Source organism: Megalopta genalis, chromosome 9 (assembly GCF_051020955.1).
Source record: "Megalopta genalis isolate 19385.01 chromosome 9, iyMegGena1_principal, whole genome shotgun sequence".
Taxonomy (NCBI): Eukaryota; Metazoa; Arthropoda; class Insecta; order Hymenoptera; family Halictidae; genus Megalopta; species Megalopta genalis.
The window spans coordinates 14,677,982-15,732,519 of record NC_135021.1 but is presented as its reverse complement, the minus strand read 5'-3'; the positions used below and the strand labels follow the sequence as shown (position 1 = coordinate 15,732,519).

Genomic DNA, 1,054,538 nt, shown 5'->3' with positions numbered 1-1,054,538 from the left:
ATCCGCAAGGCTCGAATAATCGTATCTTCAATTCCCGAATTGTTCATTTTCGTGCACAATCTGAGCGCGAATTAGGGAGATATTATCCTACCGCGATTTAAAGCTATCCTCTGTTGTCCCCATCCATCATCTCTGTTCAGTGTGCGTGCTTTGGCAATTTTTCTACCATTTCTTCCTTTATCTCTCCTCCGTTTTTAATTTTTAGTCTCACTTATGTACAGTAATTTCTCCCTAATTCGCGCTCAGATTGCGCACGATTTGGGAAGAGGGGATACGATTATTCGAGCCCTGCGGCTTGTTTTTATACTACGGCTTGTTTTTATAGTTACCGGTTGTCAACAACTATAAAAACCATCCGCAAGGCTCGAATAATCGTATCTTCAATTTCCGAATCGTTCATTTTTGTGCACAATCTGAGCGCGAATTAGGGAGATATTATCCTACCGCGATTTAAAGCTATCCTCTGTTGTCCCCATCCATCATCTCTGTTCAGTGTGCGTGCTTTGGCAATTTTTCTACCATTTCTTCCTTTATCTCTCCTCCGTTTTTAATTTTTAGTCTCACTTATGTACAGTAATTTCTCCCTAATTCGCGCTCAGATTGCGCACGATTTGGGAAGAGGGGATACGATTATTCGAGCCCTGCGGCTTGTTTTTATACTACGGCTTGTTTTTATAGTTACCGGTTGTCAACAACTATAAAAACCATCCGCAAGGCTCGAATAATCGTATCTTCTCTTCCCGAATCGTCCATTTTTGTGCGCAATCTGAGCGCGAATTAGGGAGAAATTATCCTACCGCGATTTAAAGCTATCCTCTGTTCGAAGATGACCATTGTCCCCATTCATCATCTCTGTTCAGTGTACGTGCTTTGGCAATTTTTCTACCATTTCTTCCTTTATCTCTCCTCCGTTTTTAATTTTTAGTCTTACTTATGTACAGTAATTTCTCCCTAATTCGCGCTCAGATTGCGCACGATTTGGGAAGAGGGGATACGATTATTCGAGCCCTGCGGCTTGTTTTTATACTACGGCTTGTTTTTATACTGCGGCTTGTTTTTATAGTTACCGGTTGTCAACACCTATAAAAACCATCCGCAAGGCTCGAATAATCGTATCTCCTCTTCCCGAATCGTCCATTTTTGTGCGCAATCTGAGCGCGAATTAGGGAGAAATTATCCTACCGCGATTTAAAGCTATCCTCTGTTCGAAGATGACCATTGTCCCCATTCATCATCTCTGTTCAGTGTACGTGCTTTGGTAATTCTTCTACCATTTCTTCCTTTATCTTTCCTCCGTTTTTAATCTTTCCAACTTCCTCAAGCCTTCCCGCTCCTCCACCTGTTGCACAAAACTCTACAAGACTACTATGATTTACTGGCGAACAGTTCCAGGGAGCAGAGGCCATAGTTAAAATATTCTTCAGACATTACGATTGACAATCTGTGGCAAAAATATCGTCGATCTTGCGAAGATCTCCAAATTATGATGAATATGTCGTCCTCCGATAAAGGCGACGACGTTGTTCTGAATGGTCGAAAGATGCAACCGTTGAAATTCATGTCCCGATTATACTGATCGCACGATGATCTATCGATCACGTTAACGGTTTCAAGCTATCTTTTTTTCGTTTCCAAGTTCGCGTGCGCCAACGATTTCCGTTCATTCTCCGTTATGCGGCATCGCGTTTAAGCAGGATCGCCAATTCTCCTTGCAAACAATAAGGAAAATCGGCGAGCAAACGTGACCTTGGCGCGACTAACAGCCACGATCTTCTCCGGTTCGTTTAAAATGGAAGCCTCTAAGCGCGACAGGGCCGTCTCAACGGTGGTTTCTTCGGGTATCGCGAATCTTTTCGGAAAATTTCAGAGTCTTGGGAAAAGAGTGAATTCGATTGCGAAAGGGAAATTTCGAGCTGAGAAATTAAGATTAATTAACCCCTAAATTAATAAATAAGGAAAATCGGCGAGTAAACGAGACCTTGGCGCGACTAACAGCCACGATCTTCTCCGGTTCGTTTAAAATGGAAGCCTCTAAGCGCGACAGGGCCGTCTCAACGGTGGTTTCTTCGGGTATCGCGAATCTCTTCGGAAAATTTCAGTCTTGGGAAAAGAGTGAATTCGATTGCAAAAGGGAAATTTCGAGCTGAGAAAGTAGGATTAATTAACCTCTAAATCCTTAAATGCGTACAGTTGCTAAGATGCAACGCAGTAAATTTCACGCTTTAAATATACGTCACAAAAAGTGTTCAGTCCATGAATAATGCTGGAGCAACGCAATATCCTGTAAATATGAAGTTTCACATAGTTACCGGATGTGCACTTGACGTTTAAAAATTTAGCGAATGCCGCTCTAATCTCGCGGCGACATTCAAGCGTTTTTACCTCTCTTTCGTTTTTAAAAGTTATGCATTTAAAGTGCAGGCGACCAAAAGAAGTCGCTGGAAAGAGTTTTTACATTCAGCGGACCGTCGCGGTCACATTTCATAGTTGAACAAAACTGAACATGAATTATAAGGAAATGTTTTGCTCTGCGCAACGTTGCGCTTTCTGGCAGCGCTTCGGTGGCCGGTGATTACAAAACCACGCGGTCGTCTGATTACGAGGGACCGAGTGTTGTTGCATTACTTACTACCCACGCAATGAAGCTGAATTTAGGTGGCCCAGCGAATTCGGCGGGGAATCAGAGCGATCAAAATTAGGGTTCTTCCGCGCGATCGTTCCGCGTTTATGATTTTCTACCGGAAGTGATGAACAGATCCAGAGGGCGTACAAGTTTTATTCCAGAATCTTCTTTACTTCCGGTTTAGTCAATTACGATTCCAAAGTTATTTTCATTCTCAAGCTGACTTTTCATTGAAATATTAACGCGTGCAACTACACTTATGTGAACAATAAAAACGTTTTTGCGAGTCAAACGAGATTGAGAAACCGTACTTCGCACCACAGCCTCCCAGCGGAGCTGTGAAAATTTCACATTTTATAGCGGAAATTATCATTTTGATTTTCAATCTAAGTTTCCAAGATTGGACAGCGACACAGCGCTTGAAGATTTCTATAACGGGGATGATTTACCCGTAGGGAGTGCTGAACAAGGAAAACTTTGAGAAGAGGAGCCAAAAAGAAAAAAGAAATTGATAAGCCGTGCTCTATATGAAGCCACGAACTTCCACCATTATTTTTCGGCACTTCCACTGATTTCCCATCGGATACACGGATTTCGTCGCTGCATTGTCCTCGTCCGTGTTCACACAGGATCTCGCAATTGAAAGTACTTGTTGCGTGAATTTTAAATTTCCGTTTCTCGGATGAAAGAAGTTCCTCGTTCTGTGTTCTTTCCGCCGTGCTGAACTACGTTGGGACCGAACATTTTGGTTAATATTGATCTGAAAAGAGTTTTGTCGGACCTTGCAGCAAGAACGGTTTCAAAAAAATTGTAATCCGAACGAGTGAGATAACACCTTATCAGCTAGTTCTTACAGAATTTGGAAGACAGCGAAGCATGAGAATTCTTTTCGATAATTCTATAATCGGATTACGTATGTTGTGACAGAAATGTAGTACATCAAATACGATGTAATACAAATATTTAAAGAACATTTATTAACCTTAACTCATCGAAATTGGTAAATGAAGAAATGCACTTTTCTTTCACTATTGTTTCTTGAAACGAACGCAGACAATTTTTACTACGCTGAAAAATCCGCAGGCTATTGATCATTGCATGCGTTTGCTTCGAGCTCTATTTTCAATTTGGCGCAGAGGCACTCGCTTGTTCTTTCGAAATAGATAATCGACGTTACAATTGCAGCATCTTCAAAGAAGATAAAAACGAGGGAACCAAGAACTCTTAGGCAAAATATTAGTGACGCGATTAACAGAAGGGAAGCGAACGTTAACAGACATCTTCGACAAGCGTAAAGAAAAAAGGTTTCGTTTTCTCGTATCTGGTTACAACAAAGGGGCAATTTAAAAGCTTGGATCAGGCTATTGCGTGTCCGTAAAAGCACGCGACGACAATCGCCGATTGACACCGTGGTTACGGTCAATTAACGAATGCCCAACCAGCGGACAAAGCCGCGTCATTGCAAAAATATCTGCGGCGATCGTTCGCGGATTGACATCGTCCCGCCCGCAGATTTCCCATCGTCGTTTCCATTTCACTCCTCGCCGTTTTCATGCCTGTTGCTCCGCGATCTCTGGCTCCGACGGTTTCAGACATCTATTTCTCGATATCGAGAAATAAATCAGACTTTTTCACGGGTCCAATCGTTGGCCGGATACCGTAGATTGAAGAGCTCGAATGAAAGTCGGAATATCGGTGGAAAAAAAAGAGAGAAAAATCGAAGGGAGAACACGGTGAAAAATTGCGGAGAACGTTCCGCGATAAATGCCAGGCCCCCGCCGTCACTATGGAGAGCCACCTCGAATTTAATACAGAAAATACTTACCGCCCTCGGGAGAGAAATTTATGTGATTCGATTGGCGGGCATCAACGATCCCTCGTCTTTTTACGATTAATCGATACACGGCCCGGAACGCTGGGAATTAATTGGATGCTTTATCTGCTATCGGCTGGCTGCACCTCGGTATCGTAAAGGATGCACGGCAATTATTTGTTCGAGGGTGCTGGAGAATCCTGCACCTGCCGGCTAGAGATATTTTCTGCAACTATATTCTACACTGCAGATCTGAACTTTCTATGTTCGAAGATTGTTCGACGAGAATCGGTCGAATAATCGAGAAATAATCCTTTCTTGTTGGGATGACATGAAAGTTGCTCCCTTCACGTGCAATTTAATAATTATTCTGATATGAACAGGTGAACTAGTTTTCATCGATGCTATTATGGACAAAAAAATTAATTAAAAAAGAAAATTTAATTATATTATTATATTATTATATAAATTATTATATTATTAATATAATAATATTATTTATATTATTATATTATTATATAAATTTAATTATAAGTGCTATAAATATAGGTATACGTACAGTTTTAAGTTTTATCAGGACAATGACCCCAAACACAAGGCCAGAATTGTACAGGAATATTTATTATACAATTGTCCAAAATTACTGCACCCTCCTCCTCGATCGCCTGATTTAAATCCAATTGAAAATTTATTGGATCAATTGGACCGCAAAATTCGTACAACACCTACAAAGACAACAACAGAGATAAAGCAACGTTTGTTAGACGAATGGAAACGGATTTCGCCGGATTATTTAAATAAAATCATCTGTAACATGCCCAAACGATTACATGAAGTAATAAAACAAAAAAGGGTCAACCGACAAAATATTAATATTACGATAACGTGATTAAAAAGATTTTCATTTTATATAAAATTAATGTAATTCATTCACTGTCCGAATATTTTTGCGACGTTAAATTTTGTCGCAATCTTGTTTATCGCTTATTATACAAAAGGACATGTGCAATAAGTAAACAAGATTTATGTTTCTACTTACTTTAAGAAGTGCTTTATTATATGAGAAAACAATTGATTCAATAATACTATCGTAAACAATAAAAAGGAGCAATAATTCTTTTAACAATATCGTGTCCGAATATTAACGCGAGTCACTGTACATTAAAATGAGCAAAGACCAATGAGTGTACGGTCTTAAATAGTTTAGAAGAAACATTTTCTAAAAATTAGCTAAGAAATGATTATCAATAAGTAACGAATTAGAAACGAAACTATACAATATCTCGCCTAAATAGAGGCCAAGGAAAATCCTACTCGTAGAGTAGAAGAAATTCGCTCTTTCTCGCACCAAGATTCCTATCAAGATAAACTGTCACGTATCGGATAGATTATTTAATACAATGCATATCTCAGTGTCAGTAACACTTGCTGTCGTGAACCAATAAGCCACCTCGACGAGTGCTATTATAATAGCGTAGCATAACAGTTTCTCTCGGCACTGTAATTGAAAGGAATGCCATCAAGATTCCAGTGTACGTAACACAGTTTCCGAGCCGCGTCGATTTCTTTTTCATCGAAAAATTCCGATGAATTACACATGCCCGCCGCCGTGGATTTTCACATAGTCGCGAATCAGCCAAGAAATTAATTCCACCTGCATGGTGTGGCGTGCGTCTAGTATTTATTATTATTACCGGATTCCATGCGTACGCATGCAGAACAACATGGGGAACTTCGAGCGATCTACGTTGATCCGCGGGAAATTGATCGTACGAATGAGACAATGCCGTTAGTCGTGAACGAACGTAGCCGGCCGACAGGCGATGTTTCTCCATTGTTGATCGCCGCGTTAGTTGTAATTCTAACGAGCGTTCGGTTCTTTCATCGCGCTGGCCATTTGCTGCGCCGGGCGGAAGTATGCATGGTCAGCTGATACGTATGCACGCGGGAGCATAAATCGGCCTCGGCGTACGTCGGTATGTACTCCGATTGCTTATTCGAGGCGTGGATGCCAACTATACCCTGATTATGCAAATATTCGGCGGTAATAACATTAACAATGCCGGCGACTTCATGCATGCGTGAATCCCGATGCCTTCGTTCGAGCCTCGGCACGCTCGGCATCGGATCTCGGCGGATCCCTGTTAAACGATCGACAATTATTTATCGCGGACCTATTGGCATCGTATGTCATCGCGCACAGTTCTGTGATTGACGTATCAAGCGCTCTGCTCAAAATAATGCGAGAATTTCGTAGCGAGCATCTCACACTTCTCCGTCCGAAGTTCGCCGAAATCAACTGCAGACTTAATGCGCTCGCGATGGACGCCGGAAGACGTGAATTATTCCAGAACCAAGGATATCAATTTTAATTCGACGAAAGGAAGCTCTCGACATCGACGAAATAGCTCTCAATTAAAAAGATAACAAACAATAGTCTTAGAAAGGAAAGCTTTATCCAGCAAGATCACACTCGAATAACAACTAACTCTTCTTTCGTGATTGTACGCCTGTGCAAAAAAGATCTGAAAAAATTCAGGGACAATGCTTACGACACCACGCATTTGAACTTTGTCCTCTACGACCAGGATCGTAAACTTAATCGCGTTGCGTATTTTACGTAATTGCACTGTTATTATTTTCTTCTCATTTTTATTATCGCTGCTTTCCCGTACGAGTTTTCCTTGTATCGGAACGGCGGGCCATGTTGGCATTGCCAGCAGCACGTGGTAGCCAGCTGACAGCTGGTTTGTGTTGGCCGGCAGTCGCCATGACGACTGAAACGATCGACGCACAAGGGCAATATCAGCTTCGCCGATGTTTCGTGGTAGCGGCGTAATGCACCCGGTGCATTTGCAACGGGAACTGTGAAATTACGGTCGTTGGGCAAAAAAGAAAAAAAATGGTGGTCGTTGATAAACGTAGATCGCTGATAGTGTCGACCGCTGGCCACTTCTTTGGCGTTCCTGTGGACGACGATGCGAACGATGAGGCCGTCGTTGACAGTGAATCGGTGCTCGAGAATTTCTTGGACAGAGCCACGTGTCGGACGCTGTGTGCACAGCCGGCTGGCAACGAGGACAACGAAGTGCGACTGCAATTGACTAGCGAACTACCTGTCGGGAAAAACACCTTGGTCTTCTTCAAGGTAACGAGCAGTCCAAAATGGCGGTCGGTCGAGGTTGCGAGGAAATTAGGGCTGTTAACCCAAATACGTTCCTTGGAAATGGAGAACACAAAATAACGTCTATTTCTCATCGACCTCTCGTCAGGGTGGAGAAAGCGATTTCATTTTTCGTTCGACTACGACTGCGTTGCATTTCAAACGAATATATTACGATGGAATCAATAATAATAGATTGTTTATCTCACCAGCTAATGTTTACATTATAGACGCGCGCGGTTCGCTAATAAGCAATTAATATGCGATTAATTATTTCGTAGATCGAAGAATACCGTGTGTATAAATAACAGCTTTGAAATTGAAAGTGTGTGGTCACGTTAAAGTGCAAAGTAGCCGATGATCGAAATTGTTAATGAACGATCTGTGGAACATGCATAATGTGCAATTAGCTATACAGAGCGTAGATTTATAATAAAACGAGAATTTTAATCGAGATTTTCGTAGCTGATTCATTTTCATTGATGGACTCCGTTAAACGGAGTAATATCGAATCGAATCAAAAGCAATGAGAACGAAATTGTGTATGCGTTATTCCACAGTTTTTGGAGATCCAAATGAAATTTTTTGGTCGTCGAAAATCGCCTAATCCTCGGCATTGTTCAAACCTCACGAATCATCGAAAATTTACGGCATATCTTATCTAAAAAAAATCATAGCTCGAATAATATTCCAGATGCCAACGTGAAGCGACCGACATCATGCACGCAAAAGTTGAAAGTTCAATTGAAAAAATATAGCGCGTTGCAGAAGCTTGTTATCGTTACGTTAAAATTTATTTCGATTGTTTTTAGTAGATGGCGCACACTTTCGAAATTAATAATTTAATTATTCCTGAAAAGATATTTGACAGGCTTCTGTAAGTCGAAACGCTGTTCTAATTAGATCGATATGATTTTCAATAATTGTTTATACTTATCTGGGATTCACAGTTGAAAGAGGCCGCCGTGACAGAGAAGAACTTCTACGACCTGGTCCACGTGACGTCGACCGGCAGCGGAGAAGGATCCACATTGATCGAGGCTCTTCGACAAGTATGGGCCCCGACGTTGCGTTCTTCCGGTCTGAGCCCGTCGTACCTGAAGAGGTTGGAGGAGAACCTGCTCGGCTCGCCGATCACAACTTCCGTCTTCGAGGAGGAGGATCACTGGCGGAAGAGATGGGAGGAGGCGAAGCGTTCGCACGACAAAACGATTTTCGCCGAGGCTGTAAAATCCCTGAAGAGCATCCGAGCCGAGCTCGAGAGCGCGGCGGTGGCCAGGTGTCGTAAAAACGAAATAAACCTGCCGATATACCTCTCCCAACCGGATTCCAATTCGCTGGCTAGTTGATTCGCGAGGCTATACGACGATATTATGCCCCCGTTTATTAATGGCCCGTGCTTCCTGCGATTCCGAGGACTCTGGAGACAGGAAGGGAGAGATTCAATTGATTAGATTGCCCCGTAAAGTTTGTTTACCGGGGTCCTCGCCGGATTGCGAATATTCCTGCCAATTTACGAGTCGATATCCGAATGGCACTTCAGAAAGCATAAATATTTTGTCCTAGTAACAGCAATTATTTAATTGTTCTATTTAGAAAGTATATTACCCTATAAATTGTCCTATTAAAAAGAACATTGAATATTTAATGATCGACATTTATCAATCAACAACTAGCATTATTATTAAATGCGTTTGTGAATTTTTAAAACATCGTACTTATATACTCGACCATCTTTTTAGTATATTCTTGTATTTCTTAAAGATTACGTTTTAAAACTCAAACTGTGTCATGAATGATTGAAATAATAATATTTGTGGAAAGAATGTCGTTACTTGTTGATACTGCTCGATGTTTAGAAGATCTTTCAAAGCGTTCCCTAAATTAATTCACGGTATAATGGTTGATCATCGAGTAAAGCTATATTGGAACTTTTTACCAGAAACGAACTGATCGCGATGGAGGACGCCGTGGAGGCGGTTTCCGGTTACGTGGACGATTTATGGAAACTAGGGGATCCTGTGTACTCGGAGGATCGTATGAAGTCCTTCCTGGACATCGTTGGAGACGAGGTGGTCTCCCTGGTCCAGAATGTCATGGAGGAGGTGACGAAAGTTGCTCGAAAATAATTTATAAAGCGCACGTTTGTCGCGAGTTGCCAGCCTTGACAACGACGACTATTGTTTTTATCCGGCGTCGATTCTAATTACATCGGAAACGAGTGTAAATTGCATTTAGCTTCAGCTGTAATTAAAAGTGAAACCGAAATTTTAATGATTCGGCTTGGCTCCAACTTGGCTGAATATTCGCTGCGATTGTAATCGAATTTGTGAATTCAATGGTTGAAGTTGGAACCGAAGTTGGTTACACCCCAAAGCGATGTTGAAGTTTCGTTGCAAATTCAAACTAAAATTAACACTTTGTTGGATGAGATTGTAATTGATTTCAGCTGGCAGTGACGTTGAGTTTCAGCTGATATTAGAACCGCGGTTCCAAGTCCACCGTAATCCGAGGAAACCCCAGAAACCGGACAAAGATAACCAGAATATTAAACAATAAAATTCTAATCGGTTTCTCGAAATCAGATGCGCACTTCCGACGATCGCGCGAAGATCGAAGCGATCTCGATCGGTGCCGGTATCTGCGAAAAGTGGACCAACATGGCGGAGAAGTTCACGATGCTGTTCTGGCCTCATCATTCTCTTCATCCCTGGAAAGGGCCCAGTCACATTCCTCAAAGATGTGCGATCATCGGTGAACGACTCAGGTATCCAGCTCAGGTCAATCCTCTCGTGAATTCTAAAACGAAAGCGAGTGCAATGTTCGTGATCTTTAGACAGATAGCGGAGCTGTGTGCCCAGTATCGGCAATTAACCAGGCTGCTAACGCAGAACGAGAGATCCGGACTTGGCACCGACACCTTATTACAATACTTCGACGATGTCAGAGGTATCTGCCATCTTCCCCTGAAAATATTTCTCCGATGAATTAGAATGTTTTATCGTTGGTAGCACTCCAAGATGCTGGAATAGTTTAACATTCTAACAGTATGACACTCTTCTATAAATACATCGACGTTTCTGCATTTGTCGCACGTTCTCTGTTGCGCGGCTCTGCGTAAAATCTAAATTGCGTTCCACTAATTAGACTTCGACGTTCGCGCGGTTCCAAAGATTTATACTGTATTTAAATGTTAATTACCGTCACCTCGGTCGCTCGAATTTCGTTTCTGTACTCGAACGACGATATATGCATTCCCGATGCATTTATCACCGGAAATCGAAAATATATCGGCACAATTAAAGAATATTTGTCCTCTTGCGTCTACTTAAATTTCTTCGAGAAATTACAATGTTGCGTACGGAGAGAATTTCATTCGAATCAATGAACCGTTCGATGTCGCAATAAAAAGAGGATACGGTAAAGCGATAAAGTATTAAATTGCTCTTCACGGTTGATGCCAGTGGTGTTCGACGACGACGAGAAAAGCACCGACTGGAACCGGCTCAGGAGAAAGGTTGAAGAGGGTTTGGTACCTGCGGAGGAACGGGTTGCTCAGAAGCTGAAGTCTCAGATTGCCGACGCCACCACCCCGAATTCTTTGCTCGCCGAGTTTCGACGTTACTTCGAGTTAATGAAGAGGGAAGGCTTGAAGAGATCCTTGAGGGGAGAACGTGAAACCCTGCTATCCGCTTACGGGGACCTTATAGGCAAGTTTCATAATCTTCTGGTTCCCAATTGTTCCCTAATTGCGTACGCGAGCTCTCGTTTCGGCAAAAGGGCTGCGAGATCAAAGCCTCGAAGCACTAACGCGTTAATTAATCGTTGGAACGGCAGATAACTGTCTGGCCGGGCCGGATACAGGAGATCTCTTGGACAGTCCTAAAATACTTCAGGAAGTTCAAGCAGCTAGATCAGCAGAGGCACGGCTGGAAAGCTTAGATAAACTAGGGAAAGAGCTGCTGGATGATCTTCCCGGCTACGAGGAGGTCTCGTCGAAGGTGATAAGGGCTCTGAAAGACGTCGAGAGAAAGCGACAGAGCTTCCTCGAAACTTGGGTGAGGATCTCCCTTATCTTTCTACGCTTCTGCTGCATATTCTCTCCTGAACTTCGAGACTACAGACATTGTGAATTCATTCTTTGCACGATCTTCGGGCCGATTTCGTAGATCGAAATCGTCGACTGTTCTTCAGTTCTTCTGTTTCATTCGTTCATCCAAGTTCGATCGTTTCTTCGTGGCTCGCAATATTCGCAGTACACTGAATATCATTCTTGTATATCATTATATATATTATATTATTATTATTATTCTTGTATATCTTGTATATCATATTCTGAAAATCATTCTTGTTTGTCAAAGAATAATTGTGAATTTCTAACGATAGTTCGCGATACTCGGAGAATCTATGAGAATTTATGTTGTACAATGTATCCAGCAATTTTTATGACAGTGTCATTTTAAGGGAAATACAGTAATTTCTCCCGGAAATGCCAAATTTCGGAGTGCTGTGAATTACCATGCGCTCGTTTTTATAGTTACCGATTGCCAACAACCATAAAAATGAACCGCAAGGCTCGAATAATCGTATCTCCTCTTTCCAAATTGTCCATTCTTGTTTCAAAGCTGAGCGTCGATTAAGGAGAATTTATTGTACTAGTTATACGACCGTCGAATTGTGGCATATGGCCTGCGAATTGCCTTCGAATCGTATCATGTGGCCTTCGAATTTCCTCCGAATCGTGTCACGTAGCCTCCGAATTGCCTTCGAATCGAGGTAAAAAATTAGAAATAAAAAAGTTAAGTCATCGTTTGTATTCTAACATTACTATGTATTCATATTTCATGTACACCGGCATGCTGTTCGCTGCCTTTTTTTGCCGACTGCCCCGAGTTTCTCTAAAAACGAACCGCGAAGGATCGCGACTTAGTATTCTCAGATCTGCCGAACATATCTTGGCGAAATTACTGTACCGAATAAATTCCTCATAAATCGTTGTTTTAGTGAATCACGTTGATCTCTAGAATCTAGATTCTGGAGTCGAGAAGTTTGCAAACTTCTGATAGATAAATTGCCGACTTGTTTGACAGACAGAGGAGACGAAAGAGGCTGTGGCAAGGAAGGAGCTGTCCCTGGGCACCGATTCGGCCGTGGTAGAGCTAACAGGTACCAGTATGATGCGAGTGACGTACGATCCCCGATTAATGACGCTGATCAGAGAGGCGAGAGCGCTGTCGAGCCAAGGTGTCGAATTACCTCGAGAGGTCAGGGACTTGGTCGAGAGAGCAGGAAGTTTGGCAGGACGTGCCAGGGCTCTCCAGCAGGTCGCAACTTTTCACAACACGATTGGGGATCGCATGGTGCCATCCCAGAGGCCATTGATGCTCACAACTGCTCTGGAACTTGCTCGAGCTGTTCAGGAACAGTCTGGCGTCGTTTGGTCCGATCCTATGGCTGTTGACGCCTACACCGCCAGGTTGAAAGAGCTGGTAATTAATCACGCGATCTATAGTTTTCCCTTATTTCGCTTTCATATCGACGAGCTAAAGCGTAGAAGAAGTTAGGTTCGTTAAGGGTACTGTCGAAGCAAACTTGACTGATAATAATAATAAATAGGGTAAACAAATCAAAAAGGAAGTAATATACGTCGAAAATGAAAACAGGGCTTTTTGAGATTGTTATTTAGAAGGTCCAAAGGTTCGTCTCGAAACTCGTTAATTAATATTCCAGTGGACGAAACGTGAACTTCGCAATTTCCAAAGCTGCCGCAGCTGCGAAGTTACCCGAAATTCGCGCAACGTGTTTAAAATTGCGGAGGGGTTGTTCCGCGAGTTTCAGGAAAAGTTTCCAACGAATTCTATGTTGAACAGGTGAGGAAGTTCGCGCAGCAAAACTCCGATCTTGCTGCGAAGCACTGCGCGCTCCGTGATCTGGTGTCGAGCTTGCTGAAAGGAGAGACGGTGAACCTGATTGGTAATCAGAATGCCTGGAAAGACGCGTTGATGAACATGAGGACGATCGTCGATACCGTCGAAGCGGAATATGGGAACACGAAAGCCTGGAAACTTCACTGGGACAGACAATTGTTGAAAGCGTTAGGAGTTGCTTACAGGTAACTTAAGCAGAAACTTTGATCCGCGACGATTGCACTCGGACGAGTTGCCAGTCGCGTATTTGGACCGAGTTTGATCTCGAAGCTTCCATCGAGCCTCAATTAAACCAAATGTCTCCAGTTTCCGAATATTATTTGCACCGGTAGTTGCACTGTACGGTAAATTCTCTCCAATTGACGCTCGGATTCTGCACAAAACTGGACAATTTGGGAAGAGGAGATACGATTATTCGAGCCTTGCGGCTCGCCTTTATATAATAGTTTCCAAAATTGTCCATTCCTCTGTCAAAATTGCCCATTTTTTTTATGTACAATCTGAGCGTCGATTAGGGAGAATTTACCTGGTAAAGTTCACTCTTCGAGTTCTCTATAAATTCTACTTTAATTTCGACAGAGAAAAGAGAAAGGAGAAAAGATTTTCTGCTAAGTTTGGTGCCAACACAGTAAATAGACTTGTCTTTTTTGTTGACAATACTGCGCAAATGCAAGTAATTCATATAATTGTACAGATAATATGTATATTATATGAAAATATAAGTCATTCGTAACTGTACATGTAAAATAATTATTTATTAAATTCATATTCGTACGCATAAGGCACAGTTATCTTCGTATTGCAAGCGTAAATATTTTGCAGCGTCCGAACAACTAGCCTGCAAACCTTCATACAAAATAAAAATTATTCATCAATGCCAATAACAGACGCCAGACAGAAAGTTCTTCTTTCTTAAATAACTTTAACGAGTTAAAAACGATGTACAACCACGCTTAAATACTTGAAATTTGTCTACTGTTTTGAATCTACTAATTATAAATGCATCAAATCCGTTGTCTATTAATAACACAAGAAAAATATGCCTAATTATCGCAGCGCAAGTTTGATGCAGTTCCGACCAAACAGAGAAAGTGAAACGCAAGACGGTGAAAACATAAAAAGAATCTATCGTTACTTTGCTGTCGAAACGAGAATTTTCTCTCTCTTAAACTCTGCGCCTTAAAATAGGCGCAGACAATTTTTCTGTCGCATAAAGATCCACTATTTAGTAATTGCGCATCCGGAAGCTCGACAGCTGAGAAGAGCTAACGAAAGGATAACAAAAGAAGAGCCAAGTTTCGAGAGCATTCTGAGAACCGCGGTGATCGAGCAGAGGCAGCCGTTTATGAAAAAAGTTTCCAATTTTCCGCGGCATTATCGTTTCCCCGCAGCCCAGTCTCGGCTCTAATGAGTTTCGAGCGTTCTACGAGGCATTTTCCCGATCGTAATGCGTAATTTTCATATTCATGCTGGATCTGCATAAAGGGAGGCGATGGATCAGGCTGATTCGACGTCTCCTCTATTTTCCTTTTTTCCTTTTTCAGGGGCGCGTTGCCGTCTCTGTTGAAGAAGTTGCCGGACGTTAAAGCGGAGCTGACGTTCCGGGATGGATCGTTGCAATGGCGGCCGTCGCTGGAGGAGATCCGCGCGAAATTGTACTCGTCGATCCGTCGATCCCTCTCGATCCCGATGAATTTCCGCGGGGTCGGCGACGCCGTCGATGCCCGATTCGGCGACCTGATTCAAAGGAGCGGCTATCTGTTCGGAGGCGTCTACAAGCAGGCCGAAATTGCTCTTTCCGCTCTGGAAACGCTCCGAACGAAATGGCTGTATCTCGCGGCGCCGGCGAAAATCGACGCTGCTGAATGGTACTGGCACGAAAGTAACTCGCAATTAACCGGGACGATAACTTTTCTATCGGGGACGCTCGATTTCGCGCTCAGAAACAGAACTCCCTCGTTTTATTTTTAGTTCGAGCCTCGGCGTCGATCGTTTTTCTCGAATTGCTGAACGGATCATCTTGTAACATGCGGATCCATCACGAGATCCACCGACGTGTGTTGCTTTATAAAAATGATAAGACCGAATTTATTTAGACATCGTTTCCTACGAGACACGCTTTTCATGATTTCAACGATTTTCAAATGAAAAATGCGGAACCGGTCCTTTCGACCAGTAACAAGTAATATTTGTATTCATAATATCAATGTAATAGATAAGAATAAATTCGAAACATAATGTAATATTTATTATATGCACGCGATTATAATTATATATTTTATTTATTTACCCGTATCGTCGGAGTTACGAATACAAATATTACGCGAGAAATCTGTCTCGCGAAAGTCCTTGATGGTGAATGATGCGATGTTTTAACGTGTTCTCGTTGAATAGTATTATTTGGACGTGTAAAGGTGAACGCCGTACCAGACGTAAATATCATTATTTTTATAATTTATACATACGTGTGTACATGAATATTTACGTTGCGAGATTTCCCTCTCCGCTTTCGAACCGGGCGAGCTATATTGCGGCAGCCTTGGCACGTCTTTTGCCCGCGAAACGTCCATTATCATTTTCTCTATAGACAGTTAATAATACGAAACTTAATTAAATGATACGCCGGAGTCTCTTTTTTTTCACGGTGGATACGCAACGAAGTAGAAATCCATTCGTTGAAGACTCTTTCAATTAACGAGGAAGAATCTACTTCGGCGTGAAAAATGGAAAGGGGTAATGCTTTCTCGAAGATTGATGTATCGTTTCTTGTTGAACAAGATATGACACGTAAAAAAGAGACCCGGATGCGCTAAATTGGAGACCAAATCATTTCTTCACGATGTTTGATCTGTTTCAATGGGAAGTCTGAAAGGCCGATCGCCGCAGGAGTGGACGAGAGCATTCAAAGACGCCAAACAATGGGCTCAAGAGGTCAGTGAGTAATTAAATTCTTCATGGGTTTCCAAGAGCATCGCTGAATACAGCGTGGCTCGCACGAAACGGATGATTAAATCACCTTCGGAACTTCTTGAAACACGGTCTCGATTACTTGAACAATTTCAAACGGAAACTTCGTTTCTTCACAGCCATTTTCAATCCTACCTTTCCAATTTTATTAACTCGCTGCACCACGATTTCTTTTACTGCTGATTACCGTTACGTTGATCGGTACATCTTTGTTGCTAATAAATGTTTACACGAGAAAGAACATTTTTATCTCGTTTAGTACAACATCTACTTAGTGTTAAAATTTTGTTAAAGTTAGTGTTAAAATCTATTCAGTGTGCTAAAAATAGAAACGTTGGATTTTGTTTCAATTTCAAATATTATTATAGTATGAAGGATTATATAGTAACAAAAATTAGGTACACGCATTTCGTCACAAGTAACAGGAAAAATTGACTCAATCTTACAACTTACATTCCGTGCAGTTTGTCCATTCGCAAAGTCTACAGTATGTTTTTAGCTGAACCGTGTCTCGCACAGCCATGAATATTAAAGAGTTAACGAAAGCTACCGTCTGGACATGTTCAGCACTTTTGGTAAATTCTGATTTTAAATTAGGTGGGGAAATTGCGAGGCAACGAGGTGAAAATCTGGTGCATCAGCGTGGACACGTCAACGACCAGGAGCGACTTAGAATCGGCATCCCGTCGCTATTGGGAACGTTTATGCTCCGATTTAAGGGTGGAAGCTTCATCTAGATTGGTAGCGATCGTCGAGTTTCTTTCGTCCGCTTCAAAGGAATTGGAGCGCAGACCCAGGAGCGTGGAGGAAGTTGGATTAGCTTACGAAGCTCATGCACGAATCGAAAAGCAATCCTCCGGCATGGCCGACGAAATGGAGGCCATCGCTGGACTATCGAAGGTCTTGGCAGCTTGGACCAGCGAGAAACTGGAAGGTGATCGGATCGTTCGATGATTATCTCAACCCTTGAATAAAGTTTGCTTGTCAAACAAAGCACTCCCTTCGATCTTCGCCCGCGTCTTACGATAGTTGCTTAAAATGTCTATCAATTCACTGAAACAGGAGTCACCGCGGCTTACACATCCTGGCAGGACCTAGCCGACCGTCTGGAACGTCACAAAACGGTGGTAGCCCGGGAACTAGAAGACGCAAAGGTGAACCTCCGACACCGAGGCGTCGCCTTGCGAGACGAGATAGAAAGATGGCAAACAAAATGGTCCTCGAAGCCAGAGATCCTTTCATTGGATTGGATAATCTCGATGAGGGAAAGATGGACGAACCTGAAGGAACAATTGGACGTATTGAAGACCGATTGCTGCAGGGTCGAGCTAAGCATCGACGAATTATTAGAGGACAACGAGGAAACCGTGAAGAATCTAGAGCTACAGCTAGAAGTGGAGGAATCGAACTGTCGGTTCCAAGCGGAGTTCATCGAGGAGCTGAAGAACCAAGAGGACGAAGAATGGACCGTGGCGAGGAGAAGGCTGCCTCGTCTCCACGACTGGTTGGACTCCTGGGAGAACAGGATACGCGTTCAGCTGAAGGATCAATTGAAGGAGGACTCCTTGGAGCAGAGGGATAGCCTCGAGGCCAGCACCTTCGTTGGCAGGAAGGTTCGCGAGATACGAGGTGGCATCGAGTGGCTTCAGCTGCTTCGCGGTGACGAGATAGCCGAGGAACATTGGGGAGAACTCAGGGCCGTTTTAAACCTAATCGACGTCAAGAACGTTAGAGACATCACTTTGGGTCACCTGCTGCGATCCGTACAGAAGATCGAGGAACACTCCGAGAGGATAAAGGTATGGCACTTAGGATTTTGGTAAACTGAAGATCGTAAGAAGTACCATTTATTTCTGACAATTGGTGCCTTAAAAATGCCTTGACATTCAAAGCTGATGTCAAGGTCATGTCAAGGTCGTGTTAAGGACATGTCAAGGTCATGTCAAGGCCATGCCAAGGTCATGTCAAGGTCATGTCAAGGCCATGCCAAGGTCATGTCAAGGCCATGCCAAGACCATGTCAAGGCCATATCAAGGTTATGCCAGCTCATGTCAAGGTCATATCAAGGTTATGCCACCAACTAAAAATGGTTTCTTGGTGCCAGTATTATTAATGCTTCTATTGTAGATGGAACTACAAACTTTTTCCATTTAATTCTGATAATCTATCTCGAGGATTGGTACGTAACTTTTTTTTCTGAACTGAAAACAGTACTTTAGTAGGAATTATCGATGGTGCAAACGCCGATAAATATCTCCTTGCTTCCCTAGAAACTGTTCTTCCATACTATTTACTTCCGACAATTCTTTCTTGGATATGATATTTTTCTCAAAACGAAACTGGTTCAATAATGATGGTCTTTAAATAATAAATTTAACCTAGCTATGTTCTTTATTTCAAACCACTTTCGTGCGACGAAATATTTCATGATGAAAGGTAGCGCACGTGGCACGAATAAAAAGAGCAAGATATGTTCGTGATAAATTTTCCTCTCGTTCAAAAATTCGGCGAACAGAGCAGCTTCTAAGTATGTAAAAAAGCAGCTATCTGGATAACTTCTCGCCTCTAAAAACACATACCTTACACAGACCTTTACAAATTCCATGATTTTTACCGCACCCGTGCGTCGCGATCACCCAATTTCACATTATCCGTGCCATCATCGATTCGCCTGGGCGAAGGACCACGTGCAAATCTCGCGCAACCCGTAGGTTTCCGTATCGAGTTGCCTCGCTAAATATAACAATATTACCGTGCAATTTGGTCTCCGGTTGAAAGATGTACGCGCGTGGCGTCCTAATAGCCAGGTTCCAATTAAAACATTGTTCCACGCGCAACTTCGTCACCGCGTCCACGGTGTGTAATTTTGACATGCAGGAGATCGCGAGGCGGGCCGCGGCAGAGAGCGGAATTCGTCAAGGGCTGATGGAGCTGGAGTCCTGGGAGGCATCCGCGCATTTTCAGCTCCAACAGTCAAAGGACAGCAAAAACGTCGGCATTCTTCTCGTCGAGGAGTACGGCAGTTTGTTAGCGAGGTCGGGTAAGTCTCGTGTTGCCGTTTCCTGAAGCGCGTGTGCCGGCGCGAGCACAATGAGCACGAGTGGGCTCCGCCGGCGAAAGTAATTAGGTTCATTAAACGAAAGGTGAACTGAGGCTGTTGCTGGAGGGCGCCAAGGGGGCGGCTGGATACGAGAGGTTCGCCGCGAGGGTCGCTCGATGCGAGACTGGACTTTCTGAAGTGGAGGAGAGGATAAAGACGCTCAGCACTGTGCAGAGGAAGTGGGTCTATCTGGAGCCTGTCTACGAAGGTGGAGCTGCCCCGAATGACACCGGCAGGTGGTCCAGGGCCAACAAAGAGTTCAGGTGATCGTCCAGGTTCTAGGTTTTAGCTGGCACAAGGACTGCTGTAATCCTTGTTGCTTGGCATCGTATGCAAAAAATTCTAGCACTAATTGTGTACAAGGTTCCTGAGGCCATTTGAAGTAACTTTCTCCTCAGCGAAATTGCAATCCGCGGCTTTGTTTGCGAGTTATCAACGAAAAACAGTGACCAATGAGAGGCGAGATCGGTTGGCGCGAAGCCGTCGAACCAATGAACTGAACTGGGCGTCGACCGCTCGTTGGCTGGGCCGCTTTGCGCCAGTCGAGCTCGCCTCTCATTGGTTAGTGTTTTTTTTTGTTAATAACTCGTGAACGATGGCTCGGAGAAAATTTTTGTAAAGGAAAAAGTTACTTCGTATGAGCTCAGGAATCCCTCATTTCCCGGAAGTACCACAATTTTCGTATTAAAACACCAGATGTCTCAGCTAAACGAAGCTATCTAAATATCTTTGCGAAGATGATGTAACAAATTTTGTTCATTAACGCGAATATGAGTAGTCTGCGGATTTTTATGCAAAATAAGAATTGTCTTCATTTGTTGCAAGAATCGGAAATCACGTAGGAACTTCTTCCTTTCTTTAATAATTGTAGTTTGGTGAAAGCAACGTATCGATACTCTTTATTTCATTTACTCTTTCTTCTCTTTGAAATTATAAATACAGATTTTTTTGTCATAAATGCATGCAATCCGGAGTCTAATGATTAATACACGATTGTGTAGAATTCACAAATTGTGAATGTTTAGGTACTTAATGGGCGAGGTGTCCCGCGATCCAAGGGTGTCGTCCTTGAGGAGGCTTCCGATATCAACCTTTACGAACCTGAAAGACCTCTTGGACAGGTGTCAGAGAAGTCTCGACGAGTACTTGGAGGTCTGTTTAAACTTATCGGATATAATAAGAGGAAATAAAAGGAGTGTTTAGTTGCAAAAGATGTTCCTTTAATTCCGCATTTTGTGAAACGTGATTTATTGCGAAAATTTCTGCACTTCTGCGAACGCAAATCGCAGAAACGCAATCGTTTAAACTTATCGGATACAATAAGAGGAAATAAAAGGGAAGCTCGCTTGCAAAAGATGTTCCTTTAACTCCGCATTTCGTGAAACGTGATTTATTGCGAGAATTTCTGCATTTCTGCGAACGCAATTAGACGTTACAGTCCAATAAAATAGGGCAGCTACTATTCTCAGTTCCGGCGTAGCGATGTTCTGTCGTATCTTGGGCAACTTCGGCCTTTTCATTTCGGCGTGTTCACCCTTTCAGGAAAAGAGATCGTCCTACCCCCGTCTCTATTTCCTGAGCGACGAGGATCTTCTCGAATTAGTGTCAGCGCACGGCCGGGGCCTGGAAGCTCATCTACCGAAACTGTATCAAGGCGTCGGATCGATAATAAAGGACGATAATGGACTGACGGCCGTTGTATCGCCAGAAGGTGAAATATTGCAGTTACCGAGGCCCGTCGACCTCCGGGAGCCATTACCGCGATGGCTGGGCAATCTCGAGGATGGAATGAAAACCGCCCTGCAACAGAGTTTAGAAAAATGCCTGGCCGACAGCTCGCCCGACCCTTCATCCTACCCGGCACAAGTAAAACACGCGATTAGGCTGTGTTCTAATCAGGTGTCGCAAAACGCAAATATGCTACTGCAGACCTGAAATAAACGAATCTAGCTTTCTTTCGAACGGCGGACCTTTTTGGCAAAAATATTGCCGAGCATGCTTACGATCGTTTATAATTTTATTCATCAATCTTTCTCAACATATTTTTTAAGGTAGTAATTCTTCTAGACACTTCACGTTTTCTGTAGATTTTAATAAATTGCGTGCAAATATTATTAATTAATTGTCTCAAGCTGGACAATCAAGTAACTAGACGTCGGATTTTTAGGCAAAATAAGATCGTCAGCATTAATTGTAAGACGTGGGAGCTAGATAGACGTCTATTTCTTTTTCTAATAATCTTTATTATAGTTTACAATTTAGCGCAGAAATGCCTTTGATGAATACTGTTTTATTTAGATTATGGATTTCTATGGGAAAAATGAATAGCTGAAATATAAAATTATGAAGACATAAAAAGAATTTAATGATACTGTTACCGTATTTTGAGCTTATCAAAATCATTGAAAGAAAGAATTCATTTTTATTTAATTTCTGTTTAATGGTCTGCATGTTTTGCATAAAATCCGCGGTTCACGAATAACAAATAATATCTTCGCTACATGTTCATGTTTCTTCTTTCGCTGAAAAATACAAAATCGTAGAGTCGCATAATCGTCGTGAAACGTAAGTGGAAACCTTTTCAGCTTTGTGCACGGATCCTACTGTAATATGGCAACGGTCTTGTCCCGACATCTGATTAAGATACAGCATTGTTCGACGATTTGATGCGTTTTCTCGGCGGACATAATCTGTTCGTTCCGAAGGTCCTGCTGTTGGCGGAGAGGATTCGATTCGCTGAACGATGCGAGAACGCTCTGAAAGAAGGTCGTTCGTCTTTGAAGAATCTCGTCGACTATCTGGAGACACAAAGGGCGAGATACAGGGGCCTGGAGGATGCCGGTGACAAGCTGACTGCACTGAAAGCTCGCGGGCTCCTTCTCGACACTGTCCATCATCTCGGGACAGCCAGGAATCTCTTGAATGTCACTGTTCAGGGAGAGAGCACTGTTTGGACGTGGCGGAGACAATTGAGGTGCTATCGGACCGTGAGTGTCGCGATCTATCCTTGATCTTACGATCTATTTGCCGAGGGTGTACGAATCTCAAGTGCAAACGTTGGGGCGTCCAAATCTTTTCGCTGCAGAGCTTTACTTATCGATGCAGCCACTTGTTCCTAGTATTTTTTAGTGAAAAAATTTTCGTTCTATGAGATGTTGTATGACGATGCTGTTTGCTTGCAGGAAGGTCTATCAAAATGTATTGAATTTGTCTGTCTTATTATTAACACATTGAGTGGCAAGTTGGTCACATGTGGGCGACATTAAATTTTACGTAGGCGTTGAAATACATTTTTCTGTAATATATTGAACAAATTGGATGCTTTAGAACGCAAACGAGTTAAACTGATATTTCTTATGATCAATTTTAACTTTCTAATTTCAGTTTCATTGATAAAATGATGTTAATATTGTGGGAAATTTTGGAGTTGATATTCGCCACACTCGATAGATTAGTCCGACACAATCTTACCACAACAATGTAACATTTTAGTTATATAAATTAACATCGCTCATGCGTTCCGATGAAATTCGTAAAATGAAACATAACTATGCATTGTTACGACGCAGTACGGATCGATCAGAATTCTTCTGGAGAAAGCAGAAAATGCTGAAACTGTACAGACATGCACGTCAGCGCACCCCATAAGCATTAAAGGGCTCGGTAGAATAACAGAAGATTTATGCAATCGTAGAAATTACGGCTGAAGAAATTGTTTTCAGAGTAAGGGACCGGTGGTCCGCTGTGCCGGTGCAGAATTTCCGTATCGTTTCGAGTATCAAGGCGCGGCAGCCGGTCTGGTCCAAACGCCGTTGACGGAGAGGTGCTTTTTAGCTCTGGCACAGGCAATGAAGCTCGGCCTCGGTGGCAGTCCGACCGGACCAGCTGGAACCGGGAAAACCGAGAGCGTAAAAGCTCTCGGATCTATTCTAGGCAGACTCGTTTTAGTTTTCAATTGCGACGAAGGTAATAATCCGACGTTTACCAACTTGAAATCGATTTTTACGCCTCCACCCACGCCCACTTGCGTTCTCCCACTTCCCCTTGAACTCCTATTAGTTGGCGCTACGTAACTTCTTTTGTCCTTTGCCCACGTGCTGAGGAGAACGAAAGGCGGTAACGGTTTTCCGAAACCTTGACATTCTATTCATCCTCTCGCTTTTTATTATAATACAATGAACCGTCGTTTTCGTATTACCGGAACAAAATCGGCTAATTGTACGCGAAACGAGACAGTATAATATTTAGAATGAGACACAAAAATTCATAGTCAAACAACGATATAATTGCGGGGCAAATTATCGGCTACGTTTGAAACTCCATTCGATGTACATAGTTAGTTGACACAGGTATAACTTAAAAATAATACTTCTTCAAGTATTTCTTCAAAATCACGTTGCCAACGAGATTGACACAAGAACGTTGGAAATCATCCCAATTGTCCGATTACTTCTTTAGCCTTTCGACAGCCAACAAGCCTCAATCAAAATGAACCTGTGCCATAATAGAAACGAACTTTCGAACTTGCATAAAAGCTTGCAAAAATGAATGATTCCTAGGAATGGACGCGGGTTGCATGAGACGAATCCTAGGCGGTTTGGCACAGGCAGGCGCATGGGGATGTTTCGACGAGTTCAATCGCCTCGAGGAGGAAACCCTCAGCGCGGTCGCCATGTTGGTTCGACCACTGCAAGAGGCTGTCCGTGACGGTGCATCGGAAGTCCTGTTGGCCGATCAAAGGGTGAACCTCGATCCCCATTGCTGCGTGTTCATCACGATGAACCCCGCTGGGATCGAGTACGGTGGCCGTAGGAAGCTTCCGGATTCTCTGGCGAGGCTCTTCAGGCCTGTCGGAATGGCGCATCCCGATAGATCGGACATCGTGAAAGCGTTGCTGGAGTGCGCCGGATTCTTGGACGCCTCGACGCTGGCGAAACAGCTCGTCGAGACGCTCGACATCGCAGAGATACTGCTCTCTAGCCAGCCGCACTATGACTGGGGTCTTAGGGCTCTTAGATCTGTTCTGGACGCCATTCCGGTGAAGACTGAACTGGACGAGACCAGCAGGTCCTCTTCTTCTTAGTGTTCTAATTTGGACTTCTAGGTCTTTTTGTTCTTAATATCTTTAGTTTTATATAGTTGGATTTTCAGATCTTTTGTTCTTAATATTTTTGTATTTAAGTAGACTTCTAGGTCTTTTTGTTTAAGAACTATTAGAAGAAATATCTAACAGACTCCCTTCTTCTTCTCAATATTTTTGTTGGACGAGACCAGCGGGTCCTCTTCTTCTTAGTGTTCTGATTTGCACTTCTAGGTCTTTTCATTCTTAATATTTTTAGCTTCAGTTGGACTTTTAAATCTTTTGTTCTTAATATTTTTGTATTTAATTAGACTTCTATGTCTTTTTGTTCTTAATATTTTTGTTTTTAATCTGTTGGGTCTAACAGGTTCCCTTCTTCTTCTCAATATTATTGTTGACCGAGACCAACAGGTCCTCTTCTTCTTCTGATTTGGACTTCTAAGCCTTTTTGTTCTTAATATTTCTAGCTTCAGTTGGACCTTCAGATCTTTCGTTTTTAATATTTTTGTATTTAATTAGACTTCTAGATTCTTTCGTTCTTAATATTTTTGTGTTTAATCGGTTGTATCTAACAGTCTCCCTTCTTTTCAATATTTTTGTTGGACGAGACCAGCAGGTCCGTCTCTTCATCTTTATCTTTGTTACGAACTGAATGATTATTTTGAATTGGACGATACCAACAGGTTCTCCGCTTCTTCCCATTATTTTAATTGCACAGAATTCAAAAGTACAATACAAATTGATAGAAGTCGAAACGATCGCGGTGAACACACAGAATTGTTTGCAGCTTGCGCGGTGTGTCGTAAACGTCAGTTTCGAGGGTGTGAATAAATCTTCCAGGCTGGTGGCAGCGATCAGGGCGTCGACATTGCCGAAACTGACGCAGGAGGACACGACGAAGTTTCTCTCGCTGTTGGAAGACATTTTCCCGAAGGTGAACCCGTCCTCGTCAACATTCATCGACAGACTGGATTTGCAGGCTGTTTTGCAGCAGCTCTGTGCCGACCATGAGCTGAGCAACGAAATGGCAAACAGATGCATTCAGTTGAACGACCAGCTGAAAAGCAGAACGGGCGTCGTGATCGTCGGACCGGCGGGAAGCGGTAAAACAACCATAAGGAAACTTTTATGGGAAGCTCTAACGAAAATCGGCGAGACGGTCGTTGAGTTTCACGTGTATCCCGGTGCTATGCCTAAATCGAGACTGCTGGGTCGCGTGGATCCGCAAACTAGGTATTATAATAATTTTACACTGTTCACAATTTTTATATGCACACTGACACAATTCAAGTATTCGCCCAGAATTACTATTTTCATTCGATTTACAGCACGCTGCTGAAGCAAAACAATTGATCTTGCACAAAGATTTACTATCTAGTAATTGTGCAGAGGAATTCCAAGTTCCTTTTTGAACAATTTAATGACTAGAATTTGGATAACACGTAGGCAATCAAGATAATCTGCTGAATAGTTTTGTGCCATTTTCTCGCCTTCAATTAGGAGTATTATTAATGCAAATTGAACGGTTTTACGGAATAAATGTTAAACGTTCCATGGAAATTCGTTTAAGGCCACGGAGCTTAGGCTAATTTCTGGATCGGGCTCAAAGCAGTTGCTTTTTAGTGGATTTTTTTCGCAACTTCACCGATAGTGAGAAAGGATGAATTATTTAACAGGGAGTGGAAAGAAGGTCTGTTATCAAGCGCCGTGACGTCCGCAGGAGAATCAACGACCTGGATCGTCCTTAACGGCGACGTTGAACCCGATTGGGCCGAAGCTTTAAACTCTGCCCTGGACGACAATAGGTTATTGACTTTGCCCAACGGCGTGGGAGTGAAGCTTGGCTCTGGGACTAAGTAAGCTCGCAAAATTTCCTCTTCGTTGGTTGATAAACTCAGCTCTCAGAACGCGCGAGATAAAAACCCGACTTTCGTAACATCGGAACTGCCTATCAAATTCAATTAAGCTGTGATCCTCGTGCATCAACTTTGATACAAATGTCCCTTAATTCTAGATTTAGAGATGAGTACAAAGAAAATAAGTACTTATATGAGTAGAAAGTAAATGAATGCACACATGAGTAAAAAGTAGATGAATACTGAAGGAATAAATAGAAAATGAAAATTTAAAGAGTAAATAGTAAATGAAAGCTTAAATTGAGTAAAGAGTAAATGAATAATACTTAAATGAGTAGAAAGCAAGTGAATACATACATGAGTAAAAAGTAAATGAATATTGAATGAGTAAATAGAAAATTAATATTTAAACTGTAAATAGTAAATGAACACTTAAAGAGTAGAGTGTAATTTAATACTGAAAGAGTAAATAGTAAATGAAACTTATATTAATTTATAAAAATAACAGTAAGACGTTTATTCTCAATTGTAATGAGTGTTATTGTAACATTTGCCGCAAGTAACACATGTATTGAATAAATAACTCATAAATGTATCTTTACAATCTGAATATGCAATCGTGAATTAAAGAAATAGCGATCAGTCATTTTCACGGATCCGGTAAAACCAGTGTTAATGTTCCTATTTTTTCATAATTCTACAGAGTCATAGTAGACATTTTTTATTCTTGTGTTTCTGTGCACAGGTTTATCTTCGAGACCCACAAATTAGCCGGCGCGAGTCCAGCCACAGTGTCGCGATTAGGGGTGGTTCATTTGGGTTCCACGATCCCCACAAGCTTGCTGGTGCCCTCGAAACTGACGAAGCTACCGGAAGTGGTGAAAGAAGTGGCGAACTCCCATCTCTGTCCCGCCATCGAGGAATGTTTGAAGATCAATCAAGACACTTCCTCCGCTTCCGGTCTAATGGACGCCGCACTCTGCCACTTGAGGACCGCCAATACACGTACCTCCGCTTCTTACGGGCTGCTCGCCTCCCTCTGCAGTCAAATCGGGGATGAGACGGCTAGAAACGATTTGGCTCGGTTGATCTATCAATTTACCGATTGCTGGCGAGTGTCTTCATTATTTCAGACTAAACGAGTTCGTTTACTTCACGTGTTCTTTCAGCATTATTTGCTGGCTGTAAAAATGAAGCTGATTTTACGATTCGCTTGATGAACGCGCGACAAACATATTTTCCTTTAACACGTTAAGTGTCGGAAATCGATCTCACGAATTTCCACAAAATCAAAGTAACTGAATCAATGACGCTGAAACTACTTCGTACTTCGATTACTTTGCATTCTAGTCGCGTCCTTGTAAAATGTAGTTTGTTCGAATATATTTCAATGAGAATGAATTTTGAAACTGTCAAAATTGATGTCAAAATTGTGCGGATTTTTCATCGGTTCAATATGAAGTAAATGTTCATCGTACATTTTTCAGTCGTATCTTTTCTTTTCCGATTCTTTTCCACTAGAGCTTGACTCAGTTCGTTGCAATCCGAAATCACAGGTGTCCAAATCCGCAGAAACCGTGTTCTGTGTTGTACAACGGAATTACCGATCGAGTGGAAGCTGTTCAGGTCGTTGACGACTCGGTGGACACGGATGACGGACCTGTTTTACTGTCAGGTAACGTTCACTTTTAACGCATTCATGATTCCAGCGAAACGAATACAGATTTTTAGACGAATAGTAATTAAAATTCCTCGCTAGACGACGATAATCTTCTGGTCAGAATAAAATGGGAAATGAATAATGGAGAATCGATGCTTCCTTTTACTTTGTAACTGCATTGTAATTTGTTCGAATCGTATAAAATCCACAGTTTATTTCTCTTAATATTTGAAGCTAACACATTGCGCTGAATATGGCAGCCTTTCTTCTCGATTTTCCTTCACTTTTCTGAGAGTGCATCGATTTCCCACTGGCATTGTCATTTCGTTTTTATAGGCGCCATGAAGGTAGCTCTGGCAAGCGTTTTGCCATGGATCCAAAACAACCAACCGATAATGATAAGGGGCCCAGAGGGTTGCGGGAAGACCACCCTAATATCCGTTATTCTCTCCACGATCAGAAGCTACGAGCCTTCGACTTTGATAAAGGGCTCGTCCCTTTACGGCGCTCAGGATTTGGTGACGAAGCTGAAGCGGGGATGCGTGCAATTGAACTCCTCTTCTCATGGGAGAACGTACAAGCCACGAAGTGGATCGAGAGTGGTCTTGATCCTCGAAGACATGCATCTCGCCTCCAAAGACTTACAGGTGACTTTCTTCTCATCTTCCGTCGATTCGTCCGACAAAATCGGAAGTAAAATCAGTCCTTTAATTGAACGGAAATTTATATTAACTTCGTAAGTGTATAAATGTTTAGGAGTTGTTACGCGAGCTGCTGCAAGAAGGAGGATACCATGAAGAGGACCTGGAATTCGCCAGGATTCCTCTGACCGTTCTGTGCACTGCAGATGCATCGACTAAACTGCATCCGAGACTGGAGGCTCTTCTATCGACTCATTATCTACCGTAATTATTATTACTTCCTTGGGACTTCGATTTGAAAGTACTTTTACAATCGAGCCGTTTGAAGCAAAAGCGGTGTGTGTCAATTTTTTGCTAGGTTGATCTGCTATTATTAAATTAAAAGCTTGAAAGTGGCTCACATAAAACAGTTGTAACAAATTTGTGCGTTATTGCATGTTGCAGAACTTTGCATTCACCTTTCATTATCCACAAATGAACTTTTCTGACTTACACTAATTCTGCTTTCGACGGTTCAATTATTGCAGATACGATTATTATATATAGTGGTACACTAAATTACTCTGGTGAGTTTTTAAATAAATAGAAGACATGTTGACTTTGATGACGACAGATCTGCAACAGCATATATTCGTGCAAGATTTGTCGCCCGTTTTTCACATTGAAGAGTTTGTTAAATACTGCACTCGTTACACCATATAATCAATAGTCGTTGAGCTCGAAACTGTTCATGGTATCGAAGGTATCCGAGCCCGAAGGAGATTGCCGCAGTTTTGGACCTGCATCTGAACGGCAGCTTAAACGGGGATCGCAACCTGATCGGATCCTGGATCGCGCAGATGGCGCCCGCCATATTGGAAGCTTTCGAACTAATGGAAACCTGTCGAGGTTTGCCTATCAAATGGACACCGAAAGATCTGATCCAGTGGGCCGACAGTTTGAAGTGTTACCCCGTTCCGGAGAATGAAACATCTATCACCGGCTTCCTTTTGGATGCTGGACGACGTCTCCTTCATCCGAGGTACCGCCTTCAAAACGTTGACCTTCTCATTTCTCTGAATCCTTTGCTGTTCCCCAAACACTCTATCGACAGATCGCGGAGTTTTTCTCAACGATAATGCTATTCTGCTCGAAACATTTCTCTACAACTGTTATACTTCAATCGGTTAACGGTTTTTGACCAGTATACTCGTCGTAACACAAAATGTTGCTATTTCCTCGTGCCGAGTATACTCGTCAAGAAACAGCTAAGTGGTTAAAAAGAGTTAAAACTGGTTAAGACGAATATATACTTTGATATTCTTCATTAAACTTACGTTTTACAAAAGTTTTGTATTTTCTCCGTATACCGTGATCGTTTACAGCAACTTGTACACTTTTCGCAGCTAATTGGTCGAGAGAGAAATTAATTGCAAATGCATGTTTCACTCTGAGGGTAGTTTTCACACCCTTAAAGTATAATCGATGAACAATAGTAACTTTTACCAACCTTGTGAAGCAGAGTCGTAAAGGATAACTCGGAACAGCCTTGATATTTTTTTTATCAAAAGCAGTGATATACAGGGTGTCCCAAGAACGTCTCGCAATCCGGAAATGTGGGGTAGCCGAGGTCATTCTGAGTACCTTTTCCCTTTGCGAAAATGCAATCTGCGGCTTTGTTTATGAGTTGTTAACGAAAAACACATAACAACTCATAGTAATTACCCTAAACGCCTGAGTAGAAGCCTCTGAGTTACCCTAACTTTTTGTCCAACGAAATCCTAAAGAATGCCAGATAAAAAGCCACCAACTTGTCTCGACTCATCAACCATAATCTGTGAAACAGTTTCGCGGATTTCGATCTTCGAATTTGCAAAATCGCGCTTTTCCACCACCGCAGATTAACGTCGAGGGATCAGTCACGCTGGGAATCGATGGTGCAGTCGAAAGTGGCAGGACCGCCTATGTCTGTGGGCGACGTGTACATATGGAGACGCGGTAATACGGGCTTATCTGCGTTGGACGAGGAACAGTGGAGAAAGGAGATAATTAACGCGGCTGCGAGATGCGCCAGAGAAGGCGATCCGGTGCAAGCGTCGATCTCGTCGCACCTGTTGCGCACAGTGGCCGGTGAGCGCATTTAACACGGTTAACTTTACGATATTTTGCAAACGAGCTTAATCCGGCTGATCGGTCGGGTCCTATACGATCGGCCAGCTGTTTCAACGAGGTCCTGCACTACCGCTGCAACGCGTTGCTTTAAACTATTAACCCCTTTGCCGCCTAGCGGTGTCGATGTTGCGGCGGAGCAAGCAGGATTTACTTGCAGTTACGTAAACTCAATTGACAAATGAAAATTTAATTGTCAGCACGAATTCGCGGCTCGAGAAACAGCTGTTGCGGTCTCCGCGAGATGCTTGGAGATTTGTTTTCAGGCTGTTGACACGTTGGCTCTTCGTTCGTAGCTTTTAAGACTCGGAATTGCAGTGGTTCAATTAATAGGATCGGAATTGCGGAGTTTAATTTTATTGTATTGATCGTTCCTTCAAGTATTTTGGGTCTTACAGATTCTAATGAAAATTGGTTTAGACCGAGTCGAAAATTAGAGTGATTACTGTTTTAGCTCTTTTAAATTCTTCAATTCGAATGGAATTTAATTTGGCACTTGATTTATCGATCTTTTGAGTCTTAATGCTTTTAACCCTTTCGCTACGGGCGGGTTCTCCACCGCGGTACTTCCGCTGAACGGAGCGCCGCGACATCACTGCACGCTACGCGACGCCGTTCTCCAGCGGGAGTACCGCGGCGGAGAACCCAAGCTGCTTGAATGTTTTCGTACGAAAAAATTTCTCTCCAAAGGGTATTTATAAATAAAGGGTATTCCAGGGTATTTATAACGTCTTAGCATGCGCTCTTTAATTTACAGCATGAGAGGAAATAAAACATTATGCAATATAATGCATCTTATGGAAGGCCACTATAGTGGCCCATAGTACCTCAGTGGCATCATACGAAAGGCCACTATAGTGGCCCGTAGTACCTCAGTGGCATCATACGAAAGGCCACTATAGTGGCCCGTAGTACCTCAGTGACATCTTATGGAGGGCCACTATAGTGGCCCGTAGTAGCGAAAGGGTTAATGGCCAAAGAGTGGATGTTTTAGAATCTTCCACATCGGGAAATAAACTTTGAGCGATCTGTTTAAGGAAAAGTGTAAGACAATATAAGAAGTAGATGATATTACTCCTCTTCCCAAATTGTCCATTTTTGTTTACAAGCTGAAGGAAAATTTGGGAGAATTTACTGTAATTAGTTACATGACGCGGCACTTCCGTGTGTTTTTAATAGTTTGAATATTGCACAGTAGACTTTAATATGTTCCACGATATATTTTGCAATGCTCTATTTAAGAGTGTAAGCAAAGATTTCGATGCTTCCTGAAGGATTAAGTTGGGCCTTCGGTACGAGCTTGAGAGGTGTGATTTTAATTGGACGACCTGGAGCAGGAAGGAAATCAGCCGTCAGACTCGCCTCCATTTATTCTTCCCTTCGACTGGTGGACTCGGGACCTGGTACAGTATCGATCATAAAAAGCTGAAGACTATACTTTTGTCTACCGAGTCTATTTTATCAAAAGTTCCCGTAACTCCATTTGCTTTGTATTTATTCATAACTTTCTGATTTTCGTATGCATCGTATGAAATCGTACGAAATCGCGTATGAATTTCGCATAAATTTCGTATGAAAATTATATGAAAATCGTATGAATTTCGCATGAAATCGTATGCATTTATGGGAAAACTGAATGTCCGATTAGCAACTTATTAAAACGACCGTAGAAGTACATTCTCATCTAACTTTTGTTCCTTACGATAGCTTCAGAAGATTTGCGCAGTAATGATCATGCACGTAGGTTCGTCCCACGTGTATGTTTAGGTGTCTATTAAGTGGTTAAAACAAGTGGTATTTGCCAGGTCGTGGTCGAGCATCGATGAAAGCGGCGGTCCAAGCCGCTGGTGTCGACGGCGAACCGACCCTACTTCTGCTGGAAGAGCATCACATGAGAGAAAATGGATTGGCTGTTTTGGCGAGCGCAATAGTGTCACGGGGCGAACTTCCAGGACTATTTACAGCTGAAGAACTGGACGGTTTAATAGCGCCGCTGGCCGACGTGGCGAGGAGGGAAGATTTCTCGGGCACTTTGGAACAATACCTCTACCACAGTAAGCAAACACCGACCCCACTTGGACAACAATACGGAGCAGAAATTAATTCTAATGAAAGCGCCGTTGCGTGGACCTATTACCATCGTCTCTACAGAGACGGAATCCACTGTTCTGCTAATTGTAGATTATTAACTATGAACAGTCTTCGGGTCTTCGAACATGATTCATCAATTATTTTAAGAGAAATTCTTAGCACGTGATCTGCTAGCAATTTTCTAATAGTTCTTCTAATATCAGCAATTGAGGATTTCTGAAAATATTGTTCACGACAGTACTTTAAACTCAATAAATTGCATTAAGTAGTGCGACAATTTCTTTTGAATACAGCATTGAAAAGAAAATCATCGAGCTACCTTTAGACGCAGTTATTAAAAAGCTTATGTTATTATATAAGGTGTTATTATTATAATATTATTATATATTATTATAATTTATTTGAATAAGAAGGCATCCGTTGTTATATAAACGTCTTCCAACTCGAAACTTTCAGGATTGAGGAACTACCTAAAAGTGGCAATGATCCTGGACAACGGGGAGATGAAATCGTCCTGGCTGACTCGATCAGGCCTATTGAAGCACTGCGGCCTGATCGGTCCGGGAATCGGCAGCGAATGGTGGTCCAGCGAAGGACCCCTAACCGAACTAGCCCGTGAACAAAACGGCGAAACCGAGGACTCTGTGGATGCTTCGCAAGGCGTCAAGGAGTTGGTCAAGGCTCACCTTCAAGCTCCGCGACAGCAGCAAGCTCCTGCTCGGTTCTTCGCGTTGCTGCACACCTGGAAACACTTGCACGTGACCTGGAGCGAGGACGTGGAACAGAAGCTGAACAGTCTCGAAGCTGGGATCGGGAGATTGAAGGAAGCCGGGGAACAGGTGGCGAAATTGGAGGATGAAGTCTCCGGGCAGCGCCAAGAGCTCGAGGTACTTTTTAATACCTGCCGCTGCGCTACGCGATGCACTTCGAATTAAAACTTTCGTAATTACTTTCGGAGAGGCTCTCTGGGCTCGTTATTTCGTGCGCTTGTTGCGCGAACGATTATATAAAATTTGCTCGCTGGGATTTAGAGAGAAATTGGAAGCGACGCAGAATTTTTATTGGTCCACTTACACTCCCAGCGCGTTCTATACAATACAAACTATTTAATCATTCGTATTTTTATAAATTGCTGTATGCAAATGATTTGTAGTACGCTCGTAGTTCTTATCTACTTGGACCGGTGAAAAAATAATGGCTTAATTCTAGCGTTCCATTTTACATAAATCATTTTTTTCAACGATTCTTGTTGCTTGTCCAGCACTGGAAGAATTGTTTTGAGATAAGTAAAAACAGCGCAAGCAATAAGATTTATATTACAAAATACAGATTTATATTACGAAATGTAGAAACTCTGACATCGTGCAAAGTACTGGCAACAATGTACAAGCTTTCGGAAGTTGAGAGGCCGCGCAATTAATCGTTTCATGATCGTCGTCTTCCAGGCGGAACAGGGTCGAGCTAACGCAGCTTTAGAACAAATTACAGCTACCATGAGGGGCGCAACGGGACAAAGGGGTGAGATGGCAAACCTGAAGGCCGAGACTGAACGGGAGAGTGCTGAGCTAGCCCGCAGGAAGGTACTAACCATAAACCTTTCTTACTACCACTGCAACAAGCCGGTTTGATAAAAAAGAACGTGTACGAAATTTAGCTGCTGTTCTTGTGAAGTATCATGGCTCTGGAAACCTTAGTCATTACTTTAACCGTCGTCGATCTAAACATTAAACGCTTTAACAATCTAGCTCGTACATGCTTATAAAACTTGTAGCTTTTACATAAGGCGTTTGTTTAAGAGTAAAATGCATAAAGTACAAAAGTATTCTCAAAAGTATGTTACTTTTGATTGATCACGACCATTTAGACTTCTGACGGATGCAATACAGTCATTAAAGACGGTTAAGAAGGTGAAGCATCAACCCTCGTCTGACCCTCATTTTTCAAACTGAATTGGTCCATTGTTGGCAAATCGCCAAACGGTAAAAAAGGAATCCGACGAACAAGTAATCGACTTTGTGAATTCTTACATTCAAAAGGACGATACACTTGATTCGCTGTTTCATCGGAATTAGTGAATATCGCTGACTGCAATCGCAGAATGAGGGTTAACTTTTGTGTGAAACGCAGGCAGACATCGAGGGCGAGCTTGGAAAAGTGGAGCCGTTGGTCGAGCAAGCGGCTCATGCAGTAGCTGGCATAAGTGCTGACGCATTGTCGGAGGTACGTTCGCTGAGAGCACCCCCAGCGCCCGTTAGAGACGTCCTCGAGGGTGTCCTCCGATTGATGGGTATCAAAGACACTTCGTGGAACAGCATGAAGACGTTCTTAGCGAAGCGTGGGATCAAGGACGAGATCAGGTAGCGATTGTCTCTTCGGGAACGTTGCCGATTGATTCGCCGACTGTCGAGTTCGATTTCATTCTAAAATATCTCCGATCGATTCAGAACGTGGGACGCGAGAAGAAGCACGACTGCGAGCCTGGAGGCGGTTGCCAAGTTGGTCAAGGAGCGGCCGGAGAGTTTCGAGGAGAAAACCGCGAAGAGAGCTTCGCAGGCTGCTGCGCCATTGGCTGCTTGGGTTCTGGCGAACCTTCAATACGGCCAGATCCTTCAGCAAGTCGCGCCACTTGAGAAAGAGCAACGACTGCTGGCCGAGTATGTCCCGAACGTCCCCGGAACCCGATCTCGCCTTCTTCTTCAGCTTCCGACAGATTTCTAGCTATAACTTTCGAGATTCCCTTCTTAAAGTCACGACGTCTTTTCTATTGAATGTTTAACCATCGGAGAACTGTTGCCGACTGATTCCATGAGGGTATTTTGGAACTTTGCCTTTAGATCGCGATACCAAACTTTACTTGCTCTTCTGAATCCCGTTTTCCTTTTCATTGTTTTCTTCACGCTTTCAATCATCGAAGATGTTCATTACAGTTGGATTCTAAACGTGTAGATATATTGTCCTTTGCAGAAAGTTCGCGGCAACTCGAAGCAAAACACGATGTTCATTATTGCGTGAAAATATTCTTCACAGTCGAAGGGATGATACTGGATGCACGTTGAATTCTGTTATTTTCTAACGAATTACGAGCTTCGATAAGAACACAATTTTTTTATAAATATCTATAAGAAAAGCTCTCCATAATCGTGTTAATACCGCAGGAGTCTGTCAGCGGCAGAAGCTCAGATAGGTAAGTTAGCAGCCGGACTGAACTCCGTCGAAAGCCGCGTGGCGCAGCTTCAAGAACAACTCGCGGAGCATTCTAGAGGTGCGGCAGCCTTGCAACTGAGAGCCGAGGCCACCGAAGGCAGGCTAACAACTGCCAGGGCGTTGCTTCAGAAACTGGACACAGAGCACCGTGATTGGCAGACACAGTTAGAGGAGTTGACCGCTAGGAAAGAGAAGTTGGACGTCGAGGCTGCGAATGTCGCTTCGCTGTTGGTCTACGAGGTAATCGTCCCTGGGTAGCCTCAGGTCTCGAGTCACGTTGCTACCGAACTACTCTGCTTAATTACTCAGTTGTTCGGTTAATTAGCTAATTATCCCAGCCACTTGATTACGAAAACTGTATTATCAAAATTAAATACTCGATTACGTAGGTATTGTTTTTGGAATTCTGGATTTCTGTATTGGGTTCTGTATTTCTGTATTCCAAAATTAGGCAAGTTTTTCTTATTAGCAGGTTTTTCGATGACACAGCTCTACAGGTAGAGCTATTATTTATTATTATTATTGGGATTATTTGAAGTAACTTTTCCCTCAGCGAAAATGCGATCCGCGGCTTCGTTTATAAGTTATTAACGAAAAACAGTGACCAATGAGAGACAAGATTAACTGGCGCGAAGCCGCCGGGTCAATGATCGGTCGAAGCCCATTTCTGCTCATTGGCTCGGCCGCCACGCGCCAACCGAACTCGCCTCTTATTGGTCAGTGTTTTTCGTTAATAACTCGTGAAAAATGCCTCGGAGAAAATTTTTGTAAAGGAAAAGGTTACTTCAAATGACCTCAGGAACCCCTCATTTCCCGCTTGTACAATAATTTTGGGATATCCTACATAGTTAAAAGAATGACAATATTACTATTATTAATATAATTTATTTCATGTAAAATAAATATCGTTTGCATCGACGAAACGAAAAACTGAAACGAAAAATGAATTTGTTTCTTCCTATTTTATGATAACGTATTGATGATCTTATATTCCTCTAATCATTGCGTTGTTTGATATTTCACCTATAAATTTCTGTCATGAATTCATACAATTCGCAATCCGCTTACTGGCTTTGAACAATTGTTTACGTGTTATCGTGACCATAAGCCGTGGCCACTAGGTAAATCGTTAAACTTCTTTTGCAAAAAACAAGTCGGCCAAGACCTGATCGACCTGTGTCAAGTTGCGAAACGGGAATCATTTGAATGGGCATGTCACCAGAATCCGGGGAGAGACGACAAATGGAAAAAGTTGGCGATCGATCTGCTGATCAGCGAGAGGGAGCGTCTTCTATGGCGAGCTCAGGGTCTGCCAGCTGACACCGGAAGTCTCGTGGCAGCTTCGTGCGCCCTGAGAGGCCCGTTGGTCCCCATCTTCGTGGACCCGTCCGGCGTAGCCGTCGCCTGGCTGAAGAACAACATCGGCTCTCGCATGGAGGTCACCAGGCCGGAAGACGGGAAGTTCCTGACCGCTTTGGAGCTGGCCGTGCGATTCGGGAAACCGTTGTTGGTCGAGGAGCTCGTCGAGTTCCCCTCGATATTGTTGCCGCTGCTGCGTCGGCGTCCCCTGAGGCTCGGTGAACGAACTTTGCCGCCTCCGCAGGGCTTCAAACTTTTCCTCGCCACCAGACGGGACAGATTGGATGGTTTTCCGAAGGAAGTTGACGCGGTCTTGTTCAAGATTGCCCTCGGGGCCAGCACTAAGAGCCTGGCGGAGCGATTCGTCGAGAGGGTGAGAATCGTTTCACGGGAAATTGCGGCGTTTCACGTGCCTAGTCGACCGGCGCACCTGGATTCGACGCGTTGGCCAGGGCTTGTTGGTGTCTCGAAGCCGGGTCTTCTTGGGCAAATTTGCAAAACTCGCCATTTTTCTCCCGTTGCGCTCGGAGAATAAAAAAGAAATCTACCAAAAACTCGAACTCGAAAATTTGACAGGAGATTGCATCGATGCAGGTTTTATTAAACAAATTTTGAAGATGATTAAGAAACCTTGGTGAATAATTTATGAACACTTCTACTTGTTTGGCCTCTTTAACGATGTAACGATGTTTCTTTCATATCTTTTGATCTGTGTTTGATCTATTCGAAGATTCGATTTGAACACTGTGAGACAGATTTTGCGTGGAAATAGCAAATGAATAGATCAAACAGATCAAAAGATATGAAAGGAACATCGTTACATCGTTAAAGAGGCCTGCGCCCACAGCAGGAATTGTACTCTCAAAGTAGAAGTGTTTATAAATTATCCACCAAGGTTTCTTAATCGTCTTCAAAATTTGTTTAATAAAATCTGCACGGATACAATCTTCTGTCAAATTTTCGAGTTCGAGTTTTTGGTAGGTGACTACCAATTTCATAAAACCTTAACATCTACGGTCTCCTGATATCAAAAGGAGACATAAACGCGGATGACGTCTTTTTGATAGATCTTGTCGAAGAAGGTAGTCCAATTACCAGGCCACTCAGCCGCCGAGGATTTTTCGGTGAAATTGTGTGCACTCGAGATAAAATTCTTGAAATCCAGTTTGCTCGTTAAAAACTCCGGTTACTCTTGATGTCAAATAAAATGGTTAATAACTTCTCCGCGAAAGAAATCGCCGCCAGGGGTAGAGATTGAAAGGCTCGTGATTCGTGGAGAGGGTGGCGCGGCCGGCGTAAAATTAATTACCTTGTCGACAGGTTTTGTTAAAGGAAACGCCGGAGTTGGCAACGAAAAGGAAAGAGGCACTGGAACGGGAAGAAAAATTGTCCGGCGAACGGGACACGGCGAGATTGGATCTGCTGGCGCAGTTGGCGACCGCGAGGGGTCAAGACCTCCTCCAGGAGTCTGAAGGATCCCAGGGTGGACTCTTGTCATCGTTGGAGGCCACTCAGTCGAAAGCGAAAGAAATCGCGTTCGCTCTCGAAGAAAGCCGCAGAAGCTTGGAGAACGTTTCCAGGTGGGCGAAAATCTATTAGACCGGCACACCATTTTTCATTCCTGCTGATAGAGGATCGTCCTGGGGTCGCGACGTTTCGCTTGATACTTATCCTACGTGGATTTATGGTATTACGCTTGCTAACGCTCCGCGACTATCTCTCAATATTGTATATATAAAAATATATTTCTCTTGGCTGTGATCTCTTCTGTGATCTTATTTTTATATATTCATATATTTTGCGATAGTCACACAATATATTTTGATGACACTCCTTAATCCCGTAATAATAATCTCTTAAGCTTGAATTTTATACCGATTTGTTAAGACAGAATAAAATTCTGTTCTCTTGTCATCGATATTTAAGCATCCAAATAAATTTAGGCATACGATAAACTTCCTTTATCTGCTAAGATGTGATTACAATCGAAAAAGGCATCTGCAAACATCCGTTAATATTTTAAGTAACAAGGACAAATTTCGTATGAACTCCATTCTTGAGCATTCATTTATTTTTATTTCTGAAATCTCTGAGCCTCAACAAGACTCATTCGTTCTCTCCGTCTACATAACATTATAAAATATTAGTTATTATTATGATTATTATTTCTTATGCACTATGATGTTGTACACCTTTGTGTGAACTTCGTGTTTAAATATTAATTTACTTAAACCTGTTCTTCGTCTTGAATACACCTCGTATACGATAAAAAATAGTTTTTGGGATATTACAAAAATTAGGTTCCCGTTTTATTTTCAGGAGAGCAAAGGAGCACGAGAAACTGGCGAAGTTCGCAGCCAGTTTGTACAAGACAGTGAGGGCTCTGACAGCCTTGAGTCCGCTTTACGTTTTTTCTGCGGAAGCTTTCACGGACATTTACCTGGAAGCCGAGGATTATAGGAATTCGATAGTGTCTGAGGATAAGAAAGAGCAGGATAAACTGATTGAGAAACGGCGAGTAGATTTTCCTTCGGAAATAGTCACACTTTCTCTAACACCTCAATTTTACTTTGCCGTGCACTCCATGGTCCAACACCTATTCATTTCACTCTCGCTTCGAACAATTGTTTCAAGCTGCGAAACTTCATATCTCCGAGCTGTGAATTTACCCTAGACTTCGCTTCTGTTGCGAAAGTTTAGGAAAGATCCGATCCGATAGAATCCTAACTGCAGGACGACGAATTTAATCTGCAAACGGGGCGATTTGCGAAGGATTAAATCTGATTTTCAAAGGGTTAAATCTGATTTTCAAAATGGTAGATCTGATCTTGCAGAAGGGCGACGTTTGCGGTGCAAATCCAGTGGAAAATAAACAGGACCTCGTTTGCACGCCGCCGGGATGAAAGCTCAAAGATCAGGCGAACTCGGGTAATCGTAGTAATTTGCCAAAGGCCCTGTTTTCTCTGCGTTACAGATTAATAAGTTTAACCCTGTACCACTGCGCGAAAGCGGTCTACAGGAAGCACCGGCTGCCTCTGGCATTGCAGCTCGCGCTCTCGTTGCATTCGGTGCCAGACGTCGAGAGGAACTTCCTGCTGGGCGAAGTGCTATCGAACGACGACGGGGATTCTGATTACAGAGTGCCTGAATGGGTGCCCGAGGAGCGACGGCTCTCCGTTCGCGCTTTGGTGTCAGCATTGCCTCATGTAAAACGAGAAACCTGTCCATTCAATAAGCACCAGCTCGGTGCTCCGTTAGTTGCAATAAACGCATTCACCGAAACATTTTAATACGCTTTATTCAGGTCGCCGCGAAGATGAAGCCCGCCTATCTGAACGATGCCAGCAACATTTACGCGGAGACCGAGTTGACCACGTTCCGGAAGATCCTGCTGATCAAGACATTGCGACCTGATTATCTGTACACCGCACTGACGAAACTGGCTGCTGAAGTTTTGGGTAACTTTTCTTCATCCGTTAAGTCCCGAGCGACGAAGTCGCTAGAAGAAGCACGAATGTTGCCAGATAATTTCTGGACCGGGGGCTTCTTAAAATTGAAAGGAATATTATATTTTCGATGGGGTACTAGACTGCGGATTTATACGCAAAATAAAAATTGTCCGCGGTAATTGAAAGATACGGAAGCTACATGGACATTTATTTCGTTTCTGATTCATTTTACCGAGCTGCAAATAATGCAATGATATTTTTAAATTCTTTAAACGTTTTTATTGTTTCGTATTTGACATAATCATTTTTATCAGATGCATAAGATCCGTAGTCTAGTTGAAGTAAAACAAACGAACAATTTCTGAAAAATTAAAGGGTGTAAATATACAGGGTGTCCCAAGATCGTTGTGCAAGCGGGAAATGAGAGGTTCCTGAGGTCATTTGAAGTAACTTTTTCCTTAGCGAAAATGTAATCCGCGGCTTCGTTTACGAGTTATTTAAGAAAAATACTGACCAATGAGAGGCGAGCTCGCTTGACGCGAGGCTGAGCCATTGAGACGAACTGGGCGTCGACTGCTCGTTGGCTCGGCCGCTTCGCGCCAGCTGATCTCGCCTCTCATTAGTCACTGTTTTCCGTGAATAACTCGTGAACGAAGCCGTGGATTGCATTTTCGCTAAGGAAAAAGTTACCTCAGGAACCCCTCATTTCTTGCTTGTATAATAATTTTTTGACTCCCTGTATATATTCAGGTATTAATTACAGGGATTATGTATCTAGATATCATATACATAGATTTGAAATGAACATTTAGTATAGAAGCACTCGTATAAGTCTTTTAAAGATTCTTATCTTTCTCTTCATCGTTATCCAAACAAGAAGAACTATCAGATACGTATTAAATCCTCTTATTTCTAATTACCTGTCAGGTGTGAAAGAACTAGCTCCACCGCCATGGTCCCTGAGGAACGTAGCCGAAGAACAAGCTTCGTATCCCGTGTTGCTGCTACTATCTCCGGGAGCAGATCCTGGCTCAGAGCTGCAAGGTCTAGCGAACAATCAGGTTGCATCCGCGACAGGATTCACCGAGGTGTCTTTAGGCCAGGGTCAAGTCGCACAGGCCGAGCTCGCGTTGGAAAGTGCTTGTCGGTAATTAGAACGTTAACTGAATCAATAATTTAGAAACATTTCCTCCGTTCTATTTTTCTATCTATGCCTCAGTTGTATGAACATCCTCTGGCTACTTGAAAGTTCCACAGTAATGAAAAAATAGTAGACTTCAGAGTCTCTCCAAGGTCACATCTTCGTACATGGATGAACATGACGATGTTGGCTACACGACTAAGACACATGAGTGACCTCGAAGAAAATTTTTCAATAATGATATTTATAGAAAACTATTCTGCCACCTATCTCTCCATTGCATTGCAAATTATTCCCGTTGATGGAAAAAGTATTGAGCTGGTCTGTTTCAAGCTAAACAGCTCATAAAGTTAATGTGATCGTGTTTAAATATATGTACAGGGTGTCCCAAAATTATGGTATTTCCGAGGAATGAGGGATTCCTGAGATGATTTGAAGCAACTTTTTCCTTTACAAAAATTTTCTCCGAGGCATCTCGTTAACGAATTATTAACGAAAAACACTGACCAATGAGAGGCGAGATTGGCAGGCGCGAGGCGGCTCAGCCAACGAGCGCGCGAAGCTCAGTTCCACTCGGTCGCCTAGCGCCAGGCGAGCTCGTCCTTCATTGGTCATTGTTTTTTGTTAATAACTCGTAAACGAAGCCACTGATTGCAATTTCGCTAAGGAAAAAGTTACTTCAAATCACCTCAGGAACACCTCTTCTCCCGGAAGTACCATAATTTCGGGACAGCCAAATATATATATGCGTCATATCTTCTTGTCCATCCTATAAACTTTCTTCATCATTCGTAGCATGTTGCTATTTATGGTGTACGATGTTGACCTTGGCTCAGCGTAGACATGCTGAATAAGTCTCCCTGCGCAGACAATAAAATGTCATGTTGTCACTAAGCTTACCAGGTTGCAATCGGAGCTGAGAATACAATAGACTCGGTATGATCCGCATTTATAAAACCTGATGGAACAATCGAACATGCTCCAAACAGAAACGGCAACTGGCTGCTGCTGAGCAACCTGCACCTAGCTCTGAACTGGCTGCCCCGTTTGGAGAGCCTGCTACGGTCCCCCATGTGCACCACCAACAAGAACCCATCCACCAGGATCTGGCTGACCACAGAAGAGTGTTTAGGCTTCTACCCAAGCCTAGCAGGCCTCTGTCTGAAGCTGGCTTACGAAGCGCCGGAAGGAGTGAAAAGGAATGTGAAGCGGTCTCTTCAACAACTTCAGCAGAGACAGCAGGACCGCTTGAACGTTCCCGGAGGCGTTCTATTGTCCTGGCTGCACGCGACCCTTCAGGAACGACGGAAATTCGTTCCCGAAGGTTGGATCCGACCGTACGAGTGGAACGAAGCGGACATAGAGGCTGCCTACGAGCTGGTGGTCAAGGAGATACCCTCGAAAAGGAACAAGGACAACGACGGATCCTGGCAGACTGGCAGAGGACTGCTAGACGTCGCCATTTACGGAGGCAGGCTGCAGGATGACTACGATATGAGGGCTCTGTGCTCCATTGTCCGCGATATCTGGTCCGCCGAGGTCTACGAAGGCAGGAGGAAGCTAGCCGGAATCCTCAGGATCACCGGGAGCTCCTTCGAGGATGCTCTCAATGTCTTGGAACAGGTTCCTGACAGCGATTCGCCTAGAGAATTCTTCGGACTTCCGGCAAACGCGCACAGAGCCTGGGAGAGGGGCGCTGCCGAAGCTGCTCTGTCCCATCTGAAAGGTTTGTTCTATCTGCTTATTTGATTAGTCCGGTAATTAGCTGATGACGTAGTTAGTTCCTCGGGCTTTCCCTTGGGTGATGACATTTAAGGACTGGTCTTCTCTCTTTTGACTTCTCTGTGGGCAGTTTTTTTCTTGCATTTTACTACTTTTTCTTGCTGTAGTTCTTTGGATTGAGTTTGTTTCCTTTTGTTGTATCTTTGGTTACTTGTTGTGACTTTGGTTATTTGTTGCTCGAAGCAACATTGGTAGTCTGCGGATCTTACGAATTTATTGTCATGAATAACAGAATTATATATTTATTGTAAACTGTTGTTCGTTTAGTCGGTTACTGTGGCGTGACCAATTGCTGTGTCTCTGGTCTGTTTTCAGTCATAATAAATAATAATAAATAAAATTGATCGTATAAGACATATTAGAATTTTTATTTATTTTTATTGCTGCATACAAAAATCTAATATGTTTTCTTTGATAAAGAACGCCAATGCAAACGTTGATGCAAACCAGAGGCACAGCAATTGGTCACCCCACAATAATCGGCTCCTCTACCCTATGTTTTCTTTTGTTTGTCAAATTTTCCAATTCTCCATTGTAGACCTTTATTTTATTATTATTAATACACGGAGTGTATTACAGTTATATGTCACGGCTACCACAGCGTGATTCTACTATTCCGTTAGTTATGAAACTAACACTATTTTATTAGTGTTGTGCAAATGGATTTGAAGCTTAAAACGTATTATTTAATTTACGACGTTTCAGAATTGCAATCAGTTTGCAGCAATCCAATGTTTTCTTCCCAAAACGTCGAACCGCATCGATCAATCCTTTGCACTCGAATGGTGTCTTAAATTGTTATCTCACGTTTCAAAATAATTTGTTAACAATTCTGACAATTCTAACAGTTCTGTTAAGAGTGTAATTACCGTATGGAATCACAAGACTTAATTTCGGTGACGGTGACGTAACTGTACAGGTGTCCTGCTGAAAGTGTCGGTCGGCGACGAAAGGAACGACAGCAGAAAAACCGAATCGAGAATTCAGAGGGACTTGAAGGATCTGATCGAGCGTCACAGCTCGATCTTCGCCTTGCCGCCGATGGGAAGCGGCGGGATCAAGAACCCATTGGAACGGTTCTTCGTCGACGAGCTGAATTTAACCAAGAATACACTGAATGTTATTCGAGCGGACGCTGATAGTCTGCGTTTCGAGGACTCGAAGGTGAGCGACGGAGGAAAGACGCTACAGTAATGTCTCTCTAATTGACGCTCAGATTGTCTACAAAAATGGACAACTCGGGAAGAGGAGATACGATTATTCGAGCGTTGCTGTTCGTTTTCATAGCTACGAATTGTCAAGAACTATAAAAACGAGCTGCAACGCTCTTATAATCGTATCTCCTCTTCCCGAATTGGGATATTGGGATATTGTACACTGCGTATCGTTTCTGACTTATCGGAAAGCACAGTTTCGTTTACATTAGAACTCCATTGGTATGAACCCGTCGGGAGATAAATTGGTTTCGCATAATCAGGCGGTCCATACGAGAGAATGAACTCATTCATGTCTCTGACTGTGATTAACGATCGAACTTTTTCGAATTTCGCAGACACCAAAATGCTGGTTAGACGAATGGAAATACGGGCCGAAGGACGTCCTGCCTTTCGTGAAAGGATTACTGTCCAGATACCAAACCCTAGAGACGATGCTGTCGATCTCTTCGTCCATAATTGACATGTCCCGATTGGCCAGGCCGCGGGCGTTCCTCACGGTCCTGAAGCAGCACACCGCCAGGGAAACTAGACAGCCTCTGGAAAATCTTCGGCTTCGTGTCAACTGGATTGAAAAACAGAGGAGGGAGGAGTGGAAGATATCGTTGATCATCGAAGGCCTGCTTATATCGGGTACTAATCCTCTGATTGCGGATAGTTTCCATTTTTAGCTTCTGCGTCTTTTAATTAGTACAGTAATGTCTCCCTAACTGACGCTCAGATTGTGCACAAAAATGGACAATTTGGGAAGAGGAGATACGATTATTCGAGCAGCTCGTTTCTATAGTTGTTGAGAATTTGTGACTATAAAAATGAACCGCAAGGATCGAATAATCGTATCTCCTCTTCCTAAATAGTTCATTTCTGTGGACAATTTGAGCGTCAATTAAAGAGACATTATATGTACAGTAATGTTTCCTTAACTGATGCTCACATTGTACACAAAAATGGACAATTTGGGAAGAGGAGATACGATTATTCGAGCCTTGCAGCTCGTTTTTATAGTCGTTGACAATTCGTAACTATAAAAACGAACCGCAAGCCTCGAATAATCGTATCTCCTTTCCCCTAATTGTCCATTGTCAATTAGAGAGACATTACTGTATATGAAATTTCGTGTGCATAGACATCGGTAAGCTATTCACAAGCGATTATTATAACAGATGGAATGTTGTTTTGATTTTGTGAACGCAGGTGCGGTGATACAAGATGGCGTCTTGAAGGACCTAGATGCGAACGCGGCGTCGGTCGCAGCGGCACCCAGTTGTCAGATCGCATTTCTTCCGGAGAATTATGCCGATGATAAAGTGGGTACTAACGTGATGGGTGATTATTTGCGGAATTCCGAAGAGGATATTCTTAATATCCCGGTGTACGCGACCTCGCAAAGGGATATGCTGATCTGCTCGCTACCGATTAGGTGTCCGAAAGAGGATCAGGACATTTGGTTGCGTCGGGGTGTTGCTTTCCATTTGAAGCTGACATAATTCTGTAATGGTGATTTGTTCTACTAAACTACGAAGTATAATAATGTCTCCCTAATTGACGCTCGGATTGTACACAAAAATGGACAATGTGGAGGAGATGCGATTATTCGAGCCTCGTTGCTCATTTTTATAGTTGCCGATGGCCAACAATTATAAAAACCAGGTGCAAGCATCGAGTAATCGTGCCTCCTCTTCCCAAATTGTCCATTTTCGTGGACAATCTGAGCGTCAATTAGGGAGAGTTTACTGTACTTACAAGATATTCTGTGAAACTTTGATGAAACATCTTTAAACGCAAAGATTAGGGCTGCAAAAAAACAGACGATTGAAAGCAGTTAAAGAAATTTGATATTAAATTAAATTTGCTAGTAAAAACCAGTGTACAGAAAATTTTGTTAGGCACACAAGAGACAGGATCAGTGTAGCGTTAATTTTCACTTTGACCAGAAATTGTAACAATACACACCAACGAGTAACATCTTAGTAACAAGTTCAATTAGTTTTAACGATTTAATCGAGTCACTTACTACAGTAGAATTTTTTTATACAATCTAGTACGTATTAGTATTAATTTCATTTGAACTACCGTGTGCTAATTTGGAATATTCTGCAGCAATTATCGTTGTCGCTTGGTCGTTGTGGTTAGTGCATATTGTACGAAAAATGCGGGCAATAAATCACACTTGTACCGTACCGTTTCTATTCAAATCTCTGTGAAACATAATTAATTATTTTTCAGAATCACTGTACAAGGTCCTCGCAATTTCCTCCTAAATTATTCATTACGAAATCCACAACGAAATTAATTGATTCAATGTCAGATCCTATCGCACAATTTCTTAATAAATCGTTAATGTTCTACCAACGAATTACATTGGCAAAACTTCGCCGGAGAGCAGTGCGGCATTCTTTACAAGGCTGGAAGCTGGTGAGATATCATGATAGTGAAGGACCGCGATAAAATTCCGCTCGGAGGATAGGAATAGAGCGGATTTCTAAAATGAATTTAACCGGGAGCAGAGGAACGGCGCCCAGGAGGAACATCGAACATCGTTGAATTGTTAATGAAACGTCCACTCGACTCACGGAATCTCGAGCGAGCAAACACGAGCGAATCGATCTTCGTTATGGTCCCGGTCGCTGGTCTCGCGTGGCCGGAAATTCGCATTGTTTCGACGGCCCGCGCTTGTTACCCCCGACATGTCCCACAAAACAGCGAGAGAAAATAAGAAGAGAACGCGAAGGATAACGGTTCTCTGGGAGATTCGCGGATCCCTTTTTTCGTATCGCTTCGTCTCGGCGAACGAGCGTCGTCGCTCTTGATATTTTTGCTTGACGCGATTACGCGTGGCCGCGATGTGCACGAGAGCCTTTGGATCGTTCCCACTGTGATCGCTCAGGGCTCTTCTTCTTCCTGCTAACCGTGAATTATTGTGAGTCAGCTGTGGGTCGTGGACAAACAAGGATCAGTGGCGAGAAGGGCAAGTACGCGATTATTGCTCGAAACACAATTATTTCAAAAATAATAGCGTGGACCGATATTTTTTGAATTCTGAAGCAGATCTGGATTCCAATATTTTAGAAAATATATAGCGCCATCTTGTTTTTTCGAGTGGGGTCCGCTTTCCCATTGTGATCGCTCAGGGCTTTTCTTCTTCCTGCTAACCGTGAATTATTGAGTCATCTGTGGGTCGTGGAAAAACAAGGATCAGTGGCGAGAAGGGCTAGTACGCGATTATTGCTCGAAACACAATTATTTCAATAATAATAGCGTGGACCCATATTTTTTGAATTCTGAAGCAGATCTGGATTCCAATATTTTAGAAAATATATAGCGCCATCTTGTTTTTTCGAGTGGGGTCCGCTTTCCCATTGTGATCGCTCAGGGCTTTTCTTCTTCCTGCTAACCGTGAATTATTGTGAGTCATCTGTAGGTCGTGGACAAACAAGGATCAGTGGCGAGAAGGGCAAGTACGCGATTATTGCTCGAAACACAATTATTTCAAAAATAATAGCGTGGACCCATATTTTTTGAATTCTGAAGCAGATCTGGATTCCAATATTTTAGAAAATATATAGCGCCATTTTGTTTCCTCGAGTGACATCCTGGCGCAATTAATTGCAAGAAATAATTTTTAGGAGTTGTATATAATCAAAAATGAAATTAAATAGACAGTGAAAGTAGGTATTAATCTGTTGTTATCGAGGACGTAGTAGTAATTAATAATTTCTCGAACATTTACAACGGAAAATGTCAAGAGATCGGAAGCAGCACAACAGAAATAAAGTTCGATCATTCTATGTCGATATAAAGTAGATATTCATGCGCGCAAAACACTTTTTTCGTATTTCTCAAGGATAAGAGACTTGGGAGGGTGAGAAAGTGGATGGGTTCGCGCTTTCGACAATAAACACCGTCCGCTCGAGAATCAGAAATCTTTTTATTACTTATAAAGTAATCGCTTGATACATCCTTCTAATCAGAAGTTACTCGTACAAGTTACATAGACTCAGAAAATAGCGAGAAGTGATTGGAGAAGTCATTGCAATTACACGGATCGCTCCTTTAACGACGTTGGTCCGAGTCTCTGTCGCTCTTGCCAGATGCCAGCGTCTCGCGGAATCGATCGGTTTCGGAAGGAAGCTTTTAATTAAAAAGCTATTTGTCCAGCGGAAGCGCCCTTTTAATAGTTCCGCTGCGACAGTTCTTCGGGTGAACTTAAAAAAGTTAATTTTTAACCGTTCGGAAATCGCATCGGAATACGTGCTACGAAGTACCAGTGTGCGAATATTTTTTCACTTTTCTTTCATGTTTTCGATACAGAACGAACGCGTGATCGTCCATGTTGTAGCAATCGCTGTTTCGGCGAAAGAGTTCGTTTGGAACAAAAATATTAGCTGCATCAGCAGGTAATGTACATATTTCGAAGAATTCTACGATAGCAATTCAAACGTATCTTCATCGAGAAGTGTCTCATATCGTCTCGCAGAGAGGATGGCGTGCTTGCAATTGAAATTCTATGGCATTCCATGGAAAACATTAGCGGATTGTCCATAGTGCGACTGAGTGCGTAAGTTTTGCTAGATTCCGAGTGGAAAATAATTTATTATAACACGTTTTACCGTGTGCGAAGCGGTTCGATGTTGTTGCAACTCGCGGCCGCTTGCGTTGATTGGCAACTATTTCAAATCAATCAAAACCTTTGCACTCCGCAGACTTCCAAACGTTTTCTACGATGTCAAAACCATTAAAGCTCTCGCAGCGATCCAATATTCAACGAATCGATAAATCGACGCGAGAAAATGCGGAATTTAACGCGTTCCGTACAATTACACAGTCGTTCTCTGCGACATGGTCGACTTACACGAACGTACGCAAACGCGTGCGTGCACAAACATTTTCACGATATTTCCTGTACAAACCAGCTCAGTCTCGAGCTAACGTGACCGCTTAGGGCTACTTCCCCCCAATTTCCGACATCGTAAATATTTCCAAGGAAACCCGAAGAACCGGCGCGAAGGAGAACCTGAGGAATTTCTGTAAATCGTGTAGCGCTTCCGTCCGAATCGAATAATAATCGATCTCTTGTGGAGGAGCCGCGGCTTGGCAAAGACGCGGCACAGAGAACGGAGCCAAGTATTCGCGAATAACGAAACACGAACGGAACAGAGCCCCGGCCGGTGTTGCCGAGGGTGAAAATCGGAGTATTTGGGTCGACGTTCACAATATACGCGGCGCGGCGCGGCGCGGGCGACAACAGCGGCCCTTTTGTTCCCCGGTCCGCCGCAGTCAAAACAGACCGCCTGCAGTCTAAATTAGCGGCGTGCACTCAACCGGCCGACCGAAATCATTTCGACGAATCAATTTAAAATATTTCGCCCGTTTAGCGAGGCTCGAAACTCGTCTCCGATCGCGCGACGATCGCAGCCTAATTTTCTTAACGCCGCACCGTGGACGGGTAACTGGGATCCTCTGTGGCAAAAATACAATTTTCGAACCTCCGTATTTAGACAAATTTTTTGTTCGCGAAAATCTGTTGGATTTTGTTAAATTTGTTCGAATGCTGGTATCCTGTCAGAATTACAGAATACGAATGTATACTTTCGACGTGATAATATTCTAGCTGATTTCGACGCGAATTCTCGAGCTTCCATATTATAATGTTAAACCTCGAAACAACGTTAAAATAATTCAAGCCACAGAAAGCGAATTCCCAGCCACCACTGTGCGCCGAGCGATTCCGAACGAAATATCGCGGAAACCAGGCTCTGCCAATTATTCTACGACGCCTGTCGGCTGCCGTTGCCCCGGGAAAAATGCTAATTAACTGCCTGCTTGGTAATATCGGGAAATGTTCCTGCAAAACATTCCAAGCATGCTCAAATAAATAGGAGGATTATTTGACATTTTTTCGCGAAAAATTCGAGGCGTGAGTTCGTTGTAACGTTCACGTTGTACGCTGAATTTATTATTTCGTCACGAAGATTGTTCTGTCATCTTAACTTTTTAGTACAGTACTAATGAGCAGACTGCAGATTTTTATGCAAAATAAAAATTGTCTCCGTTAATTCCAAGATGTAGGAACTACGTAGACATTAAATTCTTTTCTTAATCACTTTAATCGGATGACAATAATTCGGTAACATTCTCAAAGTGTTTACATGTTTTTTCCTATTTTCCATGCGATCGTTTGATTTTTCTCACAAAATCCGCAGTCGAATAATTAATGTTGGACGGAGATTGAGAAGAGAATTTATAAGATGTGCATTTTATTTCTTTGTTCTAGATTGAAGGAAAATTCTGTCGTTTCGTGATCCTTTTAGCACGGAATTAATAATGAAATAAAACATAATCTGGTTAAAGTGAGTGACTCCAACTGTTTCGTGATTATTAACGCTGAGCTTAAATCACCAAATAAATAAAAAATGAGGTAAACAATGTAATGTAACGCAGGATTACAAGCTGTGTAAATGCTTTCTCCTTTTTATCTTTCTTACGGACCGATAATAAACAGTAGAAGTATTTATTCCCTACGGAATTTGCGGTGAAATCGAACTCGGAAACGATTCCCCAAACATACGCGAGATACGCATTAAGTGAACTCGATAATGTTCAACGTTGCGCATAAATTCACACGGGCGCGTTGAAAGAGCCTCTTTTAAGCGATGGCAGCGGCCGCGACAACCGCGGGACCGGAAACGCCGTCGAGCTCGCGAATCGAACGGATCGATCGATCGATCGCCGTTTGCATTGGTTTCCGCAGGAATGGAAAATCGTTGAGCGCACGTTAGAGCTTGCGGACTGGACAGACGAGAAAACGGTTTTCGGCGACGCAGGCCCGGCCCGGAACGCCGTGATTGTCGCCGATTTATTGCTCTAGAACTTAAGATGAAACTCACGGGCCGTGGCCGCGTCCCCCGGAAAAAGGCAATACTGTGTTTCTTTTCCTCCCTCGGGATACATACACTTTCACGCTCTGCGTTCTCCGCAACTTTTATCTTTCCTTCCCGTCGGCTGAATTCGTCGCATTCGTCGCTTTGTGTGTAGGGTCAGCGCGGTCTGACGATTCGATTAGGCTCTTTGCTTGGCCCTGATCGAGCTCGCCGGAAGCTTTGCTGACGATCTCTATCAAACATTTTCTCAAATTAATGTCGTGCGAGTTCACGGATTTACAGTATGTACATGTAGTCGAACGCTGTCTATCATTGAAAGTTGTGTCATCGTGTACTGCTTTATTGTACAGTTATTGAAATTGCAAAGATGCTTCCATAGGACACCGTTGAATAAGTCAATTCTTTACTCGAGCGAAAATGTTCGATGCTCCCCGCAGATTCCTGAATCGTCCTCGAAGATTAATTATGATCTAGAGGTACGTCAGAATTTAAGTATTAAGACTCGAAATTAGGTTGAACCGAACTTGGATTTGTTTGTACCATCTTTCAGCGATTCGTTGCATTCTTGCAATTCAAGTCGACGTTCCGAGGTATCCCGGATAACTTATGGCCGCACGAAGATATTCACACTCGAAGCTATCTTAATTCGAAATCCAAAACGAGTACGTTGCTGCACTTTTAACAGTTTTTAAAATATATAAACAAATTTGACACTGTGAAAATTCGTTCGGAACGTGGCACAGCAATTTTCACTGGCGTCTCAGAGCGCAAAGGGTTGATAGTCAGTGAGACTGTAGTACGCAAAAGCTGAATTCATTTATTGGTTTTCATAGTGATTCGTATCCGAGATCAGCAAAGCTTTCCTAAGCCCGACGAACCGACCCGTCGCGTTCATATTGGCAGGACCAGCTACGAACTGACGAATGGGTTACTCCTTGCGACCCGTTGCCCTCGAATCATCGGTTCGATCTCCCCTAACAGTAATAGTAATTTTACAACCGCTATTTTTTACAAACATGTCACAGTCGTCGCGCGACCGAGATCACGATCCGTCGCGACGGAAGTTGAAGTATTCACAGAGGAGCCTAGAAAATAATCTCTCAGGATGAGAAGCGCGATCGTTCGGATATATCTTACGAGAAAATCGATCATGCCGGTTAATTAGTCATTTAACGCGTAGTTGTTGTTTGTTTTTTCTTGTTTTATAATCGTTGGATCGAGTTGTCGATCGAGAAACGCTCGAAACGCTTCGAGGAAACACGACTCTGAACTGGTTCGCTCTCGTCCCTTAAAACTCGATCTTTAATTATCCTCTAACGATTAATTCTAAAACCGAGTGTTAGGCACACGGTTCTAATCGACGACGAAGAGAAAATTCTTTAGTTCTCTTTTTAATGGAAAGAAACGTACGCAGACCTACGAACCAGACTTCGAAGCTCTCCTTCGGCTTGTTCGCCTTCTTCCGTTTCGTCATCCAGTTCTCCCTTAATTCGAGGTTCGAATGCTTTAATTAATACAGTTTTGCGAACCGTTGAAGGCATTGGTTTCTACTTCTTTTGTTTCTCTGTCTCTTAGTTACTCGAAAAATTCGATAAGTCTAGTAATATAATGTATGTATCCGGCGTTCACGTATATACAATAGTATTTGTATGTTACACCGTTGTCAGAGCACAACGCGGGGGTGCAGTGGTAATTAATCGGTGCGGTAATTGAGGATATCGATTTTCGGTCCTCGCGGCGCAATGTCTCGAAGAAGTTCTCTTTCTGATGATCTTGGCATTCGTTCGTTCATAATTCTCTAGAAACGGAATCCAACATTTGCACAGTTTTTGTCCAAAATTTCGGCGATATATCAGCTCCTCGGTGAAGAGTATCGCTTCATCAAAATGGCCGCCAGGAGATGATGCTCGAATCTAAAACTTCTCAATATTCTTTGGTCGAGCTCATAAAATTGTACTTTTAATTAATCGATCGCATATTTCCATACTTCTCCGCGGTAAAGCGATTTGAAACTCGTACGATCGATCGTCTAAAACAATCGCTCGATCGTTCAGCACGGCCGACAGAAATTGTACAAACTTTTCAATTCACCCCAGAGCTCTTCGTTAATATTGTCCTTCCAATTACTTTCCTGCGAACTATTGTACTTCTAATGGTATTATGAAACTTCGAAAGAACAAAGGCCGAGTATAAACGCCGACTTCTCACCGGCGCGAATGAAAAGGTACTTGCTGTATTTTCTACGTTTTTTCTACGAGCACTGTTAGCTTAACCTCTCCGCTGTGTGACCAATTTTGATTGCAAAGCGAGCACGAATTCGTTTCACGAAAACATTCACACTGTCGAAGTAGAATATAAAAACAACAATTACGCGACTGTTCAAGAAACGGTTCGTTCAGCTTCTGTTTCACGCGAACGGAGAACGTTACAAATCGAGACAGAAGATCGTTGTCCCGTTTCAAAATTCGCATCGATCGAGATAGATTTCGAACTCGATCTTTTCCCCTCTAATTATCCTCGGCACCGACGTTGTCCGATGGATTTCTATCGCAAACGTTTCCGTATCGATGCGAGCCACTCGGCTAGCAGAACTCGCCCGTCGAAGTTTAAACTCGACAGCGATCCAATATTAGTCTCCAGTGTGCTTAACACACGAATATCTATGAGACACTGTGCCGCGAGGTCACAATGGAACGATCGTTTACCGATCGATCGACCTAAAAAAGAGAAAAAGAAACGAAGGGGGAAGGCAAGTCGGGGGAGAGGGGCGCATGAAAAAGGGAGAACAAGGGTCGCGTCCATTATTGAATCTCGACGAAGGTTAAAAGCTAAGATTAACCCTAGAAAGTTGAAAAGGGAGTCTCCATTTCGGTCGCGTCCCGTTGCTCTCGCACATTCGGCTGGTCCGAGAGGACGCGGAAGAATAGAGAAGATACGCGAGCCATTCCCGGCACAATTTGTCATCCGATCACAATTTAGGTTCCAGAAAAATATACTTATCGCGCGGGGCAATCCTCGCGTCGTGTTCAACCGTTCGTGCACAGTTCAGGAAATTTGGACATTCCGAGGATCGAATCGAGTCACAGTTTCAACATTCGATTTTCGAGAAAAATTTAATTTCATCACCGGTGGTAATGTGATACGTTGAATCAATTTCTGACAAGTTGCAGGTTAAAGCGACGGTTCGCTGCAGGTCAGTCGACTCGAAGAGTGCGCGTAGGTCGAATGAAAAATCTCGCTGGAGGAATGCGCGACGTTTCCGAAGATCCGAGTTTCTGAAAGTCGCGTGTTTGAAGGTCGACCATGCGTTGAAGTCTCCAAGCGACGACGAAACTTTCTTTTAGGGCCGCTCGATGGAATTTTCGAGGAACAGGCTTGGTGCTCGAGGTAAGAGAACGCGCGCGAACGGCGTTTCGACGCGGAAACGGTGGAACACTTGGAAACCGCGCGAGTTTCTTCGCTCGCACGAAGTTTGTAAGCGTAATCGATTCCAGAGCTTCGGGATCGCATTGAGATCGCTCCGAGCTTGAATCGTTTTATCGTTTATTAGGAGGAGCGAAGTCGTTGGCCCCACGGAAGATTGTAAATTTGTAATAAGAAGAATATTATTATTGTTATTATTGACTGATATAGAATTTCAATCCAGCGTATTTTACAATATTTCAGCTGTGTCAGTAGGCGAGAGAAACATCTTTCTTGGAATTACGCTACTATACGCTAACATGCTATTTTATTTTGAACATACAAATTTTAAATGTACGAAATAAGAAAGTTTCTGCATGCGAGAATTTTCGAAAACTTCTTACGATGAACGAAGGCGAGTGATTGGGACGATTTGGCGCGGAAAGAATTCCCAAGTGTCACACGTTTCTGTTTCCGCGTCGTGAATGCGGGTTTCTAAATCCAGTCCCGAATATGCTCCCGTTTCTCTATTCTTCTGTCTCTAAGATCGTCATGATTCGTCGACACGTCGACTGCCATCTCGAAGTCATTTATCAGTGATTTATCTGTTTGCCAAAAAATTTACCGATCGTTTGCTTCACGCAACAGAACATTCGGCGAGCTGATTTCTGTTAATTTACCATTGATTAGGTGACAAGGACACGACTATGGTCACGTTCATTGTTGTGGTTCTAGGCGATAATTGTGGACAGGTCGTACAATTAGAGCAATCATGCTAGGCTAACATATTATACAAAGCATGAGCCCCTACACCCATAACGTATCAATTATCCAAAATAATTCAAGTAATCCACGTTTATCCATTGCTCTATTCGATCAGAATGAAATTCGTTCAATTAGCCTAATATTCTAGTAAAATATTCCCACAATTTTCAACAACATCGATCCGATCGATTGTTTCAAATGAATTCACGAAGATCCGCCAATTTTCAACAGTCGACAACAGGCTCTGCTCCACGATACAATTTTTTCGAGATAATTTATCGTCGCGATTAGGCAGTCGACGCGTCAAACAAGGACGCAAAATGTAGAATAATACAAAGGGCTCGTCGAATGTGTCGCAAGCTCTCGGGGAAATCGCAGGGGCATTACGATTAATATTTCTACATATAAAAAATAATCAGAACAACGTATCTTACACTCGAAGGCATCTCTAAGTCGTTTCTCTTCTTCGTCATCATCATCATCATCATCATCATCATGCAGCAGCAGCATCATCTTCTTCATAGTTAGTTGATTGCCGATACTCTACGGATATAGCTATTTTATAAGTTATAATAATACATATAATACGCACGGTTACTCGGCCGCTAAACCTCTCTATCCGCCTAACGATCCTTACAAGTATCAGTAATTACAGAGGATTAAGAGACACACGGGGGAGGGGACACGCGCCATAATTTCATGGAAACTTATCGATCCCCTCGATTCGATCGTTCCGAATTTTCTGTCGATTCACTCGTTAAACTTACGTGACACTGTACTTTCTACAGACGATACGGTGATTACGTAATTTCATTTAAAATTAGCTTCACAAGGTCATTGGAGACGATTATGGGAACATACCGAAGCCGTGCCCCCTTCGATTTTCGTACATAAATTTAAGAAAAGAGATACAACATAGCACTACCTGTCTTTGGAAACTGAAAATGTTCGAACAATCACAAAAATGTTCAAACAATATACTCAGAAACGCAAATTATCGCATAATCTTTTTGTACAGTTTCGAATATTTTTGTTACGCCAAAGAGATTCCCAATTGTAAAAGTATGCAATTCTAAAATTCTTCTAGAAAAATGTTCCATACGGTACATTACTTTGTTGTCATTGAATGTGAATCGAATGAAATCTTTATTTTTTAATTGCAAGGCTTCGATACGTTGCCACAAAATACGTTCCTACAATCTCCACGATTATTGTTTGATGGTGGGGAAAACTGTGTACGATACAGTGGTGGTGGAAAGAAACTCTGGAGACGGTAATCTGGTGGTGAAGGGAAGCATAATTCGCGCTGAGTAATGTTTCTAAGTGGCGTTTTATTGCGAAGACAATCCATATGGAAAACAACAAACTCTCTCGTTCGATCGATTTATTCGAGAAAAATAGGGTGAATAGTAACTTTCAATTAATCGTGGTCTCCGCGTTTTTTTTTTATAGAAAAAAGACAGCGACAACGTTCTTAGAAATAAATACTATTATATATATATATGTAATTCCATATATATATAACATAACAATATCATCGTGCTCATAAAGGTCTTAAATACAACATCATCTCCTTAAATACATCGTAGATCGCGATCGAATAAAATCGCACGGATGATATCACGCTTTCTTTTGACCACCATTGTACTATGATGATCCCTCGGCAATTAGAGAGGACAGTCTCGCAGCGATATAAAACGTTTCGAGAAAAACGAAGAGGTTTTTCGTTTAGCGTTATAATCCTTGTCGAAAATATTTACACCGGTAGAGAATCGAATCGAGCGATCGATCGAATCGCATCGGCGCGTGTCTGCCGATGAGAAACTCACCTCGCAGGTGTTCGCAAATGTTCGTACGTGTATGGCAACGCACCGGCGCGGCATAGTTGTCGAGTCCGTAGGACGAATGCTCAGAAAGGATTACTATACATACGTCATATAATATAATAATTCGAGAGTAAAATTAGAGTAGTCTAGCGTTAACAGTATAATAATAATAATAATAGTGACGATAGACCGTCGTTTAAGAACTAATTGGTGTTCGTACGTTGATCCCCTTTTTTATTTTGGTACCGAGTAAGATAATTCTCTTTCTCTCTCACTCTCTCTTTCTCTCTCTCTCTCTCTCTCTCTCTCTCTCTCTCTCTCTTTCATTCTCACTTTCTCTCTCGTTTTTCCGTTTCCTCCTTCCTGTTCCCGTTTCTCTTTCACACGCCGCTTTTCATTTTTGTTCACTCTCACTTTCTCTCTCTCTCCCTTTTTCACCTTCGCGCTCTTTCACGCGCGAACCCCGCACTCGTTTATCTCGTCCTCATCGATCTCAATTGATTAACGGCTAAATGAGCTGACGTGGCTACGAGATGAACATGGCTGCTTGGGTGTTTTCAGTGTCTCGAGTCCGCCGCCTTCGAAATCGAATGGTGAAATCGTCGAACCGGCGCGGAGCGGTCGGCTGGACGATCAGGTTCGCGGAACTCTTATTTCGGACTTTGATGAATTAGAAACCCGGACGGCCGAATTGTTTTTTCACTTGATCGGAGTGATTGTATCGAATTTTTGTCAGAGCATCGATAATATTGAAGGCATTGCACATTGGACGTTGATTATCTTGTTGATCGAGTGTTCGACACACTGAAATTGCGATTTTGCAAACGGTTGGTGTATCCAATTTTATATTAAAATACATCTGCAAATATATATGTATCAGCGATGAATTAAGTTCTTCTTTAAAAACGGACTCGATTAAGAACGCGAGAGTTTCGCGAAGATTCGTGAACAATTCGAAAAGTGATCGCAACGTCAGCGTTCAAAGTCCTATTGTGCAATGTGCGCTGCACTTATGTGCAGTGTTCACGACCTGAGAATCTCACGATGCATCTATGCATTCAATATTCAAATGATTTGTTTGCCAAACCATAATCGTCGAGCCATAGAGATCCCGCTTTGGCACAATTCCGCTTGAGCTGATGCTGTCTTTCGCAAAAGCGACTCGTCGATCGTTGCGAACGACCGCGTGGATTGGCGTGATCGATCGTCGCTGCGCGCCGATTCTATAGATCCTCGAGTTTAACCCTTGGAGAGCGAACCTTCTCAACGACTGTGCAATCAGCGATAATTAGGTACGTTATAAAATCCCTTCCTGTTAATTCCTCTCGACCATATTCCTCGAATCTGACTTAAGCACCTTCAGCACCCACCAATCACTCTCCGTTTAATTAAACAGCTGCCAATGTAATTATTTTTCGAAAGCTGAGTCGTTGTATCACGGTTTTAGCAACGCCGGGTCGGAACAGACCCGGACACCGCTGTTCAAGGGCAAACGGATACACCGATCTCCTGAATTTCGTTAGTTTCGGGATCTGTTGCTAGAATTCAGTGGTTTCTTTACTGTCGGTTAGCATACAGGGTGTTCCGAAAGAATTTACAGTCTAGAGAAACGTTAATATAATTCTCTATGCGAAGAGAGAGAGTGAAAATTTACGACACTCGGACTACGTATTATAATAGAGAATTAATGATCGATGTCTTCTTCTTCTTTTTTTTTTTTGGAGCGTTTATTTAAAATTTATTTCCAAAGTAAAATCTTCAGCGAATGCTAGGATTCATTGTATTAGAAATCGAGACAATGTATTTGGATCGGAGATAATCTCATCTAAGTATCTGAATTTGTATCATTTATACGTACTCGTTACTTCGACGGGAAGTAGCCTTCCGCTAAAGAACACATACTATACCTATAGTTATCAATGGTTATTTTTACTTTGTCGTAATTCTTCCATTAAAAAATTGGTTTGCTAACCGGGCAAGACGTGTGTACGCGTTAGGTTCGCCAGTGTAACGACTGCATTGGCGTTGATCGAAACGATATATAATATAGTTTAAAACTTTTCGTTATTATCGATGATATATAATATTTGATATATATTTGATAGATCGAATGCATAAAATCCGTGGAAATTGTAATTGCAATTGAGAACAAGTCCGCGCACATTTTGGCCACAGTGTACATTTTGATTACATCGATCTTCTTGATCATGCAACAGAAAAATCGCCCAGTTGGCAAATCAATCAGACAATCCCGCTGCGTTTCCACTTATTGTCGACCTTTCCTTAAAATCCCCCGTTTCTTGAACCCTTTTTGCGGAACACCCTATACATGAATAGGACGTCTGTGTAAAATAGTCCAAGCAGTGTGATGGAGTCTCGACGGGTCCTCGCGGACAAGAAAAAAATAGTTATCATGAAGAAACATCTGCGCCTTACATACAATAAATATATATCAGTATTAACGTACGTAGAAAATATATGTATATGTATAATATATATTTATATTTATATATATATATTATTTATATATGTATATGCAACGCGACACTTATAGAAAAAGATATGTATCCGACGCGATGAGATATACTCTAGAGAACAAGCGGGCAAAATTCAACGGGGGCGAAGGGGATGGGGCACAGAATAGAAATACATACTTGGATGCCAGCAGAGTCGGATAGATGTTCAACGAATAATTATCAATAACCGTATCAATAATTATTTAAATATTGGTTCGCTCTGTCACCGACGTATCGGGCGCTCGAACAGCTCTTGAAGCCACTTCGATGATTAATTAGTCGAATTGAAAATTCACGGATCAGTGGAACGTCCGAGATCCTCGGATCAGAGCGGTCTCGCATTTTTCCCCCAACTGAACGTTTCCTTTTACCGCCCTTTTTCCTGACACGTTGACTGCCAACAGCATCGACAAAGAGAATTACAATGACGGCGGACACTCCAGAGAAAACGACACTAAAAATTATCGATATTATCATCACTGGAACCACCTTGGTTAAAATTGCTAGAAATCCGATTGAAAATTGCAGCAGAAGCGTTGTCAATCATTAACGTAATCAAATTCAAACGAATCTTGTGCTAAAAAATCGGCCGGCACTCAACGTGTCGAGTGAAACCCAACAGCGACAACCGGTTCCCCGGTTTAGCGTGTCGATTCCGTCGCACTAATCCGAGCCGTGCCGCAACGCTGTCCACAGCACCGTTTTCCCGATCCTAACGGAGATGCAACGACAATACTACCCACGGTGCAACGATAATCGGAATCAAAAAACGGTAAAACTCTGTCCAACTCTCTGAATGCTAACGGCTCCCCTCAAGCGCACAGATCGGCTACCATAATCGATCGTCAACCATTCTCTCCCTCCCATTCTCTCTGTCTACCAGCTAGGTCGCCTAGAAATGGAACGTAGAAAAATATAAAATAAAACTTACACGAACGAATCACGTGAACGGTAGTCTCGAACGACTGAATTTATCCCGACTATCCGATCCCCTAATCTTAATGTCTCACTAATTCGGTTAGGATCGCCTTCGTCCTCAGCACGCGGGAATACGGCGCGACCGAGATCGCGAATGAGCAAACGTCTCTCTCTCTCTCTCTCTCTCTCTCTCTCTCTTTCTCTCTCTCTCTAGATCCTCCCTTCCTCAGATCTTCGATGCTGCGAGCTTCGTTTTTGGAACCAGGCTCATAGATTCTTCAGCTTTATAGTCGTCCGATTCTCGTGGATCTTCGAGAACTCTGTACACCGTAGATTGTGGCCCCCGCAGACGTCGATCATTGACACTGATCGATCTCGACGAGGGAAGTCTCGTGGCAAATGAGTCCGCTGATACGATCGACAGATGCGATCGCGGTCTCTCGATCACGAGGCTTACTGGATGATCGACGACTATCACCGGCTTGGTCTAGGATCTCGATCTAGGATCTCTTCTCCCACGCATCCCGTCGCGTCGTCGCGCCGTGTGTCGGCAGGGTTCAACCAGGGTTCGCTCAGGCCCTGCCAATTACGGCCGTAGGTCAGAGGGAGTTCTCCATTTCTTCCGTTGTCAGCTGGAACTGCTCTTGACCTATATCACCGAACAACGTCGATTTAACGATCCGACGGACGGGTAACAATAGCGGAAGCGGCGCGGATTAAACGCACGATCCGAAAACGCTTTTTCATTTTCTTTTTTTTTTTTTGGTCGCAGCGGGTGCTTTGCTCTGGGAGCTTCGAAGAACTTTGTCCGACCTTGTCAGCTCTCAGCTGCAGGTCCTTTGATACTTTGTCCCTTTTGTCAATCGCACGCCTTTCTCGGTGGTTTCAATCGAGCGTGCTCGCAAATAGAATTTTTCAATTTTCCGGATCGAACTTTTGAAATAGGGAACAGTATATTTTTAGGGGTAAAGTATCTTCGCTTTCCCATTCGGCGCGTGATGTAAAGTCGTTGAGGAAAATGAACCGAAGATGCGAAGCGAGTATAAGGTGGATTGCACTGTGAGATAATTTTTGCACAAAGTCGATAGCCGATTGAGCGTCGACAATTTTTCATCGACGAAATATGATCCTTTAACCCTCGGATGGCGGAATTGAGCCTATCATGATTATACATTCTATTTAAAATATTCTACTTTCTTTGTTATTCGAATTGCTGTTCCTATTGAAATTTCTGCTACAGTAATTTATTAAAAGTATTCGATACCTTCACCGGGTAAAAAGATCGGTGCAGATTTCAAAGAAGAGTACAAATATTAACAACGAATCTATTAACAAGTGTCTACTTAACAAGGTTGATCTTATTATAGCCTATTCTATCAAAGGATCAGTCCAGTACTCAACCGTTTCAGGTATGATTTAATTCGCTAAAGAAAATATTTGCAATTATTTGCAACGATGAAATCGCTAAAGAATGCAACGCGTCCACCATGAAATCGTTCAAAATGTCCGCCATTCGAGGATTAATTTTTCACAGTGACGTAGAATGTGAATCGAGGCAGAATGTCGCGCGCGAGAGTTTTCTTTAAAATCGCAACCTTTCAAGGGGTTGCTGTGTTCGCAACAGCGAGCGAATGGCATTTTTTCTTTAATATCGTCGGCGCTGGTGGAATAAAAAGGAAAGAGTAGAAAAACCACTCACTGAATAAATACGCTGCGAGGTCACGGTCCTCTGCTTGCAGAGCAAGATCACGGGGCGTGTTGCCTTGTCGATCCTTGACGGTTAAAGTAGCGCCGCCCGCCACCAACATGCAGCAAATGGAACGGCGCTTATATTGAGCCGCTTTGTGCAGAGCGGTCTGACCTCTGGAATTAGAAAATACAAAAAGGGAGTCTCTTTTTATTCGATTCCTGTTTACGTACCGGAAATAGGCTGCCCTTCGACCCACATTCAAGCTTCCTCGCGGGGAAACTTGCAAACAGAGGCTTGCGATAAACTTTGTCCACGTTTCGTGGCATTAATGGACTTATTAATCTCAACTTTGAAAGGGAAAAGAATTTTTACATTGGAAAATAAAGTTAGTGAGTGAAAAAGCGGGAATCATCGTCTTCAATAACACTTGTTAATAAAAGCAAGAGAAAATACTGAAAGGCAAACTGTTGCTCTTCGCAAACGATCTTTTTGCACTTTCAAAGACTTTTTGAAGTTACCAGTGATTTTTTGAATAATATCGTGTAAACCTGATATCACTTTATAGAATATTATGATCTTAAAGTGTTTTTAGACTAAGAAGATTTATGATAAAAATTGGCTAGAGAATAAGCATGTCATTTATAGAGACGAGTCTTATTGTTTATAGAGACGAGGCTTATTGTTTATCGAGAACCCTTCAGATTCTGTTGGACTTACTTGTCGTTGTCAATCATGTTGAGGATGCTCGCTGGAGCGCAAGCGATCAGATATCTGATGATATCCTTGTGGCCATGCCTCGAAGCTAAATGAAGAGCAGTCTGTCCAGAGGCGTCAATGGATAGGAGAGAGTACCCTTTCTCGTGGTGTTCCTTCAAGGCGGCAAAATCACCGATCTTCGCGGCTTTCAGTATACTGTCGCTGGTCTTCTCAAGCAATCCCGTGCTGAAGCTGTGAACCTCGGAACCTAGACCGAAAAGCCTATCACGTGGACTGGAACACAAAAATTGTCATTTACAATATCCATTCCATACATGAACCGCGACACTCCTTCTGCTTGCCTCCATCTTGCCAAAATGTTAGCTCGAACCCTCGAATTTTATTTAACATACTCTCGCATCTAATTTAACAAACTGTTGATGCTTATTTATTCAACGTACTCTCCAAACTTACTACTTTACATTTCAGTCTAAATAAACTTATGCATAAATCACTGTTTATTCTCTGCTGAAGCAGAGAATGCAGTGAACTGCGTATTTGCTTAATTGTTCAACTGAACTTTATACATACTTATGCAAAATTTACAAACACCTAAGTATCCGGATGCTTGGACAGTTCGGCAGCCGATCAGTGTAAATTGCTGAGCGTGAAGACGGAGGTAAAAAGGTCTTTTAAAATCAATCCTACAAAAACATCGGTGTAAGAAAATACAAATCAGACATTGCTCAATCTTCTAAAGGTTTCAATTTCTTATTAAAATTGGATACACACTAATTGTCTGCTGAGCCCTGCATTTACGGATGAAGGTGTAAGTTTCATTAACACTAAACCTACCGAGTTCTAAACGCGTATTGCTTTAAAAGTATAACGAGACTGCAATTATTCAAACCTTTTGTCATTTCTATTATAAAGTAATCATGAATAATGGAACTGATTCAATCGTTTGTTAAGAATTGTTTAAAATAAACAATTTAAAAATAAACAATGTGAAGCAGGCGATTTTGACCGGTATGGTAGATTTAGTGTTAAGATAAGCTTGTGCAACTTGAAAACGTATTTCTGCTAGCTAATATAAATCAAGGATAGATCCGGGAAAAGGTACCTAATGAAAGTGAGCGGTGCCTGGTGTTGCGACTGTGCAGCAGCAGTCGCCGAGATCGATTTCGAGGAACTGCTTTGCTTCATGGAGTCCCCGGCTACTTTCTCCTCTTTCCTGTCGTTCATCGGCTCGCTCATCGATCCTTCAAATTCTTTAGAGGAGCGTTGGTCATCGGGCTGCATCTTCGTTTCATCCGACATCTTAGGTGGTTGTTCGTTCTCCGCCTCCAAAGTCTGCTGTTGCTGCAGCTGCGGTTGCTTCGACTGTTCCTGCGGCTGCGGCTCCTTCGACTGTTCCTGCGGCTGAGGTTGTTTCGGTTCTTCCCGTGGCTGAGGTTGTTTCGGCTCTTCCTGTGGTTGAGGTTGCTTTGGCTGCTCCTGCGGCTTTGGCTGTTCCTGCGGCTGAGCTTGTTCCGGCTCTTCCTCGGCCACCGTTGCATTATCATTTGTTGGCTCTTCTGTCATGGCTGCGATTCTCTTTGGTTGTTCTTCGCTATATTACACGTTCTTTCTATTAATCTAATGATACGATTCCATTACCATTACATTATCATGGAGACACAGACGAATGTGTGAAGTGGAGGAACTGAGGCACTGTGCTAGGCAGTTATATCGTTAGTCGTATCCTCTAAGCTTGTGCTGGGTAAATTAGTATTGTAAACCCACATATTACTTGTTAATCAAAGACATATTTCAAGCAATACTTCTATTAACGCGAACACAAATTATTATCTCAAATTTATACGTCGGTGCGACACAGTTTATACACTACTTTGTATTTGGAAGACTAGTTCATCCAGGTTACAATATTATTTTCAAACAACGTTGCGTTGTTAAGCTCAACGGGCAAGTGGTGTATCGATACTTAATGGACCGGTGGCATGCTTTCGTGATCTGTCAGTGAATAAATAATTTGTAATAGATTTTAGACAGGTTTCCAAAGAGAAAATAAAGAGTTCTATTAAGTTTGAGTAGAGTTTATCGAATATACTTATCAATACAACTAAAAATTGACAGGCAATAAGCCAAGGCATACAATTTAATTTATTTTGCTTTCACAGAGCAGTGGAGTAGAACCAAAATGTAACAAACAATACCACAACGATATCAAATAATCATTGCAGTCAGGGTATTAATGCCAAAAAACTAGATTCAACTCCATTCTACAATCTTAAAAGAAATTGTACCCAATCGAGAGAATTATCGTTCAAAACTGTACTTTCAAGAATTAGTGCAATCAAACCACTCTGTGTGATTCAGGTCGCAAGTATCGGTACACCGTTACAGGTACGAGCACGAAAAATATACACTTCGTTACTGGATCAGCATATACTGAGGACGGTCACGATGAAGCTACGCGTGAATGACAAAAAAAATAGAGAAAATACGGTGCAACGGATCGAGTACCTGGGCGAGGTTTCGGGTTCTTGGCCCGCGGAGACCTTGCCCTGTTCGGGTTGTTCGCCGGTTGATTGATTGGTTGCGTTCTCCTCGAGGACGTACACCGCCTCCACAGCGACATCGGTGACGTAATGCAGCTGCTCTTGAGCTCGGTCGACCCTGAAGAATCGCTCCGCGGTGCAAGCTGTGAACAGATTTACGGCAGCATTTTTATAACGGCCTGCCGCTCCGTCCTTGGGCTGCTAATACCGCGGGCAATCCGATTTTCCGCATTCTGTATTCTGGATTTTATGAATTCATAACGTGTGCAGCAAACGCGGTGATAAATTGTTCGGTGCCAGCCGCATTTCCCGTGTTTTTGTTTCGCTAAATAATTGACAGCCCCGTGCCAACCATCTGTTCTAGTATCTGTGACAATGGTTTATGATGAGACAGTATGTCCTTCGCGTTCATCAACATTTATGTATTTGCATCTACATCATTCTTTGAGAATATGTGAAGACTAGAAGTTGAGAAGAAGTTGTAATTTGTTAGCCTCTTGATAATTTAATAAACAATGTTAGTAAATAGTAAATAGTGCAAAAAATGTATTTTGATCATTATTTTGATAATTTCGAGATAAATAGTCAAGGGGTTAAATAGTTTTTCTTTTTGACGAGTGGACGAATCAATTCATTGTTCTCATTCTCTTACAGATTCGTAGTAAAATATGTGTAAACTTTTTCGTATAAACTGTAAACTGCAAATATACATAGGCTATAAACTAAATATATAAATATATAGGCTATAAACTAAAGACAAATCTACAAATGGCTTCTTTCGATCCCAGAGAATTTTTTTCAATTTTGCATCTCGCAGAAAAACTCCTCTGGAACTGTTTCTCTAGCCAGTTCTTGAAGCAAATAAAACGGAGATGTCTTTTTTTTCTCTTAAAGAAATTCTTCCAGTTCTTTAAGGCGCTATTTCTCAAGACAATGACAGTTATATATTAGTCTTTTTTATTATATTTGACTGTATTATATAATTGTATTCGAAAGACTAATATGTACTGTTTTGAGAAACAGTGTCTTCAAAGAACTGGAAGAATTTCTTTAAAGAACATCTCTGTTTTAATGACTTCAAGAACTGACTTCGGAAAAGATTTCAGAAGAATTTTCCGAGGAAAAAGTTCTTCAACATGTAACGTAACGTACTCAAGATGTCAGATTTTTTCAGAATTTATACTGGAAGAAACACCCCAAGCGCTGCTAAACGATTCTTCCTTGTAAGAAGTCCCGCGACCGAAGTAGGTGCTTCATTTGATCCAAGGGCATTCCTGACGCCATTTCGCGGCACCGGTGTTCCGCAGGAACGTTCGCTTAGCTTTTTAAAGCCGGCCAGCGCGCGTCATGAATTCATAAAGTCCGCGGTGTAACGCGACAGTTCGAAATAAAAGTGTTCTGTACTCACAGTCGAGGAAGCAACAAGTGTCCATGTTATGATCCTTCGCCAGGATCTTTCTCAAGGACTCGAGGTCCGTGGTGGCGTCTAGATCCAGCGGATCCACGATCCACGTCGCTGCGGAGTTCTTCAGCATGTCCTTGTCGTGATGGTACCGCTCGTAGTCCGACATCTTGATCTTCATCACCGGCAACTTTAATCTCTCGAGCTTGGCGTCCTGCTGCGGCCTGCCAGTGTTTCGCCGTTTCGCCAGCATCGTCGCTTTGTTCAACAGCTTCATGGTGATGGTGGATGGCAGCAGCCGGCAGGCTTCGCCGTCGACCTGCAACGATGGTCGTCGTCTTTCATTCTTAATGGATTCGTCGCGACAGATGGTACTACCTAATAAATTCCACCTTCTTCCCACTTCGATAACAGGTAGACGATAATTAGAGACAAATCTGGCCACCTTTCTTGGTATTAGATCCTTAATTTTCAAGTAAAAGTTTTAGTAGAACCTCGATTACTCACGATCGATTCGCAAGCAACGCCCCATTTCTTATGAAAATCAATCGGGATTAAATTTACCACCGTGATTAAGCAGTTTCTCTATTATCTGAAAGTTCATATTCTCTGAACCAGTTCCCATAACCGAGGTTCCACTGTGAAAATCAATGCGGATTCAAATTAGCACTGGGCCTAAGCAACTACTCTACCATCCAAGCGATCAGGTTCTCTTGATTGATTCTTATAGTCGAGGTTCTTCTATAAATTTAGCATATTTATATATTTATAATGCTGTGAACAGATATAGCATTGCAATTGGAAGTGTCTACAGAATCGTTATTATAGCGTATGCGGATGAAGCAAAATAAATTCTGGAAGTTGAGAAGAAATAAAAACTTATATGTATATCTTTGACAACAAAAATTGTAACATTAGGCGTCTATATCATTTTCATTATTGTTTACGTATCTTTTCATATTAATAATTAAATGTTAAGCTATGTCACCTTATTTAGAAGAGTTCCCAGCATGCTACTATGCAAACTACAACTGCATCACCATTATTGTCAAAGCATACGACATCTTGTCTTTTCAAGATCTGCATTTAGAAAGTTATAACTCTGATTACGTATCAAATGGCAGACGCACTGTATAAAGAGTATAGGAATCATGAATATAGAGTATAAAATATAGAAGGAATATAGGATAGGAATTTTGAAAAAGAATAGGAATCTCGAAGAAAGATAAGAAACTTGAAGAAGAACAGGAATCCTGAAAAACAATAAGAATTCTGGAGACAAACAGGAACCTTGAAGATGAATAGGAACCTTGAAAACAGGTAAGAATCTTGAAGACAAACAGGAACCTTGAAGATAAACAGGAACTTCGAAGAATAATAGGAATCCCTGAGAAGAATAAGAATTCTCGAAGAAGAATAAGAATTCCGAAGCAGGAGGTACCGACCTGCATTGGAATGGTTTTGGTTGTAACAAGCTTGGCCTGGCTGCATTGCGCTATGCAGGTGCCGTGTCCTCCTGCCTGAAGTAGCGGCAACTGATAGGTCGTCAAGCCGACCACCTCGAACATGCCATCCTCGGTGGATGGCTCCTTGGTTCCACTGGCAGCACCCCAGGGATGCGTCCCGCCACCATAAGAGGCGATGTTCAGGAACACAATGGCATGCACACGGTGCTCCTTCAATTTCGGTGTCAGATCCTGTCCGTCGCAGTCCAGCGTCACGTACTCCGAGAGGTCCTTCCATTTCCGTAACACGAGATCCTTGCCGCCCATTTGACCGTAATACATCTTGTTCCGTATCCGCGAGTTGAACTTCTCCGGATGCGCCTCTGTAATCAGTCGAATTCCCATTTCTAGTTTCAGAACGTTTTACTCTTTGCACACATCTCTCTGTTGAAATTGCAATTTATCTATTTATTTTCATGCTGGCACGTGTCGTTGAGATCAAAGTGAACTACTGTGAAGATTAATGGGTTCAACGCTAGAACTGTCGAAACAAGTCAAATTGGAATGGTCTCTGAATTTTTCTTTAACAGTTATTGGTATTAGAAGAATATTCCTGTGAGAAATATTTCGATAAACTTCTTGGTTGAAACATATATGTATAATAATAGAAATCGTGATCTTGTAATTGCCATAATCTAATGTACATTAATCGGGTTTAGGACTAGCGTTAATATAAACTGTAGTGAAAATTAATGGGTTATTTATCTGAGATAATTATCCGAATGGATTCGCTTCAGTCGAACATTTTATTATAACTATTCGTTATAAATTATTCTATCCATTTATTCGAACAAGTTGTTCGTAATACTGATTGTAAAATTAATCAACCAATAATGCGATTAATTGTTGAACTTTTCTTAACGTAATTTTATAAGAATATATTTATACGAATTCAATTTCAAGTACTTTTAGAATTATAAAATCGACGATGCCTTCCTCTGCACTCGTAGAAAGATTACTTAGTTATGTATCAATGATCGAACTACACGAAAGTAACAAGCTTATCGATGCAACATTTGAAGAAAGGAATATGGAAGAAACAAGTGCGAATGAATTCTTCTTCGAACAAAACCTTGTGTACGAATAAATTTTGTTATCTAGACAAATCTTTATTCGATAATGTCGAGTAAAATTCGAGTAAAATTCGATACATTCGTCTTTATCTTTCGACCATCGTTCGAATAAATCGTTGCTGCTCAACTGTGAAAGCATGATAAAACAAAACTGTTGCAGAGGAGCCTCGAGGCATCGGTAGCTAGACAAGTCGACCAAAATCGCATGAGAACGCATCAATTTCGCGGCGATTAGTCCCGGGGAAACAATTTCCCGGTCATAAATAATTCGACAGGAAAGTTCTACGGAGCATGACCTCGTCGCAGTAAAACCGAGTTTCCCTTCGACCGCAGTCACGGCTTGTCTTTGCATTATTTACAGATTAATTTAAAGGAGTTCGCGGGACCGTGAGACACCGGTGACTGTCAAGGGAATAGGGTATGTTGGGTCTGCGGCGTGGTGGTGGCCGAGACACCGACACCGACACCAACCTCGTGCCTCGTGAAATTCGAGGGCGATGTGAGCATCCACACCAAGGGAGAAGTAATTATTGACGACGTTCAGAGGCAGACTCTCTTTGCCCTTGCCGTTGTCGTCGTCGCCCTGGGCGTCCTGATTCCTCTCGACGATCAGCTCCCATCTGTCCAGCAGTATCGCCTCGCTCTCGCTGATGTTCATCAGAATTTTACCGATCGGTTCGTCCGTGTAACCGCCGCCCCAACCGAGAGCCCTTGCCAGATCGTTTCCGGTACCGAGAGGAAGAGTTCCGACCGCCGGCGGTGGAGAACAACCGATTTGGTCCAGGACTGATAGCACCCAGCCGACGGTACCGTCACCCCCGCATGCCAGCACTCGGAGATTAGGAACTTTCTTGAACAGCTCGAGCCTGCAAATCATTTCAAACGAATGTTATCTGTGTCCACAAGTATCCGGACTGGAGTACCCGATGATATTGTTAACTGTATTTTAGGGACTTTTTTGTCGATTACTATTAGACTGCGAATTTTATACTGCAGTTTGAGGGTCTGTAGGAATTTAACGATATACAGGGTGTCCCAAAATTATGGTATTTGCGGGAGATGAGGAGTTTCCTGAGGTGATTTGATGTAACTTTTTCCTTTATAAAAATTTTCTCCGAGGCATCGTTTACGAGTTATTAACGAAAAACAGTGACCAATGAGAGACGAGCTCGCCTGGCGCTAGGCGGCCGAGCCAACGAGCGGAACTGGGCTTCGTGCGCTGGTTGGCTGTGCTGCCTCGCGCCATCCGAGCTCGCCTCTCATTGGTCAGTGTTTTTTCGTTAATAATTCGTTAACGATGCCTCGGAGCAAATTTTTGTAAAGGAAAAAGTTGCTTCGAACGACGTCAGTAATCTCTAATTTCCGGAAATACCATAATTTTGGGACACTCTGTATAATTTTTATGTTGTAACACTGAAGCAGAAGGATCTTTTCTTGACCGTTCTAATGAATTAAATATAATGCAATAGTATTTTAAGATTTTTTAAACGTCTTGCACACGAGTAACTCATTCCTGTCATGAATGCATGAAATCCTCTAAGTATAGTAGTTCTTCCTGGAATTGCCAAATGTCAGGTTACCGTGAATTGTAATGTTTGTATTTCTGAAGTTCTCGGTTGCCTTTAAAGCGTATAACAAGCAGGAATAATTAAAGACTGATGTTTGCATAGTAATTACAGCGTAACCAGTGCTAGCCGCGCAACGACAACATAGCTATCACAATATTTGTGTTCTCTTCGAAAGTTCTCATTCGTGTAGCAAAGTCTACAGAAAATTGAAAGTTCTGTCCCCTCTTTCCAGGATGAAAAGTCGAACGTGGTTTATTTCGAAACTAGCGACGCTAATGAACGTTTAATCGGCTGTTATAACATTCATGAACGTTTGTCCTACGTGGCCATAAATGCAGCCGACCGAAACGGCCGAACTTCCGAATGAACTTCTCGAGAAAGTTCCGATAATGCCCATAGCGACAACTGTTCACCTTTATTCACCTACTTCCTGGCTGCGAGCCAGCCTCCGGTGGAACTTTAATTAAACCTCTTGTTCATTTATCATATTTTCCAATATCCCGGCCCCCACCATTCACCTAATCCATTCAGCCAATTCATTTTCAACTCAATTTCCATTCAATTAACCTAATTCCCCGTTGAAACTTCGAACCGCTAAATTTAAAAGTGCCGCTCGAAATTCCTTGATACATCATTCATCGTTCCATTAACGCCGTGGAGACGATTGTGTTCGACAAGTATTTAGATAATCAACTTTTCTCCAAGCGGGGTCGTTTTCCTTATCGATGCGTGTGGAATTTTCTCGATTAAATATGCTAGGACTTGAATTCAAACGGTAATTCTAATCTCTTGAAACTTGAGTTTCATTGTTACACAAAGAAATAGACCAGACTTTATGGTAGAGATTAATGAATTATCGAATAGCTAAAAGATCAAGCAAATTTAAGAATACTGTGTTCGAATGCAGTTCGAATGCAACTGAATGCAATCAATATCAATAATCAACTTTTCTCCAGGCGGGGTCGTTTTCCTCATTGATGCGTGTGGAATTTTCTCGATTAAATATGCTAGGACTTGAATTGAAACGGTAATTCTAATCTCTTGAAACTTCAGTTCCATTGTTACACAAAGAAATAGACCAGATTAATCTTTACTTTGTGGTAAAGATTGATGAATTATCGAACAGCTAAAAGATCAAGCAAATTTAAGAATACTGTGTTCGAATGCAGTTCGAATGCAACTGAATGCAATCAATATCAATAATCAACTTTTCTCCAAGCGGGGTCGTTTTCCTTATTGATGCGTGTGGAATTTTCTCGATTAAATATGCTAGGACTTGAATTGAAACGGTAATTCTAATCTCTTGAAACTTCGGTTCCATTGTTACACAAAGAAATAAACCAGATTAATCTTTACTTTGTGGTAAAGATTGATGAATTATCGAATAGCTAAATGATCAAGCAAATTTAAGAATACTGTGTTCGAATGCAGTTCGAATGCAACTGAATGCAGATGTTCTTTTCATTCTCCATGAAGATCCACAGATCTATTCATGAACATTCGCGAGAATATCTCGAAAGTTGTTTACTTATTATTGTTAGACCGTTGATTTTACCAATTGTTTTATTTACGACACAAAAATGAGTATTATCGCATTCATTGCTTCCATTTTGCAGAAAGATTTACAGCCTAGCAATCAATCCTCATTATTAGATTGTAGAGCCGGTTACTGTGGGGAGATCAATTACCGCGTCTCTGGCTTATTTTCGGGCATAATTAGCTTTCTATTTATCGAACAAACATATTAAATTTTTTATCTTCATTTTATATGGCTTGCTTTTTTAATTAAAATTTTACTACGTTTTAGACGATAAATATAAAGTTAACTATGCCCGAAAACAAACCAAAGGCACAGTAATTGGTCACTCCACAATAATCCACTACCCCTGCGCTTTCAAACAAAAATTCTCGCGAAGCCACCGATGCGAAAATCCAGTTTCACAATGAAGCACGAAATTCCTCGTTCCCTGTCCCCCTTGGCAGACAGCATAGCATCCCTGTGCCAGCCATCAGCGCGATGTCACCCATCGCAGACGCAAACTCACCCCATCCTGGGCCCACCCTGCGTCAGATCAAAGACCTGTCTGGGGTTGAGAATCCACTGGAACTTCTGCAGCAGCTTGGCACCCTGATTGCCCCCGGACTTCGGGTTGATGAAGACCAACACCGGCTTGACGATAGCCGACGGGATCGGTTTAACCACCCAGAGCCTGCCCTGGTCCTTGTCCTTATCCTTGTCCTTGTCCTGCTCCTTGTCCTTGTCTTTCTCCTTCGACTTTCGTCGACTTTCGCCCGACTTCTTCTTCCTCGGCGATTTTCTCAAGCTGCTCTTGAAGCTGCCTTTCCTCGGCAGTTTCACGATCCAGGACGGAGGCACGATGATCGACGCGTGCCCACCGAGCTCGCAATTCTCCCCAACTTTCTGCACGCTGAAGCAGGCCTCCTTGTTGTGGTACGCGATCTTGCACCAGCTGCAGCTCACCGCGACGATCTCCTTCGAGGAGAAGCTCAGTTTCGACTGGAACGACTTGCCGCAGTTCGAGCACTTGCCTTTCTGGGACCGACGGTGGACCCAGTGGTGCTGCGTGTTCGTTTGCTCGCGATACTGCCGGACACCCACGTCTCGGAAGCTGGACTTGCACGGGAAGTTCAAGTTCATCGCGCAGAGCGCGTGGGCCACCACGCGGCAGGCTGCGCACTTCATCCGGGGCCCGTGTTTCTGCACAGAAAAATTGACGGTTCGTTAGTACGATCGGTGATTAGTGGCATGACTTGTAACAGGTAGGATGATTTTTGCGCGATGCGAGACGATGAGACGACAACCGTTTTCTTTCCCTTCTTTCACGCTTCTCCGATCCGGCGATGTACTAAAACGTCTGCTGGATAACTAGACCGCGGATTGTTATGCGAAGTAAGAATGTTCGGCATCAATCTGCGAGAAACGGAAACTTAATAGCAAGGTCTTCCTTTTCGCGATCATTTTAACCCTTTGCACTTGGAGCCATTTTAACCGTAAATGTAGAATAATTTTTCTGACTTATGGTATTTCGATTTTACACGACGAAGCGCATTTTATGCATACGAAATTGAGTCTTGCGACGATTTGTGATAACAGTTACACTTTCAACGATTTTTTAAATTTAAACTTTGTTAATAATGAAATTATCTTGGAACGTGAACTAACAATTTTAGTGGTGCCTCAGAGTCACCACCCGAGTGCAAAGGGTTAAGAAATGAAAAGAAATCATGCTGGCACTTCTAAATTCTCGAAAACCTGTCTACTCTATTTGAATTTGCAATTACTCAATTTTGCCATAAATACATAAAATCCGCGATCTATGTATCACGCTGTGTGTTACAGTTTCAAACGGTGACGCTCATCAAATAAATTTGATGCTATGTACCCGACATGCAAAAAATCGCGTTAGAGATTCTACGCGTGTAAAAGCACTGTTTTATTAAGCTGCAAGTAGCGCATCGATATTTTCACAGCGAATGCGTAAAACCCTCGGTCCACCCAATAGATCATTCGATCTAAATACACGAACGAGAAAGACACATTACTAATTAGTTTACTTTGTAAAACGGAATTACGTTTGTCGGTTCAATTTCTGCGGCACTTTCGAGGACGGAGCATAAATCGTCGGCCATCTCATTGAAACCACCGTTCTCCATTTCGCGTTTCCGTGTTTACGACAGTCAAGTCACCTTCTTACAGTTTCCCACGATCGGAATTACCCGAAAACGTATCAAACGCAACGCGCCACCGCAGTAACAACGTTAAAAGCAGGAAATTGCATACTAACCAGTGGAACTATGTAACATCGAATTCGCCTACGAATTCCCGGCAACCCCGGTCTAAAACGCACGTCCCGCTTCCCCACGGATTAATGTACCTTTTACTAAGGATTAGTGTTTCCAATTACGCGTCCATTAATCCATTAAACGGAATGCATAATGCCTGATTCGTTTCTAATGGCGATACAAAGTGTATTTTTTCCCCTCTATTCTCGCCGTAGTTCGCCCGCGGCGCACCGTCGTTCTGCATGCGCCCCGGCACAGAACTGTCTCGGTTTCGCTAAATAAACAATTCGGCCGAGCAACGGACTCTCTGTGAATGATACAAGTGTTTCCCGGCGATCGGTTAACTTTAGACCCGGCGTTTGTATCGCGTGCGCACTTCGCCGGCGTTTCTCGCTCTAAATTCATCGCGGCGATTCATAATTCAAGGGGGCCGCGCGGCGGCTGACGGCGATAAAATTGGATGCTGGAACACGGTGAAATTGAATAATCGTGTAGCCGAGGAAGTTACGCGGTCGGAAATTCGGTATTCGGAATGCTCTCTGTGCATGTCCTGCTGCAGAGACGCGGGGAATTGTAAAGCACTCTTCACTCGCCCGACGCGTTTTATTGCGAAATTTATCGCCCGTCGTTCTACGGTCTGCGAAATCTCTTCGAGGAAGGAGAAATTGATCCTTGAAAATCTCAGGATCTCGCGATCCCTCGGAACTGGAGATCCCATTCTCGCAGAAAGATCTGGCTATTTCGCGAATAGTATATTGGACGAAATTTATTGGATCGCGATTTCTCCTCTTTTCGCAAGCGATGGTTCAGGTTAAAGAAGATCTGGCTATCGTGATTAGGAATGATTTCGCGCATTTTAGTAACCCTCGTTCGTCATTCTATCTCTGTTTTGTAATGCTAAATACAGCGCTGTGAATAATTATAAATCTTAAGCGACTTTCACATTTTTACCGATATGTAAACGAAAACAAAAAAGAAACGATATTTGTGTATTTATAATGTAGAATACTTTTACATTTATACCGATATGTAAACGAAAACCAAAAAGAAACAATATTTGTGTATTTATAATATAGGATACTTTTATATTTATACTGATATGTAAACGAAAACCAAAAAGAAACAATATTTGTGTATTTATAATATAGAAAACTTTTATATTTATATTGATATCTAAACGAAAACAAAAAAGAAACAATATTGTGTATTTATAATATAGGATACTTTTATATTTATACTGATATGTAAACGAAAACCAAAAAGAAACAATATTTGTGTATTTATAATATAGAATACTTTTATATTTATACTGATATGTAAACGAAAACCAAAAAGAAACAATATTTGTGTATTTATAATATAGAAAACTTTTACATTTATATTGATATCTAAACAAAAACAAAAAAGAAACAATATTTGTGTATTTATAATATAGGATACTTTTATATTTATACTAATATGTAAACGAAAACCAAAAAGAAACAATATTTGTGTATTTATAATATAGAATGCTTTTACATTTATACTGTTATTGAAGCGAAAACCAAGAACACGTAAACGTGTAAAAATGTAAAAGTTACTTCGCGTCTATAATTATGCACGCCACTGCATCTCTGTTCGATCGTGTTCAAGCGATTCGAGATTGTCCTTGAAACAGCAGAAACCAACCCGTTTCGCACAAATTGAAAGCACTTTTGCGGAACGATTTTAATCACTCCAACGAGCGAAGTTTGTAGAATAGAAATCGCGGCGAGCGTTTCTCTGGACGATTCGTCGGGACGACGAAACAGATTAAAGTCTGTACACGCGCGGTCCCGATTACGAAGCATCGTATGATCTTTTCTACGCTTTCGCATCGTATATTTTACTCTGCAACGATTAAAACGTCTCGCGACGAACAACCGTCCGGCGGACGACGGATGGAAAATACACGGAGGAATTATAAACTGACGAGCGTCGTTAAAAACTCATTAAAAAAAAAAGAAGAAGAAGAAAGAAAAACATCGGAACACCTCTTCACGTCTCAGGAAAAACGGTCGGAAACGAATCTGCATATTATACATAGCGGCCGGGACAAATTCTACGAACTGCTATGCCAACGAAAAATTCGCGACCCGCTTGAAATCGGATTAACCGCTTCTCGAAAAGAGGGGAAAAACATCGTTTCGTTTTACGGCCTGGAGTACGCGATCTATGCAGACCGAATTAGAGTCGAGTGTTCCACCAATATTCGCGGGAAAAACGATTTTTATGCCAGATTTGCTAATACATTGACCGCATAATTCTTCGTTTAGTTGCAGCTTCGTGCACGACAACTTTCCTGTGATTTCTTTCTTTGCTGTTGAGTGTTCAATTTTGATCAAATCGTTTCTGAATCGATCTTCTGAATTTGTATAATTTTCTGAGATTGTATAGCAGCATTCGAAAACTGTTGTTATAGGAACTATATTTAGGAACTTCATTTCGTGGGACACGTTAAAACATGGTTCTTAAACATTGTTTCGATGTTAAATTCTTTGTTGAATCTTGTTATCTCATTCTCTTTTATTTGACGACGTCTTATCTCAGTTCTTCAGCTGTGTATGACAATTATACTAATCATTGAAAAATTGCAACTTTGATAAAATTTGCAACAATTATCAATTATGTCTTGATAATTCCATTAAAATTTTTGCGAAACGTATTCATAAATCACAGACATTTTGCATTATTCAAAATACAAGAATTTGCTAAAATACACTACACACAGTTTCGTCCATTAAATACGTACAAATGTTACACAAAAAATTGCTATATACAGCCAACATGTACGCTCCGCGACAAGAAGATAGCATGCTTCAAAGTTACGCGAATTTTATTTCTTTAACATTACGAACAAAGTTTGGTTCTCATACAAACCGACAGAACACAGCTATTGTTGTACGAAAATTTTTAAAAATTTTTAAAAATGTTTAATTAAATGTGCTATCATTTCGTCGCACTATATTTCCATAAAAATTCTTTCTTTCCAAATAAAATTGCGTGGACTGGCGGAATTCAATTATATTTCATTTGTGTATGTTTACAGTGGTGTTTTGCAGATTTGTATAAAAACTAAACCCTGGTTGTAATGTCAAATAAGTAAAAATCACTGGATTTTAAAGTGTGCTATAATTTTCTCGCGAAGTGTATGCGCGTAAAAGTTATCACTAGACTGCGGATTTTAAGCATTTGTGACGAAAATGCACGAAATGAATGGTGAAACTGAAAACAGTGAAAAGATTGAGAGAAGCTAAGATATATTTTTTTCAGATACAGATAGCTCCGGCGTCTTCTAATTAGTATATGAAATTTCGTGTGCATAGACATCGGTAAGCTATTCACAAGCGATTGTTATAACAGATGGAATGTTGTTTTGATCTTGTGAACGCAGGTGCGGTGATACAAGATGGCGTCTTGAAGGACCTAGATGCGAACGCGGCGTCGGTCGCAGCGGCACCCAGTTGTCAGATCGCATTTCTTCCGGAGAATTATGCCGATGATAAAGTGGGTACTAACGTGATGGGTGATTATTTGCGGAATTCCGAAGAGGATATTTTTAATATCCCGGTTTACGCGACCTCGCAAAGGGATATGCTGATCTGCTCGCTACCGATTAGGTGTCCGAAAGAGGATCAGGACATTTGGTTGCGTCGGGGTGTTGCTTTCCATTTGAAGCTGACATAATTCTGTAATGGTGATTTGTTCTACTAAACTACGAAGTATAATAATGTCTCCCTAATTGACGCTCGGATTGCACACAAAAATGGACAATATGGAGGAGATGCGATTATGCGAGCCTCGTTGCTCATTGTTATAGTTGCCGATGGCCAACAATTATAAAAACCAGGTGCAAGCATCGAGTAATCGTGCCTCCTCTTCCCAAATTGTCCATTTTCGTGTACAATCCGAGCGTCAATTAGGAAGAATCTACTGTATTCTACTTGGCTCATTTGTGTTGCAATCGATGCAGAAACGTTTCTACTTCGCATAAAGATCCGCAGTCCGGTTATCGCGCAGTGACCTACGAACAAAAGTGCATCTATACGAAATTAATCTCTACATTACTGTGATCGACTTACTGGAAGAGAATCCGCGGGAATAATACGAAAATAATAGCTGTCTGCAAAAAACAAAATGATGTGCAGCGAAACGGAAGGGGGTGGACACGCGATGTCTCCAGTAATTGATTCGATTCGCGTACAATCCGGCGTATCAGCGATCGGTTTTCGCGCTCGTCGCGGAAACGCGAAAAAGCCGGGACAGCAGACCGTTCGCCGACGGTCGAGAGTTATTTATCGAATTCGGGACGCGCGTTGTCGTGAAAGCCCGACCCCTTTACTAAACCCGCGGGGATAGGCGGAAGTTGTTTTTACACGGCACACGGGGCGCTGTCCCGTGAAAATACGGAAAAAAAGGCGGCTCGATAACAGGTACATATCTGTCGCACGCGATTCAAGCGCGCGTCGCGCGCGGGACAGTGAAAACAATGCACAGGGAGAAACACACGCACACACATACATTCTTAAACGAACGCGCATGGACGCGCGCGGTCGCGCAGGGGAGGACAAAGAAATGAAAATAGACGCGGCTGCGATGACACTACGAATTCGCGATGACACATGCGTGAACCGTGTCACGCTTTCGGTGATACGGTTTACAAACGAATTTTAAGGGATCAGCGGTTTTCCACAGTGTTTATACAGAGGGTGACCCATTTAACCCTTAAATGCATAGAGTCCCAAAAATGAATCAATAACTTTTTGCGCGGATACCCGACAACAGTTTTGATATCGATACATTTGGCTGAATGGCAGTGATTCCTTTGTCCATTGACTTATCAAAAATTAACTAAAATAATGACATTTGACTTCAATATTTGTATCTTTCTGACGTTATACCAATTGGCGCGCATTTTTGATAGCGGGTTCATTTACGTACTTTTGGAAGTGGATTATTTAGAAATATTTTGGTGTATTCGTTAAACAAACAATATTTTCTAAAGGTAAGGCTCTTATTTATTAATTTGCTAGTACTTTTGTCTATATTCCGTAACTATCATGTGTATGGAGGGCTTATTTCGTGTTGATGCAAAAATGGGACAACATGCACTAATGGTAATAATTACGACATGTATTTAGTACTATGCTTCCTTTATTGGTTTGTTGGTTTTGTTTTGGTGTGGTATGCATGTGGTTTATAATTTTGTTATAGATATGTCATACTAACTAAAGAATTTTTATGTCTATTTTGCATTGTGTACCAAAAATGAATCATTAATATTTTTCAATAAAAACCCTATAAGATATGACTTATAATTTAATATTTTAATATTTAATATTTTTCCCGATTTCCACTCATTTGAAAAATTATAACCCTATTTTTTAAATAAAATTCATTAATTCATGCATTTAAGGGTTAAGTCGATCCGGTCAAATATCTTCAAAACTGTCGATGATACTGAAAAAATGTTCCGAACGAAATTTAGATTGTTTCAGAAGGCGCGTGATCTGATATTAATACGATTTTTCTCGGTGGACGGGTCGAGGACATACGAAGGTCAGCTTTATTTTCTTAAATGGAATCATATATTTTTTATTATACCGGTCGATTCAGCTCGTTATTCTCTTCAGAAAAATACTGTGGCACTTATTGCGAGAAATCGTTGGTTCAGAAGATATTTCAGCGGCAGGACGCATTAGCGCGATAAACGGCGATCAGCGGGTCGAAACGAACTCGGTAACGGCGAAAACGGTTCGCAATAAGTCGCAGGTCGCTCTAAAATCGTGACGATTTCAACGGGAAACGCGGTCGAGTAGAGAGACCGAGGTATCTAGAGGGTCAAGGCTGGTCGACAGACCCTCGTCGTGGCCTCTTCCACGTCGTCGTTTCTGTTCCACTCGAAGAAAGCTTTTTCCCGTCCGATATTACTTGGCCGGCACGGTTTATATTGGCCTGCACGAGCCGGCCGAAACGTGCCTCGATCACGTCTCCGAAGCGAACGCGATTCGCCGGGGAAGGAAATAGCTGGGCCGGGGAAAAACGTTTCTTTCATTAGCCTCGACGATTCTCAGGCACCTCCGCCCACGCTCTTTGTGGACACGAGGACGCCGCCCTCGATTTGCGATACACACTCGAAATGTTTATTCTGCGGTCCCGCGATCGATGAAACTAAGGGCAATTTGCATGAGTTATCGGCGGTTACGTTGCACCGCGAATAAGTCATTCGTTCCGTAAAATCAGGAATTTTTTAACGTGTCCTTAACACGTTCCGTGCCACGTGTACCATCGATGGTACACGCTTGCATGTTTACTTAGTGAACTGAACAAATTGTTTACAAGAAATTTAGAACCGAAGAATCAATTTCCACCGCAAGAATGGGCGTTGATAAGTTTTTGTTACGTTGTTATGTGTACGAGAATTAATAATTGCACGTAATACATCAAGTTTTAGTCAAATATCAAAGTGTGAAGATTCGAGTAAAAATAGCTCGGCACGGAACGTGTTAACCGACCGGAAACTTGATGAATAATGATCTAGAGGCGCAGCTTCCGGGTCTCCGCGCAAGGAAACAGACGACTATCTTGCATTGGTTTTTCGCGCACACTTTTATCAGTGTTCGAAGTGCCGCATGTATTTTCTGTAAGCGAAAATATTGGAAATTCTACGAGTTGTACTTTTCTTTAATCAGATCTGTTTGAAAAAGCCGGCTTTCTGGCCGACACGATTCCAACTGTTCTACTCATGGCGAGCCACTCATGGTGGCGTTTATAAAAGTGCAAGTTTCAAATGAAATCGCGGAGAAATGAAAAATCCATTAATACAGAGAAATCAGTAACAATTATCTTATTGAATCAGGACCAATTAAAGGAAAAAGAAATCACATCGAAGCTTTGATATTTCTATCAGGCAGAGGCCAATGTTGAGCTTCTGCGAAACGCTGAAAACAGTGCGAGCCACCTGGATTTATCCTTGATACATCTTTCACAGTAAAAGGATAAAATCTGCAGGCTGCTTACCGGGAAGTTTATGCAAATGTGGAGTTTTGTAGGGAAGCTTAAAAAAAGCTGGAGCTAAAGAGAAGTTTACTACCTCTGCCATCCCTTCAGCGAGGTCCGAGGAGCAAGATGGTCCCCGGAGAGACCCGAAGTACCCCTGAGATCGTCAATCTTACCCTTCGAGGACTGTCTGAACCTTTTAGATGGCCCTTTAAGAAGCGACGAGGTCTAGTTCGCGTGTCGTCAGGAGATAGACGCGAAAGAAGAGCATCATTTTCGGAGATCGTGTTCGAACACGATGAACATTGGTTTCGTAGAGCGTATTTGTTAAAGCGATGAATAGTGATCGAGCCTTATCTAAAATAGCCTAAGAAGATGAGGGGAGGAAGCAATTACCGCGTCGAAAGGGCCAAGGAGATAGTGAGACGATCGCTGCGATGATCAAAAACGCTGAGAATGGTCGAAGATGATCTAAGATAATCGAAAATGGCCACTGGAATTCGAAATGATTGCCCCCTTGGAAAATTACAGAAGAATGGAGAATTTTTCCTTAGACGATTGTGCTATTCGCATCATGCCAACTTTAGCAAATGACATCGCGCCTCGATGAAGTGTGTTTCAAACTATTGATTATGTCATTATAATTATTATATATTATAATGGTTATGTCATTATGATTGTATATAGCTTCGTTTCTTACTTTATTATATATAAGAAACAAAAGTTTAATAGAATAAAACTTTAGCGACGTCGATGTAAATTTTTGTTAAGAGTTTCCTTCGAATGAGAACGTCAACAATTGGCGGCTCTTTAATTCTGCGCGAAAATGTCAGCTGCAAACATTCCACTTTGAACGACATTTGCTGTTGTCAAAGTGACGTTTTTTGCATTTGTGGGTGTCGCTTTCGTTCTGTATACTATGTCAACTCTTGAAGTATTTTAGATTAATTTTGAAGTACAGGGAAACACGCATGTCTCAAGAAGCTGCGCTGAAATAACTCAATTCCCCGTAATCACTAATAAACTTTAATGTCCCACGAGAGGGGACATCCGAGCGACATGCTAGAATTACGATGTCCCACGAGAGGGGACGGCGGAGTGCAAAGGGTTAAACAGATGCGACAATAACTAGGTAATTAAATAAGTTTGTCGCAGGGGTTACTGCGACGGTTTATATAAAATAATCCGAGAGAGTTTTTTGGTTTTTATATTGTTGAAATTTTAGCCTCGAACAAAAATTAATCTATAGTTTACTTAGTACTAAGGTACTAAGATATCGGTTTACATTTTCGACGGTGATGTACAACGACGATGATGTAAACTGTATATAATAGATACTGCGATACATCATCACCGGTACCATTAGATACACATCGTGCCCTGACTGTTTGGGGGTCCCAGCGTCACGTATACAATGTGAAACGCGACAAATAAACGTCTCTGATTGGTGGATAAGACTGTGGCGTCGCATCCCTCTACCTGAGCGCGGCCGCTAGCAATAAAACAAGTACCGTTCCTAATCCTCAAAATTCCCTAAAAATCACGCACCCCTAATAAAACAATTCTCCTCACATCTGGACACCTCGACCCGCACGGGACTTTCCCAACTTTCTCCTTTCCTACGAAAGTCCATCTATTCCTTTCTTCTCTTCCACTATAAAAGCGACAAACGCGCAACTCAAAAAGCTCAGTCTGTCCTAAGTTGCTAGTCCTACGACACCACGCTAGTCGCGCCCGTGCTCATCGATAGCAATTCAATAAACTGCATTAATAGTAACCTTAAACACGCTCTCCGATTCGCTTACCTTCCCTTCAGTGCTAAAAGACGAACCCAAAAAGGGTATAAAAGAAGCGTTTTTTCTTACCGGACTCTCAGTAGAGTTTGGTCGCTCGATCGTTTTCGCCCATATACCTTTTCTCGATAAAGGAATAAAATAAAGTCTTTTTAAGAAAAGAATTAGAATCATATTCATTTTCATTCCATAATCCCAACATATATAACGAGAACTTGAATACAACTTGTAACAAAAAGACGATGGGGTACAGTGTGTAAAAGGTAAAGCTCCAGACCCGCCAGCAGAGGGCTCCTCTTCCCGCTAGTAGCCGATCCGCCTCGATCCCTATATATACACCGAGACTTCGTCCTAATCTTACGTCTAAGGCAAGGGCCCGCTAGGATAGTGTGGCGTACGCCCGTACAAGCGGCACACAGCGCCACCTACAACTTAGTAACTAGCTGTTGCTACGCAAACCACTGGACTCTCACACAGTCTAATATCAACCTCCCGAGAGTATAGACGTACATTAAGTCTGGAGTGATTTAACGTGCGGCACCTGCCCAAAGGCTTATCCACACGGCCCCCATGGGCGCGGAATTGAGATACGCTCAATAAGCGCGCTCCCACATGCCAAGCCATGCAGGAGCTACCAGTTACTACGAGGACGCGGACTCTCGTCAGCAGACAACTGGTGGTGCCGAGCCCTTTCTATGCTCTACCGGCTCAGCAGGTCGGTTCCCGAGTTGAATACCGCAGCTCACCCGTCGAGGCCCCTAACAATTTATGGGGGGGGGGGGGACAGAACGAGGAAGGAGGGAAGAGGTAAGGAGAGGAAGGGAAGGAGCCTCTGGCCAACTTTAGCCGTTTACCACTGCCCCCTCGATGGACGTACCCACTGCCGGCCCGAGGTATCCCGGGCCAGATGGCCGGGACCTCGTGGGCACGCCGACACCCGAGGTACCAGTATTTAGAAGGCCGACTGGTAGGACCTGTCGTAGCAAAGCTACTACCATGTTTGGAGACACCGCATCTCCAGCACTGGTCGGCTAGCGCTTCGGGATCGTGTAGTCGCTACTCTACAACGCCTAGCACTTAGGAATCAGCAGAATAGGACCCGGCAAGCCGTATCCTACCCGAGTATAGACGTACAGTCTAATATCAACCTCCCAAGAGCATAGACGTACAAACAGTCTAAAGACGTACGCATAAAGTTAAATAAAACACGTTACAAGTTAGCCAAATTAACTGTTTCCTTTATTACCGAAAAGCCATCGTCCCCAGTTCTCAGAGAATCCAGTTTAAGGGAACCTAATACCAAGCAAACCGCCACAATAGCCTTACCGATGAGTCCTCTAGCGGGCCCCGGACGGAACGTCTCCCCACTCCTTTCCTTTCCCACGACCTTCGAACCGCCGCCAAAAGGTAAACGAGTGACGGATGAGACAGAAATACGAACACGTCGAGAGTCGGAGGAAAACTAGCTAACTAACGTCTCTCGGTCGAGAGGTCCTCGTATTTATTGGGGAGAGCGTATTGAAATCGGTAAGGGAAGGTCCTTGGGAAGGGCGAAGGCCTTTCCCGAAGATTTTCCGGCCGGGGTGATCCGGAACCTAAGGTCCGAAGCTGTGTCCCAACGTTTTTATTGTTTGATGGCGGTGTGTACGCCTTGCGTCGGGAAACCCCAAAAAGGCATCTGCACACCCCGCTTTTGGAGGACGTGGCTTTTTTATGTCTCTGGTCCGCCACAAAAGAAACAAACTCTCATCGAACATTTTCTGCGGAGCGTCGGTAAACAGGCGAAATTTCCGCGTGACCCTAAAATGCATCATAAAGCATCGTCCCTTGAGAGAGCACGGTCCGCAAACATCCGAAGCGGTCCAAACACGAACTTTGAACCCTTCTCGCTAGTTTTGGTCCAACTTTAATCAGAGCCCGGTCGAAAAAGGGACCCCGTGCCGCGGACGAAGGGAGTTTGTCCCTTTGTTCCGCAAATAGCTCGGAACAAGAGCCTCGCCGCATTCCGGGGATTAAAAAGCCGGTGGCCCCTGCGCGTCGCGAAACGCTCCATTTCGCGCGGAGGAAATCGCGGCTGCACGTTCGCCGAAGACAGAGGGGGATGGAAGTGTTCTGTCGCGTCAATTCAACCCGCTAATCGCTAAATCAATACTTTTAATTGCGTGCACGCGCGTGGCTCGCGGATCGAGGCAGCCTTTCAAATTTAATCGCGTGTCGCGCCGCTTTCGTGAACGCGTTCAAAGCCGAAGGCGCGGGTAAATGAGAATCACTTTGCAAATTTGCTTGTCCCGAGACGAAAGTGCGTGACACTGCGTCCGCTCCATCAATCATCTTAATAGCGTTCTTGATAGAGCACATTGTGATTCGACGGACTCCATCGGAAGCAAGCCCCTCGGAAGTATTATGATGTCCAGAATAGCGAAATCATTCTGAAAGTCTCTTCGCCAAAGCTTTCGGCTTGAAAGCAAAAAACGTGCAAATCTGTTGGATCGAAATCTAGCCAAATCATTTTGTCCATGATTTACGCGATAGTTATTGTAAACGATCGTTGCGGAACATGGTGGAATCACAACGCATCTTCGTAATATAACAAGCATCTAAAGTCATGCCGAATATTTGAAAACCGTGAGTAATATCATGATGAATCAATTATCGTCAGATAAAACTTAAGAGATTGGTTCATGATCGTTTTGTCAATTTCTTTTACTTAAGAATTGGAAATCGGTCGCTATGAACATCGGTTAATTGAAAACGGTCATTTCTAACAGCATTTTGAACTGCCTTTATTTGATTAAATACTGTAAGTAGATATTTCTATTTCTTGATTGATTCTGCAAAAATTAATCAAAAACTGTTCAAAGTATACTAATCATTAGACTGCAGATTTCTATGCGAAATAAAAAATTATCTGCATCAATTACAAGGTACAGGAACTACCGAGACATTTTTTTCTTTAATCGTTGTATCGAGTTGAAAATAATGCAATATTATCTTCTAATTGTCGAATATACTTCTTTATTCAGGCACACGCTATTATCAAAATTGTGAAAAATTTGAATAAATTCTATGTTGTAATTCTTACGGGCAATTTTTATTGATCGCTTTTTGACCTTGGTAAGTTTAGTGTTATAAACATTTAAACTTACCAAGGTCAAAAAGCGATCAATAAAAATTGCCCGTAAGAATTACAACATAGAATTTATTCAAATTTTTCACAATTTTGATAATAGCGTGTGCCTGAATAAAGAAATATATTCGACAATTTTTAATGGAAGCAGCATTATGACTGTACTTCTTTTATATATATATTATTATTATTTTTTATTTATATTATATATTTTATAATATATTTTTATATATTTATTTTATTATTTTTATTTTTTGATTTTATATACATCTATTGCACTCTGACTACATTCTATAATTTCTGCGACTTTTCTTTGACTCTTACCATGCTTGAGAAGTACAATTATTTTTAACTTTAAATCGTTTTGAACACAACTCACACGATGGCATATTGAACACACGCGTTCGGCTCACTTATCCACCGACTGAAATGTTTTGTATTTCAGATGCCTCAGCGGTAAAGGCGTTTGTTTACATTTTCACAGGCACGAGACGTGTTTACGTTTGCTTCCTCCGCTCGAGACATTCACAGAGCTTGTTATTTGAACCATGATCGGTATATAAATAACCATGAACTTTTTTCCAACATTTGTACTGATCGGAAACTTTCTTCCACACAAACATTTTGTTTTCCCTGTAGTTTCTTTTTGATAATAAATGAAAAATTGCGTTTTCTTTTGTATTTATTTATTTTATTTAGATCACACCTACGTTCTCCATTCACAGTTAAGTGTGTTTGACGACTATATCCGTCATGGAGATGTGGCAGAATTTTGCGTCATGACGATTATATCCGTCATTCGTAAAATTTTATTACAATTTGATAAATTTTGTTACAACTGTAACTCTGGCGAAAATTAAATTATATTCGTGAATTTTAATATGTTTAAAATGTTTAGAGGTCGAGACGAAATGTGAAACAAACAAATGAAAATTATAAATAATAAATATTATATTATATTATATTATATTATATTATATTATATTATATTATATATATTATATTATAATATTATATTATATTATATTATAATATTATATTATATTATATATTATAAATAATAAAAATTATAAATAATTTGAGTTGGATTCATAACTTCCTGAGAGCTAACTCGTCGCGACACGAGAGCTTATCGCGACACCCCCTGCGGGCGCTTTGCAAAGAGATCGCCACAGTTAACTGGTTAATAAGAAGAATATTGCATAAAAGAATATATTTTTTTGAACGCGAAAATTTTGTATAAGTGTATATGATCGGAAACTTTTTGCCAAAGGATTGTATCAACTTCTGGTGGCAAACATCTCGATATCTTTTTCCTAGATAGTGACAAACTGCATCGACGAATCTATCAAAGGCAACACGATCTGGTAGAAAAAGAGGACCGACAACCGCGTGTCTTGTCCGCTCGATCAATCATCGTAATAACAGACATTCAGTACGCGACTAGAGCTTTCCTCTATGATCCACCGACCGCCATCGTGTACGGCGTCTTTACCACGGCGAGGATGGGCCACGAACGGGCGCAATGAGCGGGAAACTTAAATGGAACATTCAACGGATGAACGACTGCCGATTCATCAAAGTCTCGAGGCATCGCATCTCCGGGATCAATCTTCGTTACGGTGCACACGCCGCGCCGTTGCGTTGAGATTCCTCTAGGAACGAAATTGTAGTCGACTCCTCTCTTTCCGTCGTCGCTGCCCGACCGTGAGATTTATTTATCGCGCCGAAATTGCTCCTCGCTGTCGATCCGACGACGCGACGAGATCGTTGCCAGGAGGATGGACTGACGTTCTTTAACGCTACCGGATGCCGCAATTCCATGTTCCATCAATCGCCCGAACCATCGTCGGTTCGGCTTCTATTTTGTTCGACACGGTACTTTCTCGTGGTCCGTTCTTGTATCGCCGTGTTTAAGTCGAAATGGTGCCTGAATTCTTTTGCTTATGCCGATCGTCGGCTCTTTGTCACGTTGGATCGAGGACAACACGATTTAGGATCGATATACATCTGCAGGGTGTCCCGGAAATGTCTCGCAATCTGGAAATGGGAGGTTCCTGAAGTTATTTGAAGCAACTTCTTCCTTTGCGAAAATTTTCTCCGAGGCTTCGTTTACGAGTTATTAACGGAAAACGCTGACCAATAAGAGGCGAGCTCGGCTGGCGCGCGGCGGCCCAGCCAACTAGTGCACGGAGCCCAGTTCCGCTCATTGACTCGGCCGTCTCGCGCCAAACGATCTCGCCTCTGATTGGTCACTGTTTTTCGTTAATAACTCGTAAACGAAGCCGCGGACTGCATTTTCGCTAAGGAAAAAGTTGCTTCGAATGACCTCAGGAATCCCCTACTTTTGAATTGCGAGACATTTTTGGACACCCTGTATGTGCTAGACTCGGGTCGTGCTAGCAGCGTACTCGATTGAGAGTGTTCACATTGGATGTGCGAGCATGGTGCCAGACAGGACCGATGACCTCGAGATTGAAGTGCCTTAGACCGAGATTCGGAGTTGAACTTTACCTTTTTCGGATTTGCCAATGCAATATTGTGAGCTTTTTCTGATTAAAATAAGACCAAACACGATATAATTTTTGTAGGATTATAATGATTTTTATGAAAAATATAAATATACTTTTCATATTAATGTTAACTTGAGTATTTAAAAAAAAAACAATAGAACGTCATCCTACACAAGATTTTTATTTTTGTAGTTTATACACCCTCCGTATCAAAATGATTGTCTGATTTATAAATTTGTAATAAAATAACACGCACTGTCTAATTATATAAAGTAACAACAAGTATAAAACAGGCAAGTATAAAACATTCTTTAAAATGGGATAATACTTGAACAATTTTCTTGAACAATACAGTTACACTTTTTGAAAAATGTGTTAACACTACGAATTCAGACTATTTAGTAGAATGTAGAAGCATACTTTGCATTTTAGCAGGGCCATATATTTATTACGCATATTCGTATGCTAATAAAATTAGTATTGATATTAGTATTAGTATTAGATTTCCTCCACGTAAGACAAAAAAGGATTACGTCAGGATTATGCCAAAGTTATGTCAGGGTTATGTCAGGATTATGTCAGGGCTATGTCAAGGTTATAAATACATAAAAATTTAACAACTGTATGAATACTTATTGCTTCTGTGTATTTGTGTCGATTTTTTTGTTTTTTCTTGTTGATTTCGCAAGTTATGCAAGTTACAAATTTTCTTTTACGTAGTATCTGTTCTAGAGACTTCCGAGAATACGTTAGAAAATGATTAATAAACTACGATTTCATGAAGTTTTGTTTGAAATTGATCGGTGTACGAATACTTTCTACACCCACTGTAATTATGATAACATCGTTGAGTACTTCGTCTGCCACACCAACAATCTCAAAAGTTTCATAACATGACATTAACTTGAACTATTAACATATATAAATATATGCTTCCAAATGGCAAATAGAATAGCTATGCTTAATACTAACTATTACTACAATGTACTCGCCTTTAAACGTCTGGTTTAATTGCAATTTTTATGAAACTTCGTTACTCGTGTCATTCTCGGAAGCGACGGTCAATTTTAAAGAGCGATAGGAGTATCGATAACGAAGAAAATGACTTCCCAGCAAACGAACTTTCGTTGCGGATCGCTAACGAGGCGTCGCTATATGCGTATGTACTAGCGTTAGTACCTATACATATGTACTCGGATAGAGCAAAAATACTCGTGTATCTCACGAGACTAATAAATAAGTCGGGTATCTAATAAATAAGGTCTTAAAACTGGCTACAAGAGCTATTACTATTTTATCACTAATTTATTATTCATTACCGTTTTATTACTAGTAATAAAAATGTTAGAAATTATGATACTTCATGACTTGTCACGTGCACACGTGGAAACATTAATTAATTGCCCTGAAACAGACAATATTAAAATTAATTTTTCTCACGTCTTTTTAATAGATTCGATTCCTTTTGCTTGACATATAATTGAATTTGTGAGATATGCTTTCAATGTTCCGCAAAAAAACGACAACATATTCTGCAGTTGAATCCTTTTAATAGATACACGATTAGCCGGCTATCTCATGGGTAGACCGCGAATTTGATGCAATTCTGATAAAAATAGTTTGGCGAAATCTGAGAAGTAGTAGCGAGATTTAAGTAATTTAGAATTATATTATGAACAACTTGCTGAAATCATTAAACAAAAAACGAAAATTCTTTTAAAAAACTTATGAAGAATATTTTTATTTTGCATAAAGATCTGCGGTCTACTCGTTGGGTAATTTTCGTTCACCCGAGCATCTCACGGCTACCCCGTGCACCCCGAGTATCACACACAACTAGACTCCCGAAGAGCGTATATGCGAAGCAAAAAATAGCGAACAAATTAAAAGAAGCTAAAACTGTCGATATGTTAATTAGAACTGATTCAAATGATTTGAGAGAGAAACAAGACTGCAGTGGGCTCCCGCGTCTTGCAATTAACCCTTTCGCTCCGAACGACGGATATATCCGTCATCCATATGAACACTCGCGGAGCCGAACGCCGGATATATCCGACATCCACATGATCGCCCTCTGGGGACGAACACCGGATATATCCGACATGCTGGTAAAATCGCCTCTTGTTACTATTGCGTGAATCTTTTGACGAAACAAACAAACGACAGTCCGAAATAAACGACACACCATTCAAGTTATATTTGTTCTACCTGCATTTCCCATTATTATTGTGTTACATGTCATAAAGGGATAGAAAATCGGAAGTACTAACTTTAGGACTAATTATTATGTATTATGTTTTGTATTATGAATATTATGTTTTATTTTATTACTGTATATTATATATTATTTCTTCACTTTTTCCGTTGTTAATGAAACTTTTTTTACCTATTAAATAACTTTATAACTTATGCAGAAATTATAACTATACTGTTTTAAAGAAAAATCCCTTTTCTTCCCAAATACACTATCCACGCGCAATGTGCACAATTTCGGCGGGCGGTTCCGTTCAGGAGGGGCGCTACGGCGGACTGAACCGCCGTAGCGAAAGGGTTAATGCAGATAGTCTTAATTTCGCATAAATATCCGCAGTCGCGGCTCTACTTTACGCGCAGTTTAACGTGGGCCCGGTTTGTTTACCGAGGAACTTGTACTCGTTCGTGGCCTGGCGAAGTTTCCACGGCCGTTTGTTCGAGACAAATGGCATTTACGTTCGATTAGACCGAGCGCGAAAGTAATTGTTTGCAAATTGTCGGGAACCACGAGGGCGATGCAGCGGCGGCAACGCCGTAGACACGGAGCCGCGGAAAATGAACTTCCCGGCTCTCCGGTGACAGTGTGTCTGGGAATTAATGAAACACCGTGACACTTGGAAATTTGTCACGCCGACGGAACGCCGAGTCTCGCGTGATACTTCCGTCAGGATTATGTACCGCCGCGCTTCCGTATTCCCCGCGTAGAATATTCTTAATGGGCTTCCCCCCGTCGTCGTCGTTCGAACGTTCCCCTACCGTCGTCGCGATAAAGGAATTTTCACGCTCAATTAACTCCACGATCGCGTAATTATCATTCGGCTTTTATCAACCGAAGAAACGAGCGCGCGTTACATTCTGGAGCAACGGATTCCACGTTGTACGACGGGTCGGATCACTGGAACGTAGAGCGATTCCGCGTCTTCGTTGCGGTAAACGTTGTTGGCTCGAGGAACACGAAAATTTAGCATGGCGTTGATCTTGAAAAATTTACGTTGCGAATTTAAACAATTTTTGTTGGCTCGCGTATTCTATTAGCTTGTGTAATAAGACACAAGACGAAGTCGTCGACGCGAACGTACTTATCGTAGAATCTCAGCTCAATCTACCCTGTCTCAAATTAGACACTGCCAGCTTTCATTCAAGCTACGTTGCATAGAAATAGCTCCACAGGAACATATCTTAAAATCCGCCCGAATTTCCCTTCGGAATTGCGGGATCTTTTCGCAGATTTTTCATTTTTCTCAGGGTTCAAGTTTTTCTAATTTTGCAAGGCTTTCACGCGATTTTAATGTAATCCAATTCAGTCTGTCTTAACCCTTAAATGCATATTGTTGCCAATTGTCTACATTCTACAGTTCCACTTAATTTTATTCGAAAACCTGAGTATGCGCGTTTCCGAACACACGTTGATTACGATAGACAATAGACCATGTGTGAAATAAAAGACTTGACATTACTTTTGGCGAGTAAGTTATATGTTTTTTGACATTTGAATGCGGTGGGTGATAACTTCCAGGTTGCAAAGGATTTTCACGGACCGAGCGCATCGAATGCAAGGTTGCTTCGTGTCGCAACAAAAGTCGCAATCGCTTTGCCGCATTTCATTTATAAATAATGTGAAAATTCCTGTACTAATAGATAATATAAATACGTGACCATTCGTTTACGTCTACGATAATTTTAGTAATAAACGCGTATCGTTGCCAAAAGTCTACGTACAACTTTTTTTCAAAATAAATACTCAATATTATTACCTAGATTTTTTTATTTATTTTTTACGTAACCTTTGACTATATTCCTATAGAAAACGATTTTTTAAAATTAAAAACAAAAAATCATGCATTTAAGGGTTAATAAAGTAGATACCTCTAGCTTTCATTTAAGCTATGTTGCACATAGAAATAGCTTCACGAGAACGTATCTCAAAATCCGTCCGAACTGTCGCTTCGAATTCGTCTAATTTTCCTTGTATTTTCCCAAATGTCAGAGGTCGGATTATTTTTCAAAATGATCTCGCGATTCTATTGGTTGTTTGATCATTCTGTTCGCGACGACGGACCTATTACACAACCTGAGACTTTTCGTTACGTGGACCAAGTTTATAGAGAGAATTATAAATTGCGCACGACCCTGTTTTCGGGGAAAATAATGTGAAGCCTTCGGTAATTTTGTAGCTATTTTACATGCTAAAAATTCAAGTGAGATAGCGTTAGATAGTCCCATAAGTAATGCAGTTTTTTCTCATTGAGCAACGAAACGAAACTGTATTAATTTATTGACTAGTGACAAAATTGAACAGAATATGTTATCGACGAAGCAGAGAACTATATTAGCTCCGAAAAATGTACAGAAACTGGGCGAGAATGAACGAAAACCGATTACGTCCGAAAGTATATATTTACGTGTAATTTCATGTATAATGGATAATCCTTGTATGTGAACCTTCGCAGGGAAAGATTCTCCAAGATTTTTCGTCTCTGTATATATAATATTATTCCTCAAGAGCTCTCGTTCCCTTATGTATTATTCTTCAAGATTTGATACGTTCGCATGTATCGTCGAGATTTCTCCCGTTTTATTAGATACTTGCTGGGAGACACTTCTGACGACGTTCCACCCCTTGCGAACTATTTTTCAAGATTTCTTGAAGTTATGATCGAGTGGGTTCGAATAGTTAGAGAAACTAGGCGCGTTATTGTTTATTAACGCGTGCATCGTTTGCTAATCAAATTTATTGTCAAGATAATTTGGGGTTAACCTGACTTACAGTAACTTTACTATTTATTTTCTTTTTTAACACTTTCGCGTTAGATTGAATATTTTAAGACACCAGTCAAAATTTTCGAAAATGTGACTTACACCACTATGATTTCCACAAACATAATTAATTTTCCTCGTATACATTATTCTTTGGGATTTCTCGTGTCCTTATTTGCTCGAAGGAATTATCTAGAATATATGCAAGTTTTCTTTTTGCGACGATCCTCTAAGAATGTGTGCAACTTTCCTGGTTGTTTTACGAGTCTGCCGTTAGATTTTAAATTGCAATTATATGAAGATTCCCGTCACGTATTATCCAGCAAATAAATTCTTAATTTCTGAAACGTTTCCAGAATTGGAAAAGCGATCTCCTTTTAAAGAATCGCGAATATTAACACGTTCCGTGCCACGTGTACCATCGATGGTACACGCTTGCATGTTTACTTAGTGAACTGAACAAATTGTTTACAAGAAATTTAGAACCGAAGAATCAATTTCCACCGCAAGAATGGGCGTTGATAAGTTTTTGTTACGTTGTTATGTGTACGAGAATTAATAATTGCACGTAATACATCAAGTTTTAGTCAAATATCAAAGTGTGAAGATTCGAGTAAAAACAGCTCGGCACGGAACGTGTTAATGGGAGAAGCAGAGCGACAGCCAGTCCAGAATACTACGGCTCGATCGGGAGCGCGAATTTTTAGCGATCCAAGATAATTATACGCAGGATCAGTTCGGTTGATTGTCGCGGACAATATCCGTCCCTCGTCCGTGGATCGATGCGCGTTTATTTTTCGCGAGACTGCGCCGGAATTACGACCGGCCGTCTACTTCTGCGATATTTTATGCAAACTCGAATATAAACGACGCTTCTCGGGTCAAGAGTGCACGGCTTGTTTCTCCCGACGGCGTGGACCGTTCGTGAGCTTTTAAAACGATTCCATCCTCTGTTCTCTCTCGCCGACTGTCTCCGTCTGCGAGCTTTCTTTTCTTCGCGGTCGCTTTTATTCTTATCATTATCCTTGTGCCACACCGCGAGACAAAGGAGCTCCGTTCCACTTCATTTTTTGCGACTTTCCGACGCGTTGCGGTCCCTTGTTTCGTTTTGGAGATAAGACCGGAAGCCGGAGGTGGCTGGATCTTTTAATAGGTACCTTCAGAACAGCGTGCGGGACACGCGGGAAATTTGGGGTTTACGAAAAGTAGTTTGTACACGGAGATAACTTAAAGAATTCGGAAAGACTGACTAAGAATAAATGTAATTGTGGTGCGGAAACTTTGGAGACGAAGAAACAGCTGAAGGAAAATTCTAAAATCTAAGAGAGAACGGTCCATTGTGACTATTGGGATTATGGAATGGAAATGATTCTAATTCTTTGCTTTAGAAGACTTTATTTTAATCCTTTATTGAGAGAAGGTATATGAGCGAAACCGATCGAGCGACCAAACTCTACTGAGAGTCCGGTAAGAAGAAACGCTTCTTTTATACCCTTTTTGGATTCGTCGTGTCCACCAATCAGAGACCTTTTATTTGTCGCGTTTTACATTGTATACGTGACGCTGGGACCCTCAAACAGTCAGGGCACGATGTATATCAAAAGGTACAGTTAATATATACAGTTATACACATAATATATACAGTTTACATCACCGTCGCTGCCCGCTGACGGAGCCGGCGAAATGTAAACCGATATCTTAACTGAAGATATCTTACTAAGTAAACTATAGATTAATTTTTGTTCGAGGCTAAAATTTCAACAGTGACATTGTAGAGTGTAATGTGAAATTGTGCTGGTGTGAAAAAATGATCGATCAAAGATCGATGCAAAGAAAATTGCCGAAGAAAAATTAAACGCCATATAACAAATATTTTTTAAAAATCTCTAGAAGCCTCGCGAAAATTTTTTTGGGACTGAATTTACCATGGATTTAAAGATTCAAGTTTCTCCTTTGAAACGACACCCTGAAACTTAACATACGATTCTTTTTAGCCACTTTATCGTGCTATGAACGACGCGTCTACTGGCAACCTCGCAACAGCATAAGGTACGCTACAAGGACTTTACACGGTCGTAGCTGCTCCCCATTCTCGTTCCATAAAACGACTAAAAAAAATCGTATATCAAATTCTGAGACGGCGTCGTAAAGGGGAAACTTCACCCTTTAAATCCATAATCGAGTCATCCGAGAAAAAAATTTTCCAGACCACCCGGCTACGTTTCCATTTTATACCATTTTCGAGGAAGAAAAACGTGTCCTCGGTTCTCCAGCTGCTATCTTGTACAAAAACCACTTGGAATAAAATAAACCATGAATCGCGAAAGTAGTGTCTTCGAACTTTGAAATGAGTCTCGATTTATTACCGTGCGAGTTTTTCTCACGGTATCGCAACGGTTTTTTCCAAAATCGTGAATGCAGTAATTCTTCTCCCGGAAATGCCAAATTTCGGGTTACCGTGAATATCCCTGTGCCAGTCCTACGCCTGTGAAATTTATTGCTACGTCGGTGCTAAGGGCCGGAGGAGTTATTCAATTCCGAGCTGAGAACATTTCTGGGAGAAATTACCGTACAGCGGGGGTGTCAAACTCGCGGCCCGAGATGAACATTTTTGATGTCAAGTATCAGAACGTAAACAATAATTTAACCCGAGAAAGATAACCTACGTCGCAGAGGCGCCTGCGAAGACTGTTGATTTTTGTTAATTTTTCATAGAGGTCTAGTGATTTAAGTTTAAAATTACTTAAAATATCAAAAAATATAATATAAATGCATTTTATTTTTACAATAATGCCAAACCTTTAAAATGACCAGATTAACTTAAATAAATATCCATTGTTAGTATAAAATTGACGCCTTAGAAAAGCATGCGCCTCTGAAGCGTATGGTTATCTTTTACGTACGTTGTCATATGGTTATCTTTCTAGGGTTAACTTGATATACGTTTATTACAATGTACTAGTCAAAATAAAAATATTTGTTTCTATGAACATTGATTTTTTTTGCGGCCCACCTAAAGTTCAGCATTGTCTATTTATTATTATGGCCCAAGTTAGCTTTTGAGTTTGACACCCCTGCCGTACAGGGTCCGAGTGGTCGCGCCAGGAAGTTGGTTTGCGGCAGTCGGTGAACGATAAGCAACGAAAATCAAGGACACGTACGTCATGAAAATAGGATCACCGTGAAACGGACCCGCCCCGTTTTCCTCGGTGGCAGGTAATGGCGGAACCGTTCGCGGATGAAGCTCAAGTCACGCGCGAAATTTGCGGCCGCCGCTCGAAGGAACGTCTGATTTCGCGTCATGCAAATTGCCTGTGAAAATATTTACCGCTGCCGTAGCGCCACGGAAATTTGTTATTCCTCGTTCCCAGCGTCGTCGTCGTCGTGCTGCACGCTTTACGAGAGAACGACGATATTTCTCCCGTACATTTCCGTAGATTGCCGGCTTCCATTATCACCGGGTCCCGATTCTATTCCGCTTAACAGCCGCTACCCTTTTCTACTTCCTATGTTTATGCGGCCTTTTCTTATCCTCAACGCTGGAACGCGCTTTTTTTTTGCTACCACCGCGTGCACACGTATACGGTCGGTTAAAATACGCGCACTTGCTGGATTTTGTACAATAAACATTCGTAATCGCTTTTCCGGTATCATGGTCCGATGATATTAAATGTTTTTATCGTTTCAGCAATAATATCATCGTAATTATTCTAAAAGACATTCGATAATAGGAAATATTTATTTATCATATTTTATGACGTGGATTTATCTGTCCCGAATTTTATATTGGGTTGGCAACTAAGTAATTGCCGATTTGTTCAATGAAATAAAAATTTGGTTTTACTTGGAACGAAGTTTAATCTGTAATGTATTTTCCATTTTGTTCGATGACCTTTTGCCATCTCTGTGACAACTTGAAAATTCCACGCTCGTAGAAAGTCTGATCCTTTTCGGCCAAAAACTGAGTTAAGTGAGATTTTACAGCGTCATCGTCGTTAAAAGTTTTACCACGAAGGGAGTTGTTCAGGGATCGAAATAAGTGGTAATCCGATGGCGCGAGATCAGGGCTATATGCTGGGTGTAACATCGATTCCCAACCAATATTCATCAATTTTTGCCGAGTGGACAAAGACGTGTGCGGCCTAGCATTGTCCTGCTGGAAAATGACACCTTTACGATCGACCAATTCTGGTCGCTTTTCCTTGACCGCTGCATTCAATTTGTCCAGTTGCTAACGTTCACGGATAATAAAAAATAACATAATAATAATAATAATTTTATAACATAACATTTACGGATATCATCAAAATAGGAGTGAAAGACGTCTACAACTGAAATCGGCACACACACAATTACTTAGTTGCCAACCCAATAATTAGGATCTATGCGGATCTTTATGCAAAATAAAAATTCTTTGCATTAATTTGTAGGACATAGAAGCCAAGCACGAGTCTTCTTTCTTCTGATAAAAATTTTAATAATTTCAAATAATGCATCGAGAGTCTTAATTTCTTTTAATATCTTCATTGTCTCGAATTATACCTGCTCATTTTTACCATAGTTGCATAAAATCCGCGGTCTAGTAATTAGTAACTTTAACCAGAACCGCAGAAAAGAATCAATTATGTTCCCAGAAAAATTGTGAACGAGAGAAAATCTCAAACAGAAATTCTCCTACTTCTTGCAATGTATAGAGAACATTTTTATTTTGCGTAAACATCAACAGTCTATAATTATAAGTAGATGGACATTTTATGGACATTGATTGGATTATTAATTATATTATTATAATATTATTATTATTACTAATTATATATACAGCTATTTAAAAAGGTTAAGGCTAGCTTTTTCCATAATTGGTCTTTATTTGAAACCATTTGTTTTGCAAGATTATCGAGAAATCAAGCCTGTGACGTGATTGTGTCAATCTGAAATAACTAGTTTATATTGCAGTGAAATGCAATCGGGTTTGCAATGTCATCATAATAATTCTTGTTTTCAGTTTCCATCGTCATGATCATGTATTTTACATCGGTGTCGCTTAATACAGGTTGCGTCTCATTGAAATTTGATCGTGCACGTACTGACCCGTGCTTTATTTTATTAATTTACATCGAAGCTTTCCATTATCCGTTTATAATAAATAATCCTAATGAGTAGCTCGTAATCGTACCGCGTTGATATCGCGGTAGCAGTTGTCAACCGGATTTTGAATAACGCCAGCTACATGTTATTTCGACACCTGCTTTACCGTACAACCAGATTTGGGAACTGATGCATATTTGTATTAATTAATCGATCCAGTGCAGATCCATTGATCGCTGTCTCCGAAAGCAATGCAAGAAAATCTCGTATGACAATTTCAAGTTAATAGAAAATTGAATACGAGATAATTTCTACTTAATCTCTTCAATAAAATTGCAGGATAAAACGCTTCAAATGAACGTTCTAAATTGAAAGAAAATTAAATGCAGGTCGAGATAATATTTACGAATTTGATATGATATTAATAATTTTATATATAATATAAAATATATACACATATATAAATAAAAATCTTATACTATATTTGATTTTCTTCTTATATGTATATTATTATATTATATATATAATATTTTATATATATAATATAAAATATACATATACATATATATCACATCAAATTCGTAAATATTATCTCGACCTGCATTCAATTTTCTTTCAATTTAGAACGTTCATTTGAAACGTTTTATTCTGCAATTTTATATATATATATATATATAATATAATAATATACATATAAGAAGAAAATCAAATGTAGTATAAGATGATTTCTTCGTAATTTAAACCTTAACAAAATATGATGATAGAACATAGAAAAACAAAAACCTTAAATCACAAGAAAATCAGTCGAATGTACATATTTTCAACCTGAATAAAATAAAAGGATAGAATCTTGAAAATACAAGTTTTAAAATAGAACAAAATTGAAAAGTGTCAAGATGATTTTTACCGAACTTCAACTGCGATCACACACACACACACAAATTCGACACATATAACATACCTTCGAATTAACAGACACTGTAATACAATTCAAGATGATCGTTCATCTTCAGACTCAATAAACCTACCACTAAAACAAATAAACCTTCCCCGCTTCCAATATCTCGCTCTATAAATAAACATCGCCAGAGACAGTGCACCCAAATAATAAGAGTACAATGGCCCAGACAGAGAGCAAACAATAACCTCGTTAATCCTCTCTAAAAAAGAATCCTCGTAGAAACGAATGGGTGCCCCGTAGATCAACCTTGAACGTGTCAGTTCCAAGGCAAACAGCCTTGAACTCGCGGAATGGAGTGCAAACAGCAAACGTAGCTGTGTAACGTAGCGCTCGTTAAAGACAAGACAAACCAGTCGCCGGCTCGTATGACACGTAACACCGACGTCTGCACACGCGTGAATACCGCACGTGTAATACCGAATCCCATTCCGGCGGACCTGGATTGTCTTTGAGGTCGGCTAAGCTCGTTGAAAACGAAGGTAAGCTATTCTACCGGATATAGTTTAGAGAAAGTTCTGCGATCCCCGGGACTCCTGATGATTACCAGAGATTGGGAAGTTCGCGAGGATAATGGGCTCGCTGGGATTGTAAGGACATTTCGGCGTTCCAAGATTGGTCGGAGGACACGCGAGTTTGAGCACACAGCGTCGAGATTTGCTGGTGGCTGCTGAAAATCCCGAGGACTCGAGAGGTATGGAATTTGCTTGGCGGATCCTTCGAAATTGTCAGAAACGCCTCGATTCATTTATTTAGCTTGATGTCCTGGCAGCGTAAGATTAATCTAAAATGATTAAAATTTGTTGGCTAGATGTAAACAATGAGTTTCGATTTCATTCTTTCGAGGTTGCGAGGTCGGTACAGCGTGGGAAACATTCAATCGATGTGTTTGGAATAACAGGATTTGAATAAAAATGATTGAGAATGATTTTTCTCGGAGCTATTTGTGCATCAAATAATATAATTTCTTGCCTTCTTGCATAGTTTTTGTATTCATGCTTTAAAAATATGTTAACTAATTGAAACTAGTTTTGCTGGTGGCTGCTGAAAATCCTGAGAACTCGAGAACTATGGAATTTGCTTGGCGGATCCTTCGAAATTGTCAGAAACGCCTCGATTCATTTATTTAGCTTGATGTCCTGGCAGCGTAAGATTAATCTATAATGATTAAAATTTGTTGGCTTGAAGTAAACAATGAGTTTCGATTTCATTCTTTCGAGGTTGCGAGGTGGGTACAGCGTGGGAAACATTCAATCGATGTGTTTGGAATAACAAGATTTGAATAAAAATGATTGAGAATGATTTTTCTTGGAGCTATTTTTGTGCATCAAATAATATAATTTCTCGGCTTCTTGCATAGTTTTTGTATTCATGCTTTAAAAATATGTTAACTAATTGAAACTAGTTTTGCTGGTGGCTGCTGAAAATCCTGTGAATTCGAGAACTATGGAATTTGCTTGGCGGATCCTTCGAAATTGTCAGAAACGCCTCGATTCATTTATTTAGCTTGATGTCCTGGCAGCGTAAGATTAATCTAAAATGATTAAAATTTGTTGGCTTGAAGTAAACAATGAGTTTCGATTTCATTCTTTCGAGGTTGCGAGGTCGGTACAGCGTGGGAAACATTCAATCGATGTGTTTGGAATAACAAGATTTGAATAAAAATGATGGGGAATGATTTTTCTCGGAGCTATTTGTGCATCAAATAATATAATTTCTTGCCTTCTTGCATAGTTTTTGTATTCATGCTTTAAAAGTATGTTAACTAATTGAAACTAATTTTACTACTTTTTTTGAAAAAAAAAGAAAAATGCATAAAATTCATGGATCGTTTACGGCTTGATTGGATATAAATAATTTATCGGACATGAGCTGCAGGAATGACGATAATAGAAAGAGACTATAAAAGAGTAATAGTACAGAATCTGTGAATAATTCATCGGTGAATACAATTATTTCAGTGACATAGATAGGTGAAAAATAATGATCGGTGTGACGACTATGAATAGATCAATTTCAAATAAAGTCTTACGTAAAGAAAAATGCAGTCGCACGATATTTCGTAATTTCGTAGTATTATTTATATCTGTAACTTTTGAAGATGTAAATTTATACGGTGAGCAACACGGATTACGTATACGATATATAAAAATACGATTCGCGTGGTAAAATGTGTCCACAGGATCTACGGAAATATTGAAAAAGTTCAAATATTACGATGCCTCGGTTTGAAAACACGTGCATAAATCCTTATAAAACGGTCTTCATATTCGTCTGAATTTTGTTGGCTGATTCTGTAGAATTTAATCTAAAAGATTTGAAATGTTCTCAATTTATGGCACGGTGTTACAGCTGGCAGAGCGAAATAGTTTATTCGTTGTAAAACATATTTCTATGGGTTCTGGCTATAATTCACAGTACAAGTAAACCTCGTCAAATCGAAAATGATGAATTTGAATCACCGTAGCGGTAAATTACCTTTCCCGTAATTAGTTCAAATAGCCGGTCTATGTTCAGCGCATAATGCACATTGGCATTTAATCGTTTCATGTAACCCGAAGTTCACTCTACTATGCTACAATTACCGCTACTTAGCCGAAAGGTACGCTAAACCACAGCCTCTTCACGCTTGATCATGCGTGTAAGCCTTACGCCGTAAGGTCAAGTCGAATATATTGGTTACGACAATGGCGACAGCGGTCTATTGTTCCATGGTTAATGTCCGTAGGTGATCAAGTCATTCGAAACTGTATTAGATACTTCAAGACGAACCGTCGTAGATTTTAACCCGAGAAAGATAACCTACGTCGCAGAGGCGCCTGCGAAGACTGTTGATTTTTGTTAATTTTTCATAGAGGTCTAGTGATTTAAGTTTAAAATTACTTAAAATATCAAAAAATATAATATAAATGCATTTTATTTTTACAATAATGCCAAACCTTTAAATTGACTAGATTAACTTAAATAAATATCCATTGTTAGTATAAAATTGACGCCTTAGAAAAGCATGCGCCTCTGAAGCGTATGGTTATCTTTTACGTACGTTGTCATATGGTTATCTTTCTAGGGTTAAACATACTTGTTCCCGCAAACAGACTACGATCTGTTCATACAGAGAGATCCTTTCAAACTCGTCACAAACTTTCTTCAACTAGTTCAAGGGTCAGGAGTTAAGTACAATGAAAGAATTTAACATTAAATTAATTTCGAGACAACAGTAGTCCTAAATTATTTTTGCTGCCTCTGCTGATTTATAAGTTCGTTCACTTATTTCTGGCGAAAACAATTTACTAATGCCAAAACTTCAGAATTTGTAATGAAAATGACTAAGTGAAATGCTACACAACGAGGACATCAGAAGGATTTTAGAGTTTTATTACATTCTCTGCAACTTATCGAAATTATCGGAAGAAGAGATACATCTTTATTTCACTTTTGTTCCTTGCAATTGATTCGGACAATTTTTAATTCTGCATAAAAATATAATACATTTAGTAAAATTAAAGATTTAATAGATTCGATAAAAATAAAGGTTCTTTAGATTTAATAAAATTAAAGATTTAATAGATTCGATAAAAATAAAGGTTCTTTAGATTTAATAAAATTAAAGATTTAATAGATTCGATAAAAATAAAGGTTCTTTAGATTTAATAAAATTAAAGATTCAATGGATTTAATAAAATTAAAGGTTCAACGGATTTAATAACATTAAAGATTCAATGGATTTAATAAAATTAATGGTTCAACGGATTTAACAAGAATAAAGATTTAATGGGTTTAATAAAAATAAAGATTCAATGGATTTAATAGTAACAAAGACGTAATAAAAGTCCATTAATAACGCAAGAAATGCCATCAATCAGAGTGGCCTTGCACAGTAGTTGTTCAAGTTTCTTAAAGTTCTCAAGCTGCATCAATTTCCTTCAATTGCGAAAGTCGGCCTGTGTGTGATTACCAATTTACAGCTCGCGAGAGTCCACAAAAAGACACCGAAGGTTGGAATAAAACTCCGGGATTCCAGAAACACTGTCACTTTATATTTGTCTCTAGATCCTCCGGATCCCTGGAAACGCGTGTTTGTAAGACCGTTCGCGCGGTTTTAGGTAGCGGAAACTTTCGTAATATTTTCCGGCCGACACTTCGCGAGCAGATTGCCGACGAGAATCTATCTCGCGCAGTTCGAGGAGCATTTTAAAACTAATTTCCGATGGACAGCATGAATGAAACATGGCTCTTAATTTCCGGGGCGGCTTGTCGCGCTGGAATTTACATCGAGCCGGTGCGCCGAGGCTCGTCGAACACGGCCGGCGAACTTTCGGCAAGAAATATCCCGCCATGACAAAGCAGAAACTGAAAATTGGATAATACCGGGAACGCGAAGGCGGAACACGCCGAGCAACTTGGTAAACATACGACGCGTAATATCGAACGATCCATCATGCCGGGCCGTTTATACCAACGATAGAATAATCACGCGCAGCTGTACCGCAAGCAAGACGTCATCGAGGGACCCGTTAAATCATCGGGGAACCGATCAAAACTCTAACGACGCGATCGTTTCCTCGTTATTGCGCCGACCCCGCGACTATTAAATCATTATTGTTTCTCGGTTTACGATCACGATTAAAATTTTACCGTCCGGATTATAACCGACCGATTATCTCTTGATTAAGAAGTATGATCATTGCTTCGTGCAGCTGCAAATTCCTTGATAATTTATGTCGTGGGAGGGCACTCGAGCGAAAATCAAGCAGCAGTAAATTTCCAGATAACATTTCGAAGATTTGCGTTTCGATAGCATATTTTAGATGATACGAGAGCTTTCTTTTTCATGAAAAAGGATCGAATTGAAAAATCCGTGGCCAATTCGCTTTAATATCGTGTAAGCAAACTGGAGTAAAAATATGCACGAGTTATTTCAATTTTAGTGATAGTTATTCGCCATCTATGTGCCTATCAAGAGTTGGACAAAATTCTATTCTTTACTCGAATATGTTATTCGGATAAATTTTTATGTAGATCAATTTTTACTAGCATTGATCACTATATTCAACTGTTCCATGTTTACGTTCTCTGCGTGTTTCTGGAAAAATGTCGAGATATCAAAATATCTATACTAATATAATTTGTTTTATTATATTTATTTTATTTTATTTTTTTCAATATACATTAGTACAACATTTGGTGAAAATAAGATGTAAAATAATATATAAAACAATAACATTATAAAACTGTAAAACCAAATTATTAATAGCAAAATAAACCTTTAAATGCCTTTTCCTTCAAACTTCATTATTTAGACATATCTCAGTATCGAATTAGAGCAGCGCTTTGTTATGTCAACCTATCATAAATTGCTTTCTCAAAATGAAACATCGTCTCGTGTTTTATAAAATCAGCTACTCCAAAAGAAATTCACTGAGCAGTTACGTGACGCCGATAATTATACCACGATCACAATTAACCGTAACGAGGAAGAATATCCCGTGTCGGCCGAGACGTTCGCAGCGGTGGAACGTGTTCCTCGTAATTGACAGCCTCTGTCTTGAAAAAAAAGAGAGCAAGCCGACCCAGTAATCCCTCGGAAACGATACCCTGAAGTTTCCCTAATTAAACGTCCGCGCAATGTCCGCTTATTTTAGGTGGCGGCAATGAGTTCCATTGAACCAGCCAATCAATTATTTAATTCGATTAAAGCGTGCGATTGAAACTCCATCGAAACTGAGTCCCGTCTGCGAGCCCGAGCCTCCTCCGGCGCGATTAAACATTTTTAATTGGAGTATTTTCGCCCGAGCCTGTGTTATCGTTTCGACAAACTTTTGCTGCTGCGCAAAGTTCTCGATCTCGCCTAGGAAATTACCGGAATAACGAATCGATATTGCTTTCATGCGAAACAAGATTTCGCGCGGAACTTGGGGTCATTTAATGGCATCGAGCCTCACCGGATGTTGGACGATTAATGCAACAACTGACTGGCACGATGCAATATAAAATACGTAACCTTCTAGAAAAGAATTATCTAGTCGTAGAATAATCGTCGATAGACCGCAGATCTTCCTGCGAAACAAACATTTAACGAAACAATCGTAAGAACCAGAAATCGAATAAAAATGTGTTGATTCATTCAATCGTTTTTATGCGATGGAAATAGTGCAAGAATATTATTATTCAATTCTTCTTATGTGTCATCAGAATATTATATTTCACCTACTCAGTTTCGACGTGAATGCATAAAATCCGCAGAGTCTAGTAACCGCACTAAAATTATCGAGGACAGAAATAAATGTCTACGAAGCTCCTGGAACTTTTTATTTTGTTATCACACTGCTTTTTATTTTGTAAACCGTGTCGTAAAAGCCAATATCAACTTACGTAACTTACACAACAGTTTACCGTAATAAACAGCTGAAAGATGATTATGTTACGTAGTGAGAGTTTCATAAATGCATTTACGATATAGAATACCTAACAAAAACGCGCAAAATCGTGCTTCAAGAAAGAAAATTCAATGATTATAAGCTCAATATAATAAGCTCAAGAGTAAGAAGAACACAATTCAATGATTTCATCCAACAGAGCATGCATTGATTTGCCTGAAACGACCGACTACCCTAAGTTTTCCCGAACTACGGAAACAGACGAGCATCGATCGGTCGTTTAACGCACGATGCACTGCAAAAGCTCGCCTAAACGTGCGCGTCAGCCCGCTCGGAACGTGACATTCGAGCGTGGACACACACTTTTTCGGTTCTCCCATTCCTTTCTACGTTCGCCATCAAATTTCCACGCTAACTTATATTACGCTCCTGAAGCTCGCGTTTAACGAGGCAGTTCCGAGTTCGGGTAAAAATTTACGCGCGGGAACATAGGTGCCAGCGGACGGTGTACCGCAAACTAAAAAACTACGCATCGCCGCAATGTGGTTGCGAGCCAAAGGAGAACGGTCAATTGTAATCTACTCGGCGGACCAAGGGGCGCCGCATTAATTTTTCTCGCGTCATCAAGCTTTCACGCGGGTCGGCCGACCGCCGGAAAACTTTCGGAACGAATGGCCGATCGACGGGGAACTTGTTAAAAGTTCAACTAACCGGGCCACTCCGCGAACGACCGGTCGCGATAACGTTGATCCCGTTAATAAATGATAGTGTCCCGCCGGAAGAAGCTTCCGCGTTAGCAGCTCGTCGCGAGGAAGTAACTTCCGCCTCGTGAAAACTTCAAATGACACGGACTAATTTCCGCCGTGTTTCGTCGCCGATGATCGGCGCCGAGAAATCGTTCATCTTCGAACTCCTGGTAGCTTCGAGCAAAAAGAATGTCAGCACCTACGGGGGGCGAAGAATGCAGGGACTTCGCACTTTGGAACGAGGACAGGTAGATGGTCGTAAGATTTTTTTAATACGGAGTTATAGGAGCGCGAAGTTTGACGATTTTTCAGTCGTAACTAACTTATTCTTAGTGGTACTTCGCCAGCACTTTGGGTTCGATGTTTATGATTTAGGGACTGCGGATCTTTGTATAAAATAAAGATTGTTCAAGTTGTTTCTAAAGTGCGTAAGTTCGATGAAGATGTCTTTCTTCTTTTAATAATTATAATGAAACGAAAGTGACCTAACAATATCCTCGAATTCTTTTTATACTTCTAGAAATATAATTGATCCAATTTTATAATTGATCTAGTCATTTTTGTCATAAACGCGTAAAATTTGCAGTCCAGTGGTCTGTGACTGACACAATTTTTTTATCGAACTTGAAACATATTTTTTATAACGATCTTTTCAGAATAACTTTGTTGGAGTTTACGAGGTTTAGAGGTGTAAAATGCAAGGCAGAAACAATTACTGTAATAGAGTTTATATTTGGCTTTATCGCACTGTAATTAATTGTCCCGATTTCGTGTGTCTTTTGTGAACACTGCTGCGGCAGTCGATGTGTTCATTTTGCGAAAGGGTTCCTAATAAAAATTGTGTTTCTTCGTTAATTGTCTAGCTAATGTGCAGCTAATTTGTCTGAAGAATAGCAGAAACGATCTCGAACAGAGAAATCCGACACGCTGACCGACTAAATCTACAACCACCGGTCAAATGACCGGTTTCACATTTTCATTAATTCATAACTATTGTAGCGATGAAGCTGCTTCCATTAAAAATTGTTGAATATATTTCTGTCTTCAGGCACTATTATAAAATTCGTGAAAAATCATATCTCTTAGAGCAAGCTTCTTACGAGAGAATTTTTGTTAGTCGCTTTTAGACCTCGGTAGGATTATTGTCGCGTTGCAGTGTCCAGTTAGTTTTTCGTTAATTGTCCAGATAATATGCAGCTAATTTGTCTGAAGAATAGCAGAAACGATCTCGAACAGAGAAATCCGACACGCTGATCGACTAAATCTACAACCACCGGTTAAATTACCGGCTTCACATTTTCATTAATTCATAACTATTGTAGCGATGAAGCAGCTTCCATTAAAAATTGTTGAATATATTTCTGTCTCCAGGCACTATTATAAAATTTGTGAAAAATCATATCTCTTAGAGCAAGCTTCTTATGAGAGAATTTTTGTTAGTCGCTTTTAGACCGCGATAGGTTTAGTGTCGCGCTGCAGTGTTTTTTAGTCGAAAGGCTTGATTTTTATCTTGGCGTGGGCCGACGTCGGGCAATATCCTGCCGCAAGGTCTCACGGGACAAGGTAGGAGAAACCTCCGGTGGATCCAATAATGAGAATCTTAGACTCGTTAAAAAGGACGATCAGACGTCGCGCCGCGGAGCACAATATCCTGGTTATGAAGCCACGTATCCGGCACTTGTTAATCCAAACACAATTTCCGGGACCAGGCGGTTCGGCAGAAAGTAGTAGAACCTAATAATTTCGAAGCCGACGGGGGATAGGAGCGAGCAGCGCGAACCATTTCCGGATTAATACGAGATGATGCGAGGCTCGAGTCGGATTCGTGAAAGGAAATGCAGGTCAACCGTGATCGCGCGGAACAGAATCTGCACACAGGCACACACGCGATTCCGACATTCTGAAACGCAATACCAAGCCGACCGGGCCGGGACGGGCTCGGGCCTCTCGAAACACAATGCGCGAGACCGGTCCTCAGATTGGTTGGTTCAATGTGTTCCAGCGATTCCGTGTTTGCCGGGAATATTATACAGGCAGATTAAACGGAACAGAGACGCGTGTATACTGTGCGCCTGAAACACGATGTCTATGACAGAAGGAACGGTGGTTAACCCACGTGTAGTTTTGACAATGACTATCTGATAATGAGACTGGCTACTTCGATAACTAGCTGAAATATAATTAAGCAACTAACGCCAGCTGAAATGCGCGTGTCCGCCGCATACTCATTGTCGGTCGAAATTCTAAAGCGATAAGGCGATTGATCCGACAGCTATTGCGTGCGAGGATCCAAACAGGAATCTATTTTACTTTGAACAATTTTAGTAAATTGATAGTCAGTCGCTGTTCCGACATTCCATTAAGCTTCCTATTGTTTCAAATTACATCCATATATTTTTGTCAGAGATGCACAAAGTGCACTAGTCTATGTATAAGCTTAATCGCGCGAAATTGCACATTGCATGTGCAAAATTGACGAGTGTTTGTAGAAAACGCTGCTATTAACGTTATCGAAGCTATTAACAAAGCTTGATTTATTTTTATCTTTACATATATATAAATATAATAATATATGATTTCTTACAATAGTAATATCTGAATTTATGGAATAAGAGAATTGTTTTCAGAAAGAAGCTACATTTTGTGCTACATTTTAGGAAGAATTAAGAATTATTCTAATCAGCATATAGAATATTTTAAGAAGGAGAAACAAAATTTTTCAATTTCGGCACTTACGTTGTTTTCTACAAACACTCCTTAATTGTTATACGATTTTCTTCGTTTGTGAAACATTTATCATGGCGTTCCTAAATAGAAATTTAATCATTTAATCATGACTAAACGACTTGAATTTTTTTTAGATGATAGAGAGACTAGTCTACTAGACGATGACTGAAAAGCTTTTCTTTAATTTTGCTATTACTTGGAATGACAAAAAAATAAAAATCTCTCGGATAGAAGAGTTAAAACACGAGGGTTTTAAGTTTTTTCTTTTCATTCCAAGTAATGGCAAAATTAAAAAGAAGCTTTTTTAGTCATCGTCTAGTAGACGATGTCCCTCTATCATCTAAAAGAAAATTCGAGTTATTTAGTTCAGTTTTGAAAAAACTTGCATTTTAAAAGCTGTACGAACACTTTTGTGGGCCACTGTAGATAATAGAAATCAATACCTGATTTTGAAGTCTGCTTTGCTAGGTTCTAATCAGAGTACACCAAGCTTTCTCGGTGTCGACGAGAGATAAGAAGGTCACTTTAATAAATCTTGTCTTTTTTATTCGCAGCTAGACGAGAAAATCGTTCTTCGAATTTGCACAACTCTCGCAAGCCGTCGGCGTATCAGCCGTCGTGTTCGGTATAAATCCGTTTGCTTCAGAACGGAATGGAAAAAACAAAGAATAGAAAGCAGCAACATCGTCGAACCGGAAACAAAACGAAACCGGACGCGGTGAGCCTATTTGGCTGTGCGGTTCGCTAGCGGATGAATTCGACCGCGAAAAAGAAAGCGGAGATGTTAAAACGATTTTTAATTATTTTCGCGGTGTCCGGTTTTCGCCGGACACTTTATGCGAAGTTCTGGCCAGAGCATTTGGAACGATGCCTTCATATTTGTTCAACTTTTAATTGCTGTTTCATTCTGCTACACGGGACAATCCAGCTCCGGCTGCTAATTATGCTTCCTGTTTTCTCGCCGTGTCTCGTTTTCTCTCCTCCACCATCGGCCTCCCACTTTCTTCCGCCATAACAATCTCGCGACGTTATGATCTACGGAAGTTTTCATTACTCCCGCCATAGGAATTGATGATTTACTTTTTGCTGTCTCTTCGAACCTCTTGCTTTCCGTCGGCGCGCTTTCATTCCCTTGGAAGCATCCGCGTTTCCGTTTTAATTAATAATCTGGACGCTCGCATTAGTTATTCGTCACGTTAGTTGCATTTTGGTGCTTTTTAAGAACGTTACTTTTCGTGTTCCATTCCATCGGAACAATCTTTACGAATCGAACGATTATCGTAAGAAATTTTCAATTAGAATGGTAACTGAGTTTCTGATTAAAATTTTTATTCCAACTTTTAGCGCTGTTTTGCGTTTATTTTTCGTATAAAGATGTTCGGGCTGGATTTTATCTGCGGAATTCGAGAGAAGACGTTAAGCCGGTGAGTTTTGCGTTTGAATTATCCAAAAGGTGTGATTTCCAAACGACTCGCAGATTAATCGAACAAATTTCTTGCAGTAGACAGATTTTGGATAGAAAAAGGATACGCAAAATCTTTCGCCGCGGCTATCAATTTGTTTCGATGACGATCGTCGTGGACGCGTTATTTTCACAATGCTCGAATCGCTGATCCAGCAACCGTGAAAATCTCACAGAGCGGGGCCGATTTATTGAACGGAACGGAAATAGCGAAGTTAAGATTTATAGAAGTGATTACACTCTCGTTCAACCCTTTCACAGCTCACGGATCCTCCAACGTATCGGCACAACTTTGACGTCTAAAATTGGATCAAATATTTCATTTGATACCGTCAATCCCAGCCTGTAGGCCGAAGTTTAAGAATCAACTCGGCGCATTAATAATAATGCCGTCTAATGTAATGCTATTAATTGAATCGTTACTGTTATCGCCCGTCTTCATTATTCACGATTACGTGTAGTTATTACAGTAGGATCTAATGGCAGCCGGATAATAAAGAGGACACGTAAAAGGCAGCGCGCAATATGCTGTTATATTGCCCGGCTTCGAGAGCGCTTATAAACCAGGCTCTAAAACTAAAAGCCCCGGGAGTAGACGTTAAAACAAACCATTGAAAAGGAGTACGACTGAATAGAATATTAAGTGAAATGGCGCGGAATATATAGGTTTAGTGCTGGCGAGTTTCGAAGACGGCTGTGTGTAACCAGTGTACATGTATTGTTTGCGAGAGAGCTGTATTAATTTGTTAAATTATTGCTCATTCGTTCGTTTAATTTGCACGAAGCTAAGCACGTGTTCCTGCTGGATTCAAACGAAGAAGAAGATTACGCGTATGTATAATATTATATAAATTGTATAAATTTTACTTAATCACTTAATGATTACTTAATACTTAATTATATTATATAAATTATGTATCATATTATACATTAATATATTTATGCGTATAATACACGTAATTCGTAATATTATAAAATATAATATTACACATTAATATATTATTACGTAATATAATATTATTATAATGCAATATACGTAATTCGTAATATTATAAAATATAATATTATACATTAATATATTATTACGTAATATAATATTATTATAATGCAATATACGTAATTCGTAATATTATAAAATATAATATTATACATTAATATATTATTACGTAATATACGTAACTTTTAATGTTATAAAGTATAATATTACTAATGTATTATTAATGTATTACAATAACATAAAATATATACAATTACATGTAAATATATAATTATAATGGATTTTTAACGTTGCAATCGAAGCCCATTTTCATCGTTGAATTTCAGAAGAATGTAAAACAAAAGGAGAATCGAAAGCGAACGATTACTAAAGAAAGGTAAACTAGTTAAATGCATGCTAGATAAATAAATGATTAGGATAGCAAGGATTTGATACACGTGTTTCTGAACAGAAGTTTTGAACCAACGAGGATGAAATTCCATATATACATATGTATGTAGCAAACCGACATAGGATCAGCATGGAATTCCAGATGGCGTAGCGCCACTAATTACGAATATACCCGGAAGCATGATAGAGGGCTAATCCCCTAATTATTCGAGACGGTGTAATCGTGTAACGCGAAAACAAAAACAAGCTCATAAAGACGACCTTCCGGAGCATGAACGTTTATTTTCAGCCGTCGGCGTAACGATTGCGTACACATTCTTAGAAATCAATTAATACGCTATAATTGGCTCGTCGAGACGGAGCGGAATCAATGAACCGCGTTACGTTAATGAGACGCGGCGGCGATGGTGTTTGAACGGTGTCGCGAAAGTCAAAGAACCCTTAACACGTTCCGTGCCAAGCCATTTTTGCCTAACTTGTCGTTCAGGCCATTTGATGTTTTGACTAAAGATTGATACATTATCACATAATATTTCATTATATCATCAGTAGATAAGTAGTGATTGCCCGAATCAACCGTTTTTATGCAGCTCTTGCTTTAAAAAAGTCAAACATTGTAATTAATAGTTATTGTGTATATAACGATTAAACAAATTTATGTGCTTTGTTCTATACAGCATTTTTTACAATGCCTCTCATCCTTTTGGTGGAAATATATTTTATACAATCAAATTTGTCACAAAATGTATGTCTTCAGCGCTTTAAATAAATATGTCCGCGTGTACCATTTATGGTACACGTGGCCTGATGGTCAAGTTTAACGTGTACCATTTATGGTACACGTGGCACGGAACGTGTTAACTAAGCTTCACGAAGACATTTTGCTCCGCATTTTCGACTTATCTTTCCTAAAACGCTTCTAAATATTCCACGCACTTTTGTACTTATTTTCTTTGTTGTACGTCTACAAGTTAACGTGAAAGCAATTTCATCTTGCATAAGATTCAATTATCGTGGTCCCAGTATATCAGATAATTTTAGTGTTAAGATTAAAATAAAATGTTGCAGAAAACATTTGCTGTTCTATCTTGGACGATACTAGTGCAATCACTGTAATCAACCCTTTGCAGTCGGAGACATTTTAACTCGTAATTCAAGATAGTTTCTTCGATCTATAGTATTTCCATTTTATATAGCTTAACGCACTTTATACGTATGAAACTGCATTTTGCGACTCATGCAACAGTTACACTTTTAGCAGATTTTACATGTAAACCGATTTGATGATGTTAAAATTATTTTGTAATGCGATACAGTAGTTTTTAATGGCGCCGCAGAGTCGACATTCGAGTGCAAAGGCTTAAATCTAAACGCCGCGATCATTCGGTAATCCCACTGTTCAATTTCGTGGAAATAAAAGCAAAAGAATCATTTGTTTCGTCGACTTAAAGATTGCTTGCCGTAAAAATCAAATGAATAAAGTACTGTTGCTTCGTTTAAAACAGAAGAGTGGTGTAAGTCAATTCTTTGTTAGGAGATTTAATATTATTAAATCGCATGTAATTTAATAGTTCATTTAACTTTTCATTATTATTTCATGTTGAAGCTTGAAAGTGGCTTGCATAAAAGAATTGTATTTTACAGAACTTTCAATTGGTCCTTCGTTATTCGCGAATTAACTTTTCCGACTTGCGCCGTTTCTGCTTTCAACGGTTGAATTCTTATCATCGTTCGAGTTTTCTTAAATTTTACGCAAATATAATAGAGATCGTTACTCCAGCCATCTGAACGAGTTATTGTTCGAGATTCCAAGCGCATCGTTGCAGAGTTGAAAGACGCGGCAGGCTGTATTGTGAAATCCGGTGACAGTCCCCGGTTGGAAAATATTGAACCGGGGAAGAGAGAGAAGTCGCAGAACTCACCGAGCAGTCGTTGACGTAACAGAAATCACCGGAAGCGGAGGTTGGCACCCAAAGATGTTCCCCATTGACTGCACCTGGCCCCCAATCGGGCGTCGATCGAGGTTCACGGTGGCCGCCGCTCGAACCGCCCTCCTCTCTCCCTCTGTAACCGCAAGACACTCGATTACGGGGTGACACTTCGACATCGGGTTCCTGAGGGGGTTGAAATCGGGTCTCTGAGTGGGGAGATAGTTGCAGCTGACGTTAATTCCGCCGCAGGTATTCCACCAGACCCGCGAGCAACGCGCGTGTAGCCACTCCCGAGCCATTTCCCTCGAAAAGCTCGCCAAAACTCAACATTTTATGTTCGTCCGAAATATAAACTTCTTTTCAACGGTCTTGAATAGGTGTACAAGAGAAATGCAATTTCCTTCCCGGGTTAATAATACCGTAACAAATTCTACAGTCGGAGCTGAGCCATTTTCGGTCTCCGAAAAGGTAGCGAGAAATCTGTCGGCTTCGTTCGGAAATAAAATTGTAGCTTTGATAAAATGGTACGCAGAGAAGGTAGTTCTACTTAAAATTAGTGTGTGCGATTTTCACTGTTCCATGCAATTTCTGCTACGCGACGCGAGATCTTTTATTTAATGGATTGAAATTCAGGAGTGTTGCGTCGCGGTGAATCGATTTCTATATACTACCTGAATTTTGGAAAAATTATTACATTGAATGCGGGATTGAATCTCGCAGTGTTTGCAGAGCATTTTGTCATTCTTTTTTTATCGATCGCTGCAGCACAAATATTTAACGTTTAATTAGTAACCTTTTTTGAGGCAGAGCTAAATATTTAATCGCTGGGCAAATACATCTTGTATTTCGGGCGAAAATAAATGTGCAGTTGGACGTTGACGAAAATAACGTCACTGTAACGAGTATTCGAGGCGTTTGCAAGTGGCCGCATTTTTAAATTACCATTTGCAATCGGCATACGCAAAGACGCAAACTGAATATTCTACGAATAAAGCTTTTATTCACAGCAGTTGCGTGTCACGGGGATTTTAGAACGTGTTGGACAATGCCTTGATTAAATCGGCAGATATCTGAATTCTCTTTGTGCACGAGAATCGATGCGACATAAAAATTCAATTAAGTACAGTGGTTTTAATTAAGAATGGTAGGAGTTTAATAGAACGGCATTAGTATGCGGAACGCCCAGCGGGGGTCGTTCAAAATTGGATGCCAAGAATAAAGTGTTTTGTAAGGGTTTTCTCCAAGTCTTTTTTTAAGGGCAACAACTTCTCCTGTAATTGGATGAAGGAATTGGATCTGCGACGAAGAGGAGGAGTGGGGGTGGCTAGGGGAGAGTGCAGGAATGAATGGGACAACGTGGAAGCACGGGAAGCAGAAGGAGGACGCTGTAAAGCAAATAATCTGAAGTAGAATAAAGAAATAAGAAGAGCGATGCCGTGGGTGCACGTGCAAGCAGAAAATCAAGTGGCTTGTAAAAGTACGATAGTAGTTGTGCGATGAAACGTAAGATAATAAAAACATCAAGCGAATTTCAAAATGTTACGCCCATCGTTCCCACCCTAATGAACCTATTAACCCTTAAATACGTTCCCCAGGCTAACGGTTCACCCATTTTCGTTTTCTTGGAGTACCTGATTTCTTTTTATTGTTCTTCGCAACATGAAACATAAACTGCTGATTAAAAGTGCAACATTAAATAGACAAATGATATTATTAAAAAACTGACTTGGAAATAAAATGGTCCACGAGAATAATCCACGGTCCATGAAATCTAAAATAGAATAAATCATCCACCACTTTTGATATTGAGAATAATAGTTTTGCCCAGCTTCGATCAATTGTGAGTGTGCGGAATTTTTCAGTTTTATACGTCATTTTACAAAAATTAGAATGAAAGAAAAGCTCATTTCGTCGATCAAAAATTTATTGATCGTAAAAATAAGATTAAAATATCATTAGACTTTGTTAATTTATGCGTTTTCTTGCGTTTAAAAAATCTGCACACACCATAAACGCACAAAGATCCGCAGTCTAGTTACGAGAATAGTTGCACAAGCAGAGCAAGCTGTAAATTACAGTTACAGTTGTAAGGCTGGTATCAGTTATTGATGTATAGGGTGTCCAGAAAGTTTGGGACCAAAACTTGTACTACGTGTTACCGAGGTCGAATAGATGAGCACAAATTTCATACGAACTTATGCCCGAAAATGCTTTATTCAAAAGATACAAGCTTTTAAAGGTATTTATCATTTATTATAGCAGTTCTAAGAAATATTCGAAAGTTCCTCCTACTGCAAGACTGCAAACTTTTATACGAATTAGTGATCGTCGAACTTTCCATCTGTATCGAAAATAATAATACATGCATTTTGAGTACATTTCTAAAATTGATCTCCCGTTTCTATCGTATTTTTATAAACCAATGCCTGTATAAATTTTGAACGCTTATATCTTTATAGCATTGACGTCAGTAAAACGTAACAGAAGATTGGTCTCAACCTTTCTAGACTAATAAGAAAATTTAACACTAAAAAGTTCTCTCACAAATGGAACAAGATATTTTGCAAAAGCATTCGTGCGATTCGCAATAAAACAGACTGTGCCCTATCTATCATAGTAACTAATATTCTACCCGATTCGCACCAAGTTACGAAGACAGTACTGCCCTCCTTAGTTGAAACTGTCCTAACTACCATTTCTGATCACCCACAAAATGAAACCTCCCTTCAATTAAAAAAATTATCTTCAAATAAGCGAAAGCAAATAAATGGAGTCGCATTTGGAACTCTAGCCGCGAAGGGAACACGAAATGTATCCGTATATGTACATCGAATTATGCACTTCGAGGAGCAACGTTTCGCGATTCACTGCCCCGGCAAGAAAAGGTAGCAGAACGCGGTAAAATGTAGCAAGTAGCGTCGAAAAATATCTTGGTTGTCCCAGGGTAGCTCAGTATTTGCGACAAACGTCGACGGCCAGAAAAGAGACTAGATAGCATCCCCTATCGCGGAACCTCGCGAGACTCGGATCTCTCGTGAAAGATTCAAGGGCACTTTAAATTTCAGAGACGCGGACCCGGGAACATAATGCGCGCCGCGGCGTGCAACTTTAATGACAAAAGTCGTCCCCCGGTCCGGCCCGGCCCGGCCCGACGCGACGCGACGCGACACTGGCTCGGCCACCGATCCGAATCCCTTTGGACGATTACATAAAAATTGTAGTCTGCTTTGGCAAAGCTTTGTAGCTGCTTTCTGCATAATTAGCCAGTTGGAAATTACCGGATATCTGGGTCAAACACGAGTCCGGGAGACGGCAGACGACGCATGACGTCCGCCACCGCTGCGCCCGCGGATATCTGTCTTTGCCAGCGACTATCAAACTCGACAGCTTTCACAAACAAACTGGAAATACCGTTGTCAGACAATTTTTTAATGCCAAGTCTACGTAGGACGCGTTTCTTCGTACGCAGAGAAACATTGTTTAACACGTTCATTGCCAACCACGAGTTATATCGTGGTAGACGTTTGCTACTAACAAACTTGAGAATTTATTTATTATATTTTACTTATCATTTATATAGAGTTAGAAAATAAGAAATGTTGGCGTCTAGAACAAGTCTACGTCGAACGCGTTTCTTCGTACGCAGAAAAACATTGTTAACGCGTTCATTGCCAATCACGAGTTATATCGTGGTAGACGTTCGCTACTAACAAACCTAAGGATTTATTTATTATATTTTACTTAGTACTATTTATTTAATTAGAAAATAAGGAATGTTGGCGTCTAGAACAAGTCTACGTCGAACGCGTTTCTTCGTACGCAGAGAAACATTGTTTAACGCGTTCATTGCCAATCACGAGTTATATCGTGGTAGACGTACACTACTAACAAACTTAAGGATTTGTTTATTATATTTTACTTAGTATTATTTATTTAATTAGAAAATAAGAATAGAATAGAATAGAATCCTCCAAAATAGGCTTGTAACGCTAAATGCAGCGACGTATGTCGCTGAATATATGCCACGATGTATGCTCGGATGCATTTACGATGCAGAAATGACTTAGATTTCTGGATTTGTATCAATAACATATTTAGACTACTGTTCGACGAATTAATTAATTTCGAAGTTCGTCGATTTCGTCAAACTTTGCGCTCGAACCGAGGAATTTGCCCAGTCGTTTTCATTGCAAATAGTCTCAACAGTTCTAACAATTACCATGCAATGTGTAAATGTATTTATTTAACGGGCCCGACGACAAAAACATGAAATCGTAAAAACATGTTGGTCGGCACGGAAGAACATTTTTCCGCGTTCAATACGAAGTGCACCTGGATTGTTATAAATTGCACCGCAAAATATTCGGTTTGTTAACATCGGGTGTAACTTCCCCCGACAACGCGGCATTGTTTCAATATCGAGGAATATCAAGGTGAAACGGAATGATTGCGGAACGTTTCCCCGGGAAATTCGGAAGCACCGCGGAATTTATGAACGCCGAATGAAAAATGGCTGCGTCGATTTGGGATTCTTTTTTTTCGTTTCGCCCGTGATTGGCAGTCTGATTGAACCGGCGAATTGAATTCATGAAGAATCGAGGTCCCGGGATGGGCTATTGAAACGGAACTGATGGGCACAATTAACCCTAGAAAGATAACCATATGACAACGTACGTAAAAGATAACCATACGCTTCAGAGGCGCATGCTTTTCTAAGGCGTCAATTTTATACTAACAATGGATATTTATTTAAGTTAATCCGGTCATTTTAAAGGTTTGGCATTATTGTAAAAATAAAATGCATTTATATTATATTTTTTGATATTTTAAGTAATTTTAAACTTAAATCACTAGACCTCTATGAAAAATTAACAAAAATCAACAGTCTTCGCAGGCGCCTCTGCGACGTAGGTTATCTTTCTCGGGTTAACAAGGAAAAGTTGACGGCGATGCCGGGCCGAGTCTGCACTGGTTCCGTACGCAGTTCTATCATCCGAGGTTAGCGTGACACGTCGGATTCGGAAAATGTCGATCGCGAGCAAATTATTCGAGCAGACCGAGCACTTGAAATTAATAGCGCAAAAAGAGAAGAATGGCCGCTCTGTCGCTTGACGGTTCCAAAAACGCGCGGAGAGAACATTGTAGAAATTTCCGTTGAAACCAAATGAACAGAGAACGTTCGTTTCTCGTACGCTCTTTCTCCCCCTCGTCCATTGTTGTCGTTCCACCTGTGTTTTCCACAGCGACGCAAACATTGCTCGTAAATTCGCAATGTTGGTGCGCGTATTTAGAGAGGCTGCGATATTTACAGAAATCTGGACTCATTTGGCAGATTGAAACTAATTGTAAAATTCACCTACATCAAGGCGAATATAAAGTTTCATCTCGATGCATTTTTAAATGCTTTCGTAAACTATAAATACATGGAGCTCTGCAGTTAATTAATTCCGTTTCCCTCGTGGACGATTTCAGTGAGAAGCGATGGTAAAATCGGTCCGCATGAAATTTACTTTAACAATGATTTTAGCGGGACGAAAGCGAAATTGACCTGTACGGAATCTCGTTCTGTGCACGATTCCGCTGAAATAAAAGTCGAATTTGATCGTTACGCTTTCACGGACGGTTCTATTGACATCGAAGGAGCATCTTCTTTTCGCTGATGATTTCAAGTTATGTCATACCATCGATTGGCCTGCGAGTCCTGTAGTTATTGGACGTGAATTGCTTAATCTTGATCAATAATGTAGTGCTAATAGACTCTTGCTTAGCTTGTCTAAATGCTTCGTTCTTTTACTTTTCTAATTCAAATGATAATACTTTACATAGGCATGTTACTAACAGATTGCGGATCTTTACGTAAAATAAAAATATTCCACGTCAATTTCGAGAAATGAGAGTCGGCTGAAGATGTATCTCTTTCTGTCGAGGTTATGTCGAGGTCATTACAAGATTATGTCAAGGTTATGTTTATAATATCAAATAATAAATAATATTAATTAATATCAAATAGATAATAAATAAATAATGTTTATAATATCTGATGTATATGTCCGAATAAGAATCCCAGGATATTTTTTGCTATTTTTTTTTTTAAACCATATATATCTAAAGCGTACGCAAATAAAACCAACTTAATTATTTCATTTCGTGTTAATTATTATATTGCGCATAAACATTTCAAAATTTCTATTGATTAATTACGATCATATAACCCCTGGCTGTCATTTTCTATAAAGAGTTCATCATAAAATGGCCTTCTGTTCATAGGACAATGTAAACAATCTGCGTTCCGAACTTGAAATTAACCTCCTGTTTATTTTTTGAACATTCTGTTGCTAAATATGATTATTTAGACATTTTAATACATCATGCACATAGTTAATAGTATGAAGCATTAACTTTTTTGAATTTTCTGCATTGACGGCCGCATTGTGTGCCGGGTCAAAAATACCTACAGTCAATATATTAAAAACCATGGCTTCACAATATTTTTGTAAACTATATTACTTTGATATTAAGGTACAGTGCTTTAAAAAAAATGCAAATAAAATTCGCAAAAATCATAACAAAAACTCGAACAGTTTCCCCAAGATTCTCCTTGTGCCAAGGGCTCGCGCCCATTAATTAAGAATAAATAAATAAACAAATAAAATGAATCCGCACAACCTACACGCGATAGTTGTCAACAAGGTCCGAACAACGGGCCCGTTAACGAGCGGACTGTTTTGTCCGTACGTTCGGTTAGTCGCCTAACGTACATGCGCGACCGAACTATTGTACGCTCGATTCGCGCTTCCTACGGCAAATTAATGACGTGGAAGGGTCTCTAGTAGTCTTAGAGAACTTTATTTTTTGTGTTGTACTCTCTGCGAGCGCTGGTGGAAGAATGCTCTTCCAACGCTGGAAAGTCGTGGAAGAGCACCCGTGGATGGAGGTAGATTGTTTATTATTGGTCGAGGCACGAATCACCCCTTGGAGGGGGGTGTCTGCCTTGACCCTTGTTGGGGCCTGAGAGGGTTTCCCCAATGGTGGGACCTTTTTATGGCCCTTGTCTCTGGACGCAACACGGACGTAGCATTAATTGGACAGGAAACGTCGATTTTATAATATCGAAACGTTGCGAAAGAAATGTTGTCTGCGGAGGAACGGTTGCTCGCAATTTCCCGAAGCGTATCGACGGCATCGAGCAGAAACTTCGTAGGCGGCGATCGTTGAATAGCTCCATTGGCTCCCGAAGGCAGACGATTTAAATTTTCGCGAAAGTGAGCTACGGTTGCCAGAGAAGTCGCCGTCGGATATTGCATGGGATCGAGCTGGGAGCCACCACTCTGGCCAACTCGAATTTCGGCCGCAGAAATTCCCGTCCAATCCGCGGTGCATTACAGAGTATCACTGTTGAAACTCGACGAACTCGTTACATTTTGATGGCCGTAGAAACGCCGTTCGGATCTCACTATTTCGCCGACGAGACCGGTCTCGTCGGAATCGCGTGTATTAAACGCCGTTAAGTCGTTTGGAAATCCGGGCCCGGCACTTACGGCCGTTAATCGTCTTTTGATGCAAACGTCTGAGAGAGAGAGAGAGAGAGAGAGAGAGAGAGAGAGAGAGAGAGAGAGATCAACTCGCATAACACACGGAGATCCCTGCGATATCGTCGGGTTATATCCGTTCATGCAAAACGAAATTTCTGTTTGTATTTTGCCGGGCAACTCCTGCGCCGCGCCGTTCTGCGTAAATTCTGCACAGTTACCGGCAAGAACTTCGCGAAAACATAGCGCTCCATTAACCTGTTACCTACGTCATACCGGCGCCTTCTGCGTCAAACATTTTACTTTCGCGATATTACGTTCGGCTAGTTGATAGGGATACTTCCATTTTCAATTCAATTTCATTAAACTGAACTGTTCCTCCTCGAGCAATATCCTCCAGCAACGTACGTGTCACGTGCAAATTTATATACTATAATTATTTAAACAAGTGCTCGTTTCCTCATTTTAAACGACACGGCATCAAATGCCTTATTATCTGCTCCTATGAATATTCAGTCTTATATAAGCTTCGTTTATCATGTTGCGCGACAAGCCTGTTTCGCCTTCCTTTCCGTTGTAACATTCTGCGAAACTTGCGAATACCGTGTTTGAATAATACACGTTACAATTTTTTCTGGTGACAAGTAACAGTCAGGTACATTTCTGAATGATCTTCAAATTATTGAAAAATTTTTCAGGTAACATGTAACAGTCAGGTACATTTTTGTATGGTCTCCAAATTATTTAAAATTTGTTCAGGTAGCAAGTAACAGTCAGGTACATTTTTGTATGATCTCCAAATTATTTAAAATTTTTCAGGTAACAAGTAACAGTCAGGTACATTTTTGAAGATCTCCAAATTATTTAAAATTTTTTCAGGTAGCAAGTAACAGTCTCAGGTACATTTTTTAAAGATCTCCAAATTATTTAAAATTTTTTCAGGTAACATGTAACAGTCAGGTACATTTTTGAAGATCTCCAAATTATTTAAAATCTTTTCTGGTGACAAGTAACAATCAGGTATATTTTTTAAAGATCTCCAAATTATTAAAAATTTTTTCAGGTAACAAGTAACAGTCAGGTACATTTTTGAAGATCTCCAAATTATTTAAAATTTTTTCTGGTGACAAGTAACAATCAGGTATATTTTTTAAAGATCTCCAAATTATTAAAAAATTTTTCAGGTAACAAGTAACAGTCAGGTACATTTTTGAAGATCTCCAAATTATTTAAAATTTGTTCAGGTAACAAGTAACAGTCAGGTACATTTTTGAAGATCTCCAAATTATTTAAAATTTTTTCAGGTAGCAAGTAACAGTCAGGTACATTATTGAATGATCTCCAAATTATTTAAAATTTATTAATAGAACGGCGTGACGTTTAACGTGTTAAATAAGCTCTATTTATCTTTAATATCTCATCCTCTTTTACAAGACTAACGCCAAAGTACTTTATTCGTTCAATTCAACTGCTTGAACAGGATTTTTGTAAATATAGAATGAATTATTATATTATAAATATAGAATGAATAAATATTAATAAATAATAATATTGCAATCGTATCAACTTTTTTAGTTCCAACAACATAAGTTTGAGCTTGACATTATAAACATTATGTCACGTACAATGTATAACTAGCTTTATGTACCAAGGGGTTTATAAATAAGACTACCCACGTGCTCTGGGGATATCTAAAAAATGACGTACCTGGTACCCGATGCTTTAAGAGCAATTTCAATGCGGACGATGATCGACGAGAGAAATGTCTACCAAGCATCTTTTTGAAGGCTACCTCTCACGTCAGTTTCTTAAAAATTGAAAGTCACTAGCGTACACAGTTCTATTTATCGTATTTATCGCATTAAATGGATCGTACCATCATATAAAATATGATAAAAGTGTCGCGAAAGAGAAGGCCATAAATTCTCGAAATACCATGCCACGTGTTACAGCATTAAATAGCGACATTCGTAAAATGAATTTGATGTTCTTTGCGCGAAGTAGGAAATCGTGTTCGTCGACGGCATACGCGACGCCGGTAGCGAACGTGTTAATAACTCGAGCGAACTCGAGGCAAAATCGTCGAAAGTAATCAAGAAAGCACTATATACGTTTCCAGAACGCCAACGCGTGTAAAGTACGAGTGCGTTGTAATCAGCTCGTGTAATTAACAGATTTCTCGGTCGGATTAATAGCTGCTAATGACCCGAATTCTGGCGGATGTGTTAAGTAGTGGAGAGGCTCGAGGCAAAAACGTCTGAAATAATTAAGGAGCGGCGTTGAAAGCATCGTTGGCCGAGGTGATCGAAGGCAGCAGATTAAAACGAGCTTACAATTACGGCGCACAGGCGTCTCCGCGCGTCACGTCGAATTAGCTCGTTAATAATGGATGGTCCGCGGTTATTAACGATTCACGAGCGCGGCGGCAGCCCCGCGCGGATGCGCGGTCGCAGTGCCGGACCTGAAAATTTCATTTGCCAAATAGACCCTGGCGCCGTATCTATGGCCGCGCGCGTTCCGAGATCTCTCAATATTCAAAAGTCGATATCCCCGGCAGTTCGAGTTGCTCGTTGATCAAACACACGTCGCCGATTCGCGCGACCCGCCGGCAAAACGAATCCTTAACGAGCGGGAACATCAACCGGCCGCTGGGTCTCTTTAACCCGTTCCCGGGTTCCACCGTTAACGAACGACGCACGGCCGGGCCCGGCAAAGCGGAAATTATTCGCTCGCGTGCGTGATAAACGCCGGCCTTTGTGCTCGTTTCAATGATCATTTTGTCAACGTTCTCCCGTAACGGACGGCCGGCCGCTTCGCGAAAACTCGTAAAAATATCGCGGGGTTCACGCGAGCCATCCGGAAACTCGACACTCCTGGGAAAGGAAAACGAAAAAGTGCCGGACCTTCGCTCGAATTTTTACCCCCGTAAAAAAGAAAAAATCCGCACGCGCCGACCCTGGCGATGAATTTTTGCCGAATCTTGATATACAATCCCCCCTCCTAAAAGTATCAGGGCACTTACAGAAAATTAAATTTTTCAGGAACCGATAGCAAAATTGTTACAATCTCTTAAATTTATTGCAAGGTTATAAAAGAAAATGAAATTTTCGTTTCGTCGATACATCCGCCGCGTTTATTAATTCATTCTTGGACCAATTTCGGCACCCGTTTCATTAGTCTTTCTATTCTTTCTGACCACATTTGTTCCATATTTCTTTTGCTTAACCAGGCAAAGGTTCTTTACGCAAGGGAACAATTTTCTGCATCGATTGCAAGGGACAGGAGGGAAATAGAATTTCTTTGAACCCTTTTGCTGCTGAGTACAAAGATCAGATTGCACAATAAGAATGCGTAACTTTGCTTTGAAGTGCTTCGAAACATCGAGGACCTAAGAAACGATCGTACGTGGATTTTTCATTCAGTTGCCGAAGTATCGATCGTTACGTACTATTGGTGTGGTCTGGTTTTAAAACGAGGAACATATCTTTCGGAGTCTACCTACCTTTCTGCCTATTGTTTAACGATATGCTTTCGCGAGCATCGTGCAATATCTTGATAAATACGGTTTTATTGTTTTTAGAAGGCAATGCGAGCTGGTCACTGATAGACTTGTATCCAGTATTAACTTTTTGCACTCGAGTGACGACTTTAAGGCGACGCTAAAAATTGCTGAATTATTCTCAAAAGAACTTTCACATTACTAAATTTGTCAGTACTCTTTCGGAGTCTATCTACCTTTCTGCCTATTGTTTAACGATATGCTTTCGCGAGCATCGTGCAGTATCTTGATAAATACGGTTTTATTGTTTTTAGAAGGCAATGCGAGCTAGTCACTGATAGACTTGTATCCAGCATTAACTTTTTGCACTCGAGTGACGACTTTAAGGCGACGCTAAAAATTGCTGAATTATTCTCAAAAGAACTTTCACATTACTAAATTTGTCAGTACTCTTTCGGAGTCTATCTACCTTTCTGCCTATTGTTTAACGATATGCTTTCGCGAGCATCGTGCAATATCTTGATAAATACGGTTTTATTGTTTTTAGAAGGCAATGCGAATTAGTCACTGATAGACTTGTATCCAGTATTAACTCTTTGCACTCGAGTGACGACTTTAAGGCGACGCTAAAAATTGCTAAATTATTCTCAAAAGAACTTTCACATTACTAAATTTGTCAGTACTCTTTCGGGGTCTATCTACCTTTCTGCCTATTGTTTAACGCTATGCTTTCGCGAGCATCGTGCAATATCTTGATAAATACGGTTTTATTGTTTTTAGAAGGCAATGCGAACTAGTCACTGATAGACTTGTATCCAGTATTAACTCTTCGCACTCGAGTGACGACTTTAAGGCGACGCTAAAAATTGCTGAATTATTCTCAAAAGAACTTTCACATTACTAAATTTGTCAGTACTCGATAAATTGTCAAATAAAACAGAAGTCTCCCGTAAGTATACGCGTTCAATTTCATACTCATCAAATAAAAACAATTGTATCAAATGGAAATGCTGTAGGTTGAAACAAATGTCTTCATTTTGGAATTAAAATAGTCTCTAGCACGAAGGGTTGACACTAGGTTCATTATTAGAACGGATCACTAGTTTTTTAATTTACAATTTTTCAGATTGTAAAGATACATTTATGAGTTATTTATTCACAATATTACGGCAAATATTACAGTAACATTCGTTAAAAATCGGAATAAATGTCTTATCGTCACTTTTATAAACTAATATAAAACAGCTGCCTAATCTAGCGTTAAAACAACATTTACTCGATTTTCTCATGAACGCGTGTCGGGTTTTATTTCCGCCATGCGATTTAACGACGTTTTCGTTTTCAGGTGGCCGATATCGAACGTAGAATAATTTCAGCTTGTATTCGATCCCGCAGTATTGCGGACAACTATAGCGGCAAACTAATAAAGCTGTCGCCGAAGCCACTTCGTTACCAACGAACAATGAAAGTGGTGTAGCTCTGTCGCTCTAAAGAGATCGAGAAATTTATTCTCCACTGGATTTATGAAGAATGGGGAGGAAAGTGGATTACCACAAATTCTGAAAGATTGCGTACAGTAACCGCGTGATACATTGGACTCGTATATTGCCAAGTAGCATTACAATCTATCGTCTTGTAATCCGTCAGCAATCTTCCTTTAGCACCGAAACCCTTGGTCTGTTTATCATTTACGATAGCTTCAGAAATACGAGGAACGAATGTAACACCAGCGAATTCATTTTTCGTCGGTGCAAAATGTTTCTGCGTCAAATGGAAATTCTGTTTGACCATTCTGCGGATCGCTGTGAATCCATGACATAAATTAACACTTTATCGACCGCCAGCCTATTTATCGGCTTTTCGATTGCCAATGTTTATCGATCGCTAGCCTATTAATCGGCTTTTCGATTGCCAATGTTTATCGATCGCTAGCCTATTAATCGGCTTTTCGATTGCCAATGTTTATCGATCGCTAGCCTATTAATCGGCTTTTCGATTGCCAATGCTTATCGATCGCTAGCCTATTAATCGGCTTTTCGATTGCCAATGTTTATCGATCGCTAGCCTATTAATCGGCTTTTCGATTGCCAATGTTTATCGATCGCTAGCCTATTAATCGGCTTTTCGATTGCCAATGTTTATCGATCGCTAGCCTATTAATCGGCTTTTCGATTGCCAATGTTTATCGATCGCTAGCCTATTAATCGGCTTTTCGATTGCCAATGCTTATCGATCGCTAGCCTATTAATCGGCTTTTCGATTGCCAATGTTTATCGATCGCTAGCCTATTAATCGGCTTTCCGATTGCCAATGTTTATCGATCGCTAGCCTATTAATCGGCTTTTCGATTGCCAATGTTTATCGATCGCTAGCCTATTAATCGGCTTTTCGATTGCCAATGTTTATCGATCGCTAGCCTATTAATCGGCTTTTCGATTGCCAATGCTTATCGACCGATAGCCTATTAATCGACTTTTAGCTATCGACGGTTTTCGCTTCTTTACTGTTTTGTTAGTAGCTGACCTCCTGTATGCTGACCTCCCCATATCCTTATGAATTATAATTATAATAATAATTATTATTTATTATTATTTTTAAAGGAATAAGCACAACACAATGAATAGCGAAAATTTAGCCGGTACTGGGAGCAAATGCGCGCGCGACTAAGCCAGTCCTTACTGAGTGGCAGCCTCAACCACGACCGGACGATAAAGTGTTAATATTATATTGAACGATGGCGATTACGAATTATTCTGTCACGAATATATCTGCATTCTCTAATATTTTTAAACGTACAGTTTTACGCAGTATGCGACACAATAGAAAAACAGAATTTAATTATTTGCCAAAGAATCTCTACTGATCCAGCGAAGAATACGATAATCCGAGTCTACGCCAGCGCGACAATTTTCGAGCAATTCTCTCATTAAGGGATTGTCTCCAGCATCGCCACCAAAAGGAAACAAACGGCCGCAAATTGTTCCGCAGCTCTTTCGCGAGCACGCGCAATTTTTTCGTAGCAAGCGATAAAAACCGCAACGTACAAAGTCGAGGGAAATTCATTAACGAGCGTGTAACCATTTTCGGGCAATGGCAATTAAGAAAGTGGTTCCCGACCGTCCGACAAAAGGGAACAGAGTTTCGTCGATGTTCTTGCAGCCTCGTGCTTCGCGGTAGTCGGTCGCAATCTTTTCGTAGGATAATTTCGAGACCGACGACGGAACGGAAAATGTGATTAACGGTCTAGCTGCAGCGTCGGAGAAAAAAATTCCTGGCGGACGTTCTTCGGGCGAAGGCGCGGCTGGTCGCGACTAGCGAAACGAGAAATTGATTTCCGCTTTGGTGCAACGTCACGTCGCGAGGTGTTGTATCGCACGGCAGAGGATTATTCCTGGCTTCTCGCGTCGCCGAAGAAAGGCTTTTCGTCTCCTGAAGTTAATTACCGGCCCCCGGGATCAATGCGTTACGTAACCCGTCGCCGGATTTATTTTCCATTCTGCGTAGTTTGATTAACTAGAGACTCCATACAGATTAATTAGTCGGGGATAATAATTCATTACACCGAGCGGGCTGCCCGTTTCGCTGCATGAATATGCAGGCCCGTCTTCAGCGCTGATTACAATAATAACGACGGAAGTAATTGCTTTCGTCGTTTCTTTCCTCTGCGCGGTTGTTATTAGACAGCGGGGAGTCTAGCGCGTTCCAGTAGAATATGCGAAATTCTTGGCTCGTTCTCGATCACGGAACCTCGTTATTCGCCGGAATTAAGTTCGTTATGCGAGTTTCTAGTTTCCGTGAACGTTTCTGCAAAAATCGGGGGCGCTCTGAAAATTTATTCCGCCGACTAATGGATGCCCTGCTTTTAATAACGTTCTGTTCGAGACATTGTTTCTTAGTGGGCCTGGAACGAGTGTGTCAATTACTGTGCTCCCACCTGGTTTTCCGTGCCCTCACCAATAGCTTCGCGCGCGCTTACATTTAAAAACAACGTTATTAACCCTGCATCGGGAGCGTCAGTTAAAGTTACATAAAGCAACGCGTGGGATGGGCGACATCCCAAGAGATATAATAAAAATAAAACCGAGAACAAAATTACGCTACCATGACCCTTAATTAAAAGCTAATGCAGCTATTCTCAGCTACGTGGCACCGGTTAACATTTCGCTGGAAGTTAAAGAAACGTCAATTATGAAACAAATGATTTGGCTGTCGAACACCCCACGCGACCGTTCCAGGGTTAAATTTAAGATACTGGATTCTTTCAATAAAATTTGGACCGTAATTTTCATAAAATGAACTTCTTAAGACCTATAGAATGCGGAAACCAACATTTTTTTTCATTTCTGATAATGGTTTCATGTGTTTTGCCTTGATCTTGTTAAAAGACTTAAACAACACGTTGAAAAAGCATATAAAAACGATGCTTTCTAAAACAAAAACAAAGTATTATATTCATGTCTATCGTTTATGTTACTTTTGTAGCATTATATTAACTGATCATATTATATTAAATTATATTAGATATATTATATAATATTATAATATGATTAATATATAATATATAATATATATATATATATATAATATTATATATACAATATTATTATATATATTATTATTATATACAATATAATATAATATATATAATATATATACAATAATATTTATATAATAATATACTATATATATAATATACCAAAGTTAAATGTATCTGTCGAAGTCAACAATATTTATGTATATTACCAATTTCAATACAAATACCAATATATATATATTGGTATATATATATTATATTATATTATATTCGTATTATGCAGACTTAAAAAAAACCATAAATATTTTTGAGTTCGACAGAAACATTTCACTTTGGCCATCTCGAAACACGATTTTCGCAGATCCATTTTTGCTCGAAATAACTCCTCTGATCTAAACTGATGATCCTGACACATTTGTACTATATATAGGATGCAAGAAAACGTGTTCGTTATTTACAGATTGAACGATGTTACAATTGATTTTTATCCGATTTTTGTCACAAGGAGTTTCTTAGTCAATGAACAAAATTCACTCTTTATTTTAGACTTCGCAGAATTATCTACCACGATTCATAAAGGCGTATAATTCAGTAACAATTACGATCACCTCCCTAGATTTCGATCCAAGAGACACAAATGACGTTTTACCTTAATAGAGAGGATTAAGAATAAGATTCGGATTCTTAGAAGAATGCTGGATTTTGTCTCTGCCATTCGACTCTCAACATAAAACGATTCAAAAATATTAACCATTCCCAACTTTAACAGCCACTTCCGCAGCTTCAATGCGATCAACTGCGTGCTAAGATACTGCACAAGAACAGCGTCATCGAGCATCAGAAATATGGTGTAATTACTGATCAACGCGTCGTCGTTATCGATAATCAGCGACTTCCGTCATTTATCCAGACAGCCTCCAGTGTCCTATTCGCCGAGTCACTCGAAACGGGAAAAGGGAATCCTTCATGCCGAGGGAGGAAAATTGCGAGAGAGAACTCCGCTCGAAAATTTTAGTTTATCGGTGAAACGTGTTCGGCGGCCTGGTTCGCGAGCTATCTCCTGGGCTTTTTAAAACGCGACAAATGGATAAGAGTATCGACAGTTTGTAACACACAATATCAAGTAGGATACGAAAGTGGAACGAGCCAGAAAATTGCTGAAAGTTTCCCGGAACCCCGGCCGGTGTCTTCGACGAAAGTTCGATTATCTGCTACATGCCCGCGTTAGCGTTGCCGGTGTAAAAAAGAAAATAGCCTGGTCGACGAGCGTCCACTCGAACGGCAGCCTTCCGTTTCAATAAGTCCGGAACAATACTTCGGCCTATTTCTTCTGTTTTGATATTGAACCGTCCAAAGTATTCTTTACAATTAGTACGAGTTTACTATTAAATTACTATTGTGTCTGATTTGATTAGGATCCGCAGAACGCGTGGATATTGAAAAAGTAATTTGACGTTAATCGTGATTCGACAATCATTAACAGCGAAGTTGTTTGGTTTTTCAATTTCAATTTGAGCGAATAAAATACTTTAATTTTACGATACTTTTGGCCTGACAGTCACGGTGTTGAAGCGCCTTCCATCGCCTTTCTCATTTTTGGAAGATGACAAAGTTCGCGAGCAATCGTCAAGATCAATTTTTAACCAGTTAACTGTGTTTCGCGAGTATACTTGTCGCGCGTAAAAAGTAGTGACCATTGGCTGTTTAAATTGTAATTTTTGTGAAAACGAAAACATATTCTGAAATTTCAAGATGTTTAGAATATTTTGAGGCCAGACCAGAGAGAATAAAACGAACAAATAAAACATACGAATAATTATATGAATAATTCGCGATACTGGTGTTCGACATGCAATGTACCATTATGTATAGTTCCTTGCTTTGCTGAATACCACTCTACAGCAACGATTTGAATTTTTAACGTTCATAAGTATTTGATTTTTCTTGCGTTTTTCGTTTATTATGTATGCAGTATACGTTAACGTTGAGCGAATAAGTAAATATTAGTAATAAAATTGTTAATTTTATCAAATAAAACCGTATTTTCGATTCAATATTTCAACAGAAAAGGAGACGCCACAGCTAACTGCTTAACACGTTCCGTGCCACGTGTACCATCGATGGTACACGCTTGCATGTTTACTTAGTGAACTGAACAAATTGTTTGCAAGAAATTTAGAACCGAAGAATCAATTTCCACCGCAAGAATGGGCGTTGATAAGTTTTTGTTACGTTGTTATGTGTACGAGAATTAATAATTGCACGTAATACATCAAGTTTTAGTCAAATATCAAAGTGTGAAGATTCGAGTAAAAAAAGCTCGGCACGGAACGTGTTAAAACCCATGTATGTAGAATGTTGCCGACCACATTGTCTGCGTCCTAAAATGTATAAAATTCACGAATACGTTTCAGAAAAGACTCGATCGAAATGCTAAGAGGTGTGCACTCGTTGTAAGACAAACAATTGCCGCTTCACCAGGTCGAATACATTCGTCGCGCCTACAGTTGATGGATGGAAGACCGAAGATGCAACGACAGGTTGAAAAGCTGCTAGATTCCGACGAAAGCGACGTCTCGAATCGATCACTTTTGTTAGAAAGCCTGCTCTGTGCAATTATCAAAGTGGCCGGACGAACAAAAAGAATTTCAAAGCAGCAATTAAGCGACAACTCCGGACAGTTTCACGCAATTCCGCTAGAATGCCGACTTTCACCTACGGGCGAGGTGGCCTCGCGTTCGCCGCTCATTCCCGGCGCTCGTAATTCGATTGCGAGTCTTCGTTATCCGAGGAATAACCCGAAAATAGCTCCGATCGAAGTCGTGTGCGAAACGTTTCCCCTTCGATTGCCGAGACTTCGCGGGCTGACCTAGGTGCGTTTACGCATAGCGCTGGTCTACATTTACCACGAGATAAATTGCAAAAAATAAGGCAAGGTGTACCTGCATTTAATTATTCCTTCGGTCGTTTTAATCCGGTGAAAATAAAACTGCGATATACTCTAATTATTTTCATAGTTTTACCGTTGCAAAATTCACCTAGATTTTGACTAGATTGAGAAACTTTATGTGAATTTTCGATTATGATACAGTTTCAACTTTGTGGAGAAGGAAATAAGGTAGAAGTTTCTTTCATTCGATAGATTTCATTCTTGTGTTCAAAATAAAATAAAAATATCATTGATGTTATATTATATTATAAGATAATATATATATATATATATATATATATATATATATATATATATATTACCTATATATATATATAGTACTACTACAGTGATCTATGCATGTAATTCGTCGAAAAAATCTCTATAGATTTTCTTATGAGGGATTTCCTACTTAAAGTTTATTTTCTTTTTATCTAAATTGTGTTGCCCTTTGACAAATATTTTTTTCGATCCAGCGATCAAATATTGAATACGTTTCTGGATAATGTTATCATTATATGATAATATTATATTTAATATTATTATTATTATACAATATATGATAATAATATATATATTATGATATATAATATTATAGCTCTATAGCTCATGTAACAAAGTTACAATCTTTTTTAATTCATTTTTAGCCAATGTGCCATCTTATTCCGTTGCTTCTGCTCCATAATTAAAGAGATTAGACAGTGAAAATTTTCAATCCTACTTCACAAGTCGGAGTAAACTCGCATTTTTTAAATATCGTAAATTCGATGTTAATTTATATCTAAAGATTGCGTTCCAACATTCGCCGTTTTCAAGTTCCATCAATTGTTAACACTGAACGCTTATAAAATTGTAAGATTGAATTTATTTAAATGTTTCATAATTTCCATAACGGTGTGTGCCTGAATAAAAAGACATATTCAACGATTTTTAATGAAAGAAACTCTATAATTTTAATGATTATAATATCAAAAATATGAAACCGATAATTTCACCGGCGATAGTACGTTCAATCTCTTGCCACCTCCTACAATTTTCTCCATTGTAATAATTTCTTACAAGAAGAAAAAAATTTATATTTATCACATTTGCCTACATTTACTTAAATGCTTAAATACCAATCGCAAGAGGACAGAATTATATTCAAACGAACGCGGAAGAGATATTATATCTTTTTATTATATTTTATTATTATTATTTTTTATATTTTATATTATTATATATTTTTTATTTATACATTTGATATTATTATATTATTATTGATTATACATATATTTGATATTATTGATATCATTATCTTTTATTATATTTTTTGAATTATATTCAAAAGAACAGAACTTATGCTTAACAAGATATTTCTAGAAATCTCTATCACGAGTCGGACTCGTCAAAGTACGGCAAAGGGGTTAAACGTTAACGGCCACGGTTGTTCGCGTTCGGACAGTTCAAAGATCTCGCCAGCTTTTATTTACGTCCGCGATCGTTTGCATTACACAAATTCGAGTACTCGAGGAAATTGGTCGGGTACTTTCATTAATCAGAATCGATAGCCTCGGTGTTCGGTTGTCAGCGGGCAAACAACTGCAACGCGCGTCCCACCTGACACCAACGCAGGGCCCTCGACATCAGAATCCGGTGAGCGCGATACGATGCACCGGTCCCCACAGCACCCTGTCACTTTTGGCTACCGATCGCTACCTATTAAACCGCTAATCGATCAGCACGCCGAACTCAAAATTCCTTCCAATTAGATGGAACATTCGGCGGAGCTGTGACCGGGCCGACACCGTTCCGGCGTCAATTTCACGCAGCTCTAATCAATTCAGCGCGATCGTTTCGAAATCAATCGTCGCGCGGAGGGCTACGCCCGGAGATTAGATTTCACTTTGGCCGTGTGCTGCGCGAAACTTTCCTGTTTGCCGATTCTTATTCTGTCGGGGACCGAGCGGGACAGAACTCCGGGAAAGTTTCGGAACTCGTTCCCGTCAGGAAGTCGTCGCGGGAAAAGTACTTCCATGTTACACGGAGTTTTCGTCCTGAAATTCTCGTCGAACGGTTTTACTTTATTTCTGCGGCTTTGAATCGCGAATCCAATAATGATGAAAGTTCCGACGAAAAATCGGCTGGACGCGTTCCATTAAACCCGCGATTGTCTCGCATTCGGAGGCGATTTATCTGCTCGCGAACGAACCGGACGGTTTTCCTATGATTTTGGTATTGTTACGTTCTACAATGACAGGCTGTTTGGACAACGAGATCGTTACCGACGGTAGAGAGTTGTTCTTTTTTTGATCGATCTCAGATTTCGAGAAGTTTTTAAAATAGAACGGTCAAATTTGACGATTCCTTCTGCTTCAACCGTAAATGCTGTACGGAATGATTCTTACGTGGAACGATTCTGTAGACTCTACGAAATACAATGGTATATATTTTGATGACACACTGCGATCATTTAAACATGTTTAAACAACGTCGCTCAATTCGTCCGGTAATTTTCTGGCAGTCACTATTTTAACGCATTTACGTTTGCGTAAATCATAATTTAGTCTGCCAGGTGGATCGAATTTTGGTGTACGCTCTGTTGGTTTTAATGAGGATTAAAAGAACAAGAATCTCAATTATTTTCTGTAATATAGAAACGACGAATTTTCGTCATGCGGACGAATATGTGTTAATTATACTTGAACCGTTAGGCGAATTTCCTTTTCCACAAATCGTTTTACAACGCCCGGAGAGGAGAAACAATTTTTTAAAGAATCCCAGAGTCTATCCGTGATCATTTCATGCACAAGATTGTCTGGCATAAAATGTCACGGAATAACAGCGTGTAAATACCGAAGTTTGCCAGGGTGAATGTAAAAGAGCCCACAGTCGGTGGTACGTTGGTACATCATCGGAGGGTAGATAAAAGTAGTGGGACACGTTGTTTGATAAGACCCAGATGACAATAATGAAGTCGCTTTATCTTCGTACCGCGCGTCCGGTGGAGAAAAATCGTTAAATGAAAGTCTCCCCGACCAGAATGAAGCTAGAGGACGCGGAACAACGACGCACGCCGGTTCGCGACGGACGTGAGCGTTCGTTTAGATAGCCAACGGCTTGTGAAACTACTCGGTTACAGCTCGGTAACGTTTGCCACGGAGACACGGCGCGATAAAGTGATATTTAAATGAAAGTTCGCGCTTGTTACGCCCGTTCCTGTAATGACAACATTTTAAGGAAGAGCCGGAATCCGCGGCACTCTCGCTACGGTAATTTCCAGGATTTTTCGATCCAGGGATCGCGGTGCAAGAGATGAAACGAACACGGGTTTGTCTCGATGTTCAGATGCGTTGATTCACCGGTCCGAACGAATCGGCAACCTTTGGGATTCTAAGATTGGAAAGTATAAATTGCAGGAACCTGGGATTCGGAGATGCGAATTGAACGATCTAGAAGATGCCGAGGATTTTTCATATTTCGAGAAATCAATAGTCCAAGAACCTAAAGATTTCATGGGTACATTACGGTTTGAGAGCCGGTTCCAAATGGCGAGGTCTAAAATTGAGGATTCCTGAATGCCAAGATACGAATCTGGAATTTGTTTAAATCCGACGACTACATATTGGATCCCAAGATAACTCGAGTTGTTCCCAATTCCAGCGTAACTGTACCAAAATCGTTCCAGGTTGCTTCATATTTAAAAGTAGAGATTCCAGTCTCTCGACCATCGGCTGCACCAATATCCGATCTTCGATTCTAACTTGATTTGATTCTTGTCTCGCCAACCCGACTCAATCCAATTCAGGATTCCGCCGTTGCTTCTGTCCACACATATCGAATTTTCAAGCAACGAATTAGCTCGGTCTCAACTCGATTTTCCTCCGATTCGGGCTTTTACCTTCGTACCTTGTCACATCGTTTAACCTTTACACGGAACACCGAGAAACAGAGATATTGTTTAAACATTCACAATCATTTGTGCTTCATACATTGCGATCAAAGAATGTACGTTCGGAGCAATTTTGAGACGCCTTTAAGAAACGTAGCAAATTGTGTCAATGAAAGTATAATAATAATAAATGGATAGCCGAGTGAACCCTTTCCCAGTCAGAATGACCAATCCTCGGAGTGCCATTGAATCAAAACAACGTTTGCATTACTAATATTTCCAATTATGTTTACTTTTTCCGTCTCATATTTTATGTTTTTTCATCGGTTTCGTGCACTTAATGTTCAATTCGAAACACTCGAATAATCATAAAATTTTTAAACATCTGCGTAAATCTCAATCTCAAATAATCTTACTGACAAAAGTATAACCGAGAATGCTCGGATTATTTAGAATTTTAATCATCAATTTTATTCAGCATATTTTTTTTAAATATTCCCTACAAATGCGCTATTTTTTCTATGCTTACACCATGATGGAACATGCGAAAATTTAAATTCGTTATTAGCAGACTCTGCAGATTTCAATGCGTTTATGGCATGCAGAAATTTTGAAAGCGTTCGAAAACGTATAGATTAACAAGGTTTAACAGCATTCCCATTTTCCCTTTACGATGCGCACTCTTTTAGTTGACGCAGGAAAGTTTTCTTTAATTCTGTTTGTTGTAGAATTAACACTAGAACTACCGTGCCCTAAACGCGACTAATGCACATTGTTTCGTAACAATTACAATATTGGATTCGTATAAACTTCCTACGATTTCTATTATAATTATTATTTTATAATTATGATATCTCTTTCATTATAATTTCCATATAAAGATTTCTGACAAAAACATTTGTATAGCATCAGGAATCGTAAAAAATGAAAAAGTCGAAAATCAATCGTCTCGACTGGTTTGGCAATTCTAGCGTTAAACTCTGTGTCCAAATAGCCCGGAGTCGCGGAGTTGACAATCGCAGCAAAGTTCAAATAAAGATAGCTTCTCGTCCTTTTTCTCCACTATCTCTGCAATCCATTTAACCGGAAAAGAACAACGCCGAGAAGACAGTCGCGGAGAACAATCGTGAAGCGAATTCCAACTACCGCATCTACGTAGCATAAGCTGTCTCTGTTAGAGTGGAAAAATGCTCGCATTAAAAGAAACGTAATGCGAAAAGATGATGAAGACGCGAACGACGCGGCCGGGCAAATTTCGTTTAATCCGTCGGTATCGCGATTCGATGGAACGACGACGATGGTAATAAAAATCTCGTTAGCGGACTTGGCCGGGTTTCCATCGGCGAGGGATGAAACTTTCGTTTCAGATGCTGAACGTTTAAACGACTTCGGCCACAATGTGCTCGCCGCACTGCGCCGCCGGTGCGCCTCAATTAGACGCGTCCGAGGCTCTAATCAACTTGTCTCTTGAATCATTGACGTCTTAATCTTCCCGAAATAGAAAAGCCCGGCCGCCGCGGATTCCGCCGGGCACAAAAGACGGCCGACATCGAAGCCTGCGAATGCACCAAATGAAATTGACTTCGATTAAGCTTCGTGCATGAACTTTCGCCAAGGATGAAACCCCTGGCGGAACACGGACGCTTCGTGAAACTCGTCGGTTATGTTTCTCTCGGATCCGTTGACCCGATCGAAATTGCGAAACTGGGGAATTAACGTTTACTATGTCAATATACGCGTTTACGAGTTGAGAGCTTGTTTATGGAAAAATTCTAGGTAACAGCAGAATTGGATATTATTCGGACTGTTTCGAATAAATATTTATCCGAATGAATTCTTTCTGGTCGAGTATTTTATTCGAATAATACATTATTCGTCGTAAATTATTCTATCTATTTATTCGTATAATTCTTTGTTCGAATAATTCGAAAAAGTAATATGGAACAGATAAACTATGAAAATATTATATTATATATATATATATTATATATTATTATATTATATTATATTATATTATATTATATTATATTATATTATATTATATTATATTATATTATATTATATTATATTATATTATATTATATTATATTATATTATATTATATTATATTATATTATATTATATTATATTATATTATATTATATTATATTATATTATATTATATATATTATAATATTATATTATATATATTCTATCACATTTTTACTCAAATCAATTATTTCCCCCATGAATTCCTGTACCAATAAATTCTTATTCGAATAAAAATTTATTTGAACGAATTCTCATTCGAATAAAAATTTATTTGAATGTGTTCCCATTCGAATACAAATTTATTTGAATGAATTCTCATTCGTATAAAAATTTGTTTGAACGAATTCTCATTCGAATAAATTTTTATTCGATAGTGTCGAATCAAATTTTATTGTTAGCCTTTATCTTTTATCTGTCATCCGATTAAAACATGGTTTTAGCCCAACATGGTTAGATAGTGCTCCAAAATTTTACAACTTTACTATTCTATGCAGTGAGAAAAATATAAAAATATGATAGAGATGATACTTGATAGGATATGAATATAATTTCTTAATATGTTCCTTAATATAAATCTGAATATCTTCAAAGTGCGGCGAGTCACGAAAGTATTCTAGCACCTTTTAAAACGGAATAACTCTTTTATAAATTGGCCAAGCGATCTAAATTTGAGATATTAGAGGTATTAGTTTACCAGACAATGGCGAAAAAATTGTCTTCAAAAATTCCAATTGACTGAGATCACAAAAAACTGACATTTTTAAAACTTTTTTATCATTTACTAAGTTTTGAACAAAATAAAAATGATCTGCATGAATCGCAACACCCACGAGCCGAATAAAAATTTCTTTCCCTTTTTAATAATCTCAAGCAGTTGAAAATACGTACGGTATTCTCAAGTTCTTAAGATATTTTTCTTGCCGACAATTCTTCCACTAATTTCGATCATAACTGCGTAAAATATGCTGTCCGAGCAATGTGTCAACGCGTTCGCTATCTTCCCCAGGTCTTCACAGTTGCAATATTTCACGGGACACGTTTCGTCCATAAAGTATGGAAGGAATTTAATAAAGGTGCATCGTGTTTCTCGAATGTTACACTATGCGAACAATTTTAAATAGCGACGTGCCCAAGAGAAATTTCACTTTCTCCACGCAAGCGTCGGCACGGCCGACGCGTAGACGTTATTGTTAAATTCTATGGGAACAGGTAAGAAGAATATATATGTATCCGTGGAGAGGCGAGACAATCGATCTGCTTCAATTATATTATCTTCGGATGCAATACCTCGAAGGCGCGACTTTGTTCGATTTTATGCATGGGAGCTCGGAGAAATTCGCAGGGGGATGCGCCCATCTCGAAACACCGGCGTAGAAAACTTCGAAAGCGTCCTCCTCGATATCCTACGTTTGAAATCGGCAGCACCGCGACGTCCCCAGGACGAATTGAACGATCGATTTCCAATTCTGAATGCATACAAAACAGATATCTTAAAGGGACCGAACGAAATCATAAAAGAAACTGCCGCTTCTCTTATAGAATCCTATACAACGAATTATCTTTCGCTAACTTGGGATCCTTCCCGCACCGACGATCAAAGAACGTCGATTCCTATTCGACTTGCGGATGAAAAATGTCAAGGTACACCGTGCGAAATACATTTTCTTGATAGCTCGCGGTTCAAAGGCTAAAGATATTACAGTCCGTTCCAGGTAGCAACCCTTTGATAATAGCATCAAATAAATCTTCATTAAACGCGACATGTTTCCTCGAATTTAATTCTCGAAACGGCACACATTCAACTCGATCAGAAATGCAATAGAAATCATGGTCTGTATTATTCACTATTATTTTCTCCATTTGTTCACTTTATTTAATTATCCTCCTCGCTTATTTTCTCTTCAGTTTTATTGCTTCTTTCCTTTTTTCTTTTTCACATGCTGCTCGTGCGACACATTGTCATAGAATTGTATCTCCCGTTTTTTCTCCCGTCGACCGAATAAATTATTATTTGTTATTTTCACTGTCAGCAGTGAAGAGTTGATAGGGAGAGGCTAGAACTGTTGAAGAGGCAACACCGTACTTTCTGGACATGAATGATTCAACTATCGCATTCATTAATTTGTCGAGATTTTCGGAAAATATTTCTTGTAGATCACATTATGATTAGAGATTCTGATGAAACATCGAGACATTCAGCGAGACGGCATTGTGCTGCAAGCACGCAGAATGTCTAGCGTCCGCTTTCCTAAGTATTCCTCGATTTGAATGAATTCTCGTGTTACATTATGATACATAACTGCAGGAAGTAGTTCGCATTGGGAGAGAAGTTTCAAAACAGTTAGCGAATCAGTAAGTACTACAGGAATGCCTAAATGTCTACTTTCCCAAGTATTTCAATCTTCCACTGAATTATTAATCGCGTAATAAATGATGACGTATCGTTAAAGGAATTATCGAAGGACGAACGTGACAACTAATGAAGCAGTTCTGTGCTCCGAATGTACAGAAAGCCTAGTCTTTCCTTTCGCCGATACATCAGGATTCCAATGATCTATTCATCGTGCGTTAAATTGTGATGCACCACTGCAAGAATTCTCGAAGAAACATGGAGGCAATTAACGAAGCAGTGCTGTGCTTCGAATGTACAGAAAACCCGGTCTTCCCTCTCGCTAATATTTCAGGATTCCACCGACGTATCCCCGTGTATGAAACTGTGATGTACCATCGGGAGAACGAACAGGGGAAAGCAGTTAAAGACCCGCTATCGTATTTCTTGAGCACAGTCAGCGTTTCAGGAGTCTAATGAAATATAGCCGGCGCGTTAAGTTGAGTAATATTTGCTAGCCTACCATTGTACCATGTCGTTTCCGCGGATCTTACGGGCGAACATTTCCATTCCCGACCCCGGGAACATGTTGAAATTAATCTCGAAGCGGATCGACGCGAGTGTTACGTCGCGATAAACCGCATGGACCCGTGCAACCGGCATACGAACCGTAAAACCATTCTGCGTCCGCGACTTCCTCAATCCTCGGCGACATCGACAAGGCTGCTCGCAACATTTGTCAAACGGTGTTTTCGAAATCGGTGTGCAACTGGTGCGCAACTTTCGTCCAGAGTACCACCTAGCGGAGATAAATTCGCTGCTATGACGCGCGAAAAATACGGCATACATTTCGCTGCGCCGTAACACGTGCTGGAACGGACCTCCGGCGAGCGTCGCGTTCCCTTCACTTGTCATAACTTTTGGCGGAACTTTTCAATCTAAGTTCGTTTGCGCCAGGGAGTAGAAGAACGATGGCAAAGGTCACGTATTCTGACTCGTTAGATGGATCTCCATGCAAACTTGGATTTTCGCGAGATAATCGACAAAACTTCGGCCAGGGAAGGAATTGCGTCGGCGTTTATCTAAGATCTACCATGTTGCAAATTGCACAAAATTCGATCTACAGGGTGCCCCAATATTATGGCATTTCCGAGAAACGAGGGATTCCTGAGACGATTTGAAGCAACTTTTTCCTTTACAAAAATTTTCTCCGAGGCATCGTTAACGAATTATTCATAAAAAGAACACTGACCAATGATGAGCGAGTTCGCTCGGCGCTAGGCGGCCAGGCCAATGAGCGGAACCGAGCTCCGTGCGCTCGTTGGCTCGGCCGCCGCGCGCCAGCCAAGCTCGCCTCTGATTGGTCACTGTTTTTCGTTGATAACTCGTAAACGAAGCCGCGGATTGCAATTTCGCTAAGGAAAAAGTTACTTCAAATGATCTCAGGGACCCCTCATTTCCCTGAAGTACCATAATTTTGGGACATCCTGTAGAATTATTTCTTCTCATACTCGATCGTAACAAACCATCGTCTCCCGATTGCACGACGAGTGACCAACGTAGTCCAACCAAAGGACGGTCACAAGATCCGATCGCGAAAATGGCCAGACCATTGCACACTGCTCAATAAAACAAGAAAGATACAAAACGACATCAAACAGCGAAGCAGAAACGCAAAATAAAGACAATGCAACAGCAAAAGACGAAGCACAAAAGCGGCAGAAAACGATCGGGAACAGTCGGTCCCTGCACAGAAACAATCGGAAATACATTCGGAAGAAGGGACGAGTCCCGTTCACCAGACGTACCCACCCTCTTGTCGGTCTTGTCTCGGTGCCAGGTAGCAGAGCCGTGTACCTGGTCTGCGCCTCGGTGGGCAGGACGATGTCGACGCTCTTCGAGCGAATGTTCTGCTGCGGCACTGCCAAGGTGTCGGCATTCTCCCCTTTCCCGTTCTTGTTGTTGAAGCAGGAGTCGACGGACGCTGCGCGGTCCCTCTTCAGCTCGGGCACCGTCAGGAATATATCTCTGACCACGAACTTGCACTTGCTGGCGTTCAGGTCATCGTCGTCCTCTTCGTCGTCGTCGTCGTCCAGCTTCTCCTCGTCCTCCGTCGAGCTGACGACGGTGGGCAGTTCCGGAGGGAACGAGGTGAGAGCCTCCTGTCTGGCTAGCTTAGGCGATGCGATGGATCTCCTTCGTTCCCTGCCGGGGAACAGGCCGCCTTTGATCTCGTTGATGTCCGGTTCGTGGACGGAGTCCTGCTGGATGTCCGCAACGGCGGCGGACGACGACGGGGGCGGCGAGCTCGGTGGCACAGCCTCGCTCAGGTCGTCGAAGACCAGCTTCTCGGTGAAGGTGGTCAAGGTGACACGGATCTCGGGGCTGCCCTCGCTCCTCTGCTCGAGTTCCGAGTCCTCGTCTTCCGAGGTGTCGTCGACGTCATCGTCCGCTGCGTCGTCCTCCCTGGACGACAGGTCCTCGTCGTCCCTGCTGGAGTAGAGACTCTTGTGCTCCTCGACGCAGGCACAGTGGTAGCATCCGGACACCTGGATCGTCGGCGTCTCGGGCCGTCGGATCCCGCCGAGGCTGGTCTGCCCGACGGGCAGCCCGTAGATCCTCTCGCAGACGTCGAAGCTCTTCGACCTCTGGCCGCTTTGCAGCTGCGGCACTCGCAGCGTCGTCGACCTACGGCCCCGCGACGAGTCCTGCGACCTCGCCGGCGAGCACGAGGACGACGAGGACGACGTGGTCCTCGCCGACCTGGAGTCCCTCGAGTCGTCGTGCCGTTTCGCCTCCAGCTGGATCTCGTCGAACGACGCCGAGCGCACCTGCTTCGGCACCTCCAGGCTCGACTGCGACTTCATCTCGGCTCCCGTCGGGGTGCGCGACCTCTTGAACGTCGAGCGCAGCCTTTGCATCCTCACGCGGCAGCTATCTGCTGGTCAGTCGCAACTCGGCCCCGTCCGCCCAAACGCAGATCCTCGACGCTCTAACGAGCCTCGATCGAAAGTGATCCGATCGAACGCTACCTTCCGCGGACAGCTCGCCGCTGCTCCTATTCTCCTCCTCCCCCAGCTCCTCCTCCGAGAGGCAAGATCCTCGATGGTCCTCGACGATCGTCCTCCTCGCCTTCGGCACCGCGATGCACCTCGGCGACGGGGAAGCCGACTCCAGCTGCCCGAGACCGCACCCTTCCTCCACCTTCCACTTGGCGGCCGGTCTGCAGCCCATCATAAGTGACCTCGGCGTTCTGGCACCCGGCTTCCGCGCCTTCGATCCGGATCCGCTGCGAGGCCCGCGGGAGGAGCTCGGAGGATGCACTCGGCTCTCTATCTACGATCGGAGCAGCAATCGGTGTTCCAGCAGGACAAGAGAGCCTTCCAGGACTCTGCTAAGTGGACATCGTTGATCGTCCGACGCGCGTTGATCGTTCGCACTGTCCGCACCGTTCAGCACTGTCTTTAGCTCTTGGTCGTTTGTCTCGAACGTCTAAACCGCAGTTACCTGGCTCGTTAGCACCGCTGTCACTGCTCGATCGCGCGGATTAATTAACGGCCGTGATTCGAGAGACGCGGATACTGATCCCGAAGGTCTCGTGGTCGGAGGGCCGGGCTCCGGTTGCTAAAATTACATTCCGATCTAGGACACATCCGACGCGCCACGTGGAGGAGACGTGCCCGACCAACGCGCAGAATTTGCAATTTAAGCCGCTTTCCCCGGCCGACGGAATTTCCTCATCACCGCGCCCCGATGATCGCACTCTCGCAAATTAAACGCGCCCGCCGCCACCGACGACGACGACGACGACGACGAAAGATGAAATTTATCCAGCGCGTTCGCCGCGATCGTTACGGCGTCGTGCAGTTTTATCCGGCGCAACACGTGGGACCGTACACTCTTGCAATTTCCTCGGCGACGGTCTTGAAATCTTTCTTAAAGATCTTGAAATCTTTCTTGGAGAGATCTTGAACCCCGCCTCTGAAGATCTCGGAATCTGTCTCCGAAGATCGAGGATCAGCTCGTGGGCGTCTCGAGCAGCAGCGGAGCCGACAATCGCTTTTAAACAGCTGGTCGAGACGGCCGATCAGCGATTACCTCGACCGGTTCCCCGAGTGAAAAGCGCGGGGCCAATTAGCCGGGATCGGGTTAATTGGCCGATCGGAGCTATTTCGTTTTCGAGGAACGATCGCGGAGGGTTGACGGGTAGTCGAGTGCTGATTAGTCAGCGACGCCTGAACCGTAGTCGAAGGTCACGCGTCACCGTCCGCTAAGGAACCGTCGACGACCTCGGCGAACCTCGACGCACGTGAGCCGACCTTTGGCTCCTCGCTTTCGCTCCGACGTTCTTCGCCCTACCAGCATCGATCGGCAGAGTTAGCTTCGTCCGGCCTCGTAACTTAATTTCGCGGCGCGACGCGCGGCAATTCCGCCGGATTGAAATCCCATGAAGCGCCGGGCTGCCGCGTCCGCGATGACCACGTCGAACCAGGACACGTTCGCTCAGGTGATCTCCATCGCCGAGATGGTCGAGGCATCGTCTTGTTCCAGTAAATCTCTCTGCTCGCACAGATCTCTGTCTTATTCGGTATCCTAACTTTCTGATATTAGGCTCGTTCTAATCGTTCCGAAGACGCTGGTCTTCTGGGTTCGGGTTAGGCGATCTTCTTGGCTGGACTTTTTAGGAGGTTGACCCCAGGCGTTACCGCGGGTTCACCTCGCCGAGTGCACAAAGGTCGCAGATCCTCCGGATAAAGTCCAGTACGCTCTCCAAAGTTAGATCCCCGGTTTAGGTAGCCTTTGCGAGATCCTCGCGAAGCACCCTCGATTAAACCCCGAGTTCCACGTGCAAACTATCGAACAGACGTCGTTCTTCCATTCCTTCGAGATCCAATTCATCAGCGCCCACCGTCGTAGATCCTCGGGTTAAAGTTCGGTAGTATCCTCAAAGTTATGCACCGAGTTTAGGCGGTCTCTGCGAGACCCTTGTAGCGGCGGTGCTATCAATTAGACCCCGAGAGTTCGTGAACAAACTAAAACGAACGAACGTTCTTCCGCTGGGAATTCGATCCCCGACGATCGAATATCGCCCGATTCCGGTTCAATATCCACCTTTAAAGTCTGACATCGAATCCGGATGATATCTGCAAGACCCCCGCAATCGAAAACACTTTCCCGTACCTTCGTTCCACTTCACGGGCGCCCGAAGATCAAAGATCCTCGGGTTAAGGTCCGAACAGCGCCGTTCAGAGTCAGACCCCGAGTCCAAAAACGATCTCCCAAAGATCCTCCGTCCAACTAAAAACACCCGCGCGAGTTGTACTTGAAATCCGACATCCTAACAATTCTGTTCGACGCACGGTTCGCTTGGCGGACAGCGGAGATCCTGCGGGGCGAAGTCCCGCGAGATCGAAGATCTAGGAGAAACCAGCCTCTCGGTCCACCGTTCTATCGTCCCACTTCACAGGAAGATCAAAGATCCTCGGGTCAACAGCTCCCGAGCGCAGTCCCCGCAACTTTCCGGAAAGTTGGCACGGAACGCGTATCTTCGGAATCGTTGTCGATCGATCATCAGACCGGTCCAGTCCTCGTGATGCGTGCACGCGGACCGTACCACGGATCGCCGCGAGCCGCGCGCTCCGATCTCGCTGCGTGTTTTCGTTGTTGGTTTCGCGTGTTCCTCCTCCGTCGTGTCTCCGTTCGTTTTTTTTTCCCCTCGACGATCGACCGCGGGAGGGGTGCCAGGCTGAGACCGTGAGAGAGAGAGCGGGAGCGAGAAAGAGCGAGGGAGAATCGCGCGACAGAGGGAGAGAGAGAGAGAGAGAGAGGAGAATCGCGGAACAACGAGTACGCGTGACGTGCCGTGACAGGGTAGACTGGTCGGACTAGTGACCAGGGCTCGACGGTGCCGGATACCGCGAGATCCGAGGTGGGGATGAACACTGGCCTCTCGTTTTCCCTCTAGCCTCCGTGTTGCACCCTCCTGCTCCCTCTTCCACCCTCTCGCTCCCTCTCGCGCCCTCCTAGCCGCCGCCGTCGGTCAGACATGCGCCCTCCGACAGCCCCCTTCTCTGTGGAACAAGCACACCGACACGGGAATGAGGAACACCGATGCCGACGACGAATTGGAGATTGCGCTACGTGGTCGACTATCGGGGAAAACGTGTGACGCAGGAAGGGCAGACACGTGTGGAGCCTACCTCTCTCTACACGGTTAGACTACCCTGTCTTTCTTCTTCTTCTTTCTTCCTTCCCCATCCCTCCTCCCCCTCCCCCTCCTTCTCTTCCACTTCTCCTTTCTCCGTGTTCACCTCCGTCCGCCTCGTTCGAGGGTTCAGATATTCAGCCCCTTCCACTTTTTCCTTTTCTGCGACCAACCCCTCGACGCACATACGTAAGAGCCTGTTTTTATTTGCCACGGGGAGAAGATCCTGGGGAAGATGTTTCCGGTGTCCTAGCTATCGCCGGGGAGGACGATTCAGGACGAGGGGCTCGCGGTTTTTTCGCTTCCGGTGTGGGAATACACCTCGATCGGTCCGCGTGGTTTCGTTTTTGCCCGGGTTTGCGGAATAAATCGAGTGCTCGCCGTTGTAAATGACGTTCCCGAGGTGGTCGGAGTGGTTCTTGAAATTGCAGGACGATCATTCGCTGACACATTCGCTCGGTCCGTTCGGATACGTTCGCGTCAGTTTTTTGTTTTAAATATACTTCTTCTTCTCGCGGCATCTTATAATTTTCTGTGGCTAGGAAACATTGTTGGCGGGTGTTCCGTGTATGCACTCAAGTAAATACATAATCGAAATACGTATTTTATATACAGTGACTCGCATGAATATCCGGACACCCTTGGAAACAGAATAACTTTTTTAAAATTGGACGGAAGGACGTGTATATTTTTCCTTCTTTTTTCGAATCGTTGGAGAGTTTACTATTTTGCAATCGAAAAGCATTCTTTTTCCTCGTTAGGAAAACTGAGAAACTTGCGTCTTTTAATTTATTCAAGTGGATTGGAATCATAGCGGCGTAAGTCATATTTCCCTCATTGTGAGAAACAAGAAGATTTATTGTTCACTAACACGTGTATCGTTTATTGACCAAATTAAGATAATTTAAGATAATTTAAATCTTTAATTCTAATTTATTTTTCTTAACCAAGTTAAGATAATTTACAATTACGTTAATTCGTAGTAACTTTATCATTTATTCTACTTGCCTTTTCAACATCTTGGCATATACATATATGCACATTACATTTCAAGACACGAGTCAAAATTTTCGAAAATCTGACGTACGCCGCTGTTATATTCAAACCCACTCGTTGCTCAGAGCTTGTAACGAAAATTTAAACAACGCGTTTTGTAGGTCTCGGCAACTTAAATGCGCACCGAAAATTTTATCGCGAGACTGTTACGGGAGTCATTTAGAAGGCGCATCAATATTCGAGGCTCATTGTACGAAGTGGATGCAAAATATTGCACAATTTTCTCGCTAGATTATCAGTATCGATTCGATTTTGCAACCGCGATCGTATTTTTTAATCGCCTTTTACGTCGCAGACAGTTCGTCCAGACCCGAAAGTATTCGATTTTCGGAAGATTAATTTTATTTACATTGTGCAGACTTTGCCGTGAAAAATTCGCGCGAACATCCGCAAGTCTATTCATAATGTTATCCGCGGCACAAACGAGTGTGAGCATCGAGGTCGATGCTTGGAATGTCGGGAAACCGGGGAAACCAATGGCGAGAGCATGCAGCGGACTCATCATTCTGGCCTGATGCAGCAAGTAGAAACAGCGTGGTAATGGTCAGACGCGTTAGCCTGGGTCGCGCTATCGGTATACGACGTATTCGCGGACGGACACGCGAAATTCTCAGCCAGCACGGCGATCTATTTTTCATGGGAAATCGATATCTCCTTGATTACCGTACGATTTCCTCCGGTACATTTCGCCGAGTTGCGGCGAGCCACAACAAACTGCGAAAAATCATACGCATCTCGTGCCTCGAACGAAACGGATGCACATCGGTGCAGTTTTCCATCGGGGCATACCGTATTAATTCGAGGAAAGCAAACAGCATAACAATAAAAACTCGTGCGTGGAAAATAAAGGGTTCCTCAGCGGATACGCTACATTTTTCAATCGAGTTTGTGCACACGTATCTGACGTCGCTTTCTATTTCTCATTAGATTTTTATCTGCTACGTTCTTTCTACGTTCCGTTTAATCACGCGAGAAATTACAAAATTGACAAAAATTCACAAAATTAGTCGAATTTATTATCAAAGATTGCGCGACATGTCGCACAGCGGAACAACCAGTTTACCGAAGCAAGGCATCGGCGAGAATGTATAATTCTGGGAAATGCGATTTCACGTCATTAGAACTTTTTCTCTGGGATTACCGTAAATCCAACCAATTTAGGCGACCCGAGAAACGATATGGGTGCTGACATTCGTGACAGTCGAGCTGACTTGTGCGAAAAGGTGATAGAAAATCTGGTTTAACGGATCCGCTCTCGCAAATGTGGCAATGGTGGACATTTGATATTGCGTTTCACCATTAATGGCATTAAAAATGCCTGGAACTGATATATAAATACATCATCGACACCTAACACACTTCTTGTTTCATTCAACGAAATTTTGTCTATCGTTCCCAGCGAGAGAAAATACTTCCAGAAACAACAGTTCCCGGTGGTTGTTGCAGCGAGGTCACATAAAAAAGTCCATGTTTTCGATGCGTCGACACACAAAAACGGAAACGTCTACAAACATGTTTTCCTATTACGTGTATCGCCGCGTTCCCGTCCATACAAATATTTCGGGAATACAGCCGACCGCTCTATTAACCCTAGAAAGATAACCATATGACAACGTACGTAAAAGATAACCATACGCTTCAGAGGCGCATGCTTTTCTAAGGCGTCAATTTTATACTAACAATGGATATTTATTTAAGTTAATCTAGTCATTTTAAAGGTTTGGCATTATTGTAAAAATAAAATGCATTTATATTATATTTTCTTATATTTTAAGTAATTTTAAACTTAAATCACTAGACCTCTACGAAAAATTAACAAAAATCAACAGTCTTCGCAGGCGCCTCTGCAACGTAGGTTATCTTTCTCGGGTTAACTTGCGACAAAATACAGGACGCGGCTTTCGGTGTCGTACCGAGTCGAATCCGCTGAAATTCTGGCCGTGTAAAAACGGACTCGCGACTGGAATATCTCCGTTCGCGAATCGCCGCGCGGAATGCGAACGCGGGCGAATCGCTAATTGCATCGTAAGGTACTTTCGCTATTGGTTCAGATTGTTACCGGGCAAATTGAAACTGATGATAAAACAAGCTGCAAAGCGTTCCCGTAGACCTGATAACCTTGTTACCGGGGGGGCCGCGCGTATTTGTCAGGACTCGGCCGCCGCGCCGACACAAATTTCTCACGTTCGTTTGCAGGAACTCCCCCGGAAGACAGCGTGGCTCTGGCCCCGGGGTTGTTTAAGGGGCGACAATATTGAAACGGGTTCACGCAAAAGATCTCTTTCGCTCCCTAAACGCCGAGAAGTCGAGCTGCTGTCTTCACCGTCGTTTGCCAAACAAGCATCCTCTGAACCCGCGGGTTCCGGCTAGCCTCAATCCGCAAAACGGCTGCCGTTTAGAGGAATTATTAACCATCTCGCGGCAACCGCGCTGCCCACGGAAATAGGGGATTCCTGAAGCTCATTAATGTCGAAAACCCCTGCATTTTGCAAGCCGAGGCTTCTCATTCGAGATGCCAGATGAAAGCTGACGATGCGAAGCTTTCATTTCTGTGATACGGGACTTTCTACGTCCTTGTCGCGTTTCAGAGACACACCGTAGATTCGATCAAATAATATTATACGTAAAATATTACACTGATGAAAGTTCAGAAATTTTTCATATCGTTCAGATTTGAGGAAAATTTGATATTTTAATAAATATACGTGGCATTAAATGAAAGCACAGTACAGGCTCTCTTGGCAGAAGGTTTATTTTTGTAATATAGCGATACAAAAATATTCTATTATCGACAAATTCCATTCAGGTTCTCTATTAGGTGATAATGTATGAGAATAATACAATGGATCCTTAAACAATTCCAATACGATCAATTTAATACATTGACGCCCGAAAATCCTTTCAGTCTTCTCACTGTTTCAAGTTACGCCTTCCAATTAATTATCATAAATGCATAAAATCCGCAGCCTAATGATCAGATAATGAGAACGTTTGGACTATTGTAGAAATAAATGTTCGGATAAGGGAGCCTCTACTGTACATTTTACAGTGAATATATAACAATATTTTGCCATTTAGTGCATACGACAAATAAGAAAGACATAATAAATGTTTCAAAAACTAACTAAATAAAAAAGTTCGGAATACAAAAATAAAACAGAAATTAGAAATTGAAAAATTATAAGAAAGTAAAATTAACATTACCGTTAAACACAATGCAAATTTTTATGCTGTGAAACATGATCCTTAACTCGTGTCGGTAAGTGAATGTACAGTTGTACATTGCTACAGATGATCGGCGAAATTGTTGCATAACAAGGAAGTCTTTGACGTAAAGCAATTTTACGCTCCATCTAGCAAACTGATTGTTCCAACTCCTTGTCAAAAGCGAAAACGTTTGAACTAATTTCGAAGAAGTCATGCTATTTTAAAGAGTACCTAAATGTGAACTGTTGATTTTAAGTTTTCGTGAGAGAAGTGCATCAGTAAATTATGCAACAGTGACGACACCGGAGCAAGTACATTCTGATTCTACCTCTGTTTTGCACACAGATCCACTATCTATAAGAAATAATTGTCTTTTCGGTCTTAACACTTAAATGACCGCATATTATTTCGCGTAGGCTTGCTCTAAGACCGCGGAATGCAGATTGCGAAACGCTTCGGACATCTTCTGGTAAAATGTTTACATCTTAGAATTGCCTCCAAAAGCTTCTAGATTTATGGTTCTGTCTTTCATTATCCAAACATCTTCATTTTCCAATTGTTTAGAATCGTTCATCGATTGTTCGTCTAGCTTACGCGACCCGCGCAACGCAAAGAACATCAGCAAAACAATTAAAGCCAGAGGTTTTGACCGACCGGATTTTGTTCCGTCGAGCAAACTTTTGGTTTTCCCTAACAACATCGATCACCGAATTCCCTCTGCCAAGGTATTAACCCTAGAAAGATAACCATATGACAACGTACGTAAAAGATAACCATACGCTTCAGAGGCGCATGCTTTTCTAAGGCGTCAATTTTATACTAACAATGGATATTTATTTAAGTTAATCTGGTCATTTTAAAGGTTTGGCATTATTGTAAAAATAAAATGCATTTATATTATATTTTTTTATATTTTAAGTAATTTTAAACTTAAATCACTAGACCTCTACGAAAAATTAACAAAAATCAACAGTCTTCGGTTTATGGGAACAAATCCCGTAAAATATCACAAAAAATAGTGTTTTATCCTTACAAACTAGTAGACTATAATATAATCAGTGTAAAAAAAGCTATAATAATATAAAAAATTTCTTTAGAGACAGTCATGACAAACGTCTTTCTTGCGTTCACCACAAACTGTCTTTTTGCATTTGGCACAGGTCATCTTTGACATTCTTTTCTTTTTAGACGTGCAAAGACTGCAATAACGCCTTTTTTTGGCTGAGGGTTCTTCTTCATCATCTGTGGAAGCCTGTACAGCAGATTTTGGAAGAATATTTTCAATGTTGCTTCGCACATGCCTTGGCAAAGTGGGTGCTTCCAGTCTTTGCGTCATCCACGGTGCAGTCAGTTGTTTATTTCGCAGGCGCCTCTGCGACGTAGGTTATCTTTCTCGGGTTAAGCTGCAACTGCAGCTGCACGCGTGTACAGCAATTGACAAGCGGCAACGAAGCGCGTTCGCGAACGTTGGAAAATCTGCGGGTTCGTAGTCGAATGGGGCGGCTCGCGAGCCTACGGGGCCGGTAATTGGACAGATACAGGTGCCGCATAATCTACGATACCGTTCCGTTTCCCAGACGCTCTACGGCCGTCATAAACAACGGAACTTCCCCGAGAAATTCGTGTGCCGGAAAGCGCGGCTGCAATATTTATACCGCAACCTTCCCAACGTTTCCGAACGACCTGAAACGTAGATCCCGTGGGCGGCGGAGGTAGACGTTACTTAATTAAATATCAGATAGGGGACACGAGGAAAGAAAAGGCAACAGAGTTGCACACGAAACGGAAACTGCTCGACACGAAGATTTCGTAATGGCCGTCGTTACGTTGATGTCGGGACAGATTGGTTACGTCAGCGACCCTCTTTTCTTCGCGAATTCCCTGTTTTCTTTCTTTAGACCCCGCTCATATTGATTCGACTCTTAAACAATCGGAGCCACTGAAACTGCACGGTGACTGTTCGTGCAAACGTCTCGCCGGTCTTTTAATGCTTTCGTTGATTAACTCTTTCCTGAGAGACTCCGTCGAAAATTGGCAATCGTGTACTCCGATAGGTCCCAGCAAATGTTAAACTCACTTCTATTGTTAACGCTAGATTCTCTAGGGAATATTAAAAGCAGCTGTTTTATATCGGTTTATAGAGATGACAATAAGACATTTATTCGAATTTTTAACGGGTGTTATTGTTATATTTTCTTCAAGTAAGCAACTATCGCTGCTCCAATTCAATACTGAAGAGTGTCGAAATAATTAAGTTTAAAGAAAAAGACACTTACACTTTCATTTTCCCAATAATAATTCGGTTTTCGAAAATAAAGATAAAAGAAAAGAAAAGGAAATAGATATAAATATAATAAAAAAAAGAAATCTATATAAATATATATATATTTTAATATCTCAACATTTCTCCAGATACGCGCAAAGAACGTAGAAATGGAACAATATATATGGTGATTAATTATTTTGCTTTATACATTTAAAGATGTGTCAGTACTGCATTAATCAGATAATACCATTTAGTATGAAATAGTAGAATATCTCCAAATTATGTACTTTATTTTCATTAAAATGTTTCGGTATTGAATTAGAACAGCGATATATTGAATAAATAACTCGCAAATGTATCTTGTGTACCCGTTATTTAGACGGGTTCCGTGAACCTATTATTAACGGAAAACTGTATTTATTGGCCGGTTAATTATTTTATAGATAGTCAATATTTATTTGTGTTAACGAGCAATCGTTTTCTTCGTGGTTGAGCCGCAACCAAGTATGAAGTTGATAACAATGATTGCGCGCAATTGTCGTCGAATGAATAAGCGTAATTTCTCTAAAGAAACGCTTTTATTTTCGCTAATCGGCAATCGATTATCGTGAAAGAAACGAACTAAAGGGGACTGCTAAATAATAATTGATATCGATTAACACATAGTTGCTGGGGTTTCTGTCTGGCTGCTTCACTCGGACCGGATTGCAGTAGCCTCATTTCTATGCAGAATAATCGATACGACCGATTAGCATCGCGAAGCATTTTCAGTTGGCTCGAAAAAGAGAAAAAAAAAGCAGCAGCGCAGAGCCAGCAAACCGAACAATTGTCTCTCGTTCGCGGTCCTTTCACAGGAAATTAACGATGCGAAACATTAACTAAATTCGCTCCTCCGCCTCTCTTTCGTTTCTTCACTGATTTCGACATTAACTCCGCTTTTTGCCTCATTTTCGAAAACCGTTACCGAATAATCGCTTCGCACTGCGAGTAAATTGTTTTTATAGAACAACGATAGATCGACGTGTCTGATATCGTGATTCGTTTCACTTAGCTGTCCTCGTTATGATAATATTGCAGTCAGGAGGAATTAACCAACAATTTCAATTACAACAGATCACCGGAAGAAATTGATCATTTATATTTATTTCGTGTCTGCGTTTACTTAATTACTTAAATATTGACGAGAAAGGAACAGAACTTTTATTCGTACCGCGAAAAACGGAACAACATTCGTACTTGGCAGATAATCATCGGAAATCTTCGTCGCGAAATTATCATCGTCGCGAAAATACGACAACGGTTTAATAATTTGCTGATTGTGTATTAACATATGGCAAGCGGTAAATGTCTGACAGCGTGCTGCGCGATAGGAAATCTTTTCGCTCCAAAAATAGGACGCTTAATCACACGAGCACTTCGCCGCATAAATAATTGATACACCTTCACCCCCCCCCCCGTTTGCTTTTTCTATGATTGTGCGTGATTACGGAACGTTATAACTTCCAGTTGATATCCATTTCCCGAAGTATTAATATTTGATCGCGGTACGGTAATGTTCGTGCCATTGATTGTCTTTATTTCCCACGACCTTTTATCATTCCAACCATTGTACGATCCGATGCGTGTGAAAAAGAGAAAGACGCGAATGAAGAAGAAGAGGAGGAAGAAGAAGTGGTAATAAAAAAAGTCGGGAAAGAGGAGGAACGCGCGTTTACAAAAATAAACTCGCAGTTTAAGTGTTATCGGTTTCTGAAAGGTGTTGAGCCTCCGCGAGAGAGAGAGAGAGTTGGAACCACACCAAGAACAAGCTGAGGAAAGCAATCAATAAACCTTGGGAGTACGGGTAATTCCCTCTAAAAAGCGTGGAAGTCTATCGATACGTAAAATACTGCTGTTCTTTCGGACGCTCGGCTTTTACTGGGTTAACTCGAAGAAACTCGAACGCTTCGCGGCGCTGCCACTCGATGAGATTGAGAACGATTCAATGAAAATCGCAGGGTCGTGTCTCTCTGCTGAAATCTAGTCGGCAAACTACCGAACCGCGCGTTTCGAGTGCTCGTTTTGTCTTTCTTCTGCGGCGAAAATCCCGCAAGACGCTTCGATTCGACACGAACGACAATTATTAGACTATAATTACTAACTCGTTCATAGCCCACCGATAAATTACCGAAGGCGCGCTGGTCTAAACTGTGAATTTAGAATCTGCGATCTGCTATTTCTACACTGCAGTCGATTGTTTTATAGTAACGCCTCGGGTTGTGCTGTGGAAACTGATTTAACCAGTTAGCTGTTGCTATCTGTTTGAAGAGTGTACAAGTTACTGCAATTATTAGAGTATATATATACATAGTATGTTACATATATATAGTATAATATATTACATATTCATAGTATATACAATACGATATACATCGTACATATATACGATATACATCAAGTATATTGCAAATATACTCGAACCTCTACGAGAAAGGTCCGAATCCCTTGTAAGTACTTTGACAAAAGAAGACAGTATTTTCAAATATACACTTTGATGAAGGAAACTGTTACAGGATTCTAATTTTCAAGATTCGAGTACTACTTATAAAAGGTTCGAATCTCCGTAACGTCGAAGTACTTATAAGTACCTTTTCGAAATCTGGAAGTACTCATTCCAAGGGTTCGATATCTACTTCTAAAAGAATGAATACATTTCAAGTGTAATCATTGAGACATTATTGTATGTTTTTAGTAGTAATCGGAACCAACGAATCGAAACTTGGTTATTGAAATTGACTCGGGCTCGGGAGTATACAGGGTGTCCCAAAATTATGGTATTTCCGGAAAATGAGGAGTTCCCGAGGTGATTTGAAGTAACTTCTTCCTTTACAAAAATTTTCTCCGAGGCATCGTTTACGAGTTATTGACGAAAAACAACGACCAATGGAGAGGCGAGCTCGCCTGGCGCTAGGCGGCCGAGCCGATGAGCGGAACTGGGCTTCGCGCGCTCGTTGGCTGGGCCGCTTCACGCCAGCCGAGCTCGCCTCTTATTGGTTACTGTTTTCCGTTAATAACTCGTTAACGCTGCCTCGGAGAACATTTTTGTAAAGGAAAAAGTTGCTTCAAATGACCTCAGTAATCTCTAATTTCCCGGAAATACCATACTTTTGTGACACCCTGTATATTGAACTTGATCCCATCCCTACTCGTCGCAAACAGCTAACTGGTTAAAACAGTCTGGCACAGCTGATGGATGGCGCAACTTATTTGTACAACAAGCAACGTTTTTAAAAGCGATTCTATTCAATTGTATCTCGATTAAGTCTCCAATATTTCTGATCGTCTACCGAATCCTTTAATCCCGTGTATAAACGAATCAATTTCCCGAATAAATTAAAAAAAAAACATTTCCCACGTTTTTAATACTCGTAAAATCGGGGATCTGGTGCGTCTAGGTTAATTTTTCCAAGCCTTCTGTAAGGCTTTCCAATTTATCGTTGAAGCTTTCCGCGTACGGATTTTTGTTTCTTTAAAAAAGCGCAATTTTATTTCTGTCAGTGTCTCGCACATTTCGGAAAATTAGTGGAGGCTTCGGAGAAACTGCCACGTGGACGGCATAGACATAAAGCGATTGCTTCGGATTGGTAACAAGCGTGAGAGCACGTTTCTACGTGGAATGAGTCAACAACGGTCGCGTCATGCATCGAACGATCCACAAATCACGGGACACGCGAGCTTTCCCAAGAAGTCACGGATTTATATTTGCAAAAATGTCGAGGCTGGGCTGCGGTAAGTTATGCGCATACGTAATGCCGACGTTATATCTGCGCGATTCTTTATTCCCGCTCGCCGACCGCGCAACGGGCTCACCTGTTTTACATGCCGCCCCGTTTAATTCTCACGCACCTGAATACATTACGCGGCCGCGTTCACGCCCCCGCGAGCCGAGCCCTTTCTGCTTATGCACTGTCAACACGCGTAAATACGTGCGCGGCGAAGAATCCGCGACGCGGCGACTCGAAATTCCTGCGGAAAGACCGGCCTGTGCGCCGAACGGGTTCCAAAGAAACAGCGCGCGACAGGAGCTGTTCCACAAAGCTGTTCGTCCTCGGTCCATTTTAGGTCGAAGCTGTATTTCACAGCGAACTGTCAGGGAAGACAGTTATACCGACCCCCTCGCCTTGCTGTTTGATTCCGAGGCTCCACATTAACCAGAGAAAGATAACCTACGTCGCAGAGGCGCCTGCGAAGACTGTTGATTTTTGTTAATTTTTCATAGAGGTCTAGTGATTTAAGTTTAAAATTACTTAAAATATCAAAAAATATAATATAAATGCATTTTATTTTTACAATAATGCCAAACCTTTAAAATGACCAGATTAACTTAAATAAATATCCATTGTTAGTATAAAATTGACGCCTTAGAAAAGCATGCGCCTCTGAAGCGTATGGTTATCTTTTACGTACGTTGTCATATGGTTATCTTTCTAGGGTTAAAATGTGCTATCGCATTTTAATCGACGATCTACGCAACGACGGACCATTGAATTATTTGTATCGCTTCGAAATCGATGCGAAATTGTTGGAGTTATGATCCTAACACGCTATCTGCGGGAGATATATTGATACTCTTTTACAAGTTTTAATTTTTTTTAATTGAGAAAACATTCAGTATTTGCTAAACTGTCGATGAGATTTCGGTAACAAGCGATAACGTGGATTATTGGGATTTCACAGAGGGATTCTTCAAAATATATAACGAAATTTTAAAAAATTAAATTTTTTAAAACGGTATTAATATCTCTCCCACAGGACTACTACTATACTATCTACATATAGTGTGTTAAACTGGGGATAACTAGAGTTTGGTCTATTTTGATCCAGGATTATGAATGCAGTACCAATATTGTGTTTCGATTTAAAAATCTTTTTGATTGAAACCCGTAAAAAACTGCGATTTTTCACGATCTTCAATTGCTTATGACTCATAAAAATGTCAACCAAGTTCGAAGCAATTTGCAATATGCACATAAGTCACCGAGATCTACGAGCCGCATTTTTTTTTTAAATTTTCGTTCCAGTTTCAGATAAAAGAACTAAAGAATGAGAGCTGCCTTTTCTCGTCCTTCCAAATACGTAATAGATAAATTAAACAATAAAGTATTGTAGTCATTGTACAGTAAACCAGATTTAAAAAAATGTTCGTCATTTAATCCATTTCTAAGAAAGCTATCGCGTTTTAAACGGTGTTCGAATATCTTTTGCCAGGTGTAATAGTTTATTTCGATTTTAATAACTTCGAAATTTTCGAGATGTTTTCGCATCGAACGTCCTCGATTCCGTCCAAAATGCATTAAATATCTGTAGCATGGCTCGCGTCGAATTCTCGCAGACACGTAAATTATTATAATTCTATTAGAACAAAAGCAGATCGCGAATATATAAATACATATGCGTAAAATCGGGTTTCGTTGGAACGCCGGCGGCAGCCAGCGCGACGAGGTTCAACAGCGGAACGAAAGTATCGTGTTTTTTTAATCGAACAACAAGCACCGGCTGGCCAATTAATGGAAGTCGTTTATTTAAACGGAGTGCTCGTCGCTCGAAAGAAAATCTGATCGTTTCCGAACGAATAAATCAAAATTTGCGGGGCAAGTTCGTAAGCTTCCGGAGGTCGCTTGAATCACGAAGTTCGGCGGTATTCCATCATGAAACAGGGCTAACAAACATTCTACGCGCAACGTGCACCTATGACTATAATACGCTCACGGCATACTAATATCGTAATACTTAGTTTACATTGTATTCGTGATTAGGTCTAATTTTGGCGCTCTGCTGCCTAGAAAAGTGGTACTGCTTTCTTCGAACCACAAATTTCTAATTGTTTTACACTTTACTTTGCGCCTTTTTCTTATGTTGTGCGAATCAATATTCTTTCTTGTCTGTTTTCTTTACGAATGTTCTTCTTTCCCCATTCCGAGGATTGCAAGATTCCATTGATTGCTTGCAAAATTCTGATGCTCACAATGAAACCGCAGATCTTCTGCCGACGTTGCAGTTTAATTTTCAGTCGATCAACACTAGAATAACCGAGCATAAAAAGCGACTAGTTCGCATCGTCCTTTAAAAATAGCAAGTTGGTATCTTGTATTGCACGATTTCTATTTCGGAATACACCTGAATAAGTAAATATATTCGATCATTGTTCACAAAGATATTTTTGAAGTTATGAACAGGAGAAGACAGTTTTTAATTAGCTCCAGTTCCTTGTACTTGATGGAACTATATTTTGCACGATGATCATGTCCGAACCCTTCGATATCTTGGACATAATTGTACTGCTGCTAATTAAATTCACAGCAACCCGAAATTTGACATTTCCAGGAGAAATTACTGTACATACTTATTTCGCATAGCTTAAAAACATAATTAGGTCTATATTAGGTCAATATTAGGCCTATATTAGCCTATATTAAGTCCATATTAGGCCTATATTAGCCTATATTAGGTCCATATTAGGCCTATATTAGCCTATATTAGGTCCATATTAGGTCTATATTAACTCTCATTGCAAGAATTGCAATGAACTTCGAAAGAACGCGAGCACCCCGAATTTTCGCTTTCGACGAAAATTTCGTGACTTTCGCGACTCTCGCAGATGCCACTGCCGCGAAATTATCAAAATCTAGTCACGCGCGATTAAAATTCACGCAAGAGTGTGCCTATTCAATCCGGCCCCGTCCATTTAAACGTGACGACCTGCATTGCGTTCATCCTATTAGCGAATCTCGATTCGCGGCCGAGCAACGAGGGAGAACGCCAGCGCCGGCAATAAAAGCGCAGTCGAACGATTAAATTTGAAATGTCAGCGGGGGCGGTTCCCGTTTCGGGCAAATCCCTTGAAATAATTTAACGAGAACCTGACAGCCGTGTTTGGGAACATCCGACGGGAACGTTCGTTTCACTCGACTCGGACAATCCGTGCCGCGGTGTCTACCTCTTTCATTTTATTCCTCTTGCTTCGCTTTTTCGTTACTTTTCCCCCGGTTTCTCCGTTTAACTGCCTTCCCGAACATACCGCGGTAAAGTTGGACACAAAACCACGATGAAGTTCTGTTCGCCTGCCCAAAAAGTAATGCTGGAATTTCAACGAGAGACAGCGAATGATTCTCAATGCGGCATTTCGATATTATTAACATTGCAGCACGATACAGTCGAGGCGATGATCTCTGCCATAAAATTAAATGATGCTTCGTCGCATTGTTCTTTCATTCACGGTATTCCTACTTTTGCAGAAATGTGCAAAAATACATTTTCTTCCAATCATGCGGCTGCAACCTTTTTAAGCTGCGGGTCAAAATCAACCAAAATGTGACCGATAAGAAGACGTTTCGAGTCAGTGATATGCTGCATCAGTCTTTTAGTGAAAAGAAAAACTGAAGAGAAGTAGATTTTTAAGACAGTAAATAGACTATAAATATTGTTATCTTTTCATGTAATACAATGCTTTGCAAGTATATATCTATACGTAACTACTGTTACAAAAAAAGTTCATTTGCCATTGCATGAGAAGATGAACATATTTTTAGTCTATTTACTATTTCAAACATCTATTTTACCCACAGCCTGGTGAATAATAAGATTATCGGGAAAATTACGATATGCTTTTCAACTTTAAACATACAAAATTCAAAATTCTAATTCTAATTATTATAAAAACAAATATAATCGTCAGATTATCGAACTATCGCTTGGTGACCCGCGGATCATAGGCTGACGACGGCTGCTTTAAATTAACGTAATCGATAAAAATGCGGAATCGAAGGTAAAGAATTATTTTCGAATTATAGAACGACGAGTTTTGTACGCATGAATTTTGCGAAATACGAATGGTGATTCGTTTTTGAAAAATGAGAGACGGTTTCCCACGAAATTGCCCGGCGTTATTTATTGACCAACTCGGTAGTAACGTATCAATCATAATTAGAAAAGCCTGATAGCCCTGATCCCATCAGACCGAGCGATAAGGAACAGTCGATCAATTACACCGTCGTGCACAATCGAGCGGAAGAAACGGCAATAAAACGGCAATAAAAATTCCCCGCGGTACGAGCTATTATGAACACTCGCTGGATTTCGTGCATCTATTTATTCTGCGGTGTTTACCGGTGATTTCGTTTTATTTCCGACAAATCGGGATGCTTAAGCACGGAAATGCACTCGCATGCGACTTCTGTTGACCTGGATCTGTCTAAACAAATCTGCACTTGTTTAAAACTCCGTAGCTTCGCATTTCCAATGACGCACATCAGTGCACTCCGCTGACGCAATTTGGCGCAATTTCTTCCACTAGCGGAACGTTAATTTTTACGCGTCTAGTCAAACTTTCTTGGTACCCACGAGATGCGCAGGGTGAGTCATTTAACCCTTTCACCTGAATTTCCCTTGTAAATTACATGTTTGTGTAAGAATATGTTTCGAACGACAGTTTTTCGGCACAAAGAGGAGCATACAGGACAATAAATAATTTACAGAATACACGGCAACAATGAACTTTTCGAAGAAGGAGAATAGACTATAGAAAAGAAGGAAACATACTTTCATACAACGAGTAGTTTACAAGAAAAATTAAGATGGAAGAGTTAAACGACTCACCTTGTATAGAAGTTTGCTCGACTAATCAAGTAAAATTCAATTTCCAGGAAATGTTCTCTAAAAATACAGAAAATTCCAGTGATCACAGCGACGAGCCTTGCTATTCCGTTGATTAGTCCCGCTAAACAAATTACTCGGATTTCGTGGGACTTCGTCAGCGTTAGTTACGCAGCTGAACGTGTTAATTACGGCTGCGGTATTCTATATCCTCGTCGATTGTATAAAATGCTGACTATCCATTACCGTTTCGTTCCATTAAAAAAGGTCCATCGATCGTCGAACAAACGATGAAACATTTTTCTACGGAAATTGCCGGCGGAACGTAATAAACAAACCGAGAATGTTAATGGACAATTCAATGTCCATAGTCGGCGAACGCAGAACTCGTGAAGCGAAATTTCGTTTTTCTTGCTAATACGTGGTGTCATCAATTTCGACGTAACGTGGATGAATTTCACGTCCCATTCGTTCCCAAAGATCTTGAACAATGAACCTGTCGATCTTCGTGCAAGATAAAAACACAACCGTCCGTGGAATTTACGCGAATTTCCGTTCGACGTGGATTTGTTTCGGGCGAATGAAAATCGCGCAAATGGCGTCTGTAAACAGAGCTGTGCAGAATTACGATCGAATTATTCATAGAATTATAATTTCAACGTAATTCAATTACATTATAATTACGTATGTTGCATAATAATTAATAATACATATGCAATGCATTTGCTGCGTAATAATTAATTACATATATTGTAATTCGTAATTCAAATCTCCATTCGATTAAATTACAATGCCGTTCGTAATTCAATAGGAGTACAATTACTAAAATACTAAGTAATACAATTACGTTAATTACGAAGTACGATGTAATCGAACTAGCACAACTCTGTTTTAGAAATACGGTAATTTCTCCCAGAAATGTTCGGAGGTCGGAATTGAAACCGGCAAATCTGAGAATACTAAGTTGCGTTTCTTCGAGGCTCGCGGCTCGTTTTCATAGAAACTCGGAGCAGTCGGTAAAAAAAGGGCAGCGGTTGTACATTAATATGAGTACATTTCTTTAATTCTATTATTTTCAATTTGTTGCCACGATTCGAAGGCAATTCGGAGGCCGCATGCCACGATGCGAAGACAATTCGGAAGCCATATGACTCGAATCGAAGGCAATTTGCAGGCCACGTGCCATGATTCGGCGGTCGCGTACCTAATACCTACTACGCACCTCGTAGCTCCGCGGTTTTTCTTACCTGACTCACACGTGAACAGACCATTTTGTGTCGTCTTCCGAGAATTCGCGTCGCGTGCCGTATCACACGCTTGACCCACTCCGTCGACCATTAGCATCGACGTAGCAATAAATTTCGTAGGCGTTGGACTATGGTAAATTCACAGCAACCCGAAATTTGACATTTCCAGGAGAAATTACTGTACATACTTATTTCGCATAGCTTAAAAACATAATTAGGTCTATATTAGGTCAATGTTAGGTCTATATTAGGTCTATATTAGCCTATATTAGGTCTATATTAACACGTTCCGTGCCGAGCTTTTTTTACTCGAATCTTCACACTTTGATATTTGACTAAAACTTGATGTATTACGTGCAATTATTCATTCTCGTACACATAACAACGTAACAAAAACTTATCAACGCCCATTCTTGCGGTGGAAATTGATTCTTCGGTTCTAAATTTCTTGTAAACAATTTGTTCAGTTCACTAAGTAAACATGCAAGCGTGTACCATCGATGGTACACGTGGCACGGAACGTGTTAACTCTCATATTAACGTCTCAGAAAACAAAAGTAAATTTCATTCGGTGTTACTATCGCTACTGTAATTTAAAGCAACCAACCTTTTCTTTTCAATTAGCGTCAACAGTCGTCATCTTCATGGCTTGAAATCTTTTTTTCTAAGTTCGACTTCATTTTCGTTGTTAATGTAAATATTTACTGATCACTTCTTCTCAATATTTTCATTCGCCAAATTCTCATTTTGCCGATACTCTACGCAACGTTTCATTAAATTCCATCGAAATTTAAAGACTGGTTACGGTTATGGCACTTCATAATTTCTCGGCTAATTCAAGCGCTCTACAAAAATTTACCGGCTTCATAAATTTGTATCGCATATAAAAAAAGAAATAACGCATGAATAGCGTTCTAATTTGAGCCGTTTATCTTGAAAGTGGCGTAAGTCACTTTACCGCAATGAAAAATGGTGATTTGTTAATGTTTCTACGAAATTATTTATACCGAGAAAAATATCAGTATCCTGAGACAACAAATACAAAGTATAATAAATCTTCTCGAAAGTCAGCATCCATATTTTTAAGCGCGTTAAAACGCAAACCCTTAAATATATCGACTTAAAAACGAAGTGACTCTTATGCCACTTTCAAAATAAACGGCTCATTTATCGCGTAAATTGAGGGATCGGTGCGTTCTATTTTCAATCTGTTCACTGTTCCACGTTTCGCCTGCTCACTTTTGTCGCCACGGTCCGCGGATCGGCCAAACGGGCAGAATCGCCCAAAGAAAATTCCAAAATTCGTGAAAAAATAGCTCGATCGCTGTCCCCGTCGCGCAATTGGATTTGAAAACGCAAGTTTACTTTGGCGAACGGAAATGGCCGCTATTGGATTTTTCGCGGCCGAATTTAAATCTCGGTCAGAATAAACCAACCGGCAGTTGAACCGTTCGGCGTACTCGAAAGAATCGCTGGTTACAAGTGACTCTTCATTACCCAGCGCCCGCGCGCGCGCTTTCGACGATTTCAATCGAGGAAAGCCACGGAAATTAAGGATGGAAAAAAAGCCAACAGCGCGGACGCAACATTGTTCCACGGCTGCCAAACCCTGCGAGAGCGTGCCGTGCTAGCGGTGCCGTCGGTTAATCAAGGACGAGCGGCGGAAAAAGAAAAATTCCATCCCGGTTGGAGCGTTTTTTTTCGAGGCGTCATGTAGGAATGGAAATGGCGAAAAATACGGTTCAAGCAACGAACGTTGAATAACATTCGGGAAATCGGTGGGAACTGTTTGCAATCACCGGCGCATATACCGGGTGCTGCGGAATTTATTGTTCTCCCGGCGGAGAGGGCGGATTTCACCCTAATTGGCCGCGAAATTATCGAAAATCATGATAACTTTCGGACAATGGATGCTGTTAAAAATGTCCTGCGTTGACTGGAACAAGCAGGAGTCACCGAAAAATTAAGTTTCGTTTTAACACGTTCGTTATCAGCGTCATTAGCATATATGTATAACTATAATTATTTCATATATCGTACTAAATACATCGTACTCTCGTATAAGTTATGATAAAAATGTGTTTCAATTGTTAATAATTATATTCACAAAATTAATTTGATATTCTTCGCGTGAAATACAAGATTATGGTCGTCGCACATGTGTGACGTTGATAGCGAACGCGTTAATGATTCGAATAGATTCTAATTACTATACAGAGGATCTTTATCGAAATGTATATTTTTGTTAGAATATAGGTAAACTCTGATATTTGTTTCGCAAGTACAGCATTCTAAAAATATAATTCTTGCATATTTTGCATTTTAATTTTACACGTAGGCCCGCTGTCTAATATCTACATTTGCGAAATTATCTTACAGAAGATCAATCACTTATTCTTGGCATAAGTGACAGCCATTAAAACGGTAATTAAAGAATTAGAACTGTAAAAACGGTAAACACGAGGACAGATGTTAGCAATAAAAAGTAACCGTAAGTGCGATTAGATACGACTGCTCGTACGAAACGAATGTCCGGCTATTAAAATTGTAACGACCGTCGTAAAGACTAATTAGGTGAACGGGCGGTGTTTCAAAGAACGCATTGCAAACGAACCGACATCAAGGTCATCGGAAAGTAACTCCGATATATCCAGTGTGTCTGAATTGTACAGCACGTAGGTATTAATTACCGTAATACACGGATTACTGGCGTCCTTCACCTACTTACTAATAAAGTAATGCGAAACCTTTCTTCGGATCGTTTATCATGTCGAACGTAATTGTCGATACTCGTACAGAAGATTGGCTCCGTCTGTTATCTTCATCTTTACCGACTTATCCGAGTTTACGTGCGTGATCCGCGTTCGTGTAATTTACAAAATAGTTTATTGTAAAATGCAATAATCTGTCTTAAAACTTATTGTCAGTCGAGCCTCGTATATTCCACAATGTTAACCCTAGAAAGATAACCATATGACAACGTACGTAAAAGATAACCATACGCTTCAGAGGCGCATGCTTTTCTAAGGCGTCAATTTTATACTAACAATGGATATTTATTTAAGTTAATCTGGTCATTTTAAAGGTTTGGCATTATTGTCAAAATAAAATGCATTTATATTATATTTTTTTATATTTTAAGTAATTTTAAACTTAAATCACTAGACCTTTATGAAAAATTAACAAAAATCAACAGTCTTCGCAGGCGCCTCTGCGACGTAGGTTATCTTTCTCGGGTTAATCACGTTCCCAATGTGTTTCGCGATATTAATTATTCCTGTGACCGAATAATCTTCCCAACCGAGGATAAATGTGTAATTTAATCGCGCGCGAGGGAATAAATAAATGAATTCAATGAACACCGCAGCAAGATATGCTTTATGTTTGCAAACGAAATCGAGAGACGCGCGGCGGATTACAACGGCGAAGATCGAGTTGAATGCAAAAGAAAGAGATGGCTCTCGATGCTCTCGATAAATCTACCCTAACTTCTTCCACAATTCAATTTACCCGCCTTTGTATCAGAAGAACATCAGACACGATATTCCGTAATCTGGCGAGCACAAAAGGCAAAAGCAATTGAATGAATAGAATCGCGGAATTAGATGGTGGCACGAAACCGCGAACATCTCGCGCTAAATGACCCCATCGTCCATCCATAACACGTTTCCAAGAATGTCCGTTACGAAGGAAGCTAATTGAAAATTCGTTCGCCAAATCCGTTTCCATCAAATTCTAATAATATTTCAAAGTAATTTGCACTTTATCGTTAAAGCGAACACTTTGCACGAACGAATTTGTCACTGGTGGGAGGAGGCTGGACGCGAAAGTGGGGAGACAGGCGTGGCTTGGAGGAAATACCACCAACAGACCCGCTCAGTTGCACCTTAGGTCACGCCCATGTGTTTTGGTAACTTCCAAACCGCTGTGTAGAGAACATTTTTATAAAATGCTTGCCAAACACTTCTAATTATTTAAAAAAAAACTTGAAAGGGAGAAAAAATAATTAAAATCAATTGGAAAATTAATTAAAAAATAATTCGAAATTTGTTCCGTAAACATGACCCCACGAGATTCTAGTAATATTTCATCCAGATACCACTTTGTACCACATTAAAGAAGAAACAATAGACGGGTAGAGGGAGATAGAACGTCAAAGTGGGGAGAAAGGCGTGGTCAAACTAATGGCACGGCTTCTGTGCAGCGGTGGGAGGTGCTTGTCCCGCCCAGCTGCTCCTGTAGCCACGTCCACGTATTCCAGCTCACTCTGTAGAGAGAATGTTCGTAGAACAGTTGCTCAATAATAAACAAAATAAATAATCCCAATTGTTTATAGGGTACTATCGGGCACTATCGGGTTACTATAGGGTTCTATCGCCGCAACGATATCGTGCCGGCAGTTTAAATCTTATAATTCTCTCGTTTTGCCAACCTGTCCTCCGAATCATCGGACTGTTTATGCTTGTCTTCGCGGCATGGAAATTCCGTGCCCTCCACGAAATGCACCCGTTGTCCTAGCTCCGGCGTGATTCCAAGCAACCTACAATGCACACGAGAAACACCAAGATATGGTGGTGTACGATCAGTCAAAGGGCTGGCTGCCATCGAAGGACGGGGGCACACACGTTTCCAGGATCGGCGTCCGCTTTTTCAATCGGCACAGCCTTTCACGAGTGGGTGGCGAGGACACTTTTCGCGAGATTGATGAGCGTTTATGGAGACGGGGGATTCGTACGGAGCGGAATCATATACGTTGCGGAAACGTCCTGCGGCCAGACAGGCTCTGCCGCCGCCGATGGAAAGAGGTACATCATGTTTTACTCTTTGCTCTTTCGACGTTGATCAAAGCGAGGTTCTTTAATTGCGACCTTTCACAGAAGCGTTCATAAATTATTAACTAATCAGGGTAGTGGAGCCGGTTACTGTGGAGTGACCAATCGTTGTGCCTTTGATTAATTTTTCGTACATAATTAACTCTAATTTATTGAATCAGATATATTAATTTCTTTTATAAAAAAAAAAATAGACAAAATGAAAGGTTAAGACATATTAAACTTTTGTATCGAGAGAGAGACATAGAATTATTATTCAATAATAAACAAAAGATAACGAGAAACAAGTTTTTGAATTGGAAATAAACAAAATAAAAGAATACAAAAATTTAATATGTCGTTTTCGATAAGTAATTATGCCCCAAAACGGACCAAAGGCATAACGATTGCATACGATGCAACAATAAAGGGTAGAGGGACCATTTTCTAAAGTATAAATTTCTAATTTTCTTAAAAATGGCTAATCTTAAAGATTATTCTATAAATTCGCGGATTAAGAAGAAATTCTTCTATGAGGTGAGAATGGAGATAGGGTCTGTATTTTGCAAACATGCACAAGATATAAACAAATAAAAATCAACAATCTAAATGTCATTGACAACACAGCTTTTATGTTTTCTATGATAGTTTTTCATATTATACGGATCTGCGGGAAGAAGATTATCTCAATAAAAAGAAAGAACAGGTGACGTGTAATCATTAACACTTTGACTGCCACGCCAGCACAACCTCAAGATCTTCATAAAATTAAAGTACGTTTTATTTAATCAAATTTTATCATTGAAATGATAAATTGTATAACATCAATAACAGTGTCAACATTCTTACGTTTAGCGAAACCTAATGAAATTAGAAAGATGCAATAAATTAACACAGAAATTATATGTAAAATCTGAGCAAATAATTCCGTCACCTATGCATAGGTGACGTAGCATTCAAAGTGTTAAACCATCAGTATAATGCACAAACTACCCGCAAGAAGCATTGCAAATTTCAAAGCGGTAACATCGTGCTTCTAAACACAACATCTTTCTCCTCAAGATTAGCCTAACTACTGATTCCAACATGATCGGATCATCAACTACAAGCGTCAGCCAGTTGTCAAGGCATTGATGAAAGCTGTTCGTCCACACAACCGAAACAAAAATCGGTGAGAGCGAAACAGAGTCGGTAGGGAAATGAAACAACGGACAGTAGAGATTTATTTCGTGGATCCGATCGCGGTTACAAGCGAGGAACGGGACAAGCGGACGCAATGAAAATTTAAACGGGATCGAACAGTATCCGGGGTGAAACCGGACGAAATGGAGTCCGGCGTAAATCCGATTAGATGCAAGATGCGTCCGGGCTTTGCTCGGGTCTCGTTGTTTTTATTTCAGCCAGTGGCGAACAGCGTCGACCGATCGGTTCCGAATTGAATCGTCGCGACCCATGATGAATATGCGAAACGTCGGGCAATCGTGCGTGCAAATTGCCAACGAGTTTCGTCGGCAACAGATAATACTGGAGAAAGATGTTACTTCGCGTCCGCGGATAAAGAAGTTTATTATTGCAACACGTGGATCGCGTTTATTCGTGCGAATTTCCTGGATACGGTACATTCTCCCTATAATTGACGCTCGGATTGTACACGATAATGGACAATTTTGGAAGAGGAGATACGATTATTCGAGTCTTGCGGTTCGTTTTTATAGTTACCGATTGTCGAGAACTGTAAAAACGAGACCCGCAAGGCTCGAATAATCGTTCAAATTGTTCATTTTTGTGCACAGTCTGAGCGTTGATTAGAAAGAATTTATTGTATTTGCGAGTGGAACAAGCGGAACACATTACAGCCGACACATAGGGAAGGAGAATGAATTTTTTAGGTGCAAAGCGGTTTTCTGGTCTAGTGTATCTGGTGACTTATACGCCGCCGCGACTGGATTTTCTGCATTTACGAGAAAAATTAGTGGGCGAAATTTAAAATAGCGGGAAGATTTGAAAAGAGTTTGAAAATATAGATGTGTTATTTTCAGAAATATTAATGTCTTCAATTCTCATTGATTTCAACAATTTTCATTGATTTCTTTAACGGATCTTGCCTGGTGTAAATCATTACAGTTTGATGGATCTTAGAATTAATTTTTACTTCACTTTCTTTTTCATATAAAATTTCTTATTTACTCGATGTAAAAGGACTTTGTAAAATGAATAAATGAATAAATAAATAAATGGTGAAAGATTCTGCAGTCCGTGTATAGATCAAGGAATCTCGAGTGTATTTACTTGACAAAGTGATATTGTATACTGTAACCAATAACAAATGCTGGCAGCGATCGAATAACGCAATGATAATCAAAATCGTATCATTCGGGGCTCGGAATACATCGATCCGCTGACACAAAACTGCAGACGAGTGCGAAAGACAATTCTGCTTGGAATTGTCAAACAGGGAAGCTTTGAGATTGAAATATTATACTAAAGAGTTGCCTGTTTGTGTGCGAGCATTTCTTTTGAAAATATTTTGCAAGTGGGCGTATGAAAAGATACTCTAGACCGGAACACGAGTATCGCTGCTTGCTGCGGAATCGATTAACTATGCTGGCGAAACGAAGATACAGGATAGCAGGTATTAGTTCGAAGAACATGCACAACATTATCAACAAAGGACGATACGGAAAACAATGAGTCGGCGGAATGAGTTAATGAGAAGCCTCCGGTTATGAGAGCTCATTGATCCGTCGATGAATCGCGGTGCCGATTAAGGAATGTGTGCCACCTCCCTCGAAGTGCTTGAAACAGTGGAAAAAGAAGCGTAAATGGGGAACACAGATTGCGTGGCTCTGGCCAGTGTTGGGCATTGGTAGAATGAAATTTTATTTGCATAAAAGTAACGAGTAAATAATTAATCATCATTCGGTGATTTACTATTCGAGTAAGTCTATAAACGCATCAAGTACTTGCAATTTCGCTACATTAAACGATCACTCCTTTGACATTGCAAATACCGATGTTTCTGCGGATAAGGAGAACGTTGCCGTATCACGTAAAAAAGGAAACAAATTTCAAGAAATTAACAAAATTAATTATTCTGCACAAGTTCAAATAGCTGTGGATTTGTTCTTATATGACGTTATAATTACATTTCGTTCATGATTTCGTATCTCATCTTCTTCCAATCGTGTGCGTAAGCGATCACGTTATTATAAATTGTATTGCAAAGTATGCACAGAACGTGGACACTATACTTTTGTTCGACAATTTTAAATAATGAATAAGTTCAATTTATTTTTTACTCATGAACGACGACTAGCTTAATCAACGTTATTCGCGAATACCAAACAATCAAGCTTATTCGTTCTTTTCAATAAAATTCGCCCAACACTGGCTCGTGGCTCGGAGGAACGGCACAGGAGAGAAACGCAAAATACGCATTACTGTACAAGGATAACACGCGCAAAAAGCTCTACTTACATTACGCAAAAATCGTGCGACAAACCGTTCGTTTCCGTTCCGTTCGAAGCTCGCTGGATTTCGCAGCGACGCGCTCCACGCGGCAAAAACTTGTCCGACGTTGTTGCCTGCCACGGTGTGCGCGTTTCAGAACGTTTTCTAACCGGACTGCGAATTCTGCATCGTTCTTTTTTTTTCGATGTCGAGAACGAGTCTACAAAAGTTCAAAGTCCGGTCGCTGCGAATAATTTATTACGCGATATGCTACACGATACAATTTCTACTTTACATTGGATTTACGAATCGACGCGTTTGTCGAGCAATTGAGCGAACCGACACTGCGGTAGATTTGCAGGAAATCCGACGACTGATGATCACGAATCGGTAACGAACTGAACATTCGTCAGATAATTATTATTATTATTATTCCTCGACTATCAACGACCACCGTGGCAGCCGACAAATTAAATCGACTCTCGCGCACGGTTCTTTGTCGCGGGATCATCGAAATTAATTCGCATGTAACCTATGCAAGTTAATATGCATGCAACACGTGCGAATGAATTCGCGGAACGAATAAATTCCGAACAGTTCTATCCGTATGTCGAACGTCGACTCCGTTCCAGTTTACGCATCGGAACGCTGGAAAACACATCGCTGTTAATTGAAAAAAAAGAAGAGGAGAAGCTCTATAATGAAACGCGAGTAATTTTTTAACAGGTGTGTGCGTGGCCGGAGCTCGACCGAACGTCGACGGCTGAACAACCATCGAACGTTCCGAAACGAAAAGTTGGTCATTAAAGCGAGCATCGTCGAGCTCGCAAGCGTGCGTGGCCGTCATTAATTAAACGCTACGAGAGCCCGAATAAGTCAAAATGTGTCGACGATACGTCGCTGAAATATTGCTCGCTCGCAGCTCTAAAAATAGAAAGTGAGACAGAGTAAGGGATAGGTGGGAAATGGAGACAGGCAGAGAGAGAGAGAGAGAGAGAGAGAGAGAGAGAGAGAGAGAAAGAGAGAGTAAGAGAGTGAAAGAGAGACAGTGAAGAGAGAGTAAGAGAGTGAAAGAGAGACAGTGAGGAGAGAAGGAGAGAGTAAGAGAGTGAAAGAGAGACAGTGAGGAGAGAAGGAGAGAGTAAGAGAGTGAAAGAGAGACAGTGAGGAGAGAAGGAGAGAGTAAGAGAGTGAAAGAGAGACAGTGAGGAGAGAGTAAGAGAGTGAAAGAGAGACAGTGAGGAGAGAGTAAGAGAGTGAAAGAGAGACAGTGAGGAGAGAGTAAGAGAGTGAAAGAGAGACAGTGAGGAGAGAGTAAGAGAGTGAAAGAGAGACAGTGAGGAGAGAAGGAGAGAGTAAGAGAGTGAAAGAGAGACAGTGAGGAGAGAGTAAGAGAGTGAAAGAGAGACAGTGAGGAGAGAAGGAGAGAGTAAGAGAGTGAAAGAAAGAGAGAGAGAGAGAAGGAGAGAGTAAGAGAGTGAAAGAAAGAGAGAGAGAGAGAGAGAGAGAAGTAAATGGAAAAAAGCGGAGAGAAGAAGAGAGTAGGAAAAAATTGCTGCAGCACGATGAATTGAACATGAGGACGGGCACAACCGGGTGAAATAAAATTCGCGGGTGCGTTGCTCGTGTACATTGTGGAGGCGTGTTAATAAAATCCTGTTGCCGTATTTACATCCTGAGGAATCAGGTCGCGTCGCAGCGCGTCCTATAATTCCGCAAATTGACTAGGGCTCGCGCACGCGCGATAGAAAAACCCGTCCCCGTTCGAAAAACCACCGGAACAGGAATTTAATTAAGCGATAAAGAGGAACGCGTAATTTTGCTCTTGAATGTTCTGCGAAGTTAAGCCAAACAGAAGTAGACCGCGGGGATCTTCGTGCTAAATACAAATTCTCTGCGTTAATTCCAAGCAGATGTGGGCAATATATTATTCTAATGACGGATAAAAGATCAAGATTAACGAATCAAATTTTATTCGTCACTATCGAATAACAATTTATCCGAATTAGATTTTGTTCGAACGTGAATTCACATTCGAATAAGATTTTATTCGAATAAGAATGCATTCAAATAAGATTTTATTCGAACAAAAATGCATTCGAATAAGATTTTAGTCGAAGATTTCATTCGAATAAAGAATTATGCGAACAATATATGACGAATAAGCGATAATCGTTATTCGATTACAATATTCGTATAAAAAGAATTAATTCGGATAATTATCTTAGATAAATATTTATTCAGAACAATTCCACTAATGCCCAATTCTGATCTCATGCAACAGCAACTGGATAGAAATTCCATCATGTCTTAAAATGTTTCAATTAGTTAAAGATCAGCGCACTGATACTCTTAGATTCAATTGACACGTTTGCCAGCAGCGTTGATAGCCTCTATATCTGTTTTACTCATTAAAATGCAACGTAACATTTTCTAAAATCTGAACGAAGAGAGATCGTCATTGAAAAGCTGTAAATTCTCATCACATTATACTGTCTGTTACAATTTTAAATAAATTCTTTATGTGACGCTCGCATGCAGCAAACGTGTCAATGTTTTCAAGTTTATCGTGCCACAATTATAATAGCATCGAGATCAAAGAGCGAGTTCAAGAATCGCTATGGAGTTTAACGACGAACGTCAGAACATTTTTTACCTGGTTGAAGGTACATTTACAAATGAATATTCTTTGAGTACAACGCGGCAGGTTTTATGCACTTGTGACAAAAACGATTTGTGCAAAATGATTGTGCAAAATAGCAAGAACATTCGTAAAATTTCAAAATACTATTATACTACCGTCAACTCATTAGAATTAAGAAATGAAACGTTCATGTAGTTTCTTCATCTTGTAATTAGTGAAGATAATTTTTATCTTCCATAAAAAGATTACACAGATTACTATTTACTTAGACCAAGACAGCTAATGAAAGCGAATACTGGATTGCAAAGTCAAGCTTCGGCCGAAGTTCTGCTTTCGAGCAGTGTACAAGATTTCTCCGTGCAAATGCATCGTTTCGGAGCACAAATCGAATCTCATCCTCTGAACTTATTATTAGACCGCGGATTTTATGCATTTATGAGAGAAACGAACGCATCGAATACAAAACTGTAAAGACGTTAAAAGAATGAAAAACTATTGTTACATTACCTTCAACTTGTTCCAAGCACTTCGACAATGTTGATTTCGCATGAAAATCCGCAGTCTACTTATTATACATGCTGAACAAATTATGTCAGATAGAACAACCTCCCCCGGCGCCGAAGTTCCCCTCTGCCTTGAAAAGCCTGATTTTCCAAATTCAAGAGGAAACGGGCCATAAAACATTCGTGAAAGCTAATGGCTGGCATAGAATCGTCGGATCCATCCCATTTTTATTTCAACCGGGCGACAATTAGCCCGCGAACCGTGCCAATTATGATATTAGCGAGGGGAACGGCTCGCGAGGACGCCGGTGCTTCGACCTCCGACCTTTCCCAGCGTATCCATCGAAAGAGACGCATTAATTCCATTATGAATGGAGGTCAAGGAAGACTCGTTTCGGGGCTGAGCACGGGGAAAAGGGGGACGGCGAGGGAGGAACGAGACGGAAAGAATGAGTAGAGAGACGAGCACACACTGCCGGGACAGCGAGGGACAAACTTCTAATGGAATTTAATCCCGCGAGAAAGCGAAACGACGGCGCCGCGACGCGAAAGTCAAACAGAGACGAAGACAGGGCCGTTGGTGGCTAAGTCACACGGGAAACCTATTTCTTGCGGTGTTTCGGCGTGCCGAATGGCCCCGCCGAGAGGCGAGAATCTTTTAATGAATGGACCGAAGAGCAATCCTCGATGAGGAATCGCTCTGGCCGAGTCGATCCTCGGTTAAGAGAAACGAATCCCTCCGTTACTACCCTTCCCGACCCTTCTCGATTATTTTCGCTCCGGCGGGTTGCGTACCCTTATCCGATTAGTACTCGTTACCACTGGTGATTAGACCTCGTCTTTATGCAAATGGAGATTGCTGTAGATTGGGCTACGGAGCTTGGAATTAAACGACAATTTGCTTAGTCCGCCGAGATTTCACTGGGAAGCAGTAAATACGAAACTTGTTAACAGATTCTTAGAATCTTAATGATGCATTTGTGCCCTTTGTTCGGCTATTCGTTGTTAGAATTGGCAGAATTTGTTTAAAGAATTTATTTATAGTGTAGGAATTAAATTAAGAATCCTTGGAATTTATGTAAAGCATTTATTTAAAGTGGTAATTATACATTGGGGATAATTAGAATTGATTTAAAGAATTTATTTAAAGTGGGAATTACATCGAGGATCACACACATTAGAATTTATTTAAATAATTTATTCACACAGTAGGAATTAAATTAAGAATAGTAGGAATTTATTTAAAGAATTTATTAAAAGTGGGAGGATCATTCAAATATATTTAAAAAATTTATTTAAAGTAGGAATTAAATTAAGAATCATTGGAATTCATTTAAAGAATTTACTCAAAAGAATCGTTGATTCTCTTCAATTGTGAAATTAAAATTACGAAGACTTCGCGAAGATTTTCAAAAACTCGCGGTGCAAATCGTCTGCTAGAGCAAACATTATCAAAGAGTACATTTTATGATGTTTCTAAAAGGAGTTATGCAAGACGAATGCATAAAGTGTTGTGATCTAGGCCTAACCAGACGAAGATCGAAGAATATAAGTTCGATGATCACGCAGGTGTGAAAAGGTAACTAATAATGGAAAGTCTGGGTGTTCAGTCAACCCCATAGAATATTCTCACAAGTCCTTTCTTTATTCAAGTACGAAACTTTATTTATCCTGATCTCCGTATCTAATCATATACTCGATATCCAGAGACCTAAATCGAGGTCACCTTCGGAATAAATACTACAGAAGTTAATTTTCGGAGATTCAGAAACTCATGCGAATATACATGGATTATGTTTGTGCAACTTGGAACAGAATTATGAAACGTATATTATAATTCAAGTTGTAATAAAATATTAATACAAATTTAAGTAACAAATTCTAGACTGTAATTGTATCTTTACCTAAAATAATAAAAATCGTAAAATTAGGAAAGCAATTCAGTGTAGTTTCACGGACATTTTACCATGCATTTCATGTTTTTAGGAACGAAGAGGGAAACAAATGACGGGAACCGCAACAATTCCATAAGAAAATTTGCGTCGTCTACGTGTTGCAAAGACAGCGTTTAATCAGACATCGATACCGTCGTCGAGTGAAACGGAAACAATGCGATCGCGCCAATTACAGGGGCAAACGATTCGCGAAAGAAAAGAGGCGGCGTGAACCGTGAACCGGAACCGTTCGAAACCGTGAATGGCGGAATGCCGATAAAGCGCGAGGCAGAGGCTGGCTCCGGATAAAGGAACGGGGAGAACAGAGACTTCTGTTTGACTCTGAATGCGAAGTCTCGGCTAAGGAATCAGTTTCGCCCGGCAGGATCACAATGAGGAGGGCGTGAAATAAGACGCGAGGGACGAGCGAGTAAACTGGACTGAAAGCCCGATCAAAAAGCTGCGACCCATTTAGGGACTCGGCGCTGGGAGCTTTTGTGTACCCGCGTCTATTCCTCGGTATTTGCGCCGCGTGTCTGCCGGACTTCATCCGACTCTTCGTTAGGCAATGTCACCGGGAGAAAAGAAAGGAGAAAAGCTCCTCTGTCTTTCCTAAATGGAGGACGCTGCGACGCGACGGTACGAATGTGTGACCCTTTTCCTTTGTGGACGAGAGAAGAAAATTGACAGTCGCTGGTCTAACTGCTAAGCTCTAACTGACGGAGGTCTTGGTGCGAAGGACATGCAAATAAGGATCAATCATTTGCAAACACGATTAGGAGCAGACATTAGAAGTATCGTCATAAGTTGAAACAATTTTTGGGTTGCTGATTTGTTTATATTTAACGGTAAAATTATAAAGTTGCTTTTGTGGAAAAATATTGAATATACTTATTTATTCGGAATCATTTTTCAATAATACTCATATATATTTTATCAATAATGATATCGTTATTTTGAAATTAATGCTCGGTTGTTCTAGTTTAAATCTAAGCAAATGCAATCATCTTGAATATTTCTCGTCTGTTAAATGTTCTGGGTTGGATGTCTGAGCTCGATAAAATTCTGGCGATTAATCTGAATGCAAGGGATCATCAAAATTATGAAAACTCATTTTTTCTTATAGTGCAAACGTGGAAAATAAATTGAATCAATTAAATTGAAATTTAATTAATTTAAGTCTAAAAAAGCTAAGCAATAATGATATCTCCATTGTAATTATAATAACAGTTAATAAATCATTGATTGGCCTGATTTAGAAAGACAATGATGAAAACACAAAATAGTGACAAGATGAAAATGTAATTATAATAACAGTTATATATAACAGTTCCATTGTAATTATAATAACAGTTAATAAATCATTGATTGGCCTGATTTAGAAAGACAATGATGAAAACACAAAATAATGACAAGATGGAAATCCATTGATTTCTAGTTCAGTAGAAATCTGTTAATTGTTTCAAGCATCATCGTCACCGATTTCTGCATACGTGCGCGCGCTGGTTCGTACGTTGATAATTTATTGTTCATTAATCGAACGACCAGATAAATATTAATGATCAGGCAATTATTCTTGCCCAAAGAACGAGGCTCGTTTGCACCAGCTTCGCGTATCGCGTATTTACAAATTAATTTACAGAATCAGACGTTACATATAGAAATCTGCTTCCTGTATCGCGGATATTAATATGCTCGAATCAGACCTCTATCGATTTCCATTAAAACTGTCGTTTCGTTTTCTACTTTCTGCGGGATGCGTTCGTGTAATTATAGATTGAGATAGATTATACATTTGTAAATGAATGCGTCGACGGCGGGGTTTAATCAAGCTGTCGCACGTTTTTATTCCGAAATTACGAACGCGTAATTGCCGCCACTTCGTTCGTTTAAATACAGGCGAGATGTTGTAATTAATCATTATTTTCAATAATAAATTAGACGGTGAAACAGCCGAGAGGGTGTTTAACGAAATCATTAACGAAGGAAATCGTTAAAAACATTGATCCAGACTTTTTAAAATTGTTACACTTCATTGTTACAACATTTAATTGCTATACTTCACATGTTTCATTATGACCGATAGAAAAATTAACGTAGCTATAAGTAGTACCTTACAAAATATGTTGGAAAACATTGATAACTGTAATTATTCGAGTGTTAAAAGAAACTGCTATTTTAAGCTAACGTGGGCCGTAGTAAGCAAGACAACGATGCAAAATAGACCCGCATAAATTGCGGCACCTAATCGCGAGCGTTACGAGGCACGTTAACAAAGCTGGCTGCTCTAGCGAAATCAAACTTCTGAGAAAGCAATCTCCGAGTAGGCGATATCTCAATTATCGTCGCTTAATAAACCATGGTGTTGGATCGCGTTCCACGGTTACATCAGCGATACTCCCTTTTAATCTACGGTTTCCGGCACGGAATCCTTCATAGCACTCGTTCCAGCAGCTTGCACCCAAGAGAGATCGGACTCGGTTCAACCAAGAAACTTTCCTTCGCACGATACCAAGAATTTCCGGTATTCGTTTCGTAAAACTTCTACCGGACGATAATGTAGAAATTAGCGCCGCGGAGTTCTCGCGCAGCTCCACGGCTAATTAACCTGATAATAAAGTTGCACCGGGAAAGCTGGCGAGTCGAAACCCGAGAACTTACCCTGAAATTCAAACGATTACGCCCGGCCGATAAGTTTCCCAGCTCGCGAGTACCGGTAATATAATAATTGCTTTGAGCAAACGCGTAAGCTCGATGCTTGTTTTCGCGATCAGCTAATCCGAATGGGTAACGTCACCGGTAATAAACTTGACTCAATAAGCTTGATAGCATCTTCGACCGACAATGATTCAGATAGACGCATGTTTTCTCGGAATTCTATATTCGGATGAACGAAATTACTTCGACGAACCTTGGAGAAGGACAACGCGAGGATTTTCGTGGAATTGCGAAATCGAATTTTCCAAATCCAATTGTCGGAGTCCAATTTGATTTTATCACGATTTTATGATTCTTGATTGCAAGCTAGCCTGCGAATTTATTCCACTTAAGGTGAAAGTACCTATTGTGGAACGCTTTTCACGGGCAACAAGACTATCGTCGTTTTTTATTGAAACTTAAAAGTGTTATCGTTGAATGCTTATATTAATGTTCGATGAATTGATGTTCCTAGATAACGTAGTGAGCTTTGAAATATTTATTTAATGCGAAGAAAATATAATACGAGTAAAATAGTGAAGTACGAGCATGTACCTAAAATGGAACACCGTTCCGTCCCTATTGTGGAACGAAAAGCTCTCCCTCAACAAAACAGCACATTTATACATATCCTTAATTACAAGCATCGACTTGAATCGTCTATTCAGTGTAAGATATGTTCTTTTTTCATTATTATATCTTTCTTATGCAGAACTATATAACATTAACATTATAAATTTAACCTAAACCGTGAAATTGCATTTTTTCATTTTTAATTATTTTTTATATCTCGAGCATTTTCTGCTGCAACTTCCTTTCTCCTTCCTTCGGCGGTGTTTCATAATAGGCACTTTTATCTATTAATTATTGTTAATATACATGGCAAGAAGGTTCACAGCGTGCTAACAACTAGTTACATTGTCTCCTTTCGACAGAGTGCGGCAGAAGCAACCACGCGATTTCAATTAGCAGCCAGTTCTGGTCTGGATTGTTTGGTCGATAGAGTTTCGTCGATCAAAGAGGAAAATTTTTGGGAAATCACGGAGAGGGAGACCGTCGAAACTGTCGAGTACCGTCGCCAAAATGATTTCAGTCCTCTCTGTGTGTTACAAGATCGCCGAATGCAGTGATTTCGAATTTAATTTTACGAAAATAAAAAGTTTGCGTAAGCAGTTCGCTAAATTTTTGGAATAAGTGGAGGAAAGTATTGACCTCGGTACTTTCTAACGTCATCTTACGTTCTCAATTTCCCAAATTAACCGCGTTCTGCTCGCGCGGTAAAAATACTCTTTAAAAGAGCTAACGAAAAAGTACGTAAGAGTTTCTGCAACGGATTTCATTTGTTTCTGAATCGCTCGGAAGGCAAACCGCTTAGCAAATTTTACGGTGCAAACACTCTTTGAAAACTTTTCAGTCGCTCGGCTGAATCGGAGTAGCAGAAGGTTGCCCAACAGTGGACAGACTTTGTTTCATTCTTGGCAACTACGTAAAAGCGAAAGAAAAGAGGAACACCTTCCACGAAAAATATGCGATTACACAAAATTTTTCAATGGAAGCGAGTTATATACTGATTTCATTTCCACTGCAGAAAATATTCTCGCTATTCTTAAATAACAAATTCGCATAATGTTTCAAAGGATGCGAAATGACACAGAATGGTAGAATTAATATCCAATAAGTATGTCGATTTAATCGATACAATTTATTTGATGAAAATTTATTCAAATTTAATAATGGTATAAATATTAAAATTAAGAATGATACGAATAAGGCAGTAGCTCCTGCAAATTTATATGGAATAATCTGTAAAATTGTGTAAACAAATAAAGAATATCGTCCATGTTTAATGTGGTATTTCCCAAAAATATCTTTAATGATAAAATAAAGATTAAATGTTGTTAAATAATATTTATAACTGGTCCCTAATGAGGTATCAGATCCTGTTTAGTGTAAAACAAGTAGAAATAAAAATAGCATTTTTAATACCGAAGGTATAATTATTATGATTTTAATCTTCCAAATTGTGTTGGATTGTCTTCGCTGCAATTTTGCGATCAACGTGTTACAGGAAACTTCGCGACAATACTCTACAGTGTCCCGCTGCGCTGACGCGACGCAAGGGAGGAAAAACTGTCCAAGCAGTGAAATGGTCACCGTGATTCTGCGCTATAATGAATTTCTCGCGTATCGTTTTCGTTTCTTATTCCCTTTTATGACCACGCCGTGGAATGGAACACGTCGCCGAAGCCGACTCATCGGATTTCGAGCACAGCTGTTCTAATTTCAGCGCGTGAAAGTTTCAGAAGCAACCGCGGGACTCCATTAGAATTATCATACGCTTTCCATAATTCCGTCAGCTTGTAAATTCGAGTACATTAAATCCCGTCGCCGCTCCGCAAAATCCGCGAGCCAGGAAAATAGAGCGAACCTCGGCTACCTTGGTCCCCATTTTTCACCTCTCCTGCGACTCTTTCCACCTTTGAAGGATCGAATGAATCCTAACAAAGGGAACGTTGAATTTTAGAAAAGCCGGAAATCAGATCCCGGACCATCGGGCAAGTTCAGGAACAGCTTGCTTTTCAGATTGTTTTAGCTATTCTTTTATAACGCCGAACATTGACAAATAAATAAAATTAAATTGTCAGCCATTATTTTGTTTTAAATATTTAAACATACCCACGTATGTTTGAATTTATGCACGAATTTATATTTAAATTTATGATCGAATTTGTGTTTAAATTTATATTCAAATATTTATATATTTGAATAATTTATACAATTTTAATGACGTGCAGGCCATTGCAATTTTTGATCAAATTAACCAGAGATCAGCTTATTCCTTACACTTATATATGCAACTATATATTTAGAGGATAATTTGATAGCTGCACCTTCCCTATCGTACGAATTTGTTGGCAAATCTTATTCCATTCTTCTTTTAACAAGAAGAATCTTGAGATCTTCGATCTCAAAGAAGCGGTGTGACATACATATTTAGCAGATTCCGTTTGAAAATTTCACCACGAGTCTATTATACGGCGATTAATTTTGTTACGCCTACGACGAGAGTTCCGTTTTTAAGGTTAAGTCTTTTGAACTTTGATCCGCGAAGGCTTCGAAGAAATAAGAATCAGTCTGTAAGAGATTTTTAACAAGATCCACGTTCCAAGAATTCATTACTATGACGTTCGGTTTCGGTAAACTATGGAACCTGTTTCCTGAACGTGAAATCTTCGCCAAACCTTTATTGTCGGCATAATTGCGCAGCGTATTTTCTTGCAAGACTGTGACCTAATTCAACGTCGCATAGCGCCGAAAGCAAACTAAAGTCGTCATTTCGGAAATCGTACGTCAGATTTGCTATTTCAATCATCGAATCCAGATTCGATCCAAACAACGCCAATATTTTTATTTCTTCCTTCCGATTTCCTAGTTTCTATGTCATGCGCAGACATCTTGTAAGCAAATGAACGCAAAGATATTAAGTTTAATAACAAGTTTAATAATAATAAGTTTTTAGAGCGAAATAATTGTACGATTCTTTTTTAATTTTAATTTTAATTTAATTCATTTGTTGCGTAGACGAGGTGGACCCTCTGTTACAAAAAGTGTAATAATAGCGAGTTCACGAGTGCGGGTATATAATAACAATAATAATAATGATGATGGTGATCACAGTAAGATTAATGACATTAAGACAAAACAAGTTTAATTTTGACGAAGTTATAACAGTTTGAACAGCAACGATTTTGACAAGACTTAGAACTGATCAACATTAGGATTTGGCTAGAACATTTATAATATGATCTAGATGGTCTATTTTTTTCTAGTAGATTAACTAACAATGTTTCTAAATATACCCCATTTAGCTTTAAGAAGTGATACTTTTCTACAAGAGGTAAGCGTAGAACTTCATTCGGTCGATCCACCTGTCTGAATAGGATTTGTATAAATGTAAATTAATATTATAATATCAATACTATAATATTAATATATATTATTATATTATATTAATAATATTATTAATATTATATTAATATTATATTAATATTAATATAATATTAATATATATATATATATATCGATTGTTTTAGTTCTAACCGTAAGTTCGAGCTTACCATAAAACATTGTATCACCTTCGATGTGTAACTGCTTTATGCGCTAAATAAATTCTGTATCGAGTTCCGAAATCCGGTGGTTAAGAATCGAATTCGAATGCTTACTCGATGAACGCGAAGTTAAATCGAATGAAACCCCGTCCGGGATTTCCATGAATTCGGAGGATCCATGACGAACGCCGACGATATTCAAATCGTCAACGGCGCGCTTTGTAAATTGACTCCTGGCAATTCATGGAAATTTATACGGTCTGTTCGTTCCCGCTCCACATTCTGGAACGCTCGCAACTTTTTTTAAGAAGGGGACGTTGCCCCGCGCTCGTAAAATATCGTCGAAGAAAACCGGCCCCCGTAGTAAATTCTCCATGTCTAGTTATCGTTGTTATTGTCGTAGAACGCGAAAGCTCGGTGCTAGCGGAATTTCGTGCGGAGTGCCAACCACTTTTCTGAAGTGAACTTCTCGCCGAGAATCTCGCGGATCCGCACCTATTCGCATTTTTTCTGGCGCGAGTACGAATTTGCGAATTTTAACACCGGCGAATTCCGTGAAATTTCCGAATTCGCGGCGATGCTTTCGTCGACTGTGTTATCGTTCGAAATATAAACGTTAATCAAAATTCCCAGCGATTGTGCGGCAAGTCTGATCAACCATGAATCCGAACCTCATCCTGTCCGAGCTTCACTCAGCAATTTTTCAAACATATTTTTGAAGTTAATTTTGCAGACTTATTATCGTTTCGTTCGCACGTAATGTAACAGAGATTTATCTTACTTTATTCAATTGATTGAAAATCGAGAAATTATGCGAACGATTCGAGTACTTTCAAGATACAATTTCTTTCGTTACTTTTTCGTTGTACATGAGTACAACTTTTTATGCAAGATTTTCGAAGGCCTTTATAGAAAGTTCGCGGAGGTCGTTAAATTTCGCGTAGTTCTCAGTGCAATTCGATCATTGGGAACAATTTTCTTTCTTCTTTAATAATAGCAAGTTGGCCCCTTTAAGAGCATTTCACCTGTTCTCCGGTCCGCAGTTTCGCGAACTAACTTAGGATTTTTCATTCGATAACAACGTTTTCTCTGAAACTTTTCATTTAAGCTCGTATATGAAAATCGTAAAATTTGCGCGTCACAGATACGATCTTGCTGCAACGTTTTTATTCTTACTTCGAAACGATTCATTGAATTCCCACAAAGCAAGTGCCATCCTGATTTGATTTTCCCTCGAATCATTGGGCAAAACAGCGCCGCGAAATCCGACGTTTCGCCTGCGGCAGCCTAGCATTTCGCGAAAAGTAAATTAAACGCGGGATGCGTGACAAGTGTCGTTTAGCTTGAAGCAGCCAGACTGTGGGAGCACAGCGAACTGGAACAACAGCATAATTTCTGTCTTTATCTTGATCTCTATCTTGGAAGTTACGTGAAACTTCAAATTTAACGGCGACGATGACGAAGATTCGTGTCTCAAGAATTCTCCTCCAGTTTCACTAACCTTCGCACACATCGCCCTTACGTTGCGCAATAAATTGCTGGGCACTCAATTATTCATGCGCATAATTCCATAATGTTATCAGCCGATGACTCAAGAAACACGATGTTACGCGTGGACATTGTCTCCGGGAATCATTTTTATCGACACGCGGATTCTTTCGAATCAGAATTTTATTGTACAATGAAACATTCTATCTTTTCTACGTCGTTCTGAACGCGTCTAATCCAGCGCCGATCATGTGCCCCATGTAAATAGCAATTAACAATTAAACTTGCAATTGTTTACCACGATTTAACGACTAAAGAGACAATTATAATAATATGACACTAAATAAGATAATGTAATATCGACAAAGATATAATAAAGTAATAAACGTAATAGACATGAGAGTATCCATCAAATTCCATTAGAAACTCAACAATTGTTAATTGTCTCTTTCGATCGACAATTGACGATTACATTCATCAATCGATTAATTTAATCGTCGATTTTACGACGATTAACGCTTTTAATCAGCGACTGACGATTACATTCGTCAAACGATTAATTCAATCGCCGACATTTCGACGATCAATGCTTTTAATCGTTTTCATCAATCATATTTAATCAGATTGAAATTTTTCATCGATTGTTCAATCGATATTCATGAATCTCGCCCATGGATGAGAAAAAAAATTGAAAGATTAGGGTGCTTGGAAGAGGAAGCACGAAACTTTGAAATGATAAAGAATATGTAAAATGCGTAAAGAATACAGAAAATCAAAATATGGTTTGAGGAAGCTTAGAACTTTGTGATAAACAACAGTATATGCTAAAAATTGTATTAAGAACAATAGAAAATAATAGCGAGTTAACACTTTATCGACCGCTAGCCTATTTATCGGCTTTTCGATTGCCAATGTTTATCGATCGCTAGCCTATTAATCGGCTTTTCGATCGCCAATGCTTATCGACCGATAGCCTATTAATCGACTTTTAGCTATCGACGGTTTTCGCTTCTTTACTGTTTTGTTAGTAGCTGACCTCCTGTATGCTGACCTCCCCATATCCTTATGAATTGTAATTATAATAATTATATTATTATTTATTATTATTTTTAAAGGAATAAGCACAACACAATGAATAGCGAAAATTTAGCCGGTACTGGGAGCAAATGCGCGCGCGACTAAGCCAGTCCTTACCGAGTGGCAGCCTCAACCACGACCGGACGATAAAGTGTTAAGTAAAAAGTAAAGATGAGAGAAACTATCGAGAAATGATTGAGATTATTAATGCAAACTAATTGAAAAAAAAGATTATGATAAAACTCACTTGAAGCTCAACCCGTAGACCTTGACAGCCTCAGGGGATTCCTCGCACGAGAGACAACTCAACCATCGCAAACATTCGATGAGCATTGTCGCGGAGAGACGATCGGCACGGTATCGGAACGCCTGGAGGCGCGACAGCCAACGATCGCAGATGCACTCTTTACACTTTCCTTTTCGATCAGTTTCCGAGCCGCAGTTTTACTGGCGGCCCGACAGACACTGTTCACGATCTTGCCGATGGTATTATATCATCGGACCGCCGCGGCATGCTTCACTTTTCAGATTGCCTTGCGAAACCGTCGGAATCGCCGGCAACTGCACGATGGAATTTCGGTGAAACTGTTTCTGGACACACCATTTCAATTCTTAAACGGAACACGGCTCGGAAGAGATAACACTGTTTACGCTTCTGGAAATAATGATCTAAATGCAGGATGAACAATATTATTGATCTGATTCCGTTTTACTACGAGTTTATGTTTTTAACACTAAACGCGTACCGTTGCCGACTAAATAGCCGATTTAAAATCGATTTTAAACGAAGTATCGCTGACTGAAATAGTTTTAAATAATAAAATCCAGGTAAAGGTGCGTGTAATCGAACCTTGTTATTTTCAATATTCTTAAAATAGTCGTTACAAGTGCTATTTTAAAATCGCTTGCGCCACACCCAGATAAGAGCTGTCATTTATTTTATCTATTTTATTTATTAAGGAAAAATTGATTGCACACTATTCACAGCTCTAAGCAACATTTAATTTTTAGCAACATTTAATTTTAAGCAACATCGTTCGACACTGCATCACTCTTTCCACAAATCTTTTCCAAGTCGTGTTCCGGAGCTCTCCTGTTTTGGCGAATTTCGAAAATAGGATTTTAAACATTCCAATCACTCTTATTCGCAAAGATTCGAATGTCCATATCAATTTATATCACTTTATTACTCCTTCGGTCGAATTTAACGAATATATAGCGAAAGACTGCGATTAGGTGAATACACAGTGACTCGCATTAATATTCGGATACGATATTGTTAGAAGAAACATTGCTCCTTTTTATTGTTTATGATAGTATTATTGAATCAATTGTTTCCTCATATAATAAAGCACTTCTTAAAGTAAGTAGAAACATAAATTTTCTTTATTTATTGCACATGTTCTTTTGTATAATAAGCGATAAACAAGATTGTGACAAAATTTAACGTCGCAAAAATATTCGGACAATGAATGAATTACGTTAATTTTATATAAAATGAAACTCTTTTCAGTCATGTTATCATAATATTAATATTTTGTCGGTTGACCCTTTTGTTTTATTACTTCGTGTAATCGCTTGGGCATGTTACAGATGATTTTATTTAAATAATCCGGCGAAATCCGTTTCCATTCGTCTAACAAACGTTGTTTTATCTCTGTTGTTGTCCTTGTAGGTGTTGTACGAATTTTGCGGTCCAATTGATCCCATAAATTTTCAATTGGATTTAAATCAGGCGATCGAGGAGGAGAATGCAGTACTTTTGGACAATTGTATAATAAATATTCCTGCACAATTCTGGCCTTGTGTTTGGGGCCATTGTCCTGATAAAACTTAAAACTGTACGTATACCTATACTTATAGCACTTGTAATTAAATTAAAAAAAAAAATGTCCAAATACTTCATTTTGTCTATAATACCATCGATAAAAACTAGTTCACCTATACCTACAGACGAGATATAACCCCACACTATTACATTCCCACCACCGTGTTTCACTGTCGGTCGTAAAAATTTGAAATGTTTAATTCTGTATTATAGAATTAATAATTCTTCTAACAATATCGTGTCCGAATATTAATGCGAGTCACTGTACTTTTCTCGGAGATCCTGCCGAGAATCACTTGAGAATTACGCGAGATCTTATCTGCAGTAATTTTACACTTGAATAATCGCGCACGAACTTGGAGCATAAAGAACGCCATAGGCTTGTTCAACCATTTAATGGTAACTGAAGCATGAACAGTGGGAAGGTTACGTTTTCCATACGTTCACGACGAGTTCTGTCGACCAGCCACGAAGGACAACCTAAGGAAGCCACTTTTTCACAATGCCCGCACAAACGAGTTTACATTTGTTTGGACACCGAAAGAAAACAAAAAGACCCTGAATTGTTTGACACCTTGACGGTCACGAATATGTCACGAAATTCTCGCGTTCATATTTTTCAGGCAAACTGTACTTAAAAACTGAAGATTTGCGAACAATCACAATCAGCTGACAAACTGATAATAACTTTAGGAATTCCTTCTGGAAAAATTAACACATTATATGCCAAAAAGGTATTACTATCTTCTCCACAGACTGAACTGCTTCATCCATATTATACGCATTACCTGAAGAAATGAAAAGAACTAAATAAAAAATTTGACTTTTCAAAATTTTGAAACTTGAAAGAATTCCCATTTGAAATCCTAAAAATCCTCGCTGTATGCTTGTTATCATAATCTCTGATTGTTAGTTTTGAAAATCTTGAAAATCAAAAATTGTCTTTTCAAAAATTGGATCTTTTTTAACTGAGTACTTACATATATTGCATAAATTATAGTAATCTTTTTGCAGCAAATTCTTAAACAAAAGATTTGTTTTTCAATAAAAAATTACAACAAGAAATTAAAGATACTGATACATTGTTAACGAATTTGTTAACATTACCGAAGGGCGTAGTTTCTATTTGGCTACATTTCTGCTACAACTAATACAGATTTTTGTCTCGTGTTAATTAGCAATAAGGATGACAGTGTGTGTGATTTAGACCGCCTCTTTCATCTTGGAATTAAGCGAATATTCGCAGAATAGACGTAGGAACCGAACAGGAAGAGAAAGGTATTGCTTTAGCCGCGAAACAATTCGTCGGTTCGACTCGTTAACGATGGATCGATGAAGTTGCATTCTTTGCGCGACAATCCTTGTTTCCCACAATGTAGCTCAGCCTCCGTTTTGTTCGTGAATCCGCCGGTGAAATTACGCGGCGAACATAATTGCACGGCGATACATAAAAGAAAGCGGTGGAAGCCGGCCGGTGTGCGCAGCCTGAATGAAGCATTCATAAACGGTTGTTTGTCACGCGTGAATTAGCACGTCGCGTATTGTACAACGCCGGAATTATGTGAACCGTGGTCGGCAATTACGCTCTTGCGACACTCGGGCACGATTTAATACATCGGTTTCTTAACAGCCGATGGTCACCGGTGATGAAGTTGCAATTTCCTTGCCGTCATCCCTCTTCTGGGACGCAGCGATTCATCGTTGGTCTTATAATTTGTTCCGCAAAACGAAAGGAACGTAATTGTTACCGAAAAGCTGATAAAAGATAGTTATCGCAGAAAAATTGTCGAATTTCGAACTGACACAAAAATGGGAAATTGTAGGACAACGTTGAAGCAAATGCACAAATCAACTTTTTTTTTAAATCCGATTTTGAATTTCAGATTGAATTTGAGTTTATGTTTGAATTTGTAGTGGAATTCAAATCAGAATTTGAAATGGAAATTTGAAATGGAATTTAAATTTGAACTGGAATTTAAATCGGTATTTGAGTCTGAATTTGAATTTGGATTTAAGTTTGAGTTTAAGTTTGAGTTTGGGTTTGAGTTTGAGCTTCAGATTGAATTTGAGTTTCAGTTTGAATTTGAACTGGAATTTAAATCAGAATTTGAAATGGAATTTAAATTTGAACTGGAATTTAAATTGGTATTTGAATCTGAATTTGAATTTGTGAATTTAAGTTTGAGTTTAAGTTTGAGTTTGAGTTTGAGTTTGAATTTGAATTTCAGATTGAATTTGAGTTTGAGTTTGAATTTGAACTGGAATTTAAATTTGAACTGGAATTTAAATCGGAATTTGAATTTGAGTTCGAGTTCGAGTTTGAGTTTGAATTTGAATTTGAATCGGAATTTGAACTGAAAATTGAACTAGAATTTGAATTCGAATTGAAATCTGTATTCACATTCGAAATTTTTAATAAAGGACTTTGAGGAAATTGATCTCAAGGGTGTGAGAGTAGAAACATGCCCCTTTAAAATTTGCAGAGGCACAATATTTTCGGATTTTTGTGCCCGAATTTACAGGAGTTACAAAGTCGGCAATACTACGGTGCTAGTTCAGCGTGTTTTTCATTTCGTGGAGTAGTTCATATGAAAACAGTGAATCGTGGTCACAGAGATACATGTTTTTTCGATGGTTGGGAAAGAAGGTAACGAATATCGTTCGGAGGGCAAATAGAGATGCGACAAATTGTGAGATTCCCCAGATTGAATTCAAACAATCCAAAACATAGAAATTGTTGATTGCTGTGCACTCGACGACGACCCGTTACTCTAAATCGCGTTATCAATTAACGTGGCTCCTCCGGAAGTGGTCTTTTCTGATTAACTTCTTCAACAACGACTTTCAGGACTGCTGTTAAGTGGATTTGCACTCGGATTCAATTATTTGGAACCGATATTTGACGATCTTTCACAATGTTGTCACAAGCTTTCTATAGCGGCGAATAAAATTGTTCGAGACTTTCGATGGTTTCAAATTTCGTCAACAACCGATGACACAACAAATCGACGTATTGCAGCTGTAACATCAGGAAAACTTTGTATATTCATCGCAGAAGATGCCTCGCGTGTTTACCATCCGCTTCGGAACATTCCCCGCAACTTTTCGCGACCAGAAAGTCGAAGTTCTGCGAAAATTCCACGAATTCCCACATTTCCTAAAGTTCCAGGACCCACGACTGCACATCGCGCTTTTTAATTACAGCGAAATTTCGAAACTATCCACGCCTGTGTATCGTTGTAAATTTCCCAATTTGTTCTCATTTCGATTACGACATATAGCGCACACTTAATTATAGGTATCTACGTGAAATTAAAATTGAAAAATTCTGAACACGATTATTTATTTATTTCGGGTCGCATCACAACGTTCAATAATTTCTTCGACAATCGTAAACCGCAACGATCTCGATAGAATAATCTCTTTCGGCTAAAATTACATTTTTCTGTTACTGTCTCTCCCGGACACACCGCGACCCGGTAAAGAATTTTTAGGATCGCGACCTCAGCAGCATTAATAACACGTTCACAGTCTCGTATTTCAAGTATATAGGTCACGATAACGTTAAATGAAAAGTTCAGTCACGCCTGTTATAATTCAAGAGGGTGATACCGGCAAAATTAGCCTGGGAGCCATTCTCGGCCAGGTGAAAACGTCCGTAGTCCACGAATCTTCGTCCAAAATCAAATTCTCCATATAAATCATGAGAGATAAGAACTCACGGAAATGTATCTCTCCTTTTCACAATCTCGATGTAATCATTTTAATGCGACAGTTTTTCTCGTAAATGCGTAATATCCGCAGTGTCGTAACAGCGCGGCTGCGTGCCAAGCATCACCGGTCTGTCAGATCATTTATGATAGTTATACAAGTTTCAATGTCACATCAGTTAACACTTTAGGGGCTAATGGAGTAAAAATTTCGAAAAGTTCAGATATACGTGCACAGAGTTACCGTGTATTTCACAGATCCTAGTCAAATCTGTTATACTGGACATGCAACGCGAAAATTTACTGTTAGGTATTCATCTATCACAATCGTATACTAAAAGAAGCTCGGCAATTTTCCTTTAATCCTTTGCATTCGAAGAATTTCCTCGGTATCACACTGTTTATTCGTACTTATTCCCGAAGTACATAATAAGTAGAATGCGGATTTATATGAAAAATAATAATTGTCTATCTTGATTATAAGAAACGTAAGTCTTTCCTGTTTTCATAATTTTAATAAGTTGTATACAATATACAAATATTCTCAGATTCCTTTTATTTATCTTTGCCATTTTGTTATTGACCCAGCCATTCTTACCAAAAATGCACAAAGTATTGGGTAGTAAATAACGCTTAAACGCTTTAACGCTTTAACTGTATTTTAATATAAAATAGTTATCTATAAATATATATAATATATAATATATAAAATATATATATAATATATATAAAACGATAGAACGTCAGAAATAATTAGTCTGTTTAACCAAAATGTGATGCAAGATTGACACAGATTTGACGAAACAAAAATTGTTAATCTTTTAAGTACAATTATTAGTTCAAATTTAATTATCAATAGTTTTACTATGTTCCCAAGAGTAGCCATGCGAGCTCAAAAGCTAAAGTAATAATTTTAGAAGCAGTTCTCACATAAAATGTGATGCAAGATCGATACAGATTCTACGAAACAAAAGTTGTTAATCTTTCAAGTACAATTATTGGTTCATGTTTAATTATCAATGGTTCTACTATGTTCCCAAGAGTGACCATGCGAGCTCAAAAGGTAACATAATAATTATAGAAGCAGTTCTCACATAAAATGTGATGCAAGATTGACACAAATTTGACGAAACAAAAATTGTTAATCTTTTAACTACAATCATCGATTCAAGTTTAATTATCAATAGTTATACTGTGTTCCCAAGAGTGGCTATGCGAGCTCAAAAGGTAAAATAATAATTTTAGAAGCAGTCCTTACATAATACTATTCCAAATAATACATGGATAAAATCGTGATCGCTATCTAACAATTGATCTCCAATTCTAAAGTGACTACTACAAACCTGTCGATAGATAATCTGCTCAGCCATGGATTTCCACGATTTTACAGCGGGAATATCCGGATTGCGAAGCCGCCGATTGGAACGGTCGAAGAAAAACTTAATTTAAATGTTACACGAGAGGGGAAACAGCGCGTGTTTCTCTACAAATATCAGGACCCGATCATCGGCGGCTGTGCGAACAGGGTCCTGTGACTAACGCGCTCGATTAAACGGATTTAAAGAGGTGTCAATGGTACACCGTTGCAAACAGGTGTAATAATATTCGCGGCGCGTCCTCGATACGGCACAAGCATTAATCGTCGGCGTTTCGCGAACGTTTCGCGACCGATCCTGCAGCTTTACTAAATTCGCTCGAAATTCTGTTCGCGGTGTGGACATGCCGCCGATATTACCGCCACCAGCCGGGTCTCGAATTCAATTATTCTGTAACTCTCCGGGGCCGGATTCGCATCAAATTTTTACGCGCCTGATACGCTTCGGTTGCGCTTCGATTAATACGCTTCGATTACGCGCGGCGAAATTCGATCGCGCGAAACTACCGAAAACCGGCGTGCGTTCTCAGCGATCGAATTAGACGGCTGCTTCCGAAACTCTTCGGGAACGTCGACTTTCCGCGCTTCGGAGCGCTGCTGCCGGCGCCGAACCACGGCTAGCATCGTTTATTATGCTGCTAACAAGGTATAGAATAGAGTTAATCCGTTTTGCGGTGACTGCGGATCTCGTGCATTTATGATGGAAATTCCGAACGGTGAAAAGGTCGAAAGATTACGATTTTTCCTTTATTGAAATGGTTCGACAATGAAACTTCTATTTGGCTTGTCACGCAGCGGAGGAGTTTTATTTTGTGGATACACGCAACGATGACTTTACAGTTCGATTGAACAGATAATCAGCCTGCGGAAACCAGTTGTTACGGTTCTTTTTAGTAAAAACGCAAAGGAAGTCGCTGCTTCGAGCGAGCTTCTTATGTTCCGGTTTCCTTGTAAATATGGAAATTAAAGAGATCATCTAGAGGATGAAATGTAGATCAAATAATATACAACAATGAAAGTATGTGTTTAAAGAATATCAGAATACTATATTAATCTTCGGGAAAGGAATAAATGTCCACGGAGCTCCTGTGTTTTTTCAACTAATGCAAACAATGTTCATCCAGCGTGAGAATCTCCTCTCTGACAATAATAACAGAAATAGCGTTCTAGAATTGTTTGTGCACCAGCGAGCACCAATGACACAGCGTTATAAAATAATACCTTGATCGGACGTTCAACAGAAATAATGAATAGGACAGAGAAGTGGCCAAAGAAGTGTATCACTGCACAAACGATTCATTTACAAACGGGCCTGGGTTTTATATGTCGTAATAAAAGAGATACGGCGAAATATAAAGCACAATTAAATTCCACATTGTTCCGGCAGAACGTTCGCGCGTTAAAATCATCGACAGAGGCGAGTGAGAATTTTTGTTGAATTTCACTCTTTGTAAATTATATTACGGAAAACGTTAGCCGCGACACAAAGACTGGCGATGGATTTATGATCAATGAAAAGATGCTGGAACGCAATTGTTCAAAGCGAAAGTGAAAATTTCTGATGGATCTCTTCCTTGCTAAGGCTAACAACAATGGCTGTCCGAGTGGCCGGAACAAAACCGGTGAATTTTTTCACCGTAGATTCGTTTTTCGTTTTCACGGTTCCGTTCGACCAGCGAGCATAAGGCGTGCTTTATTTTTCGTTCTGCGATTTAATCTAGACGAAAGCGAATCAGATCCACAGTTCGGATCAGTTTTCAAAAGAGCGAACTTTCGTGCAGGAACGGAAAGAAAGTATTCGGAGGGAAAAATATGATTAGGGATGGGAAGTCGGCCCAACCCCTTGGTTCAATCACTTTAAAACATGCCAACTTCCTAATTCGTTATATTTTTGCTCTCGTTTTACTCTCGAGACCACGTGGAACCGTAATTTCACTATTAAAAAGTTTGCTTGGCGAGTCTCCATCGCGATCAAGAAAACATTTCTCTCTTCCTTCCTGCTTCGAAAAGGTTCCAGTCCTCCTCGTAAATTATATTTTCTAAATTTACTATAACCAGTCTGCGGATCTTTATGCAATTTTCCAATGTCATACGCCGTTTTATAGTAATTACAATTAGAGAACAATTTGCTTCCAAAATCAAGAGATTACTCGTTGCAAAAAGAAAAAAAGAACGCTATTATACTTTGTTAGCTTACACGTATTTTTGCATTTTAAAAGAATGCATGATATAAAAGAGAACAGAATGTTTTACCTCTCATTCGCGATGACGTCTAATGTCTAATTGAACTTTGCGAGGTGCCTACACCTAATTAGTCGATCGCAGGATACTTAAATTACCTAATTTTAGAATTTTACAGTTATTCTAAACAATAACTATGAAAATGTTACGAGAAGAAGAACCTTTCAGATGCTGAAAGTAATGTTTCCTTCGTTCTGCAAACCGGTAATAACGAATTATTTTGAGAGGAGAAATTTTTGTATCCTTCATATAAGCATAAAGAAAATTTATGAAATTGGTTAGCAATATACATATCTGATATCCAATGCGAATTCGGATTCAGCTATTCGAGGACCTCGGGGACTTTGAGTGAAATGCATACGCTGGTTCAGATTCGATGCGGATCGATATTAATAATCGGCCGGGACGAGTTTCGGATAACGGAAAGAGGCATCTGTTCCATTTTAACCGACACAATGTTTCATATACATATTACACCCGAAAACAAATTAACCCTTGTGCGAGCAGCTGGGTACTCAGATATCCATTTACTACACATTTTGTTCGATGAATTTCTACACATTGAAAATATAGCGAAATGGAATATTCATTATTTTTTTAGACGTTTCAGACATTAGTATACATTGATTTATTATTGCGAGACAGACGAATTTCATGATTTTAAGCCAACAATGTGTGGATCAGAGTTGGCCAAAAAGTTGCCTGATTTGTAATAATTTATAATAAATAATTAAATAATCAAATTACTTTTTGCTCAATTCTGGTCTGGCTCCGTTCAAATATCTGCGTAGAAATTTTCTTTCACGTATTTTTGGATCAACGTCGATCTTCTTATAACATTGATCATAAAGAAGTAATAATTTAAGAGAACAGTTGAAAAGTTAGAATTCAAATAGAACGTCCGCAATCCTGGAAATACAGTAAATGCAGACGATCTAACACTTCAAAAATCAAAAGTCCACGAAAATCTTGAACCCTAAAGCTTCAAAATCATTCATAGATTTTGATCGTCCCCGAATTTTGAAGCTTTATCAGCACCGAAATTCTAAACACACGTTATCTCTCGTGAAACCAATTTCACCATTTTATCACTATTCCAAGTTTTAATAAACGACAGCTTATTTAATAATGAAGCTTCCACTGAACTAATTTATTACCAAGTTACTTTATTCACCATTATTCTTCATCCCTTTGATTTGTCTGTTGTTATCAATAGAAACAAATCCGTTTAAGAAATTTTCTTTTAACAATAGTCACATGACATTCATTGTTTCCTACACTTTCGGTACACTTGTTGCGGCTTTCGTTATCGGTGCACCTTTCGCGTATTACGTTCACTGATAAGCAAATGAATCACTGGTGAGCGACGCGCGTTAAAGTTTCAATCTGGTATAACGCGACCGGTAAGAACACGAATCGCGAATCAATACTGCGAGGTATACTGCGTTTGAAGCCTTCGGAAGGAACACTATAATGGACGTGTTCCCGTCTTTCTTTCCAGTTTGTTGTCTCTCACCGATTCTCCCTCTCCTTCGACCGACTGCATAAACAGGCGACACCGGTATGCATTCGGCCAACTCATTACGATCGTCGCGAATCGTTTGTTGACTTCGCGGAATCATTTAACTTACGCTGGCTACCGTTAATACTCGGACGATCTTCGATAGAGAATCAACTTTCATGAAATTCGAGCAAACTCGGGACTTCAGCTTCCGTCGAGAAGTTAGAAAAATTAGATTACCGAGTGCAAATGGAACTTTAAACAATTTAAAAGGTTGCATATTATAAGCTTTCTACCTATGCCTGCGTTGAAGATTTAAAAATGTCGTTCTCCAGATCTTCTTCAGAGCTACCAAGGTCATCTATGTATATATAATACTTTCATTACGTGTGCGACGGATCAAACGATGGGAACCAGCTGCATAAATTAATTATAGCGCACCGAGACAATCAGTTTGTAAATGTACGTCTAGCTGTACCGAGTTCTTATCATTATTTACTTATATATTACTTGTTACACTTTTTTTCTTATGTTTAAGTTCTTTTTTAGTTTCATGTTTTTCTACTTTATCCTCTCTTGTGTGTGTGTGACAGCCACGTTATTATTACTTTCTCTCATTGCAACAAAGGGTTTATCCCTTCGATAAATAAAATTATTGTTATTCCTTTACGAAGCAATGATGCTTGCAATTTACAAACGCACGTTTGTCCGTCACATGAACAATATATCGAACATTTTCTCTAGAAGTTTTCCACGGACATTTGCGATCGACTGTACTGACACTCGTGTCCTCGACTTGCATACACCGAACTCGCGTAGAAATCCGTCGAAGCACCCTTTTCCCATTAATTACTTCTCCCTTCGCTTTTACAGTGGAGTTCTCCACCTATTGTTATTTCTACACTAAAATACAATGTTTCCATCGGGCCCGATGTTTCCAATTACCCATCGGCCAGATGAAATCCATCGGGTTACTTGAGCCGTCGTGTACACACGGTGGACTGCGTTTTCTGTATTTTATGCATTTTATGCAGCTATGATAACAATATATTTAATATATTTAATGCAATATATTTATTATATTTTAGGCAATATATTTAATGCAATAATAATTTAATGATAATAAATGGACAATAATTTAATATTAATCTTGAAAATGGTGTGCGTATAATTATTTTCATAAATGCTATTGCATTGTGCGAAAAAAGGTGTGAAAACGTGTGGAAAAGGGCAAAATTCAACACCGAACCTACCGACCAGTAGGTGCATTGCCTCACAGAAATGAAAAGATCCAATTTATTTAGATTTTGTACAGACTTTTTTGCAATAGTTGCTTCAGTGATGTAATTAATTCAATCGTTCCTCATGAAAATGTCTTTACAACTTTTATATTTGTAAAATGAGGAATCGACCATTTGACTGTGGTAGGTTCAATGTTAATAAAAGAGTCAAACTGGGTCTCATATTCGGAACCCATTCTTCAAACCTGCGAATCTACATACTTTTAGTTTTTCCTTTATTACGAAGACGCGGAATTCGTTTGTCTGTATTTTCTAGTAACATTGTAAAAGAATGCATATCTTAGTTTTCAAACTTAAATCTACTTTCAATAAAAATGTTTTTAACAAAAAGAAATTATGATATTAAAAAGATGCGTCTCATATTGGGCACGTTTATCCTACGCAATAAATATAAATCTTCTGTCTCTTCTAGAAGAGCATTAAAGACAGAGAAGTTCTACGCAGCTGCGAAAGAAATCACAAGAAAGACCATTCTATTTGCAACTGAAGAAGGCTACTTTCGCACAAAGATCCACTGTCAGCGCGATTTAATAATAGATCCAGGATTGCACAAGATCCGTCTACCCCACGCTTTCGATTCGATGCAAATGATCGTAGGAATACCATCCTAAACAGAGATTCATACGACACAGTTAACGCAGAGATTATTCCGTCGATCACGCGTCCAACATCCCAGACGAGATATGATCGAATCATCTCCATAAGCCATGTTCTAGCATCGACAGCGATCTCTGGTTTCAGGGACGAATTTTTCCACGTGTTCATCGGCTAACAGGTGCGTCAACACTTTTAATGACACGATTACGAGTGATCGTGAACCGATTGCCGTATATAGTCGCGATCACGTAAGCCGGTTTCACATCCTCCACAATGTCAGCACAAGGTTCCAGGTTTCATCTTTCGTCTTTCGAGGAACGAACTACAGTAATGTCTCCCTTACTGACGCTCAGATTCTGCACAAAAATGGACAATTTGGGAAGAGAAGATACGATTATTCGAGCCTTGCAACCCGTTTTTATAGTTGTTGACAATCGATAACCATAAAAAACGAGCCAGAAGGCTCGAAAAATCGTATCTCCTTTTCCAAAATTGTCCATTTTTGTGGACGATCTGAGCGTCAATTAGGGAGACATTACTGTACCGTTTTTCTGTATTTTTTGTTGCGAAATTCAGAGTCACCCTTGCCACCGTGTAAGCTGCTTGCGAACTCCGTTGGGAAGTTAATAGTCTTGAAAATGTAACTTGTCTCGTTTTTACATCTTTACAGCTTTCGAACGCTGCAGCTTTCTGTTTCAAATATCCTTTTCCTATTAAGAAGGCTACAGCTTCGTCCGGAGCTTATTTCGGTACAGAGAAGTGCTGAGTACTTAGATTAGGGAGTAAATGGGTTGCAATGTTAAGACTCTTAAGTTGAGGGAAAGTACATAAATACTTGGCAGGTGTGCCGTGGATCTTTATGAAAATCGTCTGCATCTCCTTATTAGCTTATTACACTCGAGACAAAATAACGGTATTTGTTGATTCTTCCGATGTCTTTACTGTTTTGCATTTGTCTTACTGACTGTTTTCGTAAATGCATAAAATCTGCGGTAGTATTTACAGATTTTATGCAGGGTGTCCCAAAAATGTCTCGCAATCCGAAAGTAGGGGATTCCTGAGGTCATTTGAAGCAACTTTTTCCTTTACAAAAATTTTCTCCGAGGCATCGTTAACGAATTATTCATAAAAAAACACTGACCAATGACGGGCGAGTTCGCTCGGCGCTAGGCGACCAGGCCAATGAGCGGAACCGAGCTCCGTGCGCTCGTTGGCTCGGCCGCCGCGCGCCAGCCAAGCTCGCCTCTGATTGGTCACTGTTTTTCGTTGATAACTCGTAAACGAAGCCGCGGATTGCAATTTCGCTAAGGAAAAAGTTGCTTCAAATGATCTCAGGAACCTCCCATTTCTGGATTGCGAGACATTTTCGGGACATCCTGTAGATCTCTGGCATCGTTTTCGTAAAGTACAAGAGTAAAGCGCAAGAAACCATGCAATTATAAAAATTAATAGCTTTCTTTGACCGATTTTAACAGAACAGCCTTTAAAAATAAAAAGCTTGCATGTTCGGCTTGATTTTCGATCCATCTAATTCTTCTAGTATCATAGAAATGAAATCGAAATATCCGTTGCGCAATCCGTTATTCGTTAAATACTCTCGTGAAGAGAAGCATTAGGCAACTGTTTCGATGCATTTTTAACGTCGAACGACACGGATCCTATTCACTAGGTGCGTACCAGGATGGAAATTGAAACATTATAAAATACAGCCAGTGTTGTCTTGCTTTGGAAGCCACGGATATATCCCGAATTGCGAACAAACTCGTGGGAAACGGGGAGGTGGATGCTGAGAAGTATCGTCGAATGGAAACACCGGCGGATTTTCGTATCGCTTCAAGCGTCCGCTGCTTTTGTGCACAACAACATTGCATAAATCGCAGCCACTTTACCAGTGAATAAAATATACAAGTTTCAAGCGCTCCGGCGGTTATATTGTCTTAACTGCGTGTCCAGCGTTGCAGAAGTGGCTGGAATTATTCAGCGTATGCTCGAGTCATTAACAGGCGGATGCTAAAACGTTCGGAATCGGATGTCGATCGGTGGAACCCGCGATTGCTTCGACAAACGAGATTGCATGCGCAAAATTACGAGCTCGATGAAGCGTAGCAAACATCGAAAGTGGACGGATAGTTCTTGAAGGGAGGATTGATACTAGATTTACGAAGCACAAAAATCAGCTTATAAATCTTATAAAAGTATTTTTTAAATTTTATAAATTTATAATTTATATTTTTATATTTTTATATTTTTATAAATTTTATAAAGTTTATAAAAGTGAAAATAAGATATTTATTTGGATTTTTAACAATTCTTGTAATATTTGTCGCAAATAACACAAATATTGAATAAATAACTCGTAAATGTATCTTCACAGTCTAAGTAATCGCAAATTCAAAAATTAGTGACCCAATTAGTGTTAATGACAAAGAATATTTCTAATGAGAAGCAATGAATGCTCATTAGAACGCGGATTTCATGCATTTGTGACAAAAATGAGTAAGTAAAATACGAAACAGTAAACAAATTGAGGGAATTTTAAAAAGTCTCGGTATTATTTCCAACTCGCTAAAAAATTGTTAAGAAAAGAAAACAATTTCCACCTGACTATCGTTTGTTGCAATTCAAAGAGACAATTTTTATGTCGCATAAAAGTCGGCAGTTTAATTTCTACTATACAAATGATAATAATTCTTTAAAGTGTGTATAGCGGACGTGTAAGACCGAACCCAATTAATTCCAGAGCTTCGTTCGATACAGCATCTGTTCGCTCTAACATGCCATGACATACGTGTATTTAGGAGTATGTAATCCGTTGGATCCACAGTCCAGAACAAAATTGCCAACCAATATAACGATTTAAGCCTGCACAGTGAACTGGGGCACATGGTGCGCTAACAGAGACAATCTCCTGTGGTGTGTCTTGAAGCATACGACATCAGAAAAGTGTCCGTTTCTAAAAAATCCAATCCTTTTCTGTTTACCTAGAAACGCGTCATCGGAAGTCTGCTTTATGTTCTTTCGAATGCGACATCTGGATTAAGCAAGCTCCGATATATAAATTACGTTTATCACATTGCTACAGTAAGAGCAGGTTTCACATATCTCGCATGATCTCTAGTCATTAAAATGCGTTTATTGCAACAGTCAGAATAATTTGTATATATTTCTCTTTGTTGCAACAATGAGAAATATGTGCCATACGTCATGCATGAGTTCCAATAATTAAATTGCGTTTATTGCAGCAAAATTAGCAGCAAAATTAGGAATCATATATGTCATAAGAGTTCCAATAATTAACCCTTCGCACTCGAGTGGTGACTTCGGGATTTTAACACAGTTCAGATTTAAAAAATTGTTAAAAGTATAACCGTTGCACGAGTCACCGCAATACTCAATTTCATATGCGTAAAATACATATATAAAATGTTATATAAAATGGAAATACTACAAGTCGGAAAAATGATTTCGGATTTACGATTAAAACGGTTTCGAGTGCAAAGGGTTATAAATTGCCTCTATTGCAACAGTAAAAATAGGTGTCGTATATCTTGTATGAGTTACAATAATTAAATTTTGTTCATTAAGAATAGGTTTAATATAACTTGTGCGAGCTCCAACAATTGAATTGCGTTTATTGCGACAGTGAGAAAAAGAGATGAGAAGTGAGAAAGTTGAATTGGAAAAGCACGAACCTCCGCTGTGTTCCCACCTTGTGCATAATAAATGACAAAGAATTAATTCACGGCGATTATACTGCACCATACAATCCTGCGCGGCTTCGGTAATTAAAGGAACAAAGGCAAGATTACGTTGCAAGGCAAGCACCGAAAGATCGCTGTGAATCTTCGCAGCCGCGGACAGTGAAAATGAAAACGAACGACTGCGGTCAGAAGAATCGTGTTTTCGTCGTTGCCTTCGCGTGGAATTCGTTGCTGCATTGTAAGCCGGCCGAGGAGGAAGAGCGAAACGAACAAGTGTATCCGCGCGGAACAACGGGAGTGCATTTTGAAGCGTTGAATAATGGACGCCGCAACCCGGCATTGTATCGGAGTATATCCTAATCAGATCCGGCCCGTTATTTATTAACAATGCGAGGTTGACGAACACCCGGCCGGACGAACACGACGCAAACAAGTTACAACGCTTTCATCGGAAATGATAAATATGCAACGCGTGCCGGTGCACTTATTTTTAATCACGAATCTGTGTATTTATGCTAATGCGAAATGAAAGAACGCTTGTTTAAAGCCGCGTGTTCACTGCCGTATTACACAATTTTATTGACAGCAGTTGCGATTCCGCGTGTTTTATTTGTGAAAAAGGAAATTCGACGGCCGAAAGATAAATTGTCAAATAATATGAGATCGTGCTGGTTATCGTGGAAACATAATTAACACATCGATGGGCCGCTCAACGATCGCGAAAGCTCGATAAAATCAACGCAATTTTTAGAAAACATGAATTCATTTCCTGATGGCTGAACTGCGGATTTGATGCGTTCATGACAAAAATGGCTAGGTGCAATTTAACTCAGGAAAAAGATTAAAAGAATTCTGAGCGTATCGATGTACTGCACTCGTCTTACTGTTCGAAGAGGAAAGAAGGATAAGAAGGATAGGTTTAAGAAAATCGAAAGAAGCCTAAAAAAAAACTGAAAGATGGAGATCTAATAATTGAACCGATAAAGATCTAAAAATTGAACCGATAGAGATCCAGAAATGAAACCGATGAAGGTCTGCACGAGTCTCGCAGGTTATGCAAAACAATATTTGAGACCAGCAGAAACGTTTCCAAGGACGACCACTTCCCAGCAAAATGTACCCCAGCAACAATTGAATCGAGCGAGAAATTCTCCCTGATACTTCAATCAAAAATATATGCACGCTATACTCCCAACGAATCTCGTTAGACTAGGGTGACTCCATTCTCGAGAAAGACGGAGTCACCAAGGACAAATGAAGAGAACGCCGTCTCTCCTCGAATAATACGATACAATTTTTATGATTCATCGCCCGAGGGACCCTGAATTTCAAGCGGGAGAGCAAACGAAACTTGCTCGCCTGCATTACGGAATAAATAAATACAAAATGAAGAAACCGATCCCAGGAAAGCAGCTTCTCTCCGCTGATAAATTTAGGTGGGTCACTCTAGATAGAAATTGCGCGTGCCATATTGATTTTCTTCAAGGAGCATAAATAAAATGCTGACATTCACGCAAAAGTCTCGAGTACGACCGGGCGATGTTACCGTAAAGACTGTCGCTGGTTACGGAATTTCTAGGCATTGATCATTCGATTTCAGATCCTCGTTTGTTCGCTCTCGCGTTAGCACTGTTTTCAGCACGATAATATGCTGAACTCGGATAAAAATACTCTAGGGGAACTCCTTGGAAAAGAACAGAGTTGAAGCCTTTTTATAGGGTGATACTTAAGGTTCATCTTGTCCGCGGTATTTTGAGATAATGGGGATAGCGCGACAAGAATTGTCCTGCAGCCGTTAACAAAATAAAAATTCTTTTATACATAACTCTTGGTAACTAATCTTGTAATCTGTTACCTAATTCTTATCTCGTAGTTAATGTTCCCTATATTTTTGATACATTGAGACGGATTGATACAATTTAAATGATAATTTTACAGCAACGATGGGCAAAGATCATACGGAATAATATATTTTAATAGAACACGCCTAATCGTCATCTCGTAATCAATGTTTCTCGCAATGATCCTCGACAAGGAACGAAACCGTAACGTCTTCACACTGTGATTCTCATGCCACGATCGCAGTTGCACAAAATATTGGAAAGCATCATGATTAGGTATAAAATTCTACTGCACTCAAATTTCTCCGTGGCCAGGATAAAAAAATCTGCGGAGCTAAAAATTGGTGTGAACTCGCACGAAACGTTTCGCCGTACGAAAAGAAAAACGTAGGCGACGAGAGAGAACGATCGATACGTGTCGCGATTTTACCGGACAGGCGTTTTGCCGGCGCGATCGGAGATCAAAGCGTCCGCCGACGGGGAACGATAAATTTTCACGCACGCTCGAGCGTTTCGCGGGTGTGCACGATCCGCGGCAATTTGCATTCGACGATGTCAGCTCAATTTGACGCCGTGTTCAAGGACTTTGCTGATAACGGCGGGCTCCTGCGAGAGTCCCGTTGCACGTATCGGCGATCGGAAAACGGAACTAGGTTGTAAACGTGTAATAGGACCGCCTCAAAGGACTCGCGCTATCGTTTCCTGGCCGAGTAGTCGCGGCAATTCCCGGCATTTATCGCCGAGGAAACCGGGAAACCAATGCGACAAGTGCGCCCGCTGCATTTTAAACACCTTCCGCGCGGTTATCGTGGGTCGTTCGTCTCAATACAATTGCGGCCGGTTGCGTTACCGGCGCCGTTTCGCGCTGTCGCAAGGCTTTCCTCGAGGAATACCAACCCTTCGCGATTCCATTCCGGATTAAAACGAACGTCTGCCATCGTCGCGCGTGTGCGACGTTCACGATCTCGTAGTTCGTATGAGGAAGGTCCGATTCGATGCTCGTATTTGCAGGCGTAACTGGACTGCGGATTTTATGCATTTACGAGAAAAATGAGTGGATTGAACTGCGAGGACGTTACAAGGATCGTTACATTACTTTTAACTTTTTACGATTAGTAAAAGAAGAAAAACATTTTCATGTAACTCACGTTTCTTACGATTAACTTGGATAACATTCATTTGCTAAATTGTTTGACTGATCCAGAAGCTGTGACGTTCAAGTTTGCGTTGAATATTGTGTTTCTGTTCTTAACGCTTTATTTATGAACGTATATAACCGTTGTAACCATTATTTTCATTTCATTATTATTTTATTGTTATTGTTATTGTTGTTGTTGTTGTTATTACCATGTCGAATTTTTGTACAGAAATTAAAAGGGCATCTGGCCCGTTGACGTTAAATACATTGAAATTAAATCAAAGTTAAATTGAAATTCAGTTGAAAATACAAATAGAAATTCAATGGAAATTAAATTGAAATTAGATTGAAATTCAATTAAAATTTAATTAAATTCGATTTAAAAGGGTGCGTCGCGTTTGCTATAACGAAGATCGACAGGTTCGAGGCACACGTGGAAATAGAGAATGAAAAAATCGTCGGAACAGCTTCGAAATTGGAGAAAGAGTAGAGGAAAGAAAGATCGATAGGTTTAAGACGAAAAATAGATGGAATGGTTACTATTTCACACAGAGGAAGCCAGCGTCGATAAACGCAGTAAGTACTTGGCGGAGAGCCGGTAAAACGGTGATCTGTTCTTCGAGTGCATTGATCCAGTGGCTGGAACTTTCCCGATTTCTCGGCTTGGAACGACTTTTCCATGGTGGAAAAGCGAGCTTCCGGCACGTGGAATTGAATTATAGATACGTGACGGTGGTGCCCCGGTGACTTCGAGATCGTTTAAACGGTCTCGAAAGGATCACGTTTTGATTCGGCGGTAAGAGGGAGCTCGTCGACGGGAAAACGGGAGGAAAATGTAACGCGGTGTCGCTGGAAAATCCGGGAAGAGACGAACGGAGAATGGAGGAGCGGCTGCATCGGAAGAATCTCATCGGAACACGAACGGGTACACGGTGAGAACCTCATCGGTTACAACCCTCGAATGTTCTCCATCGTATTTTCGTATTTTGCCCTCGGCGCGACTCGCTAATGGCTTTTTCTCGATATAATTCGAAATGGCTGCGAACGAACGTCGTTCACGGCGAGGCTCGAGATTTCGTCGTATTGTAGATTATATGGTATAGAATAACCTCGGTTATCCGAGCCTGTAATGGCTGAGCCCTCTATTATGCGAACACGTCTCGGATGTCAATGGATTCATTGAAAGTGGTCTACACATGTATAACGCTATAGAATTAATCAGGATTTAATCAGATCTGGGAAAGTTTTGTTTCAAACGCGAAAATAAGAAATAATTCTGTATTTGAAATAATTCATTTCGAAGCCCGTTATTTCCAATGTTATTATTGTTCGAAAATACAAATTGTATCGTTCCGTTTGAAATAATAACAATTTCAAATAGTGAGTTACATATTTCGTTATCTTTTTATCTCAAATATGACAAAAGAAATCATTCTCGAAATAATATGCAAAAGATTTTACTCAATAAGACAAATCTTTTACTACATTGACAAAATTATAAGTTAATAGGCTTGTCCTACGAATTCTATGAAACCTAAGATGATTTCCTTCATTGAAATTGAACGATGGATCTTAATTGGTCAACGTAATTGGTCAGCTCAATTGGTCAACTTAATTGGTCAAACTTAATTGGTAATTAACTAATTTTATAAGTTACTCAACATTTCTCGATTAGCATTCTTTCGACCCCAACAATTCCACGAATTTTTACGGATTAATTGATTTTTATCATTTTCCTTTCAGAATGACAAAATGTGTGCTTACAATCTCGATTATCAACTACCTCTTCCGATGCAGCAGGGTGAAATTGATTTTTATGTGTGAGAATAAAGAAACCGAGCATATAAGATACGTCATTTGTCCTGTTGCATCTGCGTAAACACATTTAAAGCTGCCTTAAATTACTGCACCTTTGTCGTACGCGTTAATTGATGATAAACAGTGGCCCGCGGCTGAGGGGGTTTGTTTGCGCAGCAAAAGTAGCGGAAAAAATTCTGCGATGTAAACACAGCATCTTTTCGCCGGGAAACGGGAGGAAGTTAATGGTAAGAAGTTTTGTTACGTGTTTTGCAGACGCGGTCGTATATAAACGAGCCCGGTCTGCCGCTGAGAACACAGCGGAGGAGCTCCGTTGTCTGGGGAGTTTCTTCTTTCGATAAAGGACCATTAACATTTCTTAGCGGGAAGAATGGAGACGTGGGTAACGAAGGAGAAGAAGATGCAACACGTTTCTCCTTTCTTGTTCTCCGGCGTTGGGAGACTGAAACCGGGGATACTTTTTGGACTCGTCGCTGGATCCCCGATGGAGATCGCAGTTAACTATGTTGTCAACATATAAATGTACTGTGTCGGAGAATTATCAAGACCAATTATTTTGACCAAAGCGAGTTCACGATGGCTTTCTTGAAAGAATGTAACCTATTTTTACATTTTTCGATCACCCGCCCCTCGTGCCAATTTGACAGTTTTCACGGACACTGAAGGAATAATCTGTTCTATAGATCGTTTAATTACTTCTGAACAACGTGAATAAACGACGTTCAAACTTGTCTCGCCTCGTCATAGGTTTTCATTCTTAAAGGAGGAATTTATGAAATTAATTATTCCATCTTATTCATTATTTTTTTTTTTACCACAATTTGATATCAAAGGGCATTATATTGTTATCTTTATATCATCTATTCTCTATATCATATATTGTAAATATTACTGTAAATTGAAGGTTGAAATTCAGTTAAAATGAAAGGAAAAGATAGTTTTCTAAACCAGCAAATAGGATAGTGGATCCGGTTACTGAGCTAATCAATTGCAATGCCTCTGGCTTATCTTCGGGCATAATGAGCTTTACGTTAATCGAATAAGACAAATTAAATACTTTTATCCTTTTAATTTGTTTATTTTCTTAATACGAAATTTATGTGACCGTCTCCACTGCTCTAACGAAATTAAATGAACAGTCGAATATTAACAGCAAGACGATCGTGATGTTTCAGTGTGCTCTCGTTACATAACGATTTCATGTTATTTACGGCTTAATGAAATTTATTCCGACTTATTTTTAGTTCTGTTACTGCAACGACACGACAAGAAGATTGATTTTTATTTAATTACAGTTCTTTCGAGCAACGCGTCACACTGCCTAGTCCGCCGTTGAAACATATCGCGTCATACATAATACTTTCTTAGTGGATTACATGGTCACTCGATGCTTGTGTGTATTGATTAGCCGAGTAAGACCTAGTAAGCAAGCTATAATATCATACATTATTTTTTTAGTTTGTTTTAACGATCACCCGCCCCTCGTGCCAATTTGACACAGTTTTCACGGACACTGAAGAAATAATCTGTTCTATAGATCGTTTAATTACTTCTGAACAACGTGAATAAACGACGTTCAAACTTGTCTCGCCTCGTCATAGGTTTTCATTCTTAAAGGAGGAATTTATGAAATTAATTATTCCATCTTATTCATTTTATTTTTTTTTTTTACCACAATTTGATATCAAAGGGCAAATCATGCTGTGAAGATGACCGAGAAATGAGGATTAAAATAGAGTGAATATCGAAAATTAGTACGAAAATTATCAAATTATTAGAGGGTGTGCAGCATCGATTCCTGAGATACGTTTCTTATAAAATCCATAGATCGGTATCTATAATAAGTCACAATTTCGATAACGTCCTCGAAGTGGCAAGCTTGCATACTCTTGAAAGAAGAGAATTGACAGCGGATCTTATATGCGTATTTAAAGTCTTTATCTTGTAATTAATTTTTACGTCCGACTCATTTTTATTAACATTCCTTATTTACCTAATGTGAAAGGACGTTTTCCATTAAATAAATAAATAAATAAATAAACAAATAGAAATTATTTATAGAAATAATAATAATCAAATATTTGACGCATGAAAACCGTGAAATAATTAACAACCCTGAACAATCAATCCTACGCACAGTCTTCTTTTAATTTACGTAACTATAGCATCATATTATTTCGCGTTTCTTGTTATCTAAGGCGTCGTCGATTTCGCTCTTATAAACCTCTGTCACATTAAATTCGACCAGCTCGTTAATTATATCCAACATAATTATCCCCGATATAATTATTTCCCCCATAATCGCCCCCCCCCCACATACACACGCATACACGATACAATCAATAAGAAACCAGACTTCATAAGTTTCCGTGCATCAGTATCGGATAAAGTTTAATGGGTTTAAAGTTGATAAAACAGCTGCACGTCGAACCCTACGCTTTCCAGAAGCATCGGCAACTAGCAGAACCGCGCGATAGTGGTTCTATTAAATTGATCGTACGTGTGCATCGGTGTATTCATAGCCCGATGAAATTTGACAGAGCGATACACAAGGGGGTACAGAGAAGCGACCCGCAAAGCCGTTAAACCGTATCTGATATCGACTCAGAGAAACTGATCGAGTTTGGTATCCTTTTCATCACACCTCGTACACGTGTACACGCCGAACAGAAAGTATTACTACACGAGGAGCATATCGTGGAGGCGATACCTCGTGCAGAAATGAATAAAAACCGGATATAAACTCGCGCTGGAAGATTTTATTCAACATTTTTCACTCAGTTCTGCACAAAGGATCCCTCTTGCCTTCTCTTCGAATACTTTTGCATCACGTTTGAATGCGCGCTGCAGTCGAAAGTATTGCACGCGAGACGTCGTTCCACGCGTGAAAATGAATGAAAATGATAAAACCTGTTTCAGGTTTCCGGACTCGACGCTCTATTAACAACCGAGACTCTGATAAACTAGGTGCACACTCAACACTTTTCAGTGATTTCCGCACAATTAATCACCTCGCGCGATTCTCTTAGAATACTTTTGCATGAGAAATGATTCCTCGTGCGATAACGAACGGAGACTAAAATAGTACGCCTTTATTCTAGATTTTTCAATATTTGTGGAAACTAAGCGTCCGTGGAAGAAGTTATATTCAACATTTTTCATTCAGCTTTGCAGGAACGTTCGCCTCTTGCTTTCACTTAGAATGCTTTTGCACGAGCATACAAGAAACGATTCTTCGCGTGATAATGAATAAAGATTGTCAAATAGTGCGCTTTTGTTCTAGATTTTTTAATTCAATACTCGTGGAAACTAAGCCTCTGATGAACAAGATATATTCAACGCTTTTCATTCATCTTTCCACGAACGATCGGTTCTTGCTTTCTCTTAGAATATTTTTGTATCACGTTCGAATGCACACTGCAGCCAAAATTATTGCTCGAGCATACAACAAATGATTCCCTCTGTAAAAATGAATAAGAACTGCAAAATAGGGTGCGTCACTCCCGGATTAGCAAACTCTATTCTCACAAAAACTGAGTCTCCAAATTCTATGCAACAATTTTGCAACGATGTCCGCGAAAGGAATCTATTGTCGGCTTCTGCAAATCTGTTGACTGCTGCGCAAAATGATGAAAAATTGTCTGCGTTTCGCGGAAAAAGCATTGACGAAGATGGAACGAGAATCCGTAGGATTTAGGGTAGCATGAGGCGGAGATCTAAATCATCGTATAAAGAGGGTGTTCTCGCGCAGCTAATTTCACGCGTGAAATTTCCCTTGAAAACAAAAAGTAGGGAGGTAGAGAACAGCTACAATGATAGGGTGGAAATGTTTCTTCTCACCCTTCGTTATCCTCGTTGTTCTCCTCGTCGGCCATGGCTCACTGTCTTCTTTTCGTCTACCAAGGATAGAGTTTCTCAAACGAAGGGGACATTCGGTTAGATAACGAAACGTGTCCCTCGCAACGCGCCGATTACTCGCGAACCAACGATCTGCGATACAACGAACCCGAACAAGGAGAAAAGAACTATGCCAGAGTGATCTGAAACGAAACTGCGAGATGCTCGATAGCAAGTTTTGCTCGACTGGTGCGCACGAAGTAGCCCAAGGCATCGCCAACTGTTAGGGCTTCGGAAATCCCGCAAGCACACAATTCTATTTTGTATAATGCCATAATGCCATTAGGGCTATCCTATATCGGCGTCCGTTGTCCGCATGCGGTGTGTCGTGAGATCGCTAGAGCAGCCAAACGACGGAAAATGGGCGCGGAGAAGCAACCGTTTTAACCCTTAAGCTGTATCAGACGAATAAACTCGTCGCAGAGCACAGTTCGACGTTGTTCGAATAAATTTATATTCGAGTGAATTCTTCGAATAAAATTTGATCCGAGAAATATTTCTTATAAAATCTACGGATCAAATTTGATTCGAGAAATATGTCGAATAAATCGAAATATTAGGAGAATATATTCAAATCGTTCGAATACAATTTTATTCGAAATTTTTACTGAATTTTGGCTAATTTTATTCGAAATATTTCTCGAATAAAGTTTATTGATTTGCCGATAAAAGAAAGAGAGTTAAAATGAATAACGATGTTATATCATTACTTGACAGAAATGATGTTTTACGAAGATAAATAGAAAGTATGTTTCATTTTGTTACCTATAAATAAAGCAAGTTTCCAAGACATAATGATTTTTGTCTGATTTTTAGAAGAAATTGCCCACAGTAGGTCGTGACCAAGAAAATAATTGTAAACTTGATATTGAAAATTAATTTGCACAGCGCAGAAGTAAGATGTTTTCGCTACGCTCGCAGAATATTTTTTCGATGCAGAATGTTGTCGGAGAAATTATTTAGACACTTGTGCAAAACACGACTACAACGAAAATGAAGCAGAAAATATATTGGAAGAATTTGAGACACTGTTCCTGTCTTTTCAATTTTCTAGAATTCTTAAGAAAATAGATCAACTTCTTCGCCTTCAAGAAATTCTGCTGTGCATGAAGATTCGCAATTTAATACTCGAGATGCTCCAACATCGCGAGCTGAAGGGAACACTCTGTAGAATAAACATTGATAATACAAAACAGCTGATTTGCAAAAGCTAGCAGGAGAAAACAAAAGTTTGTCCATGAAAATGAAACCTGAAATATTCCACGCAATATTTTTTTGTCTCGTGAATGTACGTATCATAAACGTTCCACTTTATCCTGTTAGAATTCTCATTTGTAGAAATTACTGCATAAAATAATGGATTTTAGTATAAAAATCTGGTTGCGACGCCTCTGTGAAGTTTCATTAAGCGCTCTTTTATTTAAAATTAAAACTGTAGCATTTGTAACGTAGCTTAGCAGTGAATATGGCTGATTATAGTCTGCCTGCGGTAGAATTAATCCGTGCACGCTGCTTGTGCAGTCCTTTTACCAGGTTTTATTATTCGTAATGAATCGCTTCTTTGCTGAGGGGGGAATGCAATACGTTATACGTGTGTTTGCGGGCCTCTGAAATATTGTTATGTAACATACGAGCACCATTTTTGAACGTCAAAAGTATATGAGAGATAGCTTTTGCGAAAAAAAAATGCTTGTAAACAAAATGGACACGGACCGTGCTGTTTATTTTGTCGAAAATCCTTGTAACAGTTTCGCCATGATGTTTCTCAAAACATTTAAAGACCGGGTTTGAAAATGTTTTTATTCGGAAACAAATTTGACAAATCATGCTCTCTCTCGAAATCAGATTACCCCGATGCTTTAATTGCACTCATTCAATTTTCGAAAAATCGTAAAATCGTAAAATATTCGAAACAGTTGCTGCAACTCGTAAAATCGTTTATTAAATTCCAATGTCGCTCGTTTATTTTAAATCGAATGCCGCATCGGATGCATCAGTCGAAAATTAATGTCAGAATCTGATCAAACATTTGCGTCATCCATGCTGACAAGGTAGCTAAAGTGTTAGAGATATAATGTATGCGATGCTCCGCAGAATATGATGTAATCTGACAAGCAGAGCGAGCATCGCGTTAGATGGTCAGAACAAGCAAGAATTTCGAGAGGGAGAGAAAGCGAGAGAGAGGGGGGAGAGGGATAGAGAGAAGAAGAAGAAGAAGAATCGATTGTCCTGCAGTCGATCGTGGCTATAATACACATCGAGATTGGAGGAGACAATAAAGCCAAATACGAAAGATGTTGCCGTGGGTGCCGCGGCACGGGTACCGAAATCGAAAAAATGGGAGGGATTTTCATCGGAAAACAGGCTTCTCGTAAAGCAAACTGACATTTTAATCCAGCTTACATAGAAACACTAAATGGCTGCTTGCCGACATTCCTCCACACGTATAGATCATGTCACAGAATTATTATACGAGCGCAAGAAGATTATAGGATTACGCAAGAGCTCTAGGCGGACAGCGAAGATGCGACTGATAAAAGAAGAAAGACCGATTTCAGTTTATCACAGTTTAACGCCTCGAGTAGCCTGCTGTGTGCGTATCAAGCCAATTTTAGTAGAGCTGCTAGGAGCCCTCGCGGCGACCAAGGGCAAAGACACGGGCTAAGGGCAAAGCTACGGGGAAGCGACTTAGAGAAGGGAGACCGTCAGAAAGAAAAGGGCGAAGTGTTTACGTTTTTATGCTATCCTTCCCTACTCACTCGCAGGCATTGTCGTTATATGCCGATCGCCCGATGCTCATTCTATTTCATCTACAGTCGATCTCTGTCACTGTCTCTTCAGTCAATAACGTGTAGTTAATTGGTAGGGAGTCTAGAGCCCACCAGGGGACTAGAGCCCACCAATCGGTGTTTGCCCTGGACTGAAAATCGCTGCCCGCACGAGCAAGTAGTTGGACAGCTCTGTTCTAAAGAAGGAGCCTGCAGAGAGCCTTCTGAGAAGTCTGCAGAATTTGCAAAGGATCAGGAAGATCTCGAGGAGCTGAAAGATCTTGGACTCTCAAAGTCCAAGAATAATCTTATCAGGATCTTGCCAGGATTTTGCAAAGATCTTCATCGTGCCAGGATCTTGATCTAGGTTTCTTGTCAGGACCTTGTTCCAGGTTTCTTTTCAGAATCTTCATCCAGTTTTGCCAGGATCTTCATCCAGGTTTCTTGTCAGGATCTTGATTTAGATTTCCTGCCAGGATCTTCATCTAGGTTCCTTGCATCATACATTCAGTGCTTGCTTGTATCGAAATTGTTAAGTTCTATATTACTTGTATCTAGTTTGATAGGTCCCTTGCTAGCTAGACAGAGTTCAAGGAGTTCCTTGCGAGCTGCCTCGAGTTTGATAAGTTTATAATTACCTATACGAATACATTCTCTATCCAGCACGTGTACGAATGAACTATAAGAGTCCTAAATATTCATTGGATATTTAGCAAGGTGTTCACACCTCCTCGGTGGTCCAGGACTCCCTCGATTAGCTCCCTACATCTTTGTCCCTTGCTCAATGCACCCTGCGTTCGATTTGAATGCAGTTTATACAATGAATTGCATACAAACGACTATACTGACGATTATATTGACGTCATGATAGACTATAAGTAGAAAGGATAAAAAGTTAAGCTAATTCTAGATAAAGGGTCCATTGTATTTTATTCTTAGCTAGTGTATAAAATAATAAAAACGAGACTTTTACTATGACATTAAACGGACGTGCAAGATTAGGGTCACCGACGCAATGTTCGACATTATTCAAATATAATTTCGAATAAATGTTTCGAACCAAATTTTATTCGACCAATCTTTCGAATAAATTCGTTGTGTAAACTTTAATTCGAACAAATGATTCGAATAAGGTTCGAATAAAATTTTATACGAATAACGTTTCGAATAAAATTGTATTCGTCTGACATTTTAAATGAATTCTGCGAATAAAATGCTACATTCGAATAATGACTGTATGTTCAGTTTAATGGACCACTTGTATGAAGTATTTGATAGAGTCTATACGAATGCACTCCTAGAATCCTAAATATTCATAGGCTGCGTAGCGTATACATCTTCTCAAAGGTCGAGCACTGTTTAGCTCTCCATCATTGTCTCTTCCTGGTACATTCGTTTGCATGCAGTTTAATGGGCCGTGCATCGTCCGCATCCACTTTTATGGATCCCACGCCAGGTTTTATGGACACTGTGCCATCCACACTGTGTTATCCCCGGCACTCTTGACGGTATTTGCAGAACTGTCGATATTTTCGCAACTCGCAGTGTTCCATAGCTCCGACAAAATAACGGCGCGCACTGTGACCATCTTATCGTGACCACGGGCACAATAGTAACCACGGTTTCAATAGCCCGCAGCATCAGGGACAGCCCGACACAGAAGAACGTTGTTCGTTTTCCTGTTCGCACCGCGGTGCGGTTGACACTTTCGCCGGCGCACGGTGCACCCCGCCGCGGTGCACCCCGGTGCATTTCCAAGGCTATTGTGGAAATGTAACGAAGCATCGTTCTAAGCAGCCGCCCGATGTCCCGGCGGCAACTAATATGGTCTTGTTCAATTTCCTGCCCGGGAAACCAGGAAACGTACCCGTCGATCAAATTCTCCATCGAGCGTTTGCGCTTGGCACTTTCAACAGGTGTTGACGAGGGATTCCGAATCCCTGCGCGATGAAATACGCGATTATCAGTGGCGCAATTCTTCCTCCTTGAGCCGCGAAACGCGGAACTGTACCGAACTTTGCATCGAGAGCATTTGGCCTGATATGTCCGATCGAAACTTCGTCGAGTTACTTAATTGGGCGATACCAAAGTTGTTACGAGGCGCGATATAATAGGGGCGTTATTGGTGAATGCAATGTAGGTTAGTAGAATGCGTAGCTAAGTAGCTGGTGGAAATATTATGCACGCAGCTGGTACGGTAATGTTGCAAAATTGGATCCGGTGTTTGCTTGAATGGATCGCAGATCTCTACACTGAATGAAAATTGTTTGTGGCAGAGAGGAAAGAACTACATGGAAATTTCCTCTCATCGAAGATGCATAAAATTGGAGTCTATCGATGAGTTTTTAATACATATACTTTTATCGTCTAATTACTAGATCGCGGATTTTATGAGTTTATGATAAAAATGGACGGATCAAGTACAAACATATACAGGGTGTTCCACAATTATTTTAACAGCCGAAAATGAGGGGTAGCTGAGGTCATTTGAAGTAACTTTTTCCTTTGCGAAAATGCGATCTGCGGCTTTGTTTACGAGTTATTAACGGAAAACACTGACCAATGAGAGGTGACGGCGCGAAGTTCGAGAGCCCGCAGCACGAGGCTTTGACAGATGGTCGGGACGGACTCGAGCCACGTTCGAAGTATTGAACAAATCACGAAGCGAGAACTTCCGGATTTTTTTACTACGTAACGGTGATATTTGTAAGAAAAACGCTGTTCACCTTTACTTTAGAACGTCTGAAGAATATTTGCTAATTTTTCGGACCCCAAGGTTATCTCAAGGTTATGTCAAGGTTATCCCAAGGTTAAACTAAAAGGAATGCCTCGAAAATCCTTGATCAAAATAGACCAGGACGCCGACAAAGCTTAAATTTCAACAATCTGTTGTAAAAATAGCAACAAACAATAGGTTGGGAAAACACTGTGAGCACACCTTCTGTTTCTGAGAATTTTCGGAATTGTGTCATCGACGCAGCTATAATTCGATAAAAAAAAAACAACGCGATCCGATACGTTCCCATGTCCGCTTCGAGCCTCCGTAATTAACCTACAATCGCAGGAGAAAAGGTAGTGTTCGAATCAAACGGCCGGTGTAATTCGTATCGCGTAATTCGAACACGAGACCTGTACACCGGGAGCACCGCCCATCCTTTGTTAACTCGCAAACGCGCAATAACAGGAAATACGTATTTATGAGTCTCGTGCATTATTACGCAACAATTTGCAATCTATATGGGCCATATCATGGGCAATCGCCTGCAATTGCGGGACGGTGCAACGATCCGTTGACTTTTAATCCCTCGTAGACGGACAAGTGCGTGTACGCACGAAAACCGTCACGGTGTTCTGCTTCTGATCGTATTCCGCGAATAATTATCTTTATCGTCGTCCCATTTTGCCTTATTTCTCTGCTCGAAGAACCGCAATTCCGTGCCGATGAAAACTCGAATTTCAGGTTTTATCTACAAGTCGACTGCGGATTTTAACGTGAAATAAAAATTGTCCGCATCCGTTGCCAAACATCGAAGTAACTTAGAAGTTTCGTTCAATTTCGTCTAATCATAACCAAACAAGGTGTCATGATCACATTAAACTAAATAATATCCCATGTCTATATTATTGAGAACGTTTTTAGTAACTCCAATTAATTGTTTCATCGTCTTCGATGACAGTCTAATATAATCTTCGCCAAGGGAAATTCTTTTACTTCCATTCGAACTGAAAATTTCTTGTAAGTATTATTGAGTATTATTGAAAATTTGTTTGATTATAATTTAATATTATAATTTAATATTTAATATAATATAATATTATAATTTAATTTATGGACGTCTTATAATTTTGTCCACTGGAGTATAAAAGCCATTCTTCATTCTTCGTTAACATTAATTGTCTCTGGTGATAATGTCTTAAAATTTCGGTCAAGCGAAATTCCATCATTTCTGTTGAAATCGAAAATTCCTTGTAAACGTTTCTGTCACACGATACAATTTATGGACATGTTATAATCGTGTTCACTGGAGTGCACTCAAAAGTAACGCTCGCAACGTTTCGTTGCTGAATCCTCGCTACAATTGGCACACTTCCTTGCCAGCACTCTATAAGTGGCACCCCGAGGCCAAGCCATAGAAATTTTTCGGCTCCCTTGTTCGTTTTCTAGGGCGCTTTGTGCGCCCAATCTGGCGACGCGACGAGAAGGACCGTTTCTCTCGTGGAAGTGACATTTAAAAGTATCAGAGAACATTCGTCGCGTTCCTTCGAAGGCACCCGAAAGCCGTGACAGCCTCGAGTAACGAGCAGCTGAAGGAAAACCGAGACCGGAAATTGGGAATGTTAGAATCGAAAGTCGCAAGTCCCAAGAAGAAAACGGAACACGGAAATTGAGAATATAAGAGCGTAGTACAGAATAATCTGCGATAAAAGCTTCCTCCGTCTCGACTTGAACTCGAAAGTAGGATAACGGAAGCTTCGATGCGAATTCATACAGCCGACGTCTGCGTCCGCACAGAGAAAGTATGCGCTTTTATCCCGAATAAGGAGGAGGCCGCGATACGGGGACTAGACGATTGAAAAGACTCCGGAGCCGAGAGGAGCGGAAGGATATTCACGAGGGACAGGCGAGGATGTGCACGGTCCAGAATATTTTTCCATTAAACTGGACGGAATGAAGCTCGTATACTTTAATTTGATAAACCGCCGCCGAGCGGGAGAAACGAACTTCTATTCAGAGTTCTAAATACGGACATTCAGAGATTTAACTCCGAGCCGAGCAGAAAGGACGAGGGTCTCTCGGCCGCGAAACAGTACACTGAAATCAAACTGAAATTTTATATTTTAATCCGACCGACCAGTCGGTAACAGATTTTGAAACTCTCTCATGAGCCAACTTTCTCGGTATCTATCGTTCGTAAGTTGGCCAATTATATTACACCGAGATAGGAATTGTACATTTTCATTCGAACGATTATTGGGCAACAAGGAAGAATTTTGATTTAATGTTCGCAGCTTTGTAAAACGCTTACGGAGAGATCTCAATTTCTCTGAATTTATTTGTTCAAGATCGACGAAGTATTATATTGAAATGTGAGTCTTCTTTTGTAATTCGATAAATCGTTCGGTAACGGAACAGCATTTTCATTCGTCTCTCTGATTTTGAGAACCCTTCTATACGCTACGGATTAATTTCACTGAAACTATCCTCTTTAAAGTTGTTCGTTTAAATCACGCGAAAAATGTATTATATTCAAATTGAAATTTTATATCTTAATTTGAATCATTACTGGACAGGAAAATTGCAATTTTCATGCAATTTCCCTAAATGTTTTAAAGCGGCGAAGTGTATTATATTTAAATTAAAATTTCACATTTTAGCTTGAATCATTATTCCGCAGTAAAAAAAAAGAATTTCTAAGCAACCTCGTTGAATTTAATCGTTTAAAATTGACCAAATATAGTACATATGTTTAAATGAAAGTTTTCGATTTTCATTCGATGAACAGTTGATCCGGATTTAATGAGTTGAGCAATCGTTCGAAGTTTTCGAATCGAACCGGAATGGAATGACGGCGATCGTTCCTCGAGCCGCGCTGCAATTGTCCCCGTTTAAAAATGTCAACTTGAATCCGGTTATAATTAAAAGCACTTGCGTACACGGGCTGAATAACAAGCACGTAATAAATTAGCCTATGCAAGTGACGCTGCAGACGCAACAATTGCCCGGAATGAAAACGTGGCCTTCTCGGTATTACAGAGTAAATCCTCTGAATCATCGACTAAACATTACGCGCGACCGCGGGAGTGAAGTATTATCTGCGGTATAGAAAACGTCGGGAAGTTGACGTTGTATATACGTGCATCTTATTAGCTGCCGTAAATAAAATCTCCAATTCAGCGTGGCAATTTTAAATTGTACTGCGAATTTCGTACGCGTAACAAAACAGACAAATATAGCCGATGTACGATAACATTTCTCGGGATTAAATAAAATTTTCACATTTGTTAGAATAATCCTACTTCATAATCCTAATGATTAGATAACTCAACCACCGGAACAATTACAAATTGAAGTAATTTATTGTGTAATAAATAAATGCGCATAATAGTTAATTCAAAATTACGAATATTATGGGATGAATACGATGGAAGGGGATGACGATCAGAAGCAGAACATAATAAATCAGCGATCGGTTAAACAGAATCGGTGATTAATAATTAACAGCCCCTTCTGGTTCATAGGTTCATTAGAATCGTGGCCGACGAATCGTGTCCGAGTATTAAATCGCGCACAGGAATTTATTCATGAACGCATGCATTTGCAGTTATGTTAAATTCAGGTTAACCGTTTAGTCCTACCCCGACTCGAAAACAGTTTCGAACCTTTCGCTCCGCGCCGCGTCGTGGGGTGCTAAAAAAGGATCAGAAACGGCGCAGCTCTTGTAATAAATCAATAATCTGCGTGTAACACGGATTGTCGCCTTTAATGATTTAACGCACGTTTCAGGCGTCTACCTAATGACAATATGAAATTCTAGGAGTTCCGTGGTCTGTTGGTTTAACCTCGAACCGAGAAGTGAACGTAAGGATGGAGTCAAGGACTGTTATAATGAATCGAAGCCAACCTTTCCCCTCGATTTTAAATAACACAATGCTTTCTTTTTATCGTTTGATACGGCCGATACGATAACATCGATAAGAACGACTAAGCCAGATCTATTGTTATTAATAGGCTGCGGATGTTTATGCGATTAAAATATGTAAAATGGAAATAAATATAATAGAGATTGGCACACGCAGATATATACGCGGATAATTTCAGATCAAAACTATTTCCGCCATTAAAGGTAACACAGAATGGATAGCATTACTCAAGGTTATTTCAAGGTCGAGAAGACCTTGGTTGAAAAGAGAAAACTGTATATGTACATGGCCTTCATAGACGCAGGCCTTCAAACTATTTCAACTTTGTTTACGAGGGAAGTTCAAGTTGAAAATTATCCGCGTTACAATATATAGAAGCAATATAATATTAATAATAAATGTAAAATCACTGATGTATCGAAAATATACTGCAGTTATATGACATTTGCCATTCGGCCATCGTATAATAATAATTTGGAATACAATCAGCTAAAAGCATTTTGAATCAACGACTTTCAATCAATTAAAATTAATTTATAAACGACAGATATATCTCATTCGAACGTAAATATCAAACACAATTTATTCCCATACTACATCGACGTAACGACCACTTGAACTGCTTATATAATAATAATAGTAATGATAATAATAGTAATAATAATAATAATAATAATAATAATAATAAAACCACATTGTAATCTAAAAGAGAACTATACTAAAGAATTAATTAATAACATGCCTTAGAAGACTGTACTGAAAAACCAATTATTAACGCCTCTAACAAAGATATAATTCACATTAAAGAAACATGCATTTATATCTTGCATATGGCCTTAAAAGATCAGTGCAAAACATGTGAGATATGCAAAGTAATGCTAAATAAATTCAGCTGATACGCTCAATTACAATAAACACGCGTCATACACTGATTTATTTATACTCTCGTTTCTACTTTCCAATCGAGCTTCAAAAAACACTCGGCACTCTTATGATCGTCTGTGATGAAATAATCGTCAACGTACTCGCAAAAAAAGCGGAAATCCTGTAATCGAATCTCAAATGGTCTAGTGACTTCTAGGCCAATCTGTGCATCCGATACACTTGTCATCGAGTTCCAACAAAACCGTAGCACTCTTATTCAATAGACCATTTGAAATCCGAATACAGGATTCTCGCTTTTTGTAGGATGGCTAACGATTATTTTAGCGCAGATGTCTGTGACTGTCGTGCGTTTTTTCGAACCTCGATGCCTCATCATTAGGACTAAAAAAAAATCGTTACCACTTGGCAAATGTTCTCGTCGAACGGGTATTTTAGAAACTGAACATTATTTTTCTAGAACATTTATTAAAAAATTCCCAATAAAACAAGAACAGATATAAAAGAATTCTTAAGATTGAAATTTTTCGCTTGAATAGAATTAAAACTTTTATATAATGTTGTTACATAAATCTATAACAGTATACAATAACACAAGTAAAACTATTATTTATAATTATCGTATACTATTATAGATGTAACAACATTATATAAAAGTTTTAATTCTATTCAAGCGAAAAATTTCAATCTTAAGAATTCTATTATATCTGTTCTAATTGGAACTTATAATACGCAAGAACTCTTTTTTTAAAAAAAGTACCACACGCAGTAAGTTCATACATAACTGATAAAAAAGGTTGCGAAACTTCTTCGAACCATGTTTATAAATATCCGCGTCGAAATAATCATCGGCGATCTTACAAAAAGTGGGAATCCTGTATCCGTTTCAGCCATCCGTCGCGCCCGGCAAATGTTCCCGCCATTTCACGAGCGACCGGTAAAACCCGACCGTTTATCGCGGATCGCGAATGCGTCACGAACACGACACGAATGCGTTCGGTCGCGGCTCGACAGAAATCGTCAATTTCCGTGAAGCACAGTGGGAGGTTCGTTCGCGATCTCCGCGAAACGAATGCTCAAACATTCGTGGATCGTCGCGACAGCAAGATCGCGTGACAGCGGCGACCCGCGTCCACAATCTGTCACACGCGGCCAGATCGTTTCCGAGATCACAGAACGAAGACTCACCTCATCGATCGTTGTTGCCTGTCGTCCGGACCGTCTCGTAGTCAGCTGCTCCTCGTTCTTGCTCTGTTTCTCTCCATGTCGCAGCTATGCGTGCTCGAACGTGGCCGTTCCGAGCGGCGATCACCGCCATGACACACGGGCCCGTGTTCCCGCGGCTCGCCGCTTCGGAACGAACGTTTCAACGACGATACACTACTTTCGTCCGGGCACACATACTCGCGCGACATCCAGCGGGATCTTTTTCGACGACCGACAAAACGGCAACAGGTCTCGGACACGGTTTTCTGAACGCCTGTCTCGCGTGACACGCGACGGCCTCTGTTATTGTTTATTGTTCGCGAACGGGGCACACGCACGCACGCCGCGTCGCGTCAACTCGCCGGCTCTCTTCTCCCGTTCTCTCGCGGTCTGGCTCTATTTCGGTCCACTCTCTCAGGTAAGAGAGTAGGGACAGTCTCTGACGCTCGGACGTATGCTTGGCGACACTATTAACCGAGCTTAAGGACGACCACTGTGCCCCGAAAGAGAGCAACGGAGAGAAACGAATGGGGAAGGCGCGGGAAAGAACGAGAGAGAACGCGCGAGACTCGAGCCAACCGACTGCCCATTATAAATAGTTGCGGTCGCTCGCTAGTGATGGGAGTAACACTCTCGCGACCACCAGGTGGATGCGTGCAAGAATCGCGAGATTGTTGGCCTTCGATACGGCATAAACAATGGCGGGAGGTTCGGTTAACCCTTGAAAATCGCTTATGTGATCTTTGAAAACGTTTCAGACTCGCTGCTGAAAGCGAAGATGCAAATGTATTTCGTTGACTTTTGTTTACGTAAATTTAAGAAACATAGCCTCTTAATTGCTTTTGTACTATCAATAGACTGCGGATTTTATACGTTCGTGGCAAAGTTGCGTGGTTCCAACTTAAAACAAGGAAAAGAATAAAAGAATTTGATGATATCAGTGTATTATTTTAAATCTGTTTAAATGATTAAAGAAATGAGTAAACTTTGCTATACAGTTTCCATTTCTTGCAATTGCAGACAATATTTGTATTACATAAAAATCCGCAGTCTAATTATAAGAATCAAAATTTTTATTTGATGCCACTCTCCGTTGCAATGTGTGTCTCATTGTGTCGGCTGAGAAAAGAACATTCAATATTCATCAAAAGATCAAGTCACGATGACGTAACTTAACATTGATGCAAAATATCTTCAATAAATAAATTTCTTTCTACGTCCGCGTGATGAATGTTTTTCAACCTTCAAAGTTAACGGCAAACGTACCTACCGTGTGTCAAACCCAAGCTATTCCCACTCACACCACTTCTTAATCACGAGATTTATTCACGCAATGCGAGACAGATCCTTATTTAACAACGTGCTTGCGGATACTAAAATCATTAGATAATTTAAAAAGATGACACAGAGGGCAGCTCATCGAGTCACGTGACCGTCCCCCGATTGGTCACTTCACATTGGCGAGTTTGTTCCTGCCGTCAGGAACTCTCTTCTTGTTCGAAGAGAAACATTGTGGTGAATAAATCTGTGCGGCGAGACAACTAATATAATTTCTTGTTTCTGATTATCAAACTTGTTATCATTCGATGAAAGTATTAAAGTAGAATCATTGAGCTAAAGAATCTAAAGTTACAGAAAGAAAGTTTCACTTTTCCAGGAGACAACTTTGCCACAGACAGTCAAGTGTCGTCTGACGGTTGAACAAATGAAGCTACTGAAAATATACAAGATGCAGTATGAGATGTGAGTAAAGAATTTTGCTCACACCCATGAGATTCAAAGACCACGTTAAATTGCGAAAAGACCACGTGCATATGTTTACATACGCAGATTTATTCTTAATGTATTACACGAAGTTTACCAATGAGTAATCGTATCCTTCGATTTGTGTTCAGGCTTCTTGGAAAATGTTCAAAAATATTTGTTTTGATTTCGCGCGAAGTTCGAGGACTGCTGTAGCACAAGCGAATGCAGTTACTCGTGCCTACACAAATAAAACTGACACAAACATAGGTACTGATCTTCGTCTATTTATACAAAATTATTTACAAATTTAGAAACTAGACATACATATAACCCTGACTCCAGAGGATGGCGGCATTCAGTTTCAAAAGCAGTAAATAAAAAATCGGAAATGCGTAATATTTATTCGTCTGCATTGGATAAATAAATGTAATAATACCGGGATACTGTTAATAGATATTCGTAGGAGAACTTAGACGAAGGAATACTAAAAATCCCAATTATTCACGTACCTTTGAACGGCTGTATGCGCGCATCCGATAACCCGCGAGACGGGAACATGTGCAGGAACAATTGTTCTTGAACGTGAAGCATCGAATCGGTTCCGTCACTCGCTGCTGGGTCGGTCGGAGCGAGGCGAGTTGAAAGGGGAAAGAGAGAGACAGGTTTTGCCGACGGAAGTATGGCCGTGGGAAAGAGTGAGATAGAAACGGAAAACCGCCTAGCGTTCTCTCCATCACCATGGTTCGCGTCATTGTTCCGTCGCCGAGGCCTGCCTTGAATTTTAACGGACCGCGGTCCTAACATGTAGATTTGCATGATTTCCTTTCGACAGATGGCGTTCGCCAATTTTTCTATCCCGCGGCCGAGGGAACAATGAAACTATTCACAAACGCAAAACGTTCACACGATACTGTTAAAAAGCCGAATAACAATTATCTCGTAACATTTGCAACTCATACTTTACAGTTCACGAACCATGGAGGAAAATAGGATTACCTTAGCGACTGCTCGAAACGTTTCTTTCTCTGAATGATCATTAACCTCTCACGCTTCAACGTTTTAATCAGCATGACTAGACGGCGCGCGACTCGACAATGGACACTCTGATCAGAAACTCTGAAATATTTCTCTTGTCTACGAAATCTGCTAAGGTACTAGGCATTCCCGTGACTATCATTAAACGCCGACGCAGTATTGCTTATTTTCGAAGCGGAACATTTGCTGGCAAACACCTGAACGTCTCGCACCTTTTTGGCGCGAATCCGAGGTGTCGTTACGTTCGCTGGGTATTTGCGGAAGGTTAATAAATCGATCGATATAGCACGATTGTATCGTACTCGCGGTTACTCGGCGCCGGTGTATTCTTTTTTGAAACAACTGGAACGAAATGTTTCGGAGAAGATTAAAGGGAAACTCTCTACTGTTGTTGGATCGTTCAAGAAACGTCAACGATTCCTAAGCAGCACGTTGCACCCGTAATGGAATATCGCATCGACGAAAGGTTAAGTGGGGAACGGCAAAAATAGATCGCGTCGAGAAAAGCGTTGTACGATCATTTTTGCGGGTACACGATCGTGTTTCATGGGCAACACTTCCGACACGATACCGGCAAGGTTAAGTTCGCCGGAAGTTGTTCGACCACCCACGATCTGTAAGTTTTAAAACGAAATTCCTTTTTATTTTGTAATTATGCACCATTACGTACCTCCTTACGATCGATACTGGTCTCGGGAGGAATAAATAAAATTCTATCGAAAGATCTGAACGGAAATATTTTATCCGCGGATCTTTTGGCACCGTTATTAAAAATTTCTCGGCGAAACGAAGGCGCGATTTAGGCTTTATGTGCGCTGTAATTTGCATCGATAAGTTTGTAAAAATGAATTAAACCGTTTTAGCTGGAATTACGAAACATTTGTCAAATGCAACTCCATAAATAAAAAAGTTTCAACTGAATTTATGAAGTATTATTAAATGAAGCAAATAAAACGCGTGGATAAAATTAATATAACATGCTCTCTCTCTCTCTGTTCAATATGATTGAATTATAATCTGGAATTCAAATCACTCCTTGCAAAATAATGTATGAGGGGTGTCTCTGGTAAATGGGATCATCTTCAACAAAGTTATCCTCTTTCAAGGGGTACATACAGAGCAAATAGTTTCAAAGTCGCTTTTTAAATATGAATTCAAGGTGATCCCTCAAGATATTTTTCTTTTAACCTGTAAAAGATTTCATACTGACCTCAACTTACTCCTAAGTTTGCTAGTTACAAATAAAAAAATTACGTCTTTGATCGTTCTTGCTTAATAGCTATCTAATACTATCTTTTGTTTATAATAAATGTTGAAATAATGCTTATAAAAATCGCGTGTTCGTGGCCTTGAAATGGCACAAGTTGCCATGAATTTCTCTCATAAAATCTTAATCCTTTAAGTAACCCGCGAGATTTAAGAATCTGGACCAAAGTTGTCTATCGTCTTTCTCTATTATTAAATGGTTTGCTAAGTAACGTAATGTTTCAATTTAATGGGCACCGAAGAAATAAGTAAAATATAATTGCGTACAAAATATTTAAGAAAAGTTATTGAGCAACATGCATGACGTTATGCGAGGCTTTAATGTCGCGGACTAGTCACTTGATAGGTGAAATATGGAGAATATTCAGCTGATCCGATTCATCTGGTCCATCCGGTGCATGTCTGATCATAACGAGACACGATCCCCTGCGGCCCCCAGGAAAGATGGAACTGTGTAACGAGACGCCGTTATACGATAAACCGTTTTATTTTAATAATGTGTGTGCGTGTATTTTTGTACAATATCATAATAATAATTATAGTAGCAATAGAAGTAGTAGAATAATAGTAGTAGAAGTAGTAGTGGTAGTAGAACAGCTGGTAAGTAGTAACAGCGTGTTTCATCTCGCCGGAATCCTCGCCGTTATGGTGAGGGTCCTTCGCGGAGAAATACGGCGCGCAGACGTCCGACTTCCGGTGTCGAACTTCCACTGCCATAACGGTGAAGGGACCCATAACGATGGGATTCTGAGACAACGGCGCGCCATTGTTGCCTCTACTGCCGCCACGACTATATTCGATGGTTCGAAGGATGTTTCGAGATTGATTGATGATCGATCGATTGAATTGGTGGTTAGATGCCGATTCGTTCGAGAGGAGCTGTCTATTCTTCTTCTTCCTCCTCCTCTTCCTCCTCCTCTTCTTCCTCTTCCTCCTCTTCCTCTTCCTCTTCCTCCTCCTCTTCCTCGCCCTCGCCCTCCTTTCCTTCTCCACCCTCCTCCTCTTCCTCCTCCTCCTCCTCTTCTTCCTCTTCTTCCTCTTCGAATTGTGGCTCTTCGAGCTCCTCGTCCTCAGCCGCAGCCTTCACGTCTTCTTCGCCCTCCGGAGACTCGGGGTCTCCAGGTTTCTTGCCTGGCCTCTCTCCGAACCACTTCGGCAACTTCGCTGTTTTGCAAAACAAAGATCGTTAGGAATCGTCGAAACGCGACCATTGTCGGAGCTTCGGCGATGATAGCGAGGACTCTGATCGTTCTAGAGACAGCTAAGACTCTTCTCATTTTAAACAACTAAGACTCTTCTCGTTTTAGACAGCTAAGACTCTTCTCATTTTGTACACCTAAGATTCCCTCTTATTTTAAACACCTAAGATTCCCTCTTATTTGAAACAGCTAAGGCTCTGATCATTAAACTGCGGGTTTTTCTACAAAAAAGGAATTGCACTATAAGATGCAGGAGCTACATAGACATTAATTTCGTTTCTTAATAGTTTTACCGAGTTGAAAACGATGCAACTGTATTTTTAAATTCTTTAAATGTTTTTAATATCTTGTATTTAACTGAAACATTATTGTCATAAATGCATCGAATCCGCAGTCCGCATTCAATCTAAACAGCTAATACTCTGATCATCCTAAACAGCTAGGGTTCCCAGTAACTTAGCAAGAACTCTATAGCCTTCTAATGCAAAAATGAACTGCGAGACGCTGCCGCTCTTTCATCGCGCAGCGAATCGAAGATCAAAGCCGCCATCGCTCGTTACCAATTCCACAGAATGTTTCGCTCCTCGCTTTTTCAACGCGTTCCGCCCATGCGAAACCGACCAAGTATACCTATCTGCGACCAGGTTACACCGCGCTGACCCAGTTCACAGAGAATGCTCTCCGGCTGGTCAGGCTTCGCGAGTTGCGATCCGAGCAGACGCATACGCGGATACGTGAAATAATAAACGCTGGATACAGCGGAACGCTTTTTACGCCCGCGTATTTTACTATCTTTCAGCTGCACCGATAAAAGCGACCAGTATACCGAACCAGCCACCTCCGATCCATAAATCCTCCGTGCCGCAAGACGTTAAGATCCGACAAGGCTTTCTTCTTGCGCAATCCTCCGTCAATTATTTCTGCTCGACTTTTTCCAATTTTTACATTTCCCCGATTCTCCCGCAAATCTCCTTATCGAATTCCCTTCGATCGTATCTTTTTACATCATTCTCTTTTATACATTTCCATGCGATCCCGTCCCTTTTCCATAGCTTCATTTGTCAAACTCTTCCTAAGCTTTATCATTCGAACTTCACTTTTTTATGGCTCTGTCTCGCAAACTCCCCAAACACTGTTGGCTAAATTTTTCCTACAACGAAATTTTCTTCACATTTTCCTTTCCCGAACTTCTCCCTTAAACCGCGTTACCCGAATCTGGCTCCCTAAATTCTTCTTCCGACATTTTTCCTAGGACCCCATTTTCTCAATCTTCCCCTCAATTTTCACTTCCAAATCTTTCTACAATTTATTCCCTTGAAATTCCTTCGTAACTTTCTCCTCTAAGATCTGCCCTAAATTTTCCGTTTTCAATTTCTCTATCCACGATTCTGTTACCCAAATTTCCCCCACCATCCTTCATCCTAATTTCACCCCATATATTCTCGAAGATTATCCAATTGCCTGTACCAAAAGAGTCTCGACTCTCAAATAAGTATCTTTCTCCGGCCGTTAACTTCGTTTCCCAAGTTAGCGGAATCCTGCATAGGCGTCTGCTCGTCAACGATTCCATACGTACTCTTCTGGCGACCGAGGAATTGCTCCTTCTGCTGAGTCCATTGCTTCTCTATGATCTCCTTCTGTTGCTCGGTCAGGCCCTGGAACATCAACGGAGGAAATCGCATGCTAGGATAGATCGTCACACATGGGACACTCGTCCGGACCCTCTGCTCGGTTTTCGAGTCACTGATAACGAACTCACGAATGGGGAACACGGGGCCATCGGAACGTATTTATGGGACCGGTAATATGCGTAGACTGGAACCAGCTTCGAGATCACGGCTTTCCGGGGCACTGTATCGCTTCGACAACTGGGCTCACGGGGCGTAGAAGGGCTGCAGAAAGGGTTTGGTTGGGGTGTATCGAGCGCCAACCAGGACACCGTTAGCTAGCCCGACGATTGTTAATGACGAACTCTTGTTACATTAATCTATGTACTCTCCAGTTACGCAGACTCAACGTTAGTCACTTGACAACCGGTGTCTGTGTTGTTGCGACGAGTCTCGAGTGGTTGCGTGTGGGTGTGAGCATACTCTCTGACATCTACCGCGAGGATGCTGCTTCTTGTAGAGGCACCATGTAAAATGGATCTGTGTTGTGAACTGGAATTTGTGTAGCATCATTGAGAAGCCATTCATCGACAAACCGTAACTTATAGCCGTGAAGACTTCGGATCTCCGAGAAAATATCGTGGACGATGTAAGAAACGTTTTCTTATGTACATATTTACAATCATATATATACACATTTTATGTCAGAATATTCATGTCATATTTTATGTCCTGAAAATGGGGATTTTCGCGACGATTTGCAATCTTGTTGTCAGGCATCTTCGCCTAGCTTCATGAACACCAGAAATATTAATTGCAACGCGATGTTGACGAACGTTTCCACAAATCAACCAAAACGTGCTATTTCCAGGACAAGAAATTCTTTTTCTCACAACACAGGTTCGTACTATTAAAGATTCTTATAGTACTATCGCGAAGTTTATTTTACGAGTGCGAATCTTCGAACAGTGAAAATTGTCTGCATCGTGTGGCAAGGAATAGAATCGAAATAGTGAATTGTCACTTTCTTAAACAATGCTCATGGATTGCATAATCTTCCTACTGTTTTAAGTTTCATCAAGTTATGAGCGCGTCCAGCGCGTCTGAGAACAACATTAGAATGAAATCGATCGCGGAACCTATAGGAATCGTGGAATGCCCTATTCGTGAGCGCCTCGATAATAAATTATGATAAACATCGGGGCGAGATACGATATGCGGGTGTGTTGTACTAAATTGTTTTTCTGTGATGTAGAACCACTATCATGGTAAATGGGGGTCCAACACGAATTAAAAACACGATCGTACCGACAATCTTGGTTGGGGCTTGTTCAAAAAACGGGGGGTAGGGATGTCAATCAGCAACGCAAGCAAAACGATGGTGCACTAACAAGTGCTCGATGGGACTCACTTTTGGTGCGCTTCATGAACTGTTCTGATTTCTGTTTCCACAGTTTCTCGTTGTACTCCGCTAGAAGCGTGTCATATCCCTGCGATTCAATTCGATATTCTTCACTGATCAATCGTACTCTGTTTTCTTTTGCTACTAGTATACTAATTCGCCTAAAACGAGCTCTGTCGCTTATTCTTTGCTATTCATAACTTTTTCTCTTGGCTCCACAGTGATTTCGAATTCTGCTTTTTGGAAACATAATTTCTGAAGTCTAACAATAGCTTTTGCCATCCGCGTGACAGGGTTTCAAAATGTACGTTAAGACAAAATTCTGGAGTTGGATAGGATATCTGATGCCCCGATTTTTTAATTTGCAATACAAATATAAATAGATCAATCTAAAGTGAAGCACACGCGCGTAATTCTCTATATTTATTATACAAATCAGTAACAATTTAATCTACCACCGTAACTTAATGTCCGTTCTATCATGCCAATTCAATCTCTAAAAACATGTTCTACAAAATTCTCGTAAGCGTTAGACCTCAGACCTGTTTTTCACGAAAATTCAAACAGCTCTCCAAGAGAATACGTTGTTTCTCTTGCAACTTTCCCGCTGCGCCGACTTTAACGAACGCTTGAAGTATTCTGGCATTGCGTTATATACCTGGATGCCTCTAAATTCTTCGGTTGCAGGGAAATCTTTTTAACGAATAACGAATCGATGTCTTTCTTTCGAACCATTGATATCATTTCAGGGGTCGCCAGGGTCGCGTCAGGATTCGCGAATGGAAATCGAATTTTTGAGTCGCCCGGGCACTCGAAGAATCAGCGACTGGATCGATTGTAGGAAAGGCATACTTACACCCTCGAAGAGCTTCTTCTTGTCGTCGTAGGACCTGGTATCCACGCGGCGTTCGTATTTGGAGGCGACTTGAATCTTGGGCTGCGCCGAGAAAATAGCTTTATTGTTGCCGAGGAGGGTTTATTTCGATCTCCGGCTAGGTCTTAGGAGTCTACTTACAGGGTACTTGCCGGTGAGGGCTTCAGGGTCGAGACCTTTCTTCAAAGCCTTGTGCCTCAGTTGCTGCTTTTGACGTTCTTTTAATTCTTTAAGCTGCAATGCATCGAGAACGATTAATCGTGCCGTGAGATCTTCCGTCTCTTCACTGGAATAACGCGGGGATATTAATGATATTGCACTGCTGCCACTTTTAACTTTCTGGACTCTGAAGATCGATAATGGAAGCGGGAATACACTCTAGCTGGATTATTATCCTCTTAGTGAATTATTACCCTTGCTTCTAACGTTACGAACCGTGACGAACATTCCACAGAGTCTATTAACACCCCAACGGCGGATCACCACGACAAAAATATAACCGAGTATGTTCAGGATCATTTATAATTGTATTTATCTATCTTTGTCAACGTATCTTTCAAAGTATTTCTTCTGGACGCGTTAGTTTTCCCTTATCTTGTTTTCCATAGATGGTCTTTCCTAAATCTTGATGAAGCACGTGGAAAATCTAAATTAATTGTCAGAAACTATGCAGTCGTATAACAATATTTATGCTCTGGGTTCAAGTGAACCCGAGCCTCGCCGTTCAAGTATTAAATACGAACGTAATCAAGATAACTATCGACTCGAAATATGATTTCGAGCTTCTCCTATCAATATTTACGAATAAATAAATGATAAACTAAATAGAAATTTTCTTTGCAGAATAAAAATGATTGAAGACGAAGAAGTCATAGTCGCAATGCGAGGAATTTATCTCTGTAGTTCGAATTTAATTAAACAAATCCGATTCTCTGGGATTTTCGCAGTGTGTTCGCCTGACAGAGATATTGTGTCAATGGTACTCGAATAGGTACTAAAGAGATTAAAAAATAGTGGAAAAATGGCAACAGTTTCGAGGGGAGTTTCTCGAGTGCCGGTTTCAGCAATGCTCACGTCATAGTCCTGGCGTTTCTGTCGCTCTTCCAGATCGTATTTCTCGGTTTCCAGCTTGACTATAGTGTCCCAGAGATCGTTAGCCTTGGACCGGAGCTTCTCAATGGCCAAACCATCCATTTCCAGGGGTTTGATACGGATGCTCAGCGAGATTTTCTTCTCCTCTTCGAGCTGCTCTTTCGTCTTGTTGCGCTCCAGTTGCGCCGACGTGAGGTTGCCCTGCGCGACACCGGGAAATTAACAACATTAATTACCACTGAACAGATACACCTTCGTTGTTGTTATTTTACATTGTTGTCCTTCTGAGATTACCCGTGTAATCCTATAAAAGACAACGTCATGTAAGGGTGCAGCTAGAAGCTGGTTTTTATGTCTTCAAATCTACGAGGGGTTTCTTTAATTCCCCAAACATCAGCTGTATGTTAGAAAGCTTGAAGACTGTGTGCAAAAATGTGCTGAAGATTGCAAATTGTGAGACTAAAATGTAAAGCAAGCAATTATTATTTTCGGTATTAAGATATTATTTTCGAATTTTATAGTACGAATAAAATGGATATATTATTTATATTTCGTTGCAGTGGAGATTTTTAGAGTAGATATAGACTTGTAAGAAATACAGATTTTTTTATCCCCTTTGTAAATTATGAAAAATAAAGTAAATTTAAATAACAGGAAACAGAGGGTTGAATTTGCTGCTACCACTTTCATATTTGGAATAATTGCAAAGCTGAAAATATAGAGGTCGGGTAATTCCATTTTCTGTAATTAGTGGAGAAGAAAGACTTTGTTTCGTCGAAGGATACTCACTGCCAGATCTTTCCTAGTGATGGTGAAGTTCGGTCCCTTCTTGCTCTGGTCCTTCATCGCTTGCATCATAGCTTGGCGTTTCTTTTCCGACTCTTCGAGACGCCTGAACAGATCAACATTCAATTAACAACACTCCCGAAAGAACTCATCGAATCACAAAAAGAACGAAACATACTTTCTCTTTTCCTCTATGTCGCGTTGTTTCTTCTCCTCTGTAAGATACCAAGGGAAAACGTAAAAATGTCAATGCATTGTCTCCGAAACAGAATAAAGTATCGAACGTTACCGATTTCACGTTGGCGACGCTCTTCCTCCTCTTTCTTTTTCTGGGCCAATCTCTTCTCCTCGTCCGCGCGAGTGATCTTGCGTTTCGCTTGCTTCTCCTGAAGAACAAAGGATAAAGTGACGAATAAAGCCACGTAATATAGTATAATTGTATAAAATTTTATTTTCGATAAACGAGATCATGTATTAAATTATTTTTATATGAAATTATATAGAAATTTAATTTACTTGAAATTATTATTATATTGAAATTATATTGAAATTATATTATATAATAATATTATATTTTAGTTGAGTTAATTTTATAATTTATGTTACAAATTTACGTAGAAATCTAATTTTTCTGTAAATTTACACATGAATCCTCATATCTTTAATTAAAAATGGAAATATAAACAATATAAAATTTTATTTTAATAAAATTATATATCGATCGTTTCTATAAAAAATTTATATATGAATTTAATTTCCTTATAAGCATTTTAGACCGGAAAAGAGTAGAGCATCTAGTTCCGAACAATTCCATAGAAACTCCCAGAATAATTTCCATTAGGATTTTATGCTTTCGTTATGATTGTGCTGGATATAAAATAAGCTCGGTAATTTTTTGTTTAAATAAGAATTTAAAGAGAAGTTGTCGCGTAATATCAATCCAAATAATTTGTCCAAATATAAATGAAATTTTTATCGTTTCTGAGACACTTTTTAAAACGTGATTTATTTAAAAAAACCGCCGGTAGATAAAGTGTTAGAGAATCTAACAATTCGTTGTTTTTTTCGTGGCTTTATTTCTCGCGTATTTTTACGTAATTGTAGAACGAGAGAAAAAAGACAATAGTTCCGACTCTAAAAATAAATGAGCCAAAACAGATGTGATTTGCAGTTAACACGTTCCGTGCCGAGCTTTTTTTACTCGAATCTTCACACTTTGATATTTTACTAAAACTTGATGTATTACGTGCAATTATTAATTCTCGTACACATAACAACGTAACAAAAACTTATCAACGCCCATTCTTGTGATGGAAATTGATTCTTCGGTTCTAAATTTCTTGTAAACAATTTGTTCAGTTCACTAAGTAAACATGCAAGCGTGTACCATCGATGGTACACGTGGCACGGAACGTGTTAAAGGAAGCTCTCGGCACTCCGGTGTTTTGCACAAGAAGTGCCGGATCGTTTCAAGTATAACAATTGTTGTTCTCGACGCGGATCTCTATTATCAGTTGAAGAAATACGAACCTTCAATCTCTTCAGCTCCTCCTCCTCCTTGGCCCTCTGCTTCCGCCATTCTGCAATGTATTCCTTGAGCTGTTCGTCTAGGTCGCTTCTCTTCTGTTCCTGCCTCTGCTCGCGCCCGGAAAAATAGACGTGAACGAACGTGAATGCCCCGTTGTTCGAGCGAGAATCTCGGATGGTATCCGCGCGCATACGTGCATACGCGTAAACATATCCGTCCATAATATATACATGCATATGCATCGTATGCGCGAGATCACCGGGGATCCCTCCTCACCTTCATAAACTCGGGATTCTCCCCAGAGTCCCTGATGTAGGCCGGAGCGAAAACAAAAGTAACTCTCTTTAGTTCCTGCCGCCTCGTCCTCTGAGAGATCTCGCAAGATCTTCCAGAACCAGAACGCCGTACGCCACTCTCACGTTCCACTTTCCATTATTTATTACACTCCATCCATTCTCTCTCTTCACTCGATGGCGAATTACTCTTTTCTTTCTTTTTTTTTTATCCTTTTGTAAGCCCTCGTTTTGTTACGTCTTTTGTCAGGTTTTTGTTTCGTACACATATTTATAATATTGCGTTTCGTCGCACACGCACACCAACGACACGTAAACAGCCAGACAAACAGACAGACAGACAGACAGACACGCAAACGGACGGACGTACGGACAGACAGAGAATATCAGTGTACAAAGCGCACGGAGAGAAGAAGATTAGGCGCGGCAAAAGTGTGTGAGAGATAGAGAAGTGAAAACAGAGAGACAAAGATAGATAGACACGGTATAATTCAGGAAGTAATAGGAACGCCAGCTGGAGACGTTAATGAGTTTAAAGGGGGGGTGGGGGCGAGGCAGGGGACAGGGGAGGACCGGCGAGTTTTTGCGGGCCCCGGAGGAATTTATTAGACCACCTCGGGGTCGGGATATTGGAAAATTGATGAGGGGTTTTATCCATGAATTACGCGGTCACTCGATTCGAAATTTTGTTTCGAGAACGGCGAACCTCCCGATCGGATCCGGGAGCCGATAACTTCGTCGCGGACGATCTGCAGCGTTTTTCAGGAGACTGGATTAACACGATTACTGTCCACTTTTCCCCATTCCAAATTACTGCGGTCTTCGATTAATACTTCAATGTTCGTCGGCTTCTTCTGAGATTTGTTTACGTTCCTACAGCATCGTGCTGATCGCGAATAATTATAAGCGCGTTCGTTTGATCAGCGTATGTGCACATCGATGCGTCGTGCAGATAATACTGCAACGCGAAAGAAAAATTGAGAGGGTTTATTCCTTTGCTTTTTAGAAACGAACTTTTTGAATATCTCGATGTAATACCTACACAGCGGATTTTATGGTAAATTGAAATTAAATTCAAATTGAAAACAATGAAAATATCAAAATTTCCAACTCGTTTAAATGATTAAAGAAAGAAAGAAATTTCTATCCGACTCCTTTCTGTTGCAGCTGTCGACGGCACAGTTTCTATTTTGCATAAAGATCTAATTATAACAAATTGATCTTGCGTGCGTTTTAAATAAACGTTATTCAACGATGCGTGGGACAGTGAACGTGTTAACACATTGGCCGCCTCTTTGGTAACAGTTTCGCTATTATTAGAGTTCAGAGATTTTGTGCGTTTATGAGTTGGCGAAAATGGCTTATTAAAGAATGGAATTCTTCGCTTCGCACAAGAATCCTCGGTCTAATAATTGCTGCGCCACGAGTACTCCGCGTGCATTATCATTGTCGCGCCCAGACAATCGCTACCACAGCTTTCTGACGGCTGCCAATGCGTTGAAAAAGAATGATCCATTTGTCTCGCGAGTTTGGAAACGCGTCAAAAATCCGAGATATTCGCGAACCGGTTCAAACGACGGTGGATCGAATCCAGGATCGACGAAACGAGGGTAGAGGATCTCTAATTTTAAAGATGACGTCGCGGGCGGGCCAGCCGCTCGATCTTCGAGGGTCTGATGTGACTCGGGATCAATGATTTCTGGGGTTTCGTTTAGTGCTTAGCTTGAGAAGAGACAAATATTAAAACGGTCAAAATGGTAAATACGAAGCCGCTCGAGAAACAAGCGATTAAGCGTGTTTTTACAGAAGCGATATTTCAGCGGGTTTCCGAAGAGTATGAGATCAACACGTTGGACAAAACGGAACAGCAATGAGAACAAGAGTGATCGTCGTCCCGAAAGAAATACTCTGACGTGCTGTTACGTGGAACATGTAGATACATCCACGTTGATATGTCTCGACGGTGGACAAAGCTGACTGTTCAAATTTGTGCGTCGAGAATCTCCTCTCGGACAGAGACAACGATCAAGGGTGAACAACGAGGAGACACTATCTTCTTCTCGTCAGACATTTCCCTCTTCATTTTTCCCAATATAGTGATCGTCGGTCGCGTTTGTCAATGATTGTCGAAAGAACAAGCCACAGTCGAAAATGAAGAATATGGCTAGTTTACAGTGTTGACAGAAGTTGTTCTGGGGACCACTGAATTAGACACATTGTCTTTCCCCTAGACAGTCGACGAATCGAGTCGGAAATAACTTTCAATCGCTTTTCGTGATGTTCCTTCAAATTTTAAGACACCTTACAGTCGAAGAGCCTTCGCCAAAGGGAGACCAAATTTACAAAATGTAGCTCTTCTGTCGAAAAGATCGGTGCGACAGTCTATGTGCCAATAGCGCGACGTGCAATTTAATTGACAGTTCTGTTTGTAACTAGTTATCAATAGCAGTTATCAAAAGATGACCTGAAACGTCGTCTGTGCGCGGACGCTGCAAGTGCCAATTCCGATCAATTGTTTCAACGGAATGCAAATGCAAATTCCGCTGTCTGGTAACAACCATAGACACATTGTCGTTCTTTCAACAGTCAACTCGATCTGGACTGCCATCGTACAAGTCTTTCCGATCGAACGACAATTAAATTACGTATTAACCCGTTGCACTCGAAGAATTTTCTGAAATTGCCTTCGGCCAACTGTAATGTATTTATTTCTGATGCAGTAAGTAACGCTTCAAATAGAATATAAAATGGTACAGCGTTGGGAACAATTGCTGTACTCAAATAGAATCTGGCATGAGGCTGTGTCGATACAGATTCTGTGAAACAGAACCAGTCAGACGTGAAAGTGTGTGCCATGAGAAAAGATATTCGAGTGCAAAGAATTAAATTAGCGTCCGAGGGCTACCGAATTACTGTCCGAAGAGAAACATTCCGGTCAGAGCCATCAAATATGCTATCGAAAGATGTCTTAATCGATCATCGCAATGCCCTATTCATGTCTCGCGATATGTTCAACGATTATTACTCGCGACTCGATCCGATGCGACTCGTACAACAGAGCCGAGGCACAATTTCACGAATCATTGAACACCGAGGCGATCGAGTTCAATGACAAAAGCCGGGAGAAAATGCCGAGGTGCGCGCGGGACCTCGTCCAAAATTTGTCCTCGGTCAGTTTATTCTCTGATTCTCGCTCACGGCGAAATCATAAACAACGTTCAACACCGTTGGCAGCGTAGCCAGCTGTTATGCAACGGCGTTACGAAACGAACACGGCCGAGACGATGAGTATTCGGCCAGGTCTCCGCGCCGAGTTTCGCGGATTTTCGGCGAATTCAGTGGCCCCCTCCGTTTCGGTTTTTCTTGCGAACATAAAGATCGAGAACAAGGGAGACAGGGCGTTTACGTGTACACTGGTCGACAAAATTAGTGATTTCGATTGTCCCTTGTGTTTGCATGTTCAGAGAATCTCAGCAAACACAATTTGCAAAAGTTAGACAAGCGTCCCTTACGGGAAATGATTAATATTAGACTCTCCTAAACGCAACGGTATATTTTTGAATTATCTTGTAAAACTGTTGCACAGATTTGAATAATTTTCGAAGTCAACCCTTTTCACCCACAATCGAAGCGAGGATGATTGTGTTTCAGTTTGTGATTTTAGGAACCTTTTGCTGCCGGAATTGCAAAAGTTACGCACAAGAGATTTACGTAGAACGATTCTATAGAGTCTTCTGACTACAACGATATATTTTTATGTAACGTTATAAACATTTAAACGTTCGTACAGCTCTCACAGTTAAATCAGAACAAATCCTAGAAAAATTGAAGCGCCCTCGCAACAAGACTCGCTTCGAGATTCGTATAAACTTGTGAGAATGCTTATGAATTCATTAAAAAATATACCGTTACATCCGGAAGAGGCGATAGAATCTTTCCATGCAAGAGTGATTTCAATATCTTTCACAATTAGAGCAGAAAAAATGCTCGAAGTTGATTGAATGCTTCAAAATGAAATCTCTCCAAAATCGAGAGCGACGACGGCGAACGATTTCTGAGTCCGTATTGGAAAAATGAGGGAATTCCTGTAGACCAGTGTCACAGCTGAGGGTCGACAGATAATGGCGCGATTTCACAGAGACGGCGACGGAGATTGGGCATTTTGGCGGGCGGCGGAGGGTCGGGAGACACGAGTATTTGCGGAAACAATAAAAAACAAAAGTACAACATCCAACAACAACACGAGCCCTGGACACGAGCAGGACACAGAACAACAAATAAAAAAGGAAACGAAACACGACACCAAGTGGTTGACTCGAGCGAGATCAACGAGACAATCGCCGATGTTTGTTCGTGTGTCTGTTGTGTGTGCACGCGTGTCTGCGTACACCCGACGAACACGTAGTAATTATATGTACAGAGAGAAAGAGAGGAGCCGTTAATTCGTGATTAATCATGGGCGGGGGGCACAGAGAGACAAATAAAAGAAAAACACCGGCAGTTCAGGGGGAGGGGGCGGAGCGAGAAGAGACAGAGAAAAGAGAGAAAACATGAGTGCTTTAGGGCGGTGGTGGTTTCCTGGGGTTGGGGGGTCAGCTGTTTGTTTCGAGCACTGAGTCACGGTTTGATTAGAGTCCTTTTTTGGCAGGATCGAGACTTTGGGCATTAAACATTCACGGAATAGATCGACAATTTTTACCGCTTAACAACGGTTCGTGCGTGGTACCACGAGGAACAATTTGGAGATAAACGTGCAACGATTATGTGAATGTTGTATAAGGGGCTGGTGGACACTTAAGATTCACCTGTAATCGCGTATGCGACGCTTTCAATGTAGTTGGAGAAACATTTTGGAAAAATATGTGTGCGGTTCTGTACGGAGATGTTGCTATTCTTTGAATGTAGGTGACTGGCGGACGCTAAAGGAACACCCTCTGGTGACAAAGATATATGGAGACGGTCACGGACAAAGATGTTCGAATTTTTCGAACACGGATGACTCTGGAGACATGCGTACGCGGATAGAATTATAAATCTTTGAATATAAGTGATTTTTGTACGCGAAAGCTACGCTTTGGTTTCAGACATAACGTAAATAACTGTTCTACACTGAAGGGACACTTTGGTGACAGAGATATGTGGAAACAATTTTGCACAAAGATCAATTCTTCGAACATGAATAAGTGCGGAAACGTGAATACACAGAGAAAATTATAATTCGTTGAACACCTTGGGAAGATTATCGGTAACAAAAATGTGTGCAAACAGTTCTGAGAAAAGATATTATAATTCTTTGAATATTAGAGAATGATCGTTTAACATTAAAGGAATACGTTTATGACAGAACCGATTATATTTTTAACGTAAGTGGCCAATGAGCACTACTATAGAAAGAGATTGGTAACAAAGATTTGAACATTGGAGAATGACTGTAAGACACACTATAGGAATAAATTGTTAACAAAAATCTGTGGAAACGGTTCCGTACAAAGATGTATAAATTAAACATGAACGTGGAAACATGTATAGATAGACAAATTGTGAAGATGATCCTGCAAAGACAAAAATGGTTCATATGTAAAAAAGAGAAACGCTATCTCGATCTGAACATTCCTAAAGTTCCAGCTTGTCGTTCACCTAGAAACAAAGAATGATTTTCCGTCGACCTCCTACGAACGAGAAAGAGCACGAGTCTACGAATAGCCAAACGCAGAGTTTTTTTAACGGTGCGATATCACGGCGCTGCGGATCGGCTCGGCCGTAAACACACGGCCGTGCACTTTCCGCCGAACCGTTAGTCCGCTAATTAGATTGCATCAGTTCGGAACGTGGCGCGTTCCTCGCGAGCGAACACCTCGGAGCTTCAAGTATAAGAATAAACCGTATTACGTTATCGTACACATATTTATGAAACGTTTGGCAATCGTCCAGCCGACGCGAGTTATATTAGTTGCATACACCCCTTATGCAACGGCCGCCGTATAACACGGTCAAAAGCCTGAAAAGTTTTTCGGCTGAGCAACAACCTTGCGACGCCGTTAAATATTCTCTGGTCGCGTCGCGACGCGTCGACGATCAAAGATCCGCACGGTCAAGAACCTCGGGGCCGAGCGCAGCTAAAATGCGTCAGCCTGAACCGAAACCGCTGGGAACGTGGTCGAGAAACGGTCGAAAGCATCACGAACGACGAACACACACGTATCGAGGACGGAGAATCTCCATCGAAACGGTGGATCGATCGGAGAGATCTCTGAGAATCGAAACAGAGATACCGGGAGTCTCGTTCCCGCCAAAAGTTCGAACAAAAGCGCGGACTTTGAGAGGGTTGTTGGGGGGCGTGTGAGAGCGGCCGAAGAACAAAGAAAAAGGTATTATTGACGAGTATATAGAAACCAGCTCGAGATGTCAACTTACTTTTGGGACGCCCTACCCCTACAAAAAAAGAAAGGAAAGGCAGATTAATAACAGTCGATACATCGTTCCTCGTTTGCTTGTTTGTTTTTGCTTAAGTTTGTTCTTTTTTTCTTTTTCTTTTTTTTTTTCTTTTGATATTTGTTTGGTGTTGGGACTGCACAAAGCCGCGGCATAGTACGTTCGTTCGCCTTTCTTTCGCTTTCGTTCGTTCGGTCGGTTTTTGAGTCCTGCCTCGATCGGACGAAAAGAAAAAAAGAATATTGAAAGTGGTATATAAAGCATCGTCAGCAAGTCGACGGACAGCCTGCCGCGTTCCATCCGCTTTTATCCGCTTCCGTTACTCCCCCGCTTTGCAGACGAGAGTCGGCGCGGAATCTCGCTCGGTTTCATTATCTTTCTTTCGTTTCGAATTTTTCTTTTTGGTGCTTTTATTTTCTATTCTTTTATCGTTCCGATGACGGATTCGCAAGAGCGAGATGAGGAGAACCGGCAGCCCACCGTCTTTGTCTTTCGAGTTGAGGACCTCGTCGCACCTGGCTGCCTATGGTACAGATCCTCGCAGCAAACCGTTCTCCCTGTCGGGCGGTTCCCAGGTGCGAGAAAATTGAACGATCGTCATGCGACAGATGCAGTTTGCGTAACAGAGACAGAGAGAGAGAGAGAGAGAGAGATAGTTAGGTGTGTGGAGCGAATTGTGTGCTATGTAGGATCCTAGGCGACGCTCCGATGAAATGCGAAACTGACGTTGTCGATTGGACTGATCGATTAATCTGTATCTCGACGGTCCCCGAAGGGAGCGTTCGCTTTCCCACGTTCAGGAAATTAGCAAACATGTGGTGATACGCTCAGCACGTACTCGCACGTTATACGCAATCCTTTTGTTTCAAATTGTACGAATCGGACTCGGTGTAGTTGTTCCTCAATTTTATTTTGTTACTTGCAAATTGAAGAAACGAAACGAAAGTTTCAAGATGATCGATCTGATAGATCGAGCTCGTGTTGAACACTGTCCGAGTCGTTTTAAGACGACACATCGATCGATTTTGTCGATTTTGATGGGTCTAACTTTAGTACACAAAAAATCATTACAGATTTTTACTTCGAAATTGTTTTACACTCGAGACTTAGAAGTATCACTTGGAAGTATAAATAATGCCTAACGTCGTGCGAGTATCGACACAAGGATTAATTAATACTTTCATTCCAGTTCGTACAGTTTTAGATGTAATGTTTCTTTTCCTAATGGATTTGTGCAGCAGGAAAATTGTGTAAAATATTCTCGTACGTGCTTTACAAGTTACCAAAGTTTCATAACTTCTGAACATGGTGAGAAGACTATCGAATCGTATCTTCTATCCCCGACGGAGAAATTTATTGATTCAATTTCTGCAAATATTCGTAAACACAGCCCCGGAAGCTTCGAAAAAACAGTAAAATGGCATCTAAACTGAAGAGAAGAAACTATTGACTCATACTACTTGGAATGATTAACTATCATTGCAAAGAATGCTGTACAAAAGAATGATTGAAGAATGATCATGTTTGAGACAATGAATGGAAACGCGAAACTATAGATCACAATCTGTAGAAAAAGGCCATTATTCTCAAAGGAAATGTACGATTTCCTATATATCAAAGAGCGTAATTTAGCCGTGTTCACGACTGGCACTTCAAAGATCGCTATCTTTCAAATGGTATTGCACGCGTCATCGCTATATTTCACTAGACAGAAGTCCGAAGCTGTCTTCCATAGCGTTCACGGTAAGGACATTACGCTCGTCTGCGTATAAATAATCGCGACTCCCGAGAATTGACCAAGAATATTACGATGGTTCTGGTTTCTGAAATTAACCCGCTACAGTATAAAGTCGAATCGTACTCGCGACGAATGTTAGGAACGTTAAAAATGATACCGTTCTCTTCGGACGAAATAAAGGTATGAATCCAGCGATGTATAACAATAGACACGAATTTTCTTTTTCTTCTACGAACTAATTGGAGGCGAGAAACGTTCGAACCAGTCGCACGAACTCGGTCGTTTCGCTTTTCGATCGGCGCACGTGCGTACACCCGCAATTTTCATGTCCATTCGAAAGGATTCGTGTGCGTATGTCGGATTTCATGTTTGCGGAGGGACAAAGAGGGCTGTACGGGTTGGGGGTGGCAGCGATAGAGACAAACTCGTTTGACCATCGACAACAACAACATCGACACAGCACCCAAAAAATGGGACGAACCAGTAGCGACAAAACGGGAACAAAAAAACGAGACAGAAACTGAACAATGAAAATCGGCAAAAAGACGCCAAGAAAATCGACACGCAGAGAAACGTGTGTGTGTATGTACATATATGTATGTATATATATATATATGAATGTATGTACGTATGTATGTGTTCGCGTAAAACACATAGAGCCTCGCTGCACTTCACGTGCGCGCCGATAAAATCTCTTCTCCGACGACGACGACAACGACGACGATAATAATAAAACCAACGTCAGCAGAAAAAACATATGGAGGACAAAAATGAGTTATCGGTGGCGAAGAGACTAGATCAAGAACAAAAAATGACAGAGAAAGAAACAGAAAGAGAGAGAGAGAGTGAGAGTGAGAGAGAAACAGAAACTAACACGAGCGAGAAAAGAATTGGAGAAACAAGAGAGACAAAAATCGACTTCCTCTCGCTCGGTGATAATAATAAAAAAAAAAGAGAAAAAAATAAGAAATCCGAGAAAAGTATGAGAGAAAATAGAATCTGAAGGGAAAAATTGTCTCGGAGGCAAAGTACGGCGAGGAGAGACAGCATAAAGTACAGGCTAACAACTCGGTAGTGTGGCACGTGTACAGGCTACTGGCGATCTACGGACAATAATTTTAAGTGCGGCTCAAAAGGAACACGAGACAGAAACAGAGTAGAAAAAAGAACAAAACTGCGAGGAAGAAAGAGAGAAAAGTGAGGGACGACACCAGCACGGCACGATATTCGCTTTTCCAACGCCAGAGTGGAAGAGGTGATTTTTCATCGTCAACGACGGAGACGAGCGAGCGTCGGATCGCGCGGAGCATTTAACTCGAAAATTCCATTTGCAACGGGAACAATCCCGTTTCGGAAAATTCCACCTAAGGATCCCGTGGGACTGCGGCAGTGGCGGCGGCGGCGGCGGGTAACGATGTTGGAGAACAACGGCCAAAGAAGCTTTTAAAGCGGCCGCCGCGCGTGTTAATAAATAACGTTAGTGGCCGTTAAAAACGGAGCACGCTGGGAACGTCACCGTCGCGAAAAATCACCCTCTCCGCACCAATTACCAGGAATTAGTCGCGTCTATGTACAACGTTTACTGCTTGCGTGGCGGAAAAATGGCACAGAACTATCCGGCCCCGATCTGGAGCCTGTGTACAATGGCGGCTGTTATGGCCATGATCTGGTTGAACGCTTGATCCGAAAAATATGGACCCGCGGATATTTTGTCAGACGATCATTGCGTTAGACGTTCGTTGCGAGTGATCAAGATCCTGATCGACAGCTCTTTCCGAATTCCGTGATTACGATTTTGTATGGCGAAAGGTTCCTTCGAGTCTCGGCGACCATTTTGTATGAGCCCAATTTTTAACGTTTTCGAATGTGAAAGGAGTAAGTGACATTTTAAAAAAATATGAAAATTAAAAGTGCATTAAAAGTACAGTTTTCCTCGCTTGCAATAAATGCAATTAATTTTTAGTTTGCATAAAGATCCGCAGACTTGAGATTCAATATATATAATGATCTTGGGGGGGGGGGGCACTTAAGAACCATCGAAAATACAAAAATCAATGTAAGTATCCAGATCTTTAATGTACTGTATTAAAGTTCATTATCGAGAACTTTTGAGTCTGAAAATATATTCCACGATTTAAATATTGAAATTATTCAAAGTCGAACATGTAGAGAATTCTAAAACGGACTAAAACGTCTACGCTTAAAATTAATTAGAATTGAATTGAGTTTTAAATACATATTCTGACATTTGCAGAATAAAATGACCGAAAGTTCCACGTAAGAGAGAACTCGGTAATAAAAACACTAAAAATACGGGGACTATCAATTTATTGTATCGAGGTTCGTTAGGTCAAATTTAAAAATAAAAGATTTGAAATTAAAAATATTTAATTGAAAATTTTTGAATTAAAATTTGTTTAAATCGAGAAATATTTAAATTTAATATATTGAAATTACAAATTTCGAATTGGAGAAACTTGATACATTTGAAATTAAAAAATTACGAGATCCTGTCGTTTGCAAAATTAAATCTCCGAAAAAATCGAACTTGCAGTGTATCAAACTCGAGAACGAGTTTTGACATTTTTCGTTGCTGTACCAAACGGAGGTTCGTTAGCAAAAACTTCCGGAGCTCTGAAATTGAATTCCGTGATCGAAGAAACGGAGTTGTTAATTGATATTAGGGACGGACGGCTGGCTGCGAAATATTCAGTCGAGACGTCAAAGGAACATCGCGCGCAAACAAAATCCTCACGATCGGCGAACGCGTCTCATTAGAGAGTGGTACGTCCATACGATATTTCAACGTGAATGCGAGCGTACACAAAAAGAAAACAGTGTACAGAGCAACAGTGATCTCGCAACGAAAGCTGTCTGGTATACGTGTGTCAAAATCAAAAATCAAAAATAAAACACCAACAACATAGAGGAAGTATAAACAAGAAGAAGTAGAAGTAGAAGTAGAGAGGTGACAAAACAAAAAAAAAGGTGAACAAAAAGAGTGGAACAGAGAGGAGAGAGAAAAAATAATGAAAAAAGTCAGAAACACATTGCGTGAATAGCGAACCAGTGAACAGAATTGTAAGAGCGGAATAGCAGACGAACAGATAACCGAACAACCCGTGGAAGACAAGACAAATAACAACGTTTGTTAGACGATTAACAGTGAAGAAGGTGAAACAGAAACAAAAGTAAAATAGTGACAAAAATAAAAGTAAACAGAGTAGAGAAACAGAGAGAAGTGAACACAGCTTTGTTTGCCCGCGCAAGAGCAGGCGATTTTTGTGCAGTGTGTTTGCCGGCGAAAAAACTTACTCGATCTTCCTCTCCGGTTGCCTTCGATTTTTCGAGTATTTGTGATTCGCGTCGGTCGTTCGTTCGGTCGATGGTGATTTCGATCGATCGGTTGGTATATATTTTGTGTATTGTATTGTGGAGATTTTCGGGCGTAGGGGAGTAGATTGGAGAGAGGCAGATTGAAAAAACAAAACAGAGAAACGAAGATCAGAGAAAAGAAAATCTGTCGAAGAGAGAACGACCGGTATATTCGATTGACGTCGACCGGTCGGACGGAATCGGCTGCGGGGCGGGTCCGATTAATTTTCCACAAAATCCGCCGAGAATCGTCCCTTTCGAGATTCGGGACAAACTCCCCAATAATTCCTTTTCTATCCTAAATCTTTGTCCGATCATTAACCGCCCGGACAACCGATCGCCGCGTCACGGAATCATTCGAGTCTTGTTTACTGCGTGTTTCCTGCAAACGAATGGGCCGCCTTCGTTCGGTTCGATCGCGTCCATTCGAAGATCCCGAGATCCGGGCTTATGACATCGGTGAATTAATATGTAACTAGATACACACGTTCGAACACACGCCGCGCCATTCGTCTGCTCTATTTTCGTGAGAGAACCACGGCTGAGCTAATTTTAACGGTGGTTCGAGAGAGATCACTCTAGCACCGCCGACGTGATTTTTCACGGACGGTTTTTCTGGAAGCTTGAACAATTTTTTGAAACGCCGCGAAGTACTGTAATAACAGAGCTCTGCAGATGGAATTTTTGCCGAGTTTACTCTGCGGGCCCATGTTTCGGTAAGGGGAATTATAATAGCGTTTTCAGCGAACGATACTTGCGCGCAATCTTCTGCTTCTGTGGACTCTTCATATTTTTGGAAATTGTATATCCTATGTAGATACACTGACTCTAAAATCAATATTTATTATTGAATATATTTTCTACCGATATCAATATTTGGTTTACTACTTCCACCGATATTTAATTAACTGAAAAATTCTTGATTCAATATTAATATCTGTTTCTATAATACTATGCTGTTTATATATTTTCAAACGAGTGGTTCCCACCGAATGTTTCTTTTTTCATTTTATTCCGTTCGCGTTTTGAATTCTGATTGAAACAAGAAGAAGCTAGAAAAATACTCGAGATTTCGAATCAAGTTAATCTCACGCATATTTGCGTCCGTTCTATTCTGTCCGTTTTAAATCCTAATTGAAACGCAAGATGAAGTTAAAAGTAGCCCGGATTTTGAATCGAGTTGATTTCACGAACGTCTGCTTCAAGATCTGTGAAAGTACTTCGAAGGGACGAACCGCTCCAGAAATAAAAAAGATTCCGGTCTATCATTATCCGTTATTCAAGAGAACAGAGACCGTCCAACCGAGCGTCCTATTTTCGTGAAAATGTCCGTTCTAATTCTAACCGTGGTTTGTTCGGGGCGTGCAGGCCTGTCAGTGGCGGTGTGCCTGCGATCGCAAAAGTTGCACAAGGTTTGCCGCTGAAAAAACCATTCCGCGACTCTGTGACGCCTGAATGATCGCGACGGGCACGCGATCACCTCGACGAAATCGCGTGAACACGCTCACGCTCGTTATTATTAGAAGCCAATTCGCCGATACACCTCCGAAAAACCATTCGGAACCTTCTGAACGATCTATTCGTCGAGTCCGAAGCTCCGCGAATAAACCCAGTCGCGGCTGTTAATATTCGAACACGTTCGACAGGGGAACAACTGTTTCGCATCTGGACCGAACGACTTCTGTTTACCGGATCACGTAGAAAGGAAATTCGAACTGCAAAAGTTACATAACTTTTTCATTCGGGCTAATATCGTAAATTCGCCAGACGTGTTCTGCAGATTCGCGTCGGTTGCTCGCATTCCGAAAATTTTATGGAAATCGGCCGACGTTATAAATCGTTGCGAAGACGTCGTAAATCGCAGTTTCGCCGGGCTTTGAAAAATCACTTGCATCGTTCTGTTCTGTTTTACTTTATCGAACGATTTCAATGAAATCCTCCGGACGTACCGCGGCGGCTAAAAATAAGAAATCACTGTCTACCCATCGCGTTCCTACTGCAAAGAGCAACGACAAGGAAAACGTGTTACAGATATACTCGTTCTCGCCAACCAGCGAATGCAACCGACGCAAAACTGCAGAACATATCCTGGAAATTCCGAGCCCCTATCCGATGTCGTTGTAATTTCCTCCGCGCATCGTCGGCTTCGTTATTGCTCCGAATAACCCGGGTCATTCGGATCGATTCTACGCAAAGGTCATTTTCTGGTGAAAAGCGTGCGAATATTAACGAGCCTTGTACAGGAAAAAAATGGTGTTCGCGGTTTGAAAAACGGGGGAAGGCGGGAGGTAAGAACGATCTCTCTCGAAGTGTGCGGCGCGGAAGCCTGATTTCCAGAAGGGAACGTGGTCGATCGTCAAAGAGAAATTGGGAGATCGCGAAGAAAACTCGGGATCGGCCGACGGCGAACCTGGGGAGCGTCGAGAAGCTCCGGGAAAAATATGGGATCCGACGGAAAACGAAAAATAATGAGAATAAACGAGAAAAAAACGTCTCCGGAGAATTCCGCGCTCTGCGACTCTGCGCGCGGTAGTGGCAGACGTCTAAACGTAGACAAGCCTCTGGAACTTACTTCCTGGAATGAGAAAACGAGAGAACATGGACGTTAGTAATGTGCTGTATTGGGTAACACGGGATTATTTCGGTTATTAGCGGCGGACACTTACGTTTCCTCGACCACCTCCTCCTCGCTGCTGTAAAAGAGAAAATGGAAAACGTTGTTCGTTAGCGAAACGGGTACACAGGTGGTGAACAGGGCCACGGGGGACAGAGCTGCGACCATCGACGAAATTATCGAGAAATCTCGATAACCGGATATTCTGATATTTCAAGAACGTCGTTAAAATGTCGTCGTGACAAATAAAAGCGTCTGAGTTCGACTGCGACGGATTAATTCTAACGAAATCGAACCGCGGAGCAAATAACTGTTTTTAAATTGTTCAACTTACAATTGAGTCGGTTAGAATCGCATTAGAATGTTATTGTTTACTAGCATGTGTATTTTTTTCTGACATTTATCGTTCAGATTATTTAGAGTTGAATTAATTCCTAGTAACTTTATAATTTATTTGACTCGCCTTCTTAACATTTTGACGTGTATAAATTACATTTCAAGAAATAAATCAAAATTTTTGAAACGTGACTTACGCCGCTATGATTATAATTCACTCAATCTTTTGTTCAAGCACATCTTGTAAGAAAAATTGAGCGACTTCTAGCGCTCAGTATATTTATCGTTAGTGTCGAACATGTCACGGGAAAAGCATTAGTATATTACATTAAAAAATGATTGAATTAATGCGTTGCGTGATAGCTCAGAATTGCTCGCTTTTAATTGTCTTAAAAATATTCTACCTCCAGCTAAAATTATTCAGTCAGAACTGTGAATATGATCGTCGAAAGAAATGCATGAGCATTTATCAGAAACCTGAAATATTCTACGGTAGAAAAGGATGTTTAAAAAGACTTGAACAACAAGTCCTGTCTTTTTAACAAGCTCAAAATAACCATCTTCCATTACGCAAAATGGAGAATACTAAACTTCAATCGACAAAGATCGCCAAAACGTGCCTGTTCGCACAATTAAAATCGCATATTCTGTGAATAACGAATGTGATTAATTTACTAGCGTTCGACGTTAATAAAAAAAATGATTCGCGTCAAGTGTACAGAATAATTCTAACGACGGACACTCGATACGTTCGATCGAATAATTTTAGCCGGTACGAACGACATTTTGTACGATTAGCTATGCACAAGATATCGAGAATTCATCGACAGTGAGTAGTCACAGCTCCACGGGGTAACGTTTTAATCAAGAACGAACGAAGAGAATAAATAAGACAATGAAGTGGGGTGGGGTGCGCGGGGCGTGGGGTGGGGTGGGGGCGAGCGTGTCACATGATCGGCCGCGCTAAAAACGCGTTTCTCGCGGTGTCTGAATAATTAACCGGCTCGTCCCGTATTCATGAAAGTTCACGGTGTCTAAATAAGGGAGCACGCCGGGGATCTAATATGCACGAGCCGTGAAACGTCTGTGTCTTATCTCGACATTTTTGGACCCGTCTGTCCACCCAACTGAATATAGATCGAAGCGGATCCAACCGGATGAATCATCCGTTGATGTACACAATGTCCCCCCACCCGGACGGAATTTTCACGTTTCCGAAATAGACCGAATTATCTAACCGGCGGAACAATTTTGATTTTTATCTCGCCGGAATTCCACGGAGATTCTTCAACCTTAACCTCCCTTGCGCGATTTAATTACGATGTTTCAGGCTCGAGCTATTCAATTTCGCTACGCAAGCTTCGCGTTTCAAATTCACGCTCTTGCGAATCCAATTGAAATTCTTCACGGATATAATTCACGCTGTACCGAATTCAATTCTTCCACGACAAATTCAACTCTTGCAAATTAAGTTCAACTTTTTCCAATCAAATTTCACTTCTTCCGATCCAATTCAGCTCTTCGCGATCAAAATCAACTCTTCGAGCTTTTCGAATGGATATCGAATTATCGAGTTAGCTGTTTTTTTGACGAGCATTCTCCCTAATCGACGCTTAGATTGTGCACAAAAATGGACAATTTGGAAGCAGGAGATACGATCGTTCGAGCCTCGCGGTTCGTTTTTATAGTTGTTGGCAATTGGTAACTATAAAAGACGAACTCGAAGACTCTCGAATAATCGTACCTCCTCTTCCAAAATTATTCATTTTTGTGCACGATCTAAGCGTCAATTATAGGGAGAAAACTGCTACTCTGACATTCTTTATTAAATTATATATTTTATAGAAGTGTTCTATTTAAACAAAATACAAAGAAAATCAAGCATATACAGTACAATTACAGTAACCTGCAATAACAATAACCTTTCAAAAGGGATTGCAACAGCTAACTGGTTAATGAAAATTTATCGTTTGGAAGTTCGGAATTTTGCTGCGTACAACGATGACCGTAACATAGTTGTTTAAATAGTGTACACAGCTTATTGGTAATGGTTCTCTCGCAGTTGTTGCTTGGTAATTTCATATGCATATTCATGTTATAACCGTGACAATCTGTTATTACAACAGAGTCAATAAAATACGTGAACTAGATCTGTAAACACGTTATTCGAGGCCAATTTGATTCGCGAAACCTGCAGTACGAAACGAAATAGACGGAGTATTTTATTGAAGAATCTCTGCATACGCAGCAATATCAAATGAAATAACTAAAAAAGTCGATGTGATATAATTATTAAGTTGTTCGGAAAGTTCGTTTCATATCTTTTGTGTGAATTCAATGAAACGCGAACTCTACGAAATGTGAAACGAACTTTCCGAACAACCTAGTTGATTGTTTTCGAACAAGCTATAGTTTCTTCGGAAAGTTCGTTTCACATTTCCCAGAGTCCGTTTCATTGAATCCACACGAAAGATTAAAAACGAACTGTGTTCGGACAACCTAATAGCTATCGCGTGTGTCGGGCGTCGGAAACTGATGACGTTTGAAAACCGCCGCTACGAAACGTTACGCGATCGAGCCGTTCAAGAGACAGAGCGATGAGACGCGTTATCAGCGTGCGATCACGTTTTCGAGGGTGATATCGTGCAACGGTTAACGCTTCTAGACAAAAGGCACGTGACTGGGGGCTGGCTTGGATGGTGGGCAATATGTACTTCCACGACAAAATTCAAGGGGTTTGTAGGGGTTGGGGGGTGGGGGTGGCACGTTGCGAGCCACAGAGAACAGCACAGGAGGGTTGTTCCTTTGTCTTTCATCTTACGTGTACGCAATTCGTTTTGTCGGGTATATTGTTCGTGGTGTGAGAACGATCGGCGCGGGGGGTCTCGGTGATCCTCGTGGATCGACGAGAACGATATCTGCTAAGAAACACCTAAAGATCCATCGAGACGCTTCCCTAGCTTCCCTAGCTTCTGCTCAAAGATATTCTACGCTCTCGCTGAAATATCACCGACATTCCCAGCCGCTCGACGACCGGCGACCGTTTCTCAATGGCTCGTCCGGCACACGTGCGCCCCGCTTACGTAGCATTCGCTCGTTCGATTTATCGAACTTCCCTATTTCTCCTCTCTTATTGCTCTTTTGTTCCCGAGGCAATCTCGAGCAGGAAGCCGCGCGAAGATTGAATCGTGGGCGGCGGAGAATGTCGGGACTTCGATCCGATTACACTTCGAAAAACTTGGCTCTCTTCCGGAGACCGGTGGCAATACTTACGAGTATTGTTCCTCGTCGTCAGACATGTTTGCGGGCGGTTAAGGTGCTGCAACACGGAAACAGAGCGCCGATTAGCACAGCCTAGATCATGCACTCCTCCACGATCGGTTCGCACTCAATCTCGCGACCTCGCGACACCGACACGATCGAACCTCGATCTTCTTTTTCGAACGTCTAATTTCGAACGTTCTATCTCCTGAACCCCTCGCCTTTTCGTTTACCTTGCAACTAGAACTTCTTATTTTATCGTTTATTCGAATTTCCAACTTCTTCTAAGAAAATAGCAATTTTCGCGCGCCTTCGTTTTCTCGAAGGATTAAACATGCACAACAGAACATTGCTTTTTGATTCCAGATTCAAAAAATTTAATAAGGTACACGCTTTGTGCATTGCGTTTAAAAGCATCATCGCGAGTCTGACGCTAATTGGTTGCAAGGAAAGAGGTTAACGAGAGAGCCTCGACTATTTGGAAGGTTCGGAAGCCGATCAGTGTAAGTTTCTCGACGTAACAACCGAGACTGTCGAGTTTTCTAAAACCGGGTACAATTCGAATGTAATCTAAAGTACACAAGCTCTTCAACGATCAGTATCATTCCTGTCATGGTTCGCTTCAGAGCGACGACCAGCAAAATACAATGCTCGATTATGCTGTCCCAGGTCGTGTTTGGAATCACAGCTGCAGCTCGAGGTTTTTAACGAATTCTCAGTATTATCTGCTGTTTAGTTACTCTGTAATATAATTAATAAGTTGTAAAGACCGTTTAAAGATCATGAAAAACGGTAATATGTTCCCGAACAGAAAAGAGTTACATTTTCCGAGTCCAAGATCTAGCATCTGATCGTAGCGACTGCATTTTCAAATGCGTTCTTCCCGCAGCTAATAATTTCGTTCAGAGACTCGTGAACGACCAAGATAGCAATCCGAAGAAGTCTCTAACTGCAGACAGCAACAGGACTTACATTGATCAGCTCCCGACCTGAACCACGATCACACGTCGCGTTCGTTTCCGGGTGAAGCAAGCACCGGGTCACTAGGAGAAATTATGAATAAAAAGAAAATCGAGTTCCTGCCCGATCGTCCGATTTGCGCCAGGCGCCACACGATAGCCTCGCTTAATTATCAAATAAACCGAGCCGCGACGAAAATGCTTGAGAAAAAGAGTGAGAAAGAGAGAGTGAGAGAGAGAAAGAAAGAGGGGTGTTGTGGTCGAGGGTGGCGGTCTCGCATAGATCGAACCTTGCCGGCGCTCGAGAAAGAAACAGCTAGAAAAGAAAGGAAGTCGAAGGGGCGAGACGATGCACCGGTGCAAAGGTAATCCGATATTCTGAGACGAGAAAGAGAGTGCCAGTTTGCTAACCCTGGCCGCAAGCTCGGCGTCGCAAGCTCTATAAGGAGCCATCCCCTTCTCTTCCTCGTCGCTCTAATTTTAGAAAACCGACTCTCTACTCTTCTCTCTCGCTCTCTCCCTTCGTTCATCTAGCCTTCTTCTTTCTCTCCCTCGCTCTCTCTCTCTCCCTCTTTCTCTCCCTCTCTCTCCCTCTTTATATCAAAAACCTCCCTCCGCTAGAGACTCTCCTCCTCCTCCTCCTCGATCTCGTCTTCGTTACCGAACTTTTTTCCCTCGTGAAACCGATCCTACGATCCCTTCAACCCCCCCGGCATTTATCAGGTCCGCGCGGAATAACGACGAGATGAAGATCCGCCGGCCGGATCTCGGCGTCGGGACGCCGAATCGGGAGAAGTTAAAAGTAGATCTCAGCGAAGGAAGCACGGGAACGTTTAGAGAGTCTCCCTCCGCGGGCGTGGGTGCAACGCGACACGCATCGAACAACGAACAACATTACATAATTGTCCGCGTCACTCGCGGATGCCTCGAAACGGGACATCCGACTCGCGGCCATAGCAATCGCGGCGCCACGCGCCATATTTAGAAACCGCGGACCCGGAGCCCGCGCGTTTCCGTCTGTCTTCACCAAAACATCGATAGATACGGTGCCCGGGTCACAAGTCGGGGAACTTTCCTCTTCACTGCTCGCCGATTACCGTCTCTCCCGCCGATCTTCCGCGCTACCGATCACTAAGAACCCGTTTTACTCCCTGGAGCCTAAACGATCGGGGGTCGAACTGCACAGGAATCCCTGCAGGTCCTTCGACCCGGTCGATAGTTGGTCACCTGGAGGTCGATCTCTGAACCTTTCGGAGTGGACGAGTCAGCAGGATATCTCCGGATCCTCGGGTTCGCAGCGTCCATTCGGATTTTAGGAGTTCTAGTATTTCACTGTGCACACTTCTGTTCTCGCAGCAACCGGAGGACGAAGGTGGCGACGAAGACGAAGACGAAGGCGAAGCCGAAGATGAGGAAGAGGAGGCGGGGACTCACTTGACCGATCGATCACTAAATCGAACCGTGCACGGCTAGATCGTAGAACGCGCGATTCCCGGTCGGATCACTCGAATCATGCCACCCGGGGGGCCCGTGCTCGCGAAGGCAAGCTATCGTAAATCAGCACTAATGAAAAAGTAATGAAACTTACACTCGAACGGTGTGAATGTGTGGCTATGTGTGTGGACGTGGTGTGGGTGGGTGGGAGAGTGTGTGTATGTGGTGGTATGAGGGTTCGCCTCGGGGCACCAGCCGAGCAACAGATGCTTCCAACGACAGGCCACGCACGATGAGAGAGAGAGCTTTTGCTGGTGGAATGTGGAGTCCGCGACAGCTCGAGCGGCTCTGAAGTCCTGCGGGCAGAGTCTGGACAGCACCAAGACTCGGGACGATGCCTATGCGGCGGAGGCCGACTCTCGATCGCGCTCCCTTTCGTTCCCCGCTATTAATAGAAAGCAGATCCACGTCCGTGGGGCGCGAGCGTGAATACGATCCTGGCACCGCTACTATTTTCGTCCCTTCTTAGATCCCGCACGGTGGATCGCCCGCTTTTCCCGTGGACCCCTTTTCGCCGGTGTGCGTTACGCCCCCGCGTGCCTATCCGCCGCCTGCCTATACGCTTGTCTTTACGCCTGCCTATACGATCGCCGACTCGCGGAGAGACGAGATGCGAGAGACAGGATTGGAAGGGATAGGCGAATTTTGAATACCTTGATTAGGAGTTTTCACGTGGCGAAGACGAGCCGCCCTCGGCAATTGCCTACCGAACGTTCAATGTTTTCGTCGATTCTCGTGGATGATGCGATAACATTACAGTACACACGCTCGTGACGAAGACAATCGATCTTCGTGCTTCCGGTAACTCGCGAAACTGTACAGACACATTGGATTTTTACCGTTCGCCAAAAGTTACCACTTTGAGAGATATCGCACGCTTTGCAAACGAGCGGTGACGCTTTCGTCGTTCCAACGTCATCTTTAGGCTATCAAATTTGTTTCGATTTTTTAAACTGTTAAAAGTGCAGCTGTCGCGTGTGTAAATACAAGTAAGATAAAACTGTATTGGATTTAGCGTTGTACAGCTTTTATGTTAGTGGTTGTTTTAAATTCTACAGGCGAAAAGAGAATAAAGAATCGAGAACGTATGAAAATATTCTAGCTTAAAAGAAAGGTCGAGAGTTAAAATGGCTTCGAGTGCAAAGGGTTATGCCGTCAGGATCTCGTCGAAACAATGGATCGATGATAAACCTGAACTCGTTTCAGAACTTGCAATCTTGCATTTCGCAATCCACGTTCATTTCGTACTCGGATGTTCTGGCATCATATAACGAATGAAAACTGGAGACATGGCTTTCCCTGAAAAATGCCGCGAATCGATGGACTCGATGGAATTTCGGTCGTTCTAAAATGAAGAATGCGATATCCATCGTTGTAGACAAATATTTATTTTTATTATAGACGAATATTTTAGTATCGATTCCATCTTTCTCTGCTCCACTAATGGGATCAAACACTGTTATCAGAGATTTTCTATAGCGCGCCATCCTTTTCACCTTTTTCAAGAGGACATTTCCGAAAGCTCGCGGGAGAAGAGCGAAAATGGATAGTTGCGCGATCCGCGGAGACCGAGGAGGACTCGCGGTGCGATTTCACCGAAATTCCGTGCAATTTCCGGTCCTGGTATTCGACCGCGAGTGCGGGTCACGAGATTTTCCAGCCGACCGTTAAAAATACACTTCCATTTTCCTCGTTCCTTTGGGCCGGAGCTGCGAACGCGCGCCGGAAGGGAAACAAAAACGAAATGTGAAAAGGTTCGCGAGAGCGGGCTGATACACTGCCGAATAAACTGCTATTTCCGAGTAGCTAAAATTACACTCGCAGCCTGGATAAAGCTCCGCGTCTAATGGGGGAAAGGGAATTCGCCTGAAATCCTCTGTGTGCTTGACATCTTTTGTCTCCTTACGAAAGGCACAGGAGATAACCCAGATCGTTGTGCGCGAACGGCGTTTTAGCGGAATCGAAAAACAGCGTATACTTTTAATTGAAAATCGGGGAAATGAACAAAAGAGAGGGGAAAAGAGAAAGAGAGAGAGAGAAAGAGGGAGACTCTGTATAGGATATTGATGCGTGGAGTGTGTTGAAACCCAATCTCGAGGAGTTACGTGAGATTCAATAATCACCGCCTGGGTCGAGAGCGATTCAATTAGCGTGGATGATCTAAGTAGGCCAATTAACTGCCACCGACCGAAGTTGCTCGAACTAATTGAACTATTGAAGAACTTACTGGAGATTCATGAGCAACTGGCCACCCGTTTTTAACCGTTCATGCACAAGGCGTGGAATAACTTTGCATGCTGGATGAGCTCTGGGGAGCGGAGGGTCGGTGCAAGCTCGCCTAACTTCCGAAGAGCACTGGAACGATTACCGCCCGTTATCCTGAACCGGCGATCTTTTACTGTTTGCGATAAACGCGGCAAATAATGGGGAGCAAACATCTCCCATTGTTAGTGGCCTCGACATCCCCTAAAACGAGCTGACGTAAGTCGATTAACGATTGATACCTGTCCTTTCAGATGGGACGTCGAGACCCTGATACTTCTGTGCGAAAAATTTCAGACTTATAGACGCTTCTCAAGGAAATTAAATCGATCGTTCGATTTGATGTAGCATGATTCTCTGTTTAATATTAATTCAGACCATGCCGATTGAAATCGTTGAAAATACGAAGACACTTGCTCAGGAAACGATTGAACGAGTTCGCTTGTTCAAGCTTGTGTTGTAATAAAAATGATGAGAAGTTTAGAAACATTCGGTCTGGTCATTCTTACCAAGCGACACACGTTAGTGCTTTCAGAGTTCGGTAGGTTTAGCGTTAATTATAGCATGCGAACTTGTTTATTTAGCAAAGCCTGCACTCTGACAGATCACGCGAACATTGGTAAGAAAACGAGTGCAGCAGCAAAAATAAATTGCGTTATCATATATTCTATGTTTCTCGCAAAGAGTCAGCTGATCGATGCAAGACAATTTTCTCTGCCTGAGATTTTGAAATCAGACGCTCTCCTGCAAAACCGTGGGAGTTTTCATACATCCATTTTATTTTATCACCGCGGGAGTGTTCGACTGTGTGACGGGTGGTAAATTGCAAAGGCGTGCTAAACTGATTTCGGTTTCCTTACAATAAAGCCGAATTGAGTGCCAACAGACGAGACGATCGGTTCGAGCCATAGAAAATAGAGAAGAACGGCGCGCAAACGTTCGAAAGTCCCGCGAGAAAAGTGAGCCCAGCCGATCGAGATCGTTGCCAAGCGAGATCTCTATTAATCATTCCCCACGCTCGTCTGTTTGCGAATCGACAAAAGTATGCTCCCGTACAAAAACATAATACATAATCTCAGTCTTCGTGATACAGTAAATTCTCCCTAATCGACGCTTCCCAGATTGTACACAAAAATGGACAATTTGGGAAGAAGATCTTTTTACTGTATTTTTAAAATCTGTTCGCGAAACAGAGTTTCGGCGAGTCGGCCAATGATGACAATTCATGGAGAAGCGAATACAATTGTGTTCGTTTGATGTGCCTGTTTTCAACGCGTTGAATCTATTAGAGCCACCGATTTGAAATTTTAATCGCACATATCAAGAAACATTTATTGATATTAATTACTACAAATTTCCGGGAACATCTCAAACCAAATCGATCATTCGTTACTGAACAGTTTCTATTTTTCTAACAACGATTCTTCTCTATCGTTCCTTGGGCTTTTTAACACTAATCTACCGAGCTCTGAGAAAGCGATTAAGATGTGTTGCTCCACAAAAAACGAAACGACTAAATTCATTCAGACTTATCACCATTTATCTTATAATTTAAACATTTACAAAAGATTCCTCGTTTCCTGAGAAAGAGTCTTCGTAATTTCGCCGATTTGAAAATAAAAAGACGCGAGAGACAGGTCATACGGAGCGCAATGGTCGGTTTCAAGCGAAACGAAAGAATGTCTTCATTGCGAAGTTCCTCCGGGCCGTCCGTTCCTCCCCGCGTCACATATTCCCCAGGCCTCTTCCATTACCCGTTTCGTTCGGACTTTAAAGAATCGGGTTAAGGCTCCGTCTATGCAGGTATTTACAATTTAATTAAAAGTTCTGAGCGACGAGCGCGATTCCGGTCTATCCATCGCCATTCACCTTATAGATCGCTGATCTCTCCGGGGTAGGATCGTAAAACCGTGGTCCCGCGAGCGTGGTGCGCGTAACGCGATAAAAAGTTCAGCTAGCTCCGAAGTTGATGGACCCTCCAAGATTTAATTAAAATTTCTCACGGTGCCGCCGCCGCCGGTTCGCGATGGATTGGCAGAGAACGACGACGGTGTCTTTTCGTCGGCCGGGGCTTGCGGAGGTTGCAACCGGTCGCCATCTTTGTTTATCTTACTCCGTAACCTAATTAAGTACGGTACCGCGAAGTGGAGCACGCGATCGCAGACCGTGCGCAAGCCAACTTTCGTGCCTTTGGAAATCCGGCGATTGTTGTCGAAGAGAGCGCGCGCCGCCGCTAGAAACCCGGTGGCAAACGCCGGCAGATCGGCTCGGTTATTTCCGATGCTGATACAGCTAGATTACATCTGCCCTGTGGCCATTTCGTGTATTTAAGTTTATCCACCCTACTACGCGGGCACCGCACTAAATATACACACCCGGCAGCAATGACAACAAGTCACTCGGTTCCTTTAATTCGATCGTTACCTGCGCGCCGACACTCGAAACGATCGTGGCTGTCCCCCGCGGATACTGCGATGCCATAAATAATAGACGATACATTAGCCGGAAAAGCTGCCGTTCCGAATTCCTTACAATGCAACCGTCTGCTTGCGAAAAATAGTATTTTACAGAATGATGTCATCCGATCGCCGGGAGAACGAAACGGACAGCTAAAAGCGATCGGAGTAAACATTCACGGTTAATTGGAAATCGAAATTGCTTTTAAAACACTCGTTCAGCGATATCGTCAAAAATGGCTCTCGCGCATTGTATTTGCATTGTAATAAAGGAACGTGGGTTTTCATTTCTCACCGAATTTCACGGTTTTCCATGAAAAATATTTGATTTCTACTCCAATTTATTTCGCCCTTTTTGCCCTCTGTTGCGCCGTTATTTTTTTTTTTTTACTCCCCACTGTCAATATTATAGTTCGCGTTTATAATTAAAAAAGAAAAAATACAGTTGCATTTCGAAGTGCAACCCTTTCGTGGGTGGAGCGCGAGACAATGAAAATACGATTTTCCGTCGACCGGAATCTCTTCGGTGTCGTTGGTTATCTGCACCAGTGGACCAGAAGGGGTTAAGCACAGAAATAAGTGATTAAATAACAAAGGATAAATTAAGCAAGACGCGTACCAGCATTGTCAGTAATCAGTTTATGCTAGCCAGTGACCAGCGTCGAGCATAGCCAAACACACATGGTCGCGAGAACGTTAGCACGCTATAACGACCGGTGACGCGATTGCGGCGTCATGCGAATTTTCGCGGTTAGTGGCTGTTCACGCCATCTCGGCATCGATCGTTTCGTTGCCACATTCATTATTTATTTGTCTAGTACATTTTTACGTTCTAAACTAGGATAGACACGTGTAGAGCGTGTTCGACCAAAGCTACAACACCCCTTTAATTCAAGATTCAATCTGGCTCTATGTACCGATTGTAGCATAGTACTAAGGTATTATGATGTCCTATGTCTTCTAGAATCTATGATGATTGGACAGTTTTCATTCTTCTTGGTTGGTATTCTTTTAACACCCTAATTTAATCATTTAACCCTGGCTCTACATCAAAGGAGTTTTTGAACCTTCCTCTCTTCATGGAACCATTTGTGGTTTTCTTCGTGATCTTCTTTACGGACTTCCTCGTAATTTTCTTCGCGATCCTCCCATTAACCATTAACCGCTTCCACCCTTGCTTCTTTTAAATCGACAGAACACCCTGAAAGAGAAAAGAAAGGAGTTAGAATAGTAAGGCAGTAGACATAAGATTACGATAATAAAAATGAGAAGGGTGAAAGAAATAGATATCGGGAATGCGTGAAATTGAAGTTCACATAATTGTAAGAGCGATTAGGATTTAATATTAAATATCGTACATAAAATGTAGCCGATAATAATACAGTCTGATTACAGTTTGGGGTACAGTAAATTCTCCCTAATTTTCCTTCAGTTTATAAACAAAAATTATTCGAGCCTTGCGCCTCGTTTTTATAATTGTTGACAATCGGAAACTATAAAAATGAGCCGCGAAGCTCCTCTTCCCAAATTGTCCATTTTTGTTTACAAGCCGGAGGAAAATTGAGTAGGATTTACACAATAGGAAGAAGTATGTTGAATCTCACTTGTCAATCTCACAACACTGTATTTATTTAGGTTATGTTACGCGGGACCAGCGATTTTTATTTTTTAGTTACGTTATGTTACACGGAACCAGCGATATTTACGTTACAATTACGATATACAACTTCAGAGATATATTGTCCATTTAAAGATTCTAAGAGTAACAAGTAAGAATTGAAACGTAAATTGTGGATGTACAAGATACGGTGTAATTAGGCGATATTTGTGGTCTCGAGCACCGCAACAAAAATAAAACTGAACTAAACTGAACTGAACTCTTGCTTCTTTACCGTGGACCCTCTACCCAACCAGGTGAAAGACAGTTGTGAAGATGTTTTGTTTGCAGGTAGAATCAGTCTGACCCGTTATGATTTATTACAAAATACGAATACATGAAAATGCGATCTTCAGACTGACCGATGTGATCTTTATGCTTGATGGCTAGAAGCAAGAGTGAAAATCGCAGGATCTTAAGTACTCTGCTTCTAGCGAACAAACTCAGCGATCCATCTTCCCAAAGAGAACTAACGCAGCAAGTTGCTGGTAGCAACATAGGGGATGAAGGCTCGAATCCGAACGATCTCGCAAAGGCTCCCGGACACGGAAATCCGCTCGAGATCGCGTCGCTTCTTTCCGACCGATCAGAGAAGCGAGACGGGGGCTCGGTGGCAGCTGTGTCCGTGAATAAAAAAAGCACCAAGCAACGGGGTTGTGTTGTGGAAACGGGAGCAGCGGACGAAGCCGAAGCGAAACGACAACGACGACGACGACGACGACGACGACGACGGCGACGACGAAATAGGAGCCGCGATAAACGAATGTGGGTTGGCTCTCCTTGAGACCTTGGCGATGCCGGAGGCGGCTGCGAGACGTCGAGGAAGGAGGCTACCTTATCAGAGGCAGCCTGGAGGCTGAAGCTTCGGCCGCGTGGCCGACGCCGGACCACGAGGCGACTCCTTATATGGAGGGGGTCGAGCCAGGGAGAGGGCGCCGCGACGCTCGAGTATAAAGTTCCACGACGCTGACGACGTCGGCTCACACCGCGCCAGAAATCTACGACACCTTGGCTCCCTCGATCCGTGGCGATCGCTGATTAATCGGTTCTAGCCTTACCACCCTCTGCCCTTACTCTTTGAATTACCAAGGTGGAGGGTCACAGATCGTCGACATTTTATAAAGCATCGACTGCCGCGTCGCCATTAGTTACGATTAATTTTTGAGCTGATCGAGATTGGATATTTCTAATTTTATTAGAATATAATTCAATAAAAAGCGTAACAAGATATAACTCAATGAAACGTAAGAACGTCGAAAAAGTAATTGATCCCATACAAATTAAATTTGATTTAAATTTATATTATGATTATTTATTTAAATAATGCGATTTAAATTTCATTAAATGATTTGCCTTAATTTTGTAAAATTATCGAGACTGTTGCAGTGACAGGTGTTAATTGGTACACGAGAGTCATTAGCGATCCCAACATTGAATGTCTGAATCATTTTGTAATCAAAGTTTGTAGTCACACAGTGTCAAAGTTATTTATATAATGAAACCGAAATTAGAAAGTTAAAATTAACCATAATAATTGTTGCTCTAACTCTTTCTCATACTAGAAATCCTGGTGACACATTCAGTTTATTCGAATATATGAATGCATATTATGGACTACTATGAAACGCTATATTATTTGAATGTATTGTACCCTTACTGATACTGTTCGTGTATACACGGCTAGAGAATCTGACCCACAGGAGACTACAGTAGGAAAAGGCTGGCTAACTCTCCACAACTTTGTACACTCCGGTTTGTCAAGGGTAGAAATTAACCCTTTGTGGTCCAAAGCGTCGCTTCTATTCTATTTCGTAACTTGCTACAGCATCGTATAGTTCAGCTATTTAAAGCGGTTGGAAAATAGTAACATTTTTCATTCGGCTCTCGCGTACTATGTAATTACTGGTACTATTGAAAAATGTAACGTACATCTGTCAAATAAACAACTATTGCTACAAGAGTCATTGTAAAGTCTGGCTCGACTTAGGACCTTAAAGGGATGAAGTATAATATGCAGGGTGGTTCACCTGGAATTACCGCCTTCTTTTTTGGATACAGGATGATTGGCTTTGAGATATGTATATTTTTATGTCAGTCTTTTTAGAGATGAACTATTCTATTTTTTTACTTCTTCATAGAAAATACAAGCATAAACAAGGTCTTCTTTTTACTCGAAATTGAATGTATCGTCAATAAATATTGAACGTATGAATAAAATACGATTTTCCGTTAAATATTGGTGATAAATATATAATAAATATTGGTCAATACCTATTGGGAAATCATAATGATAAAGTTGCACTTAAAATTTGCAAAGGTCTATCCGATTTTTGAAAACATTTGTCCATTGACATCGTTAATTTAGAGCAATTAGAATTAGGAGAATTATCAAACTGGTCGGCCAAGGAAGCAAGGCATAACGGTGAATTTTAATGACCGTAATATCGGTTCGATCAGAATGCAACTAGGTCCCGTTAATGAAATCAAATCAGTTATGGTATCCCTCTGTGTGTTGCTATTACCTCGTTGAAAGTCATTAACCGCTAATGCGTTAATTAATTTCGGAGAAAACGAGTTAAACTGTTGACTGGTCTAACGGAAATAGCTACGCTCTTGGATATCTCGAAATGGTTCGGTGATTGAGTTAATGAGTTCTTCCGGACAGATAGAATTACGATCCGTATGCTTAACACCGAATCATGATCAGCAACGTTTCGACAAAATGTTCGAGCTGCATAGTTTTCTTGATTCTTTTTTGTACTATTTAAACACAACGAAGTAATCATCCCTTATGATCTCGACCATGCATTCGTTTGTTTCACGTGTAATTAGATTATGCTTTTTCAAACGCTTATATTTTATTTTGGAGTATGACTTTTTCATTCCAGACGTGTTTTGTAAATATAGAAAACTAATACGAGAGAATAAGTCACGAAGAGAGGATTTGGCATCGGTTCGAAATTTACGCAATGCGAGGGAAAAAAAAAGTTTCTTCTGAATATATTGCATCAGTGACGGAAACTTTAGAAGGTGTGTATCAATAAAATTCAAATATAACCCGGCTCTCGTGATACCGGAGTAAAAAGAGAACGATAAAATGTTATTTTACGCGCGCGATCCCAGGCGGAACCATCGCCCGATACGAAAAAATGTTTTTTTCGGTCCGCGACAATTTATTGTACTTCGAAACGTTGGCTTTTTACAAGATTCGAGCTCGTTTTATGTAAATGCTGTTTTTACAACGCGATTATTTCTAGCGCGGGACGTACAGCGATGCGCTAACAATTCTCTTAGTTTCATAATATGTATACAGAAGTCGCTCCGTTTAGAGGACACATGAGAAAATATACGGATCTCGAATATTTGTATTGGATCGCAGTCAAAATTAAAACAGTTTACGTGTGCAGCTTTCAGCGTACAGATGCGCTACAATGATGTTGTTAGCGTAATTTCAACTCGTTACATCCTGCCTCTATTACTGTGCGATAAACTAAAAGCTTAAGTAGTTAGTGAAGCTAAATTATTGAATGCACTTTGGTTGCGATGTCTAGACTGTGGAATTTAATAGCATGTTTTATCTTTTATAGCTCTACATGGAAAAATGTTTAACGGCTTCTTTATCTCTTTACGAATATGATAAAACTTCTAGTAGAATAAGGAAATGTTTCTCAAACTATATTTTCTGTAATTTAACTTATTGTTATAAATATATAAATTTCATTTATTTTTAAGTACGATAGAAAGCTAGTTTATTTATGGTGTCTTATAATATTAGGAACAATTGGTTTTTTGAAAGGTCTGTCTCTTCCTCCAAATCTCAGCTGTCCAGATTCTTTCTTGCCGCCAAAACCACCGCCTGAAAAATTAATAAAAATTACAATCGCTATAAATATGATTTATAATTAATAAATAAGACTTCTTAGAGTTCTCGCTCACCAAGCCTCCTCGGTTTCCAGCCTTTCATGGTGCGACCACATTCGTAATCAACAAAAATTTTGTAGCCCCTTAAAGCTGTATCCATCGAACGTCTGACAGCCCTTCTAGCTTCATCCTCGTTTCTCATTTCCACAAATCCATAACCTTGGGATAGGCCTGTTACAATGTCAACTATGACTTTTGCCGATAAAACATCCCCATATCTAGAAAAAAACTGAATTTATTGACACGTGGTACGCGTGTAATACTATTAACGTTTGTAAACAGCAAACGCGTACATCTTTCAAATCGTGTTTAGTAATCTTTGGACCAAATCTAGCTACAAATAATGTCCTTTCTGGTTTAGATTTCAATCCATGAGGAGGCTCATAATGTGCTTGCATTGCTCGGCTGACAGCTTTATCATGCGGTTCTGTGTCCGTGCCGTCGATGCTGCCAGCTTTCAGAGGATCGTATTCTTTGGCATACGGACTCCAATTCTGTAATGGATCTGTCTAAAATTTAAGCAAACATTAACGTCATTATAATCTTAATTCTGATCGATTTGAAGAATATACAAACACACGTGTGTGAAAATCTAGAGATAAGTCATATTTTCTGTTTTAAAAAGCACTGAAATTTGAGATCTTTTTATCACTTTGTAATACTGTTTTTAAAAGAGTCTTTACTTACCATCTTGATCAGAATGAGGTTAGAAACAGTTGTTGATTAGACTAATTGTCAACAAGTTATAGCACAAAATTGTTGAACAACGATTGAAACATTTGAACAATTGACAATGTCTACATTATTATCAACAAAAGATCAGCTTCGGGTTTACTTTATGCCAGGAGCCTCCATGTCAACAAACAATTATAATAAATAAGAGTATTGTAATATAATGGGCTAGTGGCGCCTCTTGCGGCATAATTAAGAAGCTTCTTTCGACCTGCGTACCGCGCCAATCGGTTTACTGGCAAAACGTTCAAAATGCTAGCCAAATTACCGTTAGTCGATTTCGTTCAACAGTTTGAGCGCTTTGCCGCTAGACGAATTGGCGCTGTACAGAGGTCGAATAAAGCTTTATGATTCCGCCATAAGAGGCGCCACAGTTCCTCTGCGACGATAAATTCGAATTCGTCTAAACCGATGCAAAAGAAAGCAGTGTCTAAATGTGCAAGTATTCCAAAATATCAGCTGCACAAAATTCTAAAAAATCCAGATATTCTCGAAGTATATGACACGTTTGGGTTTCGATAACTTCTCGGTCCGACTCAACCCGATCCGATAGCTAACCTACATTTCCGGGTCTTCGCACACCTTTATCAATTACCAATATTTTCCGGAAAAAATTGTTGGAATAATATTTCGGTCCTGGAAATACAGTGCGTGTCTCTCCCCTATATTACTGCGACCAGAATCGGTCGCAATCGGAGCGTAGACGGCAGACAACAGGTGGAACTATAGCTATTAATATAGTAGAAGAACGTGCTCTGCACGACACTGTAGAAGACTTTATTTAAAGGCACGACTGGCGCGCAACACGCGTGTATTTACATAATACAAATTCCGATCGCGTGCGGACCTCGTAAATCCGCGATACCGCGCTCGCCCTCAGGAATTTCGAGTCCGAACGCGTATATTTTGCCACGGTGGCGTCAAAGACGACCTTTCGGTATTTATTACGACCGTTACAGATGGTCGACTTCGCGCGGATATCTTGTCGTCCCACGTCCCAGAAATGCAGACTGCAAATTGACCGTGATCCAGTCGTCATTCAATGCGCAATTAGCTTCTAGACTGATCTTTAACTTGCCACGATATTTTACCCCTCGAGACTAACGATTTTTCTCATGATATTTTCTCCTATTTCGAATAAGAAGTAAAAAAAAATACACGAAATTACGAAAATAATTGAAGAATTCACCGTCCGAGGTATTACAAAGTCGATCCAATATATTGCCGCGAGCTGACGTCGCGTAAAAAGAAGCTGAAAAAGTCGACTTCCAAAAGAGTAATTAATTTTACGCGATTTTTAGATCGAGGTCAACGTCGTAACCGCGAACTCTATTCAGTAGCACGGTAAAACGCAAAATTCGGATGGAAACTGCAATGGCGGCCATGAACGGGAGCGGAACGGCGGCCATAAACGAAAAGACAATCGAAAAAGTTGAACAATTGGAAACGTAAAGTCGGAACGTTGATTAGCCATTTTAAACAACGTGCAAAAGGTAATTATCATAAAACTGTCGGGCGCTCGGTAGAGAATATAGGAGAACTGAAATCATTTGTCAAAACTGTGTTTATTTACAAAAAATGAGTATTTTAAGTTTGTTCACACGTCCTGCTAAATTTCGCGCTTAAAACGGGGTTCTATCAAAATTTGTACACTGTTTTCTAGCAGGAAGACTATCATTAGTAATGAATTACAAGCTTTTCACTTGTTCGTCGAATTAACAGTTTTGGAGATCGTTAACGCGAATCGATGATTACGATAGAAATCGTATCAACGTACGAACAATCGTACACACGACCACCCTAACCGGTTACTAGAGTTCAAACCACGCGTTTCGTCGCACAGCGAATGACCATGTTCGCGTTAATCATTCCTGTCGCGCGATTACCGTTTCAAACGTTTGGAACTCGAAGCGGAAGTATACGTCGGTATCCCTTCAGAAAATAGCACGCCGAATGGATCGCCTCTACTCGATCACGAAACATCAAGATTTATTCTACGGTAGTTCGCTGTCGATCTAGCTCGCCTTTGGAATTATTTTTATCGCCCGTAGCGGCAGTGCCAATCCTATAATATAATACTGTTGCACAGAAAATCGTACGCATATAAGTCTGGGCACTGTGTATCATCTTGAAATCTTCACAAATACAAGACATCATCGTACTCGTCAAAGAAAAAAAGAAGAAAAAAGAAAAGAAAGGAAATTAAGAGATACCTAGAAGAAACGACGCAAGCCTTTCTAGAGCGAATTCGTTAAAAACAGCGTTAGAAAGATCATATAGTGGAAGGTATTAATACTTGAAATCGTAAGTTTAGCAGCCCAAGCTTAATCCTCGCGGCATTGTCTAACCACTAACGTGCTCGTCAAACGTCTAGTCGAAACATTAGTTTTACCAGCTAAGAATAGATGATCATACTGATTCGAAATCTAGGTGGGCGCCCATGCGTTTCAACGCCAGTATGGTGTTCACCGCTTTCACCCATCTCTTCTTGATCACGTAACGCTTTAATCGAACTTTACAGATCAGGTTCTCCAGCGCTGCCTCCAGCCATCGGTGATCTATCAGCTGGCCCGCGGACGGCCTCATCCTGGAGCAGAACAATCATCAAAGTTTCCGGGTGAGTCTGCGTTCCAATCGGATCTGATCTCATTCCGAAGATTCGTTCGATAAATATCGTACTTTCGATCCTCCGACATGGAGCATTAGTTTTTAGACTAAATGTTAGTGTTCTCGATTAGAAGGATTCGGGATCGAGAAACTTTCCTTTCGGAAAATCCAGAATCGAATCGAAGAAATTCCGGATCGAGGAGCCTGAATCCAAAGCGTGACTCGGGATCGATGATTCGGTGATCGTTCGGCTTGGATCGTTAGTTCTAGGGTAGCTCGGACACGAATCGTTCGAAAATTGATTCGAAGGATCTTCCGTTCCAGGGATCCTCGCAGCCGATCGTCTCGAGTTAGTGAATCACAAGAGGACGTCGTGAAATGAAACAGCATACAACGCACGCGTTTCATGGTATTTTGTATTAAACATATAATATAAATAATACAATAAAACAAGAGAGTACATGCACAGACATGTGATCCCGATGCAATCCGTGCGAGAGATCGTTGCGCACACACGTGACTGTTACACAATTTAGCTTAGAATATAAATAATACGTACGTCCACGCATGCACATTTATAATACACAATAAACAAACGTAATTCTCGATATCTCACTTCGATACCGTACTCCGATACCATCTACAAAGGAGACATGTACCAACACGATATGCAATCCACCATACTAAAAAGCTCATTCCCCGTAGAAAATTTAGACTGAACAAGAGCATTCGTTCGAAAGTAATCGAATGAAAATCGACCGTTCCAAAAAAACCGACTCCTACAATCAGCTCAAACCACATCGGAACTTCCATAGCCTTTCAGCACCGAGCAAAGAACCCACTTGTATCAAACAACGACACGAGCGTTCCCATACTTCCCCGGAACTTCTGATCGAGGAAATCGTTCGATTGTGCGAGATTCGTCAAGTCCTCGAGCGCCGGAAATGATCCTCAGCGATGTATCGAGCTCGGCGCGGTGGCGTTGACGCTGGACGTGCTCGACTTCTGTTGCTTCGACTGAAAGTACTCGGCCAGGGAGTTCATGGTCTTCCTGGCGACCGATTCCTCCCCGCACCAGTCAGCGCTGACCGACTTCCGGCCGACTCCCGAAGGCCTGGTAGCCACCTCGTCCCACTCCTCCAGCAGGTGCAGCAGCAAATCCTTGGTGCTGGTCGGCTCGTCTAAATTCAAACTCTTATGAACGTCCTGGAGCTCGGAGATCCTTGGCACGTCCCTGCTGGTCTCCCCGAAGACGTGCTTCACTCTGGGACGTCGCCACGGTGGCGTTAAATCGATCTCACCATCGCTGAGTATCCTGTTCCTGGCGAAGTTGCTCGCGCTCTCCGAGTCCAGACACTTCGCTCCCTCTTCCCGGCCGCCGATCCTCTCCTCCTTCGAGCTCCTCCCTTCTCCGCTCTTCTTCTTGAACGACGCGAACATGTTCGCTGAGTTCGTCTCGGTCAGCCTGTCGAAGTTGCGGCTGCTGTGGAACGTGGTCCCGTTCAGCTTCCGGTGTCTCACTATGCTGGACAGTTTCTGGGTGATCTCGTTGCACTCGGAACCGGCCTGGACCAGGCCGTTGTTCCTCGAGTGGACGCCGTTGCGGTTGCTCCTGGCCTTCTCCTCTTGCTTCTCGGCGGGCTTCTTGCCGTCCACTTGGTCCTCGTTGCTCTTCAGCCGGGTGCCCATTGCTATGGATCTCAAGTGTTCGGATAGCTTGATGATCTCTTCCGCGAGGACGATCTGACTGGCCGGGTCGCTGCGGGACTTGTCAGTGGAGACCCCCTCCGAGGCTCTCCTCTCGAAGCTGAAGCTGGGCACCGTCAAATAGCCCTGCGTATCCTGCGAGATCTCCGCTGCTTCCGAAGATGTGCTGCAGATGCTGGCGCAGGGCGACGGGCTCTGGCCCTGCAACGACACCAGTTCCTCGAGGTCGTGGTTCGCGGAGGCGCCTAACTGAGGCAGCTCGATCATATAGGGGCTGTCGGGGTGCTCTCGCCAGCGCTCGACGAACAGCCTCAGGTTGTCCTTGGTCACGTCCAGCTCCTCCAGGCTGTTGTTGGCCAGCACCCTCGTGATCTGCGGCATCTGCTTCGCCGGCTCCGGATTCAGCTCCGTTCGATCCGCCCGTTGATTGCTCGGCTTTCTCGACAGCCAACGGTGCTCCTTGCACTGCTTCGCCGACATTCGTTTTCTGAAATATTCAGCTGCCTCGTGAGCTATCGCTGTTTTCTTTCTTGCTTTCTCTCTCTCTCTCTCTCTCTCTCTCTCTTTCTTTTTTCTCGCTTTCGCGATTTTCGCACCACCCTGGACGCACACACGAGACGGTCTCAAGGCGAATTGTGAGTGCGCGTGGTGATGCGGAAGCGTGGAGGAAGCGACAAAATGGCGGAACCGATCTACCGGGAAGCTAGGCGATTCATGGAGCATTTCGCTTAATTTTCTTCGTCTTTGATGGTCTGTTCTTTTTCGAAACTCGAGGCAGCTGGTCAGAGACTGCTCGTGAACGCACGCCGATGAACGATTCCTCATCCTCGGTATTTTACGTTGCGCAAGTCTATTAGTCGTCTTGTCACTTGGCACTTCACGCTTTGAACATTACTCCTCGCTCGAATTGACTCGCTAGATCGTGTCTGGTTTCAAGCGGAGCGAATCTCAAGTGTCGAGAATGAAGAAAGCATGCTTGGGGGTTAATCGGGCACAAAGGGAGAGAGAGAAAGTCGAAGAATCGGCGCGATAGAGTCGCGAACGTCGATGCGGCGGCCCAGATAACATGATCGTTTCTTTAGTTTCGCCATGCACAAAGATATGGGAAACTTCGACGAGTGTGCGATTTTACGAAAACGTGGACAGATCGATATCTGCTGTATTAATTGTCGACGCAGCTGTTTATTCTTCGTAGAACTGCATTCGTAAAAATTCATCGCGTGAACAACGTTCGAATTCCCAAGAGATGATCGTAGAGATAAATTGTAAAAATAAAATAGTGCTGGATTTATCCGTCCGAACGTTTCAACGTTTATCAGAAAATGAAACTGAATTTGAATTTTCTCGGCAGAATGCTTGCCGAACCCGTTCCCATCGTTCCGCATAACTTGAACGATTCGCGCGTCGAATTATTTGGACAGAAAGATGGAATAATCTAATCCGTTCGCATAGCCTAAACACGACTGAGAGTTATTAGCGCTGTCCGTCGAATTTTCTTGGCACGGCGTGCGAGCCGCGATTCCGTTATCTGAGCCGTTCCCATCGTTAATCGCCGTGCAAAAGGTCCGCCGTTGGTTCATCCGTTCGACATCGGTCGATCGGTGTCAACATCGGTGACGCACCCAGCCGGGATATTTTCGCGCATAATCACCTTCTGCGCCGCGCAATGTCGCGTGCGATCGAAAATAACAAGCGATACGTACTCTTTGTCTTTGACCAGGAGGCACCGGATGAAGTCCTTCGCGTCCTCGGATATGTTGGCGAACGCGTCGTGGTCGAAGTCGTATTTAGCGATGGTCACGTTCGCCATCGTCTCGATGTCCGTGTCGCCCATGAACGGAGACAGCCCGGACAATCTGGAAGTCAGCCCATCGAACTGTTCTTTATTGCTTTTTCAAAAACATGTTCAATCTTGGATGATTATTGGCACTTTAACGAGAGCGAACTAAGCCAATCTTCGTCGAACGCGAGATCGAACACGTAAGTTTTTCTCATACGTGATTTTTCAACCCTTTGCACCCCGATGTCCCCGATACGGCGACACTAAATTGTTGTCGTTTAACCGTTTGGCTGCTGACGTATTTTTTCAGAATAAGAACAGCGACATAAGCAGTCGAACGGTTAAGGTAATCGCGTGAAATACACAAATGAAAAAAAACACAAGATCTTTTAATCTTATTAATTACGATGAAATTTCACAGCAGTTCAGCAAATTCTCTGCAATCGTCGCTCAACTTGTATACATAAATGGACAATTTGGGAAGAGGTGATACGATTATTCGAGTCTCGCGACTCGTTTTTATCGTTGTTGAAAATCGACCACTGCAAAAACAAGCCGCGAGGCTCGAACAGTCGTATCTCCTCTTCCCAAATCGTCAATTTTTATTTACAAGCTGAGCGACACTTGTAGAGAATTTACTGTATAATGATTTTAATTTCAGTTCGCAAAATTTGCTCCAAGTTGATGGTAGTTGCTTATATCAGAAAAATCTTGCCAGTGCTAAGGGTTAAAAACTGGTGACGAAAGCTTCGACTATGAAAACGTTATCTGTTTGAACATGGACGTGTGATCAGTGTTTCAATACTTTAACCCTTTGCACTCGAGTGGTGACTCTGAGGCACCGCTAAAAAATTATTACATCACGTTCCAAAATAATATTTATATTATCAAAGCTTAGATATAAAAAGATTGTTAAAAGCCTAACTGTTGTACGAGTCACAAGATTCAATCTTCGTCGTATAAAATGGAAATACTATAAGTCAGAAAAGTTAATTTAGATTTACAGTTAAAATGGCTTCGAGTGCAAAGGGTTAATATTGGAAGATTATGATGACGAGTCGATTTAGATTTGTAGAAAAGTAAATGAGTAAATTTTACCGTAAAATATATTAATAGAATTATTACAATGAGAACATTTTAAGAATTTTTGGAACGTACAGTCCGCGATTTTCAGCACGTGAAAATTGTTCGCAAAAAGAAATGCGCGCGCTGCCTAAAAATCCGTCGTCCGGGATCACGTGTTTTTAAACAAATAGAGTGGAAGCTGGAGGGAAAACTTACAGCACGTAACAGATGACGCCTATACTCCACATGTCGGTACCGTAACCAATCTGATCGAAATTTACGACTTCCGGTGCAACGAACTCGGGCGTGCCAAATAGAACCTGCAGCTTCTTCTTCGGATCGTACTCCCTCGCGAGGCCGAAGTCTATGATTTTAATCCTGTTCCCTTCCTTGGTCAGACACAGTATATTCTCCGGCTGCGAACAGACAAATTTTCTTCAGAAAAGAATTCGCCGAGGAACGAAGCTAGACGAAGAAATGCGTTCGAATCGTCGCGTACAATTGTCGCGTTCGGTGCGAAGTCGTTCATCGAGAGTTATAAGATTGAGATTTCATTGAATGTCCAATTTAATTAACGCACGTGGATCTGAACCGCGTCGTCCTATATGTCGTTATCAAGCTCTTGGACGAGGTGCGAACAAGCAACGTTGCCAAAAACGATAAGTTAATCCTATCGACTCTTGGCAACTTTCGCCTTGATCTTCCTGTTTACAATTTCCTGATCGTTTAATGTGATGTTACGATCATTTATTTCATCGGCGCATCTAATTCCTGGCTTTGCAACAGTAGCAGAGCAGAAATAATCTCGTAAGAGTGCAGGATACTCGATCGCTATTGATCACAGACCCGAGAAAACGATTATTCCGCGATCTTATAGCTTGACACATAGTTCGTCGATTTTCGGAGATTTTAATGTTGTTAGCAAATTGCAGAAGTTTCTGAAATTGTCCGTTTTTGTAGACGAAGTTTCGACAATGGAATCGAACAGAATTTGTGTCGGCACAGGCGAATGAAAAATGAATAAAAACTTTGTTCAAGTTCTTCTATTCAACTTTGCATCTCGGCTATAAATCCGTAGAATTCGTCGTCCACAGTTTAATCATTGCAATCACATTTTTCTGTAAACAATTATGTTTTAAAATATGTAGGAGAAATTCTACGCTAAACTCTATTTGGCATAATATCCAAGATTAATATCCTAACTTTGCTTCGCGAAGCTGTTTCAATATTTCCCGAAGCCACCGCGTTCACAACCAAACGTTGTTACTCAAATATTTATCACAACACAGACAGCGAAATAAACGATGGCCATTGATCTACAACGAAAATTGAAGCCGTCGTTTACCTTTAGATCGAGATGCAGGATGTTCTGATGGTGAATGAACTCGATGCCCTCGCATATCTGTCGCATGAAAACAGCGCAACTGCGCTCGGTCAGCACGAAATCCTCGTCGATCACCCTCTCGAAGAGCTCGCCGCCTGCGATCCTTGAAACATGAAAATACATGGTGATCCAGGGGATCTAGGGGACAGAGCCGCGCCGATCGTTAAGAGCTTACAGTTCCAAAATAACGTATATCTGTTTGCCGGTGTCGATGGCGTCGTACAGCTGGATGAGTCTAGGGTGTTGCAGCCGCCTCATAATCTCAACTTCCCGCTCGACTGACCGCCTGTCCTCTTTCTTCGCGGTGTTCACCACCTTCACGGCGAGCATCAGCACGCCTGCTTTCTCCTTGCATCGATAAACGGTGCCAAATTTGCCTCTGGAAAACAGGTAACGATCCCGTCTCAACGAAATTGTCTCGGTCCGATTCGATTCCGCGGCTACTTATCGGTAACGCAGCGATTTACTGCGGTAGCTGGATAAGTAGCCGTGGTAGAAGCGACCCCAACGTGACCCCACTGCCTTCGTAGATGGCTCCAAAGTGGAAGCAAACGGATTAATCGCTCGATAAGCAACCGTTTTCTGGAACAAGCTGGTATTAAGCAAACTGAAGCCCCAAACAGTGTGCTTATCGAACGGTCGCTGTACAGGGTGTCCCGAAAATGTCTCGCAATACGGAAATTGGAGGTTCCTCAGGTCATTCGGAGCAACTTTCTCCTTGGCGAAAATGCAATCCGCGGCTTTGTTCGCGAGTTATTAACGAAAAACAGTGACCAATGAGAGGCGAGCTCGGCTGGCGCGAGGCGGCCCAGCCAACGAACGCACCAAGCCCAGTTCCGCTCGCACCAGCTGATCTCGTCTCTCATTGGTCACTGTTTTTCTCATTCCGAATACAGGGTTCCCCATAAATACGTTAACATGTGAAAATAGGTGATTCCTGAGGTCATTTGAAGTAACTTTTTCCTTAACGAAAATGCAATCCGCTGCTTTGTTTACAAGTTATGAACGAAAAACAGTGACCAATGAGAGGCGAGATCAGCTGGCGCGTGGCGCCCGAGCCAATGAACGGAACTAGGCTTCGCCCGCTCGGTCGCCTTGCGCCAACATATCTCGCCTCCCATTGGTCAATGTTTTTCGTCAATAACTCGTAAACAAAGCCGCGGATTGCATTTTCGCTGAGGAAAAAGTTACTTCGAATGACCTCAGGAACCTCCCATTTCTGGATTGCGAGACATTTTTGGATATTCTATTATAGTATCCTATTTATTCTGTCGCTTAAGATATTAGAAGGTTTAAAGTCTGTTCATAAGGGAGGGTTATTTTGTATCCGAGTAAGAAAAAGTGCTAAATACATTTTTAGGTACCTGCACAAATAAAATATGAAAAATGTATAAAAGAACATTGTTAGAACAGATGTGCGTATTTAAAATTCTGCGGACATTTTGCAACCCTCTCGTAAGCACGATGGGGTTAAAAAGGAAACCTTTACTTTCTAGAAACAAGAATTAATAGAAAAAGCGAGATGAAAACTCGCGAGCTTTTCGCGCGGTATTCGATGCGCGCAATACGAGGACCGTTGTATTGCAACAATACGAGCTCTATCTAAGATTAACATGATCAAATCTGCGAGCACAGCTGCAGAAACTCCGACGCGGTTCCTATGTGCCAAGGAACGCGCGCAGCGAAGAAAATACCAAAGCGAAATCTTTTCGGTGTTCGAATTCCGCTGTAAATGTCGCGGCGTCGAAACGCCGGGGTTTCGCGGCGATCATCGAGCGTCATCGATTCGATTTCGTTTCTTCCACCACGTGTACGGTATCGCCTCGAGCGAATCAATTTCGCGTGTTCTGCGCCGCGACGCCGGTCCCCAACCTTGACGAAAGGAATTTTCATGGACAAGAAAAAAATGGCCGCGAACTGCGACAAAAGCTGGAGGAAGTGCCAAGCTGCCTCGTTGGCTCGCTAGAACGCGGTGGTGAAACCTGTATCGCGGCTGTCACCCTGCCAAGTCGGTGAGTCAGTGAGTTAGTAGAGCATACCATGGGCAACAGGGTCGCCGGAACGAATTATCGAAACGGAGCATCTGCACGCGTAACCAATCGATTGATCGATTCAATTATGCGCGCGTATCACGGAGAACGTGCAACAACGATTTCGCATGCGAATAGAAAATGTTCGGAAAATATTCTCGACACGCTAGGCCCGTCACGATGGAACGACCGATTTTTGTTGTGTTATAATTATTACGCTTGACCTTCGGGCAAAATCAAAATTTCCCGGATCGATAACGATGAGGAAATGTGTTAGACAAAAATACGTTTCTTCTATGTGTCCACACAGCTTCCTGTGTCCAATCATTTATCTTTGCCAGAGGTGTCGTTTTCTTGCATCCTCTAAGCTTGTGAATACCGTTGCGGTCATAAAATAATAAGTAACAAGCTGCGAAATAAATGCATATATATAGTATTCTGTCGTCCAAATAATTTACTGTACATTTTACAGCCCTCTGATTTATATATTCATTTTTGCCAGGGACGGAAAAACCGCAATCTGTTTGTAATCACTGAATTGCGGATTATATGCATTTATGGTAATATTAGCTAACCAGCATTACTTAATATTAGCAAATTAATGTTATAGTAATATTAGCAAACTAGCATTACTTAATATTAGCAAATTAATATTATAGTAATATTAGCAAATTAGCATTACTTTGTATTAGCAAATTAATATTATAGTAATATTAGCAAATTAGCATTACTTAATATTAGAAAATTAATGTTATAGTAATATTAGCAAACTAGCATTACTTGATATTAGCAAATTAATATTATAGTAATATTAGCAAATTAGCATTACTTAATATTAGAAAATTAATATTATAGTAATATTAGCAAACTAGCATTACTTAATATTAGCAAATTAATATTATAGTAATATTAGCAAACTAGTATTACTTGATATTAGCAAATTAATATTATAGTAATATTAGCAAACTAGCATTACTTGATATTAGCAAATTAATATTATAGTAATATTAGCAAATTAGCATTGCTTGATATTAGCAAATTAATGTTATAGTAATATTAGCAAACTAGCATTACTTAATATTAGCAAATTAATGTTATAGTAATATTAGCAAACTAGCATTACTTGATATTAGCAAATTAATATTATAGTAATATTAGCAAACTAGCATTACTTAATATTAGCAAATTAATATTATAGTAATATTAGCAAACTAGCATTACTAGCTATGTTCTTACGTTCATCTTAATTTAGTGGAATTATTAAAAGAAGAAATACAGTAAATTCTCCCCAATTGTCCTCTAACTTGTAAACAAAAATAGACAATTTGGGATGAGGAGATACGATTATTCAAGACTCGCGGCTCGAAAAAGAACCCTGTAAAAACAAGGCGCAAGGCTCGAATAATCGTATCTCCTCTTCTCAAATTGTCCATTTTCGTTTACATGCTGCTGGACAATTAGGGAAAATTTACTACGTCTTTATTTAACTTCTCTTTCTTACAATTGCTTAAGAAGACGTTTAGTTTTCGCATAAAAATCCGCGATCTACTAATTACCAAAATTACAGTGACCCTTTCCTAGGAAACGATCGAATCCGTGTCTCGACCTAGAAATGCTCGCGAATAAAAATCGTACAGAGAACCTAATTTAGATCAATCTTCCAATTATTAAATGCAATACGTATCGGTCGCGTTTAGTTCACGAATCGCATTTTGTCCTACGCGTGATTAACGCGGAATTCGCGGCCGATGGAGATCGGCCAAAGAAAAGGATTGGCGGAGGCACCGCGGCGGTTTAATTGGAATACATGATTTAACGATTCAATGGAAACGCGGAACCTGTTGACACATCGGGGGACCGACGAGTGATTCAGGAGCCAACGTGGGCGTTTGAAAATGGAACTGTTCGGACCCGTTGTACGTGGATTCGCGATGATTCACGACTGGAGGCATTTCCGTCGATCCTTCGAAGATGAATGAACCGTTGGCTCCGCGAATTCTTAACCCGAGCGGAATTTTCATTCTGAAGTAGCCGGATGCGTGGTCCGTGTTGGGTTTACTATTGGCATCGGTTCGCGGTATTATCCTGCTTACAAGAAAGGTTTGCCAACCCATGAAATCCAAAATTTATAAAACTCAATTCAAATCCAATTCAACGCTATTTTGTATTCGATTGAAAGGGGTGAAATCGGCCCTCGGAAAAGCGTCGATATCTTTTTATTCGCGACGTATCTCAAGTGCAACAGATGATACTTTGAAGAAAACAAGTTGTACCGTTTAGGTATAACTTACCGTACTCTTGCGCGCATAGTTTCATCACTTTTAGATCTTAGAAGTTGGTAAACCTTGCTTTTTTGTTGGCTGGACGACCTTCCGCAGTTATGCAAACGAGCATCCTTCGCCGCGTTTCCTCGCACTTTCACCCTAATAATTTTCTGACGGGTTCGCCGTCCGGTGCATCATTCGTGATTCACAGCAAATCTTACGCATTAGTCGGACAAGTTATTCGAATAATGCCAGCGCTAGTTCATTTGTACAGGCAAAAATCATTTTCTATTTTATTCTTCACCTGATCGAATACTATCACATATTATTATTATATTATATTATTATTATTATATATTATTGTTATTATATATTATTGTTATATATTATTATTATTATATATTATTGTTATATATTATTATTATTATATATTATTGTTATATATTATTATTATTATATATTATTGTTATATATTATTATTATTATATATATTATTGTTATATATTATTATTATATATTATAATACTATTATATGTTACTCTGCCATCGGATCGTTTACACCATGATTCAGCAGATATCCCGAGATTTAATCCTGGAACGGCACCACGAAATTAGATTCTCACCTACAGACGTCATTCCTAAGATGTCATTCCTAGATCGAATCGTGCGACAATCGTTCCTGTCGATCAAGGGCACCCATTGAGAATTGATCGGTTCACTAATAGTTTGTCATTGGCATTCGGATCTTACCTTTGGCATCGGTCCATCCGCCAATACCTTTGTTCGGGCGCCTGACGCACGATTGCTATTGTGCGTCGGCATTCCCTACCAATTAAAAATAAAAATCCAACGCGTCGCAACAACCCGCGATCGTATCTCGCAAACGACTTCCTTACGCTAGCTGTTTCGTGGAACCTCGGTGTGCAGGCTGTCTACGAAATTATCCAAGCGAAAGAAATTATCTACGCGCAGAAACGCGTAAAAGAAGACCATTACGATTTGGTCGTTTTTTCGAGAAAAATCAGTTCCGAACACAGTAAATTCTCCCTAATCGACGCTCAGATTGTGTACAAGAATGGACAATTTTTCTAAATTGTCTAAATTTCGTTTCCATAGTTCTTGACAATCGGTAACTATAAAAACGAGCCGCGAGGGTGAGCGACGCCGAGCGTCGATTAGGGTGAATTTACCATAAGTAGAATCGATAGGTCATGGTCAGACGCGTCGGTTGGATCGAACGCCTATGCAGAGCGTAACGGTTGAGTTACGAGTCAACTATTTGTTGCATGAAGAAACATTTCAAACAAATGTTTGTACGAGCTCGTTTTATAGATTCGCCGCGAGCAGCAGCCTCGTCCGAGATCATTCAAGACCGGGGCTCATTCACAATGGCTGCCACGCGCATAGTAACCGAAAGACTACGATGTAAACAAGACGAGAATACTACGTTCGCCGGAAGGTATAAACACGTCAAGGTTCCAAAACTTTCCCTTCCCCTTTGTCGACCCAAAAGATCTACGATCCGCGTTCTCGACGCTCGAAAACATGATCGTCTCCCTCCGAGACATTAATCGAAAGTGGCCGATCGAACGTGGCGCCTTTACTCGTTCGATCTTGTCGTTCTTCGACGGATCACTTTCCAAATGTTAATTATCGCTGACACACTATTGCCTAGTTTCTTTCTTTCCATTTTACTTTCGTCTTCGATGCTCAATTTGTCACCGTTCCCTGTAACATTTACGGTAATGTCTCCCTAACCGACGCTCGGATTGTGCACAAAAATGGACAATTTGGGAAGAGGAGAGCCTTGCGGCTCGTTTTTATCATTGTTGACAATTCGTAACTGTAAAAATAAACCGCAAGGCTCGAATAATCGTATCTCTTCTTCCAAAATTGTCCACTTCTGTGGACAATCTGAGCGTCAATTAGAGAGACATTATATGCACAGTAATGTCTCCCTAACTGAAGCTCAGATTGTGCACAAAAATGGAGAACTTGGGAAGAGGAGACGCGATTATTCGAGCCTTGCGGCTCGTTTCTATAGTTCTTGACAGTTCGTGACTATAAAAACGAACAGCAAGCCTCGAATAATCGTATCTCCTTTTTTCCTCAATTGTCCATTGTCAATTAGAGAGACATTACTGCATTCCGGCACCTTTCATCCGAATAATATATAAATAATGATATATAAATTTTTCATAATTTATAAATTTCGTCACTGTTATCATCCGAACGCGTGCATCGGGAACGTGATCATCGTCGTTGTTATGATTGTTACGCCTGGCTCTCTAAGCTGCGTATCGGAGTATATCGTAGCAGCTCGTATAATCATTGCGCAACGCTAGCGAGCATATCGTGTCAAATTCAGAAACAGCGTGGCCAGCCCTGCGGCACGCCGCGATATTTGCAATAATCGAGCCGGTTCGTGCATAAACAATTATCGCCGGGGCTTGCGTCGCACGTACGTAAGCCGGTCTCGCGACACCATCTCGCGAACGTTGTCGAATCAACGATAAACAATCGATGACATTCTTTGCAGAGACATGAAACACTCACCTCCCAATCTCGGACTGGATGTTATAGAGATCCTTGAAATCGATGCCTCGCCGAATAGTCACGTCTCGATAAGGGAAGCTCGGCTCGATCTCTGGAAAACGAAATCGTGCGATTCATTTGCTCAGTCTTCGTTTAATCGTGGAACATCAGTACGGAAAAATCATCTGACACTGTGCACTATCATTTTCCTGAAAATCGTGTACCGAAATGAAAGAATAATCTACGCTGGTAAATATGTTTTAAACAATTAGACCGCGGAGCATCGTACGTATACAATGAAACTTCTCCATGATTTTTCTCGTAAACGCATAAGATCTGCGAGCAACTAATTAAACGATACGCAGATTGATCTAGAATCAATGGAAAATATATGATACTGATACATAAGAGACGAACGACAATACAGGGTATCCTAAAATTATTGTATTTCCGGGAACTGAGGGGTTCATGAGGTCATTTGAAGTAACTTTTTCCTTAGCGAATATGCAATCCGCGGCTTCGTTTACGATTTATTAACGAGAAACAGTGACCAATGAGAGGCGAGATCAGCTGGCGCGTGGCGAGCGAGCCAATGAATGGAATTGAGCTTCGTGCGCTCGTTGGCTCGGTCGCCTCGCGCTAGCCGAGCTCGCTTCTCATTGGTCAGTGTTTTTCGTTAATAACTCGTTAACGATGCCTCGGAGAACATTTTTGTAAAGGAGAAGGTTACTTCAAATGATCTCGGGAACTCCACATTTCCCGGAAATACCATAATTAGTCGAAATCAGATATTTGGGCAAAATCAGGATCTTTTCCTCTTTCAGAAAAAATCGAACATAAACTGTAGCTTTTTTAAAGGGACTCTCGTCGCGTTCCGGATTCGATTCGAACCACCCCCGAACGTAAAAATACGTCGGCGGCCGTGAAAGCCTCCCGGAAAGAATTCGGACGGCCCATTAAACGAACCGGGTCGAAAGCGTGGCACTTGACGAGGAAGCCCAGTCGATGGGAATGGAAAGCTGATTGCGCTGAAACTCGACTCGTTTCCCTTTACAGACGGTAATTTCCGGTGACGTGCGACGTCGACACGAAACCGTCGGGCTATTTGACGGTATTTTGCGCGACAACGCCGCGGCCGCGGCGCGGTATGCAGCGCGCGCGTAATCAAACACCTTATTTAATCGTCTATTTTTCGGTGATCCCGGCTTCGACGAGGGAACCACGCCAACTGAACATTTCCGACGTTAAGAAGCTAAACATGGACAGAGGCACGGAATGTGTCTCGCCCGTGTATATTTAGCGATTTTTGTATTTTCTAGTTTCGACACGGGACAGCTGAAGAAACCGTGGAAAAAGGTTATTGTTGCCGGTTGTTTTCTTTCCGCTTACAATTACGAGGTGTGTCCCAACAATATTCGAAAGCCAGAAATTGACAGGTTCTCTGCAGCTTTTTAAAGACCGTCGAACGATCGAAACTCGAACAATGAAATTTCGCGAACGTATTTAGAAAGCATTAGAGAATTCGTGGACGTTGCACGAGACTGAAATTGGTCAGCAAATTCTTCGGTAATAATTAGCGCAGTTGTATACGGTGCATTGAACTCGAATCAGGACCGAACGATGCGACCAAGATTACTTAAACGTTGCACGCTTTTCGGTGTCGAAGCTCGTCCACCCTCTACATCGCGATACTGCAAGAGGTTCGATTTCTGGATTGTGAATGATAACGATGACGGCGACGAGTCCGTGGATTTCTAGGGCAATCGTTCGACAGCGATATCGCGCTAAAACGGCGTCGAAAAAGCGGAAGCTTCTCGCGTTTCATGGTGCGACGATGAGCGCATGTTTTCGCAGCGACCGCGACCTCATTTCACCCTTTTGTACGGGACAGCTGGCGGAACGGCGACCTCCAGCCGAAACAACGAACGCGAGTCTTCGAACACCGTTCGGTTGAACGTTCCCTTCATCGGCCCGAATTCCAGTGAATCACCCTGCAGCGAATTTATTTAAAGAAAAACCACGATCGAGCCTCTGCACTCTTACCGCGCCGAGAATGAAATCATCGGGACCCTCGGAAGCTTGGGCCCCGGTGAAACCGGTGTTGTCGCTTCGATCAAGGTTTGTCAAACGACTCGTTACGTAGGATACGCGCAGCATGGTACAGCAGAAAAAATCTCGACGAGTGTTTTACGTCAATCCGTTGCAACAGACGGAATCAAGAAAAGAGTAGTTGAGATCGCAGGTTTCCTATCTAGCACGGCCTGTGTCACGAGGTACATAAACACACAGTGGAGATAAGACCGAAGAAAAACGATAGAAGACTTCTCTTGACCCCTTTTTTGTATCAGCCAGCCATGTGCACAGAAGACATGTCCGCTTCGTGAAACAAAGTTTTGAGTCGATGAAGAAGATGCATGGTTGTAAGAAACATCCGTCGACCACGATTACGCTAGAAATTATCCTAGAATTTGTCGTAGAAATGGTTTTAGGAATTCGTGATCTAGGGTGTGCCGAAAAGAGCAGCGGACAGGGATCTAAGAAAGAGCGAACTTCCCTTGACCCCTTTCGAATGTATCAACTAGATGTGTGCAGAATAGACGGCTCGACGGAACAGAGTTACGGAAAGACGTCCTTCGATCAAATTCATGATCCGCGATACATCGAATCGTGCGACAAAAAGAATCTATTATATTATATTAATCTATTATAATCTATTATAGTAGAATCTAGTATGTAGAATCTATTATAATCTATTATATTAGTACGCAACGGAAGAAACAGTTTACGGAACAGCAATTTCGAGGCCCCGAAAGAAGAACGTGGCTGTTCTCCCGCATCGATTCATGATCTACGATACCACAGCGCGCAGCAAACCGGGATCTAAGAAAAGGACAACGATGGTGGCAGCTCTCTCCTCTTGACCCCTTTCGCGCGCACCAGCCTAAAATGCTAACAGACAACTGCTCCACGAAACACCGATGCGAATCGGAAAAAAAGGAACACAGTTCTATAAAAATGTCCCCTAACTGCATCCTTCCTGCATCGGTTCATGATCCACGGTATCACGTCGCACAGGAAACCAAGATCTAAGGGATCTTCTCTTGACCCCCTTCGCCAGCCAAATATACTGATAGCTGATAGCTCCAAGAAACGCAGCAGCCTAGAATCGTCGAACCACCCGTTCCCTTCGACGACCTCCAATGTAACGATATCACAAGTTGTATCGATTGTTGTATATCGATCATGATGTGCACAGATAGTGTCTGTCCCTTACCGCCAACCGGATCAGTCTCGTCGACGCGTATCATCCTTCTGGCACCCTGGGCAGCCGGAGATCAGGTTGTCGGATTCACCAAGGTGTCGGAAAGGGTGGTTGCACGCGGATCGCGATCACGATCACGCTCGCGCTCGGTCTCGGTCTCGGTTTCGGTGCGTCCGCGGCGATCACCGACCGATCCGATAGACCCTAAAGGCAATTATTGACTATCGCGTACGCGGTCTCTCGGGCGGCGAGACCCGGTGGCCGACGTTCGGGTGCCTCTTCTTCTCGGCTCGGACGGATTTAGATTTTCGGCGGACGCCGCGGATTCTGCTGGCGGGTCACGTGGCCAGTGGCGTTCCTCAAGAACCCGCCTTGCTCCTCGCCTCGTCGTCGGCTCGAGTACCGACCGACCAACCTTCGATCGGCTTCGTGCTCCTAGCGCCTGTCTGCTGTCTCTCTCTTGCTCTCTCTCTCTCTCTCTCTCTCTCTCTCTCTCTCTCACTCTCTCCGGGTTCTCCAAGCGGCCTCGATATCGACTATGGATCGACAATAGACTCCCTTCGACCTCGCCGCCGCAGAGCCGGCCGCCTGGAGGACGCCGAGCGTCGCCACGAGGCCACCTCACCCGGTTGAGAACCACGTGGACTACCGAGGCGTCGGCGACTATTCAGGTTTTAGGGTGAACCAGTTTTAACACTCACCGCGGCCCTCGCGAGATGATGGCTACTCTAGAACACCTTCGTCTAGGTCCTAGGCTCTAGGAGAACCGTTCACTCTCGGGGAACGGTGCCCGAGGTCAACGGGACCCGGCCTCTAAAGATCGTCATCGTCGAATTTTTCGGATCTGTGACCCAGTATTGTTTTGTATAGCGAGACGATGGTCGGATATTGTTGACGGTAGTAGATGAAGTTACTTGGACGAGATAGAAAGTGATCGATCGATCTTCGGATAGAGCACTCCTTTTGGAACAGTTACGTACCTTGTTTGAAAGTACGTACTACTTTTGCCGGGAAGTATTTATTCAAAATCGAAAATCGTGGAAGGAATTGTTGGAGTATTTACTTCTAATATGTTGATACCACAATTGACCGTCATCCTGGTTTTTAAGGGCAACATTTTTGTATAGTATTTATCTACGAACAACGAAAATTTCGAAGGAACTGTTAGATGCAAAGAACGAAAGGAACCATTTCTTCTCTTACTCAATCAATGGTCTTCTAAAAATGATGATAATGAGACGAAAGATAATACTTGAAAAATTCGAGTTCGAGATCCCTGAAAACGTTTGTAGAAAGTGCTTTTAAAATATCTGAAACCGGAAGTTTTTATTTTTCTTGCCCGTAGACGCGCCAGGAATTCGCGATTCTTGCAGACTTGCTCGAATTTTATACTCGGTTCTGGTATTTCTTCATGATTTCAGCAAAACCTGAGCAAAACATCCTTACACAAAGCGAGAGTATAACAAAATATAAAATGTCTATGTAAATATTGATCTATTTACTTATAATAAAAATACCGTTTATGTGAAAAGCATATAATAATATCTGAACATACTCTATAAAAGAAGTTAAAACAGAAAAGAACGTGGGAAAACGTACATTTATATACTATTGGATTACAAAATTGTATTCTGTTTTATTTAAACAATAACAGCAGCGTCTATTTTTAATTTGAAATTTCCACCTTCGTAATTCGCACAGTTGCTTTTGGCTCCTGTTGAACAATTTATTTGAACAGTGCATTCCTTCTGCATGCTGTATAAACATTTCCGGTTCAAAACACCATTAATTCGACAAAAAGTATTTTATGTCATAATTATGAAAAGCAAAAAAAGAATATATTGAGTGTTAAAAAAGTTCATAACTTGATTTATTTGAAAATATCTTCTTCACAATTTCAAAGTACATATGTACATAATATGTACATATCTAGCACATCGCATACATATATTTCCATGTGTAGCGCGTGGTGTAATGTATAGTATGAATCTATGTACATACATTGTACATGCATTTATATATGTACATACAAGAAGCAGGACAGGACGTTACAGGAAAACATAACCTTGAAATTGTCATCTTTACCTGTGAAATATGTAAGACATTTCTCTGTTTTGCAATTGGATAAAGGTAGTAAAAATGGCAGGAAGTATGAGACAATTAGAAGAGCGACAACTTTCAGCTGAAGTAACAAAAATGCAATGGTCACCAAAAATGGATCTTCTAGCAATTGCAAATATGAAAGGTAAGCTTTTTAAATAACTTCTATAATCAACAAATGATGAATTCACATCACATGCTCGATATCAACTATTTTTTTACTAGTGTACAAATTATTTAAAATATCAAATAGTATTCTTACAAACACCTTTAAATCTTATATATATTTATGTATCGTGTCATTTAATTTTTTAATGTGATTCTTATAGGAGAAGTTACTCTTTATAGACTGACTTGGCAAAGGGCATGGCTATTAAGTCCTCATGAAGAAACCGATACTATAGTAAATTTAGCATGGAGACCAGATGGAAAACTTTTGGCTGTTTCCTATGAGAACTCTAAAGTTGTGTGTCTTGTAGACATAGAAAATAAAAATATTATAAATAAAACCAAATTGAATTTTCACAATGAGATCACATGCATGACATGGTTACCTCTAACAAATCTGATAAATGATACTTTATCAAGTGGAAGCAAAGCAAGTATGCTACCAGCTGGAGAATATCTTCCACCCTTACCAAGTTTAAATAGAAGCTTTGGTCAAGAACCTGAGCGCAAAGAATTCTTATTCCAACCCTTAGATATACTTTTTGTAAGTTTATTTGAAACTACATTACCTATTTAGAAAACATTGGAAAAATGACTACTATAGTTCACTATGTTTTACAGCTTGGTCTGGATGATGGAAATGTTACAATGTATGTATTTGGAATGTTCTACTGTGGCACAATTCTAATAGGTCATGGTCCGATATTGGAAATCAGTGGTGGATCTGATAAGCCGATGTGGATTACATGGAAAGATAGCAGTGGCATTAAAGTCAACAGATTAAAGTGTCCATTGCTGGAACAGAACATAGCATTCTTAAAGGTTCTTTGAACAATATTGATTGCTTTTGTATTATAAAAAGTAACAAAGCCTTTACAAACTTTTTATTTCAATGTGAGGTAGCACAAGCTCAAGCTAACATAGAATATCTGATGGATTACCTTTCGCGAACATTAATGGCCATCTCTGAAGCATGGGAGACAATTCTCTTAGAAATGGATGAAAAACTAGCACGATACGCTGAAACAAATCCACCTGGCGGAGTTGCTGCAGATTTCTTAGAACTTTTAATGATCGGCATACCAACGCCAAATCTGGAAAATTTTCTACTGCGAGATCTCACTGAAAAAGGCTTAAAAAATCTAGGACATAGCATTGAAATGTGCTATAGTAATATACAGGTACAAAATATAAAATTCGTTGGTTGAAAATCACAATAAAGAATGAATTATGTTACAGAAATTAGTCTTAAAGAACTTAACAAGTGTTGGAATGGCGTTGGTATATCAGTTGGCTGAAATGAAAGGTATGGTGAGACTAGGTGGGTCCTATGAACTATTGGGATTAACAGATGAAAATGTGATAACAAATGCTCTGCACGCTTCAGAAGCTTTTCTAGCAAAATCGTCAGAAATACAACAAGTAATAGATCACAGTATGAGGGACTATAAAGCATTCTTTAGGTAGATTGTAAAAGTAAAGTACTACTGGTAATGTCTCTAACACTAAAGTATTATAATTTTAGATGGTTGTACGTGGTAATTTTAAGGCTAACGGACGAAAGAATACCACCCGAAGTAAGTCGAGTTAGTCAACAAGAATTGACATTCATAGCCGAATTTTTGCGTGGCTTTGATAAGACTGAGCCAGGTGTTGGAGGTAGAAAAGGTGTGAATTTAGAAAAATTAGGCCAATATCTACGACGCGAAAATTTACAGACATGTTTAACTCCTGAGGGAAGCGAATGGGCAGCTATGCTCGATGAAAATCATTGCCTTCGTGACCATCCGCTTATCGTGAAGCAAGATCTGAATTTTTCATTACTACAATCTCATGCAAAATTAATTACCGCTATACATAATGTCTTCGGAGAGGCTTATCAAGGTTTGGTGGAGCATTTTACTGTCTCAAGTATTTCATTGGCTCCGTCTATAGCATTCACATCTTCCCAAATTGTAACAAACAATGATAGCTTGTTAGTGGCAACTTGTGACATTGATCACAAAATATTACGATTGTTCAAAGTTGAGTCTTCATCTACAGAGACTTCATCTGTTTCGCTCAACTTTAGATTGGGTACGATAGACGTGGATAATAGATCGGGTACGTTGATGCATTCTGAACGTATACATAAAGATTTACGTATATAACTAAGCATAATTTTTTTTTAGAACCGCATTCTAAAACCTATATAGACGGTAATGTGGTGGATCTGCAGTTCTATACGCAGGAGTATCTCAGTCTGTTAATCCTTAACAAACATAGTCAGGCGTCATTTCTTGTGCAATTACCACTCAACCATCCTCGAATTTTCAATAACCAAGATAAAAATCCTGTTACCCTATCTGATCTCATAAGCAATAATTGGCCGCGTCCGCTTCAAGGTATTTCTGTTAGACGACTAGCTATTAGCGGTGCTCGAAAGGTAGCTGCCGTTTTAAGTGAGAACAATAGAAAAATAAGATTATTAGAGACTGAGGTAGAACCGGAGGAAGAGGAAGATGAAGAAGACGAAGAAGATGCAGCTAACGACAGTATGGTAAATACTGCACGTGAAGCAGCAGTACTTCTCAATGAACTGACGCAGAAGCAGTAGTGGTATGTCTCCTACGTTCGAATAAGATCAATTTATTTTCTTATACTTGTTAAAATAATAATCTGATAAAGTACAACATTTGCGTAAACAATTTAATTATTTATGTGTATAATATACAACAATATACAGTAACTTTAATCTAGAAGATAGTATAATTAGACTTATGTCCTTAACAGATTCGCGTCTTTCTCTTTGCGGTAGCGCAATGAAAAGTTCGATGCATTCATTATAAACTACTATAAAAAAGTTAATTTGTACAATGCACAGTATTCCCTTGTTAGCACTCAATGGCTCTCGGTTTAAGGGAATACTGCATCACGAAATTGTTGTTTATTTCTGCATTTGTTTAAACACTCTCGGGAAGTCGATATCAAGAGCTGAATTATCAATGCCACTTTCTTCGGCTATTGGCGTTGGCACATTAGGACGACCGCTGGTATTTGGTGTATACTTTACAGGGGAATTTTCTCTTGATTCTTCTAAATCTATAACAATAAAGACAATAATTTTAATCCTGAATAAATTCACTGGTCATCCCCGTTAAATATTCATCAAATATACCGAAAAATCTTCGATTTTGTTTTCTTTTCGCCGTGATGATAAAGAGGACAACTGCTATGACAACAACTACTACCATAACAGCAGCCATTCCACGTAACAAGTTTGTCTACAAAAAGAAGTTGTTTAAAATAATGGCTATACATTATATATTAGCTTTTGTCGGTTCTAAAATACTTCAATATACCTCGAAATCGTTCTCCCACACATCTTCCCAATCTTTCTTAACAATTAACTCAACAACGTGAATATTGATGGAAGAATGATCAGCTATGCCTTTTGATACGCATTTGTAAAAACCTGATTCAGCAGTTGATACACCCTACCAAGAAATGGTTAATTAAATATTATTTTTAAAGTAAAGTATGTTTACTTGTTGGTACTTACTCTGATGTAAAGCTTTCCAGTTAGCACCTCGTAATTGTACTTATTTTCGTCCATGAAGTTTCCAGGCCCGATAATGCGCTTGTCATCCGTAAGTTGCCAAAACATAAAACGATGGTGATCATCGCTGCTTAAACACGGAAGTTCAGCTAAATGACCGGCTGGAACTTCCGTTACCGTAATCTCGCCGGCAGCAACTCCATGTTTTAGTAATAATAATGATACAAATATTAATGAGGAAAATATTACGTTCATCTGAAAAATGAGATCATACAAGTCAATAATATAAATATCAACCAAGAATTTTTAATTTTCATAAACGTTAATAAACATTGATTTCGACTTTATTTTACAATATATATTTAATAACCCGTGTTTTCTAATTCTTTATTTTATAAATACACTTCTAAATCCAACATGTACAACTATATCACTATTCACACACTTTATGCTTTCAATATTTTAATTTTCACACAAATATTGAGTTAAAGGAACTTAATATCCTGTTAAAAACATAAGCACTTTATGATGATGACTCGACTGAATTTGTTCTACCATTAATGTTACTGGCAAAGTGTCTTACGCTGTTAGCTCATCTTGTTCTATTGTAAAACAATTATAGTCTAATTGCAGTGATCACCTTTAAAATAAAAAATTCAGTATCATAGGACCTGTTGTAAATGTGACAGATGGTTTCAGAACAATTACTCTATAGAGAATGCAGACAGCAGTCTCTTGTCAATGAACCATATTGCATAACTAAGGATATAACTCTGTACGACCTCTCACAGTTTTTATACTACAATACCTAAACGCACTTGTTAGAAGTTAATGTTAAGCATAGAAAGCACTGTTTGTGAATGACAGTCTTAGGAACTAGTGAGAATAGCTTTGATAATGAAACTGTCGCACAGTACTTATTTATATCTTCGACCTATTCATCCTTGTGCAATAATGTATTTATAGTAAGCCAGACTAGCATCTTGTGACTACCATACCATCTGAAAGTATGCTATATACTCCTTCGTTTGATTCAATTGAATACTGATATGTAAGGTAAAACCCAATATCAAGGCAATATTTGTATACATTCAATCCTTTTGTCATTATATAATATACATGCTCAATATAAAAGGCATAACAATGTATTATTGTTTTTTGTCAATTATATTTCTGTAAGTAAACAATCAAGCAGTCTTTAATGCTTTTTTTATGACCAAAATAGTTAATTTATTTATCAAAGACATAAATGTTATAAATCAGCTGTATCAGATATGTAGTATTATGAACACGACTTACACAATTAATGGCAATATAAAATTAAGTTTAACCGGAGTAAGATAAATCTGCAATTGTTCATTGACTGAATCAACCAGGATCAGGCCTTCATCAAAAACGATGTAACTTTATCAGCTGTACGAACACATAAACTGCCAATGCTGAAAGCAGAATCCAGAATGGTGCCAAGACAACTTTCGCCGGTAGGAACCACTGAGATACTTCCAATTTCACACATATCAAAATCTCAACGCTTAATTTCAAAAACACAGCTGCTGTATACCATACCTAAAAGGAAACTATATTCAACTATCATAAAATGTAACCAACATCCAGTTTCATCAAAATGATTTGTATGAAATGTATTGCTTCACTTATAAGTTCATGTACTGCAATAAGGGGAAAGTTGCACTACTTTCTTCAAGAGATATTAATTATATAAATAAATGATTAAAGAGAAAATTGAAGGTCCAACAAATAATAGTAGATATTTGACAGTAAAATACTTCTTGATGAAACTGAATAAATGTGTTAACTAAACAGTGCATATTTTTCTTGCAAATTTATTTCTTGACATGTAACTTACTTCGCGGTATACATCACGAACACGTCCATTCTTGCAATGGGAAATTATAAAGAAAACTCCGTTACCAAGAAGAACGAGATCATAAAACCACATTGGGATAAAAACTATGAACCAGTTCCATTGTATTTTCTGTTCAAGTTTCATATTAAGTAGGGCCAGAAAGACTAGAAGATAGAACCATGTAAATAATACACGGTGCACAACTGCCATTGGAGTGTAAAATTAAATGCATTAAAAGTTATGAGGCAAAACGTGATCGCAGAACTATATAATCATATTGCAAACTTGCCGATCTGTTTACATCAACACTTTGTATACCTAACCTCTACATCGTCGCCCTGCCTAAGTAAAAGACATAATGTACATATGTACATTGACAACATGGACTGTCAATCTAAAGGTGTCGCTAGTGTTGAAGAGAATATTTCCCTCTTTAACATCGTGCAATTCAAGACATACATTGTGATATTGAGGAGGCTAGAAGAAATTCTCTTTATTCTGATTGGTTGATGACTCACTGTTCAAACAGCGCTTCCTTCTAAGTTAAAGATAGAAAACATTGTACAGAACGTGACAGCAGACAGATCACTAAACGTGACGTTAAAGAATCTATGTTATGTAAGTACAATTGTATGTAATACATATATAAACGTATGTATGTACAGTAAACGTTACATGAAGAATTATCAAATACAATTTATGTTTTTATACATATTATAACGAGCATAAATTGTAGAATTTATGCTAGTTTTTCTTTCGTTATGTTTTTTATTTTGTACATACATTTCCAAATCTCTTTACAAAATGTTCAGATTTTTCAAAATTTAAGAGATAATGTATTCGATTATAATGTTACAGAAGATATTTTAATTTATTCCAATATTATGCAGATTATGCAGGAAATGTTAATATTTTCAGATTTTTGCTTAAGAATTGAAATTCCTTACTAATTTTACCATGATAAATTACTTCGAATGTCAAAGAGATTGCGCACTTGATATTGTTGATTTTGAAAGTACACACATTGAACGCAATCTCAGATAAGATAACTATGATTAGGGCTTTCTGAAATGTTAATATACGCACATATACTGTAATTCGTTAGCCAACTGGAGGGAAGATTAATCTTTTGTCCTTGTCGTGTCCTTGTCACGTAATTATTGCATCACCCGATAGAAAAATATCATACTCAAATAGAATCGTTCAGTTAAAGTTAAACCTTGAGAAGCAGTAGATTCGAATCCGTGTGTTCTTCAAGATATTTTTGCGATGTTAATTTATTTAAATTTCGAAGCATTATATTTGAACATGAAATAAATACTATTAAACTCTTTTGAATCGACCGACGTAACAAGTGGTTGTCAAGTGGTACGTCCCTAATTGTTGTAAAAATAACCGCGTAAATACAGACTATCATGTCTACATCTATACCGACAAGCAGTACTACATCCAACGACTCACATGTGCGTATAATTTTATAATGACGAATCACTGTTACACTATGTATGTATATCGTATATATCATTTTTTTTGTAATTTGTTTTTTATATAGAATTTCTATATGTGTACGTAAAAAATGAAAAGCTAAGGACAAACACACATTTATACAAATTTATTCATCAACGTTACGTAATTAACAGCAATTAGCAGTGAGCTTATAAATTATGTGAAACTACTAGAATGTAATTCGCTACTAATTCGGTGTATTCGATTAATTGCTTCGACCACCGGAAACGAAATTTCGATTGTGTTACAATGAAAATACATGCATTGAACAATTTGAAAGTACAATTCATGAGACAGTTTCGTTAAACAGCTACAAGGAATTAATACATAATATGAATCATTGTAACTCTTTAATGTAACCGCATATTATATGATATATTCTTTTAATTTATTATTAGTTTCTAACAGGTTAACCTGTTGAAAGTCTAAGTATACATTTCATTGATAACACTGACATAGATAAACTTAAAATGGGTGAAGTCATTTTGATGTGATTACTACATTTAATATATGAATTTTCAAGTGTATAATAAATTAATCCATAACTTGACTATATTGAGGCCATTACGGTTCTAATTACGTTCTCAGTAATAATTATTTAATGCGCATTTTCCATTTACGAATTCGAAAATAGATATTAAACATATTTGTCAAATCAATGTAGTTTTTGCTGATTATTTTGAATGCCCGCTTGAGAATGAATGACACAGTCGAAATGAAATCGTAAGTCAATGTTGACCTGGTTAAAACATTCCACTTTTTTAAATATACATATTTTTCTATAAATTGTTCAGGTTTTGCATGAATACATTTATTGGACATACGTAATACTGCCGGTAATACATATAGCTATAAATACTCTGGTATAGTAGAACTGTTCCCGGATCAGGGAAAGTAAGATCTATTTTAAAGGGTAGTGTCTTCTGACTGACCCCATGTAGAAACCGGTGATTTCTCGAGAGGTGCACATAAAAATTGCTTGTCAGCCGGTAACCAGCCGAAAATCATTAATACAAGTTGTCTGAATTAACAGTGTACATTCGGGAGTGTTGCTAACTAGATCTTTACACGTATTTCTTTTTTCCGTATACCCACTCTTCCATCGTACGATTGCGACCTTAGCCTCATTGTCAGCATTATTTCGCGGATATCCTAGACACGTGCTATTTAATTAACGATGCCAAACATACGAATGCTGGTGAGTTATGTAAAATTACGAAAAAAAGTTATTTCCAAAATCGTACTAAGTTCTGTCTTCAATTAATTGTTAATACGAATGATTGTTGACCCTGAAAAAGTCGATAAATTGAATTCTTACGGCATGTTAAGTAACCTCTTTGCGAATTCACAGGTGAATGTATTATCATTTACAACTATGCAGCACTTTTATTATCTTTTTTGGACGTTCACATAAAGTAAACTAGATCATGTTAGAAATATACAATGGTATTCGACAACTTAAACCCACGCTTCACCATTTTAATTCTGAACAAAATTGAAGTCTTGTTGAAACAAAACTATGTATCATATGAATATGATACATGCATTTCATAACGATCTTAAAATAAAATGTTCTATTTTTGTAGCTGCCATTTATATATGTAGATATTATTTAGAAATTAATAATTACTGATTTGCTAACTTGCTTAGAAAGTTATTTCAGATAATGATATATATTTTAGGTCAAAGGCTAATTATATCATCAGCTAACAATTATAATAGTAAATAAGTTTTATAAGTATACATTTCAAAATGATATGATTGCAGATAATTAGATTATATTTCAATTATTTTGTAATGTTTTTAGATATTATCCTTTCATTATAAATAAAAACAATTTTTTGCTCTTTTTAAGGTGCTGCCAGCACTAGCTGCTATAGGAACCATAGTTGCTATAGGACTAGCAGTGAAATTCTACAAATGTTGGAGTGATGATAAGAAGAAGAAATCCCCTATTTTACTGGTTGATCCAGTTGTTAAATATAGCCTGCCATTAATTGAGAAAGAAATACTTAGTCATGATACAAGAAAGTTTAGATTTGCGTTGCCAACACCAGACCATATTCTAGGATTACCAGTTGGCCAACATATACATTTAACAGCAAAAATCGATGGAGAAGTTGTTATACGTTCTTATACACCAGTCTCCAGTGATGATGATCATGGTTTTGTCGATCTTGTGATCAAAGTAAGTGGGAAAACAGTAACTGATAGTTTACAAATAATTCTGATACATAAAATATTGAAATTTGTTTCAAGGTATACTTTAAAAATGTACATCCGAAATTCCCCGAAGGAGGAAAACTGTCACAGTTCTTAGAAAACTTGAAAACTGGGGAGACAGTAGATTTTAGAGGACCATCTGGTAGACTTGTCTATAAGGGTCATGGAAAGTTTTCCATAAAAATTCTAAGGAAGGACCCAGCTGCAGATTACAGTGCTAAAAAGGTAACATAGCTCTGTGAACGCACTTTATACTTTATGCTTATAAAGTTCAGGATATAAAATAAAAATTTTTTACAGATTGTAATGTTAGCTGGTGGTACAGGAATCACACCAATGCTGCAATTGGTTCGCGCTATAGTGAAAGACCCCACAGATGAAACTGAGTGTTCCTTACTTTTTGCAAATCAAACCGAGAAAGACATATTGTTGCGAGATGAATTAGACGAGGTTGCAAGGGATTATCCAAAAAAGTTCAAGGTTTGGTATACACTGGATACCAGTGGTGAAAATTGGGCCTATAGTACAGGGCATATAAATGCAGAAATGATAGAAAAACACATGTTTCCGCCATCGCCTGATACTCTTGTACTTATGTGCGGCCCACCACCAATGATTAATTTTGCTTGTAATCCGAACCTCGACAAACTTGGATACGATCCAAAATTGCGATTTGCTTATTAAGAGCACCATATCGTTGTTTCGTTGCACTGAAATGTAAACTGCATCCAGCTTATTAGGCTGTTTTTTTGTTGTACAATATGTCTAAAAGCATTTAAGGACAATGCATTTTTCCGTTTTATTATAAATCATTATATAAACCACTTGAAAACATCTATGTGCCTAATCGATAGTATAATTTTGCACATGAAAACGTTCATAACAGTATTTAGTTGAACAATTAAATTCATTTCAATTATCTTTTATTTAGACTTTATGTCATTAATAATATTTAGTTGTCCGCAGGAAAAGAAAAATGTGTTACAGATTAAAGACAGTAATTTTTAGATTTTGTAATTCCATATTTTCTACAAATGCAATTTTTAAGAATTTTTGATTAAACATTTTTCATTTTTTATAAGATACATCACCAGTGCAAAGGTTAGTGAAAAATGCTGTGTAGGTTAAAGCATTTAATGATGTTAAACCTATTGTATTGTTATAAAAAAATGATGATGCCAAGTCGTTCACATTGTTTTATAATCCCCTTACGTGTTTTTTCGATCGGTAATACAAAACTTTCGCGGTATAAAATGACAAGATATGTGTATGCAGAAATCGAAGAATCGATATATTTATATAGATAAATTCGCAATTGATCTATTGACAAAGTGAATGATAATTGAAATCAAAATGTCTACCATTTGATTAGAGAATTCGTATCAGCAAGAAGCTGTATAAACAAAATTAAAATAATGAAAAAACACGCGTTTTCGTAATTAACAAGGTCTGTAGTCCTTGACGCGTTTTTTAGGCACTGCTCGCAAAATGTCATCAACACGTAAAATTATTTCTGCCGCTTCTACTGCACTAAGTAAAACTTGCCTCTTTACAACCCAAGGTTCAGTGATACCTGGTCGTTTCATGCACCCGATTATTCGTGTCCCTATAGTTGCTATAGGACAAGCAGGAAAATTCTATAAATGTTGGAGTGATGATAAGAAGAAGAAATCCCCTATTTTACTGGTTGATCCAATTGTTAAATATAGCCTGCCATTAATTGAGAAAGAGATACTTAATCATGATACAAGAAAATTTAGATTTGGTTTGCCAACACCAGACCATATTCTGGGACTACCAGTTGGCCAGCACGTACATTTAACAGCGAAAATCGATGGAGAAGATGTTACACGTTCTTATACACCAATCTCCAGTGATGATGATCATGGCTTTGTCGATATTGTGATCAGAGTAAATGGGAAAACAGTAACTGATAGTTTACAAATAATTCTGATACATAAAATGTTGAAATTTGTTTCAAGGTATACTTTAAAAATGTACATCCAAAATTCCCTGAAGGAGGGAAACTGTCCCAATTCTTAGAAAATTTGAAAACTGGGGCGACAGTAGATTTTAGAGGACCATCTGGTAGACTTATCTATAAGGGTCATGGAAAGTTTTCCATAAAAATTCTAAGGAAAGACCCAGCTGCAGATTACAGTGCTAAAAAAGTAACATAGTTCTGTGAACGCACTTTATACCTTATACTTATAAAGTTCAGGATATAAAATATAAATTTTTTACAGATTGTAATGTTAGCTGGTGGTACAGGAATCGCACCAATGCTGCAAATAGTTCGCGCTATAAGGAAAGACAGCACACACGAAACTGCGTGTTCCTTACTTTATGCAAATCGCACCGAAAAAGACATATTGTTGCGAAATGAATTAGACGAGATCGCAAGGGATTATCCAAAAAAGTTCAAGGTTTGGTATACACTGGATACCAGTGGTGAAAATTGGACCTACAGTACAGGGCATATAAATGCAGAAATGATAGAAAAACACATGTTTCCACCATCGCCTGATACTCTTGTACTTATGTGCGGCCCACCACCAATGATTAATTTTGCTTGTAATCCGAACCTCGACAAACTTGGATACGATCCAAAATTGCGATTTGCTTATTAAGAGCACCATATCGTTGTTTCGTTGCACTGAAATGTAAACTGCATCCAGCTTATTAGGCTGTTTTTTTGTTGTACAATATGTCCAAAAGCATTTAAGGACAATGCATTTTTCCGTTTTATATAAATAAGTACATAAACCACTTGAAAACATAATTTTGCACATGAAAATGTTCAGAACAGTATTTATTTGAACGATTAAATTCATTTCAATTATTTTTTATTTAGAATTTATATCAATAATAATATTTAGTTGTCCACAGGAAAAGAAAAATGTCTTATAGATGAAAGACAGTAATTTTTAAATTTTGTAATTCCATCTTTTCTACAAATGCAATTTTTAAGTATTTTTGATTAAACATTTTTCATTTTTTGTAAGATACATCACCAGTGCAAAGGTTAGTAAAAAATGCTATGTAGGTTAAAGCATTTATTGATGTTAAACCTATTGTATTGTTATAAAAAAATGATGATCCCAAGTCGTTTTCATTGTTTTATAATCCCTTTACGTGTTTTTTCGATCGATAATACAAAGATTTCGCGGTATAAAATGACAACTTACGTGATTGCAGAAACCGAATCAATATGTTTATATAGATAATTTCGCAATTAATCTATTGTCGAAGTGAATGATAATTGAAATCAAAATGTCTACCATTTGATTAGAGAATTCGTATCACGAAGAAGCGGTGCAAACAAAATTAAAGCAATGAAAGAACACGCGCGTTTGCGTAATTAACAACGTCCGTAGTCCTTGACGCGTTTTCTAGGCGCCGCTCGCAAAATGTCATCAACACGCAAAATCATTTCTGCCGCTTCTGCTGCGCTAAGTAAAACTTGTCTCTTTACAACCCAAGATTCAGTGATACCTAGTCGTTTCATGCACCCGATTGTTCCTTTTTCCATGTCTGCAATTAATAATATTTGTACACATCCTTCTATAGTTCAACATCATCAAATCAGTATTTGTAAAATGTAAACCTACCAAGACCCATTGTCTTTCCGCCGGAATTATGCATAGCTCGGAGTTCACTAATTAATTGAGCTGAATCGTAGCCAGCATTGTCAGCGATAACAGTGGGTAATTGTTGCAAAGCTCGAGCAAATGCTTCCATTGCAACTGCTTCTTTTCCAACAGTTCTGGCCGCAGCTTTCATTACGGCACAAGCCATCGCCATTTCACTGCATCCTCCACCATAAACAATTTTATTTTCGCGTATGGTAGCTGATAATACGCAGAGAGCATCGTGCAAAGATCTTTCTGCCTCATCGAGAATTTGTTGCGTAGCACCTCTGATGACTATCGTACACGCTTCTCCCAAAGCAACGTCGGAGAATTTCAGCAGCGTGTCTTCACCTATCATCACTTGTTCAATGAGCTGACACCGTCCAAGTTTCACAGTTTCGGGGCTATCGAAAGTGCTGACGATCTCTCCGCCAGTAACTAGAGCTAGTCTCTCGATACCATCAAAATCTGCATGCTCGATTGCCATGATACCAGCATCGGCAAATAATTGTTCTGGATAATTATAAATTAATTGCCTGTTGATAAATACGTTGCAGCCGTGCTTTATGATCTTGTCGACTTTATCCTACATTGAACACAATAATTATATAATTATTAGTGACGTTAATATTTATTTGTCCAGATCATATAATTACCTTCATCTTCTCCTTTTCTGCTGCCTCCAATTCCGCGATTTTCGCCATTGAATCAACTCGAACCCTTGATCCAAATACCTGCAAATTTGTACAAATGTTGGTCATGATGCGTTGAAATCTCATTATCATAAGCTCATGTTTGAATCATCTCGACTCACTTTGATTTTATCTGTATCCATAGGTGTGTTGGCTATAAGTATTTTAGCATCAACCATTCTTTGTGGTTGGTGCATTCCAGGCTTTTTGTCCAACAAAAATCCATTAACAAGATCAGACTTTGCCAGGGTTTCTCCGCGTTTCTTAATTATTTGAATAGCTGACAAATTGCCTGACCCCTTGAGACGTAGCACAGCTTCCAGTGCAAGATAGCTGAAGTGTTCTTTGTGTTGAGACAAAATTTTCGAGCTTAACGTTGTACGCGCAATATTTAATAGCTCTTCATGAAAACGAGCAGGATGATCAGAATAATCTACTGCAATGCTCAATAGAGCTTCTCGAGCTGCTTCAGTGGCTTTCCTCCAGCCAGCAATTATAGTTTGGGGATGAAGCTTTTGATCAATCAATTTCTCTGCCTCCCGTAATAATTCAGAAGCTGCGATAGAAATTAATGCAATCTACCATCTTATTTCGCTTTTATAAGGAACTTTGAAATTCTATTTAATAATATACAAACCAAGCACTGTAACAGATGTGGTTCCATCTCCAAATTCATCGTCTTGCACACGAGACATGTCTACCAAAATTTTAGCAGCTGGATTGTCCACACCCACGCTTTTGAGAATAGTTGCACCATCATTGGTGACTTGTACCTGTCCTGCAGATCGACCGTGCGCCACCAATATTTTATCCATACCTTTAGGTCCAAGCGTAGATTTGACCAAATCACCCAGAGTAATTGCTCCTACAAATAAACTTAATCTGGCAATCTCTGCCTTTTCTTCTTCTGCCTCATGCTTGAGGATCCTAACAGGATTCAAGGACACCTGTGTATGGATATTTAAATTTATAATTAACACATTCTAATCAAAATTCAGGCTGTATAGTGTGCATACGAAATGTTTCTAAACGCAGCGTTCTTTAACAAAGTTTATTATACAAAGTCCTTATTTGAGTTAATTTTACAAGAAATCGCTAAATACGGAAACTTCAATTCTCACGAATTTGTAATGTTTAGCAAACAATTGTTCGGCATTTGAAATTAATATTAGAGTTGAAAAAATCATTTTAGTGACACACGTGCGCCATTTGTCACACCTTCATATACGACACCGGGCAACGAAAGTTTGCTCGCTTTTATTTTATTTTCTGACGATACTAACATAATACCTATTTATTATGCACACAAGATTAATAAAAGCGATTAATTACCATTCTGAATCACTGTTAAAACAATGGGACACAATTTATTACAGAACAACGTTACTTCAACTCCACAGCAAAGCACAATTACAAGGAATTATCGTTTTACAGATGGCGCTTCCACCTACAACATTCGGTATATATTTTCTGTGCTCCGTATTCTGTTGGAACACTTTTTTATTGGTTCACCGACAGGATACGAATTGCTTAGAACGAATCAGTTAACAGATTCAGGTTTTGGAGAAGCAGAATAAACCATTCATAACAAAGTTTCTAAGAAAACTCCGAGAACCTTCTTTCACAACGTAGATGGCGCTATTATTCCAACACACGACGCTTACGACTCCGAATTTAATACCTTTTAAGGTTCGTAAAAGGTACAACAATATGAATGTTTAAATAAGTAATACTCTTCTCATCATACAATCAAATATTACATTATCATTAATAAAAATGACATTCATTCTACATGTAAAAGTTTAAGCAACGACATAAAAGATATTATTTAAAATATTATGAAGTACAGTAATGTCTCCCTAACTGACGCTCAGATTGCGCACAAAAATGGATAATTTGGTAAGAGGAGGTACGATTGTTCGAGCCATGCAGCTCGTTTTTATAGTCGTTGACAATCGATAACCATAAAAAACGAGCCACGAGGCTCGAACAATTGTTTCTCCTCTTCCAAAATTGTTCATTTTTGTGGACAATCTAAGCGTCAATTAGAGAGACATTAGCGTATTAATGTTTGTATTTTTTCCAACGGTGAACTGGGTATGTTACCTGCAAACATTTACGAGTTACTAATTACTGAATATGTCAAGGTTATGTCAAGGTTAAATCGACACGCTGAATATTGAGCTGGGATTATTATTCTGCTAGAATTATTATTGCATGTAATACAAGAATTTGTCAGACTTTTCATCTGCATTGGATATACGAACTACCAGCTAGCTAGTACGATTAAAATTTCGAAATGATTTAAAAATCATGCAATGAAGGTTTCTGAAGACATCATTGGGAAATTTAAATTTCGCCAATGAATCTGAGCAGGCGCGTACCAACTAACCCGCGCACCTTTAAATAACGGTCTAAACCCAGCTGTCCCCCATTTTCGTTTGGATCTCTAGAGTACAATAGGGGTCGTACAGACCCTTTGATGCTTTTATGCGATGTTCAACTGCAGACGTTCCAGCGCATATGTGGTGTATCGAGACAAAGATATTTAAACACCGGACGTTACAGAATGTTGAGCTTACGGATTCCCGATAATTGCCCGGTGACCGTATCTGTCACAATGTAAGCGTTTGAATATTATTTTTATCAAAATTTATCAAAGTATTTCTGTTTTCATTATTCTGATCGATGGTACATAATGTCTCAACAAGACTGTAATTTACAGATCAAAATCATGCGACTACAAGGCACCATAATTCCCATTGAAGACCGTTTCGTCAACCGGTGGGTGACTCCTCGGATAGGAATTTTCTTAGCAACGGATAATGGAGCGAAAGAAGCATTTTTCAAACGTAGGAGGTACAGAAACTAGCAATTGATAGATAGATCTAATAGTAGACTGCCCGAAAATCAATTGTATGGGGAGAGTAATTATAGAAATCTTGCTTTTCCCAGTCGTGAATGCGACTCCAGGATGATTGATGGAAAACGAGATTATACAACTGTGTCGAACCGAAGGAAGTGCGTCTCCGATCATAGATTTGCATATGCAGCACCCGTATAATGATACACGATACGAAATTATGCGTGTACCCGCGCACCTTTTCGCGATCGTTCTCGTAATTAATTCTACACAATTATAGCCTATTGTTTAGATCATTTGATCATTTTGCTCACAAATGCATAAAGACTAGTATTGTATAAAATAGAATACTTTCACAATGCTTGGGCACCTACTGCTCCTAACGGTATAAGACAAGTTCAAAAGATAGCCTAACCGAATATCTAACGCGAGTATCTAAATTAAAAATGCAGAATGCGTATGCGACGATGATTCAGAATCGGTCTGTACAATGGTTTTGTGGGGGAGAGACGAGTAGAAAGAACGCGTTACAATAATGTTATGTGCCCGATCGAATTGTATCGACGATTAAAGCGTAGAGTCGTAGAGGAACACGGTTAAAGTGAATCATCCACGTCCACAGGCACTTACGTATCTGCGGGGACACTCATCGCTGGAGGCATTTCACGCAGATGGCTGGAGTGGCGCGTGCCCCTGGATTCATGGTGGTGGAAATGCCGCTGCATCCCGTTTTATGGGGGGGAGCCCGACCCCCGCGCGTGCACATACACGGATATGGGACCGATAGGAAACCGGAGTCACACCTGGCCCTTAAAAATAGCATTGGCGTGATTTTCTGACGGTCCCCGTGCCGCGTCTGTCACGGCAGATAACAAAATCACCATAATCTTGACCTGCGAACGACTATTGCAACAATTGCTGCAATCGTTCCAGCAACAAATTGTAATCTCTAGAAAATCCAGTTGATAGCACCAAAGATAGAAGATAACATTTATCGTGGTAATGGTTCTGCAATCACCAGTCCTAATAATAATGATATATTTACGCATTGATCAATTTTCTCACCCAGTAGAATCGAGCGAATGTTATTCAAGTTTTGTGGGAACGTGTGCTGCTAAACAGTAGGTGACTCACGAGTGTCGGTTGTTCCAAAGCGCACGAGAGTCGTATGACTAACAAGAAGAAGTTTAATCAAGCTTTATATAGGTCAGTTTAAGATAAGCAGCCTTTAATTTTTTATTTCCTACATTTAGAAACAAGCTGCTTTGTATTGTTCACTATTAACTGCAGTAGATTTCAAAAACTTTCAAGCACGAAATGAAAGTGATTTTAAAGGAAATAGTCTAGGGAAAATATTCTGAATGTTCAAAATAGAGAAGTACAACTCTTACATCTGTCAAAATCAATAAGACTACTAACGACTGAACTAAAGTCTTGACGCAAAGCTCGAATTAAAAGAAAGAAAACAGGGTCAACGACCATAATGAAGAGGACCGATCAGACAGACATCCTGTTCACGCCAATGCAGTAATGCATCCCCGTCGCGAGAAAGCAGCTAGTTACGCTTTGGCGGTTACACATGGGTCACACATGCCGGGATTACACGGGGGTACGCGTACTCGTTAGAGAGGTGAGCAGCACCCCATGGACGCTACACAAAGGAGAAGGGGAGGAGCTCTGTTTTCATGCGAGTTGGCTTGCGAGTCCGAGGGGCGGGGAGGCAGCGCGACTTTATGGGTGGAAGTCGGAAGCGACTCAAGCGACTCGATCCTCGATACGAGTCAGTCGTTCGCGAAGCCCCATTACGTTTGGATCGATCGATCCTCCGGCTTCATCGATTAGGGATCCATTGTTTATCCTATAACCGAAATCGTCAATTAAAAAAGCAATTATAAACCCTGGTGTATCGATCCAACACAGCGACAAACAAATTTTGTTACGTTTCCGTTATTTCTGCTAAGCTTTTGCCAACGTTTCTACGAAGACAAGGACCTCGAGTACTGGTTCGTGTAAAGCGTCCCGCGTTGACGCGATAGGCGATCTTCACGGGGGTTACACCGGGATGGACACCATAAGGTCCTCCGGGCACGCGACCTGTGGGAGGGTCGTCCCGCTCCGCTGAATCGTGAAACCACCCCAGTGTGCGCTGAACTATACTACAGAACTCATCCTTATTCTTACCACCAACGGTGAAACGGAAGAAGCTCTTGAAAGACATTAAAGTGAAAGAAGCAGAAGTTAGGAATAAGTTGCAATTCGATCGTAAATCGACGTGAGAATCATGAGTGCGTTTAAAAGACACCAGAGCAAAGTGTTCTGGGGCCACATGGAGGCGCAGGATCAGGGACGGTTGGGCCCTTTCGCCAGGACGAAGATTTGTGAGGAACCGCTACCGGAAGAGTCCTCTACGAGCGTTAACGAAAGCGATACCGTTGAAAACATCACAGCGATTCATGTCTGTCCTGCAGAAAACAGGCAGGATTTGTATTCCCTGGCATCGATTTGCGACGGGGACGTAATGACACAGACGTAAGTGCAATTGAACTCGCAAAATGACGAGTGCATGAAGTGCAGAGTTCTTAAACGCTTTCGCTTTAGGCGTCGATTTTCCAACGATGCGGGGTCCTTTTGGAGATTTCAATGCTAATACGGTTGCCCTTGTGCTACGTTTGAGTCTTAATCGTTAAACTACGGATGTTTGTCTTAAATATTATATATAATCGGGAGGTTCAATTTAAACACGTACAGAATGAAATGTTGACTTTCTATAGTTCTAGTATTGTTAACGAAATTATTCCAATTTTTGGATACTTCTCGGGAAGTCAATGTATGGTAGTAGTATAGTATATATATAGTAGTATATATATATAGTAGTATATATATAGTAGTATATATGTAGTAGTATATATATAGTAGTATATATGTAGTAGTATATATATAGTAGTATATATATAGTAGTATAGTCAATAATGGTAGTCAATGTATTAAGAGATCTTGCGTTACAGAGCCCTTGATAGAACCTCATTCTCAAGATATTTATTGGCGACTATATGGAAGATATTTGTCCCATGATAAAACACTACAGTAATCCCTAACTTTCGCATATTTTTCGCAGAGCAACGATGGACATAGCGGACGATGACAAAGAGGACGAGGATAACGTGGTCCTGGCGAACAGATCTTGCAGTCCTATGAGTCATGATCTCAAGAGTCTAGATTCAGGATTCTCAGATTCCGAGAGATCGCACTGTTCCGAGCTTTACGAGAACGAGACTCCAAGACGTCGACGAAGACGAAGGCTTAAGGACCGGCGCCAGGGTACGCATTCGAGGATCGGTTCGGTCTGGCTGGACAGATCTACTCCGAATCCCGTATGCACGTCCACGCCCAAGGACTCCAGAATTTTGCCTCGGAAAACAACGCAGCTCGATGCACCTCCTGATAAAAGCGCGTCAAGAACGCACAGGTAATTTTAGTATAAAAGACTTAATATCTGGAGATAAAACGGAGAAGGCAAACGTTGGGGATCAGATATTCTTGCGTGGGCTGATCTGAGACACGCCGATCAGTTGATCATGCTGATAATTGATTCTGAACAATTCTTTATCGGAGTCTTAATGACTTCGTTGTCTCAAATGACCACGGCTTTGTATTTTGAGCAAAAAAAATTGAAACACGTAGCATGATGCTTTAGAGATTTATGAACCCTCTGTGATTTTCATAATTTACAAGAGGATGCGTTCGCGATCGTTCAAATCCGATCAAGATCATCGTAGACATTGAATGATTCCAATTCGTTTTTAATCAGTCCGAGCGTTGTTTTACGCATTGGTGCCAATGGTGCAAGATCAAGGTGCTCGTTGCGAAGGGCCACTATCTCTGAAACTAAGCCGCACCTTGTAGCCGAGCGATAAGGTGCAACGAATGCGTGTTTTAAGAATATGAATCGTCACGACAGTGTGCCCATGCTGAGCAAAGCGATAGGAATGCATCACGTAAGATACTTCCGACGTTGTTTCCTCCGGTGTTTCGTAAACTCTCACCCCTGCAAGATGGCTGAGCGATGCGAGCACGTACGCGGGTCGTCAATCACCAGGTGCATCGGAATTAGTTCAACCGATCGTGCGGAATACTAAACGCTTCGATCACCCGCATCGTAATGCAAATTACAGTTAAATCTACTTTATCGAACTATATTTGGGCCGTTCGTCTTTCAACTATAAAATCAAACGAATTTATTCAATTATGCCAGAAGTGTAGAATTAAAGTTCGTCATTTTTAACTCTTGCGATGAAGTTTCGTTTAAACAAAGCCGAACAGACATTAGCGAATTTGAGAATATTGTTACATCATTGTCGAATGGAGAAACTTTCAGATCATATAAAAATTGTTACCGTGGTCACGACAAACGTTAATGTTTAAAAAATGAACAAAGTGTCGTTGTCCGAGCAAACGAGAATTATTATTATTATTATTATTATTATATATATATATATATATATATATATATATATATATATATAAATATATATATATTTACGAGAATTATAATTATTCGTACGCGAGTTGCAGTAGATTATTCGACAGCAGCCGATAAATTTGGTACGTTTGCCCATTAAGCAGATAAAAACTACGCATGCAATTCTTATCTGCTGGAACAATAAATTTGCAGTGCGGCGTAGGCTGGTTTCCGCGTACTTTTTTCGGAGCGGCTAAACAGAAGCGGCTTGCACGCGTAGATCGCTCGGTTAATATTCAAGGAAGTGAATAAAGCAATTCTTATGTGTGACGTGTTCGAGAATCGTAGATCCGATACTCGTTATACATATAGACGGGAACTTTGGAACGGGATCGGAACGCGCGGGGAAACTCCGGGGCATGTCGTCAATTAACATTGATTAATACGTACGCCCATCGATCCAAGGATCCACGATACAAATTAGTGTGCTCCTCAAAAGCAGAGCAGTCGGTTATACTCTAGATTCTAGAATGACGTTGCCGATTACCGCGGAGACGAACGATTTGCATACCCGTCCCCGACGAATCGGCACGCGATACGTTTTCGATCGAGTACAACAGAGATCGGTTGTGCTCTCGAGCCAAGATCTCATTCAAATACGAATCAAATTCTCGAAGCAACAGGCACGGCTATTTGTTCGACGGCAGACAGACACCGCTAGTTTTTCTTTAACGAAATTCCTTAACGCTAACAATCGTTCGAGGATCAACGATCGAGAACCGATCGATAATTACGGGCTCGATCGAATTTCTGCATCGATGGCAATTCCTTTCATAATCCAAGAAATTGTTTCGAGTAATCCGACGCGCATAATCCGATGAGTTCTGCTCGGATCGTTGCCGTAAAGATAATTACTTGATAGTCTTTCTATGGCTAAAATGTGAAATTGGAGATTCGTCCGAGGTATGCCTTGGAAGATAAGAAAACGTAGTACAAAAGAACAAATGATCTCTGTCCTTCTCCAGCGTAAATTCGTTGGGAAGGGCAAAGATCGAGCCTAGGAGAAACGAAAGCCAATCAGACGGCACAAAGAAGCATCGCCGAGGCTTATTACCAGCATGAACGCGATGCGTTTTCGTACCGTCGATAGAAAACAATTTTCCTCGTCTATAGCGTGTCCGTTTCGAACTGGGATCATTCGATTTCCGCGGAGCAGATCCTCCCACGATCGGCAAGGTCGTGTGGCACGCGTTATGTGTCCCTCGCAACGCGGTGCGACGACTACACGGCCATAGACATTCAGGACAATTCACAAAGATAGATCTTTCATTCTTGTCGAACGAGCATTCTTTCTTTTATTTTTATATCTTGTTTATTCTTTTATTGCAATTTAACGGACTACATCGCGCTCAATTAGAAACCGGAACTTTCGGGAGAAGAAAGATGAAGACGCTTGACGCTTGTTTGAAAAATTGTATTTGAAACGTTTCCTTAAAGTCAGTTATAAGCTGTATTACATCTGCATCGACGCATGATTCATGAATTGTTACCAGGCTTAGGATCTTACGTATTTATGAATTATGAACATCGTTTACATATTTTCCTCGTTACTCATTCGACGAACGCGGCGTCTCGAAAAGAAGCTCCCGGTATTGATTTTGACTGTTATTATCGACGACAAATTGGAAAGAGTTCGTTAGAAGCGGGAATCCAGGTTCCTGTATTAAAATTTTAAGATAAGAATTTCGAGTCAATTACGTATGTCATCAACACGTAAAATCATTTCTGCCGCTTCTACTGCACTAAGTAAAACTTGCCTCTTTACAACCCAAGGTTCAGTGATACCCGGTCGTTTCATGCACCCGATTCTTCGTGTCCCTATAGTTGCTATAGGACAAGCAGGGAAATTCTACAAATGTTGGAGTGATGATAAGAAGAAGAAATCCCCTATTTCACTGGTTGATCCAGTTGTTAGATATAGCCTGCCATTCATTGAGAAAGAGACACTTAATCGTGATACAAGAAAATTTAGATTTGGGTTGCCAACACCAGACCAATTAGGATCTTACGTATTTATGAATTATAAGCATCGTTTACATATTTTCCTCGTTGCTCATTCGACGAACGCGGCGTCTCGAAAAGAAGCTCCTGAAACCGATGTTGATCTCGACTATTATTATCATCGACGACAAATTGGAAAGAGTTCGTTAGAAGCGGGAATCCAGGTTTCTGTATTGAAATTTTAAGGTAAGAATTTCGAGTCAATCACGTGTCATCAACACGTAAAATCATTTCTGTCGCTTCTACTGCACTAAGTAAAACTTGCCTCTTTACAACCCAAGGTTCAGTGATACCCGGTCGTTTCATGCACCCGATTCTTCGTGTCCCTATAGTTGCTATAGGACAAGCAGGGAAATTCTACAAATGTTGGAGTGATGATAAGAAGAAGAAATCCCCTATTTCACTGGTTGATCCAGTTGTTAAATATAGCCTGCCATTAATTGAGAAAGAGACACTTAATCGTGATACAAGAAAATTTAGATTTGGGTTGCCGACACCAGACCAATTAGGATCTTACGTATTTATGAATTATAAGCATCGTTTACATATTTTCCTCGTTGCTCATTCGACGAACGCGGCGTCTCGAAAAGAAGCTCCTGAAACCGATGTTGATCTCGACTATTATTATCATCGACGACAAATTGGAAAGAGTTCGTTAGAAGCGGGAATCCAGGTTTCTGTATTGAAATTTTAAGGTAAGAATTTCGAGTCAATCACGTGTCATCAACACGTAAAATCATTTCTGTCGCTTCTACTGCACTAAGTAAAACTTGCCTCTTTACAACCCAAGGTTCAGTGATACCCGGTCGTTTCATGCACCCGATTCTTCGTGTCCCTATAGTTGCTATAGGACAAGCAGGGAAATTCTACAAATGTTGGAGTGATGATAAGAAGAAGAAATCCCCTATTTCACTGGTTGATCCAGTTGTTAAATATAGCCTGCCATTAATTGAGAAAGAGACACTTAATCGTGATACAAGAAAATTTAGATTTGGGTTGCCAACACCAGACCAATTAGGATCTTACGTATTTATGAATTATAAGCATCGTTTACATATTTTCCTCGTTGCTCATTCGACGAACGCGGCATCTCGAAAAGAAGCTCCTGAAACCGATGTTGATCTCGACTATTATTATCATCGACGACAAATTGGAAAGAGTTCGTTAGAAGCGGGAATCCAGGTTTCTGTATTGAAATTTTAAAGCAAGAATTTCGAGTCAATCACGTGTCATCAACACGTAAAATCATTTCTGCCGCTTCTACTTGCACTAAGTAAAACTTGCCTCTTTACAACCCAAGGTTCAGTGATACCCGGTCGTTTCATGCACCCGATTCTTCGTGTCCCTATAGTTGCTATAGGACAAGCAGGGAAATTCTACAAATGTTGGAGTGATGCTAAGAAGAAGAAATCCCCTATTTCACTGGTTGATCCAGTTGTTAGATATAGCCTGCCATTAATTGAGAAAGAGACACTTAATCGTGATACAAGAAAATTTAGATTTGGGTTGCCAACACCAGACCAATTAGGATCTTACGTATTTATGAATTATAAGCATCGTTTACATATTTTCCTCGTTGCTCATTCGACGAACGCGGCGTCTCGAAAAGAAGCTCCTGAAACCGATGTTGATCTCGACTATTATTATCATCGACGACAAATTGGAAAGAGTTCGTTGGAAGCGGGAATCCAGGTTTCTGTATTGAAATTTTAAGGCAAGAATTTCGAGTTCTCGGCTTTGATTGCGGCCGTCGCCCGTCAAATTGCGGCACCGTGTAGATCGAGACGCGCGACCGTACGTGATTCAATGCAACGTGCCACACGGGGAATACGTAAATGAAAGAACGATGGAGGTTTGAGTCAACCTCGGGGCCTGAGGTCCCAGACGACAGCGAACCCGGCAAGAATTCAGGCGCTACCGTGAATCGTTGCGCAGGTGATCGCATACCGGTGCTGGCTTAGGCGAAAGAAATGGGATTCGATTAGTCACCGGTGTGTCGGTGAAGTACGAGACTCTTGGTTCCGGAGGTGACCGATCGTTAGTCATCGAATGTTCGCTGTGTATCGCAAGTTTCGCCGCGGTTTCCACCATTGTTCGGGAAAGGGAACACCTGGTTATGCAGATCCGAATTGGACAGTGGTTGGGCCTTAACTATGCCCCGGCGACAGTAGTCGAGACCTCTGTCTCGATATGGCACGACTCAGGTAGCGTAGATACCTTTAACGACCCAGCCTCTGCACTCTCGCAGCTATTAAGGATCACTCGGGTGAGGATTATCGGTATCCTCGTCGCTTCTCGTCGGTCATGGAACGTTTCGATAGCATCGATCTGTTAAGTTCCGGATAAGTTAAGTGGGTTGTCTTCGACAACCTTCTCGGCTTAATCTTTATCGAATGATTCTTGTACTGCTAAGTTGACTTATAACATGTAGAAGTTCGTTTATTTTGAATGCGAACCTGTTGTCAGAAAATTAGAAAATTTATGATCGATGAGAATTTGAAGCAGCTGCTGTTGTTAATTGAGAACTTTCGCGATCTAAGATAGCCGACGTTTTCGTCGAGTTTTTCAAATTTACGAATCGGTTGTCGAATTTCACCTACAGCACCGGTTTTTCAAAACTTTAATCGATATATCAGGCAGAGAAATTTGTAACATAATTTGTTGCCTGACCGTCCTCGACAATTGTATACAAATTGAGTGGCTTTGCGTTATTGGATTTTCCCAAAAGCGATGGTTCATTTCCAGTAAATTTAGAGTACGTAAATCGGATAGAAGTTAACAACTCGTATCTTGAGCTTGATCGTCGGTCGTCGATGTCGTAATTGAATTTCCCGAGCAAGTGGAGCAAATACTGATATGTCATGAAACACAATCGCATACTTCCAGCGGTGAAGAAATTATTTGCTTTCCCAAGTATGCTGATCTTGCGCAATGATGTTTGCCGATGTTACGAGAGCCGAAAATTTAAACTCGCGGTGTCAATTGTGATCGTGATATCCCTTTCTTGTGCCGGAATTAACGAAGAAACGTTTTGTTTTCAGAGTGGAAGAGGACCAAGTAGACGCGTCAGGAATCGCCCCGTCTGTGTCCGTGGAAGACGAGTGTTTAGGCGATTTCCTGTATACAACCGAGCCACCCGAGGACGCAGTGGAGCCAAGGACATCGTTCATAGGGACCAGTTGTGACACCGAGACATCCTCGAAGTCTTTTCTACAATCCAGAAGCTACAGGCAATCGTCTTCTGTGAGAAAGTGGCTTGGGGATCTTGTGATGGATATCGAGAACGAGTGCACGAACACTCTTCAGAGCAAAGCATTGCCCCGAAGGAAGTCTCATCAGTTTCTGTCCGAGAAAGACGAGTTGAAGGACTTGAAGACACTCGCGTCGTTGGCCACTGCTGCTGCGAATAAACTGCTCGTCAGGGCCGACCAGTTCGATCGTCATTATCAGCATATATTCGAGTATGTACATCTATTAGATATCAGTGAACAATTCAAGAAAAGAACTTCGAATACAGAGAACATCTCTTTTTAGCAAAGTGGCTCATCTGGAAGGTGGCAGATCCGAGAAAGAACTTCTGCGAGCCATTGAGGACGATGCATTCTCTATTTTGTCTGAACTAGGAGCACCCCAATCTCGCAGAATTCGACAAAACAGCTTGAAGGAGATTCTAGCGCAACTGGAGAGTCTGAAGAACTATGTAGATAATGCTCTGGACACGCGACTGGACTTTTACATCGAGGTATGCAACTGTCTCCCCCCCCACCTCCCCCTGCCAAATGCTATAATTTCAATTTTTGAATCATTCGTTCACTCTAAAATCAATATATCTTTCCAGAAGATAATCAGAGGACTAGAAGAGGCACCAAAAGATGACACAATGATAGCCAGAGGCGCTTTAGCAGCGTTGACAGCGTTGGGATTGGCAGGACCAAGAGCAGGGAACAGTATTACCAGATGTTCGGGCATCAGAGCCCTTCTAACATCCTTAATCACAGCTGCGAAGACGTCTAGCGACTTTGTGGCAGCCTCTTTGCGCGCGTTGGCGAGTGTCTGTAGCTCCGCTGTTGCAATCAGTCAATTTGTCAAGGACGATGGTCCAGAAATATTGACAGACCTCTTAGCTGCGTCGGCTTCTTCGGAGAAAGAGAAAATGGAAGCCACAGCGCTGGTGGTCCAAATAACAGCTCCATGGGTGAATGCTTTGGGATTGCCTGACCTGGAGCCTTTTGCAAGGAGTCTTATACCCTCCTTGAATCGTTTAGTCGAGAATACCAGTTGTAGTCAGACGTTGCTGCTCGGAGCAGCCGCGTTCAATCATCTGTCCAAGTCTAGAACATGTGCTGCTGTGATATTAAAGCACAATACTGTGAAGAAGTTACTGAAGAGCGTGAAGAAAACAACTGGCAGTAATGTTTGGCTGATGGAGCAGGTTGCGGCTCTTATCAGCGAGTTGGCGCGCATCCCTGAAGCCAGACCCCATTTGGCAGAGGCCAGAGCGTCCATTGCACTGGTCTCTTTTCTCAGGATGAGACCACCAGGGCTCGAAGATGCCTATAGACGTCTAGAAATCACCGCAGCTGCAGCCTTGACCAGGCTGTGCGTGGATCCAGAGATTGCTAGGCAGGTTGTCGCTGTCGGCGGCACTGATTGTCTTCCTTCTTACAAAGCTGATGATCTTTTGACAGAAGATGAAGAGCAGGTTGAAGCTGGACTGTTGAGGTACACAAAATCCTTGAGGAGAGCATGCAAAAGAGCCGCAAAACAGATTGGTATCGCGAAGGCTAGCGATTACAGTGAACTCAGTTAGAATTTGTTAATGTAAGACTTTTTAAAATGTAAATTTTATAATATTTTGTAGAAAGGAAACAATTTAGTTTATACGTATAGTTATGTAACAAAAATATGTATATTTATTAAAAAATTAATTTTATTGTATGTACATGTATGTAGATACATCGTATAGTGCGTAAAATACTTTATTAGGAAAAGTGGAGTTTATTATACTCTGCAGGTACAATATTTCGTGGAATTAAAATGTAAATAAAATTGTTTCTCGATGAATGCATTAAAATCATGAAAATGTCATGAAAATGTAACAATTCTTTTTGTATATGTTCCGCATGTGATCTTCTATGTCACAGCATTGTTACATTACTTTTGTGAAATATGTCAATTGTCGTTTCCAAACATGGTCTCAGTTCGAGGTCGCATGCTCCTAACACGAACTTTCCTTCTGGAGCTTTAAAGTAGTCTAAACCTCGACCTATTTTAATTACCCAACCGTTGCTAAGTCTGAAAGTAAATCAAAGTGCCAATAGAATATAATTAATTTCAATAAATAAATACATGAAGATACGTACATTATTTGCCTATCGTGCAAAGTATTGGAATATTCAATTTCAAAGTCTATGAGAGAAGAGGATAAACTTCTCTTCAATTCTTCCAATCTTCCTACTTGATTTTTGTTGTCATCTGCATCAAGAGTAGTAACTAAACATATTTTGGACAATGCGTGACATTTCCTTGCAGCCAATTCACAGAATCTCACCAGATTTTGACACTGAAAATAATTTTTATTTGTTATTAGTAAAATTATTAAATGTATTAACCCTTTGACTATGGACTAGGCTACTTTAAATATCTCGGTTAATATTGACATTATCAAGAGAAAACATGATTAAATTCAAAAAGACAAATATTTTGGTTTACGAGCATTTTTTTCAATGTCATATTTTTCGAGATTTCAAGGTTATCGATTTTTTTTAAAAATGAAAGTGTATATTTTTACGGTTAAGACCAGGGTGAATTCTATGAACTATGGCATCATGACATTTGTATGACTTTGACCAATAAAAATAAGCGGTAGTACTAGACATCAAACTATTAAAGATATACAGTTTCATTTAAGAAATCATCAATGATCTTGAAATTTTAGATAATGGTCTTGAGAAAAATTTGTAATGATCACATTTGTTTCTTCAAACCTAATCATGTATTTCTTTGGCATATTGTTCTACTGTCAGTATCTAATCTAATCATAATGTTATTATCAGAGTTACTTAAATAAAATTAAACTTTTATAAAACGGTACCTGATGAAATGCTCTTATATATGGATCTTCAATACAAATGTATTGTACAGATGCATCTAAGAATCTGCCAAATACAGAATCATAACCATGTCCTATACTGCCACTTTCAATTTTAGTCAATTCTCTATAGATTCCAGCTGCTTTCTTCTTGTCAATCAAAGCCTTCAATTTTTCTGCTCTATCTAAATATTCTGATGCCCTGGTACCAAAACGTTTCTTGGTAACTGGGTCCTTTGTCTCTGCATTGTTTTATTACTAATTCTTCAATTAATCCGTATACTTGAGGCAAAGAAGTAATATAAAAGAATAAAGCAGAAACAGATTCGATATGAGAAAAACAAAAAAAATAATAACAAAGAAGCGATACGCGCATAAGATTTATTTGTAGACTCTGTTATCAATGAAATAGGAGTGTAATCAAATAAAAAACATAAGCAAAATATATACCTTTCATAGTGTCAAGTAGAATTTGAACACCTTCTTGGTAAAGTACTAAAGCCATTGTGTACTGTTCACCTTTATCCATTTCTACTGCCCGCTTTAAAACTGAAGCAGCTGCACTCTCCATTTTGTATATTTTATAAAATTATATAACATCAATTTATTTGTGTAACATGAGAATAATATTCTACTTAGAATACTTAACTTTATATGTCAATAAAACCAGGAACTCAACAAGTACCTCTTTGAGTACATACTTGGACTACAGACTGAAGATCTACAGTCACAGACTACAAAATTTTTAAGGAAAGCTTTCTGCTGACTCAGTTGGATTACTGACGTAGTTAAAAATACAGTAAAGAAAAGTTGGCCGAAATTTTTTACCTAATATCTCTATCCTTTAAATTGAATTTTTAGATGAGAGCAGATGAAAAGGTTGTACACAAAGAATTGAAACATTGGTGAGTACTTTTTTCTTCTATAGTCGAAAACAGTTCAAATTTACCACTATTGATAGACTTCTGGCGCCTTCTGTGGTGATAAAGTGAAGCTCGGTTCAGGGTCCGTACAGCGCCAATTAGTAAATAGCAAAACGATGAAACTGCTAGTCTGGCTAGTAGTTTCAGCATTTTGCCACCTACTAATTGGCGCTGCACGAATCCTAAAGAGAGCTTTTTGACTTCACCACAAGACGTGTTACTATCCAAAACAATTCATGCTGAATATTAGGTAGACTTATGGAAAAAACTGCAAGAATCATTTACGATTAAATAAAAATTAATATTTCAATGCTTTTTCATTGAAATATTATATTAAGTACGGCTAAAATATAAACAAAAATACGGCTTATAATATGTGAATTGCAATTGAAAAATAATTGTAATGCCATGTGAATACATTGAATACTGTGTATATAACGATAACGGTCAGATCTACTTGTCACATTGAGCACATTGCGTTTCTGTAAGAATTTATCGTCGCCGTAGGTACCAAAAACATGGCAGAAAGTAATACTGTCATTAAGACCACGAATAACCTGTATGTCGATTATAGTATCGGGACTTAGTAAATACAATTTTCATTAAAAAGAAGTGAATATTTTTTTTTTTTTAAACAATGTCTACAGCAAACGAGCGAACTACATCGACTGGGAAGAGTATTTCATGGCGGTAGCGTTTCTGGCTGCAAAACGAAGTAAAGATCCATCTACTCAGGTAGGTGCATGCATAGTTAATAACGAAAAAAAGATTGTGGGTGTTGGATACAATGGAATGCCAATCGGATGTAGTGATGATGATTTTCCCTGGTCCAATAAATCCGAAAACTATTTAGAAACTAAGTATCCTTATGGTAAGTTAAACGGTAGACGTATAATTTCTTTACGATATTTGTTAATATATTTAATAAAATAATAATAAAAAAAAATAATATTATTTTTAATATATTATTAATGTATTGTTTATAGTATGTCATGCAGAACTTAACGCTATTTTGAACAAAAACTCCAGCAATATTAAAGATTGTACCATTTATGTTGCTTTGTTTCCTTGCAACGAATGTGCCAAGGTAATTATACAATCAGGAATTAAAACTGTTGTGTATATGTCAGATAAAAATGCCGAGAAAAATGGGACAAAAGCTGCTAAAAAACTGTTTGATGCGTCAGGAGTTTTATATAGGTATATTGATTATGTCAATTATTTTTATTTATTTATGTTTGAAGGAATAACATGGACTTTATTGGTGTGGCCATTGAATGTATTTGTAATATCGTATTTTTTATATTCGTATTGTTTAATCCTGCAAAGATATACAAATTTAAAAGAAGTAAATATTTTTCGATAAAAGAATTGTGAGAAAACAAAGTTTAATAATGAAATTGATTAAGATCATACTCTTTAAAGTTTCTGAAATTTATGATATTCCGTTTCAGAAAATATATTCCAAAAAACGATAGCATTGTAATTAATTTTAAAGAGATCGATTGGAACACAATGACACAGTTACCCCCCACTCCAACAAAAACTAATAGTGAGACCGAATTACCCCCTAATCCAGCATTAAATAATAAAATGTCTCAATTAACCCTCACTTCAGTGGAAGACAAGGAATGAAAATATCTATAATAAATTCAGTATGGGTAATATAGAAATGGAAAAAAAATAATGTCTGCATCCGTACTCCATAGCTATCGCGTATATAAAGTTGAAATAATTTCTGAAACATGTGAAATGTCATTTTTTTAATATAATAATTTAATTACACGTTGGCCTTGGGGTGTCGATATGCATATACTCACACTTTATTTGATTTGTTTTTGACACTTTGCAGATTTAAAATGTAGATTAGAATTTGGCAATAGTTTTATGATTTGAAGAATTTTTACTTTTAACATCAATGAAACTGTGTCTTGTGGCATTACTGGATGCTGGCGCGTTTGAGAAAAAAATGAGTTACCAATTCATGTGAAATGTTCTTTTGGGTTCAGGAAATAAAGAATACTTCGTTTTATCCAGTTTTTTCACCTTTTAACATTAACCATATGAGGTTTATAGAAAATAAATAAAACAATGTACAGAAGGCGAGAGAACTTTTAGCAATAATACAAAGATAATATATGATACTTTAAAGGTAATATTGTCTGCAACTGAGTTGCAAATCATTTCCTGTACAAGTGTAAACACTGATACAATAAAGTATGGCATGATGGAAGTACGTAACAAGTATTCATCATTTAATTCTTTCTCCATGAAACCACGGAGGAAAGGGCGACCGTTGATACGCGATATAATATTTTTCATGTTGACTCGTTATTAATGTAACAACAAAGAGAAATTGAACAAATTTTCTTGATATATATGGTAATAATAATACGTTTATGTACATACTATACATATCCCAGTTTCTGTCTTTAAAATATTACTTCATTTATGCTCGTAGTCACAACTATAATGAGGACAGTTACATAAAGAAAGTAATTATTTATATTTATATATTGAATTCATCATATAGAAAAATATATAATGCAATGAAGGTGCGTGTGCAATCTTAAATATACAGACATTAACACTTATACAATAGTACATGACCATAAGTCCCGTTCAGTTTCGAACAGGTTAACATTTTCGAATGATCGTGCAACAAATCGTTTAGTATGTTAGTACGAATCGTTTAAATTATATGATAACTGCTTATCGCGAATGGCAGTGACGTTCTAATAAAATTACTATAAATAAAAAATCATCGAACTCGTGCTCTGTAAAAGCATCAGCTTCTCCCACTTTAACTCTCTTTTAGAATAACACATCATCTTAGTCGTTAATCGTATACGTTACAGAAGTATTATACGGAGTCTATATGATGAATTCATTTACATGAGGAGATGGAAGAGGATGCGGACAAAGGTACCCTTTATCTGTCTTGATCCTTGGATCAAAAATCAAGATCTCGAAGGCAAATATGAACTGAACCTGACAAAGATCGGTGTAATATACCATCCTTTTGGTTGGTGTTGTTTATTTTCCCAAAGATTTTTCCGCATAACCGTTATCAGCGAGATAGAAATTATCTAAACTGCAAATAACAACCCCCGGTAAAGATTGGAGCGTCTAATGTACCTGCACGACTTGCAGCCTGTTTCGAAAGGCGATACCTTTGCTAAGTGTCCAAGCGTATTTGTAGAAAACGTATCAAAAGAAAAGCAATGTTAAAAATTCGTTAACACTTCGGTAGATGCATGGTGAAACGACGGCGTTGATACGATCGAAGTATCATTTTTGATACCTTATGTCTATGGCAAGGATTAATTAGCACTTCACCCACAGGCCGATTGGATATTGTGAATCAACAGCGAAATAACTAATTACACTATCCAACGCGAATTTTAACTCTTTTTTTACCTTTCAATAGAGTAATTTTTAATACTTTTACATTTTTCAGATCTTCAGTTTTCTAGAAATTTCATTTTAAAGGCGAAAGGATTTCTTCTTAAAAGGTGAATATCTCAAAAATTGAGTATGACAATGGAGAATGATGTATACATAAAAATTTACAAGAGCTACCTATCGTTCAACGGATTCTGAAATAAGTATTGAACAATGCCGATGAAACTTCTGTGTCATCTACGGTATCGTTTACGATAAATTACAAGCGTAGCCCTGAGAAACATTCCATGCATTTACAGAAGATATTCGGCCCACCAGTCAGTTTTTTCACTGATCGTAATTATTGTAGATTATTCCATCGTCTAAATTTCCGCAGACTTTGAATTTCCCGCCTGGAAAGTGCGCAGATACGCGCGGGTGATTCGAACATCGACGAGTATACATTACCATGGATGCCACTCGATGCAATTATCTGTTTATGATTACCGTCGCGAGTCCGCTTCGAGCGATTGTTTTTCTCATATTTTGTATAGTTTTGCTTTCGTTCGCTAATCAATATCAATTAATATTAATCGGCGTTCAAGATTAATCGATCGCAGAAAATGATACATTTCTATGACTTAAGTAAGGCAGGAGATGTGTACATATAATATGATTGTATATATATTTATATGCATTGTTAAAGGTAGTAGCTGAAAGTATGTACAAATATTATCACTAATTTGTAGTATCTGCAACTTGCTGAATTTTCTTCTGTTCGCTCGAGAGGAAATTCACGCAGCTAATAAATATATTTTGCGTCGATAATATTTTGAAAAGGAAAGAGAGACGAAAAAGAATGAAACAAAACTAAATGAGGTAATCATAAGATCGGTTCTCGGCTGGTGTGCCGGTAGACTTCCAACGTTATCATTTTATTTAAAATCTCTGTAATCCGTTCGCGTACAGATGCACGACAGTTCTTCTTCTTCTTCGTTTTCTTCTTCTTCCCGTTGTTCTCTGTTTCTCTTTTATATTTCCATCGTTCTGCTATTCGATACTTATTGTTTCTCGATTTATGATATACTTTGGTAAATTGCGTACACAATACGCAGCTTATTGTTCTTATAGTAACTTTCACAGACTTTCGCGAAATGGACACTACTCCCGTTTATTGACTGTTCTCGATGGAATAAATCAGGGCTCCAATCAGAACGTAGATCATTACCCTGGTTTGAAACACAGGAATAAAATGTACCTGTTATGTACTTGTATGTGTGTGGCTGTGTGTCTGTTTTCATACGTCGCTCATTTGCTGCAATTCAGAGAGTGCATATTAAGAGGTCAAGATTTTCAGACGAACAAGTTCGAGTGTTTCAAATTATTACCTTAATTGTATTCTTACAAAGTGATGAAAACGTTCATTTATCGACAAAACAATGTTTCGATTCATGAGATATTGCTGATACGAATCCTTTCAAAAATGCTTTTCTTTCTTCAACAATCTTTATAAATTACAATCTATAATTCTTTCAATACTCATTTCAGCCCATAGATGCAAGAAATCTGTAATCCAGCCATTGCAGAAAATGAGCGACGGCAGTGTGTGTCAATCTGTCCGTACTTCCCCGAAAAGCTTCAAACAGTATAGTCTTGCGAATGAAGTGAACTAGAAGTTAGTATGCGACTTGGAACAAAGTCTATTCGAATGTAGCGACGAACATGCGTGTGGTACAATACAATAATCGGATGCTCGATGATCGTCTCGTTTCCAGACTCTACACAGTAGAGTGTATTCTGTAGACATCGCTGAAAATAGTACACCTTAACATCGAGTAGAAATATCTCCTAGAGCGCGCGCGCGTATGAATGTATACAAGTCTTATATTTTGTACCAATGTGTTAGTTTTCGCACGTCATTTATATTTTACACACTGCACCCCCGGTTCTAGCCCCCGAACGCGCGCTTTTTCCCACCCCCTCAGCAGCCGACCGTGATATAACCTCTTCACTGAACGTCACACAGAATGTCCTCGATCCAGCCCCCGTTATCTCTTGATCGTTGGATCGCGCGTTCGTTAATCCGTCCCGATCGTTAATTAATATTTAGCTACTAGCCATCCCCTTCTGGTTGCCCCTGGTTGTTCGTCCACCTAAAATTTGGGACCACGGCTTCGGAGACGCGCGTGTTCGCGCGGCTCGTCGTGTTGTATAATTTATTAAAGATTGTTTATCCAGCACTGTCCCAGCACTGTTTTCACACAACATGAAATCCTCCAGGAACAGTTCCGTGTATAATACATGTGACTCTATCTCGTAAATCAATATCCGCCAATTTGTTCGCGATACTTTTCCCCTTCATTCACTATGTCTTCTCTCTCTCTCTCTCGCTCTCTCTCTCCTTTCATTTTCGTTTCAGTTCTTCTTCAGCTATTCCATTCCCTTCGTCAGCCTGTCCTTCCATCGTCTTTCTTGTGATTTCCATGTTACCCAAAGCTAGTGGTCAGAGATGCTTTGCACAGACACCATCCTCCACCTCCATCTCCTCATTTTCGTTATCCTCTTCATCGTCGTCGTCCTCCTCCGGCTGTTCTCTGTCATCTCTCTCTTTCTCTCTCTCCTCCCTCTTCCGTCGCCTTATACTACGGACTAACTCAGCGACGCTGACGCGCGCGTACCTGGATCAGTTCTTGATTGAGTTCTCTTTCTCCTGGTGGTTGGCGGTCGCCTTGGTCTCCGGCCAGAAGGCGGTCGCGTACGGGAAACGCTTATGGCATTTGGTCACATAATCGGCTATCGTGTTCTCGCAGTCGCCGAAGTCACCAGCACGCAACGCTTCGAGCACTTTCGTACAGATCGGTATTGTCACGCCCTCCAGGTTGTCGATGCTCGTCACCTGGATCAGAGCTTTCATTTGGGCCAACGGATCCAGCACGTACATCATCTTTGCGCCTTGAAGCAGATGCGGAAGCGACGTCCGATTCCTCTTCAGGAATTCCGCGTTCAACTGGCCGGCCGTCGAATTACCGTAGATGCCCGAGGTCTGGTGGTGCACCACCTCCCCGACTGCACCCTCTAACGGTGAACGGCTGGTGTGCAGTATGAAACGCACCAGACACGTGTGCAGTTCCGGATTGTTCGGGTCCAGACCGTGAGCGCGTTTTATCGACTTCAGCATCAGCAACGTGCGACCTGGAAAAACAACAACGCAACGCGTTTCAATTAGCCACCGTTCAGCCTCGGTTCTTTTCTGGGCACTGTGCGTACACGTTGCTATTAAGACGTCAGCGGGACAGGGTGTCGAGAGACTAATCGTCATCTGTTCAAGCAACGAGGCTGCAGTAATAAGACTACGGTACACAGGGTGGTCCATTTAAAAAACAGGACTCTCCAATGTCTCGCTCGCTATTGGCGGTAGAATAAATGCATCTCAGACGGAACTTGCTTGGCTTCTGGCGCCACTGACTCTTTATAGGTGGAAACGTAAAAGTCGAATATTACAACTTGAAGGTCATCCAATACTGTCCTTTGAAGGTAATTCGATGACCAACATGACAGCCAAATAACAAGTAATTATGATGTAATGCTTGGTCACCCTACGATAGCTTGAAGTAAGCATTTTTGAATGCTTGCATACCTTTGCGAATGTAGATTTCGAATGCCATTAAATGCGTCTCTATTCTATCCGCAGCCAAATCTTGAAGAGGTTGCAGGAACTTGATCGCCTGCTCCAGTGGATCCTCGACCTAGAAGCAACGATCATTTTCAGGTCTTGTTCCAATTGCTCGACACACGATCCATAAATTGCAGAATTTTTGCGTTTACAGCATGCACGATTCTTCAATATTCAGGCAAGTATCCGATGAATTTTACGCCAATCGTTTCGAATAAGTTCGAATAAGAGGAGAACAACTCTCACGATTTCATCTACCAACTGTTGACGAAGTATGTTATATAGTGATACGCACCCTTTCCAATTTTTCCGGTATAAGTTCGTCCAACGTGGGTTGCTCCAGGTCGGAATCGGTTTGCTGTCGCGATTTATTGTGTTGCTCCCTCTTCTCTTGAGCCTGGGCAGCCTGTTGCCGTTCCAGTTCAGCCTTTCTGCGTTGTTTCCTCTGTTTGTTTCTCAATTTCTTCAGTTCCGACGGTGTCAAATTTTCTGCAACATGAGAACAACAATACTCGTTTTACTTCACGTTCGAAATCAGGCTCTTGCCAAAGAAGAAAGAACAGAAATAGAAGCAGAATAAGAAAAAGGAAATCATCTCTATCTGACGACACCTTCCAAGGACACTGTAAGTGAACAAGGAGAAGTGTGAGACAATTTTTATTTCTAGTACGCCCCCAGTTACTGTTGTTCCTAGATGTTCATAACGGGAGAATCAAAATTTCATTCGATTTAGGAGAAATGTATAACACTGAGTTGAATTTATTTACGTTTTAAAAATAATTAGTAATAATTATTAAGTGATAAAAATAATTAGTAATTTATTTATTTAAAAAAATGTATTCAACCATTTCGTATGAAAGATTATTTATAATTTCAACAATTTGGTTTCTGACCACGGAAGGTTTAGCGTTAGTCTATTATGGTTTTATGTTAGCCAATCACGAGTATGACTCGTTATAATAGCGTAAGGGATTAACCAGTTAGCTGTGGCGCCTCCTTTTTAAAGCGCGCACCTATAAGTGTCGCGAGAATCAAGCGATGACGAGTATACTCGTCAAACACAGAGTAAGTGTCGCCGTTGAAATAACTAAAAAATAATAAATAAAACCGAAAATACGGTTTTATTTGATAAAATTAACAATTTTATTACTAATATTTACTTATTCACTCAACATTAACATATACTGCATACATAGTAAACGAAAAACGCAAGAAAAGTCAGATACTTATGAAAGTTAAAAATTCAAATCGCTGCTGTAGAGTGGTATTCAGCAAAGCAAGGAACGATACATAATGGTACGTTGCATGTCGAACACCAATATCGCGAATTATTCATATGTTTTATTCTGGTCTGGCCTCAAAATATTCTAAACATCTTGAAATTTCAGAATATGTTTTTGCTTTCACAAAAATTACAATTTAAACAGCCAATGGTCACTACTTTTTACGCGCGACGAGTATACTCGTCATAACACAAAATACTGCCACTTCTCCATAACGGGTATACTCGTCAAACACAATTAACTGGTCAAGAGAAGATTTGTATAAGCATTCCAGTTATCATGTACTTAAGCGTATTCTGTGCGATCAGGACAAATCAAAGTTCGCAAAATTAGTCTCCGCCAGCAGCGTCGGTCCTCCAGCGTTCCCTGCAGGGCGTCCCGAATTCATCGAATTACGCAAATCGCGCGGGTAATAACTGAAATTTTCCGTTGTCCTGAAATTCCAGCCAGCGCAATATCATTCTAATTGCGGCCACGGTAAATATGAGAACGCCGCGCGACTGTCCCCGTGGCTCTTTCGACATGCAGCGACTTTTACCGGGCGGTCTGCGCCTACCAAGGTCAAACAATGCACCACCCCGAGACACAGAGCGCTGGGGCCGGTACTAAAAGCAATTCCGCCGGTGTTTCGCAAAGCCTTTTCTAACTTTTCCTCGCCTCTGGCCGCGGCCAGACCCACTGACAACAGTTTGCTGGGTCTGGCATGCGTGCACGTGTCACGCGTGCACCTTGGTCACGTGCAGTAGACCGCCTTTACTCGTGAGACAGTGACTGGAGCAAAAAGTCGAACCTGCTTCAGTTCGATCGCAATCGGTCGTCTGACGCGAAAAAAATTCGATCTCTCCGCAATAACACGTTTATGACAATGGCTCCATCTTGGACGCCTTTTCTCCGTCGAATCGAAGCACCTTCACCGCCCCAAGAAGGCGGGTAAAGATTCTTCTCGCGTAAGAATCGGCAGAGATTTTACGCACTTGCGACGAAAAATGGCTGCGAAGATATTTGAAGGGTTTCGAAGAAAATTATTATACAAAGAACGTACAGTTTTACTCGATTTTTACTCGCAGAATTTTTATTTTGCATAACGATCTATGATTTGGGACAAACTGTTCGAACGGGGATGAAAATTTTGAAACGTATTCTGTGCATCTTGAGTACAAGAAGCAAAGCAAATTATGAAACTAGACGAGATCGCTAAAATCAATTTTTACAAATTTATTATCTAGAAATTCGAACAATTGTCAACTGGTAAAGTTGTCGTGGTTTCCGAAGCAAGATCGAAGGCGAATCTCGCAGTTCTGGTTCGTTGAGATTTTTCAAAGATGCGTTTACGCGGAATGTGCACTAAAATCGCAAAAATCCGAGCGAATCCGTTCCCGTTACTTCGATAAAGCAACGCGATACAGTAGTTAGCTGTAGTTCTCCGCGGATCGAGCGTGAAGATAAGTTCGCTTTTGATATATTTTTTTTACAAATTGGCTGTCGAAGAGCAGCTGGCCGAGCTTATTGCGCTAATTTCCGAGTACTTAGCTTGTTCAGTGAGCATCAACGTTTTAATTACCGTTCTATTAATGCAGTTTTATAACACACATGAAAATCCCGGCACGCTTTCCAATTATGTAAGAATCGGTCGATGCGCTATTAGAACGCGGTAGAGTCTGGACTCCATGCTCCGTGAATTCGTGAATGGCGTTGAAATCACCATAGGGGATTCCATTCCTCGGACGATTTCTTTTTTCGCCGGACACGATTATTCGCATTGATGAAACCCCAACGACGGGTTTTCACCGAATCGCTCTGCGAGCCGAGGCAAACATACTTTCATAGACTCTTATCCGAACGAAAATTACGCCTAATTACAGAGGCCAAAGCATTCAGTAATTTACGATGCTGTTTACAGAATTCATTGTACAGATTTATCATCAGTTCGCAAGTAGTATTTACGCGTTTCGCCCGACTCGTTAAACTATCGTCGATTAAATTATCGAAAATAAACTATTAATCGGCGCACCGCCCAGTGAGCACAATAAATAAACCGCAAATCAGCATGCAGGTTCAAGTTTTTCAGAGTGAGTCGGCAAGGATAGGAATTATAAGTGCGCAAGCCTCTTATTCCATCCAGACTTGATCTTCTTGTTTTGTACAAGACTAAGAAGTATTTCTGTCTTGCAGAAGATGAGGTTTTTATGCGTGGTACTTAGTCCTTGTTCATCTGATAGGATGCAGGATTGAGAAAACAAATGAACTATGGTAATCCGATTGAAACGTGTAATCTCTCTTTTGTATTCTTGTTTTAATAACGATATTACTTGCATGTCTGATGATCTTTCATTGATCACATTTCCAGTATTATACATATTTATTGTATCTACTATATATTTATTATACATAATATACTGTTTTCTACATTTTCTATGTATACTTTTGTATTACTCATTATCTTCATTTTCTTTTTTATTTGCGGAGGTACTTAGTTCTTGTTCATCTGGTAGGATGCAGAATGAACTATGGTAATCCGATTGAATCATGTAATCTCTCTTTTGTATTCTTATTTTAATAACGATATAATTTACATGTCTGATGATTTATTGTATCATATATATTTATTATACATAATATACTGTTTCTTACATTTTCTACGTATCCTTTGGTATTACTCATTATCTTTATTTTCTTTAGTATTAGTGTGATGGCTATGCAAAATCTCTTTTTCTCTAAGAAAGAGGCTTCTTACCGGTATACATTAATACAAAATTTATTATTATTTTTAATAGATACGATATTAAATATTAGATATCGTATAGATATGATCGGAGATATAAAGGATCCTGTTCTGTTACTTCAATCTGTCAGATAAACCTCGACTTTTTAAACGGCACGGTTAACAATTCCACTCCGCCCACCAGGAAATCATCCGAGTTTACGCGATGGAGGCAAACCAATCGAGAAGTATCCCATTTCCCACACAATGGGCACGATAAACTCTGACCAAGCGGACAGGCTCGTGTAACACGTCTCCGGATCACTCACTGCCATTATTCTCCCACAGGAAAAGTCGACGTTGGGCGTGTTACCAACGAGAGATACCCTGGGAGTTCACCGCAGGATGGGAAGAACGAGCGTCGATCCGATCGATTCAGCACTCGTTAGGATTTTCCATGGGCTTTAATTGGTCCCGGCGATTTCTCCGCGGGTCGGGAGAACATTGTCGCCAATTAGGGGCCGGTATGCGACGGTCGGCCAGGAATTTTTCATCCTTGACAAAGGGGGACCTTGCTTGCGTTACGGGCGCGCTGCGGAATGTGGAGCAACAGGCGGCGACGCCGGCACGCAAACGTTTATGCTAATCGAGGCACCCCTTTCCGATTGATCCTTACGCGCTCGCGGCCGATCCGCCGCGTTTCCATCGCAGGAAAATCGATTCCGCGGTTTTCTGCGAAGGTTGCGAAACGTCCATTCGGCAGGACGATCCTCCTCCTCCGCCTTTCCGCCGCGTTCGCTGCGAGCGCATCGCTGCATTCCGATGCACTCCGATCGATGATTTCTATTCTGAACCCGCGGCCCCGGTAATTTCACGCGATTCCGGCAACGATCGAAAGCGTGCGCTGCCTGTTCGATGGAAATGTGCACGGCCGATTATGCTGCTCGACGGAAATTCAGACGAATCCACCAGGATTCCGTGCGTCGATTACTTTATCTGCGAACCGTTTCACTGCGGCCTCGGTCCCTCTGGGATTTAATTCAAGGTGTTGCTTGCCAAGGGTTCGTTTCGATAACAGATCGAAGAGACGAAGGCTTCAGCCGACATTTATACCGTATTCGTCACGTTACCGTTGAAATTCACCCGAAATTCGATTCAACGAATTATGAAATCCGTGAAAGTGGTCTACGTACGTTGCCTCTGACTTTCTATTCAATTTTCAACGTATTCTCTTGCGGGATGTGCAAACGATTATTGTCGCGGAAAAGTCGTGCAAGTTTCATAACTGGACTGCGGATTGTTAAGTATTTGTGATAAAAATAGATAGGTGAAATTTCAGACAACGAAAATATTCAAAATATTTAACTGAAAATACTGAATAAATACTATCGAATAAAATTGAAAACACTGAAATACTGAAATTATTAAAGGGCGAAAGAAATTTCTATTCGAATTATGTTTGTTGCAATCGGTGAGTATAATTCTTATTTAGCATGAAGATCCGTGTTCTATTTACAACTCAAACTAAAGATGGGTGCAGAATTAATTTGATTTTCTTTACGATCCTACGAAATCATGGCCGTCGCATGCAGGTAGCAAACGTGTTAATGAAAAACAGAGGAAATTTTCAAGTACAAGAATTTTTCTCGCTCTAACTTTGCTATCTGCACAGATGATTTCTATGTTGGATGGATCCTCTAAACTCTTTCTTTCGTAGAAAACAGGGTGGTTTTTGATGGCACACTGTAATGTTTTCAGTGCAATTTAACGAGAAGTTTATTTTGAAAATGCTCCGAGGGGAAAAACGGACGTCTTCGCGTCTTCCGTGTCAATGTTAAGCCGCCAAAGTGCCGCAGCCAGCTCACTTTTCGCTCGTCCCCTCGTTTAGGTAGCATTAAGATGGCCCCGTCGTCACCGCGTTAAAAATACGCCGGTCGAGGCTGCGCTTTGCATAAAGTGCACCGTTTAGCCGGCACGCACAAACGAGAATCCAGATTCACCAGGTGAAATAATTGCGGTTAGGTAAGAAGCCCAAGTGGTGCAAATGACGGGGGCGACAAGGTCGGCGGACATTAAACGGCCGTGATTCTTAAGATTCGCCTACACCAGCAACCGCAGAAACGAGCAACGTTTTGCTCCTGAACGTTTCTGACAGCTTTGATTGCTCACGAGAGGTACCAATTGTCTGGGTTGATTGCAAGGCGCGCCGATTAATAATTGTAATGTAAATTTCTATTCACGTGGCTCGCATTTATTAATTTCGATCCGAGAGGACTTTGACAAACACTCCGTGTATTCTCCACTTTTCAATGAATTTCGTAACGAGATCATTATCCCGTTTTATTATTCCAGGAAGCTTATTATCAGACTGTGGATTTTATGCATTCGTAGCTACAAGTGTCTGCTGAATATGTTTCCTGCTTTCATTTATCTTTACCGCTCGAAATGCAAGAAAAAAAGACGGCAACGTTTGCGCGAGAAACGCTGCGAAACATGGAAAACACTTAATGGCATTGAGCAACGACGCCTGCAAAGAATCAAGCAGCGTCCAGAAATAAGTTGCACATTGTTGCTTCACGGCGGGCAGATAGTGTTAAAGCACAGTAATTAAGCGGCACGAGGAGAAACAGACACCGGGAGGATAAAAATGCGAACAGGCGACGCTTGTCTCATGGCAGTCGTCCGAGAAGCGAATCTGGCGTTTCGATCCGACGATGATAATGATCGCCGGCCTACGCCCACGTGTCGATCTCTTTCAAACGTTTCCATTTTTCCAGACACAGTCATACGTCACGAGAACGTGAATCATTCGGGCGACAGCTCCGATTCCGGGATCGGAAATCGCTCGAGCAATTCCGCGCCCGTCTCGAACAATAAATATCGGCCGTTCGATACTATAATTACCGAGTAATACCGGTGCACGCGTTACGGAAACAGGGTAACGGGAATCAAGGTAATAAATAATTAATGCCAGCCGGTGGGAAGACGTGTCCATTCATCTTTCCGCGCTTTTGCCGCGCGCGGTTCGTGTGACGTAACGTTGTTTTCCTTCGACAGGCATGAGAATAAGAAAACGCCGGCAAAAAGCATCGAACGGAACTAAGCTGGAAAAGTTATGTCATCATGCCGGAGCCGGTTGGTCCCGGAGATGATGCTTTTTGTTAAAGCCGGCTGGAATAATTAGGGATCGATAATGCGAACGATTTTATGCAGATCGAGCGGAAGGCGACGACTGCCGCGTTGTTCTTACGGTACTGCGAATATGATTCGGTTTATGGTAATTATCGATCGAGAATTCAACGAACACAGTGGGAACAAGTGTTTTACATCGAGTTTCTAAAGAACTGTAGTCGTAGCGGACTCAGCTGTTTTGTGGAAAGCGGCAAAGAGAAACAGAACGGAGGCAGCGGTCTAACAAGAAAGCAAATCCTCTAGATATACTTTCAAATATATTTTCATTGATCCATAAACAGTTTAGTCCATGCTAAATTTGTTGTATGTACGAAATATTTGATTTAGAATTTATTTATACAAGGTATTCCAAAAATGTCTCGCAATCCGGAAATGGCGTGTTCCTCAGATCATTTGAAGCAGTTTCTTCCTTTACAAGAATTTTCTCCGAGGCACCGTTATCGAGTTATTAACGAAAAACAGTGACCAATAAGAATCGAGTACGGCTGACGCGAGGCGGCCCAGCCAACCAGCGCACGAAGCCCAGTTCCGCTCATTGGCTCGGTCGACTCGCGCCAGCCGAGCTCGCCTCTCATTGGTCACTGTTTTTCGTTAATAACTCGTTTATGGTGCCTCGGAGAAAATGTTTGTAAAGGAAAAAGTTGCTTCAAATGACCTGAGGAACCCGCCACTTTCGGATTGCGAGACATTTTTTTATTAAAAATCATGCAACGATTATACGAAAATTATACAGAACCGTCGTAAGGATGATTATAGTTCTAAGACGTTAATATTAACAATATTAAAAATTATGCAGCGATTATAGGAAAATTATACAGAACCGTCGTAGGATGATTATAGTTCTAAGGTGTTACATTTAAATTCTGACAGTGCACAAAGAAAGTTCAGTGATCCGCATAATTTATTTACTGTGATGAAATTCCTGTTCAAACAATTGAATTGGCCACAGTTAAGTTCTATGAAACTCTTGCCTTAATAAAGAATGATGTGTCAGGGCAACCCAGGAAGTATTCAAGCTGAAATGGGTTAAGATGCCTGTGGACAAGAAAACCAACCATTTAACGCCTTAAACGCAAACAATACATCATACATAAAGTGTACGATGCCCAAGAGATGGCAAATTGAGGCGAGATTGTATCGTTGTGTAATCGACGATCAAACGGCGACATAGGACAATTAAGTTCACGTGAAGCTAATCTCAGAAATTGGTGTTGCACGCATTCTAGTTTAATAGCATGAGGTCATATTACAGAACAATACTTCGGGCGTGGTCCGACTAAAAAACAGTATACAATTCTTGAGAGTATTTGTACTACGAAATTTATGACATGAATATAACAGGAGTACAAGTAATATAATCTAAAAAAAAAAACGTTCGTAAATACGATATAAGATCATGAAAATAGTATGAAAAGTAAACATATTTTCTCAACCTCGCTTTCTCATTTTAGTCAGTACTGAAAGAGTTGATATGGCAACCTTTTCTAACTGCTATTTTTTGTGACTATTAAGAAGACGTTTCGGGTCAGTGGTATTATCATTTCAAAAACAGCTTTTTTTAGCGAATATAAGATAAATTTTATTGAGAAAATAATTAAAATGTGCTTTTAAACTTGAAACATAGAAATTCAAAATTCTAATTCTAATTATTATGAAAACAAATATAACTGTCAAACTATCAAATGAATCATTTGGTGACAGTCCGACGCCTGCATTTGGCCAAAGATAAAGCGAATAAACGTCTAAATGAAGAATCGGGAGCAGAGAAAGCAGGAACGAATAGAACAAAATCGAGCAGCAAGAGAAGTCTGAAGTCCGACTTGAACAAACGTACGACTTAAACTGTTCCTGTATGGAACAGTTTAGTGGCGATATAAAATATCGAAAGTGCTTCAATCAATGGGAACTGGAGCCGCGGATCGAAAGAAAAGGCGGTCCTCTCAGTCACGCCAGCGAGTTTACATAATTGGCTCGACGCGAAGCGATTAGCGACTCTCGTTATGTTCGCAAGTTCGGCCGGTGTAATAAGCGGAAGTTCAAGAACGAACGTACGGCCGACAATACGGAGTACGCGGCGGTTTCGCGAGCCTCGAGGAAGTCGGTTGACAGAGAACGAGGCGAATCGAGGAAGACCGCAGATTTCGTAACGCGTTACGAGCAACTTTTACCGATTTTACACCGGCAGAATCCTATTTCTGCGGAGGTAATAACTTTTCTTGCTTGTTCCGTGGTTTCTAGACTGCGGATAGAAAAATTTGCGATACCGATTGCTGGAAACGGGAACCAAATATGGATAGTCTCTAACTTCTTTGACACTTAACGCTCGCAATTTATTTGATTTCATTTCATTCGTTATTGGAGTGGCTTAGAATCGTAGTGGCGGAAACAGAGTTGAGCAAAATTTTATTCGGATGACAGATAAGAGATAAAGACTATTTCAATAAGATATCGACACTATCGAATGAATATGAAATCAAATAATAATTTATCGGAATAAGAATCCATTCGAATAAAATTTTATTCGTACGAAAAATAATGTCTTAAAATGTATAATCTATAACTGCCAAGACGATAAAAAGACAAATGAAATAAATTGTGAAGTCACTCTGAAATTATTTCAATAATAAATTTGATCAGTAAGCGATCTACGTGTTATTAAACAATAACACTCATTGTTTCTCACAATGAGGGAAATGTGACTTACACCATTGATTCTAAGCCACTCACTTATTCGCGAAGTATTAACGCTTTAAATGAAACATAAAACGATATAGCGATATGGAAACGATGTCTCTGTTTAAATAGGATTTGATGAAAGATTGTACTGTTGCAGATTTTATGGAACAAAGATTGTGAATCTCGAAGGTACCATAACTGTCAGCGATATGGTGCAAAAAATGAACCTTTCCTCTGCTTGAAATTTCGTCTATCCAAAGTTCTGCCACAAACGCCGGTCAACGAATTAGGATAGCGGTTAAGGAATAAGATTTACGGTTTCCTTAACATGGTAATTAACGAGTTCCGCAAAATCCAGCGTCGCTGATAGATACCGGCCGATAACGAGAAAGGAAAAATTGTATGGAATAGTGAAATCCGCGCGGACGAGGCGCCTCCGGTCACGCATTATTGTTCGACAGGAATCCATCGTCGCTTCCTGTCTTTCCAGTAATCGTTAACACCCGAAGATCTAGGTGATAACCGCGCATGGAACATTGCATGTTACGGGACAATGCCAGCCGTCCAGCTTACACAAAACAAAAACTGTTACAAGAGAAAGGAATGAAGGAAAACCGAACAGCCTTATATTCGGATTACATAAGATTGTTCCGCGAACACGTGGAACACGTATCCCGTATAGAATCAATTTAATTCTGCAGCGGCAAAAAAACGAATTAACGACCGATCGGCAAGAGACATTCTTTTCATTTCGCCGAGGTAACAAACTAATTGTTATTTCTCGAGCGCGGCGAGAGGAATGGCTCGCTGACAAATGGACGGGCGATTTAAGCCTTTTTCAAGAACGCTTCTCGGTAAATCGGTTAAGCCGCGGAGCCCTAGGCGTTCACGGTAAAAAACATTCCTTTTTGCATCGTTATTTACAAGTCTCGACGATATAATCCATTCTGGAACGCTAAATCAATTTTTAATTCTTATTCTATAGGATTTTTGTCATGCGAACACAGCTTCTTATGCGTTCGTAGAAAATTCAGCATATTTTTGGATTAAAATATATTTCGGATAAATGTTAACGAGTTACTTCATTCTAGGATCCATTTAATTTCGATGAAATCATTTAATCGATGTTCGATTGTTTCAACATCGGCTTTGACAAGGATAAGATTTTATTGTCCAGTTTCAAGTTAAGGAAGTTTGTCTTCGGGAAAATGGCTGCCACGTTCTTTTAGATTCGGATATTCAGACAGGCAAATTTTCAGGAAATACTTCCAAAATAACGTACCATAAGATGCACATGTACCTCCCTTCAAAAGTATTAGCCATTCCTGCTTATTTAATGATATAAACGAAGAAATGATTTTTGCGTAAAGTTCTTATTTCAATAAATTTTCAAAGATGCGTATTATCATTCTTTTTGCATCTCTTCAAACGGGATTTAAAATTCCGTCTTAATTTCTGTTCTAGATCGAAGGAAAGAAATGCTAGTGAACATCGTCGGCCGGATACAAAAATCATTCTTATTTTAACAGTTTATTTGCGGCTCCGCATGTAATTTAAAAACGGGAGTATAAATACGCGTCGGAACCTAATATCTACAAGCAATACTTATTTCCGAACGGATCAGAGCACTCGACCTATTAACTGGAAGCATGATGCAGCCAATAGATCCGGTGCCCGGTGCCGCAAAGGGCTAAATTTCCATGAGCAATCTTTTGATCTCGCGGTCACACCTTGAATACTGGCATTAGCAACGCCCGAACAAAAATTTAACCTATGATCTATTTCGCCCCGCCCTCGATCGAATTCAGTTCTCGAGTGCTCCGTTCGAATGTGCCCGCGATACCGTATACACCATGAATTTTACAACCGAAAAACTCTCACGGTGCGCAGAATGATCACAGAGAGAACCCGGCTGTTCGATTCCTCGGCGATCGATCAGGGTTCCCGCGTGGCTCATGAATACCAACGATTATTGGCAATACGGGAATGTGTAGGAGCGCGCATTGTTGCTTCTTATGTAACCGGCGAGCCTCATAAACACGAGATCGCCGTGATTACTCGCGGTCGGACAGCCGCTGCAGCCGCGGCACGCTTCTTCAACAGCTTAATCAAGACGCGACATTGAGGAACGTTCATCCGAGATTCGCGGTCGATCCACGTGGCCGCGAGAAGGCCTCGAGAATCATGCTACTGCGATCATCGCCGGTCCGGATCATCGAGAACCTGCTCCGCCGCCTTTCGATCTCGCGACTAGATATAATTGCACGGTGCTTTTTCACGCAATTTCACATTTTTCCGTCAAGGACACTGCGAAACGCAGTTACATTTTGTTCCGATCGAAGTAACTTTTAGGAGATGCTGCTGTGCTTCGATTTGTAGAAATGACCATTACATTACGCATATTATTATTATTTACGCATATTATTATTTTATGCATTTAGAATGAAAAGGACCGGGGAAAATATCGAACCGTAAAGAGATTAGACAAATTTAAGAAAGTTCAGACATATTTATCGTTATGAGTTTCAGTAAAAGCTTTTACAGTATTTGATTTTACTTAATTTTACTAAATCTCAATAACACAGGAAATACGTTTCTATTTAACTTACATTTAATATATGACTCAGTTAACAACATTTTTATTTTTCGTGAAGATCCATAATTGATTCGTCATCTTTAAAAGTTATACTTTAAATTAATCTTCGAACCGCGGGCAACGTGGAATTCGCGTTCTAAATATCTCGCAAAATTTAGCAAAGAAAACTAGATCAAACAAATGTTTAATTTCAATTCCTTTTCTTTAATTTTTAATCTTCTTTTTGTTTCTCTTTTAATGTCGTTTTCAATCTAATTCTTAAGATTTGAGCATCTGAGTAACAAATAAAACTAGACCGTGATTTCATACCGAAAAATCAAAAACTCGATCGAGGTTACAGGATTAATAGTGGTTCAAAAAAGTATGAAAGTAGGGACACTTGATTCTTTAAAATGATCACAGGCAAGATCATTTTACGCGAAGTTACAATCAAGTTTAATAAAATTCTACGATCTCCTGGTGATAATACACTATCTCTTTAACTTTAATAGTTCAAAATGAAACGTTTTCGTCTGAGCTTTACAATTAACAATCGAGTTCGAATGTCCGCTAGGATCGTCAAACAGGTGATAAGTTATTTACGCAAGGGAAGAGAACTTCGCTAGGAGATTGCTAAATCAAAATACCCTGAAAAATCCTTTGAACTCCGCCGAAGCGTCCTTTAACAATAGCAACCCGCATAAACGCGCCTAAGTTTAGTCATGATGCTCGGATCGGTGCATTATGATGCATCTGTTGCAATGTGTCGGTGCTTCTGCGAAAAAGAAAAACATCAAACGGTACCAGCGATTGCGGAGTAAGATGAAGGTGATCTAGAATGACGGCGGGATCGAAGGATCACAAAGGAGCTCCGGCTCTCCTCATCATCGCTGACGTTCCGATGATCGCGATTATTATCGTCGGCACGCGTTACGGCATCCGCGTAATCATAGAACTTGTTGCGTCCTCCATTAACCCGCAACATCTGAGTCGGTTCGCGAATCGTTTCCGAGTACCGTTTGTCATCGGGATCCTGCTGGGATGCTGATTTCATTTCTGGGACGTTGTTGCGTGATTCGGAGAACCGTTCGATTCGAAATCTTTGATTTAGCAGTGTCTGTTCCTTCATTTCTTGCGGTCTTAGAGAGCGATTCGAGATAAGCGGCATTTTAATGATTTTATAATGCATGTAATATACTGATATAATAATATATTATTAGATTTATTTTATAATAATAATTATTATTATATTTACTTTATAATAATAATATATTATTATATTTATTTTATAATAATAATTATTATATTTACTTTATAATAATAATATATTATTATATTTATTTTATAATAATAATATATTATTAGATTTATTTTATAATAATAGTAATTATTATATTTACTTTATAATAATAATATGTTATTAGCATCCCATATCATCATATTACACATCGCAATATATAGAGATGTAGGTGAACTTAATATAGCTATAGCAACGTCTTAATTTGATATTGCTTCTTACAATAACTCGAAAACTAAAAGATAAATTTCGTCAAAAACTACTGTGCACGTTCTTCGCTACATGCGAAGTATCAACATGAATTTTAAATGGATTTTATGACAGAAAAATGTCACTCGCACCTGTTTGGTTCTAGATACTCCAGACACGCCATTCTTTCGTTGCTCCGCGAGCCTGTTTCTTCACGTGTCATTTATTTTTAAACCTTTCAGGCTGCCGCCCAGATCGTTATTGATTTATAGTTGACCTGGCCAGTGGTTCTAATTTCTCTTTTACAGTTGTTTTTATTCAATGGTCGCTCCACTTTTATCGCTGTTCGAACTCGAAGGATACGCGGACACGGATAAGGGAGAAAGAAACGTGATTTAAAGGTTTATAAATGTCTGTTGCATTGAGGCACGGTGTAGCAAGATTCGCTGGAACCTTGTCCCTTATCGATTGAAATTGCATGCCTGAGAGAACCAGGGTAGAGTAGAGTTGCGGATCTGTAGTTCATAATGGTTGCGAATTATTTTATATACATATATATATATATATATATATATATATATATATATATATATATATATATATATTCCATCCATAAATTATTGCATACCACCGTTGCGTACGGTAATGGTATTTATACTGTGGACTTTATGCATTTATGATGCGTGTAAGTAGGCTTAATAAAAATACTATGAAGATATCGGAAGAATTTAATGCTGCTGTTGCACTACTATTGACTCGATAAAACCATTAAAAGGAACAATCAATTTTCATTTAATTTGCTTTCTTACAACTGACTTAGCGAATTTTATCTCGCATAAAGATCCGCGGTCTAGTAATAACGACGCCGTTAACGAGCGATATTCGACGCGTTTTAAGTGCCTTATCAATTGATATCCACATAATTAATCGATTAAACGAACGAACGATCCGAACGTACGAATTACGTAACTTGATGGACAATAAAATTTCCTCCAAATAAATTTTCCGTGCAAAATACTGGAACGGTTTCCCCTGTCAATGACTTCGATACGTTAATACCGAGTGTAAACAATGTTCAGCGCGGCTAATGCAAAGGCATAAACCTCGGTAGTTCAGTAATTAACGGTCATAACAGCGTAAAATTCCTGAATGAACGCGCCGGCAGTACGATTTACGAGGGAACGACCGCTGGCTAATCACGCATTTTTAAGCATCATCTTGTCTCTGTGTGTGCTCGCGGTTCAGAAAGGTCGGATTCCATCGCGCGTTTCAAGTGCTACGACGCCTATTCATCTGTCCAGGAAAAAGAATGCATAACCGGCGATGTCGGCGCGAAATATTTAAAAGTCGCAGCCCGATGCACGCGGCCCGATAATAATTGTGACAATGTTCGTGGCCGCCGGTAACTCATTGTATGCAGATCGAAAGAACACGACCGGCGTTCGCGGCGGTTCGCTCGTAAATTACACACTACGAAGAGTATCGTGATCGCGGAGCGCCGATTCCGATGAATGCGAGCAGCGAACACAAACGCGCATTGGACGGGGAAATTAATCGGTTCGGCGGTTCTTTGAAACGAGTTTCCGCCGCTTGGAAATCGGATGACTCGCGATCGTTTGAAAATCCCGATCGCCGACGGGGAACTGTTCAAATTCGAAATGATTTCGCAATGGATCCGACGATAAGGCTTCGCGCGAATTTCCAGCCGGCCTGATCAGAGTTGCCACTGAAATGCAGTTTGAACAGAGCGCATGTTTATCCACGCAGCATCGTTTCCACGTGAAAGCTTCGATCGATTATTCACGGACGGTCGCCGGGCGTGATTCATTGCCGATCTGCAGCGTTTCGCGCCTCCAATTTCCTGATTCTTTTTGCGCCGACCTTTTTGCCAGCCGGCTTCGGCGCGGCGATCGTTCGCGCTTTAATTCGCGACATTAAGGGGTAACGACCGTATACGAGTCGTAATTGAGTCGTGGTAATCCGTGAAACGCTGCGCGAAAACCTGACAGCCGTTATTTAACGCCTAATGGCACGCGGCCCGAGGTCAATTTCGCAGCTACGCGGCCTTATTGTTTCGAGACGTTCGTGGAGCGATCGAGGCGCAGATGTTTGTCGACCTTATGCGAAAGAGTCTGCGAACCCAATCATATCTTTATAGCTATTACTCCATTCGATTATAATATAATTACGTGTAATCGTTGTACGTTGGGAGACGTTATCGAAGCAGAATTTATTCGGGCAATCAGCGACGTGCAGTTGAGAGAGAAATGATCAGAGAGAATGTGAAAGGAGTCAAAAGGTTAAAAGAATTAATGGTATCTCTTTTGCCTATTTCTTCTCTCATTACCTATTAATTTATTATTTTTTTAGTTCGTAATCTTGATTCAATCACATCGTACTCGTAATTAATGCAATGCAATTACTTAATCCTTTGCACTCGAGTGGCGACTCTGAGGCACCCCATTAATATTTGTTATATCATCTTTTAGGATAATTTTGATATTAACAAAGTTTACATTTGAAAAATTGTTATGAGTGTGACTGTTGCGCGAGTCCTAAGAGTCGATTTTCATATATGCATAAAATGCACTTTCTCATATAAAATAGAAATACTGTAAGTTAGAAAAATGATTTCATATTTTCAGTTGAAATAGCTTCGAGTGCAAAGGGCAATTACGAATTACGTTTTAATTTAATTGAATGAAGATCTGAAATACGAATTACAATGTGATTGAGAATTTACAACATAATTGAATTACATTGTAATTAGAATTCCTATTTAAATTTTTACATTAGACCATAGAAAATGTTCATTTTCCATAAAGAATATTTTCCTACCTTATGGAGAATAAAAGGCAGATGAAATAAAGCAGCAAAGAACAAAAAGAATAAAACACACACACAATCGAAATGATGAACAATACATAAATTGAATAGAAAGAAGGAAAAGAAAATTATTATTCGTAAAACAAGGATTCTTGCTTTTCTCCTTCGCAGTTCCGGATGTTATAAAAAAACGATTTTATTAAGAGTACTTTAAATAACGGCTTATTCTATCCGACAATATTATCAGATGAGAAAGATGATCAAATACCGGATCGAGATTAACACACGAGATCAATTTATTCCGATCCTCCCTAGCCCCACCCTTCGATGACGCAAATCAGGAGTTGAATCTGTTCACCTTTCGTCTTCGATTCTCACTGATTCAGAGTGTACGGGACTGGTTTCATAATGCGCTCGGTGGAAAATAGATTTCGAGCGAAGTATGATTCCGATGGTTCGTTACTGATCCGCGCGGATTGCGTCAGATTTTGCAAATAGAAACAAAACCGAGGAACGACCGCGACCTTTCCACCCTTCTCGGTAACATGATGAATGAATTTCTGTCGATAGCTGAATCAACACCTCGCGGATTTCACGGTGCAAGAACTAGGCGAATTCGATTGCTTTTGTTATATTTACTTGTAGAAAGTGAACGGCGAGGATAGTTGTTTACGATATTATTTTGCTTTACATTTACAAGTATGCGGTACACTGACCGCCACAATTTCTGATTAGCAAATGATTTCTGTTACCTGTTTGTACATCGAGTTATGAGAAATTGAATGTGGGTCTATGCCAGCGAAACATAAGCAAAATATTTTCGAAAGTTCGAGTCAAGTGAAATATCTTGCAACGTTTCGTTAATTAAACATTGGAACGGAATGATTTTCCTAGGCAAATATATCACTGACCCGCATTTAGGGTAAACACGAGCAGTTGACGTCGATCTTAACCCTTTGCACCCGAAAGATTTTTCTGGTATAGCTACCAGCATTGATGATTTTACTGTACAAAGTCGAATTGAAATAAAAATGATCATACTCCTGTAAAGATTTTGTGTTTTTATTCATGTACTCTACACGATTACTTTATATGACATGAATATATCATTTCGCCGTATCAGTGACATCGGAGTGAAAAGGGTTGAATACATAAATAAACGGTGAATAGTACTTCCTTATGCTTTAAAACGGTATGAAATTATCTGCATACTTTCTTAGCTACATTTATCTTTCTTCACAGTGAAAACAGTCCATTAGACTAAAATCGCATATTAATCACGCTCGAACAAAAGCTCATTGTGGGAACCGAGCGAACACGAAGCAAACCTGTACAGTGCAGAGGCCCATGCAAATTGACAAGGTACTGTATAGGCGAAGTCTGTGCAAAACAACATTCGCAAAAATAGCGTTAAACCGATAAGCAGAAAAGTGCAACAGGTTGGAGATAGCGCGGTTCGCGTGGCGGTAAGATCTATTCTCTTTTGTTCGGGAGCTGGCCGATAACTCGGCCGACGATATCATCGGAGTCGAGATATATCGGAGCGCGGCGGAGACTCGCCTACGTTTCCTGTACGAGAAGCTTACTCGCCGCGTTTCGTTCCGTTTCTGTATGTGGTGAAGGGTGTGCGCAAACGATTCCACGGGGCAAGTGCTAGGCGTGGCTCTCATAGGAGAAATAAGAAAGGGGCCCCGTGAGCACACCGTATAGCGAAGTCGTGGGCCTCGAATGGAAAGGTCTTTTACAGCGGAGCAGAGGTTCCCAAACTTATTGGGCACAGAACCTTTCATTAACACGGTGATTGCCTCATAGGTCACGCGTAGAAGACACTATTGTTTCGACAGTCTTAAGTTTCCTGAAATTCAGCAAATTTGATTTGAATTTATAGCCTGCAGAAGGATCGAAGAAGTGGTCGCTTCGATGAATTTCATTGGACAAACTTATACGCAGTTCTGTGATTATTAGGTTATTATATTAATTATAATATAATAATAAATTATAAGAATTAATTATAGAACTCATATTAGTTCCGTGATCCAAAATACTTTGGATCGTTAGTTTACGTTGTTTGTTGTTGCTAAACTAATATCAGTTTCCAAAATAAAGTTGTCGTATAAGTGCGTTAATTTGACGCTTGAAATTTTATTGCATCGTTACAATTAGACTGTGAACCTTCGTCGGAAATTAAAATTGTCTGCATCGATTGCTAAAAACGCGAGTCAAATAGAAGATTCGTTTTATTGTAAAATCTGTCTGGTGTTTTATACTTTTGTTGATCGTTTGCCACGAATGCATCAAATTCGCAATCGAGAAACGATGTTCAAGATACAATCTGTTCTATTTTATTACTAATAATGCACAAATCGGTGAAGATTCTGCTAACATTCATATTTATTTATTTATTTAAATTATATATATTGCAAAACTGTCGTCTTTAAAGAAGGCTTAATATTTTAAACAGATTTTAAAAGAAAACTCAATTGTTTCGTTTTAAGTGATAATCTCTCGATTTATTTCAATAATCGAGTTTCCATTGTATGAAGTGGCACATTTAATTCTACCTGTAGTAAATCAGTGTGCAAAAATCTATTTCTGTGTCAGGCTGTAAAATAAATCTTTAAGTTCGCAGCTCTAGTTTCGCCGTACATAAATCTGCGTTTCTACGTCAGATTGTGAACGAAGCTCTCAATTTCGCAGCTCTAGTTTCGCTGTATAAAAGTTCGGATCACGAGACATAAAATTTCGAGCGTGTTTCAGCGTATTCGGATTCGGTTTCGGAGAAAGCGAGAACAGTAACGGTGTCACGGAGAACCGCGACGGAATTTTGTATGTTTGATACGCTTTCGTTGGCGTTGCTCTAATTTTTGAGCGGCCCAAAAAGTTTCTGCTCGACGGTCCGGCGAAAACGGTCCGCAAAACAAGGGAATTGTTCGGGATAATGTAATCACCGTATTCCTGGCTCGCGCCATGAATTACCGCCACGTAACTGTTTCCTAGGTATTTTCGCTACAACGAACGCGACCACGAGAAATTCAATGACGAAACGCAGCGGCTGAATATTAATGTTCATTGCCCGTGGCTCAATGCGCATTGTAATTGCCGGCGAGAGAACGCCGGGCTATTCGCGGCGCGTTTACTCGAACGTAATCGATTAGGCCGTTACAGTTTTTCCTGTTGGCGGCAAAGAAAAAAAACCACAGCGAAGACCGTTATTGGTTCAGGGTGATTAACAAACTGGTAGCAACGAAAGATCGCTTTACAATTTAATAATTCAAGGTTGCTCGCGATCCGTAATTGCAGCCTGCCCGATCTAATTTAACAGTTTAATTAAGCTCCTTGGAAGCTAATTGAAGTATTTGTCAATTCGCTTCTCAACAATATTGACGTTCTTAATACCGATTTTATTGATAATAAATGTAATTTCATCGTTTCTCCTTGAGCTAATTATTTAAGAAACACCTCGGTAGCTTCTTTTTTGTATAGTAGCATTGTTGGAAATTACCTTCTGGTAGTTCGCATTCATCGGAAAGTAGCTTTAAATATTTTAAATTTAAATACATTAAATGACGTTTTCGAAAGAAATTAATACGAACTGGTTAAGTTGATTGAAAAATTGATTCAGTCCCTAACTTTAAATTGTGCTTTCTTAAAAACAATCAAATTCTGATAGATGGATAGATATCCTTTATACTAACAGCTTTCTTTGAGATTATCACTTAAAACGAAACAATTGAGTTTTCTTGTAAAATCTGTTTAAAATATTAAGTCTACTTTAAAGACAACACTTTTACGAAATATGTAATTTAATAAAGAATATAATATAACCTTTTTATACAGATAGCCGTTTTTGACGAGTATACTCATCATAAGGCAAAATGTTATTTCTTCATGACTTATCCAAAACAGTTAACTGGATAAGAAAAATATATTCTTTGATATTCTTTATTCAATTATATATTTTATGAAAGTGTTGTATCTAAACAAAATATGAAGAAGCTCAAACACATACGGTATAATTACAGTAAGTTATATACACTTTTCATGGAGATTATAAAAATAGCTACATGGTTAATACAACGAAGTGGAAAGCCTAGTTTTTCTCACCGGTTTTCTCAGGGCCCGAAAAGGTCCCTGGGAAGAAAGCCGGTGTACAATTTTTCCCATCCTTGACTAGCTAATTAGGACCATTTGACTCATCGTCTAGGTAGCCAGTGTTATGGGAACGCGATAAAAACCAGTTGATTCGCGAGGGTTACCGTTCCGTGAAAGCGTTGCGAACACGGAAAAAGAAACTGGAAGGGAAGGTTACGCGCTATCACATTTTTGCAATCGGTCAAAACGCTCAGGATCACGGTAGAACCGCCGACAATCCCATCGATTATATCGGAATCGGTTTCGCAATTGTGTCGGTCACGTGTGTTTTCTTCCTTCCCGAGGATAGATCGATTATATATTGATCCGACGCGCGCACCCTTCACTTCGCCGCTGCAAAATGTGCTCGGGAGAAAAAAATGTGCGACGATAAATGGAGATGGAAAATATAGTTATTGCTCAGGAACGGTCTGCGGATGTTTGAACTTCTCAACATCCGTTTAATTATCCCGCAATTAACCTTAATATATTGCCTGACAGTCCCCCGCCAATGCGAGTGCTTTTGAAACCTTGTGTAACACACTGAACGATTGAGCTCCAACTAAATATCCTTTTAACCTTCCAACCGTGGGCGAGTTTTATTTGTGGTGCAAATTCGTCCCAAGAATTAGATTAAGAAGGGTATAAGAAGAGAAACAGAAAAAAGGAAGAAACAATTTTCTTTAATTTAAAATCTTTCAAATTTAGTTTCCTTTCGCTACATTTTTGTGTTTTGAACATATTTAGAATTTTACGTTATCGCGGTTGGAGGGTTAAACAATTTAATGGGGCGAACTTTGGAACTTTGTCCTTCTTCTTAAATAAAGAATCCGCAGTATATGAAAATATAGTAATTTAGCATCAGTTTAACCCTTTGCACTCGAAGCTATTTTAATTATATTTTCTGTTTCATATGATTTATTGCGATTTAAGCATATGAAAGCCTATTGGCAAGTACAAAACTTGCAATTTTAACAGTCTTTTAGATATAAACGAGTCTGATACTATTACAATTATTTTGAAAAATAGTATAGCAATTTTTAGTGGCACCTTAGAGTCGCCACTCGAGTGCAAAGGGTTAATCTATTCGACTCGATGACGCGCGCTTTGAACACAATACCGTAATTCTCTAACAACATACTTCGTAACATCGTGCAGTTTCATTTCTACGGAGTCTTCCATATTCTTGCGCAATATTTCCCAATGTTTTGCGAAACTTTGACCAGTTTCTTGACGCGACTATTTCTGTTTCTGCACTTTTTGTATCGATGACCGTGCAACATTTGTTCGCGGCGGCATTTTTTGGCCCAATAGCGTAGAAAGCGAACGGTTCGTAATGAATAGGCGAATTCTCTGAATCAGCATAGGTAAATCGGTAGATCTTTGGATCGGGAACACCGCGTTCGCCAATAATCGCAGCCGATTAGGTTTTTCCTACGGTCTCGATCAGCGGTATCACTGCGAAGGGAACGCGTGACATGCATCCAACATGCCGATTGGTTTTTCTCACGTGTAGAAGAATTCCTATAAAATCGATTTTTTATTGCGGGTCTGCAAGGCGATTGCCTATAGAAGGCTCTCGCTCGGCGCTTTCGATCCGTCGGCGGATGACTGGAATTTAGCATGAAACCGCGGATTATTATAGTTTAGGAATCGAAACGTCATGGACAAGCGCCGATATGTGTTCGATCCTGGAAACGCGTTTTAATGGTTCGCGGGTATTTTGCGTGAAACTCTTTCGCGTAATTCCATAGGTCGTGGTCTCGTTCGAGGAATTCCGAGTTTATGATAGTGCATGATCTTCCTGTTGCGTCGTGGAAATGTTACAGAATGATTGCGGAGTGGCCGCAAACCCTCGGGAGGATACGTAAGATATATTCTTTACGGTATTTGATTAGAAGTCGATGCAAGTCCGATGAGTGGAATATAAGGATTTACGCTGACTCAGGCGCATGATTTCCTGATGACTGTTGCAGGGAGATACCCGGTCGAAAATCTATGCGATTGATTGTGTTTGATTGCACTGAAGAAACATTAGTTGGTTGCCAATGAGTAGCCTATTCTTTTGGAACGTAAAGGCTAACAGTGTTTCCCCTGTTTTATTTCATAACTTTTTATAATATTATGTAACTAAATGATCATTCTTGTATGATTAAATTAACAAACTCCGCTAAAATCGTTCATAACGATCTATAATATTTAACTTTGCGTCTCAACTCCTATTTAAAATCAATTAATTTAAATTTCTACGTAAACTCCTATAAAAATCTATTACAATTAAATTTCATATTGTGTTTATTACAATTAATTGTATCTCTATTTAAAATTATCTACAATCTAAATTTCTATTAAAACAATATCATAATTTAAATCCGCAACAAAAATTCACTGTAATTAAATTTTGTATTAAAAATGTATTACAATAGAGCTCACTCCTATTTAAAATCAATTACTGTAAATTTATATTAAAAATCTCTGTTACAATTTAAATTCCTATAAGAATCTATTCTTCGACGCTTTCGAATAATATTTAGCAACGCGATAGTTGCTTCGTATCTCACAGAAAAATCATGTTCCCGAGAAATGCTGCAGTCTGCTTACGACTCACGTGTTCAGCATCTTGGGTCGTAAAGCAGTGAAATGATGAAAACGGCTGTGCACGACAATGTGTTAGTCACAGATATAGCGATTGCCGAAAAGAAAGGGACTCAGGGTCCCGTTGGGAACCGTGGCGAAAGCGACGGATGTGTCGGCGATATGCAACGGCCAGCAGCGAATGACACTTTCCCCGGGTCGAGGCTCTTCTCCCTTGCAGAAGGTCATTGTACGTGTAAGAATACAGACAAAAGCGACGACGGAATCCGTGATGAGGCGCGGAACAAGAGCGGCTGTGTTTAAGTCGAATTTCTAATTCCGCGAGCGAAAGGGAAAATCGGACGGAGGAAAGTTCTTGCCAACAATGTCGATGAATCGCCAAGCGACCGGCGCTCTCCCGAGCACAATGACTCCCGTCGCCTTTTTTTTCCTTTATGCAAATGTACATTATTATGAAAACGTGCAAATCGCGAAAGGATACGCGAGCCGACTTCCGATTAGGTTCGCTTGCGCGGTTGAATCGTTGATACCTGATCCACGAAACTTCGACGATTTGTAAGAAACGTGAGCAGTCTATGGTTTCGGTGATTTTGACCGGTGCAACGATCGGACTGCGGATCTTTTGCGATTATGGGAAAGATCGTGGTGGGCGAAATAAAGCAGTAAAATCGTCGGAAGAAGTTTAGGATGCCGTGTTGTCTTTTGATTTATCGAAATTAGCAGGAGATCCAGTTAATCTTTATTTAACCCTCAGCACTCGGAAGATGTTTTTTATATACCTACCAGCAAGTCGGAGCAAATTTTGCAAAAATAGTGATTTCATTACGAAATGTTGAATTTAAATAAAAATCATTTTTCATGTATTTTAAGTGAGTTACAATGTGAAAAACCTTACTTGCCTGAAGACAAGAAAATAAGACGATTTTAATAAATATAGTTATTTACGAGTTGTGAAATGCATAAGAAAGAGCATAAACACTGCAATTATGAATGTACGAGCTGTATCCGCAGGAAATTCTTAAATAAATCAATCTAGTCCTCTTTATTTTACAATAGTGTCAATAGAGATCTGATCGAGTGAAAGCTTGGAATGTATAATGAATGAATGAATCAATGTTATCTATAACATGCGCCATGAAACATGTTATGCAATAGAAATTCGTCAAAAACATTAAACCGACCTACAAACAGTTATTTACCTCTCTGCATCGTTCAATTTCTCTGCAATAAAAATATCTGAAATTGAGATACTTCTGTGCGATTTCCATAAATTTGAAAACGGAGCGATGACGTTCATAACCGGTAGCGAATCCGCAACACAAAACCATGCTGACCCGCGAACAATTTGCACCTCGATCATCGTTTAGCATAAGAATTCACGTATTTGCATGAACACGATCCAAGAACCACGAAGAAGCTATTTTCACGATTCCTTGTTTACAGATAACTTGTTTCCATCTGTCACTTTCTTCGTTTTGTTTTCGAGTTATCGCATTCCTAAATTTCTGCCTTTTACGAGCTGCATCTCGATCCGGTTCGGGAATTCATTATTCGGAGGGCGCGGCGATATAAAGCTTTCCTTCTCTGTCCGGGTTCATAGATCGAAGAATGCATCTGTGGAATCACGGGCAGACAGACAAGACATCGCGATCGTTTGCGCTGATCCATTGCCGTTGACTCGATTAGAACGACGTTAAATGGATCGGTTCTAATTACAGGCTAACGAACCATAAATTCTGCACTTACCAGTCAACTGCCGGCAATCATCTTAAGAGGCCTGCGTTTGCGCAACTGGTCGGACGATTTCGCGTTTAACAATTCTAACCGACGACCTCGGAAAACGCTGCTTCAGCGATCATTTGTTTATTTAAAACTCGAGCAACGATCTCCGCGAAAAAACGAGTACCTTCAGCGAATTGTTTCCTGGCGAGATACAAAGTGCAATTGATATACGTCGTTACTTGGTACGTCGTTAACGATTCACAATTACGTTGATTAACCCTTGTTTGTAACCAATAAATTTCTACGCGATAGAGATCATTAATATCTGTTGTTCGACGATCTTTACTTCAATGTTTGCGGATCTGTGTTATGGCCACCCTGCTATAAAAATCAGATTACATTGATTAAGAGCGTACAACATGGCTGATGATGGCCTCTTATTATAGTAACAGAGCAATGTCCGTTTACTACCATTACTATACCCATATATTGTCGGATCTCGGATTAATGACCGTCGGGCAACGTCGATCAACAGTTGACCTCTTGCTCATATATGTATAAGATCATTAATCAGCTGATCACGTCTCCTGATCAAGTTCTGCGATTGCTAAACTTTCATACTCCCTTGCACAGCCTTAGAAACCGTTCACTTTTTGTTCTTCCGACTTGTAGAATTAAACCGATCGAAGAAGTGACACCTGTTTTTTTTTTTTACAGCAGATGCAAACAATTTTTATTTTGCACAAAAATCCGGAATCTAGTCCCGGCACTGTCTAACAATTTTACGCGTAGGATAAGTAAAAAGGGGAGAGTGAAACAAGACGATTGGAAAAGGGACGATTAAAACTAGAAGCGAAAGTCCTGCGCCTCGTTAATGTATCTTTCGGGTTGGATAAGACCGTGTACCGACAACAGCGTGTTAAGTTCCAGCATTTCCTGATACGCACAAGCAGCATTAAAGTTTGTTAACGAAGTCCGAAATTCCAGCTGCAGGAGACACACACTTCGATCTAATAAATCGACGTCTGTAGCCACGAATTCGCGTGGAGGCACGCGAAATGATAACAGCGATCGACGGCTGACCGACAGAAAGCCTAAACGGAAACAGGAAACGCTCGATTATCGCATTACGCAGCATTGAATCGACTCGCGGTCTAGATTCGCTTGTCAGTGAACTCAAAGTTGCAGAGAGATTGTAATCGAGCCTTCTCTAATTACGGTTAATTAGACGCGACGATGGCATCTCTGATGGAAGGTTGCTCGCGCTCGGCTCGAAAACTGGGAACCGTACATAGTACCGTTTCCTGATTTTCCTCTCCGGCCGCAAACAAACGAGAGATTTCATCGGCGGTGGTTTCACGGGAAGCAAACGTGCTCCATCAGCCAGGCAAATTAGCGTGACCGTCCGCGAGATAATGGCGGCCGCAACGGTAAACGGCGCGACGATAATCGGGCAACGGGCGCGAAGAAAGAATGGGGCGGGAAGATTCTAAGCTCGCCTCGTAAAATCTTAATTGAAGCGGTTCGAGGGTTCCCGTTCTTTCGGATCTTGTTCCCAAAGGATACGGCCCATTGTCGAGCAGCACGCAGCACTGCGGAGCCGTTCTCATGCGATTTTACGCAGGTTTCTCGGTGCATCTTATCCGCGTCGATCTTGGGAATCGGGTCTTCGCTAATTTCAAGATCACGGCGAACACCCGGTCTACGCTCTTGTGTCAGGGTCGTTAACCAAACCCTCTGCGATGGTTTCACTTTCGCTGACAATGCGGGATGTGGAAATATTCGCAGTCGCTCTTTTCATCTGCAGTTCGAAGTGCACGGGGACTAGCAATTTTATTATAGTTCTCTGCGAAGTTGACGACGACGGTGGCATTGTGTCTCTGGGATACAGTTGGTGTTCTCTTCTTTAATATTCCCTCGTCAGCGTTTTTGTTGAACTGTTTTGACTTGCACGCGATGGACAGTTCCTTGGACAATTTTACTATGCTACGTTGACGATCTATTTGACAAACTACTACGTTGACGAACTACATTTTAGCTTAGCCATCGACAATTTCTAATAATTAGTCTTGGATTAGTCTAGGATTTTATGATTTTATTAAGCGTTTCTGATGGCTTATTTTCAACTTATTAGAAATGTTAAGAATAAAACTGAATTTTTACTTAACTCCTGTTTGATGCAATCGAGGCAGAAAATTTGTATTTTACATAAAGATCCACAGTCTACTCAAATATATAAACGACTATGCCTATAAGTACTAACTAAATAAATAATTCTGTCGCAAGGTTAAATATGTAAAATCAGAGCTTGCGAAAATTACGATTATTTCTCTGCTGAAATTATTAATGCAGCAAGCACCCACGTCAGCATGGTTTTCTTGAATAAAATTAGACACTAGAAATTGTGTAAACATGAATCAGCTAGACGAACCTACCGGACAAGTCTACATTTCTGCTGCATGTAATTTACATCGCATTCGATGATAACTGTTCCTTATTTATTGTACACATTTGCATTCGAAAATGCAGTATCCATTTATTTGTCAAGAATGAACGAAGTAAAAACGCCGATAATCGAATAAAAGCGCAACTTATTACGTAGAACCTAAACCGCATCATTGAAGTTACCGGCGTCTCCCTTCGCTCTGGAGACTTCAATGCCAGGACGGGACAATTCGCGCCGTATACATTCATTCCCGCATTCGCATTACTTGTGTTGCAACGTTGCATCCGGGTACCGGATGTTTCAGCAATATCCAGTTTTTAAACTAAATCACCGGCGGTCGCCATCGAATCAACGCTCTCTCAGTTTTTCTTCCGAGTACTTGCACAAATGCGTAAACATTGTAAATGCATAGACGCCTGCAGTCCAGTAATTACTTTTTCGCGTTTCATACTCAACAGAGATAAACATTCGTTTCTTGCCGGTACTATACTTAAGTAGGTCGAGTTTCTTTAAAGCACGAATTAATAATATTTTACGTCAAACTTTCTCGCAGAGTCGGGCAAAATTTCATTCGGATGACGCACAAGAGATGAAGACTACAGAGTCAAATTTTATTCGGCGCTATTGAATAAATATCTAATCGAATCAAAATTTATCTAGATAACAATTCATCCAAATAAGAATTCATTCGTACAGGAATTCGGAAAATAATCGATTCCAATACACAAATGATAGAATATAATATTATTTTATATATATAATATAATATTTTTAATATTATTAACTTGTTCGAATAAAGAATCACGCGAATAATTTATTTACAAAGAATAATTAGTTAGAAGTAATATTTATTTATCTACAAAAAATAATGAATATTTATAAAGAATAATAAATAATCGTTATTCGAGTAAAATATTCGACTATAAAGGAATTCATTCGAATGATTATCTTAGATAAAGATTTATTCAAAATCATTCGCATAATGACCAACTTTGCTTTCTCGCGACCGTTCAAACAGGAACTGGTTGGAGCTCGTTTTTACGATGTAAATGTTTTCTCGTTTATCGTAATTACTGGTAACGACAGTTTCGGGTTTCTTCAGAGGCAATTGATGCTGTGAAAAAGAGAAAAGCAGAAGAAGAGCGTTCGAGAGCAGACGAAGACCGAGGAAAAGGAGGCGAAGAAAAAGAAGAGAAGAAAAAGTAGAGAGGAAGCAGAAGAAGAAGAAGCAGCAGCAGCAGAAGAAGAAGAAGAAGAAGAAGAAGAAGAAGAAAAGAAGAGAGGTCTCGGCAGTTATTTCGGGCGTCGCTGCATGGCGCCTAAAAGATCGGTAGCGCGAAGGTCGTGGCCATCGACGACCTTGAAAAGCCAGTACCGGGGATCTCTTCCGATGACTCACAAGCTGCATAGTTCTCCGCTGCCGTTCGAAATAAACACGATGCCAGCGAGGTTCGCGGGCCCCGATCTTCCCGCGACAGAACTGTGTTTCGAGCGGGACCATAAACGCTGACTCAGGACGATCCCGGGAAAAACGTGAATGAACGATCGAGACTTAAAATAATGCCTCCTCATCGGTGCAGATTAGGTTCAATGCGTCACGGCGCCGTTGCCGACGCTGTCGTCACAGACCGAGAATACGAAATTCCTATTGGGAAAATTGCCCTGCGAAAATTGGCCAAAAGGAAACTGAAACACCCTTTTAATCGCAGAGGAAAGTAGCAAGTATTGGAAAAAGTTGGACAGAGTTTTCTCTACGTTAAAACATTTCTCGAACCACAACAGCACTTTTGAATCCCTTAAACGTTCTTATTTTGGTATTAATACATGAAAGCTACAATTCTCAATGACGTACTATATATTTATTTATTTTTACGGAGAAAGCCCTTTTACATTATGTAAATGAGGAATTCTATTACTATAAAATTCTTATAAAAATCATTTTCATAAATGAGAGTAACGTAAAAATTAATTACAGGATGTATAAAATTTTGTTGATTAACTCTAGCCAAGCCTAGTAAAGAAGATATAAAAGAGATTAGCGATCCATTGAAGAAACTAATGTTTTTGTAGGAGGTATTTCAGGTTCAGCATAATCTATGTATATAGATATGTAGTTTCTCTCACAGTCGGCGAGTGGTGTGCGATAGCGAAAAAGAGATTCTTTGCTGTCAGGTGTTTCGCGGGTACATGCCATTTAAGGAGCACCAAGATCGTAGGTACATATAACATTAACTTTCTAACTTTACAATTCTTGGACTTTTTGTCTGTCCATAAGAGACAGAATATTACAGTTGGTAAACATGGAGCTAGAAATTGATATTTTTAATTGTACAGCAGAGTGTATTTGCAGCTTCTTTTTACTAACATCGTTGGTTGCACGCCAGCTAAAAAATGCTTTATATTTAAACAATATTAAACTTAATGTTATAGTTTATTATTACTATAGCTATTTAGTTCTAGATATTTATTGTATATTAGGCTAGGATTTCTTGAAATTACTGCTACAGGAGGACGATTACAAATCAAGCGAACCTGATTACCGTCGAATCTACCTTGTTAAAAATAAATGTTCATCGCGCAGCTCTCACAAAAGCAGAGAACTTGGCTGGCTGTAGCTAGCAATCGATTCCAATTAACGCGAAACAAGAGGAGACGCAAGGTCGTGACAGAAATCTATCGAGAGCGGCACATTCGTCCAAATACGGCTGGAGATGAGAAGGAGATCATTAATGATGCATCGAGATCCGCGAATAGAGTCCAATCGGATCGATATAAAGTTCGACGGGCATTCTATTCTGACCGGATATCGCTTATTTCAACGATACCATGTTGATTTCGGGATCGTATAAAGATCGTTAAAGAATGCAAATAGTGTCCATCAAAGCTGATTGCATTCTAAAACACGGCCGGCAAAAATCGGACACAATAAAACGGAATATAAATTATCATAAATGAACTGCGGATTTTACGTATTACCACAAACACGAATATGTGAAATTTAACGCAGTGGAAAGATTGACAAAATTATTATGCTTATTTTATTCAAATTATTAAAGAAAGAATGATATTTTTATTCGACTTATATTCCCCTGTCTTCGCAGTTCTGTATTTTGCCTATTCATTATTGTCATAAATGGGAAAGATCTGCAATCTACGAAAAGTTTTCTCCGTTTTAACACTTCGTGAATTATTTTTTCAAATTTCAACATCAATCTATTATATCTTCCTAATCTGATTACGATTCGCAAAAGACAAGAATGTTCAACAAGTAATTGTAGTCATACAACTGAACCGTCAAATTTTAATGTAATTAAATAAAATACTTTAATACATAAATTAAATAAAAAATACTTTATACAATCCTCGAGGTTGGTCGATGTGGCAGACGAAATGTTAATCATTTACTTCTCGACAACCGAGCTGTAACTTATCCGAAAAATTCGTGCTTGCGAATTTCCACCAAATCGAAGTACAAGACGAAACCGATGTAATTGGACCAATAACTTTTATAACAGGCCGAACGTTAAACGAAGCTGTTAAGCGCTGCCAGAGAAAATCAGTCACTTTCTACAAAAAAGCAAAAGAGCTACCGCCCCGTCTCGTTACGAGACATAAAGCGCTGAACGTACGCGCTGCGTTTTAAAAATAGTCCCCGTTTCAAGAGTGCAACAAGAGCAACGCGACGACGAGCTTACGGACACGGTTCCATCGACCGTGATGGAATTGTTCGGCTGAATCGTATTGATGGTTATCAACACGGTCGCGAAGGAAATTTCGTGAACGCGACGGTCGAGAAGTGGGCCGAACTTCCGCGCACGTTCCGTGTTTACTGCACGTGACAGGCATCGCGAAACATTTTCGCGCTCCTTTTATCCGCGCGTGTCTCTCCGACGAAATTTCTTGTGGACACCGCGGCCAAAAGTTTCCGTCAACTTATTGTCTGCATTTCGTTTTATCGCCGGTTGCGAAAGCAAGTTTTTCCCTACTGCGAAGATGATTATGACCGGAGCCCAATTAGGCGAATTACACTTCATTATTTCGTCTAAATTGATTCTACAGTTTTCTTTTTCTCTTGTTCTGTGCCACGAACGGTTATTTGCTAACATCCTTTTAGCTACCAAGAAGTTTCGTTGACTAAATTACTTTGATTTTGTGTGATTTCACACCGAATTGACGGCAAATATCTTCTTACCTCATACGCTATCTTGAATACAAAAGTATGATTTCTTTTTAATGCAAAAGCATTGTACGAAATCGGATGATGTCGATTTTCTCTTCATGATCGAGTGAAGACAAGATCTCGCACAGCAACATCGTAAATTATGTTTCGTTTCAGGAAATGTAACACGCATCATTTTCATTGTTTTGGCTCGAAGAAGAAGACATCGCCATGCTCTTAGCAACAGTCAATATGTATGTGTTGAATTTTTACTTTTTAAATCTGATTTATTCTGTGTTTGTAAGTTGCTAATTTATTTAATGGTATTTTGATAAGTAGGATACATAGATGCAAGTAATAAGCAGCCGTAACAAAATTAAGTTATAGTTAAGTTATAGAAGTAGTTAACTATAAGTTATAGAAGTAGTTAACTATAAGTTATAGAAGTAGTTTAAGGAAAAAGATGTAAGGAAACGGAACCACTTGTGATTATTATGTATTTACTTTAACCCTTTGCACTCGAGGGCTCCGGAGCGGAGCCATTTAAAATTTGTCTTCAAACTCGAGGGCTCCGCTACGAAGACAATGCAAATAATTTTCAGTTTTTAACATAAGAACAAAAACAAATCGTAAAAATTAGTTATAGGATGTTTCGCTGTTGGTGACAAATGACATTTGTATCCATAAACAATTAAAAAAATAATAACATACAACGATGACTTTTCTTTTAATGCTTATATCATGAACTTACATGTGAATATGATCTTTTCACTAAAATGGCTTCGAGTTGCTGGTAATATGACTCAAAAAAAACTTCGAGTGCAAAGGGTTAATTATTATGTAATTTTTGTTATTATTATTATTATTATTATTATTAGTAGTAGTAGTAGTAGTAGTAGTAGTAGTAGTAGTAGCAGTAGTAAATATGTACTCAAAAGTTCAATTAAAAACAATCTCCTGCTTTTTTCCAAAAAGAAACGCAAAAATCCAAACACCACGCCGCAGAGTAGAATAATTAGAAAATCGAGTTTCATAATGAGAAACAAGTTCTCCCGCCTTCCGAACGATAGTAGCGTTTAAGTGCGCATTAGGGGATCAGTTATGGTCGATACAGACGGAAGAGGGCGGGATAAAAGCGGGCGATTATTAACTGAAATCAGCAGTCGCGTCAATTAGCACGCAGCCCACGTTCACGCAGGGTGATTCTTGAGTGGCACGATTGTTCATGGGCCCGACGTTTCTGTTTCCGTGCTCGTTACTGCCTTTCGAGACGGCGACGGGGCCCGATAGCTTGTCAGTCGCCTAATAAGCCTACGTGCGGGCGCCGCGCTACGGTTTTACGGTGACCGACGTTCCTCATAATCGATCGCGACGTTCAACGGCATTATACGGCACCCAAGTATGCAGACCCTTTCACAGAAATCGGTGCATTGCAACCGATTATCTAAGCGGACGAAATTCATCTTATCTCACGTTATAAAATCGAATTTTTATTGTCAATCGCTGACGGAGGTCTGAAACGATCAATTACGTTTCGAACATTCTAAAACTTTTTAATAGACAGTGTGACAGCAAACTGAGTTGCGAAAAGAAACAATTTTCTCAAGAATTCTTCATTCGCACGTCATCTAGTGACTAAGGGCTTCGAACTTCTCAGAAAATCTCCAGTGGTTCGGTCTGGTTTGAGAGGAGGTTATTCTCCTTTATAACGCTTCGACTGACCAAGTCTCGCCCATATTTGGATGACGAAATTATTTGCTCAGGTTTGAAAATTAATTTTCACGCTACTCTATCATGAGACGTAAATAGAATCATTTGCAACGTGAATCGGTATTGTGATAGATTAATTTTTGGTTGCACATATTGCACCTTCCAACAGAATGCATTTAGAATTGTTCAAGTATATTGTCATATAAACATATTGCAGTACTATGCTCAAGGTTAAGTCAGAGTTAATTTGTACACTCCTTTTATTTAGTGTTAACCAAAAGGCTTTTAGCCCGTAAATAAATTTTTTATGTTATTGTCACATCTTAATTTGATTAGGATCCGCAAATGTAAAAATGTTCTAAAAATAATCGATATTATAAAACAAATCTTTTGAAGTTTAATTTGATTAAATTAGTGAAATTTCTGAGATTGTTAGCGTGGCAATCGAAGCGTTAAAGAGTGTCTTCTCTCTCTCAGGGAGTTTAATTCCATTCGATTGTCGATTCGCGATGCCGTTCGAGGGTGTGAAATGGAAGCGAGTCGAGCAAAGGAGCATTTCGACGAGATCGTTCCCGACGAAACGTGAATAAAAATGCGCCGGAGGCGACGAGCCGTGGGTGCATCGAGATCGAGTGTGACACGCAGCTCACGGAGACCTGTTGCGAATGCTTAGTCCGCACAGTCACCGATGTGATCGGTAAAAAGCAGGTTTTTCCGTGTCCGTTTCCGTCTCGAGTGTTACCTCAGATGCATTCCCGTTTCGATTACTGGAAGATCGCGTAGCGATACAAATTACATAATTGGCAGCGTAAACATTGCGTGGAACAGAATCTTGGTTACTTAAAAATGCGGTTACTCGATGCTCTAATCGCTGATGATGGGATTCCAATTCAATTTAGAATTATAAAAGTCTCGTCTAGATTGAAATTCTTTTACTGTTTCTATTAGATTAGTTTCTTAACTGTTTCTATTAGATTTAATAGATCGATAGTGGATATTAATAATTGGTTAAATTTAGAATAAGCTAAGAATCACCTGTACAGGTGACTTCACGTGAAGATAATGGATATCTATTTCCATATTTTCTATGATATCCTTGCGGCATGTAAATGAATGTAATTGAGAGCTTATTTATTAGTGATCTTAAACAGAACTGTTTCAACGACTTTAGCGACCATAACACCAATAAGCCTAATCCGATAATTACTATACAAGAATTTCATGTCGCCTAGCTTGGTGTATGTAGGCGATCTATCTCTTTTAACTGCGCGAAAAAAATGTCTCGCACGTACGCGAAACATGCGGATTAAAGTTTCTATTACTCGCAAAGATTTGCGTTTTCAGCAAAACGGAGACGAATTCATTCGCAACATGTGAAGTATGAATACTGTGTACTTTTTACCAATAATTTGCAATGCTTTGTCATTAAAAAAATACTATTCTTCCGGTTTTAAATTGAGATGGATATACCTATTATACCGATTTTCTTTGTCTTCGTTGTCGATTGCGATCTCTTCTCGGAAAATAATGCGAACTCCTCCGAAGCGACCGAACAAGTTCAAACTTAGCAATCAACAGGCACGTTAAATGAAAGCAATTAACACCTCTGCTTGGAGAATCGTAGGACAGGTAGAGGCTCTCGCAGCTACGCAACACCAGAAAATAAAACGTCACACCATTACAGCTTGATCTAATCCACTTGGTAATGACTCAATCAGCACCTTTCAAGGGAGTACTAAAAGTGAAGCAATAAAGTCAATTCAAACCCTGCGAAATTTTTTATTAGTGTCAGCAATTTCATGAACGACTTTACGAGCCAACGAGAAACGACATGTAGCCTGGAAATCGTTTCGGTATACATGGAAAAAATAGCAACTTATGCTGCCATTTACGACTATATTCGAATACTTAGAAATGTTCTCATAAAATATCAAACAGATACATACTGTAATAAAAATATTTTAGCGTCTCTTGCTTTCATTTCGTACTGATATACGCAGAATCGTGCAATATCGTATATAATATTGTTACGTTATAAATTCCGGTCCTAAGAAATTCAGTCTTGTTCTCATGATTACGTCAGTAATTTTACTTTACTTCATTAATAATATAAATAGGATAAATTTTGGTGTAAAATCTAGAGAGAAGTGTTACATTTTCCATGGGTTAAAATGTAATAAATATTTTTCAATCGATGCTACAGCAGTTTCGACGCGAGTTTAAATAGTATATCTTGTCTAAAATTGGAAGAAATGCTTGCTGCAGATTTTCATATAAATTAATTATTGACAATTATTAATAATTATACTAGCAACTACCAAGAATAAGGTCAGATTTTAGAACACGTTCATATTTTAGTGTCCTCTTGTATTAGATCGCAGAATCAAATCTAATCTCACTTTGCGGATACAGGAGATATGCTAGATTGCAGGAGATATCTATAAGGTAAAAATAGGGTGCACAGAATTATGGACAGGCACAGAAATGACACAGAAACACGGGTCACAGAGTTATATACACAGTCTCCGATAGGCGACAGAAATAGAGATAGAAACATCTTTCTTAATTTCATTAAAAACATGATTAAATTACTAATTTTTGTCACGCAGAAAAGATAGAACTACAGAATCGAAATATATTCTTAGCGCGTTCAACGAAAATTAGAGTACTCAATGAGAACTTCCGCAAAGCAAAAATCGGCTTAAAGCCACGGAAATTGGGACATCTGGCCTGTTACCGATATTTTTTCAAGACCAAGAGCGCGTCCCAAAGGATTCCTGGAATTCAGCAAACACGGTCACCCCCAAAGTTCTCCAGGCAGCAAAGATCGGTATCCCAGTTGCCCCGAGACCTGGAAGAGAGGGACAGCCAGCAAAAGGAAGGGTGAAAGAGTCGTGCAAAGCGGAACATAGCGATCGCCGAGCCCGGCAGTCGTGGTAGAGCCTCGCGACAACCACGAGCGATCCAGCTAGCTGGCAGGCGAAGCCAGCGTGTCCCTTCGCGCGAGTAACACGCCGCAGGTTCGCGGATCGGCTCCCGAAGAGGCAGAAGCGGTGTCAGAGAGGCGGCTGGGTGTCGGAGAGTGGGACACTGGCGCAGGGCCAGTAGGATCCACACTGATATAAAGATCCGCGGGAGGAGGCTACACACGTTTGTTCGTCGTCGTCCCAAGTGCAGTGAGTGGACAACAAGCGGAGAGACGTTTTTCGCGCGTGCCATGGCCTCGACAAGGTGAGACGAGGCTGTCGCGTGCGGCTTCGGTCGATCCTCGATCCCATCCTCGATTTTTCTCGGATCGACCACGATTATCGTGCGTGTACCAACCGGGGGACCACGTGGACGCTCCGAAGGAGACATAATCGTGCTGCTTAGATGACAGTGAGTCGCATTTTCATTCAATCTACCGGTCGACAACTTGGGAACGGCGTTCACAGTGTAGACCGGCAATCGGCTTCGAGATAAGGAACAGTGCTGGGTAAACTGGTATTGCAAATGCCGCAGTTGCACGCAGTTGCAGCTCGAAGAAAATAATATTTGATACGAAGGTGATCAGGGTGTTTGTGTTCCATTATGGGGTTCGTACGTTCAGTTATTAGATCGTGGATTTTATGCGTTCATAACGAAAATGTGTAGACTAAAACTGTGAGACTGTCTTACGAATTCAAAGATAATTGTTGTATTTTATTCGACTCGCATCATCGAGAGAAGAAGCTGCTGCATTTTGCAATCCACGAAGACAATTTTTGTTTTGCGCAAAAATCCACGGTCTAACCATTACCAATAAGATCCATGCAGATTGCTTAAGTACACACAATTCCGTTGAATGAAGTACATCCGTCTATATTTATCTATACTTTTCAAATGCAACATAGTTGACGAAGCAATCTTTGAAATGCTATCTTACTCAGCGCTGTTAAAAAAGACTCATCAATTATCTGAAACCGTTCGATCGATTCCCCTAAAGTGTTAACACATTAGTCACCAAGCCACCACATTCCAAAGAAGTGAAAATCCGCCAGACATTACTTCGTCGGATTTAGATTCTGTAATCCCAATGAAACGCGATGGCTACCGTAAAAGATCACTTTCAAAAGCAGACGAAACACTGTGTCGCCCACATGTGACGAACATAACAGTCACCGTATTGACCGTTCGCTATCAGACGTATCACGATCAGAATTTCGTATTCCTCGCACAGAGAATGAAATCGATGTTGCACCTGTGATTAGTTGAAATTGCAACACATGCCACAACATCGTAGAAGATGATGCATGTCTATGCTTGTCACCGCGAACAGGCTCCGTCAGTTAACGTGTTAATCGACCGGACAGCTGACTGCATCGATCCGTTGACGCGTTGTTCCCAGAACAAGCGTGCGATTAGGATAACGAGGAAATTCCTCGGCGATCGTCCGGTTCGCGTACGTGGATCGTTTACTAGGAAGAAAATCGCAGCGGGGGGTCACGATCCAAGGACCACTGGGAAAGTATCCACGTCCGTTTCCCGGTACTGTTCATTCGCATACACTCTACGTACGCTATGCGTATCTCGCGCGATTCTTTTGCACGCGGGATCGCCAGCGGTCACGGAGAGATTTATATAACCTGGACACACTCGTGAATCATCGACGATAGCGGTTGTTCACGTGCGCACGCGGGACCGAGCCGGCGAAGGTAAAGGATCGAGAGTCCTTGCACGTTTTCCGGCATGAATATTTATCTGGAGCAGAATTTTTCTCACTCTGCTCTCTGTACGACTGTTAATTGCTCAGAGAAATATCGATGGAGATCGAAGTCACTGGAACGCGATCGGTTGCGCCGCGCGAGAACTGCATCGCGAATGATCTATAAACTTTCCAGACGTTTTCTTGGTTTATGGGTAATTCTAATAAATGATTGATCAAAATTATATAATATAATGATATAATAACTAAATAATTATAATAATAATAATATATATATATATAATATAATAATTATAATAATTTAATAATATAATTATATAATATAATAATAAACGAACAAATCTGTTAAGGATTCTGTATCGTCTATGTTCATCGATAGCCGAAAAAGATCGCCCAAAATGCAAAATCCCAACAATCGTTCGAATAGGGTAGAATCATAGTCATATAGTCAAATTTCCGACAATTTCCTATACATGTCGAAATGTTAAAAAGACAAATGGAATAAATGACAAAGTTACCATAAAAAATTAACATAACTCTAAATAATCTTAGCAATGAATTTGATTAGTAAACAATACACGTTTCAGTAAGCAATAACAACCCTTGTTTCTTACAACGAGGAAAATGCGACTTACGCCGCTATTACTTTGACCACTTCATTTATGATTAAAGAAACTCGGTGCATAGCGTTCGCAAACTGACCAGAGAAAACATTCCCGCGGAACTAACGTCATTTAAATTGAAGCCGCGCGGCTCGTATGTTAAATCGAATCTGCGGTAAAACGTCCCCGTTCGGTTGGATGAAGAAGCATCGGTAGAAAGCTTCCTAGAAACGCTCGGGTCCAGCACTGTCGGACGCTGTCGTCGGACAGGATGTGGATTATTATTGTCCATAAACAGACGGGAAGATTATTGATCGTGGGGGAAACCGTTCCTCTATCTTCGCAACGCGGAACTTGAGAGCGTCCGTCATCGCGGAAATCTATGGGGGCAGATAGAAACGACGGTTCATTCAGATGTCAATGATCCTCTTTCCCGTTCTCACAGCTCGTCGGGCCGCTAACCGTATCCGGTCAGCTCGCGAAAGTTAGGGTTTCCGGCAGATCTGCACGGCCGCCGTCCGCGGAAACTCGTTCACGTGTCCGCTAATTGCCTTGGATTTGTCATTAACGCACCCCGCGGGCCGTAGTGCTTCCTATATGCCACTTTGCTCGTCGCTTTCACCTCCGAGCGGCTATCGATGAAAAATCTACGGAAAAATAGCGGGTTTTTTACGCGGAGGTTACATGCTCGATCAATCGAGTGTTAATTTGCTGGAATTTGTTCTGAACGATCTTGAAGGCTAATTGTTTTGTGTCTGTGTCAGATAATTCGTGACATAATTGAGATGTTCTTTGAGATGTTCCTTGCACGGTGAAAGGCTCGATATGCTGTTTTTCTTTTCTTTTTTGAAGGTCGGATGATCCAAGGTATTAATCTCGAAATGCATTGTGTTCGATGAGCTGCGCATCGAACCATCCATTTTATTGTTACCAATTTTGTTCGCGCCATAAATGCACAAAGATGCGCAGTCTACCGATGGCGTACAATGATCAATTTACACTTGAAAAAAAACCGTGCATTATGGGGTTAGCATGAAATCGCCTCTAATTTAGAGTCATCTGCTTGGTATGTAGACAGGTTCCCTATGGTTTCGTTGTGGTAATATGTAATAGCTCCATTGAACAATTGTCTACGAGCAGACAAATGGCAGGTACGTGGTCTAGCGAGTTTAGCGTATTCAAAATATGAGGCCCGGACAAAAGGATCGTTTCGAACAAATCCGGAATGCTGCATACGAATCGCTGTTTTTGCAAATATTCGAAGTTCGCGTTCTGGGATTTCGTGCGAGCTGAAAATTGTTCACGATGCAGCGCGCATCCAGACGGCGAAGGCAAAATCTTTTCTCGAGAGAATTAATCTTGAAATCCGAAATATTAATCTTCTAGCTTCGAATCATTAACCCTTAAGTACTTTCGCGAGGTAGATTTCTACTCTGCGCGTAATATTTGTATTTATAACTTCGACTACTCCATTGTCAACTGTAATTTCTTGGTTCAAGGTCACCCGAAGGTCATTCTATAGCACGTCGTTGAATTCGTCTTGACACGAGCTACATTATTGTGCCGTTAAAAAAGTTAAGGCAATCCTGATTTTTTATTGAAAAAATAACAATTTTTTAAAGTCAAATGGAACCGATAAACATTTTCTTGTCAGATTAACACGAACTAGCATGAAAAAAAATGGGCAAAAGTTAAGGAAACACCCTGTATAGTAAATGTTGTATTTTATTGTCTGTCCGAAGATACATCAGTCTTTTATTTTGCCTAAAACAATTATTTCTAAATTAAAAGGCTGCACAAATATTTGCAGTTTTCGAATCGGGTTGAAATCTACCAGCCAATTACGTCAGTCTAAACAACGATGGTACCTGAGGGTTTAAGTCCAATAAGAAGATCAACGTTCATCTCAAATAAGCTAGAATATGTATTCCAACGAATACATATTCGCTAGAATAATAAATAATAAATAAACAATAAATTCTGACGAATTTACTAACGAATCCTCGGCTGTAAAAGATAGATTTTTAAACAGGATTACGAAGATAGCGTCGCCAGATCTTCGCGAAAGAATTGCTTGCATCAACTGCAACGATATTCCGAAATTCTTCGAATCGTTTCCACTGTGTTACTAACCCAGCAAATGCATAAAATGCAATCGAAATCTCCACGCCGCGACAAGATTCTAGAAGACATTCCAAGCAAAATCAATGGAGATTCAGCGCCGAAGCAAGGGTCCCGATCATCGCAGCCGGCGATCCAATTTCAGATTCCTCGAGGTTGGGAAACGCGTTCGACCCTGTTCCCGATGATAAACAGTTTAATGTTACGAGGCGCGATTTATATCGCTAGACGTGCCACTTTCTCTGTGTGCGGTTATGATACTTTTTCCCCTAGCCGGTCAACGTAAAGAGCGAAAATTGCGTAAGCTGATAAGTAGCTGCGGTTCCGGTGCGCCAATCAGCGCGATTCGCATGTACCGCGGATCGAGATCCGTATTCTTGCCTCGTCTCCGACGAGATCGAAGGAGGAGTCAGTCCTCGGACCGAATTAGATCTCTGGATCGTGATTTACCTCGCCTCTCTGTATCGTGCGGCGATCTTAGACCCGCAGAGGCAAGGACAGGTTGCTCAACGTGCTGGAGAGTTCATGCTAGCAATAATCGCGAAACTGGTACAGCCGTTTGTCACAATCTCCAATTAACGCGCTCGAATCGAGAGACGGAGGGAACGATCGTTTCAGCTCGTCTGCTGATCGAACAATTCAGATGGATCCTTTTTCTGCCACATCGATCTTGATTAGAGCGATTCTTTCATGGACGCCGCTCGATCGAGGTATCTGCGATCGTTGCGATCGAGGAGTGGTTGCTTGGAGAACTGTGCACTGCTGTTGACACGGTTCTCTAGCCTGCACTTTGTTTCCAACGTTTTTGTTCTAACTTAGAGTGTCTAGAGTAGTATAGCCGGTAAATTGTGACGTTCTTTTATTTTGTTTATTTTTTAATAGAAAAAGATGTAACACGTCTTATTCGATAAATGAGTGGGTTATTGTTTACGAGCACGTGTATCGTTTACTGATAAAATTTATTGTTAAGATAATTTACAGTTAAGTTAATTTATGGTAACTTTGTTATTTATTTCGCTTGTCTCTTTAACATTTCGGCATGTACAGATTGCACTTTAAGGCATAATTCTAACCCGCTCAAATATGCAGTTAATTATGGCTGAAAACAAATCAAAGGCACAGCAATTGGTCCCCCCATAGTAACCGGCTTCACTACCGTATGGTTTGTGTGAATGTTGTACTTGTAATTTAAGTGAACGGAGAACAGGCTGCGGATAACTTTCTGCTGCAGTGGATGTCATTTTTGGCACCAAGCAGGCTTTGAAAATCTTATCGAGGTAGCTCTTTCTTCGTTTTATACGACTTTGTATCATAGATCGAAGATGTCGATGTTTAATGCGATCGGTTGTATTAATAGATCAAAGTCAAGTTATAGTAGATTTTCGCACTTAATGAACATCGCACGTTTGCTTCGATATACACTAAGTTTCGTGCAACGATGATCCGAAGAGTTAAAAGAATTTGCAAACGAAATTTACTTTCTTCTGATTTTCTTTGAACCACTATGTCGGCAATCCTTTCGCACAAGACTGACCTTCCCGAGCATACTTGGCACATTTTGAGAGGCGAGTGTTCTTGAAACGATCAAGGCAGCGAAATATACCCCTATTAATCGAGCCATCTAAAAACACCATGTGAGAGAGAGAGAGATAAACTCGGTGTCGCAGAAATGCAGTTGATAAAGTCCGGGTTCCGGGCGAACACGAAGCGAACAAATAGAGGGAAGATAATCGCGAGAGCCAGGAAAGAAGTATCAACGGCTCAAGGAACAATCGGCAAGAATATCAGGTTTCAGGTGGGCACGAAATCGTGGAAGAATCTGACCGGAACCCACCCTGTAAATCGTCGGTAAAAGAGAACCAAGAACAAGATTCATCGAACGCCGAAACATGTATTTCTATAGGAGCGAGACGGTGACGTTCTCTTCCTGGTTGTAGGCCGATTAAAATCTGCGAAACAAGCGAGCACAGCGAAATTACAGGAGTATATCGGTATCTCGCGCCCGTAGAAACTTGATAATAAATTCTTATTACAATCCAGAATACGAGAGGTCGCCGGGACGCGCGGCGTGCAAGCAAAAATGCAAACCATAGACCTTGGCGCGACCTTCGTCTCGCTCGGCTTTCCCTCGCGACCAGAGTGCACCAATGCAGAGTGCACCAGTAATTCTTAATTGCGTCTATCGGGACGATATGCAGCAACCTCGACAGGGTCGCGGTACGTCGTGAGAATGCGAGCAGAGCGCATATCAAACTGAGCGACGATTATGGGGAAAAAAGGCGCCCGCAGAGCGGAAACAAATGGCCGCATTATCAGGTAATGATCTTTGAAGTCCGGCCGATCTGGTGATCGATCGATCAAGAGAATGACGCCGGTACATGATTATCGGACGACTGAGAAAAATCGTGCAGCTTCGAGTTCCAGAATCGTCCATAAATTCTGTTCTCCAGAATGGCTTACTTCAAACGTTACGAGAATATAAAAGATTAGTGAAAATTGTTGGATTTAAAGATTCGGAACAGAAAGATATAAACAAAATTTCGGAAGAAGTTCATTTGTGGATAATAAAGAGTGAAAAATCCAATAACATAACAAATTGTTACAGATCTTTTATGTAAGCCATTTCCAAGTTTTAACCCTTTGCACTCGAAGCAATTTCAACTCGAAATCTAAAATAGTTTTATAGTATTTTTATTTCATATAGGTCACTGCATTTTTTATGCCTTTACGACATTGAATTTCGTGACTCAAGCAACAGTTACACCTCATAATGTTTTTTAAATATAAACAAATTCGATGATTATTTTTCAACATTATTTTGGAACGTGATATAACAATTTTTCATGTCGCCTCAGAGTCGTCACTCGAGTGCAAAGGGTTAACTTAAAATAGTAAAAAAAAAATCAAAAGAAATATTACACATTAAATATGATTTAATAATACGAAATCAACCTAGCAGAAAATTAATTTTTGTTGCCAATGCGAACACAGATGTGTTCCGAGTAACAAAGATCAACACATACATTGATCTTCCGACTATTTGATGTTGTAACAATTCGTTCATATCGAACATGCGAAGTTGGATCATTTACGACTAGCTTGCGGATTTCCATGCACCCATAGCATAATTTCTAAACCAAGAAAGGAGAAAGTGTAAACGAATAAGAATTATCAATGCATCTTAATTTGACGTTAACCACGAGAAACACGTTAGTGAACGACAGCAATTTTTCGTTTGTTCCATCTTCCGTGAGATTAAGTATGAAAGTGGGAAGTTGCATAAATACGCGCGGTATAATTACGGTCATTATCACGGGTCTGGAAACTCTCCTAAAAAAATGTTAAATGGTCACGATAAATTGAGCGACTATTGAAAAGGATAGCGAAATAAAAGACAACGGCGTCGACCTTGGAAGAAATCACTTTGCAGCACCCTGCGGAGTTCCAGGCGGTAATCGGAACGGTAAAGAACGGAGCTAAGGACATTTTCGAGAGTCAGTGTCAGCGAGACCGAACGGAAAACGTGTTAATTCGCGGGTCTAATTGCAGGTGCATTATGGAGGACAGAGCTGAATAAAACATCGCTCGTATAGAACAGATCTGATTATCTATTTCTCTTTACGGATCGAGCGAAACAACTTGCACACCTCCGAGCATGGTTGCCGGCTAACAATCCGGGTGACGAATCGTTACGAGTTTCGTCTGAACTAGTTTCATTTCAGGGATCGTTAAGGCGGTCCCCATTCAGTGCTCGGCTATATGAAATGTTCATAATTGCTCGGCGACCGAATAATCGCCGTCTAATTGGAAGGTGGCGGGTAATTGGTGGAAGCCGGGGGCCTCGGGGAACGATTTTTTCCCTAAAATGGATGTTTCAATCGGCGCGGCTATTTCTGAGCATGGTATATAGTCGGGTCTTCCTGAAAATAAAATCGGCAGAGCAGAATTCTCCGCGAAGGCGAACGAGAACGTCAAAATTTGCTGCAGGATGTGCTGATCGGTTTAGCAGATGCGTGTGTTTGCCGATAGAATTATTGCGCAGATGCGATCGCTCGGTTTTCTCGGCTCGGGTGCGCGGTGAACGGAAATTCGATCACTGCTTGATCGACCCTAATTCAACCTGTTCAACGCCTAGATATACTTTAGTCGGGAATAATTAGGTGCGGAAGCGTCTGCGAGCTCGCAGCGTTTTCGAGGAATTGGATGGAAGTTGCCGAGCTGGCGGGGATAAGCGACAAATCTTTTCCTTAAAACAATATTTCGATGTAGCGATAATAAACAATTAGCGCGTAACAAATACTGCATAATCTTAACCAATCCAATGTGCAGATGATGTCGGTATAATTAAAAATTGTGGATAAAGGGTCGTTAGTCCTTCAAAGATCAAGATTTTTCGATTGAGAATTTTTTAATAAACTGTCCAATAGCGATGGAAACTCTAAGACATGATTGAAGACAACTCTAAGATATGATTCGATAATTTAGTCATTATTATTAGTCATTATTATTATTTAGTCATTTAATGATTATTGAAAATTCTTGAAAGTCGTGGAAAACTGCGATTTTTCGCTGTCTTTAACTGTTTGTAACTCATAACCAAATTGCAAACGTTTATGCAAAATAATATTCTGCATCAAGTTCAACCCTAAATCTACCTGTACCATGTTAAAAAGGGGGTATGAATACTTTTGTGAGTTACTATGTCTGCGAACGATATTTTCCAGTTTCTCTGACTCCGTTCCCGAGAATCTAAATCACACTTATTTGCATGAACGTAGCAGCCTAATCACAGCCTCTGATTTCACCGGAAATAAGTACTTACAGAAACGGATATTGAAAACTTTCGAACGTCCAAGCGTTCGCGTTTAAATTCCCCGATTTTTAGCGTTCTTCTACCGAACGTTACTGGTAGGTCAGTGATGCTACTTCTGACTCTCCAAATTCTGAGTTATGCTAATCGTGCCGGGTATCCTGTTGGAGGCCTCCCGAGGCTGTCGTTTACCGCGGAATTCGCTCGTGAAAAAATTGTTTTCGCGTTTCGCGCGCGGATTCGAACAAAATCGAAATAATAGTTCACCGAATTCCGGGCGTTTATTTTATTATGTCCGGTCAGCATTGTGCGGAGGTGACGGAACGCATATGGCGCACGCGGCCGATACCGGTTTGCGTTTTTGTCGCGACTGTAGACCCGGTATACTGGTCAGACAAGGTTAACGGCCCAATTTTTTTTCAACGCGCAAAGATCGTCATCCTTCGGCCGAATTTTTTACACGGATTTATTGTTGCGGACGAACGACGACGAATTTCTTTCTCCGTCTCCGTCTTCCCCGGCGTCAAGGACGTCCCCAATATTCCGCCGATCTCGAATCATCCTGCGGTTCCTCCTCCGTGAATCCTCTCGCCAGAAGATCCGGCAGACATAAACTTGTTAAAAAATTCCCGAAAGGTCTGAACAATTTTTCCAGCGAAACCGAAACTATCAAAGTTCGACGTTTCGAAAGTTTTGTACGGAACTTATGTATAGCTCGAAAATGTTTACGCGATTGTACAAAAATATTGCATGTTAATTAACAAATTTATGGAGATTGAATTTTCTTCGATGTGTGTGAAGGAGAAACGACAGAACAAGATATTCTTGCAATATTGTGGCTAGAAAACATGATAAGAAGGACTACAGTAATGTCTCCCTAACTGACGCTCAGATTGTGGAGAAGAATGGAGAAAAATGGACAATTTTGGAAGAGGAGATACGATTAATTCGAGTGTTGCGCCTTGTTTTTATAATTACCGATTCTCAACAACTATAAAAACGAGGCGCAAGACTCGAATAATCGTATCTCTTCTCCCCAAATTGTCCATTTTTCTGCACAATCTGAGCGTCAGTTAGGGAGACATTACTGTAATCCTGAGGATTAATTTTCGTACAGCTTTCATGTGACGGGTCGTTCGGCATGATGTTTCGTTCTTTCACGAGCAAATGAAAGACAACTTTCTAATGTTTAGAGTCGAAAGAACAACTTTTCGTCATTTTTCTGGTACCTTTGAAATCTTATGCTCGCAGTAGTCCTGTCTTTTATTGGCAATATATCGACTCAAGTACGGTTTTAACGAACGTACTAATATAAAGAATTTTTATTCGGTGACCAGGATTATGTGCCGTTTTTATACCTCGGCGAAATAGCAGAGATATCGCTTGTTTCCCAGAAGGTGTCGGTCGAAAAATTTCTTTCGGTAAATATAAAAATAGTTTTACTTGATATTTTTGGACCGGCTGGGCAAATTTTCAAGTGGGATCGGTCGTGCGCGATCAGTCAGTGTCCGATTGTCAGCGATTCGTAGGTGGAAGCGAAGATCGACGCTGTTTTCGCGCGTAACATCACCGTTAAAGGAGCTCCGAGGATGTCGAGAAGAGAGAGAATAATCGAGAGCTCGGTCTTGGGATGAACGAGACGAGCATATTATGCAAGCGAGTTGCCTTGCAGAGAGCAAGCCGGTCAATGCCAAGGTGTTCCACTGCGCTCGCTATGCTACTCGTCTCTGTCAGTCGGACGCCGGCCGAGCCTCATCACTGATAACTCCGCAACGGATCTGCCTCGATGCACCGATCGTTGTTGCACAATGAAACCGATACATTTCGACGATGCGGTTCAGCACCTTGAAAGGCGAGGACGGCCGAATCTCTCGGCAGAAAGCCATCAGACCATTTAAATAAAATACTGGTCGTTCCGTACACAAACTTCAGAAGCATACGAGCATACAGTCACGTTATATTAAAGAAGTCAAGTTGCCAAGAGAGGAAAGGATCTTTCCAGCGAATTCTACATCGTGCAAACGACGCTGCGAATTTTTATTCCGCGTAAAGATCCGCAGTCCAATAATGAACATTTTATTTAAAATGAAAATAAGAAGCAACTATTTGAAATAATTAATCTCGACCAGTTATTTTCAACGCTGTTATTTGTAAATAAAATAATATCGATCCATTTGGGATAGTAGCAATTTCAAATAATGAATTATTTTGTTCTTTTTTATTTCGAATATAAAAAGAAAATAATTTCCAAAATAATAAGCAACAAAAAGATTTTATTTTAAGAAATTGTTATGCTAATTTACTTCGAGCAAAAAACTCTTTTATTAAAAAGTTCATTCTTAAGAGATTTTTATCCGGAACCATTTAATATTGACGTGAAAGAAAATAAACGCTCCACTGGGGTGGAAGACGATTATCGGAAAATCATTTAATGTAGCCAGATCGGTCCTTTTATGCTAGCAGAAATGTCAATGGGGATGTCAATACAAATCAGGCTCAGAGCTGATAATTAGATCACCGTACAATCTCCGAGAAGAACTTCACAATTATCTCAAATAATTATTTCAAAGAATTCCAAAATAAAATAACATGTTATTTAGAATAGTATTTGAAATAATGTAATTTCAAATGTGACCGAGTCTGCCTTGTAAGTGATCGTAATTGAAAAGACACTCGGTTCAATTGTTGAGCCCTAAGTATGTATATGTAGACGATTGATCTATTTTTAAATATATCTTCGAAGATTTTATTCAATTTCTTTCGCAACTTTCGACGACCAAGATTAGCCACTAATTTTGCTTCATTTGAAAGAAGTGCATCCAAAGTACTAAACATTAAGCATCGAAATGGATCTCTAGGGAGTATCACGGATCAACTTCACAGCAGATAAATCCATTTCGAACGCTGTGAAACAGTGCGCAACAGTTACCTCTGTTATCATCATCTAAAAGTATGATAAAAATGCACACGTTCCTGCCACGCGAAGGCCGCAGAGTGCACGTAGAGAGTAGCTGAGGACACTTGGAAGAAGTGAAACTGATCTAAATTTCAAATTCCTATTGGACTTGCCGCGATAAGGAATCCGTCACGCTCCAGCAATCGGCTAATCAGATTTGGCTCAGTGGAACGAGTTTCTCCCATGAAATTAACTGCCACCGTGTGCTCGGATGATCGATATCGGGCGACATTTTCCACCGCATATCTTCGCGAAGTGAAACTCCGCTCGGGATCGCGGATTTTTCTGCGCTCGACGGAGGTGTGACACTTCTATTTTTCAACAAAAGCGCCGATGAAAACGGGATAACGAATTAACCGGACGGTTTAAAAAGCGTCGCGAGATAAGCCGAGCACGGTGTGCTCGTTTTAGCTTTCACTGTGTCCTCATTGCGTAAACCGGCGAGGGCTCACAAATTGCATCGGGAAGACGGACACTTGAAAATAGACCGAATTTCACGCGATAAGGAACGGCGTGTCACTTGGTTGCGATGGGAACGGGGTCAGTAATGCCATGGGGAGCCATCCAGAATAGAGAACAGCTGAAGGTACCACGCGTGCGATGATCAATCATAAGGATTGAGCAGTGGGAAATAATTGTTGTAAATTTCTTGCAAGCAGATCGTGGAACCTTGTCCATTTAAGCGTATCAAAATTAAAAAAAATCATTGACACTTGATATGAATACCTGAATCGATGAACTTTGACTCGTTTCTTGGAATCATCTTTATAAAGTTGCACCAATCATTTTGCTGTCTACTCAACAGAAGCACAATTGTGATTTTCTTATTAAAGTATATTCATACTCTTCGTTTTATTTAAACATGATAAGAAGTCGTCCTATCTTTCATTTACCAGGATCTTAATGCATTCGCGAATTTGTCCTTGTTTTCTTCTTTTTTAAACTGCGCTGTCTATTCGACAAAAATACAAGAGCATTCTTGTTGCGACTTGATGCGATTGTTTTTCTCGCCATGGTATCTTCATGCTCTTTATCTTATTGCCCCGAGTTATAGCATTCTTATGGAAGATATATGTTGTCGTAATATGACAAAACGTGTAATCACAGATAGTTCATAAATTTCCGAGTAATCGCCGTGATTTTGTAGAAGTTTATGAGATGTTTGTGCGTGCAACGGTAGCGTACGTGTTCATGTTTGATAGATCGCGAGTGGAAGGTCCAATCCGAAGGAGATAAACAATGGACGGCCGCGTAGAGCTGCTGTCATAACAGGAAGCATAGCTGAACGAGTGACGCACCGAAAGTTGCTCGGAGGCATTAGCACGGCGTTAAGGAATTAATGCTGCCCAGCGAGCACAACGCGAAACAAAAAGGAAAGTAGCTGAAAGCGTGAACTCAATTGGATAACGGCTGGATATACGCGACTCTTACGTGAAGCACGCCGACGCGCGTGTGGTGCAACGTGTTACTCGGTCTACACGGGACTCGTTGCTATTTCAGTACCTGGGAGGAACAGGTCGAACCTATTGAATCGGGACAACAGAACTGGAACTGTCCGAACGTCACTGGAGTATGCGGCGAATTTGTCCCGCTAGGCCAATTTTACAGTTGTAGACTAATTTTACAGTTGTCGACTAATTCTACGGTTGCAGACCAATTTTATGTTCATAAATCAATTCGCCTTTTCTAGACCAATTCTACTTTCATAAATCACTTCATCCTTGCTCTACAACCTCTATCTTTCTCGCCCAAGTCTAATTTTATAGATCAATTTTATCTTCGCAGACCAATTCTATATTATATACTGCTAAAAAAAATGATAGCATAGATTTTTGGATAAAAATTGGCCAACTTTGATTGATGATAACTCCGCAAACAATCATCGTAGGATGATGACTTTTTCTTTAAATTAAAGCCTGGAATCTCTGCTTTAAGATAATGTTTCTGGATTTTTAGATTCTGTAAAAAAATTTTCGTACATGCCGTTTACAGTCGAATGAAATTTGATCCTTCCCCTTTAATTTAAAAAAGAAAACGAAACGTGCCTGCAATTATTTTCCGCAAAGTTACAGCACTTTAGAATAAACCTTGCATTTTGACGATTTTATCGTCCCTCAAAATTGGTCAATTTTTATCCAGAATTTTTCTAGGCTGTAATTTCTTTTGAGCAGTCTTTTTCGAGACCAATTCTATATTTCTAATTTAATTTTACACCCCTAGACTAATTGTACGTTCGTAGAACAAGTCTACTTCCGTGGATCAATTTCTCCGTTCGCAGACCAGTTCTATATTTCTCGACCACTTCTACGTTTGTAGAGCAATTTTATCTGTACAAAACGATTCGATCCTTTTAAATCAACTTTACTTTCGTAGATCAATTCCGCGTTTACAGGCCATTATACGGTCATGCGTTATAATTCGCGTTCATTCAGTGTATCGCACGGCTGTGATTGCGTTACTTAAGACGAGTTTAGGACCGAACGATAAGCGTCGATGCTCTCAACTCTTCTTTACATACGATATAATACTGTTTCGTAACAGTTGCGAGCAGATATTTGAATATCTGAGCTTTCATGGAAGGTGTGATAAGAATCGCGATACGGAATACTCAAGTGTAATTTGAATTTGTTCTCGCCTACAACACTGTTGTGACTGGAACTAACAGACAGGAAAACTTAACCCATTTCGGAGAGAGCATACTAACCCAGTCTTCATAGAGAATGCTTAATTAAATCTCAAGAAATACCAGCTACCAGATCTAATTGTTACGGCTTACAGATTCTACTTGAAAAGACGGCGCACACTGCGAAACGAGAGAATGCAGAAACTGCACTCAACTGTATTTTAACTCTTTCGAATTTCGCAAATTCCACTAGAACTTGTGACCACGTTAAATCTTGTATCTCCACTATTTCACATCTCGTACCTTAATCGCGTGTAGCATCTCACAATCGCGAAGCAATGAAACCAACGAAACATGCTTTATAGACTCGAATTTTTTTCGTTTTTATCAGAAGTTAACAGGTCAGTTTATCAATTATACAAAGCGATACGAAAAAGCGACTCCACACGAAAGAAAATCATGACTGGCTGGGTCGACGAGGAGAGCAGGAAGCAAAGTAAAAGTCCTCTTTCCGATTCGCGACGTGTGCTTCGCGAACTTGGTGTTGCCGGGCGGGCCACCGTGTTACAATTACACGCTCGCTGCACGACGGTGGCACGCAAACTTCTTTTTCAGCCAGCATTGAACGAAATCACGTCGATCCGCGAACACGGCCAGAAAAATCTCGCTCCGAGAAACGATATTACAGCAGTGGTGCTCGCAACGGTAGCGTAACGACACCTGTTACACCCCAGGGATCGTTCTTCTTACGTCACGAAAAGCTGATTGCCTGTCTCGCGAAACCGAACCACGTTCATTTAAGACTGACGTTTCCGAGGCCAATGGGGCAAACCTAAAACTGGATATTCGAGCAAACGTCTTGCTAAGATTATTCGTAGTTATCGTGGAACCTCGGTTATGTGAACTGGTCGAGGAAATGCGACTGTCCGAATAAGAGAAGAGAAACTATAAATGCTACTCTTACTACTTCTACTGTTACACTTGCTAACGTTACTACACTTACAGTGCTAGATCTAATCTTTCCTGATAGTTACAGATTAGATATTAAATTTATTTATATAATTATTCGATGATCGCAAAACGGGACAGCTATTTGTTACATAAGAAACAGATGTGAAATTTTAAAAGAATTAGCAGATTTAGACTAGGTGCCGGTACTAAAAACTGGAACTAAAATGGTCAAAATATTAAGATTAATCGTGAAAGGCAACGATAATAGAGCTTTTAAATAAGATGAAAGAACTATTATAAAAGTCTGTGTCGCGAAAAAGGTTACAGTACATAATTAAGTGATTTAAACCATTGAAACGACCGCAGAGAGTGCGACGGAATTCGGGAAGTCAGAGAGGACCCAGCAATTTCAGCAATTGATCTATTCATACGTGACAAGGTAATTCGGATAAAGATTCGGATAAGCAAGATTTGATACAAGAGATTCGGTCGCACGATCGTTGGATTCTAAAAAAAGATCGACTTTGCGTCAGTTATGCACCCGGTCTGGTCTAAACTACATCAGTAGAAAAGGCGAGCAATGGAGAGACACGTTAGGCAGGTTTTACATGCGTTAGCATTAGACCTTCCTGACACGATTAAACAGGAGCTACTGGATCGATCAACTTGAAATTTTAACTGTAACACAGGGAACAATCCTATGATCGTTTGATATACCAAGGGGCAAATTTGGTTGAAACAATCAGGGACGAAGGAGAATTTAATCGACGGTGCTTTAATGTTAGACTATTGACCACTAATTTTTGCACATCTAGCTGGCACCACGGAAAAGAAAGTACACCCGTTCCTCAATTTACGCGGTAGATTATAACTAGACCGCGAATTTTGTGCATTTGTAAAAAAAAGAAAACAAATCAACTGTAAAATAGCTAAAACATTTGAGCAGTCGTTCGAAAATATTATTGTATTATCCTGCAACTTATTCAAATCGTTAACGAAAGATATAAATGTCTACGTAGTTCCTGTAGCTTGCACTTAACGACGACAATTTTTATTTTGCATGAAGATCCGCTGTCTAATTACAACGCTATTTAATATTACAACGTTATTACAACGTTATTGAATAAGGAAATACATTCAATAGTTTTTAATGAAAGCAGCTTTACGATCTCAGTAATTCTAAAACCGATGATTTGACCGGCAGTGGTAGATTTAGTGTTAACAATGACAATAAAGTCGAACATCCAAATATTTCAAGCGACGAAGATGACGAGTCCGTGCCATTTTCAATCGCGTAAAACATATCCACGTGGAACGGAAATTCGCGTAAATTGAGGGGCGGGGGCCAATTAACTTGAAATTTTCACGGTACTCTTGGGGGGTAACCCCATCGTCGTTATATCTACGAAAGAACGAACTGAATTGTCCAAATGAAGGACAAACGGAAGTTGGAAAATTCGCCAGAAAAATGCGAGAAGCCATGTTCTCGGCGGGCTCGCGAACGGAAGAAAGAAAGGCGCTGGCACGGGGATCGGTGTTTCGACGGACGGAATCGCGGCCCGGCCCGGCCCGACTTCCTCCTTTCCAGCTAAGGGGAACTGGCCGTGCACGTCGGCCACCACCGGTTGGAAATGGCTCCACCTTTCGGAACGGGCGTCCTTGAGGGGCCCGGTGCACTGGGAAAGGTGATGAAAACCGGCCAGTCACGTGTACCATGCCGGCGCGAGCGGCTGTTCGCCAGCTTCGGCCTGCTATGACACGTTCTGCCGGTTTTCTATCGAACGAAGAACGAGCCGTGGTCTCGGCTCGAGTGTCTGCGAACTGGGACGCCGGCTCGGTGGTGTCGGACCCTCCGAGAAGAATCAGCCGCGGTCTCGGCAGCAGCGGGACACGCGACCGGAGCCCTCCTCGTCGACGGCTCGAACAACCGGAAGCGGTCCGCGCCTTCCCTCGTTCGATTTAATTCGCTGGGAAGTGTCTCGAGCGTGTCTGCGAAGTTGAAGCGCGGTTGCAACGATCGAGGTTCGATCGAGATCGACGGATATCACGGAGAAAGTGGCGAACACGTGGGGAAGCGTTCTCCTCGATCGAACTCGTGGTAGTTTCGAGCCGCGCGGCGGATTAAGCATTATCGCCGCCGAGAGCATGATTCGGGCAGCCGTCGGCGCGATTAGGCCGCCGCCGAAGCTACTACTACTATCTCTAGCTACAGGAATTTCTCAATTCCGACACGTCGTCGCTCGTTGATTAAAGCCTCGCGGAAAAGGGAACGCGTCAAAACGATCAAAGACGTACGCCGAGCGATCTATATATCGGTGCGTTTTCCGGATCTTCGGTTAAAGCGTTCTCGTCCGGTGAGGAAGAGCGTCGCGAAAAGCTGCCCAAGATTACTGTTATTCGAAGACAACCGTAGCGAAACACCGGAGAACGATTATCGCCGCGCAGGCTCGTGGGTGGCTCCGGAAACTAAGAGAAAGGTACTCTTTTCCAGCCGAGTGCTCTGTTATCAAGGTGTCTGATAGATTCAGCTGATTTTTCTCGTGCTAGTAGGATTGCTAGCCGGAACGAAGAATGATTTCGACGTACGAACATAATTGGATGGAACTCTCGTAAGCGTGATCTTGAGCGAGATCGTTTGGAACAAGTACCTTTCCGCCGTTGTGCATTGTGTGTGTTCAGTGATTTGTTCCCGGAAAATTGGAACTCGAAGCTCTCCGTTCGTGAGAGTTGATCGAATTCGCAAGGAACAACGATCTATGGTAAGAACCGATACTCCGTTGTTCGATCTCGCGGTTACACCTCGAAAGGATCTGCTGATATTCGCACGACATCGGTTGGTCCATTGATGTGAATTCATTGATGTAGTCTATCGTCACAATTTGAAGATCTTGATACTTCTTTGGAGAAAGCGCGTCATTGAATTTACGAATGAGCAATCAAAATCGTTGATCAAATGCTCTTCGTTCATTAATTACTCCTTGTTCGATTGCACCGTTCTGCCACCAACGATGAATTTGTTGACATTAATTCTGAACGTGCCAGAACTTATTGTTATCAAATTGAAATCGTTCAGCGATCGGACCGAAGCTTGAAGAACGTGAAAGCATGCTTGAAGTACAAGTTTTGAACCTCGAAATACAGACTACAAAAAGCGCTGTCTCGATGACAAATCCTGAACAAGCCTTAGTTTGTCGTCGAGTAAAGCTCGCTAGTAAAAATCAGGTTGCGGTTCTGCATGCGAGTGGTCGTTGCTTCCGCGAGACAATCGACTGCATCGCCAGGCGACTGCATAAACGCGAGCTTCGGGTTTGTTTCTCGGTTGCAAGTCATTACTCGCGACTCGCTGGTACTCCAGTGACCCGTGAATGTTTGTCGACCGTTCACCGATCTGTTCACGAGGGAAAGGCGTGGCCCCCTCCGGACCCACATTCTCGTATTATTGCGACCCGAGTCAATGGAATCGGCGAATTCGCGAAATTCGTGGACTAGATCCGCCGTTCCCCTAGAACGCGACCGAAAACAATTTCAGAATGTGCTTGTTTCCCAACCACGCCGTTCTAGCATTCTCGTTCTCTTTCAATACCATTATTACATGACACATCCACGAAGACATTGTCCCGGTAACCCCGGGTCTATCTATCATTGCGAAAGAACCGTAAATGTTCATGCGAAATCAACGTATATTCCCTTTCTTGATAGATACGGCATTCGACATGTTCGTTCTTATCATTAACGCATAAATTCTGCAGTCTAATTATGATAATACGAAGCACTGTACGTGCAACTGCCTGTCGCATCGTCGACCACAATCAATGCCTCGAAGTTAATAAGAACACAACGATCTCCAAATCTTCCAGCATTTATCGTCGCTAACAACATGTATAAAGTCGATTCTATGTATCTGGCAACAGCACTTCAATTTTCATACACGGAGATTCACAGTTTATTTGAACGAGAACCTCATTCTCTCTGGAATAAAATGAACCTTTTACTAAAGTAATGATACTCGTCCTTCGAATTCCAATGTTAGCAAATCAGTCCGTTAAAATGACTGCGTACGTAATAGATGAAATAAAATAAGATCGAATCACCCACGAATGAAGCTTGCTGAAGAAACGATGACAGCTTAGATTTCGCAAAGCGTCGGAAGAAACAGCTTCTGCCCCTTGTCAAACAGAGAAAGCAAAGGAGTTACGCGAAGCGGAAACACCATCGCATATCATAGCTCTCTTTTCCGTTGGTGGGACCGTGTTTCCTGGCGAATCATCTTGAAGGATGAATAGCGTAATTGAATGGTATTATCAAAATTAGCTGCGTGGCGCGCTGACCGTGAACGCAATTCCGATGATTGTGCTCACGAGCCATTCCCGGTACGCATTAGCTGACCCACGGCGGTCTCGCGGAATCATTGACTCGCCTCCGCCGTTCCAAGAAGGCTATGCTCCGAAAGCTTCTCGATCGTTGTAGATCTCGATCTTCTTCGGTGAATGAAAACCGATTCAAGTTCTCCGAACTCTGTTGCAGATGCCGCGGAAAGGGTTTCCGGTGCAGAGGCTGCTCCTGGGCGCAGCGTTGCTGGCCAGCTGTCTGCCGATGATCGTGTCATCGACGTTGCCTAGAGAAAGGCGGCACGTCGAGGGGTCCAGTCATCGTCCAGACAGAGCGTACGGGCTCGGGAGCCGCGGATTCAAGTCGTCGACCAGGAGGGAGAACGAGATCACCACCGAACCCGGAAGGAAAGTGTCGCACCGTCTGGTCGGAGGACACCTGAGAGGCGAAGCCGGCCAGGCGAAAGACGACGCGCTCTGGGACGACGGGATTCTGTTGTCCTCGGCTGGGAACGGCAAGGAGGCGAAGCCTAGCCGCAAGGACGACGACGACGACAAGAAAACGCTCTCGCAGCAGGTCAAAGAGGGCAAGTACGGTCTGATACAAAACGAGATCTACGGGAACCGGCCGAAGAGGCCTGGGATCATCAGCTACCTGGGCAACCCGGAGGTGCCGAAGGACACCATAGAGAATTTAGGCGGTCTAGACGAGGACGAGATCTGGCTGGCGGAGAATCACGTGCTGGTGTTGCGAGGCGGGAAATTTCCTGGCCATGAAACCACGACGAGCAATGGGGAGTGGGAGACATGGCCACCGATCGACAATTACAAGGCGCCCAGGAGGCAGGTCAAGATTCCACCGAGGCCCAAGGTACCGCCGCCCTTTCCGGTTCAGCTCACCGACGGCGGCCCGATCCAGATCATCGGACCCAACGGAACCAAGGAGATCGGGAACGGCACCGACGTCGGGAAGGACTCGCTGTTCACGAAGGGATTCCTCTCGGAGGACGGCCCCCTCTTCGCCATCATATCTAACGGCACTATCGTGATGCCCAATGCGAACGACACTTCGGGGGAGAATAACAAGGGAACGAAACCGGACTCGATGACCGGTCTGCCGCCATTTTATCACGCGATACCACCTGGCGCGGTGTTCGTGCCTCCTCCGAGCAATCAATCCGACTACGATGAAGAGGATCAGTCGATCTACTATCCCCCGCCCTACAGCTTCCAGTATCAGCAGGACAATGCTACCGCAGTGCCGCCAGGTCCGCTAGTGCCGGGCATTATTCTGCCACCCCCGCCAGACTTCTTCTCTGCTCTCGACGACAAGAAGACCACCACGAAGAAGTACAGCAGGCGACCCGGTACCACTCCGGTGCCGCGACAGAGGCCCACGTATCTGCCGCCTAGGAAGCTCACCTCCAAGTACAAGAGTACTACCGGTGCACCGGTCGCTAAGACGCGGACGTCCGTCACGGTGTCGACCAGCACGAAGACTTACAGAACGACGAAACAGAAGAACGCTACCACACTGGCACCCAGCAGAGTCCCCACTTTGCCGTTCGTGGAAGTCACGACGCCCACAGTGGACAAGCCGACGACCCTGGATAACCCTGGGTTCTACAGCATCGGGCCCATATTGGAGAACCAGGTGACCAATCAGGAGCCTGTTCCGAGGAAGAACGAGGCCTGGTCTGGCATAGTGACTAGCAAGACGCTTCCTCTGTTGTCCTATTACACCTCGACGCAGTCCACTTTGGAGAAACCGATCGAGGTGACACCAGCTTCGGTAAAGACCATAGTCACCACTGGTAACCCTCAGAGATCATCGAACCAGGCGTCCTACTACTTTTACGAAGAGTCTAATGAGCCCACCGCGACCACTCCGGATCCAGCGGTTTATTTCAAGACTACCACAGAGACACCTTTCTACGAGGACGTGGTGACACAGCCTCGTCCAGTGGAGAAGAAGAAGCAGTTCTACAGCGTGGAGACTATCCCGTCGCAAGAGACCTCGAAGGACTACAATGTGAAATACATCGACTCGGTGGTGAAGAACTCGGAGCCGGTTCGTTACAGCGATTCCGTGACACGGACGTCGACTACCAGGCCGCAGGGTCAGCGGATGCTACCTGATCGCGCGTCGCTTTACTATCAGGCGATATCCTCTCGGCCTGTGCAGTCGTATTACACGACGCCAAGGCCGCAGACGTACTACAGGCAGGACAAGCCGAAGCCGATCTACCAGTACAGCTTCGAGGCTGCGGACTACTCGAAGAGAGGCAGCCAGCGGCAGTTCGAACAGCAACAGCACACCGTGCCTTATAACGAGTATAGGGACGTGAAGATCTTCGACGGACCTAGGTACGATTACCCGCAGAACGAGCCTACGAAGCAGCTGAGGCCGCAGAGTCTGCCCTTCAAGAATCAATCGCCTATCTACCCCTCGACCACCGCTAACCCTGTCGTGAACACTACACCTAATCCTCACTTGTCGTATTATACTCAGCAAGACGAGAAACTGTTGGACGACGTTACCAAGGAGTACTTTACCATCTTTGGTAAGAAGATCCCTCACAAGGGCATACCCAGCACGACGCCGATTTACTCGAAGACCACTGAGAGACCAGAGTTCAGTGGCTACATCGAGAACAACTATAACACTCCTGAACCGCCAGTGTTCAAGACACCTAATGTGAAAGTGCACTACGGGGACCAGTCGCAAAGGCCTTACTCCCTGAAAGACGACATCCTGGTGAACTTTCGACAGCCTCTGCCTCCCATCAACCCGGACAGCGAGTTCATCGCTGTAGTCGACCAGAGACCACCTAATTACAGGGTACCCAGCAGGGAGAGTCCACCGTTAGCTGCCCTCAGAGCCTACCCTGACCAACAACTGGTGAACCAGGCCAACGGGCCTTCGACGAACTATGTCCCCGTGGTGGAGTCGGCGGAGGAGATCGACGAGTCCTACGGCCAGTTGCCTATCTCTTTAGAGGACGACATCAAAGTGAACTACCGAGACCCCCGGCCGACCATAAATCCCGACGCGGAATTCATCAGTCCCATTCCCGTGCCGGACAACCAGCCGGACAAGCCGAAGGCGTACTTCGCGTACCGATTGCCAGGTGACGGCGGTCACTTTTACTTCCTGACGCCGCAGGCCGTCACGCAAAGGCCAGAAAGGAACGCAGGACACCTTTACCCGAAGTCGAGGGACTCGAGGCTGCTGAGACGTCGACGGCGACCCGACAACGTCTGATCATTCTTTGCCATAGGCGGACGCGGGCTGCCCCGTGGGGCATCGACGAGAGCGGCCTAACCACGCCCACTGAAGCGATTCTACAGAGGCTTTCCGACGCTGCTTGCCCCAGGGGGCAATCCCGAGTGCTCCCAGAGTGGCCATGTCTGCCAAGAGAGCCGGGCAAGGGCTCGAACTGTTTTAGTGTATCGCAGCGATTCGTGTGACGTTGCAAATGGCTGGCGAATACAGTGTTCTTCCCCTTTCCTCCTCCATCGGAGGAGCGTAAGCATTTTATTCGTAGCGTCGCGAGCCTTTTAACATCGCGATTTTATCGTTACCTCGTCGCCTTACTAATCCATCGTGAATCAAGTAAAAGTAGTAGGCGAAAGAGCGTCCCCCCTGTTTCCGAGCATCCGCGCGACGTTACAGAGGAAGTTTTGTATCTTTGTTCCAAGGCGTAACTAACAGCGCACAGGTTTTTGGAAGAGTAAGAAAGCGACGAACAGAAAAGTACAATTATTCGCGTCTTCATTTGCTTCGGGATGTCGCGCGACGCTATGGAGGAAATACTGTATTTCTGTTCTACGATACGATCAACGCTGCACAGGGCTTTTGAGAAATGAAAGAGCAACGATGCTGTATTTCCACGGTGCAATTGACAGTGCACTTTGAGATAGATCGAAAGCAACGAGCTTTCCAGTCGTAGGACGTTACGGAATATATGTATAGGACTTTTCGAGATTCATTTTTGTACGAGATTGTTGTTCGAGGACAGTTAGGCTTGAAGAGCGAGGAACACGGTGGACGCGCGTCCACGGCCGTACCGTTAGGATATTTATTACACGTGTAAATATATATGTAACGACTAGGGTAGATGATTATCAACGCCTTACTTACGGTATAAATGCTTAATTTATATGTTACCCTGATCCCTTCTCTCCTTGCCTCCCGTATCATAGGTGTAACGATACAGACGCGAGATACTCGATTCGCGTGTCGACGATAGCTGCGTGTATGCGCGCGGTTATTAACAGTACTCGCGCATTGTCTGTGATTAATGATCGAGGTAAACATGTACGTGTATGTATATAGTGAATGATTAACGATAGCGGTGAGCCGATCGTAGCTGCGTTTTTCGTACGCCTCTTGCTGGGCGAAGCATGATATCCGATCGAATAAACAGTGTTCTTAACGCTTTACCTACCGACAATTGTTTGACAGTCCTCTCGATATCAATAGCTAGGTCTCTACATTTTAATCGTAGTTCTCAGTATAGCAATGTTGATCGTTCAGAAGCTATATTGAGCTACGTGATCTAGTACGATTTCTCTTTAGGTTTACCAGAGATGACATTTTCGTTCAATCATCTCCGACACTATAATCTAATTGTATCTGTTAGAATGATTAGCCGAAGGAAGATCTTTAAGCTCCTTTGAGAATCTAATCAAGACTTCTGGTAGGTAAAGTGTTAGTCGTGAAACTTTCATGGGAAAGATTGGCTCTTTCTCTGCGGGGAACTTAGACGAGAACAACGTGGCTGGTACTGGATTAAAATTGTAATAAATTGACCGGTCAAGGTCAGCAAGGAAGTAAATCGTCGTGAGATTCGGGCACGATGATAAAGAAATAAGTTATTTCTGTGCACTATGCAAGAAGGATATTTCTCATTAATATCTGTATAATAGGATGAAGTTTAATTGGTACTTTAATCAATTCCTATTACTTGCCTTGTGTAAGATAGTCAACGATTACCACGGACGTTGCAGAAAAAATCGGAATTATATCGCCACTTATTAAAATTCGAGAATTCTAGTGTAAATATACCGAAGAGTAGAAAACTGTGCGCCGTATTGAACGAGATGTTATTTAATAAACGGTATTGTTACTATACGATTAAAACTAGTTATCCAGAAACTGCGATCGTTTGCATACTAATTGTGACTTCCAATGTAATGGCAAACAATCTCCGAAAGGTCAATTATTTAAACGTGGAAATAAAGTGTACCATAAAATGACCTATTCACGAACCATTGCTACGAATTAAACATGCACAGCAGGTTCGTTAACGACAGCGAGATTGACTAGCTCGCGACAATTCAATAAGTATTACCGATATAATTAATTAACTGATAATTAAACAGTTTCGAAATATCGAGTACAACGCGATTGATTAGTTTTTCGAAAGGAAGGTCACCTTCTTTTTCTGGGTGACGATCATTCAACAGAAAGTCAAGGTAACGTGCGAAAGATTTCGCAAAAAAGTTAAGGAGGTATATAAATAGAAGTAATTAACCTTGTTGTGAGAGATTACGAAGTGACGAAAAGATACTTCTTACACAATTCTGGCAGAAAATAATCGATCAAACAATTTTTATTGAACGATAAATGCAAGGTGTAATGATAAAGAATACATTAACAGCAAATAGAAATAATCGTTTTTCAAGATACAAAATATGAATATAAAATGAAATTGCAATTGATTATTTCTGAGGCCACGATTTGTATATCAGTTGTGATACGAGTACAATACTGGTTTTTACTTTTACTAGACGCTAATTTTTTTCAGCCGATATGAGTGCGATTTTGATCAACTATTTTCTACCAGGAGTACATTAATAAATCAACAATTCATCATTTGATCAGAAGTTGCAATCAAGAACAGAGACTCACCAGTGTCGATCTCTTGAGCCTGCGTCGGATCAGGTAGAGGATCGTCATGTAGTCGCAGGTAAACCTCTACCGCGCACTTCGCTGCCTTGAAATAAAATGGATGAGCCCGCAGCACATCCTCTAACCTGAGAAGGCCCACGTAGGACCGTAGAGTCATCTTTCTCATGCAGTACGTGTGGAAGTCGAATTGATCCTCTATGATCTCGGAGAAATGCTGGAAACCAACAAAAAAAGACTTAAACAGACTGTTAAGATGGATGCGCTCGACCAATTGATCATCTCTCAACTGACCCTATCAACCTCGTGACATTTCTTCAAGGCCTCCCCAAATTTCCCGAGGCGTTTGTAAGCGTTAGCCGCTTCCGTCTGTATCCACATGCACTGCATCTCGTTCAGGTTCTCCATGGCTAGGACACCTTCCCTGGTGAATTTGCCACACGTCTCCTCCGCCTCTTTGATTAGATTCGCACGTAACATGTACTTGGCACACTTTGAATTAATATAACGATCTGCGGTGTCTAAACCTTGCGCTTCGTCCAGCCATTTGTAAGCTTCTTGAACGTTGCCGGCATGCTGCAGATCGGCAAACGGTTAGCTATTAAATTCTAATTGAAAACCTACTTATGTGTGATTGACAAAAGACTGACCTTATAAATGCGACCTTTGGTAACAAAAAGTTCTATAAGTGTAGGAGTATGTTCTATGGCAGCATCAATTTCGTCCAGTGCTTTCTCTGTGAGTCCGAGATGATCGTAATGTTGTGCTAAATAGTAATATGTCCAAAGCAACGCTGACGCCGGCTCTCGAGGATTATCTTTCTCTTGGTCGCTAAAGTGCTCGTGAGCCTTCAACGCCTCCTTGTACTGCAGTACTAAGGACTGTATAATATCAACTTTCTGCTGATCAATATACAAAGAACGAAGATTTACAAACAGAGGCGGCACGCCTTTATGGAGACCTACGGTATGAATACGGTAGAGGTGAACAACGGTGGACATTGCACCCGGCGAACATTGTGCCTTATGTAAGTATTACGAATGTCAATACCTCTGCGTAAATACCGATCGACTAATGTTTTAAATTCATCCCCTGAGGCGTAGTATAATTGTAAGCGGCGCGGCGCCAGGGCTCGAGGAAACAATTCCTCGTAATCTTGAAGCATAACTAACGTCTCCTCGGGTTTAGCATGTCTTTCAGCCTCTGCTAGCCTAGTGTAATACGTCGTGTTTTCGGGATTTATATCTAAAAGTCCCTTATAAATGTCGGCCGCCTCCTCATATTGTTTCAATTGTAATCTTAATTTACCTAAGGAAAAGACTGGTTAAAATTTCACGAAGAAATATCCCAATAAACGAGAAATTGCTAAATGTAACTTACCATATGTTTCTTTCACAGTAACTTTATCACAAATTTGATCACTGTATTTATCAAGATGTTTTAGTGCTTGTTCGCACTCTCCTGATTCTTGGATAACCATATTTTGGTATAACAATAATTCACTGTGTTCGTAATCATAACAAATCTGCACATTTGATGAATATCCCTATTATACACTATCATAAATAACATGTATGTACCTTTGATTATAATCCTAAGCAATTTAGATTTCGAACAACATGCTGTATATTTGAAACATTCACTCTAAACGCGTTTAATCTAATATGCAATGCTGAGATACATACCATTGGGAAATTTCGAAAAGTATCTAAAATCTTTAGAGCCATTTCATAGTCCTTCAGTAGGTGATACGAGATAGCAAAACCAATCCATGATGCACGTTGTGTGGGACGTAACATAAGTAACTGATTTCTTGTGTCCTAAAAAATATATTCATTGAAATTTTGCTGCAGTAGTACTTTGGGACTGGATACAGTTGGGACAATCAAAAAGGTGGATGCTTCAGCATGCACTACTACATAATATACAAAATGAATATGATATTTGTTGAGGGTATTTACTCTATAGCCCTCCAGGTCCCTCATTTGAATTTGAAGTAGCGATAAGTCCCTAAGGATCTGTATATTATCCTTATCCCATTTGAGTGCATTTCTATAACATTTGATGGCCTCGTCGTATTTCTTGTCTGAGCGCTGTAGCAATCCATAAACGTGCCAACAAACATGAGATTGTAAGTCGTTCCTAAGACCACGCCGTACATGATCGTATGCTTCTTCCTTGCGACCTAAGCAGTTCAGAGTGAGACCTTTCATTGCCAAGGTCTCCCCATGTTCGTTAAATTTAGGGTTCGACAGGATTTGCTTAGCAAACTTTAACCCATTCTTATATTGTTTGTGTTCGTAACACCTCTGCAAGAAACACAATACACGTTTCTCAGGATATAAAATGTTTTCATGAATTAAATGCTGTGTGGTTGTATGAACTGGCATAATCGAGAGTCAAGGGAATAAGACGTGCATCGGATCGCACTTTTATTCGCGACGAGCGCAATTATCGTGCTATTCATGGTTGCCAGTGAGTTTTTCCCAGTTTTTCCGAAGAGTGCTTCATCATTAGAGCATGATGAATACTCCTATTAGCCGGAGAGTGGGGTCCAAAACAGAGTATTTTGATTGCACGTTACTCACCAGAATTCGCTTAAACAAGGCATTTTCTTTGGGTGGCAAGGGATTACTGGAGGGCATTTTTGTATAAATACAAAAATATAGGGCCTTTTCCACCCGGTAAACTTAATTTTCACCACAAAACCTCGTGGCCACAAACGAAGAACTCAATCCTCGATCACGTGATCATCTGCGACAATGCTGTTCCGCCGGAAGTTCTAAATCCACGGTGCCGCAAACTTAAATAATACAACTTCTGAGTAATCGCGAGTTTGTTTAGTACAACGAATATTTCCTTTGCAAATCTCTGTCGTTTATATTGCGCTCTTCTCGATGCGTTCGATGATTTTACGGTTTTCGGAAATGCATGGAGCACGCGTTTACAAGTGATGATAACTAACAAAACGTTAGGACTGTTTCTATGGAATGAAGGAGCTGCACGAAACAACATTTCGTGAATTTAATGATCACGAAGCACTAGTACTGTTGAGTTTTTAATTGAAATACGTTTCTTACGAGTGTCGCAGATATATTTTCAACGTGTAAATTCAATGATTCAAATTTAAGGTATCCTAAGTCAGAGAGAAATTGAGAGCGCTCACGCCCAGAGTTTCGATGGCTATTGCATTGTGCTGCACCAAGCGGCAGATAAGATAATTAGTTTGACCACAAATAAGTGTATTCTCCACATGGATCCTAGGTTCATGAATTCAAACATGTATGGAATTACTACTTAAAAATGAGTGATATAGCAGCGTAAATAATTCGCAAAGTGCACTCCTTAAATGTTTAAGATAAACTGTGTTAATGTTATAAAGGTGAAGTTTCTCTTCTCTCTCATACAATCAGAATATGTTATAAGAGGTTATATACAAATAAATTGGCGAAACAATCGTTTCATGTATAAAACGTATTTCAGATATCGCATTTAAATGCAGTATATTCTTTACACTCCAATTCGATAGAAAATTTATTCCAACATGTCGACGATATGCAGGAAATTGTGTTCTTCCATTTTACTCGAACACTTTGGGCCAATTGTTCAAACTGTAGGTGACGATTTAATGAAATTTGGTACGAAACCATTGAATTTACTTCGACATACAACTCATCTTACTTTAGCTAAGGTAAAAATGTATGCACTATAGTCTGTTTGGAAAAAAAGTAGCAATTAATGAAACTGTTCCTCAATAATATTCTTCACAATAGGATACTGTGATCGTATGCACTTCTCTTTTTAGATAAAAGAGGCATTATGTGTTTTAATTAGGTATGATATAGTTGTACCTAGACAAACTGAAAGAGGAATGGAATATTCATTAATTTATGAAAGGATCATAATCATTCTTAGGTACTCAAGGTAATGACATTTTATAATTTATATTATAACTATACCCTGCAAAATAATGTGTGTATGCATTAGCTATTTTATTTTGAATAGGTATATGTTTTTTACAAAAACAGTGTGTGGGGATGAAGCAGAAATGATGTTAGAAGAAGTATTAAAAAATGGATATATTACTGCTTCTGAAATACTGGTGAGAACATACAGAAGGATTGAACAATCATCTTGTATGTAAACTTGACTTTCTAGTACCACTAAAAATAAATTCATGAAACTTTCTCATTCATTCTATTTATACAACAATTAATTTTTAGCTGACTCACAAGTCTCGATCCCACTATTGAAAGATAAATTGGAATTGCTAATCAAAAATCAGTTCCTGATACGTAGTTTATATGCCGAATTGCCTGAGGAAGCAGCTATGGAGAAACCAGATTTTAATTTGCCAAATCTTAATTTACCCGCAATCAGTAAACAACTTGAGGGTGGTAATGAAGATGCTGGGGACAGTAAAATATATTGGAAAGTAAATATCGATCGTTTTACCCAGGACTTTAGGTAAGAATAACAAGAATCTCAATAAACACAAGACATGTAAGGAACTCGCAATATAATCTATAGGGATCAAATTATTATATCAGCTATGCGCAACAGACTGGATGAAAATGCAGCAGAGTTAATGAGGCAACTGCTTTTTCTTATGTATTTGCGTACAGCTTCATGGGCAGACACGTCCAACCCAATACCCCTCATAGAGATTAAAGATGCAGTCAGAAAGATTAATTATCCAGTCCTTACTCAGCATCTTGACCAATACTTACGTCTTATTGGTAAGTATCATTGATGCCAATAGATTTTAGAAATTACTCAGAGTTTATGTAGAATGTTAACTAGTGTTTTACTGCAGAGAAAGACACTAGTCAGTTCCTAAAAAAGGTTGGCCATGCCGGAGGAGGGCAGTACAGCGTTAATATGAAGGAAGCTTTTCATCAGTTAGCATGGGCCACATTAGAAAATGTTGTGATGGAGAGATTTGGTTCAAAAGCAGCCAGAATTTTTAGGTATATTACACAGACTCATTACATTCGTTTTATGTACATTACATTCAGTTTGTTATAGATAAAGCGAATATTTTATATACTCTAGGTTAGTCCGCGATAGGAAATACATCGAGCAAGAACAAATACAGCAATTAGCTATGATTCCAGCAAAAGAAGCTAAACACTTAACGTATACATTATTACAAGAAAATTACCTGCAGATGCAGGAAATAAAGAAAACCGGTGTATCGGCCGCACCGATGAAAACTTTTTTCTTATTCCACATTGATCTGAATCTAGTCGTTGGCATGGTAGTCGAACATTGTTACCACGCATTGTACAATACCATGCAAAGAAGGGAGTACGAGATAGCGAGTAACAAGCGAATGATAGATAAACAATTACGGATGCAGACTCTAACAAGCAATTTGAAAGAACACGGTGCTACAGAAGAACAACTGGCAGAGGTACATATTCCGTTGCAATTATATCGTAATTATGGTAGGATCGTGCTGTGTTGTGCAATTGATTGCTGATTAGGGTGTTGTAAATAGGAATAATAAAATGAGTATTATATTTGGGAATTTTCGCTTTGTGTTTCTTAATTTTTTCAATTATAATTTATTAATCTTCTTAATTGTAAATTCTTAATTTTTTAAAGTTTGTTGAAGAAAACATTTTAAGGGTAGCACCTTTGCAGAAAAATATTTTTGAAAAATTAATTTTTTTTCTATCTAGATATATATATATAACCCCGTAGCAAATAGATCTAATAATCATACCAGGAAATTAATTTCTACACTGTTTTGGAATTTTGTAGATTGCCGAACTTATGACCCCGTCTGAGAAACAACAATTAGAAAAGGTTCAAAGCACGATAAAAAAACTGAGTGTGACCGAGTTGCAGATAGACGACACGCTTTTTCTGTTGACGATGTATCTACGTTATCACTAAATAAAGACGTTGTCAGGAGTTTATTTTTACAAAGAATGGACGCATGATGTTTCATTCATTTATATAGTTATTTATTTATGTATAATAATGGTTACGCTTGTAAAATACAAACAACAAAGAATACCTAACTCTCAAATTATTATAATAAATATAATCATATATCTATGTTTATAATAGTGCTGCTCTTCTATGTGATACAGTGCATTTGATGTCGCTATCTATGAGGGAAAATGATCTTGGTAGATGCACGCGCACACCGCCAGAGAAGACATTCGTGTTGTCGATGCTTCCGCATTTAATTGTACACATTATTTTGATGTATGCAGTATGAACAATGGGGGGTGTTAGTGGATTAGAAACAGAATCGTTAGAGTTATGAATCACAGCCAGCTTAAGGTGCCTTATGGATCAGTAAAATAAGTCGAACTCTGCAAATGCTATCGGGGATTCCCTATCAGAACGTAATTCCCTTATACAGAATGATCGTTAATATCGTGTGTTTCGCGGTGTGCTGCTACCAATTTATGTATGCTTTACTTCCAAGTATGATTTTCCCTTTGTTCCTATTATATGCTTGTTTTACGTTCGTCTTAACACTACCGGAAATGGGTTCCTCCGCGAAACGCTTGTCGATCGTGTTAATTAAAAAGCGGATACCGTGGACAGTGATGGTATCTCACTGATCTTAAAATACAATATTTTGATTGTACGCTATCGAGACACCGATTAATTAACGTGCACTGACGACGGTAGTGATGAGACGACCGCGAGAATGTAATTCGCATTCAAACATGCATTTTGACTGATTTTTATACTCTTTCTTTCTCTCATTATCGTTCACACACACACACACACACACACGTACACGCTTCTATCTCTCTCTCTCTTTCTCGATTTTCTTTTGTCCTTCTCTCATGTTCACCGTTAATGGATAAACTATGTACACGGCACGTACATACAAGTTTCTTCTAGAAATAACGTTGTATACCTAAAACTAAGATTGAATTTCGGTAAAGCGTTATTTTATTATACTTTTTTTTTTGTTCATACCATTAACAACAACGTACATGTAAATGAAGTGAATTCTTGGAATATTGAGATTGGATGTTAGTGTTCACCATTCTTTTTTTTTTTGTTTGTTACGTTAGATATTACTATAATATTAGTTTATGTAGTCGTTTTACAATTTACTATTCGTACAGTTCGCATTCGCGCATGGTTGCGGTTTCTCAAGAGCCGATCGAACTTGCACAGCGAGTGCATTAATCGCGAAATGTTTGTCTCTACAAGAGAAGAAAAGAAAATGAATCGAAGAAGAAAAGGCAAAAAGAAATAAGGAAGAAATTAATTCATGAAACAGGGGCCAGAGAGAGGTAACTCGCGCTAGAATTTTCTTGGAAAGAGAACCGATGCGATCTTCCGTTATGAGGATCGCTGGATCACGATCCATGGAATGCAGAACTGAGATTAATTCTAAAGCAAACACCACGCTGAACAAATTTCGAAAGAATTGAAAACGAGGAAGGCACGAGCCGAGTCTACGCACGCGATTCCGAATTTACTTTCCGTGACTTGAAGCTGAAGAGGACTGTGGAGAAAATTGGTTTCCGGTGATCACAAAGATATGGCACAATAGGAAACGATGCAGTTTTCGTTCGAAGAAAGAATCGATTCGATTGTAAGATTTTACCTAGGCTTCGTAATCACTTATGTTCTTTCCTGTTAGTTCTAGCATGGTCTTAGAAATATTTCTGATAACGCTTCAGCTACCGAAAGTCTGCTAACAGGACTCTCAATGGCTGCTGTTAGTTGACTTGCTGTTGGAGCTTAATCATTTTCTACTAAATAAAAATGCTAATTTTGCCGGTTTAATGAAATAAAAATCCTCAACTATATTACTCGACCAAATTTCTTATTTTTAAGGGATGACCAATGGTCACCGGTAGTAGATCAGCTTTTTTCTAATTATATATAATTTTTTGTAAGCACAGGTATCAAATGAGAGGATATGAGAATGAGAATTGTTTCGAGTCGACCCTTCCTTCGATTTGATGTCAACTAATTAGTCGTCATTGTTTTGCTGGTGGACCGAATACGACTTGAGCTATGGATCAAATGGGATTGAACCGGCTACGAAGAAGAAGGAAAAAAGAAGTGGTCGAATTTCGAGCAGGTGCAGTAGTTTCCAGTGTAAATCTGTGTTTCTGGGAGCGATTTCCTCATCGTTGAACACAAGGTAAGTAAAGTGTCCGATTGCATAAACGACGCGACGCGGAAATTTGAGTATTCGAGCGCGCGAACGACCAACGAACTTCATCAGCGTCGTCGTCGTCTGAACTGGCACGTACAACCTCTATTGCTATGCGTAATAAGGATATTAAAAAAAAAAAAAAAAAGAAACAGAAAGAAAAGAGAGAAAAATAATCATAAGAATAGCGATAATAATAGTGCTAAAATTAAAAATGGATGACAGTTAATAATAATATTTAAAGGATAATCGATAGACGTAATAATGACCATGAAAAATAAGAATATGTAAATCGCAAATTTTAACATCGTTAAATCTACGGTGTCCTCGTCTCGGGGGATAATTACATCGGTATAATGTCGCTACGCGGATACATCACAATATAGTTACACTGTACATTAATAGTATCGACACGTTCTCTTGCATCGGGCCGTTCTGATCGGCCAAGTACCGCCGACACAATTGTACAAATCCATGTATATACATAAAATAAATTATTATATCAACATTAAGCTATATCGTGTCTGCCGCCGCGCCGGCCGCGGTACGTTTTTGAACCGAACCGACCCGAAGAAAAACGAGAAAAAAAAACACGGGCGCAGATGCATCGAGGATACTGGCTCTCTTTATAAAATTATATTAGGTACCTTGTATAGAATTGCACTGATTACAATATATATAAATAACAAAAAGAAACGGTGAAAAAGGAGAGACGTAAAAGTTCATCGTGTTCTCTTCAACGTCGAGCCAACTTCCGCCGCGACCCGGAACCGGATGGCCTTGCTCTTTCAGACACATACTCTCTCTCTCTCTCTCTCTCTCTCTCTCTTTCTCTCTCTCTTTTTTTCTTTCTTTCTTTCTCTTTCACACTCTCTTTCTCTCACTCTCGTTCTTTCTCGATCTGCACAGGAGCCGCCACCGGCTCGCGAAAACGCTATTTGGCACATAAATATTATCACATCGAGCTCCCAATCATTGCCGTCCGATTACACACACGCTCCTTCGAATCGCGAGACACTGTACACACGTCGTTATTGCGGTGCCCCTTGTTTTCCCCCTAGCACCGAACCAACATGGTGACCATGTTCAAATGAAGTCTCCCCCAGACTCGACAAGACGGGATCAAACGTAACAGTTGTCCGGACATCCGACAAAACAAAACAGAACAAAACACAACGTCTCGTTAGAATTTGATTGTTCGCGTGTATCCTTTCAATAAATAACGCTAATCCCCCGTAACTTCCCTCTCTTTACAGTAACATTGTACTAAAAACTGACGTCGCGCGTGCCCCTATTCCCTTTGCCCGCATACGGCGCTATTCCTCGCTGTCCTCCGGTCTCCTCTTAGCGAAATTCTTCTCATCGTATTCGCTCTGTCTTAGCGGGCTCTGTTGGTAGGTCTAGATCCCCCCAAGATCTTCCAGAACGATCTCCGGCCACCAAACGATTCCGTCGACACGCTCGTTACAATTAGGGATAGAATAAATTAACGACGAAAATACTATAAGTACTATCGAGTGTTTTTCGATTCCTCTCGCTCTCTGGCCCCTCCCTCGCCCTCCAATTTGGTGCGAATACAGTGATAGCGTGACAATACGGAAAAAATAGACGGTCTGGAGCGGACGCGGGCGTCGGCGCCCCCGGATTGGAAAAGCCGATAGTAAAATCTAGCTTGTTCCGCGCGAATCTCGGCGCCTTCGGAGCCAGAGCTGTGCCCCATGAAGCGATTCCCGGCCACGGCCCGTCCAGACGAACTCGCCCACCACGCCGTCAGATGCGACAGAACGGATCAGCTTCTCTTTTTCTCTCCTCGTCTCTCGCGAACGCACACGCGCGCGCGCACACACATACACACACACTAGAAGGAATAGGAACAAGACTTTTTGGCCGCGCACAGTACCCCGCACATACATGTAGAATACATACATATACGCGTCACGACCGCGATCGTGCCGAGCGGTGTGTTTGAAGCGGCCTCGAGACGCGATCAAGCCGAGTCCGGTCACACTTGACACACATGGCAGTCTTACGAGAAATCAGGTATGTATAATATATATACATATACATATGTACGTATATATGTATATATATGTATATATATATATAATGTGCGTGTGTCCGTATATATATATGTATATATTTCGTTTTTTATTCATTTATTTATTTATGTATAATCCTAGGGTCGCGCTTCGTCCGGACATCACCCGCGAGACGCGCGCGTGGATGCACCAGGCGCACCCTTGTATCTAGAAAAGTACCTATCAGACCATATCGTTCGCAGGTTCCGCCGCTGCACTCGCGGCTTTTGATTACACAGAAGAACAGAATGCGTGTCGCCCAATTCTTCCCCGGGAGCTTCCCCAAGTAGCTCGTAGGGATCGGCATGAGTCTCTTCGAGATCGGTCGCGAGCAATGAATTGTCCGAGGGCTACCGACTCGAGGACGTCTTCGAGATCCTCGTGGACCTCGATAGGCGACACAGGGTCCAGGAAGCAGTGCTCCAGTTCGCGGGAGAGCCTCCTCCTCGTCGTACGATGGCACAGTAATGAATCGTTATATCACAACCTCTCGAGCGAGGCTTCTCACTTCTCGAGTTCCTGATGGCGGCTTTGGAGTGCGCCGGTTGTCTCTTCGGGCCTCCCCGTTCCCTGGATGTCCGCGGGGGACCAAATGGGAACCTCGAGGCTGCAGTTACCAGAACAACTCGTGGCCGAGTCTGGATGTTGATGGTGCTGTGGACGATGAAGCTCCGGGCGGCCATGGCGGCTGACCCGGAGCTGCGGTTCAATCCTCGTCGTGGTGCCGCGGACTGGCGTCGTATCCGCCGATCGATCCAGAGTTCTCCGGCGAGAAGTTCATCATGTCCGACGGCGACAGGCTGTCCTGCGGGTAGTAGAACGAAGGGTGGTCCGAGCTGGGACCAGCTGCGCCGCCGTTCAGCATCGTCGCAGGCGGAGAAACCGACGGCCTCGCCGAAGGACCTGCTCCCGAGCCTGGATGATGCTGCGAGCTCATGTCCGAACCAACAGGAGAGAGGAAACCCATTTCCGGGCCGCTGTCCCGACACCAGAGCTGCCTCATTTCCTGTCGCCGCTGCCGCATCAGCGTCTTGTACTCGGAGATCCGCATTTTCTTCCCGTCCACGATGCAGGTACGCTTCGGCCGTGGCCGGTATCTGTAGTCCGGGTGCTTCTCCATGTGCAGCTTCGATAGACGCGACTGCTCCTCGTAGTACGGCTGCTTCTCCGAATTGGACATCGCTTTCCACCTGGCACCTGTAACACGAACGGTCGAGTCAGTTCCAGCGCCGGAAACGATGAGTCTAATTACTACTGGCAGACGATTCTTGCGGATTTTCGAAGTCTTCTACATCGCGCTCAGTTTTTTGAAGAATTGAACCCTACGCATTGTTCGGAGGAATTCGTATACTCGTTTACAAGGCGATCGAGGAGATATCGTATACGCATTTCTTGGCGCGGTAGAACCTCGGTTATCCAAACTACTCGGGAGAGCATGGACAAGATCGTTTACTTAACCTTTTAGGTACGGCTGAATTCTGAGCGAGGCTATTTTTCTGGACGGCAGAGTCTGATATGTACTGTACAGAGCGTTTGTATATTCTGTCTGTATATTGTTAAGATACAGTTATATTGTTAACAGTTATATTGTTAAGATAAGTCTGTATATTGTAAATCGATGTGAAGACAAAAGAAGTGTGAAACAATGCATACGAAGACGATTATTTGATTCAAACGATGAGCGAGTGAGCTACTAGAGCAAGCCACTATAGTGGCGCGTCGTTCAGAGAGATGACATCCGCGGAAGCCACTATAGTGGCGCGTCGTGCCTAAAAGGTTAAATTGATCGTCTTGGTTTGAGCCATTTGCATATTACCCAAGAGGTCTAGATACAGTAAAGATTCTAGTGATAACAGAAAATGGTTAAATTGATATCAATTTGAGGGGGAGTTCGATGATTTGAACGACTATATTATAGTTCTTCCATTGTCCAAGTCGTTCTTCTTCATCGAGTGTTGTCCAACACAGACCGTCAAACTGGTAAGACACATCAAGAGTCTCCATGCGGTTGTTACAAAGGAGAAGGCGATGAAGACGATTTCTCACACTTACCGAGTATTTTGGATATGTTGGAGTTATGCATATCCGGGCATGCTTTCAATATTTTCCTCCGCTCGTCCTTGGCCCACACCATGAACGCGTTCATAGGCCGCTTGATATGTGGTTTGTTCTCGCTCTCCCTTTTCTGCTGTCTCACCATTTTCGCTAAACAGACAGAGGAGAAACGTTAGCGACGCTCCCCGTGAGAAGCGAATCCGATTTCCGCGAGCATCGGCCGGCGCTCGGCGAACAAAAGCGGTAACGTCAGCCCGACGGTCACGAGACATGCTTACCTTTTTCCGTTATGTCTTCCGGTACCTTGTAACCCGGCTCCCGCCACACTGTAATTTCAGAATATCGTGGTTCGTTAGAAATTTCGCATGGACACGTCCGACGATTAGAAACTAGCACGCTCTTTTGCTTACAGGGTGCGTTAAAATAACGAAGTACAAACGAACTGCCTCGGTACCCAGCTCCCTTCCGTCCGGAACTATAATTTCCAATGTCGCCTCGATCCAATCGACTATAATTCTATTCGGGCTTCCGAAGGCTAAGCCAACAAATTTGGAAACGCTGAAGCAGGAGCGACGGCGATCAGCGTTGCGATGAATTTCGAACACGCGGTGTTCTAAATTGCTTGGACTTTGTGAGATTTTCTGGCAGTCGACGAGATCAACGTGAAAGCACGCGAGACTTCGTTATTTCGACGCAACGGGTCCATCGAGCAGCAAGAGCCTCTAGCCGAAAACGATTCTGGACGAGCGGACGGAAGAAAGGGGGTTCGGCCTGAAGAAATTATCGGGGAACGATCGGAACGCGGCGCGTATTAAATGGAAGATCGCTCGTTAAGAATTTATATAGAGAACTGGTTACGGCGGACGGGTGAAGAAACGCGACTCGTTCGGGTTTACAGTTAACTCGAAGGCGACTCGAACGGCCAACCACCGCGTCGATCAGGGACAATAAGAAGAGAGGAAGATGGGAAAGGAGAAAATAATGTATTTACTGTGAGGCGTCGGAAGATAGTCTTGCTCCTCCTGCGAAGCCTCCTCCCGGGAACCAGAATGCTTGATCGGTCGTTGAGTTTGAGGTGACGGCGGCATCGCACCTGCGCTCGGCGGCAGACCATAAATCCCGTGCATCGCGAAATGCTTCTCGACAGCCGCGACCGCTGCAGCAGCCACTGATCCGCCTGGTCCAACGGACTCGTCTTTGGCCATCACCTTGCCCACTGAAATCACGCATACGCATTGACAGTGAAATCGGTATGCACCTGTCGAACAGTTATGGAATGCGCGACACAGACTGTTTGATCATTTGCGACCTGACCTGTGATCGATCAAACGATAGATCAAACGTTGAGAGTCCGTAACGATCTCGAAGCTCGCGCAACCTTCGTCGACTGTGATCATGGTCTTTGTTCCAATTTTTAAATTACCGAACCTTTATCAGACTGTGGAGAATAAAATGGTAAATAAATTTGGGAAATTTATTTATCTTCTTTATGGAAAATAAAATTTGCCTGCATCTAGTGCAAGGTATAGGAGCCAAGTGGAGTATTGTTTCTTTCTTAAATAATGGATTATCTAAGGAAAAGTTCTATCTTAAATAAAAGTTCAAATTAATATACCGATACGACATAATCTTTTCACTGTTTTAAATTTGATTTGCCCATCTTTGCCATAAATGCATAAACTCCACAGTACTTATTACAGTTATCACAATTCAAGTAAAAAGCAACAACGTGGTAACGTTCCAATGTCTGGATACAGTTCGGACTAATGAAAAGAATGTGGTAACAAATTGCCTGCATTTATCAGAATGTGTTGGTTCCATTTGAAATACAAGAAACATTGAGAAAGTTGGGGAATATTGATATACTACTTTCACGTCATTGAAGTTATTAAAGGGAGAAAGACGTTTCCTGTTTCTTGTAAACGATGCATCAGATTTCTATGTTGCACAGAGATCAGCAGTCTGGTTATCAGGTTCGTTAGATGGATTAGAGGTAACGCTAACGACGTAGTAAATGCAGCAGATGCTCATTTATATAATGGTGTCGACCGAGTATGTAAAGTAGTTTTGTGTACAATCGAACCAGCACACTATTCGATCGAACCAGCATTAATCGATTTAAAGTGTTCGTGCAGATAATTCGATCTGAGTTGATCCATACAGTGTACAAATCGGTAGAGATTTAACGTAACACTTTGATTTCAGCTTGAAGCAACTCTTCTATTATCTGAAAGTACAGCTGTGGTTCTACGGTATCTTTAAACAAGGTACAGTAATGTCTCTCTAATAGATTGTCCATAAAAATGGACAATTTGAAAAGAGGAGATACGATTATTCGAGTCTTGCGGTTCGTTTTTATAGTTACGAATTGTCAACAACTATAAGAACGAGTTGCAGGGCTCAAATAATCGTATCTCCTGTTCCCATATTGTCCATTTTTGTGGACAATCTGAGCGTCAGTTAGGGAAACATTACTGTATTAACAGACTGTATAGCACGGTGACACGAATGGATGTGCAGTAATGACATGGACCGATGATCGTGCGACTCCGCTGGCTCTGCGGACATTACAATGACAGGGAGGCTTTCCACGAACTTGTTTTTTCGTCGGGATCCGCGGACACCGGATCCTTATCTTGGCATCGCGTTACGCGTCGTTGATTGTGCTCTTATAACTGGACAGGCAAAAAGCCGGACACGACGGAGGAACAGGTTTTGCTATAGCATAACGCGAGGCGAGGAAAAAACGCGGCGGACAATCGGGCAAACGCACGCGTTCGCCAAGATAATTAACCGTTTGTGTCAGATATCCGGTCCCCCGTGTATTCTATGGCCTATTGATCGGATTTTTCGTTCGGTTTTAACGGCGCCGCCGGTTGTCGCCCGAAAAGGCCACGACGCTCCCGTTCAATGCCCGCCAATATTCCGTTTTTCCATTCGGCGGATTGGAATTCCTCGCGAGATCGCTCGATTATTATTAAAATTATTACAATTTCTGCGAATGCCCGATGCAACCGGTTACCACGGGCCCGCACGGTTCCATGGAAACTGTACTCGCCAGCAATCTGTGGATCGGAATGATATTTTACCTAACAGTTGAACTCTAACGCCCATTTATTTCGAACGACAATTAATTAACCGCGACGTTTAATCGGCGCGCATGGTGTTAAATCGTGTCCCGGCTCCGGTGAACCATTGCGAACCGGTGATTTTCGACGGGATCGATTCATGCGAGCCATTTTGTTCTAAAAATCAATTATCTCGGTGTAATGGATCGATCGAGATTCTAATCCTGATCCGACGACTGTTCATTTATTTTCTACCCCGGGGACTTTATCGCTGTACTCATTAGTATTCTACGCCATGGATCGGCTACCGCTTCCAGGGTTCTGGTGTGTACGTGTGCGTGTGTATGTGCGTCGGGGAAATTAGCATTTGAAACACTGGAAAACCGTGGCAGTTATGCTCGTCAAAATTGCCCTGTTATGCGAAATTACGCAAAACTTTTTCCCATAGCTGGAGGCACTGGTTTTTACCGATGAAACGTTTGCCTTTTTGTCTCTGTTGAATTTATATTGGCTCTCTTTCTTCTTCTTCTTAAAACATCTTCGCAAATGCGTTAACATAAACAGCTATGCTTTTATAAAGATCTTCAATTAGCATATTTCCTTCAGGGGAGAGATTGTTTATTGCACAATGGACTTGGTTCATATTCTCTAAATTATTATTATTCTTTAAGGTGTTACACTTTAACCCTTTGCGCTCGAGTGACGACTCCAAGGCGCCACTGAAAATTGTCATGTCATGTTTCAAAATAATTTCATTGATAAAACTTGTTTATATTCTGAAGGACTGTTAAAAGCGTAAACTGTTGCATTAGTCGTAAAATTCAATTTCGTATGTATAAAATGCGCTAGGTCATATGAAATGGAAATACTGTAGGTGAGAAAAATTATTTTAAATGTTGCGTTAATTTGGCTTCGAGTGCAAAGGGTTAAAAGTGCAGAGACCAACGCATCTCCGAAAATGTACACCCTTCGATTTAATATTCCTCAAATCTGTTAAATGAATGCACTTTGCTAGTTTAGACGTGTGTTCATACAATTGCACTGTACAAAAGAAGTCAAAGAATTTTAATATCTTGCAGGTGGCCAGAAGAGACTCTGAGGACACGAGCTCTCAACCAGAAGAGAGGCGATGGTACAAGACTAGAACCGCAGTTCTCAACCAAGCAAGTTATACCGAATGAACCATCGCCAATCCAAGACATCTTCATGGCTGACCTTCGACTTAGCAGAACGGGAGGCAAAGTCGAGATCAGAAGATCGCCACCTTAGGAGGCTACAAGTGAAAATAGCTTAGAAAAGGAGTCCTTGGGGGCTAAAGACGAAGGGTCGGGAAGTTCTACTTACTCGGAGAGGATAGGGAGCTAAGATGAGGCGGCAAACCAGCATAGGGCAACGTCGTCAAGTAGTTCCTCGGCATCGGTAGTCCCGGCGGGAAGAGTTTCGGAGCCGTCGCCGCCAAAGGCTGCTCCTGCTGTCCACTGCTTCCGGCCCCGGTCGAATGGGAATCGCTTCCGGGCGACGACGAAGACGCCGTGGCCCCCGAAGACGAGGACTTCGGCTTGGTGAGGTTCAGGGGCGCGTCGAGGTCCTGAAGAGGCGGCGCGGTGGGTGCGACCGCCGATGAGATTGGCGTCGGCGACGGTTCCTTCTCCATCTGCGTGGTCATCTGCGCCAGATGCGCCGTCGCCCAGCTCGGACCTTCCCGGTGGCTGCTGATCATCTGCAAGACGTCGGTCGTAGCGAGTCAGCATCGTGTATTTTTCGCGGCCCTCACCTCCGCCCGTTATTTTCGCGCGGCCGTGAATTAGCCGGCTCGCGACAAATTGCCACGGTGGCATCGCGCTATCAAAACCTTGCTGCCCGGGGAATTACACGGCGATCATAGTTATTTTCGGGACACGCTTTGATCGAGATTAACAGATCAGCTCGATCTCTTCGGGACACGCTCGTCGCGACTGGCTTCGGGGAACAATAGGTGAATGTACACGCGTCGCTTCGAAGACTATAGTAGGAAGACGACGATCGTTTCGGAATAAGTCGAAGACCAATGGAAAATGAACGAGAATGGGCCTATCTTTTGCAACGGCACAATTGTCGATGCTCAGAATCATTCGCGCTTTAATGCATTAATTTGTTTTAACTCTTGCCACTGGGCGGAAATTAAAGAAATAGAAATTATTTGTTTTAATAATTTTAATAAGTGACAGCTAGTGTAATTATTAAATTCATTCGATGTCTTCAGAATTTTATATTTCAACTGTACTCAGTTTTACCATAAATGCATAAAATCCGAGGTCTACTTGTTGCTATAACTTATTCTTGAGGCTTATGTTCACGAGTTTAATATCAGCCATATCTGATAGACATACTTGGAACGGTAAGGCTTGATATATTTTTCGTCGTTTTTTGATCCATTGGTCTTTTCCTGGTTCTTGATCCCTTACAAATAGTATTTCTTGGAAGTAATGAATAACGTTCATATTTAGCAAATTATGTGGAGACTCGTCATAGTGCAAGGGGTTAATGCAACAGCTCATTCGTCCAACTTAATCGCCAGAAATTGAATCACCGAATCATGATCTTGATACTCTGGGTCAAAAGGTCAATAGAAGGGTTGGTTAACCGATGTTCCAATTGGTTGTCCGAATATTATCGTTACATACAACCGGATTTCAACCCTTTCAGCGACTCGAAAGTTTCACCCTGACCTTCGTAGGTCTTTCATATATTTATGGCCAGTATCGATTTCATTTCAAGTTCATTTTAAGATAAGCATTTGCGTTAAAATTACGCCGCTATAATCAATTTCAATTGTCTAGTTTCGGTTGCGCTAATTGAATTACTTCGATTCGGTGCGAATTTGCACGGAGGGGCGGCGGTAGCGGAAAATTGGGATTGATTTACGTACGTTTGCGATCGAATTGATATGTTTGTTGGTAGTGGCGGTGGAGGTAGCCGACGGCGGCGGCATAGGCGATTGCACGGCCACCCCTCGGAGCTGTTCGAGAAACGGCAGGAACATCAAGGACTGCGGCCCCGACATGCTCAGCTGGCTCTTTGTCATCTGAGCCCGTAACTCCTGGATGTTGTGCTGCATGATGTGCTCTTGCTGCCGCTTCAAGTGCTCCGTTTGCAGCCGCTGCATCTCGATCTGCTTCTGCGAGTCGACGGTCATGTGCGCGGAATACGACTGTAAAGGTAAGTACAGCAATTAGAGAGACACAATTTCTAGTCCTTATCAGGGAAGGAGAGAATGAACGGTTTTTCTGTAGCGTCTCGTTCGAAACGCGCAGTGGTTTTTTTTTCCAATTCGAAAGGGTAGAAAGTATCGCGGCAGCGGGATTATGTGACAGAATTTGAGCGAATTTTGAGGACACCATAAAATTAGGTTTTCCAATATTTCGAGCAAAAAGATTTCGAGACGACAGTTGAAACGATCGTTGAGAAACGCGTGTTTCTATGCTAAATAAAGCAGCGAACGCCCGAGACTTCTGCTCCGAGTAATCGTGCAAATCCGAACGATTTAGCAACGTTTAAAAATTTTTGTTCGGATTTCACTTTAAGCGACTTTGTTGGCAGCAGAATCCTCCTTACAACGAGCTCTGAAACATTTGGTCTACTATTTTTTGTCGCCGTTTTATCGCACGATGAGTGACAAATGCTCTCTGCTCTGCTCTCTAACTTTCTAACAGTTTCTTTGCAAATCGATAGCGTTTCTAGAAATATTTTGTCGAAGACTTGTTATAAACTCGTGATGCAACGATCAATATATTTGACATTCGAAAGCCGATTAGTCTCTGTTTGAACCAGCGCGCGTCGTTTCTATTCAAGCATAATTTCCGAAGATCGAGATTAGATTAGCGTTCTCTCGGAACGAAATATCGCAGCCGCGATTCGAATCGAGAGTCGGCGGAATAATTTCTGCCGAAGATCGCGCTAAAAAGTAGACTTTCATAGGCAGGACCGAGCCTCCCGGCTTCCAGGACCCTTGCCAGAACCAGTTTTGAATTATGCTCGACGAGAGAATGTAATAAAAGGCGAGCGAGCGAGCGACGAGATTAACTTTAATTGCCGGTTTTAACGCGTCGAACGGAAGCGATCAGCGACCGGGAAAGTGAGAGATGCAAAAACGACTGTTATTGCTATAAAGTGATAACGACTGGCTGAAAGAACTCTAGCCTCTAATCACTCGCGCAATAATTACAGCGCCTGGCTAGTCGATACTCGCATTCAGATGCGCCAGATAGCATCGTCGAACGCGATTCCGACTGTCGGTTTTGAACACACCGCCTAGGACGATCGTTCAACGAGAGAGCCAGTCCTCCCTTTTCCCTTGTGGAATCCTTCTTAGTCCTTAGGGAAACGCAGATAGCGCGGAACGACGCGTGGTAGTCTCGTTGCTTGCCAGGATTACCAAGATTCCGAGCGTTTCACGTGCCTGCGCGCGTTAATTTCCTCGTTAATAGGTTACCCACGCTCCGGCGCAATCATACCACGAAATGGAATAATAACTGACGCATTGTTCCGACGATTTGCATTCAATGCCCGTGAAAAACTGCATTGTGCACGTCGGACACGATGTTTACAATCACGTACAAAATGCTCGTTGCGTAATATCGGAGAACCCAGAGGCCGGAGTACTGAACCTGATCCTCTGAAATCATTTCTTTTACGTTCAAAGGATAATTACACGGCATCGCTTAATTTATCAACATTCTTATCTCTTGCGAATCTTAACCCCTTGCTGTACTTTGACGAGAGTGACTAGTGACGGAGATTTCTAGTAAGAATCTGTCAGGCATGAATTCGGATTTCTCGTCGTCGATATTTACAGATTCGAGCAAATGTTAGACAGGCTATACATAAAAATTGTTTTTCCTTCTCAGAAATCATTACAATCGAGAAACTTCTAATCGTTGTAACTATGACGAAAATGATACGACAAGGGGTTGCTAAAATTACGAAATTTTAATGGATCAGGGTAAAAAGTAGTTTTTAAATCATTCTGTCACCCACATAAGGGCAACGCGGCAGTCAAAGTGTTAATGGTATAATTATGATGCACTCTTTCAATAGCGCAATTATGACATATTTCATTAATAATATAAATAGGCTAAATTTTATTAATAATATTGGGTCTGGGAAAAAGTTCGTGGCGTTTTGTTAGTAAAATTCAACTGGATTTCTTATATTGTGACCACCACTTCTTTTTTTGCACGCTCAAAATTACGTTTTGTAATCGTGTCATTTTTAAATGAAGCGTTTAGTGGTATCGTTGCAATAAGTTGTTCGCGAGTTATTAACAATCGACGACATCTATCGGGAAAACGCCACGAACTTTTTCCCAGACCCAATAGAATCATGATACTTTTTTCTAAAACTACGCCGATTTTTATAATTGACATTTTCGCGATGTGAACGTGACCCGGCCGTCGAAGAGTTAACACAGACAAGTTCCATTTGAGAATGAGCTCGCGGACGAAGTTCGAAGCTGGGTCCAGGAGATAAAGAAGCAACAATCGATACCAGTTAGGCTGGTTCGAGCAACCCTACGGCGAGGGTTGAACCGTTGATGTTTGTTTCCTCGGTTAAATTAGGTCGTGGACGGGCCCCATGAGGAAGCCACTGTGTCTTCGTCAGGGCGGCGGACTTCTTTTCCAGCACGGGCCATTAGTCAGAGCAAGTAGCCGCGGTACTAATTCAAGGGGACGGGTTTTCAACGGCTCGGCTCCGGCTCTAAGATAGTGTAACAATTCAACAGGGCTAATATCATTGTACTTTCCTACGACCTGGCTGCGGTCCAGATATGCTTGAAGTTTAAAATCTATTTTGGACGATAAGGAAGACGTTTATTCATCCAGCCTGGGCACCAGCTGAAACGTCACGAGGCACACGCGCCTCTCTCCTTCGGCCTCTCTTCTCCCTTGCTCTCGGCCTTTCCGCGACCGACCGAGATTATTAATTCCCGATGCTCGATGGAAGATCGCGACGCGTGATTTACGGCCCCGAGCCTATCCGGAGCTTCCTCTAATAACGGGCCCACCGCAAGAACAGAACGAACAAGTGGACTCCGCCGACCGGCTCTTGCTGTTTGCTTGCTCGATGAAAGGCCTGCCACCTTTCATCTTCCATTGCCTTTCTCGCGAAAACAGATCGTGCGGTCGACGAAACGACGAGAGTATTTTGGAACACCGTTCTGGCCCCAGGCAAAAGTGTTTCATTGTCTTACGCGGTGTGTTCTTTCTGGCCTCTGGGATATGCACACCTCCTGTACAACCTTCAACGATTCTCTTAACCCTTTGCACTCGAAGCTACTTTAATTATATTTTAAACATATTTTCTGATCTACAGTGTTTCTATTTTATATGATTTATTGCGATTCATGCGTATGAAAGCCTATCGGCAAGTACGAAACTTGAAATTTTAACAGTTTTTTAGATATAAACGAGTCTGATACTATTGCAGTTTTTTTGAAATATAGTATAGCAATTTTTAGTGGCGCCTCGGAGTCGCCCCTCGAGCGCAAAGGGTTAACAGTCGAACGTTCTACAAAAAGGGAATACAGTAATGTCTCTCTAATTGGCGCTCAGATTGTCCACAAAAATTGACCATTTTGGGAAGAGGAGATACGATCATTCGAGCCTTGTAGTTCGTTTTTATAGTTACGAATTGTTAACAATGATCAAATTGTTCATTTTTCTGCACGATCTGAGCGTCAGTTAGAGAGACATTACTGTAGCTCTTCTGTCGCATTGAAACAAATTGCTTAAAATTTCACGAGAAGATAGAGAGATCATTGAACTTCTTTTAATGTTTACAGTAAATATTATTCTGGTCTGGTAGTTTTGGAATCTCGTGCAAGTCCTGTTTCTATTGGCAAAAGGCTGAATCAAGTGCTGATGCAATCAAGACTGATTCATTAAATATACCATATACGAGATACTAAAATTGTAAATGATAATTGTAAATTCTATTTTTCTTCGAGACGACAGTTTAGCTATTGTATTTATTCTTGGGCTTATCGTTGACATCAAAAGGAGCTCGATAAAAGAAATTACTAAACCGTCGATTTTCTACTATTCGAAAATCAAGATTTCCAGCTATTCACGATCGAAGTTTTCTTTAAAGACTGATCATTACTGTTATATCGATGATTAACCCTTTGCACTCGAAGCTATTTTAACTGTAAATATAAAATCATTTTTCTAACTTATACTATTTTTATTTTATATAATAAAACGCATTTTATGCATATGAAATTGACTCTTGGGACTCACGCAACGGTGACACACTTAACAATTTTTTAAATCTAAACTTTGTTAATATAAAAATTATCTTAAAACGTGATATAAGGAATTTTAGCGGTGCCTCTGAGTCACCACTCGGGTACAAAGGGTTAAAAGAACAGAAATCGTATTATCTGCGATTCGACAGTGCAAACAATTTTCCAAATTACAACCAGATGTTTCATTCTCTCGAACGCAAATTAGTGCCGGAACATGTGAATTCTTTTCGTCGGCGGTTTTACAAAAAATGGACGGATCCCAAGGAGCGTCGACGGCGAGCAACGCGAGACAAAACGGATCGATATCCTTCGATTAAAGCAGCATTGTTCCTCGGACATATCCTCCGCGCCTTCCGCGGCATCGCGACCGTATCAGATCGACTCGCATATTAAAAGCGACTCTGTATGGAAATCTACTCGTTAGCGTTAATTATTCTCGTCGGGTTCTAATTGCCGGGATCTCGGTCGTTCCGCGCACCGCGGGCAACAACGCGATAATTCTGTAAAGATCGTGGAAGAGAACCAGGTAATTAATTATTCCCGCTTGTTTTTTCCACTCGGGTCTTCTCTCCCCTTTGTCCGGCGAACGTTGTCATTTCCTTCACGCGGGAAACAAGCTTGCACGGGATTTCATTCTTCAAAATGTATAAAATTATACCCGTTTATTCAATCTTCTTCTTGCATTAATTCGCATTAACGATGTTAGCCTCCTGGTTGCATAATGCGATTTGTCTTAATGCGCTCTCGCGGTGCAATTACTTCTAGATATTTTAACGATCGTGTCTGGTGCGATGATTGCGGAAAAAGTTTGTTCGACAGCCCCTAAAATTCCATCGTGTGATATCGAGAATTGTATTTAATGGAATTACAATGGTTTTGGTATTGAAGATTTTGTTGCGTCAAAGATAGAGAATTTTTATTACACTCTCAATCAAAACGATACCGCAAGTGTGCTATCTTTAATTTCTCGTATTATAATCGTGACAACATCCAAATTTTGGAACGCACGTAGAAAGTACTTTATGTAGGTATGTGATACATCCCTTAAACTGACTTGCTGTGAGTCCGATTTCTCAGAAGTAATGTAAACACATCAACTAGCACGGACAAAATGATAGCACATTCAAAATAAGTAAGTATATATATTTCACTTAATATAAATTGTGTGTACATAAGGCGAACAAAATATATTTGTTTGTATTTTCAATAATAAGTAGAACCTTCTTTGTTTTCTATACTTCTACAATTCGGTTATGTATAGATTTGGGTTTATTTATTATTATATTTATGTATAGATTTATACATTTGTGTGCTTGTATTTTCAACAATGAGTAGAACCTCCTTTGTTTTCTATAACTTCTACAATTCGGTTATGTATAGATTTGGGTTTATTTATTATATATATATTATGTTTATGTATAGATTTATACATTTGCTTGTATTTTCAACAATGAGTAGAACCTCCTTTGTTTTCTATAACTTCTACAATTCGGTTACGTATAGATTTGGGTTTATTTATTATTATGTTTATGTATAGATTTTTCGGTTATGTGTACAATTTTTGAATTTTAGTTTGGGATGATTTATCCCATTCTTCCTTAATGCATATTTTAAGTTCATTAATATTGTCAAATTGTCTTCCCTCTGCGTAAATTGCTCGCGACAATAATGCCCAACAGTTTTATATTGTATTTAAGTCCGGCGAACACGCAGGCCATTTAAGAACAGGAACTTTCTTTTATAAAATATTCTTGAACGACATTTTCTGTTAAGTTTGAAGTTATCGTTAAGGGTATTTTGTTCACGTTGTCCCACAGCTTGGAAACAAAAATGGCTCGAATGATAGTGTCTCCTCTTCTCGAGTTGTCCATTTTCGTTTCCAAGCTGTGGGACAATGTGAGAGAAATTACTGTAGACGTGGCAATCACTTCGACAAGTGTGCATGTTATTGTAATTATGCTGTACATGCTTTGATATATGTTTTGATATTCTTTATTAAATTATATATTTTATGAAAGTGTTGTATTTAAACAAAATATGAAGTAAATCAAATTATACTGTACTCGTTTGATTTACTTCATATTTTCTTTAAATACAACACTTTCATAAAATATATAATTTAATAAAGAATATCAAAGCATACATCCTTCTTAACCAGTTAGCTGTTTTTCGCGAGTATGCTCGTCAAAAACGACTAATTGAACAACTTCGCTAATGATCATCGCTATTAAAGCAGCGTTAAGATAATAAGAAAAAATGGCTCTACAGTTTAACATAATTTTTACCGATTTTTTTTGTATTATACAATTTACCTGATTACAGCAAAAGTCGAGAAGTAATTACGTAAAAACATAGAACATAGAGAATGATGTTTATTAAAAATGATTAAAAAAAATGTCCTTCAACCCTTTCGATAAAAATCGCGTTAGAAATGGTCGAAAGGTATCTTTTGATACGTTTGCTAAAAATAGTGTCAAATAAAGCCAATTCTGCGGCGATCAGAAATTTGGTATCCGAGTTCCCGAAGTGCTCGAGTACTCGAAGATTGCTCGGAAAAGAATTTGTCGGACAACGTGCCATTTTGCCCAAAGATGTCTGAGCAGCCGCTAGACATGGTCGGATGGCAATCGGTTAAGTGTGGTCCGTCGTTGGGCGAATCTGGTGGCGGCGCGGCGCGCTAGAGGCGTTGGACATTTTTACCGTTGCCGGGGGAAGAATGGCGGGCCGGCGTTCATTAACAGATTCGTCGGCGAGAAGAACGGGGCGAGAGCGGCGCCTCGGGAACGCGAACAATGTCCTCCGTTGGCCGTTGACAATAAACGGGCCGGGCAATTTCGGGAGGGCCGCTCTAGGCCAGCTTCTGGATGCGTTAGCTGCCGCAGCAATAATAATAATCGGGCCTGGTTCCGCGGGCAAGCCGATGGAACTTCATTATTCATTTGCAAAGTTCAGTTATGCCGATGATACGTATCCGTGACAGCTATACCGCCCACAGTGGCTAAATATAAACAGGCGGGCTGCCAGCAAGTTCCATTCACATTCACATCCACATCCACACTTGCGACGCCGCGCGCCGCGGTTCAGTAAGTGAAGCAGCATAAGAATATGAGGAGGCCCGTTCTGAATATGCATCCGCGCATTGACGCCAACTGCACCGCCTAAACTTAGCCACGCAATTACCGAAACATACCTACTCACTCCCATAATCGCTCTTCGGCCGGTTATCTCGACGCGCTGTTAACATCGAATCTATCCGAGGCCACGACACCGGTGACCACCGTTTCCGGTCAACCGATCGTTCGCAGGCGATCGGAAAAGGATTGCAGAACAGCTTGCACGATGTCTCTCCATCCTGTGTACACTGTTTTCTGCGAGAGCAATTTGTTAAATCGCTAAGAAGACCTGGTCCAAACGTTAGTTTACCATTTTAGGAGGGAGAAGAACAAATGCCTGAATATATATATATATATGTTCCGTTCGCTTTTCGATGTCATTTTGTTTATTTTTATCCTACTTGTTTCCAAGAGGATTCTCATGATCGTGGATAGTTTAAGCAAGATCAGATTCAATTTTATTATATCCTTGCTGTAAGAAATTCTTTCGAGTACGAAGATTAGGTTCGCGAGGAACAGCAAGGTTCAAAGGGCATTTTTAAGGGTGCAGACATTGTGGAACTGATTATTGTCCTGGCTAGTGGACAATACGTCTATATTCGATCCTTAATAGTTGACGATGCTTAGAAACAACGTGTTTAAATAATTATGTACAGAAAAGTTGGTTTGAAGCAAAAATGCAACGAGGTGCCGTTAAATGGTAAAACGTAATTTAACAACAAGATCGTTCGTTTTACCACTTCGAAGTGCTTCTTTCTAAACAATTATCATTCGTGAATAAGATGTTCGTTCTTAGATCTTCTCATCTCTTTTATTCCACGTTTTTGTATGTATTTTAGAAAAGGTTCGACGTGTTTCGTTAGAATTGTTGGATCCGTGAGAAGTTTCGTTGCAAATGAGAGTTCGGATCGTCATAGGAGAATGGAGGCTGGCCATTTCCGCTTCGAATAAAAATGTCCCGGGCGTCGGGCCATTAATCGGCGGATCGAGGAATCGCGGTGTCAACCGGAAAGGGCGAAACGCGCAGAGAACTGACGAAAATTGAGCGAAGCGTCGCGGGGTCCTTTGTGGCTCGCGCAGGGTAACGAAAGACGAAGGCTAAAGGCCACGGAAATTTCGATCTAGATTTAGAATCGGAGCCACTGGAGTGCAAGGGGACATGCAGGATGACGTAGATCCACCGGAAGTGGTTCATACTTCACGTGCGTTATAAAGACTGTCACTGTGGCACTGTCTAAAATTACGACGGCCGCACCAACAGTGGCTTTAACACTAAACCTACCACCGTCGGTCAAACGACCGGCTCTCGCCGATTTTTATCTTGCGATCGGAGACCCTCGTGAAAAACCTGGCGAGGCGATTCTTTTTTTCCAGCGGAATTCTGCTCGTTAAAGTTTCAGACACTTTTATAGATCAGTGGCGCGCGTACAGCTTCGAATCAAGCAATCGGTGTTGCGTCTCCGAGGTAATCGAGGCTGCTAGAATTCGGCTGTGGAGATGTATTTGTTAACGTAACTCGTTACGTGATTAAAACATTGCTCGGGCATCTGAAGGGTTTGAACGATAAATGAATCTCCTGATCGCGACAAAACTTTAACGATTCGAATATTAATAATTTAAAATCGTGAACAAGCTTCAACATTTCTCTTATTTTTGCTAAAACCTGCGCTTGCGATGCCCAGCTATTAATTGCTAATGCTTCTCACGCGCATATCAATAACACCACGAATAAATGCGACTAAAGACTCGCAAGAAAATTCCGCGGGCGATCCTAATTTTTGGACGTGCGCCGCGGAAGCGAATTTCGTCGAGGCGATCGGCGAGCATCGACGGAATCGACGGCGAGGACCGCCGTTGAAAAATTGACGGCGAATCGATCCGTGAAACTCGAACGTAACGAACGGCGGCCCGCGTGAAATATGCAGCCGGCAACAACGAGGAGAGACACGACAAAGAGTAGCGGCACCGGTGCACTCTTAATGGAATTTTAAAAGAGTGAGGCCGGATTTCGACGACACGACACAGGGGTGGCCGCAGAGATACATAAATTATGGACCGCTTTGAACGGGATTCGCTCCCGGTCCGCGTCGCGCGGCGCAGCGCGCCGGGCCGGGTCGGGCCGGGCCGCTGCAATGAAACTTGTGAATGCGGAATCTAGGGCAACCGGAAGCGGTATTTTCGTTGCGCGGCTTTTCCACGGGAAGAAGAGTGGATCGCCGCGTTATTGCCAGGAAGGTCCACCGGGCATCGAGCACGATATTCTCCGTGACCGAAAGACCAGCAGCCGCCCCCCGGCTTCGTTCGCCTATTTGCTAACGACGCAGAGTCTCTTGCGAACTTCAAGAGCGATCGATTTTAGAAAACGTTCACGGAACCCGCGATCTTTACAACTTTCTGTGTCTATTGATAGAATTTTTAATTGCTGCGACGTACCAAGAGAAATCTAAACAATCTTTCTCTACACGATGGTACCAAAGGAAATTGTTATGTTATTATATAAAAATAACCATGACATGTTGGTATACGATTGAAATAATTAGTACCATCAAACAATTTATTGAAATGTGTTAATCGTTTGTGGCCTAAAGCGTTTCCATTTTATTTCAAGAGAGCTCATGACTTATAATTAGACCGCGGATTTTATGCATTTATGAGAAGATTGGGTGGTTGCAATTTAAAGGACAGGAAAGATTAAAAGTTTAAACAAAGAATTAGTAACTTACTATTTAGTTTCTATTTCTTAAAACTAATGTAGACAATTTTTATTTTATTATTTATTAACAACGGAACTATTGAGAGTATTTAAGGACATTTATGTATTAGTTTTATAGTTAATTGAATTATCAAAGGAAGAAAGAAACTATTTGATCCGCGTTTGTTGCAATTAACGAAGATCATCTGTATTTAACATAAAGATCCCTCCAGTCTATTTGTAACGTTCTATAATTCAACAATATTTTCATGCTTTGCAATCTAACTAAAACAGTTGAGAAATATTACAATTGTTCTTTATTATGAATTTATTATGAACATAGTAAGTCTGCAGACCGATTTGACATGAAACTGCAAAGGATTAAGTAACATCGACGGATATTGATGGAATTTTTGCAGGAAATAGTTCCTACAAAATAATGTGTGCAAGTATAAAGAAGTATAAATTTTGACGCTATTATAATTCGTGGTATCGAATTCGGTTACAACCAGCGACGTGCGAGAACGTTGAAAGACTGGCCTTAAGAATTATCGAGGTTGCCAGTCAAAGTGTTGGAGGGGTATTAAACAGGTCGTATATCAAGTTTTAGGAGATCGTTGTTAAAGGGAAGCTTGAATCTTGAAATCCGTAACAGATCCGAGCGCGTAGGAAATTTTCGAATGTTCTTAGAGACGTTTCAATTTGTGACATTTTGGCGGAGAAACATGTCCCCAATTTCTCGTCTGCTGTATCGTGCGACATCGTGTTGCAAGAAAATGAGTGACGGATTGCGAAATTAGTGGTTTGAGCTTCGAAAAGAACCGAGATTTATCTACGGTTCTACAGTAAATTCTCCCTAATTTTCACTCAGCTGCTACACAAAAAAATGAACAATTTGCGAAGAGGAAACACTATTATTTGAGCCTTACACCTCGTTTTTATATTTATATAATTGTTGACAATCGGCAACTATAAAAATGAGCCGCCAGGCTCGAACAATCGCATCTCCATTTCCTAAATTGTCCACTTTAGTTTACAAGCTGAATGAAGATTGAGCAGAATTTGCTGTACTTTCTTCTCGCGCCACGACAGTTTGAACATCGACAATTTCCACGAAATTGCAACTTTGGTGTTCCAATCGTTTCGCTTGCGAATGAACACGTATATCAAGAGCTTCGAAAATTTATCGTAAATTCAAGTAAATTCTCCCTAATTTAAATTCTCCCTATCGTAAATTTAAGTAAATTCTCCCTAATTTTCGCTGAGCTTGTACACAAAAAAATGAACAATTTGGAAAGAGGAAACACTATTATTTGAGCCTTATACCTCGTTTTTATATTTATATAATTGTTAACAATCGGCAAATATAAAAATGAGCCGACAGGATCGAACAATCGCATCTCCTCTTCCCAAAATGTCCACTTTAGTTTACAAGCTGAATGAAGATCGGGGAGAATTTGCGGTACCTTCTTCTCGCCGCGACAGTTCGAACATCGACAATTTCCAAGAAATTGCTACTTTGGTGTTCCAATCGTTTCGCTTGCGAATGAACATGTATATCAAGAGCTTCGAAAAGAACCGAGATTTATCGTCGTACAGTAAATTCTCCCTAATCTTCGCTCAGTTTCTACACAAAGAAATGAACAATTTGGGAAGAGGAGATAGGATTATTTGATCCTTGCACCTCGTTTTTATAATTGTTGACAATCGGTAACTATTATAAAAATGAGTCGCGAGGCTCCATTAATTGTATCTCCACTTCCCGAATTGTCCACTTTAGCTTACAAGCTGAATGAAGATCGGGGAGAATTTGCGGTACCTTCTTCTCGCCACGACAGTTTGAACATCGACAATTTCCAAGAAATTGCTACTTTGGTGTTCCAATTGTTTCGCTTGCGAATGAACATGTATATCAAGAGCTTCGAAAAGAACCGAGATTTATCGTCGTACAGTAAATTCTCCCTAATCTTCACTCAGTTTCTACACAAAGAAATGAACAATTTGGGAAGAGGAGGTAGGATTATTTGATCCTTGCACCTCGTTTTTATAATTGTTGACAATCGGTAACTATTATAAAAATGAGTCGCGAGGCTCCATTAATTGTATCTCCACTTCCCGAATTGTCCACTTTAGCTTACAAGCTGAATGAAGATCGGGGAGAATTTGCTGTACCTTCTCGCCACGACAGTTTGAACATCGACAATTTCCACGAAATTGCTACTTTGGTGTTCCAATCGTTTCGCTTGCGAATGAACATGTATATCAAGAGCTTCGAAGGACAGCGAGACGAGCGTCTGACGACGAGGATTATGATAGTCAGCGGTGCGACGGCCGCGGTCGAAAACGGGACAAAGTCGTCTTTGTGACGGACAGCCCATTAAAAGACAGCGCGGCGGAGTCGTTGCGGTCGTTCGGTCGGGTAATATTGTAGTCGATAGAGCGCAAAGGGAATTATTAATATTAGCTGGTTTTCGAGAAACCGTGCCGGTGGTTTCGGCGCGGCTGCGCAGCGGTGATCGTGCAATTTGTTTATCCGCCGATGGGGAATATCAAAAGGACTAGAGCCGGCGGAATAGATAATAAACATCGGCCAATAAAGGCCGCCCGAAAATATCCCCCCATTGCAACGTATCCGGCCGTTTGTACCGGGCGCGGCCACCGTTTTCTGTGATCTATGATTATGGATTCCGCGATGTCGATACCAAACGTATAGGCTTTTGACGTGGTCCCATGTGTGCGCGCAAACCACGCATTCTGCTCGGCCCGTTTCTCGGAAGAAGGACCAAGGGAAACCACTCCGTTTGTATTCCGAGCGCGGCGTTTACACGTTCCGCGATTCAACGATTTCTTTGTTACCTAAGGTCGAAACTGTTTACACGCTTTGAAACAAGTTACCGTTGCCGATTGCGAAACGGTCTCGCCGATTGACGCTGCTGGAAGAATCGCTTCCCTTCCATGTGGGTCTCATATAGCGGTTCGTTCTTCGGCATGCGAGAATCGTCTCTTTCGGAGCACGAACTGGTGTCACTTTTTCGCGACGAGTGTACTCGTCAAAAACAGCTAAGGATTATTTAATAATAAATTGTTACTATTATTTTATAACAAATTATTACTATTATTTTGTAACAAATTATTACTATTAGTTTGTAACAAATTATTACTATTATTTGATAACAAATTGTTACCATTATTTTATAACAAATTATTACTATTATTTTATAACATAACCTTGACGTTATTTATTGAATTATATATTTGATAAAAGTGCAAGACTACAGTAACTTGCACGCTTCTCAAAGTATTATTTTATAACAAATTATTACTATTATTTTATAACAAATTATTACTATTATTTGATAACAAATTATTACTATTATTTTGTAACAAATTATTACTATTATTTGATAACAAATTGTTACCATTATTTTATAACAAATTATTACTATTATTTTATAACATAACCTTGACGTTATCTATTGAATTATATATTTGATAAAAGTGCAAGATTACAGTAACTTGCACGCTTCTCAAAGTATTATTTTATAACAAATTATTACTATTATTTTATAACATAACCTTGACGTTATTTATTGAATTATATATTTGATAAAAGTGCAAGATTACAGTAACTTGCACGCTTCTCGAAGTATTATTTTATAAATTACTACTTAACGCACGCTCGAAGAACATGTTACAACATGTTCAATGTACAATAAGCACAATAATTTGCTTGCAGAAAACACGCCATCGATGTCCGGAAACTTTGTATTTTGCAGATCATTCCCCTGTTATATAAAACTGTGAACTCGGTATATCTTTTCGCCAATCGAAACCGCTCTTTAAGTTGGAGATATATATGCAGATACTACGGTATTCGATTCGTTTTGTTCGATGTGCAATATTTCAGGCACGTATACAAACGCGATGGCCAATACCGCAGGCATAGCTTCGCTCTAGGATGACTCGAGTACCGTTTGAGGGGGAACAAACGTCTTCCGCCCTGATACAAATCGCATTGATCTGCCGAACGGAGACGCTAAATGAGCGAACGCGGCACGAAGTAATATTTATAGTCCTGGGAATTTATGGCCGCGGCGGCTCCGAAAATCCGCGGATTGTGGTCCAGCGAATATGTAATCCTATTTTAAAGTCTCATATTTCCTTGGGTTATCGCGGCCGGTAGATGGAGTTGCAAGTTAATTAACCATCCCGATTGTGGATATTTCTGCGAAACATTCTCTCCGTTAATTGGAAGGAACAGGCCGATTCTTTAAATTCTTGTAACTTCGACAAATTCATTTTTGCAACAAGTACTAAAATCTGCGATCTGTCTATATCGCACCGCGAGGAATTAACAAAACAGAGTGCAACTGCATCTCGAAGCGAGATTGTCGATCGTCGACGATTCGATTAGCAAGAGTCGAACGTCTCCGTTATAAAGCTTGGATCTTTGAAATCTGGCAAACGGACGCGTGACTGCAACTCGCAGGACTGCAACAGACCACACCGTGGGCAAATAGAGTTATCGCACGCCGAACACAGAGAGAGAGAGCGACGTTAACAGCGCCGGCGAATACTTTATAAGCGGCCGTTTCATCGCCTTAAACTACACGGCCGGTCCATTCGGTGTCCAGCCGCGCGTTCTCTTATCTTTTACGATTGCCGGCCGCGCGTTCCTCATCCACGAGAACTGACACGAATACCGCAGGCGACAGCGAGCGTGCCCCAGCGGAGTTTGCGCTCGAAATCCGCGCGACACCGCTCCGCTTCTCTCATAAACCGTACGCGGAGCTTCGCTGGTGGCTACGATCGCGACAACATGCCGGCCGATTCCATGAAACATGTCCGATGATGAAGCACGGGTTCGGAGGACACGTCTGACGAAATTCGAGTATTTAACATAAATATATTTACATATGTTCAAATATAGCTGCGCAGGTGCAGCTATTTAAATCTTTCGTCAGAATCCTCCATTGTTATTTTTCGTGAAAATTTTTTGTTGAAATTCTCTATCAAAATTGTGTATTAAATTCGGCTATCAGAATCGTCTTTCAGAATTCTGTATTAAATTCCTCTATTAGAGTCCTCTATCAGAATTTACTATCGGAATTCTCTATTAAAATTGTTTATCAGAATTCTGTATTAAATTTCTCTATTAAAATTCTCTATCAGTATCCTCTACCAGAATCGTCTATCAGAATTCTCTATCAGAATCCTCTGTCAGAATCGTCTATCAGAATCCTCTATCAGAAACCTCTTTCAGAATTCTGTATTAAATTTCTCTATCAAAATTCTCTATCAGTATCCTCTACCAGAATCGTATATCTGAATCCTCTATCAGAATCGTCTATCAGAATCGTCTATCAGAATCCTCCATCAGAATCCTCCATCAGAATCCTCCATCAGAAGCCTCTATCAGAATCTATCATCAGAAACCTCTATCATTAGAAACCACTATCAGAATTTATTATCGGAATCCTCTATTCAAATTGTCCATCAGAGAGAATCCTCTTTCAGAATTCTGTATTAAATTGCTCTATTAAAATCCTCTATCAGTATCCTCTACCAGAATCGTCTATCAGAATTCTCTATCAGAATCCTCTGTCAGAATCGTCTATCAGAATCCTCTATCAGAAACCTCTTTCAGAATTCTGTATTAAATTTCTCTATCAAAATTCTCTATCAGTATCCTCTACCAGAATCGTATATCTGAATCCTCTATCAGAATCGTTTATCAGAATCCTCCATCAAAAGCCTCCATCAGAAGCCTCTATCAGAATCTATCATCAGAAACCTCTATCATTAGAAACCACTATCAGAATTTATTATCGGAATCCTCTATTCAAATTGTCCATCAGAGAGAATCCTCTTTCAGAATTCTGTATTAAATTGCTCTATTAAAATCCTCTATCAGTATCCTCTACCAGAATCGTCTATTAGAATCCTCCATCAGAAACCTCTATCAGAATCTATCATCAGAAACCTCTGTCAGAATCTATCATTAGAAACCACTATCAGAATCTATTATCGGAATCCTCTATTCAAATTGTCCATCAGAGAATTCTCTTTCAGAATTCTGTATTAAATTCCTCTATTAAAATCCTCTATCAGTATCCTCTATAAGAATCCTCTGTCAGAAACCTCTTTCATAATTCTGTATTAAATTTCTCTATCAAAATTCTCTATCAGTACCACCTACCAGAATCGTCTACCAGAATTGTCTACAAGAATTGTCTATCAGAATCCTCTATCAGTAACCTCTATCAGAATCGTCTATCAGAATCCTCTATCAGAAACCGCTTTCAGAATTCTGTATTAAATTTTTCTATTAACATTCTCTACCAGTATCCTTTATTAGAATCATCTATCAGAATCCTCCAACAAAAACCTCTATCAGACTCTATTATCAGAATCCTCTATTAAAATCCTCCATCAGAATGCTCTCTTAGAATTCTGTATTAAATTCCTCTATTAAAGTCCTCTACCACTATCCTCTCTCAGGAACGTCGATCAAAATCGTCCACCAGAATTGTCTATTAAAACGCTCTCTCAGAATCAATAAAATATCGCAATAGTGTACACGCTCAGCGTAGCAAACGCAGGCGGCGCGAAGGAAAGTCGCATCCCGAAGGGAGGAGCGTCCGATAAAATCGGTAATCCAACACCGCCTCTGAATCAAGAACGACAAGGATTACCCTCATCAAGGGCCGATGGCCTACATAGCGTCTCTGCGGACAACGTTTCAGGAACAATAAGACGAATCCCGTCCGGAGGCTTCGTCCGACGAGTGCTCCGGCCAGACGCGACTCGTGTACCCACAATGGCGGTCTTTATGTTTCCCGCGGCCTGTTCTAGACGAGGAAGAAGTTCTTTTATTCGATCAGAAGAGGGGAGGAGGCTCTCTGAATCGTATCGGAGGCTCGGTGCACTCGGGGTCCGAGGGCATTAGCGGCATTAAACCGCGACGGCACCGGTTGACAGCAGACATCGAGGAGCATGTTCCTCTTAGCGGCTCAGGGCTGAACGCACCGCGCCGAAATAAGCCGCGACGATGAGCCGACTGTCAGTGGGATTATTGTCTTCGGCTTCTTATCTCTCGCCGGCCCGAGCAGATCTTTCTGCTAGGATCGTGCGTGGAGCGACGGGCGCCTCTCCCACGGGACTGGGGGACGTCGGGGCGCTGCCAAAGCAACCCCCCGTCACCTTACCGCCATGCTTCCACCTTTCGTCACGGCTTTCCTCCGTTTCCCCGGCAAGACGTGCTTTCTTTTCTTATTTAGGTTCGTCCTCTTGCCAGCCCTTTTTCTTGATCCTTCCGCAACACAGAGTTAGTTCACCCCTCTCGCGACACCGATCCGATCAAAATTCGGGGAAACGCGCCGGGGGATAAAGCAGGACTCGAAATTGGCCCGGACAGCCGGCGGATCACAGAAGTCTACGGCTATCTTATGCAACTCGAGTATTCGAATTTTAAACGTTCAGCCATGAGACATTCTTGCCTTGATTTCGGTTTTATGTCGTATCTAGGTTATTAGCGGATCTTTATAGAAAATAAATATTGTCTGCATCGACTGTAACATGCAGTAGCTTAACGAGTATCTATTCCTCTTTTTAATAAGCTCGATGAGTTGAACGTAATACAAATGGTATCTCAGAACTTTTTGAATTCTTTTCACTGTTTCGAATTTCATTTATTCCTTTTTCTCATAAATGCATAAAATCCGCAGTGCAGACGTTAGCGTCGAGCTTGCTTCAGCATTCTTTGGTTAAGATTTTATGGTAAATTGATAGAGTTTCTTCTAGGTAATTACTAAACTGCGGATTCTAGTAATTACTTAAGTGAACAGATTCGAAGATCTCATCTCGGTGTATTAGCTTCAGTTTATTAAAATTGTGAGAAGAACGAAGACAATTTGATGTTGCTCCTGTTTCTTACAATCAACGCAAACAATTTTTATTTCGCATGAAAATCTGCAATCTAGTAATTACGCACCCATGTTTTCTACGAGGTAAGATGATGTTTTAGGCCACAGTTGTGATGCTTTAGTCTTTTCTGCTCTCGTACCGTATGTTTACGATCGAAATAGCCTGTAATTACTTTATCGCAGACTGGCTTCTTCATTTCTAGTAAGTAGACCGCGGATCTTAACGCATAATAAAAATTGTCTGCGTCAATTCCGAAACGTAAGACAGACAAGTGCACCACTTTTCTTCGGCTAAATAAGTTTAATAAGTCGGAATTAATGCATTAACAGCCACACTTCGCCTATTCATTTTTCTCATAGTTGTATAAAATCCGCAGTCTATTATTAACTGCTTTCGTGAAATTTTAAGAAGTCGTGTTTCATTGGCAATGTTACGGTTTACAGTAACAAGGAATGATCCAGAAACAGAATTGTGGAAAGGTATGGAACATTCCGCAGCATCCAAAAACATATAACGTCCCTTCCTTCGTCGAGCGGAGAAACGTCGTCGCCGCTGTCATCTCGAGCCGCTTCGACACCTCGATTGGTTTACCGACACGTCAACGAACGTCGTCGTGAAACGTAGCCGAGCAATCGTCGCGATTTTTTCTTCGCCAGCAGCTCGAAGCGTTTGTGTGCGAATGCGGGAGACGCGTCACGCGATCCGCTTCGAAGAAACGCTCCGCTTCAGGGACGCTGGAAAAGAAATGGCACAGCGAAGAGGAAACTCTGATTTCTTTAATAATTCCCGCGACTGCCAACCCCAACAAATTCCATAGAATCAAAATAGTTTATTTAACGAAGGAGATATTGAAAAGCTGCGATGCCGATTATTTATTTATTTGACGTAAACAGGTCAGGCGCTTCTTCTTTACAATTCAATATTATAATAATAATAATAACGATAGCGATTTTTCTTGCAATTTTCAGAGTTTTTGGTGCAACCATAAAAGTGCAGATTCGAGTGTTATTCGATTTATTCGTAAAAAGCGGTATTTTTACGAATTTTTCGGCTACCAGAGTTTCCTCGTTAGCGTGACCGCTATGAAATTTCTGTTTTACGAGCGCGAGAGACGGTGATAAGGCATGATGCAACGAGTTATGTTATGTCATTAGACTTTTATGGATTTATCGCGTCCGGGGTCACCGACGACATTCGTGACATCGTACCACGGGTCGCGAATGATTTAGAATGTTTTTTGCTCGGGGAATTATGAATCCGGGGAATTTTATTGTTCCGGCGATATTGAAATGCCGAGTACGAACGGCCGCTGAAACGTTTTTTCTCCGTGACAATAACTCTGCCCGGGGAATTTTGTTCGTCCATAACCGAACACTTTGCAAGAACTGTCCTATTAATCGCGGTGAGACAAGGGGAATTTCGTTGGTACATATTAAGCAAATTCGAGTAAAGTCAAACGAGTCCAAAGTATGATCATCGCTGTAACAAGCGACGAATGCCTGCGATACGCGTCGACATCGTTCTTAATTTGCACGCATGAATTATGGAGCGAGGAACGATCATAGTCGCAATATAAAATGTCAGTGTGTAAACACATGTTAACGGTATAAATACTCTCATCGAATCGAGCGAGGTCAGTGACAAAACAGCAACATCGCCGTAATTTCCACGAGTGATCAAAGTTTTGCATCGGGAGCGGGAATTCCTGCACGTCGACCTGCAATTCGAGCCGCAGAAGAAGAAACAGAACGTACCCGTGGACCGAGAGAAAAGGTAGCGGAGGGATCGCCTCGAAAATAGATCAAAGAAGGTTCGAACACCGGTGGATAAGTAATGATACCTCCACCGGCGTAATTGTAGCAAAAAGGCCGGCATACTGGCGTTCAAACATCGTCCGAGGGATGTTTGAATCGCAGAATCGGCGCAAGAAGGGGACAGTAGAGGTGGGCATTAACGAATGACACAGTACGGATTAAGCGAAGGCAGGGCAAAAACCACAATGTTGATTAAACAGAGAACTAGTTGCAGTCGGGGAACGTCGGTCGGCTCCCTTCTGCCCCGTGGAAGCGCTAAATTACGTTTCTCCGACGAGCATTAACCATCGGTCGTTGGCACTCGGTTGCTGAGGAATCCAACGCGATCGTTCGCGGATCGAACCGCCCTGTTTCGATCATGCTAATTTCTTTATAATCAGCATAATCCTCGGAGAGGTCCGCTGCGACGTGTTCGCGTTCCTCGCGCGAGAAAAATGATCGATGCAGAACTCGTCTAACGAGACTAGGACTGCCAACGGGTTACGTAGCGATCAATTCGTCCAGGAGGCTAGATTCTTCTGCAAAATAAAAATTGTTCGAGCCCGTTGGCGGTTACGGGAGAAAATTAGATGTTCGTTTTCTTCTTGTGACATCGATGAGTAAAATTGAAAAGGCGAGACGTAGGGAAGTGTAAGAATGTGGACACGCTACTTCCAAATCATTAAAAGCTTCATTTCTTCTAAGTCGGAATAAAATATTTTATGCATCTTTTTGTAGAATTTGAGAATATTTTTATATTATATAAATCTTTTATTAGAACCACACCAGCCACTTGACTTATGTTTCTTGCCATCAAGTTATACGATGTTTATTTTGCACAAAAATCTGCAGTCTAGTTGTCAACATCCAGGAATAAAAGTAAATGAATCTATGCAAGAAACAAAAATTGTCTCATTCCGGTAAGGAAATAATTAAAGACGAAGAATTTCCAACTTACTTCTTGCGAACCTTAATAACGCTAAGAAATTATAATCGATTACCGTAACAATGAATTCCAAGAAATAATTTTTAATAATTCTGTCAGCCACATACGAATAACACAAACAGTCAAAGCGATAATAGCGTAATTATGATACACTTTTTAATGGTGCAATTACGATACGCTTCATTAATAACATGAATAGGATCAATTCTGTGAAAAATACAATTATGATACATTTTATAAAAAAGCTGCGCTGAATCGATTTTTCTAATTCAAAATATCGCGAAGTTATGCGATCGCGACAGCGGCCGTCAAAGTGTTCAGAGAGAACAAACAAACGTCTACTTAACTCTTTCCTGCACGCAATGCGCAAACATTTTATTTTGCACGACGATCGTGTAGCAAATAGGACGAGTGGTTTCGAAACTGGCCGGATTTGTCCATGTCGTTATCGGCGGTAAGTCATTAAGGGTTGTAGGAGGAGTAAAGGAGGAGGAGTTAGAGGGGGCAGGAGAAAGGAAGTAGGTGGCGCGAGGAGAGGAGAGCGGAGGCGAGCCGGTGTAAAGAACAAAGAAGAAGAAGAAGAAGAGGAAACACTACAATAAGCGGCGCCCACCCAGCGGAACCGGCACCCTATCCCGTTTGCGGTCCTCTCGGCGAAGGGGAGAGGTACAATAAACAGCCCCTTGGGTTCACCGCCGACTTTAATTAATTTTGTATGTGTTGCGGCCGCGTGGCCGCGAGAATGAAGTCACGGGGCACCGCGGAGGCCCGCAATGCTTGGAGTTCCTCGCTTTGTTCCTTTCTCTTCCGCTTCAACCCCCCCGTGCGCCCCTTCTGACGGTGTCTATGTGTTCCTCGTTCTTTCCGACGTACGAGAGAGCCACGAGACGAACGACGGTGGCGGAGGGGACGAACCGGGGGCCATGGCCACTCGAAAAAACCGAGAATAATGCAGCGGGATGCACGTGGCGCGGACCCTCTCGTCTTCGGCATCAGCCCTTCGGGAACCGCGATTTCAATTTCTACCGCTGCGATACCGCGATCGAGAGGTGCGCGAGGAAATCGATTGGTGGCTGCTCTCACGGGCCACGTTCGGGCCACGCTGATTAATACTTTTACGATTGTAATCATTTTCAAACGATGTTCGACACAATTTTGATTTCTTCTACCCCTCCCTTTTTGAATGTTAACACATTGCGGACGGCTCACGAGATATCTCGTTTTTAGCAAATTGAACGTTGCGGACGGGTCACGAGATATCTCGTTTTCATGTTTTTTTTATTTAATCGGCAACAAGCAACCAGCCGCAAATATTTCTGTTACGTAACCATGGTAACGAAGCCTCCCGCATTCCTAAGTAATTTTAGCGAAACAAATGAATCATTCCAAGCATGTAGAAATGATCAGTCATTATAGCCACTCCAAATCAATATTCAAATTTGTATAATAAATAATAGTTAAAATGTAAAAAATCTTATATAATAAACAGATATATAAACTATGTATATATAGTATTATTTAAGAATACTAAATGCAAATTAGAAATGTGCGTATCCGCTTCCTGTTACTTGCCAAGCATGTTTTTGGAGCGTTCGAAAATGTGCGGTCTTTGAGGGCGTGTTGAACGCGCAGAGCCCCGTCCGCAATGTGTTAAGATAACGCATTTATTTTTTTTACATCGTTTACTGTCGTTCTCTATTCTAGCGAGTTTCATTTGTTATCATTTGTTCACCTTTTCTTGTCCTTTTCTCAGGCGCTTTGCTCCAAAAATGTGCCGGAGTTGCCGGTAGGCGGTACTCGAGAAACGCGCGCGGAGAGCTAAGGGTTAATATTCGGGTTTCTCCAAACTTCGAAGCGTCACGCGCCCCGACTATCTACGCAGGGCAGCAGCCATAAGCGGTCGCGAACAGTGCCTTTTTGCTGGGTAACTCATGCCGGGGAATCGTGCGTGACCGATCGAGGTATCCATTACTTAGCCCGTTGCGGTATTACCGAGTAGAAGCGTTTTCTCCGACCAGCCGCGGTGGTAAAAAGTCCTCGGAGAGAACGAGATGCGTCGGATCTGTTCGGTGTAATGCCGGGTTTTCGATCCGTGTACCCGGGCCTGGGAAATTATGCGTGCGTGAGAGCCTAGCCGAGCGGAATGCGACACTCGGCTCGCGAGAGGAACGTCTGTTGTTCATCAGCCGGCTAGGCGATCTTTATCGATCCTCGGTTATTGTCCGATGTAATGGTTACACGACCGGTAAAATACCTTTATTGTATTTTTAAAAAGATTAGCAGAATTTTCACAGGAAAAAACATCTTTTCGTGTCCCCAAAATGACCCTGTTTATCATAATTTTTCTTGTCGGTGCAGCTGTGCGCATTTCTCGAACTTCGCGCACTCATGTGAAATAGTTACCGGTGCATCTTTCTACGTTGACGCGTTGCACGCGCGACACGTACCGGCACGTTTTTCGTATGCTGTCGGTCGAAAAGCGTACCTCTGTTTGCATAAACCAGTGCTTCATAAAATAATAACTTTTGCTGGGGCTATGTCGCAGGAAAACTTGACGACGAGAAGAGCTAAGTAAACCCCGAAATGAAAGTTCATAGCATATTAAATAATTGGTACGACTTTCTAAAATTACGGTTCCAGTCAAATTGTCGGGAGAACGAGTCGCGTAAAATGTGTTAATATGCTCGTTTGCGCGTCAACGTTTCCCTTGTGTTGTACATTAACGAGTTTCCAACTTATTTATTCCTACGCTAGATTCGTAATATTAATGTTCCATCAAATGCGAATTATCGTCGTAAATCGTGCTGGTTTCTTTACGATGCGTTTTACCGAATAAAACGTAAAAAACCGGGCGCACCGTAGATATTTAAGCACGAGCGTGAAACGTGGAAAACGGGGTTTCGCTGAATTCGGAAACGGATGCTTTCTCGAGTATCGTACCAAGGTGTGTACGTCATCGATTGTCATCCTTCCGTTATCGTTCCGTTCGTCCATGGAACGAGTGCGAAGTCGAATCGCAACGGCATGGTAGCGCGCGTCGCTGTATCGTAAGCCGATATGAGCCGCGTTCCGACGCGGTGCATCCGTACAGAAATATGCAATATTTATTTCGGCGCACGCGCCTGCATTCGTGTGTCCCGTGCATACGCCGGCGAAACGTGAGAACCGAAATAAAGATTCGGACGACACGCGGGAACCGGGGTAAACCAGAAATACGCGTGAATTGAAACTCGCATCCTGGCAGGCGCGCGCGGTGCCTCCGCTCCGCTCCGAGTTCTGTGCTCGTTTTGGAATAGCGCTCGTTAATTGCCCCTCGAGCCGCTCGGATTACACTTCAATTATCCAAACAGAGCGATCAACCGCCCAGCCATTCGGCCGACAATGCGCACTCTCCTCCGGGAAATTCGCGAAACCTTCCTAGGAGCATTCCATTGTCCGCGAAGCCAGTGCTTCTGCATCCTTTGGTCTGCTTCGTCAACGAATTTACTGCACCGTGCTAATGGCTTGCATCGTCTGCCTAGCGATTTTATTACTATGTGTCCAGAAATTCTGTACCTCGGAAAGCGGAAAGCTCGATGATCATCAGACTGCGAACGTCTATGCGAAATATAAATGTTCCAACTCGATTTTAAGAAAAAGAAAATTCAACGAAAATATATTTGTTCCTTTAATAATTCTAGTAAACTGAAAATAGCAACGTTCTGAAATTTTGTTCAATCCCCTCACATTTTGCTATTTCATCTAGTGATTTTTGCTACACATGCATTCAATCCGCAGTCTACTCGTTTTTTGACTCCGTCGCGTACAAGCGATTTTAATTCTGTAGCCTTATTCTCTGCTTTAGCTTGCGATTTTATCATTCGACGCTAGTAGATTGCTCTATAAAAGATCTTACTTTTATTATTTGATTTTTCTACTAATAATCTTGTTGCCGATGACGTCTATTCGTCGATTTATCGGCCAATCGTTCACGGTCTGTGGAATGAAATCTCTGAGAACGACGTCCTGGTTCATTTTACAAGCGATATTATCAATCGACTCATTACTTCTCGACTCTATTTCACAATCGACGTTACTGCTTCGTTGCATCGATACAAAATTTACGATTACGATCGTTTCACAAAGACCTCCGTTACGTTCGATCTTCGACGAAAATGCTCGAACAATGTGGCACGATCGACAAAATCTATTTATACTAATTAATAATTCGACGAATAAAACAGCCACGAAACAGCAAGGATACGAGTCTAGCGACGCGAAGACGTATTATTTCGAGCCGTTTCGTCCCGGCAAATGGAAAAAGGAAGGAGCAGAGTAAAACGAGGAGACATTGACAATAAACACGTTGTCTATCGGAGGGGCCCGATCGAAAGCGAGGGCGGCAGTGGCAGCGTTGAAACGATTACCGAAACTGCTGTTCGCTGGCAGGGTACAGGACGCGGCCGACGAAAAATTTGCTCGGCGTGTAGAGGGTGAGAAAGACGGGTTGGACGCGGGCCGAGGAAAAATCTTGACGGGCCGGCTCCCCGCGATGCGTTCGGCTAAAATATTGAAGGAGGAACGCTGAACGAAAGAAAACGAAAAAAAAAATAGAAAAACGGAACGAGGAGAAAAGAAAAGAGGGAGCCGCGGCGATGGCACACAGGAATGTAGCAGCTGCGGGGCTCATTCACATCCGCGCACAGTGGAATTCTTACTACCGCACTCGCGGTTTCTCTCGGGGTCGCCGTCCAAGTTACAAGTATAACCGCGCTGAATGCCCGCCCAGTACCTACTTCCATTTCATTCTGGAACGTTTTGCAAACGACGTGCTCTTCTCGAGCGGGCGAACACGCGCCGCGCCAACGAGCGAGCGAGCGGGCGAGCGTGCGAGCGAATAATCGGCACCGCCGACGAGTTTCATTCGCATTTGCTTCGCCGATCGATTCTTCGATTCATTAGATATCCCGTTCGACTCGCGACGACGACGATTTTTAACGTGATCCGAGTTATTTTGATGGGTATTTCGTAGAGAAATGATAATAGCTGAGAAATGATAATTTTGGTACCCTTGATTTTTGCACGTCACGAAGAGAAATAAATGTTAAGCGATAATAAGATTGTTTATGCCCGTGATACACAATTGTATATTAGTTCGAGCATGTACGTTGAGCAAACCGGATCTTGTAGACACGTTTCGTATCGCTGAAAGTGCAACTACCGATTACCAATGAACGGAGAAAAATGGCGAGGAAATGTCGAGAAACGGTAATTTTTGAAAACAAATTCTTGCAACTCATTTATGGGCATGATACAATTCGTATATCGGTGGTAGCATGTACGTTGAACAAATTGGGTATTGCAGTCGTTTTTTCCTTCGGCTGAAAGTGCCGTTGCCCAAGCTTTTAAAAGAGGAGCTTGTAAAATGGTCATTCGTGTGAAAAAATTCTTGACATCTGGGAAGATGATAAAATTGCGCATTAACACGTTCCGTGCCACGTGTACCATCGATGGTACACGCTTGCATGTTTACTTAGTGAACTGAACAAATTGTTTACAAGAAATTTAGAACCGAAGAATCAATTTCCACCGCAAGAATGGGCGTTGATAAGTTTTTGTTACGTTGTTATGTGTACGAGAATTAATAATTGCACGTAATACATCAAGTTTTAGTCAAATATCAAAGTGTGAAGATTCGAGTAAAAAAAGCTCGGCACGGAACGTGTTAAGATGTATGCCGAGTGAATTAGGAGCTATAAACAGTTTTCATCTCGCTGACAGTAGTGACAACATTGTCGAAGTCATCGCCGGAGGATGTAAAAACTAGCCATCTTTTCGGACCTCTCTGCGAATGAAAAACTTCTGTTGGACATCTAGACGCGTCTTTCGAGAGACGAAGAAGAATGTTATCAGCATTTCTCCAGAATACAAGAAGAAAATTACTAAAATGGCAGCTCTATTTTTTTTCATTTTCTTTAAATTATATCGTACTATTCTACATCGTATGCGACATTGAAAAAATTCATGGATTTCCTCTTTCACTGTAACTTACGTTGCATTTTATTTTGCAATTTATTTATATGTTGCAGTTTCTTTTGTATTTATGTTGCATTAAAAATAATCGCAACCACCGGAGAATGCTAGAATCGTGTTCGGAGATGCATGAACTCGGTCAGCAACGAAACAGCTCGTTTACGATAATATCGCCCAGGGAATTAAAAAACAACGATTTCGCTCAGGTAAAACGCTCGAGCTTCGCGCTATCGAAAACCACCATTTTCGAATGCACTAATTAACGCAGCCCGCCCGGGACCGTAACATAGGCGGCACGTACCAGTTGAATCGCAATCATTTTCGAGCCCCATTGAGAAGGTCGCTGAAAGACGTGAACCTTAAGGTTAAGAACCCCAGGTTCAGGTGAGGCAGCATCTCTGGTTGGCCGATCTTACTCGTGGGAATGCCGCGGGAATATATCCGGGATTATTTCATACATTACAAGGCAATAACGTATCGCGGCTGGCTGCAAGGTTAACGTGGCTACGATTAAAGTAATCGGCCGTGGAATCGATAAGGCGTGGCTTATTTAGGAAGTGATAATTGCGATATTTATGGCCGGCCGTTGCATGGAACACGGGTCGTTAACGTTGCCCGTTAAATATCACTTAGTTGCAAAACCAGCTCTCGCTTATCGCGCGTAGATAAGGCGAAACGTTTCCTGTTCCATGGGGTTATTGATTGAAAGGGAGAATGAAATTTATATATGCCGTTGCTCTATACGTGGTTATACCTACCATCGAATTATTAATAGCGACGCTCTGTCAGATTACGTTCCCGATATAGATTGCGAGTGTACTCAAAATCTGGCCGTAACATAACAGGAATTGGCCTGTGGCCTACGGAACACACCTAGAGGGTATCGAAAATCGTCGAGCAACAATCCCTCGGCGCGCGTACAACGATCACCCCCCTCCTCCCCCCCAAAAAACGGGGACGGTTCTTAACGAATTTCCATTTCTGGGCACGATTCGATAATCTTTTAAGCTGTTGCGAATTACATTAAACTTCGACAGAGTCAACGACCCGCGCGAGAGATATAAAATCTGCGAATCAAGCATATACTGTACGCGGATTATTTTAGAACAGGCAAACGATTATCTGCGCGATACCGTTACGAATTGAAAGGTATGTCGTAATAAGAAGGCGGTTCTACTTTTTCGTGCTTATTATACATTCTGTATCATTAAAACACGATTTTCCACTTGCCGTAAGAAGAATTTAGCTCCTAATGGATCACGTTCTGAACCTGTGTTACGAAACGCGTCATCCATTATACGCGCGGTTTAATTCTCGCATCTATTTTGTCACGATATAACGAGGCTGCTTTGATACTCGAATTGTACTCGTCGCAGCTGCGAGAAAAGTACGTGCTTCGCGCCCTTTGTAAGAAGTTATGTAATTGGTACGAACATTAGCCATAATTTTGTGGCACGTTCGAAACAATGCTTAACTGAAATTGCATCTCCGAGCAACGAAGGCACACGAGCGTTGAAACATTCGCCGGCTCTTTCGCAGATTTTCATTTCTGATAAGCAATAATCTGTTCCGATACTGTTACAAATTGTACCCGGCAGGAACTCCGAGCCAGAAACAATGACTCATAAAAGATCCGCTGGTATCCGCAAGGTTGAAATAAGGGGCGTAGCAGATCGTACGGTTCTGTTACACGGACAATGATTACCCTAACGCTCGTTCGAACCGCCATAACGGACACCAAGCGGTAGCTTCTCTCTTCTCGAGAAGCGCGAGAGAAGCCGCGTTACATCAACCACGGGGGAATATCCCTTTGGCGAAGCGTTATCTGGCCGTGCTCGGTCATAATGCAATCAGAATATTCCTCGCGGTGAGAAGAAGAAGAAGATTAGAGGGCACCACTCACGGCATGCTATTTACTTTGAACTATTCTCGGCACCGCGGCCGAAACACACATTATCCGTCGCCGCCGCCACGACGACGGTGTACTTCGCGGCTCCCAGAAGCATCATCCAAGGAAACCGACTGATATCCTCGATAAACGATGCCCCGGAACCAAAATATCCACCGGGATACGCTCGGATCGGGGAACAAGCAGCGTCCGCCGAGTGTTCGGCCGAGGCTGTTTAATTAACCCTCGTTAGCGATCAACGAATGAAAACTTGCAACCCCTGGCAAAACAGTTTTCATATACGATGGAGGCGAATTAAACGACAATGTAAATGACAATGTAAACGGTAAAGTAGATTGCAACGTAAACGGCAAAGTAAACGGCAATGTAAATAGCACTTTAAATGGCAATGTAAATGGTAATGTAAATGGCAATGTAGCTATAGACGAAAACGTTTTTAGTCTATCAGCTTAGTTCATCAGAACGAAGTTGTACGAAATACGGATCGAAAGTTCGTGGATATAATTGCCACAGAATCCTGAGATCGATCGAATACGCGAGAATATCGTCGAAACGAAGGATATCTTTCGCTTCGAACAATTAACACAGCCGCGAAAAGAGGGATTATCGAACACAGCATTTGAACACACACATTCGAGCGAGACATTTTAATCATTTGAACAAACAATAAGGAAAGAATCGTCCACGGTTTGAACAATCATTTATCACCTACCTGAAACCTACGCAAGATCAGAATCGTTCTTAATTAACTGCTTGCCCCTGCGATTCCTGAGACCATTAATCACATTTTTATCCTCCCATCGCAACCCGACCGACTCACATTAACTCATTACTTTTAAACACCATCGCCGAGATTAAATCGTAGGTCGAAGAGAGTCAATTAACTGAACTACTCGAACGCGTCGGAACTTGGAACCGAATTCCAAGCGAGCACCGCCGAAAGAAATCTCCCCCGGCCGAACCGGCGGTTCGTAACGTCGAGAAAAACAATCTGAAATCGTCGCAAATCATCGCCGCAGCAGACAATCGAAAGCAATTCACCGAGGGGGGTTAATTTGCCAGAAACCACGAGCCATCGCGAGACACGGGACGCATGCTGGCTGCGAATATCTCCGGTCCGCGGTAATTACCGAACAGCGTCGTCGTCGTAGCCATTAACGGGGAGTTCAAGGTGCATCGGACGAAACAAGGAAATTTTCGAGCGCGTGGGATGGCGGAGCCTCGGCTGACGAATGTCTGGGAGGGAGAAATGGGGAGGAGGATCACCGAGAGAGAAACGCAGAGAGAGAGAAAGGCAGATGGAGAGAGGCGATGATAGAGAGGGGGAGGGAGGGAAAAAGCGGAGAAGAGGAAAGAAAAAGCTGAATGAACGCGACCGGGAACACAATGGGCCACTGTTGTGCCCGGGACTCTCGGTGCTGAGACAATGCCGGCTCCCGGATTCAGTTAACAATCCGTGTCGCGAACATGGGGACGCCGTTAGATAAGACCGTCGAGACGCGCTCGAACGTTCTTCGAACCTTTTCTTTTCAATCGGATGGAAAACGTTCGTTCGTTCGTTCGCGAGTTCGTTCGTTGGAAATGAAATAACAGAATGCCACGGTAATGGCGCGCAGGATGGAAACATTGTGCCGCGGGTTTTCGACGAAGTCTCTCTCTCTCTCTCTCTTTCTCTCTCTTTCCCTCGTTCCATTCTCTCGTCCCGAAAGAATGGCGACGATCGCGGGAAATCATCCCTCTGGCTGTCCCGCTCTAACAAGGGACGGAGAGCGATCGAGAAGCAGCGCGAAAACGTGGAAAATTTTATAATTGGCGACGGAGACCATCGTTCGTTCGAGCATGTCTGCTACCTCTTTCTAGCTATCCGGATCCGAGCCGGCACCGGATTGTCGTGCCGGTTAAATAGTTTGTTTATCGGCGGGACGAACAGCCGGAGCGGAACAGACGAAATATAATTTCCAGAGAAAATTATGGAATCGTCTTTCTTCCCCCTTTCTCGCTTTTGCCCCCGTGTTTCCTCTTTTTCTTGCCCGGTGGAACGCTGGAATCTCGACTGAGAGAAGCGGTTATCGTGCGTGAATAATACTCCGTAATTGGAAGCACGTGTAATTTCGCTTACAGCGGCCCGTGTTATTATTTCTGACGCGTGTTCGAATGCTAACGATCCGAGGAGTGCTCCGAGGAACGCGTAATCGACGAAATTAACGGGTTCGCAAGCGGAAGTCGGATCTCCGCTCTGCCACGGTGACAATTGACCCTTCGCTGATCGTGTAATTAATTACGTCGATGGAGGCGCTTCGTTTCCGACTTTGAAGCTGCTTTCGGTTAGATCGGTGGCGCTACCCGAGCGCGTTTCAATCGACAAGGATGAGAACCGAAGAGATCGAACCTTTGTACAAATGCTTAAACGTCGAACCTTTGATGTCAGAATTTTATTTCACGAGTATGTCATGTATAAACAGTCTTCGATCTAAAGGATAATGCAACTCGGTTTATTGTATTCATCGATAAAGATTTAATCCGGCACCGCAACTGGGTGATTGTTCTATTATCCAAATGTTTCAAATGAAGAACAAACGAATCAACGAGTACAATCAAAAGTATTTTTTCCAAAGGAATTAACGTCACAGGACAAAAAAATGTTCCAGTGTTGCATGTGTTCAAAGTCTGTGAAACATTATTAATAGAACGCGGATTTTAGTATTTCTGGCAAAATTGGGTAGTTGAAATTTAAAACAGTGGAAAGTTCAAAGGATATTTAAATATCAATATCATCTATTAAAACGATCAAAGAAAGAACGAATTTATTCAATTTATTTATTTAATTTCTATCGTCTGCAACTAACGCCGAGAATTTTTATTTTACCTAAGAGAATCTGCTGTCTCTACCCTTTAGTTCGTAACGAAATTATTAATTACGATCGACGTCACGTCTCCAGTAATTTACAAGCACCAGAAATCAACATCATAAATGCAAAAGTCGAGTACAACAAATATGAGCGAAAAATACACGTTCGAAATTCTGTGGACACATTTCGACCGTCCCTTAAGCATGCCAGGGTTAATGAAATCGCCAGAAGCGCGACGAGAACATCCGACTTTTCAGGAAACGAACAGAAGCGAGCAGCGATAGCGTTGTTCCCTTGCGAGTCGCGAGAGAATTTCGGCGAGAGGAAAGCCTCGCCCGAAAGTCTGTTAACGAGAGCACAAAAAATTACTATCGGATGATCCCGCAGAGGGTGGCGCACAATGGTGAACGGTCGCCTTTGAGTTGAGGCCTGGCTGCACATAGGAATGCAATTAAAATACCCGCAGCCGACGGTGACGACGACGTCGACGACGACGACGACGGAACGGTGGCAGCGTAGCGCAGCAAGGCGGCAAGACTATGGCTCTCGTGTCCCGTCGGGACAATGGGCCACAATGTTAATGAGAAAAATAATTATATGAGAGTTCATTTTCTTCCTCCAGAAAATCGGATGCGGAGGAGAGAGGCTGAAGGAGGCGCCTACCAGCCTACCTACCGGGCAAGGAAGAGTACCAAGTAGAAAAGGGTTCCGTAATGCGAGCGCCAAGTGGTCCAGACGTCGTCGTGCATGCACTACTGGCGACGCCTCCAACCCCTTAACACAACCGAGAAACCTGTTCTCTCCTCCACAAGGTAAGACGTCCGTCCGACACATAAGTGTTTCCTAATTAACGCCGTGCACGCGTGATACCTTGCGCCCCTGCTTCCTCGCCGCCCACGCTCCGATTAGGAGCACTCCAGCCACGTCAAAGAGAAACCAGCCTACGCGAGCGATCCGAGAGCTCTGTTCTCTCGCACAGGCGCGATCATCGATTAAACAATCCCCTCGATCGAAATTGGACAGGCTAATCGAGCAGCCGTGTGTCTGCCTTGCGATAAATCGAAGCCGGGATCGGAAGCGATAGAATTCCGATGGAATTTCGTTTCGCGATTCTTCGAGCTGTTTCTCTAATCGTTCGACTTCTATTGCCGCTGCGAGAACGAAATAACGATGCTTTCGAAAATCATCGATGATTCAAAGCGACGTATTAATAGGATCTGCGGCTGATGCGTCTGTTTACTCGGTTTTCTGAGCAAGTAGAAAAGGACACCACTGATCAGACACGTTGTCCGACTGGCCGCATAACGATCTCTTCTCTATCGAACTGAAGACTCTTGATATTATTCTATATAAGAACGACGAACATACAGGGTGTTCCACTTGAAACAAGTCATCTAAATTAACCCTTTGCACTCGAAGGCGTCTTAACCTAAAATAATTTTAATCTAAACTTTATCTAGACTTTAATGTAAAATAATTTTTCTGACTTATAGTAAAATTTCCATTTTATATGACAAAGTGGAACGTACAAGGTGTTCCACTTGAAACAAGTCATCTAAATTTACCCTTTGTACCCGAGGGCATCTTAACCTAAAATAATTTTAATCTAAACTTTATCTAGACTTTAATGTAAAATAATTTTTCTGACTTATAGTAAAATTTCCATTTTATATGACAAAGTGGAACGTACAAGGTGTTCCACTTGAAACAAGTCATCTAAATTTACCCTTTGTACCCGAGGGCATCTTAACCTAAAATAATTTTAATCTAAACTTTATCTAGACTTTAATCTAAAATAATTATTCTGACTTATAGGAATTTCCATTTTATATAACAAAATGGAACGTACATGGTGCTCCACTTGAAACAAGTCATCTAAATTAACCCTTTGCACTCGAAGGCGTCTTAACCTAAAATAATTTTAATCTAAACTTTATCTAGACTTTAATGTAAAATAATTTTTCTGACTTATAGTAAAATTTCCATTTTATATGACAAAGTGGAACGTACAAGGTGTTCCACTTGAAACAAGTCATCTAAATTTACCCTTTGTACCCGAGGGCATCTTAACCTAAAATAATTTTAATCTAAACTTTATCTAGACTTTAATGTAAAATAATTTTTCTGACTTATAGTAAAATTTCCATTTTATATGACAAAGTGGAACGTACAAGGTGTTCCACTTGAAACAAGTCATCTAAATTTACCCTTTGTACCCGAGGGCATCTTAACCTAAAATAATTTTAATCTAAACTTTATCTAGACTTTAATCTAAAATAATTATTCTGACTTATAGGAATTTCCATTTTATATAACAAAATGGAACGTACATGGTGCTCCACTTGAAACAAGTCATCTAAATTAACCCTTTGCACTCGAAGGCGTCTTAACCTAAAATAATTTTAATCTAAACTTTATCTAGACTTTAATGTAAAATAATTTTTCTGACTTATAGTAAAATTTCCATTTTATATGACAAAGTGGAACGTACAAGGTGTTCCACTTGAAACAAGTCATCTAAATTAACCCTTTGCACTCGAAGGCGTCTTAACCTAAAATAATTTTAATCTAAACTTTATCTAGACTTTAATGTAAAATAATTTTTCTGACTTATAGTAAAATTTCCATTTTATATGACAAAGTGGAACGTACAAGGTGTTCCACTTGAAACAAGTCATCTAAATTTACCCTTTGTACCCGAGGGCATCTTAACCTAAAATAATTTTAATCTAAACTTTATCTAGACTTTAATCTAAAATAATTATTCTGACTTATAGGAATTTCCATTTTATATAACAAAATGGAACGTACATGGTGCTCCACTTGAAACAAGTCATCTAAATTAACCCTTTGCACTCGAAGGCGTCTTAACCTAAAATAATTTTAATCTAAACTTTATCTAGACTTTAATGTAAAATAATTTTTCTGACTTATAGTAAAATTTCCATTTTATATGACAAAGTGGAACGTACAAGGTGTTCCACTTGAAACAAGTCATCTAAATTTACCCTTTGTACCCGAGGGCATCTTAACCTAAAATAATTTTAATCTAAACTTTATCTAGACTTTAATCTAAAATAATTATTCTGACTTATAGGAATTTCCATTTTATATAACAAAATGGAACGTACATGGTGCTCCACTTGAAACAAGTCATCTAAATTAACCCTTTGCACTCGAAGGCGTCTTAACCTAAAATAATTTTAATCTAAACTTTATCTAGACTTTAATGTACAATAATTTTTCTGACTTATAGTAAAAAATTTCCATTTTATATGACAAAGTGTATTTTATGCATATGAAATACACTTCGAACGATTTTTAAAATCTAAACTTTGTTAATGCAAAGATTATCTTGGAACACGATGTAATAATTTCATTTATCAACATTGTATAATTGTGAATTTTTCTGCGTGTACAATCGTTTCATAATCCCGTAGCGTCGCGGTTATCGAAGATAATTAGACGATCTGTTTTAGAGCGATTGGTGAAAGGGATTAGGTTTATCGGTTTATTGGGAGTGGTATATTGTTGATCAGATGTTTGAGAGCGTGATCGACGTGTTGCGTCGATATTGCGAATGTCGTTCAAAAATTCGACGGGGCGTATTCTCGTTCCATCAATTTTATGAAAACCGGAATTGCTGATTGACGCTAGGTGCCGCTAATAAAAATAATCGAGCCAGTCTCAGAACGATTGTACGAACTGTATAAAGATACGATGTTCCATGTAACCGTTGCCCGAAGGAATCTACGCCAGATCAGGATTTGGTACGTGATGTCAGATCGGGATCGCATTAATCGAATAAAACTACGTGACTGGAACGTCGTGTGCAACGTCGGCATTTCCGTGATACGATGCCGCAAGAATTTTCCCGCGGGTCAGAAGGGAAGGGACGCGGCAAGCGAGAAGAAGAACCATGGGATCGTTGTCCGGGGATTCGGAGAGAGAGAATGGGAACGGGCGTCGGCGGCAGAAGTAATTCGATCCGGTTTTTGAATGGGAAATGATGACGGGGTCGCTCGAGCGTTTATCGTAACTGGCAGATTTCGGGACGGCAATATATCGGTTTCAATATCGCGGCCGATATTGGGTTTTGGTAATGTCCGGGATTGACTCGGTACATTTTACAGCCGATACGTCTACGCAATACGGATCAATACAAACACCGTTTTGCATGGCGGTAACTCTATTTCGTGCAGTTATACCGTGCATCCCGATTAAAACCTCCCGGATCACTAGCGATTCCATCCACGAGCATTTGCTCAAAGACATCCCCTTTGCTCTGTAAAGTTGGGCATGCGGAAACAATGCCGTTTAAATCTCCGAGTGAACGCAGATTTTTCTGCTTAGGGCACGCGCTTACGTTGCAGCTGCGACGAAAGCTGGAATTTCACTTCGATAGGCTGCGCAACGTGACGGGTTAGTTGATAGAAATAAATGCTGGATGATTTACGACGCACGCGTGTCTCTGATAATCCTTTTAAGACCCAAGATCGATAGACTTTCTTAAAAAATGTTACAAAAGCGACAGCAATTTCACTCATACTTTCACTCGTCCTGTCAGTATTGTGATTTTGTTATATACAGACTCGAGTTGAAATAAAAATCGTTAGACTGCTGTGAGATTTTATAGGAATTGACGAATAAAAGACGTTGGATTTTTATTTATGTATTTCGTATGATTATGTTACGGTATGAAGAAGAGAATGGTAATGAAGAAAATGCCATTTTGACGTGAATATAGTGTCGTCGTATCGGCGGCATCCGAGTGCAGCAGGTTAATAAATCATTTGGACTAATATCATATGACAATTTCTCCTTAAATTGTCATTTAGAAGAAACTTAGCTGAATGTAAAGCGTTATCAATCGTTCCACTTACTCGTCTTGTTGGACAACTACGGTTTTAGACGATCGTGTCTTCATTAATGCAGAAAGTAATCATCGATTAAGTCTAAGTAATTATCGCTTCCTTCAAAAAGCAAGCTAAGAAAACCGAATCGGCAAAGTGCAGAGTACAGTAATGTCTCTCTAATTGACGCTCAGATTGTCCATAGAAATGGACAATTTGGGAAGAGGAGATGCAATTATTCGAGTTATGTGGTTTATATTATAGTTATAGTCACGAATTGTCAACGATTATAAAAACGATCTGCAAGGCTCGGACAATCGTGTCTCCTCTTCCCAAATTGTCCATTTTTGTGCACAATCTGAACGTCAGTAAGGGAGACATTACTGTAAATTGGGATGAGAGCAATGGTTGTCGATATACCTCAGACTTCGTTCTCAGTTTTTTTTGTTATATCCAGACGATCCATCCATCATTGTCGCATAATGTGGGCAGAGCCTAATTATCGTTTCTTCGTGAAAGAAGTTAAAAAACCCGAATGCGGAAAGCGTAGTATAAATGGAAACGAAAACGATGATTATCGATGCAAGAAACAATGATTATACAACAATTATATAGATTTCACCCTCAGTTTTAAATGATCTCGATGCGATTTGTCCCAGAAAGTGGACAGTCCAATCACCATTCTTTTCAAGAAGCAGGTCAAGAGAACTTGGAAACGTGGAAAGCGTAGAATGAATGGGGAAAGCAATGGTTGTCGAAGAGTACTACACCCCCAGTTTTAGACGATCTCATGCGATCGACGCGCAGTGAGCAGCTAGCCCGACGATGGTCTCCTTTCAAGATGCACCGTGTCGCAGCCATAGCAGCCGATTGTTGGTCTTCGCGATCAGAACGTCCAGAAGCGCGCGCGCGCATCCTCGCGACCCTCATCCCTCAGTCGGCGGGTCGTGTTCGCGGCGGCGACGGCGGCGGCCGGGGCTGCCACCCTCGTCCGCAAATTCCTCGGATCAGAAACATCCGCGTAACAAGCAGTCCTTTTCGCGTAAAGTGGCGTTCGTGGATCACGCCGCTCTCTGGCATCCACTGGAGCGTGTTCCGCGCGATTTCGTAGCCGGCTGTCGCCGCTAAACGGAGCTAAATGAACGCGCGCGCCCGTTGCGCCATCCTCTCTCTCTCTCTCTTTTTATTCGCCCAGCGTATCTCCTCCCTCCGGGTGCTCCTCTTTTTCCTTTTTACACGCGAAGCATCCAACTTACACTAGCGCGCGCGCAACGTCGCTTATCCGACTCACCGAGCTCAACCCCGGACAGGGTGTAGCCGTGCGCGGCTGTTGCCGGAGAGGGCGGGGGTTTGCGAGAGAGAGAGAGAGAGAGAGAGAGAGAGAGAGAGAAGAGGAGAGAGAGAGAGGGTCGTCGGCTCGTCGGTGTATCTTTTCGAGCGATCAAAGAATTATCGCAGTGGAGCGGCAGGCCGACGGTGTTTGTCGTTTGATCGCGGGCCAACGATGCGTGACTTTGCGCGTTACCTGCCGCGACTGCGGTACGGCGAGACGAGCAAACCTCTACGCTCGGCTCGGCTCCGCTCAACTCTGCTCCGTCCTCTGTCGTTGTGCTCGCCCAGACACACGTCGACGGCGACGGCGGCGTCAACGCCAACACGCGTTAACGCATTTTACCCCAAGCTCGCCCCGTTTCTTTCGTCGTCTCGTCTTCCTTCGTTTTTTTCTCTCCTCTCCTATCCCCTTGTATCTCTCTCTCTGACTCTCTCTCTCTCTCTCGCGCTCTTTCTCGTTCTCTCCTCGACGTCCGACCGGCTCTCCCGCTACCTCACCCCTTTGTATCTTCTTTGCCCTGTATCTCGTTCTCTCGTCGAGGCCCTCTCTCCTCCCGTCCTCCTCCGCCGAGCGTTCCACCCTCTGGCCACCCCTTTTGCCAGGCTCATACATCCAATATCTCTTCCAGAGGACCGAGGTCGGGTCCGCTGCCCTCGTCATGTCGTACTAATGCATGTAATTGCAGCTAACCTCATTAAACCCGCCGACTGATGCCACTCGCTCAAATTGCGTCCCTCTCTTTCTCCCCCTCTCTCTCTCTCCCTCTCTCTCTCTCGCTCTACCCCTTGGCCCCTATCCGCTACCTCCACCTCCGACATCCAACCTCCTCTCTGTTTCTGTCCGTTTCTGTCCCCCGTCGCCATTCTGGTCTACGCTTCGACTCTCCGTTTCGTTATCCGCGTTCCCCACGATTCTCCGCCGTGTTTTTATCCACAGTGTCCGCGTACGCGTTCCGCTCGACTCTGCTTGCCGACGTTTCATTCGATTCCGAGTCCGGCGAGCGCTAATGCAGATTTCCCAGTGTCTTCGGCAACTGGAATATGGACAGCGTTTCCTGGCGATAGGTTTAGTTTGCTTTTTCGGACGTTGTGGATGGGGATGATTGTTCTTTGATTTGGATTCGCATGGTCGAAGAAAGGGAGAAGCTAAGTTTTAGGTCTGCTAGAAGATTCGGCAGGAGACCGGTGGACCTTTCTGCGTTGATGAGCGCATTTGTGGGATTTCGGTTTGAATGAACGAAGAGAAGAAGCGCTTGGAGAAGAATCGTAGTAGAAGATTCGTCGATCGACTGGATTTTTGCTGGGAGCTGATAAGAGTGACTGGATCAAATGCTAAACAGTAAAATTCTGGTAAAAAGGGAACATTATCAGTCGTAAGATATAACTGGACCGGAGATCTTTGTGCAAAATAAATTTCGTTTGCATCGATTGCAAGACAGTGTGATCAACTAAATATTTCTATCTTTCTTGAAAATCTTAGGAAGTTGATGGTGACACACCGACGCTCTGAAATTCGTGTGATCACCGTTGTTCTATCCTGCATTTGAGTTACACACTTTTGTCATAAATGTACATGATTCGCAGTCTAGATATAACATAGAACGAATTCCTCTAATTTCTATTAATTTATTGTTTCGTTTAGCACTTGAACGACGTTGCTCGACGCCATTTGAAACCAGAATATAAATATTGTTATTTGTCCATCCAGTTCCTTTAACATTTGATGGAAATATTCGTTTCATTAAGATCTACAAAACAAACTAACGAGTCTTGGAAAATATTTCGAAAAAGAATAGCTAACTAATATCATAAACGCTCCCAAGCATACTCAGTTCTATCATATAGTGGAAAATGTCCGGCGTTCAAAGGTTGACACGCCTTCCAAAACGAACAGAAAATTCAACTGCGCCGTATCATCGAAAACACGAAAACAACGACGTTTCTCCGCCAGAATCGTTTCCGAGCCTTCCCCGGCGCGAAAGTCATTTCAATCCAGAACAGATCCGACCGGCAACGCAAATTCCGCTCTTCATTTTCGCGAAAGCGAACAAAAGCTCGAAGATAGTATATATATATATATATATCTCCGGATTAATTTCAATTCGAAAGCCATTCATCCGAGAGGGATGTAATCCGAAAGTTGCACGGTCCATTCGTGGACGTAATGCGAAATAAACAGGGCCGTTATTACAGAGGTGCGCCACAGAAGCCGGCATCATACACGCTCGATGATGAAACAAACACGGGAACCCCCCTCATCCCCGTGTCCGAGACAACACAGAAAACCCGGTGCCGGACAAAGCGAGTGACGCGGATGACGGACCGCCATGATCCGAGCGCGCTCTCGAACCGTGCAGGCGGCGTCGGTGGCCACAGTTTTGTTCGATATTATCAGAACAGAGATCTGGTGATTTTTGTATCAGCGGTTCCAGGTTGCCGGGCGGGTATTGTCGGTCGATACGGATTTTCACGAGCGTTGCCGTTGCATTCTCCAGAGAGATAGCGTGCGGACACATTTGATACAATATATGTATAAGCGGTCGGGATTGGAGAGGGCCCGGGGGGTCACAAAGTAGCATTCTATTGACAGAGAGCTCGACGCTCTCCGGTCCGCCGGTGATTATACTTGGTGATCATATCGCTCGTATATTGACAAACAGCGATACACACACAGAGAGAAAGAGAAAAGGGACGGAGAAAGAGAAGGGTGGGAATCATCCCCATTCCCGGACGTTCCCGTGTTTTACCTCCCCCACCCGCGCCGCCCTGTTTTCCTTTTTCAGAGCAAATCCCTCTCTCTCTCCCTCCCTCCCTCCCTCCCTATTCCCGTTTCTCTTTCTCTCGATCCGTCCCGGCTCGCCTCGTCCTCGTCCGATCATCCCCCACAGGTCTATGCGCCGCTGCAACCACCCTCGGTCCGCCGGGGGTGGCCCGGGGTGTGGTGGCCGTTCCCGTGGACGCTTCTCGTGCACCGGTGCACACAGACCGCCCACCGGCGACCCACAATACGCCGCTAATTCCCATAAAGCGCTGGCCGATACGCAAATGGACAAACGTATGGACATACGCACAAGCGCCCCCGGCCCTCTCGCTGACCGGCCAAACACCGCACGCCATACACACCCCCTTGTTTCCTCCCGCTTCCTAACCCAGCATTCGCAGGTTGCATATCGTGGCCAGACCTCTCGTCCCGCCTTTGTGGATCACCATACCGTGTAATAACGAGACGGTCGCGCGGAAATGCGACCCGATCCCGATGCCCGACGCGGAACCACCGTTACAGATACCGGGAACCACTGTTTAAGACGAGACAATGGCGCCCGGAAACACGTATACCACGGTCTGCCCGGAATTCTTCGGGGAACTCGTCCGTGACCTCCATTCAATTTTCCATGGAGCTCGCTGCGGCAGATTTTAATTAGACGAGGCGGATCTTCTCGCGAGGATTTTTTAAGTGCTATTCATGCAGGTAGAAGTTAACCCTTAACAAGTTAAACGCCGGTTACTTGTAGGTGACTCTAGCTTTTGACCAGAGTAAACCACGTTTCATTGGAATCTTTAGGATGCGAAATTTTAGTTGAAAGTAGCATAAACTCGGTGCTAAACTGTTTCGATCTTCGTCAGAATATTTGAGGATTTCGTAACGCGTTAATTCTTTTACCCGCCGACTTTCTCTGATAATTGTTTGAAACGCTTTTTGAAGCATGATCACGATTTTCCGTTCGTCGATGAAAACAGCGGAAGTGTCGTCGACCTGGTGGTACAACTCGGGAAAGGTGAATTTAAATGAAAAATAAATTGATCGTTTAGAATGCAATTTTTGTGACGACTCTCTGTTTGGGAACGATTGACTTTCGAACAGGTGCACGCGCGTTGTTTGATCAATCGAACAGTCCGTTCATTATTTAGCGTTTCTATTTATTGTGAGCTCGGGTATACACACCCGCGGCCGATAAATTTCCAGCATCGATTTATGTATTCCGAAATGGAGGGAGATCCATGCGAAAAAAATGCTACTCCAGATTCGCCGCTGATTTTTGCGTGTAAATTCGTCACGTCTATTTCGGTAGTACCGCGCGTAGTTATTGAATTTCGTTATATTTTATTCTTAACGCGAGTTTCTCGACGATTCTCGTTATTCCTAACACTTTATCGACCGCTAGCCTATTCATCGGCTTTTCGATTGCCAATGTTTATCGACCGATAGCCTATTAATCGACTTTTAGCTATCGACGGTTTTCGCTTCTTTACCGTTTTGTTAGTAGCTGACCTCCTGTATGCTGACCTCCCCATATCCTTATGAATTATAATTATAATAATTATTATTATTTATTATTATTTTTAAAGGAATAAGCACAACACAATGAATAGCGAAAATTTAGCCGGTACTGGGAGCAAATGCGCGCGCGACTAAGCCAGTCCTTACTGAGTGGCAGCCTCAACCACGACCGGACGATAAAGTGTTAACACGAAAAACTGTGTACACTAAGCCAGATGCAACGGTTCGTATTTGCACCGAGAATCGTCTATTAATAATAGACGATTTTGTATCGAACTTGATTTGCTCCGAATATAGATTTAATTTACTTTCCACTGACATTCGAATGATTGACTTTATTCGATCAACGTAAGAACCACCGCTCTCGCGATAGCTTCGAAAGAGCACGGTGACTGATGTTCTTTAATTACGAGTCTCGACTTTATCATTCGCTGTTTCATAAATCATTTGCGAATTCAGAAACAGCTGCGGCGTAATACTCTAAAATCTCATTTAGAGCGTTACTAACTTAAGATACCCAATGAAAAATACAGACGGTACTTTCATCCAATTGTACTTTCTACTCCGATGTTATTTTTAATGCGTTATTAACAGAGATGTTCGATAAAGGAAAATACGCTGGATAGACAGTTCGACGATGTTCTAATAATGTAACGTACGACATCATTTAATTGTAATTACCGCAATATGATTCGCCGTTCTCTCATATTTGCCGCAAAAAAGGACAAACCGCTGCGCAATGCTTCAATTTGACACTAGATCTAAAGCAAGGAGGGTCAAAATGATTTATTTAGCATTTCTTATAATCACATTATTAATTTTCAGTACATTTTGTTTTTTAAAATTTTGTACGACTTTTTCTAAAATATGCAAATAATTAATTTTGTATATTGAAAAATGCTGTGATGTAAAATCCCCCCCCCCCCCCTCCCAGCGGAACATACGTAAACTTGTGATTTTAGAAGTTTCTTACATTGTTTTTCTATAGTTCAAATACATTTTTAGAAAACTAAGTATATTTTCAATTTTTTCATTCTTATTTTACTTTCTTCATATTGTTGCGTGGCTGTTTCGCGTGTTTACAAAAACATGGGGTCCTGAATGTTTCTCTAAAATCATAAATAGGAATAAATTCACCGATATTCTTCGGTCAATTCGTTTTGATAAGAAAAATGGAAGAAGCCAACGATTGCGAACAGATAAACTTGCATTAGTTTCAGAAGTGTGGAATAAATTCATTGAAAATAGCTAAACGTGTTATAAACCAGGAGCTGCCATTACAGTTGACGAACAATTATTCCCGACCAAAGTCGGATGCAGGTTTACGCAGTACATATGTATATACCAAGCCGAATACAAAACAGACATAAAATTCTGGTTGTCGTCGAATATAAAAAGTAAATATCTTGCGAATGCATTTCACTACTTAGAAAAAAACGAAATGAGATTATCCATACCTTTGAGTGAATTTGTCGTCCTAAAACTTATGGAAGCATGTACTGATCGCGGGAGAACAGTGACAACAGACAATTTCCTTACAGCTTTGTCATTGGTAACAAAACTGTTAATTAAAAAAATTTCCTTAGCTGGTACCATTAGACAAAATGAGAGAGAATTGCCTAAACTTGCAAAATCGAAAAAGGATAATACGCCCCGCTTCTCGACGATACTTTATAAAACAGAAAATTGTACTCTTACCATATACAAGAGTAAGCGTAATTATTTTGAAAATTATTATTATTATGTTATTATTTTGATTCAGTTTATATTCAATCTTCGCTGTAAATGTTAACGTTCGCTGGATAATAATAAACAAAGATATTCGTCGAGAGAAGTAAAATCCGCAGGCAACCGCGAGCAGCGTTAACCAATCCTCCGCCGAGGGAATATACAACGCATCGTCCAATTGTAATTAATGCAATCGCAATTAGTTCAACGGCAGCATAAAACGCGGCGTGGCGTTCGCAGCGGACCGCTTTGAATTCCCCAAAGCATCCGGCTTCAATCAGCGGCACAGAGCGCGCGCGAGATAGGCGCACAGCGAGCGGAAATTTCATGCTCGCTTGCTGCACTCTCGTCGAGAGAGTCATCAAATATCTGTGCACGACGAAGGTCGAACATGCCTGACCAGGTAAGAAGGAAGGCCATGGCGCCGGTGAATGGGGGGGAGTCGATGAATGAAGGCGGGCTCGCATGCTGAAGAGTCCTTTTCCGGTGCCCTGTCAAGGACGTTTCAGCCCGGAATCGCTTCAGCCCCGATTCCCGGGGCAATGGCTCGTCTCGGGGAACAATTTTTACGGAAGAAAAATCTCCAGTTGGAGGAAACGCCGAGGAACCGAGAAAAGACGACTTCCGGCGCGCCGACATTTTATTCCATTTGCGACATTTCGCAGGAGGTTGCGGACTTCTTGGCAACAAGGAGACATCTGTATCGAACATTACTTCGTGATTGGGGCCATGGAAGTCTTAATCTCTGGCGTGGGTTCGCTGCTCGATTCTATCGATTCTTGATCCTACGATTGCGTCGATTCGATATTTCTACAAGAAAGCTTTCTTTTGGATGGATTGACGCAAATTCAGTACGATGCCCTAAGAACCGATTAGATGAAATATTAGAATAAATATCTGGATTTCTGAAGCCTTGCACTTTCTGGCACGGTCTAAATTGACAATTGAATGGATTAGAATCAAGAGTGTAAGAGTGCTTACTAACGCGTGTGTCAATTACCGAGCAAATTTATTTTAAAGATAATTTATAGAAAATTTAGGAATTTATTTCATTTTAGTAATACTAATTTATTTCATTTCTTTTTAACATCTTGGCATGTATAAATTACATTTTACTATATAAATCATCATTTTCGAAAATCTCTGATCTTACGCCATTATGATTCGAACCCAGTTAATTAGACAGAGGGGAGACCTAGAGGATTCCTCCAAAAAATAATACAATTTTGCAGCAATTATTGCAAATATTGTGTTATATTTAACATCCTCTTCTTCGATTAGAAAAAGCAAAACCAGCCGCCTGCTTTTAAGGGATGCTCTGTTTTCTAACGGCATTTTAAATCGCAACATAAAACAGCCTAAACTGAACCTAATTTTCAACATATATTCAATAAAATCCCAGTAATAATTTATATATATATATATATATATATATATATATTTATTATAATAAATAATAAGCAAACATTCTTCTTCTCCAAGACACGTACCTAAATCAACTCTAAACTATTACCACTTTGCTAAATTTGACATTGATCTGTGCACTAATAGTTACTTACATTGCTGATTTACATTACATTCACAAACAATGCCGCAATTGCATATTATGTACGTACAGTTATAGTATTCCGGAGCTGTTCCGAACAGATCACAAGGTTACGTTTTTCTTCCCAATACCTATAGATAATTGAATCTCTTACACTATAACTTTATTTTTTATACTCGTGATGAAGAATTCATGCGCCGACAAGCAACCACTAAAATTTCCACAAACACAAAGCAGTTTAATTAATTGAACCGAAACTGAAACGTTAAAATTTATCATAGTGGATGACATTAGAATTCTTTCGCATCCGAAACATCCCAGTCAAATTCAGTTTGTCCGAATATATCGGACAATGAGAATGAATTTTCAAAATTGGTCAAAAATTCGTGTCAACCATATGTGACCGACGCGGCGCTCAGTATGTTAACCCTTCGCACTCGGGCGGTGACTCTGAGGCACCATTAAAATTGTTACATCACGTTCCAAGATAATTTTTATATTGTAAAAGTCTAGACGTAAAAAAACTGTTAAAAGTCTAACTGTTGTACGAGTCGCAAGACTATAAGTTTCGTATGCATAAAATGCACTTTGTCGTATAAAATGGAACTACCATAAGTTAGAAAAATCAATTTAGATTTACAGTTAAAAATGGCTTCGAGTGCAAAGGGTTAAATGAAGACATGCAAGAAACAAAGTATGTTTCGTTCCATTAAAGACGACGAAGCAACTTAGAAATTAGAATAATATCTATTAAAAATCGTCAACAACGTCGACAATAAATTATAATCCGACGTCAGCGCGATGTACATAAAAAAAAAGAACGAGACAAAATCTCGAGATATCAGCGAGCAACAAGACAGTTAAAGGTAGAAACATACTAATGTCAGGTCGCGTGTGACATCGCGTGAAATCATGGGAATGAAACCCGTCCACTCGTGACAGTATATATAAACTGCTTGACGCGATACAGATCTGTTTCTAACAGATCTGAAATAATCGAAATGCGATGCCTCACGCTCTTCGAATGTCACACGATTTCACGTGATTCCACGTGACGCGATATTGGGTATGTTTCTACCTCTATTGCTTCGCGATACTCGTGACCATCGGTATCTGGCACTCACGCGAGATTCGGAATCTCGGACGCTGGTCTCCGCGATCCGAAGTTCGTCTACCGAGCACGATATATCCCGAAGGCAGCAGGACCCCGCGGCATATCGAACGGGTCTCGCGTGTCCTCGGCCGGCTTGTAACTCGCGGTTCGTAAATAAAAGAGGAGCAATCTAAGGGAGTGCTTGGGTCGGGCCGATGCACCGCGTCTGCACGGTCGAGCCACTGGGCGTGACAATATGCTCCTGCACAGGTGCAAGCCGAAGGTATAGGTTCGCCGAGGCGCCTCGGGGCCGAGGGAGACGGGGCGAGAGAAAAAGAGAAAGAGAGCGAGAGAGAACGAGGTCCTCTCGCCGCCCACGCGATCGGGCTTGCTGCGCTCGCGGAGAAAGACGACGGAGGGGGTGAGAGACCGGAACGAGCGGAAGGTAAGAAGGAGGAGAGAGAGAGAAGGGGGAGAGAAAAGGAGCGTGCCGCGCGCGCGAGCGAAGAATAGGACTTAGGTGTAGCCCCCGAACGGGTGTGTGCGCGCTCGAGTACGTGGCCGCACACCTGTGCCAATGCAGCATGGCACAGAGTCGCATAACAGGTGGAAAGGTGAAAGAGAGAGAGAATCGGAGAGAGGGGAACAGAGGAGAAGGAGACCCCCACTCGACCCGAGTCTGCCAGCTCGAACATTACTATACGCCCTCCGGGACCAGAGAGGAGGAGAACGCTGAGACTACCGCCTTCCTCCTACGTTCTCTCTCCGATCTCTCTCTCTCTCTTCTCTCTGTCTCTCTCTCTCCTCTCTGTCTCTCTCTCTCTCTCTTTCTCTCTATCCCTTCTCTCTGTCTCTCTTCATCGACTTCAGTTCCCTCTCTCCCGCGTTCTCCACGGCTTCCTTTCCGAGCTCTCCCCGGCCGGCCCGAGCCGACCCGAGACCGGTCCCCCGGTTTCTCCGTCTTCTTTCCTTCACGGTCGCACTTCCGTTTTAACGTCAGCTAACTCTCGAGGCGCCTGCCGCGCAAACGCCGCCGACAAATGCGTTTTCACTCGGTACCGATGAAATGGCCGACGAGAAAACGTTCTCCACCCTTGAAAGGGCCGACACGCCGCGCACAGGCGTTTCCGCGCCGGAAGATTCCTCAAGACGATTCCCCCCGGCCCGCGAGAAGCCTCCTTGATCATCCTGAATGGCTTCTGATGCGCCACGGCACGATCCGCAGGGAATCCGGATACGGGAAACGCTTCGCGTTGCGCTTCGACGACGGCTTGGATCCTTCTCTGACTCGAGAAGACGTTGCGCGGTGCCGATTTTTGGGAAATTATTCTCGGAATCGGTTGTTTTTATGCTTTCGAAAGATAACTCGCGTTCTGCGGGTATTCGCGGTATCCGGGATCTCGTTGATTTAAGATGGCGAACGTGTCGTTCAAAATTTTAATTTTCTAACGGACTGTTCAACCCTTGTATTTCCAATTTTTTTTTTAAATTTCGGGGTCGTTTGAAATGATTTTTATTTGTTTTAGAAGCAATGTGAACTTAACGTAACTCCCGAGTATGTGGTTGACATCTCCAGGAACATCCGAAAATAATAATTAAAACGGTAATTGGAAGGGTTAACCCTTTGGTAAGGGTTAACTCTGTGAAGAGAGTAAACATGTGATTTGATTATGTATTTAATAGAAGATCGGTATTATACTGTTCATTTTTCCTGTTGTTCAAGTCTTTGATAGATAATCGTAATCCAGTATCGGTTGTTTAACATTTTCCGATCTAATCAAGCTTTCCTTTTTTTAGACATGATTTCACGCTTTAAATGTTCATTTTAACACGCTATGTCGATTGTGTAACATTGAAACAAGTTCCTGTTACGTTAAGTTACGGTTTTAGTTTTTCGGTGAATATCAAAAATTGAAGGTGACACCACCTATTGCTACATTTTCTGTAGTGTGAATATCGTCGTTTTATTTTTTAGTTACGACAGCCTGTTTTGTTGACTTCCAAGTATTGCATAATGCATCGGAAAGCAACACGATAAGTTTCATTTAAATAATGATGATGAAAGAAATTGCTACAATATGTTAGACTAGATGACTTGGTACTTTGTATCCTTAATTGCCAGATTGCCGATCTTTATGCATTTATGATAATACCAGACGAATGTGGAGAAAATAAGGAAACGATTACGCTGATTCACATTAATGCCACTTATGTTTACTCGGTGAGCCGTGAGATTTATTCAGTAGATCAAATTGATATTTTACGCAAATGTTTTTACTCTTGACAAATTTTTATAATAAATCTCGCCTCGCTTCTTTTTCTATTATGATATAAATTCTCACGGTATTGTTTATTTTCTACGAATATATATATACCGGTGTAGCACTTAATGCGTTAATACTGTCAACAAAATCAAGGTTCGAAAGAAATTCGTAAAAATTGTTAACGAAACAACAGAAACGGGTACTCTGGCATCCGGTAACCACATGGGATATTTTTATCGTCATATTACTACTAGATATTATTATATTATCACTAGACTACTTTTATGCAAAATAAAACTGGGAACTGCATAGGCTTTAATTTCTTGTCACGGTAATCTGAATCAATTGACAGTAATCCAGAGACGTTTACAAGTTGTTTATATGTTCTCGCTTTCTTGCATGTGGTCTCTGTTCATTTTAGTTATAAATGCATAACATCCACAGAGAGAGTCTAATTATTATATTAGCATGACAATCAACATATTAAACCATTGCAGTACTCTTAAAGTATCTACTGTGAATATTATCTCAGCGAATCAGATTGTATATCAAAGACTCTGATTACATATGTAACAAAATATTGTGAACTTTTTCTGATTACTTAAGTTTTCCATTAACACTAGACTCGCGGAGTACCAAAACCAGCTGTTCTATGTTAGTTTATAAAAGTAACAATACATTACGAGTAACGCGTATACTGTACAAATAACGCATAAATGCATCTTTTCAATTTAAATAATCGTAAATTAAAATATTAGAGTAACACGTCATTCTGACGGGTTTCGTGAACCCGGTATTAAATTTATGCTTGCAATTTCTGGAATAGATTCCTGCAGTCTTCGCTATGCCAATACCCGCCAATCAAAGGATCAATACCGTCGAAAAGATCAATCTACAAAAATACCGCGCAAGAATTGTTAACGAAGCCATAGAAACGGGCCTACGGGTCCCCAGTTCCCGCTACAAGGGTCAAAGCGAGCCTTCCCGGTGCTGAAATAGCCAGCTGGGTTCTCGAGGAAGCGAAAACGCGACTCGACGCTTGCTTATCTGCGAGACTCGTGTACCTCGGACAATAGGACGTCGGTTAAAATCGACATCCCCGCGACGACGATGGTATCGGCGGGTATCACGATGACTGGATGGTTCGCGCGACCTCGAAAACCGCGGGTCATCGCGTGGAAGGGAAACAACTGGCGGCTCCGGGCCGGGGAATCACCGGAGAAACCTGTCTACTCGCAAAAATGGGCGCGTGCAGATAATGCCCCGGCGTATTACCGTTATTATGCCGGTCATTTACGTGCTGCGGACGACGATGTTCCCTTTCCTGTGATATCCCGCTAAATTCGCCCCGCGGCGGCCATTCTATGGACGCGTCTAAGCAAACACGCTCGTGTCTCCTCCGGATCTACTATAAACGACACGACATCGATGCTCGGGGACCTACGGGATGATGATGGGTTTTCAATTATTCCCGCCCCGGGACAGAGACATTATCCTCGGCGGACCTTCATTATTCGCGGAAACCTTTGTGTTTCCTGCTGTTCTGACCTTTCCGAGGCCCTGTTCCTCCTCCAGCAACCCTTCGAGGCGCACGTTCCGTCGTAATTAGCTAATGATTCTAGGAAGACGGCAGTCACTGTATCGAACATAATGGGCTATTGTATTCTCGACTGAACGTATTAGGTTGTACGGCAAGTGATTAAATTATTTTATCAATAAACTCTTTGAGTGGAGACGACGAGTCTCGCGCCGCAAACATTTTCTGTGCCGAACTCGAATTTCGATGCTCGTCGTATATTTAAATGCTGAAAAATCGTATCAATTTCGTCCAAATGTTGAACAAAATTGTTACGATGTCTACACATCTCGCCTCTTTTTCTATCTAAAATCATATTATTATAGTTATAATGAATCGTTAGAAAATAAACGATATTGAAAAGGAGCTTAAATAGTTTCCAAATTATGTTCACAATAATTTCAATCATGTTGAGAACTTTTTTTTCTTGATTTCATTGTAATTTAAAAAGGGGATACTTTTCAATTTGTATTCGATATTAGTGTTACTTTATTAATCTCTGTTCTGTCACAAATGAAATAGTGTCAGCATTCGTATGAATATATTAAGTAAAACCAGAAATATTTTACATTTATTTTCTGACAACGTTTCTTTGCAAATAAATCGTGAGACAAGAGGTTAAAAGCAAAACGAGCGTGCAATTTCAATGTTTCCATTTTTTGCATATTGCATCGACATCATTGAATAAAGTTTGCTCCGCGTATTAAGAAGTCGTCTTTCATTTTCCCTTGGAAAAGCAAAATTAGTTTCCGAACAATAGATCAGAATAGAATAGATTAGAACAATAGAACACCGATAGATCAGAGTTAGAAATTTGCTTCTACAAATTACCAAAGATGTTAAAATCATTTCTTTCTACAATATAATCTGAACTTCTAATTAATCTTGTAATTCGTGCAGATACATGTTACAGTACTGTGTGGAATCTGTAAAAGGAGACACCTTGACGAAATATCATCGCAGAATCATCTCTAACAATTTGGTAGATGTATGATTCACGAAGACAGACTGCAAATACAGTTTCTACGTTTCGTGGTGCACACCTTTCCGTGTTTCTTAAGGCAATCACTGCAAGATGGAAGACGTTCTAATTACAATATGCCGTGAACAGGAATGTCGAACGAAAGAGGTTTCCGCGGGGAATGTAGAACGAATCGCGTGACGATTCGAACATGTTCTATGTTACACACACCATGGCCGAAACGCATGCCTTCGGGGAAACCGACGTGCCCGTTTCTACGTAAATAAGGTGTGTGGAAATTATTGTCCGGTAAAATAGTTTCCTGCCACTCCGCGAAACACGTTTTCAATCGTCTCCATTCAACTGTGGTTTCGTTTGCGAGGATTCGACGCACGAATGTCGGCGATGCTTCAACCCATCCAAATGTGCACAATAGTTCCAACGTTGTGGCTACAACGTTTTGTAAATCCTTTGACACCTTGTCCATAGTTTCATATAGGATCTTAGTTTCATATAAATCCGCAATTCGCAACTCCAAAAGGCTCCGCAAGATCCGAGCAATTTCTGAGACCGAAATCTCTTAATTAATTAAAGTTCCTACCTGATTAAAGTTCCAGAAGGGTTTAAGTATATTCTCAAAAATCACTAAAGTACCATTAAACAATAACGTTGCGCCCAGCCTCCGTTTTTTATAATTAAAGTAGGAAGTTCCTATTTTGCTGCAACCGAAACAATCGCTACGCAGAACTTGCGAGACTGTCACAGTAAAAATCCGTCACCGTCGTGTATCGGTGATCGTTTGTACGTCAATAATTTGTTAGTCAATTGTACAGAGTGAAGTAGGGTCGTTGGCCACAAGATCAGCCGATCGTGGAACGCTAAAATAAATGTCAGACTATAACCAGCGACATGCACCTAGGATCGCTAAGACCGATAGGATACAAATGATTGCACTATTGATAGCTCCATCCTGATCTCGTCGAATTCGCTGTACAAATTTAGATCCGAACCGATCAATAACTTCGTAATTTTCACCGTACTTAACTTGCCGGCGAAGACAAGCGATAACTGTTATTATCGTTGCTTTCTCGTTTGTGTGATGATTCCATTAAGATACGATATTGGGAATTGATTCTGACATTTCGTCACGTGGCTACATAAATAGGCCGTCATTAGCTCCATCATTAGGCATGATAATTACGCAGGAGGAACGATTTAAATGAGCACACCTGGACATTATTATAGTTTGTGTTCTTGTTTAAAAGGAGTTCACCCGGCACACAGGCACGGTAACCTGCGAATCTCGCCGCGACTATCACATTCGCATTAACCCAGATTGAAGGCACATTTCTATTGCATTCCCGCCATAGATAATTATCTATGTAATTAGCGAAATAAGTATTCTCTCTGTTCAAGTAGCCCGACGTTACTTCCCAGCAACAGCGCCCGATGAAACAGTTCATTAAAACGACAATTTGCTTAAAGATCCGCGGTCTGCACAGAATCATCGTGCGAGATAATGAGGACAATACGAGACCATTAAGATCGGAAATGAGAAATAACAGCAATAATATTCGCGGTTAGAGGCTATCCTATATAATTAGATGGTATTGTATACAATCGAACGTAATTAGAAACCATCGTACGCAATTAGAAGCTTATAAACACGATCATTATTCCTTTCACTTCTCATTGATAGTTTTAATGGTGGTGCATACAGTAGATACGACTGTTCGTGTGCCTAGAAAAATATGAAGATGGCCGTTCGATTCCTACCTTCGACTGATCTTGCTGTTGCAGCAATTGTTCCCTGAGCAGCTGCAGCTGCAGTATCATCTCGGACAGCCTCCGTTCCTTCTCGGCTAGGCTTTCCTCGCACAGGACCCTGTGCAGGGCCGATGCACCGTCCTGCTGCACCTGCGTCTCCGTGTTCTGCATCCTTCCGGAGGCTGGCGGTGAAGGCGCCACGCTGTTCGGCACGCTGGCGACGCTCCCGCTGCAACGTACGCCATCGAATCATGGTTAATTACCTTCCTATTTAATACATCATGATATTAATGTAAATCATTTGATATATCTTGTTTAATTTAACAAGGCTACTCTCGTGGCCCACCGTTCGTTTTCTCCAAATATGATTTTGTACAATGCCATCAACACATTGAAGACCCTAAAGATTGACACGTTCTTAAAAACGTTAATGAATTTTTTCGCGATCGAACTTAATATTAGTTTGAAGATCGAAGCTCCCTCTTTGCAACGGATCCTCGAAACTTGGTGTACGATTTTTTCTAGAGCGCATATTAGCGCATCCGAGTGTATATTACACTTGTCAATCGCTCAATGTACAGCGTAATTTACTCTAAAAATCGTTGAGAATTTAGGTAATTGCTAGCTTAGTAAAATCGTTAAGCATCGCAATCTTTATCCGAAGATCTCGACTGTATCGCAATATAATTCTAGTAACCAATTGTTTAGATCATAAAAGAAATATTCGATTTCCCAACCCTTGAACGACAGGGCATTTTCACAACTGCACCATCGACGATGTTTACAACAATCCTGAGTTATATTCAGCAATTTTTCCAAACATATTTTTGAAGATACTTCTCGCAGACTTATTAGCCTCGTTGATGTAACAGCAATTTCTTTTATTTAATTGCCGAAAATTCAGTAGTCAAGCGAACAATTAAATACTCCGGGTGAAAATTGACCCAGCCACCACCTTACAAGCGTTAAGAGGTTCGAGACAGACGATGTCCTTACGATCTTGAACCAGAAAGACGACGCAGAAGATGAAAAGACGATCGAAGTGCTATCGTCTGCCAAGCGAAAGCGGAGAAGACGACCCTAAAGGACCACCCTAAAATCGCTATCATCGGCTCGGCCGGCGATCGTCCGAGGGGCGGCCTTTAAAATTCGTCGGTCCCTTTAACGGGGTGACCCTGTGACGCCATAAGCGACACCATACGCGCGTCGGCAAGCGTATATTGCCCCAGATTCTCGGCACCGGCAGCGTCCGCTCGCGCACCGTAGGCGGTTTCGTCCTGAATCGCGTCCTTCACGAGAGCGAGAGAGCCGGGGATCTCTGCGGAGCCCATCGCGGCGGCTGGTCCCAGCACAATGCGTCCGTATCACTTATTCGTGGTCCATTTTCCTCCGCATAAAAGAGGAACGAGAGCTCCGGGCGGTTACCGGGAGGGCACTCCTGCCTTGGTGGGAGGGAGAAGAAAAATCCGCTGGATACTTGCGCGGGAATGAGAGAGAACTACGGAGAGCTAGAGAGAACTAGAGAAAGAGAAAACTAGAGAGAGAGAGGGAGAAAGGTGGTCAGGGGTGAGAAAGAGCAAGAGCACCCCATCACGGGAGCAAACACTCGGGCCTGCCGTGATTGCACGGCCGCGACCCTATCTATTATTCACCTGGCTCCCAGCAGACCCGTGCGCGATACTACCGCTGTATATCATTCCAGGAGCCCTCGGAGATCATGCTGGTAGCCTCGCGAACTAGCCTGATCCTCACCTATTAGGTCATCGCATAAGTCGTGACGTTTCTTATCCGCTTCTTGCATTTTTCTATTGTTTTTGTTCGGGAGCTTGTGTTGTGGCGACTGAGAGTTCCAATGAACGAACGATTCTCAATGCGCGGTCACGAACGCGTGACAAGTAGATAATCGATCGAGATTTGTTTTTGTTTAAAGTTCAGCTAACAGTATGTGGCGACGGAACGCGCGTTTGTTGACATTGGACTGCGGATCTTCGCGCAAAATAAAAATTCTGCAGTTACTGCAAGGTACAGGAGCTTGGCAGACATTTGTTTCTTTTCTGAATAATTTGAACGAGTTACGATATGAAAATACGATGAAACAATGCTTTTGAATTCTTGAAATGTTCTAAATTTGTGACGAATTTGATCCACTAATTTTTGTCGTGAATGCATAAAATCCGCGGTTCAGTTATACTCGTTGCACGTGCAAGTGCATCCATTTAATAATTAAGTTCTTTTATGAACTACAGTCGTTAATTTCTTTATTTTCTATATTGTCGTTCAGCGAAGATGTCAAGTTAGAAGTGTAGTGTGAAATGAAATTATCTATTGTGATTGTAAAGGAGGACTCTTTGCATTGAAGAACTTTGAATCTATCGACAGGCCTTTTAATATAATTGGTTTAATATTGAAATTAATTACTAGTGCCAGAGGGTTTCGTAATTCTCTTCAATATTTTGCTGTTTACCAGTTTACATTTTCTGTTTCTGATTACAAACTATGGTCGTAGTCTCCTAAAATTCAGAATCACTGTGCCAACGTCTAAAAAAAAAAACGTAACGAGTTTTTTTATCTTCCTATGAATGCAACATGCAACTGAGGAATTAACGAGACAGTAATGACGTTTTTCAATATCGATACATATGTATATGTAGAGCACATTATAAACACGCATATGCATGAAGATGTGAATCTCAATCGCAATCTTAAAAGTAAAAAGAGCTGTTCGCATGTAATCAGGGCTAACTACTTCTCAGTATTGGTACAAATAACCGGAGAATCTCTTAAGAAATTAATCGAATGATACAGTACAATGAAATTAAAAGGTTTACGCATTATCTGATAAAAAAAAAACTGATTACATATATGTCTTCTTTCTTAGATATTCACTTTCTTTAAATCTTACATATTCACACATCGGAATTGTGAAATTGAAAATCCAATAGATAGATCGACGAACTTTCACGAACTTTTCAGTACGTAATAAAATCCACGAGAATGTCTAAATTCGAATGAATCGAAATGGTAAAGTAGGTCGTTTTAGTTTCGGTAACCTTTAACTATGGAAATGAATTCTCACGTTCAATCTATTTTCTTATCACAGTGAAATCGTCGCGTTGTCTTGCTACCCAAACCAATTCGGATTTTATATCAATCCAAGTAGCACCATCCAAATTTCGTTTATAATATATGGAGCACTCGGCGAGTGTCACTAGAATTGTAAGAGCGTTCATTTTCTTTTTGCACGATACAATTTAACGATCAACTACAGCTATGTCGTTAATGTTTAATTGCGCCTGTTTGATTACTAAGCTGATGATCTACGTTCACTGTTCTTGCTCGCGATGCTCATTTGGTACGAAAGTGTTAAATTAAAATTGAAAAATAATCTTCGTTTCCGGGAATTGTTCTGACAACGATCTCCAATATGAAAAATCAAAATGTCCAACGATGGAGACGGAGACGTTAGGATGCGCGAAAGTTACCGAGATCTACAAAATGCATTTTTTAAATTTTTCCTATACGCTCGGATCAAAATATTAACAAATGAGTCTGTTTACAGTAATGTCTCCCTAATTGACGCTCGGATTGTCCACAAAAATGGACAATTCGGAAAGAGGAGATACGATTGTTCGAGTCTTGCTCGTTTTTTATGGTAATCGATTGTCAACAACTATAAAAACGAGCTTCAAGGCTCGAATAATCGTATCTCCTCTTCCCAAATTGTCCAGTTTTATGCATAATGTGAGCACAATTTTTATGCACAATCTGAGCGTCAGTTAGGGAGACTGTACTGGGAAATTTTAGGAAGACTCATCGAGGTATCGTTTAAAGATCGATTTGTAAAAGAAACTAGCAATTGCGTAGCATTGGTGCATTATTCGGAAAATTCGGATTCAGAAAATTGACATTTTAGGAATCGAGCAGCAACCTGAACCGCAAGTTGACAAAGCAGAATGATAAAATCTAACAGTCGAACGTCCGTAGTTTTTATAATTGTTGACAATTCGTAACTATAAAAACGAACCGTAAGGCTCGAATAATCGCGTCTCTTCTTCCCAAATTGTCCATTTTTGTGCACAATCTGAGCGTCGGTTAGGGAGAAACAGTCGGTTACTGCGAAATTTTAGGAAGACTCATCGAAGTATCGTTTAAAGATCGACTTGTAAAAGAAACTAGCGATTGTGTAGCATTTGTGCATTATTCAGAAAATTGACATTTTAGGAATCGAGCAGCAACCTGAACCGCAAGTTGACAAAGCAGAATGATAAAATCTAACAGTCGAACGTCCGTAGTTTTTATAATTGTTGACAATTCGTAACTATAAAAACGAACCGCAAGGCTCGAATAATCGCGTCTCCTCTTCCCAAATTGTCCATTTTCGTGGACAATCTGAGCGTCAATTAGGGAGACATTTCTATCGTGATTCCAAGTACAGTAATGTCTCTCTAATTGACGTTCAGATTGTCCATAAAAATAGACAATTTAGGAAGAGAAGATACGATTATTGGAGTCATGCGGTTCATTTTTATAGTTACGATTTGCAACAACCATAAAAATGAGCTGCAAATTTCCAAATTGTCCATTTTTATGCATGATCTGTGCGTCAGTTAGGGACACATAACTGTAATATCAAAATTTAAAAAGAGAATTTTAACCCTTGATCGGTGAACCAAGCAAGCACCTTTGTCATTTAAAAAACAAAATTCAAGTCGTTCGATCCGGTTCGAAAAAGTTTATCGCGTCCTAAAAGGTGTTCGAATATTTTTTGCCAGGTGTAGTAAATACTTCCGAATACTAAATTAATTGCACGAAGGCGATAATTCCTTGAGGACGAACGGAAGCCGCAAACGAGGCGTTACGGTGCAGCAAGAGGGTGAAAACGAAACAAGGTGGGAGGCGGACAGGCTAGAAATGAATTCCGCATTGTGCGGGGGAGGGAGGGAGGGATTTAATTAGACGTTACAGTGCGCACGTTTCTCGCGGTTCACCGTCCCGGGAACAAAAATCGTGCATCGTGAAACCGTTACTTATCGAGGAACGTCTTTTATCCTTGCACGCTCTCATGAAAGGCCCTTGCTGTGCGTGGCTTTCTTTCAGGCGATAATAACGCGCGCGGTGGGCGTCTACAAGATCCTATTCGCGCCTGTTGGCCCCGGTATCAGGCAACAAAAGGCTCGCTCTGTTACTATTATCATCTACGCGGGCAAAGACAGTCGGTGATTTTAGCTTTCTGCACCACCGAAAATAAACCGCCACCGTGGCTCCTCCCTTTATCGCTCCGATTTTGCTAACCCCGTTCGAGGCCGTTCGGTGGCTCGAAATTAGGCTACGCAACCTCCCACGAATCGGACGGCGACTTTCGAACTCCGATTCATTAATGTTCTTAATCGTTTGTAAGCTTTATCTCGCGTTACTCGATGCTCGATGCGGATCTTCGCGAAATAAAATATTCAAGTAAATATTCTCACTCGATTAATAATAAAAATGCGTCTAGGGGAGAAACGGTCTATCTCTGAAATGATAAAGTTAAATTATTGTGATGCGTTAACGATACAGATCGTTCGTCGTATTTAAACAAATATTCTTTATATTGAGTTCGACGAATACGAGTGAAATTTCCAGTCGATCGTCAAGATCGTTTCTGTATTCCACTGTTTGCCTGCGATGATCATTTTCATAAGATTATTTACGAAAGCAGCAATGTGTGTTTCTAATAATTTAGACTGATCGTACGATGAAGGAGATAGGATGCAAGTTTTAACACTTCGGCTACCATTTCTCCGGATTTAAGAATTAATTTTAGCCTAATACGTTCTCTCTCTCTCTTTGCGTACGAAATTCAGATAGAGCATAATCTTTCCGTTTCCGCTTCATTAAATAGATTAGTTCCACTCTGTGGAATTTTGATGGCCGCCGGTTCGCCACTCTGTCGAAGAGTAATTGAGCCATTTCTGTGTCGTCTTTATATCTCTGTCCGAGAAACAACTCGTAAATTATATCGATTCACCCCTAATCGATGACATTATGAAACTTATTTCGCCGATACACATCGTAATTATGTACACGTTAACCCTTTGTACTCGAGTGGTGACACTGAGGCGCCACTAAAATTGTTACGTCACGTTCCAAGACAATTTTGATATCATCGAAGTTTAGATGTAAAAAAATTGTTAGAAGTCTAACTGTTGTATGAGTCACAAGACTCAATTTCATATGCACAAAATGCACTTTGTCACATGAAATGGAAATGCCATAAGTCGGAAAAATTAATTTAGATTTACGGTTAACCTCTTAACGTGCACGCTCGAGTTAACTCGAGCGCGCTAAACTGGCCAAACTGTGCACACTCGAGATAATTCGAGCGGCGTTGTACTTTATGTTGCTATAATTGTTCACACTCGAATGCAATCGAGAATTGAAAATAACAATGTGAAAGCAAAAAGAAAAAAACAATCGTTTTATTGATATTTATCATTTACATGGGATTCTAAGCTATAACACTTACTTATTCAAGTATAAAATATATCCTTTTTCCACTTATCACTTACGACTTATTTCTTCCTTGTGAGCCGCTTTCCGACAGCGTGTTCATATTCAGATTCTGATTCGCTCATTTTTCAATATATATTTTACTAAAATATAATGTAAAATAAAATATAATAATAATAATAATAATAATAATAACAATAATAATAATAATAATAGTAATATTCTGAAAACTAGAAATCATACCAATTGTATAAATATCCATTATTTTTGTATTTTTGTAATTTTCTTGCCAAGACAAACGTTCTAAATTGTGTTTTTTTACATTTAAAAAAATTGATATTTTTTGGCCGGCCTTTTTCAAAAAAACTGTGCATTAAAGGGTTAAAATAGCTTCGAGTGCAAAGGGTTAAATGGCCGACAGAAAAACATCGCCACCTGATGCGCCCGTTTTTCCCTGCGGTAATTGTTGTTTTCAATACGAATGTATGTATGTACTCGTTACATTATCTTCGAATAACGAATCAATTACGTATCCGCGCTGCGGAAGATTAACGCGGCCGACGGTGGATCTATACTGTAAATATTTACAGGATGATCAACGCGCGAAAACCGTGGCCGGGCATTCATCGATCGGGCCCCGTCGATTTTTGCTTTCTTTTCGCTGACAATGTTCTTATCGCAAACAGCGCACCGTTTCAGCTCGGGCGCGCACACATCGGTCGAGCGGTCATTATGAAATTGATACACTTTTATCTGCGGTATGTGTACGCGAAGCGTGTATCGGCCGGGACGCTCCGCGTGCACGCGTGCTACGCATGCTGGAGGTTCGCGAGAGACGCAGTCGCGCGGCGCGTTAACCCTTAAATGCATATTGTTGCCAATTGTCTACATTCCAGTTCCACTTAATTTTATTCAAAAACCTGAGTATGCGCGTTTCCGAACACACGTTGATAACAATAGACGATAGACCATGTGTGAAATAAAAGACTTGACATTACTTTTGGCGAGTAAGTTATATGTTTTTTGACATTTGAATGCGGTGGGTGATAACTTCCAGGTTGCAAAGGATTTTCACGGACCGAGCGCATCGAATGCAAGGTTGCTTCGTGTCGCAACAAAAGTCGCAATCTCTTTGCCGCATTTCATTTATAAATAATGTGAACATTCCTGTACTAATAGATAATATAAATACGTGACCATTCGTTTACGTCTACAATAATTTTAGTAATGAACGCATATCGTTGCCAAAAGTCTACGTACAACTTTTTTTCAAAATAAATACTCAATATTATTACCTAGATTTTTTTATTTATTTTTCACGTAACCTATGACTACATTCCTATAGAAAACGATTTTTTTAAATTCAAAATAAAAAGTCATGCATTTAAGGGTTAAGTATCGAAAGTGGAAGCGTGTAACAGTAATGTACGGGTTTTTAAAAAGCGATCCGCTGCTTTTAATTCACGCGTCCCTGTTCGTTGCGCGCCGGTTTACCTGCTCGATTCACCCGATCCACGCGATTTTCATCATTTTCCTGTGACGCGCGAAAAATCGCCATTAACACGTCCGGCTCATTCGAAATTGCGCGTTCATGTCGTTCGAAATCGCGTCGTAGTTTTTAACAAGCTTGCTACGCGACGCTCACGGTCACGCGCTTTACGTGAAAATAATCAAATTTATTTGACGCGCGTCCGGCCACATTTTGTTCCCCTTCTCTTTTCGTTCCCATTTTGTATTCTCAAGTTCGTGTTCGAAAATTTTCGTAATTACAACGACGCTTTTGTGGAATAGTAATTCGGTAAATTCTGCATGAATTCGCGGTCTTGTTATTCTTACGAAGCAACGGACGTCGGTCGCTTTTAGCTCGCGGCAGATTTTCTGTTAATATTTTACGAACGAGGTATGCTGCATTTATAGTGAAATATATTTAGAATTAACATAAAGAATTATTATTCTTTAACGTGCGTCGCTTTATGAGAATGACGATTTTATTACAATTAATGTTTTTATTGCACAAAACAATTAATACAATTTGACACTGTTATTATACAGCGAGGTTGAACGAAAGAATTCATTTACAAAAGAGTCTAATCAGATTTCAACGTGTTGCAAGGTTCACGAAAAGAAGTTATTTAGGCTTTCGCTCATAAAGTTCTTGCCGAGGATGTTTTCTTTTATGAAAAATCGATCGATGCATTTGATTAACCAGCGTCTCTATCTCCGCTGCTTCTCCTCGAGTGTATGCTCATGAATAGTGACACTGGCCTAATTCGCTTCCTATCAGTCCCACTGCCTTGCTTCGCAGTTGAACTTCCATCGATTCGCGCGATCCCTCTGTACAAATGAACATGATGTATTTAGAACTTCGCTATCGTCTCTCTATCCGGACATCTTTAATGTCGAAAGCGATTCTATTTCTGTAGAATTTATCGTAAGTCCCGTTTGGTTGTACGAATAATATTGTAGGAGTAAAAGTATTATGGATTGCTATTAATTATTTTCTTTCTGGAATAGCTTAAATGAGTGAAAAAAGATGTCTATACAATGTTACTTATCGTAAGTCCCATTAGGTTGTACGAATAATATTGTAAGAACAAAAGTATTATGGATTGCTATTAATTATTTTCTTTCTGGAATAGCTTAAATGAGTGAAAAAAGATGTCTATACAATGTTACTTATCGTAAGCCCCATTAGGTTGTACGAATAATATTGTAGGAACAAAAGTATTATGGATTGCTATTAATTATTTTCTTTCTGGAATAGCTTAAATGAGTGAAAAAAGATGTCTATACAATGTTACTTATCGTAAGCCCCATTAGGTTGTACGAATAATATTGTAGGAACAAAAGTATTATGGATTGCTATTAATTATTTTCTTTCTGGAATAGCTTAAATGAGTGAGAAAAGGTGTCTATACAATCTTTTTTTATCTTTGAAAGATTAACTAAAAAAGCTATAGTAAAAGAAATATCTACTTTTCGTATCATGTCTTATGACTTCATATTATATTAGTATTATTTACTGGTATCATATTAATATTAATATAACTTGTACTGTACAGTACAACATACATTGTATTCATATTATAAATCATACAAACATCATGTTAGATCAAATTTTTCAAATGTACGACAAACATTGATAGAGCTATATGTTGCTAAAAAGTGATCGAAGTCTCCAGAGAAGTTAATGAATTGCATTGTCAAAAACAGCTGCAGTAATGTCTCCCTAACTGACGCTCAGATTGCGCACAAAAATGGACAATTTGGGAAGAGGAGATACGATTATTCGAGCCTAGTAACCCGTTTTTATAATTGTCGAGGATCAATGACCATAAAAACGACCCTAAAAGCACGAATATTCGTATCTTCTCTTCCCAAATTGTCCATTTTCGTGGACAATCCGAGCGTCAATTATAGAGACATTACTGTAGTCAGTTTAACAATTAACAATCGCCGTGGACCAATTCATAAAGCAACCATCCATTATGAAAGATCGATTCTGAAAGCACAGTTCATTAACCGGCGAGATCATAAATCGTTAATTGTTTTCCATCAAAGAGACAAGTATCTACAAAAATATTCTTCTCCCCTCGTTTCGTGACTTCGTTCCGCGTCTATTTTTTCACGGATCAATCATTCACGCAATGAGACATCTATTTGCAGGTATCCGTAACCGGTTAATTTAATTTCGGATTTTACTGCTATAGGAGAAGCAAATTTAACGCGAGTCCCGCCGTTTTTAGCAGCGACGTGGCCGCGGCTGCCAATCGCGGTGAACAATTTCCCACCTTCGTCGTGGATTAACGCTTCGAAAGCCTACAGAATAACCTCGATACTTTCATAAGACCGAAGTAATTTATCGTCCAAAGTTAAAATTGAAATAGTACACCTCCTTTCACCCTTCTCGCATTCTGCCGATTCTGAATATAGTCCCGCAAAAATTCATTTTTAGCGCTGCGAGTGACGCGATCGTTTTATCAACGTTGAACATTCAATTTTATCAAAATTGGAATATCATTTTCATCGAAATTAGAAATTTATTTTCGTCAGAATCGGATATTTATTTTTATCGAAATCGCGAATTCGTTCTTACGAAACTTTATTTTTATCGCGATCTATTAACACATTTTGTACGCGTCACAGTTCGAGCTTTACGCTTAGCGGGAGAAAATCGGTGAAGATTGGAAAAATCTGTTTTCTAAAAAATTTGATATTTTCAAACCTAACAATAGGATCTTTCTGTAATAAGTATAGATCGAGGATTTTTAGGATTCCAAAGGCGGAGTCTTTCATATATACAGGGTGTCCGAAAAATGTCTCGCAATCCGAAAGTGGCGGGTTCCTCGGGTCATTTGAAGCAACTTTTTCCTTAGCGAAAATTCAATCCGCGACTTCGTTTGCGAGTTATAAACGAAAAACAGTGACCAATAAGACGCGAGAGCAGCTGGCGCGAGGCGACCGGAACTCGGCTTCGTGCGCTGGTTGGCTGGGCCGCCTCGCGTCAGCCGTACTCGATTCTTATTGGTCACTGTTTTTCGTTGATAACTCGTTAACGGTGCCTCGGAGAAAATTTCTGTAAAGGAAGAAGTTGCTTCAAATGATCCGAGGAACCCGCCATTTCCGGATTGCGAGACATTATTGGGGCACGCTGTGTATATATAACGAAATTTTTTAAAATTAAATTCCGTATAAGAGATATTAATACCTCTTCTGCATATAATGTGTTAAGCTTAACTTTTGCTAGTTTCTACGAGATTACAGGAACAATTGCTATATTCGATCATGTTCTGTCTACACTAAATCCACGTAGGTCACATTCTAGTTCAGGCTAATCTTCGACCAGGTTCAGAAATGATTTATTACCTCGCTAAAGTAAACATTAACTTCCTAGTTTCAGTTTCGCTAATTAAATGAATTTAATTTCATGCGAATTTCTGACCATGATATTCGTCACTTAGCGCATCGAATCGCCATGTTTCAACTTCCTGTAACTATCACGGGCACTCCGATGGCAGCGAACGTGTCAAATCCGAGCAACTAATCCCATCTCCGTCTCACGAAGCACCAAAGCGTTGAATAAAATCGTCAGCCGATTCTCGCTCCTGTTCCCATGGCATCTCTCCGATCATAAAATCCGTCATCTTAAAGGTGGTCAAGTGAAAATACTATGCCGATGATTTCCTAGATAGATTCCCGGATAGTCGGAAGAGCCGTCACGGTTGTTCGCCGGTCATCGGTCGGAGGCTTGCAATTTGCTTGAAAACCGCGGATACCGATCGACCGTTAAACAAGTATTTTTCGAGTGGCCGGTCCCGTTACACGAGGGACACGTACATTGTGGCAGGAAGGAGGGCACACATCGAGAGTCCAGAGAATTGAATGTGTTCCAAAAAGCCGGCGAACGTCGAGAGCGTAAGTGCGAGTTGTCGTACAGTTGGCTGAATTTTGGAAGAATTTTGGCCCCGGTGCCGGCCACCGATCGGTGTGGGTAGTCGACTGGCACGATTCTGTCCGCTCGTTCAACAGCTCGTTGCCAAGCTCGCTTTACTTCCAATGATTGCGCGCTGCCTACCGCGGCCCCCGCGTTTTGTTACCGTCCGGCCATTTTTACGAACCGATCCGGTGCTCGCGATGTTGCGTTAACGACCGGCGCGGTTGCGTGCTTCGATCGACGTTTCTGACAAGTTAGACGCGTTACCGTTGAAAGTACGTTCACCCGTGTCTACCTCTGATTCATTCCCGCTTGGAAGCAAGCGTCAGGTATTATCGCGAGTAATAAATCGGGAAAATCGCATTTCACGGCAACACCGAAGCTTCGCGGACAGCGTAGGTCAATACGCGTTTGGTCAATCGTATTGCACTTGTGCAAAGGTGCATAACGGTGTTCTTCACCGGATCGACCGTACTTGACACGTGATATCGATTAGACGATAGCGTACCGCGTGATGGAGACGACAAGTTTTTCGGCGAAATCGAACATTTTTCTCAAACATTTGTTTCGGCTATTGATTTTGCACGTGTTTCTGCGGTATCGGATTCTTTCGGTGCATCGTCCACGCACAAGTCAAATATACGAGCTCGATTTTTTGGTCCACCTTGTGTAAGTAAAGAACGCACGTTCTTCTCGCACGTTGAACTATTGAACGAATATGTAATGTCTCTCTAATTGACGCTCGGATTGTCCACGAAAATGGACAATTTGGGAAGAGAAGATACGATTGTTCGAGTCTTGCTCGTTTCTTATGGTTATGGATTGTCAACAAATATAAAAACGAGCTTCAAGGCTCGAATAATCGCGTCTCCTCTTCCCAAATTGTCCATTTTTGTGCACAATCTGAGCGTCGGTTAGGGAGACTGTACTGGGAAATTTTAGGAAGACTCATCGAGGTATCGTTTAAAGATCGATTTGTAAAAGAAACTAGCAATTGCGTAGCATTGGTGCATTATTCGGAAAATTCGGATTGAGAAAATTGACATTTTAGGAATCGAGCAGCAACCTGAACCGCAAGTTGACAAAGCAGAATGATAAAATCTAACAGTCGAACGTCCGTAGTTTTTATAATTGTTGACAATTCGTAACTATAAAAACGAACCGCAAGGCTCGAATAATCGCGTCTCCTCTTCCCAAATTGTCCATTTGTGTGCACAATTTGAGCGTCGGTTAGGGAGACTGTACTGGGAAATTTTAGGAAGACTCATCGAGGTATCGTTTAAAGATCGACTTGTAAAAGAAACTAGCAATTGTGTAGCATTTGTGCATTATTCAGAAAATTCGGATTCAGAAAATTGACATTTAGGAATCGAGCAGCAACCTGAACCGCAAGTTGACGAAGCAGAATGATAAAATCTAACAGTCGAACGTCCGTAGTTTTTATAATTGTTGAGAATTCGTAACTATAAAAACGAACCGCAAGGCTCGAATAATCGCGTCTCCTCTTCCCAAATTATCCATTTTTGTGCACAATCTGAGCGTCGGTTAGGGAGAAACAGTCGGTTACTGCGAAATTTTAGGAAGACTCATCGAAGTATCGTTTAAAGATCGACTTGTAAAAGAAACTAGCGATTGTGCATTATTCAGAAAATTCGGATTCAGAAAATTGACATTTAGGAATCGAGCAGCAACCTGAACCGCAAGTTGACAAAGCAGAATGGTAAAATCTAACAGTCGAACGTCCGTAGACCATAAAACAGGAATTATTCAAGCGAAATTGTCGTCTCCGTAGTAACAGCGCAGCGGAAAGATTCACTGGAAAGGTACAGGCCGCACGAATCAATGAAATCGATTGTCTGCGACAATCGCATCTTTATTTGTTGCATCGGATTGTACGTGGAACGCGCCTCGAAATCGGCGCGGAATCTCCGGCTACCCGTAATTAGCCACGTGCGGGATAATCTTTACTCTGTATTCTCGACTTTGTACATTGTGTGTGCACAGTGGGAACGGAAAAACCTCGACATCGCCGTCGCGTCGTCCCGATACAAAGAATCAATTCATTGACGGACCTGATTACATGCGGCAATTATTATTACGTGACCGTGCGATATCGTTGAATATAGACTAATCGTTCGTTACGATAACTTACACAGACGCCGAGGCACACTGGCGATAACTTCGACCGGTTTAACTTCTTACGAATGGTTTTTAGAGCTGTCGGTGTCGATGTGTGCGAGAAGAAACGATCCTACTCTCTCCCCTCTCGTTTCCAACGCCCCTAAACGCAAGATTCCTCTAAACAATTAGAACTCCGATGAATATTCATTGTTGTCGCTGGCGATCGAATTTTCACGTCGCGTATACGAGCTATGTTTTCGAATCAATAACGTGTTGATGCAACATTGAATCGTGCTTTATCTTATTTATCCTAGTCCGGGGGATAGGCCTCGTGAATTGGAAACGGCGGTCAACGGTGGCTGCCAATTCGAAGAATAATGAATGTTCGTTATTCGAATGTTTCTAATATCGTTCGATAATAATCTTGAACGAGCGGAGAATTTTCTACGAAATCTCGTGTTCTTTGTCCTACTCGAAGGCTGCAACTGCGAATTAAAGGCGACGACTTCAAGGTCGACCACAAGCTTGAAATCTAATGGAAATTAATTCTTTGGAAGATTTTAGTATTCCGTGAGAGCAAATGATGAGGACCGAAACAGTTTTTGCAGACAACTGCTGTTACGATTTTTTCCTGTTGTATTTTATTCATTCTGGTTCGGACAGTGCCGCTTTATCGCGAATTAAAGATGGCGGCCGGTACCGACTCCTAGCTCGAAGTCTACCGAAAAAGATCCCCATGAAAAAAAGGTTTGGACAATATTTGAAAAGAATTGCAAATATTAAGTAACTTTTGCAAGCGACACGCGAATTCAGGCAATCTGCTTTGCGAATTAAACATCGCGACTTCGCCGGCGACCTCGAAATCGAAGATTACCAGAGAATAGGTTTCACGCGATGTTGTTTAGAAGAGACACAGATATAATATGATCTATAGATAGAATTATGGGCGGTTACGGCCGATATTTCATCGACCATTTTTCGGTCGCATCGGATCGCCTTATCGCCTCCCGAGACGTGTTTCTTTGTCTCGAGCCGAGAAGTCAGATATTTTCGGGCCGACTGTGGCCCCCTTGTTTTTTTGCCCGGCCCTCTCCCGTCTTCCGACTTCCTTTTCGCCCGGTCGCTTTGTATTTCGGATGGATGTTCGGTAACGAAGACTCGGTTTACGACGTGGAATCTGTGGATCTTGTCGTTCCCCCCCGAACAATGGACGCTTTTGTGGGCCATTCGCGGGACCAAAAGCCGGGGCCGACGTTCTTCTCCAAGGAAGCTCCCATCTGCAACTGGGAGGCGACGAAAGATCGTCGCTGTCAACGCGACGGTATCACCGAAATTATTACGGTCTCAATTTCTCGAACCGATACCAACGCAGAGTGTATTCGCTCGGAACGCTTTGTGGTATCATCGAATTTATCGAATTCGAAAGTTCGCAGATGTTTCCAGAGTTTTTAAAGTACCCGCGCCATTGTACACAGAGTTGAGCCAAAAGTAATCCGATCAATGATTGACGATTATCACTCGTTACTTATTATAAGTAATTTGTAATAATTTATAATACATAACGAGTTCTAATCGTTAATAATTAATCGGATAACCTTTCTCCCAATTTTTATAAATTATAACGATTTATAATCGTTAATCAGAGATTACTTTTTGCCGAACTCTGATTGTACAGTTGGCAATACTTAGCTCCGCTCAGGTTAATTTCGAACCTCCGAAAACAACAAAAAGTCCTCCCGTAATTGTCCTCGCTGATTTTCTCTCTGCATTCTGATTGGACCTCAATTATGCTTCGTTCCTAACTTTACAAGCATCTGTAAACGAATCTGATTCCGCCGAGATTAAATACAGCTAAACGAATCGTCAGTCACAGAGCCAACAAAGCTTAGAATTCATTTCCGGCGAGTAACAACGAATGACGAATTCGCGATCGAAATTAGCTAAAACGATTCGAAGAACCGGCGGCCGCCTGACGTAAAATAAAGCGAGACTCGACGAGGATAAACATCTGGTCTTCCACTTTCTATCGTCCAGCAGCGATAAAAACGCCGATGCATGACGAAGATGATACTATTGGACCGAAGAATAACATACGAAGATAAACGTTATACGGGGTGATGGAAAAATAAGATACTCTTTTGTTCCCCGGAGAAAAACACACGCGGCTACGACTGCGGAACGTTCTCGTTATTTCAGGATAGCAAAAGTTCACAGGATGGTGGTCGAAGACGGGCACGCAACAGGCAAAGAAATCTTTTCGCGACTCCGGAATTGTCCGCGAAGTGGTTCGTCTAAGAATAGATCGTGGAAAGACCACGAAACCAATTTCTCTCGGGCCGTTAGGCGATAATCGTCGCCGACGATACGACGTGGGCCGAGACTTTGAGTTTTTTTTTCGACTATATTTACCAGTTATGTAAAGTATCGGGTGCGCGATAGCGCCGGGAAGACAACGGGCCAGATTAAGACCGGGACGATTGCGACACATCGTGGAGATGCCACGGCTTCGATGGAGCACAATGTCGGCTAATTAAAAGGGGATGGGTTACGTAAACGACGCCGAGCGACGCGCAGGTGAGGCTTGCGTTCTCGATTTTGTCACGTGTTACACGCGGGACTGTGCATTTGCATCAGGACGAAACGATAATGCGGGAAACTGGCTGTCTCGTTAGCTGACACTCGGTTCTCTCTGGTAATGCTCGATCGACAGCACTCCTTATATTTTTAATTAAGAAACAGAGAAACGAAGAATTCTTGATCGCTCCGCGTTTCTGCGTATTCGACGAACGAGAAATATTATGATTCCGTTTCAAATACCAATGTTCCATTTCGATCGAATACAGTAATGTCTCTCAAACTGACGCTCAGGTTGTGCAGAAAAATGAACAATTTGGGAAGAGGAGACATGATTTTTCGAGCCTTGCGGCTCGTTTCTATAATTGTTGACAATCGATAACCATAGAAAACGAGCCACAAGGCTCGAATAATCGTATCTTCTCTTCCCAAATTGTCAATTTTTGTGGACAATCTAAGCGTCAATTAAAGAGACATTACTGTACATTGAAATCTGTGCAAAGGACAACTAAACCGCGGATTTCTATGCAAAGTAAAAAGAATCATCCGCATCGATTGTAGAACATCGGAGCTAAGCACAATTCTTCTCGATTCCGTAATATTTCAAGTAAGTTCAGATTAATCAACATTCTTAGCTTCTTTCAATCTTTCCACTGTTTTAAGCTGCACCGACTCATTCTTTTCATAAATGCATAAAATCCGCGCTCTGAGAATAGTCTTGAGATCAATTTTGGATGTATTCTTTAAAATGTTATAACTCCGTCCAGCAATCGTTTTCCATGAAACCACGAATGAGAGACGTTAACAATGAGTCGAAATAAACAATTGACACACTAAATTCTTAATTTCCAAAAGACTGTCGGTCTTGAAGAAGATCTAGTTTCATCAAAAAGGATCGAACATCGATAAAATTGGATTCCTGTTATACAGGGTGTCCCAAAAATGTCTCGCAATCCGAAAATGACGGATTCCTCGGATCATTTGAAGCAACTTTTTCCTTTACAAAAGTTTTCTTCGAGGCACCGTTAACGAGTTATTAACGAGAAACAGTGACCAATAAGAATCGAGTACGGCTAACGCGAGGCGGCCCAGCCAACCAGCGCACGAAGCCCAGTTCCGCTCATTGGCTCGGTCGCCTCGCGCCAGCCGAGCTCGCCTCTCATTGGTCACTGTTTTTCGTTAATAACTCGTTAACGGTGCCTCGGAGAACATTTTTGTAAAGGAAGAAGTTGCTTCAAATGACCCGAGGAACCCGCTACTTTCGGATTGCGAGAGATTCTTGGGACACCCTGTAGATTGAAAGCTACTAGTAAGTCGAGACCTCTCTAAAATCATTGGAAAATTTTTGTTCTGACTGAACGTACGATAAATTTGGAAATGAAAGATTCTTTTAGCTTCCAAGTCTAGCTTCTAGGTCCGACTTCAAGGTTTAGCTTCTAGTTCGATAAACTATCATCGTTCTATGCTTGCACCGACAAGACGAGGCCAGCAATCTAGCAGTGATCGAAAGAAACTCCGTTAAAACAGAATCGTCTGAACTAACCAGTGAGTGTTGTGTCCGGTGGGGGTGGAGGATGGCGGCGGGCTGATCCGCCTGTTGTTGGCGGTGTCATCCTGCAAGGACAGCGACTCGCTGTTCATCTTGCAGGTTAGCCTCTTGAGCACGTCGTCCATGGATCTCTTGCTGCCGGGCGTGGCGCTGCTGCCTCCGTTGTTATTGTTATTGTTTTGCGTGACGGTGTTGTTGTTGTTGTTATTGTGATGATGAGGATGGCTGGGATAGTACGGGTCGACGGTGAGCGGTGTGGGCGGCGAGCCGCACTCGGACGAGCTGGCTGGTTCCACGACACCACCGGACGAGGACGATGTGTTCGTGTGGTGATGGTGATGATGATGATGGTGGTGGTGGTGGTGAGGGTAGTGGTACGGGGCGAGGGTGTCCTGGTGTCCGTGGACGATCCTCTGCCGCTTGCTGGTGCGCAGGGAGTTCGACGAGGGCGATGGCGAGTCGCGGAGATCCGGCTCGCTGGTCGTCGCTGGTGACGAACAGCCGGAGGACTCGCAGTCCCCTCCCCTCTGATGAGGATAGCACTCCTCGATGCCGACGGGGGTGCTGGGATCCTCTTCGCCGACGGCTATCTCGCCACCGGGACCACCGGTCACCGACGAGGTCGTGTCCTCCTCCTCCTCGTTGGCGCCTGCCACTGTACCCGTGCCGCCCCCGCCCTCCGATAGCTTCGTTGGTGGTGACTTCCTCTTTGAGGACATCCTCAATCTGAAAACGAAACGGAACAGGCCTGGTCAGACTTTGATGCACCCCATTGACAATCTCGTCGCTATCATTTGATAATGATAGCTATCGTCATATTTTCCGTCGCGGAATAACAGAGAAACGATGTTATTTCTTAACACTTTGACTGCCATGGCAAACATCATCTATTATACAGGGTGTCTTTAATATTATGGTACTTCCGGGAAATGAGGGATTCCTGAGATCATTTGAAGTAACTTTCTCCTTAGCGAAATTGCAATCCGCGGCTTCGTTTACGAGTTATTAACGAAAAACTGTGACCAATGAGAGGCGAGCTTGGCTGGCGTGCGGCGGCCGAGCGCACGGAGCTCGGTTCCGCTCATTGGCCCGGTCGCCTAGCGCCGAGCGAACTCGCCTCTCATTGGTCAGTGTTTTTTTATGAATAATTCGTTAACGATGCCTCGGACAAAATTTTTGTAAAGGAAAAACTTGCTTCAAATCACCTCAGGTATCCCTCAGTTCTCGGAAATACCATAATTTTGGGACATCCTGTATACAATAAATTCTCCCTAATTGACTGTCAGCGTGGGAACAAAAATGGACAATTTGGGAAGAGGAGGTACGATTATTCAAGCTTTGCGGACCGTTTTTACGGTTGTTGACAATCGGTAACTATAAAAGTACTTAACTTTCCCAAATTATCCATTTTTGTGTACAAACTGTCAATTAGGGAGAATTTACTGCATTTCTAATTTTATTAGGACCCTTAAAAGATGGGAACCACCTAAATGTAATTGATGTCGCGCAACTAAAGTGTTCAATTTCAATTTCATTAAATAAAATACTTCAAGTTCATGCAATTGTTTGAGGTAGTGTTGACGTGACGGTCGAAGTGTCAATCAACCCTGTCGATCCAGTAATCTGTCCAACGAGACGAGCAAGTAAATGTAAACAAAACGGCTCCAGGATAATCCCCTAATCGATGCTGACAACTGCAAATACTGGCTTTTAACTCTTTACATTGGAAGCCATTTCTCTCTCAACTCTACATTCAAAATAGTTTTACCGACCTGCAGTATTTCCACTTTATATGACTTGTAGTTTATTTTAAACATGTGAAATTGAGTCTTGCGACTCGTACAACACTTTCGACAGTTTTTTTTAAAAATATGAATCTATTTGGTAATACGCAAATTATCTTGGAACGTGATATGACAATTTTTAGTGGTGTCATTCGTTGCTTACTGACTCATCTCGTTGGAATGTCTATAGTATAACTCTGTCGATTTTAGCCGATGCATAATAACAAGAAAATGTTCGTGTAAACTGAAAATTGTCCGAATTAATTGCAAAACTCGTGTAACTGCACGGGGATTCGTTTCTTCTTCTATTAACTTGAGTTTCGAACAATTAAATAATATCTTAAAATATACTCTATATATATAATATATACTATACTATAATAATATATACTATAATATATATACTATATACTATAATAATATATACTATAATATATATACTATATACTATATACTATAATATATGCTATAATATATACTATAATATATACTATATAATAATATACTATACTATAATATATACTATAATATATACTCTATATATACTGTATATTTACTGTATATATACTCTATATATACTGTATATTTACTATATATATACTCTATATATACTGTAAATTTACTCTATATATACTGTATATTTACTGTATATATACAATCCATTAGCATAAACACTCCGTCCAATCCATTTGCGCCACTGCTTTCGTCCAGCACTGTACGTAACATCTTCACCCTTCCAACGGACTCCAGCACAAAACTTCGAGAACATATTTCCTAAAAAGTTATTCGCACTCCTAAAGAGCAGATTTCGCTACGACTTTCCCATGAACATGCGAGTGCACGTTATCTACGCGATTTCGTTGACGCAGAAGACCGTGCGACAACCGGTGCGCATCCGCGATCATCTTTGGATCTCTCAGCGTGCTGCTCGCTGGTGGATCTGCATACGGAGCGCCGGAGGCTGCTACAGTTTCTTTCGCGTAGGCATGCCACGACGGTTTTTGTTGTTTTTCTATCAATTACGCAGTATATAAGGAGCACTTTGTTTCCTCGTGTCGCGCTTCTTGCGCAACGGTCGCAACAAAGTCGCGTTGCGCGCCGCTCTCGGCCCGCGGGCGCTTCTATTCCTCGCATCGCGTGTCCGTGTCCGACCGGCGGAATCTCGTTACAATACATAATGCGCGATGGTTCACGGTAGCATATGTCACGGTTAATGGCACGCTGCCGACAATCCGCTGTAAATCATTTTCCGTGGACAAACGGCCCGCAGCAAGGACTTTGAGTTACGGGCGCTCCGCGCGCGTCCGCGGCTCGTGATATCACGGAGACAATTAACACGGGGACCGTGTTTCCCCAGCTTCTCTCCTACGAATCGAAGATCGTCCTCCTACAAATCGAAGATCGTCCTCCTGCTTCCCGGTCGCTAAACGGATTTTAAGGATAGACGGAACAGAGCGAAGTGTTGCCGCGGAGGTCGTCTCCTTACCGGCGACCCTCGGGACCCGTCTGAACTCCATCTGTCGTTCATTTAGCCGGCCCAGCCTAGCCCCGGTCCACTCATTTCCGTCGAGAAATTACCAAATCTAAATCTAAATCGTGTGAATGGAGCCGCCGCCGCCGCCGCGCCGAACCAGCCGCGTCGCGAACCTGATTACGTAATCGCAACATGAGGCGCAGTAATTAAGCGCGATTATTGAGCGTGGAATTATTATTGTTGTACGCGAATGTCGTAATACCTCTTTCTATCGATCGGCCAAGATCGGAGCGGCGGGACATGAGAAGTCTAAGGCGAATATACGTCGGAAGCATTATCTCGTGGCTGCGAACGGAGGAGGCTGAGAGGTTGCGAGGTCAGAGAGGCTGGCTGACCGATCGCTATGCGACCGATCTCGAGCCCCGAATCGTCCGAGGTTCGGCGAACCTTGAAATTTCGACCATTGGGTTTCGTTTCTGATCCGCGCTCGAGCGAATTAGAATCGTCGTGTCACATTTTCTCCATTGCGAGGAGCAAGGAGCGTTAACCCTTTGCACTCGAGTGGTGACTCTGAGGCACCATTACAAAAAATTGTTATATCACGTTTCAAGATCATTTTTATATTATACAAGTTTAGATGTAAAAAGATTGTTAAAAGTCTAATCGTTGTACGAGTCACAAGACTAAATTTCATATGCACAAAATGCACTTTGTCATATAAAATGGAAATACCATAAGTCAGGAAAAGTAATTTAGATTTACAGTTAAAATGACTTCGAGTGCAAAGGGTTAACAATGCGTATTGTTCACTGAGCAAAATTATGGTTAAGAGTTTCACGAGCGCGCCAGAAATTTCACGAAATTCGAGTATTTTATTCAATTCAATGAAAATTGCAGAGCTGCAAGTATTCTAGATAATGACGCTATTTATCATTCACAATCCAATCGAAGTGCTTAATGACGATGATTTAAGATATATATATATATATACAATGTTAAGGTTATCATTTGCGATCAAATCAACATCCTGCACAACTGGAAGCTCAACAAAACAGCTCACATTTAGCTCAACAAAACACTCGTTCCAAATGCTCCAAGTTGCGCGCAAAAATGTGCGCACAGGCAAAAGGTAAAACCAGCGGATGACAGAAGCGTTCTGACAATTGTAAGACAGCACTCTAATTGTAAATTCTCGTTTTGACTAAATTTGTCCAACTCGGTCGGTTCAGCGTTAAAAGAACGTCCCCTATTATCTCGTCTTACGAGGCGAGCAGTTTGCGAACCAGAACACAGCTGACAAGACAGCAGAAAATCTACGAGTACGCCCGACAGGTTTCAGAAACATGAATTCCCGACATTCCCGGCGTTCCGAGAATCTTCGGAAATCGCGATTTTCCTCGGCGCATCGTCGGGACAAAGACAGCTCGGCTCGCGCGGTTGCGCCACAATGCGCCCGCCGCGCCGGTGCACTTTCAGGCGGCGTGCACGCGTGACCGGGCCTGCTCTTTTTCTTTTTTGCAGCGGGAGATGCAGCGGCAGAAGCATCGCTCTCGGCCTGGTTACGCGTGCACCGATGCACGCGCGTCACCGCGAGCCTAGCCGGCGTCGAACACGTGCTTCTCTCGGTTGCGTCGGTGCTGCACGCATGTGCAACGGCGTTAACACGCCCGAAAAAGCCGCGGGCCCGCTAAAGAAGCCGAGGTACGCCGATAAATCGACGGCCCTCCCGGGATCGTGGAGAGAATTGTCGCTGGTCAACTCGCTCGCTGACCGAGTAATTAGTTCCGGGCCTTGGAAGATTCGAACCGTTGACGGAGGCTGGCGGATCTTCTGGAAACTCTTTCTCGAAAGTGCACGGCGGCTCATGAATTTGGATTTATTCAAATCGTGTGCGCGGTTCCCTTTTTCCTTGGAAAAATGCAGGGAACATGATCGAGACGGAAGATGGAGGTCGAGAAGCTGCGGCGACTTAAATTTTCTGTTTCGTGGATGAACGTTTGAAGAATTTCGGAGAGTCTGGTTTTTTGTAAATAATCAACCCTTAGAGCTCTATGGACGCATACATGCGTTTGTCGATGTTTTCAATCGATATGCAGTTATTTTCGTGTAAAATTAATACAGGGCCACTCGTTAGTAATTTGCCTTCCTTATAGGTAGCGGTTGGGCAATATTAGGGTCGTAAAAATCCCCGGCAATTTCCGAAACGGAAATCCCATTTTATGTCCCACTCTCTAACCAATTAGATTTCAAAATAATTACCTGCACTGTCACCTTTTCGCGACTCAAAGCACTCAAAGCGACTCGGTCAGCAGCATCGTCTTGCGAATGTAAGAACCTCGCGGTCTCGCTCGCGTCAACAACGACAGCGCGGAATATAACTTGTTCGATTATATTTTTTGTTATTCGTGACAGCCTGCAAAATGTCAAATCTTGAGGAATATTTCACAAGGGACGACAGTGAAATAGAATATAGTGAATCGCTATCATCGGACATCGAATCAGAAGATTAATTATTTAACATTCTGCAAAAGAATCGCTATAATCTATTACTGTTCGCGCCTCGAATAGTCGCTTCAGTGTGGCAAAAAAGTATTCCGCCCCCAGCGATGGTCAGCGATAGCCGCGCTCCGTCCCTACGAATCGTTTCGGCCAGGAGTATTCGGAGCTGAAAAGGTTAAGATCGGTCGCCATTTTTTAGGGATATCGATACGTCGACTCGATCTCGCAACGTTCGGAATTGCATCGAATTCAATTTGACGAGCTGTTGAGAAGTAATTTTCGAGGAATCAGTGATCGGTCGGAGTGTCTTACGAGATAAAGAGGAACACCGAATTAGCGTTCGGTATTATTAGAGCGCATTGTTGAACGTTCCGTTTAGAATGTTCCGAAAAGAGAACTGGAAAGTATCCGTGCATAATTGATCTCTGCAAGATACGTCGACGATAACGTTGAATAATTTAGCGCGGTGTGCGATTGTAACGTGTTAGTCACCAATGACTAAGTTCGCGTGAATGAAAAGTCCGGGTCGGTGACTGGCAGCCAATGTGACGGCTTAACAAGGATGGCGATCTGGCGATGATAATGGAATTGCGATAAATTTCCTTCCTGTCTATGGTTTCGGCCTGTGCTGAAAAGGCGATCGATTCTTGCGCAGGTAACAATGCTTGCGAACGTCCTCCGTGTTCCAATTTTTCGGATAAGTATGGCAATTGCATGACGATTGATGGATAGATGCAAAATAAGGATGTCTTTTTGGGAACCGATGCGTCTAGGAAGCTCGACGTATCGCGAGCTGAAACGAGTCTTGGTCTCATCGATCGCAAAATATAATTAGCTGATTATTACTGTATCAGTAGCACGCTGGAAATAGCACGCCGAAAACGGGTATTATCGATGAAATGCTAGCGAAACGCATTAATCATTGATCCAATGAAACTGCTTCCACAATCCCCTTATAGTCTCGCCGTTTTTACGGCGGCACGAGGATCTGTTCTTTTTTTTCGGAAACCGTTTCAAATGCGAAGCATCGAAGCCTCGGAATGTCGTGACTCGAAACGACCGCGGCGTCCGTCGCGTTGGCAACTGTCACGAGCATGTAATTTCTGAGACTGATGACACGTCGGGCATCTCAAAAATAGGCAGTCGCTTTCTTTTGTTTTCCGCTCCGTCTTCTCCCTTGTCGAATCAATTCTTTGCTTCGCGTTCACCGATATGCTCTGTGTTTTTTATTAAACACAGTCTGCCTAAAAAGTATTCGTACGCTGTATTTTCCATCTGCGATAAATTCTCGACATTTGAACCGTTATAATTCCGTAAAAGCGTGGCGTACAACAACGCGAGCCTGGGCTCATTTTAAAGCTTGAAGCTTCTATTTAACACTTTATCGACCGCTAGCCTATTTATCGGCTTTTCGATTGCCAATGTTTATCGATCGCTAGCCTATTAATCGGCTTTTCGATCGCCAATGCTTAACGACCGATAGCCTATTAATCGACTTTTAGCTATCGACGGTTTTCGCTTCTTTACCGTTTTGTTAGTAGCTGACCTCCTGTATGCTGACCTCCCCATATCCTTATGAATTATAATTATAATAATAATTATTATTTATTATTATTTTTAAAGGAATAAGCACAACACAATGAATAGCGAAAATTTAGCCGGTACTGGGAGCAAATGCGCGCGCGACTAAGCCAGTCCTTACTGAGTGGCAGCCTCAACCACGACCGGACGATAAAGTGTTAAGCTACGCAGAGTTCATCTTCCTGTGTCAATGTTGTCGCATAATGTAACGAGTGGCAAACCGAAGACACGCTCTTCCCGGAAAATGGATGAATTGAAACGTCCGTAGATGCACTGGAAAATTTTTCTCACGATCGATCTTAACACGGATTTCAAGATCGAAGCCTGCTCTTTAGAATGACCTCTTAAACTTTGACGGACGATTTCTTTTTAGTCACTCTGTCGTGCTTCGAACGGAAGATGTACTTTACGGTAATGCAAAGGTGCGCCAGGGTTTTACACGACCGAACTCGGACCTCGTTCCTTTTTTTTTTATAAAACGACTAAAAAATGTCGTACATCAAGTTTTTGGAGGTCATCGTAAACGGGAAGCTTCAATCTTGAAAGCCGTGCTCGGTTTATTCGTGAACAACATTTTTCAATGGTTTTGGAAACGTTTCAATTTGTAACATTTTCGAGCACACCTTTGCCTTCGGCTCGAATATCGACAATTCGTTGTACGAAACTTTTTTGATTCACTATATTTATTATTATATATGTATATTGAACGCATTTATTATTATATTATATATTCGTCGATTTTATATTGTTACATTATATACTTGACAATATTACGTTTAATCTTGTCTCTGCTATTTTCAAGGAAACAATGCAATTTGTATATTACTGTGTTTCCTTATAGCTGTGCCAATTTGGCAATTGTTTGTCGGAAGCGTGGCAGAACACCTACATAAGTCGCGAAAATGAAGGATGAAACAATCTTCCGCGGTCTAAAAAGTGTGATCGGTCCATCAGGTACGAGCGTTGCACGCCGTCCACCGCACCGTGATTAGCGTTGTTACTCGAAGAGGTTCAACCAGCCGGAAACTCGTTTCTCGCAATCTTCGCGACCGCCAATCGCCACTTACTCGCGTCAGTGCACTCGATACCATCAATCTCTTAGCTGCTCGATGCGATACAAAAACGAAGAACTTCGACATTGTTAACGTTCCTGCGATGCGACTATGTATACTCTACGGTGGAGGGATAAACAATTGCTTTTGGAATTGTCGAGGAGGAAATTTTAGAAACTGGCATTTCGACTATGCTGGCTCGCAACAGGTAGTTGAAAATACTCTTATCGCAACACTTTTTTTAGTGGACTTTACTACTTCTTATCTATTGGAGAAGGGGAGGGAGACAGCGTTACAATTAACCCTTTGCAGTCGAGTGAAGAATCTAAGGCGCCACTAAAGATTGCTATACTATTATTGGAAATGGGTAGATAAATAAAAGTAAAACGCAGTGAATTAAACTTATCCCTTTTAGTTTATTAATTTGATGTACGAGGAAGGACCGTCTTTACTCTCCTGATTGCTCCAGGAGACTGAAGACTATTCACAAAGACGAAACCAAAAACGTCACCTAAAGACAAAGAGCACTCTGTTCTATATACATATGAAATCATTGTTTATCTAATGGTACTCTGGCGAGACTCTCGGCGTCGATTCGTTTTTGTAACTTATATGCTAGAAGGAAAAACTTCTGAGTATTCAAAAGAGAGAAAATAATCTAATAACTATTTTTCAAAATAATTGTAACAGTGTCAGATTTGTTTACATTTAAAAGGTTGCTAAAACTGCAAGTATTGTGCAACAGGCTCTGTGTACAATAGGCTCGCTTCCACACGCATAAATTGCAATAAACCTAGTTTTTGAATTTCGAATGAAAATAGCTTCGACTGGAAGCAGTTAAAATCGTGCCAATGGCCCGACGAGCAAGGTATTCTTTATCACACCCGAATCTTGATTTTTCCACATCGCGTTTCGTCAGCTCGCGCGAATCGTCTGTCGCGCCGGTCCCTTTAATCGCGAAATAACTACGCTAATTAAGGAAGCCGGTAACACAGCGCACCTATTCGATCCCGACAACAGCGTTCCGCGGTATTCTCGGAACGACTTTAAATGAGAAACGCGGTGGAAAATCGAGCTCTCAGCAAGATAAATTTCGCTCGGGGTCGCTCGGTTCCGTCATTGTCACGTTACCGGCGTTCCCCATTGTCTAACAATGACAGAGGGCTCGCTCTAGATTTTCCCGCAGGCCCGTTTTTGTCGACGGTACGCGACGAGCGCGAAATATTAGAGCGCGCGACAGCTGAAGCTCGCCGCTGTCCTTATACGAGAAGTATTTCTGTCGCGGGGAAACAGAGACACACGCCGTCCGCGCGCGTTTTCACGCCCGGCGTAATTGCTTCGCGAAACCGCCGCGGTTCCTCTCCTAAGCTCCGCGAGCACAGCCCGTCCTAGGCCTGGGCTAGGCCGCGCCGCAACGAAAACAGTCGCGCGAACACCCGGCAAAAAAAATATATTTTTAACCGGCCAGATGCCGTCAAGGACCGGCGACTGAAATCACACGGGGAACCACGCGTGAAACGCGCGCGAAACCAGCCGACAATGGCCGAATTTGTTTCTCCGGAAGGACTCAGGACACACGCTCCCTCCCCCCTGCCGCCGCCGGCGACAAAATAAATTTTACGTCTTCTCGCGACTACGAGCAACCGGTGCCGGTGTCCAACCACCGGATGCTACATTGTCTACGCGGTTCGATGACGAGTTATTTCTGGCCAGGATTTAGTGCCAACTATCTCCCGAATCTGCTTCGTCTTCTTTCGAGTAGGATGGACGCAGCCGCGATGGACATGTTTGGATAATCGTGATCTCCGAACGTCGTTGGAACTTCCATGCGAACATTCTCGATCGGATTGCTGTAAATTGTATGGTGGAAGAATTCTTTCGATTCCTGGGAAGAACAATTGTTTTGTTCTAGTTGGTTCGGTAAGGAGGAAACGAACGAATCCAATTAACTTCTTTGCACCGGCTTGGAATTTGTGAGTCAAAGTCGCAAGCAACCTGAAATGAACCAGCTTACTGTTGCAATCACTTTGAAAAGTGTATGTGTGACTGTTGTAATATATGTAGAAGTTATGTTATTTTGTTATTTTATTTATTATGTTATTATACGCTATTTATGATATGGTTATATAGTATGTTATTTTATAATATAGTTATATAGTGTATTTATAATATAGTTATGTAGTGTATTTATAACACAGTTATATAGTATATTTATAATATAGTTGTATAATATATTTATAATATAGTTATACAGTATATTTATAATATAGTTATATAGTATATTTATAATATAGTTGTATAATATATTTATAATATAGTTATACAGTATATTTATAATATAGTTATATAGTATATTTATAATATAGTTATATAGTATATTTATAATATAGTTATATAGTATATTTATAATATATGTATATAGTTGTAACGAAATGACTGTCTCATTCTTTAATTCTACTGCCTAACATTCATTTACTGAACTTAACCAGTGAGCTGTCTTTGACGAATACAGTAATTGTCTCCTTAACTGACGCTCGGATTGTCCACAAAAATGGACAATTTGGGAAGAGGAGATACGATTATTCGAGAGCCTCGCAGCTCGTTTTTATAACTGTTGAAAATCGGTAACTATAAAAACGAGTTGCAAGGCTCGAATATTCGCAGGGCTCCTCTTCCCAAATTGTCCATTTTTGTGGAAAAAAGCGTCAATCAGGGAGACATTACCGTATACTCGTCGTATTACAAAACATCAAGTATACTACTCGTCGAAAACCTAACTGGTTGAAGTAAGCAAAACAGAAAAGAAAGTTCCAGAGAGTAATCTAGCTCCCAAATCTAGTTTTTCTAATTTATATTTTGGAATGTAACGATGTTATCGAGTGCAAGAGTACGTAATTATCGGGATTTCGAAAGTTCAAGCCGGAAATGCAACGTGACGTTGAACCGAATAGCTGACGCGATGCTCCGCAATGAGAGCCGCGGCGATAAGATGCAGCCGCAATTTCATATGCACCCGTAACATTGGTTTCAATGATAGTTTATCAGCGGAGTAAGTGTAACTGGGATGTTCGACCTTTCCCGATAAGTCGGCCATTGTGTCCGACCGTATAATACAGACCGCGTAAGCGCGCGCGCGCGCGCGATAATTGCGTTTCAGTTTACTACACGCTTCTGGGACCGGGTAATTTCATAATGATTTACGATAGCACGTAATAAGAACCGGAACACGATTAAGCTCGCCGACACAATCGGAGCGAGCATGCGTATCTTACCCCTTCCCACAGTTTCCCCACGATTCTCCCGTTGTGTTTCGGTTACACCACTTCCAGTATCTCCGTTTTTTCCTCGTTCGATTGGGAAACTCGTTGCTTCCTCGATTATCGGCTGTAATAATAGACGGACTGCGGAGGATCCGTGACAACGGTGGCAGGTACGGAAAAAATATAGGCAAGATAACGAGAGATTCAGGTCTGGAAGCGTACAGATCTGTGCTCGGTGAACCGCGGGTCCTCGCGCGACTGTCAGACAAATTTTCTAACGCGTCATATTCATTCACGTCGAGGAATTTTTCCTCTGTTTCGAATTACGTATTCATAAGATGACGTGTCACCACTGGCGATTTGCATAGAGATCCGCGGTCTATTCGAGAATTACGAATCTGCCGGTTTCGTCTACTTCGTATGGGGGACCTTCGCTCGATTGGCCACCGTGTTCGCAAATATTAACGTTTCTCAATGAAACGTTAAGCGTAAAATGCCCATCGAGATGTTTCAAATAAGAACTTAAGAAACGTTTTTAATACCCCTCGACAAGGTTGAAGAGGGCAAAACGATTTTCAAAAACGAAGAGAGCGAAGAAAAAATATGTTGCCGACAACTGTGAGCGCGGTTTCCTCTTACCAACGACGAGAAACGAAATAAAACGCTGCTTCGTTGACATTCGAATCGAAATGGCAAAGTCAGAGGACGGGGCGAAGAGGGGGAGGGGGCACAGTATCTCGCAGAAAGGAACAAGATGATTCGTGTAATTTTTCGTTTCGCCAAGTTAATGAATCGGTATCGGAATGAATGGAAATGCAATGGGAAAGAGGGAAGAGAGGGAGACACTCGAGGAGCAGGAAGGGGAAGAGACTCGCTGATTTATCTCGCATTCGTCACGGACGAGGTTTATCGATGTCGGTTCCATTATCAGACGCTGCTTAAGAATTACTCTCGGAAGCGCGAGCACTGAACTTCGAACTCCTGGCTCGCTAATTCCTACGATGTTCCGGTCCGCCATTTTGGAAATATTCGTCTCTAGCCTGTGGTTGATTCGTTAAAATTAACCTAACAGCCTTGCCGACGCAAAAAGACTTCTTATTATAGCTCTTCTAAATTAATCATCTTCAATGAACTCGTTAAAAGAGGCTTCGAACGAGCAGACGTGTCGAAAAAGAATCGTTATTAAAATTAACGCTTTGACTGCCGCGTCGTCTATGTATACGCGAACGTCAGAATTCTTCGCCGAGATTTGAAAATTAATTTCAACGCTGATCTACTGCATCTTGCTAATTTTATTAGGATCCATAACGTGCGAGTATGTTCAAGAAGCAATCGATGCGATGTAACTTAACTTTTCAATTTTTTCGGTTGTCCGAATAAAATACTCGAATTTTGTAGTATTTTTGAGACTGTTGGCCTGGCGGTTAAAGCGTTGATCCATTTCGAAACCGGCGAGACTTTAAGCGAAAATGCAATCCTGAAAATTCTCAGGATCGATATTCTTCGTTTAAAGAGAATTATTTAAAGAAATTACGAAGAGATCGGAAATGAAGATTTCGGTACCAGGATTATAAAGCGCCGCTCTACAAAATTGTTAACAACACTCACGATTGATCATCTGCTTCTAATATTCTCCATTGGACCATAGGACTTGAACAATCTCGCACCCGGTTATACCATTCTCCGAAAACTATCACGATCAGCACTGGAAAACTAACAATCCACAAGCATTCCTATTCAACGCTGTCACATTAATTCCAGCGACGCTGTATAACGATCGTAACAAACCGGAACAATCGCGGCTCGAAATCGGCTTTATCGGTCCCCGGGGTCCGCGTCGGGACCAATTAAAGGCACCCCGAGCAACCAAGGGTCCGCGTAACAGTGAAATTTTTCCGAACTGGCAGCGCGTGGTCCGCCGGAGCCAGCGGCGTTGTAAGCCGACGCTTGACTTTCTATTAGTGGCACAATGGCAGCGTGGTTTTTTGGGGATGCAGCATCTGTTCGGGCTCAAGTAGCCGTGCAGGGGTGGCGGTGGTGTGTTTCGTCGTTTGGGAGGGGGCAGCTAAAGTCGAAGCTGTTCCAAGTCGACTTCCGTTGCGAGACGTTCGCAGGACATCCAGCGGGAATCATGCTGGACGTTTTCAAGTGGACACGCCTGCGGCCGGAAACCTAATTTCGAGGTCCTGTATTCGTCTGCACGTATCTCGACAAACTTAAAGCTTACTCGTGGTCAAAGCAACCGTGATTAATTTTTAATAACATAACGATGCGAGGGGTTCGATTGAATTTTATAGATATTTTTATTGATTCGCGAAGGATATTAGCAAAGAAAACAGGGTTTTTCATTCGATTTTACTTTCTTGGTATTTCTCTGCAAGAATTGCAGCACGCATTTCAGATTGCAACCGTTCATAGTTTAGTGATTAGATCTTAACACGGGTCCCTCTGTAGTCTGAATTGTTTATGTGTGTTCATAATTTATGTAACTTACTAGCCAATCTCTAGATGTAAGTAATGCAGCGAATCGATCGTTTTTAATGAAAGTGAATTTACTTTAATGGATGAAGTCAGATCTGGAAATTAAGATGCAAAATCTTCTTCTTCGCGATAAAAGGGGGATAACAGAACGAAATACTTTTACCACAATCTAGTCGTAATAACGCAATGATAATTCAGTACATGTTACCTGGAAGCTATGCGGACGTATAAAATGTTATTAGATCTGCGAACGTTCTTTATTTCACAGCATCCTTATCACTTGCACGTACAGGTATCATAAGTGATTCTAAATTCGATCGTGTATCGTTTAATTGTGTATTGTTTGGCGGCGCTACCTATTCGATTCACGGCGAACAAAATTAATCAGTGACCTCAAAAAGTGTAAATTGCATTTAACTTTAAATATCGATGCAGTCGTTGCGAAGCCAAATATTACTATCTGTTCATATATTCTAAGTTGCTTAAAAAATTGTGATTTGAAAATCTAACTATGTATGATATATCTTCATAGAAACAAATATTACACACACATATTATTAACACATCGTTGTAGTTACAAATGTATACATAAGATAAACCTCTAACAAGGTTTTAAATGCTGTAAATAAAAAGATAATCGTTCACAACTACTTCTTTTATTAGATCGCTGCAAAATTATCGACGAAAGGAATTGAATCATTTTAAAGCGACGCGCACGCAACAAGATCGATTTGCGCGGTTGAAAAAAAAAACAGGATCGATGATTAAACAATTGAAAATGATCTGCAAGCGAAAGATACGGAAAGCTACAGCCTGCGCGGCGACCAAATAGAAAAAAGGAACGGAGGAATGAAATTGAAACGATAACAGTCGAGACACCGAGGGGTGTGAAACTAATTTCGAGCCGAGGGCGGCGGAACACTGGATTTCGTTCGAGTCGTTATAGTCGGCCGATGCGATGGAAACGGTCGGCACCGAGTGCTGTATAATTAAGTCCGACCACGGCGCTGATTACGCGGCCGCGAGAGCCGTCGCCGCCGCCGCGCCTCGGCTGAAGGGAAACGAAGACATGCGCTATTGACTAATTTCGTGGTGTCGAAGCCGGCGAGGCCCTTCGGAGGCGCGCGTACAATACCGAATAAGAGAGATCATTAATTTACTTTCTCGTATTCTCTGTCTCGTTATCTCAATTATTTCCTTTGCCATCTCCCCCGCCCCTCTCGGATCGTGCAAGACAAAAAGAAGCGGGAGAAAATAATACGGGAGCTGCCGTTCGCGGAGCTCTCCGCCCTCGTGAAGCGGATGCGCGTCATTCCTTATTTCATATTTTTATTTAACATTTTTAGTTGAAACAAATGCAGCTATCTTTTTATTCGACATTCCCGTTTGACACTTTTGTTCGGCATTTTTATTCAACATTTTTATTCAGCACTTTTATTCAACATTTTTATTCGACATCTGTGTTTCGCATTTTTATTCGACATCTGTGTTTCGCATTTTTATTCGACATCTGCGTTTCGCATTTATATTTAACATTTCAACGTAACGCTTTATTTTATACTTTTATGCCAGAATTTTGAATGACGATTTTGTGCTTATGCATAATAAAGTGGCTCTAAGAGGGTACGGTGTACCTAATTGTTTGATACTAGAGTTTCGATGGTCAATTCTAGTGTAAATAAGGAATAATATTGATGATTTTTACAAGTTCATTCTTTATGCAACCTCTCTTTGAAAATTCTCTATAATAATATTAGCACCCAATTAGGAGAAGATCACCAATAAATAATATGTACACGTTCAAATGGTTTAAATAGAAGCTCTACATCATTTAGATTTTCACATTAAAGTGTCATTCTTAATTCATTGCAGTATCCGCTAACAGACAGGTGCGCAACAATTCGAAATAGAATCATCGAAACCTAAACGCGACCTTGACAAATTTTCACACTCATCGTTTAAAGCATAATTCTTAATTCATTGCTGTATCCGCTCTAACAGACAGCTGCGCAAAAATTCCAAATAGAACCACCGAAACCTAAACGCGACCTTGATAAATCTAAAGAAGGAACTGATTGCTACGACCACCCTTAACACGTTCCGTGCCGAGCTTTTTTTACTCGAATCTTCACACTTTGATATTTTACTAAAACTTGATGTATTACGTGCAATTATTAATTCTCGTACACATAACAACATAACAAAAACTTATCAACGCCCATTCTTGCGGTGGACATTGATTCTTCGGTTCTAAATTTCTTGTAAACAATTTGTTCAGTTCACTAAGTAAACATGCAAGCGTGTACCATGGATGGTACACGTGGCACGGAACGTGTTAACCAGTTAACTGTGTTTGACGAGTATACCCGTCATGGAGAAGTGGCAGTATTTTGTGTTACGACGAGTATACTCGTCGCGCGTAAAAAGTAGTGACCATTGGTTGTTAAAATTGTAATTTTTGTGAAAACGAGAACATATTCTGAAATTTCAAGATGTTTAGAATATTTTGAGGCCAGACCAGAGAATAAAACAAACAAATAAAACATACGAATAATTATATGAATAATTCGCGATATTGGTGTTCGACATGCAACGTACCATTATGTATCGTTCCTTGCTTTGCTGAATGCCACTCTACAGCAGCGATTTGAATTTTTAACGTTCATAAGTATTTGATTTTTCTTGCGTTTTTCGTTTATTATGTATGCAGTATATGTTAATGTTGAGTGAATAAGTAAATATTAGTAATAAAATTCTTAATTTTATCAAATAAAACCGTATCTTCGATCCAATATTTCAACAGCAACACTTACTCTGTGTTTGACGAGTATACTCGTCGTCGCTTGATTCTCGCTACACACATAGGTGCGCGCTCTGAAAAGTAGGCGCCACAGCTAACTGGTTAAACAACCAGCCTAAGTTTACAACGGACAGAAAAGTTTGTGATCAAGCTCCCAATAATTGAAACTGACCATGCTGCACGGCTGGCCCCGTACGCTTCTCAAGTCTATGACGCAACGTCATAGACCAATTTCCTTGCTCAGTTAAGAAGTTATTGTACCATAACGATTCTAACCATGAAGAAAGGGGGCGCGAGGGGTCAATAAAAGCGTTGTACTCGATAGCAGCTCGAGAATCCGGTAGCGTGGATGTAGAGGAAGGTAAAGGTGTGCTGTGCGAGTTCGTGGAGTGTAAGAGGGTGGTGTTTCCGCGGGCGCAGAGGTTCTCATCGGGGTCGAAGGAGCGAGAGAGCCCCGGCAGGGAGAGAAAGCCATATCGTTAGTATTCTTTATAGGACCGCCGTGGGATATGCTCTACATAATGGAGTCCCAGCTAGCGTCTCTTCTTTTGAAGCGGCGTCGGCCGATCTCTTGTTTATGTATGAGCGGGTGCGGACCACAGGCACACGTACATGGACCCAGGGTCGTGGGTGGCTTGCACCACGACCACCAGCACACATCGAAGTTACTGTCGTCGTCGTCGTCGTCGTCGTCGTCGCGACGGTATCACCGTCAGAGACGGTCGCAGGCAGGCGCCCCGAAGCTGTCGCGGAGACAGAGTCAGGGGAGAGAGGAGAGAGAGAGAGAGAGAAGGAGAAAGCGAGAAAAAGAGAGAGAGAGAGCAGAGCTCTCTCCTTAGTTTTCACGACGCGACGGGAAATGCAGAAGCCGAGGCGAGCCGAGGCAGAGCGAGGCGAAGCGAAGCGAGGAGAGGAAAGAACACATTCACAGGAACCGACAACGCTCGCTGCTGCTGTCGGCTGCTGTAAAAGCAATCTTCCGTCAGTCTTCTTCCTTCTACCGAGAATACGTTATCAGCGGACCAGTCGCCCACGCTCCCGGCCCTTCTTCTTCTTCTTCTTCTTGGTTTCTTCGCCTCGCTACTCGCTCTTTCACCGCCCCGGTCTATCTGCCGCCGCGACTTTTCCTCCTTTCCTCTGTAACAGCCTCCTTCCGCGGTCTACGGACCACTGAAATTCCTTATTTCTATGCTGACATACAGGACACACAGTTGCGACGAGACTCGCGCATGCTATCTTTGAAAAATCGCCGGATTACAAGGCCTGAGCCTTTCGCGCCCTCGATACAAGTCTCTCTTCGCATGCTTTCCGCTTTTCTCTCTTCTATTTTCTTTTCTCTTCCTCGCGCTGCTAATGTATTCCTTTGACTGTCGCGGCTGCCACGTACTTTGGCATTGTTTCGCTTCTATCGGGGAGAGATTCTTTTACGGGGCACGATTGAGAATTTTGTTACGGTTTGCAGATGTAACGAGATGAGAATTGAGAACGATTGCGTGTGCTATGGTTTGGTTGGTCACTGTGGTCTCTGTTGTTTGAATTGTAGCTTGTACGAGGCTCAAGGTTAGTTGTCGATTGTAACTCGTAGTTTATAAGACCAGCGACTTTGTACTGCCTGTGATCGACGTGTTATTTCTCGCTGGCTGATTAGCAGACTTTTGAAGATTGTTAATTAAAACGTCACTCACCAGCGGTTATTTAAGTCTAGGATGTTAGTCAGGGTCGATATTCGCTCATTTTTCTTTTCTGAATGATCTACTTCTTTAAACTGTAATATTACAGACAGAGTTAATCGCTTTTCAAAAATTGGTTCTAGATATTAGGATTGACATGTAATCGCTAAATAGATATTTTCCGATGGAAAGTATCGAACGAATAACAAATTTTATACGAACTCCAGTTATTCTAACTTCTATTATTCATTTGATTTTGTGTAGAACTTAATTCATTTTACCAAAAAGTTTAAAGAATAATTCTCGACGTACAACCGCGTTCATGTGGACACTTTTAATAAATAAGTGATATACAAAATAAATTAATGTCATAAGAGGATGTTTGTGACTTTTACCGAAGCCAATGATCCGAAGCATACTGCTAAAACATGTCAAAATTATCTACAGCGAGTAAAACAGACGAAAAGGAAATTCAATCGTTACGTAATTGGCAAAATATATTCTCTAATATGGTACAAAGTAAATGCAAAAATTATAATAATTTTCATTAGTGATTTCACAATTCATTTTAGATCACAATCTCAAGGAAATGTTCACGTACTTATGGACGGCAGTGGATGTACATTAACCCTTTGCACTCGAGTGGTGACTCTAAGGCGCCACTAAAATTGCTAGTTCACGTTCCAAAATAGTTTTTATATTAACACTGTTTAAATTTAAAAAATTGTTGAAAGTGTAACTGTCGTCGCGAGTCATCGCAAGACTCAATTTCATATGCATAAAATGCACTTCGTCATATAAAACGGAAATACCATAAGTCAGAAAAATTATTTTTATTTAGATTCACAGTTGAAATGGCTTCGAGTGCAAAGGGTTAACGTCATCTATGAACGTCGACGAATCTTCTTTACATCACTTACATCCTAAAAATACGTAAATCTCTGTATTTAACATATTTTTCAATCTGCATCAGTATTTAAGATTTCCCACGTCCCGAACACGAACTGGAAACTGTTCCTCAAGTATCAAGCATTATTAAGTAACTGGACTGTCTCCCTGCATTTGGGTGCAGCCTGCATGCCGAACGTTGGGAACCAGTTCACACGGGGCCTTGAATATTTTTCGAAGAAAGGAAACACTTTGGAAACAGACGGTGCTCGAATTCGGAGTTCTTGTAGTTGTCTTCGGTGGCTGGCTTGAGTGCGGAAGCGCGGTTCTAAGAACCTTTCCCTGTCGCAACAAATCACCCCTGCTACGAAAACCCTTGGAAACCTGAAGAGCACTTGCAGACAATGTGCTCCAGTTTCCTACAGCGGTCCTAAGATTTCGGGCCACGGAGATGACGAATATTCGACTTGGAGCTCGGAGATCCTTGCTGGATCCTGCGGAGGGAACGAGGATTTATTATGACTCTGATAGTTCTACCGGATCGAGAGTCAAAATGAATCGTCGTGAAAATGTTGTCCCAGTTTCATACGAATAATTATATGAATAATTCGCGATATTGGTGTTCGACACGCAACGTATCATTATGTATCGTTCCTTGCTTTGCTGAATACCACTCCACAGCAGCGATTTGAATTTTTAACGTTCATAAGTATTTGATTTTTCTTGAGTTTTTCGTTTATTATGTATGCAGTATATGTTAATGTTGAGTGAATAAGTACATATTAGTGATAAAATTGTTAATTTTATCAAATAAAACCGTATTGTCGAGCCAATATTTCAACAGCGACAATTACTCTGTGTTCGACGAGTATACTCGTCGTCGCTTGATTCTCGCGACACATATAGGTGCGCGCTTTGAAAAGGAGGCGCCACAGCTAACTGGTTAAACAACCAGCCTAAGTTTACAACAGACAGAAAAGTTTGAGATCAAGCTCCCAATAATTGAAACTAACCATGTTGCATGGCTGGCCCTGTACGCAACGTCATAGACCAATTTCCTTGCTCAGTTGAGAATCCTTAAATCCTTGAGGATCCTTGCTGGATCCTGTGGAGGGAACGAGGATTTATTTTATGACTCTAATAGTTCTACCGGATCGAGTCAAAATGAATCGTCGTGAAAATGTTGTCCCAGTTTCTCTTGTTCGAGTGGCGTACAATTTAGGAATTATTCGCTGGATTTCTTTGAAGTATTATGACATCACGAATGAAACACAAATTGAAGTGTGAAATAGAAGTAAAGAAACACTATCGCAGGATACAAAACAACATTGCTGATTATTAGAGTGCGGATAAAAAAATGGTCCGCATTAGTCGAAAGACAATGAAATTACGGATACGCTTATTTTCATCGTGTTAAACATTTGAATGGGTTGACAGTGATACGGTAGTATTTCTCGATTGTTTAATTATTTTCACTGTTTTGTATTCGATCCGCTTATTTTTGTCATAATTACATAATTACAAGTCCGCAGGAATGACGCACGATGCCGTATAAATGGAACACGATTGATCAAATTACAGTGTCAAATGAAGAAAAGCTGTTTCAGCACGCAAAATAGCTTCGCTAATTATAAATGAGACACGATCGGACAAATTGAGTGGAAAATCGAAATGAAGAAGAATCGTTGCAGGGCAGAAAATAGCATCGCTCCGTCAATAATTTTTAAGTTGTTTGCATAATGTCATTTGGCACAACCGATAGCAGATATTAATAGAACTTTCATTACCGATCGAACACGTCGGGTTTGAATAAGATCAACATTTCATTGTTACCTCGTAAATACGATTTGATTATATACCCGCTGTTTAATAAATCAACGGCGGACAATTGCTCGATAATCGCGTAATCAACGATGGCGTCGATGAAAACGGATAGAGAGCAGATGTGTTCGGTGGAGCAACAGTGAGTTCGCATTACGTAAAAATTGTTTTGACGACGTTCGATGCTGATTCTTCTCCGAGAGCCGACGAATGCACGCGTTCCATCGAAATGCATCTCGACGATTTCTCGTTCGGCATGAACAGCCTACGGTTTTTATTCTCCGAAAATATGTAAACTGAATATCGAACGGTTTATTCAATGTACATCTTCGTGTTTCGATAAAAATTGTGAACAACGATCGATACAATTATTCTTGCGTTTTTATCGTAACGATAAATAATTTGACAATGATTCTATGTCGCGCCGTTTCGATGATATCGAGGAAAGAAACATCCAGTTTCTTGTAGTTTCTGCGGTAGATTTTTGCTCGGCACAAAAGACCTAGCAGTCTAGTTATTAGCGGATAGCATAAAATCCAGCGCGAAGGTTAATGAAGCAATTATCTTCCTAACAGCCCAATAAAAGCATTAATAGAGAAGCTGCATGCTCGGTTAACATTTCTTCCCATAAATTAGTCTATAAAGATATAAACTGCTAGAGGAGAATTTCGCGGGCTAATGATTGATGGAGCATTTTAATTAACAGGGGACGGCGAGATAAATCGCCGGGGTAAAAATGCCAGCTATTACGCGCGACTTGTAATGCTGTCTGCGATGCTGATGTTTAATTTTATAGTATCATTTAATAGTTGTACGTATCTGCCGTCATTTTTGCCCGCGCTCGCTCGAGAGAGCGCCGCGGCCCTTTTTCTGCCTCGGCACCGATGCGAAATGATTGTATTTACCATTTCAGTACCACCCTGTATATACCGAGCGTATATGGCGCCGTGTATCATTCACGGATGCCAGTGAAAAACTCCGACGGATAGACTGATAGCGTGTAATCATCAATCGCACGAATAGCCTCGTGTGACCCGACCTCTCGCCGACTTGTCCGATCTAGGCGAACTGTAACACTGTACTTTTCCTTGTAAATAAACGGGATTTTGACGCGTTTCCATTTATGCTATCCCCTGACACATCTGTGCGCTTGTAAGAACGCGTTCATCACTTCAACGTTCATTGTGAATGCTGTTACGTAATACACGTTAGCCCCGCGAATCTCGACGACGGCAGCAAGAATCGCTTCGAAACGCTACCGCGGGCGAAAAAAGCTTGGAATCTGGCCGGGATCTTCGCCGATCGCATCGATTAAGTCTTCCCACTCCGTAAAAAATGGTAACAACGGTCAGAGATATCGCATGCAACTACAGGAAGTAAAAATTGCATTGTACAAACGCCGCGCGCGCTTCGTTTGCTTTCGGCAGACGATCGTTGTTTTTGGAAAGCGATTCTTATTTTTGTCAATTTTTCTATACATTCTATTGCAAGCGAAGTTCTCCAGTGTTTAAAATGTAATTTTTCATTGGAGAACAACGATAACATGATTCAGAGGACGAAAGGCGTTGCCAATTCAGAGGACAGACTTTAAGGTCGCCAAAGTTAGGTAAACTTCGCGAATTTTTGCCAAGATATCTTCTCACCGGAGCATTCTAATTATTTGCTAGTTTATAAATGCGACTTTCATCTTCGTACCTGATTTCCATAAAATCGAGTTATTACAAAATGGCGGAGTCTGCTAGCTAATGGCCGATCTGCTAGAACATGCGAAGAAATGGCAACAGATTGGCTTGCGACCGCAACGCGCTCGGGACATGGTCGAAAATTAATTGAAATTAGGGTAGTTCACCCACTGAACAGGTCCCACGATGCGTTACGCGCGTTCTATCATGGTGTTCCAGATTACACACGCGGAAATTGTCCTGGTTTTTGGGCAGATAGAGCGTCGATAAAGGATCGTAGGAAGCGGAGGCCGGCATTCGTTAGAGGCAAAGGGAAGAATGGAGGCATCCGAGAGCCGATGGTAACGCGAATCGAATCGAATCGAATTAAAAAGCTCGCTGCACAATCGGCGGAGGGGGCATCGATATGCAAGGGCACGGAATCGGCCGTTCGCGGAGCGAAGAAAGGAAAAGGGCATCGGGGCCGGGAACAAAAGTGAAGGAAGCCGAATTGGAGCGCGAGGGAGGCCGGGAAAGAAGGGCAAGAAGAGACCGAGGGTCTTCTGGAAGGCGAGTGTGGTGGGCTCGAGAAGTGGGGCCATGTGTTCAGTGTCAAGTTGCTCGAATCTTAGGCCGGTCCTCGGTCCGGCGAGCTCTGGCTTCGTCCTTCGCACGCTCTCTTTTCCGCGTTTCTCCTTCTCGCGCCGAGGAGAAAGGCCGGAGGTTCGGAGAGGAGAGGAACAGAGAGAAATGGTACACGTGCACGCGCGTCACACGACGCCGCGCTCCGCACCGAAAGATAGTTCGACTATACTTTGACGTGCACCGGTTCTCCAGCCCAGAAAGAGTTTTGGCCGAAATGATGTATGTAGATCGTCACTCTTGGAAAATAGAACGGTGTTTCTACTACGTACGATGTCCATTTTGTTCGACAAATTGGACGAAGCGTGTGTCATTAGTGCACTGCGGATTTTACGCAGTTATGAGAAAATTGGGTGGCTGTCTCTGCTAGGAAAAAGAAATTAAAATAATTTCAGACTATCGATTTAAAATTTCCAACTAGGGAAAATGATTAATTATGATCGCTGCTTTTTGCAATAAATGCAGAGAAGTTTTATTTTGTACGAAGATCCGTTATTCTAGTTATTAGCTTCTCCGCACCAAAACATTTTATCTTTGCATCTAATCTTTACCGTTTACTTATGTTTGACAGCTTTAAATCCACTATTCAGCAACAATTTAACAATTCTGGCTTACACAGACGTGCACAGAAATTGATTAGATCACGAAACAAAATTATGGCAACGAAAGGAACATTTCAATTTTTGCTGTAATTTTATATAATTTTGCGACATACGGAATCAATATTCGCAGGATTTATTTAATATTTTCATTCGATGTTTCTCTAGGGTTCTTAAGATATACAATTATCACGATGATTTTCTGCTCAAGGTCATATATGACGATATTTCAAGGACATCCTGGTAATGTACACGTAAAAATATAAAATACAGACACATCTGTGAAGTATAAATAAAATATAGATAAAGCACGTACGAAGTAAAGATTAGCGTAGCTAATAGAAAGGCAAATTGATTTTTACACGTATCGAAGGTGCCGTGCTTCAGCCGTCTTAGAAAGTCTTAGAATGAAGCAAGATTGAGCGAATAGTTCTCATCGTTCACAAATCTTGAACCAACGCGTAGAGCGTGCTACTATTTCGAAAATCCGTGAAAACCGTGTGAAACGGAAACAAACACCGGACGAGGGTGGAAGAGACTCTAAATACCGGCTCGAGGGATCAACGTAGGGCTGTTTTCGAGGAACGTTAACGGAGAGAATTAGATGATCGCGGGAGCGATCCAAACAAAGCGCAAGCCAAGAGAGCAGCGCGATTGCTCGAGGGTAAATATACAAAAACAATCGAACGGAAATACTTAACGCAGAACGGGAGCGCTCCGGAGAGAAAGAGCATGGCGGTGAGTGTTGACTGGTAGAACGGGAGAAAATTTCAGGCATTGCGAGAGAGCATCGATGGGAACAAAGCGAGCAGCATCTGGAACGCGTTAGCGTTTCTCTCCGCGCAACCGCCCCCGTCTTTCGGAAGACTTCGCGTTCCTACGCGCTCCCACACGCCCGCAAATGACCGCACACGCTATCAAAAGACGGCAGATCTATCGCCAAAATCCTGTTCCGAGCGAGAATTTCGAGTTCCACGGTGAACTGTACGGATGTCTAGTGAAATCACTCAAAAAAGGTTATTGTCGGAGGTGCAATTTTTATTCGTTGGTTTTTGTTGAAATTGAGCAGTGCGTTTGTAAATTGGGTTAACATCTTTTTAAGTGAAATTGGTAGGAGAGATTAGAGTGTGAGATCTCTCTCTCTCTCTCTCTCTCTCTCTCACTAGGAGATCTCAATAATATTATTCAAGTGTGTTGCAAACTACAAATATGATTACTGCAAAAACTATTGAAATAATATATTACAATATTAATATAATATAATATAATAATAATAATAATAATAATAATAATAATACAATGAATATTGTAATTTATTATTGTAATATATTATTATTACAATAATAAATTACAATATTCATTGTAATAAAAATTGTGAAATGTAGGTTTGGCGTTAAACAGTCTATGTTTTTAACACAAGAATCGGTTGTCATATGTAAAGAAATATTACCGAACCTTTAATTAAATTTAATTGCTTGAAAAAATATGACGTAATATTTTACAGCACTTGCGTCAAAGAAACAATTGGAGAGAATTTACTGTATCGCTAAAAAATAAATTCGTAAAAACTCAGCCTAGATCAGGTCACTTGTCAGCGCTTTTCGTTATATAGACCGACCGCATTAATTTTCGAAATTCGAAGACAAATTCCTTTCGATTTCGGCGATCTTCGCGCGCGATCCGACACCGAGTATCGCGCGCAGAATCTCGCGGAGGCGAGCGAGCGAACGAAAGTGTATCAGAATGATCCCGCGCCGAGAGAACAAAGCCGCTCAATGATTCGCATTGTTGTGAGAATTGAAGATCGGGCTGGCAGCTCTCGGCCGACACGCCGGGAATCGCCTGCGACACGGGTCTTGTAACAACATGAATCATTCGGAGACGTGCAACGACGCTGTGAAACCTGTAACGCCGGCAACCGGATAATTTATTGCATAGATAAAAGCTTTCGGAGCGGAATTAAAGATACGCTGGTGTTTCTGCGAACGCGGCGCGGTTTACGAGCTCGTTCGCTAAATTGTGGCCGCGGGAAAAAATTAGGCCTGCCTTCCGGCAGCGTACCTGCCGCGTTTCGAACAATGTCGCTTCGTTAATTGACGAGCTTGCGTGTACAGAAGTGATGAATCTTGTTAAACGACGACTCGGTATCTCGATAGCATAAAGTCGCCTCGAATTTTACCAAATGATACGCCGCGAGTGACACGATTATGAATGCTATAAACCTATAACGTCTGTCCGATGCACTCGTGAATTTTGATTCAAATCTCTTTCGTAAATTGTCCGCGACGTATCATACCTCTCGTCGCAAAATAACATTGTAGATCCAAGCAAGTTTCCATTTAAGCTGGTACTCCGGTGCGAATCTTTCGCAAAGTCGATCTTCTTTTTTACACTTTCTTGGAGAATATAGTTTCGATAATACGCCTACAAAACCGTATGTCCGAGTTTTTATAATTAAGAATGATCATTATGATCGATACGAATGATCATTGATCTACGGATTGTATACTTAAACGCAGAAACAGAGCGTACTTAACATTCCCAGGCATAAATCGCTGTCAAATATCAGCTCGAATTTCCCCCAGGGTGCGCGACGCGACGTCTCTATCGCATTGTATTTGCTACTGTTCGATTGTATTTACTGAGTAGGTCATATAATTTAACCCTTTGCACTCGAGGGCTCCGGAGCGGAGCCATTTAAAATTTGTCTTCAAACTCGAGGGCTCCGCTACGGAGACAATGCAAATAATTTTCAGTTTTTAACATAAGAACAAAAACAAATCGTAAAAATTAGTTATAGGATGTTTCGCTGTTGGTGACAAATGACGTTTGTATCCATAAACAATTAAAAAAATAATAACATACAACGATGACTTTTCTTTTAATGCTTATATCATGAACTTACATGTGAATATGATCTTTTCACTAAAATGGCTTCGAGTTGCTGGTAATATGACTCAAAAAAAACTTCGAGTGCAAAGGGTTAATATGAGTAGATATAATTTAAAATAACGAAAATATTGAAAGAACCTAAGAATCTTGACGTATTAATTTGAACTTCTTAAAATGATTAACAAACGAAAAAAGCAGGTGCTTGACTCCTATGTTCCGCAACTGATCCAGACAATTTTTATTTTGCATAAAAATTCGCACGATTCTAATTATCATCAGTATTCGTATACAAAACTTTAAACGTGTTTTTCAAGAAAGTATGTTTTTCGAAACGTTGACGACGATATCTCGAAATCTGCTTAACCAATTGCCTTCAAAAACGGGTGTACATTCAGTATACTTTAGTATACTAAATCTTGCAAATGTGACTGCAAAAGATGAGAAGAAAAGAATCCCAAAGAAAGTGAAACAAAAACGCAATGTTCACTGGAATACCCCCTTAATGCAACGTGAAATGACATTGTTGGGTTATTAGATTTTGTTATTTTATATTGTTTTATTTTATTATATTATTACAGTTCGGTTATTTTTGCTGTTTCACTGTTGTTCGCAGAGCTACCAGCGATTTTTGTTTAGCTAATCGAGTGTCTGGAGTGGAAACAGACGTCGCGAGACGCGGTGACACTTGATTTGAAACGCTGTCGATAATTTTCACTAACATTTGGTTTTGTTTCGGTGGCCGGGGCCACCCCTGGGCCACGGGTCGATGAGATTAATTGCAGTCGAGTGGCTGGAGGCCTAGCCGCTCCATTAGAACGAAAGGCGATAGAGACGTCGCGTCGCGCACCCTGGGGGAAATTCGAGCTGATATTTGACAGCGATTTATGCCTGGGAATGTTAAGTACGCTCTGTTTCTGCGTTTAAGTACCCTCCTGGAATTTTTCGAGTGTGCTCGAGCCTGGTATTATAACCGAGACCGAATCAGAGCTATACCGATTCTCAGATTCTGAATAAGCTGTTCGAAACCCGAATAATGCAGACGATTCTTATCTCGTATTAAAATGATTTTCTTAAATAAATAAATCGATCGAATATTGTACATAATATTCACCTTTTCGCACTCAAAATTAATCCTTACACAGATCATATTCTGTCGCAGATTTTATCCATCCTTTTGCGAATCAGAATTGGTCGTCTTTTATTCAATTAAAAAAAAAAAAAAAAATACGTATCCATATACTTACGTAAAAAATAGTACAAATCTCAATAGAAACGATTCATCTTCAGCAATCTCTAACAATCGTTTTTAAGAGGTAGTTCAATTTTTGAATTTAATATGAATTTGATTACAAATACGTTACGAACGAGCGAACGTGGTTCGAACGGCGAATTCAGCAAAGAGGTGAATAAGCAAAAAGGTTAAATTTGATTTGCAAGAAGGTGAATATGATCTACCTACAAAAGGGTTGATTTGGCGCGCAGAAAGGCGAACGTTTGAAAGATGAATACAGATCAACCTAATTATTGAGTCGAATGAGAGAATTAGCATTGATCGCAAAGAGGGAGCGAATTCGAAAATAGGATTAAAGATTTGAATGGGACTAGCGATGGAATTATTAGGAACATCAATTACAGAGAAAATCCGCGGGTCATTATAATTTCAATTGCCGGGCCGACGCTTCAACGAGGTCCGGTCGAATAAGTTTCAGAGATTTTGGAACGTAAGAGTGTTTTGAAGGAACTGCATAAAGAATGGGAGAGTCCACAAAGGGTTGCCAGCCTCGGCGAGGAATAGAGGTATCGCGTTCCCGATATTTCGAGCGGCGAAAGCTGGAACGAATTATGTCTCTTTTTCTTCGGCGACCATTTCGGAATTGCAAAGGTCACTTTGAATCGCTCGGCGTTTTGTTCGCCGGCGTACGGCCGGAACGACAGTGAAAAAGCTCCGTCTTAAACGGCTTTAGTAAACGAACCGGCAATAAATGATATTTACGCGTCGCTCTCCTCGCTCGCATTTGGTAGTCGCTATTCTCGCGGCTGAAACGCGACATCTGTTTCCCCGACTGCAGTACATTATTTCATTTATTTTTAAACCTAAACCCGTTGTTCCACATCACAGGCGCTCGGTGTTTTGTAACCACTGGAACACTTAACTTTTTAATTAGGAACCGCTATCACGGTTTCTAGGCTTGAGAAGCGATTATCCTTCGATACCCTCGGCCTTATAATCTCTCTCTCTCTCTCTCTCTCTCTCTCTCTCTCTCTCTTTTTCTTTGATAGTCTTTATTCTTATATAATATAGTCATTTGAAAGTATCATGCGGATCGAGAAGATGCTGAATGTTTACGCAACTGACATTGTTTAATAAAATTCATACTGGAACTGAGAAGATCTTATTTTTCCTCTAATTACTTGTTTCCATAGAGGACAGATAGAAGAAGAGAACAGATATCGAATGATAGCTGCATAGAATGCAAACCGTTTAATTTGCACAGAACAATCGTCGAAGACAATGGAGCCGAAAATGCATCTATCGGCCGTTTATTGAAATCTATAACAAAATTATATTTTCCGTAACAACAATTCAACAATAATATATTTTAATTATATGTTTCTACGTTTACAATCTTCTTTCAATCATGCTGAATTCGAAGAGCGATCACCAGACTGCTGATTCGATGCATTCGATAGCATTGTCGATCGCATGAAACTCGGCGTGAAAGATTTGTTGAAAATGTTTAAAGGCAGCGAGATATTTTTGGAACTTTTGCAATGAACGGAATAGTATATTTTCTTCAGCGACAATGTGTCTTAAGCAAATTTAGACATTCATTCTCACTGTGATTCGAGCAAACCGAGTTCCATCCAAAGTTAACACTTTATCTACCGCTAGCCTATTTATCGGCTTTTCGATTGCCAATGTTTATCGATCGCTAGCCTATTAATCGGCTTTTCGATCGCCAATGCTTATCGACCGATAGCCTATTAATCGACTTTTAGCTATCGACGGTTTTCGCTTCTTTACTGTTTTGTTAGTAGCTGACCTCCTGTATGCTGACCTCCCCATATCCTTATGAATTATAATTATAATAATTATATTATTATTTATTATTATTTTTGTTAAAGGAATAAGCACAACACAATGAATAGCGAAAATTTAGCCGGTACTGGGAGCAAATGCGCGCGCGACTAAGCCAGTCCTTACTGAGTGGCAGCCTCAACCACGACCGGACGATAAAGTGTTAATATAATAAACCAGCTGGAACAAGTAGATTGCGGATTTCACGCATTTGTGGCAGAAATGTATGAATCAAATACAAAATTGTGAAGATGTAAGAAGAATTTCAAGATATTGAGTTATTTTTTATTTACTACCGTTATTAGAAGAAGAAAGATATTTTCGTCTGACTTTTATTTCTCGGAGAGAACTTTTCTTTCGCGCAAAGATCCGCGGTCTAATAAGAAGATATACTAAGCCACGATAAATTGATTATGCAGTCTATTAATAAAGAAGTTGTTTCGATTTCGTAGGATCGATGCACGTCCGCGTTAATCGACGAGAATCGCGAATCGCTATCAATGTTCCGTTTGTTCGTGACAATAGGATATCCATCCCGGCGGTTGTTCGGCTGTAACGGCATAACGAGCACGGCGATTATAGTAATCGGCCTCTTACCTCATTACATTCCGAGAAAAGGACGTACGATCTCCCGATGACAACACGCGCCGCTCGATTCCGTTCCCATGCACGATTGTCTGCGCCGGGGAGCAACTTGTCAGAAGCATCATTCTATTGTTGTGCGATTGTGCCACGCAGTCAGCGTTCTACTTGGACAAGGAAACCGGCGATCCTACGGACTGCATCGTTGCATCGCGACTGCGTCGCCGCGAGCTACTTCGATGCTTATTAATTATACGCAACCGATCGCCGGTTTTTTACGGCGAAACTTGTTATTAGAAAGTTCCTTTCGGCGGCCGTAAAGTTTATCGCGAGAAAAATTCGATAAAAATGCGATTGTTTCTCATTAATACGGCAAACCGCAGCTTATCCCCGTTAGATCTTGAATGTCAGAGAGACGATGTTCCGTTTCGCAATGATTTCGATTATTTTCCGTAGCTATTTAGTTGTTCAGGGCTCAACGATCTAAGCTTACCGTGCTTTGAAAGTGCAACTTTTATTATAATATATGCTTGATTTAAGAAATTTAGTCCATCCTTCCCCATAAAACAACCTTTGTCGACTCAATGGTCCCAAAAAAATAGAAAATTTGAAACTCGTCATTTGACCGACGATGATACGTTCAGTGTTAAGAAATCATAAAAAATTAAAAAATTTCATAAAATCAAAGCATTTTTTATTCAATTCGATTCAAATTGCCAAGCAAGCTTACATTGGCATCGATTACTTTTCTTCGAGATTCGCACCTCTTGTAAATCTTAATGAAATCAAGAAATTGTAATATCGATTAGCGTGGAGATTAATTTCTGGAAATTAAATTTTAAACAATTCTGTCATCGTTTGCAATTCATCGTTTTGCTTCGGACGAAAGACAATGGATACTTTTTATTGAAACGATAAATACTCCGACATGCTTCGTACGATAATTAAGTTAATTAAGAGTCGAGAACATTTAGAAGATCCGAGCGTTCTGCAGTTCGGCGGGCAACGTTTTCGCGCGGGGTTTAATATTTATCTCATCGAAGCGTCGGCGGAAATCGAGATCGTCGATCGCGGGCAGAGGATCGTTTTCTCCCTTATTTTCCTGGCGCATCCTCTTCCTTTTAGGATCGTTTCCCATCAATTTCTCGCGGTAACATCGTAATTGGAGCGCCAATCCATCCGCGAAGCTAATTAGTCGCGTAACGAGACCCCCGACCGATCGAGGGTATCAGGCAAACTGGGGAAAAGGCACAATCGGGATCAAAGGAAACGCTGAAAAAGGTCGAGTGCCGCATCTCCGGTCTGCTCGGCTGCGAAACGACAACGAGCCCTGACGCAAGATAGCTACCGGTTTTCTGCTACCGCTGACAATCGTTTAGCAGTTTCTGATTCGATCGACGCCGGCAGAGAGAACCGGAAATGCTGCGAAAATAGCGACGGGTTCGCTCGGACGATGCTCGTTAGCGATTCGAGTCGAGAATCGACTTAACTTGACGCTATTTCTCAATTAATTTCGCGAGCATTATGGGAAAAGTTGAAAAGTCAATTTAGAAAAAGCGCGATCGAGCTTGGAAAGTAATTTCTAATTAAAATTCTAGAAAATTGTATTTTAATCTCTCTGACAGAAATAGCGAACGGTTGAAAATTTTGAAATTGTCTTTGAACCTCTTTCGTAAACATAGTGTCAAATTAAAATATTGTAAAGTGTCTTTTGACCCCTTCGATCAAAGCATCGTTGAAATCAAAGTTTCAAAAAGCGTTCATTGACTCCTTGGGTAAAAATAGTCTTGGAAAATTATAATTTACTGTATCTTCGATTTTCGGAAAACTGCCTCGATTTAGACCTTTTTTCATTTTTAAGGAAGAATCGTTCAAGAATTAACAATAAGCCTTCTTCAAATCCTGGAGTCCCTGCTTTCAGGCACTTTTTTTATCGCGAGTACTTTACCGAAGCAAAGTTTCTTCGTGATTGAATGTACCACCGATTGATTTGAAGATCGAAGTTGCCTCTACAACGACCCCTTGAAACTTGATATAAAGCTTTCAAACTGATTGAAATGATTGAGCGAACAGATCAATTTAATAATCGGCGCAGCAAACACTTAGTTTCCACTTATTTCGAACGGTCAAGGTAAAATATGAATTGAAGTTTCAGCTCCGGTTATTATGTCAGATCAAAATTCGACGCAGTTCGATGCGCGTTGCGAAACTCCTGAATCCATTATACCGAGAAAACAATTAAAATCAGAATAGAGCACGGCCTCCGCGTAATTATAAATACGCTGGCGCAATCGTTGAATCGTCTATTGTCTACTTCGATTGTTAGTTTCTGATGAACTCAATGCATCGACTCAACTCAATACATCATAATGCTTTTCTACAATTCAAATTCAGCTCGAACAACCTCCCGGCTCTTCTTGTCGATCCTTTTTCAACCGGATCATTGCTACACGCATCAAAGTCAAGTGTACGCGGCAGCAAAACGCGGAGGATGCGTTTCTAAACCTAACTGCATATCTCTGACTCCCGATCTTCTGTGCTCTTTATCTCTGAATTCGTATACTCGATTCCAAACACGTGATTCTTCCAAATTGTATTCGTTAAAAGTATAACATCTCGAAAATCCTTGTCAAAGATTTTATAATCGAATCGATTGAAACGTCAAGAGACTAGATTCCTGAATTACGTTGATCCTACATTTTAATAACAGTAATAATGACTTTATTTAACGACAAGATGAACCATTTGCTACACAAGGAGGAATAAAATATATAAATTCGCAACTGAAGAAAAACTTGAATATAAAAATAAAAAACTTAAATATAAAAAGAAATATGTATACATGAAGTTTAATCACGTATATTGACTTCAATCGATAATAAATCGGCCAATCTTCATCACATTTTGCACACGTATAAAGCGAAGTACAAAGATTTTATTTGGTACCGTTCAATTTATGTGAACATAATACAATGAAAAGGAATGACGAGAACTGGTTAAAAATTAGTGTAACTTATATACGCGATCGACGCAGCACTCAAACTATACATTTTATTCGAAATATATCCAGTTCTGCGCTCGATCCGGCTGAAAATAACTGGAAGCCACCCTGTTATCAGCTCGTTTCGCACAGAGATCCAAGACGAGGACCCGAATAATCGCGCACAATTCAGACGGTTATCGCAGTCCGACCGAGCGTAAATGGGCCACGGTCCTGTTTTCGCGCCGAAAGAATGATTTTTATCTAGTATCGCGCTACCGAACGGCTAACCGTAGACGCGATACTTTATCGTCAATGTTTACACATATTGTTCGCGGTTGCACAACACTGCGCGGCTCTCGTGCGTTCTTTTCGTCGATAGGATGCGTCGGCGGGCCATGCTATCGCGATTTTTATATTCCTCATTCATGGCGAACGCGAACTCACGTTCTCTCCTTCCTCCTCTCTCTTTCTCTCTCGCTCTCTCTCTTTCTCTCTCGCTCTCTCTCTCTTTCTTTCTCTCTTTCTCTCTCGACCTCTCTCTTTGACGTTTCTAGGCCTGCCTGCTCGTTCATCGATCGGCCACGGTCATTAACACTAGATCTACGCAACACTTTTACATCGATCTATAAAAATATTTACTGAAATTTTTTGTTCAGTTTAGAGATCAAGTTCTTTTGAATTAATTTCACGCGATCGTCAATTGTATTCTCACTGTTCAAAAGCTCATCGTTCTTAATACACTATGTGCGGGAGAGGTATTAGTATCTTTTTAAAAATTTAATTTTTTTCTTAAATTTCGTTAGATATTTTATAAAATCGTTTATGAAATCCTAAAAAATTCTCATTATATATTTGCTATCAAAATCTTATTGTCAGTTTTGTAAATATTAAATAGTTTTTCGATTTAAGAAAAATTAAATTTTTTACAAAATGGCACTTGCCGCGCCATGCCGCACACAGTTAGAATAAATGAGCCGCTATTTATGACAATTTTGCAGATACATGCAATGGGTCTATCTAACAGACTTTCTGTTGTTCCTGGCTTAACAGCCATTTATTTAATTTGATTGCCAAACGTTGGCTAATGATTCAAGTACAATGAATTGAAATTAAAATCAAATTAAATAAATTAATTGAATTAAAGTATAATGAACTAAATTAAATAAAGTTATCCGGTAACCGCAAGCTAAGGGTTAAAGCAAAAGTGACTAGGTTAACTTAATGGTACTCATGTATTAGCACTGATATTAGCACTGATTTCTCATGTGCTTGCTATTATAACAATCTTTGTTAGTTCAACAACTTCGGAACAAAAGATCCATCCGGCCGACACGATAAACATTATTACAACAATATCCTCTTCTCAAGCGATCGTTTGCCTCTCACAAATCCCAATAAAGATCGGTTGTTTTTTTTTTTAAGTATTCCACTTAGCACCGACCGTGATAGATCAGAAATCGATAAAAACGAAGCGAAGAGAAGATCGAGCCTCCGTTTCCTGCTTCACGCGTGTCGGTCACCCATGGCGGTGAGTTGTCAGCAGTGATTACAGCTGTCCGCGGATCTCTTGCCGCCGTGTCCCCAGTCACTGGACGATCATCCTCGCGAAGAGAGTATGAACGACTCTTTCTCTCGGCCGATCTCATGTTCCATGAACGATACGCTTATCGGAATTGCGTATTTCGATTCGAATGAATAATTAGGAGCACTCAGGTCAAAGCTCCGGATGCTTATCGACATCGTTACGATACCACGAGAACTATTATATTTTATTCAGGCACCGTTCGAATTCGATTTCGGCTACCGTTGCATTTTGCATTGCTCGAAATACATACGCGGCGGTGCATCGGGTGCCGAGCGTGCGCGCACTGTCACGGTACACTATACCGCGCTGCGATTAGATCACCGCATGAATAAAATATTATATTATTAACTGTACATCATCGAACCAGCGGGCACTTCATTTTCCGTTTATTGATTAGGCGATACGATTACCAGCGGCGCGCATACGCCGAGAGCCGACCGATAATAAAATCCATGCATCGCCGGAGAATTTACCGCGGCGGTCGGATCGATCAGAAAAATATCAAAGACGGCGGAATCGGATGATGAATATGGATGGAAACATTGAAACGTTTCGATAACACGGTCTTGTAGCTATGTATTCATTTTTTTTTTGTGCCGACTCCGCGAACGATCCTGAGAACGCGTTATGTAAAGAAGCGTGATTTTTCCTTTTACGAACCGACCGACGACACCATCGAAAAACAATGCATATTCCGATTTTATGACCTCGCCGACCCGCTCCTTTGTAGTGCTACATTGTGCACGATTCGACGACGGTCGGGCATCGGGGAATCGATTCTGGAAACCTGCTCCCTTCCGCGAATTCGCTAATCAAGAGATCAATCTTAGAGCGGTTCGCTATTGTTCGACGCGCGGTGATGTAATTCGACGATTTATACCTGTAAACTTCTATCGTCTCGCTTCGGACGTCGAGGAGCAACACACGTTGGTTACCATTTGACAAGGATAAATATTAAATCCGTTGAGATCGAGTCGATGCACTATAATTACTTTAACATCCGAAAATGGGGGATTCCTGAGGTCACTTGAAGCAACTTTTTCCTAAATCGCAGATCTTTACCAGATTTTAAAACTATTTTGGAAGATGCTGGTACCTTCCTCTCGCGGGAACTTATTTTTACCGCTGCGAATATCTCTCCGTTGGTTAGAAATTTCATAGAGCACCAAATTCTGTCCATACACAGGGTGTTCTATAATTATGTTAACAGCCGAAAATGGAGATCGCTCCTTCCTTCCTGAGATCACTCGAGGTAACTTTTTCCTTAGCGAAAGTGCAACTCGCGGCTTTGTTTACGAGTTATTAACGAAAAGCAGTGACCAATGCGAGGCGAGGGCGCGAATTACAACGTAGTCGATCGATCGAGTGCAACGTGCTTCGACCGCGATGCGTGACAGAGGTAGGAGGGCTCCGTGCAGCGTTCGAATCAATGAACAAGTCACAGAGCGTGAACTTTCCGAATTTTTCTTTTTTTGTAAGGTCGTTACATTGTCGTCGATAGTTGCACAGTTTGATGGTGTAATGGTAACAATGTAACGACGTTCTTCTGTTTTTCTTAGCGAACTCGCAACGTGGGAAGGACACAAGGATCGCGTTCAACAGTCGGACAGAGTAGATCGCGACATCATCGATTCACTACATGTATTGCCACGAGAACAATATAAAATCTTTTGGCAAGAATGAGCTGTACAGAATGGCGTTTAGAAGTTGAAGGGCGCCATTTTAACCCTAGAAAGATAACCATATGACAACGTACGTAAAAGATAACCATACGCTTCAGAGGCGCATGCTTTTCTAAGGCGTCAATTTTATACTGACAATGGATATTTATTTAAGTTAATCTAGTCATTTTAAAGGTTTGGCATTATTGTAAAAATAAAATGCATTTATATTATATTTTTTGATATTTTAAGTAATTTTAAACTTAAATCACTAGACCTCTATGAAAAATTAACAAAAATCAACAGTCTTCGCAGGCGCCTCTGCGACGTAGGTTATCTTTCTCGGGTTAAGCACTACCGCAGGTAGCATTAATCGACCATTTTCAGGGCCATTAATTTTTAACGAGGGATCAAATAATTCAATAAAAATACTGCCATCCCTCCATAGGATATCACTACGATTTTGGATCATCAGTGATTAATTAGTCAGTGTTTGGTGACAGTGCAGTGAAAGTGAACTTCGTGTAAATCATACCTGACATCCCTCCGACAGTATCCCTCGAACGCTGCGATCATCGACCTGGGATCAGCTGTACATTGTACGAGGTCAGTGCACTGCGACATCGTGAGCCACAATGCATCGTGAGCAAATGCATCCTCGACTAAATGGGTGAGTTTCTTATTGATAATGTTTTTCATATTTCTCTAACGAACAAATCCTTTACGTCCTTTAACGCGATTATTTATTATTAAATTAGCTTTGCGAATCGTTCGTTGAATTGTGTTCGGACACAGAATTATTTAAACTGAAATATCATTTACGTACTTTGTTAATCTTCCCTGTACAACTTGCATAAAAATTTCATATGGTACACACGAGCTGCCACGGTTAAACTAAATATTATTTCGGGTCCGAAAAATTAGCAAATATTCTTCAAATATTCTGTAATAAGGATGTACAGCGTTTGTCGTAAAATTATCACTGTCACGTTGCGAGAAAAAGTTCGAGAAGTTCACGCTCTGTGACTTGTTCATTGATTCGAACGCTGCACGGAGCCCTCCTCCCTCTGTCACGCACGGCGGTCGAAGCACGTTGCACTCGATCGATCGAGCACGTTGTAATTCGCGCGCTCGCCTCGCATTGGTCACTGCTTTTCGTCAATAACTCGTAAAGAAAGCCGCGGATTGCATTTTCGCTAAGGAAAAAGTTACCTCGAGTGTCCTCAGGAGCCCCCCATTTCCGGCTGTTAAAGTAATCAACGGAACACCCTATACATATATGGACAGAATTTGGTGCTCTATGAGATTTCTAGTCAACGGAAATATTCGCAGCTGTAAAAATAAGTTGCCGCGAGAGGAAGATACGAGCATCTTCCAAAATAGTTTTAAAATCTGGTAAAGATCTGCGATTTAGCTGTGAAAATCTGTTTGCTGTGTACACAAGTAGAGCCGCGTGATTTACGCGATTGCTCGCGGAATCGGAAGATAAAAGGCCAGGCCGAAGTGCTGCCATAACGCCAACAGTGTTGAACGTTAATGTTCTGCAAAAACGTTAGACTGTGCTCGCGCGTTCGAAGACAGCCCGACAAGGAGGGAGAAAGATATTCGCGCATCCTCGAACGGCGTATAAATCGACGTGATTTTATAGCGCGAGGATGAAAAGAATGACAAGTTCGATTGTGTTTTCACGATGCTAATCGATTCGCGGCGATCGGCATTACGCAACCACGAGAGCACAATGCGCGCGCGCTCGCTCGTTGACACGCGGCCATCGCGTTTCGTGTCAATGCATCGCGAAACCGTGCGTCCGCTTTTAATTATTGCGCTCCTCGAGATTATCCGGTATTTTTGGCGCGTACCGCTGTACTCAGGAACGTGGTCCTAGAATCCGGGTTATTCTCGGAGAGAGAGTGCTTAGCCCGGAAACGTTTGTAATTGATTAATAAGACGTTTGAACGTGATCGATAGAATTAAGCGGCGAACGCTCCCCTCCGCGTTCATTGATTCGACGGGGCCAATCAATTTCGCGGCTTCTCGTGCGCGATACCTACGTTCATCGCCTAGCCAAATACGCGAACGATCGGCGAAAAAATTCTACCGGGGGCGCCGTGTAAGTTTTTCGAGGTCTTCGGAGATCTTCGGATTCGAAAGCAGACGATCTTCGGGAAACCGAGGGAGCTTCAGGATGCTGGAGTGTCACGTGGAAGATCTTTCAAATCTTAGCGAAAACGGAATTGCGATTTTAACCACTTGCACTCGAGTGGCGACGCTGAGGCGCCATTAAAATTGTTACACCATTTTTCAAAATAATTATAACAGTATCAGATTCGTTTATAATCAATAAAAAAGAACTGTTAAAATTGCAAGTATTGTACTTGCCAATAGGCTGAATTTCATATCGTAATAAATCATATGAGATGGAAATACTATAGATTAGAAAACATGTTTTGGATTTCGAATTAAAATAGCTTCGACTGCGAAGGGTTAATATCTATCACCAGACAGCGGATCTTTATGCGAAATAAAAATTGTCTGCGTCAACTGCGAGGCATAGGTGCCAAACACAAGTTTTCTTCTTCTTTTTAACAATTTTAATATGCTCGAAATAATGGATCGACATTTTTGGTTTCTTTAAATCTTTTCACCGTTTTACATTGTATCTACCCATTTTTGCCATAAGTGCATAAAATCTCTCGCAGTCTACCGCAGTTATCGCGAAGTAGCCTTCCAAACCGTACAAATTTTAATCATGTGACTCACGTATGATAAAACGCGGTGGTCAACGCGTTAACTTCCCGTTTGTTTTTGCAAAAAAAAAGAATCAACGGGGGCGGCGAATAAATTTTTCGAGATCTTCAGAATCGAAAGCCGAGATCTTCGGAACACCGAGGATGCTCTTCGTTTGTTATTAGAGCTCCAGGATGCTGCAGTGCAATTCATCGATTCGAGATATTGGTCCGATCTCTGACACGTCGATGGAGTATTGGCACATCGACAAATTCTGCTGAATGGAAATCGAAGCGGCGGATTTATTCTCTATCACAATTATTGCGCGCGACTGAAACTCTTTTAAATCTTAGCGAAACCGAAATTACGGTTTCAACAACGTCTACCACCAGTCATTGCGGTCCTGTACTATTCTTTTAAATCGCACAAATTTGAATCGTGTCATTCGCATATGATAAAACATGGTAGTCGACGTGTTAACTTACTCTCGTTTGTTTTCGCAGCGATCGAAAGGAAAGAAACGATCATCGCGTGAAACCGAGGTTTTCCTCCTCGAGTTTCGCAACAATGACGAAGAACAGCTGATAAAACCACTAAAGCTGTCACTAAATCAACCTTTGGGAGAAGGAAACTTTAACAAGCTCGCCAATTGCCGTAGATTTTATCGGTATTTATCGGTTTTCTGGAATCACGGAGAGATTAAGTAAACATCGCCGCATCTATATCACCGAGCAGGAAAGAATCGTTTGACTCGTACTCGTCCAATTAAAATTTTCTAATTCAACGGGGACAGCAAACAGCAATAGCATGCTTCCTCAAAAGTATCGAATTACTCGATTCTTTGTAATTAGAAAGTGGTCGCGCGGTTCGAACTGCGCGAGGTTGTATAACTTGCTTAAGTTACACGGTTACTAACGACTGGACCGCGGATGTTTGTGCAATTTCCAGTTTTTAAGAGCTGTTTCGTCAGTCAATATTAGCAAATTCGTTTTCTTCCTACTGATTTATAATATACGAACAGCTTGACCACTCTTTCGTTAAGCTTTCGCTTATTTAAAGCGTTATTCTAAGCCCGCGTTCGCACTTTTACGACGATCTAAAGTTTCTATTTCGTTGTTGCCGCTAAGAAAACTGCTCTATTGCAGACACCGCGAACAAATTTTAGAATAAGAGAGAATCGAAGCAATTTGAGAACTTGAGAAGACGAGAATGGCTTCTTGTTTAACCTCTCAACCAGTTAACTGTTGCGACGTCTTCGAAAAACGTGCAACTAAAATGTGTCGCAAAAAGTAAGCGATGACGAGTATTCTACCTAACCCAAATATTATATACATAATACTGCTTTATATAATATTTTTTCAAAATAATTATTTATATCTTTATATTTGTTCGTTTTATTTCGTCTCGGCCCCCGAGTATTCAAAAAATCATAAAATTTATGAATATATTTTAGTTTGCGATTTGAACAGCAAATTTTTACGCATGATAAGTATATTCGTCATAACATAAAATATCATGATATCGTACACTTCTATACTCGTCAAAAACAGTTAATTGGTTCGCGACTACAGTAAATTCTTCCCAATTGTCCTCCGGTTTATAAACAAAAATCTATAATTTGGGAAGAGGAAATATAATCATTCGAGCCGTGCGGCTTGTTTTTACAGTTGCCGATTGTCAAGAACTATAAAAACGAGGCGCAAGCTTCGAATAACCTCATCTCCTCTTCCTAAATTGTCCATTTCTATTTACAAACTGTAGGACAATTGGGGAGAATTTACTGTCGTCTTCGACAGTCATCGTACGCCGTTTTATTTTATCTACGTGCTCGCTCTCCGCGAAATAAAAAATTACATTACTTAGCAAACCATTTAATAACAGAAAACAGCAATAGACAATTTCATCGCGGATTCTCGAATCTCGCGGATCGCTTAACACTCGATAGTCGATGCAAAGACAATTCCTTCGCGGGAAGATGCGCGTGCAGGTTCTGACGGAGGGTTAATTAGCGAGCGTGCACCGGGTCGCTGTCAAATGGTCTAATCAATCGATACACATGTTCGGTCGCGACACGGTTGCGCCCAATTTGCTGTCGACGCCTCGCGAAGCCCCGATAACCTTTTAATAGCCGAGTCTCCGCGGCTGTGCGGTTCGGGTGCTCGCGTTGCCGGGGTCGGGCAATTGTTGCACGGCTAGCCGGAGAAGACAAAGAGTTAATGGGACGAGTAATAATACTGGTCCCGCTCAGAGACGCCGGTTCAGGCAGAGGCGCAGCCCGTTCCGCAAGGCTCTATTTTCGGGTCCGTTGTTGTCCGATGCATGTACCGCGGCAACTTTCTTGCTTTGCTCGTGGCCGTCTAGCGCGCGTCCGACGACACACTTCGGCAAATTTCTATTCTGATATTGTTGCCCGAGCAACGTGCGTTTCCTGCTGCGCCCCGGCGCATGAAAGGAACACCTCGATTCTTCGAATTCCCGAGGCCCCGTTTGTCTTCCTCGCGCCTCGCCTCGCCTCGTGCTAGCCGCGTTTGATCGAACAATGTGGTATTAATCATTCGGTCCCGCCGCTTATTTCGGAGCGGACCGGCTTAAATAGCGGCGGTTGCATCCACCGACACGGCGGAGCAGGGTCCGGAGATATTGCGCTACCGAATCCGCTCCGATCGTTTCGCGGAACCCGATGACAAATGAATGAAGCGGGCCGAACCTGGTGAATGGGACGAATGAAACTCGATGGAATATGAGAGCGACCGGCTGCGAACAACCAGGGGACGATTTAGGAGGCTACGAGGTGCCACGGACATTTCGGTGCACCGTCTATCTCGGCTCAGAGATATTGTCAAATTTTGCTCGGCAATGTTGTATCTCATATTAGAAGACGAAGCTGACGAAACCGAGCGAGTAGAACGCATAAAACTCGACGAAACGCGACAGCGCAGACTGAACGGCTACCGAGAAGTAGCAGGATATGTACTTCGGAGACTCGGAATTTAGTCGCTGAACATGCCAGACACTGGTCCTACGATGTCGGATTGCTAATATGAAAACAGGGAAGCCAAGCGATTGGAACGAATGAGACTCGATGAAACGCGAGAGTTGCGGAATAATCGATTTAGCTACCGAGAAATAGGAGGACTTGTCTGTTTCCACGATGTTGGATTTCTTATTCGATGATCACCGGGGCGGTTCCGATGAATATTGAGTCCGCGTAATCTCTGGGGACGGTCATTGAAATTCTCTGTCAGGGTCTCCCTAAGACGGAGCGCCGCCATAAAAACGCCATTATGCCGATGTTAATTGAGGCCACGGTGAAAGAGTTATTCCGCTGGCGACTCTTCAGAGCGTACCCTTCGGGGACCCTTCACGGTTTAGCTGTTTATGCAAAACAGAGGCTCGGCTCTTTGATGTCCAACGAAAACAGACTTACACCGGATACTGTACTCCGAATCTCCACGGTTCTAGATCTCTGAAAAATTCCGGTTGGAGATCGATAACGTAGCTGCGAATCTCTGGACCGGCCTTCGCTCGCTACCTTCTCGTCAACCCCTTGGATCAGTCTCGTGACAGAGATTTCCAGCGAAATCTATTGATTCGGGATAAACGAGTGATCGTGGATCAATGTTTGCAAAGCAAAGTCGAATGAAAACAAATTCATGAAAGAAATGGATCAGCGAGGCGAAACGAAGACATCGGAAGAACTCGGCTGTACCATTTCCAACTTAACACTATTTGCAAACAATTAAGGGAAGAAACAATTCTGTTTCTAGCAAATGAGATTTGCAGTCTAATAATTGATTACGTTTACTCTTTGGACATCGTACCATGCGAGAATCGCACGTTATCATCTTTTAAACCGAAATCAAATTTTCCATTTCTATTATTAATGCTTTAACAGTTGCCTAGTATTATGCTATAATCATAATATAATATATAATTATAATAATAAGTATTATGCTGCCCGGTCTTCTCCGAAGACCATAAACGATATAGACTCAATGTGGACCATAAAGTATTTCTAATCGGTCTGTCTGCAAAAAAGCTGCCAGGGGCAAGGGGACGATGAAGTTTAGCACCTGCTGCCCCCGAAGCGACTGCCCCTAGGACAACGATCATGCGACAAACATCTGTCCCGACGTATCCTGCGACTTTGGGCAACACGATAAACGATCCCGGGGTTACGTTGGTAACGCTCGCAGCTTGCTTTCCCAGGAACGGTCCCCTCCCCCGCATCCGTGGCGACACACGGGATCGGCAGGCCGTCAAGTGGTTGTCTGGGCGAGAACCGTGTCTCCTTCAGAAGAAAGAGGAATCCGTCCGGGATTTAGGCGCGAGTGGCAGGAAAGACCGTGGAGTAACCGGGAAACCGACAGCGGCAGCGACAGCGACAGCGGAGGGGCCGGGTCGAAGGGAAAGGGGACAGACGGAGAGCAGGGAGGGTCACTGGGTCAGATGCATTGCGTGCTCCCTCTCTGTCCGCGGCACCCTCCTTCGGCCTTGTTTCTCTCCCTTGCTCGCGGTGATTCTCTCCCTGGATCTGTCACTCTCTCCCGAGCTCCTTCTCTTTTACGTCCTCCGTGGAACACATGGCCCTGCGTGCACCACTCTCTCTCTCTCTCTCTGTCTCTGGCAGCCACGCACACCGACGAGAGGCGTCGTCATTGACGTTATCGCGGCGTCATGCGTTGCACAGATTACGTTCTCTCTCGACCGATCTCGCGGAGATTATCGCGCGAATTGGACCGAGCGGGACAGATCGGCGAAAACGTGGGAAGATCGGCTATACCGGAGTCGTTGCGGCTCCCTTTCTCTATTTACCGAACAAGGGGAAGGCGTGTGTGGAGGAACGACGGTGTGTGCGGTAGGTAACGCGGTCACGTGCTCGTGCGAGTCACTCACCTGCCAAGCGTGCTCATATCATCCTGCTCGCGCGCTGGTAGCCTGGACTACCCCTCTGACGGCTCGCTGGCACTTGTCACGCAATACAATATTACACCCCCGCACAAAACCGGCACTTCAAAACGAGGATACCAACAATCCGAGGCAGCAGAGGACGAGGTTGTCGAGCGGCCGTCGATGGCGCGTTCTCCGGCGCGGGCTGATCGATCTGAGCCGATCCCTGGGCACGCCGGTAACAACGGAAGAAGAACTGGTCTGCCGGGTCTCTCACGGCTCTGTCATGGCCCCTGGAGATCCTCGAGCCTCGATCGGCGACGATCTCACTCACAGGAACGGCAGGATCGATGTAGCGGAAGGAGCGGGCGCGCGCGCGCGCTCACCCCGGAGCGATCCTTCGGGTCCGCGTGTTAGGTTCGCGAAACGATCGAGCGGAACCGGAGACGATCGTGTGGTGTGCGTGTCGATCTCGCCGCGGCACCTCGGCTCTCGCGACACTATCGCGGTCCTGGAACGCGCTCGCGACACGAGACGATGAATCGAAGCCGGAGCCGGAGCCGAAGCCGATGCCGAAGCTATGTAGCCGCAGCAGCAGCAGCAGCAGCAGAAGCAGGCGAGGGCGAGCAGCGTTCCGCTCGCGACCAAGAATCAGGCTGAGCGAGAGCGAGAGAGGAAGCGAGAGTCAGTGGTGGAAGAACCCCCCCTCGAGCAGCGGGCATACAATGGGAATAATCACCGCGTCTCGGAGCGTCGGCTGACTGACTGAAGCCCCCGAGGACCGAACGGGATGAGATTCGGAGGCGCTGCCTGGCGGCGCGCCGCTCCGCGCCACTCCGCGCCGCTTCGGCGCCCGCGCTGCGCCACTCGCGCTCCCCGCTACTGTTCTCTCGGTCTCCTCTCGTCTCGTCTCGTCTCGTCTTTTCTCTCGGTCCCCCGCGCTCGCTCTCTCTCCCTTTTGCTTTTGTTCCACCCGTCGCCCCGTCTCCTTTCGGCTCGTTACCGGACTGCCGTGGCTCTGCTCTGCGCGCTCTGTGTCTGTTCCCCCTCCAACCGGCCACTGTTCTAGCCGCGACGCGCGCCGTCGGACTCTCTGTCTCACCGATACGAAACCGGGCTTCGTCCTGCTCCGGCTTCCCCGCCCACTCCCTCTCTCTCACTCCGTCGATCAGCCGGCCGCCGTCCTCGTCCCGCGACAACGGCTACTCCACCGCGGGCTCCGCCGGCCGCCACGCCCCTTTTCCGCTCACGCACCGCCCTCTTTCTCCGACACCCACGCCAAGGCAACCGCTCTGCTGCCTATACAACCCGACACCGAAGCGCCGCCACCACCACCACCACCACCGACGATCTCCCTCTCTCTCTATCTCCCTCTCTCTTTCCCCGATCTCTCCTTCTCGCTGCCACCACCACCACCACCACCCAACCAAGGAGACCGCTTCGTTCCAGCGTCGTCCTCGTTCGCGACCTCGTCCTCGTCCTCGTCTACACACGCCTTCGCTCTTCTTCCTTAGCTTCGCTCTCCTCGTCGACACCGTCTTCGCCCGTTCACTCGTTGTCGCCGCGTTCTCTCGAGGATCCCACGCCGGCTCACCTGTGCGCGCACCCACTGACATCCCTTTTACCACCCGCCCCGCCCTCCTCGTCCTGCCTCCCCTCTTCCACCGGGACAGGAGCCGCCGCCGTCGTCGCTGCCGCCACCGCCGCCGCCGCCGATGACGATGCTCTCTCTATGGTCCCCGAGCTGGGCGTAGTAGTAGCGCCGTGGATGGCCAGCGTGCGCTACCTCTTTCGCATTCCCCACCTTGGACCACCGAGGGGGAGAAACTGAGGGGCTAGTCACGTGGCACGGGATCGGCGAACATCGACGCGTGCCGTCTACCTTGGCCAGGACACCGAACAAGATCCTCCGAGATTCTTCTGGTTCCCGACCGGCTGCGGTCCTGCGGGCTTCACGGTAACGTCCTCGATTTTATTCTGAATCGGAGCTTTCTGCCGTCGCGATGCTAAACGAGGGTGTGACGACGACGGAAATTCTGATGACGCGGTGATTAGGGTCGATGCTAGAGAGATCGAAGGACGATGGGTTGTCTTTTTAGTAGAAAATAGGACGGTCTGGATGTTTGCTTTGATCGCAAGAAAGAGGAGCCAAGAGAGATTTCTCTCTTTAGTCTTTCTTTCTTTGGACTGATATATTTGCCATTTAACCTGTCCGCTGGTGTAGACGACACTTGCTCGTTCTTGTCACATATGCATAAAATCAGCAGCTAGGCGCTTTCTAAGGATCGAAAAAAATGCCGAAGGAGGTTAACGAGTAGCGTTCAACGATGTTCCAATTTGGAATCTTCGAGATGCTGCGCATCCTAAGATTCGATGCAAGGAACGACCAATATCCAAAAATGCTCGAGTTCGGTGCTGATAATCTCCGGAAAGCCGTGCACCAGGATTCCGAATTGCATCGAACACTTTTAATGTAACGACCAAAGCGATTCATCGACGATTCCATCTGCCGATATCGAGTGGTTGCACAGAGCTCGGAAGAATAAATCTGGGTGCGCGCCGGAAAACATCAAACACACTTGGTGGGCATAAAGGCGCGGGATTCAAGAGATTGGTTCATTACAGAGCAATCGAGTATCGGTAATATCAGGACAATTTCTTGTTCAAACGGTCCAATATTGACGAGTATCAATTTTAATACATCACGTAGCTGGCTCGAGAGCAAATATTTGAGCGGGGCTTTGTACGGCGGCTCGCTGGAAAATTAATCGGAATCCATTCGATCCGTCCCGTCATGCGCCGCGAGATCATCACGCCGCCGCGGCCTCCGATTCGACGCGCTCGAATCCCGTTGCGAGTATCAGGTGCGGTAAGACAGAGAGAGGAAGAGAGACGGAGATAGCAATGGTAGTAGCAGCGTGCTGCGCATTGTCTATTGTCTCGGCCGGAGGCGGTGGTCGCGGCGCAACCCCCGGCCGAACGGCGACGGCCCTACGAACCGTGCCGTGGAGGTGGTGGAAGCCGACCAATCAGAGCCCAGGCACACCCGCGCAAATCACAATGCTTATTGTTGTCGCCGAGCTGTCCGCCCACATCCCTGAATCGCTTCTTCCACCTCCGCTAGCGCCGTGCCGCGCCGCTGCCTCCTGCGGACCGCTCAGGTAGGACTCTCTGCAGGTGCGCGATAACGTCTGGGCGCACCGTGTCGATACTCTGCCGATCACCTCGATCGGCCTCCCTTAATCGCCATTGTTCCACGATCGTGCTACTCTCCGGTCATTATCGAGTCATTCATTTACGAGCAAGTCACGGAGTTTCGGGATTCACGGACTTTTTCCGAGCAAGGAATATCCAAAAATACTGTTACATGGCCGGTTCAGAAACAAGTCCTAATTAGTAATAAGTCCATTTTTCATTGAAAATCAGTTACGCAGCGCACACGCATCTTTATCATAGGGTCCTTCGATTGATAAATCAGTATAGACGATTTCTTCATAAATTAACAATAGATAGTAACACTTATATCGACCACGGAATAACTAAATAAAATTGTTCAAAGGGAATTGTCTTTCCTAAAAAAACGTTGAAAAATTTGTGCTTTGCATTATTAGCCGCATTGTTATTTTGTTACAGCTAATTTGCAAAATACTTATTTATCTCAATTTTAACACTCTGTCGGCCGGAAATAAACATCATTCACGTACACATGTGATCTCGCGAAAATTTGAATTACAAGAACAATTTAAAAAGAAATGTAACAATTATATTATTAACAAAATTTATCCTATTGATATTATTATTAAAGTAGAGGAATCAATTTTTTTATCGCAAACCTGATTGCCTGCATCGATGCAGAATGTTTCCATTTTGCATCGAGATTAGTGGCCTACTTGTAAAACATGAAATTGAATTTCATTGAAATTCATCGATGCAAATCTTCCACACCTCTTGTCAATCAGGAATACGTTCATGGGCTATTAAAAAGAGTAAGATGAATATGTATAGTTTCTATCTCTTCGAGTAGATCTTACAAATTCATCAGCGAAATAAATTGTAATGTAAGAACTTTCTGCTGACATACACTGCGAGGATCTCGATTTTCTGTAAACAGACTGTAATATGGGTAAACAATGTAACACTCGGATATTGATCGACACAGGCTGGTACGCCAGATGGCAGTCCAATACGATGTATTCAATTAATGTTGGATAAACGGAAGTAGTAACAAAGGTTATTTATAGAACGTTGTCCATAATCCGATCCATAATAAGATTGTGTCTAGTCAAGAGCGTACACTTTTCTTTAGCCTCGCCAGAAATTTAATGCTGTATATATATGTATATTAGACACGATTTATCGGACTAAAGATTTAGTTTATCCGTGTCTCCAAATAACTACTCTATTATTCGAACATCTGTGTCTTCCTGGTCCAGTTCGTATAATCGAGGTTCTACCGTGAATCGCATCAAAGGGTGAACGCGAACGACATCCACATACAGTGATCACTAAAGTCTTGTTTAGCTTTGCGCCTAATGAGTTCCGATACCCGTCAAAGTTGACAAGAATTTAGTCCAATTGATCCAATAGTCCTGCATTCTATCTTCTATTATTCGAGCTTGCGCGTTTCCCTGACTGATAAACCTTTCTTAGATTCGCTATTATCATATTTCTTTCACCTCGTGCAGAATCTCTACTGTTACTGCATTTCATGACTTATCTTATTACAATTATACATTAGGCCTGAGTATCTGACATCGGCTAAGGGTTAATGTTTTATCTGTCTCAGTCCTGTCTCTTTAGTAGCAGCTTCTAGTTTAAGTCTACTAATTCTTTTAAAACTTCACTTCCTCGTTTTATGTACATATTTATGTTTACTATAATATAATATAATAAAGAATATATAATAATAATAAAAAAATATAATAAAATATGATACATTTATTTTATGTCTACTTATGTTTGTTATAACGAAAGATTTTTGTGAGCAACCGTGAAAGAAAAAAATCACAAACCTTCTGAATGATTTGGTAGTTCTAGAGAAGTCATTGAACACCCCTTTATTTTCGTTAAATAAAGTGTTAAGAAAGTGAAGCACGCATCCGTAGATTTCATAACTGAAGAAACTGAATAAAGAAGTGCAACAGTCACACAACAAGCGGGCGACCGAAATACAAATTCATCGTCTTAAATTGATGACCGCCACCGTATATTTCGGAGGACGAGCCTACGGGGTAGCAAAAGGGGAATCGAAGGACCGTAGAATGTGGCAGGTTGTGCTCGGCTCATCGTCGGTTCCAACGTCGCGTTCGATCCCCCGGCTGCATTTGCCTTCGCCGCAGCCGTCAGATAGAATATCCTGCCTCGTCTCCATCGCGCACGCACAGGTATACATAGAGCGCGTATGTACGTTGATATGTACCGGCGCACACCCCCTGCCACCCTCGGCGTTCCTACCGCGGCGAGAGGAATGGACGAGAATGGCGTCGGCGCGCATCCCTTTCATGTCCTCCGCAAAACCCATTCCCCCCTCTTCTCTTGGCTGTGCTGCTGCTCGTCCTCCGCACCAATGCACCCTTGACTTGCGCCCCTTACCATCCCCACCGGCGCGCGCTAAACAGACCACACCGAGCCTCGTCCACTTCGCGGATGCTCCTTTTTATCGTCGGCCACAAAACGCGGCGATGCGCTTTTTTCCTCTCTCTCTCTCTCTCTCTCTCTCTCTCTCTCTCTCTCTCTAACTCTCCATTTTCCACCCCCTTGGACGACCGACGAGCACCCCTTCCACCCCCGAAACACATTGGTCCTTCGGGAGACTCGCCGACGATCGCCGGAAGTTGAACGGGTACCGGCAATTAGCGGATCCGTTTCTTGGCAGAGTCTTCTTAGCTAGGGGTTGTTGCGCGATGATCGCAGATTTTTAGGAGATTTTGCTGCGTTAATTCTTGTGGGGATTTCTGGGAGTGCTACTTTCGTTGAGGAGATCGTTGTTAAACCTTTGCACTCAGAGGAAACAGCAGAACTGCAGATAATTGTGGTATCTTCGAAATTAACCATTTTTGTTTCATAGTGTCCGTATCAATACATTCTTTTATGAAATTTAACACATCTTGCGCGGATCGCAAAAAATTCACATTTTAGAAAATATTTGATATTTTCAAAGATAACGATAAGATTTCGATAACTTTTATACAACGAGGATTATTAGGATTTCAAAGTTGTTTCCTTCAAATATATAACAAAATTGATAGAAGTAAATTTTTCGAAAGGTATTAATAGCTGTCTCGCATATTTAACCTTTCGCTGTCACATTGGGTAAAAATGAATCACATTTTCTTTTTGAAAAAGTGAAATTAACTATTGATCTAATATACTTGGGAGAAAGATACCGAACTTTAATAAAGGAAACGATGATCTAGGATGTACAAATTATATTATCAAATGCTTGGGTCTCCATACTATTGTTAATTTTTGGGCGACAGTTGTTTAAAAATTGTATGACATACATTGTTTACTTATTCGTTCCGTGTGAGTAATAAAGTGACTGATTTTTTGGAAATTATGGTGTGTCAAGGTAACGAGAATGAACATTTATGTCCGAGATGTTTATTCTTGTAATTAACAGGAGGTAATTAAAAATTGATGTGAACCATTGGTAATGCTTTCTATCCATTTCTGCAGTGAACGTATAATGTTCACAGTCTACTGATCATTGTAGAAGTATATTGTAGACGTATATCGACGGGGGTGCAAATTCGAATCAAAGCGAGTTTCGCGTTTAATCGAATGTCATTATGAAAGGAATTTTGCAAGGTCTTTGAAAATTATTTAACATTTTTCGTTTCGTTGGTCACCGTTCATAAATCGAGAGGTCGAAAATTGGTGCCAAAATTGAAAGCTTCGCGTTTGATTAAATATTTATTATGGACATAGGTGCAAGCGTAAAGTTGTAAATATTTGTAGCCGACATTATAATTAGAATCGTAATAATTCAAGAGCTTAAAACCATTGAATTCTCTGCTTACTTTATTATCGTGCCCGTTTTAAATCTTTGAAGCTATAACGACATTTTGTGTAACGCAGAAGTAAAGATATTTAACGTAGGTTCTTTTCTCACATGATTGAACAGAAAACTGGATTGTCATTTGACCGGAATAATTAACGGAACGCGTAGCGTTTAATGCATTATTTAAACAAATACGTCTTGGACAGTTTAGCGGTAGAATACGTAATTTCGTTACGCAGAATGTTTTTCTAGCGCTAATATCTAAGATATTCGATCAATTACGTTGCTCCCTGCGGCGACAAGAATTCTCCTTCGATTAAAAAAAAAAACCTATGAAAAATCGCACCAGATAAACATGGAATAAAAATTGTCGGATGATGCATCGTTACCTACCTTCATGCAAGCACTCGCAACGACAGTGGTGGGCGTGCAACCTGTTTCCCCTTTTCCGTCATTTCCAGGATCGAGATTTCGCGACAAGTAGTTGTGACAAGTCTGCTAACTAAGTTAATACGACTGTGACGGAATGCGCAATGTGGCAGTAATTTTTGTTCGTTATCTGTCACCAGTTTAACCGTAAACATGTTTACTACTTTCCATTTTGTTCTTAATTACGCGAATTATGTTATTTCTAACTATTTCCAGAAGACCACCAGAATCGGTGCACAGCGTTGCGCAACCGTATCGCGCATTTGCGCAAATCAAACGAACAAATCCAGATCATTCTAAACGGTGCACAACATTTTGCAATTTTATTCAAGATTTCTTGAAACAATTCAATGAAAGGACTGAACTCAGACGTAGCTCAGAATACCCTAAACGGTGCACGGTACAGTAATGTCTGCCCAACTGACGCTCAAATTGTGCACAAAAATGGACAATTAGGGAAGAGAACATACGGTTATTCGAGCTATCCAGCTCGTTTTTATAGTTGTTGACAATTCGTAACTGTAACAATGAACCGCAAGGATCGAATAATCGTTCCTTCTCTTCCTAAATTGTCGACTTTTGTGGACAATCTGAGCGCCAATTAGAGAGACATTACTGTATTCTGCAACATTATTGACGATTCTCTCGAACAATTAAATCGAACGATCAAACCAAGACCTCACTCAAACTATCTTAAACGGTGCACGGTATTATGCAACTGTATTTTGCAATACTATTGACGATTCTCTCAAATAATTAAATCAAACGGCCGAACCTAACCTAGATCATCCTAAACCGTGCACAGTGTTTTCACGTTTCATATAACGCAACTATATTGATCATTTCTTCAAGAAATTAAATTCGACGAATTAACACGTTCCGTGCCGAGCTGTTTTTACTCGACCCTTCTCTCTCTCTCTCTCTCTCTCTCTCTCTCTCTCTCTCGCACTGGCTATTTGATATCTTATTAAAAATTCACATATTCTATGTAATTATTAAAAAAAAAATTATCGTATATACAATAACGAAACAAACTTATTACGACCAATTCTTGTGGTAGAAATTAATTCTTCAGTTCTAGATTTGTTATAAACTATATTTTCAGCGGAGCAAGCATGTACGAGCAAGCATAAATAAAATTAAGTGACACAAAGGATCATAAGGATGTTAATCAAGTGTAGAATAATTTCGACAATTTCGTGTGAATCCGCACGTATCATACATTCGTAATAAAAATGAGTAGCTGAAACTTGAACCAGCAGAAACGTTGAAAGAATCGAAGAGTAGAATCGCAATCTTTATTATGAGCGACGCGAGCGTATCCTTCACATTGACATTGAAATTGATCGAAACTATATTAACAATTACAACAATAATTTCTGATCAAATTTGCCGATCGCTTAGAGGCGCCGAAAATTTGCTTAAATTTCGCTGGACGCATATACGCGCCAACAGCACGTCGGAATGAAATTTTCAGCAGTCTACGGATTAATTAAGTTAAATGTCGATGCCCGTGTCGAAGAGAAACGAATCTCGCGGCGATGGCGGTCCGAGTGGGGGAAAACGGATCGAAAGAGCCACGAGAATTGAAAGAAACGGTGCTTGGTCCGGCGCGTCCGATTACATACGGTATTTTTCTACTTCAGACGGAACCGCTGTGTAGCGTGTCCGGAGGCGCGCGCGCGGAAGTTCACGGTTTAATTAGCGTACCCGATTGAAGCCAGCGATACCCGAAGGCGCCGGTGTAAGCGTTGTTTAACGGGCGCGTGGACACGCGAGTGTGAAATCGCGAGCGTTTAACGGCGACGCGCGTGTGTCGAGCGCGCGCGCGCTCGCCGACCGTTCGATCTTATTCTGATTCGCTGATTCGTTAGCTATGCGGCTAATCCGGCTAATTCGCGCGGACCGTGCCGTATGAATTCCATCGCGGAATTGTTTTCCGCGATAGCAAACCGCTGGAAGAATCGGCCGTTTCCTGTTCCACTTACTAAATACTCGCTCGGCTATTTCTGCGCGGCAATCTCGCCGCAGAGCCGCTCATTTCAGCCGCGAGAGACTTCAACCTGCGCGGCGTTTACACGCGCAAAGCTTAATTGCCCTGACAACTGTTTTACGATATCGGTGCGCGCGTTTTCCGCGGTTTCCCCGAAGTCGGGAGCCATTGCGCAATGAGCCTCGTTGCGAAATCCGGGGAACCAGAGGTTTCGCGATGACTGGCGAACAAAGTATTTCTACGCGCGAAGTAAAAGTTGCTCGCATATAGGCGCCTGTCCTTGGCTTATGAATGGGATCGCCGATACGCGACAAAGACTGCGGCTTTGTCTCGCCGGGGCTCGCGCGATTTTATTCGTAGCCGGGGAAACCTGCGATCGATCGATCGCGAACTTTCCTGCGAGATTTCGAAGAGCAAGTGGCAATTAGAATCATAGCGGTGTACGTCACATTTTCCTTGTTGCGGGAAACGAAAAGTCTATACCAATTTAACGTGAGTATTGGTTACTAATCAAATTTATGGTTAACGCTACGACCGTGCCAAAAACGTAGGCGTCATAAAATTAAAGTATTTCATTCGACTGACTTAAAACCGCAGAGCAATGCTGTATGACATCTGTTAGTTTTTCAACATTCTTACCTCTTGCGAATCTTGATAAAATTAACAAATTATAATAGATTATTGTACAGGTTGATTCTTCAAAATTAAATTTTAAATGATTCTGTCACCCATGTATGGGTGACGTGACAGCCAAAGTGTTAATAGCGTAATTATGATACATCTTTTAATACTGCAATTATGACATATTTTATTAATAATATAAATAGGATTTTTGTTAGCAATATAGTTATGATAAATTTTCTTAAAAAAACTACGTTGAATCGACTGTCAAGGTGTTGAGATAATTTAGAGTTAAGCTAATTTGTAGCAACTCCGTAATTTATTTCACTCGTCTTTGTAACATTCTCGCACGTATGGATTACGTTTCAAGACGCACAAGTCTTGATTCTACTCCATTTAATCAATGGATAACTTTAGCTGTTTGAGCTTGAGCTTGTGGTCCTTTGAACCACGGTTGTTACGTTCCAGATCGCAACTATTTTTTGCACACCGCGATGTGTATTTCGTACTACATGCAACGGGGAAAATGAATTTCGCGAATATTTCGTTCTCCGACTTTCTTTGAGCAGAAAATACGCCTCGAATATACATACATTCTAGACTGTAGAGAGGTTACTTCTCAGGAGACATAGTTTCTTTACGAAGTTGCTATAAAAATGTCGCCTAAACAAAATATGGACGTTCACGAGCGCACGATGTTGCGAAACGACGCGAGCTAAGGGGCTAATACATTGTTGTTGATTTACATCTCCGCTTTGTGGGACGCAATCAGGATAGTCTGAGAAAAAATCACGGACGGTCTACGTTCACTGCCGATGACGTTCTTTTGCGTCACGCCGGGTTTATGCCCAGACATATTGACGTTTATGAATGTCATACGTTCGTTAGTTTTGTCCGCGGTATTACGAAGTTGGCAGTGGCTCTTCTCGCGTGTATGATAAATTGGCATCTTCTGATGACATTGTGCTACCTCGGCGTGTTCGCGATTGCGATATCAGGCTTTTTCATTTCACTTCTTCTCTCTCTCTCCTGTGTCTATACTTTTGTTATTGTTGCTGCGCCTATACTTTCGCTATTGTCACAATGTCTATACTTTCCACTACGTTTCCGTTGTTGTTACTTTGTTATTTACTATTCTGACCTCCATTTTGCTTAATTCTCTCCATGCTCTGTAGTAATTAATATGCGAAGTTTCTTCTACATTACTATCGTGATAAATAATCTACGATGAGAGAAACAGCTTTCCGTGTAACTCGATCTTACGACATATTAGTCCAGAGGAACCGGTATTTGAATTAATATTAGCAACCTGCTCTGTTAATTCTCAAATGTGCCAGTGACGTTCGATAATTACGAGTTTCCGTTATTCCAGTAAAAGCATAGAAAGGGTAGAAATATTTCTATGCAGGTTCGGAAAACGAACGAGAACTATCGCGAACTGCGGAGTATCACTGAACAGCCAACAAACCTGTTAATCCTGATCGATGCCGGGAAATAATTGCGAGGATGCAAAATTTCTTCATCAACTTTGTTAACGATCCGGTAACACTGTTTAGAATGCCGCGAACCATGTCGAGCAATGCGCAACAGTCTCCCGACTCGCAGTAGAATAGGTACGACCAAGTATCAGACAGGCATAGCGCGGCTGATCAACCAATCTACTGCTGCACAATCTGTCGCTGTGCAAACTTCTAATCTGGATGCATTCCCGACAATTATTTTTACACTATTGGATTATTTTCTCTTTTGAATACTCAGAAGTATTTCCTTCTAGCATATAAGTTACAAAAACGAATCGACGCCGAGAGTCTCGCCAGAGTACCATTAGATAAACAATGATTTCATATGTATATAGAACAGAGTGCTCTTTGTCTTTAGGTGACGTTTTTGGTTTCGTCTTTGTGAACAGTCTTCAGTCTCCTGGAGCAATCAGGAGAGTAAAGACGGTCCTTCCTCGTACATCAAATTAATAAACCAAAAGGGATAAGTTTAATTCACTGCGTCTTACTTTTATTTATCTACCCATTTCCAATATACACATATCCTTTGACGAAGTAAACAGACGAAATGAAATGTTACAACAAAAATTCTGTAATAAAAAAAGGAAGATTTCACGTAATTGAAGTAAACTTCTCGATCGTGGCTAATTTCGTTGGCTAACATCTTTACTTTATTTAGGGATAGTAAAGTTTATGTAACTTAATGTTATTAACCTTTTCGCATCATGCAACAGGAAATGCTCGTCACGGGGTTTCGCAGTCGATCCGGATTATGACGGGCGGCGCAAGTCATGTGATCTTCGAGCTATTTACGACATTTTCTGTCAGATTTATTTTTACCTGCGTGCAATATGTACATTATATTATTTATATGCTCGAATCCGAAGCATTCAACTTCCGAGATGGTGGATACAAGAAAAATCAGAATAAGCGAAGATTGGTGTTGAAGAAACGATTGAAAAACCAGCATGTACAATTGAATATAATAAAAGTATGGTTAACGTTGATAAACAGAGTGCGAGAACTTTCAGATAACTTTCAGGGAACTTTCGAGAACAGAGTAGAGAACAGAGCCGAGTACTTTCAAGCTTTCTAATTACGCGAAAATGTCTAAAGGAATATTTTACAGCATTTGAATCGTTTTATACAAGTAAACTCAATTGTTTCGAACACAAAACAGTAGAATTTAATTAATTTATTCATTATATCGTATTCGGAATTTAAAACGAAATTCGGTCGTCCGTATTTGCACTGCAATTGCGAATTTCGGAGAAACGCGAAGTGGTTAAAAAGTCATTAACATTAAATTACGTAAGCTTTCTTCAAGCTTGCGAACACCTTCGTGAACTACCGAAAATTTTTCCATCGAACAGGGAATATATTTATGCATACTTTCGGCGTTCTAAATTCTTTTTTTAGCCCTTTTGACCCATTAATTTCGTGATTGTTAGGAAGAACGCCTAGTGCAGTAATGTCTCCCTAACTGACGCTCAGATTGCGCACAAAAATGGACAATTTGGGAAGAGGAGATACGATTATTCGAGCCTTGCGTTTTATTTTTATAGTTACAAATTGTCCACAATTATAAAAATGAGCCGCGAGGCTCGAATAATCGCATCTCCTCTTCCCAAATTATCCATTTTAGTGGACAATCTCAGCGTCAGTAAGGGAGACATTACTGTGCCTTGTCACAAGTCTTCACTTCCGAGATTTTCTTCGAATCAGCAGTCTTTCAAATTGCACAATTTCGATCTAACATTTATCGTTCGAATCTTTTCCTGATAAATTACGCAAACCCTGCATAATACAGTTCAAGTAACGCGTTAACTGAAATGTTTTTATAATACTGACATGCTGCGTGTTTCTTTACAGTCGTAAAATTTTCCTCCACATTTTTAACGTGCAATCGTATCTCTGCGATTTTTACGTCTCGATAACGAGGACATCGCCGGCACTAATAAAATGAAGAAAAAAAATGGAGATCTTCGTCTATTCAAGCTCGAATTAGGAAAACATCGTCATCGGAAGATGGCAGCGATTAAAGGCCGCATTGCATCGGCCGAAATCGCGATCCACGGGTGCAGTCGGAAGCTGCTGTTCTCGATGGTTACGTTCATGACACCGCGAGAGCGACGGAGAGGTGAATGGCGACGGTGAAGCCGGAAACGCGTTCTAAATTTCCCGGTGGGCGAAATATAAAAGCTGACCGCCGGTGTTGAGCGTGCTGGACAGGTCTAGAAACGGTGGCGAGACAGTCGGATTTTCAGCTCGAGCCGGGGAGGACGATTCGTTTGGCCGGAGAGACGGCCGGGATGGGCCATCGTTATGCGTTCCGCGGCTTCGTATTAACCCGCTCGGGCACACACGGGATACCATTCTATTCCGGGCCGGGTCCGGGTGCGGGAGCAGACAAGAACAATGAGTGTTGTACGCGTCCCGCGTATTGCTCTTGCATCCTCTTGCCCGCGACTGTGTTCTATAGTGGGTGTAGAGGCGAGAGAGCGAGGGAGACGGTTAACAAGCTGAAGGGAGATGAGCAGATTTATGCGCGAGGACCAAGACGACAACCGCGTCGGCCAACAGGAAGAAGAGGAAGACTAAGAAGAAGGCTGAGAAGAAGAAGAAGAAGAAGACGAGGCTCGGCGTCGGCGGCGTTGGCGTCGGGACGTTTCGCCGCTTGGACGTCGACGACGAGCACGACAACGACGATGAAGGCGACTCGGTCGTTGGAGGAAGAGGTGAACGATGCCAGAGAAGGACCACGAAGACGGCCGCGGCCGCGGCCGCTTGTGAATGAACATTGGCTCGCGAGCGTTTCCGGCGCTCTCTTTCGCTCATCCTTGCGCGTTCTCCCTCTCGTTCTCCTCTCTCCACGGGCTAGTGTCTCCGTCTTGTTCCATCGGGTCCCTTCGCTCCGGATTCTCTTGGCTCTAGCGAGTCCGCCGTCTCTTCTCATGAATGAGAGTCGCCCGGCTCTCGCGATCCCGACGACAGAAGGACGGAGACGGCTTTCGGGGATCGCGTAAGTCCGACGGAGAGGCACGGAGGCATCGGCGGAGAGGGAAGGGGGAGAAAAAGAAAGAGACCGGACGGACCGTTAGCCTTAAGCCAAACGGTTGCAACGAGGCCTGCGACGAATTTAGAACAGGAACCGAGAGAGCAGGGTAAGGGAACGGTGCTCTCTCGCTCCGTAGCCTCTTCCTTTTTTACTCCCGCTGTCCCTTATTCTTCTTCCTTGCCGCTTTGTTGCTCCCATTATTAATACATCGCAGACCCCGCGCGTGACCGGCCGCTTCTCCACGGATCGCTCTTTCTCCGATCCTTCTTCCTTTTTCACCGTGGCTCCTCTTCTTCTTCGTCTCGTCGCGGTCTTCGTCGTGGTCTTCTTCTACTGCGGCGTTCTCCGCTCGCTGCTGCCTGTTCCTCGTCGGGCGTCACCCCCGCGCCTCGGCCCATCCGGTGATGTGCATCCCGCTGATTATAAATAGTAACCTTTGTCGGACGCTTTTCTTTGGACCTCCATCGTTTCATCGTAGTTGTCTCCACCCTCCCGTGCCCGTCACGCTTAAAAGACTTTTTTACTGGGACGACTCGCTTCCACCGTGCGAACGCGTAATCTTTCTTCTCGCGGCACGGCGCCGCGACGGAATTACTCGACGCCGCTGTTGCCGCGAGACGATCCCTTTTCGGACAATTTTCGAAATCACGGTATCGATGACATTCGCGCGGCGACGACTGGACGCGAGAATAACGGAATCACTGGCTCGGTGGTTCTGGCTTGGGAGATTCTTGATTCTCGAGTTTGATTTCTGAAGCTTATTTGTTCTTCGTGTAGACACAATCGTCGGAGAGCAACGCGATAGACACGTTAACAATTAACAGCTTTGCACCCGAGTGGCGATTCTAAGGCGACGCTAAAAATTGCTGCACTATTTTCAAAAGAATTTTCACGTAATTAAGTTTGTCTGTATTCGATAAATTGTCGAATAATAGAAGTCGTTCAATTTCATATGCGTCAAATAAAAACAATCATACCAAATGGAAATACTGTAGGTTGAAACAAATGTCTTCATTTCGCAGTTCAAATAGTCTCGAGTGCAAAGGGTTAACATCTTTGCATTCAAATTCATCTTTAACCGCGGATATACGAGTTTGCGACAACTACAGAGGTACCTCGATTGTCCAGGATAAGTAGAATGACATGAATATTCGGATAGTAGAACAGTTATTCGGTTATTGTGCCAGAGCTCATCATGATTGATTTTTACATGTCTGTCTTCATTTACTTTCATTAACACGTTCCGTGCCACGTGTACCATCGATGGTACACGCTTGCATGTTTACTTAGTGAACTGAACAAATTGTTTACAAGAAATTTAGAACCGAAGAATCAATTTCCACCGCAAGAATGGGCGTTGATAAGTTTTTGTTACGTTGTTATGTGTACGAGAATTAATAATTGCACGTAATACATCAAGTTTTAGTCAAATATCAAAGTGTGAAGATTCGAGTAAAAAAAGCTCGGCACGGAACGTGTTAATGGATGTATTTTCTTTGATAACAGAAGAATCGAATTTTGTTTGGATTTATGCTTTTGTTCACTTTGCGTCTCAACTTCTTTCTCAGCCCCACGTTGATTAATTCTCTTCTTCGTCACTAATAAATACAGTAATGTCTCTCTAATTGACGCTCAGATTGTGCACAAAAATGGACAATTTGGGAAGAGGAGATACGATTATTCGAGCCTTGAAGCTCGTTTTTATAGTTCTTGACAATTGATAACTATAAAAAACGAGCCACAAGACTCGTACAATCGTACCTCCTTTTCCAAAATTGTCCAAAATGCATAAAAGATGTTTTATGCATTTACGATAGTATAGTTTGGCGAATTTGAAACTGCAGACAGATTAAAAGAATTTAATATTGTATATCGTTATACAATTATATTTTAAGAATTTAACTTTTCAAGAATTCAAGATTACGTATCGTGATATAATCATATATATTTAAGACTATATATTATTAACAGCTTGGCAAAATTATTAAACGAAGAACGAAATTTCTATTTTGTGCCTATTTGCTGCAATTTACAAATAAATTGTGCTCGAAGATCCGCAGTCGACTAACAAATTGCTGACTGAGAAAGAAAATGTATCGCGTGTCGATCTTTGCTTTAATATGCGAATATTGATAACAGAAGAATAGAACGATTGATGTGAAATTTCGATCGAAATGGTGTGGACGACACCTATTTTTCGTAGATCGTGTTCGAAATCATCGTGAGGAGGAGACTGTCACCTAGTGACACTGCGAACGCAGCCTCAAATTCTCTGCTCGAAATCGACGAGACGGCGGGGTGAGTTAAAGAATCGCACGATCCGCGAACTTACCGCTGCAGACAGTAATAGCCAGGGTGCGGTATCGCGTGTTCCCGACAGAATGCATCTGAAAAGGCACCCTTTCACGGGCGGCGGTCTCCGGGGCGCGTGTACCGGTCACCGTAAAGCGTGCCGGTATAAATAGAAGCGGGCTCTCGCGCGTGCTAGCGTGCGAGAGCGGAGGAACGCGCGCGCGACAGGTGTCCGAGCCGAGGTGCGATCGAAATCGAAGCGCGTCCATAATAGGTGAGTGCGTTCGCACGGGACACGCGAGCGAGCACGGGTGTCCGGCCCGCGTAGTCTCAGTTTTGCGAGCGTGGGCGTGAATTACGCGAATAACAGGAACCCGGTGGACACCGACCGACCGGCCGGCCGCATTGTCGAAAGGCCGAGCGAAAAAGCTTTCCAGGTCGGTCGCGAGACGGGATTTCGAAGCGGGCTCGATTACTCCTCGCGCCGGGTCGATGATCGATCGCCGATCAGCCCCGGCTCCAGAGATTCGCGTTGCACGCCGATCCGGACGGAATTTAATTGGACGCAACGGGCCTTGTGATTGACAAGCGTTTGCGCAACCCGTACCTTTGCCGGCCAGGTGCTCCGCGACCGGACCGCCCGGACTCGCAGGAATCTGGAACGGGCCGGATTAATTGGAGTAAAACGGAACGGTCGCTCTCCGCGGACATTATGCGAGCCTGGCTCGCGGACATGCTCGAAGGATGCTTGCCGGCGGGGAATGGCCGCGCTAATGCCGCCGCTGATGCGTTCTCTATCTGGATACAGGGGATTTTTGCCGCGACGTCGCACACAGTGTGCCGTTTACCCCGAGATCGGGGAAATAAGACAATTTTATAAAGAGTAATAAAAAAGTAATGAAAAATTTCTTCGCTAGCAGTTAAGTGAACGTATAGGTGAACCGAACGGATAGGTTATGATTTACTATGATTTTCTATAGCACTTGTTCACTTCGCACATGACTACTAAAATGGCCTATCTGCAACATCGCCCGGAACTGTTCATATTATTTGTAAATGATTTATTTGTTTCAACCAAGTGACGAGTGACGGAATAATTTTCCATAATTTTAATATAAGACCTGCGCATTTTTCGTAGTTAGCGACTTAACCGTTCGAGTCCCAGGGGTTATTCAGAAGACACGGTCGAAAAATGACGAACGCGGCGCGATAGCGCTCGTCAAGATCGACAAACAAAACAAAAAGAAAAAGAAATGGAAAAAAGCAGCTATGCGATGCACGTGCGTCGCTAAAGTTTGATCGCGACACAAGATCAGAACAGCGCGATCGTTGCAGCTGCTTGGGACTCAAACGGTTAGTACTTAGTACAGTAATGTCTCTCTAATTGACGCTCAGATTGTCCACAAAAATGGACAACTTAGGAAGAGGAGATACGATTATTCGATCATTGCGGTTCATTTTTATAGTTACGAATTGTCAACAATTATAAATTTAATCATTATCTTCGGAAATTCTTTCGGACTATTCTGCATCTGCAGACGTCCTTCTGAACTATTCCGAATTCTTTCGGATCGTAAACTATTCTACATCGCTAGAAATCCTTGCAGATCTTAAAAAACTAAAATGCACTGAGAACAATCTTAAACACATGCTCCAGAGAATTGCAATTTCCTCATGAACTCTTCTGGAGACTTTTATTTCCTTAATGACTATAGCAATGTCTCTCTAATTGACGCTCAGATTGTTATAGTCGCCGATTGCCAACAACTATAAAAACGAGACGCAAGGTTCGAATAATCGTACCTCCTCTTCCCAAATCGTCCATTCTTGTGCGCAATCTGAGCGTCAATTAGGGAGACATTACTGTACACACTTCAATTATGTCAGAGCACACATTTCTATCGCCTATAATTTTTCAACTAAACACGTTCAATATAATTTAATTAAATACGTTCAACGTTTATTTTTCTTTTCAATTACGAGTCCCAAGAGGCGCATTGTTCGTTTCGGTCACATTTTAAATAGTAGGGTGTTACCTGTCTTCAAAAAAAAGAACCGCTTTAAAAAATCGTTCAATGAAACAGCGTTCGTGAATGAATCGCCACGAACGGCAAGTATTTCGGGTCGAAGTACAAGTTCCACTGGCCAAGGGCGAGTTCGAATCGCCGCCGGTCATAAAGCGAACAATGCAGGAAGGGGTTAATTGGCCCCGACTTGATGCGATGAGAATAACATCCTTTATGAATCAAGTTGCCGGATGCCTGGTCAGATACCACCTAGAAGATCTAAACACCCTATTAACCGGCGAGAGGCTAGAAGCAAAATACATACACTTTCCGCCGGCATTCACTCGCGGGATCCGTCCTCCCGTTCCCCCGCTGGCGCCCGATCCTCAAAGTATCCATTAACCCCATTGAATCGGCGTCGAAACAAACCCAGGAAGCGTCCTTGCGGAAAACCAAGCACCTTTTCACTAGCCCCCATTCGAAACTCTCGACAAAGGGATCATCTATCATTGTTTCAGCGCGATGCGTTCCTCGATTCAATAGCTCGTTTAATCGCGAGAGCGATGGAGAACGAGGAGCGGGGAGAGGGGGAACAGAAAGGAAAGCAAAGGTCCATAGGCACGCAGCATCAGCATCAGCATCAGCGGCAGAGAATCGGATCGAACGAGAATGAGAAGAGACCCTTTGTTCGTCGTCCCGTTCTCAGCGATCCGCATCGGGGCCCGGCGCGGTTCCGCGCGCGCGCGCGATACGCACGCTGGCCGGAGCGACGCTTTCTCGCGCTCGGCTAATTGTTCGCGGCCGTCTAGACAATGAGCCGGTCGGCCAGCCAGATACGAAATTATGATAGGAGCCGTGCGAATGCGACCGGGAATGCCGTTGGAATCCGCGCCGGCTATCGCGATCCTCTTGTAACCTTGTACCTATCTGAACGCTCGCGATAATGCTAGGCACCGGCGAATAGAGACAGCCTGCCGGCGCGGATAGACGGAGAGGATCGGTTCGTTGCCACGATAAAAACGGTGTATCCGTTACCGACACGCGTGCGCGTGTGCACGCGCAATTAAAGCGGCGTGGCCGCACACTGCGGATCACTGTTCTCCGCGCGGCTGCGTTCATGAATGAAGCTCTTGCTCTCTCTCTCTCTCTCTCTCCTTCTTTCTCTCTCTTTCTCTTTCTCTCTCGCTTGCTCTCTCCATCCTCGGTTCTCTCCGGCACTTTCCCTCCTTCTCCGTCTTTCCGACCGGTGAGTCAGTCTGGAAAGAATGGCGCGGATATTTCATAAAGCCGAAGCGAGAAAACGGCGCGAGCAAGCAACGAGCGGAGACCGCGAGAGGAGCCCGCGAGCGTACACCGGCTATTATTATCGTCTCCGCTCGCAGTTCGCCGTTCTTTGCCGCGCCGTTACGCCTAGCGGACGCCGCGAAACAATAAGCAGTTTGTAATTCCCGGGCTTTCGGTCCGAGCCGAACCACTCGCGATGATGTATCGGCGATCCGCTGTCTCGCATCCGGCCGGGCCGAGACCGGACCGGCACCGGGACCGCGTGAATCACCCCCTTTGTGTTCCGCAGCCACGACTATCTGCCTTAATTTATGCTGCCCCCTTTCCAAGCACCGGCTCGACAAAGATGTACAATTTGCTCGACCGCTCGAAAATTGCCTCGTTGCTACCTGTGCCGTTCGTCGACGTACCGAGGAAATCGCTCGCAGACAATGGCCGTCCTTATTCCGTTTCTTTCGGACGCGGATTCGAATTAGGGGAGGTTGGGAATAATGCTAATGGAAGAGTTTCTGTTGGATTTATCCGATAAACAGACGAAGATTATCTTCTGTTTTACTTCTTTGCGTTCTCAAGGCGATGTTGCTTGCAAGCTCTCGTTCTGCCATGTTCGTTTTTCGAAATGAAGGTATAATTATATTGGAAATGTATTCCACAGTGTTTTATTTAATAGAACAATTTTTAATAGTGTTGCGAACTTGTCTGTTTCTCTTGTGCCGCGGCATTTTATTTACAATTAATATGGAATTGAATACAACACGATTCAACTATATTACAGATCTTTGAATTTGTAATGTTGATCGTTCGACGGTTCGATCTCGACTCTCTACTGTCTGTTCGTATCACTCTTCCGTAGTAATCCCTGTTTTCCATTATTTCCTAAGGAGTTGTTCACAACAGGACAGTTTCACATTGGACAAGTCGCCGTAACAATAATTTCGAGGTACATACTATGTTCGATTTGGAATTGTCGAGAGTTTTGCGAGCTGCGCGATCATTCCGGGCTATTTTGGTTATTCCCGCGGTGGTTCCAGTAGCTGAGAACGAATTTTGAAATTGTTGCGTACGTTTAAATCATATTCGCGAACGGGATGCGTATTTGCCATAATTTCGTTCTTCGTTCATAGCTCTTCCGCCATAGTTCAGGTTCTTCGCAAATTACAATAGAAACGATCTACGTGCAACGCTATCTATTGAACGAATCAATAGAGCCTCAAGTTAGCACTTTAACCTTGCAATTCTTCTATTATCTGAACTCTCGTATCATAAAACCGGTCTGAAAAGTACGTGCAATTTTTTAACACAATCGTATCAATTATATCAGTTATAATTATGGTTATAAGGAGGTTAAAATATGAATCGAATGCCGAACCATTAGAGTCCACTTACTTGGTCGTCAACAGAAGGATTAATCTAGTTTCTATCGACGATTAAATAAAGCATTTGTACGATGATTAAATGAAGCGATTGAACGAGACCAGCGAAATTGCCAGCTTAATAAATAGATGCATCTGAAACCTGTACTACAGCAACGAGAGTCAGTCTCGTGACAAAGATTTCACACATGATCTACTCTAAATGTGAATATTATTCGTTTCTTCGAAATCAAAGTGCAATCAGATTCGTCTGTTATTAAAATCTAAGAACGAAAGTAAATGAAGAAACGCAAGAAACAAAAAATGTCTATGTATGTAATATAATTCTTAACTAGATGTTGAGATTTATTTTTATTGCAATAAATTGAACATACCGAATGTCACCAGAATTTTTATAATGCACAAATGTTAACCCTTTGCACTCGGATGTCGCCGATACGGCGACACAATGTATTCGTATCAAAGAGTGGCTCTTTTTAATTATTATTCCCCTTCATACTGTAAGGTAATCGCGTAAAATGCGTAATTAAAAACGCAGAATTTTTGATTTATCAGTTCCTACAAAATTTTCGAGCAGCATAACGATTTTTCTCGCAATTCGACTCAATGTTTGCAAATGTCGATGCTTGCGAAATCTGTTCCGAGTGCAAAGAGCTAAACTATTAGTTACCATAGTAAATATTAACTTTCTAGTTCAAGGACGAAGAAGTGCCGAACGAGGAAGCTATAAAAGAAATTCCGCAAAAATTAGGAAATTATTTCGTCCAGCTGTCAGAAATCGACACATCCACCCAACAGTCCGAACCGCGAGCTTATAGGTGCTCGATACAATACCTGCCAAGCGCGGATGACACAACTAGGAAGAATCTCGGAGGAATCACCGCCGACTGGGAACCCCGTCATCAATTCAGTCATTCATCCGATCGTCTCAGTCGCCGATTCCCGGAGGCACAGCAGTACCTTCGGAGCTCGGGAGCAGAAATTCGGAAGAATCCTAATTCCCGACGACGGTAGCCCGCCATCATCAATTGACTCATTCATCCGATTATCTCAATTCCGGGCTCACGGGCGCACAATAATATCATCCAAGCACGGGTGCGGAAATTCGCTCTCTGAAATAACCGCGGGTTTGCGGGCGTGCGCGCTCGCGAGCGTTCTCGGTCGTCGAGCCTGTGCTGAGATGATGATCGGGCCTCGTCTATGACGAGAAAGAGAAAGCGAAAGCGAATGAGAGAAAGAGAGAGAGAGAGAAAGAGAGAGAGAGAGAGAGAGAGAGAGAGAGAGAGAGAGAGAGAGAGATGGAAGGAGAGAGGACGGGATGGGGACGGCTCGAGAGGAACAGAACAGCGAGACCAGAGAATGAGAGGAGGATTCCGCCTATTTATAGCGTTCTATTCGTTTCGGGTGGCTTTCGGTGGCTGCTGGGATCTGGCATGATGGAAGGCATTATTATGGTAAACCAACGGACGGCGCTTCGTTTATTATCCCCGAGTTTATTGTGCTTCCGCGGCCGATTAACTCGTCTAGTCTCGAGATCGGAACCGCTCGTGATCTTGCGTACACAGACAGTGTTGTATGCTCCCGGAGGCCTTTGAAGCGGCCCGAGAGGGAACAACCTCTGAGGAAACAAAGATGGTTTAGTGGCAGGATGACAACCGGGATCCAGGCCCTGCGGTACCACGACGCGATAATCCACCGGTGAAATTGAGACGCGGCGTCGAACAATTCCTACCGGCGGACCGTTCGCAATCTCAGAAATCCGTGGAATCCTCGTTTCGTGGATGCCCAGCAGCCGAGCGCGAAAGTAAAAAACTGCGGAGGAGTCGAATAAATTCACGTCATAACCGTTATTTATCGCGGTATAAATTTCCGATGCCAAGGATGTTGCGCTATAAACTTAGCCCCTGCGCGCCGCTCGTGTAATTGCTGCGTTAATATTTTGAGAATGAAAGTGGATCACACTGGACGCGCAATTAGAGAGAGGAAGAGAGAGAGAGAGAATATATTCGTAACTCGGTTGCTACGTTTATTAATTGCTCGCGGTAAATTAACCGCCTCGTTCAGTATGTATTGCTCTCGCAACTTTGTTCGACAAGCTTCTTTATCGTCGATCTTTTCATCGTACGAGACCGTTTCGTTTCGATTTAGAGAGAATAGCTTTGTTCCAACGACGAAAGGAGAGCCGAGAATTCGAGCGGATAATAAATTCTCTAATGGAAACGGCGAACAAAGATCTCCTTTGTCCCCCGAACTGTCTTCGGCCGTGCGCGTACGTTGCAGCAAGAATCTCCGGTCGAGCAAACAAGAAAATTAGAAATCAGTCGAAAATAAAGGCGAACGCAAACGAAGAGCCGAAGAAAGAAAGAATCAATTACTGGCTGTACGCGTTGCTACACAGAACGGACGACCATGTGCAGGACATTGGCAATTATGCCACTCTGTGTTTCCTAGGAACAGCTATTTCGCCTCGTCGTTTGTTTATCCAGTCATTAGAGACGTGCTACAAGGATCGGCAGAATCATTCATCCAGCGTCGATGACGCATTGGCACCTTCCAATGATAATTGTCTTCAGCTACAAAGTAGACGTGCTTCGTTCCATTGTCGGACACTCTGGAACTGCGCACTGTCCACATTTCGCATCTAACAGCTGCAGTTCGAAAGCATACAGAATTATTTTCAAAAATTGCTGTTCGTTGGCACGATAAAAGAATTGAAAGATGATCTCCAACTTTTTTATCTGAGCCCATAACGAAAATTTCAAAAATGCATTCTGTAGATCTCGACGATTTATACGCATGCTGAAAATTGCATCGAAATCGGTTGACCTTGACACGAGGCTGTGAGCAATTAAGGATCGCGAAAATCGCAGTCATTCACGAATTTCAACGAAAAACAGGCGATTTTTACATCGTTCAATGGCTGTAGCTTGACTGTGCGTCGACCGATTTCGATGCGAAGGGGGCTGGATTTCGATCACGAGTACGTTGCACGGCATGATCTCAAAAATTAAACTATGCTATCGTAAAGTAGAGATTTCAAGCTTGAATTTAAAAAGAAAAAATCATAATTATATGACAGCTTTTAACGGAGCTGCAGCAGTTCAAAGATCGACAATTCTTCGGCCGAAAATTAGCGGTGCTGTAATATTGCTGTCGAATGTACATTTACCCAATCATTATCACGCTTTACGCACGATTTGAGTAAGTCGTGTTTTTACCCATCCAAAGTGATCTCCATGAGAAAGATCACGGTAGAAAAGAGGCACCTAAACAATGCGCCCTCCGCCGAGGAATTTGCTGAAGAGGACATTAAGACGGTGGCTGCCATCCAACCGGTAGCTAATAATTGATTGCGGGTTCGCAGGCTCGCGACTCGACGCGTTTAATCCTAGGCCGGTCCTGTTTGAAAGGGCGTCGTCGTCGACGCCAGGATCGGCTGTCGTCGCTCGTCGTCAACGGAAAGTAGGGTGTATCGCTCGAAGAAAGAACGCGTCGAGAGGTGGCCGACGTTCGCCGCCGAGAATCGGAGGAGGCGCGGGGCGACGGGGAGGCGAGGCAGCAGCATCCCCTCGTGCAGCTTCCTCGGGAATGGAGCGCCGGGGGATGGTTAAGGTTAGCGGTGACAGGAGCGAGCGCTGGCAATGATTAATGGCTTAGCGCATTAACAGGCTATTGACAAACACGTTTCCCGTCCGCAGAGCGCGCTACGACGCCCCGGTTCGCGCGTTACTCGCTCGCTGCCGGCTCATGGCGACGCGACAGGACGCGAGACGCCGATGATGCCAGTCGGCCGTCGCATCGCGACGCCGCGTCGTGCCGCGCGACGCCCCGCGACGCTACCACTGTGCCCGATGAAAGGGAAGAAAGGGAGGAGAGATCGAAAAGAAAACCAAGGAGGAGGGTGGGCCCTCTTAAATGCGTCGCCTCGCCCGCAGAAAGCACCGACCTCCATAAAAACCTGCCTCCACCTAGGTGCCGTGTATCTGTCTTCCCTCACCCCCTGCCTGCTACACCCCATCTTCGAGCTGTTCTTCAGCTACTGGCGAACAACCCGGCTGTCGGAATTTCCAGTTTCTTCGCTGGCTGACGTTTGAATAGGAACTTGTTCTTGCTGGCAACATAGGGGATGGCGCAAAGAAGAAGACAATGGATTAAGGAGCGAGGGAGTTAAACACACCTATGTGCTACGACAGCGTCGCCTTTCTTCGGATGTTCTTTGGCACGTCTTCTGGCGAGGTTCGCATAGAGGTTCCTAGGAGTTCGATGTTCCAGACACGGGATCCGAGGTGTATCAAAATTCAAAGTTGTAGGGAGTGAATCCGAAGAGTGTTACATGCGTATATAAACGTGAAATATGCGAACGAATTGTTTCTGGCGGTAATGTAGAATAAGATAAATTAGGTAAGCTGATGCATTACATTAGCTAATCCTGATTGACGACGACGTCTATTGTACAGTAATGTCTCTCTAATTGACGCTCAGATTGTCCACAAAAATGGACAATTTAGGAAGAGGCGTTACGGATTATTCGATCCTTGCTGTTCATTTTTATAGTTATGAATTGTCAACAACTGTAAAAAAACGAGCTGAAAAGCTCGAATAGTCGTATCTCCTCTTTGCAAATTGTCCATTTTTCTGGACAATCTGAGCGTCAATTAAGGAGATATTACTGTATACTGTTCGAATATTGACCGACGACTCTAGACGTTACAGCTTTAAATTTGAGAAAGCTCTTGATGTGTAAACTCGTGCTCCTCGCGATGTTATCGCTTATTATCGCAATATTGTGATCCATAATAAAGTGCAATCCACTGCCTGCTAATATAAGATATCGTAAAAGGAGAGTTTTGGAAGATCAATGTTCAAAGATTTATGAAGAGAATCCTAGGAGTTTAATGTGCCAGGACCAGAATACTAGGAACTCGAAATTCGAAGCTACAGGAGAAAGGTTCAAAGAGTTCAGTGTTATAGTAGAATAGTCCTGGAAGATCAACGTTCAAAGATCTACGAAGGGAATCTTAGGAGTTTAATGTCCCAGGACCAGAATACTAGGAACTCGAAATTCGAAGCTACAGGAGAAAGGTTCAAAGAGTTCAGTGTTATAGGACAATTCTGGAAGATCAATGTTCAAAGATCTGCGAAGGGAATCCTAGGAGTTTAATGTCCCAGGATCAGAATACTAGGAACTCGAAATTCGAAGCTACAGGAGAAAGGTTCAAAGAGTTCAGTGTTATAGGACAGTTCTGGAAGATCATTGTTCAAAGATCTACGAAGGGAATCCTAGGAGTTTAATGTCCCAGAAGCTGAATACTAGGAACTCGAAATTCGAAGTTACAGGAGAAAGGTTCAAAGAGTTCAGTGTTATAGGACAGTTCTGGAAGATCAATGTTCAAAGATCTACGAAGGGAATCCTAGGAGTTTAATGTCCCAGAAGCTGAATACTAGGAACTCGAAATTCGAAGTTACAGGAGAAAGGTTCAAAGAGTTCAGTGTTATAGTAGGTCAGTCCTGGAAGATCAACGTTCAAAGATCTACGAAGGGAATCTTAGGAATTTAATGTCCCAGGACCAGAATACTAGAAACTCAGAATTCGAAGCTACAGGAGAAATGTTCAAAGAGTTCAGTGTTATAGTAGGTCAGTCCTGGAAGATCAACGTTCAAAGATCTACGAAGGGAATCCTAGGAGTTTAATGCCCCAGAAGCAGAATCCTAGGAACATAAAGATCAAATTTCTAGAAGCACCGTTCCAACACTTCAAAGTCCCCGAATAATTGAGTGTCAACTGAATTTTACGAGACAGCAGCTCGAGGACATTGTGCAAAAGCTTGACCGAACAACAAGCTTCACCTGCACGTCCCACGAACGCAGAACCTGCCGCGGCCAACAAAACAGCAGATCGTGAAGATAAATCTCTATCAGCAGCTACAAGTGTTCCAAACACCAAGCAACAGCCACGGTTGCTTAGCATAAAGGCGACCACTCAATTCTTTCTCCTACGTCCGAGAAAGCTGTTCGTTCATTTACCGAGCGACAGCCGATTGGCCTGCCTCGCAGCCAATAAAGATTTCAAGGGAGCGGTTAATGAAATCGTTATTATCGGCCAGCTTGGTATCCGCGCGATAATTAATCGCCGCGAACGAATCCATTAATAACTCCGATTATTTCCCCTCGAACATTTGTTTCCCGGCATTTTTTGTTTGTTTCGCCTCCCCCCTTTACTCCCCCCACGGAGAACCGTCCAGTATCATAATTTCTTAACGAACGAGCCGATCACAAAAGGTTCCCTCGTATTTCTTCGCGGACACTTTATCGTGATAGAGCGATAGCGCCAATCCGTTGCGCAAGCCTAGGGAAACGGTATCGAAAGGTCACTGACGGCAATTAGGCTCCGAGACCTATTATTGCTGCTGAAAATCCACCGTCGGCTACGGTCGCTGAAACGTTCCTGAAGAATGTTGCCAATTTTACGCAACCGAGGTACCCTTTTAACGGAAAGAGATCGATTTTTGTACGAATGTGATCGTTAGGCTGCGGAGTTCGCGGCACTTATGGTACGCATTTGTGGGTAGGTAAAATGTTACATGGTGCGACGACGCCAATAGATATTCAGAATTGCGTTTAACTAGTTTCAACGCTAGCTTTTTTTAATTATGCAGTAAATCTCGGACGAGATTTATTGTTCGATCGTTAAGACTGAGACGACAAATTGTTCGGCAAATTGTTTGTGTCTCACCAAAGTTGGGCATTATTCGAATGGTTTCGAATAAATATTTATCTAAAATAATTATTTCGAATAAATATTTATCTAAAATAATTATTCGATAGACGTTCGATAAACTTTGATGCGTTAGTCTTTATCTTGAATCCGTAATTCGAAATGAAATTTTGCTCAACTTTATTTCCCAGAAATAAATTAGGAGATCTCTGTGTTTTAGTACTAACATATTACATATTATTACTAACATATCATTACTAACAGTTTATGCACGAACATACATAAACTCATAGTTATTACCTCATTACAGTAGTACCTGGATTATCCGAATCTATCATAAGACGCTGGTAGAATACCGTACTCGATTAAATTTTCATCGCCTTTTACAATTAATTATGTACAATTAATTATGTCCGAGAACGATCTTGGACCGAACGCGCTCATCTGTAAAACGTATTCACGCAACAAAGACTGAACAAATCGGAAAGTCGAAAATTGTGGATCGATCGACAATGAAAGTGGCTTTCAGATTTCATCCAGCTGAATTAGCAGTCCACGACACAGTCTGCAGCCCATTTAGACACCGCGGAATTTCACTCGGGGCGAGCCGATTTCCCGGCAAATGTCAGTTTGTGCACCTGCTATTAATCCTCTCGCGGGGGGAACGTTCGAATGTTAACCGGGCCGGCACCGTTTCTTGTCCGCCGTTGCTTGTCAGTAATTTACGCCGTCATAATCGCCGTCGCGGTTTCTCACGTTCGCCTGTGCCGTGTTCACGCTCGCAAAGCCTGCTTCCCTACGCTCGATTAGAGTCGTTCCTCTCGCGTTATTAACGCCGTGGATGCTCGATCGCGAGCGAACGCCGTCCGCGAACGCGGATAGGGGTCCCGGGAGGTCCTGAGATTGACGCCTCGAAATGCTACATCAGACATCCCGCTCGGACGTCTTCGTTCGACTGGCTCGAGAGCATTAGCATGACAAAAAACGACCCTCGATTTTGCATTCGACCGGTGGAAACTCCGGCGATGCTCGGCTTTGCGATCGACAGCGCGATAACCAGCTGAAAGGTCAACTTCTGTTGGGCAGCGTTGCTTTCATCGGGGGCTAGGTTGGACAAAACATCCTAGGATCCTTCCACTACGGTTACTTAGTTCGATTTCTTGATGATATTTTTCTCCCGGCGGATTGACTGACGAGAGACCTTTCAGCGGAACGGTTTTTTCGGAGAACACGCGAATCGATGGGAGTGCTGATTGGCTTCTTGCTTCTGCTGATCTCTATTGTTTCGACCTCGTGATCGCCAGTTTTTGTACTTTGTTCTTCCACAGGGTGGATCGTTTAACCCCTATCCGACGCATTCGACTGCACTCGAGATGCAGCTTTGAGTCGCAATCAGATCGGGCAAGCAACTGCAAAGTTTCTTTTTCATTTCGAGATGAAAACTCGTATGTACAGTAATGTCTCTCTAATTGACGCTCAGATTGTCCATAAAAATGGACGATTTAGGAAGAGGAGATACGATTATTCGTTCCTTGCGGTTCATTTTTATAGTTACGAATTGTCAACAACTATAAAAACGAGCTGAAAAGCTCGAATAGTCGTATCTCCTCTTTGCAAATTCTCTATTTCTGTGCACAATTTGAGCGTCAGTTAGGGAGACATTACTGTAATACGAGATGAAAACTCCCTCTAAAACTTCGTGTGATCCAGCGATCGAAAATCCTAACACTAAATTATTACGTATTAATGAGTTAGCTGTTTCTGACGAGTATACTCGTCACGGAGGAATGGCAATATATTGTTGCGACGAGTATACTCGTCGCGCGTAAAAAGCTGCCGTTTAAATAACAATTTTATTGAAACATAAAATATACAGTAACGTCTCCCTAATTGTCGCTGAAATTGTGCACTAAAATAAACAATTTGGGAAGAGGAGATGCGTTTTTTATAATTACCGATGGTCAATAATCGTATCCCCTTTCCCCAAATTGTCCATATTTGTGGACAATGTGAGCGTCAATTAGAGAGACATTACTGTATTCGTAAATTTTAAGATGTTTCGAATATTTGAAGGCCGAGGCGAAATAAAAAAAAAGTATAAATAATAGCGTCTAGGATAGATAGCACACTCGTTATATACTCGTTATATATACCCTTACTCGTTTTAGATACACACTTTCCAGAGAGTTGGCAACAGCGAACTGGTTAATAACATTCTCGCTCAGATTATGCACAGCAGAATCTTGAACGTGAGAGAATAACGAGGCTCGCCATTCGACTTTCAGTCGCGTTTCCTGGTTTCGCGGCGGAGAGGGCTGATTAAAGCGGGACACCGCGTATAATTCGGAAACAAGCACCGCAGCATCGGCTAATCTTTTTCTCCTCCCCATCGACGAGGCAGCAACAATCGGACGCTACCGATTGCAATTAGGGGTCTCTCGACTCTAAAAGAGAGACGGATAGTGGTAACGAAAGAGGAGAAACGAGAGGAGACGAGAGGAGACGGGACGAGACGAGACGGGACGAGACGAGACGAGACGAGACGAACTGGTTCCTGGGCATAATTATCCACGTCAATGTGACGATCGGTATAGACCCGTCGGCACTCGGAGGACTCGCAGACCGATTCGAGAGGGTTGGGGGTTGCCGGCGGACTATACCTATAGTATATCTGGTCCCGGGGATAACGCGGTCCGCTCGGTCGCGCGGCGTGCTCTCCGCGCGCATTCAGCATCGTCCGCTCGTCTCGCGGCGGAAAGGATTCGGCTCTGCCTTTCATATAACACGTACGAATACCTGCGCGGGATAGGTAGTTATTCGGGCATGTCGGCCCATATTGAAATTCGACGGGCCAGCGATAGAGATCATCGTCTTTTTTTGTTGCGATCCACTTTGCCATTTGATCGGATTACCGTGCACGTTCCGGGAGCCATAGAGTCGCTTCTCCGGTATAATACGCCGCGATATCGCCGCGCTCTTCTCTTCTGTTCCGTATTGCGAAGGCACCACTATATGCATATATATATATACGCGTTACACACGCGCGCGACGATCATCGTCGCGCGTACAGGACGATTCAAATATAACCGCGCGATAGTCCGCGGCCACGATCGCTGGTTTGCTGCTTCCTGCCACCGGCGATTCCAGCAACGATTTTTTCACCATTTTAACTCGGACGTTTTACTCGGCAACGTTTTCTCTCAGCACCTGGACTGTTAAAAATCATCCCCCAAAATCCCCGCGGTCGCAGAATAATTTAATTAAAATGGAAACTGAAACTGGAAAATTGAAATTTATCGCTGCGCGTGTGGATCTTGGTAACATAGTTAAAAATTAGTGTCACCCATACGTGACCGACGCGACAGTGTTAACCATAGCATATTTAAGGGAGGGTCAGAAAATGTCCACAGAATTTTAAGCATGTATTTTTGATCTAACAATGTTTCATAAATATTTTATATTTTATGTTTGTATTAGTAGACAGCTAAACGTATTATTTAACTGTATTGTATGAGTAAATATACTCCGAATAGAAGAAATAATATTTATAGCAATTTTTCGTAGATGGATGCAAAATAACCTTTTCTTAAGCTGACCTCGAACCATCTAATACCTTGAGCGTCCTTGGATTAAGTAACTTGCGGTACGACGATAGTAAATTGGTTCTATCAATTGTCTAATGATATTCGTTCAATGTGCACGACATTGACCAACGTAATTGCAATTTTATTCTTTTTGAGGTCGCGTCGAATCAAGGAGAACAGCATAGTTGATGTCGACTGTATTAATATTGTCCACGCATGTCCATTGTTCGTATCAGCATTGCCATCGTTGATAATAGTCATTAACACTTGTGCTGTATCCATCGGCACTGTTTTTTTTTTTTTTTTTGATAAAATGGAATGATTTCTATTACACGGTACATGAATGTAACGCCAGCGTTAACGTAATAATGTGTGTACAACGTTTTTATTATTAACAAGCCGCCAGCATTTGTTTGCACAATGTATTTAAAGTTGCATTCAAAGTCGGCAAGGTCGCGCCGCAAACGTATGCAGGCTGACAAAAAAATCAATAATACCCAGTTGTCAATGGTATTCCAACTCCAAACAACTACCTCGAAGTAGCACGATAAATATGCATTCTTCGAGCGTGCATCTCATTAACACTTTGCAAACGATTTCCAAGGAACGCGACAACAAAAAGTTGCGCGTTGTTGCACGTCCACAGTTCCTGCCAGTTTAGTCATCATAATCGAGGCATTCTGTATCTGAACGGCAAATACATCTCTTGTTAGATACAGCTGAACTTTGATTACTCAAAGTAATCGTGGAATCGTTATGTCAATAGCAGATCAATCGCTTAATTACAGCGCTGACGTGAATCCTTTCTGACACGTTATATTGGATGTTCTACCTAAATGGGATAATTACGATTCTGATTTATCTCTTTGGCATCTGACGATGTTTGACGTCGTTCGCAGTTTTTTAGGTGCTTCATGAAAATGTTGTACCTCATCGATATATAGGGTGTCTCATAATTGTGTTAACAACCGGAAGGAAGTAACTCCTGAGGTGATTTGAAGTAATTTTTTCCTTAGCGAAAATGCAATCCGCGGTTTCGTTTACGAGTTATCAACGAAAAACACTGACCAATGAGAGGCGAGCGCGGTTGGCTCAAGGAGGCTGAGCCTACGAGCGGACATTGGACTCCGTGCATTGGCTCGGCCGCCACGTGCCAACTGCGCTCGCTTCTCATTGGTCAGTGTTTTTCGTTAATAACTCGCAAACAAAGCCACGTATTGCATTTTCGCTAAGGAAGAAGTTATTTCAAATGATCACAGGAATCATCCTTTTCCGGGTGTTAACATAATTATGGGACACTCTGTATGTCACGATTTCTGTACGTTGATCCTTTGAGTAGGATTCTCACTTTGTCTGTTACTTATTCCAGCGACATTGATTTCTTCATCGATGATTTTATTAAATTTCAAAATCAACTTTGTAATGTTATCAAAAGCTACGATGATTAAGTTTATGTTGCATATTTTAATTATACTCCATGGGAGGACTGCTATCTCTTGGTTCGATTTCTGTTCTTAACACTTTGGTTTGGACGAATGCTACCATTCTAACCTATCTTTTGATTTGCTTATTATTATTATTACACTATTTATATTATTTAATTGTATTATTGCTATGTATTAATATAATTTATTAATATAAATCCATATAAATAAGATATACTATAAATAGATTATATACTATTAATTACGTTAATATAATTAGATATATACTATTATATTATTATTGTTAATAGTTATTACACTATTATTATTATTACTGTTCCTACTATTATTACTACTATTATTATTACTATTATTACTATTATTACTATTATAAATTAAAAAAGCAGCTGGCCCGTTAACGATAAATGAATAAACAAATAAATAATCGAGGATCTGTTGCGTTTCTGTGGCGTTCGACGGTATCTAGTTGCCGGAATTGGATCAGCCTGTATTTCCGAAGCAGCACGTGAGCGTCCGTGGCCGGGATAGGGTGTGTACGGTGATGTCCGTGTGCAACTAAAGGCAACGTGCAGTCGTACGCGCCGCGGCGAGCATATTGCATACGCGGGAGCACGGAAGAGGAACGACGGCGGAGGGCAAATTCGAGAACCGGGTCTTTTTATACCCGTCTCTCTGCTTTTCTCTCCTTTCCCGCTCCTGCGCGGCCCCTCCCTTCGCATCGCTGCCTCTTATGTACCCTTTCGAGCCTCTCTTCCCTCGCCCTTCCGTGAATCGAACCCACGTGCAGGCCGCACCGCAGGCGGAATCAAATCCGCGGCACGCCGGTGACTTTATCACTATTCGATTGATTCCCGTCCTCCATGTCTGGCCAGACCATCGGGAACTTTGACCCGACCGCTCTCGGCCTTGCCCGTTCCGAGCTTTTTTTCTCGGGTTAATGTTGCTATAGCGATTAACAGTTCTCCTTCGCTTACAACCTTTTGGCACACTCGATACAGTTCGTTCAGTCTCTGCGAAGGAGATGCTCGAGTCTTGGACCGTTTTTTTGTCATTCGTTGTTTCCTACGACATCGATTTCTTTTTCGTGCTTCATCTACTGGAAGCCTTTCAATCGAATTTTTATTAATTCAGCTATGGTAAGAGAAATTTAACCCTTTGCATTCGGCCCTTCGTCGAGAGGCGACTCTGAGGCGCCACTAAAAACTACTATACTATTTTTCATAATCATTGCAAGAGCATCAGACTCGTTTATAATTTAAAAAAGAAGCCGTTTAAATTGCATTGTACTTGCCGAAAGGTTCAATTTCATGTGCATAAATCGCAATAAATTGTATAAAGTAGAATTACTGTAAATCAGAAATCACATTTCGGATTTCGAATTCAAATAACTTCGACTGCAAGGGGCTAAGCAATCTTCTTCTACGTGATAATTCAAAACGAGATTATTATATAATGTTATACTCGGAACGATTTATTGCTATACGATTGAGACAGTTACACTAAACAATTTATTACCACCAAACCCCTATCGAGCAGGTTAAAATGATCGATTTCGTATATTGTGTTTTAAAGTCGCTGAATAAATTTCTTAATCCAAGCATACATCATCATAAAGATGGTGAAAGATAAATATGATCTTGTCATTCCATTAGGTAGATTTAGCGTTAAGCAATTTATAAGTCTAAATTATAGACATTATAAAATGGTAGAACGGTAAATAATTTATTTACTCATTTATTCACGGGAGAAATCATACAAATGTAGATTGTGCGGCTTCTGGAGGCTATTAAAAATAATTATTTCTCCTTATCTAGTCACAATATTTTTTCTGTAATTTTACTCTATTACACAAAGCTTTGTCGCAGAAATGCACTCTGACATTTCTCCTTTGAGAACATTGCACTTTTCTTGTTTTCATCGATGCAGGTCTCTTTTCAATGACAGCGACAGGCAATAGCACGATCAGTTCTTTTCTTGGTTGCAGCAGTGTTGTAACGAATATGACAGGATGCCCGTCGAAAGAAACTCTGCAACGGCAATGTACGAAATATTTCCGAAGAATCCACGAGCTCGGCATGCAAAACGATTTTGCTTCTTCTTGCGGGACGTAGACTCGCGTAGCATCCTAGGTTCGTAGCGTTCGAGATCGGTGGAATGTTTAAAAACCGGTGACTGCCAAGTTCACGGCAAGGCTCGCGAGTTTCCATCGTTAGACTAATTACGCGCGGGCACGATTATTACGGCGAGCACTCCGGTTCGACGCGCCGAACAATTATCACAGCTTCTGACAATGAAAAATGATTTCCTCTCGCGGCGCAACGTTTTTCAAGGGGTTAAGCTCGCCGCTGCTCGAGCTGTCAGCTAGCCGGGAAAGTTTTTGCGTCGATAAATTCTCCGGCCTGTTACATGCTAACGGAATGTTGAAAAGGCGAAGGGATCTGTCGTCCCGGCGATGAGAAAGCGATGCGTTAACGTTGCAAACTGATCGACGATGTTATTTCTTCCTATTCTTAAGCAAATGAGCGGAGCCTCGCTGCCTTGTCTGGTCAGTGACGGTATAATTCCCCTTGGGACCGCAGACTGTACAGTGGCGGCCATATACTCGGGACCAGGGTTGAGCATTATTCGGATTGTTTCGAATAAATGTTTATCCAAGATAAATAAATATTTATCTAAGATAATTATCCGAATGAATGCCTTTTAATTAATTTAATTAATTATTTTATTCGAATGATTCATTATTCGTCATAAATTATTCTATTTATTTAATCGAATGATTTTTTATTCGTCAGAATAATTCTTTACTCGAGAATCATTTTTCATTCGAATGATTTTTTATTCGAGAAAATAATTCTTTGTTCGAGAATCATTTTTTATTCGACAAAATAATTCTTTGTTCGAGAATAATTTTTTATTCGACAAAATAATCCTTTGCGTGAGAATCATTTTTTACTCGACAAAATAATTCTTTGTGCTAGAATCATTCTTTATTCGAATGACTTTTTATTCGACAGAATAATTCTGTATTCGAGAATCATTTTTTATTCGAATGATTTTTGATTCGACAGAATAATTCTTTATTCGAATCATTGTTTATTCGAATAATTCTTTATTCGAATCATTGTTTATTCGAATAATTCGAAAAGGTAATATGAAATAAATAAATTGATGAACTATGAAAGAACACTTTACATTTTATCATTTTTATCGAAAGCAATTATTTTCCGTATGAATTTCTCTGTACGAATAACTTCTAATTCGAATAGAATCTTATTCCGATAAATTGTTATTTACATAAGTTTTGATTCGATTGGATATTTATTCGACAGTGTCGAATACAATTTTGTTCGTTGGTCTTTATCTTTTATCCGTCATCCGAATAAAATTTTGCTGAGAAATTCTGCTCAAGAAAGTATTTTAATCATTGTCCAATATAGGCTAGTCCTCCTGTCACGGAATAAAATAAGCAGGTCGTTTAGTCGAGTTTTAAAGAAGTTACACCGTTTTTCGAGTGTCCCTAAGTATATGGTCGTCACTGTACATTTGCACGAAGTTGCTGGGCGATTTTTGCTGGGCACATTCTTGTGTAACTGTCAGGTCGAAGCAGAAATAACTGTGATTCCCGTCGCTTTATTTACATAAAAATTCGGAGCAAATTATAATTTTAATCGAGGTCCGAGGAAGACTAATTGACCACTTTCTACTTTAACAAAAATTTACTGTTGTTGATCTGAATTGCTAATTGCGAAGAACTGTGCAGAATTAAATGCGAGAAGTATTTTTATAAGGTTAATTTTACTTATTTAGCATAAACGGATCGAATCCCCTTTTTATTTCTCTACAAAAGTTCAACATAATAATAATAGTAATAATAATAGTATAATAATAATAATAAAAAGGTGAATGAAGACAACACGCTTACAATATACAAAGCAAACACAAACTAAGCATCTTAGCTTCTGATAATATTATAAAGTTGGCTTTTAAGTTTAACAAAATCATCAATGATGAAGCGAACGTCGTTAGTATAAATGATAGTCAAGTTGAGAATCCAATTCCTATATAAAAATTATAATGATTTGTAAAATTGTTGGAGCTGGTACAGTAATAAAAACTGTACAAAATCTAAATAAATTAAATAATCTGGATTTTACGAGGCAACGCACAGTCGTTTTTACTGTTTATTGTTGAATTGTTAACGCGTCTATCCGGTGACGGTACGATTCCTCTTGGAACCGAGGATTACACGTTGGAATGAAGTTGCTGCAAACTCCGAGACAACATTCTTGCAATTATTAAAGAATATGTTGCGTCAAGAATAAATTGTTTACAATTTATTAGTGAAAGTCCGCAGGTCTGATTATTCGAGGAGAAAGTACGTGGCAGGAATTAATTATAATAAATTAGCGAACTCTTATGCGTAAGGGTAATTCATTATTCAACGCTAGTCTTGTTTATTAACGCGAATGATACCGAAAGGCGGGAAACGAACTTTCAGCAGGCTTCGAACCATTTTCCCGTCGATATCATAAAGTTATAGTAATTCACGGAGAACGATCGCCTCTCGGAGCCGAGGCAGCAGTTATCAAGGCTCAGCTTGGTACACCTTCCTGGTTTACCGTTAATTGCCAGCGAAGAGAAAATGATCTAAAATCAGCCCACGAAATGACAGAGTAATTGCCGAGTAAACAGGAACGACATAATGGAACCAGTTTCGCAAAGATGCTAACAAGTCTTACGATGGGAAAAATCGTGACCACCGGTTGTCCCTATCAGAACCGTGATTAGCGTATCAATTAACGGTTCTCACGGTAGACCTTTCATTGCCGGATTCGTTCGATAAGCAAACTCGCTGGTTTGACGGACCGGACACTTGATCTCGCCGCGGCTATTTTATTTTCCAAACTTCCCGGCGAAACAAAACTTCACCACCTGGAACTATTACGCTTGCGTATTTTTACAGTAAACGGTTGATCGACAACGTTCACGGGTTACGAACAATTTCCGATTGTTTCCGATTAGAGTGCAAAATAGGAACACTTTGGCAATTTATTATGCTTGCAGAGAAAGTTTCTCTAGCTTCGAAAATTTCTTAGATATTTGATGCGAGAGGACTCGTTGAAAAATAGCTAAAAATGAATTCGTTTTCTTAAACATTGGTTCGCTTTAGTATGATCGTACTATTGTTCTATGTTAATCAGAGAATACGAGAGAGAATTGTGCTCAAAAAAGAGAACGACTTGAGAGAAATGGCAAAATTTAGAAAAGGTTCTTGGGAATCAATTCTCGAGTCTTAGAAATTTTAGAAACAAAAAACATTGACATTTTCTCTTCCGCTTAAGTTAATTCTTACAATAAAAACTGTAACTTTGTATCATTAGTGGCATTGTTATTTTTATCCAGCGATTTTGCGAGATCTTTGTTTATCTTAATTTTAAGGTTAATTGTCTTCCGCGACTCTTCTAAATTCAGTTTAACACGTTCCGTGCCACGTGTACCATCGATGGTACACGCTTGCATGTTTACTTAGTGAACTGAACAAATTGTTTACAAGAAATTTAGAACCGAAGAATCAATTTCCACCGCAAGAATGGGCGTTGATAAGTTTTTGTTACGTTGTTATGTGTACGAGAATTAATAATTGCACGTAATACATCAAGTTTTAGTAAAATATCAAAGTGTGAAGGTTCGAGTAAAAAAAGCTCGGCACGGAACGTGTTAAACAGCAATCAGTCAGAAAGCGTTGTCTAAAATCCGAAAGATGTCCGATCAGAGATAATAACAGAAGAGAGCGAGAAAACGGAAAATAGCCCGAGGGTGACGGAGCAGGAGGAGAAAAGCGGTGTAATTAAGAGAGCGAAGCGACGGACAAACAAGCAAGAAGTGTCATAATCGTAATAAACATAGGATTATTCATCAACTATTAAGTCGCGCAGCAAAGATAGCGGGGGGAATATTTGCGCGCATTAAGAAAACGAAATCCCGTCGGGTTGATACACGGCTCGGTGCGCGCTCTTGATGTAACTTTACGACCAGCACTTAGCTTTTCACATAAAAACCGCCTATAAATACCGCGCGTTATTTTCGTTGAAGAAATACCGGCAGACGTGTTCGAGTAAACGGGCGCGGGGGCATAGTGATTCGGCCGCGTGCCTCGAAACACCGCTGAGAGGCGTAATTCATTTCTTTTTCCCGCCGCTCTCCGCGTCGACGGCTCGCCCGTTAATTTATATACCTCCACCGACACTGTTCGTCTGTCGTTCGACGCGTCTTCCTCGCCCCCTCGAAAACCGCCGCGACGAAAGGGGGCTGCGTTCAACACTCCCGCGCGTTATATCATTTCATATCCGCCATTTTAACTGCGTCGAATCGAATGTTATGAAACGCGTTATAAATACCAATTAGTTAAGACAACCTCCAACGGCTCCGCAACGTGTTCGCGCCATGTTCCAATTATTACACGTACCAGCCATTAAGTAACCGAAACTTACATTCATATTCTTGTAAGGTGAAATGTAAAGATTGATTCGTTACGATTCTACGCGTTTCGTTTCATAATTGTTATTCTATGAATTTTGTCTAATATTTGTAATTATTGGACTGCGGATTTTTATGCAAAGTATAAATTGTCTAAGCTAATTACAAGAGACTTAAGTCTGATCGAAGTATCTTTCCTTCAGTTATTTTAATAAGTTGCACACATTGGAAAAACGTTCTTCAATTCTTCTAATGTCTTCACAGTTTTGTATTTAACCTAGTTATTTTAGTCAAAAATATATCAAATCCGTAGTCTAGTAATTATATGGATTTTTTTCTGACACTTGCAATTCTATGCATTTTATTTAACATGATATTTGCGGTTCTATGCATTTTATCTAACATGATGTTTTAAATTCTGTGTGTATTTTATTTAATATTATATTCGGAGTTCTGTGCAATTTGGCGAATATTTATAATACAAACGTGAAGATATATTTTGTAGTTTTACGTGTTTTGACAGCGTATAGGATCAGCTTCATATAATAGTCATAAATAAAATATAACACAATAGAATATAATGGAATAAGCAACGACAATTAACTGAAAATGCGAAGATCAAGTAAAAAAACATGGAGTCTGCTCGTAAACAGACACAAAATTCACAAACTCTAAAATAACTTTCAGACGAAGATTTTTCTTAAACCATTCGTTACAACTCTACAGTGAATTTCTATGCAAAATAAATATTGTTCGCACTCATTGCAAACTCCAAAAGCTACATACGCATTTGCTTCTTTTCCTCATTATTTTAGCGAGTCAAAATGAACACGACAATATTCCTAAATTCTTTAAATTGCTTTACCATTCCGAATTCGATGCACCCATTTTTTCCACGGATGCCTAAAATCCAGAGTCTTCAAATAAGTTCGCTTCAAAAACCATTCCAAAGTACTTGTCGCAAACTTCGCCGAGGCAAATGAAACGACTTGGTCGGAAAACGTTCACGAATCGCAGCGATCATAATTCAGTTCGATCACTCGGCTCGTGTACGAGAGTCCTTCGCCATTGGTCCTTGCATTGTCCATCGGTCCCGCTAATATGGACCACGTGTTTTGAATAGCGAAACTAGAAGACGCTCGAGGGACAAGAGGCTCGGGAATCGCGGTGGTTCGACCAGCACGTGCACGCCGCTCATCCAACCTTCGGCATCCTCTTCTCCTTCTATTTCTTGGACCCACCACCGGTGGCCATTAGCCTTTCCACGTCGAGGAACAATTCTGTTGTGACCGCCGCGATTTACGCGGCACCCTCGTCCCGACGATTTCGTGCTCGCGTGCATCCACTCGATTATATGCAACCGGTCGATGTCGTCCGGCACGTGACCGGCGAAACCGTGGTCAAGGAGTGTGTTTATCGAGACGTTGGGTCCTGATGGTGCGAGCAATTAGGGGATCGTCGCAAGACAGTTTTAAGGATTTTCTAAAATAATTATCCGAATCGATTATTTTTAGTTGAATATTTTATTCGAATAGCGATTATTCATTATTCGACATAAATTATTTATCTATTTATTCGAATAATTGCTTATTCGAATGAATTCTTATTTGAATGACACAGCTTATTCGATTGAATTCTTATTTGAATGACACAGCTTATTCGATTGAATTCTTATTTGAATAACATTTTATTGAAATGAATTCTTATTTGAATAACATCTTATTCGAATGAATTCTTATTTGAATAACATCTTATTCGAATGAATTCTTATTTGAATAACATCTTATTCGAATAGCGATTATTCATTATTCGACATAAATTATTCATCTATTCATTCGAATAATTGTTTATTCGAATGAATTTTTATTTGAATAACATTTTATTCGAATGAATTCTTATTTGAGTAACATCTTATTGGAATGAATTCTTATTTGAATAACATCTTATTCGAATGAATTTTTATTTGAATAACATTTTTTATTCGAATGAATTCTTATTTGAATAACATCTTATTCGAATGAATTCTCATTTGAATAACATCTTATTCGAATGAATTGTTATTTGAATAAATAAGATCATCGAAGAAATAATAAAAATAATATCTTCGGCTATATAAATTTAGATTCTAGATACATTTTTATTTGATTAGATATTTATTCGATAGTGTCGGATAAGATTGTATTCGTTATCCTTTATCTCTTTTCCGTGATTTCACGTGACGTGACATTAGTATGTTTTTATCTTTAGTTTCACGTGATTCAAGCTGATTAAGTACAGAATTACGCGAATAATGGGACCGTATCACGTAGATGAGAGATAATCTTTTTCAAATTTAGCAAGAGTTGCAAAGTAAAACCGTTTGGTGAGTCGTGTCAGAGGGTCGCAATTAAGGGAAGGATGGGCCATCCGCCGACAATTTTGAATTGGAAGGGGTCGAAGCAGCAGAGCCAAGAGCAAGAAAGAGAGAGAGAGAGAGAGAGAGAGAGAGAGAGGAAGGAGAGAGTAACGTTGTAACATTGAACCTGTCCGCCGATTTCACAAGAGGGATTCACATTCGCCGCTCGAACCCGGGAGCATCCTCGACCTTTATCTACGAAAAGTCGAAGACAGATATAAAGGGGAAAATCATTCCTATAGAAACGTTAATAATAATAATCATAATAATTCTCTTCTCTTTTCAACGATCTCTGTTCGACGCGGCCTTTTCATCGGGCCATGAATGGGTCGAACGAGTTGAGCCACATCCTCTTCCAGCTCCCTTTTTCCTGCCTCCTCTGCCGCCGCCACCGCCACCATCATCGCTCCCGTTTCCACCCCCCACTGCCACCCTCTGCCGATCCTGACAAGGAACATCTACCAGAGACTGGCAAGACCAATTGTACGCTCGGTGCCCGATCTAGGAGCTCACGTATGAAAAGAGCCCCCGGTTTTCTACGCTTCTTCTCAAGTGCCTTTCCGCCTTTCTTGGAAATTTCGTGATAGAGAAATGCTATACACCCCCTCTTCCCACCTTCGCCTCGCAGCCCCCCGATCCAATTTTATCGCGGACGTAACGCTGACCCCGCTTCAATGGACCGGCGACCATGCTCTTGGATGCCTCCGGCTCGGAACCACCGATTTTTCTGTCGAGAGAGTGACAACAAGCTTCGTGGATAGAGCGTGTTCCAAAAGAGGGCTAACAATAGCGTTCGCTGTTTATGGTATCATTCTTCCGCTATCATGATTCTTTTATTTTGTTTTCTTTTTAATTCCTTTTATTTTGGATCCCCTTATTTTGTTTATTTCTTACTTCCTTCAATAACTATAAAAAGGAGACGCAAGGTTCGAATAATCGTGTCTCCTCTTCCGATTATTCGATTATTACATGATCATTCGAGTATTGCGGCTCGTTTTTACAATTGTGGACAATTTATAGCTATAAAAATAAACCGCAAGGCTCGAATAATCGTATCTCCTCTTCCCAAATTGTCCATCTTTGTGGTCAATCCGAGCGTCAATTAGGGAGACATTACTGCACGCTTCTCTATTGAAGCACATATTACAACATAAATCACACGAAGTTTAAATAAATCCAGCCTCGGTGTTGTTAAAAACCAATATACATTAGTCGCGTTTGGGCTCGATGGTTCTAGTGTTAAATCCATTGATCTGAACGCGAACGCGCGTTATTTGAACGAAAGATCGCAAACTACAGGAGCTGATCAGCCGACTCCTATTATACGAATCTACACAGTTACAATATGAACCGGTTGTCCCCCACGAGTCCAAATGGAGTTCTACCATAATCAGGACATCCGTATCGCCAAGATCTCGTTGTCAACGACAAAATGTTCCCACCAGTCGGTAGATATCGACTGCAGAATCGCGGGTTATTTCGATATTTGCGGATCGTTGCTGGCCGAAACGAGCTCGCTGGGTAGAACCCGGCCGGGGGGAGGGGAGGGTGTAAATACTGATTAAATGCGTCGGTTTCGATCAGATACATAGAATGACCGGGTGGTGGGCAACAAAGCGTGGCCATGCTGTTTGTAACACAGAATCGAAATCGAACGGTTCGGCTCCGCGTTTCGCAGTTGGTAATCGAGGCGCCGCGCGGCACGGCGCGGCACGGCGTCGGAAAAGGTCGATTATTTGATATCGGTATGCTTATCGAACCGTAACGCGGCGGCGGTCTAATCAATGGGACAGGTCGGTTGCTAGGCTGCAACCCGGTGTGCGCATCACTGCAATATCGTAATTATAATTATTAGCTAAACACAGAAACCCGCGTCCGGGGGCTTGCGTGCATCGCGAGAGGCCGGAGCACAGAGCGCGGCCGCGCGTACGCTATCTATCTGCTCGTAGCCTTTCCAGGGTTACCAGGGATTTTGCCGGTGCACTGTGCGACTGCGATATATTCTAGGCATGCATTATGCACGGTATCCTCTCATTGGCTCGTACCGTGCAGTCGATACTCCGCATTGAATAGCTGTCTGTATAGGCACGCGAACGCGCGCCGTCTCTCTTTCTCTCTCTCACACTCTCTCTCGCTCTCTATCTCTCTCTCATACACACACTCTCCCTGGTATTCCGCTCTCGATCGCGCCTACGGCTCTGTTGCGTTTGTTGCGATCTATTAAGCGGAAATATTCGGTTCCAATGAGAGAGATCCGAACCGCACCCGCCGCGGCGAGACCATATTTATTTCCGAGCGAAGCGAACCGGTACCGACTGCGTGCAACTTTCCTGTGATTCGCTATCGAAAAAATTAATGACAACCTACTTCCCGAAAGAGCAGCGCCTCTGCTCCATTGGTTTTTACCGTTCGCGTGATGTTGGGTTGTGGTAAAGTCAAGCGAGGATCCCGCGGGTTTGATAACGAAGTCTGCAGGTCGGAAGTTCGGGGCTTCTTTGCGACCAAAATCGAGGATTTTTCGTGATCCATTCTTTTCCTGCTGCACGGTTTTTCGCATCGGCTTTCACGTGCGTGACTAGGCGATTCTGAGGCAACGCTACAATTTTCTTTTATTGCGTTCCAAAGTAATTTCTGCATCATCAAATTTCTTGATATTTAAGGAAATTGTTGAAAGTGTAACTGTTACTGGACACAATTTCATATGCATAATGTTGAAGTATACACTTATTTTATAATCGCGGTATCTGTTATGTCGAACGTAAATCTACTCTAATCGCTTGCGTTCAGGAATATACATAGTGCCCCAAAAATGTCTCGCAATCTGGAAATGGGGGATTCCTGAGGTCATTTGAAGCAACTTTTTCCTTAGCGAAAATTCAATACGCGACTTCGTTTGCGAGTTATGAACGAAAAACGATGACCAATGAGAGGCGAGAGCAGCTGGCGCGAGGCGACCGAGCCAATGAGGGGAACTGGGCTCCGTCCGCTCGTTGGCTGGGCCGCCTCGCGCCAGCCGAGCTCGCCTCTTATTGGTCAGAGTTTTTCGTTTTTAACTCGTAAACGAAGCCGCGGACTGCGTTTTCGCTAAGGAAAAAGTTACTTCAAATGATCTCAGGAATCCCTTATTTCCGGATTGCGAGACATTTTTGGGACACCCTCTATATACCGTTTTCGTATACTGCGTCTTCTTCTCGATCGGACTAGCGTGCTGTAAACACCTGCTACATTGTTCAAGCGTGATAAGTAAAGTTGACTACATTAAAATTATTTATACTTAAATTACTTTTACTGTACACTTTCTAACACATAAAATGCGCGAAGTCATAGAAACTCGAAATATTGTAGGTCGGAAAGACTACTCTCGATTTAGAGTTAAAATAGCTTCAAACGCATAGGGTTAATCATAAATTAATCCTTAAATAATTAGAAACTCCTTTCTTCCTTTAACAAATTTAATAATTTAAAAACAATGTATCGATGTTCCTAAATTTCTTGAATGTTTCTACAGTTCTACATTTCTTCTACTCATTTCTGTCATAAATGCACAAAATCCGCAGTCTACGTATGACTGACTGGCAGACGATGGTTTTATGTATTTATAAACAATAAAAGTATTTACAAGTATAACTTCTGTTTGCTGCAATCGCTGTAGAATATTTCTGTTCTGCAGAAAAATGTCCTGCTTCAAATTCAACGAACGTAATTTAATAGCATCTTTGTATTCCTCTAATGTGTCCAATGTTTCATACTTTACTTATTCAGACTTGCCTATGTGCATAGAATCCATAGTCTAGTGGTTCGCGAAATTATAACTAGCACGTAGTGGTTGCTTTTGGAGATGATGATGGATCGGTCGTTGAAACTCTAATCTCTCTTTGATTAACAACTCTCGTGAAAATTATATAGCATGTTACAAACGAGAGTGGAGCGTCGATGATTCTTGTGCAGTGCCACAATTTAAGCCCTTTGCACTTGAAGAATGTTCTCAGATCATTGTATTTTTATATTTTGAATAGATTTTCAGCATAAGAGCTTGCGATGCAGAATTTGTGTATCCATTTATTCGTTATACGGGCAAAGAAAATCAATTCTATCAAAGAAAAGAAATCGAATAGAATTACAAAATTACGCTTTTCGTTCAAGATAAACAGAGTTCAAGAGTTCAAGAGCCTTCCGATTTCCAAATCTTCGCAAGGCGGTGGCTGGATCAATTTTGACACAGAGTATTTAAATCGTTCATTAAATTGCTCAATTTTCAGCAATTGAATAAAATAAATTGCTGTTACATTAGCAACAACTTTCAATCGTTCAGGGTTCATAAACAAAGTTTTGTCATCGGCGGTAGGCTCGATTTTTGAGGGAAAAGATTTCATCGTCAAAAGATACCAGTTTTGGTGAGTACTCATTGGGGCAAGACTGCAAATTCTGCTTACGAAAATGTTTAATTTCAAAAGTAACGCGATTATCGCTAGCCTTCGGAAAAGATATCCAAATGCAGAAAATTATTGTGATAATTCATTCGATAGTAGGCAAACGTAGATCACGAACGGTACAGTCGCCTGAGAATGTTTCAATAAAATATTACGAGAATTTGCTTCAGAATCGGAGATATGATTTTCGACCATGATTTCGGGGAAACCTGCCACCGCGAGACGCCGCGGCGTGAAAATGTCATTAAGCCTGCTCGATTCGGAAATAACCAGCGTTTCTTGCTTGTCGAAGCTGGTTCGATTCTCGGGGCTCGTAGCCGGGGGCTTAAATAGCCGGTAGCCCCGACCACGGTTGCGTTTCTCATTAACTTTTTATTTCGAGAGCACGAAAAGTCGCTTCTTCGGATGAAGTTCGTTCCGGCCTTCTTCCACCGTCGCTTTTCTCTTGCTTCTCCCTCCACGCCGGCCCAGGATATCCCGTGGCGTGCCCCGGCGACCATTAAAAGAAGAGAGAGGCAAGGCGAAAGAGAGAAAAAAAGGAGGAAAACTAAAAAGAAAATGAAGAAAAATTCGTGGCGCTACAACCGAGCCCCGAAGAATCTCGTTCTCCCTCTCGCGCGCGCCGTTCGCAGACGAGAGCGGACGCGACGAAACAAATGCGCGGAGATCAAAGTACGCCTCGGGCTCATTCGACGGAGAAGCTGATTATTTTTATGACGTTATAGCGAGCCTGTCCAGAAGATGAGACGCCTCTCAGCCCCTCGATCGTAACACCGCCTTTGCCGAGGGCCAGCGCCACCCCTCGCCGCTGCCTTCTTCGCTGTCTCCTCGCTGCCTCGCCTCGACTCGCCTCGACTCGCCTCGTGCCGCTGACACTGCCACCGACCGACTATATCCTCATCCTCGTGGTAGTAGCTAGTAGCGCCCCGTGACCGGAATACCATCGGCCGACTCCCGGTTCCGTCATCCTTTTATTCCGCTGCCTTTTTCTTACGTTATTACCGAGCTGCTGCCTCAGAGTCGACTACTTGCCAGCGACGAATTAATGGACAGCGAGGGGCCAGACGGATCGCGGGGAGCATTATGTTCGCCGGGATCAAAGGAGAACTCGCTCTGTGATCGAGGGAAACTCGATCTCGAATATTGCCGGACGCCGGCAAGAAACTTCGCCGCGAAGTCATCAAGAATTATGCTGGCAGATCGGTCGGCCAGCGGACGGCAACTTCGCAGTGATCTTTTTCTTCTCTCTTTGGTCGGTCGGGCTCCGGCGATTTCTTTCTTTTCATTGTAATGTGAAACTGATAGCCTCGTCTATCGTACCGTTCAGTTTCGTGGACATTGTGCTTGCGGTTTGCGCGTAGTCAAGACCTCGGCGCACATTTGAAACATTATTCGACATATTCTTTCGAGTAACATTTTTGTTTGATTTTCATAATTATCCGCGTGCCTGCGATCACGTTCGTGGTAACGTTATTTGCGATATTATTCGATACGATGCGTCGTTTAAAATAACGTTGTATAAATGACGTGTCATTTTATTTTGTAATTATTTCGGATAATCGTGAAATTCTTCTTCGGAATTATATGGGATACTAATTATCAGTTTTGAGGAGCTTGTTTATACCGACATTATCGTTAACATTTATCATCATTTTGCATTCTCCGCACCAATGGAACGATTATTTTCCATCACCGCGATCGATACTTTTCTGTGCATTCCCATTGATTGCGGTGGCATTGCGAAAGTTAAGCCAAAATCGACCCGCGATTATTTAATTATAGATACATTTACTGATCATTGCAGCCACGAATGTCTGAAGCAATCGAACGAGAAGTTGTTAATAATAGAATCGTGGTTTAATTATATGCAAGTTTTTATTTTTATAGAATAAAGGTAATTTTCGTGCATCTCGAGGTAGGTTCGCTTTTCCTTCGGTGAATTTTTAAACAACTATTTAAGATGCATCGCGATCGTCTTATCTAATATAAACAACTGCCAGCCCAGCTGAAAAGTGGAGCATTTGCGAATTCATGCTAAAATAACCCCAGAAACTTGCATGCACACATGTACTAAACATCGTCTAGCTGGCACGATCTCCATCTTGTAAATACTTCAGTGCACCCGGTTAATTATAAGATGAACGTATTAATGAGGACCATGCTATCAATGAATATCTAAAATCCCTTTAGAATGCGTTAATGCCTGGATCCTTAATCAGGACCAACCCGAAATAAACACATATCCCAAGGATCGTCAGGAATAATTACCATCTTGTCAATGTTTGTACACTTATTAATGAGAACGCCTGCATTAATGAACACTCGAAATCGTTTGAGAATTCGCCAGTGCTCGGATTCGGGTGAACGGTCTTAAATAAAGTATGAATCCGGGACAGAAACGTCCGAGTCGAGATACCCGTAATTAATGAAAAACGAAACTCTAGCTTCTTGGAAATTTTAGTTTATTTACATATACGAGTATTTACGATACAGAACAAAAACATATGAAATCGAGACATACCGAGAATCAACAGATTAGGTAAACAGTTTATGTAAACTTATTTTGAATTTTGTGACATTGGTTGCAAATGTGTCTATTTCATCGCTGTTGTCACTGGCAAATTTAAATATCCTGCAAAAAGGGTCGATCGCACCAAATCTCGATGATAAAATGGCTTTTCCAAAATAAACGCTTCATTATGAAATTTTCTACATCATTTTTTTTACTATAATTTATTTTAAGTCCACCCGAATTTACTATGCACTGGGTTCACGGTCTTTCCCATGTTTAAATTATATAAATAGATTATAATATATAAATTATAATAAAATAAATATATAAATTAATATATAATATAAAAAAAATATAATATAAAAGAATTAATATATAATAAAATTAATATAAAATATAAATATATATATTATAATAAAATTATATAAATTATATTCCGATTCTGTCTTTTTTTACTACTTTTGTCCGACAGCAAAAACAATCGCAGCAACAAATCTTGCCTCCTCTATTCTTGTAAAATAAATCGTTCTGATTTCGTGTTACTCGAATGCACCGGTGCAGCGATCAACGCGTTATGTTGTATATGTAATATGTAATATGTTCCGAGCACAGTGGAAACCTCAGGTTTTCCCAAGCGAATGAAAAATTCAGTGACGGACCAGTGAATCACTCTAGGATGAGGTAATCGAGGCTATCCTGGATCGGAAAGAAACCGCGGCGGCACTCTAAGCACTCCCAGCGTATATCGAAAACGATTGTCTCCGTTGAAATACGATACGGCCAGGATGGAAGCCGCTTTGATTAATTCCGGGACAATGTAGCTAGCGGCTGGATGGACTTTAAAAGCGCTCGAGTATGGAACACGAGGTATTCGAGTAGCACGGTCGGTACACTTCTAATCTGATCGGCGATCGAATCCCGCGGCACCGTTACTCGAACAGGAACAGGGGAGTCTTCCATCAACGTCAACAATGACTGCTAAAGCACGTCGTTGCATAATACATTGGACGTAGCCGAGGAGGCAGCAAAGCGCCGAGCGAGCCGAGTCTCGATTCCAGCCGAGCCGAGCCGAGCCGAGCGGAGTCGCGCGGAGCGCCGCCGAGGCGGTTTCCAGCTCGCGTTCGAACTTCCTCGGCAACGTTACAGAGACCGGACCCATTAGCAAGGATATATCGAGTCCCGCAGGATTAGCCTAGTTGCCCCGCAGCGGCTCTCCTATCAACTCAAAGGACAAACATAACTACTTTAGTCCCGGCCGCAAACTCAAGGGTTAAGCGAGCCTCCGTTCCGCTTTACGCGAGTCCTCACGCACCCCTCAGGACACGAAATCCTTGAACCTTCTCGGTGCCGGGGCTGTGTCGCGTTGGGGAGGACCCTCCCCCTTCAACCTTCGACCCTCTAAGCGCACGGGAGAGCGAGAGAGAGGGGGAAAGAGAGAGAGAGAGAGAGAGAGGGGTTCTGGCTCCAGCGTCGTCGTCGTCGACGTCGTCCCGGGCCAGAGAGTCAGGATTGATTCCGGCTGAATATTTCATGGCCAGGCCAGGACCCGAACTTGTTGCCCCCTCGCGCAGTTCATTAAGGTCATTATTGTCTGATGAATTTATCGTCCATCGGTGCCCACCCGTCGATCGCCGACATATGCACGCGCCGATCTTAACGAGCAATTACTCGCCAGCGTTAACGATTCCTTTTCTAGCTGCGCCGGGGCTCTCTAGCGATTTCGATGCGCGGCTGGTTTCGCTGCGTTTTAGCCTAGCCTCGAACGGTCTCTCGCGCGTAATTTGCGATTTATGCGAGAAATTTAGACAACGTTTTTAACACGTTCGCTGCCGGCGTCACATATCTGTGACGGCCCACGATTTTGTAGTTCGCGTAAAGAACGTCGAATTAATCTTGCGAATATAATTATTTGGAATTGTAAAGCTAGTGCTAATAATATTATTTAGTGTCGCAAGAATAATGTTATTGTAACGCTGAAACTTCAAGATTTTGTTCACTTTTGACACAGTTTACTTTAAAGGGCTGTAACTTTGCGAAAAAGAAATCGTGAGTAAGTTTCTATTTTTCTATTCCTTTTTTAAATGAAAGAGAAAGGATCGAATTTCATTCCGCTGCAAACGGCATCTCCGAAACAAGTTTGACAAGCGCATTGTTTGACCGTGCATTTTGTCAAAATTGACAATTCTCAAAATGACGAACATGGCCTCACATTTAAATGGTTACAGTGGCGAGGGTACGTTAAACTTAAAATCGGTGAACAGTATTTTAAAGTAGAGGTTTCGAGCTTTAATTTAAAAAGAAAGTCATTATTCTGTGATAATTTTTCGCGGAGTCGCCGTCAGTCGAAGTGGGCCAATTTGAATACAAAATTTGTCTGTGCTTTAATATTTTTGTGCAGTACGGAATCCGTACTTTTAACAACTCAAACAGATATAATGTATTTATTGCGTAAAATCGGAAAGCTAGCAGCGAAAAATGACAGGTACAGAACCAATATTATAACTTATAACTAGACTGCGGATTTGATGCATTTATGTGCAGAGAAGTAGTTAGATAAAATACAAAACTGTGAGCAAAACATTGCAGGAATTTGAAGACATTCTTACGTTATTGTCAATGTATTGAAATTATCAAAAGAAGGAATACTATTATTATTATTATTATTATTACCTGCAAAATAATCTCAAGAGAGACTAAAACTGCTCGAAATAGAAAAAAAGAAGTAATACATTTTCACTCGACCGCAGCTTCTTACAATTCCTGCAAACAATTGTGCACGAAGGTGCGCAGCCTATTCGTAACAATAACGAGATATCTTCGATTCCTCATAACTATTTCAATCGGGACCGATACGTAACAGATTGAAACGGTTATTTTCGGAACCTTTTGAATTCCTGGTTTGATTGCTAGACCGGGAAAAAGGTGGCGCAGGAGCCCGTCGAAGAAACAGTCCGAGGATGGAAGAAGGCCGGGAAAAAGAGCGGAACGCAGGAAAAAGCGACGGATGGTAGAGTGTGAAAAGAGGAGATAATACAGGGGGTGTCAGAGAGGGAGGAGAGCACACCGGCCGGGGCTAATGAGTCGCAGGATGATTGATTCGCCTATCCGCGTTCTACCAGAGCCGCGCTTTCACTCGTCCCTCCCTCTCTACCGCCTTCTAGGCGATCGTCTCTCTCTCTCTCTCTCTCTCTCTCTCTCTCGCTCACTCTTATTCACTCCCCTGCACCCTTCGCATCCTCTTCGGTTCTCTCGCTCTTGTTCTTCGCCACCTTTATCTTTCTCCGTTAGCTTGGTTTTCCATTCAGCGATTATCACGACGCCTCCGGCAACAACGTTCAATAAATATTGTGCAGGCCGCTTTCAGCGGGCCCCTTGAACCGATTCAGCCGATCGTTATCGTAATATTGAAATTAGACGCGGCGAGAGCTTTTCAACGGGGCATCTTCGCGCCCGGGTGTTGAGCTTGCTGAAGGGAGGCCCGTGATCGGCTAGCCGACGCTTCTTCCTCGATTAATTACCGCAGAGGTGTCTCTGACATTTTCGTAAGTCGCGCGGGCAACTTTGTCATTCGGTGTGCGAGTTCTCGCTTTGTTCCACTTTCCTGCGATTTGCGGTCTAATCCTCGTCAAATTGATTACTGTCATCGTGTAAGGAAAATATGTTTCGGAAAAGTGATATTCTTGGGACAATTGTGAACGTCTTAGCTTCCGACTATTTTGTACATACGTTTGTTAACCCTTCAACTCCGGGTCATATGAGAAAAACGTGTATCTAAATTGTGTATTGCCATATAATAATAAATGATACTATATATTTTTTTATTGGTGTATTCACATGATAACAACGTCGCTTTAATATTTTAGAATTGATGTCATATCGTCGATGGTAATGCTATACAATTTTGTTGTCGATGTAATTACATGATAACAATGTTACGTTAATATTTTTAAGTTGCTGTCATAATGTCAATTATGACATTATTCTCTTATTAATTTTTCTGCTGTTCCTAATGTAACAACAATTAATTTTGTTTAATCACTCAAGACGGAGTGGAGAAAATGGATGTCACGCAGACCGTCTTTCGCCTAAAAACCCATCATCCCCTACTAATAACAAATTACATGCACGAGTACACCAGTGTATCAACGTCTAGAAAATCCGAATAAAAACGCTATTGTCTGACGCAGTATATCCAGCAGACGCGTGTAGCACACGTAGATCGTCTTTTGCCCAAGGCCCCGCGATCTCTAGGGTCGGTTGTGCCCTTTCAACCCTCCCGTCCCTCGCGACCGACTCGCAGAAGAACGAACGAACGCGTTTCGCTACTCATTATGACCGGTTTCCATGCAGCGTTTCACAATGGGCCGCGGTGGTTCCCTCGGCGAGACAAAAAAGATAACGCGGTCGAGTTGTCTGCCGGAAAAATGGCCGCGGAAAAAAGGAAGGAACGGTGGTGGTGCCGTTCCAACACTCGGTCTCCGTTTTGCTCCTCCTTTTTGACCCCGGAGAGAGCGAGCAGAGCCCCGCAGCCGAGGCGAGCCGGGAATCGTGCGCTCTGTCTGTGCGGGGATTATTGAAACGTTAATTAAGGGAAGAGGCAGTTCGAGGAGAGCGACCCGAAGGTCTTGCAATTAGCGCTACGGTACAGGTTACCTACCCACCGGTGGCAGTTCGGCCACGATCCACCTTGCGCGGATAGGATCCACGTCGGTGATTACAGCCGCGTTACATAACGCGTTCGTTAGCCGGAGGTCCGTTATTTCCCGGCGATTTGATCGGGCGAAACGTTTATCGAGAAACCGGTAATCATCTTCCACAGCCTCCCTCTCGAGCCAGCTTCTTATCCGTGCTACCCTCTTTCGGTAATCCGCGATTGTACCCTTTTCCGAATTTTAGATCCGCGCCGACGATTCGCGCGGTTCATTTTTCATTTATTAACACCGGATATTCACGGAGCACCGGAAGCAGCCGTTTCACATTGGTTTGCGAAAGTAACAGCGAGGCATTCGTTCGGATCTATTCTTAATATTTGCCGCAAGTAACACATCTAATGAATAAATAATTCATACGCGTATATTCACAATTTGAATAATCGTAAATTGTACAATTAGCGACACGTCATTTACGATCATCGTAAATGTAGAAGACTTACAATTTATTAGAAAACAAGATGTTACATGGAACGCTGTCAGTTCCCGATGCACGATACATAAATAGGGATAATCGGCTATGTCATTAGGAGAGCAAAGAGGTTGTACTTGACTGAAACTTGAAGCGTTGGAGAATAAGAATATACAATGAAGACGTTCCCCTTGAATACATCTATTGCGTTTCTTTTGTGACGATGAAATAATCGTTACTATAGTAAGTACGTATTAGCGACAGCGTGCGATATACATTGCAAGAGCAATTAGTATGTGTTGTGACTAAGAGATGTCCTTATTCTATGTATTGTATACAATTTTTGTTAATAGAGAAAAAACTCCTTTTCTTATCTATAATTTCGTTAAAGAATCAGACATTGATGATTTCAAGATAATTCAGAAGTCTTGGATTAATATTAACATTAAAATTAAAGATTGTATTATACTGCTCATTTGTACATATATTTTGATTCTCTCATCTTTCATACGATGTTTCACAAATTATCGACTTTTAATCTATGTTTCTATATTAATGACTTACAGATCTAGATGTATAAAATTGTATTTTCTTTGAATAAAAGAAAAGAATATTAAGATTCATCTTTGTGCTTTCTTCGCTTTTCTGGTTTGGACTCTGTGTGTGAATAGTCGACGGAAGAGTATTTCAACTATTTCTGTTTCATAAAGTATATTAAATCAATCTATATAACGCTAAACAAAATCTAAATATTTATTCCAAAATCTAAATTAATAACAGTTTCAATTCTGTACAACTTCGTGCAGCTTCCTATTCTCATTCCGGTTACAGGGTATCCCATAAATATGTTAACACGTGAAAAGAGGTGATTCTTGAGGTCATTTGAAGTAACTTTTTCCTCAGCAAAAATGCAATCCGCTGCTTTGTTTACGAGTTATTAACGAAAAACACTGACCAATGAGAGGCGAGATCGACTGGCGCGTGGCGGTCGAGCCAATGAACGGAACTAGGGTTTGCCCGCTCGGTCGCCACGCGCCAGCATATCTCGCCTCCCATTGGTCGGTGTTTTTCGTTAATAACTCGTAAACGAAGCCGCGGATTGCATTTTCGCTGAGGAAAAAGTTACTTCAAATCACCTCAGGAATCATTCCTTTCCGGGTGTTAACATAATTACGGGACACCCTGTATAAATTTCCTGTATGATATTTCCCGAAAAATGAGACGTCTTCGACGCGAGAATGCGAGATTGCCGAACCCTAATTTTCACGCTTCGAAGTTTCTAAAAAAGAATGTTTATCGAGCCTAAAACCGTCCCAGCAACATATTGTAGGAAAAAACACGCGGATTCGCAGCGAACTCGACCCGACAGCGTTGATACCGCTGACGACCTTGTCGTCGGGGAAAGACGGGGGTGGTCTCGAGGGTTGAACGGACAGACGAACGTCCGCGGACCGACAGATGGATGGATGTTGCGGCAATCAACCTCCCGTTAATACGGCTAAGTGGACACGAACCTGTGTGTCCGATGCGGACCCGCGTTCTCTCTCTCTCTCTTTCTTTTTATTTTTGCCCTTTTTATTTCGGATCCTTTTTCCACCACCCGCCCCCTCGGAAGGATACCACTTGCTTTTGATACCGGTACCTTTGATGTCCGGCCCGCACAAATATCCTAACGTTGGTCATCGCTTTCCGACTGATTTTACCGGCGCAATGTCGCTCGATACTGTTCGCCGCTGGCCACGACCATGATTATAGTCGGATCCGTATCGCGGTTAATAGATTTCACTGGGAATCTCGCAGCGCGGTCGATACCTCGCGGTTTATCCATGGGATTTAATGGGTTCCCGACGGACGAACGCCCCGCGACTTCCGGTTCGTCCGGGGAAAATTGGGCGCGAGCGAGCTAGAACCGCGCGGTGACAGGGTGTTCTATCATATCGAGCACAAAAAGACTTTTATTGGCTGACATTAGAGCCATTATAGTGTGGCAAGGCGCGTGATCCATCTCCCGAGGACGGCCGGACAATGGAACGATCACGGTTTAACGTTTGATCGTGCGACACGGCTGCAAGAGCTGCTGGAGGCGTATGTATTCGAGGGGTTTGCAACGTTGGGGAAAGTGACACTTGCTAGTGAAAATTGCGGAGCCGTGATTGAACTGTTCGATGCCATGAACATTCTTCAACTCGTCCTTGTCTACTTTCATTTATGTTGTTCTACGAGGAGTATCGACACACGAATAATTCTTTGATAGATGCGCATTCTTCTCTGTACATTTTTAGAATTCGTAAATTGCACATACAAAAATCCTAATGCGGTAGAACTCTGTTCATATTAATCCTTTGTCGTGCCGTTTTCTTCACAGTTACTGTAATTAAGACGTTTGCGCACACATTTACTTGAATGATTAACATCTAACGAGCATTGAAAGTAAGTAGAATGTGTAACTTTATAGGAATAAAAGGACTGGATCTATATATATATCTCAACTCAACTCAACTCTATACATCTCAACATCTTTTTCAACATATGTTTTAAAGTACTTTCTCTAGAAATGTTCAAATTATTATAGATCTCGATAAAACGTGAGAACATTTTTATTAAATGTCAGGAACTAGATAGTGAAATAACAATATTTAAGTAAAATCGAGCACCATCGTTCTCGAGTGTTGAGAAAATTAGATTATTTCCTGTGAAAGTGTCTTTAAAATTAGAGCGATTTTAACAGGGAAAATGTGAAACTTGTGATCTCGACCGGCACGGTAGATTCAATGTTAAATACTGATGACAGGAACAACAGAATATTATGCCAACATAAAAGAACAGAGCAACACTCCTACTCAACAGATTACAATTAGAAATCATCGTCACGAGTCCGAATCTTTAAAATACGACGAGGAGTCAACGATTCGATTCGATGCAACGAGGTTCTCGTAAGTTTCAATATTTTGATGAGTACAACAAAATTGACGTCACTCCAAATTAATCTCACCTCCTATTTGCTTTTCATGCAACGATGAAGAGAACTTCTCTTCGACGTTTTCCAGAGAAAATTCATTTCGTTATCTCGCGTGGAAGCTTCTACCGACATGTTAGCAAACTCCAGGCGCGGCGCGGCGTTACGATGCTGTCAGGGGTCGAAACTCTTTTATTGCGGGGGGTCGGGAGGGCGGGGGCGGGACCGGCCACGCCGATGCCGAGCGAACCGAGACGAAAGCGAGCAATCAAAGGGAATAATTCAAGAGGCGGGCCACATTGTTCCCGCGTCTCCCGCGTATCCGGCCGCGTCCCGCGGGACCACGGCAGCCAGCGCGATCACGAGTTATGCGACCCGGCCGATAATAAACGACGAAACACCGTCACGGCTCCGCCGCGGCCAGAACGAAACGACGAATTCCCCGTGTAATGCTCGCACCCGGAACGGCACTCTTCGTTACGACCTGCCAGCGATCACTCGTTTCGGGAACGCGTGAAAAGACGCTGACGGACATTTCTTGGCACTGCGTTTTCCGCTGACGGAACGCCGCGGACGTTTCCCAGCGACTTGCTCGTCATTATGGCCGGAACTTCGAAACTGTATCGAAAGTGTGCTACAGCGAAGACGTCAATTCTCTGGATTTTGTTTAACACTCTAACTGCCACGTCAACAATCTCGTATAAAATTGAAGTATTTTATTTAACGAAATTTTTTTGTTTAAATTGAGAGGTGAAGCAATGTTACATCGATTACATTTTCAACGTTCTTTCGTTGCGAGGATCCTAATACAATTAGGAAGATGGAATAGATTAGGGTAAAAATTGATTATCGAATCTGAGTAAATAATTCTGTCACACAAATACGGGTGAATTGACGGTCGAAGTGTTAACCCTTTTTCCTCGGGTAGTGACTCTGAGGCGCCACTGAAATTGTTATTTCACGTTCCAAGATTATTTTTTAATTAACAAAGTTTAGGTTGAAAAAATTGTTGAAAGTGTAACTGTTGTATGAGTCACGATTCTCAATTTCGTATGCATAAAATGCACTTTGTCGTATAAAATGGAGATGCTCTAAGTCAGAAAAATGATTTTAGATTTACAATTAAAATGGCTTCGAGTGTGTGTGTGTGTGTGTGTGTGTGTGCAAAGGGTTAATATGGAAGATTTAAGAGTAGTTGAGATCGTTTGGTATTCATGATTAATAGAAAGCAGATTTTTATGCAAAATAAAAATGATCTGTATTAATTGTAAGATAGAGCATCTACATAATTTTTTCTCAATTATTACAGTGAGATGAAGATAATGTAATAATAAAGGCTTTAGTAGAAGTATTTTTTGTAAGGATGATTAAAGCAAGGGTAACAGTTTCTGTCTGTTCTTCTGTCAAAACAGTCACAATATATTGCAAAAAAGGAAACAATACACAAATCATAATCGTTAAAGTATAATAACCCTTATATTTCGGCAAGCTTTGGTAATACATTTTGATAGATTTTGTTATTTAATACTAGAACTGCCGAAAGGTTACAATAACTTATTTTCGATCCACTTTGAATCATTATTAAATTGCGGATCTTTATGCAAAATATAAATTGTCAGTACCAGTTGTATAAAAAACAAGAGTGAAAGAAAGATGTACGTCTCCTTTCAATAATCTCATAAACTGTAAAAAATGTAAGATTCTTCCGATGTCTTCATACCTCTGGAATTTCGCTTACCCATTTTTACCACAAATGCATAAAAATGATAAAAACATTTCACTTCAGATTAGATCGTACGATATGCAATGTATTTTCCGATCGTTCATGCTACGACGATATTTTCTAACGAAGGTACGATATTTTCTACAAGGCAATACCATTCCAAAAGATTGTCAAAAATTTCGCAAGGTGTTTCATCTCCAAAATCTTTCTCGATTCTGTAAATCGTAATGAGATAACTTACAAGACGGTATCAAATTTGTCCGACAAATATGATTCGTAGGGCGCAATAACGCTTACAATCGCCTCAATTCGAAAGGTGTCGCCGTCTCTTAACAACCTTACTTCCCATTTACAATCGGCTCGCCTTATTCGTATTCGGTGCGCCGCCGAGGGAGGCGAGAACGAAGGTGACAAAGTACAAAAGGAAATGTTAGCAAATCCGATACGATCGACAGATTGGCATCCCCCCGTTCGTCGCGTCCTCGTCCAGGCCGGGCTTGTAGCTCGCGTTCACCCTTGCAAGCGCAATATTATATTATAATCCCGACAGTGACTTTAGTAGAGGCTATGAAAGCAACGTTGCGTGGGTGGGGGTGTGAGTCGAAGCGAGGCGAGTCGAGTCGAGGCGAGTCAAGGCGCGGCAGGCCGAGGGGGTTGCGAGGTAGGAAGAGACGCGGCTGGAGAGAAACAGAGAAAGAGGAAGAGGGAGCGAGAGATTGGAAGAGAGAGAGAGAGTGAGAGAGAGAGAGAGAGAGAGAGACGGAGAAAGGGTGCGCGAGAGAAACCGGGCGAGCGAGCAAGGGGTAGTGGGATGTTGGGGGCTTGTCTGGAAGATTAGCACCTCGTATAAAAGTGCTGTAGTGGGAATGGAACTCGGGGAAGGTGGCGAGAGGCGGGTGGGAGTAGCTGGTAGGTGGCGACGTTGGCGAAGGGTGGCTGTAGGTGGTGGCCAAAGGGTGAAAGAAAGAGCGAGAAGAAAAGAAAGATCGAGAGAGGGAAGGTGGGGAAAGAAAAGCTGTGGTAGGGGTCGAAGAAGAAACGGGCGAAGGAGGAGAAAGACAGAGGGGGTGAGAGGGAAAGCAAGAAAGAGAGAGAAAGAGAGAGAGGGAAAGGTAGAGGGAGGCGAACGAAGGCTGTCCGTTCCTTATATACACGGGCACCCCGCCGCGTCGTCCGTATAAGAGGAAAATTAGTTTTCAGAAATTTTTATGAAAGCGGTGAAAAGAAACTGTAAGGTTCCTTTTCTCATTGGAGGCTATTTTTGTGCGGAGAGGCATGGGGAATTCAATAGCCTTTATTTTACTCTCGTGTTAATCTCGCGCGCCCGCGCGCGCGCTCTCTCTCCACGATTCCTTCGGCTTACCGGCCTCACACACTGTCGCCCGTTCACAAGAGAGCCCCGCGGGTGCGCGCGAGTCCAGAAAAGAGTCGAAGACGGGGTCGGATGCGCTCGCGGGGGCGGAGGAGGCCCGGAAAGCGAGCAGGAGAGCAGAGGAGACGAGCAGAAGCCCCGTCGGACCTTTATGTGGCGCGGCTATCAAACGGAAAGCGTATTATACGCTCCCGCGTAATAAAATCTCGGCCCTAATTAGTTTTGAACAATCGGAGTCGCGGGCTGGGCCGCCAGCCGCGGTGGCGCGGCGTTAATTTTTGCAATTAAGCGGCCGGCTCCGGCTCGATCTCTCCCACCCGCCCTCTTCCTCCCGTTCCCGGTCTCGCAGCTAAATAAGGGTCGCGCGCGCGCGCGCGCGCTCGCGGACGCTGACACGGCGCTGACACGATGGCGAAGAAAAAGCCTCTTGTTCGGTGAATCGCGGCCGAGATAATGCGACGCCCGCGACCTGTCCGCGCGAGCACGTGTTAATGCGGATAAACGTCCGTGCGGACGCATTAACGAAAGACTATTTGAATAACTAGATCTACCATTTGACGGGGTCGCGGCCGCGCGCGTCTCCTTAGCGCGGAAAATACGCGTGAAACGTTTATCGCTGGAAACTGTGCGTCGGACAAAAGCCACGGCCGCGCGTGAAAGGCCGTCGCTGAATAGAACCTATGGTTTTCATACGTGAAACTTTTGAATGCGTGTCCCCTCCCCCCGGCCCCGCCTTCCCGCGCCGACTTCTTCCTTCGCTTTTCCCTCGCCCTGGTTTTCTCCGGTGATTCTTCTTTTTACGGCTCATTGTCGACGGCGCAAGGCATTCCTCGGCGTTTCAATTCGCTGGTTTCTTAGCGAGTCGCGGATCAACCGCCATTCATCCGATAGAAGCTGATTCGCTGGTAGGTGCATTTCACCAGAAGGTACTCTTCCTTCCTACCTTCCTACCTCCTTTCCTTCGTGAAACATAATGCGGACAGAAACGCTGCGCATAAGTCTTGCCGGCCTATTCCCGCGCTCATTGTTGCTCGAGTACTTCGGAGAGCACTATCCAATTATCTTCTGCGGCGTGCCAGCCGCATAACGAACCGATAGACGCCTCGTTACGGCACGGCCGTAAGTCTCGCGGACAATACGGTTGTCGAAATGAATTGCGCCGCGGTTGTTTGTGCATCGGACGCGTGAACAGGCTATTACGCGGTACTTAAGATTAGAATGGCGAACTTGCGAGCCGCGTGATTGGTCCGGGATTTCGTGGTGCCGGGGACAACTCTTCTTCGGGGGACCCGAAAATGCGCTAAGATCTCCGCGGTTGCACCCTCTCGGTGAATTCGACTCGCCTCCGTTCATTGCTTTCCGTCGCCTTAGAACGGAAATCGAAGCGTTTTTATCTAGCTTGGCAAGATATCAAATTACGATACAGTAATATCTCTTTAATTGACGCTCAGATTGCGCACAAAAATGAACAATTCGGGAAGAGGAGATGCGATTGTTCCAGCCTTGTGGCTCGTATTTTTTAATGGTTATCGATTGTCAACAACTATAAAAACGAGCTGCAAGGCTCGAGTAATCGTATCTCCCCTTCCCGAATTGTCCATTTTTGTGCACAATCTGAGCGTCAATCAGAGACATTACTGTACAACCCCCATAGTTGCACTCTGAATGGTTCCAGTGACCTTCGCTCATATAATGCATATCGGTTTATAACAGAAATTATCGTATCGAATTATCAAACGTATATTACAACTTTTATGATTTGTTTAGGAGGGTTCAGAATCGCGACACAACCTTGACAGTTGCACCCTCGACGAGCTATCTTCGATTCCTATACCGTGTCGAAATTCGCAAGACTGATTGCTTAATCCAATCTACTCGAAATATGTCTCGGAAATCAAACCTCAAGAACAAATCTTGCGAAAATCATTCGGCAAGTGCCTCCAACAATCTCTCTTCTATATATACTCAGTTTAACGATAAATCAATTCAAGATTACCGTATAAAAATCCTGCCGCGCAAAGTAGCCACCCGCTAAACGATCATTCCTCCGATTTCTTACCGGTGATCGGTCATCAAGAACGAATGCCGTCACAATGAAACTGGAAGGACGATTCCGAGGACGTCCCCGCGATGATCCTCCGGCAGGACTGTCTGATGCTCGCAAGCCCGGAGAGCGGAGCTTTACAACATTGGTCAAGGGGTGGCGGAAGGCGTGATAAAAGATCGAAGGTGGGGTCGGGGCTGGTGTGGGGAGCAGCGGGGTACGTAGGTAGACTCGCGTTCCATGTCCTTAGCCCGGAATGTGGCTGCAAAGCCGCGTCAATACGCCTGCCTGTACGAGGGGTGAAGTGGGGGTGTTCGAGGCGAAAGGGTCGGGGGCGGTGATGCGAGAGGGTGGCAGAGAGTGAGCGAGAGGGAAAGAGAGAGAGAGAGAGAGAGAGAGAGAGAGAGAAGGCGAGAGAGAGAGAGAGACAGAGAGAGATGCGAGCGTAGGAGAGACGGGTCTTGGGCGGCCCTGGGGGTGAGAGGGTAGCAGCGGTGGTCTCGGGTTCGTGAGCAGACGGGGGGTGGCGAGCTACGACATCGACGACGACGACGGCGACGGCGACGACGACGACGACAGAGAAGGGCTGAAGAGGGTGGCGGAGGTCTTCGGGCGAGAGATCACTGCGCCGCCAATATTACAGCCAGCCCGAAGATTACCAATATCCTTGAGAGGCGCTCTAGTCCTGTCATAAAAGACGGAGCTTACGAAGATATTACGTAGCGGGACCGCTGCTGGCAGCGACATCGGCGACGTTAGAACCACCTCACTTTTCGCAACTTCATTTCGGAGAACACTAAAAATACAGAGAAAACGGCCATCGCGAACACGCGCGCCTCGGTATTAGTGACGTCGTACGGGGTTACGGGGGTGGGTCGGTCGCGCTGTAAAAGACGCTGCACCGCGCAGAAGGAGCAACCGGGTTCAACGTTACGGCTGGCGAGCCCGGTCGGGATAATGTCGATGACCGGGTTCGTACGTCTTCCCCGTTTATCGCTGAACACGCGTAAGCGATTATTAAGGGCCGGGATTAGTTCGCTAAGCGCGCTGTTTGACGCGATGCTACCTGACAAGACTTTGATCGACTGGGCAAATAGCGAAACATCTGATACGTCCATTATCACGTGGCTTGCCGTTTAGGGGACGCCTCGTCGTATGGAGCACCGTCTAGCCAATCAGTCTGCAACGTTAAACCTGCCGCGCTTAAAATTGCTGTAGCTGCAAAGATTCTTTGACGAGTCGACCACGGATTCTATGCAGTCTATGAAAAGATTAGAAAAGAGGCTAAGAATGTTCGCGTACTAATTTCAACTTAACAACATTATTAAAGAAAGAAAGTTACACTTCGCTCTGTCTTGCAATCGATGCTGAAACTTTTCGTTTTTCATCAAAATCCCTAGTCCGTTGATAAGAAACGATCGAGTATATTTTTTAGCTGAAGCATACATCGCAACGGGAAGGGCGGGAGGTTTAAATAAATTCAGTCTTGCCATTTTTATGAAGCGAGTTTTCAATGCTCGGTGGGTTTATGTTGTTAATGATTTATCTCACCTGGATAGACTCCGATCGATTTCTCGCGGTAAAATGGAACCCTCGAGGCTAAGGTTCGAGGAAAGTTACCGACTCGATCGACTGTGCAGTCGACGCATCCAACAAGACGGACCGGGCCCGACCGCACAAGCTAAGACTGAATCATCGTCCATCCGACGCGGCTATCAAAACTGAAGGACACCCGACAGTCCTTCATCTCGAACGATCGGCCAGAGCAATCTCCAAAGGCTCGGCCATGCGGACATCAAACAATCCTCGACGAATTCCGCGGGCAATCTTCTTCGAAATTAGGATCGTCCCGGAGGGCCGCTCCATCAGGGTCCAGGAGAAATCTGCATAGGATGATCCGCGAAGACATAGAGCCACGCGGACGGTTTCGAGGCTGATAGGGCCGGGATTGGCCGATAGTTATCTGCGCTTCTCGAGTGCGCCTGAATCCTTAATAGGAAATCGACAGCGTTATTACGTGCCAGCGGGGGCACATAAGGTCGCGCATACAGCGGGCCCCGGAACCCCCCGGCCATTGTGACCGCGCTTTGTGCGACACAAAGCTTTAATCCGCGAGCAGATCTGCTAATGTCAACATCCTCCTGCCTTCCTACGTCGGACGCGAGCGTGTGCCTGTGCCTCGGACGACACAGGCGCAAACGGATCTCCGCTGGGGAACAGGAGTTGGCCTCAATAACCGTCCCATAATCCACCCCAACCTGAATAATCGCCATTCTAGGACCATTGTATCGTTTCCTCGTGGAACCCCCGAGCGATTTGGGGTGAAGATCGCCGTACACACGCGACGCATTATACGCGCATGTCCTCTTATTATAAGTATTCATTGCGGTTAGCCGACTTCTACAAACGTTCTCGCCAGGGCTCGCAAAGGGAGAGCCGTGGCTCTTTGATTGTCCAACTTTTGTTTCTACTTTTTGCTTCCGTATTCTGCCGGCTATTCCTCTTTTGAACGAACGCTTTCGACAGCTTTGCGGTCGTACGTACGATGTCTGTAATACCTAGACTCCTGGATGTTCGCAAAATGCGCGAATTTTGTTGCGTCCGTCACAAAGCGCAGCAGTTACTTTCGAATTTCTTTCTTTGCTTAATTATTTTAGCAGAGAGAAAGTAGTATACTGACGCTTTTCTATTCTTCCTTTCGGGTGTTTCAAATTGCAGTTGTCCAGTTTTGTTCGTAAACTCATAAAATCCGCGGTCTTGTAATAAGTATTGTCTTGCTATTTAAGTTCTGTTCCTTGCAGACAATAGTTTCTCAAAATTCGTCACGTGTTCGTCTTGACCGTGTTCTTCATAAACGAGTGGGTCAGAATCGTAGCAACTTACGCCACACTTTTCTCACTGTGAGAAACAAAGAGTGTTATTGTTAACTAATATATGTATTGTTTATTGACCAAGTTTATCGGTAAGATAACGCAGAGTTAAGTTACTTTATATTAATTCTAAAAATTATTCCACTTGTCGTTTTAACATTTTTGGCATGTACCGATTATATTTTAAGAAATAAGTCAAAATTTAAAGAAGTGTGACTTACACCACTATGATTCTAATTCATTGAAACGCGTGTGCAAAGTAGTAGATTGTTTTTAGAAGCTTTTGGTGTCTAAATTTAAAGGTCAATCTCTCCAGTTTATCTTGAATGAGTTATTCGAGCAAGTCGCGTTCAATATTCCTTATAAAAATCTTGTCTCATCAAACGCTTGCCGGTGAAGAGACCAATTATCCCAATCTGTTTAGGCGACTCCCTCAAATTTTATACGATATCCTACAATATCATCGTAGCAAAATCTTTTTTTCAGGATGTTTGTCTCACGGAAGTTTGGCGCGTATCGTTCACATTGAATAAATTCTCCCAAATTGTTCCTCAACTTGTAAACAAAAATGGACAATTTCGGAGGAGGCGATACGATTATTCGAGCCTCACGGCTCGTTTTTATAGTCGCCAATTGTCAACAACTGTCAAAGCTCGAATAATCGTACCTCCAGTTTCTAAATTATCCATTTTTGTGTACAAGCTGAGGGACAATTTGGGAGAATTTGCTGTAATTAGTCACGCGACTGTGACGTAGTACAGTAATGTCTCCCTAACTGACGCTCAGACTGATTGATAAAAATGGACAATTTGGGAAGAGGAGACACGATTATTCGAGCCTTGCGGCTCGTTTTTATAGTTACGAATTGTCAACAATTATAAATTTAATCATTATCTTCGGAAATTCTTTCGGACTATTCTGCATCTGCAGACGTCCTTCTGAACTATTCCGAATCCTTTCGGATCGTAAACTATTCTACATCGCTAGAAATCCTTGCAGATCTTAAAAAACTAAAATGCACTGAGAACAATCTTAAACACATGCTCCAGAGAATTGCAATTTCCTCATGAACTCTTCTGGAGACTTTTATTTCCTTAACGACTATAGTAATGTCTCTCTAATTGACGCTCAGATTGTTATAGTCGCCGATTGCCAACAACTATAAAAACGAGACGCAAGGTTCGAATAATCGTACCTCCTCTTCCCAAATCGTCCATTCTTGTGCGCAATCTGAGCGTCAATTAGGGAGACATTACTGTACACACTTCAATTATGTCAGAGCACACATTTCTATCGCCTATAATTTTTCAACTAAATACGTTCAATACAATTTAATTAAATACGTTCAACGTTTATTTTTCTTTTCAATTACGAGTCCCAACAGGCGCATTGTTCGTTTCGGTCACATTTTAAATAGTAGGGTGTTACCTGTCTTCAAAAAAAGCAAAACCGCTTTAAAAAATCGTTCAATGAAACAGCGTTCGTGAATGAATCGCCACGAACGGCAAGTATTTCGGGTCGAAGTACAAGTTCCACTCGGCAAGGGCGAGTTCGAATCGCAATAAACGCCTGCGAATTCGTGGCAACTTTTTATTCCTTCTTCGCGCAACCTTTGAGAAAACAAGACGCGTTTGTAGAAGCGTGCGAGCAGAAATATATTCGATATTCAGCACGAAGTGTCGACTTTTTCTAACAGAGGGTGAACGCCCAGGGACTGCGGACGATCGCCGGGGAACCCTTTCGGACCCAACGTCCTCTGTTCCCCGTGGTCGGCGCCGTCTTCTAGCGATCGGAAGATCGACGTCGCGAGATAGCGAGAGGCCGGTGAGGACCACTGGCGATCCTCGGGCTCGAACGTCCGCTTCTCGCGATTGTCCTCTGTGAGGAGCGGCGACGTCCGTATCCCGGAGGCTCGGCCGGGGGGATATTTCGAATTCCGCGAGCGTATAGCGTAAGGTCAAAGTCCCGACTTATTTGCACGACAGTAGCGCCATGTACGGAGTTAGGCTCGCGCAGCGTTAAGCAGTAATTTACGTGGTGGCACGGCCGCTTTAATCCGCGCCGCGTCGGTATCCAATGGGAGAGGAAATCGACTCGGCCAGTCATCGAGAGGGACGTCTGCGCTCGTCACAGGGATATCATCGTGATTCAGTCGGATCAGAGAGAAAGGGAGAGGGAGAGAGAGAGAGAGAGAGAGAGAGAGAGAGAGAGAGAAACAGAGTCGGAATCGTTACAATGTAATTACGCGGCCCGATGATCGGAGGCTGCGGAGGCGGGGACAGAAGAAACGGGGAGATTACACGTGGCGTAGCGAGAGGCAGCTTATTTTGACATTCTTATCGGAGAATCAGAGTGCGGTAATCCCCGAGGCGGCGTGTGTAATCTCACCCCCCTTCTCCTCCCTGCACGCCACCCTCTGCCAACCCCTGTCTACGACCTTCCCACTCAGGCTCCGTCTTTCTCTCTTTCCGATGGCTCTCTCGTTCGCTCCCTCGCGCGCCTCTTCTTCTGTCACTACGATTTCGCTAGGCGCATCTCGTTTGCCCTTCTTGCGCCACCTACGAGCCGGTAATCTACTATTAATTGCCGCCACAAAGAAACCCCACGAGTATACGCGCTTCAAGTTCCACGGCGCATCCCTGCACCAGCCCCCTCTCTGATCCCTGTCGACGTCGATCGTCGTGTTCAGGGATGATTCTGCCAGGAAATATCGCGACGTGGATTGTTCTCCTGATTATTGTTCGCGTTGTTCGACGAGTTCCCGATTCTTTGCTGTCAGATTCTTGTGCCAGATAGCACACAACGTCTTAAAGATGTAGATATTGCGGTCGGTTTAAGTCTGAACGTCTTTAAGAAGACTGAAATTGACGTCTTTAAATGTGATCTGAACGTCGGGTCCCGACTGGATTTGATTAATTTATTAGGCTAGAGTTTATTAATTTATTCGACTAGATTTTATTCATTTATTAGACTAGGTTTCATTAAATTATTAGGCTAGATTTTATTAATTTATTATACCAGATCTTATTAACTTATTTGGTTACATTTTATTAATTTATTTACGAAAATAAATTAACGAAATATTTCTAGTCTAGACGACGTCTCGAAGACGTTCTTTCGAATGTCCAAGAACAGACGTCTAGAAGACGACTTAAAGACGTCTTCGTGCTATTTGGATGGTTATTACTAAAACTAGTTAACAATACTGGAACTTAGCTACTAACGAGTTTCTTTCTTACGCAATGGCTCCGCAAAAATAGCAAAGATGCATATTTTCTTTTTAAATTAGCACCTTTTTTATTCAAAAACATATATCCAATCTTATCAGCGAATTCCTATACAGTAATGTCTCCCTAACTGACGCTCAAATCGTGCACAAAAGTGGACAATTTTGGAAGAGGAGATACGATTATTCGAGCCTTGCAGCTCGTTTTTATAGTTCTTGACAATCGATAAGCATAAAAAAAACGAGCCACAAGGCTAAAAAAAGTGGACAATTTTGGAAGAAGAGATACGATTGTTCGAGCATTGCGGCTCGATTTTATAGTCCTTGACTAACGATAAGCATAAAAAAAACGAGCCACAAGGCTCGAACAATCGTATATCCTCTTCCAAAATTGTCCACTTTTTCGAGCCTTGTGGCTCGCTTTTTTATGGCTATCGATAGTCGAGGACTATAAAAACGAGCCGCGAGGCTCGAACAATATACATATATATCCTCTTATATATTATATATATATAATATATATATATATATATATATATATATATATATATATATATATATATATATATATATATCCTCCAATATGTATATCCTCTTCCAAAATTGTCCACTTTTGTGGACAGTCCGAGACGCAATTAGGGAGACATTACTGTACTTCTGGACAGGAGTGTGAAACTATATCCAATTACACAGAAACGACGTGAGGACAAGCAGGAGACCGCGGCAGCGTATCGCAGACTAAAATCTAACGCCGTCGAAGTTCGCCGCGCTGAATTGCTCGCCGGATGAAAACGTTCATTGGTCCCGAAGCCCGGGTACGAAGTCATTGGTAAACATATTGTAAACACGGTTAATTGCGCCGGAGCACAATCACAAGAACCCGGCGAGAGAGACACCAGCCGACACAGCCCGTTAAATACCAAACAAGACGCTCGAGCGGATCGCGGTCCGCGTTCTTGCGCAACACGGCAATTACTAATTGCAGGGGAACGGCGCGAACAAACAGCGGCTAGACCTGGTCTCTATGGTGGCACCGTGGAAACGCCGGTAATCCCGCAGAAGTTCCCTGTCGCAGTCGACGTTGAACAAACGTGGAACAAACCGCGGGAACTCGACACGCGATCTTCATTATCTGGGTGTCAGTCGTCGCGAGTCGCGCGAGTCGCGACTCGCTCGAACACGGTTGCAAACGAGGCTCTCGACGTCAACGGGCGAGAGCGTCGTTCGACTTTAAACGCGCTGTTTCCGCGGACACGGTGAAATTAATAGAATCGCTGGATCGCAGAAAGTCAGGCCCGGTGATTTGTTGCCGGGCGTCCGCGCCGCGTCACTAATTGACCGACACCGGCATCGGTATCGGCTGCGACGACCCTCTTAACGATTCCCCAGCGTCGTCGTTTAATTTCATTCGACGATTGGCCGTTACGGCGAACGAAACCCGAGGACGGCCACTAAATCTCCCAGCGTTCTTTCGCCGCAAAGTGGTCGCTAACTGGACAAAACCTAAACCGAACTCTCCGCCACGGTGAATGAGAGGCAGATAGCAGGTGGGAATCGCAGGTCATTCTCCTGATTGCACAGGTATAAGAAGTAGTGGGAACACTTGTTGTCCGAGCACGGAGAGTATTTCTACTCTGTCTGCATCGCTCCGGGTGTGTAAAACGATTCCTGTTTCATGAGAAATAATATTTGCCGTAGTTCATTTCATTTTTAACTATTTTTTATTTATTAATTTATTTATTCAGGGACAAATGACCTTTTAATTTCTCTACAAAAATTCGATACAATAAATAATGGTAATGGTAATAATGAAATGAAATCAATGGTTGCAATGGTTACATTCGCTCGTGAAAAAGTGCTGGAGAGATGGAATATGATTACGTACGTTATAAAACACAAACATAAACGTCACAGCTTCCGATGACATCATAAAGTGGACTTTTAGATTGAATTTTTGATTGACATTTAGATTGACGTATATATTTAATTTGAAATTTGATTTTTTTTTCAACAAACATTGTGGCGATGAATTCGTGGGCAACCCGGTACGCAATATATAAAAAATGTGTATTTCAATTATTCTTGAGCATCACAATATAGCAAAATAGAAGTCAGATTGTAAAGATACTAGAATCGAAGACAGGCAATAATAAGCAAATAAGTACGTTTTCCCCGAAATTACAAGTTCCTCACAGTTGTTCAAACAGCACTGTAAATCCTCTTTGAACGAGAAGAGAGTTTATAATCAATCTTATTTGAATAAAATAAAAAATGTATTGTGAAACTGCCCTGTTGTGAGCAACTCCTTAAAAAATAATGGAAGATAGGGGTTGCCGCGGAAGAGTGCTATCAAACGGACAATCGAAGAGTCGAGATCGGACTGTCGAGCGAGCAACATTTCAAATTGAAAGATCTGAAATATAATTGTATCGAGTTGTATCCTTTATTGCAAATAAAATGCCGCGACGCGAGAGAAACGGAGCGATTCGCGACAGTATAATAAATCTTATTTGAGTGAAATCGAAAACGTACATAATAAATCACATTCGAATAAATCAAAAAATGTACGATAAATCTTATTCGATTAAAATCAAGCAATGTACTTTCTGACTGAACGAGGGTTGACTCGGGAAGTAGTTCAAGCCCTCCATTTCGATCCTGCTCGATCAGCTGTAATTTGCAGAGAGCTGTACACCGGACATCTTTGTAGACTCTCCGAGGCTAATTTACGTAACAACGGCGATCATTTTTTCTTTCGGTTGGACGTCCATCGGATACGCGAGCGGAGAGGTCGCTGACGGAAATCATTAGCTGGAAGCTGGGCTCGGTAATAGCGGCGATCGGGACGCGAAGACGTTTCCTCATTGCTGCCGGGTATACCGTTGTTCGATAAGCGCAATGTGGAACGCGTGCGTGCGTAATTGGAAAATTGACGCGCGATCAAAACGCTTAACGGTGTTCACGCGTTCCCCGAACGATTAATAACGGTAAAATCGACTGGACACGATCTCGACTTTGTCGCGGCTGCGACGGCGGCCGCGCGAAATCGTCTGGCCGGAAATCGAAATCGAAATAGGTCGAATCCGTTCTCCGATTTAACCATCGCATTTGCTTTGTTAGACGTATTATTCGTAACGCAGCATGTATCCGATAAATGGAGCAGGCTATAATTTCGTTCTTATTGCAGATAAAAACGACAGAAATTATCGTTGGAATCTGTTTATAACATTCGATGTGTTGGGAAATTAATTTTTTGTTTGCGAAGCAGAGATTCGCACGCAGTGTTTACAGTCTCTTGTATTGTAATATCGTGTCTCAGACTCGTCATAAAAATATCGTACGTCATCCAACAGATATGTATATTACTCATATGTTCTAAATCGGTATAAAATTTCGTTTTTCTGTTATCGATATCCGACAGCTGCAATTAACGTAGACATACCAGGAGTAGATAATTTCTTGTCCGAATGCGACAAACATGTGTTAACGAAGGTAAAGTGCGATAATCTTGCTTGAAAACAACAATTTCAGAAGTTGTTACATTACAGTTAAACTGCAGATTTTACGCATTCATCGCGAAATTGTGTACTTGCAATTTAAAACAGCAGAAAGATGGAAAGAATTAAAAAATGCCAATAGATTATTTTTAATGTATTAAAATTACTACATAAAGAGAGAATTTGCTATTTAGTTTCTATTTCTCGCAATCGAGACAGACAATTTTTATTCTCTATAAACATCGGCTGTCTAATTATTATCATCGAAGTGTATGCTTTTGTACAATTATTTAAAAAATTCTCCGCTGTCGATCTTCGCTATAAAATGAATTATAAAACTGCCAGTGTTGGCGAAGTATCAAGTCAGAACAGCGTTCGACGAGCAAACGTAAGTCAAGAATTTTTCTATAAGAGCAATCGAGTGCGATAAGATTTGCGATGGGAACGAAAATATTCAATTCCAGCCAGGATTTCGGCGACGTTCGCGTGCAACATTGTTTTTACAGAGCTTCGTTCTGGCATCCGACGAAAGCGTCGCGGAAATTTGCATCGGCCAAACCATGCTATTAGCGATCGGGCAAATAAGATGGCCGGGGATGATGTATGACCGACGCTGCGTGAGTTATTAACTGTGTATACAAATACGCTTTTATTATTAATGACCGCGGCCAGCGATCCTTTAAGGTATAGACCGTGTAGCGCGCTCGATGCGTGAAAACCCTGCCGAACGAGAGAAGATCCTTCTATCTCGATATAAATTGCACCTTCGATGCGGTCTAGCATCATTGATGAATTCCACGACTTTTCCCGCGGACGCCCGCCACCGTTATAAATCAAGCACTGATTAATTAAGCATCGACCGGCGATCAGGTTAATCCGGAAAATCACGGAGCGGTACAGTGATTCATAGCCACGACTGATTATAGACCGCGAATTAATGTCCTAAGCTTCGTTCTTAGATATACAGTTTGCACCGTCTGCGTTCGCGGCGAATTCCGCCGTCGGGCTTAGCTGCACTCTAATTTCCGAGTGTTTACACTATGATCGTCGCGAATGCGTAGTGACAAGTAACGGTTCTTGGGAACGTGTGGGCGTTAGGTCTGTTAGCGGATGTATGACTATTTTCCGAGAAAAAAATTCTTTGCTGTGGGAAACGATCGGGTTGCGCGCTCCGACGTTCCGCACTTGATTTTTGTTCTACGACAAGCCAAGATTGCGCTCTGTGACTCTTTCGACGCTTGTTTTCGGTCGATTAAAAATTGTGCGGTATCAACACCAATAACTATGATGCTGAGGATCTAAATAGATTCTAGGATTATTCGAGAGATATATGACAGCTTTTCTTAAATTCGCAGTGTCTCAATATTAGCCCTTAGCATTTGTTGTAAAAGTTTCTTCTGACATTTGTTCTGACGAATTCTTTCTGACAAACTTTTGCAAAAATTGTGATCTTGCTATACGAAGTCGAATTGAAATACGAATCATTATACTGCTGCGACACTTTATAGGAATTAATAGATAACAGATATTGTGTCTTTATTCGTGTATTTTACGTTATAAATTCATCTTTACAATCTGAACAGTCGTAAATTAAAAGTCAGTGATTTTCGCGGGTTCCGCAAACCTAGTGCTAATACGAATAAAAACATGATACCAATAAGAGATAGAAAAGTACGAGCGTGTATCTATTACGAGACACCGTTTTCGTTCCATGTCTCGGTGATCCAAAAATCGGGGCAATGAAAGAATTGATGTACGCAATATGGAGCAGTATGTTCTCGCTTAGAAACAGCCGTATTCGAATAAACATTTCTTCCTACAACTGATTGCTACGTAAACAGTATTTACGTGAGTGAAATTCATAAAGTTCAGCAATGTTAAGAAATATCGATAAAATTTTAACCCTTAGGGGACCAAAACTATTTATTTCCAGTTTACACACCGCCAAGTCCAGACTGTTTTTCAGACGAAGAGAAATTTTTTACTGAAAATTTTTGTATCAAATATAGAAAACAGATATTCATTTTTTAAATAAAACTTCGTCGATATATTTTCATCGAATCAATCGTGCCTATTCTTCCAATATTCTGCCGCGTGTTTGGCGGCATTGGACCGTTAAGTGTTAATATCCACTTTCACATGATCTATCTATTTTCTATCATATCATTTGCGCCATTCGAGAAAGGCTATAAACACAATCGAGCTTTGTTCCGTAATAGGTACTTCAATCTTATCTCGGATAATTGTGAGCCGAGTGCAGGCGGCCCACGCAAGAGGCCGTAGTGTCCGTCGCATCGGGAACAGAAGCCAACGACACAATGTAGCAACGACGTTAATTTCGGAAAGCAAGGATGCGACGCGACGCATCGATGTCCATGATGAACGGCGCGCGCGTGCACGTCGCCTGTGCATCTTGGTAAGATGCGCCCGCCCCGCAACCGGCACAATAAATACACCATGATATCCCATCGTCGTAGCTCCGACATCCGGTGGGGCCCACGGTGCGTGCCAAAAGCCTGAAAACTCCTCGAGAGGACCGGCGCGGAGCCGCACTTGCCCCTAATTATTGTTGCGCTAGCGTCGTCGTCGTCGTCGCCGGTAGCGGGCCGGGCCGGGCCGGGCTCCTCTCTCGTTTCCCTCGGTTTCAAAAGTCTTTACACGTGCTATTTCCAGCAAAGGATGTGACCCGCTTGAAATTAGAAGCCCGAGGGAACGTCGACCGCCGGCTTGAGCTAGGTCAGGGCCGTTCCCTCCGTGTAGTCGTTTTCTATCCGACGATAGCGCCAGGAAAAATAAATGCGCCCGCTTTACGACCGGTTCCGAGTAGCTGATTCCGTCTGTTATTTTCCTGATGGATCGATTGTGTGTTTTTATTTGCGCGAGCCACCGGCAGCCTGCTTATGCTTGCTTTGGATACTGTAACATCATGGAACCGAGACGACCGAGACTGATACTACTGGATCTACTGGGTGACGTGGAAGAAACGGTCGACACCGCGCGATTTCTGCGTTTCGCATTGCTTCTCCTCTCTTCTTTTTCCCGATCGCGATTCGATCCGCGTTTCGTCGATTACACATATTTGCATCATAATCTGGAATAAGATAGTTCCCTGTTTTCTGTTTTTTTGTTTTGTCTTTTTTTACATCGGCAGGTTTACTGAGCCAGATTTGTCGTTATTAGAGCATATCCTGTCTGCAATCCTGTTTCTGATTGCACCGAGAAACTCGTGGTCTGTATCACCAATCCCGGAATCATCGAGTTCATTTGCATGTTTTTATTAACCGTTGGGTGATGCGGGCCCATCGTCGAGTTTATTATTGGCTCATGTGCGTTAGGCCGCGGATCTTCGTGCGAAATGAACATTTTCCCTGTAGATTACAGGAAACAGGAGATCAATGGTAAATTACTTCTGTAGTTAAGGAATTTTCACATGTTGTGTGTAGGTTCCTATCACTGTGCTTCCACTTTTCATGCTTTTACTATCTCGTATCTCACCTACTCATTATTCTCGTGGCCCCATCAAATCTATAGTCTCGTTATTACAAATCACGAGCTCGTACACTTAATGCCCCGATGCAAATGAGTAAAACGCTTGCCGTACTCTCTTTGACGGGGGTCCGAGACTCGTGATGAAGATTTCTAATAACGATCCGTTAAGTACGGATGTTATTCCTTCATTCGAGTTGCAGGCAAATTATATCCTCTTGTCATCGCGGAAATACAACAGAACGTGGAAGCTGCTTTAGAACGTAATCTGGAGGACGAGGGAAGAACTCAGAACCTGCTGCATTTTCACTAAGAAAAAAGATACTTCGAATGACCTCAGGAGCTTCTTATTTCCTGGAAGTATCATAATACCGGTTTCTTCGAGATCGTCAAATTTTCTGTTCTCCAAAATTCGACTGTCTTTACCACATACAGTAATTTCTCCCCAATTGACGCTCAGATTGGGGATGAAAATAAACAACTTGGGAAGAGGGGATACTTGCTTATTCAAGCATTACGGCTCATTTTTTATAGTTGCCGATTATCAACAACTATAGAAACGAGCCGCGAGTTGTCCATTTTCATCTCCAAGCATAACAATTAGGGAGAATTCACTCTGTATTCCGTCGTATCTTCCGAAAAATACGACATAAATACCTTTCTTGTTCTTCTAAGAAATGATGAAGATCGGGAAAGTTCTAATCATTGTAACCGCGAAGCGGGACTTCGAGGGTAGTTTCTCCCTTCGAACCTAAGCGACTGCGTCCAAGAAAAGTCGACCTGTTCCGTAACAGTTGTTCCAGAAGCGTGCGCGAGCAATCAGCAAAACCTAACAGATCCGAATTCGAGCCGAGAGACGATCGCAATAAGAGAGGATCTCCGATCGACGTTTCTGCGTGATGCAGAACAACGGAGGTATAAAAAATGACAGGGTACGGTTAAGGGCGCAGGCCTTTGGGAAGGCAGCGTGGCGTCCGGTGTTCTTCGCGCGAAATATAAATCGCGGATGTCATAATTTAATGGAACATCGTTGTAGGACCGCGTGATGGATGGCTACCACGAACCAAGGTAACCAGTTCTAAACGGCGTTCGACACCGACACGGGACGCCTACCTATACGCCACGGCCCCGAAGTGTATTTCAGACAATAATAATTTAGACACGTGTGGACCATACGCGGCGCACGGGATAGTCGGGTTGGTTCTCCCGAGGATAGATAGACGCGACGGGGATTCGAGCCTACGTGGCCGGCTACCGTTCCGTTCGGTTATAGTTATGCTACGGGCTTAATGCTCGACTTGCGAACCCCCGGCATAAATGACGGTCCGTTTTCGATCAACACGCGCCGGGAGAAAAGGAATCCTCTCGGCTCGACCGCTTCCGCCTCGAGGTATTACTGACCGCAACGATAAATATCGGCGGGTTCGATTTAACTTTCAGCCGGGACGGAGCTGCCGGGCCGGAGAATCTGCTTAACGCGTGTCCTGGTATTCCGAGAACTTTTAACGAGGGATGGATAGTTTTCAACGCTCCGCTTGCCGATTCCAGGAAAATTGGACGACGAAATTGTTCCTTCGGATTACGGAGGACATTTTCGCGCTGGCGTACCCAATACGAGATTCAAAGCGGCTGAGTTAGGCAGTGTACGGCTTCGGTTTTTCAATATTTGTTTCATTATCCGAGGATGTTCAATCAGTTAGCTGTGGCGCCTCCTTTTCAAAGCGCGCACCTATATGTGTCGCGAGAATCAAGCGACGACGAGTATACTCGTCAAATACAGAGTAAGTGTCGCTGTTGAAATGTTGGATCGAAAATACGGTTTTATTTGATAAAATTAAGAATTTTATTACTAATATTTGCTTATTCACTCAACATTAACATATGCTGCATACATAATAAACGAAAAACTCAAGAAAAATCAAATACTTATGAACGTTAAAAATTCAAATCGCTGCTGTAGAGTGGCATTCAGCAAAGCAAGGAACGATACATAATGGTACATTGCATGTCGAACACCAATATCGCGAATTATTCATATAATTATTCGTATGTTTTATTTGTTTGTTTTATTCTGGTCTGGCCTCGAATATTCTAAACATCTTGAAATTTCAGAATATGTTTTTGTTTTCACAAAAATTACAATTTTAACAGCCAATGGTCACTACTTTTTACGCGCGACGAGTATACTCGTCGTAACACAAAATACTGCCACTTCTCCATGACGGGTATACTCGTCAAACACAGTTAACTGGTTAAGGTATCTACCCACTAAGACTATAATACCAGTCAAAATGACTGGCTCCCGATATTTTTTCTTTTCCAATTCCCGATACTATAAAAGTGTTTTTGTGAGAAATTTTTAGATAAACATTTTCATTCAAGCATATATTATAATAGAAATCATAAGGAAATTTAATTGTTATAACACGATACACATTTGTCAAGATTATATTATATATTATATATATATATATATATATATATATATATATATATATATATATATAACGTATATAACGTGTATTGTATATATATAACCTTAACAAATGTGTATGTTATATATATATGATGGGAAGTCTAAATAGATTCGGTTTTATCGTTCTTACAGAGCAACAGAAATTCGTCGCTTTTAGTGTTCGGTAGATTTAGTCTTAATATAATATATATATATATATAGATAGACTTCCCATCATTTTTATTACAACGAATACTCGGACTGTGAAATTCATTTAATAATTCCCTATGAAAAAGTCTCTATAATTTCAGCAATTTTAAAATACAAAATGTAAAACCGGTCATCCCGACCGGCTTGGTAGGTTTAGTGTTAAATATAGCGTATCCACTTATAAACATGACAAAAATGTCGTGAAAGAGAAACTATAAGTTCCGTAAATGTCGTGCTGTGTGTTACAATTTTACATAATTATATTCACAAAATTCGTTTGAAGTTCTTTACGTGAAATACTAAATCGTGGTCGTCGCACCGTGCAAGAAAAAGTGCTATAAATATTTTTTCTGCTAAACAATACATTTAGATACCTGCAAAAATAATGTATAAAATATTGACAAGAGAACATTGTTAGAACAAAAATACATGTTCAATATTCTATGAACATTTGTTGACCATCCCTTAAGGGTGCCAGTGTTAAAGAAGTTACTTCAATCCTATGACATTATTAGAGTAAAGTAAGTGCAATCTTCCGTGGAGAAGTATTAGCTGCTTTCGTCGGAAAACACATAACACTTTCGTCATTGAAATTGCCAATACCTGAAGCGAAACACAATACACTGAAATAATAGATGAGTTTCTTGCGCAGGCAGTATTATTTACCGCAGATCATAAAGGATTCAACTGCGGTTTTCCTTGTTGAAATTTGAACTATTGAACCTTAAAACAAGTGTCGGAATACAATAATCTAAACTAAAGGTTATTTCCTAGCACCTACCAAAGATTGACCCTCCGCTGTCACAATGAGTCAAAATGCGTCCCACGCTTTTTTCCCCGAAAAAGTGATATTGCCACGAGAAGAAAGAAATTAATAATTAATTCAATACACTTGAAAGCGATATATCGAGATCTAGTAAAGGAAACGATGCTCTAGAATGTTCGAGTTACAGTATCAAATTTTTGGGTCTCGCTAATATTGCTAGTTTTCGAGTGACAGTTGTTTGAAAACCGTATGACGTGCTACGAGAATTTGATGAAGTGCGGAATACGTTGCCGATGCAGCACAAATTGTCACGAATCGCAGGCGGCAGCTTCCATTTTCCTTACGAAAATTTTCAGCAGAGCTGTCGAGGTATCGAAGCACAGTATTGTGAAATAATAGAGAAAGCGAGAGGCGGTCATAAAAGACCCACCGCCGGCTTTGAAACGGTCCAGCGATTATACGGATCCCATAATTAAAGTGTAATTGGGAGCTCGAAAACCGTGTGTGGGACACGTTAAAGGGTGCGCGGAACGCACAAAGATCCTTGTTTCTGCGAATCCGAGAGTCGTCATAGAATCGATCACTAATTAAATTCGCAATTAACCCTTAATCATTCGCGATCCCCTTATCGATCGGTCGGATCTTTGCCGGGGAACGGCACTCGAGAGACAAACGCGGGCGGACGAGCCGCGCGGGGCAATTGGTTAATGAATCGCGCAAAGGATAACGATTGCATTGAAAATCAACGAGACGCGGATGCATTCTTCTTTCGGGCTGCTTTATTGCCCGGTGTTTAATGAAGCATCAATTCGGTGCGCGCGCGTAATATCCAAGCAGCATACTGCGTCGTTAAGCGCTCCCGCGTTAACCGGTGAAACCGGCAATTAATACGGCGGTGCATATTGTTACCGAATCTCGTAAATCTCGCCTAACTACCGCATAAATTCCTCGGCCATTTACATAAATAAGACCGATTATTTACCAGTTAGATTAGCGGCAGCGATCGAACGGCCGTCCGGTCCAACAACAACAGAAATTAATCATCCGGATAAATTGGGCGGCACTTGAAACTCTCCGTAGTTGACCGCTCGGAAATAACCGGCAGCCTCGACAAGTCGTTTCGAAAAAGCTATTACGAAAGGAACCTTATATTCCATCGACAGACTTTTCGAATCTCATGTCGCGCGATGTACTGCTCCTATGTTTAACATTAGCTTTACGAAACACGTCAACTTGAAGGATCGCTGATCTTATAATTTAATCTTTCAATTTAATTTAATTTAATCTTTTAATAATCGTATTATAAAGATACACTTTATGAGACATTTATTTAATCCACGTGTTACTTGCGGCAAATATTAAGATAACACTCGTCAGAAATCAAAATAAATGTTTTACTGTTACTTTTATAAACTAATATGAAACAGCTGCATTTAACACTCTTCAAATCTAGCATTAAATTATTATGTAAATTATTATCTTAGAAAGATTTCCGACTGCCCTCTGCTTTATAATGTCGTAGTTCCTTCCTAATGTTTGGCGAATTTGTTGCGATTACAATTGCTTACTATATATTTCCTGAAGAATTTCCTAAAAAATCGAAGAAACTCATTTTCGCTTACGTAAATTCAAGTTTTACTTACTACATATACACGGTGACTGCACAATGTTCGTCGTAGTTCGTACCAATTAGGCGTGGGCACTTACCTGAAACAAAAATGAAGTGTTTGGAAATTAGTATAAACGATATGACAGAAAGACGGAGTATATACGGCATTTTCAGAGGAGAACAGTATCGAGTATACAGTGTATTCTATTTGAATTACTGCAACTTGGTTCCATGGATTGAAAGTATTAATCCCCACCGGAACCAAACTTATTTTTGACATAAATGTGCAGGCTATCTGTCGCGGCAGCGTTCCTTGGATAAGGATCAAACCGACTATTACGTCCGGGTTCGGCGTCTGCCAGCACCGACGGAGATAATCCTTCTCTAATCTCTCGCGAAACCGAAAGTTTTGATGATTTCATCAGAACTTCGAGATCCCCGAGAGTGTCCCTCGCGTCTCCGTCGAGCGCCGAATCTTCGTCACTCCTCATGCCGATTGCAATTAAATGACTGACAGAGTATAATACAAATGTGGCATTTCTCTTTAAATTTCTAGAAATCATCCAGAAGCTAAATCGATAAGATGCGCGTTGGATACTAATCGTTCCGAGAGTGCTATCTTTCGACGACTATCATCCAACGTGCATCTATCGGTGTAAGTCTTAGATGATTTCTAGAAATTTGAAGAGAAATAGTGCATTTGTATTATAGTAATTGATTAACGTCTTATCAACAGACTTGGCGGATCTCTGGGATCGAAGGAGTTCTTTAGAGATTCGAAATCGAAGATTTTTCGGGACTATACTGGATCTTCGGAAAATCCTCCGGACTCTTCTGGATCTTTCGGGATATTTGTAAACTATTCTACATCGCTAGGAATAATTGCAGATCTTGGAAAACTAAAATGCACCGAGAGCAATCTTAAACATATGCTCCAGAGAACTGCATTTTCCTCATGAATTCTTCTGGAGACTTTTATATTCTTAATGACTATAGTAATGTCTCTCTAATTGACGCTCAGATTGCCAACAGAAATGGACAATTTGGGAAGAGGAGATACGACTATTCGAGCCTTAAGGTTCATTTTAATAGTTACGAATCGTCAACAACTATAAAAACGAGCCGCAAGGCTCGAATAATTGTATCTCCTCTTCCCAAATAGTCCATTTTTGTGCACAATCTGAGCGTCAGTTAGGGAGACATTACTGTATCCGGAACTTCGAGGATTATTAAATGTAGTCCTCTACAGATCCTTAGGAACTAACGATTTCCTCGGTTTTTCCAATCTTCTCGAGAATTCTAGAGGACGCTGTCCTTGATAATCTCATTAGGGGATGGAAGACATCGCTTCCAAATGATGCTGTGACTCTAGGACCTGGTACCAGCACCAAGGATCTTTCAAATGCTTCGAGAGCCTGCGGTTGCTATTGGAACTATCAGAATTCGGCAGCTGACCCAAGAAATTCGTCGGTGCAAAGGGAAAGGCGAAAGGCGAAAGGCACGAGGTCTATATCGGCGCGGCGGTCGATCTTCAGGGGGCCCATTCCGCCGACGGACTAGTCCCGTCCCCGGGCCTATACGAGAGGCCCTGTACGCGGTCCCTCGGGCGTTAATGAGCAGATGCCGTCCGCCGCTGCATTACGCATACATTAGGAAGCTGGTCGGCGATCGCGGCAGCGGTCGATCGGATCGGGCCGAACGGCCCGGCGGAGTCAGAAGCCAGAGAAGAGGATCGGCTTCCGCGGGCCCGTTCCGATCGTAGCGCCGCCACTGTCACACGATGGAGACGCGATCGGGCCCCGTTGCGCCTATATAGAGAGGTGGCCGGATCAGAGTGCCTACTGGCTGGCATAGCAGAAGCAGCGGGAGCAGCAATAGCGGCGGCACCAGCCGCCGGGAATGGGAATGAGAAGCTCAAGCGGCGCTTTCAATTATTCCCTTCGAACAATCCCGCCGCTTGTTTCCTTCGGCGATTACATCTCCGAGTATTTATTCGCTGCCTTCCATTCCCGCCGTCCCACACCTCTTTTCCTCTACCATCGTTCCCTCGCTATCTATCCGCTCTCACCCCCTTTCTGCTACTGCCGCGCGGCTGCTCCTCTTCTTCTTCTTCTTCTTCTCCTGCTGCTGCTGCTGCTGCGGCTTCGGCTACAGCCTGCCTTGCCTGCCTCCCTGCCTACTCGTTCGTTCAGGAGTCACTGATCCTTCTGCGAGCGGCCCACGGAACACTGGCTCGCTTGCAATCTATCTAATCGGTTCCGAGAGACTCTAGGAACCGACAGAGACCGCCTCCGTTCGAGACACGATGGACTGCTTTGCATCGGACCAAGACGTTATTGGCGGGCCCCGAGCAACTTATTGCTTCCTTTCTAATTGTGTGTTAGTCGAGTACATGATTCCACCGGGCCCCGGCTTTGTTCCTCTTGAATTATGGATTTTCCGAGACCGATTCACCAACCGCTCCCCGCATTCGTTTCATTCAGATCTTCTGCCTCGTGTCTACCCTCCGATCTTTATGCGGATACAGAAATATTCTCCGGCGATTCGCGGGTTGTAGATAAGTTACGTGATCTACGGCAGAGCCCCACGGTTATCCGAACTGATCCGGGGATCTGAATGTTCCGATCGTAGATCAGTCACTCGGTTGCGGTGCTAAATCGAATTTTTATGAATCGACGTATCGTGATAGATTGGCCCTGGCGTCGAGGGTTCGGATAGTCGAGGTCATACTCTGCTCGTCATTCAATGCACAGAGTCTATAGACAGCATAAGACATGTGCTATAGACAGCACAAGACATTTAGGGTACGCAAAATTGTAAGTAAATAGAATACGATGTCGAACATGCAGTTTATTAATTACTAGACTGTAGATTGTATGCGTTTATGAATAGCTGCAATTTTAAGAAGTAGAAAGACTAGAGGCGTTAAATAGTGTCGATGTACAATTTTTGATCTACTCCAAGTAGATTTAAAGTTTGATTTACTATTTTACAAAAAAGATTTTAAAGTTTGATTTACTCAACATTGGAAGAAGTGTCTGAGTAGCTCCTGTGTCTTCCAACAGATGCAGACGATGCTTATTTTGCATTAAAATCAGCAGTCTATTAACACTGACCCAGCTCTGACCAAGCTCTATAAATGTAATGTAAGTGTCTGTGTGCTGTTTTATACGAATGGCAAGATTGAATTTATTTTAAAAAATCGCCATTTGTATTATAATGTAAGTCTGAATGAAGGAATTTATTTAATCGTTAATTACCATCATATACATTGTTCTATTCTATTATTTTTGTTTTATATTTTATCTCATTGTACTGTACATTAATGTCTCTCTTGCTCATTCGTTATCATTATTCTTGTTTCCACTATATTCTTCGAACTTCCTCATGATTATACTCGTGTGATTGTTTTTATATCGCCCGTATTACAAAGACTCGTCCCGTGTACGTATACATAAACAAATAATTATCACAATAAATTATCTTCGAATCGATTTTCGATCATTCTAAATCAACTTGACACGAAGCATCGAGTGAAAAGTGGAGAGAACGATGATGAACGAGAATGAAATGAAATTAAGAATCGAGAGATTCGAGTTTCTGAAGTCCGTCCGACTGTTCTTCAGGAAACAATCTCGCGGAGTATTCTTTGTGCGACCGCTATTCTAAACTCGGAGGTACCAATATCTGGGAATGGCTACGATTCTTGGTAACGAGAAAGTGCATTCATAGAGGGGACACAATCGGCGGGCTCTCAATAGTCATATTTCATTCGTTTATCCATCGGAGAGCGAGCCCAGGGTTGCTAAATAGACGAGCCAACCCGAGGCGTCTATCCTATCCGAGCTTTGGGGGCAGGCTTCAATAATACAGACGGTGGGAAATTGTGATCGAAGGATACTATTGGAAAGCGATACCTTAGCCGGCCTGCTGAATAAGTGATGGAACAATATTTTTAAAACGCCTATAATTCGTGGCCGAGTCTCGCCTCCACCCTACGGCGGACCCGTATTTATCGGCCCGTGGAGTATCAACGCAGCCCGAGAAAGAAGAGCAATCATTTATGGCGCACCGAGAGGGGCGGCGGCCCGCGTCTCGCCGTCAATTTTTACTCTACAATCGAACCGCGAGCAACCCCGGGCCCCGGATTATTGCGGCCATTTATCCGAGCCGCCTAATGTTTTAATAACGACGTCCGGCGCACGTGCGAGAGCCCTACCACTGTCCTTTAGGGCGCCGGCATTCCAGCCCTTCTAGGGGACGCTCGAGTTTCATCAATTAATCGTGACCGGGTCAAATCTGGTCGGAAAAGGACGTCGCTGTGGAAATTTCTTCACGGTTGATTAGTAGACTGCGGATCTTTATGCAAAATAGACATTTTTTCAAAGACGACTGTAAGAAACAGATACTAAATAAAAATGAATTGCTTTTTTAAAATAATTCTGATGAGTCGGAAGTAGCGTGATAAAATTATTAAACCCTCCTAATAATTTCACAATATTATATTTTAGTCACTCGATTTTGTCATAAGTGTATAATATCCACGGTTTATTGATTGTTGGACTACAGTGGTGTGCAGAATTATAGACTCGAAGTAACTTTTACATTTTTACTTATATTTAAACAAACATTTACCAAAACATCATATTCGTATATTTCTACTTTCTTTTATCTATAGTATAGAAATAGACAAATATGGTGTTTTGGTAAATGTTTGTTTAAATATAAGTAAAAATGTAACAGTTACTTCGAGTGTATAATTATTCGCACCACTGTATTTTTATGCAAAATAGCAGTTATCTTAATCGATTTTGCAACAACCATGAGTCAAATAGAAGTGATTCTCTTTAATTATTTCGAACACACACACAAAATAACACATAGATATCTTTAAATTCGTTTAATATTCTTATTGTCAGTTGCAACAAACATGAGTCAAATAGAAACTCTTTCCTTTAATAATTTAAATGATTTGAAAATAACACGATCTTACATCCTTTTAAAATTTTCACTCTTTTAAATTTCACCAACCCATTAGTCATAAATGCATAAAATCCACTCTCCATTTATTATATTAAAAAGATATATTAATTGTGAAATCGCTGTTTTTTCTTACATATTCTATAATTGCATCGAAAGAAAATAGCACATCTTATCATTTTATATACTCGTTTAGTTTGCATTTTTAAGTGTCCTCGAAAGGAAAAAATAAATTGTTAACCTTATTAAAGTCCTCGTAAATTGTAATTGCCAGCAGTATCTGTTTCTTTATTATGCAGAAACGGCTGTCACGTTCTAGCAGTATAAGATACTTAGCTGAAATTTTCAGCAAATTTTATTTCAATAACGTACAATATAATATGAGAAATGAATTTTCAAATGAAACACATTAACATTTACATAATAAATAAGTAACTGAACCCGGCTTATCTTCCAACAGTTCCAATGGAATAAAATTTGTCTTAATGCATGTCATGCGTTTTAGACGGATGATTTGTAACAGGATAAAGATCACAGCTAATCGTTTTTAAAATACTTCTCCGAGATCCTAGAGACCAGTTGGAACGAGAGATAATTAGTTTTCCTGGTGCGATGTTGGACATTCACCGTTTGGTTTTGTTTCCGCAGCGGTGTGTGAGAGAGGGGGGGGGGAGAGGGAGAGAGAGAGAGAGTGAGAGAGACTTCTGGAACTAACTTCTGGAATTTCAGGAACTTCTGGAATTTCAGGAACTTCTGGACTTTCTGGAACTTCTGGACTTTCTGGACTTTCTGGACTTTCTGGAACTTCTGGAAATTCTGGACTTTCTGGAACTTCTGGAAATTCTGGACTTTCTGGACTTTCTGGACTTTCTGGAACTTCTGGAAATTCTGGACTTTCTGGACTTTCTGGATTTTCTGGAACTTCTGGAAATTCTGGACTTTCTGGACTTTCTGGAACTTCTGGAAATTCTGGACTTTCTGGACTTTCTGGAACTTCTGGAAATTCTGGACTTTCTGGACTTTCTGGAACTTCTGGAAATTCTGGACTTTCTGGACTTTCTGGAACTTCTGGAAATTCTGGACTTTCTGGACTTTCTTCCAACAGTTCCAATGGAATAAAATTTCTCTTGCTGCATGTCTTGCGTTTTAGTCGGAAGATTCGCAACAGGATAATGGCCACAGCTAATCGTTTTTAAAATACTTCTCCGAGATCCTAGAGACCAGTTGGAACGAGAGATAATTAGTTTTCCTGGTGCGATATTGGACATTCACCGTTCGGTTTTGTTTCCACAGCGGTGTGTGAGAGAGGGGAGAGAGAGGAGAGAGACGAGATTTTCCCGCGTGAAAATGACCGCTGTGGAATGAATTTCCTCGCGTGGTCACACTCGAAAGTCCACTTTCTATGATTCGTTCGCATGAATTCGCGTGCGTGCGCGAGCGCAACACCGAGAAAACAGGCGAGACGTTCGGGCCGCGTAAAAATTAAGTCGTTGATGGGCTGAATCAGCGAGCGCCCGGTGAAATCACCGGAAACGGATCCAACGATCCCGCGCGCGAAAGCATTCAGCACGTTCTGTCAGAAAATACGTATTATCTATAGATATGCAAACGAGCGAGTGCGGCGCAGCATCGATTCGATGAAAGCGTGCGACTCGCGCCGCGGCCACGAAAGAATTCCCGCGGACGCCTAATCGCGTCTTATCATCGGAACTTCAATTTATCAACGACCGGCGAAACGTCTTTATATAAGGACTTTGATTCACGTGCGTGGTTTTCGAAGCCCCGAGGAATCCGTTGACTGTTCGAGCTGTCCGACGACCATTTGCGGCGGCTATTAGGCTGCTGCGAGCAAATCGCAGATTAGCGTACTCGCGATCGACGTGTAATTTGCATGCATCGATCAAGACAATGGTCGTTGCGAATCGTGCGTTAGCTAAATCGTTTCTGATTTCGTTTTTTTGCTAACATCGCCCGGCAAACTCAATTGAATGCTTCGGATCTTTTATTTTGTACACGTGCAAACTGATATAACAAATGATATTGCACCTTGATGCAGGCATCCACGATCGATTAATGCGATCATAATATAATTGAGAATGTTTATAATCGTCTATAATTATATTCGTCTGTTCTGTCTATTTTATCAATAGGCAATTGCATAAATATGCAAACAAACTTCGTCGTTCATTTTTTTTAAACGCTAACTCGTTGTCGTACTTTATTAATTCGTTTTTCTCGACGATCAAATTATGTAATCACACTATGCGAGGTCAAATGGCTATAAACGATGAAACATGTGAACGATAAAAAAAGAAAGCGTTAAACAATGTTATTTAAGGTGCTAGACACGTTAGTTTTTCTGTAAATCTGAATGAAACATATATATTAAATATATATTTAAATAAATTAATAAATTATTAATATAATTTCTTATAAATATATATTTAAATTAATTTTCAGAAGGCACAGATGATTGAATAACAATATTTACACTCTGCGTTAAACGCACAGACTTCTCGTTCCTAATCTTCCGCGAAACAAATAAATACTTGCTGGAAACGATAGAACAAATCGACGCAAATATCTCACATTTTTAAATAATCGTTTCATAAATCATTTCCTTTCGTGGGATAAAATGTTCGACCATGTACGAGCAAGGGAAACAAGCGAAGACAACAAATGCCTCGCCACAATCGCAGCCAATGCTCGGCCGTCTTTAACTGAACGATTTATCGTCCATCAAGCGGACGTTAATCGGCAGTCTTTCACTTTTCGTTATTTTTAAGTGCAAGAAACATCGCCGCTAAGCCTTCCGCCAGGCCTAAGTATCCTCTCGACAATCTCCAGTTCTTTCTCTTCCCGTATCGAAGCTAAGATAAATCAGCATGTTTACGTTTCCATGCCACTTTCCTCAATTGTCAAAGACACTCGCCGAGGAGTAATCTCAACGACCTAGATACGCGGACGCGTTGCCGGTGTCTTCGATCGGAGCCATCCCGTGTCCGATACGCCTCTAACAACCTCTTTCACGCCTATCCGACTCGTCGACGGATTAAAAACGAGCGTGTACTGATAAGTTCCGAGTGTTCGACTTATGGGAAACAGGCCTCAAACGTTTCTGGGCACCTTCGTCGCACAATGTGTAGAGTAAGTGTGTCGATTACTGTTGCCCTTACAATAATTTTACTCGTATTTCAAAACAACGTTATTAAATCGAAGATTTAAATAAAATCAGATCTGTTATTTTCATAGCCGAATCGAAATTTTAGCTTAAGGCCCATAAAAAGTGGGAACTAAGTTTTTAAATTTCTGAGACATGGTATTATTATATGATAATTATGATTATATTACTATAATTATATTATATTATATTATATATATTATATTATATTATATTATATTATATTATATTATATTATATTATATTATATTATATTATATTATATTATATTATATTATATTATATTATATTATATTATATTATATTATATTATATTATATTATATGATTATATGATCACATAACAGTAACTTAGTTCCTGCATTTTATATAAATAATAAATATAATTAAGGATAAATATATGTATAAAATTTTATATACATATATAAAATGCGGGAACTAAGTTTTTAAATTTCTGACACGATACTATTGTAGTATCTATTACAGTATATAATAATATATAATTATATTATATATATTAATATATAATATAATATAATAATTTTACATATATAAATTATATATTAAATTTAATATACATATAGTTAACATATTACAATACAATTACAATACTGATGTAATCAATACTTATCCACATTGCAAATGATTCTATTTACACAGTTATTATGAGAATACAGATTATTGATCAAGATTATCTTCCGAGCCCCATCCAGCCGCCATGTATTTTGCGAAAGGGAAGTGCTCGGAAAGATACGAATATTATAAATTGATTAAGATAGCCTCGGCTGCCTCGACTGCCTCGACCCGAACTAAATACAGAAAGGTGGTGAACCATTCCTGCGCGCGTTGTTCGCGTTAGAAACATGCAAGTTTCGGAGTCGTGTGGGTGCATGGGAATGAGACGCATCCCTGGGCCAGGCCCGTTCCGCGTTAAAAGCTTCGTTGTCCGTTCCCCGGTGTTCCGATCGGCTATAAAACTTATCTCGGCTTTCTATTCCATTGGTATGTATAAAGGCGGATGGACCGACTACTTTCTCGTGCCCGCATTGGATTGTCGTGAAAGCAGGACGCACTTCTTGCGTACGCGCGCATACTCGCCGCGAGTCATCGGCGTTTATTGTGCTTCCCGTTGTATCTTCTTAGGCCGAACGAGCAGCCCGTTGCCGGACACGTCGCCCATGGGTGTATGTACGCTGTACGTACGCCGGGGCCCCGCGCGCGCGCGCGCGCACACATACGCGCACAGGTGCGTACACACAGGTGCACGAGCGTTGCTCCGTGTACCGGAGGCTGCGCTCGCGCGCGACAGTCCGCGCACGCAGACGGCCACGAGGTTACAACAACGGGGGCAAAAAGTAGCCCGAGGGATGAGAAAAAAGAACAGAGCAATTTATTGCTCACGATAGCGGACTCCCGGTAGTATCTCCTTCCGTATAATACTGCCAACTCGCCGGCTCTCGATGCGTCTCTCTTCTCCCGCGAACCCTGTCCCTTCGTCCCGCGGCACCCTGGACCCGAAGACATACTTCTCCTCCTTCGTTGCCACGCTGCCGGATACCGAGCACTCGCGACGATACCGGTGACGAATTTCGGACCTGCAGATAGCAGCCTGTACAGCTGACTATGAGCCATTGCCAGAGATTGGAGACTTCGAGGTGAAAATTATCTCTGCGTTTCGATGATACCGATAGGGTAAGTCCTGGCGAGTCTGACCATTTTTTGAGAAAGCTATCGTATTGCTGTGGTATATCGGAATTTTATTATTATTATTGGGATTATGGCTTGCAGTATTTCTCAAATGAATATGACATTAATTCTTTTTCTTAGAACTCTTTTATTTTTGCTTTTATTTGAGAGAACGTATATGTACGAATGACTGAGCGACCAAATTCGACTATGGTACCGGCGACTGTACAGGCTGTCCCAAAAATGTCTCGCAAACCGGAAATGGCGGATTCCTCGGATCATTTGAAGCAACTTCTTCCTTTACAAAAATTTTCTCCGAGGCACCGTTAACGAGTTATTAACGAAAAAAAGTGATCAATAAGAATCGAGTACGGCTGACGCGAGGCGGCCCAGCCAGCCAGCGCACGAAGCCTAGTTCCGCTCATTGGCTCGGTCGCCTCGCGCCAGCCGAGCTCGCCTCTCATTGGTCACTGTTTTTCGTTAATAACGCGTTAATGGTGCCTCGGAGAAAATTTTTGTAAAGGAAAAAGTTGCTTCAAATGACCTAAGGAACCCGCTACTTTCGGATTGCGAGACATTTTTGGGACACCTTGTATATCGCTCGCTTATATATCCTTTTTGGTGTGGTCTTCTCCACCAATCAAAGACGGTCATTCATCGCGTTTTACATTGTATGCTACCGTGGTGTGCTCTAACGACACCGGCGATAATGTATCGCGGTATTTACAAAATTCAGTTCACATCACCGCCGGTGCGCGCTTAAGACACCGGCGAAAATGTAATCTGATATTTTGGAACCTCAGTCCTAAGTAAACTATGGGATTATATTATATAAACTAATTTTTGTCTGAGACTAAAGTTATTTTTTCAACAATTATTTCGTTATTATTATTTATTATTAAACAATATTTTGCGTCAAATTAAAAGATATACTACCATTTTCAAGCAATTAACGAAAATATTGTAAGTAGATAATCTCACCCGCACCACCGAATTAAGGCGTCCGTTTACTATGGATGAAAGCGACCTCGAAAAATAACCTTGACTATAGCTTATAAAAAATATTATAAATAAGGAAAGTAATTCTTATGTTATATTCTTCTTCAAAAAAAAAAAACTTCCCACATAAATCACAAAAATTCTCACATTTGGAGCATCCCTCGTGATACTAACTACACCTCACACATTTAAGTCACTTTTTTCTCGAAGTACAGTCCTTTCTGCATTTCTCGCATTCATTTTGGTTTTATTCTCCTGATGACGTGCACTTTCTTGTAAAACTGGACCATCTCTGCTTGAGTCGAATGATTGTTCTAATTGTTTTCTACGTTTAATTGCATTCTTCCCCCTTTTAATTGAAACATTCCTATGTTTCTTTATGGTTCTCTTGTTCTTCTTTGTCTTAATGTTCTCTGAACTATTTGTAATGATTGCGAGTTGCCTACCGCGTTTTCTTGACCGTGACAGTTGCACTTCTTTGTGGAAATACGGGTACTATCTCGCTAAGCAAACGGAATTCTTTGGAAATTAAGCTATTTCCAACTTGAAAAGAAAGTTGTTTAAAAGAAAATCGGATAGAAGAGAAATACAAATTTCGTTGCAGAACGAAACAATTGACGTGGTCAAACTCTAAAAGCTGATCGGTTTAAAAGTATGTTTCCAGTTCACTGCACTATAGACCACACGTAGAAAGAAGTTCTAAGTAGATTGTACCTTAAAATATCGCTCAATCAGACCTATGCGCACTGTCCAAGAAAAATCATTAAACATTCGATTAAATATATTATTGTTACTTTTATAAAGTATTACACGTAATAGCCGCTTCCTGTGTTCTCTAACATTAAATTCACAGAGCACTAAAAGCAGATATTTTACATTTCTTTGCAAAAGTAACAATAAGTAATTCATTCTAATTTTTAACGCGTGTTATTGTAATATTTACCGCAACTAACACATACACCGAATAAACAACTCACAAATGTATCTTTACAATCTGAATAATCGTAAATTAAAAAAGAAAAATATTGACCTGTCATTTCGACGGGTAAACCAGAGGTCCGTAAATCCAGTGTTAAAAGACAGGATTCCAGAAAAGCCAAAGCGTTGTTGTCCGTCAGCTAATGCGTTTAAAAGTATGTCCCCAGTTCGCTGCACTATTGAGTACGTAGAAAGGATATGAAAGTATTCAAATATGCTCGAATCGAGCCAAGCACCCGAGCACGTTGTCCAAGAATTAGCACGAAGTATCTGTGCGTTGTCAGTTAATTGTGAGACCAGGTCCGAGGCACTGATTGCCTCCCGCTCCGGAAACCCCGGAGTCATAGGTCCGCCAGTAGAACGTTCAATCAGTGACAGAGCGGAGCCGGTCCTTGGCCTGTGTAGTATACAGTTCGAGAGAAGAATGCTCTTTCCCAGATGTGCTCCAGAAGGTCTTTTTTCGCCCGATAAACAAACGTTCCATCACAGCGTGGTCCGCTCCGCTCTGTTCCTCTCTCGCGGAGAGGCCGAATTCCAGCGCGCGTGTACACGTCCCTTTTCTCATTGCTTCCGCGAATAAATGTGACGATAACGACCGGTCCGCGGTAGTGAAAGAAGTCGGCTCCGTTCGAAGAAAGAGCGGACGGTGGATGGAATCGGTCGGTCGGTCGGTCGGTCGGTCGGTTGGGACCATCTATCATGCAGCTGTTGCTTCCATTGTGTTGTTAGTCTTGCGTTACCGAGTTCGAAAGGGAGAGAGAGAGAGAGAGAGAGAGAGAGAGAGAGAGAGAGAGAGAGAGAGCCGGTGGAGCGACGAGGAGGATGGATCGGCGAACAGGACAAGGTAGAAAGAGACCGACGAGCAGGAACATAGGGGTAGGAAAGAGATGAAAGGTGGAGGAGTCTAGAGGCGAAGAAGCCAGCAGCAACTTCCCCAACGACGAGTGTGCAACATGTGTTTGTCTCCTACCGGCGTTTCTTCCTCTTCCCGCGTTCACCATTCTTCTCCGTCCTGCTCGCTCCACCACCGTTCGTGTTATTCTTCGGACTAAGCGGCTAAGAATACGCGGCGAAGGACGCCGCGAAACGCTGCCCCGATACAATGCCTTCATCTCCATTCCGCCGGGCGCGAAAATTTACCGACCTCCGACGGAATCGTCGTCTAGGCGGATCCCGGAGCATCGTCCACGGATGATTCCTCAACCGGACCACGTGCTCCCGGACCGTTCCTCTTAATTCGAAGGGCACGTGTTCTTTGTTGAGCTGTCCGGATTGTCTCGTAGAGACAATCCACCCCGGCCGACGCCATTCACTCGGCCGGCCGCCTCGTCCTACGAACAATGCGTCAAATTTTTCATTTCCTTTTCTTCGGCCGCTCTCGCGAGCCTTCTATTATCCTAGACAGTCCCATAAATAACCGGATGGGCCAAATGGCGACGGGGACGGTCGCCACTTGTTCGAATTCTTCTTCTCGGCGGCTGCGATAGGCTCTCGCGGATTTCCTGGCAGAAACGCTGGGATCCGTGATTCAATGACACTTGTGGAGGATGATCACTGGAGGACCTCTTGCTTACGGAAGGTAATCGGTGTGATTATTAGGCTGCGGATCTTTTACGCGATGTAAACATTTTCGTCGTCTCTTACATCGAACAGAAAGATTAAAATATGTTTCTTCTTTTAACCGGCGTTCAACGTTCTACTGGAAAGTTATATATATATATATATATGTATATGAGAGTTTCGTTTCAGTTCCATTGATTTAATTATTTTTTGATTACTGCTAATTTTGCCGTGAATGAAAGGAGATAGGGAATAAAGTGCCGTTTATTTTTTCTATTTATGATAAGCAATTTATCATGTTTCCTTATATGTGATACATAAAGGTCATCGCAGACATGGCCATCGGTCATGCGAGGATTAATGGTGTGAATACAGTGAAAGCGATGCTGCAGTATTTTTAAATTCTCCTAATGTCTTCCTTGTTCCGTGTTTCGTTTATTTATTTTTGTTGTAAATACATAGAACCCGCTGTCTAGTGATTAAGCATCGATTGCAGGAGCCAAGCGATTGTAAAACAAAAGTGAACAATTTGGGAATTAACCCGAAAGAATTTCCACGTTATTAAAATTTTGATACATTGTCAAATAACAGAAGTAGTAACTCACAGTATAAGTAAATTATATAACTTATAGTATAATTTAATACTATTTTTATTTAAATTTTATTTCATATGTATCAGATAAAAACAATCATACCAAATGGAATACTGTAGGTTGAAACAACCGTCTTCAATCTTGTGTTAAAATAGTCTCGAGTACAAAGGGTTAAGTTATCTATTTATCGATCCTCGCGGCTCGTTTTTATTGTTGTTGAGAATTCGTAACTATGAAAATGAACCGCAAGGATCGAATAATCGTATCTTCTCTTCCTAAATTGTCCATTTTTGTGGACAATCTGAGCGTCAATTAGAGAGACATTGCTGTATGTATCGATCCCAAGGAACAGCTGTCGGGTAGAAATAATGTTACTGAATTATTAAAGTCCTCTTTAATTGTTCTACTGTTCGGAGTTTCGCTCAGACGTTTTTGTTATAAATGCATAGAATCCTCAATCATACTATGCAACTGGAAATAATGTTCAATGGAGAAGAATTGGAGTGAAAGAGATATTTTTCTTCGAGGCAGAATAGCCAAGTAGTTGAAGAAACATTCCTGTTTAGATCATTAACGTAGGAAACAATTGTTTAGAAGAGTCATTCCAAAAGTCTGGCTGAACTACCGGGTGGCCACTGAAAAGCTGAGGCGTTTGAGAAAGTTATAACTTGTTCATTTTCAATGTTTTTTATCTAGTTCTCGTGTAGGCTGTGGAGCATTCCTTGGGGATTAAAATGGTTACCTCTGATGTTCAGCAATTATAAATATATATATACAGGGTGTCCTAAAATTATGGTATTTCTGGCAAATGAGGGGTTGCTGAGGTGATTTGAAGTAACTTTTTCCTTAGCGAAAATGCAATCTGCGGCTTCGTTTACGAGTTATTAACGAAAAATAATGACCAATGAGAGGCGAGCTCGGCTGGCGCGACACGGCACAGCCAACGAGCGGTCGGAGCCCTGTTCGGCTCATTGGCTCGGCCGCGTCGCGCCAGGAGAGCTCGCGTCTCATTGGTCGCTGTTTTTCGTCGATAACTCGTAAACGAAGCTACGGATTGCAATTTCGCTGAGGAAAAAGTTACTTCGAATGACCTTAGGAACCTCTTATTTCCCGGAAGTACCATAACTTTGGGACACCCTGTATATATATAACAATAAAACTCATCGAGTATTTTTTCTATACCAGTGGAAAATCAATTAATAGAACCCAGAGCAAATATTAGTTTTCGCACATAATACTAACAAATATCCACTAATTATACTCCCAAGTAAAATAATACAAAACTAAAGAAACACATGCTGCTATTCATTTCATATAAAACATATGCTAGTTATTTCAGTTATATATCATTCAGTCATTCAGTGGCCACCCTGTGGATGAACTGAAATACAAACCCGAAGAGACGCTAACCGGCAAATTGAAAAAGTTGATCTCCAGTTTTTCCGAATCCGGTTATAAAAATGCTAATCGGCAGAAGCCTCGCGTCGCAGACATCACGATGTCGCGTCTGCCGCGTCACAGAGCATTTCTGACGTAGCTGTCGCGACAGGACGTTACAGAGAGAAGGTAAGTATCGCGCGCTGTAATCGCGGCCAAAGAACCGAGGGAGTAATTTACAAATGGTCATTTCTCGGAGGGCCGAAGCCGCGCGCGCTTTGAGGAAACAGAGGGAAGCCGAAGGCAAAGAGGAAGACGGAAAGGACACACGGAGAGGGAGAGAGGAACACTGCTGAAGGAGAACGGGGGTGGACGCGGAGGGACGCGGATGGAAGAGGGAGAACGCGATCTACCGGAGAGGCCGACCGGGGGAAAGGAGAGAAAGAGAGCCGTAACAGAGAGAAAGATAAGTCTTTGATGTCTAGCGGAGATATGATGATAATCACGATGTAGGCTTCCGCTTGCATGGTACAGCGGAATCCGCGCCTCCGCTGCTGCCTCCCTGCCATCGGCGCGCGCGCGCGCGCGCACGTGCTTTCAGGCCAGGTATCTTGTGTTCTCGCAATCAATATAGCGGATGTGCCGAGACGTTGATGTATTCGAGACAGAGCCGGTGGACGGACAGGGACGGACGAGTCAATTCCGGAGGAATTGACCGGCTGGGACCCCGTCAACCAAGGCTTTCCATTCCTGCGTCGTGCTCACAATAGGTAGACGATTTTCATGGTCCCGAAGACACCGATGAGTGGATGGATGTCTTCGTACTACGTAGTTGGTTTAGATATTCTTTCAGCTACTTTTGGAGTGCATTGGGGTGGATAGACAAGTCTTATTGCATGCACTGATTTTAAAGCAAGTCTTATTGTACCTTCGAATTTGTTGAAGACAAGTTCCATTGTATCTTTTAATTGTACAGAATATAAGAATGATCACATGTTCTAAACGTGTTGAAGACAAGCCTCATTACACGTTCTAATTGTGTCGGAGACTTATCGGATCTTTTAATTGTGTAGAAGACAAGAGTTATCGCATGTTCTGACTAAGTGTGCGATGACAAGTCTCATTACACGATCTAATTGTGTTGAAGACTTATTGTATTTCGCAGTTGTGTAGAAGGCAAGAGTTATTGCATGATCTGACTGTATTAAAGACAAGTCTCATCGTATCTCCTAATAGAGCTGAAGGCAAGTCTCGCTGCATGTTATAATTATGCTGAAGATAAGTATCATTGTATCATGTTGAATTTTTTTCAACGGTACGAATGACACCTTATGATTTCATGTTTTCGATGTGTTCCTAGTATCTTCCCTTTGTTCATGTTTTTGTCATTTTAGCACCAGAGCCGAGAACTGGCTTAAAAATAATTGATTAAAAACACATTTCTGTATTTTCTTATTTATTTATATTCTTATTAAACATCAAATTTTAATATTAGACCGCGAATCTTTATGCAAAATAAGAAACGTCGAAATAAATTGCAAGAAACATAAATTAAACGGAAATGTCTTTCCTTCCTTAATAATTGTAACAAATACTGCAATAATGCAACAACATCCATAAATTCTTCTAATATCTTCACAGTGTCACGTTTGTCCCCACCATTTTTACCATAAATGCATAAAATCCGCAGTTTATTTATCCCATATCGAGCTTCCTGCTCAAACAAAACAAGAATTGAATCGAACAATGTTCCCAATTCTGCTCCACAACGGTCAAGCGCCGTTCAGACAATTAGACCAGGCTGCATCCGAGTGTGCCAAATTACCACTCGGTTAAGAATTACAGTAACAGATCGTCCGTAGAACATGTTTTCGACGTATCATTCGAGACAATAGCCAGCCCTTAATTACCGGAGGCAGCACGCCGAGAGGAGGTTCAGAGCAGCAGCAGCAGCAGCAACAGCAGCATCAGCATCAGCCAAGGCCACGCCACGGCGGCGGCAAACGAGCCTGCACTCGGTCGCGAGGCGACGCGTTACCATTGTCATCCATTTGTTCGTACAAATCCCTGGCTATAATCATTTAATGCTCACATTCATCGCGGCCACGACGACGGCATTGTGCTACCGGCGGTGCATTAGTCTCTCGCACGCATGCACGCCCGCGTTCCCCGGCCCAAGGAGCTTAAAGCATTAGGGTGAGCCTCGTGCGAACGTCGTGATACCACCTTGCCCCCCCTCTTTCTCCCTTTCTTTCGGCGGATCATTCTTCGCGGGCGAGACTTTGTGACAAAGAGCCTTGGATCCGAACCGCGCGTCAATTTCGACCGAACTTAGGCGAGTGATCAGTTCGCGTCTACCGTGAACGCGAACCTTGAAGTCAGGTCCAATCTTGACACTCTTATCGAGTTGACCACGATCTTCTGCCAGTTTTCTTTTCGGTATGTTATGCATTTATTCAAAGGATTACAGGAATTTAAGGACGTCGATGCGTCATTCTGAATTTAGCAAGATCGTTAAAGGTAGACAGAAACTTCTGATTGGCCACTGTTTCTTACAAGCGATGCAGACACTTCTTATTTTACATAAAGATCGGCTGTCTATTGATAACAGAAGAACATTAATTACGATCTTACATCATGGTGTGCTAATTTTATAGCCGACAGCGCTTGCCAGTGCGGAACGAAATTCCAAAACTTGAACCATGTTATATGGCAATGTCCAGATTATGAGAACGTATTGCGCTAGAAACGAAGCTTCTCAAGCACAATTACCACTTTCCTCTTTGCATTAGTTCCTTCTTATGTAATACCGATATCAAGAGACTATAAGTAATTTATAATTTTCTTAAACAATGTTCCGTAAGACTATAGAAACTAACAGTTAGTAATGTCGAACATTTGTACACGTAACAACCCTGTATTTGCTAAACAAACCATTTGGTCTGAAGCATTAATAAATGAATAAATAAATAAACAAATGAATAAATCACGATGTGCTCACAGAACTTGATTCAATAAGGTAACATTGCACGCCAAAGCTTGAAAGATGCGACAAGACTTCGGCGAACCTTGAGCTATACCGTGATCTTCATGTGATTTGAAGTACTATTTAAATGGACACCAATGAACCAATCATCGTTCTACGCATCCCTTTCAGTCAGAAATAGCTACGACAAGACTTCTTGGTCGACCCAATAACAACCTAACCCCGATCTTCGTGTGACCTCAAGTGTACCGTTTAAGTGAACACGATCGCCATTGTATACAGGGTGTCTCAAAAATGTCTCGCAATCCGGAAATGGCGGATTCCTCGGATCATTTGAAGCAACTTCTTCCTTTACAAAAATGTTCTCCGAGGCACCGTTAACGAGTTATTAACGAAAAACAGTGACCAATAAGAATCGAGTACGGCTGACGCGAGGCGGCCCAGCCAGCCAGCGCACGAAGCCCAGTTCCGCTCATTGGCTCGGTCGCCTCGCGCCAGCCGAGCTCGCCTCTCATTGGTCACTGTTTTTCGTTAATAACTCGTTAACGGTGCTTCGGAGAAAATTTTTGTAAAGGAAAAAGTTGCTTCGAATGACCTGAGGAACTCGCCACTTTCGTATTGCGAGACATTTTAGGGACACCCTGTGTAAGTCAGAATACGTTTTCTATTAGCATCGTTCCACAATAATAACACGAAAAGCAAGCGATCGTTCACCGTGTATTCACCCTCTATAAATTCATTAGCATCGATCAGGATATTCCAACAATTCATGTCCAAGGATTATCTTAAACTTGTTCCCAAAACAAAAGCCCAATTCCCGAAGTCGCAAGGCCGATCATCTCCGAGAGAGAGATGGTTCTCGATGTCGAAGGACAATCGCGCGCTGGCCCGGCACTATGGTCCAGCACCGCGGATTCCGTTCGCGGCCTCTACCCTTCAAACAACCTTGATATTAACCAGTTGCGGAGAGGCCATTGTCGGCCGGGGACTATGGACATTGTGCTCTTTGAGCGTGGCACAAAGAAGAGGCGCAGCAGCTCGCGGTGCTCGCACGCTCGGTGTGCGTGCGGCATTCAGCGAGCGGGCAGAGCCCGTGGCCGCGTTGCGTCGCTTTGCTACGCGTCGCACACATAGTCGCTAGATTGCCGCTAAAAGCGCGGAGGGACCACGAGCCGGAGAGTGGCCATTGTGGTCGCCGCAACGAAAACGTAACTCGGAGATTACCGGCCTCGCGGTGTCCTCGAACAACGCCGTGAGCAGCCCGGGGGGAGAAAGGGGGAGGGACGACGAGCCGCGAGCAGAGCGAACGCTAGGAAATCGGGGCCAGGTACCATTTCTCAACCGGCCATCCGCCCACGCCGGGTCCCGCAGCCACAATGGCCGCGGAGGAATTTCCTGCGGCGGCTGATTAATCGGTCAGCAGGATTTCGGCTTTGAATCGAGCCTGGCTGGACACAGGGTGCTTCGCTGATGATTCCATTAGATGCCAATGAAATTCGACGGAATCATGGCCAGTCTGTAACTTGGATTCGTGGCCCTATTCGATGCCAATAAAGTTATGCCGAATCATAGTCAAATAAGTTTCTGTATTCTCTTTGAAGACGAGCGTCGCGATATTGGCGACGTCATTGGTGCACATCTACCAAATAATTAGGATAGGCCATTCATTCTTCTCAGTATTCATGTCCTTGATACGTTGTCTAGTTCTCCGAGAAGAATGTCCTAAGCACTGTGTTCTCCCGTTTTTTAAATAGCTCCATTTGATTCATTGGTACGTCGATGCTCTTGAGAAACGTGTGAAAATGGTCTTACTATCAATCGAGATTCTCATGTCCTTAACCCTTAGCGCTACGTTAGCTCCACTATGGAGATATCCGTCATTTGTTCCGTAAATCCGAGAGCTCTGCTGCGAAGCTCAATGTTCTTAGCATGATTACACTGAACAAAATGGCTCCAGTTTGGAATCGTAGGATTTTTGACAAAAATTTGTTGTATGTTCATAAATTACGACTTGAATTGAATTGATTCATCTTTCAGGTAGCTCCTGATACCGTAAAATATACCCCCACCCCCCTTAAAAAGACTTCATAAAAGAAGATGCGATAAGAAAAAATTACTATAAACTAATTTCCGCAAGTAATAGGAAGGCGTACAAGAAAAAGAAGCGAAATCAAAGTGATCCCGTAAAGAGTGTTAACAAAACGAGTGGTTGAAAATGTTCGAATGTATCTAGAAAACAAGCTGGCAATTAGTTGTAGGGGCTTCGATTCGCAGCCGATCGCCTATCGGAACCACGATCGACTAGTTTTGGCCTGTTTGTTTCGGCACCCTCGTCCCGAGATCGCAATCGACGCGCCGCGACGCGAGGCGAGGCTGCCCGGGCACACTATAATACACGTCGGTCGACGTCGGAGAGCATCAGTTTGTTTGATGCCCGGATCGTCGTGACAAGGGCGACGTTACTTTGACTACTCCCCTGAGAACAAAATCTCCCTTTCCGCTTGCACGGGCCGTCCCTCCCTTTCTCCGGTTTCTCTCCTCGTCTTCTTCGCCATCCATCCACGTTCCTTCTCCCCTTTGACCCGGCCCGCCGATACGCGGCCTTGTTTGCAAATTGCGCAAAGCACCGCCCACCTTATATTTTTAAGGGAGCCATATGCTTTTTAATTAATCCTCTCTCGATCGCTCGGCGTCCCTTTTGCGCCCGGTTGCCCCGCGGTTACACGCCGCGTCCTCTCCGGGTCTCTGTCCTCCCACTATTTTTATCGTGACGGAATTCTTAGCCGTATAACTGGACAGCGAAACTTTATGCAGTCAATATGAAATGTCTTCGGACAGCTTTTAGAACGGCGCGAGTTTTTCAAAATTAATCGACTTCGCTAAACGACTCGAATTTTTCGAGATGTCAGAGGGACTGGTCCACTGAACAATGACTGAAATACTTTGTCTTAATTTTGTTATTAACACGTTGAGTGTCACGCCAGCCATCGGTGGCTGATAGTGAACTTTCCGTTTAGGCCGCGTCAACCACCGGTGGCTGACAGTGTAAAATATGATATAAAACTAAAAACGCGCGTGGCCTGGCGGGGATTTCCTTAAGAATTCGCGTGGCGCTCAACGTGTTAATTGGAATGACAACAAACACTTTTCGGTAGACATTGTCCTTTTATCAACTAAACAAAATTCAAGTCGTTCAGTACAGTTTCAAAAAGGTTGCAGAAATTTGGAAAGTTCTGAAAGTTAACAACGTTTAAAAAATTTAAAAGGTTTACAAAGTTTGGAACGTTTGAAATACGGTTTTAAAAGGTGTCCGAAAACTTTTCACACCCACTGCATTTGCTCAGAGAAATGTGAATTCATTCAACGTGTCGCGGTGAATGTTCGGAAAATGTTTGCGTGTAAGGATGATGTTTACTCAATTGAATTTGTTGAATTCCCTAGTGACGCTTGTATAGGATACTGCTGCAGTTAATTGACTCTCTGCATCCAGTTGATCATTTCTATCGATATTAAAATATTGAAGTCTGCCTTTATAACGAAATTCGTTGACCAAGACACGACTGTTAATTGCTCCAAGATCAGACACTTCTCTACATAATAATAAATAAATACAAGTAATTAAATACATAAATAAATATTTTTTTAATTACTAAATTATTTTTTTTTATTATTATAATATATAATTATTACTATAATATAATTTTTTTTATTATTATAATAAATTTTTTTAAATTAATAAATTATGATTATTTGAAAGGATTTCCTCCAGAACCTGGCAGATGTCCTTAAACCCCTGGAAGAAGCCGCAAGCATTTCTGCTCGCAGTATAAACGATCGACCTAACGCGATAAACGAAAAATCTGCGAAATAGGATGGTCGAAGCGTGACCGAGGCAGAGCGAATTAACCCTTAAATGTATATTGTTGCCAATTGTCTACATTCCAGTTCCACTTAATTTTATTCAAAAACCTGAGTATCTGCGTTTCCGAACACACGTTGATAACAATAGACCATGTGTGAAATAAAAGACTTGACATTGCTTTTGGCGAGTAAGTTACATGTTTTTTGACATTTGAATGTGGTGGGTGATAACCTTCGATGTGTTACTCGGAGAGATATTTTCTTTTTTCGAGTTTCACGGACTGAGTGCATCAAATGCGAGGTTGCTTTGTGTCACAACAAAAATCGCAATTGCTTTGCTGCATTGCATTTATAAATAATGTGAAAATTCCTATACTAATAGATAATATAAATACATGACCATTTGTTTACGTCCACAATAATTTTAGTAATAAACGCATATTGTTGCCAAAAGTCTACATACAACTTTTTTTCAAAATAAATACTCGATATTATTACCTAAATTTTTTTATTTATTCTTTACGTAACCTATGACTACATTCCTATAGAAAAAACAATTTTTTAGAATTCAAGACAAAAAATCATGCATTTAAGGGTTAAACGCAAAGGCCGCGTGGTGCTTATAGTCATTCCATGCGATTTAACGTAATTCGAAATCGCGCAGAGGTCCGCAAATTTGTCGGCCGCGAGTCCGGGAAACACAAGAGCGACCGCTTTGGGGAAACGATACGCGTTAATTTCTGGTAATTCGGGGGTCGCCGGCGAGGGTCGGGGCAACTAGGGTTCGCATAATTTGTCTTGTTCTGTTTGAAGCGCTTTTGACACCGTCGGATTCTTGAAGCATCGACGCGTAATTACGAATCAGGCCGTGTCGACGCGGTGGTGAGGAAGCAAGGCTCTCGCCGCTTATGACCGCGGGGTTTACACGGGTGTGAATGAGATTTAACGAGAAAAAAATAAGGTTCCTCGGCGGCGACCCTTTGCCGCTCGGCCCCGGCGATTATGGCCCGAGTTGCTGGCGCGCGAACCTAAGTAACCAGCCGGCTGAACACGGGATACGCGCGATAATCCGCCGCAGCCATCGCATCTTAATGAGACTTCTAATGCGCTCTCAATTTATGTAATTTTCAGTCACTTCGGGACGCGAGCTCGTTGTGCAGCACGCGAGATTATGGCGGTTCCCTTCGGCCGGCGAAGGGCTGGCTCGATATAATTAAGTCGCGCGACTTTTTACGGTCTCAAGCGATTCCTATCTCGCGGTCAGTTCGTTACGCCGATAAGAACAATTACCGAGTCGACGGTGACTCCGCCGCGCTCCGCGCACTTTTCTTGGCGGCTTTGCGGAAAATCGGACCGTGCGATTGCAACTATTATCTTAATCGCATTGTTGCGCTGGCCGAGAACTTTATCGCGTTTAGTGCCGCGTTGGTTTCATATAAGACTAACTTTAGAATTTTATTAGGATGCTTGGAATGCGAAGACGTTAAAATATCTTTCACTACGATAAATTTTAAGTCCCCAGTTTTAGTTTGGTTTATTAAATCACATTGGTTTTCGGGAAATTTCTCGGCTCGATTTTCGTCATTTAACGCGTTCAATTGGCGTTGTCATTAACACTGTCGAGCTTCACAAATTACTAATAATGACTAAAAGCTTTCGCTGGTTTCCTTATAATGTAGGCTAGGTTTAAGAAATTTGGCCAATCATTTAAAAAAAAAACCGTCATTTAAACCATCAATTTATGGCAAAGCCTTTGTAATTTCAGCGACTTCAAAACAAAGACTGTGAATCTGATCATTTTGACAGCTATGGAGGGTTTATTGTTAACTCTTAGCAGATCAGAAGTATTTCAAGTTCGCATACCTTCGATTCCAAGCTACTTTTCATACGAAGAGAAATGATGTACTACAGATTTTTATATCAAATACAGAAAAAGAGATATTTATTTTTTCAATAAAAATTCATTGATATATCTTCATCGGAATCACCGTGTCTATTCTTTCATAGTTTCCTGCCGGGTTATACGGTTTTATTGATTCTTGCCGCGCACATATATGGCTGCGTTGGACCGTTAAGAGCTAACGAATCGCTATAGTCAGAGCGAGGAAACTTTGCGCGGTTCGTAATTAATCGTGCCAGAAATGATTTAGCCTGTATTATCCGTCCGAAGACAAAGTACATGTTACAGTTAAATCGCGGAACAGACACGTAGATCCTGAATTTTCTATGAATAGCGCGGTGTGGTATTGTGCAAGAGTTTTTGCACAATACCGCATTTCATCCGATCGAGAATGCAGATAAACACAGTTTCGCAAGGAAAAGTCCGCGCGACAAATTGGCAGTAAATAATTCTAGATTGCACTCGATGCTAAAATGTAATATGCGTTTCCCTAAACAGGGGCACGATAATTGCGGCGCAACGCCGCGGTACAAACTTTCCGGATTTTATTCGCACGGTCCCACGCCTTGAACGAAATTTACAGGCAGCCTAATCGAACGAGGTAGGCGCCTTTCATCGTCAACTCCGCTGCACTGGAACGTCGAGTGCTATTATCACCTGCATAGACGATAAATCTGCTCTCGAAAGTGGCCGCTCGCACAAGTCCACTGTCGTCTGATTCCTTATTTCTGTTCTATAAAATGCACACAACAATCTTACAACACCTTCTCTTTGAATATTGTCGCGTCAATTTATGGTCTCGCGAGGTAAAAGTTTATGCAGAGGATTTGAATATAGTAAATTCTCCTCGATTGTCCTTCAGCTTGTGAACAAAAATGGTCAACTTGGGAAGAGGGGATACGATTATTCGAGCATCAAGGATCGTTTTTGCAGTTGTCGATTGTCAGTAATTATAGAAACGAAGCGCGAGGCTTGAATAATCGTATCTCCTCTTTTTAAATTGTTCATTTTTGTTTACAAGCTGAAGGACAATTGGGGAGAATTTACTGTACTTTGTCTCATAATTTCTCTCATAGTTGTCGTTAATTATTTACTAGAAGTCTTGTGATTTCTCCTATAGTTGTCGTTAATTATTTATTAGAAGTCTTGTGATTTCTCCTATAGCTGTCGTTCATAATTTACTAAGTGTCTCATGATTTCTCTCGTAGTTGTCGTTAATAATTTACTACATGTCTCATGATAGTTTCTATAGTTCCTGTTCATCGATCCTGCGCACATCATTCAGTCGTCAGAGTGAATTGCATGTCCGTGTTCAGTAAATACAGTAATTTCTCCCTAATTTGCGCTGAGATCGCGCACAAAGATGGACAATTTGGGAAGAAGAGATTTATTATGTCAAGGTTATGTCAAGGTTGTGGTTCAAGGTTATGTCAAGGTTATGCCAAGGTTATGGTTCAAGGTTATGTCAAGATTATGGTTCAAGGTTATGGTTCAAGGTTATGTCAAGATTATGGTTCAAGGTTGTGGTTCAAGGTTATGTCAAGGTTATGTCAAGGTTAATTTCTCCCTAATTCGCGCTGAGGTCGCGCACAAAGATGGACAATTTGGGAAGAAGAGATTCATTATGTCAAGGTTATGCCAAGGTTATGTCAAGGTTATGGTTCAAGGTTATGTCAAGGTTGTGGTTCAAAGTTATGTCAAGGTTGTGGTTCAAGGTTATGAGAAATCAGCTAAATCCAAGAAAACAGCTAAATCCAAGAAAACAGCTACATCCAAGAAAACAGCTAAATCCAAGAAATCTGCTAAATCCAAGAAAACAGCTAAAACCAAGAAAACAGCTAAATCCGAGAAATCACCTAAATCCAAGAAATCTGCTAAATCCGGGAAAACAGCTAAATCCAAGAAAACAGCTAAATCCAAGAAAACAGCTAAATCCAAGAAATCAGCTAAATCCAAGAAAACAGCTAAATCCAAGAAATCAGCTAAATCCGAGAAATCAGCTAAATCCAAGAAATCTGCTAAATCCAAGAAAACAGCTAAATCCAAGAAAACAGCTAAATCCGAGAAATCAGCTAAATCCAAGAAATCTGCTAAATCCGGGAAAACAGCTAAATCCAAGAAAACAGCTCAATCCGAGAAATCAGCTAAATCCAAGAAATCTGCTAAATCCGGGAAAACAGCTAAATCCAAGAAAACAGCTAAATCCAAGAAATCTGCTAAATCCAAGAAAACAGCTAAAACCAAGAAAACAGCTAAATCCGAGAAATCACCTAAATCCAAGAAATCTGCTAAATCCGGGAAAACAGCTAAATCCAAGAAAACAGCTAAAACCAAGAAAACAGCTAAATCCGAGAAATCACCTAAATCCAAGAAATCTGCTAAATCCGGGAAAACAGCTAAATCCAAGAAAACAGCTAAATCCAAGAAAACAGCTAAATCCAAGAAATCAGCTAAATCCAAGAAAACAGCTAAATCCAAGAAAACAGCTAAATCCAAGAAATCTGCTAAATCCAAGAACACAGCTAAATCCAAGAAATCTGCTAAATCCAAGAAAACAGCTAAATCCAAGAAAACAGCTAAATCCAAGAAATCAGCTAAATCCGGGAAAACAGCTAAATCCAAGAGATCAGCTAAATCTGAAAAATCAGCTAAATCCAAGAAATCAGCTAAATCCAAGAAAACAGCTAAATCCAAGAAAACAGCTAAATCCAAGAAAACAGCTAAATCCAAGAAAACAGCTAAATCCAAGAAAACAGCTAAATCCAAGAAATCAGCTAAATCCAAGAAAACAGCTAAATCCAAGAAATCTGCTAAATCCAAGAAATCTGCTAAATCCAAGAAAACAGCTAAATCCAAGAAAACAGCTAAATCCGAGAAATCAGCTAAATCCAAGAAATCTGCTAAATCCAAGAAAACAGCTAAATCCAAGAAAACAGCTAAATCCGAGAAATCAGCTAAATCCAAGAAATCTGCTAAATCCGGGAAAACAGCTAAATCCAAGAAAACAGCTAAATCCAAGAAATCAGCTAAATCCGGGAAAACAGCTAAATCCAAGAAAACAGCTAAATCCAAGAAATCAGCTAAATCCAAGAAAACAGCTAAATCCAAGAAAACAGCTAAATCCAAGAAAACAGCTAAATCCGAGAAATCAGCTAAATCCAAGAAATCTGCTAAATCCGGGAAAACAGCTAAATCCAAGAAAACAGCTAAATCCAAGAAATCAGCTAAATCCAAGAAAACAGCTAAATCCAAGAAATCTGCTAAATCCAAGAAATCTGCTAAATCCAAGAAATCTGCTAAATCCAAGAAATCTGCTAAATCCAAGAAAACAGCTAAATCCAAGAAAACAGCTAAATCCGAGAAATCAGCTAAATCCAAGAAATCTGCTAAATCCGGGAAAACAGCTAAATCCAAGAAAACAGCTAAATCCAAGAAATCAGCTAAATCCGAGAAATCAGCTAAATCCAAGAAATCTGCTAAATCCGGGAAAACAGCCAAATCCAAGAAAACAGCTAAATCCAAGAAAACAGCTAAATCCAAGAAATCAGCTAAATCCAAGAAAACAGCTAAATCCAAGAAAACAGCTAACTCCAAGAAAACAGCTAAATCCAAGAAAACAGCTAAATCCAAGAAAGCAGCTAAATCCAAGAAATGAGCTAAATCTGAAAAATCAGCTAAATCCAAGAAAACAGCTAAATCCAAGAAATCAGCTAAATCTGAAAAATCAGCTAAATCCAAGAAAACAGCTAAATCCGAGAAAACAGCTAGAAGTCAAATTGACTATCATGGACGTTAATTGATCCGAGCGGAGTCGATTGCGAGAAATTATTAATACGACAGAAGTCTTCGGGCTCTGATAGATCCGTCTGATGGGCGAGCTTGGTTGATTTAGCGGCGATGATGCACGCTCGAAGATTATGATGGAAGCAAGGAAAGGATTTGCGGTGCTAGATATCGCGCGATTGTCGGTACGGTGATTCAAGAAAACTCGTGTTCGAACGGTTTTCCCTTTTCGCGGGAACAATACTTTGCGGAACCGTGCGCCCGCAATAAGTGAAAAGAAAACAGCTTAATCCAAGAAATCAGCTCAATCCAAGAAAACAGCTTAATCCAATGGTTCGATCGTCCAAAGTGGTTCGTACTCGGGAGTGCACGTTTCGTTCTCTCGTGAAGTACTCTTCCCTCCCTCTTTCTCCCCCTCCCTCTCCCTCTCTCTCTCTTTCTCTCGCTTAGCCCCTCTCTCCCCGCCGGTTTGAAGCCCGTTCGCCGCCCCTGTCCCTCTTTTTCTCTGGTTCCCGGGCTTCGCTCCTTTTTATTCCATGCCGGAGAAGCAGTGCCATCAGAGAACTGTGCGAGAGGAGCACTGTATCCGTGGGATGCACGACCATACCGGGCGAGGGTAGGGGGCGCGAGGGGGATGACAGGTTGCCCCCGTCCTACCCGGGGGAGCAGCAATTTATAAATAATTGAGCCGAGTCCGGTAAAAAATGAATTACGCGTCCCTGTACAATATGAGGAGTTGCTTTACAGTAAAACGAGCAGGGGACCCGCGAGACCCGTCGCCGACAACCGCCACGATCCGGATCCGGTAGTGTAGACCCAGCAGACACGTGGAAACGAGAGAGGATGCTGTGGTGAGAGAAAGAGAGAAAGAGAGAGAGAGAGAGAGGGAACGACGACGAGAGACCCGTCGATCGAGAGATACAGAGACACCGACGCGACGGGGGATAAAGGAAGAGGAAGTAACATAAGCCGCATCAATTTTGCAATTGGAGAATTTTATGTTCGCCAGCGGCCGCCATATATTATGGACGATACGCCACCCTCTCTCTTTTCTTTCCTAACACCGTACTCTAACAGGAATTCGATCAGGCTTTGCCAGGAAACGCGCGGTTTTTTATTAAAAAGCTACTTGCATGTTCCTGACATTTCGACGATCTCTTGCACGGCGTATAGTTGTTTGTCTCGCCAGTGACACTAGCTTATATATAGTCATGCTTATTTCATTCATCGTATTAACCTGTTAGCTGTTCTCAACGAGTGTACTCGTCGCGAAGAAATTGAAGAAATGGCAATTTTATTAAATTGCAATTTTAGTAAGATCTAGAATATATTCGTAAATTTTAAGATGTTTGGTGGCCAAGACGAGATAAAACGAACAAATCGAAATATATAAGTAATTATTATGAAAAAACTGCACGATGAAGTATCTTCGTTATTTCTGCCGATGTAAAAAAAGATATGTCAGGACAACTTTGTTTAGTTCGAAGCTAAAAATATTAGGATTCATGTTTTATTTCTCTTAAGGTTATTTTTTCATCGAAGCTCGTCGCTATTTTGCGCACAAGTGATTTTGTATGCTGCTTCGCGACTTGTCTTGCAAACAAGCAATACCATCTTCGATTTTGAACGAAAGCTTGAACTATTAATTCAGCGATCGTATTCACAATTTTTGTGAAATATTACCTGTCAGGGCAATTCGTTTCATGGTCTAGCGAACGCCATTTCAGCAGTTTTGCAGCAGTGAACGACATGTGATGCAAGGAACAGTGAACGTGTCAGTGGCCGGCCGCGGCGGCGGCGACTCGTTCTCACCATCGATCTCCGGCAAGAAACGAGTCGTGCCCGGGCATCGATCGATTAATTTCCTTTAATTTGATTAAGCTGACCGGAGGAATTTCGAGCGCGAAGTTTTATTATCCGGAGACGTCCGACGGGGAAAGTTCAGCAGTGAATCGTCATCCCGGGCTCGTCCGTATCGGGAGCCGTAATGAAGTTGTAAAAGGTCGAGATCAACGTAACGAGCTACCGACGCGACCGGTAGAGAGACAGCGCGCCGCGCTCTGCGGCCGATTGCAACAAAAATGCGGCGGGCCGGGGCGAAACAAGAGTTTCTTCTTTTCATCGGGCCAGCCCGACTTTAGAAAGTGGCATTTCGCATTCACCGATGGACCGGTTTATCATAATTGGCCCGGCAGGCCAATAACCGAGTCATTATTCCCCGATATTTTTGCGACGTTGCAGCAACCTGTTAAACATTGAATGGCCGGTAGTCGTTACGGTAAAATGTATACACAGCCGGTTGTAATTCCTGACACAATCGGATACAAAAAACAATCCCGTCCCGATGGGGGAAAAAATTGATCGGAGGCACGATACTTCGCGCCGCCGGTTTTCTGCAAAATTAGCACCGGTAGACCGACACGGAAATCGTTCCCTTTTTTCCCCCCTTTCTGCTTGATTTTTTGCTGCAAGCACACCTGCCACCTTCGTCAAAATTTTCTCTCGATCGTGCGAATTGCTTCGTTCACGTTGCTGCGCGTTACAATCGCAGGCATATGGTGTGCGGGCGCTGTAAAAATGCTTCACCTGAGATCAGGGCTGTTGCATTTTAGCCGTAAATATTGCGCTCTTATCGATCCTTCGGAATCATTGAGATTGTGATCGCGACACTTTGTTTAGAAACGTTCTCTAATGTCTTCCAAAATACAACAGATACCGCGAAGTAAAAATATAATTACCTAATAATTAGACTGTAGATACCCATGCGAGACAACAAATGTTCCAACTGTATTCTACGATTCAGAAGTTAAATAAAAATGTGTTCGTTCTGTTAACTTTTTCGAGATTGTGCTGTGAGAACACAGTGTTCTTTATGCAATTAATCCTCATGCAAAACGAAAATTGCGTACGTAGATTGTAAAAGATATAAGTAAAACGACGAATAATTTTCTCTACTAATCATTTTAACTAATCTACAGGGTTTATACATTTATCGTAAAATTGTACAGTTACGATTTAAAATGGTAAAGAGATCGAGAGAATTTAACAATGTGAATGTTTTATTTTTAATCTATTAACCCTTCGCATTCGAAGCCATTTTAACTGTAAATCTAAATTAATATTTTTGGTTTATAGTATTTACATTTTACATGACACAAAGTGTATTTTATACATATGAAATTTAGTCTTGTGACTCATACAACAGTTAGACTTTTAACAATTTTTTATATCCTAAACTTTGATAATATAAAAATTATTTTGGAACGTGATGTAACAATTTTTTTTTTTCTTAGTGGTGTTTCAGAGTCACCACTCGAGTACAAAGGGTTAAAATTATCGAAGAAAGAACTGTTTACATAAATAAATAAATGTTACTAATAAAATTAAAAAATAAATGTTATTTCCTTAAAATTTAATATTTAATATTTCTCGCAATTGTTGCAGACCATTTTCATATTGCCTAAAAATCCGCAATCTAATTTCAGCAAACTGGAAATCGTATAAAAATATCCTTAATTTATTTTAGCGTTTACTAAACAAATCGTTTCCATGATAAATGCATAAAATCGGTGAATAAATGTAGAAAAGAAAATCTGTCGGGTTGTCACGAGCGTTTCCGTGGTAAGAGGAGGACGTCCCCTTTGTTTCGATGATATTGCTCGAAGAAATTCGCAGCGGGACGAAGATCAGGTCCCGTGGATTGCTTTGTCGAGCACGGCAATCGCGAGCGATCGCTGAAGAGGGACAACGGGGGTGGAGAAGGGCGAACTCGGTGGCTCGAAACCGTACAAGCGGATTATACGTTTTCCTTCGTATTAAAATACGGCAGGTCTCAAAGGGAAAATAATGTCTCCCTGATTACTCGCTTCGGTTCAACTCAAACCACCCCCGTCCAACCCCGCGCGACCCTCTGTCCCGCTCGCCGTCACTCCCCTCGCTTCGCTTCTCTTTCTCCGGCTCGCCCTCGTTGTCCCTGCTCACGGTCTCTCTCCCGTTCTCTTTCTTCCACTCACTTTCTCTCTCTCTCTCTCTCTCTCTCTCTTTCTCTCCTTTTTCCTTCCTTCTCAGTCCCGCCTACCGCCTCTTCGGCAAAACGGGGATTAAAATGATGTTTGCGCGAAAGCCAAAAGCATTACCGACTTTATCTTCTGAAGTGCGCCGTATTACTCTCCCTTTTATCTGTCCTCGCTTCCATAATATTTGTTTCCTTAATTTCCGAGAACAGGCCCGACCCACGAATCCCCTTACTCCTTGATTTCTTTCGCACAGCTCGCGGACGATGGAATTTCCAACACTGGATTCCCCTGGCTCGTCGGCCTAACAGGAAATTCCAAATTTTCTCATTCATCTCAAATGCTTCGACTACCGTGATAGTCCTCGCATAATTATCTTCTAGCTTCGAGCATTTGTGCGCCATTAGATATATGATTAATTGTCTAATAGTTCTCAATTGTCGGAGGATTTGTGGCAAAAATGCAACTGTGGGCTTCTGGTAGAAATAAATAGGTGAAACTTAGGGAAGAGATCGAGAATGAAATGAGAAACATTAATGCATTGCTTTTTGGATTCACCGAATTCGTGGAGAGAGATTCAATGGCCAAACGATGCGAATCATATTTTTGTACGGGGTAAAGGAAATTTTATATTATTTGTTGAGTCTCTTACCGAGTCTCTAACTAAATAGATAACTTATAGAATCTCTTATTAACTGTTGTAGCGTAGTAAAGGTAATGGAAACTGTTTTTGATAAAAGTTTGGTTTAAATAAGAGTTTTTCACTTACTTTGGGAGGATTACTTTGTAAAATTTGAAGTCTGTAACTTATTAATTATAGAATTACTTATAGAATTTCTTGATACATGAAAAGTAGATGGCAGTGATTGCTAATTTGTGATTTTCGAGCATTTATAAGAAAATTGAGAAGATTCAGTAGAAACCACGAATTAAATACAGTAATTTCTCCCGAAAATGTGCTAGTCCTACGCCTATGTAATTTATTAAATTATGTCATGTGGCCTTCGAATTGCCTTCGAATCGTGACATGTGGCCTCCGAATTGCTTTCGAATCGTGTCACGTGGTTTCCGAATTGCATTCGAATCGTGGCATGTGGCCTTCGAATTGCCTTCGAATCGTGACATGTGGCCTCCGAATTGCTTTCGAATCGTGGCATGTGGCCTTCGAATTGCCTTCGAATCGTGACATGTGGCCTCCGAATTGCTTTCGAATCGTGGCATGTGGCCTCCGAATTGCTTTCGAATCGTGTCATGTGGCCTCCGAATTGCCTTCGACTCGTGGCTCGTAGCCTCCGAATTACCTTCAAATCGTGCCAAAAAATAAGAAATAAAAAAATTAAATCGTCGTTTTTCTTCTAGAATTACTATGAATTCATATTAATGTACACCGATATGCTGGCCACTGCCTTTTTTGCCGACTGCCCCGAATTTCTATAAAACCGAGCCGCGGGGCCCGAAGAATCGCGACTTAGTATTCTCTGATTTGCCGGTTTCAATTCCGGCCTTCGAACATTTCTAGGAGAAATTACTATACTTCGCTTCCGATGATTTCAGCCACGATTACTCGTGGCTAGACTGCAAACCATTATGAAAAACAAAAATGTCTCGCGTCAATTATAAGAAACTGGAGTTAAATAAAAATGTATTTCTCTCTTAAAACTTCTAAAAAGGGTTAGAAATAATGTAAGAATGACATTGAATCCTTCCGATGTCTTCACTGCTTCGAATTTCTCACATCAATGTTCGCCATAAACGCAAGAACTCCGCAGTCACCTCATTACGAATTACATCTGCGACGTGATCCAACGGCATATTTCGTCAACAAAAGTTTAATTGAAGAGTTTAATTGCGATCTACAAATTAGAAAATATACTCTCCCTTCGACAAGATCGAGTCAAAATAAAATTGCACCCTATAAAACGTTACTTTTCACCCGAGGTAAATTCTCCAGTGCCTTTCAAAGTAGTGCACAGTCTATCGGTGACAAAAATCTGCGAAACAGAAGCATCGGATCAGAGTTCAAGCGTCTCCCAGGGCTTTATGCAAATGTCGCTTCCCTCCGGGGGAATTAAGCAGAAATTTATTCGCCCTGTTAAGGGTGTCGTCGGGACCCAGGTTGGAACAAGTTTATTAAGGTCCATTAAAGTTTTTCCATCATTGTGCCCGGCGCGCACCGTGGACGCAATAAACGTCTCGGAGCCGGCCACGGCGTTATAGCAGTCGGACGTCGCGACGCCTAACACCGTCTATCCTAATCGTATAGTTTTCCGAGTAGGTGGAGACAGACCGGTGTCCCCCGGCCGGGATACGCGGATTACCGGTCGGGAACGGATCCAGGGAGGATTAAAGGCAGCCGATCGGTTTCGTAACGGCGACAGCGACGCTAAAACCATGCCTATTTAATTCAAGGATCTCGATTTATGCGTAACCATCGGTTGGCCGATCGCGCGTTCACCCGGTAGTCTCGTCGGTTCGGTCCGCGAGCAGGGAGAAGCCGATCGTGAATCTGTCGTTGACACCAACAGCCAGCCCCGGCCAGCTTGACAAAAAAAGTAGGCAGCCATAATCGTAAAGTGCGAATGTTATTCTCTGGACGATCTGCGGAACCCGGGTAGAAGAAAGAACGCCGTGGGGACACACGTGTAACGTGTACACGTATGTGTCCTACACGGTTTTACGCGGCCATGTGCACGTACACGCGTGCATATATTTTTCTGCTCGTTTTTCTCGGATCTCGTATAATGGGCCGACCGGGCCGGTAGAATTCATAGCGGAGACAAAATTTCTTAACGGGTTTCGCCGGCGAATTAGGACGGTTCAACGATCCCGCGGAACGATATAATTGCGTCATTAGCAAATTTCGGGGCTCGCAGCGGATATCAGAAACCGGTCCCTCGCGGGAAAGAAAACAAGAAGACACCCGGCCAGCCAGAGGATCTCAGCATCGGCTGAACGGCTGAAACTCTGTGCACCTAGATAAGCAGCACTCGATACTCCTTCGTGAAGAGAAGCAGAAACAACAGAACAAAATACTTCGGTCGCAATTAGATTTCAAAGATAGAATTATAATCGGTATGTAAGTTCGACACGTCGAAGCATCGCATTGTCCACGAAACAGCCCGATATTTTCACTTGCATTCGGGTGCGGTTCTGACTGCATCGAGTTGCTTATCTAATTGTAAGTGCACGGAGATTCAACCGTTCGCGATGCAAACCGGTCGCAAACGCATCCGAATGCGAGCGAAAATATCGGGCTGTTTCGCAGAGAATGCGACTTTTTTTAGCTTGAACTTACATATCGATTTATCCTATCTTTTGAAGCTAATACTGGCTAAAAGTAATTTATTCTGTTGTTTCTGTTGCTTCTTAACGAAGGAGACGTGATAATTTTAACTGCTACTTCACGTATCGGAGTGAGAATTCTGTAACTCTGTGAATTGTTTTTCAAATTGTGAGTTCATTGTTAATTTATATGTAGACATTGATATTTGCTGGTTTCGCGACATGCGGAACTCGGACCACAGAAGATTAAACAATTGCATTTAATCTACATTAAATTGCAGAATAAAAATGTTTCTAAGTTGAACAAAATTACATTTATTCGTTAATGTAGTATAAACAGAGTACTAGTTTGTCGATGCTTTAAACAATAGAAAAATGTGCAATATATTCCGGTATAAATATGAATATAAATTCTTCATGAATAATCAAATCGAAAATAAGCAATAAAATTTTTAAAGTTGAGGTTTCGATGTCGTGAACATCGACTTTGAATTTACAGAATTTTTAACAATTTTTGCATCAGTGAAGTAAGTCAATAAATAAATTACATGTTTTATTTTCCTTTAAATTCATTCTAAATCCATAAACAGAAATGAGTAATACGATACATTATATTGATAGTAATATTATGTTAGTCGTATCATACCCACAAATTCTCGAAAAACTCAAATTTTACGCATCGGCCTGCATCCTTAGATATTCGCCTCTTTTTCTCACAGAAGCGCATCGCACACAATATGGTCATTGCAACTGTCTCAACCGACTGCTCATCAATGCCAATTGTTACTGTCATTCTCTCGACTTCTTTCGTAATTCATTTACATCATTTAAACGCCCCGCCATCACTATTGTACGCAACCAGCCTTAATTCTTGTTATACTACCATTACTGTCACTGTTACTAGAACCTTCTTCTTATAATTGTTACTATTAGACTGCGGATTTTATGCATTTTTGACATTAGATGAATAGGTCGAAAACAAAATTCTAAAAAACATGAGAAGAATTTGAGAAGAATTTTATGTTATGCACAAGTTACAAAAATTATTAAAAGAGAACAAGACACTTTCATCTGATTTACGTCTATTATAATCAAATTAGGCAGCTTTTGTTTTGCATAAAGAATCGCAGTCTAGTAATTATATGTATATTCTTACTCCTGTACTCGCGCTATTATTTTATATTATATAACAAATGGCTCATCCTGCTAAAGAATAAACATTATTATTATTATTATTATTATTATTATTATTTTTATTTTTATTACTATTACTATTATTATTATTATTATTATTTTTATTACTATTACTATTATTATTATTATAATAAGTGACATATAATTTTTATAGAGATCCATCCATCATAATCGTACACGTACACGTTGAATATTCAAAGTCGGTTGTCTCGACAGCGAAGCCTCAAATGAAAAAATTTAGAAACGAAAATTTCATTCCTTACATTCGATTTGCTTTTTTATCATGGAGAATCGCCTCGTTCTCGATTGTACAGCAATTATTGCTTCGAGAAGCGCAATATCCGTGCAGAAAATTTGCTGCCACAGACCCGGAGGGAACAGAAGGGTAAATCACTTCAAGCTCCGCAACCAACCCTTCCGAACAATCTCTATTCCGGCACACAGTTCCCTCAGGGTCGCGTCGCGTCTAGCTTACGAAACCAAGTAAGACGTAATCGTTAATTCTAGTCCCCGAAAACCGAAGACTCGCGCGTCTCCCGCGACTCCATTAGCGCATCCGATGTTTATCCAGGACCACCTACAGCCGTGCAAAATTCCGAGCGAGAAGGAGGAGACGGGGAAAAAAGGCAGCGAGGAGAAGACGGAAAACAGAAACCGCGGATCGATATTTGTCGTTGCAATTTGAATGCTCCGTGCCCCACCTACCGGAAATCCCGTCGAAAGCGATGATGTAATGCGAATCGGCGCGGTTTGCTCGGAGCTATCGTTTCTCATTGAAGCGCGGATGTTGTATTCGTAAAGATATTGACACGCCGCTACCAATGCTGCGCCGTGCAAACAGCCGCGTCGCCCGACACGATGTGCTTTCGTGTAGATGTATGCATATATAGACATCCTTTATGTATATACAATGTACATATATACATATACATATAAATATACATATACATATATATACATATATATAATGTACAATGCATATATGTACATTGTATATACATCGCGTACGTGAACGTCGTTTGTCAATAAAACGCGGTATCGCGCGTATCGGCTACGAAGGCGGAACGAACCGGGGCGATAAAGCGGATTCGAGCGGACACGTACGTATCGACACGCACACGCGAAATTTCGTCGATGGGAAAGGTTGTTCCTTTAATCTTATCGCCTCTCCTCTGGGCAAACAATCGATCATGCGAAGATTCGTCGCCAAGACTTCGTCGATCTGCGCACCGTTTCGCACTGACGAAACCACGTTCCATTGGGCAGGAACCGTAACTAATCGCGGATCCCCAGATGAAACAAAGACGTTCCGCGTTTGTTGCGACAGGCTGGAGTTAAAGAAAATTGGTCTCTATTTCTAGTTGTTTTAATGCGCCGGAACTCGTACGTACGTTAATTGTACATCATGCTGTAATGAATGCACTCGGGATCAGCTCGATTTCAAGTTCAATTTCTGAACTCTCAATTCTTGTAGAATTATGAAATTGCCGACGAACTCTTCTGTAACCGTGGAAAGATTATTTGCTTATTTATGCATCAATGACCAATCCTGTCGAAAGCAACGAACTTCTCGCGGCAACATTTGGAAAATGGAATATGGAAGAAATAAATCGATGAAATAGGAAAGAAAGTATTTTATATTCTCTGTCGTTTTTATTCAAAGCGATTATTTTCCGCGTGAATTCTTGTTCGGATAAAAACTTATTCGAATGAATTCTCATCCGAATAAAATCATATTCGACTAAATTTTTACCTACATACATTTTCATTCGATTGCATATATATTCGCTGTAGCCGAATAAAATTTTATTCGTTAATCTTCGCATCTTGAATCAAATTCAACGAATAACTCTGTATTCGTTCCTTTTCTCTCGCGATGTCATGATTAATGCGTAACTTTTCCATACGTATTCGATAAATAAACGAATAAAACGTTTGCGGACTCTGTCGTGTATCAATGACACAAATTAATTTCATTCAGCATCGTTCCTCGCCGAATAGATAATAATCGAAATTAGCTGCCACAAAATGGTACAGCCAAGTTCCTGGCTCAAAACGTACCGTTAATCCGTGGGTAGAACAACAAACGAGTCTGCGTTGGCCCTGTCACCGATCGTTTTCCAAAAAACTCTCGGGTCAATTGTTATTTTTGGTTTGCCATATTTCGGCACAAAGGAACGCGGCCGGAGAACAGTTAAATTCGGAGCGGATCGGCGCGTAGCCCGCGCGCAAAGAAATTATCCCAGAGCGGCGCGGCGCGGCGAGAGCCTCGCATAAACCCCGACAAAAGATGCTCATCCTTTTTATTCGCCCCGGTCGGTTTGTCACTCATAATTCTCGCGTTTTCGCGGCGAAACGCTGCCGCGGGTGTCGGAGGGCAGGTGTCTATGCAATCCGCTCGAGTATTTTGTCGCCGCTGCAAGCGCTTAATAAAAACGCTTTGAAGCGGGCGCCTGCCACTGATATAAACAGCGCCCGGAACGCTAATAAAACGAGCACGATGACGAACGGGTTCGATCGGTCGCGTTATTGTCGTGGTATTTTCGTTCCTCGAGGAGCGAACCCGACTTCATAAACTGCTCGTAAAGTCCGGGGAAAGTGTGGCCACGATAACTCAACTTTTCCGGCCGGGTAATTCGATTTCGGCTGAGACGATATCTCGGCGGAACTTGCCGCGCGAGCTTCGGGATAGGCGATGGATACTTCCCTGGGAAGTATAGGGGGCCGTTGCTGGGGAATCGAGTATTTTCGTCGCTACGTGAACAGATTGCGAAGACTACACGGTCCGTTGTTCACCGATGCCCAATGAGAATCTTCTCCATTAAGTGTCGGAGCCGGGTGAACAATGAACTCTTTGCTGTCGCAGGCATTTTAATTCGAAATCCAAAATGATTTTCCTCACCTATAGCATCACCATTTTATTTGACCCAGTGCATTCCATGCTCGTGTTGAATTTTGCGACTCGTGCAACGGTTATACTATACTAACAGTTTCCCGAGTATGAACGAATTTGATAATATTAAAATTATTCTGAACGTGAGATATAACATTTTGTAATGATGTCACAGAGTCACCATTCGGCTGCAAAGGATTGAAAAATGTTTCGCTCTTTGTAAACTGTTGAATCGTTAATTTTTCTTCTGCCTGAACTTTTGCCCGCTCATTTTTGTCATTTCGTTACTGTACCGATGAATGAATGATAGATTGTCAACTGATTGAGAGCTGTAATCTTAACACTGAAAGCAACGAGCATTAAAAATGAGCGTTATCATATATAAAAATCGCAACATACGAACGTTTGAATAATTTTCTTCGACCATTTTCTGAGAAAGCAATTGCTTTTTGGCGACTGAAGGAAAACATTGTCGTCTGCCCGCCTGTTTGCTGCAATTCGCAAAGAGAATTTTTATTGTACAGTCTAGTTATGTCGGAATTAGCTGTTCTGCACAATATACAGTAATGTCTCCCTAATTGACGCTCAGATTGTGTACAAGAATTGACAATTTGGGAAGAGGAGATACGATTATTCGAGTCTTGCGCCTCGTTTATATAGTCGTTGAGAATCGGTAATTATAAAAACGAGGCGCAAGATTCAATTCAATCGTATCTCCTCTTCCCAAATTGTCCATTTTTGTGGACAATCCGAGCGTCGATTAGAGAGACATTACTGTATATTGCAGCGAATGTCGCTCAAGATCACGACGTCGCCGAAAAAATCTATAATGCCGAAGCTTGGAAATTGATCGGATATCTTGGACATTTTAAATATCACGAAGAGGCATCTTAGGCATCGGATGAAAAATATTTTTCGGCGGGAGTCCGCGTGCAGTTGTTTTGTCTTTGGCGAGCAGAGTGCATCCTTTCGGAAAATATTCGGGCTCGTAAACTGTCGACGAATATTCGAGTCTCGAGGAGCGCGCGCGAGCAGTGCGTTGAATCGAGAGTGTATCGAAAAAGAAATCCTTTGGAGCACGGTAAGAAATGAAAGGGAGAGAAATGAAGGCGCGCGTGCTTTTGTCGATACGTCATTAAGACATCCGGTCACCGTGTACGGTCGTCGCGTGTGACGCGGCCGGCATTTCAAAAATATCGAAATAAAATACGGGCCACCGCGAAAACAGAGGCGTTCCTCGTCCGCCCCTCTATTATCCCCGTCGATGATCCCCGTATTTCATCTTTTATTAGAGATATCGTTCCGACCGATTATTTTTAGCCGCCTCTATTTTGTCATCGCGCTCCTGATGGAGAGACACACACGCTGCTCCTCTCGTCCAGGCATCGCACTCGCATAGGAACGCGAAATATTCTTTTATTTTCCCCTGACACGATAGCTCATTCTTTCCGAGCAGTTTAGAGATTCTAGTGCGGCAATTTTAGGCCGAGGACAGTAGCACCCCGATTATTTGAATCTCCGATGTTTGAAACGGACCTGAGCACATCTGAAACGATGATATTGGAAATATTACTTCGAATAACATGTTATTTTATCTCATAATTATTTCCATGCCCTAATTTTCTTGATCATTTTTAAGATAATATCAGTTGATGTATTATTTTAAATAACACGTTAATCTTTTCTTGTTATTATTCGAAATAATTATTTCAGATGATTTCAAAATTCTTCTTCGAAATTATTTAGTTATTTATAATAACTATCAAGTGCGAGTCCGTTTATACTGACATCTTCGTTCGCATTTCTTAAAGCAAATCGTCGAAAAGATTTCTTCGAATTGGGGATTATTTCCTTTGTCACATTTGAAATAAGAAAATACCGAAATTGTTGATTATTTGAAATTGCTGTTATCTTAAGTGGCTCGATATTATTCTTATTTTCAAACAACAGCGTTCAACGTAAACGCGGTTCGAAGTGAACCATCTCAAATAATTATTTACCCGAAATATCTCTGGACGGAATTCTTTATTATTGACATACGTCACGATTTATTCTATCACTGTAACTAAATAATGAATCTATTATTCCAATGCTAGTGTTCCCCTGATAAACTGTAAATGTTTTAAAGAAGTTGTGCGTGCTCGATATTTAGAAGCAAGTGTTCCAAAAAAACACAGAGAACTGCTCCGTCAACAGAAGATTGGTGGACCGATCTTAATTGAATTAGCAGTCCCGGACCAACAGACGCAATGACTCAGAGATTTCGTTAAACAAGGATTGTGCAACATATTATACTCCTCGCGGTAATACTTAACGCGACGAGATTCGACGAGGCTGGATTCATCGAATCGCGTAATATTTCATGCGTTTCTCTCAGGTGATCTTGCACGCGCGATCAAGCGAGAAGCTGGATGCCTAATCGATCACTGAAACGAATGGCGAATTAAATGACGACAAATCCCGCGATTCTGCTGATTTGTGTAAATTATATGGAATTCCTTGCAAGATCCTCGTCTCGGCTAATTGAATATGAAGTTCGGTGAGAAGCGTGAACGCGCTCGTCGAAGAAGAAGCAGTCGAAAATATGAGAGGCGTTATGAGCGCTCGACTATTTCTCGCGATCATCGCGCATTCCCTTCGATCGGAGCGACCGGTGAGATCAATTTCTATAATAATCTCTCATAGGAGCGCTGTATAAACGGGTTAAGTATCCTCGCGGCCATAAACGAAAACACGAGCGCAAATAGTTCCATTCGCGTTTACGATTCCACCGTGGAACTTCGTGTTAGCTCGGCTCGTTGACAGAATTACAGTCCAGGACAAATAGATGGCACGCCCTTAAATATCGCTATTTCTTATTTATAGATTCGCGCATAATGGAGCCGTAACTTTTCTTTGGTGTGTTTATCGTCACGCATTCCTTGGGCGATGTTTCCCCGGCGATTCTAAGCCGCCTGTAATTCTAGAAAAGCTGCGGACAATCTAATTGATCCGTTTGCGTATAATAAATGTGCCAGACGGTTATACGAATCGCTATCAGGATGCGCGCTAAATATAAATGGTATTCATTCTACGGAACAAAATCTCTTGTCGACGATGGACTGCGGATTTCATGCATTTGCAACTAAAATGGATGTCCCATTAGTTTGGACTGCTTGAAATTCTTATTAAGAGACACATCAATATGTAACTTTTGATCGCTGGAACTGACGATAAAGATCGTTATTTTGTAGAAAGATCCACAGCCAAGTTATCAATATATTTATTTTAATTAAGAAAATACTGTAATATTTTGTTTACCGCGAGCCTATTAATAGGCTTCCCAACGACTGAACAATGTCTTAAGAGAAGCTCGCGATAATTGTCTTGTAAATAACAATTTCGAAAGAACTTGTTACATTAAATCCGTCTAAATAACTCGATGGATCATTGATGAGATTGTCGTAGTTTCTAAACCATTTTTTAGGAGATCGTTGATCTCCGATTTTGAAGAAACTATTAGAAAACTGCCGGTAGATAAACTATCGGTTAAGGTAAATACGGACATTTTCTCTTAGTAAGTTACTGGAAACGAAGGAATTTCAATCATTCCAGCTGCGAAAAGAAAAGTGCAGAAGTAGAAATCGATCGAGTGCAGCAAGTTGCGCCGGAAGAGATGCAATTTTGAAGGAAGCCTCGATTTGATCCGGGACGGCAAAAGAACCCGCAGACTCGGGTGGAACAGGGGCACTTTTACGTAATGTGCACTCATTGTTCAGCTCTAAAATAGAAGAAATATTGCAAAAAAAGAACCATCGCCACAATTGCATAGCACAAAATCGCAGATCTGCAGTGCGCGCGAGACCATGTCCGCTGCAAGAATGCACCCGAAACAATTCGCGCAGCTGAGAATCGCGAACTGGCCGCGGCAATTCGATACAGTTTGCGCAATTTCATCGAATCGCGGTGTCCCGTTGGCGATCCGGTGGATCTTAGCGGGGATGGTAGACGATCGAGGCGCGAAATTCGAACGAGCGCCGATCGAGAAGCGAGAGAGGACCGTACGGTTCCACGACGCGGCGCTTGTAAATCGATCGCGACCGCGTCCAGGCTGAAAGCGATCTGCTCGTTAAGTACCGCAGCCTCCGAGAAAGACGGCGCTGGAAAGTGATCCGGCACGGATCGAGATCGAGATCGAGAAAATAACGACGAATCGTGACGCACTTGCAATTAATGGCGGAAGCGGCCGCCTGCCCTCCCCCGTGCACCTTTGTCTCTGCGGTTGTGCTGAATTATTCCTATTGTCACTCTCTCTTTCTCTCTCTCTCTCTCTCTTTCTCTCTCTCTCTCTCTCTCTCTCTCTTTCTCTCTCTCTCTTTCTCTCTCTCTCTCTCTCTCTCTCTCTCTCTCTCTTTCTTCTCTCTCTCTCTCTCTCTCTCTCTCTCTCTCTCTCTCTCTCTCTCTCTCTATCCAGGTAGATTAAGGATCGTCGCTAAAGATAGGCTATCTTTGTCTTGTGTAAATAAATAAATCGTATAAATAAAGTTAGGCTGTTCAGCAAGTTCGTTCTCATTGAATTCATATAAAAGACTCGAAACGATCTTTTCGAACAACCATTCCTTTTTGTTAACTACATCATCTTCGGCTATTTTTATTTATCGCATACATTATATCCAGTTTATGAATAATAATCATTACTCTACGATCCTTTTACCGCTTCGAACGCGTCGTTGAAATGGTTTGAAAAGTTTCTACTTTCTTGTGATTTCTATTTTCTAAATAATTCGAGCCTAATATCCTAACATTTGTCGTTAAGTCTCTAATTTCATTACAGGCAGTAAACATTGTAATTTCTCTTTTAGTTGATGAGTATCACCAGATGTATACAGGGTGGGCAGAAATTCGTAGTACCATCGAGAAAAGGGCGATTCCACGTGAAAAAATAAGAAAGAAATTTAATGTAACACTCTTTTTTTTATCCAGGCTCCGTTTTCGAGAAAATCGACTTTAAAGTTTGTTCATCTCTTTGTGAAGAATTTAGTTGTCGTTTATTCTTCTAGCGCAGGTGTCTCCGCACAAGATAGTGTTTATAAACGTTGACAATAATGACAAACATTTCGTTTACCGCTTACAGTAAATTTTCTCCAATTGTTTACAAGCTGGGGGACAATTGGGAAGAATTTACTGTAGTTCGCAGCAATTAGTGTTTGTAAATACTGTCTAGATGAAGACAACTGCGGTAGAAGAATAGAAATAATAAAATAGAAATACGTAATCCTTTGCAAAATTGAACAAACTTTAAAGTCGATTTTCTCGAAATTGGAGCCCGGGATAAAAAGACAATGTTATACCAAATCTTTCTCTTATTTTTTTCACGTAGGATCAACCCTTTCTCGGTTGCACTGCGAATTCCGGCCCACCCTGTATATTATGTCCGTGCCCCTGTGATTTGTAGAAGACCGAGCGATTAAACTAGTTATTTCTAGTGTTCGAAGAAAAAACGAATAAAAGTAAACCGGACACGCCATCTAGGCAAATTGTAAATGTACACGCGCGTCGATCTTGTTTGATAGATTGCGTCACCGTTGAAAATGGAAAGAAAGAAGTGTCAATATTTCCAGTAATATTATTTGCAACAAAGTAAAGCTTCTCTGAAGAGATATTTTTTCACTGGAACTTTCGCTTGTATGCGTCCGCTATCAGGCCACATTCAAGGTTGCGAACTTATCAGGGCCTGGGTTCCTGTAGACCGCTGTGGCCAAGGCTTTTGGGGGGTGTAAATTCTCCGTTGCCATTATCTGCCACGATATCACGGAGTATCAAAAATTCAACGGCACATCGCTTATACTTCGTCCACCTCGATCCTACACAATTATTTTTAATACGGCAGATCAGATCTAATAACAAATAAACTATTAATATTAGCGTATTCGATAATGATTCCATTATGTTCTTTAACACTGGAACAGCGGGACGCTGGGTCCATTAAGACCCAGAGTATAAATCTTGCTTTTTATTATCCGATTATCTAGTTTCCGACAATTAATTTAGCTCTTCTCACGTGTTTCATTAAGATTTACAACGAAAGTAATGCGCGTAAAAGCCGCGCGTTAAAAAATACGTTATAGAAATATATAAATAAAATTATAAACGATGCTAATAATTAGATCGCGAATGATTATGCAAAGCGAAACTTGTCTCTGTTAATTACGCGATGGAGGAGCTACGTATATATTTATTTCATTTTTAATCATTTCAATCCGTTGACAGTAATACAGTAGTATTATCGGCTCATTTGAATGATTTTTCCTATTGCTAATCTTGACATAATCTAGACAAGCTCCGCGATGGTTTCGTACATTACAAAACTGTGAGAAAATTGTCATCGCCGTATCTGTTTCCCACGTTCCCAACACTTCGATCGGGAAAAGATAACGACTCAGATAATTTAACCGTATTGACTACTTCGTCGCAATACAAATCAACCGATAGGAAGATTCCCTTTGCAGAAATCGTAGTAGAAACAATAGCAACGGAGAAGCAGGATCGCGGATAGACGAAGCGAAAGCCGAGTTTACATACCTAATGAGATCCATGAGGCCCATAATTCGCAGGTATAGCGCAAGTTCGTCACTCCCGTAGCACTGCGGTGTCTCTCACGTGGGGGCACACAGGTACACAGGGGCACACGTACACCGGAAACGGCAGAACCATGAGGGTCGGCGGGGCATAAATCGGGCCCGATTCTAAGGTCTATTCACGGGTCGTCGGCGAGAGGAGACTGGTCCCTAGCGGCCACCCTCCTGGGGTCGTCGTTCGGTGTATCTTTTACCCGCGTTCACGTTCGCGTTCGCGTTCGCGGACAGGTAACGGAGAACCGTGTCGAGGGATCGGGTCCAGTTTTCGCGGTGCCACCCCGTATATCGCATGGGAAAATAAATCTTGTGGACACTCACCGGGAGGGAGACTGGACACTGGACGCTGTCACCGGACACGGGTTGCAGCGACTGCAACAGATCGCGTGCGTGAAAGAGAGGACGGCTATCAATGGCTGCATTATACAATACGGGCGGTGGTGTGTGCACGCGAACGCGGGGCCCGATGTCTGGGTTCGCGCGTGTGTGCAGCCGAAGGAAGGTGCGTACGACCCGAGCCTGTGCAGCGAGAGAGGACGGTCCCCCGTATGTAAACGTAGAAGCGAACCGGGTCCACCGAACCAACCCGACGAACCAACGAACCGACGAACCAGCGGACGAACAGTGCGTGCACTGGCAGGTATTCCCGCGAACGGAATCTCTCTTTCTCCCGTCTGCAGACGACCAACCCGTCTTCTCCGCTCCCATGCGAGCGGGCAACCAGCGCCGAACGAAAACGCCGAGACGGCCGAACGAGACGGTGCATGCCTGACCGGTGCTCCACCCTGTTCTCCGGTTTACTTTTCGACGAGCATTTCGCCGATTAGATATCGACGCTTTTGCAAACACTCCGATGCACTGCGGGACCGATTATTGTACCCGGCCCCGGTCCCGCGCCCCTCTTTTCTCTGTTTCGTCGTTCTCCATTCGGGTCTTGGTAGCGTACCTCCGCTCGCGATTCCCGATGTTCTCGCCCCTGTTTGTTTGTTGCCTTTATCTACCTTTCATAGATACCTCGGCGCCAAGTGTATTCAGCCGAGCGACGTGTTAACCCTTTTCACTCGCGGATGTCTCCTATTATCGGGCGACATTAACGAAGCCGCTAGTTGCATTGTACTATCGAAACGATCCATTTAACACAGTGTGCACGGAACACTGTCGCAACGACGGCTCACTAATTTCGGAATTTACGATTGTTCGGATTGTAAAGATACTTTTACGAGTTGCTTATTCTCTCGTAAAAATCAGTATTCGCTCGTTAAGAATCGGAATAAATCTCGTATTGTTGCTTTTATAAGCTAATATAAAACAGCAGTTTTTAGTGCTCCGTAAATCTTGCGTTAAACAATCATTTCCAACGTTTATCGTTTTACATTCTCTTTAAAGCGTCGCGTATTACTTTGACGATGAAAACGTTCCAGTCTTTGATAGGTGATTAGAGAAAATTCGTCATTAGGTTGTCGTAATCTCTTGTTGGAAGAGGCATTTTATATACAGCAATTTTCTGGCAAAATAGGTCAACCTTTGTTTCATACAATTTTCTTTTTATACATCGGTGTGTAACGTTGTTAAATATCAATTAATGTAAACACCAATTAATCATCACCTTTGTATATCGTTTTTTTTTTTAATACAATGATACATACATAGTGTTAAGAACATTGGAGTACTTTATAATAAAGCATGTAATTGGTTTCAAAACATTATTGATTGCGGCTTTCATTCTTTATACACATGGACATAGTACACGTGGACATTTCTAATACGAAACATAAGATAAGAACTCATAAGCAACTTGAACGTATTTATCAATGTCATAAAGTGACATAACACCGCAAATAATTACTTTAGTTGAGTAGAATTTGGAATAAAATTGTATCGATACAGATTTCATGGAACAAAAATGCCCGATCTCGAAAAAACCTTGATCATCGTCACTCCCATTATGTTCCTTAAGAGAGAACACATTCGATTACAAGAAGTTATATATCACAATATATTGCGCATATTTTAACGCATTCGTTGCAGCATATTCGTTCATTATAGCGGTTGTAATAACAATTCGATTATCATCGAAAATACCTGTATAAATTTCCGAAAGCATTTCCGTATATAAAACTGAGAAACGAGCCTCGAGGTTCGATCTTATTGGAAGAGAAGTGCCACGATCGCTGTTACCAATACTTTTTGTCCGGTGCACAGCGAGCTCCGTTCTCCGACCGGACTGACCTGTTCACGTGAACGCGCAGTCCGGCAATAACTATATCGAGCCGCGGGTTTTTTGCGGAACCGTACAGACCGTTCTTGCGCGCAGCCTCGGAAATGAATTGAGTTATTGTAAAATCGTGTCCAGCGCCGGCTGTAATTGTCCGCGCGTGTCCGCGGCACGCCGGTATGTAACTCGAGCGGATTTTTCGCTCGGCGCCTTTTGACCGAGCCTGGACGGGGCCCGGTGCCACGTGCGGCCGACACGATTTCACGTGGACCCGAGTTGTTTCCTGTGCCGTATGTAAAATCCAGCTATTTTCATAGGAACGGCACGCGACAACCTAGACCGCTGTATCATGGGATTTGTACGAGAGTTTGTCGCTGACAATCGTGGTGCATGCGAATCGAAACTCGAACGCAGTCGACGAACATCGGACCGGACGTCTTCAATGAAAATGATTAGAAATTCTAGTTGAAATAATCTTGTTTAACTCTCAAGGTCTCTGCGAGTGATTAATCATTATCCAATGAAATTTTTACATTTCTAAAAGAACGGTAAAAGTAGTTTTGGTTCGAAAGAAATCTTGTCGTACGAAATTATGTAGGATGCAAGCAAAATGTTGAATTAAAAGTTACAATAATTCGTAAAATCCGTGTAGTACTGTAAAGTAGAGGCTTCGAGCTTTAAAATGAGTATGGGTATGCTGTTCTACGATTCCTCTTTATTTAATTACAGCCGTTCGAATATCTGCGATTTTTGCAAAATCAGAACTCAATATCCAAATACTCCAAATGAGCATACTTCCTGGGTTGCCCTAATATATCATTTCTTTGTTAACAAAATAGCTTTATAGAACTAACTATGGTCAATTCAATTGTTTGAATAGAATTTTTATTACATTAAATAAGATATGTAGATCACTAAACTTTTTTTGTAGACTTCAAAAATTTCAATGCAACGCTTTACAACTCTTACGATCCTGTGATGGTCCTGCATAGTTCTGTATCATTTTTGTATAATTTTTAATATTTTTGGTACACTAAAGGGTCTAGAACCCGTACATGCGTACAATAAATAAAATAAATAAATAAATATATCCGGGAAATGTATAATATTGAGCCCACTTACCGCTGTAATTTCATTTTCCTTTTACCGGCAGATTCTCGAAAGGGACATATTTATGAATCAAAGGGTTAAACGATGAGAAAACCGAGGCGATTTTCGATGCCGGCTCGTTCCATTGAGAACAGAGCGGTAGGACAGGGGTGAATGAATAAGCGCAATAAGCAGGTGCTTCTCGACTCACCGGCTTCGAATCTCCTTCCAGCTGATCGGGTTTATGGCCGTGACGACCCCATCCACCGGCGAACAATTACGGCGAACATCAGGAAGCACACCGTTCTGCGAACAGATTCAGGGAATCGTTTTATTGTTTTGCTTTCTAATGGATTTGCTGTAGTTTCGGATGCATTTGCGGGACTCTCTTGGCTTTATTCAATTATCGAGGCGCTCTTGGCTTCATCCAATTATCGAGACACTGTTGGCATATTCAATTATTGCAAGACCATCGCACGATTTAATTAATTTCACCAACAGCGATCTGTCTCGGTTTATCATCCACTGTCTATTAACCAGTTACCGTAACTATACGACACTTTTATAACATACAGAGTGTGCGCGTTAAGTTTCGCATCCATTTTTTAGGCATTTCTGATGGTGCAATTAAAAAATGTTTTAGACACAGTTTTATCAGTGGGCTACATAGTCACGTATTCTGAAAACTCAAACAATGTTTTTTTTTACGTAAAAATGTCGAGTTAGCCCAGCTAATATTGATAAAATTGTGTCCGAAGCATTCCTTGATTGGACCGCTTAAATTGGAAATGCCTAAAACTTTGCTGACAAAACTCAACGCGTACACCCTGTATATAATTTAATAAAGAACATCGAAGTATGCACCCTCCTTAACGGGTTAGCTGTTTACTCGTTACGAAGAAATGGCAACATATCGTGCTACGACGAGTGTATTCGTCGAAAACGGCTAACTGGTTAAACTAATCGATCAAAGCTGAGTGGATAATCGGAGATTGCAAGAACGACTCGATCAGCTAAAAAATGTCAAGACGTTGTCCGACACTTGAAAAAGCGCTCTGGGCCGATGCTGGCAGTAGTTAGAGGCCATGAGTAAGGTAATTCGCCGGACCGTGACAGAAACCTCGGTAAAATCTCGCGCATTAGTCGAGGATGAGTTGCAGGAGTCGCGTCAAAGTTTAAGCAGCCAGCCCGGGCCCTTAAAAATTCATCATCCCCGACTTCGACTAAGATTATGCTCGATTTCATGGAATGTACAGCGGGGTCCTCGGTATTTGTGCTCAAGCGATTTTGCATTAGTCACGCGTTTCCGAACAAGAAGCGCCGCGTTTATGTATAATAAACTACAACTGTAGTTTTCGCACTTCTTCAGTTTAACGAAATTACTCAGTCGAACGGCCGACCGTAAATTTCCTAGGCTGTAAACGTATCCACAAACTGCAACACAAGGACTAACTAAGGACTGCAGCATGCTGGAGATGCACTTCCTTTTTACGGTGCTGTTTCGGCTCTGCGGAAATCGACAGCGACGATGCCACGCTCGCTCGAAACATTCTACATCGAGACAGGGAGATAGTCATCTGATTCTCTTAGATTTCTTTGACAGCATCTTAATGCGCTATTGTTATGCGTAGATTACGGTAGATTACACTCCGAGGGACACTAGATCTATCCAAAAGAAGAGCAGCGAAGCCTCGCCCACTCAAGACAAGCCGCATAAAGAGATCAAGGTGGATAGTCTTTTGCAGCTTTTGATTTTCTCTCCTCGCTGTAACATCATTTCCTCTAAACCGTTGCTTAACCATTAAAGCGCCAAACAACGATACATCGCTTGAAAAAAACGTGGTTTCTTAATAGTTTTAACAAATAACAGTTTTATTTCATAATTTATGTTCCTCCTTGAATTGTCTAATTATCAGATCGTGTATCTTTTTTGCCATGCCAAGTAACACCAAAATTGAACAAAAATTATTCTGGTCATTGCCTAGCATCTAGAAGACTAGTCCCATCATCCGAAAAAACTCATTTAGTGCAGTTTTAAAAAAGTTATCGCGTTCCAGAAGGTGCCGTTATACTTTTCGACGCGTCTCTGCATGCAGACGATCTCTCGCTGACATTATTTTCTCGGACACAACACCAAAATTGAACAAAACTTATTCTAGTCATTGCCTAGCATCTAGAAGACTAGTCCCATCATCCGAAAAAACTCATTTAGTGCAATTTTAAAAAAGTTATCGCGTTCCAGAAGGTGCCGTTATACTTTTCGACGCGTCTCTACATGCAGACGATCTCTCGCTGACATTATTTTCTCGGACACAACACCAAAATTGAACAAAACTTATTCTAGTCATTGCCTAGCATCTAGAAGACTAGTCCCATCATCTGAAAAAACTCATTTAGTGCAGTTTTAAAAAAGTTATCGCGTTCCAGAAGGTGCCGTTATACTTTTCGACGCGTCTCTGCATGCAGACGATCTCTCGCTGACATTATTTTCTCGGACACAACACATCATCGTTCAAGCTAAAAATCGAGAAGAAAATGAAAAATTGGAAGAACAAAAGGCGAATAAATTTCACTAGGAGCTCGACGCGCCAAGTCCCCGTGGTCGGACCAAGTGCCCATTATCCCCAGGGTTCGTTTAATTGATAAGAAAGAGGCTGGGCGATTTAACACGGAGGTCGAAGGACTCGCGGCTAGACCGGACAGATACGAAGGATCCGGGGAGAAGACAAAGGACGATGATTCAGAGGTAGTAGGAGAGAAGTACCTGGTAGATGACACGAGATTCCTACGAAGGTGGGTACTACGTCACTGTCTTTTTCTTCGCCGGGTTCTCCGTCTCGCGCGCACCAGCCCACGGTTTCAGCGTTTTCGACTCGAAACGCCGGCATTCCTCCCGCCGGGTGGAATCCGACGATGTCAAATGAACCGACCCGAGAAAATATAATGTCCGTTAAACATTCTTCCCCGTTTCGGCAATTTACGACCGACCGAAATCCTCTGAATCACCTGGCCGGCTCGTGTGACCGATCGGCTGGTCCGCGGTCCTGGATCAGAACGGCCAAGGATTAGATCCCTGCTTTATAGAGACCTCCATGGCGTTCGGTATGGGGTGCAACAGGTGGGAGACAATTTAGGGGATGATTCTCACGGAAGCTCGGGTGAATTAGCCAGAGTTTTAAGAAAGTCGGATAGCCCCCCGCGAGGAAATTTGTCCGGCAATATGTCTCGGTGTTCGGCAGAGATAGCGTAATTGGTCGGTAATAGCGATTTGCCATATTGTGATCGCATGATCCCGATCATGGTTTATTTGCGACAGTGATCTTGACTTTTTGTTTTGTTTCGACTAAATTTACTCCACGCGATGATTGCATTCGTGATTACTACACTGCGGATTTTTATGGAAGATACAAATTATCTACGTTCATTCTAAGACACAAAAGTAAGAAATGTTTTTCCTATTTTAATAATTGTAATAAATTAGAAAGAATGTAACAGTATTTTTAAATTCGTACGATTCTGTTACAACTTTGTATTTGATCTACTTATTTTTGTCATAAGTGCATAAAATCTGTAGTCTAGTGATCACATCGCACAGTTCATTTGATCATGAATCTTGTTTGATGAATCATTTTTTATTAAAATGCTTCAGTAGGTAGTTCGTGTGGAAATCTGCATGTACGGGAATATACTTTTAAATGATAAAATGAAAGATAGCTGAATTAATTCTACATCTCGATTTCGCAATAATAACTCGTTAGATATATTCATTTGAACAGTGTACAAAAGTGCGAACAATTTCTTTTGTATAATGTATGCGCATACATATATCGCACACACGCTATTTAAATCAGTGGAAAGGAGGAATTTTGAAACACTGATATTCCTGCAATTATAAAATATTGTATATGATATGTAGTACGATTTCTTTATAGATCAGCATAAATGATAATAAAGAGTCCACAAATCCATGCTCGAGTTACTGTCCTTTGCAATCATTTATGGAATAATTCGTTAACACGTTGTACGCCACGTCACCCACATCTGGGTGACGGCTATGTTTACGCAGTTTTATATTAACAAATTATACTTATATTTAAATTTGTATTTAAAATATTATAACGTTTTATTAGTTACGATGGAATTCGTTAAAATATTGTAAACTAATTGGGGTGACTCTGGACACTCAGGACAATACGTTATAGTCTTTTGTAAATTTTTTTTGCTTCGTGGCGCCGGGAGAAACTCTATCGATTCGCGCTGGGCGTTCAACGTGTTAAGATAATAATTCATTAGTTGATTCGCGTGAAATTCAAATGCAGATTAGGACTACTCTGCCCGATCAAAGGCATTCGCAAAAAATCCGGAATCACTGTGAAAAATCACCGTGATTGGGAACGAAAGTGATCGAATCATTCAAAAGTAGCAGTTCTAGTGACCAGCTGAATTGAATTATATTATAGAATCGGGTCAATGAAGAACGTTTGCGCACTTTGGGACGATGAATAAAATTCATGAAAATCCTTCAAATGATGCTAAACGACGATTAAAAATAATATTAAACTGTACCGAAGTTTAGAGTTTTAAAAAGATCAGAAAAAGTCACATTTTTCCTGGCCATTAGAAATGTTTGGTTGTGTCGAATGACCGACGTGGAGCTGGAAATGTATCTCGCTAACAAAGAAGTTGCTGTTCAGCGGCTAAAATGCATCCTATGTTGGGCACATTGTAGAGATTTGGTGAAACATACGCGAGATTTCCGATGAAATACTAGTCGCATTAGCGGTGGCTCCTCAGAGGCATTCCTAGCTGACCGACACCATCTTTCCACAGGTAGTGTTTGCTCTATTAATAGTGCGGCTGATCAATTCGCAGTCGCTCGACATCTTGGATACCTGTGCCACGTGGGCGTTCCCGGTCAGCAGCCAGCCGTAAAGTCGTTAAGTAGCCACTTGGGAGCTCGGAATAAGGAGATGATAGATCATTAGCCCTCGGGATTCCCCCGTGGCTTTCGGGTCGGTCCTTAAAACCGCATACTTTGCCATTTGCGAGAAAACAAACAACGGGCCGGGACGGGCCGGGACGGGCCCGTGTTTCGTCGGGTGTCTTCGGTTGCGCGGCCAAGATTTATGAACCGCCATCGCTCGTATTTCTTCAAAGTCGCCTGGCGTCTTCGTCTAGGACGGTCTTATGAATGGGCCTTCAGACTTTCGCGGAGGAGGGCTCGCTAAAGTAAATTTCATCGTCGGCGAACCGAACGGCGGATCTGTTACTTTCCCTGATACCGCGTCAATGAACGTGTCTGAGATAGCCGAACGTTCGACACAGAGATTTATCCGGCTACAGTCGGCCGCAAAAGTTTGCGCAAACATGCAACGTTCCAAGGGATTTCATGCGAAAGCTTTCCAATCTCTTCAAAGCGTTTTTCCTTTGGAAATGTACTAATTTTGAAGCGTTTGGTACTGATTTCAAACATTTTGAATATTCGTCTGTTTGTTTCATGAACGTGTATAATTTTATATATCTATTGCAGTAGAATGTTCGAGAGTTTAAATTCAACACATTTAGAAACTTCGCGAAATATTAACTATTAATACTAACTAGTCTAACTAATAATTATTATTATTTAACTAGTAATTCATAATAATTAATAGTTAGACTAATAATTATAATTAATACTAACTAGTCGTATTGAAATTGATCAAATTAGTTAATATAATAATTCATATGATCAGAAGGTACATTACAAAATTTCAAGGATTTTATGAAATTTAGAATTCATATGATCGCCATAAAAAATCACAACCATTCTATGAAATTCTGAAATCACAAGGAGATTTTATGAAGTTCAAAATTCATACGATCATACAGAATATTAAAAGGTCACATGGATCCTATGAAGTTCAGACTTCATACGATCGCCATAGACATTAAAGGATCACGATTATTTTATGAAATTCAAAATTTAAACAATCGCAATAATTTTATACAGTTTAGAATTCGTACGATCTCACAGAGAATATTAAAAAGTCACATGGATTCTATGAAGTTCAGACTTCGTATGATCACCATAGACATTAAAAGATCACGATGATTTTATGAAATTCAAAATTTAAACAATCGCAGTAATTTTGAACATGAAAAAAATCACAATGATTTCACGAAGTCCAGAATTTATACGGTCACAAGGTACATTAAAAAACTAGAAGGACTTTATAAAATCGACAATTCTGTAAAACCTCTACTAAAATCGACCATCTCTCAACGAATCTCCACAAAATAATCAAAATCTGAATTGTGTTCTTAAACAGATCAATTAGGACAGGTGCACAGAGACTTTTGCAGCTGACTGTAGGATTCAGCTCGACCTGCACCCGTTCCCATAGCGAGAGCACCGCACCGATTCGTTGTCACACCTCCGAAACGTCACCTGTGAACTTTGAATACTCGTTACCGCGGAATCTATGCGCGGAGTTTCCGCAAAGCGTGGTGTCCGTCGGAGCGGCGTCGCCCACGCTCTGCATCGCGTCGCTCGGAAACTACAATAGGATCAACAATGACGCCGTAAATTGCGTCGCGGTTCTTCGCGGGACCGCGTAGAAATCGGAGCTGAATTCCAGGGTTCGCAAACGACGCTTTGTCCGGCGTCCGCGGGCTTTATCGCGGACGATCTCGATACCGTAACAACTGTCCGGATTGATAACGTCACCCTTGCCTGGAAAAACCTGCTCGCCGATATACAGGGTGGTTCTCCCAACGCGGCCGCTTCCAGGTACAGTAATGTCTCCCTTACTGGCGCTCAGATTGTCCACTAAAATGGAGAATTTGGGTAGAGGAGATACGATTATTCGAGCCTTGCGGTTCGCTTTTATAATTGTGGACAATTTATAACTATAAAAATAAACCGCAAGGCTCGAATAATCGTATCTCCTCTTCCCAAATTGTCCATTATTGTGTACTGTACTCTGTTTGTTACTGTACAGTGGAGAATTTGGGAGGAGGAGATACGATTATTCGAGCCTTGCGGTTCGCTTTTATAATTGTGGACAATTTATAACTATAAAAATAAACCGCAAGGCTCGAATAATCGTATCTCCTCTTCCCAAATTGTCCATTATTGTGTACTGTACTCTGTTTGTTACTGTACAGTGGAGAATTTGGGAGGAGGAGATACGATTATTCGAGCCTTGCGGTTCGTTTTTATAATTGTTGATAATTCAAAACTATAAAAACAAATCGCAAGGCTCGAATAATCGTATCTCCTCTTCCCAAATTGTCCATTATTGTGTACTGTACTCTGTTACTGTACAGTGGAGAATTTGGGAGGAGGAGATACGATTATTCGAGCCTCGCGGCTCGTTTTTATAATTGTTGATAATTCAAAACTATAAAAACAAATCGCAAGGCTCGAATAATCGTATCTCCTCTTCCCAAATTGTCCATTATTGTGTACTGTACTCTGTTTGTTACTGTACAGTAATGTCCACCTAACTAACGCATCAGATTGTGCAAATCATCGACCGTAGAGGCAAAAGCCTGATAATGATCGTCAGGATTAATGAATAATATTATTAAAAATAACGATCTTTTTATTTCGATGTATCGCAAATTCTCTCCGATTGTTCCTAAGCTTGTAAACAAAAATGGACAATTTGGTGTAGGAATACTTTCGTCCAAATCCTTCCAAATATATTTCTTTTCAGTTTGATTCTGTACGAACCTAATGGTCATTGTATAGCAAATTTTTCTTCATACTGTCTTTCATACGAGATACTTTGTTTCTCAACAATTTTGGAAATATACAAAACTCAGGAGTATGAGTGTGTTGGTTGCAAAAAGCAGTTTATTCTTTAATTCTTTCCCCAATGCTTATCATTAGGCCGCGGATCTTTATGGGAATTCTCATTTTCGTACGTCATATTGCGAAAATTCGAATGAAAGGAAAGTCCACTTTGTCAACTAAGAGATTAATAATTGTAAAAATAAAATACCGCCGTTAAGCCTTGATAATTTCTACGTTTTCTTGCACTTTAAAAATCTGGACACGTCATAAACGCATGAATTCGCAGTTTACTTATCATTTAGAAGAGAAACGTTGGCTAGCGAAGACGTGAGCACGGTGTATTTTGAGGAAAAGATACTGGGTGTCCAATTTGTAAGGCAGAAGGAGATCCTCGCACCTGGCAAAAATCAGATCACTGCATTTTTTGGCAACGTTCGTTTCGACTTTTTTTCAGACGATTCTGGCGTGACGCGACTCACCCTGTATAGCGTTAGTTTTTCAGGCTGCATCGCAAAGAGAAAGACACCAGGGGACTGGTCCGTTACGTCGGACCGCGACCAAAAATGGTCTCGCGTACGCTTCCTTGCTTTAAGAACGCCCACGCGTTATTAGCATATTAATGCAACGACGGAAACTGGCGACTCGTGTTTCTGGAGGACCTAAATGGCGCGGGGCTCAGCTAGCTCGCCGATATTCGCGATTTTGATGGGCGCCTAGCTCGCCTTATCCGCGAATTACAACTTCCTTCTTGTCAATAAACAGCCCAGCGCCGACGAAAACGTCTCGCGCCGCGATACGCCGCGGAAAATACAACTGTTTCTCTCCGCGTCCTAATAGGAAAAACCTTCCGCTTTATCTGAGAGTAAAGCTCCGCGTTGCGGATAAAGGGAGCCCTCGATGGTGGCCGAGCATTATCGTCTCTGTTCGTTCGCGATCGAATCTCTGCCACCGGTCTAACTACCATTACCACGGACGATTCTGTCGGCAGCTACCACTTTAGGCTCCTTTATCCGACGGCTTGCGCGTAAGACGAGCTTACGCGTTTTTATATAATCTTATTGGACCGATATTCTAGTAACACTTTCTCCGCTAGTCGAAAGTTACCGATTAGCAGAATTGAGGAAATTTTATTTTAATTAATAGATAACAAATTTCAAATTAAGTTAATATTTCGATTGTAAATAATAATTAAACTTTTTTATTTAGTGGAACCATTTAAATAATTCCACGAATAATTTATTTATCATTTCTTGTCTGAAAGTGAAAAGTTATTTTTTATTCGAATTTAACCGAAGAGCAAGATAATAACTGATCTTTGATGTTATTTTCGTTTGTCTTATTCTATTGTTTTAACTCAATGATGTCGCTTGAAACGATTATTTTCGGACTATGACGTAATTCTTGACGCGTTATGCCAATTGTGACAATTGAAATTGTCTTTATAAATAGGAAATGAATTTGATTATTTTGAATATTTTAGTTGGATATACAATATATATATAGCAAGTAATTATTTTTGTTTATTATTGAAACTTACAAATAACAAATAATTGTTTTATTTAAATTACGATGCCCATCTCTGTCGATTAGTGTCTACTTCGGTGCCAGAATATTGTCAAATATCGTAGCTTCTGCAGCTGTGGTATAACTTTTCAATTAGAGTTGACTGACGATGGTTGGATTACTTTTGGTGGATTATGTTAGAAGCAACTGTAAAACATAAAGCAGCGTCATAACCGGTGACATCTGATTTATGTACAGAATAAAATTCCAAGTATTTTCAAGTATCATACCTAAAAAATAAATATACGAAAGCTAAAATAAATTAAAAATCTCACACAATTCTCTTAATAAATTCAACTAAAATCGCAACGATGCTATTGCACTTTCCTCTTCGTGTCTTTATTTTTGTTTCGATGATTTTTCGGTGGCCAATAAAATCGCAGGACTTTTAGATAAGATATCGGAGATCGGAGTACAGTAAATTCTCCCCAATTGTCCTTCCACTTGTAACCAAAAATGGGCAATTTGGGAACAGGAGATACGACTGGTCGAACAAATCGTCCACTTTTGTTTGCAAGTTGAAGGACAATTCGAGAGAATTTACTGTACTCTGCAACCTTGCCGGCTGGATTGCACTGTGTTAACGAGGTCTTCCCGAATTTTCGATGGAAGTTATGGTGGCTCGTTGGAACGCGCGAAGCAACCTTGCAACCGGTTGCAATTATCTACGGTAAGCAGCAGAGTCGCAGGCTCTTCCCTTATTAACACCACACCCGTCCATTTCTGTAAAATAGAAATGCCTTGATAGATACAATCTACAAAATGCACTGCTTTCATACTTCTTCAGCCTCGTTAGCGTTACAGCTAGCTTCATTAAGACCCCGTGGCTCAGTTTCTTCGGCTTCTAATTACAGAGTCGCGAAATAGGCTGCTACGTCGGCGCGTCTAGTCTCCTAAAGAAGCATCCCGCTGCCAAAAAAGTATGCAAAATCTACGTTCGAGCTCCCGAGTCGACACGCACGAGGAAGTTATCGGCTTCATCTACGCTTTTTACGTATACACGTCCGAATCTACTGGCTTACCGTAGCTATCTAAACTTCGATCGAATCTTTTCTCGCTCTCCGGGCTAACGTTTCTAACAATCGCTGTTATTATCTGTCGAATACTTTTTCGCATCGCGATTCACTTTGTAAGTTAAAGGCGATCGTGATTATCGTCTGTCGAACTAAGTGGACTCCATTATACATATACGAACTAGGGAATCTGTTGGAAGCGGCAAAGATTCGTTGCGCCAGTTTGCACCGCTTCACACTCACCTTCCAGCTGGATTATCAGGAACAGAAATTAAATAAAAATCCATTCCTTCTTCCATTAATTTCATTAAATTGATTTTATTAATTTCGTAAATCCGTCTAACTTCGATGTTTCACCTAAGACAACTAAGAAATAAATCCCATTGCAAACAAGTTCGATCGTCCGTCCACGAACAACTAAGAAACAAATCCCATTGCAAACAAGTTCGATCGTCCGTCCACGAACAACTACGAAATAAATCCCTTTGCAATCAAGTTCGATCGTCCACAAATAGCTAAGAAATAAATCCCATTGCAATTGAAACCCGTTTATATTTTTGCTATTCGTGTATGACTACAAAATTTCGCTTAATTAACCCTTAGCGCTCCGCGCGTTTCTCGAGTAACTCCGGCACATTTTTGGAGCGGAGCGCCTGAGATAAAGGAAGTCTTATTTTCAGCGGAAAAGATTACACGTTCTTGCGAATGCATTTGATATTTCATTTATTTTATAAGTATACATTTTCCTATTGTAAATAAAAGATAAATTTTAAATTTTGTAATTCATCATGGTGCGATATCTTTGGTAACTACCTCCCATGTGTATTCTGGGTCTACTTGGACAAGTGACACAGTATTCACTTTGACAAATAGAGTTACTAGATATTTCTTTCAAGTTTAGAACATTTTCCGCGTAATTGTTGGTTTCCTTTATAATTCCATTTACCAATTCGTCCGTGAAAAATAAATTAAAATATTGTAACGGCTGTTCAATGTTTGTAGGAACTTGTGGTCCGATGACCTGTGGCAATACACTAAAAGGTATTCTATCTGGAATATGTAATTCTTCCGTAACATCGCGCCATTCATCCAAGTCTTGTAACGAATCTTCGCTTTCACTTTCAATAATTCTCATTCTTCGTCTCTTTTCTAGTATAATTCCGCTACTACTACTGGAAGTGTTAGAATCATAACCAACATTGTCTTCCACAATGTCTTTTAACTCTTCAAAATCAAATACGTCTTCGGTATCACTCGGTTCTAAATTCTCATCATAATATTTATTTTTCTCCATGTTGCTAACCATAGAAAAGGTCAAAAAATGGTTTAATCGTAACGGTACAGACTTAGCACGTTTTAACTACGGATAACAATTGCTAACGCCGACGATAACGTATGCTAAAAACATTTGGCTCCGCAGCGGAGCCTTCGGAGTTACGGAACAAATGACAAATGTCTCCGTAGCGGAGCCTTCGGAGCGCTAAGGGCTAAACCCCAACTACTACCAAACTAATTCTACTTGTTAGAGTGCCTCTAGCGAGCCTCCGCTATCCGAACGTCAGTCTTTCGTATCCGAACTCGCGAAGCCAGAAGCATAAAGGTGACGAGCGGGCCTCTACCATCCGAACAGCTTCGTCCAGTAGAACGTGATTCCTCCGTAGCCAGCTCGCAGAGAGCAGCATGTAAGAGGTACGGGCACAGAGCTGCTGTGACCTAACAGGTCTAGGACCGAGCAGCTGATTAAAGAGCGCGCGGACCTGGGGTCAGGTTCGGGAGTAGCGGGAACCGAGGGTCCAGGAACAATCGAAGCCGGCGCGTCGAGGATCGGGTCGGAGCACAGGTACGCATGCGATCGGTCAGGTAGGAGTCCGGTAGGTGAGCCGTTTGCCGGTTGGAAGGCGAGTCCGTAGCCGCTGGAAGGATGCTGGAGAGGCCGAGTGGTGGCGGCACGGCCGGTGTGGTCAGGTGGTTCGCAAGGACGCGGCAGGCCGTTCACCCGTTCACCCGTTCCTCCCTTCTTTCCCTCCAACAGCTCGCGCTCCTCGCGCGATCTCTCTTCCTCTCGCTCCGACATCCCAGTTTCCTCCTCTTCTCGCTCTACCCGGCTTCTCGTTTCTTTCTCTTTTATCTTCTCCACCGCGCCCCTCGCCCCGCGGCTCTCTCGGCCGATCGTTCTTCTCCTCGTTCCTCTATCCCCTTTCTAGGTCCAAACGCACCGAGCATCGACTTAACTAAGTTACCGGTATTTATACGCGCAGGAATCGCCGACTACCCGACTGCGCGCTGTTCATGTAAACACGATAATTGGCCTGTTACGCTCCGCTTTTTGCCAGCGCGAGCGCATTTTTTCACCGATAACGCCCCGTGTCCCGTCCCGTCCCGTCCCGATCCGATCCGATCCGATCTGACCGATCTCTCGGGTAACGTCTTCTTAGCGGGGACCTGCGGATAGGAGGCTCGGTTTCTTTATACGGATTCTAGTTCGAGGTGCTCCCGTTTTTTTCCCGCGGCGAAACCTGTCTCTTTGACATCCAGCTGCAGTCAAACTGTCCCGACCGATGCCGAGGAGGACGGTGCCTAGCATGATCGAGCAGCCGGCTCGGCTCTCATTCTGATACGCGAGATCCTTGGCTTCGGCATGCGATTCAGAATATTATTTGGATCATCTTTTAGCATTCTCGGCTACGGAAGACACCGAAAGGCACCTATTCTTATGCAATGCAGCGTTCGCCGAGGATAACTTGCCAGTTCGGAACGTCTTTGAGACGTCTTATTACAGACGTCGAAACGACGCACAACGGGCATTCCGATTTGTCTAAGAATTGAGTAATCAACTTATTAATATGTTACGGATCACTGTGGTTCTTGTTATAAAATAGCGATCATTTCTTTCTACCTACATCGTGTTTGTTTCTAATGACGCGAAGTTGTCAAACCCGACGTGTTAATTAACCCTTAGCGCTCCGAAGGCTCCGCTGCGGAGACATTTGTCATTTGTTCCGTAACTGTGAAGGCTCCGCTGCGATTGTTATCTGTAGTTAAAACGTGCTAAGTCTGTACCGTTACGATTAAACCATTTTTTGACCTTTTCTATGGTTAGCAACACGGAGAAAAATAAATATTATGATGAGGATTTAGAGCCGAGTGATACCGAAGACGTATTTGATTTTGAAGAGTTAAAAGACATTGTGGAAGACAATGTTGGTTATGATTCTAACACTTCGAGTAGTAGTAGCGGAATTATACTAGCAAAGAGACGAAGAATGAGAATTATTGAAAGTGAAAGCGAAGATTCGTTACAAAACTTGGATGAATGGCGCGATGTTACGGAAGAATTACATATTCCAGATAGAATACCTTTTAATGTATTGCCACAGGTCATTGGGCCACAAGTTCCTACAAACATTGAACAGCCGATACAATATTTTAAATTATTTCTCACGGACGAATTGGTAAATGAAATTATAAAGGAAACCAACAATTACGCGGAAAATGTTCTAAACTTGAAAGAAATATCTAGTAACTCTATTTGTCAAAGTGAATACTGTGACACTTGTCCAAGAATGCACATGGGAGATTGTTACCAAAGATATCACACCATGGCGAATTACAGAATTCGAAATTTATCTTTCATTTACAATAGGAAAATGTATATTTATAAAATAAATAAAATCAAATGCATTCGCAAGGACGTGTAATCTTTTCCGCTGAAAATAAGACTTCCTTTATCTCAGGCGCTCCGCTCCAAAAATGTGCCGGAGTTACTCGAGAAACACGCGGAGCGCTAAGGGTTAATTAAGCGAAATTTTGTAGTCATACACGACGATCGAATAGCAAAAATATAAACGGGTTTCAATTGCAATGGGATTTATTTCTTAGCTGTTTGTGGACGATCGAACTTGTTTGCAATGGGATTTATTTCTTAGTTATTCGTGGACGGACGATCGAACTTGTTTGCAATGGGATTTATTTCTTAGTTGTTCGTGGACGGACGATCGAACTTGTTTGCAATGGGATTTATTTCTTAGTTGTTCGTGGACGGACGATCGAACTTGTTTGCAATGGGATTTATTTCTTAGTTGTTTGTGGACGACCGAAATTGATTGCGGTGGGGTCTGCCTTGTCTCTGTTCACAGTTTAATCGATCGAGGAAACGCGACCGAGTGTCAAGAGCAACGGCATCGGATCGAGTCGAAGAACGCGCAGGGGCGAATCCAAGCCGACTTCGGCACGCAAGTTTCGTTTCACGGGTTTCGAATGCCACTCATGGGAAATAATGCTTCATTGATTATACTTACAACGTATGCACTCTGTGCAAACTGGTTTCGAACCCCGGCATGAATGCCTGCAGGTCCGTAAGACGCACTTGTGAGCCGACTGCGGGTGCTTATGCGATTTCTAGTGCTTGAAAGCTAATTTTTAGAAGATCGACGACGAACATCATCCTCTTTGTCAAGACTTTTAACGAGCGCGCAGATTTACAAAGTAACGGGGACTCTGTCCACTTGAAACTAATTAATTTGAGAAAGTGAACATTGGAAAGTGAAGCCTTCCGATCTTCTTCCATTCCGGAGATCCTAACTTCTCGAACGCCGAATATTTTAGAGTCGGGGCACTGTTCAAAATTGCCATAATTCACAGCGGACTTCGCATTCTTTTTGTCTGTTATTTAATAAATCAACGAAATGAAAACGGTGACATACGGTGGTAGACACCTTGGAAAGCGAAATAATTTCCTTAAAATCGAAACTAGTTTGGACAATTAGTTTGAGACGAAAATAGCAATTGGTTGGAACGACGAGAAAAATAATAAGAATCGCGGTGAAAACAACGTTAACCATTTTCGTCGAAATAATCAGCATGCATATGAGTCATCGTGATCTAAGAAATAACACGAAAAGAGTTGAAGAACGTGACTTTTTCTCGTCGTTCCATCGAGTCGCAACGTTTGCAAAAGATCTCGTATGCCATTGCCTAGGCAAAGTATCGTCGTCTATCATTTTAAAGAAAGATTCGAACCATTTGGTTTAATTCGATAAAAGTTATTCCGGTCCGCGACTATAAAATGAAAGTATTAGGTCAGAAGAAAGGTCGCGGAGGTTGAATAACACCGCGTGCAAAAGGTTATTTTCGCGGCGGTAGAAAATTGTCAGCAGAATTCCGATCGAATCGCGGCGATCTCGTTCGATTTCCTCTTGCGAAAGGGACTTCCTCTCGCGTGCGTGTACGCGTCGCTAATGAACGCTTGCTACGTCCCGTCCCCGTGACAGGATTTGATACTTCTGATCGCAACTGGTTTCACCTTGATCCGCCATTAATTTGCCGAACGGTGCCCGAGGTGGTGGAGAATTCGCATAAATCTCGGAATACGAAAAACACGACGATTAAGCCGCGGCCGCGCTAAGGGCCTGAAACGCGACGATTCGTTTGCATTAACGGCAAACGATTCCACGGCGCGGCTCGTCGCTGACCTTCCAGGGAACGTTGCCGCGTGAAAGCGATATATCGCACCTCGACGATCACCGTAATTCGCATGCGATCCCCCGGCGCAGTTCATATTTCAAGACCCGTTACGGGGGAAGCTACATAATAGATTTTTATCCGACGACCGGGCATTAACGTTCCCGCTAAATATCCCCGTGACTTTAAACTTCGCTTTATCAGCCGCGAGAATATTAGGTTGTTGGGAAGGTGCTTGGGGATCGCGGGCTTAAACGGGGCTTAAATTACGGGCCGCGGATTCGTTCCGCCGAGACTATCGCGTGATTTAAACGACGACGTCCGCTAGAAATAACGAGACGCCGCAACCCTATTCAATAACTCTAACCGAACTCTTCTGGGCCGTGATAAAGCGTCCGAAATGTCAATGATGAAACTCCAGGCGAGATACAGCGTGATTCAACGGAATTTTGAGAAGGCGCATAGCTCGCAGTTCGTTAGAATCACTTTTCAGCGATTTTTCCACCTCGTCGCATTCTAGGAAATTGTGCTCCATAAATTTCATTTATTTTGATTTACTTATTTTTACTTCAATCAATGGACCGCGAATTTTATGCATCCGTGCTAAAATTGCCTAATTTAATGACGTTCTTAGATTCTCCTTGATTTCATAAAATTACTAAATGGAGAGAGACATTTTTATTTCACCTCCGTTCCTTACAATTCATCGTGAACTTTTTTATTTTGCACGAAGATCCGCAGTCTACTCGTATCACAAACGATATTGATAATGTGTACGAATGTTTCGTCCAATATAGATTCCACGAACAAAATAATTTCGAAAATTCATTACGTAGTTATTATGATCAGTTACACGAAACCGAGAAAAAAGGAAGCGACATGTTTTTTCTTGTCCGTGAAATTCATGTGTAACGAATGTACACACGAGTTACACGTCTTTTCATTGATAATAATTAATGTATTACGAGATTAATATTACTGCCGTTACGATACCATATTTACGCTTGTAATGGCAAAATGTTTCCGCATCACTCAAATAAACTGAAACTAAAGAACTGAATCAACATAGATAGTTCATATTAAAAAAAATAAGAGTCCAATAAAGCTGAGAACAACTCTCCTAAAACTAGCGGAACGATATACAGTAATGTCTCTCTAATTGAAGCTCAGATTGTCCACAAAGATGGAAAATTTGGGAAGAGGAGACATACAATTATTCGAGCCTCGCGGTTCGTTTTTATAAGTGTTGACAATTCGAAACTATAAAAACAAATCGCAAAGCTCGAATAATCGTATCTCCTCTCCCCAAATTGTCCATTTTTGTGTATTGTACTCTGTTATTTACTGTACAGTAATGTCTCCCTAACTGACGCATCAAATTATGCAGAAAAGTGGAGAATTTGGGAGGAGGAGATACAATTATTCGAGCCATGCGGCTCGTTTTAATAATTCTTGACAATTCGAAACTATAAAAACAAATCGCAAGGCTCGAATAATCGTATCTCCTCTCCCCAAATTGTCCATTTTTGTGTATTGTACTCTGTTTGTGTTACTCTACAGTAATGTCTCCCTAACTGACGCATCAGATTGTGCACAAAAGTGTAGAATTTGGGAGGAGGAGATACGATTATTCGAGCCTTGCGGCTCGTTTCTATAATTGTTAACCATTCGAAACTATAAAAACAAATCGCAAGGCTCGAATAATCGTATCTCCTCTTCCCAAAATCGCCCATTTTTGTGGCCAATCTGAGCGCCAATTAGGGAGACATTACTGTACTCTGAAACCTGAAAATAGCGTCACGGTCGGCGTCGTGGTCAGAACGTCGTTACCGAGAAAACAATCGTGTCACCGTCATGCGATCATCGTCGAATACGTGGCACCACGGATGATCGGGACGACGCCTCGAAATCCGCTTTCCAATTAGAGAAAGTTTTTTCACGCTCTATTCCGGCGAGATAGCAATCGGATTCCGTGGTCGTGAAATTCCCGGGCTGGTGACGTCACGGATGAAGTAACGGCGGAGGTCTTTCTCCGTCGGACGAGGGGTCGTTTATGGTGCCGGGGACTCGACTCGACGTGAAAAGAATGAGCGGCCAAGGCGGGGCCCCCCCGCGGAGAACTAATAACCGGGTTTCGCAAGGCGTGTCCCGGTACACGCGAAGAAAGCTTTCGTTCTCCGGCACACGCGGGACACGGGGACACGGACACGGAGAGAGACAGACACGGGTGCAGATGGATCGGGGTTGGTGTCGTCCGTCGTGTGTTTCGCGGGGCACGTCAAACGGCAGGTAGCCGATAAGCAGCCCCGGCTGTTATTAGCTTCTTTTTCCGGTAATACATGCCCTGTCACGGCCAGAGAGGGCGAGTTACTTTGTCAGTGTTCTGCGCGCGACAATAACCGAGCTTTTACTCTCCCCTTTCTTTCTCCTTTCTTTTCTCCCGACCTCGGAGAGCTCGCGAGCTCCTTCCGTTCTTCTCTGTTCCGCCGGCTCTCCTCCGGAGAAAGAGGCCGAAGGGGCAGGCGCGGAGGTGGGCCTGGAAGTCGATTCAGCCGAAATTGAATGATTGGGCGAGCGCGCGCGGCCTCGAGGGCGCTTGATTGTTCATTCAAACAACAATCGTAATTGCGTTACACGTCGCCGAGGGGAGAGGGGCCGGCCCTGGTGACGAACGAGTGGAAAGGGGGAGCGAACACCGCGCGCCGCGCCGGGGATGAACGAGCGTTCGATGACTGCCGGCCGATGGGAACCAACGTTCGGTACGCGAGTTCGACTGTTAGCTCGCAGAAAACGCTGTATTAGGGGTAGCTGCTCCGACGAGTGGCCTCTGCCGAGCACTTTCCTGCTCCTCGATACGCCTCCACTCGACCGACCCGCCGCTACGCTAACGTTATTAGTGCCACGAGTCCTCGTCCGGGCACGTTTCGCCTTTTCCTCCAATGTCCTTATCGCGTGCCGCGGCTTTGTTCACTTTTTAGAGCACGGCTTCGTCGCGGCTTTCTCACAGCGGCTCTGACCGCGACTTCTCGACTTCGATTCTTCGTGCACACACACTGTCGGGTTCGTTCCAGCGTTCGTCAGCTTTCAGATTTGATCTGCAAGCTTTTTATCTCGCGATTGTGATATACGGTCCGTGTAAAAAGTGTTCGGACACCTTTTGGAAAATTGGAATAATTCTAGAACTGCTCGATCGCGACTAATGAATATTGTTTTATAACAGTGAGAATATTTGATTTACTGAAACTTTTCAGAGTTTTTATTTATTAAGAGTATTTATAGCAGTATTTATTTTTATTTGTTAAGAGCGTTTAAAAAATTCTCGTAGAAACCTGTTTACAATAAATTGTAAAACACATACAAATTGTAAGAAAAAGAATTAGGAACCAGACATTCTGGTAGTTCTAGTGTTAAATGACTTGAATATTCTCTTTAGATGATAGAATGATTAGTTTATTAGACAACGACTAAAACACTTTTCTCAATTTTTGCTATTACATGGAACGACAAATAAAAAGTTGCGTTCTCGCAACCTTTATATCTATAACGAAACTTAAAAAAATGTGTGTAGTAGATTTTTGTGATTTATATACGTGCTGAAATTCTTTCGTTAAGATCGAAAGTCAAAGATGAGGTGAGGCAAGTTTTTATGCATGTCGTACTTAATTACCTAATATATATCGTTCTTTCTCGAGAAACTGAAAGACGGTTTCTTAATGATTAGAGTAAAAAGAGAAAACGTTTTAACACATTTTTCTGGTAGCTTCGAAATCTTATGCTCGTAGAAGTCCTCTGTTTTAATGGCAAAATACTGAATCAAGAGCTTTTCGAACGCTCCTGGAAAACGAAATATTTTTGCAAAACGAAACAGCTTTCCGAACGATCCGACACAATTGGCGAATGTCGAAAGTCGCGTGACGCCCCCGCGAATTAGGCATCACGAGGTCGTTTGCTAGAACACTTGTGACGCCGCGAATAGATAGGCTCAATTTGCAAGTTGCGGGCTGCGGTGGCTCGAGGGAGTTGCGAGATCGGTATTATGCGAGAGCAAAGAAGAATACAGCGTTGCTAGCCTCTCCTCTCTTTCTCTCTCCTCTCTCTCTCTCTCTCTTCTGGATGGCGGAATAGCAGAGGCGAAGGAGGAGCCAACTAATGATTTGCTTAGCCAATATTTGCTCAGCTATATGTTCCTTTTCGAGCCGCTTCCTAAATCGAGGTTGACGCATTGTTATTGCCTCCGTTGTGATTAACATAATAATGCAAACACAATGACACGACGGACTCCTCGAGGGCCTCTATTTGAGCAGGTGAAAATTCCGCCGTGGCTGCGGGGAATTGCGTAGGCGCCGATGCGAATAACGCGCCTCCTCCACCTCGTCCCCCTCCTCCTCCTTCTCCACCTCAAAGTCCTCGCGCGGTTCTCCTCTTTGCGTAGACTCGCGCGTGTGTACCTTTTGCAGCGGCGTACAACGCGTGACAATTGTTTTCTAATTCAATTAGAGCCGGCCCGCGAATTTTCGGTGCCTTTCGGTGCGCACGGCACCGATCCTCCTCGCTTTCCTCCCAATTTTTCTAGCGAGACTATCTTCGCTCGAACCTTCGCTCGGACGCATTGCCATTTTGTCGTATATCCATCAGCGTTTGGAACACTTCGCGGTTCTTTTGTCTTCGCTTTCGAATAGATCCTCCCGGATTCTTCAGCCAACAGAAGCTCTGTTCAAATACGCGTGGACGCCTCGAGTGTTCTCCCGCGATTCAGGAAATTAACACGTGCCGTGGGTTTCAAAAGAATGCGTCAGTTCTAGGCTGTCTCCAGACGGTCTCCCACAGTGAAAGTACTCTTTCCGGGAGGATCGCGATTCGGTCTCGCGAATCGACGGATCACGAGATTTGTCGTTAATTGATTTCTTCGATTTTTAATATATATATATTTTTTTAATGCTTCGATAGATTCCACGAGGACTTCCCGTCTCGAGACATCTTCGCAGAGAAAGCTCGGGCGGAGAAGACAATTCACTGGGCACACAGTAAATGAATCACTGAAATTGAAACCGGAAAGAACAATTCAAATGAACAATCACCGTTTCTTGTGTTTCCGTAACACGTTTTACCAATACGATTAACATCGTGATCACCTAGAACGATTTATTTCTCTGAATATTGAGCTTCATTCGTTCAATTTTTCTAAAACTTTTTCATAAGCTCCGCAGAAAATTTCAGGAATTCGGTATAAAAGAAAATAAAATAATTTCTATGGCCTTTTAAGAACCTCCCACGTTTATGTGTTTAACTTTAGCGAGTAAATAATGAATCGAACGTGAACAAAAAGAATGTAACATGCCTTGTTCGACGATTGTAAAGTTAATTGTGCATGTAAATGAGGTAAAGGCGCAGTAATCGGTTAGTTGTTAAAATGCAGAATTATTGTCCTGTCTCTTAAAATCTCTGAATGTTTAGCAATCGATTCGACGATGGAAGCGGTGTTCAGCCGTTCGAAGATCGGTCGATCGCTCGAACAAAATTGTCAGACAGCATTGTGATAATGGATTCTGTAGTTTCTCGATGGTGTGGGTGGATTTATAGGTCGAGGCGCTGGTTGAATGGCTTCCGAGCGAATTGGGAAGACAATCGGGTATCGAGGAGCCGCTCAAAGAACACTTTTTACCTCCCATTGAGCTCGTTCGGTTGCGGAAGCGAACGTACACCGGAGATTTCTCATTTCCAGGTAATTAATTTACAATGAACCGGACGGAGGGGGAGCTGGCCCTTGTTCCGAAGGGTTCCTTGTAGTCTTCGGAATCTTTCAATCAGCGCAGACAAATGCGGGACCTGACCCCGGCCTGCCTTTCTCCCCCTGCTCGGATTATTAATTACAATTATTCTCTCAATACACGCTGAACCAGTAAGCAGATTATTCTTCCATTTAAAAATATGCAAAGATAATTATATTCTGTGGGAGGTCGACGTATATTTTCAATTTAACGGCGCATTCTCCACGCTCGGCCTGTTTCGAGGGCGTACTTGAGAAATTATTCTTCGTAGATATTAAAAAAGTTAACTCAAGTATAGAACAATTTGTTCCGATTCATAATAATTGTAACGAATTGAGAATAGTATGGCGATGTTCTTACATTCTTCTGCAGCTGCGAAAGTCATCACTAGACTGCGGATTTTATGCGTTTATTGCAACAATTGACAAAAGAACGTTCTTATTTCGCTCTCGTTTTATACAATTGCTGAACGAAATTTTTATTTTCTATAGAGGACATTGAATGATGTTGAATGCAATTGCTATGCGGACGTTCATCCCCTTTTAAGGAGTCTCTACTTGTGCAGCGAATAACTAGCACAGTTTTAACAACGACACTGTATAAAAATCCAAACACGTAGCATAAATATATACAACCAAGCCTGCAAATTTTCAAAAAAATATCTCGTTCAGTTTGCTCGACAAAAATTCACAAAATCCAGCAGTCGAGAAATGGCGCTTTCAAAAGGCGCACTCGCGAAGGCTTCCTTAAGTTTTTCATGTAAAAGCTAGCGATTTATAAAAATTCATAAACACAGCCTAAATATGTACAAATATGCCTGAAAATTTAATAAAGAAAAAATCCATACTATTTGGTCAAAAAAAACGAATCTCAAAATTCACCCTCAGCAGTAGTCAAGAAATGAAGCTCTCAAGACGTGCTCTCGCGAACGTTTCAAGTTCCCAGTGCAACAGCATGTCCTCGAGCGATCAGAAAAAGGAAATCCACGCGCTCGGACAGCCCTCACGACACCGGCCTAGCAAAAGTCGATTAGGTCCTCGTCCGAGAGAGCGTTTGTCGTCGACTCTGGGACGATTGGCGATAGAGGAGGCCTCTGTAATCATCGCGAGCACAAAAACGTCCGGCGAACAGACGCCGGTGCCGTGGCACCTGATCAGAAAAAATAATTGAAAAGTAGTCGCGAAGAGGAGAGGAACGCGAGCAGAGAAAAAGCATACGGTCCGGATGCAGGCCGGAAAATGACAATCACTAGGCGCGGGACCGTTTCCTCTGTCTGACGTCAATCTGGCCGGGAGATGGCTCGCTCGTTGCACCCTAACGGGCGAGGGGGTGCGAGAGGCGTGCAGGAGGGAGGGTGTGCCTCCGGCACATTCGCCCTTCGCCAATTTAGCAGCCGATCTTCTCTCGCGGCTCTGAAATTCCATCGACCTTCGCCGGTAAGAGGGTTGACACCTTCCCCTCCATCCTTTCGCGATCTCTTCAACCCTTAACAGAAGCGAAAGCGTGCCGCATCCGCTAAAAGTGGCCATTTTCCACCACTGTACACATTTATGTGTTACACTATGTACATTTAGACACTAGTTGACGGAATCGAGTGAACGCTATTGTTAAACTTTGATCTCCTAGAATCACATGTGGAAAATTATTGTCGGGGTGAAGGCTGAAGTCCGCGCTTTTTCACTCGTGGACTTACAAGGGTACTTATAGAGGTTAGGAAAATCGATTTTAACGAAACATATTTCTTCGAAAAATTAGTTGGTTAGAATCATAGTGGCGTGAGTCATATTTTTCTCATTATCATAAACAACGAATATTACTGTTTAATATCATGCGTATTTTTTACCGATCAAATTTATTTTTAAGGTAATTTACAGTCAAGTCGATTTCTTCTGCTCACGATGCACCTTCAAACATGCGATCAGCTCCACTATGTCATAATTCGTCTAGTACTTTCTTGTAATAATTCTACTTATGGACATTTGTCAAGCTATTTATGAAAACCGAAGGGAATCCTTTATAAGGGTATACTTTATAATTTGTTTCACTTGTCTTTTTAACATTTTAGCATGTACATGTACATTACATTCTAAGACGGTAGCCAAAATTTTCGAAAATGTGACTCGCTATGATTCGAATCCACTGAAATATTCCACAGACACATTTTTTTCATCAACCATCGTCGACACTGAAAGTGCAACAACATCCCTCGAAGACCTGATGAAAAATTGAACTCTTTTTTAAACAATGAGCTTCCAAACGGTGTTTTCGTGTTTAAACAATACATTGTAAATTCGCTGTTCTTTACAATTTCTTTTATTTGCTCTCAATCAATTAAAACGTCTTCAAGATCCCCACACACGAAGTCACAGATGAACGACGTTCCTCCGATAATAAAAAATATATTGAAAATTCGCTGTTCTTTACAATTTCGTTTATTTACTCTCAATCAATTAAAACGTCTTCAAGATCCCCATACACGAAGTCACAGAAGAACGACGTTCCTCCGATAATAAAAAATATATTGAAAATTCGCTGTTCTTTACAATTTCGTTTATTTACTCTCAATGAATTAAAACGTCTTCAAGATCGCCTCACACGAAGTCACAGAAGAACGACGTTCCTCCGATCCCGTCACGCAGAAACGATCGCTCGGCGTCCTTTAATTTCGCGTAGCAGGCTATCGATGTTAAAGAAAATGCCTGCATCGATTCCAGAGCGCGTGCAACGCCTCTGTGCGCAGCTCTGACACAATAAAGACATAATAATAATAATAATCGTTCCGTGAGGCTGTCCGACAGGAGTGACAGGTGTCCACCAAGGACACCTCCGCGAGACGAGTCCCGAGCGTCTCCCTGGCCAACGATCCCCGACAGCTGACGTAACTGCAAGCTATACCGCGATGATTCGTTATTTTTTATGGCGGAGGATCGGTTCGGCGTTCGCGTGCTCGTTCGAATAGCTGACACGTGGAACACGACGATCCCTGGCCGGATAATCGGCTTGGTTCTCGCTAATCCGGTAGACCGATTCTCATTAATCCGGCGACCGATAACTATCTGCAGGGCGGGCACGTAATCCCTCTCGAAGCCTCGCGGTGACAGGGCAGACGGCGCTAATTACGCGCGAACTTCTTTTCCCATGGATCACCCATCCCCGCGCGCGACAACGAGGAAATCAGGTCGCGTCCGAGCCGCGTGCGCAACTTTTTATTGTCCCGCGAGCGTTTTCCAGCCGCCTCGCGCGGCCACTCGCAATCCTGTTATTAAGTATTTCATTAAGACACGCCGCGAAGTAATAAAGAAATTTATTCGCGCGCATCGCCACTCGTAAAGCTCGACGAGCAAGGGCTTTTTGTCGGCGGACGCGAGCCACGCGGAAGGCTCGCGGGATGATTGGCCGACCGCTTTTATTTTGGTGATTCACGAGGGAAATGTTCCGTCGGTGAAATCGCGGAATGCGACGGCGGATTGGTCGGTTTAGAGACAACGGTAGTACACACATGCTGTAAGAATGGCAGCGGCTGCTGCATCAGTATGCGACCCGTTCATCGTCAACATTTACGTTGTTCTCATCGGAAAGGAACGGCGTCGAACCGGAATCCTTCTGGAAAGGATGCTACTTAAACCCGTGCACCGGGATTCTTTTTTTCACGGATGCGTTGATCAGAGCTTCTTTGTTTTGAACTTTGTTCTGCACTCGAAGCCATTTTAACTGTAAAGTTGAAATAATTTTTCTGACTCATAGTATTTCCATTTTACATGACGAAGTGCATTTTATGCACATGAAATTTGAATCCTGCGGTGATTCGTATAACAGTTGCGCTTTTAACCATTTTTTAAATCTAAACTTTGTTAGTTTAAAAATTATCTTCGAACATGACATAACAATTTCAGCGGTGCCTCAGAGTCACCGCTCGAGTGCAAAGGGTTAATAATGTATTTAATAGAATGAGACAAATTTATATTTATCGCTTGTTTACAGTTAGTTTCGTTCTGATATTGTGATAACAGAAGATTTAAACTTTGTTTTGATTTTGAAGAGGATACGAATCACATTCGTGTATAATAGATTATAGTGCAAGTTGTACAAATTGTACGTTGTCATAAATACATAAATTCTGCTGTAAGTAAATTCTGCTAGAAGACATCTGAGTAGAATGTTATGATATTTAGATGAAAGATTTTTCACTAATTTTTATCTGGATAGCTGTCGATTTTCTCGTCTGGTTACCGTATTAACCCTTTGCACTCGAAGCTATTTTAACCGTAAACCTAAAATAATTTTTCTGACTTATAGTATTTCCATTTTATATGACAAAGCGCATTTTATGCATATGAAATTGAGTCTTGTGGTGACTCGTACAACAGTTACGCCTTTAACAATTTCTTAAACGTAAACTTTGTTAATATAAAAATTATCTTGGAATATGATATAACAATTTTAGTGGTGCCTCAGAGTCACCGCTCGAGTACAAAGGGATAATCCCTTATGCTATTAGGCCATCTCACGATGGGCATATCACGAGGGATGCTCCAAATATGAGAATTTTTGTGATTTATGTGGGAAGCCGAAGAAAAAATAACATAAGAATTCCTTTTTTTACTTATAATACTTTTTGTAAGTTACAGCCAAGGTTATTTTTCGAGGTTGCTCTCGCCACTTACAGTATTTTCATTATTTCCTTGAAAATGGTAGTATATATATTTTAATTTGACGCAAAATATTATTTATATTATTAAAATATTATTATTATTATTATTATTATTATTATTATTATTATTATTATTATTATTATTATTATTATTATTATTATTATTATTATATATTATTAATATATTATCATATATATGTTAAAATACTTAGATATTGCTGTTATTCGGTTAATAGAATAAAATTCTGAGAGACCACAGCAAAAAGTGGTCGAACTCTCCCGGACTTACCCTAATTAGAAGGAATTAATAACATTCATATTTAGTAGATTCTGTATGATATCCTCGTCCGACTCGTTATAGTGCAAGGGATTAACTGAAAAGGCCGGATAGCTTTATTATTATTTATTCGGTGATTAACCCTGCTCGAGTATTTATCTCGCCGCCGCGGTAATTAGGATTCAATTTCTCCAGGAAATTATTGAACAACTTCATTAGTTCCTCCACATATTTGAGAGAATGGTAAAGCTGCGTGAAGGAAGTGATACTTTCACTTCGTCAAAAGCTCGTAATTCGTCACTGCCGCAAAAAAGCGAGAGATCTGATACGCGCTCGTTAACGCTTCCACCACCAGTCTCGGTGGTTAATTAATAGTCTTCTAAAACGCAATGATTCGCAACTGTATATTTTTCATTTCTTAATGAATTACCCTTAAAACCGTTAACCGAGATCTTATTTGTTATCAATATGATCTAAATAATCTTTGTGTCGGGTTTATTGAGGAAAAGAAAATCATTGGCCCTCGTAAATTCCTCGAGAATGATTGCGGAAGGAATCCTAGGACGATGCTTCATCCACTTTAACTGTACAATTGGCGTCGACGAATGAAATTTCACTTACAGCGTCAGATTATACTGTGGAAAAGAATGAAACGTTTCGCGGTATCTAGAAACAGAAAATGGTAAATCTTTACCGAAATAACTCTGGACAAGTTCGAGATAGAAAGATAAGCGTTGACAAAGGACGACACGCAACCATCGTCGCACTTTTGATAAAACTTCGCAGACTCGTAGAATCGTCAGAGAGATGCGCATCGTCAAAGGGATGAACATTTAACCCTTTGCACAGGAACGATGACCCCGAGGCACCACTATAAATTGTTACGTTCCAAAATAATTTTGAAATGATCAAATTCGTTTACGTTTTAAATTTTGTTAAACGTGTAACTGTTGTTTGTACGTTCGATTTAGAGTAAACACTAAAAGCGACTAACAAATGTTACTCTGCATGATCGACAGGACTGAATCTATGTAGACATTTCAGGATTTTTATCACAATGTGTGCATGGTTTAAGAAATTTCAATCAGAAAATTCAATCATTCCCTGTCGAACGAGTCTTCGATTTCATCGACTATAAAATGGAGAATGCGAAAACGGCCATTTTGGCCTGATCGGTAGATTTAGCTTTAAAATGGCTCCCGAGTGCAAAGGTTCGATAGAAGGGTTGCTAGCCCAATCTACATTTCGGGAAGTTGTTTCTACCAGAGTATGAGGCTCTGGACAAGTTCGAGGTAGAGAAATAAGCGTTGACAAAGGACGACACGCAACCATCGTTGCACTTTTGATAAAACTTCGCAGACTCGTAGAACCGTCAGAGAGATGTGATACCAGCCGACCGATATGATATAACGTTATGAGTTATGAGTCACGTTTCAACGCTTCCAATAGTGAGTGTTAAAAAGCGGTTAGGATAGAAAGCGACACTTTAACCGGACAAGAAACGTACCGCTTAAGTGGACAGCAATTGTGCGCGGTATTTAGTGCCTTCTAGAAGTTCGACTTCACCGGTTCTACGGTACAATGTGACTTCATGAGAGAAAGGAGATAGCAATCTCGGAAAATCTATTTGCCGGCAATCACTACATCGCTGGACACCCACTCGAATATCCACGGTGGAACCTCGTTTATACGAACCTTGTTTGGCTGAACCTCTATTATACGAATTACAGTGCATTCCGTTTACATTCCAACTTACGATCAGTTATATAGAAGGAGAACTCCGAAGTGCATAGATAGGGGGTACATTGCGCCTGCGTGTCCGAACTGCGGTAGAATCTGTACTATCCGTTATCCTAGCCTCTATCATACGAACCACGGTCCAATTTACTATCACTTATACTGTGCATTATATGTATATTCAATTCTGAGGTACGTAGGATTCTCTATTATCCGGATACCGAGTTTCCTTATCGGAACAAACGAAAGCTCGAGGTAGCGATGCTTAGCGAGCCTTTATTGTTCTAATCGTCGTTCAGATAAACGAGGTTCTACTGCGATTATTAACCTTATGGACTTGTACAGCGACTCTGAGGCAACAAATCGATTTCATCAACTTTGCACTGGAAGATATTTTAACTCTAGAATTCTAGACATTTCTTCCGACCCAGAAGATTTCTATTCTTTTTCAAAGCAAGAAAAAAGGGAAATTTAATAATATGAAAATTATTTGGATTTACAGTATAATCAATTTTATTGGTGCCTCAGTGTCGCCATTCGAGTGCAAACGGTCAGACTATTTTTACGCCACTGTTTGTGTTTAAGAAACTGTTCAAAATTCAAGTATGGCGATAAAAGTGTTCAGTTTTACACGAGAAAAGGGAAGAAAAAGCGAGTATTACTTATCATGAAGTTATTATAAAAATTATTTGTTATAAAAATCGAGAGTTTTGGAATTCAAAGAATCTTCGAGTGCGATTATTATTTCATTCATTATTACAGTATCTTCTACAATAATCATAATAAGAATGATAACTTTATTTATCGACGGTATAAATCCTTTGTCACAGTGAATAAAAGTAATAATAATGTGGCGTTCACAAAAGAACAGATAAAATATAAAAACTTAAAACTAGAAGAACACATAAATATAAAAAGAAACCATAGACATAGTTGACGTAACAATTATTGACAATCGGTAACTACAAAAACGAGCCGCAAGGCTCTGGTAATAGTACCTCCTCTTCCCAAATTGTCCATTTTTGTGCACAATCTGAGCGTCAATTAGGAAGAATTCACTATAATTGACGAGGAACAGCGAACAGCACTTACGGCAGCAATCTTGAAGAAAGAATAAGACATACAAAAGAAATATAGTTGATCACGGTACAACCTTCCGAAGGTCTACTATCGGAACATCGATCTCTCTTACCGGAACAAATGAAAGGATAGTTCGGCGTGTCTCTAAACGAGATTCCACGGTAATTATTAATTCGTCCAGCGGTGTAGCAACTGCCGAGAGTGCAATTGTTAGGATAGCGGTCGCGGCGTAGTCGAGATACGAACGAGCGAGCGAGCTAGGCAGTATCGCGAAAGTAGGGGCTAAAGGGTGCGAGAAGATCGGAAAACAGCGATCGGGAGGAAAAGGAGCGGAAGAGGAGGCCGCCTTGTCGGCCAATATTTTAACAGCGTTACACGGTCGCGCGGTTCGGAATGAAGATTAATTCAGCCGGCGAAGATTATTCCGCCGCTTTCATTCCGGCCTTATTGTCCACGCGGTTAAAGCCCGCGCTCGGCTCGGCAGTGTGTCTGATATCTCGCGCAGCTGGATCGCGACGTTCTTTGAATCACTTTATACGATCTTCATTGTCCATTACTCCGGGCACCGAGTCGGAGAGACAATATCAAAGCCGTTATTTTCCGCGTTCGCGTTCTCCGGTAATGAGGCCAGTGCCTCTCTGTCTCTCTCGCGCTCTCTCTCTCTCTCTCTCTCTCTCTCTCTCTCTCTGTCTCTCTCGCGGACTCTGTCTCGGCATGGAACGACGGCTCGGCACTCGGCTAAAGGTCCGAGCAGAGACCGTTCCTTATTAGTTATTAGTATACACGGTCGAGCGAGGAAGGGGGCAAACGAAATGGTTTACAAATGTAAGAGCAAGAATAGAGAGATGGAGGCTTGAATGGGGGCCTTTGAATTACTGGTGCTGGCTGGTTGTTTTGTATAGACACATAATGTATACGTATTCACGCAGACCTGGACGCCGGTTTTGTGTACGGACGCGTGCAACGACGTTCGTATAGGGGCAGCCTCGCGTCTCAGCGAGTAATATATAAGTATGGCGAGTGCCAGGGTCCGACTGTATGGACTTATACACGCGAATCCGGCAAAGTCGCTGTAAACAGAGGAGGTGGGGGGAGGGAGGGGGGTAATGGAGGAGGCGAGACGATACAGAGGGAAAGAGAGAGAAAAGGCGCCAGAGCCCCGGCCACCCGACAACCATCATCCAACCGCGCCACCGACTTCTGTCCCCGGGCTTCTGTCCTCTTTCGCGACGTATTCCGTTCTTCAGCCCCGAACCCTCTGAAAGCTCTCTCGCCGAGTCAGTCGCATGCCCTGTCATCTTCTGAAAAGAATAATATCTCTCTTTGAAACATTAGCAATTCTATGATCGCCACCTTTATTTATGCTGGCTGCTGTGCCGTGGCATTGCTCGCTACCTCACGCTTTCCAAGTCGCCTCTATTCGCGTCTCGGGCTCTTGTGCAACGCGCAGCGCCGCGCCACGCCGCGTATCAACGCGCGGAAACCTGTTTATGTCGGGGTGGCTGCGGAAAATCCGTCGCGGAATCGCGACCGGAGGGTGGCTGTCAGTCGTAGACCTCGGCGGCGACGCCGTTCTCCCGCGGCTTGTTACAAAATACTTTAATTAATGACTCCTCGGAACAAATTTACCTTCATTATTAGCACATTCACGGCGCGGCGCGGCGCGCCGCGACGAGAGCGGGCCCCGCGCCCGCGTGCGCGAGCGCGTGTACGCAACACGTGTACCACCAGCAGCACCGGCCCACAAAGGACGCCATTGTGTGGGACACTCATAAAAGGCGCCTGTTCTTGCGCGGCCTTTAAATAATTCAATTCACCGAATGCTTCCTCCTACGAGCCGCGCTCCGCCTTTTGCTGCCTCGCGGAGGAAGCGCAGGATGAGCGGCTGATAAAGAAGAATCCCGGTGGCGACCCTCCGGTTTCTATTAGTTAGGCAAATTCGCTTGGGTCTCCGTTTCAGGAACTTTTTCTCTCGCGAGCTGCTTGGACCGAAAGCTTGCTCCGTTTTCGGCTAAGTGCGAGTTCATACTGGATTCAATTTGATCGAGAGAACGGTGTGGATCGAGTAAGCGACACCTAAGGAATTGTTAGAGCATTGACGATCAAAATAATCGCACTGTTATTGTTTAACTCTCGGACGACAGGTTCTGATCTTTATAAAATCTAGTTGAACTTTGAAATGTCCTCCACCATTGTACGGATGAACAAATTGTTGATATAATCTTTTTATATTGAGCAGCTTTTGTATAAACATTTCTTTCGAAGCTTCCAGCCATTCCGAAATATTTGTGACAACTTACGATGTTTACAAAACAATTCCGAGCTTTATTCTGCAATTATTCAAAACATATTTCGAGAGATATTTCTCGCAGACTTATTAGCCTTTCTGTTGTTCCCGATGTTACAGCAATTTATTTTCATTTAATTGTCGAAAATGGAGCAATTTACCTTTTCATCGCTTTGCGAGTGTCCACGAAGGCACGAAACTTTTCCGGCAATTTAATGACAGTCTCGAAGATAAGCTCTAATTTTGCAGCGAACTAGACTCTTGGACATTCTTCGAGCAATGTATTTATGCTTAACCCTTTGCACTCGAAGATACATTAAGTCTAGACAATTCTTACGACGAAGAATATTTCTATTCCTTCACGATTTTTATCTTCCTTTTCACACGTCGAAGTTAAAATTTAGTCACGAATTTTGAACAATTTATCGAATATAAACAGTATCATACAAATGGTTTGAAATCACAATATTTATTGGTGTCACAGAGTTGCCATTTAAGAGCAAAGGGTTAACATTGTGCGTCACTTCATTTGCCTATGGAAATGATTTTTCCCTAGACTGTTTCATAATTTAGCTGAAACGTGAAAAATCATCCTTGATTGTACATTTTACTTCTGATTTAATTTGCTCGTCAACGAGTATACTCATCTCGCTATTTCAACAAGTATACTCATCTTGCTATTTCAACAAGTATACTCATCTAGCTATTTCAATAAGTATAGTCATCTTGTTATTTCAATTAAAATTCTTACGAAACGTGAAATCATAATCTTCAAACGTTTTATAATAATTGTAGAAGAGCTTGCTAAAGGGAACTACACATTATACTTCGATAACAAAATACAGTAATGTCTCCCTAACTGACGCTCAGATTGTCCACAAAAATGGACAATTTGGGAAAAGGAGATACGATTATTCGAGTCTTGCGCCTCGTTTTTATAGTCGTTGAGAATCGGTAATTATAAAAACGAGGCGCAAGATTCAATTCAATCGTATCTCCTCTTCCCAAATTGTCCATTTTTGTGGACAATCCGAGCGTCACTTAGAGAGACATTACTGTACTTGAGAATGATTCGTGTGTACAGAGATAACATCGCTTTTGCAATATTGCGGATCAAGCAAAGATAATAAACAGATTTAAATAATTTTGTGCGATTATTTCCGGCGATTTGCAACAATTCCGAGCAAGAAGAGCAACGCTCAGTTTCGAGTGCAACCTGTCAAATGCATCCACCACGAAGTTGCATCGCGCGTTTTTTTAAAACGGAAGAAGAAGCGCGGAGGATGAACGAACGATAAAATGAAAGAATGTCTCTCTCATCTCTCTCTCTCTCTCTCTCTCTCTCTCTTCAATGTCTCCTCTCTTTTTCTACAATACGCGCAAAGCGCGTTCCAGCCTCATTAATATGGAATTTTATGCGCAGCCGCGCGATCGATTACAGATTCGCCAATTTATCTCGAACGTTACTTACCGCGACACGCTGAGTGCGTAATTTATGGTCATTAGCCTAATCCTTTTCCTGATTTTTTTCCTCCGATCGGTTGTGTCCAATGCTGCTGGTCAGGTCTGAACAGGTCGAGCAGAATTTATATCGTTTATGGTAATCGGGTGATTATTCATTTTCTTCTTTTTTTTCCTTCCTCTTTCTCTCTCTCTCTCTCTCTCTCTCACACACACACACATACACACACACTCTTCCTGTGCTCGCCAGGCGGATGACGACTGAATTCGATGAACGGTTACCTACTGGTTATACCTCGGATAGTTAATGATTCCAATCCTACGGGGTCAGGGGACTCTTGATATAAATATGGTCGTGAGGCTAATTAAACGGAGCCGTGTTTCGCATGGGAGAGACTGTAATGGTTGGGAAACGATCGGTGTATCGATAAATTTTTCCTTAATGGCAACAAGTTCTCCGTTAAAGATACTGGTCGGGTTTCGGGCGCTTTCTTTCCAATTCGGCGAGAGCCTGCTATGTTTTCGATAGTTAATGGCTGTGGGATTCTTCTGTTGCCACCATGCATCTCGCGTGTCGCCTACATCCAGAGCCGGACGAAAAATTAATTGATCGCCAGCAATTGAATTATTGCTCTGTTAATCGTAATTAACGATTAAATTTCTTTCAATTGTTGATAGCGATCAGCAAGTAGCGATAAGAACAATTCTTAACGGAATGACAATTATTAATTGTCTCTTTTTTTTTTCAATCGACGATTCACGATTAATTTCGTGAAACGATTTTTCGATCATTAATGCCGTTAATCAACGACTGACAATTACATGCATCAATCAATTGATTCAATCGTTGACTTATCATTCAATCGTGTAATTCAATCATGAATTTCATCAGTTATTTCATTGAATTAAAATTTTTAATCGACCGATGCCCAATACTACTGTCGACAACACATACATGCATCTTATATTTGTACACTTTCTTCGAACAAATAAGCGATAATTACATTCGTGAATGAACGTAATATATTAGGTCTACCGGAAAGTTCTGTCCGATAATGTCGTTGCAAATTTCGATAGATATGCACATATTCATTTGAGACATATATTTTCGAAAAATGTTGCTCACAAATTGCCATAACGCTGGCAAGAGGTCATAAGTAATGACGGAAATTATATTGTACAATAAATATTACCAAATTTATGAAAAATCTATTATTTCCTCTCATTTCTCAAACGGACGGAACTTTCCGGTAGACCTAATATTAGGCACGAAGGAACGGTATCTAAAAATGTAGACGATCAAACTATATTTTGGCTCGTCTACTAAATGTTAATCAAGATTCTTTATTGTATCGATTAAAAGAACAAGTCTTGAACAAAGCCTCTCAATCTGCGGATTATATTATGCAGGATGTTTCAGCTAAGTTTCATACCAATCTGCATCACGATCAATAGCTCTGTGTGAAACAAATTCGAAAAGTTCTTATCATTGACTAACAAAGTTATTTAATTTAATTTAATTTATTTGATGCGTAAACGAGATGGATCCTTTGTCATCGAAAGTGAAATAATAGCGAGTACACGAATACGATGTGTAATAACAATAATAAGAATAATAACAATGGTAACAATGGTAACAACGGTAACAGTAATGACAGTAATACGAGAATTAAGGATGGTTGCGTACATTACGTCCTAGATAGTCCCTAGATACACTAATCGCGTAATCTAGTTGCAATTAGACGAAACAACGAACAAGGCAATGCCGAGCCTCGTGTGAAGCTTTTTATATTAATGGCTTTCTTCCTGCTCAACCGGCAACAGTGTAAACGCGCACATATTATAATAAGAGTGAAATTATATATAATCCAGAACGTGCAAATTGGGTTTATTCGTTATAAAATTACAACACGTGCTTATCTCGATAAGCACGTATCTAACTTTTGGACGACTTTCCTCGAGATCGGCGCGCGAAATGTGTATTTCGCGTAGAAATCAGCGGTCCACTCGTAACACGAGGATTTCTAAAGAAAGTAGCATGATGCCGCGTCCTCGTGCCGAACAAAGAGGATCGTCAGCTCGAATCGCAAGAAACGATCCGCACTAATCGATCGCATTTCCGCGCAGCGGGGCTCACTCGCTCGCATCGGCCGGAAGAGGCTGTTGCTGCTGCTGCGAAGAAGAAGAACACAAGACGAAGAAAAAGCGACACACGGTGTACCCTTGTACAATAACTCGTCTGTTCGGTTCCTCCTTCACACGTCCAGACTAGAGAGTTAATAAAGTGTGTAAAGAGAAAAGGCTGGCCAACAGGGCCGCTCCTTATCCGAAGTAATTATTCACGCGTGCTTAAAGACTGTCGGCGTGAAAAGGTTCGATTCTAGCCCTCCGGAGAGCAAGCGAGACGAATCCTATATCCGCGGAGCCCGTCTGCCCGGCCACGCCACCCTTCCCTCGTCCCGTGGAAATCGTTATTAACGCGGCAAGACTTCCGGCCGGCGAGAAAAGCTCGGCGGCGGGGAGGGGCGGAGGCGCCACGGAAAACACACGGGAAAATCTTGCTCGTCTCTCTATTTTCATACGGTGCGGCTCGCTTTCTCTTTGAAAAAACAGCGAGCGTGTTCCTCCGGGCCTCGGCAGACGCGAGAGAGGATAATGTGCCGTGGATGAGCGGACGAGGAAGCGGAGCCGATCCCAAGCCGAGCCGAGCCGAGCCGAGCATAGCACGTTTTCCGGGATTGTGGACGCGGCCCGAGCTGAAAGAAGAGCCAGCGTGGACGGAATGGAGATGAGAGTACCGCCGCGGCGCAAGAAGAGAAGCACCGGCAGGAGGAACAGAAAGAGGATGAGCTGGAGGAGACACTAGAACCGGCAGAAAGCGGGGAAAACAGTGCACAGGGGGTACTCGCGGCGAGGAGAGGAGAGAAACGCCGCGCTCTCGCTTCCAGGCTCCTAGCCAAACAAACGGTCCCCGTTTTCGCCCCGCTCGGCTCGTTCGGCTATACGTTTTAGGAGTGATTCCCTTAACCGTTGTCACTGGTTACAGTGACCCGGCCCCCCTCCCCCGTTTGTATGCAGATGCACAGACGGGATCGGTGATTACCGCGGGTTGCACTTGTTCGGAGAGGTTCCGCCGCTGGACGGAACAATGGCGAGAGATCGAAGGAGACTGGTCTTCTTCCGCGTCGCGTGCACCGCAGGTGTCATCGATCGCGAATAATTGGGCACGGGTCCCTGATTGCCACGAGACAGCTGGCCAGCAGCTGGAAAACGGGACTTAGAGACGATAATTCAAAGATCAATTTTCTTTATGGTTTTCCTGTTATGGCGCGGCTGCGACACTGCGACCTGTTACCCGTTGCGGTTCTTGACAGGTGAAATTCCTCGAGGATGCACTGTCGGTTGCATCGATCGATGCATCGCTACCTTAAGGCGAATTTAGACCTTGCACTACGGATAAGTCATCCATGGATGCGCGTCGAATTCATCGGAAGTAGAGCTCGGCACTATTTCGTTCACTGTTCGCTTCGGATGTTCACTTTGGAAGAAATGAAGATGAAAGCAACATTTTTACGCTTTTCACCGGTGGATGAATCATCCGGGATGCACGTCCGGAGCGCAAACTCTACATTCGCCTTTAGTTACAGACAGCGTAAAATGTATTCGATTTTCGATGAATTGTCAATATTTGAAGTGTTATAATTTCGTAAATGCGAATTGCAGAACGACGAATTTGGACTCATTTTAAAGCTTGAAGCTTCTTCTTATGCTGTGCGTCGTTCATTTTTTTTGTAACATGACTTTGCATAATGTAACAGGTGGGAAACTGGAGACATGATCTTTCTGGAAAATGTTACGGATTGAAATGTCTGTTAAAACACTGGAAAATTTCTTTTATGTGTGATTCTAACGCAGGTTTCAAGATCGAAGTTTTCTCTTTACAACGAGCTCTTAAACTTTGATGTACGATTTTTTTCAGTCACTCTATAGAGCTTCGAATGACAGGTGTACTGCCTACTTTATAGTAACTTAAGATTCACGGTAAAACCATGCGTTAATTGCAATGTACCAAAGTGTGCACCAAAGAGATCATTCTCTGGCTAAAAAAGTCAGAGACAAAACGAATTCAACGGCCTATAATATTATAATCAGATGGCGAATATTTGTGCAAAATAAAAACGTGTTAGAAATGTATTCCACCGTTCAATAATTTTAATAAGTTGTAAATGATCTGACAATATCATCCATTCTTCCAGTTTCTTCACAGTTTCGTATTTCAGCCGATCATTTTTTTCTCGCAAACGTAAAATATTCCTAGACCAAACATGATCACGTGAAATTCTCTTTATGGATTTTTCTGTCGCAGTCGTTTCTTGATTACCTCTATTTCCTATTAGTTTTGATACCGAATTATGGACACTAAGAGCATGATATTGTTGGAAACGTGAACATAATATTAGCTATTACACGACAATAATACAAAAATATACAGTTCATAATAATGTACCATTAATAATATCGTTAATAACATAAGCTTACAGTATGAAATTAAAATACATACAAATGTTTATTGCAGTGCGAAAGAAATTTGAGAGATCTCAATATGGGGCATCAACCTAATATAATCCCACAATTCAAGAATGCAAATAAAAGAGCTTTTTGATGTGAACTGCGAATCAACCCGTTGCACAACGAGTCAAAATCGTGAGAAACATTTAATACATAATCTAGCAAATATGAACGTTACTCGTTTCTGCGAAATCGAAACAAAATTACAGCGAATATGTTTGTACTTTTAGTGACATGTTTCATTGATTTCGTAAAGGAAATTTTTATCTTGAAGATCAAGCACGTTCTAGATGTCCAACTGACTAGATGTCTGAAATTTTGATCACCCGAAAATTATATCATCAAAAATATTTTTAAAAAATAAGGAAAAAATGGAAACAACAAACGCCACGAACTTATGAGATGGCCTAATAGCATAAGGGATTAACCCTTTACATTCGAGTGATGACCCTGATTCACCATTAAAAAAAAAATTGTTATATTATATTCCAAGATAATTTTTATATTAACAAAGTTTACATTTGAGAAATTGTTAAAGGTGTAACTGTTTAATAACTAACTCAATTTCATATGCTTAAAATGCGCTTTGTCATATAAAATGGAAATACTATAAGTCAGAAAAATTATTTTAGGTTTACGGTTAAAATAGCTTCGAGTGCGAAGGGTTATATTATATATTCATATGCATAAAATGCACTTTGTCATATAAAATGGAAATACTATAAGTCAGAAAAATTATTTTAGGTTTACGGTTAAAATAGCTTCGAGTGCAAAGGGTTATATTATATATTCATATGCATAAAATGCACTTTGTCATATAAAATGGAAATACTATAAGTCAGAAAAATTATTTTAGGTTTACGGTTAAAATAGCTTCGAGTGCAAAGGTAACCAGACGAAAAAATCGACAGCTATCCAGATAAAAGTTAGTGAAGAATCTTTTATCTAAATATCGTAACATTCTACTCTAATCTACAATCCTGCAGCATCGCATTCGGTTTCCAGCATTGCGTTCCGTTTCCCATTCTAGCTCGTGGATATTGGAACTTCATCGATCGATTTTCACCTGCAACGGAGCACGACGAGGAATATTCCTCGATTTCCACGACGATCGACGGTTTCTTTTAGAAAACATCTACGAATAAAAACGATTCCCGGGGCGCGGGACCAGGTCGACGTCGACCGGCAGCAACACTGTACTCAGACAAATGACATTACAGATACGACGGGAATCGCTTTTCCCCCGAGCTTCTTACACGGATATGAAATGTAAATCGAGCGGCGATCGAATGAAAAGTTGTCGAGCAAGGACGGCCAGGAATTTAATGGCGGCGTAAAGCGTAATAAACGTTTCCCAGTCTGGCCATTTTCACCGGAAACATCAAACGGTAGCAATGTTTGCAATAAACGGCCGGCTTAGAACGCCGCGCGGCGCGCCGCGAGGCGAGATATCAGATCGACGGAAATATTCGCGAAGCGTTTAAACGCGCGGCCGAGTGAAACCTAAAGGCTCGTGCTCGCGAAACTCTGTTATCTCGCGAGATATTCCGCGTTTATAGGACACAATCGGCCACCGTTGCCGCTCGAGGAGCGTTTTCCGCGTGGAACGCGTTTCCTGGACTGCGTCGGCCAATTAGCGGCCGCGGACAAAAAAAGAAAAAGAACAAAAACGCGCCGCCGCGCCGAGAAATTCGACCGAGACGAGGCGCGCTAATTATCCGAGAGGAAAATCGCGCGAGATAAAGTATTTAAATTACAATGGCGGCCGCGGCGCGATCGTCGGGACCTGAGACCGTTTCATTAACGGACAGAATTACGCGACAGACCCGGATAAGGCGGATAGCAAGCCGTTCTGTAATTTCGTTGCGACGACGTTCGGTCGAGTGACTTATTCGCCCGGAATTCATCGGGATCATTCGTTACACGCAAGTCTTGGAAACGGCCGCTGGAGATTGGCTGCAGTGACGCGTCTAAGCATTTATGATTATTATTATTATTATTATTATTATTATTATTATTATTATTATTACTGGCCTTTATTTACGAGTTTTGCAAGCCCTTTATAGTACAGTTTAGACATCAAGTTCTAAGCGACGACAGCGATATATTGAAGATATCAAAAATGGTCGCTTAGTTTGTTCGCGGTTCTAGCCATTTTATTGGGTTGGCAACTAAGTAATTGCCGATTTTAGTTGTTGATGTCTCTCACTCCCATTTTTGATATCCGTAAATGTTATATTATAAAATTATTATTATTATTATTATTATGTTATTTTTTATTATCCGTGAATGTTAGCAACTGGACAAATTGAATGCAGCGGTCAAGGAAAAGCGACCAAAATTGGTCGATCGTAAAGGTGTCATTTTCCACGAAGACAATGCTAGGTCGCACACGTCTTTGTCCACTCGGCAAAAATTGATGGACATTGGTTGGGAATTGATGTTACACCCACCATATAGCCCCGATCTCGCGCCATCGGATTACCACTTATTTCGATCCCTGGACAACTCCCTTCGTGGTAAAACTTTTAACGATGATGACGCTGTAAAATCTCACTTAACTCGGTTTTTAGCCGGAAAGGATCAGACTTTCTACGAGCGTGGAATTTTCAAGTTGTCACAGAGATGGCAAAAGGTCATCGAACAAAATGGAAAATACATTACAAATTAAACTTCGTTCCAAGGAAAAAAAAATTTTTTATTTCATTGAACAAGTCGGCAATTTCTTAGTTGCCAACCCAATAGTTACATAATTTTGAGACTCCAGTGCGGTTCTGTTTCAATTAATATGAAAGAGTTCGGATGTTACGCAGTCACCTGGATCGTACTTTCAGTTTAAAAGGTTCTAATATGGGCGAAGTTATGCCATTTATAGTAACGTTCTGCTGGAATTTCTGTGCCGGCTGAAAATTCGAACTAAATAAGAGTCTGCATGCGAAACGAAAATGTTCTACGTCAATTTAATAAAATGGAAGCCGCTTTATAATTTCTATCTTCGTCTGATAATTTCTATAAATTCAAAATGATGTATGGATGTTCCTCGATTCTTTTAATCTGCCTTCCGTGTTTATAATCGCCTGTTTCAGTCTTGCCATAAACGCGTAACGTCTGTAGCCTAATAATGACTTTTCGGCTATTTGTCGTTGGACAATGTTTAACACGTTCGTTACCAATATTACACGCTTGTAATGTATGCAATTTCAAAGTTTATATACATGTGAAGATAGTAAAATTACAATTCGAAGCTATCGGTCCACGCCACCGGCTTTGTCATATTATTTAAACGATTCACAGTGCAGAAATGTCATAAAACATATTGAACAATTTAGATAAGCGGCGAAACTAATGGCGGTAGCGAATGCGTTAAATTAATGTTTCCGATGTTATCAAAGCCGTCATCAAAGCCAAAATGTTAGCATCACGTAACGCTGGCGAACTCTCGCGTTCGACCAAGCTATAAACGTAATCGTGCATTAAGTTGTTTAACATCAAATCGGAATACTTTCTAAACGTCTCCCGCCACTCGATATTATATAATTTCTCAATCGTACGTGTTTGTTCTGTTCGCGGCAAGAAAATCCGAGTTTTTCTGAACGGTACCCGTGACATTAGAAAGACGGTAAGAACCGACATTAGAAAACGTTCGGCGTCCGTAAAATTGATTCCGCTTAGCGGCGCGCCCGACTCCCTTAATTAATAAACTGCGGCGCGGCGCGGCTCGGCGTCGGTTGCGCCGGGCTTCTTCAGCCGGCCCAGGGAAACCGCCTTATCATTGCCAGATCGTAATTAAACGCGACGAAATGAGACGAGGAACGCGATGATAGATATCGCGATCGGGGATTGCTGTTGTTGCACACGCGCGCGGCCAGACGTGAAACAACGAGAGACGACCGCCCCTCGGCCCCAGTGGCCGGTTTCGTTTCCTTAATTACCGGCGAATCAAGATCGTGACTCCGCCGGAGACGTCTTTGTTCGTTATTGGACGACGATTGTTTAGGGATCGCTGGCCAAACGGATTTAATTAATCGTTTGTTTTAGTAGCTGCGCCGGATTCGAGTAGAACAGGAGTTGCTCGGGCTAACTTTGTCTTGGCTAATTTTGTTACAATGCAGGATTCAATTAACTTGTTGGCGGGCTTGCTTTATCGGGATCTGTCGGAACAGCAATTTAATGTAACCGCGGCATCTCTTGTTTTAAATTTGAAAATGTGCATAGGCGTGTGGTATGGTTTTTGTATGCACGGTGTAAGCGAATCGATCAGTCATATGGTATACAGTAAATTCTCCCCAATCGTTCCTCGGCTTGTAAACGAAAATGGACAATTTGGAAAGGGGAGACACGATTATTCGAGCGTTGCACTTCGTTTTAATAATTATTGAGAATCGGCAGCTGTAAAAATGAGCCTCGAGGCTCGAAAAATCGTATCTCCTCTTTCCTAATTGTCCATTTTTCTGCACAATCTCAGCGTCAATTAGGGAGAATTTACTGTACCTGGTATTGCAAGCAAGCCTATTGTATATTTTCGAACATAATAGTATAGATTACATAGGGTTTTGTAGAATTACAAGCATCGCTGCTTCGATCTTAACTCTTAACCCCTTAATGCTCAGTTTTTTTTAAAAAGGCCGGCCAAAAAAAATCAATTTTTTTAATGTAAAAAAACACAATTTAGAACGTTGTCTTGGCAAGAAAATTACAAAAATACAAAAATAATGGATATTTATACAATTGGTATAATTTCTAATTTTCAGAATATTACTATTATTATTATTATTGTTATTATTATTATTGTTATTATTATTATTATTATTATTATAATATTTTATTTTACATTATATTTTAGTAAAATATATATTGAAAAATGAGCGAATCAGAATCAGGATATGAATACGCTGTCGGAAAGCGGCTCACAAGGAAGAGATAAGTCGAAAGTGATAAGTGGAAAAAGGATATATTTTATACTTGAATAAGTAAGTGTTATAGCTTACAATCCCATGTAAATGATAAATATCAATAAAACGATTGTTTTTTTTTGCTTTCACATTGTTATTTTCAATTCTCGATTGCATTCGAGTGTGAAAAATTATAGCAACATAAAGTACAACGCCGCTCGAATTATCTCGAGTGTGCACAGTTCGGCCAGTTTATCGCGCTCGAGTTAACGCGAAGATTTAATAAAGGATTACACGTATTTTTAAATAATCACGTTAACATACAATACACAATGTGCACAAAATAAATAATTAGTATCAAATAAATAAAATGGAAAAGATCAATAAGTAATTATTCTTTACACACAGAATAAGATTAAATGCTTTACGAAAGCAATGATGTAAATGTAATATAGATCCTACTTGTTGCGCGACTTGTTCGACGTACGTCTTTCTCGTTCAACGAACAACCGCGTCAAAATAAGAAATTTCGAGGATCCCGGCCTGGATCTCATTAGTAAGAACCAATCTAGCCTGCTGTCAAGCCGAACACAACACAGCCATTGCTATCGATATTTGTCGTACAGGTGAAATCCAGAACGATCAGAAGAGGTAAAATCAGAACGAGCCTGCCTTAAGGAAAAAATCCGCGGGCTCTCGTTACCCGAGTGATCCAATTATGGGGTCCCGTATCACACCGTGGAACGAGGGCCCACTGTCCCACTGTCTGTCACCCGGACACGAAAACACATTTAACTCGCGCAGTGGAACGACGGCGGAGGCCCATCGGCCGGCTCTAGATACCCCGATATTGCAGGTATTACTCCCAATTACATCGCACCGGTCAGCATCCGCTCCAGATAGCCGGGCCGAACTTTGTATTAACGCTTATCACGAGACGTCGACTGCGACCGGCGATAAGCCGCCGGTGTAACTTCATCATCGCATTTTTCCCGTATCGACGTTTCAGCAGCCGGCCACCGCGCCCGTGTCGCGGATTCCGCAACGCGAGCCCGCGGCGACCGGTGCGCGTCTTAATTTCAATCGAGCGTTTTTACGATTATCAGCCGGCCGGATCGGCCGGCTCGTCCGAATGGCATATCTAATGGACGTATCTACGAAATACGCGACGACTTTTATCGGCCATTAATAAAATGCGGGAGAAGGAGGAAGGGGCGCAGGAGCTGGAGGGTTGACGTCGAGGAAAAAGAAGGAAGACGAAAACGAAGAAGAAGAAGACGAAGAAGAGGAGAAGGAAGAAGAAGAAGAAGATGAAGAAGAAGAAGGGAGAAGGAAGACACGGCGGAGCCGAAGAAATCCGGTCGAAGCGGAGTCAGCAGGTGCCGTTGAATTAGTATAGATCAAGGTCCTCGGTGAGGCTTGTCCATTACATAATCAACGAACGATATCGAGGATGATAGTGCATAACGAGTGGAGCATCGACGGGGCCGCAGCCATACTCCGCGACTCGAAAACTGGTCCCGGGGTGAGCGTCCCCCTTCTTTTTCATCGTGCTCGGCTCCGACGTCGCGTCTTTCTGCCACGAGTCCACGAGGTTCGGAACGGAAGGAAATAAAAGTGCGCCGAGGCTCTCGCTGAGCGAGCGCCGAGTCAACTTGTCGAACGGGCTCTCTTTATTTACTTTATTGTAGGCCCCGGTAACGGTATCGGTCGCATCTCCGTTCCGTCTCCCCGCGCACCGCCGCCGTCCACCTCGCCCGCTCGCTTTCCACCGGGCTGTCTCCCGTTCGCGAATTCTTCTATCAATACCGCCAGCCGGGAGAGCGACTCGGGACGAGCCCGATAATTGCGTATCTTAAGTGGTCGCGATGCGACGAGGAGCGAGGAGCGGCGAGCCCCCTCATTACCATCCGCGGATCCTCGACGTATTAGATAAATATTAATATGTAACCGTAACAAGAGGCTCTGTTGCTCGGAACGCCGAGCCGCGCCGAGCCGGCCGAGCCACGGTTAATTGCCGCGAAATTGGAATGGGTGGAAAGACGACGCGAGCGAAAAATCCGCAAGAATGCAGTCGCGATTAACCGGGAACAGGGGGGAACCGAGGCACGAGGACGTTTGACTTGGTAATGAATCCGAGACGATCTATCGAGATTGTGGGCGGCACGCACACACGGCGGTTTAACTAATCGCGGGCCGTTCCCGTTCAGGTATGCGCAATTGATCTATTGCGATCGATCGATACGCTTCGAGAGGCGCGGATACGCGGAAAGTGGGCTTTAATGTGCACGCGCGCTCTCCGACAAGCTGCACGAAATTTCTGCGGGCTTCCCGGTCGAACGCTGCGCGTTTGAACATTTTGATCGGCGTTAGGGTAGAACACCTTTCGAGGTGTCTTTGTTGCGAAACGATTTCTGCGAACTTAATAGCTGCTTTCTGGATTTGCTTGGAATGCTGGTTTGGATTAGCGCGAAATTTCTGTGTATGAGATGTTGCATTTCGTTCTGTTTCAAAGTTTGTACGGGATGTTGGTCGCTTATTGCTTGGACGGAGAGCGATTATTATCCTGGTGGCCCTTGCAATTTTTTTGAAAAGTGTGTAAGTTATTGTAATTGTACTCTCTGTATATATATTTGATTTCCTTCACATTTTGTTTAAATGCAACACTTTTATGGAATATATCACTTACCGAAGAATATCAATGTGTATATTATTCTTAACGACATCTTCTGTTATGATGGATATAGGCGTAAAAAACAGCTAACTGGTTATTAGTATGCGGAGTGTTCATTGGAGAACTTTGAACCTAAAGGACATTTAATGAATGAATGAAAAATGTATTCACTTATGATACTTCTTCATCTTTTCTTCTTTTTTTATCAATTTACCAAATTAGATCAACAACAAAAACGAAATAAAATAGTTGTATTTCCTCCTTGAACTCGAGTGATTTTTGTATTTAATATTTTTCCCAGAAATATGTCGTCTTCGAGATATTTTGATTTAAAGTTTATCATTCTATATAATTGAATAATATAATATAGTATAGTATAATGTAATATGATATAATATAATATAATATAATATAATATAATATAATATAATATAATATAATATAATATAATATAATATAATATAATATAATATAATATAATATAATATAATATAATATAATATAATATAATATAATATAATATAATATAATATAATATTATATAGTATATTATATTATAATAATATATTATATAATATAATATAATATAGTAAATAATATATTATTCTCAATGAGAATTTCAGAGGGAACAATTTCAATTTCACAAGAGTGAATACAAATAGACGAATATCGCAATGAACGATTGTCTTCAAATTTAATGCAGCATTCCTGTCTACTTTATTATTATTCCTGTCTATTTTACGTGGGTGTTGACACTTCGAGTACCAATCAAGTGGAATAATCCCACAGCAACAAAATATCGGCAGTGACAAAAATTGAAAAGAAAGATTTATGAAACTTCCGCGAGAAGTTCCAGCAGATGTTGCGGATCCTAATTAAATTTGTTAGACAGAAAGCATTAGCGGAAAAATTGGTTTTCAAATCTGCGCAAGTCTTCGCGAACGGAAGATCGAAGAATGGGGAACAACTGCAAGTGATTGAACGTCGGCAACTAATCCTTTCAACTAATCACGTAAAACGCGAGATCTTTTGTACAATTCCGTTTGAAAGAGGCCTTCTTTCCATTTACGCGAGCCAATCGAGTGCTGACAGTTCTAGCGGAGATCAGCTCTTTGATCTTTTGTCTGGCATGACACAATGCTTGACCGTCGAACGCGGAAACATATCGAGCGACCGAAAATAATCGCTGACATTTACTGAAACAACCGACGACAATTACAAATCGCTTTTACTTGTTGTGTCTCGATTGAAATTCAAATGACAGCGCGAGGCTATTTTATCCCGCGTTGTCTAACGAGCCAGAATGCCTCGTTGGCAACCGGTCGGCATGGATAATACGCGATTTCTTAATTTCTCACAAAAGAAGTTCACTATTTTGTTTGCTCAGCGGGCTATTCTGAGGATAGCTCGATTTTTCATGTTGAGCGTGCTGCATCACGCTCGCGTTGATTAGCATCACAAAAAGTCGGCGAGATTCGAACACGTGCGTAATACTGTTCTAAATCGCTTCTAGCCACGGTCTAGCGTATCGTGTATCTCTCGCTAAAACGTAATAGTCGATTATAAATTACATCTCTGCAACTCTGTGAATGATTACCCACAGACTGCTGATCTTTATGCGAAATGAAAATGTTCATCGTCTCTCGCGCATCAAACGGAAATTACATAAAAATGTATTTCTTGTTCCAACGATGTTAATACAGCGAAAACAACGCCGCAGTATTTTCAAATTCTTCGCTCGTCTTTAACGTTCCGCGTCCTGTTTATCCATTTTTGCTATAAACGCATTAAAATCCGCAGTCTAACCTAATACCAAGCCGCGTATCGTTAAAAGTTCTCCAAATGAATCGAGACACGTACCGAGAAATTAACTTCTAATTAGCAAGTAAACGCTTTCACAGTTTTATACTTAACCTATTCATTTTTATCGTGGACCTATGAAATCGAAAATTTAATTGCTACCAATTTGCTATGGTAACTCGAGCAAATTCAGCGAATTACAATCTATAATTTTGCGAATTAAGTCTTCGTTATATCCGTAATCAAGCTGTTGAATCAGAAATTAATTTTAATTCGACGAAATCCGACAAATAATTGCACAATGCGTAGAGAAGAGTCCAGCCGATTAGACGATAAGCAGGAAAGAAGCTTGCGTTCCAGTATCCGAACGACCTCGCCTGGCAATCAGTTCGGATACCGGAGACTCGTTGTAGCAGGTAATCCCGGGGACATTGAACCTGGCGAACCTGAACGGTTATTTCGATCAATATGAATAAACACTTCGATCGTCGAAGTGCCGGCCGTAAAGCCGTATCACAATGGCGCGGAATGGCGCAATCAATAGAGCTTGCGGTTGATCGGGGATAAAAGGCCAGCGAGCATTTATAAACAAAATATTACGGTAATCACTTGGTGCGAACGGTGTTGGTTGGCGGCGACGGCCGTTGCGCGGCCGGCCGCTATAAATTTATTCTCATTGGTCACGGTCCAGAACGTCTCGCGCAGAAAGGAAACGCATTAACAACGGAGCTATCCCCCTTATTATTGTCTTAAGGTGTCTCGAACGTGATCGGTCGGAAGGGAAACGGACAGAAAGAGCGAGAGAAACGGAGTGTGGACGAGAGGGAACTGAACGAAGCCGCTCTCGCGTCACTCGGAGACCGAACAGGGGGACAGAAAGGGGCCCAGAAAGAGAAAGAGAGAAATAGAGAGAGGGAGAGGGAGGGAGAGAGAGAGAGAGAGAGAGAGAGAAAGAAGGAGAGCGTGTTTCGCGCGTAGGAGCCAACAATTTATTGCCCATCGGGGCCGTTGTAGTTGCACAAGACGATGCGTACGTAGGCTTTAAAGGCCTACGAAACGTTGGGTCATTACTTTCGGTGATTACCGTCATTCTTTGATTAGGAGCCGTTTTCAATCTCCCCTCCTCTAGCGGGCCGGACACCGAGCGGTCCCACAATGCGTCGAAATTCCTACCGCTTTTAAGGGGATACACCCGGGAACCAGCCGCGAAACGAGACCCGAACGGTCGACTGAACGAGAGAAAGAGAGAGAGAGAGAGAGAGAAAGAAAGAGAAAGAAAGTGAGAAAGAAAGAGAGAGAGAGAGAGTGAGAGAGAGAGAGAGAGAGGAGAAGAAGGAGGAGCATTTCGAAATTCGTGGCGATAATTTATACGGGGCCCGGCCCAGCTACGGGGCCCTTCGTCACGATAAGATTGGATCGTCAGGGGCCTTTACATGGATACACCAGATACCTAAGTACCGGATAACAGGCCTCACAAAGGAATAGAGGTACTTATCCCGCTGGCCACGGACGTATTCCAGCATCGACGTTTCCTTGCATCGTCGAAATTCGATTTACGATCGGACCGGTATCTATTAAGCAAAAGTAATCCGCCGGACGATGCCGCACGATACATTTAGGAAGTGTAAGAGTGTCCCTGGCCCACGGTATCACCGGTTCCCAAAGCTGTCGCTAATGGGACACCCAATTTCTTGATGTCGAACCTTCGATTCTTCCGCTTCTCCTCGTTTTTCACCAGCGTATCGACTTCATTCCGTCTAAAAGCGACCGTTTACGCGACGCGATAAAGAAATTCTTCTCGGAAACCGACTGGACACGTGACGACGCCATTGTCGCGTGAAAGCGGCTTCGTTGTATTCGGCGAAGACGCGCGATATCTTTAATTCGAAAGTCGAACGTCGTCGGAGGTTTTTCATCGAAGAATGAACTGTAGAAATTGTGTATAAATGCTAGAATTTCATTCACTGGTGATGATTCTGTGATCATTTTTTGGTTCTCGATATCAGATAATTTGGAACAATTTGCACAAAATGGACAGTTGATTGCTCGAGCCTTGCGGCTTGTTTTTGTAGCTACCGGTTGTCTACGAGACGCAAGCTTCGAACAATCGTATCTCCTCTTCCCAAATCTCGATTACAGTAATTTCTCCTTAATTCGCGCACAGATTGTGCACAGAAATGGGCAGTTTGTGACAATTAGCACAAAATGGGCAATTCGTGTCTTTCGGCTTGTTTTTATAGTTACCAATTGTCAACGAGATGCAAGCTTCGAATAATCGCATCTCCTGTTCCCATATTGTCCAGTTTTGTGCGCGATCTGAGCGCGAATTAGGGAAAAATTACTGTATACGCTGTAAACAATTAAAGATCCCAAACATCGCAGTTTTGTCCCGATTTTTGACACTTCCGACCAATAAGTGTGGGAAATTTGCCATTTTTGCAATCTTTTAACGCTTGCAACTTGACTTTGCGTTAACCGATTTCAATGACATTTTCAACATGCATATAACTTACCGAGATCTACAAAACGCATTTTTTAAATTCTCTTTATAAGCGCAGATACAAAAGTTAATGTAATAACAAGATTGTAACAAAGTAGTTTAATCATTGTCTAGTGACAGTTTCTCTATCATCTAAAAAAATAATTCAAATCGTTTATTCTAGTTTTCAAAAAGTGATTGCGTCTTGAAACGTGTCCGAATATTAATGGAAATAAATATAAATAATTTGAAAGTGGCATAAGTCACTTTACCGCAATGAAAAGTGGTGATTTTTTAATGTTTACTGAGAATACTGAGAAAAATGTCAGTATCCTGAGATAACAAATACAAGTAAATCTTCTCGAAAGTTAGCATCCATATTTTTAAACGTGTTAAAACGCGAACCCTTAAATATATCGACTCAAAAACAAAGTGACTTATGCCACTTTCAAAATAAACGGCTCATATGTTAACGCAACTTTCATTTCTTACGTAAATTCACTCTAAGGGCCAATGTAAACATCGACGTGATTTCAACGTGTTGGTGTGTTAACAATGTCGGCGAAATGCGGCGTCGCTGAAATCGCGTCGATGGAAACATCTAAAGAAAAATTCAAATCGTTTATTCTAAGTCGAACGTCGTCAGAGATTTTTCTTCGAAGAATGGTGAACTGTAGAAATTGTGTATAAATGCTAGATGAATGATGTGTATAAATGCTGGCGATGATTTTGTGATCGTTTTTTGGTTTTCGATGTCAGATTACGAACAGCCAAATATAGCAAGGTGCCTTATCAGTTGGTATAGCCAAATTATGATTTGTACGCACACGTGCAAAGTGTAATATTTAAATATAATAATGTTTCGTATGAATGATATTACACGTCGATCCTGTAAAGTTCAACGCCTTCTATGGACTTGCATCGTTATGAACTCGGCGTCGCCGCAAAGATCGAAGGGTTACTTTGAAGTGTAACTTCGCGAGAGAAAATCGTAGCGGCTTAATTCTGCCCTCGAATTAAAGTGGAAGGTCCAAAGATCCCGATGCTGTGAACGGCACGCTCGAAAAAAATTTTTGCAGCGCCACAGAGACTGTTAACCTTCGCATAAGTTAATTGTCGGTATCACCAAGATGCCTCCAGATTTAGGCTACTATAGTCGTGGGGATGCATGATATTAAACGTTAGAATATGGTATCATAAAGTAGAGACTCGAAGCTATAATTTCTTGAAAAAGTCACGATCCGATGACAATTTTCCACGGAGTTACAGCTGTTCAAAAATGGACAATTTTTCTGTCGACAATTGCTAATGCTTTACTCTTGCCGTCGAGACGCTCGCGAATCATTCGCGAGACTTGACGAAAAAAACCGATAACGCGGCGTGATCGGTAAAATCCGTCGAGGACTTAAAAATTGGTCCAGAGCCAAGAGATTAATCGACGTCCCGAGTCCGCCACGGAATTGGATATCGAATCGCGGGTTGTGGATGTCCGTTCGGACTTGCGATTCGATTTCGCCGCTGGCTCGCGTTCGGTATCGGTGATCCCATTGACAGTACAATGTGAAAGAGAAAGGGAAAAGGGGGCTCGGCCGGTCCCGGGAGACCACGGAGCGTTTTAACCGAACAAAAGGCGCCCCTATAGCCAGGAAAGCTCGGACGTCGTTTCATAAAGATACGGATTTATCGCCGGCCCGGCCGAAAGGGTTTCGCCGCGCCGACGAGCAGGGCCGCGACAAAAATACGAGCCTTTAGCTTCAACACCTTGCCGTGGAGACCGGCGATTTCTACGGTATCGCGCGGCAACCGGGAGAACCGTTCTAAAATTAAGTTCCATAGCGAGGGAAAAGAACCGTCTCGAGGAATGGACAATGTCCGATATAAAAATCGGCGCTGGGACCGTCTCTTTTTGCCTGCGCGGCGCAGCGCGGCTTTGCAGGGTAGCCAATGTTCACGGTACGTTTCGTGAATTTGCTGGCCATTCACCGGGACACACGCGATGCAGAATAACTCTCGCGATTACTGCGTTATTGCCTTTCTCCGGGCCAACGGTGCTTCTTCGTCGGCCGCTTAATCATCGACGGGCGCTGCGGATTTTTATGTAAATACAAGATCTTCCATGGAATTCACGAAATTGCGGGCGAAATTATTTTTACCACCGTTGTTATTTGTGCTGAACGGAAATAAAAATCGTGTGGTCACCTTTAGAATCAGCCAAATTATATAAATGTGATTTTCTACTTCAATAATCGACGAAAACTATGTACGATAATTCTCTGCATTTCGCTGATGCCATAGCTTCTGTACAAAACTGGAGCCACTTCTTTTTATTTCTACATCTCGACTCTTCCCCTATATTCCTGTGTATTTGCTTCAAATTTAATTCAAATTTTGAATGTACACCACGTCTGTGATTCTAGCGTGGACGGTTCAGAAGCCGTCCAGTGTAAGACCACTTTTCTTTGAAAATGAGTTAAGCAGTGTAAACACATTTTTATCATGAGATCTTCCGGTCGATGAACCAATATAGTCGAGTTCTTCATAAATAGACAACAGCACAAGTATTGACCACAGGATGACTAGAACAAAATTGTTCAGAAGAAATTGTTCTTTCTAAAAAACGAACATTGACATTTTTCTTTTGTTCGTTTGTACGGCATTTTATAAAAAAATTGCGCTTCGCATTATTAGCGGCATCGTTATTTTTTGACAGCTGATTTGCCAAATCCTTATTTATCTCAATGTTAAGGATAATAGACTTGCACAATAGCGGCGATGAAATAATAATGCTGAACACCTGCGATGAAGCATCAGCTTGGTTCCCGGGTTCACGAACCATCCCACGAGTTTCCCACAAACCGTGGCGTTTTGTTCGGGAAAAATGCTCGAGCCCGTTAAATCGGGAATCGATTTCGACTTCGAACACCGAAATAGCTACGTGTCTCGGCGCGCGGTTTTCATTTATAGTCAATTACACGCCGGCGTAAACGATGTCGTAAATTACAGTTTTGCGCGATGCCTTATCAATAGCACATAACTCTTGCCCCAGGAGCAGCGTTGCAGGTTACAGCCGGCGAGCGTATTCACGGAGATTTATTAGCCGGGACGGTTTCCACCGATTTAACATCGGCCAGGCGGATTCATTCCGGGGAGGAATGAAAGTAGCCGGTCTTCCCTTCTGCCGGACGCGCCCGCTGGAGACACGCGAGGTCAAGTGGCAATCAACGATTCGATCGGCGCACACGCGATCCTGAAATCGTCCTTACGCTCAGGTGAAACGATACCATGCCACACGATTCAGCATCGCGGCACTTCTGCGGACTGTTCACTGTCGCTTTTCATCGTCGCCTCGTCTTTCGATTCGTTCGAATCTTCCTGCATGCAAATTATTTTCTGCCGACGGGTCAACTGTTGGAAGATGCTTTACTGTCACGTGATTCTCAATCACAGTAATTTCATTTTCTGAATTGCCCGTTTAGCTCTGCGAATTGGATGTGTGCTGGTTTCTTTTCTGGATTCTGATAGGGTATTAAGTTTGTGCAAACAGTTTCGTTGAGGATCAAAGGTTGAATTGTAACAAAATGGATATACTACTTCAGTTTCAAACTCTTTTCAGTTTCAAACATGTATTGTTACGAAAATTCAGAGTCGCGTTTGAAAGAAACAGAAACAAACAAAGACATGCAATCGTACGATTCAGTATTTTGATTTTCTGGTTTGTCTTTAGTTTTGTGAATTGGATATACGGTGGTTTCTTTTCTGGATTCTGATAAAATATTAGGTTTGTGCAAACAGGTTTGATGAGAATCAGAAGTTGATCGAGAATTTACTTGGAATTGTAACAAAATGGACATACTTCAGTTTCACAAACTTTTTAATGGAATTGTCGCAACGTTGTCTAACATGCATTGTTACGAAAATTCAGAATCGCGTTTGGGACAAACGGAAACAAACAAAGACATGCAATCGTACGATTCAGTATTTTGATTTTCTGGTTTATCTTTAGTTTTGTGAATTGGATATATGGTGGTTTCTTTTCTAGATTCTGATAGGGTATTAGGTTTGTGCAAACAGTTTTGTTGAGAATCATAGGTTGAATTGTAACAAAATGGACATACTTCAGTTTCAAACTTTTTAATGGAATCGTCGCAACGTTGTCTAATATGCACTGTTACGAAAATTCAGAATCGCGTTTGGGACAAACAGAAACAAACAAAGACTTGCAATCGTATGATTCAGTATTTTGATTTTCTGGTTTATCTTTAGTTTTGTGAATTGGATATATGGTGTTTTTTTTCTGGATTGTGATAGGGTACTAGGGGTTTGTGCAAACAGGTTTGATGAGAATCAGAAATTGATCGAAAATTTACTTGGAATTGTAACAAAATGGATATATATACTTGAGTTTGAAACTTCTCAATGGAATCATCGCAACGTCGTCTAACATGCATTGTTACGAAAATTCAGAATCGCGTTTGGGACAAACAGAAACAAACAAAGACTTGCAATCGTACGATTCAGTATTTTGATTTTCTGGTTTGTCTTTACTTTTGTGAATTGGACATATGATTCCCTTTTCCTAGATTTTAATACAGTGTTATGTTTGCGCAAACAGGTTTCATGAGAATCAGTGGTGGTTGATTGAAAATTTACGTAGAATTGTAACAAGACAGTTGTACTTCGGTTTCGAACCTCCAAGTGAAACGAGACTAATGACAAAACATGAATGAAACTATTGTATGAAAATTCGACATCGCGTATCATACAAACAGAAACAAACTTGGAATTTCTTCCGCGTCTTCCATAACTATCCCAGACTGCATCAACAAGTTTCACGTCTAACATCCATTTGTGCTATAAATGACAAACATACTCAAAGTGTAGTAATAAAACAAAGTTATTCATCACTATTTCAAGGATTAGTTACAAATCCACCCGTCTGGCCTACATCTTCCAAGCAAACATTTTTCAACGAACGTTTCCAAGGACAGTTACTTCAAGACGTGCCCTATAAAAACGCGACAAAGAATTTCTACAAAATGTCCAATAACAATCCAGAAAAATTCTCTAGCCAGCTCTCTCTAGTTTCCCAGGTCGCTAAATAGCAATCGATAGGTGAAGTGCCAATAAACATCGAACATCGCCGCATGCTTAACAGGTGACCAAACACTGGAGGGCACGAATCGGCCGAAATCAATCGAGCAGGAGCAAGAGACCGAGGCACACGGGCAAGTGTCGCGATGAAACCTAAGATCATCAACGAATACCGGGTATTTCTCGACATCAATGAATAGTGGATCCGTGAAACACGCTCACGCTGTAAAAGAGAGAGGAAGATAGCGATAGAGGAGAGAGAAGAAAGCAGTGTCCGCGTCGAACGAGACCACGGCGAAGATTTAGCCGCCATAACTCTCGGCTCGGCGCCGCTTCGGTGCCGGCGGTCCTTGCACCGGTAATTATTCAGCGTGCCGTCACCGCGTCGCCGCGTTATGTAACAATAATCCGGCCGTAAATCAGCTTTATTGAAAGGAAAATTTCGGTGCGCGCGGCGGACGTTTTCATCGGCGCGAACGAACGTGGACGCGGTCGGTGCGCTTCGTGTCCATGGCCCATGGGAGAAACGCGATGATCTGGCGGCTTGCCGGGCAGCGGCTCGGTGACAGCAGCTGGTCCCGATCCAGCAGCGAGCTCCTCTGCCCGCTCTTCGGGCTTCGCGACACTCGACAGCCATTCGAGAATTCTCCTCCGTTCCCCTTTGCCTACGTCCGTACTACGTGTCACTCGTTCTCTCTTTCTTTCTTACTCTCCTCTCCCGTTTCGCCGTTCTCCTATTCTCCTCTCTCTCTCTCTCTCTCTCTCTCTCTCTCTCTCCTCGCCTCTTTCTCTCTATCGGGGCGAGTTAAGCCCACTCTGATTTACGCCCGCTCACCTGTTCATCCGTTTCAACGGTGGCCCACTTGCGAGGACCTCTTTCCGGCCGCGTGCGTTACCCTAAGCCGATCACACTGGCTTCTCGACGGTAGACGCGTTTTTCAGGCGATAGCGGACGCATGGTCGTCCCCACTTGTGGCTCTTGCGATCATAGTGCGTGTACAGGTGCCTCAGCATCGGCGGTACAACCGTAAAGAGGGCGATTCTACGTAAAAGAAACAAATAAAAAGTAAAGAATAAAATTCTTTCAGTTGAAGCTTCGTCATCGCGAAAATCGACTTCGAATATTCAGCATTTTCAATTATTTTTCGTGTTAATAAAATTAGTTGATATCTATATTACGTTTGAATCCACTCAAGTTTGTAGGCAGAAATGAGTAACACAGCACATCATGATAACACGATAATGTCACTAATGATATTGGTATTGTTTGAGTGACATGTGACTTCTGTCGAGATCCATCCATTTAAACTATAGTTACGTATACGCGTGCTCGCGTATTATAATATAATATTCAAAGTCGATCTTCTCGACGACGAAGCCGCAAATGGAAAAATTGTATTCCTTATTCTCGATTTGTTTTTATCAAGAAGAATCACCTCCTTCTCGGTCGTATCACCGATGCTGGGACACCCTGTATATCAGTAGACACGGCTTCGAATGGTTTGGTTGAGGCAAAAACGAAATCATCTACGTCATCTGACGTCTAAGTGAACTATCTTCAGTAAGTTATCTTTGCTTCATTGAATTCTTGGCTTTTCTGTACACGCACTATACACATGCAGTGTCTAGTAGAATATACAGGGTGTCCCAAAAATGTCTCGCAATCCGAAAGTGGCGGGTTCCTCAGGTCTTTTGAAGCAACTTTTTCCTTTACAAAAATTTTCTCCGAGGCACCATTAACGAGTTATTAACGAAAAACAGCGACCAATGAGAGGCGAGCTCGGCTGGCGCGAGGCGACCGTGCCAATGAGCGGAACTGGGCTTCGTGCGCTGGTTGGCTGGGCCGCCTCGCGTCGGCCGTACTCGATTTCTATTGGTCACTGTTTTTCGTTAATAACTCGTTAACGGTGCCTCGGAGAACATTTTTGTAAAGGAAGAAGCTGCTTCAAATGATCCGAGGAACTTGCCATTTCCAGATTGCGAAACATTTTTGGGACACTCTGTATAGTCAATGCTCACAATTGGCCATCATCCCGCCCCCCTTTCTACTGCTTGACGTATCGCTTAAACTATACAGTGAGATTTTTTTATAATGGTGACATGGTTTCGTGCACTTGGCGTGCTATTAATAAATTAAGCTTCAATTTATCCAAATGTATACCAGAATCTCGATTACAGTAATTTCTCCTTAATTCGCGCACAGATTGTGCACAGATGAATGAAAAGTACAATGAAAAGTGGTGATTTTTTAATGTTTACTGAGAATACTGAGAAAAATATCAGTATCCTGAGATAACAAATACAAGTAAATCTTTTCGAAAGTTAGCATCCATATTTTTAAACGTGTTAAAACGCGAACCCTTAAATATATCGACTGAAAAACAAAGTGACTTATGCCACTTTCAAAATAAACGGCTCATATGTTAACGCAACTTTCATTTCTTACGTAAATTCACTCTAAGGGCCAATGTAAACATCGACGTGATTTCAACGTGTTGGTGTGTTAACAATGTCGGCGAAATGCGGCGTCGCTGAAATCGCGTCGACGGAAACATCGTCGGCGAAATAATTGTTGGCGATTTCAAGGTAACCCTAAATAGCCTACTTGTCGCTTCGCAACAAGTTCCAAGGAGGCCGTTGACCCTACGATTGCAAGAACAAAGTTCAATTTCCTATTTCACGTGATCAATCAAAACGACGCCTCCCAGTTTATTCTCTCTGACGAACAACGAGCCGCTCGCCCTTCGGTTCCACAGGCCATAGATGCTATCCGGCGCCCTGACTGTTGTCAGTGCGATCCACGCGATTCAATTCTCTGGCAATTAAAAAATCGTTTTCGCCGATCCCCCAGGCCGAGGCGTGCTCGAACCAGTTGGAAGAAAAGAATAGCGACGATCGTTCTCGTGGAACTAAATAGATCGGCTCACGCAAGAATCAAATACATAATGCGACCGCGTTAATGAGAGCACGGTCACGGTAGGAGAGGCTGCAGTCATGCTATTCGCGCGAACCACGGATTCTCCGTTTGCCGATCGACAGCGTGTCGCTGCTAGAAAATGCTAACAGCGAATGTATTTCGGTACGAACGTGTGTACGATGGACGCGACCACCGGTCCGACGCCCCGGCGTGCATGCTCGCGATCCGTGTATCGTCTAATGAAATTTCTCTTTTGTTAAACATATATACGTAATTAGAGTGATAACTGCTTAATAACGAGTGGTATCGTCACGCCGGATAAACATGGCGATACGATAGCATCGCCGTTCGTGGATACCCTTTAGGCTGCTCTCGGTTTCCGATAATGCCTCTTAATGAACTGAATTATGGTAATTGTTGACAACGGACGGCAAACGATGGGGTTAGCCGGCTGCGAGCATGTCTTACTTAATGGAAATTAAGTATTATGGAAACGTGCACTTATTACGACCCCGGTAATGCGTTCAGCGCTCGTTTCTTAGCCGCCGCTATCACTGTAATATTATTTCAGATTAGATACCTGGCTAAAGCCCTTATTATAGAATACAATTAGATCGCTTGAATTAGCGCGATCGAAATAGAAAATTCATTGGTAAGAGAGAAAGGAATGGTGTTCGAAATATTATCAGGAGAATGTCTTCCTCTTGCTTGGCTTCGAAAATGATACTAATTCTGACGCGATTTCACAGTCTGTTGGACCAACTTTAACCCTTTGCACTCGAAGATATTTTAACAGTAATTCTAAACGATTTAAAACTACGATAAAAACGATTAATGACTTACAGTGATTCCATTTTATACGACGAAGTGCATTTTATGCATACGAAATTGAGTCTCCTGATTTATAGAACAGTTATGCTTTTAATAATATTTATAATCTAAACTTCGATGATATAAAAGTGATATTAGAACGCGATACAATAATTTCAGTGGTGCCTCAGACTCACCACTCGAGTACAATGGGTTAACTCTTTACAGTCGAAGCTACTTGAATTCGAAATCCAAAACACATTTTCTGATCTACGATATTTCTATTTTACATAATTTATTGCGACTTGTGCATATGAAATTGAGTCTATTGGCAAGTACAATTCAATTTTAACAGTTTTTTTTTTTAAATATAAAGGAATCTGATGCTCTTACAATGATTTTGAAAAATAGTATACAAATTACTAGTGGCGCCTCAGAGTCGCCACTCGAGTGCAAAGGGTTAAATCTGTACGATTTTTCATTGTCGTCTATAAACTCCTATTCCGCCGTTGATACCGGACTCCAAAGTGTCCTAAAATGATGCTCACACGAATCTTAACTATCCTTCCAAACGGAGTAAAATACGGCGATTCTCTGGCAATTCCCGTGTTCGTTCAAATCAACTGATTTCTATCGATTAATCATACCGATCGAGCTCAACGAAAGGATTAAGGTACCTCGAAGATAATGAACCTAATCCAGCAAGGGGGTTCGGAAAAAGCGGCAGCCGCACGGAAACCGCTGGCCGGACAAAGCCGGACGAAAAATGTTGCTCAATATGCTTTTAATTTGTTCGTTTGCGCAACAGCCAATTAACCGCGACAAGCGCCACAGGGGGGATATAACGGGATAAATTAGGATAATACGGCGAGGATTAACGAGCGCCAGGAGACGATACAACAAACCTCGAAGAGGGATTCGATTTTCACCGAGCGTCCACGTGTTCCACCGGTCGCCGCGGTTAATGACTGGCAGAGAATCGTTGCTCGGGGCCTTGGACGATCATGAATAATCGAATATACGCCGATAAAACACACAGAGATGGGACGGGACGGGCCCGGGCCCCCGTGCATTTACGAGGATGATCCGCGCGCGAGGATCGAAACCCGTTTTCTCTATGAATTCGGTAGGCGAGCGATCGTTTGGCGATCGCTAGATCCTTCGCCGTTGGATCGGGCCACGAATAAATTAACGATACCGGTGTAATCGTAAACCACCGGGCCGAATCTGAATACTCGAAACGATTCGGACACAATGGCCGCGCTATAAATTAGACTTTACTCCGGCGTCACAATCGGACGTTGGATTTCGACGTTTCGTAATCGGTATGCTTCACGACTTCGTGGAGTCACGCGGCATAGTCTTCTCCAGTCTCCGAAGATCGAATTTGGTGCTGACGAGGATACGAGCGATTGTGCTACATCGAACGTGTGGTACATTTATCTTGTGCTACGTGGAAACTATATTTTAATCTCGAAATGATACCACGTTTCGTCACGACCATAAAGTGTTTCGGTTGGACATTTTCTAACGGTATCATGAAATATTTACCGATACACTTATTTGCCATCATTAAATATTTGCTGACGTGGCTAACCTTCCGCGAACCATGTGAGGGCAAATTGACCCCAGCGATTTTATAAAACGATTCGATGTTTTGGGTTAATCAGAAGTGGACAAATTTCTATGTTTTTGTTATTGAAAATGTGTATTTGTAGAGATAATAAATAGATAATATTCAGGGTATAATTATATTGTATTATTCATATTACTCAATTATATATAATTATATATTATATTATTCATATTATTCAATTATATATGATTATATATTATATTATTCAGGGCTTAATTTTTTTCACCTGATTAGCGCAAGGTTAAATGTACAGATTAATAATTGTAGATTAAATAGATTAAAGGTCTACTGAAGATGTAGTTAGAGAGAGAGAGAGAGAGAGAGAGAGAGAGAGAGAGAGAGAGAGAGAGAGAGAAAGATTGTACCGATAATATTACAGATTAATTAGAAACTATAGAGTCTCATTCGAACGAAGGTAAAGATATCTCCGATTTGCTAAAATTAGTATTAGTGGAAAATTTGACTATGATCTTCAAAGATTTGAAGGTACCACTAAAAATAATCCCAAAAGAAGTGATTAGATTTTCTAGAGTCTGGAGTAACTTGATTGGTAAATTATTGAAATTGCGAATGTTACTAGATATTTTCTAACGTAAACTACGATTATTGCTGACATTTTCTAACATAAGCCGCAACCATTGTTACTTCGAAACTTGCCGACATAAACGAGAAGAAACCAAATCTTCATCGCTCTGGAATTTTTAAAAGCTGACGTTCTTGCAACGTTTCGATGAATGGAGCGTGAAAAATGTATCCCTCGACCATTTAAATAATAAACTTCACGAGCAGGAACTTCAATTTCTTTTTCGTATTTAGTTGAGAGAACAGCTATTCTTCACGACTGTATTCATTGCTAATTCCGAGTTCAATTTTCATTTCTGTCTGACCCAGAAAATCGCGAACCTCGTCGAAGCACACCTAAAACCGCACACGAGAGTACAATACGAAAAAGTTCAGCGCTTTCGCTATGAAAACATCTGAAACAAAACCCTAAAGCGATCTATGTTGGCATCGCTATAATTATTTCCCGAACGAACGAATGAAAAATCCGGCGTCAAACATGCTCATACATTCCTCCTCTCCCAAACGAATGTTATCGAAGAAAGAAGACTCCAACGTTTCCTCTCGAAGGTATCTCAACAAGACATCCTCTAAAATTCAATTCCCTCTGCAATCGATTCTCGAATCCCGAAAACGGTTCCACTATCTCCCGTGTTCAGCCGGCGATAAATATTTTTCACGCTGTAGAACGCAGCGAATTACTCGAGCTCGCGAACGTGCAGAAGCCGAACGGCAAAACGAAAAAATCGCAGGACTCCGAGAGGCTCGTCGCGGATCCTAATAAACGTATTTAAAGGAGCTGCACTCGCAGCTGCGGAGTATCGCTGGGAGAACCGTGGAGCCCGCGGTAAAGTAATTCCTTGTTAATTGTCATCCGTTCAGCAACTGGGAAGAGATACGGTCCGTGGACCGTGGCGGCGATTTTATCGCGGCCCTCGCGCGCGTTTTCGCTCGCGCTCGCGTCATCCTCGCGCCGCGCCGCGCCGCGCCGGTGCGCGCTGAAGCGTTTAGGCTACTCCGGTGAAATCCATCGGGGGTGTAAAGTGTAAGCGATCCGGGCATCGACGGCTCGATATTGCACGAACGATAACCTGCCGTTTCGATTAATCGGTGGATTAAGTGCAAGTCTGTGCGGAAAGCGAGAGAAAGAGAGGAAAGAGGGAGAGACGCGTTTGTCGCGGCGCGATGGGAACAGGAGACGGAAACGATAGAGAAAGGGAGAGTCGCGGGACGGGATGAGCGAGCGAGAGAGAGAGGGAGAGAGAGAGGAGGAGAAGATAAAAGGTTCCCTCCGGACGGGCACGACGACAAAACGCAGGTACGTACTTAAGTATATATAGTGGTTAACTGCGGGAGGCAGCGCGGGGAAGAACTTCTTGGCTGTAAAGTATAAAGCATTAAGCGTTAATCTCACCGGTGGACAAGATAATGCTCGGAGTCGGCTCCGTGTGAGGAGCCTTTGAGTGGCTATTTATCTCGAGTTTAAATCGATTTGTATGCTAATCCACCAGAGAAATCCGCCTGCGTACATAAAACTGAAGGAGGCCTACAAAACTCAGCCTCCATGAGATTCCAGATATATCCCTGACTAATTAGGCCCACCGCCGCCCTGCCTCCTCTCCTCGTCGCCTCCCTTCCCACGAGTCGCCAACAAGAGCTGCCTTCTGTTACCCGCCGCGTCCCCTTCCCGCCCCTCTTTTCTTCCACTCACGGTGGTTGCCGTCGCCGTCGCCGTTGCCACTCTCAACCCCCTTCTCGCTTCGTCCTGCTGCTCGCCGTCACCCTTCCCGATGATATCGACCTCCCACCCATCGGAATTCGCCGACTCTTCTTCCTGAAGAAATCGTCGTGTTTCGTGTACGGGCCCCGATGCACCGGAGAGGAACACCGATCGTTTTCGAGGGGGCCGACCGACAGCGGAGACCGGCCAAACGAACGGCCTACTTCTTTTACGAAAACGAACCGCGCGGGTTCCTCCGTTCCACGTTCTCGGCTCATCGCCGCAATCTTCGCGATAGGTCGACGGCGCGGGAACTTATGATCTTGGCGACGTTCGCAAGGAAATTTAGGATTCTGTCGGGCGAACTTTTCGAGTTCGAACGGGTTCGCCGGATCAACCCCTTCTGTACCGTTATCTTTACGATTGCGATGATTAGAACCTTTTCGAGTGTAAGAGTTTTTTTGGGGGAAGAAAAAGACGATTCGTATATTTATTGCGCGTCTATGTTTACTCGAGTGTTTGAACATCGGTGACAAGAGACAAGAATTTAATTACGACTTCACCTCTCGAAGCTATTTTAACTCTGCAGAGTGTACCAAAATTATTGTTCGAGCGAGAAACGAGGGGTTCCTGAGGTTATTTGAAGCAACTTTTTCCTTAGCGAAAATGCAATCCGCGGGTTCGTTTACGAGTTATTAACGAAAAGCAGTGACCAATGAGAGGCGAGATTAGCTTGCGCGAAGCGACCGGCGGTCGAAGCCCAGTTTCGCTCATTGGCTCGGTAGCCTCGCGCCGACTGATCTTGTCTCTCATTGGTCGTTGTTTTTCGTTAATAACTCGCGAACGAAGCCGCGGATTGCATTTTCGCTAAGGAAAAAGTTACTTCAAATGATCTCAAGAACCCATTTCCCGTTTGTACAATAATTTTGGTAAACCCTGCAGAATCAAAATATTTTATTTTATCTAGGGCATCTCGGTTCCATATATTTTATTGCACTGGTTGCGATTTTAAATGCTCGTACAATATTTACGCTTTCAACAGTTTTTCGGATATAAACGATAATATGAAAATTATTTCGAAATGTGATATAGCAATTTTTTATGGCGTCCCAGAGTCGCCAATCGAGTGCACAATGTTAAAAGAAGGGAATAACGTTCATACTTAGCAGATTGAATTTTTTCGCGGATTGAATGCATTTATGGTAAAAATTAACAGACGAAGTTTAATTTAGGGTGCGTCAGAAATTTATGCAGACGCTAAACAATTTGGCCTTTACTCATACAGTAAAACCTCGATTATCCGAACCGCTCAAGAGACAAATGAATGTTTAGATAGTACGGTAGAGACTCTGTTATCCGAACATTCATTTTTTAAATATTCTGACATTCAAACGTTCCATTGCCCAATTATTGTATTATTTAATGTAAAAGAAACTGTGTGTTACGAAACTTTTATTTTCCAATAGAGTAGAGAAATTTTATATGTTGCATAGGAGTAACTAAAACAATTAAATGTACAACGAATCTGCGAACTAGTCATGGCAGTCAAAGATGTTCGAATAATAAAACGATTGCATGGTTGATTTCGTTGATTCCTGATTCGCTGAACGAATCTTGTTGTACGTTGCTCGCCTTAGACCGAATATTGTTTACCTATGAAACGTATCCCCATAAAAAAGAATTCGGATACCTGAGGTATCTGAACCACCACGCGTTTAATTTCTCGAATGGAAGGTGGACGTGAATGGAGGCAGGCAAGCCTGATCGTAGACGATTCCTAGACCTTAAAAGGTAACGTCGAGCCGAAAGTGTTTGGGTCGACGACCGCTTCATCGTCGGCAGCTGCACAGGTAACGCGAGATGGGGATCACAGGTAGATGCTCCGCTTTCCAATGGAAATTCGGAGGAATTCCTAGCGTGGATGCTTTCCGATGATATTCTAATTCCGCTGTCCTTGCGCAGCGCCGCTTCCAGCCGAATAGACGAGAAATAAAATTAATGACGCGGCCCTTAATGAGACGTCTTCCTGAAAGCGTTCGGTCGGAATCGAGGATTTTCGGGGCATCGAGGATCGAAATTCTACGCGGCAATTTATTCGGGAATCGATTTCGGTTGCGGCGTAACACGCGAGATCCCTCTTCTACTCGTAAATAGTACCGGTGGGCGGTGTTGTCTTCGGAATTAAGAACGTGGATCGTTCGAGAGCCGGCCAGAGACGCGTCTCTCTGCCTTACTTTATTTCGCAGTTGTTGGCCGTTTTACGGCTCCGAGTCTCCACGAGCGTTAAACCCCCCCGAAAACCCTTTGATCTTTTATACTTGTTTCGTAGAATCGTGATTCGATGAGCCTAAGTGGGCGAACCGGGCCGGGGACGCGACGTGGACGCGTGTTGTTTCATATGGCGCGAGTGATAAACGCGCGCGATCTTGCCGTGGAGCTTTCTTTAATGGCCCCTCCTTACTGCCAGCCGAAATATTTCCGACTCGTTAAAAACGTACGAAAGCTCCGAATCGCGTCGGACTTCCAGAAAAACGGCCGTTAAAATTCTATTGTAATTTTTACTGCACGGAACGTTGAACGTCGAAGCAGCTCCACAGCTCGTGCCACTTATATCGACTTTACTCTTTACGTTATTAGACTGAGAACATTACGCAATTGTGGTAGGAATAATACAAGCGTAATCAATGAAGGCAGAGCAGCTTTCATCGTCTTCTAACTTGACCCAGACACAGATTGCTCCATGGAGACCTTCCTTTCCTGTTCGCCCACTGACGATTTCTTAGAGGTTTTGCACGCCCCTAACGCGAACTGTTCTAACAGGTAACGTGTTAATCATTTGCCGTACTTTGACGAATCTGAATCGCGATGGAGATTTCTTGTAATAATCAGGTAACTATAAATGTTACTCCGTTCTTTTAAGTCACAATGAAATTCTGTTTATGCAAAGTAATAATTTTCATAGACGATTGCGAAGATAAGAAATTAAATAAAAATAAATTGTTTCTTTTAATCGTTATAACAAACTGAAAATAGTGTAACTATAGTATTAAATTCTTCTTATGCGCTCACAATTTTATATTTCAGCTACACACTTTTGTCATAAATGCATCAAATCCGCAGTCTAATTATTAGTATTTAGGCATTCAGTAAATATAATCACGCGATAAATAATAATATTCTCTCCCTTCTCTGAAATTCTTACAATCGAAACAGTTCTAATCATTGTAACTTTGAAGAAAATGATTCGGCAAGGGTTTAAGAATTCTAACGAGTTGCAAACAACGCGACAATGTTCCCAAATTCTTCTGACTTATTCGTCCCTATTGCAAACATATAAAATCCATAATCCACTAACAACAAATTATTAGTTTATTAGTTGATCTACCAAATTAGCTAGGCTGCAAACTGAATCAAACATTTTAACACATTATCCACCGCGGCGATGATTTCATAATTTCTTAGAGTTTACAATTTACAGATAACATTTAACGAATTTCCAATGGAAATAACAATTTTAATCGTGAGCCAATATAAGAGATCCCCATGATAACAATTTCCTTCGAGATTATCATATAGAAAAACAATTCTGAGATCCCTCTTAGCTTAGCAAAATGATTGAAGATCCTATTAACCCTTTCGCTACTACGGACCACTATAGTGGCTTTCCATATGATGCCACTGAGGTACTACGGACCACTATAGTGGCTTTCCATTTGGTGCCACTGAGGTACTACGGATCACTATAGTGGCTTTCCATAAGATGCATTATATTGCATAATGTTATTTCCTCTCATACTGTAAATTAAAGAGCGCATGCTAAGACGTTATAAAATACCCTGGAATACCCTTTATTTATAAATACCCTTTGGAGAAAAATTTTTTCGTTCGAAAAATTCATTCAATTCCGCGGAGTACCGACTTCCGCTGACGATCGCCGTCGCGTAGCGTGCAGTGATGTCGCAGCGCTCTGTTCAGCAGAAGTACCGCGACGGAGAATCCGCCCGTAGCGAAAGGGTTAATAACGTTTCGATGGATAAAATATATCAGGATTATTCAGATCGCAAAGATACATTTATGAGCTATTTATCCGATACATGTGCTACCTGCGGCAAACATCGCAATAACACTCGTTACAAAATCAGAATAAATGTCTTATTGTCGCTTTTATCGATATAGAAAGCAGCTGCTTTTACTGCTCCGTAAATCTAGCGTTAAGAAAGAAACCTATTTGAGTTATGGGCTCCGAATGAACCTTTTAAAACGGCATTTCCTAGGACCCCGAAGAGGGATTCAACCGTCCCGGGACTATTCAGCCGGCTCATGCAAATGGGGCTAAATTGCGATCGTTCCGGGGAGGATTGATCGATCGGCTGGAAACGGTTGCGTCGCAATCGCCCTCGTCCGGCCGGACATTGTTCTACATCGAATAGCCGGCGAACAACAATAGAGAGTTTCGTCGAGCGACAAGGCGATTTTCCATGCCAAGGCGAACTGGACTGGCTCGCCGAAGACGGATTATGGTCCACGCGGGGACGCGTCTCATTGTGTTCCGTCCCGCGTCTCCTATATGGCGAAAACCACCTGTTTCGCAAAAGTCGGATGCCGATCGGCGTTTTCTGCATCCTCTCCCGTCGTCGGCGATGCTCGTCGCGTCTGCACGGCCGGCGATCGCGCGGCCCCGATAAAACAAAACAGGAATGTAAACATATTCAAATCGGAGCCAACCGTCCGATAAAACGCGTACGCTACGGGCGCGCGCAACGATGCTTTATTGAGGAAAACGTATCGCGACCGACGATCTCGTTATTGCGTGAACTATGGGGCGTTGCTTTACGGTTACCCACGCTGCGCTTTTATGATCGCGGCCCCGTGATCATAATCGAACTGTTTTAATTAAATGCTGGCGATATTAGAGGGATCGATTAGCGCAGTTTAGCGGGGCGGTATCTTTGAAAATGGCTCCCCGATCAGATAGCAATACCGATACTTTAAAGACTGGTTACGGTACCCTTAATAGCTAAGTTTGTTTTAACGCGCGGTAATCTAATTTGGTCGGTTTTGTTTGAAACTTGTGAGAGAGTTTTGAAAGGATGCTATGTTAAATAATAAAGAATAATCGATTTCTAATCAATCACTGTGTAGTTTATCTACTCATTTTCATCTTAATTACTGTGTTCTTAATAGGTAAGTTTATTTTACCGCGCGTGGTAATTTAATTTGATCGGTTTCATAGAAATTTGTGAGAGTTTTGAAAGAATGCTATGTTAAATAATGAAGAATAATCGATTTCTAATCAATCACTGTGCAGTTTATCTACTTATTTTCGTCTTAATTACTGTATTATTAATAGTAAGTTTATTTTACCGCGCGTGGTAATTTAATTTGATCGGTTTTATAGAAATTTGTGAGAGTTTTGAAAGAATGCTATGTTAAATAATGAAGAATAATCGATTTCTAATCAATCACTGTGCAGTTTATCTACTTATTTTCGTCTTAATTACTGTATTCTTAATAGTAAGTTTATTTTTCCGCGCGTGGTAATTTAATTTGATCGGTTTCGTAGAAACTTGTGAGAGTTTTGAAAGAACGCAATGTTAAATAATAAAGAATAATCGATTTCTAATCAATTACTGTGCAGTTTATCCACTCATTCTCGTCTTGATTACTGTACATCTAATAGATATGTTTATTTTGCCGCGCGTGGTAATCTAATTTGATCGGTTTCGTAGAAACTTGCGAGAGTGTTTTGAAAGAACGCAATGTTAAATGATGAAGAATAATCGAGTTCTAATCAATCACTGTGCAGTTAATATCGCTTGGTAGCGTAATATCTTATTTTTCATTCATTAAAACCATTCACGAGCAAGATTAGAGATTCATTAAGATTCATTAAGCTTCAACTTCTTCAAATGCAATTTCTCGTCGTGTTTAACGTAAAAACGTAATCCTGCACAGGGCCTTGCGATGTAATTGTAAGCAACTATGGTACAATCTCGCATTTCTCTACGTAGATTCAATGACACTGGAAAATTGAAAAGAAGACAAGATTTAGACTGACATCGATTCGAAGTATTAGGACACTTAGTAAGAGATTTTGTGGAAATGGACAGGGGACTTACCATCGGTAGTAAACAGCAGACATGATTTAGAAGACAGAGCAGTAGATACAGCGGCTGAAACGGAAAAGAAGAGAAGAATAGAGGAAAGTGTAACAGCCACTACCACAGAATTAGAACAGCGATTGGAAAAATGTGTAAACAGAGAAAGCGGACTATGAACTGTGCAGAATGAGAAGTAAAAGGAAAGCAGATTAATTGAGCGCACAGAGTTAAGTTCAAGATATTGGGTTGGCAACTAAGTAATTGCCGATTTCATTTATAGATGTCTCTCACTCCCATTTTTATGATATCCGTAAATGTTATATTATAAAATTATTATTATTATTATTATTATTATTATTATTATTATTATTATTATTATTATTATTATTATTATTATTATTATTATTATGTTATTTTTTACTATCCGTGAGAATGTTAGCAACTGGACAAATTGAATGCAGCGGTCAAGGAAAAGCGACCAGAATTGGTCGATCGTAAAGGTGTCATTATCCAGCAGGACAATGCTAGGTCGCACACGTCTTTGTCCACTCGGCAAAAATTGATAGATATTGGTTGGGAATTGATGTTACACCCACCATATAGCCCTGATCTCGCGCCATCGGATTACCACTTATTTCGATCCCTGGACAACTCCCTTCGTGGTAAAACTTTTAACGACGATGACGCTGTAAAATCTCACTTAACTCGGTTTTTGGCCGAAAAGGATCAGTCTTTCTACGAGCGTGGAATTTTCAAGTTGTCAGAGAGATGGTAAAAGGTCATCGAACAAAATGGAAAATACATTACAGACTAAACTTCGTTCCAAGCAAAAAAAATTTTTTATTTCATTGAACATATCGGCAATCACTTAGTTGCCAACCCAATAGTTCTATAGTCGAGTTCCATAGTCATAGTTCAGAGACTGAAATTCCTTGATCCAGAGACTAAAATAATTCTATCGATCCGTCTGTATGTCCCAGACATCGAGACATGGTTCCCAACGGCCAATGTCCATCGACGATCACAGGGATTGTGAAACGTTGGCAGCGACGTGTTCCAATGACTTGCAGGAAACCATGAAACGTACGGGGTGTTAAGTAGTCCTTACGGCGAGAAGAGCGTTCATGGCGATACATAATGAGGCGGGGAAAGTAGTCGGGGTGGATTTTTCGAAGCGACTTGCATGACGTTCCGAAAAACGACCGTCGAAAGGTGGATAACGCCTAGCATTGTGCCGGTAACATTGTATTTGATCTACGTATTTGCATATACCGCGGGTATTACGCAACCCGTGTTAGCGTGCCTAAACTCGGCACCGTGTTTGCTCTTCCGAATTATGTGGTACGCGAGAAAAAGGATTTTCAAGAATCTTCGTCCTTCGTCTACGCAACTGAACCTGTTCCCTGCCGTCGAAACCGATCCCAGCGACTTTCCAAAAGACAAATCTCGAGCCGAGACAATTTTGTGAAAATCGTCCTATTCCGAGGAGTGTTCGAATGTTCACTCTTTATCCGAATGCTCGTGTGAATTATCATTTATCGCGAATCCATTTATCTATCGATACAAAGTCTAAGCCAGCACTCTACAGCTCCGCGTGTCTACGAAATCACGTACAGGCTTGTCATTGGACTGCAAATTTTCGAGCCGAGGCAATTTTGAGAAAATTATCCTATTCCGAGGAGTGTTCACTCTTTGTTCGAATGCTCGTGTGAATTATCATTTATCGCGAATCCATTTATCTATCGATACAAAGTCTAAGCCAGCACTCTACAGCTCCGCGTGTCTACGAAGTCACGTACAGAATTGTCATTAGACTGCAAATCTTATGCATTTATGATGAGAGAATTGAATGGATGCAATTCAAAATAGTAGAGAGATTAATCGAATTTTAAAATGTTCTGTAATAGTTTCGATCTGTTAAAATGAGTGAAGAAAGAACGAACTTCTTGCAACTGATAATTTCATTTTCAGCAACAATGCGACAAAAATATCTGTTCTGTTGCTTTTCGTAGATAATAATATTTATTTGATCAACGAGGGAAAAATCTCTCCGTCGCAATAACTTGACAATATGTCGCACAAATGGCATATGAAAAAAGAAAAAGAAAAGGAGCTATGAGAAGAAAAATACAACGATACGATAGAAAAGAAAAGAAGTGATCGGGATAACTAAATAAAGTGAATAAATTGAGAAAATAATCGAAAATAATACAGTAAGAGGCGAAGTTCGGGAAGAAAGGTAGAAGCATGTTTAAAAAAGCGGCAAGATGCAGGGAAATAAAATTTTGCCAAAATACAGGACAGTTGACACGACAATCGACGATTTTGCGGATAAACACAAAGTTCGTATAATAATATTAATAATTTTGTATTCGCATAAAGACCCGCGGGGACAGTAACAGCACGAAACCGTGAATCGCATAAATCGCGAGAAATCAGCAGCCGGGAACGCAGCACCGTCAATCACAGTGATCAAGAGGAACGACAGCAGCCGAGATAAAACAACGAAAACAATGAGGGAAACGGTATCGCCATCCCGTTTCGCTGTTGACTGCCGGGTGCCATTTCCGGGGAGCGTGGACCTCAGGCATGTCCGAGCCATAGGCCGTGAATTACGAGACACTCGACTCCGGGCTTGGCGAAAAAAGCGTGAAGGAGTCAATTAGCATACGTCGCGGACGTATCAGCGGCCCCGGCTGGGCTTGTACAAGGAGCGTCAATATTCCCGGGTGGCTCGGACAGAAACGTGTCAGATTTGTATGCAAATTGCTAGACGCGGAATGAATATACCGTGCTTTAAAGGATTTCATTTTGAGCGTTTACGAGTGAAGACGCGAGCGGGCCGCTCGAAGCCGGCGCCGCTCCGCTCCGCGCGGCAAGCGTAACTCAACGGCGATCGTTGAAGAGCACGCGAGAAACAAGCGAAGAAGATTTACGACAAGGGAAATATACCTTCCCATCCTGTCTGCGAGCGCATTCCGGGCCAGAAGAATGAGGGAGGGGTGCAACTCGCGTTACAAGGGCTGTAAACTCTGCTCTCCTTTGTGACGCAGCGCGTAAAGGGTTTAACCCCTCCGGGGGCCGTTCGCGAGGCGAAAACCGTCGGAGACACGCGCTTCCTTGGTAACATTTCGCCGGCCCTTTTCATTCCACGGCAGACTGTCTCGCATGAAAATGAATTTCGTTCGCGAGAGACACTACGATGACGCATTCAGTCATCGTTTCCGCTGCTAACGTTCCGTCATTACGCTTTGCGATCTCCGTTTCCGAAGGTAAACGCGGTACCGTTTCCGCGGCGAAAAACGAGGACCGCGCCGGGGGATCTCCGCCACGGGGAATTCGTAGGAATCGTTTGTGTCGGCTCGACCGTGTCGCGTGCACCCTGGGAATTTTAATTGAAAGCCAAGAAAAATCCTCGGCGACCCACCCGTTGCCGCTTGGGAAATTCCGGATCGTGGACGGAGGAAATCTGGCTCCTCGTGGATCCCGGCTCGACGTTTTGTTCGTTATCCTATTATCTGAACGCTTCCTTCGGTTCTGTCTGGTCTCGAAAATGTCGCGGATTTTTAATGAAACTTTCGAGTACGAGTACAATCGGCGCGGCACACGCGGATTCGCAGAATTGCGCGGAACGATAATTGCATGTACTTAATTTGTAAAAAGAAATGAATCGCAGAGGAAGTTTGAGGATGGCGGTCTAATCGGCAGTGACGATTTCGTTGCGATGGCATTCTGTTCAAGGTTCTAACTTTTAATTACTATTGTCGGTCTGCGAGACCGTTACTAATTAATTATTCATCTGTTGTGATAATACAATTCTAAGAAAAAATTGTAGAAAAAGAAACGTTTTTCATGCACTTGCCTTTGTGCAATCGAACTTGGACCCCTTCGTTATTCATGCGCGAAGTAAAAACAATTGATGTTGACTTTTTATTTACCTGTTTTATGTCAATAATAACGCAATCAACATTAGCGATCCGCGAGATCGCTGATAGTTGTTACGCGAGTTTCAACCGCTTGCACTACGATTTCTTTCACAACTGTGCGTCGATTAGCACTTCTTCGTCCTCAATTATTTCCTTCAACGAACATTTCATTCATTTGTTACATCATATTTTATTTAGTTCCATTCCGAGACTTTCATGATACAGGGATCGAATTTTGTTTCGACTTAAAACGAACGAATAACATTAATATTTAGTAGATCATGTGTGAAATGTTCATCGCGAATGTCTGACTCGATGTTACAGTGCAAAGGGTTAATAGGAGCTAATAGCTAATAAGCTAAGAGAAATTCTAAGAAACTTAAGGGTGAAAAGCACATATTAAGCATCGATTGAAGAGATTGATGCAATATCAAGAGATTTGATGCAAAATAGAAGATTCCTAAGTCGATCGTCGAAGCAGGAGTCGAAAATTCTTAATAATATCAAGCGAAAAAACGTGAGTTTTTTCATTTCTTTTCTCACTCCAAGTGGTAGCAAAATAAAAACATATTATTTAAATTATTGTACAGTAAACTAATCCATCTGGCATGTCCAAAAAGAAGATTCAAGTGGTTTAGTTCAGTTTAAAAAAAAAGTTATACCGTTTTAAAAGGTGTCCGAAAGCTTGTTACGTCCACTGAATGTCAGAATTTCCATCCGTGGCCGGGGAATTTCTCGTCGTTCGAGGAGGAATCTCGATTTCTAAAAATCGATCGTCTCCCATCGGGCAACAAGATAGAAAGTATCGACAATATATCCATTCGGATTTCACCGGTTTTACGCGGTCCCGGTGCTAACGCGCGCGGTTCTCGATGATAAATAGACGGATTAGAAAATGGGTGACCGTTCGCTGAAAAGCGTCGGCCGGCGACAAATTGCCGGCTAGTTTCTAACGCTGGCTCTCGCACGTTCGAGTTCGCGTTTTCAAACGCGAAATATCGCGGGAAACTCGTTAACGCGTGCAACCGTTCGCCTGCAACCCCGGGGCCAGCTACTCTAGAACAGTCGCAGGTGCATGAAATGCACGCGGGGAATCGGGAGAAAAGCCTCGTCGCCGGTGAAATAAGAAAACGGTTTATTCATACGGTCGCACCGTTCCCCGGGAATGCGCGAACGGTAATATCGCTCCGTCACTTCTGATAATTAAAGTAACCTCGGAGTAACATCGTACACTCGGAACTTTTTTCGAACACTTGGAGGCGTCGACACATTTGTTGCTATTTCGTATCATTTCGGCGTACCTTCCTGGCAATCAATAAACGTTAGAAGAGTAAATGTGTCGCGTATCATTTAGAAAATACATCGTAAACAAAAACTGTCACGATACAAACATATACTTATATATTTAAGGATACTTGGAAAACGGAATATGTCACTTTTCTAAAACTCGAATAAACGGCTCGAATTTTTTTTTAGGAGGACAAGCCTATTAGACGATGACTATAACATTTAAAATGATAAAAAAAACAACAGAAAATTCATTTTTTTCAACTGCTTTACGCGAGCCTGTGACTAGACTTTACAAAATGCTATCGACAAAATGTCGATAACTTATATGCATGCTGAAAATTGCATGGAATTCGAAAACCATTCGACAAATTAAATTTACTTTTGTTCTATCGTTTAAGCATCTGTCAAACTTATTCATGATCTTCGAGGCAATTGATGAATTCACTTATGGGAAAAAGAAGGAAGTTTTTATACAATGAACAAAATTTTAGTACATACGATCGACGTATAAAAAACAGATAGAAGTGTAAGAAGATGTAGGTGTAGAACTACGATTTTTATAATTTTTAATTATTCACAAACTCGTAAGAACATCAAACGAGTTTTACATGTGCAACATACAGTTAGACCTGTAGAATATTTCTGTCACAATCCAGCAAACCGACCAAAATTCCATATTTTTATCATTTATTTGGAATTTTATACGAGTATAGATTCCGCGGATATTCGTGTAATTTTTCTATAAGCCTTGTTTGTTCACTCAAAAGACCAGAACTTCTTCAAAAATAGCATTTATACATTAAACAAACGTGAAGAGAAGTGCATCGAAGCAAACGAGTCATATTTTGATTGAACAAACATCTTTCAAAAATAGATACCAAGTTCTTACTATTCACTTGAAAATTCGACATTTCACACGCACCAATCTGGAGCTTATATATCTCGAAGAAAAAAAATGTTCGCAGCATTATTCGATCGACTTAACTCCGATGCATTGTGAATCAGGTTTTTCGTCTATCATCGGTAAGAGAAATCGCCAGGCAAGTGTGAAATTCGACAGGCACGGGACCGCAAGAGCCCGCGGTCCAGGGAACGTCGACTCGGGTCGCGTGTCACCCGCGGACCGGTTCATTTGAATATTTCATTCAGCCTGGAAGGCGTAGCATGGGAGTCCGAGATGATTCGTGTGACATTGCGGACCGACGACCGGTCGTCCCCCGGGTACGGACTTTTTCAGCGATCAAAGAGACGAAAAAGAGAGGAAGACGCTCCGGATGGCTGGGATTCGGGCTTCGGGCTGTGAACGGGCCCGGGACGTGGGCACAGCTTCCAGGAACACGGAGGCCCAGCCTCTCTTCAGACTGTATCTGGCTGCCCGTACGTTTTACGACATTCGGCGGAGCCATAAATCGTGGTCCGCGGACCGATTTATACATCGATATCGGTGCACTTAAGTATACAAATGTGCCCTTAATTGGACTGTCTCCTCCCGTGCGTACTATAAAAGCGGCACTTCACCCACCACCCAAATCACTGCTGACAGCAGCTCCTTTTAAGTTGGAAATATGGCCACTAAAGGTGGCTACCGTTCAACGTTCGCGAACGAACGGCAGCAACCAGATACGCCGGCGTTATTGTTTTCGAAAATAATCACTGGCCAGCGATGGTACCACAAGTATTTGGTCACCCAGCACATTAAGGATGCGAATGTTTAACACGTTTCATTCTTTCGGTAGTCCGCATGTGGCACGGTCGAGAGTCACGTTGTTCAATTTGTGGTATGTATGAACAATTTCTGATATTTATGAATAATTTCTAGCGTTTTATAAATAATTTGTCATATGTAGATAATGAATAATTTGTAATACGAAGATAATGAATAATTTGTAATATGAAGATAATGAATAATTTGTAATATGAAGATAATGAATAATTTGTAATACGAAGATAATGAATAATTTGTAATATGAAGATAATGCAATATGATAATAATTTGCAATATGAAGATAATGAATAATTTGCGGTATTTATGTATAATTTGTAATATGAAGATAATGTAAGTGCAAGTAATATAATCTGAATGGCACTACGCGCGCAGAATACAATTGTAATATGAAGTCATAAACAGACTGCAGATCTTTATGCAAAATAAAAATCCATCATATTCGTTTTAGGTTTTCCCTATTTCGTATTTCGCGTTACCATGTTTCTCATAAATCCATAAAATCCGCAGTCAGGTCATAAAAATAATATAGACAGCATACGATTCTCCTATTATGATTTTCCATCCGCTGATTCAACGACAACCATCCCTGTGACGATTTTGTATTAAACGTATCCTCTTAGAAAATATGAACAAATTCTTCTACAATATTCTGCCACGTTTTTTACCATTCGAACCAACGACAGGTGGACAATTTCATTTTCTTAAGGTTGAACGTGTACTAACTGAAGATGCGACTGATAGAGATTCAGAAGTGAAAAGAAAATCTGTTGCAATAACTGTAAAGTAATGATAAAAGGAGTACAACGTCAATGTTGATCAAATTAATGCAACCTCCACTGTTTTCGAACAGAGAAGTGTGTTTCTAAATTGAATATGATTTGGAATTTCATCCTGCAGATTTTTGTTCACAATAAAGTTTGTATTAACCCTCGCAAGACTACCCACAGCAATAAAATCATTCACTCGATCGCTCAATGTTCGGCAATTGAATAAAATAAATTGCTGTTACAGCAGAAATGCTGATAAGTCTGCAAGAAGTATCTTCAAAAATATGTTCTGAAAAATTGCTGAATAAAGCACGGAATCGTTAAAAATAACGTCAATAGTACAGTTACGAAAACTGTCCGCCGTTCGCGAGTTAACTGCAAGACACTGGATCTGCATAGACATCTATTTCTGTTTCTAACAACTTCGACGGGTACAAAACAATGCAACAGTATTTAAAAATTCTTTAACCGTTTCTACCGCTTTGTATTTGTTTCACGCAAAATGATAAACTACAATCTCGATTTCCAAACAATTTTCTCGAAGAGAAACGCTCTTATTTCCTGCTCCAACATGCATCGCTTCGTATATCTAGCGATGACCTAAGTCCAATTCAACACTCGAGCATTTGTCAGCAGAAATTAGGCCCGCGGCCCCGTACGGGCGCGCGTTTAGGCGCGTTCAACGCCGGGAGCAGCGATTCTCGTCGGAATCCGTGGTCTCGGGCCGATCATCGACAGCTGGCGAACGGCTCGACGATTAAGTTGCTCGATATATATTTATATCCGCCCGTTAGAGATCGAGAATACACAAAGCGAGAAACGGGCCCGGTCGCGGGCGGGAAAGAGAGGCGGAAAAGCAAAAGCAGGAGCAAAAGAGAAAGGGAACGACGAACGAGAAAAAAAAAGGTGGAGGAAGTAAAGGAACGATGAAATATACGCGGCAGTTAATTTCGTCGATGGAGCGTGGACGTGCATACGGAACAGGTGCGTGAATTTATGCTCGCTGGAAGACCGAATTATTACGGTTTCGCTGGCGCTCGCGCCGATCGCCGCTACTGTTTCGCGCGGTACGCGTTCGATCCGCGCGCCGCGCCGGGCTTTACGCAACGGGGTTAATTAAATGTATTAGAAAATCCCGGCGTATCGGCGGAGATTGATAATGAGATAGAACGATACCGGAGGAATGCCTATTCGAGCAACGGGCGAACGTGTAATTAGCGGTCCTGATTAATAATTTACTGCGATCGCGAGGCCGGGAATCGCGTCTAGCAGAGCCGAGAGCGGGTTAACGCTTTCCCCGTGGATACTTTGTCGCCAGCTAATCGATACCGAAAACAAAGTAAAAGCGTTTAATTACAGAAAAAGAGCACGACGAGTTGAGAACGCTCCGTTACGCTCGGCAAGGACGTCGCGCTGAGAGCTCGAGCGGATCGCTCTCGTCGAGATTTTGATATCGTATCTGGTCTCCCTTGCTTCCTGTATTCTGCACGCTCGAAATTCCTGTCTTCGTTTTTTGCGGCTGGTCTCGTTAATGCGATCGCGTGTCTCGCTCTCTTTCTTCGCCTCTCTTTCGAGAGAGCGAGGGATCCGCACGGCCGAACAGCGACGCGCCGCGCCGCGGCGGTGGCGAATTTTTCATCTTCGCCTAATTTATAACGGCCTGCCAACAGGTTCTTCATTTTATTATCCGTATGAATTTATTCCGCGAATTAATGTTACCCAGCCAATGACAGCTACAACCTCTTCATTTCGGTGCAGCGCGGCGACGCGTGTAATGCCGGCGACTGTCGACGCGATTCCAAAAGTCCCGAAAACGCAGGCCGTCTTATTTTTGTTTGTATAAATTTCATTAAACAGACTCTCGCGGGTGCTTCTTCGCGACAAGTTGATCTCACGATTGGTTTTAATGGGGTGTAACAGTGATTCGGATTAGTTGACGAAAAGTGAGTAGTTTAATCCTTTATCGCTCAGACGTCGAGGCTCCGATTGGACACAGATTTTCAGAATTGTTACTCGAATAACAAGCTTCTCGCGACTAATTAAAATTTCACCACGATTCATTTCCACTAGAACTACCGAGTTCTAAACGCAACTATAATGCATATTGTTTTATAACAACGACAAGATTAGACTTATTTAAACTTCGCACGATTTCTATTATTGTACGAATGGATAATATGCATGAATAAAGAAGAAGTTTATCTAAAAATTTCTCATAGAAACATTTTTACAGTATTACAAACCAGATGGAAACGTAGATGAAGAAACCAGAAAGCAGTTTTTCTTACCGGTTTGATATTTGCAGAAAAACTGATGTATTCAGAAGGAGTACTTCACGAAGTACGTTCAGAAAACTTGATAAATAAAGCTACGAATGATTCTAAGCGTCATCGGCTATATCTTTGTCAGCAAGTTCGAGTGTCAACTTAAAAATCGTCCCTAATCGACGGCTAATCAAATCACAGATTTCTGCGTGCAGAAATGATAGGAACTAATGCAGTCAGCAAAGAAGCTACGCACAACTGCAGAATAATCATAATGCAGATTGTTGCATACAAAAATTAGAGACTAGGATATAATGCATCGATTCCTCGAGAATATCGATCCGGATAGATCGATCGAGAACGATTTACGATATATGTATAAATGTTGACAATATGTTAAGTGGCACGAATGAATTAATTTGTGTACACGGAGCAGCACGTAATTTATTCTCCCCGGATATGTTTCTCGAGGAATCCTCTGGAACGATCATAATCGAAGTCATCGGTCACTCTCAAGAATAAGAATAATCTTTTACAGTTCTCGGAGAGAACGCGAGGTCGCCGATTTTCCTGTCAACGTGACAGGAATAATTTCGTGACTTACTCATCGGACAAATTTCCATTCGCCACGAGTTTCTGCAGCTTTTCTTGACAATGCTCGATCATGGAGAAACGGGAACTCCTAGGCTGATCTCATGTCGGAAATCTCGCAAGGGTCCGACAGACACGTAAATGGCACGTTTCCGACTTCGGAAAAGCGTAATAATGTTTGTAATAATGTTTGCGATAATGTTTACAATAATGTTTGTAATAACGTGTGTAGAGTAATATTTGCAATAACGTGTGTGTATCACGGTGGTGTGTAGTCAGCCGTGAGTCAGCATGCGTGCGATCATTGGACTACGGACTCCATGTGTTTACGACACCGAGTAGCTGCAATTTGAATAAGTAGAAGTATTACTTATTATTTTTGACCTATTAAAATTACTTCAGCAAGAAAAAATCTCGTGCACAGATTCTATTTCCAGCAGCGGACACTTATTTGCCACGAAGATCTCCGATCTATCGCTAGAATGCGGATCTCTGTATGCAAGATCGAAATTGTCTGCATCGATTGCCAAACATACGAGCCGAGCACAATATCATTTCCTTCGTTAATAATTTTAACAAGCCCAAATTAATCAATACACTTCGTTTCTTTCAATCTTTCCACAGTTTTATATCACGCAGAATTGCATAGAATCTAGCGATCACCTGCGCTTCTCGTATTACAAGTATGTCATCCTGATTCCTGCATTAGATAAACCAACTTCTATGCTGGTCACGCGCCATGTCACTTTGCAGACGAATCCGGCTTAATGCAGTGTATTCAATCAATGCGAGATGACAGAAAGAAACAGACAAGTAAACTTTAGTCTCGGTCCGGGGAACTTGGGCTAGCCGTTTCTCGAAAAACCGTTTACCAAGATCTGCGACGAAAGCTGCAAATTAATAAGTTCGAACGCGCGATAAAAGAAGCGAGAAGCAACAATGTTCGCGATCAGAACCAGTTCCTTTTGCATATTCGTGAATCCCCGTCGATTTCACAGTAACTCCCTCGTCATCTAGCGCGGTGACGCGGCCGATTCCGCTTGCTAGCTCGCGCGTAAAAAGCCATCGAGAAAGTCCGGCCAGCTCCAAAGCGGGCCGCCGCGGCGCGTACCGGCAATTTCATCGACGATTGTTCCCGTGGCCGACGCGAGGTCTTTTTGCGGGGTCAATTAAAATAATCAGAAATTATAGCGAGTCGGCGATTGCGGGCAAGCTACCAAATCGGGGAACTAGAACCGTGGCCTGCGCTCCGCTCGCTCGCTCGCTCGCTCGGCGTGAATCTCCTAAGAGCTCGGCGTGTTCCGCGCGTCGCTCGCGGCCGATAGCCGTCGGTTTCACCGAAAGCTTCCTGGGAGTCTGTCGCGGATCGTCGATCGGCGTGTTACATTGTAAACGTGACCGAGCGACCGGGGCCATATTTTCACTTCTCGCGAGCGCAGAAATCGGCCCGGGTCCCCGTTGATCACGTGCTCGCGATAACAGGTCTGGGTCCGACGATGTTTGTTCCGCCGTGTCTACAACGGAGCGCCGCCGCGAACGATTATCGACGTTCGACAATCGAAGGATTTATCGTTCCATTTGCCGCGCGCCGCGCCGAGCCGAGCTCGAATTCGCCTCTTCGGGCCCCCGGGCCCCGGGTTTTCTGGGCCCGGCGAAAGAGCAGGCACGACTCGCCGCGAAACGGGAACTCCTTACACGTCCCGCAACGCCAATTCCTCTTTACTTATCGCGCCGTCGCTTTATTAGGAGATACCTTTCGACAGATACCACCGAGAACCCACGTTTTTGCTACGCTAAACGAGACCCGCGGATCCCATCTGACAGCGCAGCTTGCCGGGCCCCGCTCTGACGTTTACCGTCTTCGACAACGACTATCGTCTGACGCTGATGACTCCGATTTTCCGAACGGCTAATCGCGCTACAACGTGTTCCCACCTGCTACCGACACCCAGGCTGACGTGTTTTTCTGATTAAGCGGGGCTTCTTCGATCGATCCTTATGACGATTAGGATTCGTCGCCTCCAGCGACGACGATCTTTAGCGAGCAGACTCGGGTACATCTTCGAGAAACTAGGAACTTCGCATCGTTCATTTGGTTCACAACTTTTAGGAACCAGAGGCACCGGCTTCGCGTTCCGACATCCAGTCTCTATCAGAATCGATTTGGATACCATGACATCGGTCCTAAAACAACGGGGTTGCCAGCAGTTGACGATACATCGACCGAGTCCTGTATTTCCACCGATGCTGGAAGGAGCGAGTGACTCGAGAACTTCGAGGAATTAGGCGAAGCGGCAAATCGAGGAGACATCGAAATTACAGACGCGAACGAACAGCTTGGCTATCGCGGCACCTAGCCACCCTTGTGCCGAAGGTGAACGATTTAAAAAGTCGGTCGATAGAAGAATGATTGCGATGAGAGATAATATCGCGTCGGAGTTGCGGCACCGTGATCAGATCACGATGTGATATGGTCTGTGAGCACTGGCTACCTAGATACTGTTATCGTATCATGCATTCCTGTGCTAGAAATTAACATCTATAAAAGAATGTTGAATGGAGTACATCTAGTCCTGCGAGAAAGGAAAAAAGACCGAGAGACTAAAGTCTATGTCACGCAGAACTGCAACACGGCGGCTTACGAGCGCCTTGACTGCGAAGACACCTAACCTACCACTTGGCGGGAGATGAAGGAGTAAGGTTTTTTCGACCGCGGAAATACCGTTGAGCTTCGAAGGTATCTAATCCTAAACGCACCGTCCTCCTCCAATTCCGAAGCATCGTCACTCGAAGAGGATCGGCACCGAACGCGGTCCGATTTTCAGCGTTCCGATTGCGAAATGGTGAAAGAGTGTATGGACTCACCGTCAGTTCCAAACTGGTAGCTTCCAGGGACTATGGTGGATCTTGGGAATCATTTATCACAGCGACCATTCGTTCGCATAATCGTGGTCTCCTGGCGGGAGCTAGGCCCGAGTATCACGCGCACCGAGTGGTCCACAGCTCGGCGCGAGGAATATTCGAGGATACCTTTAGCACTGATCACGGATTAGCACGGATTCACCTGGATCGTTAGCCTCGTAGCTATCCGGCCGCGACGGGCGCACTACGCGAGCACGTTTAAAACTAATTGAGCAATCATCGGGGTCGCAGGCGGACCGCGTTCGAGCCGGAGCCGGTTCTCTGTCACCACAAAACGATTCCCTGCGAACAGCAGCGAAGAATCGCGAACGCGCGGGAGGGGAACTAGACGGAAGCCTTCGGGCCCCGGCTGTTTGTCAACGGAAGGGCCCGGAACACTGAACAAAGGACACCAGTTTTGCGATCACATTTATCCACCAGAGTAGAAGGCCTCGACCGGACAATCGGTTCGGTTCGATTACCCCCCCGGTTTAACAAAAGGTACCGATTAGAAACCGGGGAAGACGAGAAGAGGAGAGACGACTGTCCTCCCGAGGGTCGCCGGAAAAAAAAAGACGACGACGCACCGCGGAGGAGCAGCAGATACCGGTGACACTGGGAGGTACCCTAGCTTGTCGAACACGGGACGTCACTTAGCACCGAAAATTTCCTCGTCGATCCCACTGCCGGTCGATACTCCCCGCGATATATCGGGCCTCGATCCACACCGACGAAAGGTCACACGAGTTTCTGTGTTCACGATCCTGGATCGCGCGACGCTCGGGTCACACGACAGCGAGACAACGACAGCAACGAGATGACAGCGTCGCGGACGATCTATACATAGTCCCGATATCTAGCACTGTAACGATTCACGTTCCCGATATCGGCGGGCCGGAGCCGGCGATGACAGTAGGCGGGAACCGCGCGCGGCGCGGCGTTCCAGAACAATTAACCCCAAAGTCTAATCGATTTAATTAGGCGTCGGCCGTGGCGTGTTTCCGATCGATCCTGGTCGCCTCGTCCGTCGAGACCCGAGACCTCCTTTTCTTCCTCCCCGTCATTGGGTCCCCTCGATCCTAATCGACCAGAGTCCGACGTCTTCCTTCTTGCCTCTCTCCCCCTCTCCCTCTCTCTCTCTCTCTCTCTCTACTATGCCAAAGTGAAATCGATAGAACGAAACTAGCCGCGCACCACCAAATCGGTCGGTCGGTCGGTCGGTTGGTCCCTCGGCGGCGTTCCAAAAATTCTCACAGCTGATCCTTCTGAATGATCGGAAGGTTTCGCGCGCGTCCACGAGCACCGCGATCGGACCGGGATCGATGATCGATCGGCGAGCTCCGGCTCGAACAGGTGGACCCACGAGGTTTCGGCGGTGGGCGTGCGTGTCGTAGACCGGCGGAGGAGGATGTGCGGAGCGTGTGCGGGTGAGGATTTCCCACGTGTTCACACAGGTGGGCCGCCCCGTGCGCGGCTGCTTGTCAGAGGGCGCGCCGGCGACACCTTACGTCCCGTCATCCTTTGACCCCGGGGACACAGGACCGGCCGAATCCTGCCGGCGAGAGCAGAGCAGAGCAGAGAGCAGAGAGCAGAGAGCGCCGTGAGCAGGCCGGTGTGCAGCGGCCTGGAGAGGGAGGAGCCGGCAATGTGTCTCGATCTCTCGATCTCGCGGCGATCTAGCGATCTCGCGGCGCGTGGACCGGCACACGATCCTGGCGATCGTCTCTCGCGGGCTCGTTCCGGAGCCTGTCGACGCGGGTTCGCCGTTTCTCGCAGGACTTTTCCTGCGGATTTTCGGAGCCGGCACTGGGGGGCGAAGACGGTAGACGCGGCGCGGAGGCGGCGGCGGCGGGGACGGGCGCGAATCGCCGCGGACGATGACAATGATAATGATATAACAATAGCGTGCGTTCTCCGCTGGTTCAGATCTTACACTGAAGACCAAGGTACACATATACATGTGTGTCGGCCGGCCCGGCAGGTAGAAGAAGGAGGTAGAGGCTGAGAGGTAGGAGGAGTGTGGTGGAGTGTGGCTCCGGAGGGAGGGGAGCCACGCTCTTGTGCACCGGCCACACACAATCGCGTGGCTCCGACCCATACACAGGATCCGGCTCTCTCTCGCTCTCTCGCCTCATCGCCGGGGCCCCTATCTCTCGCCTCTCTTCGAGGGGACCTAACGTGCTGCCTCTATACAGCCGGACAGCTCTCCGTAGGAAGTCTCTGTGTGCCGCTCCGTTCCGTTGGCTCGCTCGTACTCGCGTCTCGCGAAACCAAACGAACCTTCCTCCTCCTCCTCCTCCTCCTCCTCCTCCTCCTCCTCCTCCACCTCCTCTTCGTCGTCGTCGTCGTCTTCTTCTTCTTCTTCTTCTTCTTCTTCCTCTGCTTCTTCGTTGTACGGTTGTTCCGATATCTCGTTCTGCTCTCTCCCGAGAGAGAGAGAGAGAAAGAAAGACCGCGGCGTGACGCGAGGCAACGCGAGGCGACGCGAGGCGACGCGACGTAACGCGCGACGCACCGTGTGCGTGCGCGAGACGAGTGCGTGAGACGAGCACGTGTGAGAGGGCCCCGTGTGTGCCTACACGAGAGGAGACAACGCCATGCCGCAGCCCCACACACAGGCAAATCGAGAGCCGAACCTCGCCTGTGCTTGCTCGCCTGTTCGATCTCCTGCTCGCCTCGTCCCGCCACCGGCACCTCGCTTACATACGATACGATACGAGCGAGCCACAAGGCAGGCAGGTAGCGCACAAAACTAAAGAGACTCCGAGAAGCCGGAGAGCGAGATAGTGACGGGCCGGTACCGGTCCGACAGAGAAGCCCACGGGGAGAGAAAAGGAGCCAACAGGGGAGAACGAGAGACACCCGGCCCAGAGACAACGCGTATCGACAGGAGCGAGAGAGAAACCGCGAACGGGAAAAGAGGGAGCCGGCCTGGACTAACCACTGGCAAGGGAACAGAGTGACCAGAAGAGACGAGAGGAGAAGAAACCGACTGCTGTGTGAGCCGCGTGGAGAGGGCTGTTCCTCGCTGCTGCTGCTGTTGCTGCTGCTGCCGCTGCCTGCAGAGGATGCTGGGCTGGTGTTGGTCCTGGTCTTGGTGCTAGTGCTGCTTAAGCCGCGAGTACGCACGCTTTCAGCCGATCGCGCGAGTATTATACCCCTACTACCTGCACCACGATTCACGACCTTCTGGAACTACTGTTCCGGGGATGACCGCGGCCCGAATGTCATCCGCGTCTAATCGTCTACCAGGCGACGATTCTTTCGTTAGAAAGATTGTCTAGTAGTCTAGTGTGTCGGAGTGGGGTCAAGAATGTAGCTCTCGCCCCTGGAAGAGGTTTGATAGGGGGTGCGAGAAGATGCAGTCAAAATTAAAACAAATTCGTACATCATTTATCCGTCTCCGAGTGTGATCAGCATCTTCTGGCAAGTTCTGCTGAGATCATTCTAAGAAGCCTGAAATATTTATTTTATGCGTGAATATAATATAAATATTTACTCAAGTTGTCGTTTTCCACCGCGAGGATACTATAACGTTATTAGTCTGTTCAACAAGTCAAACCGTTGTAGGTGTAAACAAGATTGTTGTGTAGTATTTGCGTAATCGATGGCAACGTCTATCGGCTAGAGTAGGGCGCAGGAGAGCGTAGGGTGCAGGAGAAATGTACACACTATAATCACCGGGTACAGTAGATTCTCCCCAATTGTCTCTCAGCTTGTAAACAAAAATGGACAATTTGATGGGGAAGAGAACGTCACGATTATTCGAGAGCCCCGCGGCGCGTTTTTATAGTTGTTGACAATCGGCGACTCTGAAGACGAGCCGCAAGCGTCGCATAATCGTATCTCAGCCTCCCTTTTTGTTTATAAACTGAAGGACAGGGAATGATTCCCGACCCGAAAATTCCAAAAAATTCAGAAGCTTTGAGGATATGTAAAATATATATAAATATGTTTTAGGTGATCTTTTTTTCTTGCGTAAATTTCCTTTAAGCATGTTAATTAACCTCTAAATATTCGGCTACTTTTCATTCCATTGCAACAATTCGCAAACAAAAGTTACTCCTTTTGCCCAAATCTATCGCGTGGTGTACTGTTTGTTAATCGTTTCAATAATTGTAAAAAATAATAAACAAGTAATCGATGTTTTTTGTATAGCACATGATAAGTTTGGAGAGCGAAGTAACTTTTGTTCGACGACTTCTTTCTATCATGGACGTTTTTTATATCTTTGCGAATTACGGCAATAAAGTCAAAAGCGGCCTAATATTTAAGGGCTAATTTCCTCCTGCTAAAATAAATTTACGCAAAAAAAGAATCTTTTAAATTTTACATGTAAACATACACAGAGAGAGAGCTAAAGTGCTTCATAAGTTACTTCATACACAGCGAACAATATCAAAAAACGGACAACAGTGCAAAAAGAATTCGATATTGTTTAAAAATCACTGTCACGCGTCAATGGTACTATTACACCGATCTGAAGGGGTTAATTGAGTCCGCGGATCACCCAGCATCCTAATGAAATTAACTCGCATAAGTAGGTTTAACTGCAATCAAAATCAAGCAATGATGTGCTGAACTCATCGATGCGTGAATATAATTACTTCTTGCTGCAAGTAACCCTCGCGAAAGCTGGTCGTAACGCTTTAATAATACGTGAGAGATAGATCAAGTTTTCTGTAAGAGAGCTAGTTGACACATTAGCCTTGCGATCCCCAATAGCCTTCGCGTCTCTACGATGAAATTGAGAAAATGCGAGAGACGACGGATGCGAAACACGAGCATCAGGAAGCTCTTAAACGTGTCGGCGATTTTGATCTACAACCGCCGCGAACTAACTCGCGTTTTACGCGAGCTACAGGATGGAGGAAATTGGAGCAATTTTCCAACGACATCCATGCGGCGGGCAATTAGTCGCGGTTGGAAAGCCTCGTGGATTCTACCGGTCCGGGTGTTATCAGCCGGAGGGATCGATAAAACCGGCGACCAAAGTGTAAGAAGGATTAAGACGCGCGACCGGTGGGTGCGTTCGGGACGCGGCATGGCCAGCTGTCTCGTTTCCATCGACCGAATTACCTGTCATCTCTTCTTATCTCGGACAATCCGTTCATCCGTTTCTCCGGGCCCTGGTGCTCTCGTTTCATTCTACACGGCCCTTTTTTTTTCTGCTCGCCTCGGTGACGCGACGGGACGAGTCGCCACGAGGCGACTCGTCGGTCGTGAAATTAATTGAACCGAGCGACCACCTTAGAAACACTCGAAATTTCCCTGAAAGTACCTGTTCCCTCGATGTAACCTTTATGGCTGCGTGTACAACACGAGTATTCGTCGTTTACGAAGAGCCCTGGCGATTTCGAATCGATAGTGATACACGGTTGTTTCAACCCTCCACACTTGCGAGCGTCGCGTTTGATAATGACCGAACTTAATGCTGAACCTACCGGGCCGTTCGAGAGAGACCAATTTCACTTTTTCTGTTTTAAAGTTGCTGAAATTTTAGACTCTTTCACAGAAAATTATTGAATGAATTCGTTAATTCAAGTATATTCAGTAATGTCTCTCTAAGTGACGCTCAGATTGTCTTTGAGAATGGACAATTTGGGAAGAGGAGATATGATTATTCGATCCTTGTGGTTCATTTTTATAGTCACGAATTGTCAACAATTATAAAAACGAGCTGCAAGGCAGAAATAATCGTATCTCCTCTTCCCAAATTGTTCATTTTTGTGGACAATCTGAGCGTGAATTAGGAAGACTTTACTGTACTATGATAAAAATGATGAAAGAAATGCGGTAAATTCTCCCTAATCGACGCTCAACATGGAATCAAAAATGGACAATTTGGGAAAAGGAGGTACAATTATTCGAGCCTTGCGGTTCGTTTTTATAGTCACGAATTGTCAATAATTATAAAAACGAGCTGCGAGGCACGAATAATCGTATATCCTCTTCCCAAATTGTCCAGTTTTGTGGACAATCTGAGCGTGAATTAGGGAGACATTACTGTATTATGATAAAAATGATGAAAGAAATACAGTAAATTCTCCCTAATCGACGCTCAACATAGAACCAAAAATGGACAATTTGAAAAGAGGAGGTACGATTATTCGAGCCTTGCGACACGTTTCTATAGTTGTTGACAATCGGTGACTATAAAAACGAGCCGCAAGGCTCCAGTAATCGTATCTCCTCTTCCCAAATTATCCATTTTCGTGAACAATCTGAGCGTCAATTGGGGATAATTTACTGCACTTTTTACGTCATTATAATGTTATACACATTAGAGTTTCTTCCAGAGCTCGGTAGATTTATATTAACACTAAACCTACTATGGCGGTAAAAACGACCCGTTTCACATTTCTTGATTCAAAATTGTTCGTATTATAAAGTAAATTTCGTAGGAAATGCTTGAATAAATTTCTCAAGTCCAGCGTACATTGTAATACAAATGGCAAGAAGTTTGATTAAATTCTTTCTTATTGCAAAGCATCGCACGTTTGTTACATCTAGTGTCCGGTAGATTCGGTGCCACTTTCATCGAACACTTGGTTGATTTTACCAACACATCCTCGCGCACATCGTTAAATTAGAAAATGCTTTAACGGAGATCATGTTAACTCGTTAACCTAGAACATGTTCGAATTGCAATTGAAAACAATCGCCGTTCGACAACGCGACAATTTATTTACAAACTTACAATTCTCGGTACCGTTAACATTTTCTGAAATTTCAACCCAAAATTTCAGAACCAGCAACTTACTCAACGCGAACTGCATCCTTGATGCGAGAACAACATTGAACGAAATGCAACGAGGAAACTGACGACAATTCCGAAAAATGAATTTCGAAGAGGAACGATTTTAACCCGAGAAAGATAACCTACGTCGCAGAGGCGCCTGCGAAGACTGTTGATTTTTGTTAATTTTTCATAGAGGTCTAGTGATTTAAGTTTAAAATTACTTAAAATATACAAAAATATAATATAAATGCATTTTATTTTTACAATAATGCCAAACCTTTAAAATGACTAGATTAACTTAAATAAATATCCATTGTTAGTATAAAATTGACGCCTTAGAAAAGCATGCGCCTCTGAAGCGTATGGTTATCTTCTACGTACGTTGTCATATGGTTATCTTTCTAGGGTTAAAAAACGTTGTTGCTTGTTGCGTCCTAAGGGTGGTGGAGGCTACACCTCGACGAGTACGATGTTGGTATAAACGAAACTGAACCGCGACGTTCGATGAATGTTTCGCGTCCCGTCCCACGAAGAAAGCCAGGTATGGTCCCGGCTGGAGAATCCGCGGGTAAGAACGACCGGCGTCAACAATAGCAGCGCCGGCCGGCACCGTTACATAAATCGAATTACCTAACAGTCACTCGAGTCATTGCACAACTGTATTTGCGCGCGAGTCGATGGTACCAAAGTGATTTGTTTGCGCGCGATTTAGAACATCTGTGTGCACGGCCTTCACCGACTGATTCCGTAGGCACTGTCGCGATAATAACCTCGCGCCGACGTCGATCGCGAAGGATGGTCGACGAGAAAGCTCCGTTATTCTTTCGCAGGTCGTCCCCGTTTCTATGCGGAGATCACCGGTATTCCGTCGACGAAACTCTCGGCGAAACGATTTGGCTAACTTCAGCGTGGATTTTCTATGTTCAAGAAGCACGCAAAATCAACGACAAAGTTCATTAGAAGATCAGGGCACAGCAATTGTTCGCCCCACAGTAACCGGCTCCGCTACCCCCTAGATGCAATAGTAACACTAAATCCACCATAATCAAATTGACCGGTTTCTTATTTTACAATTCTGCTTTTCAATTCTATTCAATTTAGATCTTTACGATTCTATTGTAAATAATTCTATTATTATTTTAATTGGTAATTCTTTTATTATTATAATTCTAAAATTTATAATTCTATCTTTACAATTCTATTCAATTTAGAGAATGTCATGGATAAATGCTTGAAGAAATCACATTAAACGGAGCTATTATCGAAGGATAAAAACTTCACGATATGTAAATGAATTCCATCTTTTCACTTTTATGGGCCAATCCACGCCAATCGCTATTACCGTCTGGTAAGTTTACTGTTAACACGTTCACGATCAGACGTTACTGTCTCTACCTAGCTTCAGCTTTCAGCTTGGATCACATATTGGCGAAAGTTTCGCAGTTGAACGGCAGATTTATAATATTGTTCTTCAGATAGCACGAACGTTCATTGAACTTTTAAGGTTGTATTTCAGATTTCGTTAGCGGTTTTCTAGGTAATCGAGACAATAAGCGAATAAGTACACAGTCTGCGGTAACAAGTTCTCCGTTAAACAAGCTTTCGTTTCCATGCAGATTGTGCACGCACAGTTCATTCAACCCCTAACTGCTTAGATAACAGAACAAGTACCACAAGTTTCGTCTTTAAACCTACGCTATACTGAAAAGTATGTCGTTCAAATGTTGATTCGATCGAATCGTCGCAATTAACCTTTTGCGCTCGAAACGACTTTAACTCGAAATCTAAAATAGCTTTCTTCGTCCTACAGTATTTTTTCATTTCATATAACTTACTTGTGCATTTTATGCATACGACTCAAGCAGCAATTACACTTCGTAATGTTTTTTTCTTTTTTTTTTACATATAAACAACTTCGACGATGTTGAAATTATTTTGAAACTTGATATAACAATATTTGATGGCGCCTCAGGGTCGCCGCTCGAGTGCAAAGGGTTATCTTCATTTCAGCAGTCGAAGATTAACAACGTTAAAACCCAGAAACGGCGCGAAGTTCCTCGATCATCCGATACCCGATATTTTATATATATATAACTCTAAATATAAAATCATTTTTCTAACTGATAGTATTTCTATTTTCTATGTCAAAATGCATTTCATGCACATGAAATTGACACTTGCGACTCGCACAACGGTTACACTCTTAACAATTTTTTAAATCTAAACTTTGTTAATATAAAAGTTATCTCAAAGCGTGATATAACAAATTTTAGTGTTGCCTCAGGGTCACCATTCGAGTGCAAAGGGTTAAGAAACATCGCGATCCCTCGAACGACCCAAGCGCGCCAAGGTACGCGCCAGGATTCGCGACACGACCAAAGAAATAATTTCATTGAGATCGAAGCGGCGATCGGGGTCACTTATTATGCGTTTTTGTCACTCGCTGTCCCAAGACGCGACAGTCCCCATTCCCGATCACCGTATCGGCATCATCGATACAGTCGCAGTTGATCGCAACTCCGCAGCGAATCCGCTCGATGCCGCGGATTCTCCGATCCGGACAACCCCCGTCCTCGCCTTAGCCACCCACGCCAGTTGAAAAGACAGCTGGCGCGACATTCCACGGATCGAATAAAGAATCGGGCCAGGCCGTGCGCCGGGATAGTCTTTGATTTATCGTCTCGCGTAGCTGGGACGGAGTGGCAGGGATCGGGCGTGATCGGTTGCGCCACGTCCAGCGTTCCAATTTTGACTCCGGCTGCGGCGCGGCTTATAATGAATCCGTGTATGCAAAACCACGAATAAGGATCATAACTCATTCGTGCGATATCGTGGCCGTTCTCGCACGCGGTCAATCGGACATGGCTCGTGGGATCGAATGGGACGACGACGGACGCGCGGCCGAGCCTGTCGTCCGAGATAAGAGTATCGAGGGCCGAACGCCTGCAATTACAACTGCGTATATTCCCGGGGACGTATACACGCGTTGAACCGTGGTGACGATGTTCGATATGGAAGCTACGGGAGAGGGATGGAGAGAAAAAAAGAAGGAGGGAGAGAGAGAGAGAGAGAGAGGGAGAAAAAGGTCGAGTCGAAGTGACATGAAATATGTGATCGCGTCCGCGTAAAAGTATCGGCCCACCATCGTCCCTGTTAAGTGTCCGGGCACTCGGCCGCGAAACCCACTCGCGACCGGGTTTCCTCTTAGCAGAGCAGCGCGGAGCGTTTCGCAGCCACCGCGAGCGCGCGCACCATTCCGCTAGCGTGCGATTTTAGCGCGGTGGAAACCGGCTGGCTCCGGTGATTAATGGCCGTCGCCTCGTGGACGCGTGAACCAGTGCATCCGATTACGGGGGTGAAGCATTGCGGAAGGGGAGATCGTTTCTTACCAATCCTGGCCGGTCTCTCTCTCGCTCGTAGTCCAGCCGGGAACTTATTTCTTGGAGCACGGGACAGCCGGGACCATTGTATTCTACACCTGATGCCCGCGCGGGCTCTTTCCCGGCGACGTTAACCGATCGGGGACGCCAGAAAACGTCCCTCTTCCTCCGCTAGCGCGCACAAAGCCGGGAGAGAAAGAGCAGCCCCCGGAGATCCGTGAGACCGCGTAGAAGATAATGGATTTCACAGGGCGACCGGCGCGAGTTGGCCACCGTCACGAAGAAACCGTGCGGCCAGAGAGCGAGCGGATCACCGAGCCTCGGGGGCGGATTTATCGCGCGCCTCCTGGACATTAACTGGGCAAAGTGTCAAGGGCGACTGAGCTTGTTGCGGCCCGGATGGTTCACTTTATCAGCGGCGAACGTTGACGGGAAACCGTGAGAAAGAGAGACGGATAGGCAGATAGAAGGCGGCCCGAGGATGCTTGGCCGAGGCACGAAAGCGAGGCGGACGATGGAAAGAGACCGACGAACTACGGGGAGGAAGGGTTCGGTACGAAAAGCAGGGTACCCGTGTCCATTGACCGTAGGTACGCCAGTGTCGACCGCATCGATAATTCGATAAAGTGTCCTCACATTACCCTATTGATTGCTCCATTGTCCCGCGACGCTTCTCCACGATGATGGCCGAGAGGCCGAAGCTTTCAACCCCCCAGAAGGTTCAACGCTTTGCTTCCTCTTCCTTAGTCGCGCCGCGCCGAGCCGACTCGTTTGTGTACACGATTATAACGATACATATTTCCATGCATACGTAAAGGGATAGTTCCCTATCGATCGCGGAGACGCTGATCAGCTGGCACAGCCTTTGTCCGGACACAGGGTCTCTCCACCATCTTTCCTCGAAAATCTTTCGAGAGCTTTCGATCGGACACGTGGATCCTTTAACCTTTAACCGGGTTGCTCGAAGCTCGGTGTACACTTTCGGGCATGAAACTTGAAGTTAGGACGGTGGCACCTCGAGTATCCGAACTAATCAGTAGTAATCAATAAACTGCTACTTGAACCTCGTTAAGGCGGTGGCTAGGTCAATTTTGACCCAGAGTGTTTACAATCGTTCACTTAATTACTCAAGCTTCGGCGATTAAATAAAATATATTGCTGTTGTGCAATGGAAAGGCTAGCAAGTTTGCAAGAAGTATCTTTAAAAATGTGTTCGGAAAAATTGCTGAATTGAGAGCTCGGAATTGTTATAAACGTCGTTGTGAAAATGGTCCGCCGTTCGAGAGGGTTAATTAAAATACCAGATCGAATGATTTGCGCTTTATTGATTTATACAATAAAGCGTCTTGCGACGTAAAACGTTATTTAAATCCTTGCATTACAACTTCTTTCATAATTGCGTTGACGACCTCTTCTTCGTTCTTAATAATTTCTTTAATCGAACAGGACCATTTGCGTTTCTTGTACACGTCTTCGTTAACCCTTAGCATAACGGATGTCGCCGATACTGTAAGGCAATCATGTAAAATACACAAATGAAAACATCATATTTTTTCTTTATTAATTCCTATCAAATTTCACAGCAGTATAATGATTCTGATTTCAATTCGACTTTGTACAGCATAATCACAATTTTTGTGAAATTTGCTCCGAGTAACTGGTTGAAATATCAGAAAAATCTTCCGAATGCTAAGGGTTAATTTTCTCTCCTGGAATTTGGTAAAAGAATAATAAAAATTTGTTTCGATTTTTCGACTTGTTATAACGCAAGAGGTTAATATTAACAGCAATTGTTTGCATAAGCAGGACTGTTATACTGTTTCAAATTTGTACAACAGCTCGTCGTTATCCCAAACTAAATTTCGAAAATTGTACAAATCTATACCTAACCGAATTGTAGTAGAAGTTATAGAAAACAAAGGAGGTTCTACTTGTTATTGAAAATACAAGCAAATGTATTTTGTTCGCCTTATGTACAAACAATTTATATTATACGAAATATATACTTATTTATTTTGAATGTGCTATCATTTTGTCCGTGCTTGATATGTTTACACTTTTTCTGAGAAATCGGACTCACAGCAAGTCAGTTTAAGGGATGTTTACATATCTACATAAAGTAAGAAATTAAAGATAGCACACTTGTGCTATCCTTTCGATTGGGAGTGTACATAGATGCTACGTTAAACAGCACACTGTATCATCGATTACACCGATTCCAATCAAATTCCCATATCGACAGATTAAACTTCGAACGAAAGTGTATCATCGTACATTCTGAATTTTCTACTTGCAATGTTATAAAAATTGTTCGACAAGATTTTCGTAGAATTGCCTCCCCTGCATCGAAGCAGGTCGAATTAATATTCAAAGTGTTCGATGATTCACTGACTCGTGGTATCCGCGTGATCTTCATATATCAAGGGCCACGCGAACCCAACCCAGCCGATGGATCTCTCGTGAAATCGGCGATCGATTATATAGCCGAGGAGGGTCTCGAAAGAAAGCTAGCGGGGTGGAGAGAAGTCCGAGGCGAACAGAGAAAGAGAAAGAAAGAGAGGAAGAGAGAGAAAGATAGAGAGAGAGAGAGAGAGAGAGAGAGAGAGAGGGAGGGAGAGAGAGATCCGGGGCCTCTACTGCATGCCTGAATCCTAATTGAATCGTCAGGATGCTCGACTACCGGCCCTTCTCTGGCCCGCTGACATCAAGAATGTGACAGACAGTCAGGCATCGTGCCCTTTTCAGAGTCCCTCCGCGTCGAACTCCGAACGACCTGCCGTACGATCCCGATGTATTGCTCGTCCCGGCCCGTCCCGGTCCGACGTTCTCTGCGGCCAGCTCGTTTACGCATAATTTGGCCGACCGTGATTTGGGTTTACGGCGTGCGAAGGACCGTTCCGACTCCCCGACATTTTAACACGCAACGAACTAATTACGTCGTCGCAAAACTGCTGCCGGCGATAGTTTCGTTTCGGGGGAAAAAACGTCGCATGTCGCATGCGTTCGCTTTCGAGGTAATATGATTTCATGTTCCGAACACTGACACTTCTTATCGACGATACAAATGTTCGTTCATCTTGCCTGATAATATACATATTTGTACGTTTAATTATTGAAATGAATTACGGTAAACCAACCCATCAGGCGTAATTAACATATTTATGGAATAAGACTATTGGATTATTTTCTCTCTTTTGAATACTCAGAAGTTTTTCCTTCTAGCATATAAGTTACAAAAACGAATCGACGCCGAGAGTCTCGCCAGAGTACCATTAGATAAACAATGATTTCATATGTATATAGAACAGAGTGCTCTTTGTCTTTAGGTGACGTTTTTGGTTTCGTCTTTGTGAATAGTCTTCAGTCTCCTGGAGCAATCAGGAGAGTAAAGACGGTCCTTCCTCGTACATCAAATTAATAAACTAAAAGGGATAAGTTTAATTCACTGCGTTTTACTTTCATTTATCTACCCATTTCCAATAAAGACGTATTAAAGCTTTTTTGTTCTTTAATTTGTTTATTTTGTAATATGAACAATCTTTGTACAAAGTAGACATCTGTAGGAACATCGATTAGGTTTGCGAAGTCGGCTACTGTGGGGCGATCATTTGCTGTGCAATTTGGTTTGTTTTCGAGCATAATTAACTTCGTATTTATCGTATAAGGCATAATGTAAGGATTCGTTGGCATTAATCGACAAGAAAATTAGCTAGTGTAATAAGCAAATCACGAATGGTTGTGCATTTAAAATCAGTTAAACGTAATTTCTGTTAAAAGTCTATTATATCTTTCTATTTAATAGCGTTTTCATTTTATTTTTATAACAAGTAACCTTTTCGTTCATAAATCAAACTGTTCTCTAATCCTAATTTATGTAAAATGACGCATGAAACTGGGAATTTGCATAAAGATCCGCAGTCTGGTAACAGGAGACGCGTTTACTTTATCAAACACAAAGCAGCTCGAATTTCGAATTCATCTCTTAAGTTTCTCTTCGAAGGAAATGCTCGAGCGCGACTTGCTAAACGGGAAATTCGAGACTTTAAATTGCATCGATAGTTTATCAGAAGGATTTCATTGAAACATTGAGGAGCTGGAAGAGCGTTAGGATGTTCGTAGAACTTTTCCGGCCGAGGTCAGGCTAGCGGTTTTCATCTTTTGTTACTCCGCTAGTTTCACGTTTCCCGTTGTGTCCACCTACGGTGCAATTAATCAAATACCTCGTTACTTCTCTCAGGAACAATTTGCATCAAGTTTTCTTTTCCCGTTCGAACGAACTGACCTTTTGGAATATAATTTCACCGGTTACGGGCGCAGTTAATTCTACGCGAAGAACAATGCAAGTGTGGGTTCTAACGCGAAAGGAGTATCTCCGGTTACCTTGCGAGTTTTAATATCGTATATCTGAATTTTTCTTTCCACTCGGAACTAGAGTTGGCACTGGAAACCTCAGACAGCCAGAGCATGTCTATTTTAGTTCCTTAGAAAAATCGTCAAGACCAAAACTGTTGTGAACAGATTTTTTTAGACTAACATAAAAGACATTTGGACTAGCATAAAAATTCTTCCGACGTGACTACAGTAATGTCTCCCTAACTAACGCTCAGATTGTGCACAAAAATGGAGGAGATACGATTATTCGTTTTTTATAGTTGTTGACAATTCGTAACTATAAAAACGAACCGCAAGGCTCGAATAATCGTATCTCCTCTTCCCAAATTGTCCATTTTTGTGAACAATCTGAGCGTCAATTAGAAAGACATTACTGTATCTCGTTCCGATCGATCACTAGGCTACGGATTTTTATGCAAAATGCAAATGATATTCATCAGTTGCAACAAACACGGGTCATATAGAAATTCCTAGCTTCCGTTAATAATTTTAGTGAGCTAAAATAATACATAGATGACCTTACATTCTTTGAATAGCTTTATTGTTTGAAGTTCCACCAACCCATTTTTATTATAAATGGATAACAACTGCCATCTAATGATTACTTTATACCATGCTTCTGAATTACTTTTGACACAAAACAAACATGAATGTAAAAAGTTCAAGAATTTGTTCAATTTCTTGGTTCAGTCGGACTAACGTCAAAAATGTTTGGCGGATGCACACGATCGCAGGTCTGAAATTATGCCATATTATTATTATTAAATTCGTCGTATTAACCCTTGTACGACAGACTATTTCCACGATTATACAATTGACAATACTTATGAACATTCTCTGATTTATTCATCAGTTTTTCGAAACATAGTATGAAGGTACTTATTGTAAATCTACTCCTCTTGCTGCTCTCTTAATGTACTCACAATTTATTTAATTTAATTACCGAAAATTGGATAATTAGGCGACGATTTAAATACTTCGAATTAAAATTATGCAATTGACAATACTTATGAACATTCTCAGCTTTATTCATCAGTTTTTCGACACATAGTATGAAGGTACTTATTGTAGACCTATTCCTCTTGCTGCTCTCTTAATGTACTCACAATTTATTTAATTTAATTACCGAAAATTGAATAATTAGGCGACGATTTAAATACTTCGAATTAAAATTATGCAATTGACAATACTTATGAACATTCTCAGCTTTATTCATCAGTTTTTCGACACATAGTATGAAGGTACTTATTGTAGACCTATTCCTCTTGCTGCTCTCTTAATGTACTCACAATTTATTTAATTTAATTACCGAAAATTGAATAATTAGGCGATGATTTAAATACTTCGGATTAAAATGACCCAGTTACAGCAGTACGAGGGTTAATCGAGGGGAGCTTTAAATATAACCGATGATTTTCGGTTCTGCTTGAAATATCAAGAGCGGCGCAGGATTCGTTTCTGGCCTCTGGGGAATCTTCTGACATTGGACTTGAGCTAAGCCTATCGTCGTGGTGTTTGTACCTGTTCCTGTGGGCGGAGCACGGCGTGCCATTCTATTTCAGCTCGGCTTTCATTCATAACTTGGGTTTTTAATAGCTTGCCGCAGCACAACGCGCAGCGCCTCTGGCGACATTCGAGGATAGCCCCGATTTCTTCGTCCACTCGACTATAGCAAACTCTTCTTCTCCTACCGAAACTCTCCTCTCGATTTCAGCGACACTCTATTCCACGAAAGACTCGCCGTTTGGAGATCTTCATCTATGTCCCATTTTCTGAACGTCTTCATCCTCTCGGTCGACTTTCATGATATTTCAAAAACGTTGCGAAATTTTTTCCGTGAATGAAACTACTACCATGAGTTTGAAGATTGCATTTTTCTATTTCCAATGAGATTCTGAATCTGGATATAAGATTTCGTTCAATCGCTTGATTTACATTCGAATGGAAGGTGGTCTGCGAACTTCGGTCACGAACCTGGTCTTAAAAGCTTGATAAAATAGGTAAAAAAAATATCATACACCGAGTATTAGGAAGCTATTGAAAACAGGAGACTTTAATCTTCAAATCTACAGCAGATTCAGTCGCGTAAAAAATTTTGCAGTGTCCTCGGAGAGAAGGAAACGAATTATCTTCGATTAGTTTCGTACAATAAATGTAAGTATTCGAAGAGTAATATTGAATCGTTACTTTACACGGCTATGGAGTGTCACAATAACAACTTAAAAAACACATTCAACAATTTAGAAACAATTTATACATAAAAACTATTCGTAAAACAGTTTACAAACATCGATGTACAATTTCGAATTCATTAAAATTATGAACGAATGAAATTTCAATTTATTTTTTTATAATTGTTGCATAACATTCTTATTTCGCAGATCCGAATTCTGTTGATTACCAATTGTAGGTTCATTAAGCATGTTCGTAAATTCTGCAACGATTTTATTGGTTAAAAATCGTCGGCTTCTTATCACGATGTTATACATTAATTATTTCTAAAATGAGATAAGGAGGTAGCTACCTCGATAATTATGCTTTAATAACCATTTTTCAATAAACCGTTGAATAACTGTTTCTTAACGCTAAATCTGCCTAGCATTAGAAATTCCTTGTAACGATACCAGGATTGAATTTAGATCTTCTGCTATGTCCACTTGCAAATGTGCTTGAATAAAGAAATGAATTGCATTAATTTCCACAGAAATATTCTTGTAATTTCAATAATTGTCAAATGAAAATACGAAACCTGGAAGATTTCGTGTTAAGAAACTGCAGATTTAACCCTAAAATCGGATCGAATTCTTGTCCACGTCTAACAAAATAAGATCGGATTTATCGTCGCGCGACCCATCTCCACGAAATCGTAACACTTTAAATTGACATATCTGCTGCACCACCGTCATCTCGAGCAACTTTCAATTGCTCCACTTTCAGCAATCAAATGACAATTAAGTAACGATCGCGAGAAAGTCGAGCTGCCCGAGCGCCGGAGCATTTATGGAACCTCGGAAACCGGAAATGCGGCGAGACGTCCGTGCACTGTCAGATTAATCGCGAGAGCGTTTCGTTCGCGTCTCGCGAGGAGTATCGCCGCGAACGTCAAGCGATCCCGCGAATTCGTCGCATAAAAATCCCGATAGCGATCGGATCGATGGGCCGATCCGGCGTCAAAATTCCTCCGGATCGAGTTACAGTTACGGACGAGAGCAGATGGTGCAAGCAAGTTTCGACGGCAACAGGCTCGCTTCCGGTTCTATGCCCCGGAAACCCATCCATCTCTTGCTAGCTGATTGCGGCTCGCGAGACGGATTAGCTCTGTTTCTCCTTTATCGAGCAGGAAACACACGCATTCCCCGGCCGTAATATTGTATCTGCTCTCGGCCATCTAATCTTCGTATCGCATCTATAATATATCATTCCCGACAGAGCATGGCTGGTTGCGTAATTCCGGGTTTCTTGCGAATGAAATTGCCCGCGATCTCGCCGGGGCAACACGTTTTCTGCTACACGGGAGTGCGTCTGATTTCTTCATTAACGCCCCCTCCCCCCCTGCCGCCCTGTTCATTCCTATTCACGTGTTGCGCCGGTTGAGAATCGCGTCGGTGTCGGCTAGAGAGGATGATCGCGCCGCGCCTGTTCGGAGATCGCGAGGGGAACAGAGAGCACCGAGAAACACGGAGCCGTTCCATCTCCGAGGAAAAAGTAGCTCGAGGTTGTTTCAACTTCTTTCTTCCTTCCTCGTGCGATCCCGCGGGATCCTGGAGGAAATTAATAACCCTGCAGGAAACGCGGTCCGATTAGTTACGATCATAATTGCCGGCCGATATTTCCCTCGATGAGCCATGTCCTCGAGATCATAGGCTATTTTTGTATAGAGAATTTTAATTTTTAGATTAGGTTGAAAATGTTTAGGAAATAAGAAATTAGATTGGTGTTGAATGGAGAGGGGGGGGGGGATTAAACGCACGTGTGTGCGCCTGGTCGGGGTATTCAAGCTGTGTGCAGACAATGCGAGGAAAGAGTGCGTATTATTTAATCTATTATTTGATATAAGGGTGTCCCAAAATTATGGCACTTGCGGGAAATGAGGGATACCTGAGGTCATTTGAAGTAACTTTTCCCTCAGCGAAATAGCAATCCGCGGCTTCGTTTACGAGTTATTAACGAAAAACGGTGACCAATAGGAGGCGAGATCAGCTGGCTCGGCCGCTTCGCGCCAGCCGAGCTCGCTCCTCATTGGTCAGTGTTTTTCGTGAATAACTCGTGAACGGTGCCTCAGAGAGAATTTTTGTAAGGGAGAAAGTTGCTTCGAATGACCTCAGGAATCTCTCATTTCCCGGAAATACCATAATTGTGGGACACCCTGTATATAATACAGTTCTTGAGTTGAAATTTTTGTCCTCGATCGCCTAATCGCTAACAGGATGCTCAGAGGGCAGAAATTTGAGCGATATCTTTATCTTGATATTTATCGACATATGTAGTTCGCAAAGTGTGAGCAATTAGAACAGTGGAGCCGGTTACCGTGGGCTGACTAATTACTGTGCCTTTCGTTTGTTCTCGGACATACTTAACTTTACATTTATCGAACAAGATATAATATATTAACATTTCTTGTATTCACAAGTAAACAAAATAAAAGAATAAATAAAACTTTATATGTATCGAATAAGATACATTACACTATTTTATTAAGAAATAAACAAAATAAAAGAATTTTAAAAAAATGGGTCGCCTCACAATAACCGGCTCCACTATTTTAGGATACAATTACGATCAGAAGATGAATTATCGCGGGGATGTGTTCCTTTTGATGATCATCGAAGAATTTAGGCACACGATGTCAGTCTAATGAATTTGAAAATATTAGCGAATCCTGGACCCAATTTGTAATTGATCTACAATTGATACCATTACTAAGACTGCAAATATTTATCTTCTTTCTAGTATATAGCCAAACCAGAAATATCTTCCGACCAAGAGAGACACTGGTCCAAATTAGAATCTCCTATGTTAACCGTGATCAATTTAATTGTTCTCCTTGCAGTATTTTATAGAAACAACAACAAAAAACATGACAAGACTATCATTTAGATTTCATATTTTGACTCAAAAGACATTGCCTTATAGTCGTGGTTAGTAAGACTTGTTATCAATAGACCGCAGATATTCTGCATTTACGAGAAAAATCGTTAGAACTTCATGCAGCTTCAAACACTCGAAACATTGGAGAAATGAAAAAGTACAACTACATTATCCTCAACCTATTAAAATCGAGCGCTACATCGTGCCGAGGAGATACTCTCGCCAAACCCAGTCAACAGGTAAAAATTCAACCGCTCCACCTGTTGGTACACCCAGTACTTGGCCCTTCTACCTTCCGAAGGTCTAATTACCGCGTTATCAAATCGATCAGAAATATTTCGCGAATCCCGAAGACAAATGGTTCGATCAGGATCGTTCCAGAAACTAGCAGATTCGGCTGGGATCGTTTCTTAACCGGGTTTCCATTGGACCTTTTGTATCCGGCGGTGTCCGCGTTCCAAGAAGGCCGGAGATCCATCAGCGTATTCGACGTCCACGAATTATCCTCAGAGGAGAAAGCTTTCTGAGCCGGGTCGGGCGAACTCCATTTTTGTCGCAGGTGCGGACGAATGTTCACCAACAAATCATTCCCCGTGGCCGGCGAGCCGCGAGACCGTGTCTTCGTAAGCCGATTAATCCTATCGAGCGTATCTCCAAAGGGTTCTCTCTCACTCTCTCTCTCTCTCTCTTCCTCTCTTTCTCTCTTTTTCCAGGGGGATGGAAGAAGTAAGGCCGTGACACGCATATAGGTAGAAACGCGAGGTCCTTTGGGCGCGATCATCCTTCGAATGGGATGGAGAATAGCGGTAGAGAGAAGAGAAGAGAGGGCCGGTGGGGATGAAGATCCGAACAAAGAAGGAAAGAGGGATAAAAGAAGAAGGGAGTAGGAGGGGGAGGAGGAGGAGGGTACACGTACGGCGCGAAGACGAGGGGGCGGGCAGAGAGGCGAGGGCGACGCCACGAGGCTTATAAATAGACACGCGGATAATCACTCAGGATTTATGGTAACCACGGATTATCAAGTTGTACAAGGGGGTATATTTCATATTCGCGACGTTACCTTATTTCAATGGGGGAATACCTGTTCCGCGCGTTACAAACTGCATGAACGCGCATACACGGGACGACACGTGTGTTGCGCCCGCGCTCTCCGGCTCGAGCCTCGAGCCTCGAGCCTCGAAGAAGCCTCGAGAGTGTACGAGCGTGTGCACACACGCGAGCCGAAGAACCAACGAACGAACGAACGAACGAACGAACGCGAGAGACGCCATGGAACTGGCTCGAGAAGAGGCGTCCAGGTGATCTCCCTCTTTCTCGCGGACCCGCTTATCCGCGTCTCTGTCCCGATCTACCCGGCGTTGCCCTTCTCTCAAAATCATTCCCACGTTCGCCGGCTACAAAAGTGCCCGGCCACTTTTCCGAGAGACCGATCCCCTGACCGATCACCGACGACACCGTACACCGGCTCGATATCCGCTCACGAGATTAGAGCCGGGACTCTTAACGGCCGGAACGGCGTCGTTGGCGTCGCCCGTCAGTGCTGGAATTTCGAAACCACTCGACCGAAAGGATGAAATTGCAGGCGAGATACTGGGAGGATGAGCCGGGATACGCTCAAGCGGGAAAGGGGCCTGAAACTGCTACCAGGGAACGCGCTGCCTTCGCTCTCTCCCTCTTGTCTCCCACTGTCTCTCTCTTTCTCTCCTTTCCTCACGTTGTTCCTTGAGGAAGAGGGAGAAATAGAGAGAAAGAGAGAGAGAGAGAGAGAGAGAGAGAGAGCGCGAAGCAAGGCGGAACACGGAATGCGTTTCCGACCCGTCACCTGTCGAACTTTGTACGCCGCGGATCCGCGAGCGGTGCATGCCTTTTGAAGCGTGCCGTTCCAGGATCGTCCGACGAATAAACTTATGGATTATTCCTGCTATGCGGAGACCGGTGGAGAAACCGAGGAATGCGTGCCTGATTGGCGGAATTGACCATACGTATTTTTGTTACGGGAATGTTAGAGAAGGGAACGAGAGAGGTCTCGATTAATTAACCGTTTATCCTATCCCATCGATCGATTGCTGTGTATATTGTGGCACCGTCTTAACTTGACCGACTGGAGGCAGCAGATCTATGCGCAAGATCTCGATACAGTGAATTTCGTTCATCGATTAACGTGGTTGCTTCTAGATTGCGTCGATGCCTATTTATTTTTGCTAGCGAAGGTCTCGAGCGATTCACGATGTTGTAAATCGTTGGATTTGTTTTATCTCTCGGCGTAATGAAACGATGACAGAAGCTTGTAGTCTCATTAGCTAGCAATTCTAATATACAGACCAAGGTTTGAACGATAGCCGTCGAAGACAATGACAAAGCTCTTCTTCGTGAAACATATAGCATTTGGAATTTATCTAGATTGTGAGATCGATCCAAATTGTGGGATACAATTGCGTGCGAAGCTACAGTTGGACGACCTATATGTTCAGCAGTGTCTTAATTTGCTAACTTGGAGCTATGCTAACTTTGGAACCCGATTCTTGCAAAGGTTGCCTCGTAAATGAACACGTTGGCTCGGATCTCCTAATACAAAAATAGAGAGGATGATACTTATTATAGCAGTCTGGTGCACCTTCCCTATATACTATGTGGAATCAAACTTCAGTTTATTTAACACTAAATCTACCGAGCTGGTCAAAATGACCGATTTCATATTTTCGTTATAAAGTCGAAAATAGAAATACTCTTCCATAGAAAATGATCGAATACATTTCCTAATCTATGCACTCGTTATAACAAAAATAGCGAGAAGCCTATCAATCATTCGGAACATTTGGAAATGACAATGGCGGCGGTACGTAACAACAATATAAGAGTTGCTTTAAAGTGCTGTAACTTCGCGATAAAAAAGTGGCAGCTACGTTTCATTTCTCATAAAATCAAAGTGGAAGGATCGAACTTTATCCAGCGGCAAACGGCATCTTCGAAAAAGATTTTACAAAGTCCGTGTACCTCGTCAAACTCGTTAATTTGCAATACGACAAACACGGCCTGACATTTAAACGACTACAGTGGCGAGGATGAGTTAAACTCAAAATCGAGACACCGTATCTTAAAGTAAAGGCTTCAAGCGTTAATTAAAAAAAAGAAAGGTCATCAACCAGCGATAATTTTTCGCGGAATTATCGTCAGTCAGAGTTGGCCAATTTTCAATCGAAAATTTCTCTATGCTATAATTTCGTTGAACAGTGTACGTCGGTGAAAGCATTCGTCTCTCGAAATTCATCGGAGCTTGTCTCTATAAAGGGCAGACGAGATGGGCATGCGGTGCCGGGGCCTGATAGTGGAAATCGGGGCAACCTGATCCAGGGGCCCAGGGGCCCCGGCTGCATAATGGGAGCTGCCGGTTAACAATCGCGTAGAAAGACGCCGGTCCGTTTCAGATTGAGGAATATTGGGGCATTGTAGAAGCAGCGGTAGACGCTGGCCTGTGTGCGTGTGCGCTCGTTGACAATGGGAAGCCCAGTGGGTGCGTTAATCCGGCATGTAAGGTTGTTCCTCTGTGAGAATATTTCGTGAGAGGGTGGCAAGGCTGAGGGAGAGGAGAGCCGGAGAAGAGAGGCTCGCCTCTATTGTTGCATCCCGGCGATATTATCTGCGGTACACGCGATGCCTCTGTCGGCGAACCGACAGAGTTGACTCGCGCTTGAAGCCTCGTGTGCGTTCGTTCGTTCGTTCGTTGGTTCGTTCCCTCTACCCCTCGGACTCTAGGCTCTCCTTCGTAATTGCCGCGAACGAATGAATCGCCGCACTGCGGCAATCGCCACGGACAGATCTCTCCGGCGTTCGTTTATCGGGAGGCTCGGGACCGAGCCTCGCGCGGCGCACCTTTGTTCGAAATCGATAAACACGTTGCCGGGAATCATTTTCCGTTTTTCCCGGCGATCGAGCCGATCGATCGCGATGCATCTACGAGAGGCATGCGAGATCCCAAGGACCAGATAAGGGCCGCATCCGTCAGAGGGTTTCTCACGCATCTTTCCACGTGAGCCGGCCAACTTTCGCGAACCGTCCCAGGGAATCCTTTCGCATTTACCGCAACCCTTTCGTTCAGAAGGAATCGCACCGGTTTGCTTTATGTAAACCAAGTCCAATTTCTTATATAGCCGCGAGGCTCAAATAAAGTATATTACGCACTGTTGAGGATCAGCGAAGTACCAAGATCCCTGATGGAGATTTTTAGCAACAATCTATTAAGTAACAATGCTCCTCCGTTCCATTAAGTAGAAATAAAGTTCTGTTCTCTTGTCAGCAATGTTCAACCCTTAACCGGACTGCCAATTACAGTCAGTTAATTGTCTCACTGAATATTTCACATCTACAAATTAGTCGGTGCTAGTTAATTTGCGTTCAAAGATTGCAAACTCGATGAGTTAATAGAGAAATCCATGGATTTTTAAGTAATCACATTAACGCAGATTAATGATGACTTAATCCGTCGTTAACGGTTAAATTAAATTATAATAATAAACATAGACATGCAATAAGTGCAAATTGCTTCCCTTTACTAACAAATTTCTTCCGAATTCTAGCGAATGAAAAAGTTCTAATTATCGTCGTTCTGAAATTAGCAAGAAATCACCATGTTCGCTACCAGCGTCACTAGCGCGCACAGTTACATTTATTGTATTTATCGTATTAAATACGTCGCCTCCTCCTATAAAAATACGATAAAAATCTCATCAAAAGGAGAAGCTATAAATTCTCTAAATACCATGCTACGTGTTACAGTTTCAAACGATTATATTCGCAAACTGAATTACACGACCTTTACATGAATTACAAAATCGTGTGATCGCACATGTGCGACGCCGGTAGCGAACGGGTTAATCCGTTTTCAACGGGAAACTTTTCCAGCAAGCCGAGAGTCGTTGGTCGACGTTGGTCAGTGAATCCGCATGATGTCCATCCGCGAAGCGTTCTCCACAGGGGCTGACAATCGCAATGATCGTAAGAGTCAGCATCGGTAGCGGGTTAAAAGAAAGCGATTCCGCGGCGTGGCACGGCGCGGCGCGGCGCAGCGACGCGTCGGACACACGCGAGTGGTAATTGAAGAAGATGCGCCCCTATCCCTGGGCATTCATCTGACAAATCCATTCATCCGTTCACCTTAGCATCGCGGAGCGGCGGCCTTGAACGATCGCGACTCGACTCGACTCGACTCGGCTCGACTCGACTCGACTCGACGCAACGCACACGGCCGAACGAGGAGCAACAACCATCGCATTCCAGCGGCAATGAAAGCGTTCACGATTCGAGCGCGTCGAGGAGGAACGGAGAAACGGTACCGAAGGGTCTGTCTCTTTTCCACGTAGCCCAGAAGCCCGAGGAAAAATCCTTTCGCCGCTGCGTCCGTAGCCCGGGAATCATTTCGAACGATGACTCGGCCGATTCCGAGGTCCGCGCGCTCCTATCATCGGGCAACGGTCCACGGAAATATTCCGCGAGCCGATATCGAAATCGTTGCTCTCGAAACGAATAGCCGACCGGGTAGGTAGCGGACGCGCTCGCGTTCATTAGCTCGATAATGGGTTACTCGAGCGGAGCGTGGCTCTCTTTCTCTCCGTTTGGCGAACAGAACATTAGATTACACGCATTCCTCGATACATCGGTTAAGAAGCTCGGTCGTCGTCGTCGTCGTCGGCGGGAACGGGCATTCGTCCGAGGAGATTCCGCGGCCTGCAATCCTCGTTTATCGTAATTCGAGCGGGACGAGCAAAGGGGAGCTCGAATTCGCCGAGCCCGACGCGCCAGGTACAATGTCAGTCATGGAAAACCCAGCCCCCGGGAGATAATGCGAATCTACGCGCCTATTAACATTCCTCCGGACGGGAACGGGTTAATGTTATTCCCGGCACGATGTCCTTCTTCGTCCCTCCGCCCGGAGTCGTCTAATTAGCCGTGGATTTAATGCCGTATCGATTGATCATTTTAGGAGCCGCGAGCGCTTATCGGGAACGCCGGCTTATTATCATCGCCCGGCGATACGGGCACCGTTTCTTCGGCCGGCCGCTCGTTACCAGGCCTCCTCGATCCTCGATCCTCGATCCTCGATGGTCGCGAATCCGCGTCAATAACGCCGAAGAGGATCGTCTCGATCCGTTCACCGTCTATAGATCTCCTTATTAATTTTTCCGCGGCGCTGCTGCGCGGATCGTAATTCCCTCCGAGGGCGCGCGAGCCTTCGCACATTCGTTCGCTCTCCTCTCTCCCGTAATTATATCAGCGACGATTTAAATTCTAATGCCGGTGGCGCAGCCGAGTCCGCGCGGTGCGACACGGCGCGGCGCGGTTAATGATCTCTCGTCGAGGGACGCGAGTGAGAGAGAAAAATTAACGGCGCGAAGTGCCCGTCGCAGATCAAAGTGAAAACGCGCAGCTTAAACGTCGTCACCGGTCTTGTCGAACGTGAAACGACCCGCCACCGCGCGATATTCGTCGTTAGGACACGAAATAAGCAACATCGTTCGAACTGAGCCGCCGCGCCACTCCGCGGCCGCAGCGTCGCGCGATTTTTCATTTTCCCGCCACGGAATCGACTGGTTAACGCTATTGTCGTTTTCAAGCATCGTCTGCGCGGAGCTCGTCTATCGAGATTCGTTCTGAACCAGATGAGTAGATTTTTCACCTGTCGAATCGATCCGACGCTCTAAGATCGATGTTTTTGATCCTCGCAAGACCTACGCGGATTCTGGGTCATTAGTAGGCCGCGAATCTCCATGCGAAATAAAAATGTTCATCGTCTCTTACATCGAATGGAAATTATTGTACATAAAAATGTATTTCTTCTTTTAACGCTGGAACTACCAAACCGATCAGGATTATTGGTGTTTGGTCTTTTTTCACAGTTACTGAAATTATAAAAACGCCTCAATGAATAATCTATTAACACGTTTGCCACGCCGGTTTTACAGAAATTGTCCGTGGCGCCACTATGAATTTTCTTTTATGCGATACATATAATGTTGAAATATTATCTGCAATAGATAAGTTACAGTGTATAACCATGTTTGACATGTTAATTGCGACAGGGGTCACTGTTTGAATCGACGATGGTAATAATACAAAATTTTAGATATTGACATTTGTTTGAAATTATATATATTTCTATCAATTTGGGCGCGCCGGTCATCGATGGCCCCCATGGCGTCACCGCCAAGTTAAGTGCCGGTCACCGGTGACCCTCGTGGCATTCAACGTGTTAAAAAACTTTTTTACTGCAGCATATATTATATTAGAAATCGTACGAAGTTAGAATAAGTCTAATTTGAACATTGTTATAGAAAAATATGCATCAATCGCGGGAACCTATTACGTATTAGGCTTTCCAATGACTGAACTGTATCCAAGAGAAGCTCGACAATTTCTAATTAATTTTTAAGTAATTTTAAATAATTAAACTAAATTTTTAAGTAATAATTTTGAAAGTACTTGATATTATATATTATGTAAATAATCGAATGGATTATGGACGAGATAATCATAGTTTTTGAACAGCTTTTTAAGAAATTCTTGACTGTTGGTTTTCGACATTAAAATAAAATTCTGTTATTAGAAAATTTCCGGATAATAACAAAAATAAAATGTTAATAATTTCCCTAGTAACACGAGACAATTTCTGGTTTCTTGTATGTCTCCATTTACTTTGATTCGTAGATTTTGATAGCAGAATAATCAAACTTTGCTTCGAAAACAATCGAATAACATTCATATTTAATAGATTATGTGTAAAATACTTATGAGAAATTTGACTCGTTATAGTGCAATGGGTTAAACGCTGATCGAAGAAGAAACTTCAAGAGGAAAGGACGAAGCTGAAGACCTGCTGCTTAACTAAAAATAATGGAACGAAGAAAAATAGAACTTCGCATAGAGAGACAGAAAATCAGGATTCACCAGGAAATGCATAATTCCAGTGTAAAGCAACCAGAAACGTATCGATCATGGAGTGTGCGTTAACGATTTTCCCAGTAAAAGCAGCCGAGCCAATGATACCATAATGTTCGTTCTCCTCGTACATTGGAGGATTACTAGTAAAGTCAAATGATCATTATATTTCACGATTAAAGTAACGTTTTCATTGGCGTTTAAACATCGTGTACGATTGCGTTCGTGAATTCCGCGTACATGGAGCTCGTGGAAAATGCTGGCGGTGAGTAATAAATTTTGCAATAAAATGCACAGCCGTCAAAGTGTTAAGGAGAGGTTTTCCATGAGAAAATAGTTCGACGTTTGATGCCCGAGACAGTTTTCTAAGGCAATATGTCGCGGGATCTTGTACGAACCACATCGTAGAGCTCGGCCAAATACGGTAATCCCCGATTAATAGTCGCCGTCTCTGTTCTGCACGATTGCTGCATGAACGAAGGAGAGTTCATTGGTTTCGAAAACTACGGGTAGCGCGAATGATTATATATATATATATATATTGTTGCAAAACGCGAAACCCTACCACGTCGATATATAAATTTGCACGTTTCTATTTTATATTATTTTCAATATAGAAATATTCAAATATAACGCGCGTTTAAACATCGCTAGAAACATAGAAGTTACACACTTTGATTATATATATATTATATTATTTATTATATTATATTATATTATATTATATTATATTATATTATATTATATTATATTATATTATATTATATTATATTATATTATATTATATAAAAAAACATAGAAGTTACACACTTTGATATATAATCAAAGTGTGTAACTTCTATGTTTTTAGCAATGTTTAAACGTAATATTTGTATATTTCTATATTGAAAATAATATAAAATAGAAACACGCAAATTTACATATCGACGTGGTAGGGTTTCGCGTTTTGCAACTGCAAAGTGCAGATCGCAGCCGGACTCGAGACAGAGAATAGTTAAGAGACAGCTGTATTAACGGAACGTTGACGTAATGAATACGATGGTTAGCCTGGTACCTGCAACGGTAACAGGCAAAAATCTATCGTATCGCAATGAAACCAGCGTTACGTTGGTCGTCCCGAGCCATGAAGCGAGTCGTTAGGCTCCGTTCGTTTACGTGACAACGGCTTATTAGTCGCTATGAACGTTGCGTAACAATGATATAAATGTGCGATGGCTGATCGGGATACATTAACGGAGTGAAACGCGACAGATCGCTCAGAGGGAAACGGATAATGAACGGTTTCGATCTCGCGGAACAACCGATACCTGAACAGCAAAGAAAGCGGCGGGTAAACATGTCCGCGCGAACAGGTTTCCCGTTTCTTAATGGTTTCCATAGTACTCTTTGCTTTATTGTTCTTTCCTTAACCAATCTCAAACACCGTCATGTAATTCCATTCCCGCTAAGAGCGCCCAGCAATCTTGTCCATTCAAATTCCTTCGAAATCGTCGAGCTCTACAGTTATTATTCCGTCGACAACAAAGTTGATTTACGTAACTTTGATAATCGCATAATCTATCTCGACACGTTCCGAGAGATCCGGATACCTGTGATAACAACATTCTAATCAGGTGTCCCGAAGAATTCGATTTTCTCCTAAAGAGAAATCAACAATTCGTTCGAATCATAACAGTGGCTTCGAAAAGTATTCGTACACTTCTCAAATGGTGTACCGTTTTTAATTAGCGAATTAAATGACTTGAATTTTTTGAAGATATTAGAGGAACTAGTGGCTGAAATACTGTTTTCTAATTATGGAAATTAATTTCATTTCAGCCGCAAATTTCCTCGAAATCAATTGACGCGCAGTCGAACTGCAGACGCCGAAAGATGTAAAATTCTGCTGGTTTCTTGCAGTTATCGGTCGATAGTGTTAAAAATCGCGAAAAAACTGCGATTTTCGCGATCTGCAATTATTTCTAATTCATAACACCGACGACTGAATTCGATGAAATTTTCAGCATGCACTTAAGTTGCAGAAACCTGCAACGCGCAAGTTGCTTATATTTTCGACATCTCGGATAAAAAAGTTAGCAAATCAAGAGCTTTTTATTCTTCTTGCTATTCCAAGTAACAGCAAAATTAAAAAAGTAGTATTTTAATCGTCGTACAACGAACTAGTCCCTCTAACATCTCCAAAAATTTCAAGCCATTCGGTCAAATTTTGATCCTTATCGCTCCAAAAATGTTATAGAACATTGACCTAAGCTCGGCAGTATTACCGCCGGAACGAAGGGTTAAAAATGCTCCACCATTTTTTAGAAGTGTACGAATACTTCTTGGAGCCACTGTACATCGCGGAATACTGGTTCCAGAGCTCGGACATAATTCGATACTTTCCCACAAAGGCGTTCGGCGACCGCGGTTCGGCCGACACTTCGATTTTAATTACCGGGGCGTACATGTAAACACCGCGACACCGGTAATCCGAGAAACAAAACCCGAGGTCTCGTTAATGGGCCAAGGCAAGGATCTGCCTAAAATTCCAGGTCCGGGGGTCCGGCTAGTCGGTTCCAATTAAATCAGAAAAGAACGAAACGGACGAACGACGCGATCCTAAAAAGAACCTCGAGTCGTGGCACACCGTGAGCCGTGCTCGTGAGGAGACGCGAAGGGAGGGAGGAAGGATGGGTCCCCTCCGAGAGGGGCCTCTCCGGAGGTGGCATTTTTCCAGCGGGCTGGAATACCTGGTGCAGCTGAAAGAGATACGTCACGCACACACGCGCCCGTACGGAGGGAACGGGGAGGTTTGCGGACAATGCCGGGCTGCGCTACGACGACGTGCGTACGAGGTGACTGCCTGTGTTCGGTGTTTCGCGAACAAATGGGAGAGCATCGTGCCGGCACCCTGGCTCCGTGGCGAGGAGACACGGGGGGCTCGGTGGCCGGGAGGGGCACCAAGACGACGAGGACGAGGACGAAGTAGAAGAAGAAGAAGAAGAGGTGGAAGTGGAAGAAGAAGAAGAAAAGGTTGAAAGCATTGTTCCGCGCCCCTCGCCTCTCGTGTCCCCCTCGTTTTTCGTCCCACCACATTTCATACCGATGCACCATGCGGTACCTCGAACCCTCTCTCTCCCTCCCTCTCTTTCTCTCTCGCACACTCGTTCTCCCTCTCCCGCGCTCTTCCTCTGCCTCCTTCCCAAAGCCACCTCAAACGCACCGGCCCGTGCTCAGGTGTGCTCCATTGTTAAACGCCCCACATATCGCGTACGCGCTCCTCGCTTACCCTCTTTATTATGTGTTTGCCCATTATAACGAGAGGGAGACAGAAACGCAGCGGGGCGGGGAAGGGGCGGGCCAGAGGGAACGGGAATGGAAAAAATGTCAGGGGAAAGGGAGTAGACTAGAAAGAGACCCGGAGCCAGTGGCTGAGGGATCAAGTGGCATTGTCCGACAACGGGATGCTTCTCGCCGATCGTTTTTCGACGATTTTTCTCAGCTGGATTTTCGGCCGACGCGGACTCATACTTTGCGCGGTAGGACACACGGTAGGTTTTAGTTTTATGTGTCATCAATTTTGGATATACATAGAAATGTGACTTTTTCGTTGATGGTTCTGAGCATCGATATGTCAAATATCGGTATTTTTTCTGTCGATATTTAATGTTAAGATATATTCGAGCATCGTTACGCGAGTTTATACGTATCGAAATTTTGTTGCAATCGCTATATTTGTCGTAAACAAATTCTAGTTTAGTACTAAGTAAGTACATAATAAATTATTTATTTACATTTATGTAAATTACATTTGTGGACATATTATGTATTAATACATAATACATATTATGTATTTACATTTATTAAATTTACATTTACGTACTTAAATTTATGTAAGTATATAATAAATCATTTATTTAATTCCTTGGTTATATTTTATAATTTGTTCGGAAGTATCGATATATTCGATACTGATAATATCGATACTCTGGATACTAATACATATCGATACAATTCACATGTATCGCCATCCCTAGTTTTGGGGTAAGTGCTGAGCGATTTACCTGCACAACTTCGTGTTGCCATACATCGTCTGTTGTTTGTCCGTTGACGATTCGTCCAGCCTTGAGAGAATACACGTAGCCCACCATCAATTAACACGTTCCGTGCCACGTGTACCATCGATGGTACACGCTTGCATGTTTACTTAGTGAACTGAACAAATTGTTTACAAGAAATTTAGAACCGAAGAATCAATTTCCACCGCAAGAATGGGCGTTGATAAGTTTTAGTTACGTTGTTATGTGTACGAGAATTAATAATTGCACGTAATACATCAAGTTTTAGTAAAATATCAAAGTGTGAAGATTCGAGTAAAAAAAGCTCGGCACGAAAAATAAATCTGTCGCTACGTACACAGTAAATTGTCTCCAATTGTCCCTCAGCTTGTAAACAAACATAAACAATTTGGGAAGAGGAGATACGATTATACGAGCCTCGCGGCTCGTTTTTATAGTCGCCGATTGTCAACGACTTCCCAAAACTGTCCATTTTTGTCTACAAATTGAGGGAAAATTCGAGAGAATTTGCCGTACATTCAGGAACGATCGCAACTGATCAAACGAAGAATCACGGTCTCGTAGTGGAATTCCAGCACCAATTGAAAGAGCCCGTGGTTCACGTTGAAGCAAGCATCGGGCGCGAATTATACTTATTGTCGGTGTCGCAGATTTTCCGCGGGAGGGATAGCCGTGACCCCGCGGTCCCGCGAGGAAACTGGAGGGCAATAACTAAGGATTTTTGCTCGTTCGGATGTTTACATTATGTTCAGCGGGCAACGAGCGCGCGGCGTTTTGTTGCTCGGTTTGCGGAAGCATTTCGCGGATCCGCCGCTCCGAAGAGCTATGGCTCTTTATTGCCGCCTCGTGCACCACGCACGAGGCTACGCTCTCCGAGGATTTTTCAAGCGACCCCGGGATTTCCCGTCGGTTTCCAACACCCATGGAATACTCGCTCAACGGGAGAGGGCTCGCCGAACAGGCAGAGAAATAGAGAAAATCGGAGAGAGACAGAGAAAGAAAGATAAAGAGGGAGAGACGGGGGGAGGGAGGGAGAGGCGCTGGCGAAGGGATTTACGCGGTACTCGCGGCGCGACCTTTCGGGTCGACCTATTGAAAAATTAGTAAATTATTTAAGACTCTCCGCTGACCGCGTCGGTGCTTGTTCGCGGTTGATTTATTTCGACTATCGTGATGCATGGGCCGGGTATCCAATATTGTAATAGGTTTTGCATACGTACGCGCGTATCATTGTCGACGTTCCGTTCGCCCCGGCGATTGAAACACTACCCGGGCTATATCTCAACAGGTTCGCCGGGCGTTATGAGTGCCCCGGCTCTACACGGCATTATGTTCAACCGGGATGGGGGAGGGAAAGGGGGGAAGAAGATACCGGTCGCAGTTGTCGGATCAGAATCCTATATTATCGCGCTCTAGAAGCACCGGCGCGCAGGTGTATCGGTGACCCTTGTCTTAGCACGTACTCCGCACGCATTTTACACCCCTCGGCCATCGCCGGGATAAGACAAAGCGAAATATACCTCGAACCGTTCGCGGCCGTTCCTCTTCGTGGCTTGTAACCGCGATCGCGTGGAACATTGTAAAACGCTTTTTAGCCGTGTCCCGGCCGAACCGTTTTCTGGTAACCGGTTCCCCCCGAGCAAGGTCGTGGATCTTCCTATCTATGGATCTTTATTATTTCCCGACACCGGCTACAATGTAATAGATATCCACCCTATGATCCCATTGAATCCTTCAAACGCCTCTATTTTAATTTCGAACGAAACGCATGTCCTCGATATATGTGTATATCGTAATATGACCGATAATATTTCGATAGAAGCTGAAAGGGTTTTGATTTCTTTTTTTACTGGAATCGTGAGATCGGGAATAGCATCGTCTAAATCGGCGCATCAAGAAGATTACAGCACCGGCGTTCTGCGAGAGAGAGAGAGAGAGAGAGAGAGAGAGAGAGAGGGAGAGAGAGAGAGAGAGAGGGAGAGAGAGAGAGAGAGAGAGAGAGAGAGGAAAAAGGAAAATGTAGAAATGCTCCTTAGAATCTTGTACCTTTTGACTTCATTCTCTCGTAAGAGAACATTGCTAGAGGATACTATGAATTGAACCTCGAACAGTCTCGGGAAAAGACAAACTTGCGCAATGCTTGTTCAACGTTCTACGAGTCGGCACAGGATTGAATCAAATAGAAGTCAAGACATAGATTGAAACACGAAGAATGCTGTTGCAATTCTATCGCAGCGATTACAATACATAATAAATACCATGTAAAGACATTTACGATTTTAATCCTTTGAGGACAAATGCCGGCATACAGTGACCAGGACTGCACGTCTTATTCTAGAAGTTGAAAGCATATAATTTGATTATGTACGCAACAAAAGATCCGAGCATATTGTTCATTCTTCCCCTTATTTAACCTGTCGGCTGTTGCAATCTCTTTGTGTGTACTTAGTGTGTAAGCGTGTAAGTTACAGTAATTATGCTGTGTATGTTTGATTTTCGTCATTTTTTCTTCAAATACAACCCTTTTGTGAAATATATAATTTGATAAATAATATCAAAGTATTCTTAACCAGTTAACCCTTTGCACCCGAATGGCGACTCCAAGGCGCCATTAAAAATTGTTGTCAAAATAATTTTATTAACCAAATTTGTTTATATTTAAAGAATTGTTAAAAGCGTGACTGTTGCATGAATCACAATATTCAATTTCATGTGTATAAAATGCGCCACGTTATGAAAAATTGGAATACCGTGGGTGAAAAGAACTATTTTAAAATTTCTGTTAATTCGGCATCGAGTGCAAAGGGTTAACTGTTTTCGACGAGTATACCGTCCTGAAGAAATGGCAACATTTTGCGTTACGACGAGTAGACTCGTCGAAAACAGCCAACCGGTTAAGTTTTTCATACACGCTCTAATTCTCCTAGGAATATATCCTTAATACTTTCGAATATCCCCGTCCGCAAAGGGTAAATTCCATCTGTCCGAGGCACAAGCATCGGACGGACTTACCCTCTGAATCGAATCAAACCGATATTCGACGGGATCGAATAGCCGTAAATCTCGTTCACCATTAATGAGTTCCATTAGCGCTGGAAACGCTACTGGTCTCAGACAAGGTGTCCTGCAGGAAGAACCGCGGTTCGTTAATTTTTAATGGAGCATTTTCCCGTATCGAGTACCGTCGATGGCCGGCAGATCGATTAACGGAACACCTGTACAGGTACACGCATAATTTAAACGCGCCGAGCGGTTCTCCCCGACCGCCGACGAATTTCACTTTGCCCACTACCATTTCTCATCCCGTCATTTGCTTCAGCCTGCGTTTCTAGTTTCTAGCTTGTCGCCGTCGTCGTTAGGTTCCCGCGGCGTTCGAACGCGGCGGGACCGGCCGAAACGAGCAACAAAAAGATTGCTGAATTTTTACCGTTAAATAAGTTTCACCGGGTAAAGATCACTGGCGGGAACTTTCATGCGTGCGAACACTAAAAAATCACGGGGTCGCGAACGACCGCGACGTTGCGTCAACAAGCGCGGTCATTCGATCCCGGCGCGAGTTCACGCGGGTTGCCGCGAGATCGCCTGCTAATGAAACATTTAACGCGCGTACCCTTATCGCCGCATCTTGCAATAAACAACGGACTAGTAGGAGGCGCGATAATTCGACCAGGCTGTCGCGGGACCCTGGCTTTCGCTCATCCCGAAGCAAACCGTTATGTAATGGCGACGAGGATGGAACAGGTAGACAGCGGGTACTCGCCGAAACTGGGGACAATACGGAATTGGGCGACTGAAATCGGAAAACTAGCTTCGCTCGGAGACGGCGGAGGAAGTAAGAAGCACCAAGTTTAGCAATATGTCCGTTTGCGTCGATGCTTAGTGCAGATTATGCTGATCTAGCTGATCGAAGCTCGATTTCGTCGAATCCAAGATAATGCTCCAAATAAGAATGGGTTGGAAAGAGTTGTATGATGGAGAGAGAGAGAGAAATAATATGCGAGTCTTCAATGTTAGCATAGTTTAAAGTGCGAATTATTTATTCATCGTAAAATGTTTTAGGAAAATTGAATGGGCGAATAGGTTTGAAGCAGACGCGATTTTGAGAGTGCGCACTTTTTCAAAATTTAATCAGATATCTGTTGTTGTATTATTTCGAACAGAGTCCGAAGAAATTAACGCAGATAATTTTTATTTCGCATAAAAACTCGCAGTTGATTCCAAATGTAAAAAATTTCAGTGAGAAAATGTTCTCTCAATATGGTAAATTCTCCCTAACTGACCCACAGCTTGTACACAAAAATGGACAATTTGGGAAGGGGAGATACGATTATTCGAGCTCGTTTTTATAGTTACCGATTGTCAACAACTATAAAAACGAACCGTAAGACTCGAATTATCGTTTCTCTTCTTCACAAATCGGCCATTTCTGTGTACAAACTGAGGATTAATTAGGGAGAATTTACTACACCATGTTTCCCAAGATCTAAAAAAAATGTAACTTGTTCAAATGTTTAAGCGACCTTCAGTTGCACTTTTAGAGGACACCAACGCCCCCGATATCTCGACAGGGCTGACCTCAAACACAAACATTTGCTCATCATAATGCCATGATTAACGTGTTATCCAATCGTCAACGCGGAATCAGACACTGAAAACGATCAACAAACATGGTTCACCCTGTAGATAAATAAACCAGAATGTCCCAGAATGCAAGCTATGCTATCAAGAGCTCTCTGCGCCGGCATATTTCAACGGAGCCTAACAGCAGTCGACTCCTAACTCATGTTCCGCTTACTGTAAATATTGTTCTGCAACGATGCTGCAGCAAGGATGCACTGCGGCGACCAGTATCCTTTCTTGCGATCACTATAGAGAAGCTTAGAAAGTTTCTGTCTGTTAGGATTGTCCGCAATGTCTGTCGAATCCGCGCCGATTCTCTAATTCATCTGGGATCGTGGCCAGCATCTCGGGATTTATCGCGAGATCAAGGTAAGACGCCGGGTTTCTTTGCCCCGTGGGTAAACCGTCTCTGAATACCAACGTTCCACAATAATTCGCCTTGACTTTTGTTCGGAGCAGCTGAGTTATGTCCGCGAGGTTCGAGAGCAGCGCATCGCCTCGAGACAATCGCTGCATTCTGCTGTCGCGCTAGCGTACCCGTCAATATCGATGCATGTTCCTCACCAGCGGTTTCTTTTCAGCTACACGGGTTCATTATCTGATAAAATGTCCGCGGCGATTGCTTATTCTCCGCGGAAAGAATGTGGCCATTCAGTATTCCCATATGTAGTACACAGAAATCATTCTCGACGCCGGTGGAAACGACCGTTCAACATTCTGCGTCAGTGGTTCTCAATGGAGGGGCACAAGTTAATCTTGGGGGTAGCGTCAATTTAACATTGTCAACAGGTGCCATTTAGGTGACATTTCATAGGAAATGGCAAACTTAGTTTGCCCCAATTTTCAGAAAACATTTAGCTATCTGGAACAACAAGAGCAATTTGTTTTCTTCATTTCTGGAAGTTGCATCAAGAAATATCAATTTTGTATACAGATCGATGATCTAGTTATTGTTTGTTGCAATTGAATATATGGGCCGTTTATTTTGAAAGTGGCGTAAGTCACTTTACCGTAATGAAAAGTGGTGATTTTTTAGTGTTTATACGAAATTATTTATACCGAGAAAAATATCAGTACCCTGAGATAACAAATACAAGTAAATCTTCTCGAAAGTTAGCATCCATATTTTTAAACGTGTTAAAACGCAAACCCTTAAATATATCGACTTAAAAGCAAAGTGACTTATGCCACTTTCAAAATAAACGGCTCATATGTAAAGTGTATTTTAACTTTGTAGGGATAGATGGGTTTACGTAAATCCATACGTAAAAATGGTAAACGGAGCTCTCCTCTATTTTGTAATATTAATATCATGCATACGATAGTCATGGATATGATGCATATCATGCATATGATAGTCCTAAAGGTGTTTGAGAATCACTATCGTTCGTAGATCAAGATATTGAAGAGCTGCAACAATACCTATCACATACAATAAACATTTTACAATTTATGATTTGGATTCTACGATAAAGTGACTTTCAAGCTGCGAGTGAATTAATATACCTATTGACGATAAAGCGATTGATGCCTACGGCGATGATTAATAATCATCATCTATTAATTTACGCCTGATAACGCCTCTTGAAGTCAGCTATCCCCACTACAGTTCAAGGTTCGTACAATCAAGAAGACATAGTGCCATTTAAAATATATATATAGCCAAAATTACCTTTTAATTTTTCATCTAAATTAAACACATCTTCGAACTCGTAACTTTTGGTCGGAATATTTATTTATAAGGTTATCGTAAATGCGCAGCCCGCCTAATGTACACTTTCAAAAATGGCGGCCCAGTAAACAAGAAATGGACATGGTAGAGTGTCAGTTTTAAGATGAGCGAAGATAATTGCAAACTACACTGATCGGTAAAATGGGAAATGAACAGCATTCGTGCACATTTGTTTCTGCAACAAACAGTCAAACAAATTATCCATTGGTATGTATTATAATTGCAATTTCATTCATTATTGTACAATTGTATCAGCATAAGGCCATCTTCTTGCAGCGTGAAACGTAACTAACTTTTCATCCAACGGAGCAATTCCGCGGCAATTCCAACGGAGTAAACACAAAAGACGTACTACAATATCGTTAACAACATATCGACACTTACCGATCGAAAAATTTCCTCGGGTCGATTGTTTGTAAATAATCCCCTCGGACTGTTTGAAACGCATGCGGCACTGTCGAACGCACGATCAACGATTGATCAACATTAACCACCGGACACGATTGAGTTAATGCATTCGCTTGGACGACGATCAACGTACATAAGCATCCAACATAATTTCACGTGTCGCGGATAGAGTAACGAAGAACACCCGTGTCCTTTTTCGATCGACAACACGCGGCAACTACCTGCACGTGGCCATATTGGTCTTTTCATAGTGACAGATGAGGCGCGCTAATGCCCCAAGCGGATAAACTCGAAATTACAAGCATTGCGTGTACGCGACAGTATTTACAAACACGTAGTGCCGCGTCACTGTGAACGAAAAGTTTATTTGAACGTCAATCTTTGCGATCATTTTTACAAATCACCTACGGGTAAATATATCCGTTGTCGATCTCATTAATCTTGTTGATCTTCTGCGTCACAATTATTTTGAATTACTTAAGAAAATAATGGACATTGTTAGCGAGGCTTCCACACATTCTATTAATTGCATTGATCTATAAATTAATATGGAAATAATCAATCTTTACAGATAATGCCGCGCGTGGACACAATTTTAGTCATAAATACGATGTTCTCGAAAGTTGTACACTGATGTAAATAATTCTAGTTTAATCAAATCGAGCTGAACTTTTCCAAGGAGATTATGGATTTAATCATTGGATTATTATTGATCTTATTGTCTTACTTTTATTGTACTCTAGCAGGTCGAAACGGTTTCAATACAGCTCAAGGTGATTGTATATAGCCTAACACAAATTAAAAATGAAAATAAATGAAATTAAATAGACTATATTACATATATAGACTATATTATTTTCATTTTTAATTTAATTTGTTAATAGAATGAATTGAGGAACAATGATCTAGCTCGACGATTTCAAAGATCGAATATTACAGCGAGAGAAAAAGTTGTTTTCGAGCTTATAATTGACGGAACCCTGAGGACCCCGAAGTTTTTGTAACTAGACTATTTGTATCCAATACAGACCAATCCATTGATTTATGGTACTATTTAGAACACTAACATCACAATTAATAGCAGCCTACAGGACACCTTGACTATAATAACATCGTCAGTCGGTTTCAAATATCATTCTCTAGTTTGAAATCATTTCTCTGTTATGTTATATATTCAATTTATAAATACTCCTTCATAGAAAATAATTAAATAAATTCCTTCACCCTAACGAGAGCGAAAGTTTAAACTAAACGCAGCCTTTAATATGTTATGCAATATATTATAATATGTCAGTTACTTTTAAGGCGCGATAAGTTTAGTATTAATCTTCGTGCCTCATTCAGATGAATTTGGCTCGAAAGCAGAGCTTTTTTTGTACAGTTTCGTCGCGGATATAGGAGCTGTTATCTTCTGCATGGAGAACTCCGAAAGCAACCCATAGCATATAGTACTTGAAAAGATGAAGTAATTCTTAAATCTCTAACAAGAGCGAAAGTTTAAAGTAAACGCAGCCTTTAATATGTTACGCAATATAATATGTCGGTTACTTTTAGGGCGCGATAAGTTTAGTATTAATCTTCGTGCCTCGTTCAGATGAATTTGGCTCGAAAACAGAGCTTTTTTGTACAGTTTCGTCGCGGATATAGGAGCTTTTATCTTCTGCATGGAGAACTCCGAAAGCAACCCATAGCATATAGTACTTGAAAAGATGAAATAATTCTTAAATCTCTAACAAGAGCGAAAGATTAAAGTAAACGCAGCCTTTAATATGTTACGCAATGTAATATGTCGGTTACTTTTAAGGCGCGATAAGTTTAGTATTAATCTTCGTGCCTCGTTCAGATGAATTTGGCTCGAAAGCAGAGCTTGTACAGTTTCGTCGCGGATAATAGGGGCTTTTATCTTCTGCATGGAGAACTCCGAAAGCAACCCGTAGCATATAGTACCTAAAAAGATGAAATATTTCTTACATCCGAAACACAGATTTTACGTAGCATCCAGGAAAACGATTCTCCGAAATCGAGGAAGCCCGAACGATAGAGTCCGCCTTGAAGCCAACGAGGAAGCGTCGTAAAAGCACCCCCCCCCCCTGATCTCACGTATAGCGCCGCACATTCTAATTACACATCTATTATAATTACCCACGGTGTGGCGGCGATCATCGTCGAACCCGTGGCGGCGCTTGTGTTGTTAATCGATCCACGTACGTCCGTCAGTGCCGCGATTCGTTCTCGGCTTGGGCTCGATTAGTGATTCAGATCACCGGCGGAGTAAGACATTACGCGGACGGAGTAATTACAGGCGAGTCGGCGCGAGTTCTGAGGAGTTCCGGGGATTTTTCCGCGGCGACGCGGCTCGCCGCGTCCGTTTAGGATGCTCGGGTAATTAATGGCCGAGCGCAGAGCGGGCTCGCGAGCCTAGTTTAAATTTAGCGGGATTTAGCATAACGCGCGGGTTAATTAGCCGGCTGGAATTTAAGGTATCCGATTAAGGGGAGCCTCGGAATAGGGGACAAACATGCGAGGCGAAGCGAGGCGCGTGTAGATCGCGTCCTTGTGCGGCCAAATAGGCGGATGGCGACATCTACGAGGCGCCAGTCCGCTCGTTTCTACGACCGGTGCCATCCGGACACGTTTCTGTCGTCCCGTGGAAAAGGGTAAAGACTGCAGGGCCCGAGAGCGGAGTGCACGACAACGAGAACGACGACGGACCGTCCTCTGCCCGCTTCGGAAACGCTCCGCTCCGCTCCGCGCGGCTCCGCGCGGCTCCGACTCGCGCCGGCTCGCACCACGCCGAGCGGAAAAAGTCCTAGCAAAACCGGCGGCGTAATATACGATCGTAGGGTCCCGACCGAGAGCGTCCAACGTTTATCTCTTTCCGATACGGAAGTCTGCCGCCAGGAATTAATTGCCTTCCGTGGCACCTTACCACGGCCAACGGAGTCCCGATGCAATATCTGTTCCCCTACGAGCCATTAGCCGGGCGCATACTTTACATTAGAAAGCACGTAAGCGAACCGTGAGCACAACGAGGAGACCTGTTCACCGGCGAAACCTTGTTTCGCGGAATTCTCGCCTCTGCGATTGGTTCCGAGGGAAAAAACACCCGAAGCGAAAAGTTATCGGCGTGCTGGGGATCGTTAGGGGACCCGGCTCTCCTGGACTCCTCACGACTCCGCGAGAGGACTACGTGTGATCATCCTGAGGCGGACCAGCTGTTCTCTGTCACTCGGCGCACCTTACACTGCTCGGTGCAGTCGAGGGCAATTGCGATCGCAGGTTCTAACCGAGGCTGCTTTGCATGGGGGTGGAAATGACGATGGCGGTTCTGGTTATTGTTACGGTTACAGGAATCGCCGTGGTGGTCTGGCATCTGGGTGGTATCTGGACTCAACTTACGTTAATTCCGATTCTATGTCCTCGCGACTGTACAGTAATGTCTCTCTAATTGGCGCTCAGATTGTCTACAAAAATGGACAATTTAAGAAGAGAAGTACGATTATTCGATCCTTGCGGTTCATTTCTATAGTCACGAATTGTCAACAACTATAAAAACGAAACCCAAATTGTCCACTTTTGTGCACAATCTGAGCGTCAGTTAGGGAGACATTACTGTATTCGCTGCAGGCTGTCATCGTTAGTCTGCTGGTCTCTCTGCGAATTCTTATTTTTGTTCGTCATTTTAGAAGAATTTAAATTAATGAAAATCTTCTTTCGTCGTCTAAAAGACTGCTCGCCAAACCTTTTTAATGTATTCGTTCATAAAGAACTGCAGTCTAGTTGTTGTAGTCTGCGAAAGAAGATAGTCAAGATACATCGAAAATCATAATACAGTAATGTCTCCCTAACTGACGCTCGGATTGTCCACAAAAATGGACAATTTTGGAAGAGAAGATACGATTGTTCGAGCCTCGTTGCTCGTTTTTTATGGTTATCGATTGTCAACTATAAAAACGAGTCGCAAGGTTCGAATAATCGTATCTCCTCTTCCCAAATTGTCCATGGCGCCACGATGAATTTTCTTTTATGTGATACATATAACGTTGAAATATTATCTGCAATAGATAAGTTACAGTGTATAACCATGTTTGACATGTTAATTGCGACAGGGGTCACTGTTTGAATCGACGATGGTAATAATACAGAATTTTAGATATTGACATTTGTTTGAAATTATATATATTTCTATCACTTTGGGCGCGCCGGTCACCGATGGCCCCCATGGCGTCACCGTCAAGTTAAGTGTCGGTCACCGGTGACCCCCGTGGCATTCAACGTGTTAAGTCTCTTCGTTTCTAAAGCAAATTGTATCGCGACGAAGCAAATATAATCATTAGATTTTTTTGTTGAGCCATATGCAAGGTGTACGGTCTTTGGGTACCCAGCAACAGTATTCTAAGCACGTGTCTTATTTCACGTTGCCGAACCTTTCCGAAGATACTTGACTAAATTCAACGCAGCGTACGATCATTGAATGGCCATCATCAGCGGCGACAATATGGTAAGTACTTCTCCGGTTCAAAATACATTGCCGAATCTCTCTCAAGACGCATAATAGGTTGTACATACTTCGAAATACGATTTTGAATAGCGAAGTGTGGTTCGAGCGAAGATCGCAGTGGTGCAATCACTTCTCTTGTACAAGTAGCCAGCGGCACCGCACTTTCCCAGCCGAAAAACCTTCGAACCCAGAAGCCAGTCGAAATGAATCGGCTCGCCCCCCGCAGGTTAACCGGTTGGTTATGCGTCGGCATGAAAAGTGCAGCAGCTCGGAGGATCTACGTTCAGCTTCCATCTAGGTAGGCATCTCTCTGGATTCTTTTCTTCTTTTTTTTTTGTTAGCATGCGTGAAAGTGAAACGATCGGAGCGAATCGTGCGAGGAGCCACTCGAGAACCAAGGGACAAGAGAGGAGCGTAGAGCGGAGGATCGTTCAGGTTGGGTCGAGCCGTTAATTTATACCGCGAGCTGTGCGGCGCGGCGCGGAGTGGCGCGGAGCGGTACGGAGCGTTATTAACCTGTGGCAAGCCGAGGCTCTCTTGGATGTGTGCGCGGCCGCGAGGCGTGAGAATTTGTCTCGCGGGGACTGGATAAGAGATCGTTCAGGATCAACGACGCTGCCTCAGCATCCATTCTCTCTCGCGGCGCGTTTCCTTCTCCGCGTCGCGCGATACGATAATGTGCGCGGACCGTTCGAGGCTGCACCCTGTGTGACGTGACGAGACAATCGCGAAAAAGAATAGCTTCTCCCTCCTCGTGGCTGACTGTAGCGGGACTTTCACTTCGCGGCGCCGCTTCCATCGCGAGCCAGACTGACTTAGGAGACAGTGGATCAGCTGATAACCCCCTGTCGGGGGCGCGAAGAGGGTAATCGATTCGGCTATCAGATGGTTCGTGCTGCACACGGTTAAAAGTATGCGTTGTTTACAATACGTGTCGCAGTCACCGTTCACGCAGTGTTGCGAGAAAGTTTTGGCAAAGTTTATGGAACACCGTTTAGAGGGTTATAAGGGTGACTGATATATGAGAATCATTTTCTTTTTAAATCGTAAGTTTTAATTGAAAACACTTTGGTTAAAAATGCATACTTTTTTGACGATCTTTGTCAGAGAATCTTTCGGCCGATGAATCAATATCATTGTGATTTATTAATAAATAAACAATAGATAGCGGCACTTATATTAAGCACGGGGAACGATTTCATGTGGATCTGCGGTCATCAAACTCAAGATATGAATCATATACTTTGATATTGCTCAATCGATTAGCTCATTAGCTTATCAATGAGCTTTCGTTAATAATGAATAAACCACCTTTTCCTATTTACAATTTCCTTTTAGAACCAGACATCGATGCTCTAAAGATAATTGACAAGTTTTGAATTAATATTAACATTAAAACTTAATATTGTATTATACTACTCGTTTGTACATACATTTTGATTCTCTTATCTTTTGTATTATATTTCACACATTATCAATGTCTAAATAAGAAATAAGAAATTATATTTCTATGTCAACGACCCTATATACAAATATGATGACTAAAAAATGACTGAAGTCATTTGTAATATATATATACATACATATTGTAATATAGTCATCAAATATGATGACTATAAAAAAAAAATAACTGAACAAAATTGCTCGAAGCAAGTACTAAGTAAATATTTATCACTGAAAAGGAAGAACAGATTTGGTATGCACATAAATAGGCTTCCACTTTCTACAGGCAAATATCGCGTGATCAGGTGTTCAAATAAGACGGTAAAGCCAACATTAAGTGCGTAACCGATACATTAATACAAAAGTGTCATCTTTGTTTTCTTGGAACAGACGTAATCGGCAGATCAAACATCGATCCAAGAAACCGTTCCGATCCGGCCATCGAGAAAGTTTCCCCGCTCCGTGAACAAACAAAATTGCCATCGATTTTTCGCTTCCGTGTTCAAAAGTAGCAATGATCGAAAGTCCGTGACAAATGACAAACGATCTAAAGCGAAAAAACAAACAAACGTCTTCGGTCTTTTGCTGGAGGTTTTCACCTCTGCACACCGTTCGCCGTCCGATGGTCCGCGGATTCGGCGCGGATTCGGCTCGATTCCCGTGGATTTCCGTCGCGCGGAGAAATCGCGTACGCGCGCCGCTAGATCGACCCGTTCTCGTCGATTCGCGAAACGGTAACTTTTCTCCGGCTGTCGGGGAAAGACCGCGCGATTGTATGATTTATGCACCCGGCGATGACAAGACCCGCGGCTACTCGGCAGAGTCGGTTTTACTTGCGTAACCGGCAAATTATACGCCGGGAATAATGGTTTCTTCGCGGCGCCGCGCCGGTCACGCGGACGTTTACTCGCGTCCCTGTCGTTCGCCGCTTAATTTGAACGTTGTTTTACTAGCCGGCGTCGGACGCGCGCGTAACGAGTCACTTTACGCGGCGCATAATTTTCATAATTTAAAGAGAGCCCGGCTAATCGACGGCGCTCCCTGAATTTTGCGCGGCGCGCGCTGCGAATGTACGCGGGCATCGATTGGCTCCGCGAAGAACTTCGATATCTATCGGGAATCGGGCCGGCCCGGCGATGGGAAACGGCCGATTTCTAATTTCAGCGGTAATATCTTAATCCATTCGTATTTGCTAGGGAACGTGTATAAAGCCGCGGGAGCAATCCTATTAAAACCGGCGTTACCTAATTAATTAGAGAGTCCGCGCGCGGCTGCCGCGCGTAGACGCCGTCGAAGCAATATTAATATTTGTTAATGCGATGCGGCGCCGGGGATTATTCGCGGCGCGAGCAGAGGATCGCGCGAGCATCTCCTCTCTATTTTTATCCCCGGGTGTCGGAAACTATTTGGTTTGCCGGGATTGCAAATCGCTCGAATGACCGGCGCGGCGCTCGTATTACTTTGTAATTCTTCTTCGCGAAATGACCATCTGTTGGCACGCGCGTCGATCCAATTTCCCTCTACAAACGGAATCGCCAGTCTAAACAGTGTAAATCTCTGTTATCCGATCGATCCCCGTATAGCTTTTCACCGTTTCATCATAACGAAAGAGCCACTTAACCGTTGGATTAAAATTTACATTGAACGCGTTGCATCACGGCCGAAGCGCGGTTTTCGCAGTCAGCGCCGGAAATTCCGCGCCGTGATCGATCTACCGTGGCCACTCGGCGGCGAGGCGACTCGATTTTCGGCGCTGTAACTTCGCTCACGGATAGCCTGCATATATGTACATGTACATGCATATCCGGATCCGTATCGACTGCGAATCTATCTGTGCCCGAATAAAGCCTCCCGCGCACTTTGCACCGGCAGATCGATGCCCCAACTTCGCACGGACCGATCAGTCAGAAATTTCGTTCCGCGCGTCCGCGAAGGAACTTATAATTAGACTCCGTTTATGCATTTATGATGGAAACGGATATCTCGGATGCAAAATTGATCGAACTATTAAAGCCGGAGTATTAAAGGTTCGGTATTAAAATCGATCAGAAGAGAACCGTATCTTGCAATTAGTAAGCGGGTAATTTTTGTTTCTCATTAACTTCTGTTGCTTCCTTAATTTAGAAGCATTCGCGGGAGGATGTCGATGTTTCAGGCGAGTCGTACAGTATGTTCTCAGCTATTTCAGTCCTTCAGCAGTCGTTATTATATTTTACTTCTGCAAGATTATAGCGATTGTGTCAACGATAGGATAAAGTTCCTCTCGGTTCGATGTGACAGTTTTCTTTCGAATAAATCAGAGTCGGTCGGACGTTTATCTCAACGCATAAATCGATGCAGCCGAGAACAGTATTACGTCTTCGTACTTTAGAAGCTCGTCAGGTAAAATGTCGATGTTTTAAGTGAGCGTTCGTAATGACGGGACTCGTACTTGTATAAGATCGCATTCGTGTACACGATATGCGAAGACGTAAGTATTTCATACTGTGCTTTAAACTTCGTTCGAATGGATTAGTAGACCAATATGCAAACACGAGAGTGACACACTAATAATTAAGCAGCGGGGGTGTTTGTACAAACTGAAAATTATCTACATCGATCGTGCGAAAGAAAGTTTAAACAAAAATGTTTCTTCCGATAGTTTTAGTAATTTGAAAACGATGCAACGATATTGGTAAATTCTTCTCGTGTTTTTAACATTCTGTTTTTCTCTTACCCATTTCTGCCGTAAACGCAACGAATCCGTCGTTTACCAACGAAGAAATAGCGCGACTTTTTTTTATAGCTCGCTAGAATAGAATAAATCTGCAGTCCGGGTGCATTCTTTGCATCTGTTTCGTATCGTGTTCACAGTAGCAGTTCTAGAACTTTCCTAAGGTTACTCTGATTTCGATAAACAAAAGACCGGTACACCGATCGCGAATTCGCGTTCCCGTTCGCATTCGCGATATCGTGGGTTCGCGAACCGCACAAGCCCCCATCGGGAGAGAACACTAATTTTACCGCTGCATCGAAGTTGCTAGGACTATTAATAAATCATAACTAATACGCTACACGTCGCAAAACTCGTGGACTCGCTCGTCACGCCAAGAATAAAGACGTTGTACCGGGTCCCCGCGTCGCTTTTAATAGCTATCTCATTCTTCTTCCGTTAATATTGCTTACGTAACACTCTCAACAGGGTGTTAAGCCTATTACGCGAGCTGCACAATGGGATGCGCGGCTTCGTCGCGCTGATATATTGTACTCTAATTCGCGGCGAATGCGGCGGATTTCGTTCTGCTATCGATAGCCCGAACATCGCTGTCGGATGTCGATAAACGTGTAATGCGTATAGATGTCGCGAGTATTTACGCCCCGGAACAAAAAGATAGCACACCTTCGAATTAACGTAATTTTTATTCATTTAACATTAAAACCACAGTTTTGTTTCCACACGATCTTGCAAGGTATCACTATAAATATACACAAATGAAATAGAATCGAATTTTCAAAGAATTGTGTATTTGGAAAGAAAACAATTTTTATGGAGAATTATGTATTACAATAAATCGAGGAATGTTATTCAATGCTTAACCCTTTGCGCTCGAGTGGTGACTCTGAGGCATCACTGAAATTTGTTACATCGCGTTCTAAGGTAATTATTACATTAACAAAGTTTAGATTTTAAGAGATTGTTAAAAATGTAAACGTTGTGTAAGTCGCAAGACTCAATTTCACACGCATAAAATGCACTTTGTCATATAAAATGAAAATATTATAAATCAGAAAAATTATTTTAGATTTGCAGTGAAAATAGCTTCGAGTGCAAAGGGTTAATATCTCGTGGCTCCTTCTTTACATTTAGTGACATGCATCATTCTCTTTGGCAAAGATTCATAGAGTTTTCTTGATACTTTGTACAGAAACAAAATCTTGGTTGTAATGTCAAAGAAATAAAAATGCCGTTAATTTGAAAATGTGCTATCTTTTTGTCCTGGACCGTGTTTTCGCACAAACAGAATCGAACAATTCAACGAACATTCAATGAACATTCTAGATTATCGTTTCCTTGATTAAAACTCGATATCTCACTTCCAAGTACATCGAATTAATTATTAATTTCGTTCTTCTCGCGACAATGTCACTTTTTCGATAAAAAACAAACAAACGAATAATTAGTACGACATTTCGAGGCAGCGAGGGTGAAACTTATCGAACGAGGAAAAGGATTTCTAAACAGCTCCAGTTTCTCGCAGCGGATGTCGATGTCGCATAAAGATCCAGTCTACTGAAACCGGAATCCCAAGGTGATATTCGCGGTGGAAAGGAGAGGACAATTCATCTTCCATTAGGAATAAACCAATCGATTACACGTACTTTATTCCGTCGCGTTGTCGGCGCGGCAATTTTGTAACGACGCCGAATCGACGGGGGACGATAAATCAACGAATCCGAAGGCGCGAAACGGACAAAGAGGAAAAGAACGAGCGCCTCGGTCGCGTGGAGGGGAAATAAATATCAAAATACGAGCGAGGACGCCGGAGCAAGCGTTCCTTACCGTTCCGGGCATGTCGAGACGGCACGGATCGGAAGTCGAGCGCGTTCAATCGTTAATCATGCGGCCGCGCAAAAAGAGGCTCCATTGGAAATCGCTCCTCGATTGTGTGTGCACGCGTTTTTGCCGGACGTGTACCACGCCGTGCATCGTTCCCCCCCGCGCCGTCTCTCCCCCTCCTATATTGTGTCGACGTATTGTTGACTCACATACATTTTCGTTCTGGCAACCTATAAATCTTTGCCCGTTTCCTCTTACAAGCCATTACCGAACGAGAGCTCGGATAGTCGGATCGCGAGAGGCCAGAACCACGGAAAGCAAGAAGCCATTCAGCGTTCGCGGACGTGGACGGAATTAATTTCATCGAAAGACGAGGCTGTTCACGCACGAGCCGACGAATCGGCTTCGCACCTGTCTAGGAAAGAGCCATTACATCCGCGCTCATCGCGCCTATTCCGATTGATTTGTTTCACGAGGTCGTCTGAAAAGCGATTTTCCGCGAGCGAAACCCGACTCGAGAACGCCGCGAGTCACCTGTTTTCACTTCCGAGAGACTGTCGCTTCAAGTTCTCGTCGTTATGAATTGCATAATTTTGTTGCGTCTATAGAATTTCTTTTCACGATGTTTCTTCTTTCTGATTGATACGTAGATTCGATTTGCCACGGTTCACACAATTCAATGCCACGATGCGTTGACTTAAATTTGTTGAAACTGTCACTTGCGACGATTTACAGAATTTACAGAATTTACGGATTTGCAGAATTATGCATTACACGGATTCATACGCAGTAACCGCGGTGTAACTATTTCAATTTGTTCGGTTAATCCACTGTACATTGAATATATTTGATTTATACGTTCTCTAAATATGTCGTGAAATATTTTGTCAATATGAAATACCCAACAAGAGGAAAAGCGGTCGTTTTTGTTACATGAAGCACGATCAAATAACTTCTCATCGCGAAAAAAAACGATCCCATCGTGAAATGAGTTGAACGAAAGATAATTCGTTGGTTAACAGGCTAATCCTGAATTCTACGCAACGATCTCTTTAACACGTTCTGTGCCGAGTTGTTTTTACTCGACTTTTCACGCTGGCCATTTGATATTTTACTAAAACTTGATATATTATATGTAATTATTAATCATCGTATGTAACAATAAAACAAACTTATCATGACCCATTCTTGCGGTGGAATTAATTCTTCGGTTCTATATTTGCTACAAACTATTTTGTTAACGCATTAAAGAAACATGTAAGCATGTACCATCGATGGTACACATGGCACGGAACGTGTTAATATATAATACCTACAAAAGTAATCGCAACTTTTCCCAGCCTAAACATTGCCGTTCATTTTCCTATTGAATCAATGCCTATTGGCATTTTGCCGTCCATTTTTGTCCCTGTTGTTCCGTGCACTGAACGCGATTAAAGTAACGATATAAAAGTGCAAGCCATAGTAATTTCAATGAATGCACCGCAAAGAAGTCCTAGCAAAACTGCTCGAAGTATTAATCAGAGCACCAGCTGGAACATAGTCACAGTTTCAAAGTAATGAAAAGTATTTCTCGCACTCGTTAAGATAATTATTATCGATGGAGGATTTCCAGCGGAAAAAGTGGATGCATTCGAGTGGGGCAATTTCCGTGGCCAGTTTCATGAATGAAACTTATTAAAAAAGACATCGGTGTGGTGGAGCCCGATAGAGCGGAGTATCAGTGACAGCCTGTTGGCAAAAAGTTGACGAGTGTGGCAAGTGGTGGCCGGTGGAAGTAGCCCGGCAGCGAAATTGGCCCCGATAGATCGTTTCCGCGACGTAAAAATTGCACGATGACCGAAACCGCCATTCAATTTCGCGTTCTTGCCGTGCTCGGTTAACTACTTTCCTGAGTGGATCTTGAGAAACGATTTCTACTTTAGGAGCAAGAGAGTAATTCCTCTCGGCGGCCAAGGCAGAGGAGGGGAGGGGGGGATAGGGCAGCAGCAATAGCAGGAGAGAACGGGGTGGGAGGTGGGAGGGGGCAGCGTATATATACGCGGCCGGAGCGGGATAAGTTTCGAGCTGATCATTAGGTAAGTTTAGAAAAAGGGCCAATCCGAGGAGGTTTCATTAGGAAATGGATGAAACAGTGGATATACGAGGATTGGAAAGGAGGCGGTTCTGCGCGGAAAGGGAACGAGTCGAGCTTTGAAGCTCTCGCGATGACTCGAACTGATAATCCATTAGGATCCGTCTACTTAGAGTATAACATCTATTTGAATGCAAATCAATAGGGAATGGGAAAGGACGGTAGCCAGTAATTGGTCCGGCTTTATTGGAGCTCTCAGTGTCTCAAAGAGCATCTCGTTCGGTCATCTCCTCTGGCTCCGCTTCAGCCTCTCTGCTGCTCCCTTTTCCCCTTTCTCTCGGTCCGGCTCTCATTCTCCTTCTCGCTTTCGTTCGGCCGCCATTTGCTCGTTTCCTCTTCCTTTAGCTTCTCGCGGGGCTGCTGTCGTTTCCTTTGCGCCCGTTCGGCCTCCTTCCACAAAACATACAGGATATTGTATACGTATACATATGTATATACAGATATACATATATATATATATACACGTATCCTGTATACAGGGTGTCGGATTTTAATCTATAAATGAAAAGACCTCGTTAATCACACGCTGTATCAAAAATGTTTCCCACAGAAATTAAATGGTTTCGAGGGGGCTGCAAGATGACGTAACTCATCTTTTTTCGTAAATATGCCCTGCGTACAGGGCAGATGTTGTTTCTTCAAACGAAATCGTATCATTTTGAATAGACTGACGTAGAATCAGAGCTTTTAAGAAAATTAGTACGATATTTAATTGCAAGATAATTACAAGAGTACAACAATAAGAACTTTTAACGATCAACTAAATATACAATGAACATGACGCACGGATCTCTGTCCGAGATTTTATCGTTTTCTGGATCGTAATCGAACACGGCGTCCCGCCTGAATCGCTCAAACTCGAATACAACTCGCGTACAAACAATGATTATCATTGACACTGATTGATTCAGCTCGCTGGAGAGAAATGATTAGTTTATGAGGTATTTAGCTGCAAATACAGTAATGTCTCTCTAATTGACGCTCAGATTGTCCACAAAAATGAACAATTTTGAAAGAGGAGATACGATTGTTCGAGCGTTTTGTTTCGTTTTTTATGGTTATCGATTGTCAACAACTATAAAATCGAGTTGCAAGGCTCGAGTAATCGTATCTCCTCTTCCCAAATTGTCCATTTTTCTTGCTTTTCTTGCTAAAATACTTCTCAATCACGAAAACGTTTAATTTCTGTGGAGAAACATCTTTTACGCAGCGTGCAATTAACGAATTATTTTCATTCACAGATTAAAATGGAACACCCTGTATACACCTACACGTACATATTTATATACGCAAATAAGTATACGTTTCATATATACATCTATATCTGTACATATTTATAAAGAGACGTACATTATATGTATACGTAAGGCTCGACAGTAATTAACCGAGAACTTGTTCCGTCTGGCCGCTTCACTTCAAGTGTCCTGGCACAAGAATATCGCGACTGATGCGGACCTGATGTTCATTTCGAACAGGATAACAAGAAGCCGACCGAAAAAAAGTCCATGATCCAACGATCCTCCGACTGTCGTGTACTGACAGCGATGATTCAAAAGATCGCGAAATCAAATCAACCCTGTCGAAACTCCATTAACCCCTTGTGGACGAATATCGACGTAGCGGCTATGAATGTTGACATATTGACATCATCGAGGCTGCATATTTGATTACAGCAGTCGAAAGCGTACCATTTGCTTATGTACATACATAACGAAGATGCATTGTCCATTTTACCCGATATTTTAGTCTTATCGTTTCAAAGGGAAATGTTCATAGAATCGGGAAAAAATCCTCGTCCGAAAAAGGTTAGCGCTTGCAGCGTTTCGTTTCTCTGAAATGAAAGTTGGAATTATTTGTTTAAGTCTGGAAATTAATTTTTGAGCTGATAGATTCGGTGCACCACGTTTGTTTAGGTTTGACTCAATTTGAAAGTTTAGGTTATGTCAAGAAGGTCAAATTATGTATCTTAAGTATATCTATTATGTATCTCGGCTTTTCAATTATTATTACAGTCTCAAATTTTTGAGACTGCTGAGTTGGCAGTCGAAGTGGTAAATGATAATCATAGTTCCTCGTGTCTGTGAATGAACTTCTGCCAGGTTCGTGGAGCATTGAAGATTATTGGATTTTTTTCGACAGCTCTGACGACGGAGGAAAAGAACTGGTTTACTCTCGCCAATTTCTTATAAATGAAGTTCCACTGTATTTTTTTATTCATAGAAATTTACATAAGTCTAGCTATGCGGTGTTAAATACTAGTTTTTTAGCACGCGTATGCAATCATGAAGTGGATAAATCGTGCTTTCATTGTTTCAAGGATATCTGCTAATTTCAATTGTTTCGAGAGAATTTAGATCCTCCGCGGCTATCTGTTACTACCAATCAATCTATTGATCGATTATTCGCGCGATGCTTAGATGACGACATTGCTGCCATCGATATTGCCGGTCTCGTAACAATATCTTCCCTTGAACCCCAATTTTCTCAATTTCCCCTTTTCCTCGAGAATTCTCAAACTTCCGATAAATCTCGCATGGATGTTTCCGTTAGAACCAACTACAGTAATGTCTCTCTAATTGACGCTGAGATTGTCCACAAAAATGGACAATTTGGGAAGAGGAGATACGATTATTCGAGCCTTGCGATTTGTTTTTATAGTTTCGAATTGTCAACAATTACAAAAACGAGCCGCAAGGCTCGAATAATCGCATCTCCTCTTCCCAAATTCTCTATTTTCTTGCACAATCTGATGCGTCAGTTAGGGAGACATTACTGTATCGGCGACAGAACTTCCGCATCCAGTTGCGCCTACGAAAGTTACGGCGTTCGTATAAATCTATCGTTCATAAAAATCTATCGTTTCTCCTAGCGTTCGAACGGCTCGTCGTACCGAACGTCCCCGGAAACCCGCGAAATCCGCGATCCAGTTTCTCCGTTCGCAAACGCATTCACCGCGGTTCCAACAATTCAGCATACACCGGCGTCCAGCCACCGTTTAGCCCGGTTCGCGTTGCCCCGTGGATTGAGAATTATCGTCGCGGCGTAGCGGTATTCATTAGAGTTCGTAGCACCGATAATTACAGTGCCTATAATCATGTTCATTCGGCTCTTTTGTGCCGCGGAGCAGCACCAGCCTATTCCGAGAATGCATTGAAACCATGGAAGAGCGAGACGGATCGCCGCGTTGCATCGCAACGCATCACTCGTGGAATCGTCTCTCGCGTTTTCCCCGCGGTGGGAATAATCGCTTAGCCGGATAATTTAAGGGAAAAACCGCGCCGCTCGCGCGCGATGCGAATTTCCGTGTGCTTTAGATTTCGGGCATGCCGGGGCGGGGAGGGAGGAGGGCACACTTGTCGGACGGCATTCTGTGCCGGGTGGACCCCGGGTAATGAGCTAAAATGAGTTCGGAATAATCGCGGAGTCTGGTTCACCGCTGCCGCAATGACCAGCCCACGGATGCGACCGTGCCGGTCAGAGAGAGGGTCGAAGGCGAGACGGGGGTTGGAGGGAAAGGTCGGAGATAGAGTTGGAGAAAAGAGGTAGAAAAAGGGTGAGCAGAGAGAAAAGCAAGAGAACCAAGTGCGGGACGACTTTGTGGGCACGCCGTGGTACGTACGTCGGGCCGAGGATGGGATGGGGGCTGGTGGGAGGGCGCGTGTCCGGTATCCGGCTCGCTAATTAGCTGCAAGGTGGGATAAAGAGTGCCCGAGTCGAAAACATTAAAGCCAGCAGCAGGGTGGAAGTGTAATGGACGTTGACGTATGGCCGGCATAGCTACCGAGGCCCAACAGTGATGCCGGAGGAGTACATACTTGGCAACGACCTTCCATATACAGGGACCATGGGAAGTACGTGTACGTCGGACTTCTTCCTCTCTCTTCCTCTCTCTCTCTCACTCTCTCTCTCGCTCTCTCTTCTTCGATGTATGCGCGCGCGCGCGTGTGTGTTCGTTGGCGCAAATTAAGCGACCGGGCATCACGGAAACATCGCTCCTTAGACACCGCATTACCTGTGTCCTCCGCGAACTACTATAAATTCCTGGAAACTGCACTGACTCGGCCGGTGGACGTGCAACACCACGCTGGATCCAGATTCTTTGGATTATAGTGATTCCGGGCGAGATCACTCGGTCACGTAATAAACGAATTACAGGCTTCAGCTGTTCGTAATAGCACAGTAATGTCTCCCGAATTGACGCTCAGATTGCGCACAAAAGTGGAAAATTTGGGCCTCGTTTTTATAGTTGTTGACAATCGGCAACTATCAAAGCGATCCGCGAGGCTTTGAATAATCGTACGCTCTCTTCCAAAATTATCCACTTTTGTTTGCAAGCTGAAGAATAATTGAGGAGTATTTATTTTATTGTTTTGCGAACGTAAACAAATGTAAACGCAGCACGTCTGCCCTGAACGATCCGTTTATTCGAGCACGATCTCCGGTTACTTGAACAAAAAGTTATAAATAGCGACAATAATCAGCGGACTCATTTACGTGAACCTGCTCAGTTATACGAACTGGTTGTCTCCCGTCGAGTTCACATAAATCGAGTTCCACTGCATTTGAATTCCTAATAGTACAGCAATGTCTCCCTAACTGACGCTCAGATTGTGCACAAAAATGGACAATTTGGGAAGTGGAGATACGATTGTTCGAGTCTTGCGCCTCGTTTTTATAGTTGTTTACAATCGATAACTATAAAAAACGAGCTGCAGGACTCGAACAATCGTATCTCCTCTTTCAAAATTGTTCATTTTTGTGGACAATCTGAGCATCAATTAGAGAGACATTGCGGTATCTCGAACACTGTTTAGAGTTTTCTTAGGTCGATCGAGAGCCGAGGCGATCTCTGCTGGATGAAATTTAATAATAAAATCACCGCACGGCTTCTTTAGCTTATAATTATTTCTTTAGCTTAAATTATTGTCTATATACGTGGATATTAAATTCTTCAATTCTTGGAAAACTTTAGGCTTAACCCTGGCATTCGTACGGGAGGGTCAACGAATATCGTTAAAAAATTAGTCGTTAACAATGCTCGGTATTTCTAATGTTAACAGTATCCTCTATCTGTTGTTACATGCAATTCAGCGTACTGAAACACGCGAAATTTAATCTTCTTGGACGAAATTCGAAAGAGAAACAGTATTAACCTTTTGCACTCGAAGCGAAAATAACTCAAAATTTAAAATAGTTTCTCTGACCCATGGTATTTCATTGGGCATTTTGAACATGTAAAATTGAATTTTGTGACTCATCTAACAGTCACGCTTTCGACAGTTCTTTAAATATAAACGAATTTGATTAATAAAATTATTTTGAAACGTGACATAACAGTTTTTAATGGCGCCTCGGAATCGCCAAAGGGTTGACACTCGCATGACGATGACCGGTTCTGCGGTGACCTTTATGTATTACAATATGTGAATGGAAACATAATAAATTACTTATTATAAATGGCAAAGCCGCAAATACTTTTCTATTCCCTACCATCCTTCATTATTGCAATACTAGCAATAATTAAAAAATAAATAAATCAATGAAAATGAAAGACTACAGATACTGGTGTGGGTAATGCGAGCCCCGGCCACCGGCCACTATGGTCCGTCATGCGACGATTAACGACGCGAAATCCTTAAGTGAAAAGAATCTCTTAAATGCGGACAAATTGAAACGCAAGTATCAATCACAAGAGCAACGTGAAAGTAATCGGAACTCTCGAACACTTTTAATTTACGAAGCATGTGAGAAAGTTGTCGGACAATCCCAAATGATTTACAATGGGTTCCCGGCATCGTGGGTCGGGTCTCGGCACTCAAACCTTAAATTAAAGAGAAGTTTTCGGTGTCACGAAGATCAGAGAAGATTCCCCACGTAACTGCCCGAAGAACCACCGGGCTGCAATTTATCCAGTCGTTCCGACTAATGTCCGAGGCAAATCGTGGTCTTCAGTCCTTAAATTAACGGGAAGTTTTCGGTGTCAGAAGAGTCCGGCGAAGATTCTTTGCATAACTGCATAGAGAATCCGCGGGACAACAATTTATAGTCGTTTTGAACCGCGTAATGGCCGCGGTTCTCATTCCACGAATGCGGCGTTTCCCGTGGTCGTTGTCCGTGGGCCTCGAGCGATCGATTCGAACATCGATAGGGTCACTCGGATCGAGTCATTCGTGTCCGAAGTTAATCGTGTTCCCGGCGAGCCTCGGACCAGATGTGCCTAGGCTTCGGTCGTATTCGGATGCGTCGAGTTTACCGTGTAATTTCGCGGGATCCCCGTTCGGCGGACCTGTAATCTCGCGGCAATTCTGCAACATTGTGGCGAGACGGTCTACCCGGCGTTTTCCGCCGGGACATGGGTCCTAGACACGCGCTCTCGGGCCCCTGATCGCGTGTTCCCAGAGAATCGGAGAGAGTGCGGAAAGCGCTCGTTCTGCTGTGTACCCGAAATTGGAGAAACTTTGGAAGAGACAGCATTGCCGATACACACGTTGGCAAACATCTGCGAATCGCGCACTCGATGCTGCATTGGTAGTGGGCCTGGTTGATTGGCTTCCTTCATTTTTGTACTATTGGGTTGGCAACCAAGTAATTGCCGATTTGTTCAATGAAATAAAAGATATTTTTTTACTTGGAACGAAGTTTAATCTGTAATGTATTTTCCATTTTGTTCGATGACCTTTCGCCATCTCTGTGACAACTTGAAAATTCCACGCTCGTAGAAAGTCTGATCCTTTTCGGCCAAAAACCGAGTTAAGTGAGATTTTACAGCGTCATCGTCGTTCAAAGTTTTACCACGAAGGGAGTTGTCCAGGGATCGAAATAAGTGGTAATCCGATGGCGCGAGATCAGGGCTATATGGTGGGTGTAACATCAATTCCCAACCAATATCCGTCAATTTTTGCCGAGTGGACAAAGACGTGTGCGGCCTAGCATTGTCCTGCTGGAAAATGACACCTTTACGATTGACCAATACTGGTCGCTTTTCCTTGTCCAGTTGCTAACATTCACGGATAATAAAAAATAACATAATAATAATAATAATAATTTTATAATATAACATTTACGGATATCAAAAATGGGAGTAAGAGACATCTATAACCGAAATCGGCAATTACTTAGTTGCCAACCCATACAATACAAGAACAGATATTTTCTTAGCTGTCCGATCGCCGCGGATCTTTGCGAAAAAATCGGACATAAACGTAACAAACAATATAAAAACAGGTAATAACTTCTGTACAATTAATTGCGCTGCGCTCTAAACAAGCTACAGAGCTCGCGACGCACGTCCAAATCTCAGGATAACGAATTGAAGACTGGTACCGGTTCGATTCTACGATCTTCTCGGCTGTTAACGTACAAGTTCAATATCAGAACACCTTAAAAAGTAAAAGTAAACGTTCGCTAATTATACGCGAACATTATTACACCCGCATGTACGGAACCTTGAGGATACGGACACACGACCAGCGGCATTTCACCTACAATCGAGAAAGACCGGCTCATCGAATCTAGCAAAAATGTCGGATTTATTCCGCGGAGTTTGAGGCTGGCCGTTAATTCGCCGGATTCAGGACTTATAGGCTGCGGACTATAGTTACGAGCGTTCGTGGGTCCACCGATTGAAAGTCTCGGCGTGTAGGTGTGCGAGGGGCGGCGGGTTAGCGAGGGTAGATTGGTTTACGATGACATTATTCGCGCTAACTCATGGCATCGCGCATAATAAAGTGCACGGGGTCAGCGGATAGGCTAGCGAGGCTGCCGGTTGCTGGCCTCCGCTCGGCGAATCCGCTTGTGTCAGCTCGGCGTCGGACAGCACGAGCTGGAAGACGGGCCGGCGGGGAGGGCGGGAGCGTATTCCGGCGTCGTCTTGAAAGCGGGCAGGATATTCAGGCGTGGTACGTAGGTAAATCCTCCACTCAGCCGGACACACTTGATGCACGAATTAAAGCATAAAAAAGCCCCTTGGCATAGAGCACCGGTGGTCCCGAAGAGGCAGAAAAGCGACGCGGTTATAGAAAGACAGGGACGCCGGAGAGATGAGTAACGGGGGCTAAATGGGGTTCAGGCCGACGACTGAAAGAGGAGGTCGCGTGTTGGTTGGTTGGCTCCGAGCGCGGATAGGAGGGGGTCGGCCGGTCGGTCGGATAGGTTATACCATCTTTCATGTAATTACTGACATAAAATGCCAGATTTTCGCCCTCTCCTTCCCTCCCCGCCCTGCCTCCAGCAACCCTGGTCTTTCGATCACTTTCCCTCTCTCTCCCTCTCTCTTGCTCTCTTCCACCATCTGAAATTCTTCGTTCTCTCGTTTACTTTTTTTCTCTCTCTTTCTCTCTCTTTCACGTTCGCCTTCCCGTCCTCTCCTTTACCCCGGGTGCTGAGTTTCTCTCTCTCTCTCTCTCTCTCTCCCTCTTTCTCTCCTCCCGTTTCTCACTCCTCCGTGTCTTTTTTCTCCTCCGCGGAGTAGAAAATTTTCAATTCCATTCATGTAAATTATTGTAGCGCACCGACTCTCGACATGTGCAACTTGTATTAATGACGCAGTAAAGGAGCAGACGGGCGGAGAGCTGCCCATTAGCGGATGAAAGCGGAGGGCTCTCAGCGCATAGCCCGATAATAGCCCGACTTATACCCACCGAGGCTGTGTAGTTTAGCCCACGTTACGAGTCTGCCGTGCCTCTGCCCTGCCTCTCTGCCTCTGCCTCTGCCTCTGCCTGACTGCCGACCTGCCTCTGCCCTCTCCGACCGTTTCCTATCCCTGGCCCTGGCCTGGCCGTTTGCTCGCCCGCGCCTCCTCTGCCGCGCGATAGCCCACCTTTCTTATCCTCCTCGCACCTACTCGCATCCCAGCTCTTCCTCGTCCTCATCCTCTTCCTCTTCCTCCACCGGGCGGCCCCATCCCCTATCTATCACTCGGCCTCTCTCTCTCTCTCTCTCTCTCTCTCTCTCTCTGCCCACCCCGCGATCTCCCTTCCATTCCGGCCGTTCGTTTTGCTCCTGCGAACCATTCAAATTCGGACGATTCGAGTCCTGATTTGTCACGGGTATCCCTTTTTCCCAAGCCGCTCGTTAACCCTCCGGATAGACGACTCCTCTCTATTAGGGCCAAACGATACCGGTTGGTCCTCTCCTGACGGCGACCACGACCACAAAGACAACCACGAGCCGGGCCTTCACCGCGCGGTCCACCGTCGCCGAGGTGCGACCTTTATCTCCGCCGACGAACCTTGTCGCTGTGACATTACGATTTATCGATGAAAGGAGCACCGATCCTTCGATAAGGTCCTGTTAGCACGCGCGCGCGCGCGCGCTCTCTCGATCGGGGAGATCATCATTAGCGACATTACCGCCGAGGTGCTGATATTTCTTCGCAGACGCGGAGATTTCGAATTGATCTTCGATCCGCCGCGCCGGTAGCCGGCTCTCCCGCACCGGCGTCCATCGGAAATCGAAACGTCGGAGTTGTAATATTTACTTCGAATGTCCACGGGGATTGAAAAATTGCACGACCTTGCGACCTATGAATTAACCGATGCCTTACCGATGAAGTCCTGTTAGCACGCGAACGCTGTTTTCTCGATCTGTGGACATCGAACGAGGATGATCATCGTTTAGCACCGTTTCTGCAGCTAGACACGATACCGAGGCTCCGATTCCTCTTTCCGAAACCATCGGAGATTTAAAACTGCTTTTCGATCGGCTCGCTTAATCGCTTGGACATTGCTGCCATCGAGAGTGACCTTATCGCGCGACATTACGATTTGTCAAGCGAACAGCTTTCGCTTTTAGATGCTGGACACGGGAGATCATTATTAACATATCAGTCTGTCATTGGTAGTTTATAGTAATTATATTGAACGTTCGTCAATCTTTATTACATGCGAATGATGCGAATGACGTGGATATTTAGTAGATCATGCTCCAAATCTTTACGAAAGTTCTAAGCATTCGTCCGACACGATATTACACAAGGAATTGGGTCTGTTTGCAAACTGGTCGGAGCTAATTCAACTTTTACATTAGAAATACCGGACGACCGATCCTTCGGCGAGGTTCTCTTAGCTCGTGCACACTTTTATTTCTCTCCAGATACCGCGGAGAGAATCGTCATTAGATATCTAACGTTATTGCAGTTAGATGCAATATTGTATTCCAAGATAAATTTCTACGAACTACCAGTCGCGGACGCAACTGCGACCAGTTAACCTCTGCCATTGGCGATTCTCTTTCTCCAAAGTTATTTTTCAGCAATCGTCTCGCGCATGGCGCGGCCGTCGTGCAAAAATTCAGCGCAGCGTTCTCGGCGGGGACGCGGACCAAGTTTTCTGGGATCGGTGTCCGAGGAAGCGCGGCGAGCAACAGCAAACAACCTGTGCCACTGGCAGTGAACCTTCTCGCGTGACATTACAATCCCGCGACGAAAAGGCACGGCCGATCGTCGGATAAACCGCAGCTCGCACGCGCACGCTCATCACTCTCGTAAATCGACTGTTCAAGAATCCCCCGGCGCGATCGCGGCGCGGCGGATCTCTGGCCATCGCATTCCCCGAGCGAATCCGACAACATTTCAACAAGCAAGGATTTTATTAAAACGCCTGGCCCCGGCCCCAGCCTCGGCCTCGGCGCACGGTCGCCCGTTTAATATAATACGGGCTGACCGGCCGCTGAAAGAACGCGTTGGAGCGATTTATTAACTGGCGTCGATACTCAATTATCCGGCCGCGGATAAACGAGCGAGCGCGGAACGCAAGTGGGAGTACGTCGCGAAGACAAATTGTAACATTACATCGCGGAGGAGACGAGGCGCGATAACGGGGCCCATATTCCCGGGGAAAAAGGTCCGCTCGCTTTACGCGCTCGCTCGCTTACTCGCTCGGTTACTCGGTTGCTCGCTCGCAGTCGCGCCGTAACGCTCCGCGACCGTTCCCGGAGAGAGACGGAGAATGTGGTTTCAGTAGCAACGACTATATCGCCGGCGCGGTAGCGGTAACGGTATCCGTGCATCGGTTTAAATTTACCCGATCGCCGCGCTGCACCGAGCGTTGCAGCGACCGATGCACCGGACCGGCACACCAACTCGCGACCTGCCACGCACGCACCTTCGGGTCCACGCGGCTCGTGAAAATCGAGACGAGCTTGTCCCCAGATACGGGCCTAACACGGATCCCATCGCCGCGTTATCGTCTCTCCCACGACAGGCAAAAATACGCTCCCACGCGCGCCACGATAACGGCCCAGGGCGGGGCCAATCGGCTCCCGCGCGGAATTTCACGCGCCGACGTCCTCCGCTTCGCTTTGCAAACGCGAAACGAATATCTAGGTTACTATCTACGTTACTCGCTCGCCGTTTACTGTAAAAGAAGTCGGCAGATCTGAGGATACTAAGTCGCGATTCTTCGGGCCTCGGTGCCCGTTTTTATCGGGACTCGGGGCAGTCGGCGATAAAAAGCAGCGATCTGCATGCCGGTGTATATGAATACATAGTAATGATAGAATAAGAACGATTACTTGACTTTTCTTTTTATTTCTTGTTTTCCGCCACGATTCGAAGGCGTACCTTGTACGCCCAAACAAATCATATTGTGTTGTTTTCCGAGAATTTCGTCGATCCTTAGCATCGACGTAGCAATAAATTACGTAAATAATTAATATGAATTCATAGTAATGCTAGAAGAGAAACGATGACTTAATTTTTTTGTTTTAATTTTTTCGCACGATTTGAAGGCAATTCGGAGGCCACGTGACACGATTCGAAGGCAATTCGGAGGCCACATGCCATGATTCGAAGGCAATTCGGAGGCCACATGACACGATTCGATAAATCACATAGGCGTTACACTAGCACAGGGAAATTCACAGCAATCCGAAATTTGTCATTTCCGGGAGAAATTAGTGTACCCACGGGATATAGCGACATTCTGCTTCTATACAGTTTTATTTTCCAAAGTCCGAAACTCCGATGACGTTTTTTTTCTGTGTGCGCAATGTTGGACTTGGAGCGTTTCATTTGGAATCAGTGCAAAGGAAATTATCTTTTAATAAATAAATAAGAGTAATAAATTTCCTAGTTTACTCTGGAAAAGTTGCGTCGTAATTTTTATGGTAAATATGATCGGCCTATCGTTTACTTGCGGATGACATAATGGAAAAAATTTTCCTTCGGATTTAAATTGAAATTTCCAGGTTGTTTGGTTCGGTACTTTCGTCGGAATCGTGTGAATTAATTGATCATATCTAACTCGAGATTTACGATTGCGATAAGAATGATTTTCTTCGCCAAAAGAAGAAAAAATTATGTATGTTGCATTCCAAAATAATTTTCATGGCATCAGTTTCGTTTATATTTAAAAATTCTGGACAGTGTAATTATTGTATGAGTCGCAGAATTTAATTTTATGTGCACAAAATGCACTAAGCATATTTAGAACTTATCATTGATTTACTTATATGGATTATGCAAAAATTATATAAAAATTGTACAAAACTTGTATAAAAATTATACAAAAATTATAAATTTATTAAATAATAAATTGTTTAATATTAAATAATATTTAAATAAATATTTAAATAAATATTAAATAATACTTATTAAATATTTTCTATAAAATTATACAAAAATTATACGTTCTAGAAACATTATACCGAACTTACAACTACCATACGAAATGGAAATACCATAAGTCAAAGAAATTATATTAAATTTAGAGTTGAAATGACTTTGAGTGCAAAGGGTTAATGGTGTGAAATTCTCAAGATTATTAGAAGAATGTGCATCGCGTAAAGAAGATCATTTAATTTATATTGTAACGTAATCCACGATTCTTGTATAACGTGTGAACAGCAATAACAATGAAGTTCTCGATTAGATTCCTCGAAGCATCCGAATATTCATGGACGGTAGCATACGTGTTTTCTGAGACGCGGGAAGGGTATCTGCGGCAGGTGCCCGGATGTTTTGTCGTAAAGAGACCATGTTCAGGGGATTTCAGGAGTTTGTTGGAAATTTTGTGATAGCCGAGGGGCCATTTTTTGGGGAGTTGATGACGCTGCGGACGCATCTTCCACGGAGTTGGGAAGTTTTGGGGCAGCTTCTATCTTGTTCGGTTCTCCTCGATTTTGTACCTTTGCGGCGTTCATTTTATTTTATCGATCGCGAGGATTCTTTGGGGTTGCCGCAGATCTTTATGCAAAAATTGTCTGCATCGATTGCAACGGAACAAGTGGAATTTTCTTTGCTTGATAACATTACTCGGCTGACAAATTGTGCACCCTCTTAAAAATATAAAAAGTAGTCTAACAACATAATCTTAGGTTCGCAGTCGCAGAGAGCATGACCGTCAGCTTCGGAAACTGGGCTCCGAATAAAAGTCGCTTTAAGGCTGTAAAAACCTAACGATCACTATAAAATTTAAATTTAGTTATTAAACCTATGAATTGAAGGATTACGCTACTCAAACATTGCTAATTAAGATGTTATCCTAAACGGTACTGCGGTCGTAAAAGAAATTATATCCTGAAAGAAATTGCACAGTTGTTTCGTGGCTTTTTATTGCGGCGCCGCGTACTCTCGTCCTTGCCATAACTCCGCAAAGACTGAGAATTTCTATCGTCAGGATATTATACGGGCCGTAAGAAATACGTGATTTTTAAAGTAATTTTGATAGTCAATTCTCATCCACAAATCGCCAAATTCTCTTTGGTACACTAGTATCGAATGCTAACCAAAAACGGCGAGTACTATTTAATATTTGATAAAAATGTCAATTCCGAGCTTATTGAAATTTCTCATGGATCATGAAGATTGTTAACTTTTTAAATAATGCCAGAGAAGACGAATCCTGACGATTCTTTACGTGTTGGCGTCCTGTACATGATTTACCGACGTAACGCTTGCTCGAGAAAATGTTTAATTTTTAAATGAAAACTTCAATTAAATGCAAATTCAACAACACTCAACGTCCAAGTATTTTCTCGATTAATTGGATTTATCAGCAAAATAGCTGATAATGGTAGGTAAGAATTTCAATAACAGCAAAACAAAATTCGTAGAACGGTTCGACAAGACAACGACGACGACGACGACGACGGTTCAGCTGAGTCTACTGTTACATTTTCACCGGGGCACACCTGTACGTACCTGCATCGTTTCCTCTGATCGCGATGCAAGATTGAAATCTCATTTGACTGGTTTCATCGGGACGCGGGTCCCCATAATGGCTCGTTAGAGTAGGCTCCGAGTGAATCCGCAAATGGCGAGCGTTCTTTCGTGCGACGGAACGCATCGATTCATTTGCATAGAATCGTATAAAGGACATCCTCCATCTTCCGTTGGCCTCCTCCTTAAACGAGAGAAAAAGACTTTTGTTAGAACTCTTTCGGCCGGTTACCGATAAGAGTACCGCAGATCTTATCTCATCGGTATCGGGGACACGCAACGAACAAAATTCAGAGACAGCCAACGATTGTCCCGGGGAACAAACACGGACGGTTTCCACCAGGTACCGTAAACGTTCCGTCCAGCGCGGTCCGAGAGACGAAGGCAAGAGGCAGCAGCAGAGAGGCTCGCCGTTTGCCGATCATTCAAGAAAACTTCTTGCCTGGGACAGTAACGGGACCGGCGGCGCTCGATCGGCCGGCATCCAAACGTAGATCGTTATATCGCGCATCGTTATCTCCTCGCGGTCGTTAAAGATCGCACATAATACCCCCGCGCCGAGTGAATTCGAGCTAACGGGACGGCCGGCGAGCTTGTCAATTGTTAAAGAAACCGTCGACCGAAACGGTATACCGCGTCCCAGCGTAATAGATTCGCTGCACCGCGCTGCACCGCACTGCATCGCGCTGCAGCCCGCCGCAACGCGCCGACTACCGTGTATCTTGGTCAACGATCCGTGAGAAAAGTGAGCAACGAAAGTGCGCGCGGTGCAGATTGGACTATCGGGTAAACGGTGGTCACGGCAATTGACCGTGGAGAGTAATCGACGCGAGCGCCGGAATCACACCTTCGTTTTCTAGATAAATACTTCGGGAACGTTGCCGCGATTCCTCGCTTTTAGGCTGGCTCTTTAATACGTTCACTGCCCCGTCGCGGTAATGTACGAGTAGATTCCAAATTTTATGCATTTATGGCAGAATTTGGTAATCGCAGTTTGAAGCCCTTTGCGCTCTTATCCTGCAACGTTGTATAATTCAAGCATGTAACTTAGCAATCTAATTACGATAGTTGAGAAATAGTAATTTAACAGAGGGTTAAAATAATATGTATTAATTATATAATATAATATATAATAATAACATTATAATATTATTATTGTTATTATTATAATATTATATTATTATATTATAATTTCTCTATTTTTCGTAACCAAGGTCACATGTAGGTCGTGGTATTATAGGTTATTAGATTCGTCTTGATCTTAGCTATCATGATATAATGATAGAAATGTGTCATCCCATTTGAAAAAACATCGATGACCTTGAAGTCTCAAAAACATGACCTTTACAAAAAAATGATTTACACCACAACATGTGTCCCTTCGAACCAAACAATTTGTTCCTCAAGCAATCCCGCGTATCATTAATCATAATGTGAGATATCGCTTTGTAACAGAGTTACTGAGACACTCTGTATATACAAATTAAAAATTCATAATAATTAAATTTTGTATGAAAACTCTACTATAATCTAATGGATTTTCGAGTATAAATTCGTATTGCAATAGATTTTTATAGAAATTTAAATTTTAATAGATTTATAATTGTTTAACTAGAAATTTTAAATTACAACAGATTTCTAATAAAACTCTGGATTGTAATTTTAAATAGAGGTGGAATTGATTATAATAGATTATAATGAATTAATTGTGGAAAATGCCATTCGAAGTATTGTTTTTCACACATGATACTGAAAAATATCCGTTAATTAAATTTCCAAATAAGATAATAAAAAATTAAAAAAATTTATGTCCATGAAAGTTATTTTTGTTTTATATCATTCGGTTTTTCAATGGCCACCCATTGCAACTTATCTTTTTTCTTAATTTGACTGAATAAGCTGCTCGAATCGAATGAAACTTTTGAATAAAACTGTCACCAACGTGACAGTGAAAGTGTTAAACAAAGAAATAAAAGCTACTAAGGTAAGGGTCCCAGTTGCCGACACATTAAGCATAATTCCATCTACATATTTTCAGTCGAAATCTACGTAAAAATTCACTTCTTCTTGCATTTCGTATCGCACCTCCTAATAATTTTCTTAGACCTTACAGTAAACAAATGTAGTGTGCTTAAACGGTTTTATTCTCTTAATATAATACCAAACGTTGCATTAAAATTTCGTTGTTCATAATTCTTTGCCGTGTTATATTCCGATTACCGTTCAAATAAATTCAAGCGACGGTATTCCGGACAACCACGGTAATTGGGACCCCCTTGCCAATCGTAGCCAATCGTGTTACAAAGTCCGTTTGGCCTGCATTGTGAGCGGAGTGTCGACGATTCTTATGGCCGCGTTATCAGGGGAATCTTGAGTGAGGCGTGTGCACAGGATTCTACGATAATGGCGCGTCCGTGGCCGTTGTCTTTCCGATTTAGCACGTGGCGCGAGGCGATACGGAAGTGGTTCTCTGGTATCGTATCGTCGTCGTCGCGAATACGTGTCCCATTTAAGAACTCGAGGCACAGTTGCGTAGGCGTCCGACGAAGTGGCATGAGCTTCTGCGAGGTCAAGTTTCCCCCCTGATCGATAGATAGTATCGGGAACGGTTAAAATCTCGCGATACCTCGCCTAACCATACGCCGCGATGCTGCGCCGTAAACGACTTCCGGCAGTGTCGAACAAGCACCGGGGATATTGGGTTTGGAAATTCGCTAATTCACCACGGCTCGCGTTTGCCCATGGTTGAACCGTGGGGCTCCATCATCCCGTGGCTTGTTTCGCGTGTCGCCTCTCCTCTGTCATCCTAATGAACGTTTAAAGTAAACACGACACGAGCTTTCCGTTGTTGGTTCCTGACGATGCAGCGGATTCGTTGGGATCGAAGCAAATCGTTCGACAGCGGTATCGTGTCATCTTCGACGAAGTTAAGACGATAAAGGATCATCCTCAGTTGATCCGCGTGTACTATTTTAATAGACTGCGCAGCCTTTGCTGGGGAACGTTAACGAATATTGATGATGCTTTTACTTCATTTTTTATCGATACGAATATCTTATTCGACTAAAGAAATGCTCCTCTTACTAACTGTACCAACGATTTCTATTATAAAATCAATGGTTTCGATCAATTCGTTCAACCAGACCGCGGATTTCTGTGCAAAATAAATATCGTCTGCACTAATTGCATTGATTTTGATCTTAATCATTTTATTCCGATGAAAATAGTGAAACTGTGTTCTTAACGCTTTATTCACCGGTAGCCTATTAATAGAGATTTGAGCTATTATTATTTAAATAATATATATTATATATACAGCGTGTCCCAAAAATGTCTCGCAATCCGGAAATGGCGGGTTCCTCAGATCATTTGAAGCAGCTTCTTCCTTTGCAAAAATTTTCTCCGAGGCACTGTTAACGAGTTATTAACGAAAAACAGTGACCAATAAGAATCGAGTACGGCTGACGCGAGGCGGCCCAGCCGACCAGCGCACGAAGCCCAGTTCCGCTCATTGGCTCGGTCGCCTCGCGCCAGCTGAGCTCGCCTCTCATTGGTCATTGTTTTTCGTTAATAACTCGTTAATGGTGCCTCGAAGAAAATTTTTGTAAAGGAAAAAGTTGCTTCAAATGACCTGAGGAACCCGCCACTTTCGGATTGCGAGACATTTTTTGGACATCCTGCATATATATAAAATAATATATATTATATTAATAGATATTTGATATATCGAACTGTGTCTAAACGAGAAACTCGATAATTTTCTTTCAGATAATAATTTCGAAAGAAGTTGTTACACGATCTAAATAATTTAAGTAATTTAACGGATTATAAATGAGAGAGAGATTATTGCCTCTTCTGAGCAATTTTTTGGGAGATTTTTGATTGTTGAACCACGATTTAGAAAAGAAAATTATTAGAAAACTATTAGATCGATGAAGTGTCGAGTTCTCTAAACGCGTTCAGTGTGTTGTATTTGGTCTACTAATTTTTCTCCTGGATGCATGAAAAATCCGCGGTCTAGAATATGGAACCTCGCGTGATCACGGAGGGAAAACGTGAAAGTTCTGCTGGCTACAATTAAGATCGAAAGAAGAGATCTTAATTAAACGCGCGAAGAGTTCGCTTAGAAAACGGACGCGCGGTTCGGCCGCGATCGAAACAAATTATTGGACAGCGGCGCGGCGTTGTGCAACCTTGGAGTTAGCGATTGGAAAGAAGAAGAAGATATAATGTTGATGGACGCGCGCTGATCTACGATTACAGTATAAGGCAGGGAGCACAGAGACGCGGGGCTAGGGTGCAGTCAGCGTGTCATTGGAATTACAGAGGAAACTGTGCAGGCATATAGTTGCAGTGACAGCGGAATCTGGCAGTCTGCATACGAGAAAGTACAGAATGAAGATACTAATCGATGTTGCCAATGGATGCTTCGGGAATGACGGATTCTCAGAAACATTCGCGGAAATTAAGCTCGTATCAATCCGCCGCGCGGAGCTTCCGGACAGTTCCGTTAGATCGACGAATTAAATTGATTTGGCAAATATATTATATTTTGAGATTAGATTGCTAATGGAGGAAAATTGGCTGGTTGATCGACGTTGTGTATATTTGGGATTCATTGATCAGGTTTCCCGGGGACTGTGCTCTCCAGCCTCATTCGATTACCAAGAACAATTTATTTACGGAATGGTCGAGACATCTGCCATTAATTTATTTACAGATCCAACAAAATTAGTCTGCGGAAAGAATGATTTATTTATGACCGTTTTCTACGAGAAATAATTTCTTCTTTCCGAATCTGATTTTGATCTGAATTTATTCTCGCGAATATGCATATAGAAATTCATTATCTGTGTATTCATCGTGTTCATATTTTACGGTTTTATAGTTTCGTACGGTTTTATGTTTGACAAGGAATGACAGAATAATTGACAAAATAATTCACAACGCATCCTAACAATCGGACGAATAGACTTTTACCGTCGCGTCGGGGCACGGGCCATCTCTTCAACCTTTTTAGGGCGAACCTTCGACCTTTACGAGACGATTAGACGGTCCGCCGGCGATAGGAAGCAATACCAGAAATTTGCTTACACAGACAAGTCCGTGACAGAGCGGAATGACTAGGTTGGAAATGTCAAAGCACATAAATACCCCGATATCGGAAGAACTGTAGGAACAGAGGGGTGACTGGGAGAAGAACTACGGCGTCTCTGCGACGGGCGCTGGCTCGCTAGCCCCAATAACATAATACATCACGCGCGTACCGGCCAGACAATACCCGGAGATTACCTCACAATAGCCGATGATTTACTTCTGCTCTCATTACCCTGCTTTTGTCGCGGGTCGCCCCGATTGGCGCCGTTGTCATTAGAAAAGTAACGGAGGCCGCCCTATAGCGACCCGCTCTCTCATATTATCCGTGCGAGCAGGGATAAAGTAGAGAGGCCGGCGCGAAATTAGAAAGAATCACCTCGCGAAGTAGCAGCTCCGAAAACTCGATTATCATGACACCTTCTTGCCACCGTTCTTTATCATCCTTCCTTCGTTCTGGTTCTTTATTCCGCCTCCTCCATTCTGGCCTTTCGACGTACTCGTGCGTCGTCCTTCTTTCTCCATTCTGTTTTTGACCCTTCGACCGAAGCTTTCTTCTTCCTCCTTCATCTTGTTTCTGGCCCCTTAATGCGAAATCTTCGGAGCTGATTGTGAGACGTCGTCAATATCAATGAACCAGATATCACCGAAATTGTTAGCTATGGAAGATTCTTTCCCGGTTCGCCATTAACTTGTTCTTTTTTTAACGCATCGAGTACCTATTGCGATGATCACATGTCGATGACACTAGTTTTTAACCACCACCTCCTTCAGTCTGACCCTTCGACATACTCGTGCAGTTCCTTCTTCTTTCTTGATTCTATTTTTGACCCTTTGATTGAAGCTTCCTTCTTCCTCCTTCATTCTGTTTCTGGCCCTTTGATGCAAAATCTTCGGAGCTGATTGTGAGACGTCGTCAATATCAATGAACCAGATACCACCGAAATTGTTAGCTATGGAAGATTCTTTTTCGCCATGAACTTGTTCTTTTTGAACGCATCGAGTACCTATCGCGACGATTACATGTCGATGACACTAGTTTTTAACCACCGCCTTCTCCATTCTGGCCCTTCGACATACTCGTGCAGTTGCTTCTTTTTTCTTGATTCTATTTTTGACCCTTTGATTGAAGCTTCCTCCTTTTTCCTTCATTCTGTTTCTGACCCTTTGATGCGAAATCTTCGGAGCTGATTGCGAGACGTCGTCGATACAAATGGATCAGATACCACCGAAATTGTTAGCTATGGAAGATTCTTTTTCGCCATCAACTTGTTTTTTTTGAACGCATCGAGTACCTATCGCGACGATCACATGTCAATGACACTAGTTTTTAACCAAACTCTGAAATTCGTTTTTACTGTATCATATTCGAACCATATTGATAGATTGCGGATTTTATGCATTCATAGCGAAACTGGATAAAAAAAGGCAAAGCAGTGAATACACGAGAAAAATTGTAAAACACTTTTGCACGCTTAACCTTATCGACGGAAGAAATACGCTTATATTTAACTTCTGTTTTATCCGATCAATGGAGAATACTTTTACTCAAAAATAAACAATAGAACAGAATAAAATGATTTATTATGCTTAGTCGTCAAATATAAAGTTAATTATGCCGGAGAACGAGCCGAAAGCGCAGCAATTGGCCACGGCACGGTAACCGGCTCCAATACTCTACGCTTAGACAATCTGGCGGCGAACGAAATCCGATTGGACGATAAGCTGTTTCCATTACACCGAGTGATTTCATTGAAAAAGGTCGGCTCGATGGAGGAATCTTAACACGTGCGCCTCTCGATAAATCATCCCGCATTCGGCGTGATCTTGATCTCCGGTGCCCTAGGACCTGTCAACAATTTCGCGCGACCGGGTTCACGGTTTAACACAATAATTCACCCCGTCCGCGAGATTTCGGCGCGGATAAGGGGGCCGATTACGGGGCAATCGTGGAACACCTGCCTCTCGGCAGAGGTCGACGCGTCTAGTACTCCCATGAACTTTCCCCGGAGCTTCGCACATATCTCTTCCCTAATAATTGGCCGCGCGCGGCGGAGTTAGGTCTGGGTTAGGCCTCTCCCGGCGGGTTTCGCGCGCGCCGAATAGGCGTGCGGTTCGTTCGCGACCCGGTGATACATCCTACGATTAAGCGTGCATCGGCCGCGATTATCTCGAGTGATTTATACGTGCGGTGCAGGCCCGACCCGGGGTCAAAAGATCCGCGGCGGGAATAGTATTGCCGGCAACCGAATTGCCGGCGGCAGGCTGCCACGTGTGCAGCCGCAGCCGCCGTTGCACCGACGCAACCCCGTGGTGACCCCGCTGGTCAATGCATCTTTCCTTCGCCGGTGACCCCATCGCGCGAGGAACGTGTTGAACAAGTTATGCCAGTCGACGGAGACCCTCTCGGCGCTCTCTTCGCCGCTTTCGACTCGACTCGACTCGGCTCGGCTCCACTCGACTCGGCTTCATAGGACTTCGGCTCGTAGGACGTGCATCGCGGACGCATCCAGTGCTCACCTGCGCGTCCAACGTGTCTTCGTTCTATTCCCGGTCGCGGTCGTTCGATTTCCTCCTTGTTCCGCCACCGGACCCGGCTCGATCGACCGTGAAACAGGACGAAGCCGGAAATCGATTTCGTTCTGGTAGCTGCCGATGTCCCGGCTATATTATCGAGGATAAACAGACCTAGCGAACATCCAGCTGAAACTTGGCCTAGCACAGCCGACGACGGTGTAGATTGAATTACCGGCCTGGCCGGGGGTTGCTCATTTAATTAGTCTTTTCACCGATATTATTTCTCCGGATTTTTTGGGGCTGAGGTGGAGACGAGGGTCTGTCTCGTTCTGTAACTCGGCGACAGACGCTCCTCGTATTGTAATACAGGTTCTCTCTAATGGGTCACAAGTAGTCGCATTGGAGATATTAAAAACCATTGATTTAGAATATCTGTTTTAACTGTGTTCTTTTTGTATTAAAGTCGAGTGTTTTAAAGTGCAAAAAAAGACTTAAAATCTTTCTCAAGCCTCTTTCAAAAATCGTAACAGAAACTCAAACAGCCTTCTTAATTTTACTTGAGCTATTAGAGGGTTCAACGATGTAAAAGGTGGAAATATGAACTCCTAAGCGCCTAGACAAAAATAACTAAGTTAGAAGGTTCAAGGTCTGCTTAAGGGAGAGTCATTATGCATCCATGTGTTAAAACGTGCTGAAAATATTATTTCTTACGCTCGAAGTATAGTTATTTATATTGGATATTGTATGGAATAAACTATATAATTAATTAATTATATATAATAAATTATACAATATTATAATATAAAAATATAATATAAATAATATATTAAAATAAAATATAAATATAATAAATTTATATATAATATAAATATAATAAATATTATATATTTATATATATTATTATATAATAAAGTATATAATAAATAAATTAATTAATTTAAACTATGAAATTATGAACGCAATATATTGTAAATATTAGTGTTACAATTACATACGATTTCTAAATCCTTCGTTTCAGTAGAGTATACACCACTTCGTTTGCCCCCGCGACAATTTATACAATACTATTAAATAATACATTTAAATGCTTATTAATTCACGAATAGAATACAACAAATTTCTAAGAATGCATTGTTAGGACAGAAACACATGTTCAAAATTCTGTCGACATTTGTTGACCCTCCCTTAACAATTCAACTCTGAGATGTCGATTCTGAATTTTACAGTTTAACCCTTTCATAGTCACTGGGCACCATGCTTCCCACCCACTGTCAGTGCGCGTATGGACCACCAGACTCAAATATTGCCACCGTCGAAATGTGCTGCCACCTTGAAAATTCATATTGTACCCGTGAAAGGGTTAAAGTCAAGCGACCACCAATGCTAGCAAATGTACATCATCGTGAATAGATAAATCTGGAAGAATCAAAATCTTCTTACAATTCGCTGCGACATGCTGAGCTCAACCAGTGAAACCTCCACGATCTGAATACACATGTTTCCGAAGTAAAAATGTATGCAAGAGCTTTCAAGATTCATGTATTCCGCGAGCCCGAAGCTTATTTATACAGCTCGTCCAGGGAAGGGTTAAAAAGTAATTTTTCTTCAGAGAGGCCACTTATAATAGCTTCGCGTAGACGATCGGAGGTTCACGCGTGGCAAGGATAATAGTCGCAGCCGCGGGTTTATGCGAGCCCAGCGAGGTCAACGGACGACCCACGAGGTTCCCGTGGAAGACGGGGGTGGGTGGTAGAGCTGCCCCTTCTCCGGCTTTCTCTCGCAGACACCTACGACAACTCCCTTTCCAGGTCCAGGCGACCGTGCGCCCCTTCCTCCGTATTTGCACCCTCGTTCCGTTGCAGGCATTCTAGCCGATGCTCGCCGAGGTGCAGCGGTCTCCTTGTCTCCGCCAGCCTCGCCACCCCCGCCACCGAGATTCGAATGCAGCGCAACCCCCTCCGCGTGCTCCCTCCACCCTCTGCGACTCCTAGCCCCCGTCGCCACCCCCGCAGCCTTTAGGATCGTGCTCTGCTCGGCCAGCAGCAGCGTCGTTCCGCCGGGCGTCTCTTCTTCTTCGTAGTTCTCTCCACACTCCGCCTCACCCCTGTCAGCCCTTTCTCTATGCATATTTCATCGCGGTGCTCGCGATGCGCTTGCCGCCCCTCGTGCACGTCGCATCATCGACCTCCTTCCTCCGCCGAGCCGCGCCATCTTACCTCCTAACCCGGGGACGGGTCAAAGAGCTCGCAGGATGCTGCGGATCAGACGGAAAGATCGGGGACGGCTGACGTTTCATTAGCGGCTTCCCGGTATCGCGGACCATTTTGCGGCCCTTGGCGGAAGCCGATCTGTATCTGATCGCTACGCCAGACACCGGACGCGGATTGAAAAATCTGCTTCGGAAGTTGATCGTCCGGGTAGCTCCGTTGCGGATATTCGAGGATGCTCCGCGGAATCTTGCTGCCTTTTGTGTTCTCATCGCTTCTTTGGGATTTCGTTGATTTACAGGGTTTATTTATAAGTGTTTCAAGTGGGTTTACAAATTTTTTCGGTTAAAAGGAGTTGAAGTTTGTGACAGCGTTCCATGATATTAACTGAACGATTTGGTCATTGGACCACAAGTTCCTACAAACATTGAACGGCCGATACAGTATTTTAAATTATTTCTCACGGACGAATTGGTAAATGAAATTATAGAGGAAACCAACAATTACGCAGAAAATGTTCTAAACTTGAAAGAAATATCTAGTAATTCTATTTGGCAAAGCGAATACTGTGACACTTGTCAAAGTAAATCCAGAATGCAGATGGGAGATCGTTACCAAACATATCACACCATGGCGAATTACAAAATTTAAAATTTATCTTTTATTTACAATAAGAAAATGTATATTTATAAAATAAATAAAATCATATGCATTCACAAGGATGTGTAATCTTTTCCGCTCAAAATAAGACTTCCTTTATCTCAGGCGCTCCGCTCCAAAAATGTGCCGGAGTTGCTGGTAGAGAGTACTCGAGAAACGCGCGGAGCGCTAAGGGTTAATGTACATACATTGACACAAAAGAACGATAGAATCGTCAAAAATTGCCAGTCGTGAACAACGGTGGTCTTCAGTTTAATATCTTGCAATGTTAAATGTAGCTGGCATAAACTCGTATTTACTTTTAATAACGAACTTATATTACGCAGAGCATTCGAAACGAGAGAAATATCGTCGAATGATTCGCATAGCATAAAAGATACGAGAACATGTATAGAAACACTTTTCTACCGAAAAGTACCAGTGTACGTTTCATTTGACCTCCGTTTCCAATAGAAAAGTCGAAAATCCAGTGAATTAATGCAAGTACGTTTCATCGGTGCGATGTCGACGTTCCGATATTAGTCGAGTGTTTACCTCCTCCAGCGGAAATAAATTATGGCAGCGTCCCCCGACTTACGTTGTAACGAGAATTTAAATGCGAGAGGGATAAGGGCTGTAGGGAGGTCGGGGGCGGCGCCAGGGATCAAACAATTCGAATTAATGCATCCGTACGTCGAGGTGGGCGACTTTAAAATAAATACGGTTGTCATATGGCGATTAGTGGGGTGTTCGTGGCGATCCTGCCTCGCCGGACGATGATCGATGGCGGCCATAAATAATGCAACACCCCTCGGCGCGATTCTGAGTTGCCGGGTCACCCTTGGCACAGGAGCGAGAGAGAGAGAGAGAGAGGGCGAGAGAGAGAGAGAGAGAGACGGAGAGGGAGGGAGGCCCCTTCTCCGAGCCATCTACGGGGGCCACCCTATGCCATTTCCGATACACCACGCGTTGCGGCATTCATTGCTCCGTGTCAGCGGCCACCCTCGACCCTTAAAGCCATTTAATTCGGATCCGGGTTATTAATTATTAATTAGCGCCGGTCCTATTATATCTCTATCGCGGTGCAACGCCTCCCGGAGGGCGTAACGAGGTTATACCATTAAATTGTCGTCGCTTGTTAGCGTCCACAAAGGATTTCAAGTATATAGAAAACCGAATAACGTTGCCGCTTTGTTCCAGCCACGAGGCGAGAGACACGCCGTGATTCGAGGCGATTCGGCGTGTCCCGGCGACGTCACGTAATTAATCGCTTCGTTATTACGGCTCCTCCTCTTTTCGCTTCTTTTCCCGGCTCTGCGTATTCTGTTTTCTTTTTTCCTTTTTCTTTCTTTTTCGTTTGTTGCTCCGCTTCTTCGTCGTTTTTTTCCTCTTTCTTTCTGCCTTTTTCTGCTCGTACCCAGCCTTTATTAGTCCCCCGTCAAGGGGTGCTTTGATCGCGCGCGCGTCTTTTCTCTCCGACCTGTTCTACCGCGAGCTCCTCCAGTCGCTTCTCACCGGCGAAAACACAAAAGCGGAGCGCCGCTGAAAGTAGCTTCGATCCGCGGTCGCGTAATTGCTGGTAATAAGAAAACGTCTCGCGCGACGTGCGGCTGAACAAACGAGTTCATTAAACATTCAGCTTTTCAATCCGCTGTTGCGGCCTCTCGCTTTCAATCCTGTTTCCTCGCATCGCGTGCTCCGCCACGGAAAAATGCCGCTGCCAAGACCCTTCGCGACGATGTTTCCTGATGCTCGATATCTTTGCCCGACGGCGATCGAATTGATCCAATTAAATGGCTCCTCGTCGGAGAAATCGCTTTATGGAAGTTCTACCGTGGCCGGAAATCGTTCTAGAATATTTAATGGCGCACAGTGGAGTGTGCACGGCTGCAAAAACTGGCCAGAAGTCGATTTAGGAAAGCTTGTGCGAAATATAAAATTGTCGCTTTCCGAATTTAATGCACGAAAAACAATATTTCGATAGTTTTTCTGTTATTTGTTCCACTCGCGAGTTGCTATGCTCTGCTAAAAGTAAAGAGCTTTCGCGACACCGTTGTCTTTCTTAAGTAATTTCTGAAGTTCTGTTACGTAATTTCTGAATTTCTCAGTTCACACGATAACTTTCCGCGCACATTTTTTAGTAAATGATCCTCTGAGGTCTATGATTTTTCCTTTTTTTGGTTTCACAGAGCAATCGTTGAGATTTGCTATCGTGGTTTCGGACCAAGTTCATATTTTTCTTTGAAAAAGTCCCAGTGGCGTTGCTTTGCGCATGCATTATCGCTTCAAGAGATATACCGGAAGTATTACAGTAATGTCTCCCTTACTGACGCTCAGATTGTCCACTAAAATGGATAATTTGGGAAGAGCTGATACGATTATTCGAGCCTTGCGGCGCATTTTTATAATTCTGGACGATTTATAATTATAAAAATAAACCGCAAGGCTCGAATAATCGTATCTCCTCTTCCCAAATTGTCCATTTTTCTGCACAATCTGAGCGTCAGTAAGGGAGCCATTACTGTATTTCGATTTCCTAAGTACGCCATAAAATGTTTTGGCAAAATAAATAATCAACAAGTGAGAAACGATTTTTCAAATTATTTTAAGCGTTGTTTTAATCGTGAAAATAACCTTTCACCACGATGACACGTAATAATAGCGATAGTACCGCTATCAACAAAATTGAAATAACTCGAGCAATAACAAAGTTTTCAAGCTAACATTTTTACCGCAGTCTGTGTACACGATGTCGAGGACAATTGACTACGAATTTTTCAATCCAAATGTTTTCTCATAAGAAAGAAATTGATCTGCTACATCGATTTGCAGATAATTCGAGTCGGCGTAAAAATGCAATGAAAATGTACATTTCCAAAACGTTACCTGAAAAATCACAGGTAGTTGATTTTCGACCGAACGACTTCCCTCGAAAGTCCATCGCGGTGAAACAGCTGCTTCGATCTGGAAGAAAATTCGCCGGGGAGCGCGAGAACAGGGCTCGCTTTCGCCATTGCATCGATCGATCCGCGAGAAGGAAGTCGCGGCTACCAGGATCGATCGTGGCAGTCGTTAGCCCTGTACGGCGATCGGTTGGTCGCGAGGCATTAGAAAGCGTAAAAAGCTTGGATCTCTAAGCGACTGCAGTCATGACCTTTCGCACGCGCGCCGTCCCGCCGCGTATAATGGACCCTCGTCCTTCTGCGGCCGCGTGGAGGATCGCGGGAGATCGATTGTTCGCGGTCCGAGGTTCAAGTCCCAAGATAAAGTCGAGGTCGTTCAACCTATTATACGCGAGCGACGCATATACGATAGAAATCTATCGGGCATCGAGCGTTCGAGCCGCGCGAAATCGTTCGACCGATCGATCGATCGATGGATCGCCGGATCGCCGCCGATCGACGCGGAAATGTCAGTCGGGCCCCGGCGTACACGCGGGACAATGGGCCCTGGTAATGGATCCGTCTCCCCGATGGGTTATCCGAGCCGGGAACTCGCGTTTACGCCAGACTGCGCGCCGAGATTCGACGTTTAATTAATGACCGATGGAGATGGCACTGCTGTGTTACGCGCGCCGATTAAAGCGTACGAGTACTCCCCGCCTTGCGGCGGGCGGCTGCGTGTGGAAGGCGAGCCAACAAAGTGGCGAAACAAATTACGCTGCTTTCGAGCGCGCGGAATCTGGAAACATCGGTGAAAGAGACGCGCCTCGGTGCCGTGAATAATTAACGGCAGTCGGCGTCGCGTTATTATTCGGCTGCATTCAGATAGACCGCGGATTATTTATCGGGTCGAGTAATAATAAGGAGCATCGTCATCCCCGGGACCAGTCGCTTGCCTTCGGAGCGGAGAGGAGCCTCGCTTCCAACGTCTGCTGAGAGAATGGGCGTGGATAATCAGCCCCGAAGTACAATAAATTAGCATTAGAGGACGCAGCTCGGACGAGTCGCTGACGCAGCAGTTGGAAATTGATCGAAAAATCATGCAGGTCTCAGTTTAGCAACTATTATCGGTTACTGTGGTTCATATTGTAGTCAAATGCTTTCTGTATTTTAAGAGAAATTCCTTTGGAACTTCTTAATTGATTAATTACTAATTTCATTTAGGATCATTTTTTAAATACAAGTATGAATATATCAAGTGAACCTATATTTATTTCGTACAGAATTTACGATTTTTTGTAATATTGTTAGGATAGCCGTATTAATAAAAGTTGTATTGTATCAATAAATATGGGCTTCGCTAAATGCACTGCACCGTAAAATCATGCAGGTCTTAATTTAGCGACTATTATTATTGGTTACTCTATAGTGTGGTTCTTATTGTGGACAAATGCTTTCTATATTTTAAAAGAAAATCCTTTGGAACTTCTTAATTGATTAATTACTAATTTCATTTATGATCATGTTTTAAATACAAATATGAATATATCAAGTGAACCTATATTTATTTCGTACAGAATTTACGATCTTTTGTAATATTGTTAGGATAGCCGTATTAATAAAAGTTGTATTGTATCAATAAATATGGGCTTCGCTAAATGCACTGCGACGGATCACCTAGCAATAACAAAAAACAAGAACGTGTGTTACGTAAAACACGCTGTTGTATCGCCGAAAAGAGGTGAACATATTATTTCGATCATTGAATGGAATTTGGAGTACGTTAATTGAGTGGCTTAGAATCACAGTGGCGTAAGTCACATTTTCCTCGTTGTGAGAAACAAGAAGTATTATCGTTTACCAACACGTGTATTGCTTGCTGACCAAATTTATTATCGAGATAATTTAGAGTTCAGTCAATCTATCGAGACTTCATCGTATATTTTACTTGTCTTTTTAACATTTTCGCATGTATAGATTTCATTTTCAGATATAAATCAAGATTTTCGAAAACGTCACTCGGGCCACTATGATTCTAACCCACTTAATTATTTCACACGTGTCATTAGGATCGCATGCTGTAACTGTAACCTCGCATCACCTCGAATCAATAATAACGCGTGTTATGATACAACGTGATCGGATCACCGATAGAAATTCCAGAATCCAGTGCCGCGATGGAATAGGGCGAGGAAGTTCGACAATGCCACGCCGTTGGCACAATGCGGCCCGTAATACAGTTATCCGCGTTGAATGGTCCGGCCCGGGGTAAAAAGCGGCTCGTAGGTAAGTAAATTTTGTAGGCTTCGGCCGATCGAAGGCAAAAAGGAGCGCGCCTCGAATTTATTCTTTCTTCTTCCTATGCTCGGTCTCTGGGCCGGTAGCGCGTTTCACTGGCGCGGTGGCAGGATAAAGACCACATTCAGCCCATTGTGGCACCGGAATAGCATGGAGGGTGAGCTTTCCGCTTGTTGCCATTGAGAGGCATTCGAAGCCCTTCTTGACAAATCGACGCTTGTCGGGAAACTCCATTCTTCAGGGCGGCGTACGCGGCTCCTGGATTTATCGCGTGCCGTACGCCCGAGCATCGCCGACATAAATATCGCCAATAATCGGAATTTATGCTTAAAAGAGCTTCCTTTCCGGGAAACGCGGCTCCGTTCTATCCGATGACGCACGATACGCGGCCGGAAAAGTTGATCGTTTCCACGTACTATTCGAAGAAATCTCGAGTCTACTCGTAAGACTGGTGCCAAATCGATTGCTCGTATGGAAAAACCAGAGATCATGTTTATGAGAACTCGCGTGCAATTAATAGGCTGCGAAACTACATGCAAAATCAAAGTTAGCAAAATAAAAGCTAATTGTAAGAAATACAGATAAGATGAAAATGGCATTTTTCTTGAAAATAGCTGTAACAAGTCGAAAATAATTTGACGACGTCCTCGAATTCTTTTAACCTCTACATAGTTCTGTGGTTCACTTATAGTCATTTTTGTCATAAACGCATCAAATGCGCAGTCTAGTATTAGGTTGTTAAGTATGAATTACACACTTTATAATTTTACTATAAAAACTATGCATTTCATAATTAATTACCTATTACTAGACAGCGGATTTTGCGCGTACATGATAAAAATGACTAAATCGACTGCAAGACAGTGAAGACATCGAAAGAATTTACAGGGACTGTTACATTATTGTATTCTACACTTTTTGCTCATACTTCACTGTATAATTATACTATAAAATCTATGGATTTCATACTTAATGACGTAATGCTAGACAGCGGATTTGATGCGTTTATGACAAAAATGACTAAATCGACTGCAAGACTTCAAAAGAATTTACAGAGACTGTTACATTATTGTATTCTATACTTTTTGCTCATACTTCACTGTATAATTATACTATAAAATCTATGGATTTCATACTTAATGACGTAATGCTAGACAGCGGATTTGATGCGTTTATGACAAAAATGACTAAATCGACTGCAAGACTTCAAAAGAATTTACAGAGACTGTTACATTATTGTATTCTACACTTTTTGCTCATACTTCACTGTATAATTATACTATAAAATCTATGGATTTCATACTTAATGACGTAATGCTAGACAGCGGATTGGATGCGTTTATGACAAAATTGAGTAAGCGAACTGCATAACTGTGAAGACATTGAACGAATCTGCAGGAACTATTACATTATTTTACCCTATAATTTGTACTCAAACTTTACTGTATAATTATACTACAAAACTTCGTATAACACTTCATACTCGATGACCTAACAATTATGACCTGAAATTGGCATCTCCAGAAGAAAGCTTCTGTTCGCTCAACCTTATTTGAAACAACGCAACGCAGCATACCTTAACGAACGTAAAATAAACTGGAACGAATACAAAGGACGCCGAACGAGTCCATGGGAATAGGCTGACGCGTCCGATCATGACAAACCGTTTCCACTTTCTCTAAAAACTGATCCATGCATCTTGTCGCGCGCGCAGCTACTCGAACGGCGAAACGCAGAATCACTATCTCCCTTGTTATACCGCATTCCGCCAATCAAATTCCACGGTGATTCGTTAGCAACGTGCACGCCGGTTGAAAATCTGCCGCGGGACTTGTTCGGGTCCTGCGATCGGAGAAATCGAATCCGTGGGCTGCGCTGCGAATCTCCGGCTCAATTTTAAGACGGCGGCAATGAATTGTCTCGTGGAAACGGTGTCGAGGTACAACGTCTCTTTCGGAACTTCGAGAATTGAAGTCGGACGGTTTAGTCGGATGATCTCCGACTAAAGGCAGGCCGTTCAGGAAAAGGCGGAGGGTGTCCGTTCGGATCTCTCACGGCGAGAAGAGAACGACGCCGGTGGATTATCGGTGGCATGGGGACAAGGCAGGCCCGGGGAGGGGAAAAAGAAATGGGAAGCCATTTCCGTCGTGTCCTTATTTAGAGGAAGGGACACGTCCGGGGTAAGCAAGGAAACGCCGAAGAAGAGGCAGTGTTTCGCGCGTAAGTTATTGCCTCGGCCCGCGGTGCATATAAATCCACGCTTTAGCGTATTGTTTTCCAGATCAGGAGAAAATATATGTGCGTGGCCGGCCGTCCGCGTGTGTCTGTTCTCTCTCTCTTTCGTGCACGTGCCTAACACGACCGCGGCGGCGTTCGCGCGCGCGTTCACCCCGCGCGCTGTCGGGGACGAAGACTCTCCCGGAGGAAGGTCGCGCCTTTATGCCGCGCTCACTTTGTGCTGTCTGGACCGCGAACGGGGAAGCGAGGAATCGCCGGAATGAGATTCTTGGATACGAAACCGGTGTCGGATAGTTAAGCGCAAAACGCGGCATCGCGGAATGCGCGCGTGAGCTACGAGATGTCGAAGATATCGCCGAACAAAGTGATACCCCCCTTTCTGAACACGCTGATGTTCCGCGGGGTACGTCCGACACTGCTTCTTACGGGGTAACAAGCCTTGCTTCTCGCGCTATCTCGTTCTTTTAGGGTAAATCGGGAGCTTTTTCCTTAAATTCTTTTCGTCAACCATATCGAACCCTTGCAGGTTTGTTCAGTTAAAGATTACAAACGTAGCGAGAGGATGTATTCATACAGGATTAGTTGATTACAGGAAATACTCATACTTGTTAATTACAATTCTTGAGAAAGGGAAAAGTGCGAAGGCAAGCTTTGATTTTCGGCAACCATCTGAACGTATCAAGAGTTCAAGTTAGCTTAAATTAAGGTAAGTGTATAGTATACAGAGATTTGATTAGTTTTATTAGTAGATTAATTTCATTGTAGCTGCTCTACAAATCTGTGAAGCAGTGTCGATTTTCCCTTAATTGGACTATTAATTGTCACGATACAAATTAATACGATATAAATTAATAGCTTAAGTTAAGGTAACTATATACTGTACAGAAATTTGATTAATTTTATTAGTAGATTATTTTTATTGTAGCTGGTCTACAAATCTGTGAAGCAGTGCCGATTTTCCCTTAATTAGACTATTAACCCTTTGCACTCGAAGCCGCTTTAATTGTGAATCTAAAACAATCTTTTTGGCTTATAGTATTTCCATTTTATATGACAAAGTGCATTGTATGCATATGCAATTGAGTCTCGCGATTCATACAACAGTTACGCTTTTAATAATCTTTCTAAAGTCTAAACTTTGATAATATAAAAATTATCTTGGAACGTGATATAACAATTTTCTTTTAGTCGTGCTTCAGAGTCACCACTTGAGTGCAAAGGGTTAATTATCACGGTATTTACTGTCACGTTTCATTGAATATTTGCTGACGATGAAGCCTACGATATAAGCTGATAGCTCAAGTTAAGGTAACTATATATAATACTATATAGAAATTTGATTAATTTTATTAGTAGATTATTTTTATTCTAGCTGCTCTACAAATCTGTGAAGCAGTGTCGATTTTCCCTTAATTAGACTATTAATTGTCACGGTATTTACTGTTACGTTTCATTGTATATTCGCTGACGATGAAGCCTACGATATAAATTAATAGCTTAAGTTAAGGTAACTATTGGGTTGGCAACTAAATAATTGCCGATTTGTTCAATGAAATAAAAACTTCTTTTTTACTTGGAACGAAGTTTAATCTGTAATGTATTTTCCATTTTGTTCGATGACCTTTTGCCATCTCTCTGACAACTTGAAAATTCCTCGCTCGTAGAAAGTCTAATCCTTTTCGGCCAAAAACTGAGTTAAGTGAGATTTTACAGGGTCATCATCGTTAAAGGTTTTACCACGAAGGGAGTTGTCCAGGGATCGAAATAAGTGGTAATCCGATGGCGCGAGATCAGGGCTATATGGTGGGTATAACATCAATTCCCAACCAATATCCATCAATTTTTGCCAAGTGGACAAAGACGTGTGCGGCCTAGCATTGTCCTGATGGAAAATAACACCTTTACGATTGACCAATTCTGCTCGCTTTTCCTTGACCGTTGCATTCAATTTGTCCAGTTGCTAACATTCACGGATAATAAAAAATAACATAATAATAATAATAATAATAATAATTTTATAATATAACATTTACAGATATCATAAAAATGGGAGTGAGAGACATCTATAACTGAAATCGGCAATTACTTAGTTGCCAACCCAATATATACTGTACAGAAATTTGATTAATTTTATTAGTAGATTATTTTTGTTGTAGTTGCTCTACAAATCTGTGAAACAGTGTCGAGATTTTCCCTTAATTAGACTCTATTAATTTTCACGGTATTTACTATTACGTTTCATTGTATATTCGCTGACGATGAAGCCTACGACATCGACTTCCACGTGACACATTCCTTAGTCACGGGGTTTATGATCTCTGTTTTAATGAAACCAGAGGGTTACAAAGGGGATAGCATGCGTTATTGTGGCTCCAATGGCGCGCAAGTATGCCGAATGGGTTGCTCTACAAGCTTAAACACTCGAGAAATATTGACATTGTGGCGGGTGCCGTTAAACAACTCGTCGAATGTTATTGCAACTTCAAAGCGACGTAGATTCGAGTTTGTTGGTGAGGTTACATGGTCGGATATATGTTGTTTCCACTGGCTATGATTACACTTCCGATTCGGTATACAAGGATTTTAACTTTCTGTAATTCGATACGGTAATATCTCCGAAACAATTTAATCAGATCTCCATCTCATTCAGTATATGCTACAATCTGTAGCAACACGTGTTACGTAAAATAGTAGTATACACTAGTACAAATAATTGTATTGTTCAATCATCCTTCCAAGAAGGATTCAATGTAGTTTTTCCTTTACTGTAGACGGTGACTGTTAAGAAATACATTAAGGAAGAATTATTTTTCGAAGAACTAAAACCAGAAGTCTTGCTTAAATTTAATCAAAATTAAATTGTGCTATCATTTCTGATCATCTAAAAATATAAAGCTTTAAATTAATAAGATCATTTTGAAGTAAGTGAAAACAAGTAAATGGAATTACAATTGGAATTCTATGAAATATGTAGCGTATTCTAACTTTGCTTAACACGTTCCGTGCCGAGCTTTTTTTACTCGAATCTTCACACTTTGATATTTTACTAAAACTTGATGTATTACGTGCAATTATTAATTCTCGTACACATAACAACGTAACAAAAATTTATCAACGCCCATTCTTGCGGTGGAAATTGATTCTTCGGTTCTAAATTTCTTGTAAACAATTTGTTCAGTTCACTAAGTAAACATGCAAGCGTGTACCATCGATGGTACACGTGGCACGGAACGTGTTAAAAGGTGAAGGCACGCGATGCTCCAGATATTTAAAAATATCCAGAAAAGTGGCAAATTAGTAGATAAGACGTTTTAACTAAGGAAGACAGTGCAGGTGAGATACATCCCCTTAAAGCGTTTAACACGGTTCACCCTTTTCGCCGGATATTTCAATTTGTCAATGACAACAACGACGAAATAGACATATTCAAAACAAGTTTCCATAAACTGTTTACCTAATTTGCCGATTCTCCGTCAGTCTATTCTATTGCAAAAATGGCTGTTTACCCGTGTATATAAATAAACGAAATTAAATCGACGCTACGCTCGCCGAGCATCAAAAGTGACGCGATTGTCTCGTCTTATAAACATTGTAAAATTGCATTTATTCGGACTTCGTATAATTTCTATTATAATATACACTTCAACGATGTGAAACCTAGTCGATCATTTCCCGTGTATCTTCGTGATTTCAATAATCTTAAAATAGAAAATTGTAAACCGGTGAAAACACGTTCGCTCGTACGTTAGGCGGAGCGCAGTTCGATGCCACCGTTACGACTATATTAACCATCGCACCGAAATACCGTGAACTTTCTTAAAGACTCGATAAGCCGTCGTTGAATGATCGAAGAAGCGGAATCGGTAATGCACCGGTTTGCCAAACGAAAACGGCGCGGCTGCGGCGGCGGCGGCGGCGGCGACGTATCGAATATGCAGGACAGAGAGGCGATCATCGATTCGAAGACCGCGCTCGAAAAAGGCGGACCGAATGAAATATGTATGTATATCGTGTATCGTTAAGGAAACATCGATAGACGCCGGGAATGCTAAAGAGGAGCGGCGGATTTAATCTCCGCTGATAACTCGGTGATAAATGTCAGGCTTCGACAGGTTTCTTCCTCTGGTCTCTCTCGGCTTCTCGTTTGCACACCCACGCGACAGAAACGGGGCCCGATCCGCGCCGAGCGAGAACCCGGTCCCCGCGCGAGCAGGGGCCGGTTCACGGCTCGGATCGTTACCGGGGGCGCTTGTAATCCTCGACGCACCTAATCGTCCGTGGACTACACGGTTAATTGCCCACGTGTGTCGCGAGGCGAGGCGTGATTTACCGATCCGCGAGACACCGGCGAGTCAGGTGCGAAAAGAAATCGCTGGATATTCGTGTCAGAGAGCCGATAACTCGCGCGGAGTCACGAGCGGACCGCCACGCCGATCCACGCCGATCCACGCCGATCCGATCCGATCCGATCGGCAGTGAAACAATTGTGAAATTCCGCGGCCCACTCGCTCGCCGATCTCGACGTGTATGGATTACTCGCTCCGATCCGCTCCGCTCTGCTCCGCGGTGCCCGATAAATCGGCGCAGTTTCTTCTTTACCGCGTCGCTTAGTATCGGCAACCTCGCTTTTATTTCGATCGTTCTTATCGTGCCGAGCCGATCGTCCTCGTATTCCCTCTTCAATTCGATTTCACCGGAGAGAAACAGTTTTGGTTGTTAAGGGGCGACGAGCGGCTTCTTCCTCGGCGCAGCACTTTTAATTAAATACGGGAAACCCTCGTTCGACCCGTCCTCGGACAATTTTGTTCGATTTCGTTGGAAACGAAGTCTTGCGATCGTCTGCACGAGACGCGCGCTTTCGCGAGAACAACGAACGCAGGTGGTCGTTCGCTTATTAAGCCAATTTCATCGTTTTCCCAATATCTCGTTGAACAAGTAAATCGACCATGTGCGGACCGAATTTATTTTCGAAGCGTTATTATTTTCTTCGTTCCTCGGCCAGTTTGTTGATCGTCGTTCTGGACATACAAAGGGTTCCGACGCAAGTGGATTACATTTTATTTATAACTATCCGGTCAAGCCCGGCGATTAAATTCGCGAGAATTCAATTATTTTAATTGTGACATGGTTAACCCTTTGCACTCGTGGCCAAGTTAGCGTGAAATTGAAAATAGTTCTTTTGACCCACGGTATTTCTATTTTATATAAAATATAGTGTACTTTAAACATGTGAAATTGAATTTTGTGGCTCGTGCAACAGTTGCGCTTTCAACGTTTGTTCAAATATAAACAAATTTGATTAGTGAAGTTATTTGGAATCGTGACGTAACAATTCTTAATGGCGCCTCGGAGTCGCCACTCGAGTGCAAAGGGTTAATCTTGCATGAAACAGAAAGGTTTTGATAATTTTCGAATTGTGAACGTGTACTAACGAAGCACACATTTGAGCCGTTTAATTTGAAAGTGGCATAAGTCGTTTTGTTTTGAAGTCGAGATATTTAAGGGTTTGCGTTTTAACACGTTTAAAAATATGGATGCTAACTTTCGAGAAGATTTACTTGTATTTGTTATCTCAGGGTACTGATATCTTTCTCAGTATAAATAATTTCGTGTAAACATTAAAAAATCACCACTTTTCATTACGGTAAAGTGACTTAAGCCACTTTCAAAATAAATAGTTTAGAAAAATGACTGACATATATTAATTTTGTGCGACGTATTTTACTGAAGCGATGTTTTGAAAGGACAGTGATTTACTAAAATTGTTGAATAAATTACATATATAATAATAATTTATACCATGAACATATTTAATATAAAGGTTTGATTTAAGTACTTTTTATTTTAATATTCATAAAATACAAAAATAATTAGTACATTTTGAAACATAAGTATAAGTAATTTATATGAAAATATACATCAGTTCAATTTAATTTTCGTCATCAATAGGAGTGATTAAGTCCTCGGAAATCGTGTTTTGTTGCAAATTTTTTAAATAACTGTGGTATATTGGGGGTATATAATTAAGCAAGTCCATCATGCCTTTGTATTTTGCTGAAGAAACAGGACGAGATCCAGCATATAACATAATATAATATATAATATATAACGTATATATATATTATTATATATAATATAATTTACAAAACTGCACTATTCTTTCGCACTTATAAAAATAAGTCCAGTGATCACAACTTTTTTAAAAATACTGAAAATAATTCAAAACAATACTTCGCACACACTTGTCACACGTCTCTATTTCTTTTACACTAAGCCCCGCAATTAATTTCCTGAGTACAGCGACTTACGCCACTTTCAAAATAAACATGTTTGTTATACCGTTAATTAGCAAAACTTCTCTCGAACAAATCTCAATAGTTCTCAACTGATTGATTGCAAATTTTTTTAAAATGAAAAGATACCGTTCAATTGTAATTAGCGTTACCATTAACTCGATTGTTTTGAAAAAGTGACTTATGCCACTTTCAAAATAAACGGCTCGTTTAATTCTTTATCGTCAAATCGTGCGTTCGATGGTTCGTTCGCTTCGCAGCTACCACCTGACTTCGCTGGTCGTGACAGAAAGAAACAAATCAGTCTCAATCGATAACATTTTGGTTCGGAAGGCCCGTTAGCCGGCTAATGAATACGTATATGTACTTTCTTAAGCGGATGCCAATTTGTTACATTGGCCCGTATCTCTTGGCGGATAAAGCAGAGGACAAATTTCCGTGTGTTAAAAGACGCATGCTCCGGGAATATAAAACTTGCGGAACGTCGATTCGCCTGAACACGGATATCGTCGATCTGCAGCAAAGTGTTTCCGTTGCAGGAGCGTGTGTACGCACCGTGAGGATCCGCGATTATCGGTCTTAAAATTACGCCGAAATGTCTCGCGTGCGCCCGTCGATAATCGGTCCTCGATACGCGGTTTCCGTGGCACTTGCGAGATCGGTATCGGCCGGCGATGGCCATTACTTGAAAAGACGTACTTTCACTCGGGTGCGATACGGATCGGCCGCGGTCTAATTAAATACGCTACAATAGGAGGGGTCGAGTGCGTCGAGCGAGGAGCAACAGTCGTATCACGGGTTTTACGAGCCGCGCAAAACTTATTTCCCGGCGGTGAAGATGCTTTGAATTAGATTGCCGGATTTGTTTCGGGATTTATCGTCGAACCTACTGACACATTTTTTAGGCGCGACTGTTCCACAGTCGCAAGGCGGAGGATTCTAACGCTTTAACCAGTTAGCTGTGGCGCCTCCTTTTTTGAACGCGTATCTATATGCGTCGCGAGAACTAAGCGATGACGAGTATACTCGTCGAGCACAGAATAAGTATCGCTGTTAAAATATTGGATGAAAAACACGGTTTTATTTTATAAAATTAACAATTTTATTATTATTAATATTTACTCATTCGCTTAACATTAACATATACTGCATACATAATGAACGAAAAACGCAGAAAAAATCAAATACTTATAAAAGTTGAAGAAAAGCAAGCAAGGAAGCGAGGAACGATATATAGGGTATCTTGAAAATGTCTCGCAATCCGAAAGTGGCAGGTTCCTCAGGTCATTTGCAGCAACTTTTTCCTTTGCGAAAATTTTCTCCGTGGCTTCGTTTACGAGTTATTAACGAAAAATAGTGACCAATGAGAGGCGAGCTCGGCTGGCGCGCGGCAGCCCAGTTCTGTTCATTGGCTCGGCCGTCTCTCTGATTGGTCACTATTTTTCGTTAATAACTCGTAAACGAAGCAGCAGATTGCATTTTCGCTAAGGAAAAAGTTGCTTCAAATGACCTCAGGAATTCCCTACTTTCGGATTGCGAGACATTTTTGGGACACCCTGTATATTAGCACTTTGCACGTCGAACACCAATATCGTGATTCTTGTCTAATCTTATTTTTATAACAATGTAAACACCTTCGTTCAGGATTCGCCTGAAAATATTCTAAACGTCTTGAAATTTGAGAATATGTTTTTTTTTCACTAAAATTACAATTTAAATAGCCAACGGTCACTACTTTTTACGCATGACGAGTATACTCGTCAAACACAGCTAACTGGTTAATATTATAAAATAATAACACAGGTAGATCGTACAAATCGTTGCGTATACATTTTTCTCGTCGGACACAACAAAAATAATTGGACTGCGGAAATTCGTGCGCGATAAATATGTAAAATGCGCGTTAACATTTATGCATGAAAAATATGCAAAATATGCGAAGTATGAAGGTGTATGTAACACGTAGTAGAACGAGTAGACTGCGAATTTGTATGCGCAATGAATATTGTCTGCATTTATTACGACGTGCAAGAGCTAGGTTATACATTTAGTTCTTATCTTAAACATTTTAACGAGATCAAAATAATGGAACAGTGTTCTTAAATTCTTGAAATATTTTCAGTGTTTTGAATTCGATCTACAGTAAATTCTGCCTAATTTTCCTTCGGCTTGTCCACGAAAATGGATAATTCGGGAAGAGGAGATCATTTTTACAGTTGCCGATCGTCGACAATTATAAAAACGAGATGCAGGGCTCGAATAATCTTGTCAACTATTCCCAAATTGACTATTTTTGTTTGCCGAAGGAAAATTAGGGAGAATTTACTATACTCGTTTTATCGTAAACACATAAAATCCACAATCTGATCATGATAGAGTGTTAACCATGATCAACGATTTCATTTGTTTTAATTATCTCGGTTATTCATTAACGATGATTGCCTAATAAACGTAATCATTAACGATAAATATGACTTCATTTTAGACATAATCGTTAATCACTGCTGAGATTTTGGACCAACTCTGTTCTTAACACGGTATTATCAATTAGGAATACATGGTTTACGAAACCCGTTAAAATAACAAACAAAATTGTTTCATTTACGATCACTCAGATTGCAAAGATAAATTCTACAACGCTCGTTAAATATCAGAATTAATGAATGTCTCATTGTTACATTTATAAGCCAATATAAAACGGCTGCTTCAAGCGCATCGCAAATCTAGCGTTAATAGAAAAGTTGCGAAGAGAAGAAAAAAATGATAGAGCCTGGTCTCGACTGCGAGGTTGATTGGTCACGTTTCTCGTGGCCTTTGTGCGGCCATCGACTATGTCGCTAAATAACCGTCGGTTATTCCGTGACGACGGAATAACGCGATCCCGGACGAGGAGGATCCGGGACACAGGAGAGCACAGGCCCCGCCCAGGAATTTCGAGCGATCCTGGGCCCCGCGCCGTTTCTGCGGGCCGAATTTATAGAGCGATCAGGCGTAATTTGCCTGCGAGGCACCTCATAATGCGGCTTTAATTACGCAGCATCGGGCCCGATCGGCCGAAGATATACCGGCTCGCCGCAAAAATGATAATACCGCAGCGTCTAATTATATGCGAGCCAGCAGCCTGCTTGTCCGGACTTTCGTGGAAAAAGGCAGGTGATTTGTTGACGCGGCGCAAATGAGCCGCGGCCGGTTCACCGGTGCGTGCGTACGCGCATGCGTGCGTGCATGCGTGCGTACCTGCGTGCGTGCCTGCGTACCTGGGTGCGTGCGTGCGTGCTCGTTCGCCTGCGTACCTGGCTGTGTACAGAAGTGCGTCACGGCTCTACCTGCCGCTAGAGTCCAGAATAGAAAGTATCGTAACCGCGGATCGTTTTATTCACGCGGGAATTAGGAACAAACCGATCGAACTTCTCTTTCTTGCCGAACACGTCGTCGCCGATACTTTCCAATCGCCGCACCGTTCCGCTGGAAGATTAATTCGCCGATTCCCATTCGGTTTTGGCTTGCGCGCTCTGCAATTATTCCGGTTATTTGTTTTAGAATGTCGAAAGAAATGCCGGACGATTATTCACTCGGGCACGGCTATTTGAAGCGAGACCTGCGCGCCAGCTGCGACGCGGAGAAGCAAGAATTGCTTTCGAACGTTGTCGACGGATCCGTTGATATTCGTGGTTAACGCTAAACCTATCCAGCACTAAAAGCGACGAATTTCTGTCGCTCTGTAAGAACAAGAGCAGATTCGTGAATTCCTTCTGACCGATTGCGACGCTCTTTTCGGCGTCCTTTGATTCTGTTCTCGCATCTGGTAGAGAGATTAAACGTTTAACTTCGACAGGATTGTTAATTGCTACCGAACGATCACTCGAATATTGACGAGAATCGGCAGCGACTCTACCACGAATCCTGATATTCGAATCGGTGCACAGTGCCATGGACAATTTGTGCGATTGGCTTGCGCGGAAATGAACTTCAGTTTTTGGCGCACGGTGTCCAAAGAGGGTGGGCCTGCTTGAAACGAACTGATGTAGTTCGCATAACTTCCATCAAATTGTACACAATTTTCTCACTGTGTCAGACTTTTCATTTTATAGGACAACGATCATTGCACGTTCATATGTCACGTTCATGCAACAATATAGTATGAATTTGCTTCTTTCGCATCGGAGACAATATAATACTTAAAAAATGTCAATGCTATAAAATATATAGTTTCGAAGCTAGGATAACACTAAACCTACCGAGCGCTAAAAGCGACGAATTTCTGTTGCTCTGTAAGAACGATAAAACCGAATCTATTTAGACTTCCCATAATTTGTATTACAACGAATACTCGGATTGTGAAATTCATTTAATAATTTCCTACGAAAAAGTCTCGATAATTTCAGCAATTTTAAAATACAAAATGTAAAACCGGTCATTCTGACCGGCTTGGTAGGTTTAGTGTTAAATGCGAAGGAGGAGCCGCAAAATATTAAGCACCAAGTATCATTCGTTGATTTATTTCTGTACGTAATTTTTAATTTAATTTTGTGCTACCATTTTGTCGCACTATATCTCCATGAAAGTTCTCTTTCTTCGAATGAAATTGTTTAGACAGACGGAATTCAATTCTCTTTCACTTGTGCATGCTTATAGCATGTTTATAGCATGTTTATAGCATTATTTTGCAAGATTGTATAAAGACGAAACTTCGGTTGTAATGTTAAATGAATGAAAGTCACGCTATCTCTTTGTCGCCGAGTGTAAAAGTGCAATGGTGCATGTGCAGTCGAATGAATGATTTTTTTAAAGACTAGACATCGCGTCGGTCAAACCGTTGCTTTACGTTGCTTCTCTTGTAATTGTTGAAATCATAACGACACTTTCTTATGAAACGATTTCATAAATTTGTCAATTCGAGCATGTGTTACAATAAAACCAGCGAAAAGAAATGAACAAGACCAGTCTTGTCGTTCTTCTAGAGCAGCATACGTCAATCGCTTTTACTGCACGCTAGATTTAGTGTTAAATCGAGCTGCTTGTTTTCATAAAATTCATAGTCTTCTCGTGTCATTCTACTAAAGCTTCCGCAAACCAGTTGAAAAGAACGACGTCCTAGACCATGTGCGATTAATTATACCTTGAACAATATGCATCTGCAGATGTTTCATCGTTCTCGTAATAAGGACAGGCCTCGATAAAACAAACATTAATGTTTTAAAAAGGGACGATTTATTGTTAATAACAGCAATTTTAAAACATCTGGTTTTAATCCGATCCCACATGGTTTGCGGAAGGTTAAGACTATGCTTGGTACATATTTGTAAAAGACGTCATTGGACGAAGAAGATACTGAAGAAGACGTGATTGCTACATTACACCGCAAACACTTTGCGCTTACCAATTACAGTAATTTCTCCCTAATTCGCGCTCAGATTCTGCACAAAAATTGACAATTTTGGAAGAGGAGATACGATTATTCGAGTCTTGCGTCTCGTTTGTATAGTTATTGATAATCGAGATTTTTTATCACGATAAATTACATTACATCGGCAGCTCCACGAAAATAAGAAGAAATCAATTTTTCAATCTTACAGATGTCACGAACGCAACAGAGTACAATGTCCACAAAGATGGACAATTTGGGAAGATACGATTATTCAAGCCTTCGTTTTTATACTTGTGGACAATCGGTAACTATAAAAACGAGCCGCAAGGCTCGAATAAATCGCACCTCCTCTTCCCAAATTGTCCATTTTTTTGCACAATCTGAGCGCGAATTAGAGAGTACTAGAATTATGGCTTGGACTATTTCTCAAATGAATATGATATAAATTCTTTTTCTTAAATCTTTTATTTTTATACTTTTATTTGAGAGAAGATATATGTACGAATGACTGAGCAACTAAATTCAATTAAGGTACCGTCGACTGAATATCGCCCGCTTACCCTTTTTGCTGCGATCTTCTCCACCAATCAAAGACGGTCATTCATCGCGTTTTACATTGCATGCTACCGCGGTGTGCTCTAACGACACTAGCGATATAATCTATCTATATTTATAAGATCATAATATTTATATATCTATATTTATAAAATATTTATAAAATAAAAAGAAGCTATATTTATAAAATCCATTTTACATTACCGCCGGTGCGCGCTTAAGACACCTGCAGAAATGTAATCTGATATTTTCGAATCTCAGTCCTGATTAACACGTTCCGTGCCACGTGTACCATCGATGGTACACGCTTGCATGTTTACTTAGTGAACTGAACAAATTGTTTACAAGAAATTTAGAACCGAAAAATCAATTTCCACCGCAAGAATGGGCGTTGATAAGTTTTTGTTACGTTGTTATGTGTACGAGAATTAATAATTGCACGTAATACATCAAGTTTTAGTCAAATATCAAAGTGTGAAGATTCGAGTAAAAAAAGCTCGGCACGGAACGTGTTAAACTATAGATTAATTTTTGTCCGAGGCTAAAGTCACTTTTTCAACAGGGAGAAATTACTGTTTCCACGTTGAAGTTAGGATCGCCGGGGGTTAAAATCCGCGAGGCCGACGCGGTTCTACACCGACGCATAGTTCTGAGCACTCGGACCACCGCACCGCACCGTTTCGAAACAGCGTGCGCTGTGTGGCCAACGCAAAATCGAAACGAACGGCTTTTTCAGCGGGCTGCACGCAATCTCGGGCGACAGCGCACGATAATCCGAGCAGTTGCGAAACAAACGGTTGTGAAACAAACGGAAGCGAACGGGGCCGCGTGCGGTTCTATGTTTGCATACTTGTTGGATACGTGTCCGCTTGAACCGCCGCGGCGGGCTCTCTCGAAGGCTCGTCGTTTCGCGCTGACCAGGCCCCGCGTAGTTCCGCCGCGCCGAGCCGCGCCGAGCCGAGCCGCGCCGCGTTGCAAACTTGCCCGACACACGGAACAGGTGCGTGCACTGCGCGTAGATACGTGCCCGACACGAATGGCAGGTGGTAATCAATCGGGAGATTTACAGGACGCCGCATAGAATTGCGCGAACTTTTCTAATTAGAATCGCGGACGCGATGTATGCCGGGGAATTGCCGCTTGTTGCGTCGGCTCCCATCGGAGAACCTGGCAATTACCGGCCACCGACTGTAATTATTCCCAGTGACAATTTGTGTCTGTGTGTTTAGGCGACCGGCGGTGCGCTCTATCATTCGAATTCCACGGCGAGCGGATAATTCAGGAACCGAGACGCTTCGGGTCCCGAGAGAGTTGTTCTGAAACGACCAACGATCCTGTCCAGGAGCATAGAAATTGATGTTAGCACGATTGTTTTTCAATAGTGGTTCAAATGGTCGCAGTTTCTTGCCTCGAGTGCGTTTCCTCGTTGCGATTGCCCGTTTCTCCGTAATCGTTGGGAGCGACTGCGAATCATAGCTGTGTTAAGAGCTGGGATCATATTTTGCGATCGATTCACGGTTTTATTTATACATTTTTCCAAATATATCTTTGTAGATGTTTCCGTGGATGTTGTTACTACGGTGTAACAACCATTTATTTCATGCTAAACCTACCATCCATTGGTCAAATGACCGGTTTCACGTTTTCGACTTCATAATTATTGAAGTCGTAGAGCTGCTTCCATTAGAAATTCTTATTTCTTTATTTCTTTATTCATACAGAATTGTGTAAAAATTGTGAAAATTTTAATGAATTTTATCTTGCAATTCTTCTTTCTCTCTCTCTCTCTCTCTCTCTCTCCCTCTCTCTCTTTTAGAAGACGACACTTATTAGTCGCTGCTAGACCTCGCAGTTTTAGTGTTAATCACATTGTCGAAACTTGACTAATTAGGCGATGATTTAAATACACTGGGTCAAAATGACCCGGTGACCGCAGGCCGAAAAAACACGTATCGTCTCGTTGTTCACAGAAATATGCGAAGTACATAGTGTTTCACTGTGCTTAAAGTTTTAGTGTTAATCACACTGTCGAAACTTGACTAATTAGGCGATGATTTAAATACACTGGGTCAAAATGACCCGGTGACCGTAGGCCGAAAAAACACGTATCGTCTCGTCGTTCACAGAGATATGCGAAGTACATGGTGTTTCACTGTGCTTAAAGTTTTAGTGTTAATCACATTGTCGAAACTTGACTAATTAGGCGATGATTTAAATACACTGGGTCAAAACGACCCGGTGACCGCAGGCCGAAAAAACACGTATCGTCTCGTTGTTCACAGAAATACGCGAAGTATATGGTGTTTCACTGTGCTGAAAACACAGTCGAAAAACAGTGGATTAAAGAATATTAATGAAAACAGTGTAACCAGCTTCAAGATTTTCGACTGAACAAAACAAACCAACGAGAAGAATGTGAATACCATCCGTTCTCATAACTCATAAGCACCTCGGTCACACAGGCTCAACAACGATCAGCTGTGCCCGATAACGTTCGACATTAAGAGACGCATATATACACAATTAAATCCTGCATACACTTTGCATGCTCATTCGCCTGCACTGCCACAGGTACAGATAATTCTCACCTACGGGGTCATTCGTCGCTAAGAGCGTCGCCGCGAGACATAAGTTATGGTGGACGGTGTACCATCGTACTCTTTTAACAAACGCAGGTGTTCCCAATTAAGGGGAGAATCCGGTTTCCAAGGGAAGATTAATCGATCTTTTTACATCGTTCGATGGTAGCAATCCGAAAATCTATCCGACGATTCTGTAGTAGTCCGTGCGTCCGAAATCTCGTGCAAAATTTGGAGATATTATATGCAATTTTATATATAATTTATTATAATATATACTTTATTATAATATATATTTTATTATAAAATATATATTATAATAAAGTATATATTATAATAAAGTATATATAAAATTGCATATAATATCTCCAAATTTTGCACGAGATTTCGGACGCACGGACTACTACAAAATCGTCGGATAGATTTTATTATAAAATATATATTAGGGGGACCGGAAAGTAATGTCGTTTCTGCGCATATTTATCTGTTTGAATAGAATGTAAACAAACGACATAACTTTCCGGCCCCCCTAATACTTTATTATAATATAGATAGTGCACTTTATACACTACATAGATATTTTATCATAATATAAATAGTACACTTTATGCACTGTATAGACATTTCATTGCAATCTAAAACCGAAACTGTCATTTAATGAATAAAACCGAAAATAGATACTTTTCAGCTCTAGTTCAACTCTTTTATATTCTGAAAATCCTAGCAACATTCAGTTCGTTCGAACGTACCGCAAGAAAATGAATTGCAAAGTCTAGTTGAAAATTAATGTCATCCATATGTGACCGACACGGCACTCGACGAGTTAACCCCTTCCAACTGCGTCGAACCCGTTCCTACCACGTCTTCGTCATTAATAATTTCTCTGCCAGAACGAGACAATTTTTGTTTTCGCATGTATGTCCATTTCATTTCATTCCAAGACCTTGAAATGAAAATTTTCATTCGATTCGAAATTTGAATCGACTTAGAAAAAAAGTGAGTGACATTCATATTTAGTAGATCATGTGTGTCAAGTCTTCGTCACGAGTCTGACTCGTTGTTATAGCGTACAGAAGATTAAATCAATTAACCTTTTGCACTCAAAGCCATATTAATTGAAAAATTTGAATTATCTTTTTTGACTTATGGTATTTCTATTTTAGTGACAAAGTGCATTTTATGCATACGAAATTGGGTCTTGTGACTCATACAACAGTTAGACTTTTAACAATTCTTTATACCTAAGCTTTGATATTATAAAAATTATCTTGGAACGTGGCGTAACAATTTTAGTGGTGTCTCAGAGTAACCATTCGAGTGCAAAGGGTTAAATTAGTGCCACCCCATTGTCTTATTATCCGAATATGTTTTGGAAAAGTTCTAGCTTGTGACTAATTGCGATCCGACTGGCATAATCTAAGTTCTGGATACTTTTGGACACTGTTGGAACAGCATTAATAAATAAAAGATAATTATTGGAAAAAAATTATAGTCAAAATGGCGATTCGCACATCCTAGTGCGATACAGTTGGCCCTCGACTTTCACACACAATTGGTTCCTGAAATTGGTGTGCGAATGTTGAATATTCGAAAGTAGAGGGATGTAAAAAATATGCACCAAAAACGGTGTTTAGAAGTATTTATTTATTCATTTAGCTTTCGAGTGTTTGCTTTATAAACTTGTCAAGAGTTAGTTGAGTACCGCCTTTTTTTTCTTTTCGTGATAAAGATTTCTATAACACGCAGTGCCTTTTCGTATTGCACTACGTACTCGAGATATACGTTCTCCATTGGGATCGCATTCTTCCGTAATAGTTAAAAATTTGTCTAGACGCGTAAAGGCTTCGTTCATATTTTTAATTGTCAAAGTCTCGACCTCTCGATCGGAACAACATTGTAATCCGATAGCTAAAGTCTGATGTCCCCTGAGAGGGGGCATCCAATTACAATGTAACCTGCTCGACTCACGATGTCCGCTCAGAGGGAACATTCGACCGCAAAGGCTTACAAAGTCGAATTTTTTAACCCTTTGCACTCGAGTGGCGACTCCGAGGCGCCACTAAAGATTGCTACACTATTTTTCAAAATAATTGTAATAGTATCAGACTCGTTTATATCTAAAAGACTCTTAAAATTGCAAACTTTGTACTTGCTAATAGGCTTTCATATGCATAAATCGCAGTAAATCATATAAAATAGAAACACTGTAAATATGTTTAAAATATAATTGAAATAGCTCGATTTGCGATGTTCGCTCAGATGGAACATTCGACCGCAAAGGCTTACAAAGTTGAATTTTTAAAAATATGCGAAATAGCGAATTGTGCGAAGGTAGAATGTGCGAATGTCGAGGGCCGTCTGTATACGTTTACAGGCAAATATAACATTATGAAAGAAACAATTTTGGCAAAAAAAGAACTTCAAGCAAAATTTGATACGAGCTTCTTCCGGATTGATTGCCACTGCCTGTTCCCTTGGGACCTAGTAGCCATTTGGGGTGCAATAAAGCGCAGGCTCCGGAAAAAGGCCTGTGCGCACAGAGTCGGTGAATTCCAAGGGACACCAATGAGCGAGATTGGCACCGCGACGAATCGAGCAGACGAGTTCATATAAACGGCGGAGAGTGCGTGTCGCAGTTTTCACGTGGGACGCTCGAGATATCCGGTCGGCGGTCGTTCGGAGCGGTCGCGAGCGGTCGTTCGGAGCGCGTAACACGCTCCCGCAGTTCCCGAGTGTCGCACGTGGGCCGAGGCCGAGATATCGGGACAATCCTGGACGCACAGGGTGCCTTCGTGTAGCCGGATAACCGAGCCGGCTACCGATTTGCCGACGTCGCGACACGGACAGGTTTATCTCGGCACAACCTTATACGACTTTCCCCGGCAAATAAAAGACCGAAATTCGACTCCGTCTTATTTATAAGGGGAGAGGTTCTTCGGCCGAGAGGCAGGGAAGAGAACAGACAGGAAACAGGGAAACGGGCGACCATTTTTTTTCCGCCGCGGTTTTATTTCACGCCCGACAGGTGGTTTCGGTTACGATTTTCAGCTCATGCGTACCGCTAATCTTGTTCGTCGGCGAGCAACTCGTTATTCACCGAGAGACAGGTTCACTTAACAATTTTTCCGTTGCTATGGGAATGAGAGAAGATAAAGCGTTGACGCTCGGCCTGTTCTAACTTTGTGCTGATAAATGGTGTAGGCTCGTTTCGCGAGCGAACTTTACGCATTGGTCGTGAGATAGTTGCGGGTAATGCTTGCTGCGAAAGTTTATTGAAATAGCTTTAAGTGAAAAGCGCGCGTTAAGGAGCGATTAATCACATTATTTATTTCGTCTGAAGCGCGGAGAACGCCTGGACATGTTAACTCGATGCTCATTTGATACCTGGGATCCTCCTGATAATACTTTCCGTCGAATTTCACGCGGACGGTGTTAAACGAACGTGAGAAAGTAAAAACTTGCCAAAAGGTACCGACAAGCCGATTTCGATGAAACTATGGAAAAAAGTAACAAAACTTCTTGTGGAACGCTTTTTATATACGCAAATATTCAAGAAAGTGGATTAACGTTTGAATGGAGAAATCGACGAAAAACTGTCATTTTTTAATATATCTCTCGAACGAATCTAGATATTGAACATCAAGCTTAGCAGCCGGATTTCTTATTTAAAAGTATGCAATATATACATAAATATTCAAGAAAATGAATTAACATTTGAATGGAGAAATCGACGAAAAACTGTCATTTTTTAATATATCTCTCGAACGAACCTAGACATTGAAAATCACACAAGCTTAGCAGCTGGATTTCTTACTTAAAAGTACGCAACATTGCAATTTGAATCATGCTTCTAACTCTTATGGTATCGGAGATATTCGACCCAATATGATTTCGAGGCCCAACTTTGAAGGCGGTTTTCGCTCTATAAATGTAAAGGGGCGGGGGGGGGGGGGGCTGATAAGGAAAAGTATGTGTTGAATATATTTCTAAGAACTATCTGGTCTCAAAAATTTCATCAAAATCGGCGAGCAACACATCGGCATGTTCCCATGCGAGCGTTAACTAGTTAAGTAAAACCTGTACGAAGTCGTAAATGTTTCGCTGCGAAGTACTAGGAAAAGTGCGAACAGTTTTTCTCCTGTTACAGACAGAGGAGATTGACGTTAACTGCACTTTCATTCGAACGTGTTTCCCACTCTTAACAGAATCAACATCGGCACCATGAAAAGCTATGACGAATTTCTGGCCGATTTCCTTTCATTCCGGCGAGCGCATTATGAAACTTTTGACGCAACCGTAACTAATATATCTACTGTTATTAATCTAAAAATCTAACGTGTAGCAGAGCACCGGGAAAGGTTCACTATAAATGTAAACTGGAAAACAAGTTTTTCATAACGCAGAATTCACGTTTGCGGGTAGTATAACCCCTGGCTGCGTTTTAATCTGACAAGCATCGGGGGACAGCGGACGGAATTCCGGCTGTCGTTCCCATGGTTCTAGCAAACGGCTGCAACCGAATCATAAACCAGTATGAGAGGGACGAAAGGGGGGAATGGGAAACCGAAGAGGCTCGTTTCTTCGATTGTTTCTTCGACCGCAAGAAGAAACGAGCCTGCGACCGATCGCGGAGAAATCGAAGCGGGTAAAAAAGCTTGGTTCGCTCGCTCGCTGCGGAGACGATCCTGCGAGGCGTCGCGTATTGCACGCCGTCCCGTTTTTATCGCTCCAACAGAAAGAGCAAGAGAAACAGAGAGAAAGAGAAACAGAGAAAGGTAGAAAAAGAGGGGGAGAGAGAGGGAGAGAGAGAGAGAGAGAGAGGCGCTCGTCAGCGAGCCACGTCATGTAAATCCAGCCGAGTTAAAACCGACTGCGAACTGAAACGAGCCGGCAAAAACAGCCATAACAATATCTGCATAAGGCATATACGCGGCGACCAGGACTAGTTAGCGAGGCGTTTCATTAGGCAGATAAGGCAATCAAGCAGCCTCGCCGTTTCGTTCGTTGAATTGTGCGCCGCAGAGCCTCGCGCACACGCGCAAACCTCATAACAAACACACATGCACGCGGCCGACCCAACGCATCCCGTCCGTGTTTATTTCAGCCTCAACTTATGCTTGCCTCGGTACCCGTCGCGGCTACCCTAATAAGCTCGCGTCCGAGTCGCCGGTGCGTCAGTTTATGGAATCCGTGGAATCCGTCGACGAGGAACAACCGTCGCCAACGGTTCACTTGAAACTCTTCGAAGAGGATCAGACTAACCGCGTTAGCGCACCGCCATTTACGGAGAAAACGCAGAGATTCGTTCGGCTACCGCGGTCTGCTCGCGCGCAAAGTATTTTTCATGCTACTTCGCTTCGATCTTTTTCTCCGATCATATTCGTTCCTTGCTACAAATGCATTGTTCCCGCTGCACAGATCCTGATGAATTTAGTCCTTAGGCTAAAGCTTTAGTTCTTAACTAAAGCTTAGTCTAGTCCTAGTCCTTGACTATACTTTAGTCTAAAGCCCTTAGACTTGGAGGACCTCGATCTGTTTCCTTAGATCACGATTTGTCATCCTGAATAAAATGCAAAATAATAATTATCCTCGCGAACTGCAACAAACGATAGCCAGGTAGAAATTGCTTTCTTCTCCTAACAATTTCAGTAAGTTGAAAATAACGCAGAGATATTTCCAAATTCCGTTAATTTGTTTACCGTTTTAACACTCCGCGATCACGCCGGGCCAAAACGACCCACATTTTTTATCGACGAAAAATCAACAATTAATTCGATATACTTGGAAGCGAGATATCGAGTTCTAACGAAGGAAACAATATTCTAGAATGTTCGAATTGTATTCTCAAATTTTTGGGTCTCCGTGGTATCGCTAGTTTTTGAGTGGCAATTGATAGAAACGTGCTTCGCATAGGTGACAATTTCATCTGCTCATTTTCGTCATAAATGCATAAAATCCACAGAGTCTATTGATCGAGTGGTCAACTTAGATGGACGAAATCAACGTTTAACAACTTGTGCAACGAACGTTCCAGATATCAGAGTTCCGAATAATTCAAGTATAACTGTACGTGTACAGTTTGATGCGCGCGTGTCTGCGATTATCTCGTAACACTCGACGGAGTACGCCAGAGTGTAACTGGATAGTGACGACCACTTACTTACAACTGTACGTATCAATTCCTTGAAACATGCCACTGAAATTTAGATTGGTAAACACCGTTCAATCGAGTGCATCCAGAAGATCGAGGTATGTCAAAGAAGCGCCTCGAACAACATAATCATCGCTAACCGTGTACTCGTCGGTAATGCCGCAAGAATGGCCAATTCTTCAAACTTAGCTCCAGAACAACATCATCATCGTCCTTCTTAAACGTCTTTATCGGCAGTCTAGAGTTTTCATCACCGTATTCGCCGCGGAACTTAAAACGGCGAAGTGTACGGCGAATAGCGCATGATCCGTTGCGGAATGTCTCGAACGCAGAATGAACGGCCTGGGTATCGCAAGCAGATCGGTGCGCGCCTGGGCCCGACTAACAATCAGAGAGCCCTCGAACGATATAACATTCTGTCTAACAAGTATGAATGCTGCTCGCAGAAGTTTACGGCCGCGATTCGACGAGCGCACGCGTGTCTAATAACGTCTTCAAGCGCGGTAACGTACGCGGTGCCATTCAGTCGGTCCGCTCGGAGCCCGTAGGCCCGAGACCACGGTCGAGCGAGCCTGCGAATATAAATCATGCTCGGCCCGAGTGCCGGCTTCTGTAATTTCCTGCGATTTCCACGCGATCGCGCGCCGAGTCCTTTCTGATTCAACTGTTACGTACGAAAATTGTCTCAACGTGACAGTTTTCGCCTTCTTCTGGGCGTCGTACGGACGGTTTTTCCCGTGATCGTGTTTAGGTTCAAATCGAATTTTTTATTAACATTTTGACCGCCGCGACACTTAGGGTAGCCGCGACAGGAAGATTAATATGCAGAGTGGTGAGCAAATGGCGGTACAACCGGAAGTGGGAATATTGTACGTGCAGGAATAAGTCGGAAAAAGGAATAACATTTTTTCATGGAAGGCTGCGAATTCGAGGAAACTGTGTGGGAAGATGCGTCAAGTTCGCGTGGCTTGTAGTATGGCGAGAAGTAGAATTGATATGTCATGGCCAGACGCGCCACTTGCCGCATGACTCATGTGACACGAGTGGGTTAGAGTCATAGTAGCGTAAATCGCATTTTCCTCGTTGCGAGAAACGAGGAGTGTCATTGATTACTAACATGTATACTGTTTTTACTGATCGTACTTATTTTTCAGATAATTTAGAGCTTTTGATTTGCAGTAACTTTATCATTTCTCTCACTCGTCTTTTTAACATTTTTACGTGTATTTATTACATTTTAAGGCACAAGTCAAAATTTTCGAAAACGTCACGCCACTGCGATTCTAGCCCATTCGCATATGAACTAGGATATCATCACCATGATAAATTGGCAAATTGTAAAAAGGATTTCGAAACCGACGAACAACTCGGTGTGACTCGGCTCATTGAAAATGAAATCTTGCTTGACTTCAAAATGACTCCCGGAGTCACTGAGCCGATTTCATGCGAACGGCAGAAATTTTTGGCGAGTTGTTGGTAGGAAGAGGTGGGCAAAAAGGAATCTGATTAATGATTATAATAATAACTAGTTAATTATAATAATAACTAGTTAATAATAACTAGTTTATAATAATTTATAATAATCAACGAGTTGTACTCGTTGGATTACTTTCTAGCATTTTTGATGTTAGGTTGGTGCGTATGAAATGTCGAATTTTTAAATGAATATATAAAACTGCATATCTTTTTTCAGTAGCTGTTTATTTAATCAAAATATGCTTCATTTGCTTCAATACACCTTTCCCAACGAGATTTTAATGCACAGATGCCTGTCTTAAAGAACTTCTCTGGTCTTTAGAATCAATAAACTCTGATATGGAATTTTTCAGACTGTTTTCATTTTCATGCTGTTTAGCCCGTAAAAACTGTTTTAAATGTTTAAAAAAAATGCAAGTCGTTTGGCGACGGATCCGACGAATAAGCTTATATTATACATATATATATATATAATAATAATAATTATATAATAAATTATTATAAATATAAATATATATATAGAAAGAGAGAGAGAGAGAAAAATCTTCCGAGTTTATAAATTTGTTATATATATTTATATTTATAATATATTATTTATTATATAATTATTGTTATATATTATTATTATATATATAATACTACTATATAATACTATTATATATTAATACTATTATTATATATAATATAATATATATATGTATAAATTATAAATATATTAGAAAAATCTTCCGAGTAGAAAGGTGTACACGTGTAAAGCTCCCGAAAATCCAAAGAAACGTTCTACGACGCGCAACTGTTCAGCCGCCGGCTGATAACGCGGAGGAGGCGTCGCATCGCTTTGCGTCGCGTCGCGAATAATGCACGAATTATTCTCGCCGCGGACGTACCAATTACAGGTTAACCTTTCGTCACCGGCGTACGGTACTCGCGCTTCGCAAAATACTGTTGGCGAAGAGAGCACACCGCCGTGTCGGCTCCGTGCCGTGCCAGGTGATAGGTCAAAGGCTATTCCGCCGTTTAGCTCGACGGACTATCTGCAGCCTGCGATCCCTCGATCTCCCGGCTCGTTCCTCTTTCAGCCTGTCAGCTGATAGATACTTAACGAGCCGTCGTTCTGCCCCCACGCCCCCGGCCCCGCGTCCCGAACTCATTTTCTCGTTTGTTCACGGTCGTGGACCTTCTCCTGGTAATCGGCCATTAATTATCGAGCACTTGTCTCGCCGGGATCGAGTCCAGGCGTCGTCGTCGCGATGCAACCGAGACGACCGGGCCTCCCCTGCTCGCGATCGATCCGAAACGACGATTCTTGGACCAGTCGCAGAGTATTGATCTACTTGATGGATGGCCACGGATACTTTCCTCGCGATTGTCGGCCGGCTGCAATTTATTTCCACGCACGAGGATCTCCGTTTCACCCTTTCCCGTGATCAACACACTCGTTGGTGGCGAGCTACTAATTCCTCCGCGGCGCAGGCTATTTCGTGTTTCTCGTGCTAACGTTTGTCGTAATTAGACCGCGGAGTTTATGCAAAAATTAGTAGTCGAAATATATAATTAGCGAAAACGCATAAGAAGCGATATTGCGACGCTATTTTCAGCTTATCGAAATTATTAAACGAAACGATTTATTCTTGTTCCATTTCTGTTGCTTGCAACCGTTTTTGTTGAAGTGTATTTTGCATAATGATCCGCAGTCTAAGCATAATCAAATCCTTCGGCAGCATCTTTAGAAAATTGTTGAAGTGCACTCATTGAGATTGTCAAAAGTGGTAAGAAACGTAAGAGAGGAAAACGGGAAGCCATTCTTAAATTAAACGTTTACTTGCAATGGCGTTTGTAACAGAGTAATTGCAATTATTTTATAATACATAGTAGAATGCATTTGAATGTACGCGTTCTTAGAATTTCAGTAATTGTGAGGCAAGGAAATTTAACCCTTTGCACTCGAGTGGCGACCGTAAGGCGCAATTAAAAATTGTTATGTCACATTTCAAAATAATTTTATTCATCAAATTTGTTTATATTCGAGGAACTGTTAAAGAGTCGCAAAATTCAATTTCAAATGTGTAGAATGCATGAGGTTATATATTATATGTAATATATAATGAAAATACCGCGAAGAAAAATAGCGTCAGAGAAGCTATTTTAAATTTTTGCGTTAATTTGGCTTCGAGCGCAAAGGGTTAAAATCATAAGTGGATGAATTTCACCCAACTGGTACTTCTACGATATTGATTAGACTGCAGTAGACACATACGCATTTAATTTCACTCATATTCTGCAACAATTTCGCAACTGATGCTCGCCTCTCGATTAATCGCTTCCGTTGAATGATAGAGGTACGATACACGTCACATTTACTCAGAAAATAAGTAAATAATGAAACTAGCTAAACGTATAAAAAAATGCCTCGTTACATTATACTGTGAAAGGTTCGTTACCGACAAAGAAAACGCATTTATATATTAACTTTCAGTTATTACAATTTTTAACACAATATTATTTCTCACTTGCTGTTACTTATTTATTTATTTATTTAAAGAAAAGAAACTTCGGCGCATAGAACAGGTTTCTTCATGGTAGGCTCGATGGTCGATGTGTTAAGAAATTAGAAAACACGTGTACAGTGTCAAGACGAGCACGGTGGGGCCATGTTTAAATCATCAAAGCTCCGTAGTCGCCCGGAGACATCCGAGCGTATTCCAATTTCCATAATTGCTAAGCTCGGACGGTTAAAAAGCCGAGTGTAAAAAAATGCGAAGCCAGCCTCGAAGATTTAGTCCGAAGGTGAAGTTAATCCCGGGCACACAACACAACACAAACATGATCGTCGAGTCAACGAGGAGGGCAAAGATTTTCCGGCCGTGGCCGTAGCGTATCGGATTGAAGGAGAGGCAAGAAAGAGTGAGAGAGAGAGAGAGAAAGAGGGACGAAGAGAGAGAAGAGAGAGAGAAAAAGAGGGAGAGAGAAGGAGAGAGGGGGAGGCGCTCGCTCTCTTGTCCGAGCGAATGCACGCCGATAGCAATGAAATTACGCCCGGCACAAAGAGCGCCGCGGGCGCACCGTCCCGTAATGATGCAGCGCGTTTATGTTAAGAGCACACCAGTTGCCTCCGAACAGAAGCAAGCTCCTCTTACAGCTCATCGACTCGGCCGGTACGCGAGAGGGGCCTGTGTTACGAGCCTCCTTCGACGCAGGTACGCGTGCGAGACGAGGAGCACACACGCACCGTCTATCTCAGATTTGCCAGCAGGATCTGTTTTCAGCGGGCCTGCAACCTCTGCTCGCTCCTCGCGCGCACATTGTATCAACCCTTTCTACACTTGCCATTTTCGTCGACTCGTGTTGAGCTGCATCGAGTGCAGCAGGTTCCGTTGACGGTTCTCGTCGATAGCAGCCCGCCGCGATTACTCGACCGTGGATCTTTATGCGGATCTGCATTTTTCCGCGTTTCACGGAAACCGGAATCTGGAAAAGATTCCGCTATCGAGGGGAAAATTCCTTGTACTCGAGATGCAGGAGAACTGGCCACGAGTGCATGGAGATTCGCGATTTTGCGGTGGCAATAACGAGGAAAAAATTCCTTATTGTAGAGAAATGGAAGAGAAACAAATGTACGGAGATTCGCGCAGTTCAGCGATCGCGCGTCCAAGTGCAATGAAAATTATAATAAAAATAAGTGCAAATAGAATTATAATATAAATAGTAAAGCACCGGGCGCGAGTGCATGGGAGATTCACAGTGCAGCTGTTGCATTTCCAAGTAGAAAATATCGCACGCAAAAAGTACAGAAAGACCGTATAAAAGTGCATAAAGATTCGCAGTCCAGTGATCGCGCTACCGAGTAGAAAATTCCTTGTGGTAAAAATAGAGGAGAATCGTATAAAAGTGCACGAAGATTCGCAGTTCAGCAATTGCATTTCCAAGTAGAAAATTCGTTGTAGCAAAGATAGTGGAGAATCAGGCACAAGTGCATAGAAATTCGTAATTTCGCGATTGCAATATCAAGTAGAAAACTCATTATTTTAGAAGCAGAAGAGAACCATGCACAAATGCATGAAGATCTGCAGTTCTGCGATTGCACTTCCAATTAGAAAATTCCTTATAACAAAAGTAGCAATTCACAATGAATAACAATTCAAATAGAGATTCACAATGTGGCAATTGCATTTCCAAGTGAAAAATATCGTACGATAAAAATAGAGGAGAACCGCATAAAAGTGCATGGAGTGCAATTCAGCAATTGCATTTCCAAGTAGAAAATTCATTGTAGCAAAGATAGTGGAGAATCAGGCACAAGTGCATAGAAATTCGTAATTTTGCGAATGCAATATCAAGTAGAAAATTGATTATTTTAGAAGCAGAAGAGAGAACCATGCACAAATGCATGAAGATCTGCAGTTCTGCGATTGCACTTCCAATTAGAAAATTCCTTATAACAAAAGTAGCAATTCACAATGAATAACAATTCAAATAGAGATTCACAATGTGGCAATTGCATTTCCAAGTGAAAAATATCGTACGATAAAAATAGAGGAGAACCGCATAAAAGTGCATGGAGTGCAATTCAGCAATTGCATTTCCAAGTAGAAAATTCATTGTAGCAAAGATAGTGGAGAATCAGGCACAAGTGCATAGAAATTCGTAATTTTGCGAATGCAATATCAAGTAGAAAATTGATTATTTTAGAAGCAGAAGAGAGAACCATGCACAAATGCATGAAGATCTGCAGTTCTGCGATTGCACTTCCAATTAGAAAATTCCTTATAACAAAAGTAGCAATTCACAATGAATAACAATTCAAATAAAGATTCACAATGTGGCAATTGCATTTCCAAGTGGAAAATATCGTACAATAAAAATAGCGGAGAACCGCGTAAAAGTGCACGGAAATTCGCAGTTTAGCAATCGCATTTTGGAGCAGAAAATTTCTTACGATAAAAATAGAGAAGAACCGTCCAAAAGTGCCCGACGACACAAAGTTCAGCGATTGCGTCTCCAAGTAGAAAGTTCCTCGCGTTAAAAATAAAGGCCAATCGTATTAAGGCCAATTTAAATGCTACTCCGCCAAGTAAAAAAAATCGGCGCTTCTACGCTGAAAATCGGCAACAACGAGATAATAAATGTTGAAGACCTTCTAGAGAGAAGTTGCCTATGATTCCGGTTGGTAGCCGTTCAAATTCCAGCGCAGCCCAACGCGAGAGTACACGCGAACTCGAGATAAACGCAAGAAATCGGCCGGCTAAATTGAACCGCCTAGCCGCGCCGCGCCGCTTCTCTCCCTCTTCATCTTTCGAATGCAAAAGGGATCGCTAATTGGGTACAAGATTTATTCTTCGACGCACTGCGATTTCAATTCTTCGGCCAACTAGAGCTCTCTCGTAAAAGCGTCTCTCCGCTGTTGGCATTCGCAGAAGGCTCTCCCTCGGACGCGGACCGTTTCTACTATTGGCAGCATGCATATTGATGAGCCTCACTTTCAGCGAAACTGATCTCCGCGGATTTTATTGGCGACATTCATAGACTGCCGGCTGGCAGCGCGGTGAAATCTACGAGCTTAACGATCCACTAAATTATCGCGTACATTGGCTCCCGTCCGAGGCTCACCCCGGCCCCATTAAGTCCGACGATAGGATTGTTAATACTTAACGCGCGGGAAAAATTTAGGACAACGATGATGCTAATGGATACCGTTGTGCAACTTGCTCGTGCTGTTCTATCCGACTTTATGGATCGCGTTTGTCGCGTTTCAATTCTAAATCTATTGTCCAACTCGTTGGGTTTTATATGTTTATCGATTATATTTTATATATTTATACATTTTTATTGAATTATTGAAATAACGAGTCCAAGCCGAATGTAACGTACAGAGAATTTAAAAGAATGTGAAACATGCGCGTCGTGTGACATATATACGAATGAGGTTACGTAATTAATTAATTAAGTAATTAAGTAATATCGCTTTAGAACTGTTGACTTCGCCGCTGGAGAAGATCGATTTCATCGGCGACTGCATTAGCATAAATACTAGACGATGATAATAACGTGAAAGCGTAATTGGACAAGATATTGCTCAATAAACAAAGAAGGAACACCCGAAAAATTCTCCAAAAGAAAATACTTCTGAATAAAGTATTGATTGATCGGAACGAAGTCAATCCTTTTTAAGAGAGGAGTCGTTAGTAAAATTCAGAGCGAACGGTAAATTTTAATCGGAGCAAGCCGCAACGGTTTCAACGAGTTTCAATATTGACATTCCCACGTTTCCTCGCCAACTTCGCGAATAAAACTTCACGACAAAATTGGTCACCTCTGCATATTTATTCCCTTCGCATTCTGACATTATTTTCTATTTTACGTAGAAAGTTGTGCACGATGCGACAAACAATCCTAGCGTTACTTCGCTTCTAAAAACGTCAATGCCCCGCCTCGTTCTCCTAGGTCAGCCTTGTTCCTGAGAACCTCACAGTCCTCGTCACGATTTAGTTCGTCGGACCTGTTTTACAGGACACGCGCATTCATTAACAGCTAACAGCGATAAGATTGACATATTTGCAGCCAATGTTACTAAATTTAACGCCACATTTACGGAGCACTAAAAGCAGCCGTTTTATATTAGTGCGTGAGAAAGCAGTTCTGATTTTCAATATTATTGTAATATTTGCCGCAAGTCACACGTGTATTCGATAATTAACTCATAAATGTATATGTACAATCCGAATAATCGTACATTAAAAAATCAGTGACCCGACGTTTCAACGGGTTCCGTAAAACCCGGTGTTAAAACAAATCGTTGCAAACTGTTTACCCTGATTCTCCGTCATTCGACTTACGTTACGCTTTTGCTTTTCTTACCGTAAAACTGGTTGTTCACCCGTGTATGTAGAATAAATGAAACGAAACGAAATGAAAGGAAATGAAATTAGCGTCGTCCTCGTTCTCGAAGAGTTTATTCTTCAGGATCCGCGAACCTAACGACCAGAAGGCGCAGCCTGTAAATCTAAGTCGGAGCGAGCTGAAATCGCTCGAACGAGGTCCAAGACGTCCGGCATGCCTCGGCCAGAAAGAAATCGCGAGTGGAGCAAAAGTATCCAGCGAATCGCGGGCATGTCGGCCGTCGATCACCGTTTACGCGAGAAAGGAGAGCGATCGAGCGGATCGCGTTGATCCCACGGAGCCGCGTGTCCTTTGGCGTCGCAAGAACCGCTCGGAAGAAGAAGAGGCATACCGTGCTCTCGTGGACCCTATCGGCCGTACTCGAACCTGTTCTTACGTCGATAAGTTCGTTGATCAATCTTATTAATTAACACTCGACGTTCCCGGACGAAAGGAGGCCGTCGAGAATTTTCATCGGTACCCATCTTTCATTCGTTTGACGTGCGGGCCTCGCGGGTTTCACGTGGAGCTGGCCGAGCACACGCGCACGATTTTTCCGCGCCGCGGAGAGAAAAAAAGGAAGGTACACGACACCCTGCTCCTCCGTCTTCGCCTGGAAGTCCTTCGACGACGCGACGGCTCGAAAAGGTACCCCAAGGGGCTTTCCTTGGTTTTGCTCGGGCTCGCGTGCCTCGTTAATTAGCCGGGCTGCCGAGCCCGAGCTCTCCGAGTCGATTCGAGTCGAACCGAGTCGAGTCGAGTCGAGTCGGTAGAGCCAGCCAGGACTTACGCAAGCCTGTCACCCCTCGCGCCGCGTCACAATGGGCGGCGATGGCCAATCATAAAGAGATTCGCCGTTTTGCGCGAGCCTCGCGCAATCTGAATAAAATATACGATCGAATCGATAGATAAAGGACAATGCTCTTTTCACCGGCCGCTCCGGAGGAGGAAAGGACTGCGACGGGAGGGGACCGAGGGCTTCGGATCGGAGGAAGAAACAGCAGAGAGAGAGAGAGAGAGAGAGAGAGAGAGAGAGCCGGCGAGGAGCACTCTCAGCCGGTCGACAAAGAGGCTCCTTCTAAGCAAATTAAATGCTGTTTCCATAACCATTCGTCCGTTCCATTGAGTGAGGTTCGGTTCGCCCGTTCGCCCGGTTCTTTGTCATCAAGGTAAAGGGAACTTTCACAAGGGGCCGCGTACTCTTGCTCTCTCTCTCTCTTTCTCTCTCGCTCTTTCTCTCTCTCCCCCTCCCTCTCTCTCTCTCTCTCGCCTTCTCTCTTCGCTAGCTTGCTCGCTCGAGCAACCAACCACCCACTCACCCGACCACCGCCACCCATCCGCCAGCTACCCTCTCCATTTCAATAACCGAATGCTCAGCTCGCTCCTCTATATGCTATTAATCAAAAGAACTTCCCCGACTTTTTCTACCGCGCCACCCCACTGCAACCCTCGCGATTTGTCTCTACTTTGCACTCCTCCCCCGCCAAGGGCAAAACAAACCGTCCTCGCGACCGGATCCGAAGTTTTTGATGTATCGCGACGAGCTTTTACGGGGAAATTCTCCGCTCGATTTGAATTCCCAATTTCTCTACGAGCTATCGATCGAGATTCGTCGATTTCACTGCGTGGATTTAGAGCGAGCCGTCAGCAAGCGTGATCTTTCAGCTCTCGTTTGCAAATCTCAGCAGCTCGAAGCTTCGCACGGGAAGATATTCTATAATCGGGATAGAATTATTGGGTATGCGGAAGAAAAATCGGCATTAAGATACTAAATATTAAATAATAAATGTAATAGAAATTGTGAACGCTTTGACCGACCCGTCGCCGATATTTGGGTGACGGAATTATTTCCTCTGATTTGGAAATGAATTTTAGTTTCTTTCCAATTTTTTTTTTTTATTTGGATCTGCAGAGCGTAAAAATATTGAAAAAGTAATCGATATCATACAGCTCCTCAATTTTTTAAAATTTGATTAAATGAAATAGTTCAATTTTATACAATTTTTAGACTGTTAGTGTGGCAGTTAAGATGTTACTGGACGCTTTGTTGATTTAAAATTGTGGCAACGTAACTGCGATAGTATATTCAAGATTTTTCTCTGTACAAAAACGGCCTAAACTAAAGAGTGAGAAAGTACAGAAAGACATACTACGATAAAGTATGTGGAAAACAAGAAAAGAATGAAAAGTTCGTAGATTGAACAATGTAGATAATAGATGCAAGGAATATGCAAATTAAGTGTACGAACAAAGGGACAAGTACGAGATGATTCAAGTCGATGAGTCGCGGTATCGGTTTAATGACTCAAAGAGCAGCCGAATGATTTAATGTCACCGACGCAAATATTAACACGTGTTGCAATATGATTAATGATGTTGCATTTGCTGAATGATACGCGTTCGCCAATGAAGTTTCTGAGCTATCGAAGTAGGTGAATTACACTTATTGAGTAACAGAATTCTGGTCGAATAATCGAAACGATTATTCAATGATTTCGATCTAAATAAATGATCCTAGACGATTGCAGGTTTGCGAAATGGTATCGAGTGTTAACGAGAAAGTAATGGCAGCTAATTATAGTAATACATCGGGATCAGGATTCTCTTACCATTTTATACGTTGTAAATCGGAGAAATTCATGAACCGATGCGTACGTACGCGTATCCTTAAAATAACACGATTTTCCGAAAATAAAGCCCCGAGAACTTTGTAGTTGAAGTTTTATACAAATTTACACTTTTGCAAACAAATTTAAATCAATTTTAATTGGAAAGAATCTTCTTTCCTTCATCAACGGCTTCAGCAGATAGCAGCGAAACGAAAATGAATTACACCGTGTTCGTTCTCGCATTTTATAATTGCGAATAATTATTCGAAATTTACTTACTCGAGGAGATTGTAATATGAAATCGTTTGGCAGAAAGTAATCTGATTAATGTTTAACGATTATAACGCGTTAGTTACTGTAAATTACTATAAATTAGTAATTATAAATTATTACAAATTGGTTATTATAAATTATGCCAAACTGGTTATTATAAATTATTACAAATTGGTTATTATAAATTATTATAAATTAGTAATTAGAAATTATTACAAATTTGGTAATTATAAATTATTACAAATTGGTTCTTATAAATTATTACAAATTGGTTATTATAAATTATCACAAATTGCTTATTATAAATTATTATAAACTAGTTATTATAAATTATTATAAATTACTAATTATAAATTATTACAAATTGCTTATTATAAATTAGCTGTTATAAATTAGTTATAATAACCATCGTGTTGTAGTCGTTAATCATTAGTCAGATTATTTTTTCCCCAACACTGTAAATAAAGGTATCTTGGAGATATCGAACAAATATTTCTACTTCGCACGATTTCTACATAAAAATCCTGCACGAGAAAGGCACACTCAGAGTTAAACATTTGGCTCGGATGTATCGTAAAAATATTATAAACACCGCGCTGATCATTTCAACTACAGATTGCACATTTTTCCCGCTCGATAATTAACAAGCAACTGAACATCGGAACCATTTATTTTTCGGAGGAAAATGTGAATGAAACACGTAGTGGGTATTACGCACCCCAAAAATCGACACCGGAGGTGATATGAAAAATGAACGGAAATGATCCAGAACGATCGGTCAATTCGAGGAGACGGTCGAAAGTCGCCACGAGAAGGGGGGGAGGGAGGCGCTGTTCTGTCGGCCAAGATGCATCCTCGTTTCCGCGGAGAATCAGCGATTGTTTGCGGAGGGTAATCAGGCGACATCAAACGAGCCGATCATCAAGTGGAATTGTTTACCTAGCTTAGAGTCCCGCGGGGTGCAGACCGTCCTGGGTGGCCCCGGACGCCCCCTCTTTGTCACAACAATAATGTTAATTTAACCCCACCCCGGACCCCCTTCTGTCTCTCTGGCCGCCCCCTTCGCCGCCCCTTGTGTTCCGTTTCTCTTGGCCGCCACCCCATTCGACATTCCTCTTTTGCTCGTCTCCCGTACCGCCGGCGACAATTTGCCGAGCACACAAAAAGAGTTGACAACTTGAAAGGGAAATCGAGCCTATTGACACAGGAAGGGCACGGACCGGCCAGCGTTCGTCTCCTCGTCTCTCTCTTTTTCTCTCTCTTTCCCTCTTCCGCCGAGCATAATACGTCCCGTTGGGCGATCCCCCCCTGGCTCCCGTTTTTCGGTTCGGTCCGTCGAGCATAACATTATCGCATGGATCCACGAAATCACAACCTACGGCCCTCTGTCCACGCGTCCACCCTACCTCCTTCTCACACATCAACCCCCTACCTCGGCCCTTTGGCTACGCTTTCCCTCATTCCGAGTCGAGCCCAGCGCCGCGACCTTTCCGTCCTTCGGACGCTGCATCTGAGGGAAAACGCCACGTGCCTCAATTGCTGTAAATCTAGATTTACGCGTCGATTGGGTCGCGGAACGTAAGATCCGTGGATTTATCAGAAGGAAATGTGCGGAAAGATAAACTCGAGACAATAATGCAATCTAACAGGAAGTCCAGTGTTTGGTTTTTATACAATAGGCAGCTATAATGTGAGACAGGACTTGGAGAGTACGACTGTTTAACGATTGCTTTATGTCTTCTATTCTTTCAGATAGTAAGATAGAATGAGCAAAATTATGTACTATTTTCTATCTATCTAATTCCATTATCAGATTATTGCTAGCTTTTCGACAGTTTATTTAAATTTCTACGTGTTTCGTTTAATAGAAAAACTAATCTGTCTTGAAGCAGCATATTTAAAAATATCTTGGAAAAATTGACGTATGCAATGAAAAAATTGTCCCGAGCATGCTCAGTTACATTTATTTATTTATTTATATAGACGGGTAAACCACCCATTTCTACAATCCAGAACGAAAACATATCATATTCAGACTGGCAGAAAATCAGCCAATCAGCAGTTTAGGTAAACATTTCATGTAAACTCGTTTGGAATTTTGTGATATATTAAAAAAAGGTTCGCCGGTAAAGTGTTAATTTTATTTGTCTAGAATTATAACACGTCACAGCGGAATCTCGGTTATCCCGAGGGTCTTAATCGAGTGATTATTGGTGATCGGATAATGCAACAGTTGCTTAATTATCCCGCCGACTTGCACAATAAATAATGCTGTGTTTAAGTCATGTTAGATCGACGCGTTTGTAAAATTAAGCCAACATAAGTTCAGATACTCGGGGTCCCACTGAATTCAGCTATTAAAACAATAGAAAAATCGTGTTTTACGAAAGTTTTCATCGAAAGCTCAGACTAAGATGACTTTTAGACATCGCCAAATAAGATACTTCTTTATCCCCCCCCAAAAGTGCGTTCATCGCGCCAACACCTGATTCCACGCCCCCCCCCCCTTAACGTCCACGTACGTGTCACTTTGTTCAGCTCTCCTTCCTATCATCCCCGAGTTCTCTTATCCTTTTTTCGGGGCTCTTTTATCGTCCCTCCGCCGTTCGTTCCCGTTTAGCCGTAGAATTCTATGGATCGGCTCTCGAACGGTAGTATCAACAGGCTGCATCTAGAGGCCTGATCAATCACCGCACGCTTTTGTTCCATCGGGCTTTCTAAGCCTCCTTTGTATCGTCACGTTACACCACTGCTATGATCCTGCATTCATTATGCCCCCTTTTCCTCTGGCTCTCGTTCACCTCTCCCTCTCCATCTCCATCTCTTTCTCTCTCTTTCTCTCTTTCTCCCTTTCTCTCCCTCTCTCTCTCTCTCTCTCTCTCTCTCTCTCTCACTCTCGACTGTCTCCTCGTCCCTGGCCCCCGGTCCGTTCTTTTCCCCCTTCGTTCTGATCCATTAGGAAAGATTGCATTTTCTAATCCACCCCTTCGCATTATGCCAGCGAGCAAGGTGTTGCGCATTGTGCGGTTGACCCGGTTCACTGTTCTTTGCGCGAACGGGAAATTAATGAGCGAGGCGCCCCAATGGGCTATCACTGGCAAGAACAGTCTGCGTACGAAAAGGAATTATGGGAAAAAAGATCTGCGAGGTTCGCGCAGTTTGTTACAATCTGTGATTTATGGTAAATTACTTACTTTCTATTATCCCTTTTGTAACGCGATGTCCAGTCTGATTCGCGACGAGAATTTCGAACGTAATCTATTCGGAAGGAAGGTGAAAATACCTTTCTTACAAGTCAAATATAATAATATAATATTCTTCTGTCATCATTGTTTACGTAAACGTATTTAATGCACTGCACCATTGTATCCATTATCTTAATTGTTTCTGATTACTAGACGTGCTCCACATTTCTTTCCAAAAGAGATCTTAATGTACTAGGATAGAGTCAATTACTGTGCCCTGTTGGCAGATTTCAGGAATTTTCGCAACTGAAAACACCTTTAGTAATTTAGATGACATCTCTTAAGAACTTAAAGGTTTTCAAAGCTACTTCTAAATGTAAATTGATGTAAATTTTCCTATGACACAAATATCAAATTTTCTTTGAATAATGATTTATTTGATTGAACACTGATCTTCGTTCGTTCAGTATTTTCTTAAGCTTTTTGGTAAGCTTCGCAGAAAATTTCGCGAATTAGCTATCAGAAAATTGGAATAATTTTTGTGATATTTTAACACTAGAACTACCGAGCTCTAAGCGCGACTAATGTACAGTAATTTCTCCCGGAAATGCTTAATTTTGGGTTGCTGTGAATTTCCCTGTTCTAGTCCTACGCCTGTGTAATTTATTGCTACGTCGATGCTAAGGATCGTGACCGTCGAATCGTAGCATGTGGTTTCCGAATTGCCTTCGAATCGTGGCAAAAAATCAGAAATAAAAAAGATTAAATCATCGTTATTATTAAATTAAATTAATTATTATTAAATTAATGTAGACCATGCTGGACGCTGCCCTTTTTTGCCGACTGCTCCGATTTTCTATAAAAACAAGCCGCGAGACCCGAAGAATCGCGACTTAGTATTTTCCGATCTGCTGGTTTCAATTCCGATTTTCGAAAATTCCTGGAAGAAATTACTGTACATTGTTTCGTAACAATAATAAAACTGCATTTATTCAGTATAATGTCCATTATAAAATGTGCTTCAATAAAGAGATTAATCAAAAAGTTTCTCTTAAAAGTATTTTTATAATTCCAGTAGCTGTAAAAGAAGCTGTCAAACTTCCTTCCTCTGCATGTTTAACTTTAACAAATAAACGATTAATTAACACGGGACACAGTAATTGGCTACTCCGCAGTAACTGGCTCCGTTATCCTGATACACGTTCGTCGGGCCTAGTGTTCAGAATTTTCTATTGTATTCTCTAACACTGAAACTCGAATGGAATTCGTCAAAAATCCGGGTCTAAAGACGACGCTTAAAAAGTGACAAAGCGTTACACCACAATCTTCAGGAAAGTTTCGTCGGATCGCCGCCCATTTGGCATTCTTGAAGGACGAAGAAGAAGACGAACGAGTGTGTTTCGCTGCGCGGCACGGCAGTATGTAACGATCCGGTTGCTCTGTCACGCGAGAAATTTACATGACAGTCAAGCATTCCGCGTCAAGCCGATCGCGAGCTAGCGTGCCACGGTAAAAGGAAGACCGTCAATTGGTCCGTTCGCTGTTCTTCGATCGACGAGTTTATCTGGCCGCGAAAGCGAGACGCGATCGCGTCAGTTCGCATGAAGCAAAGAGCCTCGGCCGGTAGCGGCGCCGATAAGGGCTAATAAACAGTCCGGCGATCTCGAATACGTTGTAACTATTTCGTTGAAAAATCGCCGAGGCTCGGAGCCTTGTAACGTCATCGGCTGGACAGGCGACGGATTCAAAAAAGAATCGTTCGAACGATCTCATGAAACAGCATCAGAAAAACGAAGAAAGTCGATCACCTTGAACCAGGAATTGAAGATCGAAATAAGAACAGTTCTTGAGGCTTCTCTTCCTCTTGGAAGGGCCCCGTATTTATTTTCTCTTCTTTCTCTCTATACTTCCCCCCCTGATGGTTAATTTTACGTATTCGTTTTTTGGGAACGAATACCTAAGATGAAGTCAAATGACTTTAATCCTTTGCGGTCGAGGCTTTTTTAAGGTCTTCGGAACATCTTCTTCGGAGAACTGGATTTTGTATCGAAGTCTTAAATATATTATAGAAAATATATTATAGAAAAAATTGTGATAATTTATCCCGAATTGTTATGTACGTAGGGAAACCACATTGTTGCAACTACTGGAGTAAGATAGACAATCTTGATGATGTTCACACTATGCCGTCCGCAGATCTTAGATATGATTCTTTTATTTGACGCCGACATAATAGCTTGGAAATTCTAAAAAAAATTTCGAAGATGGCGGTAATATAAATTCCTAAAATTAAGATAAGTCATCTAAGAATTTTCGTACTTAATTCTTAGTATAAATAAGCACAATACTATAGTTAGTATAAATATAGTTCAAATGTTATTTCAGTTTTTTAAAATGCCACCAAAGTGGTACCATCGGCATACAACAGATAGTTTTTGCATGGCACCAGCGTGGTACCACCGGACGGCATAGTGTTAATGTGTCATTTGAAGGTTATACTGTTTTAGGTAGAACATCCTGCACAGCGCCCATTTTTTATAAGTTTATACATATAAATTTAAATCTTATTTTAAATTATAATAATATAACAAATTTAATATATTTTCTACCTACACATTTAGAACTGTATCTAAGTAACTTGTTCTATCATCCGTGTTGCTCCGATTGGTTCGGATAACCGACGTTCCGCTAGAACTCACACGATCTCAGAGCAACATTTACAGAAAACTTTATTAAGGGGCAGTTCTTGCAAAAATATTAGCTCTTTACACTCGAAGCTATTTTATATCGAAATCCAAGACATTTCTTTTGACTTACAGTATTCCCATCTGATATGCTTTATTGGATTTCATTCGCATGAAATTGAACCTACTGACCGGCACAATGTTTACACTTTCGACAGTTTCTGAAATGTAGACATGTTCGATGATGTCAAAATTATTCCGAAACGTGTTATAGCAATTTATAGTTCCAGAGTATAAATGTTATTATTCCATTATCTTCTGAGAATTAATTGAAATTTTTGCATGCCTCATTGTGATCTATAAAAAAAATTAATACACTAAATTCTCCCTAATTTGAGCTGAGATCGCGCACAAAAATGGACGATTTGGGAAGAGGAGATACGATTATTCGAGTCTTGCGGCTCGTTTTTATAGTTGTTGACAATCGGTTACTATAAAAACGTATAATAATAATTTCTTCTATTCCCAAATTGTCCACTTTTGTGAACAATCCGAGCGTAACTTAGGGAGAATTTACTGCATGTCTAAAGGATACTCCAAAAAAATTTGTAAATGAAATTATAAATAATCCCGACTGTACCCAATTACATTTTCGTCTCGAAATTTGTTTGAAAAGCTACATTAGACATTATTTTAATAAGAACTATAAATTTAACTCCTTTTTTTAGATACACTTAAGCAGTATGACTCATTGGTATCCTGTACGAATATTTATAATTTCATTGAAACACAAACCCTCAAATATCTCAATTTAAGTATAAATGGACTTAGAGGCCGCTTTCAAAATAAACGGCTCATTTCGTCGACTGTTCGAAACTCTCCGTTTGCGAGGCCGCGTTCGACGACAGTTTGGTCGGCGAACAGATGAATTATCGAGTCGGCCGTACAAGGGAAGCGTTCGAATCACACGCTCGAACAAGTTGCCGGGTGCTGGTTGGCCAGGTGAGGGGCGAAGGTGGTCCACCCTCGCAAACGTCGGCGGCCGTTGCCGACGCTCTCTCGTAGTCGCCGGGCGACGATGTTTGTGCCTCCATTGCTTTCCGTTTGACGTCAGCAGAGAACTACGTAGGTAACTACGGCTGATTCGGCGTACGGGCACGATACCGGGACTCGCCGAGCCAAGCGGAGTACAGCGAAGCAGAGCGGAGAGCGGTCCGCAAAGCGCGAGACGCAGGGTGGGAACACGAGAGAAAGAGAGGAAAGGAGGAGAAGTCCTGTAACTCCGAAACAGAGTTAGCTGATGAGTCTGTGGGTGGCTGGCGTCGTTTGTCGGGGATAAAAGGACAGAGGAGGCTGGGGTCTGCAAGAGGAAGAGGAAGAGACGGAGGAAGAGGAGGTGGAGAACGAGGACGAGGAGGAGGCCAGGGTGCGGGGTGCGACGGGGTGGGCGCACAGAGGGCGGATAGAGGGAGAAAGAAGGAGCGCCGCAAACAAGAGGGGTGGCGGTGGGAGAAGGAACACCACTTGCCGCTTCTATATAGATATTTTCATGGGCGTAGACCGCCCCTCGTTCCCGCAAGCAGCCGCGCAACCCCCCTCGTCACTCCTTCAACCGCTCCCTTAGCGAGTTACCTCTTCGTTACCGTCTCTTTAGTATCACATGAACCAATAAACATCTTCTTTGATGTACAGCGCATTAATTAGTAAACGACAAAATTGTATTTAAACAATGGCGGAAGATTCGAGGCGGGCGAGCGAGCGAACGAGACGAGCCGAGCAGGATCAGAGGGTGCGACGGAGAGCGGAACCGGCAAGGAGACGCTGCAGAGGGAGAGGATGAGACGAAGTCAGAACGAGAGAGAGAGAGAGAGAGAGAGAGAGAGAGAGAGAGAGACAGAGGGAAACGGGAGTAAAGTAAGCGTACAAACAAGCAACGGAAGCTTCGTCGTTACCGAGGTCGTTTGGCACGATGATTCGCAGTAAGATCCTTGCGACGAGGTGGAGTGTCCGGGGAGGGGGAGCGGAAGGCACTGATAGGTCTTGTTAATTCACGAGTCCGCCTCTCGGCGTGCTCGAATAATTGTTAACCGTAACGTTGCTCCCTCCGGCGATGCTCGAATTAAAGACTCCGCTCTCTCTCTCTCTCTCTCTCTCTCTCTCTCTCTCTCTCTCTTTTACTTTCTCTCGTGTACCGAGTAATTAGCGCGTCACCCGCGTGCCGAAACGTGCACTGACCTACATATGCCTATTCGCATCTGCCACGGTTCATCGATAAACCAAATCAAAATTACTTTCAACGGTGATCAAGAATGTTCGTACTCCATCGTTCAAAGATACAATGTCTTCGCAAGGTATTCAACCCCTTGCATTACGATTTTTTTCGCGGCTACGCCGATTGACACTTGCTCGGCACTAATGAATTCCTTCGACGCAAGATAGACGATTTACATTATTGATACTTGAATGTTGAAATAAAGGTTGCAATAGAATAAAATTTATTAACAATAATAAAATAATAAAATTTATTCTATTGCAACCTTTATTTCAACGTTTAAGTATCAATAATGTAAATCGTCTATCTTGCGTAGAAGGAATTCATTAGTGGAGGAAGGAATTCATTCTATCATTTTAGAATAAATTTTATTCTATTGATACTTAAACGTTGTTCAATAGAACAGAAATCAATTGAAGTCAATCGATAGAAATCAATTGATACTTAAACGTTGAAATAAAGATTGCAGTAGAATAAAATTTATCAATTAATCAAATAATAAAATTATAGAAGAATAAAATTAATCAAATTCTATCCTTTTACTATTGATACTTAAACGTTAATATAATTAAAATAAATACTTAAAGGCTGCTATAGAATAAATTTTATCCTATTGCAACACCTTTATTTCAACGTTTAAGTATCAATAGTAAAACGATAGAATTTGATTTCGATTCGAGATCTCCATAACGAGACTAACACGTCGCAGGACAAGAATATGTGGCTTGAATCGTGCAAAATGATTTCACCTCGAACAGGCAACTTTCTCCAGCTACAATGCTACGATATTGCGTGCAGCCAGTTGTACATCAACCCCTTGACAGATCCGAGACAGATCCGTGTACACCAAAGGGTTAGTCCAGTACACGCGATCGATACAGAAAACTTTTATTCAGCAGAAAGATCTACAGACTGTCTACAATCATTTAAAAACCCCCGAAGCGTAACGAACGCAAAATTAAACTCGTCGGAGTATATTTTACGCACGTCCCACGTGAACCCGTTGGCTGAAAAGGGAACCTCTGATCCAGATGAGGACGAACGAAAGTCTCTAATTGGTGGTGCCGAATATTCCGGGATTAGTTTTCGATAACCCTCGCAGACGATCGTCCTCGGCAATCTATTCGACACAAAGACGCAGCCTGCGCGGAGCGGCGCGGCGTTTTAAGATCGTGCCGCGTCTTTAATGAAACGCCTTCCCCGGTCGGACAAAGTTCCGCGGGCGAAAGGATATAATCGGGAGTCCTTGAATGCTCGAATAATAGCGGAAGGACGCTGATTCGCCGAGGGGTGTGTCCCGCGCGACGATTCATTTATAAATAGCCGAGAACCAAACCCTCCCCCTCCCCCCGCCCACTGTGCCGGCGTAGAGGCCAACACTGATTGCGAGCATCCCACGTCTATTTGTACAGCTTAACCGAAGCGAAACACAGGCCGAATATCCCTTTAAAGGATTACATCTGTATAGCGCTTAGTAACGGACGCATCCGATTCATTTATATCTGTCAGAGGATAAGGGGGGTTCGGAGGGGGGAGGGAGGGGGGGCTATTTAAATCAATCAAACGCGCGTTCGACTACGCTCGGCCACGCGTATCCGCAGGTATTAATCGGCAATGTTACATAGGAGCGAGCGGCGCGGCGGTGCCTAGTCCGGACCTGTGAAGTCACCGGGAATATTTCTCTCGGATAAACGATACCGTCCAATTAGAACTGACACTGGTCAGAGCCTCGTCAGTCCCGTTCGCTCCGGATCCCGTTCCCCCTCGAGTTTCTTATTCCCCTAATTGGAAATTCTTCCGATACGATCTACCTCCTAGGAAATAACACCCGGCCGATCCGCGTCGACGTGTCATTTCCCATCAACCTATTCGCCTAGCTTTTCTTCTTTTTTTTATTACGCTTCGGACCCGATATCTCAGCGTGGTCACATAACTTTCTACGTATAGGTGCACCATTATTTTTTCATTTCTCTCGCCGCGGAGAGTACAGTAATGTCTCCCCAACTGAGACGCTCAGATTGCGACAATTTGGGAAGAAGAGGTACGATTATCCGAAGCATTGCGGCTCGTTTTTGTTGTTGCTGACAACCGGTAATTATAAAAACGATCCGCAAGGCTTCGATTATTCGTATCTCCTCTTCTCAAAGCGTCCATTTTTGTGTTTAATTTGAGCGTCAATTAGGCAGAATTCACTGTAATCCGAGAGAGTTCGACCACATTAATTGTTCCGTTCTTGAACGAAATTTGTATTCTTCTTCTATCCGGTTTTCTTCGAAGCCAATTTGCTTTATTTTCAAGTTGCAAATAGCTTAATTTCCAAAGAATTCCGTTTGGCTTAGCGAGACGATACCTGTATTTCCACGAACGAGTGCAACTGGTCATGGTCAGAAAACGCGGTAGGCAACCTGCAATAATTATAAATAGTACAAAGCATAACCTTGCGTAATCTTGACATAATCTTGACAATTCGTAACTATAGAAACGAACCGCATGGCTCGAATAATCGTATCTCCTCTTCCAATAATTGTCCATTTTTGTGGACAATCTGAGCGTCAATTAGAGAGACATTACTGTACTGCGAACGGCTCTCGACCACTTCTACGCGAAATATTAGGTCTACCGGAAAGTTCTGTCCGATAGTGTCACTTCAAGTTTCAATCCATATGCACATGTTGATTTCAGACATATATGAACTATCTCTCTTTATCATTGCATTTACACACATGTACTCTCCTAAATAAACTGAAACAAAGATGTCTCATGTCGTTATTAAGTGAGACGCGATCGTGAAAACATGGCTACCGATGGTAATGCCAGACCACGTGCTGCTTTGGCGACTCGTCAGAAAATCGCAGAGCTAGGCTGGCAAATTCTGTCGCATCCACCATACTCCCCAGACCTAGCACCCTCCGATTATCACTTGTTTCTCCCTTTGCAAAACTTTTTACAGGAACAAAAATTCAAAACTGAAGCTGATGTCAACCAAGCACTAGTCGAGTTCTCCGCCTCTAAAAATAAATCATTTTTTAAAAATGGCATTTACAAGTTGCCATCACGCTGGCAAGAAGTCATAAGTAACGATGGAAAGTATATTCTACAATAAATATTATTAAATGTATGAAAATTGTGTTATATTTCAATTCAAAAACGGACAGAACTTCCCGGTAGACCTAATATTTCCGAAAATGAAATAAAAGAATACCGTCGACTTATCTCGAGGTTCTGTCGTCGAGTGTCACGCCACGGTATTCGGTCAAAAATCATCCCAGACGCAGCCATGAAACGGTAACTGGAACTCGATCGCGAGTTCTTTGCAATTGTTCCGCCAACTCGTCTGCAGATGCTCGGAGGATCGAGCAATTTTTGCAGACAACGTCCGCCGAATCGTCCTCGGTCGAATCGATGCTAAACTTTGCTAACACATCGGCACACCGATGCGTTAATTAGCCACAGTTGCGGGCGTTTGCGTGTAACGAAACTTCGCCAGTTTATTCTTCGCGATGCCGGGGCGGAGGCAGATCTCCCACCCCCGTCGGCCGCGTTCGACTTCGGCATCGGCTCCGCGGGCTGACTGAGCGTAGCCTCTGCTCCGCGCCGCTCCTCGGCTATCGGGTATTTCGTCGAAGCCTTGGTTCCCGATATGTATACACGCAGATTGCAGAAACTCCGAGAAACTTATGCGGCAGCGATCGTTACCCAGGAGGCACGGAACGGGAACGGGAACGGAACGGAAGCGGTAATCCCGGCGCCGGGGCGCGCGGCTGTTTGTTCTATACGTAAGATCTGCGCCGTGCTGTGTATCTTGGCCCGCCGATATCTCCTCAGTCAGTCAGGAATATTTAGTCAGATGAGGAGACTCGAACAAACGCCTCTAAGGCTTTCTATTAAGACGACTCTTTGATGTGAGCTACCGTAGAGAGCGCTTTGGTCCCTCATTCTCCCTCCGCGCGACCCTCTTTCTCTACACCGAATCTACTTCTCTCTCGCTCTCCGTCGAGCTGTGCCTCCCTTTCCGCCTTTCTCTATGCGCTTCTGCTTCTGCCTTCCTCTCTATCCTCTCTTCTCTCTCTCTCTCTTTCTCTCTCTCTTCCTCCCGGCTCTCTCCGAGTCCCTCCTGTTTCCCGGCCGCCCTCTTTTCCACCACCCGAAAGCCCCCACCAACATCCACGCGGAACCGAGACATATACCCACCTACGGACGAAGGGGTTCTCCCTCCCTTTTGGTCCACGCTAGATCTCCGTATCGTTCCGCGTTGCGCCGCATCCGATCCCAACTACCACTCGTCCGCCCATCCGCCCGTTATTTGTTTCCACTAATTCTGAAATTCGCGACCCACCCTACCGGATCGCAGCCCTCGCTGCTCGTCCCTCGCCTCGGACGCCTTTGCCAGCGCCGACGTCGACGATGCTTTGACCCAACCCGCGGCTACCAGCCCTCCGTGCCAGCGGCCGTTGCCTTCCTTCCTTCCTTCCCTCCTTCCTTCCTTCCTTCATTCCTTCATTCCTTCCTTTCTTTCCGCCATATTATTTTTTTTATATCATCGGCATTCTACGGGCGCGCGGACTCACCGAACGGGAGCTCTAAAAGCGAATGAGCTTCTAAGAACGACGAGACCGAATTCATTTAGTTTTTCGAATTGCGGTGGTGCCAATTTGTTTCGCGTTATACAAATGGTATACTTGTATCACTAGAATTACCAAATCAGTCGAAATGACTGGTTTCTGATTTGTTTCTTTGACAGTTTCCGTTTCTCTCGCGTCGCGGCATTTTATATATTTACAATAAAGAATATAAACTATAATACAACTCAATTTAATTATATTACAATTTGAAACGTTGATCGGTTCGATCTCGACTCCTTGATCGTCTGTTCGTCACATTCTTCCGTGACAACCCCTATCTTCCATTATTTTTTAAGAAGTTGCTCACAACAAGGCAATTTCACATTACAGCGACTTGATCTGGACAAGTCGCTGTAACAATATTATATGCGTACTATTGAGGTTATACATTCATATTACATGTTTTTAAGAACGATAGAATACATGCACAAATTTTGATATTGGGTTCGGCAAGCAAAACAGAAAGGTGGTTGATAGAGTAGATTTTAAGCTACTTAGTTGCCGATTTAGTTCGGATCTTTGAAATTCATAAAGAGGACATTTCCAGACAATGTGTCCAATGTCTCGTTCACTGCTATTGCATGAACATCTGCGATTGCACCGTGTAGCTGATCAACGAAAACAATCGTATAAAGAGTGTACCAAAATGTCTCGCAATCTGGAAATGGCAGGTTCCTCGGATCATTTGAAGCAACTTCTTGCTTTACAAAAATTTTCTCCGAGCCGCCGTTAACGAGTTATTAACGAAAAACTGTGACCAATAAGAATCGAGTACGGCTGACGCGAGGCGGCCCAGCCAACCAGCGCACGAAGCCCAGTTCCGCTCATTGGCTCGATCGCCTCGCGCCAGCCGAGCTCGCCTCTCATTGGTCACCGTTTTTCGTTAATAACTCGTTAACGGTGCCTCGGAGAAAATTTTTGTAAAGGAAAAAGTTGCTTCAAATGACCTGAGGAACCCGTCACTTTCGGATTGCGAGATATTTTTGGGACACCCTGTATAATGCAATCGTAACGATCTCGGCGGACAATGGTTTTAATTGCTCACGTGTTTTTGTGTTGAAGCTGATTTTGCACTATCAACGGTGTTCTAAATCTATTCCGTATCGCATCGAGCAGATGATCGACGAAAACGTTTATAAGAAACACGACCTTATAAATAATTGCAACAAATCTGACTCGTGCACGTAGAAACTACTAATCCGGGCATAGGTGTCCCCTGTTCTAGAATCGTCTCGCGAAGCCGACGAGACCGTTGGAAAATGCCAGACCACAGGCATCGCCGGTAAAAAGAATCCAACTTCATTTTCCCGTCGCAGGCTTCCGTGATTAATTTCGCGAAGCCCGGCCGTTCTCCCGGGACACTCGAGATTAAACGTAAGAACAAGATAAAAGACGCGCGCACAATGTTACGAGCCGCGGCGCATCCTTCCCGCAAGTAATTATTAATTATGCCGCGGTGAACGTGTATCGTTGACAGCCGGCAATTTAAAATTCCCGCGGGTTCTTTCGGCCGTAATTCATAGGCGTAATTTGTCCGCGGCTCTTCCGCTTCGTAACGCGATGTTGCTCGTGTGTTCCTCAAGTCTTCTGGTATCGTCGTCGTCGTCGTCGTCGACGCCGCCGACGCCGTCGCGAAGCGATCCGGGGCGTTCTCGTCAGCATGACGGCACATTTGGAATCAGCCAACGGTCGGGATTATAACGAGAACATTAATTTCTTAGGTTTATCGGACGGTCCCGTCGCGTTTCACCCCTTTCGTGGCCAGCAAAGCGTGGGGCCAGCGTCTTGCGGAGCGAAGAGGAACGGCAAGCCATCAGCTCGTGCTCGACCACCGTCGGGCACTTTAAATTCCGACCAGCCAACGACGTCTTAATAAGTGCGGTTACTTCGCCGCTACTCTCCCGCGGATTTTTTCCGCGGGTTCTGCGGCCGCGCACGCATATTGCGCCTATCTAAACGAGACGCGGGATACGCGAGCGATTCAGCGCGCGCGCGCGAGAGCACGCATCGCATCTCCGGCGAGCATTGTGGTCGGTGAAATAGCTTTTGTGGCCTGCCGGGCATACCAACGGTTTTCCATCTACCGAACGCAGTTAACATTGATGCTCGCCGCTGATCTCTGTCGTGCGAGCCTACAAGCCTCGATTCTACGTTTTCCGCGCACACCGTCGATCCTCCCCTCGGTCTGCCTCGTGTCTTCTACCTGGCCCGGCGCACCTGGTGCATCCTGATACTTTGCACTCCGCGCGAGCTCCGCGCGGACCTTGCGTGTTCGCGGCGCGTAAGTAGTACAGTCGCGCGGATGGCGAACGGACCTGATTGCCTGCTACACTTCCGCCTGGTACTTAGGGGATGGGATTAGTGTTTCACCGGAGTTTCTTTCTGCCGGACGATCACGATTAACGAGGATCGCAAATGGTACACAGCGGTTTATATAGTTCCTGTTACGTGTTCGGTAGACGATGCAGCAACGCTCATTCGTTTCAGAGACTGGCCGAGCAGATGTGCCAACTATCCTCTTGGATATCGCGCAGATAAGAATGTCTTAACCCTCTATGGGCCCATGTAACTTTCAAGTCGCAAGCTAATCTATCCACGTTTTACCAAATATTAGGGTGTCCCATAAGTTCTTTCCTTTTCTCTGATGCGAAACGGTTACGCGATATTTGTTGTTCAAGGCTGATTTACTGAGTCATATATGAACCGTTCTGCTCTATTAGCTCCGTCCATCTTTCAGGAAGCCTCGTTACGCCGTCTTTCCAAGATTGTCGAGGCTTATTTGCAAAATACTGATCAAGGTGCGTTTTTATTTCGCTTACGAATTTTAAGCCGTTTTTCACGGAGAGAATTTTTTAACGAGAAGAACGAGTAATAATCGGATGGAGCAATGTCTGGGGAGTACGGAGGATGAGGTAGAATGTCCCAATCAAACTGCAATATTTTGTTGTCTTACGAACAACGCAACATGCGGGTTTGCGTTGTCGTAATGAAAAACGACGCCGCGTCGGTTCGCCAATTCTGGCCGTTTTTTCTGCTATGGCGGCTTTCAATTCATCGAGTTGATTACAATATTCAGCTGAATCGATCGTTTCATCTTGAGGAAGGAGCTCGTAGTAGACTACACCTTTCCAGTCCCACCAAATGCACGAAAGAACTTTCTTCGGATGAAGTCCTGGCTTCGCAACAATTGAGGGACTATTTCCTTTTGACCAAGTTCGTTTTCTGTTGTGGTTTCAATAAATTTGACAATCGGATCGTTTCTCCTGCGAATGGTATACGGATCGAAATGTGGATCGAAGGAGCAGGAAACGCGCGGAGAATCGTTGAAACGTTTCGTTTCACCTCCCCGCGACGCGCGTGGCAATCTCGAACGGGATCCGGCAGCGGGAAAAATGTGATAGCCATGATTCGCGACGCGCGTTCGATTTAGCCGAGCGATATCACTCGCCATTATAACCGGATAGCCCGTTCGCGGCCGAAGTTAATCTAGTTGACGAAACCCGATCCGCGGCGTTCCATTTACGCGCCGCGCTGCGCCGACAATCGATTTCTGCAACACATCCACGAACTTCAGCGCCGGTATAATTGCCGGTAATGGCACGACAAACAATCGGAAATATCGGAGCACTATCGCGGAACAAATAAACCGCCGTGGCTTATCAATTGCTGATGCTGATTTTACATTTCTCAAATCGACAACCGCAGAACATCCTCGGATTCTGTATTCGTCTATCGAATAGTGAAAAAAAAGTGTGTTCAATGCGAATGGCCCTAGTTGAGATGAAGTATGATTTAACACTAAACCTACAGAATGGTAAAAGCAACGAACTTGTGCTGCTTTATAAGAATTTATTTGGACCTTTCGTTAGTTTCGTTAATCTCAGTCCTTGCAAAAGAGTGTAATTTCGGCAATTTTTAAATAAAATGTGTAAAACTGGTCATTTTCAATGGCTCGTTAAAAAATTGTACGAATTTCTGTCTAAGCAAAGAATGACTCTCATAATAAAAGATCGAATATTTAATTATATTCTATTATATATTATATTCCATTCTATTCTATTATATATTATATTCCATTCTATTCTATTATGTATTCTATTGTTTATATTCTATTATTATATAGAATATTTTACAAAATTGGTAAATTATTTTCACGCGTTCCATTTTCGAAACCTCTCCATTTTATTCCACTAATTTTCTCGAAACTTCACATGAAATTTCACTGCTGTTACGCGCTGATTAAAAATAATTCAATTAAAACAATGCATTATCTTTTTATCTGGGATTGTCATTAAAATATGCCTTAACACTGACGACGTATCAATTTCTAAATTTATTCGGCAATTTTTCAAAATATATTTTTGAAGATATTTCTTTTTCGTTGTTTTTAATGTAACAGCAATTTATTTGATTTAATTACTGAAAACCGAGTAATTAAATGAACGATTTAAATACTCTGGATCGAAATTGACCCGGCCAAAGCGTTGCGAGGGTTAATTTTGCGCGATACACAACAGGACGATACATCCTGTGGCTATTTGGGACTAGGAGAATGTCCTATCTTTTTGTCCCCGATTCCAAGTAGAATATGCAAGGGTGTCAAACTCAAAAACTAACTTGGGTCAAATAAACAATGCTTAACTTTAGGTGGGCCGCAAAAAAAAATCAATGTTCATAGAAACAAATATTTTTATTTTGACTAGTACATTGTAATGAACATATATAAAGTTAAATTATTGTTTACGTCCTGATACTTGACATCTCTTCTCTCATACTATCTTTCCTATTTCGGGAGAAATTTTATTGGCCGAGACTATTTCTACTTTATTTTTACTTTGCGTCGGATATATTGACTGGGCCGCAAAAATGTTCATCTCGGGCCGCGATTTTGACATCCCTGCAGTAATGTCTCTCTAATTGACGATCAGATTGTCCACAAAAATGGACAATTTAGGAAGAGGAGATACGGATTATTCGATCCTTGCGGTTCACTTTCATAGTTACGAACTGTCAACAACTATAAAAAAATGAGCTGCACGGCTCGAATAATCGTATCTCCATTTCCCAAATTGTCCATTTTCCTGGACAATCTGAGCGTCAATTGGGGAGACATTACTGTATTCGACAAAATTTTGAGGCAATACGCCAGAACGTTGTCCGGTTTTTCGGAAGAGGATACGACAGGATCGCGAGGTAAACACCTGCCATCGGCACAGTCGATCCTCCTGCGGCTATCTGGGGCCAGGATCGCGCGCGCACGGGTCCATTCGACAAACCCTCTCGGACCGTCGCGTATTCCAGGATGGGGATTCATCAAACGCTGTGATCTCGAGCCACGTGGATCCCGTGGTGCATTACGCAACCCGCGCATCCTGGTGCGGTGTCTACACGACCATCTGACACCGAGAGGCTCGTGACGAACGGCGGATCGGGAAGAATGCCAGCCAGCGCGTGGCTAACTGTCGGCACGAGACAGCCGGCGTAATCTTCGCGCGAGATCCTCGACTTTGGGGGCAACGGTGGCAGACGGACACGAGATCATGATGTAGGCGAGCACAGATGGAGACGGAAAATGTTGCTGTTTCAGGAGCAAGTGGAAACAGCGGCCCGACCATGTTGCGTCAGACCATTCTTGACAGGCCGGCCGGAAAAATTTTGACTGCTTGCTGTTGCCGGTCTCGCCGCGGAGCTAATGTTCGTTCGAATGAGAATGATGCGGAAGAAACAATCTCTGTCCAAGAGAGTCGAGATTGCGAGATACTGATTTTCTCTGCTTGGATTAATTCGTAAGTTCTGCGTTGAAGATCGACCGACGCGCGATACGGTAATGTCTCTCTAATTGACAGTATGATTGACCACAAAAATGGAGAATTTTGGAAGAGGAGATACGATTGTTCGAGACTTGCAGCTCGTCTTTTTATGGTTATAGATTGTAAACAACTATAAAAACGAGCTACAAGGCTCGAATAATCGTATCTCCTCTTCTTAAATTGTCCACTTTTATGCATAATGTGAGCGTCAGTTAGGGAGACATTACTGTATTTAGTTACGTGTTAGTGATCAATCTACCTAAAAGTAACAAACTTTACGAAGCAGTAGTTGAAAAAGAAATTAATTGGAAAAATTAACATGGAATATATATAATTTCTATTCAAATTGATTATTTTCCGAATTACAGTAATGTCTCTCTAATTGACGCCAAGATTGCTCACAAAAATGGACAATTTGAGAAGAGAAGATACGATTATTCGGGCATTGCGGTTTATTTTTATAGTTATAAATTGTCCACAATTATAAAAGCGAGTCGCAAGGCTCGAATAATCGTATCTCCTCTTCCCGAATTATCCAATTTAGTGGACAATCTGAGCGTCAGTAAGGGAGACATTACTGTATTTGGTAGTCGATGTTTCTGGTATCATTTTGGCGAATACAGTAATGTCTCTCTAACTGACGCTAAGATTGCGCACAAAAATGGACAATTTGAGAAGAGAAGATACGATTATTCGAGCTTTGCGGTTTATTTTTACAGTTATAAATTGTCCACAATTATAAAAGCGAGTCGCAAGGCTCGAATAATCGTATCTCTTCTTCCCGAATTATCCAATTTAGTGGACAATCTGAGCGTCAGTAAGGGAGACATTACTGTATTTGGTAGTCGATGTTTCTGGTATCATTTTGGCGAATACAGTAATGTCTCTCTAACTGACGCTAAGATTGCGCACAAAAATGGACAATTTAAGAAGAGAAGATACGATTATTCGAGCTTTGCGGTTTATTTTTATAGTTATAAATTGTCCACAATTATAAAAGCGAGTCGCAAGGCTGGAATAATCGTATCTCCTTTTCCCAAATTCTCCATTTTAGTGGACAATCTGAGCGTCAGTAAGGGAGACATTACTATAGATCGTTCTTTCTATTGTTTTGAAATCACGAATCTCCATGCGTTCGTACTACAAAAATCTCGAGAGAAGAACAACACGAGGCGCTGTTATTGAAACGAGGATTTCATGCGCTCGTTGCGAGAGTAACTAGATGCAGCATAAGATAGGAAGACAGCCGCTCGTAAGCGACCATCAAAATGAAAAACGAAGCACGCTGAGAAAATACACGTACTACGAGCGGAGATCCAGTTAGACGAACATCAGCTCCTATTATACGAACGAGTAAACACCGGTAGACAGGAGAATCAGTGGACTCTATTACATCTGTCATCGTTCTATCCTGTCGACCGCAACATCTTCCGACAGGTTACGCTCGAGTATTTGCGCAATGTACCGCGATCGGAACAATTAGAAACAGATGGTTCCTGTGCGAACTTAGGAGCGGAGGAATCGAGTACACGGTGCCCAAAGCGGAATCCTACGAATGTAAATGGAATCCCACGGATGTAAATGGTATTCCAATGACCAATTTAGCGCGGTATCGGAGACCGTTTTGCCTAGCCGTGGCACACCGGATGATTACCAATTTGTAGCTTTCGCCAAAGAGTTCTTCGGTTCTAGGAGCGAGGTATCGCCGGGGCCCCGATGATCGGAGGCGAAACCGGCGCGGCTGCGGCTGCCATTAAAATATTCTGCCATACTGAGCATTGTCTGCGGACAAGTTCCCGGCAACTTGGACATTGTCAACGGTAACGAGCTCGAGATCGACGCGCGAGAGCCGTCGAAAACGGTCGCCCGCGCTCGTTACGCGGAAAGTCCAGGCGGGAAAGGAAGCCGGCGTCTTCCGAATCGGTGAAGTTGAAAACGCGGCAAGAAAGCGCGTCTCTGCTGGTCCCTGTTGGTCGCTGCGCTCGGTCTCTGCACGGTCTCGGCTCGGCGTTACGCGGCGCTACCGTAACGGGGGGCACGCGAGCCCATTTTCGCGTTACGCAAAGCCTCATTAGGCGTCCTATTCTCGGTCGCGAGTTTCAATCGAGCTGCCCCGCTCTCGGGGTGCAACGTCCTTTCGGGCTCTCTTCGTAAAGGTATTCTCTCTCTCGAAACTCGGCCGCGCCGCGCCGCGCCGCGCCGCACCGCGCCGCAACAGCTCGGCACCGCTCGGCTCTCGGCTCCGCGTTTGTGTTCCAGCCCGAGAGCAAAAGACAGCCGAGAAGGGACCTACTTTCTATCGTAGTTAGCCTACTGTCGGAGCAACGCGCTCGTGTATCCGGCAGCGCCCCGGGCGATCCACCACTCTCGCTTTGCCTCGCCGACGACCTCGCCGTTCCGAATCTTTCTCGTATCTGAAATGACCCCCCTCTTTGAACTTACGCCCGACGTAGAGACTTCAGTCTTCAAAGAACCGGCTGCTTGTCAGCTCTCAATTGGCCAGCTAACCCTGAATCTCGAGCATCCTTTTCATAGGCTGCCGCGTCTTATCCGAAGCTAAGAAAACGGAGCTCCAGTTACCAGAAATTCGACGTTTCGATGCGCCGTTGCTATCGGAGATATTCGGCTGTCGAGTGAAACGCTTTGGGATACAACTGCGGCGGGATTTTGCGACAGACTCGGAGACTCTGTCCGTCTTGACACGTTGCGGACCGATCGTGAATATTCTCGTGTTTTCTTCTGAACGGTGAAATTTGATTGCACTGTTTACCAAAATCAAGTAGGCGTAGAGGTACAAGAAAGGAAAATGATCTAGTCCTATCAACACGTTGACTGCTACGCGTGTTTACAACAGAATCTCCTGCAGGCCACCCGTGCCGTTATAGGAAGCATGCGCTGTTGATTCATGAATTGATTCCCGCATGAACAGTTGGAATATTCGCCGAGTACCGAGTGGTTTAACTGAAAATCTCTGCACTTATCGTTTTTCAATAATGGAAAGAAAAATGAGAAATTCAGTTCTCAGTGAAACGTATAGCAGTGAAAAAAAGGTCCTGTTACGATATTCGCACAAATTCGGATAGCAGCGATGGGGAATAGATCGGATTGCCCAGAAGGAGAAGCATAAATAGAATTACATCGTCAGATTCTGATTCGGATACTGATAAATGCAATCATAGCGATAATGAATGTTATGAAGATACTATTGACGAGATTTTACGAGAGAATCGCTTTTCGAAGAAGAAAGAAATGATACGAAATGGACGAGCAAATCTGAAAAAACCAACAACTTTTTGTCCAAGCTGTCCTGATCAACCTCAACTTCGCAGAGAATGTTTCAATGATATACACTGCGAATAATTTTGTTAATAAACCATTTTTATAAGAATTCGATAGTTTTATTACCTCCTGTAGAATATTTGTTCAAATATTTTCGGAAATCCTTTGTAAGCAGTCAAATCAGCGTCGCTCTTGAAGAAGAGTATGTTGACGAATAAAGTCGAATTTCTAAAAAACAATTTGTTTTTCTTAGCTAAACCGGAGACTTGTCGAGTGATGTGCTACGATACTTATCAAGGACGAACAATTGCCAATCAATGCATCTGCGGAAAAGATCATAGTTCAAAGGGTTAACCAAGCTGCTTCGACGACGAGCGATTTCTTTGGGTGCCGTGCCAGTCGCATTTTTCGCTGCGCAGTCGAGGTTGAAGAATCCGTGAGGGGGTTAGCACACATTTTATATCAGGATGCAGACTCTATCGCAAAATCTGCCGCAACAATGGCTCGAGGGGGGAGGCGGCAGCGGGGTCGAAAATTCGCGCAGCGATTCCCGAGGTCGACGTAGCCTGGGAAAGTCAGGCGATTCGTCCGATTTCGAACGATAGCGATATATTTTTCTCCGGAGACGCGAAGAACGCGCGGTGCGGCGCGGCGCGGCGCGGCGCAGCCAGGAAGATTTACACGCGTATTAAATTACACGCGACTTCGTGGCACGCAAAGGGAGCCTTTTCTGGGTGGAGCGCCGCGACGAGGCGTGTTTCGTTGTAAGAGACCCGCGACTCGTTGTCCGAGCATAGAAATCAAGATAGAAAGCTCGTATACCTGGAGACGCCGGAGACAAATGGTTGTGACGTACGGCGCGGATTCTCGGCTCTCCCGCGCCGGCCTCCCGCTTAAATCACACCCGGAATATTTACGATACGGCATATCACGTTTCAATATATCTTATTGTAGTCGCGGCCCGCATCCCTGTAATGAAAACGTGTTTATGTAACAGCACACCGCGACCAGGCAACGTCATATCCTAACACCCCGCCCGTCCCGCGCTAGCCCACCCTCCGGCGTAACAACTTGGTCTAGGAAGTCGCTTTCTCACGATATTCGTCGCGATTACTTGTCACGCGGATCATACGAATTTTCTGGATCAACAGATATAGGTATACACGCGGCACCCGCGTTTATTCGCATTCGAGGTGTATCAATTATTTTTTAACCAGTTAGCTGTGGCGTCTCCTTTTCAGAACGAGCACCTATATGTGTCGCGAGAATCGAGCGATGACGAGTATACTCGTCGAACACAGAGTAAGTGTCGCTTGTAAAATATCGGATCAAAAATACGGTTTTACTTTGTAAAATTAACAATTTTATTGCTAATATTTACTTATTCTAATCTCTATTTATTACTAATATTTAACATTGACATATACTACATACATAATAGACGAAAAACGCGGGTAAAATCAAATAATTATAAAAGTTAAAAATTCAAATCGCTGCTATAGAGTGGTATTCAGCACACCAAAGAACGATGCATAATGGCACTTTACGCGTCGAATACTTATATCTAATCTTATTTTTATAATAATGTAATCATCTTCGTGTAGAATTGGCCTCAAAATATTTTAAACATCTTGAAATTTGAGAATGTGTTTCTGTTATCGCTAAAATTACAATTTAAATAGCCGAGTATTAATTTTAACGAGTATAATAAAGTATAATAACACAGCTAACTGGTTAAAGACGAATCTTATCGGTTCCGTCGTCATTCCAGCGTTACTAATTATTTTACATATAACAACGAAACAAACTTATTAGGGCCCATTCTATTGGTGGAAATTAATTCTTGAGTTCTGAGCTTGTCATCAAATATCTTCTTAGCGCATTAAATAAACATTTAAGCGTGTACCACCGTTGGTACACGTGGCACGGATAATCTGCGAATTTTTGCATGATATTCTTACGATTTTTCATCAAGGAAATCATACAGATTTCTATATCGAATTTGTCTTTATCAATTTTCACAGATGTCAATAGCATTACTAATTATTAGGCTGCTGATTTTGCCCATTTATGATTAACCGAATAGCTGTTGTTGACGAGTATACTCGTCGTAATACAAAATATTGCGATTTCTTCATGACTAGCCTGACCGATTAAGTTAAGTTAAGTAACATTTCGAACTGGTTAAGTTAAGTAAATAAAAAAATGTTAGTAATAAAATTGAAAAATGAAACAGACATTTCATTGCAATCTAATTTTATGTTATAACACGCATACATACATTTCCCAAAGAAATTGCAACAGCTAGCTGGTTAAAATTAATTTAGAAATTTGAGAATATTGATGCATCATTTACGACTCGCTAAAATTATTGAAAAAGAGAGAAATGTTTATGTAGCTCTTGCATCTTGAAATTAACCCAGACAATTTTTATTTTACTTAGAAATCCGCAATCTACTAATTTTATTATATAACTATTATATAATTATTATATTATGTAACTATTAATTTTTCAATCAAGCTAGAAGTTCGTTGTGAACAATTTCCACAACAAAGTCTTGCCAATTTGTTACCAGAATTGTACTGAAAAATATAAATAGTATGTTTACTCTTAGGCGATGTTTATAGACGTTTGACATTTTTCGAAGATGCTCGAGGGATGTTCGAAAACGCACAAAAAATATTCCAATGGAAAAGTCAAAACGATCTCAAACCATTGCATTTAGAACGAATCTTATCAAAGATCTACTAACAAATCCTTGAAACATTCTGGAAACGGTGAGCGTATAGCACGCAAAAAACTCATTAGAACTCCTTTCGCACCTGGTAACGCAGATACACAAAACGCAAACAAAACTTTGGTCTGCCACCGCATCTACCCGACAGTAATATCGACAAGAGACTAAAACAAATACCCATATGATTAGTGTCGACTTTATACCGCAGAGTAAACTAACCACGCGCCGCATAGTGCGGCCGTCAATGGACAAAATAAAAACAAGTCACCGCTTCATATCTATTCGAAACTACGTGTATGAAGTGACAAAATATCTAAATAATCATATTTAGCAATAGAATGTTCAAAAAATTGAGCAGGAGATTAATTCCAAGTGAGTTCGCCGAGCGAATATTAGGAGGATCAAATAGCACGTTAGATCACACCGTAGCTCGTTTACATTGCCTTACGAACAGAAGGCCATTTTACGATGTAATCTTTATAGAAAATGATCGAAAGAGCTTATATGATTGTAATTAATCTACAGCAATTTTGTAATGCTTATATGCGAAATAATAATTAACACGAAATGAAATAATTGAATTCGATTTATCTTCGTGCACTCTAAATAAGGTTTAAAAAAAAAACAATTCAAAATATATATATCCTGGGATTATTCGCCCGCCATATTCGTCAGATAGTACATTTTGATAATATCAAAACATTTTTAGCGAAAAGTTGCTGACATCAGAGTTATTTAACAAAATAAGTATACATAAGTTATTATAAAAATTAAAAAATTTGCGATCTTATAGAACTGCAGATACGGTTAAATGAATACAAACTAATGCAATAACATTAATAATTATCAGCCAATCAAATTTTTTACGCTTGGCATACCATAAATACCAATGCTTATATATTATAAATTTTATATACACAAATCGTAGCGTACTTTATGCTGATTGAAACGACGTTTATTTCCTGTTATAACCCTGACCTAATCTTGACACTAACTCTGACCTAACCATGACATAATCATGACTTAATCCTGTCCAACACTTTAGATAAGGTTATAAAAGAACGCTCAAAATACCCGGAATTCTTATTTCAACATATTCGTCAAATAGAAAATTTTGACACTGTAAAAACTTTTTCTGCGACAATTTGCTATCTTCAGAGTCATGTAACAAAATATATAGTGATATGATATGATGGTATATAATAATGCCACTCAATAATATGTAACTGTAATTCGAGCGTTCAGAAATAACGGGAATGTTTAATAATAACACGAAGATGCTGTTAGACGTTGCTAATTTATTTCTTGCACTTTTAAGATTCGCGTACGCTATAAATATGCAAAGATCGAACGACAGTGTTGTTATATTATAACAGCGTTTATACGATACAAACAGCTTAAAATAATCATAGAAATTATTATTAGTCCAAAAATTATTGTACAAGCGGGTTCGCGAGGTGATTTGGAGCAACTTTTACCTTTGCGAAAATGCGATCCGCGACTCCGTTTACGAGTTATTAACGAAAAACGTTGACTAATCGGAGCGCGAGTGCGACCAGCGCTCCGCCCTCGCCGCGTCAGACGGCCGGCGCGACGAGGCATTGGCCGCGAGGGCGGAGCACTGGCCGCGAGGGCGGAGCACTGGCCGCGAGGGCGAAGCGCTGGCCGCACTGGCGCTCCGATTAGTCCGCGTTTTTCCTTAATAACTCGTGAACGGAGCCTCGAAGAAAAATTTCGCAAAGGAAAAAGTTGCTCCAAATCACCTCGGGAACCTCTCCGTAAAGTCTAAACAATACAAATGCTAATAACAACGCATACACGTTTTGTAACAATGCACTCGTGTCATTATCAACAATAATCGAATAATTCTGAGAATTGGAAGACACGCGGATAAGTAATGTCAATCGTCAAAGTCTTTTGGGGGGGGGGGTGTACCCTTCGTGCTCGCTCGGCTGAATGTCAAAGCTCAATCAGTCGGGACTTGACTAATGGTGGAATCAGACGAGTTTCAAGACAACTCTTCCAATAATGTCGATCGTCAAAGTCATTGGGGGGGGGGGGTGTACCCTTCGTGCTCGCTCGGCTCAATGTCAAAGCTCAATCAGTCGGGACTTGACTAATGGTGGAATCAGACGTGTTTCAAGACAGCTCTTCCAATAATGTCGATCGTCAAAGTCATTGGGGGAGGGGGGGGTGTACCCTTCGTGCTCGCTCGGCTAAATGTCAAAGCTCAATCAGTCGGGACTTGACTAATGGTGGAATCAGACGTGTTTCAAGACAGCTCTTCCAATAATGTCGATCGTCAAAGTCATTGGGGGGGAGGGGGGTGTACCCTTCGTGCTCGCTCGGCTGAATGTCAAAGCTCAATCAGTCGGGACTTGACTAATGGTGGAATCAGACGTGTTTCAAGACAGCTCTTCCAATAATGTCGATCGTCAAAGTCATTGGGGGGGGGGGAGGGGTGTACCCTTCGTGCTCGCTCGGCTGAATGTCGAAGCTCAATCAGTCGGGACTTGACTAATGGTGGAATCAGACGTGTTTCAAGACAGCTCTTCCAATAATGTCGATCGTCAAAGTCATTGGGGGAGGGGGGGGGGGGTGTACCCTTCGTGCTCGCTCGGCTCAATGTCAAAGCTCAATCAGTCGGGACTTGACTAATGGTGGAATCAGACGTGTTTCAAGACAGCTCTTCCAATAATGTCGATCGTCAAAGTCATTGGGGGGGGGCAGGGGGGTGTACCCTTCGTGCTCGCTCGGCTGAATGTCAAAACTCAATCAGTCGGGACTTGACTAATGGTGGAATCAGACGTGTTTCAAGACAGCTCTTCCAATAATGTCGATCGTCAAAGTCATTGGGGGAGGGGGGGGGGGTGTACCCTTCGTGCTCGCTCGGCTCAATGTCAAAGCTCAATCAGTCGGGACTTGACTAATGGTGGAATCAGACGTGTTTCAAGACAGCTCTTCCAATAATGTCGATCGTCAAAGTCATTGGGGGGGGGGGCAGGGGGGTGTACCCTTCGTGCTCGCTCGGCTGAATGTCAAAACTCAATCAGTCGGGACTTGACTAATGGTGGAATCAGACGTGTTTCAAGACAGCTCTTCCAATAATGTCGATCGTCAAAGTCATTGGGGGGGCAGGGGGGTGTACCCTTCGTGCTCGCTCGGCTGAATGTCAAAGCTCAATCAGTCGGGACTTGACTAATGGTGGAATCAGACGTGTTTCTAATAATAACTAATTTCAACGCGAATTTCCAAATGGTTTCCGATAATTTCTAAATCTTTTCCGCGAATGGAAATTAATATTTTCGATTAAAATCTTAAATGCGTGTGCTATGGAAACTTGGACACTTCTTGATGATGCTACTCTCTCTACGCTGCTACTCTCTCTACGCTGCTACTCTCTCTACGCTGCTACTCTCTCTACGCTGCTACTCTCTCTACGCTGCTACTCTCTCTACCCTGCTACTCTCTTCTACTTCTTCCTACTACAAATTCCAGGACCAACATCGCATCGAAATGTAAGTCGATCTTATTTGACCAGTAGTTCTCTCAATTTTTTCGAGTACAGTGACCACATACTTGTTGCGAATTCTATTGTATATTTAGTTAGGATGTATTCTTTTCAATGACTTGCGTTTTCCGTTCGAATTCAATTGCCGTTACCCTTGCCAATACTTCTGTCATTGTTACTTCCATTAAATTTTTGACATTGCTATTGCCGTTACTTCTCGAGCAATTAAATTCACGCGTAGTCATCGAAACAGATTAATTTTGACGAATAATTCGAAACTAATAACCCCATTTTAGCTAGGATTTTCAGGTTCTTTATTTTCAGATTCTTTATTTTCAGGTTAATACTATCGTAAGACAAAACTTATGGTGTATATTATCATGTATATTATTATGTATATGTATTGTTAATTGGTCACTGTACTCGCTGCAATAGCAATAGTAGTTCTTGTCATAGCAATAGTAGTTCTTGTCATAGCAATAGTAGTATTCGGGCAGGCTTTGCCAACCCAACGATCAGCGCAGATGGGCACATCCGCGACTTGCAATAGTGTTGCGAAATAATCTCGCGTTGTTTCGCTTCATTTTTAACAGAGATGAAAATAAGCGTCGCGAATAAAACCATCGCGATTATCATTAGCATCGAAATTAATTATTCAAAGTATAGCGTCGCGAATGAAAGATTCGCGATTTCATTTGGTTCGACATGCAAGAAGCGTCAAAGATAGCGTTGCGACTAAGTACGCTCGCGTTTCAAGTTTGAAATTTTCGAAGATCATCAAAGTCCACTCGCTTTTGCATCTCTGTTCATCGAATTAGCGTCGCGACAATACAATCGCGTTGCAATAGTTTACCTTCCGACTTTTCAGGCGCCCATGCTGCAGCTGCAACGAAGGGCCTCGCCGCCCCAACAACAACTCGGATGGGCACATCCGCGACTTGCCATAGCGTTGCGAATTATTCACGCGTTGCTATAATTAATTTCGAACAGAAATCATAGCGTTGCGAATAAAATAGACGCGAGTTTTCTTTGTATTATCAAGCACAATAGCTTTGAATATAGCGTTGCGAACTAATCGCGTTTCAACTTTGCAATTCTATCAGATTTCTCGAAGTCTACAGACTCGTTCTTTCCAGAAAGTAAAGTTAAATCTTTCGGATTTCTGTTCGATGCATTAGCGTAGCGTCGAAATAATCGCGTTGCCAGTAGCTTCGTTCGTCTTTTCAGGCGCCCATTCCGCAGTTGCAACAATGGACCGAAGTCCCAACGATCAGCTGGGTTGGGCACATCGCGATTTTTCCATCCTAGCGTTGCAAAATGAATTATCGCGTTTTTTCTTCGAATTAGTTTCGAAGTTAGCGTTGCGAGAATAATCGCGTTGCAGTAGCTTCGTTCGTCTTTCAGAGCCCATGCCGCAGTTGCAACGCTCCGCAGTGCAGGCATTCGCGATTTTCCTTAGAGTCGCGAGACGAAATTAACAACGCGTTGTATTAGCGTCGCGAAAAATTGCCAATGCGTTGTATCAGAATTGCGAAAACTGCCAACGCGTTGTGTTAGAGTCGCGAAATAAATGCCGCACTGCGAGTTGCCGTTCCAAGGATCGCAGCATTGTCTCGCAATCGTCGACGATTTCCTTTAGAGTTGCGTGAAAACAAATCAAAGCTCGCGGGTGTTTTCGCTTCCGGATCTGACGAATTAACATCGGATTTAATATTTAGACGAATTAGCACGAATTAATATCCACTTCTAATTCTCGTGGATTAGCGTCGCGAGAAAGGAGTCCGCGTTTCTTTGCCACTTTCATTTTGATTTCCTCTCTGACATCCAAAATTAAATTGTAATTCTTATATTCGCAGACAATATCCTTGCGAAGCACTGGACGATCGTCATCACAGGGAGCGAGAATATTTTATTCGTACCTTCGGACTTTTTTAGACCAGGACCGAGCACGTGGTGCAAATGCCCGCGAAACCACTGCGTGCAGTAGGAATTCATTTTTTCGATCCGAGAATTTACAAGTCGTAGCAGTTGGCGTAAAATCGCGATACACGTTACTTATGTCCAAGTCTTCGAACTCCTTCTGCCGAGATTATCGTCCGCCGACGATTTATCATCCGCGAGGGAGGAACATCGGCCGAAAGATGAGACTTAATTAATAATTGCGCGCGTCTTAGTTCATAATTGCCTGCGTCTTGGTCAAGCAGTGTTTTTAATGTAAGTTTGTTAGATTTCGTTTCCAATGATTTTCACACAAATTGCATTCGTCTGTGGGTTAACACGGCACTCCTGTGCTGGTCTCAGGTTTCCTATTTCGCTATATATTCAGACTAACTTGAACTCAATGGTTTCAGGTTCATTACAGAGAGATTATCATCCATCGTGGGATTATCATCCGCCGAGGGATGCGTCTTAGTTAATAAGTGCGTGCGAGTTAGTTAATAAGTGTGTGTGACTTAGTTTAAGATTCTTAACCTCTTGCCTTACTTTAACGGGTCTAGCTTTTACTAAAGATTTTTCTTAAGAATGAACATTATTTTATTCTTCCAATTTCGTCTAAATTTCTCTTCTTTACAATACAATATTTACTTGTTCAATGAAACGTAGTCTCACAATAATTAGAAATATTCTTCTCCTTCAGAGAAATAATTACAATCGGGAGAATTCTTGTCATCATAAATTTAGAGAGCATGGTACGGCAAGGGGTTAAGTTTCCTCAGGGGCCCCCGACCCACGGGAGCGCCCGTGGGGGGCACGGGGGGTAGCGTCCCCGAGGTACCCGATTCGCTAATTTCGCATATGTCGAGTATTATTGCCTTAGCTTTATTTTTTCGCGTCTCGTCTTTGACTCCGCCACAGCAGAAAGCTGTGGCGGCCTTGCTTGCGCAATCTCTTGGGTAGGTACGAACACTTCTCGATGTTCGACGAGTGATCATGAGGCGTGAATGCTCTTCCCTGGTCGCTGTTCGGCCAGTAATCCGCCCTTAGCTCCTATGAGGGGCGGGGTGTTGGGAGAGAAATGGTCACACAGGTTTACCTGTGTAGGCTCTCTCCTAGTGCCGATTCAGACGGGTAAGGCGGCCTAAGTTAGTTTTAGGTCGCAGGGCGAGAAATGGCATCCCACTGTGTGGGAGGATCCAACTTTGGATCGTCACTCCTCATGTGATCGCGCCGGACTTCGAGATTTGTAAGGCTCCGGTCTTGTGCAAGCATTGTACGCGTCGCGTCACCCACGACTCAGTGCCTTCTGCACTGACTCGCAGTTGATTCTCACTTTGAAAGAATCACTGCCTTCTGCACTGATTCATTTTGGTCCCCGTGGATCAGAGACTTCTTCTTTGATCCACTTTGGTCCGCGATAGTACTTGACATATGCGAACGAGTGAGTGTGTGGGAATGTGTGATAGCTAGCTAGCGAGCGTGTTAGTTTATAAGTCGTCGTTGTTAGAAAGGGAGCCATAGCGAATTCCGGCTTCGTTCTGACTCCCTTTCGGGTCTCTAAAGCAGCAACCTCCTCGCGGTGAGACCCGGGCAATCGGTATCATCCTCGGTTCAGGAAATATTGAGAATTGCAATGAATTTCTGGATCGAGGATGATACCGAGCAAATAGCTGCAAACTTTGTATTGTAACAAAGTATTTATTGTAAAAGTATGTGAAATTATACTATAAGTCGGGGCTCTGAATAATGTTTCGTTCGAAAATTGATGAAATTGGTATTCCTCCGATTGGAGGTCCCTCAGGGGCTCGCTTGCGGGTGGGGCCCGCAAGTGAGTACGGGGTGTAGCGTCCCCGAGGTACCCGAGGCGGTTGTAGGTTGTTAGGGTTCTTAATTTAAGTTTCTTAGATTTCGTTGCGTCCATTTTCTCAAAAAATGCACCCGTGTGCTGGTTAGTTTGGCACTCGCGTGCTGGTTAGCTTGGCACTCGTGTGCTGGTCTTAGGTTTCCTAATTCAACTTGTCACCTATTTTGTATTCACACTAACTAGAATTCATTTATTTCAGGTTCATTACAGATATTATCATTCGCCGTGGGATGCGTCTTAGTTTCCATAATTTTCGCAAAAATTGCACTCGTGTGCGGGTTAGCTTGGCACCCCTGTGCTGGTCTTAGGTTTTCTATTTTGACTTGAATTCAGACTAACTTTAATTCAATCTTTTCAGGTTTATTACAGATATTATCATCCGCCGTGGGATTATCATCCGCCGTGGGATTATCATCCGCCGTGGGATTATCATCCGCCGTGGGATTTTCATCCGCCGTGGGATTTTCATCCGCCGTGGGATTTTCATCCGCCGTGGGATTATCATCCGTCGTGGGATACGTCTTAACTAATAAGTGCGTGCGACTTAGTTATTAAGTGCGTGCGAGTTAGTTAATAAGTGTATGTGAGTTAGTTTAAGATTCTTAACCTCTTGCCGTACTGTAACGGGTCCAGCTTTTAATAAAGATTTCTCTTTAGAATGAATATTATTTTGCTCTTACAACTTTATCTAAATTTCTCTTCTTTTCACCACAACATTTAATTGCTCAAGAAGTGTAGTCTCACAGTAAACTCAAATTTTTTTCTCCTTCTGAGAAATAATTACAATCGAGAAATTTCTAGTCATCATAAATTTAAAGAGAATGGTATGGCAAGGGGTTAAGTTCCCTCAGGGGCCCCCGACCCACGGGAGCGCCCGTGGGGGCACGGGGGGTAGCGTCCCCGAGGTACCCGAGTCGCTAATTTCGCATATGTCCAGTAGTATTGCCTTAGCATTACTTTTTCGCGTCTCGTTTTTGACTCCGCCACAGCAGAAAGCTGTGGTGGCCTTGCTTGCGCAAACTCTTGGGTAAGTCCGGACACGTCTCGTTGTTCGACGAGTGACCATGCGGCATGGTGATTCGAACGCGGACCCTCCTGCTGGGGAGGCTCTCGCTTCGCGTATTCGCAATGTAAGACGTCCTTAGCTCTCTTTTGGGGGCGGGGCGCAGGGCGATCCGACTCATTGTAGGATGATCCAACTTTGGATCATTATTCCTCATGTGAAAACGGCGAGCATCGAGATCTGCGAGGCTCCTGATTTGTGCGAGCATTGTACGCGTCGCGTCACCCTCGAGTCAGTGCCTTCTGTACTGACACGCCTTTGTTTCTCACTTTGAAAGAATCACTGCCTTCTGCACTGATTCATTTTGGTCCCCGTGGATCAGAGACTTCTTCTTTGATCCACTTGGTCCGCAATAGTACTTGACATATACGAACGTGTGAGTGTGGGTGTGTGCTAGCTAGCTGGCGAGCGTGTGTACTAGTTTATAAGTCGTCGTTGTTAGAAAGGGAGCCATAGCGAATTCCGGCTTCGTTCTGACTCCCTTTCGGGTCTCTAAAGCAGCAACCTCCTCGCGGTGAGACTCGGGCAATCGGTATCATCCTCGGTTCAAAAATTCTTGCGAATTGCCATGAATTTCTGAGTCGAGGATGATACCGAGCAAATAGCTGCAAATTTTATATTATAAAATAGTGTGCATTGTAAAAGTATGTGGATTTATACTTCAAGTTGGTGCTCGAAATAATGTTTCGTTCGTAAATTGTTGAATTGGTGTTCCTCCGATCGGAGGTCCCTCAGGGGCTCGCTTGCGGGTGGGGCCCGTGGGCGAGTACGGGGGTTAGCGTCCCCGAGGTACCCGAGGCGCTTGTAGGTTGCTAAGTTTCTTAATTTATGTTTGCTGAATTTCGTTTTCTCCATATTCACAAAATTTGCACTCGTGTGCGCGTTAGTTTGGCACTCGTGTGCTGGTCAACTTGGCACTCGTGTGCTGGTCAAATTGGCACTCGTGCGCTGGTCAAATTGGCACTTGTGTGCTGGTCAAATTGGCACTCGTGTGCTGGTCAACTTGGCACTCGTGTGCTGGTCTTAGGTTTCCTAATTCGACTTGTCACCTATTTTGTATTGATACTAACTAGAATTCATTTATTTCAGGTTTATTACAGATATTATCATCCGCCGAGGGATTTTCATCCGCCGTGGGATTCGTCTTAGTTATTAAGTGCGTGCGAATTAGTTGATATGTGTGTGTGTGTGGCTTAGTTTAAGATTCTTAACCTCTTGCCGTACTTTAACGGGTCTAGCTTTTACTAAAGATTTTTCTTAAGAATGAACATTGTTTTATTCTTCCAATTTCGACTAAACTTCTCTTCTTTTCACTACAATATTTACTTGTTCAATGAAATGTAGTCTCACAATAATTAGAAATTTTCTTCTCCTTCTGAGAAATAATTATAATCGGTATATTTCTAGTCATTATTAATTTAAAGAAAATGGTGCGGCAAGGGGTTAAGTTCCCTCAGGGGCCCCCGACCCACGGGAGCGCCCGTGGGGGGCACGGGGGGTAGCGTCCCCGAGGTACCCGATTCGCTAATTTCGCATATGTCGAGTATTATTGCCTTAGCCTTATTTTTTCGCGTCTCGTCTTTGACTCCGCCACAGCAGAAAGCTGTGGCGGCCTTGCTTGCGCAATCTCTTGGGTAGGTACGAACACTTCTCGATGTTCGGCGAGTGATCATGCGGCGTGAATGCTCTTCCCTGGTCGCTGTTCGGCCAGTAATCCGCCCTTAGCTCCTATGAGGGGCGGGGTGTTGGGAGAGAAATGGTCACACAGGTTTGCCTGTGTAGGCTCTCTCCTAGTGCCGATTCAGACGGGTAAGGCGGCCTAAGTTAGTTTTAGGTCGCAGGGCGAGAAATGGCATCCCACTGTGTGGGAGGATCCGACTTTGGATCGTCACTCCTCATGTGATCGCGCCGGACTTCGAGATTTGTAAGGCTCCGGTCTTGTGCAAGCATTGTACGCGTCGCGTCACCCTCGAGTCGGTGCCTTCTGCCCCGACTCGCATTTGTTTCTTACTTTGAAAGAATCACTGCCTTCTGCACTGATTCATTATGTTTCCCGTGGATCAGAGTCTTCTTCTTTGATCCACTTGGTCCGCAATAGTACTTGACATATGCGAACGAGTGAGTGTGTGGGAATGTGTGATAGCTAGCTAGCGAGCGTGTTAGTTTATAAGTCGTCGTTGTTAGAATGGGAGCCATAGCGAATTCCGGCTTCGTTCTGACTCCCTTTCGGGTCTCTAAAGCAGCAACCTCCTCGCGGTGAGACCCGGGCAATCGGTATCATCCTCGGTTCAGGAAATATTGAGAATTACAATGAATTTCTGGATCGAGGATGATACCGAGCAAATAGCTGCAAACTTTGTATTGTAACAAAGTATTTATTGTAAAAGTATGTGAAATTATACTATAAGTCGGGGCTCTGAATAATGTTTCGTTCGAAAATTGTACAAATTGTAATTCCTCCGATCGGAGGTCCCTCAGGGGACTTCTTTGATCCACTTGGTCCGCAATAGTACTTGACATATACGAACGAGTGAGTGTGTAGGTGTGTGCTAGCTAGCTGGCGAGCGTGTGTGTTAGTTTATAAGTCGTAAATATATGCTACGTAAAAATTGTCATTTCAAAAACGCGATTCAGTCGGATCTACGTTTATGTACCGGTCTCTGACCGTCGCGACCGATAAGAACGCGTACAGCCGTAACTAAAACGGCGCTTTAATGCGTCGGAGGAAACTTTCTCTCTCTCTCTCTCTCTCTCTCTCTCTCTCTCTCTCTCTCTCTCTATCCCGAACGTAGAAGAGTAACTGAATTACGCCGCGATTTTATATTGTCTACCAAGAAGCGAGTTGGACTCGAACCAATTCTGCCATAGCCCTGCCGTTATTTATTACGGAATAAAACTATTGCCAGAAAATAAGCGAGCCGGCACAGTTTTATGGGGGAATTTCGCGCGACAACTTTTGTTTCCCGCGGCACGGAGGGGCTACGGAAAATTTAATCGCAAGACAGCCAATCCAATAATCCCACGTGGGAAACGGCGTACTGTAATTCATACGGTATTCGGGAATCTCGAGACACCAAATTGAATCGTTTTAACTACAAGAGACGGCTGTTAAAATAATTGTGGGACACCCTGTATATTACATGACTATATCACTATATATCATATATATATATATATATATATGACATATAGTGATATAGTCATGTAATAAAATATAATTTCTTTTATGAAATCATATAATTTTTTTATGCAGATCGATGCATCTTCGTATCTACTTCGACAAATTATTAAGGCGTTTCGATGGAAAATTGATTAGCTCAGAAGTTACGATTTTTGTTCCGGATGCTCATATAAGCGTCGCGCTGTGCACCGGCTCGAAAGTCTGGTCTCGGCTCCGTTTCGCAACGATCGATTTTTCTCGATCTTAATAACAAATACTCGATCGTGTGCCGACTGTGTGTGTCGTTGATATTACACGTATCGAGACTGGCGGGCAGGAATTACGGCTAATGTAATTAGTCTAGTATTCAGACACGGCCGCGGTATCGGATCCGATATTATTAGCCGGGAACAAGTAATCCGTTATATTACGGGGCACGGCATCAATTAATAAATTCACCGTAACGCTTGATTTGCCGTTAATTCCGCCGATCGATGGGCCCGCTGAGTAACCTAATGGGCTGCTGTGTGCCAATCCATTTTATTTACACTGTTACGGTAAAGGTCAGCGTTGGTCCTTGGTGTACACACTCCGCGGACCTTCTCTAATTATTCAGAAACTAATCAGTGACTTATATCTGGACGGTGCAAAAAGGAGAAATACTGTACACTTAAACACCTAATTAAAAATTACTAATTAACTAACTTGTATCGAGATTGCAGATTTTTATGCAAAATAATTTCAATAATAATCTTAATAGGTCAACAACGATGCAACAACAGTACTCTTAAATACTTCCAGCATCTTCACAAATCTTTTTATTCCAGCTGATCACTTTTGCTATAAACGCATAGAAACCGCAGTCTACTAGCGTTATCGTTTTAATTATAGTTCATGATTTTATAAGTTCAGTCACCGTCTATGAATAGAAGAAGTGTAAATACCAGGTAGAAATTAGATTATTATTTAATTTAGATTTGACACTATATCATCATCTGTCCGTTTCAATTTTTCCCTCTTAGATTTGTCTACTATTAAGCCGATGATCAGACTGCGGATATTTACATGAAATAAAAACTCTCTTTTAATTATTTTCCCGAGTTGAAAGTAACTCAATGGTATTTTTCAGTGTTTTACACGTTTCTGATGTCTTGCATTTGATGCATTCGTTATTTTCATAAATGTATTAATTTCCGCAGTCTTATGGACGATAGTTTCCATAATAGTTTCCAGTCGTTTCATTACGTTTGTTCATCGATTTGCGATATCTTCGAGAAAAGGTGCATTTGTGCGCAGTCATTATTGGGACCAATATTCTCGATGAAAAGTTAAAATGATCATCAGTGAGTAAACGGTACAGTAATGTCTCTCTAATTGACGCTTAGATTGTACACAAAAATGGACAATTTGGGAAGAGGAGACGCGATTATTCGAGCTTTGCGGTTTGTTTTTATAGTCACGAATTGTCAAACGATTATAAAAACGAGCTGCAAGGCTCGAACAATCGTGTCTCCTCTTCCCAAATTGTCCATTTTTGTGCACAATCTGAGCGTCAGTAAGGGAGACATTACTGTATTTGCGAAAATGATAGAAGGAACATTGACTACCAAATACAGTAATGTCTCCCTTACTGACGCTCAGATTGTCCACTAAATTGCATAATTTGGGAAGAGGAGATACGATTATTCGAGCCTTACGGCTCGATATTTTTTATAATTGTGAACAATTTATAACTATAAAAATAAACCGCAAGGCTTGAATAATCGCATCTCCTCTTCCCAAATTGTCAATTTTTGTGCGCAATCTGGGCGTCAATTAGAGAGACATTATTATATTTGCCAAAATGATACCAGAAACATTGACTACCAAATACAGTAATGTCTCCCTTACTGACGCTCAGATTGTCCACTAAATTGGATAATTTGGGAAGAGGAGATACGATTATTCGAGCCTTGCGGCTCGATATTTTTTATAATTGTGAACAATTTATAACTATAAAAATAAACCGCAAGACTTGAATAATCGCATCTCCTCTTCCCAAATTGTCAATTTTTGGGCGCAATCTGGGCGTCAATTAGAGAGACATTATTATATTTGCCAAAATGATACCAGAAACATTGACTACCAAATACAGTAATGTCTCCCTTACTGACGCTCAGATTGTCCACTAAATTGCATAATTTGGGAGGAGGAGATACGATTATTCGAGCCTTGCGACTCGATACTTTTTACAATTGTGAACAATTTATAACTATAAAAATAAACCACAAGGCTCGAATAATCGTATCTCCTCTTCGCAAATTGTCCATTTTTGTGCGCAATCTGGGCGTCAATTAGAGAGACATTATTATATTTGCCAAAATGATACCAGAAACATTGACTACCAAATACAGTAATGTCTCCCTTACTGACGCTCAGATTGTCCACTAAATTGGATAATTTGGGAGGAGGAGATACGATTATTCGAGCCTTGCGGCTCGATACTTTTTACAATTGTGAACAATTTATAACTATAAAAATAAACCGGAAGGCTCGAATAATCGTATCTCCTCTTCCCAAATTGTCAATTTTTGTGCGCAAACTGGGCGTCAATTAGAGAGACATTATTATATTTGCCAAAATGATACCAGAAACATTGACTACCAAATACAGTAATGTCTCCCTTACTGACGCTCAGATTGTCCACTAAATTGGATAATTTGGGAAGAGGAGATACGATTATTCGAGCCTTGCGGCTCGATACTTTTTACAATTATGAACAATTTATAACTATAAAAATAAACCGCAAGGCTCGAATAATCGTATCTCCTCTTCGTAAATTGTCCATTTTTGTGCACAATCTGAGCATCAGTAAGGGAGACATTACTGTATATATTAACTCTCAAGAATCTCTCGCGCGAATCTATCTCACCCGTAATATTTCCACTCATAATTCCGACACAATTGTTGCTTCGTTACTCGGCTAAATAAACAAAATATATGATAAAAACTACATTTTTTATTGTATTCGAAGCTATATCAGTCTTTTATTCTTTCGGAAACAATTATTTCTGACCGTAAAGCCTGCGCGGAGATTCCTAGTTTTCGAATAGGGTGGATTTGAGGGGTGAAAAGAAGTGAAAGTTCCGGAGAAACTGAATAATTCTCATCCGAAAAGAGTGCGATAAGCGAAATAATTCTCGGGCTGTCCATAATGTCAGCTAATTATAGCAGAACTGGTATCGACGTTTCATCGAATGCAGAATCATCGTGCATCGGCGGAGGATTCCACAGAATCCGCGCACGTTCTGCCGGATAATGTGGCAACTCTGATCGAAATGTCACAGGAGTAACGGCGGCGACGGCGGCAGCAAGCTGCGGCGAGCCGACGTGACGCGACGGTAATCGCAATAACCGGTATATTATTAAACTAAACAAGGTGGCGGGAACGATTTTTCGCGTGCGCGCCGCGGAAGGGGGCGGGACGGCGCGCGGCGCGGCGCGACGCGACGCGTTCCCAAAGAAGGACGGAGGATTAAAAGGCAACAGGAAGGACTCGAGTCCTGGCACGAAGCCGGCTTTCCACGGCGGAGTTATTCCACTGTCGAGGAGCCGTGAAGAGCACCGCCGGCAAGGATATCTGCCAGACAGATTTCTACGGCCGGCAGTAAAGCCGGCTAACAGTGGCGCACCAAAGTAAATGTTATAACAAACACAGTGAGCAGAGGCCACGACGCCCCGCTATTTAACATTATTTAGTTTGCTTTGTGGACGTTTAAACAGTGCCTGCCTACTTTTTGTACGGATATTTGATGTGCCTCGGCCGGCCCCGAACTCTGCCGTATGTATAAACGGGGATCCCGCGTATGTTTGTTTTCTAGGAGGCACTGGCGAGGCAACGATGGCCGAATCGTTTCGTATGCAACTCATCCTGCGTGTCTCTCGCCTTGTGAAAAGTATCGTTTCACCCTCGTAAACCTGTCGAAACGATTTGTCCTCGGCGGGGCTCGGAACGGTGTCGATGATACTGTTCGGCGAGCAGCCGAGTATTTATGGGCTTTTTGTAAACGGAGCAGGCTCGTGCTTTCTTGCTAAAAATAATGCACTTCGTCGAGTACATACCTTCGTCGATGTAGCAGCTTTTTCATCATTTTATTATGATGTATATTCGATGTTTTGTTCACAGAATGAAAGAACGTGATTTTTAGGCCCGATCGAGAGATCGGAACTCTTCGACACGGTCGTGTATAGGCGACACGATACATTGCCGGATTTTTATTGCGAGCTATTTCTGCGAATCGAGATTTCATTAGAATCTGTACGGCCTCTAAGAGTGGTTAAGACAAGAAGCCAAGTCTCTCTCTGTGCATTCGAATACTGGAAAATAGAAGCTTAGAAAACATGGTGTTAAACTAGATGTAATACACAGACGGAAAATGGTCTAACACTATCTTTCCATTAAGCAGTTTAAATGAACGCGGCTCGTTTTATTTGTTCAGGTATATCTTAATGTATGCAGCAAACTATGTCGAAAACGAGAAAACAGTTGAAAATCTAAATGTGTTGGAGTTATAAGTGGAAATCATAAAAATGTCACTACCATACACGGAAGCTGGAAAATACGATATAATAAACACGTTGCGTTCGTTTATCCCCCCTCCCGGCTCTCTCTGCGTTTCTCTCTCTCTCTCTCTCTCTCTCTCTCTCTCTCACTCTCTCTCTCACTCTGTTTCTCTCTCGAAACGATGGAGTATCTCCGCGCTGTTGCAAAATAATTCATTGAAATAACCGGCCACGGTATCATTTGAATGCAGAACTTATTGTAAACGATCGGTTCTTTTTCCATCCGCGCGTCCAACAGGAACACATATTAATCATTCCTATCGGAGGCGGGCCTTCTCTTCCCCCGTTCCTAAAGATCTGGTTCTAAAGACTTAATAGCAGAACGAAAGTCCCCTATTTGTGTTCCCGACTTTATCCCGCGTCAATTACACGAAGGGAAATGATATATCAGCGAGGACGCGGGCCGATATCGCGGGAGAAGGAGCCCCGTGCAGAAGAAGGTGTTCATTATATCGCCGCGAGATGGGAAAAATTCGTAATTGATTCGCGGGTTTCGCATGATTTATATGATTCGCGTGGTTCATTAAGGAAGCGTCAAATGGAAGGCGGCGCGGAGCGGCGGCTGAACGCGTGCGGATCGGTAATCTCTGTCGCCGGCGCGGGGAACACCATTACAGAGCGAAAAAGAGTTTTGTTCTTTCTGTCGCTCGGGAAAACGTGTTCGACCGGAGGCCGGAGGAGAGCCTGGCCGGCCGATGGAACGGCGCGACGCGGCGCGACGCGGCGCGGAGCCGAGCGCAGCGGACGCGCCGGGATTCACATGCAACGAAGCGGCGTTGCATCACTGGACTGGCCGCGGCCTTATACGTTTCTTTGGCTCCCGGTGGCTTCCTACATCTCGTGATAACGTGCTTATAAGGCTCGATCTTCGAGAAACCTGGCCCAGGCGGTCGGCCAACGGATCCGCGCCGGCGGCACGTCGCTTTCCAGGATTGCTACAATTGTAACTTCCGATTTCTTTGCCGGCCCCGGCTCCGCGTGTCTTATGGAAACCCGTCCCGGGACGAGCCCGAGAGATACAGCCGGATGCTTTTGTAAAAGTAAACGCGGACGCACCTGTACCAGGCTAACCTTAACCGTAATGGCGGACGAAAACCGCGGACGCGCAGGAATCCAGGCGAGAGAAAAGCCTCGCGCATTGTTAAGATAATGAGTACAGGTTCAGGCTGCGGGAAAACGGCTCTCGGCGGGATACGCTGCGTTTGCACGCGCGTCGAAATTCCGTCCGCGATTTGAACCGCGGATACCTGCTTTCTTTCGCGATACTCGCGAGCACTGTTTTCTTCGAATTATTCGACAGGGTATTCCGCGGGGTCTAGGTTAACGAGACAATCTTTTGAAGGTACGTGTATCGGTGTTGATGGATGGTGGATATCTCTATGTTAGAGAATATCTCTGTATCGGTGAATATCTCTATGTTAGAGAATTTATAGATGCGAGAAGAATTGTGGAATGCGCCAGTTTTTTATAAACCGCGCTGCATAGTTTTCTTAAGTTAGACGATTTAGAAGATAAGAAAGACTACAAGATTTCGTCTTTCTTTAGCAGACTTTATTCTAATTAGGCAATATTTCATTTACTCTCTCTCTCTCTCTCTCTTATCGCGGTAATTAGCTTTTTATCACTTGTAATTTGTGAGGAAATCAAGAAAATTGATTATAAATATTATTTGATACGCGTCGCTGATGGTCCCACAACGTAGGCACTTCATGCGAAATTATGGATTGAAATGATTTCTAAATACAGTAATGTCTCTCCAATTGACGCTCAGATGGTCCACAAAAATGGACAATTTGGGAAGGGGAGATACGATCATTCGACTCTTGCGGTTCCTTTTTATAATTACGAGTTATCAACAACTATAAAAACGAGCTGCAAAGCAAAAATTCGAGGATTGGGATCGTTTTGATTGAATCGCGACTATAAAAGAGAATTTGCATCTACAGTATATTCTCCCTAATTCGCGCTCAGTTTGTGCAGAAAAATTCACTATTTGGGAAGAGGAGATACGATTATTCGAGCCTTGTGCTCGTTTTTATAGTTGTTGACAATTCGTAAATATAAAAACGAACCGCAGCGATGGCTGCATCTAATTGACGACCTGAGCGCCAATTAGAGGGACATTACTGTATTCGCCAAAAATGATAGCAGAAACATCGACTACCAAATACAGTAATGTCTCCCTTACTGACGCTCAGATTGTCCACTAAATTGGATAATTCGGAAAGAGGAGATACGATTATTCGAGCCTTGCGGCTCGTTTTTACAATTGTGGACAATTTATAACTATAAAAATAAACCGCAAGGCTCGAATAATCGTATCTTCTCTTCCAAAATTGCCCATTCTTATGCACAATCTTAGCGTCGGTTAGAGAGACATTACTGTATTCGCCAAAATGATACCAGAAACATCGACTACCAAATACAGTAATGTCTCCCTTACTGACGCTCAGATTGTCCACTAAATTGGATAATTCGGAAAGAGGAGATACGATTATTCGAGCCTTGCGGCTCGTTTTTACAATCGTGGACAATTTATAACTATAAAAATAAACCGCAAGGCTCGAATAATCGTATCTCCTCTTCCAAAATTGCCCATTTTCGTGCGCAATCTGGGCGTCAATTAGAGAGACATTACTGTACATCGTAGCATCGTTGCAACTGAAATATCTAGCTGTGATGGCTGTACCTTTCCGTACAAAGGAAGGTATAGCCAGGAGGAGGTCGGAGCAAAAGGAGAATCGAGGATCGTCCATCGAACGGGCATCTCGAGTGCACGAAGTACTAATTGTGAAACGTCGGAGTCGGCGGTGCGCGGCGATGCGGTGCCGCGTTGTTCTGGTAGTTGTCCGGGTCGGGCTGACAGTAATATTCAAGTGGCCATAGAAAGCGGTGGTTTCCTATTTTGCTGGCGTGGCACTTCAAAAGACCAGGCGCGGAGTGGCCGTAGCACGCACGGAGCCATGTGGCGGTCTTAGCGTAACAATTCTCTTAAACTGGCCGGTTTACGGTTCGCAGGCAGCCAGAGTCGGTAGTAAAGGGGCGACGACTGATTGATACTGCTCCCTTCCGTGGATCGCCTTTGCTCTACCTCTTTCCCAGCGTCTTTGCACTCCGACTCTTCCCAGCATCTTTGTGCCGGCACAGATTCGTGTGGCGTCTATTCACACGCGACGAGTGATGCACTCCACGCTCCGCGTTTCCGTCTCCCGGTCTCGTCCTGGTAAACACTAAACACTGCCGCTAAACGCTTCCGTTTTTTTTCCCGAGCTCCGTGGGGAAAGTTTTCCGCCTTGTGATTCTTCTAATCGGGTCAGACATCCTCCAGATGACGGGGGCCCACGACGGTCCACGGAGCCCGTTGTTCCGGTAGGGGGGCGAGGAAACCGTGTCGAGAACTGTTTCGTAAGCCTGCCGGCAGCTAACTTTTGTTCCCGAAATAGTCGAGAGAGCGTTCACCATTCGGAGAACAGAAGAGTCTCCAGGAGAGCCCCGGGAACATAAACAACTTCTCTATACAGAGGGGATCTCGAACGGACGCAATACTTGGCCGTGTTGCGTAGGATGCAATAACCTATGCGTCTCGCGGCGTGTTAATCTCCTGTGACTGATGAGTACGACGTGCGGTGTGCTCGGCTCGCCGAGAGTCCCAGGATACGCGGGTTCAGGTAGCGAAATGGCTGCCTACTGCACCCAAGGAGGAACCATTTGTCATGCGAGCCTCGTCCGCGCCGGTTAATGGAATTGTTTCGTCGGAATTCTTTCGGCTGATCGACGCTGATAGCGTCGTCGTTTCTTTTTTTTCTGATCCGCGAACCGATGTCGAATTTATGATCGACCGAATTTCACCGCTCCCGACAGTTGTTGAAACTCGGTCTTAGGTGTAACGAGATTTTTTGATCATGATAAATTACGTTGCATCGATGGCTCCGCCGAAATATGAGGAGAAATCAATTTTTCAACGTTGCAGACGCCATGAACGCGCGACAGCGATGGAGTACGATCGGATCGTTGTTCTCGAGATCGTTTGTAACGACAAATTTTTGAAACAGTTAAGACGGTTATTTACTTGTGAAACGAGTAAGGTTTTACAATTAATCTCAGCCTAAACTCGAATTATCAATTCGAGGATTGGGATCGTTTTGATTGAGCTTGCAACCGTAAAAGAGAATTTGCATCTACTGTAAATTACTTCAATTTTTGCTAAAATTAACTCGGAAGGTCTAGTACTAGTTTGTGTCTGCGTTTAGGCTGCATCACTCTGCACAGGTCATTTATTTTCATGTGGAAGATTTCATTCTCACGTTGTCCGATACAGTAATGTCTCCCTAATTCGCGCTTAGATTGTGCAGAAAAATTGACAATTTGGGAAGAGGAGATACGATCGATCAACTCGTTTTTATAGATATTGACAAGCGGCGATTATAAAAACTGCTCGAATAAGCGTATCTCCTCTTCCCAAATTGTCCATTTTTGTGCACAAGTTAGCGCGGATTAGGGAGAATTTACGGTAGATGCAAATTCTTTTTAATTTAAGAATTTTTGTTAATTTTTTTTAAGCGTCTTTTATTTTAGAATACACTGTACTACGAAAGCGACGATATAAATGTTGACAAATAAATAAGTGGTACAGTCATACTCTTTTTACATAATGTACATTGTATTTCGTGAAACCCTGTACAACCACGAAAAACAAACAGTTACTGGATATCAAGTTACTGTGACGTGTCGAACTTGTTTTCATTAACTTCGTACTTATCAAACGAGACATGTTACATTCATTATCATAAAGAATAAACAACAGACAAATACAAAGAAATGTAACCGACGCCGCTACTCTATTCCGCTGTTGCGATATTTACCTATAGAGATGTTCCACTTATATGTCTATCGCAACGCAGCATCATCATCGCCGACGTCTGTGTCCCGGCTTCCGTGAACAATCGCGAGAGGAAAAACTTAATAGGCATCGATAGGCCATCGTCTCGCAATACGTTGCTGCGGCGGATTGCATCGGAGCCTCCGGAGTATCGGTCAGGTTTCCACTCGGAGGCAAAAAGGCCTGGATCTCTCGCGATCATCTTTTCCCCATATTTCTTGCGATTCTTTTTGCGGAGGCTTCCGGCGGTGTACGATAACGCTGTCGTCGAGACCGGGGATCCGCGAGCCGGTCGGCGACGCGCGTATTAATCTTACGCAACCCATCCCATTGATCTCGTCCGACTTATTAATCCTAATGACGACAACGACGATTCACTTTTCCAGGAGACTCCGCGCTGCGTCGTCGCGGCACCGGCGCGTTCCGGTCCGGCTGGAGTTCTGCGAAGAAATGTCAGCCCCGTCTCCTTCTCCCGGGGCGTCGCTTATTTTTCTTTGCCTTTTGCTCGCTCTCGAAGCTCCCCCCGGCCCGCCCCGAACGTCGCCCCCACCGAGCACCGGGACTCGGCTCGCAACGCATGGCGTTCGTATAAATTCCCGGTGCAATTTAGATAATTTTCCTGACTGGTAATAAACTAATGCGGGGAAAAAGAGCATCGCGGGCAAACATTCCTTGAACGTGTATAATGAAAATGAGGGGGAGGGCGTAGGGGGAGACGGGGGAGCGAAAAGCGAAGATAAATAGATAAGTAGGATGAATGGAGACGGAGAGAGCGCGAGAGATCGTTCCAGGATGGACGAGGTGAAACCGGCGGAGAACTAAGCAAAGAGAGAGAGAGAGAGGGATGAAGACGAAGAGGTTCTATGCGCGATGATCGTAAAATAGGATTTCTTATTGGCGCGTATCTGCGCGCGTGCTCTCTTGTATCGAGATCGTCAACAAATTCTCGTTAATTCTGGAGAAACCGTGTCGAACGGCCGAACTAATAAACGATAACGAAATAACACCGGGCATTACGACTTCCCGTTATTCAGCATCGAAACGAACCTATCCAGAGATTGCGAATCACACGGATGGTTCCGCGAAACCCGCGTTTTCGCGTTCTAAACACGGAAAATCGGTCTCGGTTCGCACGTGTCCGCGATTTTCGGTCGCCGGCGACGGCCGGCGATGTTTCCGAGAACAAAACTGGTCGAGAAAAACCGGGACGGAGGACGACGGGGGCGGCTCTAGAAATCCCTCGGCCGTTTAATCCGATGGAATTAGCTGCGGCCGTGGAACCGCGCTTTCAGAGCTCCTCATTTTCTCGCTTATCGGAGGAATGCTCGCAATCAGGAATACGTAATGAGGCGAAGAAGAAACGGCCGAGCGTTCTCGGCTGGCCTGTGCAGTTATGAGCAGGCCGGCCCGAACCAATCCTCTCGCGATATAATAGCGAAAAGGAACGAGAGGAGAGCCGAGCGTCGGGTCGCGTCGGATCGGTTGACGCGAAACTGGAAATTCATTATGCGTTTGTTCGGATCGGGGAGCTGGTCTCGTTTCAGGATTACCGTGGTTTGATCGCGGAGGTGCGGACACAGTCGTACGTCTTATTCTTTTCTGCGATCATTTTACCTTACTGGTATACCTAAACATTTTTCCGTACCTTGACGAGTCCGACTCGTAATGGAGATTTCTAGTATACCTGTTAGGTATGAATGTTCGCCTGTTCTTTTAAATCGAAATTAAGTAACATTCGCTTGTCGTCAATATTTAAGTACTTAAACCTGAACTGCGGATATGGAGCTCGGCATATTCCATTGAAAATATTATTGCTTATTAATACGTTTTCCCTTCTTCGTAACTTTAAGTTTGCCATGCGTTAAGAGTTTGCAATACAAGCGTAAAATACGTGTTATATCTATAATTTTTATGTACAAATTAATATCATACTGATTTTATAAACAATACAATTTAGTATGAGTCTGATAGACTCCGCGTCCGTGTTGTCATAAATTCAGGTATACACAGTGCGCACGCAATAAATTTGAATCGTCTTTTTCTTCCATGAGACTCCGGCACATTTTTGGAGCGGAACGTCTGAGATAAAGGAAGTCTTATTTTGAGCGGAAAAGATTACACGTCCTTGCGAATGCATTTGATTTTATTTATTTTATAAATATACATTTTCCTATTGTAAATAAAAGATAAATTTTAAATTTTGTAATTCACCATGGTGTGATATCTTTGGTAACAATCTCCCATCTGCATTCTGGATTTACTTTGACAAGTGTCACAGTATTCGCTTTGCCAAATAGAATTACTAGATATTTCTTTCAAGTTTAGAACATTTTCTGCGTAATTGTTGGTTTCCTTTAGAATTTCACTTACCAATTCGTCCGTGAGAAATAATTTAAAATATTGTATCGGCTGTTCAATGTTTGTTGGAACTTGTGGTCCAATGACCTGTGGCAATACACTAAAAGGTATTCTATCTGGAACATGTAATTCTTCCGTAACATCGCGCCATTCATCCAAGTCTTGTAACGAATCTTCGCTTTCACTTTCAATAATTTCCATTCTTCGTCTCTTTGGTAGTATAATTTCGCTACTACTACTCGAAGTGTCAGAATCATAATCAACATTGTCTTCCACAATGTCTTTTAACTCTTCAAAATCAAACACGTCTTCGGTATCACTCGGCTCTAAATTCTCATCATAATATTTATTTTTCTCCATGTTGCTAACCATAGATCTCGAACTTCATATTCTCGTATCATTGCTAGATGCACGTTTTAGTTGGTTGCATCTATAATCTGCAAGTCTGCGTGATATTTGATGAATTGACATAAAGTTTATTGATTTATATTGTCGTCCATCGATCTTGTTATTCGATGATTTTAACCCTTAGCGCTCCGCGCGTTTCTCGAGTACTGCCTATCAGCAACTTCGGCACATTTTTGGGGCGGAAAGGTCAAAAAATGGTTTACTCGTAATGGTACAGACTTAGCACGTTTTAACTACGGATAACAATTGCCAACGCCGACGATAACGTATGCTAAAAACATTTGGCTCCGCAGCGGAGCCTTCGGAATTACGGAACAAATGACAAATGTCTCTGTAGCGGAGCCTAAGGGTTAAAATCGAAGAAGTTCCAACAATCAACTTGGCAAGTTAAATCTCTAAAATTAGAGAATCTTCCACGAGATAGATTTCTAAAGTAATTCAAGTACAAGTCTTCCTCGTGCTGCAATTTCACAAATTGTACAGCTTCGCGCGTTCAAATTTCAGTTGACGCGTACAAAAACAAGATCCCGTAATACAAAGCTTTGTTTACGCTAAAATCAAACGAAGAACTTTAATCGAGTACGATTACTATTAAATGCTACAGTCTAACGCGTCCGTTCATGACTCGTCTATTCTACTGCGACCGCAAATGCACGCGATCCTGGCGAGTTCTCAAGAGGAGAATTTTTGGTAAATGTGCTCTCATTTGAAAAACAATTATCCCATACAACAGCGCGCAAGATTTCATTTAAAAAAAAGGCGTTCGTACTGTTTCTTCTAACAAAAAACAACGGCAGAAGACGTCGTCTCTGAATCCCCATCGCCTAAGTACACGTTCGGCCATAGCCATGTTACAGGTCAGGACAACTTTTTCACGTTTTCGTGTTGGCATATTTCTCTTGATCGGTCATCGGTCTGACAGGGTAGACGCGGGCACCGAACAAAGTAGCAGGCCGTCGTGGAGAGGCGGAAAGAAACGGGGTCCGCGGCACGCCGCGCGTTTTGTTTCAACAATATAATCAAGCGGCTTGGCATTCCGAGTGATCGGGCCCCGTGTTCGCGTACGATGGGCAAGCCCGGCCACGGCGGGGAGAAAAATTTCACACATAATAAAGCAGCCAACGAGCAACAGAACCGCGAGCAAGGACAGTGGTGGCCGGTGCTCGCAGGCTAGACCTGCGGGGAAAAAACGGGTGTACGTCGTGTTCGGTGCGGCCGCTGCCCTAACAATTATCTCTAATGGGCCGCGATACTATAAATCGACATGGGCTAGAGGCCGCCCGATGAAATCGGCCGGGCAACCGCGCGCGAATACCGAGATGGCAGAAAATAGAAACCGCTTCTCGCTTCTCGCAGCTAGGCAGCCCGTGCACGCTCGTCCGAGCGCGAATCGCGCGCGGCGTGTACCCGCTTCGGTCTCCTCCATCCGGCTCCCGAGATGGAATCCGCCGGGTTGTGCAAGTAGCGGCACCTGACTGCAATGCTGATGACTCGGCCAGACGGACACACGAACGGACAGAGGAGCCGAGTGAAAGAAAGAATCGGATAGACAGGCAGATACGGTGCGTGAGCAAGCGTGTGCGTGTACCTACAACCACGCAACCGACCGGAGAGATCTCTGCTCCGACTTATCCGCGGGCTAGATCGTGCCCGGATGAGAGGCTGTGTCGCCGCCGTGGACCCCACTGCTCCGTGATCCGAACGGAATCGTGCCGCCGTCGCCAGAACCGCACCGTTAACGCGAATTTCTCGACCATCCCGACGATTACAGAATTCTTTCATTGTTTTCAGCTGGTCGGAGCTGGTACCATCGATGTTGGCTGACCAACAAGGAAATGCATTCGAGTTACGTAACTCGAGTTCTTCGATCTTAGGCGGATCACATGGAATGCTATCTACTGTATGGATCGGCAGTGATTCGATCTAACGCTGGAGCTGAGTAACTGTTTTATTATCTGAACAATCCTGGTAATCGTGTTGGTTTAACCGTAGTACAGTAATGTCTCCCTAACTGACGCTCAGATTGTGCACGAAACTAGACGATTTGGGAAGTGGAGATACGATTATTCGAGCTTCGCGACTTTTTTTTTATCGCTTTGAATTGTCAACAATTATAAAAACGAGCCGCAAGGCTCGAATAATCGTATCTCCTCTTCCCAAATTGTCCATTCTTGTGCACAATCTGAGCGTCAAGTAGGACACATTAATGTATTTGGGAGGAAATGGACGCAATCTTTCTCTCTGTCGGCCATCGTTCACATTGGAAGGGTGCACTCGGTGTTTGTTAAGATAGTTCTAGTACCAGAGGCTACAGGAGCGGTACAAGTTTTGAAAATCGTGTGCGAAGGTACACCAAAATACGCGAGAGAAAATAAGAACCTGAATTTAACAGAAGCTCATTAGACAATTCACCGGCTAAAGAAGTGTACTAAAAGTTGGGTACAAAGGAAGTTTATCATCTAAGAAAGTCTATCAAAGCCTTAGTACCAAAACAGTTCATCGATTAAAGAAGTTTAACAATAGTTTAGAACCAAGAATGTTCATCGATCGAAGAACTCTGCTAGAAGCTAGGCGACTAAGAAAGTTGATCAGCCAAAGAAATGTGCTAAATGTTCATCAGCTAAGAAGCGTATCGGATGCTTGATACTAACAAAGTTCATCAGCTGCTATAATAAAAGCTCAGGCCCAAAGAAGTTCATCGTCCGAAGAACTGTACTGGAACTTTAGACGCGACAACAAACGAAAACACAGTGCTTCGTCAGGGAAACTTAGGGGAGAACTAAAACTTCTTGTTGCCTCGGCATTGGTCGCAGCATTAGGACGTAACTACAGGGTGTCCCACAAATGTCTCGCAATCCGGAAATGGCGGGTTCCTCGGATCATTTGAAGCAACTTCTTCCTTTACAAAAATTTTCTCCGAGACGCCGTTAACGAGTTATTAACGAAAAACAGTGACCAATAAGAATCGAGTACGGCCGACGCGAGGCGGCCCAGCCAGCCAGCGCACGAAGCCTAGTTCCGCTCATTGGCTCGGTCGCCTCGCGCCAGCCGAGCTCGCCTCTCATTGGTCACTGTTTTCGGTTAATAATTCGTTAACAGTGCCTCGGAGAACATTTTTGTAAAGGAAAAAGTTGCTTCGAATAACCTGAGGAACCCGCCACTTTCGGATCGCGAGACATTTTTGGGACACCCTGTATAGTAGAACGAAGGATTCTGAGATGCGATAGAAGAAGTTCTACCGACAGTTATTGTAGATCAAGCAGGGGGGGACGTGCAGGAATCACCGAAGAGAGGAATCGCCGAAGACTGAAGACACCGTGATCGCGGCGCTGTAAACGATGATCGCGATAACCGTGACTCGCTCAGATATCAGCTTAGGCTCGAAGACGAGCAAGCAGAAGCATTCAAGATCGCCGATAGTAAAGATGGCTTCGGGGATAGGTTTGAGGCTTGCGTGGATTGCGCGCGGACGTTACGCAAACGGAGCGGCGGAGTTTGCTTCATTAGGAACTAGCCCGAGCCCTCGATATTGTATCACTGTAGCGATCATACATTCTATCCGCTTCTTGTCGATCGCCTGAGATACTATTGAAACAGAAGTAGATCGGTTCTTGCGGGATCCAGCTGATTTCTGCGAACGCCGCGGACTCCGGCGAGGATTGCGGACTCCGCTGGACTTTACATTGTTGCCTCGTCCGGGTACACGTCGTTAGGCTTGTGTAATTAGATACAGGGTAAGAGGACGCATTGTCGTGGACCTCACCCATCATCGCCATATACTGCCACTCGAGCGTTCGCAGTCTGCTGCGAGAATCGGACGACTATTCCCAGAACCGGGGCCTTAAAAGGCGAATTTGAACAATCCTGTTTGGCCGCATTTTTAACAATGTCCTATCGTCTGCAAAAGTTTGCTGCCGCGGTCGGTGCGCGTCGGCTAAGTTACGTTGCCTGGAATTTCAACATCGGTCTTTTGGTCATTTGAACAGGAACCGCACGGTTCTCTCGTAGCATACGTCCAAAACTCTCTCGTTCGAGGATCTTGTAGCTCGAACGTTCCACGGTTCAGACTATAGTAATGTCTCCCTAATTGACGCTCAGATTGTCTACAAAAATGGACTATTTAGGTCGAGAAGGTATAATTATTCGATCCTTGCGGTTCGTTTGTTATAGTTACGAATTGTCAACAGCTATAAAAACGAGCTGCAAGGCTCGAATAATCGTATCTTCTCTTCCCAAATTGTTCATTTTTGTGCGCAATCTGAGCGTCAGTAAAGGAGACATTACTGCATACGTTTGTCACGGGACCGTATTAGACCCCGACGAGACAACGTATGCTCCTTTGTCCTCTTTGGTCGTACGGGCAAATTCGCCGATTCGTATGAAGAAGGTGAATACGAATGGCCACGTAACTTCGAATTATTACTTAGGATTCAAAAAAAAGGTCTTAACCGAACGAAAGTAATTAGATGTTTTCGTAGAAAATATTAAAGTGACGCTTAGGACACGGAGCGAGTAATAAAGGTTTTAATGAGACGAACAAGGTGTGGCTTGGTTAGAATCGAATCGGCTGCTTTATTCGGAGGTCCGCGGGTTTTTATACACGTGCGTTCATCAAGAGTATGTCCGGTGAGATTAGATCAGGCGTTGGAATGTCGCCTTGCTTCGCACGTTCGTTGTCCGTCGCGCGTCATAGATCTTGCCGAAGTCGAATCTCTTCGCGAGTAGCCAATTTGGTACATTTGATAGCTTTGCTTGCTCGTAATCCTTACGAACGATACGAGCGTTCGTTAATCAGATAACTGTTGCGATCGCTTTAAGGCGTGTTCAAGCTCCGTTTCATTTTGCATTATGACGAGTATATTCGTCAAACACGGCTAACTGGCTAATCGACAGACGGCGGACCGAAGAAATTAGAAATTCATTGGAGATCACGCCACAGCGAACGATACGTAATCGACTTGTTCCGTAATTATAATTCGTCAGGAAATTCCGCGCACACAAGCTACGGGCTGGTAGCAAAGATGATCGGGAAGCGGATCCCATCAGGGGAGAGGAGGAGAGATTTCCAGCTGCGCAAACGCTTTCCAATCAATCCTAATGTGCGTCGAGTCTATCAAACGATCAGCGAGAAAGTAATTTAAAGCGAGCCACGAATTCCTGGCGATGCAGCGCCGCGCCGAGGCGGTTGCATTAGCATACCCTGGGAGCATAGCCGGGTGACAGAACCGATTCGTAGCGCGGTGGGTTTTCGCGGTTGCGCAATCCACGGTTATCAGGAACAGGCAGACGCGGACGGCCGGAGTAATTGCAGGCAATCGTTCAGCCGGACGCGGGCCGATTCGTTTCCCGTAACCGGTCGCAAGAGAAGCGAGATGCTTTTCAGATGGAGGCCGGGTCTCTCGAGCAGCGGCGCGCCGCGCCGGGACTCGCCGGCGACTTATCAGCAAGAAATTGCCTTCGAGAGAACAAGACGCTGCATTCTCGCACGCTCTAACGACCGCGGGCGTCTTTCAGGGACCGGCGTCGCCCACACCGTTTCCCGACGATGTTCATTATGCACCGAAATCTCCATTTAGACGAAGACAATGGGCCTTCGATCTAATCGTTGTTCAACGGCGTCGGATGGAAAGACATCTTCGAAAAATCTTGTTCTAATTTAGCGAAGAATGTCTCGTAGTTATAAGTCTTCTTGAGGTGAACGTGCTTCTGGGATTTCAAGGTAGACCCGCGATTAATTCAATCACGAATTCACCGATCTGTAAAGAAACTAATCTTCGAAGGTTTGAATCTATCCGGTCAGGTTCCGCGATGGATATAGAACACACATTTAAATATTATGGAGATAATGATCCTAAACATGAAGTCAGAATATAGTTCATATACCTCTATACAGGGTGCCCCAAAAATGTCTCGCAATCCGAAAGTGGCGGGTTCCTCAGGTCATTTGAAGCAACTTTTTCCTTTACAAAAATGTTCTCCGAGGCACCGTTAACGAGTTATTAACGAAAAACAGTGACCAATGAGAGGCGAGCTCGACTGGCGCGAGGCGACCGAGCCAATGAGCGGAACTGGGCTTCGTGCGCTGGTTGGCTGGGCCGCCTCGCGTCAGTCGTACTCGTTTCTTATTGGTTACTGTTTCTCGTTAATAACTCGTTAACGGAGCCTCGGAGAACATTTTTGTAATGGAAGAAGTTGCTTCAAATGATCCGAGGAACCTGCCATTTCCGGATTGCGAGACATTTTTGGAACACCCGGTATAACTGCCTCACAGTATTACATCCGCCACCACAGTCACCAGACTTGAATCCCATTGAAGATGTATGGGATTTTTTGGGCAGGAAAATATTCGAACGCCGATAAGATCGAAGGAAGAATTTAAAAAACGATTAATCGGAGAATGGGAACATATACCGCTAAGTTACTTACAAAAAGTTATAAACAATATGCCTAAGCGGTTGCGACACGTAATTGAAGCTAAAGACTATCCAACGAAATATTAATTATTGCTTATGTTAATAAGTTTCATGTTTAAATATTATAATTTGTCGAGCGTCCGAATATTTTTGCGACGTTAAATTTCGACATAATTTAGTTCATTGTTTGGTATTAAGAAAAGTATATGCGATAAATAAATAAAATTTATGTTATTACAAACTACAATGAATGTTCTATTATATTATAAAACAAGAACGTCAAATTTACCATTACAAACAATCGAATCCAGCAACAATTGTTTGAATAGCATGATGTCCGAATATTAATAAGAGTCGCTGTACTTTATAAATCTACTCTTTCATTTAAAAGCGGAAGCTCCGGGCGGTTTATTTTTAAAAAAAAGTGTTTCAAGGGTAACGTAGCCTATTTATCTGATCTATGCTTTTTTGAAATATCAAAGTGAGCCACCAGATGGATGTGTTCTATATCGAAGTTCTATATCGAATTCACTGACCTTGATGGGCTGGTTTTCGAGTAGCCAAATACATTCTGCCGGGATACGAGTATACTTGATTTCCCAAGGTACGGTAGAACTCCATTTATGCGAACGAAATTTTCGCGAATGCCCGATTTTGTCAATTAAAACCACTTATCTGAACGCGAACTTCAGTTATTTGAATGCGAAGTTGCAAGTAATAGAGGCAGTTAGACGACTCCTATTATATATGAACTATATAGCTTGTCTCCTGACGAATTCACATAAATGGAGTTCTACTATAGTAACAATAACAGAATCGTCTGTTATTTAAATACTTTTTACTTGCAATCAGCACAAATTAAGGCGAATCATATACAAAACAATTCATTGTACGAATGCATAAAGATGACATCTGTCCTGGCGTAGACAGGATAAATCGAGGTTCTACTGTACTACTTTCTTCTTCGAGGCGCTCTCGAGATGTTCGAGATTATGAAGTTCGTTCCGAACCTATATATATACGTCTCACGTCCCCTAACAAGCCTGAAGCGTGACTGTAAAAAAGCAGGCCACGGTAACACTGTAGGAACGATTGAGGTTCAATTTCATCACTCAACGATAGCTATATGTAGATATCCTCATCTAAAGTCACTGTTGAGAATCTGCGATTTACGGCAACGTCGTCGTCTACTCATGCTCAAAGCAACGAGGACGATTATGGTGGTGGCAGCGAAGACCGTTGTTCACAGGATTTTACGTACCTAATCAATTTCCGCCTGTAAACGTGCAAACGTTCGAAAGAATATACACATTACATACCAAAAACACAAGTGAAGATGGTTTATTATTACCAAATAATAAATATTCCTATCGAAGATTTAAAAGTTACAAGTCCAAGTTAGCTATCGCGCGACGCTTCCGAGATTTCATATAAAAAAAAAGCACCACGGTGACACCGTTGGACTGTGGGAACGATTATCCAGTTCCGTAGAACGCGACGGAAGGATGTCGCGTGACCAGAAAAATAGTTCTTCTGCAGGCCTCTTGACGTCTAGCTCCCTGTCCGCCCCTGTTCCGTCCGCGTCGGTTCCCGGGCCGCTTCCTAAGTCCGTTCTTTGGCGTCTCTTCTTCCGCTTGTTCTTCTTCCCTCCGGTGTCGGGGCCCTCCTCCCTTCTTCCACGTTTCACTCGATTTCTTCTGGTCCGGTCTTGCTCTTGCCCGCGTCGCGGCATCCCCACGTTCTCCCTCCCTCCTCTCTCTCTCTCTCTCTCTCTCTCTCTCTCTCTCTCTCTCTCTCTCTCTCTCTCTCTCTCTCTCCTCTCGGCCGTCTATCCCCTTTCTTTCCGAGTTTCTCCGCTCGTCTGGTCCGCGTTATTTATTGCCGGCAGCAACGGCCGCAAAACTTTAAAGCCCGTACACGCGTGTACACTTTCTGCGTGTACGGGTTTTTACACCATGCATTACAATGCGCGCGCATGTACGCATTATACTGTCCGCGTGATTCATTACCGGCCGATCCTCTCCGGCTGCTTAAGAAAATACGGAAACTATAATTGCACGAGACTTATGATGCCCCGGCCGGCTCCGCCGCGAAGACCTCGTGGTTGCCGCTTCGTGGTTGCCCGTGGTTGCGAGGCGCGGGCCGCGAGAGCCAGCCCCGGGACCCGTCACACGGGGAGAAAGGGTTCTCTATGGGGCCAGCGAGAGCGTTTATGATCGCCGAGAAACTTCGCGAGATCATATCGCCGGATCTCTTCATCCGCGGTGCCGCTCGCGCTCCCTCCATTGAGTCGTCCATTGTCGTTGATCGTGACAGTGCGTAATTGTCGGTGTTTTATTGCCGGTTGTAAAGTAATCAGCCGGCTGGAATGTTTAGTATTTAATGCCCGGCCCGGGCGTATCGGTGTCCGTGCGCGCGTCTACGCACAGCCACGCGCGAACCAGCTGCAACGCCCGCCGTTAAACGCCGAGAGCATTCGGATACGAAAGTTTCAGGCCGTGAAACACCACCGAGGGATACTCGTTTAGACGGGAAACGGTGATTATAGATAAATGCAAGCTTAATGGCCGCTATAATTGCGGCTAAACGCAGTCTGTTATTACCGGCGACGCGACGGGACGCCGCGCCGCGACGTAATTCGGGCGGAGGAAAGAAAGGACAACTATCGAGCTGATGCGCTCTCGCCGTCGCGTCTTTCTTTGCAGTTTCTTCCTATTTTTCCTGTTCCAGCGTTCCTCCAAATAAATAAAACGCAAAAGTCGGTTATATAAAACCGGCGTACTCGTCGCGATGCGGCGTTTCCACCGATCTCTGCCAGCTTTGAATCCAATTTTATGGCTACGCGCATCAACTTCTTTTATGGGAGAGCGGCGATGTTAACGAGGGATGTTTTGCTGGACATGCGCTCTCTTCCTCAAAGGTAAATATTTAACGACCGCGTTTTCGTACGTGTCGTCCGACAATTGTTGGTCGAAATGATGGAAATAATGACTGAACTTCGGGATTGAGGAAATCAAAAACGATCTATGTTACGGCATAATTGGTGTGATGTTTCGTTTATCGTCTTTGATCGCGAAAGCGATGGCCGCATAAAGTTACGAATACTACAGGCTGGCTTCCAAAAGTGGTGCAAATTGAAACGTCTCTGAAAGCAGCAAGCAATTTTTTTGGTAACTGACTCAACCATAATCTCGAAGATCGAAGCTTCCCCTTCAAAACGACACCTCAAAAATCTGTCTACCATTTTTTTTTTTGGTCGCTCTATTGAACTTTGAGCGATAAGTGTACCGTTAACTTGATAATAATACAAGGATCTCGCGCGACCGAACTCGATTACCATTTTTGTCGTATGATACAGCTAAAAAGTTAAGAGTATTACAGGCTGGCTTCCAAAAGTGGTGCAAATTGAAACGTCTCTGAAAGCAGTAAGCAATTTTTTTTGGTAACTGACTCTACCATAATCTCGAAGATCGAAGCTTCCCCTTCAAAACGACACCTCAAAAATCTGTCTACCATTTTTTTTTGGTCGCTCTATTGAACTTTAAACAATAGATGTACCGTTAACTTCATAATAATACAAGGATCTCACGCGACCGAACTCGATTACCATTTTTGTCGCATGATACAGCTAAAAAAAAATCGTACGCCGTGTTTTGAGGGGTCGTTGCAAAGCGGAGGTTTCAATATTGAAATCAATGCTAGATTCATCGACGAAAAAAATTTCTTACCGCTTTTAGCGACAGCTGAATTTGAAGGATCTTCGAGGAAGAACGCGTCTCCGCGAGTTTCCCGGCGAAACATCATGCAGAAAAACTTAACAAGAAAATAAACGATACAATAAATCCAGTGGAAATTCGAGCCGTTGAAACGAGTACAGATCTGTTGTTACACGTTCCGTTTTTACGGTATCGTGAACTGGCCGACTCTCGCGTTTACTCAAAGTTGCACAGCGTAACACGTATTATCGGTGCAATCTCGAGCAATCTTTCAAGGTTCTCAGCATTATTGCAGCGGCGATCCATCAGTCTGTTCCCTATGTTAACGCTATGCATTCATCATTTACGGGCCCGGAACGTCCGACGATGTCGGGGACCTCGAAGCCAACGACGCTGCATATCGACCGTCCAAGGGCCGGCCGAGAAAAAGGCTAACCCAATTAATTTCCGATTACTCCGGCCGAGCTGTCGGGGACAGGCAGGATCGGCCATGTAACTTGTAACCGTTGCAGCGTGTAGAAGCCCGTAGCCAGCCCGTGGCAGCGTAACAGCTCTCGAGATAGTCCGTGATTTCCGTTGTGTCGCGTTCCATGCAGTCATCAGTCACCGGGTTGCGGCGCGTTATGAAATATCACCGTGGGCCCGGCGCGGCGCGGCGGGACAGGTGCTACTACCTGGGCCCCGGTCGCACGAAACGTCCGACTCGAAAACGTATCCGAGATCGCCTCGTCACGGTAGCCCGGAAGGCGCGGAAGATATTTGTATTCGAAATCGCCTCGCGCGGGCATACCGGCTGTCAAAATAAGACCGGGCAAGCGGTTGCGCAACCGATCGGACGATCGGGCCAGTCCGAGAGAGTACGACACCGAGAGGGTACACCATTTCTCTCTCTCTCTCTCTCTCTCTCTGTCTCTCTCTCTCTCTCTCTCTCGGCGTCTCGTTGCTTATCGGTTGATTCGAGTTTCACTCGCCGGTCGAAACGACGAAAAAAATCCGACTGGACGAGTGGTGCCGAGGCGAGCCGAGGCGATACGTTGCATTAGAAAGTGGGAACCGACGGGCAACCTGTAATCAAGACGTCTAGGCGTCGCGTAAACGAGGAAGAGAAGCACGGGGACGCCGTGGAAAAGTCGTCGGCCCGACCTGGAAACGGCTCCGTCAGCCGCGATTATTATTAAAGGCCTAACAATGCCGTTTCCTTCGGATCGTTTCCGCTCCCGTTCATTCCGATCCGATCGATCAGCGATTCCTCCGTCAACGTGCCGCGGATAATTCAATAGCTCTCCATGTTCCCAGCAATCTAAATTACGCTCGCGGAGATACAGCCCGATCTGCTGCCGTTCCACTTGTATCCATCGGGGACACAATGGTCGTTCGATTGCTTTCTACCAGCCGCGCGTAACGATCTCTTCTATGGGATCGGTTCCCTCGTGTCCCACTGGTCGCTCCGGATTCCAATATTTAGGGGCGTTTTCCTCTGAACGTCAACCTCTCCGGCATTCATATATCGTATTCTTTTTGACCTAACTGCGTGGCGATCCATGCCACTGTCTAATCAAATCGTGCACAATTACAAGATCTCGAACTTCATATTCTCGTATCATTGCTAGATGCACGTTTTAGTTGGTTGCATCTATAATCTGTAAGTCTGCGTGATATTCGATGAATTGACATAAAGTTTATTGATTTATATCGTCGTCCATCGATCTTGTTATTCGATGATTTTAACCCTTAGCGCTCCGCGCGTTTCTCGAGTACTGCCTATCAGCAACTTCGGCACATTTTTGGGGCGGAAAGGTCAAAAAATGGTTTAATCGTAATGGTACAGACTTAGCACGTTTTTAACTACAGATAACAATTGCCAACGCCGACGATAACGTATGCTAAAAACATTTGGCTCCGCAGCGGAGTCTTCGGAGTTACGGAACAAAGGACAAATGTCTCCGTAGCGGAGCCTTCGAGACGCTAAGGGTTAAACCATTCGCGCTGTAACAGCGAGTCAGACTCGCGATGAAGATTTCATGTATAATCTACTAAATATGAGTGTTGTTCATTTTTTATGAATCGAAATACAACTTAATTTTTCCGTTATCAAAATCTAGAAACAAAAGTTAATGTTGACGTAAAAGAAACAGAAATTGTCTCGTTCTATTATCGGAACGAAGAGGTGCTAATCGACGATTGTAAGCCATGAATAAGTCAAAAATTCGCGTTATTTTCGAATCCGAGTTCCGTCGTGGAACTAATACAGCACGGACAAGTCGAAACGTTAACGAGGTGTTCGGCAAGGATGTGGCTAATGAACGTACATTACGTCGATGGTTTGAAAAAATCCGATCTGGAGATTTTGATATCCAACATGAAACACGCGGGCGACCTGAGAGCAAGGCCCGAGATATAATAAACCATACTTTCAGTCTCAAAATCGGACATTTCATACTTAACACACTTTCATACTTAACCAATAATTTTTTGCACCGTCATTCACAAAATTCCGGCATTTTGTCGGCATGGTCTATATAAAAACAACGTAACTTGTTAAAAATCATATATTTTTCAGTGAAATTTTGGAAAATGATATAAAACAAATTTGTCTTTATATATAAATCTTTAATTTAAATTTGCTTTCTGAAGTTAAACAAAAATTGAATCCACAAAAACGTTGAAACGAATTACTGAAGGCACAAAGTTATTATTCTCTATTTTATTAGACGAAGTAAATTATTTTCGAATCTTTAATTTCATAAATAATTAATATTATTGGAATTATCTCTGTTTGGTAAAACTTAGAATTCGATTTATTCAGAATTAAAAGGACAAGAATCAATAATTTCCTGTAATGACGAATTTTCGTCATTTGGCTATCGGCGATTGTTCCCGAAATGGCGAATTTTCGTCACGCGGACGAATATGTGTGAACGACCTAACATTTGTTTCAGCCAACACGAGAAAACGAAGAAGCCCGACTCTCCTCGCAACCGCAGATTTCAGTAGGTGGGCGCGAGTCGAGATTTTTGGACCCCCAAAAGAGATGAATTTTCACTAGCATTCCAGGCGAAATCAGTTCCCGGAGGGATTATTTCGCGGAGATCGGTGCGAGGCCTGGCGAGCGAGGGACAGGGGAAAGAGGATCGTCCGCGATGATCACGGGAGAAAAAGGGCGGCAAGAAGCGAAGATGGTCGCCGGCTGAGTCCGCGCCGACGCGGCGCGGCGGAGAGTGGTCGGCCGAGGGTCGTCCCATTGTTGTTTGTCTTGCTGAATATTTTAATTGGACGCGGTCTCCGCCGCGTTATTTATCGTCTAACAATGCTTGGAAGACTGGTAATTAATTACGTTGTTTTGTGTTACTTTATATAAAGATAGCAGGTCGATAGGAGTTAACCGGCTGAGAGCAACAATGGTATACAATGCGCAATTAGCGGGAGCGCCTCCCCGGAGAACAATGCGCAGTCGGACAGTGTCCGTGTGGCTGGCTGGCTTGGCTGGCTTTTGCTCTGGCTGGCTCGTTCGGTCGGCCGGTTGCGTGCCGCGCAGGTATTAACGGCCTCATGGTTGCGCACGCTCGTGTGCGATCCTTGTGCGTGAATGCGCGCGGTGCAGCGCTCGGTGCAGCGCGGCGTGCCGGCGCGGCCGAAGGATCGGTGCACTCTAGGTGTTGCGGAACAGGAATTCTTTCCCCCTCGAGCCTGAATTTTTGATTGCGCTATTGAGGGGACAGGTGTCCGCAGGTAACAGCCCGCGACTTCGCTCTCTTCCCATCAAAGAGGAAACCGTGCCGATTCTTATCAGCTCGCGGAACGCCCCGGATAACTGTGATTAATTGCACTCTGCGAAACGGAAGCGGCCGCTATCGATCGTTCTTATCACGCGACGTCTCTCTCTCGCCCTTTGTTGTCGCTTAACCAGCCCGTTTAACGAACACGAATCGCCTGAGCGACGATCCTTCGCTGCGTAATCGCATTATTCGCCGGCTTCGATCGGCAATTTGAATAATCGGCGCCGACGAAGAAAAGGCTGGTCGAATTACGCGAAATCTAATTAAGCGGGCTCTCCGAGCCTCCGAGTCCTTCGTTATTATTTTTCTGATGAAATTGTATCGCGATTTCCTCGTCGGAATTGCTTCCTGCTCGCTGCCAGCGCGCGCTGCAAAATCCCGGACGATGCTTTCTCCGCGCAACTCTCGCGTTTCTTCGCGTGATAAGATTTCTTCGGTGTAATGTCGGTGTAATGTAAGCAACTGCGAAACCTTTCGAATTACAGTAATGTCTCCCTAACTGACGCTTAGATCGCGCAGAAAACTGGACAATTTGGGAACAGGAGATTCGATTATTCCGGCTTTGCACTATGTTTTTATCATCGTTGGCAATCGGTAACTGTAAAAACGAGTCGCAAGACTCGAATTCGCAAGGCTCCTCTTACCAAATTGTCCATAAAAATCGACAATTACTGTACAGTAATGTCTCCCTTACTGACGCTTAGATCGTGCAGAAAACTGGACAATTTGGGAACAGGAGATTCGATTATTCCGGCTTTGCACTATGTTTTTATCATCGTTGGCAATCGGTAACTGTAAAAACGAGTCGCAAGACTCGAATTCGCAAGGCTCCTCTTACCAAATTGTCGATTTTTGTGGACAATATGAGCGTCAATTAGGGAGACATTACTGTAAGTACGCGTCTCTGCATATGATCCATTGACCGTAACGCGACCAAAGGTTTAATTGTCGGACGAAAGCCCAAGCCGAGTCATATTCCATTTAAAACGAAAATTCTTCGTTTACGTATCGAGAAATTAATTTTTCGCCAGATGTATATTTCAATTCATTAGGTCACATGTTCTCGGTACTTTTGCTCTAAGAAAAGACGATATTATATCATAGAGAATGGATGAAAAGAAAACAACAGAGCGTCAGTAATGTCTCCCTTACTGACGCTCAGATTGTCCACTAAAGTGGATAATTTGGGAAGAGGAGATACGATTATTCGAGTCTTGCGGCTCGTTTTTATAATTGTTGACAATTCGTAACTATAAAAGCAAACTGCAAAGCTCGAATAATTGTATCTCCTCTTCCCAAATTGTCCATTTTTCTGTGGACAATCGGAGCGTCAATTAGAGAGACATTACTGTAAGTACGCGTCTCTGCGTATGATCCATTGACCGTAACGCGACCAAAGGTTTAATTGTCGGACGAAAGCCCAAGCCGAGTCATATTTCATTTAAAACGAAAATTCTTCGTTTACGTATCGAGAAATCAATTTTTCGCCAGATGTATATTTCAATTCATTAGGTCACATGTTCTCGGTACTTTTGCTCTAAGAAAAGACGATATTATATTATAGAGAACGGATGAAAAGAACGCAACAGATTTCGCTAATTTTTTATTAGCGATTTTATCGCAGACTCGGTCATCGATAAGCGTTCGAGTCGCGTAAACGGTCCGTATGAAAATAAAGCCAGCTTAGGCGGTCCCTACGGTCACTGAAAAATTCTGCGAATTTGAATTTTCATCTTTCCACCGAAACCGCACGGCTTCACAGCGTGATACCGCCTGATTCGCAATTTACGCTTTGCCGTATATCCTTTTGGAACGGCTGCTTATCACGTACGTATTACATTAATCGGGGGAATTAATGCGTACGCGAACGGCAGAAAGAATGTTACGAAATATATACAATGAATAAACATAGAGGCACCGCAGAGCACATAATAAGAAGGATGGAAATGAAATAAACCGGAGATAAGGACGGACTCATTAACCGAATAACATGAGAGCAGCTCACCAGAGAAAAAATTCATCGCGTTGGAACAGTTACTTCACTATATTCAAAATCAAAATGTATTAGCATACAATCTCGTAATTAGGCGGGCTCGTAATTAAAGCGTCCCGTATCAATCCCATCGGGATCACACAATTTTCAACGTGCGCGCATTCTACTGGCTCTCTCTCTCTCTCTCTTGTTTTCCTCTCTATGCTCTATGTTCCAACGTGTCCCGGCGTCTACGAAAATTCCCTCGGGATCGGAGACGATGTTTTCCCAGCGCGCATCCCGTCGCAGAATGCGCTCCACGTCCCGCTTATCTTCGGCGGTTTAATTCGTCGACGCGCTCGGGACACGTTCTGGCTCGCTCGCTCGCTCGCTCGCTTGCTCGCTGCCAATCACCGGCGCATTTACATGAGAAAGGTCAGTTTCATTGACTTCACTTACGAGAGGGTGCCGACGGCTGTGCGGGGTGGAGGCGATAGATGAATAGCCCGAAGGTGAACGTCAATGTCACTAGGTTTCTGGGCGAAAACGCCCAAGCAAATGCAATTACGTTCGAATCAATGAAAGGGCGCGTAGTATTGATCGCCGTGACGTGACTATTGCCCCGCGTTATCGGGCATTTGAATGGAATCGTAATGGAAGTTCCACCGTTCCCATTCTGACCGGCGAAAAACCGAACGCGCTACTTTCTGGAATTCATCCGTCTCGAAACGATTTCACTTGCGAAAATGTCGAATTTCCTTTCCAGTTCGAAACGCAGTCAATTTTACCCGATTGTCTTTCGGCTTGGAAACAAAAACGCTCAATTTCAGGAGAGGAGACACGATTGTTCGAGGCTTGCGCCTCGTTTTTATAGTTGTGTTGACAATCGGCAACGATAAAAACGAGCCGCGAGACTCGAATAATCGTGCCTCCTTTTCTCAAATTGTCTATTTTTGTTTACAAGCTGAAAGACAATTGGGCATAATTTTGCTGTATTTTGTCCGCCTGCCGCACACGTTTTCAGAGATATTTAATTATCATTGGACGACGGGCAATGCGACATTGTTGTCCGCGTGTGATAAGATTGAGGACGCTTCGAGCAGTCATTTCCACGGTATGGAGCATTACTCATACATCTAACGGGGGATCAGTGAATTTTGAACATATCCACTTTGTAAAAAACACTTAATATTTGCAAAACTGACAAGATTTTGGTAAACGTGTATATAGCGAGGACATTATTTATATATATAGATATTTACAGAGGGATTCTTTCAAATATATAACGAAATTAAAAAGAAGTAAATTTTTTTAAAAAGTATTAACCCTTTGCAAGTCGTCGTAAAAGTCGGTGCCGTCAATCTGGCGGCAAGATGTATGTAATTAAAGAGGGTTGTATATATCGTAAAAGTTATGTTCAAAATTTAAATTTATTTTCATCGATGCATACATAATGCATAAAATAACAAGCCAACAGAAGAATGAAAGGCCACTAACACACGTAAATTTTGTGAAATGTTTAGTCGATTCAAACATCATCTACAGCGCAACCTTCAACATTATTCGTAGACATTAGATTAAATAATCAGCTTCATGTAATTCGTTCAGAAAACAAAAAAGACTGTGCAGCATGTTCCGACAGGAGAACTCCAGGAAAAAGACGAGAAACGCGTACGTACTGTGATACCTGTACTCGAAATCCAGGACTTCGTATCGGTGATTGTTTTGCAAAATACCACACTTTGGAAAATTACAGAAATTAAAAATTTATGTTTTTATGTATTATAAGTACTATTAAAGACAACAAATCAGTTTCAACGAATTCTGTGTATATTTGCTTTAAATCACTAAGGGAGAAATAACACCGAAAAGCTAAATTTGCTCCGATTATCTGGTACTACTATCAGAGAAATTTGCCGAAGGGTTAATACCTCTCCCGCACATAGTGTGATAATAAAAAATTACCCCAAACCTACCGAGATCTGACAGTGACTGACACGTCTTGGTTTGCGACAATGGTAAGATTGAATTTCTTCAGACTCTTCGCCATTTTGATTATTAGAAATTCGTTCAATTATTTCCTACGAGAAGAGTTTGTAATTTCAACAATTTTATAAAAAAATATGAATATATATGATATGAAATATACAATATATAATGCGAAACTGATCATTTCTTCACGATAGGTTTAGTGTTAAAAATGACTTCGCAGCGCTGGAACATCTGTTACATCTAATTGTTTAATTCCATTGTGTCAAGACAAGAGTGTCTAATTTAAACATTCTAGAACCCACGCTTAATTCAAAGACATTGTTATACCCGAAAATTCATCCAAAATGAGTATCACGTTCAAAAATTGTGGAATCCAAGATCGTTCGAAGGACATCGTTACAGCGACTAAATCAAGATAAATAAGATACGTGTCTCTAACCTGAGATTTTATCCAAGATGAGTATCAAGCACGTTTAAAAATCGCAGGGCTCGATGTTAATTGAAAGACATCATTACGCCTGAAATTTTACGAGCGGCGAGCTCGTTTAAAAATCGTAGAGCTCGAGCGAAATTGAAAGACATCATTACAGTGAATAAATAGAGCAAAGATAGATACGATGCGTTTCTGTGTACGTCGAAACGTCGTCTGAAACGAGTTCCGAGCACGTTGAAAAATCGCAAAGCCCAAGGTCATTTGTAAAACGTCATTAAAGTGTACGAATAAACCAGAAACAGATGTAGCAACCGGTGTAACCAACGGTTTTCGAAAAAGGCGGATTTGTAGAATGCCTGAAGACCAGGGCTGAGGTTAGCAGACCGAGACAACGGAGTCAGGATGTGCTCGGGCGCCAGAAAGAGCCATGACCGAGTTCGAAAAAAGCTGCAGCAGTCTGCGATCGGTAGCAAATGAACCGGGTGGCTCATTCGCGCCATTCCGGGAGTTCTCTAAGCCGATGCGCGCCGGCTGTGCTCCGCGCCGCGAATACCCGGCATTGTCGAGCAGCATCCATCGTCGGGGGGTCACGACGACGACGCTGGCTGCCGCTGTTAGGTATCTCCTCTCTTCTTCTTTTTTTTTAGCCCGTGCTCGCGCGGATTACGCGTCGCATCGGAGCGTTGTGTGGCTGGCGGCCACCAACACCACGCCGCCGCCGACGCCGCCGCGCCGGCTCGCAAGAACCGTCGACGTCGACGACGAAAACGATGGCAATGACAACGGACAGAGGGAAGAAAAAGTGTACGCCGAGACAAAGAAACAAATTTCTAAAGAGGACGCCTCGTCGTCGTTGGTGGTTCCCGCGTATAATGTTGTACGCACGCGATCGCGACTAACGATGGTTAGGGACGACGCTCCGGAAGAACGGCGGAGAGAGAGTCGGAGAGAGAGAGAGAGAGAGGGTTGAACAGAGACCGAGAAAGAGAAGGAGAAGGGGAGATAGATTGTAGCAGAACGGAGATGGATAGACGGAGACGGGAAGCGGAGAAAAAGTCACAAAGGGCGCAGCACGTATCGCGCATATAAATGACAATGCCGCCGGTTGCCGGTGGAACTGATGAAGTGTCGTGTCTGTGTTTCTCTCGTCCGCCCTCCAACAACCACCCCCGTGAGACTTTGTCGTCGGGGGCTTCTCATCCGTCGTCGCCTCGCCCTCGCACCTCGACGCTCCGCTGAGGGTGCCCGCCGACCCTCCGCGACGGTTATTGTTGCGGTTACCAGAAGCCCTCCGACGACGGAGTTAATTGGGCAACGATTGTGCTCGTTGCTGCTGCTGCTCCTCCTCCTCCACCACCTCCTCCTCCTCCTCCTCTTGCTGCTGCTGCTACTGCTACCAGCCGCTTTTCTTTATCCTCCGCAACCGGCACACAAGCGACCCGCTCACCTCGGACCACGACACGACCCTGACCGTAAGCGAACAAAGGTCGGTGAAGTTTCTTCGCTTCCTCGACGGGATCCGGCGAAATCTTCTAGGGTCTTCGCACGCTTCGCACGAACCTCTGGTCAATGCCACGACCGATACAGCGTCAATCGTTTCGGCCAACTTACGAAAATATCTGGGTGAGAAAGCTCTTTTCGGAACTTGGGACGACGAAGATGTTGGTGGAGAGCCTGGAGAATTTCTATAAGGGTCGAGGACGATTGAAGTATTTCTAGAATCTTATATTGTGCTCTGTGAAAATGTTTAAGTGGCACGATAAAGCACGGAAGCTTTTTTAGTGTTATGAATCTTGAAGATGTCGATAGAGAGAGAGAGAGAGAGAGAGAGAGAGAGAGAGAGAAGGAGCTAAAAAATTTCTATAGTGGTTAAGGATGATAGAATTCTTTTTAGAATTGATTTCCTTATTCTGTGCTCTACGAAAATGTTTAACGACTACGACAAAGTACGAAAGCTCTTTTTAGTACTTCGAATTATGAAGATGATGATAGAGAGAGAGAAAAATTTCTATAAGGGATGGGGGTGATTCGATGCTTTCTCAAATTGTCGTCCTTATTTTGTGCTCTACAGAAATGTTTAACGACTACGACGAAGTACGAAAGCTCTTTTTAGTACTTCGAATTATGAAGATGATGATAGAGAGAGAGAGCTAGAAAAATTTCTATAAGGGATGGGGTTGATTCGCTGCTTTCTCAAATTGTCGTCCTTATTCTGTATTCTAAGAAAATGTTTAACGACTACGACGAAGTACGAAAGCTCTTTTTAGTACTTCGAATTATGAAAATGATGATAGAGAGAGCTAAAAAAATTTCTATAAGGGCTGGGGTTGATTCGATGCTTTCTCAAATTGTCGTCCTTATTTTGTGCTCTACAGAAATGTTTAACGACTACGACGAAGTACGAAAGCTCTTTTTAGTACTTCGAATTATGAAAATGATGATAGAGAGAGAGAAAAATTTCTATAAGGGATGGGGGTGATTCGATGCTTTCTCAAATTGTCGTCCTTATCCTGTGCTCTACGAAAGTATTCAAGCAGTACGATTAGTACTTTGAACATTAAGACTGGACAAATTTCTGTAAGGGTCGTGAACGGCAATTTTGAATGGTGTCTCAGAGTTGCCGCTCGATTGCGAAGGGTTAAAGGTCATCGATACTTTGAGACCTGGATCACCGAAATTTTTCTGCAACATTTACAACCCCAATGCTTTCGCTTTGCATAAAGATCTTCAGTCTAACGGTAACAAATTAGCATTCCTGTACACAAGCATTGCCTGATCGATAGCCCATTTTTGCCTCACACTTCTCTGCTGTCGCACCGAAGAACACCGCAGACCCTCTGGAACGAGGGCCCCCGCACTCGGATCTGTCCATCCATCCGAAAATTTGCATATCGCTAGACAACGCTTTGATTCATCCGGCAGCGCCTCGACGCCGGGCGTCGCTAGTCTTGCGAGTCGACTCGGGTCGCGAGCACGTCCAGCATTTACATGGAAATAGCTCGCCTTGGCGTCAGCGGTGGTATCCTTTCGGCGGTCTCTCGACAGCCGGGAGTTTCGGGGCGATAATTGCAATAATTGTCGCGCGACGTATTGTTCGTCCACTTGGAGGAGAGCTGGGGAAAGAGACGGAGAGAGAGAGAGAGAGAGAGAGAGAGCTCTGGTCCGTCTCCCTGCATATGGAACAAGCGGTCGCTTGATTCTCGGCTGATTGTTCCATTCTGAGAGCGGAGCCGGCGTCCCCCGGCTCGGACGCGCGCGTCGGCTCCTCTTCCACACTCGAGGCGCACACGTACGGCCGGCGTCGCGCCGCTCGGCGTCGCACGGCGTCGGCCGACTACAACTTGCCGGCTCCAATCCCGAAACCCACGTCCATCCGTGTCCAAGTGTACTTTCGCGGGGACGTCGTACGTGTGCCGGCAAACACGAGGAGCCGTGTCTCTCCTCTGTCTCTCTCGCCCTCTCCCTCTCTCCGTCTCCTGCGAGCAGGTTGTTCGCGCTGCGGGCCGCAGCCTAACCTAACAACCCTCTCCTCGTGCACGCGAGACGAAAACGAAACAATCACCGATTCCTTCATACGTGATTGCCCGTATTGTCTGCCGCCGCCGGCTGACAATGGCACACCATGGTTTATCGCGCTGCTCTACCTTTTCAAGACACCCCGCCGCGATAAACCGTTGCGCGGATCGCCAATCTAGCTGGACAACAGTCATTTAGGCTACCGTTCACGTAGCTTTCAATTTCTACCAAAATTAATTCGGAAGGTCTAGAACTAGTTTGGGTCTGCGTTTAGGCTGCATCACTATGCATGGGTCACTTACTTTCGTGTGGAAGATTTCATTCTCGAGGTCACGTTACTGTCTCCCTTATTGACGCTCAGATTGCACACGAAAATGGTCAAATTGGGAAGACGAGATACGATTGGTCGAGCCTTGCGGCTCGTTTTTTTATAGTTGCAGATTATCAACAATTATAAAAACGAGGTGCAAGATTCGAATAATCGTATCTCCTTTCCCAAATTGTCCATTTTTCCTTCCAAGCTGAGCGTCGAGTAGGGGGAATTTACTGTACTTCCACTTCGCAATCGTCTTTTTAAATAAGACAAATTCTCCCTAATAGACACTCGGCTTGTTCACAAAAATGGACAGTTCGGGAAGCGGAGGTACGATTATTCCAGTCTTGCGACTCTTTTTTGTAGTTGTTGACAATCGGTAATTATAGAAATGAGCCGCAAGCAATAATCGTATCTCGTCTTCCCAAACTGTCCATTTTTGTGTACAAGCTGAGCGTCAATTAGGGAGAATTTACTGTACAGTAATGTCTCCCTAACTGACGCTCAGATTGTGCACAAAAATGGACAATTTGGGCAGAGGAGATATGATTATTCGAGTCCTGCAGCTGGTTCTTATAGTTGTTAACAATCGGCGAATATAACAAATGAGTCACAAGGCTCGAATAATCGTATCTCCTCTTCCCAAATTGTCCATTTCTGTTGGCAATCTCAGCGTCAATTAGAGAGACATTACTATAGTCATTAAGGATATATTAAAGTCTCCAGAAGAATTCATGAGGAAAATGCAGTCCTCTCGAGCATATGTTTAAGATTGTTCTCAGTGCATTTTAATTTTCCAAGATCTGCAATTATTCCTAGCGATGTAGAATAGTTTACGAGGATCCCAAAGGATTCGGGAATAGTTCAGAAGGACGTCTACAGATACAGAACAGTCTGGAAGAATTTCCGAAGATAATTAATTGCAGCTCGTTTTTATAATTGTTGACAATTTGTAACTATAAAAACGAACGGCAAGCCTCGAATAATCGTATCTTCTCTTCCCAAACTGCCCATTTTTGTGTACAAGCTGAGCGTCAATTAGAGAGAATTTACTGTATCGCGACTAGTAGAACGTTGACGACAAATTAAGCCACGTAACTTACACGGTTTCGAACTAAGTGCGAGTAGATATGTATAATATAATTGCAAAACATATGTAATTTTATGAAAGAAAGATTCACGAGATTTGAGATAATGTTGATGTCCCATTCAATATGTGTCCCATTCATGGTAGTTCTCCCCTATAATACCTTCAAGACCTTGAAGGAAATATTCTTCGAAAAGCATAACTTAATGTACGCAAACGATCCTCGTGCTTCCAGTATTCTAGCGTGAAAAAATAAATTCGAGGTACCACATCTCATTGTTAAACAACAACGACTGCCTTGAGATATTGAGACTATTCCGAATACGATCTTGAGAAATAATTCAAAGTTTTCAGCTTCAATAGCGAGATTACTTTATTATATTTCGTGAAAATAGACTAATTCTACAATGTTATAAGCAATATTATAATAAAGTTCACTTTTCGCAAATTATCTAGATTTCAAGCGACGGAATGCAAGAGTGCTTCGAACGTTTTTCACGCGATTCAAATCACTATCGAGTCAAAGATCAGGATCTGTTCGGAACGATTCCAGGAAAGTTGCGATAAGAGGCCGCCGATGAGCATGATTTTTCAATTCGTAGAATGCCCGTGTGTCGCGGCGCGGCGCGGCGGGATATCGAGGTCGCCGATAAATACCGCGTCGCGATTAATTTTGCCCGGTGAAAAGTTCCCGTGGAAAAATCGGTGATTTATAACCGCGCGGAGGCCGTGTTCCGTGGACCGTCTCGCTCCGAATGAGGGTGAAGGTGGACGTTCAGGATTATTCTTGTTCGTCGTGAGTATTTTGCCAGTGAACAGCTTTTTAACGCTGCTATTGGCTTCTTGGGCTTCTGCGAAACGGAAGGGAATTTAAATCACGGTGGCAATGTCGCGGCCGATAAATATAGGCTGTCTTTCCAACTAACATCTTCTTATTAACCCTTTACACTCGAAGCGAATTTAACTCGAAATCTAACGTAGTTTCTCTGTCCTCTAGTATTTTCATTTGACATAACTTAGTGCATTTTGTGCGCACGACATTGAATTTTGTGACTCAAGCAACAGTTACATTTTGTAATGTTTTTTAAATATAGATAAATTTGATGATTATTTGGAAACGTGATAGAACAATTCTTGATGGCGCCTCAGAGTCGCCACTCGAGTGCAAAGGGTGAACACATGTTCGTCCGGTAATTTTCCTGCAGCCACTATTTTAACGCATTCATGTTTACGTGAATCATAATTTAGTCTGCCAGGTGGATCGAATTTTGTTGTACGCTTTGTTGGTTTTAATGAGAATTAAAAGAACAAGAATCAATTATTTTCTGTAATATACGAATGACGAATTGGCTATTAATTCGAATTGACTTGATCATTTGGCTATTGGTGATTGTTTGCGAAATGACGAATTTTCGTCATGCGGACGAATATGTGTTAACATGTTCCCCACTGTGAGCAGGTACCTTTTTTGTGCACAATGAAACTTCATTCAATTTCGCGGGTAAGCGATAATTTTGTCATTGGTAGATAGTCTATTTAATTCGAATATCATTGTAAATGTCGCAGGGAGCGTTTCTCGTTATTCGCTGTCTGCGCAGTGCTGACCTTTTCTACTGATCCTAAACTTCAATCCCTGAACGTTAAAAAGTGCCAATCAGCGACAGCGTTTGCGGTACATTCACTTTAGTAACGCTGTAAGATTACGTTTTTTCTTTTTTTAATTAAATTTTACATTATTTGTGTACCTCTGCACAATGTTTTCGCAACTACGAGCGCAATATGCTTGTGAAACAAGAAACGGTCGATTAGGCCCGGCTAGAGTAACCTAGTATTATATGTAAATATCTGGCATATGCACCAGCACGGATAGTAGCTGTCCACCCCACTATAATCACTCGAGATTGCTATCGTTCGTATGTCTATAGTATAAGCCGGCGTTGTGACTATCCGCGCACTTCGAATCCTTCCTTTCAAAGAATATATTATAGTAAAAACAGCGGAGGACTAACGAGGCTGGCTTCAAGATTGTCAGTCACGAACGACAGCGGCCCAATCTACTGTAAACACTTCGGTACTGCACACCGATCGGTGGCGGATCGAACAATTACTATAACCAACACAGCCGAGTGTTCCTTCTTCCAAGAATCCGACTCAACCAATTTGTATTTTCTCAATGTTCAGCGTGAAATAAATTATAGATTGTCACAGTCGATTGGAAGAATAGCCGCAGCAAGTAGAAACAGCGAGCAATGAACAGACACGTTTGACGAGTCCTATTCAATCACAAACAGCCGCCATAAATCTTAATTTCGCGGGCACTAACGTTCGTTCCGACGCTCTATCCTTTATAGAGTAACTTACTCTGCCGCGCAGCCAGCATATTAACTCGTCGCGGCTTCAATAATTGATCGCCAATACCAATCGCGATTGCCCAACGACCGTAATGTCTTCACTCATCACATTGTTTTCGTTATACCTCATCAATTAGTTCTAACCGATCGGCTATATAGGCTCGAGGCGCCAATCTTGATAACATTTCTACACATTCTCGCGTCCTCGTTCGCTTAGCGACGCACCTTAGCCTCTAGGTGCTAGGCTGCACGGTGACAGTGAACATGAGCGGACACAATTCGCACGCTGCCGAAAGATTGAACCATCGTGTTTCGAAGCGGCTAGACTGCTGATCCGAGTTAACGCTTAATTTGAAGAATTATTAATCGACGATCGATTTAACAAAAAAAGTCATCGAACACGTGGGAGTATTACTGAACAGGACTGATTTCTATCATCTTGAACGCTAAACCGAGCCGGTTAAAATGACCGATTCCACATTTGTCTTTGAAAAGTCATCAAGTTATAAAGACTGTTAGATAGGGTACGTAGGTTTATTATATATATTTGGTCACTTTTATATATATTTTTGGCCATTTTTATATATATTTATATTTTATATTATATTATATTATATTTTATTATATTAATTATGTTATATTATATTATATTATATTATATTATATTATATTATATTATATTATATTATATTATATTATATTATATTATATTAATTATGTTATATTATATTATATTATATTATATTATATTATATTATATTATATTATATTATATTATATTATATTATATTATATTATATTATATTATATTATATTATATTATATTATATTATATTATATTATATTATATTATATTATATTATATTATATTATATTATATTATATTATATTATATTATATATATTTGGCCACGTTGGTCATTCTTAGAACGCGATAGGTTCAGCGTCACTCATTTTTTGAAACCGTTCTAAAGGTTTCAATCGTCGTACATTTTGCACTATTTGGACGCGGAGAAATTATGTAATTCGAAACGCTGCTAGTACGAAGCATCAGTGTTCAGAATTTTAAGCGACGATACCTCGGAAGTGAAAACATCTCAGAATGGGTTAGAACGTCGTAAATCACATTGTCCTCATTGTAAGAAAGGAAGGGCGTTATTTACTAACATATATATCGACTCAATTTATTGTTAAGACAATTTAGAGTTGACTTAATTTATAATAACTTCATCATTTGTTTCACTTGTCTTTACAATATTTTCGCAGTTGTAGACTACATTTTAACCAGCTAGCTGTGTGACATTTCGCTGTTAAAATATTGGATCGAAGCGACGGCTTTATTTTATAAAATTAGCAATTTTGTTACTAATATTTACATACCTACTTAACATTAACATAAACTACATACATAATAAACGAAAAACGGAGGAAAAATCAAATCCTTATGAAAGATCAAAATTCAAATTGCTGCTGCAGAGCGATATTCAGCAAAGCGTTATTCTTTATTCAGCAAAGCAGTTATTTATAATATATAAAATATTCTAAACGTCCTGAAATTTGAGAACACGTTTTTGTTTTCGCTAAAATTGCAATTTAAACAGCCAACGGCCGCTACATTTTACGCGCGACGAGTATACTCGTGATGACACAAAATACTACCACTTTCCCACGACGAGTATACTCGTCGAACACAGCTGACTGATCAAGATACAAGAGAAAATTTTCGAAAATGTGACAGACGCCACTACGATCCCGACGCATTCACGCGACTTGCTGCGTTTTTTCCTCGCAGCCGGAGGATTATCGTGACAGAGCGACCGATAGACCGACCGGTGCCCGAGTGCGGTCGTTAAGGTTACGAGCGCCGTCTCGGGTACACCGGTCGTAATCCTCGCGATGGCAACGAGTATGACGCGTTTCTCGGACCTGATTTCCTTCTGGCGTCCCTCGGAGAGTGGGGCCCCGATCCCCTCGGCTCTGGTTGGCCTACCCTTCGGGCGCTGTGCTGTCGCGACGTCGCCGGTTCTGTACGGACGGCAAATAAAAATAAAAGCAATTAAATATCTTAATTAAGGCTATTAATCAAGTTGTCGGGACGTGCGCGGCGGCTACCGTGCGGCCTGATTCAGGAATGGCAGCGGCGCGCGATTTCTTGCGAGCGAGCCCGCTTCCCCGCGCCGGGGCGGTCTAACTACGGGCGCTACATATTATATTCCGTGCACACCGAACCCTCGGATCTCGTGGAATGCGAGCTACGTAACGTGGACGGCCGGATCGAATCGGATCAGTCCGATCGATCGATCGTGTTCCCCAGGCCACCGCTGTTTTTGGAGAGCCGCGCCGCGCCACGCCGCGCCGCTTTTCTTGAAATCTCGGGCAGACGTGTACACGCGTACAGGAGAGGACTCTCGCGTGTCCGAGCGGTGCGACCCTCTCGTTGCGTGACTCCCGAAGTATGTTTCCCGTCGCCGGCCGAGATTTATGCGGTTCCGATGCACCAGTTCCCCGCGATTGTTTCGCGAACGCGGCCCACGGTGGACCGTGTTCGCCGGTTTGCTTCGGACGGTCGCAAGAACTTTGGCTTCCCTCGGAAACTTCCCAGACTTGTTCGTCTCGTTAGCTACATTTTAGAAAGAATTAATCAGCATCCACGTGGAAACCTTTCTATTGCAATAGTTTCGTCAGCGGTGGTACTCTCACAGGAGAATATTCTGTTCCTTTGTGAAAACCGCTTCTTTCTTTACTATCGTATCTTGTTTCTCGAACTATTTAGGTTTCTTTGTGTCCGTTAGTACTGTCCGTGTGCGTTTCTATGTTCTTCCAGCTATTTTTTATTTTATCGAATTAGCTGTTAGAATATCTACATTTTTTAACCGTTTGAGTCCCAGGGGGTATTGAAAAAACACTGTCGAAGAATCCCAAACAGCGCAACCGCGCTTTCTCTAAATGAGTACGAAAAGACCCGAGCAGCGCGACAGCGCTTGCTTTACTTTATGTCGAGAAATACCAAGCGGCGCAATAATAATGAATTAAAAATCGGTAACGCACCGTCAGTTGTCCACAATGTTCGAAATGCGTTGGGTTTTCTCGACATAACATCTCAACAGCGCGATCGCGCTGCTCGGGACTCAAACGGTTAAGCTAATGTGCTAGAGTGAGTCCATTTATCCTTTTAGGTACGGCTGAATTCTGCACGAGGCTGTTCCTCTGGACGGCAGAGTCTGATATGTACTGTACAGAGTCTGATACTGTATATTCTGTCTGTATATACAGGGTGTCCCAAAAATGTCTCGCAATCTGAAAGTAGTGGGTTCCTCAGGCCATTTGAAGCAACTTTTCCCTTTACAAAAATTTTCTCCGAGGCACCGTTATCGAATTATTAACGAAAAACGGTGACCAATGAGAGGCGAGCTCGGCTGGCGCGAGGCGATCGAGCCAATGAGCGGAACTGGGCTTCGTGCGCTCGTTGGCTGGGCCGCCTCGCGTCGGCCGTACTCGATTCTTATTGGTCACTGTTTTACGTTAATAACTCGTTAACGGTGCCTCGGAGAAAATTTTTGTAAAGGAAGAAGTTGCTTCAAATGATACGAGGAACCCGCCATTTCCGGATTGCGAGACATTTTTGGGACATTCTGTAGACTGTTGTAAATCGATGCGAAGACAAAAGAAGTGTGAAACAATGCATATGAAGACGATTATTTATAATTCAAACGATGACCGAGTGAGCTACTAGAGTAAGCCACTATAGTGGCGCCTCGTTCAGAGAGATGACATCCGCGAAAGCCACTATAGTGGCGCGTCGTGTCTAAAAGGTTAACGGACTCCTTTAGCGACATGACGGGGAGACTTTCATCAAGGGGTCCTCGTAGGTCTCATTGAGCCCCGTTCAGCTCAAAAGTGAAAAACAATAAAGAGTAGATTAAGAAAACGCCGACAAATTATCGCTCTCGAAAGAATAGAATAGAAGATGTCCCATCGATCGTTCAAGTTGTCGAATGATCTCGAACTAGCTTTACAGAACATATGGAACGAAATTACAACAATCGAGTGTGCGACGAACATTAACGATTTTCGAAAAAGATCTCGAAATTGTATTGTTCGGTTCTGCGATTGATACGTTCGTGAAATCGATGAACCATATGGAATATGTTGGGATTATGGAATGGAAATGAATATGATTCTAATTCTTTGCTAAAAAGGACTTTATTTTATTCCTTTATTGAGAGAAGGTATATGAGCGAAACCGATCGAGCGACCAAACTCTACTGAGAGTCCGGTAAGAAGAAACGCTTCTTTTATACCCTTTTTGGGTTCGTCGTGTCCACCAATCAGAGACGTTTTATTTGTCGCGTCTTACATTGTATACGTGACGCGGGACCCTCAAACAGTCAGGGCACGATGTATATCAAAAGGTACCGGCGATGATGTATCGCGGCATCTACTATATACAGTTTTCATCACCGTCGCTGCCTGCTGACGGAGCCGGCGAAATGTAAACCGATATCTTAACTGAAGATATCTTACTAAGTAAACTATAGATTAATTTTTGTTCGAGGCTAAAATTTCAACAGAATACTTGCAGAACGGATAAAAATTGCTTCGAAGTACCGGAACGAAGCGGACAAGGAAAAGTATGTAATCGGTGAAAGAGACGAGCGGACAAATTGCTGTATTTCAATTCTCGTTACCGCAATTAATTATAAATTGTATAGACAGTCGCATAACTCCTGCCAAAGCCAGAGGAGTATGGACTCCCACGCGTTAATTGAAGACGCACGGAGTGCCTGATCGAAGGTCCCCGATGATTCCCGAAGCCCGGACGTTAATTCCGTGTTTATTAACTGTCGAGGCAGTCCGGGGACGCGCGGAGTTAATTAATAATGCGCCTCGGTAATTAAGTGGCGGCGATTCAACGGTCGATACTTTTTAACGAGGCCGGCCGTCCCGTGTTCGCGGGGGACGAGCCCGGCGTAATTAAGACCGCTCGCGAACAATTACAATTTATCGGTGACGATTGGCCATGCCCGGACGGACTTTCGCGTCCGGCCTTTCCGCTCGTCGACGTAATCGAAACGCCTCGGTATTTTACGCGGCCGTAAAATCAGCGTGTTTATTCGCGTTGCATAAGCAGTCGGCCACCAGCGGCAGCGGAACGGGTGCGCGTAACGCGCCCGCCGATTCCATTATTAGTAGCAGTTCCTTATCCGTTTCGCTCAACTCTTTCCCCCACCTCCCCCCCACCCCCTTTCGAGCTAACGCGATAACGGCCGCCGACAAAGATGTTTCGGGAAAAGTGTAACCACCGTAGAAACGCGTAATTACCGCTCCATCGGATCGGCCGGGAATTCCGTTTCTAATTGGACCCGCGGTTCGCAATACGATGCGTTCGCTAAAAATCCCATGGATTACCGGCGAACGCGAGAACCGTAGGTTTAATTTCATCTATTTCAGGATAATGATCTCTGACTGTCTCCGATCCAGTTAGGGCAGTCCTGTAATGGGTATCCTTGCGATCGTAGAAAACGGAAATATAACCTCCTACCTGCGAGGAGTCCAGCGTGGGATCTTTAGTAAACAGTTTAATGAATTTGATTGGACCATGATAGGGACGATTATCCGAGTTGGTTATTCTTAATCGCGGTCCCCGCTCTTCTTGTTTATAAATCTAGCTATTATCTGGTCCGCGATGACGCCGAATGTCTCTATTTCATGGCACCGCACTGCTAATGCCCGAGGGAACTGTCAGGAGAGCAAACATACTTATCTGGTATGATCTCCGTAATGCTTCAGTAGAATGTGTCTAGGGTGCAAGTTATGCGATTTTTACATCTTCCGTTTGCTTATCCCAGAAGTTGTTGTACAGTTAGTTGCTTCCCTCGAGCATAATCTTACGAAATCACTGCGGTGTGTGATTCTATAAAAATCTGCCGATCCTTCTTTTCGATTTCCGTAACTTCGCGTGGAAAAACATCCTAAAATATTCTGTCTGTGCTCGTTGCAAAGATCTCTCGCGCCCTTGATCCCGGCCCAACACATTTTAATTACAAAATGGAGCGTTTTGACAAAAATGATGCGTTTGTGACAGAAACGAGCAAATTGAATGCAGAAAACAGCAAAAACATTTGAACGATTTGAAAGTATTATTATATCATTGTCAACTCGTTATATGATTGTTAAAAAAAGGAATAAAGGTCTATGCAGTTTCTGCATCTTGCATTTAACGTGGACAATGTTTATTTTCTATTATCAGATCCGCAGTCTGATAATAGACATATTACATTTGTCTATCCAAAAATACACAAAAGTAAAGAATACAAAATTTAATATCTTATTCGATAAATATAAAGTTAATAATGCCAGAAAACAAAGCAAAGGCACAGTAATTGAACAGTACAGGCTCCATTACTCTATTGAAATCATATTCCATGGGAGACCAACTACATCTGAGTTAGGTTCCCATTTTCAACATTTTTTTTTATGAGCGAATATAACATTGTTTTAATTCTATTATTTATTATTATTATTATTATATATTAATATATTCTATATATTTATTATTATTATTATTATTATTTTAGACTTATTTAGAAAAAGTAATAGGGTATTCGGCTCGTTCGTACAAAATAAATGAATAAATAAACATTTGGCCGTTCATGCGAGACATTTCACGTCCAAAATCCTCCGTTCCAGCGCGCAGCGGCGCAGCGCGAAAGAAGATCGGAAATCGTGCAACGATCTGTTGAATGGTCGCAACGCCCCCGCAAATTAACATGAAGCTCTCGATTCCCCGAACCCTTTCACCGCTAAACGAAAGGAGCTCCGGCATCGAGACGCGTCGGAACTGGGACAAGAGGTCTAATTATTGTCGACATTATTAGTGCTCGCGGTAACAGAAATCGCGGCGAACGAAGGCCGAGGTGAATAGATGTCGGAGGGCGGGTCGGCGATAGATGGGTGACTCGTAAACGCCGCGGTGCTTGCCGTGCTCCTCGTCTCGTCTCTCGTCTCTCGTCGTCTCGCAGAAACGAAGCTCGAGGAAGGAAAGCCAGAAGCGGGCCCCGGCTTCGGGTATAGACGCGCATTATGTCTCCGTCCGCCTTGCAGCGCACCGTGTGACGTGACGTGAGTGTTCCAGACAACCTAATTACATTACAACATAGCGCCACGCTATGGGCTACCCTCTCCTATATTCTCGCCACCTATAGACCACCTTTCCTCCGGCTTTCGCCCACCCCCTCGTCAGCCACCCTCTTCTCGCCTTGCCTGTACACTTACAAAGAAACGAATAAGACCGTCGCCATTCGCGTACAATGTACGAAACAGAGACATTTATGCTGCACAGTTATTCTCGGATCACCTCCAGATTAGGGCGGAGGAGCCAATCGCAGTGCCCTGTTGGCGGCCTTCGGGAGTTTTCGCTATTAAACACAGCTTTCTTGAATTTAGATAGAAAATGGAATTTAAATAAAACAATTTGATATGCTCTATACGATAAATATGCAGTTAATTATGCTTGAAAATGAATAGAAGGTACAGTAATTGGCTAAGTACAGTAACTGGCTTCGCTACCCTACTTTGACTTTGATTCGAGGTCTCGTTTGGCTACGAATGTGGATTGCTTTATCATTTGCTCGCAAGTTTGCGTGTAATGATCACGATTTTGAACCTTTTTTTTGTATCATAATAATCTTGACGATTGCACAGTTTTTATGACACCATCGCTGACAGTCGCATATTATTTTACACGCAACTAGCGCCTCGTACAGACACGAAGAGACTGATTTACTCAAAATCATATGTTTTAGTGTATTGTTCCGATGTTAGATAGTTTGTAGTATTTTTATTTGCACCTGCTGCTCGTACTGTAAATATTAAAAAAATACAAATTGTTTTTCAAGAAGAAACAACGATTTTGTATTTGAAGGAAAGAAGATTGAGTCAATGTTCTGTCTATATTCCGACGGCCAATTTGCATTTTTCTACAGATTTCGTACACATTATTTCTGAGATAATCTTCTATCACAAATCGTATCAAGAAATGAATACGAAGAGACGGCGAACAAACAATCGAGTTTTCGATTTCTCCGAAAGAGAAGCTTCGTTCGACAGTTCCGTCGAAACGATCCTCGTTTCGCGGTTCCAGCGAAACAGCCTTCGTTTCGCCCGAACCGCGAACTATTTCCAGAAAACGCGAGATAGTCAAGCTTATCATGATCGAATTTAAGGTCTCGCAGCCTCGATCACAGCGAGCCAGTACAGACGAACCTGGCTCGAACCTTTAACCATACGCGTTGAATAAAACGCATGCGGTATAATCGCTGGCATTCGTTCAAAAGCGTTCGATGTGTTCGCGCGTATACCGACAACGAGCTAATTAATCGAATACAGCTCGAGTATAAACGAACCCTAAGCCGAGCAGCAGTGGCCGGGACGGAGAAAGAAAAGGAAGACGGAGCCAACAGTCATTCATAATAGTGCACCGACACAACTGCGAGCGGATCCCTGTCGCACACTTTCGCTGCTCCCGAAGCAGCTCGAATCCAAGGGCGCTCGCGGGGACACGATCCGCTTAATCGACGGGCCCCGGCAAGTTAAACATCGCCTAGGTATCTGGCCGTGGTATCGGTACACCGAGAGCACGATGGGAAAAGTGTGCTCGCTCCCGGCGCGGCGGGACTAATCGTTTTGTATCGCTATCGCTCGGCGCGCGGTCTTCGTCGTTTAAGCTAGCGGATCGCGACGTACCAATTAACGGGCGGGACGTTTTAACAGATTACACGGGAGGAACGGCGACGCCGGGATCATCCGTTAGCGATTTTTCTCTGGCAGATACGTATGGAACGGCCGCGGCAGCTCGCCCGGTATCGTCTAGCCGTTCTCTGCCTCCTCCGCCTCCCTCCCTCCCTCGCCCCGTTCCTACCCTGGTTCGTTCGATAAATTAAAACCCTTTCGTAACTCCCGGTGCGGTGGGACGTACCGGCGATAATGTCGGCGACGCGAGGCCCGATCGGGGATTAATAACCAAGTGGAACGTGACCTCGTAATAAGCGACGATAGGAACGCCGAGGCGAAACCGCGCCTGACACGTGCAGATTACCGGTGAAATGCGAGGATGCGACGCAAACGTTGCTGGCGGATCACCGATTCGCGAAGCTGCGAGATCGAAGTTGCAGAAACAAGAGTTCAACGAAATTGAGTCGCGGCTAGTTTTGTTGCGCGTCTTGCGTGATGTTAACCGTTCGCGCTACAAGCTATTTTAATTGGTAATTCGAAACACGTTTTATGACCTACGGCTGCGATTGCGAACCTTTTTGAGAAGTGGGTCAAATTCTGTTTATTATTTTCTTTTTATTATTATTTTGTCATTAAGTCAGTGGCGTCGCTTGGAACGGGCGAGAGGGGGGAGAGGAGGGTGGTTAAAAACTACATTTTTGGTTCTCACTTTTAAAATCCTCTAATTCTCCGTTCTCTCTTTTATAATATAAAAATCATTTATATAAAAAGCCTGTATGTCTGACCCGCGGGTCATAGGTTCGCCATCACTGACCTACGCTATTTCCATTTTACATGATTTCTACATACTTTAGCAGCTTGAACTGTTTTTTAAGTGCGAACAAAACTTGATACTGTCATGGTATAGCAATTTCATGAAACGTGATATTGCATTCGATGAAACGTGGTATAGCAATCTTCAGTGGCGCCTCAGAGTCGCCGTTCGAGTGCAAATGGTTAAGACCAAACAATAAATCACGAATGCGGCTGAAATATTGGTATATTAGTAGCTCAAAATAATTGACTCTAAATGGTGAACACTTTTCTTTTTCTTTTATAAAATCGAACGCGTCGCAGATGTACGTATTAATCCTCGGACCATTTCAACTATACAATCCACGATGATTTTCATAATTCTTATCCGTACTCATTAATTTTTCAAAACATATTTTCAAAGATTCTTCTCGTCGATCTATATCATTCTTTTCGTTGTTCCTAGTGCAACTGCAATTTATTCAATTTAATTTCTGTAAATTGTGTAGTTAGTTAAAGATAGCATGGTACAAATTCACTCGAAAGATCAAGATTCATAGTCTGCTTAAATATTGATATTAGTAGCTCAAAATAATTGACCCTAAATGGTGAACACTTTTCTTTTTCTTTTATAAAATCGAACGCGTCGCAGATGTACGTATTAATCCTCGGACCATTTCAACTATACAATTCACGATGATTTTCATAATTCTTATCCGTACTCATTAATTTTTCAAAACATATTTTCAAAGATTCTTCTCGTCGATCTATATTATTCTTTTCGTTGTTCCTAGTGCAACTGCAATTTATTCAATTTAATTTCTGTAAATTGTGTAGTTAGTTAAAGATAGCATGGGGTACAAATTCAATCGAAAGATCAAGATTCATAGTCTGCTTAAATATTGATATTAGTTGCTCAAAATAATTGACTCTAAATGGTGAACACTTTTCTTTTTCTTTTATAAAATCGAACGCGTCGCAGATGTACGTATTAATCCTCGGACCATTTCAACTATACAATTCACGATGATTTTCATAATTCTTATCCGCATTCATTAATTTTTCAAAACATATCTTCAAAGATTCTTCTCGTCGATCTATTATTCTCTCCGTTGTTCCTAATGCACAACAGCAATTTATTTAAATTTCTGTAAATTGTGTAGTTAGTTAAAAATAGCATGAACCAAATTCAGTCGAAACATTAAGATTCATAGTCCGCTTACGGTAGCAGAATAATAATCCTCATGCGAGAAACACGTCGCAATTGTTCCGTGTTTCTTTCTTGTGCCTTTCGATGGTTAGATCTTTCTGGCTGAGAGTTGACACGGCCGGAGCTTCCTCCGGAGCGAAAGCAACTAACTGGCAAATTCGGGACGCAATTAACGGATAGAACGTGCAGAATGCGAGGAGAGATTGAACGGGTGTATGAATCGGTAACGCTCTCGCGGTTCGTCAATTAACACGGCGTCGATCGCGAACGGACTGGCCGCTTTGTGCGACACGTGTTTGCCAATCAATGGTTCGTTTCAATTTGCGCGGCGGCGACGTCGGGGCATTATTGCTGCCGATTAACATCGATACCGAGAAGGGCTTCATAATTCACAGCGGCCGGGGGAGGAGGGGCCGGTGTATTATTTGCGGGAGCCGACAGATATTGCGAAAAAAAGTATGGCCGCGGAGAGCTCGTTTGCCGCGTTTCTTGCGTCCCAATGCCGATAATGGCCACTCCGCATTTGCTTGCTCTCTCGCCGCGAGAGATAAACCTTTTTCTCCTGTTTTTATCCCTCTGTTTTCTGCTAATGACTCAGCCCGCAATAAAGTCGTGCTATTATTATTATTGTTATTATGCTACGAAACTTCATTACGGGAGAGAACCACTTAATATACACGCGGGAACTTCTTCATCATGCCCGGCCGGGGATTCTTTCGCAACGTGTGCGCCACTAAATGGTACATAAATAACACGCCACGCTATTAAGATAAATTGCCAGGCCTATTCGGTGGACAGTTCGCAGGACGCGGCGCTGAAAAACGCGGTTTCAATCGGGAAACGTGTAGAAAAGCGCATACCGCCGGCTTATAATTTTATTCTGTCCTGGATGGCATACGCGAGGCGAATGATTGATACACGCGTCGCGCTCGATTTTCAATCGTTAACCTTTCCCTATCATCCGCGCGGTTCAATCCCGCCGGCACGCCAAACTGGCAAGAATGTCACTATCAACCACGATCATTTTTATTTTGCAATCGACGGAAGATTCTCGCCGCGGAATCTGTTGCAAAAGTGGACGTTCATTTTTCATTCTGTGCGAAACGTGTCAGCGTCGTCGATTCCGGCAAAAGTCACGGAACAAGTAGGATTCGTTAAAGAATCGTGCACTCTAAACGACCCGAGCGAATCGATCGGAAAAATGATTCGTCGAACGTATAGTGAAACCTTGCACGAACTAAACGCTAAACCTATCGAGCCGGTCAAAATGACAGGTTTTACATTTTTTGTTTTAATGTATGGATGGATGCACTTCTTTCTGGAACTGCGTAGCCACCGTTGATGCCAATTGCGATCCAGAAGTAAAAGGATCTTGTTTGATTTTTCGTATAATTGTCTTCTCTTCTCTTTCATGCAGCTTTTTTGGACGCCCGCAACGATGCTTATTAGCAGTGTTACCTTGCGTATTAACCCCTTGACATACAAATAAAACGGAATTTGATGCGCCCGAAAAATACTATTTAATTTGGCTCAACTATGTGCAAGCTGAGTGTTGAGTTTCAACAAATAGATTGTATACAAAAATCAATCTAGCAAATAGTTTTTCTATTTGCCACATGATATGATTTAATCGTGAAAGCATGCGATTTTATAGTTTGTCTTTTCTAATCGTTATTGTTTTTACCGCGAATTGAATCGTGTCAGTTAAGGCAGACAACTCATAATATTTTATATCTTCTTTAATTGAATAAAAGTTTTAATTGAAAGTTCAAATAGCGAGAAATATTAAATTTCTTCATGATGTAGTGAATAGTGGATTTGCTTTTGTTTACAAATTGTGCGATTTCGCTGTATGATTTGCCTTCTTTATACCACTTTGCTATTAATTATCTTACTGATTTGCTTGTTTCGGATTTCTTCCGATTCATTTTGTTATATTATTAATAATGAAGATTCTGACAGAAATTTTGAACACTGATTCCCTTGGACTAACTACTAGTGAACTGGAGAGAGAGAGAGAGAGAGAGAGAGAGAGAGAGAGAGAGAGAGAGAGAGCAATGTTTGTTTACATTCTGCGATCTTTGGGAATTCTTAATTGTCAGAGTTCGAATACTTTTGTGAGTTATTTCTGATACCTGTTTACAATAAATGTACTGTAAAAACGGTATATATTGTTGAATTATTTTCTAATTTTGTTTACGCAGTCTTAAGACCCGTCCCTTGTTATATGTGTCATATTATATCAAATGCTTCAGTTTAACACATATATTGTATTAATTGAATGTTAGAAACGTAAGCGTTCGAATACTTTCGTGTATGAGAGTAAATACTTTTTATCGAAAACGACTGAATAAATTTCTCGATCCGAGCATTCGTTGTAACAAAAAATGGCAAAATGTCTAAATGAATATAATCTTGTCGGCTATATATATATTTTATTCTAAACAATGTACATAGCTTGTTTTCACATACTCAAGTATTAAAAAAAGAAGTATGATTTGATTCTGGATGAATGTGTAAAGTGTGAATCAAGTGAAGTATGATAAATGCAATTTATCCCTTTTACAAAGATCCCCAAACAACATCATTTCAGAAATTTTAGAATAGAAAAACTGTATGCGAAAAAATTGTGATTAATTTTTCATAAGCAAGTTTTATGTTCTCATTATTATTATTATTGGATAACGGTGGCCTATACAACATTGTTGAGATTTATTATAATTATAATGTAATATACCCTAGAATTTATTACTGTACCATAATTTAAAAAAACTACTATTTTATCTAAGCACGTTCAAACTGTTTGCATCGTTAATATATTGATAAGGAAATTGTGGAATGTGAACCATTCGTATATTCGTATAATACACCAGAGATTAGGTTTAACGTTAGGTAATATACGAGTTAATTTTCACATCGTCGATTTAACCCTTTGCATTCGAAGCTATTTTAACTGTAAATATAAAATCATTATTTTAACTTGTAGCATCTTTATTTTATATAACAAAATGCATTTTATGCATATGAAATTGCCTCTTGGGACTCGCACAACAGTTACGCTCTTAACAATTTTTTAAATTCAAACTTTGTTCATATAAAAATTATCTTAAAACGCGATGTAAGCGGTGCCTGTAGCGGTGCCTCTGAGTCACCACTCGAGTGCAAAGGGTTCATTCGTTCGAAGGACATTCCTGACGCTGTGATCTGTCGTCAGACCTCGACGAATCGTCGAAAATGAAATTTTCGTTCGAAATTTCGTTCGAATCTCCATACCACGCGACACCGAATCAACATCGAACTCGCGCCGAATGAAAGAACGAGTTATTTAGGGTCCACGAGGATCGAAAAGCCCGAACGCGGAACTAGAGGTCGTTAGAAATAATTATAGCAAGTCCTCGAGGCGCGACTACTTTTGCTGGTAACTCGCAAACGAGGAACGCTAGTCATTTTTCCTACGGCGGTTTTTGCAGAACGACTCGTCTGGGAAACGTGTGCGACCCAGTGGAGGCAATTTTTCTGATTTCCGCCGATCGCCCCGGCCGGATCCTGTTCAGGATATGGCTCGGGAACAAATTTAGCCTCGCTTATGTCCTTATCAGCCCGACATTGGCGCGCGCGTGCAGACGTTCCGCGGTCCCGGCAAAGAAGCAACTTCGTCGAACACGAGCACGGCGTTCAAGTAAAATCGAGTTCTGCATTCAATCACAGGAATTGCCAGAGGCCGGGGAACGGGGCCGCGCGTCTCCTTAGTTCTCCAACTGAGATTACTCGGGGCTCGCCTCTGTTTCAATCGATATAGATAAAACTTCCAGCGGGGCCAGGGATACAGAAACAGACTGAGAGAAAAGGAGAGAGAGAGAGAGAGAGAGAGAGAGAAGAAAAGAGAGAAAAGGAGAGAGAGAGAAGAGAGAAAAAGAAGAGAGCGAGGAGAGAAAGAAAGGAGAGAGAGAGGAGAGAGAGGAGCAAGAAAGCGGACACGGGTTATAAATTGTCGCCGGCGCGGTGCGGTGCGGTGCGGAGAGACCGCGGCCCCGCGCGCGGCTCGAGCAACCGACTCGTAATTTTCACGGTTAAAGAAATTCCATTGCTCGAGGTTTCACCGGAATTTTTTAATTGAATCACGAGTTCAAGCGAACTCCGCGGTTAAAGCCGCTCGCCGCCACCGTCGCCGCCGTTGCCTCGCAAATCTAAATTGGCAGATCCGTGGAGAAACATTTGTAAACACGTTTAATGGGGGCTCGCCGGTACGCGATAAAAAACCAGTCGCCTCCTGGAAACCACAGAGCCGTCCGGTTTGTCGGTCGGTGTCTCAACTTTTCGGTGGCTGCTCCTCTCGGGACTATCGATCGAGAAAAATCCGCTCCAGTCGCTTTGTGCTCGAGCCTTCCTCTTCGTTAAGACGAGACTTCCTATACATGTCCGACATGTGGTGTGGGATACGTTTACACCGATGTAACAGAAAATAATGCTTCTGTTTGTGTTAAACGATTTCCAGATATTGCGTCTGCGTTCGACGTAAGTACGTGTCCGACGATCATCCGCTTCGGAAGCAGTCTGCACGCAAACGTATTGTTAATTTCGATGTTTAGTTATAAAAATATCGAAAGAATTGTTGACAGTAAAAGTTACGGTGAATCGACTTGTTCTTTACTCGATCTAAAAAACTGCCTATATTCTCTGTCCTCGTAAATGTTTCCTTATTAAAATTCGTTTTTTTCTGTAATCTACATTTTTAATATTCTTTCTTCTCTCTTTTCTCGAAATTCTCAACACAATAGAATTTTCCAGTGCAAGTGAACTTCGAACCATTTCAAAAGTTATTGTTATTAAATGCCTTATTAAAAGACTTAATACATTGCGGTCCTTAGAATAGAGTTTGTGGAAATTTGAAAATATCTTAATTAACGTTGGTAAATTCATAGCGATAACCGGACCAGCGCGATTCATAATTGTCAATAATAAACTTGCAACCGCGGAATAAATTAATAATAAATAAATAACAAGATAAGTACACACAAGAATGTAAAACTGGATCAACGCGGTATTTTCGCAACGTCGTTCATCAACCAGCAAGACACTAATCTGCCAATTATGTAAAAACTCATTCGATCGATATGGCAGCCGTGTTTGTTTTTCTTTTCCTTGTAATTTATTAATGGCCGTAGAAAATTTATGAAAAGCAAATAACCAATCCGCGGAAAGCAAAGATTTCCCGTCGCAGCGGCAGATAAATGCTCGCGGTAAAAGTTATCACCGGCACACGTTCCAATAACGTATTGCATTTCGACAACGCGATATATGCAGCGGACCGCGTCGATATTACATCCAGTATCGCGTTGCAGCGGGCACGGATTTTCCGTGCTTCGACCGCGGCAAGCAGCAACCATCGCTATTAACTCATCATATTTTTTAGCCGATGGCATTACATTTAATGGGAATAACGGTGTCCGCGACGGGATTCTTCGCGATCGTTTGCTTCGTACTACACAAACACGTTGCCGCATTGTTGCGTCGTGTAATTTCATGGGTTCATTGTGCATCGCACGATACCGGCTAGTCAATTCCCTTCGATTACTTTAACACCGTGGCAGATTGTCTATCGGATCGATGCGTCGAAACGAATTGTCGAAAAAATCGTCGTCTTCCCGCGGCCTGGCGCCAACGCGTTCTCCCCTCGAGAAATATTCCCACGTTGCCGCGGGACTCGTCGGCAAGCACGAGGCGAACGGGCCGCTTGTCGGCGCCGCGACAACAGTAGCCGACGACATCGACATCGGCGCTGACGACTGGGACGACGAACGCCGTCGCGAATTCCGTTTGCGAATCTAATATTGTTTATTTAATCGAATATCCGTCGGTGGCGCACAATCAAACGTCATTACGGGCGGCGGGCTGAATAACGCGCGAGAGGTGGCTGCTGCCTCGTAATGGCAGAGAGAGAGCTGCCAAGCATAGTGTTCCCGGCGTGGTAATTGTATTTCCATGCTCGGTAGGTCGGCAACCAGCGAGACTACTTGAGCACGGCTGGCTGGCTGACTGACTGGCTGGTTGGCTGGCTGGCTGGCTGGCTGGCTGACTGACTGACTGACTGAGCCCGGAGAGGCCTGATTGACTGCCGCTGATGGGAAAATGGCTCGCGCGACGACGACAATAAACGTCCTCCCACGCGCGGCTCCTCTGGCCACCCCCGTCGCGCCCTTCCTCCTCTCTTTCTCCGATTCATTCGGACCACTCGAACCCCTCCTCGACACCCCGCCTAGCCCCCTTCCCACCCCTCCCCGCGATTACCCGTTCTCGTCACCCCCTCTGGCCCTCGGTTTACGCTATTGTCGTTTTCTATACAGCCGGGGCTAACCGTGTTGCTCCGCGTCGAAACAATATCCGCAGTGATATTGCATGGGCTCGACAAATTCTCAGCCGGGAAATGCGATTGTTGGCTCACCCTCGCAGACGACGCGTTGCGCTTCGGGGGAGCCGGGTCGGCCCAAGGAAGTTGCCAGCGGACGTTGTTACACACCTACGGGAACCCGCTGAATTCCGGAACCGGGGGGGATGTAAACTGTTTATCGAGCGGGCGCTGACAATATATCCAAGACGCCGACCGATCCGTTTGCCTGGCGGTCGATCAGAGGCCTTTGAACGCGTCAAACTAAGTGATAGATGGCGAACTCAACCATTGAGGTACTGTACGCGATCGTAGTGACCGTTCTTCGTGGCGTCTTTCTGGTAGTACAGTAATGTCTCCCTAACCCCTTAACGCACAGTTTTTTTTGAAAAAAAAACCGGCCAAGAAAATCAATTTTTTTAATGTAAATTGTTCCATGAAAAATGGCTATATTTTATTCTTGAATAAATAATATTCTTATAGCTATAATATATTATATGTAGAAATAATATAATATATAATATATAATATATAGAAATAATATAATATATAATATATAATATATATTATTAGCTCATATATATAAGCTATAATATGTTATAGCTTACAATCCCATGTAAATGATAAATATCAATAAAACGATCTTTTTTCTTTGCTTTCACATTGTTATTTTCAATTCACGATTATATTCGAGTGTGAAAAATTATAGCAGCATAAAATACAACGCTGCTCGAATTATCTCGAGTGTGCACAGTTTCGCCTGTTTAGCGCGCTCGAATTATCTCGAGCGTACAAGTTAAGGGGTTAATTGACGCTCAGGTTGTCCACAAAAATGGACAATTTGAGAAGAGGAGATACCATTATTCGAGCCTTGCAACTCGTTTTTATCGTTTCCAATTGTCAAAAATTATAGAATCGAGCAGCAAGACTCGAATAATCGTATCTCCTCTTCCCAAATTGTCCATTTTTTGTGTGGACAATCCGAGTGTCAATTAGGGAGACATTACTGTAGCGTCATTATACTCGTGTTATTCCCGCATTGAGAATTGTTAGAAGTAATTGTAAGTCGTGTCTTATCTCGTGTAATATGTATCGATAAAATATAGAATTCGATCCATAAATATTGTACGCGTGTGGCACCCAATGTCTAACTACTTAGGTGATTGTTTTTGTATAGACTGTACCTTGAAAACAGGGCTCGGGAAAAATAAGTTTTTGAAATAATATCTCGACTATAAATATTTTTATCTCCTCGTGTAGATAATCATATTAGAAATGCTATTTCCATATGTGACTACTGTTTGAAAAAAAAAGTTTATTTGCCAATTGCTGTGTACAAGATACAAATATTTATAGTCTGTTTACTATTTCAGAAATCTGTTTTAGACTATTTCGTCTGAGAGTTTGAAAATTGGTATTAAAACTGAGACGAAACTTCGGTGTTAATTTAACAATTAAGAACCAATGCATAGGACAATACAGCATAACCTATATTACAAATAATAGCATGTTATATATAGCGAAATAATACTCTTTATATTATATAAAACCAAACAGCTCTTTAATTTATTCGAATATAATTACAATAATACAAATTGGATAACCAATACAGGATATTATAAGAACATGTAGAATGAGTGCAACGGATCATTCAACTGGTGATCAGACCAGTCGTAATTAAGAAACTGAATTGAATTAACAGGTCAAATACAAAGCTAAAAAGATATTAAAAGAATTAGAGAATATTTTTGCATTATCTTCAACTTGTTCTTTAAAGAGAAAATAAATTTTCGTGTAATTTATATTTCTTACAATTAACTTACACAAAAATCCGAACTCTATTAATGAAAAATTCTATTAATAAAAAAAAATATTCTATTAAATATTCTATTTAAAAAAAACTATTAATCAAAAACATTTTACGGTTCTGCGTACGAACGCGTATAATTTATTTCGTTTCAATGAGTTCTGTATCATATACAAGTCGACGTCACAAGTTTTCTGTCCGAATGCCAAAAACGCAGCGTCGAGAGGTTACAGCAAAGAAAAGAATTCAGAAGGAATTAAACATCATCATCGACGAGCCTACAGGTAACACAGTGATTAAATAACAAATGTAGATATAACTTCCTAGACAAAGACCTGCGCCTTTCTAACAAATGGTAAACGTAGCTTCGTAAACGAGGACCCGTGCAATCAAATCTAGGACGCAACAAATCTAGACACAGCTTCGCAGACGAAGACCCGCTCCCAACGCACGACTTCCCTTCGATTAAAATTTGATACTTCGGATCTGCCCTGTCGTAGTCGCGGTCCCGTATCCCTGTGTCTGGAGACACACATTTCCTACCGGTGTAATCCGTTAATATTCTGTTAGACCTTCCGGCGAAGGGTTGCCGGGCGTCCGTGGACGTCGACATTCGAGCTGTGTGTGTACTCCATAATTTGTTTCGACTCTGCTCGCCCTTTTTTCGCCTCTTTATCCCGGCGTCGGCGACGTGGAGCATAATGCCGGACCCAATGAGTCGGGTAGGATGAGGCGGAAAAGCCCAGGGAGGACCTTAGGCGAGGACAGCGGCGAGACAATGCCAGCGAAATGAATGAATACGCTGATGAATGCGTACAATAGGAGAGCAGAAGTGGCAGCAACCCTGACTAACACAATGGGGCGACAAAAACTCGGCTCTTCTCCGCGCCAGCCAAGTCGGAGAGTCAGGCGAGAGAGAAAGGGAGCCGGTGCTGAAGGGAGAAGACGCGATTGCCAGCCGAACCTGCGAGACAAGGAGAGAGAAAGATAGTGTAAAAGAGAGAAAGAGAGAGAGAGAGTGGAAGAGCAAAAGAGAGAGTGGAAGAGCAAAAGAGAGAAAGGCACGTCCGTGGCTGGCCAACGAACCTGCGTTATTTGCAGAGAAGCGCGACTCTTTCACGCTGTTTCGCCTCCGGTGGCGACGCAGGGCGAGAGGGGACCTGGAAAGGATTAAATTGGTTTCGATTGCCGGGCGAAATTGTCTGGACGAATAAAATGGGTTCAAAAGCACGGGCTCATCTTATTTATGGGGACGGATTTTTGCACGCACGCGGCAACACGTCGCTAGCGATGAAAAGGTGGAACGAACGACCACTGTTATTAGCCGCTCGAGAACACCGTCGTGATTTCTTTGAATTCTTTCAGCGCGTTTTATCGCGCCTGCGTGCTGCCATACTTTGTTGCTAAACTGCGGTGCAGGCCGGCTCGCGTGCAGCGATGTTCACCGTTCGACCGGGCTACTTTTTGCTACTTGAGCCGCGGTCTTCAGCCGCGGCTTCGCTCTAGACTCTAACTACCCCCGAAAACTTTTTAAATGTAATATATTCGAACAGAGTTTTCGTGTCCTGATAACTAGCCCCGGGCAACTTTGTCCGCTCGACCCACTTATTCCCCTTCCGCTCATTTCTTTGTCACGAGACACGACGCTGGAACGGGCTGACAAGCTTATTTGTTGGTTGTTTTGGATTGACTGATGCCTTTTAGGGTTGAAGATTTTTGTTTCGCTGGGTTTCATACTATTTGCTGCTATTTCGTTTGTTACCGTATGTTCCGCAATTTTATTACGAGTCCAGACATTTTTGCGCACGTCCTATAATTTTTCTGGTGGCCTGAACATTTTTCCTTACGCCTAATAATGCTAATTGTTTAACTCTTCGGGGCACAGGATCTCCGAAAATAAAATCGACCCATGTTGCACAGAGATTTTATTGCGTATTAAATTAAACAATATTGGTATATCTTTATTAACAAAGGAATCATATAATATCAAAACGTAAAAAATAGTAATAATTCAATTCAATTCGTTGTTATAGGGCGAGATTCAAATAGTCCCGCTGTGCCACATGGGTTCACGAATGCGCATGCAGCTATTGCAATACAGGGTGTCCCAAAAATGTCTCGCAATCCGAAAGTGGCGGGTTCCTCAGGTCATTTGATGCAACTTTTTCCTTTACAAAAATTTTCTCCGAGGCACCATTAACGAGTTATTAACGAAAAACAGTGACCAATGAGAGGCGAGCTCAACTGGCGCGAGGCGACCGAGCCAATGAGCGGAACTGGGCTTCGCGCGCTGGTTGGCTTGGCCGCCTCGCGTCAGCCGAACTCGATTCTCGTTAACGATAACTCGTTAACGGTGCCTCGGAGAAAATTTTTGTGAAGGAAGAAGCTGCTCCAAATGATCCAAAGAACCCGCCATTTCCGGATTGCGAGACATTTTTGGGACACCCTGTATTTCGAGGTGGGTCCAAAAATATCCCAAAGAGTTAACACGTCCTACAATCTTTTCGCTGGCCTGAAATTTTGATTATACATCCTCAAATTTTCTTCAGAAATTTACTCTGTCTTACAATTTTTCTGGTGGCCTGAAAAATTCGTACATCTAATAAGGTTCCTCTCGAACCCACCGATTTTTGCATATGTTCTATAATTTTTCTAGCGACTTAAAAACTTATTCGTGCATCTGATAATGTTCTCGCGCATCCTAATAATTTTTGCACACATCTTACAGTTCTTTCCCTGGCCTAAAAATTTGTTCGTACGTTCTAAGATTATCTCGTGCAACCTACTGACATTTTCACATGGCTCACAATTTTTCTGCTGGTCTGAACATTGATTCGTGCGTCTAATAATTTTCTTGCTTCATCTACAATTTGTTTCATGCGTCCTACAATTTTCCTGCGAGCAAAAACATTTCTTTTCGCAGGCCCGTACATATGTCCCGCGAGCACTATAATTTTTGCATACGTCCCACAAATCGTACGCAAGCCATGGAATTCCTGCACACGTTCCACAAATTGCACGCAAGCCTTGCAATTTCTGCACACGTCCTACAAATTGTACGTACGCGATGCCCGCGATTTTTCTGGGAGCCACAAAATTTTATCGTAGATCCATATACACCTCCGAGAAGTTTGGAATCCAAGGAGAATAATTTCATCGACACTTGAAGATGGTGATTCCCGTCGACCTTCGTCCGGCTTTATTTATCGTCTAAGCGAGGCGCTTAGAATCCCGGCTCGTAAACAATCTCAAGGCCGCGGTAGCCTCCCGTTGTTTGAGATCGATCATCACCCGGATCTTCGCCACGGGCCGGTTCGGTCCGCGGGACACGATTATTCCGTCGGGCCGAACGCGGCATAACGCGACGAGAAAGCGACGATTTATAATCGGTCGTAAAGGACAATCTTTCTTTGGCGCGGCGATTAAAGTTTTATACCGGTCCCTTGGTCAACGAAAGCAAAGCCCCGTGGCCATTACAATTCCGAACAAATATAATGCGTATGTCGCAACTGTATAATTATGAATAACATTCCCGCCGGTACTGTTACGGAAGATAGCCGTTTATGCCGTTCATAAAGATTCCTGGATTCGTGTAGCGAAACGTTGAGGGAACAAAAACTACGGAGAGAAAACGAGAGAGATATGAGGGACAAAACGGAGGGGAGAAACGAGATACAGAAAAGAGTGGAGAGAAGTCTATTCTACTCGTGGATTGCGCAACCCTGCCAGTCAGGTAGCTAACATGGAAAGTTAGTCGAGCGATGCTATAGTACTCGAGAAATTCCCGGTATTGGGTCAAGAAGCGAATAGTTTTCGTTTTTAATGATCCATTATCCTCTTGTTCTTGCAAATAATTACGGCAATACAGACTATTTCACCTAAAACAAGCACACCTAATCTTTCCTAATCGCAATGCTACGTCGAGCGCTTGCGAAACGTTACATGACATCCAAAATAAGTTTCATGTTGCTTTAGGTGTTAACGCGAATAAATAACTTTTTAATTAGCCGCTATGTTATATTACAATATAATAGAATATATTATACTAATATAATATATATATATTACATTAGTATAATACATTCTATTAATATAGAATATATTATATTATATATTATATATATATATATATATATATATATATATATATATATATATATATATATATATATATATATATTATATACTATATATATATATAATAATATTATATATATTATATTAGTATAATATATTCTAAATATAATATATATAGTAATATATACTACTAATATAATATGTATATATATATTCTAAATATAACGTTCTAACAGTTATGATTGCTCAAAGTTGTTAGACAAATAATAAGAGTGGCGGTCACCGAATAAGTAATCAAATAATTGAATTAAATTTAAAACTTGTAAAAACTTGGAAATGTTTTGCCAAGTATCAAGCGGATGGTATCGAGGGCTATGCCACAATGGAATCATGATTACTATATGCAGTAATCACGATTCCATAGATTGTACGTATATGTAACTTGCACGAGGATTTCCAAAGCGAGAAGCAGAATGAGATCGCGAGGAAACTAATAGAATATTAAGCGCTGGTTGACGGTGGTACTATTCATATTGCCGGGACGTATCTAATACGTCCATTTGTCTAGCAATTAAACAGGCATGATCGATAGCATCTGCGCCGCGACGTTACCGGAGTTAGGTTCTCCGAGGAACAGGAAGTGGGTGAAAATAAACTGGCCGCACGGTTCCGTTCGTTCCCGCTGCCGATGCTGACTACCAGCTGATATTTAGCTGTCTCGCGAAATTAACCGAGATATTTATACGGCTTATGCGAGGCGGTCTGTCAATTCCTTCATTCTTGACGGCATTAGAGAGTTTAGACAAATTACGAGCCCAATCTCGCCGATTTATTACAATCTCTCCATCGTCGAATCGGATTCCGTCCGTCACGTAACGGGAAGTTGCGTTCGCAGCGATCTTAGAAATTCATGCAGCACCGGCTCGTTCGATTGCTGCAAACGCGAACACTGTGATACGTCGGATAGAAAGAATTGTTCGACGAAAGGATCCCGACAGACGACGATGCACACGAATAACAAACTAAATCAGCTTCGGTTAACAGATTGTCGCGATCTCCTGGAACGGGTTCAAGATCTCGCGATTAATCTCGAAAGTTTATGCGATTTCAAATCGTTTAAATTATAGTTCGCGTCGATGCGAACACTGTGAAGAGAAAGAGAATTATTCGACAAAGAAATTCGGGAAGACAACAACGAGCACGAATGACCAATCAACTGGTTTCCAGTTAAGAGATCGTTGCAATTTTTTAGGACAGTATCAAGATCGCGCTGTTCTTGCGCGCACACGCGTAAACAGTGTTACAGCGAACAGGCGAGCGGGACTAAAAGCGGCATCCATTATTCTCGCGGTTATCATTTTGCATAATGCACGGTCCACGATGCGGCAGCTTTAACCTGATGCGTTATTCAAGCAAAACGAAATTTCCAGGGCGCGTCGCGTCGTACCTGGCTGGCTGCGATTCCGCGGCGATGATTTAATAAATAATGAGGGGTTCGAGCCCCTCTCTATCGCCCCAATCGAACGCTAAGCCCATGTCAAACCCATCAATATTATATTCGGCCGCCTCCGCACGGTCGCTCAGCCCGCTCAGCTCGCTCTGCTCGCGGATCTGGGAGGGACGAAACGACATTAGTTCTGTCGCTAATGGTCCAACTTTAACAATTTCCATGGGATTATCGTCGAAATCCTTTGCTCGCTTATGCAAATAAAAGCCGGCCGGAATTCGCTGGGAATACGTTTACGATGCCTGACGATGAATTTCCGATCGGATCGGCCGGGAAATTGCCAGGCGGAGACAGGGGTTGCACGAAATAATGATGACATCTCGCATGATGGGAACATTTTTCGTTTGGTACACTCATTTTCGCTACGCGTGTCGAATCGACAGATTATCTTTAAAAGTTTTACCGTCAGATAGGATAGCGGAGCCTAGCACTGTAATCAAAATTCTTTTGTTCTTTTATTCCGATTATTTTTTTAATAAAAAGATTTAACATGCCTTATTTGATAAATATAAGCCTGCGCAGCATCCTTTCCTTTGTCGTAATAATATTGTAAAATATAGCAAAATTTCTCATTGTTTCTCTCGATCTTCAAACGCCAACAACTTTCCAAGTATTGCACCACCACGATGTTTATACGCTCAAAATTACGTTCAATGTGTCACCTTTAAATGAAGCGTTTAGTGGTATCGTTGCAATAAGTTGTTCGTGAGTTATTAACAATCGACGACATCTGTCGGGAAAACGCCACGAACTTTCTCCCAGACCCAATATAATCGAATTGCGTTGTGTTATATTCTACATTAATTATAAATAAAATGCTACGACGTGAGAAAAACAGAGAGGTTCGCAACGATACTTTTGCGAGAAAACAATCGAGAGGAATTCAACCGATTTCATGGATTCCTGGTTCCATCCCGAGTTAGATTGAATTATTACGGAAACACGATCCTTTTCTTCTCGGGCCGCGATTATGATATCAACGCGACGAATCTCGTGACCATTACGAATTTTATATTTGAAGAAAGAACGTGTTCTTTTTTTCTTTCAGTCTTCCTCGGTTTTTGTGAGTCGAGGGAAAGGAGAGAAGAGGGAGAGAAAGAGAGAGGCTGGGTATTATGTTTCTCGGTTTCGGGCGATTAGAGTGAATCGCCTTTAGAGGGAACGGCCGCGAACGGCCGAGGATAGGCGACGAGCAAATGGACTGGAAGGTGTAGAGCTTTTGTGGGAAGCGGTGCGGACGTTGTCCAAGTAAAGGTCTTCGTGTCAACAAAGGCCACTTCGGGCATTACACCGATCCGTATACCACAACGAACGGGTCCGTCAATGTTTGTCAATTAGTCCTCCGCTGCGAGATTCGCTCGTTTCGGTGACACACTTGTACACTGGCACGTATTTAACGTTCTCCACCCTCGTGTATTATTCGCGTTTTGCCTCTAATATACACGGTAACCCATAATTATGCATCGAAAACCCGTACCTCATTGTACAAACTGTGTTTAACCCTAGAAAGATAACCATATGACAACGTACGTAAAAGATAACCATACGCTTCAGAGGCGCATGCTTTTCTAAGGCGTCAATTTTATACTAACAATGGATATTTATTTAAGTTAATCTAGTCATTTTAAAGGTTTGGCATTATTGTAAAAATAAAATGCATTTATATTATATTTTTTGATATTTTAAGTAATTTTAAACTTAAATCACTAGACCTCTATGAAAAATTAACAAAAATCAACAGTCTTCGCAGGCGCCTCTGCGACGTAGGTTATCTTTCTCGGGTTAATGTTTGCTAGGCCGAGCATGCTCGTCAATTATGCTGCGTTGTTACGGTCACGATTATTTGTCACTCGTTGCATTCTTCCTGATCAATTCGACCAATCGAATCCTACAATTCTTTCTGCCTTACAACTGTCTCAAATATCATGATTAACATACATTTATTGCAAATCTGGCCACCGCGAAAGTGGCGCAGATATGTTTCCTCGCCAGGTCTGGCATACACAAGAAATTTAGTACCCACCCCCCGACGGAACACCTACGAGGGGTCCGAACGTGGGTAAACCAACGCCTTCTCTTATCGGTCATTAGGCCGGGTACGAAAGACTCAGTCTTAACACTTTATCGTCCGGTCGTGGTTGAGGCTGCCACTCAGTAAGGACTGGCTTAGTCGCGCGCGCATTTGCTCCCAGTACCGGCTAAATTTTCGCTATTCGTTGTGTTGTGCTTATTCCTTTAAAAATAATAATAAATAATAATAATTATTATAATTATAATTCATAAGGATATGGGGAGGTCAGCATACAGGAGGTCAGCTACTAACAAAACAGTAAAGAAGCGAAAACCGTCGATAGCTAAAAGTCGATTAATAGGCTATCGGTCGATAAGCATTGGCAATCGAAAAGCCGATTAATAGGCTAGCGATCGATAAACATTGGCAATCGAAAAGCCGATAAATAGGCTAGCGGTCGATAAAGTGTTAACTCCGCGTCCGTGTAAGGAGTTTTGTGGTTTGCTTTGCCCCCAAAGTGCCACACGACAGCAATTGTACAGCGTGTCAGGCTAGAGGGCGAAGTAATGATTAACATACACATAAAAATTGTTGAAATAAACTTTGCATTGCTGTGGCACAATTATGTGCGGTGCTTATTAGTTTTGCATGTACAGTAATGTCTCGCTAATTGACGCTCAGATTGTCCACAAGAATGGACTATTCGATCCTTGCGGTTCATTTTTATAGTCACGAATTGCCAACAACTATTAAAAGGCTCGAATAATCGTATCTCCTCTTCCCAAATTGTCTATTTTTGTGCAGAATCTGAGCGTCAGTTAGGGAGACATTACCGCATATCGGTCGTTGCAATTCCTATTTCCAAAAGATGACATCGTCGTATCTTCGCATATTTTCCTGCAAAAAGCACGCTGTATGTTACAATGATTTTCTAAATAATTTTCCACTAGCATATGTTAACGAAATTCGTGATCCCGGTGTTATTTCTTCATCTAATCTTTCCACATTATAAATATAACCAGCAGGAGAATCATTGCACTCTTTTCAGCGAATACAATTGCATAGATCGTGCTATATTACATGTCAACAAATATTGTAAATTAATCGACTTATTCTCTCCTGGGACAACTTGCAGGCGAAACATCTTAAACGTTCTAAAACTACCTGAAATTAATTGGTAAGCAACCATTGTATGCCAAAGCATTTCTATCCGTAACTAAATAAATCAATAAATTATTTCCAATGATTTTTGACATAAATACATAAAATCCGCAGTGCAAAACAGCTATTCATAATTGAAGAAAGACGCACCCGACAATCGCATTTGTCGCTTATGAAGTGGTTAACAAAGAATCCTATCGTGAGCCACGAACAGAATAAAATTCATATTACAAAAATTAATTCTGCGGAGTAAATGGTTTGAAACGATGTAGTGTTTAAGCAGTCGCCCTGTAGAATCTATAGTGTAGATCGTTCTCGGGACACTTTGCCAACGGTGAAAATCGTGGGAGGAAGATAGCAACAGCTTTGATCGCTAAATGCAACCGCGGGTTTCGGTTAGCTGTGCATACGCGATACGATAGGTTGCCGGTTTCCCTGTTAGATCGACTCTAATGTATGTATAGCGCATGAAATCAGAAAGCTGCCAGCCGACCGAGGTGGGGGAGTCTTCACCCGAAGAGGGGTGAAGGTGTGTAACGGAACCCCGATGATCCGCGTATTCATCATCCGCGACCTTACGCGCGAAAAAAAGTGACAACCAATTTATAACTGAGATAATTACAATATCAAGTGGCCGGGCTTTTAATATATGCTTAATAACCGATAATGAGCGTGTCGAGCGATCGATTCGCTCTTTCTATTTATGGATTCGCTTTGAGCCGAGGGAGAAGCGTTTCCGCGCGAAATTGCCGCCATTATGCTCTGCCCGTTTCGCGATTCCTACCGTCATTAAACCGTCAGGCTCTTTGTTGCATAAATTCGTCTACATTGTACGGAAGCAGCGACAGTTTATAAATGAAGGGTAATTCACGGGTAATTACTCACCGAACCCCGTGTTAACACCCGTGCCCGGCCGACGCTCGTTTTGGTAGCGTATTTTTCAACGACAGCGGAGGATCACAATGTATCGGTTGCAGCACGCTGCGTCAAGATGAATCATTTTTCCTGAAATATTCATTAGCTTTCGGAGTAATCGATGCTTGCCATTTGGAGGACGATTCTTGCGTCGTGGAACATTGGCCAGCCTTTAACGACGTCCATAAATATTCGCGCAACGCTATGCGCGAATCGTTGCGATCGCGGTGGATCAGTTACATGAAACGGTGTAATTAGACCGCAGATGCCTCTGCCTTTTGAAAACGCATCGCGAAGTCTGACAGTGAGTTGGATAAACTTCCATTCGATTCTAAGAAATTCTATTTTACTATTTCATGGAATCTTCTAGTCTTAGAAGATTGATGTTCGTTAGACTGTCCTAAATTCATCGAATGAAACTTTCTCTAATCATTTTTACATCGAAGGAAACGTACTTCCTTCCTCATCCCGATGCTGGGAAACTCTCCATCGTCCTGCGGGCCGCAACATCGTCATGTTTATAAGACATTTGTACAGTATCAGTTCGCGATGTACGAAAATATCTCAATTAATTCACCAAGCAAGTCGGCACAAAGATGACTAAAGTCGGCGAACGAGCTGTTTTATTCGTTGGAACGCGGATTTCATGCGTTTACGAGAGAAACGGTAACGTGAAATACGAAATAGGAAGAACATAAGAAGAGTGAAAGGACACCGTTAGGTTATTTCTGAACAATTGAAACGATTAAGAGAACAGACACATTTTTAGACAACTCTCATTTCGTGAGATCGATGGAGAAAATTATTATTTTGCTTAAAGATCCATAGTCTAGTAATTACATTGCAATGAAACTTTGATTCGACACGTAAGAAGAGTAAAAGGACACCGTTAGGTTATTTCTGAACAATTGAAACGATTAAGAGAACAGACACATTTTTAGACAACTCTCATTTCGTGAGATCGATGGAGAAAATTATTATTTTGCATAAAGATCCACAGTCTAGTAATTACATTGCAATGAAACTTTGATTCGACACATAAGAAGAGTAAAAGGACACCGTTAGGTTATTTCTGAACAATTGAAACGATTAAGAGAACAGACACATTTTTAGACAACTCTCATTTCGTGAATTCGATGGAGAAAATTATTATCTTGCATAAAGATCCACAGTCTAGTAATTATATTGCAATGAAACTTTGACTCGACACATAAGAAGAGTAAAAGGACACCGTTAGGTTATTTCTGAACAATTGAAACGATTAAGAGAACAGACACATTTTTAGACAACTCTCATTTCGTGAGATCGATGAAGAAAATTATTATTTTGCGTAATTACATTGCAATGGAACTTCGATTCGACACCGTCGCCGGCGAGCATTAACAATGCTATGCGTTGCTATGCTAATGCTATGCGACATGCGACGCCGCGATAACAATGTTCGGTCTTTTCCAGATTTAGGAGTCATCAGAGCCTAAACATTTACGGGCGGCTGTCTCGGACAGGGCCTAGTATCGGGTCTCCGTCAATTATGATCGGCGGGTAGGCATCAGGTCCGATTCCGCGAATCCATTCGAGGCCGATCGACAATGTGCTGCCGCAACGAGCGTATAACAACAAGGCTCGTTGAATACGGTGCGAAGCTTGCCCGGAGAACGATAGCCTCGTTGCCGGATAATCGTTATTGGCCGGGCAACGTGTCTTCATCGATTCCACTCCGATGGGATTCCTCGAAACCGATTACGAGTCGCTCCTCGACTCCGCGCCACGGGACCGTCTCCGGCCATCATTGCGTCCGTGCACCTGCGGGAGCTAGCTACGCTCGAAATTCTTCCGCGCGTGCGATATCGTGCGGAACATTGCGCGTGGCTGGCCGCTGAAATCGATATTGAAACGAGCCTCGACGATCCATCGGCCGATAGAGAAATCTTCGACGATCTCCGGGCTCTTCGCGATCCTCCGAGATCGGCAGACTCGCGATTTTATCTGGAGTACATTCATTTCGGCGCACGGAAGCTGTTACACGCGAGACGTTTCTGTTTCGGACGACGGAGACACAACGAGAGAAAAAGCTTTTTCATTGAACATTATTAAAACCGTGGCGAGCGTTGCTGGGTTAAATTTATCACGGAAATAAGCGAACAAGATTAACGCGTCACACCGTTCAGATCACTAAAAATATTAGGTCTACCGGAAAGTTCTGTCCGATAGTGTCACTTCAAGTTTCAATCCATATGCACATGTTGATTTGAGACATATACGACTATCTCTCTTTATCATTGCATTTACACACATGTACTCTCCTAAATAAACTGAAACAAAGATGTCTCATGTCGTTATTAAGTGAGACGCGATCGTGAAAACATGGCTACCGATGATAATGCCAGACCACATGCGGCTTTGGCGACTCGTCAGAAAATCGCAGAGCTAGGCTGGCAAATTCTGTCGCATCCACCATACTCCCCAGACCTAGCACCCTCCGATTATCACTTGTTTCTCTCTTTGCAAAACTTTTTACAGGAAAAAAATTCAAAACTGAAGCTGGTGTCAACCAAGCACTAGTCGAGTTCTTCGCCTCTAAAAATAAATCATTTTTTAAAAGTGGCATTTACAAGTTGCCATCACGCTGGCAAGAAGTCATAAGTAACGATGGAAAGTATATTCTACAATAAATATTATTAAATCCATGAAAATTGTGTTATATTTCAATTCAAAAACGGACAGAACTTTCCGGTAGACCTAATAAGTTATTTTCTCGACTGCTCCTAAAATTCCGGAGAACTAAAAATAGTTATTCTTTTTAATTGCTCGTGAAATGCCGGAGAATTTTTATCGACGACGAATTTGCAGCTTAGATAGTGAGAACAACGTAGAATCACCGTCGTTGTATTCTTTAACCAATTACCTGTGGCGCCTCCTTTTTAGAACGCGTACCTATATATGTCGCGAGAACTAAGCAATGACGAGTATACTCGTCGAACACAGAATAAGTGTCGTTAAAATATTGGATCAAAAACACGGTTTTATTTTACAAAATTAGCAATTTCATTATTAATATTTACTCATTCGCTTAACATTAACATATACTACATACATAATAAACGAAAAACGCAGAAAAAATCAAATACAATATAATCAATAAATACAAAAGTTAAAGAAAAGCAAGCAAGGAAGCAAGGAACGATACACAGGTTGTCCCGAAAATGTCTCGCAATCCGAAGTGGCAGGTTCCTCAGGTCGTTTGAAGCAACTTTTTCCTTTGCGAAAATTTTCTCCGTGGCTTCGTTTGCGAGTTATTAACGAAAAATAGTGACCAATCAAAGACGAGCTCGGCTGGCGCGCGGCGGCCCAGCCAACGAGTGCACGGGGCGCAGTTCTGCTCAATGGCTCGGCCGTCTCGCGCCAAATGATCTCACCTCTGATTGCTCACTGTTTTTCGTTAATAACTCGTAAACGAAGCCGCGGATTGCATTTTCGCAAAGGAAAAAGGTGCTTCAAATGACCTCAGGAATTCCCTACTTTCGGATTGCGAGACATTTTTGGGACACCCTGTATATTAGCACTTTGCACGTCGAGCACCAATATCGCGATTCTTTCTAATCTTATTTTTATAACAATGTAAACACCTTCGTGCAGGATTCGCCTGAAAACATTCTAAACGTCTTGAAATTTGAGAATATGTTTTTGTTCTCACTAAAATTATAATTTAAATAGCCAACGGGGCCACTACTTTTTACGCATGACGAGTGTACTCGTCATGACACAAAATACTGTCGCTTCTCCATGACGAGTATACTCGTCGAACACAGTTAACTGGTTAAAAATTGCACAGGTCTCGTTACTTTTTAGACTGGCACGTTCAAATGCGGCCGAGGCAACAATAAGCAATTCCGCTTATCGGTCGAGACCCGAAGAAAGTCAATTTCCGGCGATCTTCCTAGAAACGGCGATCACGGCGGACGATCGAGTCATCGGTGACGCAATCAGGATGCATCGTGCGCCGCGCAAATAGAAGAATCACCTCGCGGTTGTCCGGCATTAAATCGTAAATAGAGACGGTGGCCACCGAGGAATCCTCTGTATCATCATCTAGACGGAACGGGGTCTAGAAAGAGACGCAGCCACGTGCGTGCGGTTCGTTCCTGCGTGGATCGGCGTCATCATCATCATTATTATCGTCATCATCGGCGCAGCTTTCCTCCCCTCGCGTACCCGAGCCGCGTCCCAGGCCGACAAGAAATTCCAACGGGCGAACGGTATAGCGACCGCAGGGCAATCAGCGTTAACAATGTTTTATTGTTACGTCACGGATCGGATCGGCGCGGCGCGCACGTAGCAGACCAACGGACAGCCGTGCATTAAGCTTATCATAACGGTGTGCCGTTAAGTCGCCGTCAGCCCGAACTCTGACTGTCGGTCCACGACAGAAAAACGACAGACAGAAGGAAAAGAAACGGCGCATCGAAAGGATCCGTCGCGAGACCGGGAGAAAGTACTCTGCTCGATCGAGGTGGACGATATTCGATTTTCCTGGAAATCGTTGGCAGGTCTCTCGTGGTCGAGCGAAAGAGCATAAGTCGAAATTAGGAGGTGCCGGATCTTCGGCGTAGAAATTGAAGGCATTCTGTGACGATCATAAAAGGACGATGAATTTTAATTCCAGTTATTATCGTTCACAGAGCCATTCAACAAGAGCTACGGATAACTTTTTGTAAATAAAATATGTCAACATTTTAAATAATTGGACAAATTTGTATATTGTTACTATTGGTACAACCGTTTACAATTGAATAGGTTAGTATCATAGTAGCGTAAATCAGATTTTCGAAAATGTTCACCGCATGTTTGAAAATGTGATCTAGGCATGGCAAAATGTTAAAAAGACAAGTGAACATGAACCTAACTCGAAATTATCTTAATGAATTTCTTCAGTAATGAATACACGTGTTAGTAAACGATAACACTCCTTGCTCCTCGCAGTGAGGAAAATGTGACTTACGTCACTATGATTCTAACCCACTCAAATATGAGATACGATATCAGCCAAATGACCGCCCAAACTCTTCTTGCACTCAACCACTCTGTTTTCTAAATATTTTATGAAATTCTAGCATAACGGCTGCTCGATCTCTTCAATGATCCGTTGGATGTTATCTTTCAATTCGTCGATGTGTTCTGGATTACAGTAATGTCTCTCTAATTGACGCTCAGATCGTCCACAAAAATGGACAATTTTTGGAAGAGGAGATACGATTATTCGAGCCTTGCGGTTCGTTTTTATGAATTGTCAAGATTATGTCAAGGTTATGCAAGGCTCGAATAATCGCATCTCCTCTTCCCAAATTGTCAATTCTTGTACACAATCTGAGCGTCAATTAGGGAGACATTACTGTACTGCCATGCGCGCCTTCTTTGATGCAACCCTATAGGCTGAAACATCGTTTTGGAAAAGGAATTTGGAGATTTGTCTTCCTTTTCGTCTTGATTTTCTGTCCGAATCTTGCGGCAGGCTCGTTTTTATAGTCGTTGACGATCGGTGACTGTAAAAACGAGCCGCTAGGGCTCGAATAATCGCATCCCCTCTTCCCAAATTTTCTATTTTTGTGCACAATCTGAGCGTCAGTTGGGGAGACATTACTGTACTGCCATGCGCGCCTTCTTTGATGCAACCCTATAGGCTGAAACATCGTTTTGGAAAAGGAATTTGGAGATTTGCCATTCGTTTCGTCTTGATTTTCTGTCCGAATCTTGCGACAGGCTCGTTTTTATAGTCGTTGACGATCGGTGACTGTAAAAACGAGCCGCTAGGGCTCGAATAATCGCATCCCCTCTTCCCGAATTGTCTATTTTCGTGCGCAATCTGAGCGCGAATTCGGAAGAAATGACAGTAATCGCGTTCACGTAAATGATTTAAAAGTTGGAACGAGAGCCAGCACGTTCACCCTGGGATCGATCGCCCGTTTAGATCGATGGAACATGGACCTCGAGGGTCATCGTTTAAGAAAGTCGATGAACTCCGCCGCTCGGACAAGTGAGAAAGGATCGTAGGAGCCGATGGTAACCGAATGAAAAAATCGCGGAGCAGATACCATGATAAGTTGTGACTAATCAGTCTGGTAGCATCGGAGTGCTCCCAGCGGAGCCTTCCGGAACGCGGCTGCAGAAGACTATGCAGCAGGTACATTGTCGAGGCTTTGAGATTCGCCGGAGTCGGAAGGCTCGTCCATCTTCCGGCGACGTTTTGTTAGCAGCGTGGCCCCGGTGTCCGACGATTTCGAAAACGGCGGGGCGACGAGGAGGGGGCTGGAGGAACGCGAGGGTAAAATCCGTGGGCGGGATGGTGGTGAGAAAGTACGAAAGAGGCCACTCGGGAGGGGTGGCGGTTGGGGGGGAGGAGGGGCGGAGAGGACTAGGGGAGACGGTGAGGGCTAAAGAGAGGGCAACAAAACGCATGGAACATGCTTGCTGGGACGCAAAACGAGGACCAAGATAAGCCGTGCCTCCATCAGGCTGCTATTTCTCCCGTGACAATAAAAATTATAGGCTATCTGGACTGGAAAACAACAGGTCGAGCGGGCTGCCTCCGGATCGTGGTTTGCATTCATTAAGCCTCGACACGCAAGCAGTGGCGGTTGATGTTCTCTTTCTCTTTCCACCTCTCGCTCCCCTCTCCGCCGATCCTCCGCCCTTCTCGCTCGTTCTTTTGCTCTGGGACCGTTCTCCTCGTCGCACTTTCACCAGCCTCCGCTCTCCCTCCTTCTCTCTCCCTCATCCCCCGGCCGGTCGTCGTTGCCCTCTCGACTCTCCCGACTCTCGGGGCCAGGTACCCCATACGACGCCCCTGGAGCCCCCCTTTCGCCCCGCGGTGCCCCCTCGCAACATCTCCGCAGCGACGCAGCCAGTTGCCGGGCTGCTCGACTGCCTCGAGACTCTCTCAACCTGCAGTTCCAGGCTGCATCGAACGCGACCACTACAACCGGCCGTCCATTACCACTTTACATATTACACATTATAAATTACCAGTCTCTCTCTCCTTCTACCGACTCCCACCTCCCTTCGGCCTGGCTCCCTCCCTCCTCCTCCTCCTCCTCCTCCTCCTCCTCCTCCTCCTCCTCCTCCTCCTCGTCGTCCCGGTCTCATAGCCGCCGCCGGATTTTTGTCTGCGGCTACGGATGCGGGGCCGCACGAAACCGCCTCGGACTCGTCAAACCTTTCGAAGGGCAACGGCTCGTTATCGTGCGAACCCGGCCACGCACTGCGAATTTTCGCGAACGCGGACCGTCGATGTTCGCTGCCCGCAATCGCTGGACTGCGGGGTTTACGCATTAACTTGTCCAGAGCGTCTTAATCGCGTTAATCTTATCCCCGAACGGGTTTCTTAAATTTTTGTTACAAGCTCGGAGAAAAAGTTGGAAACGTCAATCTTTTATTTCTCTTCTCGTTCCAAGTAACAGCAAAATTTAAACAAAAATATAGGTATTTTGGTATTTATTAGAAAATAGGTAGTTTTGAGAATGTTATACAGAGTTTTTCAAGTGTCCTCAATCAACAGTACATTTTCCCTAATTCGCGGTCAGATTGTGCACAAAAATGGACAATTTGCAAAGGGCAGATACGATTATTCGAGCCTTGCGGTTTGCAGTTTTTATAGTTTGTCCGATATTGTTTGACCGATTGTCAACGAATATAAAAACGAGCCCAGAATTGTCTATTTCCGTGCACAATTCGAGCGCGAATTGGGGAGAATTTAATTTGTAATTAGCGACACTTGAGAAACTCTGTATAACATTCTTGAAACTACCTATTTTTTAATAAATACCTAAATACCTATTTTTTAAATTTTACTGTTACTTGGAATGAGGAGAGAAATAAAAGACTGATGTCTTCAACTTTTCCTCTGAGCTTGTGTCGAAAATTTAAGAAACGCGTAACTTGTGTGCATGCTAAAAATTATCATCGATTATTTTTAATAAGTCGATTAGAGCATCGACGCGTAGTCGAGCTACAATCACTGAAAGACGTAAGGATTGCCTGTTATCGGTTGAAATCCGTAAAAAAAGCTGCGATTTCCGTAATCGTCTATAACTTGTAACAACGTCAACCGATGTGATCAATTCTAGCCCCACCTTCGTCAGCGATTCTTGCTCGTTCTTAGAACGAAGCCGTTTATTCAGCATCGTTGCGAGCAAAGTTTATACCGATTTTGATGAGCAAGATGGACGTCATAGAAACTGGCTTCATCAATCACGGAAGACATTAGTCGCAGCCATTCGAACGAACGAACCGAGTACCCACTTATTTCATTCACGACTACATTATCAGCAAAAAGTTGGAAACGACTATGGGAATTACATGCGCTAGACGCAAAAATATGCCCATTCAGATAACGATCTTAATGTTTCAACGTACAGATAAATGACAGGCTTCTTGTAAATAATAAGAAACAATCTTGTGCGTGGGACTACATAGTATTAATTCACCCTTCAAAGTTCAAATTGGATTGTTGTTAATTATACTTTAACAATCTGTTGTCGGTCTATGCACAATTTATGAACATCGTACGTAGTCGCTGCATGTGATCGACACCGTACGTAATAACTGGAAATAATTGCATGGTCTTAGGAAAGATATGATCTAGCCTTCGGCAGCTGTTTCTAAAAATATGAACTGTATTTCTTCGGTGACATAATTCTATTAAATGTTTCAATGCAGAATGTACGGTCACATCGTTTGCGAGATATTATCGCGAAATATTTTGCTTTCAGTTTCCAATGCATTAACCCCCAAACCCCCTAACCGTCGGGTACTTTTGAATTTTCGGTACGAGTCCCGGAGCTGGTTTCATTTGTTACGTAGACGCGTCCCAAGAACTATTGGGTTGGCAACTAAGTAATTGCCGATTTCAGTTATAGATGTCTCTCACTCCCATTTTTATGATATCCGTAAATGTTATATTATAAAATTATTATTATTATTATTATGTTATTTTTTATTATCCGTGAATGTTAGCAACTGGACAAATTGAATGCAGCGGTCAAGGAAAAGCGACCAGAATTGGTCGATCGTAAAGGTGTCATTTTCCAGCAGGACAATGCTAGGCCGCACACGTCTTTGTCCACTCGGCAAAAATTGACGGATATTGGTTGGGAATTGATGTTACACCCACCATATAGCCCTGATCTCGCGCCATCGGATTACCACTTATTTCGATCCCGGGACAACTCCCTTCGTGGTAAAACTTTTAACGACGATGACGCTGTAAAATCTCACTTAACTCAGTTTTTGGCCGAAAAGGATCAGACTTCCTACGAGCGTGGAATTTTCAAGTTGTCAGAGAGATGGCAGAAGGTAATCGAACAAAATGCAAAATACATTACACAGATTAAACTTCGTTCCAAGGAAAAAAAAGTTTTTTATTTCATTGAACAAATCGGCAATTACTTAGTTGCCAACCCAATAGATATATAAAATGGATATAAAAAGAGAGACAAAAAAGCAATTCCTAAATTCAAACACATTTTTTACCTAAAAATTTTTTACTTTAATTTTCTTGCTAAATCTTCTCTTGCTTTATTTATACGAACTGTTTAGAATTCCACGTTGCTTGCGGTTGGAGGATTAAACAATGATCCAGATTTAGATGTTTTCTTGGATTTAGCTGATTTTTCAGATTTAGCTGATTTCTCGGATTTAGCTGTTTTCTTGGATTTAGCACATTTTTCAGATTTAGCTGATTTCTTGGATTTAGCTGATTTCTTGGATTTAGCTGTTTTGTTGGATTTAGCTGATTTCTCGGATTTAGCTGTTTTCTCGGATTTAGCTGTTTTCTTGGATTTAGCTGATTTTTCAGATTTAGCTGTTTTCTTGGATTTAGCTGATTTCTTGGATTTAGCTGTTTTCTTGGATTTAGCTGTTTTCCCGGATTTAGCTGTTTTCTTGGATTTAGCTGTTTTCTTGGATTTAGCTGATTTTTCAGATTTAGCTGATTTCCCGGATTTAGCTCATTTCTTGGATTTAGCTGTTTTCTTAGATTTAGCAGTTTTCTTGGATTTAGCTGATTTCCCGGATTTAGCTGATTTCTTGGATTTAGCTGTTTTCTTGGATTTAGCTGATTTCTCGGATTTAGCTGTTTTCTTGGATTTAGCTGATTTCTTGGATTTAGCTGATTTCCCGGATTTAACTGTTTTCTTGGATTTAGCTGTTTTCTTGGATTTAGCACATTTTTCAGATTTAGCTGATTTCTTGGATTTAGCTGTTTTCTTGGATTTAGCTGATTTCTTGGATTTAGCTGTTTTGTTGGATTTAGCTGATTTCTCGGATTTAGCTGTTTTCTTGGATTTAGCTGATTTCTTGGATTTAGCTGATTTCCCGGATTTAGCTGATTTCTTGGATTTAGCTGATTTTTCAGATTTAGCTGTTTTCTTGGATTTAGCTGATTTCTTGGATTTAGCTGTTTTCTTGGATTTAGCTGTTTTCCCGGATTTAGCTGTTTTCTTGGATTTAGCTGTTTTCTTGGATTTAGCTGATTTTTCAGATTTAGCTGATTTCCCGGATTTAGCTCATTTCTTGGATTTAGCTGTTTTCTTGGATTTAGCTGTTTTCTTGGATTTAGCTGTTTTGTTGGATTTAGCTGATTTCCCGGATTTAGCTGTTTTCTTGGATTTAGCTGATTTCTTGGATTTAGCTCATTTCTTGGATTTAGCTGATTTCTCGGATTTAGCTGTTTTCTTGGATTTAGCTGTTTTCTTGGATTTAGCTGTTTTCTTAGATTTAGCTGTTTTCTTGGATTTAGCTGATTTCCCGGATTTAGCTGTTTTCTTGGATTTAGCTGATTTCTTGGATTTAGCTGATTTCTCGGATTTAGCTGTTTTCTTGGATTTAGCTGTTTTCTTGGATTTAGCACATTTTTCAGATTTAGCTGATTTCTTGGATTTAGCTGTTTTCTTGGATTTAGCTGATTTCTTGGATTTAGCTGTTTTGTTGGATTTAGCTGATTTCTCGGATTTAGCTGTTTTCTTGGATTTAGCTGTTTTCTTGGATTTAGCTGTTTTCTTAGATTTAGCTGTTTTCTTGGATTTAGCTGATTTCCCGGATTTAGCTGTTTTCTTGGATTTAGCTGATTTCTTGGATTTAGCTGATTTCTCGGATTTAGCTGTTTTCTTGGATTTAGCTGATTTCTTGGATTTAGCTGATTTCCCGGATTTAACTGTTTTCTTGGATTTAGCTGTTTTCTTGGATTTAGCACATTTTTCAGATTTAGCTGATTTCTTGGATTTAGCTGTTTTCTTGGATTTAGCTGATTTCTTGGATTTAGCTGTTTTGTTGGATTTAGCTGATTTCTCGGATTTAGCTGTTTTCTTGGATTTAGCTGATTTCTTGGATTTAGCTGATTTCCCGGATTTAGCTGATTTCTTGGATTTAGCTGATTTTTCAGATTTAGCTGTTTTCTTGGATTTAGCTGATTTCTTGGATTTAGCTGTTTTCTTGGATTTAGCTGTTTTCCCGGATTTAGCTGTTTTCTTGGATTTAGCTGTTTTCCCGGATTTAGCTGTTTTCTTGGATTTAGCTGATTTCTTGGATTTAGCTGTTTTGTTGGATTTAGCTGATTTCTCGGATTTAGCTGTTTTCTTGGATTTAGCTGATTTCCCGGATTTAGCTGTTTTCTTGGATTTAGCTGATTTCTTGGATTTAGCTGATTTCTTGGATTTAGCTGATTTCCCGGATTTAGCTGTTTTCTTGGATTTAGCTGATTTCTTGGATTTAGCTGTTTTGTTGGATTTAGCTGATTTCTCGGATTTAGCTGTTTTCTTGGATTTAGCTGATTTCCCGGATTTAGCTCATTTCTTGGATTTAGCTGTTTTCTTGGATTTAGCTGTTTTCCCGGATTTAGCTGTTTTCTTGGATTTAGCTGATTTCCCGGATTTAGCTGTTTTCTTGGATTTAGCTGTTTTCTTGGATTTAGCTGTTTTCTTGGATTTAGCTGATTTTTCAGATTTAGCTGATTTCCCGGATTTAGCTCATTTCTTGGATTTAGCTGTTTTCTTGGATTTAGCTGTTTTCCCGGATTTAGCTGTTTTCTTGGATTTAGCTGATTTCCCGGATTTAGCTGTTTTCTTGGATTTAGCTGATTTCTTGGATTTAGCTGATTTCTTGGATTTAGCTGATTTCTCGGATTTAGCTGTTTTCTTGGATTTAGCTGTTTTCTTGGATTTAGCTGTTTTCCCGGATTTAGCTGATTTCCCGGATTTAGCTGATTTCCCGGATTTAGCTGTTTTCTTGGATTTAGCTGATTTCTTGGATTTAGCTGTTTTCTTGGATTTAGCTGATTTCCCGGATTTAGCTGTTTTCTTGGATTTAGCTGATTTCTTGGATTTAGCTGTTTTCTTGGATTTAGCTGATTTCCCGGATTTAGCTGATTTCCCGGATTTAGCTGTTTTCTTGGATTTAGCTGATTTTTCAGATTTAGCTGTTTTCTTGGATTTAGCTGTTTTCTTGGATTTAGCTGATTTTTCAGATTTAGCTGTTTTCCCGGATTTAGCTGATTTCCCGGATTTAGCTGATTTCCCGGATTTAGCTGTTTTCTTGGATTTAGCTGATTTCTTGGATTTAGCTGTTTTCTTGGATTTAGCTGATTTCTTGGATTTAGCTGTTTTCTTGGATTTAGCTGATTTCTTGGATTTCGCTGTTTTCTTGGATTTAGCTGTTTTCTCGGATTTAGCTGATTTCTCGGATTTAGCTGTTTTCTTGGATTTAGCTGTTTTCTTGGATTTAGCTGTTTTCTTGGATTTAGGTGATTTCTTGGATTTAGCTGATTTCTTGGATTTAGCTGATTTCCCGGATTTAGCTGATTTCTTGGATTTAGCTGTTTTCTTGGATTTAGCTGATTTTTCAGATTTAGCTGTTTTCTTGGATTTAGCTGATTTTTCAGATTTAGCTGATTTCTCGGATTTAGCTGTTTTCTTGGATTTAGCTGTTTTCAGAAATCAACATTTCTCCGATTTGGAAAAGAACATTCTATTCCCTTTTTGTCTAGTTTATACGATTTTCCTAATCGACATTGGTTCTCCGATTTGCCGGCCGTCCCTTTATCTTTCCCCCCGTCGTGCGCGCGTACACGCGCCACATCGCCCGTTAGGAAATCTATTAAGAAAATAACACCTCGTTAGAGACGGATCGGCCACCGGTCGGACAACGCGCAGCTTTCACCGGCCGCGTTCTAATAGATCGGTGTTTACATACCGGCGGCCAAGCAACGTGCGATTAGGTAGGAGATTGCGCGGCTCTGGACTGCAATTTGGGTAAACTGCGAGACGACAGAACCCGATATCCCTCCATACGATCTCGTTTTTACGCAATTCTACCGATCCATCGCCGTGGACGAGCGATCGAAGCCTGGGGCTGCTGCTCTCTAATGTTCCATGCTCCGTCACCGACCGCCGATAAAACTGTAACACGCCTCGTTTCTAACGGGCTTCGATCTTTGACTTTCCCTCGAAATCGTCGTCGTCGATTTTCACTATGACGCGCAACCGGTTCATCGGCAAAAGCAAAAAGAAGTCAGCGCGTACCATTTCCACTTAATTAGCAGAGTCCAGGTCCCATTGAGAAAGGACATTGCAAACGGACGCGAAGAACACGCAAAACGCGGCACCGTTGTAAGCAAGGTTGGCTCGAAAAATCTACGCCGGCAGCCCCGTCCGTCGTATATCATGTCGCCAAACACGAGTTGCAAACCGGCGTCCGAGACAGGATTGGATTCGCGTCTGGGCTCTATCAGTCTTCGGTGCACGGGGGATCTTTGAAGCGCGTTTCGATCGTTTTTGCGCACCGGGGGGAACCATTAGCATACTGTCCGAGCTGTGAATCATTTTCATGTCGATCGCTGTCACGTTTCATTATTCCGGGATCACGCGGACGAAGATCGCGTTTTCGAGACGCCGGGAAAGACGGTTCGCGCCGCTGGGCGGATCCTGCGGCGAGTTTAATCGCCCGGCAATTTGACCGACGCGGCGAGACGCGGCGATCGGCTATTTGCATTCTCTACATTGTAGCGCGACAACCGACATTGACGATGAGCTCCGAGAGCGCCGCTTGCAGGGTGGGATACACTTAATATTCCTGCGGAACCACGGGACCGCGTAATTTGGCCAGTTATTTTTAATTTTCGATCGCAGAGTGTTCGACGCGTGCACGCGAGAGCGCGGGGCCGATTAGCGCGACCGTGTCACGCGATACCGGTTTCTACCCTCCGGAAACTTTTGACGGGTCCGATGACTTTGTGCGCCTTTTCAGGCCAACGTTAAAAGCCGCGGAGGCCGCCCGTTTAAAAACACGTTACCCGTATACCCATACGCGCCGGTGGTAATAGCCTGTCCGACCATAATTGTCGATCCTCTTAAACCATCGGGCCCCGATGCGTGTTCGCGGTTTCCAGGGGGAGGCCGTTTTTATCCGCGTTATTAACTGCAGATAGGCGCACCGATAAGCGCGGAACTTCGGCGTTTTTAGCTGCCCTAACGGATCGGCCGAACGAGAACGATCCTCTTATCTCGATGACGCGGTCAGACTTCCGAGGTCCGCCATCTTGTCGCCCGTAAAACTCCTCGGGCCTGCTTTTAGGACGGACCCCTGACATTTCTGTACCTTCCACTAATTTCAATCCCCGCTGCCGCACACACACACACACATATTTTTTTTCTTCATTTTTATTCCATACGTTTAACGCGCCTTCGTAATTTCCTGTCCCGTGTCGAATGCGTTTTGCTTTTGCTGGGCCAAGGCTGCTCGCCGATGCTTTCCTTCGAGCACGTCTGTCAACGATTGCTGCAAAGACGTTCCAACGTATGTATAATTAATTCAGAATTTCAATGTAACGATTTACAACCATTACGATCCGATGACGGTTCTGTATGAGTTCTGTATAATTTTTGTGCCATGTACCATTTTTCTGTAATGGTTGTATGTATAGCTTTTAATGTTTTCGTTACACTAAAGGGCCTAAAACCTGTGTTGGTAAATAAGTTCGAAATTCTAACACACGGTACAGAGTTCAAGCTAGAAACAAGAATACGCAAAATACACGGAACGCGCGGATTTGTAAAAGAAGCAAATGCAAATATGAATGCATTGGGACCTCGACCTTCGCACACAATTGGTTCCTGAAAATGTGTGCGAATTTTGAATGTTCGAAAGTAGAGGGATGTAAAAAATATGCACTAAAAACGGTGTTTTAAAGTACTTATTTATTTATTTAACTTTCGGGTGTTTTCTTCATAAACTTGTCAAGAGTTAGTTGAGTACCTCCTTTTTTTCTTTTTTCGTGATGAAGATTTCTATAACACGTAGTGTCTTTTTGTATTGCACTACGTACTCGAGATATACGTTCTCCATTGGGATCTCATTCTTCCACAATAGTTAAAGATTTGTCTAGATGCATAAAGGCTTCGTTCATATTTTTAATTGTCAAAGTCTCGACCTCTCGATCGGAACAACATTGTAATCCGATGGCTAAAGTCAGATGTCCCCTGAGAGGGGGCATCCAATTACAATGTAACCTGCTCGACTCACAATGTCCGCTCAGAGGGAACATTCGACCGCAAAGGCTTACAAAGTTGAATTTTTTAACCCTTTGCACTCGAGTGGCGACTCTGAGGCGCCACTAAAGATTGCTATACTATTTTTCAAAATAATTGTAATAGTATCAGACTCGTTTATATCTAAAAGACTCTTAAAATTGCAAACTTTGTACTTGCTAATAGGCTTTCATATGCATAAATCGCAATAAATCATATAAAATAGAAACACTGTAAATATGTTTAAAATATAATTGAAATAACTCGACTTGCGATGTCCGCTCAGAGGGAACATTCGACCGCAAAGGCTTACAAAGTTGAATTTTTTAACCCTTTGCACTCGAGTGGCGACTCTGAGGCGCCACTAAAGATTGCTACACTATTTTTCAAAATAATTGTAATAGTATCAGACTCGTTTATATCTAAAAGACTCTTAAAATTGCAAACTTTGTACTTGCTAATAGGCTTTCATATGCATAAATCGCAATAAATCATATAAAATAGAAACACTATAAATATGTTTAAAATATAATTGAAATAGCTTGACTTGCGATGTCCGCTCAGGCGGAACATTCGACCGCAAAGGCTTACAAGGTTAAATTTTCTAAATTTCCGAAAAAGCGAATTGTGCGAAAGTAGAATGTGCGAAAGTCGTGGGTTATACTAAAAGGCCTGAAACCTGTATATGTAACTAAGTTCTAAATTCTACGATACAGTACGATTCTACACGATACAGTATTCAAGCTGGAAACAAGAATATGCAAAATGCACGAAACGCGCGGATTTGTAAAAGAAGCAAATTCAACAATGAATACTTGCTCGTCGCCGCTTATACGTACGATTTGTTTCTAAAAACTGCTACATAACTTTGCATATCAATTTCAATTTCAGCTTCTCGGAACATGCTTCTCAAGGATCGAGTCATTTTTCAACACGAGAAATATGGCCGTATGTTAAAAGCTTCGATCAATGCGCGACTCGATTTGCTAGCACAGCAAACCACAGGAAAGAATACGAGTGCATCGGGCGCACACAAAAGCGACTTTTTTCGTGGTCAGGTTCGATTAGCGTGGAAGAAAAAGCTGATCGCGTGGGAAGCACAGTAAACACTCGTAAATCGTGTCCGAGCCTCCGTTGGCTATCCGAAGATGGCTGCCGCCTACAAATAGCGAAGGATGACCGAGGCCGGACCCCTAAATCATCCTCGGTTTCCTGTAGCCCTGTCCGCTCGGATCGCGACGCGCGGCATGCTTCTTTTTCCCGTGGAATCGGCTGGAAAGTACGCGCGGCATGTGTATTACTTATAATCGTTGGATACGCGCCTGTGTACAAAGATGTAAAACGCGCTCGCGCCCCCTTCGCTCGGAAAGATTCCACGTACTCCCGCAGCGGGGTGCCGCCGCTAAATAATGCAATAACATAAGAATTATGGCAACTTAATGATACTTTATGTATAATTATATGCCGGCGTTACAGGACGCCGTGGATGCTCGTTTTGTCCCGATTGCGGGTGGCGGGTCTATTCTCGTCTTACCTGTAAATTGCCATTCGCAGCGTCGCGTGATTTTCTGCCGCCGCGGGATCCGATCGCCTAATTTTTCCCTCGCCGCCAAGAGGAACGACCGTTTAGTATGGGCATACTCATTCGCGCAAATATTTCGTACAAATCAGTTTGTACTATACATTATACTGTACGTATTATACTGTACAAACAGTTTGGTTAGAAGTTTTAGTCCTCTTGCCGTTAGGATACCTTGAAACGCGTCGATAATAACACTTGTCGGTGATTTCAACGTGTCGGTATATAAACGATGTCGATGGAAATGCGGTGCCGCTGCTGAAATCGAGTCGATTGTGAAATAATTGTTGGTGATTTCAAGGTACAGCAAATTCTGCCTAATTGACGCTCAGCTTCGGAAACAAAAAGTGGACAACTTGGGAAGAGGAAATACGATTATTCAAACCTTGCGAATATAATAATATATAAAAATACTATCAGCGAAATTAGCAACGTGGATGGGAAATTCTTTCCCGTAAATAATGTTGGAGAACAAGTGGTACCTTCGCTGGCATTTTGAAACTGTACGATGAAAGCGTGACGAAAGTTCAGGAGATCAGTTTTTCCACAAACGTGGAAAATTGTTCCAACCGCGTAATTGGATAATTCGTCCAAACTTGTAAAATTTCAAACGCGAAAGAACAATTTGTCTTTCTCGCTTCGTTTTCGATTAGAAAGCCAAACTTTGAACATTTCTAGCATTTTCGCATTTTCGCAGAGGAAAAAGTTATTTCAAATGACCTCAGGAATCACCCCGTTCCAGGTGTTAACATAATTATGGAACACCCGTAACAATAATCAAGCTCGTTCAATTAATGGAACCGAATCCAGAAAGTTACGATTTACCACAGAAATTATATCTATGTAAAAATTAATTCGAGCCTTTCGTGTTCTAGAATGCTCGGTAATACTTATTACTCAAACCTTGCGGCTCGTTTTTAGAGTCAACAATTGTCAACGACTATAAAAACCGTATAATAATCTTCCTATCAATTAGGAAGAATTGACTATAATCGCTTGCCGTTCGCAGACCTGAAATTGAAGTAGCCCGATCTTTTGTTACGAACGTAATCGAATTGTACATTCGCGACAAACGATTTTCAAGCGACCAAGATTGAATCCCAATTCGCGAGTATCGATATTGTTTCGCATATTTTTGGACTCAATTTTTTAGACATCAAGATTAATACTGCTATCGAAGACACCATTTTCAGTACCCGAAAAATTGTACCTAATTGATTAATCCATCGGCATCTTCAAGCAGAACAATCCGCGCGCGATCATTTTTAAGAATAGTTAGAAGACTGCGGATTTTTATGCATTCACGGTATATGCAAGTTTTTAAAATGCAACTAAATGTCCATATTAACAGAAATTAATAGTGTTGCTGTACCTACGTTCGCCACAAGGAATTTTCTAATTGGTGTAATAAGTCATTTCTTTTTTCAGAGCTTCGTAAATAAATTCACCAAAATGTGCATACGAATCTGCAGTATAGTTATTAGATTTGTTAACTATGACCACGTAAGTACTACACTATTCGTCCTGTATCACAATAAAGTCATCACAGTAAGTCACAGTAGAGTCGTTCGAGTCAATACCGCTTAACCCTAGAAAGATAACCATATGACAACGTACGTAAAAGATAACCATACGCTTCAGAGGCGCATGCTTTTCTAAGGCGTCAATTTTATACTAACAATGGATATTTATTTAAGTTAATCTAGTCATTTTAAAGGTTTGGCATTATTGTAAAAATAAAATGCATTTATATTATATTTTTTGATATTTTAAGTAATTTTAAACTTAAATCACTAGACCTCTATGAAAAATTAACAAAAATCAACAGTCTTCGCAGGCGCCTCTGCGACGTAGGTTATCTTTCTCGGGTTAATGATGCAAATGAGGATTAAAATCGAGCTAATTTGGGATCCTTTGGTAAACGAACAAGCCAAATCGATGCTGCTGAAAAAGACGCTAAATAGAATCGATGTAGCTTGACACGATTCGAGAAAAGAATTATTTCCGAAGCACGCAATCACGTGCCATCGCGAAGGCAATAATAATACAACACCGTGAACACAATAATGTATCGTCTTTGGTACTCTTGTGTAGACAAGAACGCCGTGTCATTGTTCAGCAGCAGAAGCGATTACCAGCGTAAACAGCTAATAATTTGAACTGGCTGCTGCGAAACGAGAATCTGAGCTGTAGCGTTCGCAACCGCGTCAAGGGTGAAAACGGAGCAGAGTGCCGCAGACGATTGCAGATCAAGCACGGTCGTCAGGATGCAGACGTTCCGTTTCGATCCGGATCCAGTCTATCAGCCGATTGCGTTTCGCCGGGCGTATTATCGTCGTCGGCAGAATGGTTGTCGGGTTAAAACACGGGGCAGGCCGGCCGTTGTCACTTTTACAAGCTGCGACCGGTACGACCGCTTCGTTCGTCCGACTCGCAGGTGTCGGGGCTCGCCGGCTAGATTTCAGGGCCCCGACGGTGGTGGTGGTGGTGGTGGTATGTATTCGACGCCGCGGCGCGCCGCGCGGCGCGGCGCATCTACGATGCACAGGCCGCGCTCGGATGCGCCGCGCCGCTTGAATCCCGCTTTTCGCAATATACGCCGGACGTTTTGTTCGTCCCGTAGGCTACGATGCACGCTTAACTGACTGCGAATTAAAATTCCAGAATATAAGCGATTGCTTACGACGATTAATCGCACCCCTGCTGCTACGCTCGGCGAACGTTCAGCTCGCCTCGGCTCGGCTCGCGCCGGCACCGACCAGCTTCGGCGGACACACATCGGCGCGGAGACCGAGCGAGCCGGCGACGATCCTTTATTTTTCGTATCGAACGATTCTTCGAGCGTTTTCGAGCGGCCCTCGACATACATATATCGACGCATTTGCCGCATCGGGTTTCGATAAATCTTGCCGTGTCTCTTACCGGAGGCACACGGTCACGCAGAGCCCTCCGCTCGTCCCACTCGAACCGGCCGGATATACACGAGAAATACAAAGATCCCGAGGACTCGACTACTCGGTAATTCGTATCGGCGACAACCATTTAAGTGGCCGGAGATAGATCACTCGATAGACCGCTTTTCGTCCGGTGTTGTTGTTGTTGTTGTTGTTGTTGTTATCGATGTTGATGTTGATGTTGCTGTTGGTGCTGTTTGCTTGGTGCTGTTGTCGCGGCGTGCCGCGTCGCGTGTAGGATTTCTTGCACGGCGAACGACCACGAAGGTCGGGACTTTTATGGAGAGTATCGCCGACACGCGGAAGGATCGCAGGATCAGGATCGATGGCAGGTACTGTTGCATCCGTGCTGCAAGGGGAGTGCGGCGTTATGTGGAGCGGCGTTATGCCAGTCACGCGCTTTAATGGCCGCTTTAATGGTTTATTCTGCTCTAACCCGCGCGATTTTAATCACTCGGCAAATTGTGTAAACAACTGCTAAGTCAGGTGAGGCTAGTGAATATTCGTTCGTGGACAATTTTGCTACTGCTTTTTTGTGTTTGTTGAAATTTTAGCCTCGAACAAAAATTAATCTATAGTTTACTTAGTAAGATATCTTCAGTTACGATATCGGTTTACATTTCGCCGGCTCCGTCAGCGGGCAGCGACGGTGATGTAATCTGTATATATTAGATGCCGCGATACATCATCGCCGGTACCTTTTGATGTACATCGTGCCCTGACTGTTTGAGGGTCCCAGCGTCACGTATACAATGTAAAACGCGACAAATAAAACGTCTCTGATTGGTGGACACGACGAACCCAAAAAGGGTATAAAAGAAGCGTTTCTTCTTACCGGACTCTCAGTAGAGTTTGGTCGCTCGATCGGTTTCGCTCATATACCTTCTCTCGATAAAGGATTAAAATAAAGTCTTCTAAAGCAAAGAATTAGAATCATTTCCATTCCATAATCCCAATATCGCCGTTGAAAACGACACGAAAAATTAGCGGATATTGTGCGACGATATTGTGTGACGTTTCAACGCTGCACTTTTCGGTTAATCTTCTAACATGCAATCACGTTTCAAGTGCATCGTACGCTTCCTATGCTACTGTACACATTGACGTGAAAGATTAGTTCACCCTTTGCAGTCGAAGCTGTTTGAATTCGAAATCCAAAACATGATTTCTGATCTACAGTATTTCTATTTTATATAATTTATTGCGATTTATGCATATGAAATTGAGCCTATTGCAGCAAGTACAATGCAATTTTAAGTTTTTTTAAATATATAAACGAGTCTGGTGCTCTCAGAATGATTTTGAAAAATAGTATACCAATCTTTAGTGGCGCCTCAGAGTCGCCATTCGAGTGCAAAGGGTTAATACTGTCAGCGAAATTAGCAACGTGGATGGGAAATTCTTTCGCGTGAATAATGTTGGAGAACAAGTGGTACCTTCGCTGGCATTGAAACTGTACGATGAAAGCGTAACGAAAGTTCGGAGATCAGTTTTTCCACAAACGTGGAAAATTGTTCCAACCGCGTAATTGGATAATTCGTCCAAACTTGTAAAATTTCAAACGCGAAAGAACAATTTGTCTTTCTCGCTTCGTTTTCGAATAGAAAGCCAAACTTTGAACATTTCTAGCATTTTCGCATTTTCGTAGAGGAAAAAGTTACCTCAAATGACCTCAGGAATCACCCCGTTCCAGGTGTTAACATAATTATGGAACACCCGTAACAATAATCAAGCTCGTTCAATTAATGAAACCGAATCCAGAAAGTTACGATTTACCATAGAAATTATATCTGTGTAAAAATTAATTCGAGCCTTTCGTGTTCTAGAATGCTCGGTAATACTTATTACTCAAACCTTGCGGCTCGTTTTTAGAGTCAACAATTGTCAACGACTACAAAAACCGTATAATAATCTTCCTATCAATTAGGAAGAATTTACTATTTCGTGTTCTAGAATGCTCGGTAATACTCGGATTGTTCAATATGGTGCAATAAAAATAAGATCCAAGCAAATGGCCCGAACTTTTTGTTTTAGATACTAGACTCTGGTAAAACTAGAGAGCAACTAGAAAATCAAATAACGCAAGCGTTTCAAAAAGAAGTATAACAAAAACTGTAACTAAAATAAATAAAACTAAATCAACTATATCAACTAAATAAAAGTTCCTCTCTTCTTCATCTTCGACATGCTAACGCCATCAGAAATTGATGACCGAGACCCTCGACTGGTCTCGAAAAATCTTGATCGGAGATCCGTACAAATGTGTGGCTAGAGTTTTCGGAAAGCTGAGGGATCTTGAAAAATCGCGAACAACGAAATCTAGAAGTCGTGGAAGTACCGGGAATGCGGAGGTGAGACCCGACTGGTACCGTTCCACTTTCGTTTAATCTAAATCATCGGAGCAGAAGGCTCGCGCCAGAAAAGGTTCATCCGTGGGCAAGACGGATGCAGTCACAGGGTTGCGCTCGCGTTCGTGCTGCGCGCCCGCGCGCGCGCTCGCGCGCTCTCTTTCGAGCTGCATGCGTGGCTGCATTCGCGCTCGTACACGGCCCGATCGAAAGAAAAGGAGGAGCCACGGCGTGGTTGCTCGCACGACGGGCGCGCGATGCCCCGGCACAAAAAGTACATTGCATTTATAAGTCATTTATTATGAATTACACGATGGTATATTTAAAATGGGAGGCATGTCTTGTACGTGGATATATGGGATATCGAGATTATAACGCATGCGGCGAAGAGAAACCGGGACTACAACGACCTGGGATACGCGCAACCGGACGTTGCGTTGTCGTGTAGGTGTTCCTCGCGTGCGTACGCACCACCACCACCAGCACCCCTGCCGCCGTGTGTGAGAGAGGGAGGTCTTGCGGGGCCTCTTGTGAATCGTCCGCGCCACGCATGCACGCGCCTACAAATTGGTAGTGCGTAGCCGCACGCTGACTCCTGGATAAAACCTGGAAACCGTTTCCTTTCTTTTTCTCTCACACATATTTTCTGTGCGAGGGGGCAGATCGACGCGCAGCGCGGCACGCTCTCGGGGGTACAAGACCGCGATGCTTTTGTTTATACATTTCTCGGACTGTTCTGTTTTCCTAGCTCGGATTCCATCCGGCCGGCAGTATGTTCAAAACATTCGCTATTTTTTGTTCACAACTGGGATTATCGATCGGTAGCCAATTACCGTGCGTTTTGTTTCTCTTCGGGCATAATTAATTTTGTACTTATCGAACAAGATATGTTCGATCTTTCTGTTTACATACAACTATTTATTTGCTAAAATTAAACTTTTAACCCCTTGACGTACTATTCTCTTCGCAGTTACTGCGATTAGAAATTTTTCGATTACCATAATTTCTTAACACTTTATCGACCGCTAGCCTATTTATCGGCTTTTCGATTGCCAATGTTTATCGATCGCTAGCCTATTAATCGGCTTTTCGATTGCCAATGCTTATCGACCGATAGCCTATTAATCGACATTTAGCTATCGACGGTTTTCGCTTCTTTACTGTTTTGTTAGTAGCTGACCTCCTGTATGCTGACCTCCCCGTATCCTTATGAATTATAATTATAATAATTATTATTATTTATTATTATTTTTAAAGGAATAAGCACAACACAATGAATAGCGAAAATTTAGCCGGTACTGGGAGCAAATGCGCGCGCGACTAAGCCAGTCCTTACTGAGTGGCAGCCTCAACCACGACCGGACGATAAAGTGTTAAAAGGGGAAGAAAATTGATGCTTATTGTGTGCCTACATTTGCTTGAATGCTTAAATATTGATGACAAGAGATTCGAGTTTTATTCAAATTTTAATGGACAGAATAACATATATACTCAATAAGTTATTACTAGAAATTTTCATGACGAGACGGACTCGTGAAAGTTCTTACAATACGACAGAGATTATTTCAATTTCTTCATACCGAATTCGCGAGACTTTTTGTAATGCTTGAGAAAATACCGAATGAACGAAGGTCAATATTCGGTAAAATAAATTGTTGTAGGTAAGATGTCGCAATATTAATTGTATTGGTAAAATGTATGAACCCTTTGCACTCGAGTGGTGACTCCGAGGCACCATTAAAATTTATGATGTCACGTTCTAACATAATTTTTACATTAGCAAAAAGTTTAGATTTAAAAAGATTGTCGAGAGCGTAACCGTTGTGCGAGTCGCAAGAATCGATTTCATATGCATAAAATGCGCTTTGTCAAGTTAAATAAAAGTACTATAAGTCAGAAAAATTATTTTGGATTTACAGTTGAAATAGCTTCGAAGGTTATAGGGTTAAGATTACGGAAAAATAAAACAGTGATTTTTTATTCGTTTTCAGTTTCGATTTCAGTGGATTGGTTACTGTGCACAGTAACTGAACCTGCTTCTCGCTCGATGCGTCAGTTACCGTGTTAGTTACTAAAGCAGTCACCTCTGATACGAATTTTTAAATGACGTATCGTGATATTGTATCTTTTCGCGTCGCGTTCTTTCAATCGTTAAAAAGATTCCTCTCTCGAAAAACAGAAAAACCATGTTCGGCGCATGTTTTCTCGGCAGCATAGTCTTCTCTGGATGCAAATGCCGGCGAGGCAACGAGTACGTATTAGCCTCGTAGAGTAAACCATGTCGAAGACGTTCGTATCGAATGAATATTTTTTGATTCTTAATTACTCCATTATGAAGGTAAAACAGAAAGACGCGCAATCATGGGAAGAAGGGAACGAAAGCTCTCGGACGTCACGCAGTACACGGTGTGATAGGCATCGTTAAAAGCTGTATACAATGTGAAATAAAAATCGGCACTGTGAACGGCTAAATTGTGACATTGTCTGCTACGTTCGATCTGATAGCGAGAAACGAATATGCTTTCTAGCAAGCAGGAAGCGTATCGCCGGTAATTTCCAACGATGACTGTCGGGTGATCGACGGGTTCCTCTTTGACCTTGGGCCAATGACGGTGCACTCCTTATCGTCCGGCCAGTCGGTCACAGAATAAGCAATTAATTTGAACAGTTGTACGACGCGCCGGTGAAAAGCTTTCGTCAGGGATAATTAATCGCGAGAAGTCCAGCCGGCGACGAGATTGCCTTTCATGTAAGCGATACCGAGAGGGCTCTAATGCCCGCTATGCTGCTGAGGTATTTATTAACTATTATACTCGACATTGCGTCGCTTGGGTTTCTCTCTCCTCTCGTGTATCTCTCGCCTTCGTGCTACCACCACCACCACCACCCTGCCCCCACGGCCCTCCTCCCTCCCCATCCTTTTTTCCGCGAGCGCCGCAATTATTTACTATTCAACCACGTATTACAGCAGTTTAGACGGAAAGTATCCGACGATAATCATATATTACGCGCGCAAAACGTCTTTCTATTTGTCTATTAAATCTTCGGGACGTCGTCCAGTGAAAGGCAAACGCTTGGCCGTCCAACGACACGGGGATCGCAGATGACTGTGTCACGATGACCGTGCGCCGGAACCTTGCGAACACACGGCGACACGTTTCCGCATCTGAACTGACTCACCTTTCATCCGTCGCACGATCCTGGCATCCTTCGTTGCCATTTACGTTGCCTTTTAGCGATGCCAGCCGGCCTGAAAAACCGGCACACTCGTCGCCGCTGTCCTTTGCAACTCGAACGGAGTGACTCGGCCCACGCGGAACGCCCCTGGATCCTACGTCCACCCTCCTGAAATCCAGAAAGTGACGCGATCTAGTTGTATGTTACTTGTTTCACTAGTTACTTGCAGTTATTTGCGAGATCTTATTCGGACGACCGACAAGGGATCGGGTTTAACGAATCAAATTTTATTCGAATACAAATATCGAATATAAATTTATCCAGATAACAATTCATTCGAATCAAATTTTAATCGACGTTATCGAGCAAATATCCAATCGAATGAAACTTCATCCAGATAACGAATAAGAATTTATTTGAATAAGAAATAAATCGTGATACGAATAAGAATTTATTGGTGCAGCGATTAATTCGGAAAATAATCAATTTGAATAGAAATTATACAATCTGAACGTCAATTAGAGAGACATTACTGTAATTCGGAAAATAATCAATTTGAATAGAAATTAATTAATTTCTTCCGTGTTAATTTTCCCAATTAACTTCTTTTTCAACTACTGCTTCGTAAAGTTTGTTACTTTTAGGTAGATTGATCACTAATACGTAACTAAATATAGTAATGTCTCCCTAACTGACGCTCACATTGTGCACAAAAATGGACAATTTGGAGGAGATACGATTATTCGAGCCTTGTAGCTCGTTTTTATAGTTGTTGACAATTCGTAACTATAAAAAGGAACCGCAAGGCTCGAATAATCGTATCTCCTCCTAATTGTCAATTTTTGTGGACAATCTGAGCGTCAATTAGAGAGACATTACTGTAATCTTTCTTCGGGTACAAAGGAAGAAAACTATACGAAATAAGAGAGAAATCATTTCGAAAATACATCAGGTTCCACCAATCCCAGCATCTACAAATAGAATCCACTTGTCCTGATCGAACATATCATCCAATCCCTATTCGATTTTCACAAAAACGAACGCTCGAACGAAAAATCTCTGTTGAAAATTTCCAACTTACATTAATATTTCTCCAATTAACGCTCAGATTGTCCACAAAAATGGACAATTTAGGGGAGAATAGAGACGATTATTCGATCCTTGCGGTTCATTTCTATAGTCACGAATTGTCAACAACTATAAAAACGATCTGCAAGGCGAAAGCAGTAGGTCGAAAAAGTACAGTAAATTCTCCCTAATTGACGCTCAAATTGTGCACAAAAATGGACAATTTGGGAAGAGGAGTGTTTCCGCAGTTTGTCAGCGAAACTATAAAAACGAACCGTAAAGCTCGAACGATCCGTATCTCCTCTTCCCAAATCGTCCATTTTTGTGCACAATCTGAGCGTCGGTTAGGGAGACATTACTGTATTTTCTCACTTGTACTTTTATTCGCAATCAAAATATTTTCTGCATGGAAAATACGAAAACCTACATTGACAGATGCTCGATCCGACCGAATCGTTTTAGCGAGGGGTAGTAGGAGGTATGTGTACGAAAGTAACGCAACAGTGGACGCGAGTGGGAAGCACGATCCGGAGAAAGAGAGACACGGGTGTGTTGTGTGTACCGCGGCGAGGGGTAAACGGCCTCGCAACAACCTAGACGTGCCTTGACCCACGGGAAAGAAAGAGAAAGAGGGGCAGAGAGATCGAGAAAGCAAAAGAAAAGGGAAATAAAGAGAGAGAGAGAGAGAGAGAGAGAGAGAGAGAAGAGAGAGAGAGCGAGAGAGAGCGAGAGAGAGCGAGAGAGAGGAGAGAGAGAGGAGAGAGAGAGCGAGAGAGAGGAGAGAGCGGTGAGAGAGAGCGAGAGAGAGGAGAGAGCGGTGAGAGAGAGCGAGAGAGAGGAGAGAGCGGTGAGAGGCGCGCGTCGGAACCGACAGAGACGGAAGAGAGGACAGCAGGTAGAGAGAAAGAGAGAGGGCAGAAGGAGTTTAGAGAACAGGTGCGCGACCATTGACCGCCGGCTTTGGTTACCCACTGAATTATCATATAGGTAAGTTGCGTCGGCGATCGAGTGATTTAATCGCGCCGATTACCGACCAACCGTGAGGCTCGGGGGTGAGGTCAATTAAGATGGGTTACCGGATAATGATACGTTTAGGGGTGAGCACCGCGAACTTTGTGCCGCAGCCGGCTGCGATTGCACGGACGTGCGTCCCAGATTGTTACCCGGGATAATGTTCGGGAGCAGGGAACCGAATCCACTGGGTGAACCGCAAGTATCTTCATTTCAGATTTTTTTACGATTTCATGATTCCCTTCGAAAGCTCTGAGCTATTCTTCCACGCATGGTCGACGAAGTAAGAAAACACACCGACGCTCGTAGCACGATACATTTTAACGCTTTACGCGCCCTAGAAGAATTCAATACTTCTTGATTCTCTTTCGAAGTTATGGTTACAAAGAAATATCCGTTTCGTTCTTAATTGGATAAATTATTTGTATTCGAGCAGCAACGTCTACCGAAATTGTTATCTCGAAGAAAATCGAGCTTCGCTTGCAATTCGGTGATTAAAAAGTTTATTAACGCTTTGACATCCGTGCCAACAAGCTCAACAAATTCGTACATCAAGTTAAAATTGAGAAGTTAAGGTTAATAGGACTTCTTTCCCAATTTTGCTACATCGAATATGAATAACACATTCTTGAATTTTTGTGTCCATTCGTTTCTCTCGGACATGCTTGAAATTAACAGTGTATTGATTGATCTTGAATGGCCTACTAGATTTATCAATTTAGTTTCTGATTCGCGTCTGGAATAATCTGTATCCTCGAGGACTGTTATGCCCTCCTCTGGGCATTTAACCATGAAGTTTCAGAAGTTACGTCTTTCTAGGATCTTGTGATCGATGAATCTCCGCAAAGCAAAGTCGCTCGGAAGTTCTGCAGCCAGAGAAATAATAAAAGTATAAACTAACTTGCAATGTTGTATTATCCATCGAACATAATGTTAGTTATATGTCCAACTTTCCAACCGCAGCGATCGATTCTCAAATTACCCAATGCTCCAAGCAAATGTCTGAACATTAAAAACGATATTGTTCATGTTCTTACCTTTCTAAACGCTATAGATTTATACAATGATATATAACTGTATTACCACACGCGCCAATCGATACTATAGAACTTAAGTTACTCGCTGTAATATTTCTGTGATCTTTCCGCGGTCGCTAGCGACCTTAGCTGGTGATGCAATTTTGACAAGTCAGATTATATTTTAAATAAATAAAAAAAGAAATAAGAGCGAACTATCGATCAGCGTATACGTTCGCGAAGAACTGAAAACGGTCGGGTAGAAATTCAATGAACAAAAATGTAGAAGCGTTGCACGCGTGAAATCGAACAGCGTGAACTTCGGCACGTTGCCTTTCGAGTTCCGGAGATCGAACGAAACGTTCTCGTAAATTAGGGAACGCGACCGATGCGCTGATACATAAATTCCTTAGGCGGGCACACGAGCGTCGGAGCGCATGCGACATCACCGTAAATTATCGGAAATTTTATTAATTACCGCGGGCGTTATTATTCTGTATCGGTGTAAATTACTTCCTGCCGTGACTAATTGGCGGGCCCGGCAGCGGCGCACTTTGAAGCCGGATTCTTATATAAATTAAATAATTGAACGGGCAGCTGATAGGCGCCCGCGGCGAGTCGCCGCTTTTATCGGACGGACGTTCCTTCCCCGGCATGGGTTTCGCAAGAAAACTGAAACGTTCCGTGCCGATTTGCTGTGATCGGCGCGTTACAAATCGCTCCGGCTCCGGTTGATTATTGTAACCGATGCTTGTTTGATATTATCGACGGTACGTTATTAAGACTGATAGCAATTGCGTATCGGTACGTGTCTGGTGTCAATAGGTATTAATTACCTCGTGACTGATCACTTCCTTGATATTTCGTTCTGTTGCCGGCACCGTATAAATAGAATTTAGATTTCTTGCGCCTTTTCGAGCGTTCGCACGCATAAAAGACACTTCTGGCCAGAATAATCCCATAATCTCCCGCAATTATCGCATCCGCCAACTTGCGAAATACCAATGGCAACCTAACTCGTCTTCGATCAACAGGTCTTCATTAGACTCTGCGAACTTGATGCAATTATGACTAAACCGAATAGGTCAAAACTGTAAAGACATTGCAAAAGTTGGTGGATATCGTTACGTTACCTTCAATTTGATACAATCATTAACACATTTTCATCTAACTTATATTTCTTACAATTAACTTAGAGACGATTTTTATTTCGTATGTTCCATTTTACAAGATCCGCGGAATAGTAATTATTATGAATAAAAATTGGTGTTCCATTTTTTTCTAGCATGAAATTAGTACAGGAGAATACTGAGCATTGTTTTACTGGAAATTACTATTCTCCTGAATCAGATTCGACTAATTAGAGCGACTAAAACGGTGTATTTCATCGCGTTTACGCGATTCCTCGAGAATAAAACCATAACGAAACGTCTTCCTACACTTCGCAAATGCAAGAAACGCATGGAGATCCTCGATCTGCGCGTCGCTCGTTAAGGTAACAATTAGATTTTCTTAGAAACGAGGAAAAAAATGCACGATTGCTCTGTCGAACTTTTCACGTCGGATCGAAACTTTAAATCGAGTTGGTTGGCTCGGTTGCGCCAGGAACAAATCGTGGCGCAAACGCGCGTGCGTTTACCATCGGGAGAAACGATGTTTCCCGTACTCAAGCTATCTGTGTGGCATGTCCGATCATTTTCTCGGACGTATTGTTCCGGCGATGAGAAGGGTAAGTGGTTGTTCCGCGAAACGAAGCCAGTCGGCGGGCTTATCACCGTGGAAGAAATTACACGTTGATGCGGAACAGTAGCTAGCGTGCAGATAAGGAGGATCGCCGGCTAGTTCCAATGAAAGTGCAATTCAGACCGAGTGTGCTGGTATTAACAACGCCGCTTTTGCGCGTTCTTTCTGTCCGGTGATTTTTGTTGGTTTCCACGCTCTCGGCGAACCGGTTGCATCGACCCGACGGAACGGGAATAGAAAGAAAGGAAGAAAGCGGGATAGAAACACGGGCGAAAAAAAAAATATAGGAAATTCTGACGTCAGCGAGGAAATATATCGGGGAACTATAGGCTGGGGTACAATGAACGGGCGGGATAGGATGTACGGCGAGATTCGTATCGAAGCCACGAGCGTGATATTAATTCCAGCGGCTCGATGATTCCACCGGTTTTTCTCGATGATTTCAAACGCGATGCGGCGATTCCTCGTTAATTAAGGCACGTCAAATGGGAAACGAAAAAAAATTGAACGGCATTAGCGCTTGTTAGGGGCACCGATAGACAGTCGATTTGAATAAACTGCCGTCGGTTAGTTTACAAATTAATACACGACGGCGGCGGCGGCGGCGGACGCGAACCAATACCGAGGCAAATTGAACGCGGATTCATCTATTAGCCGCGCGCAGAACGATAAGGCGCGATAATGTTTACATTTGTAGCCCATAAAATTTAATTAGCCAATTACTGCCTTTTAATTAATCGCTCGGTATCCATCTTTCCGCTTCACGTACAGCCCGATTATATTAATTATCAGAGCCTCAAGACGCCTCTCCACCCGTTATACACGCATTCCGTCGGCTCGCGTTGCGTGCGCTCCCGGCGAACCAGCCGCCACCCCTCTTTTTCAGCAGAAGCAACAATTTATCGTAGACGTGGAAACGATCATCTCGGTGTGTCATATTCCCGAAAGAAGATTCCCGCGAGAGACCGCGAAACTAATTCGGCGAGCGCGAATCGTCACGAAGCCGGCTAAATTTTCAGAACGGAAGGACATTAACATAATAACGTGTGGATAATTGGAGCGAAATGCGGTCAGTTATTACGATTGTAGTGTTTACTTCTCGGAAACGGATAATAGTAATTGTGCGATCGGTTGAGCGCACCGGGCTGTGTGTATGTCAAATAATCCAAGTCGCGTGATGACGAGTCGAAACACAAAAGGGCGGCAAACTATGTCATTACGCGGCAACCCGCGAAGAGTGTCGGGTGTGCACGTACGAACGAGAGTTTGGATTTCGAATTGGCGGCTGCCGAACGTCGTAACACTAGGTTTACGGAACCCGGCAAACCGGCGAATCGCTAATTGTTTAATTTCCAACTGTTCAGATTCTAAAGAATACATTTGCGTGTTATTTATTTCGTATACGTACGCGTTGCTTGCGGCAAATATGGAAATAACGCTCGTTAAAAATCAAAATGAATGTCTTATTTTCATCTTTATGAACTGACATAAAACAGCTGCTTTTAGTGCACCGTAAATCTAGTGTTAACTCGGACCTCTCGCGAATTCGCAAACAAAGGCGGAACGCGATAAGCTGTCAAGACACGAAGTACGCTACGAACCGCTACGAGAGATAGCAACGGTTGTCTTTTTTTATTTTCACCGGGCACTCCAATCTCATGTTTCTTTACTCGACTTTATTCTGTCATACTTTATCATGTTATTATACTATTTTGTTATATCGATGATAAGCTTATATAAAAATAACCTTATAATAAAAGAACCTTAGAAAAAAAGTTCTTTTTGCAATACGATGGTTTTTGCAAACCATTGAAATAGCATAAAAATTTTTGTTGTACCCCCGCAATTAGAGGAGATATTTAGGTGGCCTTATTTAGGTGGTACCCTGTATAATTATACCTATAATAATTATACCTATAATAATTATACCCTGTATAATTATACCTATAATAATTATACCCTGTATAATTATACCTAATAATTAATATACCCTGTATAATTATACCTTATAATTAATTTACCCTGTATAATTATATCGCGAAGGATCTGTGGAATTTCGCAGAAACAAGCACAGTTTGTTGAACCTTCGTCGCTGTGACGTTAAAGCATGCACACCAACGTTTCCTCGTGGATGGATGTACGTACATTTCAGAAGTAGTCTGAATAATTCGTCTACGATGTAGATCAATTTTTATTAGAATGGAACAAAATTCGCTACTTTTCTGCCTCGCACACGTGGAACAGGATTTGGTTTACAAAATATATATCTTGTATCTAATCTTCCCGCTAATCTATCCACACACGCGCTATTATTATTCGCTCCTCGTTATTCCTCGACTTCCTTTAAACGCTGCTTTGCAATTAATTTTTAGTAATTATCCGACGTTTAGAGGGAATCGCCTTGCAACTGGCGACCGTAAATTAGCCGGGAACAGTGATGCCTCTCGAAGCCTTGTGTAATCACTGTCAAAGTTCAGTGGCCCGTGCAGAGCACATGATTCATAGTTACAATCACTGTTAAACTATGTCTGCTCGAGATACTTTAAATTTACATGTAATGCGGTAAACTATATATCGTTGTAGTTAAATTGTGAAGACAATTCAGATACGTCGCATACCTTCTTAACAAGTTTGGCGTTTTTGACGAGTGAAAACATAAAATTTTGCCACTTCTTTATGACGATAATTGGAACATTCATTTTATTTTTATTTTTCATTCATTCCGTACTAAATTTACGGCTTTAACGGTCTGGAAATATGTAGTAATACAAGTGGAGAACTATGCAATATGAAAAGCAAATAAAAGTTTAATTTTTACGTGAATTTCAGCTGTAAATATACAGGGTGTCCCAAAATTATGGTATTTCCGGGAAACTAGAGATTCCTGAGTTCATTCGAAGCAACTTTTTCCTTTACAAAAATTTTGCCCGAGGCACCGTTAACGAACTATTAACGAAAAACACTGACCAATGAGACGCGAGCTCGGATGACGCGAGGCGGCCTAACCAACGAGCGCGCGAAGCCCAATTCCGCTCATTGGCTCGGCCACTTAGTGCCAGGCGAGCTCGTCCCTCATTGGTTACGGTTTTTCGTCAATAACTCGTAAACGATGCCTCGGAGAAAATTTTTGTAAAGGAAAAAGTTACTTCAGATCACCTCAGGAACTCCTCATTTCCCGGAAATACCATAATTTTAGGACAACCTGTGTAGATGAACGGAAACTATCCTCAATGTGTTGCTAACTGAGACCCACACTTTATGACTAGTTTTTTAAATTAATTTTTATTGCGATATATTTGAACGAACTAAATTTTACAACGATGTTCAAGATGCGAAAGAGTGCAACTATCAATTACTATGACAAATTAAGCTTCCTGGTTTCATTATCATTAACAAAATAACATAGACTTTTCTGGAAATCTTGGGGGTTGATCTTTGACACTCAACGAGTCTCTAGAATGTGCACACAGTCTATTGTGTATTATGTCTATATTACATAATAATTAAAGATAAAAATTCTCATTTTTGTTCTTACGTAAATTTTCCATAAACTTGTATTTGTCCGTGTACACAGACATTTAGTCTGTCTGACAGTACATTTGTCTCCCGAACGGGTTCACCGTTTGGCACAGTGCCCTAATTTACCTTTACTGTCTCGGCTCGTTCGATGCGCCGCAACATTGCCATCTTTCACCCGGACTATTAGTATCCCAAATTGCCGTCCAAAATAATCGAAATCGGCCTCGCGGGAGGCGCGTACGCCACGCGTTGGGAGACACTGCTCCAGCACAAGTGAAACGATCGCGAATTCGGGGAGCGCAACAATGACCCCGGCCGTCGTCGCTCTCGATCTCGATGCCGAAACGGTGAGCGAGAGCGGATCGAGAGGATCGACCGCGACGATCACGGAAGGATCGAGCAGGATCGAGGAGCCGCGGTGCCGGCGGGAAAGGGCTCGGGGAGGACAAGAGGCGGGAGACAAGAGACGAGAGCAAAGGAGTTACGGGAGAGTCCAGGCCCGTCTGACAGTGAGGTGTCGGGTGGTCGGGGTCCGGCTTGCTGTCAGCTTGTCAGCCTGTCAGCCCACGCACGTTGGCACCGCGGCGCGGCAGTCAGCCTCGTGTGGATTCGCACACGGACTCCGTTCGCGCCGCTTACACAACCGAACCCGTAGCCCGGCGAGCATTGTTCCGAGAGCGCGCCGTGGCTCGTTGCGGTTACCTACTGCATAGACCCGAGGCTGACGCGCGTTGCAACGCCTGCGACGCGTCCGGGACGCGTCCGATCCGCGGCTTACACGGGGACGTCATTAGTCGCGGGATCGCGGACGTCGATCCGCTCCTTCGATCCGTTTTAACGAGCGCTCCTCGAAAATTCCGCGCGCGGTTTCTCACCCCTAAAGGCGTTCCTCGCCGATTCCGGCGGCGACGTAGACGCGGATCGGATTCCACGCGGCGCTCGAATCACCGGGATTAGGAACGTGACGAACGTAGATTCGGTTTTTTTAAGGGATCGCATGCCGCATGCGTCGCCGAACAGGTTCAACTATTGCTTAATAAGTAGACGCTGCATCCTCTCTCGATGTGGTCTTTAATTAACGATGCTTCTTTCCGCACGCCTTTGCGAGCGCGGTCATTGTGGAATCGTGGAGAGACGTCTTTCGATGTTTCTTTCGCTACGATGGATCGTACCCGCGACTCGATTTATCCGGCTAATCAGCCGATTGTCGAGGCGTGACTATGGTGTGCAAGTGGGGAACACCTCTCTGTCTATAGCGTTTCCACATCGCGTCGACGCTCGCCGATTCTCTAGAATGGCTTCAATTAGCATCGATGTTGCAGCAGAGACGTAAACTAATATCATTTCACCGTCTCGATTCTTCTCTTCTCGATTTTCTGATTCTTCTTTGTCGAATTGAAAAGCGAAGGGTAAATGGTTTACGTGTGTTCTTTGACGCGGGTTTCATCGAGAATCTAGGGCAGCGAATATGGCTGAAGATGCTTGAATCAAAAGTTCAAATGGTCCTTTTTGATCGTTCCTCATATTTAGCCCGATCAATTTGAACAATATTATAATTTTTGTTTTATGACCAGAGTAACTGTTTTGATATCGTTGTAATATTATTCGTTAAATAATACTTATCACTGGTAATAATGTTTGAGAACTTTCTTTACGTTAATTAACGAAATATCTGTTCCTTTTCTACGACAGGATAAAACATATAACGCTTCTATTTTCAAAGTTCTTTAACCCCTTGCCGTACCATTTTCTTCCCAGTCACGAAGGCTAGAAATTTTTCGATTATAATAATTTCTTAGAAGAATAGAAAAATTTGTACTCATCGTGTGTCTACGTTTCCTTGAATACTTAAATATTGAGGAGAAAAGAAGAGCATTTTATAGCAACTGAAAAGAACGGAATAACATTCGTACTTAACAGGTTCTTACTAGAAATTTCCATTACGAATTAGACTCGTTGAACTGCGGCAAGGGGTTGATTCTATTCGAACCGAAACTTTGAATCTCAAGAATTCCTTTACATCTTTCACATAGATATGAGAACACTTTTCAAAAAGAAAAAATAGCACCGCGTGCAATATACTTATTTTCGATGTAGTTTATGAAAAAGTTCCGGAATATTCCCGCAGCCTGATTACGATACCAAAAGAGAAACGCAGGCTAGTGAAGCCATAAACGGCCAGTAATCACCAGCACAAGCGCGGCAAAGAAAGAAAGAAAGCAGCTTTTATCGGCGCAGGTAGCTACCATCGCGTAGGCCCGACGAGAACGTACCCCGAGGCAACCCCGTAACAATCGGCCGACGATCAACATTGTCCCGGCGCGGCGGTTTCGAGGGGGTTAACCGTGAAAGAGGAACAAGCGGACGCGGTACTCTCGGGATCCGGCGGGTCTGCATGTATTTGTTATCGCTAGCAGGGATGGTGTTCCACGAAGTCGCGTGGTTGTCGGCGCTTTTTCCGCGAGAGCATGAGCGCGGCGCGGAGCGGAGCGGAGCTGAGCGGATCGTCCCGGGTTGCTCGTGGGACAAAAAACCGCCTCCGAGCGGCAAGAGAGCCGAGGTTCCAGGCTCTTAGCAAGGTAAATTCCAGCGAGCCCTCTCCTCCCGAGGAGAGAGATTTTCCCTCGGCCAGGAAGTACAAATCCCGAACAACCATTCGTCGTTCCGATGAAATTTATCACTGAGCACGGTGCGTGTCTCGCCGTGCCGGCGCGAGGCATACCTGCAGACGACAACAACAAATAGGTACTTAGGCCCAATGGGATGTTCGGCCGGAGAACAACCGTGGATTCTACCGGTTTTTAATAATTGTACCCCCGGGCCTTCTCTTTCCCGTCCCAATCCCCCTCCTGTCCCACCGATTCACCATCGGCAATCTGCGCGCTTATCTTCCACGCGGAAACATTGGAAAGCCAGCCGAGCGCGGCTGGATAATTCTTGCATATCTGCGGAGACCGGTGCATGCGGCGGACGTCGCGTCAACGCCGAACACGACGACGCATTAACGCGTTTCGTGGGCCGTCGATGGCGCGCCGGATTCCGTCGGGTCCCCCTTTATAATGCCACGGTCCCCCGATGATACAGCGGCAACATTAAAAAATCGCCGGGCGTACCAGCGAGGCATTGTGGGATTCCTCGGCGAATCTCGCGCTCGGTAACGCCTCGTAAATACTTCGGTTTACAGCTGGACGACCGGTGTCCGGCGATCGGGCGTTGATCATAAATCGCGATCGTTAATAAACGAACGGCCGCGTTACAGACGCTTTTAACTCGGCGGCGAAATTCGCCGGGCCGTCGGCTGCCGCGGCACGGGCACGATTTATTCAGCATTGATTGGGATATTATTCCCGATATGCCCGGTTTATCGTGCCAGATAAAGCCAGCCACTGTGGCCGCGCCAAGATAACCCAACTTCGACTACGGCGACGACGCCGGCTTCTCGCTGACGGTGTAAAATCGCGGCGGTTTTGCACGTTCGCTTTATAAATTCGCGGGGATTAATCGAACGACGCCGATACTCGCGAAGAGGGTTCAATAATTGGGGAATTATCGGGATGGTGAAAGCTGGTAGACTTTTTCGAAACTGCTAAAAAAAAAAAAACAGCGACGACGAGAATATGGTCGGAGTTGCAACCTTGTGAGCCACGTTTTTTTGGCGAGTCCGTGGTGTTTAATTCGTTGCTGCCTGAGTAAGTTCTCCGAGAAAGAAGTTTCATAAAACTGAAGTTCTTTGACAGTGTCATTAATTAAATACATTTTGCGAAGTGTTTGCCTTCGGCCGCAACGTCGTATCCCGAGCTCGATTAATTAACATTTACGTTAAGGAGGCAAGGTTGTATATTGAATGGTATGGTCGTATCTGTAGACCGCGGATCTTAGGCAAAATAAATATCTTCTGTATTGATTTGAAAGAGATAGAAACTAGTCAGAAAATTGTTTTTTCTTGTAATAATTTTAATAAATAGATTGAAGATGATATATTGACACCGCTTTCTTATTTTGCAATTCTGCAAAGTTCCGAGACTCTTTCGTGGAAAACGCTTGAACAAGTTATATTATTGGAGCAAGTTTTCTAATAAAAACTTTACAAATTCTAAATAAATTCGGTCTTCTCACTTTTATGAAGCAATACATGCCAGTTAGTATTACTGGTTAGTAGGTTTAGTGTTAAAATCTTTTAATCATCTTACTATTTCAAATTTCACTTAGTCAATTGCATCGCAAATGCTCAAAATTCGCAGATTGCGAAGTTTCATGCGAAATAAAAGTGATCAAAATCGACCTTAGGGAACAGAAATTAATTGAAAATATATTTTCTATTTCAACAGCAGTTTAAAAAGAAATGAATTCTTGCCTACATGTTCAGTGTACGAAATTTCATTGGACTACAGCAATAGAAATGAAGCTAAAAGTGATGGTTGAATATCACATATCCTAACGTTTCAATTGTTATCTCATCGAATAAATTACTATGGTTTTAAAGAATTTTTGAGATCGTCGACTTGGCAATTAAGGTGCTTTAACTATTTGCAGGCCGGAGACTGTGATATCAGTTGAAATGAATGAAATTGTTTCGAACTCTATCATTAAATCATCCATTAATTTTTATTGTTATAAAATTGACAAATAAATCTATATATATTTAATCATTCTTCCTCTTTTAGCTTTCCGCGAACTAGGTGAAAAAAGTAATGCCCTGATCCATGTGGGCTTAATTATACCCGGAACATTATCCATCTACAGACGTTTCATCGTTTTAGCAACGATAGACTGCAAAGGTCTAAGTAGACACAATCTTTTCGTCCTGTTATAAAACAATACAGGTCAATTACATTTAGAGCTTGGTAGGTTTAGTGTTAAACGACAAGATCTCGGAAGTGAAAACATGTGACTTGCGGTGTTCTTCCTTGCAACCAGAGTATTGTCACGTTAATAAACATGGGCAACAACTAGATCTGTCCGCTACACGTTCAAAAATGTATTAAAAATAGCAAAGCGTTAAATTCCTCTAATATATTGTTACGGCGACTTGTCCAAATCAAATCGCTGTAATGTGAAACTGCCCTGTTGTGAACAACTCCTTAAAAAATAATAGAAGATAGGGATTGCCATGGAAGAGTGTTACCAACGGACAATCGAAGAGTCGAGATCGGACCATCAAACGAGCAACATTTCAAATTGAAAGATCTGAAATATAATTGTATTGAGTTGTATTATAGTTAATATTCTTTATTGTAAATATTAGGTCCACCGGAAAGTTCTGTCCGATAGTGTCACTTCAAGTTTCAATCCATATGCACATGTTGATTCGAGATATATATGACTACCTCTCTTTATCATTGCATTTACACACATGTACTCTCCTAAATAAACTAAAACAAAGATGTCTCGTGTCGTCATTAAGCGAGACGCGATCGTGAAAACATGGCTACCGATGATAATGCCAGACCACGTGCTGCTTTGGCGACTCGTCAGAAAATCGCAGAGCTGGGCTGGGAAATTCTGTCACATCCAACATACTCCCCAGACCTAGCACCCTCCGATTATCACTTGTTTCTCTCTTTGCAAAACTTTTTACAGGAACAAAAATTCAAAACTGAAGCTGATGTCAACCAAGCACTAGTCGAGTTCTTCGCCTCTAAAAATAAATCATTTTTAAAAATGGCATTTACAAGTTGCCATCACGCTGGCAAGAAGTCATAAGTAACGATGGAAAGTATATTCTACAATAAATATTATTAAATGTATGAAAATTGTGTTATATTTCAATTCAAAAACGGACAGAACTTTCCGGTAGACCTAATAGTTATTTTCTCGACTGCTCCTAAAATTCCGGAGAACTAAAAATAGTTATTCTTTTTAATTGTTCGTGAAATGCCGGAGAATTTTTATCGACGACGAATTTGCAGCTTAGATAGTGAGAACAACGTAGAATCACCGTCGTTGTATTCTTTAACCAGTTACCTGTGGCGCCTCCTTTTTAGAACGCGTACCTATATATGTCGCGAGAACTAAGCAATGACGAGTATACTCGTCGAACACAGAATAAGTGTCGTTGTTAAAATATTGGATCAAAAACACGGTTTGGTGGCATTTACAAGTTGCCATCACGCTGGCAAGAAGTCATAAGTAACGATGGAAAGTATATTCTACAATAAATATTATTAAATCTATGAAAATTGTGTTATATTTCAATTCAAAAACGGACAGAACTTTCCGGTAGACCTAATAAAATGCCGCGACGCGAGAGAAACGAAGTGATTCGCAACAATATGTTCAGTTTTGTATAAAATCCGCAGTTTTACCGATGCAGTTAAATGAAAGTTGCGCCAGAATCGATCTGGTAAGAAGAGTAAGTGTTTAGGGTGATTTCGGGTTATCGCAAGAGCGCACGTCCGCGATTTCGGCGTGGAAGCAGAGGCAGCAGTAAATCCCTTGCGACATAATAGCGCGACAGCTGCGTGACGGAGATTTACGCGGGATCGTTGGTGCTCGGTGCCCCGCGAAGGGTAGTGAGTATACCAAATTGGGAGCAATCGTACGTCTCATTAAGAATCGAACGGTTAGGCCGGTCCCGGGGCAGAGACAATTACCGCGTGAGCGACAGCAGCCTCGAGATAATCGGCCGGATAGAAGAGAAACGCGGACGTATATTTCACGTGGCCGTGGCCGTTTGCTTCGATCCGTTCGTTTCGCTTGCGTTTCGCTTGCGTTTCGTTTCGTTTCATTTCGTTTCATTTCGTTCCATTTCGTTTACGTTTCGTTTGCGTTTCGTTTTCATCCGCGAGCCGGCGGGCCCGCCGGTGTCTTACAATTCACGACAACGTCACCGGCGCAGATAACATCGAGGCAGCGCGCAACAATGCACCAGTGCCGATGCATACGACGCCGGAGAACCCGGTAAATGTTTCGTCCCTGGATCGTGCCAAGTGTGGGATAGGATTAACAGCCTCGCTGAGTTTCGCCTTTGAGAAATGAACGCTCGCCGGGAACTAGAAGAATCGCGGATCGTGCCGCGAGAAGCACCAGTCAAGAGCCGGCAGTGCATCTTCCTGTACATTCCTGCTTTCGCTAATTGTTTTACAAAAATCTAAACGGGGAGAGAAAATTCCTTTCACTGCGCACATCGTCTGGATCGCACAACGTGCATTCGATATTTATGCAAATTCCCATCTGCGCAGATTATTTCGCGAAGATCAGAACAGGGAGAAAATTCGTCCGACGTTGACGCATTCGCTGCCGTCACTTTTCCGCTGACTATCTTTAAAAGTAACTAACGTGTGATGCTTTTGACATTATTTAATTAGACTTTCTGTCACTTCGATTATAATGTAAGCTTGAATAATGGAATTTATTCGATCGTTTTTTAAGAAACCGTCTTCATAATCTCAACTATTGGAAAATGAAGTGCGTGATACCGGTCATTTATGACCCGCGCGGTAGGTTTGGCGTTAAAAAAAGGTTTGGCGTTTGTAAAATATAAAAATAATTTAGCAGGCGATAGCCACGGATCTCTCGATTGTTATGCTCCATGCTGTGACTTTTTATACCAACGTGCAAAATCGTAAAATTAAGTAGACCATTTTCATGTAAAATACAAAACGATGAACGTCGTTTAGGTCAATCGGAATTTCTATCTTTACAAATTGCTTGGCTAATGATCAGGCAGAATATCGATTTCACGGCACTCAGACGAATCATTATGGACAGCACGCGTCATAAACAATATCCTTGCGACGAAAAAAAATTTGTTTCACCGGCGAGAGAAAGTTTCTCTAATTGCTGGCATAAAAATTACTGACGAACACCACCTAACACGTTGTAAACCATCGCGGTGCCGTTAACTGTTAGCCACACAAGCCGTTCCCGCGCTATCGTGAAAGCTGGAGGATCAAATTCACGTTGACTCCGAGCAAAATATTACAGGTCCCTTAATCTGAAGAAAGCCTCGATGCCGGGCCTGCCATTGATCTTCGTTAACGCAATGTCCGTGCAATTAAGCGCCTAATGCTTCCTCAGCCAAATAAAAGCCCGAGATACTTTCTTCGTATCGCGTGCACCGTATAATTAATTCTTATGCCATTAAAGCGCTATCGCGGCCTATCGGGCCCGCGGGACATGCCGCCCTGGGATCGTAATTAAGCATGTAAGGTAATTATCATTTTTCTGCCAATGTGAGGTAATAATTATAGCTCTTGCGTAATCTGTAAAGGCGGCCGCGGGTAGAACGATGGACGACAATGTCGGTGGCCCTAACAGATACCGTTCGCGTTACGGTCCCCGTAGAATCTTGAATTATTAACGGCACCGTGGCAGGTATACCGATCGGCAAATTGTGACCAACGCGCACCGAGAACATGATAATACTGGAATTACAGAAGTGGCTTGTCCACCGGTAATTAAGAGCAGATTCGTGAATTCCTTCTGACCGATTGCGACGCTCTTTTCGGCGTCCTTTGATTCTGTTCTCGCATCTGGTAGAGAGATTAAACGTTTAACTTCGACAGGATTGTTAATTGCTACCGAACGATCACTCGAATATTGACGAGAATCGGCAGCGACTCTACCACGAATCCTGATATTCGAATCGGTGCACAGTGCCATGGACAATTTGTGCGATTGGCTTGCGCGGAAATGAACTTCAGTTTTTGGCGCACGGTGTCCAAAGAGGGTGGGCCTGCTTGAAACGAACTGATGTAGTTCGCATAACTTCCATCAAATTGTACACAATTTTCTCACTGTGTCAGACTTTTCATTTTATAGGACAACGATCATTGCACGTTCATATGTTGCGCTCATGCAACAATATAGCATGAATTTGCTTCTTTCGCATCGGAGACAATATAATACTTAAAAAATGTCAATGCTATAAAATATATAGTTTCGAAGCTAGGATAACACTAAACCTACCGAGCGCCAAAAGCGACGAATTTCTGTTGCTCTGTAAGAACGATAAAACCGAATCTATTTAGACTTCCCATAATTTGTATTACAACGAATACTCGGATTGTGAAATTCATTTAATAATTGCCTACGAAAAAGTCTCTATAATTTCAGCAATTTTAAAATACAAAATGTAAAACCGGTCATTCCGACCGGCTTGGTAGGTTTAGTGTTAAACCAGCAGTATCGTCAATAATCTTAAACGACTATGAATATTGCTCGGATCTAATTGTGCCACCCGATGAAATCAAACATTCACGATGCAATTGCAACTGTGTTAATCAGTTCCGATCAATTTAAATCTAATCTAAGCATCGGCTCGAATTCGGCTGCCCTCTCCTGCATCGATCAAAATAGCACGATCTTATTATTAAATTGTTTCTCGATCTCACGGTACCCACCCATATTAAGCGTTCCCAGTCGACTATCGAAATAGCACCGAAGTGCCTCGGTATCAACGGGAAATTGTTATCTCGTCCAATAAACTTTCGAATTTACAAGCATAAGTAGGCGTGTCCTTATCGCGGCTTATCGAGCGGCGATAGGCTAACTATCGGATCTACGGCAATCTACAATCTTCTCTGCGGCTAGTCACGGATGCAAGTACGTTTCGACCATCGTGCGAAATCGAGCTGCTTATCTCGCGCTCTTTGCTTGTACAATGTAACTAGCTTTATGCTTGAGCGAACGTTTGCGTCGCCTTCGTCAACGCGTTAATAGCGGCGAATGATGCCTAACAAGGGATTCGAGTTACTAGATTTCGCCGTTGCACCTTGCGTCCGCGTTTAGCGTGAATTATTGCTCCGCGATAGAACATGTGGTTGCGTCGAGAGCGGTAAATAGAACTGTTCGAACGAGGATTGCATTTTGTGATAAATTAGCGTTACTCTTCGCTATCCTTTTTCATTCTTTATCGCGAGGTCATAGACGTAGAAGAAGTTTTAATCAAAGAAAGCATCGTTTGCGTGAGCAAAATCAATTTGTGCAATATCTAGGAAAAGAGGACATTTCAATTTGCAAAATTAATTGGAGAATTATCTGATCGTGCTACAAATTGCATTCGCTATTCGGCGAAAATTGTGTATACTTATGGCCGGGATTATACAATATTTTTTAGCGTATCTACGAGCTAGTGTAATATATTATACATGTTTAATATAATATATTTAATATAATCATATTTCCTTTTTCCCAATTATCCATTTTATATTAAATATATATATTAAACATATATAATATATTACATTAAATATGTATAATATATTTATTAAATATAATATAATATAATACATAATATATTATTAAATTCAATTTTATATTAAACAGTTCTTCCAACGTTTGGTCTGACATTTGATCTTGGGTAATCTTCAATAATAGCTCGTAGATATACTAAAAAATATTGTATAATCCCGGCCATAAGTATACAAAATTTTTTTTAATAAGTATACGTAACTTTTATAGTCGTTGACAATCGGTAACTATAAAAACGAGTCGCAAGGCTCGAATAATCATATCTCCTCTTCCCAAATTGTCTATTTTTGTTCCCAAGCTGAGCGTCAATTACGGAGAATTTACTGTACTCGGTAGATTTTCATATTGATGGCTTTAGGTTAATGGATGTGGAAGATGTGAAGGATCAGTTTCGTGATCACTCGCTTCTTCAGATTTAACCTTGATCAACCTCTTTCGTGAAAATATTCGAAAATGCTACCTCTAAGATAACGGATTATTACAGCAGGTGTAAGGATAAATCCAGGGTCGATGAAATGTGCGAGTGATTCAGCTTATGCAAAGGTTGCAACTTTGCATCAACGCAAATAGCCAACACTTCGCATGACTCCTCTAATGTAAGAAAATTGATTTTACTGCCACACTCGACCTTGGATAACCTTTAACATGCTAGCATGCTAAAATCGCGCAAAATCTTCTATCACGTACTGACGAAAGCTGTGCGCTATCACATTTTAGGAAGCGAAGAACACCTCGGGAACTCCCGCGATAAATATTTTTCTATACTAATGCTCGTGTTCACAGTGATTGAACTAGGATTGAACTAGGATTGAACTAGAATTGAACTAGGATTGCTCTAAATTTGATTCAAGATTCGACAACATATTATTCTTTCAAAAGCGAATCCATATTTTTAATAGTATTATTGTCAACACTAAACTAATCGAGACCTAAAAATAACTGACATCTATTGCTTCATAACGACGAGAAGCTGTGTATTTTCATTTTTCTACGCTATATTTATTATAATGTACGTTAGGATTAAGAAATTTACTTAATCATTTTCGAAGAAAGAGTCTTCGTAATCTCAACAACTTTCAAACATTTAATGTTAAACCAAGATCGATCGTTCGGCATCGATCTCGAAGACGCGAGCAACAAGTATCTGACCTTTTGCACTATAGCAAAGAAAAGAATATTTTTTAGTTCTTTCAACTTCGAAATAAAATTTGATTCTTCTGTTAACAAAATTTAGAAACGAAAGTAATAAATTAAGACATATAAGAATCAAAAACTGTTCAGGACGAAATGTAGCCGTGGGAGAAACCATAGTTCAAGGGGTTTAAATAATTTCACGAAATCTTTAGAAATAAGAGGAATAATATTTCCTCGGGTATTTTATATCAGGTAAATTCAGTATTATCAAGGATTCGCTCAGCTGTTCAGAACATCCTTGCAGGCCCTCAGTTTCTAGTGGTTGTCTAAAGACAATTCTGTCTAAAGACGATTTTTTCTAAAGACAATTCTATAACTACAAGATTTATGTTATGTTTATGTTTACGATTTATGTTATCTATATTCATAAAATTTGATTGTATACAATAATTGTCCTGTTGAACATATGATTTGGGTATCTGTCGGACGAAAATCGCGAAAAGAAATTTGACGAGCTCGGAAAATAAAGAAAGAAGAAAACACTGCTAATACGAAAGATTGGGCGTTCAAAACTTGAAGCGTCGACATCTCGAAAGCAAGAACACGTGACACGCGGACGTTAAGCCATTCCTCGAACCTTGCGAAACGGTTCTAAAAATTTGTTCTGCGACGACTAAAACATAGATCCACATATTCTCGGCTGTGTAGCACTTGGAATGAACCTTGCGAGGGTTAATCCTGAGAGGACCTGGCTCGGCGAGCTGAGAGCCAAATGGATCGGCGAGGAGCACGTGGGCTTTCTTCGCGGCGATTGAACGCGTCTGGTCGCGGTACGAGGCATTGTTCGTCGGACGCAGTACATCAATTCTGCGGCGTTGCTCAAGCCGAGACACGAGAGGAGAGAGAGAGAGAGAGAGAGAGAGAGAGAGAGAGAGAGAGATAGAAAGCCAGAAAGAGAGAAAGAGGGCGACTCTACCGGAGCCTTCGAGTGGCGGTCGCTCGCGCGTACGGCTGGCAGCCCACGCGATGCAGCCTCGGCGTCTCTCGTAGCGCGAGCTGCAAATGTTTCTCGGGCTGTTATAGATACTTACATAAAGAGGGAATGATGTATGCGCCTCGATGGGTAATATAATGTAGGCGGCTAACGAGAAAGGGCTCGGCGCCGCTCCGCTCCGCGCCGCTCGGCGTCGGGGCAGTCCCCGCAAGAAAGGGTGGATCCGTAAATTCGCAGCCTTCAACTAAATCAGCGCGAGTAACGACGCCCGTCGTCGCCCTCGCCCGCTCGACATCGCGCGAGCGGATCGCCGGAAGGCGAAGCCGGATAGCCGAGACAGCGCCGTGGAAAAAGATCGTCGTCCTACGTGAAGGGCCGACGGGGAAGCTAAGGTTTGAGGACTTAAGGACCGCGGGTTGGCGCGGTTCCCTCGTCGTCCACCGGAAGAAATCGGAAAATGAGGGTCGGCGAGCCGACGTATCGCCCAACGACCAACGACCAACGACCAACGTCGACGACCACAGCCACGAATCTCCGGGACGAAACTCTCGCCGGGCACACCGTGCACGCGCAATTCCAGTGTTTTATGCCCGCGCTTATGCATGCGTAACGAGCTCGAGAGTCGTAACTCTCTGGTTAAACCGTCTGCTTCGGGAGTGGCGCGCGGATAAGCGGTTAACAATCGTTTACGCCTCGGCCGGGAGCGGGGGGTGCGTTCGTTTTCGGTCGCGGTTTCGCTCGATTCCGGCCGCCATTAACACATTAGGCTGCGGTTGTGCGAAACTCGATTTTAGTTCGTTCGTTCGTTCGTTCGTTCGCGACGCGAGCGTCTCGCGTCGATGCGCTTTTTAATCGATCCGAATCGCTTGGACAAATCAGAGACTGTGTTTGGGGTAGGTGCGTAGGTAAGCAGATGAGTGAATTTGTTTCTACGAGAAAGTTGCTGTATATCGTGGTGATTCGGAGTTAGATATCGTTTGACAAGAAGATCGTAATTTTGAGGGGTTGTGCAAAGGGGATGTTTCCATCTTTTGCACTCGAAGATATTTTAACTTTAAAATTATTATACAGTAGAATCGGGCTAAACAGAATTACACGAATGTTCGGATAATAGAACAATTGTTTGATTACAGTTGCAGATTTCGTCTTTATTAATGCTAGATTTACGGAACATTAAAAGCAGCTGTTTCATATCAGTTTGTAAAAGTAACAATAAGGCATTTATTTCGATTTTTAACGAGTGTTATTGTAGCGTTATTGCCGCAAGTAACACATATATTGAATAAATAACTCGTAAATGTATCTTTAGAATCTGGATAATCGTAAATTAAAAGTTAGTGATCCGTCATTTTGACGGGTTCCGCAGACCTACTGATAAAACTTGCGCAGTAAATCTTTTCGCACATGTATTGTTTTAGTTTAAACTGGTTACACGTGAAAATTATATGCGTAATAGATCATTCTGATACTGGAGGACCGGGTAATCAAGGTTCTGCTACTGTGCTTACATATTTGGCAATGTATTAGATAGAAAGAAAATGAGTGAAAACTGTGAAAATTGTGAAAATTGTGAAAATTGTTTCGGATGATGGTATAGTAATTTTTGACGGCGCCTCGGAGTCGCTATTCGGGTGCAAAGCTTTATCTTCGAATCCGTGGTAGACTCAACTAGGAAAAAGTTCTCCGACGATCTTAGAGACGAACCGATACAGATCATTCTTTTAGCGAAAGCACATTTTCCAATTTCGACCTGTTACGCAAAAATATTTTTGACGTAAACAAACGATGATACCATAAAAAGTAGAGGCTTCAAGCTTTAGAACGAGTCCAGCTTCGTCGTCGCACGATCCCTTCTTACGGAATCATAAAAATCATTTTCAGTTCGAAGCGAAAAATTTTCGGGCCCACCGAGATCTGTCATTGGTCCGAAAAATATCGATCCAATCTCGATCCCTCCTTCCCTCAAATTCTGCACCCTAAACTCGACGAGCGTCGCCAAACGTGCCGCGACAGCGATAAAAATACGGCGTGACGAAGCGGCAAGAACTTCGGTCTAATAAACTACCCTCCGCGGGTGTATAAATGGTTCCCTGTCCGGCGAACATGCTCCTATTCCGTAATGGCGGCGGCATTAACATAAAGATCTGCGCAGCCCTCGTTCGCGAGGAGGCCCCGGCGATTTAATAACCAATCGTACGCGGAGCATTCCGTCAATTCAGATGTATCCAATTAGTTAGTCCCGGGGTAGGTAATGAGTTTTAGTATCTATTGACAGTGGCCGCGCGGATGCTCGGCCATTAGCAATTCTAAATGGTGTCGTGCAAGGGCCGGCCATTAGGAGTAAACGTAAATAATAATTACACGTTCAGGAACAATTGCGGGTACCGTAGAGAATGTTAGGCCGGTTAGCATGCCGGCAGTGTGGTAGCTCGTCCCGCCGGCTCCGCTTCGTCGCTTTCTTCCCTCTTTCTTTCCTTCCTTCCTACCATTCTCTCCAACTGTACTCGCTCTCGGCCCTTTCCCTCTCTCCCTCTCTCCCTCTCCCTCTCTTAATCTGTTCCTTCTTTCCTTCTCCCTCTTTCTCTCTGCTCTCTGTTCGTCCCCGTCCCGTGTTCCTCCGTTCTCTCTCATCTCTGGTCGACCTGTCTCCTTTCATCCGTGTTCCCGTTGAGCCGCAGCGAGGCAGCGAGCCGCGGCCGCTCCGCGCGGCTCCTCCGAGCGCTAAATAAAGTAAAAGTTTAATGGCGCACATCCGTTGTTCCGATAGATATCTTAATGCGACCGGATTTTCAAGTCCCTTGAGATAAGTGCGCGCCGATGAAACCCAACGGCGCAAGGGCCCGATAAACGACGCTCGATCCGCCGTCCCGCCGTTTTTTCGGCCGCCACGGGGACGCGGCCCGCCGCCTCTAATGACCGGCCCATAACAATGTCGATCGACGAAAAGGTTATTAGGCGGGATTCCGCGTCCGCCGAGATCACGCCCGATAAGCCCGCCGAATTCATTGTGCTATTTTTTCGGCCCCGGCGACTGCGACGACCGCGACTAAGATACACATCTTTCCGGCGAGCACGACCGCCGAAAATTCTTGACGGCTTCGGCGCAAGGAATGTTACTGGAACCGGCGAACACCGGCCCGAACTACCAACGCGGCTGGACAAGGCGCATTGGCGCTCCTCGCTTTTGATAAAACTTTTTGTAATTTGTCAGTTTTAGCACCGAGCACGTACCTTACGGAATGCTAATGGGGACGGAGCTCTGGGGGATTTTGTTATCGGCAAGACGCGGAGCTGTTGCGTTGCAATCGATGACATATTTTCGATATCGTTTCGATGGTGTTAAGGTGCTTCGCTAACCAGAAGCAAGCTTCGTGGTGTTCTCTCGAGTGTTTCACCACTTGATAGACAAATACGCGTGGGGCATGTCAAATTATTCTTGTGCTATTCGGCACGTCGGTGTTCAATTTCATTGGTTATAATGTTACTACGAACATTACAACGACGCGTCTGTTTTGGAACTCTATCAAAGATAATTAACTTTATATTTATCGAATAAGACGTGTGAAATTTAATGATTCAAAAATTAACGAAATAGGAAAATAAAATATCTTATTTGATAAATACAACATTAATTATGCCCGAAAACGAACGAACGGCACAGCAATTGGTCGTGTCACAGTAACTAGCTCCACCAGCCTAGATTAATTCATTGAAAGCTGTTGCAATTTATTCGTTACAGTAAAATGCTACTACAAAAATAAAATTCTGTGTAGGACGACCTTTTATTGGTTTTCTAAAATATTTACGTTGATATCCGAAAAAGATAAAGTTGAACTCCGAATCTCGGTCTAAGGCATCTCGAGGTCATCGGTCCTGCCTGGCACCATGCTCGCAAGTCTAATGTGAACACTCTCAATCGAGCACGCTGCTAGCACGTCCCGAGCCTAGCACGTACATGTGTATCGGCCCTAACGGTGCGAACTTTGAACGCGCCGCATTAAAAAAATCGGCCCTTTTCAGGGCCATACGTATTAACACGTTCCGTGCCACGTGTACCATCGATGGTACACGCTTGCATGTTTACTTAGTGAACTGAACAAATTGTTAACAAGAAATTTAGAACCGAAGAATCAATTTCCACCGCAAGAATGGGCGTTGATAAGTTTTTGTTACGTTGTTATGTGTACGAGAATTAATAATTGCACGTAATACATCAAGTTTTAGTAAAATATCAAAGTGTGAAGATTCGAGTAAAAAAAGCTCGGCACGGAACGTGTTAACCCAGGAAAGTTCGTCCGCAAATATTATTGATGAGTGATCAGTGTTTAGTGATAATGCAGTGAAAATGAACGATGGAATAGACTATCTGAAGACATCCTTCTGTTCGTCACCGTCGGATACAGATCAGCTGTGCAGTTCATTATATTGGGTTGTCCGGAAAGTTCGTGCCGATTTTCGGTAGGTAGCGTAAGAGACCTGACTGAATGTATCACAATTATAGAAAACAAATGACATGTGTACATATTCTAAAAGAGATAACTTCAGCCATATTTGGTAAAAAGCTTGGTTACGATTCGTTAATTTTTATCAGTTTTGCACGCCTTAGAATATGGTGGCAAATAAAGCGCATTATAGGCATTTAATGCTCTTCTTTTTCCAAAAGGGCAAAAATGCCACACAAGCGGCAAATAAGATATGCACTGTTTATGGCGAGGATGTTGTAGCCGAAAGAACTGTGCGGAAGTGGTTTGCTCGGTTTAAAGCTGGAAATTTCGACCTTGAAGATCAAAAACGCCCGGATAGGCCGTCCGCCACAGACAAAGATATGATTAGAACAGAAATCGAGAATAACCCACGCTCAACATTGCGTCAATTAGCAGGAATGCTAAATAAATCAAAATCAACCATCCACGATCATACTGTGAAGCTTGGCTCCAATATTTAAATGAGCTGCGTTTTAATTTTCCTAAAAAATCGGCACGAACTTTCCGGACAACCCAATACATTGTACGAGGTCAATGCACTATCCACCAGCACACGTTTCCGTGCATGAAGTGAATTTACAACTAAATGGGTGAGTTTCTTGTTGATAATATTCTTCATATTTGTCTAACAAACAAATCCCTTACGTCCTTTAACGCGATTATTTTTTATTAAATTAACTTTGCGGATCGTTCGTTGAATTGTGTTCGGACGAGGAATTATTTAAATTCAAATATCATTTACGTACTTTGTTAATCTCCACCGTACACCTTGCTTAAAAATTTCATATGGTACACACAAGGTGTCATGCACGTCAGAAAATCAAAACGGCCGTCACGATTAAATCACTTATTATTTCCGGTTCAAAAAATTAGTAAATATTCTTCAGACATTCTGAAATAAGGATGAATAGCGTTTTTGTTAAAATTATCACTGTTACGTAGTAAAAAAGAATATGCCGCAGTTGCTGGTAGGCAGTACTCGAGAAACGCGCGGAGCGCTAAGGATTAAGCTTATAGCAAATATAATATACGTATCATATACTACATAAATCCGTCTACTGCGAAACTTCATCACTATTTATTACATTGTAGACTCTTCTATCGTGTTTCTTTAATACATACGCAATGAAAGTATGCGATGAAAGTACACATCCTTGGACAGTTACGTCCGCAACATCGATCAACAATGTGTTTCCCATGAAGACCCGTACAAGTTTCAGCGAAAGTTCTAATCACAGCCGGAAGAGAATGTTTGGTTGAAATGTTGCAACCAAGGTAAACGGTTAATCTCTACCGAGGCGCGTTTAAGAGTACAGTTAAGCGCAATCTTCTTATTGGCTGTTAAGCATGCCGACTACTAGATCCGTGCAGCTTCTTCTTCCTGCATCTCGCTGTTTGAACCGATTACACGTGACTCTTCGGAAAGCTTGCAATTCCTTCGTGACTATAATTTCCAGGTAACAACGCCGTAACTCCTATCCCGAAAGCCGCGAAGCAATGAACGTCGGGGCCACCAATTATGCTTCTCATCTCAATAGACTTTGTTGTGGGCCACGCGAGATCGCCTGCAACAGTTCGTTCCGAGACCTCGGCGATCGTCTGTATCGGCCGACCGTGAATTTGACACGGACATTCCCGGTAACCGAGCGTATCTGGACGCTGGTTTTGCGGGCCGTGGTTCCTGCGTTTTTGCAACGACCGATGGCCGATCTCCGCGGAACGGTTCCCGGGACACGAGCGAAGAATTAAGCCGCGATTTGTTACTGTTGCGGTGGAAATTAATTGCACACTATCCAACATCGAACAGTGGGCGTGAACGAGGAAGCGAAGGAAAGCCACTGGTTATTACGAAGTCGGGGGGCTCTAATAACTTGTACCGCTTTCATAAACGTTTGCCCTCCCACCCCGATTCTCCGGCGTCCTCTTTCTCTATCGTCCTCTTTAGGCATCCAGCTCCGTTTCTCCGGTTGGAAATAGAATTGGGTAATATCGCGCGGAACACGGTCTGAATGGAACGTTTCCAGCGTAATCAGTGTCCCGAGGCGGTTCGTTCATAATAATGATCAACTAACTGCTGTTTGCCCCGGTAGAAAGAGGCGGCGCCGTAGCTCCGTTTCCGGAATTATTAGCCTCAATCATTGTTTGCGCCTTTCAATGCTCCGCAAGTTATTCGCAGCTGCGTGTTTAGAGTTTAATTGATTCCCGCGGTGATAAGAGAAGCGTTCATTGATCGCGAACGTTCCTGCCGCGGTAGCCGGGCTCGCATAAACTTCCGCAGCGTTTGGCCGGTCCGAGGAAAAAGGCACGGGCTGCGCTGCCAAAGGAGAAGTGAGGTGTCTAGATATAATCCGGACGTGCCGGCAGTCAGCTGATCAATATTCCCTGTCAAAGTGAGGGCTCTCTCGGTGGCGATCGGAGGGACGATCGGCCGGAACGATTACATTAGGGTGTCCTTGTCGACACTCCTGAAAAGAAACACGATCGTGGTGCCAAGGTGTAAGACGAGACTCCGGAGGCTATCCGTTTTTCTCTCTCTTCCTCGCGGCAGGAAAGATCCAAGGGGGACACGCGCGACACGGTCCCGTGTGGAACCAGGCCGATGGAAGGTTGGGCCGATGCAGTGGGGTTGGATGACGTTTAAGGGAAACGAGCGAACGTCCGAGGGACAGCCCGGCCGGGCCGTGGAGTTCGAGCGACACCGTGTAGAGGATGCGGTGGCAGGTGAGTTATATTCGTTAGCCGAGTGGATGGTTCGACGAGCTGGACCCACAGAAACCCCAGGGGGAGCCGTGGAGAGGTATCCCAGCTTTATTCCAGTTTAAACGGTCCGTCAAAGTCACCATTACCATTCCGGTTCGCGCGAACCATTTATTTACGCGGTGCCGGGACGCGCCGCTTATTTATAGCCGTCAATTAATTATCGCTGAATAATGAGCGCGCACAACCGCGGAATACATTAGCCGAATCGCCATTCTTACCGGCGTTTACTCGCGTCGGGGGCGGCCGATTCTCTCTCTTTCCGTTCCCTTTTCTCTTGTCCCCCTCCCTTCCCCCTCCGCGGCGCCCGTTCTTTCTTGGTCTTCTTCGCTTCGTACCCCTTGCCTTCTCTCTCTCTCTCTCTCTCTCTCACTTTCTCTCTCTCTCTATCCTACCCCCCCTCGCCGAAGGCCGGCTTCGATTTGTTCGGAACGAGCTTTCCTGTCCATGCGTGGTTCATTGTTCGTGTCCCTGAACGACACGGCACGACTGTGCTCTTCGTTGTACGCTCCCTGTTAAGCTGAAATAGGATCCGGTTCAGGTGTTGTCCTTTATGGCCGAGGACGAAAAAAGAGCCGCTCTCCGCGACTGTCTGTCTTCCTCGCTCTCTGGCTCTCTGACTCTCTCTCTCTCCTCTCTCCTCTCTCCTCTCTCCTCTCTCCTCTCTCCTCTCTCCTCTCTTCTCTTTTCTCCACTCTTCTCTCCGTTTCTCTACCCTTCCCCTCCCCTAAGATGGGGAAAAGTAAATTAATTTGCCTCCGCGGTGAAATTGATGCACTTATCAGGGACCGCCGGCGAACAGTGTCCTGCGCTCCCCCTTTCTGCTCGCCTTCGCGATCCGATCGATGGGATCCATGGATCTCTTTCTCGGGGCACGGTCGATGCCACGTATTATTTATTGGCGGTGGTCCTCCGATCGGTTTTCAGGATCTACTGCGCAATCTAATCAATGATTTCACATTTTGTACGACGTTCCTAATTGCTGATACATTGCTGTCCATTTTCATTCGATCTTCCCGAGTCCCACCTCATTGTTGTTGTTGTTGTCTCTTAGAATGTCACGTTTGGAATCATCAACTTTAAAACACTCTGAGCCCATTTACCAATAAATAATAATAATAATGATCAATTTCAAGTTGATTCATTTTGTTCTGTTTCTTGGTATAACGTAGCATCTGCTGCTAGGTAATTAGCAACGTTATTATTTTTAGATTTTTCTGCGTAAGTTGGTTTCCTTCGGGTCCTTCTATGTGGTCCCTTGACGCTAGGGCAGTCTGTTCCCTGCTTCGAAATTTCGTCCTCCGAATGAGAAATCTTCTGCGTTCATACAATACCTGTTCGATCATGTTTCGTTCTTTTTATCAAACCGTTGTATGACAATCGGTAAGAAAGTTCCATTGTCCGAGCGCCCGGTAGTCTCAACACCGGCACAGCCAATCGAGGTGGCTGCGTTCGATCGTTAATAAACTACCTTTGCCAACAATATCGATCAGCCAGGAGGAGCGCAATTGCACAATACAGGCCCGTATGATAATTAATACGACGGAGTCCGCAGCAGCGCGGTGGACAGGGGCCCGATAAAATTCTAACGAAACGAGAAGCAAATAACGAACACGACCATTTGTCTGGGCCGTGGAACGAGGGTCCCGAAAAAAATTCGCGTCCCGGGGCCCCGGCGTGGCGGAGCCGAACGGAACGGGCCCCGTGACGTTCCCTGGGAATCTCTACTCATCGATTACGCGGCGAATATACAGTGTTGAGTGCGGATCGCGAGTATATATGGGATGCGGTCGAATAATAATAAACGGGGATAAATAGCTAACGAAGGACGCGAATGGTTGCATGGCTATTGCCCATTCATATAGACGCGGCCAGGCAGACGAGGCTTCTCTCCTCGTCTCGAGCGGTGCGGAGCGGAGCCAGGCCAGGGGGGTGCGCCCTGGCAAACTGCGCTTGTCCACCAGGGACAATAAATGACATTGGACCGTGGTTCTCGCGACGATACGACGGCACGACCGCCAGTTTCTACCCGGTTTCTCCGCTCTCTTCCTCCGCCTCGGCGACTCTTCTACTCTCTTCCTCTCTCCCGCTTCTCTCCCGCTTCTCTCTCGCGTCTCTCTACCGCTTCTCTCTCGTTTCTCTCTCGTCCACCATGCTCCATCTTTCTCTCCTGTCCTCTTCCTCTTCTTCTTCTTCTTCTTTCTCCTCCTCCTCCTCCTCCTCTTCTTCTTCGTCTTCTTCTTCTTCTTCCCCCGTCCGAGCGTAGGCAGGTTGGCATACGAGCCGCGGTCAACTCGCCAGCTCCTCTCTCTGCTCTAATGAGCTTGCTATTATTTGCTTTATTGAATGCAATTAGAGCTTACTCCGTGTCCCTGTCCCCGCCCCTTCCCCGCCGACCCTCTCCGCGGCGACTCTCCTCATCCTCTTCCTCGTCCTCCTCCTCGTCCTCCACCTCCTCCCCCCGATCCTCCTCTTCCTCTTCGTCTCCTCGTCTTCGCGCGGTGGTCGGTTCCACCGACACACAATCACGCCGAACGTAATCCCTCGGGCTCGCCGTAGCCCTCCCTCCTCCCTCCTGTTTTCAGGTTCACCTGTGTTGGTGGATAAACGAACGTGTGTCGCGGGTTCGTTCGAACGCGATACCCGAGTACGCTATACATACAGACGCGCCGGCGATGGTGTATATCGCCGTGAGGAGACGGCGGGGCATAGCAATCAGCCACAGACATGCGGCCGCACACTACTGTGTAATTTCTAGAACAAAAACCGGTGCCGTAATTCTGTTCATTATCTTCGGGGATCCTGGAACAAAGGGGCCACGCAGGGGGAATGGGGGACGCCGGGGACGACGGATATCGCGGATCGCGAGAAATTTCCGCGCCGGATCGCTCCGAGTGCCGTCGCCTCGGAAACGACGATCAAATTACCGATTTCTTGCCGATTCGGTGGCCAGCGATTCTTACGCGGGCACCGTCGTTTTTCTGGTCGGTCTTCTCGCTGTCAAGGATTCTTGATAAATGACAAAGCCCGGAGATGATTGGAAATGAAATTCGTTTGTGCGGAATGTATCTGGCCGCGATCCGTCGTTTCCGAGACGTTCGGATCGAGTGTGCTCCGCATCTTCAATTTGGAGGAGTATTCCCACTGTGGTTCCGAGGTAGAAGATCGATGATACGGAAAGGTGCGTGGATCGTACACTTTTCCGCATTATATCGTGCTAGTTGCTCGTGGATATCAGTATTTGACAGTTGCATGATTTTCGTTATTAATGGTGGCCTGCCACTCTGCACACAATCTCTTAGAGATTGTGTTACAACAGTTCGGTTTCGTCGATTTGGTGTGATGCTCGGTATAATACAATGTTGGACGTGATCTAAGATGATCGATGATTGAACAGAGATTGTATAAATTCTCTTCAGAAATTTATATAATTTGTACGGTGTTGGCCTGGGTATTGGTAAAACTACTACATACTACGAAACTCGGTGGAATTCTATAAATATTTTTCAGGAACGAATAACTGTAATCTTAAACGGTAAGAAAGTCAAAGGGGATGGAGATTATTGATGTGCAGACCGCGGATCTTTATGCAAAATAAAAATTGTCCGCATTTTTTGTCAGGCGTAGGAGCCAAGCACAATTATTCTTTAATCATTTTAATGAGTTCAAATTAATAATTAAATTTTATTCATTAATAAATTATATCTTAAATTACGCTCACTCATTTCTATCGTAAACGCATAAAACCCGCAGTCTATTGATGTATTAGGGGGACCGGAAAGTTATGTCGTTTGTGTTTACATTAAATTCGAACAGATAAATTTTTAACTAGTTTTTATTTTCAATCACAATGTTGTAATCACCCTCATTATCAACAACCTTCTTTCATTTAGCATGCAAATTTTTAGTATGCAAAAATTAGTATGCAAAAAGAAAGGAATACTGACATACGCAGAAACGACATTACTTTCCGGTCCCCCTAACATCGTACTCGACTTACTAAAATTATCAAAGCAGGAAATCCCTGAATGGCTGCTTCTCGCAACAGGTGCAGAAAATGTTTAATCGAGCCGTTAAATGTTAGTAAAAGAGATCAACAGTGTCTGTATCTGTCAGAGCTAACACAATTATCAGAACTGACCTTTATTTTGTATAAAAGTCCGCAGTCTCCACTTTTCAGTCAATTATCTAATCTTTATTTCGCATAAAGATCGGAGCCAAGTCAATCGTCGAGCCTGATTTTAGGAGTCCCCCCTATGCAGATGCGCGCAAGAGAATGCCGACCATACCCATCTGAGAGTTGCATGCAATTCGCACGTCCCGGAACGCGGTCCCTAGGAAATGCACGCGCGGCAGTTGCGCTTAGAGAATGCAGCAGCGCCGGAGGAATTCCTCGGGTAGCGTTTCGTAGGCGTGGTCCAGGGACACCTAATAAATTGTGATGTTCCCCGCCGTTGGGAACATCTTTTCAGTCAGTTCCGGTGAAATTGCGCATAGCGCCTGGCGTAATGTCCGGCGCACACGTTGCCCCGTAATTTCGCGGGGCGATTCCGATGCACGAAATTCGGACGCAATCATCGTAGCCGCGCAGCGTGCAATTATCTTGTATACATACTTCTCGGGAGCGTTTACAACGGGTCCGGGTCCGGGACGAGGAAGATTTCGTACAATAAGATCATTTTTTCTCGGAAAGTTCAATTACACTTGCGGACGTTGCGTCGTCGTGGGGCGGCCGGTGCGGCGATTACGCGTGTGCACGCGCGCTCGCGCTCATGCTCGCGAGCGGAGCAGCTCACTTATTAACGTCTCGTCCCCAGCGAGACAGAAACCCGTTCTCTTCCGGCACCGTAGGCCGACGCGACGCAACGGAGCTCCACTTTTCTTTCGGCGTTAAGGACGATGACTCCGCGACCAGCCGAATTTCGATGGCAAGCCGAGCCGAGCGGAGCCGAACGGAGCAGAGCGGAGCAGAGCCGAAGATCTTCCCCGGCGACGCAGCGTCCGAGTCATTAAAAGTCACTTAGGATAATACCCGGAGTGATTCGTTTTTAAACGGAACGGTTTCGCGGCGCAATTTATCCCGAATTTCCGCGCTGCCCCGTGGCCGTAAGGCGAATGATATCTCGGTCGCGGTGGCAGAGCCGCTGCGAACGGTCCCCGTGTGCGCGGCAATTTAAATTCGAGTCGCTCGGAAACCATAGAAAGAAACCGCGATATTCAAACATTATTAAAGTTAACGACGAAGAGATTGCGCCGCCGAATCGCCGTCGCGTCTGAAAACGCCGGAGAATCAACGAAAGAAGCTCACTCGACGCGTTACCGTTGTTCTCTCGCGAAATTAGCCTTCACGGTCCGCCAGATTGTTTTATGATCGCCGGGTTCCGACCACGCGGGGTTGAACACCTTAGATAATATGGTTGTTGCCCGCTTTTTCTTGGGAATCCCCATTTGGAACGTGGTGCTGCTTTTTGTTCGGAAATCTAGTCTGCAACTAATGCCTTTTGTTTTAGGCACGCTCTGAAACATCCCCTAAAGCAGCACGTCCGCGACTATTGGGTACACTATTCAACCAGTTAGCTGTTTCAATCTTTTTGAGAAGTGTGTAAGTTACTGTAACTCGTACTTTGTTCGATTGGAACACTTTTGTAAAATATATAATTTAACCTTTCCCTGTCGCACTGGTTCAAGATGGTCTACATTTTTTCCGAAGAAGTGAAATAAAGAATTAATTCGATACACCTGAAAGTGAGATATCGAGTTCTAATAAAGGAAGCAATGTTTTAGAATGTTCAAATTGTATTTTAAATTTTTTAGCTCTCAGTGGCATTGCTAGATTTGGTGTGACAACGAAGGGCTAATAAAGAATGCGAAACTGTACATCCTTCTTAACCAGTTGGCTGTTTTTGACGAGTATACTCGTCACGAAGAAATGGCAAAATTTTGTGTCATGACGAGTATACTCGTCAAATACAGATTACCGACTTAACCCTCTCCTGTCACACCGGTTCAAAGTGGTCTACATTTCTTCCAAAGAAGTGAAATGAAGAATTAATTTTCGATATACCTGAAAGTGAGATATCGAGTTCTAATAAAAGAAACAATGTTCTAGAATGTTCATATTGTATTTTAAATTTGTTTAGGTCTGAATGGCATAGCTAGATTTGGTGTGACAACGAAGGGTTAATAAAGAATGCGAAACTGTACATTCTTCTTAACCGGTTCGCTGTTTTTGACGAGTATACTCGTCACGAAGAAATGGCAAAATTTTGCGTCATGACGAGTCAACTCGTCAAATACAGATGACCGGTCAAACATACTTGAAATTTCAGGCAACGTTGAGCGCTGAAATTCTAGCAAAAGATAAGTTGAAACTGTGCAATAACATCTATTCAAATGGAAAGCCATGAATAGACAGCACTCAATAATACCCATACACGCTTCGCGTACCACTTTGATCTTTCCAAAAGCGACGTCCCAGACAACATTCTCTCATTCTGCATCTTCAAACTAACGGACACATTCGAGATCAAACTTGGTCCCGTCTCGAAGATCAAAATCTCGACATCCTCATATTCTAGACGAACTTCAATTTCAGCAATCACGCGAGCGACTATAGGGTACATCTAGGAAGCTCATTCTGTCGAAAGTTCCGCGACGCAGCACTCGACTCAACGAGGCTGGACTCGAGCGCAAAAGTGCACCCCCAAACGCATCCACGGTATCTCGGCGTCGCGTAGCATCTCAGAGTGGTCCTGTTGATGCCGGTTGCAGTGGTCGGTACGTGTAAAACGCGCGGTGGTCGCGTCTACGTAGGTTCACGTGTACGTTCATCTCGACGGAGAGGATCGGAAGAAGGAGGAAGAGGAGAAAGAGGACGAGGGTGAGGAGGAGGAGGAGGAGGAGGTGGAGGAGGAGGAGGAGGAGGAGGAGGAGGAGGAGGAGGTTCGGTGGGCACGCGGCGGGACAGAGATCGCCGAGAGAAGAGAAGGTAACGGGTAGACGTACGGGGGTGAAGAGCGGGGCTACCGAGGTGGTGTAATCTACGTAGCGAGTAGGTAGGATGGGCAGTGGATACACCGGCTACGTATAAGTATAATGACTGGCACTTCTATGCATTATCATACCGCTGGGGCTGGCCGGCTCCGGTGGTGGCTGGCCGGGTCCGTGCGGTGCCTGGGATCAGCCGTGCGGCCGGGGAGATGAATAATTTCAGGACGGGCACGCAATTACGTGCGCGTACGTCTCGCGTACCAAGTAGCCAGTCGACGGGCCACGCACGCATACGTGCACACGTGGCAAGGAGCCACGGACGCCGTAGAAAGCACCACCGTGCCGCACCATGGCCGCACCATGGCTGCACCATGCCGCGCCAAGTCCAACCCCTCTCTCCCTCTCTCTCTCTCTCTCTCTCTCTCTCTCTCTCTCTCTCTCTTGCCCTCTCGGAGAGCAACAGTCCCCCTCTCGGACCCACAATCTTGGTATCATTTATATTTCACTGCGGGCAATTATTTCGGGCCCCGGCCGTGCCCATCGGGTGTCCGATAAGTTCGAACCAGCGAGACCACCGCTCGCGGTGCTGGCACGCGGAGCCCCGGCTTGTCGCGGACCATCTAACAGTGTGCCCCAACGCTCCGAGTAGTATGATCCGACTCGATAAACGTCGCCGATCTCGACCCGGCTCTTCTCTTTGTGCGTGCTCTTTCGTGGATGCGCGAAATTCCGGGGCAGCCTGGCCCCACTTTTGTTTCTTGTTTCGGCCCAGGGGATGCAAGATTAAGGTTCGAGGGCGGAGCTGGGCGAGCCCGATTGATCGCCTTGCGCAGGCGAAATTAAAATTTTTCGGGGGGTTTGTTGTTGTTCGGCTTTGATGCAAATTTCACGACTTTTCGCTCGTTTTTCAGGCTCTTGGAATGGAGGGGGGGGGGCTGAAGAACCGTCAATCTTTACTTCCTGTATACGATGAATGTAGACTGTGAACGCGAGTTTGTAACGCTGGTCAAGAAATAGTGTCACTCGGTAGACCATGATTCAATCGTTAACCCATTTTCATAGTAAGGATTAATGACCTTATCATTAATTATTTTGTACGGTACTATTTCGAGTGGTCAGTGCATATAGTATATATGTAAAATACATATAGTACATATAGTATAGTAGCTACTTTGCAATCACCACACTGGAAAATTGTTTCGCTCTTTTCTTCTGTTATAAAAAGCGACCCCAGAGTGGAATCTTCTAAAATCTAGTAAATCAGCTATCAGATAATCGCATTATTCAGTCCAACAGCTGTAGAGTGGAACAGTAACAATTGAAGGGCTCGGTGGTAAACAAGCACGTGCCTCAATTTTATAATTGAAGTAGAGTATAATTGAAGTATAATTGAAGTAGAAGAGAATTAGATCTATTGGAATAGATTGCAATTTGCATCGAAAATGCAATACGGAACGGTATTTATTTTAAATAATACATAAAATAGGTATTACCGCGAAAATGTTTTATTGTCACATATTTTATCGACGTTATCGAGGTTACATATAACGCCATCCAATGACAAGTGAATGATTCAATACAGACAGGTTATATATATAAAACGAATTCACGACTATACAAACGAGCCAACAAAATCAAAGAAAACAACATAATTGATGCACACGTGTCATGCGGCTACATCCCACCGAGTCCCATAATTCTTCTTAGATGCTGTATCGAATTCGCGCTTCCATATCAAAAAATCCGAATATCAAATTAAACTAGAATCTATTAGAACCAGCATGAGTCCAACGTCGGATGCTGATCGAACCGGGTCCAAAGAGGTCGAAGGTAATCTACGGTGGCGAATAAAACACTGTAGCAGAAATTCGCAATGAGGCGGAGCTGTTGCACTTGAAACTAATTGAAACGGGCACCGAGGGGGTACGGTCGCGACGAAGGAGAGACTAGAGGGGGAGGGCAGGGAGGAGGTTATCGAGGGGCTCTCGAACGCGTTCGCAAACATATTGCATAATCGGTAATAACTACGAGCCGGTCGGGCGGTTCGCCTTAGTATCGGGGCATTAATTATCACACCGTGACGTTTCGCTCGATCTTCTAATAACGGGCGTCCAGGGGCGGACACGCGCATAAGCCGAGGCAATTCAGAGCGCGCGCGCTTATTCCCACCGCTGGATCTGCTCGCGTGTTGGTGAGCAGAGCATGCATCGGATCGCATCGGATCGGCTGGGATCGGATCGGATCGTGGCTGAGAGCGAGAGCAGGTTTTACGGTCTCCCCGGAACGGGAACAGGAAAGACCGCGCGGCCTGATAATTTATATGCGAGCGTAGATCGGCTGGTGTATAGGCAATAGTTAAAGCCTGTTAATTTCCGGCAGTGAAGTTATATCCGGCGCTAAAGTCCGATGCAATTAAACGTTAGATGCTACCGCGGGCCCGGGGGGTGCTCGGGCGGCATCCACTTCGGCTATAACGAGGACACTTTGAATTCGAAGGCTGGCAAAAGGGTGGCGTCGCGGCGCGCAGCCCGGTTCGAAGGGATTGCACGCGTCGCGTCGCCTCGCCTCGCGACCGCTACCGCCAAGGGAAAAGATCGTGCTCGTACCGCTCGCCTCGCTTTAGTAATTCTATATAGGCGTGTCTCCTATATTCGATCGTCTCGAGGATTTTCTTCATTATAAGTTCCAACGATGCGCCGAGCGATCGTCGCGTCTCTCTCGACGAGAGGCAATGCCAAGGATCCGCAAGACTTTCCCGCCGAGGAGACGCCTATGCCCGTTCATTTTCGAGTGGTTGCGCTTCAATTTCACTTCACGCTCTGGCAGCATGCACGACTTACCAACATGTCTTTTAACGAATTCCCGGGGCCGAGGGAGATCACCAGTTACCACTTTGAAGATGCTACCCGAGCATGTGCGCCGCGGCCTCCTATTTGCCGACTTGGGGAGGATTTCACTCGAGGTACGTTGCCAGACGGCAACGTTAACGCCGCCCGATCATCGGCGTGGGTCAACGCGATCCACTCAACGGAGCCACGCCACCAGAAGATCCTCCAGAAATGCGACGCCGACGCGCACAGTTACATCCGCTTCCAGGGTTACTCCGACCCCTGATGACGCCCGATACACTCCCAGCCAGATGATTGCTACCTTCAACGTCACGCCGACGCTTACATTCGGCTGGTCCGTGTAAAGTTTATAAACGCCGTTTGCGAACTACATATTGTCGTTTCACGGAATCAAAACTGTGCAATGTGTCTTGATCAGAAGACACTATATCTGCGAGAGTATCGTTTTAAAGTCTGGAATCCAAGCTTCCAAGCACAATCCTTCGTTTTCTCATTTAGACACCTATCGACGTGATTAGTACCGTGCGACGCGAATAAAGAGATGAACGTATCGCGATACAGTTAGACGTAACGTGAACACATTTCTGTCGTCTTAGTATGACAAATAAATGCGTCAGCTTTTTCTGACTATGGCCAAAGAAAGGCGATCTACCATGTTCTGTACCAGATTTTGCCTCAGACGCCTAACACTAGTTTTACGGAACACTAAAAGCGGCTGTTTTATATTGATTCATAAGATCGATATCATTTATTCTGACTCTAAACGAGTGCTATCGTAACATTTGCCGCGAGTAACGCATACGTTGGATAAATAGCTCATGAATACATCTTTGCAGCCTGAATAATCGTAAATTAAGCAATTAGTGGCCCGTCATTTTAACGGGTTTAAACCTAGCGTGAAGTTTCGAACGAAATTGAAACTTGTCTGACCAAGAACGACTTCGTCGGATACCGTTGTCACGACCATGAATTCCATGTTCGTACCAAAACATTCTGCCGGGTTCGTACCGAACGTCGTATCTGCTTACAGCGTGAATAATAATAGCAAGTTGTTAATCGGAAAAACGGGATCGAACTCACGCCGACGGGAAGGGTGGCCGAAGCACTCTGCACCTCGATGACGAAGAAGGCACACGGGTGTCGTCGCGTCGCTAAATCCCGCAATCTGTCTGACACTTGCTGACCGCACTCCCTAACTGCCGAGCCGAACAATGTCGCCGGATTATTACACCAGCATGATCGTGTCACCCCGTCTCCCTTTCTTTTCCCCGCATATTTCTCGCTCCGGCGTCGCCTGCCTCCGTTACCAATGACGGAGGATACCTATTATAATATATATTATAATAATGTGGGCCACAATGGATTCGCGTCATATCCTGGCTCTGTCCCCAGCCCGGCTATCAATTAGATCAGCGCACCCCAGGCCTGTGCCCGGAGATATCGCTCACACCCACCCACCGAGCTCTCGATCCATCTGCCTCTCTCCTCGCTGCCAATCGACCTTCCCTCCCCATTGTCGCCGTCGTTGTCTTCGCCGTTGACTTCGTCGTCGCGGCTGCTCCGCCTTTCCCGTTTCCGTTTAAGCAGCATGCGATAGAGCTATTACCGGCGGACAAGCGAGAAACTCAATTTAAATTACGACTTCTTGCCGTTGTTACGACCGTTATTATAACGTTAGCCTTTCACGGCGATTCCTCTGCTCACGTGTCTGCAGCTGCGCCGAGCCGCACGCCTTCGGCCGGGGTGCATCTCCGCGCGGAGTGCCGATGCGATTGCCGAACCTCGTATGCTTCGACGAGCTTGCCTGCCGATCTATTTCCGCCGTGGTAGAAACGGGCGGCTTTTGTATTTTTGCTACGAGGACTTTGACATGCGAATCGGAATCTTTAAAAGTCCCGCACAATCGGAGCGATTTATCCAGAGAAATTGATATTGGGACGTTCGGATGCATGAATAATAATTGTGGCAAGTAGACCGCGGATTTGTGTGCAATATAAAAATTGTCTGTATCACAATTTGAAGAAGTGGGAACTAAACGAAAAGTTCATTCTTTTTTAAAAAATTTTATTAGATCGAAAATAATAATGTGTTACTTTTACGTTCTTTTGATCTATTTTAAATCGAATCATCTTTGTTCCACGTGCATAAAATCTGCAGTGTCGTGACAAGATTAACACACATGCATCGAGTGTTGCTAGATTTAAAACGAGACTTTATAAACTGTTCGCTGATTCACTGATTCTCCGTCATTCAACATACGTTATGCTTGTGTTTCCGTTGTAAAAACGGGTGTTTACCCATGTATAATACACATACATGAATAAATAAAGAGATACGCAATCTGACAATATTATCTGAAAAGAATCGTTTAGAATAAAAGTTTCCCGCTTCGATACCGTGTCATCTTTGTTATCGTGGAACCGATCTAAAGTCGTTTTTCAAATTGCAACACAACCGTCACCGGTCTGACTTCGACAAACGCGATCGTCCGTTCTTGCCAACGTTGCAACAGTCACTGCTACCTTCAACCTTAACGATGCGTCGCAACGCGGTCTAACTAATTGCGCCGAATTGCCGAGTGTCGCCTCGGAATGTTTTAATTGATTGCCAAAGGTTTTTCCCTCGCCGAAGGTTACAAAGCAAGGTCGCCTTGCTCGCGTAGGTCATTGAATCTCGTCGGGGAGTCAGCTGCAACGCAAATGCGAACGCGAACTAAAAGCGTACTCGAGGCATTCGCGTCTGGATTCCAACGGTTCCCGATGATCCATATCGCTCTGATTTTTCCGAGATCCGCGGCTGTTCCAGGTGGTCCAGACGCCGTGCGGTGGAACGACTGAACGATTCACCTCGAAGGTGAACAGAGATTCGTTTCGCGTGACGACGCGGCGTGTGTCGTAATGGGCTATGCAAATTTATGATGATGCGTTCGCGATAATAGCATGAATTACCCGGGCGACGGGGATGTTCCGAGTATTCCGTGAAATTTAGCGCGCAATCCCGAGGTTAATGCGCGTTCAAGTACTAAATTTCTTATCGGGGGATAAGTCTATTAGCGCGCGCCATTATGCCCTCTAAACTATACAGTTACGAGCTTCAGCTGAAATCTTGCAGCTGAATCGAGAAACGTTTCGCAGAGTGAATCAAGTTTAGAGATCGTACGAACAAAACAATGCGATGAACATACAGATACGTGAAACGCATTTGTATGGTGTTCGTGGGTGGGCGAAAAAGTACAAGACAAATTTTAAACAAAATGAGGTAAGTCGTCGTTTTCAGAAAACGTAAATGGTTCTAAACTCAAGAAACTGTAATTATTGTAAAAATTGTTAGTACAAGCCTGTATTGCAAAGTTTCAAGGTTTCGTCTCAGACGATCATATAACGTCTATAAAAACCAAAAATATTAAATATATGTACATTTATTGAAAGGAAGGTGCATTAATTAAAATCAATGTAAAATTGGTTTTACGGTGACACTTCTGTTTGTTCACCACAAGTGCTTCTCAACCGCTTTTTATTAATCTTTGAACCTCTGCGTTAAATTGTATAATATTTTCAATTACTATAATGTGTCGCAATCAGGACAAGGCCCGTGGAAGGAAACGCAGGAAGATACCTTGAAGGAACTGACTGCCAGACTATAACGAATAGTAAAAGCTGTTATTGCTCAAAGAGGTGGACACGCAGATGAATACAATATTTAATCATTTTCATTAATTTATTACGAAATTATTCGATCTACGACACATCGCATACTATCAACACTATAATAAAATAGAACTTTTAATCGTATCTTACCCAGTGTCGAAATACTTATACGCGATAGTGTAAATCCTGTGTTGTCATTAGACTGCGGATCTATGTGCAAAATAATTTATCCAATTTAACTATAAGAGTCATCGATTACATGCAAATACATTTCCCCTTTCGATGACTGTAACAGGTAGAAAATAATGTAACAATATCCCTAAATTCTGTCAGTGTCTCCACAGTTTTGCACTTCACTTTGTCATTTTTGTCATAAATTCATAAGACTCGCATAAAACATCCAACATCTAAAACTTGCTGTTTTATATTATTTAATATATTTTGCTATTATATATATATATAATATTATTATTATATATTATTTAATATATTTTGCTATTATATATATAATATTATTATTATATATTATAGTATATATTGCTATTTTATATTACGCTTTGTGTGAGCACTTCTATCATCGTTTGCAACAGAAACAACATCGTCAAAGACATATTTTACATCAGAAGAAAATGAAAATCGAAGTGGCGATGTCTGAAAAACATCGCGCAACTGCTACAATCTTGTTGCATGTTTCCATTTCTCGATTTTATGCACTTTTCCGGTGCAATCTATGGTCGGCCGATAGATAGCACGATCTCTTGCTCGCACGCCAAGCGCAAAATACTAATCGGCAAGGGTCCAATCGAGCCAGAACATGGCCGATTGTTTAGCGGACTCGTCTACCGGATTGAATACGATTTCTCGTTCTTTTTAGGGATCGCTTTCGCTTTCCGGAGACGAGACAATGACGTCCGACCTCCGGGCGAGCGAATCGAGAGAACGTTCGGCCGCGGGGCAAAACGGGAGGTCGGTTGATGATGAAGAAGACGACGAAGAAACAGAAGCAGAAAAAAAGAGGAGGATCAAGAGAAGTTGAAGTGGAAACGGCCTGACGTCGGTGAGACACGCGGGAGCAAGAAGAGTCCGAAGAAGAAGAGCAGCGAGGAGAAAATGGCCACGCGGAAGGGAAAGAGGGAAGATCAATAAGAAGAAGAAGAAGAAGAAGAAGGAGAAGAACAAGAAGAAGACACGGAGGAGATTGACCCTCTGGCCCGCTCCTCGTACGCAGGCGAACACGCACGCGACCGGTTTGTTTCACCCCGATGCGATGCTAAACGAAGTTTTACCCGCCGGCTGCACCGGCAAATCGTTCCGCTGCGTTTCGCTGCGCTGCCAGTACGGTTTGCGTCCACGAGATTGACAACGCTCTTCGGCCAGGCTGATTGCGAGCCCTGGACCGGTATGAAGATGTGAACCGGCCTCGACGCGAGCCGCCGCGGCTCGCATTGTATCCGGATCGGCTTTCTCGCATTGTCCCGCGCGATGAATACGCTCGGGACTCGGGACACCGATTATGAGCGCCGGCTAGAACGGGCCAGGCTGCGATTGGCTCGATGTCCGGGGGTTTGTCGTGGCCCGTGTGCTCTCTAATTTGTGCTATCGACGGCTGATGGATGATTAGACGCGACGTAATGACGAGAGTGACCGATTGTACCGCGCGGCTCGTTGGTAATGGTCCAACGACGAGGGTGACTCCGACACAATGGCCGAAGGGCGAGCCTTCGAGGTATCTAGGTCCTCTGGCTCTGCCAGCAGACTGGACGACCTACTTCATCTAGGCTAGCATTAATCGATCAGCGGCTGATTGCTGCTGCGTTTAGGATGCTCTTTAGACACTCGGTTTGACTATCGAGCTGTAGAAATTACTATCGCTTAAAATTGTTACGTAACGTTTCAAAATCATTTGAACAGTATCAAATTTGTCAAAAATGTATTCTTCAGATTTGTTGCTTCTTTTATTATGATCAGGATCTCGATCCGGATCTTTATGAAAAATGTTGGAATTTGCTAATTGTTTATTTACTAATAATGCGATACAAATATGATACAGTGTTTAATAAAGCATCTAGCGGATATAAAATGTACTTTGTGTGAAGAAGAGTGACTGTATGTGAAGTCGCGGAGATACTGTCTGACAGATCGTCTTCTAGGCTGACGAACACCTCTGTAGTTATATGGGAAGTAGCTACTCGCACTGGAACGTGCAGTCCTTTTATACTATTCCTTCAGAAGGTCGGGCTTGTACCTGCATTTATGAAGCTCTGGGTTGTACCTTTATTTATTGCCCCTGTAGACATGTGTGTGTGTGTGTATGTGTGTGAGTATCGTTGTATATACCAACAAAAAATAAAAATGTTCAAAGACGATCGTAAGAAACAAGAACGAAGAAGAAACAAATTGTTTCTGGCAATAATAATAATAATATATAATAATTAGTAAGTTGGAAATAGTGTACGATTGTTATGAAATTCATCTTATGTCTCCATAATTTGATGTTTCACTCATTTTTGCCGCAAGTGCATAAAATCCGCAGTCTAATTATAATGTAAGCTTGAACAAGAAAGTTTATTCAAACCATTTCTAAGAAAGAGTATCGATCGATGAAGAGTATTAAATCCATTGAAAATGAATGTCGACTATTGGCCACATCAAGCATATAATTTGTTATCGATGTCTTTAAAACAAAATATAGGTCCGTAAAGAAAATACTCCGAGTTCGTTGAAAGATCCTTTGTCCTCATAAACCGATACTTTAAACACTTACTCGAGATGATTAAACACTTGCTCGTGATGTAACTTTGATATTGTGCATTGTGAAAGGTACAAAAATTGCACGGCCGTATGAACTTAATCGATTCGTAATGAACGACGTACAGAGCCAACTTTGTCTACACTCCTCGGCAAATTAAGCGTCGCGTATCGAGGGAAATTGAAATGAGGCGGGATTTTCTTGCGAATAGTTTGTAAACTTGCAGCGGACAGGTTGAAGGCTGCTATTAGATCGGCCGGTAAGTATACTTTGCGCCGCCTTGGCCATGCATCATCCTGATTGCTGATAAACCTTTGTAAACACCACGGAAAAAATCGTTTCTTTGCGGATTCCACGGCGAACATTAATTATACGTCCAGGGAATCCTGAAGAATTTTTGACGCGTCTCGCGGGATATGCTCGTCCCGTGGATACTTCGGACCCGAAGCATGAAGTTCGAAGCCAGTTATCTTCCCGACAATACGGAGTGTTACAACAGTGGCATCGAATAATGAAGCACGCGGGATTCGCAACACGTAAGCAACCGCTTCGTATAATTTACTTTATTCAGCTTGACGGACACATGTAGCGATTAACGGGGCCCAGTGAAAGGCTCTGCCTCGAAATTGTAGACCGCGCCAAGTGTAAACGGCCCCGATACACAAGTGGCATCTAATTATCAACTTCCACATTGTTCGCGTCTCGCCTGCTCGTTAACCACAATGGCCGGTCTCGAAGTTGCGTTGCCGGGGAGATAACGATCTGCAAATTGATCGGTAATCACCGATCAACGGTATTCCTACTTATCACCTAAACAGAGGTCCAATCTAAAAGCACATCCGGGAGAAAATATTGCATCGAACCAGCCATAAATTCTTCGAGAAACCTATCAGATTTCGGATCTTCTTCGGTTTCACGCGAGACAGCGATGCAACGAAACTGAATGTTTTCTATCAGAAATTTCAATAAGATGCCAATATTGGTCGCAAAATATTGTTCGATAATCATTTTACTAACCTTTATAAACGATAATATTTCCTTTCGTATGAATTTTGATTTGTTTTTTGAAATGTTATTTTCAAATTCTTCTAATGTCCTCGCAATTTCGTATCGCGACTATTCATTTCTCTCGTCCTTGTGCTCTGGTATCGTCTACGAAATTTCAAAGCGCGACCAAGCACGTGTGCACAGGTACAAGGAAAATTTCTTCAGAATATACAGCTCGCGAAGAGATGCGAGGCCAGCTTATCCGAATCTATCCGAAAAGACTATCTCCACCTGAACCGTACTTGCCGCTTCGTACGGTATACTAAAAGTATTTGCCCGATCATTAACAGCCTATACAACGAGTATGCGCAAAAGCAACGAAAGCGCGCGTAAAACCGGATATTTTATAGAAATCGATTGACAAGAAATTACAGCCTGCGACGCGGCTGAAAGAGGCGAGGCACTTTTGTTCGTCTATAAATAGACGGCGAGCTGTCTACGTCCGAGACAAACCAAGGCTGTTATTCGAACTTGACAATCGGCAGTCTCGCAGACTGCTGGCGTCGCTGGTATCAATTTTAGAAATTGCTACCCGCCGATCCGGTAGCCTAAGCTGGCGCAGATAACATGGACACGGCGTTACCGGCGAATATGTATCCAACGGGCGGACAAGATCTGTTCGCGATAGGGAGCGCATATAGAGAGCGCGGGCCTGGCGGGCCGCTAGTGAGGGGGGCTTTTGCTTAGGCGTGCAAGTAGCAATATAACCGCGGGTAAGTATGCGGCGGTGGCAGAGGAATGACATTTATTTTCGCCGACAAGACGAAGAGCGTGCCCGACGCCGATCGATCAATCGGTCTCGGCCAATGTTGCAGCCGGAACGATCTTACTTTCGGCCCGCGATCAATCAACGGACGCGGGGGAGAGAGATAACGGTGGACAAATGCTCATTGGGGATAGTCAAAGCACAGCCACAAAGATGGCTGGTGCGCGCTCGATCATTCAATCCGCAATTAGAAACGAGCCGAACGGGCCGAGCGTGTAACAGATCTTGTTCCTACCGTTTCTGCAACAACGAGCCGCGCATTATGCGCTATACTTTTCCCCGGCGCGTTATTAATTGCGGTATGGATGTCGGATAAATGCGCCAGCATTCATTTTCGTAACGATTATTACGCTTAATGATACCCATATGTTGTTACCCTATCCCTCCGGCCAGTTTCCTGGCGTTCCTGCCACCGATAGCTCACCTGGCGGCCTACCTGGACACACAATGATCCCGAAGGCGTCGGACCAACAAAGACCCGTTGCGCAATGTTCAGCGATGATCGCCGGACAATCGTTAACCCAGATCGCAGCCGGGGATCGTTTGCATTCGGCAGCTACCGTCGCCGAAAGATCAACATTCCGGATAAGCTAGTGCTCGAGAGAACACTTCGAGGAATTTAATGAAATATCAATCTGGTTTCTGCCGATGTGATCTCGCCGGTTTGTTTTTCGCAACATTGTAGGGAAGGTTGCAACCGCGAGTTCAAGGATCATAATGGTTGTCCTTGGTGGAGCTGTTGATGTTCGGGCTGTTGCACCCACGTGAAACTTCAGGTATCTGCAGTGCGATTAAGTCGGATTAACCGTCTTCTTCGCAGTTACTGTAATTAGAAATTTTTCAATTGCAATAATTTCTTAGAAGGGAAAGAAAATTGATGCTTATCGTGTGCCTAAATTTACTCGAATGCTTAAATATTGATGACAAGAGATTAGAATTTTATTCCAATTTCAAAGGACAGAATAACATCTATACTCAATTAATTATTATCAGAAATTTTCATGACGAGTCGGACTCGTCAAAATACGGCAAGGGGTTAAGTGTCATTAACAAGCTTAAACTCTTTGCACTCGAGCGACGACTCTGAGGCGACGCTGAAAATTGCTACAGTGTTTTCAAAAGAATTTTCACGTTATTAAATTCGTTTGTATTCGATAAATTGATAAATGATAGAAGCGTTCTACAATCATACACGTTCAATCAAATAAAAGCAATCATAACAAATGGAAATACTGCAGGTTGAAATAAATGTCTTCGTTGTGGAGTTAAAATAGTCTCGAGTGCAAAGGGTTAATACTAACTGTTTCAGACGATTATCTGGTATAAGATAAATGTTGTTATTATCCGAGGAGGAAATTTTTATCCCGAATCCTAACGTGGAAATGAATTCTTGCTGGAATCTTAACTGAAATTCTGAACCAGGTCTAAAATGTGAAATTAAATGAAATTATGAAATTAAACATTAGTTCTTACAGTAATAGTCAATGAACTTCGAAAGAACTACAAAATAAATTGTTGATTGAACGCTAAATCGATTCTATCATCAAAATAAATTCTGATCTAGTTCCAAACCGACTGTCAAATCAAAATGAATTCTAATCTCGTTCCAAATCGATTGCAAACTCTCAAAATGTATTCTGCTCTAGTTCCAAATCAATTGTAAACTCAAAATGAATTCTGACATGGTTAAAAAAAAGAGACGCTAACATCAAAATAAATTCCTAAACTAATTTTTGATCGTTGTGTTGCAGTTACCGGATGAATCTGCGGATGTAAAAGCGCAGTTTCCCTCCTGATATCGACGGTGTTCAGAATGCGAGCACCGTTCCCGGTAAAAGCACAACAGCCAGACAATGAACGTGAGAACGAAAAAAGAGGCCGCAGTGTATAAGGATGAGTCGCAGTTGCGTGTCACCCCATCGGGAGCCGCCTAAGTGGTGTCTAAAAATGTTCTTTATTCAGGGGGACAATGAGTGTACAATGGCGCGGTCGCCTACAGCCCGGTACAATCTGGGATTTCAGGCTACTGAGCATTTAGGCTTGCAACTCATCGTGAATCGGAAAAACTCCCCGATGGGAACGGAACACGTTCCGAATGCTAACGCGGCTGTCCCTTCGGGATTGGCTGTCCCTTTCTACTTAAGTAGAACCAAAACAGTCAGCCGGCCTTTTTGTCGAGAGATTCTTCTCGATAGCCTCTAGCTGCATCTTTCGCTGCATTGATGCATCGTGCTCGCTCATTTCCGAAGTCGCGAAATAATTTTCAAACTTTCATCTAGACCCCGATCGATTGTAGGTTTTTCAAAAAAGAAATCGTTTCGGTCATTATCTACTGATCTAAATCATCCAGCTTGCCCAAAAAGATCAAGTTGTTTCGTTGATATTTAAGAAAAGTGAAACTCCGCTTAATCACCCGGTATTTCCTCCTTTCTATAATTATTATAGCAATTTTTCAATAGACATTATAAAAATACAAGCGTAATAAATCACGTTCCCATGCGAAGATCAACGAACACCAACATGTTTAATTAACTAGAAGATTAGTTTGTATACAAACTAATTAATCACACTATCTCCTGTCTCTCAAGCTCTCGAAAAACACGACTTTTATACACCGGCCTGTAATCTTAGATATTCTCGTCTTTTTCTCGTAGAAGCACCTCGCACACGATTATAACTGTTTAAACCGCTTACTCATGAATGCCAATCGTTATTGCCACTGACTCAATTTCTTTTGTAATTCTTTCGCTTCATTTAAACATTCTGCCATCGCTATTGTTCGCAACCATCCGTCATTCTTGATCTTATTGTTAACACTATTATTGTTATTACTATTATTATTATTATTATTATTATAATTATTGTAATTGTTGTAATAATTATTTATTAGTATTACTCCTCCTTTAATTATTTATTAGTATTACTCCTCCTATCGCTATTACAATTGTTAATGTTACTCATATTAACATTATTATTGTTATTACTATTATTATTATTATTATTATTATTATTATTATTATTATTATTATTGTTAATATTATTGTTATTGTTACATACAATTAGTCCTCCTATCACTATTACGATTGTTAATGTTACTTATATTAACACTATTATTGTTATTGCTATTATTATTATTATTATATTATTATTATTGTCGTTATTATTATTATTATTATTATTACATACTATTACTCCTCCCATTGCTATTACAATTGTTAACGTTACTCATATCAGCATCGAATGTTTTAATCTCCGTTGTTATCTTGTTATTATCACTTTTCTGTTTTTCTATTTTCGTTTCGTTCACAAAATAAACATTATTATTATTGTTATTAAGACGCTACGAATGCAGCGGAAAAGTGCTCGAAGAACGATGATCGGAAAGTTTGCCTAATTAGATTGCGTTTCTAAAAGGCTGGACAAGTCGTCTGGTTTTCAGTGCAACTCTATTTGTACTCTATTTGACAATTAATTGACGCAGCGTCGATCGCCGCGGCAGAAATAGCTGGATGTAGACGTTATCTCTGATGAAAGTTTCGAGGTTTGCATCGATTAGAGACACTGTTTCACTTCGCGTGCAATAACGACGATTTCTGGGACTCGGCGAGATAGAGAAATTGATAAATTGCCCGAGAACGGCTAAATCCGCGTCCGTTTCGAAAATCATCAATCTCCGTTCAAAATTCTACACGGTTCAGCGGCGAGGCACGGTTCTCGCGCCTGTAATCGACTCGATGTTTCTAATCCGCGTGCATCGTTTCGAAAACGCAACGCGTAATTAACATAAATAACGCACTCGCTCGCGGCCCGTGTCACGGATATAATATTTAAACGACATCGCTTTCTACGTTCCCAGCAATTTATTCGAGACGCAATTACCGCGGCCGGCTAAGCTATACGTTATTGCGGCTAATTGGAAATCGACACTATCAGACGCACGGAAAGCATCGGTGTGTCTTATAATTCCTGCGTTAATCACTTCTAGTGGAAGTCGGTAATTAGTACTAACCGCGGCAATTTCGCCTTCAGATATATTCACTTCGTGGCCGCGGTTAACTTTGATAAAGTAAAACGCGATTACGTTGCTCCTCTTCCCCTTCCGAATCGAGAGGGTCGCGGTTTCAATGAATTTCCTCGAAACGTTTTAAAACGCGAATTACACGCAGTTTTAATCCCGGTTTCGTGCTGCGCGACATATCATTTCCGTTGTCGATCACGCGATAACGAAATTGCTCCGATGCCAGCTGGATTTTAACGCCGTTGTTGGCCGGTGTGTCGTATACGTGTGCCTAATTTTCACCAAACTCATTTTATAACACACGATTACGTTTAGAAAATAATATAAAATTGGAATGTTAGAAGGTGTCTGTTGATTACTTTAGTAAGAAGAGCGTTCGATTGAACTGGCCATTAGAGTTGAACGTGTCTTTGATTTCTCTGCCGAGGTTTCCATTGGACATTAGACTTTTTATTGTGCCTAGACACTTGCGGTAAGAAGAGTGCAGATTTTATACATATGTAAGAAACATCAGTAGGTGACGTTTAAAATTGACAAAATATGAAACGAATTTCAGAACACTGTTACATTGTGTTCGTCTCCTTGAAATAATAAAGAAAAAGATAGAAACAAACGTCTGTTTCTCGTAAAAACCAAAAAATGTATATTTCGCATGAAGATTCATAGTCTGCGCTAACGAACAAAATGATAAGAAACCTTTAAATATTTTTAACAGCGTCCAACAAGCTTGTGCAAAACAAAATGCATCACGTCCTTGGCAACTTGCACAAAGAAGTTCTCGTCGCTTCACCAGCGAAATAAATCATAGAAGGACGTCGCGTCTACGCCGAATAAATCCTGCTTTTCTTCCTCGGCGTTCTATCCGAAGATGGGCATCCTAATTGTCACGAAAGAAGCAGTCGGAATTAAATTGAGAGCAACAAGACGCTTCCGAGGTTTACAGAGTCATTTGACGACAGAAGTTCTTATCGCGCCTCGGCTGTGAAATAAATCATAGAACGAGCTCGTGCCCTGTTTCATCCAGCTGATTTTGTTGTTCGCTCGTCGGCCTAATTGCCCGCGAAGCAGCAGCCGAATCGAGAGCAACAAGACAATCTCTTTTATAAATACGAATCGGAGGATTTGTTTAGAGATGGCGTGTCGCGTCGTCGGAGATTTGATGGACGAGCTCTCGCTCGGGTTTTTCGTGGATTCCGGTTAAAGAGGTTCTCGGCGTCGGTTGTCATTAATCAAGGCGGAGCATGACTCGCGATTCTGAGAGCACGGGAACGGCAATTGCGAATTCGTAGGCGCCAGCGGGCTGTGAAACGCGGCGTTCGACAGTGGCGCCGGAAGCGCGAGCAACCGGGCGTGTCAGTGCTGACCAGCGCAACGCCGCTTTGCGCCGCTTCTTTTGCCACTGTTCCGTTGCGCTGCACCTGCACTCTGCAATGCACTCCGCCGGCAGAGCGCTACCGCGATTGGCCTTCCACCCACGCGTGCTCTCGCCTTGGAACCAGTCCCAAAGCAACCTGAAACCCGCACTTTTACCTGGCTCTCACCTCGCCTCGCCTCGCCACGCCTCGCCTCGCCTCGGCTCGGCTCGCCTCAGCTCGCGCCTCGCGTCTCTCACCTCGCCGGCCGACCAACCACCCGAAACCCCGTATTTGTCGATACGGTGACAACTTGTGTTTAACTGTCTTAATACGCCGATAAGAGCGCTGCCACGGACCCCGGCTACCAATTATCCCACGGCTTAAATCAATTGTGGGTGGCTGCGACGGAAACGCTAAACGAACTGGGACCGCCGGCCCTCGACACTCCGAATACCCTACTCTGTTCGAGAGCGTATTTGGATACTTACGCCTACCCTGTCTGTTCTAATCAGATCTTGCAATACGTCCATGGAAACCTTGCTTTTTTTGTTTTATCATGCTGCAAGATTTTTCATTCTATTTAACACGTTCCGTGCCACGTGTACCATCGATGGTACACGCTTGCATGTTTACTTAGTGAACTGAACAAATTGTTTACAAGAAATTTAGAACCGAAGAATCAATTTCCACCGCAAGAATGGGCGTTGATAAGTTTTTGTTACGTTGTTATGTGTACGAGAATTAATAATTGCACGTAACACATCAAGTTTTAGTAAAATATCAAAGCGTGAAGATTCGAGTAAAAAAAGCTCGGCACGGAACGTGTTAATCGCTGAGGACTCTATATATTTAGTATACGTTGAATATTTATAAATTAAGACGCTCACACTCTTTCGTTGTCTATCTTCGTTGTTCAAATGTTTCATTGAATACATTGTATTCAATTTCAATTTTATTTTCTTCGAAAAATATTCGAACAATTTAACAAACGAAGATTATGGAGTGTGTACCATGACTTTACGTACCAACGCGATCAAACTTAATTGAACTAGTTTCTAGTACAAAAAATATTATTTAATAAACGTTAACTGTCGGTAAAGGATATTATTATGATTTAAATCGGTATAATTTATTTTTATACTAAATATTTTGTAAACAGCACTGTACATTCAGATTCTTCTTGAATAACTCTCACAAAAGATTTTCCATTATTCAACATTTCGTCGGGCGAATTAAGTTCGTCAATGTTTTTTGATTCAACAAATTTATTTTTCTGTCGTTTATATGACACTTGCTGTTTCAAAGCAGAATTACTTTATTTCTGTATTTTTTATGCACGAAGTGCCGATAATAACATTTGTCGATGAAACGAGAATCGATGTGAACATTCGTCGATGACTTTAACGTATCGGTATGTAAACAATGTCGGTGAAATGCGGTATCGTTGAAATCGTGTCGATGAAACATTGTCGGTATAATAATTGTTGGTGATTTCAAGGTATAACCCATCTTTCATACGAAGAGAAATTGCATCGTAAAGATATTCATATTAAATATAGAATGAGTAGAATATCTATTTGATAAATAAATATATGATGCTAATAATAATAATAGAACGAGTTTTGCCGCAATATACGCGACATTCGCCCCAATAAGTAAAAGTGACATGCCGCGTGCATTGCGGCATTGGACCGTTAAAGGATAATGGTAGATTGACACAATGTTAGATTCAGAAGCACTCAAGTCGAACAAAGAGAAACGTGCTATGTGATTCGTATATATTTAGAATGATTTGTAAATTATTCATGAATATTCTATGAGATAGCAGACGCAGAAATATTGACAAAGGAACGTGGAAAAAGAGGCTGAAAGGTATTCTAGTCTAGAAGTCAATTTTTTAGGTGCTATTTGGGATTTTTTTTAAGAACCATAAAGACATTATTGTGTCAGGATTTGTGCAATGGTTTTGACCTATATTTAAGTAGTATACGCTATTGTTTTCATGAAAAAATGTTTAAAATTCTCGACGATGCAGCTAGTTTAGTAATGCCCCTTCAATTGAACATGCCTGCACATATTGCCACGATTCCGGTCGTTCTTCTTCTTTGAAATGAACAAACACAAACATCCATTATGTTCAGTATGAACGTGACTATCGTCGGTACCAAAAGTGTATAAAAACATTAAAGAGAAAATTTTTGCCAGCATTTTGAAGTTAGATTATCGATTTTTTGTGCTTTTTTTCAACTTTAGCGTACCCCCAAAAAATAGTTAAAAACACTAGATTTTTAAAATTTTGGTACGCACGATAGAGGCACGTGGTACTGAAGATACCCTCCAAATTTGGTCGTAATCGGTCAACTGGAACTTGAGATATCATGGCAACTATTTGGAAAAAATGTGGTTTTCGAAAAAAACGCAAACGAGAAATGTATTTGCTGTTTGCAGTACCATGCAAATGTGCGTCGCACGCTACGGACAAACGCTTATAACTTCATCAATTTTTCAAATTCAACGACATCTACTGATAGAAATATTTTCAAAAGCATATACTTTCAGAAAATGAAATTTAAAAAAAATTAATTTTTTGAAGGTTCTAAACTAAAATACCTCGTTAAGGCGGCCTATTATTAGAAAATAAATGCCAGCCTGTGATCTCGGGACAAATGCACAATCAAGGCTTTTAGGCTTGAAATCTCTCAAGCTTTTAACCTCGGCGATCATAATGACACTGTGAAACTCGAGACTGTAATGCACGCTCTAACACGTTAACGCCGATCATGTAGATAACGATCTTTCCCCCATTAACACAACGGGCACTGTATCCTTTCTACAAGAACAACGAGCTCTTTTTGCTCACGTTCTTCACCTTTGTATAGGATTGTGTAAAATTGTTTGCAAACAACAAGATGAATGGCGAAGGGAACAGCGAGAAAGTTGAGCAGGCAGCGCTGTAAAGCCAAGAAAATCTGATACAGAAGAATGAGCATGATCAACAAATTTCTCTTGGTAATTTATTCTTTAACGATGATCGTTGTGTACGTGATATATGCTGATTTTAAAAATCTGACACAGTGGAATATGAGCATGATGAAAAAAGTAATGCTACATTTTCTTGTAAAATCTAAAATGTAAATGGAACTTATGAATTTGAATGAAAAAAGTATCGAAAAAGGCCTGTTTATCTTGACATTTCATTGAGCCTTGTCAAATTGACACGGTGGGACAGATTCGATTCGTGAAATGGACAAACGGACACTCTGACGTGAGATCATGTGATCTTCGTACAATGTAAACTGCGTGTTTTTATTGTTTCAAATTTGTTAGAAACCGATCAGGATCACATTGTGCACGCTGCTCATGTATTGTCGCGCGTGGGCGAATTTCTCGTATTATTTTTCTCATGATTTCACGTGACGTTAACAACAAGAACACGAATGTTCGGATAATAGATCCAGTTACAAAATTATTCAGTCACAACGCCAGTTTCCATTTTTATTAATTTGAAGCAAGAATTACACTGAAGCAATTACAATTAAACTGAAGCAAGAATTGCAGCACAATCAAAATATGAGGCAATATATCTATTTAAAGTAACGTTTCATAAACTCAGGCAACAAGTGAAAAATAAAAATAATAATATCCGTAATTTTAGGATTGCCCGCTGACCGCCGTTATCCCATTCTCTAATCCCTAAATCTATCCCTAAATATCCTAAATATCCTAAAGATCCTAAATATCCTAAAAATCCCTAAATAAACCCCTCTATCCCTAAATCGCTTCGCACACGAACCGTCGTAGATTAAACGAATTGCAGGTGAAACGTAATCGATCAATATAGAATTCAGATGTTGGAGAACCGTGCTTGTTAAACTCTGCCTAAACATCTACACACTAAAATGTACTTCTACTGTACTAGTTAAAATAAACGACGATCCCGGGAACATTTCGATCGCAGGTGAATTCGCCCGAACGTTGAGGACGGATTTTCCGAGCGACCGAGAACGATCCTGGAGACAACGCGGTCGCTCGGAGCAGCGTCTTGCTGGCTTTCGGGGTCGCGGCATCTAAGTGGAAGGCGGAAGGGCACAAGGTGGGTCGTCGATATCCGCGAAAGAGGGGGATACCCGTCCGGGAAGAACAGACGGAGAAAGAGAAAAGGAGACGGCGGGCGGTGGGTGCGCGGGTGTCGGGAACGAGGGGGACGCACACGGCGGGGGTTGCAAGGGGGCACGATCGAAGTACGTCGGACAGCAAGGAGGCGCCGGTACTGCGCGCCACACCCCAATGCAGCAACTCCATTGATTATTGTTGCCGGTGCACTTCCTTGCCCCCGTCGTCGCGTCGGCAGAACGACAAGTATGCCCTGATTCCAGGCTGCCTGGAGCAGCTCTGCCCACGGCAGCCCGCGCGCAAGGTGTTCCGCAGCCAGCACAACATTCCTTCTTCGGAAATTTGTAAGAGGCCCGACCGTACAAAACGATGCTAATGTCATTTAATGCTAATGCCCCCGCGCGCGCGCGCGATCGTGCGTTCTTTTCGACTCGACTGGAGCGGCCTGGTCTGCTCGAGAATTTCGAAAGCGGCTCGAGCCGGAGAGGGGCCCCGGCACCGATCAACCGGAGGAAACTTGAGGGGATATTGTGTCTGGCATGATCTGGAACGGGATACGCGACGCATGGATACGCGTGGAAACATTGTTGCCGTTTATTAAGCTATCGGGTTACTGGCTGTGTCGTTGCTCCGAAACGTTTCTCTCCTTTACATGTCTTCCACAGTTCGGTGATAAAGTGCGTCCGAGGAATGTCTTTTTCCTCGCGTTGGCTTTCGATTCTGGAGGCTGCGGGACGACCGTTGTTGAGCCATCGACCGCAAACATGGAGACGCGCGAAGTTCGTGGAGAATAACAAGAGATTTTCTTTGAAGTTCTTCTTCCGGAATGCAACGAATCCGCATTCGTTGATTGCTCGAACTCGGTTATTCTACTTATCATGGTGCTTGATCGACGAGGATGTCGTAGCCATTGGTGCGTATTCTTCGTAATTACGAGTGGATTGGAATCCTAGTGGCGTAAATGATATTTTCCTCATTGTGAGGAACAGGAAGTGTTATTATTTACTAGCATGTGCACTGTTTACTGACTTTTATTGTTAAGATAATTTACAGTAACTCTATAATTTATTTCGCTTGGCTTCTTAACGTTTTCGCGCGTATAGATTACATTCTAAGACGTAGGTCAAAATCTTCGAAAATGGTGACTTACGAAACTATGATTCTAATCTGCTCATACGTATGTATTTGCCTGAAGTCGTAACCAGCAGAGTGAAAATCATTTGTTCCCTCTAGAAAGTTATTACCAGACTGCAGATTTTATCTATTTATGGCAAAAGCGAGTATATTAAATCGAAAATATTAAAAACATTTGAAGAAATCAAAAATAATATTGCATTATTTACAACTCAATAGGATAATTGAAGAAAGGAAGAAATGTCTCTGTAGTGTTTGTACCTTGCAATTAATGCAGACAATTTATATTTTGCATAAAAATCCGCAGTCCAGTTATCGCCGATACCGGACACCCAAATGCAGCCGGCCAAAATTCTGTTCACCGACAGACGCAACCATGCTACCAAAATATCTTTCATCGCAGCTCCATAGTTCCGTCGTAACCATTCTCTTCTCGCACCACCTAGGTTCGCTCGAAACGTGGACAAACGCGAAATTTCGAAAGGTCGAAATAACCGACCGAACTCGGAACGCAAAACCGTGAAGCATTGTCCTACGTCGAAAGGGCGCATTCCGTGGATCGATGTTTAGGTGAATCGCGGCGAGGGATGAATAGCGTCGGGACGATCGGAAGCGGCGGGCAGCAGCGGGGCGCTGGTCCCGGAGCGATTTTCCGGAAAGGCAGCGATCCTTTGGCGTAAACAAGTCAAAATGCGGGTCATGTTGTGCGGCGTAGGGTTGCATGCATGCGGGAAAATAACAGAACCGGTGTCAAGTCTGGTGCACTGGCGACGAAGGGAGTAGAGGCGAAAAAAAAAGAAAAAAAGAGAGGCGCGGCTGGCAAAGCGCGTCAAGCTGGCACACGACCGCCTCTATTTCCCGTCGGATTAATCTCGATAATTAGAAAGCGTATCACCCACTCGTTGCACGCGCCGTCGACTTCGAGCGTTTCACTTCATTCGCCTCATTCACCAAACTCGCGTTATCCGCTCACTCGAGTTACACACCTCACTCACGCTACTCGCTAAACCTTCTCCCCTTCTCCGTCTGCCAAGCCGCCACCACCATCGTTCCTCCAGTCATTCACTTCACGTGGCACCTGCTCTGTGCCACAACTCTCTCTCACTCTCTATCTCTCTCTCTCCCTCTATCTTTCTTTCTCTTCCTCTCTGTCTCTTTTGCGCGAGCGAGCGCTCGCTCTCTCTCTCTCTCTCTCTCTCTCTCTCTCTCTCTCTCTCCTTTTCTCTGTCTCGCGTGCTTGCTCATTCTTGGCTCCCTTTTTTCACTCTTTCTGCTCCTTCCTCTCGCTGTCACTTTGTAACCAACAGCATCCCGAGCTGTACGCGACCGAGTAACGCTGATGTCAGGAAAATGCGCTATCGAGAACCACGGGATCGAAACGTAATTCTGCTCCGCAGGTCTCCAGGGATTTCATCCCTGCGCTCGCCTTGAAACGCCACTGAAAGCTAGCAGGATTTCTGCTCGCTGTTCGGGGCTATCGATCCGCGAGCCTCCGGTGGCCATTGTTACAGGATTCTGTGGATCTGCTACCTTTTTCGGTTGACCCTTGACTTCGTAGGCAGCGGATGGAATTCGGCGGAAACGAATGGAGCACTTTTGCGGTATTCGCGCGACTAAATTGTACATCCGTCCTTCGATTTACCGGACACTTGTTTTACGCGAGTCTCTTCTTCGCGCGAAAATTACAACGCTATTTACGGCGGTGTTTCTTATACGCGGTATCAATTTACGAGATCTGAATTTACGCAGCCAGTAAATCTTTGCGAAACTCTTGAGTTAGCCAAATAATGAGAAATTGCTGTTATAGATATTGATCGAAACGTCGAGGGAACCTTTAAATTTCGACAAAATACATTGAGACGTTGCAACAAATATCAGCAGATTTATTAAAATTTGGTAAAAAGAAAATGCTGAGGAAAGATCATCCGAAAATATGTACATTAATAATGTAAACGAAGTCGAACTTCCCCAAATATTCGAAGCTTTAACCCTTTTAATGCCGACCAAAAAATTCGCGTGTACCTAAGCGAGAAACACCGAAATCTGTTTGGTATAGCTTGGTAAAGTTTCGGTAAGAAATGACAAAAATTTTGTAAAACCTGATAATTAGAATATCCAAAGAGGAATATAAATTAAGAAATATAATTGTCATTTATGATAAGTATTATGAAAAGACATTTTGTGAACGATACATCGTTGATCGGCACGATATAGCGAAGATAGTATTAAAGTTTTTGTCGCGAATGCATAGATGCGCAACTGCGTGTGGCAATTATGTTATTTATTGAGATGAATGCACGAAGAAAGAAATTTTTCTTCGGTCCTTGTTGCTTCCGACTGCTCCACGATATTACGGTCTTCAATAACCTAACCAACTAATTACCAATCGATACATTATAACCACAGGTGGTCGTCACGCTGATTTAAATGCGCATGCTTTTTCTACCTTGGAATGACAAGCTTATAATCATTTAATCATCCAATTTTCTCCGAACTCTCCAGCGAGATTTTAATTAATTCCGTTCGAATGATGGACGCGCGTAAATCGTGTATACAGGGTGACTCGTGAGAAACGGAACACCTAAGGTTGGTATCGGGACTTAGTTCGTCGATCTAATACATTTTAGTTACAACGCGAAAAACGAACGAAATCAAACAATTATTGCTTAGCAATCGAACCATGTTTTTCTTACAAACATTTGAGACAGTAAAATTAACTTTGCTCGAGGAAGATGAAACGATGTCTTCTTACCAATGCAGCGTGCAACAAGTGCACAAAGGTTGTCACGACAGTCATCATCGAGCTGTCGGAACAGTATAATTCAAATCCGTAAAACTGTTCCCGAAATTATGCAGCATCTTACCGAAAAAGATCGCGCAAACTTACTGTCAACAATACAAGCAATTCAGAAGCCGTGCAATTGTGCTGCCGCACGTCTCCGCAGCCATTCATCCTGGCAACCGTTCTCATTTTCCACGAACACGGCAGCGGCTGCACACAGGTAAGTCCGAGAGACGCGTGAAAGGGAAACCAGTGCAACAAATGCATACAAATCATCGTTACCCGAAAGAGAATGTCGAGGTATCTCGCAGAAGAGTTTCTGTTCACCAGAAACTGTGCAGCAGAGCCGTGCAGGGCATTATTGTCCGTCGAAGCTGTTGGCATCCCAGCTGTCGAAGCTCGGTAATTTGAAATCGCGAGGTTCAACTCGAAATTATGCAGCACTGCCGAACAGTCCAACGGTAAGACGAACAATCGCCGAGACAACGCAATTATGCTACCGCACGCCACCGTAGCCGTCCATCCACCGTAAACGTTGCCGCCTGTTCGGGATTCTTTCACGACGGACGAATCTGTCCAATTGCGAACAGAAAGTACGGTCTTGGGCCGGATGCAAAGCATGCATCCGAGTTACCATGACGAGAGACCGGGCCCGATCGATCCAGGGTACGCTGATTGTTCTCTGGGGAAGGCGTCGCTCTGCTCCGCGAGTTCCGGGAATGCGGGGACCGTCGTCGGACCCCTCGCAAGGGCCAGCAGGTAGATGGGCGAGCAGGGTCGGCAATTACGGTCAAACCGTCGATATCATCAGGTGATGGCGTGCGCGCCGACGTGCACGGACACGTGAACCGTCCGCCAAATCATCGGTCGTTAGCCATAACTTCACAACAATGACAACGGCCACAATCGTCGACGCTGCGAGCCATTCGCTCGATCCTTCAAATTCGAAGTTACACAATCCACTCGAATAAGGTAGCTACACTTTCTTTTCAGAGGTCTCCTTCATGGACCGACACGTTAACTCGGACCTGTTGTCTCTTTCGTGATTTTTGCGATTCGAGCGACTGTGTATATTATGGAGCACTGATATTAGGTTAGTACCAGAGTTGGGTAAAATTTTATTCGGATGACGGATGAAAGGTACGGGCTAACGAATAAAATTTTATTCGACGATATCGAATCAATATTCGATCGAATACAAATTTGTCCGAATAAGATGTTATTCGAATAAAAATCTGTTCGTGTAGGAATTGATACGGAAAATAATTGAGATTCGAATAAAAATGATAGAATATAAAGTGTTTTTTCGTAATTTATCGATTTATTTCTTCCGTGTTACTTTTTCGGATTACTCGAATAAAGAATTCTTCGAATTATTCGAATAAATAGATAGAATAATTTATAGCGGATAATGAATTATTCGGATAAATTATTCGATTAAACGGAATTCATTCGGATAATTATCTTAAATAAATATTTATTCGAAACGTTATGAATAATGTCGTTATGAATAGATAGACAATGTTGAATTTTTGAATAAATAGTAAAAACTTCATATCTTTTTTCGAAAGACGTGCGTTTAATTAAAATATGACCTATTTGTTTCGATACACTCTTCCCAACACTTTTAACGTATAAATACCATTTTTTAAGAAGTTCTGATCCTCCGAATGAATAAACTTGGCTTATCAAAAAATTACACAGGCATGCACAGAATTCATATTCATACAGAACTTAAAATAAATGGTAAAAATACAGAATTTTGAAAGAATTCTTTTCGGGAAAATACGATGCTGGCAGTGCACAATAAGATTGTAGAAGAGATTATGCCATAAGTAACAACGTAACGTAAGCAGGAAGACAAACGTTTGCACGTAATCAAAATCCGACATTTTATCTACACCATTCTAATAGTTCGGTAAAAGTAAAAGAATCGGTTGGCAACTTCTGTAAAGTGTTCTATGGAAGACGAAAGATGATTATGTGTTTGTTGGAACGAAGGTCCTTCGCTAATGATGTTGTTCATGCTTCTCGAGAAGTCTATGAACAGTTCTAATGAAGTAACCCATTCGCATCGTAAGGAAGAACGAAACATAATGATCTCATCATCAATTGCATCGTTCTCGTTTGCGGTTATCGCACTGACAAATTGTTTCTCCTCATTTCTGTCAATGAAGATGTTTCAATCTAAAAAAATTAAACACAATCTAATCTTTTGTATTGGCCAATAAGTCATTGCGTATTATTGCTGTATTATCATCTGGGATAACATGGAGGTAAAAACGCAATTACACTTATTGACCAATCCAATATTTCTGCTTTCGGTTCAAGAAATGTAAAAACACTAGATCTTCGTTTCTTTCCTAAATGTTCTCCATTCGATCTGTATTAACTGCACAATTTTGTGACCGCGTGCAATTTTACAAGATCGAAAATTCGATTTCGGTTCCTGCTTTCGAGGACCCAGTTGAGCGGTGGTCCTAGGGGGTTGGGTGAGGGGGAGGAGAGAACAAAAGAGAGAGAGAGAGAAAATGAGAGAGAGAGAGAGAGAGAGAGAGAAGGCGAGAGAGAAGGACGGAGAGAGAGGACGACGTGGAAGAGTAAAGAGGGGCAGTCCATAGGGCCCCCTGAAAATTACAAGCTATACGTTGTTCCAAACCGACCATCTGAGATAATACCTGCTCACCCTGCAGCCATAATGAATATGTAAGACAGATTGTAGGCTAAGAGGGAGCCTCCGTAGCTACCGCAGCGCGATACGGTTGTCCATGCGCAGATTATATTCCAGGCCGATTACGCACGGCCGGCCGATAATTTATTATTTGCCGCGAGTAAAAATCACCGAGGAAACGACCCGCGGCACTCGGGCCGTGGAACCTATCCTACACCCGAGGTACCCACCGCTACCGGTCCCTCTGAGCGAAATCTGCTGGCGTCCGGCAGAAGCCGGACCGAACCGGACCGGACAGCGAGCGGATTCCGCTTTAGTAGCCGCGATTAGATAATTCTAAATCGAGGGAACCGTCGCGGAACCAATCGGCGAAACCGGCAGCTTCGGGCTCGGACGAAGCGGATTCCGGAGCGGATTCCGAGCGGATCCCGAAGCGGACCCGGCATCGAGATCGATGAATGAATCTCGCGCAGCGCCGCGCCGGTTGTCCGGTAGCGGCGGAATGCTGCGCGAGATCACGAATTATCGTTATTACTATCGTACGTTAATTATTGTACGTAAGCCCGGCCGCGGGGAACCGGTATTTCATGATCATCAAGGATAAATAACGCTACGTATAATGACCTGTCCGACGTCGGAAATGTATTTGTTTTTCTGCGCTTCGTATAAATTATGCACCGTTGATGTTATCTCGCGTTGAAATTCAGCCCCGACCGATACGGCGCTGCTTAAGGAAATTACTTTTAATTACGTTGAACGGAGATACACACAGCTGGGCGGTTTTTCGCTCGTACGCTGTCCGTTACTCGGAACGGATCATTCTTCTTCGCGCGGACAACCTCGCGGATCCAGGGAAACGGCTTCGCGGAGATCCTCTGCTAATGGTAGCTTTCTGAGGAGCGGCTGTACTAACGTCTCCGAACAACCCTCGTGTTATTCCTTGGCAGAATTTTAGTAAGCGGGTAGCTCGAGCCTGTGTTTATGGACACCAAAGTTGAACACGATGTTCTGATCGCGTCAGACGATTTTTAAGGATCGCTACACTTTTAGATTGCTCGTTTTCTAATGCTAATTTCTTGATGCTTATTTGCTCTTAAATTTATGCAGCCGTTGGGAAGAATGCGTTGCTGCAACACGCGCTGGAGACAAGTTGCGGCAAAGTAATTATGTTACAGATTGCAGGACATTTGACGAGATTTGACATTTCGACGATTCTCATCGATTTGAGAACAATATATTAAAAGCTCGATAGAAATCTTCGTCGATCTGTCGGAAAATCAGCCGAAATGTGCACTGAAAAACAGTGGCTCGAGAAGGCAACTGCCATAAAAGGGGAGCGTCGTAACTTGCAAGAAAAAAGTAGCATGCTGAATAAGGTGGCAATTGCTGCGAGGTGCATAGTTTATGTTACTATCTAAGCCCGTCGCAAAACATAGCCGAGGCCATAAGTTCAGCAAGATTTCTCGATTATCCTACCACTAAAGCTTAACATTTTCAACTCCGGTTTTCTACATTAGGTTCGCCCGGAATAGTCGAACAGCTCGACTAGTTTCGATTAGTGTTCTCGGCTACTGTGTATCAAAATAAACGTCCGACAGGTTGTCCACAATGACCGGTAGATTACGCTGTTTGGTGTTCGATCGGACGGATATCAGGATTCAGAATCAGGATTTAGATCGGTTGGCTGGCTGTCACCAATCGCCGATCTCTCCGCGCCATTTCCAGAAGGTGCGGTTCCAGCTTCGCACTGTTATTTATCTGTTTCATTAACTTGTCCTCCGATCTACATTTAAATACCAGCAAGGTGTTACGCGGTATCACCTGGAAAGCTTCGCGCAGGGCCAGCCTCGACTTATTAATCTCCGATCTCACAATCGGCCGTAGATCTCGTTGGACTGTCGCTCTCTCTTTCCTCGTCGCCGGGGAACATTCTTTCGAGCACGAATTCCGACGGTTGAGGGAACGATAGTAGAACCAGTCGGACAATTGAACTTCTCTTTTTTCCGCGACTTTCTCCGGTATGTTTCGGCTGAACGCGTTTTAGCTAAATGAACAAGAGCGCCCATTAGTCTCAAACCAATGGTTCCCGCGACTTCGCAGTCGACGGTTCTGAAAAGGCGAGAACGATTTTCCTGGGAATTAATGCAACCAATGGTATCGAGCCTTAAGTTTCTTATTTTAGAGACGCCGTCTATATGTCTTATAATTACGTAAAACGGAATCGTACGGAATCTAATGAAATTAGGCTCGTTTCAAAGCCTGACGCGTCTACCTTCCTGATCCATCGTTCGTTCTCTTTTACAATGTTTCATGACGAAACGGCGACAGATTTTGATACGAGGTGTCAAAAAAGTATTCTTTCCACGACAGAATTCGTTTGCGCGAAGATATGCAATTTGTAAACGCGATACCAAGGTTACAACTACGGATATTCGCGCGTGGTTGCGGTGTGCAACTTAGTTGCATTAAATATCATCCGACTCGGCTACTGTTACTACATTTCCCGACCGCATCGATTGTATGACTGTTCTCACAATTTGCCCTTCAACATTGTAAATTCAATATCCTCTTTGTTATTTACTTCACCTGCGGTAACGTGAATCCAGAACAAAGCGACCCGAACACCGTATCTTCGGGCAACGCAGAAGACGCAAAAATGCTAATCGAACAACAACTGTACAATCAGAATCCGCGGCGATTTCGTGGATCATTCCCGCCTGTCCGTGATCCCCATTGTCACTAGCCGAACCACTGGTTCTGCCGGCTAAGAGCGTGTAACGAGCAGATCGTCGACCGCTCGCGTGGACAAAAGAATCGGAATCCCGAAAGCAGAGGTAGGGGTGATGGTTCCCCGACTTCTTCGTAAGAGTACCAACTCCGACAACAGAGGCCCGCGAGCCGGAAAAAGAAAAAGCCGGCGCTGTAGAAAGAGACAGATGCCGACACAGAGGGTCAAGGGGGCGGCAGGTGACAAAGTCGGGTGTTTAGCCGTCTTTCGAGGCTAAAATTGGGACCTAAGCGTCGGTTCGGTGGGATGGGGTGGCAGGGTGGCAACGAGGGAGAATCGCCGGAGTACAAAGGGGAGGAAGAAAGAGAAGCCGATAAGAAGAATGAAGAGGCGACTCGCTCGGTGGAAGGAATGCCGTCGGACGAGCGCCGGAGGGCAGCCTCTCCTCTCCTGTCTCCCTTTCTCTCTCACTCTGTCTTGTTCACTCCCAGACCTTGTGTTCCTCCACCCTTTACCCTCGCGGTAACAGAGAACACTGTTGTCCTCTTTCTCTGGAGATCGGACCCGTCTCGGTCTCTCTCGCGGCTGATTCCTCTTCGTCCCCGTCCCGCCGGCGGGCACGTACGCGCGTGTGGTGGTGGCTGATACCTCCCGGGGCCCGGGGCCTCACTTGTCACACACGCAGCAGCCCCCTCCGCTCCGCGGGCCTGCCGAGCTCCTCGGCCCCCTCTCTGGAGAGCTCGGGCCGCCAGGTTGCATCGGCACGCCAGCGGCAATACCCGTGGGCCGTGGGCCGTGGGCCGACACAGGTGATGCACGGGCCTCCTTACATCTTCGATCCACTCTCTCAGGCCTCTTCTTTCCCACCGGGGCCCGGCGTATCGCGCTCTCCCTCCCCTCTACTCACCCTCTTTCTCCTTTCGTCTCCCATTTCTTTTCTCTCTCCCCCCTTTTCTCTTCCTCTCTCTCTTTCTCTCTCTCCCTTTCTCTCTTTCTCTATCCGCGCGACACAGCCAGCGGAGAGATCGCGCGGTCCTCGCCGCGCCGTCCTTGTCCCGCCGACGCGACGCGCGTGAGACGCGCCGTGTGCAAGTCCGACGTCGAACATCCTCGACCCTGCGCCGCTGTAACGCCTGTTATTGTCCGTCTTGTTACAGGTATTCCAGGGACCGAACGACCGACCGACCGACCGACCGACCGACACGCACCGCGCCGCGAGTTGCGACCCGGTGCAACGCGATGCAACCCGATGCAACGCGTGACGGCTGCCCGTTGCGAGCCTCTGGTGCACGTGTTCCATCGGCCGTTTCCTGACCCTGGGTCGCGTCAGAAGTCCTCGTGCCCGCGGCCCGATACCCACCGTTCGACCCGCACCGACACTAACTTGTTTCACTTTTACATATCGCCAGTACCCGGCCGCGGAACATCCTTTATGGAGCTCGTACTACACGATGTTAAGCCCCGCGAGACTAACTCGTGGTGGGGCGAGCTGGTACGATCATCCGGGGATCGTATGCGACTCTGCCTTTGCCGAACTGCATCCCGAGACTATGACACCGGGGCGAGGGGTTCTCTGCGTTTCTCGGATCCACCGGTATTGCACAATTTTTTCGTATATGCATCGGGTGTCGGGCTCGTTACGAAGATTTCAAATTTGATCCACTGAATATAAATTTTATGCACTTTCTTGGAATCGAAATGAAATTCAATGTTTAAACATTGTAGCGAAGGTCGACATTCAGTTAATTCAAATTCTCTTTCTCGTCTAGGAATCTATTGGTGGCAAAGATGGGTTAAATTCAAAGGGTTAAATCACAATTTTCGATTAGAAACTGTCCGAGTTTCTGTTATGAGTTTTGAAAGACGTCTAATAAAGGTGTTAAGATATAGTTTAAATTTTGTTGACATTTCTAAACACTGTTTCTTAATATAAAGATAATACAATTTTTTTTTTAAAACTATTCTAGAGTCATGGTTTTTAATATTCCGAATGCGACTATTTTTGACTAGCCAGCGAGTACCTGTGTTACAATATGGCATGCGTCTCCCGCCGAGTTAAAAATAGATACACGTTTAAAAACTAAGATATGTGTTTCTTTACAATCCAATGAAAAATCCAGAAAGAAAATTCCGGTTATTCGTAATAAAGCAAGGACTAAAAGTATGCAAATTCATAAATTTGAAAATTGAGTTCCCGATATGAAATTCAGTTTGGCGTTCTCAAGAAATTTATTTTGCTTTGCCTCTTTTCTCACGCTGGGCATATATAATTTGTGAAATAGGCTAAATAGAACGATCGTCGACAACTATAAAAACGTGCCGCGAGACTCGAATAATCGTATCTCCGTTTCCCAAATTGTCCATTTTCATTTACAAGCTTAGAGACAATTGGGGAGAATTTACCGTATACGGTGCTAGATTATGGCACTGAAACAAATCGAACAGCTAATACCGTGATAGTAGTAAGATCATTTTTTGTACGTCTTTCCAGAAAAAATGAATAGACAGAAAAAGATCGTCGTATAAAAACAAGAATTTATCAACTGCTTTTCCGGAGGATTATAGCAAACAGATCGAAGGAACTTAAAATACAGCAAAAGTAGCGGTAAACGCCATAATACAGTACTTCGGTAAAAGGATGACTCTTGAAACATGGTGAGGAGGCGCGTGCTTCGCAGAAGTTGCTGATGAGATTCATCGATGATCGAATGCCCCATTCGGAGCGGCAACATTAGCGCGGTAATTCCCGATCTTAATTTTCAGGAACAGAAACGAAAACATCTCGGGCACCGACTAATAAGGAGCCATTACGAGGCCCGCCATGCTGGGAACGCGGAAGTTCGTTTTCCAGGGGAGACAGGCAATCGCGGATAACTTTTTCATATAAGACGCGTTTTACCGGTCATCTCGTTAATTGGTTCCAAACTCGACGCGTCGGAACGCCTTGTAATTGAGCTTCACACCTTCCGATCGGCGCAAGAACACCGTATCGAACGCCGATCGCAGACCGAGTCGGATAAACGCGGTTGCGTAAAGGACGGGATCATAAAAAAGGATATTTATGCCCGATGCGGCTGGCGTTCCATCGACTGCGATGGGAAGATTCATTAAAAATGGAACGTTTTATGGTATTGCTCCGGTAAGCAACCGAATCTCGTTATTAGACCGCGGATCTTTGTGCGCTTAGAGCATGTGGGAAATTGCGTGCGCGCTAATACAGCAATCCACATAAAATTAACCGAATTTTGACGCTACGTTCCGAGAATATCCGATGGATATCATTCTCGCTTTATTTTCGTTTCGGAGAAGCTATCTACGAAGCCCTGAATGCGCATAATCTCTCTCTCTCTCTCTCTCTCTCTCTCTCTCTCTCTCTCTCTCTCTCTCTCTCTCTCGCTACTTACTAAAATAAAAGAATTATATTTATCGGAGATAAGATAAAAGAATTTATATTCTTTCATTTTATATATTATATTTCTCTTCTTTTATTTTATTTATTTTTGGATATTTGAAAACAATAGAATCGTATTGATCGAATAAAACGTATTAAATTTTTGTATTCGTTTATTTTATTTATATTTGAATAAGCAAATTTAATGCGCCTTATTCGATAAACATAAAATTAATTATGCCTAAAAACAATTGTATCGACCGGCTCCACTAGCCTACGTGAAGTAAATCAGTATGTGAATATTGATTATTGATTTTTAAGAACACTGTGTGCGCGCGCTAAAAATAGAAATATATCTGCATTCTGACGTCGACGTGTGCACGACAGTGCGGGACCCCAATTCCGCAGTTAAAATTCCATTGGACGATCCGCAGCGAGGATCAAGGGACCCGTCGATCGAACAGTAATCTCATGCCAGCGATCATTACGCGTGAAACAACGACACGATCGAAATATTGCTAGCACGGCTGTTATTGCGCCGTCCGTCCGCGCGAACTATTCCATTAACTTTTTACGCCGCCGTTAACATCCGTCCGATTGATATATTGTGTTTCAACGGTGGACACCGTCGGTCCCGCAATCCGCGCGATTATGGTCTCGTAGCAGAATCGCCGTGCGGATTTCGCGAGCCGCAGACGCGGCGCATCGCAAGCGCGGCGAATGCACTTATCGCAATCATTTTCCCGGCGAGCGTTGCCGGTTATTTGCGTTTCGGAATTGCAACCCGGTGCTCGCAAAATTACTGTAAACCCGGCAAACATCTGCCGGCACGTATGAACACCGCCGATTTTCTGCGATGGATGCATTACCATCGCGCGCCGTCTAATGTATGCGTGTTTACGCCGGCAACAGCAGGTTCCCGATGCGTCTCCATTGGAAAGCGGTGAAAACCTCTCGCAGCTGCGCGATTACCGTGTTTCCACGGGAATCGGTGTTTTTCAAACATACTTCTCCGCGGGAAAAAAAAAATCGCGCGCGCCCGTTACGCCCGTCCGCGTCTATGAAAATCAGCTATGTGCGTATATCCGCGTAGAACGTTTTACGCACCACGTGCACCGGTCCGCGCATGCTGTACGCAGACAAACTTTCAACAAAGATGTATATTCGACTTTCTACTCACAGCCTGCACCTTTAATTACCAGTCCGCTGTTTTAATACGACTTCGTTGAAGTCTACACGAAAATTGTGATACGCGTAGCTACCGCGAGTTATGCAATCGAATTGTTTCTTTCGGAAGCGGTAACGCGAGAGCACGTTCCGAAGCTGCTTCTAGACGTAACAGCGTTATTATGGATTTTGAAAATATCCGACAGAATTGAAACTGGTCCGCGTTATCGTTACGATCGGTACGGAAACTGTTCGCTCGGGCTTCCAATTTTCCATACAAATTACAAAGACGCGCTTCGTTAAAACTCATCGCGACTGTTATCGCGGTACACGAATATATCGCGGACGGTTTCCTACGAACCCGCTGTTACCGGAACGGCAACACGGCATCGCGAAAAATTCGAAACGGTTCAATAACAGTGAACTGAAAAATCCGTGATGGCTCATTTTGATCCGACCGGTAATTCCAGTGTTAAACGCTCGCAGCCCGATATTGTCGTAATCAATGAAGGCGTTTCCGATTCTCAGCCTCTCTCGGGGCTATCATCGAGATAGTCAACCAGTCCCCTCTCAGCTATCCGTAGGTTCTTCGAGTCTAGATTAGGTTGGACGGACGTTTAGGATAGGTCTGCTTCGGCGTTACCAATAAATATCGCGACGTACTCGCGTTAGAATCCTCTCGTGCGCAAGCAGAAACGAGCCTTTGTGCAAAGAGAAGACTGCTGCTCACGCCGGCATTAGCATTCCTAAGGTTTTCTATATTGCAGCTTTACGATTATCGTAATCCACTTCTCTTCGGCTGCGTAATTTCGCATCGAGCTTGGCCGCGAGTCGTTGATATTTTAAAATCCTTAATGCTCGAAACCAGTTTCCCGATCGCGGCCGAACGCAAGGCGATATCCAGAAACAACTTAATGCCTCTTTAATTCCCGGCCGGGGAGTAAGTTTCCCAATCGTAACGAGACAAGCAGCCGACCGATTGTCCGAGTTATTAGCCGGGGTTCACAGAAAAATGCTGGAATCAACGGAAATCGAGACTTCCTACCAGAATCGATCTGTAAGTAAGAAACATGCCACCCCCAATCGTTCCTTCGATACAGGATTATTGTCAGCGCGTCGTCATATTATCGCGTCTGTTGCGAAACTATTTCATTTTCATCATCGGCATTGTAACTTTCAACTCACATAATTCTATAGAAAAATATGCCGTTATATTTGGGGGAATCTGCGGAATTATTCAACGCAAGAAACATTCGTACCAGTTCTTTTTTTCAGATTCCAGGCAGAAGGAGTGTCTGATGTTAGGAATTTCTGTTTCACGTTTTCTCCCGAATGAAATTTCTCAGGGTTTATTGTTAACACTTAACTTACCGAACTCTAAGAGAGACTAACATGTTATGCTTTGTAAGAATGAATGTTCGAATTAAGATATCTATTCGATTATATCCTATGAGAAAAGTTTGCATAACTTCAAGACTTTTAATCGGTTAGCTGTTTTCGACGAGTATACTTGTCGCAACACAGAATGCTGCCATTTCTTCATGACGAATACATCCGCCATAACACAAAGTGTTGCCATTTCTTCGTGACGAGTATACTCGTCATAACACAAAGTGTTGCCGTTTCTTCATGACGAGTATACTCAACGAAGACAGCTGAATGATTAAGAAGGATATACAAATTCATATATTTATTAAATTATATATTTTATAGAAGCGTCGCATTTAAACAAAATATAAAGAAAATTAAACATATAATATAATTACAGTAACTTGTACACTCTTCAAAGAGACTGCAACAGCTAACTGTTTAAAAGACAAAATCTGGAGTCGGTAATTTTGACCGGTTTAGTAAGTTTAGCGTTGAAAGAGAACACAATCTCGAGGTACCAAAAATCGGAATTTTGTAATTAGCGCCAAGATCGCTAAGAAAAACCATCGACCGAAGAACGTTGATCGGGATCCCCGTAAAAAGACTTGTTGCTTCGGCGGAGGGTCTGCCTCCAGACGACGATTGTGTAAATCTGCTCATTTCAAATGCAGTACATTATTCTCGAGGGGTCCTTAAATAAGTAGCTTCTTTAACAGGGATTTCGTAGCTGACGAAATTTAATTGGTCTTCTTGTCGGTTGCGCCTTCTCCGACCCCTCGTTTCGGCTCCCGATGAAGATCCTCATAATTTCGCAATCGTACCGGCCCGATCGGATTTGCAAACAACAGGTGACTGCCTTCCCGGGCTACGATGGAACGTGAGAGGGCAGGTGAATGGAACTTTTATACGTTCAGGTATGCGGTGACTCAGTTCGATGACGATCTCGATTTTTTCGGATGACGGCTCTCCGACAAGCATTAGCCTGATGCTGATGATTGTCTGGCTGCTGGTGGACGCGGTACAAGGCCTTTAAGTAATTCTCCGGACATGGACAAGAGTCTGTTCTTATGGTGAGCCAACAGATCGGGAAGTTCGCTCGATGATTGCCATGATCTTTTTGTATTTCACCTTTCCAGTTTGGGGAGCAGTTGCGAAAGTTTTAAACGGAGTAGTTGCTGGAAGGGAAGATTGATCACTATAAAATGATGAAATAACAATAATAATAATAGTAATAGTAATTTGATTAACGAAAGAAAAGTTTCTGTGTTACAATATCAAAAATAAAAATAAAAGAGAGAAGAAGCGATACGATAAAATAGGTACAACAGAAGTGATCAAGATAATTAAATAAAGTGAAAAAGTGGCGAAAATTATAGAGAGTAATACACAGTATGTGATCATTTTAAAGTAACAAAAAATAAGATTAAAATAAATAGAAAGAAGCGAGAAATTATGAACGAAGAAAAAGAAGAAGGGGGATTGCCATTTAAAAAAAGGTGTACGAATGGCAAAAAGAATCCAGTCTGGAAATGAAAGATAACCAAAAGAAAGATAGAATAGATGAAACTAAAACTGTAAAAGATTTCTATAGTCTCCTGTAGACCAGTCGGCGTGAAGAAAAGAATGTTTAAGGAAAGAAGAAGACGATATCAATGAACTGGAAACTTATTCTAACCAACTCATTCTTTCTTCGACCGTAAAAAGTTGAATTAGTAGACACAGACAAGCACAGCACTAGTCGGAGTCGATTTATGTTGACAAATGCTTCCCGCTGGGAACTTACCAGGAATTTTCTAAAAATGCCCGCAATGAAGCTGCCATTCGATCTTACGTTACGATTTCTTGCTCGCTGCAACTCGTTCTACAATTTTAATTAGCGTCCGCACAGCTACGTAGAGCGAACCGAGGACTTCCGGAATGTAACAACGGAACGCGAGGTAGCTCTGCTTAGATTCCATGACGTTATTCATTGGGACGTCTTCATTCGACGCGACATCCAACGTCGTGTTAACTAAGAAGTTCCTGTCACGACGATTCCGAACTACGGATTGATCAAACGCGTGGATCGTATATAGCTGGATCGCTTTGCTCAGTCGTTGCTTTGCGAACAAATTAATTCGTGTGCAATTTTTTAATCGAAGTAGAAAAACTCACTTAAACGGGTAGTACAGATCCTTCAAAAGATCGATTTCTTTTTATTTTATTTTCCGAAAGTTCTTTGCTTTCGAAAATATTTCTGCCAAAGGATATTGTTGGACACGTTATCGTTTTGACACACGATTGCTCTCGAGGCTCCGTGCTACCGCCAATTTTCACTATTTTCCGTTGTAAAAATTTGTAAATATTCTTGAAAGAGTAACAAATATATATGAAAAGCGCCGATGCAAGAAGTTTCGTAGTTTCTACATAAAAAAAGATACGAACAAAGAAGAACGCGTTCTACAATAGAGAATACTCTTCCGGCCATTCGGTCGGAATCTGCTGACCCTTTAGAACAGAATAAATCAGTGCTTCAATCACAAATATGTCACGGGTCACCATGGACAGACTAATCGATTGAAGAATTCGTGCCAGAAGTAATAGAAACATTGGAAGGGTCGGCAATAGTCTCCGGTTCTTTACGGGCACCAGGTCGACGTGAACAGGGACCTTGATACAGTTCGCGCTCCTTTTTTCGACTACTAATACCGTCGACAAGGGATACGGATTTCTCGCAGCTCATTCGCAGTTGCGCAAGCGAGTAGTCCACAAGAATCTGGATTTGCATAAATATCCGTGGTCGCCGTTAATGTCCGACCGGGCCGGTTCTAATCTACTCCGACAATATGCGAACCTAGAGGCTACTAAATAATATAATAGCTATATCCCTCTAAATCGCGGCCTAACACGAACACTGCCGGTAACAGTTTCCAATAGCGGCAGTTGTCCCCGGGTGTTTGCTGGACGGCGAAAAAGGATGAACGTATGTATCCGCAGCAACCCCATCAATAAGAAAGTTATCGCGACGAGCATCGCAGGCGAATCGCCGCGAGTGATCGCGTTCCATCGCGACAACGTCGTAGGCCAGGACTATGATTGATATAAATTAGCGTTTACGATGCCACACAGGAGGACGACGGCAGTTTCCACCCTGAAACATCGCCGCCGGTGAATCCAGGATCGTTTCCGTCGCGGCAGCTGCCGCGTTCGAAGTCGGCGTTGCATTTCGGGATCTCAATTAACGATAATTGGCAGCTACCGTGTCGGCGAATCGGCTGCATCAAATCGGCCCGGAGAGGTTCTCAAGGCACTCTGTTCCTCCGATCAGCATTGTTCGACCGGCTCGGAATCGCTCGAGCTCGATTAGCGAAAAGGATTTTGAAAACCGACGAGGCTTCGGTTTCTCGATTTACTTTGTAGGTGCACAGAAGAACCTAGTAAAATCAAAACGATTCAGATAAGAACGCCAAGACACGATTTTAGCGTCGATGCTTAATATTGAATCATTTGTTAGCTTGTGAAAGTCTCGCTAAGTCGTCACGCGGCTATACTTCAATTAGCCAAATATTCGCGGGGTTCTGAGTTGGACGGCGAACAAACTAGAACGAAGACGTCGAACTTAGGATAAACGCAATCTCAACAGACCTTCTCTATCACCTGGACATCGTCGCTCAATGCAACCACCATTGTTTACTCGAAGAGAAAACAACGGTGCCGAAACAAAATTCTAAAGACACCAACGTCAAACGAAAAATCGGATGACCATTAGAGGATCAAGCCCACGAAGACGTCGGCATGAGTCGTCTCCAGAGTTTAATAGGTTAATACAGTTGTAAGAGGAACATCGCGCAACATCTTTTGCCATACCGCATCCATTGAATCGGTGCCCGCCGATTCCTAATCGGTGATGCTGTCCGTGGCTCCGACGTATACAGAACTTTTGCGCTTATCCGACAGTAGCCAGGACTCGCGGTGGCCAATGGGAGTCGATGAGACGAACGGTGCACCGAAGGGAATAACGAAGTAACGCATAGGAGGCCGCCGTTCCGCGCTGCGCCGCGCTGCACCGCGCTGCACCGCGCGTATACGATGCAGCAATCTAGCCGCGTTGATTAGAGTCGTATGTAGAATCGAGAACCGGATTCCAAGAACCTGTTTCCATGTTCACGTAAGATCCCCGGAGTAATCGACTGACGGATCGGCGACCGTTCGAGTCAGCGACCCCGACCGACCGACCGACCGGCCGCTCGCTCGATTCCTCCTCGATCCAGCGCCGCTATCGTCCCGACGCGACGATCCTCCTGGCTCTTCCTCCTTTGTCCCAAGCATTCCTACGGGACACCATTACTTTCCGCCGTACCTACTGGATCTTTTGTTTCGAGCATTATAGACAAATCAACGCTACAAGCTTCTGCGACGCGTTGACGTCGATAGTACGTCGATCGTGCGTAGGTGGCTCGAGTCGTCTTTCATCCTCAAAAGTTCATTTGCTGTCGGAACATAGTTAGCTACTTGGATTTTTATCATGACGTACAGAGCGAATCGACGAGAACTACTAAATCATTAGTTTGCTAGTTGGTTATTTATATGAAAAACTTTCTGAATTAATTATCCTAGGAGACACGTGTGGTGCTTTTTGACTCTGCTGTATCTTTCCGCTATGATATCAAGGTGGTGTCCACGGAAAGATGAATCCGACGACCCACAATATGACGACCTTGAGGCACACTTATTCTAGAGTCGTTCACCAAACACGATAGTAGTAGAGCCGGTTACTGTGAGGTGACCAATTGCTGTACCTTTGGCTTGTTTTCAGGCACAATTTACTTTATATTTATGGAATTGTACGTTTTTTTATTCCTTTATTTTCTTTATTTCTGAATTCAAAAAGTTTAATATGTCCAATTCGATAAAATATGAAGTTAATTATCTGGTCTGCTCCACTACTTTACCTTAAGGATTAAAGTAATTTTTCCCCAAGTCTCTTGCAGAAACATTGGAAAATTTCGACTACCGTAGATTAAAGATCATAGCTTTCCCTAATGATCGCTATTAATCCTAAAGCACAGCTAGGATCTGCCATAACCGCCGCCGCAGTCTCGCCGACCCAGATGGAACCCTCTTCCTATTTCTTCCGTCTCCTCGCGGGTTATACCAACTTCGGTAAATCGACGCTATCAGAGGAAGCGGAAGGTTTCCACAGAGAAGTTAGAACTTTGTTCTATCCCGAAGAGGCGTTCTACGGCGAAAACGGTGGCCGAGTGTTGCGCATAATAATAACACGGTTTTATGACACACACGCGTCCGTAAAAGTAACCGGCAAGGAAGAGGCCGAGAGCGCACAAAGTTGCCGTGGAAACGGTACAAACGAGATTCAGCGTTTAAGAAAACCCGCCGCTATTAATGCGTGATGTAATGGTGAATAGGGGATGCCTCTTGCGGTCTGAATTTATTGGATGCTTGCCGCGAACACTGATTTTATGTTTGTTTGTTGTGTGCGGCCGTGTTATTGAAGCTGTGCAGGTGTGCATAAATTTTACCTCCTTTGAATTTATTTAACGAGCCGCGGCGATATTTTAGGGTCGCCTGTACGCCGGAAAGAATTTTCGCGCAGTTACCGCGCTCTATCGTCTTCGAACGTTCATGCGATCGTGGATTCTTACGGGCCAAACGAAAGCCTGCTATCTGACGCAAAAAATCTCTAATGATATTAACAATATCATACCTCATTAGGCTATGCTTATACTGAGACTGTGCAAGTACATTTTATTATTTTAGGATCAGTTCAGGTTGGCGCAGCTAGCGGAGCAACGTGTACATATTTTCACTGTATTAAATTGTTTTTTTTATTATTTTATTTCCTTCACTTTATAATACAAATTTCGGGTATATTTAACTTTATACTATATTACTATATTACTATGTATTATTATTATTATATATACTATGTATTATTATTACTATACTACTATTAGTTTAAATATTACTATAATTAACTAAACTGTGCTTATGCCGAGGCTGTGCAAGTACATTTTATTATTTTAGGATCAGTTCAGGTTGGCGCAGCTAGCGGAGCAACGTGTACATATTTTCACTGTATTAAATTGTTTTTTGTTATTTTATTTCCTTCACTTTATAATACAAATTTCGGGTATATTTAACTTTATACTATATTACTATATTACTATGTATTATTATTATTATATATATTATGTA

The 1,054,538-nt window shown here is 42.3% G+C and overlaps 19 protein-coding genes and 2 long non-coding RNA genes across 48 annotated transcripts; 9 read left to right on the top strand and 12 right to left on the bottom strand.

Moving 5' to 3' along the window:
- Positions 1–5,769: 5,769 nt before the first annotated feature.
- On the top strand, positions 5,770–47,398 carry btv (dynein cytoplasmic heavy chain beethoven). The gene is made up of 45 exons (XM_033464885.2): positions 5,770–7,584; positions 8,550–8,878; positions 9,542–9,704; positions 10,185–10,366; positions 10,436–10,548; positions 11,064–11,309; positions 11,437–11,657; positions 12,690–13,088; positions 13,470–13,711; positions 15,071–15,394; positions 16,391–16,457; positions 17,091–17,427; positions 17,556–18,292; positions 19,371–19,533; positions 19,637–19,856; positions 20,619–20,745; positions 21,136–21,459; positions 22,299–22,580; positions 23,316–23,559; positions 24,153–24,660; positions 25,514–25,906; positions 26,350–26,529; positions 27,275–27,640; positions 28,086–28,204; positions 28,526–28,836; positions 28,946–29,094; positions 29,573–29,851; positions 30,710–30,939; positions 32,253–32,381; positions 32,784–33,032; positions 33,526–33,956; positions 34,515–34,649; positions 35,197–35,426; positions 35,514–35,723; positions 36,225–36,513; positions 37,496–38,005; positions 38,953–39,212; positions 39,952–40,146; positions 40,607–40,838; positions 40,937–41,090; positions 42,009–42,228; positions 43,212–43,948; positions 44,924–45,168; positions 45,557–45,851; positions 46,413–47,398. Exons 1-45 carry the CDS (start codon positions 7,339–7,341, stop codon positions 46,703–46,705), a joined length of 12,315 nt encoding a protein of 4,104 aa, XP_033320776.2. The 5' UTR covers positions 5,770–7,338; the 3' UTR covers positions 46,706–47,398.
- A 1,729-nt stretch (positions 47,399–49,127) lies between these two features.
- On the bottom strand, positions 49,128–145,751 carry rdgA (retinal degeneration A). The gene is made up of 11 exons (XM_076524476.1): positions 144,493–145,751; positions 115,950–116,091; positions 74,067–74,740; positions 70,925–71,319; positions 69,321–69,703; positions 67,882–68,194; positions 66,439–66,616; positions 65,036–65,524; positions 63,934–64,206; positions 63,226–63,389; positions 49,128–62,175 (listed from the first exon to the last, which is right to left on the bottom strand). Exons 1-11 carry the CDS (start codon positions 145,599–145,601, stop codon positions 62,126–62,128), a joined length of 4,170 nt encoding a protein of 1,389 aa, XP_076380591.1. The 5' UTR covers positions 145,602–145,751; the 3' UTR covers positions 49,128–62,125.
- A 21,762-nt stretch (positions 145,752–167,513) lies between these two features.
- LOC143260011 (uncharacterized) lies at positions 167,514–213,173 on the bottom strand. 2 transcript variants are annotated; one of them, XM_076524488.1, is made up of 3 exons: positions 212,897–213,173; positions 169,725–169,832; positions 167,514–169,559 (listed from the first exon to the last, which is right to left on the bottom strand). In XM_076524488.1, the coding sequence occupies exons 1-3, from the start codon at positions 212,929–212,931 to the stop codon at positions 169,469–169,471; spliced, it is 234 nt and encodes a 77-aa protein (XP_076380603.1). In that variant the 5' UTR covers positions 212,932–213,173; the 3' UTR covers positions 167,514–169,468. The 2 variants fall into 2 exon arrangements, with proteins under 2 accessions (XP_076380603.1, XP_076380604.1); XM_076524489.1 differs by lacking the exon at positions 212,897–213,173 and adding an exon at positions 173,581–177,840.
- A 12,604-nt stretch (positions 213,174–225,777) lies between these two features.
- Positions 225,778–271,593, top strand: LOC143260012 (uncharacterized). Of its 4 annotated transcripts, none has more exons than XR_013034111.1 (3): positions 225,778–226,194; positions 271,038–271,133; positions 271,448–271,593. It is a non-coding gene; the product is annotated as an uncharacterized LOC143260012 (long non-coding RNA). The 4 variants fall into 4 exon arrangements; XR_013034113.1 differs by having other exon boundaries at positions 271,258–271,593; XR_013034112.1 differs by having other exon boundaries at positions 225,785–226,194; positions 271,255–271,593.
- Positions 228,967–257,870, bottom strand: TpnT (troponin T, skeletal muscle). Of its 9 annotated transcripts, none has more exons than XM_076524485.1 (14): positions 257,583–257,870; positions 255,048–255,093; positions 248,765–248,785; positions 243,694–243,711; positions 237,263–237,293; positions 236,989–237,093; positions 235,748–235,844; positions 235,637–235,673; positions 235,462–235,564; positions 234,655–234,873; positions 233,722–233,814; positions 233,563–233,643; positions 232,716–232,794; positions 228,967–229,662 (listed from the first exon to the last, which is right to left on the bottom strand). In XM_076524485.1, the coding sequence occupies exons 2-14, from the start codon at positions 255,071–255,073 to the stop codon at positions 229,382–229,384; spliced, it is 1,191 nt and encodes a 396-aa protein (XP_076380600.1). In that variant the 5' UTR covers positions 255,074–255,093; positions 257,583–257,870; the 3' UTR covers positions 228,967–229,381. The 9 variants fall into 9 exon arrangements, with proteins under 9 accessions (XP_076380600.1, XP_033327744.1, XP_033327745.1 ...); XM_033471853.2 differs by lacking the exon at positions 232,716–232,794 and adding an exon at positions 231,274–231,352 and having other exon boundaries at positions 257,583–257,867; XM_033471854.2 differs by lacking the exons at positions 232,716–232,794; positions 257,583–257,870 and adding exons at positions 231,274–231,352; positions 256,285–256,392.
- Positions 267,513–268,662, bottom strand: LOC117221149 (U11/U12 small nuclear ribonucleoprotein 35 kDa protein). Its single transcript, XM_033471863.2, has 4 exons — positions 268,472–268,662; positions 268,078–268,293; positions 267,800–268,013; positions 267,513–267,719 (listed from the first exon to the last, which is right to left on the bottom strand). The coding sequence occupies exons 1-4, from the start codon at positions 268,472–268,474 to the stop codon at positions 267,613–267,615; spliced, it is 540 nt and encodes a 179-aa protein (XP_033327754.1). The 5' UTR covers positions 268,475–268,662; the 3' UTR covers positions 267,513–267,612.
- LOC117221146 (uncharacterized) lies at positions 271,522–287,500 on the bottom strand. Its single transcript, XM_033471847.2, has 7 exons — positions 287,163–287,500; positions 283,910–284,000; positions 277,235–277,438; positions 277,021–277,162; positions 275,892–276,091; positions 274,534–274,686; positions 271,522–273,317 (listed from the first exon to the last, which is right to left on the bottom strand). Exons 1-7 carry the CDS (start codon positions 287,194–287,196, stop codon positions 272,075–272,077), a joined length of 2,067 nt encoding a protein of 688 aa, XP_033327738.2. The 5' UTR covers positions 287,197–287,500; the 3' UTR covers positions 271,522–272,074.
- Positions 287,501–289,154: 1,654 nt separating this feature from the next.
- On the top strand, positions 289,155–292,526 carry APC4 (anaphase-promoting complex subunit 4). The gene is made up of 8 exons (XM_033471833.2): positions 289,155–289,395; positions 289,580–289,962; positions 290,040–290,240; positions 290,318–290,599; positions 290,658–290,881; positions 290,944–291,521; positions 291,590–292,016; positions 292,191–292,526. The coding sequence occupies exons 1-7, from the start codon at positions 289,290–289,292 to the stop codon at positions 292,012–292,014; spliced, it is 2,199 nt and encodes a 732-aa protein (XP_033327724.2). The 5' UTR covers positions 289,155–289,289; the 3' UTR covers positions 292,015–292,016; positions 292,191–292,526.
- On the bottom strand, positions 292,031–294,396 carry LOC117221138 (uncharacterized). Of its 3 annotated transcripts, XM_076524487.1 has the most exons (6): positions 294,256–294,394; positions 293,955–294,129; positions 292,960–293,211; positions 292,760–292,894; positions 292,576–292,681; positions 292,031–292,499 (listed from the first exon to the last, which is right to left on the bottom strand). In XM_076524487.1, exons 2-6 carry the CDS (start codon positions 294,045–294,047, stop codon positions 292,345–292,347), a joined length of 741 nt encoding a protein of 246 aa, XP_076380602.1. In that variant the 5' UTR covers positions 294,048–294,129; positions 294,256–294,394; the 3' UTR covers positions 292,031–292,344. The 3 variants fall into 3 exon arrangements, with proteins under 3 accessions (XP_076380602.1, XP_033327731.1, XP_033327730.1); XM_033471840.2 differs by lacking the exon at positions 293,955–294,129 and having other exon boundaries at positions 294,256–294,396; XM_033471839.2 differs by lacking the exons at positions 293,955–294,129; positions 294,256–294,394 and adding an exon at positions 293,597–293,925.
- On the bottom strand, positions 294,330–295,405 carry LOC117221144 (transmembrane protein 60). Its single transcript, XM_033471846.2, has 2 exons — positions 294,821–295,405; positions 294,330–294,522 (listed from the first exon to the last, which is right to left on the bottom strand). Exons 1-2 carry the CDS (start codon positions 295,028–295,030, stop codon positions 294,346–294,348), a joined length of 387 nt encoding a protein of 128 aa, XP_033327737.1. The 5' UTR covers positions 295,031–295,405; the 3' UTR covers positions 294,330–294,345.
- Positions 295,406–295,987: 582 nt separating this feature from the next.
- Positions 295,988–299,731, top strand: LOC117221137 (NADH-cytochrome b5 reductase 3). Of its 2 annotated transcripts, none has more exons than XM_033471836.2 (4): positions 295,988–296,283; positions 298,182–298,514; positions 298,586–298,774; positions 298,850–299,731. In XM_033471836.2, the coding sequence occupies exons 1-4, from the start codon at positions 296,236–296,238 to the stop codon at positions 299,231–299,233; spliced, it is 954 nt and encodes a 317-aa protein (XP_033327727.1). In that variant the 5' UTR covers positions 295,988–296,235; the 3' UTR covers positions 299,234–299,731. The 2 variants fall into 2 exon arrangements, with proteins under 2 accessions (XP_033327727.1, XP_033327728.1); XM_033471837.2 differs by lacking the exon at positions 295,988–296,283 and adding an exon at positions 297,182–297,524.
- Positions 299,732–299,873: 142 nt separating this feature from the next.
- LOC117221143 (NADH-cytochrome b5 reductase 3) lies at positions 299,874–301,654 on the top strand. The gene is made up of 3 exons (XM_076524486.1): positions 299,874–300,460; positions 300,532–300,720; positions 300,796–301,654. The coding sequence occupies exons 1-3, from the start codon at positions 300,038–300,040 to the stop codon at positions 301,177–301,179; spliced, it is 996 nt and encodes a 331-aa protein (XP_076380601.1). The 5' UTR covers positions 299,874–300,037; the 3' UTR covers positions 301,180–301,654.
- Positions 301,593–304,349, bottom strand: CCT2 (chaperonin containing TCP1 subunit 2). The gene is made up of 6 exons (XM_033471835.2): positions 304,206–304,349; positions 303,511–303,820; positions 302,996–303,429; positions 302,838–302,915; positions 302,161–302,767; positions 301,593–302,083 (listed from the first exon to the last, which is right to left on the bottom strand). The coding sequence occupies exons 1-6, from the start codon at positions 304,206–304,208 to the stop codon at positions 301,911–301,913; spliced, it is 1,605 nt and encodes a 534-aa protein (XP_033327726.1). The 5' UTR covers positions 304,209–304,349; the 3' UTR covers positions 301,593–301,910.
- An 11-nt stretch (positions 304,350–304,360) lies between these two features.
- Positions 304,361–317,350, top strand: insc (INSC spindle orientation adaptor protein). Of its 6 annotated transcripts, none has more exons than XM_076524479.1 (9): positions 304,361–304,562; positions 305,327–305,495; positions 305,599–305,732; positions 305,829–306,942; positions 307,698–308,265; positions 308,852–309,202; positions 315,298–315,717; positions 315,791–315,998; positions 316,095–317,350. In XM_076524479.1, exons 5-9 carry the CDS (start codon positions 308,018–308,020, stop codon positions 317,064–317,066), a joined length of 2,199 nt encoding a protein of 732 aa, XP_076380594.1. In that variant the 5' UTR covers positions 304,361–304,562; positions 305,327–305,495; positions 305,599–305,732; positions 305,829–306,942; positions 307,698–308,017; the 3' UTR covers positions 317,067–317,350. The 6 variants fall into 6 exon arrangements, with proteins under 6 accessions (XP_076380594.1, XP_076380595.1, XP_076380596.1 ...); XM_076524480.1 differs by having other exon boundaries at positions 304,361–304,573; XM_076524481.1 differs by lacking the exon at positions 304,361–304,562 and having other exon boundaries at positions 304,588–305,495; positions 305,829–305,894; positions 306,359–306,942.
- LOC117221141 (MIT domain-containing protein 1) lies at positions 317,147–319,090 on the bottom strand. Its single transcript, XM_033471841.2, has 4 exons — positions 318,798–319,090; positions 318,351–318,589; positions 317,620–317,819; positions 317,147–317,551 (listed from the first exon to the last, which is right to left on the bottom strand). The coding sequence occupies exons 1-4, from the start codon at positions 318,916–318,918 to the stop codon at positions 317,395–317,397; spliced, it is 717 nt and encodes a 238-aa protein (XP_033327732.2). The 5' UTR covers positions 318,919–319,090; the 3' UTR covers positions 317,147–317,394.
- Positions 319,091–319,470: 380 nt separating this feature from the next.
- On the top strand, positions 319,471–321,506 carry LOC117221142 (deoxycytidylate deaminase). 2 transcript variants are annotated; one of them, XM_033471844.2, is made up of 5 exons: positions 319,471–319,829; positions 319,918–320,141; positions 320,257–320,470; positions 320,725–320,931; positions 321,123–321,506. In XM_033471844.2, exons 1-4 carry the CDS (start codon positions 319,789–319,791, stop codon positions 320,903–320,905), a joined length of 660 nt encoding a protein of 219 aa, XP_033327735.2. In that variant the 5' UTR covers positions 319,471–319,788; the 3' UTR covers positions 320,906–320,931; positions 321,123–321,506. The 2 variants fall into 2 exon arrangements, with proteins under 2 accessions (XP_033327735.2, XP_033327733.2); XM_033471842.2 differs by having other exon boundaries at positions 320,725–321,506.
- A 1,816-nt stretch (positions 321,507–323,322) lies between these two features.
- Naa15-16 (N-alpha-acetyltransferase 15/16) lies at positions 323,323–391,754 on the bottom strand. Of its 2 annotated transcripts, none has more exons than XM_033471829.2 (11): positions 391,407–391,754; positions 390,780–391,127; positions 390,504–390,638; positions 390,199–390,364; positions 389,869–390,126; positions 389,469–389,779; positions 389,113–389,394; positions 388,822–389,035; positions 326,623–326,816; positions 326,292–326,400; positions 323,323–325,846 (listed from the first exon to the last, which is right to left on the bottom strand). In XM_033471829.2, the coding sequence occupies exons 1-11, from the start codon at positions 391,461–391,463 to the stop codon at positions 325,338–325,340; spliced, it is 2,583 nt and encodes an 860-aa protein (XP_033327720.1). In that variant the 5' UTR covers positions 391,464–391,754; the 3' UTR covers positions 323,323–325,337. The 2 variants fall into 2 exon arrangements, with proteins under 2 accessions (XP_033327720.1, XP_033327721.1); XM_033471830.2 differs by having other exon boundaries at positions 390,199–390,343.
- LOC117221132 (uncharacterized) lies at positions 362,766–388,166 on the top strand. 2 transcript variants are annotated; one of them, XM_033471827.2, is made up of 2 exons: positions 362,766–363,207; positions 383,101–388,166. In XM_033471827.2, exons 1-2 carry the CDS (start codon positions 363,202–363,204, stop codon positions 386,167–386,169), a joined length of 3,075 nt encoding a protein of 1,024 aa, XP_033327718.2. In that variant the 5' UTR covers positions 362,766–363,201; the 3' UTR covers positions 386,170–388,166. The 2 variants fall into 2 exon arrangements, with proteins under 2 accessions (XP_033327718.2, XP_033327719.2); XM_033471828.2 differs by lacking the exon at positions 362,766–363,207 and adding an exon at positions 380,355–381,335.
- A 283-nt stretch (positions 391,755–392,037) lies between the features above and the next one.
- Polr3C (RNA polymerase III subunit C) lies at positions 392,038–394,845 on the top strand. Of its 2 annotated transcripts, XM_033471824.2 has the most exons (9): positions 392,038–392,200; positions 392,302–392,509; positions 392,624–392,742; positions 392,824–392,954; positions 393,042–393,285; positions 393,349–393,557; positions 393,635–393,788; positions 393,874–394,234; positions 394,588–394,845. In XM_033471824.2, exons 2-9 carry the CDS (start codon positions 392,363–392,365, stop codon positions 394,720–394,722), a joined length of 1,500 nt encoding a protein of 499 aa, XP_033327715.2. In that variant the 5' UTR covers positions 392,038–392,200; positions 392,302–392,362; the 3' UTR covers positions 394,723–394,845. The 2 variants fall into 2 exon arrangements, with proteins under 2 accessions (XP_033327715.2, XP_033327716.2); XM_033471825.2 differs by lacking the exon at positions 392,038–392,200 and having other exon boundaries at positions 392,370–392,509; positions 392,592–392,742.
- Sox102F (transcription factor Sox102F) lies at positions 394,772–736,239 on the bottom strand. 4 transcript variants are annotated; one of them, XM_033471820.2, is made up of 11 exons: positions 734,264–736,239; positions 720,853–720,906; positions 652,719–652,813; positions 478,257–478,988; positions 460,105–460,324; positions 407,080–407,361; positions 405,516–405,891; positions 402,095–402,319; positions 401,382–401,429; positions 401,101–401,253; positions 394,772–400,245 (listed from the first exon to the last, which is right to left on the bottom strand). In XM_033471820.2, exons 2-11 carry the CDS (start codon positions 720,853–720,855, stop codon positions 399,755–399,757), a joined length of 2,625 nt encoding a protein of 874 aa, XP_033327711.1. In that variant the 5' UTR covers positions 720,856–720,906; positions 734,264–736,239; the 3' UTR covers positions 394,772–399,754. The 4 variants fall into 4 exon arrangements, with proteins under 4 accessions (XP_033327711.1, XP_033327714.1, XP_076380593.1 ...); XM_033471823.2 differs by lacking the exon at positions 720,853–720,906 and having other exon boundaries at positions 734,264–736,238; XM_076524478.1 differs by lacking the exons at positions 652,719–652,813; positions 720,853–720,906; positions 734,264–736,239 and adding an exon at positions 649,151–649,249.
- Positions 736,240–799,409: 63,170 nt separating this feature from the next.
- On the bottom strand, positions 799,410–1,016,660 carry LOC117217524 (uncharacterized). The gene is made up of 3 exons (XR_013034077.1): positions 1,016,485–1,016,660; positions 977,649–977,813; positions 799,410–799,605 (listed from the first exon to the last, which is right to left on the bottom strand). It is a non-coding gene; the product is annotated as an uncharacterized LOC117217524 (long non-coding RNA).
- Between the last annotated feature and the right edge of the window lie 37,878 nt (positions 1,016,661–1,054,538).

Excerpts from the sequence above, each read along its gene's own strand:
- Sox102F (XM_033471820.2), bottom strand. Across the intron at positions 402,320-405,515 it reads TAGCTCCCTATCCTCTCCGA|TGGGCAAGGTGATGGCCAAA; the intron begins GTAAGTAGAACT and ends GCGTGATTTCAG. Across the intron at positions 400,246-401,100 it reads CAACATATCCAAAATACTCG|GTGCCAGGTGGAAAGCGATG; the intron begins GTAAGTGTGAGA and ends TTCGTGTTACAG.
- LOC117221149 (XM_033471863.2), bottom strand. Across the intron at positions 268,014-268,077 it reads CTAAACACGATTTGAAAGAT|TTTTTTTCTAGATATGGGGA; the intron begins GTACGCGTTTGC and ends CAATAAATTCAG. Across the intron at positions 267,720-267,799 it reads CTGGAAACCGAGGAGGCTTG|GCGGTGGTTTTGGCGGCAAG; the intron begins GTGAGCGAGAAC and ends TTAATTTTTCAG.
- LOC117221144 (XM_033471846.2), bottom strand. The coding sequence starts at position 295,030 with ATGGCAGTTGTGCACCGTGTATTATTTACATGGTTCTATCTTCTAGTC. Across the intron at positions 294,523-294,820 it reads TTCGTGATGTATACCGCGAA|GTATGGTATACAGCAGCTGT; the intron begins GTAAGTTACATG and ends GTTTCCTTTTAG.
- LOC117221138 (XM_076524487.1), bottom strand. The coding sequence starts at position 294,047 with ATGTATACAAATATTGCCTTGATATTGGGTTTTACCTTACATATCAGT. Across the intron at positions 292,895-292,959 it reads CTGGAAAGCTTTACATCAGA|GGTGTATCAACTGCTGAATC; the intron begins GTAAGTACCAAC and ends ATTTCTTGGTAG. Across the intron at positions 292,500-292,575 it reads ACAAAATCGAAGATTTTTCG|ATTTAGAAGAATCAAGAGAA; the intron begins GTATATTTGATG and ends TTATTGTTATAG.
- LOC117221141 (XM_033471841.2), bottom strand. The coding sequence starts at position 318,918 with ATGGAGAGTGCAGCTGCTTCAGTTTTAAAGCGGGCAGTAGAAATGGAT. Across the intron at positions 318,590-318,797 it reads TCTACTTGACACTATGAAAG|AGACAAAGGACCCAGTTACC; the intron begins GTATATATTTTG and ends AAAACAATGCAG. Across the intron at positions 317,820-318,350 it reads ATATAAGAGCATTTCATCAG|TGTCAAAATCTGGTGAGATT; the intron begins GTACCGTTTTAT and ends AATTATTTTCAG.
- Polr3C (XM_033471824.2), top strand. The coding sequence starts at position 392,363 with ATGTCGACGATATGCAGGAAATTGTGTTCTTCCATTTTACTCGAACAC. Across the intron at positions 392,743-392,823 it reads ATCATTCTTAGGTACTCAAG|GTATATGTTTTTTACAAAAA; the intron begins GTAATGACATTT and ends TATTTTGAATAG. Across the intron at positions 393,558-393,634 it reads CCAATACTTACGTCTTATTG|AGAAAGACACTAGTCAGTTC; the intron begins GTAAGTATCATT and ends GTTTTACTGCAG.
- CCT2 (XM_033471835.2), bottom strand. Across the intron at positions 302,916-302,995 it reads TGGATACAGATAAAATCAAA|GTATTTGGATCAAGGGTTCG; the intron begins GTGAGTCGAGAT and ends ACAAATTTGCAG. Across the intron at positions 302,768-302,837 it reads CAGAAAAGGAGAAGATGAAG|GATAAAGTCGACAAGATCAT; the intron begins GTAATTATATGA and ends TGTTCAATGTAG.
- LOC117221143 (XM_076524486.1), top strand. The coding sequence starts at position 300,038 with ATGTCATCAACACGTAAAATTATTTCTGCCGCTTCTACTGCACTAAGT. Across the intron at positions 300,461-300,531 it reads TTGTCGATATTGTGATCAGA|GTATACTTTAAAAATGTACA; the intron begins GTAAATGGGAAA and ends ATTTGTTTCAAG. Across the intron at positions 300,721-300,795 it reads CAGATTACAGTGCTAAAAAA|ATTGTAATGTTAGCTGGTGG; the intron begins GTAACATAGTTC and ends AATTTTTTACAG.
- btv (XM_033464885.2), top strand. The coding sequence starts at position 7,339 with ATGGTGGTCGTTGATAAACGTAGATCGCTGATAGTGTCGACCGCTGGC. Across the intron at positions 19,857-20,618 it reads AGGGCCAACAAAGAGTTCAG|GTACTTAATGGGCGAGGTGT; the intron begins GTGATCGTCCAG and ends GTGAATGTTTAG. Across the intron at positions 23,560-24,152 it reads AGTTTTCAATTGCGACGAAG|GAATGGACGCGGGTTGCATG; the intron begins GTAATAATCCGA and ends AATGATTCCTAG.
- TpnT (XM_076524485.1), bottom strand. The coding sequence starts at position 255,073 with ATGTCTGACGACGAGGAACAATACTC. Across the intron at positions 235,674-235,747 it reads GCGTCGCCAACGTGAAATCG|AGGAGAAGAAACAACGCGAC; the intron begins GTAACGTTCGAT and ends GGTATCTTACAG. Across the intron at positions 234,874-235,461 it reads TCACTAGGAAAGATCTGGCA|GGCAACCTCACGTCGGCGCA; the intron begins GTGAGTATCCTT and ends GGTGTCGCGCAG.
- LOC117221142 (XM_033471844.2), top strand. The coding sequence starts at position 319,789 with ATGGCAGAAAGTAATACTGTCATTAAGACCACGAATAACCT. Across the intron at positions 319,830-319,917 it reads ATTAAGACCACGAATAACCT|CAAACGAGCGAACTACATCG; the intron begins GTATGTCGATTA and ends CAATGTCTACAG. Across the intron at positions 320,471-320,724 it reads GCGTCAGGAGTTTTATATAG|AAAATATATTCCAAAAAACG; the intron begins GTATATTGATTA and ends ATTCCGTTTCAG.
- insc (XM_076524479.1), top strand. The coding sequence starts at position 308,018 with ATGAGTGCGTTTAAAAGACACCAGAGCAAAGTGTTCTGGGGCCACATG. Across the intron at positions 308,266-308,851 it reads GGGGACGTAATGACACAGAC|AGCAACGATGGACATAGCGG; the intron begins GTAAGTGCAATT and ends TATTTTTCGCAG. Across the intron at positions 315,999-316,094 it reads GACTGGACTTTTACATCGAG|AAGATAATCAGAGGACTAGA; the intron begins GTATGCAACTGT and ends ATATCTTTCCAG.
- LOC143260011 (XM_076524488.1), bottom strand. The coding sequence starts at position 212,931 with ATGGCCGACGAGGAGAACAACGAGGATAACGAAGG. Across the intron at positions 169,833-212,896 it reads AACAACGAGGATAACGAAGG|GTTGCTTGGAATCACGCCGG; the intron begins GTGAGAAGAAAC and ends TGTGCATTGTAG. Across the intron at positions 169,560-169,724 it reads TCCGATGATTCGGAGGACAG|AGTGAGCTGGAATACGTGGA; the intron begins GTTGGCAAAACG and ends TTCTCTCTACAG.
- rdgA (XM_076524476.1), bottom strand. The coding sequence starts at position 145,601 with ATGCAAAGGCTGCGCTCGACGTTCAAGAGGTCGCGCACCCCGACGGGA. Across the intron at positions 74,741-115,949 it reads GTTACGTCAACGACTGCTCG|AAACACGGGCCCCGGATGAA; the intron begins GTGAGTTCTGCG and ends TTTTCTGTGCAG. Across the intron at positions 69,704-70,924 it reads CGAATTTCACGAGGCACGAG|AGGCGCATCCGGAGAAGTTC; the intron begins GTTGGTGTCGGT and ends GACTGATTACAG.
- Naa15-16 (XM_033471829.2), bottom strand. The coding sequence starts at position 391,463 with ATGCCCTCCAGTAATCCCTTGCCACCCAAAGAAAATGCCTTGTTTAAG. Across the intron at positions 390,365-390,503 it reads CTTTTCGAAATTTCCCAATG|GGATATTCATCAAATGTGCA; the intron begins GTATGTATCTCA and ends AGTGTATAATAG. Across the intron at positions 325,847-326,291 it reads CGAAATCTACATTCGCAAAG|GTCGCACGTTGCTGATGCTG; the intron begins GTATGCAAGCAT and ends TTGTTTTTCCAG.
- LOC117221137 (XM_033471836.2), top strand. The coding sequence starts at position 296,236 with ATGTCTACATCTATACCGACAAGCAGTACTACATCCAACGACTCACAT. Across the intron at positions 296,284-298,181 it reads CTACATCCAACGACTCACAT|GTGCTGCCAGCACTAGCTGC; the intron begins GTGCGTATAATT and ends GCTCTTTTTAAG. Across the intron at positions 298,775-298,849 it reads CAGATTACAGTGCTAAAAAG|ATTGTAATGTTAGCTGGTGG; the intron begins GTAACATAGCTC and ends AATTTTTTACAG.
- LOC117221146 (XM_033471847.2), bottom strand. The coding sequence starts at position 287,196 with ATGATACGCGTCGACGAGACTGATCCGGTTGGCG. Across the intron at positions 284,001-287,162 it reads CGAGACTGATCCGGTTGGCG|AGATCGAGCCGAGCTTCCCT; the intron begins GTAAGGGACAGA and ends TTCGTTTTCCAG. Across the intron at positions 276,092-277,020 it reads TCCTGCATCTCGATCTAAAG|CCGGAGAATATACTGTGTCT; the intron begins GTAAACGACGGC and ends GTCTGTTCGCAG.
- APC4 (XM_033471833.2), top strand. The coding sequence starts at position 289,290 with ATGGCAGGAAGTATGAGACAATTAGAAGAGCGACAACTTTCAGCTGAA. Across the intron at positions 290,600-290,657 it reads TGTGCTATAGTAATATACAG|AAATTAGTCTTAAAGAACTT; the intron begins GTACAAAATATA and ends ATTATGTTACAG. Across the intron at positions 291,522-291,589 it reads AGACGTGGATAATAGATCGG|AACCGCATTCTAAAACCTAT; the intron begins GTACGTTGATGC and ends ATTTTTTTTTAG.